Source organism: Pezoporus wallicus, unplaced genomic scaffold (assembly GCF_028554395.1).
Source record: "Pezoporus wallicus isolate ANWC-B61680 ecotype Strahan unplaced genomic scaffold, APGP_CSIRO_Pwel_v1 contig_5552, whole genome shotgun sequence".
In the NCBI taxonomy this organism is placed as follows: Eukaryota; Metazoa; Chordata; class Aves; order Psittaciformes; family Psittacidae; genus Pezoporus; species Pezoporus wallicus.
Window position 1 is genome coordinate 5,249,592 of NW_026640754.1, and position 1,002,335 is coordinate 6,251,926.

General features: G+C 37.5%; 1 protein-coding gene across 8 annotated transcripts; it reads right to left on the reverse strand.

Annotated features, from left to right (window-relative positions):
• Nucleotides 1–32,495: 32,495 nt before the first annotated feature.
• TENM3 (teneurin transmembrane protein 3) lies at nt 32,496–863,390 on the reverse strand. Of its 8 annotated transcripts, XM_057420267.1 has the most exons (36): nt 863,244–863,390; nt 643,226–643,383; nt 495,480–495,531; nt 351,658–351,960; nt 336,713–336,991; nt 310,132–310,224; nt 205,729–205,938; nt 170,771–171,008; nt 165,726–165,818; nt 151,022–151,260; nt 131,852–131,974; nt 124,319–124,533; nt 115,935–116,145; nt 115,330–115,431; nt 114,974–115,168; nt 113,431–113,631; nt 110,340–110,525; nt 97,283–97,309; nt 95,680–95,697; nt 94,601–94,747; nt 87,790–88,006; nt 86,672–86,791; nt 86,010–86,271; nt 79,235–79,502; nt 78,510–78,653; nt 75,161–75,410; nt 74,743–74,763; nt 69,294–69,526; nt 68,593–68,747; nt 66,879–67,753; nt 50,266–50,441; nt 49,477–49,712; nt 44,758–45,054; nt 41,958–43,569; nt 39,326–39,456; nt 32,496–36,096 (listed from the first exon to the last, which is right to left on the reverse strand). In XM_057420267.1, exons 4-36 carry the CDS (start codon nt 351,887–351,889, stop codon nt 35,341–35,343), a joined length of 8,562 nt encoding a protein of 2,853 aa, XP_057276250.1. In that variant the 5' UTR covers nt 351,890–351,960; nt 495,480–495,531; nt 643,226–643,383; nt 863,244–863,390; the 3' UTR covers nt 32,496–35,340. The 8 variants fall into 8 exon arrangements, with proteins under 8 accessions (XP_057276250.1, XP_057276252.1, XP_057276253.1 ...); XM_057420269.1 differs by lacking the exons at nt 310,132–310,224; nt 351,658–351,960; nt 495,480–495,531; nt 643,226–643,383; nt 863,244–863,390 and adding an exon at nt 332,321–332,369 and having other exon boundaries at nt 336,713–336,879; XM_057420270.1 differs by lacking the exons at nt 310,132–310,224; nt 336,713–336,991; nt 351,658–351,960; ... (1 more) ...; nt 643,226–643,383; nt 863,244–863,390 and adding exons at nt 274,653–274,742; nt 275,532–275,645.
• Nucleotides 863,391–1,002,335: the final 138,945 nt, after the last annotated feature.

A 1,002,335-nucleotide genomic window follows, 5' to 3' on the forward strand; every position in this document is an offset into this window, starting at 1 on the left:
TGATTCTCCTCCCCATCCCTCTGGGAGCAGGGAGGAGAAGGAGGGGAGTGAGACAGAGGCTGCGTGGTTCTGATTTACAGCTGGGTTTAAACCACGACACCACCAATTAGGCAGCGGTTAGATTCCCCTCATCCTTAGCCTCCAAGCTGAATAAATGCTGTGCTCTCATCGTTTCTCAATGCATCATGTGCTCCATCCTCCCACCATCTTAATGTACCCTCACTGTCTGATGTGTACTGGGGAGTCCAAAGATGACACTGCTTTAGATGTGGTCTTACACAAACAGAGGAGCACGAATATTCACTTCTGCTCACCTCCCAGATAGATGCTTTCTAGTAGAGCCTGTGTTGCAAGGGCACTTTGTCTCTTGTCCACCTGGATTTGTGTCCTTTTCTTCCAAGTTACTTTCCATCCAGTGGAACCCAGCCAGCGTGAGGTTGTTCTGTATCTGGTGCAGGACTTAAGCACCTTTTCATTAACCCATTCCTCCAGCTATTTATATAGCTGGACTTTGAACCACTGACTCTTTGAGTCTGATGGCTCATTAATGTGAAACTTCACAGGCCCCATGGTGGCCAGAGCACCACTCCCATGGTGAAGAACCCCTCCAGCCTGATGGGGGAACTGCAGGCTGAGGCTTTGTTAGGAATTGCTTAAAAAAACAGTATAGGAAGCTGACAGGAGCCTCTGGGGGGCACTTTGGTAGTTACTTCAGGAGCATTAACTGGAGGAAGAAATCACATTCAAATAAAATGCTGAGATTCCATCAAGCTCAGTATAACTCTTAACAGTTAAATCTAAATCCTGCCACCATCTAGATTTTCCTTCTAAATATTATTTCATGCTCCTGTTGAAGAGCCCAAGGAACCAGCAATCTTATTTACATAAATTTCATTTAAGAAAGGGTGGTTTCACAGGCTGGCATACTTGAACGAGAGTGTAATCTCCATCTTTGAAGCCCTGATCACTCACCAAGCATTTTATTGCTTTGTATATCAGGAATATTTTCACAAAGATAACAAAAAAGTATGCTGTGACCAGTACAATTGTTCTGATTTCCAAAATAGCCTACGATAACATTGGCAATAAAAGCTCTTCTAGTGCATCACTCAGCCTGAAAGCCCTGTGTATGTAACTTCAGAGGCTGCAGTAGTTCATCAGCTACCAAAGTGAATCTCGCAGGGATTTTATGCTGTTGAGAATGAGCAAAATAAGCAGAAGTTCTGACTTGCCTCTCTTGGCCTTTCTCTCTGAAGATGGGAGTCTTCATGCAAGTGAGGTGGGACAAAGCACCTTACCTGAATGCCCTGAAGCAGCCAATCACAGAGGGCTGAGTCTCAGCCGGGGGCCTGGGATAAGTTTATGAGGTGTGGCTGGGGCTTTGGGAGTTGTTGAGTGGTGTGAGGCTCATGAAAGGGCAGTGAGCAGTAATTCAACAGGGTTGTCTTGGGTTTCTGCTGCACTGGGGGCACTTGAGGGTGAAGTACAGAAGTGACTGCAGCTGAAAAGCCATTTATTTGCACTGTTTCTTCTCAGTTGTAGGTAAGAAAAGCATTTATATACTATAGGATTGAAAGTGTTTGGTACCAACTCTTTCCCTCTTCAGTGGTGATGGCTCAAAGGGTTTGTACCACTAAAGTCTCTTTTAGCAGGTTTCTCTGTTTCTTCTCTTTAAAATCCGGGTTTAGCTAATGTAAAACTCTGTTTTGAGAACAGAGGGGTAAAACTTGTTTCAAGTGCTTCATCTGCATCCGCTCTATGTTCCCAGCCTTGGAAACTACTGAAAGGCACATGGTGGAAAAATGTTGAACAGGACTGTCTAAGAAACCCTATATAAAATCTTTAAATCCACATTCTATTCCTTTTACACTTCACTCATCTGTTAACGTTCTCTGGCTGGAAGGAAACGAGGGGGGAGAATAGAAGAGCATTTGTGAACTGTCTCTGCCTCTTTTAAGAAACCCAACGTCTTCCTGGCATTTACAGCTCAGTTAAACAGCAGTGAAAGCTCTAATGAAGCATGTGGTTCATCAAGCTATGGAACACTGTGCAGCAGTTGACTTTATTTTTATTTTTTTTTCTGCTGGAGCAGGAGCTTAATCGCAGCAGCTTGCTTCCCAACACTGCTCATCCTCAGGAGCAGTGGGTTTATGTCACCTGAATGCTTCAAAGGCATTCATGTGTCTGGGCTTTGAACCCTTTCCCTGCTGAGGAGGTATCCCATGAAGAAGGTGCCTTGAGCAGCTCTGTGCCTGCGAGGCACCACCAGATAATTGTGGTGGGAGGGCTGCTGCCTGTCATTCCCAATAATGAATAAGAAGGGCACATCTTTCTGCGAACTGTGCAGCAGAAGGGCAACACTTAAGATGGACCTATATGTGACAGGGTACATGAGTTACAGTGATTTGCCTTGTGTCTCTACCTGATCTTTTTTCTTTCTTTGAGGAATTAAGGAGTAGGTTGGAATGGGAAGCTGCTACTGTCTCATATGCTTCAAGGTTCACTACTTCTCATTCAAGTTTGAGGGAAAGAATAATCAAGCTCCATGTGCTGGGTTTGTAGTTGTTGACGTTATTTACTGTGCTCTTAACAAACAGTGCCCTAAGGAGAATGAGAATAATGTGCTCCAGCAGCAGAATATGCATAATAATGAAGCAATTGCCTATGGTTTCCTAGGATTTCTTACTTTAGGCTCTCTACCTCCCTATTCCTTCATTGTTTCAAGCTAATGTGTATTTCAGTTCTGCCATGCAAATATTCAGAATGGCTCCCTGAACCAAAGGAGAGAAAATGAAATATATTCAAATCACCACTTCAGTGGTGTAAGTTGTGTCTTAGTTTGCCAGACACTTGGGTACCTTCTTTACTTGGCTGTGTAACTCTGCTGTTGCTGCTTGTTGACTCGTGTTGAAGTCTTTTATGTGATACATCTTGTGAGCGGAGGTCTTCCTTTCCACTGTTCAATCAAGTCTGACTGCTAATCAGAATGTTGCTGGGTAAACAGGACTGATTAAAATTCAAGTTTTAATTTTGTGTTGTAAACAATATGGCACTTTAATATTTGTACTGTTATTAAAGATACCAATAATAATGCATCTGGCATTTCATGATGCAGTTTTCATGTTTATTTCTTGAAGTGCTGACAAGTTTAGCTAAAGAGCTTCACATTCAGATGCCAGGATTTTGTATTCCGTGTATTCCTTTTCTCAAGGGTGACTGCACCTAATTATATTGGATATGGGTATCCTATTTATTCTTTCTAGTTTTAAATCTTATGGGGAAGAAATACGTTTGTTACAACTGGGAACATTACACTTTAAGAAACAGCCATATCATCAATGCCTTTGTCTATATGAATCTATTCCTTGCTGTTAACATTGCTTATCTACCTTGCAGAGGAGAAAACTCAGAAGCTAGTTAGGTGTGGAAACACCTTAAAGAGTGTTGGCTGGTGCTTGGAGACTTGCCCTGAGGAAAGGGACAGGGGAGATGAGAAACCCCTTGACAGCAAAACAAATTTGTGATGGGATGTTGACGTCTGATTGTGAAAGGAAGAGAGAAAAGGAAGTGCATGTTTGCACAAGAGGTCTGTTACCTGTCATGCCCTGCAAGGCCAAAAGAAGCTATCTGGAAACAGGGAGGAAAAGAGCCTTGTATCCTCTCACTGTCTCTTCCTGCAGTCCCCATCATCTCCTCCACCGCCTCTTTTCCTACAGGGATTTGCAGAGATGTGAGCAAGAGAGGGCTGCATGGCAGAAGTGGTACAAGCATGGCAGAAGCAGCATGGGTCATCGCTGACCTGGCAGAGCTTTCGAGTCTCTTCTCCTTCTCCTCCCCCTTCCTGAAATACAGGGTCTTGCAACACTACAGCCACCTCCCCAGAGTCTCATTGTGCGGAGAAATGCGGGAGCCGTGGTGACCACCTCCGTATGTCACATGGGGTGACACCATGGCTTGGTTCAGGTAGGATGGCTTTGGAAATAGGATGTCTCTGCTGCTCTTCCCCTCATTGCTCATGCCGGTTCATATCCCTGTTTGGAAATGCTGATCCACGGGCACAGGTGAGCCAACTCAGTGCCCAACAGGATGCATGTCCCTGAGGTTGGGCTTTTGGGATCCTAGATGCCCTAGGACTGACTTAAGCCTGCAGAAAGGTCACTGATGTCAGCTGTGAGGCATAATAAAATGCCTCAAAGGTTTGAATGAAAACCTTAATAGTCTGAGCCCATTGTTCACTTCTGGCCAGTTCCTTTATTTTCTGTTGATCATAGCTTAGAGTGCAAGAAAAGCTGTAACCATCCTTTGCAGTGAGCTAGGTAGCTTGTATGAGTGAGTGTATTCCCCTTGCAGCTAAGGTGACTACAGTACTACATATTTCCTGCTCATGACAGAATGTAAAATATGTGCTTAAATATCCTTTAAGTCAGTGGGGCTAGGACTGGTGATGTGCTCACATCCTTTCCTGACCTAAGGTCTATAAAGAGATGGAGCCTGATGTCCCTATTGGCATTCAAATAATGCCTTCCTGACAAAGTCTGCAAAAACACAGCTTTACAGCTCAGTAATAAATATTCTAGTTTGAGATTCTGCCCTCGAGTGGGGGCTACGCATTACCTGCATTGATTTTAAATGCACTTTTAGCTCAGACTGATGCAACTAAGGTATTTTTTTACATATCCCAGGGGTGTGTGTGGGGTGATGCAGAATGGACTAGGGAAGAGCAGAGGAGAACTGTTTCAGGTCACAGTCTTCTCTAATGGATAAGTCCCTGTAAAAGCAGAAATACCTGTGTGGCATTGGTGCCTCACATGTTTGTTTAATTTTGACCACTTTTTAAGGTTAAGACATAACTGGCACTGGGTGTGCAGAACTGACTGACTTCACCTCAGGTGGAGAAGGAACATCTAGTAAGATGAATTCTGTTTCTGACAATTTGGCATTCAAGAGAGAGCAAGTCATGCGTTCACGCACCCAAATTTGTTTTCTTCCTAAGGAAAAACCTCCAAAAGAAAGGGCAGGTTCTGATAATGGCTGGGGGATTTTTGCCTTGTTTCACTTTTATTTTTCCTCCCATAGAAATCTGCTCTTAGTACGTAAAATTACCTGGCAGTAATGTTCATTGGTTTCCTCACCCATGTCATCTTTACTGACTACAGAAAGAGTCCTTTCCAAGGCAAATGCCTATACCCATGTAGCAGACACCTCTTGTCCCCACTCTCCTCTGCAGTGCTGCCCAGGAATGCAGGCAGATTGGGTACTAACATTCAGATGTGAGCAGCGAGCACTGCAAAAAGCATGTCAGGCTCTATGGGTTGTCTGTTCTGATTTGAAAAAATCTGTTGAAGTCTGCAGCAGGGGAGATGGGCTGTGGAGAGGAGCTTAGGAGATCAACATCTGAAAAGAGGAGCCTCTCAAAAGAGCCAGGAGTTGTGTTTAAGGACATCTCCTTGATGTCAGGCAATGAGACTTGACACATGAGCAGAGGGTCGGTTTTTTTAAAAGCGAAGTTTCTATCAACCCCAGAGATAATGTTGAGGCTTCTGAGAAGCAGAGAATGAGCAGCAAACGCATACTTCAAGCCCTGCCCCTGTTTGATGCAGGGTATGTGTACCTTGGCTTTGTTTCTGGGAGACTTACACAATTGCAGGGCACTCTGACTGCCCTGGGCCTGAGCAGCAGCCGGTCTCTTATCACTGCAGCCTGGTATTTGCATTGAACCTTCTGTATCAGAAGGAAGGATGTGAAAACTTTAAACTGCTCTCCCCCTGGCTGTGCTGACGGTTAACATCCACTTCTTCTCAGCTAGTGAATGGTCTGGCAAGGCAGGAGCCTGCAAGGTGCAGCAAGGCTCCTTGTGGTTGCCCTTCAGTGTGCTGCTTGAGCCTGGGATAAATAAATGCAAAAGTAGTGAGGACTGAAGGGCTCAGTGACTTAGCTGCTGGCAGAGAAGTTAGATTTTGCTTGCTAAGTGTAACTAAGGAGAGAGATGCTGTTAGGCTTGGAGAAACGGCAAGTGAGACATTCCTGGTGGTCCTTGCCACCATGTTCCCTTGGACCAGGACTATTCTTCAGTGGCAAGTAGCCTCTTGTGAGACCTCTCTCTGTAGCTCTGCTCTGAGCCCTGCCTTTGACTCTGGTCAAGTTTCTTGATCTCATTGTGGGTGTTTCCTTCCCTGTGAAATATCACCTTGCCTTTGAGATATTGGACAGAAGGGATCACAGATAATGGTGAGGGCTTTATAGTTACGACTGTCTTCCTGCATCTCTATAGGTCACGCATGTTACTGTTACATCAAAATATTGCAAGAACTTGCCTGCAAGTCACATCAGGGTTCCCTGGATGAATGGAGGCTACAGTTCTCTCTGCTGTTTGCTTCTGGGCATTTCTCATCTGAGCTAAATTGAAATCCCTGGGTCACAGTCTGATCAAGCTTATCTGAAAAGTAGTTTTTGTACAGTTACAAATGAGAAAACTTGTTATTAGAGATGGCTTTAAACCAAAGATAACGTATTCTTCACATGATTTTTAAAAAGACACAGGTATCAAAATTCACATCTGGCTGTGAGGTAACAGTCTTGTGCAGCTATGCAGGCACACTGCATTAAATTGCTGTACCTACATATAAATACATTTTGAAAGCTGGTGTTTTCTTTGGATAGATTTTTATTATGGCTGTAATCCTTTGTTGCTAGTCTTCTTACTGAAAATAATACCTTAACAGGTTGGGTTTCTTTTTTTAAATGGAGAAATCTACCACTTACATTTCTGAATTATCAAGTTTAAAAGTTCAACTTAAAAATTGCAAATTAAAATGGCTTTTTTCTCTCTGTCACCTTGTACAGCCCTGAGTCTTGCTCCCATTGACTAGCAGGTACCATGTGGAAGACTGAACACGTAAGTAAGTGGGGATATTTTTGCCAAGAGGGTCTGGAAGGGAGACGGACTGCCTGGGTAACTTGTGCGGGTGATGAATCAATTAGACAAAGCTTTAGGTTTTGTTTATGGTATTCCTCAAAAGCATAGTCAAAGAATAAAGCAGCTGATTCTGTCTTCCCTATTCCTTATCCTTTATGAATGTGCTTGCAACATCACATACAATTGGTATCCATGGAAATTATATCATAGCAGGAGCAACTGATGAACTCTTGGGAAATAAAGTTCCCATTTTCATGCAAATATTCTTAAACAGCAAAGAGGTGAGGAAGAAAAATGATTGATAAATAGAATTATTTCTGTCCTAGAATATATTTCAGTATTTTCCTTGAGGCAGCAGTAGCTTTTTGAAATTGTGTTCTTCCTGAACACAAACTTCCATAGATCAGTGTGTGTGTATGCAAGTTATGAAGAAGAAAGCAAAATTTAAGATAATGCACATTGATTTTGTGATGAAATATTCTAGATACTCCTCATGTAATTTAACTTTATTGCCAGGATACAATCCAATAACTTCAGAAAGAGCAGGCACCTTTCATTTGAAAGCTAGATTGAGAGAGAGATGAACTGCTTGCTAGGGGCTGGACATTGGTGATTAGTGTAGTCTTCTATGTCACATGAAAGCTGTCTCTCCGTGCCCCCTCAATAATGCACTAAAATCCTATCTTTCTTTCTGCTTTTAAATGAGAGCAGTGCAGTATTCAAAAGACTGCTCTTTCTGTAGTAGTTTTATTCCAAATTTTAGAATTTACCTGCACTGATAGAAGCACTTGCTTTCAGTCCTCCTGCCAGCACATTTAATGCAAGCTTCTGAAGTGGGATGGTGCTCCAGTCTGTGTTCCTGCACAGGCGAAGGTGTAGATTAATTTCCTAAATTGGGCTTCCCGACTCCTGTTGAAAACTACAGATGGAAGCTTCAGTGAAGCAGAGGTTATTATAACACCTCAGATAGATAACAATAGTGGGAAACTTGCCATAAAGACATGCAGTTTCTTGACAAAGACTCCCTATAATATTCTTTGGACACTGTGGTGGATTGACCCTGGCTGGAATCCAGGTGCCCGCCAAAGCTGCTCTATCACTGCCCTCCTCAGCTGGATAGGGGAGAGAAAATAGAATGAAAGGCTCATGGATGGAGATAAGGGCAGGGAGAGATCACTCACCAATTACCATCACAGCAAAACAGCCTTGACTTGGGGAAATCAGTTTAATTTATTACCAACCAAATCAGAGCAGAATAATGAGAAATAAAACCAAATCTTAAAACCACCTTCCCCTCACCCCTCCCTTCTACCCAGGCAAATTTCACTCCTGAATTCTCTCCTCCCCCCAGCAGTGCAGGCGGATGGGGAAATGGGGGTTGTGGTCAGTTTATCCCATGTTGGCCCTCCTGCTCCGTCCTCCTCATGGGAGGACTCCTCACACTCTTCCCCTGCTCCCTCACACAGGAGGCAGTCCCTCACAAATTGCTTCAATGCCAGTCCTTCCCAAAGGCTGCAGCTCTTCACAGACTGCTCCAGTGCACGTCCCTTCGTGAGGTGCATCCTTCAGGAACAGGCTGCTCCAGCGTGGGATGCCTGCAGGGTCACAAGCCCTGCCAGCAAACCTGCTCCAGCCTGGGCTCCTTTCTCCACAGGGCCACAGATCCTACCAGGAGCCTGCTCCAGCGTGGGCTTCCCACAGGGTTGCAGCCTCCTTCAGGCATCCCCTTGCTCTGGTGTGGGGTCCTCCATGGGCTGCAGGTGGAGATCTGCTCCACCATTAACTTCCATGGGCTGCAGAGGTCTGCACTGGGGTGTGCAGGGTAACATCTGCTCCAGTGCCTGGAGCACATCCTCCCCTCCTGCTTCACTGATCTTGATGTCTGCAGTGTTGTTACTCTCACATATTCTCATTCCCCTCTCCCAGCAATTGTTGCTGCACAGCTTTCCTTCCCTTCCCCCCTCCTTTTTTAAATACCTTATCCCAGAGGCGATACCACCATCACTGATGAGCTCAGCCTTGGCCAGCAGCAGGTCCATCTTAGAGCAAGGTGGCTTTGGCTCCACCAGACACAGGGGAAGTCTCTAGCAGCTGCTCACAAAAGCCACCCCTGTAGCCCCTCCAATATCAAAACCTTGCCATGCAAACGCAATATGGACACATGCATAGAGCACCCTTCCCTTTTTGTGTTTTATTTTGGTAATCAAGATCCTCAAATCCTTTCTAAGAATGCTTATAGGATAGAAACACGTGCACCAACTGTATGAGCTAGCTCTCCTCTTACATCTCTTAGGTCTTTTAAGCAAGACCTTAATAAAAGTGTTATGATAGCCACACACATTAACCATTTCCAAACAAAAAAAAATCAAAATAATTTATAGAACATTGTCACCTTGTACATGTCTAATTGATTCTGTATTGTGGTCATAATGTCCTCAGTGACTAATATGGAAAGCACTGTGACACTGTTGCTGAAAACAAAGGTGGGGAGGGACTGATGCTAGTCATTAGAGCTGATAGGGTTTTGATTAGAGCTGATAGGGTAGACAAGACCTTTATTAGGGGAGTTGTCTTGACAACTTACTGTCTGCAGTCTAATCAAATCACACATATGGTCCATTTAGCCAGATACTCTAACAAGGATCGGCATTGTATGCTTCAAATCAGTATTAAACCTGCCCCCAATTTGATGAACAAATATGTAACAGCATATTATGAGGATCCCACATCACAGCTGGTTGCCTCTAGATTATGTTTGGTGTGGGCTATTTAAGATGTACCTTAGTCACCTGAAGGTAAATACCTGGGTAAAGGTATTCACAGCTGATCCTTAGTAGGAAAAGGGGACAGGGAGGGAAAGAGGGTCCTTAAGTCTCACTGACTTTTTTCCTTTCTGTCTTAGATTGTGGACAAATCAAGGTCAAACATTTGCTAACCAAAGTGGTACATGAGACTAATGTGGTAGTGTGATAGTTTCTCTCATCAGCTGTGTCTGAGGAAGGTATCACATTCAACTGTGCTAGACTTCCAAGCATGAATGAGGAGTAGCTATGCTGATTGGATCTTGCTTCAGGCTCACACAGGTAATTGCCCTTGAAACTGGGCTCATTGAAAGGCTCCTTAACTATTCTTCTGCCATTCTCTACCTGGATACAAGAGAGAGAAGAAAATAACTGCATCTGAAGAAAAATCATCCAAAACACAGAAAGTCCCTAAGAGGGAGAGATTTTGGGAGAAGTTACTAAGTAGTTTAAGAAAGGGTCAGTAGTGCACAACAGATGCGTTTGCAGTGGGATCAAGTTGCTCAAAAAGCAATGATAACTTTTAGACTGTGTCTGTCATGGAGAAGAGAGAAATTATCCTTCTTCACAGGACTCTTCTGCTAGGTGTTCTGCACACTCTTAGGTGTTGGGGTGCTGTCTGGGGCAGTTTCTGATTTCATTTATACACAGAGAGCGTAATAATAATTAGGAACCTGGGGATGAGGGGAAAACTTGAAAGGGGTAACCTGCCTAAAATAGCACTTAGGTGTTTCCAGATATTTGAAGGGGAGGGACTATTCTGTTAGAAAGACTGTAACTAGGGACAGTATGTTAAAGTAAAGGAAGGAGTGAAATTAAATATCTGGAGGAATTTTGTTCTGATAATATCTCTGCAACCTGTAGCAGCAACAGCACAGCTCTGGGTGCCAAACTGTTGTTGGACAAAAACCTCTGCACTTTGATTTGTGTTCCAAACTAATAGGCACTTGGGGTTTGTTTCTTTTTTTATTTCCTCTGTTTTTTTGGTTTTCCCTTCTCTACTGGTGTTCGGTGGAGTGATAGTATATATCAGGCGTGGGCTGATGTAACAGGAAAAGTTGGCATGAGTATTTGCTTAGAAGGGATTTCTTTTTCACACCATATTGACTTGTTCCTGCTACGGTGCACATGCTATCAGGGTTTCCACTGCAATCACATCTTCAAGAGTCTGTAATTTGTTGCAATAAAAACTTCCAGTATGAAATTTCCCTCCTGTTGTGTGAGCCCAGCACAGAGCAGTTGTACATTTAAAATACTTATTTTAAATGCTTTCTAAACTAGACTACCAGGACAACTGCGGATGCTTGCACCTGCAAGTATTTTTCCTGGAGAAGAGTTTGACAGTGTGGTGTTCCTGACTCATGGTGGGAAGAGGCAGCGTCATGACACGGGGATGCCGAATATCACCTGTGTGATATGGGTCAGAACTACCGAGTATTTAACAACACTGTTAAATTGCCCCAATTGCCTTGATAATAAATGGACCGCTGAGCCTGCAAGGAAATAATTAATTTCCAGTGCATATTTGGCTCTTGTGGCTGGCAGCCACCTTTGTTTCAGGGATGATAACTGGTTGGCACTATTAGGCTAAGGCAGAAGCCTTTAAATAGAGATTAACAGGCACATTAAGTTTTAGCATGTAGATAATCTGCATTCTTTAAAATGTATTTACATTGTATTTACAGAACAAAACGACGTAGTATGCCCTTCTAGCCCTGCCTCAATAGTCTGCCGTGTAGGACCTCTCTGTGACTGTGTTTGTAGTTGTAGGCAATCTCCCCATTATTTTTAAGAGTTGGTATGATGGCTTTCTATTGCTTCCAGAGAACAACGACACTCAGTTGTTGGGCGATACTCAATGCACCCCAAGAGGGAGATTCTTCTCTTAAAAAAGAGAGGTAGGAGTGAAAGGTTGGCATTAAGGTGATTTGGGAGTGCCTTCTCTACAGCTTCAGCTGTGAAGAGAGAAGGTCCAGAACAGCTGATCTAGGCAAGGAAGGAAATGTGCTGTGTTTGGGGTTGAGTCCCTTACCTGTAAATTGTAATAGTATCAATTCTACTGATATGTGTAAAGAGCTATTTTGGCCAGTCTTACCCTCCTTTTAATTTCCAAACTCTTATAAAAAGGTCTTTGTGTATCTAGGGTCCCTGCCACCATTGTCAAATGCAGCACTGATTTAAAAACCAAACCGGACCAAACCAAAAGTGAACCTAGATCTGCTTCCCAAACTCTAGGATCTGATGCTCTGTCTTTTGTTTATTTATTTTACCCCTCATGTGCCTGCAGATTCATGGGACAAAGTCAAAGGGGAAGAAACAAAATGATTCTGAGTATTCAAACAGTATCCACCTTGCCCTTGACTCTTTTCACAGTCTGTCACAACCTTAACATAATTTAAGACACCTAACAGGTACTCATGGATATGCTGGCTGGTGCTCAGAATCTTAGGGAGCCTTTTAAAAAATGTATGTATCTGTAATACAAACACGTAGTTGTGTGAGCCAGCTAAAGCCATGCTTACTTTATCATGGAGAAGTGGTACTGAATGCAGTATAGCTTGCAATATCCACGAGGGATATGTATTCACCCGTGATTAACCTTCCTTGGCCATTAAATGTCACAGTTGGTGCATACACATGAAGCAGAAAGAATATATATTTGTCGGTAAAAATGTGACTGAATGAAAGAAGTCATGAAATGGCATTTTTCAGTAGGTTTGTCATAGCTGGAGCTTGGAGGAAAATTGCTTTTGGTAAATCTCGGCCCAACAGAACAAACCCCACATTTCTTTCCAGTTGGGAAGCCATACTCATAGGCATAATGAAAGTATTGTGCGCTCTGACTTTTGCAAACTCTGATAGAAACCAATCTGCAATCTTGACAGATATGATCTTTTGCAGGATGCACTGTTCATTTACAGCATCTAGAGACCTCAATTAATTTATGAACGAGGACAGTAGGCTGTGAACTCCCCAGTTCAGCCTAGGTGGAGGTGTCCCTGTCTGAATCTATGTTCTGGTAATTTAAAAAGATTTATACAAAGCTTTTCTTTCATTTTGAGAGTAGATTAAAATTCTAATGGAAACCATTTGTATGCATTTGTTGAATTGAATAACATTTATTGCTGTATGAAAAGGGGAGAGAAAAAAGGAAAGAAATGCCGAAAAACTTTGCTAGCAATAAAGTTAGTGAAGCAGGAATAAATAAGTACAGAGGCAGAAAGAGCCCAGACCAGAAAGTAATACCAAGTAGGGCTGGTAGAAAACCCACTGTTTTATAAAAGCATAAGGAAAGCAATTTACACTTGTTTCTGAACAAATAGAAAATAGGATGCTACACAGCGTGCATGGTCTCTCAGTTCTTTAATTCATCTGGAGAGATACTTCTTCATGCCTGAAAAAAACACAGCTTCATTGTGGACATGTTTGCATCTCAGAACATGCACTCTGTGGTATAGTTGTGACATTTTGGGGGGGGGGGTATGATGGTTGCACCACCTATTTAGTTTTTGAAAGCTTATCATGACTTCAGAGCAGAAACCCCATTAAAAAACTTAAAACTTAAACATGGGAAGTTTAGATTGGATATAAGGAAGAAATTCTTTCCTGTTAGGGTGGTGAGGCACTGGAATGGGTTGCCCAGGGAGGTTGTGAATGCTCCATCCCTGGCAGCGTTCAAGGCCAGGTTGGACAGTGCCTTGGGTGGCATGGTTTAGTGTGAGGTGTCCCTGCCCATGGCAAGGGGGTGGAACTAGATGATCCTAAGGTCCTTTCCAATCCTAGCTGTTCTATGATTCTATGATTCTAAAGGGGAAGATATTGGGAATTATGCTTCTGAACCCAGTTAACTCATAACCTTTGTTCCAATATGACTGTTCTGGTTGGGGTCAACCTTTTGGAGTTTCATTTGCTGGAATAGTTTACAAGCACTGCATATCACACAGAGGTATATGCTAGTACAGCCTGACTGTATAAAGGATGAGGAATAAACCAGAAGAACACCTATCCAAGAATTACAATAATTGTACTTGGCACTAGTCTCCTCTGAGCTGTAATAGAGTCAACCTCTGAGAGTTTTGCATGAAAGGGAGCATATAAATATTTGAGCTGCTCCTGAAAGACTTCTTGGTGAGAGAAATTAACTTTCATTAGTTAATTTGGTAGAGAATGCAGGTACTCCTAAAGCAGTGCACACAGATGAAAAAGTATTGTTCCTGAAGGCCTCGAAGCTGGGGTCCTGTTTCCACATCTGAACGTAGAAGTCCAGGCAAACTGTTGGTGTTGCACAGGTACAATAATGCAGATAAATGGAAGTACCTTTTGGTAAGGAGTGCAACAAGTTCAGCTAACATGCTATACAGCACATGCTCTGGAATAAAGGAAGAGATGTCAGAAGGGAAGGTAATACTGAGGAAAGGGCTAGCTCTCAGTGGGGTGCGCTATAGCAAGCAAGAACACACTGATAAACTAGTAAGATTTGAAAAATGTTAATTCTGTATGTTCTTAATTTAGTTTTCATGATGCATATTCTCCTGAAATGCTCAAATGTATTGGGGGAAACCAATATCAACTAATAAATTATTGTGTATTGTTTTTTTTTGGCCATACTTTATTCCAAATCTGTCAATTTAATTCTATCAGTCTAAAAGTGACCTTTGATGATAAATATCTGGAATATAAATGAAGTACTAATGCAGGATATAGACATCCTGAAAAGAAGGTTAGTTTTGATAATACTTGTGTGCTCTAAAGGCTGCTCTTAAACCTGGGACCAATTTCTGGAATTTTTTATGCACATTAAATAGTACCTTGTTTTATCTATAATTTCAGTGATGATCTCTTAATTTCTAGTAAGAATTTCATCTGTGAAAAAAGGGATCACAGAGTGTAAAAGAATAGGAATCTCATTAAAATCAATAATATTTTCATTAATTTCTAAAACACATCAGCCAAAAAAGGTGAAGCATTATCCTTTAAAATGTATCCATATTTTAATAAATGTTAACAAGGGTAAAAACTGGGCTCACTTTTGCAAGTAGTTGAACATCTAGGCCAGGTTTTTCAGAGGATCCAAGTGGCTCAGGCGCAGAATCCCTTTGATTCCTGCGCCCTTACTCAGTACATCTTAAGAGCATTAGTTGAGCAGCTGCTAATTTGAACAGGATAGAAGAATTGAGTCCTTGATAAATTACCAGCCAACCAAGCTATCTAAAAGCATTTCTTTTCTGGGCTATCCTGTGGCAAAAGCTTGTATAAATCACTGTCCTTTTATTGTGTGACCCCCTGGAATGCAAATCTTTTCCGTCTGCATTTTATCTTAACTTACGTTCTGTTGAACTATACAGTGAAGTTTTTTGGGGGGAAGGTTGTAAATTAACACACTGCATTTTCCTTACACACACATTCTTCATTGCCTTAAGGGACTTCATTTCACAAAGGCCTCGCTAATGGAAATGCAAATTTTCTACCTGTCATAGAGTACTTTTGACTCTGCTGTTTGTCAGAGAAACACATTCCTCAAAAGCATGGTTACTTTGACTTCTCAGAAGCCAGGAGAATTGTGTCTGCACCTACCAGGGTTCTGTTTGACCTAGCAGACAGTAAAGAACATATTTGTGTAAATTTGAATGAGAAATATTAGCCTATTCAGTTCTCTGCTATAAATAAAAACCCACACAGATTGAAAGCCATATTAAGCTTTGATTTATTGTAGCCAGTCATCCATTTCCTGTTTCATAGGGTTTTTTTGCACTTTAATAGCACCTTCTTCTTGCATTTTCTACTGATACATTAGTGATTCTAATTCTGATAATATTCCATCTAATCTAATCTTATCTTGCGAGGGCTGTAGAAAAATACATGCATAATAGCGGAGAGATCCTTGGGCTACATGATTTAGCAGATTAGAAAATGTCCTTTGTCTTTACTGGTCCATTCTAAATAGAGCAGACAGCCTCACCAAACATTTAAGTAGTGGAACTGTCCACCACAAATATACATAGTTTTAAGGCAGCAATTAAGAGGAATGAGCCTCTGTGTGTCACATTCATATAAGAACTGGGGAAAAAAAATGCTTTATATCCTTAGTAATAGAAAACCTTTTCATTCAGTTTTCAAGAATTTGCACTTTGGTTACTATCTAAATCTCAGTGGCCACAAAAGGTTGTGTGTAGGGCAAAATAGAAAGTGAAATCCTTATGCCTTTTAAGTAGTCTGTAAAATTCTGAGTGACTAGGGAGAGCCAGGAATTGTGTGCCTTATATTAGTCCAGCTGAACAATACAGTATATTTTTACATAGCTGACATCCATGTTTGCAGCCTTCTTTGGTGTACTTTCTAGCCTAAGCAGTATGTTTTCTAACTCTTCTCCTGTTGCAACCAATGCCCTTGAGTACTCACACTTCTCTTTTTAATCCCGTTCTCTGTTTTCTCTTACTTTTGTCTAGTTCTTTTCTCTCCTGGAGGGCTCTACTCAATTCTGTGAAATTGTAGCATTTCTTCACCTCCACTGTCCTTAAATCCTTCTTCTCTTCCCGATCCACTCATCCTTCACTACTACCCTTTACAAAACCTCTCTCACTTACCATCTGTGCTTCATCTCAAAGAGGAAGGATGATCCTTTCCTTCTCTGCCACAGTTCGGCTCTTAGATGGAAGAAGAACCAGGGAAACTCATGCCTAGTGCTAATACTTCATTCTGGTAACTTCTGCAGTTCACATTCTCTGTGTTCAAACCAGGGTCCTGTAGTGCCGCGGTGTCACTCTTGCCTGAACAGGCAGGTGTTTCTTGTTGGCACTGTCTAGGTTCCAGTTTAGTTTAGTGAAGTTTAGTTTAATGACTGAAGAATAAAGGAAATGAGCTAAACGCCCAATGCATATGGATAGATCTTCTTGCTTGCACAGGTCTTATGGTACAACAGAGAGCAAACGATGTCTACAGTTTTCATATCATGATGATCTTCACAAACACAGATTCTTCCCTCTGCACAGACTGGAGGAGACCAGCAGCAAGCAGGGCTGCTCTTTGTGAGGGCAAGCAGGGGTTTCAAAGTGCTCCTTTCTGTAGAGAGACAATTCTACTGAAATTCAGAAGGCTTTCCAAGGCTGCAGTTGCAATGAAGTATTTACTTAGCCATAGAGATCATGATGTTCCATGGTTTATTTGAATTATTAAAATGCAATACTGCACAATAATCATTATTGCAGAGCTTTAAGACACTTACTGACAATGCGGTCTTGGCAAAGTAAGTACTAGTCTTCTTAATGGATAGTTGTTACAACAGAGAAGGACAAACCTGTGTTTCAGACTAAGCTGTGCTTTCCAAAGGGGCAAAAGGTATCGACTGTAATATCGATTCCCTACAGATTTTTGTTGTTGCTTTATATTTTAAAAATGCTCCCCCTCCCCATCTTCTCCCAGTAGATCAGATGTCACTTCACTTTTCTTTCCTTGAAATAACACTGGAAGCAGATTGTTGACAGCTTCAGGCTTCTGCACAGTCAGCATTATAAGAGAACAGTATAGACATGAGCAAAAGTCAAACGGTCTCCTAGGAGCTCCAACCCATTAAAACAATTGCTAAGGGCGTAAGAGCAGAATAAACATCTGCGGTTTGTCTCCCCAGCATACCACATGCCTTTCAGTTTGCCTCTGCTTGGAAATGGGCTTGAGCTGTCTGATTGCACCCAGATGTGAACTTGCAGAGTTCAAGGCTTTTCAGAGCTTAGATTCTGGTTCAAGGCTGAGGCTAGGAGTCATTGTAAAGTTAGGTTCCAGATCAGCACTTCCTCAGATATGACAAAGCTTTAACAGCACTTTTAATTTTTGGCTCTGCTCTGCTCTGCTAGGAATTGCCTCTTTGCAAGCACCCTGATCTACTGAACAGTCCTCATTGGAAACAGATACTGTGAGGAAGAAAGCAAGCACCTTCCTAAGGTTCCCTGTGCAGGCTGTCTTTCTCATGAGTCATTCACTGCTTTTTATCTAAATCAGTATTAAAAACATATGCCTTGCCACATAATCATCAAGTTGCTGATGCAGAACGTTTTATTACCTTGATTTTGTGACAAAATACATATTCATATTCTGTTTTAAAGACAGACTTTAGCAATCTAAGTGATACCAACCTTGGCATACTAATTAGAAAACAACGATTTTACATGGAAATGTTTATCACAGCCCTATGCTTATATGAGAAACATCTTCCACTTACAGAATTATGATGTCTCATTAATGATAGCTGGCTGGTCATAATGAGGTTCAACAAAAAGAAAAGTGAACGAAAACTCTGGAAAACTCTGCTTTACTAACAAATGCCACTCATAAGTAATTCGGCCTCAAGGATGAAATATACTTTAGAGGGTTAAGTAGAAAAGAAATAAATTACATGTTACTTTAACTAAATTTAAAAAATCTACCTGGACTTATGCAAAACACTTGGCACTGTCCCGCACAATACCTTTGTCTCTAAACTGTAGAGGCATGGATTTGACAGACGGACTGCTCACCGAATAAGGAATTGGCTGGATGGTTGCATTCAAAGAGTTGTGGTCAATGGCTTGATGTCTGGGTGGAGACCAGTGATAAGTGCTGCTCCTCAGGGGTCGGTGCTGGGACTGGTGCTGTTCAACATCTTCATCGGTGACATGGACAGTGGGATTGAGTGTGCCCTCAGCAAGTTTGCCGATGACACCAAGCTGGGTGGTTCGGTTGATACGCTGGAGGGAAGGAATGCCATCCAGAGGGACCCTGACACACTTGTGAGGTGGGCTGATGCCAACCTCATGAAGTTAAACCATGCCAAGTGCAAGGTCCTACACCTGGGTGGGAGCAATCCCAGGCACAGATACAGGTTGGGCAAAGAAGAGATTCAGAGCAGCCCTGCGGAGAAGGACTTGGGGTTGTTGGTTGATGAGGAAATGAACATGAGCCAGCAAGAGAATGTGGGTGAAAGCTGGATGGCTGTTCCGTGTGAACAATGTCACAAGAGATGTCACCCACTGGTGGGTAACTTGAATAGGCAAGATTGGTGTCTGCCTGTTTCGAAATTACACACTCAGTGCTGCAGTTATGAAAGGCAGAGCCAATACCTCTTTCTGGCTAGGGACTGGAGATGATGCTGGATGGTAATGAAATACTGAATAATCCCAGAAGAAGGCAGAGTATGGGTAGAGGGAGCAAAGCAAATGAACATTATCTTTTATTCTGCAAAGTTTTCGGTATAGGTATTGTTTAATCACAGTGCTGATCCCTGATCAACTGTCATCAGAAGAAGACTAGAAATAAAGGAAAGAGATCCTAGGATTGCTTCAGAATGCCCAGTGCAGAAAGGAGATGGAGCCTGTTCCTAGCGCTGCAATGAGGGGTGAGGGGGGTCTTGTCATCACTGTAGGGACAAGTTGTTTAAGAGGATGTGAGCAGGGAGGATAATCACAGCACTCTGGCAGGTGGGGAGGCACTGCAATAGAAAGGATGACCTGCACAGAGTGAGTTACTGCCAGATGGCTCCCAGCTGGGGGACTTAAGGAGACTGTGATGTGGCCTAATCAAATGCCTGGCACCTTTTCTCCCTGTAGTGTCCAGAAAGACAACCCTCACTGCCAGTGATACAGAGGATCAGGAGTGATAAGACTGCCTTTTACAAATACAGTCTGAGCAGTGCAGGTAATTCTTTTTCCTGGCTTTCCCTTAGTGATATTACCTTGAATATGAGGAAATTAAGGAGAAAAATTGCTATGAGCTTTGTAGGCCCTTTATCGCTTTAATCTCCTCTCCTCTCTGCTTTCTATTTTCCTGTCTGTTGTCATCCATCTTTGGGGAGGCAGTGACCAAGTTAAGCTAAACAACAATTTAGATTTGTTTGAGGTTGATTTGATTTCTGTTTTCAAAAGCTGTCTGAAATTGTCTAAATGCATTATTTTAACCAGGATTCAATTTTCTATGCAAATTCTGTCACCACCACAAGAAGAATTCAACACAGATCTATGGGATTTAGGGAAGGGAAAAAAATACCCAGCATGTCTATGGGGTAGAAAAGTAAACTATATGAATTCTGTGATTCCCTTTAGAAGGACGTGAGGAAAGGGCAAGAAAGACTGCATTCTAGAGCATGTTCATGGTGTCTTTTAAGGTTTAGTGTTGCGAGAATCTCTTAAGTTACTGGTTGCACCTTCTGCATGCGTAGTGCAGAGCCTGCTAGTGCTGTTTGAGTTAAGTTGTATTGATTGCCTTGTGTATAATTTAATAAAGTTGACGCCTGCTTTCTTCCCTCGCAGCTATACACTGCATCTGTCCTTGTTGGAGAGTTCCTATGGCAATCGTGGGCTGGATTTTTATTAGTTTGATTTATTTGATAAACAAATAGAAAAATAAAACAAGATAATTACTCAACAATGAATAGCTACCATATGAACACAGTGAAAACTACACCAAAGGCTACTGGCAACAGATAACACTTCTAGTTTAAAAGTAGTGCAGAGATTCCCAATGTAATTTTTTTGACCTTCATTGGCCTTTCCTCCATTAGGTGTCAGGCTCTGTAGCTTACCTAAGTTTCACTGCATACAATGAATGAACTCTCACCTGGCTTCCCATGTTCATACCATTGCTGTTTAAGCAGCAGCAGCAGCTTTCTCGCTCTCATACTATTCAGTCTGAAAAGTTACATGTGTGGGGAAGAAACTTCCCTTTTTCTTTCCCTGGAGAAGCAGTAGGAAAACCTGTGCTAATAAACCAAACATCTATGCTTCAGCTGAGGTTTGCTCTCCCAGCAGACTATTACCTGAACACACAGGTGGGCTGCTAACATCCCCAACTCACTCAGGAAGCCAACATTGCTGGGAGATGTGGGGATCTGGCTGGGTTCCTGATAACCTTGGGGCAGAGGTGTGACACAGTCACCCTTTTCAAGGGGTATTACAGCGCAGCTTCTTTTATGGAAGAACAAGAGAGGACTAGTCTGCAGGTTACTTGGAGGACCGGGTTTGGTAGTAGCTCATAAGGAAAACACATCTGATGCTTAAAATATAGAAGCATATTTTACAATGTGGTTTGGGTCGATTTTCAACTCGCTGCTCATAAACGTTGGAGCCTAGCTTAGGCTCCTGCTATAGTGTCACAGCATTTGGTGCAGCACAGAATGAAACAGTTGTAAATGCAGCAGTGCATTCAACACTGATAACAGAATTTGTCTTGGGTTTCCCCAAGTACTTGCTCTAAGCTCTGGAAGCTGCTGATAGCTAACGGTTGCCTGGCCACTCCAACAACCAGCACCAGCAGAGAACTAGAGGAACCCCTCTGAACCCCTGGGACAGGAGGTGTAGAGCAGAAGCAACTGTTTCTGAACAGAACTAGTCCAGGGCTGTCTCTGCTGACTGCAGGGTATTTGTGTTTCAGTCAAGAACCATTTAAAACCTTAAACTTCAAATAAACTAACAGGACAAGAGAAGTATTTCTTCTGAATGTTCAACACTCTGCTGATCAGAATGTGGTATGCAGGACGCACCCAGTGGTGTTCAAGCAGCATACTAAGCTAGGCCTATAATCAGAAGTAGATACTGTTATCCCTTTGAAGATCTCCTTTTTCTCCAGAGATCTCACCAAGTGCAAAACTTCCTAAGTGCATCTGCTGAATGGGTTAGGACACGCCTCAGTATGAAAAGCTTCTAAACTGATGTTTGGAAACTGGCTTCAATGCTCATTGAAAGGCAGCTGCAATACAAACTAACATTTGAGGCTCTTACAGGGAACTGTTTCAAACCTCCTTTCTGTGAGAGTTACCTCAGTACTTAAGTCTTCCACCAGTGCCGGTGGAAATGTTTTTAAAATTAGTGTTAAAACGTCAGTGCCTTTGTGGTGAAATTTGTCATTCTGAGAAAATTTCCACAATGGCAGCCTATTCCCACCATTAGACTTACAGAAACTGGGAAAGTTGGGATCTGTTTCTTGACTCTGTCCTGGCCCGCAACTCCTATCATCTCTGTAAAATGTGGATAAAGCTTGGTTTCTTTTGTACAATGTTATGAGCACTTCAAAGAGCGATGTTTAAAAAAACCCTACGTTTTATTAAGAACCTCTGTTGTTCTCACCTCCTCCTCTCCCCTGTGGTGTGAAGTATTGTAAGACCTGCAGCCTTGGAAGGTGCATAGGCTCTCTCAAGAGCCTTTTGCTGCTGTTTCTGAGGCCAGCGTGCCTAGTGGGAGCACTGAGCTGTGGGCCAGTAATTGTATCATTTCACTCTAGGAAACTTTTCACTTCTGTCTAGGGTAATACAATATCCTGGACAGATACCACTCTAGATTTATTATGACCTGAATCAGAAGCTTGGGAGGCAGAAGAGTGAACAGTTTCACTTTGGCTTTCCCCAGCACAGTAGTAAGAGAATATATCCAAAAACAAACAGGAAGAAAGCTCTAGATGGTGCTTCTCAGCCTGAGGAATTAGTAAGTGCTTTCTCTGGACAGGCAGATTATCAAGAAACTGTTAACAAGATTTGTTTGCTGCTTCTATAAGCATGTGGGGTGCAGGCCTTCTCAAGCATTTGCAAAGCACTTGAGGGAGATGGGGAAAAAGGATTCTGCTCCTCCGCCACTCCCACAGAGGCTTAGGGTGGCTTGGGAATGACAAGAAGAAGTTTGTAACTCTGGTTAGATGGCGGGGACAGCCCTGCATATCTCAGATCTGGTCTTCAACCCGTACCTATTCTTTTACCTTGTAGAGATATATTAGGGGGAGAAGACAGTGCCCAAGGGGCAGATGGAGAGGAGGTTCTGTATGGTACATGACTGCTTGCAAGACCAGGGCTTTGAGCCTTCTCCTTTGCTCCATCGCTTATGACATTGCCTTCTCTGTGCTTCACTGAGGTACAGAGGCTTTCTTCCTGCTTGCTGCTGGTGTTTTATTTAATCAGCATTCTCTTCTTTAGCTAGTATTTTCTTTTCTTCTTGTTTTCCACTTTGCTTTCCTTCTCCTATTCAGGACCTGATCCTGCTCCACCCTGTTCAGGCTGTATGTGTCACCAGTGCCAGGACACTGCTTTTGCAGCTGACCTACACCATAACATAGGCTTGGTGCATACGCCACAGCATGAGATTGAGTAACGATTTTTGCTCTTGCCAGACAAGTCCCCGAAGCAAATTCTCAGGGCAAGGTCTTTTGAGGTCCCAAGCCTGCAATGTGGTGCAGAGAAACTGCTCTCCCAGGCAGGGAGCAAAGGTGGGTGACTTTCTGCCTCCTCCACCTCCCCTTTTATGTGCCATAGCCTTCTGGTCTGGAAGACAGTACAAAGCCAAAGTTACGCTGTTGGGCCATCCTCTCTACAGCCTCTGCTTTTCCTCCCTATTAAAAATACACTCATACCACCCATCATACAAGCACTTTTGTGGTGGGGGTACTGAGCTGGGGTATACTTGACCATTAACTAATGTACTGTTCAGGTTAACTGATAGTTATGGGAGATTTTTACTATCATATGCAGTTGTTTTTTTTGTTTTGTTTTTGAACTCCTAACCCTATATGATCCAGGAATTTCAGTGGAAGGCTTCTCATATCCTAACTGGTCTTAAAATTTTGTACAGTACAAATGTTTTGGCAGTGGAACCATTTTGATCAAAGGTTGTATAAATCCCATTATTCACAGCATCTGAACCCATGTGACTGCTCTGATGAGGCTTGTATCATCTGAATTCCTACAGTACCATTACAACTTGTACCTTCTATGTATAGATAGGCTTTTATTTGAGCTTCTCTGGCTGCATGGTGGGCTAAGACACGGTGTGATTTGATGCAATGTGTGGGCTGCAAGATCCAGGCTCATCAGCCTTTTTCAACTATGGGCTGTCATTTCCACATCTCCCTTTTGTCAGCTTGTGTCACATCCATAGCGTTTTGGTTGAATATTTCTTGTCTGCTTGGACTGAGAAAAGAAATAGGACTCAGGAAAACAAATGAGTTTTGAGCTGCAGTGATTTATTGCACACACCAGCAGGAACAAGGAAATGCAAATCCCTTATTTCAGGTTTCTGTTTAATAACTAACACCCCAGACCAGCTACTTTGAGGGCACTATTCTATTTCTTGGGTTGCTGAACTCATTTGGCCTTGTGCCTCTCAGCACCCCATGGGGTATGTCTTAATAGGCGTGAAAGGTATGGCTTGCTGTGACTTGATTTTATTTACATTTATGTAAATATCACCATGTTTATTTTAAAATGACTGAACTTCTGCAGTTGCTGCTCTGGGGTGGTAAAGATTGCTGAAAGGACAGTTATGTTCCTATCATTTAAATCTGGAAGATCTCACTTAAAATCATGCTGTTTGCCATTGTTTACTTTCTGAGATCTTCCAGTGAAACTGTACTGGTCTGCTGTCTGGTCTGTGCTGGTCTCCTGCTTTTATTTGTAACTAGTTGAGCAACTCTGGTTGGATTTCCAGTGACAGACGTGATAGCTATCATTTCTTGAGAATATGAAAAAAATACAGTGCTAACAAAAAATTAAACTTTGAAGTACATTTTCTTTCATTTAAGTGAAACTCCTGAAGCTTGTAACTGACTGTTCCAGATCCCTGTGTGTCTAACATCAGAGCTCCATCTTAAAAGGACAACTTGACTAGCCAGAAAAAGGAGCTCTAAGGCACTACAGGTGTAATGAGATAAGTCATTTTCTGGCTTATTGTGTAGTGCTGGTCAGGAATTTTCTGTCAAAATGTTTTTATTTTCTCTAGTCAGGAGCCACTTATTTGACAGCTGTTAGTGGAAATGTACCTATCAGTTTTGGCAGCCCAGTATTCTCACGCAGGAGAAGGAATCTCTGGACCTGGGCAGACACCTATCTGTGGAACATCTTGCTTACCCTGGTGCAGCCAGCAGCCCTGCCTGGGTTCTTGAAGACTGCTTCCAGTGCTCTGCTGTCTTGGAGACTTAAAACTGCCATCTCTAATAGCACAGATGGGGAGAGCTCCAGGATGCTACTGCTTTCTCAATCTTGTCAATTCTGTTTTGTGTTTAACGAAGTAGAGAGGAAGCTCTAAGCCAGAAAGGAAGCAGGTAACTGAAACTGTTACGGGACAGCTGCTTAAATTGATTCTAGTCAGTGACATTCTATCCTTGCCTCCCCTCCACAACAAGCCTGGCTGCATGGTCCTATCCTTTCACTTGGGTCCATAGTCATGCTTGTTTCATGCTGCCTGGAGGCATACCAGAGAGCTAAAATCCAAGGAGAAGGAATCCCAGAGGAGGAGGGCATTTAGGTCCTCAGTGTGGCTCACAACAGAATCAGATGTAGCTAAGTACTAGCACAAGTGATGGGAAGCTTTGGCTGGGAAGAGGTGGGAGAAAGGCATACAACTATCCCTTTGGACAATAGCAGCCTAATAGAATAGTTTAGCTATAGCCTTGCTCAGTACCCTGATTTCTGAGTCTTACCCGGAATGTATACAGTTGTATATATATATTTGTTTTATTTATTACGTTCAGTCTCAGACAGATGAACTGCTGCCAGTAACCAGGTGGTTTGCATGTGAGATGAAAACATAATGCTCAGACTCAGATTCTGGGTTGTAAATTCATATGCACCAGCAGGATGCCCTAATCAATAAACAAATGGCTACTCTGGAATATCTTGCTTTCTCCCCAGTGATTTCCCCCTGTGGAAGAACATGAAGATAGCTAGGTTTCATCCAGGTGTGGAATCAGGAGGTCCAACTTCTACATGGCCTGTGCCTACCTCTTTGCTCCCTCGTGTACAGCAACCCTCCTCCTCTCTCTTATTGCTGTTATGCTTCTGTCAAACTAAGCTAAAAAGCCTTGTAAGACCAGGAAACTTGCAGACCTGGCAAATGGATCTGCATATGTGCTTCCCCGGAGGTTTCAGTCCCAGGAGTGGGGTGCAGCTGGCCTTGCCTGGAGCCAGTAGAGCCCATTCAGCAGGACTGCATCTAACACCTTATTTGCAGCATGTCCTGTCCACCACCAGCTGAAAACCACTGTGCTGGGGACATCTGGTATGAGTTGAAATCTGTGCCTCCCAGCACACAATGAGTTCAGTGGGATTACTTGTATGCATAAGGCTGGATGATGCTGCCATTTTAAATATTCTTTTCTTAAACTTAGCTAAGTGAGATTTTCTTATTAAGTGTAGTCTACACGTGAAGCTGCTTGCACGCACAGGGTGCAAATGACCGCTGAGCTGCTGAGGAAGGTAGTAGGTATTTTAACTGGCTCACTGCTAATTATTGCTTCAGTAAACAACAGCTGTTCAGATGCAGCTCAGCTTCTTGCTTTGAAAAGATTACAGTGCCCAAACTGTAGTCTGGTATTATTGAAAAAAGAAAAAAAAAAAGTTATAATCATTTCACTCCCCTACTGCTACAGATTTTATGGGCCTTGTAGTGCGCTGTTATGTCAGGCATATTAATTGCTAGTGAGTCGATGTTAAGCAAATGAAACAGCTTTGTGCAGGTTTGGACACTTGGTTATAGACAGTTTAACAGCAGTCTTCTGGAGACACTCTGCATCCATCTCAGATTATTTTTCAGCACTAGAGGAATGGCTCTTTCAAAGCAACTATAAAATAAACCATTGCTGCCATGCAATAGCAGTAATAAGCTGTTAAGGTACATGGCAAAGCATGAGGTCAGAGGCAGTATATTCTTCCAGCCACCCAAGAAGTGTTATGGCAACTAATTAGTGCACCTCCTTCAGAGGCTATTGCTATTGCAACAGGAGGAAAGAAAGGTGGAAAAGTGCAAGGAGGGGTTCCACTGTTACTATTTGCTCATCAGATGAAGGAGTTGTTGGCATTAACTTAGCAGAGGGTGAAGGCCTGACCCAGCACAGCACTGAGTGTCACCAATGTGCTCTTGGCACTGAAAAGAAAAATAGCCCTGCTCTCTACAGCATGCAGTTCCTGATCTTCTGCTTTCTACCTGAGGAGCAGGATTTACAGGGGCATCTGCCTTGATTTATTGAGGAACAAAAACTACAAACTAACTTTCAAGGCACGCACACACACTCTTTGCTGCACAATATCAGACCATGCCCTTCCCTTCTGCCCTCTCATCCCAGGCAGCTGTTGCCTTGCAGTGGCTGGCTGAGCTATCTGCCCAGCGTTGGTATAAGGCTGCGGCAGTGCCATGGCCGCAGCCAGCCACCAGCTACTGTGGGGCTGCCGCCAGCCACAGCACATCCCCTCCAGCTAAGCTGACAAACAGGCTGCCCTTTGTTTGAAGCAGTTGGTCTCCACGCTGTTGCATTTCACTGGCTGCAGATGAAAGCCATCTGTAAATACCTTTTGTACAGTTAAAAACAAAAGAGCCCCATGTATTTTACTAAATGCATATAGCAGCAGCCAAGCTGGCACCCTCTGATTCTATTTAAAAAGGAACAAGGTGGTTTCAGGCAGCTATTCTGTGGGTGCAATGAGTTAGGCTGAATAGGCAGCGAAAGGGACCTGCTTTAGGATGGCAGAGCAGGACTTGCTGTTGTAGCTGTGCCAGGCAGCAGGGGCTGGGGAGCGCACAGGGCAGCGCTGCTGGGCTATGGGATGTGGGGCTGAGGAGTCCTGCTCTGCAGCACCTGCCACCTCCTCCGCAAGGCTGCGGGTATGGCGCCTTACGGGGTAACAGGAAAGAGAGCAGGAGGCGGCACAGGGCCCAGCAAGATGTGCCAAGTTGCCTGCTGCACTTGGGTCAGCCAGGCACCATGCTGCGGGCCGACACGAGGCGCTGCTCTAGGGGACACGGCCTCTTGAGGCAGTATTTATATACTTATTTACTGCTAGAACCCGGCCTCCTGAGCTGCACTGTGGGGTAACACTAACAGCCTGCATCCCGGGAGCCAATAAAATGGCGGCCAAGACCCCCGCACGCCGGGGCTGTTGCCAGGAGCCGGTTGCTGCCGTCCCTCCCCTGCTCGCCAGGGGGCACGCGAGCCACGGCTCTGAGCGAACCGGGTGGAGGGCGACGTGTCCCGGCGGTGGCAGCGGCAGTCCCGGGCCGGAGGGAGGGACGGACGGCAGGTGTCGAAGGGGCGAGGTGAGCAGCCCCAGCCCCCTGCCCGAGGCTGGGCTGCTGCGTCTGAGGGCTCGGAGGGGTGTCTGCGGCCTCGCTGCAGCCAGCCCTGCTCCCTGGTGGCGCGGGGTCAAGCCGCTACGAGAGCTGGGACGCCGTGTCGGGCTGCCGTGCCTGCGCAGGTAGCGGCACGCTCGCGGGTGGGAGCGCCCTTTAATCTCTTCGCTTAACCCTGAGCTTCCTTGTGAGGTGGGGCAGGACCCGTGAGGGAGCAGTTTCCTCTCCTTGGGTAAGGCAGGGGCGGGAGCTTGGCGGTCCCCTCGCTCCGGGTGCCAGCACAGCGAGCCCGCCTTGGAAACGCTGGAGGCGGCGGCGGCTCCCCGTTTGTACCGAGTAATGACCAGATACTGTCCCACCTTCACCGGAGCCGACAGAGCTTGAAACGCCTGGGCGGGGAGAGTCGGTAATTGAGGGCAGTGCACGCCCAGGGCAAAGCGCAGTCACTGCTGGTGCTGACAAGGTTCTGTCGGTTTGGGCGCTTTTTTTTTTTCCCAACCTAAACACTTGCCTCTGGGTGTCTTGGAGACGTAAACATGCAGGCATATTGGCTCATAGTATGCTGCTGATACCATTTTAATAGTGAGGAGGCTTTTTTTAGTTAAGTTTAATAATCAGCTCCTATGAAAAGTAATAGAACAGCATATCTCTGCTGTGGAAACAAGGATGTTTTTAAAATGCCTCAGCCTTGCACTGTGTGTTTAAAAAGTCAGGACTTTGAGAATAATCTGTGTTGGCTTTGGTCTGTATCAAGTTAATTTCAGGGTTGGAAAAGGAGCAGGGAGGGGATAAGGGGAAGACGAACCTAAATCCCCTGGCCTAGTGGCTAAATGGACTGTGCCATCATCTGGTTTAAACTCCCATCACTAGCGTCCGTTACGTGTAATTCCAATAGCCACCTATTTTGCCAAAAGCTGCTGAAAGCTACTTCTATAGTTTGTTCACGAAACAGAGCTCACCTCCTGTGTGGTTTTTGTTTTGTGGGTTTTGTTTGGGTTTTTTTTGAGTTTTTCTTTTGTGCCAAATTCCTAATGTGAATTTTATCACAATTGCATTCCCACCCACTGCCTCTTCCCTCCTCCTCCGTTTAGAAACATTTTATTACAATGTGGGATTTTTTTTTTTTCTGTGAAGGCTCTTAAGAGTCTATTGTCATGGCACTCTTTTGCATCATTTTTTGGGGTGTGTGCATGAGCTGTTTAAATCTCTCCCTGCAAGATGTGTGGTTTTTTGCCAAGCCTCAGATTTATGTGTGATGTCTCCTTGTGCTCTCTCTCTCCGGTTTAAACAGCATCTTCACAATGCATGCACCAGGACTGCAGGTTGGTGGTGCCATATGCAGAGATAACATTGCCTTCCTATTTCCTTTGTTTAACAAGGCCAGTAATCTTATTAAGCTTTTCCACCCCTCTGAGCTCTTCATTGCTGCCATTATTGTACTGGAATCTCACAATGAGTTATTTAACTATTATGTGCTCCTCATTCTTTCCAGTCACTGCTTTCTTGTAGGCGGCTACATACCTTTCATAGCAAGATTTGCATTTCTTATTCTGAGATATTTTACTTCTGGAGTTGCCTGTATTAAAATGCATTTTGTTTGAATGGGCTCACTTCAGTGAGTGATCCATATTGTTCTGTATGACTGCTCTGTCCTAGCCATTATTTGCAAATCCATTAATTTTTGTCATCTGCAGATGTTGGCATCACTGATTTTTTTTTTTATATGTGCTTCCCCAGCATTGTGAAAATCATGACTAGCACCTGGTCCTGGTGCTATGATCTCCCCAGCCCATTTTTTCCCCATTTTTTTTGTCAGCAAACACTGGATGCACTTGCTATAGAGCATCACGTGCCTGCAGGTATGCTGAGATTTGACTTCTTAACTGATACCTTTCCCCATACTGTTGTGTGTGGGTTTTTTTGCTTTTAATTCATGTAAGGTTAATTGGTTCATTAGATAGCCATACCTGTAATTTTTAAGTGATTTAAATTTCCTGTAAGTTTTAAAATGACTCCTGGGCTTGGAATGTGGAAATACTTTATTGCATTGGGATAAAAATTTCCCACGTGCTTCTGTAATGCATGGCGCTCGCTCTGCTGTCTCAGACAGCTTAAGTGTGATTGAGTAACTAGAGCCAGTTGAAACATGTTGTTGCCTTCCAGCCTTGTTCTTAGTTTCTGAATTTCCTCCTTTTCCTCCTGAATCCCAGAAGGTTTTATTGAGACAGCTTTGTGGGAACCATTAGCTCTAAGCTGCATAATTATGTTAACTGTGAGCTTTGACTTAGTTTATAGTAGGAAAAAAAAATGCACACATCTCTAGAAATTTATATTCCTCAATGACAAAATTTTAACTTGGTAAATTAAAAGGTTTACACAATTTACCTAGGAAGTTACAGTAATTAATAGCAAGAGAGTTTACCTGCAGAACTACTGAATGCAATAAAGTAGGTTCTGTGAAAACATGGCACTCTAATAAGCTGCCATGTTATTATGCTTGTTCTTCACCTTCAAATTGCACATGACATTCTCATGTATTTAAAGGGGGAGATGGTGTTGCTGTTTAGTTTGCTATGTCTAGAAGCAGGGAGCAATATTTAGCATATTTACCTTTATTTAGGGCTGTGTTTTATGTCATCCTTGCACAGCTCAGAACTGCATGCATTTGTGGTGCTAGAAATCAGGACAGAGTGGGGTTTTTCATATTTTTTTTTTTAATAAAGCATGTATACAAAGAATAGTGCAGTTAAGATAATCCTCATGCCAGTATTAGTGTAGTACTGCGTGACTTCACTCTCACTGTTACATTTCAGCCCACCTAAAGAGAGGCCATCTCACGTTCCCTCTCCCTCCCCTGCTGTCCCCAGCCTATCGGTTATTAAAGCAGGGCAGACTGTGCTCTTGCACCAGACTGCATGTTCTTGTTCCTCTCTTACCCCTCACAATGCCAACTGCACTAGCCAATATTATATCTTGTGATTAGGAGGGGCATAGGGGAAAAAACCCACCCTTTTCCATTATCTTTTCACCCTGAAAGGCCCAAGATATTTTTAGTGATCTGCAACAAACACTCAGGTGTCTAGGATGTATGAACAGATTTTGGTGGTGCACTTAATTAAGTGCTGGCACCTGTATTTATGCTACTCCTGCCAAAAAATGGGCTGAGGAGGAGGAGCAGGACCTTATCTATTATTAATGTTTTGCCTTTTTTATAGTTCTGGCTTAGGCACTCACACAAATTTGCCTCATATGTCTCTCTGCCACCAAGCTAAAAACCTAAGAGAAAAAAATTAGTCTTAAGCTCTGTCCGTCAACATGACAACTACAGACCATGTGTTCCTTTTCTCTCAGAGGGGAAAAAATTGGCACCTACCCATCAATTAACTGGTTTTCATTTTGGTGGTTTTTTTTTTTTTTTTTAATCACTGAGTCCCAGCAACTTGTGTGTGCAGTCAAAGATCAATTTAATTGTATAAGCATTGCATACTTAGTCCTTAGCACTAATTGGCTGTAGATGAGAAGCTGATCAGTCTGGTTCGTTCAGATGCGGCTTGCAGTTAGGGGTATGATTTCACTATGCCTGTGCTGTTCAGTTTATGCTGTGTGATGCTCTGCTTTGGCTTATTTTTAACCCTGGCAGCTTCTAGTAAGTGTCAAATAAGCAGCTTCTAATAAGCTGCTTAGAAGCCATTTCTAGTAAGTGTTTTTGCTTTGGGTTTCCCATCCCCAATGAATTACACACTAGTCTCTTCTTTTTCTTCAAAGGTCTCAAGCTGGCCATATGTATAGCTGTAGCTTGCCATTCTGGAGTTAGTAGTAAACCAAGGTATTAATGCTTCTAGAAGATTTGTTTTTCCTTTTTTTCCCCCCCCCCCCTATTTTTTTTGAAAATAGAACTCAAACATTTTGTCATCTCAGATTCTCTGCGAATCTTATAGACATTTTTAACTGTTATTTTATGCAGTGCTTTTCTTCTACCATCTTTCAGCTGTCACTTTAAAAGTGCTCCTGAAAGGTAGTAGAGGTAACTGGCATTTCCCCCACTCCTGGTCTGTTATTGTGGGGTTTGTGTGTGTGGTTTTTTTTTTTTTTTTTTTTTTTAAATAACAAAATTAGGCCACAGTTGGCTAAACAGAGTGACCTGGTTCATGCTGGATCTACATGTTACCAACTTGAGGTTGTCACTACAAAGTAAGCGTGGTGAAGTCTGCCTGTTCCAACTAAAATCAAAGAAGTCTCTTGACATATAGCAGTGCTGAAGTCAGCAGTTTCTGCAAAGTGGGTCTAAATGCAGATTGAAGGATCTCTTCTATGCATATATGTAACTATCAATGCCAACCTACTTACTTATAATGAAATACTTTTTGTCATATTTTTACTCAGGAGAACATGAGAGAAAACAGTTCTGTGGTTTTTTTTTTGTTTGTTTTGTTTTTTTTTTGGCTTTTCCTTAACTATAAAAGATTTGGCTTTGTGAGGTATATGTAATGTTTTCTGTAAAGTAGGCCACCTGAGAGATCCCATGGAGTAATTCACTTTGCTGAGTTAGCAGATGAGGCCATTGGACAGAGTCAAAAAACATACTGCCAACTGTGAAGCAAATGAATCAATACTAGTGCAACTGGATCAGTTTGCTTCTTCCCATATGAGAAAAGCAGTAGCACAGGTGCAATATCCGACATACAGATTTAAAAAACAAATATAAACACACACACACACACACATTGGGTTGGCTTTTATTGGAAAGCCTAGATGCAATCTATAGTTAGCAATTTGTGGAAAATTCAGGACACTATAAAGTTAAGAAGGCAAATTAAAGAACAATACAAATCAGACGAAATATACATCTCAAAATATCAGGATAGCATTTTCACTGGCATTGCCTAAAATACTTAGAATCTCCTTTTTTTTTTTTTTGTAATATGGTTCTTTTAATTATGCATATTTTTTTTCTTTAAAAAGATCTTTTGCTTATATATTCCCCAAGGTCACTATTTCCTGCAGGAGCATGTCCAGATCGCAAGTCTTTTTTAGCAAGAAATAGGCTCATTATACCAACTAACAAGGCCACTAATTGGCTTGATTTGACTTTATCTAAAATGATCACCAGCAGATACTATAATTTGTTGTTTATTGGTGCCAGAACAAAGGAGAAGGAACTGGTATGCATCAAGTAGTATATTTCATTGTTGACATGTTATACAAGCTTTTCATATTCAAACAGAACAGAAACATTTGACATAATTTAGAATATGAGCCTATTTCAACAGAGAGCACTTACAGCATGCTAAATACAGTGCTGTGGAAGAGCCACCCAACAGAACTGCAAACACCTAGCATTTTACATCTTTAAAAAGAATACGTAGATCAATGACACGCCTCTGGGGTCTGACATATCATCCTCTCTAAATTTAGGGCCCTCAAGACTTCCAGGGTAAAAATACTAACAACTAATCTGTGCTTTCATTCTAATAGATGATTAGCATTCATTATATGTGTAATTACTTCTGTATGTTCTACCAAATACACACATACAGTAACAGCATTGATACTGTAGATTCGGTAGCAACTTGGCTGGGAGAAATTCAAATCTGTTTATCGAACAATCCTAATGTGCAATTTAGAGTATGTAATACCATAGACTCTCAGAATACAAAGCAGTTAGAAAACTATTTTTATTACATCCACTTGAACCATTCATAGTTAAGACACGGTCACTTACTATGGTTTGTCATTATAATACATGGATAGAAATACTGTGTATATTTCAATGAACATCAAAAAACCCAATTTTGTCTCATCTTAAAAATATTTATTTTTGTGGCTGAATTTAGTGCTCATGAGAGTAAAGCTCTAAGAATGTTTTCAGCCAAGATCTAGAACAGATGCCATAGATGCCACCACAGGCTTCCTATAAGGAACCAGCTGCACACTTCAGTTCTGTCCTGCAGCAAATTTACTGGGCCTTGGAGCAGAGCATGCCAAATCTATGCAGTGGTGTGGAGATGCAGACTAGGCACTAGAACTGGACCTTCCTCTCCATCCCAGGGTCAGTGTTCACAGTAATGGGATCTGATCTGCCATCTGAAGGCCAGGAGATGAACCTACTGAACAGCCTGCCTGTCTAAACAGCAATTCTGTAGCATCAGGTCAGAGGTACACTTCTTCTATCTGGAGTTATTAACATCTAAAAGAGCTGTATTATACAGAAGACAAAGCTGACATAACTGGATGAAACTACATAATTTCTTCTTCTTCTACATACAATTTGCCAAGCACCTGAGACACTATTCTCTCCATTGTGAAACAAAGCTTCTAAAAAAACAACGGAAACCCCACCTGGTATGAATAAATGTCCTTTTATTACATTAGGGCTGGAAACAGACAAGTAAAACCCAACCTATTAAAGTCTTCCATCATAATAAATGAGACTTATTTGGTTACTGTGCCTTCTAACAATGACTGATGAAGTGACACTGGCCTAGGTGACAGGAAAGGTATGGGAGAAGAGGGAGCTGTGGTCTGATTCAGCCAGCCACTTTGGAGTGTCCCATCCCATCAGCAGAGTGATAGATGCACAGCTTTAAACCTAATACAAAAATATTAACACTTTTGGACATTAGTCATCACTGTTATATCTCTACAATATAATCCTTTATACTGTACAGCTATAACATAAAAGGTGCAATTCCTTTTTCTTTAAAAAAAATCACACACAGCACATGTTTTTATCATTTTATTTTTAAGTATAAACTTTTTTAAACACTTTACATAAATTAACTCCTCTGAGACTAATATTTGATGTACAGTAAATTGTAATTCATATAAAAATCCATAAACAACTTGTCTCACATAATTTACAAAAAAATCAGGGTTTCCTTTGCTTATCTGCAACAAGGATTCTACTTGCCATTTTCCCCCCAAGGCAAACCATGTTAGCACTGTAAAATCCGTTATTAAATTCCCATGGTAGCGTAAGTCACTTGTGCCAATGTCCTTTTAGAAAGCAGCACAGTTTAAAGCAATTGGGCTGTCTATAAACAGTAATTCTTGCCCCACGTTTTAAAATTAACAGATATATACCACATCCTATGCAGTGAGAAAGAGAGAGAAAAAGAGAAAGAGAGACTACTTCTGGTAAGCAAAGGTCAACAATTCAGTAATATTTAGAAACACTGTATGGGTCTGTATCTTAAGTAAATACAGTGCCTCAAAGGAACAGACAGCCTGTTGCAAAATCTGTAGGCCTTTTTCATTTCTTTTTTCTTCTTTAATACTTTTCAGTCCAACTTGAGTGCAGCGATATGCATATGTAAACATATTCTTTAAAGCAGATCACCTTTAAGGTCATTGAGAAAAACAAAAAAGTTTTGTCATTAGCAGTATCATTCTTCTGGAAGGCGCTCTTTTCGTTACAGAGTCTGTTCGGATTGTGCTACAGAAAAAATCTGAGCAAAGATGTAAGCTTAGGCTCAAGTAGTAATGCAGCAAAACAGTTTGGTCTCCTTTTTAGAAGACACTGGTACACAGTCTCTTTGGCAGCCTGAGCTAAGCCAGTGTGTTACCTCTTTCCTATCTCACTTTGTCTGAGGAACTGTATATTGTTAGCGCTGTCTGCTAATTCTGGATATTGCTCCACAGAGAGTACATAGTACCCATCGTATCCTTGTACCTTTCCAGCACTAAGCAGCTGCCTCTTTTCTCCTTCTGTCCACAACCTGGCGCCTTCCTCTCCATCTCTTACTCTCTGTTGTTCTCTGGCCCAGGCACTGGAAAGAGCTCTTTGCCTGGCTTGCTCCAGTATTCGGGCCTTTTCCTCATCAAGTGTCATGCCATAGCGGACGTGAAGTGCTAGAGCACCATATTGCATCTCAACATCAGCAAACCTACGAGTCCTGCCATTTACCACAGTGGTGGACTGGGAAACAGTGACGTTGATGCCATTCTCCAGGGCCTTCCGCCCACTTGTCAGCCTCAGTGTCCCAAGGTCACTCTCAGGGGAGGTGGTCTTGATAAAATAGTGTGTGTCCTTTCCCTCAACGGTGAAATGCAAGTTTTCTAGGTAGTAGGCGTTGTTCAAAACAGCTGCCACTTTTATGCAGTCCTCATTTGCAATGTTGAGCACGTTTGTCTGCACTTTGCCTTGATTGACAGCAAGCATCACCCCTTTCCCAATCAGAGACTTCACTGTAGCAAACCACAGCCATGACTTCTCTCCACTGAATTTCCGTCTGCTGACCTGCACTTCTGCCATCTTTCCCAGGGAAAGGAAGGCCTTTGCTTGTCTCGCCACTTGTTGTTGCACTCCAGAAATTGGCTGTAAACAAGAAGAGACAGAAGTTTTACAAGCCATCTGTAGCCCTCTAGATGCCAGCCAAGCTTTCTTGGTGTGCTGCCTGTGGACGACAACAGGATATGCCACAACTGACAGTGCCAGGGAATTAATTAAATCTACATACTGCTTGTTCTGCTGAGTTACATGACTATTTTGTTTGATAATGCTCAGTGCTTTTTCTCTTTGTCTCCCCGAGAACATGCACAAATTAAGATTTAACTTCAGAGGCTACTTCCTGGGCTGCATAAGACAGACCCCTGCAATACTAATACTTACCATGGGTATGGGATATCTTACTACAATACAGTGTCATCTCATCCTCTGAGCTTGTTTGACTATGATGCCTGTCTGCCATGAGTCCATCCAAATTGAGGAGATTTTTGCAGGTCACAAAGCTGCACTTCAGCATACTAACAAGCCTTTCTTTATGCCGCGTCAGGAGATAGGAGTCTCTTGGGTAGCTGCAGTCTGAGACCAAACTGCAGGGAGGCTCTCATAACCCCTTAAACTACAACAGGAAGGAGGGGAATCAAACTGTAATAATAATCTCTACAGTAAAAGAAAGAGAAGGAAGCAAATGGTACAGAGCAGTGAGGCAGAATACTGGGGACTGATGCCCTTTCTTCAAATGCAGATACTGATAAAAGGGGATTTGTGAAAGGGCCGTGGCCAATTCAGTTATATGAACTTACATTTTACTCCAAGTATCAGTATGCTGCCTGAAAGAGATGAGTGGCTTTTCTCCCCCAAGAACTTCAGATGGGTGCAGTTCTGAATACAGCAGAATGCTTTGTTGACAACTAGCAAAGACAAGGAGCAAGTCTAAGATATGCTTGCTTGGTATTTCATGTTTTACTGTATCTGGGTTGTTCCTGTTGAAAAGGTTTGTTATAAAGGGTAGGAAATAAGAGGTACAATTGTGAGGTGCAAAAGCACAAGATGGAAAAGCTAGGATAGGAGAATCTGTTAAAGAAGTTTATTTTGACTGTTGAGAGCTGTATGTAGCCCCGTCTGCCAGATGTAGTCTTGGTAAAGAGAGGGGAATGGGACCTGCCATCTTAACTGCTGTGGTGAGCCAGAACAGCTAGAAGAGCAGGAGCAGCTAGCAAGAATGGTCAGCTAGCATGGCTAGATCGCAGGGCAGCTCACATTATCGGGTCAACTGTGGTTGGGATGAGGCCTTACAACTGTGCAGAATAGGCACATCTTATCTGTCTAACCCTGGGTCTTAACAGCTACAAGCTGTGAATGAGCTAGTATTGATGGAGATGGGGAGCAGACAGCTGCCCTAGCAGTTGTCTCAGCAGGAAACAGAAAGATTTAAATAGCTTTGGCTGCACTTTTGAAAAGGAGTACTTAGTTTCTGTAGATGATACAGTTTATCTTCCAATTGACCCTCTTCTCCCTTCAGCAAAATACTGTTTAACCCATTTGATTCACTGCTGGCAAATGAGACAAAAGGCTGTTTAGTTTCCCCAAATTTCTGGGTGGGAGTCCAAGCAGGAGTCATTAACAGACTCCTACAACCTTAATTTGGTCTTGCTGCTAATCAGAGCCTGCCAAAAGGTTTGCAGAGGCTTCTTTGCTCTGCCATGAGGGCAGCTTTCTGGAGGGGACAGTTCCTGATGGAATTATGAATTGACTTGGACTCTCAGCTCTTCCTGAATCTGACCGATTCCTGTCTGCATTACTAACAAGTATGTATTTCAGCTGTTGGAAATCCTACATGAAAGCTACTGAGCACAAAATACATTCTAGACAGCATGCTCATCAGTGAGAGCAGCGAGATGCTATAGCAACTTCATAATGACAAAGTTTGCTTATTTTTAACATGTATCCTCAGAGTTCTGGAGCAAACTCTCAGAGCTCCGTAATGCTCGCTCACTCCAGAATGTCTCAAAATACTAAGTGGTTTGTGTGTTTACTTCTGGCTCCTGCTTGCACTTGCTTCTTCAACAGTGAATATCATAGTCACGGCTTCTTCCTACCTGGGAATTTTGAATCTTTCTGTTTTGCTCCCACTTCTCTCTTTTTCTGTCATGTCACAAGTCCCTGTCTCTCCTCATGTTGTTGAACTCCTTCCTGAAGATTTTTGAAAACTAGCTGTCTGCTCTATCTCTTTGACCAGACTGGTTCTCTTCCTGGTGCACCTCTTTCTTGCTGGTGTTAGTGGATAACTGCATTCTTTAGCTTTTGAGATCTAAATAACCAACCTCTGATTGTTCTTCACAGCCATGCCTGATGACAGGTCTCTTGTCTCCTGATAAAATGACTTTGCCTGGAGTGCTTGCAATGCTCCTCCTTCATTGCTTCTACCACTCATGGGAGACACTAATCACATGCTATGCTCTAAGGTATTTTCCTGTTACTCAAGTCTGTTACTCAAACCCAGTTACTCAACCCTGGCTATTAAAACACACACACACACATATATATGTATCATGTCACTTTAGGGGATTACCCATTTTACTGCCTCTTAACACCTTCTTCTTAACTGAGATCTGTAGGAGTTTTGAGGGCATAGATCTTTGATCTTTGAGTAAGTTTGATTTGTAAATCTAATTTTCTTAAATGTCAGATTTAGATTTTCCACATTTATTTCTTACATCATTTAGAACTGTAGCAAGTTTTCAGGACTGAAGTTCATTTTTTTCCTCCCAAAGAACTTCATAAGCACCAGGAGTTTTGGTTTTATGTAATGTAATGGGTTTTACCTCCGGTAATTTCATTTTCAATATTTTATCTTTACATATAAAACATGGTTAATATTAAAGACAAGTAAAATTGTAGTGGTGCCTGTATGTATAATTTATATGACCTGTTCTGTTTATTTCCCAGTCTATTTTTTACTACAGTGTTCAGTTTCTGCCTTCAGGCAGTGTGCTAGTACAAATCAAATCTCTGTAGTTTCTGCTACGAAACTTTAAAGGGCCTTAAACTTCTTTCCATTGATTGTTTTCTTTATGCATTTTATTACTGCTGAAAGAAAACAAAAGCTTATTTAAAATGGTACCTAACTTAGCAAATTGTAAGAAAAAAACACTATCTCTAATTCTTACAAAAAGTAAATAAAAATTAGAGGTTTTTGAAAAGCACTGTTCAGATTTAACTTAGCAAGTAACACTGTCAGGATCATCCATGCCTAGTTAAGATCTGAATAGAAGGGCACATTCTGTCTTGTTCCGTTTGTATGTTTAGTTTTGTTTCTTACTGGTATGTCTTCCCATTGCTGGCTCTTCACAAGTTCATAGGAAGGTTCAGTTAAATCAAATTTTGGAACGGGGAAACCAGGAATGGCATTGTGCAGATGGAAACCAAATGTCACCAGCCAGCTGTTAACATCTGAAAGAGAATTATTAAAGAAGAAAAATATTATCATTGTTCTGTATTTTGCAATTATGCTATTTTTACATGGAATAGCTTTTGGCATAGTTGATTTCCTTCTATAACATGAAAGTTATTCAACAATTGTCATTTTGATATGTATAGATTCAGATTTGTGCTACAGCTAGAATAGCAAGCCGATAAAAAAAAAAACGGAAGAAAACTTCTGTTCTATGTAAGAGTTGCACTATGCTTGTTTGAAAGATATTGCAGGCTTCAGTGATTTTGAAGGCCTCAGTGACTTTCAGAACAACTACAGGAGCACAATTAAGGTGAGATTTCCTTCCCAGGTTGCCTAAACTAATTGAGATTTCATGGTCAGGCTGAACACGCTTTATGTTCCACCTTCATCAATAGTTTAAAACAAAGCAAAACAGTACTGCAGAGCACATCCTGTCCTTTTCTTATGTATGTGTTACTGTAATGTCTTCAAATTACCCCTGAAATAACACCAAAATGGTCAATTACCTTTTAAATAATTTGGTAGGTATTTTGCGTTGGTTCAAGAGAAATCTCCCCCTCTTCAAGATGAAGAAGCTAATGAAATGTATTATAGCTGCATCAGTAAGCAGACAGGATACTAAATTAGCATTAGATAACATTATTTATACCTTTTATATTCTGTTAAGAATAAATAGATTAGGGATGCCAACAATTAATTAGTTAACAACTGTTGGGCAAGAATAGGTGCTCTGCCTTGTTTCTGTCCTTCTACCCTGTCTAAATACAAAGCTTAGCAGAAGTTGTCAGAGTGCTCCTTATCAAGTCTAATAGTTTCCACTAAAGAAAACCCCAAATAAGGGGAACAAGGAACTACATTTTTTCAAATATTACAAGAATAAAAAATATCTACATTAAAATCATGTTAACCTTTCCAGATAAATTATATGTCTTACGAGGCTCGGCATCTAAAACTACAAGCCAGCCAAATTACTAATTGTAATGATAACCTTATACGAGCAATGTGTCTATGCATCCATACATCAAAGATGTTAAGAAAACAACTAAAACTGTATTTTGAGGGCCATTTTTGCAATAAGTGCATAATTTTCAATGCCACAAAGAATCTGATTGTAACTGCATCCCCTAAGCACACGCTGCTGAAAGAGGACAGAGCCAACGGTCTGTTATTATCTTGCTCCCAGGCAGCCCATTAGCAACCCTGTTAATAACTACTGTTTGTTAAATTAATGCAAACCCATTTGATTCCCAGGATGCTTTTCTGAGTGGTAGCCTCATAAGTAAGTGGTGCTGAGCCCCTCTTGTAGTCTGGCACTGCCTATATAAAATATTTAGGATTATTCATATCTGTTCAAATACAAAAATTCAAATGCAAGTTAGGCATTTTTCAGAAAATTTTGGTGACATGCAGTCATTTTTTTTTTTATATGTAGAATAATGGAACTTTAGACCCACAAAAAGCATACAGGTTCCCTAAGAACTCAGTTATACAAGAAATGGCATGTTAGCAGCTTTTTGTTGCTAACATTCACATTTCACAGAGAAATTCACATTCTTTTTTCTTATATGCTCTGCCTCCTTCCCTGCTTCTGGCTATGTACTCATTACTTTGTGCTGGCCCTGCTGAAGCTTATTGGACTTCTCTTTCTCAGCCAATTCACATTAGTAGCCTTGCAAAAACCTACCCTGGTAGATATTAACCAACTGCCAGTGAGAATATTCTGCCTTGGTGAGTTAAACTGGTCACAGAAAGACCTCTCACAGTCTCACTCCCTCTTCTCTGTTCTTTCTGGTCCATGAATATGCACCTTTTACTGCTCAGTAGCCCACAGCTGTGAAGAAACCTGAGTCTAATCCTCATGTAAGGAGATTCTCATGAAGAGTCTTGAGTGGTTCTTACTCCTGTACTTGCTCAAGGAGTCTTATTTTTTTTTTTTTTTCATTCTAAGAGCACTGGGTAATGCATAGCAGTATTGGAAGGCAACCTAGGGCTCCTCTTTCCTAATGCCCTGAGATCTCTAGCTGAGGCACCCTGTGTTACAGTTCAGTAAGTGTGAGAGGAAGAGATGTATTCCATTGGTACTCCAAAATGTACTTTGGAAAAGCCAACCTCTCTGTATACTGAGATGCTCTCATTTATCTTTTTGGTTCAAGAATCTAATATTAAAGCATCGTAAGGACTACGCAGGGCAAAAGGTTTAGGTTTAGTTACCTGAAAGCTAATGATTGCCTATGGATCTTACTCCGTTATGCAGGTACCTAAATCAATGTCCAAAGCTAGATGAGATATTTTCAAGATCACCCATTTGTTATTTCACAGTTCCTGATAAGGGTGTCTGCTTTAATTGTTCTCATTGTTAAGTGAAGTGCTTAATGTTTCATCATAAAGAACTTTTCTAAATAGGACATACTTAGGTACCAAAATCGTGAATTCCAATCTAAACTGGATGTCTATAGGTCCAGCACCCCTAAGCTGCAATTAAGTAACTTTCTTTTACCTGTGATATAATCCTTCACATCATGTATTTTGCTGGCTGGGTTGTTATTTCTAAACATGTACAAATTAAAAGGAGCTGGATCCTTCCCAATTCTCTTCCAGATTTCAATATCAGGTGTTGTCCACCGGCCTGCCAGTATGTCATAATCTCTTTCTCCGAAGTGGACTAGCTTGGTTAGTGGGTCGTATAAGCCTCCATGGAATCCGATTACCAGCTGGAAGTCAAGGTTAGAGTCGAAATAGATCTCTCCATAGGCAGTGTATTGAATTTGTTTAAGCATGAGGCCATTGCTACTGAAAACAGCCAATGGTGTCCCCGTGTTGTCTGATGCAATGTAAAACTCATCTCCACTGCTAATTTCCATTGCGAAAAGGTGTCCTTGCAGATCATAATAGAGAGATGTGATTTCAGAACTTGAATGGTTATAAACATGAGTTATCCTGGTTGGGTAAGTAAGGTCTGCATAAAAAAACTGGAGATGCTGTCCAAGGCTAGTTTTACTGGAAACTCGTCGTCCAAGTCCATCATAACGGTAAATTACTGTCCATCCACTGCCTTTGCTGTAAACTCGAGTAAGAAGGCCCTTTGAACTGTATTCAAAGATTTCAGTACCCCTCTGACGAAGAAATCCATCTTCATCTAATCGGTACTGAACATCACCTAGTCGAGTTATTCTGTCTCTCAGGTCATAGCGAAGTGGTGTCAAACGAGCACTGCTACTGGGGTTGAGCAAGTGGAGGTTGCCATTCAGGTCATAGTTGTATCGCCACATTATTTTTTCGTTCAGATAAACTGTCTGCAGCTGACCATCTACGTCATATTCATAAGCATATTTTGTGGTGTTGGCAAATGGCCCGATCTTAATTTCTCTTTTTGTCACTCGTCCCATGTTATCATACTGAATTGTAATCCAGTACATTAATGACCGAAATATTTCATACTGAATTTCCTTGATGCGGCCATGTGCATCAAAGTGTTTTGTGTAGGTCATTACAGCTGTCGAAATTATCTGGTTAATATCATAATATATAACTCCGAATTTTCCAAATTGTTCAACTTTGCCAGAGATATCATCAAACTGGTAGAGATCAATAGGCAATGGGGTTTCATTGATGACACCCTGCATGCTAGTCACTCTGAAGCTATTGTCATAGCTGTAGTCAAATCGGGCATTTACCATTCCGTCTTCACTAAAGCGGAAAATCTGTCTGTCAATCAATGGACCAATTTGCCTGTATCTAATGGTGCAGATAAAACCATCGCTTTGGAGGTTTACTGTTTTCAGGACTCCTGCTGTCTCATCATAAGTAAAACTAACTCTTGTACTATCATATAAAATTTCTGAGAGCTTGGTCTGCCGTCTGTACTTGAATAATACTCTTCGGCTTGTCCCCAGGAAAGCAGTTTGAAGGAGCTGCCCTTCTTCATTGTAGTCCATTATAACAGAAGCATTACTTTCTGGGGGGTTGTATATATTCCGGTAATAGCCAATGGAGCGGATAGTCTGCATGGTATGACGAGCAACACTGGGCATGGTGACAGCAGAAAGCCGGTCCAACAAATCATATTCAAAGATATACTGCCGTTGGCTATGAAGCAGAAGAACCATTGACTGAAAATGAAGAACAGATTTTTACCATGTGACAAATGGTGGAGCACCCACCCACACATACACCGATACTATTTCTTCACAAAAATGTGGCATTCCCACTTAAGAAAATTATCTCCTCTTTAATTGAGTTATCCTTGACCTTACATGTTGTTAACATCTCCCTGCCTAATTTACTTGGATGCTTAATTGTAAGGGGTTCTGTAATTAGTAGTTCCACATTCATAATTTGCTACTTGTTATGACTGTATCACTCTTTTATCAAGCACTCACAGCTAAACAGCAGATTGTCAATGGATTCAGATAAGTCATGTTTAATATGGGAAGAAGTAAAACTGTCTTAGAGCCATTAACTCACGAGGAGAACAACATATGGGAGATACAAATTCTTCCCTACAATTAGAGATCATTTTGAAGAATTTGAATAGCCAGAGATCCTTGAATACTGTGTTCTTGTTCTGTAAGCTTTTAAGACATAGGCAAAACAATTGTTTAATTATTCATATCAAAAGAAGCTACTTGGAATTATTCTGACATTTTTCTGATGTGTGACTATTATGTATCCTAGGTCTTGATTAAATTATGTCTGCAGTGACTAGTAAACAGTATTTTCTGAGCAATGGCTTCAATAGAAATATATTTAACCCCAGAAAGAAATGGATTCTTTCTTTCAGGCGAGAGATCTCATGAGGGGGATTTTCACAAATATTTCTAGAGGGAGAGATATCATTCAGGGATATATAATGAAGATTTCTAATCTTCTGCCTCTTGTTTATTTTGATACTACAACATATAGCAAGTACAAATTGACAGCTGTAACTATTTAGACAGAAAAGCGTTTCTTGGTAGGGAAAAAAACAACAGTGAAGAATTTACAAACAAATTATTTTCAACTGACTGCATTGCAGAGATCTAGTCTCTGTACCTTATTTTAAGTGTTAAGATAAAAGGTAAATACAGATGCTTCTTGTTAGTTGGTGGCCTGAATAATTTAAAACCACATCAATTCCTAGCAATTAGCTACAGTGTGTTTACGTATCTATTTTGTGAAACATTCCCCTAGGAATCACATGTTGATACTTAGAGTAATTGAAATGTGCTTCTACTACCTATTTTTGCTTTGTATACAGCAGTCAGATGCTGCAGTTTCAGCACATCAGAAGCATTTTTTAAAATCTGCGTGTTCTTTACCTTTTCCAGATATGTGTAACTCCAAGTTTTCCCATCAGCAAACACTCTAGACACTATCCTTCCCTGTCCATCATACTCTATTTTTTCACTAGTCGTCCCTCGCTGTATGCTGCCTATTTGACCTGTGGATGAATAGGTAACATTGACAGCCATCAGCTTGCTGCTTGGTAGCCACAGAGTGGGGTGCCCTGACGTGTCGTAGGCAATCCTCAGCAGAAATTTACGGTGGTCATCGTAGATCTTTTCTGTCTTTGTGGTTCGATCAAAGTCAACTGAAAGGAGGTTTCTGCCATTAACCTTTTTAAAGTAAACAAAATGACACAATAAATCATGCTGTTCAAACCCTAGCCACCTATTATTCCCACAAAGCTAGCTATTCTTTAAATACAATTTACAGTGATTGATTTGCTGTGTGCTTAAATTATTTTAGCAACTGCTTGGTATAACTGTAAGGCACTATATTACCATCTACTTTAGAAGGTCTCATTATATGAAGAGTCTGAATCTGTTGCAATGTGTTCTTTCTTGATATTTACTCAACTGTTAAGGAAACACTGAAAGATGTGCACCAAAAACTTCTGTAATAAATGGGGCCATTTCAGTGAACAAAATACTTCTTTTGTAGGCAGTCTGAAGTACATATAGCAAATTATTGTCAAAACATTCCCAGCAACCATTTGTCCAGTTCATAACATTCACTCTAAGAAAGATTAAATCCTAATGTTTCACAGCAAGTATTTTTCAAAACAGTAAATACAAAATTAAGATCTTCAAAAGCATGTTAAATCTTCAAATTAAGATTAAATAGTTTTTAGAACACAGACTTTCTTTCCCCTTCTGGATCAAATCTGGTTTACTTTTCCCACATTGGTATCTTTGCACTTCACTGTTTCCCCCACCTGCATTGAATTGGTTTCCAGCATTCTCACACTAAAGGGTTTCTTTGTTCATCTGTAAACCACCTTTGTATCTGCTGTGTCTTTTAAAAGTTACTCCATCTGGGAGTGAAACACTAGTACTTAAGATTTTTCATCACTGTATTTTGCTAACATATAGGACAAATACACATACAGGTATCTGTATTAGGATTTTTTAAAAATTCTTTTTCAAATACTTGATGCATACATTATAAAGAGATGAAGAAAGACACCTAAATAGCATCCAGAAAAGAACAAGACAACAGATATCCTGACCAAAGAAACGGCTGGAGGATTTTTGCATTTGTCAGGGCTGCATATTCAAAAACCCATGTATCATGGTTGTTGGTACTTATACACTAAGGCTGATAAGCTTCTAAAAGATCAATGTAAATTAGATTCTTTATTATTGGCATAAACCATATTAAAGTGCTGGTGATATGTTGTAGGCAAATACGGAAAAAAACCCTTACAAATGTTCAGTACTGCTTATATCTATCTACATTACCTTTCTCTTTTTTACTATGAAATCACTGGCACGACAAAAGTCTCCACTATCAATTCAGGAACAAAAGTCAAGTTTTCATGTAAATCATCTAAGTAAGGAACACAAAGTCTAGCAGATGCAGAATAGCTACTCTACCTATTTAATGAGCCATCAAATGTTAAATATACTTTGAAAAATTAATGTGACAAGACTGATTCTAGATGTAGGTTAAACTCAACTATGAAGCACTCCCATTCACTTCCTTATTGTAATTTTCTTGGACTTCTTCATTTTTAGGTAGTTTTTGTTTAATTCTTCCAACATCTAATATTTGCCCATTTGCCTAAATTCACTCTTAAATCTTTCTTATCTCTGGCTTTTATTTCTCAGCCTCTCCCACACTTGCCTGCACTCATCTCTCTGTCTCCTTGCCTGTTTTGCTTCCCTGATTTTTTCTCCTCCCTTTCTCTCCATCTTCCCTTCCTTATTTCACACTTAATTATGATATTTATTAATTTTCTTGTCTACCTCTCATGCTTAGACACTGAAGTGAGAATGGGCACTTCTGATTTCTGAATTGGCAAAGAGAAAAGGGTGGTTTTATGGTTAAGGCAGATGTCCAAGCAATTGTGGTTAATTTCTTGGCTAAGCACATCTTTCCGGTGTAAATTGCAGCAAAGTACTTAATCTGGCTGTCTCACTGCTGTATCTGCTAAATGGGATAATAACATCTCCCTTGACTTCTCACTTTCCATCTGTCTGGTCTGTGTAAGGGCAGGATACAGGGGAAAGAAAGGAAATTCTTCTTTCTCCAGCCAAACTCTGCTGACAGAGCTCTTGCATTCAGACATGTGATCTTTTGGTGGAATTTTGGCTGTGCTCGCATAATCTTGTAATGCAGATGGCAATTATAATAACAACAAGATTTGGTGATATAGCTTCTTTCATTGGACAGTATGGGGCTGGAATAACATATGTCAGCTAAAGTACTGCCTTCTACTGAAGCATTTCTTAACAATGGCTCTGCTACCAAAATGCTTTTACAGCAAAACCTGAATGTTTTATTATGTCTAAGACAGCCATGCTCCAAATATATTTGAAACCTCTGGGTTTCATTAGCATAAAGATAGTAATTCAGGAAATTTTCAATTAGCAACACAAAACTGAGTCTCTTGACAGTCCCTACAGACTGTCCTTATTGATGCATTTCAGTAATTTAGGTGTCCACCTATCCTGCTTTGTTTTAATTCCCGTTTTTCTTTCCGGTGAGAAGCATGAAATCTGACTGTGATCCCCTATTAAAAGCAGGTATCTATTGCTGTGCCTTACAGATTGATTCAAGAGGTAATGTGAAAACTGGGGACCTCAGCAGAGCTTTGGAGCATGTCAGGTCTCAGGAAGAGGCAGAGCAAACTCTTCCTGTGAGCTCCCTTTTCTATCTTACCTGCCTACTCTGGATGCATCCCTTGAGAAAGAGCTTATACCAGTTCCTTTATTTGAGACCCTTGTGAATGAAGGTCTGTCTGGTCTCAATACAAAAGGCTCTTTCACACAGACGACTGTCAGGACTTCTGCCAAAGGCCAGCCTACGCACCAAATATACAGGTTCAGGGACAAAACTAGTGTATTGGACAATTACGATACGAGTCTGAACAAAAGTAAGATTGATATGATTGTTGAGTTAAGGGAGGGTGACATAATTCCTAATTAATTTCTCCATAAAGACTACTAATAGTGGGTAGAACTAATACAAGATAGAAAACCAAGATAGTACCTGAGAGTGTACTTGGTGATTTTAGATACTACATAAATATAAAACGCAGTGAAAGGGTCATAGATATGAGTACATTTACTGGCAATACATTTTGCCACTTTTTTTTGGTCTACATTTGTCTTCTTTGCAGCAAAATGTTATTGATGTATCTGTAGATGCAAATGATAAGCTCCCTAAGTTGTTCATGTTCTTCTTTCTGTTGTTTTCTTTTTTTCCTACATCCCTTCCCACCCCCAAGTGACATTTCTGTAATATCTTCCCATGTAAATCAATCTCAAAACAGCTTCTTTTTTTTTTTTTTACTTTGCTGACAAGTTTCTTTCTTTACTTCTCCTTGGAGGCATTTTTCTCTTATTAGCTCATATTCTCCACATGCCCTACTTCTCTTTTGTATATATACTTTTAATTACTACTATTTTATCCTAATCTATAATCTCTCACTTCCCCCTCCGTCTTATTAAATCTATCCTTCTCTCTGCTGTGCCTGTTTTCCTGTTAAGTCTTCCAAGTTGCCTGTGACATTTATTTTACCTCCTCTGCACTTGAATGCCAAAATTTTTCTTCACTTTTGAGAACTGGACTCATGGTGATTTGTTTTACTGCCAAAGCAAATGCCATTCGTATGGTTATTTTATTTTCTCTTGGGCTTCTTTCACAAATGAATTGGCAGGTGTATTATCCTACTGTATTATGACGTGCCTATGAACCAGCAGCTACTGTGAACAGTCATTCTTCCTTCTTAAAAAATCCATTCTTCTTGCAGAACTAGTGATAGAGAGGAATATAAGGTGCGTGAGAGCGTTCCCTCCTTTCTCATCCCAAATGAAGATAGATACAAAATATTTTAAGATTTAAAATGGCATGTTACCTCTTAGATGTCGAGTGGTCTGACATTACTTTCATTTGATATACTGCCTAGGCCTTATTTTAAAGAACTGAGTTCAGTTCTAAGAGTAAGTCAGACCTCTGATACGGTCTTGAAATGGTTTCCTGGCAACACAATTTTAAATGCTTAATCTATGTTGTCTTTACCAAATGGCAGTCATAAATCATAGTTTGCTTCCTACTTGTATTTTATTAACTACATAGGAAGAAGAAATGCCAACAAAATGGTATAGAGATACGTTATAGGAATATGACATACACATACACACACAGTTACACCTTTTCTACAATAAGTAAGTATTAGGGCTGTGCTAACTTAAGGTAGAATAATTTAAAACAAGATTCAAAGTCAGATGTGTGAATTCAGTACCAGAAACAAAAATAGTGAGGGAAAGCAGAAAATTATTCTTTCATCCTGATTCATTCCAAGGTTTTCTAGGCTAAAACCAACAGTTTAAAGTCAACAGAAAAGAGCAATCAATAAGGAAAATCAGCCAATAAATCAAGTAATAAAATCAAGTGCTTCCTGCTCTACAGTAAGCTTGTCTACAGTAAATATTCTGTGGTTGTTGGATGGCAATACCTACAGGAATGTGTTTAAATTTCCTCTCACTTAATGAGAATGCAATAGATACCTTATATGCTTGCATGCTTACCCGGAGCTTTCGGCCAAACACATTGACTTTTCCCTGGGCTTGCTCCTTCCGGAATCGCCACTCCACCAGGTTCTGCCCGTTTTCTCCTGGGAGGGTCATGTTTCTCTTTGCCACTGTTGGATTGGCAGTGCCAGCCAACACATGCGGCTCTGTCTGATAGTGTGAGTCCAGGCCGCTGGCGTACAGGATTCTCAGTGAGCCATCATAACCAATCTGGTAGCTATTTCTTAACTGATCTGGAAAGGCAAAAAAGAGATGCACAGGTTACTTACATGGGTTCAGAGCCTGCCTTTATTCTGCACGCTTTATGAAATACGTTCATGTAACAGCTTGACTTCACATAACTGACCCAATGGTAACAAATTCCCAGGGTGAGATTGGTAAGAACATCTGCACAAATGCCTTTGGGATCTATCTTTAAAGTCACTTAAACATTTAAAAAAAGTCCCACTCTCAGAATATGTCCTTGGAACTGGCACAAAACATATTTTCTGCTATTTCAGTAGGCATTTTTTGCCTAATCCTAAGCATACTATCATAGAATTATAGAATAGTTAGGCTGGAAAGGACCTTAAGATCATCTAGTTCCAACCCCCCTGCCATGGGCAGGGACACCTCACACTAAACAATGTCAGCCAAGGCTATGACTACTGACTTTTTCAAGGATGTTGCTGCTGGGATGCCACATGCTATTTTCAAGCTAAAATCTCACCTCGTGCTATTTCTGTACCTTTTCCCCTTTCAATCCATTTCTTTCTCCTTTCCAAAAATCCCTTTTGTTTACAGTACCTTGAACCATTGTATAGAAAGAATCAATTGATGATAAGTTGGAAGTGATGCTGACATCTTCCTCTCTGCTGGATGACTCAATGTCCACTGTAATGGCCCTTTCCATTTCCCCGTGAAGGTTAGTGACAACTCCGGTTGGGAATGTAACGTTTGTGAGACGGCCCTCACTATCATAGCTTAAAAAAAAAAAAAAAGAAAAGAAAAAGTCCAGAAATGATCCATACCAGGAACAAATTGTTTTCATTTACAAGTAAAATAAATGAACAAATATACCAGCTACTCGTACTGTTAAGGCACGTTTGCTTTTTTGTGCATGGGATAGGCACAGCAAAGACTTCGAACATGCTTTGAAGTAGTCAAAAGGCTGCTTAACATACAGGAGCCTCAATGGTGATAGCAAGAGCAAACAGATGGATCTTCAGCTCTGCATATTATTCTTTGAAGTGTTACCAGATCCTGCTGCACATCTAATTCACCATTTCAAAGGGAGAATATTTACTGGTGCTAAATTCCGTAGCATTCTGTACTGACTCGCTGTTATTGGACTAGATTTTGCTGTTACTGTAGGAATCCTCAAAATTTTTCATAAAAAGGGTATCTTAGGAAGAATGTCTCTTGGGTCTTTCCTATTCAATGATTTTGCAGACCACCTGTCCTCCTGTTCCCGAGTGCTTCACATCCTTTGTATTATTAAGAGAAAGAATCTAGGGTAGTATTTAATCTACTTAAGCTGCTTGTAGCTGGACATCAGAACAGCTACCATATATCACCTTCCCATGGATCAGTTTCAGAACTGTGACAAAAAAAGCACAAGATGCTTATTTTTCTGGCTCTACTGACATTTCTTTAAACCAACAGCTATATATATCCATTTAGTATGAATAAGCAGATACAATTTCTGTAATTAAAGTAGACCTATGATGTCTAAATAATGTCTTTTCCTATGCTGTGTTAGATATACTCCATTGGTACAAGATCCGAGACCGTGCTCACATCCAAACATTCACTGTGGTCACAGTATAGAGAGATAAAGCATTATGTGAGCTTCAGGTCAGAAAACTGCCTTTAAGATCAGCTCTTCCAATACTACAGCCTCTATTTGTCAGCCTAGGTGTTCAGCTGAGGCTCCTGGTATAAAAGCATAGCCTGCCTGTACCTGCAAAGGAGAGAAACAAGTCTCCAAAGGGTGATTCCAGGCCCACGTATGACCTGTTTGCTCTCAGGAGTTTTTCATCAGTCTCCTGTAACCATGTAGTGGGAAGCTGAAGGAAGCTTTAGTCTCTTAAAGTAACTAGAACATGACCCTGCAGGTCTTCACAGTGTGCTAGATATTTCATGCTTACAATTATCACCAAAATTGCTCCTTCTGGGAAAGAAACACAAAAAACCCGCAACAAATTAACCAATAGAAAAGCCCCAAGCATATCACTGAGGCTACAGAAACTCCTTTTCTTAAATTGAGAGAATTAATGCCAAACAATTTTAACCCCCAACACACTAACTTTCTCTGAACAGCATGAGTACGGCACAGCCTTGCTGTAACTGAAAGGATTAGGTTAAGAAATGTTTTTTTTCCAGTTTGCTTACTCTGTAGATTTGACAGCTTTTTTCATACAGTCATTTCCATCCTTTTAACACAGTTGATTTCCTTTGTTTATATAAGACTTTCACTTAGCAACAGGAAAAAGAAAAGAATGTTTAAAAATCAGAAACCCTACTGCAAGCCGGGGAAATCAAGTGGGAAAACTTACTTATTTTTTGAAGTTAAGTACATTTCAAGATAATGGAGTTTCTTGCAGTGTGTTTCTAGCCCTAATTTTGGCTCTTTTTTTCACATACAGGACTTGGCAAGCCGAGATACTGCATTTATGTGGGAGACCAAAACAAACATACCAACGTTCCTTTTGCATGACTGTGACTGCTAGCCTATTCATGACCCTCAGTCTCATTCTTCAGTTGCATAAACTTGTTTTATTTTCATGCACAGCTTTCCTTTAAACTCCCAGGGGAACGTATATTGTCCAATTAGCGTCCTTTTCTATCTTCCGCTTTATGTTTGAAAATGGTATCAAATTATGTTGTTGGGAATTACTTGCGTGCTTTGATTCCAGTAGCCAAGTGCTGGTCTTTATTTCAAACAATGCTTACTAAAGCCGCAAAAGGTAAGATTTCCCCACAGGAAGAACTTTTCACCCTTTGAATTGCAATATTTGTGAGAAATAAATAACCATATTTCTGAGCATACCAATTGAATTGGAAAATGCTACACATGAGTAGTATTCAGTACAGTGTGCAGCTTCACTGCAGTATGCAGCTCTGAACATCGCTATTCTTGGTTTATGCATTCTTGCTTCCATATTATTATTTTTTGACTCTGTGCCCACAGTTTGTGAACTGGTCTCTTCTTTCATAAATACATGAAAGCACATCATGAGCCTGAGATAAGCTCCTAATATTATTACAGTGGGGGGAGAGTTCAAAGATCAGCAAAAAATCATGCTACACATTCATGTTCTTCAAAACATGACTTTAAAGCTGAAAGAATCTTAAAAGCCATGATTTCTTAATTCAGGCGTCCTAGTGCAGGAAGAAAATGTGACTGAGATGTGATTTCTAGCCAGGAACAAAAAGAAAGCAAGCAAATAGGTTTTTCTACAATTTACTGCATATTCCATTTTATGACAGATTGTAATGTGTGTCCTTCATTTTGTTCACAGCACATTCAATACTATACTTATACTTGCTATCTTTTTACTTGCAATCAAAGTCTTATCAATGCTCAACACAGCAACATTACTCATACCTTTGGGCATTCCTTTGCCATTTTTCTTACTACATTCAAATATCCTTGCATTCTGCTACCAAGGTGAATTTATTCATCCGAGACTGTCAGTTTTAGGCTGAGAGATTTCTTTTATCTGCCTAGTGTTCTAATATTGAAATTGCCCTAAAAAGAGTGAGATCTAAAGTCTAGAGGGCGAGTGCCTATTTTTGGCATTTCACAGCCTCTTTGATCTTTTCATCTAAACACAAGCTCAGGCACACATGTTGCCGTGGAGCCCTCTGATCTTTCTCCTGTGCCAGGCTCCATAGCAAAGCCATTCAAACAACCTCTCCAATTCCTTAAAAGCAAGTCTCACATAAACTTTTCAAGAATCTGAAACAGAAACTTTCTTACTGGGTGTGACTTCATGTGCACTAATCCCATCAACTCATTTCTGTTTGCATTAATGGAACGATCTTTATATTTGGTCAGTAACTACAGAGGACAGCAGCAGGGGCAGCTGCCACTGCTGCTAGCTGAAGTTTCCCTTAGATCCAATTCTTTTTCTTCAGGATGATCTGCTACAGCAGCTGGTTTTCCAATTCTGCGGTGAGAATTTCTCAGAGACATAATCAGCTTCCCAGATTCTTGACCTTTTGCTCTTCACCTACTGGAAGTATCTCTTCCATTGTTCATCTCCTTTAGTTTTAATTACATTCCTTCCCAGACCATTTTCTGTTCTAGTCTATGTAGGACACTTCACTTTGCAGTGGTAACTTCCTGGTAAGCCTTGTCACGGATGGAAATGCCCTACTTACTTACTTTATTCCTTGTTCCTCATGTGCATTGTATCTTAGTCTGGAGCACAGTTATCTCAACCCAACTTGAAGAGCATTATTAATGTCTTACATCAGAAGATACTTCAACATAAAATAGGGAGTTACAGAAATTAAGCATACAGTAAAGGTTGCTGCTAATGCCAGTTGCTGAGTTATGACCCATACTGTTTTTCCACAGACCTCTGCAGCACACTCAGTACAAAACCAAAATAAATTCAGTAATAGTGGGGTTTTTTGCTACAGTAAACATGTCAGGTTGAAGAGCAAGGCAGGCCTGTTCCTACACATTTCAGGTAACAAGACATACGGTGCAAATGTGTATTATGTATTTCTTTAAAAACTGGTTACAGATTATACTGCTAGTTGGAATACTGTAATAGAGAAATGAGGCATGAATGCTTTTCGTAATATAGACATGTATAATTTTGACAGCAAAATGAAAAGTACTGTTACATTCTCATTCAACACACATTTGGCATTTCCTCTATACATCTCAAATTATCAATAGTGCCTAAAATTTGATGGAACATTACCCTACTTGTTTCAAACTATTCATTTAAAGCCCTACATGGCAAGATGCTGCTTCTTGTCAGGTGAGAACAGAAGGCTCAAAGATGACTTTCAGAAGTGCAGTGTGCTGTTGTTTTAGGTGTGTATTAATTATGTTGACACATACTAAAAAATCTGTCCTAACCTGTCAATGAAATGTCTCCTTCAGCTTGTTGAGGCCATTAAGTTCACATTTACATAAAGGACAATTGTCTTTAACATTAAAGACTGTTGGTTTGCAAATATGTTCTTTCACTTGTATTCAATGACCTGTAGCATACTATAAGCTTAGCTACTCCCAAATAGTGAATTAACAGTTGGAAAACAACAGTAAAGAGAAGCCATCTTGTCAAGGAAACACTGCACTGCTAAACCAGTAACAAAATAGTTACCTTGCTGATCAAAAGGAAACAAAGCCATAGTTTATATCCCATCCTTTTTTATTACCATTTTGTCACCCATATGGAGCTCTTCTGTCCTCCACTGATTTAAAACAGTACATGGCAACTTACTGGGAGCTCTGGTTCTGACCATCTTTAACTATTAGGGGGGTTGTTGAATGAGAGGCAAAGATTCTCAACTTCAACATAACAAAATTTGTTAACTTTCCCACTTTCCTGCATTTCTGAGTTGCCTTCCTCATTTTGATGGGCTTTTTTACTTTTGATTTGTCTGAAGAGTGACTGAATGAGCCTTCTAATAATGACAGAAGTGAAAATAATCTACAGATGCATGGGCAAACAAATGATTTCTCCTTTCATTTTTGGCATTTCTTCTTTAGTCTCATTGAGATACACACTTCACTTCAGTGGATTCGTAACTACTCATGTATGACCTGCCTTTTAAAAAATAATATTAATTGAAATACTATATGCACTTACTTATTCCTTTAATTTCACACAGCCTACTTGACTTCACCTTGGTTGTGAACTCACAGTATAAATGTATCAGGAAACCCAAAATATTAAACTATAACTTTCTTCTGAGGTGCAACAGATGTATTTTTTAAAAATGGAATCATAAACAATAAGAGAGCTGTATGTCTTGCTAGTATTTTGTTTGCTTAAGAAGAAGGAAGCAAATGTGTCATAAATGACAACTTGATGCATGTTAGTAGGTTTGTAAATTATGACAAGTGTGTTTTCTTTACTATTGTATAAAAAGAGTAGCATTTTTTTTGTTCTTGTCTGAAATATTGTTAAGCATAAGAAAAAAAATCTATATTCTTTTGAATGTTACAGAATTTTAAACATATTAAAAGAAAAAGCTTCCTTTCTTTCTTTCCCTTCCTGCTCTAATCCTTTTCCCTCTCCTTCTCCTTTTCCCTTTTCCTTTCTGTTGTGCCTAGCTCTAAGAACACAGTGGGTGAATAGGAATTACAGAAAATAGGTCCAGGAATACTTCTAGGAAGGAGCTTAAGTTAACTGCAGCTCAAATCAAATTCTGTATAGGAATTCATCTATTTACTTATTTTTTTAATGGAATTTGGGCAGAAAATGCAAATTCACAAAACCATAGAGGCTGGAAGGGCATTAAAAGTATCAGTATCAGCTAAATTTCTCTGTTCTGCTCAATCAAGTGTCAGACAACTCAAGCTTAAATTCAAACAGCTGGTCTACTTCTCCTGTTGCTTTATCTGATGGCTGCCTTCCATGGGGAAGGGGTCTTTATTCCATTTTCATCTGGGAAAGTCTTACGCAACTGTTTGCACAGCTGGCTAAATAATTCAGGTAATGGTCTTTTATCTCAGCAATGTGGTCAGCACAGATTTTTCAGCCCAGGTTTAATGAAGAGATTTCCTCAGCTGGAAAGCAATCGACAATTTCTGTTTTCACCTTCTGTTGTAACTCAGCTTTTGAGAGTTTTGTGTTTTTGTTGGTGTGTTTGTCATAACAGTAAAAGGATAGTTTTTAGTCTTTTTTCTTTCAGCACACCAGACATGAACCATTCACTTGAATACGCCATTCCTGACAGCCATAACTCATCTTCAACAGGCACACTAAATGAAAATCACTGCAGGAAATGTGTCTGTTGGAAAGGGACCTCAAAGAAATGAATCAAGACCTTCCTTTGCCATAGCTTGCTCACTTCTGTATGGAGAAGTTTCTTATGCTCATTTTCCATTTCAATGCACAACCAGGCAAACAAGTGCAAGTTCAGTGCTCATGCTGCAGTAAGATTGACCATCTTCACAGCCTAATCCAAAACGACTTCCAGAGACAGGCAACTGGGGGGGTGGGGGGGGGGGGAGTGACGCTTTGCAGTGAAAGAAGCAAAACATGATTTTATCAGGCTGGGGTGGCTTCTTTACTTTTTGCCAGAAAATTGCCAAATTTTTCACTCATTGCAGTACAGCATTGCAATCCTGCCACACTGTGCTGTTTGCTGCACTGAATTCCTGCCATCTATATTCTTGTAGGGATTCACAGAAACATGAATTCTTTCATAATTCCCATTTCTGACCCACACTTCACATGCACAACAACCTGCACAAATAAACAGCATTAATGACGATGGTGCTTTCTGAAGAACAGCACTGGTATATGTGGTAGGGGGAAGGAGCTCTCTGGGAGCAGTGGGATGGAGGTGCTACGGCTTAAATGAAAGGTGTTACCCAGGGATGGAGCGGTTTCCTAGGGCTGGGGGTGTGCTCAGCAGCATGTACCGTTTTGAGTTGAGTGCAGCCAATTCAACAGTGATTGAAGGGTGCTTGTCCTTACAAAGATGAGGATAAATTACAGTAGCCAGGCTTTTATCTACAAGACCTCAGCACTCATCCCCTGACTTTCAACTTCCCTCTAATGGGAATTCACTGCCCCCGAGCCCTGTGGGGTCCGCTCGGGCCAGACTCTGGTTTTCACCAGGGTGTGCACAGCCACCTCCTGCCCTGCAGCAGTTTCCTGTGCGCGGTGGCTTTAATCTCAGGGCTCCCGGAGGCTGCTGGTTTGTTTCTGTGTCACCTCCTCCCCGCCTCCTCAACTCATCTGTTACTGTACTAATAAACCGTGTGCCGTGTCGATATAAATACCAGAGTGTGGCCTTTCAAATAAACGAAATCTTGGTGTATATATACCTTGTATAACAGATTCCCCCTCGCTGTAAGGTCTGCTTACGCAATCAGAGCTGAGTGCATGGGCCTTCAAGTGAAAAAAGGATGCAACGCTGGTCTGTTTGGCCAGACATTCTGTTCACAGAGTAATGTAATGTTACTTTTCCCTCTTAATCCTTCTTTTTTTTTTTTTTTTTGTCATTTTGAAAGGTAAAAAAAAATCCATGAAGGTGTTCTTACAAGGGTCACAAAAAGTGGACATACTGAGCTTACTAAATTGCATTAAGTTTGAAATGCAAAAGAAAAGCAAAATTATATGGATTTTGTTTTTTCTTTTAGGAAAGTGGAATACCCAGATGACAAACAAATATTGCTCATCCAGGTTCTATGGTTAATTTAGAATAACATCCTTACTCCTTCGCAGCACAGGTCACACACAACCAATGCAGTCTGCAGAAGTGACACTCTCCCCTCTGCGGAGTGAATTAGGTAGGACTTTCAGCCGCACGTATCTGGTAGGCTCCCTACCAGGCTGACTAATCTGGCCTCACGGAGGACATCAAGGAAGGCTTGATGAAGCTTGAACATTAGGACTGCGTATTTGAATACAGCATGACTGAAAATAGCTGCCTTTTCACATGCAGTCCGGAGCTGCCCTTCCACCCTCACTGCATCAGGCTCCCCGTGAAGTGAATGTAAAGGACAGCAAGCTACCTTGGCTAACAGCCTTTCTATTTGACAGAGAAAATTAACATGGACAAGAATATTAACATGTCAATAACTGAACAAATGGTATTATTAAGTCCCTGATAAAAGTAAGAAGTGAAACAGATACTTCCAGGAGCCTGAGCAGAGTTGACAGGATTGACGATGCAGGACATTTATGTCATTAATAGGAACAATACTATTTTTTACTGAATTATCCTTGCTTCTAAGTGCTTTCCAAAACCACAGAGACATCACATGCTGATTTTCTTGACAGACATCAAAGCACTTCTTCCTTTCTCATACATGATGTAATAATGTTGACACGTGTCTTCAGCACTGCTATTTTAATATTATTACCTATTCAGTGGTTTCTCTGTTCTGCTTTTATTCTTAGCCTAGTTCTAGGGACAAGGAACAGTAAACATTCAAGAACAGAGAAATGGGTAAATGTTGATTAGACGAGATATACTACTGATATCAGGGCAATTAAGGGACACACTACAATTCAGTAAAAAAAATCTCATTGATAACTAACGGTATCTATTACTGGATCATTTTTAATATGGCTGTTTTGTCATTAAGAAGGATGAGTCTGAAACAGCAGGTTTATGTGCTCCACTGTCAGCATAAGTAAGTCTTACAAGACTGAAGTATACATGAAGTATATGTTGTCAGCATGTTGTATTATTATCACATTTACGGTAAAGCTGAGTTACAGTACCGGGTTAGAAAACTGGAAGATCATAACCTCTACCTTAGCAAAAGGCAGTTGAAGGTAGAAATGAAAAAATAAAAGTGTTCAATGATTCATCTAAAGAAGAAACATGGTATGCAAGCACAACTGCCACTAAGCTCCTCTCAGAAATTGCATGTTGCATGAAACATGGTTACATATCTGTCAGTATTGATGTATCTCTGAGAAGGTTTAAAAACCCACGTCATTCTTCATTTTGTGGCCATGCACAATTTGAACGTGTCAGCTTGATAGTTTCCCTACAAGCTCTCTTTGGGTGAGGGGAGTACTTAGCTTGCTTAAATAGAGGGAATAGTTTTAATCGTCTTTTGGCCAGCCTTGCCTCCATGGGGCTGCATGAAATGGTGAGAGAGGGTTATGCCTACTAGAGTTTGAACTTGTGCCACACTAAGTGGCAGAGAACCACCAAATCTTGACTACCAGAGGACAAGCTAGTCCCTGACATGTGCTTTAAGAGAAATATATGTATTGCATGCTGGCTTGTGCCAGGCAATGTGGAGAAAGAGGCACTTATGCGAGGACTCAGTATCTCAAAAATATTCCCCAAAAGACGGTTCAGAGACAGTTAAGAATGAAAAGGATACCTCTTTTGTTGCTTGAGTAAAAATAATATGGATTAAAGACATTGCGCTTGTAAGTCATATGGTTTGCGACCAAGGGCTCATGTGATGTTACAAAAGTCTATGCAAGAATATGATAATCAGCTGAATAAAACTGTTTTAATGAATATGGTTAATTGCTTTATAGCCACTATGTTTTACACTGATGAAGCAAAAAGGAGTAGCAGTAACAGCAGAAGGTACAAAAGGTTGTTGATGGTAAAAGGATAAAAATATCCAAAAAAGCTCTATGATACCAAGGACATTCAGAGAATGCTGTTTAGAGGAGATAAAAGCCCAGATTACAATTTTTTGCAAGTTCTGGTATTTATAAGAAAACAAAATCAAATTAGAATAAGAGCCCAAAAATTGCAAGACAAAAGACTTGGCATTTTTAGATATTTGTATTACTGACAGAAAATGTGATAGAAAAATTAACAGAAACATTACAGGAAAATAAAGCCCCACAAATGTTACATGGAATAGAAATTTTAGTGATGAAAACTGAATTGTGATCCCCTTCATATACAGTAAATGCACAAGTGAATTGCTACCACTAATGGGGGATAATTTTTATCTGATCAAAATCGAACAGTTGCTTTTATATAAATGAAATCTTTCAGTAGAAGTTCCACTGAGCTTTTAACAAGCCAAATCTCAGTATTTCCAGGTCAGACTCCACAAGCAATGCATTAAGATGAAGGAGGAGAAAAACTGCAAAATATCATCTATTCCCTATTGCCAAATGTCGACAGTTAGAGATGATGTGCCTGGTATATGGGGAAACTAAGCAAGTCCGAGCCAAAGGCAGTATCTTGCTCTGCGTCAGAGAGATTTAAGGAAACCACAGCAGTGAATGCATTGTCAATAAAAGTGTAATAAGTAACGGGTGGTACTCTGCAACATGCAGTGAAAACAGATTTTTACCTGTGATTCTCTCTAGTCTTTATCAGGATTTCACATTCTGCATGATTTTGCCACCTTTCCAGAATGGCTGGAAAGCTTGTCAGTTTAACTATGGCACCAAAGTAAACTTGTAAAGGGTCTGCTTGCTAATGTCACTGTCTTTCATTTCTGTCACATTTCCTTGGGAGACAAGAATTGAGTGGGTTAGGGTGGAAGGGAAGAAGACGAATGAGCTCAGGGCATGAAGTGCCCAGGGAAACACTGGATGAACTGTCAAGAGATAGATACAAGATGAGATTGAGAAGAAATGCACTACTGAGAAAGGAAAAGGCAGGAAAGCCAAACACACCTTAGAGGAACATTGGGAGATATGGGAAGGAGCAAGATACAAGGTGAGAAAGTAAGGAAATATAGTAAGAAGGCAAGGTCTGGAGAGCAAAACAGAGATGTGGCAGAAAGGCAGTGAATTACAGGGAGGAGGAGGCGGCTGCATCTTAGTCTAGATCACATCTCTGCCTACTGATACTGCTCACAAAAGGAGAAAGCAAAAGAAGAGCAGGCAGGAAAGAGATGAGAAATGGTGGCTATTGGAATGAATTAAGGGCTAAGGGAGGAAGGTTTTCAGAGTAAACCAAACAGGTTAGAGAAGGCCAAAGGAAAGCACATGCAGCCTGCACCTTTCAGAGAGCTGTAAGATGGAGGAACTAAGCCAACTCTGCACTAAGGAGCCTGCAGAAGCACCTGGGCTGGGACTGCAGAGGGACAGATCCCAGATGCCCGATACTGGGCTGCCACTGTGTGTCCTAAACCACCTTTAAGGACTGTGTAGCAGTCAGTAGACCACCTGAGTGCCAAGTGCACCAGTGTGCGCACAGACTGCAACCTGAGCAGCACAGCCCAACCTCCGCAGGTGCTGCCCAGGCAACTAAGGCTGTCTCCTTGCCCTGGGGGAATCCTCCCTCGCAGAGCTGCCTCTGCCAGCTCCTCAAGCAACCCAAGCAGCTCAAAGCAGCCAGAGGCTGGCAGGGCAGCAGGCCAAGGATTCAACCTAAGGACTTCCCTGTAAAATCCTGGCTGAAGTTACACACAATAGTTGTGGAGCAAGCTGAATGAGCGCAGCATGATTGTTTCAGCCCCACAAGCGCATGCCCAGCTTCCAACAGCTCCCAGGGCATGACACGGGAGAGTGAGATGACTCAGAAGAACAGGGCTGAACAAGATGCCTGGGACCTTCTCAGAGGGCTGCCCTGTGCTTTTGATCAGATTAAGTAATAGCAGCTTTTTTTTTCTGGGATAGTTTGTCCTCTTGAGCATTGTCAAACTTTCAATTGTGAGATTTTTACCCATTTTCAGCTGAATTTAAAGCCTGTCTGTCAACTGCTGGCATGCCAGGGCTTTGACAGAGACCTAGGGTTGGAGGCATGGGTGGGTGTGACCTCCTACAAGATTGATCAATTGCAAAGGGGCACTTGAAGGCTTTTTAGGAGTTCATGTCTGATACTTCAAAAGTTTAGGTCCAGAGAAAATGCTCCTTCTGTGCACCTGGCTTAGCTCTCTGTACGTAAAAGCAGAATGGAAACTGCTGCACAGAAATAATGTCATATAGGCTAACTTGGAAGTGTCACTTCCAAAATGCTAATATGCATATAATTAGTCCAACTTTTAAGATTTATCTGTTTAAATGTTCATATTATGCATACCTAATATGCAGTTATAGTTAATAGTTTCCAGCTCAGATATCTCACAATTTTATAACAACAGAGTTTGATTAGGTTGATTACTCTTATACCTTGTTTCATATTATAATTTCATTATAAAACCTAATCTGGAGGACTTTTAGCTTCGTTTGGCTCCATTGGTTTTTTAATATGCTTGTATTTGCAATCGTTTTTGTGAATGCTCTGTTAATCTTTTTTATTCAGCAAGTTTTTAGACCTTCGATAACAGCTAGCAGTTACTATGAATTTAGTACAGTACTTTGCAAAAGTACGCATTTGTGAAATACAAAGTGTCAATTCTGATCAGCAGACTATAGCCCTTACCAAGATAGGAATTTAGAAATCTATTTTTCCATAAAGATATTAAAAAAAAATCAAAGTCTGTAAACAAATACAGAGAAGAGACGGTATTGATATCATCAGGAATTCAAGTTAGTACTCACCATTTTTGCTGTAAAATCCACAGAGTGTAAAACCCCTATTTCCTGTATGTCAGTCCTTCCCTCCTTCGGGCAAAGTGGAGACTAAAGCAAGTAAACTCTAGATTAATTGGCATCCAGACTAAATGAAATAAAAAAGAAAACTTCTTTTGGATCTGATATTTGTGTGATTTAGTCTGTGGAAAAAAGCCATGAAAAGAAGCAAGTCCAAATGCTTTAATGTGTGCCAGAGCAGTAATTGCCAATTTTGGGGTTGCAGTGTTTTGTCAAAGATATCCTCTTTTCACTGAGAAGTTGTTCTAAAAAAAGGGAAAAAAACCCACCAGTTTTCATGAATCTGCTCTGAAATCGCTGAGAACTCAACTGAAATGATGTAAGTTCTTTGGAACCACGCTCCGGTTACACAAACAGATTTGCACAAGGGAACAGTTAACGAAGCTATTACTAAATCGGCTCCAAAGACTGATCTTTTTATTACTATAAACCGCAATATTTTTATTCCAATGTTAAAACTTCTGCCATTTAAACAGATGTGTGACAACCAAAGGGTGAAACAACCCAGCCATACTCAGAGTTAGTTGAAAATGACATTTCTAGTCCATGGGACAGTGTAGCAGTTGAAAAGTTTTGACTCTGAGTGAGAAGGATGTCTAAATTCACCATGGAATACCAATTCTATCCCTTTCCCAGAATATTCTGAAAATCTGAATAATACAATAGAGTAAATAAAATACATAAACTCTGATATCAAAAGAAAATGCACCCAGCAATGAAACTGAAATACTTTGCTATTACTAAAATAGAACGAGAAAGTCAGAATGATTTCTTCTCTTAATTTCTTATTCCTTGCCTGACGTTCAAGGGCGACCTTTCTTTTTTAATAGGACTTCACTGTTTTCCCCAGGAAACTCTTCAGCTGAAATGTTTTTAGCCCATACTACCTACAAATATCAATATGAAAGAGCTGGGAGAGAGAAACACACACATACACCATGTCACCCCCACACAAAGCCCTTGTATGATACACATGGTTTCCATCTAGTTAGGCGACAGTAGCAGAAGCCTCTGGAAACCCGGCCTTGTCAGATTTCATGTTACAAATCATCAGTGCTGAAAAGCAAAGTCACAATAATGTTTGCTGATCCTAGAATAAACCCCAGCAAAACAGTCGTGACTGTATCTGCTTTTTCTTCAAAAGGGAAATAGAGAGACACAAATTTGGTGCATGGGGATTTTATGTTGAAAAGAAGTTAAGTGGCTGTGATGCCCAATGGATGTTTTTAAGAATGCTATTTTGGCACGAAAATAACACGGTGGTTTTTTTGTTTTGTTTTGGTTTTTTTGTTTGTTTTTTTTTACTTATTCCCTGTAGCTTTACATAATCAGCACAATCTTTTATTTTTGGTATTAACTTGTACAGAGCATCACAGAAAACATGACTGGAAGGGACCTTCAGAGGTCATGTGGTCCAACCCCTACCCCAAGGCAGGATCTGCTCTTCCTGTGCTGCTCCTGAAAGATGTCTAATTTGTTCTGAAGACAGCCTGTGAAGGGCAAGGGGTCACTATCCTTGTCTGTCTGCTCCAGGGCTCCAAAATCTTCACCGTGAAGTTTTTCCAAATGTCTAATCTGAATCTTCCTTGTTGCAATTAAACAGATTACTGCTTCACCATGGCTACGGGGAGGAGATTAGTATCTTTGCTTCCACAACAGCCTCATACACTTGCAAATTTGGGGATAGTGAAATTGCCTAGCTTTCTCCGTAATTATTTCAGCTTGGGAATTCTAACGAGACATTGTTTGGAGGTAATTGTTTAGCAAATGCATAAACAGCATCTTAGAAATAATACTAATACTTACTGCAGGGAATAGCTTGTCCTTTGGGCTCTCCGTAAACCAGCTGGACATAACCTACCTCAGACCAGAAAGTCTGCATGAAAGCAGATCAGGTGCGAAAGATGGCTATTCACAGACTCAGTAAATAACTATGTGCTTCATGACACACAGTACCCTGAATTCTCCCTATGATGAAAAATATAGACCTATCAAGCCCTGAACAGTGAATATAATATCCACTTTTTTGTGATCACGCAGATGCCATTAAGACACATTCAAGAGCCATCAGCTACTTCTGCAGTATACCGCAGTAGGCTACACAAAAACTACAGGCAACATGGGGAGAAATTACTGCCCTGATTAAAACTCTAGGTCCTCAATTAGCCAGTATGAATTCCAGCATGATTTAAGTGCCCGCTGAACCAAGCAGATGCCTTAATTTCAGTAAGGGACTTCACTATCCCCTGAATTGACTGCCTTACCTAATTCGCCTGCTGGAAACAAGTGGTTGTGTGTGTCACAGTTAAACACTGAATTCACTCTCTGTGGAAATGGATGACTATTCCCACCCTATTCATAGCTGTGCTTTGGTCTCTCAGCACACAGAACAGGACTAACTCATGAGAACACGTGAGCCCTCTCCTCCACTATTTCTCATTCCTCTGTGTATCCTCGCTGTGCTTCTGTGTCCTCTTGGCAGGACCTAAAAAGATACGCAGCGGATGCACCAATGCACAATTAAATATTACAGATGTGCGCTAATGCTTTGGGAACATGCCCACTACCAAAGCCCTGCCAATTTACACATTATTGTAAGAATACCTTAGAACTGGCAGCAGCACCACTCATTCCACCTGCTGTCTTTGTTAGGCATCAGCATTCCTAGCCCTGTCTCCACTTCAGGACGTAACGTGCAGCGAAGCAGCACCTGCTGCTCTCGTGTCTCTGACGGGTGTATGTAAAGGCTGGAGAGTAGGTACAGGTGCTCAGAGTCCTCCTGCACACTGCCTCAGCCAAATGTACACTGACAGAATTATGAAGTTATCTCAGAACACAGATGTTTGGCTTTGCTGCCACTGCCTGACACTGGCACTTTATTTTCTTTATCATGTGTGTTGAATTGAAAGCATTTTTTTTACGCCCTGACCTTGGCAGCAGTTGCTACTGCATTTCATCATAAAGATAGGAGAAAAGAAAAGGGAGAAAAAAAAGAAAAAGAAAAGGGACTTAGTGGATTTTCATGATGCCCTCTGTAATCCTCAATACTTCAGGTGAGTCCCTCTAACACTTTTACTTTTCAAACTAACTCTACATCTTCCACTCCTTCATGGACATATTTTTTTACCCAACCTTAGCATGCCTTTCATGTGATTTAAAATTACACACATTTTTCCAGTTGACAGACGTGACTGAAAAATATCTGTGTTAATTCTGCATTGACCTTTTTTGAAATAAGTTGTTTGTGTTTTGAGCTACATTTTGTCACATTTGTTTGGCATATCAGTTTGTAGTTCAGCTCACTTGGGGATGAAGTTGCCTATAAAGCCCGTACATGAACTCGCAGGTTCTACTAGTTTATCTATAAATTGTCATGACCTTCCTAGTCAATATAACTGAGGATTCTGTAAAATCTTTTGCTAATCTGGCAGTTATGAACGGGCATTGATGATTTAATGACTGTAACACAGGGTGAAGCAATTCACTGAAAAGGTTTTTTCTGGGGATGGTAAAATTACAAGTCCTACTGTTCCACTAATACATCCCGCTATTGTGTTCCACACCTGTACACCACACGTTGCTGGTGGTCTCTGTGTTTTCACTTTATTCCTACAGGAATGACACTTTGCTCCCCAAGGCGCACATTTCTGTTCTCAGTTTCCCTTGCAGCAGGTCCACCTGTGTGAAAGCCTGCTGCGTCATCCAGGAGATCCTTTGGCTTATTTGCCACTCAGTGAAACGCAACGTTTTACAATTTGAGAAACCCCTCTCACCCAGCCTTTTGGTTTCAGTAAAAGGCCACGCAGACACGCTCTTACTTATTAAAAAAGAAAGCAAAAAAATACAGAGCAGTGAAGACAAATTTCTTGTCAGTATCTGCTGCAGAACAATGTCAATCCAATGAGCAAATGGGATGAAAATCTAGTTTTGATGCAAATCTACAAAATCATTGCTGTCTGAGCTACAGCCTTCTTGACAAGAGTGAAATCCTGTCTCACTATTATTTCAGTATACAAAACTGAACTTCAAAATAAGGAATTTAGAATTACCCATACTCAATGTTTAGAAGAAATCAGACAGGAAGACAGCATGGGAAACAGAAAGCGTCCTTCTGTACTTTTTGTTATAAAGGGATACCTTTACAGTTACTTCATCAGCCCCCAGATATATTTCAGGTGCTATTGTGTAACTCAATAAAACTGTAAGGCATCTGACTTTATTTTATGTACTTACTCAAAAAAAGTGGTCCATCCAGTCTCATCACTTTTAGTTGCCAGAAGTCCACTGTTGCCATGGTAGGTAAATAAGACAAGCTCCTGACCTTGTGCAGTCATGCTTTTCAAACATCCGTTAGTGCCTATCGTCAACCAGATGACTTGGTTATCAGGAGAGACGACTCTTACTGGCATCCGGTTGGGATCCCGTCTGATACGAAGAGTATTCCCATTGCTATCTGTCACTGCAGTAATATCATTGTCATTACTGTAGCTAAAATTGTACAGGTAGTCTCCGGTGACTAAACTCACAGTATACTGGTGAGTCCCATTGATATCAAAGATATAAAGCTCTTGGTCAGTTGGAGAAGCAACTTCATAAAAGTTCACTGAATTCAGTGAGGGTTTGTTCTTTGACACAGCCCGTATCCTAATATTTCCAAGATCAGCAATATAAAGGGTGCCATCTGGAGACACAGCTAAGGAGGAAGGGGCATTAAGTTTGGCATCTTTAGCATAGCCATCTCCATTTTGGTAACAGTCACAGTTGACATCGTTTTTGCAGTCACACTCTGAGGGTATTCCAGCAACTAATGAGATCTCTCCATCAGTTGTGACCTGTCTTATCCTATTAATCTTCTTTTCATCAGTTTCTGTAATGTAAAGTACCCCACTGTAGGACACGGCAATGGCGGTTGCTGACTCCAGCGTGGTCTGTACAGCATGCTTTCCCACCGTGTACTCCACTCCAGGAACCTGGCAATGCATCGGCCTCCCTGCAGCAATGCGAACCTGACGGTTTTCAGTGATCTGCAATACCACATTATTATCCAAAACATAGATGGAGTTATCCATTGGGTTGATAGCTAAATCTGTAGGCCACTCCAGACGAACCTTAACAAACAGAAGTGTTTTGTTAAAGAGTTGACCAGTGCAGATTAAATGAATGAATGCACCTTTAGTTTTAGACACTGCTGGGAGGATATTTTTCATCTCACGACAAAAGGACTTATATGAAAATACATGCAGCAAACGGAAGCTTTTCAGGGAGGCAAGGGAAACTTTATTGAAAACAAAAAGCCAGTTGCTTTGGAACTATCTCTTACAGGTTGAATTTCCCCTCCAATAAATGTTATACATTTCTGCATCACAAATGCAGATATATACATTTGTGATATCAAAATCTAAATGCATACTTCAAGGAGAGTACTCATCTTTAATTCCTGTAATAGCAAAAATAACTTACTACCTTTCAGATTACAAAACATCATAGTATACTCCATTTTTAAACAGACCACTAGTAATGTCCTTTCTTAACTACACAAGGTTCTTGAGACAAATAAAAAAAATTCTTTTTTTTGTATATATCCTCTCATTCACTCTGGTAGGCTACGGATGTTAGTGATTCTGAAACCATCAACATGCCAAGATAGTTCTAACAGATCTGCCATTCTCCCAGTATTTACTACCAGACTTAACGTTTCCTGCTGATAGTTATGCTGTTCTAAACTGAAGTGAACTTTATGGGCAGAAAAATTGAATACAGGAGCATTTATAGCTAAGAGGATACACTGCGATTCATGCCCTTGGAAGAGGTTTCTTTCTCCTCAAATTCTGTGTTAAATACCCATTACACGCTCCACCCACCCAGCTCTATTTTAAGGGGCAAGAAAGCTGCATTTGCATTTCTAGCGCCAGCTCAGCTTTCCAAATTAGCAGCAGCTAAAAAGTACCTGGCTGATGTGCATGCTGGTATCACAGGTCAAAGGTCGTGCTGAGGTCAGGTCGTTGGAGCCAAGCAGAGTGGATATTATTCCATTCTGATCCACTTTTCTGATCATGGTCCCATCAACAAAGTAGATTAACCCATTCTTGTCGACTGCTATTCCTTTAGTGAAGAGAAGAAAAATCAGGTGGTTTTTTTTTTTTTGCACTAGCAGTGAGTATGTATCTCTAACTAAGGGTGTAAGTGATATGTATCTAGTGGAAATTAAGGGCAGAAAGTATGGGTTTAGGCAGTAGGTAGTAAAACAGCTTGAAAATATATTTTGCATGATAAACCAACATTCAATATGAAATCTACTACTGTTTATGATATTTGTTTATGATATGGCCTAGCTTTTAAGTTAACCTGAAAGAGGGGATAAGTGGGACCAGAAGCAAAACTGATTTTAAATCTTCACTGCTGCCTGCCAAACACATAATCTAAACGAGCATTTAAAAATGCTCAATAACCACGCAAGCCAAATACTTCCTAAAAATCAACCCAGGTCCCCTGTAGATCTCTTCCTCAGTGGTCTTTCCAGTTGGAAAAAATGACTCAAAACCACATTTCTGACCCGACTACTGGGTTCAGTGATTAAGCATGGTCATATTCCCTGCTCTGAATCCCGTATTAGTTTGAAAGTTACGGAGGGGGGATAGCTTTTTTTACCTTTAGGGCTCATGAGAGTTGCCTCCACTGCCTTGCCTCCATCACCACACCTTGCCTCATCAAACGGTAGGCACTGCTCCCCTGTTCCTCCTATTACCTCAGCATTTTTGGTCAGGTCTTTCGCACCCGTGAGCGACTTGGGTCGATAAATCCTGCGTGTGTTTGTGTCGGAAACATACAAATCTCCTGTCACGGGGTCAGTTGCGAGGTAGTATCTGTGAGCAGGGTTGTTGCTGTAAAATGGAATTAAACATTGCGTATGCTGTGATTACTGCAACTAACACTTGATCAAGAAGAAAAGGCTTCAGTTCTTACACAGTGATAATACATAAATAGTTAAAACCAGCGGTGATGCTCTAAGCATAGGTAGCACGAGGTCATGGCCCCAAAACCTTTTCTGGGTCATGTTTCTTGCCTGTGGCACAAGCAGTCCAGTCTAGACTTCTGTCCTTTGGGACAGAAGATCCATGGTGTCCATGGTGCTCACAGGCCTGTTCCTTGCTCTGTAATTAGAGACAGCTCCTTTCTCATAATAAGCCAAATGAAAATACTGGAGTCTAAAAACTCCAAGGCTTTCTGGGAACCTTGATCCAGTTCCAAACTTTGCAGCAGGACCCCAGCCCTTGCTTGTGCTTTGTTGCTGTTATCATCTTATCTGTTTTATTATAATTTATGTAAGGCTGCTGGGGTGCATGGTTTATATAATTCATAAACAGATAAGGCAGAGTTCGTATTATTAGTTCACAGGCAAGAGATAAGACATCCTTCATAAATATTTGTTTAATACCCTGCTTTCAAAGACGTGATATGCATGATTTAATGCATTAGGAAATGTCATCTTTTACACCAGAGCACCAAGCGGAGCTTTCCCATTCTTCTTAACTCAGAGCCGTATTTCAAATAACTGTACACGTTGGCACAGAACCTCTAACTATGCCAACACAGCCTTTATTACAGTGAAAATATATATTGCTAACCATTTTCCCAGAAATGTACATTTTGCCTCTCTACTGGCACATAATTGAGAATTACTGCCTTTTCTCCCCTGCTGGTGTGAAAACCAGCCCTGGAGATTACCTTTTGGGTTGATATATTATGATGTAGAAACTTAACCCACTGCAATTGGGATTCCTGACCTAATTTATGGCATGAAGAGCTGAAATAAGGTCATGTAAATACAGGAGGTAATTTCAGATGCTCTCCTAATGGATTGAAGCACAGTGTCAGAACAGGCAGTCCCACTTCTGATGTTTGCAAAAGCACTGCTTACACAGATCTACCAGCCTTGGTGATAGCCAAACATCTGTTCGCAGAATGCTATGCTTCACGTTTTGTAAATACATAACTGTGCTAATGTAACACATTTTTATGTACTGCCACTTGGAGAAAGCGACGAGACCAACAGGAACAACTTGTGAACAAATTATGGCTTTTAGCAGGGACAGACTTTTATAGCTATCCAATTACAAAAAACACAGAAAACAATGTGTTGCATAAATAGGATTTTCTTTGTTTTTAAGACTTTTAACATGTTGGCTCAGAATGAAGAAACCAAGTGAAGCAGACTAATGAAATCAAATACAGAGTGATTAGCACCTCTTAAAAAGCTCTGCTATAGAGCTGAGTGGTGTACAGCATCTCTGAAAGCAATCAAATGCAGGCTCACTTTCAATTTCTGTCTGTTAGAAATCTGTTATTGCCAATGTGCTAAATAGTTGAAAGGTATTTTCAAAACCTTAATTTACGCAGAGATCATTTAATACGCTCACTATGTAATGTACAAATTATTTATACCTCTACAGACTGCAAATTAAATTACACCCATTCACATGATTACTTTGGTCTTTAAGAAACTTTGCAGACACTTCAAATATAAACACGTTACAAAATGTGAAATGTGCAATTAAATTTTATTCCATTGTAATTTAAAATAAAGTCCTTTCTTATACTACTGAAATCTAAATTAAGGTACCTCCCTTCAACTCATCTAACACTGCCTCAGTCATATTTTTCAGTTGCTGGAATAAAGAATCATCAAATTAATAACTGAATAATTTGTGTCTAACACAATCATTTCTTTCCAGAAGGAATTTTAAAAGCTGCTTTCTTCATAAATATGAGAATATTTCTACATTCTAATGAATTCCAACAAAAATTACAAAGCATTTCTTATTGGGGATGAGTTCTCATAGGTAGCAGTGTATCTTCATCAAAAGAAAAAATGCAGCTGATCATTTGAGGATATTTTCTTATTTTACTAACTCCTCACCCACAAAGTGTGTGAGTGCATCGGGTATTATTGGATCAATATAAACTCTCCAACTTGCCATATGTAGATATCTAATGGCTCTTTGCTGAGTTAATACAACAGGCTTAACTTCAGAGTTTCTTTTCAAGTGAAGGTTAAAAAGCTCAGGCAGCTTCAGCTGATAGACACACCCTCCCCCCCCCCTAAATTCACAGAAGCAAGGCATGATTTGAGGAACTGAATAACTGTCCAGGGAAAACCATGTTTGTTTTCCAGCCAGAAAACATCCATGCGCACTATGCAGATCTCAAAAACAGTACAGGGAGAAGCAGCCAGCGGCTGCAAAGCTGCACAAAGTTTATTCTATTTCATTGTAGCTTGAAATGATGTTAAGCTCTTGCCTTCTACCAGTAACAACAAATGCAAAGAAATAAAATCCACAGTCAGTGACTTCAGGACTCATTCAGTAGCACCTAATCGCTGTCAGTGGCTCTGCAAAACAGGCAGTTACACACCAACATGGGCTCCTGTGAAGACAAATGACTATAAATTAACTTGTTCAGCCTACGCCAAATAAATGCTTGGAATTTAAAGTGCACACACACACATGCACAAAGCTGCAATGATCTATTTCCCATTGCTTTGATCTTGCTTATGCCCACCTTTTAATTCTTCAGCTGTCAGATCACCTGCACTAATGTTTTAAAACTAGTCTTCCTGCTTCAGTCTTTCTCCGATTTACTCTTGTGCCTTCTAAACCATACACCCTCAAAGCTGGTTTTATGTTTTATTAAACATTTTTTCTGGCTCTCTACTGACTTGGGATACCGCCATAGCCTACAAATGACCTCCCTGTCTTCAAAGTCCTCCTAAAAATTACTCCTTCCATGAATGCCTATCAGCATTAATCACCCACAGGCAGCAGTGTGTATAAAGACATCAGTTCAGCTTTGAGATTGAAAAAATGGTAGGTCACTGGTACGTGAAAGGATAAATTTGATCTGCATTGTCTCTTTAATTGAGAGTACAGGTTCCTTGACGTGGGAGGCACATCACTCACTCTGCTGAAGCACTGTGTTTAGGAAAGGAAAGTTGAATGCTTGAATAGATAATAGATCTGAACTTGTATTTAGCCCCGTTCATTAGTTTTACTTGGGGAATACATATTTTAGTGCATTTTCTTTGGTTTGATACCTAGCAATTATATACTGCAAACTGGTCTGTTGGGGGCTGTTTTCCAAAGTGCAGTTTAAATAGAACTCTTCTCAGCAGTTTGAAGGGCTTGCCAGTGAAATGGGACAGTTTGCCCTCTCTCCTACAGGCCAGACAGTCATGCTTCTCACTGCAGCATTTCATAGGGCTCTGCATGACTTTATGCAGGCCACAGAAGCTATTTGGTCTCACACTGTGTCCTTAAACTGGGGAGCCCATGGTAACACGATTTAGTGGATCCTAAAACTTTATGCATGTTAAATAAAAATCAGCTAAATTAACAGACTAAAAAGCTGCCAGGGGATATTAGGCATAAAAATGCCAGTCTTGGTTTAGGAAGCCCCTGAACAGCAAACCTCTGAGGCTGAGTGGAAAATGTTGTATGATAGGAGAGAAAACAAACTCGTAAACCATATCAGGCTGCACTGTGGGCTCCATACCTCTTGCCCACTGCCTACACAACCACTCCTGCAGAACTGGTTCTCTCTCTGTGGTCCTTCTATGTCTCCTGCCTCAGGAGGTACCCCCACTTCACAGATGCTCTATGGGATCAATGCTGTTACACTAATTTGTGCAGTATGATTTCAATTTGGCTACCTGAAGCTTCTTTGTAGTCATGAATAAAGGAGAAAAGCATCAATGTTCTCCCTCACCAACTTTTCTTACATGCAGGGATCTAGTTTCTGGAACACCACAGTTGAGCCTGTAACCACAGTTCTGCTCGAAGCAGAAGAGGGCATTGCTACTAAGTCACAGCAAAACAAACCTCACTACCCATCCGTTCCTTAATCCTGTTTGTCCATTCCAAATTCCCACTTATTCTGTATTCCACACATTTGCCAAGACAATGTCTTAACCAGCTGCAATCACAATTTTGTGATACCACAAGGGTTATAATTCTTTTAAAACTAGTGGAAAAAAATGTAAATTAAACGTAATAGAGAAAACTGAAAACCACCAAACAGAAGGGACTGTGTCTGAGTCACACCTAGAAAATAACAAAACCAGCCAGACTGTGAATCAACTCCCAATTCTGATCATGAGCACATGATGCAAACACCTTATTTACTCACAGTTTTTTTTGCCTAACACATCTGAAGCATACTTTTTAAAACATAAAATCCTTCCTCACAAAGAAGTATGTCCAAAGCAAACTGAATTTAAAAAAAAAAAGGAGAACTGAGATATGACGCTCTGGGATTTGTTTAAAAACAAGGAAGAAAAATGACTGGCAGCAAAAAAGGCGAGAAAGGGGGCTGCAAAGCCCTATATTTAACAGTTTTGCCACAAAGTCTTGGAAGGTTTCATGTATCCAACCATATTTTAGCACAACTTGTTTCTGTCTCCTTATCGGCACCGGCTGCTGTGGCAAAGCGATTCTAAAGATGGATGAATGTTGTCCTACAATCTTTCTGATTACTCTTGTTTTTATGACTAGTCTTATGGATCTTGGTGTACTTTAAAGTCTTAACTCCTGCAGTTGTGTTAGGGGACAATTTCAGCTTTCGTTATTAAGAGATGTTCACCTTTAAAGAAACAAGTCTGTTAAATGTGAGCCTGAAAAGACTCAACATCCAAAGGCTAATAAAATGACTTCACTTGATACTTTCATAATTTTTATTACGTAAAAGCAATTCTCATCGTATTTGGGGTATCCGATTAAGGAGTTTTGATAGGATCAGCAAAAGTGTTGCCAGCAAGGAATAGAGTGAGCAGAAATGAGGGGACAGCAAAGGAGGGCATACACAAGCATAAAAAGAAGCCTGACTGTGGACAGAGAGTGATGAGAAAAGAGGAACCTGTATCTGAAAGGATGATACAGCCTGACAGCTGACATAACTAAAACATATGAACTCATTATTTTTGAAAAATACTCCTCTTTTCTAGTAATACATCTCAGAAATGACTTCTCCATTATAAGCATTCATTTCTTAAAAAAGAAAAGAAGAACAGTTAGAAAAATATAAATCTTCTTTAAGGAATGCTTACCTATGTCTAAAATCTTTATTTCTTGGAGGGAGCAAGTGAAAAAGAACAGAAAAACATTATTAGAAAAACATTCATAAAGGATGTTAAAAGATGAAAAGAAGGCAACATTTACATCTGTCATTAGTGAAGGGTGAATCATCATCTTTTGTCCACTCCTGTCGACTACGTAGGTTAACTCTTCAAATCCACAGAATAATTACTTGGGTAGATTACACTCTGACAGTTCAGATAAGCACAGTTAACTTTTTCCACTTTGGTTTTAAATACTTTTTCAAATGTTTTGAAATCTTTCTCAACTTCTTTAGTTCCCCAAAGCATTTGGAAACTCTGACTTCCATCACGTCAGAAATCCATTCAGCACTTCAGTTTGCAACAGCAATTCACAACTCCAAAAGTCTGAGATGAGGAAAATACACACCTTAGTTCCAGAACACTAGTTACATTTCCAGATGGGAATATCCGCCGAACATAGTTGAAATCCCCCACGTAAAGACTGCCATCTATCCCACAAGCTAAGGCAACTGGAGCCAGCAATTTATTACCATCAGCTTGACCATTACAACTTGGACAGGAGATGCTGCGACGTCTTCCATTGCCCATAATGCTACTAACAATTGGGGGTTGCTGAGATATAAACTGATTTTCACCATTTCCTTTGTAGAGGATTCCTGGCATGTAACATAAAAAACACAAACCAAAAAATAGTTCATAAAAACTTCAAATGTATGCACATGAAATAATGCAGACACACCCTAAATATTTAGTTGACTAAAAATTTAATGGACTTTTAATTGTTTCACCACCTTATTTTTCTCACTACAAATAACAGAACTTTATTAAAACATTCATAGCTAAATTTAAGTCACAGACACACGAAACACAAAATTATCTTGCTGACAAAATGTAGCAGAAATACTAGCATTAAAAACCCCAACAGGTCTTCAGTTGTTCTTGTTTTTAAATGCTAATAGTTTTAATAGTTGTAATTCAGACAAAACACTGTCATGTTGAAGGAAATGCTAGGTGCAACGAATGAAATCAAGGTCTGTGTTCCTAAATCTTTACGGTTTCTAAATTCCCCAGAAATGACTGGAATTCTAAATGTGCGTGTGTTATAAAAAATAAAAAAATATATTTGCAAATTGTATTCCTTAAGTCCTACCATAACTAATTATTAATGTGATGTCAGATGTAATCTGAAGTGGATTACTGCTGCAAATTGTAAACATTAATTAAAGAGCTACTTCAGAAAGTTGGAGATTGCCTCAATCAAAAGACTCTTTACTCAGCTCACCACAAAAATGTACCTGTGGCAACAAAGTCTGCTTCAATACCATGTCTGCAGTTATAGGCGGTTATTAAAAATGTCAAAGCAACAAAAAAAAATGTGGTGCCAGGCCAAGCTGCCTCTTAAACTTAATTCTGCTTTGAGGCATGAAAGGAACAATAATTTCGTGAAGACAAAGCAATGTGCCAGCAGTATTTTTCTTCTTTATAGCTTCCATAGGAAATAAGAGAAGAAAAATGTATGCTTTCTGTTAAATCTTCAGTCTTAGGGAAAAAAGGTGAGTTAAAATGATGCTGGGATTATGTCTCTCAATGAATCCACTGAAGAGTACTCTACAAATGGTCAGCGATTATGATTATACTTGGAAGTCACATATATCTTCCTGTGGTATAATCCATGTAAACCGCATGTCACTTTGTACTTTGGAGTGATATCCGTTTTATTGATTGTGTGCCCAGAGTTTCAAAGGCAGTTCGGGGTGAGGGATACATTTCTCTTTCTTTTGAAATGCTTAGAAAAAATTTAAGATGTATTCCTTTTTCTCTTCTCACTCCCAAAATGCACTCTTTATACTGAAGGATATGGGAAAAAAGACTGTATTTTCCTCTTTAAATGTGTAGGTGTCTTCACTACTTTTTAATGTTACAAAATTGAGGAGATTATAAATGTAAAACCAATATACATGATAAAATCGTGAAGAATGAAAATGCTTTACAGAAACCTAATGACAAGTAATCTAAATAAGTAATCTAAATCAAAAGAGGGAGAACGTATTTTTCATGAATAGTTAAAGCCAGAATGCATTAACGGTATACAAAATCCCCTCTCCTATGATGACATCATTTATGACAATCATGGCACCATAATTTTGCCTGAAACAGCTGAGTTCTATAATTTTCATCAGAGGAATTCTACAAGTCAGCACAGTACACTACTGCACTTGATTTATTCTGTCATTACCTTGAAAAATTGGTCCTTCACATTTCTCCTCTATTATCACAGGCTAAAAGATGTACATTAGACTATTTACTGCAGTAGTTCAGGATGTTCACACAAACACTCTGCACTCTCTTCTGAATAAATTTATCCAGCTCATCCACCTTGTCATTACAACTCTCCACTTTATTTATTCAATTAGACACATGTCACTTTGAAAAGTCACTGCTTGTCAAAGGGACTCTTGAACATAATTTAAGGCCACCATTAATTTACCTTGTGAACAAAATCAATCTTATATATATACTTATAATTACAGCTCTTTACATTTTTAGATGGATTAGGTTACAATAATTTGCACAGGGTTTTCCTGACATTTTAGATTAGGCACAATGACACCTTTTCCCTTGATTTGGTTACCTTGTTTTTCTACCAGTCAGAAGCAATGCTTTAGGTGGTGATTAGCATAGCACGCAAAATAAGCTCATGTACCAGTCCTCCAAGGGACACAAGGTACTGGAGAAGTGATGTTCTTCCCACTGAATTACTTCTGGGCTTCTCCTTTGTGTGAAAATCCAGTATGACCAGCTCCCACCTTGAGCCATGTGACTCTTTATTTGACCTTTCTTACATGCTTCCAGCAAAATTTTTCCAAATTTCTTCCCATTCAGTGCTGAGCTGGGGTGTCCTTAGCACGGCACCCTCAAGCCAGTTGCTGAGTACCACGCTGGACAAATTTACCTTGGTGCTAAGGCACAGTTCTTGTAAATGTGCATTGTTCCTTCCTTCTTTTCACTGAATTAAGGAAGATTCACTCACTAGCAACTGGACTCCAACCTGAAACAAGGGGCACAAGCGCCTTTGATGACTCATGACAGAATCAAGACAGTCACCTGCTGTGTGCTGAGCCGACTGCGGCACCCCAGGGAGGATTCACCTCAGGGAAGGATTTAAACAGGAGGAGAGTGTAAATGAGTGCTCATCCTCCAGAAGAGATGGTACCCATATGCTAACTGCTCCCAAGAGCAGCTGTGCTGGGGCTGGGAATACCATGACATGAAGAGGAACGCCTCCTGTACAAATAAGGGATTTAGTATTCAAGGGAAGAGCTCTCATTTTGGCAGGAATGTCTCTTATTTGCTGGTTAATTTTCACTGATTGGAAGTGAAAACATTGTTCAAGATATGGTTAACATACAAACAGTTAATGGCAGTAACAATGCTGACATGTGCAACTGCTTTAGAAATAGTGTCTCCTTAGCATCACTGAATTTTTAAAAACAGTTCTAACATTTTTGGTTTGAGCTTTTTTTGTAAGTGTATCTAACACAGGATGACACTGTTTGATGGTTTATTAATGTGTATGTATTTACAGGATAAAGAAACATAACATTCACTGTAAAGCTCAAAGTATTTACCATATGCAAAACATTCCATAATTTCCTGTTTTAAAATAACAAAGCAAACATTTGAAAAGTTGTAAGACATCAAAGGTACAAGGCATTTGAGTACTAAAGCTAGCAAGAAGAAAATTAACTCCTTACCATTCTGAACATCCAAAACATGATGCTTGTCCAACGTCCAGCCACCCATGTTCGAGGCATCCAGCTCATAACCCTGCAAAATGGCAGTCCGCTTTTCCCAGAGAGTTAGATCCAAGCAAGACTCATATTCATATCCTACAGACACTGAAATAACAGTAAATTTCCTCATTAAGTATAGGATCTCATTCAGAAGAGCTTAAAGAATGTAATTTCCTTAAACTACATACGTTCTTCTGTTCTCCCAGGCTGCCTGAAAACCCCTATGGCTTCCTTAGATGTAAGAAAATACTAAACAGATTCCAAAATCCTTTAAAAATCAATCTTGGGTTATTAAAATAATTTCAGCTATTATAAGTGGATTGGGATGGGTACAGAGCAAAGTAATTTTGTGAAAGTCATTTGTGAAGTACGCCACAATGTTACTCTGCTCTAAAGTACAAGAAGCGTGCAGACTAAATACCATACTGTATTATGAGGCTGACGATTACTTCATGAGGGAGAACTAGAAGTGAAAAATGACTGTGGTTTCTTTTTCCTTTTAAAGGAAATTATTTCTTATAATTCAAACTTTAGATTAGCATTTTTAATATATTTTAATATCTATTGTTATTTCTAATTTTATGTTGCTAAACATTTTTTACTTAATGGACACAAGTAATTTGAGATGTACTTCCCTATTTTCAGGACAATAGTAAAAATGCAAAAAACCTCCATAACACACATACCAACAGCTTCAGATAATCCATAGACTCTCTGGTTGTATGCATCGGTTTTATCCCATATGAAAGTGTAAGCCAGATTTGGGGATGCAGGGAACCACTTTTGGAAAAGTCTTCCCACCACTGCCACCATAAGATGAACCTTCATTAAATTAAACGGTATAACAGATTGGGTCATGGTAATCTTCAGAACAGATTTATATCCTGCAGCCCTGGAGCTTAAGTATGACAACTTCAAATCGGTTCCTGGTATTGCTGTTTCTTCATGAAGCACCTATGCATTGGTAAGAAAAAAAATACAGTATTTGAATGATTTTGAAATTAAACAGAGCAATGCAGCTATTGTGAAAGGAGGCCTGACACAATGTCACATGACAATCCATTACGAAGTATCATCTAAATCCAGGCTTTATTTATTAATGTAAAAAATACCCAATTGCTTTTTCCAAAAGGGGCAAAAAAAGGGTAATCTTTCATCTAAATGAAAATAGCCCCTTCTTATGCTGCCACCCATGTCCCAACTATGGATATGTACTAAAGGCCGCAGAGCCTCTAAGCACTGCAAAGCTTCAGATTTGGGCTGGGATGTCTTAATTGCTCCTTTAGGAGCAGGAAGGACTTTAAGGTGGTTTATTATTTGCATTACCTGTGGATTGTAAATACTTTGGACTAGAGCATTCTTCCATTTATTTTGAAGACAGATAAGTAGGATGCCTCAGGGAAAGCTTTTCCATATTTCCTGATCAATATTCACTACTCAGACATCAGCTCACCACTTTCTCATTTCAAAGAGGTGCAATGATTCAATTTGATTTTTAAAAGGTTCTTCCCCTCCTCTACCTTGTCTCTTCATCCGAGCTGAGGAGCTTTTGTGGGTGATGGATGGACGTGAAAGGTTTCTGTGTAAAGTGGATGAAGACAGCCTATACTGTCCTATACCTCAGTCCAGATATAAACACTGACAGCCAGCACTTCAGGTGAACAGCTACCAAGTATCCCAGCTTAGTGAAATAGAAAAAAAAACCAAAAAAAAAACCCTATCCAGACACATCTATAAAAGTAATGTTTCTCTGATGGGAAAAGAGGGCAAAGGATGCTGAAGCACAAGCCCAGAGCCTTGGTGGTGTCAAAGGAGCACTCCTGGGGAAGTAAATTTGGAAAGCTTTATTTTACTTTCCTGTCTCCTAGTCCTAAACCCTGAAGACCAGATACTAATTAATATTAATGGAAAGCAGACTTCAGGGAGAGCACTGTCACAAATACTAGGCTTGAGATGTCAGTGGGATCAAAAGCTGGCTATAAACAAGCACTAAGCTCTCTATGGTAGAGAAATCCTTGGGCACTGCTTTTAAACAATTCCTGCCTGTGTTGAATAAGGTCAAATAATGTGGTTTATGCTCCTGAGGAGGGCAACAGGTGCTTCAACATCCTCTACATTAGCAATTTTGCTGGTTTATAAAGAACAATTTATATGGTATTAATTGTATCCATCTCCTTCCCAATAATAGTAACAAAAAATCAGAAATAGTATGCTGACTCATTATCTGGCATGAATGGTTATTTACATCTGATATATGTAGCCGTAAAACTTCTCCAGTGAGACTATAACAGAGCTGTAGGAAGAAAAGGAGGAATTGGAAGATATTGGAAGAATGAAATTCATATTTATAAACCCTTAATTCTTAATCTTCAAATGTTTCTTTTTTTCTCCACCAAGAACCATCACTGAGAAGAAATGACAAGCAGTACCATCACTTGCAAGGAGGTGAGAGTGGCATCGTTTCTGTTTGCAAATCTAGTCTGCTGTCTCTCAGCCTGATATATGCATAGCATCTAAGCCAGAGTACAAGCAAATCTTCTCTACACAAACAGCCTCCTCTTCTCTAGAGAGAGAGTGATTGTGAACATATTCCATTTCTAAGACTTTGAAAGAAAAATACAAACCACCCAGGAACAAGAGACAAATTCCTCCTCAAGACATCAGCAGGACTCTCATATACTGCACAATAAAACTAGTCTAACAGATGGAGGTCTCCGTAAGCAAGAGGAGAAAAAGAAATAATACACCTGTAATAGGACACAATTTAATAGACTTCACTGGTCTCCTGTTACGGCCATTGCTTCTTTTACATCTTCAACTGTGGAAGAGCAGTGTTAAACACTTAGGTGGTCTTCCAGTACTCTTGGCTGAGATAACAGACAATAAAGAGGACACCTTGAAGTTTCAATTTCCAAGAAATTCCACTGTGTATTTGGATTACTATCAAATTAGAAACTAGGACACTCATGCAGTTCTCAGCGAGGTTTAAAACAAAACCCAAACCCCAATTATTAGTTTCTGCAGAAGCCTCAAGTATCTGCTCGAGATCTGTCTTATAACTTCCTTTTTTCCATAAAATATCCCCCATATTAAATTATTTTCTTGAGAACTTTAGAAATGTAGAGGTAAGGTTGGGCATTTCAATCTCTCTCCCAGAATCAAGCATTACAAAGAGAACTGAACAGCTTAATGTTCATCCGAAAAGTTAAATCGTCAGGCACAGCAGCGAGCATCCTATGGGAGCCATGACAACACATCAATTGTAAAGCAATCAGAAAAGCCCCTGGAAAGAAAAGTCACACCAGGAACCACCCAGACATCCAAGCTGTCTGTACTTTAGCTTTCCCAGATAGAGTATCAAACTACCTTCAGAAAGGCTGATACCCTAGGGGTATCAGGGTACCCAAAGAGTTACAGCCCAGCCACCAAATTCTAATGGTTGACATTTTATTTATGGATGATCAAGCTTCTTGGGAGGACAGCCATGAAATATTTAACCCATGGGACTGAGATAAGGGTCACCTCAGTTTTCAGAAAGACAAGAGTTTATTGTCCGGACAGTTCAGCTGGTGTCTGAGTCACGTAAATTGTGCAGGGCTCTTCATCTCTCCTGGCCAGCAGGACTAAAGCTGTTCAGGCTCTGGAATGCCTTCCTGCTCCAAAATATAATATGATTCAAGTGACAAGCTCTGATGGTATTGAGAACCCTGATTAAGTAATTTAATTCACTTAGGGAGAAAAATGCCTGCTGTACTGCTGTGATTTCTCTTGGCAAAATGAGCAACTTCAATAGAGGATTTGAGAACAAATTTCACAAATGAGTGTAAACTTCAGTCCTAATGTCAGAAAAAAGTTCTTTGCAGAGAAGTAACAGCTGAGCTGTTGCATTAAAATATAACATCATTCTGGTTTGAGAGAGGTAAAGATGGCATTTTTAGATACAGCTATAGCTTGGCAACTACTGCTGTTACACAAAGGCTGAGACCAAGGAGTACTAAAATTACAGTTCTTCAAGTAGAAGATGAAACTGCTCATTTCAAGATGGAAAAATCTTTTCTTTTTAAAAAAAGAGTTCCCCTAGAATTGAGATTCTTAAATGAATTTGATTCTTAATGATTCTTAAATAACCTTGAGTTAACAATGTAAAGCAAGGAGAAATTAAAAGGGAAAATTATTTTTTTCCCTATGCTAAAAACATTGCTGAGATACCACAGAGAAAAGGAATAGGAAGAAGACAAGCACATATAGGAAGCTAAAAATGAGTTCATAAAATAAATCAAGAAGTGTATATAATGTTTCAAACAGAAAGCAAGACAAAAGAAAGTGTGCTGGAAAACAAAGGAAACATAAATTTGGCTCTAAAAGTAATCTCCATTTTCTTCTCAGTACAAACCTGAAGTTCTGGAGATTTTAGCTAAGTGAAACTACGATGCAGCATACATGTAATACTGGAACATCTAGGCATCCTATTACACTTCATGCTTAAATGATAATAGAGGTAATTTATTTGCAGAAAAGTTGGCCACCCTGAAGTTACAGTCAATTTATTAAGTCACTGAGGGCCATGTTTTATTCCGAATTCTTCTGATTAAATGATTCTTGCCTCCTGCTGTATAGTATTGCCAGTAGTGAGAGAGTCAGGGGATGAGAACCTCAAACACATAATAGGAAGGAAAACTTTTCAGTTTTCATTCTCCCACACACTTGAGGTGATGGAAACAAGCTGCTCAGGACCTGCAGAAAGTGTCTTGCAAGTGCACGTAACGGTGGATAACAGAAGTTCAGGAGAATGAAAGCCTCAAAAACTGCTCATTGTGACTCACGTGTGGGTTTCTGCCAGACCACACTGCAATATGTGGCAAACAGACATTTATTATATTAGGAAAAAACCAGCAACAATATTACCTAACACATATAACCAGCTCCAGCTTAACCTGATCTCCCTCATCTGCATGCAGTTTACTGTCTTGTTCCACACTGGTTAATCTCGGCTAGTTAGGTCTAGGCAGAGCATGCTAACCTGCAATTAAAAGTAGATAAAGTAATGCCTAAGTAGTCCAAATTTAGTTTATATGCTATTTATTATCATCCATCTTGAGTAATGATTGGTTGGATCTGTAGTCACCCTTTACCCACTACATTTGCTCTTTCCCCTTGCTTGCCTTCTTTTTTCATCTTCTTTTGTGCTGCTTCTTTGGTATAGACTTAATTCCCACTCTGATCAATTTGGGATTCATAAGCCACTAAGTATACTCTTTTGGAAACATTATCTTCAGGGGATGATGAGGCACTTCAAGGGATGATGGTTACAGCAGCACATCATTTTCTCCTGTAGTACGTGACAGTGAGTGCTGTCACACCACACAAACAGGGTGAGTAGGGCTGACTGAAGGAACATGGGAAACGTTTTTTTTCTCTGTGCCTTCATGCAGTCTCCTACATTTTAAACAAGCATTGTCCCTTCTTTATGAAAACATCTATAGCAGTTCCTCAGGAGCTGCTTGAATGGAGTCTAGCTCTGTCCATCTTTTATCAGGGTAGTGTTTTTTTTTGGGAGACACTGTTGTGCATTATGCGTTTCTGAGAGGAACATAACCCTAAAAGGGTACCCTAAAGGCACGGCTGTGCAGCTCCCACTTACTGAAGCAGGGGACTGTGTGTGTGATGAGCAAAAAATATAGAAGGAAATATTCCTTGATGATTTACTTTTTTACACAGTACTGGAACCAGATTTTTGCATACATAACGACAGTCCTATTTTTACCTCATCATAAATGACACTTCGACAGCAACTGCCTAGAATCCAGTGAGAACACCATCTTTCCTTCCAGCTGGTTTTCTATGGAAATCAAATTGACCCAGCAGTCCTGCCTGTCAGACCTCCCACCTCACCACTTCTGAACCTGGTAGCCATTTCAACCACATTAGAAATAACAGTAGAAATCCGTACAGATAATTCAGTTTCTTAAGGGTTTGTAAAAAAAAAAAGGGCTTAGGAAGAGAAGAAGTAGGCAAGTTGGTTCTCCCATGATTAAAAAAAAGACTGAATGCAGTCCACAGGGGAAAGACTAGATGTGGCAGATAGCTGGAATTATAGCAATGGGGGGGAATTAGTAGAAATCCAGACTTCATTAGTCCTGCTGCTCATGAAATGACTTGTTTACGTAGACCTTACAAGTGTTTTTTTGAAAATATTTATTTTCTGACATTCTTCTATTACTAGTTTTTTCTTGATTTATACACCATCTCAGTCATTTTCCATCACTTCAAGAACTGAACCTATCATCTGTTGCAGAAACAAGTAAATCAGAGCTGTTTTTCAATGGACTGTTTTTTTTTGCAAGTACTTTCTTTTAATTGACTTGCAACTATCAAAGGCACAGAAATGATAGCAAGGATAAAAGCAACAATTTTCTATCACAGTCTAGATTTGTCTGAGCATTCAGTTGTAATTTTTTTACATCTTTACTTTAAACCTGTTCCTACCATGAATTGCTTAATGATTTTGAGAGCTTTAAGAGCTCTGCAGGAAAACATTTGACTACACTCTCTACGTTCCCCTTGAAGAGGCAAGCACATTTCTTGGTGAATAGGAAAAAGAGTGCCCTATGTAATTATGACACTGTGAAGGTAGGGAAGAGTAAAAAAAAAGAGAAAGGAGAGAGAATGAATGGAGAGGGAAAGGCAGAATGAAAGAGGGAGGCAGAAAGAGTGCTGCTTCACTAAGAAAATCAGTAGCTTATAATTTTTTTAAATCAGAAATCAATGAGATAAATATTTCTTGTTGAAATGCAACTCTGCTTTATGAGCTGAGGAAGACAGCATTAGTGATTAGCTTTGAGATGGAGGAATTTAATACAGCTGTGTTGGAGTAAAAACATTCCAGCCACAGCTTTTTCCATTAAAAGCAACATTTTGATGTTAAGTCTTACTTTTGATATTACAAGCTCTGAAGAAGTCGATTAGCACACATGCTCATTGGTTTATAAGCCTGCCCTCAGTGTTATAGAAAGTTCTCTTGGTTTATAAAAATCTGAATGTCATGCTATTTATTAGGACTAAACAGATAAATAGAACTGTTTGGGTCTTTCAGACATAGTGGAAAAATACCCTTCATTTTAACTTTCTGAGGTGCACTTCTAAGAAGAAGGCAGTTAAAAAAAGGCGGATGTACTAAAGTGTGTCCATTTTGATGGGCCAGTGCCTGGTTGCTGAAGACATTCTTTAAATTAAATGATGGAAACATGCAAACAAAGACAAAACCAGATGCTGGTGTACACTAGGCTTTCTTACCTCATTTTTTTTAAAATCATCCCACAAAATAAATAAATTGAAAACAATCATGTTGCAAATTCTTAGCACTTACCATTATTCATTTTAAACAGTAGTTTTCACTCTTTTTGTTATGGTTGCTTAATACTAGCCTGTGACAAGATGCTATTTATTTGAAGCACACTTTACCTGTGTCTCTGGGATGACAGGACTATCTTCAGGAGAAATTCTAAAGAAGGTGGATAAAGGTGATGACACGATAACAGGGTTTGGCCTTACAAATCCACTCAGATCACAACTAGGAATGTCGTTCTCTTCCTTCTTCATAACCAAGGTATCCATGACATAAAAGACATTCCAGGGAATCCATACTGTGTGATACTGTGTCAGGAATGGTGATCGCTCGAACACCAGTGTCAGAGAGGCACCACCATTTGCTACCAAGTCAAACCTAGGGAAAAAAACCCAACAGGGCTAGCTAGTCAGCAAATTCCCAAAACCATCCACAGGCACGATTTTACAGATTGATTCTTCATTCCAATGCACTGCTCTGAAGGCAGAATGGCTCTACTGGGAACAATGGAAAAATCAATTAAATTATATTACGTAATACTGCATTAAAGGAATGGAGAGTTTGGGATGCTGCATTTAAATTAAGCAAGCCATTCTATTTCTAAAGTATATAATCAGCATGTTTTACATTTGAAGAATGTAAAAAGTACAACTTTAGCCAATCACTTTGTTCATTACTTTTGTTTCCATGATTTTATTATCATCTTATTTTTACAAGCAATTCTTCAGTAACGCTTTCACTGTCTTTATGACTTAGAAGTGCTTCAAAGGGAACTTACATTCCATCTTGGCGAGTTATTGTATATCCATAGTCTGGGTAGTGTAGAAATGAGACATTGACTCCAATAAGTGGTGTTCCATCAGCAGTTAATACTTGGCCCCTTATGACGGATGCAAGACTGTGAAAAAGATGCAGGATCAAATTACAAATTAGCTTTTATCGTTTTCTTTTGAATGAGTAAGAGCTAGCAAAGTGAACCCACCCCTCCCATGGTATCTATTACCATTAAAAGAACATTCCTGAGACTCTAACCCTTTTACGAGTCCACATAATTTGCGCTGTATAAACAAATGCCTCAAAATCTACAGATAATAACTGAGTCTCAATACTGTTGATTTTCGTTCGGTTCATTTTGTCTGTACTGAATTCCTAAAACTAGAAATTCACTGAAGAATTTTAAGAACTTATAAGCTCTAGATGTTCCCACTGTAAGTCATAACTCTGGCAGACTCTTAAAGAGCAACGTACTTTTCAATTAGTATCAAAGCAATCTGTAAAACTGCAGGGACTATGAAGTACAAAATTTAAAAGAGCAATAAGGAACACTGGTGCAACAACTTTCAATCAACTGCTGTGCCCAAACACATTAATGCTGTTAAATTACTGCAAACGCTGTAGTTCTAGTGTAAATCATCTTCCTTCACTCAGTGAGATCCCAGACACCTGCTTCCTGTTACTGGTTTATTTTCAGGTCATTACTGCTTCGTAGAGCACCAGTCAAATAGTTTATGCAATTATACTGTCATGCACTTAACAGTTCTATTACATTAATTCATAATTTATATTATTTAGTGAGCTCAGTTTAAAAAGTGCAGCTTTGCTTTTCCTTCTGAAGTGTTTTCATTGCTTTGATCTATTTCCAACTGTGCTAGCCCAAATCAACTGGTTAAATAAAGATTTATTTAATCATTAATGAAGTGCCCTGATAGAATACAGGTAGTAAGCACGGCAAATACCTTCTGTAACCTACTAGCTTTGGTAATTTGAATTTTGCAGGAAATGAGATAAAATAAGTCCATGCCACGAATTTTGCAATTGGAGTGGATCTTTTCCAAATGGAATCTCACATTCTTCAATTTCTTTTGTATTCATGAGTAAACGATAATTCGTACTCACCTTTTATTAAAAGGACTTTCCCCAGGTATGACATGAGTGCTGTCTGCTCCAATGAGAAAACTGATCCGGTCATAAAATGCTTTGGCGGCTTGCTGAGATGGAGACTGTTGGCTTTGGCTGATAATATCTTGGGGATCAGGTAGTCCACGACAATAAGGTTGGTTTTGGCAAGAACTCTGCAAACAGCAGTCAGGATCCATACAGTCAACCAGCCCATCTGTTGGCAGAAAGTCACAGAAATGAACAAACTCTTCCTCCTGCCCCTTTGCATGTCAATGAGCCAGCCAGCAGAGAGATTAAAAAACCTAATTAGTATGAAAGAATACTAATAATTAAGATTTTAATGAATTCACTTTCAATCAAGGAAAGAGAGTTTGTTTCCACTGAGTTCTTAAACTCAGTGGAAATCCATGCAAGCTGAAATATACTCAGCATCACGTATTTGACACTTTTCTGAAAACATGCTGAACAAACCAGAAAATGGAGGTGTTCAGGCTCTGCATACACTGTTAACTTATAAATATTAAAACTTGAGGTGGGTCTAAGTAGCTTTTATCTGAGGTTATTTTGCTTGCTAGAGAAAAGAAATAAGTAACTCCCATTCTGCTGTGATCCTGAAGTTTTTTAGCATATACATGCTGCAAGTAGTTTTAAATATTTCACAGCATTTATCAGGGTGGATTCCTTTGTACCTTGGCAGAAAGATTTTGTTGCTAATGGCAAAGGCAATTTCCACAACTATTTAGCATGAAAATGTATGAGAGAGCAAAATCTGTATTTAACATTTAGATTTTATTCTGAATAAACTGACGAGAAATGCTGGCCACTATAAACAAGATTTAAACACATGGGTGCTTTTATGCTTATGTACTGAAATATTCACATATAAGGAGCATTAGATCTGTCACATCACTGGAAATCTAATTTGGTGAAAGATTAAAATCAAGATCAAATTGGTAACTACTAATTTGTTGTAAGTAAAGTCATAAGGAAAATGAGCCTGGAAATGTCAGCTACAGAAAATTTCTAGATGAATGTAATATGGTATCACATAGCTGATAATTGTTTCCCCAAAAGAACAGCGAGACTGAAATAGCTCAAACATTTTATTATTCCATTTAGATTAGAGGGAGAGCTTGTTTGCTGCACTACACTGAAAAATATACCAATGCAGCACTCAAAGGAAGCCCAGAACTGCTTCTCTCACAAAAGAACCTAGCTTTAGAGTAAAACTTCTTTCCGAAGGGAAAAATATCATGCACTTCTGTTCAATTATATGTTGAAAGAGTGTAAGTAAACAGAGATCTTCTAAAGGTAGTCCTCTAAGTATTGCTATGCTGTGTGGATCAGTTAGAGGATTGGCAAAATAGTAAAGAACTGGGATTTCTATTGTGCATTGAAAATTCTTATTTAACTCAGCTGATATCACAGTCAGTTCAGGGAGAATAAAAGGGATGAAAAAGTCACCATTAAGTAGATAAAAGTTTAAACTTTTTTTAAGTGAAAGAAAAGAGCACTGATTTTTCCTGGAATGAGGATATGTCAGAGGGCTGTGTTGCCATCCAGACAGACCTCGACAGACTGGAGAAATGGGCTGACATGAACCTCATGGGGTTCAACAAAGAGAAGTGCAAAGTCCACCTGAGGAGAAATAACCCCATACACCAGTACATGCTGGAGAACAACTGGCTGCAAGGTAGCTTTATGCAGAAGACCCTGGGAGTCCTGGTGGACACCAAATTGAACATGAGGCAAGCAACATGCCCCTGCAGCAAAGAAAGTGCCAGTGACATCTTGGGCTGCATTAAGAGCAGCCTCAGTGCTGGGGAGGCCACATCTGCAGCGTGCTGCGTGCAGGCTGGGCTTTCCGGAGACACAGAGTCACAGACATACTGGAGAAAGCTCAATGAAGGGCCATGAGGTATTTAAGGGCTTGACACATCTCTCCTATGAGGAAAGGCTGAGAAAGCAAAAAGTGTTCAGCCTGGAGAAAAGAAGGCTTGGGGAGGGGAATCTTATCCATGTGTACAGATACCTAATGGGAAGGTGCAAAAAAGACTGCCTTTCAGTCAAAAAAGACTGTCCTTTGCTGTGCAGCAAAGGACAAGAGACAATGGGCACTGACTGAAACACAGGAAATTCTGTCTAAACATCTGGAAAACATTTTTTTTTACCGTGAAAGTGGTCTGACACCGTAACAGGTTGTTCAGGGAAATTTTGGAGTGTCTATCCTTAGAGATACTCAAAACCCAAAAGCCACATACTCTAGTTGACCCTATTCTAAGCAGGGGGTGGGACTAGATGATTCCAGAGGTCTTTCTAACCTCAAATAGTCTGACTCTTGTGATTTTCTAGTCTCATTCTTGTACAGTATGAAAGCCTTTCCTAGCTGAAATACTGATCTCCCTTGCTGGTCAGGCTCCAGAAGCCTGGATCAGTGACAAGACTGGGTGTACAGATGGTTAAAAGCACAGTTTGGTGGTTTTATATCTCTGTATGGTCTCCCAGGAAATACCTGGTGCAGTTGCCAAAGAAATGCTCAAATTTCTTCATTCATCTTTGTTAGTTTACAAAAAGCAAATGTACATCTGGAGTATAGTCTGCAGGTCATAAAACTGCATGAGATTGACACCTTCTGAACTAATCAGCTGGAAATGCATTTTTACAAGCCTCTCTGCTAACATCAATCAGAGAAAGAATCTCATTTTCACCAGCCAAGATACAGGGATATGCTGTTTGTTATTTTTCTGTGGAGTTTATCAGTAACTTGCCCAGGCGAGTGACGGATGGTTATGAATCTGGCTCCTTATAACTTGAGAAAACATTTTTCATTCTTTCTCTGTACTTATGTGGCTAGAGCTTCTAGTACCACTAAGTTGAGTACTCTATTGCACTGTGAGAAGCAGAGTAAAATTTCCCTTCCAAAACTGCTCTGCAAAATTATTGATGAATTTGTTCAGCCTGAAAAGTATGAGGCTTAGCTCAACACTAGCGTATCAGTTATATCACTCAAATGTGATAGTGAAATTATAAAGAAAATAGAAACTCCTACAGCCAACTGGACAGTCACTATGAGTTTCAGAAGGCTATTTATATTATGTAAGTGGTTATTCTACATGCAGAAGATGTAATGAGTACATTATTGTTTTCTTCCTCAAAAGCTAAATTCTAGCTGTAAAAATCTTGACTAATGTTATTTTTCCTGTTGTTGCAAAATGCACAGAATTGCAATGGAGCATGGCCTGTTGATCAGGTTGCTTGGAGAGACTAATAAAACCATCAAAACATTAAATGAGAGGAGTCAAGATAGAGATAAGATGTATCAGTGAGCATGTTTGCTTTTGAATGGAATTTAAAGGGTATATATAAAACTGCTGAAGGAAGAAAACTAGGGGGACAAAATAAGTCCTGAGCACAAGTTTTGCCCAGTGTCAAAGGGAGATTGTGACCAAGGACTTACATAAATCACACTGTTGCCAAATAAGTGATTATATATTTAGGTGACAGAAAATCTCCATGAAGTGAAATTCACTGCCTGCATAAGGAGAATACAGTTTCGGAGTTAGGTTCCTGGTCATCTCACCAGGATGGTTGTGGCACAGCAAGGCAAGAGGCTAGAAAGGACAGAAAACTGTATTAAGAAATCTCAGTTATCTTCACATAGCTCAATTTTACAGCAGGCTACAATGAACAGACTCAATTATAGACACCAAAAATGACTGCCTCTAGGAGCAGCTGGTTGGAAAAGCCACAAAAGCAGAAAAAGCGCATGTTTTATTCCTAAGCAATGCACAAGGTCCTTGTTCAATGTTACTATTGCAGTATCTCTATAAGCATACCTACACTGTACTCAAATTCAACATTCCTGCTGTAGTGAAGAAGCCTAAAATATAAAGTGTTGGGCTCTAAATAAGCTGTCACTCTAGACAGAAACTGTGGAGTCACTGTGGATAAATACTATGGATATATCAACCCAGCACTCTCCACAAACCACAGAGGCAAACAAAAAGAATAATGGGAAATGCTGGAGCACAAACCAGAGAATATGACCATGCCACTGTATCTGTCCTAACTGAAGTACAAAGCTCCTGGAATTTCCTGAGCTTGGGTTATCTTTGTACTTAGTAACCCTTCTGGCATTCAAAATGTTCTGTGGCAGTCATTTCCTACTTTAATTAGCAGCCTGATAGTATATCAAAGAAAATATAAGTTCATAGTTGTCCTATTACATTCTTTTGCTAGGCATCTGTCGCTATGCATGTCATCCTTAAGGAGAAAGGAAATGATCCGCAAGACTCCCAGAAATCTGCATGAAAAGACAGATGAGTAATAATCATCCCATCATGTGTCAATGGTACCTAGAAGGGAAAATGATCAAGTATGCCTTGATGTCATTAGCATTTCCTATGGAGAATATTCCCATTGAGGTCCTTGGGATGCTCATGTTCACAGAATTTGAACATTCGGTCCCAGAAAGAGCTAAGGACCAAACGAAAAGCAGACATTGCTAATAATTAATAACATTACTATATGAAATATATTTTATCCAGTGTAGGATGAAACATAAACATTAACCACAGCATATTAATTAGCTAACAACTGAGATAGCTTTAATTACATAACCAGTGACCCTGGTTCGAAGTAAATCACACTACCTGCAGTCACCGTATAAAGGCAGCATAAGTGCTCAGATAACCTAATCTCCCACAATACACAAATACAGCAGAGGCATCCTTGTGCCATTACCTGCAGTTGTCTGGAATTTGAATGGCTTGCTCAGGAGATTAGTGGGCTGATTGCAGGTACTCTTGGAAAGGGAAGAAACACTGCTTCTCTTTCCAGGTGGGTTTCTGGCTTTCTTTTCCCAGTTTTGTTTGGTATGCTTCCAGTTTTTAATTTAATTTAATTGGTATAATTTAACCCTTTTCCTCAGCCACTAGTCAAAGACTGACATGAGTATGCTCTGTACTGAAGCATATGAATAAAACTAAGGTCTACTGAAAGAGAAATGCCAGTGACAAATGGCATTACATAGGTCAATGATGGTAAAGCAACCATTTGGCCAATCCCTTCATCATACATAGGTCCTTGATGTCTGTAAAGGAAATAGTGAAAAAATTTGAGAGAAATAAGTCATAAAATACCAGTATTAAACTTTTTTTTTTTTCAGTATTGTTCTTTCTGCTTGAACTTTAAGTCATCCTGTTCGATCCTTCTGCTTCAATTCCTTGTTCCTTTTCCCCTTTTCCTCACAAACAGGTATTATTGTTTTCAGTCTGAAGGAGCATCTTCTTTTCCCTTGTTCTCGTTTTGTTCACTCCTGTTCACCTTGCTCCTCCTTACTCCCACTGTTCTGTTACCTGCTCTTGACTCTTCCTCTGATATGCCACATCCTTCTATTATCTTTAATGTTTACTGAATCTGTTTTAGTCTATCACTGGGCTTTCAACATTTTTCCCTTACACAATCTATTTTTTCCTCCATGTTGTTCATGCGTTAACCTAGTTTCTTCTCCTCTTTGCTTTGTCTCTTTTCATGCTTGCAGGTTTCTCTTTCTTCCTTATGTTTACAATCTCCCTGCCCACCTGAACTGAATTCCCCGAACAGCATATCACTACATGGAAATGCCGTGGCTAATTGTTCCACTTGCTCCCTTCCTACATGCAGAAACTTAGCTTCACACTAGCTCAGACTGCATATATCAGATTGCATCAGATTCTTTAGGCCCCTAAAAGTGCAAAGCTGATCCAAAATATACAGTATGCAAAAATCAAACAATGTGTAAGGCAATAAACAGCAGCAGTGTTTTAACTGTGTTATTTATTTTCCTCGAGAAGTAAATGCTGCTGTTATTTATAGTTTCTGATGTCTGAGATCCCAACTGCAGTTGGGGTGTGAGAACGTAAAGCCAACCAGCAATGACAAAGGCATACGCATCCCAAAGCTGAAAAACAAAGTCACAGATGACTTTATCATCATCTAGAAGCCCTACTGGAGTTTCTTATCTCTGCTCTGAATCTGAAGGTGCTAAACAAAAAGAGTTGATGTGAGAAGGGGGAGAAAGACAGACAATAAAAGCATTATGCTGATTTAATATTTGACTGCATTCACATTTAATCTTGTTTTTGTGTGGGTTTTTTTGTGTGATTCTGGAGTCATGCCAAAGTAAGCCCCTCTACCTTTCCCACCCTGCAACAGTGATAGCAGATTGATTTCTTGAGTCAACACTCCTGCCTGCATCTTGCTTCAGACTGTTACCTGTCACCCGAATGACAGACTGCAGAAAAGAAAGCCAAATAAAACCAAACCAAACCCCAAAACGTCTGGGAGCATCCTGTCAGTTATCTGAGCGTTCACAGGCTATAGAGGATAAGATCTCTGTAGACTGGGCAACCAATTGTTTCCAGCAATAGTGTCATAGGTCAAAACATAAACTCCCTGTTTGGCCTTTTCTCTTTCGATAATTTCCTTGTGAGGTCACTGAAAAGTTGAACTCCTTTCTTTTCTTCCCTTCTACTACAGTTCACTGAATTGAGACTATGATTTATTCCAGTATAAAAGAACACTGCAGGGAAACTAAGGTGACACCCATCATTTTGTAAGTACATATCTCACACCTGTCATAAGCAGCTCGAAAGGCTTTGCTGATATGCCATATAAAAGCACTGAATACTGCAGCATATTCTTACAGACAGAGGAGCTAGTAAAATGCATGTATGGTTCTCACGGCAGTATTTAATCGCCTGACTGCAAAATCTCCATTCCTCAACAGGTTATCCTCAGTGTTAGAGATTCAGTTGTTATATCTTACCTCCTTCATTGTCCTTACTGTCAGTGCAGAGAGTTTCCATGGCCACGTCACAGCCCGCTCCCCTCCATCCTGGCTGGCAGACACAGTGCCAGCCGTTTTGGTCCAGCGTGCACCTCCCATTGCTGTTGCACAAGCCAGGGCAGCCCTCTGTTGAAACAGAGAAAGAAGAAAAATCACAAGTGATTTAAAGATTGCACTTCTATAAAAAGAAATAAAAATACAAACAAGGGACACTTACTGGGAACAGGCCTTAAGAACAGCACAAATACTGTAATTGCACATGGAGTGGAACAGCAACATTACCTGGGGAATGTAATTCTTAACAAAGTGGCATCTTTGATTGGCCTGACACTTGAGACACCACTTACCTGTACAGGCAGGAAATAAATGCACCAATCCTCTAAATACCTGCAGGCCAGACAAAATTAAGTTTGGTTTTTAATTTTTTTAAATTTTCTTTTGTTTGGCAAAGTAACAAGAGATGAGTGCATAGTGCAAAAATAGCTCTGCAAAACAAGACATTTTTCTGTGCTCATAGAATAGATCATTATTTGCTCTATGCAGTATTGGTTACTTAGTGGCACAAATGTTTAAGCTCCCTGTTACTATGAACAAATCCCTCCAAATTCTTAAGTAGGAAAATGGGTATGATTTTAGTCACGTAATAAAAGAAAACATTAACTTTATCTGGTCTCAGAGTTGCCGTATATTCATGTGAAATTACAGTGCGCTAAATAATTGCACAAAGTATAGGCCAGTTTTAATGACTATACTTTATGCCAAAAATACATTCCTTTCCACAGAATAAGCAAAGCCCAGGAAATAGTGAAGCAGCTTAGCATCTATTCTAACAAACACTAGGATTCAGGCTGCATACGGATGGGACAGGACCAACAGGATTTCCAACTAAATGTAATAGCTGTGCGTATTTGATTACTTAGGACGGACAAAATGAAATACCATAAGGACCACAATAAAACATTGATAGACTGAACAAAAACACGGTAGTGACGTGCTTCAAGACAGATAGCAGAAAGTGATTTTTTGTGACAATCTCCCTAAGGCTTTTGTGCTGTTACCTTTATATCCTATCTTGTCTGCTTTTATGGCCAAGGAGGGAAAATTTGGGAAACAATTAACATAATTTAATATATCCAAAATCGATAATTGTTTTCAGTCTAACATTGCATTAAAAAAACAGTATCTGTCACTTCTTAGTGATGAAATCTGGCATGCAGCCAACATGATCTGTATGAGGATGACAACACTATAAATATGTAGATTTTGGTGTTCCTTTTCTATGACTATAAGACACTGACAGAAGCAAGTACAGATATGGCACTAAGTATCTTACAAGAAGGTGGCTACAAATCAGGTAATTTTGGACACAACAATTTTCTGTAAACATTTATCCAAAAAGCCCAAGTAACTGGCTAACCATTTCACTTTATAGAACTACTGTTTTTGTGAACTAATCTACTGACCCATTTTAGTTAAGCTCAGCTGAGTTTAGAACAGTCTTTCAGAGGTAATAGTCTATTTTTTAATTTTAAAAACTTTTGGATTTACTGACTTCTTTCAACCATGTAGCTCCAATTTACAAACATCTGCAGAAAAGAAGTTATAAAGGGTGCTTAACTCTTGTCAAATTACTTAGAAGGCAGAGATCAGAAAAACCTTTTATGAGGAAGGATGATGATGCTACAGTTACGGATATTGAGCCATTATGTCAGGCTGAGATCAGTCTTGCTACTCTTTCAGACTCTGGCTGCTGATAGTATTTGTTGAGGAACCGAGAGCAGTTTTTTTCTTACTCCTTTATCTGTTAAATTTATGGAAGTCTCACATATTTAATTGCAATACTGACAAGAGCGTTTTAGGAGTCAGCTGGGTACACTCAAGACTTATTGTGTAAAAGCCTGGATATTGCCATGAATATTGTCATACTCTAATGAAAAAAAACCAAAACCACAAATAAGGAATAAAGATACTCAGGGAAAGAGGGGTAGGAATATTTCAAACATTCTTCTAAATCGATTTTTTTCACCATAACTGAAGATACAAGAATCTTTGCTGTTTCATGTTAAGCTTTCACATCCTTGAACTTTTTAATTGAAAATGTTGCATAGAGTAAACAAGCTTTTTTCTAACTTCATACAAAACACAAGTCATAATTTCCTATAGATTTTCTATATTCAGATAAAGAAAAGCTTAAAAGCCTGGAGTATTCTATTGATCTGTCTATATATAAACACACACATATCTATAATTAATCTGTTCTTTAGAACTAATGACACTTGCTCTGTGACAAAAATATTGCTTTGCTTAGTTTCCTAAATGTTTACAGCTTTGCAGGTAGAGGTCCAATGACAAAACTAACAAAGATAAAGCACCAAACAGCAAATGAATACTATCTTCAGTTGTTGGTTCAAACAAAATCAAGTACACATACACAGTTTGTATATAAATGTATAATCACTGATAAATTATTATTACATAACATAAGCAAGATTTCATTTTAATTTGAGATGAGCTGAAAGTCGTATGAGTTCAATCTATAATTCATGGAATGTATGTGAAAGAAGATTCTTTTGCCCAGACTAGTATGTTTGTAACTATATATTCATATAGAAAAAGTACATGTAGGTATAGGCATGTCATCAAAGAGCAAATATACAGTACCTTTCACTATCTTATCCAAATAGTGAGCTTGAGAATTAAAAAGAAAAAAAAAAAACAGACAGACATTTCAGAAGTGTCACATAAAACAAGAATTGTTCAGAATTCACATGCAAATCAAGCAGGTGCACCTGAGAGAGAGGTCTTACATTACAAAATGAGAATGTATTTCAAAGCCTTTAAAAATGCAAGAAATTGACTTTTCAGCAAACATCATCATGATTCAATGAAACTACTTCAGAAAGGAGGCCTGCAGAAAAAAAAGAGAGATGCTGCCTTTCTGAGACTATGTTTTTCTTCTGGCTTCTCTTAACATGCTTTGATTTGTACATATAACAAAAATATAATCAAAGCTAGTTAAAAAATCCAATTTTCAACCCAACGTAAGAGTAATTACTTAGCTTATGCGCTTTAACACACTGACCATACTGGAAGATCTTTTATTTCAGGTCATGGATGACTCTGACAGCATAACTAGCACACTATCTTAATTCCGACTGGATTAGAAGGAAGCTTTCTTCTGCTTCAGTTCAGCCACAGTTATTCTTCCGAGCACACACACCAAGTATGCAAATAAGTTAGAATAAATATATGGGATGGAAGAGGGCACAGTGGGGTTAGTAGCGTGGTGATCCATTTCATTTGGAAAAATGGGTTAAAATTAAACATAGGCTTTAGACATATAAAAATAAATATCATAGTGTAAAAGAATAGCAAGACTTTCTTTTTTTTTCAAGTTATGACACTTAAAATTTCACAAAAAACATTTGAGCAGGCAGGCAGATAGATGAATGACAGACAGAGCACAAGACATTTAAAGCAGCAGGCCCTACTTTTAATACACAAAACACAGCAGTGATTGGTTACACTTTCTTATGATCAGGAAACAACTGCAGTTGCTTTAAAGGGGTTAATATAACAAAACTATGTAATACAGGTCCATTGCAGGCTACAAAATGCAGCCACATGCACATAACATGGCAGGGGTATTACAGACCATTGCAGTGGGGACACACTGAGCTGAGTCAACAATGTTGGATTCCCATCGGGTTTTGCTGTGGACAGGGTGTTCAACAGAGCCCTCATGGGCTCTCTTCTTTTCAAAATCTGAACTTTTCTAAATCCCTGGTGGATGATGGCCCCTGCCTGGGAAGTACTCTGTCACTTGCTATTGTTCCTCAGCTTTGTGTCTTGGGTGAATAGAAAAGGCATTTCCAACCATGGCCTCTCCTCCAGTTTGGATGAATGGGAAAAACTCTTCCCAAGTTCAAGGAGGGAGGTGATGAGATACATAGTCACAAAAGCCACAGTAACTGCTATGACCAAGAGGTAGAAACTCAAGTGTCAGGTGTCCACAGTTGTTGGTTTGGGTTTCTTTTTTCCCCTTTTAAAATATTTTTTCTATAGAGGTAAGGTTAAAGGGAGACAGAGAAAGAAGATGAAAACATCAATTACAGAACATTTAGAACAGCAGCAACAAACTAAAAAGCTTTTCACATTAACCACAAACAAAAAGAAAAGTGATACAGCTGCATTTCAGGGTGGATCAAATTCTTCCTCTTACTCATCCAATATAACTGCCCTTGCTCCTACACAGCTGCTCTTAGAACACTGTGTAGTATGTGTGGAGGAAAAAACAAGCTTTATTTCATAAAATGGAAGCAATTAGGTAAGGCAACTGAAAATAATCCCTGCAATCCGAGGTCCCCACATGCTATTTCCTTTCAGAAATCCAATCTGTATTTAAAAAACAAGGATTAAGAAAATGCTTTTGAAGATTTCTTGTACCCAGTAGTCTTATAAGAAGTCACTTCCAGACCATAAAATTATAATTTTCAGAAAACAAGCTCTACCTTCCAGTATCCTTTTACTTATGGTCAGCTGACAGCAAGGACAATGTTAGAAACTATTTTGGTTAACATGCAGCATTTTAGAAGAATCAAAAACCAGAAAACGAGTGACCAAAAACAGTTTAACTTTGAAGTTAAAGCAGTGAAGTTTAACTAGCCATGCTGTCTTCCTTATCCATGGCACTGCAAACAGGAATTAACACAGCTTTGTGCAGAAGCACATAATACCAGCCTTTTTACTTCTGTATAGAGAATTCTGGGTGAGATTTGGAGCACTTCAGTAGGATGGAGCATCTCAGCATGGTGCTCCCTTGCAAGATATTTATGCATCTGGCACATGTGTGCTATGTTAACTCCTTGAAAAATCAAATTAAGAGATCAGACAATATACCTACAAGGGTTTTCTTGCAGGTGATGACTGTGACATTTAAAATCTTGGTATTATGTCCAGGAGTAGAGGGATTTTGTATAGCTCCAAAACGCAGAATAACAAAAATGAAGATATAAAATTTGTGCATCTTCTAGGATAGTCAAAATCCAAGAAGATGTAAATGGCATTCAAAATTAATACAACATAAAATATAAATCAATATGCGTGGATATTTATATAACCATGTGGCAGACAAATGTATTTTACAAAGAACTGATAACTTCAGGTGAATTCACATTTAACACAGCATATTTCATAACTAGTCAGAACCCTGACTTTAATGTCTCCCATTAGTTTCCTTTCAGAGATGTAAGTCAGTGTCCTCCTTAGATTATTCATATGCTCCAGGTATGATGGAATAGCCACAGAATAAAAGTACATACCAAATCCATCTATCCCAATCAGCTCCTGTTTAAGTTAGCATGAGTCACATACCCATTGATTTGATATTCCTTAATTGGTACATATAACACTGCTTTATTCTGATTATTTTGTCATAAAGGATTATAAGGGTGACATGCTTCTAAATACTGTATAGCAGATTTATACTATTATTTACATTATTATCCTCCACCAGACATCTTCACCCACCACAACCTTTGTAACCTGTACACTAGACTATAACACGCCACATACTTTTTGTAGTGTTTACAGTCCCATTTTAGCATCAGCTAAACAGCCTCCAAGAGTCATGAGTTACTTTGCTGCAAGAGCAGAATTTAACCTAATAGCCCACCAGACATGAAGCAAAACTACAAAAGAATGTGACCAAAGCCATGTTGATCGAGGTCTGCCTAAATTAAAAACTACTTTTATGGTTTTTTGCTTCCTACACCTTGGAAGTGTGAACTGAACCCTTGCCTTCTCTCCAGTAATACTATTAGCTGCCTCTCTTCCTCTAGAGGAGCTACAGCCTCTCCCTCTAAAAGAAAACAGAAAGGAGAGGTTAGAAAGAGAGAAATGAGATGAAGGTGAAGGAAAAAAAAAAGATGACGAAGAAATAATTTCAGCATGAAGAAACACTGGAGAACGCTGTTCTGCTCCTCTCCAAGCAAGCTCTGCTTTGCTTACTTTCCTCACCTTCCACAATGCAGTACAGCAATCCCCAGTCACTGGCCAACAAGCGCATATACATCTCTGCCGCTAATACAAACTTTATGCTCCCAGATGCAAATCTTTTACAGGAAGATCTGAGCAACACATGTTCTATCAGCCATGTTTCCACTTCCACATCACCTTGCATAAATCTATAATCCTTCTCTCTAAATCAAAATTATTTAGTATCTTCACACTACTGGTGTGAACAAAAAGTATATTCTTATCTCATTTTACGAGTGAGTAACTAAGGCACAGAAATATCAAAGTGAGAATCCATCTACTTGGCTGAAAACACAATATGGTTTTCCAGAATACTTAGAATTATATGGCATTTCATACACAAACCAGCATTTTGGCAATTCACACACAAGCACGTCAGGTCCCCAGAAAATGAAGAACAGTCAGAGAACACTCCCTTAAATTTTGCCTTTGTGCACAGCTAACAGAAAATACATGGTAAAAGCAAAGGTGGAATCCAGTTCTTCAAAATCATTCTTAATCAGGAGACCATACCATGAATGAGTCTCTGGCATAAATGGAGTTTTTGCATGCAAAAGCCTTCACAGCCATGCAACAAACATTCTTAAGTCAGGTCCATCAGGTGCAAAGGGAAGAGTAGTTAAAGCTATCACTATATTTTTTTATCACAATGATATGTATATGCTATAATTAATATATCTTCTGTTGTATGATATAATGATAGTAACACCCAAAAGAGTTCTCTTGTGGCTTCCTAACATTATGTTCTTGATTTTGCAACTTCAGTTTTTTTAACATGCTTTTTTTGGCATTTGGAAGTTCTTGAGTTCTATGCACATAAACTGGAAAAAAAGGAAGGGAGAAATAAAAGAGATTCCATTCTGTGGCATTACATTTTTTTTGCTGGTGAGCAACAGGGAAGCTTAGCTGAACCACCTATGCTTCTGCTGTTTGTGCTAACAAAGTTATGAACACTACTTCTTACTGCCTTCACAGCCAAGAAGTAGCAGGGGATGAGGGGCACACTTTATCAGTGGTCTCACAGACACCTGCCCACAAAAAAGAGACTTTTGAGAGTTTCACTGCAAGTAGTGGGGGAAATGGAGCTTGTGTAAACAGGGTTTTGTGCTTGTTTTAGGTAATCTGGCACAAAACTCAGAGTTGACAGCTCTGATCTGACCTGTCTAATCTATTCAACAGTCAGTTCATGGTGATTTACTTCTTCTGACCTGGCTACCACACCACCCTTAAATTCCTTGCATTTCCACCCAGCCACAGTTTAACGATCCTGACAATCAAAATATCTTTTGAATGTAAAAAAATATGTAACAAAGTATCCCTTCTGATACCTAATCCCAATATTTCCTATTCTACCCACAGCAGACTTAGGAAATAGTGTATTGATTCCCTTAAGCAACTGGTATTACTCTCAAAGAGTGACCAAACAAAGCCATGCATCCATATGCAATTTCTGAGGAGCTCCATACCTCTGCGAGAAAACTTAGAGGAGTCCAGAATTCATAAAATTTTAAAGCCACTGTTCTAACCTGTCTTCAAAGCATGTCTTCCACTCATGTCAAATTCATCATCCACTACAGCCTTTTCTGAGTCCGGGCGAGCTGCTTCCTAACATGAATTTGTGCAGTCGATTATTCTTGAACACAGAAACCATTTGTTGAATCACACCTTATTTTTCTGTATAGTCTGTGCCATTTGTTAGAGTGATTTTAAATTCTTGTCCTGTCCTCCAAAGTGCTTGGGGGCAGCGAGCTTTGGTATAATTTACAAATTTAATTCTCTCTTTTCATCACTGAACAGTACTGAAAGCACATGTTCTTCCACTGTGAGCAGCTCATGGTCGTCATCCTTTCTCTGAGTTTATGAGAACCTTGTCTTAGACATACCATATGTTCAGAGCACTGCTGCCAATAGAGGAGGATTACAAACACTCTTCCCTTTTGATACTTCTTTACTCCTAAATTCCCATCTTGCCCTTCTTGTAAAGGAGAACATATGGATGGAATAATAGTTTCAGGCAATTTTCTTTGTTTTCCTCCTACACAGGCTAAAACACAATCCTCACCTTGAAATCATACTTTATCACTTCTGCACTTTTCTCCAGTGTCCATGTAGACCTGCAGCAGAAATATTTCCTGCATATGTTTCTGAGGAGAAACCTGAATTCCCTGCAATCTATCCTTTGCCAAAACTGCAATCGTTCTTTGCAGCAACCATTTGTGGGCTTTTATGTACAAAGGCACATCAGTCTACTACCCTTTAGAATTTTTTGTTCTGGAGTCCATGCCAATTTTACTATAAAGTAAGATTTCTCTTCATTACTATTAGAAAGCCATGCGTATCATAGAATAAAAGGTTCAGTTGCCTTCAAAGGTATAGTAGACATAGGAAGTTTGGAACTACTGATAAATTGATGAGCACTGTTGTTTTCTATTTAACATCTATTTAGCTGGAAACTGATTTAGAAGAAAGGGTATATGACATCAAGAATTTAAAACTGCCCCAGGTGTACAGGCTGGAAAAATTTAACCTATTTGAGACCTCTGACAAACTTGCAAAGACCTGCCTTACATGCAGGTAAAGCCTGTCGCTTATATTAAGTACTGCACGAGAGATAAATTTGGCTTGAAAATGTATTAGGGGATGGAATGGGAGAGGAAGCATTTCATTTCCATCTTTCTTCCTGGCTGGAAGTACTTTCAGAATGTGTCTGACCAGCATGCAGCTATACAACAAACAAAAGCAAGTATTTTCTGGCCACTTCAGCTCAAGTAAGCTTTGCAACATGCTTTCAATTCTTCACATCTCAGAGCATCCTTTTTCTGAAAATGTGCCTAACTTGAACTTCACATGTGGTCCTCATTTAAATGCAAATCAAGCAATTAGCAATTTAAAGTATGCTAACAGATAACTTGTAGTTGAGATACTTGGTCTTGAAATGTGTTAAGGCCTGAGCAAGAATTCACTTTTCTCACAGCTTCAGATACGCATGCACTGTCTTAAATTTACCTGGTAATTCAATATTTTTACGGTTGCCAAATGTACAAATATTTTGCCTATTCAAGGCTTGGCATGGCAAATTAATGGCATGCCCTTCAGGCACAGAAAAGATCAAAACCACATTTGTTCTATATTTTATGAAATCTTCTTGAACTGTGGTTATCAATCCTCTGGGTGAAAAGAAAGTAATCTTCTCTTTTGCATGGAGTATTTGTATTGAGGGTACAGACATGAATATTGTGGTGAAACCCCAGCTCCAATGTAGTCAGGTGTTTTGACATCAGAATTTCATCACAATATTGTGGTGAACTAACTGACATTTGAAAGAATTACTTTTGAAACTTTGGTTGATTTTATCTGGGAATAAACTGAATGTCAAAGGTCATACCTTCATTCAGATACAAGCTTACTTTCAAGATGAAATTTTTCCATTAACCCAAAACTAGGGAATAACATGAATTTAGGAATTTTGATAATCACATACAGCAGTAATTATCCTAATTTGAAGACAAAAATTTCCTTCTGATCAAAATTCTGGAATTCTCAGAAGAATCTTAAAATTTATAAAGAATTCTTGTCATGAATACATTAATTAAACACCTGACACGTTAAAACTCTATGAAATGTGAATATTCCCAGCAATTTAAATTTCAGAGAAAAGTAAACCATCCTTGGCAACTTAACATCAACATTAAAATGATGTTGGTCATCTTAATACCAGTTATCCATGTTGCTCTCCCTCTCACCTGCAAACATGGAGATCTATCACGCCCTCAAACTGGTCCATGGCTGACTTTATCAAGCCCAAACTTCAGAAATACGTTAAAATATATCAAGTTTTTTATAAGCATTTCCTTTAATTAATAGGAGAAACACATTTGTTTTGACTTGCTCTCTGATCTTTTAAAGAGATTAAGTGCCATTTCCCTGTAGTCATATTTGAAATCTGTAATATAAGGAGCCCTAAGCTAAACACATGCTGAAAAGAGCAGGTGCAGACCATATAACTTAGTGGAAAACATTACTTCTTATCATTCCTCAACATTAGCAGTACTTCTGAGCTTATCCTGCTTATGGTCACACAGAAAACCAGCACACAAACGCCTGCATATTTGTCCCTAGTCAGAAAACCATTTTAATCAGTCACAGGATAGAGTTTGTACTAACAGAAACACACTTAGGGGAGTATGCTTTAGATGTTATTTATTTTTTTCATAATTCTGAATATGTAAACTAGATGACTTTCCTGTTTTTCTAGCTAAAATAGCTGAAACTAGAAAATTCTTGCTGAAGAAAATGTATTTTTGTGTGGTTTGAATGTCATGTCAGTGTCTTTTCATGCAAAGGTTAAAATAAATACTTTGCTGTCCTTTTTTATTTATTTTTTTCCTCTAGGGGAAATTCTTAGAAGATAAACCAATTAGATGCCAGTTCTCACCAGAATATTAACATATTACAAGCTGTACTCTTCTACAGTGGACTGCCACTGGATCTGAATTCCAGTTTTGTGTACCAGGTAAAGCATTAGAAAGCAGCATGAAAAGAACCACAATGCTAACTTCAGTCCTCCTGAGGGATTAATATGAATGCTTAATGACATTAATGCACATTTAGATCACTTATGTTTAATGACATGCTTTCTGTGAATGCATATATAAATATTAATTTTGGACTGAAAGATAATCGTTCAACATGATAACAATTAAACAGCTGTAACCTGTCTCATGTGTTAAGTAATGGAGCTGCAGGCAAGCTCCATAAACAGATGGTCTTACCCACCCATGCTTAATGTTAAGGACTTTTAAAAAAAGAGGTGTTGACAAATCTGAACAAGAAGGCATAGTTTTAATGCAAATTGGCCAATTTGCAATTTAGATTACTCTAAAACTAATTTGGTCTATAGAAAAAAATAAGCTGCATTGTAAAACTGAGATGTTACACAGCACATGGATATAGCAGGTTCCACACCAACATAATTATTTACTGATTTCATTCAGCTAGCAGAGTTTAATGGAAAAGCAGCTGGAAAAGTATTCATATTTATGGACTTCCTATGACAGTTACTTAAATATACTTACGGTATATGCTAGTCGTATCACAAAAAATAATAGACTTTCTGATATAATACCTGTTCCAATCTCACAAAACAACTACTCAGACAGGAGAGGGTCACTGAATTTCTTGCAAGCCAGGACAGAAAGGAAACAAAAATGTATTTTAGCACAACTGTGTTATAAAAACTTAATTACAGAGCAAATTTTCATCCAGGCTATCACCTGGGCACCAGCTGTGCATGTGTGGTCTTGTATCACATTGGGATGCAGGCTGAGCTTCACAAAATGACATATGGATGCTCACCTCAGAGCCAAGAATGTCAGTCCCAGATCAAATAAACAATTAACAGGTGATTTTCCATAGCTTTGCAGTAAACCCTTGATTTAGCCTGTTCTCATGGGGATACAGGAAATGGTAAAACATTACTTTAAAACATTTTAGGAGAGCCTGTTTTGCTAGGACAAGGGGTAATGGTTTTAAACTAAAAGAGGGTAGATTTAAAGTAGATATAAGGAAGAAAGTTTTTACAATGAGCGTGGTGGGCACGGGTTGCCCAGAGAGGTGGTGGATGCACCATCCCTGAAACCATTCAAGGCCAGGCTGGATGTGGCTCTGAGCAACTTGATCTACTTGAAGATGTCCCGCTTACTGCAGGAGGGTGGAAGTAGATGACCTTTAATGTCCCTTCCACCAAAACCATTCTATGACTCTAATTACAATTTTCAGGAGCGACATGACAGTAAGCAAGTTAGATACCTTAAATTATTCAGCATTTGAAACATACATTGCCAATATTTAGTTCAAACCAGTAATATGCTAAACAATGGCAATAATCCTGAGCTTTGTTAATTCTTTTTAGATTCATTTAATCACAACACTATGTACTTATTTGATGAACATCTTTGATAAAAATGTTTAGAACTATGTGTTTAGAGCAAAGGCAATGACTTGCAAGTGTGGCCGACACGAGGTATGGTAGCTACCCTGTGCCAGAGATGCATAACGGAACAGTGGATACCAGCAGCACACATCAGGTTTACTGCATTAGTCAAAACAATCTTGCTCACCTTACTATACACACTGCTTCAAAAAAGAGAAAACCCCTCCTTTATTTAGCCTGTTCTGCTCACTCTCACAAATCAAAGTATGTAAAATATAGACGTATATCAGCTCTCAATTCCAGTGTTGTGATCCTTAGCCTTAGGGAAATGCTGATGCTTAACCTAGGCAAGCAGATGTCTAAATTTTTTCTGAACTAAAAAAGCAAACCTTTGCAATCACCTATGATTTTGCTTCTCAATGTCCTGAAACATTAACATTAAAACAAAAAACGGTCTGTGGAAATTTAGAGCAACTAAATTTTGGTCCTTTGACCAAATTCCCATTTGAATAGCTTGAAGCACATACAAAAATCATCCCAACTCAGGCAGCAGTCTAGGATTTAAAAGATATTAATGAGAAATAAAACTAAGGGCTATCTTGCTTTAATTTAAAATATAGGTTTGTTTTTTCTTTCCTTCTCTTTAACACATGTCAACTAACAATACAGACAGTGGGCAAAATGAAAATGAGACTGGACAGATAGTCAGCATTTAGAAATACATATAAATTGTTGGCTGAGGTGCAAAATATTTTTACCATTTTAAATAGTGTTCATGCTTCATGAAAAGACCATAATGTCTTTGGGCAAATAAGCTATGGATTTAGATGAATCAGTACACATTCCAGTTAGCACCTCTGTGATTAATGCATACATATCTATCCCCTTCTGTGCATCCAGCTAGAGATCTGGTGGGCTATTCCATTCCCAGAAAGTGAATAAAGTGCATTGCCCTTAAAATTTACAACTTCTCTGGAATATGTCTTTCCCAAAGAAGTTGTAAATTCAGGCTGCTGCACTTCATGGGACTTCCAGCTAATAGCTGCAACAAATAAATTTCTAAAATACTTCCCACTACTGCAGCTGATGGTTAATGATTTTTGGAAGTAAGAAAGCTGCAATTGTATATTTTTAGATATATGAAGGCAGAGTTGGAGTCTTCTGTATGCATAACACAAATTCTGCTACCAAATTGAGAGTTGTAAGTAGCGTAAAATGCCTGGGTTACAAAAAGGGGTGACAATAAAAACTGTTTTGCATGGAGAAATATTCTGATGTCCCTTGTGTTTTGAAATTTATTGTTTAGAAAGAGCTACTTAACTACTCTAGGGCAGGTGAGAGAAAAGCAATATGACTTTACCTGCCAAGCTGAGGAGGCAGCAATTTTTACCCCACTAAGTGGAAATACTCTTGGAAATGAGCAATAAAATGACCTGGTTTCTCCATAACACTGGGCTCCCAAGAAAAATAAGTATAGCACCAGGCTAGAGCCTGTACCTCATTACTTGTCGTGAAGGCTGTAAGGGCAATATAAACAAATCAAACTATCTTTACAGCAGCAGCAGCCACAAAATAAACACCCATTTAAAGAATAAACAGGTGGGAAGACAGACCTGCTTGCCCAGTGCTGAGGAGAAACTTGTTTGTGCTTAATATGTTGGAAAAATTGTTCAAGAGCAGTTCATCCGTGTGTGACTACAACCCCTGAAACGCTGCCAAGGTCAGTGAGACCAACAGCAGAGCGATCTGCTGAGTAATTGCTCGTTGGCAAGTTAAAGCAGTGAAGGGAAAGTCTTTATCCTCCTTCTAAATATTTACTTTATTTTGTTGTTCAGAAAGCAGCTCACTCCCCACCTCTCTACTCTTGTCAGCGTGGTTTCTGGAAGCTCCTCAAAAATTTTAACCCTACTTCTCTCCCTGGGATTCTGTTGATGCACCTCGGTTGTCCCTCATATGTCTGAGCAGTCTCATTAGTAAACAACAACAAAATCGATCATGATTTCCGTTAAAAATAATTCCCAAATCAATCTTACTACTTCACACCTGCCTCCCTTCTACAAAATAAAACGTGGCCTCATCTTCCTGGTGCAATGATGCGGGTATCACTTCATACAGCTGTAACAGGCCCTCATTTTCCCTGCCCTTGAAGCTCACACCAGTTTCTTGTGACCACCAAGTGCAGCATCACCACACTGCCTCTCAGTCAGGGCTATAAGCTACCTGGGAGCACAGCTTGGGTTTTACTGTTTTCCACATACACATGCTCCAATGACGGCTTAGCTGTGCTAACACATTCAGAATTACAGTGCTTCCAAAACATCCACGAAAGTTAAAATTCTCTACACTCTTCTTAGCTTGTGGCCATATTCACATCCATCAGCTCTACTGCTATTAGACTTACTGTCCTGTCCTATTGATTTGGCTACATCACCTCTTTTAATGGGCTCTCCTCCATCTCTCCAAACATAAAACTGTGGGTTTTTTTTTACTTATTGAATTCTTTTTTTGACTATTCGCATAATCTGTGATTTCTCCATCACTTGGTATTACTCTTGCCTTTTCTTGACTTGTGGCTACCTCCTTTGTTGTCTGTTCAATCCACCTCTAAGTGCTTAGCCATAATGCTTCTCACACTTGGGAGAGGTGTCCCATAAATACCTGCAGAGCCACTCCTGAGTTACTCCTGTCACAGCCTTTGCCGAGCTTTATGCAACAGTACCCTCCCCACACACCTAAGCACAAGCTAGGAATCTCTTACAGTTAGATCATTGTCAGTTCCTTTGTCTGTGCTTCCTACCTCTTGTCACGCAATAGTCTCTCTGTGTGATTATGCCAAGACAAAAAATGCTTGGATAGGACTCTCCTCCTCTATTACAGACTTGCAGCATCTTGCAGAAAAGGGGATTAGTGTGGAAGGGAATTTCTTAGCACTACACTAAATCAATATAAAAATGATAAACCTTCTGGCAAGTCCTCCTCCACTTTTTCTTAGTCCCTTTATTCACATGCATAATTTCTCATGCTTGTTCACTGCCAAGGCCTGTGCAGTGGAGAGGGATATCCTGCTGAATATGGGACATATGGACTGTAAATCACTAAGAAAATCTCCACTGATAAAGGTACAGCAATTTCCAAAGGATTTCAGGTGCTAAAACTAACTTGATTACAGAAATATAGAAGCTGTAATAAGGACAGCTTCTTTACAATCAGCTGTATTGAACTGCTGTTATATTATTTACATGTAAGAACTCTGATAGAATTCCAAAGCGGAACATTATGTTGACAAGATAATTTTGGGCACCTAGATCACATTTATTACAAGGTGGAAGTGACATTTTTGTGTAGGCAAGTCACTTTTTAGAGCTTCTTCTCCATAAAGAAATACAAAAAAAAAAAAGAACAATAGGAAGCTTCATTTCCAAAAGACATAAAGCTATCACATAAAAATAGAAAAGCACAAATCAAATAATATATTTACAGTTTAAAGTAAAGGTAGTTTCCCCCTCAGCAAAAGGCAGTTAAAGGGAAAAGACTGAGAAGGAAATCCTTCTACCTCCTTTTTATGACAAACTAGGTATGAAGAACTGATGAGCCATTATATAACCATTTTCTTTCTTAAAATATCAACTCCTTTACACAGACTGACACATGCAAATATTCTGTTTGAAGAAACAAGCTTCAAAGTAGTAGCCAGCAGGGCCGGCTGTTTGAATTTTGCAGTGAAGATAGGGTAAAGCATAGACAGCCTACCAATGGTACAGTGCTCTCCGTTCCATCCCTGGCTACATTCACACTTCCCATCTTTACAGGTGCCGTGCTCTGCGCAGCGGGGATGGCAGGCTCTCTGGTTGCAAGCTGTGCCTGTCCAGCCTTCCTCACAGCGACATGTGCCACCCATGCACACACCGTGGGTGCCGCAGTCCACTGAACAGATTTCTGGATTCAAGAGGAGAGAGCAGGGAAAAGGAGGCAGAGAATACACAAGGGAGAGAGAGGGTATGCATTAATTAGCAGTGCTGCATTTTAATTCAACATGTGAAGAATAAGAAAGGCAAAATCTTTGAAAATTAAATCAAAGGAATTTACTGTGAAAGGCATTTTCAGGTAAGACCCAACAGAACACCGAGTACAGAGTTTTACCTCTATGCTCCACTTAGTTATCCAGCAGACTTAGCGGTGCCTAAGCATCCATAGCTCTTCTGTTAGTATTTTCAGTCCTGTTTTTGTGTCTTAAGAGTAACCTTTTTTATCTTAGATTATATGGCACTTTGACCTACAACTACAGTGTAATCCTAGTGAATAAACACAACACATACCTAGGTCATTTTTGTGCTTTGAGTGAAAATCTAGTAGTAACAAAAGTTCATTTTAACAAGGTTTCCCCTCCCTACTATGCTCCCTGTTTTCTTTCAAAGTAAAAATGTGCCATTTTTGACACATTTTTTCATTATAAAGAATCAGCCTTAGTGAGACAAATTAGTACCATACTGACATACTGACACATCTGTTAAATATAAAAGATGATTTACTTTCAGTAAATTTGTATCAGTGACAGCTATGAACAGTCTGGTTTAAATAATAGATTGTTAAAAAAAAATAAATCAACATACAGCAATTTAACTTGTCATTTACATATAGTAACAGGATCTTGTAACTGATAGAATAATTGAAAAATATGTTAACAGCCAAAGGTAGTCAAGAGGCCAAACAACGCATGTAAGTCTCGGCTAATACAAGATGGTAATTTAGACTGCCAGATTTTGCTTTTACAGTTTTGGTTCATTTAGTCAGACTCCAGCAAACTTTACTTCTGCTAAGCAGACAACAGGAAAACAAGAGGAGATACAATACAGCCTGAGGGACTTCTTTAGTTCCTTGGCATACAGCTGGCTGTAACCACGTACCGGTTCATAGAAGTACTGTATTTAGGTTTGTTTTCTTGTAAAAGACAACAAACAGTTCAGTAATAAAAGACTGAAATAATTTTCAACAGCAGAAGAATAAAGCATTCAGTGCAAGAAAGGTTTCCAGTTTCCCACTTAACAGTATTTTTCTTCCCTCATAGACTATAACCGCTGCCTCAAAGTGCTGTGGAACATTAAACACAGTATCAAGGAGCTGTGACATTTCCCATAAGAAACAGACCAAAACCTTTGTGGAGGAAGACAGCTGTAATTTCCCTCACCCCTTCTTTATTTCTTTTTTCTATACAGGATCTTATATCTACTTTGAATTACATTTTTTATTTGATGGTTTGATTAACTTAAGAGTCACAAAACATCAACGCAGCTCCAAGAAAGAAAGGTTTATTTCTCTTCAATCTAATCAATTTTTCATTAGGGTGAAGGTGTTTATCAGTTTATAGCACACTATCTTTGAGCAAGGTATGTCAATCTTTGTAATGAATTTATTAATTAGAGTTAATTTAATTGAAGTGGAATTGAAAGGCTAATTAATAGACAAATTGCGGATGAAGACAGAGGAAAGCTCTGCTGATTTCAAACCTATAAACCCCTCTGATAGAAATAACTCATTCTTTTTTCCATCTTGCAGCTTAACAACATATTTATGAGCAGGAATTACTTTTTTGGTGTATCAGTCTGAAGGTCATTTTGCACAACTTCAGCAAATAGTCTGTGCATGTTTTTACAAAGCTGGTTTGTGATTTTGACGCTTTTGAAATATCTGAGATCAGAAATATTGTTATTTTAATGGCAAATCATTCCTTGAAACATAAGTAATAGATGGAGCATAACAGAATCATCAAAAGACCATAGAGGATACCATGTCAAGAAATAGGGGATCCATGTTCTGCCTGAGAACTAGAAAGGTTCTCTCACAAATGGCCATTTTAAGTGCTAGAAATGTTCAGAGAAGAGTTTTTTCTTCTAAACAAATTTAATACAAAATAACATTTTCTTTTATCACTTTTTCTTGAATATTTGTAACTCTGTCCTATCACTCTTGTATGCATATACCATTATACATCAGTATCACAGATCCTGGTCAGGAAGTACATTTGTTTTAAAAAGATAGTTCCTCATGAGAAAGCTATATTTATTCATAAGCTGGCATAAACTCAGCTAGCCCATGTGTTCAGTTTTCATTAACAAAATCATCCGAGTTGTTAGATGAACTGTTTTAGACAAATGTATGTCTCACAGTTAGACATGATTTCTCTTCTGATACGTGGCTACCAAACAATAGTCTAAAAACTCCTATTTGTCAAAAGGCTGCTGTCATAGTTTATAAATATTTAGATTCTGCTCTCCATGATAATACCTCCAGTCATTTTCTCCTTTTGTTTCTAAGCTCAGATGGTGGTTTTAATAAGATCAGTTTCAGACTTCAAGAAATCCCTCTGCTTCTTCAGTCCTACCAACTCCTTCCACCCTGGCAGCCTGCGCTCTTCCTTGAAAGCTATTTAGGATTCATTCCTGCATTCCCTTGCCTTCAAACTCAAACACCGTCTTTCAAGAAAAATACCTCCAATTAGCTGGAGAGATTTTAAAAATGTGACTGTCTCTAGTTTCACTAGTGTAAAGTTTTTAAATAGATGTATTAAATAAGATGATACTTAGATCCGTGTATCGTACAAAGAACATTCTGTACTTGCATGTGAAGTACCTGAAGTTACCAAGTGAAGGCAGCTAGAAGACAGAAATAAATACATTGATTTCCAAGTACTTCAAATTCATCAATTATTTTGAACCTTTAAATCAATTCAGTCAATTCAAAGACTTCTATCAGCTCAGCAGGTCAGGCCCTATCACAATCATCTCATTAAAATGCCGCTATTCAAGATGTCATTTTATGTAAAGTGTGTGCTTTTAACCCTTACCATTTGAGCAATCTGGACCTGTCCAGTTGGGGTCACAGGTGCAGGCACCACTCTCTTGCAGGTAGGTGCCATGGCCAGAGCACTGGTCAGAGCACATCGTTTTCAGGATTTCACAGTTGTTGCCACCCCAGCCTGGGTTGCAGTGGCACTCGCCATGGATGCATACGCCATGGCTGGAGCAGGCTGGGTCCAAGCAATCAGCTGCAGGGAGATGAGAAAATTCAGCTTAATTTTGTCATTCCTAACAATAGTAATCAACCCCTAGATGCTCACAGCACTTTTGGGCTTAATCCATGTTTTAAGACCTTGTGAAATTGGCAGCATTGCTCTCATCTTGAAAGTAAACATTAGTAGGTTGAAGCTGAGAAGTTCACCTTTGTTTCATTGCAATGAGTGACGAAAAGACAGAGTGGACAAAGGTATCTTGGTGCCAGCCTCCCTTCTCTGGCTAAAAGGTAAATCACTCTTTATTGTCACTAATTGCACAGCATCACTTTTCTTTGAAAAAACACCTCACCTCCACATCACTCCCTGGTACTGTGAAATCTGTGTGTGCAAATAACTGGCATCAAGATATTTACAGGCTACTGCTAAGTTAACAGAGAACCTTTCAAGGTTTACTGATTTTTCTGAATTACAACAAGAGTGGCTTTGGGTTTTGGGCAACTGATCTCTGTTCTGCCTAATCAGGGTGTAACAAGTGTTGCATTCCCTGCAGCACTCAGTATGAACTGACCTGATCCACCATTAGACCATTGACAGCTGTATAGGACCCTCAACTTGTTTCAGAAATAAATGAGTTGCACACTGTCTATCTGTCTTAATTCACTTTAATGTGCTTTAGATGACGAGATTTAATTTAGCAATTTGACTCAATAAAATGTTACACTTGTAGGGTCAATGGTCTGAAAATTTAATTCCAGAGACTTAATTGCATTACTTTGTATGTGGAAATCAATAAAATCAATTTGACTGAGGAAGAAAATGGTGCTTTTTACTCCCTAAAAAAATAGGATGGAAAATGAACTGCATTTTGCAGCACACCAGAATGGATATTATTATGCACATTGCTGGAATACAAAAATGATGCATCATTTTTTACCCTGATGTATTTGAATCAGCACTTTCCACAATGTGGTTGGTGGAAAAGATCACTAACACAAACACAATACATTAATGATTTAACCTATACTGTGAACATTTAGTGAGTCTTCCTGTATTCCAACATCTATTTTTGTGTACTTTCTTCTCAGCTGACCTCAGTCAGAAAAAATAAATAAAAATATACTGGCAGGCAGAAAGATATCACATATTATTAAGAATTTTCCCACTGATTACTTGAGAATAGATAAAGTATAATAATTCTGTAGAATTCAGTGATAACAGATATTCCCAAACTTGATTTTTAGTATTCAACAATGATTTTTGAAGAAATAGCATTAGGGCGTATGATCTTGATCTAGCAAAATCAATAGAGCTGGATGTGCCAGCTGGAAACCTGACCAACAACAGCAGGTGCTAGAGTAAATATTTATTCATTTACCTTCTTCACAGTTTTCTCCTTTGTATCCAGAGTTGCAGGCACAAGAGCCCATGATGCAAATGCCCCGGCCCCCACACTGGGGATCGATGCACTGAGTTGTAGGCACGTCACACTCGGTGCCCTTCCAGCCACTGTAACACAGGCAACGTCCTTTGGAATACTGCCCATTGCCACTGCACAGCACTGGGCAGGCTGCTGTGAAAAAAAAAGCAGCAGAAACAATTAAAGCCATATTCTTTACCACAGCTCTACAGAGAAGAAAGTCTAAGAAGCAAATCACATGGCAGTTGCTTTCCTGACATAATTGCCTCCATGCTCGTTTAAACTGACTCAAGAAAAGCATTGGGTTGATTTACCTCTTGAACAATCGGGGCCCAAAAACCCGGGAAAACAATGGCAGGATCCAGAAACACATTCACCGTTACCATGGCAATTTCGGGGGCATTCCACCACAGATTCTAAAGGGAAAAAAAGAAGGACAATTTACAGATGCCCACCGCATGAAGTACCTATCATCTGAACCGCTACTAACTGACAGTGCACTCTTGTTCTGAGAGAAGCGTTTATGTTTGGTTTGTTTGAAGAGTACGAACAGCTGTGATTTTTCTATTGCTGATGCCTCTAGTACCTTAGGACTTTACATTCTAACAAAAAGGCTAAAATTATAATGATAAAACTGTATGAGTTCCATACTTAAAAGTCAGCCCTGTGTCATTTAACAAATGCTTCAAAACAGTGTTCTCCTTTTAGGCACTGTTTTACAAGAAGGTATACTCCTTATGCCTTAGACCAAGTAATTAAAATATACATTTTGCATTTTATTCTGACTAGCAAAAGAGACTATAAAAGCAAAAAACATGTGAAAAAAATCCAAATCATTTAACTACGAAAACCTATTTTTATTCCTAAAAAACTTGACCAGAGCCTAGCATTTGGAAAGAGCTTTGAAAATTATGCTTACCTATAATTATGGTATTAAAAGACACCTGCTCTGCATTTTTCCCATCATTATAAAAGGCCAGGTGCCAGATGCCAGAATCCAAATACTGGATAAAACCTGCCTCATGGAGACTGACAGACCTCGCCTGCCGCCCCGCTCGCTCCAACTCCAGCAGGTTGCGTTGCTCCCTTGCAATCAGTCGGCTGCCATCCAGGAGCTCCACAAAGTCGTACTGCAGGGAGGAACAGACAGGAGATTGACAATTCAAGGGGTGACACATGGCACCACCAGCTTCCCCACAGAGTCCTGCCAATATGCTTTTATTTTGACCAAGACTTTCCTCTTCGAGCAGGGAAGCACGAGCTGAAACCAACCCTTACTTTTTTACTGCTTGCAAAGATTTCAAGAAAAATTACCAACTAATCCTCATGCTTGTTAAAGTGACTTTTTCGGTGACAAGTGGCCAACAAACCTATTACATGTAGGGGAAAGAAAACATCAGTTGAAATGAGTCTGCAGTCATGACTTCTACCTGAATTACAGGCGAGAACTAACTTTCTAAATGTGTTATATGCATATGAGTTGATAATAATATTCAACACCAATAACCTACTTTGCTTTTCATTTAGTTTCAGATGGAATGTTAAACTGCTTGGTTCCCCTTTCGGACAGTCTGGAGTCCTGGAAGGAGAACAGCAAGAGCTTCCCTTCCTACCACAGAAGCCCAAAAGAGGAGATGGAAAGCATAAAACACTGCAACTCTTGGAAATAATAAACTGACAAAAACTATGGTACCTCAGGTCAATGGACAGCACAGATTGTTTTGTTAACAACCATCAGTGGGGCTTGGAAAAATGTAACAGCATCTTGGCTGATACAAGAAACAAGCTCACAACACAAGGTTTTTTGCTGGTTAATCTTTACTAGGGCTAATAGCACCTGGAGGACTAAATCTGCTCTGGGCCCTGCACTGATTACACTATCTGGGAATCTGTCCTCATGGATTGAAAGTTGTCTTCTGAACGTTTATCATGTAAAGATCAGTATGTACACAGCAAAATTAAACAGGTAGTAAAATTAAAGAGCATTCTTTCTTGTGGTATAAAGTGCCTGCTTTCCATGCTGAGTCCGTTCACAGTTTTACTCTGACGCATGTTTATTGTAAGAAGTGACAGTAAGACACAAACCTTCAATCTAGTCAACCACTAGAGATTTCTCTCAAATGGAATGACCTTCAGAAACTGCCCCTGGGACTGAAGAAAACATGATAGCCTTTGTCCTGGAACAAGGGTTTAAGGACTTACAGAATCATAGAATGCTTACAATTGGAAAGGACCTTAAGATCATCTAGTTCCAACCCCTCTGACATGGGCAGAAATGCCTCACTCTAGACCACGTGGCCGAAGGCTCTACCCAATCTGGCCTTGACCACTGTCAGGGATGTAGTATTTACCACTTCTTTGGGCAGCCTGTTTCAGTGCCTCACCACCTTCACAGTAAAGAACTTCTTTCTTATATCTAACCTGAACTTCCTCTGTTTAAGTTTAAACCTGTTAGCCTTTGTCCTATTGCTACAGTCCCTAATGAAGAGTCCCTCTCTGGGATCCTTGGAGGCCTCCGTCAGATACTAGAAGGCTGCTATGAGGTCTCCACGCAGCCTTCTCTTCTCCAGGCTGAACAGTCCCAACTCCCTTAGCCTGTCTTTGTATGGGAGGTGCTCCCTCTGATCATCCTCGTGGCCCTCCTCTGGACTTGTTCCAACAGTTCCATGTCCTTTTTATGTTGAGGACACCAGAACTGCACACAATATTCCAAGTGAGGTCTCACAAGAGCAGAGTAGAGGGGCAGGATCACCTCCTTTAGCCTGCTGGCCATGTTCCTTTTGATGCAGTCCAGGATACGGTTGGCTTCCTGGGCTGCGAGCACACACTGAAGCCGGCTCATGTTCATTTTCTCATCAACCAACACCCCCAAGTCCTTCTCCGCAGGGCTGCTCTGAATCTCTTCTCTGCCCAACCTGTAGCTGTGCCTGGGATTGTTCTGACCCAGGTGTAGGACCTTGCACTTGTCATGGTTAAACTTCATGAGGTTGGCATCAGCCCACCTCACAAGTGTGTCAAGGTCCCTCTGGATGGCATTCCTTCCCTCCAGCGTATCAACCGAACCACACAGCTTGGTGTCATTGGCAAACTTGCTGAGGGCGCACTCAATCCCACTGTCCATGTCAGCGACGAAGATGTTGAACAAGACCGGTCCCAACAACGACCCCTGAGTGACACAACTTGTTATTGGTCTCCATTGAGCTCTTGACTGCAACTCTGTGTGTGGCCATCCAGCCAATGCTTTATCCACTAGCTAGCTGGTCCATCCATCAAATTGATGTCTCTCCAGTCTAGAGACAATGACGTTATGCAGAACAGTGCCGAATACTTTGCACAAGTACAACTCAATTTTAACTGGGCCTTAGCCTTCTTGACCTGATCTCTAGCTTCCCAGACAATGTCCCTGTATTCTTTCCAGGCTGCCTGTCCTGACTTCCACTTTCTATAAGCTTCCTTTTTCCTTCTGAGTTTTCTCAGCAGCTCCTTATCCATCCAAGGAGGTCTCTTGGCTTCCTGCCCCGTTTCCTTCTAGTTGGGACGCAACACTCCTGAGCTTGTAGCAGGTGATCCTTGAATATCAACGAACAGCCTTGGGACCCCCTGCCCTCTAGGGCTATATCCCATGGAACATTACTAAGCGGGTTCCTGATGAGGCCAAAGTCTGCTTTCTCTAAGTCCAGGACAGTGACCTCACTGCACTTTTCTCATAGTTCTGAGGATCTCAAACTCCACCATCTCATGATTACTGCAGTTAACGCTGCCCTGGAGTGCATTCCCAACCAGTCCTTCCCTGTTGGTGAGCACGAGGTCAAGCATGGCACCTCTCCTTGTTGATTCCTCTATTACTTGCAAGAGGAAGTTGTCATCCACACAACCAAGGAACCTCCTGGATTGCTTGTGCTGGGCGATACCGCCCCTCCAACAGATACTGGGGTGGTTGATGCCCCCCATGAAGACAAGGGCCTGCGAGTGCGAGGCTGCTCACTTATGTCCTCTTCTTGAAATTGCAGGTCCAAATTCACTGGTAATGTAAGAATGTTCCTTCCCAGTAATCAGAATTATCTTCCTACTAGTCAGGATGTGAAGGAAATGTATAGTTAATATGCCTCTACCACCTGACACACTTTTCCAGCTATGTCTGAACCCACAGAATAGAACATAATGCGATTAGGATGTGCAGAAACCAGTACCTCAGTGTGCTGTCACTTTGTGCATGCTGCACCACATGAAAACAAATGCAACCATTTTGGGAGAGCACCAATTATTCAAACCCATTCAACATTCTCATTTGTCAGAGAATTAAATATTTATTTTGTATGAGAGAGAAAACCAATCTCAGTTGTTTGCGTTTTCTTTTTTTCCTACTGCCTGACTCAATAACACTTCTTTCTGGTTGTGTTTTTCACTAATATTTTCAAAAACAGAAAGCTAAGGGAGTTCTGAGTATTAACAAGTCATTTACGGACATTAGGAAGGACATTTTTGTAGGAGGACAATTTCTGATTCAAACTGTATTTTTGATACATTGATTGACAACTAATGACTGACAAAGATGGTACAATGAATGATTTTGTATTCGTAATGTAATAAGGACATATGCTGTAATCAGAACACCATTTTAGACTACATTTTAAAAGCCATGCAGATGGGAATTTACTGTTCATTCTGGCCCTAAGCAATAAAGCAGTAATTGATCTTAACCCTTTTAAAGGCTGGTTTGTTTTGTTTTTTATTTTATAGTTAGGAAATGATAACAGAAACAGACTGGAAAAGCAATTTTCTTCATAAGCAAAAAACATACCAATTTCATTTTCCTCCTATGAGGATAAATTAATTACCTTTATATAGAGCCTAAATGTGCTGATTTGCCCTACCATTCCATTCAGTTTTTGCTGTAAATCAAAGTCCTTTTTTTTATATTCTTAAAGTCTCTTTAAATAAACATATTGATTCTCTGGCTGCAATGGAACTGACATTTTTAGAAAGTGTCACAAAGACTTTCAGCCTTGCATTGATTGAGTTTCGAATGGACAGCCACCGTCAATTATTTCTGGTTGATTTATTTATGATTCCCCAGAAAGAGAGAACTGTGCATCTCAGATCAGTCTGTGACACACACATAGTGGCTGTGCTTGAGACTGATTTTGGTATCTAAAGAGAATACAGAAACACAACCAAAAATTCTGTCCTGATTACGATACATCAAACCATTTCTTACATGCTGTTTCCCTATTATTTTGGATTATGGGACACAGTAAGAGTCAAATTTGCTGCAGTCTGTTACTCTTTTATAATAAAATGCAACAGATAAGAATGGTTTAGATACAGTTGATCCTCTCCTAAAATGAGGGTGTAAACTAAAGGAGTGTCTCAAGCTCATTGCTGCCACTTGATTATGTCTCTTGCAGTGGTAGGATAACTGGTATCAGAGGTTGTAGAGCTATATAAAGATGGATTCCCATTCTCTTTTACTCACTGTGTGGTTTCAACTGCGTAGAAAAAAGAGGTGGATAAACAGACAAAGGTCTGGGAAAGAAGTGGAAGACAAGGTGGTAAATGTAATATGCAAGTTTTGCATTATAGCCAAAGGTGAGATGCAGAGAGGGCAGGCATTCATAGAAACAATGAAGGTGTAAGGAGGATGCTAAACACGATGATCGTCTCTGTATCATAGGAATACTAGTAAAGATACTGGAGGGGGACAGCTGGCAAGAGAAGTTTACAAATGCTTGCAGGGTGCAGGTAGTAATCAGTTCTCTATTATTTAACATAAGATCTGAAAATTCAAATACTGATGTTTAAGAAACAGGCAGCAGTTGCTCATTTGCATAAGTTTTGTTATTAACACTTGTCACTCTATGACTAGGAGAAAAGGGCAGATAGCATTCAGGAGACACAGACATGAAGTGATATATACAAGTGAGATCCTACTTTTCAAAGTCCTCATGAAACAACCCTCTTATGTTGGCTACCATCCAATACAGGGATGGGCTCTGAACCAACTTTTATCACTTTGGGATGAGATCTTGGAGCTATGGTAGAGAGTGCTATGGAAGTACCAGTTCCACATTTATTTTTTTTTAAGCAGACGTTATAAAGGCACTGTACGAAACCATCACAGTTAAACACCTGCTATGTTCTGTGCTGTTCTGGTCTCCCTGTCTCAAAAACGGTGCAGTAAAACTGGAGAACATTCAGAAAAGCACAAGGATGATCAAAGGACTGAAGCAGCTTTCATACAAAGAACGACGAAACAGACTGGAAAGAAACCTCATTGAGGGCACTAGAGATCTATAAATCAAGGGTGGCATGGAGAAGAAATCAGTGAGAAACTGTCCCATGCCTCTTCCAAAACACTACCACCAGGGTACCAAAGTAAAACTATAAGGAGGCTGCCTCAAAACACAATGAGGAGTTGTGTGAGAAGTGTAGTTAAGCTGCGAAACTCCTTGCTGCAAATGTTACAGATGCTAAGAGCTTCCATAGTTTCAAAGGTGACTATGCAAATTCTCAGGAAAAGGAATCTTTCAAAGGTTGTAAAATACAAAGACGGCACCTTTGACTCAGGAAGTCCTTCAGCCTTAAAATACTGGAGGCCAGGAGTGTATTGTAGGAAGAACAACTACAAATCTGTCATGCAGCTATACCAATCTCTGCATACCTGCTAAAGGCCACCATCATAGTCGGAATACTGGGCTACATGGTTCTTTGATCAGACCCAGTGTGGACATTCATGTATTTTTCTAATATGCTCCTATGACATTTAGAGCTACACAAGTAAGCTGGCTTGTTGATAGAAGAATGTAAGGAAACCCAGAACCAGCTGTTAGTCTGTCCTTGCCAGCTATGCTTGGCTTGCAGTTAAGAGCTTTTGCTAGTGCAAGCCTTAAGGGCTAGGGGAAATAAGAAAACAATAAACTGATTTATGCTTGCAAACCACTCAATGTTCTATTTCATTAGACGTCCTTTTGCCTAAATACCTTACTTTGTCCATATAGGCTACTTTGGTAAAATACGTATTTTACCAGTACAAGTTATGTCTTCATCATAGTCCTGTGATTAGGACTTTGTTGCAGAACAGCCTAAACTGTTGAGAAATATATTACTCCATTTCCCCCCACTCCACGCGCAGTAGCACAGTCACAAAATAACACCCAGCCCCGCATGGAAACGGTGTTTTTAGAAGATCATACATACTTTATCTCAGGCACCTAAACCTGACATCACTGGGTTCAAGGCTGTATAAACATCCTGATAACCCTCCACCCTTGGGAATCTTCAGGAGCCCTAGAAGATCAGTAGGGCACTGATAAGTAAGCATGCCTAATTTTTGAAGGTATCAAGTGTCAGTCAAATGGTTTGTAAAAAATTCTCTGATTACATACCAGGCAAATATAAGACAAGAGAGCTTAACCTATATCCTCGGAACAATACATCCAAAATGTCATAGGAACTACAGAAGATACAGTAGCAGGATGCACATATGATTCCTTCTGTTGTATCATACTTAAGCATGCATAAGCACTTGGGCAGTAGGAATCTAAAGGCAAAGGAGTCTGTATAAAACAGGATGGGAAACAGATTTAGCTACCCCCATTTCCCAACTTTTTGGATAAAGGGCACTCCTATTTCAGTCTTTTGCCAGGATAGGGAATCAAGTATGGATCATTTTTCATGGATTTATCTACTCACATAACTTCTCATACAAATTCACAGTCCAGACCAGCTTTTTCAGTTTTGTTCATTCTTGCCACACATGTATTCCTCTAGCTCCTGTTATTATTGTTATCATTGAGATGGCATTTGTATTCCAAAGCCCTATTTCCAGTTGTTGATAACGTTCTGAATCAATTTTCTTTGAGCTAGAATTTCTCGTGCTTGTTGTCAGCCTGAGGGTGGCTGTTCATATGTGAAGATCTGAAGAAAATCCATTTAATCATTTTTTTGAGGATTAAATTTTAAAATAAACGTAAGTTTATTTTCTACATGCAATAAATTGTTTGTAGTTTAATGGGAGCAAAACTAAAAAATAAAGCTAAAGTAACAGTATGATTTTAGCTGCATGAAACTCCTTTGATGACCCTAATTCTTCCTCTGTGGTTTGTGACTCTTAAATAGGTGCTATAATTAGCAATATTTTTATGTTCTAGGTCTTTAAAAAGTTATGCCTGAAAAAACAGAATAAATAAAACCAGTACAATATCATGCAAATCAAATTTAAAAATATGTGGGATTGAAAAAAAAATTTGAATTTTACAGTTATGGATTTGCTGCTGCAACTACGTATAAGGCATAATCAGTCAAGCTTCATTACAATTATACTACTAGGTGGCTATACTTATGTTCAGGGCTAATCCATGCACTTGAAAAAAGTAAGATGCATAATTCTCAAACTGGGATAGAAGAGCATGAGGGCAACTCCTTTTTCAAGCGGAAAAGTGGTTCAGAGCCAGCAGCTGGACAAATATCTAGCTGAAAGAAAATAAACTTGGAGGGACTTAAATCTTAAAAATAAAATCTGGATAAATTGCTTCTAAAATACCATCTCAGACAGCAATTCTCACTTTTTCCTGCCAATCCGGAAGACTATTTGCTCTTTCACACTTTAACTTTTCTGTAATTATGGATAAAAAGTGTTTCTTTGTTACTAGGCAAAGACGTGACCATATGTCACTAGAAACCTTCTGAGGGGTGGACCAGAATAAATCCTAGGGATACTTAAGAACTAAGTTTCAAGACACTACCTGTCTAGTGAAGACTGACGCTTTTACAACCAAAGTTCATTGTATCTTTGTAGACTACAATTTTTTTTCTGTCACGTATTTATTTAGTGAGACACTAAGCTGTAAATACTGTAGCATTTGCTTGGAGAACAAACTGAAACTTCCTTAAAAAGCTGTTGTCTTCTTGCTTGGAAATTTGGTCAATGTGCTCTTTGCCAGGCGTGCTCAGCCACATGTGCGGCTGTAAGACGCTGTATTTGTTTACTTAGGTTTTTAAAGATACATCTATGTAGCACAGAAGGAAAAAGTACTTACAAATCCTGCATAAAACAGCTACATATCTAAAGCATCATCATCATCAAAGCATTCAGCATAAGTAAATACCTCCCCATTTCAGATCCCAACACTTACAGTAATATACATGTTTTGGACATTGCATGAGATCAGCAAAGCATAAAAAGTAAAAATAAAATCCAGCAACATGGAAAAGGATGTAATCCGGAGAAATAAAAAAGATACAAAAGATATGAGTTCAGAGTTTTCAACAATGTGTCCTACATTTAATGAAAGCAGTTCTCACCTGAGTGTGTGAAGGTGGTAAGCCTTTTCGGCCATATACTCCAATCAATGCATCTTTCTGAAGTGATATATTGAATTTTAGAAATTGTGGCTGATCAATGAAGAGTTGTGATCTCCAAAAAATCCCAGGGGGAACTTCTTGTATCGCCCTTCGGCCTATATCAAGTTCTCCAGAATCTATAGTGTTGTTTTCCTGTGCAAATCCCCCTAATTTTCCTGATGGGTTAGAATAAGAAGAGAGAAAAAATTAGTGCTCCTTTCTTGCTTTCAACCATCCTTTATACAAAGTGCCAAATATTTAGTATCACCTCAGATTAAATGTTACCTGACAACCTTTCTGAATATAAGATCTCAGGGAATTCACTGATTTGGAAATAAAAACACAAAGTTACCACAAATACCGAACAAGTAAAAACACTGTAACTTCCCTAAGCACTAGCATTACGGAAACTGTTTTAGGATCTACATTAAACTATTCACTTTTCCCCCCAGGTATTTTAACAGGCGTTTTTGAGCATAAAGTCTCACACCAAAAAAAAACCTAAAGGGAAATGCAGCATACAATTTTAAGAATAATAGATACATAAACATAAGCAGTCATGAGAACTAACATACAGTCTTTTCTATGTTACATATCCGAGCATTTATACAATACTAACAATTCCTACAGCTCTGCAGGCAATTTTTTTGTTTTTGTGTTCCTCTATCCTTTCCAGAGGCGGATGCTCTCCATAATGCCTACATCCCCTGGACTTCTCATCCTCAGCCTTTAGCTTGTTACCACCTCCTTATCCACACTGCCTCCTGAATAAAATGTATAATAGCATGTCAGAGTCTGGTTCTTTCACTGTTTCTTATATAATAATGAATATGTATTTATCCTGCAGGCCAATTACTGGGAATAAGAACATAGCACTGAAGGGCATTAACAATTTTTCTCTATGAAGCACTTGTGCAACTATCAGTTAGACTTAGGAAGCCAGTTATGATGGCTTGGAAATGCCCAGAAGCAGCAAAGATGCTAACATACAAAAGACACATGATGTCAAACACTAACACTGAAAAAACGGACAACTGGTAGTGGTATTAAAAAAGAAAATGAAGTTATGAACTTTAGATACCCCCAACAAATTTTTTGTTCAAGTAGGGAGGTACAGGCAACAGAGACTCTATCTGCTCAATACTACAGCTAGAATAGAGAACAGTATCATCCAAATTGCAAGGTTTTGTGTAATCTCAGTGAAGCACCATCAAATAAACGGAAGGGGTAAAACTCTTCCAGCCCAAGCTGATGATCCCACAAAGCATGGGGCTAGATGTTATAGACAGCACAGGCCTGTTCTAACTCAGATCTCCATGTTGCCCCTTGTTGTACCACACAGGCACATTGTTAAATCTGCCAATGTTTATGAAACTTTCTCAAAGCTCATCAGCAAACAAACTGCAGTTCAGTTGTGATAGTGCCTTCTACCTGTCAGATTTGTAGGAAGCAGAACTGCTAAGAAGTGGTTTGCACAAACCATCACCACCCAGCTTTAAAATCTGGGATGGTTTAGATGAATTTGAGGCCTGATGTTCAGGCACTAAATCCATTTCGTGTGGCTGGACACAGGCAGTCTTGGAAACTGGTCCAGGGTTAAAGCCTACTTTGATCTGATGGAATCAGCAGTAACAATTCTAGACTAAGACGCAAAGATGTGTATAAGAACTCACTTATCAACACATGTCAACATTGAGCAAGTAATGTCACATTTAAGCAGCTGGCACATCAAGGTGAGCCTTGAGTGAAGCAATATAAAGAAAAGCGGAACTGTAGTTACAATCTTACAGTCTACTGTGTCTTCACCACTTTATACTTTCAGCAGCTCCTGTATTACAAAGGTTGAGCTAAACCCATCTGAATGTGATAAGCATGTTGAAATCATGCTGACTTGTTTGCGTACAAGTGTTCTGAAGAACTGACAACTCTCTGTTGCTGCCCTGTCTCTTATGTTCAAATTTTACATTATTCATCATTTGATGGAACAAACTGACACAACCTTTTTGCAAACATTAAGACCGTAAAAAGCGAGATTAAAATTTGAAATGTCAGGTGAGGTCACAGATTGATCTTAGCCACCTTTTGTGCATCCATGATGAACAGAGACTGCTGCTGAATTAAACAGGTACAGAAAGGCCTTGAGCAGGAGCTTGTACAATCATCAGAGCTGTGCCACAGCAGTTTTGCAGTTACTGAAAATGTCTCACTTACAGGATCATCATAGTGATCAGTGTTCTACTGAGAAGAGACCATGAAATACCTGATTTTGGAGAAACCATTTTTTTACACTTTCCAGGATGAGTCTGCTGCTTTTCTAACTTTGGACTTAACCTTTCACAATATTTATATTGTATTCTAGAAGATGGATCTGTATTTACTATTTTAGTTCACTTGAGCACTGTATCTTACCAGTTCCTTCAAATTTAAGCATGTTGTGTTGTAAAAATTCACACACTGATGACTGATAATCTCTAAACAATAAACACTTGTTTGCAGTATTGATCTGCAGCTTCCCCTATTTCTACATTTGAAATTAAAAATAACTACCTCTTACAACTGAAAAGATGAACTAGACATATTAAGCACCTTTATCCATGATAAAGGTGGACCTTATCAAACACTTTGAACAACTTGCCAGAAATGCCTGTTACTGGGCTTCAACACTTGTCCATAGCACATGATGATCCTATGGACTCCCACATTCTTCACCGAAAAAGAGGTAGTTCTACCCTGTAGCCACACGCTCCTTTAACGCCACACCACCTCTCTCAAATTGTCACTAGTTGTTTGCCCTCCCAAGAATAGGTTTAAATTATTGTTTGTTCCCAGATGTATCAAAATGGTGTAAGAAAAATCTTAGTACTGCCATCATTTCCTTTTCACTTTCAAAACAGTAACAATTCTTATACACAGCTTTAAATAAAAATATGAGATGTCACACTCATTGACACAATTCCATAATGACGCAACAGTCCAAATAACACGCTGAATTTTAGAATATTGTCCTGGATTCAGCTGTAACAGTCATTTTTTCCTCCTTCCTAGTAGCTGGTGCAGTGCTGTGTTTTGGCTTTAGTCTGAGAACAGCGCTGATAACACACCAACGTTTCAGTTGCTGCTAAGTAGCACTTACCCTCATCAAAGATTTTTCAATCTCTCATGCTCTGCCAGTGAGGAGGGGCACAAGAAGCCGGGAGGAAGCAGAGACAGGACATCTGACCTGAACTAGCCAAAGGGGTATTCCATATCACAGCACATCATGCCCAGTGTATAAACTGGGAGGAGTTATCTGGAAGGCCCGGATCACTGCTCAGGTCAGGCTGGGTATCAGTCGGTGGATGGAGAACAATTGCGTTGTGCATAACTTGTGTTAATAGTTTTTTTTCCTTTCCCCTTTTAGTTTTATATTCTCTCCCCTTGTTATTTTCCATGTCATTATTATAATTAGTTTTGATTATACTTTAGTTATTAAACTGTTCTTGTCTCAACCCATGGGGTTTACACTCTTTTGAATCTCCCCATCCTGCCCAGAGGGGGAGGAGAAAGGAGAATATGAGGGAATGGCTGCGTGGTTCTGAGTTAACGTCTGGGCCTAAACCATGACAAATACCCACCTTCCTGAATATACTCTATTTCACAATACTTCTTCCCTACCCCCAAAATTTCTTTTTTTACAGACTTCACAAAGAGGCAGCAGTACATATACACTTATATATTTACAGGTAAATAATATTTATATCATGATTTGCTCTTATATTGCGATATATATATTATCATTTAATTTACAAAATAAGGTTAACTTTCTGCATCATGTACCATCTAATATATACAATCATTATATAATTCATTTCTGATATCAATAATCCAATGCATTATGGGTAATTAATAGGTAAATGATTTGTTATCTTTAATATTTGCAAGTTTTATTTCAACTGTCTGAGGTTAATGTGGACATACTCCTGAGCTAAACAAATATTTAAAGCAAGAAACAATACTTAATTATTATACAGGAAAACCAATTCACAATATCCCTAAAATGACATGAAGACAAACTTTCTCTCCTTATTTCCAAACATTCTATACATTAAAACACAAGACACACTGTAAATAACTGCGTATAAAAATGAATGCACAACCAAAACACAAAAATACTCAACAATAATTGCTGCTTAGTGTCACACATATAATTTTCCATTCTTCAAGGGCAGTACTAATTAGAATATTAGGTTGCAAGGCTCTATTTACAGTCAGTGGCATGTTCTCCTGTTCCACTGAATAACCTTGTATCTGGATCTTTTTCTATGAGATACCTGCTATACACACTTGTGCAACAACTGTAAGAAATTAAATTAAAATCCTCATTAAAAACATACCTTTTTAGACAAAAAAACCCTAACAGAACATCTCATTAAGAAGCTGTTATACCTTTAATTAACATGAGATACTGTAAACAAAACCAAAAGCTCCATACATGTATGTTAAAGCACATACATTTTAATGAGTATAATCTCAAAAAGAGCATCTAAGTAAGTCAAAAGAAATGCCTCTCTTCTCATTCACTTTTTTCCTCCCTTTCACTCCTTTCCTCCCATTCACTCCTTTTCCCATTTTTTAAAATATGCAATTAGGCATACATTATTGTGTTTCTGAACTGCACATAGAATTTATATGACAACAAATAATTTGAGACGCACATAGACTTTATATGACATAAAATAAAGCCAGCAACATGTCAGATGTGACCAACACAATAGTTAAACAAGCTGGTTTTTAAACTTTCTTTTCTATTGCCTAGTTCTTAAAACTATAGAGTACTGATGCACCTCAAGTAAATGCCTGTATTTGATTAAGCATGGCTTACAAATTACGTTGGAAAACCTAAACTGAAATGTCCTATAAAATTCATCATAGACATAGAAAACACATATTCTTATCCACCTTATGCACCACCAAATCATGCCTTTCTAGATGCTGAGGTAACATGTCACCAGCAGTGTACTGTTCATATAGAGAAGCACTAGGAGAAGAAAAAAACATCCACAAAAGAAGCAAACAAAAAACCTTTGACAAAGTCTTGTTCAAAGATTCAAACTTCACTTACTAAATGATTTGCATTTCAGGGTGATTTAACATACTTTTACTATCAATTATAACTATCTATTTCTACGTAAACCACGGCTGAATCTTCTCCAGAGGTCATAAGTATGCATTTTCAGGTTCCATTTTTGCTAATCCGTCACACTGTACTTCTGAATGGCAAATTTATACCTGGGATCCAGAATACAGTGGGCTATGATTTTCTGACCAAAGTAGGCCCAGGATTATCTGGTTTAGATAAGAGTCAAGGAAAATTCCTGGCCCATACAATGCGGGGAATTTCTTCCATCTATATCAGAGTATCAGGATATTACCAAGAGCTAAAGATGGGCAATACTGAAACTTGTTCAGCTGTTGAAATCTTCAAATCAAGGCTCTACCAATACTTCCTTTCAGTTTTCAATAACTAGGATGATAGCACAGGTCTCCCCTTCCTACATTTTGTATCTAGCCATCACACTTTCCCTTCTGCTTAACCTTTCTTTTGTGATTTAAAATGTATATTCTCTCATCTGTCTGACATTTAGTATTGATGTATGCTGAGAAATGACCATTTACCATATTCTGCAGTGGACAGTGTTTCAACAGTGGATGGAATTAACCCTGCTCTCCTGTACAGTACTTGGGAACACAAGTAAGGAAAAATGGGATTTGATGTACTTGTTTCTTTTTATTTTGAGGCAAAGTATAACAGTTTTTAATTTGTAAAAGTAAAAATAAAATATCAAGGGAAAAAGAACAATTTTTATGTATAAAATACTTACAAAGACGTGTATATATTTTAGATAAAAAAGTATATCGACTACTGAGGGCAGAAGATAGTGGCATGATGAGCTCTCACTGCAGCATCAATATTCATTAACCATACAGTAACTTTTTGCTATTTATTGAAGTAAGAACACAGAAAGAGATAATGAATATCTAAGTCCAAAACAAAAAGGCAATAGGGTAAAGGAAATGGAAGAAAAAAAAAGAAAAAGTCTAGTGGAGGAGTCTCCTACACATACAAACATGACAAAAGCATGAACTGAGCTGTGTCTTTTCTACAACTTGGAGCTGTGATAACTTGAAAAAATTTCAAGATGTCAGCTGCTGGCAGAGGCTTCTTCCTCCTTGGTGGTAAGGAGGTCAGCTCTATCTTGTGAAAGGGAAAATGGATTTTTGTGTAATGAAGCAAACATTGCATTCATCAACCATTTAAATCAAGTTTTCCATTCAAAACCTATTGATTTTAAAGCCTCTTTTAGCCAAAAGTGCACAGGCTCTTAAATGTTTTGAGAATCCTAAAGGGCAACATGGAAAAAGGTCGATAAAAAATAATCCCTTTTGTGTGTTTTGTATTTTAAAAGCTTTTACACAAAATTAATAAAGTTCAGGGTTTTTTTTCCTTTTTTTTTTTTTTTTTTTTTTAACTGTGTATGTTGGGCAGATGATTCAGATTCAATATTATCTGGTAGACTTTGAGAAAGCAAATGAACATATACATGACCTATTAAATTTCAGAGAGAAATTAAAAAAGAAAGAAAAGCTCATCTGTAGAGAAAAACCCAAGCCATTTCATAGCAAGGTCATCATGGCACAGAGAGCTCCTTGATCATAATCATGGCTTACAAATTACTTTGGACAACTTAAACTGAAATGGCCTACAAAATTCATCATAGCCATAGAAAACACACATTCTTATGCCACCTTATGCAGCACCAAATCATGCCTGTGTGGATGAGCAGGAATGACCATGATCATGATTAGCCTTTTAAACACATCTAAGAGAGAAGCTTCGAAAATACGTGAAAACTTCTTGAAATGCCTTCTCATGTGCCAACTCTCCAGAAAAAGAGATTATGTACTCCCTTATCACAGACAAGGCTTTGGTCTGAAAACTATACAGAGCTTGTTGGGACTCCCAAAGTTTGAAATCTGGTGGCAGGCTCCCCTTATGAACTACTGTGCTCTATCACTTTTGGCCCCCTCGATTTGTTGTGGCAATTTCTGCAGCATGAGACAACAGCCCCTCAGGCAGGATAGTCCAAGCCAGCCTCAGTACCATCCTTCCCCCTCAACAATCATTACATTATCAAAGATTTTAAAGTAAGCGGAGGTTCTGCTTCTCTGGATGTGAAGAGAGGTTTTCTACATGCAAATTCCCATGAAGAATTTTGGTTGACAGCTTTTCTAGTATGATCAACACTATTACCCAGCATCCATCGCTCCTTTAACATGATAGGTAGGAAGAACAGTGTGCTCCTGTGAAAATATCTACATATCTATTTAAAATTACTATTACTTACAAATGCTCTGTACTACCATTAAATAAACAGAGTTTTGGAGAAGAAGTGTTAAAAGTCTGGCGATGTAAGATATAAAGAAGGAGAGAAAATTGGTGTCTGTTTCACTTACCATTTTCTCCAGCAGGTACTGTTACAGGATGGGTTGGCACAGTATCAGAATTCACTTTTCCGTTCTCAAATGTATCATTTTCAGTTTGCTGCAACTGCCAGTTGAGGCCAAACAGATGCATTGCTGGTGGTAAAGGATACAGGTTATTTGATGCTCTTAACCACAATGACAAATTGTACAAATAATGGCTTTCTACTCTTCACAGTGGAATAGCAACACATACATTAAAAAATTAAATTACAGGAACAAGCATTCACAGACTAATAGTTCAACTTAGCAATGGCACTAAGCAATTACTACTGCTGTCCTTTAATGATACAGTGCTTTTGGTGAATGCAGTTGACAGAAAGCTCACCAGTCTCATTTCAAGTCTGTTACCGATCCCAAATCAATGTTCAAAAAGATAAGCAGTAATTACATCCTTTTCTCTTTTTTCATTTCTGATCCTTCTGAAGAGACAAATCATTTAAGTGAGCTCCTAAATGACCTACTAAAATAAATGATTTCACTAGCAGACAGGTCCATTTTGGTTAGGCAGAAAGGGAAAAGAAACAATGCAAGAGGAGAGGAAGAAGGGTTCTGTGGGTTTTGAAGGGCTAACCTAAGACATGAACACTCCTTATCATGCTGTCACTAACACCCCTGTACAACCTCCAGTTACGTGCCCATTCCCCATGTTAATCTGCAGAACAAGGCTAAGACCATTAACAGAGCTGCAGACACTGGAGCACTGTGCTCTGATAATGATAATGCATACACTAGGTTTCCGAACTACTTAATTCCCCACAACCACATTTATTAGAAAGGTGATACCATGTGAAAAAGTTTAGCTAAGCTAATTATGAAAGACAGAGTCAACCTTCTATGGTGTTAGGGGGAACTACTTAAGGAACCTTGGTATCACTGGGGATTAATGAATAAAGCCCCTGTCTAAACTGTGAGAGAAAAAATATGGAAAAAATTACCTTAATACTACACTGTAATACATGCAATAAGTGCAATTTCTTGCTATCTGTGGTGCATTTCCTTCTCTTCTGATGGCTCTATGATACCAGCAAAACTCATTTTATTGTAATTACTTTAATTTGCATTTGGTATAACATGGGTTTGCTCATTCCATGACAATAGTTATCAACAAAGCTAAAACAGTCTTTAGGTGCTACTGGGGAATAAAAATATACTGGAAAAAAATCTGTAGTAATGTACTTTAACTATCAGAGCAAAATATAAGGGAAACAGTTCACTGTATCTCATCACTTCTGGTCTTTTTGTCTCTGAAACAGATCACTGCTATAGTAAATGTTACGAATTTATTTATCCCTTCTATCTAAATGACAAACAATTCTTCATCCCTTTTGGTTTCATCTCTGATATTTCAGTCTCTCTGTATTGACCAACCCTTACCTAACACAAACAGGCATCAGCAGAACTTTAGTCAGGCAGCCAGCAAACACTGCAGAACTAAGACTTTCTGCCAGGTCTTTGCCTTAAACCCTCCCCCTTACCAACACAACAAAAAAACAGTGCTACCAAAGACATATTACTGAATGCTTCAAAGACTGAAATCCTCACTACAGATGACATATTCTCTTTGTTCCAAGTCTCTGACTCTACTATTACTTTTCTTTCTCAGACCTTAAATTGCCTTTCAAAGCATAATAATGTAGAATGTTCCTTGACCCTAAAACCTTATTTCTTTTTCCTCCTTTCATCCCTTGTTAAACCATAAATCTGACCACCACAATTTCTGGCACATCCCTCGAATTAGCCACTATTATTTTGGCCTAACTCAGCTGAAATTCTTATTTATATATTAATCACCTGATCACTGTATCTGTTTTAATATATTTCACCAAAATCCCTAGGGTCAAACTCTTATTATTTGTTATACTAGTACAACTCACTGGCAGCAGTGAAAGGCTGCAAATAGCTAAATAACATGATTCAAACCCACTACATTTCTTGTCTTCAGTCTTCACCTCTCCTAACTTTGCTAGGTTCTTATCACTCTTCAGGAGAAGAAAAGAAAGTGGCATTCATTTTGTAACTCCAGCAGTGCATCCCTTCCAAAAATAAGAGCTTGGATCATCGTTAACAGCACTGTCTGCAGGTGCTGTATACATGCCCTGTGCCTCTTCATGCTCCACTGGGAGATCAGAAGGGGAAGTTCCAACATGACCTTCTAGACATTCCCTCATAACTCAAAACAGCTGGAATTTGAAGACTCCAAAGGCAAGGACCGTGGGATCTATATTGATTACATCTAAAAGAACCATAGTTACTACAAGGTAAGTGACAAGTACCTTTTCTTTGCATGTACTGATGTGAGTCTCATGGTAGTTCACCGTTAAAGATAGTAACAGTTGCACCCCTCAAAAATACTAATGCTCTCTCAACTTTGACTGAACTAGCACCAAGTTCAATAAACAATGTCTAACAAAAATGAACTGATGGATACATGCAACTGTTTCATAGACTGTGAATATGAGAATATTTTTGAAGTAGACCAAAAATGCTGCTTGACAAGTCCAGTGACCCAAAACTTACAGTATGTACTAATACACTAAATAATTCAACTATGTAATCTCCCTGAGACAGCACTATGGAATTTAGAGAATTCTCCTTTTACTACAAACATGTGAGAACATGAAAGAATTTGGCTTGTTGATACAGGATCAAAATACAAGGCACAATTTCTTTAGCAATGGGGAATTTTAAGAACATATGTAAATTGATTGATTAAGACAAATTCAGGCACTACTTTGTTGGTTAAGATCTGTCTCTTCTCAGGCAGCCATAAAGCAAACTTTAAGCCCTTATCAGTGTTACAAGGACAGCAAGGCACCTGCTCTTGATGCCCCCGCAAGTCTGATAAGCAGCCCCTTGTACTGGTAACTGCAGACTGAGGGCACACCTCAGTGGAGGGTCTGAGCCCTTGAAGTTAAATGTTATGAACTAGTTCTGAATTTCCAGAGGGGGAATGATGCAGGTAGACTGCAGTGGTGTATATATTTGTTTGATTTCCTCAGGTCTAGAAAAGGATGAAGACTTTCTTCCACTTTTGGGAAGGGGATGTAAAAGTTTAATCCCCTTCTCTGTTTCTACTATGTTCAGAGAAATGGTAGGTTACTTCTTTCTATAAATAATTTGATATACAAAGCAAAATGAAAGCAAAAACATATTAAGCAAAATATACTTCTCTATTCTCAGATGTTATTTTAGTCCCAAATCTAATGTAAAGCAGTTTCTTGTTTTTTGGATTAAATATTGCCTGTTAGGTCTCCTTTATTCCCATTCCATTTGGCATTAATTTTGGTGTTAGAAAATGACAATGAACACAAGGGAACCTTCCTCCTAGAGTAACTAGTTCCAACTCTGCCAAATCTATGAGGCTACTAACACTGGAACAACTTTCAATACTGGCATATATATCTCTGATGGCAGCAAGGACTTGTCTGAGAATGCCAGATGCCTCTAACCAAAAGACATGCAGGTTGGGATGAATGTGGCTGGGGACAACAACTCAATCCAAATAACCCACAGCTGCAAGCATGGATGAAGCCTCAGGGGATGTGAGAAAAGACGGGTTATCACAACACAAATGTGCCCACTAAACCCTAACAAAACTCTCCTTTTACTCCTATCAGGACTGGGATGACTCTTCCCATTATGAACAGGATGATTTTTTATGAAACAGATGATGATATCCTCTGCCTATTCTTCTGTTTCAGTCTCCAGCTCTACTCTGCAAAGTAATCTCTAGCCACCAACAGATCTTCACTCGCTAGAGTTACGACAGCATTTTACCTTGGGACTGACAGAATTGTTTAAGGCGGTATTTGGTCTGCTGTTGGTCAAATTACCAGCATTATGGCCAGCTGTTTACAGCATGGTGGTAGTTTAAATGGTGAGGACTCTGTTCCCTCTAACAGAATCAGAGAGGAGAAAGACTTCTAGGATCTGTGCTGCTCTTGGCATGAACACAGCATCAATGTCAAGGTGGTGCCTGTTGATATGGCTGAATTCTCCAGAACAAATCTCAAGTATATGAGCAGTAAGCAAACCAACAGTTGAGCTTTCTCCAACATCTCCTCCCTCCCGTATTTCTGCAAATCAGAACATGCTAAATGGACTGAGAGATCCAAAAGGTAAGATTCAGAGCTCAGATTAGAGTGCACTTATACCTACAATAGCATTGATGTTAACACAAAAATGCTATCATTTGTTACAGGATATCAGGTAATCTTACCATCTGTTACCATATAGTTCACTGAAGGTTTTCTGAACCACCTTAAACTGTTTTGTCAAGCCTGGCTGATCTTACCTTTTGCTGTGTAATTGAGGTCTAGTTATTTTGGTCTGTAATCAAGTGTACGAGGCCTTCATCTCCACCCAATAGTTAAAACAGCAAATAAGAATACATTTCACAGCAAAACACTTTAAAAAGTATTATGACTAGATTACACTGTGTAAAGAATTTTACAGTAACATACTTCAAGAAGTTGCTGCTAACAGGCCCTTTCATTCTTTTAAAGTTGCCAGCCCATTTGTCTTGCATGCTCCTTTCTCAGGCTAGTACTGCTGTGCTTTACGCATTCTCTTTACAAGGAACTTGTTCATGAGCAAACATACTGTATTATCACTTCAAAACCCTCCTCAGGACTTTCTTCAGCAATGCAGAAAGAAATCAGTACCTCTATTAGTAGGTGGTAAGACAGGGTAATTTATGTAACTATGTGGCAGAACTAGCAGAGCTGACAACTACCTGCTGCACTCGACTGAGGAGTGTTTTCTCTTTGCTGCCTTGCTCACTAGCTCAAAGCTCTCTTCTGCCAAAGTTATGAGAGGCACAAAAAAGAACTGTAACAGAAAAGCAATTTAGGTAGCTGTTTCTCCATTTAGCAAAAACTGGTCTTGTCTGGATTTTTTTTTCCATCTCCTCAAAACACTTGAATGGTAAGAGGACAGGGACAGGTAGTTGATAAAGAAATTTGATGTTAGCATCCTACAGCATCTAGGATGTAGCTCTGAACAGAAAACAACATTTGGACACAGATGTGAATATACATACAATGTTAGGGTTTATGATTGCTATCAGAAAGAAAGAATACTTTTCTTTCTTTGTAGGAAGAGCAACAATATGCAGTAAAAACCAGAGAAACTTATTTTCTGTGCTGGTCAAAATTCAAGGGCTTCTTTATCGTAATTCACCAGGATCAAACACATCTTTTTTTTTAAAGTACTGTAAGTGACAAATAGGCTCATGAAAATATGAAAAAAAGGGCATATTAAACAAAATTTGAGCTATGCAAGTGAAAGCATTAAAGATGCAGGTGATAAGATAAACAAGCAAAACCATATGCATATAAGCACAGGCTTTATTCAGAGAAGCAGCCCTACAGTAACTGGAGAGGTAACTGAAGTCTGAGTCTCAAGTCTCTGAAGTACTGGTCAGAAGTGCCAGTAATTCATCACCTTCCATTCTGAATTCAGTAAACTTGTTTTTGCAGTGAAAGTTCTAAAAACAACAGAACACATTTCAGGGGAAAAATAACTTACAGACAGGAGGATGCCTTTAAGCAGAAATAAATAGAAACAGAGTTGCCTGAATTGGGAAATGGACTTCTAATGTTCCTCCAGCTCTTTCTAGTATAACAACAGATGAAAATTAACACTTGACAGCAGAAATTAAAAAACAGCAGCTATGTTTAAGTAGCAACCATCTCCCCAAGACCTCTGGAGAAGGCGTATGGTGTATGTTCTATAAAGAGCTCTACACTATGGCAAAAGTTGTCAAGAGGAACTGAATTATGTTGATGACCCTCTTCCCTTTCTCCCATGTGTTTTACAAGGTATGGTAATCAAGTCGTATTATTCATGAAGCTGTGTTTTAAGAGGAGCTTCTTGCTAAGACACTGAACGGATTTTCCAGGACTGCTATGCATTTCTGGGTCCTGGTGTTTTCAAACCATGATTTACAAAATTACTTCCCCAGAATTAATAGAATAATATATCTGCACACTTGCACATAAGGAAAAGTGAATATCATTTATATTTAAAGCAATGCAAAAAGATTATAATTTAAACTAAGCAAATTGCAATTATTGCTCAATCTTGTTGAAGGATTATCTTCTAGTTCATCTCCCTGTTGGCAATACATTTTCAAATGAAATATTTGAACACTGAAGTGGTTTTTGAAATTATCTCCCATATATTTTTCTTGCAGCTATAATTAGAATCTAAACCTATTTTATTCTGAAGGACCTGGAGTGGACCAGAAGATGTGCAAATCAACTGTCAGTGATTTGCATTCACTTGCTTTTTTCTAAGATAATAGTATGAGTTGGTTGTTGCTGCAGATCAAATAGTGAATTAAAAACAGTTAATTAAAATTTCAAATAAAGCGAATTAAAAGTCAGACAAGTTCTTTATTTATTACTGTTTTTCTCAAATCAACAAAAAGCCCGTTATCTCTAAATTCAAAATAACTTAAAAGTGCATGCTTTTGAGCACCCTCAAAGGGTTAGGCACCAAAAGCATCACACAAAAGTTTCTGAACCTATATTTTGAATGCAAACCATATCAGTATAGCATTACATGAAAAACTTAGCAATATCTATCAAGATCAATATAGTAACTGAAAAAGTGTAGTCTCTTTCCTTTTATACTGAACTATTAAATGGGTCCATTGATTTTACTGTTTCACCTGAAAAAAAAAAAAAAAAAATCCAACCTTTATACTCTACTCCTCATTTTCCCTTGGAATATTTTCTTAACAAAGAATTTGAAAAACACATCACAAAAAATTGCTAGAAAAAAATACAGCAACAAAGATGTATCAGCTATCTTCTATGGATAAACTTACTTTCTTTGCCACTAATCAAAGATTATTATATGCCATTTTAAAGTATTGCTGCATATGAATTGTTAAGATGCATGGTAGTCTTAGAGTAAGTATTTCTACTACATTCACCTCAAAATGGAACATTTAGATCTCTGAAAACTTGTATGGCTAGATGATTCATTTTAGTTGTAAGCCTGGGACTTTTATATAACAATGGTCTAATTCTGTCAACAGCATTATGTGAGGCTCAGTCAAAGCTTAAGGGAGAATCCACATTTCTTAAAACAGAAACAAAGATTCAATAGCCTCTTATTTAAATAAGATATTTATTCTGATGATCATCCAATGTTCTCCATTATGTAACAGTCTTCAGTGTTACCTAAAGAGTCTTTCAGTATTATGCTGGGCTTTCTCCTGAACAGAGCTTTTTTCGGTTTGGTTTTTTTTTTTTTGCCTTGTTTTTTTTTTTTTGCTGTCTGGTTGGTTCTTTTGGGCTTTTATTTTTTTTTTCAGATAATGTTGTTCACAGTTAACAAGATGGTGAAAAATCACTACAGGTATAGAAATGATGGGGAAATGCATGTTGACTCCTCTGAGATGAGGGTTATTTTGTCTCTTTTAGTTCATGCAAAGGCATGAAAAACATTCCATAAATTTTGGGTTCCTATCTAATAAAGGGGAGAAAAAAAAGTACCCTGATTTACACTTTTCAAGACTAGGTTGAGACTGCAGGATAATTACTTCGCTGTATTCCTTCAGGCATTTATTTACTTTCTTCCTTCTCTGTCTTTAACTCCTTCTCTTTCTTTCCTTAAACTCACTTTCTGGAAAACAGCTGAGGCTCACATTTGTGTTTATCTGTTATATTTTTGTTCCACAACTCCAATTGAAGTCTTGCTCAGGGCGACATCCTTTAGATTGCAGCCTTCATAAAAAAGAAGTGTTAAGAAATGTCCATGTAAAGTCTCAAAATTGATTGGAATCATCTTTCTTAGGCAAAACCATCAATGAACAGGTCCAACCATTTTTATAGTTCAAAAGCCTTATTTATTACAAAACAACCCAACAAATCCAAATGCAACAAAACCCTACAAATCTCTTGAGGGATTTAACAATAGTGAAGTGGCACTATATGAACATGCTTAATCTATTTGCATGTTGATGGCATAAAGAAGTGATGTCTGATTAAAAGACTTAAGGACCAAAGGAGAAAGAAACAGAGGCCAATTAAGGTGATGTTCAAAGGACACACCGAGCCCGGATTTTTTAGTATGTAGTGAACTACTGGTGTTGCATACTTCCATCTCATGACCGGCTAGAAAAGATCAAAGCTTTTTAATTCCATATTAAGAATGACAGAGTATTACAGCAAACATGCAATAAGGAGAAATGTAATAAGCCTTAATAAAAGATGATAATAAGGTTTGATAAGAACTTTTGGAATGTCACCAAATCTGGAATGTAAGATGAAAGCAACTGCATGTAGAGATTGCAGTGTGTTATTTGGAACCCTGCAGAGCTAAACTGTGATTAGAACTACATATTTTTCCATAAATTAGCTTTTGTTTTGAATTTCCTGCTGAGATCATATACAAGTTGATTGAATGTGCAAGTCAATATATAGGTTTTCTAATTCTTTGCTGTTTGTGGGCTTCATGATACCATGATTACAGCAGTCCACTTGTAGATCAAAGGTATGTGATTGAGGCCAAAACAAAATAACTTAAAACCTCTTTACAAAACTTCTTCATGGTGATTTAGATCTATCCAAGATAATTACCACTCACCTACCTGAACTGTGCAATTATGTAGATGCATAAACCAACCACTACACGCAGCTCAATTTGCAAAACCACAGAATTTCCACTTAAATCCACATTTTAAAACAGTATGGACATGCTGAGATCACCATCAAAGAGGCTTTTTTACACAACTCTACCTTACCTCAACACCTCCAATACAAACTTGTAAGCCACCTGCTAGCTGCATGAGCAAACAATCCCGTGCAAATCACTGGTTCAAAACCCCAATGTTTAAGTTAGCTTAGCGACTGCAGTCATCCACCTACTGAAACCTCTCTGTCACCCTCTATTTTAGCTCAGTTCCTCACAGGGACAGAGTTCCTCACTACATCACCAGCAATTGTGTCTGCCAAAACAGCTGTGTGCCTGGGCCAGAGACACACAGGAGGAACTGGGTACTAGAGGGAGCATCCCTTATTTTATAGTCATTAATGCATTTTATGTGCATTGAACTAAGACACCACGTTCCTCCAGCAGCTTCACTAAAGTGAGATGTGGCTTTTAAGAAACTATTCCTGTGAGGAAAGATATACTGTAGATTCATGAAAAATATTATGAATAAAAAGCAAGCAGAAAAAATAATTTAGCATGTATGATTTATGGAAGAAACCTATGACATAAAGACAACCTTACTCTTAATTGTTTGTAAGGCCAGTGATTTGTTGCTTGCAAGCCAGTTTGTAAACCACTTTATATTTCTTAAGAGTTATGTAAGCCTTGGGAAACATGTTAGGATTACAGATTCATATTGATCGTTTTTCCCCTTTAAAATAAAATTGGCCAAGACACTGAACTACAGAATCTTACAGATGATGTGAAGAACAGGCAGTCTTCGTTTAAAGTAACAGTCAGTTATAAAATTGATGGGGAAAATCAACTACTCCTTTTTCTGTGTGAAAAGACTGGATTAGTAATAAGGATGCGTTTTAAAATTATCCTCTGCTTTTTGCTCCAGCTGAATTGAAATAACAAGAAGCATAGTAACTCTCCTATTCAAACATGTGGATACCTCGATATCATTACCTCTACTTGAGATCACAAACAGGAGAGAGACAGAAAAGAAGTTGCTGGGGCAACCTACTCTAGTGGAATGTGTCCCTGCACATAGCAGGGGAGTTGAAACTAGATAATATTTAAGGTCCCATCCAACCCAAACCATTCTGTGATTCTATGAAATAAATATACTACTCTTCCTGTACCATAGCAATGGTAACTTAGAAGTATTTTTCAATTAAAACCACAGGAAACACACCTGTTTCTTTACTTAGAGGTTTTGGGAGCTAGCTCATTTTCCAAATGGCTGATATTAATTTACGATACCTAACCCTTTCCTATATTACTCCCTGCATGGAGTTATTAAAAGATGCTTTTGTGTGATTTTAATTCATCAAATGTTGGCAAAACCACTCTGTTTTTGTTTGATTGGTTTTATCATTGAGAGAAACTAAGTTTGCAAATGCAAATGTCCACAGTTGTAGCACATTTGTTTTCCTGGATTAAAAAACTACAAATGCTGTTACAGGTGATGATTCCTAAGAGACAGTATTTTATTTTATTTTTTTTTTATGGTTTTGTGAATGACGTTGTCTGAAATAGCATCAATGTGAAAATGAAGGGTCTCATATTTTAAAGATTCCAGTCTACTTCAGGGGACACCTACTTTCATCTATAATTAATCACTGCAGTGGGGTAATTATACCTATATAAAACCCATGTGCTTCTGCGATCTCAATCATAAATGTAACATCAAATAATATTGCTCAAAGCAAGTTTGGACACATGCACTTGACCTTTTTATTCTAAAGTGCTTGTGTATGGAGAGGCTTAACTAAAATCTCATCTAAATCTGACATTTTTAACAGCATGAATTTCTTAAAGCATTCTAAAAGAGACCAAACAATTGTGTTCATAGAAGAGATTAAAGATTGCCATTTACAGAAAATATGCAATTTATAAAAGATGCAACTTGTACACAAAACTATGAGCTTTAATACATGTATTATGATCATAGCAGATAGCACATCTCTAGAGACTGTCTTGTTTCCTCACAGACAGGAGTTGTAAATTAATGGAAACTACCATCAGAGAAGACTGTAACTGTATGTCCACAACAATTTAGATAATCACCTGAATAAATTTCTCTGCTTTGCAAAATCTCTTAGACATAAGCATGCATATAAAGTATTACATATGCATACATACTGCTAAAATACACTACATGTTTACATACATTGATGAAACAGGAACTACATCTTTAAATTAGTGTAAGCTTGCTATTTATCAAAAAAAAAAAAAAAGGCGGCTGATATAATTTAACTTCATTTCCCATCAGACTAAAAATTCCTGCTATTTAGAAGTCTGCCACAAGATTATAGGAGGAGAGCAGAAGGGCCAACATCTCTACGGAGTGTGCTTGAATCAGAGAATCATTTAGGTTGGAAAAGACTTTTAAGATCATTGAGTCCAACCATTAACCTACCACTGGCAAGCCCATCACTAAACCATGTCTGTAGGCACCATGTCTACAAGTCTTTTAAATACCTCCAGGGATGGTGACTCAACCATTTCCTTGTGCAGCCTATTCCAATGCTTGACAACCTTTTGGTGCCAAAATTTTTCCAAATGTCCCATCTAAACCTCGCCTGGTGCTACCTGAGGCTGCTTGTTCTTGTGCTATCACTTGTAACTTGAGAGAAAAGACCAACACCCGCCTTGCTATAACATCCTGTCAGGTAGTTCTGGAGAGCAATGAGGTCTCCCTTGAGCCTGCTTTTCTCCAGGCTAAACAACCCCACTTCTCATAGGACTTTTCTTCTAGACCCTTGATGAGCTTCATCGCCCTTCTTCAGACATGCTCTAGAATGTCAGCATCTTTCTTGTAATGATACTGCTTCAGAGTATGATGTCAGAATCACACAGTGGGGGACCTATGGACAGTGACATAATGTCAACTTGCAGTTTATTATTACACCTGTTACACTGCCAGCGTTACTGAATCTGAATTTGCTCCATTAGGCAAAAGTGCAGGATGACAGGACTATTGCCAAAAATTTTGTGATGTCTTAATTAGCATACAAGCCTTTTTTGGAACAGAAGTGGATATGCTCCTTGACAGATTAACTTTTTAAATCCGCTGAAATCTTGTAAAGTCTTTTTTTAACCTCCTGACTGCCAATTACATGTTCCTACATCCTTCTGTGTGAGGATTATCTTTCTCAATGAATGTTTTTACTCTCAGTGCCATTAAGAATAATAGCATGTGGCATCCACTACACCAATCAAATGTTAATAGCATGCACTCCTGAAAGTGTTTTTCACTTAGACTGAAACACAGTAACAGGATCTTTGCTTAAAAAACATTAAGTGAAGGCATTATCCATAATGATGTTCCTGCAAGAGACAAGAAAGTATATTTAAAGTTCATGCTTCATGACATAGATGTTCAACATGTTTAGATTTTACACCATTTCAATGAAAGATGTTAAAAACACTTTCAGCCCAATTCAGCCCAATAAGGTGGTGAAGCGTAACTTAATTTTCTGACTATTCTCTCTGCCTCCCAGTTTTGATTGTGGTAAACATAAGAAATACCATTATTGTTTACAAAATATTTCCACACTAAGGAGGCACAATGAGCTCATCAGCAGTGCTGTAAATATTATATGAAATTCATGCAGGTATCTAAAAGTCATGGCTATGGGATACCATGGAAAAATTTATCCCATGTTAGACAGCTGAGAAATCTCTGCACTGCACAGTCATTGAAGTTCTAGCTGTAATATTAAGCTTCATGTTAAAGCATAAAAGCTGACAGTCACGTGTATCTGAATACAGCCATTTCAGAAATGGCTGAAAGGAGTTGCCTTGACTGATGTTAGTAAGTCATGGCCTACAAGTATCAGTTATCTGGCTTTGGTACCTATGATGCTTACATGCTTTAGAAATTTCAGGAGGTGGTTTCTGCCTGCTAAAGAAGTGTGCTGTATGGCATTCACCAGGTATATGACCACACACTAAAAGCCCAGCTGAAGAGACTACATACATGATCTGTCCCAGAAGAGCAACATGTGGCACTGATGTCTAAAACAAGAAGCAAGCAGATTTTGACAGACACAGAGCAGACACACACAATGGGGAGGGAGAGCCCTGCAGACAGCACTGCCATTGGAAGCATTTGATACCAGAAACCTTCAACCTGGGAAAAGAAAGGATGATAGGAAACACAGCTGCTGCCTCCATATGTCCTAGCAACACCTGGAGCCTTCCCTAAAAGTCCCACTGATTGCTAATTTTTTTTTTTTTAAAAGTCAGATACATAACTCACAGAATCATAGAATCAAAGACTGGTTTGGTTTGGAAGGGACCTTAAAGATCATCCACCTTCCGCTAGACCAGGTTGCTCAAAGCCTTGTCCAGCCTGGCCTTGAACACTTCCAGGGATGGGGCAGCGACAAGTTCTCTGGGCAACCTGTTGCAGCGTCTCATTGCCTTCATAGTAAAACATTTTTTCCTAATGCCTAACCTAAATTTGCCCCCTTCCAGTTTAAAACCATCCCCCCTTGTCCTATCACTGCATGCCCTTGTAAAATGTATTAGCTACCTCAATGCCTTTAGTTTGATGGAAAAAGAAATGGTGTGAGAGCATAAACCTGGCAAACTGCAAAAATCTGCCACATATCTGCAGACAGGGAGCATATTCCCAAGCCCCACACCCCAGTGACGCTCCAGTCATAGCTAAGGTCCCAGCACAACCTTGGGAAGCTGACAGAAATGTGGAGAGAATGCGGAAAAACAAAAGTTCTTGATAAAACTCTCAGTGACAAAAGCATTACAACACTCAAAATTAAATGCAGGTCAAAGAGAAAAAGTTACAATAAACACATAATGAAAGTAAAGGTGATTAATGGCAACTAAACTATATTCTCCCTCATGCCTGTTAATTACAATACCTATGCTGGGTATTGTAATAAAAATTCCATTTAAGTGGCATTATTAATTAAGCTGTTTTCCTCATTCCTGGCAGTAATTGAGCTTTACAAACAGCAGAATATTGTTAACTTGGCATTGCAATCAAAAAGAAGTATTATATTGTTCTTCATTGATAAAGTAAAATAGGTTCCTTTTGATTACAAGTATATTCAGTCATTGCTTTAGTCACATTCTGTAACTGTCACAGTTTTAAGTCCATTAGTCTGGGGGAGGGTGACTATCTCCTCTGCCACTGAGCCAACATGAAAGGCATCTGGTCCTCCACAATCTGGAAACAGATGTGAATGCCAGCACTGTCACGCTAAATCCCGAGTAACATAAGAGAACCACAGACAACAAACTTATAAACATGGAAAGTTAAGCTCAGTTTGCAGAAACAGAGAATTGCCTAATCTTTAAGGTTTACTTAAAATTCACATGCAGGATAGTTCACTGACCCTCAGCTGTAATTTTCACACTGCATCCCTCTGTGTCAGCCTCCTCTAATAATGAAACTTGTTTGTTGTTTTTTCCTATCTCTTTCTTCTCTTTCTACCTTAAAACATTTTCCTCTTAAGTTGCTCCATTACTATGCTCAGTCAGTTTTTGAGATAACTATGGAGATAGTTATCCATTATTAGAAATCTATCAGCATACAAATATTCAGCTTAAGCATCTTGAGAAGATGAGAAAACAGTAACATTTTCAGATGGACCAAAAGCATGAATGCACAACATAATAACCACAGTGTATCTATTTTTATACAAACGCAGAAAATTATCTGTAATTATCAAACATGGCTTTCAAGTCTGGTATCTTTTTTGCATCCACATTTCATTTGCAATTTGCATTGTGACAGTATGGTCATCCCTGTGTCATAGCAGAACAGCAGTTTCACTGCTGTTTCTCACAGAATGGAATATAAACCAAAATACATGTTTTCCCAGAAGATACTGCAGTTGTTAAGCCTAAATGTTAGCTTTCTTCTCTGTTCAAAATGGATTGGCTGAACTCTTCACAGCAAGCAGTAGTAATAAAAACAGTCCCGTGGCCTTTTTAATTAAATAAAATTCCTTTTCCCTTTTTTTCCTACAGAAGAGATGTCCCTCTTCCATCACTAATATGTGAACATTTGCTTTATCACAAAGAATAGCTGGCTGGTGACCATTTGCTACAGAACCAAGGCTAACAAAATGATCAATCTAAAGGTACACAGAGGGTAAAATGCTCGAAAGACTTGGAACTATGAGAGATTGTTGTGAAGAAGTAAGGACAGCAGAGGCTCAAGTAGGTCAGGTCTCACTGTGTATTCAAAGAATGTTTTATGTTCATAGAAACCTATTTAGCAGACATAAGACAACATTCGTGACAGATGCATCCAATCTTCCAGTGTACAACTCTTCAAGCTTATTTGACTGAATCTGATATTGTGTAATTCCAACAGTGACTGAAGAAAAAGAATCGTGTATTTGGTTCTATGCGCAGTGAAAACGGCACTAGTCTTGTGCATTGACTTACACAATGTCAAGACAGTGCCATATCTGGCATTGTCTGATGTCCCCAAATTCTCGTTAATTTCTTCTCGTTGTTGAATCTACACTAAAGAAGAAATAATTACTATAGTACCAGCCTGTTAATATAGCTCCTCAGAGTCCATGCTATGCAACATATTAGAAACCATTCCTGACTAATGTGGCTCTCCATAATTGCAAGGTGATTTTTTCTGTTAGAAAAGAACCTACACCCAGGAACAAGCAGCTCCTCCCCTTAATAAAATCAAGAGTCGACAGGGAAGATTCCAAAAGGTAGAACTGAAGGATGGAGGTTACATATGAAACTGTGATTTGATGCCCATGTTTGACCTAGGAGTTGCTCTACAAAACTTTCCCTTCATTCACTCACTGCAAATGATGGATGCTTGAATGAGGCAGTAAGCCACGGGGAGCTGAAGGATTAAATTCTGTTTTGCCTTGCACATTTTAAAGCTGGACTCTATTTCTGGCTCTCATGCAGACTCTGTGTACCAAGTTTGGGTAAAAGTATTGATGTATATATAAAAAGAGGTCAAACTAAGGCAACTTCATATTTCTTACTCTTTCATGGCTTAAACTTAATACTGCTCTTCCTAGTCTTCCAAACAGGGAAAAAGAATCTAAAATGTTAATGTTGGAAAAAAACTGGCCATTTTCTTCCTTGATTGCAAATCTGATTATGGATAGCAGTTAAGCAAATGAGCAGCTTGCAGAAATTCCTGTGTAATCTTGATCCCAAAATGAGGCACTTTCTAGTCTTTACTTCCCATCTTTTTAACCCATTATTTCAGAGAACTTTTCTTTGAATCCTTTAGACTAGAGCTAATGTTTAATTTCACTCTTCTATTTGTTGCTGAGCTATCTTTTGGTTCAGCACTTGCATGTTTCTGTTGCTTAACTTTGTTTCTCAACCATTTAACAGTAGATGAAGCCTCTAAACATAACTATTCACAACTGACTTCTATTTTCTCTAAAAATTAGCAGGTCTCGCTGACAGGAATGGTAAACTTAAGCATTTTGTACACTGCAGAGTGGTTGAGAGATACAACTAGGGCTAAAAAAGCAAGAATATGCCTGAAGTGAGACTTCGTGTCCTTTAGACAGACATAACATTTTAAATCCCTTGTGACCCCCAAGACTGCATTAAGTGGCTTTACAATGTAGTGTTTGCTATGGTCTCTACCCATCTGACACCCTCTGCTCTCACTTCCTCTTTGTAGATGTAGGAGTTTTTCCTCTCAGAGTGATGGAAGAAGTGCAAGACAGACCAGACTCTTGATGCAGCTTGTTCCTCAGGGTGGGCTAATTGATGGAGCAATAATTGACTGAGCAGTTCTGCAAAGGCAGACATGAAGTCTAGCAAACGCCTCTTCTGCCTTACGCTGTCTGAGCAAAGGCTGTGGGTTCTGAAGTCACTTTTTCTACTCGATACCCACTGTAACTAAAATAAGCCTGGGCATGACATGGTCATCTCTCTGCCTTTCTGAGAAGGGCCTGGTTTACACCCCTGTTCACCAGATGAGTGGTCCTATTAGTTCTTCAGTCTGCAGTGGCTACAGTCATAGAGCTGATATCAGCCACACTACGTTCCTCATCAATGTGTACTGGCATATTTTGCAGCAAGTGCTGTAGCATTTTCACGCTTGTGGCAATGTCTCCCTGTGAAGTTCAAAATGCATCTCAAACTTGCTTTACAAATGTGACATGCCACCTCAGCTGCTGTAAACCTCAGCAGGCAAGCCAGGCCACTGTGTTAGAGGCATGTCACAGGATGTTAGAGGTCACACAATACTGCAGTCCTCCCCATTTTATGTAATGACCAATTTCCTATCCAGTCATTTCCCTTTCCCACCTATGAAATGGTTAACCATGATGAAGAACTGTTTCCATCTTACAGTAATGATTTTCACAGATTTATGTTTGGATGGCCTATTAAATGGAGAGTATTTCTGATATTACCTCTATAGAGATGGTAAAACCACATATATATGAATGAGTGCAATCCATTCATAGTTTTATGGACCTGAAGTTCTCTAGACAGCCTCCCTGAGTGCTGGATTTTACATTTAGATTGCTGAGTTAGCTGAAATATGTGTAATATCACCAGTAGGCAAAGAGCTCCCTACTGACTATGGGCAGAGGAAGGCCCTTGTGTATTGTTTATTTCAGCAAGGATGTGAGCTGGCATGCGCTCATGAAACAAAACGTTGTACAGCTATATTTGGGCTTTTTTTTTACAGGGTATGTGAATAAATGATGTGGGGAGCTGAAAGCTCTCACTCAATGGAAAGCTCGACTCTTCTTCCCAAATACAGGAATAGAGATGCTTATATTTCTTAATGTGCCTATAGGACAAATAATCTGGCACAGCTATCTTCCCGTGCCCCTCGGATTCATAAGTAATCTGGTTCTTTTGGGGCCAGCAAAGTGTAGAGTTCAGTTCAGAATCAGGTCTTCAATATTTTACTATCTGTATGGCTGTTTTTCACAGTTCCTGACAGTTACATTTCATACTGAATTCCTTCTTTCGTATTTATGTATTTATTTAGCAGCAGATATTTGGTTCTGATGATTTATGAGGCAATATGATGGAAACTGAGCACAATTAATATGTTTTATAAATGGGATTATTTCAATCCCACTTTAAAAAAGAAGTAGTGCTGAAGCTTAACTCTAAACCACACCTTTATACTCCTGTGTACATTCACACAATACCCCTACAAATCCAATGATTGAAAGAGGCTTGGCAGCAGTGACAAGCTCTAGATGCATACAAGTCTTTTGTTCTTTGGGGTTGGCAGCTGAAGTGGGAAGGCTGCTCAGGAAGCTCTGCTTTGCTGGGGCAGAGAGGAATTTCTCCAGCTACTCAGCAACTCAGTTTCTTGCATTTTTCACAGGAGCTTCATCCCAGTAAGAACTACTTCAAAGGCTTTATACAGCTTATGCTGTGCCTTGGATTGAAATGTAGCAAGCCTGTTTCAACAAAGGCAATAAAGATTTAAGGATCATAAGACCTTCTAGGCTTTATTATTAACTTACACTGATTTTAAAGAGGGAGGGAAAGAAAGATTGATTCTCCCCTTTTCTTTCTGTGACTTCTTAAGACTATAAATCTGAGTGCAACTAATGCCAAAAACCAGACCCTTATGCTTATTTTTCCATAAATGTGGTGACTTAAGCTTCTAATTAACAAATTAGTCAAAAGAAAATCATTTGAAGACAATTTATGGAATAAGAGGTGAAAAAAATCTGTAAACTGGACAAAACCACAGAAGTTACAAGCACAAAGAGAGCCTATTCTATTGCTGTATTAAAGTCAATGGCATTTTTTCCACAGCCAAGCACTGCCCTCATTAATTGCCTAAAACTGAAATTATATAATATTTATAGCAAATGTTTAAGAAATTAAATAATTAAAGTAATGAAATAAAAGAAATCCTCAAAAAGAAAAATTGGGAAATGGAATATAACAAGCAAGTAGAGAAAAGAGAGAATAATTAAAAATAACCCACAAGACAGGAAGAAATCTCCATCTTATCTGTATGTTGTCCTTTTGGACAATTATTTCCCTATCTTGCAATCAAAAGTCTGTATTAGGCTTTTGCTCTAGCTCTATACACAAACATACGTGTCTGTAATGAGTAAATAAGTGATAGTTAACGTTCCTAAATGTCATATTAGTTTCACGCAAAATGAGAGAAGAGTTCCATGGATGTCATGCAAGTTACAGACACATTACAGAATTTTTAAAGCCTATATTTCAGAATACTTTCATAGGAATTAGACACCACAGAGCTTAATTGCAGTTCAAATACTTCTTTGAAGTTAATTCACCCACTATAATGCTGCAGAATGCTTGCAAAACATTCAAATTTTATTTTTCCTCTAAACAACTGGGACTTTTCATTACTGTTTTCTACTGTTACCAAAAATGTTGATAATTAAAGGTTAGTATGTCACAGTTCATATGCAATCCATCAGACACCCCTGTTCATGCTGACAATTATACAAAAATGGGACTCACCTATAAAGTAGGACAGCAGTATTGCCAGCAGCACTGAGACCCCTACGGCACAGAGTGCAGTACATTTCCAGCTACAGTACTTTGAAGACTTCTTGAATTTAAAAGCACTTCTGGATAGAGTGTTCCTAGGTAGTGGCCGAGTAGGAGGGGAATAAACAGAGCCGGATGCCATTGTGTACCCTGGCGTTGCAGTACTGAACAGCGGTGTGGTCCCTGTTCCTGTTTTGAATAGGAAATGCCTGTGGAAGAAAGAGTGTATGGTAAGGCATAAAAGTAATTAAAGCTGGAGCAGGCATACCTCTTCTGTTTTATGTGGCCTATTTTTCAAATAGCTAACAACATCCAATCTAGAAAGGGTCACAGAAGCAATACATGTCACGACACTCACACATGGAAAAAAACACTCTCCCTCTAAGAAAAGACTGACACCACCCCCCACCCCCCCCCCCCCCCCCCCATCAGTAATACCCTGGTATACAGACAGGAAACAGAACTACCCAAAACAGTATGGTAGGGAGGAGGTCTCTCAGAGTTTATCCGACAAGTAGGGACAGGCTTTCTGCTGCTATTTATTTTTGTTGGCTTCTGCTACAGACTACAGGGAACTCCATTAAGAAGTCAATAATGAGCAATCTGACTATAGCCCACACTTCTTATCACAGCTTTCCTGGGTTAAGTACAAAGAAAACAGAAATCTCTCAGATACAAAGTTTTGCCAACTTTGACAAAATTAGTCAGTTAAAAGATTATTTTTTTTGGTCCTAAGTACTCAGTTCACCAATTCATATCTCCTTGTACATAATCTTACTGTAACAAGGTCTGATTATGGATACAGCAGCTTTGTTACAGCCCAAGGAAGTACTCTACAGAATTAGATTTAGTAAGTGCTCAAAAAGAACCACAACCAGCAACAGAAATGAAAAGCAAAGCCAAAGTTAAGACACACTCAGTGAGTTACCAGTAAACTTAATTTCTCTCAATTAAAAGTTCTAAAACAAGTATTAGTCCCTGGGCCTGTCTACAGTAGAATCCTTTAATTTTAGTCCATGCAAGCTTAATTATTTTGGAAGAGCCTCTACGCATGGCATATGCTACTTGGAGTTTTCCTCCTGACGCACGTATACAACTCTATGAACAACAAAATTTCAGCCAAACAAAGATCTTTACACCTGGGTTTTTTCCACCAATTTGTTATGCTGGCAACTCTGTAATGTAAGGTTTGACCTTAGCTCATTAGGCTTTGCAGAAGGAATAAATTATAGCTAAAAATCGTAAGAAAGCACACTGTGGAGAACCTTGAACTTACCAAGCGCACAAACAGCTAAACAGAGCTAGACAGGTGTTTGCATTTTTTAATAGGTAAGAGACACTCATGAATTGCTGATACCTAGATCCTCTTGGAGCTCAAGGGCATGCCTACACCGTGTTTGCCTACTGCATGCCATCTATATGGTATGGGTCAGAGGATCTAGCACCAAATGAGCTAGCTTTGGAGCGGAAAGCCCTCTAGTTACACCATGCGGCACTGTGGACTGCTTCTTAGCTGATGACACTTCCAACAAGAACCTTGCTTGGATCCCTGCACAGTAATGAAGTAACCTGTACAGGTATAGCAGCTTTGTCAGAAATGCACTAGAGAGACACTAGAAATTAATTTATCCCACCGCAGCCTGAGAAAAATACCAGCACTTGATAAACAAGGTTTGTTGTTTGCAGGTGATTTTACTATGGAGGTTAATAGATGAACTAGAACATCTTGGCATAAGCCTCTCCTTGAAAATATCTGCATTATAAACATGATCCTATGAAATATGCTACATGGGTTACTTCATTTTGAACAACATTAAACTTGCTGGCAATAACAACACAAGGATATGTACTAGATCTATCGATGCACAACAGCATATCACAATTTTTCTTGGCTTCTGAACTCAGAGGATTATCAATGATTTCAAAAGACAAAGCCCTGGTGGTTTAAATCCTCCCTAAGAAGGTACTTCGTTAAAAGTTGTGACATTTTCTATGTAATAAACACCAAAATAATAGTAACCAGCCTCATGTAAAAAATGTTTTACACCTTACATCATTACTGTGATTTTACAGACTCGCAGAAGCATACAGATTCATTAAGTCCTGATAAAGTATCTTATCCACTTGGCTATTACTGCTTTCTCATTTTTGCCTACATATGGTAGATGCTATGTCCAGGCATACTTCACAAAGGGTGCCTACACAGAACTTAAGAAAATGCCAAACAGAAAGGTAGCCATTTCTCTCTCTATGTGCAATATGCACTCTTTTGGGGGACTGAAGGAAAGCCACATTGTAGATATAATAACACCCCTCCTAAACATTGCTTCCATGTTAAAAATAAGCTGCCTGACCAACCTGCAATTTTCACATCCTCCTGCTCTTGCAGGTAGAGTCAACAGACTAAAATGAAAACTGGCATTATACAAGCACTTGAACAGAATTCCATATACCTTAAGCTTTAACAAAATAATGCAACAAAACAGTTGGCCTCTGATCTTTTCATTTTTATTTTTTATTTTTTTTTTCCTCCAAGAAAGTGAGAGCTGAGATGTTGGCTTTGGTACAGCATAGCCTACTAAAGACTGTAATCCATATCCTCAGAGCCTTTGAGAAGATAATCCCATAGGTAAACTCAGGAGATGGCTGCATGTACGTGGTGCTGCAAGCTGTCATAGCTCTGACAGTTCATCTCGGGCACCAAGGCAATGAGAGGAAATTGTAACTTTTATATGTGAATCATAGAATCATTTAGTTAGAAAAGACTTTTAAGATCATCTAGTCCAACCATTAACCTAGAACTGCCAAGTCCACCACTAAACCACGTACCTAAGTACATCTACACATCTTTTAAGCACCTTCAGGGGACGGTAACTTCAACACTTAATTGGGCAGCCTGATCCAATGCTTGATAACCCTTTCGCTGAAAATTTTTTTCCTAATATACAATCTAAACCTTCCCTGATGCAACTGGAGGCGATCTCCTCTTGTCCTATTGCTTGTTACTTGGGAGAAGAGACTGACACCCACCTTGCTACAACCTCCTTTCGGGTAGTTATAGAGAGTGATCAGGTCATAGAATCACAGAATGGTTTGGGTTGGAAGGGACCTTCAAATGTCATCTAATCCAACCCCTGTTCAATGAGCAGGGACATCTTCATCTAGATCAGGTTGCCTGGAACCACATCCAGCCTGGCCTTGAACATCTCCAGGGATGGCGCATCCACCACCTCTCTGGGCAACCTGTTCCAGTGTTTTACCACCCTCATTGTAAAGAATTTTTAACTCGCATCCAGTCTGAAAATTTTTCAAGAGTGCCCTTTTCTCCAGGATAAACAGTCACAGTTTTCTCAGCCTCTTAAGACTTGTGCTCTAGACCCTTCACCAGCTTTGCCACCCTTCTTCAGACATGCTCCAGCAACTCAGTATCCTACTTGTAGAGAGGGGCTCAGAAGTGAACACAGGATTTGAGGTGAAGCCTCACCAGTGACAAGTACAGGGGGACAATCACTTCCCTAGTCCTGCTGGTCATACTGTTTCTGATACAGGCCAGGATGCCCTTGGCCTTCTTGGCCGCCTGGGCACAAGCTGGCTCATGTTCAGTGGCCGTCAATCAGCACCCCCAAGTCCTTTTTCTCGGAGCAGCTTTCCAGCCACTCTTCCCCAAGCCTGTAGCGTTGCATGGGGTTGTTGTGGGCCAAGTACACGACGTAGCCCTCTGCCTGGTTGAACCTCTTACCATCAGCCACAGCCCATTGATCCAGCCTGTCCAGATCCCTCTGTAGACGCTTCCTACCCTCAAGCAGATCAACACTCCTGCCCAACTAGGTGCTGCCTGCAAACTCACTGAGAGTGCATTCGATCCCCTTGTCCAGATCACTGATAAAAATATTGAACAGAACTGGCCCCAGTACTGAGCCCTGGAGAACACTACTGGTGACCAGCTGCCAAACGGATTCCAACTGGACGTCAACTCCACCACCACTCTTAGGGCATGTTTGGGCCATCCAGTTTTTTATCCAGCAAAGAGTACACCCATCCAAGCCATGAACAGCCAGTTTCTCTAGGAGAATGCTGATGGAATTCAGCAGTAGGAATTCAGTAGTGTGTAGTCCTAGGCAGCACACAGCAAAACTCACTTTAAGCTATTCTTCCTTTGCTTCAAATGCTATGAATACAATGCCAGAGTGGTCACACCAGCTGGCTGGAAAATGCCTAGGGAAAAATAATGATGGAAACCCCAGCCTGGCATCTTCTTCTAGGTTAAGAAAATTTGTTTGGATCTCTCTATTCCTAATGAGTGGAGTTACTAACAAAGTTGTCAGAAACTCTCCTACTACATTAACTCCGAGTGAGAGGTATTTAAAGTGTAATGCTATCAGACTTGCACATCTTGTCTGCTTCACTGAGCCATGCCAAACTGTGTTCCTATGAGACGCTCAGAAGGTTATGGTATCTGACAACAAATGCAGGCTGCTTCCAGATAATGCTGAAATTCTTATGCTCTTGAAATATAATCCACTCACAAATGATTTTAATTATCTATATATCCATCTACCTTGTCTTTTCAAACCATCGAACTCGAATAGCTAACTTCTAAAGCCTAAACTGTTTGCACTACTTGACCAAGGACTGACTTACTGGCAATTACACTACGTTTCATCTCGTAGGGAGCTTACAGCATCTGCAATATCTGCATCTGCAGATTATAGCATCTGCAGTCTTCTATTCAAAATTGATCATCTAACAAGCATTTGCCAGACCTTCATGTAAGCAGCACTTTAAATATTTTATTAAGCTCTAGATTACAAAAATCCGGTGAATCATGCTAATGTTTTAAAAGACTAGCTCTGTTGTTTTTTATTAAATAATTCAATTCACTTTTTAAAGCAAATAATATTCTACCTTTACGCTTACACAATATATATTTCTGTCTGCTTATTCAATATATGCTGGTATTAAAAAGTGTAGCTCATCTTAACATTTCAGGGAGGGAAAAATTCATTATGTAGCAAATCTAAACTGCAGACTTGTAGGAAAATACAAAGCTGTGCTATAAACTAATTCTTGGATGCAAAGAGAGCTGGAAAGTCCCCTTATTTCCCAAAGGGTATACAGTTTATTTAAGCTTCCACCCTTAAAAGAAAAGACAGAAATACATCATCAAAAACATCAAAGATGTCAGCTCAGAAAACAAGCATGAATAGAAGCAAAATCATCACACTTTTAACTCTGTACTCCCTGAGCAGCAAGTGCTGGTGTGCACCTGCTGACATGCAGCTTTCTTCCTCCTCAAGTTGAGGGGAGGATTCATATCAAATACGATTTTCTCTGCGCTGACGCATCCTCCGTGGAAAATAAAACTGAAGCACCCACTACCAAATTCAGTAAAAGGGAAAGCAGGAGGGGGGGAAAAAGTGATAAAGAAGCCCATGAGTTAGACAGAAAGATTAAATTGACTGAAAACTGTGTCTTCAGAGAAACTGAGATAGATAATCACAACATTCAAGGACAGAAATGCTGAGACCATAAGCCCAAATACTTCTGATATGAGAAAGGCAGGTGTCCAGCAACAGAATGCGATTTAGAATAGCTTTCTTTATGAAAGGATGTGTGACAAAAACTTTTGACCTCGGTTTAGAAGGAAATGGATACTATGCATCAATGAATGCAATACAGCATAAACACGTCTGGAAAGCCCTACATTCCAGACTGACAGATGCATAGATATTATACAAATAAACTATTCCACATTACTTTTAAATAGATTGGTCTCAATTTGTACAGAATTATTGCATAATTTTAACATTCCCGATATAATTTTTACATTAGATATATGATTCTATTTATTTATTTATTTTTAGTTTATGCTGAAATTGCATCACCTTGCAAAAGATTCAGCATGATCTGTAGCTATGATTTCTCTGGGTTTGGGTATCACATACAGAATACCTTGTATGTACTTGGGAGACATGTGGAAGAGCCTAACTTACCATTCCCAGCAACTTTCTTGGCAGCATTTTTGTCCTGTTTTGAAGTATTTCATACAGCCCAACCCATGGCTACATGAAATATTTTGCCATGAATTTCATGGCAAATATGTCACAGTGTACTAAAAGTCACACAGGACTTTTACAAAATTTGTACTAAATACAGAATTGTCAATAAGGCCCACCCAAATTCTACTGAACTGCTGCAAGTACATCAGAACATACATCTCATTTTATCACCTTGCCAGTGAGATTTAAAGGCAGCTATTGTTATTTTGCGCAACCTTATTATTTAGACGATGACTGCTGTTGCAGAATAATTGCCAGGCCATATGCATATAAAACAATGAAACATTCAACACAAGAGCTACAATACAATTGATCCAGAATAAAAATTTATTTAGAATGTATGTGCTTAAGAAATCTAAATTCCTTCCTCCCAAATCTTTAAATCTTGTGTACTGATGTATACTACCAGCACTTGAAGAATTTGGAGCAGAAAAACGTCTCTTAGCTTGGTTATGTTTCTGAATAGAGAAATCCATCATGGTCAGTAACAAATGTCCTAGTGCCATTGCAGTATAGATTTTCTTGCAGTACTGTCTCCTACGCTGCCCTACATGCTGTTTGGTCAGTTCCATGATGGTATTAATGATACAAGGCTCTTCAGATAATTACAGACCACTACTGAAGACTACTGAGCAAGAACAGCTATCACATTCAGAAGACTGCACTACAAAAGGAATTCAGTGTTAAAATTGTCTCTGACCCATGCTTTTGAAGGGGGTCTCTTTCTAAAAACAGTGTAAGGGGTAGGATTCCTGCAAGCATATATGCAGGACAAGAGCAAGTTAGTTCATTCCAGAAATTGTGGAGGATGATTATCTTATTTGATAGATAACAGTTACATGTGCAAAATCTCTGTGTAACTGTAACCAAATAAGCAGAGTCAGGATTACCACAGTAGGGCAGATCACCAGGAACAACACCCTCTCTGAAAGTGACTAGCACAAAGGGGGGGGAGGAACTAACAGTTCACTCTTTCTTTATAATCCAAAACTCATGCTTGCACTCATTCTTGTGGTGTTTTGTTCTGCAGGCATCGTGTCAAAAATTTATTTTCTTCTATCAATTTCAGTTTAAATACAACTGATTGTTCCCTTGTTCTTGTATAATGAGTATGTGCTGTTTGCACTACAGTATATAAAGACAAATTTTTTTTATAACATAACTGTTTGATTAATTGTATATTTTTAGGGTAAAACATACAAAAGCATTAAAAAGTAATTGCCTGAAGCAAAAAAGCAAAATTGGGCTCTTTATGGATCAGGCAAAGGCAACCACGGAGTTGAGGAAAGCTATTTTCAGATCCCTGTTGTTTCAGTGCAGAATGTAACAAAAGTGACATTTTGAAAATGAAAGAACGGAAAATAACTTGAGGAGAGGTGGAAGAGGAAAGAAAAACCATCCCTAACGTTTTCTGCATTTGCTTCTTCTACCTGTAGTTCCCAAAAGGCCCCCAAATATTTAGGTATATTCATGGCTCTCTAAGAATTTCTTTCAAGTAATTAACAAGTCCACTAAACTGCTATATTTGACTCATCTGTTCTCCCTGCAATGTGAGAAAAACCCTGTACATACTAGCAATTACCAACACAGGAAACCAATGATGGCTCAAAAGATCACTGTACTTTACTTGACTCTTGCAGCCAAGGCAATACCACTCTGTTTTCAGTATTCACAGGTTAAATGCTTTATAAAATGGGCACACCAATTTTTACATTGTGGATCATAGGTTAATCTTCCCTCCCAACCCAACTGAAATCTGCCAGTACCCAACTCCATTAAAAATTATTTGTCTCTAAGGAGTGTTGAATTTGTGGACATTGTCATCTGAAATAAGGCATTTGTAAATAAGGACAGGCAAATGGTCTTATCCATTCTGCTAAGGTCCTAAATCTGTTATCCTGGACTCACTTGAAGGCATTAAGCAGTAATATCTACACCTTAGACATCTCGAATTTGGAACACATCGATCTGATTTTCATAAGTGGAAAAAATCCTATCAAACCCACTTTGAACAAATGCAAGTTGAGTGAAATGTAAGTTTTAGTGCATTTATTTTTTGGCAACATATTCACCTCCCAGGACCAATACTTCAGGAGGCATGACTTCTCTGCTCAGAATTCTATAGTACTCCTAATGACTTGGTTTTCATGCTTAATATAATGGTATTATTGAATTTCTGGGAATAAAGACTGTAATTATTCTGTTTTGTAATGAATACAGCTGAGATGTTTGCTCACCTGACCAAAACTCAAGATACCAGATGCTGTCCAAAAAAGGTCACAATTTATCATGTACCTGTCTGGAGACAGCAGCAATCAGTAATTCTGCTTTTCAAAGGGGTTGTTGCACTTTCTGCAACAGTTCAGCAGCCCCAGAAGGCCAATGTAAGCAAGACAGACAGAAGGGTAGCTGCAGTTTTATCTTTTATTTTTGTGACGGTTCAAAGGGGCATAGGAAAGTCAGACAGAATAGACTTCCAAAGTCTGGGGGCTCTCATTCTCTACATCAAACACATCATTATTGACACACGCAGAGTTAATGCGTTCCTATCTCTGTGTGAAGACCTACCGTTTGATTGACTATTTCCATACAAAGAAATTAATTCATCTTAAGAAAGTACCTTCCAGAGAAGATTAATATATCCAGCTGCAGCTATTTTAGTTTGCTCCAACTTCTCTCATTCCATTTTTTTTTAATTTATGTCTCTCTGACTTTCCTTAATGCAAACCAGCTGAACTTTTCTCTCCTGGGAATAGACTATCATGTTTTCTGTTTGTTGACAAACCCCTTACCAGATACATTAACTGTCAGAATCAGTAGAAAACCATTAACTGTGGAAAAAACGGTGGTCCGAGATCACAATCAGTCAGTGCACTAAATCTACTGACTGGTGTGCCCCCTGTCTGCTGACAGACCCTATTCATGCTGGATTGAACTGGGTTCTCTGAGCGAGACCATGACCCTCACTGCCACTTGACATTAGAGAGCTCCACCTGGTTCACTAATGGATAGATAACATCAATAAATCTGATTCCTTGCACTGAGCTGAGGAAGCAGATGGAAAGAGAAGATTAATCTCTGCTGACTGACATTATAGGGAAGATGTAAAAGATAACAGAAATTACTGACTAGGTCTCATATAAACTCTGGTTCACTGATGCATGAGATCGGCTTTCCCAGTAGGCTCCTGAAGGAATTCGATTTTTGTTTCTCTATGAACACTTTATGCTTGTCTTCATCTTCTGTTAACATTCTTCTGAGATGAAACCTTGTAGCTGGTGGTGTTTGCCCTTAGCATGGGCTTATGACTAACTTCCACAGAACCATATGGCTGCATTTAACATAAATCCAAATGAGCACAGAAACTACACTATCCTGAAAATTTGTCTCAGTTTATTTTCTGTGCAGAATTGCAATCAAAAAATTGCTTAGAAAGAGATAATATTAATTTCTGCTTCATCAGAGCCAGTATTAATACTATCATAATCCTAGGAAAAACACTGAGATCACATCAGATCAAACGATGATCGAGTTTGGAGGAAAGAAAGAAAGAAAGCAAGAAGGAGAAGAGAGCTTTTATCCATACGCAAAAACAGAGGAAACATCTGTGGGAATAAGCTTCTGTGGAGATTAGCTTCTTCTAACAGCTTATTCAAATCTTTCAAAAAACCACTTCATATATGGCAATACTTACTTGAGTTTGGGTGGGTTTCCACTGAAGACCCACTTTCTTTACTAACTGAAGACTAAAAGCCAAGAAAGAAAAGAAGTACTACTAGGGCTGCAAGTGCCTTCCTCACTGCTTTTGTGTTTTTTCACATATGGCCTCCAGCGGGTTACTGCTCCACTGCTGGCTGCTGCTGGTGAAAAACTGGAGAAGTCAGGCAGAGCAACCTGAACCTGAAGCTTCAAACAGCAATTCAGACATGACATTATCCCAGCCTGTTGTGCAAGCCACCAGGACATGGTGACTTGAAGGACTGGATACTGACAAAAGCCCCAAACTTCCTCTCTTTAGGTGTGCAAGAATAAATCTTGTCTTCTGTAATGCACCTACCTTCTTTGTGGTGTAAAAAAGAATATAGTGGTATCGCATGTAGAAGGCACCTGTAAACATCCCATTATTTGTTCCTCCAAAGTCAGACTCAGGCAGATAATTCTCTCCCCCACAGAAGGAGGAGTTCCCTTCTGTGATATGTAAATGCAACTCTAGGATCAAAAGAATTAGTATGATCAGACACCTCTGCTGAGCCTGCTCTTTCATGCTCCTCTCTCCTATACTGCACTCTGAGAAGATGAGCAAGGGAAAGAAACAATGCTAAGCCACACTCTACAGAAGTGAGCAGAAGAGTGTGATGCAAAGAATAACTCATAGTGCTGGGAAGACAAGCAAAGAAACCTGCCATAATTTTAGTTACACATACTCTTCCTTGCAGGATTGTCCCATTACCTTCTTTCAGGAGAGACTGGAATTAGACTTATGTATTGCTGAAAAAATATCAGTATCTCCTTACAGGCTTTTTCTGGGTCTCTCAGAAGACTAGTGCATACACAGACTTCCATGTAGATTGCAGTAAGTGACCTGGCTCTCAGTACTGTTGGCGACACTCACTTCTGAAGCAGTTGGAGTGAACCTGACAGCCTCATAGTGCACTTTCTGATACTGTCAGTGTTCATGCTATTCCAGTTCTCCTCTCTCCAAAGGAGAAGAAAGCAGTGGAAAGCATCCAAATTTTGCAGTGAGATCTGGAAATGTTCATGTGAGTAGTAACAATTCATACTACAATTCCGCATCTTGTTCTCCGGCCTTCTAGAATCATATCCTGACCAGTTCTCAGAGATGAGGCATTCTAATCTTGGCCAGTTCTTGACTTGAGTATTGAATAAGTTAAACTTCACAGGAACAAAATCAAAGAAAGGTAGGGCACAAGCACTCCTCCAATCTCTTTTACTACCCTTTCTGCCTTCATAAAGCTGAAAGAGAACAATTGCTTTAGATGTCTCAAAAGGCACATGAAGGCGATCTCAAAAAGCAAATGTGGTTTAAGGAAGACTCAGGGCTGCATTATTTACCCACAGATTAATTTAGAAGTTGGAACAAAGGCTGAAATTTCATCTGCAGCTGAAAGACCTGAGTGAGCTACTGGACATTTCAAAAGGATATAAAACCAGAGGGAAGTTAAAGAAGTGAAGTATTATTCTGCCAGTGATAAGTTCTGATTCTGCCTCAAGCAGCAAGCAGGCTGAAAGTTTCCATCATAATGGATCTGTGAACCATAGTTCACTTACTGATGTCCGTGGCTGGGGTTCTCTTCCAATTGAGTCTGTGATAACCCATGATGAACTCTGTGCTGCCACTACTATGCTACCAGCAGTCACTCAAACAGCCAGATTCATGTCACGACAGTGACAGCACTCATGACCCCTCAGCTGCAGCCACTACCACCAGCTTGGCAACTGTGCGTGTACACAATGGTAATACCTGTTTTTTAGTCCTTATTGTTTCCTGGTAAAAACTTGTACTAGCATACATTCTCATATGCAACATGCCAAGATTTATAGACTTGAGAGACCACCATTCAGCGATTCAACAAGACAGAGGGCTACTCCTTGTGCCCCGGAGAGGGTGATGCTTTAGCTTTAATGGTACCCACTTCCCATACACCTTTTTGGAGCTGGACTTCTCTTTGTGCAACCAGCATTATAAGAGATGCTGGATGCTGGTACCATACAGCCTTTACTTTGTCATGGTGCTTGGTATGATTTTTTTCAACTGTTTCAATGTGACAGAAAGAATTTCCAGAATCTGTTCAAATTTGGTTTTGGTTCAGCTTGAACTGCACTGACTAGGATGTCAGACTCAACTGCAGTTATGAAACTGTAGAAAGACATCAGCTTTTAATTTTGTAAATTTTGACTGCTTAAGTTTATGCTGATGACTTTTTTTTTTTTTTTACTAAAGTAGTTTTTTGTTTAACTTGTGAATTTTTAAGGCAAGTTTAAAGAAACTTCAGAGACTGCATTGAAAGGCTTCTTCTCAGCGTAGGGCATCACAGATACAAAATTTTTGTTTTGATTATTTCTGGTTTCTGTCATTAGCAGAGCATATGCCAGCAGCCAAGGTTTCTCATAATCTTGAGTCAGTCTTACAAGCGATGAGCTGCATGCTATTTAAAAGGATTTCACACGTAATCACAAGCAGTAACGGACAAGTAATAATCTTGGTGTCCATCCTTTCATCTTTCAGCCTCTAGTCCTCTTGCATTTTACCTAAGTCCTACCTTGCCTAACTAACCATTTTCAGTTTCTCCTTCTGGACTACTCCATCTACCCATTTGCATACTCACTCCTACCCTTCTTCTGCCCAGTCATTTTCACTTTTCTCCTTTACACTTTGCACTCCTGGCTTCTTCCACTCTTACATTTAATTCAGTATGCCCTTATAACAACCTGACCTCTTTCAAACTCAGCTGTCCTGAACCTTTTCCCCAAAGATGACAAAATTCCCCAGCCAACCTCCTTGCAAAGAATTCTTATTTATATGCAACAGGAAGTTTCCAAACTCTAACCCTGCAAAAATATAAATTTTTCAGAAAATTAGGTGACTCTGCAGAAACAGAAAATGCTGGGAAGCTTTATCTGTAAGAAATACAAATATGGTCATTTGCTGACAGTGACACTTGTTTTTCAGATTTCACATCTAGATAACTTGAGGAGAGGACTATAAGGATAGGAAACAGAAAAATGAACTTTTTACTTCAAACTAAGCTGATTTGTCAACATGTATACTAATGTATGTTTACATCTTAGAGATAAGAATAATTGTATGAAGTAAAGCTAACAGTACGTACCATTAAAATACTCTCAGATTTCCAGCTGTCTTATGATAATTAATACACTGTGCACAAATCTTTCAAAGCTATAAACAACTACTCTTTAGGTCTAGGCCTATGAATCATTAGGATTTCTATGCAAAATGCCTATTTCTATTACCATTATTAGCACTAAAATTGTCAAATTCATTAGATTTACATTGTCTCTGTGAGCCAAACAAACTAAACCATAGTATATCATAAAGTAACACACACATGACATGAAAACAAAGAAACAAATATATAATTATTCTAGCTGTGAAACAGTATGTTAGTGAGGTTGATAAACTGAATCTTCATGCTGATAGCATGTTGTAGTCTCAAATCTATTATGCTTTGGAACCAATGTGTTATTATCTCTGGACAACTTTCACACCAGGAGGTGATCACTGCTAGCATAATTTAAAAAATGAAGGGATTACAAACAAGATAAATTTCATTGTATTGTTACCTGAATTAGTACCAACCAACAGGAATTTCATGTAACATAGTCTATTTGCTAAAATACTTGCATTTGGTAGTCCCATTACAAACATGTAAAGAATAAACCAGGCATGATTCTATTAACTCCACTTCAGCAATTATGCATTTGAATCAGTACTGTATGGTAATTGGTCTACAGGGAACAATAATATTTAGTTTTGTTCTTTTTTAATACAGTATGCTTACATTTTTACTTAAAATATATTAGTGTCTTCCAGTAACTATCTGCACTATTTTTGAGTTTGCTGATAGTGATTAACTGAATTTAACATACCATTCTCCTCCTGCTGTTAATTTTAATTTGTGGCTAAGTGAAGGTTTAAGAAGCAGATCAATGTACAGTGTCAATGTATTTTACAGTTTAATTAGTTATTAATGGATGGATGCAGGTCTCATTTAATCAAATAGCACCTTATCCCTTTTATAATATTAAGAGTTACAATTAGCAAAACAGAATTTGAACATAAAGCTCTATTTGTTAACACAGTATAAAGAAAAAATGGTAAATTTATGATTAATAATTCTTTACTAAAATTTAGCATATTGCGCTGATTAGCAGGCTGGAACTCATAGAGCAATGGCACTGCTTTGTCAGGGTTTTTTTTTTGTGTGGATCAGAAACCAAGTATACTGATATGGCATAAGAATGCCAAAATATAGCTCAAATATAAAGACAGATATTAACTACAAAGTTAAGCAGATATGGAACAGTGCTGTAAGATAAATTTTATTGAAATAAATTGAAATATTCACTTATCTGGAATTCTCTATTTCTAGTTATACATTTATCAGCAGTTCCAATTTCAAAATAGCTAGTAGAAAACATTATAGATTAGATACATAATTTTCTTAAGTTCTATGATTGGTCATTCCCTATGCTATATGACTATGTCATAATATTTCTAAAACAAACATTTGATAAGTAGTAAATGTATTACAAACTAAGGCTCAGATCTGGCAAATATGTAATCATGCAGTTTGCAACAGCTTTCAGAACCAGGTCATAGAGAATTAATACAACCTGTATTCTTATTTTCGTAAGTGAAAGCAAATAAGATCTGGCAGTCAAAGTTTACCATTTGTATTTATCACGAGTCAGTATCAGATATTATCTGAAGTATAATTTTTTAAAAAATCAGATACAAAGATGAGGAAGTCTGTTTCAGATGTTTTGACTATTGTCACCAAAATCTTCCTTCAAATCACATTTTGCCTTCTGTGTCAACAGTTATCATCATGCAAACACTGAGAGTCACATACCCATAACTGCTATCGTGATATGTTGGAGAAAACACATCCATCTCTATAAGGTTGTCATGACCATTTGCAAGGACTGCTTGATTTCCTAATTCTCTATACACAAAGATACAAAAAAATGAAATTAGAGTGGCAATTTCAGTTTAAAGAATGGGATGATCCCACAAAAAGAATGTATTAATTCTGTTGCATAACTTTCTTTTTCTACAGATGTGCAAAACTGCAACTGCATTTTAAATGTGAAATTTATCTGCTTTCCATGCTGTCCCCTGAACCACATACTGAGTTGTAACTTGAAGACACAGTATTACAAGGCTACCATTAGGTGGTTACTACCCTTTGGTGATTGCTTATTTATGTGGAAGACCTTGAATAAAATTCCTGGCTGCTGCCTGTGGCAAGACAGGCTTAAAGACTGAGCAGTGCATAGTAGGAGATGTTGTTTAGCTGAGGCTGGGCCAGAGATGAAGTAATAGAAGTGAACTATTAACAGACAGTCTCTTGCTGGCTATCTGGCACAGCCAGTCAGCCAGAAAATATGCAGAGGGCTAGCTACCAGAGTAAGTGGAGATCTCATGTTCTGCAAACGACACTGCACAGCAGTCAGGGAAGGAAAGGAAAGACCACAGACTCTGGCTCTCTTCAGGAATGGCGAGAAAATGAAGTGGGGGAAACAAAGCCAGGCACTATTTTGTTTAGAACTGCATATTCCTTTTCTCCTACCTAAAACAGGCAAAGTTTTGGAAAAAAAATTTGGATCCATGCTTACTTCAATAGCTGCACATCTCTGAAGAGGTGAATGATAAACTCAAAGAATACTGCGCAAATACGACTGAATTTTGGACTACCATTGCTTGACTAAGAGACAGGGAACAAAATACACAGTGTGGACAAATTCCAAGTATTCATGGCAACAGAAAGGGATTTTTGAGCAGAAAGGATGCCAGTGAGATCAAGCAAAAATCTAAGGATACTACTGACATCAGTGGAAGCTCACAGGCCCAATGTGCTAGGATTTAAACACAGATGCTTTGTGAGCACCAACTGCATGAGCATTTTAAAAGAAAACAACTTTTTAATCAACTTTAGCCTTTCAAAACAATACTGGTTGTTTGATTTCATGAATGTGGCTAACGTGCATATACTGACCCCATAATTATGGCACGCCAATCTTATTCATGCTCTCAGCAATAGAAATAGTCCTGTTTCCTCAACTTGGAGACCAGCAGTGTGGCACACCCACAATGACACATGGGATCTTCAGAAAAGCAGGACTTGAACTCTATCCTCAGTTTCTGCCTTTAGTTTGTACTGTTCCTTCTCACTATAAGTAAAATGGCTAAACAAGTCCATGTGTGAAAACCTGGAAGACTTACAGAATGGAACAATTTTGAATTTGATTAAACCAGATACTGTTATAGTGGGTGGAATGCATAAAATAGCTGCTTTGAGCAGACTTTAACCTCTGGCAACACTGTGCTTTTGCAGACAATCAATCAGCCTCTACACAAATTGATTTAGGACTTCTCTGGAAACTATCAACACCATTTCCACACCTTAATCGATACTGAAGGTGGTAGCTTCATTGGTAATTCACCCCAATAAAGATATAAGGGTGTGTTCCTCGCTCTAAAATCTTTGCATTCTAAAATAAAGTTTGGATCAAGACTGCATAATGATTTTCATGGAACACATTCTAGGAATTGTTTTGTCTGTACCACTTCTGAGACATTCTAGTGATTTAATTAAATCCTTCAAAATGCTGAAATATTTTCCAGCCATCAACTATTTTTTCAACCAGTTCCCTCTTTCTTCTCCTTAAAATTACTAGATAAGTAACTGAATACAGGAATACTCGTTCTATTTTTAAGCATAAGTTAGTGGTAAGAGAAGACTGAGCAGTACCAGTATAGACTATGAAAAACACGTGACTTTCTTGTTTATTTTCTATAAAATACTCACAGTCTATCATATAAAATACAGCCATCTTTCAAAAAAAATTGAAGTACTTTATAGAGCAAATCAAGAACAAGAAAAGCTCTTTGATTCATTGACACATTAGCACAGATTCTGAATAAAGTTATATAATATTATCAGATTTATTCCTTGACTGGAATATGTAAATTTCCTCTTGCTGACAAATTTACCTTAGACATTCAATGCCTCAGATTAATGAAATATTGCATGAGAAATGCTCGAAGAGATGCTGCCAGCTTACTTTTTCCAACAAATTTATGAATTCTAACCTACTTTTCCTCTGCACATCTCTATAATATGTAATTGATTGCGCTTTAGCAAAATTCTGTACATTCAATATTTAACAGAGAAAGCATTTAAAGCATTGATTTACTAAGTATTTTTAAGTATCAGTAATTTAGAGCCTACTAGAATGCAAAGCCATGAGAATGTAACTAATGATCCTGGCGCACAAGAACTCATTACTAAAACTAGTAGGTGAATAAAATCTTTAAGACCAATGATAAGAACCCCCCCACTAATATTTAATTACTTAATCATCATTTAAGATATTCAGACACCCGACACATAGTCATGCATTTGCATGATTTTGGCTTTTCAGCCAGTAGTTCAAAGAACAAAACCAAAAGTTATTCAAAATATTCCCTGTTTTTTTATTTCTTCAGAAGTTAATACTGTTCTACGGTGCTGGCTTCTCCAGCAGATCTACTGCTGCTACAGCTGAACCTAACTCATAGCAGGCTGGGGAAGAGTCAAACCGTAAAAATCATTAAATGTCAAATGAAAAGATCCTTCAGTTTGCAGAAAATCTGCAGGAAATATTTTCTTTTTTTTTTTTTTTTTTTTAAATGTATATTTTACTGAGCCCCAACAGAATTAAGACAATTTCTGCCACTGCTCAGTAACGTCATAGTCATTTAAAGATGGCATCAAAGCTGAAGTAACATTCACGTAACCAAAGCTGCAGTTTCAGCCCCTCATCAAATTTTAAGAAAATAGTCCTTTTATATTTAGAAAAACACATCAAATGGAATTTCTGTTGTATGTTATTGATCTGTCACCTCACAGTTCATCCACTTAACCAGTAACAGCTATGCTTTACACAAAAGCATTAACTCTATACAGAGCCAAATCGCAGAATATTCCATTAAAATACAACTGAACCCAATATTATGAAATATATATTTCAAAGTCACTTCCATTACTACTGCAAAACGATGGGGACTAAAACCTCTCTCAGGCTTTGCAAATATATCCCCCTCACCTACATGCACATACACAAACCCAGCCTATTCACTACTTAGTTATTCATCACAGCAAGCTGTAGGTCATTTTTACCCCCCCATCACCAATATGAGCCTATATAGATAGAAAGATAGCTATGCATATATGCTGACATTTGCATTCTGCACCTCTAAATGGCTGTCATCTAAGTCAGATGAAAAAAAAGGCAAAAAAAAAAAAAAGCAAAAAAGAGCTTACTATAAGCATAAGCTAAAATATTGCCAAAGAGGAAATAAACTTTCTTTCAGGCTGAGAAAAGGATGAAGGAAAAGACCTATCTCAAAGTTGTTAATACAGTTGAACTGAGCCTAAGAATCACACTCAGTAGGAAACCTTAACCAAAAAGGGAAAAATCAATGACAAATAAGATGGGTTCTTCACCTTCAGAGTTCCAACCAAGTGAGACTATTAAAGAAACTACAGTAGGGCTCTGTCGGTTTTTATGTGAAATTTCCACATTTCAGCTCATTCACAAGCGTTCAAAACTTGAAGACTCAAATACCCTTACCTTTTCATCAGAAACATTTAAAAGATGAAAAGACTACTTGGCAAAAAATACTTACTCCAGGTTGGAACTGGCATTTAAGTCTTTTTCTTCATAAACACGATAAAAAAAAAATGGCAATAGAAGCAAACATCAAGGACCATACGCATATCCTGAAGATTAACCAGTGTCTGGAAAATGTCATACATCCTATTCCCACTACAAACTTAGTTCTGTAAGAAAACTCCTTAATGTACTGAATTGTCTGAGTATGATGAAATCCCTTAAGTTGGAATCCTATTCCACAATGTCTATGTCTCATAAGCAATACAGGAAGGTACAACAAAACTAAGAAAAGGAAGAGCCATTCCCAACAGCCTGACAGAAGATCTGTGAGAACAAATCTATGGGGACAAAACTACCTAATAGAGAATCTTAAGGTCACATATGTTTTAAATTAGTCACAATCAGATGAACTATCTTTACTTTGCTACAAAACATAATTTAAAGGGATTCAAAGAATGAACTGAAGGGATTTAATAAATATTTTCAAGAATTACTGTCAGGTTCAATACAGTTATAAATGCTCAGTTTGATGACTAAATTGGAATATTATGGCTTTCGTTAATAAAAAATTAGCGCTGATTGAGTGTTACATGAGTATTAATTAATCACTGTAGGTAAACTGAGCTCTGTGCCAGTAAGTCCTATAACATTTTTTACAGATCAATCAGCATCATACATCATTCTGCATCTAAAGAAGCTAGTGTCACCTTTATATTAGCTGCTTCTTTCCTAGAGCCAGTTATCAATTCTAAAAGACAAAAAAAAAATGAGGACAAATTTATCATACCAGAACTGAGTTCTTTCATCTCACCAAATCCTAGGCAACTTTAATAAACACCTAGCCTCACATGGGTATTTCTTTAAGGAGACAGAGTACAAGAGCTAAAAAGTATTACTGAAAGTTCCTCGACATTTGATCTATATGGCAACCTGTATTTGACACATAGCATACCCGGCAAGCAAGGCAAGGAATTTCTTCCAACAGTCAAAAGTCACAGATTATGAACAGGAAGGAAAATGCTTGTATGGAAAAATTAATATACTTTTTGAGTCCAATCACTCTGCAATAGGCATTGTAAGGGAAGAGAGTGTCACTGGGAATTTTAGGGAGCAGACAGATTTTTTAGTACTGTTTTGTTTGCTGAATGAAGGGAAGTATTTGCTGCTGGTCATCTTTCATTGAGTTAAATGTTTTCTTTAGAAGTGCCACAGTCTGTAGCAGTACCTAAGTAATTACCTGCTTTCCAGTGGCGCATTACTGCCAAGGACCCAGCTGTCCTGCAGCTGGACTGACTCAGGTGTGGTTTGCAGCTCGGCGGGCAAAGCAGCCGGCGGGGCCGGACTCTGATTCCTCCTATTTGTCAGTGAGTTTCTGTTAAGTGAGGTGATGGATGGGTGATGCTGTGCTGAATGTTGCTTGTGAGAAGGTGGCAAAGGCTGCAGGGTCGACTGGCCTTGGTTATTTGGAGGTTGCTCTAAGAAGAAAGAAAATTAAAGCTCGTTATACACCATCTCAGCATTTGCTACAAGCAAAGCAGAATGAGAAATTCAATATAATCCTATCATCTAATATATTTGCATATTATTCTATTAGCAGACATCAGTGACATTCTCTAAGAGCAAGTTTACCCTTGATACACCAAGTTCTAATTAATATACAACAGATGGCAAGATTGCTTTTGGTTTTAATTTGTTTCTTTTTTTTTTTCAATCTGGTTTTATTAACACCTACAGAAAATAGCATCTGACAGATCCCCTAATGTGCCTTTAGATTTCAGCTTTTTTTAACAGACCAACCCTGAAATTAAATGGGTAATTTCAATAGAATACAAAGGTTTTTGAAATGCATATAATCCCTATAATTATTTAATGGAGTTTTTTTAAGCTTTATTTAACTGCAATAAATTATTGCAAGCTAGTTGCTAAACAGCAGTAGGCTACTCTATTTTAGTGCATTTCAAATAAAGCAGATCTGCACTATGATCTACTAATAGATGCTAAGTATTCTTTAGCAGAAGGTCACTCTGTGAAGCAGATGTTGCTTCATGGATATTTAACAGACTGAATCACATCTGATTACAACGTCAGAAGACTCATATACTTAATGACCGTCACATCCATTAGAACACACACAGAACAGATTTTCCAATTTCACACCATGCAATGTAACTACAGTTTGGAGTAAGCCACAGGTGATCAGAGAGTCAGGCCATCAAAACAAAAGGAAGTTGGTTTTGTTTTTTTTTTTATATAACCAAAGTACACAACACCCATGAAGCTTAAAACCAAACCTCAAACCAGTAGAACCCACAATCAAATACTTCCATCAATGTCAGGTTTTAGCAATCTTTTCTATAAAATCCATAGTAAATAAGTCATAAATAGAAGACAAACCTTGCTATACAACACAATAAACACACAAAAAAACCCCCTCAAGACACTTCAGCATGATTTAGCAAGGACAGATGACACTTAAAAATGTAACAATATGTAATTCAAATTGCAATCTATTTCATAAGCTACTGTAGGAGAACATACCTCATAATACAAATGCAAGTCTTAGGCAGAGCAGAAGATACAGGGCCTGAATTTTGCTCACACTGGAAAGGCTTTCACATAGTTTTTAAATTAGTTGTTTAATCTTTGCAAACAAATCCCTGTTTAGAACTGGTTATAACTGCAAACCGTTAGAAACCCAATAATAATACCTTGGTATGGATAACACAGGAAAAGTATTTCTGTTGAAACAGATGTTCTCAATAATTTACAAGTGACTACTATAAAAATAATTCAACAGTGAGCAATTTCTCAGGTCATGAACATAAGAAAATTTGAGAATGTTAAGGAATAGACGTGCTAAGCTTAAACAGAAAATCCAGCCTTCGGAATAATTTTCTTTCCAAGAACCCCATTCTTCTTTACAGTTCTCTTGTGTGGTCAATCCAAGTTTCGTCACAAACAGCAGCGATGCTGAATCTGTCATTAAAATAATGACAGCATTTACATTGCCAGTGAAGTTTTCAACACAAAATCCCCAATACATTGATGAAAAATTATCTTCCAGGAAGGATGCAGCTGATCAGCCTTGTCTTCACCAACACCGACACAAAGTGTGTCATTGCATGTGATTAAAATCACTATTGAGGGCTTCAAGCCACATTTCAACAAGCCAGCTAAAGGAAAGTTAACAGACTAACACCAGCAAAGAGTGTTTTCCCTTGTCTATGCAAAATTTTATCTGATTTAGATTACAAGCTATTTATTGGCTGGCACAGAATTAACTGTGGCCCTGTATTTTATAATATATAGGTATATGCGTACATAAAAATATATTAAGTGCACAAATGTCTGTATATTTCCATACGTATGTGTAAATATATACATGTACAAATGATAACTTACACAACAGAAAAAACAGAAGTGAAATTAAATAATTTTCATTTAGTTTTAATGAAATTACATAATCAAAATTGTCTAAGGATGGGACCTCCATTTTTGACTCTCTGGCCTGCCTAGCTCTGTTCAACAGTGTTGCCATGCTCAGAGCCACAGTGTCCTCCCCTGCAGCTCCTACCAGCTGAATTGCTATTCTGACATCCTTCTTACTCATTAATTTCTCCTCTCATTTAAAATCTCAGTTGAAAATCAAACTTTTAATCTATAATTTTTAGAACTACAGATCTTGCACCATCCATTGCTAAAGACAAAGCAGAGACTAAAATAATGTTCTCTTGCACAAAGGAGGATGTGTGCAAGGGGACGATGCCAGGCTTTCAGGCTTATCTCAGTGAGAGGTCAGACCTTCCCACACACTCTACAATGGGGAAGAGGGACAGTAAAGGCTCTGTAAAGGATATTTATGCACTCCCCAAATAAATGCTTAGATCTAGTGAGTACACCAATAACATGCTGGGGGAGTGAAACTGTACTCCTCAGCTGACAGGCCAGCTACTCAGTCCACTGTTTGGGATTTAGATTATTTCCCCAGAAATTTGCCATGACTTTACAAAAGCCGTTCTACTATATAGTGTATAAACATTACTGACACTGAAACTACACAGTAACATATAAAATAAATTAAGAGTTGCAGGATGAGCTTGTAACCATAAGCCACAGGCTAGAAGGGAGTGAGGAGAGCACAGCAAGTGCAACTTCACAGAGAAAACACATCCTCAAAGCCCACTGTCTCTCTCCATAACATGCTGGCAGGTGACATTTTCTAGTGTAAAGGGTGACTTCAATTGGCAGGGAATCTACAGCCTCCACAGAATCAGAAATGCCAGAAAAATCTGGAATGATTTACGCCTCTTCTAATTATGCAAGAGCTACAAGTAGAATTGTGCCTAACAAGATTAGATTTTCCATAAATCAATAGAGCTAAAATCTGTATTTCTTTGAATTTCCTCAGTCCTATATTGTTGTTCTGAATGAGAGATCACTGAGGAATGCTCTTTCGATACTCCCTTCAACCTGCCAGATTTCTTGAATCCACTGTTAACTCTGATTGCCACACAATTTCTTAGAGAAACGTCAATCTTGCACCAGCTTTCAGTATTACTGCAACTTTCACACAAAGCCATCAGTTTTAGGTAGTAACTCTCGACACCTCCGTGACCCTATGAAAGTACTCTCATTGCATATGCAAGGAAACTGAGGTATCCATGGTAAGCGATTCACACAGGTCTCCTGAGAAATCAGCATCCCGGCCAGAAGAGTACTGTTCTTTTGCTTTTCATAATTAAGGAATTTATAAACCACAGTGGGAGTTTCATGACACAGATACATACTTCATGAGCACTGCAACACTGGAAACTACTCCTGATAAAAATACTCCTGCATGTGCCACAATGGCCAAGATTCAGACCCTGTAACCCCTCCTTCCTCTCTATCAATCAGCTTGCTGGAAAATGGAAATCCTAGAGGAAAACAGTTCTTCCCTTGGTTAGTGAAAAGATGAGTGGTCCTGGGCCCTGGCTAGGGCCCTCACAACAAACCACTTAGTAGAAATTTCCTTCTTATATGATATCAGGAAGAAGAAAGAGCATTCAAATCTCATAAAGCACAAACACTACTTAAAAACTGCTGTAGAAAGCTACAGTTGCTTTGCTTTAATTGGATTTTAAATGCTATCCTAATTTATTTAATCTAAATGGGAAGGTCTGGTTTGCACTAAAAATAACCAGGTATGGGTACAGGTGGGCGAATGTCTAAAAATGCCAAATTTTAATTAAACCTTTCTTGTTCACTCTAGACCTTTATGACTGTAGAACCATCCCATTCATCTTAAACAGAAGATTTCTACAGCAAGGAGCAAACGTAAATTGACCCAGCAATCAGTTTGTGTGTTCAAGTTGCTCAGGTGCAACAAAAATGCCCCACGTTTTTGAGGCATTTGCTGCATAAGCCAGCAACAGATGATTATGCATGCAAACATATGTACAGAACTAGGAAAAGTCACAAGAAATTGGGTGCAAAGCTGTCTTACTACAGTTGCATGAATTTTTCAAAACATACTTAAATTGTTATTTACCCTAGGGAACCACAGTGAAGCAAAGCAGTCATTTCAGTTGTAGAGGTAAATTACATGCACTCTGTAGCCTTTTACAAAACCTTTTTCTTTTTTCTTTTTCAAAAAAGTAATTTGCATTTAATTAATTTTATCATTTAACTGTTACAGAATTTGAACAGCATATGAAAGAATACAGAAAAGATGCATATGTCAACGTAAAAAGTAAGCAGAGAAAGATGTTATGATAACTACTGCCATTTGGGAGAAAGGGGTTAATTCCGATGGAGAAAAGCAGACCAAGTATCCATGAAGAAAAGTAATTTGTTGCACAGTTTATGTGATAGCCTTTCTGTAACAGACAGATCACTGAGACCTGTCAGCTAGCTACTCATCTAGGAAAAAGAGGCGATTTCCATTTGATAAGGGTTAGGCTTTTTACTAGTGTATAATTAACATTAACTTTGAGTTTCCATGACAAACACAAAAGTGAAGACTTCCATTATGATATAAACATTTCAAATCTGAATATAATGTAATTCAATATCTATGTCTGTGAAAGTCTTAACTCTTCCTAGTCAAGTTGCTCCTTTTTAACACTCTCTTTAGAAGTCTCTGCCATGGTAAAGCAAATGCCCACAACGTGTACCAGAAGTAAGCAGCTGGAGTAGACTGAATGTTTTAGAAAACTGGTAACACAACATAAAACCTTTCATTTCCAGGTCACTGGTCCCTGGTCTGGCAGCTCTTGATTGCTTGCAGTAAAAGTAATTTCTGCAGAACCGGTTTGATTTCCTCAGTAAAACACTTTGATGGACTTGAAATTTTACCTAATTGACACATGGACGTATCTCCAAGAGTACGGTAAACAGAAGAGGGATTTACCTTGGAAATCCCTGCAAATTGTAGAAAGTGGTATTATGGCTTAATTAATTATTCCTAGAGCTCCCAAAGGAGTTCTTTTTTTAAAGTCCCTGCTTACAGAGGGTAAGAGGCAACCTCTACCGCTATGGCCAGAGCTCTAGTGATTCTGCACTAAAAATGCAAGTAAAACCAAGCATTCCGGTCTGGGAACACCTTTCATGAGAAGCTGTATTTAATTAATGAAAACAAAAAGAAGGTTATGGGTTTAGAGAATAATCATGTATTTTAAGTGTCCGTTTGCAATTAAACAGATCTGCCTTTAAATGAACCACTGCTTCAGTGTACTTTTTCTGCCAAGGTGCACATGACAGCTGCTGTTCTGATTGTCTTCTACAAGCTGTAGTGGCAATCCAAGATAACTAGCTGTATATGCTCATTTTGTGGTTAACCCCTCTAAATTTGTTTAACCTTCTCCATGTCCAGGTGAGCTGGCAGGCTCTGCCCTGCCAACTGCTTTAAGGATCCAAACCACACACTCAACACAAGGAATGAGATGACACAGTGCCTACCAGTACAGGAGAGCCCTTTCACTCTGATTTGAGTAACCTGATCTAGTGGAAATGCTCCTGCTCATGGCAGAAGGGGCTGGAACTGAACGATCTTTAAGGTCCCTTCTGACCCAAAACATTCTGTGATTCTATGATTTCTTGTCAGCCTGCACTGTCCTTTCTTGCTTGCTTTACAGTTAATGGACATACCGATGGAAGCAAAACTAACCTGCAGCTGCTGCTGCTGACTTCCTCTTAAAGCACTCTGTACTTCTGTGCCAGCTATGTGGTGACAAGAATGTAGAGAAGTGACAAGGACACTTTGATCAAAAGATGCATCTTGTGCATGTGTGTATACTATTATAAAATGGGAAAAAGTAGTACAAGTAGCTTGATCAAAGTGGGCCAATGTTTGTCTCCTCATCAGTACACTGTCTATAGGGTCTGACAACCTGTCAAGCTACCCGGGAGTGAGAAACTACCAGTGAATTTAACTGCAGAATATGCTCTGAAAGATCGTATTGCCTTGTTAATGCATCCCAAGTTTGGAAGAATTGATAAAGAAAATGTGAATCTTGTTACTTACATTGCACATTTTTCTTTAAATCTCAACATTTTACTTTTTGAAGAGAAACAAAGACCTGCTGTGGAAGAGAAGAAAGACTTATTTGATTGTGGAGAAATTCATAATGTTGTAGACATGGCACGTATCTGTCCAAGATCTACCAGAGGACAAATGGAGACAAGTAGCTGGAGCTCCCCAGGAGTTAGTAGGGTGGTCCCTAACATGTAACATTGGCATTTTAAGTCACAAAGTACATGTTGATAATCTCCTATACCCTGTAAGTAAGCTGTTCTTTACACAAGAAGACAAAGAAACAAGTCATGCACAAAACCTGCCAACTTTATGAACTGAAGAAAAAATATTTTTACATCTTTCAGCTGTGTCTTTCAGATGTGCTATCTATGGGAGTGTTAATTCAGGTTAAAAGCACACCTGCAACTTTGTATTTACATTTCACATACATTTAGCAAAGTATTTCCCCTCAACAACTTCACATTGATAATATTTGTGCATGCTCAGCTCTGTTTTATTAATTCAGTTGTCTATAATGTTTCAGAAGTCTTACTGCAGCAAACAGAAACCATCAGTTACAATCTTTTCACAAAAACTTTGTTAAGTATATGAACTGAACTTTGAACTTACTTGAATGGCAGAATTTTTTGTCCCTGGTATTTTAAAATAAACAAGCTAAAAAGCTATATACCCTATACGATATGCGACCCTGTGAAGACAGATAAAATAACTTTCTATTTTATGGCATTTACTTTGAAAATCTGATTAAGATAGATGTCTCTAGTTCGTAATTCTTCAATGTCATGTTGTCATAGTTCCCATCAGCAAGATGCTTTAAAGGCTTTCGATTAATATTGCATGCCAGAACTGAAATTACATCCTTTGTCGTTTAGTTCTTAATGGTGCAAGTGATATCTATCAAGTAGTGTTTTATGAAGCATGTGTGATTTTTATTACAGGCTGTTTTCACAAATCTTCTTCAGGTTTCATAAAGACTGTTCATGGCTCACAACAAATATGTCCTGCATTTAGAATCATGCCAATTCTCAAATGCAAAATAAAACCTTGATTTTTCAGTGAGGTTTATCAGTAGAACAAAATATCTTCCTTAATCATCTTAATTAGCAACGCAAAAATATTACTGTAAGCCTCTCAATTCTGCATGAGGACTACATAGTAAAAAACTTCAAACAACAGCAACAAATATAATCATGTATTACTTTCACAAGTAATAGGATATGTCTGCCAAGTCTTGTAAGTGCCTTGATTTTTAAAATGGAGGTGACACACAGATTAAATCAGAAGATACAACATTCCCCCGTAATCCAAGTACAACAGAGATTTTAATTTGAAGCATCTCTCTTTGCAAAACAAGATGCATACAGTTAAAATTTCTTCAATTTACTGGAAACCACACAGTTAGGAGCAGTTGAGAGGGAATCTTAGGGTTGGTTATATTTTGGTCAAGCTGCCGTTTAAGCAAAAACGTGCAAAGTCAGTAAAACCGAAGTCTTAGAGGACACATGAACAGAACATATTTTTCAAATATTTTTTTGTCCAAAGACATAAAGAGTCTTGATACCTAATAGAGTAAAATACTCTGCGGGAACAAATACTGCCCATTGAGAAGAAAGCAGGCATTTCTTCCACAGATGGTGGTGAAAGGGAAAATCAGAGGATTTACTTCGAAAGGTTTATTAAATGTTGTTTCCACTCTCTGTTGTTCACTGTGGGAACTGAACCAGCTCACTTTTAAAACATTTTTTCCATTAGCTTGAATCGATTCTCAAAGCATTCTAACCTATCCACCTCCAGCCCGCAACTGCTCCATTAACCCCTTCAATACATATGTAACATGCAGTCAATATTATGGCAGGAAAAATCTCTTTATTTTAAATATCATGTAGCGATACATGCCTTCTTGTCCATGGTACCACGTAAGAGGCTGGCTAACAGAAGGTAGTTGCAAAAGTGTATGTGGTGAAACAGCTCAGGTTGGGAGAACCAATTCATCTGGGTCAAGGAAAACCAGTGATTATGCTGTCATCCACAAGGCAGATATTTTAAGAAACAAAGTGGACTGAAACTTTACAGGTTTTCAACTGAGTTGAGGATAGCTTAACTGCTTTATGAAAGCTGAAACAGAGATAAATATTTCAGCTACAGTGAAAAAAGCTATAGTGAAACTAGTTCCTTGAACAACCTTCCTATAGTGGCCTTTTCATCCCCTGAGGGATTTAAAAAGAAAGATGAAAAAAGAAAAGTACAGAAACGCTGCCAAAGGAAATTGAAATTTAACCTGCTGGCATAACATAATTATGATCTTGCTTTTCAAGAAAAAGAAATAAAAAAGATAACATAAAACGCATGATGGCAACTATGCACACAGACCGAACTGGAAGAAACAGTGTACTTAAAATCCCACTGTCATATTACGTGGACACCATCTCCTTCCACCCCAGGCTAACCCACATAGTAGTTAACAGGGACACTAACAGATATCATTTCTATTCTCTTTTTAGGACCTGAGGTCTGTGAAACCACAAAACCCCTCCAATGGTAAAATGTCACTCAGTTTCAACAATTTACTTGGAGATCAAACTGGGAAAAGATGCTATCCCACAGTGAGAAACGACAAAAGCTTGTTCCCTTGAGATACAGAAATGACATTCAGCTTACATTATGCAGACATCAAAATACAATAATGCAACCTTTAGTGGTGTGCTACTGGCCTGGCTTCCCCACAGTGGGATTCAGATATTTTGCAAGACTGCGGGCTCAGTTTTTTTTTCCCTGGGGGGATAGCAGTCTCTCAAAGCAATAATCCCTGGAGTGGGGAAGGACCAAGCCCACAGGATTCACTTAAAGTCACACCTGTTTCTATTCAAAGAGACTTCTGCACCTTAATAAAATACTATCTTTCTTCCTTGTTTAGAGTCACAAGTGAGAAAGTTATGCAGTTATTGCTAGCTTTAGATAATCTTCTTTGATGATAACTCATGGAAATGAGTGGAGAAATACATTTTGAGTTCACAAATTGAAGGCCAGCTTTTTAACTAGAGAATTCAATGGTTTTCATTGAAAATTCACAGCTTTTCATTGAAAGAAAACAAAACATGAAACAAAAATGGAGAAGCCTGGCTGAAAGACTTTGTAGGGGGAGGAAAACATTCAGCCATCCAAAATGCTGACAGTAGACTAAAATTAATATGAAAAGTCTTTGAGTACAGTCAAAACTAGGCGGTAAAACACAGGTAAAATGGTGTGGAATATCCCATCTCCTGCTTTGCTTATCCAGCACCTTCTATTTATTCCAGATACAGACAGACACTTAATTTTGACTGCAAAAATTGTGATTTATAAATAAATGTTACTAAAAAAAAAGTAGCATGCTTCAGCTGTAAACTGAATAAGTTCTATAATCCTGATTCAGGCAAAATGACAGTGTGTAATATATGTAATCATTTCATACCACATGTTTAACTGGAGTGCGGTATGGACTGCGAAGTTTGATGTATGACTTCTTAATAGATTCCTAGCATTTTCAAGTGTTAGATAATTTTGGTTCCTATCCAAAATCATTAATCCAAAGTGAGCTACAACTGTATGGTTTTTTTGTCTTCTATTTCTTAACACTTCCAAGAAAAACAATTTACCAAAGCTATTTACTTTAGAAGCACAGATATTCCCATATAGCTTAACCCCCTCCCCAAACTCTCAAAACCTTTAACCTGGAAAAATACATCTAAAAGTCACAATTACACAATGCTTACAGCTGACACAACCAGTGCTGCAAAAACCTACCTTTCTTCCCAATAAATAAAATAGCATCTAAAGGCTCTTTTACTACTTACTAAACCTGACTTTTACTGACATACGTGTGACATTCATGAAGAAGGAGCAAAGCACTAGATTTTCTCAATTCCAAGAGCCAGGGGGAAAATTCTTCACTAATTAAATGAACTGTATTCTTGTCACGGACTTGTTAAGGTTAATGGCACCACTTGAACATTTTGTAAACTTACAAATCCAAAAGTATTCTGAAAGGCCCCCAGATTAATTCATTATAAGCATGCTCAGCCTTGTCTAGGAACAGAAGGCCACACTAATAAAATCTGTGAAAGATAAGCTAAGAATGGGAAAACATTATATAAAACTTCTAAGCACAAATAGGTAAGGTTTTTTCATCAGATTTGAAAGAACTCAGATAAGACAGATTCATGTTTGACTTTGGAGGAAATGAAAAAGGAACAGGGGCAGTGAGACAAAAAGAAAACCATGGGGGAACAAGTGGTAGAAAAGAGGTTGAACGAATAATACCCAGAGGAGATGCAAAAGTGGACAGCTAAGAGAAAAAAGTCTCAGGAAAATGAGAGAGCATATACAATTTTATTAGAAAATCCTAATAACCAAACTTTCATGAAATACATGGAAGTAAGATGCTTACTCCACAGTCTTGACTTTTGAAAAAGGAGTTTAATCCTGGCTTCTAAATTTAAAGGCAGCTTGGGCCTTAAAGCAAGAGAGAAACAAAGCAGTAGGTCACCAGATGAATTTTTGTCTCCAGATCCATTTATCTGTTATCAATTATATGGAATATCCATATTATGGAAGACAGGAAAAGAAGAGGGTACCAAGCTTCCAAAATAGCTTTTAAATACTTTTTTCTCCTAACTGTGTCAGGGAAGAGAAACGCAAGGGGGGCGGGGGGGGCCTCCAAAAGAGCAAACTGAAGAACTATTGTTCTCTTATGAATTTAAATAAGCTTTTTAGGCTTATGTGTGAATTAGAATTTTGTTCTTCCTCCTTATGTTTGAAAAAAAAACCACAAAACCCTCTTGATTTTAGTAAGATATTATTCTATTGTAATGACAATCAAGTCTAGTTAGGTATCAATCAAAAGAACAATTCCATTGCAAAAGATTTCTTAAAAGATGTTCTGGGTTTCCACTACTGCTGCTTCCCTTATTCAGAAAGAAGACAGAGTCATTAACCCTCAAATCAAACATAAACTTCGAATTGCTAGAGTTGAAACAAAAACTACCTTTCAGTCTGACTCTCTCAGTTCATGTAACTTTACCACAAAACCCTCCCATATCTAGCGTAGCAGTTGAAGTAAATCTATGATAATTTCAGAGGTATCAGTGGACATAGGGAGTGATTTAATTAAGCATTTGTATGTGTTCACTATTCTGCAAAGGCTGTGAAGGACAGCAGTGTGCTGAGCAGCTTCAACAGACTGTAATATAATTAATGATAATAAACAATTATGTCCAATGATAAACAAAAAGTTAAAGGGTAAATTCCAGAAGTATTTTTTAAATATAAAATTTGCATATAAAATTTGTGTATAAAACACAGCAAACTGTGAAAATCAGTCTTATTTTTAAATTCCAGAAACATTCTCATAAGTGACTGCGGACTTTGCCTTTTCCCTTATATATTTTCATTGTCATAGTTGGGTTGCTACTCCAAAGCTGTTTCCACCAGGTGATCTTTCACTTCAATTTCCAGCTAAACTTTATAGCATGTTACCTGAACCAAACTCTTTAAAAAAACATGGCTGATTCATGTCATAGTAAGCTCTTCCTTTGAATAACACTGTCATAGTTCTAAGGCAAACACTGACGGAACAGGTAAAAGGTAGAGAAGTCACAGCTCACAACTACACACTTTGATTTAAGTAGCCAACTAGATACCATACACATGAAGACACCAAAAGTGCAGAGCTAAAATAAATGTTTTTGAAACAATGGCAAAAATACTCAAATAAGCACAAAGTAAATCACCACCATGGTGCAGTGAAAAGTGATGAAATCCCCCATATATTGTTAGCAAATGAAAAGTTGAATACCATGATGCCGCTGCCTTCCAGGCAATTGCAACAGCAAAAGAGATGTTGCTGCTTATTCTGGGGTAACAAAGGCTAAATAAAATGATTCATTATGATCTTGTCTTTCTGGCAGAATTACAAATTCTACATACTATTTAGCTCTTCAAAAATATTGACCTGGAACCTCCTAATAGTAATCTAATTTCTACACAACCAGAATTACAGTTTCAAATGATTTAATGTGCAGAAAGTGTGTAAACTCCCTTTATACCTGACAGATGTCACTTTACCAGTAACAGATTTGGCAAAAGTGATTCTTGGTAGCTGGAAGAGCACTTACAGAGACAGCTTGCTCACCCTGTAACACTGCTGATTTATAAATCAAGCTATGCCCCAGTCAAGTGGGACAAGATCTTAGACACAGAGCCAGAGAAGATCTGAATGGCTGGGGTCTCTGGAAACCTGCTGCCTTCCACTTGTGGGGAAACTCCCTTCCATTTCTAGCATAATCACGCCCTCTCTGCCTCAACACATTTCCCTGGTCCATCTTCTGGGTAAACTATCATATGGGAAAATGCCTTCTGTATTTTGCTGTAACCCCAATGCTGGTGACAAGTAACGGGTGTGTGGGAGTGGTACGTGATTGTGAGGGAAGCAGATGGTTTCAGGCTAAGAACTCTGCTATTCACCATACTTTTATAACTACTACTGGAGGCTAAAAAGAAACATTTCAGGAGGGAGAATTGTCTTGTGGTAAGACTGCAGCAGAGTAAATCAGGAAATAGCTTTTTTCTTATTCCTGGTGCAGCCAGTGTTTATGGTGTCATCACAAGTGAGTGAAAAGCTTTGTCCACCCAGTGGTCTTGCTGGCGAAGCTGGTTAAGGATAATCTGCCAAGGCACAGGGAGCTGCAGGAATCAGTATTTTGCCCAACAGCTCTTTGCTGCTCTTGAAATGAAAGATGTTCCCTGGGTGAAATCTGAACAGATATGGCAGAGGTGAGAAAAGGTCTTCTGCTCTCAGACTGAATTTACAATGAAGAGCACACAGACCAACACGGTTGCAGAGAGGAAGGGTACAATTTGCATCCTCCTGAGGGACGACCCCACACTGCTGCCAAAGTGGGAAATTGGAGGGGGTTATTACCATTTAAATCTGGTCAAATCACCAGATTTTTTTTCTGATATGGGTCAAGTTTCCATCACTTTTCCACAGAGAGAGTCTGCTGATGGGAAAGCATATGCAACCCATCCTGCCTGCTCCTTGGAGCCCCATTTCCCTGACTGTGCAGGTATTAAGTGTGAAAATTTCACACGCACATCCTTCCGAAGGCGTTAGGTTTCACAGATTACGTGTGGCATTACAGGATAACATTCTGTCTTCCACAATAATAAACCAGTGTCACAAACAAGGTAACATGTTCAGCAAAAGCTACTGGTTGCTTTGTAGTCTCAGGTGAATTACATCTATTAGAGAGATTCACACTTTGGAAATAAACACCTAAAGAAAATAAATACAAACAAACAACGATGACTTTCAGGTAATAAGCTGCAAAGATTACTGCAGAAGCAAATGCTTTTAGAAGCCACAAACATGACAATTAGTAGCATTTCTGGAAGCTGAAAGTCTAAATAGCTGTCAGCAACTCCACTAGTAAGTGTAAGTTATTTACAACAGCAAGCAGACAGATTATCAAGATAACAGAAGCACTGATTAATTGTGTAGCCTAAACTGGCAATAAAAACAGTGTAAAGCCCTGTATGTGTGAATGTTTATTTTTAAATAGGTACATTTTGCTTCCAAGTTTACTTCTTTTAGTTGTTATCGTTTAATAATAATCCTTGTATCAAGCTGCTCTTTTAATTTTTCAGAACCTTGAAATGTAAAAACCTGACTTTGTAGTAGCCTCAAAAAGACTTTTCAAATTTATAAATACCAAGGAGTTACTTAGCAGAGGCTAAGACCTATTTTAAAGTTTTCTGTACCATTTACAAAATAAGATGCTTGTGCTGCAATAATCTTCCATAACCACACAAACTTCAAGGCTAGATTAGAAAACATTTTATAGTTTTCAGTAAAGTTTGGGTGAGGAACTTCTAATTAATTTTGGCAAGTATGAACTTCTTCATGGCATGTTACATGTATTATATGCTCTTCTTTAGAGAAAAATGAAAAATCTGAAGAATTTTCACATTCAGCAATTTATATTCAGAACCTTTTCCAACTTCTCAAAAATGCAAACAATAATTTATCTTTGAAATACCTACCCAGTGTGCTGGTTTCGGCTGGGTGGAGTCCCACATGACAAGTCACAGAAATTGCTGAAGGAGAAGGTGAATCGTTTGCAGAAGTGAAAGCCATCCAGCTGGCTTTAGATACTGCTGAACAAGAAGAATGGCCAGTACTTTATCTCTGTATGACTCATGGATGGTGGCAAATGTCCTGTGTGAGTGGTTGCAGCCATGGAAGCAGAGCAACTAGCAGCACAGAGCTAAACCCATCTGGGCTGCTGAATTATGGCAAGACATTGCTGCTCAGGTAGAGAACCTGGTTGTAACAGTACATCACACAGATGCTCACGTACCTACATATTGGGTCACTGAAGAATATCGAAACAGTGTACAGGTGGACCAGACTGCCAGAACTGAATTGGCTCAGGTGGATTTGGAACATAAGCATTAGCTATTCATAATTCAATGGGCCCTTTACACATCAGGATATTTAAAGAACGGATGCAACATACAAATAGGCTTGAGACTGAGGGGTGGACTTGACTATTGATGCCATTGCACAGGTTATCCATGAATGTCAAACATCCACGATAATCAAACTAAACAGCTAAAGCCTTTTTGGCATAAAGGACTGCAGCTGAGATATCAATATCGAGAGGAGGCTGGGCAGACCGATAATATCATACTACCATAAACCTGCCATGGAAAGCACCATGTGCTTACAATGGTGGAAAGGACTTCTGGATGTTTGGAAACATACCCTGTGCCCTATACCACTGCCCAGGACATTATCTTAAGCCATGATAAAGCAAGTTTTACGGTGACACAGCACCCCTGAGAAAACTGAGTCATTCAATAGGACTAATTTCTGAAACAACCTCATAAACACCTGAGGCAAAGAGCATGGCACTGACTGGGTATATCACAAACCCTATCATGCACCAGCCTCTGGGAAAACAGAATGGTACAATGGACTGTGAGAAACTGCACTGAGAGCAATAGGTGGTGGAACATCCAAGTACTAGGATACATATTTAGAAAAGCCACTTGGCTAGTTAACACTAGAGGATCTGCCAATTGACCTGGCCTGCCCAAGCAGAATCTCTGTGCATGATGAAAGGAGGTAAGCTCCCCACAGTACATAGAAGGAGCTTGCTGGGATAATTAGTGGGTCACTGCTTCTTCAGGAAAGGGTAAACCTATTCATGGCATTGTTTATGCTCAAGAACACACGAGTGCACTTGGGTGAGTAACGCAGAAGGATGGGGGAGTCCAATGCGTACCTCAAGGTCATTTAATCTGGAGTGAAAATATCCGTATGTAGAGCGGCATGTTTTGGGAATATAGATGTGTTATTGCTGAGCAGTGCTTACACAAAGTCAAGGCCTTTTCTGCTCCTCATAGCACTCTGCTAGCAAGTAGGCTGGGGGATGCACAGAATGCTGGGAGAAGATGTAGTTGGGACAGCTGATCCCAACTGACCAAAGCATATGGCATCAGGCTCAGCAAAAACCTAGGCAAAAGGTTGGCTGGGGAGCCTTGCTTGAGGACTGGCTGGGCACTAGTCAGTTGGTGATGAGCAACTGTTTTCATTTGCATCACTTGCCTTTCTGGGGTTTTATTTCTCTCTTTCTTGTTTTCATGTCAATTTTTTTTTTAATTATTATTATTGTTATTATTATTGGTTTTGTTATTATTATAATATTTGATTTCAATTATTAAACTATTCTTATCTCAATGCATGAGTTTTCTCACTTTTACCCTTCTAGTATCTTCCCTCTATCCCACTGGGGAAGGGAGTGAGTGAGCAGCTGTGTGGTGCTTAGCTGCCAGTGGGGGTTGAACCACAACATTCAGCTGTCAACCAGACATCAATATGCTGGAAGTCTAGACACAAAAAGAAACTTAAGCCCTCATCCTATGAAAAGCAATGGATATACTTGCTCTGGAATGCAGATGGCTGTGGTTGCTGGCATGCAAAATGTCTACCCTTGGCCAACAGACAGCTATACAGATGAGACTGGTTTTGACTAGCTCTGACAGTGTCACTCAGACTGGTAGGAAAGTGCACAAAAGGAAGGCATCTTTACTGCCCTTGGGCCCCATGCTTCATTCAAGCTCAGGGACCTGACATAAATCTTCATCATTGTTTCTTTCCAGTAGGATCCTTGTAGCTTCTTTAAGTAAATGCTAGTTGATTATTGTTTATCATGTCTCCAAAACATCAAGTTGCAGAAAAACATCACATTTGCCAGAGGCATGATTCCTGCTTTATGGCTGTTTATATTCAAACCTCATCCAAATGTAGGCTGTGGGGGCACTACTGAATATTCCACATGCTATGAGAATACAGATGAAAATCATTTGGGCCACCAAAATAAGTGATTCATATACTGAAGTGAGAGATGATGCTAGTTCTTCTCTAGAAAATCCAAGAAAAAAAATTGATGACTGATGTGCTGCTCCTCATGCAAGTCTGTTTTTCTGTAAGTTACATGTACTGCTAATCTTGTGTCAGTTTTCATTGTACCAGCTGGTCAACTCATTAGGTTTGTGTGCAATGAGATGCATGAATCCCCCCTACTTGGTAAACTCTCCAGGTATTCAAAGTTGCATTTTCACTTGGTAAAGACCTTTGCTGAGCATAGGTAAAGATGCTAGATGTACTCCCTCCCCCTAGAGCTAGTGCTTGGGTGTTTAATGGCCAGGACTTTCGCTAACACCAGTACCCTCAATGAGCTTTTTAATAGTTTCCTCTTCCTGATAAAACCAGAATTCTGGTTACTGCTACACATGCCATGGAAGTCAATCCCAGCTGGCATGTGTCTCTTCTAGATAAGAAGCACCTTTCACAGAGCAGACAGGAACATTTTGAGTTGTCTTTGGATTTCTACACACAGAACAAAAGGGGATGGCAGACTAACTTCTATGTGGATGAGTGTTTCCTCACTTACAGAAAATATCGTCAGTGTCTATCAATTAGTTACTTAAGGCCACGCCATTAAGTACTGAGCTTAATCATATCCACCATTCTTCTGCTATATTTACTTATCTTTTTTTGGTGGGGACACGGAAATGTGCACAAAACCCCATTACTGAGCAAATGAAAATTTATTTGAAAAGCAAACCTCAAGAAAGAATATTCAAGGAAGCTACCAGGTTTAGTCTTATGATAGTAAGAAGGTCCCTCTTGAACCATGACTTCTTTTGCCTTTACACAGGGACACACAAGGAGCATGTGGCTCTAGGAAAGGTATTTACTTTTACAGACTGAAAGAATAATTTGTGTTGTCTGATATTTGCAGCACTCTTACAGCTCTTAGAATATGAATACTTTGCACTATACGGTAGGTACATGTGCATATGCATAAAAAATTACTGTTAATAAAAAGATAAATATTTGTCAGAAGAAGTACATTTTAATATTACTTTATGAATATCTACTATACTTGTGACATGTCCTTGCTGTTCACTAGAACTGAAGTGATAAGTTACTGTGTCTGATACTGCCTGTGACAATTGACATCTCCCTAGGGATAAGGGTGCTAAGCTTTCTTAAAACCACTTACTCTTGCTACTAAAACTGAGCAATTACAGCTATGTCTCACACTTTGTCTTTTAAGGATGTGGCATGTTTATTACTTGCAAGAGGAAAATGACTCCTGCAGTGATGTTTTAAACTCACTAGGCTCAGACAAAAATCAAAGTGCTGCCTATAAATGACAAAGTTATATTTGTATACAGCTTCTATCTCCATAGCATGAGAGCAGAAAAGCTCCAGGCAGAAGGTACTGTTTTCCTGCTTTTTCTCTTAGCAGGACAGAGGCAGTATGGAAATTTCAATCAACAGCTTGAAAAAGTTTCCACAAACATTTTGCTTCTGTACTAACAACCACTGGCTATTGACCTAGAAGTTACTATTTTAAATTCAATTATAAGGTGCAATGGTAAGTTGCAATCTTCAGAACTACAAGACTGACAGCTTGTTTTAGGCTTGTAACTTGTAAAACTATACACTTAGTGCTGCATTGCACATGCCTAACAAGTAAATGCAAAATTCACAGTGGCTTGGAAAAAGACCTCAGAACACTAAGAACAAACCCAAAACTTCAATAACCAACTATGTGCATAAGCGTAATTGGGAAATTGGTCTTCAGCTGCAAAATCAAAATGTAACATTGAATGCATAAAGCTGTCCAATAAAATATATTCATTGCATCAAATGAAGGATATGATAATTACAAATATTTTCCATAAATCTGGAAAGTAATGTAATAGAAAATAAACAGCCAATAAAATATGAACAATTTGGAAAAAAAATAAGCTATTACTTCTGAAATACAAAATTATATTGGGCTCATTAATCAGTTCAGCGTTGTATTAATGAATGGAAATCACTTCTTTGTAAGGTGTTTCTTTTACAGGGTAGTTTCTTCTTCAGAGTCAGTGTGCCTCCTTTCTACATAACTGAGCAAGAAAACAGCAAAAGAAAACATCTGTAACTAAAAAAAATTAAAGGGGTATATGAATTTGAAGGATTATAACGCTAAATGTAAACCTCACTGTTTGGTTTTCTGGTTTTCATTTTTCTTCATTTCTTTATCTGATCTTAATATATGCTGGGTAATTTGCAGTGTTCTGTTACATAGTATCATATTGCACCTTACATGCAATAATGACATACTGAACATATGGTTGAAAAATATGATTGAGAAATTCCTAAGACTGATAAACTGATAATATAATCACAAGCAGAATTCTCACAAGTTTCTAAAATATGACAGGAGGTGGGAAAAAAAAAGTTATTTTCCTTGTGCTTTAAGAAAAGCAATTTAAATATTCCTCATTCCTCTCCTGGCTTTTTACTTCATTTCTTTGGTTTGTTTTTTTTTTTGGGGGGGGGGGGGTGTGTGCGTGTGTGCTGAGAAATAATAGACTCTAGGCAATGAAATCTCTTAAAAAAGCAATTATCTAGAAAAGGAAAAAAACAATCACAATGGCAAACGTGTAGAGACAACTGCTCAGACATGTCAAAGAGGTTTCTACTAGCATACAAGAGAATTGCAAAATACTGAAGAAAGAATGGTGAAGGACTGACAAGGGAAGGATGAAGGCACTCAAGAGGAGAACCTCTGTACTATGACATAAAAGCAGCAGTTATCCTGTTTTTGCAATTTGCTTCAAAGAGCAATTCTGTTTTTGTTTTCTGACCATGTTCCAGGGTGCCTCAGAACTATACTTTCTGTATTTTCTTTCCTTTAAAAGAGTGGCCCAAACCACAGTAGAGGACTGGAAGAGATCCTGGGATCAGTTACCTACGCCACAGACATTCATCTGTTCTGCATTAGGATGCCAGCTAATTCCCTCTGACCACTTGAGCCTTTTGGAAACCACCAGCATAACCAGAGGGCTGCTTTGCAGGGCTGCCATACTCATGCTTGGAGGATGTGTGGCTGAGGGCACTGTGTGCCCCAGAGCAGATGGGAAGGCATGTCAGGCCCACTCCAATGCTTCCAGCTGACTAGTCGGTACTGGGAGGGCAACTGTTGGAATTTATGCTGGGCAAAATTAACTACTGAGCTTTATCTGAGGAGCTACATAGCTCCTCCATGTCACAAGGACTCTCAGCCATGATCTCACTTGCATTCAACGTGGGAGTCACCAAGGCAGCGGTGGGCATACACACACCATAACTATTTGTTAAAGCTTCCACACACTAGATAAAATGCTGACTTTTTCCCAGCACATCTAAACTCTTTTTGTCCATCAATTAATCATTCATCTCACATGTAGGCAAAACTGTGTCACCACTGTTGCAATCATATCCTGATGCCACTCTAATATTATGATCTTTCCACTTCTGTAAAAAGCAGTCTTTTACATACAATGATGCTGTTGAAGTCCTACTTGCTGACTGCCTGTCACCTCCTGAACAAAAGTACTTTCTCTAATGGGACTAGCTGAGCATGAAACACTACAGAGAACACAGTTCCTAAAACTGCTTTCAATAATTCATTTATATCATTCATCTCTTCAGAGAAATCTGCAATTCCAAACTTGACTTTTCTCTGTTAAAAATCTGACTTTTAAAATACCATGTAATAACATTAACAAAATTCTGAGGGTAAGAAAGTAAGATCCTTACTTCTAAAACATATCCATTTCTATACCAATTGTTAGCGTCAGCTACTTGAAATCTAGACATTTGCACAATACTGTGCATTATGAGCAGGAATATGAAAACTGTAAAAAGTGGAAATAAAAGAGATGGAGAAAATGGTTGGGGAAAAGCACAAATCCAGATGTTAACTTTCACACAGCGAGCGTAGAGCTGCTTGATAGCAAACGCACATGTTAAAGACTGCGGTATTTCAGGTTAAGTGGGAGCATCTCACTGAGAAGTCTGAAAACAGCTAGTCTCTTTAGCAAAAGTGGTCACGTTTCAGGAAGCTAGCGCCATTACCTGTACCAACATCTCCTCCTTTTCTGCTTTTAATCCTCTTGTAAGGATATTAGGGTAACCAGGAATATCTCAGTTCCCTAGAGCAGGACAAACAGCCAGCACCCAAAAGGTTAAGATTATTCTGTGCTGTTAAATCCACCTGAGATTGACATTTTTCTGTATCTTTATCTCCCATTGTCCTCTCTGCAACTGCAAATTCCCCAAATAACCACAGCAGCCATCAAGAGAAAAGGCTGCTAGGTTTTTTTTTGATCAATTTTCATCCCTTCTAACAGCTTTCCTGCTGCAGGAGCGTAAAAGGGATCAGAAGCAAGCAGGATGTCTGTTTTCATCCCCAGTTATAAAGGAACTAGACTTCTTACAAGTGTTCATGTTTGTGTTTTTACTGACCCTTCTACAGATGGCTGGGATATTCTGAGAAGAGAAAAGAAGGGTTAAAGAAAATTCTGGATAATAAGGGCTGTAATATGGATTAGAAGCATAATTTTTATCTTTTGTTTTGAAAAACATACATGCTGCACAGCATTCCATTCCTTTAATGTGAAGACACTAATATTAAAAAAGAAATATGACATGGTTATTCTAATTATGTAAAACTGTAATTGGCATTTATTGCGTAGGGCTTCAGAGGGATAGAAGCATGTGCTGGAAAGCAGATTTTTTCATTAAATAGCTGCCCCAAGGCAGACACATTCTGAACAAAGTATCTTTTCATGAGATATACCTGTCCCATGGAGAGAACAACAAAGGGACTGAGGAAGAGGAGATAGGAAGCCTGAACAAGGGGAGAATGATATGAAAAGAGTCCATTAGAAAACACAAAAAAGGATAAAAAGGGAAAGTAGGAAGTGGGATGGAGTGGCATGGTATGGTCCAATAAAGGTTAAATGACAATCAATAAGAAGAAAAGGCCTTCAAAGAAGAATGGGAAAAAAAGAAGGAAAGAAGAAAATTAAAAGAGCACACTTACAGGATGAGAAGGATTAAAACTAAGGTAGAGCAAGAGGAAAAAAAAAACAACTGAAACTCTCCAAATGGGAAGTAAAAGGCAAAAAAATCACATCCATGCATACAGATCACTTCAGGGAGCAAAAGGCTCGTCCTCATTTGTGTCTGTATATGGTACATTTGACTGCACGGCATTCTTCAGCACTTTTGACTGCTTAAGGAACATTACAGTGATGAGTCATCAGGGATGAAGGTAAGGGCAGAAGAGGCCAGGACATCCCTACTTTCTCATCTATGCTTAACCTCTTCCCTGGCTTGCCTCAAGGTGGCTACCAGCAATTAGGCTCAGAAAGAGCATCTCCCTGCCTATTTTTTCAAGATGAGGGATGGTATCAAAAGAAAGTGTCTCAAGATCCCTGTTGTATACGCCCCTAGTGGAACAGGGGATCCAGGTCTGCCTCTCCATTAAGAGATCTGAACACCAGAAACTGATAAAGGATGGCAGATGAACAGTCACCATTATTCATTCATTTACTTTTCCACGTGGGGAACTGTGCTTATGATGCCTGCTGACACTCCGCAGCAGTAATGTAGCAATGGAAACCATCATTCATACTACGGTAAACAATAAGTACACCAAGAAAGAGTGATCTAATTTTCTAGTGCCTTCTGTGAATTCAAAATTAGAGCCTTTGATGCATCACCACTTGCCTTTGCTCGTATCTCATAGTCACTATTAACAGATATGGCAAGGAGGAACTTGTTTCCCTCCAGAGATTCAGTTATTGCAATGGAAATGGCACACCATTTAGGATTATTAACCTACAAAGCAGAAGCAGAGTTTTGCTCTTGGGGGCAGAAATCATGGCAAAGAAGCTGTCTATATTTATGTCATCAGAGAGCATGTGTTTGAGTGGCGGAGATGGTAGACCTCCTATTTTTTACTTTCCTACTCAACATCTCCCAGGGAAACAAACAGAACTAGAGCAGCACTGATGAGGCAGCGAATGAGCACTGAATCTTGAGGTTCCCATACTTCATAACACTTAAGAGCTTTTCCCAAAGGACTTTTGCAGATGCCACTGAATTGTTCAAGTCTTCATAACCATGGGAGTGTACTTATCACATTTTTTTAAATATGTTTTAATTCCTGTTGTAATCATGGGAGTACACTAATAGGAACCAGAAACATAAGCATACAGTAACTATAACTTAATTCTGCCAGGATTTAAGCTTTTATTTGCACTTGTATAAATTGAGGGTCATTAACCATCATCACTTAGATGAAAGGTTAGAGCACTGGTAACAGATTATTTAGTATTCACATTTTATTACTTCTGGATCAATGTCAGAGAAAAATTTTATACTAATAACCACACACACACAAAAAGAAAAGCGCTAAAGATCTTTTAATCATTCTCTGGATTTTCTTTCTGCCTTCCAATTACCTGAACTTTTAGTAGAAGCATCATCCTATCCATCACTCCAAAATACATACATAAATACCTGCTAGTTTAAAATTCCAGCTGCAATATTCACAGTCACTGTCTGCTCCTTTAAGATATGACAGAATAGATTAAACCTGAGGCAGAACACCATACAAGAACATCAACATTGCTAAAGCATGCATGAAGGATAGGGAAACTTCCCCCAATTTCTCTAGCACAGAACTGCAGGGTACTTCTAGAGGTGTGTGGCTAAAGTTTAAGCATTTTGTTGTTTACTAGCTTGCATTTTAACTCTATTAAGGTATCTTCCATACACAAAAGGGGGGGAAAATAAAATTTGCTTTGGCCATGATCATAAAATTATTTTATGGTAAATAAGCAAAGCTGTATCCAAAGTTCAAGACTGAATCAAAAGAACTTCCAGATAAACTCATTTAACAGAAACTTTGAGCCAAGTATTATTAATGAAAAAGCAACTGGGTAAACCTAGTCAAGCTGTTCTGTTTTACTCTGCTGTTATTCTGCTGGTCTTTCTCTACAACACTAGCCATTTTAATGTCTAGTTAACAGCAAAAATAACTAATAGGGGAGGGAAGAATTTCCCTTTGAGGCTCAAAACAGTGAGTACACTGGCTGATTCCTCTGCCCTGCCCAGGAATGTCCCCCAGGGCCTCCTGCCCCAGAAGGCTTGCAAAGCAGTTTATTCTAGAGGGCTTTTTAGAAGTCAGAAAGGAGGTTTAAAAATATCTAACCCATCCTCTCTGCCTTCGGGTTTACCAGCTTAGATGCATGACAGCCAGAATTCACTACAATTAAGGGAGACAACGAAGACTTTTAAATGGAAGACTAGATTAAAGTAAAAAATAATCCAAGTTGAGCGAGGAAGAGATCTATATGTCATGCTTTGGAGCATTCTGATGCCAATTATTTTGAGTTATTCATACAAAACTGTAAACAACGGAAAAATGTTCCATATTACAAGCCACTGATTAAAGGCCTTGAAGAAACAGATCAGGAAATACTGCAGTGAATTTTGAGAACTATATATTACAGGGCATAAGTAACAGCTTTATACTGTATCTCTTTAAAAATGCATTACAAAGACTTGAGAAAGAAGTATTATCTTTGAATTAGTCAGGTAAATATACCAAAAATGATGCATACGTGAAGACACAAGATCTAAAGGACTTGGAAATTGAAACTTACAAGGAACCAACTATTGTTTCTATCAGTGGATACTTTTTATGTGAGCATTATTTTATACTCAAGAATATGTCAAGAAGATTAAAATGGTGAACTATTTCCTTCTAATTTTTCAGAACTAGTAAAAATTACTTTAATTAATGAAAAGCAGATCTTTGAACACTTATCACACATCCACAATCACAGGTACCTTCTTCCCTAATCTACTGCTGCTTTAAGAAACTGTATCTTTCAGCTTTTCCATTTTTATCATCCCCATCTAGAGTGCCTGCTGGCAAATCAGCAGCATGTTGGAAACGGGTGAAGAACATGAAGATATACAATTGTGAATTTCATGAAGTCTGTTGCTCCCACTATGATAGATACTTCTGGCCAGTAAAACAATGTAAGTACTTAGCTCAAAAACCCCATGTTGCGCATCACATCCCGGAAGCAATTACAGCAAGAGTCCAGCTGTAAAAACCTTATGGAATTGCTGTGTGGATTCAAAGAATCAAAAAGTGTAATTCATTAGAAGTGCTTCACTTGCCTTCTGAAGCATTTTCAATGCTGGTGTACACAGAGAGAGGGGTGCAAGGTCATGCCTATCCTCGCCTTTTCACTGCTCAGAGGACAAAGCTATCAGAAAGTAACTCAGAGACTCAAGAAATACCACAGACAGTGTTTTAAATGATTCCTGAACACCCTCTTGAAGGAATTGAGGAAAAAGAAGGGAGCATGCAACAAAAAAATCTTGCAGTCTTTGGATTTCAGAATGAACAACAAGCCCCCACAGACCAACTACTAGCAATAAAATCAAGGGAAAGCTTTACCTTTCTTTGAAGCTTTCTGAAGGAACTAAAGATTCAAACAGCAGCACCTGATATTTTGTACTCTTGTGATAGCCAAGTCAGCCTTCTGATATTCAGCTATCATAATATGTTTTTGCACAAATAAATTCCGTTACATGTTGTTTGAATAGGTACTGCTGTGTTAAATTAAAGCTTTAAGAAATGCACATAAAGTAATACTTAAGGGAATATTTCATGTGGAGTCTCCAGGTTATGGCAATGATTGGATAAGTTTACTGCTGACTGTTGCAAAACAGACTATGTATCAACACAAAGATGAGTTGGACGGATAGCAGAATTTACAGTAAACGGTTTCCTTTTAATTTGCAAGTACCCTGAACTTAAATTATTTCCAAATTGAGGTTTGGGTTTTTTTATGACAACAAAGTATCCTCTTACATACACAGAACTGCTCTTTGACACCGTAATGTGCTGATAACTGTTATGGGAGTTATCTTCAAGAGAAGAATAGCAATAAAGAGAAAAATTAAATCAGTTTTCTGTAACCATAGCAGGGATACCACTGTAAACATAAAGCATTCCCATGGAAAGAATATTTTTAGTCCTTTCTAATAAACGATCAGCAACTTAGCAGACAGAAACATCCTTAGATTTTCTTTTCTTTTTTTTTCCTCCTGGCTCAGAGAATGTATCTCATACCTATGAATTCTAATGATTAAAATAATTCTACCAATTACTTTGCTGCATTCCAGTATGCATAGTCAAGTATGTAATGCAATAAACTATGCCTGAATGGTCTGTTTACCCCACAGCAAGTTACAAGGAAAACTCTTTCCCCTTAAAGGATTTGTCTCTTTGGAGCATGCAGGCTGGCAAAAAGCCAAGGGAAGCTGGTGCTTAAGCAACCAAGGCTGAGCAGTGCCTGTGTGCATTGCAATTTCAGCCAACCGCAGTAAATGTTATTGGAGTTTTTGTGCTGTAAAATTGCTGCTTTCATGCCCACTGCATCCGACAATAGGAATCCTTGGCCTTGCATGAGAGAGGAAGGCTGATGTGCCTTCTAGTCAGATCTCTCCATCCTTAAAAAGTAGGGTTACTTCTCCTGTGTACTCCTAATGGTTTAGTGACAAATAAATTCATGTCAATGCTACGTCAGACAAAGAAAGATACTAAATGGAGAAGCCTTTTGTGTATGAGGTTGAAGAGCAGTGAAATCATGTTTTAAGCATAGTCCTTTAACTTTTAAAATAATTGATAATCTTTAAAAAGATGATGTTAAAGGTTCCAAATGTTTAATTTCAAAGCAACTTTTAGATAAGCTGTTCCCACAATCAGCCAGTGCACATCTGCTTATTTTTTGCTTTGTGACTCAAGCACAAAAATCCTCAATACTTCTCCTATGAAAGACTGACAAGCATCTGCCAGCAGAATTTGTGAGTTCTGTTTACTTACAGAGAGCAGCATGTTTAAGGCACTAAAACATCATCCTCCAACTTGCAGCTAGCCAGAACAGAGTTTAAATGGAAGCCAAAAGTCAATGAAGAGACAAATCAGACTTTTTACTTTTGCCAAATGCTATTTTTTATTTTATTTTTTTTTGCTACAGGAACTTTTTCAGCACTATAGAATAAAACCTGTGTTGCAATTACATTGACTCCTGTATTAACCCCTACTGGTGACTTTCATTTAAACTGACAGCAACCTGTACTTCTCAGTAGTGCAGAACCAGGCCTTAGCAATCATCAGCATTCAGCAGAACTAAGGAATATGTTAGGTACTTCCTGTATTTGCAAAGCGCTCTCTTCAACAGTAACTAAAGGCTCACAGTCCCAGCTGAAGGAAGAAACCTTTCCACAAGCAATGGGACAGGATAGTGCATATTATCTTTACTAAATTTATATATTTTGTTCCAAGCTGGGAGACATTTGATGCTCTCCAAAGCACTAGAAGATAAAAATAATAATAACAATCATAGAAAAAAAAAGTAACCAAGATTTTATCAAAACTTCACAGCTGTCAACTCATTCAAGATTTCTGGAAGATCTTATGTATTCTCAAAGCTATCAAGGCTTGGTGAACATTAGAGCTGATAAGAAGGGTTTGCAAAGCTGTAGGTTCAGGCTACTGCTACTGAGTGAGGAAGAAATGGGAGCATGTTTAAGATCTTCAGTCACCTTTTCCTAAATAAGGCTTTAAAAAAGAAAAAAAAACATTTAGTATTGTGGTACAAAGTTAAAAATATTAGACTTTTCCCTAAAATAATGAAAAATCACAAATAACAGAATTCAATGTGATTATGAGAGACACTTGTGTCTGATTCTGACCTCACACAAGTTATTTGTGGGGCACTTGCACACCATTTGTACCTCTGGAAGTCAGCCTGAGCAGCAGCTGGGTAAAGTCCTCACTTTGTGATTTATAAAGAAAATAAACTGCCTGTGTGACTGTTTCCTTCTCCTTTTACCTTCTGTATTACAAATTAACTTCTACCATAAATTGTTAGAGCCTACTTTTCCCCACAAGAGCAGTACATCCTCGTTCCTGTTTGTGCCTTCAGGATTCTGCCATTAACAAACTGCGACAGAATTTAAATTCAAACTCCTTATCTTGCCATTAGGAATGTCTGTTCTGTAATCAAGCTAGTCAAGGAAAGGATGTGTGTGAAAGCACTGGCAAGCAGGGAAGGGATGTATTTTCGACTCTCATGTTCATCTATACTGCCAGGTACATGGTTGTTCAGTTTAAGCTGACATTTGGATGCAGCTTTCTTCCTTTGACAAAACTAGGTTCTGTTTTTGTATCTCACTGTATTTCAGAATCAATTTATCTCCACAGATTTTCTTACTGTGCATGAGTTTCTGTAATATGATTTTTAATAGGGAAGGGAGGAGGGGAAGAAATGTCTCTACATCAGATCATATCTTCAGTACGATACACAGTTGGCAGGTTGTCCCATCTGGCATGCATTTGAGTATAAGACGAATAATTTGTCACTCTGAATCCTTTGATTTGTGAAGAGGCCGAAATCATCTTTGGAAAGATATTCTGCAGCTAATGATACAGGAGGTGTGGGGGAGACTGTTCTTTGAAGGCTACAAAGGCCACAATCTGAGGAGAAATAATTGGTCTTGGCTCCTCTATTAAGTAACAGAGATCGAAAACTACAAAAATCTTCAAGAGAAAAACATGACTTACAGCAATCAGACATGAGAACTAATTGCCCACCACTTTGCAAAATTTGATTTTGGAGGGGTGAGGGGATTTTCGAGGGTGAGATTGGGGAGCTGTAATTTGCTCTTGGCAAACAGACTGAATGCTTAATTAAACTGAACAAATGTACATTTTTGTACATTAAGGGAACAATGTTGACAGAAGTTTGGCTTAAAAACCAAAGAGAGAAGATAAAAAGATGGATTCATGAAATTGAAATCAAATATCGAAAAGGGATCAAAAATAAATTGGCTAGCGTTCAAGACACAATTTTTAAGTTTTAAAAGCAACTATATTTGCCCCAAGCACATGGAACAGATAAATTTGTTGATATGTACCTAGAGGATACTGGCTTTCCTGCATTGTCTAATTCTTGACTGTAAGAGATTGAATGCTTCTGTAGCTACTGAGGAAGCCTGCTACACTGTAGTTGAAATACAACAGTCGCCAGCCTCAGAAATAAGTCAGCATGTATTTTTATTAGCATGAACTTATTCCATATTTACAGAAAGCTTGTCAAATGCCTCTATTCAGCATCCTGGGCATCCTGAATTTATGGGCAGCAAACATTTTTGCTTACAGAATATTTACATGAGTATGTGAACATGCCCAGAAGATACTGGCAGTTTTCACAGGGAACAGGCAAGCTTATTTTCTAATTCTGCAGGACATAACATGGGCCAGCAAGTGGCAAGGGAAAGCGGCTGTTTTGCTAATGATTTATTGTGGAAGATGTGGACAATTTCAGAATGAACTCTGGGCTACAGGACAAATTGTGGTTTTCAGTTACATTTAAGCAGACAATGCACAGAAATGTGCATGCTGCTAATGAAACATTCGCCATAGCTTAGTATGATAACCTGTTATAAACTACAAACTCATGTATACCTGATTGAAAATGCACGCAGATATATTACTAGAAAAGCTAAGGGAGGTTACCTCAGTCCACCTTCTCCTAAAAGAATGTAGGTTTGTTCTCTGCAGTATGACTGATGTTTTTATTTATTTTAATTTTGTGCCACAAAGTGGCAGAGCTGCTGTCACTTCCCCTGGGACAGATTTAGATATCTTAATACAGTTCACCGTTAGATAGTTTTTCCTGATAATGAGCCAATCTTTCCTTTCCTTTTTTACATCCCATTGCTTTTAGTCGTATCTCTATATGGTATACAACATGCCCCATTCCACCTTGGGTTATTGGTTTCTCTTTTTCAGCACTTAATTAGTGCTTAGGCTATGTGCTGAGTCAGTTTTATTCTCTCACCTATTCCCATATATTAATACCTCTAATTGTTTTCATTCAAATATATCTGAACACTAAATAAATAACAATAATTCTAGAAGTAATAAGAGAATTTGACAGGAACTCTGAAAAAGCAAGAGGCCCAAATTCAAAATGTATATTCCATGGATGTCACGTCTATGATTCTGTGTTTGCTGAGGTTTTTGTACACCCGGCTAAAGCTGTACTTGTGAGACCATGTTGCAGATTTATGTGTGATTAAATTTCTCTATCACTGTTTCTCCTCAGATTTTTCCTTAATATTCTGCATCTGACACCATCTTACAGTTTTCAGTTCCAATTTCACTTTACTAGTTTATGGCCATACAATTAATGATCTTTCCTTGCCCTTTTCTATTAACATTTTGTTCCCAGTTGGCACTCAAAACTCTCACTGTTTAGCATCATTAGGAAATTTTATTTGTGCCATTTTTACTCTTTCATCCATATAACTCATGATGATGTTAAATGAAACCAAGATTATAGCATATCTCCATGATGTTCTTCAACACAGCTACTCCTAGTTTGATCTATTATTCTTAATTTATTATCACAAGACTATTTCAAACCAAACAGGTCTGAATTCATTTTTCAAGCAACATGTCTTAGGACCAGTGTCAGACCTGAAGACAAATTGTATATACTGATACAATGACAAAACTTAATTTATCATGAAGTATGACATACGGGATAAAAAAGTCTCATTATACAATGTGTAAGACAACAGTGAAAATAAGGCATGTTGATACCCATGGAGTTTCTGGGGAATCCAGGTGACTGCCAGTTCTCAGAATGATGAAGAGGAAAAGAAGCAAGTTTACACTTCACCAAAGTAAAACCTAAACAGCTTTTAAGCGTTCAATCTCACACCATTATGTCTGTGTTTCCTTCTTCCCTAGCACTGCTTTCCCCTCTCCTTTTGCTCCCCATTAATCAGAAATTATCAACAGGTAGGTGACCACCTGGATGCTAAGTTCTAGTTCAGTAGCTTCCCTTGTGGAACAACCATGGCAAGGCAGGGATGGAATAAGGCCTGGGAAGTGTTCTGTAGGCACTAAAGCAGAACTGCCAGAAAGGTACTTCCCAGATGTTGACTAGGACTCAATTTGCTGCGGGTCTTCAATATTCACAGGTTATTTTCAACCTTCTCATGAGCCAGTGGGGTATGAAGAGGGAAATCATATTGTCTTCTTCCTACCCGCAAAGGAGAAAGAATAAGAGCTGCAAGGGAGGATAAGATGCCTTAAGGTCACTTGCCTCTTCCACTAACTTAACAGAAATCCCTGTGTATACTTCAATTCACACTTTAATTTCATTTGCTTCTGGTGGAAAGGAAGTGAGAATAGAAAATGGCAGATTGCTCAATTATGGTGGTTATACATTAATTGAGATGTCTATGAGGAAAAAAAAAAACCCACAATAGTTACAGGCAAAATCAGAAGAGTAAAATATCCAAACAAACCCCTAACAAAATTTGCACCTATGCTTTGTACATGTGTTTCATCTGGTTATTACTGCTGCCAGGTTTGGGCATTTGGCCTATATTCTCTCAGGTGCTTGTACAAAAGGAGAAGGTTCTAACTTGCCACCTTGTACAAATTAAAATTTCAAACATACTGTAGAAACACTGCTGTGAAATACATCTTTCTCTATTTTGCATTTGACAGCTCTACCATAATATTTCCAATTTAGGGGGTAAAAATCCTCATATCTGTATTCCTAATTCAGATTCATCTCCATTGTCAGTAGTAAGCATTAACATTTAACTATTATCTTTTCTTCATAGTCTCTGCTTAACCTGAGAATTTAGCACCAGATTTCTCATAACATCTGTATTGCAAGATAAACTACTACTAAGTTTCAGCAAATTCCTCTCCAAATTCTAACTAAACTGTGATTTTTGGTGGAAAAAGATAAAGAAGCTTATCAAGATGCTTAAATTACAGACTTTACATGACTTTCAACAGCTTATAAGCAGAATTCATTACATAAAGAAGCCTGCTCTACCTCAGTCACATCCAAGCTCCTAGCTCACTCTCCCTCTTGCTCATATGACAGCAGACAGATTCAGATGCCCTGTTTCTTTCAAACCAGTTCATTCCTCTTTCTAAAAACAAAAAACCTAATCATTTTTTCTGAAATCGCTAGACAAATAAGCTGACTGCTGGAACAGAGTCAGTATACTGAGCTGCACCATGGAGAAGAGGAACAAGTAGAATAAACTGGAGGTGCTACATGAAGGAACACTATTACAACTGATTGTCCTAAAATTTATGTGTTCCTGATATTTACAACCTATTAACATACTGCTTTTAGAGAAACAAAATGATTCCTAGAAAACTGTCCACAACTTAATTTGCATTTTTAATGCTACTAGCAACACTTCCATGAAGACCTTTTCTTCTCATGTGGTAAGCATTTGATAGCTGATTTTCATAATTCTCATTTCTCTCTTAGCTATTTCCTCAAATGAAAACTAATTCCCATTGGTTAACACAACAAAGCAATCAAACCCAAAAGCTTAGGTTGGTATTATTCATTCTAAACACATAATCGGATTTTCAATTTTCAGGGAGTTGATCAAATAAACTACATTGATCAAATGAACTCATACTAAAGGAAAACAAACATGTTTGAATAGACTAAAGAGAGGGTAATTTAACTTGCTATTCATATACAGTCAATATAATTGAAAACAGTTCAATAATAATTGTTTTCTGACAGTACCTTTTTTATTCTGACCATTTCAAAAGTGATCCTTGCATACGCTGCCAATATAAACACTGGACAAAGTCATCCAAAATATAGCACTGGAGCTATTTTGTACCCGTTAACATTAGATAGCATTGAAAGCTGAATTCATTCAGATGAAAAAAAAACAAACATGAAAGAACCCCTTCCTTCTGTGAAAGTGCTACACACGCTCTATTGCTTACCAATTTAGCTAAAGAAAATACAACACTCAAAACTGTAGCAAAGGCCATGATTAAATGATACTTACTTCCTACGGTAGATTTTGAGAGATCTACATACTAGTAAAAATGCTACACAATAATGCAAATCATTGAGTAGAAGGAAGTTGTAGCTATTAACTTAGAAACCTTTAGCTTAATTATGAAAATCTGCTCTTGCCCATTTTACAATGAATATATTTTTCCCCCATCAATAGACCAAATCATAAGATGGATGAGAAACCAATCATAAGCAAAACAAGTACATATTCCAAGTTCATATTCATGTAGTGCTGGATGAAAGCATCCTTTCTTCAAGCAATGCAAACCCTGACCCTGCAGCTGACCGGACGGGTGAAAGAGTGCTACCAGAACACCTATGGTATTCTTCTCGTCCAGCAGAAAAGCAAGCAAACCCTACTTAAATTCTAGCAACCACAAATATAGTATTTGTAGTTAGCAATTTGAAGCACTTCTAAAAACAAGTCCAATCTTGTGGAGAGAGAGAAAGATCATTAGCTGTATTATATGACTACCAGTATTACTAGATTATGGCTGTATATATTGATCTAATACTTTGACAGCGGTAATCAGAAATTGCAAGCACTACTTCTGCATATATATGCTGAAGGGGTGAGACTCAGAAATTTGCAGATAGACAAGGAAGCACAGCATGAAAAGAGTGGGAAGGGGAAAATGAATATGTACTCACAGAATATACAAGGTTTTCCTTCTGCTTAGGAAAAACCTTACCAAGAACAATTCTCTCAACATAAACCACAGTGTTAACTTCTGACATGCTTGCTATCAAACCCTCCCCTTACTTTGTCCTCCTAAAAGGCCAAAACTTGACTATCCATGGTATCAGCTGAAATATTTTGGCTAATCTGGAGTGAAAGGGGTTAAGGAACATTCCTCAAAGGTAGCAAACTCAGACTGGCAAGCAACTGTTAGAAATTTCAAAGGCAGGAAAATGCTAAAATGCAGAGGAATGATGAGCACTCACTTACTAGCTTCCTAAGAGTTTTTCATTTGCAGAGGAAGGGCTGGTGGATACAGTAATCTAAATGTATTGATTTATTGAACTAAACCAGGCTACCTTTTGGATAATGCATACATTTTCTGACAGATTTCATATTCCTAGACATAAAGGAAAGCAGACATCTTCATAACAAACCCCAGTTATGACAGTATATTACCATTCTTTTGGACTTATTTACAGATTAAATACTGAGCAAGCTGAGCATACACAAATAAGTTATGCAAAAAAGATCTCAATTCAACCCTTAACATGAGGAAAAAAAAGGTTGTCAAATTCACATACATAACTGCTCTTAGCAGATTGGCCTTTTAGACACACCACCAAAGTTGCACTCAAAGCTAGGAAGAGCAGCTCAAAGCTAGCGCTTTTGCTCTGCAAAATAATTCTGTCCAACCGATGTGCAATCTGTAGGAAAATAGTTCTCCCTCTAGTGGTTCATCTGTAACGGAGTTCTTTACAATCAAAAGACACAAATGGTTCTTAGAAAAATGAAGAGGCTTTTTCCAAGCTTTGCTGATCTACTGGGGAAGGGCTGTGAACTAACAAGGTATTCTTCCAGTCTGCCTACCCCAAGAAAATTTGTTCAATCATGCAACAAAAATGGAACCCTGCAGCTATTATTTTGTATGGGCTTTTTTTTTTTCTTTTTTTTTTAAGAAAAAGAAGGTCAAAATGTGGTTTCTTAGCGCATGTTGTGTAAATGGGCACTGGTGTTTGAAGTACGCGACATTTCTGTTGGTTACTCATACTGTCTGGGAAGATGAGAAACATGGAAACAATACATCTCAGAAGCTACCACTGCCTTCCCTCACCAGGCAGTTCTCCTCCTCTAGATTTTTTTCCTCAATCTATAGTGCCCTATCCAGTAACATACAAATCCAGTTTTCTTGCCCCAGGGAAACTAAAGGAACAGCTGTAACCTGCTGAATTTGATGAGGTAGTAAAAGATAAATTTTACATTATTCTGAAGCTAAACATCACTAAGTTTAACCAACTTCAGCCTACCCTTGAAAAAAAGTACAACTAAAGGCTATAAATTGCATTTCATAATGAATTACTAAAGGCTATTGCTTCATGTAAATATTGCATTTCAAAATAAATGATCTTCTATGTATTAGATGTTACTTTCTACTCTTGCTTATCCTACAGTAAAGTAGAAACATCATTTGTAACATTTAAAGGAAAATCAGTTTAAAATACAAAGTAATTTTGATATCTTTAATTTTTATTAGGTAATTTTGTAAGAGCATGGAAAATAAAAGGGTATTCAAACTATGGACAAAGTGTCCTCTTCTTACCATGACCTGGGACAGACACTGAAATAGTACCAGTCTGTACTAGATATGAGCTGGCAGTATAGTCCTCATCTGTATCAGAGTCCTGAACTGGCTGGCTGGCATTATTACTTAATAACCACCTCTGGTTGTCATGGAGATTGGGTGATGGAGGAGGGGAGTGCAAATGTTCAGTAACGGATGGACTAGATGAGGAGGATGGCATGGGAGGACCTATGAAAAGAAATAAAAAAATATATAAAATATGGGTCAAGATCTCAAATGAACAATAAATCGTTTATTATTTGCATCACTGAAAAGTGAATAGTCAACTTCAAGCAATAAAGAAATCAACAAAGAAAGTATGACAATTGCTTGTAATAAACTCATTTAAGTGCTGTAGGAAACATAACACAATGCGATGACTTGTTATTTCAATGTCTCTCACTACCTGACATCCCAGTGTCTCTGAAACACAAAATGACAGAAGAATAGGTGACAACTTAAATATTTGTCTAAAACCATTTGGAAAATACAGTATTTTCTATTTTTCAAGATTTTAAGCAGAAGTACTGAAATGCGTGGCCAAATACAGGGTCAGCAGGACATTCTTGTCTAAAATCCACTTCTGGAGGAAAATAACACAGGTAACTAAAGTAACAATTTTCCACACTCACATATACCAGAAAACTCACAGCCCTAAATTTCAACCACTGGAGTTATTCTGACAGGAATTTAAGTTTTTAGCAGAGTTTCTCAGACACATATACTACTTAAAACCTATTAAAATGTTTCACCTGTCAAACCTAAGTCCATCTGCACAAGTGTTTTTAAAACATGCATACAGAATGACTACATCCCATTTCTACATCTTGGAAAGCATCATAACAGCATTATAAAGACAGATTTAAATAAAGCTTTAGGATACTATATAAGCATATTTTGTCCTTCAATGAAACAGTGAATAAACCCAGCAATCAACAGAGAGATTCCTAATTTACCTTATGAATATATTGGGTTTTTGTAATATTTAGTGAGCACAGATCTAACTCTGTTAGAGTAAGACTGCTGGACTACTTTTGAATGAAGTATTTTGTTGCCTGTAGGTGGGGAATCGCACCAGAAAATGAAGTAATTAACATACTTTGTGTTAAAATAATTAACCTCCATGGATACCATTCATAACTAAGAGTCTAAATTTAAATTAAAGGAAGACTTGGCTTTGGGTTGTTTTTTTTCTTCTCATCATGTAACGATTTGTTTTTATGATACTCAGTAGTACAGCTATGCTGGAGAGGGGCAGCACCTCTCAATGTTTTTAATACCATAAATCATATTGGCACCTATAGCTTAATTTAACTTTCCTCAGTCTCCCTTGTACATTGCTAAAATTATGCTGATGTTTAATTATTTTTCTTTCATTTTCAGTTTACTCCATCTTAATAACTTATAGAGCTCTAAAACAAGTTGCTAAGTCCTAACCAGTTGGTTTCCCTGGAAAGAAACCCATGACAGCCTTACCATAAACTGCTTAATTCTTTCACACATCATTTACCTGTTCTTAAACAGCACAATTTAAGACTCAGATATGGTTCTGGAAGGAAAGCTAGCACCTACTATTACTCAACTCCTGTGTGAAACTGAAGCTTTATAGCTAGGGAGATTACAAGGATAGGGGATGACATTTTACAGGTCTCACCTTGGGAATTTGGAAGTAGAGAATGAGCACATTTTCAAGTTCAAGATACAGTTCCACCAGATTTTTTGGCTACACTTCGTTTTTTTTTACATTGCTTGCTTCAGTAACTTGGACTTGTGGTTATTTCTTGAAGGAGTATTTAATGCATTATTTATGATGTAGCCAAACAGATTTAGATACTTCATTTTCAACTGATACCAGTAATAGTTATCATTCTGGTTTTTGGTGTTTTTTTTTGCCTTTTTTTGTTTGTTTGTTTTAATACAAATCATCTCTTTTTTAGCTTGAAACAAATTTCCTTTACTTGCTTTGGACTTTCCTGACTAGAGAGGAGGTCTATAGTGATATGTTCCAGATGAATACTGTCTGAAGCAAATCTCCATTTCAGTAATGCCTATGGATGTTACGCACAACACTGTTCTCAATATGCTTCCTCTCTCCTTCTCAATTTACGCTCATTAACTTTCATACACAACAGAGCCTTGATTACACAAACTGTAATCATACAAAATATTCTGTTGCCTGAAAATGTGTCATGTCCAAGCTTCCTTAATTATTTTGTGAATTCACTCATTTACCCAAATTTATTAATTATCTCAGTGCTATGTGGCTTGTTGAAAGTGCACTGCACCAGTGAGTAGCCATCCGGAAAGAGCATCACTTGGGTGTTCTGGCTTACCGAGTTTCTCAGTGCAGAAAACAGTGTCAGGTGTGGGGTGGATGCATGGGTCCATTAGCAAAACTCCCACTGCTACACTCAGTGAGAATAGATCGCTGCTACTACAAAATTATGTGATTTCTACCAGGAAATCATTCAACTTTGGTGATCTGATTTTTATAAATAAAACTGAGTCTGGCAGGCAGGTCTTCGAATCATAGGGTTGTTTAGGTTGGAAAAGACCATGGAGTTCAACCATTAAACCTGCATGGCCAAGTCCACCACTAAATGATGTCCCTGAGCACTACATCTGCATGGTGACTCAACCATTTCGTCTGTTCAAATAAACCTTTCCCTCAAGAAGTATTTCCTAATACCCAATCTAAACCTCCCCTGGCATAGCTTGAGGCTGTTACCTCTTGTCCTATTTCTTATTACTTGGCAGAAAAGACTGACCCCACCTCACTACAATCTCCTGTCAGATAGGAGTGTCCTTTTCTCCAGGATAAACAACCACAGTTCCCTCAGCCTCTTCTCTTAAGACTTGTGCTCTAGACCCTTCACCAGCTTTGCCACCCTTCTTCAGACATGCTCCAGCAATTCAGTATCTTTCTTGTAGAGAGGGGCTCAGAACTGAACACAGGATTCGAGGTGCAGCCTCACCAGTGACAAGTACAGGGGGACAATCACTTCCCTAGTCCTGCTGGCCACACCATTTCTGATACAGGCCAGGATGTCCTTGGCCTTCTTGGCCGCCTGGGCACAAGCTGGCTCATGTTCAGTGGCCGTCAATCAGCACCCCCAAGTCCTTTTCCTCCAAGCAGCTTTCCAGCCACTCTTCCCCAAGCCTGTAGCGTTGCATGGGGTTGTTGTGGGCCAAGTACAGGACCCAGCACTGAGCCCTGTCTAACCTCATTGCATTGGCCACAGCCCATTGATCCAGCCTGTACAGATCCCTCTATAGAGCCTTCCTTCCCTCAAGCAGATCAACACTCCCACCCACGTTGGTGTCATCTGCAAATTTACTGAGGGTGCACTCCATCCCCTTGTTGAGATCATTAATAAAGATATTGAATAGAACTGGCCCCAGTACTGAGCCCTGGAGAACATCATTGGTGACCAGCTGCCAACTAGATTTAACTCCATTCACCACCACTCTTTGGGCCTGACCATCCAGACAGCTTTTCATCCAGCAAAGAGTACACCCATCCAAGCCATGAACAGCCAGTTTCAAAGGAGAATACTGTGGGAAACTGTGTCAAAGGCTTTATTAAAGTTTAGGCAGACAACATCCACAGCCTTTCCCTCATCCATTAAGCAAGTCGCCTCATCACAGAAGGAGATCAGGTTAGTCAAGCAGGACCTGCCTTTAACATACCCATGCTGACTGCTCCCGATCACCCGGTTGTTCTGTACATGCCACGTAATGACCCTCAAGATGATCTGCTCTGGATCCCCCATCCAGCCCTTCCTGTAGATGGGCATCACAATTAGTAACCTCCGGTCAACTATGGCCTCCCCACTTAGCCAGGGCTGCTGACAAATAATGAAAAGTGGCTTGGTGAGCACTTCCACCAGCTCCGGCTGTACCCTTGGGTGGATCCCATCTAGCCCTATAGACTTGTGTGTGTCTAAGTTTTGCAGTAGTTCGCTGACCATTTCCCCTTGGATTATGAGGGTTTTATTCTGCTCCTGTTCCCTGTCTTCCAGCTCAGGGGTCTGGGTACCCAGAGAACAAGTGGTTTTACCACTAAAGACTGAAGCAAAGATGGCGTTAAGTACCTCAGCCTTTTCTTCATCCTTGGTCACTATGTTTCCCCCTGCATCCTATAAAGGATGGAAATTTGCCTTAGCCCTCCTTTTGTTGCTTTCTTGTCACAAGGTTACATGGTCTGCAGAGAAAAGGGAGCTGGTTATATGAGCCAATTCTTCACAATACAGCTGGGGTGCGTATTTCTGTACAACTTCATCCAGTACTGGCAGACTTCTACAGTGATTCCAAGTGAAAAGACAGACAGCTATTGATACTGCCATTTATAGAATAAGCTAGATGTTAAGAAAAAAAAAAATACTGCACATACTAGAAAGAGGGATCACAAGTGATGTGCATATTCTTCCTCTTTTTTTTTTTTTTCCATCCATGGAATGGAAGGCATTTAAAAATGTTTGGTAATATCTCTTACTGAAGTGTTAGCAAACACATTCATAAATCACAAAAATTATTAAGTATGACAAAAGCCAATTATATTGATTATTGGCACTTTTCCCATACAGCTTGGGAGGCACATGATGATGCAAAGAATATTTCATTCTAAGGAAAACCACAAAAATACAATATTAATTCCCCTCCCCCAATCTGCTTCTTTTGGCATGCACCTAGCAAAAAAAAATTTTTGTTCTTGCTTTGACTTTCTTGCCCCTACTTTAAAAAAGAAAATGTTCTTGTTTGGACTATGTGACTTTGATATAGGATAGTACACTATTTTCCATGAGAAAGCATACTGGGCTTAAGGGTACTTAAATCTCATCTTCTAGGTTAGCTATGGGGATAAATACGCTTTCATTTTTTGGTATTTTTATAATACACAACTTTCAGTTCTCTTTATGTACTTCCAAAAAAAGTTACCTCACACAAAACCCCAAAGTATTTTTGACAAATTGAGGATAACTCCAGCAGGAGCAGAATCAATATAGTAATATGTGAAGATGTGAATAAAATTTGCGAAGAAATAATATGAGCCTCCAAAGAAAGTAAAACCCAAAGAAAATCGGTTGTAAGAACAACATTAACAATGAAATATACCTGAGCTAATAATGGGTGCATTAAATACATACTTATAGAGTCATTACATAAAAATATAATTGTACTGTTCTGTGCAAAGATCAAAGCTGATCTAAAAGACTATAAGATAAAAGTTGGAAGCAGACCTGATGGCTGAAAGGGATAGGTATGATAAGTGTAACCCATAAAAAAACAGAAAATAAACAATGGATTGGTAGTAATGGGAGGCACAGGGATGCGTGGAACTTTCTATATTAAATATACTAAGGCTTAAGTAGGTCTAAGCCTGAGCTTCAGGCAATTGCTGGTGCCTAACACCACAGGTATGAGAGCAGGGAAGAGGGAAGCAAAGGGGGCTACCAGAGAGCGCAGGAAGGGCCAGAGCACCATAAGGCAGAGTTGTGCCTTCAACCCCAGCATCTCGGGGACACTTCCACCCAGCAACAGCCCAGAGCTTAGCTGCATACAGGTTGCCTACACCCTTTCCCTTAAAAAAAAAAAAAAAAAAAAAAAAGCCATTAGCAGCACTTATGCTTATTTATATCACATTATGAAGAATGAATCCAACAACTGCTCAGCTTTCATCTTTTATCTGTCATCACATGCTAAAGAAGCACTTGGCTTCAGCACCAATGGGTGGGTATATGAATTACACACTGCATCTTCACTAGATGTATTTTAGAGAAAATGGTATTGGGCACTTTTGGAACACGGCATTTAGGAGAAAAGTAAGATGGAAGAGAAGCAGCAGTAATGAACTCCTGCTGTTGCAGGGTGGGTGGGTGGGAGTAGATGACCCAGAAAGTCTCTGTAGAGCCCTAAAACGCACACACTCACAAAAACCTCCCAACAGAGTCAAACTCTCAAAACAGAGACATTTTGCTAGCAATATGATACCAACAAGAAAGGAAAAATCTTGTTTATTTTTTTAATTATAAATCTACACATTCTTAAGATCATATTTTAGTTCATGAAAGACTTTGCTGCTTCATGAATTTCTTTAACACAGCACTTCTGTTCACATATCAGATTAGTTCTCAAAACCTGGCATTATCAATTCACTTCCCATAAGATGTATTGTGAATTACATACTTTGCAAAAGTCATCTTAATGTAAAAATTTGAAAGGCCATTATTTTCATTTCAACAGGATGCATAAATCCTATACCTAACTGTTACACACAACTCTGATTTCTGCTTAAGGCAATACAAGAGTAGACAGCTCTGTTTAGGCTGTTTAGCTATGGCAGAACAGTGCATTTTTCCTTTCACAGTCTTGGCAGTCCTTGTCACTGAGACTGAAGAAAAGAATTCCTCTATCTGCATCTCAAAGACAGAGGGGGAGAGTCTTATTTTGAAGTTAGTGGTAAAGAGTACTTACTGACTTCAATGTCAGTAAGAAAATGCTATTAAATTACAAATTACAACGAAGGTATCTCCTTTCTATTCTTAAATTAATTTTTTTTGCTGGTGACCTTGTGGAAACGAAGAATTCATGTTATGTTAAATGGTGCTATTACGTCATATAAACACTAAAACATACCACATACTGTGGAAAAATGTTATACATATAACGGTTTACTAACAGTAGCTATATATATATATCCATATATCCCCATTTTGTACTTTGTTCCTCACAATAGGAAAAGAAAGGTTGCCTTTTTCTTTTTTTTTTTTTTTTTTTGTAAAATGGGATCTTTTAAAACTGGGATCAGAGAGGCAGTGATTTGTGAAGGTCAGAAATAACACGTCTTCTGGCTAAATTAATTAGAAACCAAAACACTTTCAAACATCAGAAGGACACTTACAGCCCTTCTCAATCAAGCTGAGATGACTCTGCAATCTGTCCTAGGACTTCCCAGTATGCTGAAATCTGTAGCATTCTCCTGTTAAATAGGGCACCTATATCCTCCTAACAAGTTTACTGACTATCCCGAAGTTTCAGTTTCTAAGGTATCTAATGTGAACCTCCTCTCTTGCCTCCCCAGACCTGCTATGTACAACCCTAAGTAACAGGATTTTGGACCTCTTCACCTCTGCATATAACACAGTAAGTTGGTAATAAGTGAATTTTAATTGTAAACTCATTTTTTATTATGGACTCCCTGTATGTTTTCCAACCTGTATGACTTGGCATTGGCATTTATCTCTCTGCTGGATACTGCAGCCTTCTGCAGCCAACCTGCAGTGACAGCTCTCTCTTAATTAAAACTCTACATGCAAATAGAACTACTGAAAAGTGGTGTGGCATAGCACACAAAGAACCATTATTTATAACCAGCACAGTTCTTTTTAGATACTTATACCAGAATCAACCATTGTAACTACTGTGAAGATCTCCCCAAGGAAATACATGCATAGACAGTTTTCAAATATATATACATGCACATATACAGACACATAAATAAGACTGTATATATCCATCTATAGCAAAACACACTCCGTTGAGAAAAACTACTTGCTAAGAACTCTATTAAAAGTAAATGGTTTCAAACACATAAAAACAATGCTTGAATTTTCTACTGTGGGGTTTCCATTTAATATTTGTTTTGCTTTGTTTGTACACAGTAGAAAATGACTCCTTTATCCCTGAATTGGGAAGTATATTTTCCAAGGTTCAAATCCCTGAGTGCTGATGAACTGTACCTACATCTCAGATGCAAATCTTTACTACAAACGGCATCTACCTTTCCTAGATTTCCTTGAAAAGTTACTACTTCTAAATAAAACGGGTGCATTATCTTGACATGTATTTTTACTCGCAAAGTTGCAACTGCTTCTGTAGACTGAGAAAGCTGAAACTTTGCAAGACTATAATCAAGGGACATTGATTTCAACACAAAAGTATCCATTAGAAAGCAAGAGAAATGCTGGCTTGGAATATTGTAATTTCTTTTTTTTTTCTTTTTCTCTTCTTGGAAGTGTAGTATAATAACCACAGTCTATAATACTGTAATATAAAGCTTGTAATTGTCTTCTGAAAAAGAGAAAGATTTCTTAAGAAAAATGGTTTTGCATTAGAACTGACAGTCATTTCTGAAGCAAACACTTTGTGTTTTGAGGCATTTGGATGGTTTCAGAAATCTCACTGGCAGAGACTGGGAGTTGAGCACGGCTGCAAGTGGGAAGACCTGCGGCAGGGACTGGGAGCACTGGGATATTGAAACCACAGCAGTATCTGAAGCCACAGTGGCCTATACTGGTCTGTAGTGGTGCAAACTGGTCTGTACTACTCCATACTGGGATGCGTAAATTTGCAGATGACGCCAAGTCGGGTGGGAGCACTGATCGGCTGGAGTGTAGGAAGCTCTGCAGAGGGATCTGGACAGGCTGGATCAATGAGCTGTGGCCAACGGTAGGAACATCAACAAGGCAAAGTGGTGGGTCCTGCACTTGGGCCACAACAACCCTCTGCAATGCTCCAGGCTTGGGGAAGAGCGTCTGGAAACTGCTCATGGGAAAGGAGCTGGGGGAGCTGACTGATGGAGCTGAACATGAGAAGCTTGTTCTCAGGCAGCCAGGAAGCCACCAGCCAACCAGTGTGGCAGCAGGGCCACAGCAGTGATTGTGCCCCTGCACTGGGCACTGGTGAGGCCACACCTTGAATCTGGTGTTCAGTTCTGGGCCCTTCACTACAAGAGAGACATTGAGGTGCTGGAGTGGGTCCAGTTAAGGGCAATGGCGCAGGTGCTGGGCCTGGAGCATAAGTGTGATGGGGAACAGCTGAGGGACCTGGGGGGTTTAGTCTGGAGAAAAGAAGGCTCAGGGGGGACCTTATCACTCCCTACAGCTGCCTGACAAGAAGATAGAGACAGGAGGGGTCTGGTATCTGCTCCCAAGGAACAAGGGATAGGACAAGAGGAAACGGCCTCAAGCTGCACCAGGGAGGTTTAGATGGACATGAGGAACAATTCCTTCCCCAGAGGGCGCTCTGGCATTGGAACAGGCTGCCCAGGGCAGTGCTGGAGTCACCGTCCCTGTAAGTGTTCACACATCGTGTAGACGAGGCCCTCGATGCCATGGGTTAGTGGTGGCCTTGGCAGTTCTGGGGTAAGGGTTGGACTGTATTATCTTAAAGGTCTTTTCCAACCTGGCTGATTCTATGATTTAACAGCAACTGCTCAGCAGATTGCTAAATGAAAAGGAGTGCCCTGTTCTTGCAGGGGTCAGACTGCATGACTACAAGGGCTCCTTCTTCAATCCTGACTTAAGGCAGTGCTCATCTTCACTTTAAATGGGAGTTTTGCCTATAAAGAAATTGCAGAATCTAAGCCTTAACTGACAGACTGTCCTAACCAAAGTGCATTGCTCTCACTACGATTTTTATTTTCAAAGGGAACTACCTTATAACATAAGAGCCAGGTGAAGAGCAAAGTTCCGCTCAGCCAGGCAGAAAGTTCACAAGCTGAACTAAAACCCCAAGCATCTCTAGCATCTAGATTTTAGTTTTAGGAGCTATTCTGCTCAATTCAACTGAACTTTCCACTTTATTTCCCCCCAGTATTAATTAAAAGTGTCCACACAAAATGCAGGAAAGGGAACAGAGAGCTATTTCCTGATATTTCCTGAATCCTCATTTCACTCAGAAAATCATTTGAGTGATTGGTCTCCACATTTTTAGAAAAAAATTCATTTTTTTTCGGGGGGGGGGGGGATTGGGGGGTGGGAGGAGAGAGGTGGAGTGGTGGAAGTTTTTGGACAGAAGAAAGCTTATGAAATCAACACCATATTGCAAAATGTTTCAATTAACTCATATCTCCACTTGAGATGTAGAAGTTCTCACATGAAAATGTCACCTCTCCGTTTAGAGCATCTGCTGGGATTCAAGCTCCTTTGCCTTGTGATGACAGCCTCATCCAGGACAGCCAACAGAAGATGACACCAGCTCAGCCACCAATTCAGCTGTACAAGTTGCACACTCGCAGTTTGGGCCAAGCCACTACCACCTGAAATCAACTCACAAGCCCTGGCAGCAAGCACACTGCCGCTGCCACATAACGGCCAAGAGGTGTCCAAGGGCACACAGTGCTCAGACTATACAGGCAGGGGAGGTCCAGGGTTTTCATCTGGTTCAGCCACAGACCTGGCCCCTTCCGACCACAGCCACAAAGCTGGTGCCTGCTCAAACCTGGCCAAATTACAGAGGTGCACAGTCTCCTTAAATGCAGACATACAGACACAACCGTGTACAGATGCAACGCAAAAGGCTCCTGTTTGCGGCTAATGCCTCAGTAACAGCCCTGCACTGCTGTGCACATCTGCCTGGGCTTACTGCTTCAGTGACTACTGCATGCAGGTGGGAGTGAGCAGGAGAGGTCTCTTGAGTGAAGGGGATGTGCAGCCAGTCCTTCTTTCTACTCCCTATTAACCGATTCATGTGCAAAACAAACAACTAAGCATCACATAGTGCTGTATAGACAGAACCCAGCCCTTCTGTCCTGGGTTCAGCTGACTTAAACCACAACACCTTCTCAAAGACCTGCCAGGCTTTTTAAGTTAAGAAAGACCAAACTACAAACCCACCACAGATACAAGCACAAAGCAGGTAAACCCATGTCTGCCCCCCCCCCCCCCAGTGGTTTTTGGTTGGTTGTTTTTTTTTTTTTAATTCCATGTCCAGAAATTGAACTAGACATCAAAAACAGTTGCTGGTATATATTATAATGGGTGTAGGGAGGATGGCTGCTCTCTGTCTCTGCATGTCTTATATTCAGTCAGTGACAAGGCTGAAGAGTTTACCAAGTTTCTACTTTCAATCCTGACCTTTGTAAGAGACTAATTTTTCTGGATGCTGATATTCCTCAGATGGCAATTCATAAAGAGCAATCGCCTAAGAAAGTAACCTTTGAAGAAATGCTTCTTTGTTCTTCTTATCCGTGGCTTTTTATTATTAGAGGTGAAATGGATTGAGCCATGTCACATCTGGTTTATCATTCTTCCAGCACGGCTCCATGGTAGCCTACATACTTTGTATTTTCCATGTTGCTTTGGGCTAAATTAGGGGGAGTGAGAAAAAGTCTTTCGGAATAGGACAGGAAATATATCTTGAAGAGCACAAGAGGACTTAGGTCTTGTTTTTGTCTTTGGGTTTTTTGGAAGGGAGTGGGGGAGAAACTTGTTAAAGAGAAAATGAATCTGTGAATGACTCATAAACCATTCAGTTTCCAGAGTCAAGTAGTTCCTCAACCCCGTTCCTCCCACCCCAGTAGGAAGTAGTCTAAAAAGGAATCAGAATAAGTGCTAACTAACTAAATTTGGTTTTATTAATTCTACATGAGAAAAGCAGTCAAAGCAAAGGTAAGGATGCCAGTGTGGCCACTACTTTGCAGTCTGTTATAAAGGCAACCATATATTCGAAGCAAAGGATCCAGAGAAGCTCTTTATGACATCTGATTGCTTATGCTTGCAGACCATAGAATATGACTTTTCTTTGAACTGGACATAGCAATTTTAAGAGACTTTGATAGATGCTAACAAAGATCAACAAACTGCTGAAAAAGTGTTCCATAAAACTCACCTATAAATTAATATCTTCATTCTCAATATTCAAATTAGTTATTTTAGTGTGGTTATTTATATTCCTCTTGGTTGCATTTCTTTTGACAATTAGCTATCTGGAAAGATCAGGGCTGTGGCATAGCAACGGAGGAGGAGGGATGCAATGACCGTTGCCACCTTCACCAGCTCCTGATGGAAAGCTGCTGTAGGGAATGGCATATGCCCTGACTCACACACCACACATGCCTCCCAGCATGGCTCTGCAAGGATCAGCATGCTGTTGGGCAGCTATCAGAATTGAGCAGCATGACTGCCAGAGCCTTCCACGAGGAGCTCTCATGCCACTACACTGTTTTTCCCCACTAAAATAAACCAATAAGATTTCCCATAAAACTAAAGAACCTTGTGATGCTGACAAAAATGTAGGTTTAGCAATGAGAAAGGAGAAAGCAGTCCTTGAAACATCAAACTTAGCTAACCTGTGAAGAAGCCTTCGACTTCATAAGGTTCATATGCCTGAAGGTAACACGACTGAGTAGGTATTTTTGTTAGCTCTTTGTTGCTCCATCTGCAAAAGCACTTCTCTTCCTGCTCCACTTCTAAGTCACTTTCCTTGTGAGGCTTTTTTCTCCTATAGTAAATGTAACTCCTTAACAAAGGAATTTGGGGGTGGGAAGGAATTAGAGAATTACCAGAAAATTATCGACTGTTATCTCATGCAGTACCACTCTCACAAGCAACAGGACATTACTGGACATTGATGTCTCATTACATCTAGTATGTAATTTATTTCTCTGCTGGAACAGAACTTATCAGCTTTGCCCATGTGGAGAAAATGTTTCTACCTCAGAAACAAATAGACCACCACAGGCAGGAAGCTGGAAAGCTTAAATGAAAACCTGCCACATGATCACCAAAGTCAGCTCGCCACCGACACCGCTAAGGCAGCAGAGCTGCAATTGGCTGGAAGTGGCATCTCAGGGACAGAATTCTGACAAAGCCTAGCCTCATTGAGGGATGATTTAGGAAACCGAGAACAACAAAAACTGCTGGGTACTGAGAGCTCAGACTGAAAGCTGGACTCTTTAAATGTCTGCAGAAATTCAGCATTAAACAAAAAAACCCATCTCAACAAAGTCTCTTATTTTTACCTGAATATATAAACAATAATGTTTTAACTGGTGAGAAAACTGATACACTATTTGCAAAGCACTACAAAATTGCTCATTTTTAGTCACTCTTTTCCAGTGTCACTTTTTAGTCACTTCTCTTCCGTAATTTCCAGAAGAAATTCTATCTAAAATAGAATATTTTTTGACTAGTGACATAAACCCCCTATTTAATAGCTTTTAATTTTGTAACATTTCATCTGTGTTTGTACTTGGCAGGACTGTATTGTGCTCTAGCTATATGTACAATTTAAACCATACATTTCAAATACAGTTAGTCATCCACTCAACTTCAAGAAGTACAGAGACTTAACACTGCTAAAAAAAAATACACAAACCCTCACATCAACTTAGGCAGGTCAGAAAATGCTGAATGAAGGTAAAAAAAGGCCCTTTGGCCTCAGACTAAACATAGAAAAATCTCAGTCCAAATGTGCTTTTCATAAAGTTATGAGCTAATGAGCAAAATAAAGTTTCATGAAATGTTAACTATAAAATCCAGCAGCAATAATGTAATCTTATTTCTTTGCCAATTTGACCACTTCAGAATAGTAAAAAACAAAGTGAAGTAAATCACACCGGTTACTTCTAAGAGGTTTTATCCCAGTGAAAATAGAAAAGGACCAAAAGACCAGTCCAAAACACATATACAGTAAATTCCAAAATAGAGAAAATACTTGATGGCTGACTGGAGTCGAGGGTAACAAACCCTTTTACCAAGCTGCTTCCAGAATCCTTGAGCCTTTGTCCAAGGACAATGGAAATGCCAACTGGGCCATACATAGCTGGAGACAGGCAGAGGTTATCCATCTCTTTGAAAAGAGATAAAAGGAAATTCTTGTCTGAGTGCTTTGCAAACTCTCAAATAAGTGCTCTTCATCTAAAAGGCAGGATCACCAGCAGAAGACGTATAAGCTTCTGAGTTCCTGAAAAATTATTAATGTTGAAGCATTATACTTTCAAGATGCACCTCTCAGTACCTGTAAAACCTGTCAGATAAAAGCCAGTTACTACACAGAAAGCATTTAGAGGCATTGGTCTGGAAGCCCTGCCCTGTAAAACTAAAATTCCCCATATACTTTATTGCACACGCTTTCCAACATTATCCACTCCCTCACATCAATCCACATAAATCTCTGCTGCCAAAACATCTACCAAAGCACTTACTGATAAGAAAAGACATGGACAAATTTCTTGACTTTTTTTTCCTCCCTCTGAAAAAGAGACACTTTTGAACAGGTTCTTGGCCAAGATTACATTTGTATTCACACAACGCTCTTTTCTAAAAAGATGTAACTCACCCAATTATGACAGAAGCCGCTGAAAAAGCCATGTCAATGGCTTGACTTTGTCCACATTCATATCAGCACAAAGCAACTAATTTTATATGATGCTTTATAATGCAGCACTATGTAAGGAAAAGATTACACAGGAACACTTACAAGCTAAATGTATTCATTCTGAAAAGATCAGACCATAGAAAATGCAATTTATAAGTGCAGAGCAAAGGGGAAACAGAATTGAAACTGGGTTTACGCACATTTCATTCCTTTTGTACTTTGGCATGTTTATGCCTAACATGCATGTGGTTTTCTGATGTAGTTGCTGTTACTGTGTGGTACTTGGTTTAGCCTCCTACACTCTAAATGCCATAGCATTTACACAAAGAGATAAAGACAAAGCAATAGCCTTAGCTCTCTTGCTCAGTTATCTGAGATGTTTTGTTTTCTTTGTGTTTTAATTTCTTACTTGTCTTTGAGGTATCCCTGTAGTCCAAATAGTCATTCGTTACATGTTTTCTGAAGCAGTTACCATTCATTATGTGTTTTCTGAAGAAGTTACAGCCTGCAAAGTCATTTCTTGGTTAGAACTTTAACATCCACAGGTAGAAAACACATCAGAGGATACTTCTAAGTCAGATCTTGTGAAATAAAGGAGGATGCTAATCAATGCAGTTTAATACAAACCCCTCTGTCACACTGCTGTTAAGATTATTGTGACAATGTGAGCAGGCAGCAATATTAAAAACCATAGGCAAAATTATTTGGAATAAAAATGATGCACCAGCACTCATGAGCCTATGCAAACTCTCAGGAATCCAACTTTCACTACAAGTGTCTTTTTGGATCTGTTTATTTCAGAAGATGCAGTATGAATGATGGTATAATAAGTTTTACTATGTTTTAGGCATAAATGACTCATACATCATTCCATTTGAAAGAAAAAATCCTAACATGCAAGTACAATATGTTACCACAGCTGCTCCATGGGAACAACAACACATCCATTTGGAAGGAAATACATTTATGAAAATGCCTGATTAGCAGAAAAAGCAGAAAACAATTCATTATAAACAGTAATATACAACACAACTGCTTTATTTGACATTTTTATAGTTACAGTCTGGTTTCATGGAATCTATTGGATTAAAATGCATCCAGCTCTTCCCCTCCCACCCCCAGCTCAGACTAATCTTCATTGATGTTATCTATAAATATTAAAACCCCCACCCCACTAATTTTCTATAAACCAGGCTTTGAAGGAAGGGGTCCCATGTTAGTTGAATGTGAAGATGCTGGACAGAGCACACCAAATTATCTTCTTGCTTCAGGCATCTACTACCAAGATCCCAGTCTGGGGGCAGAAATGCACATTTCCTCTCCTATTTGCTTTGCAAAATACTGTATTTTTATTTTGAATGCCTCCTATCCCCTGCAAAGGTTACGAATTGAATACTCCAAAGCTGGCAGGCAATGCACCTCTGAGAATTGTACAACATATGTAAAGTCAAGGCAGCACCACCTACATCACAGCTCCTATGACCTCCTAGAGACAAGGACTTCCTTGGCCCAGTCCCTTTTACAGCCAAGGAAACTGCTACCTCTCTACCTTCTTCCATCTTACATCTCTTTGCCGTTCTATTTCCATGCACTCTTCTCATTAAGGGACACCGTTTTACTTTCCCCTCCTACTGCAATTGAAAAAAAGTTTCAAACGCTTCTTCTGTTACAAATTAATTTACTGTAGAAAAGGAAGGGAACTTCCACTAAAAAATTATCAAGATGAGAACATGTGAGAGTGTTGAATGTAGCATTAGTTAAATAATTAGACCATTTTGTGTAAAGCCCTGGCATTCTGTAATATACGTAGAAATGATTTACATTTTGTAATGTGTACACAGAACATTTTGTGATGTGTACACGGAACTTTTTGTGACATGTACATGGAACAACAAAAATACACAGGCAATATTGACAATATCATAGTTTCTTTTGATGAAATCAAATTCAGACATGTTTTAAAAAGAAGGGGCTAAGTAGATGCATTTGGATACTTCTTATAGTGTATTCTCCATTCACCAAAAGGAACTGCAGACTCTCAAACCAGGAGACTCAGAACTACCTTTATTCCCACACAGTACTGGAGAGACATCTCAGATGGTTACCCAGTTTTTGGAAAAGAGACACAAATGGGCAGAGACAGCAGCTAACCAGGGAAAAGACACCTAAATGTTCTGCTTGATTAAGGCCAGAGGACTAAGTCTGGGTCTCCCCGCTTCCAGGTGAGCGCCCTGGCTAATGAGCTCTCAGCTAATAGCAGAGCAACTTTTCCCTCTTTTTTTTTCATTAAAAATCTCTGAAGAACTGTGTTTAGTTCCTCATTGAGATGAATGCCAAGCCTGCTAAATTTTTCATGATGCTGAATTCTTGTTCTCCTTCCAGCCCTAGTTACGTGTGAACATTTCAGGCTCCCTCAGGCACTTATTTTACTACAGAGTCCTGAAATACTTAAGTCTATTAAGACCTAAAATAAACACGCAAAAAGGACGAATCTGCTAGCTGTTTTCCCAGTCTACGTTTTAAGGAGGCAGTCTACACCAGTGAAGTCTGGAAATTATACTCAGTATTGCCAACAAAATGATGGTACATTTGGCAACAAACCTGTGCCAGCTACCACAGTGGGGGTTCAGCTCCATGCCACAGCAGGAGCAGCACTGGCTGCAGGCTGGGAAAAACTAGCCAAACAGGGCTGAGCCTCAGAGAATCAGCTGGATTGCAAGTGCACAGACGAAGTGGAAAGCATGATGCTGGGTTTACTGAACATGCACACAATGACTATTCTGCATGCCCATTACCCCGGGTTTCTGTCCAACTGAGTCCCTGCCTGCTCCAGTGCTGCCAGGAAAGGGGGTGGCTGGGAGCAGATTGTGACTGAAGAATAATACACAGCTTGGCCTTGGGTACCCTCCTCACCAAAGGCCTTCCTGGAGCAGAAAGTGTGCTGTCTGCAAGCTAGGCTGGCTTGCTGTGGCTTGAAGCGGGAGCTTGAAAAAAGAAGGTGAATCACCAGAAAAATGTCAGCCAGGCCTTGAAAGGCAGCAGACGACTGACTGAATTAACCACTGGGCTGCAAATATAGAACACAGGCTATGAGCTGTGAGCCCCCGAACCACAGAAAGGAGCTGAAAGAACACTCATTACAAATTCCCAGCACGAAATATCTGGATTTAAAGTCACTCACTGAAATAATTTTATGGCCACTCCCAGTTTATCTATGTATTCTGTAGCTGCTCTCTCCAAAGTCTGGAAATAGACCAAGTTTTGTTTTGTATCTTGAGGTTTCTTATTCCCTACAGCAACTCCAACAGCACTTCCACCCACAATGCTCCATTACTACTTTTATATTCATTGTTATTACATCCTTAAAAAGGAAGCAGAAATGGCCAATTTGTGGCCAGAAAACACCATGCCTGATACCAAACCCAAAGTTCAATATTGTCATCTGAGACACTCTGGGCCAACTGTGAAAAAGTACACGTGTGGATATACAGAGCCTGTATTGGAGATGCTATGCAGTAAGAAGGCAGTGTGGACAATCAGCTCAGTGTAATGACCTGCTGGCATGCACAAGCCCACAGCTCATGCCCATCCCTGGCATAAACTTCAGAAAGCTCCTAAAGACCCCATCATCTTCTACATAATGCCTCTTGTCATCCTTACCTAAACTCCCATTTTGCTTTTTTATTTTTTTTTCTTTAAGAAGTAGTTTGTCTTCTTCCGCGCCTGTTTCATGTTTGAAATAAACTTTCAAAATCCTGTTGTTAAAGTTTCTCTTACATAGATATTATTCCTTAGAAGACTTGTGCTCAAGGTCCCTGTAATGAACTGGATTCAACACAGGTTTAATATGTCTATATAATCCTAGCAGTTGATCCTCATATAAAGCACAACCCAAGACAAAAAGCCCTCAAAGATTTTGCCATTCAGACCTATGAGGGATTTCTTTTTCCTCTGGCAGCTGGAGGTTGCCAATGTCCAAGCAAACTGGGGCACTGATACCCAACTTGTTCCTTGCCCTGATTCTGATGCTCCCAAGACACTTTGCCAAAGACATGTTTCTGAAGGCAAAACCCTGAAGATTTCTCTACAGATTATGAATATGGTGGGGAGGGAGGTGGGGAAGCCTTCCTGAAGCCTGCAATTCTGTGACGTGCATGTATTTTTCATTTAAAAAATGGGATTGAAATAGAACTTGTCAATTCTTTTACACTGTATTTCCTTCTGTTGGTGAAGAATTATGAGGGTACTTCAGTTTCCTGGTCTGTCCACAGTAATTGAAAAAAGAAAGAATAGGAATGAAATCACTATCAAAACCCTTATATGAATACTGCTCAGTGCTGTAGGTAAATTTCCATTTAATCTTTGCCTGCCAAACCATTCAAGATAAATGCACAACATGTTAGTTCCCTGTATTATTTGTAATTGATTTTACCTCATTACCTGGTCAATTTTTCCCTGTTTTACCTCTCTCCATCTTTCCTACCTTCATTTTGACAAACTGGAAACATATCAGTATAGAAATTGTTCCTTCCTGTAACTGGCAAAGTCCTTAAGCATAACTGGAAAAATATTGTAAACCCAGTTACAACAGTATTCTTTTCTCATGCCTCTGATATGAGCATGACGGCGTGTCAGTCTGAGTGGCATGTCTGTGATGAATCATACCTCATGCCCCTGAACGCCCATGGCAGAAGAAAAAGTGAATCAGTCATGTCTCCCACTGAGGGCTGACAGGACGTGAAATACAGAGTAAAGTGAAGTTGGAGGATCAGAGCTGCCAGTTTTTACATCACGTGGGACCCTGAAGGACCACAAAACTGCTTACTTCAGATTAAAAAACAAACAAACAAAAAAAAAACACCCCACAACATCAAGGACAATCTTTTGCTCTATCTCCACCCGGAGTGAAAGGGAGATTTCTTCAGCTGAGCTTTACAGTAAAATCATGGCTGTGCTTCTGCAGACACCTGAGGAACCTTACTGCTTTTTATTTTCAAGCAGCAAAAGGACCTGCTGTCAAGCATTTCACCTGCAACATTCTTTCACCCTGTGGGGTGGGAGCCCCACTTCAGGAAGCTAAAAGAGCTCAGAAACCTGATAATTCAAAATCTAAGCCTAGTGTGACTAAAAAACCAGTTCTGAATCCCTGAAATCTGAATATAGAATACAAGCACTGACACAGCTTTATCCAAAGAAAGCTAGATTGTGACCCCAAACTTCTCCTTCAGTCATTTTTTTTTCTTTTTTTAATGCAACTCAACTTTGCTTGCCTTTGAACGAGAGCTGTATAATGAGGAATGCCAAGAAATATCCCCAAAACTGAAACATCACAAAAGCTTCACTCAGAAACCAGGCATGGCATTGATACACATTCACTATCCATGAGCTAAAATTTGACTAACGTAATTAAAGATCGATAACTTACTGATGGACGCCATATGTGCTTTTATTAAAAGGAAACTGTTGAAGTAAAATACAGCTTCCATCTGAATTTTTCTAGAGTACCCTGGTTTCAAATAGTATCTCAGATTTGTAACTGAAATAACCACTCTATATAGTCAGGATTTTTTAAAGTCTCCTTCTCTGTAAATGAAATAAATCTTGCTTTTTTCTTCAGCTGTTTGCATTACCTTCTCAAATACCAGTAAGGGAAATGAAAATACACAAAATAAAGAAAAACAAACCAGAACAGTATATTACTAAAACTTGCCAATAACAGCAGAAGCAAGAGTAGCGTTTTTAACAACTGATCTGATTTTAATTTATGACAATTATTACATTACTGCCCAAAGAACTCTGTTGCGCTGGGTGTTACAGAAGTGTATAATGATAAAAAACCCAGTCCTTTCTCTGTATGAAGTACCAAATGGTTGGCACCAGACAGCATTCACCTGAGTGTGAAAATTCAAAAGCAGAATAGCTGAATTACTAATGACGATGTGTCATCCCTCTCCCCAGTGCCTTGCTACTTGAGGTCTCCAATGTGGTTAATGTGCTGCCAATTTCTAATACGGGTTCCAGAAAAGCACCAGGGAATGGCAATCCGCAAGCCTAATGTCTATATACAAGTTAATAGAAACTATAATAACAAATAGACTAAGTGGGCATATGTCTGAGGAGAGTAAAATTTCAGTTTTCATAAAGTGAAGCCCTGTCTTACAAAATTAACCCAATCCTTTGTATAGCTCAAACATGTGAGACCAGTGACGCAGTCATTCCAGCCCTATGTGAATTTCCAGAAGGCTTTTAACAAGGACTTCACCTAAGGCTTTCAAAGAAACAAAGCACCCATGGCAAAATAGAGGTCTCTGCATGGCAACATAACTGATTAAAAGGCATAAGCAGAAATTTAGTGGTAAAGGGTCAAGCCTGCATAGCAGAGGAAGCCTACCACTGGAGTACCACAGGGATCTGCACTGAGACCTGATCCTCTTTCCATACCTGTAATTGACCTGGAAAGGGAGCTGAGCACTGCAACAACCAAGTTTACAGATGATACAAACTTATTTAGGGCAGTAAGGATGATGGCAAGCAGTGAAGAATCACAGGACCTTATGAAATTGAGTGACTAGACAATGAAACGGTAAATTAAATTCAGTGTGGGTAAGTGCAGAGTGATGCACACGGGAAAACATAACCTTAACTTCACATGTACAGTGATGGGCTCCGAGCTGAACATTACCACTCAGGAGTGAGACCCTGAGGTTACAATAAATAGTGCCATCAAAATGTCAGCTCAGTGCTCAGCTGCCAAAAGAAAACAGCCCAAATATTAGATACTGTTAGGAACTGAGCAGGAAGCAAAACAGAAAACGATTATGCCACTTCACAATGCCACCCAGTTCATGTGCTGTCCCTGATTCAAGCAGGCAGGAGTTTAGGGGACATGCTTCACCACAGAGTATTTTGTGCTTACTTTCACAAATGCAGGAGCATAATGGGAAGAAGCTTAATGCAGAAGAGTAAACTGTAATCAGGGGGACAAACACAGCAGTTTTAAACACTGTCTGCACCTCAGTTCGTAAGTTTTCTCTTAGATCTGTAAGATACAAGAGACTGTATCCAAAATTAAAGGAGATAGCACCTACTAGATACTTGCTGATAAACCACTCAGGAAAAAAAGAGAGACTGAAAAATTACACACACACAATCAATGAGCTCTATTAAAAAGCACTGCTGTGTATCAAAAGCTTAGCTACTACTAAATACAGAAGCTTTACTAGTATTTGAAATAGCTGGGAAAAGACAAGTTTGAAGATTTGCCTTCATCCTAGCAGTATACAGCGAGCTAAACATCACTGCCATTCCATTTTGAAGCAAATAAAGATTTTAAGCCTTAAGGGTAAGCACAAGTGCCCGCAAAAGGGTAACTAGAAACAAATTAAAATAAATCTTTAAAGTCTTGCCTTTTTCACTGCTCTCTTTTCCTCATTTTCTTTCCTATCGGCTAGTCTGCTCAAGGTGCCACTGGAATCAGACCCTTCGGTGCTTCAACAACACAAATCTTTCTACCCACTGAGGTTCTGTAACAGGGAATAATTAAATTAAGTCTAGGCCTTCAGATTTCTAGCTAATCTCTACTACAACATCTACTTCTTGCTTTTATGAGAAAGGATTTGCTTGTCTGCTAAAGGACTGATACTACTCCTGTTTAATTGCATAAGCCATGAGACTGTTCTGGTTTTCGTTTGGATTGTTAAATATCAGACACAGAATTTGTCCATCAATACTGGCTACGCTTAGTGTACTCTCTACTTACTTACTTGCATAAAATACTGTCTATTCACTTCACATATGCGCATGTCTGTTTATAAGAGAAATACACTACCACCAGGATTTATAAACAAGCTATGCAGTAGCTTTGCCTGTTGTGTAATACAGAAAGGTAGAAAATGTGCTGGAAGCAAAGCCAGAATTATGATGAATAATTTGTTATTTAAACTTATAATTGTATCAAATACGAACATAAGTATTTTTCAAAAAGAAATAAAACTGTGCAGGGTATTTCATTAGTTTAAACTTACAGCTAAGAGTTGCTAGAGCAGAGTGTGGATGGCCTACAACAGATCGAGCCGCACATCATTTTTTGCTTTTGTTCTAGCTTTATATTTCATTAAATATCACTTAGGTAAGAGTTATTAAAATTCAAATGTTACAGTATTCCCCTGTGCAATAAGGATTTATTTCCCCCCTCCCATTCTTTTCTTATAAACACACTTTTCAATTTGTCTTGTCCAAACACGTTTTTATAACAGGTTACGAAGGACACTCAGCAGGGAGTGTTCTTGGAAAATAAGCAGTCCCAACTAACAAAAAAGCTTCTACAGGGAATAAATGGCATGATTTTAGTTAAAGTAGAATGAAGAAAGCAAAGTAAATATTAGCTGGTAGCAACACCCTACATATTTCAGGCACTGCAAGTGAATGGAAGTTGATCAAACTTCTCAGAAATTCCTTCAGTATTCCTAAACCAGTGCATAGATCTTGTGAAGCTGTGAGAGCAGCAGACTGAACCGAAGGCAGGCACATCAATTTCCTAACTAAAGCTGTGCACCCTTCTATCAGACAAGATGACTGATGTTTCAGCACAACTACAGTTACTTTTATTAACTGGAGGAAAATGAACAAAAAATAGGTAGCCAAATCTTCCCTCTCTTTATTATACTGTTGATTAAAATTTACGTGATTTTCTGTTTCCTGAAGTGAGAGAAGGAACATTCATTAATCACAGAAACCCTTAGATTGCTGGATAAATTGTTCCCTTGACCCTATGTTGTTTTCTAAGGGCTGGGCTAAGTTGCTGCAGCTACAGCAGCTACCTTGGAGCACTGGCAGTAGCACTGGGCAGCTACAAATCACCAGCAGAGCAGGTGAAGTGTGAAACAGCAGCCAGCCCCTTTAAAAGTCCTGATGTACCCTGAAACTTTAATTCTGTCATGCAGTTAGAAAACGCTGAATTAATGAAGTTTTTCAGAAAGCCATTCTAACCAAGCTCCTCATTACAGATCTAATTACAAGCTATCTTTATAATGTACACCTGACGACACTGTGTAAAGCACTTCTCTTTAAAGGTCAACAGAACTAAGAGAACAATTTTGCTATTTATAGTAAAGGGTGAACTTTTCTTATTTGGCTGTTTAAGCAGCCAACCCTTGAGTTTAATGTAGTTAGGGAGGGGATATTCAATTTACAGTATCCACAAGTAATGATAATTACAGTAGTTCAAAAAAGCTGTTGGTAAGCATAAGAAACCTTTGTAATTACATCCCGTTTCCAAAATGACTTGAGCATCGTGAACTCGAAGCATTTCAGCAAATGAAGGCCAAGGCACATAAAAGGAGAGCTACGGCTCTTTAAAAGCTGCGCTGTTTAACATAATGAGACGCCCGACCGGAGGGAGATCCCAAAACGCACTCCATAACTCACCCCGACAGCCCATGCCATCTCCTTCCCGCTCACAAACATCCATTAAGGAAAACGTAAACCGTCTCTCTCATCACCTCCTTCCCACCCTTTGCCGGCATCGCTCAGCTCCCCTTGCAGAGTGGACCCGGGAGCCAGCCCATGTAACTCCGCTGGGCTTCGGGAGCCAGTCTCAGGCTCTGGCTGCCGATCCTGTCACGTTCAGGAGGCTGCTGATGCAGTGAGCAGGGAACCGGCGACGTGTATGTGTATGTGTGTCGCGCCCCCCCCCCGCGCACGGCAGATTTAGCTAGGTCAGCAATCCGCCAGGACCAAGGTGAAAAATAAACAAATAACTACGTTCACAGCAGCCGTGGCGATCGCTCTCCGGAAAATTATTCAGGCATTATGAGGGACACAGTATTAAATGCTGCCACTTGCAGCTTCACGGCTCTCTGTGTATCTGCATCAGCCTGGGATGAGCACTTAAGGTGTATCATTGGAGAGCTTGCCCAGCTGAGCATCTTCCATTAAGTTTTTGTTTTAAAAGGAGATAGCAGGAACCTCTCTGGCTGACAGGCAAAAGGCTTGTCATAATTCATTAATAACACAGCCTTGCTCAGGTTTCCTTCAATGAAATCAGGCAGGCAGCCTATGAAGAAAATGCTGAGTGTACAACAGCTTCTCCAGAGACAATGCAATAAACTTGCCACTACTTGGCATCATTTGGTGTCTGAGGCAGGGATGACCAACACTATTCGACAAGACCTGTCAGAGCCCCTTAAGGGTCCTAGCGAAGAAACCCACAAAATAAACAGTAATTCCTCAGCAGGATGCAGTTCACTGCTTGGAAGTGAAAACGTCACGTTTTAGCCACAGAGATAAATGTACCAGTCTGCTTTTGCTACTACCCGGGGGCAAAGCTAACTATTTACTCTGATACACCATTTGTGTCCAATGGGAAAAAAGCTGGAGGAGGTGAGGCAAAATGCAACAACTACAATATCAGATTATTGCAAAAATTAACGCAACTATCCCAACTCTTCCATCAGAAGCTTCATTTCCTTCTAAGTAGGAAGGATAGAAAATACAATGAAGCTATCTGTTAGATAAGGAAACAAACAAGCTTAGGCTAGCTGTCAAGATAAAGTCATTAGGACAGCATCAAGGTAGGAAAGGCAGAACAGGATTAGCATGCATCCATCATACAGAGCTAAAATACACCTGTTAAGTTTAATTGAGTCTTACGTACTTCCTCCTACGAGATCTGCTCATCGTGAAGAAATGAAGAAGAGAGGGACTCTTACCAGCATTTGATCCACTAGCATTTGATCCACTGCTTCAAATGACAAAATAATCTAGTAATATGCCAGTTCACACACAGCATTTGTTACGATCCAAGGTTTAAACAGTATTTAGTATAAAAACTAGTACTCCAAATTTTGTATTTGTTATGACAGGGTTTCCAGCTTTGCATCTGATTTTTTAAAGATGCTTTATCATCATGTAACAGTAGCAGTCCAAATATATATATATATATATGTATTTTTACAATTAGAATAAGCAACAACCATACTGAAGATGGCTAGCTATTGATTTTAGAATATCTGTGTCACAAAATCATCTTCTGCAATAAAGCAGGCTCAGGTAATTTGCAAACAGTGTAATACTTTTGCTTCCCTAAGCTCCTTTGTGTTTCACTTAGGCATGATCATTTATTTTGAATGTAATATCTGTCTTTAAACCTATGGTCTATAAACATTACTAGAAACAGCACTATTAGCATGTCTGGAGATCGCTGTATTCCACCAGAATTCAACTGACTGTACAGAAATCAATAAAGGTATTTAATGATTTCATGAGAAAAATAAGTGACCCTCACACCCTTAATGGATTAATGTCATTTATGTGCAACACATTGCATAATGCTGACACAGAGCTACTCAAAGCAGTGTCACTTTTCATATGAGTGCCTTAAAACCTTATCAAAAGGAAATTGTGTTTTAATGCTATTTCAGATGTCATTTTTGAGAGGATTTCTACAATCCCATTTCACAAAGCAAAAAGCATGATCTGAATTGTTACAAGTAGCTTTTGTCATTGGCGCATGTACTAGGTCACCCTCTGAAGCTGGTTGGTGGAATGAAATCCTGAATGTGGAGGAGGATAACATGTTGAAACATTCCTCAAATAACTTGTTTACTGCCATCTTTCATTTCTGAATACACCTTTTTCTATATATCTGAATCTTTAATTACCAACAGCAAGCTTTGCTATGGAAGGGAAACTACTCCCCACAGCCAGGCCTTCAGCATGAGACAGCTGGATGTGTATCCCCTTGATATGCTACCTGAGAGTCAAAATGGAAGGGTTATAATCTAAATGACACATACTACACCATTAAAAGAATGCTTGCTTCTCAGCCCCTAAGACTATGATCAGATCTCTTAAGAATACAGGTGTCTGACCATCTTCACTAGACTGCTTTTGTATCCCCATTCTACATCTATTTACCCAAAAGCATCTGTGGGTCACAGCAAACCATTCCATGCTCATTCCTTTATTTTCACTTTAATAGACTAAATTTGGAAATATGCAGTATCTACTAGGTATCTCTTCAGTGACATGAAGAGCTTCTTTTTGGGAAAGCAGCAAGTCTGATTCATGATGTCAACATGCACTGTCTAAGCAGGCTTTGCCATCATCAGACTGCATTTATATTTCCTTTGGAGTAAACCCAAATGTAACTGAGGGGAGCTGATGTTCTAGTTTCTTGTTCTACATGCCCTATTATAATCATTTTTTACCATAATGTTATGCTCAACATGAAGAAAAATGAAAGCACACATACAAAAATAAACTCCTCCCTCCCCCCACCCCCCGTTTTTGTCCTAAAGAGAATCTGGCCCCAGCCTTCACATGCAGCTTTCACCTGAGGAAACAGGAAAAAAATGCATTCAGGTAAAACAAGGAAGCAAGCGCAAAAGCTTTTTCTGACTGACTTGAGCATTTCCTTATTCCTCCCCAAAGGATATGAAAACTCCTCCAGTAAATGTAGCATCATAATTGGCTATAATTGACTCTATCCTTCAATATTTAAGGCAATCTATAAAATATGGATTGTTTTGTCAACTGGGAGACAATTTTGTGACACCAAGCTGTTTATCTCATTACAGTGATCTCAGCTGCACTCGATATCATTTGTTACCCCTCACACCACCTTATTTCTGCTGTAATCCTGAAGGTTGCTACATTTAATGCACTGCACACTAGTCAGCTATAATACCACAGATTTTGAGTGCTACCAAAACTAACTACTTGCTGAAGATCATTGTACTAGGGGATAACAGTAGCAATGGTGTGGTAACAGGTGAAGCTCAGCCACTGTACTCGGGAGAACAAGCTCTGTTCCAATACATCGGTGTGCTTCACACTACACTATCATTAGTCCATCTCACAACTTAGTGTACTTGAATCAGAAGAGAAGAGGGACAAAAAAAGGTTCATCTGCTTTTCTGTGGGATTTTCCATTACGCCTGCTGTTGTACTTGCAACATTCTAACTCACACTGGTAAGGCTCTGGCCCTACAGACTGTAACAACATCATGGTAGTTTTGCAACAGACTCTTAGGTCACAACAACAGGACTGCTGAACAGGAATGACTACATCTGGCCATTTCTGTTAGCTGAACAAATGCAAACACCTCACAAAGACATCAGCAACAAACACAGAATGATGGAATTTGCTTTTTTCTCCCCCCCCCCCCAATAATGCTTTTTGTGCTGCAAAACTGCCATTGAAAACTACGGTAAATAGAAGGAAAATAAAAACTAAAATCTAAAAGAAAAATCCAAGTACCGATAGCCACAAAACTGCAGCAAATGACTGATAGAAACATAGATGTAATCCTGACCATAGCAACAGTTTAATTATGAACATCTTGGCAGTGAGCCTGCTCTATGTGTTGATTTTCCCCAGCAGAGAATGCCATACAATCTATCTTTGTGTTATGCACTACATGACTACATGGAGAGGCCAATCAACGGGGAACAAAGAACAGAGAAGTTGTAGTAAATTACTGGGGTGACACGGGAGTGAGTACTTTGGCCATGAATAATTTCACTCCTGAGAATAAGCAACCCTGAGAAAAAGGAGGGGAAGGGAAAAAAAATACCAGGAGAGTGCTACCCACAACAAAAAAGTACTATAGTCCTTAATTACAATGATTACAGCATGAAACATGAATACTCCTCTCTGACGAATGACTGAATTCCTGGTACCCATTTTAAAATGCCCCCTCTCAAATTCTTGTTCCCAGGATCACCACTGTGTTGTCACCAGCACTGATGGGATCAGAGAAAGACCCTGCAATCCCAGGCCAGCAGGTCCCCCACCAGGGACACAGGGCTGACAGGATATGGGTACATTAGACATTGTAAAGCAAAGCATGTCAACGGCAGAGCAGCTGCTGCCGAGAAGCCGGCAGCCACATGAGTGGCAGGGTTTCACTCTGGGCTAGTTCCAGCGTGGTCCTGCAGGCAGGAGCACATGAACAGCTGAGGATGGGAAGAGCACTTCTGGAACGCATTTTCCAGCTTGGCACCATCCAGCAGGCATCAGCATGTCTGCTCTGACATTGCTCCATGAGACAAATCAAAGTGTGGTAAGCCAGGAGATTTGCTGAAAGGCCACACTCACGATCCACAGTCACACATAAGTAGAGGGAAGTTATAATGTCATCAGTGAGGTGCAGAGTTCACTGCAATAAACTAGAGGACAAGGAAGCAACAGTGGCAATTTTTTAGTAAGGGCGTAAGGGGCAGGGACCCTAAGTGGGAAAGGCAGCAGTACAGGCTTAGGAGGGGGTTTAATACATGTTGAAATCTGACTGTGACTGTTTCTCAAGACACTTCCAGGCAATTTCCAGACAGAAACAAAAAAATAATAGAATCGTATTTTGTAATTTACCTGATTTCCAATTTCTATGTTGGAAAGTCTTTGTTACACTAACAAACCAAGAATGATGCAATTAATGAACTCTGTTCAACAAAACGAATATGACAATATATTTCAGTCTATCTGCAACTACAATCTGTGGCATTTACACAAAAAAAAACCAAACAAAAAACAAAAACCTTAAATTCCAGACCTATTTTTTTAAGCAACATGTAGGAAAACCTCTCTGAAATACTGAAGCAGCAGTTTAAGATTATACTGTCTGCTCTTTACTTTAAGGAAATGTTCTGGTAATTTTTAAGTGTGTGAGCAAAGGTTCTGTGAAATCCTGTTAGGCTATTACGTGTGGTAAGAAAACCATCAATCATTTCTGCAGCCTGGTGTCCACATTCACAACTTAACTCGATAAAGACTGGTTTTAGTTTCTATTAAGGCATGAATATTTTATGTACGCAACCACAGAAATCAATGAGAACACTCACATATGATTATATGTGGATCATACCACACATATGCTTCTATGAAGAATGCACTGAAAACGATTCAGAAATTTGAAACTCTAAAAATGAGCTTCCTAAAGTTTAGACATTACAAGTGACAGACATATTTAAATCAAACACACAATTTTGAACTTTTAAGAATTAAACTTACGCCACACAACTAACTGTTGCTCCACTGTACATTTTTTATTTGCAGATGTGTGACTACTTCCATCTCCACGACACTGTGGCTGCATCACAACACGAAAACAATTTTATTTATTTTTTTTTAATACAAAGTGCATGGCATGTTTTACTTATTGTGCATTAGCTGTCTGAGAAATTGCTTTTAAACACCAAATGTTTGAATCTAGGAGACTGCTTTACCTTCACTAGCTCTTCCTTATATTTAAAACACTAAAGAAAGGAATTTATTCTTTCAGGGGTAGGGTATAAACTCATGCTCAGTTCACTACATTTATAAAATCTACTAAATCACAGTACTAAAATTGGATTAGTTATTTAAGCTTTGAAAGCCTATGATACTCATCTGTGTTCCTCCAGATATGGACATTTTAGCTCCAAATTCAGGTCTCATATTTCAGCTCAGAGCACTCAAGAGATAACTCTGGTCCTCTAAATAACAATGTACTAAGCAATGTCCATACTTGATAAAAAAAAATCCTTTTGTGTTATCATCTCATTTTATTCAGCACCAAACATTCTAGTTTGCCAACAACAAAAAAGTTATTGTTTGATCGTCTCTTTACTGTAGAGGTTTTCTCATAATAAACACAACATCTTCCAGAATACCTATGTGACTGTACTGATCGAATGATTACCTGAATAAAACACACAGCTGATTACATTGAATATTCAGTTAACTTATTTACCCTTCAAACAGCTAGAGAATACAATGAAAGAGAAACCCACAGGAGCTCCTGGTAAAGATACTTTGTCATGACATTAATCAAAGCTAGGGTAATATGAACAGTTACATCACTCCTCAGAAAGTTCACCTTTATATTTGAACAAAAAGGTCATTTGCAAAATCTTTAGAAAAAAGAAAAAGAAAAATGACAAATAACTGTGCCATGCTAAGGTTTGTGGGAGTGACAGAAAATCATCAGGCACTTGGAAGTTCATACCACATACAGTGATTTTGAAGCAGGTCTTTCAGTTGGACTTTTTACTTGTGGAAGAAAGCTTTTACTTAAAAGACTGGCTGTGCTTTGTAAAAAACACTGTATTTGGAAATGCTTGATGACAGCTATGACACCTAAGACAATGAAGTTTTGCAAGTAACAAAATAATTCAAAGTCGCAATGCAACTGCAAATTAAACATATATATAATTAATGAACCAAGAAATCAATTAACGATTACAGAATACCTGAAAGATCTTAATGACTACTAAACCTGACATTAAAGTTTGTGGCCATTTAATCTTTTATTACTTTTGTTGCATTACTTTAGCTCAAATCACACAAATCTGGCTGAAAGTATTTCTGCTAGAAGATCTGTATCACAACTCTTCTCCCTAATTGAAAACCTAAATAAATAAAAAAAAAAAAAAAACACAAAACCAAAAAAACCCAACATGGCTACATATCAAATCTAGAAGAGGATGATTTGCCATTTAAGAATTCTTAGCTATCGGAAAAGGTAGCAAACAGCATCTAGTTCTCAATAGTTATTTTGGCCCATTTCCTTCCAGGCAGAGTTGGGAAGTTGAGCCACAAGCGTTGTTGAGGACATTCAGCAATATTCAGCCTCGAGACACACTCCTGACAAGCTTTGCTGAAGTCGGAGACACAATTGCCCAGCTATCAACCATCTATGTAAAAATGGTGGCTCAAATACAAGGGCAGTACAGTGAGAAACAAGGTGTTACTCCACCTGAAGAACTGCAGTGAAATTTGGTGAAGTTTTCTTAAAAAAACATGAACAGAAAACCAACACAAAAATATAAAGCCCTATGTGTTAGTAACTCCCAGTGCTCAGGTTTTATACATTGCTGTATTTAAAGTCCCATAGCCTCTTTCTCCAAACTCTGAGACACCAAAGGGGAAGATGTTTCACTTTTTACTGAAGCAGTGGAGAAGACTTAGAGCTTGGGAGTGTTTCCTGAGTGACTGCTACCCACCCTACACTTCTGATTACTCTGTCTGGGTTGGTTTTGATTAAATGGTTGAGAGGTATCATAACTCAAGTAAGCACAAGATGAACACCGATTCAAAACTAACCTGCAAGACACCTCTCAAACCACATTAATTAAGTTTGACAGTGAATATGGAGCTTCCTATTCAGAACACACAATGAACATGCCAAGCCACGGGCTCCTGTTACTTCACCCTGCCACCTCAGGCAATGCTTTCCTGGGCAACTTTTGGTTTACAAGATTAATCCTTTAGAAAATAAATATACATTAACTGTATTTTGGCACAGAGCACAGCTGAGATTCTCAACAAAAAACAACAGGTTTTTCTGGACCACAACTGTAAAGAAAGCTTTTCAGCTACTTACATGCTTTTCAATTAAATATTAAAATGGAGGTGAATGTTCTCAGTCGGCTATAGTTGTCTGAACTATCTCTGATCATTTCTACCATAAAGAGGACTGCAGCAGAAACAGGAAGAAATAAAAAAAAAAAAAGCAGCTATTTGAGGGAGCTGGTGTGTTACTACACTTCCACAGAATGCCAAGTACGCAAAACAGTAGCTTGCATCTTGGGATCAGTTTAACGACCTTACTGCAGTACTGATTGCAGGCTGTTAAGCCTTGCCACTGATTATCTTAGGCACTGTAGTGAGCTCATGCAGATGCATTACTTTGGATTTGGGCACTAACTTGGCTACTTTTACACCAAACTCCTTGCAGATTAAAGACATATTTGGATCTACTCAGAGTAGCAGTATTTCAAGAAGAAGCACCAAACCAGACATGTTCCAATATTTACAAATGAGACTATCTAAAGTAATAATCCTACAGTAAAACAAATTAGTAAAATTAACATAACCCCCCCCCCAAACAGAATAATGAAAATACTTTGTTTAGTGCAATTATAACATTAAATAAGCAAGTAATTTTTTGTCAGAACTGGTAATATTAGAGACTTGGACCTTGTTTAGGCATGAGCCCTGAAATGAAAGGGTATCATAAAGCTCTGTGTGAGCTTTGTGCTCCTGCTAACCAGTGAATATGAAAGAATCAACTCATCTCCATTCTAAAACAAGTGCTTAGATTGAGGGTCTCATGCCAATTATGGAAGCCTACTAAAAATACGTCTGATTAGATAATAAGCTTTTCTTCCTCCCCTTCACAATCAGATATGGATAAAATAAGCCATTCCTGCTCTCTTCAAGATATTCCATCTCACTACATTTAAATTCAAACACAAATTTGAAACGCAAACCTTCCGCTTGAAAAACACGTCTGGATGTGTTGGGCAGAAAAGACATTTTGCAGTCTATGCACTATTATATTGGAATTGTGCTCAGAAAAAACAAACAAAACAACAAAACCAAAACATGAGTCCACCTCTGCCATTCCTACACTACTTGACAATGCCGTCAAATAGGAAAAATGCTAAAGGAGATACAAGTATCTACTAAAAAAAAAAACAAAAGAAAACACCTGAAGCAATATAGTACTTCAGCATACTTGTTGCTATTTTTGAATTTTAATTATGCTTGGAACAAGTCCAGAGGAGGGCCACAAGGATGATCAGGGGACTGCATCACCTCCTGTATGAATACAGGCTGAGAAAGTTGGGGCTGTTCAGCCTGGAGAAGAGAAGGCTGCGTGGAGACCTCATAGCAGCCTTCCAGTATCTGAAGGGGGCCTGTAGGGATGCTGGGGAGGAACTCTTCATTAGGGACTGTAGTGATAGGACAAGGGGTAATGGGTTAAAACTTAAACAGGGAAAGTTTAGGTTAGATATAAGGAAGAAGTTCTTTACTGTGAGGGTGGTAAGGCACTGGAATGGGTTGCCCAAGGAAGTTGTGAATGCTCCATCCCTGGCGGTGTTCAAGGCCAGGTTGGACAGAGCCTTGGGTGACATGGTTTAGTGGGAGGTGTCCCTGCCCATGGCAGGGAGGTTGGAAACACATGATCTTACGGTCCTTTCCAACCCTAACTATTCTATGATTCTGTGATTCTGGAAGTTGGTATCTTGGACAATTTAGCCATTGATATTTTGGGGTCCATTAATATCAATGGAGCATTGTTGTTTTTTTTAACCCACACACTTATTTGGCAGATTCCTGTCCACTTGAGAAAGTAAAAGCAGCACCAGCCTGACCAGACAAGAAGGCAAGGCCTGAAAAACATAGATTACTTCCCTTTTCTTCATCAGGCTACGCAGCCTGCCTGCTTCTGTTTATTCATCCCCCTTAGTCCAGCCAAGCCAGAACACCACAGTTTACTTTCAAGGCATCACTAGTTTGGATTGACAATGTTAGGCAGACTGTAGTCTGAAAACACTTTGCATTTTAGACGTTTACAGTCCACCCAACAGAAGCCAACATAACTTCTACAAAGGTTTAACAAATTACTCTCAAAGAAAGTCAAACTGAAAATAAAAGAAATTAAATTAAAACTTTCCAACCTATAAGTCAGGCATAAAACTAGGAAAAAGAATAGAAAGAAAAAGCCTCAAGAGCAGTACTGCCTCAGTCAGTAGCAAAACAACTCTTCCTTGGTTCTGCAGACAGACTTGAGATCACATTTTATACATAAACACATCCCATATTCCAGTCAGCAGTTCAACTTTTAACAAGATTTCTTAACATAACAATCAGGGAAAAATATTGGATAATCAGAGTAAAACTACATTGCTCTCAGAAATCATGACTTGATTTCTGTTTTCATATGTAAGCCTACCTGTTTCACCTTCACTTACATGCTCAAGGGGTTTGTCTGTGTTCACAGAGATTATCTTCTTCTAAGCAGGTAAGTGTGGCTTTGTTCACAAGACCAGATTACACTTTTTTCTAACTTAATAGAAGATAAAAGGAGTCCTGTGGACGTGGCAGTGAAGGACAAAGAAAATTTAAAGAGTGAACAAAAATGTAAAGGGGGAAAAAAAAGAATAAAGCATTTAAACAGTGTAATTTTACCTCTGTTTAGTTCTATGCTGATTTTCATTAACATATCTAATATTCTAAGTATTTTAAACTGTGGCTCAATACCCCACTTTCCACCATGTGGGCAGATCTGTGCTCCACGTAAATCAGTGGCTTACACAAGGCTGCAGCCACCTGCAGATGTGCTGCCTGTATTTTTTCCCTTTGTCTTTAAGAATGCATTAAAAAAATAAAAAAATATAATTAAAAAAGTGCAGCTCATGAAAGATAAACGGCCCTTGTCTCCCCTTCCTTAAGCCCACCACCCCTGCCTGTTTTAAAGCTGGGCTCTGTGAACTTTCCACTTACTTCCTCAAGCCATTTGCCAAACAATCTGGATTCATGAGGTCTAGTAAGCTATTTACAGCACTGCAAATGTAGGGAAAATTTTCAACCATTGCTGTTGTGAAAATGTATAGTGATTTTTAAGGATTTTACATTTTGAAAGCAGCATTAATTATTCCAGATTTAAATCGATTCTCTTGGTCTGTAAACCTTCATTCTGACAGGAGTGGCTTTGCTATGAAGCTCATTGTTTACTTTCTCTGGCAAATAAGAACAGCCTGTAGTCTGAAAATTATTTTGTTTTTTCATTTAGGAAACTTCTATGCATGAGACAAATACTGTTAGAGAGAACCATTTCATTGTCACTAACATCTGAGAAGCAATAAGACATACAGACAGGGACTATGTTCAATTAGAGAGGCAGACAGGTCCAGATAGACCTGCTTCCTTTTTTTTTTTTCCCCCTTAGAAAAGTAACATACTTCATGTTTATCTACCTGTAAACCATTATTTTCAATATCAAACAATGTTCTGCAAGTAGGAAAAGAAAACAAAAAGCAACAATGTCAGTCACTCTGGACCAGTTTCAGCCCTGACTCAGTCTGACACTGGTTTCTGTGGCTCTGCTCAGCAGTGCAGATGCACGGCAATTCGGGCTGATGTCGTTACACTAGGACCATTCCCCAAAGCCACAGCATGCCAGCGGCCTGCAGCCACACCATAACCCTGTCAGTCAATGCCGATATTGGATAAAACAAGGGGACTGTTAACGCAGCCTCAGTAGATCGTAACAAACACTGGTGGTTTGTTAAAAGCTTGAATTTGAAATTTCAGCAGTACTCTCTCTTCAGAGAGGAGAGCAGCTTCGGTAGAAATAAATACGTTTTTCTCTTTCCCCAGTCTTTTCTTCCTCCTTCTGTAAAACAGAATCTAAGTAAATAGACTGGTATGTTCTATCCAAAAGCGTGGAACTTTTGTTTTTAAATATGTATGTTTTGATACACAAAAGGAAATCATGCAATGCAGTTCTCCCATGTGTAATCCCCTCCCCCCCTCTAATCCCCACCCCTCAATTATCAAAATCATTCCTACATGGACAGAAACACACACCAACAGAAATTTTATTTCAACCTTTGAAACTCCATCTAGAGTGACCTTTCTAAGCACAGATTTACGTGTTACAACAGGAGATGTTCTAACGGACAAGTATGTGAAATGAATGAATCAGAATCCTTTCCTCCACCTCAGTATTTAGTTGTGGTTTCTGAAGGAAACATGCCAGTCTGCACCTAGCATATCACACCACCTTGCTAAAGGTAATCTGCAACAGCCAGGTAAGAAGGGATTGATTTTTGCTTCACAAAGTCCAAAGGAAAGATGAGAGACGTGATGCTAAAACTATGACACATGCTTTAAGAACAGACATTTTACTTAGCTCCATTTTCTACAATTTTCTGTCACTGAATTTAGAGCACTTAGATATCAGAGTAAAAAAAAAATAAAAAATGGGGGAGCAAAGTGGAGGGAAGCAGAAAACCCAATTACTGAGTTTCAGTTATGCAATAACATTAAACATACTTGATTCTTGTGCTTTGCTGTTTTACAGAGTACACATCCATTTCTATGCTGATCAATCCAACACCACATATTCTGAAACAATATTTTGTAACTCTGTAGACAACATGTATTTAGAAATGCTGTTATACTAAAAAGAGAAAAAAAGTCTGCTGCATTGTAATGCTCTTACTTCAGTTTCTGCAACAAATCCCTCTTTCCAAAAGGGATTTAAAAGTCCTGAGTGCTATACCTAAAGGTACCTAATTTTGGAGAAGGCACTTAACTTGTAAAGCTTTCTGGAGACACTACAAAGCTGTGCACTCCAAAACATTTCCTCTGTGATCAGTTTGAAATATCTCAGAAATATTCCTATTTGCCCATTTAAAATATATAGATTCCAAATGTAACCTAACCAGCATTAAAGTTATTTTATATAGTTTAAATCTAAACAATGCATTTCAAAATTATCTTTGGGAAATGTTTCTAATGATTTACAGTGAAATTGGTTTTATTTTCAGTATAATCAATCATGAAATTTTTGATGGCTTCTATTTTGTCCTGATTTGGACTGGGAATATTCCTCCTAAAACACTAAAGCTGTTTTTATTTCAGTCTCTTCAGAATATTTATGCAGATTATTTCTGCTGCCTGATGAGCATGCAACATACTTCAAATTGTAATGAAGAAGGGGAAAATGAGCTATATACCTGCTAGGACTGGGAATCAGACAGGAGCTATAAAAACTTGCATATGCTTTCAATGGGATTTTCTGTGCCTCAGAGCAGGAATGGTACTCAAAACCCCTACCTGACGTGCCTGAGAACTTGCAGAGCTACAAGTTTCACCAGCAAAGCTGCAAGAGCTTCCTGAATTCTGCTACTGAATATCTCAGCATTATCTTATCTTACTCTTACTGAATGTATTGCACCTCCAGGCCATTCGCTACCCGCAGATGAGACTGGCCGAAACCCCTTGAGGCTCTTGAGTCTGTAAGAAAGCTCTGACTGCCAAAGGCATCGTTAGATGCACTGCCCTCGATGCATCTGAGTGAGGTTAAGAGGTTATTGCTCCCAGCTGCTTGTCACTGGGTGGGAGAGGAGAGAACATCACCCCTCAGCATCACAACCATACCCTCATTTCCTAACTCCCTGATGTCAAAATGACAGGCTAAAAAGGCTTTGTAATCGGAAATGCCTGAGGGAATGAATGGGGACTGCCTGGACAGGCCAGGTTGGGGAGCAGCTACCTGGGCAGTTGGCTAGCCAAGCGTCGGGAAGGCCAGGACAAGCAGCTGGCATCAGAAACCCCTTACGTGGCTCAGCTGCTGCCAGCAGGGCTTGTCTGACTGCAATCCTCACTCGCCAGCAACACAGAGTTCAGCACAATTCCCTGTTCACTCCAATCAGCACCAGGAGAGGGAACATGACCCTGTTTAATTATTAAAAGAAATCCTTTTCCTCCTAATAGAAGCTGTCGCACTTAGACAGTGCTAAATGCAAAATCTGTCGGACCTTAAAGTGACAATAAGGCAGAGCATGGCCCTGCCACCAACTACGTAGAACACTGCCAGTGACAGGACAGAAACTAAGACTGGGGCTGCTTACCTAAGCCTTTGGGAGGATGGAGGCTAAACAGTATACCTAGCATCAGAAGCCACCTGCAAGAAAGCCAGAAAAGCCATGTAGAGATGAATCCTGCCCTACTCCCAAAAATCAGATTTAATATATTTTTCTTTTATTTTTCCAGTTTTGCAAGAATGTAAAAATTATTCTACAGTTAATTCTGATCAGAATTAGAAAATACTTATGAACTGGTAAACATCAAAGTGGATGTTAACAAGTATTAAGAGTTAAAACATACAAAACAATTTTACTTGCACCATTCTGTGGTAATTCAATGTTTTATTTCTTAAATATGAGATACAAAATCTTTACAGACAGACTACAATTATGACCAAGTATCTGTCATGATCAGGAGAACATGATAAAGTTACTATTTAATGTCTGCAATAACTTTTAATGCAACAATTCCCTAAAAACACCATCTGACTTTTTGTTACTGTGTTTACAGTATTATACACAACATGGTGTAGAAACACTACAAAACACTTTCAATTCCGTTTCTATAATAAATGTATACGTAGAATAGAAATCAGAAGAAAGCAGAAAGGAAGGGGTAGGAAATAAAGATTTAACTGTGAAAACTCAATCATACATTCTAACAGAATAAAAGCTAATAAACTTTATCACAATTTGATGAGGGAGATAAGTGATGTCTCAAAAATAGTTATCTAACCATTGTGTAAGACCAACAGGTATCCATATCATATGAGGCAGTCTCTAAACTTACTTGTAGTTGAAAATTAGGGCACATTCAGTCACCATTTCCCATATAGTAAGATAATTTCTTTCCAGTAATTACCTAAAAATATGGCAGCTGGGATTTGAGCAACTGAAATCATACTTTTGTTCCCAAGAATTATCAGACCAGAATTTCAATGTATTGCTAGAAAACTCCCACACTCTCTTTGGGCTGTAATACTGCAGCGGCTAAGGAGTTTTGACAGAACAAGCCCATTATTATGTAATTCCCAGAAAACGCAATTTGGAAGATGTAAAGAAGACAAAGAGAGAAGGGGGAAAGCCACAAAGGTTTGGTAAATATCTTGAGATTACTTCATAGCCATTTTCCACTCAATAAGGAGATGCAGCTTTAAATATTTTGTAAGCTAATATGGAAATGGTTCCTAAAATATGCTTTCAAATAAAAACTTTACAAAACAGCCATCCCTGCTAGGCAGCAGCTCCTCTGACACCTCCAATAATCCTACAGCTCCTGTTCAATAGCCCTCCTCTCACCTTTGAGCAGGAAGCAAATTGTGAAGTTGAGCAGCACCATTATGGGATGTTACCTGCTGTGCTATCAGTGGACTTAACAAATAATTAGAGCTGCCTGCAGCCATCCAAGACCATAAAGGCTGCTGATGCACCAAGTCATGGTGCCATTTCCCCAAAAGTGATTACACTGCTGAGGAAGGGGCAGCTATGAGAGGTTTCCAAACTACTGTCCTCTCATCTTGTTCAGAGCATGTTTCCGTCACACTAGTTAAAATAACAGCAGTCCCTAAGGTCCTGCTAACCCTGGTAATGACACTCTTTTCCATGCCACTGCAGCTGAATGCATAGTAGCAGCAACAGTGGGAGTGAAAATGTCTTTATGTAGGAGACAAGTTTTTCTTTCATTGCTCCATATGAATTGCACCAGAATCTAAAGCACTGCATTTATGCACTGCATCTAAAGCACAAACGCATACAGAATCTATTGCCAAAGGTCAAATTATGATTCTTACTTTTAATGAGCATGAAGTTGCTTGGCCCTCTAGGGTAGAATTCCTTCAAAGGAGCCATTCAAGTCTGCTGTGTGCAGAACACAGGACCTATATTCACTACTAGCTCTATGTTTAAGTGCATTTTAAAGTCCTGTTAATTTAATTTCACCCACCTACCAGCAGATCAGAGAACTCGATGACTCAAACACTACAATGATCTAGACCACAACTGTGGAAACAAATTTTCATCATCGGTAAAGGTTTTGGTAAAGCTCCTGTAAAATTTCTATATTATGGTTATTGTCAACATTCACGATCCATGAGAGCAGACAACGAATGTGGAAATGCACACAAATACTCCTGGTAACAACTGCTGATGCTTCTTTATTTTCTGGCCTCAACTTTTTTCTTTTTACCTCTGAAACAGCTGACAACTGTAACTGCCTTTCACAATTTCAGATATACAACTTTCTCTGCAGGTTTCTCTGACAAGGAGTTTCCTCTATGCACCGTATTTTGGCTTATTCAGAGAAATTGTCTCATCTACTTGAATTTTAGTGTGATTTTCTCATACAAGTTACTGAATTTGTTACAAAAAGCAGCCTCTCAGTCATCACAGTAAAATAAATTCGTTCAACTAGAAAGTAAAATAAAAAGTCTTAAAATGAAAAAGTTTTTTTTTAAATCCAAAAATTGTCAGGTTTTGGCCAAATTTAAGAAAATATAATGAAAAGTAACTTCTAGTAGCAATCTCAGAGGTTAGAGGCACAGCAAATTACTTAATAGTTGCATGGTATAGTGACAGTAGCTTGAAATACAGAGATGTTAGATAAAGAAGATGATCAAATTTTTGTGCTTGTAGCTTAGCAGACAGGTTCAATAGCAATATTGAGCAGAACATCAGAAAGTGAAATACAGTATTTCAAACATACAGGATAAGGAGCCAGAACGCTGTTAAAGACCTGAAGCAGGGAATAAATTCCAGTTCTGGGACAGAGTATTACAGCAATACAAAAGTTCACATCAACATACAGGAGTCAGCCAGCAATCACCCTGACAAAATCAAAGATACAGAACCATGAGAAAAACTTCAGTCATTTTGAGACTGCACTGCAAGAAGCAGTGGTTGTGTAGCCCTGCATACATGTTCTCTAAAACATTTTATCAGCTTTCTAAAACAAGGATAGAAGAGACCACAAATATATAAGGATTACTTAGGAAATGGAAAAGCCAGAAGACCCAATACGCAATAACACAAGGAAAACGGCAAAGTTTTGTACTGACCCTCAAAAGCTGAAGAATACAGGAAACATAATATTGCGCTTTCACCCTTTGGGGCCAGCTTAAAAAAAAGGTAAAAGAATAGTGCATATAGATGTTGCTGGAAGACAAATTCAGCTCCTTTTTCCAACGAAGTTCCAAGATCTGTACTTTCACTTCTACATTTGGGTGAAAAAGTACTTGTTGGGATATACTGAAGCTTAATACTTTTTAAATACATAGTGACCCAGATGCAGAAGAGTAACACATTCACTGCCAACACAATCTAGGCTGCAATGAGAAGAATGATGTGAAGAGTACAGGAACTTGCAAGCAGTAAATGCACAAAAATGTACAAAACTAGATATTAACCTCCTATGATCAAAATTCTTTATTCAGAAAAGAAAAACAACTGCGAAGGGGAAATGTCTCATTATGTTTAGGCTTAAACCATATAAATGATGCAGACTAGAAGGTTAACAACAACAGAAAAACCCAACAGAACAAAACATTCAAACCCAACCCAACAAAAAGTCAAACCAAAAAACCCCAAACCAAAACACAAGAAGCAAAATCCCCAGAATTCACATACCACAAAGAATAATGAGTTATGAAAGCCAGCTCATATTTAAGCAAATAGAATCTAAACAGCTCACACCCAGAATATGCTCCTGTAAAACTTAAACACTTAAAGTAGTTCTAACATGTCTGACTAGCTAAAAATAAAAAAGATAGAACTTTCCACTGCAGCTTCACAAAGAGGAATAAAGACAAGTGGATGTAGTGATAAGGTACTGTGTCCCCTCTGAGAAATATGACAGCTGCAGGAAAAAAAAGAGAGCATACATAAATACTTAATGAGATGACCAAGTCTTATATGCCATAAGAAGTTTAGTGATTTGTGCTGATCCTTTGTTGCTTTTCAGTGGTTGCAGTCTTGAGACAAAATAGTCTTTCTGCCTCTGATTAACTCTGAATGGGAAACAAAAGCTGCAAGAAGATACCCCTCAGGGCACTAGTGACTGAGTGAATGTCAAGAGCACAAGGTTCACTTGATTTGTTTTATAGCTCCCTGTTCAAGCTATTAACAAATATGTGAACACAAAGTTCACATATTGCCAGGCATGGGGGAAGGGGTGGGGGAAGACTTTGCCATGGAGAAAGCAAAAAGGGCAGCAACACAAGATGGAAATAATATTTGGAGGAATCAACACCTCATGTCTCAACAGCTACAACAAAGTGATGGGCTTCCACTGAGCTCTGCCATACTTTGAAGAGTTCAGAAACTTGTGCAGGCACCAGAAGAACAAGGTGGAAACATGAAAGACACCATAGAATTGTGTAATACTGTAGTAATAGGTAATAAAAAGAATCAGAGAAGTTGGACCATGCACATTCTTTAGAATGATGATGCTCAATCATGGAAACTGAAGTACAGAACCGTGAAACAAGAGTGGCACCACAATGAACTGGTGTGGCTACCTCACTGCTTCACTGGATAGAATGACCATGCTCCCGTTTTGCTTAGAGAAAACATCAGTTTGAAAACATCACAGTCCTATTTGCCCTCAGACAGATTTAAACCTTATTCCCAGTGATTTATTTGAAGACCTATGGCAGTAAAAAAGATCACAAAATTATCAGCTTTGTAATAATGTACGTAAGTCAATGCAAGACATCATAAAAACACCATGATCTCATGTAATCATAAGCAAACAGATTAGAAATTGTGTAATGCTTAGAAGCCCCAAACAAACAAAGCACTGAGAAGCATCAAATAAACAAAACACTAATGTTTTCATGAAGAGGCTTTATTCATGAACACAGTATATGATATGCTGACAAACTTTTAACTTAAACAGGGGAAGTTTAGATTGGATATAAGGAAGAAATTCTTTACTGTTAGGGTGGGGAGGCACTGGAATGGGTTGCCCAGGGAAGCTGTGAATGCTCCATCCCTGGTGGTGTTCAAGGCCAGGTTGGACAGAGCCTTGGGTGAGATGGTTTAGTGTGAGGTGTCCCTGCCCATGGCAGGGGCAATGGACCTAGATGATCTTAAGGTCCCTTCCAACCCTAACTATTCTATGATTCTATGTCAAAAGAGATGTTGTTATGTAGTTGCCACAAACAGGACAAGATGACTGTTTTAATCATAAAAAAAGTTTAGAAAAACCTCAGGTCATTAGGAAAACCTTAAATAGTTCAAAACCAGACACATTAGAAATACTAGGATGTGGAAAATATTATATAGACAGTAGCTAGAGTAAGAGGCAGTATTTAAAATATCACTTTTTCATATTTAGGCTTCACAGAAAGCAGAAATGCTTCCAGTAATTGTGAACTTTTACAGTGTGCATACAACAGATTAAGGTGAGTGGAAGAAAATTAATAGAATGCTAAACTGAGTACACAGAGCAGCTGGAAGTATAAATGGATTTGGTTCCTTTATGACCAAAAGCAAAGAGGCTGGAGAGCCACACAAAGAAGACATGCCTGCCAGCAGGTCAGGGAGAGTGGTCAAGGACTTTTAATGCTGTCATAAAAACACAAAAGGAAACAAACTGTATTCTTGTTAATTTTATGGAGCAGACTGATTCACTTTATAATAAGGTGGGGGGGTAGGGCAGGTAGGCGTTGGGGAGGAGAAGGAGAGGTGGAGAAATTCTATAAGTAGGGAATCCCAAGCAAGGAGAGACAAAAGCATCAAACCATCAAAGGCACACACAGAGGGAAGCAGACACCATCATATTCAAGCTAGAAAACAAAGTTAGATTAAGAAGGCTAAGACACAGAAGTGTATCCTCTACCTGCCTCAGGTTTCCCCAAACTTTGTACACTGAGGTACTCTTTCGTAAGTCAAAGTTCCAATGAAAACCAAAGTCTCTGCTGCTCTTTCAATGCCCATGTCCTACCAGTTTATGGTATTTCTTACTGGGGTTGGTGTATATATTTCTACTGTGTGTACGTTTTGTACAAAATGAGCTATGCACTTCTTCTGTGGGGAAATCCTTGGTCAAAGTGCATTGCTGGGCCTTGTATATTAGGGAATGTAATGATCCTCACAACTTGCTACAAATTAAAGAACTTGTCTCCCCAGAACTGCTTCTGCTCAGCCAGTATTATAATGAAGTCAGAGAAAAATTGGTAATCTTACCTAAACAATTTTTTTCTCTGATCACTGCAAGCAACCACAGCCCAACTGCTTTCTGCCTACCCTGGCAGACAGAGCATCCTCCTGGATAGGGCTCTCCAAAGCCCCAGCTCACCACGCAAAGCCAGTTTGCAGGCCCATCCTGTTGCAATGTCCTCCTACTTGTGCCTTTCCCCAGTTGCCTTTCCTATGCAGTGCAGCCACAAACAGCAGAGCGGAGCCTCCCCTTGGAGCAGTTTACTCCACACCCTTAAGCTACCCAAATTAGCACTTGACCACCAGACAGTGGCATTGTATTTCTACTTGTTAAAGGTGGTAACCTGAATCAGCATCTGTTTTCAAACAATTACAATAAATCTGGATCCTGGATCCGGAATCGGTTTGTACTGTCATCAATTTGACTAAAGACAGTAAAATTTAGCTATTGAAGAGCAATACTGGGATACTCCCTATATGATAAAATATGACAGGAGCAGCCAGGAATGAGACCCATAAATTTCTAATATTTTGAATATCTGAAATTATTTTTTTAAATTGAGAATAAAACCTACAAGCTTTTATGAATTACAGAAATTTACAAAAGTATGAAGGAAAGGCAAACAAACCCAAATCCACAGCTGGCTGCAGATTCTCCTTCCAAATCAGCCAACCTACATCTAGGCTGAAAATAGGAACATTTGGTGTTTTACTCATAAATGAAAATCAAAATACATAATAGAGATAAGCGGCTGAGTCATCCTTCTCCATTTTTCATATATCCCTTGCTTTATATTACAACCTCTTCAGGACAGGGCTGCGCCTCTATATTGCTGAAATGTGCTTAGTATACAGAGGTTCTCAAGATGTGTGGAGACTTGTGTGACTACTAAAATATTAATGTTCTATACTTAATTTTAATATTTAATATTAACAATACCAAAAGCAGCTATGGGGCTGTCACAGGTGTAATCCTGGCAAGGGAGGAAAAGCTCAGAAAGATGAAAGACTGGATTTTCAGACACTCATGCCTGTGGATCCATGCAAGCTGCACAGAGGGCACTCTTGACTCCCTATCCACTGTACACAGTAGCTGCCATTGACTGTGTTTCACACTACAAAATGCAGGCTTGACAAGGTCTGCATTGGCACTATGCAACTGAAAAAACAGTAAGAAGGAAAACTGCGTATACTCAACTGTGATCCACCATATGCTCTAGTGCAAGAGTCTTTTAAGTTGCACGCACTGCATTCTTTAACATTAGGCTAACTCCTCCCCACTCATTACTAAAACTTTTATGTTAGATTAATGTAAGGATGTTGTTGAATGTCCCAATTTGATTCATCCAATGCAAAAGAGGGCCATCATGTGCCCAGCTACTCGTGATTCAGGACACGGGAAGCACATACTGCGCTTAAATCAGTAGCACAGGTTTCATGTTCAACTGAATCTCACGGGCTACAGCTGCAAGTTAAGAGATAGAAAAGACATACTAAATTAGCCCTCTCCTTTCCTTGCTTCTGTATCTATTATTTCTCAGTGCTGTATGTAGTCTACCCTTTAAAAAAATAAAATAAAATAAAAGTTCTAGAACTTAGATAACTTTTTCCAGAGAAACGCTACACTTATTTTATTCTCTTATCTTTGCATTTTTCTAACGTATACTGTAATTTCCCTCCTTATTTCTATTATTGCTGGCTATTTTCCACTTCAGATAATTTTCGTTCCTTTTCCAGTAACCGCAACTTCTGTATCTGCCAGTTTCTCTATACCAGCTTGTCCTTCCCTCCTCCAGTGTATTGACTTCTTGCAAGAATTCCTCATAACAAACATCCTGATGTTAATACTGAAACACAAGGCATCAAAACAAGGATCAACTAAACAATTATAATGCTGAATTAATGAAGCCACCCTTAATCCCAAACACACTTAGGAATAACCATATTTTCCATGAACTCAAAATGCACTAAAATACATTTGACTGAATTCTTAACAGTTTTATAGCAGACCTCTACTGCTGCATGAAGAGTGCACTGGCTTTACCTTACTAAATACAGGATATGCTTTCCTTGTAATCAAAAAGAACTCAGCAAAAAAAGAACTAATTCTTCAGTACACATCCTGTACTGAAGAGCAACCTTTACAAAAATGATTTCCTGATATTCCCTAAGGGTTCCCCAAATACCACTTCATAAGCATAATTAAAGAAATAGTACAAAATGCCTAAAGGCTGGACACTGAAAAATACACACTTAAAATTTCTCATGGTTAAGAGGATCGGTCAGGATATAAGAGAGGTCTAAACCCATAAAATTCTGTTGATGCATCATCTACATTTACTGTACACTGCATCTAAAATCATATAAGTATCTTGGCTTTTGTATATTTAACTTGACCAACCAAAACTTTAATCTTCCCTAGAGATTGCAAGCTTCTCAGGATATAAAAGCATACTTATACAAGGTCTGGTATTTGGAATATGTGAATAACCAAAAGGACAAGAGTGCAAAGCAGCACAAAAGATGAAAAAGCGTTCATTAAATAAACAGTACCTCTCTTTTCAATGCAAAGAGAGGTAGTGCCTGCATACCCAGCTTTATTATCCTTGTCTTTTTCTTTGTGGCCAGCTAAAATATCTACTTCTAACTTTATTCTCCACTTCCTTGCCTGGAAAACAGTGCTCACTTATTTTGTTTATGACTTGATAATAGGAAAAAAAAAGTTTTTAATGCATCAATATTCTGTAATCAGTACATTGGCCTTTCCATCACAAAGCAATGATGGCATATTTAGAGAGCAGTATATTCAATTCTGGTTTTGCTGTTACACAGAAACCACAGTGAAAATGAAAATAATAATAAACCACCAAGTTATAAGTAGACATGGAAAATAAGCATATTTTTTAGACACAGATTCCTATGTTTATTTATCAAGAATGTAACTGTGCCAAAAATAATATTTTTAACATCGCAAATGAGGAATATTACTTTCATTTCAAAAGAAATGCGTCCCCCAATACTTCCTCCAAACATTCAAATCCCAGCTTAATAAAAACAAATGGCATCCCTCAGTTCTTCAAAATTGCATATTTGATATCCAAAGGTTTGCTGTTCTAACAAGATACAAGCACTTTGAAATCCCACAATTATGTATTCATGTGCCAGAAGTCAGACACATCTTTTTTTATTTTTTTCTTATATGGGTGAATATAATAAATATATTTATAACTCTAAAATTTCAAGACCTTGCTCTTGAAGCATAAAAAAAAGCATAATGGCAGATATTAAAGGCCACTGGAAACATCACAAAGCCATTGTAAAGGCAAAATCTTATTCCCTTGGCATGCAATCTCCACAGTAATTTGCAACCACTTTTAGTAGCAACAAGATACTAGCTCATTTTTCAGTTATGTTTGCAATCTTATTTACACACTGAAGCTACAGGTGATTTCTTACAAAGAAAAGAGCTTTAAGAACAGCTATAACAGCACATAACTGATGCTTTGATCCAAGTTACAAATACTTCACACTTCAGTTAAGTTAAACCCATAAAATTCAATACGTATCATGAAAAAAATTTGCACTTCCTGCTTCCAAGTAGTAAACTGAATACCACAACTTCAGCTGCACATGGTTGTCATTCACATATAATTAACCAGCCAACTTATTTAAGGACTAGAAGAGCCTATGTCTTAAAGTGACTTTTCATTTCCAAAATGACTCAGTAAAAAGAAAACTAAGAGCTATTTATCATTAATAACTGAACCTGTATTGAATTCACTAGACTACAAGGGCCAACTTATTTTTTTTAATACCTACATATATATATATATATATATTAGAAAGTTTTACTAAAAACGTCCCTGAGGCATTTTTTGTTTTTCTTCATTTGACTGCTAGTTGCCAGGTGGTAGTCACATGCACCCAGATCTTGCAGAGCAACATTTAGAAGGAAATGATATTAGCTTTCAGTTCCTCCCTGAAGATATATTTGGAATTTCTTACTTAGCAGCATTTAGTGTCACAATTATTCAGAAGCAAGATTTTGCCTATCACAGATCATTTAAAATAATACAATAGTATGAGATTTCCTGTGGAAAAAAGTCTCAATTTGTTTTGTATACCACTTAAGAAAATAGTTAAGCTTGTATTTGATAGCAGCTATTTAGCATAAGAAGGCTTCTAATATGCATATGTAGAAGGTCTGGCATAACATTTACATCAGACATTCTCAACAGCATGTATATATTTAGCAATATGATATGAGACTATCATCATCAGCAGTTTGAATTTGACATTTAAGAAGACATTAATAGCAACGCTGGAAACATGACAAACCTTGGGCAACAATAACGGAAAAGTAAAATGGTGCCTTCATAATTAGATTTCCAAAAATAAGCCCAACTTTCAGTCATATCCTTCTGCCACTGCACCTATAAACCCTCCATGAAGCAGTACAAATTTTTTTGACAATTAAACGAGTAGTTAAAAGCAACAACACTAAAGTCTCCCAAATTACTCTGTTTACTTCCCCTGGGTACTAATATACCATTTCATACCTTCACAACGACAAGAAGGTCTTCACTAAACTCTGCAGTGTAACACCTGCTGACACGTGCTTTTTCCCTCTGTGAATTTGTCATGACAGAGCATTGTAAAGATTGAACTTCATAAAATACCAAATTCAACCAGATGAACGCTATCACCATAAAAAACACAAAATAATTTCAGAATATGTGAAAATAATGAAGATTACTTATCAAAGCCAACTTCACAAATTGTACTGCTGAGCACCTGTGGGGCCTGACATCTGCACTCTTCACTGCCATTTGGGACTGCAGCAGCATACGGCATATTATGGCATACATACAGCAGTATTTGGTATACAACATCAAAAAAAAAAAAAAGAGGTCCCTCAGGGTAACAGCATTGTACACGGTCCCCACAAAAATGTCCTACTGATAAAAGGTTAAGCCCAGGGTATTGTCAAAGCCTCCTGAGGCCGTTGAGACTTGAGGTGGCTATGGAAGCTGCCTGTGGGATCCCAGCCTCTGACAGGAAAAATGTAAGGAGATTTTGTGGATGAGGATTTTGCACCTTCAGGAAATGTTTATCTGGACAAGGATTTCCACTGCCTGCTCTGTTACTCTGAACCTATGAAAGCTTCCGATTCATTTAAAACAAACAAAAAAAAGCCACCCGTAAAAAATTCTGGGCTTACACAATGACTAGTGATCTTTTCCACAACTGCCATTTTAAGGAGATAGTGAATTCTCCTCAAAATGGAGAGCAACATCCATTTCTGCGGAGCTGTTGAAAACCAGCAGCAAAAACACCTACAGCATATTAAGACACTATCATGGGGAAGTGGGAAGATTCTTCCTCAGATTACATTAGGTTTTGTTACAAAAAAGCACACACAAAAAATTCTCATGTAGAAATTTAAAGGGGCATCGGCACTTACGAAGTGCCTCTAGTAGGGGATTTGGGAGCACTTCCGAAATACTGACTGACAAAACCTCAGAAACAAAAGCATGCTTGTTTGATTTAACTTTGTTTCCTAATCTACTCTCAGCAAAGATTAGGTACAACTCAGCAGCTACTCTGAACCTGCAATTTATCTGGATTATCTACTCGCCTTACAAATACCTCCTGCTTTACTAAGAATTTAACTTCTACACATAGAGTTGCCTTGTTCATCCTGTGTAGAATTAAAAGCAAGAGTTAATATCTGTCTGCGATCTAGGGAGAAACAAGGGGGATGATTCACTACAAACCAATAGTCAAGGACAAACAAGCTGAACAAAAAATAAATGTTAAAAAGAAATTAAAAAGAAACACAAAACTTTTTTTTTTACTGTCTCAGTGTTTCCTCCCCTCAGCTGAATCAAATTAAACTTCAATTTTTTAAGAGTTTTGATATTAAATTGGAAAAGGAAGAGAATTGTGGAAAATACAATTTTTTTTCCTGTTTAGTTTTATCAATAAAAGGGTACTTCTCGGTGCACTAAAGCTGGTGTTCATCTCCCATCTAATTCTGCAAAACAGTTAAGTATATTCTTAACTTTACAACTTTATTTGAATCTCAGCACAGGTGATGAAATACAAATATTGCACCAAAGATACAGCAAATAGTTCAATGTTATTAGAACATTCTCTAAATAAAACTTAGCTAATTTGCTGCCATATCACACTCTACTGTCAGTAAAAATAATTACGTAGTTGAAGCTAAATGATACCCGAAGAAATACGCTTCTTAGGGCACTGCCTGGCTTGAAACGAACCGAACTTCAAGATGGAGATGTTCATGCACTCGTTCAAAATTCAAGCAAGCTTCAGAACTACCACCAGCACAAGCTCAGTGCCAAGAGACAGTGTGCTGTCCCTACCTCCTGGTGTACAGGTGCACACATCAAGAGTGTTCCTGTAGCACTGATAACAGCAGGTCTTTTAGCAGGCATTCACTGCCCAAAAAGACTGTACAGACACACATCACATTTAACAGCTCTCACTCTTTAGAAAACCAAGGAATAAACCTGACCTCTTAAGACAAGTTTTAAATCAATTCGGCCAAGTTTTGAATCAATTAGCTGGAGCCTGCAGTGAAGCAATTAAAATGCAGAATGACCTTAGAGAGACACTGTTTATCAGATAAGCCTTATTTCAAACGGCCATGGTAGGTTTGAGATGATGTTTTCCACTCTTCATCTTCTCTTTTAAATATCTATTTGGTTGGTAAATAGTAAAGCTGCACTACATACATGCGCTCCTTCTACCCAGCTTTTCCTCCCTGGCAAGCTACAGGATTAGATGGTATCTCTTCCCTGAATTTTACCTGTCTCTAGATCTCCTTTGCAGACACACACAAAATTAAGTGCTGGGACAGAGCAGGGATGCCTCAACATAAACCCTTTTGTTTATTTAACAAATAAAAAATTGAGCTGGTTCACCATCCAGTTTTGCCCATCAGTGCTCAGTTTTATCCAAGAGATTTTAGAATCACTGTAGCAGGGAGGCTGAGGAACCAACAGCAATGAGACTTGTATGTTGAGAACAAAGCATATTTTTTTCCCCCCAGTATAAAAGTTTAGGCCTTTCACTTCTCATTCTTCCAAAATACTTCTTAATCATCTCTCACAGAAATAGGAACCTACATGTTACTAGAAACATGCACAATTATGAGTAGCAAATAACAGAAGCACACAAGAAGTACCTGAAGCTAAGCAATACAATTATTGTTTTCAAGGAACAATAAGCAAATAGCAGTGCAGTTATAACAGAAAGCAGTTTCCTTACAACCTGTGAGTAACCAGCTGTGGATGACACTTACATGGCATCTAGCTATGCTGAAGTGATTGCTGACTGTCATTTTTCCTTGGGGGGTGTATGCTACAGAGGAACTGGGCAAACATGCAGCTCTGTGAAAATCAAGAAGCTTAGCTCATTTCACTCTGCTCTACAGACTAGCTGTTAAAGGAGCCATGTTATTTAAAAGTGTTTGCCTGCATGCACCTTGTGCAGCTGTTTAAGAGGTGGTTTCAAGCAGTAAGTAGTCTCTGAAAGCAGGAGGGGGGTGAGATTGAGCAGCAGGGTTTAGGGGAGAAGACCAACTGCAGTCCAGACTGTACTGCAGCATGTTTTTCAGGCAGGACTGTGCTCTTGTGCTGCTAGGGCACAGTAGCTGCAAGCCACAGAGTGCAAACTCACAGGGAGACAGGGATAGACTCCTTTTATTTTTCTGCCGAGAAAGCCCTTACAACTGCTCAGGTTTACGAGTCTATTGTAGTGATTTTTTCTTCACAGCAATTGCACAAATGTGCACAGTAAGCATACTGAGGCTCAAATAAGAACAGAACAAGTTCACTCTCATATCCCAGTGGGTAGCCCAAAAAGTAAATAAACAGCAAATACACTGCAAGTCAGCACTGAAACCTTCACTTCCACTGATACTGCAACCATCAGTGTATATGTTTAACTAATACGACCATGCTCTACAGACATTCCAAGTACAAGGAAAAAAGCTTAAGGAAAAGGTTTTCGGTGGGGCACAAAATCAGATACCACACCACAGTAATTCAATGCATTATGTCACCACAAATGCCTTCAGCTGAATGCTAAAAAAGATGCAAAATAGGATGCAGATTTTTAAAAGATCACAGTCACTAGATATCAGTGCTGCAAACAAAGGCTGAAGTTACAGTTTAAGGTTGAGCTATTCTCATGGTCTGACACCAAAAAAGGGACACCCCACTCTACCTTCCCCCCTTTTCTAGCCAGCCATTCATGCTCCTCACCCCTTACTCCACCTATCTGTATGGGGAGCTGATTTGACTTGCTAACCCAACAGAAAACTATGCTCTTTTTTCACTCTACCCGTTTTCTTCTGGATTAGGTGTTTCTGCCATCAGTGAAATGTCAGCTCAAGATTAGCTCAAGCCTTGAAGTGTGACTCTACCCCAAGACTGAATGTAGTAATGTGGGGGAACAACTTCCCTTTTTTATCTTCCCCTGTCCCTGAGCACAGAGTTCTCTGAAAATATTGTTTGTTACACTCACATAGGGAGCTCCTATAGTATAGAAAGGATTTGAACCCTTGTACAAAATCTTCTTCCACTTGCAAAAACTGAGCCCATGCAAATTAAGGTTAGAACTTACGTTCTAGTATCAGAACCTATGGCTAGCATTTCTTATGCTGCTGGTGCAGGTGAGGCCTTTGCCAAAAATTTACTGACATAAGCATGAACTGTAATTCCTACTTATCAACTAGCAGGATAGAGTAATAGGGCTATGCTTGATAAATGTAAAGTCGTGGATAGCCTGCAGGTCTGCAGAGCAGCTAAAAGCAGCAATATAAGCTGCTCTGAAATCATGGGTGGCAAGCTTGAGAAGCAGTTGTGGGTAAATGGCAAGCTAGAAACTAAAAGAAAGCCACCTTAAAACAGCATCCTCAAAGACAGTGGAAGCAAGAGGGGGTTTTGTTTTTTTCAGATCTATGCAGCACTGCAGTTATTTGGGAAGCAAGCAAAGTTCAATTGTATATCCTCATTTTCTATCATACCACCCACATTTATTTGTAAAGAAAACCCAGTATTTTATTTTATGGCAGCCATTCTATGCTCCTGGTCAGGTTTTGAAGCAAGAAAGGAATAAAGTTATAGAACTGGGATACTGAAATTGTAACTGCCCAGATACACACTAATCGTTTATGATTTGCTCTTAATACTTTCCTTTTAGTATTCATCTTGTCTCCTTTACAGATATGGACTTCGTGCAAGAAGTTTGGGTTTGTCTTTTTTATAGTTTCAGGAAGGCAAAGCTGACCAATTACAATGCTAATATGCAGTTCTCATAATTAGCCACAACCTCCATGGTATCTCTTTAGAGGCATTCACATATTATTCAAAAGCATTTGGAAGCCAAAAAGTATTACCAATTGAAACATTTCAGGCCTCATAGCTTTCCTCTAAGAATGCAAATTTCATCTGAAAATAAGTCATTTATCTGAAGTTTGAAGAGGATTTGATCCTTCCTCCCATGTCAACTTGAAAGTGCAAAGCATAAAACATACAGGTTCCAGTGCAAAGTGCCATGGTGCTGGTACCTCAAGATAGCAAGTAAACTCCCTTTCATCTCCTAAATCACTGTTTTCCAACCTTGCTATTCACACCAATACCAGCTTTGGATTAGGAAAGGCCAGAACTGTGCAAAAGAGCAGTGACCATAAAAGGAGATGTACCAAAAACCACATCAGCTGCTGTGGATTAAGTAGTGAGGAACTTCTCAAAAGTTAATCCTGCAACCAGTCCTACTCTTGCTGAAGCCTGCATGTACAGCTCTCACAGGACAGCCGAAGTACAGCTTTTTGTCTCTGCCTGGTGATGCTCACTTTACTCAAGACAGGATCTATACACAAACCTGCAGACTCATAAGTCAGGAAGCTTTCTAGACGGGCACTGAACTGAAAGATGTCCTTTCAGTTGAAGGGTTTTTTTGCTTCCTGAAAAGGAATAAAGCCTGTCCCATAGGCTCAAGTTTCAGTGAGACTAAACCAAACTAACACAAAGGTGACTACAAACTGGGGAAGAAACTAGGGATGGAGAGGAAGGCCAGAGGAGGGGAGACATTGCTGCTCTCCCTGAAACTTGAGAGGTGCTCTAAGCCTTTCTCCTGCTCTCCCCTCTACACTAGCATATATTCCTCCAAAAACATCTAGTTATCAAGCCACTGCTCTGAACCAGAACTAAATGGTCCAGTCCAGTCACAGATGAGCCCAAGCCAAAAGCACTGCTGGCTCCAGTGAGACAGTAAAGAAGCACCAAAAAGGAGCCCAAGTCTAGGGTTAGGAACAACCCAACACAACTCACTGACCAACCAAGCAACCAAAAAAGCCCATGGGGAAAAAAAATAAGTTAAAAATCAGAGCAGATAGGAAGAAGGGATAGGAAGATTAGAAAGATCTCAGAACAAGACATGGAAAAATGTATGCATCCTTCAGACCATTTCCAGTGAGCTTCCAGCATGAAGTACATTGGGCCGCATCCCTCCTCTTGCAGGGCTGCCCACGAACACCAGTAAGAAAGTATAAGACATTTAACAAAACACAATCAGGGAGTTAAGCACAGCTTAGAAACACAACAGCTGCCCCTTAGTGAAAAACCACCCTGCCCAGTACCACACCAGTAATGACAGTGTATAAATGAAAACTGTATTCCAGACACTGAGGTGGGGGAAACACGAGGAAGGCAATTGCTCTTCTTGCTGCATGCTATCTGGCAGCTACTTTGTTCAGTATGAGAAAAAAAAAAATCAGTTATTTTATGTGATATTTTCTATACAGATGGTGTTTTTGTATTACATTAATCAATGCATAGCACATTAAGATACTAAATGTAAACTGCATGCATTGAAGAGGCTTTAACTTGAGGATGTATTACTATTTTCTTCTCATTTAAAACATATTTTAAGCATAGTTCCGAAATAAATATAGGCCAGCTCACTGTGCTACAAATAATTATATAAACTCTAAAGCAGCACTTTCTTCCAGTTACTTGGATTTGTCCTGTGTTTTTTTCAAAGCCATGATTTAAAGAAATCAAATACAGACAAATCCTGCCAGAAAACATCTTCATAACAGAAACTAGTAATACCTACACCAAGTACATCTGAAACAGAGCTTGGCATCAATGCCTCTCTCAGCTATCCTAGCCACCCTGAGAAACAGCATGCACTACACAAAGTAGTAGCACAGTGCCCAGGGATCACCATAAAAGTTGTAAATTCAGGTATTTCACCCTAAATTTCAATGCTCCTCCTCAATGTGCTACAATCCTCCACCCTATCCCAGCAGCCAGATGACTGAGTTAAATCAAGATTTAGCTCAGATGGGGCTTTCTGCACTGAAAAGCTTCAAGTACAAAACTTGGTTTGAATTGCCAATACAGTGGAGGGAGGACCTTCAGGGCTTGATGTAACTGTGACAGCGCAGGCAGGAGAAAACGTAACATGCAAAAGCTCAGCTTCTCTCTGCGAACACCTGTTTCAAGTCACTGGAGCATCCCCATAGCAAACTTACTGCATTTAAGGAGAACAGGGTAATACTACATCTTTGGTTTAATTGACAATATTTGCGTGTGGTCACTCTCAGTATATTCCTTGCATAGCTAATTAAGTTTTTTCTTGGTTTAAAATACTCCCATGAAGTTCCCAGGGAAAGAATAGTGAGAAAAAGTTGACAAAATGTTTACCACTCAGATTATTCTTCGTTACAAAACCTGCAAGAAACAGATGAGCATGCATGTGATGGTAGACTAGTTTTCCTAATAGTAATGGGGGAAAAAGTAATAACACCTCTAAATAAACACATTTATGCCAGTAAATGTTCTACCATAAATACAATTATATCAGCAGCAGCAGAAGCAGAACTCAGTTAAAACTTGAGTTGCAGAAATTCTTTCACTGTAACGTTAGGTGCTTCTGCCTCTGTGACAGGTGGCAGGGCTGGCTGATACACCTCTGCTGACAAGTGTTTTGGGAAAAGTAAGCCTGTAATGTGTGTTCCTGTAAGAGCTGTGGTCTACCAGAAGTGAGGGCAAACAGCTTATGGTTTTTCTTATTACATCCTGAGCATGTTTTATACAATAATTCTAAACTTATAACCTCTTACAAGAAGTGATCGCTATTTTATTCTGGAAGTCTATCTGCAGTAGCCAGCCAGCAGCTTGTACAGTTAAAAAAAAAAAATAAATAAAAAATGGTGCAATGGTTTTGGCATATTTTTTTGTATTTACAAATGGTAAGTTTGTAATCAAAATGCTGTTACTCCACATACTAATAAATGCATCGTTTTACAGTACTGATGTAAATTTACACAGGCTACTAAACCACAGATTCTTCAACAATTTTAAGATTGTTTTATGTGGCATTCAAGAATCTAGTGTCTGAAATTCCTCTCAAAGCTCTACAGCATGAAGAAAAATCTTCTCTATTCAAAACCTATCAGCTGACTAGTTTGACTTTCTGACTAGTTAATTTTTTATACCTATTCATGCAGGAATTTTTGCATTACACAAAATGTCTTTTAGAAATGATGAAAGGAAAACATTTTTCTCATCCTTCGAGTCCAACACAGTTAAGTTCTGTTCATTATTAATAAACGTGGATTTTTTTTTACCCATTTTCCACTTATATTACCAAAGAGTATTTATTTTATTGGCTGCAAATGTGAGTTTTAATATCTTAATGTGCGCAATACAGGTTTTAACATTTTTCACAGACAAGTATGAAAACTACAACTCAGATTATGTTTAAATTTTACTAGAAAATATAGGAAGAATGTGCCTTACCAGGACCAGGAGTATCCCATTACATATGGGCTTAAATTGTTCAATATTCTCTAAGGGATGACAAGGACTACCATTTTTATTGCATTTATTATCATAAATATTATACCTGTTTATGATTTGAAATGTAGCCACACTTGCAACTTCTCGCTATCCAATAAAATTAGCTTGTAATGTTGGTAGTATTTTATTATTCGCATGTGAGAATGAAAATAATGACTTAAAACAGGCTTTTCCTTCATGCGAATGAAGGAGTTTACATTATTCCCTATTACCCTGCTTCCTGCAAAAACTGATTTCCAAGACTCCAAACTCCTTTCAAGGCTGTTTCATGATAAGAACAATAATAAAAAAAAGAAAAAAAAAAGCAGTGCTTATGATCAATTAGGAAGTGCAAAGGACAAGAGGATGCCTCAGAATGACAGTAACAACTCTCTCTCAGTAAATGGCTTTTCCCCCTTTCTCAAGGTTTTCATAGGATGAAAAGGTTAACAATTCTCAAATGGTCACCATCTGAATGGTTCCTGCAATTAACATCATCATACTGCGTAAAATAAACATTTTGCCACCTTATGATTTTAAGAGTTCCTGACCTTAGAAGGACCAAGCAAGGTATCAGGCACATTAAACACAAACAAGACATCTGTTTCAGGGAACTCAACTCTTGTAGACCAGACTTCAAAGTTTACAGATGTTTGTAATAAGGATATAAAAAGAGGCAAGAAGCTGATTGCTAGTTTCAAATACACTACCTCTTTAAAAATCTATTTACTCTTGTAGGCATGTAAAGACTGCTAGTGCTGTAGCTGTAACTTAGCAGGGAATCTGTCTACAGAAGCAGCGCGTCTCAGTAATAACCTCCTTCTGAAACATGAAAATCTAAAGGTGCTTATTTCTGATTTTATTGCATTTGTAATATTAAGTTATTATAGCAGCTCCTGGCATTCTTGTGCTGGAGCTGTCATTTCCACTACGCACTCTGTTTCTCAAGCGTTTGTAACTTAGCAGTTTTAATTCATATCTGGCTGAAATTTGGTATGCTAGTCAGCTTGCATACAAATTTCCTCTGAAAAGGTCAGGAAAAATAAAAAGCTTCAGATTTCTTTCAGCTTGGTAACCTTAAGAGTCGAAGAAATTTTTATAAATGTTATTAATATTTCAATTTACAACAATGTTGTAGTTTAATATTCAATGCCTTAGTCTAATGGTCTGGATTAGTGGTTCCCAACCTAAAATGTTGCAGAGCTATGCTGGCCCTTTGCCTTCTTAGGCAGTTCTGTGCCAAAATGTGAAACTGGGGACACTGGGGTGTATCTTTGCAAAGACATCATAATGGAACAGGGATGGATGCTCTCAACCAACTAGCTCACACTATCTTGAAATAATTCTGGGAGGCAAAAAACCCTATTTTGCAATAGCAACTAGAAACTCCAAAGATGCAGACTTCAGATCCCACCTGTGACCTCCAGGTTTCTTAGTTTCATTCATGTTACACAAGGAACTTGAGCTGTGACTTAATAAGCAAGTGTTATGACAGTCCTACTACACATTACTCAGATAACTCTAACACATCCTCAAAGTTTAACCACATATATATGTTCTAATAACATCTACCGCTTTTTGATTAAAAAGTGAGTTCATTAAGCTCATTGGAACACTAGGTGTAGTGTAAACAAACTAAGGACTCCTGTCTTATTGAGGCTGTATCTAAAATTACTGTCAGGTTTTCTGTTAGTAGACACATAAGAGCTCACAATAGCTGAGATTTTAAATATGGGTTTCTGAAATTACAGGAAACTACTACTAGTATCTTTCATGGTCTTCTCTTTGGCATGACACAGCAGATTACAAAAATAAAACAGGAGTAAAAACAAATACAAGCAGTTAAGACTTACATAACATGTACATGCATTGACAGGATTCCAGTTTGCCTATACCCCAGATATGTAATTACACTGTTTCCATAAACATGGTACAGAAGGTAAATATTAAATTCTAAAGTTTTCTATACATTATAGATGAAGCTTTTTGCTCCTCTTCTACAGGTTTATCCTGCTCCCCTGTATGGGCACATCAACTTACACAATGCATAAAGCAATGAAGCAAGTTCATCACCTGGAAGAAGACAGCAACTTAGTAACATCTGCTTTACTAACATAGATACTTGCAAAATTCTGATACTTCAGAGAAGAGTGTATATTACTATGCTGCTGATATATTTTTCTAGTTGATCAGACCAGTAAGATAACTCTCCTTCCACCAAGCTGGTGAGGCTTTTACCATGGGAACTTTTGCAAGAAAAGAAACCTGTATTCTTCCAGCATGTCTGGATGGAAGGCATGTCAAGCACACATACATCTGCCTCACAGAACAGACTGTGTCACCTCAAAGTATGACACATCTTAAAATCTGGACACAGTGACAGGGAACTGCCTATTACCTGTCTGACTGTGAAAAGTAAACAAGTATTTTCTCTTTCTGCTCTATTTTAATCCTACTGAGGTGGAGGTCTCCAGAGTTACGAGTGGCAAAAGTAGGTGGCTTCTCTGCAGAATTACAAGCAGCATTTGAGTGAAAGGGAAAACCATAAACGACTGATTAATAGCTTGGCTGGCAAATTCCACTATTTTACAAAAACATGCCTTCCATGCTAATAATTTTGTTTAAACAGAGCAATGGTGGCTTTATAAAAGGAGATGTAGTTCTATCCAAACCAAAAGCTACCTAGATCATCTCTCTGCCACAGGGAGATACTGAATCTATTTATTTAGTGTGAGTAATAATTGACTTAGAATGGAGGTGAGTGCACTTCTTTAGGCTATTCAGATGGATAGCCAAAAGGGGATATTTATACATTTTTCAACCCACTTAAAATCCCATTGCAGCACTAGGAATATCATGGTACAAAGCTTTATGACTTTTACAATGGGGGGGGTGTGTGTGTGCGCATGTAAAGGAAGAACTTAGTTTCTATGAACTAAAAAATGTATTGAAGACCTCTACATCCAGCAGAAAACACATTGAAACACTTGCTTTATCATCTCACTTAAGAAATGAAGCGTAACCACTAACATGAGCTACAGTATTTTAATTGTCTCAAAAAAAATGGAAATGTGTATGAAAATGAGGCAAAACTGAACTTTTTTCAGGCTGATTTCATTGATAAAGGAGCAACAAATCCGGTAAGAGCTGGTACATGCAAGATACTTATGCATGCAGCCACTCAAACAGGCAGAGTGCTGAATGGGAACTGACATTTCATATTCTTGTGTGGTTTTCTCTTTTTTTTTTCCTTTCTGTTTTTCTTTTTCTTTTTTCTTTAAGCAGTAATAAAATCCCACTATCCTGAATTACGAGCTATATGACAGAAAAAAATGGAAGAAAAATAATAATGTCCCCCAAGCTGAAAGCTAGTCTGTAGAATCAAGAGGCACAGGTACAGGTTGGGCGGAGAAGAGATTCAGAGCAGCCCTGCGGAGAAGGACTTGGGGGTGTTGGTTGATGAGAAAATGAACACGAGCCAGCAGTGTGCGCTTGCAGCCCAGAAAGGCAACCATATCCTGCGCTGCATCAAAAGGAGTATGACCAGCAGGTGAAAGGAGGTGATACTGCCCCTCTACTCTGCTCGTGTGAGACCTCACCTGAAGTATTGTGTGCAGTTCTGGCATCCTCAACATAAAAAGGACATGGAACTGTTGGAACAAGTTCAGAGAAGGGCCACGAGGATGATCAGGGGCCTGGAGCGCCTCCTCTATGAAGACAGGCTGAGGAAGTTGGAGCTGTTCAGCCTGGAGAAGAGAAGGCTGCATGGAGACCTCATAGCAGCCTTCCCGTATCTGAAGGGGGCCTATAGGGATGCTGGGGAGGGATTCTTCATTAGGAACTGTTGTGACAGGACAAGGGGTAAGGGGTTATAACTTAAACAGGGGAAGTTTAGATTGAATATAAGGAAGAAGTTCTTTACTGTGAGGGTGGTGAGGCACTGGAATGGGTTGCCCAAGGAAGTTTTGAATGCTCCATCCCTGGTGATGCTCAAGACCAGTCCGGACAAAGCCTTGGGTGACATGGTTTAGTGTGAGGTGTCCCTGCTCATGGCAGGGGGTTGGAACCAGATGATCTTAAGGTCCTTTCCAACCCTAACTGTTCTATGATTCTATGATTCTAAGAGTTAGTAAAGTGGAGATAACAGCTATCTTTTCAGAAAAGGGAGACAGCCGTTCCAGATCTGTCAGGACCTGAAAAGCATCCATCCCTGACAGTCCCATACAAAAATCACCTGGAAGAGAAAAAGAACAAGGAAATCCAGATCTAACTGGGATAGTGGTTGAAAAATATTTTTAGACAAGCATACTGGGTGAATTTGTTGTTAGATTTTCACTGTTACACTGGAAGGTGTCAATAGCTTCTGTCAAATACAAATCTGTTCAGAGCAGACAGGTGTGTCCCTGCAAGGGCCTTTGTTTTACTCTTTTCCTCTTATCCCTACCATAAGCCTGAGGCTCAATGCTTACATCTGTACTAACTCAACAGAAGCAGTTTAGTGCAAGCCTGAGTGCAAGCACTGACACACAATCATCAATAACTTGTAACTGACAGTGTTTTTCCTGCTTTAATTTCAAGCTTTGCCAACCTTGGTTCTCCCATATAACACTAACCCAATTCAGGGAAGAGGAAGGACCAGGGACTTCTCCCAACAGGTCACACAAATGAGGTTCCTATGCAGCTGGTGAACGGCATGTGCGTGTTGGTGACGCTTGTGCTGTAACCGAAAATGGACCTCGGTTTGTTCCCTTTGTTAGCATAGACAAAGACTATGCATCTGTCTCTTTTGCTCTACAATCATCTATTTTTACTCTCTACAATGCAAAAAGAAAGGGACCTGGCCGTCTGTTATCTCCCTTCTCACTGCCCTCTTTTCACCACATTGCAAGACTTGGGAAACCTGAGGAACGAGGGAACACCTTGTGGCTATAGCTGTGAGCAGTTCTCAGCAGGCAGACAGAAGCTGGTATTTTCCAATGCTTCTGAAGTATGACTGTTTTGCCAGGCTTCTGGATTTATCAAAATCCACAGCTTTTTATCCACTGACTTCTAGGACACTTTCTAACAGCTTCTGGCAGCAATCAGGTATAATGCTAAAGAGTTGCTGTGTTACAGCCATGAAGACAAGTGGAACATCAGCCAGCTGTGTGTAGGGGATTCCTTCCCTTGGCTAAAACACAAACCTACACGCATGCATGCATATACTGTTTTAGACTAACACAGCTCAGTCTACAAATTACCTTAATAAAGGTTATAATTTCTATAATTTCTATACAGACTATGCCCAATAAACCTACTTCCATTTAACTACAGTAATTCGTGGTCTGCTAAAATAGCACCCATAGCACATTTTCATATTTCTTAATAAAGACCCCCAATATAGTCTATCGCATATGAGTTTAATACTGACCACATTTGGCACAGGATACACATATGGAAACTCCACCCACATATAAAACTGCATGCAAAAAGACAGTGAAAAAATAAATCAAAGAACAGATTGTAGCACAAGCTCTGCTGTATGCTGCAGAGAGAAACCAAACACACAGGAAGGCCGATTTGTTCACTGTTGTTTTATGGGATACAGTCGCATTACAGGAAACAAAAGCAGACAATACACAAGTGGGATAACGAATGCTCAGCTCTGCCCAGTTTCACCAAGATCTCTGCAAGCAAAACCAACTACCTCAAAGGCAAAACCATAACTTTGTCTGATGTAGGTTTTTATTTTTATTCTTTTTTTTTTTTTTTTTAACCTCATGTAATTGGTTCTGCTGCCATGGCTCTGATCGGCAGTAAATTAGGATTAGGTAGAAAGGACTAGGATGAAGGGGTAGTGTAAAAGCTGAAGGGCAGGAATGAGAAAAGAGAATTGATAAATAATACACAGGTCTCTCCTGTGGAAAGCTGGCAGAGCTGCTGAGGAATAACTGGAAATACTATCCAAATGCCACTGATAGGGAAAAAAAAATAAAAATCATCTGGGGAGAAGACTTTACATCCAGAGAGGAACAGACTGTCTGAAAAGTCTGCTCAAGATTTCTTGACCTCAGGGGAAGAAGACAGTGGTAAATACTGGGATCTAGCACAAATGAGTAGCAGCAGGGTTTGCAGAATAAGACTATTTGAGACTGTTCTGAAGCTGCCTGTTTAATGTCATGAACCTTACTGTATGTTTTGGAGAAAGGACAGCTGTTAAAAAGAAACTCTCCTGGCAAGGAAGGACGTGCCCGGCTCCATAAACCACAATGGTCGATGGAGGAGCAGAAGAAAAGGAAAACAGGGGAGGAGAAGAAAAATTCTTTGAGGTACTTCTAGGCTATGAAAAAGACTCAAATACTGACAGGGCTTTCAGTACACTTGTCAAGGAACAGTGAGATCCTCTTCAGCACAAGATCCATCAGCTCACTGCTTGTCTCTTGGTTGATGGGAGAGATCTTAAGATTCAGTATCATTACAAGACAACGGACAGGCGTATCTGTGCAGCGACCTTCCTGGAGCTATCAGATGAAAAAGCAAGCTTGACAGAGGGAGAAGACAGAATTACACTTTCAAACTCTGGCTCTATGTGTCTGCCTTCAAAAGGCTTGTCTTCCGGATGGGCATATGGAAACACACACACACATACAGATAATCCTCCCACTTTATGACAGAACATGATTGATAAGTACTAGGAGAATGCCGAGGAGCAAGCAAGAATAATTAAACAGAAAGAAAATGTAAGAAAACTATTTATACTACAAAGATGAAGGGCACTTCCATAACACAGGCAAGTAGATCAACAGACCAAATAGTGTAGATCCAATTTTTCTGTAAGGAAAAAGGGGAACATTCTCCCTCCATCTGGATGATGCTTCATGCTGAGTACACACTCTGACTCTACAACCCAGAGCTAAAGACCACACCAAAATATTGCTGGCAGCTGGCAACTTTAAAATCCTGACTAAAGTAAAGGGTCTCAGAAATGTACTGTGTATCAGGGATACTACGCTTTCTTACTGCTATAAAAGTTGTGAGGAGACAACCGTGAGATGCTTTCCAGCACTGAAGACCAAAGTGATGACAGAAAGATTCCCCTGCTCTCTTCCTGGGAGATCACCTATGTGTTGAAGAATAACAGATCATCAGTTGCAAAAGTGGAAGTTAAATACATCTACCTTCAAAGTAGTAATATTTAATCAAAATTTAGGAACAAAAGGTAAAAAAATCCATGCTCCACTCTGTCATAAACCAAGTAACAGTTGTTCTTTCAAAAAAATCTTCAAATTCAAGAAAATCTAACAACTGTGCTGAGATACTTGCCATAACCTCCTGGATGCTACCATTACAAAGCGTGTCTTGATATGCACCTGCTATTTTTCTGGTCCTTAATTTCATTTTTTTGCACCTAGATATATCACCTCAGTCCAGGTGATCTTCAAAATCCTTGCAGACAGTTCTTCTACAGGTGATAACTGCCATGTGATGCTGCTATATGTTTTTTCTTTCTTTTCATCTTTTCTTATAAATCATTCCCTCTAGTCTCTAATAATTTTTAATGCTCTGCTATGAGTTTCAGCCAATTAACCCATATCTTAAGGTGCTCAAATTTGGATCTGATTTTTCCAATATCATCTTCCCTTGTATTTTGTGTATTTGTTTCAAAATTCTCCTAGTAATTATGCCAATGCCTGTGCAATGAGAGCACTATAAAAAGTGTAACTAGCACTGAGGTGTTCAAAGCCAGAAATTTAACATGACAGTGTTCCAGATCAGTGTAGTTTTACTCCAAAGAAAGAAACCATTTTTGAATGAGAACAAAGTTAAAAGGAGGGAAGGGAAGATGTTGGTGAGAGAACTTTGATTAAATACTTCAATTAACATGCAATAGCTGCAATTTTATTTTTGTAAGCTTTTAAGACATCAGTACCAACTGCCATTGCAAAGCACAAGTGACAAAGGAATTTAAGCATTAGTTATACATTTTCCAAACTACTGGTTTCCAGCTTAGCCACAGCCCTCCCAGGGTTTGAGTATCTTTATAAAAACATAAATACTCACATGTTAAAATAAACAGTGTCCCTGCTGCTAAGGCTGGATGTTGTCTCGCCTTCCCGCATAGCAACTTATAATCAGTTTAAAAAGTAGTAGAATAAAAGCTTACATGAATAGAAAACAATGACTGTCATTAAGAGATGCTTAAAGGCAGGAATATAATAGTAAAAATTAAGGTCACCTTAATATACAATTTAGGGGTATTTCTACATCACCCAAGCCAAAGGATAAACTCTTAAGTACTAAAATTTGCCATTATTAGAAAAGTTCATTTCAATGTTCAGCCTCTAACTTGTTATCTGTAATTAAGAAAAATCAGATTTCAAAGCAACAAGAGAAGACTGTGATAAAGTTATCTGAAGTACTCTCTGGCAGGGATAATGCCAGCAGAGAGGTGGTTGTCATAAAATAGCCAAATGGCTTTTTCCACCTCCATCAAGGTCACTTTACTGATGATGTGCTCAATAAGATGATAATGCATTTAACTACTTTCCTTGCATCTGACTTCGACCTTACTGCAAATCCAAATGGCCTTGTTTAACTACCCTGGCCTTTCAACATTTCCCTGAACAAAGATAATTAAGGAGATATACTGCCCCCTACTATCACTGGAATTGAAAGACAAATAAACTTTAAAGAGCACAGCCAGGTGTCTATTGCATTAATGTACAATGTTTAAGCAGCGGGTAAAATGAAATAATGGTTAAATAATTATAGAAGGTTAACAAAGTTAACTTTGTTACATAAGGCAATTCTGTTTTATTTAAAAGAAAGAACATAAAAGGCTTTCCAGGCTACTTTTTACAACTCCCTGGACAACAGTCTTTTCTTTAACACTGTTTCTGACTACAGAGGAAAAACGATCTGCAAAAATTAACAACTCAGAAATTTCTGCACATTTGGAGCTGGCTGTATTTCATATATGGTACAATAATGTTTTATGAAAACGCAAGTCTATATGATTAAATCAAGAGCTGCTCTAATAAAAGCATTTCTGTTCATTTTTTTCCTTTGTGTGTGGTCAGCAACTATACTGGAGATACAAATTAAAGTAGTTTAAAAATTAGGTTGGCAGTCATGACAATTTGAAAGCTTAGAAGTAATGCTTTCTCACAATTTATACAATGATGAAAAATGACCAAGTAATACTGTTCTATAACAGCAGTTACTTTCTTTTTTCTTTTTATTTATACATACTCTTGCATCCCAAAGCAGTCTCTAAGATGCTAGCGCTCCTTCATACTAAGAAGGAAAAACCCAACGAAACAAACCATGTCACTAGCACTTGGACTAATAACAATTGACACCAGATAAAATAAAATAAGCAGGCAAAGCAGTTGGATGTTCTTTCTGTAGTTGCATGCAAAAAATCTTATTTTAGATTATCCTTTTTTCCTTCTAAATCTGTTTTTAAGCATCTTAGAAATACTGTTGTATAGGTCCAAATCCTCTTCAAGAGTCAGAAAGAGGCAGAATAGCAAATTGTATCAGAAAGATAAAAGCACATAACTCGCTATCAACCTGATACTAGATATGGGAGAGTTCACTGCTACTGCAAAAATTGCTGTTCCTTTGCCAAAGAAAATGAAGTATGCAGAAAACCTGTTCCATGTGTTTAATCAGAGATTTCCTATAACGCAGATCTTCAGCAATGACAACAATATCTACTTTTGCCATTTTGTCAGGCCACCATTACTTTGAGTTGTAGATGTAGTCTGTCCAAATTCCAAAGTGCTCGTGTATTTGGCTAAATCTTTTGCTGCAATACCTCTTAATTCAGAGTCAACTCCTGAATTCTGAATACACCAGAATTTAAGCCTCCTTTAAACATACCTTTTACTACCCAATATAAAAAATCAGTGCCTTCTACTATCACTGATTACCACATCAAATACCTGAAGTTCGCAACGATTCATATACTATAGCTGTGCAAAATCCCTTCTCCTGTATATAACAAGTCATGAAGAAGCCTTTCAAGCTGAGCTAGGTTTCAAAATTGTAAGCCTGTGTTTTGTTTCCCATTTAGATCCAACTAGAATAATACACTGACTCCAGATACAAGAACTCTACCACTTTCTTACATTTAAAATATTGACTTCATAAACCATGTACTTTATAGGAGTTTACAGAAAACAATTATTTCTGTTTCAAGGTTGGAAAAAAGGGTGCTTTAGCCAGTTCCAAAAGATGAATATACACCTTGCTGTTAGCCTCAGTGAGTTCTAAACTTTTCCTGTATAATCGTGCTTCTAATTCTTTCAGTCTTAGGCAAAGAAGATGAATGATTATTTTCCATTCATTTACAACCTTTCAGCCACCTACCTATTCTGTTCAGAGTTTAACACGGGTAAAGCTTTCTAAAAGGAACACAAGTGCCATTTTTCCCATTTGTCCCTAACATTTAAAAAGCTTCACTTACTCAGGCTGGAAAACTACAAAAGCATTTTGTTAGTACAGTTACTTTATCTCATCCCAATTCCTTATTCTGCACAAAAACCTTCAAGTGTTTGGACCTAAGAGATGTATATATCTTCAAACCATTAATCAGGTCATCAGCTCACAGCATCATCTCTCTATACATCATTGAACATATGGAAGCCCTCTTACTATTCTGAAATGCATAAACCTATAACTACATCTTGAGAAAGTCTCCCAAACCTACACAGAGTATTTAGAATTAAATAACCAGATCTTTGTAGACATGCATAAAAGATAGGAAAACTGATGTCTTTGCTCATTTGGAAAACAATACAGTGCAGTGTTATTTTCCAATATCACTGCTCAAATCCCTACATTATACGAAGTATACATATTGTGACCTTTTATTTTCCTCATTTAGTTCAAGAAGCGAACTGGGATGCAAAACAACTTACAGAAAGAAAAGTTGTGAAGTCTGACCTCACAACTGCTTAGCAGATCATTTCAGTAATTTGATAAGTCATGTTAAATCTTCATAGATACACATCAGACATGCAAGAACACAGCTCAAAACAACTTCAACTTGGGTCAGTTTGCATCATACACTGATGGCTGCTTACCAGCATTCTTACTGTGGACCCCTAAAATGAACACGTACCTGACATTTTACAATTTTTATAGCATAAATTATCAATGTTTTAGACCAATACCACATCAGCTGCTTTACCCCCAAAGGAAAAAAAAAAAAAACAAACTAAAAAATTATCCCATCTTGCATGGAATGTATTACTTCACACATTCTCCATTCTACTGCAAAAAGGTTAGAAAGTACAAATGACAAGTAAGCCAAAATTATCCAAATGCTAAATGGTTTTATAAAGGTTTATGTAGGTTTACTGCTAAATTGGGACAGAGACTTTTTATAAATCCTTGGAAGAAAAAAAAAAACTATTCTGTGACATATACGAGGCCATTCTCCACATACAGTTGCAGAGCAATTAACCAAAATATTTGTAACATCCGATTTGTAGTTACTGAGCTGCCGGACAGTTCTGAGCCCCAATCTGATGGATTAAAAAATGGTAAACTAGGTTTTCTGTTCTGGTTCGAACACTCCCTTTCACAAGTTTTACTCAAACAGATACACCTGAACTAACTGTGTGCATATTAAAAGATGTACCTTTTGCAAGAAAAGAAGGAAAAGGGCATTGGCAACGTGCACACCACAAAGAAGTTCAGGGAAACAAACCTGGCCTATTTAGTACCATTATGCAAATGCACAAAGTCTTATCTTAATGATAGCAGTTAACATCAAGCAATCAGATCTTTGTGTCCATTAAGTAATTAATACACTTTTGAATGGCTAGGGGACTCTTGCCATCTTCAGTAACTTTTCCACACATTTTCAGTGAATTTATTCTGCAGATTAGAGAGTTTAGGAGAGAAGGTACTAGGTACTTGCCTTTCTCTCCCTCCATTGTTCTCTACCTTCAAAGCTGGTAACAAGCAGCTCAGTCTTTCTCCGAGGGTTTTGTAGTTCACATCCTAAGTTTCTTTCCCTATAGCTGAAATATTGGAAGGCAAGGATTCTGAAAGCTTGTCACAGTAACGGCCAGAAAACAGGCGCAAAGTTAACAAAGGAGAGCCAGCTATCACGGATCAGTGTCAGGTTTGTTTACCGGAGCAGATCAGTATCCCCCCCAAATCTTCAAAGCTCAGAGTTTTTGTTTAATAAACTGTTTGAAAAAAAATGGCAAATGGGCCTAGTGAGGTGAACATAAGCCAAGATGGTTAAAACAAAATAGTCTACAGACAGCCGGGTAGTTCAAATTCAGATTCACATGAAATAACAGCAAAACTAAATGGTAGTGTGCACAAAAGCTGTAACAGTATGTTCACGCACTGGAATACAGACAATATAATTTTTAGGAAATTGAATTGCTGACATACCTTTCTTAGGGTTTTTTTCCTCACTCCTTCCTCACAGTCTACTCTAGTAATTAACAGAGGTCTCCGGATGGCTCACTGAAATATTTAAAGCTGGGGAACAAAAGGTTTATTTTAAAAATGAAAACCTTGGCTTGTACAACTCCAGACGTGAATCTGCTTTCAATTACTGAAAGTATTTCCACTTCAGTGAAAGAGGATCAAATCTTCAACTACACCATCTTTAGGCAATGAATTTGATTATACAAAGCTTTAAAAATACAGAACGACTTTGTGACACAGCTGTATATTCTACCCGTACCATTTATTAGGTATACAGAAAAGAAGGAGCTAGCACTTTAAATGAGAAGCAAACAGAAATGTAGCCGCTCACAGCAGCACTGTACTTCCATACCGCAGCTCTGCTTCAGGGTTTGGTTTTTTTTCAGGTGCCCACATAAATGTCAGAGATTACACTAAGCTTTAAAGGCAGGATTTTACAATCCTTTAGACAGGAACCTAGGTTGACTACCCCCCCCCCCCCATGCTTTTATTTGCATAATTTGCACTGTTGTAAAGTTACATTTTTCTTTCTGGACTTTTGGACTAGCACCATCTCCTTCACATCCCCCCAGTGCAGCAGGTACCGTAGCCTCTAGGAACCACAATAATTAAAAGCACTTTACACTCTTCCCAACATACAAGCACAACAGGCGAGGCAGATCCAAGGCTTACTCTCCACAGCGAGATGCAATACCTTCAATGCAAATTGTGCAAAAACTTCCTATTTCTCACACCTCCGATTCCGCAAACCTATCCTACCGCATCCCCAGCCCAGCCAAACGCCGGGCCAGGCTCTTGCAGCAGCAGCAGCAAGGCAAGGAACACGAAAAAAGCGGTTACCTCTCGGCTTAGCAACACTACAAACACGACACCCGCACTCCGCGGCCGCCCGGCGCTGTTCCCCGTGCTGCCCGAGCCGCCGAATGCGCCAGCGCCACCCCCGGCACCCGGCCCGCACCAGCGCCACCTCCGCCCCCCGGCCCCGCCCCGCGCCCCACCTCAGCGATCTGTAGCGTTCCGTAGCGTTCCTTCCGCTCCGCGCCGCCGCCCAGCCCAGTCTGCGGCGGGTGGCCCGGCGAACCCCCGCGCCGGCAGGCAGCCGCCTGCCGCGATAGGCTGAGGCGCCGGTGTTTACTCCCCGGCGAGGAACGGGGGCCGGGCCTGGCACCGCGTAACCCTTTCGAGGCCGCGGCGAGCAGAACGGTTATGGCTGGAGGTGGGGGTCCCTTCCGCTGTCGAGGGCGGCGGGGCTCCCAAGGGCTTATCACAAAGCAGGTTTTCCGTCGCACAAGCCAAACTTTACCTGCAGCCCTCCTGCTAGCACCAGTTGTCAAGTCTGACGCATTTTCGGAAATTAAGTCGGTACTCCGGGAAGGTGAATTCCCGTTCGGGCACCCGCACCCGATTCCCGTCGCCGCGGCACTTCCCTCCTGAACCAGGGGCCAGGCGCAGGTGCTGGCACAGAGAGGTTACAACCTCTCATCACGCAGCACCTGTGCTTTAACTGAAACAGAAATACCTCCCCTCGAGGTACCGCTTTAGGAGACGATTTTTCTCTACATCTAAATAAATACTCACCGTGAGAGGTGGTGAGACACCAGGTCACCCAGAGAAGCTGTGGCAGCCTCATCCCTGGCAGTGTTCAAGGCAAGGTTAGATGGGGTTTTAGGCGACTTGGTCTGGTGTCCCAGCCTGTGGCAAGGGGGTCGGAACTAGATGGTCTTTAAGGTGCCTTCTAACCCAAACCAGTCTGTGATTCTATGATGTGTGTGGGCACAGATACAATAAACCCAGCTTACTTCAAAATGTTATACTTGACAGTTTATAATCACATCTGCTCCCAGTGAAACCTCGAGCCGCAGCCCAATCTGACTGGACACGCAACCAGGTGCATTGCGTTACAGCTGCCAGATAATGCTAACGACTAACAGAGAATACAGCAGTCACATTACTCACCATTCATTTCTGAAATACTGTAGAGACTGGAGCAACTAGATGCCTACATTTGCACATTGAAAGAGTATGTACAAATGTACTCTTTCAAAATAGAAAACCCTATTTCCAGCTAGTAATCAAGTTAATGCCTGTCTTTAGTAAAAGAATGAATTTTTTTTCGAAAGTATTACTTCTTTTTAATTACCCCCCTCGTGGAACACAGAACTCCTTTAAAATGGCTGTGGGAATGACACCTCCAGCTTCATTTTTAACATCACTACACAAAGAACCTTCTGAGTTGGCTTAGAAAGTACAGAGATATGTAGTAATTCCTACAAAGCTTCTCATGTTTTTTTCACCTTGGACCTTTGCTAATACCAACTAACCTCAACTCCCCTTGTCCCATTACAAGATCTGTTGCCGACACAGTCCAAGTGATCACAGCAGCTACCCAGAAGCCACATTTTGCCAAAAAAACAGATCAAGATCTTGTTAATGACTACACAATAATTCCAGGGAAGACAATAACATTCCAGAATATGCTTCAAGACTGTTATGTAGAAGGCTGCAATAAAAGCACATATTTTAGATGTATTATTCATAAGAATTTAAAAATATTCAAAAAGCTCACACAATTAGTCCTCATTTGCAACTTCCTAGAGAGACAAAGACTATGCAGAGTGAAATAGCAGAATTTGGTGAAACGGGGGAAAATACTGAGCTAAGTAGCCAGGTCCTGATGAGGGCACTCTGGACTGCCAATGGGAAAAGTACTGAAAAATATTCCAAGGTAACAGCATTAATACTGCCTCTCAAACTGAAGCCCTTTGAGTTAGATTTGCAACAGACTATGTGTGCTTCTCCTTTGTGCTTTCTCCTAGCACAAAGGAAAAAACTGCAGTTCAGTCACCACTAACTTCCACTTTGCTCAGGCTTTTCGGGTTGTGTGTGTATGTGTTGAAAATTGGAAGCTTTTCGTAGTTCATGTTCTGGACAGACTCACATCTGCAATAGCTGCAAGACCAGCCAAGAGGAGAGGTATGAGATGAAATCATGAACTAATATAGTCAGTTAAGGAAGCAAGTCTTCAAGCAGTTCCACAGCACTGCTCATATTCTCTGCATCTCTTCCAAGAGGTCTAGTTATAATAAATGGGGTATTAGATCATGCAAAGACTATTTTCCAATCTGCTTGAATGGAGTACCTATGGATAAGCACTTTCTGCCATTGAAAAATCTACTGAGTAGGTAATTAATTTGAGCACAGGTCCTTACAGATCTTGAAAGAAAGGAATGGGAGCTGGATGCTTGGAGTGAGCTCATGCAGAGCTGTATTGCTTGTTTGGGAATTACTGCTCTCAGAAGGCACATGTACTTGCACCCCCTCTCCAGAAGACTGCCATGGACTTGTGCAGGGAGCAGGATATTGGGTCCTCCAAGAGCCCCTCTTTCCAAAACAAAGGTACCTTGTCACTATCCCCTTAGATGTTCTGTACCATTCTTCTACAAATGTGTACCACTGTACATTTGCTATCTGAGGATAGCAGCCTATTAAAAAAGTGAGATTCTGCCTCTGCTAATTATGCCAGTGCTGACCTTCCTTTAGCTGGATCATCTCTCCATCCAGGAACAGAGCTGAATATCACTGTGGTGGATCCTCTTCATTTTGAGCCAGTGGCAATGGAATTTTCCTTTGCTTTGATGCCCCCTGTGCTGTGATTCCACTGTCCCATTAATGCCAGCACAAATGATTTATGAAATCTATTAGGGGCAACACTAAAGACATCTGAAACATAGGTGTTCGCTTACAAAAACATTTATATGGAGTGGACAAATGGGGGTAAAGCAAACTCCAGCACAGATACCACACTTTATGCTGACATTGCTCAAGCCCTAAGAGTAGAAAGATCAAACAAAGCCTTGGTGATGGGTGAGGGTGAAGAACAGCATATATGCTTCATTCAAAGGGAAAGAAGCACTTTTTCCTTTTTTTTTTTTTTTTATTTGGTCAGAAGGATTATTACTGTAAATTATGCAGCGCATTAACCACTGAATTTGAACCCATTTTTAGTCTTTATTAATAACTCATTATAGTCCTCTTTGTTAATGTGGAATAAATTAGAGCTCTGTTAATCCATGCAGCTATCTGCAGGTACATTTATCACTATGGTAGCCACTTTTACTCTCCTTACTGGAAGCTGTATTTCATGGGCAACAGACACTCATCCCCTGCTGAACTCACATCACAGTGGCCTTTTCAGGTCACTGGCAGGGTCACCTGAAAATGTACCTTTTTTAAAGGACTGAAAGGTACCACACAGCTGGCCTTGACATATGTGAAAGAATTTCTCTCTCTCTCTCTCTTGTATTGCCACAATTTAGATCAGTAAAAACAACCAAGCTGGGGCTTTGCTGGTATAAAAGGGCAAGGAACTGCTAACAGGATGTTCTTTGTGGGAACTCAAAGCTTTTGGAACTGATTCCTCTTCCCTGATCCAGAAGAGCTCAAATTTTATGGTCTTCATAGCATGTTGCATAGTGCATATTTTTCCAGAGCATATGAAAACAGGGGAGAATTGTGAATGTGGTTAGCTTCTGGAGGCAGGGCTTTGTTTCAGCTTTCAAACTGGCTGGTTTGCATTTGGTCGAGGAGGGAGGGCTACTGCAGCTTAGTCACAATGATTAAGTTTTGTATTTGTTTTTGAATTCGTATCAAGTTTTCAGGAATTTAAAAGCAGTAACAAACAGCCATATTCACTCTCTGTTAAAGATAAGTATTATCATGGAGAACTGACACAATGGTAATTCCATCACCTCCAGCTGACACCTGGAAAGAACTCAGGAAGTTACACTGGAGGTGGTTTTGGGTAGTCATTAGACTTGAGTGTCCCAGGTACGAGTAGCTGTGCTCCTAGCAGCACATAATGATTCAGTCCTTACTGTTACCTTCTCTGAGCGCCATCATGCCAAAGTAGAAAACATTATTATACCCATTTTTAAGATGAAAAATGGAGACAGAAAGCTGACTTGTCAATACCACAATAGTACCATTTGGGAGAGAGAAAACATGATGTCTCAGATAGTATTCCAAAGCCTATCATAATCGCTGAACTTTTCTTCTTCTCATCATCAAGATAACAATTTCAGCTATTTATCAACATTCACGATGACCACTGACTTTTATTAAGAGGGAACAAACACCTTTCTAGTCAAATGCTAATTCACCTATTTGAATTATGGTAGCCTATGTGCCCTGTTATGGCATCCTATCATAAATAGTTAATTAGTGTTACAACTGCTTGTACAGAAATGCTAGGTGTACCTTGCAGAAACACTGTTGTCTGTATGTGCATTACGAACAAGCATGAATGAAATATCTAAATATAAGCTAAAATTACACAGCATTAGTACATCACTTTGAAACCTGTTCTGCTTACAACCCTACAAAAAAGCAAGGTATTGAGCACTGGAAGATTTTTGTCAGATAAGGTATCATTTACAAAAACAACATACACTCTCAAAACAGACCTTTACAAAACAGACTTAATCAAGCAAAATATTTATAATTTACCTTTCCAGTTCCTGTTGGAAGTGTATTAAAAAAGGCAAATTCTTGTCTAGAAATAAAATTCTAAGAATACTATGTGATATCAACAGCATTAGTAGTATAGTGTGTTCCCATGAGAAAGCACATGTGCCCAAATGTATTTGCAAGTAGAACATCTTGTAGTTCTTATGCATTTATAGTATACTACATTGACTAGATGTTTCTCACAAGTAAACATTGAGATGAGCCGTTTTTCATGCAGTAATGATGTGGATTTAAGTGAGAACAGACTAAGACCATGATGAGCTCACAGAATCAGTGTTCAAATCTGAAAACAATAAACACCACCCCCCCCCCCCTTTCATTCACATAGATAAAGCTTTACTCCACATTTTAGAACCCCTTCCAAGAATGTGTTAAGAATTTTGGAGTTTCAACATTTCACTAAAAATAAAGTGAAAACTCTAAGCAAGTTGATGAAACTGCGGTAGGGCAAAAGCTATAGCAAAAATACAGTCATTTCAAAAAATGGCTGAAGTGTGACAGCTTACTTCAGTGTACATGGATAATATGTTGGGTTTTCTTTTTCCTAAGAAGCAGCACAAAACCATCCACTCTATGTCTGTACTATGATTTTTGAGTGCTGTAGCTTAAGATATTGAATTAAATAATTTTATGCTGTTCTTTGACAAATTTCCCAGTGAGCTCAATGCAGTACCAGGCAAGGTAAAAAAGCGAAATATTTTTGTGTAATAATACATAGAATTTTGCTGTTTTAGAGTACAATGCTCTGCTTGGAATCACAGAATGGTTAAGGGTTGGAAAGGACCTTAAGATCATCTAGTTCCAACCTTCCTGCATCCTACTTTACATTAATTTCTGTAATAAATAAAGGTATGGGGAAATACAGATTTACAGTTATTATACAAATTCAATATCTTGATCTCCCAAACCTGAATTATTGAAGACATAAAAAATGATTATGATGCTTTTCATAGTACTTATGTAGTTTTAGTTACCTTTTCACTAATACATTCCTGTGTTTGAATGCAGACAGTACCATTCAGCCAGCAAAGAAAAAGGGCACATATGCTTTGAATGATTAACACAGTTCTTGGAAATAAAAAGCATACATGCTTTCCTTATCTTATAGTACAGCCCAGTGATGAGAAAGAAGACTTTTTCATGAAAGTTCCGAGGAATGAGATGATGTATCAATGAGCCCTTTGAAAGAAATAGATTCCACCCCACCCCCCTGCTTCTCCCACCACCCCCAAAAAAATGTTAATCCTATTTGTTTCAGAAGAGCTGCTACATGAATAACAGCAGTGAGGTGAAGCAATAAAAAATAATGCTCTGATGTTTTCAGGTCATTTTACCTGATTTTAGAGGAAAAAGCAATAGAATTTTAGGAAAAAATTTAAACCCTTCAATGAAGAAAGAAACATCTCAGTATAATCTGAGTCTTGTATCTCTAAACTGAATTAGCAATGAATTTGAATCTCGTCTGTATCTTGCAAGACTCACTTCAGCACATCATCATACTTAGGACCCCGAAGAGAAAACTGTTAGAGATCCTGAAATGTGTACAGTTGTGGCAACCTTCCTCCCTTAATTTTTCGTATTCCTTTCCCATTTTTTCAGTAACTTCTATTAGCAGCTGCTACTCACTGACTTTCATCTGGAAAAGAAGGCAAAGAAGCAGTTGGTTGCACAGGTACTGCTCCAAACTGGAGACTGGGTGTCTAATCTTCATAATAAGCAGATTCCAACTGACTGAAATTTTCATTTTACATTTAATACTTAGGTCCACAGCTCTAAATCCCTCTGGATTACTGGAATATTTTTTAAATATTTTAATGAAAAATTTACACTTTTGTTAGAAAAAGAGAAAGATATTTACTGCAAATGAAAGTGATATAAAAAAGTAACTGGAAAGAAAAAGAGGTCAATTTGGTTTGTAAAATCATGAGATACAGGACATCTTATAACAAGGTATCTGTAGGCTGTTTGAAACAATCCATTTAGAGTAAAATAGGTTTGTATAGAGGTCTGATAAAGAGAATTGGCTTTCGTGAAAAAAAACTACCCTATTGTGAATCTCTTAGAATTGGTAAAGACCACCAGCAGAGCAATCCTATCACTATAAGAGAACAAGCTCTAGAAAAAATTGTGCTAGTCTTCTTAATGATGAAGCTGGAATCTCATAGCTCTACAAAGTTTAACTTGTATTCTGTTCATCTTTAACAAAAAAAGAAGTTCAAGACACTTCTGTGAAATTACATCTTTAAAAAGCTACTTTAAAAACAGAGGCATGCACAGGCACACAAAAATCAATATCTGTGTGATTCCCACAAAAATATTTCACATATTTTTTGGAATAAGCATTATACTCATCATGACAGAAACTGTGTGCCTGGGACTGTGGGTTCAGCTGCTGCTGTCCATCTTCTATTTTGTCTTTTTATTGTGGGGTAGATGACTAAAAACTCGCTGTATCATTTTGGTCAGAAATTTCTTTTTTCTTCCCCAGTAGAAAGAAACTCTTTCTTTTCTCCTAATTACAGCTTCTCCTCCCTCCCTTTACATCATAACTCCTTGGGGGAAAAAAAACAACCACCAGAGCAAATTTTGTTTTTACACAGTTGCTGCTTTGGCAAGATCAGAAAAAAAGTGTCATCCTTTGGGTAAGTCTGTCAAACAGATTTCTAGCATACAGTTTGAGAATGTTCATCTAAAAGTACTATATCTGCACTGGTGTATGCTTATATGACATTTATTGCCTTGGAAAGGTGGCATCAAAATTATGTCACACTACTCTGACACCTGGTGTGAGCCATATCCCTGCAAGTGGTCTATATACAAAATAGTTATAAAAATCATACGTTTAAATAAAATAAATGCTTTCCAAAATATTAACTTGGGTTTTTATATATATATATATATATATAAAAAGCATGGTAGGCTGCTGTTAAGTAGATACCTTATTGCCTCTTCCAGGAGCAGAAAAAAAAGAAACAAAAAAGGTTTTCATAAACTGTAAGAATAGGGTTTATATGCACTCTATGCACACTCAGGACTGCCTACATAAACAAGCTTTCCTGTGGTACACATTCAGGCAGATGATGAATGCCTGATGTTGGGGGCGGGGGGGAGGTTGTTAGGTACAAGACTAAGTGCCGTAGTGCATCTAGGATTGCATTTATGGCACACCTTGAAGTGTTTTATTGGATATTAATTCTCCTAGAAAGCAGGTGATCATTTTCCACATTCAACCCTGCACAGTATTTGCCAACATGCTGAACTAGTAGTGAAATAATTTTATTTGATACCAGCAGACGTGGCATATTCAAAAAGAGGGTGTAGACGCTATCAAGAATTTAAAGTTACCATTTACTCAAGAGGTGAAGAAGGAGGAGAAAATATTTCTTCCTTCATTTTATCCATACTTTAGGATTTTTAATGTGCTCACTACGTTTTAATGAGCCTCTTCACTTTGTGCTCACACACAGAACCATGAGTCTGTACTGCAGGTCTTACAACCACCGCTTGGGCTTGACTTACTTCAAGCAACATAGTACACATTTCCAGAACACAGTACACATTTCCAGAACACAGTATATTGTGTAGAAGTAATCACATGTAATCATCCCTGAAGTCTTTCTTCCCACTACCACTTCTCTATACTCCATTTACCTGACTGTCATTCCACTGCATAGATACCAGACCACTATGGATCCACATGTGCAAAAAGCCTCAGAAATCACAGAGTTTGGCTCTGTCATTTAGCTGCTATTTTCACAGCAGCTGACTTTATCAATATCATCTCCTAATTCCATAATGTAAATAATTTCACTAACAATGCATTTCACCAGAGCCCTTTGTCACACAATCACTGCCAGATTTGCAAGCTCTGGTGTTACCTGCCAAGAGAAAGAACTCAAAGGCCATCTGAATTCTCTTGTATGAGAGCCCTTAAAATGTGAGCAAGTGGTACAACATTAGTCTTAAAAGGTATTTCTCATGGAAAATAAAGAAGCTAAGTATAGTATGTATATACCGAGGGCACACAAAAGCCAATGGCGTGACAGAAGATTTTAGACTGCTAATGAATCAGCACCAGTTACAGGGAAGGATTCCTTCCCACCCACCGTGTGCTTACACTTTAAGAGCAGTGCATGCAAAGTGCAAGCCTAAATGAAAACCTACGTACAAGAATGGAGCCACATTTAGGAATGAAAATGCCAGTGTGACTGGATCAGTTCTGAGGCAAAAAATCTGAGCTGTTCAGAACCGAACTTGCTGGAGAAGGATTCAAAGATAAGAAAAGCATTCAGTAAAAATGCAGCATTTAATTCAAATGTGGTGAAGATAAGCAAATTTATAGAAGCTGTCCTTAATATTGGTAAAAAGGCAGGTACAGCATTACCAGTGTCTAAGAGTTCACTCTGCTTTCTAAAGCAATGTTTCCTGAAGTAGTCCTCCCTCTCCCAACTTGCCTTAGCTTCCCCCTGCCATCTATGACACTGCAAGAAACATCATCAGCCTTTTCTCAAGAATCTGGAAGTTCCTATACGTTGGCATTACTCTTTCCTCCTTCCAGTTTGCTCAGAATGCTTGTGCTTTGTTAGAGCCAAAATACTCATCTCACTGCATTAGCTCAGTACTTGGTTGAAGTGGAGTCAGAATAGCAGAAAAGTATGGAAAAAAGGTTGTTCTTAAAATTGCATGGAAAATGTATGCAAAAATACTGATTTTATTACAGGAAAGATCTCTATTTCAAATTTAATGTCTCAATCCACTTTTGGCAAATCAAGTTATTCTCACATCTTTGAGTCCACCACCCAGAGAGCCAAATGCTGTTTTCTACAGTGATGATCTACACATACACAACTCAGTCATCTATCTAGGTATAGACAAAGACTGTTGAAAATGAATTGCTTCAGGAATTGCTGCCGTCAGTTTGTCCCTTCCTCTTCCCTTCACTCCTCCCCACCTTGAATTGCCCTTTCTCATCTTGTCCACCTACCTTTCTGATAGCTTTGCTCTCTCTCCAGCACAGCTCTTCCTGAAGAGCATAGTACTGATGCTGGCATTCATTTTGAGACAAGCTCTCAAATGTGGTATACCAGAATCCTAGACTGTAGGTGTTTGAAATCCTTTTTCCCACCTGTAGGGCCTCCCAGAAGTTCTTCTGAAGTTTCCTAGGAGCCAGTGCTTCTTGCAGCTGGACCACAGACACTGAGGAAAGTACTCCAAGGACTATGCAAAGGCACAGTGGCTTCTACTGTGGTTGCAGGACAAATGTGCAGTGGACTCACTCCACAGAGAATTCAACTGGTTGTGGTTCTCAGTTCTCTATATAAAGGAAAAGGATCTGCCACTACCTACATTACACAGGAGCTTAGCTAGACGGAGAGTTCTTGGGCATGTAACTACATGATTGCAATACCTCATCTAAAACTATTATACTCTAAAGCCTGTCACAAGAATTTATCAGTGAAGTCCATCAGTATTATTCGCTTTTTTGATAACATTCATGCTAACATCCAGCACAAGGGTCACACTGCTATTTAAAACTCTCCTGCACCAAAGTAAACAAACCAGACACTGATAGATTTCCTGAACTACCCTGAGGCAGAAGCAGTTTCACAGATGGGGGAAAAAAAATAAAGATGGGCAAAGGAAAAACTTCTTGAGAGAGAAAATTTTGCTCCAGGTTTTCTAAATCTTACCATCTGTATTTCATTTTGGAAAATCCTCCAATAAGGATATTTTTAACTGCTATAATAGTTCTGGGTTTTTTTACCTGAAGTATTCAGAAACTGATAAAATTGAACCTCCTTCTTTGCAGCAAATTTATGCATGTTGATTAAACATTAAAAGCAGAGGAACAAGGTGGTACTGATAGTAACAGAGTATTTTAAAAGTTAACAAAAACAGCCAAGAGAAAACCTATCATACCAAACAGTGTCTGAAAATCTGAAGCATTTAGTAATGAATGTGTAACTCCCCCTAATGGAAGCATATTTGAATTTATCGTGAAAGAAAATGTCAATAACTTAAAATCCTAATGCTCAAAATAGTAATACTACTGTCATATCACTTCCCCTTTATGGCTGTTTAATGAATCTTTCAAGGTATGCATCTGTGATTCACAGCAAACAGTAAATTATTATTGACACTTTTTTTTTTTAATTTTCTCACTGAATTTTATTGCATAAAGTAAAATCTTAAATATCTGTGCACTTCAGCACAGATCTATGGTACACACTCAATAGCTATTAAAATTCCTTTAAATTATCTTCTGTCAGTCATTTCAACTTCTGTTTTAGCTAAATGTTTTCCTGTTTCTTAAAAAGTCAGCAAATTGCTATAAAAATAACAGTGACAGGCCACAGTGGTTTTGGTTGTGTGGTATAAAGAAACACTTCTTATATGCACAGCTGCTGGTAATGAATGCAGCATGTTTGAGGCCTGATCTTGGATACTTTCCTACATTTCTGACTGCAGTTTCCTTGGCAAGTTTTCTGGGACCATATTATCTATATGTCCCACTATTTCAGCCAAAACTTTTCAATACATGAGTTTGGCACTGTGCACTGGCTTTCAAAAGTCTGTCCTCCCTGAGTTAACTTCTTAGGAGACTTTGCCTTAATTCTCTTCTAGCAACTTTTTTTTTTTTTTTTTTTTAAATGCAGCATTTTCTGTATAACCACCTTGTAAGAAAGGCAGACCGATTATATTTTTATGTAATATAATCACTACTTGTAAAAGATGCCAGACTGACAGGATCAGAGACTAAAATTACATTTGTCCGCAGCCCAGCTACAATAACAGCACCAGCAATGCGGTTCTTTCCAGAGCTCTCAAATTTGAGCTACTGCAACTTTTAGGATAAGGGAATAGCTCTGGACTTTGTTCTGTGCAGACTTGTGATAAGCTTGGATATTGCTATAATTGGTCTGGTGATACTTTAACTAAGTGGTATAAAGTAGGACTGCGATTAAATGCTGGATTTTACACAGGTCTCACTCCCTGAAGGAGGCATTTAACCTGTCTCCTCATAGTGGTGAAAGACGCTACATCTCACTCCACTACCAAAACTAGTCTTTAATCTAAACACATGGGTACACAGATTTTCTCCTAATACAGAGAAAATGCAAAAGTGAGCAGCAGTCTGGAATGAAGTTATGTGTATAATCCCAAATTACTTTTTCTAGGTTTTGATTATGCATTGGAAAGTAAGCTTAGGAAATTTGGTGCTGAAGAGCTGTTCGCTTTCAGTTTTTTGGATTAAATGGGACCTTGTATTTCTGTTTTTCTTTGCAGGAAGTAGTTCCTAGTAAAATATGCTCAAAATAGGATTTACCCAGCTGTCAAGTTCTACTCTGTAATGCCAACAGAGTGAGATTCGAAACTATGGATGAACATATGTTTAAAAATAATTACAATGTAAGACAAAGATAGACATGTTCTTGTATAGCAAAAAGGACAAAAATAAGCTCATAAGCAAAAAAGAAGGACGTAGGTAAAATATGCCTACCATTAGTCATCACAGAAATATTTCTAACATCATGTAACTACATGGGAAGTTAAAAATGAACTACTTGGAAGAAAAGATCTGTGTTACAAACCATGAAATACTGAGAATATATAGGGAAGATCTAGAACTATAAATGAAGTAGGATAAACCACAAATCACGACGTGGAACCTGGCACAATAACAAGAAAGAAGTAAGAACAACAATTAAGAAAGTACTTAAGAGTTAAAACTTTTCCAAATATTTTACTGCCTGGAATTTCTGCTGATTTTGTTTTTAAAAGGGAGCTAAAACTAAACACCGGTAGCTGTACAGACAAAGATGTCACATTTTTACATGCTTAATCTCACCCTGGTTTATTTAATGTAATTTAAAAAACCCTCTATCAATAATCTTCTGACAAAATTCCTGCATCACCAAAAAAACCCCAGCAAACCACCAAAACAAACAAAAAGAAACCCAAATCAAACCCATACCAAAACAATAACAGACTCTCTGAGCTAATGTATTTAATCAAGAAGCAGTCTAGCCTTGGTTAGGGGTGTTGAAACAAGGATTTTCACAACTGTCTGATTTGGACAGTTAAACTGCAGGGCCAGCCACGATAGAGATTTCCCTTCCTCCCCTAACAGAAAGTATTACTGAGATTTGTTTTATATGTTTGACAGAGAGTAAATTACATAGACACAGGAGATCCTCTGAAGATTTGTAATCCTTGTGAAAGAGGTTAATGTGAGTCAGGGTACATCAGAGTTTACAATATATAAGTAATACAAATGCCGTCAGTCATTGTCTTAAGACGAGAGTACAATTTTGTTTCTTGGATTTCCTTGAAATTTTTTTCTATTTTTCCTGGGATGGGAGTTCAACTGCAGTACATAATCCTCCTGATGCTATGTTTGTGCTTCAAAATATGTTGACTATTTAAAACCATCACTCACTATTCAGCACTAGTTGGTACAATAGCAGCTTTGCATTGTGGAAGACATGAGAGCAAATGAATAGGGTTTGCTTTTTTTTTGTTTTTTTTTATTTATTTAAAAAACAAGGAACATCTATCCCTCCTCCCATCCCTCTAAACTCTAGTACCGACACCATATAAAGTACAAAAGAAAAAGCACGGACATACATAATTGAAATACTTTAACTCTGCTGAACACTGCACCAAAACATAGATGTCTTTAGGCTATGAGACTGTATTTATTTTATCCATTTAGGACATATGTAAAGATTACATAAATCACAGGATTAACCAATGTATATGATAACACACAGTGTGGCAGTAAATTGATGGGTTTCACAAAGTCATATACATTGTCCTGTTAAAATACTTTCAAGGTGATGATTGTAGAAATATCAAGAACTTGGTCCCTCCAGTTCAAGCTGGAGAGAGTCTGATGGAGAGCCACCAGGATGATTTAAATATTGGATTACTTGACACATGAAGAAAGGCTGGAAGAAAGAATTCATGCAGCCTCGGGAAAAGAAGAATTAGAGGGAGCTAGTCAGTCTCCCAGTGCCCAAAAGTGGTCATCCAGAAGATGGAGGTAGTCTCTTTACAAGGGGGTGTGGTAACAGAACAAGAGGTAGCGGATCCAAGCTGGTTCAGGGGTTATTCTGTCCAGATAACAAAAAAACTTCACTATAAAAACAATTAAAAATTGGAGAGTTGCCCAGCTAAGAGGTGGGAACTGCCTTGGTGGAATCAGTCTCTGCTTGAGACACAGCCCTGCATCATCTAAGTCTAAGGCCCTGCTTTCAAGAAAAGGCTGGATCCAATGAGCTTCAGGGATCCCTTTTCACACTGGCTTTCTGAAATTCCACATTCTCAGTTCACTGCATTTTGTAACTGCAGGAGGAAGGGTCTTCTAGCTGAATCACCATTTCTTATCCTCAAATTACCATTTGTTCTTAAAGCACCTTGCCTAACACAACACCATCCCATACATGCAAATGAAAAAAAAAAATTAAAGGAAGGAAAAACATTGTTGGGTGCTTGAGTGATTCTAATAATGACAGCTGATTTGGAAGTTTTGGTTTTTTTTTAAGATATGGTGCATTAACAATCCTACTGTATTTGTGTCTAGAGCTGTGAAACAAAGCAAAATAAATCTAGTTGTGAACCAGTAGCCTACACCCAGATGAACTTACAGAACATCCTAGATTCACCTATTTACCTGCCCATGACATCGGGCTGGAACCAAGTGATCTTTAAGGTCCCTTCCAACCTAAAGCATTCTATGATTCTATACCTTTTTCCTTGTGCTTTGCTAAATAGCCAGCAAAAAATGTAATTTCAATGAAGTATATTGACTGCAGTAATCTGAATGTTCATTTTATTTTTCTCTCTCTATATATAATTATAATATATAAAGATAACAGTGCCCTTCCTGATGAGTAAATCTACATTTCGTGTGAATGATAGAGGAAATGGGGGATGGGGAGAAGAGCACACAGAGTGATATGTGTAGAGAACTGAGGACAAAGTATCAATTAACTGATATAAACAGCTAAAAGAAGCACAGTATAAATTAACTCAGCTCTGCTGGTTTACAAGCACAAGTACATAGCATTTAAGAAAAATTCTTAAAGCTCAAAGCCAAATTCTGAACACTACTACTACGCTTCGCTACAAACAGGCACTTACATATAGAGAAATACATACATTTATTTCCAGAGCCCAGGAGTTCCCATACATAACCAAGTATAAAGAGAACTCTGCTTTGAGAGACTGCTGCAATTAATTTTCTCACTGAATTACATCATCTTTTTCTTTTCTCTTCTGCTATGGGAAATCTACTTGAACCAATCTGGTACTAGCAGAAAAGTCCTCCCCCATGAAAAGAGGTGCTTGGTAGGGCTCTATAACATCATGGCAAGCGCAGAAACACTTCTGTAGTTAGAGTGGCTCAGGCCTCAGGCAGAAGTAGTTGAATACAGGATCCAGAGAAAATAGCAACATGATACAGTTACGGCAGACATGCTAAAGCAGTTGGCTGCCATGCTCAGAGGGTGAGCTTAGATTTCTCTATTTTCTCCTAAATACTCCATAACAAGATAAGAATGATCCAAGCTCACCCCAAACCTTCATATGGTGCCTGGACCAACTGGCAGGGTATTACCAGCATGAAGTCCTTAAACAAATGATGTTAACAGTTGTATAATTAATGACTATATTTCACTTTAACACTTCTGCAAAAAATGAAATGTATAAAGCAATTATATTTAATTTTGAAATCATAAGAAGAAAGGTTATATTTGTAGCAGTCTTTATTTTTGGATTGTACTTTATTGTAGACTGGAGATAAATTCATCACCAGCTGAATCATATTTTATATCACTAATTTTGAAGTTATTGATTTTGTATTTATTAATTTTTAATTTCAGACTTAAGACAAATGAAAGCATTTAATTCTCAAGAACATAGGGCTAAAACATTTAGTTTCCAACTACAAAACCTGTCATGGTGTCAAAACTTGGGGAAAAGGCAAGGATGCTGTCTGGTGAAATATAGGTAATTATTGTGGCTTGACAAAACTAACCAAGAGGAAATAATTTCTAATTTATTTCTTTAGTGGGACTCTGGAGAATAAGTGCTATTATCTTTTAAGTACAGGACTTGGTGCACATCCCTGCAAACTTCACAAACCCACCAGTAAAACTGTTTGAACAGAGCTTACAGAAGGACAAGTTTATTTTTAATTTGGTATACTATTTGTTCTCAGTTTTCAAGTAACATTCTTAGTTTAACATAATATTGACCATTAATTTCTAAAGCCAGGCCTGCCATTCTGGATACCTGAAAGTACAATTATCAACACATACTCTACTCACTCAAACTTGTGATGAACAACGAAAGAAACAAAGCAACTTTTACCAATCTCACAAATCCCATGGCTGCTTTCAGATGATGCAGCATTAACTCATAATTCATCAATATATATGGGATGACTAATGCACAGTTACCACACCTCTAAAATGGGTGTTCCTGTATCTGCCTAAGGACAAGGAGGTGGTAGTATGGAAAGCTACAAATTTACGTATTAAAAGCTAAGTATTAAAAGCTTCCTTAATAGGAAGTTAAAACTTTAGCTTCCAATGAGTCTATGCTCTTCACCCACCCTAAAAAAACATTCTTGTCTGGATAACCTGTTCAGAAAGCTACATTACACCAGATGAGGCTAGTGAGCTAGTCTAGACTGAAGGCAGTGACTCTTTCTGTGGCTTGAAAATTACAATTGCACCCAGAATAAACAAGCTAACAGAATGAGATGGTTTTCTCAGATCTCTCCTGACCCCAGCAGATTTGCCCAACTCCTGCACATTTCAGTGAACACGACTTATGAAGTTCAATGTATTGCTCACACGTATGGGGACACCTGGATAGCCTAACAGCAAGCCCACACAGCCTGTGAGCCTATGTGGACATCAGCAATGCTGTGAAATCTTGTGGAAACAAAGGTGTCATTCTGAAATAATTAAGTGCTGGTTAAACACACACAAATAGAATCAGTAAAGGAAAGAGGCAAGTGACACTTTGGAGCAGGAATACCTTGTATCAGAAATAACTGCCCTGTTCCCTCTTGTTTAATAGCCCTTACCTTCCTGATCCAAACACCAGATCAAAATGGCAAAATCTACCTCTCTAACTTGAGACCCTGTTTCTGAAACCTGGGAAAATACAGGAACACATATGTCAACAGACAGTGAATTCCTTTTATGTCATTTGCCTTCTTAAGAAGGGGGGGTTGAATAAGAAGGTACAACAGTACAGCAAGCTATGCATACTACAGGGGGAGTACAGGTGTCTTGGAGGCGCTATCGGGATCTGAATTAGTTTTAATGTAAACATTTTGACAGGTTAATTATTTATGGAAAGTTATAGTTGCACTTTTAAATTCTAGTTTTGAATAAACTTTTTTTCTCTGCCTCACAAATAATTCTGTAATGCAAATACAAATTGCAAAGAATGATGAGAAAGTACACATGAGCACAAACTAGACGATGTAAAACTGAGTTAGACACTTCCAGATTCTTCAGGAAACCTTAAGCAGTTTCATATTCCAGCTATGCCAGTCTAAGACTGCCAAAAGGGGAGGTCCTACTTCCCACCCCTGAAGCGAGGGATTCCTGCCTGCTTCCCTCCTCCCCGTTTTGTTAGATCAGCCTGTGCAGCTGCAGGGTGAGTTGCCTCAGCTGGCTGGCGCTGTAAGGTAATTTTTGTGAGGGTTAGGGTAAGTTCCACTAAAGTTGACATTAAAATAATTTAGTACTGCTGCAGTTATGCCCATCTTCTCCAACCCTACCTCCTATGTTGTGTCAACTGTGCTCTTCACCTGACTCTGCAGGGAGGAAGTTCAAGCTACAAAATCTTCAGGAAACTATCCAAAGAAACTGTGAGTAGAGGGGGTGGGGTGGTGGGAAGTGGAACAGGGAATAATACTCTGCTGGCTCAATGGCTGTAAGTAGATCATTAAGAAACCGATGAAAGCCTGCTCCAATACAAAGAAGTAACAGTCACTGCATAGCAAGACTCAGGATAAAGGCAGTACCAGCACAGTAAACGCTAGCATTGACCATCATCCCTGGATCATTCAGCGAACTGATGTACTCTGTGTAATTAAGTGCTAAATCTGCAAGAGAAATGGCCAAAGCATCTGGTTGGAGTCAAATGGGATGGGATCATCCCCTTATAATGCATACGGATATTGGATTGGCTTACCTACTGAATGAAGTCTCATCCTTAAAAATAAACTGTATTTTCCATTATTAACAACATAGGGGAAAACTGCTATACCAATAGAGCAAGGAAATACCAATATGATTCAGTTCAGCCTCAATAATGAGGACATATTCATTTATTCAACTGGAATAATTTTGTAATTATTCCAATAGTGATTTATTAACCCCTGTCTGGCACAAGAGTTAAAAATCCCACAAATAACTCAAAAAAGCCAAACAAACAAAAAACCACACCCCCAAAAATCACAAGAACAACAAAATAAACAAAACCCAACAAAAACTGCCAAAACAAAACATTCCAAAAACAAACAATGAATCAAAAGAAATATTAAACTGAACTAAAACAATCCTGAGACAGCTGCATCATGAAAAATTGTTCAAATCAAAGCATTTAAAGGTTAGATTTTTTTTCTATTACAGGTAAAATGAAAAAAATCATAGAGAGAAAAAAAGATTTAATACAGTGAGTACCTAGTTCTTCTTTTGTTTGTTTTTATTCTAAGGCCACCATTTTGCAGATGGTCTGAAGGATCACATTCCTTACCAATTCAAAAGGCTTCATATCAATTATTCTAACTATGTGTTCTAAAAGAACAGCCTCCAGACAGCTGCTGGAAATAAAACAGACATTATAAAAAACATTTAATAGTATCTTTCTTCATGAAGGTTTTTAAATGAAGAATACAATTGAAGTCAATCCACAGGAGGGCCATAAAGATGACTGGAGGGCTAGAGCACCTCTGCTATGAAGACAGGGTGAGAGAATTGGGCTTGTTCAGCCTGGAGAAGAGAAGGCTCTTTTCTTATGCAGGGAGAACTTAGAGCACCCTTCTAGTATCTAAACGGGGCCTAGAAGAAATCTGGAGAGGGGCTTTTTATAGGGGCATGTAAAGGATAGGACAAAGGGGAATAGCTTCAAGCTGAAAGAGGGGAAACTTAGGTTAGATATAAAGAAGAAATTCTTTACCATTATGAGCGTGGTGAGGCACTGGAACAGTTTGCCTAGAAAACAGCTGCCCCATCACTGGAAGTGTTCAAGGCCAGGCTGGATGGGGCTTTGAGCAACATGGTCTAGTGGAAGATGTCCCTGCCTGTGGCAGGGGGTTGGAACTAGATGATCTTTAAAGGTCCCTTCCAGTCTAAACCATTCTGTGATTCTTCAAGTCATAATATGGTGTAAACCTGCCAAGGTTTATGGTCTTTATATTTTGCATGCTAGAAATGAAAGTCACACTTGAAGATACCACTGCAACCACATAGAACACTGTCCACAGAACTATCATTATTTACATTTCTGGTTTAACTTGATTTTTGGATAAAAAAATCATGATTAAACCCTTTGGCAATTGAAAATCTTTCATAAAACCATAGGGATGGCTTCAGTGGTAAATTAGTACTGATTTTAAACTGCCACTGAATATTAACGTTAAAATTCTCATGAATGACTTCTGCATTGTTCAGTCAGTTATTCTGCCAGAGAAAGTCACCCTTGTAAAACTTTACATGGTCAGTATTTATAAAGCATAGGAAACAGCACTTTCTTACTTTTAATTTCTTTGAAAGTTTTCCAGTGTTATACAACTTCATGGAAGTCAACAGTAACAACTGCAAGAGCTCTCCAGCCAGCTCTTGTAATATTCTTAATGGAACCTTACTAGAAATTGGCATCAATGTTTGCAGTCTTATCTGCCTTATGTCTGCCTGCTGTTCCCATACATATTTTTGCAGTCCTGAATGAAGATACCTGGTCATAGCACTTGAAAACATCCAGTATTAATAGCTATAATATAATATTTCCATAGAAAAAATTACATATTCTACCATATGATCTGTCAACCTTTGCCTTCTCTTCCTCCATCTGTGTACAGAAGATATTTATTGAATGCATCAGAATTTTATGCCTTACTCTGGGGAATTCTTCTATTTTTGCTTAGATTTGGTCAACACTGTGAGGATTCGTTTAACTCCTTTTCGTCTTCACAGCCACAGCCCAGTATCTGCCCAATTAAAGAAAAGGAAAAAAACCCAAATAACATAACTCGCCACTCAATCTACTTGGCTATGGATTTCTCCTTAATTTGTTCTCTTGCCTCTTCAGTTTTCTGAATTTCTTAGCTGACACATGCTCGTTATCATCAACTTATGCTCTCCTCCAGTTGTTCTTCAATATGCATCCTCTGAAACTGATTTATTTAGCATCCTGTCTAAGGCAGTTTTCAGTACAAATTTATTCATTTCAGGTTTGGATTTGAATATTTTTTGAGTTTGTAAAATGTTTTTTTAATTTACTGAGACAGATTTTACATTAAAGTTTTTCACTCAGAGAATATTTCCTGATTTTCATTTTCCTCTATTTAACAAAGCCATAAATTAATCTGTTGGCTCACCTAAACCAACATTAACTGTGATTTTCTTTTCTTCTTTTTTATCCACCAATATTATGTTTAATAAAGAATTTATTGTACCAAGATTTTAGTTATGTATGATTTTTTAAATGTCAAAGTCATTTTAGTACTGGCAGCATAAGACATACAGAACATAATCACTCCATTGAATTCCCCATGATAATTTTTTTTCAACTTCTGTATTATAGGTAGGTTCTAAATGAGTCATTTTGTGGTGTGATTTTGTGTCATAGATGCTTGAGGAAGTTCAACACTGAAGAGGTTTTCAGAACCAAGCCCCAAACACTTTAATGCTAACATGTCCTGTTAGGTAGTGAGTAAAGGGTGAGGACCCCACCATACGATGCACTTTTTCAGTGGAAGCATATTATTTGTTATTCAAATTGTGTAACCCGAAATAAAAAGGGCAAGAAAAAAATGAATCTGGTTCAGTGTAGCAGTAATTTTAACCAATGAAATAAATTGTTTTGCACTCTGCACTGTCTTTTACTTGAAATATTTTATAGCCATATTTTAGTTCTCTGTAAGACACACGCAAACCCTAAAGCATAGATGTTGCTGTAATGTTGTTGTCACTAAAATGTGATTTGTATTCTTAGCATCTTCATTTTTCTTCTTAATGCTTCATTATCTTTTTCATCTGTTTTTATTTGATGTTACTGAAGTGTTTTTATTTACAGACATTGCCATTTGCAAATTTTGTCTTTTATATGTAATGTAGGTGAATTACACTTGTGATTTCTATTGGCAGTGTATTAGCTCTATACCCTATACCGAAAAAGTAATGTGCTTAAAATAAATTTTGCCTACATCTTCAGGCATACCTGAATATCATTTTGACTACCAGCATATATGGGCTTAGTTTTTGCCTTGAGATGTCTAATTAATTGTCTTAAACCATTAACAGTCCACGTTGAAGTAAGACATGGCTTTCTTATGTAATCTTTCTGTAACTAATGTGTCAAAATAGATTTATTTGTATTTACCCATTAGTGAAATACAGAGAATTCCAACTAATCAAACATAAAATGTAAGATTGTATTGCCATTTAAAGAGCTGGCAAGTGAATGGAGAGATGAGCACTTGTCTCTCCAGTTATTCACAAGAATTACCTCACATCAACAATTTACTGCTCTTGCAAAAAAAATGAACGTAAAGACATTTTCTCTTCCGTTTCTCACTGACTGCTTTAAAAAAAAAAAAACAAACTACTGCTAATACATTTCAGCCAGAGCCCTAGCATTCCTCGTTGGCATCAAACAGATCACTGCCAAAATGATGAGACAAGTGTGCAGACAAATGTGCCATCAGGCTTGAAAATCTCTGTGGTCAGCAAACTTCGTTGTACAGAAAGGCTGACCTTTACTACCTTATTTTATTCTATTTTTAAAGAAAGGTTAATTTGGAGATCTGTTAACTCACGCAAAATAGATTTAATGAGGTCTTTCATGCTTCTGGATGAGATGTTGGTTTACGGGTTGCCACCAGCAGGTGCTGAACAGAAGAGAGCAACTTGTTAACTTGGACAGTGTCAAACAGGTTTAAATTGAATGAAATGACATGAAAGAAATTAGTTGAAAGGCTACATATTGTTTTACAATGCTTTTTCAAAACACATTATTCACTAGTAATGATTTTAATGACTAGGAAAATATTGTATATACTAGTTCCATGGGTACTAATATCAAAATGTTGTTTCACTTGATAAAAAGGGTGTTCTTCACCCCATCTTAGTACTTATATGCTTTTATTAAATTACCATATGGAAAAAAAAAATCTCATTTCTTGATAAAATCAGTGGGTTGTTAACCACAATTATGATATACCCAACACACAGGTAACTATGGTAGTGAAAAGACAATTAAGAATCTGCAACTTGCATCTTGATTCTTCAATTTCTTGATTACTTTTTGTTTTCAGAAACCAGAGCAGATTTAAAAACAAACACCTTTAGCAAAAAACTTACTTTCCAAGTATTTGCTAATGATTTTTTTAAAACAGGGACATGCCTGCCTTCCAGTTATTACAAAAACATTTTACAAATTAAATATTTAAGGATAGATATCTACATTTGGATGCTAGGATACCTGACCTGGCAAGTATGCAAGTACCTCTGAGCTGCAAAACATCAAAGCACGTTAGCACTATGCTACACCTCTTGACAAGGTCTATTAGTGTGGGTGAAGCTCCAGGCTAATGCAGACAGACTTCTGCACCCAAAGTGGCAAGACTGTGGAGTGCTGCTTTTTAACATGCAGATCTATCAGCTGGGGTCAGTACAAACTAGGACATTTTTGATCTGCGTTGCTTAGTATAAATAAGCCTGATCTTCTCACTGGTTTCTCGTAAACATTGCTACCTATATTTTACTCACCTATTATAAATATTAAAGTGATGAAGACTCAGATCAGACTTCAAGGAAATGCTTGGTCTTAGACAAACACCTAACAAACAGAAATAACCCATGCTGGTATACATATATTTCAGGTATGCTAAAATAGAGTAAAGTGTACCAAAATATGCCAGGAATATGCAGGCTAACCTCACTCTCACAGCACAGGTTGTAGAAAAAGCTGTTGCTGTTCTCTCTTTTTTGTCTTTTCTCTGCTTTTCTTTGCCTTTTCACATTAAGTCTGGCTTAGATAGCTCCATTTCAGCAAGTCACCTTTAACCTTTGATTAGTAACCTGCTTGGTCTATGACATATTAACAGAGCAAATCCATGACCAAAGACAGATACAACGAGCTTAGTGGAGAGGCAGCTATATAAATGCTTCCACATTGACTTGCTGCCTGAAAAATATATGTAAAGGGGTTTGCAGTGAAACTCGGGCTTTCTGGTATTTGCTAAGTGTATGCCTGCAATAGCCTGGTAATAACAGGAAAGGAATAATGTTTCTAAGTTGTGAAACAGCAATCCTTCCCAGTTTCCAAAGTCATTAATTTGAAATCAAAACATTTTAATTTGAAACCAAAATATGTTTTTCCTGACTTCTTAAATACATCCTTCGAAACCACAAACAAAATAAAACAAACACAACACTCAAGATTTTTTTTATTCTGTTGTTCCTGTGAGTCAAAAAGTTGCATTAGAAAAGGCAAAAGGAACACCATGCTGGCTCAAATCTAAGGTAACCTTATTTTTCAAAATAACAACAGATTTTAAAGGGGAGAAAAATCCAGAAATGTAGTTGTCACTACTCCACTGCATATGTTGTTTCCACTCCATTTATGACCCTCATATCCTTCCCCCATGTCACAGCAGCCGGACCTCTTGCTTCCTAAGCCCATGACACCTGCAGAGCTTCCTGTGCTGCCATTCACCCATATCCAAACACACTGCAGCCATTCCTGCAGCATGTGACTGACACAAGGTGCCCTTCATGCCCACAGCTTCCATTAGGGAACCACAGTAAACCATTTGCTCCCAAATATCATTTCTTGGCACAACCCCATATATGTTCCCAATCCTTCTTTGAATCAGGGTCTCAGTAAGAAGCAGCTTCTCTGAGCAAGGATCACTAGATACCACAGTGCTTATATCCATCTAAAACAACCTTCAGTGTCCTCGTACTAATAAGGGAGTTGCACCTGATGATGCTCAGACTTGTACCCACTCCGGGTCCCTAACCTTCCTGGCAGACTGGGCTCATTGTGGATTAGATGATAGAGGGTTTCTTACCCAGCAGTACACAGTGTCCAAGCCTCCTGAGCCACATTAGGGTGTAACTTAGAAAATCAGCAGCTATATCATAGTTGACAAATACACAAAACCTGCATTTTGGAGACCTTAATTTCCAGAAGAGCAACAAAAATTCTCCACCTTATGCCCTAGTTCACACATCTTCAGCCCTGATGGACTAGAGGACTACACCACATAAAAATAAAATTGCCAGAATCATCAACCATAATGAGAATATAGATCTCCAGTGGAAATCTATGCCTCTAAGGAACTACAAGTACTTCAGATAAAGGCAATTTGATTGGGTTCACAAGAGAAAAAGATTAACTAGGTGCAGATAGGTCTATAAAATTACATGATAAAAATGTGTAGCAGGGTCTGGCCCTCTACTAATCGAGCAGCATGTTAACCAGCTTAAATATTAAACTTCTAGTACAATAAAATGAATGCATGAAAAGTCAATTAGAAAAAATAGCTTAAAGTGGAGAGGGGATATATAATAACTGGAAAGGGGAATAAAGATACTATTTGATATAATGTACATGCATCTACTGTTCCTGACAGTGAACATAACATCTTAAAAGATGGCTTATGAGTTCTTTCATATAAAATCAGATTTCACTTGGCTGAATAAAGATTTTGTTCACATAGCTTGGGAAAAACATTTTTAACGTGATTTATTATACTATATTATATTACTATACTATATTTAAACTGCTGTGAAGCGGTCTGGCGTTTGGATCACATGTGATTGACTTCTCAGATAGTACTTTACATAGTCTCGCAATGACCATTTCTGTTCAGATATTTCAGGAATTATAAGCGGGTGTATCTGAGGATATCTATGTTCAGTTTGTAATTCTCTCAAATTCAGCAATACATACAAATGGTAGCAGCAGCAGCACGGAGGGCCAGAATCTTCGGTAACTATTCCTGGTGGGACCTTTGGTGACAAAGGAAGGGACAAAGGGCCATAACAATTTAGGCCCACAGGCTGCCAGCTATTGGAAAAAACAACTGCAGAGCTTTTAGTTTGTGAGTGAACTGTATTCTGACTACACTTACTGATTTCTGGGAATATATTACAACTTTCTAGACTGTTACGGCAAAATACTAAACCTCTCTGTCTACTTTAAGCTGCAAGCTGCGCTTCCTGCAGCCTTGCTGTCAAAAATATATACTGCATTTTGCAAGAATAACTCACATGAGGAACAGCTGAAAGAGACAGACTGGGAAAACAGCTAATGAAAATTAATTCCAAGTAACCCCTCTCCTGATACAGGTCAGTGCCATCTCAGCAGATTGGGTACATATGTCCATTGCCATGCAGAGTTGAACCTTAGCTGCAGCCACTAAGCATCACAAATGTTAAATTAATGCAAACTGTATGCCACGATTAATATTTTGCTCAGTTGGTAACTGGAATGCTGTCTCCCTCGTGCTAAAGTGGAAAGCAGCAGTTCCGCACAGCCCAAATCTGATTTCTGACCCTTTGTTGTATAGGAAATACAGCCTAGCAAATATTAAAAAGTGTATAATATTACTCCAGTAAGGATTGTGTTTTAATACGCTTACTGGTGTAAGTGTATACGTGGACCCTTACAGAGGTAAGAAATCCATTCTGATTAATACCACTATATAAACACCATTTAATAGTGTCTTTCTCAGTGAATACAAGAAACACTTCCAATGCTAGTACTTTCACTTCTACTTTTCACTATCTGTAAAATCTGCTCATGTCACTAGTTCAGAAGCATCCAAAGGATATATTCCATAAACATAGTACTATATACACAGGAGTTGAACAATTTTTTTTTTTTTTTTAGCTAAAACAGCAGTTCTTATATTCATCATTTTAAGAATGAGAAATCCATAACTGAGAAAGGAAGACAACGCAGATACACAGTATCTCATCTTAAGCCATCAGACACACAAACTTGCTACTCATAACAAATATCCAGTGAATATCAATACAGCCTGACAAATTCATATAGGATGAAGAAACCTATAAACTATGTAACTATGTAAGAAACATAACTCTAATCATCTACCAAAGATTTTTTTCTTCCACCAGGCAACAGGCAGTGCATTCTGGTGCCTAGAGGCCAGATGCTATTTTTGAACTATCCTGACATACGTCATTTCAGGAGATCTGTGCAGTTCAGGATTTTTATTTTTTTTTTATTTTTTCTCCCTCTTCACAGAGCCTTAAGAACTTTCCTGTGAAGATGGAGATCTCTACAGAGCAAATTTAATCTTGCCAAGCTCAATCTTCTTGGTTACCTTTGCAGGTCCCTGAAAAGTTGTCTGTGCCCTGTAATTGAAAACCACAGACTGTTGACAGGACTTAGCACTCCTGAGGGGTACGTTGTAGGAGCAGCTGAACTAGAGGAGAAAGCATCAGCTGGTTTTCTTACAACTTGACTTTCAGAAAAGAGCTAAAACCAACCTTACCTAGTGCAGGGGAATGTTAAGGAGGAACAGTGCCTCATGCCATCTTATTACAGCGCACTGATGAACACACACAAGGTGGTAAACCAGCATTGGACAAAGCTTCCCTGGTTGCTCCATGCTGGAAACGCAATATCCAGTTTGGTTCTCCCTGGAAAACTTTACTTCCTCAGCAAATTCCCCAGACTACATATTTAAATTTCACTAGTACGAAGGAAGAGAAAAGGAGAGGAAAGGAGGGGAATGGATCTCACAGTAACTGATGTGCAAACTAAGCTATGACACACAATATCATTTCCCATTTGCTCTCATATTCAGCTCTTTGTACCACACATGAACAAATACTACAGAAAGCAACAAACTTAGGTATTTGTGATATAATGACGCACTGTACACTTGTCCATATTGACAACTGCAGGTTTTAACAAGACCTTTAACAAGACAGCAGGCAGAAACTGCAAGCTAGAGCATGTATACACATTCTATTATGCACCTATTCATAAAAGCAGTCCTTACTTAGGAGGCACATCATGTTATTTTCAGGGGAATATGGACAGTTATTCTCTGTACTCTCCAAAAAGACTCTTTTATATCCTGTCTACTCAAGACACTTACTTAGGAAAAACAGTATGGGCATGTGTCTGTGTGTGAAAGGTGGAGTTCATGCACTTGAAGGGAAACATGGACTGTTTCTAGCCTACTGTTAGATGGCAACAAACTCTGGAAAATGCATAGGAGGAAGAAAACCAGTTAGTTTTGTCCCTATCAACTACTGTCAGTTTTGACACTTGAATAAGACTACTTTCTTTGCCAGATGACAGTTGCCTCAATCTCACTGTATTCGCATTGCCAATACTCCCCACAAGCAATGCCTCAAAATCATTTAGCTTCAGAAAGTCTTATCAAAATAATGTTTCACAGTACTTGCAAGAACCTGATCTACCCCCTGGTATTTACCAAACTTCAACACAAAACTTCGAGACGCATCTCAGAGAAGAGAGCTACTAGATTGCGTACACAAAAGATTGATATTTCTTAAGCTATTAAATATACTGCAAGCCCATACTCCTCTCCCTTCAAGGCAATAAATCAGCTTGTCTTAGAACACTAACAAATGAACAAGGAGCCACTGTACTACCCTGTGAAATAACAGACCCCACTGTGAAACAGCAGACTTGCTTCTCTTGGGCGAGTATTGTGTTAAACGGCACCTGGAAATACGGTATTGTGCAGGCTAAATCCAACAGTATGGTGCAATTTATAAACAGGCAAAACACCAGTTAGATGCTTCTGGTAAAGTATGTTTGGGTTCTACCTATGCACCACACAAACACTACTATGATAGAACTATCTCACATCTGTGTCCAGGACTACACACTGAAATGAATCTACATATCTAAAGCCTCATGGACCACTGAATACAGAGAGGTTGGTACTTAACACAGCTGTGCACCACTAACAAACACATCCTCTAGTTTAAGAAAAACCATCTTTCCTAAACCTCTCAAGAGGAAATCTTGTGAGTCCTAACTGCATGGTATTCCCACATCAATGTGTGTGAACTAGACACTTCACATTCTTCCTACTCTAAGTTTAGTAATGCCTTGATGTGGGAGTACAGTTCTGCACCTTGGACTTTGTAAGCAATCTAGCCATTCTCTTTTATGTAAGAAATCTGAAACATGGCACTGGTCATGGATATGTTTGCATGCTGGAGAACATGTTCTATACAAATCGTTTAGAAGCTCTCTCAGGTATAGTTGGGGTTCTCATTGATTGCCTGCTTTGGAATATCGGAAGATTATTTCCTCTCTCATATACAAAACATGCTATGATTAAGAACTCTTCCTACCCTCACACTTTCATAAGATCTTGGGAAACTGCTCTAAACTTTGGTGATACGCCTTTAAATACTGATAGACAGCTTTGCAGTTGGAGATGGTGTGAGACTGAGTGTGGGTGTTCTGGATGTAGTGATAACACAAATACAGGGACATACTTTGCTACCAAGCCTTAGTAATAAAATCCAAGATGACTTTGGAGCTTTAAACCAGGGAAGAAATGCTTGAAGAATTTCAGTGCCTGATGTTGAATATCTCTATCAGATCACTGAGCTGGTTTTATTGCTTTAACTCCCAAATTTACTGATTGACATTTTATGTTGCAATAATTAACATAACTTATGGCTGCACACATTCAAGTTCTGGACCTTTCCTGGGTAAAGACTTTTCTAGTTAGTATTAATGCCTTAAAAGTAGATAATAACAAACTAGATGTTATAATGACCGAGAGATGTGTTATGCCCTAAGGAATATGATTCAGCAACTAAGACCTGCAAAGACAAATATGAAGTACAACTGAGCGACCAAACCAAGCATCAATATGACCCCATGGTTCAAACAGTGCTCCACAAAAAAAAAATAAAATATCAGACTTCAAAGTCACTCAGGCAAAGAAGTATCAGACCTGTCAGAGAAAACTGTTTGGAAGACTTTAGCGATACAGAAAACCATATGCTAGGCAAAGACTGGCCCTGTAAAATAGCACAGAATTGAAGACTTATTGCCTTGGTAAAGTCTGTGTTCTGGTTTGAGATTGTAATGTATGAATAAAAGAGACTGTAATGTATGAATAAAAGAGACCTCCATGAGCTGAAAGGAAACATATTTTTCTCTACAGTCTTCAGTTACCTAAACACAGGTAATATGTGCAACATTAAAACTACATGGTTGTAAAATCTGATTGTGGTCCCTTACAGAAAACACAGGAATCCTGTCCTATGGAAAAATAATAAACTACAGTGATGCTAAACATTTATAAATGACCTTTCCGTTCATAAAAAGCTAGGGGTCTTAGAGGAACCTTGCAATAAACTTGCATATCAATTTATCTATAATCCGTCATGGGGAAAAAAAGGAACAACCCAAACCAAAACCCTTACAGCTGGGAAAGTACTTCCCTAATCTATTCCAAGTACAGTGGACCAGAAGCCTGCATGCTCCAACTGTAATATTTAGCTCCAGCAGAACAGAAAGTTGCCCATCATGGGTCACATACATTGCTTATCAACAGAGGAGTGCTGGTTCGCATTTTTTTATACATATATATGAATATGTAAAAACACACACACTTATATATCAGGAGTCAAATCTCCACTCCAGCAGTGCTTTTCACATCCAAACTTGCACTTTGAATTTTATGCCAAACCAACAGAGAAAACTGAAACAATACCAAATAAGGCCACTAAGTATGAGATAATGTGGTTATTAAATCTATGGTGCTAAAAGAAAGCTAGACAAAGGAAATAAGCAAATGAAATAATTTTTTAAGGAAAAAAAAAAAATCAACATTTAAAGTATGTATTTTAAAATAAGGAAAACCATTCCAGCCAACTTTTCATATAATCAGTGATTTTTCACCCTGTAGATTTAAGAATATAACATGCTATTTCATCTTCAAGTCCAGCAGAAACATTTTCACCACAACCAAAAGAGAGTTCCAGGATAATTTGCGGTGCCTACACTATAACACATATGCAGCAATTTATCTGTAATCTATGTTAAGGGGAAATATGTACTCAGGGAGCACATGTGGCTATTTAAGCATGTTCTCATATGGGATGTTATTGTATCAGTGATATTCCGAAAAAAAAAACTAATTTCAAACACCAAGGAGAAATTTTTCTTTCAAATTTGAATTACTGCATATTCTGCACTTAATTCTTACATGTAATTCTCCATGAGATAAAAGGAATTTTGCACAACAATAGGCAGATAGTAGGAAAAAAAAAAAAAGAATTTATAGCACAAATACTGGAACGGGTTCTTGATTCCCAAAAAAGGATCTTTTGCTTGTATTTCATGTTGACTTTGATGATACTACAATGTCAGCAACAGCGAAATGAATCAAAATATGCCTTTGGTACAAACAAGGATTTAGGCTAGAGGAAAAAAAGAAATCCTACTAACACATATGTATCTTTTAATTCTATAAGTTGTGAATGCTCCATCACTGGCAGTGTTAAAGGCCAGGCTGGACAGAGCCTTGAGCAACCTGGTCTAGTAGGAAGTGTCCTTGCCCATGGCAAGGGGCTGGAACTAGATGATCTTAAGGTCCTTTCCAACCCTGACCATTCTATGATTCTATGTTGAGTATCAATACATTTCAATTCTCAATTCAACTGACTGAAATCAACAAATAAAGTTCAAATATATTTAGCCAGTTTAAAGAATCACACAACAAAACTGTAAAGAAAGTGATCATCTTATTAGCTAGTCTGAATATTTACAGACATTACCACATGAACAATAGCTGTATATATGTAGTAAGCATATGCAGATTAGATTTTGGCAGGCAGGCAACCAGAATTCATGCATCTTAATATTTACGTAAGTGCAACATAGTAAAAAGCATTAATTTAAGAACCCGGAACCAGGCCTAGCATATGTTTTTCATACTTAAGACCACAACCCAAATCAATGTTTGAGAATAAACCTTAGAAACAATTTCGTCCTAGTATCTCTAGTCAGTTAGTTTCACTAAGCTCGTTGCTTTAACAAGTCAATAACATCTGTTTTGAAAACTGCACTAGGGATATGCTTCACTTATGGACACCCACAAACTGAATCAGGAACAAGCTAACAAAAGGATCCTTCTTATATCTTTTATATGGCACAAGAGTGATTCAGAATCAAATTCTCCGAAAGAAAAGTACTTGAAAACAGATGTCTTCTTTTTCAAGAAATGTGCTCTGATAGATTAACATGACATTAACAGGATGTCTTTGGGCAGGTCTCTGTCAACTTTCTCTATTAAAACCGTTCTTCCTTGCATAAGCACATTTTAGTTGGATGTGGGACTTGTACCAGATTCCTCCATATCCTGAGTGACTGATGGAACTACTGAGACTCCATTAGCCTCAAATTGTTCCTTGTGAGATGACATACCTGGGTTCAAATCATTTCGGAAAGAGAGAGTTTTAACACATACATGTATCAGATATATGTATGTATGCGTAAGTAACCTAATAATCTGTAGTTAGTTTTAGGAGATGCCAAAACACTGCATCATAGAGGACATTTCCTTCTAATTCCACAAAAAAGTATGGATGTGCTTGACGCACTGAAATCCAAAGGAGAAGTTCATTAAGAATTTGAATGTTCAGGTGTCACCTAACAGCCCAGGCTGCAAGTTCTATTACTTCTGCAACACCTTCTTCTTTGGAACTCGCTTGGCTACATTAATAATGCTGTAAAATTGCTCAGCCTTTTCTGAGTATCAGTGTAAGATATCTGTACAGGCAGTGTAACAAATACACCATCAGGAAGTACAGGCACCTAACCTGAGGCTTTTAATTCCACCCAGTGACAGAGTATCAGATGCAGTTGCAGTCAGATGCAGGACTTAGATTGCATCTCACTTTTGTCCCATCATTAGATATACTTTTAAAAAGCAAATCTATATTTTCACTTCTGGAGATGCACCTCACTTGCTGAAGTTAAATCATATGCTCTTGAAATCCAAAGGCTCTCCCTTGATTAACAAAAACCTCCATAACATACAAAATACTATGCCAATTTAGAAATCTTTTATAAAACAGCATTAAGGCTAAGAATCAGTAGCAGCTCATTTCCTTCCTGTAGCTGATTCCTGCTATATCATCATGCTAGTTATAAAACCTGCAAATGCACCTTCTACTTCAACAGCTCTGCAGCTTTTCACATTCTGGATATAATATTCTTTGAAAACAAGACGGTGTTTACACAGTTTGTACAGGTGACAATCATTAGAGACAAAATTCTCTTGTTCCTTTCACTAGTGCAGAAAAACAAAAGCTTTGCAAAGCCTACACTTGCTCGCTAACTGGAAAAGTAGAGTGGTGAGGCAAAGGTCTGCAAGGGATGCTGCACCTTCCTGGGGGCTTTGGAGCAGAGCCCTGCAGCGGTGCAGAGAGTAGCCTTTCCGAGGGAAGCCAGAGGCACTGGAACATGAAACATTTCTCTAGTTGAAAAGTATAATGGCACAACCATTATTGTAAACAAAGTGTGTGGTGAATCTGCAGACTACTGTCTGGTCTCTGGGGAAGAATCCTCCCTCTCACCCTGCTCTTGTTTCTTATGGACCAGCTTTGCATGAGGGGCAAAAAGCTTAAAGTTTTCCTCACTAAGTTTTTAATGGGTTAATTTTAAATATGGATCTTTTCTGTAGAGTGTTCAATTCCACTTTCACCCTCCTAGGATGCTGAATATATGCCAAGATTTCATCCATTTGTTTCAGAAGTGTCATATCAGGAATAAATCAATGTGTTAAGAATTGCCTGATAATGTTGTTGTGGGATTAATTTTACAGAATAGATCGTCTGCACGACTACCTTTGGCATTCTGTGTGCACATCGTTACATTTTAAGCATGAGAAGCCTCCTAATGCCAAAGTAGGAGAGCCATGATCTGCCACCATTCAATATTTAATCCTGCAATTGAAGCCACTAAAGGGATACAGCAAAGTAACAAGATGAATGAATTGTGACCTTAAACTTGCAAAAAGACAACCCAAACAATTTATCTTTCTGGCCCATAGTGCATCCTGTGGCCAATATTCCTATCACTTCTCTGCAGTTGGGGATCTGTAGATTGATCAATGCCACATTAGCAAAGTACCTGAGAAGACAGTTTAGGAATTCAGACAATCCACTGCATATGCTTTAAGAATATTCAGTGTCAATTTGGCTTATCTGTAGTCAAAAATAAAGGCTGCTTGATGAAAAATCAATTCCATTTTCACAAATGCATTTCTAAATAACAGTGGCAAGGTGACTAGAAATAAAGCTTTCACTAATCAATAAAACACAAATAAAATACTCTGAAAATCAGATCAGCCCAAATAAACCATCAGATTGATGCAATTTTAAGACGTGCTAAGAGATTATTTTGCAATTTAATTTTGAAAATAAATGTATTGCTGCTTCCTTGCAAAGAAAAAAAAACCAACAATATAATAACACATAGTGATACCAAGACTAATGGGGCTGAGGCCATTAAGACCTCAAAGGCCACCAACTAAGTAGACCCAAATCTTTTGATCATATCCTCTGTCACAACCAAATAATTTTTCAAGGTATATGCTAGGGTTGCCAAGTTAAACTTGTATACTAGCAAATATTCCGTGATGCACTTGGTGGGAGACACAGAAAATAATCAACCATGAATATCACCTGTTTACCTGCTAAGAGTAAATCTCACAAATCAGAGTGAAAACATACACCCATGCTTGACTTCAAAAACAGTTTTCTGTCCATTTATTTCATGGTACCTAATTACACCTTGGAAATCAGTATCCCCACTTGGGAACAATACTTTTCTTGACTAAGACTGTTGCTATTTATTAATAAGGTGCCAGTAGTATTTATTAGCCAGTATAAACCACAAATCCCAACCAGTCTCATTAAGGAAACATACTGAGATCTCTTATAAGAACTGTCCACAAAAGACCTGATAGGCAGACATTACCACAGGCCCATCCACCCTCAGTAGATTAACTGAAATAAGTTAACACTCCCCCCTCCCACCCTGGCAACAGATGTTAAACAGAGCTTCTAAATTTGTGATTTCAAAACTGTAGTTTTCCTCTTATTATAATTCTTGTGTATTGAACCAATTAATTTTTTTTTGTCTGAAATGGTTTGGGTACTAGAGCAGGTAAAGCCAAGCAGCCCAGAGGAGCCGGCATTTGGATGATTTAGATTAAAATTTTGTTTCTTTTTCATGAGTGAATTTCATTTCTGCCTGGTTACAGATCAGAAATAAACAGAATTAAGCATGCTTAAATCAAAGAAGAATGCTATTAAATATGACAAAACAAGAACAACTTCTTTGGTTTATAGTATCGTGATGCTGAATAACATAAATAAGGGACCAAATTATGTTGTTCAGCATATATTGATCACTCCCACAAGAGATAATGAAGACAGTATACACAGATATTTCCAGGCACAACATACTAGTTAATGCTTACAGTAGCAGTTTTTAGTTTTTTGGGGTTTTTGGTTGTTTTGGTTTGTTTGATTGTTTTTTTTTAAATGAATACCAAAGTAAGTGCTTTGTTATTGATACTAATTGTCTGTAGATGATTTCCACAAACCTAAAAAGCCCACTTCTTTTGTTTCTTCTGCAGGAGGACTGTCCCCTTGCTTCCCAATACTTATTGGTCCCTCCATGGAGTTTAAGTGGAGTCCTGACAGAAAAAAAGAGAGGAGGCACTAAACATTATGAAAATTTCTAGCTGGCAGGTTTTTTTACAAATGGCTGAAGAATGAAATTAAACTGTATTTAAAGACAGTCTCTGATGCCACTATGCAAATTAGTATTTGAGAGTATCCAAATAGCAAAACTTTTATTTCAAGTCAATAGAAAAGCTTTTTCACTTACAATCTCTCTTCTGAACAGTTATTATTCATATTGATATTAATCTTTAGTACTAGAAGCAATTAATATTTTAAACATACAGTAACTTCTGCAAGCCCATACACCTTAACACAAAAGAAATAAAGGAAGTCAATCTTCTCTCCATTGTATTATTCTACCAAGAAAACCCCACGTCATCTATTCCGGGGGTCTTTAAGTTAAATATCTAAATAAAATTATTTTTTTCAGTACAGCAATATCATGGTTTTGTATCTGAGCAACAAATATTGCAAAGATCCTAATTCATTACTGTACTACTTCAGCTTTTAAAAGTAATACTATTAAAAATAGTGATATCAAAGTTCTGTAGTTTTGTATCATAACTCCATAACTCTTACTCATACATATGTAACAGAAAGTACGGACTGAAATTTGAACTGAAACCATAAATCCATATGCACAGACAAGACTGCACTATGCTTTGACTTTCCAGGAACGGACAGTAGGCAGAAAAGAACCAAGTGTGAAAATGATCCATTTTTCATCATATTTATTCAGGGACCTGGAAGACAGAATTTGATTTCTCTTAGACAAGAAATGCTGAAGTACTGTTTCTTCTTTCTAGAGTGGAGCAGGTGGCCTTTGGGAGATTTAACAACTTGGCATAAGTCTACACTAACCTATTACAAAGGCACAGGTGATGGACAAGAAAATGTTTCTTGAATTTGAAGGGAAACAGCTGATACATGTACACACTGCATGCTTAGATAAAGATGAGAAAAGGCTGAAATTGATACTAGGTTTAAAAAGTATCTGTAGCTAGAATGTATATAAACAGCAAAATGCATTGTTACACTGTTAATTATCATTATTTTGAGACGGGCATGAAGTTAGCAGGCTCAAAACATGTTTCAGCCTGATTTAAAAAGCAGAACTTTTTTTCTTCCATACAAGGTAAACTAACAATAGACTCTCAGGAGTCCCTGGTCCTTGGCTTTCTCAAAGACCGTGCTTCTGTTAACTTCTATGTATTTACACTTCTCAGCAACTGAACAGCATCACACAGATAAAGCCCAAAGGAAATGTAGCAGTTAATAAATTATTAAGCTGTTCTCCTTTAAAACATCAGCAACTGGGCTGTACAAAGACTTGGCATGCCATGTCAGATGCAAAAGGATCTGCAAATCTGAAAGACTTATCGGAGCTGGGGAACAGCTGGCTCTGCAGATCCCAAGGCCCACCTGGGATCCACTTACTACAGCCTGTCATCCTCGCCGAGTTTAATGCTTATACAGTCAATGAAATGTTAGATGAAGCTAAAGGATACATCCCCAAAGAGTCTGACTTATGCTTTGGGAAATGACCTTTAAGCAGTCACCTTCTGATAGAAAATTAAACTACAGCTCCCTGCATCTACAAAAATACCGTGATGTTTGTGATTTGTCCCTAATGGCATACATGCATTACGTTAGTACTCTTTCTACTGAACTTTCTACTCTTTCTACTATTCATTTGGGTTTTCTTTGCATTTTATATTTTCACACTTCAGCACACGAGGTACTAGTTGCTAAAGTGATTAATTTCAAATTACTCTAGTCAGTGGGTTTTCAGTGACAACTGAAAGTCCAGAATATTCATTTGGCTTGTTTTAAAAATCAAACTTGCATTGCCTGTGGAAGCATTTTTTTAACTCGGTCTTATCAGTAGATCAACCAAACACATTCTCTCATTTTATTAAAAGAGCATGGTCTACTATCATTAGGAACATGATAAACAAACATGGTTCTTTTTATGATCTTGATAAAGAAAATTTCCTTATAGGAATAGACTACAGTAACAACTACGTGTATGACGTGGAAAGTAGTATATGCCTGGTAGTCCAGACATACAAATAAACTCAGGTAAAATGCTTTTTAATGCTTCCTCTACAGTCAACACACACACACTTGGAAGCAAATCATCTGACACGATTTGTGCATCTATTTATGCCCCACAGTACTTGAGCCACATTGTAGAGCTCCTCTCTGTTTATCATAAAGGAAATAAAGACTCCATCCAGACCATACCCTTCCTGTGCTAACTTTGAGAAATAAGACTGACATTGGCACACACAGAACTTATGCTTGTAAAACACTCCTAGATGTGAAATGTTAAAAATCATTGATTTCTTTGAAGTAATGCAAAACAATGTAGTAGTAAATATAAGAAAAAAACCCCAACAAACAGATGACATAAATCTAATGACCAAAAAATAATTAGTCTGGTAGGGATGGAGCATAAAGATCCCTGTTGATTGAATGCTCATGTAAAAGAAAACAAAAACAAAAAAAAGGAGGGGTGGGGAAGTGACTGTCTTCAAAAAAGATCTGCTGAAGAGCACAGAAATAATGGAAACCTGCAGGGAGGTGAATCCCACCTATTCCGATACTGTAAGTCAAACAATGCACCCATCTGCTTCAATGCATTTAGAAAGTGTTAGTTAAGTAGATTAAATAGAAACACCTATCAGAGGGATTGTGCTAATACAGACAGGATCTGAGGGAGCTCAGAAAGCAGTGATAATGATAATGCAAAAATGCTGTGAGAGAATGAGACACAGTATTTAGAAAGAGTAGGAAAAAGCAATGTAAAAAACTGTGAGTGGTATCAAACACACACCATCTTTACTGACAACATCTTAAAGCTTAAAAGCAGAGAAAACACAGATTACTTAGACTAACATATTCCTCAAATGGAAGAATAAAGGAGGTGGAGAAAACATTCAGCACTGCTTTTATTTTCAAGGTAGTTTCACTGGCACCTTCATAACACCATTTCTTAAGGGAATCAGGAAATGCAGATCTATTTGTATGTTTGCTTATAATGAGGAAAACATACATCAAGAAGACTTAATATCTGCATTTTCTCGATGTAACTTTTCCAGCCTTAAAATGCCAAGTAGAGAGCAGTTTATTCCTTCTGTATGCAAGATTATTTGTTATAGAAGTGACTTTTACACATTTTATGACGTTCTTAGACACTTCCTGTTTCAGCAGTTGGATACCATGAACATACTGTCTGCTAAATTTGTAGCAGCTTTAAGAGACATAAAGTATCCACTTATCTGTCGAACTTTACATTTTGAGGTCTCAGCTGGGGTTATGCCATGTCCCTAATGCACACTAGACCTAAATTATATAGCATGGGCCCTGAGAAGCTCAGCTAATTCCCTTACCTGCATCACACTCCTGGTTTGATCTTGTCTTCTCTGCATTATATATCTTACTATTCTCACCCTATGGGCCAAAAGAGACTCATTATCCACCTGAAAAGCAAAAAATGCAACACACATCTAAATCTCGAACTGATATTTGCATGTCCTTGTTATTTCAACAGGAACTATGCAAATTCATTTTCAAGGATATAGTTATAGTTTGAGAATTTCCAGGAGCTCCCAGCAGATCTGAAATCATGTCTCCCCCATTCCATGGAAGTGAGCCAGGTTGACGAAGCAAGAACTGCTTTTAAGCTTCTGACCATTTGGCAAACTTTTCTAATTTACATCTGCTGCAAAAAACATACTGTACACTTACAACCAAAGCATTAATTCTCACTCTATGCGTTGTCATCATAAATGACCTCACAGTCCATTTTTCAGTCCAATTACAGCCTACCTACTGGCTACCAAAACCATCCTGCTGCTGAGAACTTGTAGGAATATACCTCAAAACCTTGCAGTGAGTTTCACAGATTTGTTGTTTTATTATTTTTATTGGTGATAAGTGGGTAGATCTCAGCTGAAATAAATCGTTTCCCATTCCTTAAAAAGCCAGCACATTTCACCCAACAGCCAGATACTAAAATGTTCACATTTATCTTCATACATGCCTTCCACCTGTCCATGTACTACCTGACTCGCAATTCTTAACTCCTTAGCTGAAAAATACAATACTTCTAACTACGTATATACTTGCTTTCCTTATAACAAATGCCTTGACTGATATCCTCAAGAAAGAAATCTGGGTTAAGCCCCAGTTAGTAAACCAGTCTTTATATTTTCCTGTGCATTTGAAGAAGGTCTGTATCATCATCCACTTCGTATTGTTGAACTGTGACACCTTAAAAAAGTATGAAGCACTTCAAAACTCACAAATAAAAGATAAGAAACAGAAAAGCTATGTTGTCATGAATGTGAATTCAAGAAGGGAATTTACAAACTTAAGCCATCTAAAAGCTATAACTCATGAAAAACATGCCAGGACTTACACAAGCCAGTTTGCAGGAACATATCAGGGTATAAGAATGGCAATTCAACAGTATCATACTGTTTCAAGGGCTCTTCACTTGATATAAGACTCTGTTACAGCATCCTATGCACCAAATGCATCAGCCAAACCATTACACCACTGTAGGATGTTCCAGCACTATTTTCCTGTACAGAGGATACATAAGCAATGGCAGAGAAACCTTACTGAGGGAATCAGTCTCCCATTGGAATCACGAGACCTGACAGGGCTGATAAAAGCAAAGTCCTAGTGCTCATGCCAAAAGAGACAGGGGGAAATGAAAGCATTTCCTTACTTTGAACTTCTTGTAGGGTTTCCAGGAGGCAAGTGAATGTTATAGAGCTGTTACAGCGCTATTTCAGGGCAAATATTCATTTTGCATAGTAACATGAAAGAATCAAAAGCACGCAGATTCTTTATGCTGGAGGAAGAGCTCAAGTACAATTAGCATGTAGTACATCACTGAATTTCAGGCACATGTTTTACAGAGAATTGTATTGACTATATTGAGTAGCAAAGTGCAAGTAATTCTTAATGGATGACAAGGAGATAGATTGTGGCTTCTGTACCTTAAATTCTGACCTTCAAAATTACATTGAGCATATTTTAAAGGATATTATAGCTACAATCCAGCTACTGAGCCTGAGTTCATGTCTTAACATAATTTTTTATACATGACTAACGACTATAGCATCATAAAATATTGCCAATAAACTGAACACAAAGCTACTATTCCAATTTTTCATTAGAGAGAGAATTGTCAGCTTTCTCACCTCAAAAGCATGCCCAAGTTTCTTCCATTGTTCAAAAACTGTACAGACTTAAAACTTCTCTTGCCTCAGTTTTGAATCCACCGCACCCCTGCTGAGCACTTCCACATCCATGAGCATAAGCATCAGCCCCCATTTTGCCAATACTCCAACCACCTAGCAGCATTTCAAATTAACTCTCTTCTCTTGACTTGTTTGTACCCTGGTTTCTCAGCACTGCCCCTGCCCCAGTATAGAATTTTCTGAATGGCAGCTGGGATGAAAACGCAACGGAAAGAAGGTATGCTGGAATGAAGAGAACATAATCGCAGTACAGGTATTAATTCCTGCTCTAGCACACTCTGACTTCACATTTCTTTGTGTTTCCCCCTGCAAGGAAGTAAGAGGAGAGGTAAGTTACTGATTTAGAGAACTGTAGACTGATGCTCATTTGTTGGTTGTAAATACATGTAAAAGTATTTTCATATTTGCAAGCAGAATCCTATAAAACATTTGCTGGTCTGGGGTTATTTTTTCTCATGCTAAGGGGGAAGTTCGGACTGAAATTTGAAATACAGTACTTGGATGTCAAGAAGCCTGTCAAATTCGCAAACTGGCAGACATTTGAGAAAATAAATCAATCATCAAAACATTTCCCAACAGTCCAGCTTGTAAAAGTGTTAAAAATAACAGATACGCATTATTATTAAATACGCTTTAAGACCAGCTAAGTGACTGACATAGGTGGATGATGCTAGACGGTTTATTTTTGACAGCTTTCAAGGTGCAACTTTTCTTACACATTGTTGATAGCAATCTGTGGGGATCACAGATTCACAGGAATGAGCGAGACAGAGAGAAGGATTATCCATTCTTATTAGAACACTAACCTGTTCCTATTACCTCTGGGAGACAGATTTTGCAGCCTTCCCAAGACATTTCAACCAGTGCTTAGCTACTTTAATGCCTAAACAAAAATCCTTCTTGCAACAATTAGCACTTTATTTCTTGCCTGCTGGCAACAACAAAGTTGTTCCCCGTTTCTTACTATCAGTCTTCTACATACCTGAAAATGTACGAGATCTTTCTATCATTTTCCCTTCTTTAGAAGTCCAGTTTGGTCATTGTTTTTGCAGAGGACATACTCTCCATTTCGATTTCAGCTAATTCTGTTGGGGTTTGGGTTTTGGTTTTTGTTTGTTTTTTTTTTCCCCCAAAGTTATTGGATCTAAAACTGTATTGATTTGTGAATCCTAGTGACAGGCAGTACTAACAGGTGAGGCCTTATGAGTGCTGAGAGATGCTGAAGGACTTACTTCATGACTATTTCACATGACATGCTTATGTCACAATAGATACTTACTTTTTTTCTTTCCTTCACAAACTGATTACTTGGTCAATTCACACTTATGAACAATCCCTTGCTGTGCTTAGCTCCTTTCCAACACAATTTCTGCCAAGCAAATGGTTCTCCCAGCCTGAACATGTAAATTACTGCTACTTCAGAGTTGCACCTGTACAAGTTCAATATATGAATATTGTAATGTTAATCCCTTCCAGCAAGGTGCATGTGACTCCTCCTAGCCAGGCACTGCTAGCAAGTTAATAGAACTACTCCAAACACTCAAAACTGTCATGAAAATATGGACCTGAGTAGAATCAAGATCTTCACAAAACCTTGACCATTGGTTGTTTAGCTGGTAGACACATCAGCCTTCCTCTGCACATACTGCGGTCTATAATTCTGCTCTTCAATTTCTGGTGTAACACAGTGTGCAATGGAAGTGAAAGTTAATGGATATTCCCAAATTTACAGCTCCGTTTGCTAAGAAACAAAACAATATTCAGTCATGTGTAGGTTACAGAAAACATTCTTTCCCAAGTGTGTCTGAAAATGCCATTGCTGTGGATGTTACTGTTTTTACTACGCGGAATACTCGATTGATCTAAACCTTACACCGAGCCGAATTTATGAAAAGTTTGGTTTGTCTCCAAGGCTGTATTTCCAAAAACCTCCATGCTGTTAATAAAGGTGCAAGTGATAATGGTGCATAACTCAAAATTGGTAAATAGACAAGGGTTGGAATTACACATCCTTACATGTAATGGAAGCAGGTAGCTTCTATTTTCACTGTTTGGTGACATTAATGCAGTAATACTGAGTAACTGCTGACAATTAGCCAGAAGATGGAGCAGAGGTCTTGTAAGAAAATTACTCCCTGGTGGCAAAATACTGAAAATTCAATTACACTCTGTTTATTGCAGGCCTACATTAGGAACTGCATTCATAATAAAGACCTTGATAATATACAAATTAATCGCAGCACAGGGGAGTGCTTTACTAACTTTTTTACTCCTTGATGTATTCTTCAATATTAAGTTTTTAATATAACCATAGACATATTGAAATGCTTTCTATAAAGCTTTTCAACTAAAATTCCTTAAATAAAATAGCACGATATGCGAACATTGTTCTGAAAAATAAGATAATTTCTATTATAGGTCCTTGAATAAAACAAGGTGCAGATACCAATTTTTACACACCCGTTTAGGTATTCTCTATATCTTGAGATTCATGTTTATGCTTCTATGAAGTATGCTATCATGCAAACATTGTTAAAGTCATCCAGGCTACAGCCTTGCAGAGTTTTCTGCGGAGAGTCACATTTACATATGTGAATACTTCCTTTCAATTTAAGAAAAGCCAGGGACTTGACGGTATGCATATCCAACTTCTGCAGATATTGCAGATCAGTTTGAAATAAGATTGAATAATCTAGTTCTTACTATTCAAGTTACAGCAACTGCAAAAAATGCTCCCAAGAAGAGCAGCTAGATATGAATTCATGCTATGACAATGTGTATTGGATACTGTTGAATAATTTAGTTTCCGAATGAATTTAGTCAGCAGTTTGTTTAGCCTTTTAATAGCCTACTGCCTGCTTTAAAGACTTCTAGTCGCAAGCTGTTCAGCACAAAGCCTTTAAACTGTTGTATTTAAAATCTAGTTATATGTTTTCTGATTTTAATTGTATTTTGCTAATGACAGCAGTAAGACCTATGATACCTTACTGAACCTGAAGTGGAATGAAAAAGTCCATTGTCTCCATATTTAACTTAATCTTATATGTTACTCGAAAAACGCAAATCTAGAAAAAGTACTGAACACATGCACAGTATTCCACAGGTGAGCTGTCTCTAATTTTGTTTGAGAGAGATTCCTAAGGAATTCTGGTACTGGACTTTCATTACCAAATACTTCAAACAAGGATGTGAAACTTGGTCGCCTAACTAGGCTCTACATTACTGAAACTCTCTTTAGATCCAACGACTCTCAATCCTTCTTGTAAAATCCTTCCACTTTAGGGATTCCCTAACAGTAACACTTAGTGGACCTCAAGCTGCTGACACAGAAGACCAGCTCCAGCGACAGGACCAGACAGGATCTTGGTTCTGCATGAATATGCCCTGTGTACATGTTTGCAGAGGAGGTAACTGATGATAGCTCTGGTGTTTGAAATTAGCTTGAATTGTCCTACGTAACCTACTAGCAACCAGAAAAAAAACCAAAACAAACAAACCCAAAACAAACCCAACCCAACCCAAAGAAATAAGGATATATATTAAAAAAAACAAACCCAAACAACAGCAGCAAAACCCGAACGAAAACATGTTATCTGGCAATATGGCAATAAACTCAACTCACACTGAAGTAGAAATTATGAATTTGTATTTTCTTATGTGATAAATCAATCTTTCACAGGTAGGTCCTCCCTCACACTGCCCACACAAATTCCTTCAGCTGCCACTCCTAACTGACTACTCTGAAAATGCCAGATCACTGCAGAACCCACAGAAATAGAAAGTTCATGAGATAACATCTCATAAGATCTGAGACAGACTGCTTCCTGGCAAAGACGAGACAAATGAATGCCATGTCCTTCTAGCTTTGAATTGTGCTGTTTTTAAGGACTTTCTATCTGAAGTCAGGCACAAAAATAAGATGCAGAACAACACTGTATGGAACGGTATGACAAGGTCCAAAACTAGGAAGAAAGACCAGGTAGTTTGAGGTCCAACACCCCAACATTGCATCCCTTGTATCTGCAAGTTACTCCATCTGTCTGGTGCATTTTATGACAACAGTCACAACAAAGAAAAGAACAAAGAATTTCCACATGTTCATAGGATCCAGACATCAACTGCCTTGGGTGACATGATTTACTGTGAGGTGTCCCTGCCCATGGCAGGGGGGTTGGAACTAGATAATCTTAAGGTCCTTTCCAACCCTAACTATTCTATGATCAAGCCCAACCTTGCTTCATAAAATCAATCTGACCCATCAAATCAGTCAGTTCAGGTGCCACCTGGAAGGGCATATGCAATCTGCATATGGATTTGGTCCCTCCTCAAGCATGCTTCCACAACTGATAGATATATTGCAATGCTTGGCTCTCTGGAAAATTCTGCTGTTCGTGTTGCAGGCCATGCAGTGAAACTGCAAATGGAATGCCTCTTGCAGGCTCAAAAGGCGACCAAATCAATTGTAAGTTAAAAAACTGTGCACCAGAAGAGTCTCAAGAATGGGTGCACCGAAATGAAAACAGCTACAAGAACCTGTGGATTCCTTAAATCTTCTCAAAGGCTAAAGTCATCCTATATTTCAGAATGAGGAAGTACTATGAGCACATGCATTTCTTCTTGAATTCTGGTGTGTCATCATCTACAGTTCTTAAACAAACAAAAAAGGCCACTTCTGGTTATAGTAAACTCTGAGGAAGGACCAGGAAAGCACTGCATAGAAAATACAGCATGACAGACATCATGTTTAGCATAGTGTCAGAGCACTCGGAGAGTAGAGCAGAATAAGGCAATGCCCTCACCAGACAGGGCACCTACCTGCACTGTCAACCCTGGCATCGCTTTCCACAGTATCAACTATCAAATTTAGGGCAGAGATTTCCTTACTCTACCACAAACCAATCTGGGAGGGAGATCAAACATGAATTAGCAGCAGTGATACACACACGACTGGTACATGTAATGGCAGGTGCTCCAGTGCCAGCTCTCACTTCAGCTATGGCAGTCCTACATGGCTGATAAGATGTAAGCCACGTCAGACTTTCTGCCACTGTTGGAATTTGGAGGCATCTTCTTTTCCCTCAAACACTGCAGGGAAAGAGTAAAGCCCATTCAATGCCTCTGCATGGCTGAGCATGTTCCTTCTTCATACCCACCTATGATGCTAAAAGTGCAGGAGTCTGCCTCCATTTCCAAGAATCAGCAGTTGCCTATACTGTGTCATGTTCATTTTGTGCAAGAACCAGGTCTGGCTTGTCTACCTGATAATAAACTGTTCCTATGGTTTTGGCGGGATGGCAGAAGAGTGGAGGAAAGGCCATTGCTTCATTTAGATCTGATGAGATCAGTATAGATAGTTTCAGAGAGTTCATTTCACTTCCTGTCTTTCATGCTTTGTGTATCCTATGGGAAAACATTAAGCACACTGAACATGGCAGTGTGTGTAATTCAAAAAATTAATCTGCTACTGAATGGATAGAGTTTGAAGCCTCAGGTTGAAAAGTCCTGAACAGGAGATAAGAGAAAACATAAAAAATGATATTACAGAGGAGTGTGAAAAAAAAAACGTCATTACTTGATCTAAGAGTACTGATATAATCAGAAATCAAAAGAATCAATTCAGGAAGTCTGTCACAGTTTAGCCAAAGCTTGGACAAGTATACTAGCTCAGCTGTACTCTGCTATAATGGGAGGTGGCATGTAACCAGAGAAAGAGCAGTAACATCTCTGCTTTTGGTTTTGTTTTTTTATCTCATAAACAAATAGATAAAGAACACATTTCCAGTAATAGCAATTTGACATACACTTTAAGATCGTACAAAACTACTTGCATTTATTGAGTATATGCAAAAACAAGTATCTTAAAGTTGCTTATGATTTGTGAAGAAGTTTTTGTGCAGTCTCATCTGAAATTAGCAGAGATTGTCCAGGTTTCTGCATCAACTTACTTCTTTTTAAATGGATAAAATTTAGTGAGATTATTTGCAGGATTCAGAAATGCTTCTGAATTTATAAGTTAGGCCTTTTTCAAAGTTACTGCAAATGTGTATATATATATATATATATATATATACACATACACACACGCTCATATCAAGATACCAAATATTTTCAAATTATTTCAAGAAGGTAAAAAAGGCAGAGTTAGGAAGTTTGACAGAAAATAAGCATTATGATGCCCATTTGTAAGTACAAAAACAAAATCAGAAAAATTAAGTAATGCGCAAATGCAGAGACAGCAAATTAATGACCAAATTGTGATTTCACTGCAGAATCTCTGACTTCAAAGCAAATACTTTGAAGGCTTTCCACATATAAATTTCAGAAGAAATTGATTTGCAGAACAAAAGTCACTGGGATCGGAGTTTAGCCAAGTCTACCAGTTGCACTTTGGTAATTACAAGTGATCAGGAGACAGAGTCTAACCTGAACTCACAGCAGAATACTGCGCACTGATTCAGTGTTGAATTTAATGGATATAATGAAACATCATCACCACGTCCAGGAGTACGGTATATTGATTATTTTCACAGGCTATCCAACACTCAAGTCCAGTTAGCTTGTGAAGTCTGATGAGAGCACAGCTTGAGGTCATAGAGACAGAAAAACAACTCAAAAGATTACGTCAGGCTTGATTTAAGAAGGAAAAATAAAGTAAGACCACAATGGAAGAAGAGGCTGCGAGATTTTGGGGGTTGCGGTTTTTGGTGTTGGTTGTTTCTTTCTTAAGGGAAATCAGGATAATTACACATTTAGCACTAAAAAAAAAATAAAAGGACATTACATTGTCTGGCTTTTTTGTAAGTTCTGGGAAGGATAACATTGCACCATAAAAGTAGAACCAGAGAGTATGATAAAAAACACTCAGAAAACATTTCCTTTTCGGATATGACTATTAAGTGTTTTGTTTTTTTTTCATATCTTTTCATGTATTGTATTCAAACTCTGCTTTAAAATGTTTTAAGTAAGAAGGAAAACTGAATTTTGAGATAATCAGTAGTACCATGTCACCTAAATGGTTACTTCAAATTCCTTCTATGAATTCTGGGGTAACCAGAATCAGCAGAGAACCATATAATTCAGTTCCCCAAGAGACACTGTCTCTCTTATGTATGAAGCAAAGCAATCTTTCTCATTGGAAACAAAACTGAAATCTTTGAGTTCAATTAACTCTCCAGCCTCAACAAAAGTGCATTGCAGTAGACTCTTTTTTGTAGGAATAATTTATCGGAATTCTTTTTAATGCTTTTTTCATAACATTGAGATACCTCAGAAAGAGGATGAAAAATTCAATTGTGTAGAGCTGATCAGAGGAACAAAAATCCACTCTGAACAAAGGTAAGCCGATTAACTTTTTCATAAAAATCAATATAGTTGATACTGCAAAGAACAAAGAATTGGTAAGAAAACAAGAAAGAAATGAATTTGTGGGGGTTTAAAAGCAAATTGCTAAGAGTACACAGACTCTGTTACCGTATTTTCAATATTGTTATAGTTGTTTAAATGTATTCCCTAAGTCCCAGAAGTACAAAGATGACTCTCTGAATAAGGAGAATGTTATTAATGTATGCAAAGTGGACACCAGCATTTTCTGGGTAAGTTCACTTAGTAGTTTTATATGGTATGTAACATTTGGAGGAAAAAAAAAGGTAAGAATTCTAGCTTATCTTTTTCAAAAACGTAGCTGGGCATTTGTAACAACTAAACCTGAATTTCAAAATGCATATACATGTTACAGAAACATCTAAGCCACACCTGACAAATAGCACCTAGCACGGGGACTCCAAAATTATTCTGGTTTAGGTAATGTTAAACAATATCTTCCAAGTTATTAAACTTAAGGAGCTCCTAATAGCAGGCAGCAGGCGAAGTATTTTTACCTACATGTTTATGAACCCAATTAAAAAGCTGTTACATGACTACACCTAGGGTTTAGTGAAACCCATTTTTTAAAGACAGCAGGTTCTTGTCTGCTTGAGACTTGGCCTTGCTGAAAATAAGAAATGTAACTGCTAAAAGAGCAAGAAGAGTGGTTTTCCCCATGGACATGAAAAAGTATTTCAGCCTTTTTCAGCCAGTAGTTACAGGGCTTAGCTGGCAGGTACAGCCATCTTCTGGCAACCTAAAACACACACACACACACAGAGGAATGACACAACTGCATAAAAACTGCCTTGGCAGCATCGAGATGGGACAAGAAAATGACACTGCAGTCAACCTTGAAGGTATAAACCTCTGCAGCACCAGGAGTGGAAAGTATCCTTGCTGCCCTGTGACTAAGAAAAATTTAAGTTGGACAGAGAGTTCATTGAACTTAAGGTAAATCCTGAGAAAGACTAATAAAAACAAACCTGAATTCTTGAGTTTAACCTCTGTCTGACAGGCTGTTAACAAGCAACAGTTATGTGGAGCAGTCACAAGTCATTCCTTCCATGCTGTAGAAGGCAGTCACTTTGACTTTGCTCCCTGTACGAAGTCAAACACTCCTGCATTTTTTTTATGTCACAGGGATTGTTAGATAGGAATAAAAACAGGCATTTGAACTCTCTCCTTGCTTATTTCTACTCATAGCCTAACGGACAGCAGATCCCAAAACAGTCTAAGAAATTGCATTTTGAGGTAAGACAGGAATACTCTTAGACATTGGAGAGATTTTTGTCTCAAAACCAATAATCTTGCAAATCGTTTTCCAGAAAACAACACAGTGAAATTAAAATAAAGTCTGCTGAGGAACTATCAGATCTCGATCCTTTAAAATACATTTTCATGTGAGTGAGGAACTGCTGTTAAATTTAAACAACTAGAACAGTTATTTGGCATCTTGGAGCTTTTCTTTTGGAACTAAAAAGCTTGTGGCTATAGGTTCTCCCCACTCCACAGTGTTCACTGCCGTTCACTGACAGAAGCAAACCAATTTTCAGTTAAATACAGAAAGGAAATGAGAATGGGGGAGGAAGTTACAACCGCAAAAATGTGAACCAATTTGTTCGTCCAACCATTTCTTCTCTGCAACATCTACACACCACAGGACAGATGTAATTTCAGCAACAGCACTGGCAGAACAATTCTAGGGCCAGGATTCCTGGTAAGATCCCTCACCATTTAGCAGCTGCAGATGGAATCAATGAACAAGAGCTGAAGCAAAATGAGCAACTGAGTGTGGGAACAACAGACTTCTAGACTTAACCCACTTTTATATCAGGTCTTCCTGTGAATTTAGTCAACCTTCTCTATATTAATTTGATTTTTTTCTGGTAAAGATTTTCAATAGCACTTATATGATTTAGGAGCACAAGTCCTATTACAACTCATGAGGATGTGAGCACTAGATCTCCAGGGTGCTTTTAAAAAAGTCTCACTCTACCTGTAAAATGGAAAAAGAATCATTACTTGTTGCCTTCTAACTACACAGATACAAGGACTAAAAGAAATATCCAGTACTGTCCCTGCATGAACTCCTCACTTTTCCAAGGCTCAAGAGGCTAATATAACCTTATCATGGCTTCAGGTCAAAAGATTGAGTCTAATGGACCAATGGAAGGAATTAATTTCAGAGCTCAGGACCTTTAATTGAGAGCAGATGGTGCCTAGTCCCTGTAAATTTAAAGTCTGGGGCCTGTTAACAGAAGTATCTAATCTCATTCTCTATTGCCATAAGCAGCCAGGAACCAGTAATATTGAGTTTACAAAACAATATAACAATCTCCTAGAACTCCACTGAAAGTAAACAAGCAGCAAAGACAGTTAATGAAAAAGATGTCAGATGTTCTCTGCAGCTGAAGTAGTTAAAGGAATGAGTGAAGCTTTTAAACAATTCTAAATGCGTCTCTTTATAGAACATACAGCAATCATACAATGAAGAATTTAGCAGCTTGAACAATTCTGGTTAACTCACATGGAAGGAGACTGAATGCTATCCATTTAACCAAATCATGGTGCTAGAGGCCATCCCTTTCAAAGTCATTTTCACCTAGATATCTCAGAAACTTTCAATATTCAAAAGAACTTCAAAGATTATAAATTACCGTGATACATTCAATATCCATCTTCAACAACAGGCAGAGAAGACAACTTGAACTTTCCCCAAGAAATAACTCTTGCCAAAATTGATCTTCGACTTCACTTTTCTGCTGTTTTCTACAAACTCCACAACTGACCAATACTGTTTTGTTTAGTGAAACCCACTACAAAAAGAAATTCATGTTTTGTACAGACACAAAGCAACCCAAATTCTTTAGCCTGTCTGCCACAGGTGCAGACTGAGACTCCATAGCATTTGTCATCAGCAATTACACAAGACATTTTATTTGTAACTATAAAAGATTTTAAAGAAGTATTACATTTAGAAAAACCCAGTGACTGAGGGGGAGGGGAATTAATCTTTTTCTCCAGCATACAGTAGGTCAGTGGCAGAGCATGTAACACCGGAATAAATTTCCTTTTCTTATGCTCATGACTGCACACAGACTTGCAATGGAAATGCTTTCATGTTTCTAGGTCATTTGAAGAAGAAACTGATCTTCAACCCTGTATGTTTAATCTCTAAGAAAACTACATGTATAAACCACAAAAATAAAACTATTCAAGAAAAGGTCTTGTAAGGATAGGCATATATATGCATACATAGTCTTATACACAACATTTATGCATCTATTTTACCACAAATTACAAAAAGTAATCATAATGTAGTCAAACGAAGAAATCAGCCTGTTGTCAGTCTTTACCCTGACATGGCCGGACCAGAGTTTCCATTATTTTCCATTTTTTTTTTAGGCTGTGATTACTGCACCAGGGGTGGAAACATTCACATTCTGTTTCAGACGTACCTACTCAGCAGCCACAGTACCCCAGGGAGGGATCTGGCAGTAGCAGCACAGCCCTGCCACAGCAGCTGCACAGAACCTTCAAACTCCTAAGAAAACTGTTATTTATTCTGGCCACTCTTATAGAAGATGAAGAGATACACTTATTAACCATTTGCATATTCAGAATTTAATCCATAATTAATTCATGTTGTTCCCCCTCCTCTGTCCTAACTTGATGCTGTGGGTTCAGAATTGTAAAATTAAGGAAAAAAAAAAATCTAAATACAATATTGATAAGTATTTTGCAAATTCCCATGTATTATATAGAAACTTGCACTAACTCACATGATCACAGCAGGTCTCAAGGCCCTTCCACTAAAGGGTTTCTAATGTGAAGGGATAAAAAGTAATATTGTTTTCCTTGGTTTCAGTGTGCCAAAACCACACTTTTCTATAAGTGAAAACAATAGATAACTAAACACAAACCCTACATAACTCAGGAAGGCAATGGTATATTGAATGAGAGAGGTAGTGGAATAAAAGTCAAACCCACAGCTTCTTAACAAGCATTTCTTTTCCTGAGATTTTAAACGTCACCTTCTTTCCACATTAAATAAAGAAAAAAACTTAAAATTTGCCAACAGAACAGGCAGCACACTATAGAGACCAAAGAAAAGTTCTGACCAGTTCAATCCACATATTAATACTTGTAAAGGGAATTAATTTTAAAATTTGACTTGAAACTCAAACTGAATTCTCCTCTGCGTCAAAGAAATAGAACTTTTTATCCAGAAAACAAAGTAAGTTTTTTACACAGATTTAAAGAGGAGTTAGCTTTAAAGAAGTATTTCTAGTCAATTCCAAAAGCCTTTCCAGTTTTTTGTAAAAAAACAAACCAAAACAAAAAGCCAACAAACATCATCTTGACAAATTTTCTTCAGCTATTATTTGACCAGCATACAAATGCTGTCACCTCTAATTATTTCAGATACTCTGACAATAGCACAGCCTATATTTACTTGAAAGTTGAAATCATTATTAGATTATTTCTCGATATGACAATATGTAATTATACAAGAAAATGCAATTAAAACCTTATTTCAAGTTAAAAGAAGACGAAACTTAGAAAACACTTTTAAAACAACTGAAAAAGTTTACTTATTATACAGAACTGGTATTATTTAAACTACATCTCAACGATTATAATTTGGTTTTGTGTAACGAATGTAGAAGTATATGTTTTATATATGTAATTGCACCACCTTCCTCCCATATCCTAACTCCACAGGAAATGAAGTGGTAGCTGAGAAACATGGTTTCAAATGACAACAAACCAAATAATCTCACAGCTTTGACAGATTTTCTTTTTTCTCCTTTTTATTCCAGTGGTAATTGCATCAATAAACCTGATTCAGCAAATCTGTTGCTCTCTAATTCATTAATTAAAACAATTTAATGCTACCACTGTGATTTTTCAAGGACATCAAAACCACATTCCAAATCAAAACAGCAGAGATCATCAGTTTATAGATGCGCAAAGCATGCTCTGCTTTTGTGGCAACCTCATAATTAAAACACAACTTTAATGAAAAAGAGCTGTTTTGTTCACGATTTGCTTCCCCAAGCACGTCCGAAGAAACATGTTTTGTTTAGGGGGACTGAAGAGCAGTATTTTTGTATCAAACTTAAAATGGGAAGGGGGACGCCTATGAAAAGTTAACCATTTCCAGTTAGAAAAAGCCCAAGATACTAATATGAAAATAAATTGCAAAGCAACATTTTTATAGCCTTCATTTTTTCAATACACGTCCTGCTCATTAATTTTTGGTTTGAATAGAACTATTGAGTCACAGAAAACAAACTGAGAAAGGAAGTAAAGAATTTCTTTGTCCATCTTCTCCCACAAATAAGGGCCAAACGGAATTATGCCAACATTTTAGAAATGTTTTGGAAAATATGTTAGATAATGAAATATTCACCTGGTCTTCAGCAATCTCTTTCACCAAGCTATCCTGGAATCACCACAGTTTGAGCCAGTTCATATTTTCTGCTATTTGCCATAGATGGCCTTTGTAACAGCAGCAGTATCTAGACAGACCATGCTAGGCACAACAGTCTGAATTCTTCCAATCTCTTTCTAGTGTTGTGTATTTAAAACTTCTGATCATTCCTGTTAACCTTTCTCTAGGCCTCCAGTTGGCTGGCATTTTCCTCAAAACATAGTCCCCAGACCAGTCACAGAGAGACAGTATTTCTATCTAAGTGCTGCTGAGTGAAGTAGTAGGATTATTTCAGTGGCACTGTACACAAAGACATGTTACAAGGTCATGAAAGAAATACTTATACACAACAGAAAACACTGTTGATAACCACTATGACCTTCAGCTGACGGCTACCCAGGCGGAATACAGAAATGTCTCCTTGACACACAGGAAGGGGGATAAGGAAGCCAAAGCTCAACCTCAGCTGAGAAGCCCTATCACAGCAGAGCTGTTAGGCACCAATTACATAAGCTGGGAATACACAAGTCCAGGGGACCACAGAGGAGGAATCCATAGGTGATGGCAAAGCTGACCAGTGCCACTGAAAGGCCACAGTGATTCCTTAAAAGGTCATGGCAATGGACGAAGGTTCCTCATGACTTCTTTGAAGATAATTTGTGTTCAAGAAGGGCAAGGAGTACATGGGGAAGCAGAGGCAGTCAGCCTTACCCCAAGTCTCCCACAGAAGAGTATGGAACAAATACTGCTGGAGTTATCCTTTATATACCTGGATAGACTTCTCAGAAAGGAAAGGGAATGAGAATGGCTAACATATATTTACCAAAGGCAAATCACACCCAAAACACATTACTGCTTTCTATGAACAGATAATTGTCTCAGCTGACAAAGAAGACCAGTACGTATTGCTTTCTTGACTTTAGCAAGGCTTTCAATGTGGTCTCCAATAGCATGTGGGTAGCTAAGCTGGAGGGAGATGAACTGGATGGGTGAGCTACAAAGTGCAGTTTGTGGGAAAAACTGGCTGTATGAAAAGGCTGAAAGAACAGTGTTTTGTAGTACAAAAATAAACTGTTGGCCAATATTAATGGCATTCCTCAGGGGCTAATACTGTTTTATGTCTGTACATTTAACATATTGAGAATGAGCAGGATGGAATGCGCCCTCAAGCAAGTTTGTGGATGACACCAAGCTGAAGAGAGTGATCCTGCAGGGTGGGATTGTTTTCAGAGGACTCAACAGGCTGAAAAAAGCCCTCATATGAATTCCAAAGGCAGAATAACCTCATCTAGCAGCACTAGCTGGGAGCACACTGGAAAGCAGCTTTGTCATGAAAGACCCGGGGAGGCAACATAGACAACAAGTTCACGAGTGTGCCCTTTCAACAATAAGGCCTACCCACATACTCGGTTGCATTCAGAAGAATGGAGCCAGCATACCCTGGGAAGTGATTAGTCTCTTTTATTCAGCATTTGAAGACCACATCTTGAGTATAATATTCACTCTGAGGTTTGCCAGTACTCACACAACATTGATAAACTGAAATGAATTCAGCTGAGATTGACCACCATGACTGAAGTGCTGAAGTACACAAAAGAAAAGGAACTCAAGCGAGACTGGAAAAGGTAAAAGATGGAAATCTAACTTTGATCTTCTACTACTCAAGGCAGTGGTCAACTCCAGCAAGGGAAACTCTGATTAGGGTGAAAAAATGAAAATCACAATGAAGTTGGTTAAGCACCAGAACAGTTGCCCAGAGATAATGTGGAATTTCTCTTGTAAATTTGAAAAACTCAACTGAACAAGGCCTTGAGCATTCTCACCTAAATTAATGTTAGTCCAGCTCTAAGCAGACGGTTGAACCACATGACCTCAAAAGGTCCCTTCTAAGCTGAATTATTTTATGATTCTGTAAAGGACTGTGATTCAGCCTCCTGCCTTTCTCACATTTGGGAAATTTAATTATTCTCACTTAAATGTAGATCTTTGTACTTGTATTTACTGAACTGCATTTTTTCATGTGGAATTATTTCTCCAGGTTTCACCCTGTCTTACAAAGTGCATGTGACTCTTTCCAGGTTACAATGTTCTATTTGCATTACCCAAGTCATTAAGAACATCTTACGTCACACTGTGTTAGAGTACTATTTGATTCAACTTGCCTGTTCACGAAATACCAATAATCACTATTTACAGTTTTTTCCAATAAGTTGTACATTTGTCTTGTAATAATGAACCTAGACCCTGTATCTCTATTTATGTCAGTAGTGAGGCAGTGTCAGAAGCCTTACTAATATCATAATAGGTATTATTGTTAGCATCTGCTCCTTTTTCCTTATCAAGGATTGGCTTACACTATCACTGAAGAAAATCATTACAGCTTGACAAGACTCATTTATTATTTATTGTTATAAAGCATAAACTTTTTTCTTTTTTTTTCTAGGATGTTTTCTGTCTAACTGATTAGGCAGTTTCCTTTTCCTTAGCTTTGCTCCTGAAGCTGGATTTTGCCTTCCAGAACCATATCCATCTCATCAATGATTTCTCAGACATGAGTCATAAAAAGCCCAGAGGCTGTAGACACTTTGTATATGCAGGACAAAGTTTCTTTATTTAAGTAACCTCTAATCCTTTATTTAAAGTATAAATGTTAGCTCCGTGATCAGTTACTCAGTTAGCAAATGCTGAAACAAAAACTAAAGAAAACATATCAGCAATATATTACTAGTCTTCCTTCACTATTAAGTAATAAATCAACTCCCTCTTCTCCCTTTTCTTAGCATTCATGTTTCTGTACAAGTCTTCACTTTTTTGCTGATTATGTCTCAGTTTAATTTGCATGCCTGGACCTCCCCAGCTGCAGCATTTTAAGCTCCTCCTCAGAAATTTGACTTTCCTTCCATTTTCTGCATGGTTCTTTCTTGAAATTCAGATCTCTGGATAAATCCTGAGCTACGACAGCTGGTCTTGAAATTCCTCTTTCACTACTCTATAACATTAGAAGGATAACTTTTAACAGGTAAGAGTGAATTCTCTGAAATTTTCTTCTTAGATTTTCTTTTCCTCACAGACCTCAGTTCTAATTTTACTGCTGTCAGCTCTTGTTAAGCCTGCAGCTCCTGCGCATCAGAAGATTTGGGTGAGTGTTTCCAAAGGCCCTCATCCTCTGGTTTGATGTTCTGTACCAGACTCCCACCCCCAGAACATCATTAAGATGGCCCTTTGGAATCTCATACCTTTTCTCAACAGAAAGGTCAGTGACACTCAGTGGATCTCTGAAATCCAGGAGATCCCGAAAGGTTACTGTAAAAAGGTCAGCCCAGCTGTTCCCTCTTTGGCTACCACTAGCCAAAGGAATTCTCAACATGACTTTCAGTTGTATTAACAGTGAATGCTAAAGAAAATTTATTGAAATATATCCGCGGAACTACAATCATAACATTACACAATGTGAAAATCAGTGTAACTACCGAAAATTTGTGAAAGTATTTCAGAAAACAGGGATTACTACTTTTACTTATGGATTTCCGTTCTGTGTGTCTATAACCAAAGAAAAATTTGTATGCTTTTTAGATATTAAATAATATTTCAGAGCTGACTTCTGTCAACAATAAAACAGACTAATTTCCTGGTTAAGAAATTTCTTTGGCAGCAAAGCAGGATTTAAGAGATAGTGGCATGCTTAATGAGGGGTAGATAATTGCTAGATGGGATACTGTGGAAAAGAGCGAAGAAGCTGTAAATGGTGGTATGGAAGTAAGATGAATATTAATTCATCAGCTATGTGGCTGGCTTTGATCAGCAGGCTGAGCATTTGGCTAGCAGGTTCCAAGCAGCTATACTGAATAGTAGAGCTCATCTACAGTGAGTTTTGTCTTAGCATAAAGAAGGATGTTAAACAGGTGAAAATGTTTAACACTACTTCCTGAATGATGTGCATTATTTAAGAATGCAAAGTTCAAGTATGTGTTATAGATGTACTGGGTTAGAGAGAACAGATTTAAAATGTCTTGACAAGGATCTTACCAATGTTTTCTTGGTTTTCAGAGATCTGAATGCCAGTAAATTCACCATTCTGGAAGGACAAGAGAGTATTAGGTTCACAAGAATGCTATCTTCAGAAACTGAAGTTGGAGAGGAAACAAGCAGATGCTCACACAGCTGATAGTGGTATTTTTTCTTCTAAGAAATCCTCAGCAGTGAACATGCTACCATCAATCTCTACTTTTCCGTATCTGCAAAATGGGTCCAAGCTTCAAATTACTTCTCTAACCAATTCAGAATGAATCCTGAGCCCACAATTTATTACTCCTCTCTCCCATTCTTCTTTTTATTTTGCTACATCCTGAACACTTCTGGTCTTATAACAAACCCCCACCAGTGCAAAACTTTAACTAATTAAGAAAATAAAACCCCACATGGTAGTGCCCTCAGAACTACTTTCTGTACTCACAGCTAGTCTTTGTGGCTGTGGGCAGAGTCAACGATATGGCACGCATCTATCCTGAGTGCTCAACAGTTTTTTTCAGAAGCACTGTCAATACTGCTTTCAAAGGAACAGAAGGTGACAAAGACTTGCTTAAATCTTAAATGAGTGACTTCCCTGTCAATCATTGCCATAGCCTGAATTTCAGACCATCACAAAAAACATACAAAACTGGATCTATAACTTTACAACAAATAAATAACTAACTTAATAAGGAGCTGGACTTCAGGAATAACTTGCTCAAGTAAATTTCATGTTTTGTTTATTAGCTTTCTGGTGTCTCATTAAGTCAGGGATTGCAGTTTAATGGATTTAAAAACAATTTAAACAAAGTAGTAGATTCTGCCATACCATATATTGACCCTTCAAGCAAAGGGGCCATTTGAAGCCTAACTACAACTTCTACCTATTACTCTGCTGGAATATTTATCAAGTTTAAAAGACAAGCTTTAGTAATCTTACAACAGCTTAACATCATAAAGTTACTGGCAGGCATATAAAAGATGGACTGCTTGTATTTCAAAGCCACTACTCCTAGAACAATTACCAACATAAATTTCTCAAAGCATCATTTATGAAATAACTTGAAAAGGGAATGGAGAAGAAAGCCTGAAGAAGCACATGCATGCTCAATGTAGTCCAATTGATACATCATATTGTATGTGATACTGGTAGGTTGCCCAGATTAACAGATGCAAGTCCTCCTTCAGGGAGGCTGACATGACAAATCTCTCAGAATATGATGCCAAGAGTCATATACGGAACTTGAATGAGCTCAAAGAAAAATATTTCTCTTCAGAATGATTTACTGAGCAGTAACCTAAAACTTTGATGTGAGAATACATCCATAAACCTTATTTTTGATAGAGTTCTGATGCTTTCTAAAAGAGAAGGAAAAAACAATAAATCAATTTGCTGGCATCCATGTTATGCTATTAATATATTAAACATTTTGCAAGCTAAGCATGTGCAGTGTTATTTGTTTAAAGAAACTTTGAATCCTGTCAATATTACTCAAAAATTCAGGTTGCTTTTGTAGGGTCTTAGAAAGACAATATTGAGACCTCAACAAATAAAACTTAATATCCTTAACAAACTATTTCCACTTATTCATTTTCATTATGAAACAGAAGCTTGAATTTTACCTTCCTGAGGATATGCAATCCACATCTATTTCAGAAGAGCAAATATACACAATGGTTACAAGGAAGGAAAGGAAATAGTGTTTTGATCCTAAGCTACTCTTCTTGCCTAAGTGTCAAGAGAGAAAACCCCAAGTACATTCAACAAATGGTTAATCATGTAGTTTATCTGTAGGATAAATCACAGTTCTCCTCATCATAAATAGTCCCATTAACTCCAATAAGGTCTGCATATGGTAACGGACTGTTTAAACAGTGAATAGTTTTACTGGGTGAACAGTGGGATTGCTCAAGAACTGAAGCTTTTAGGTAAGGAAAGTACGATCTGTTGTGTTTTGCTCATCATAACCTGTTGCTTCTTATCTGTGTTATGGAGGTAAACGCTCCATAGAAATGTTTTTACCTGTAAAACAGTTCCATCAAAATTCAGTCAGGAATCTTTCATACACACAAAGCAGGATGTAGTAGGAGGATTTGTCATAACTTTAATTTGTTTTCAAAGCCTTATCAGATTTTTTCAGATTTTAACAGTACACTGGCACAGCTATTAACTTCTGGCCACAAATTAACAAAACTCACACCTGCAATGTGGTCCTTTGATTAGAGCACCTGTGCCTGCCAGGATGATACATCTTCACTGACTTTAAATTATATTTTCTGTTCTACTGTGAGCATTTAACACACTGAGTTCCAACTACGTGTATAAGATATTTCTCAGCCAAATCTTCCATATTCGGTGGAAACAAAAATTCAGAGAAAAATACCAAAGAAGATAAAGCTTTTCACCATTTCTGTATCATCTCCACTGAAATGGAGACCCATGACATGGTCTGAATTATATGTTTCATAACCCCATGGGACTCTCAAGCCATCAAAATTTCATTAGCCTCACAGCAGTCCCACTACCTCCTTAAGTCAGACTGCTGGCCTCCCTTATCAATAAATAAATCAACTGTAACCCTTTTTAGTGACTAAGCTCTTGGGTGAAGTTGTATCAAACATCAGACGTTCCTTGCATAAATTTAACCAGTGCAGAATAATGTCTTTGCCAACATATTCACATTCTTTTCACACATGAAAAAAAATAAACTAACTTTAAGCTCATGGAGGAAGTTTTGGCATATTGTAATCAGGATTTTGTTTTTTTAAAAACCGCAAATGTAGGGTTTATTAAAAAGTACAGCAAACCTATTGTACTTCTAAAGAAGTCACCTCTGGTAATTTGAAGGTACAACTCTAATGAAATCATGCATGTGTGTGTATATATAAATATGTATTTTCAAAATCATTAACCTAGGGGTTTAGGAAAAGACTCAAGGGAATGTTTTAGCATAGACCTCTCAAAAGGAAAAATCACAGGGCTGCTCAGCAATTTATTCTAGATTGCTTTGCAACTGAAATATCAAGAGTCATCCAACAGAAACTCCATCGTCAAAAGGAGATTGGCAAGTATTCCTGCCCCCTTTCAAAACAACCTCCAACTCAAAACAAGTTTTCCAAGCACGAAACAAGACACCTGTGAACATGGAGTATTTAAGTCCAAAAAAAAGGAGGATCCCATCTAAGACAGCCATCTTGAATAGGCATCTTCAGTTAGAACCAGACACCAGTGAAAAAGACAATTATGAATTATACCAAAATAAAGCTTTGGTTTTGTTTTCTTGAACTAAAGTTAAAATAATAAATAGGTAAAACTAAACATTATTGCTTGTAGTTTAAAATAAAACTGTCTTTTTTTTTTAAAATACATACACACATAAACACTGCTGTTTCCCACAATGTGTTACTGCTACTGCCAGAGGATAAAATAAAATTGCTCTGACATTTGTACAGCTATGTAGACAGGTTTAATAAATTAATAAAATGACATGTAGACATGCAGGCAATAGCCATCTCTAACTTTTATTTTTACTCATTTTTCCTTATTCCTCTTTTGAATTTGTCATATAGAAAGTCATGAAGTTAACAGAACAATCACTCTAATTCCAGTAAAGCTGACAATCTTCTGCAAATAAAAAGAAGTTAAAGATAAAATGTCTTATAATATTTGTGCATTTAGCATTTAACACCGCATTAGGTTCATACCTCAAGTGGAAGAAAAAATTTTTTTAAAAGCTTTAAAAAATGAACCAACTGTATTAACCTCTGTTCATACAAAAACTAAGCCTTAATATACAATAGTCATAGCCCACATTTTACAAAGCTGCTGTTTAGGGTTGTTGAGTTGTTTTTTTTTCAGATTTTAATTGCACAGTAATCCAGTCCCCCAGGTACATCAAAGGCCACATGTCCCTCTTCACCACAATTCCAATTGCTCTCATCAGCTACGAGTTTAAAGCACAATCAAATTTGGTTTTGAACAAATGAGCCTTGTTAATAAGCCATTCTTTGTGTTCATTCATCCATTCCAAGATTCTGCAACTTCTCCAAGATGTTTTGAAGAAGAGCTTACAATGAAACTGTTGATTGAAAGCTGGCCTTGGGGATCAACTTTATCACCACTTACTTAGCTGTTCCCCAAAGGGTAACAGGTGACATGGCCTGAGATAAAACAGAGCTAATCTTTTCTCTGATAAACTCTTTCAAATAGCTAAAACACTGCACCCAAAGCTTACACTAGTTAAGACTAATACTGAATATTGACTTTGTTGGGGGGGAGGGAGAAGGGAAGAGTGGGTTAAAAAAAATAAAATTCAAGGCCATTCCTTTACTGATTTTAAATTATCGAGTGTCAACCAAAACAGCAAATAAAACATTGATTTACATATGGGCATATGCATAAAAACTTACCATTTTCACTGTCAGACTTGTTTTCATGTTCGGTATCAGTCAGAGTGAGGGCTGAGTTGGAACGGCTCGAGAGACAGGAACTGCGCCCTGATTTGACCCCCCTGCCCCAAAGTCTCATGGCATGCTCTGGAGACATCACTCCTTCATTTTCAGTATCAGCATCTGACCCTGCACTGATAGAGTAACCTCTGTGGGGGAGCCCCATTTCCGCACAAAATGCCAGTCCTCGACGAGTTGCTGGTTCACAAACTCCTAACTGCCTTAGGGTAAAATTCTGTCCTGATTAGGGGAAAAAAAGATAACAAAAAGTGAGATTTGTTTAAAATGTATTTTAAAAAGAACCTAAACCTAAATCTCTTCATGTGTATAATTATTTCAGGTGTCATACAAGGTGTTTTGTCAAAATTCTGCACATATTACAATCAAGTGGATTCTTTTGTCTCCAGCTCTCTGTAGTGCCCCTTTCATTCATACTACCTTGGCACTGTTTCGTCAATACTTAAACACATCAAAAGTGCTCCTGAGTAGGCAAGAAACGTAACAGAACTGCAAACTAAGAAAAGCCAATTCAGCACATGAAAGGATTAAAAGTCAAACTTTTTCCTTTTTTTTTTTTTCCCATCCTTCAGGATTATCTTTTTGTGTGTGTGCATCCTGGTTATTGGCCAAAGCAATAGGTTGTTTTCCCTATGCAGATGTCCCCTAATGTGGCAATTGAAAAACTGAATTCCAAACCAAACTCACTTGGTCTTTACTGGATCTCTCTGCCCTACTTTAACACACAAATACAAACAAACAGAACAAGGACTACAGTAAAGATGTTATTTTTTTGTGTCTCTATTTTGAGAAACATTTTAGGCTTTTACTGCTGAAGCAGAGTCTGTGCATTTTAAACAGATTTTTAGCCTCTGTTTTGGGGCAGAGCAAGAGACATAAGTGAATCCCCAATGATTGTATTAATAAATTAGGAGCAATAGACTCATGACACTTCAATAACTTAAAGTGTCTAAATTATGCGACACTCAAAAATGACTGCCTTTTTAATGGCTGTGCCTTCATCCTACTTTTATGTCCATAGATTTAAAACATTTTATGATATACAGATACTTGGCAAGTTCATTTGCATGCTTGTACCCATAATGCTTTTCCACCCTAGCCCACAATTATTTCATAGCTCTGGGAACAAATGAGAACACACATTCAATTTTTGAATCTGACAGGCGTCCTAATGTCACCAAAATTAGTCATTTAACATAAAAATATGTAAGATAATTAAAGCTTATAATACAGCAAGGACAGAATCCTGCAAGTCAGAAACAGAATTGCAGAAATGTGAATACAGAAGTGTAAATAATTACTGAAATACTAGGAATTAATGCCCTGGTCATTGACTTTTTTAAGTGAGGTAGTTAATTATTTTATTGCTGCAGTCACCGTAAGTTTCTTCACAGTCACAATTATAAATGAATTCTGACAATAACTTTAATGAATAATGAAAATTGGTTACTACAATTAGGTACAAATCAAACTGCATTTATTATCCAGCTGTGAATAAATATTTAAATGAAAATACAGCTGTGGAGGTAAATATAAAAGGAATAAGCATACCTGTGACTACATCTTAACAGTGTGAACGCTGTAAGAACAGCAGACTACCATGTACACTGATAGTGTCTTATAAATTTTTAAAGCTATGTCAATTCCCAGGTTTTGAAAGAGTCGAAACTAATCAGAGAAGCACAGGCCAAACAAACCGCCCAGTGGTAATAGGGTCAGAGCTGGAAATAGTGAAGTGTCTACAATGCTTATTATTTTGCATTTTGGTAACTATATGCTAAGGGTGACAGTCTAGAACACTGGTTTTATGCATTTAGTACATTATTACACGAATCTACATTTTCAAACAGTCTCTTAAAGTCAGAACCAAATATAGGAGACGCCCATGTGTGCATATATATGTATACAGGTGTACCTACACACATGAAGCGGCTAACGTGTATACACAGTTGCACATGCAGCATCTTATTGATTCTAAGAACAGGGTTTTGGGAAGCAAAATGGAAAGGAAGAGGTATTTTTGACAGAAGAGAAGGTTACTTGAGTCAGTAACAAAGCTACTGCTTTGACTTCAATGCTACAAGATGTTATGCCTATGGTCCCAGTAACCTCATGGTGCTGAGGTCTGGAGGCAAGGAAGGATGTGGACAGACACAGATGCTGCCTCTTGAGACACAATTAGAGCAGCTGCAGCAGGTGACCATTGCAACCTGCAGCTCCTTTGCCAGCCTGTACACCACACAGCCCCATGCTCCCCACACAGCAAAAAGTATCTCTTTGCACTCAGACAGTTACTCAGGGAGACATCTGTGCAGAGACATCAATTTGAAGAGACTATTTATTCCCTTCCCCCCCACCATGTTTTTTTCCTTTTAAGCAAACTGTTTAGGAGAAACTACTTCAGGCACTATATAACAACATCCTCCATGATCACTTTTTCCAGGAGACTTGTCTCAGGCACAACGTACCATCTACCATCTATTAATAGACGATTTATTTGTTTAACTAAGTCTACAAAAGCCTACATCCATGTAAAATATTTTCTTCTTTTTTCCCCTCTTATGATTGGTAAGAAAAGCAAACTGGCATGTCACAGGGCCAAAACAGAAAAGGGGGGAAGGTTTGTATATTGCTCTCTCAGCCCATTCAATATATTAGAGCTTTTCACTACACTGAGAAGTTTTACAGCATAACCCAGAAACGTTGTAGTAGATTTAGAAGCATCAGGCTAAATCATCTTCTGAATTAAAGCTTTCCTAAGACCTTTACTAAGAGGATTGTACTCCATGTAAGTTGCCGACACAAATGAGAAAAAAACAACAAACAAACAAAAAAAAAACCACTGCAAACACAAAACCTAAACCAAAAAGTTGACATGGAAAAATATGTACTTGTGTAAGAATTTATATCCCAAAGGAAATCATACATACATAATATAATAATTCTACAACATGTTAAGTTTCCTGACCAATGAAAACAGGAAGTCTTCCAGGACTGAGGTAGGGCTGAACACAGTTGGAATGCTGATGTAGTGGGCAGCAGAGTAGTTGGGGGCTTTTACCTGATAATGAACAATACTGTGGAAAAAAATTTAAATATAAAAATTGAAAAGGAGGTTGTAGGAGCAGAGTGTGGGTAAAAAAAAAAAAAAAAGAAAGAAAAAGAGAGGATGTTCTCCTTCTTGTGTTCTTAGAGTTTCCAATTAACCTTTCCAGAATGACTTCAATGTGAGGGATTTAATCACCAGTCTCTTGGATTATACACACATTTGCAATTTCTCCTACTGACAGTAAGTGCCTCAACAGTTCATAAAGACTTAGAAACAACTTGGAAATTTTAATGAACTAATTCCTGAGAAGAAAATGTAAATACAGAATAGGCAGAATGCTTTGTGGTGGTGGTGGTGTTTGTTTTTTTAACTTTCCTTTAAAAGAAAAGGACTATGAAGTGTAAAATAGAAAAAAAACCTGGACACAGCATTTCAAGGAGACTTGTTCTGGAGACACCTTTGGGAGTTTTGCATTATTTGGGATGATGTATCATGAAGTTAGGTTTTAAAATAAAAAATAATGCTGTTTACTACCACACTACCATCAGATACTGCATTTCTCTTACCTGGGAATATCAATTTATGGGTAGCGTTAGGACTGCTGACACTCTCCATTTGTGAGAACAAGAAGAAATTTAACGTCATAACCCTAAAATAACTTTCAGAAGCTTGCACAGAAATCACTGTTAAAAACATAGCATTTGCCAACAGTAACCATATATAACCTCTAATGTCGTAACCACATAAAATTGGTGTATCTCCTTAACTACATTAAATACATACAAAAAAATGTAACAATTCTTTTTAAGAGTATGTATATGTGCGTGCATATATATTTCTCTGCCAGAATCACATAGGTCACATTGTCTAGAAATGTAAATGATTTTTTTTTTAAGTTTAATAAAAATGTGCATAAGAAAATCTGACGTATGCAGAAATTACGTATTATTTTAGAAATCCAGAAGTTAACAGCTGGAATTAAATGGAAACCTGCTGTACTTGTGCCACGTTTGTTTCCTTGGCTTAAATTGAAGAGTTAGCTCAAAAACATCGATAATTACTTAAGCTTCAAGTTGGAAATGTTATCTTGTGGAAATGGGTTTTTGAAGAGGACTGCTAAACAAAAGAATAGGCCCCATGGTTCTTCACTTGTTAGTGCTTGCTCTAAGTTGAATCTATACTAAATATATACACGGAGATACTCTTAAAAATCATGAAAAGTGGAAACAAACAAAAAGAATGAATAAAAAATATCCAGAGGATTTGTCAGCATCTCCAGACATTAGCACTGTCCTTAATAATTCATTAACCACTGATAAGTTGACAAGTCAGGGTTCAGCAACAGTAGACTAGTTCAGAAAGAGGGAAAGAAACAAAAATCTGAAAAGCCTCCAAAGCATCTGCCTAGTTAACATCAAAAATACACCCACACCCCTATCTTTTAAACCAGAGGAATTATAGTGCCTTTGCCAACTGGTTTTGTTGTAACAGGATATGCATAGTACTAAAAAGGCAGAGGTCCCAAACCCATCCAAGCCCATAGTCAAAGGTCTATTTAGTTTAGCTCTTGCTTATGTTTCTGAAGAAGTTTTGCGCTATGTCTGCTGTCTCTGCACCCTTTAGTACTTGTTAGTCCCCTTTTTAATCTACTCTTCTTTTGTATCTTGCCTTCTGTCTGTCTGTAACACCACGATGCCACTCAAAAATCACTCTGTGATAACACATGACAAAAATTCTTACATTAAACTTAGAAAAATTGTCAAACAACAAAAGCTACACATGCACAAAACTATGACCATGCTCCTTAGGAGAACAATCTTCCCCCATAGATTTCCTTGATTCCCTACTTAACCCTGATTTTAATTTTTTTAATTAAAAGAAGCCTCATTCTCTTAGAAAGCAAATGAGGACAAAGTATTTTTCTCATGTTTTTATTTTCGATCTGCAGAGTACTGCATACAAACATGTCCTCATAATACAATGCTTCTCATATAAGCTTATTATACAAGCAGCACTGATGTCAAGACTGCTGAAAATTGTTATTGCAAGGACCATGCTGTTTTCTGCTATTTTGATATGGGGAAAGTACTTCCTTTTGTACTCATGTTCAAATAATATTACTGTGCTATATTTGAAGCAGGTTACCTGTAGCTCTTTCACAGTACCTCTGAATACCGTCTGCAGAGTGGAAGCCAGCACACAGCTGCACCGCATCTTTGAAATGCTTCACCATTTCTGTACAACCAAGAGCTCCAGACTACTGACCTGATTCAACAGCACCTTGCCTTCCTAACTCACACACATGACAAGTAAGAAGGAATAACTGTTAACTGCCAACTGGCTCACCTGTTCACTTCTCTAATTCCTGAAAAATACAGAGCTCAGTTATGTGCTAGTCGAAGATGGAAAAAAGAGCTTCTTTGTATATAACAGCAGGCAGCAAAACTGTTCTCGGGGCACTAGCTAGTCAGTGCAGGACCACTGAGAACATGGATTAGATGCCATCTTCCTAGATGATCAAAGCAGAGCTGGGCCAGTTTAGCAAGAATTCCATGCACTCCTATGGGATCTTAAACATCATCTATTTTCAAGTGTCAGTCCCACCTAGTGTCTTAAGGAAAAACATGTAACTTCTTTATAAAGAAAATAATATGTTTTTCTATTTACTCTGGCAAATACAGTCTGGGACACCTACAAAGGTGGTCCTTTGGAAGAAAAAGAGGAAGGACACTAAAATGGAAATGAATGTACAGTAGAATAGCAAATTTGTTGGAAAGGACAAAGATTTTTTTTTTTTTTTTAAATACACAACAGCAAAACAGATGCCTTGGATGCTCTATAAAACTGATAAGTACTGTAAAAATGCTGTCTCCAGAAGCCAGAATGTTAGGTGGGTAGAATACAATTACACAAAAGAGAGAATGAGTAATAGATGTGATACCATCAAATGAGTAATAGATGTGATACCACCTATTCTGTCACAAACTTCACTATAAATTTACTAAAAAGGAGTTTTCAAAGCTGTACTTGCAGTTCTGTTTGCTAGGGTGCAAGAAATTGCAGTGAAGACTGACAAGTAATGAGCTTTGCCTATATTAACATTTCTCCTTTCCGATTCTCCAGAGTATTTTGTTGTTGTTACTACAGTCTGATTTCTCTTTGTTTTTGTGAAAATGATCTGTGAAATTTAAACCATCCTAATCCACTGTATCACATTTTCCTTCTGGTTTTAATTCCTATGTTTTTCTCTTCACTCATCACAGCCTTCTTCCTTGTCACCTCTTAATCTCTCTTTCTTGACCTTTCACTCTTTTCACTTCTCCATGGTAGCCTCCTTTTCTCATCATTATCTGATTCAGAGTGCAGCTGTAAGATTCGTATGAAAGACATTTGCTTCTCCAAAAATCCCGTAAATTACATAATAACAGCATTAAATTATATTAAATGTTAGCAACTGTGCATATCATTTTCACATGCTCATTTTTCTAAGCAAACAGTAACACAGCTCTTGCATTCCTTATAGGCTTTCAAAAGCATATAGGGATTTAAGTCATGGACTCAGTGACTTCTGAAAAAGTCAGTGCCAGATACTGTGAGTTCTTTGATCTGCACTTACTATGCCACTCATGGTAGAAGAACTTTATGTAGGACTCGAAACCTGAGTCAATTTTAAATAAAAAATAACCCCAAACCTAAACCAACACCCCCCCCCAACTAAAATATTTCAAGCATCATATTTAAACAGCTATGTATTTTTACTAGCATTAAACTATAGAATCACAAGGAGACATAAATTGAAATGCTAGCCTGGGAAAGTTTTTATTTTAAGAAACAGAATTGAATCTTCCTGACACCAGTTTTCCAAATTCTGGTTCAAACATGTAGACTCTTCTGTGCAGTATAGGAGATTCAATTTTATTCTCTGTTAGGCTGGAGGGTGGTAGGGGATCCTCAGTACTAATCCATGGACTAGAACATATGAAGCACTCCTTAATCCAGTATAAGGATAAAGAACTGTTCATCAAACCCTCTGAAGCTACTACAGAGTAAGATTAAAGTCAGCTGCAGATAATTTCACAACTGCACAACTCAAAGCTTCAAGCTGCAGCATCAGCAATAATGTTCCAATAATTAATAATTTAAGCATTATGGTTCCAGATCTTGGGATTTTAAATAAAAATCTGTATTTATTACTATGACTACATAATATATGAACTAAATTGAGAGAAACTAACATAGCTGTCCAGATCATGGGCTACAAGAGGGAAAAAAAAAAAATCACCCCAAAATCAACCAAACAAAAAACCCAAACCTAAAAAAAAAACAAAACAAAACAGGATTCTGTGGATTTAAAAAAAGAAACATAACTCCATGAGTAGCAAGGAACACAGTCTTGATCATGACCAGAATGACAGTATAGACATTTTAGACCCCTGTCTTAAACTTTGGATCCTGGAACCAAACCATCAACATCTCAGCATCCATTTATTACAAACTACGAATAAAGACTAAATTTGATAGATGTGAAGAAAATATGACCCAAGGGTAAGCAACGTAGAGATGATGGATATCCAGTCTGCAAAGAGCCTACAACCACAGATTTGACAGGTATGAACTGCCACATTAAGGTCAGTATGATGCTAATGACATGACATACAGCTTGAAATGGGGAAAGAAGGTGAGGAGAAAGGAGGCAGTATGAAAGGAATCACGCAAAATAGAGTTGAGGCTCACTGCCGTTCCTCCATACAGGGAGGAGTGAAAAACTACCATTATTTTTGCCTTTCCACATGGGAAAAGCATGTTTGACACCACAAGTGAGCAGAGAGACCCCCAAAGGGATGTGTCTCTCAGCTTGACAGAAAACTTGATTAGTTCAACAGGCCCCAAATAGCTAAAAAGAAAAAAAAACAAAACAACAAAACACTACACCTATTCAGAGTAGCCCACATATTTCTATTTGTAGGACTTCATAAACAAGTACCCCACACTCATTGCAATCAGCTCTGTAATGCAAGGACTGAATGAGATGCTTGGAACATTGCTATAGGTAAGTGCAAGAAATAACAGGAAACACAGACCTAAGGATTTCTGCAGAAATGAAAATCTTTTACTCCCTCTCTCACTCACATTTTCCATCAGAACCTCCAAAAGGATTTCCATTCTGTAAACCCCCATAATAGATGTAGTGTAGCATTATCTTCATTCAAATTTTCTAGCAAAATATCTATTATATTAAAGACAAGAAAGAATTCAACTCATATATTTATGGCACTGCAAAGCAAAAAAGAAGAAACACAAAACTAGAGGCCCTGCCTTTTCCTCTTTCAGCTTTAATTAGCTCAGTATTGCTGAGTACTGACTCTCAAGCCAGTAAATTGTGACATTGTGCAAACTAATTTCAGAATCAGGAACTTTCTGAGGAATTACTCCATTTTACATCTCTGCTTCACTTTCCGCATTTATTTGCCAGTGGTGGAATAAGCAATCACTCACAGCTTGGCCTACAGCCCTGACTCTCAGCCTTAAGCACTAAATCAATGGACGGCACAGACGGGCCTCTTCAGCCTCTTTCATTCCTCACCTCATCACTAACTGCACACTTTTCTAGCTTTATTCTCTCCTTAGATGTTAACACACTGAAGTAATCTTTCATAGCTACACATGTGATCCATTTATCTCCCTAGTTCTTAGTTTAATTTTCATTATGGAGACGAGCAGCACATACATCTCAGTATAAGGGCTATGGAAAGATGCAGGAGCAACTACAGACCCTCTACAGTATCTTTCTTTCTATGAGGCTGAAACTCCTTGTGAAGGCCTGTTGATCACCTTACAAATCCCTAGTCAGTATGATCAAGAACTTAATTCTTTTATTTTTCAACTGGACTGGTCAAAGCAAGATTTTTACTCTGTGGACCAAAGCTGTGTAGAAATGCCTGATCAAGCAGTCTACTGGCAATAACCAAGGTTGATTTTTCCCTGGAGAATCACAATTGCCCTTTGTCTCCGGATCTGTAGCTCATCTACAGACCATGATCCACAAGGGGACAATTTCAGCTAGATGAATACCTTAGAGCAAGTGTGCATATCACTGAGCGTGAGCTAAATGTACTACCAATCAAATAAAAGTGAAAGGTTTTTTTTTAGTACCACTCTGTAGCTAATAGAGTAACTTTAAAAGTCAACAGATCCTTATCACCCGGAACCTGAAAACCAATTAACTTCTTATTGTTGCTTTAAGGAGTAACTAGTACAGCAATGAAAGATGATAATATTACTTGGCACTTACAGCGCTTTTCATCTTCAAAGCATTTTGCAAACATAAACTAATTAATCTTCCCAACACGCCTCTGAGGTTGGTAAGTGTTATTATTCCTGTAGTACAGAGGGGGAAAAAAGAAAGCCCAAACCAAAAAAAAACACCTCTGGCAGAAGGTTATGTGTGTAGCTCAAGGCCACAAAATTATCCAGAACACACTGGCACTGCATGCTCCTTATATGAGTTACTCACTCAAATCAGGCAGGTACTGCAGGTGGCCGTGTTTTAGCATAACAAAAAAGTATCTGCCATGATGATAATCAGGACACATATCTTACACTGCAGCCGGGAACATAAAACACTAATTCTAATATCCGCCTCAGGTTTTGAAAGACAGCACTTGCCATGTCACTGAATGGTGATTAATTTGCTCATCAGGTGAGCACAGAGTCACTTGTCTATTATTTCATACCTTCTCGTAAACAGCCTGTAAAGCAGGCCAATTCACTTCTATTGAGAATCACTTGCCTACTCAACAGTCAAAATCAGCCCCTCATTAAGGCATAGGTAGTGGAAGGTCAAAATGGTCTTGCATGTACGTCCTTCCACTGCTTCAGAGAGGTTACTTTAAAGTAGGCTCTAGGTTTAAAAACATGACCATTTAAATCCTTTAATCCTACAGTTGACATTTATGAAGACTAGAAAGATTAAATATTTTGCTATCCAAATAACTCATTTTGAGCAGCTCGTATTTAAAAGCAATAGGCTTTGGAGTCATATTACATCAGGATAGAAGTTGCAATTAACATTTCAGGTTTCTGAAGTCTTAAAAATGTATCCCTGACAATGTTTAGTATCTTACACAATAAAATTGTCAAAGCATATATATCACTGTTTCAGGTCCCTCTTTCACTGAATGGTGGGATTTTTCTAGCACCTAAATCTAAGTGTCATGGGAGTAGCAGCTGAACGATACCTACAATACATCCAGACACTGGAATGTACTGTATATGGCTTTGCTTTTCAGCAACCTGGTATCAGTGATTCAGCATGTAGCGAAGGAAAGAAACTATTTTTCTTCACTTGTTTGGTAAGTTCAGCCCCTTTTTTTGCAGTTCCCAGGAGTTATTAGGGTATTTAATCTGATTTAGGCACTTCAGTATTCAAGAAGAGTACACGCACAAAACCATGCACAGAAGTACTTTCTCCTGCAAAACTGAATGGGGTGGCATGAAAATAAATTACATTAAGGCTTGGCTGACAGTGAATTGTTCTGATTGATAAACATGATGAACTCATTCTCACTGCCAGCTAAGACAACCTAATAACATTACCTGCAGGCTAAATCATAGCTGACTCAAGCTTTCAAAAATAAAAATTTAACAAAGCTTCCACTGCCTCATCAGGTCTTCTATTAGCAAAAGGTGTCTGCAGCTCAGCCCTTCAATTTACACAGTTCACAAACAGTCCTGTGATTATTTTGTACAAAAGGACAAACACGCGCAAATCTGCAGTACAACCTGCCACCTGTGCTCATGGGTCAGCCTCCTGCTCCTGTGCAAAACCTCACTGACTTAATATACAGATCACTCTATAGGGTCACTATGCTGTCCTGCAACAACAATATTATTTGAAATGGAACAATGACTACTTAAGAGGTACTGCATATTCCTCTCTTCCTTTTAACATGTATCTGATGGTAAATAAATACAGTTTTTGCCTACCTGTATTTGTCTTACTAACTTAATAAAACGTTTAGTTCAGGTTTGATTCAGGATCATCCTCAAATTATTTTTCTATTGTTATTTTATCCTAATGCAATTTAAACAATACAAATTACTTTCTACACTGCAAAATCCTTCCCTCCCACTCTGCAGTCACGTCATACTTTCAGGTATTTTTGAGGAAGAGACCTCGAGGATCATCTGGTCCAACCTTTCTTTTCAAAAGCCCAGTCTAGACAAGACAGCTCACAACTTTTCCAGCTGAATCAAATGTGTCTCATGTTGGGGAATCCCCCACTTCCATGGGGAAGATTATTCCAATGGCTGGTTGTTCTCATTTGGCATAGCATTTTCCTATGTACTTTGTGTTACTTCACAAAGCAGTTTTATTTTGTAAACACAGAAATTTCTCTGTACAACAGAGAAATTCAACTTCATACAGTCAGCTTAAATCCTGAATTCAGCAACATACTTGGGCATGTTCCAAAATGCAAGCGTTCAGGTTGCTGAATTCAATTAGAGAAGTTGCGCATTTAAATCAGGCTACTCATTATAGTTGGATACTTCAAAGCATAAGAAAATAAAGCGTCTTCTTCCTCCCTAAACACATAAACAGCAAACAATCATATTGTCACACCTAGGAAAGCAAATAGTCTTTCATGGTGCTTCATCCATTGTCAAGGAATACTTTTAAAGAAAAAAAGCTCATGGTCTTTATTTACATGTTTGGGTGCTGAGTTTAATTATCCACCCGCTTACCAAGTTTTCTGAATCATAACAACAACGTGAAAATAAATAACTAAATCAGTAGTTCTAAAATAGTAGGCTAAAAAATCCTCATCTGAGGAGTTTAAAAACAAAGCCAGTTTTGCAACAGATGAAGGGGCTTAAGAAGACCACCACAGTAGGTCTCTTACTGATGTCAACCAAAAGTGTGCTGCCTAGATGAAGTTACAATTTCCTAAACAAGCATACCTGCCCTTCAAGTCTTGTTAAACAGTTTTCAAAATTAACATGATAATCCCAGTTATATAATAATTTTACATTCAAACGTTTTACTAGATGTTTTTTTTTTTGTTTTTTTTTTTTTTTTGTAATTACAGTAACAAACATGCATTTTTAGGCTCTTATTTATGTAATTAATCTCAAGCAACAGAAAATAAGCCAACGAAAAAGTTCTGTGACTGGAACTGACAGTTGAAGAACCTTCTCTTAGCAAGATGTCCTGGGATAAACCTGCCACTAAACAGGACACAGCTATCTCCAGTGGCAGTATCCTTTTTGGAATTTCTGCCATGGGATTCTGGGAAGCAGGAAGCACAATGACGGTCTGAGAAATCTCAGAAAGAAGAGGTGGGAAATTTCTGATTCATTAGCAGAAAGCTTTGAAGGGCTTTACTCCAAAATATCAGCCATAAAAGCACATTGACATTTTTAAAAGCGTGCCACATTTGAAGGACTTGAGAAACTCATGTAACTACTCCAGTAGCTTTTCAGCAGACACTGGAAACTTAATATTGTTATTTTACACACTATGGGGGGAAAAAATAAGTGAAACACTAGTCATGATTAATTTTAAAAATTAGTCTCCAATTAAAGGTATTTATTAAAGCTTGCCTTATTTGCTTCTAGATTTATTTCCTGTTGATTTAGCAGGCTAGAATGTAATTAGACTGTCAACAAAACTACGTGTCTGCACTCTGTTTCTAGACGGGGGGTGGGAAATAAACACAGGGAAGCATGCTTTATATATTATTTAAAAACCTTTGGAATGACCTTGAAGACCTTTTCCATAAAATGCTTCCAATGCCAAAAGCAGTAAATTATTTCAAAAGATGAATCAAAATGAACACACTACCTAAGACAGCAAAACAAGCCCTTTATACCCTGACCCTATCAAACCTGCAGGCAGTCCCCAAAGGTGCTAAACCAGCATGCATTAGAGGGGAAGCCAATAAGCCAAACAAAGAGAATTGAAAGGACAACAAGGAAAATCAAATGGTCACAGATGACAGTGCTGAGACCACTGAAAGGTGAAGATGACACTACATATGCCAGACTACCATTTTAGGGCTATAGACATGTAATTTATTGCATATTGGGTAGTAAGTATTAGCTAACTACTATGTGTATGTCTGAGGAAAATGAAGAGAAAAAAATCCCAAAGTCCCAGTGCACCATCGTATATGACATGACAGACTACAGAACTTCTTCCATTCCGTTATTGCTATTTAAAAAGAATAGTACCCTATTCAGGCAATAGTTTATGAATTCTTTACATAAATGATCTCTATTTTGATAGAATTTTGTCTCTACTACTAAAAAAGTGTCTACAGTACAGATCTTAGAAAGTTTCCTCTTGAATTTATCTTATTAAAGTAATGAGATAAAGGTGACTAACATCTTAAAAACTAGAGAGTAATGATGACCTGAGGTTTCAACATATCACGGAAACCAAAAATACACAGCAGAAAGCAAATAGACTACAGTAGGTGCAAGCCTCAGTTACACCAGCCTAAGAGAAATATTTTTATTTTCTTTGCAAACATTTCTAGGCAAAAGTCAACACCATGTGGCCAGCTCTAATTCTAATGTAAAGTTATCCTACTTGGAACGAAGAAAAACCACCAATAGGGAAAATATTTTTAAACCTTTCTAAAATAAAAGCTAAGGACTTTCTCACAAGGAGGAAGCTTTTTTTTTTTTCCTACCCATAAATCTATCCTTATTTTCTCATAAAAGAGAAGACAGCTTTATACAAAAGAATGAGGTATAAGTTTACAAAGCTCTTGGCCTAGCTTGATCCTTTTAGATAACTGGGCTGCAGTACTCCACACGTTTCATAACTTGTTTTCCTTTTCCTATGTTAAGTAGTTTAGTTGTAGAAATGCCAGTTCCAGAAACTACAATTTTGAAACTGAAAGTGATGTGTAAATGCTTAATCCCAGCTGGAGGCAAGTACAACCTCTTAGAACCACTGGGGTGCAAATGGACCTCCTGAGGTTATGTAGTCCAAACCCTCTGTTCAAGTACTGTCAGTTACAGGAAGTTGACCAAGACTATGTCCAGTCATGTTTTGAGCATCTCCACAGATATTTAGATCTCTTATGTCTCTCCGTCCTGGACTCAAATTCAACACTGAGCTCTAGTAATGTGTTAGCATCTGGTTAGATACCATAGATATCCACTAAAAAAAAAACAAAACATACCAAAAAAAAAACCAACAAAGAACCCCCCCCCCAAAAAAAAAAAAAAAAAAACCAAAACCAACCCCAACGAACCTAAATGCATTGATCGTGAATTAATTAATCTTAGTCATCATACAGTGCTCTGTTACTGCCCATGTGAGCTAAAAGATAAAGGCACTGAGCTAATACATTATTCTTACGCTCATCCACACACACTGTGTTTCCCCAAACCTGTTCATAGAGCTTGGCCTTCTTGGAACAGTTGTATTTATTTTTATTAATTTTGAAGCTATTTACATTTTAGCGATATTTGAGTGGCAAATGTTTGGGCAATCTATTACTGAGTCAAATTGATGCTGGGGGTCTAATTTTTAAACTGCAAGGCCTGAACACTTCACATGAGTTTGCAAAGTTGTCACTGACCCATTGCCCAACATGGGCCATTTACTTAACTTTCCTGTGCATCATATATTATTTATTTCAAAGATGGTACACAATGCTTTGCCATCTGTGTAAAACATGTAAGGAGATACAGGTGTACTATGTGTGTACAGTACTACTAAAATTAATGACACTGGTATAACAGCATACTTTTCCTGCAGCAAGAATGCCTGGTTACTTGGTACTAATGAATTATACACTCTATATTAAAACATCTTGCCTACCTTGTCTGGTATACTCATCTGCTTCTCTGTGGACCAAATCTTTTACCCGGTTTCCATACAGCAACCTAGAGGAATCATGATCAAAAGCTTTCAAAGTTTCGCTGGAGCTGTAAGACTTCTGTGTAGGCACTCTGCATTCCTCATTTTCTGCAGAAGAATTTGTATAGCGCCGCTCCTTGTCTCGTCTGCTCTTTGTCAGGGAACAATAAGGCCTACGTTCCTTCACATCCATACTTCATTCCTTCTCTGTGCACATCAGTCCAGCTTATTTAGAAGTCTTCTCTACATTCAGCTTACATTCACCTATAACAAAATTAGAAAGACAACCACTGATGTGTTACAATGTCCTCTAATTGCAGTGATTGCTTTCTAACTGTCTGGGAGAGAAGGAAAGATCTCATCAGTGATGAGTGAGAGACACTTCTGTAATACTTGCGAGACTTCCCAGAGTCTCATGCATGAGCTACCCTGATCAAAAAAATTAGCAAAGAAATTTTTGTGAATGGCACCACAATAATATTCATTTTTATATAACAGATTACAATATCAAAGGTAGATTGAGAACTGGTGGGGGGGGCAGGTAGCTTTTCAGCTTTAAGAACATGTTACTTGCCTAAAGTCTATCTGTAGGTAGACAGTCTTATTCTGAGAAGGATGCAGAAGTTTGACTTCTGTTTGTCATAAACCTCTGGTTTTAATGTCTGTTCTTATATACAGACTTCTACAACATTTTATTATCATTTCTATTCTCAGAAAATTGTTCTTGTTGAGAAAATATACACAATTTCACAGAAAGCTACAGAAACATTACAGGTGATATGCAGGAAGACTTCTCCAAGGCACTATATTCTACATAGCTTGAGCTAGAAAGCAAGCAACTGATTTGTAAATGACAGTCAGAAATAGTTTTTGCTTCCCTTAAGTTCTAAAGGAAAATTACAGTAAAAATCTTATTTCTGTTACTGTTTATTTTGCTTTACAGTTCATTCCACTTAGTTTTCAAAACAAGGTTTTCCAGTTTCATTTCTTGGGTCCTGCACAGTTCACCACAATATCTACATCTCAGAGCGAGAAACAGTTTGAAAATTCTGCTTCTGTTCTTTTCTTAAAAAAAAAAATAAGCAAAAAATTAAACACAAAATACAATTTGTATCTATCAATAGCTGACAAAACATCAAAAATGAAGAACACGACTTTGCAACTGCACCTGTTAACTGAGGCCTTGGCATTTCTCATTTAAAACCCTTATGTTATGGTCTCCAGGAGAACCCTGCTCCACTCTATTTAAAATACTTAAATACCACAACTGATTATTTTACAAAGTGCTATCAGTCAAGTCCTTTGTGCTGAAGAATTAAAATGACAGTTTACAGCACATATCACAAAGGAATGGCCAACTCCATTTGCACTCTGTTCAGCAAAACCAACATCACTTTACAACTTATCACCTATTTCATTTTAAACATTTAATATCAAACAAACTAATTAGTTGTCACTCCTGAAAAGATTTTTAGAATATTTCATTTACTACAGAACTGTAATTCAAGTTTGTGAATGGCAGCCAGCCTTTTATTATTCTGTTCTGAAATTCTCAGAAAAGATCTTCCATTTCTTGACCTCTGTGAATCTCAATTTAGACAAAAAGAAAAAGCCTTCCATTTAAGCAAACTTCTGCTATATTTATTATATTTTTCAAATGTTAAGTGGTTAAAAGGAAATTGAAATATTTGTACATGACCAGGAAAACCAAAGTTTTAGAATAATTCATTATATGTATGACTATTTAGATAGATGTCCGCATGGCCATGTAGCAAATCTTCTCAGTTGCCATGAAACATTCAGATTTTAAAATATTTCACTAATGAAAGCAATGTTCTTTCCATATAACAACAATTTTCTAGGCATTTTAGAAACTCTGTGCTTTATTAACATTAAACTGAATTGCGAGTTTAAAAATAATTATTCACAGACACACAGGTATTCTTTTGCAGTACAAAGATTTCACGTGGAAGCATATCTCCCTTTTTAACTAATTGCTTCAAGACTTTGAAGAGGCACTAATTCCTAGTATCACTAACTCACGCCATGGGAAAAACTGACATACGCTATTCAAAGGTGATTTTTTTTTTTTTTTTTTCCCCAAGTATCCAAGCTTCTTTATATTACAAAACCAAAAACCTTGCCAGGGGAAGAATGAAAAGGTTAAAAGAGTACACATTATTTAATACCATCACATTACAGAAACACTAACGGGGATTAGACTGCCACAACAGTGAAGACTAGTAGACCTTTTTTTTTTTTTGTGGGCATTTCTGGCAAAGAAAAAAAACTTGTAAGACTTAAGAACCTAATCTTTTTGAATCTGGCATTATATAAAACATCTGTTTACTGTCAGTAACCCTTAACTATAAAAATCAATAGTATTTATTGGCATCTAAGTGTTTCCTCAGCAAATTTTAGGAAACACGTCACATCCTCAGGCTCATACCTCAAATTATATCATCAGCAAATACACATATCTGAAAGAAGGAGACAGAAGAAAAGCTGTCTTGAAGATCTGTCTACAAATAAGCGTTCTATAGCATGATCAGAACACAAACATATTCGGAGAACACAGAAATAGGTATCACTGCTAACATTTAGTAGTAAGCCAGGAATGAGAAGTCAAACAAAAGACTTGCCGATGGCTTTACAAGATCTGAACTGTAAGTTTTTTTACTGAGGTGGGATGTTTTACAGTCTCAGAAATATGCAGGACTTAACTTGTCCCATCATGAATTTTATTCCCCTTACCCCCTTTAAAAGAAAACACCAGCCCCAAACCAAAACACCCCTCACCCCAACTTCAGAGAAATCTTTTCTATTATTGAGAAAAATATTTTAAGAACAAAACCCCAGATATTTCATTTACTGCATCTGCCCAGCTCCTTTCTTATCAAGATCACTATAGTTAAAATATTAATGAGTTCTCCCATTCAAATTTTCATATTTAAATGAACCACTGTTACACAATTTGAACATATTTGTTGTCCTCCATTTCCTATAACACAAAAGCTACATCTTTGGGGAATTACCTAAATGCAGTGACTAGGTTTCTTTTAATATGCCTTAGAAGAAGCTCAGACAGAATACTGGTAATAGATACAAACTCAAGAAAACACAGCAACTAATTGGATAAATCGGATAACAATTTCAAACCAGCTTAAATTTATTTTGTAAAATGTTACAAAAACTCTTGCCTTCATCTGCAAGCAATTTTTGCCCATATGTCAACATTTATGGTCCATTGAATAGTTTTGCTCCAATTAAATGAAGGAATTTTACAGCAATATTTACAAAGCTATTGAGCTACTAACTCACCCACAAAAGGTCCTAAATACTGTTACATATTGTATTACAATACTAACGTGAAATGACCTACATATACTGAAGAAAATTGGAAAATATTTTATATGTGCTACTACTTCAGATTTCTGTCTAATGCTTTCTGAAGTATAAAGACTGAGGATGCTCATCTTCGTCACTAAACACTGGGATATCCTGTGATTTTTTTCAGTGATCTGCTCAACGTTACACAGACTACTGTCTAGATTACACATGAGAAGTGTTTGCTGACCACCAGACTGACAGGTCAGCTCTTACACAGTCATGCCCATTTGTGTACATAACTTAGTGGATTGCAGCCTCAGATTGTGCTTTCTCAGTAAAATTCTTCAAATTTTAAGAGCAGTTCAAATCAGTAAAGAGGAGATGCCGATTTTTAAACCGGCACTTACATATTACTCTTAACTGAATTTCGAAGGGAAGCAAGAGAACCAGAAAAGCATTTCTTGTACATGACCAGGTCACTGGGACCAGTATTCATTCCCCTAGGTGCCCAGGGACATCATTAGCACAATATTTAATTACCAAGTCAGATAAGGCATGTGCAAATAATAATTAAAACAAGAAGATTACTAAAGTTCTTTTTTCTACTCTAAGTGTTGTGGAGACCCCAAGTGTAAACACCAAAATAGAGCACAAGGTACTTTCACAAACAAGTGTCAAAGCTACTTAGGGGAGCTTGAATGACGAAGTCTCAGACACACACAAAGCTGAGTGATGCAGGGGTTCAACGTGTTACACTGTATTTAAAATTCCCCAGGACAGCCTTACAGTAGTTCCTCGTAATCACCTATTGCAACATAATATAAAGTCACTGTAGCAAAGAGGAAAAAAACACAGTTACTCAGCTTTTCTTTTTCTTCCTTTACAACAAAAGAGGCTGAACACTAAAGCCCTATGCTGCAATATAGGAAAAGTACAACAGACATAAAATGTAGTATATATTTTAATTGCCAAGATGTAAATGAGGCTTCAGGGTCATGCTACAGAGTGTTATCTAAACCACCCAGCTACAACTTTAACATGCCTGCAGGCCTTTTAAACTGTTATGGAAAATTATTGCTTTTAATTCAGTGGCTTCAATTCTGAGTTCCCCAAAGGGTCATTACAAGCTGAGCAACAGGATGGCAGTCCTGCCTAAACCTACACAGTGCTCCATCCCGAGTCTCACTCTGAGAACCTTCTTTCAGCATTAAACCTGGTTCAGTGAACACCAAAGTAATGGATTAAGAAGTCTAAATATACCCCAATATTTTATGCCCTTTGATATCTAAAAAGCTACATAGTAAAAACTTAAGAACTAAAAGATGTTTGTTACTAAAATGAAGAGATAATTGTATAGAAGGGATTATGCCACTGTTTGGGTTGATTTACGGATCTGCTATAGAGTATATTATATGTCTTTTCAATATGTATATTCATTTTAGACACCTCAAAACACACAAAGCTAAAACTGAATTAGTTCTGAGAAGACCAGGAATCACTTTAGTATACACAGTACTCAAAAAAAGGTTTCAAAAATGAGAGAATAAACCTGTAGATTCCTTTGTTACAGATGAATTGTAATAATACAAAATGTTATTATAAAAGAAAGCCAAACAAGACCTCTCCTACACATTCTCAAAAGGAGAAGGAACAGTAAGAAAAGGAGCATGCTGCTCAGAGCAGAGCCCTTCTTTCCTCGCTTTGAGCTGCAAAACTGAGCCAGGGAAAGAACTTGCATATTACATACCACAAACTTGCCTCACAACACCTAAATGTAAATGTAACTCTTAGGAATGCCTAAATTGTATTCCCAGCTGCATTCAAAAGCCTGCAATGGTATTACTGAATTACTAATATTTCTATTATTAATTACCATTATTACAAAGTAAGAATCATTGATCCTTTCACACCAATCCCTTAATACAGGTGTAGCCTGAATGCTTACTTAGACTGGGAACAAGTTTCCTTTCATGGAACACTACAACATTAACACAGTAAAAGAATCGTAAGAATCTGGGGAGAAGAAGCAGGCTTGTACTTCTGTCTGAAATAAGAGCAGAGGGTTTTAGGGACTATGAGTCAAGATGATGTTTGATGCCTATTCTCAGCATTTCAATAGCTGTTGGAAATAACATCTTAAGTACTGGTGTTGAATAGATACATTACTACAAGTGCCATTATTTCAATTTAATAATTTCCTTTTAATCTGTAATAGTTCACTAATATAAATATTACATAATATAAAGATTACATTAGTTACAATTTTCACTAGGCATAGTACTTGCATGACTCTTTACAGCAAAACAGAGCAAATCAACTGGTACATGTAACAGATAGATTAAAAAGCCTAAATGCAATATACAGAAATTAAGAAAATCTCCTGTCCACAAAAAAATACTCACAATTCACACAACTAATCACCCATAAAACCTATTACAAACAAATACTAAGGAAAACTGAAAAGGCATAAAAGAGTGATGAAATTTCCACTTCAGTGGTTGATAAAGTGAGATATGTCAGAAATCAACTGAGGTGGAAAAATGACACTTTGAAGAGGTGCTTAGGATGATCTGTAGCTATGGTGTGCCATTAGTCAAACTGATGACTCTTAATACATGGACATTTCAGGTCATCATATCTAGAAACTCACTTCCTAATATTAAAAGTCTATCTTCTGGCACAGAAACTAGAGAGGATGCATTTGAAGTCAGCATTCTTAAGGGGGAGTGGGAAAGAGATGGTCTATCAGTCAGTTCACAAATTAAAATTTAAAGAAAAAAATGCCTCCTTATGTCACTAACTAACCCTAAATTTTAGGATTACAAATGAAAACGAAGGGGGGGGGGGGAGGAGAGAAAGAATACCAATAAAAAAAATATTGTGTATTCTTCAAGCATTTTTCTGCATCAGTCAGGAGAAGGAAACACTCGTATCTACCATCACTACAGGATGTAATGTTACTAAGTTAGAAAATTACATTGTCTATCCAAAAAATCTCAACTTTGTTAGAGACAGAATAAACAACTAAGAAACATAGTGTATGTTCATTATAGAAGTGTCTTGCAATAAGAGTCAGGAAAATGAGCAAGATAAATGAGTTTTGCAGGGCCTTGGTTAGTTATAGAGGTTGATGTTTGTATAATAATTTTGCTGCTATTAAAATTGAAACCCTAGGGGCAGGGCTGGGAAGAACACCTCATGCCTTCCCTCATATGGGCAGAAAGAGAAGATGTACCCTCTGTAATAGTATGACTGGAGGGAGCACTTCTTTACATGACATTTTCCTGTGAGGGTACAGAGACCGTACACCAGCATTTGAGATGAAGCTACAGTTATTTTTGCTGCTTGAAACCCTTCATACAGCAAGGCTGCAAGCCTTCAGAAGAGAAACTTGAAAATAGCTGTAAGTTGGATATGCAGAACAGTCTACGTGCTGGCTATTGAGTTGCCAAGCAGGCCCTGCCAAAAACATAACTTGCAAGGAAGAGGGCTAAGATGCTAGCTCATTGCTCTGTCAACAACAGCAGCCTCTTCTGAGGAACTCAGTACAGGGTTACACTGAGAACTGTTCCTCCTCGGGAGGAATGGCTTAAAGGAACTGTCACGAGCTCCGATCTTGAGAGAAGTGTCTGCCTCTGACTTGGGGGAATTGAGTAAGATGTGTTTTATCTTGAAGGACTGAGAGAGCTAAGTGAGAAAGAGAACACGAACACCAAAGAGTGAAATAATGTGCTGTACTGCTGTATAAAGAAAAATGATGAGAATACATGATACAAACATGGAGGGCCAATGGAAGTTAGGAGAGCAGAAATGAAGAAAAAATTGACATCAAAATGAGCTCAGGACAGAAAGTTAAGAGAGACAGAATCATTAGCACTCAGTATGGCAACACTAGGGAAGAGAAGTGACACAACAATCTAGAAAGAGAGAAGAGATTAAGAGGAAAAAACAATCAGAAGAAAACAAAACTTCAGAAGGGAGAAACTTTGTGCCTTATTTACTTCAGAGCCAAGGAATAAATTCAGAGTGTTAGCACTGGGTAATTCATTATTTAGCAGCAATTAAACACACCTAAATATTTTCCTCCACTCCTGAAAACTTGAAATTCATCCTTTATGCATTCATGCCAATTAATCTCCTTCACTACCCATCTTTTACACATGATTCTCCACACCATGTTCTTACTTAACCTATCTCAATGGTGTCCTGAGGATAATTCCTTCTTGAATGTTATCTCCCATGTTTACTTTTGCACCTGCTTAGAGCTCTTCCACATAGTTCACTTTTCTTCTGGAACAAAGCCACAGCAGTCTAAGGAATTTTAAAAGTAAAAGAAGTGGGATGGAGAACCTGACACAGGAGCAACATGCAGCAAGCCATCAGCAAAGGAGCAACAGCCCCCGAGTCCCCAGGCAGAGAGCACAGCACAATGGTTTCTGTGTTTCTGTTTGGAGAACAAAGCTATCAGTATACCAGCTTTACCATCTGAACAGGCTGTCGATCATTCAACTCCCCCTTCAACAACTCTGAGTTAATTTCAAACAATTTGACAGTAGTGAGGTTTCAAAAATAAAACATCTCTCAAGTCACTATAAAGGAAATGAAGTATATTACATGTGACATGCAAGAGATGGGCATACAGTCACAAGGCTGAACTGAAAAAATCATTGTGAAGGTGCCTGGAAATGAAAGGAGGACCTGAAGAAACTGCAGTGAGGATGTCATTGAGGACACATGGGAGAGGGAAGAATGAATAGCAAAGGGTAGGTACGCAAGCTATTGCTGTGTTTGCATGATATGAGATACTGATATACACCATTAGCCTTCATTTCCATGAACAGCTTCTCATAGTAAAAGCTGAAATTCCAAATAGAAGACATTCACAATAAGGTTTTTCTTTTCACAATGATCTGACAGGTAACCAGATTTTTCAGTCCCAGGCACATTAGGATACTGCTGCAGTCTGGAAACCTGAAGAATTATTTAGTGACTCACCTCAATAGAGAGTGACTAGTAAGACGTACAAGGCACCCTGCTGCCATGTGTTTTTTTTTGTGCTCAAGAGCTCAGTGTTGCTCGAACTTATACCCTTGCCCCCCTCTCATTTACTTTCTCAAAACACCAACAAATCAAAACCACCGACATACAAAAGAGTCCCAAACATGATGAAAAATCCCCACAAAAACATGAGGAGTACTGTATACTCATACTGTCACAAAATTTATTTACCACTCCTAACACAGTAGTGTGGAAATTCCTACATAAAATGAAGTAAAGCACCCTTTAACTTAAGTTTACAGCAGCAATCCCTGTGACTATATTTAACTATCCCATTTATTCAGACTATATCAGCAGTCATGGTTTCCTCTATACTTCCCAGGTTCCTGCTTCCCTCTCTGCACAAGCTGTGTCGTCTTGTCACATCATCTAATTGTCTCTTCTTCAGCACTATCCAATATCAGCAGACAGTAAAGGCTGGAGGTTGTTTGCCCTGCTGGATCACTTCCTTTCTGTAATCCCTGTTCTAACTCTCTTTCAAACCATCCCTTTAATAGCATCAGATTTTTAGCCTTACCTTAAAGGTCATACAAAAACTTTTTGTCCTGTAATCACTCCATTCCACTCTTACCTCCCAGGTTTTCTCTCCAATTTCAACAGAACTAAGACTTTGATTAGGACAAACAAAAGAATAATGCATTTTAAAAACAAGTTCTTTGGATTACTATTGGAGAGACAAGATTTCCCACAGTACTTAGCACTTTTGTTCAAAGGACCATGTTTCTTTCTGAAACTGTTCCACACAGCCTACTCTGGCATGGCCCTCCCTGACTACAAAACAAGATCCTCTCTATTAATAGTACTTAAAGAACAAACAATTAACCTTTAGTAATGCAAAGCCTCCTTCAGGAAGCTCAGAAAGTAGGACAAAGAACTACCTCCTGCTGACCTCCTCTTCTGCTGGGTTGTGTTACCTATAGGTAGCCACCTGTGCTTCCACACATCACCAAATTTCAACCACGGGCATGCAGCAGAGCTGCTGCTGGCATGGCCCTATGATAGCACCTGGACCCCTGCAGTCACATCTCTTGGAGAAACCCGTCTTCACCAGTGAAATCTTCATCATCTGAAGTTCCCAATTTCGCAAAAGAAGCATAAGTTCCTACAGTAAGTGTTGAGAAGCACCATATTATGTCTTTGGAGGGGAAGGAAGTTGCTTAGAGATAATAGTCAGAATTTCTCAGCACAATCATTGATTAAAAATCCTTCTAACAAAAGTATCAATTCACTTCAGCAACAGCTCTGAAGGTGACCTTTAAAGTGTGGGCAATTTCTGTCCTTTAAAAAAGTCTCTTAAAATAAATGGAAAGTCAGACTCAAAACACATGGACAATTAACTATAACAAAATAATGAAATTTTTTAACAATTATCAATGAAATCCTTTTTGATCTAACACAGTTTTGTAGAGAAGCCCCACAGTTCAGTTATACTGGAACTAACCTATACCTAATTGTACAGGTGCAAGACTGAAAGCCAGAAACACTGCAGGCTTTGGCTCATTTACATGACAAGGAAAGCGCAAGCAGATAAGGAAAAGAACCTTTCCTACAGTGACAGTCAAGATGCCTCAGACATCCATCTGGATGGATGAGCAGGTAGTTTAATTTCCATCCTGTTTCAAATATTTCCAATTCTGTTTTAATATAAAACAGAATGTATCTCTAAATTGTTATTTGCATGGCCTTACGTGCAATAAAAAAAATATTCAATTTTCTTACTCTGTAGTTAAGGACAGAAACATCATTCAAGTATAGGCCCTTCCAAGCATCAACTGTTTCCTGAATTGTCTTGATACTTGAAGTATTTTTTGTTGTAACAGAAAGAGGGCATGAGATGCATGAGAAGGCAAGATCCAGAAGGTTTCTTGATCTACACAGTGGAGTTGAGGGCCTCATGTCTCTCCTAAATTGAAGGACTGTATAGCATAAATAGGAAATCCAAGAAGTTCCTTCAACTGCATTAGCTGCATTCAGAAGCATTTAAACTTCTAGGAAAATACTGATCATTCTCTCCCACTCCTGAAAGGTGGGCCAGGGATGAAGCAATGCAGGTAGCAGAAAAAGGAAAACACACCCAGCACCCGTAGCATGAACTTGGTGGCATCAAAATCTCGTCTCTGTATTCACACAGCTGAGGAACACACTTAAAAACACATAAGCACTGAGAGATCCACTCTGTACTGAAAAGTTTTGCCAACGTAGCTGAATTTCCTAGAAGCCATGGCTTAAGCTAGCAAAATTTATTGTGCAGATGCAGCAGCGACGCTGACAGAAGAGTGTACTTTTAAAACCACTGATGTAGATAAACCCTGAGACTGGAGCCAGTCTGATGAATATCATAGGCTCTTAACACACCCAGGTGAAAGGATGAGCACACCCAGCAGGGTGAAGGAAGGGGTTCATACAGCTCCACTATCATCTATGGGCATACTCATCTTCTGAGGAGGTCTCATTCAGCTGGGAACAATGAATGAACAAGCTACTCCACACCTTCAATTCATGCACAGATTGCCTTGTGCTGCATGGAGCTGTTGGGCAGGATTAGTGATACAATTTGTGTAAATTAATTGGGGTTTCCAAGAAGCAGGTGTCAAAGAAAAAGATTTAATATAGCATATGTGCTGCTATTGGGAAGTTTATCTTTCACACAGGGGAACAGGACAGATAAAGGATACCCTAATATTCCTTTACATCAGTTAGGATCTCCATATAACTGAATTATAGTATTATTAATCAAAGAATTCTCATACACAGAAAGCAAGTAACACAAACAAAATTAAAAAGAAAACAAAAACCAAACAAGCCCATAAACACCAAGCACAGCTTTAATAGAGAATGACAGACTTGCACTGAGTTTGAAACATAGTAATGGAGACAAGAGCAAAGCAGGTAAAAGAGATTGGAAAGGTGAGGAGATATTTTATAGCTCTGTCGCCTGACTAGGCACATAACCATAAGATCTTAACTGGCGCAGATCTTGTTCCCCTAATGCTTAAAAAAATTAACTGGACATTACAATGATAATGAAATGTGCATGCGTGCATATAAATACATATACATATAAAATCAATGCTATATATATATAAATATATAAAAAATACACCTATGAAGGACATTATGTAGGGAAAGTATTATGAGAAATCATCTTCTTTTGAAACTAAAGTAACAAAAGCCACTATGAAGCTAATCTAAGACAAACCAGTTTGGGAAATTTAGGTCACTAATCTGATTCCCTTACCCCTACCGTAATTGTATATTGCAAAACACTGCAATACTGATAATTTGTCTCTTCACAATATTGAGTTCTTCATGGTAAAAGAGACCAAACCAAGATAATCAGGGAGTACTGGAGAGAGAAACAAGGCAGAAATGTTCTTATACTATGTAAGTTCAGTTTTAATATAGTTTGTCTGCTCTTTCCCCTGAAAAAAAAACCTAGAAACCCAATCCCCCCAAAAACTCAAACCAACAAAACAAGAATCTCCCCCATCCTCTCTTGCTTCCAAATTCCTTTTATCCATTTCTTCCATTAAAATGAAATTTATTATGGAAAGAAAACCAGCATCATTAGAAATAGTGAAAAATTGTTATGTATTGCTCTATATTGCCTTACCTGTTATCCCCCACAGGGTTATGTTCCTGTCTCCCTGAAGGAGAAATTCATACCTTTTAGCACAGATGCTATGTTTATCAGGAGCTGCTGCCTCAGAAAGAAGTACCATCTATCAGCAAGTCAAAAACACTGCTGTGAGACTGCATCTTCCACCTCTTATTTAGTCACCTTTTAAGACAACATGGCCACAACAATGAAAACACTACCAGCCAGTCCATGGCTCTGATTTAAAGGGCACTGACTGTCCTGAAGAATTGTTAAATTAGAGATTGTGTCACAGTTACTCAGTAACAGCTACAACATAAGGAACTAATGAAGTAGTATCTTATCTCACTAGGATGTCAGTCCTGAAAGCTTAAGCATACCAGTGCAGCATGCGCCACGCTTGTGACAGGACACAATACAATTTCCTTAGAAAGCAATCCGTCAGTCTCAGTCTCTGAATGCCTTATCCATAAAATCATGAAGCGGGTTGGCTTCATCAAATGAGACATAATACAGATTCACAAAGCACCATTTGCCAGAACCGCGGTGATAAAATTGTAGAATCTGGGTTTTCAAGCAACAACAACAAAATAAAAATAAAAAATATACTTTTGAGGGAGTCCATGTTCTTTCCTTCCCCCCTCCCCCCCTTTTTTTTTTTAGGCAAAATGAAGGGCAATAGCAACTGTACCAGTGATTTCTTCGCTCCTCTCCCCTTTGCAGATGCCTTTGTTCAAAGACTCATCCAAGAGGTGAAAGCCGGTGCTCCAGCCCTCCACAACCAAAGAGGCCTGACCATACACCAGGTTACCCCACCCCTCTCCTGATAAGACTGGGCCTTGCTGTGTGCCAAGGAGAGTCATGAAGCCAGGAGAGCAACAAGGAGGATTTTGATAGGGTTTGGGGAAAATAGGCAATAAAACGTTATTTTACTGCTTGCATCTACTTTGTTTTTATTATAAAAAAGAAAAAAAAAATAAATCCCCCCCAAAAGCTACACAACAAAATACAACAAAACCAAAATGACCTTTTTAGCCAGTTTTAAAGAAGAAGTTTGACCTTCACCTATTACTTCAGTCAGCCTGTTTTGAGTGCACTGGGTAGTGCTGACCGACACAGCTCCCTCAGACAGGAAATGTGAGTCAGATGCTCATGATTTCAGAAGGCTTTAATCTAATTGTATTTCTATATATGAAATAGCCCAATAAATGTGATTCCTGCCGATGCTAGTGAAAAAGGCCAGAGCCTTTGTGTTGACCTGGCCATGCAGGGTCTCTGGGGCTGTCTTGGCCTGAGCTGGTTTTAACAGTTGCCAGGTGGTGGAGCAATTAGTGCCTAGCCTATCCCTGGAAAATACCCCTGGGAAAGTCCAACACCCTGCAGCAGTCACTGAGTAACATAGAAAAGGCCTTTATGTCAGCTGAGGCTGGTGGAAGGCTTTGGGGCAGCCTTCAAAACCTGAGCTGGCAATTGATGAGAATAAAGCAGGCTACAACAAAACACATAAAACCACGCTCATGCAGACGAAGATCAAGAAGGAAGCCAGACCCACCATGAACACCATGCTCCCTGTGATGAAGGGCAGAGAATGCTGGTGACTTCATGAAAACACCCCCCCAACACACACACATGCACGCCATTTTGTTTCAATCCTTGCAACCCAGAGGAAAACTGGAAGGGCAAGTGTCACACCAAAAACAGCAGGCACTTGGAAGTTTTGTTTAACAATTTCAAATGTATTATTAAGGAGGCTTTTCTAATTACCACGGTCTATTAGACTGTTAAAACATTAACTGGACTACAAAAATATTCTTAGTTCTTTATGTATAGCATGTGCCTTTTATCTTAAGATTCAGAGTGTATTAATAAAGCACATCTTCCCATCAACAGTGAAGAACTTCTAAAAGCAAATGAATAACTGCAAAAGCTTTGGAAGATTTTAAAACCAGATTGGGTTCCTGATAACTGTAGATCATTAGCTCTCCTGCCACTTTCCACTGTTTTTTCCTTACTCTGTCCATATGTAAAACCTTTCTTCTCAGAACCACATAGAGAGAAATGTCAGAGAGTACTTGTCAGAGAGTAATGACAATAACTGATGCTGCCATACAAGCTTTCATTTGATCAACAGCATCTGACTGACGAGCATTTGTCACAGGACATTAATGACATGCATGCTAAATCATGTCACGATTATTACACACTGCATCCAAGTGCTCACTTTCCAAATTCATAATAAGCATCAATAGCTTTCAGAATGAAAAAAGGGAGAAGAAACTTTAGATAATATAGTATTACATTTGACCTACTGAAACAAAAAAAAATTTCAATGCTATCAATTAAAAGCCAACTATTTCAAGGAAACTATAAACAGCCCATATTTTAAGTAAACCAAACTCTACCTGACATCAAGAAAAGCCTTACCTTCCACCATGTGTGTCCTGGGACTTAAACTACAGAGTATTGGTTATAATCAAAATTATCTTATTGCCTATCTTTGTTTCAAGTAATTTTACTGCTACAGGAATTGGTTTTATATGTTTAGTTGCATAGGTAATTTATATATTTAATAATTTTATTATGCGTTAAAAGATCTGCTTTATTACTAACACTGTAATCAACTCACAGAGAGTACTTCTTGAAACAGCAAAGCCTTTTCGTGGCGCTTTTTTGTTCCATTACTGCATGAACCTATGATTAACCTTTATTTCAGTAGAGATCCTTACAAAAGTGAGAAGAAAATATTCTGTTACTCGATCCTTTGCAAGAAGCTTCCCTTGCTCTCACAGACCTTAAATACCCAAATTCCCAGAGACAGTTTTGTGAAATGACTCTTCTGAAGAGCTTGAGAATCAGACATTTTAACAAAAACCCAACCCCTGCCTCTACACTCTGCTGCTGCCACGGTTGCTAACAATTATAAGCCTTCAGTACTGTGAATAATTCAGAAACTCATCTGTTCCTTTCCATGTAAAGACAACGTTGAGAGAAAAAGGTCACTTCCCCACCTCTCTTCCAGCCACTGACTTCTCCATCCCAGCGCTGGTCTGATCACATGATACACTTGAGTGTTTGACATGCATCCCCTGACAGCTTCTTAGCAGCAGTTAGTCTGTTTAGCTTAGAGTACAAAAATAATAGGAACACAAAGGAATGACAAGTTTCAGCAGTTATACACACAGTATCAGCACTCACATTTGCTGTAGCTATTTCAGATACCTGATGTACAGTAGGCCTATGTTTAATTATAAAATAGACAGATGCCAGCATACATATTGTAACCAGGCAAACTGGTACTGATGCACAGAAACAGTGGTACTTGAAAAACATTTATTAAAAATAATATGAGCAGTATAAACACCTGTTTTCCAAAGACTAACATTTGAGAATACTCCCCTTCAGGCCTTTTTGAAAAGGCTGTAAATTCACTGCCACTTTCTCTCCTCTTTAATCTTGTGATTAAGAAGCACACTGGAAGGCTGTCAATATATACACATACAATATGCAGAGCAAGACAGACTTATGCAATATAGTATTTAAGGGATTAACGACTGTTAACTTAAATCTTCTCCTCCCTTCACTTAAATTATAGCCCATTTTTTTTCTGGCCAAGAAAGATTGTTTTAAATACATATGCAAAGGATCTGTGAATGCTTAATTTTCCCAAGATGAATGGTTAAAATCTTAACTTGTAATTCTACTGAACTCTAACACACATACCTCCCCCAGCTGAAGCCTGCTTCACTGAATCACAAGTTTGTGTCTAACCATGAAGAAACCTGGAATATTCCTTGATACTCAAAAATCCTGCCAGTTAATAAGGCAGAGCATAGCACCTAAGTATTTTTACCCATTCTTTTCTTCCTCTGGCTGAAATCAGCTTGATGGTCAAGGAAGATACCTACCTAAGGGAGAATGAAAGATTACAGTGCTTTCCCTCTCAAGTGAAAGTCAAAAAGCCAACCCCTCTCTGCAAGGAACAAACCACCCCCTTTCCTAAATCTCCACCGCTTAAATTAGGTCTAGCAGGTTGTGGTTTGTTACCTGACATCTTTTTTCCCCATTTCCTCCTTTCTCACCAAATAACTTCAGATATATCACAAAACGTCAAATTCGGTCTCCCTGGTTTTGCTGAAGGACTTTTCAATGTCTTTATTATTGAGATCAATGAACTCTTCCCTCAGACTTCAGCAGAAAGAACAAGAGCACTCTGTCCTGAGGAGGATAACCTTTCTTCCAAGCATCCTTCACTCAGAACCACCTCCCCAAACATGGCTAAAACCTAGCAATTTCACAAAAAATAAATTCAAAAAACTAACATCCACAACAAAATCACCATAAAACCAGCACCAATAACAACCCCTTCCTCACCCCAAACCCACAAAAACCCCAAACAAACCCTCAAAACAAACAAAACAAACCCTCACAAAACAAAAACCAGTGTGCACTTACTCATCTGCTATAAATTTTGGTTTAATACTTTCTTGAGACAAAATACCACAAATAGATATTTATCATTCTGAGAACAGGACAAAGTCTCTGTTTCTAATACAAAAGCTCCCTAAACATCTCAATTCCATACAGACTGTCTGAAGCACGCTGCACAAAGAGTCAAGAATGGTTATAAACTCTTCATCTCTCAAATGCTGCACATTTGAAATCTCCCATTACAAACCTCCTGTGTAAAACTAAGTAATCCAGACAGTCACAGTGCATTCAGAGTTCTTGATCATTTTGTATGACCACCTCTGCAACTCAAAAAGAAAAAATTATATTAATACCAGGTATAGGTCTAGGTTATGTCAGGTACTAAAAGATTCCAATAAATACATAGGCTCCCTTGCACAACTCTAGGGTAACAAAATATTCTTAGGTGTCCGACAAAGGGAGCAACTCAAGCATCTGCTTTTTGTGGTAGAATTTACATACACTCACTCTATAGATTCCAAATGTTACAACCATTTTTAGGCTATTCTCCTACTAACCGATGGAATAATTTCGGAAAGAGAAGACCTCTAAGATCACTGAGTCCAACTGTTAACTTAGCACTGCCAAGTCCACCACTAAACTTCACATGTACATCTCCTTAAAATACCTCCAGGAATGGTGACTCAACATCTTCCTGGGCAGCCTGTTCCAGTGCTTGATAACCCTTTTGGTGAAGAAATTTTTCTAATATGTATTCTAAACCTCCTCTGGCATAACTTGATGCAATTTCATCTCACCTCATCCTACATAAACACTGAAGTGTTAGAAGCCATCTTGCCTCTTCAGGACAAAAGACCATGACACAACAAGACAGCCAGGAGGTGTATCTAGAAGTTCATACTGTAAGTTTTGCAATTTACTGCAGCTAGTCATTTGTAAACAAGAGACAAAAAAGAATAAGGTAAGCTCAATACAAACAATGTTCAATAGTTCAATAGGCACAGCAGCTCCCATTTAGACCAAGACTTAACTAAGGTTATCCCAGTGTTCTGTCTCAGGCCAGTAACAACTAACACCACCACTGTCCTCTGTACAATCTTTGGTGATTTTCCTTGTTGGGAAAAAAGTCAAAGTCTGGGATTCTCCTACTTCTGCTGAAGGGTGGAAGGAAACTGAGCAGCAGAGGAGAAGAGGCATTTCATTCAATCAATGAACCTGAATTAATTTCTACCAGCAGGTTTTATTGTCCAGCTCAGGGACCTGTCCTTCTAAGTTGCTGCAATAAACACTGATGACCAGTGCTCATGGGTTTTTTTGCTGGACTTGCTTAGCTCCAGTAATCTTCATGGCAAACCCTATTAAAAAGGAAGGCAAACAAGAATGCATAGCAAAACTTTTATCTCCAGCTGCAAACAAACTGGTAAAATGAATGTTGTGTGCAAATTACTTATTATGTTACACCCATCATAAAGCAGATCATACTAGGAAAAAAAAAAATTGTAATTTGTTGTAAAAACACAGCCAGTACATACAATAGAAATATTAATGCAAGACTACCACTTTTGTTATATCTTTTAGGGTTTTTTACATTTAAATTGTTGCATTTTTCAAAGAAACGTCTAGGAAATACGCACAAATTGGTAACACGTCAAACCAAGTGAAGCATCTCAGTTTAAGTTTTGAAGTAACTTGAAAACACTGATGGATGATGGAAAACACCTACACATAAGATTTGAATCGTTAATTGTTTTACAGTTTGTAAGTTCTGCGAATGCATTGTCAACATGAACTCTTACAAAAAATGTTTATATTTAAGTTGTTATTTATCAGATTTCCCATTGTCTCCTCCTAACACGTTCACGCTTCGAATTGTTTAAACGCTGAGAACTGGAAGAATTTCAACTAATTAATTGCTTGTCTCTTTTTACTAAGATCATTAAAGCTTACTAGTAGCAGTAAATACACTGTTCATTAATTTTTACTGCCGGGGGAGGAGGCAGGAAGAGGACACTATGGCCCAGGCTCAGAGGAAAACAGGCATTAAATAAAAAATGGTAACAAATGGATTTTCAGAATGCATACACAGCCACATGCTGCTAAACCTCCTAATACATAAATGCTTAATCTTACTACAGCAAGGAGTCTAGTGTCTGGAACAAAATTACACGTACAATTTTCAAGGTTACACACTTATGTACATGAGTTAAGCTATTGCTGTGAAAAATTTGCCTTGCTTGTTGAATGATTTACACTCCGGTATTCCAGTTTTAAATAAGCTTTGATGATTCACGTTGGAGTGATTAGTCAGGATCTCAGAATTCATGATGAGTATGAAAAAAATAATTGTTTGTGACATACTGTATAGAAAATATAATTACCATAGCTGTTTCTTTCAAGGCTATTTAATTGCCTCCCATAATCATTTACAATCCACATGTAGCTGTTCGTTCTATAAAAATAAAAAAAGTCTTGAACAGAATTGGATGAAAATGTCCATCTTACCTAATACAAAGCCCCTAATCTTCATATTTAGCTATTCAGGTTCACATGGTGCCTCTCAAGAGTTTCACAAATACACTTTTTCACAACAACAAAGCAAACCTAATGGACAACATAGATTAAGATTTATGATGACTTTTCTCTTTTGTAGAAGCTATATTACAAACAACTACATAAAGAACACATAATAGCAAGCTTATTTAGCATAAAAAATACTTGTCAGTGAAGCTCCGCTGGTGCACAATGCTTTGAAACCCGTGTTTCAAACAGAGAAAACAATCACAAATCACAACCTTCAGTAAAAGATAGAACATGTAAACTACAGCTTGAAGCACTGTCTTGGGAAATGTAAACTATTTAGATATATAAAAAATTACCTCTATGACAAAATAAGCTTGTCTCTCCCAGTCTTGGAATCTTTACCAATTTAAACATTTTCTTCACTGATTTTTCTCCCAGCAGGAGCCAGGGGCAGTTGCCAGAAAAAGTCAAGGTTTCTCTCCCATCCTCCATAGCAAGTCAAGGTTTGCTACAACTCAAAATCCCTAACGTCAAGCTCAGAGCAAAGGGGCTACAAGCATCGTCTCTTCCTACTGTTCTTTCCACTCCATGTACCCCTCAGGTTTCACCACTAGCCATTGAATTCAACTCAGGCAAGGAGGAGGATTTCAGGCATACACTACACAGCACCCAATGGACTCGTTAAGAAGGTGTCTTTCAGTATTGCTCACTACTTCCTATGTAAAGCTCGCTCAGTTTACAAGGATGGAGGCCTTCTCATTAGCGATCTCCAAACTTTCCCTGCAAGTCAAATGATCAGAATGATCCCATTTTGATCATACTTTGAAAAGAGTAACACCAGGGTAGCTACTGTGTGTCACTGTGGGGGGAAAATGTGACCTTAAAGGTTTTCTACCAGCTTGTTGAGAACAGAATTGCAAACAAGAGCATCTACATGGCCCTGAGTATTATAGGTAACAAAGAATACAAAACCTATTGCCTTCATTCGAAATGTTGTGATCAGCAAAACAGCAAATATCTTAAAAAGTTTGTGTTGAAAGATCTTCTAAGATTTAAATATTACCTTAAGAAAAAAAAAATTTACTTTTTCCCTACACACAGCAAGATGATAATTCTAAGAGGACACAGGATTGTTTTCATCCCTAGTTTTATAGATATTGTCTTTAACCCCTCCAAACTGAGGTGCAGGTCTTAGCCTTGAATTGCAATAATCAAATTCAAATTTTTAGAGAATAACCATTGTTGCCAAGACACATTAAAGGCATGGTTTGTCTATCTATAGACACACATACAAGATATATATATAATGCTCCATTAATCTAGTGGAAAATATTCAAAAGTCTATAAAAATTCTCTCTTTCAAATTTCTAAAAGAATTGGGTATTTTGGTTTTGGGTTTGGTTTGTTGGTTGGTTTTTTTTTCAGAAGTAAAATGAACATGCTGAAGAAGACATTTGATAAGGATCCTTGCAAGATAGGTTCCCAAAAGGCAGGTTACTAGAGTGTAACAGGGAAAATGCTCCCAGAGACAAACTGACAGGCAGATGATAGCAAAACAGGGTAGAAATAAACGTTTGTTATGTGGAGAAAGGACCCACAGATTTGTGCTAAAACCAGAGAGATTAATAGCAAGGCAACAAAACTAACAAAGACTGAAAATATGACTATTCATTGCCTCTTACAACTCAAGAAATAAGGATTTCTTCATACCTTTTCACATATATGTACAGAAGCGAACAGGAGACCAAACTAGCTGAATATCTGGCCAGACCAGTATGGTTGTTCTTATGCCTTTATTTTATATTATCCCAGCAGTACAAAGCTGCAGCATTTCTTAATTCAAACTACTAAGAAATTACTGCCAAAAATGGTGTCCACTCCCCTTCTACCCAATCCATATATTTGCAGTGCTCAACCTAGTAGCTGTACATCAGGATAAGCTAGAAAATCAGCTGATTTTGCTGGGTTCATTCTTTCATGAGTTCACAGAGGTAGCATGTAAAGGAACCCCCCCCCCCACACTGGTTTCCAGAAGAGGAATTACAGAAGTTCACACCTGTAACAGAATAGGGTTCTGTCCTATGCAGATCTGTAAGTAACAAGAAGGTGGCTGGAAAAAACAATTGAAAAATGTCCAGTTCACAATTTTAACCTTACTGCAAGTAGATCACATAATTTTTTTTTTATATAATTTATTATATTTTATTGTAATTGTGCTTTATTTCTCAGGGAAGCCTACAGAAACCTTTCCTTCTGTCCCCTATGTAGAAGCTCCTCAACTCAAAGACATAGGTTTTGTACTGGGTCAGTGACCAAAAGCATCTCATTGTGCTGAATACCAGAGCAGGTGTGAGGAGTTAAACAAATGGCACAGCTAATAGCAGGGCCTCTTTTGGTGGAGGTGAGATTGTTTCACTCTCTTCTTTTACACCCCCACTACACCTGCACACTAATTTATATAGGGCAGGGAGTGTCATCAAGCAACCACCGGGAAATAAAAAAAGATACAAAGCACATGAGGAACCACAGAGCACACTTGGACCTGTCTGTCCAGCAGAAGTATGTCTTGCAGACTGAGAGGGCTGGTTTTAATATGGCATTTTCTCCAAGGGCTCAAAGCACACGGCTTTGTCAGTTCTCACACTCCCTATCCCCCATTAAATAGAAAAAAAATGGCAGGCAAGAAAAAGAAAAATCTCTCAAGGTGAGGCTACTCCCTTCTGGTGAAAATGGTGTTACAAAGGGGGAAACATACTTGGGTTTGGGGGTGGTTTTGGTTTTTTTCCAAAGCACATATATTAATAACATGTATTTTTAAATTAATTTTTGATTGAAGAACTTTATGAAAACAAAAATATTACCAGTAGTTACAACTACTCTTTCATTAAGATTTAGCATTAATGCAGCTACTGTTGCATAACCCTGCATGACAATCCATCAACATTTGTTGATACTGGTATCTTGAAGCCATCCTTATGAGGAAAACACGTGAACAAACAGTAGGTTATCTGGGATTTTCTTTTTTTTAAAAAAAAATGCCATCACATGTACTTGAAAAAGACTGAATGTAGACCTGAATCAGTGTATATACAAGAAAGAACACATTAAAATATAATAGCACTATTAGTAACAGTTAAAACACACATTTTTCTGGATAAAGTCAGAAAAATAAGACTTGGGAAATATCTGGAAAAATGTTGAAAACTTATAGGTAAGTGAAGAATTTTCACATGCAGAAAGTATTTCATTTAGCTTGAAAAGCATATTTATCTTACATGCAATGCTGCTGGTTTACAGTTGTATACTGCTTGTTGAGACATACAAAATAAAAATAACTATCATAGCCACTGAAAAAATATTTCCATCTTCATACTTCCAAAATAAAATCTATTGTTTATAACTTTTGTAATATCTGACTTCTCGAATCTAATAGCATTTTGTTTCAAATATTGTATATTTATCAAATTGTCTGTTCACAACAATTGTCCTAAAAGATATCACTTCCATATTACACATTTTCCTTTACAGCAACTTATGGAAAGTAGAGGATTTTACAAGGAATGTAGTGATTGCAAGATAATAGATGGTACCTCTGTGTGATCTAAGTAGTTTTTCTTCAGAAAAAGGATCAAGTGATAGTGTTGTGATTTGTAAAGGTCACATGCTGGAAGATCAAATCAATCTTAATTTTGAAAATAGTGCAAGATTTAAAAAAAAAAACAAAAAACAATTTCTAAGTGCTGGATTCTTATCAATGCCTAGCTTTAAAGAGACAATCATCCCCACAGCTCTAGTTAAGATATTTTGATGAATTCACTGTATTAATTCTAAGGTAGAAAACACTGTTGAGAAATGTTTGCAGCAAGATTAACTTGACCAGGTACCTTCTGCCTCCCCACCTACTCTAGCTACAAATATTTTTTCCAATATTGTATTATTTTTACTACTAATGGAGAAATTTCACATACAAAAAAAATCAAACCCACAATTCAACAAAACCTATTTGTGTTTGGATTTAATCTGTTTAACAATACTCTGCAAAGTGCATCTTGAACTTTGGAGAGAGCTTTTAAGACTAAATCTATAAGCTTAAAAGTGAAATTTAGTACAAAGTTGTCCTGGGTTCAGCAGTAGCAGTCATTTTTCTCCTTCTTGGTAGCTGGTGCAGTGCAGTGTTTTGACTTTCGGCCTGGGAACAGAACTGATAGCGATGTTTTGGTTTGGCCAAGGACTTTGTGAGCCTCATGCTCTGCCAGGGAGGAGGGGAAGCCAGGAGGAAGCAGAGACAGGACACCTGACCCAAACTGACCAAAGAGGTATTCCATACCACAGCACGTCATGCCGAGGATGTAACTGGGAGTTAGCCGGAAGGGCTGGGAGACTGCAGGGTTGGAGGAGGTATCGGTCGGAGCTTGGTCGGGCTTGGGGGCGAGTTATCGGTCAGCTGGTGCTGAGGTGTTGTATTCTCTTCCCTTGTTATTTCCTTTGTCATTGTTATTATTGGTGGTAGCAGTAGTGATTTGTGTTATACCTTAGTTACTAAACTGTTCTTATCTCAACCCGTGGGAGTTGCATTCTTTTCGATTCTCCTCTCTGTCCCTCCGGGAGTAGGGGGAGGGAAAGAAGGGGGGGGGGGGTGTGTGTGAGTGAACAAATTGCCTGACTGGGTTTAAACCACGACAAAAGTAAGTAAAGTCATGGTGTATCTTATTATCCCTCCCCAAATAGGTTTCAAGCTGAAATGTGATGGAAACGGACAAACCACAAGACTATGATTTAAGAGAAATACATATATGTTTGGTCCCCTTGAAAAGAATAATTCTTACATTTGGGGAGCCAAGTAGAATTTAACCAGAGTGAAAAATGTTATTTCTAGTTTATTTCATCAATATTCAGTAAAACATACATCTGAAGCAACACTTCTTTGGAGTTTTCTATTTTGCATGAACAATCTAACAAAGTACTTACATTACAGCAGCCTTATAGGCAAAGCATGCATGGACAAGCCAGGTGAATGACAATGTACATAAGATTTCCCAAGCTTACAGGTTCCTCCATTAATTTAATACAAGCATTTTGTTGTTCTTTATTAATAAATAAGTTCACATCACTACAAATATTTGCTACATTTATGTTTTGTATGAAGCTTGCTTCAGAGTCTATGAGTCTTGCATGAAGACTAACACCAACTATGGTGGCAATGGAGCGCAAAGAAAAGCTGACGATGATTAATAGCATAATTGTGACAAAAATTATCATCCAGGTCACTTTTCCTTTATTAAAGCTTTATTGTTTCCATAAAAATAGTAGATTTTAAAAAACATCTTCTCCATATCAACATGGAGTGTTTGATAGTTGTTGACCTTGGTCTCAAGAAAGCATCAAGAACACTAAGATTCTCTGAGCATCCTCTTGTAGTACTGTTGTCTTGCCTATGCTGGAGCAGGCTTATCCCTCTCTCTTACCTGTGCCCAGGTGTAGATCCCAGTCCTTCAGGATCCCTCAATATGTCACAGCCACTTGGCACTTTTAGCTTTGTGAATGTGAAAAGACATTAACGTGTCTTTAGCTGAGAGCACTCCAAGTAACAGCTACCAAAACCCAAGCACTGTTCAGAGCACAGATGCTGGACATTTCTGCAGTGAAACTATTTACAATAGCATCATCCCAGTAGATGGAAACATATGAAACACACACAGCTGCTAGCTGTAGGAAAATCTCTTGTCCATGTAGTAGAAAGTGAAGGACAACAGTGGCTACTGTAGAGCTGAGAAGACTTGCACTATTGATGACAAAGTGATGGCAACCAGCAAAGCTTGGTACTTGCAGCCCCACCACCAACAAACCAGAAGTAGAAAGACTATGTTCACAGGAAAAGACCAGGCAATGGATAAGAACACAAGCAGCCAGGGAAGCTGGGCAGCCAGCACTACATCTAAGTCCCACAGTAAGAGAGGGTGACCTTGATCTATATGATGTGCCAGCTTGACTGTCAAGAGCAACTATCACAGGGAAAGAGCAAGAATGAAGAATGAGGAGGAAAAAGAAAAAAAACTGTCTTGGGTTTGCTTCATCATGCCTGCAGGTTGTGGCTAGGCAGCACCTATGTCAGCCCGCCTCTGCCCTGCATGTAGGCTTTTCAGTTGTTTCATGAAATACTGGTAGACAAGGGTCTTGATCATCATTTCAGCATGAGAAATGGAAGCAAGTGAATAAGGAATAAAGTCAAAGGGACAGAGAGAAAAAAGGAATGAAAAAAAAAAAACAGACACATCTTCCTCCCCCAAACCTGCAACTGTATCACTGACACACTACTCTCTCAACTAGACAGTGCAGGACAGTGACAATGGACTAAGGATATTCTCGACAGCAGAGAAAAGCACCTTTCTGGACATATTTTTACTTAGTGAAGGACTAATTGTTCCCATCAGAAACAGACATTTAAAAACTATCAGTGAGCTCCCATGCATATACACAGGCACATGGACAGTGAGAATTAAGCACTTTCCTTACAGCCTTATGTATGCACCCGCTCGCCTTCCAGGAAAAACAGATCAGAGTGCTGGAAATTTTGCATTTCCCATGGAAAAGCACCCTACTGCTAATGTCTGAAGTATATCTGTTGCCCTTCATGAAATGGGGCTGACTTAGACATAAGTGAAATTGGCTCTGTGCATCGTTAAATCCTGAAGTGAGATGCATCATGTCTGAAACTGAATTTTCTCCCAAACTGTATTTCTAAAATGGCTCTGGAACTGACAGTAAACTAGAAACATCAAGTCCACACCCAAAGTCTCAATATCATGCTTCATGGGAGGTAAGTGTACTGCCTCATCCCTGCTCATGCTCTCAGTCACGACCAGCAGCAGATTGCTCTGCAAGCAGACCATCAGATATGCATGTAGACAGCAGTAGAAGTATCATAAAGCTCCAGTGCCCAGTGCTGTTTGAACATAAAAGCCCCAACTGCAATACAAACCAGACATATTGAATCACCCCTGCTGCTATAATCGACGTTCTGGATTGACATTCTGTCTGGCAGTTCCCAGATTTCCCTGAAGCTTTCCGCAGGTTTCAACATCCAAGCCACACGCACTGTAAATTAGCCTACACTATACGTAGTTTTGAACAACACAGTGCATCTTGTGACTGTCTCCAGTATCAGAAACAAAGACCTGCTAAACTGCCTTTCACACTGTTAGCTGAAATGTTCATGAACTGCCACCCCAGTTACATACCCATGAATTTCATACCCAACATGATAACTGTCCACACCCAATCTAAGCTGGGAAAGAATTTTAAATTATAGAATACACAGAAAGAGATCAAATCAGCACAAAAAGCAGTCATGAGGAGGTTGTAGACTAAGTCTCAACTATTTTCCTTTGGCACTGGAACAAATCAAAACAGATTACAAGTTGTTCACTCTTTGTCTTGGGTCTGGAAAATAATCTGTAACAGTAATTCAGAGATCATTCTAAGAACAGAAACTTTGGGGTGAAAACAGGTGGCATAAACACTGATTTAAAGTCAAAACAATCAGCTGCAGACTTAACTGTGAGTAGTCACCATACTAACCATCAGAGCAGCCCTCCTAGGCTGCCCAGTGAGCAGCACATGTGCAATTCTAACAAGGCTGCTCGAGCACAACCTCTACAGCTTCAGAAGTGCTTATATGCAATAGAGTGATAAAGGACATTTGCATCCTGCCCAAAGTGGATCCAAGCATCTTGAATCTTTATATAGAGGAATGTAGAAGCGGTAATAAACACTTTATTTTTAATCATTTTAATCATTTTTTTATCTGAGAGACTTCCTAAACCAGACAACAAGCCAAGGACCTCAGCATTGGACATGCAGGAATATCCTAAAGAGCCATGACATTTGAGGGACTTTGGGTTTTGTTATTCTTCAAAATCTGAAGGACTGTATGCAGTAGCATGTATGAATCACAGTAAATATACTTACACTTTGAAACCTATCATATTAAAACAACCCCAAACAACTTTAAAAATTAAGTTTTAAGAAAATTATACACCCAAGTTATATGATATAGTAGCTGAAAGAAAAGAGACTAAAAATTACCTTGAAGCAATATATGAGACAAGCTCCTATTAAAATATGCTTGACTCGTCTAACTAAGATCTGTGCTCCACCAAAAGGAAAACACTGAAAGCAAAATATGAGATGACGTTTTTAGATTTTGAGTAAAAGAGAATGGTTTCATCCCTGAAATTAATTGGAAGCCAGATGACTTATAGGACACTTAGACAAAGAACGAATGCTTCTTTCACACACAGCAAATACCGAGACAAAGAAGGAATAGAAAGAAATCAAACTGTCAAGAGAGGAAGTTCAGACCACAAGGTACTAAAAAAAAAAATAAAAAATAAAAAAGCCAGTGTTATATACAGCAAATAAGATTTGCAGGTAGAGTAAAGGTATCAGTTGAGAAGTTCAGGATCAAACATGATACCGAGGTTATTCACAGAAAATCTAAATAGCAACTGTACTAGCAGAACAGTTGATGTGTCCCCAGGAGAAACACATCCATGTGAAGTATTTAGAGGGAAAGCCAGCACAAGCAGGCAAAAAAGAACAGAGAAGAGTCATTAGAGGTGTCAAGAAATACGTACAGCTGAGAATCACAAGCACATAACTGTCAGTTAGCAGTATAGTTTAGACATGGTATATAGGAAAGAGCAGATGGCCAAGAAGTGACCCTTGTGAGAGTGATTCGAGAGAGCAAAGGTCTTGTCACGCAAGAAGTGAACAAATACACACCTTCCTATATTTTAGGAGACGTGTAGAAAAACGTCCACAGTAAAGCATAAGGCAGGCCTTCTGATGAGAGATTTGTTGAAGCACAGTGGTTACACAGGGAGGAGAAAATGAAAGAAGTAATAGCTGCACACAAGAGACTGCACAGAGTTCCTCAGGGCAGTCATCATTAGCCAATCTGAAATATAATTTCTTAAGTATTTTGGAAAAGACTATGGGTAAGGTCTAACAGCGAGTATCTCTTTTCACTACCAAACAATTCATGATAAAAATGTTCCTTAGCTAGAAGAATTTATATCAGGCCTTTTTATAGATATGACATTTAAAGCTTTTATTAACTGAACAGTCAAGCCAACTTTTACAAAGCAAAGCAGCAGGAGGGCAAACTCACTCTAGGTATTGGGTACGTTTTACCCATTTATTTAAATTACCTAACTAGACAGAATTCTAAAGTGAAAATATCAATTGCCAGCACATATCAGCTATAATTGGCGCTGTACATTTCATGAATAAACCAAAATTGAAGACTAACTAGCAGCTCCATCTATGCCAAACTTTCTTCCCTCAGAGTCTGAACAGTTCCTAGGTTATCCTCTTGCTTCTCCCAAACTAAAGATTGAACAGAATATGCTTACTGCTTGAAGAAATCCAATTTTCATCACAGGAAACGCGATATAAACAGTTAATAAGCATATATTGGTATAATCATATAATAGTACAAAATGGTTAATGAGAGAACGGTATTATCAACTTGCTCAAACATTCTAAAAGCGTAAGACAAAACTATTTTGCAAAGAATAAGTCTTAACTAACAACAAATTTTTGTGGGTTTTTTGTTTGGGTTTTGTTTTTTTTTAAATTACTTAGATACTGGCATGAACATCAGGGAATGCTTAACTCCACAGCCTGGAGAACAGATCTAGGTTCTAAGCTTCATATAACTCAAATTACATCTATTTAGGGCATATGTATGTTTGCTATGTCCTTCACATGGTCTCAAGGTCAAAATGGGAGAGGGCCCCCAGTTTTGCAGTTTTCACATTAATTAAGCAAAGAACATCTTAACAAGCAGGCCTGCAAAATTGAAAACTCCTGCATCCTTTTGGCAAAACTTTGCCTTCCAAACAAGTAAGAAAGCAGAGTATCAGAAACTGCCTTTTTACTACTGAGATTAGGAAAATGGGAGTAAGAAAGAAAACTAGGAAGATAAGATAACAAATGAAGATTAAAATGTTTTAAGTCACAATAATGCATCATACACACATAAATATAGAGCACATTAAAATATAACACCCTAATATGATTACATTTAAGTGCTCTCTGAGGATATGCATATGATTTATTGTTGTGAAGTAAAACCTTTTATTTCTATTGAAGCAGCATTACAGCTTTCAAACCTGCTGCAGTTTTGTGTCTGCTGCCTTCTACATTCTTCAACACCAAATGACAGATTCTGCTGAATATTTACTTACTAAAAACCTGGCAGAACTTGTAGACCTTGATTTTTATTGTAAGACTAACTCCGTATGCCAGCTACCAGACTTTCTGCTTAGCATCATGGCATCAAGAACTAGAGGAATCTGAATCAAAATTTTGTTCAATTGTTTTTTCTCACCGACAAAATTCCTCTGCTTAAAAACCTTGATGATTTGAAGCATCCCAGAAATGTTAATGTTCAGTACACAAGACATCACTATTGCATCGTCAGGCAAAGACTCACTAGATAAACTGGAGACACAGATATTTTACAGAAATAAAGGTATCTGTATTTGTATTTTACAGGACAGATTTCTAACTCTGCTTCAACTGCTAAAGACAAACACATGCTAAGTATTTATGGAAAAATCTACCATTCAGTACATAAACAAATGCTCAAGTACATACACTATATACATGACTACAAGTAATGCACATAACTACTCAGCATAATGCTCAAAGAAACCTTGCAGTGTAAGTAGATAAAGGAATGTATGAATGAATATTGCTTATTTTCAATTTTTAAACAGTGCAGGTTTCCAAGCCAAGCATGAAAACTAGGAATGTAACATATTGCTCTAAAAACACTGAATAAACCAGCAAAAAGCTTGTTAAAAACAGTGTGATATGACACAAGTAGTTTCGCCAGTATCTGAGATCAGCAATACAATGACACCCCCCCAAAAAAAAAATCCCAAAATAAAAAGAAACAAAAACCAACCATGCAATAAAACAAAGGTTTCTTTTTATCAAATACTATTTCAAGAAATTTGATATTGAGAAATCAAAAGAACAGATCAATTATCCTACCTTTCACTCTCAAATCACAATGGAGAATGATCACAACTTGTAGGAAATTTAGTATATACATGGATCAGTTTATGTATCATTAGCAATAACTCAGGAAACCTTCTCTATCAATTAGAAGTACATAGTGTTAACAACCCTTTCACATTCAAATTGAAAAGGTTACTGTAAAACGGAATGAAGAGTATAGCCAGCATCTTTTTACTGATTTTATTTACAGTGGTTTTTTTGAGGATGGAAATATCTGCATAATGTACACAACTTTGCTATTAATACACCACAGTTTGCCAGTTTCCTTTTAGGCATACTAATTTTGGTCTCAAAAAAAAAAAAAAAAAGAAAAAAAAGTCAAACAACCTAGCATCCCTGTATTGTACCATAGTCTCAACAGTTTCCACAGCCACAAAGACATTGAAGAGTCTCCTCTTGAGGAAAACTAGGGACAGCAGACACACATATCATCTCTTCATCTACCAGTAATTTTGATGAAGCTCTATTACTAATTAAATGACCTGTCCAGATGAGTACAGCCCATTCTCTGGGCAACTGCCCTGTGTAACACCCCATCTGTAAAATGAGCCGGTGCCGAACCCTTCCCTGCTTCCTCCACATCAGGCCCTGTGGTTGCATCATGCCTCCTGCAGGGCTGGAGGTGAGCAGGAACATGATCACACCAGCTTCCCTGAACTTGGTGGCTTCAATCCACTCTCACAACATCTGGCACACAGAGTGGCAATGTGAACTAAGAACTAGGAGCCAATTTGTCTGGCTAAAAATACACAGATTTCAACTGTTGATGTGAAGAAGTCAGATTTAGGGAAAGCTGATAAGACTGAAGCCTCTCAGCTGCCATCCATCCCAGTAAAAGCACGTGCATCAATATGGGAAGGACAACTAACCCATCTGAAATACAATTCATCTATCACTTCCCATTGCTCCCTGCAGAAAAAAAAAGCAAATTATCAAGTTATACTGCAGTCCTGAAAGCTTTAGTCAAGGAATTTCACAGATACTTGTATTCTTTTAGTTTGGTTAATGTTTGTTTGCAATTTAAAAAAAAAAATAATCTTTCTGTCAAAACAAACCGGTAGAGTTGATAGCAACATGATTCTGTTTGAGCATCACAACATTACTCTAGCTGGTAGACTGGCAGCCTTCACAAATTTCAGTTATTCAAAGAGAGGCTAGTTTGGAAACTAAACACATTGATAAGACAAAATGACAGGGAAATAATGCAGGGACTAAGAGGAGGCATTTTCAAGGGGGGCGAGCAATCCACAGAAAGAAATCTCTTTTAATAACTACATTTGCCAGAAAGCATGGAACTAATTATTGTTCCAGTATGCATAATGTACTCAGAGACCTCAAATAACAGACATTACTACCTGGCATTTCAGGCACAGTTGTTGAAGTATACTTATTGTAAGCATAAATGTTCATATTACAAAACAGGCAGATGGTCTGCTTCACCAGAAACATTACAGTCTGACATTCGTTATCAATTGTACTGATTTAATACTAATGAGAGTAAATGGAGGCAGATTTGCAAAAATCTGTCTCTCGGGAAGATGTATGTGTGCCTTTAAAAATCTTTTACTTCAGATACATCATGCCACAGTACCAAGAGAAATAATAATATATTTTAATATACAGCACCACTCTGACATTTGCGCAGAGCTTTCAAGCCAGTAACCAAAACCTACAACTCCAGGAGAATAAATTTATTCGGGGAAAAAAGCAGAGGTGATGTTTCAGGATCTCTGCCATAGCAGCAATCAAATAAATTAAACTTACTTTTATGATATTATAAAATACCATTATACCCAATACTAAGACTTTTGTTCACAAGTAGTGTGATTACAAGGATAAGCACAGTAAGGTTAAGTTACGCTTGTTCTCCAAATGCCAAAGTGCTCTGCTCTCGGTCAGTGTGCCCCTGCTGACACCACATTCACTGCAGACTGGGAAAAAAAGGAAGAGCCACCGAGCTCTCCCCAACACAATGAACTACCAGGAACCAAAACAGGTTATGCAGAACAGCTTGCCCCATCACAGCCACTGGCAAAAAATCAGAAATTCAAACTGACGAACATTAGACAGGGGGCATAAATTATCAGTGCTTTCTCAAGCTTTGCACTTCTTGGACTTGTTCTACTGCATGCAATTACTTTGGGTCTTAAAAATCATTAAGGCTAGGTTTCTCATAATGATCAAGTGGTGAAAGTGTTCCTTGTAAGCAGGTGTCTGGCTGCCTGTGTTTCTGTAAAGGGACCGTGTTATTATCTCTGAGATTTCTGTTGCTATGAATAATGATCAAGCATGCTGAGTGTTTAGAGTATCTTTTCAAATACAAATTAACAACAAACACCACATTTGCAAAAAAGTGCTGAAAGATGGTCAAAGCACAAGCTTAAAACTCATTCTTAAATCTAAATACTGTGCTGTCTAATAGCAGAGCAGTGAGGCAGGCCTCACCCTCAACATGCTGACTATGTAACGTAAGGGCTGCCCAGAGCACTAGCATTCCCCATATAGCTGGCCATTCCAAACGAGGGACACAGAGCTCCCGCGAAGGGCTACAAGAAACAGACATCACAGTAGCTCCTGGCTTGTTTTGCTCCCTTCTGATACTTTCTGTTCCACTTCCGCAACACCAAAGTAAGTGTGATCAAATATACAGCAATTTGCTGTTACATTCTTATTAATCACACAGTATCAATTCCACAGAGATTGAGTTTATTCAAAGCACTCTGAGCACAAGCACAATTTAAGAGTGCGGTGTAGCAACGTTATGTTACAATTCAATTACTTCATTTCAATTTTATGTCAAACACCAAAACCTGAGAACTGATTCAGGCAGACTAACAGCGAAGATCTGATTTTCTTCTTTTATAGCCAGAACTGTAAATACTATTATTCACTTGCTTATTATTTCACTGAAAGCTAATAGCCTGTTTATTGTCTGAGGCTAGATTACTATGGGTTTTACTATGAAGGAAAAGTAGATTTGCTTCTAATTAGCCATAAACTATGAATCATTTTTGATACTACGTATCAAATGAATACGTCCAATAAATAGATGTTAAAAATATGTCTTTTAACAAAATCTATCTATATGCTATCAATACAAAATAGATTCTATTGTACTTTTCATTGTTTGGCAACACCAATTTCAGCTAAAATACACTGACCCTGTATACTGAAGGTCAGGCAGTAAACATTCCTTTCCTCAACTTTGTATTTTATTTTTTTAAAATGTTTTTATTTAGCAAAGACATGGTCATTGCCAATAACTTCTAAAATAAGTTTAAAACCAAGATTCTATTCATTGCACAGATAGCTGTATTAGCATACTGCAAAAATATGTAAAGTACTGTATTTCAAGCTGAGATAAAAATGCCTTGGTATAAAGTCAAGAAAATTTAAAGTAAACTCAGCTGTAACACACTTTCTCTGAAGCTTCTACGCTGGAACACAAAACATAAATTAACTGTCATGTTTAAGCAATTATCTCCTATCAAAACGATCAAAAACCTAATTTACACAAGAGATACAGTGGATGCGTTTCCAATTCCACCTCTTGCTTCCTCAAGACAGCGTAACTGATCTTAACTAATACAGTCACTCATTTCAGGGGGGGTGGGGGGTGGGGTGAAGGGGTGTAGGACAGTGTTTTCTTTAAATTATTATTTATTTTTAAGTAAAATGGAAGAAGTGTGATCTTGCCTGTAAGGAACAGACTGGAAATACACCAGATATGTCAATGAATGTTTTACATATTGGGATAGTAATTGTGATCAATATTCTATCTCTCAATACAATTATTTTTTTCTCATAGAAAGCTGATAGCACAAATGGATTCCACTTGATTTTTCAAACAAGTTTTCACAGGGGAAGAAAGGAGCTAAGAGGACAGAAAAAAAATTAGTCAGTCCTGAAACAGAATTTGCCTTTTGTGACCTCAAACAAGATATCTGCTCCTATTTCACAAAGAGTTGCATCTAGAACATGAGCAATATCAAGCCTACCTCCTTAACCAAAATATATAAACTAATCAGCATCATTTAGCAAGGGGAGGAGGGACTGGACACCATGACGACACAAACAGAGGAAAATAACAGTAATTCTTTTCTCCCCCTTCATTCTTTCTTATGGATCTACAGCAGTGAAAGTTTTTACTTGTTGCCCCTCCCTTTTAAGGTATAGGGCTAGGTCTTATTTGTACAATTCTAACACTTGAAAGTAATTTGCTATAATAAATTAATACTCATGCACACACATATACTTTGCATATTCTCTCTTCTGAATGCAATACACAAATTCCACTAAAATCCATTGCAAACACCAGAGCCTTATTTTGAAAAGTGATTACAAAGGCACAATATACAAAAGAACAAAGTCTTTCTTTTAATTTTAAACTAAAAATATACGTCCTAGAGATATGAACTACTTCTTATTTTCATTCTCCCCCATCCCCATGCACATACAATCTCACAGTCTTCCATGGGCACTGGTATTGAACTCAGGGCTTTTTGAATAAAGAATGGATTACAATGGATAAATTCCATGCCAGAAGCCAGAAAACAGAACTATTTGTAAATTATTTCTTTTAAATTGAATTGGGCGCTTAAATATTGTCATATGCCAGGCAGTAAATAAGTTTCTTTTTAATTGATAGAGACACAACAGGTTTTTGCCCCTTCACTGCTGTGCCTGTCCTACTGAAGCAGTGATTTGTAAATCCGAAGAGCAAAAACTTGTATCAGCTAGAAGAGTCTGATGCAGTGTTGTATGAAGGACAACTGATGGACACTACACCATTTTATACCTTCAGCTCCGGTTGTGATTAGAAGGTAAAGCATGCTGCCCATTGACATAAAGGCAATAGGTTGTTTTCTCTAGAAACCAAAGTAAAAACAAACAAAAAAAAACCAAACCAAACACTTTAACAAATTTTACTGCTACCAGCTAGAAAATAGTTAAGAAACAAAAATCATTACTATGAAACCCATTTCTTTTCCCATTCAGAGGTAAAATCTATTGCTAAAACCTGAACAGTACTCTGTTCTTGTCAGAAAACCTAAATCCGTCTGTTCTAATACTGAGATACACTCAAACCACCTTCCCTGGAGATGCACACGTTAGCAGCATACAAATGAACAGCATGCAAATACTTGAACAAATGCTTGCAAAACTGGGAGTAAGCATGCATGGTAGCTTTTGCTTCGGACAGACAAGAGCACTTCCTTCCACAGTCCTTAAAAGTTTCCCTTGGCCCATATGCCTTTTTGAAGAAAAATGCAGCTGAAAAGAGATGGTTCTGAAAAAAAACAAGTTAAAAGTTCTGAAATACGAATAAAAAGTTTCCACAGATTTCTTAAATTCCTTCACACTTCATATGACTAAATACATAGCAAATTAATCATGACAATTGTGGTTAACTTTCACTACATTCCCAAAACACAGAGGTTCAGTTCTGCAATTTGATCAATATTCATACCATCTTACATACGAAGTTAGCTGGTAAAAATGTTGCAATGTATTCTTTAAGATATTTCTGAGGAACAATTTATGTACTTGTTACCCAATGTGAATAAACCTCCTGTTTGTGAATACTGACAATGGTTAATGAACGTGTTACATTGTTAGAGGGTTTCAAAGTGATCTATATGAGGTATGTAAACAGGATAAAAATAGAACTAAAGCTACCATAATGAAACCATCAAGGCGTAATTTAGATGCATGCACAAACTGCAAAGTCCTTATTCCTCTCAACAAGAGAACTATTAAAGCATAAAAGTCACATGCAAAAAAGCAGCTTTAAGAAAGGACTGACTTTGAATAGTTTTAAAAATCACTTCTATGTACCTCTGAAGCAGTAAGAGGCATATTACAAGCACATACTCTAAAAAAAGTCTCTAAAATTTTGCTACATGATTTTACGAAGGAGATCCAGCAGTCCTCACACTACATGCACAATTAAGAATGAATGTTGCAAACAAAAAAGCTAATAAAAATCTGAGCAGAGACAACTGAAGTCAATTGTACATTTTATATATTGTTTAACTAGACCTTTTACCTAGCTTATCATCTATAATCCTGACAAAACTCTGGGATTTGCACACTAATAGCACATGCATGTCAATCACTGTCATCTTCTAATCCTGAAATCTGCATACATACTTCTACAATAGGATTAAGATCAGTTTTCATTAAACTTTATGCAAGTATAAGCCCATAGTAGTCCTGAAAGCAATTAACCCTGTGTTCCATCACCTGTGGACTCCTGCCCCTTGCCCCATCCCAAAGTTTGTTGGTTCCCTGTCATCAGAACTCACCTGAGGTAAACACCCATTTTCACCAAGTCAGTTTTTACTTGGGTCCACTCCCCTGCCTGTAACTACACCCAGCTACTCAAACTCTTGTGCTGACAGGTGGAGGCTGGAATACAGCAGCATAGGATGGGGACACCTACAGTGTTCATGAAGCTGTGAGCTCCACTTTATAACCTGGCTTCATAATCTGAATCCAGTAAGCTTTACACAGTGAATTACAAACTCCATCCAGACTTGGAAACTATTTCTGATGCAACAGCCACTTTTTACTGATGTACCCATCTTCTCTTAGCAAGGGTACCCTGAAAATTTTAGGATGCCAGAAGAGCATTGCTTTTTTCTCCTCTCCTTTGTCTGCTCCTGCTCTTTCCTGTACTGCCAACCTCAAGCATTCACTAGTGACAATTCAGGTACAGAATTCAGGTTTCCATATAAAAATTGCAGGGTTTTGAAGAATTTTGGCTCTCTAGATTTCTACTGCTTATTCTCTTCTTTACAACCAAAGCTAGGCATCACTATCAAAGCTATTTAATCTTTAAACACACAAACTGGAAAGTACTGGTCTGAAGCCTGGATCTTATAGAGAATACCAAATAAAGATCTAGCCAAAGGCAGGAAAGCCGAACAAGGCAGTAATTGTTTATTTTCTTATATATTTGCCAACCAAATCTGAACACACTGGTGAAAAGCAGAAGATGGAGGAAATAAATCAATTACTGACCAGGAAAGAATGCACCATGGGAATAGGGACTATGGAAAACAAGCTCACTAAAACTGACAGCAACTGTCTGAATATATCTTTTCACTTTGCAAAAGGTGAGGCAATATCATAGGCTTTCTCCCTTCTGAAAGGCCACTAGCAGTTTGCAGTGATGTAAATCATTCAAGAGACAGGAGTTGCAAGTGGGCAGAATTACAGAGGCTTAGCGGACCTATGTATGATTGATATAAAATTGAACTTCCTAATACTAATGTACATTCAGGTCTCTTCTTATCTGGAAAAAATATCTCAAGTTATGACCAGTCACAATAATTATTGCAATGATTATTGGGTTCTTTCAGGAGAAAAGACACCCTGGTGCTATCTGATTGTTTTAGCCTGATTTTTCCAGGAAGTTAATGTTGTTATGAGAAGACTAAACACAAAATCATAGCATTTGAACCATCTTGTCCAAGTTCTATAAAATTTGTCAAAATACTAGATGTCTCAGATATGACTTTCACAGAAGTTAGAGACCTTACAGAAAAATAAAGCCCAACACAGTGACTCCTGAGGGGAAAGCAACCATAGCGTTATCTCTGTTTGCTGAGAGAGATGACAATCTACTAGCTAATGAGAATTCAGGTACTATTGTTGAAACCATAAGCCACTCCTATACTAGCCACAAATCACTGAGAGAGACTGAAAAGTATGGCAGACTTTAGGGACATGGCAGGGAGTGGGAGACCAAAATACACGGGAATGAACCTAATAAAAAAAATAATATATATATAAATATAAAAATAAAAGTCACAGTTTAGGTCCATTACTCACAGAATAAACTGATTCATGTTTATGGAGTATTCTCAAGCCATAGTACCTATGGAAAAAAGAAAACCAAACAACAAAAACCCACAAAGCCAAAACCGAATAAAACTTGAACAGCAGATATATATAAAACATAAATAATCTGAGTAAGTCAATGCCAATTAAATAAAAAGGATAAAACCCACAGCAGTTATTGTGACTGGACAGCTTTAACATTCTTGGTAGCATGCAATATAACAATGTAGATTTGTGCTGAGGTGCCTATACAAAAGGCAGAGCATCTCTCTTCATCAAAATGGCCGAGTAATATGATAAACATTGAAATAAAACAGCAAAAAAACCTCCCACCATTTATTTTTCATACAAATAGGTATTATTTTATATGTAAGCTGTAAGGCACACATGCACCCTCTCAAAGGCCTGGCTTCCCAAGTAGAATTTTTCTTCCTCTGTCCAAGAAGAAAATATCATTGATAGAAGAAGAAACCCCAATAAGAGAAACAGAATAACGGATGCCCCCAAAAATCTAGAGCAAATACAAAATACTGTTAACACATATTGTAAATTGCCTGTCCACTACAAGCTTTCAGAGTAATGTAACAAGGAAAAAGGCGTTTTTCAAATCACTGCCATCCATCATCCTAGTAAACAAGTAAAATGTATACTCTACCATCTGCTAGCTATTAGTCTGTAATCATAAAATATCATGTAATGTAATCATAAAAAAACCACTATTATTACCTAACTCTTTCAATTTATAAGCAAATATTTTTATCTGTCAAATGATTTCATGCTAGCATGGGGCTTGAACCTTCTGCACTACTTACTATCAATCTAGTTGTCAGTCTAAGATAAGTCTGTCTCCTGTTTTGTCCTCCTACATTTGGAAAATGCTCAGTATGGCAGTATTCTATCTGATCCCAGAATAAATCACAAGAAGAGAAGGGTCAGTAAATGATCCAGCTGTCAAGGACGTGAACAGTTCAACAACAAGGGTTATGAGACAGTCACTGCTCTTGGTCAGACAGACTTAGATGCTACATAGAAGGAAGAGAATTCTCAGTTCCAAGATTATTTATTTTACAGGAAAACAGAAGATTGTAACTGCAAACATCATATTTTCTTAACTTCCTAAATTTTGTGTGTCATTGCACCTGAAGTTAAAATCTGTTTTTATATATGCGTATATATATATAAAGAGAGAGATAAATAAATATATATATATATAAAGAGATAAATAAATATATATATATATATATAAAGAGAGAGAGAGATAGATAACTGGTATGGGTAGGTGATATGCAATCTGACATAAAAACCGCTGATAGAATTTGAGTCGAGAAAAAAAAAAAAAGGAATAAAATATGCCAGAAAAGTGAATTAATGCTGAGTCAGAATTTGCAATGCATGGGCATTTTGATCTGGGACTGGGAGACTGGATACTCCAGGCTCCAGGGACTGACTTACTGCACTGTTAAGCCAAAGCATGTCTTGAAGATGAGGAAATGGAGGTATCCAACTGAAAAAATGGAAACTGGACGCAGCGTGCGGAGCTCAGATGCTATGCAGAGCTGAAGCCAGGGAGAAGCCACAGCAGCAAACAGGAGGGCAAGTCACCAACTCTACAGCTGAAAAGCAGGCATCAAGGAGGTGGGGTTGGGATGGAATAAATATAGCTAAAAATCTATTTTTCCCTCCCACACTGCCCAGAGAATCTCCAATAAATTTATGACTTTTTATGCACACAAAGAAAAACATAATTTAATTGCCACTTGGCAACATGTATCTGCAATATATACACTATTTTCCTCAGAAAAAGCAGCGTAACCAGAAAGTAAATTATAGCTATTAATTCCCTATCCAAATTTGTGATGTTATCCATTACATGTCTTTGCAATTCTATTACGGCTGTGAGTTCATGACAGTCAGATATTGTTAGAGCAGCCCACTATGCTTAAATGACAGCTCTCTCACTTGAGATATCAATTAGGAGGGGGAAAAGTTAATAATTTAAGTAGAGTTCAATTTCTTACTACTGCAGTCAACATTTTAACTCTCTGTAACAAATGGCCATAGAAAATTTTAACTCTATAACAAATGATTATGCAGCATTGTAAAAATCCATAACAAATGACTATACAATACAACAATAAAGTATCTTCCCTAGTTTTAGATGAGTAAATAGGAAAGATGAGTATGAAAAAGAAGAGACTTGGATGCAAGACCAGTACACCTATTGATATTTTCAGGAAACATCTGATTATAAGACAAAAATTGTGCATAAATTGAGGATTTGCCTGCATTTCTAATCCATGGCTTTTAAGATACAAATAATACTGTATTATCAGGAAAAAAATGCTGGATTTCAGAATTTTAGATTCAATAACGTATTTAGTAAAAGTTTAGCTAATAGTGTACTTACTATGACTAACTAAAAGAAAACTTTCCGTATAGCCGGATGATAAAAATCATCAACTGTTTTCGGTAACACATACTACACCTTTCTCAGCCTGGACTCACATAGCTGGTTGTAGGTCTTCATGTGCTAGATTTATCTTTAACCCTATTCCTAAGGCAAAGACTACCATCATCATCTCAGCGCAATATGCAGTGTAGTAGAGCTCCTTGCCACAAGGGTCTATTGACAAATACACTAAATAGAAATGCTGAAGCCCTAAGTATAACAGCCAAGGTCACTGGCGAACATAATTGTAGAATTGGACAGTAGATCTACTTATAACACTATGTCAGTGCAACAAGTGCTCCGGCAATTTTTAAAATATATTTTATTAATATTTTTATTATTCTGTGTGTAATATTCAGTCTCAAAGACCAGATATGTACTTACGTGACAAAACCATAAAAAAAAAATCAGTAGAAGACTAGCAGCTGGATTATTAAAAATACTTAGGATCCTTCAGACATCAGAAAGGTGCCTCCAGGGATTTTCAAAAGTCCAAATGCCTAATTCCAACCTAATTCCATACATAGAAATAGGGTCTTAACCCTTGTTTCTTGGCAAGAGATCCTTACCGAAACTCAGAATAAGGGCTGTGCTCCCATTTTCTAAGGCTGGGTCCATGCCTAACAATTCGCTTCAAGTGCTGTGATTTCAAGTGTCTTCTAAAAGGATCAGAGACCAACATAAAAATGTAAGTGTCCCAGGTGCATAGCTGTTATTTGCTTTGTCCCTTGCAATGATGATCCAGGGACCTACCAAGTTAACCTTAGGTGAACACAAGTGCTGTAATATTCCACTGAACCAGAACATGTTCCAATTTCAACGTTTATGTTAGAGTTAAAGAATTTCTGCTTCTAGTATGAGCAGGTAATTAAGGGATCTTAAAAAAAGAGTCTTAGAAAAATACACCACATTATTTTCTCTCAAAAGCTATGAATTATTCATAGTATAGACAACAGCTTAATTTTAGATGTAGAGTACAATTTCTGTAACTGTTACAATATTTCTTAATTTTTTTAACAGTTTCTCAGTAAAGCAGTCAAAACTTCCAGAACATGGTACATGCATGGTTTTTTCCGGCATACATTTGCAGTGACCAGTGCAATTTACCAGTTGAGTTCTCGTAACTCGGGGAATACAAGTGCCACAACTGTACCAGACACCCTGGCTTTGCTTTAAAATGTTCCCAAAATATGTACCCAATTATATATTTTTGAAAAAGATATACAAGACAGACTGCATAAACACCTCCTCCCTTTATGGTTTCATCATAATTCACAAAAGACAGCATCTTAGACTTTCAAAGACATTTGCTGTGATGTATCAGGTAAACTAACTTCTCATTCCTGAAAATGCCATTTACGATGACAGCTTTAATTCCTTGCACTTCATTAAACCTGCAGTTGAGCCTCTTACGTCAAGATAGTAGTGTTCATACTGTAGAGAAATAAGTAATTCCCAGAGACATGAAAAATGATACAGCCTTATGGATATCTTTAACTACCTATTTAATTTTTATAGACCCTTAATTAGCAAGAGGGTTACATGAGAAAAACCCTACACTCTCCACCTTTTGTTTGCCCTTCAAGAACACACATCTAATTTCCTGCTGTAACTAGGTTTTCCGCTACATTCAGATCCTTTATTCTCATGGCAAAATTACCATTCTCAAGCTATGCAACTCGGTGCACATACCACCACACTAGTTTTTCAGAAGCCAGCTGAAAATAATTGTACTCTATACAGAGATAGGTGCAAGCTCCTCATCTCAGCATTAGCACAGAAGGACGACTTGTATTAATTTGAGAAACAGAAAACGAACATACGTAAGCAATGTTAAATTTAACAGAACTCAGTATTTCAGGAGTTACAAAACACTCCATAGTAGCTCAAAAATATCAAAATTGACACCAAGAAGTGAAATCCTAACACTGATTTAAAAGCAATGGATGTCTACTAATTGGGTATTCTTAGAGGGCATTGGTTAAAAGCTCTAGATCAAAACAAACAGGCTTCGTATGTTGAATTAATCTGCACATTACCCAGGGTGAAAAATGGGGCACCCAAACCAGAATCAGGAGCCAAAGTCTGCAAAATACACTGCAAACTCCTCCTGCACTTTCATAATGAGAATGGACAACCACTAGTACTGTCTGCCAAGAGAGACTGTGAGATCTCCATCCTTGGAGATTTTGTGAGCTTTACTTAACAAGACTCTTAGCCACCCAACTCCACTTTGAAGGTAGTCCTGCTTTAAGCAAGAGGCTGGGTCAGATGACCTGAAGAATAACCTTAAAACTGTTATTCTCCAAATTATTATATATTCTCTTAAATTATCCTCTATTAATAAGACATTAACGAGAGCCTTTAGAACTGCAAAATACACATCCAGCATCCGAATGAGTTTTCCAACAAACATTATTTTGATATACTGCCATGAAAAGGTGATTAATGGTCACAAATCGGTTGGAATGACTTCAAGTAAACTAATGGAGACATACTATTTTGACAGAGTTAGTGAAAAAGGACTGCCGAGTTCCAGGAGCTTAAAGCTACATTCGAAGAGGCTTCGGTACAGTCTCTGCCCTTGACTTCGCTGACAAATGTCCTCAACCTTCCCATAAATTAGGTTATGCAGTGGAGATGATTAAGCCTCCCTATAAGAGCCTGACCTCATGAAATCCTGTTGACTATGTGAGCAACCCTTCATGGGGAACTCAGACTTTGAAGGCATTCTAGATTAACAGGTCACACCTTCAGGAAAATGAGTGAAAATGATGGCACCAAAAAACAGCGATTTCAAAATTTGGGTCTTAACTTCAGCTAATGTTAAAACAAACACATGCACGTGCAAACCAAACAGTCTAAAAGGCACACTTGTTTCCCTCCCTCACCAGTGAGAACGAACTGATCAAGCCAAAACTGTTCTGCATATCCAAACTACTCTTAACATAGCTTTTCCTTACCATCAGGGAATTTCTCGGCTCCCTTGAAACCAGACTGCACAAATTCCTCCTTTCCCCAGGGTGTTCCCGAAATGCCTGGGGAAATACAGCTCCCATTACAACATTCAGTTCTTTTTGTACAATGACCCGTAGATCAGACTCACAAACGTCTTCAAATCTGCTTAAGACTTGATTAACTGCTTCTGTTTGTCTACCCAGTAGCTACCCTTTGCCAAGGACACTCCCTTTAAAAAAAAAAAAAGTCAAATATTGACATTATTAGTAGGCCTATGCAGGTGAAAGTTTAGCACACTGCCACCTGAGGGGTTTGTTTTCCATGACGTTTTCAGCCCAACATTTGCACATCTTCCAGCCTGGTATCAAACAGAATCAATATGCAGAAGACATCAGATTACCTGATACATCACAGCACCCTTTCAGCCATACCCTGATGAGAACCCCAAGCACACCACAGTCTAATGAAGTTAATGAAATTTTGTAACAATTTAAATCAATACAAGTCACTACTTCTGCTGTCCTCCCTTGCTGCCTTGTCCATAGACTCCCTCCTTTGCTCTGACATTTTAATGATTATAAGGTGCATGCTTTCAGAAAGCAGTCAAAATACTGGAGGAAATAAAAGGAGCTTAAGGTTAATATTTGCTCTGAGCAGCTTCTGAACCAGCGTTGCATGGTTTTATATAAGCACCAACAACAATAGAAAAGAACAGTGCACCTCTGCCTTACTTTTGCTTAAACAGCAACAGAACATCAACCTCGTAAATGTGAATTACAGTTAAAAAAAAATAATAAAAAGAAGCCAAATATTTTTTGCCATTTTTGATAGTCTTGGAAATACTCCACACACCTATACCAGCATCCTCTTCCTGAAATACAAAACCATTGGATTAAATGTGCCTTCCTAATTTTAAGTTTTTCTGTAAGTATTTATTCACTGCCTAAATGCCAGATTTTTCAGCTGAATTTCAAGGCAGCTGCTCTTTCCAAGTAGAATGGAGGTTTTTTAACCCCTTGGTTTACACTGAGGGCTGGAAGTCAGGTAAACATGAAATGTAAATGTATTTTATCTATTACCCAGAACAAAACTGAATTATTATCTAAGTCTAAGACACGTAAGTGTACTTTTTTCCTGAAACATCTAATAATTCCACTGAGGCGTATTTTAAAATATTTTCAAATATTTTTTTTTAAGAAGGAAACTTGAAAGGTTAATGTCAATCCCATTATTTCAAATAGTCTTTACACAACCTCAGAATGTAAGATATTCAGTGATGCCTAGGAATCTAATTAGTCTCCAAGTCAGAGCACCCTAATTACACAGAAGCACCATAAAACCCACTGTGCTGCTCATAGCATGCCAGATGATCAAGTTTGTTATGTGCTTTAGGAAAAGTTCATTCTCACCTAGTTTATATAGTACTACAGTCTGATTCCCCCCTCCTCTGCTCACAGCTTATCTTGCACAGAAATTCACCTTTACAGGGGTACAACTGTGAAATCCCAATTAGACTGAGTAAATCTGCATGTGATATTTTAGCATGCTCAAGATATTGCAATAATTCTTTAAAATACTGTCCAGCATTATATGGTATTTTATCCAATTTCACCATTTTTACCTTGCTTACATTGCATACCTTGCAGTGATTTGTTACATGGTATTCTGAAATACTTTGCAGCTGTAATCTGCAGGACTAAAAGCTCTCTCTTTTTTGTGATTACTTAGTAGGATATTAGGAATTCTTTAAAAACCTTAGTAGAAGATCAACTTACAAGGCCACAAGGTTCCAGACAAATCAGCTTCTGTTAAAGAGGGAAGCTCAGACAACAAAACATGAATGGATCAATTTTATTGTTTATTTTTAGGTACCTGTAGCTCTTGGAATACATGGCATCACCTAGAGAGATTAACGTGCTAGGGATTACATGCAAATTTAATTGATTTCATTAAAAGGAATGTCTGTTACACTTCAACATCAACACTACCTTTTTCATTAAGAAATGCAATGACTTAATGAAGTCAATGACTTATATTTGTCATTCACTTCATGTCAAAGCCAATAACTTATATTTGTTTTAGCATTCAAGGCACCTTGGATATGTGTTGAAATGCCTTTATTTAACAAAGCAAGCAAGCAAACAAACAGCAAATTAGCTTAACAGAAGCTCTATCTGAAATATCAACAATAGATTCAAATGGATTCAACAAATAACAATCCTCAGCAAAAAAGTACTTTTTAAGTCCTCAAACAAAACAAAGGGAGTTGTTTCTGCTCCACCCCATTCACTTACCCTTTCTATTACTGCCTTTGCAAACAGAAATTCCTTTCAGGATTCACTGAAGACGGAAAGTGCTCTATAATGCTATTACCAGGTATTATTCCTGCATGTTGCTGCATGCCACCTCCAAATGCTACGCACCCTCCTTAAATAAAAACTGAAAGTGCTTGGCTCCATGGAAAAATCATGTCCTAACCCCAGCTTTTTTTGATTTTAGTTATGTTTTTCTTCTGTCTGTACTATCAAGGTTTACAGCCAGTGGGATTTGTAAGCCTTAAGGACACTGTGGTTTGTATAGTGGACAAACCTGGACCGGTTAGCAGCTGCAGTTTTAAGCAGTTGCTAACCTGACCAATTGCTACTGCCTCATTGCTATGCCTGTGCTTGGAGGCGAGAGCCCACAGTAGTAATGGAAACAAACACACCACAGCAAAGCTACCACACAGTTCACAGCCCAAGGTATTAATTCAGAATTTTACAAGTTTTCCAAAATACCACTGAATTAAAATTATTCCTTGATGACAATGCTGTCAGCGAGTCCTTATACCATAAGCTGTAATATAACACAAGCTAAAAGGACTATGATTTCTTGTTTTCCAAATTGGAAATAATACTCTCCATCTTGTTAAGTCAATTTAATGCTGATAGTTCAGTATAGTGAGACTGTAAAGCTAGTACAGATTTCTTCAGGGCAATATTGATATCAGCTTCTACATGAATAAACCATTCTGCAACCATAGATAAAACTAATTTTGGATACTTCCATTAATACTACAAACAAGATATAGAGGTGAACATGGGAAGAAAAGTGAATACTACTTGATATATATGGTTAGAATATAGTTTATGGAGAAGCTATCTAAGCACTGGCTATGCATTTTCAGATACAGAGCCTTATAAATGGTAAGGATGGGGGAAAATGCCATTTAAAGACAATATATGGTCTTAGAATATTAGACATAAATAAGGTAAGTAAAAAAAAAAAAGCCAAACAAGTTTACAGACCTTGCCAAAGGAATCTGAGGTGAAACATGAAGGGAAAAAGGTTTCAGGTATTTTTAAGATTTCTTCACACTTTCCAGCATTCCATAAAATAAAACACATTCCCTCTTTGGTATACTACTATAAGCACTATTGTCATGTGCATATTCTAAAACTAACCTAACTGTGCCCATGCAACGTATGCAAGTTACATTATGTAACATGTAAGTATGTGGTTACATTTGCTAGTGGTACAAGTCCTTTACCAAGCAAGCAATGAATTTTATTACCATAGTGATAAAACTCATGTATGAGTCTTACACAAGATGGATGACCCCTTTTTTCCTCAAAGGGGAGTTCCACTGTTTTAATAACAATGACTGGCAAAATAATCATGCCATCAAAAGCCTTAACCAATTCAGTTGGAATTCAAGATCTGTCAGTAAAGCAACTTGCAGAAGTTACTGCAAATGCTTATGATCCTGGCAAAAGTGGTATTAAAAGATGTCAGTTTTATAGACAGCTAATATAATTTCAGTGACAGCTAAGTGAAGTCAGAAAAACAAAAAGTAGTGAGAAAAATGATTCACCTTTCCATACAGACTGAAATTTGAGCTTTATGTAAAAATATGTTTGTATACTGGCATTAAAAATAGATAACTCTTTAAAGGTGTACATCTAGAGAAGTATCTAGCAAGCAGTATAAACAACAGAAATACTCATTTTAAATGGCCTGCACCATTTAAGTCTTGAAATGTAACAGTTAAAACCAGCAAAAAAATACCAGGCATTGTTTTTTTCTACAATAGAGTTTATTATAATGGCAAATTCTACCATGCACAGTGGTTTTGTGGATTTGTAATAGCATTTCCAAGGAACACTTATGTACAGATTAAAGTTCCACTATATCTGAATACTCACAGATTAAGGAAATGCTTGCAATGATGTTACAAACAAATAAGAAACCCACTCAGCAGTTATTTACAATGAAACATAAAATATCCCCCCTAATTTACAAGTATAAAAAGACTCAGTTATAAATGAAAATACCACATACAACTGAGCAGAATGCTAAAAAGCTACTTTATATGTATCATTAACAAGGATATTCAGCTTTTTAGCATTAAAGAATAACAACACTAAACCCTCCCTTGGAAGCGATTATTTTCATTGTTGATAGGTCAGTAACTGAGATTTCAGAAGTTAACCTCGAACTAAAAGACATCAAGTCTTTTTAGGTCATGAGGTCCTACATGAGGTGTCTCAGAAGACAAGCATAAAAGACCTAAAATAACAAGCACACACACAGGTTTCTCTTAATTTGCCCTGTTGGATTCCTATAATAAGTGCTTAACAACTCCATCCCCAGAGCAACTCTGCAGTCATCAACAAGACCATTTACCACATGATTTAGCAAACATATTTCCAAGATTTTCACTTACATGTGCTACACAATTGGAATAGAAATTAATGTAAAGCAATTTATGGGCAATATCGTTCTTGCCTTCACAGCTCCTTGCATATCAGATCCAAGAGGAGAAAGAAGCTGAATTTCCAGGAGGCATACAGAAGCTGTAATGCTATGGGACCAGCCTCCTCCTCTCTCATTTACTGTGTTATGGGCAGTCGATCAAGGATTGTGGTCTTTCTCTCATCCAGCCCAGGATTTGGGTTTGAAGGAAAACGGGGGGAACAAAAAAAAAAAAAAAAAAGAAAAAGGCACCCCCCCCCCCCAAAAAATCCAAATGTAGTAGCATTCACATAAACCAGTGGTGAAATTCACACTGTTCGTAACATTCACAATGAAGCATGCAACCATCTTTCAAAAATAAACCACTTTTTCTTTATCCTGCATGGAACTCTCTAACCAGGAATGAGAGCATGCAGACTTCTGAGCAACAGCTCAGCTAATTGCTACCTTGCCTTCTGCTGCGACACTACCAGTTAAGCATGACAAATAGCATGAAGCACAAATGTAAGGTGGCATGATAGCTGAAAACAGATACCCAGATCAGAGAGACTATATTTAAACAAGTGGATAAAAACTGTTTGCCTGCTCTCTTACTCACTTTAAGCAGACTGAATGTCAGCTCATTTTGTTAAGATTATTTGGTTCTAACCTTATAATAAAGAACTGAGGGCAAAGTTCAAAAAGCTTACAGTCTCTTCCACCATCTCATGAAAACAAACAAATGAAAGTTCAACAGTGTTGGCAGTCACTATATGAAACTTAACCTACACAGAAGGTTCTATCCAGTTATGAACTGCTGATAGTTACTTTGTAACTGGAGTTCTCCAAGCAGTGCAGAATCCACCTGGAACAGTTCTTGCTGCAGGAAAAGGTTCTTGTTTATTTTTATTTCACATGAGAAGTCACCAAAAGCTTTTAAAATGCCAAAGGATCCACCATGGGAAAAAGCTAGAATGCATGGTTGTCATCTCCCTCCCCACCAAAACCACACTCATTCCTTCAATCCTAAATTTTATTTTAGGTATACTCTTGACACATATGTTTCTAGAAACAGAATAAACTGACTTGTCTATAGTAATGGTTATTCTTTTGGTACCTCATCTTCCACCAGTTCTCAAAGACCACTCATTACCGCTCTGAATCATGACTAGGAGGAAAGGAAAACACAACCACCAAACAGCAAACCACAACAAACCCACCCACCCAAACCAAAAACAATCTCTACACACCAAGATTCAAACACGGTTTCTCTTTTCTCTTTAACGAAATAAAACAAAACAAAAAAGGCAGGAAGTAGAAAGTTACAGCTTAACATCAATTAACTTTGATTTACAGGGAAACATAGAAGTAAATAGTGCAGGACTGATAAATGACTGAGCTGCCATCTGCTTCTGTTCTCAGCAGCTCTTGGAAACTCCCGTTACCTCAGTGAAGTGCTTGCCAAATACTGGAGTAAAGACAGCAGTACATAACCGGAGGGAGCGAGGCAATGAAATAAAGCTTTGATATCCACTTGTCTGTAGGAATTACCTACATCCACCACCTTTCTAATCCCAACCAGAGAATCTCTTCAGATAACGTGTGTTCTCGATCTGCATCTTCCTGTTTGATGCTCTTACACCTGCTGGTATGCAGAACTACTCAAGCAGAATATTTATCTGTCCAGAAGTGTTCCTACTACCCCAGTAAAATAGTATCAGCCTGCATGGAGAAACTTTTACACATTTTGCCTGTTTCAATTTTCCTAAAACACAAGTAAGCAGATTACAAACAGACTTTATAACAGATTAATTATAAACCAGAGAAGTGTAAACCCTAACTTTCTTTTTTGCAAAAGTATTTTCATCTACTTCTGTGACATACACTACCAGCTAATTTACTATACACACCATCCAGAGATGTTAATACAAAACTTTACTGTTCCAGGTAAAAATTCCACTCAACTGGCCACTGCCTTAATGATTGATAGATAAGAAACTAACAGTATTTTATTCACCCATCAGTTTCTTGCGAACAGCAATTGCTCAAGGAGCAACCTGTATCACTGTTGTAACTCTAAGCTCTTCACAGTTACATTTATTGGCTATTTCTTACTGGTTTCCAGCAAAACTCTTCTGTGTTCTGTGCTTGCTTTAGTATCTTTTAGTACTTTCATCCAAACATGCAAATTACTTTTGTAGTTTACATCAAGTTAATGATCCAGTTTATCTCAAATTTCAAAGAGCATAACAATTAGTTTTTGAATACTTCTTATTCACTACTTGTGAGGGAGTAGTACTGAATACTATTTTTTTCTAAGTAAACTATACTGAAGAATTCTATTAAAATGACTGGTTCAGAAACAAGAGAATTTCTAGATGGGAAAAAATGTTGCATTTTATTTTTTGATCAAAAAATTCTAATACAAGAATTACCTTTTAATTCCAGATCTTCTCACCTGAAAAGAATTGAAGGTGCCTCTGTTAAATAGTTGAGTCACTGATAATTTAGTAACATATTCACAATGTGTACCATGCCCAAAAGCAAAATACACAGGGAAAATAAATCCATCCACATAATTCAATGAAATATACAATAACTTGCAATACAAAAAATCCACCAGATGAGTTGCTACCTCGAAGCCTTTCAGTTGCAATTAACACTACAGGAATACAGTTGTCTCAGACTATGTCCACCAAAGCTTCTAAAAATATGCTTCAAATTATCCTTTTAGTCAAAGTTTTCAAGATAAAACCTCTTAGAATTAAGGGTGCCAGCAGTTTTCTCCACCTGCTCCTAATTTTTATAACAGAGGTAGAGATACCATGCAGTAGCAGAATATGAAGACGAAATGGGTAACTATGATGAAATCTGCATCAAAAGGAATTGAGACAAATGGGCAGAATGACTGTCAAATCACCACCTGCACACAACTATCCAGGAGTGGAGACCCTGACAGGGGATAACCCTGCCATGATCAGAAGAGAACTTCTGCTGATCAGCACCTATCATTTTTTTTCCTTTTTTCCCCACCTTCAACTATTGCAACTTCATGTAGGTCAAGATATTGGGCTGGTTTGTAAAACTGGCAGATTGACATCCTGGATAATATCCAAAAAACCCTACACTCTACCCAAGCTCTGAGAGCATCCACCCTGAGTGTCTTCCTTAATATAATTTCAAATTCTGTGAAAGGTTTATTTCAGTACAGAGCTGGTCTCAAATAAAAGCTTGATGACCTCAGAAGGAAGAGGTCCTTCTTTCTGAATATAACACACAGAACACAATGTGCAAAGTTTCATACGTGACACAGCTGCCTGGAACAGCCTCTGTAAAATAGGTATCATTGCTAAGGGCTAGTGAGGACAATTATTACCCACCTATTTTCACATCTCATCTTTTACCTTCTATGGTAACTAAAAGAGATTAAGGAATTTGGGTGTCAAGAGTTGGAAAAAGAAAGCAACAGTCCTTAAAGGGGAAAAAGAAAAAAAAAAAAAAAAGCATTTCTCATGGCATGTCAACCCTAGACATGTTAAATGTTGAGAGGTCAGCTTTAGGTCAATATACACCTCCTCCTCTACATTGCAACACAGTGAAAACAAAGGTCCTGGGTTCTTCTTCACTGACACACAGCTAGGGCTATCAAAGAGACATCTGCAGGCCTCTTAATAAAGGAATGGGATTTAAATCTAACACTCCTGGATGCAAATGGAGCGTTAAATCAGACGACTTATGGAAAAGTTCTAAATTTATCACAGAAAGATAACAGCAGCTTAATTAAGACTGTTATCCACTTCCACTGTGAATATTTGCTCTTAGCTCTCGCCTCAGACATCTGACTTGATCTAGCAACTAATACACATTAAAGACAGAGTTTGATACTTAGAAGAAATTATGTACAAATACACATTTGTCAGGTTGCAATTTACATCTCTTTCTTGTTTCTTCAATTATATTTTCACTAAAAATATATTTTAAAGCACACTCGTTTTCACAGTTTGAGTAACTGGTGCTCCTAGTGACCTGAAAAAGAACAAAGGCATTCAATCCTAGATAACACAAGTTTGTCTTATTAACTCCAAACATTTCAAAACCAAGAACTAAGCACTGCATTCATGAATATGTTAACTTTTATGAAGTAACTAGTGGTCACAAAGATTACTACTATGATCTGTCTTTACTGACAGTTATTGAAGATCTTTGTCCTGCAAATAGCAAAGGTGAGTGTGAACAGCATCCTAGCCTGACCACCAGCAATGTACGATTAACGGTTAACTTGCTTCCTTTAGTTGAGGCTAATTTTATCGTTCTTGAAGTTGGCCCTTTTTTTCCCCATCTCTTCTGCTCCATCTCTCTTGCTAAGAGATCCAGATTTTTTCAAAAAGAGATTACAGTTTAATACAAATTTACACAATTCTTAAGTGTTAAAAATATCTGACAACAAAAAAGACAGCTTGAAAGTGATTGAGTTTTTTTTTTCCATCTTCTTCATCTATAAGATTTTTCATCCACTTTGTGAAATACATGAACTTCGCCTCTAAAGAGCCAGTAGGTTGCACAAGACAGTAAAAAAGAGAAGTACTAAAAACCTGAAAACTAGACATGATGCTCCAAGGTGACACTGGAAGTAAAAGTCAATGGGGGATGCGGTCTGTTCTATCATATCCCTGATGTCAGCAGATTCTCTCTATGACCCAAGAAAGATACAAAGGTGATGTATTGTTGCAAATAGAGAGCTGTAGCTGACAAATACTTTCCACATTCCTTATAAAAAGCAAGCTCTAATCCTTCAGGTTGATCTATAAAGCCAGTGATGCTTTGAGTATACACGTTCTTCTTGCACTGAAAAATTAACATGCACGAGGTCACATTGTAGTCACACATTTCCTGCAATGTTTTTGCTGATATTCTTTTAACAATTTTAAAGCTTCCAAAAAAAAATATGGGTGCTCATCTGCAAACGTCATTAGTTTTATCAACTGCTATCACTGCTTTTATGACGTTAGTTAAAAACAAACAAACATGGGAAAAGCCATGGGGTGGAAAGGAAAAGAGCAGCTTCTAGAACAAAAACAAACCAAAGAACTTTTTTAAGAAGCAGCTACAGCTACCAAGATTGAATACTTGCTCATCACATCATTTACAGATCCCTAAAGGAAACAATTTACCACTGTCCGACAACACTGAGCAGTCGATGATAGCATCTATATTTAGGCTAACGCTTTCAACTATAAAAGATGGTGATTTCTTTTTTTTCCTGAAATGTTCTAACAAATTCATTTTTTTGGAGAAGGTTATTACTACTCAATATAGAGAAAGCAGTAACATGCCTTTGCCAAGTGAAATTATCACCATATTTGTCAAAGTTAGAAACTTCCCAAAACATTCCTCTCTGTCATCCGCCACACCAGGAAAATCAGCAAACCACTGAAGATAGCTTCTTGTCGCCTTTCCAAAAGAAGGCAGGACCCATACTGATTTCAGGGGAAACAATACTGGTGTGTAGGAAATCTAGTGAGACAACACCCTGAAAGGCACAAACAAGATAGCTATTCTTGCTGACTTTCACAACATCTAGTTCATGATACCTATAAATCACCTTTATGTAGAAAGCCTTACAAAACAGCCTATACCTCAGACCCAGAAGATCCTGTACTACTAACTGCCCCCTACTGTCAGTGCCAAAGATATACAGCCCTGCATTGAAGACACCTTTAATCACTGTGATGCCTCACTGTAATTACAGCTGTATAAAACAGTATCTATTTCTATCCTCTGCACACACCCTGTGTCAGAAAAAGCAAAAACCTAGGGCTTCACATCTGCAAAACTGTGCTGTAGGTTGTAGCCGCACACAGAGAAGTAAGAAAGATCACTAGGCAGTCCTGTTGCCTTGAGCCTAACTACTATTATGCATCTGTATTTATATGTACACAGTGTTTTGGGCATTTGTTATTGTAGGTGTTTTTTTTGTTTGTTTTTCTTAGGCTTTTGTTGTTAAATTTGGGTTTGGGAGGGTTTGGTGTTTTTTTTTTTTTTTAGGTAGGGGGTGTTGGTTTTGTTTTTAAAGAGTAACAAGAATTGTAAGGAACATAATTTTTTTACCATAGCTCCCCACTAAACTTGGGGAAATGACATATGAGGGTTTATGCTGTGTTGCTTTTTGCAGCCAACATAAGGATGCATTCAAACCACCATGCTGTGTCCTGATCTCACTCGGTTTTGAGAATTCAGAGTGGATATCTTACAAACTGGTACCTGGAAGCAACAGCACTACACAGCATTTTTACACCTCTGTCTAAAGTCACATTTCTTTCTACTTTATTTTAAGCTTTAGATAAGTCAGAATATAGGTGAAAACTGACAATACAGTATTGGACTAGTCAGGAACTTTTATAAGAACACACAGATAAAAACCATCCTGAAAAACCTGAAAAAAAAACAAACCGAAAGAGAAAAAAAACAAACCAGAAAAACCCACACCATTCAATGCTTTAAAATCTCTGCAAAGTCTTTGGCTGTTCCATGTAAACAAGGGAGAACAAACAAATTAGAACACTTACTATAAGGAACATTAAAAATCAAAACCATGTATTTCTTCATTTTTGTACTCTGCATCTTTTTTTCATTCTTGGCAAATATAGCAGGTTTCAGCAAGGCATTTAACCAGGCTAAAGGACACCCTGGCTGAAGTTTTGAGAACAAAAGAAGGCTGCAAACATGTTCCATTTTGTATTAAAAATATTTACTGTCATCATTGTCTTATGGAATTCATAACCAATAAAACACCTCCAAAAATCTTTAAAGTTCTTTTTATTAGTTATTTCAAAGATTTTTTAAATGAAGATACCCAATTTAATTTCCAGTCTTTTTAATGAATCCCACAGATTATTCATACATTCTTCATCATTCAGTTTGGCTACCAATCAAAGCACTGCTCAAGAACAAGGACAAAAAGCAAGCAGGAATATGGTTTGATTTCCATACACTAACAACTACCATAAATTATTTATTTAACTTCAAAGCTTTGAAACTGATGATGAATATGGTGGGAAAAATGAGATGTGTTTGTTTATTATCAATTATTTATTACATATGTTTTAGAGTGTAAGATATGCACAAAATAATAAAAATGTAGTACGCTAATTTCATTAAAATTTTCTGTTCTATCCAGTTAGAGATTATGAATGGACTCTTTGGTAAATTTTCAATAATGAGAAGCCAAAAACTTGACAGCTTCAGAAAAATAATGAAAAATTATTAGATCTATACTTCGCAGTAAGAAACTTACATCTGTATATGCAAAACATTACTCAAGACTAGACAGAATGAAGTCTTGAATCAAAATAAGCTATTCACATAAGCCAACACTAGTAATAAAACATTTAGAGTCTAGCATAAGAATGATAGCTGAACTAAATTCAGATCTAAACCAGTCAGAGCAAAGAATTAACATGTCAGTCCTTCTAAGCAAAGGGGGTTATCAAATCAGTGGAGCCACTACAGATCCAAATTTTCTTTTGATTAAAAGTAAGTCTGGGGTGCATGACTGTATGCGAGATAACCATTGTTTTTAATGTGCCCTAGGTCAAACATGGTAAACTTCACACTTCTAACCATGCTGTTTGTAACAGATTGGATGAAACACATTTACAAAAGAATCAATAAATGTAAAGACTGGAAAGAATTAGAAAGGCTTGCAGGCTTGTACCTATTGTCTGGGGGAATTAGATGTCAGTTTGAGTATTATAACTTCAACAAAGGTTTCCTAGCTTTAATTTACTAGAACGCATAATGGGAGATGTAGAAGCTGGGAAACACTAGTCCGTCTGAATGCATTACTTAACAAACAACTTAATGAATGTTACAAACATTATTTTAGTCCTGGCATACTCTCTCTGTTCATTCATTTCACTTTGCAATCTTATAATGAAAGGACATTTCTTTGTAAGGCTGTTCCACTTTAAGTCTCAGAAACAAGAAATGCTACAATATGCTCAAAGCAACAGCAATGCTAAAAGCTATATAAAAAAAAAAGATAGTGATACACAGCTGTCTAGTCTGTCTTACATAGGCAGCAAATATATTTGCATAGTTTATGCTTATTACTTGTACAGGTAAGCTATCTTAAATGTATACATCAAGAAAATCTTCCATTTGTAAACTAATGTATAAAAAAAGCGTATAAAAGGAGACAAGGTAAATGCAGCAGTGGAACACACAAGAAAAAACAAAAAAGAAAAAGAAAGAAAAAGAAAACCCACCAGCATATTCTTTAAAACTGAAAACACTGGGCTGATGTCAGTCCAGTTCACACATTAAAAGGAGTAATCATTTATTTCCTGAGGATGTTTAATTCTTCAAGTAGTTCTTGTGAACTAGAATTCCTAATTAAACATTTCAGTCATCTGATTTTCAGTCCTCAGTTCAATCTGACTTTAATTCAAATGTACAACTTAAATGAAACAAGGACAACTCCTGCATTCCAATAAAATAATTAAGACATAAGGTAGAGTTTAACACCATACTGAACTTTAAGGTTAATCAAAGTTATCACAATATATTTCCTCACATTATCTGATTTATAAAGTAGAAAATGAGGAAACAATGATGAGCAAACTATCCATAAGCTTTTCCAGATAAACCATATGGTCTAGTGTTCCAACAGACAAAACAGTTTTAAACATACAATAGGGTTGTTTAATGCCATATTCCATTGGGTAAAATTGGATACAGAAGGTTAGATTTCTCAATCCCAGGTTCCCTCTTCAAACCACAAACTGTTCATGTGCAGCTGATAAGTACAATATCTCTGAAACTCCCTTTATAACCCATTGCATACATTGAAACAATCACTGGAGTGCATTCTTTCCCAGGGAAATGTGTAAAGAACCCAATTTCTGAAGACAGAAATTGTATTCTATCATAAGGGTTTGAATAACAAGTTACTGAGTTCTTCTACCATGATAGGAAAGCCTCGCTTGGGACTTCTTGATTCATATGGCAAAAAAGTTGCTATGACCATAAAGAAGAGGTAGACAGACACAGATCTGCATTACAAAGAATGTCCTTGTTACTGGAGACTTTGCCAATATTACTATCACCAGACAAAAGTAAACATAGACTATGTTCATTTTTATGTACTAGATGCTTGCATGTTCAGATAGAAGGATGTCGGTATATCTGTGCCACTGTACTGTTGAGTGACATTGGTTGTGTTTTCTGTTCTGTCAGCAACAGCCTGTGTGGTTAATATCCTCACACGTGCTTTAACTAATACAAAGTATTGCTAGTTGTCACACGACATCTACGGCAACAAATACACATATTTGACTTTCTGCTTTCGTCTCATTAAAATCTACTTTACCAACTTGAGAGCCTTGTCACTTGGACAGCCAAGGTCATGATTTTTGAAGAAGGTTCACTGCAGGCAAATCCCAAACGGCTATAGGGGTCTCTCTTTGTCTGGTCACATCAAAAGGAAGTTTTAAAAAGGGTTAATCATCGCTTTAAAGTAAAAAGGAAGTATACTCCACAACAGAAGCTGCTGTTTATGCTCCTTTGGGTTGTTCATTGTTGAAATCTGGTTGACAGAAATTGGGATGAAAAGCTCAGAAACAGCTATTCCTAGAAATAGCTGCCTCAGAAAAAGGAGACACCCGATTAACCTTTCGGTATACCATTAGCCTAGTAAATTGAAGCATTCCACAGTGCAGAAACATATTATGTGTCCTTTGAAAGAAATGTTACTCAAATTTATATTCCAGCATATTCTTATATTTGTGTTATTGCAGAAAAAAAACCAAACAAACCACACACAAAACTGAATCCAAACAGTTAACAGTTCATTCTGCTGATAGCCCACCCCCAAGAAAAAAAAAGACAAAAACCAAAACCAACAACCCGGAGAGTTACTACAGCCTTTCTACAACTGACAAGTTCCCAGCTTTTAAACCTGTGGCATAGGGGCCACACCTACTTGCCAACTAGAGGTGGGGAAAGTCAGAAATTCTGCACTTCAACAGATGAAGGGTAAGATGCATGTAACATCAGTAAAGGGTGAGCACTAGTATTATTTGGTTATATGCATCCACAGAAAAGGGCAAGCTATTTTTAAACATGGAAATGTCATCTTAAACACCACTGTTAGTTTTCCAGTTCCTTCTCTCTTCCCTCCCAATACCATATAAACAGGATACCTAATGACAGCTTACCTCTAAAGCTAAATAAACAGCCGCCTGATTGTTGCCAGTATCTCTTTCTTTCACCTTGCAATAGACTCCTATGGAAAATGGAAAGCCTATCATTGAAGCAGAAGCAACTAGGAGAAAGCCTGCTCTTTCTCACTTCACACAAAACTACAACTAGACAATGTATCTTTTTCGAAGTACATAAGTGTTAAGAAGTGTTCTCTTCTGTGAGGAGAGAAAGGCAAGCAGTCTAGCAAGAGCTGCAGTATAAAAGGAGGGGGTTTTTGTTTATGCTCAGGTTCAGAAAAAAAGGGAAAGGGGCCAGGGGAAAGCAGCAGAAAGATGAAGTCAGTTCCTACCTGCTAGTTCATCTGAAACCATTAAGTTTTTACCATAAGGACAAGCAAACACCAGCACAGGTTGCTCAGACAGGCCATGGGGTCTCCATCCTGCAGGTACTCCAGGACTCAGCTGGATGCAGCACTGAGCAACCCCATCTAAGCAAACCTGTTTTGAGCTGAACAAGGAGCTGAACAAGGCAACCTCTGGAGGTAGGTCCCTCCCAGCTCAAATACCTATTCACATACAACCGCAGAATAATTTATAACTGCAATTCTTTTTCCAGTAATACAAACTCTGCATTCAGGCTCATCACTGTACTCCTACCATAGCAGTAGCCCGAAGAGTATGGCATCAATCAAGATCTATGGAAAATTAATAAGTGACCGGCACATGGCAGCAATTGTAAACTGAAGAATTTCTGAGATTAATACCCAGAGAGGTAATAGACCCCAGAACACCTGGAATATGCTCTCATTTCTGATTTAATTTTAATATCCTGTTTCTACGCAGGGAAGTTGAAAAAGGACAAGAGAGTTGGTTAACAAACTATTAATAGAAGAAAAGGCCTTCTCTGTTTTGGAAGCTTTACATGCTCTTCATAAAAAGGAGAACCCTTCCTTAACACATCTTTGTAAGATGTCCATATTCTGTTTGCAAGAACATACTTAAGGGAAAGTCCTATGACAACATATTCAACGTCTTTTGTGAACTTCACAGCATTTTGTTTCATGATTTCTTTTTTATTTTTTGTTCAAATAATCTAGATACCTTGTTATTTTATTTTACGCCCCCTGGTATGTTTAATTCCTTACTGGATACATCATTACAAACTACAAAAGGAACAAGGTAACTGGAATTTTGCCCTGCCACATTTTAACAGAAAGTACCAAGCTAGTATGAAACCATCTTAATTGCTTTTTCTAATTATACATTTTAGGTTATCATTAAATACAATGTTTCAATTTTTTAGCTAACCCCCACATAAATTCCCCCCCACACACACACACAATCTGCATGTATCAATTAGTGCTGCTGCAAATTTTTATTCTATAGTAGACTTTTGATTGACACTGTTTATCTAGGTTAAAGGCAGGGCAGAAAGATCTGTTAGCAGTCAACACCTTTAACTTAGCACTAACATACTATGTTTTTCTTTTCACAAAATTCAACCTGAGTCCACACCTGCTCACGAAGGAAACAGGTCAGTATTCTAGCCAACCTTTATTTACCTTTCAAAACAAAAGATGAGGCTTACTACATTCATCTCCATAACCCATTAACATAAACTCTTCTCTTGATTCATGAACATCACAGCAGGCAAGAAATTACTTTCTCCCATTCTAAACTTGCAGTTGATTTTTCCATGTTTATGCAGTACTTCCTGTCTATCTGAACAACATAATCACCTGCAGATGCTTTCAGAAGCATACCTGACAATCCTTTAGATGAAATACTTAGTGCAAGTATCTGTGTGGGATACTTTATCTGCTACAGAGAGATCTGTAAGAACATACTGCTGTTAAGATGGCCTATTTGAGATCTCTTTGAACACTGGTGCCTAACTGTTTATCATACTACACACGGTACCTTTACAGTTAATCAATAGTATTTGCAATTTAGGAAGGCTGAAAAAGCAGGCTACAATTCAAGACAAGAAACACGCGGCTTGCACAGGCACTCTCAGTTATGAGGAATGAAAGGACATTTTTTGCTAATGATGCATTAACAAAGCTATTCTGTTTGTTAAATGCCATGAAGCCTACGTAACATTAATTAGTGGAATCCTCAGCTGAATTGTTGACATCTTTTACGTAAGAGAAGTAGCATGCTTCATACAGGCATAGCTAAAATTTTAGCGCATTCCCTTGAGCAAAGTAACCCTTTATTTTTGTCAGTTACACATACTAAAAAGAAGGAAGCAAATGAAGCCAAATTAGCAGGGGGAAAAAAAAAAAAAATCATTTTATCATGGTGTTTGAAACATTCAGGTAGTTTCTAAGCCATAGACACCACAAATACAAATATCAGATTTTCTTTAATTCTTTTTCTTCCATAGAGATAAACCAGCCAAGACATTTCAGCTAACAAAGGGTATTAGCTTTTCCATTAATGTTCCCATTTTACAGCTATAGCATTTTAAGGAATCAACCAGGTTATCCTTATTTTTTTTTTACATAAAAATTACTAAATGAGCCCAAGAAAACCCTAACAGTTCCCAGGGTGAATCCCACATCCCAAGAACCCTTTAGCTAAAGTAGTTCAGTCAGGAGCCTGAAAATAACTTTTTTAGTGATTATCATTTTTTCTAATTTGCAGCTTATCACTGCTTGTTCTTCCTCTATCAACAAGCACCCAAACCCAGGGTCTTATCTCAGAGTTGTACTCTATAAATTACTGTGAAAAAGAATGAAAGATAAAAACCTTTTAGTTGATCTACTCACATCTCCAGATGTCTTCACTACATTTCCTTATCACGCAGCTCTATGTAGCTGAAAAACTAAGTATATAAGAGCAGCAGTCAAAATCAGTTACTAACTAGGGTATCAAGTACTGGATTTTTCTTCCTAAGAATCCCACAGTCTGATCCTAAATTTGGGATACTTGTTACTCTACACTGCAGCTAAGCAACAGAAACAAAGATATTCCTTAGCTCTCCTGGTCTATGTGTTCAGTAATTGATTTCTGGGATGCCTTGTGAGCGTGTATGATTTTTTTGTTTGCCCGAGCGGTTTCTGGTTAGGTTTTGGAGGGTTGTTTTTGTTGGGTTGGATTGTTTTTATTTAAGCAAGTCAAAACCTTTTACTTTACAGGGGAAAAAAGAAATTCTTTAAGCATGGCTATAGTTTTTCCACCCCCTATTAACATCTTCTAATCTCTTCCATTATTATTTGTAATTCATTTGGTCATATGCAGGGAAAGAGAAACTTTGAGATTATTTTTATATTTTTCTGAAGTTTCTCATTTTTCCCTACAAATGCTTATCTTTCATTGCTTAATATGTCAGTCAATACTTCTTTTCCCACTAATAAACCTGTTCTCACAATGCATGAAAAGGAGAAAACTCAAACTACTTATTTTAACATGCACACACTTAATGGAAATTGTTTGAGACTTAAGTGTGCTGTTTAGAAGGTTAATGCCGACTGGTATCAAGCTGGAAGATTACCTGTATTTCCACTTGATAAAGCAACTGAAAGACAATGTATTTCTGAATGTAAGAACTTAACTGTTAAAAATACATAAAACATGTTCAAAATAGAAAGCTACCAATTTCTTTCCAGTTTATGGAGTTGTGCCATATACTTTGCACTATTATTCAGCAGAAGACATTCTGCTGATCAGATACTATGCTCAGACATGAGCCCCACAGTGGCCTTAAATTTGTACACAAAGAAGCAGAATAAAGGGCATGTAAACAAAATGGGAAAAAAATCCTGAACCAAAACAAAAAAAAACACAAAAAAACTGTCCTTGTGTCCCGTGACAAATATATTTGCCTCATGGCAAACATATTCTCCTGAACAAATTCTTGATACTGTAGTGATAACGGTACTTACAACACAGAACACACAGGGCAGATTTATAGTCCAACAAGCATCAGAGCACTTGACCAGGATGGGCACTATTCCAACTCCATAAATGGGAAAACCAGGGCAAAATTGTATTTGTATAAATTCAGTGGCAGGCATGAAAAGCATCAAAGGCCACAATCAGACACCTTTATTGTATTCTACAGATCAAATCTGAAATGTTTAAAAACTAATCAACTAATTTTAATATTAATATTGATTTCAGGCAAAACATGCTTAACTTTACTCAAATAACTCGTAAACAGTGCTTTCAAGATGAAATTTAATATTCCTTTCTGTGTACCTCAAAACAAAGACTGTACTAGATGCAAAAAATATATTGAAATCATGCATGTTATTTTTTGAAATACAGAAGGCAAATATAATTGATATTATATGAATATAATATCACCCATATCTACCTGAAAGGGCTAACACATTACTAGTTTAATGAAAGCACAGAATAAACAACTGCCCAGAGCATCTTAGGGTATGTTTATATTACCCTGAAAACAATTAAAAATTGGGAATAATCTTCAGTTGCATCATTATTCTATCCTAGATTTTTTATATATATATATATATATATATATATATATATATATATATATATAATTTTAAAGCATCTTAAAATACTTTGGAACTGTTGTTCCGCTCCCCTTGCCCCCTTTGATAACTGTACACTTGGAATTTCATCCCCACAATTTTTCTATAGTACCCATATTTAATGAAATAACACATTTTAATTTTATACCATCTCCTTTGCAAAGAAACATGCGCTTTGTTTCCTACCTCACATAAACTAACTACATAGTAGCAACATTTTAGGCTAGAGACTGATTATTCTAATTATCCTAGAGTTTACAGCTCAGCTTCTTAACTCATAATGAAACCTCTTATTTTTTTGCAGCAGCACATATTGAAAGCATTACCATTTTTTAGAAAGAAGCCAGATGATAGAATATTTTGTGCATTTGCCATAGGCAAATAGTATTTTCTTCTGAACAATTTTATCTTACACTGTAAATTGTGCACACCATTATAAAGGTGCATGTTTCACTCACAGACTAATTCAGGAAACAGAAGCAAGAGATTTCCTGAAATGGAAAGATTTTCCTTTAAGATCTTCCACATCATTACTTTTTCCACTTACTTGGTCAGGAAAGACTGCCAGATATATACAGCATGCAATATAATTCAGGGCTCTGCTTTGGAGAGTATAGGGTTGTCATAACACATGCAAGAGCAATAATGGAATTGTAACCAACAGGCATTTCATCTCTGGGAGACAACTCAGAAAATATTAATTACCCAGCAGTGGCTAAGAGGTCTTTGTTGTCTCAGGAACAGTGACAGTATTTTTGCTAACCGAGGGCTCCAGTCAAACTCTGACCTTATGTTCAGAAAGTCAGAAGAACCTGCATTACTCAGTAGGTTTGGTCAGCTTCACAATGAGGTCTCCACAATGCATCACCGTAAGGATTTAAAACACTTTCTGGTCACTCAAGTGTTTGCAAAGACAATGGTGTTTATTCTGCTGCATCATCAATTTAAACCTCATTAGCCTCCAATTAACATCTGAAAATGACTACACACACACACACACACATATATATCTATATATGAACATGCTACATGGCTCATGCAATGAGCTAAAGAGAAGTTAGTAAATACAAAGCATACACTCTGGTGACATTTTTATTTTCATGAAAAGAGTGAAGAAATAAGCCTTTACAGAATACGCATCAATGATTGTATCCCAACAAAAAAGTCCACACAGCAATATGCTTTGTTCTACATGACTGACTCGTCTTAGGTAGTTGAGTGCAGTTAAAATGCCAGTCAATTCAGATATACAGCTTCCCAGTATTAAAAAAAAAAAAAAAAAGTGAAAAAAAGTGTTTAAGAGCTGCTTATCAGTTTCCACAAGTCTATACATACCACAGCCTAAGCTGCAAGCACAGCTCAGTTACATATAAACATTAGCATTGCAAAACTCTGTATATAGAAAACCTCATAGCAACAATGCCTAATGTATAGCAGTGCCACATCCAGCAAAATTAAGTGGTTTTGACAGAAAATTCTGAGATGATGTCAGAGGTCTTTTTAGAAGAAAAAAAAATACTATCAATTATGGTAGTATGCTTTGTATAAAGTTAGGAATTATACAGATAATGATATAAGGCAGTTTATTCCAAACAACCTTGAAGGAATGTAATAAAAGGTGCCTCTTTGGACCAGAAAAATATACTGGCACATACACACATCCCCAATCAACAAAATAAAGCCAACTAAAAAAGAACCAAACACTGAACAAGCTATCACAAATGACTTTTAATCTCTTTAAGAAGTTCATAATTTTGTATTCGTTATTTTATCTCATCACTTTTTGCTTCCTTCCACCTGCTCCTGCATAACCCTTGTTTAATATCTGAGCTCTGTCAAGGCACAGGTGAGATTCTAAATGACCAAAAGCCAAAGCAAGGGAGATCAAGTACATTCCTACTACAACTTGCTAAAACCTTTTCAACTGTAAGCGGGTTAATATCCAATGTGTACTTTCACTACAACTGAAAAGATTTTAATTTACTGTAAAATAAGACCCAGATGTGTGCAGCAGACATAAAAAACCAGCCATTTTTTGCAATGCAAGTCATGTGTTAGACTAGCTTTTTAATTTTAAGAGAGATCATTACTAATCCTCAACTTAGCCCATGGAAAGCAAGTCACAGGAAGCAACCCAACTGTTTCCACAGAAATGCCTTGAAACATAGAAGATGTACCTCTGATGGAAGCTTTCTTACACTTCTTGAAGGACCAGACTGAACTCAAGTTTCCACTGGGAAGCCATTACTCCCAGCTTCACCCATTCCTCAGTAATTGCTACACAGTATTAATATCAGCCTTCTGAGCTTGGCTGCTTCTGGGATTTCTCCTTTAGCAAGTTCCATCTATTTTCTTCATCTCAAAATACCTATTGTCAGGATAAACCAAGCTCAATTTTCTTCCACTGTCACACTGTTGAGTCTGCTTTTGATATTTAGGAACAGAAAAGGTGCCAGTCTGTATCTCCAGGACAGACCATTAAACCTTCCTGTCTTATCCAAAACACATCACAAATCTCCTGCATATGCAAGTTTAAGAACTCATCAAAACTGACAGTATGACTCAAAGATCAAAAAAAAAGAAGGGGTGGGTGAGGAAGTTTACATGAGTTATTAATACATATTTTTAAAAACCTCCCCGTTATTGCTGGGGTTTGTGTAGCACAAAGGAAGAATCAAATATTGTTAGACAGGCTCCTAAGCAATTTTTATACCAACAAAACTGCAACATGTATAATAAATTTAAATCTACTTTTGACAGGCAAGAAGTCAATACAGATGCCTTTTGCATATTATTCATTTGAATCCAATACTCTTATCACAAAACCTACCTTTTAGCAAAAATCTATCACGGAAATGTCATGCTTTGTAGACTGAAACAACTGCTTCAAATGATTAAAGTTGCAAACTTTATTTGTGTGCATTTCAGCCTTTTAAAAGAGAACCTTTTAAAACTGTGGTCACAACTGGCTGTTGTCAGCTTTGTATATAAGCTCTCTGCTTATAACATATTTACATCCTGTGAAGTGGTTAAATCAAGGATCCTGCTTTACTATACTCACACTTGCAATTGTTTCACAATTCCCAGTAATAATGCTCTGTAACCTCTAAAAATACCCCAACCAAACCAAACAACAAAAAAACACCACAAACAAGAAAGCTGAATACTTCTATATGCTATTCTTCTGTTATTTATTTAGCACTATTTATAAAAACTGAAGAATAAAACTGTGCAGTCATCTTTCAAATTTTAAATGCCAGATAATCAAGCAACAATAAACCAAAGTAATTAGGGTCTGAACCTTAAGATATTTCTCTCAAACCCAAAATATTTAGAAAGCAAATCTGATTTCTGTTCATTATGATTCTTTCAGCTAATCTCAAACCACGAAATACATTTCTTTTGTTTAAGACACAACTCTCTCTTGTGGTTCTAACTGAAGAGTGTGCTCATTGAGTAATTTAGCAGCACTTCACAGAACTGGGCTATGCATAAGTAGGACATATGTGCCAGATTAGCAACAAAATCCACCCCCCCCCCCTCCAAATACCTATGACCCATTTATTACTAGCATTTCCCTCCTCCTTTCACCCTTTTTTTTTTTACCTTTAGTCACAATGGTTTATGTTTTTTCCCTGATCTTACAGTTATAATGACCAAACTTTTGTCTGAGCCCATTCCCTCAGGCTATCTTCAACAAACTCAAGCTTTCCTCGCCTACTCTATAGCAATTATTTCTAACTAGTTAAGGTCAGAAATTCTTACTTTTAATTAAAATATGCATTAGTGAAATATGCTGTAGACACAAGCACACCTCTTCAAATTTCATTTTGAAGCCAGGATTGTGATGTGTTTCGTCAATATCAAAATATGGTCACAAAACCCAGTTTCAAAGAGCTTTAAAACTCTTGACTATTTTTTTTAATGACTTATTCTCTAAGCTTTCTGAAATGGCACTGAACATATTCTTAGTACTCACCTTCTATTAACACATTGTCAGCTACTCCTATTTGAGGTTTTTTGCAGAGAAGGTTCGCATACTAATATGTGTCAAGTAAGCCTTAAACCAATGTAGACAGGGAAGAAAAAAGCAGAAGTGATAGGAGTAAAGTGCCTCTGTATTATGTAGAGCACTGCAGGTCATATATTTTCATGACAGACAGTGACCTCATGATTGGCAGGTGGTAGTGAAAAGGAGATCTCAGTATTTACAGAAGTTAATGGAAAACTCCATGGACCATTTGTGCTAGAGATACCAGCCAAAGCTGGTGTAAAGATATCACCATCATGGATTGGAAATATTCAACCAAAGACCATGTCAATTGCTCTAGGCAACTCTTTTTAGGAGCCACCAGCAAAGGAAAATTATTTGGACATATTGTGTGACTGACTACTCAAAGATATTCTGATACCAACAGACATTAAAATGTGGGCCAGGAGGTATGCTTTGAAAAGGCAAATGCACCTCAATGCATTTTGGACAGAAGAGGTGCATCACCATCCAGTCTTGACCTCCATGTTAAGTCCATTACTTCTCTTAAATGACCATGGTACAGTAAAACAAAGGGGGGGGGAAATAATCTAGAGAATATTTTCACGGATCACAATATCCTCTGTTTTCCACTCTACACGTGATGAACCACGTAAATCAGTAAGCAACATGTTCTGCCATAACTATTTCACAATTCCATAATTCAAAGATTAGGAAACCTCTGCCTAATGAATATTTCTGTTTCACAGTATAAACTGAACTTTTATTCCAATCCACCATTTCTTGGTTTTGTTTCTGCTATTTCCCTGCCACTGTTACCCAGACTTTACAGTATAGCTTTTAAAATGTACAACCTTCACTCTCCTAGATCTATAAACACTCCTTATTCATATATATTTTCATAATCTGTGTTAAGATGCTTAGGCTAAGAAGGAAAAAAACCCTACACATTTACTGCAATAGAGGACCAAGACCAAGTCTGGCACCCATTTCATGCAACTGTCTTCCCCACATTAGGCTCTATCAGCTGCTAAATCTAAGAACTTAAATATTCTTTTTAAAAAAACCTTTTAGCATAACTTCACTGTTAATATATTCCAAAATTTTACAATCAAGTGTAGATAACTAAACTATAGAGAAAATGCTCTGGTCTTCTGCTTTATTAGTACATGCAGGGCGCCAAATCTTGAAATTCTAAAGAAAACAGAGCAAAAGTTTTTGATTTTTAGGGAAAAACCCCACCCATTTGAAGTTCACAAAGATAATTAGAGTCAATGGGGAGCAATAGAAAATTGAGATTTCTGTATGTGTACTACTGAACTATCTATAAAATTAAAAAATACAAGTAAGATCACATTCGTAAAGCTAATTTAAAAATGGTAGTAAAATGCAATCACTCTCATTCTGAAGTCATTGAATGACTATAAACAATAGCATGGTACATTAAGAGCAAAAATAATCTTGATCAACATTTTATTAACACACTGCTCCAGTCTAAACAAATATATCAAAAATATGGGAATTACATACTGTTCAAATTAAGGGAAACAACTATTTGCTCATTAGGGAAATCAAGCAGTTCCATATTGTGTAAGTAGCAACAATATTATATCTACGTCCTGGAATCAACTGATGATCAAACACAGTGTTTTCATATTAAAAAAAAAAAAGTAGCAAAGAAATTTTGCAAAAAAAATGCACTGCTAATTCACTGATACCAAATTGTGTATTTCAAAGCAACTTGGAACAAGAAAGTCTATCACTAGAGTAACAGGTATCCTAAAATTTGGCTCTTTTCATGATCGTCTTTATTTTCATGGAATTCTGTACTTTGTTTACTCACTGCTCAAGTGCTACCCAGGCCGGAGAACTTGGATATCACCTCTAATGAAAATAATCACTAATAATACCATCTCTTTGCAAATTTAACTGTGTGAGCATTTAGAACACACATTCTAAGCAGGGCTCACTCTTTTCTGATGTTGTTCCTTCTACTCCTAACTGAATCAGGTCCCTGTGGCCCACTTTCAATATTGAGGAAGACTCTAATAAAAAGCAATGTCAAGGCATAAAAGATGACAATCAGGATTATCAGAAAAGGCCAAACCAATAAAACAAACTGCCCCAGACCCTTCAATCTGTAGTTCAATATGCTTGCAGAGGATAACAAAAAAACTGGGGTTGAGATACAAGTAATTCAGAGCTACGTTAAGAAAATTACTCTAATGAAAGTGTTTCATTTAGTGGAAACAATGCTTTTGGAGTGAAAACTTGGTATAACAGAGTGACATTGATGCAGTCCAGGTAAAGCTGTTCTATGTATTATGGAAAGTATTTTTGATACTGGTGGTGTACTGTCATGCTACATACACACAATGAAATTTTCACCTTGATATACTCTGCTATTAGATCTACACTCAAACCTTTTAAGTAGGAGCTGTAGCTTTTTACGTGCTTTGCTTTTTCTGTTCTTTACACAAAGATCAGCGAAGATCTCTCAATATCTCTCTGTGAATAAGAAATCAAAAATGCCTCTGCAATATTCTTTAGTTTTCGTTGAGAAAAGGTGCAACATTTTAAGTTAAATTCAGTAAAAAGCAGGACCATGTGCTACTGACCTGCTAAGATTTTGGTTCAACTTGGCTGTACATTGCAAGTGGGTTTGATTGAGCAGGCATTATGCAAATGAATGGACTTAAATAAAAGGCAGCTCTCACGTATTAATCCAAGGCCTGGGGTGCTTTCAGAGCAGGCTGGAGACAATCCCAGACACCTGGCTTTTGAAAGACCACCAAGGGAATATGCAAGGAGAGAGGGGGAGGGAAGGTCAGTAAAAGCAGTCTGGAATTAAATTTAACTAAATTCAAGCCTGTCTTAAAGAGTCTGGGTCAGCAGCCTTGGAAGAGTTTCTTTTTAGTTATCAGATGCTGAAATATGCTTTTCTATCTTAAGGACACAAAATGCTTTCCAAAGCAACACTTATCACATACTTCAGGATTCAGCAAGAAGTACTATCTGGAAACAAGAGATGTTTTTAACTATAGGTTTAGAATGCTTTTTGCCCTATCAGTTTCAGTATTCACAATCTCTACCCTGGCATTAAAAGCAACAGTACCATTCAAATTATGGAGATGCAAATCTGAAAAGCACAAACTCAGCTATCAAGCGGAAAAGCTGCTGCTATATAACCATGACCAACCACAGATATATGTTAGCCTGGACAGATGATAAATCATGAACATAATCAGGTATCCAATACTCTGTTTCTACTGTCCCTTCAGTCTTCCCACACCAGAGCCTAAAATATGTTCTCCAAAAACTGCCCCGAAAAAGAAAGAAAGAAAAAAAAATTACATTTATCTTCTCTTGGATGCTTTCTCCTCTTAGGGCTATCTGTTATCTTTATAATGTTTTTTAGGTGTTTTCCTTGAAACTACTGAAGTAAGAGCAGACAGAGGATTTGCTGCTTCTTCCCATTATTTTCTTTTCTTCAAAATTGTTATATAGTCTCCATATCTCCTTATACACATCTCTATTTTGCTTCCAATCCATACTATTGATTTTCAGTTATTTATCCCTTTTTGATAAATTCCTGACTCCTCGATCATCTCATTTTGGTGTCTGGTGTCTTCTCACTTTAGCTCCTACACTCCCTACATGTTCTTGATCTGATGCAGACATTTGGTTGACTGCTTGGTTCTCCCCTCTAGCAGCTCTGGGGAACCAGCCAATGGACATGCATTAACTCCTGACCAACAAGCCAACCAGCACCCTAGCAGCTCTGCAACAATCACAGCACTTGCGGCCTCTCAAATAGCCATCCCAAAACTAGCAATTCCAAAACCAAAGAAAGGACAAGTGAAGAGGTACTGAAGGGAGGATATTATGTCAATAAGCCTATGAGAACCACCTGATGCTTTTGTCATCCATCAACTATTAACTTGTTATGGGAAAAGGGTGCCACCTGGTGCCCAAATCCATCTTCCTTTAGCTAGTCACTCACCCTGCACTTCTGGCTTTTTTGTCCTTTGTTTTCCAGAAGTTCACCTACTTCTCTACCATAAGACCCCAAAATATATTCCTATACTCTCTTAATCCCATGCAAGTTTTCAGGTCTTGAAACACTATTTAACTTATTATATCCTGAAAGGAACAACAAAAAAAATGCAAGTAATGTTAAAACCCAAACCCATACACCTGAATAAGTTACCAAGTAATAAATTTCTAGCTTGTTTATCCAACAGGGGCACTGTGTAAATCAACCTGAAGACTTCTTGCTCAGTAATTAATTAGACAGTAGGGCCAGGATCATATATTTCATCAAAGGATGGGGCAATAGAAAACAATCACTAGATATTTGCTCTAGAAAGCCTGTTTAAAAAAATGAAATATTTTTTCTCTCTGTTATTTTGCTCTTGAGCTCTACTATGCTACCCAGCAAATATTGCTTTTATTTCCTATGGTGCAGCTCACTACTACCACAAAGACTGAGATAGTTATATTCTGAATTCTCGAGATGGATATTTAACATCTTTTTTTGTCTATGTAGGATGCTTTACCTTTATATCTACATGAAATACAAGGATCGTACCAACTCTGAAGTGGAGTTTCTGTCTCTGTTCATCATAGCAGAAAAATCACAGATTTTTTTTTTTTTCTGGTGGAGATCTGCAATAAATAATGATCTGTAACAAGTGTCCTAATTGGCTGCAAGACCTTCTGAGACTAAGCTGGGGAAGAAATACTTCCCCTTGTAGTTGCACTTTTCTAATTGCAAGCATCCAGTTGAAATTCAGATTTACAAGATGCAAATGCTTTCTATTATTCTAGATCTTCACATCTCTCTGCTTCCCTCAGTTAGCTCAGTGGCTGTGGCCTAGAAAACACACACAGGCTCCACTGACTGGCAACTTTGATCTTCTGAACGTGTTTAGCACAGAATAGAATATTCATATATTTGGGTAAACCGTGGTTAAAGGAATAAAAATAAAGCCCTTTTATTTATTTCAAAATGGAATTCATACTTCATTTGTCACACTGAATTGAATCACTTCTTTTTTTTTTTAAGACTCCTTTCAATGTAAAGACAAAACATTTCCAAGTATTTATTTATACTTAGACTAATCTTTGTTGTAAAGCTGCTGGATATTTTGTATCATTTCTACATCCACCTTCTAACTACAGCATCTTGAGTGATAAGAGGAACAGATCTGACTTATGTTTTTGTTATTATATTTGGGTTGCAAATTATTTTCAATCCTAAGATGTTGAGAGTGCCTTTTTAAACCAAGGTTTAATGTCGCCTAGATGCAAAAACCCTAAAACCCAATTATACCACTATATTATAAGCAAAATTATTTTCCCTTTTGTTTTGATCACTGGTTAGTTTCATGGGGGGTGGGAGGGTGTGTGTTTCTGAGTTTCTACATAACTATGTTCTCTAATTTAAGCTTTTAATTCTGTATTATGCACATATTCACATACTTATATGTATAGTATTGAGTTCTAAGATACATAATACCTGCATACACAAGTATTTACACACACAGAGTTATACATGTAATAATACACACACAATATACTGGTTTTATACTTTAAAAATATGCCAGATAATACCAATGCAATTGCTCTGAGGAGAAAAAAAAACAACACCGGAATTAAGAACTGAACCCCACTCATTGTTCTAAAATAGAAAGGCTAGAAAGGTGAATGACAGGTTGACTCACAAGATGTGCCTGCTAAATTTAACAGAAATATCTGAGTTAGTGTTTTAGGGCAGGTAAATGCAAAATCAGAGAAGGAACTGGAAAACCCATTCTCTTAAAAAATGAGGCTACTCCTTCCTAGTCTAAAGTACATATTCCTTTTTAAATGACAATCCCAAAATATTTCTTTTCTAGTTGAGGTCATTTATCCCACCCAGTCAGACTACGGAGCTTCCAAAGACAAATATCCATCAAGTACAAGGCTGTTTACTGTTCATTTATTCGATACCTTAAAAACTGCCATTCTCTATGCTCTGATTAGTTGTAGTTTCCTGACCTACAGGCTGATGAAATGATCAGCAGAGAAAAAGAGAAGACCTTTTATGGAGCAAACATATAAGAACCTTAATAGTAATAATAGTATAGATCAAATCTAAATTACAACATCATTACTAGCAAGTAATACTTTAAAATGCTGCTAGTTATATCTGAAAAAAATAAACTGGGTTGGATTGAAAGCAAGAACAGAAGCTCTGCTCTCTATTACTCCACTGCAACTAACACCACAGCAGACTTTCTGCATTGATCTCTTGCTGTAAAGCCATTTCCATAAGGAAATCCATAGGCAGAGCTGACAGAATTTTCTTTGGCAGGGCAACTTCTTTAGAAATGCCAACCAGCCACAACCAAAAGACAAAAGACACATTATGTTGTTCAAAAAAATACCAACAAACCATTGTAATATTTTTTAATCGGCAATACTATGTGCAAATTACGAGATTTGCTATCTGTCTCGAAAGAGTAACATTTCCACACACAGTTCCCAGTTATATTTTATGAAAGCTACAGCTTTAAAAATTAATTTTGAAATAAAAATGAAAAAATATCAGAATCAAAAACCAAACACCGACTTTGCCAAGAAAACCCAAATTGTTGATTTTTTCCTAATCGTCTAACAAACCAAACCGAATATAAAAAATATTTACATATCTTCTTAATGCAACACTTAATAAGCATCAGTGAAAACACTGCTTCAGTCACTTAAAGATTTACACAGCAGTCTGTAATACGGTTGACTAATAAGATTCTATTACAGCTACTGATTGAATACATCTAAGAGGGCTGGGTTTTTTAACTTGGAATGAGATCAAAATGCTTGCAGATTTCAGATTGCTATTAGATGCAATAATTATATGCTAAACTAATTACAACTAAAGCAAAACCTGACTTACAACTAATTAAATTTTATTGCATGAAAATAAAGCATAGTCCTTACTTAACACAGGGCACAGCTATAAATGTTTACGAACTCACCAGTTTGTCTGTTTCAAGCAAAATGTCGAGGTCACATTGATGAAGTTGGAAAGTGGCGTGATTTGGACACCAACTAACCAGCTTTATGAAGTCATTCATATGCAAGATAATAAAAATCAGATCAACATTCCCCAAATTTTTGCTTATACTGCTAGGAAGCAAACCTAAATGAGATTTTTTTCATTAACATCCTCTTTAATTTTCATCTATATCTTCACTGCAGTTTTATAACAGGGATCAGGTTTAAATTTCAGAAGCAGATAAGCAACTTAGGAGCTTAAGTTCAATTATCAAGGCTTAGAGCTAGATTTTTTTTTAAAGCCTATTCAGACCTAAAAAGATGTTAACAGGCAGCTTACACTGAATATGAAGTTAGATATTTTAATTTAAAATCCCACTACTTGACCAGCTCCTATATGGTAACAGTATTGTTAATCTTAGCAGAACACTGCCATGCTTGTACAAGCTTAAGTAAATAAATCAATGCTTCTAGCAAGAGAGCAAAGGAAGAGGATTTAGACATCAAGAATGAAGGGTGAATGTGATCTCAAACAGCAGAGAATACAGAGGCTGAAAGAATCAACTGAACTCACCAGAGAAAGTTAATCAGGAACAGCCTATGGCTTTCCCCTGGTTTTACAGACCCTTTACAGAATGCTGAAAGGGGTTGCTCTCATTTTATTATTACCAAGCTATTTCAGCTGAGTTCATACCTCTGCTAATTTTTTTCCTGCCCTCCTCCCCTTAGGAACCAAGGGCATCACTACCATACCCTTTACTTGTGTGTTCACTGATCTTGTCACAAGTCCTAAATTTCTTAACTAATGCTGCATAATTTAGAGATTTAACAATTTAAGATTTCATTAAAGAATTAAAAAAAAAAAAAATCCACAGTAAATATCCTTCACAAAGATAAAGATGATCTTAAAGGATCAAAGCATAAAGGCAAACTAAGCTTTCATATGCTGCAATTTGGTCCCTTCACTCTTACCAATCATACAATTTCCATGTGTGAAATGGCTGACACTGTCAAATCATGTACCTCTAAAAATCAGCTTCCTATCAGAAAAGTCTTGTATGTATATAATGTCTTAGGTCATGACAATCATAAGAAGTATCTTGCCTCCACCTATCATGTAAAACTTCACATCAGATGGCACAAACAAAAAAAAGAACAGAATGGAATAGCAAGGGGAAGGGGCTAGCATTTAAGCAATTTTATTAGCAGAATAATTAATTAACCCTGGTTTGCCACAAACATCTCTATTCTTTTCTCTCCATACAGCTCATGTTGTAGGGCATTATTAAGGTTCCTCCCCTTTACCAAGCCACCTGGATTCATAAACATTGTAGGAACTCAGTGCCTTTGGAATCTTTTTCTGAAACTCCTGTTCATGTGAAATTGGCTAACAGGTTCAAAATTATTACAGCAGAACTGATGCACACATGATAGATTGCATAAACTCCGTTCCTTCAGAAAACCAAGCTAAAACATAGAGAAATGTAACAACCTCAGCAAATTATGAGGCAGACAAATAAAGGAAAAAAAAAGAGTAGACATCTGAGAAGGCAAATATCCTATAGGATGAACACACCCCCCCCCCCCCCCAAAAAAAAACAAAACAAAACAACAAACCAAGGAACAGGAAAATAGAACAGAAAAAATAGGATAAGAAAAGCAGTCACGTATCTGCTTCAGTTACACCTATGAATTCTGCATGCCAATGCTTCACATTTCACTGGAAAACATTCTGGTTTTGTCTGAGCAGAAGAAAGGCATCTAACTATTGAATAAGCAGGGAAGTTAATAAAGCAGATATTCTGAAACAATTTTATGCATCAATGCACTTATATAACAGTCTTTTAAATATAACCATGATCCCCTCCCTATTGAAGATTTTCATCAACTTGTTCAACTTATTTGCAGTGGCCAGAAACCACAAGGGGCTTGCTACCATAACTTTAATTTCCTAAAAAGTGTTTACTTTCTTCCAGATGGCAAGATTAAATTACATAAACACTGTCAGCAAGTTGAATCCTCAGATGTATTCATTTCCACCACAGAAGCTTCAAAACCATCTATAATTTTGTTACTGATGTTTGGAAACAGCTGTGGCTGACATGGCTATGTGCTGTATATGTCAGCATTAAAGGATTAAATATTCTCAACCCCCAATGGAACAAACCTGCTCTATTAGCAAGACATAGTGTAAGGTACATCAGAGACTATTACTACAATAGAGATGTCTTATTACTCCATTGATAAACAAAGAGGTCAAAGAGGCTGTATTTGGCTTTCCTCTGGAGAGGCTGGGGGAGGGCTGGAATTTAAGACATACTGGTGTTGGTTTTTTTAAGTATCACATGGTTTGAGGGGCATACCAAGCTGACTTCATGGCTATAGGGAAAAAAATCTTTTTAAAGATATTTTTATGCAGTCTTAAAAATAATGACATCATGCAGTTCCACAGTATAAACTTCAGGGAAAAAAATCTGTTATTTTGCGTTTTCTGTGTGTGCTTACATAAAAGTGTAATTTATACAAACAATGTATCATATGAGCAAATCTAAGTGCATACTCAGGAACAGCCTTCCTTGGGAAGGGTCCTTGATATGACTGAATGTCCCAGGTACACTACTGAAACCAAGAACTGTGCTGATAGGACTTGTAGCTCCTGATATCTTCACCTAGGTTGGAAAGATCAAAGGCCAGCAATCAGTAGCAAAGCTGTCTACTTCAGCCTTCTGGTTAGAGGAACGATGAATGGAGTGACAAGTCATCATTAGGAAAAAACGAAGAGTCAGACACAGCAATGAAGGAAGGTGGTTATTCCACTTCGCTGCAACAGATACCTACCCGCTTACTTGAGATTTTGGGGGGCTGAGGGAGAAAGAACAGCTCCAGCTTTGACTGTGAATGGAATGAAAGACAGTATCTTTTTTGAAATTATCTTACATGATTTACAGAAATTAATAAAGCTGTGGCTTTTCACACACATACTCTACACATACATACTTCATGTAAACTGAGCACATAGAGAAGTTTTAAAGCCCTGTTCTACAGACATTCCTGACCCTACTGTTTCATGGCATTTTCACATTAAGGTGAGTGAAAGAGGATATTTATAAGTAATGTTGCAATTTCCTTGTCTACATTTGTTTGAAAGAATCTCATTTATAAAAAAAAAAAAAAAAAGTCTTAAATTGCCCACACCCACAGGAGCCTTCTCTTCAGCTTGAATGGGAGGTCCCATCACTGTGAAAAAATGGGAGGTAGAAAAAAAAGAACCTGTGTGTTAGCAACATGATTTCTAGTACCTGACTGGGAATTCTGTGAACCCTTGCAAAAATTAGATGATAAATTAGGCCTGCCCTAGAGAGTTCAGCATTTCAGCAGATCACATTGGTCTTAGTAACACCAGAGATTCTCCTTGTAGACAGCACAGCATTTTTTCCTCTTAAATATTTCCTGAGGTACATTTTAAATTCAGTGTGGGTTTTTTATTAAGACTTTCATATCTTCCCTTTTTCCCTTACTTTTCAATTCAGTTTTGGCTATTGCAAAAGCTCTCCCATCTGTCTGCTTCTACCCTCCACTGAACACTTCCAAGCCCTTTCAGAGAACTGCATGATAGGGAGAAGTAAGAGACTCACCTGTTCCCCCTTTCAAGCTCCACAGACACTGACAACCCACTTAATTCCAAATCTAAATGAGATTTAAGTTTTCATTTCCTCACTTCAACACATGAAGATCCAGACTGTTTTGTTCCATCAGTATACTCTGGCAGCAGAGACATCAAAAGCCGTATTCTGGGGCACCGAAATGAACATCGGCAGGTACAGACTGTTCTTTCAATTTCACCACCACTTTCCCACAGATGCAAGCTGTTCAGTGCCCCACCACTGGGAAAAAGTTGTCCTGTGGCAAAATACTATGTCAAGTATAATCACTATGGTAAAAAAAAAAAAATCTGCCTTAACTTTTTTGAAATTCAGAGGGTTTTGAACATCTGACACATCACACCCCAACTGTAGCACACAATAACAATTTTAGAGGAAGAAACAGCACAGCACAGTAGCAGAACTGGTATCTATAAAATTACCAGCTTTCTTTGAAAACACTTATATGCTTATATATTGCTTGCATGCTGTATGAACAAGTAGAAATATTTTCTTAGTGACATAATACTCTAAACAGAATAAGGTGGTGATTTACAAGGACTAGCTTTTTCTTTTCAAATCCAATACAACCCTACATCATACATTTCTGCAATCTAAGGTAAAAAATTATGTTTACACGAAGTATTTTGAAACAGAAAAGTGTAGACTCTGCAGAAGGCACAAGCAACCCGATTTATAAAGAAAATAGCATACAAAATGACCCCTGTATCAAAGTTATAGTAGATGCACACTTGCAAGGTCACTCTACCATCGCTGTTCAGACTAGGTCAGCTTTTGAAGACATATTACTTCAAGCACACTTGTTACCCTGACACAGACCCCACAGGCATATGTCTACCTTCACACTAGGAAAGCTTTACTAAAATCTCCCTATTGCTTAAGGACACTGTATCCTATACTGGCAGTCCAATATTTACATGCATGCGCAATATCAATTTTAGTTGGCAGATACTCTCATCTTCAGACTTCTGAGTTACTAAAACAATTAACTAGCCAAACACCTCAGTTCCTCACCTCAGGAAGAAATCCTTCTGCTTCACTAAAATCATGGGTGTCGAGCTGCATCATTAGGATTCACATGGATGTCAGCAGATACAATCATCTGGTCCTCAAATCTGGCGAAGTTTGAGAAAACATCTAATATAATTGCTTGGCATGTGTGCTAGAACTGCATGACTTCTCTTTCAGCCCACTGCATTTGTTAACCCCATGCAAAGTGGGCAAGCTTTTACCTCTGTCCTGAACACACCCACACCTTGTGCAACAGCAGAAAGAAACGCCAACTCTGGCGGCTCATTATGCAGAGCACAAAGCCCCTCTAGGCACTTCAAAGTCTAAAACGTGAAATAACAACTACAATAGCTAAGCAGGATCAGTAGGTACCACGTGTTTTCCAGAAACAAGTTATTACATTAAACAATTCAGCAACGCTAAATGCTAAAAGATCCACAGTCAGACAGATGCTCTGTACATCACTTCAAAATAAGAAATGCACACAGAAATGAAAAAGCAGCAAAAAACGACACTAAAAAAAATGGAGAAAAGAATAAGAACTTAAACTGACACTGAGCCAGAGTAGCCTACAAAAGTTAAGCTGAAATAGCTACAAAATAATGCACCCGTCCTTACGGACAAATCAAAACCAATCATCTCAGACATGTACTACAAATCATTAATGATCAGCTGAGAGTTGAAGAAAGAGAAAGGACATTTCTTAGAACTGAAATTCAATTTTCTGACTCTTTTTCTGGAGGACAATGCATTCATTTCGGTGCCTTCTGAACAGTGACCCATGGACCAAAGAAATACTCAAAGCTGCAGTTCATGATTCACTGTTCAACATGGCCAAATGATTCTCTTCCTAAAGACAGCTTAAAAAAAAAAAAAAAAAGAAGAAATCTTCTCTAATCTTTTCCAAGTTGCTCCAAGGACATTGCGTAACTGAAATCAGAGGAAAGATGACGGATGAAACATTTTCTCTGTTAAAGTAAGCTATCCTTAACCTCACAAAGCACAGGAGACTTTGGAGACTAAATGTTCTAAGTACTAAATGAATATGATTTTTCCATCTCAGCCGATAACTTTTTAAACATACAATGAATGCATCACCTGACCAGGAACTGTCAAAAGATGTTTCTGCCCCCATGGGACAATAATTCCTTCCAGTGTGCTGCCTCCTCCATCCCTAGACTTTTCACACAGAGAAGTGGAAGAGGGGTGACAGATGCAGATTACAGACCAGAAGAGGCTGAGCACTGTGCACAGTCTTTCCATGCCTCCAGGGGATGCAGCTCATCAGGAGCTCAACCGCTTCAGTTCAGCCTCTTCATCCTCTTTCACCCCAGCTCAGCTCAGCCACTACTTGAAAGCAGGCTAACTTCAACTACTCCACTGAGTAAACTCGTAAGAGAGTTAGGACTATTGAGTCCTATTAGGACTCAACAATACACACGTAGAGTAGAACACTTGCTCAGCTCGGGTTCACGAGGAAAGGGGAGAAAAATGCCAGAATTATCTTTGTTTTATTAGACAACAGTTTTATTCTCCTATTGAATAGGTAACTCAGACTGCCTCATAGGTGGAACACAGTGCTTTACATCATTATCTTTTCTTTCAACGCTCACTTACAGAGAAGCATGATCAAGCTTCACATACTGTGTCTTTACCTTTCTATGTTTCCTTTCCTTGATAACTACCTCATGTATGAGACAACATCAAAATTCTCTCAAGCTGCAACTATAAATATAAAAGTAAACATGGAATCTGGAAGGGGAATCTAAGAAAATAATACTTAAAAAGGTAATTCTTTCTTAATATGAGCAGATTCTAAGTCATACAGGGTCTCTTCCAGCCTAAATGATTCTGCGAAAATATTGTTAACTTACATTTTTATACTTTTGAGGAAATGGATGGAGATAAAGTTTAATTTTATACTGATTTTAACTGTGATCTATACAAATCTGTGGTCAACTACCTAACAACAGTCTGTACCATCAAAACAAGCTTTTATTATCCAAATTAAAATATGTTCTCAATCAGTTACTAGATACATATCAAGTATTTCACCTCGGTGACTTCTTGTTCATAGCTTTACAGAACAAGATGCAACTAAGTAAAAAGAAACAAATCTACAGTCAGAAGTCGCACTGTGCACCTTCATGGGAACATTTTTGAGACTACTTAATTTAAGGCCATGTCTGTACTACCACATACACTTAAAAACATTCAGTTTTCACTGATGGCAGCAGCAACAAACTCGGGGTATTAAAATGTGTGAGCTGCTGAGACTATCACCTAAAACACTAACATGGTTAGTCAGCACCTCGTTTCTTCAAATATAGCCAGCAACACTTTACAAGGCAGCTTTATCATACTGGAATTAGGAAGTAACTGGTGGATGATTTTCAAACCAAAGGAATTGAGGAACATTTCTTCCACTTTGAAGGACAGTCGTATCTGAGGACAAGCAACTCAAAACCACAGCTTGACACATTACCTTCATTCTATACAGAAATATGTGTGACTGCTTCCAGAAAACCGTAAGACAAATTAACGCACCAAGTCAAAACTACAGGCAAGCCAAAAATAAGCCTATAAAGAATATGAACCATCATCCATACAGCCTAATCAAGAGTCAAGTTATATGAAGGCTATAATCTAAGTTCTTGTGGTTGTACGAGCAAATCATTTTTCATTGCCTCAGTATTCAGGTCTGTAAAAAAAATGTAAACTTCATAGGTTTTACCGCACCTAATAAACTCCACTGGTAACTTCTATTCATGAACTACTGAAGAGTGTTTGTAGTGACAGTTGTGTTTCAACCTGTAATGACAGCAGTCATTCTGCTCTTACCGGGGGGAGACAAGCATGCACGTGTTTAAGAGGGCGAGCCCAGGATACCAGTGCATACAAGAATAATCTGCTGAATTACATCAGAAACACTGTGCTGCTGCCAGCATAAGAAATAAGGATCATTTTTTAAAATCTATTATATCAAATTTTGGAACTGTTTACTTTACCACATCATATTCATTTTATGTTTCTTCCCTTTGCATGTACAAAACCAGCCCTGTGTGATCCATGACAGTAATCTCACACAAAGCTTGAACTGGCAACTGGCTTCTCAACAGAGAAAGGCAAAAGTCGGATCCAAAAACGGATGTGCACATTTAAACTCAGATTTAGGCTAGGAAATGCATAACATCCCTTACATGCAGAAAATGTTTTTTGTCTGTCCTTTTTAATATATATGTATTCATGCTGTAGTTACATGCTCACTTTAATCCCATATAATCCCTTTTAAAAGTGCATTCTCAGCCTTCTTACTAATTTCTTATTCACAGCTTCAGCTACCGATTCCTTCCTCTTGCGTGCCAGCACTAGCAACCGTACTGTGGCACCAAAAGACAGTTCTGGAAGATTAAAGGCAGCTGCAAGTTTTCCCCTTCTCAGATACATGCATTAAGCATCAGGGTAAAGAGACACATCCCCCCCTTCTTTGCCCTTTTCTGATCCAATGAATCTTTAAGTTCATGGGAAGCAGAACCACCTCAACAGGAAAAATAAAAGCATCAGCATCATAACCTATACCTAGCAAAGTGATGGTGACCTTCTGCAGGCAAAAACAGGAACTGAACTGTGCCACCTCAAAACAGCAAGGCTGCACAAGGCATAACTGTAAGTCCATCACAGGATGCAGAATTGCCTGCTGTCACATCAGGTGGTACTAAAGGGTAGGGTTAAAGTATGAAAACCCCTGTGAACCCTTATATATCCATGTCTGAAACGAGAAATGGGTGGGCAGAGGGAAAAGCTACATAAATAGCTGCATCTCCTCTCTTTACAACCCTGAAGCCCAGCTCTAAACCACCAAAAAAGAGTTTGGGGATAGCCACGTTATAAAATACAGTTTTCTTTCAGGTTTGTTTTTCAGGCAAAATAATCAATTCCAGATTTCTCTTTCCTTGAAAACTTGTGAGAGGTACAAGCCACCAACATAAACATTGACACTATACTAATCTGGGTTTTTTAAAAAAGAATACAGATTTTTTTCTTTTACGATATCTTAAATACAGAAATGCATGGTCTAGAGAAATCAGGCCCCTCTTATGTCCTCTGTGAACAAGTGCCAATTGCCGTGACATCCCTTCCGGTGCTGGTTGAACTCCTGGAGAATGACTACAATTCTGTTAAAGAGCAAGGGAATCTCAGTATCATTGCTTTTCCTTCTACAAAATTGTTATATATGAGGGAAAAAAAAAAAACCAAACAAAATATACTAAACCCCACACATGACCCTATTAAGTGCATGAACACATGCAGTTATTGGGGGGGTAAGGAGGAGAGGGGGAGAGAAAAAGGCAGTCTTGTACTTCAATTTCCTCTTTTTTACTTGTGGTTTCTCTTGGTTAGCCTAGTCCCAAAAGTTTTCTACTGTGATGCTGAGTACTAAACAAAGCAATTCACAGAGAGGAAAACATAAGCTGCAAACCCATTTCTAGGAACTCCTTTCCTCCTCTAGGTGTTTCTAATTTAATAAGCCAGGAAAATGTAGGTGGTGTATTACTCCCTTTTTCAAAATAATAAACTGAAAAGGCAGTCCTATCCTTTTTTTCTTCTTGCCCTGCTCCTAACATTACGCTGTGGGTGTCTGCTAAACTGGGTCAGTGAGCCAGCTACCACAAACCCCACCTCCCACCTGCTCCACCCCACCCCGTCCCCCCCCCCCCCCCCCCCCCCAAAAAAAAGAAAATTCTGAATGGTTATTTTTCAGCTGTACCACAGCTCTGATTTCAGTATATGGCCAAGCAATCAGCTGAACTTATACAAGGGAGTGGGTAAAGGAGTGGAGGGCAGGCTGTAAACAGTGCAGACTGGCTATTTTTTATTTTTAGGGCAAGTACTAGCAGCTTATGAAAGCTTAAAATGTTAATCAAACCAAAGCCTTACTGTTTTTTAAGACAGTTATGAACCACCATAGAGAAGATGAAAGAACAAGCAGTTCCTGTGCTTGTCACACAAACATCGTATAACCCATCTTCTGGAAGCAGAAATTGGTATCTAACAGCAGTTTTCAGCCATCAGGGAGAAATGTAACAGGGCTGAGTAGAACGGCCACGCGAATGGCACAGTAAAGAAGGAAGAAGAAATATTAAGACGAACCTTTCAGAATCCCTAGTACTTTTGACTTCTAGGATATGAAATTAAACTAACATTACCAGCATTTTTATGGGGGGGAGGGAAGTCTACAGCCATTGCCTACTGACATTTTTGAAAATACTGATGAGCTAGAAGAGTTCTAATAGTTACCTGCACTGAACCCAATTTCTGCATTTTCTAATTTAAAATTATTTGAATTGCATTTCACAAAAATATTCAAAACAGCAGTGGATACAGTGCTTACCAGTTAATCTGTTTATAATGAAATAATGTTGAAACATTCCCCCCCCCCCCCCAAAACAATATTAATCTAAGCCATAGCTTAAAAAAATAAGTATGAAAGCTTCTCCATATTTGCAGCAACATTTGTTTCTAATGTGCAGCCTGTGTACGTTAATGGAGAAGTCAAGGTCTTATTTAGACCCAGGAACAATATTCAACCTAGAAACTGATGATGAAATAACAGTTTGGAAATATCTACAATGTGATTTCAATTATAAGGTTAAAAAAGTACAAGTGGAAATAATTATTTCAGTTCCAGATAAAGAAAGCCTTAGCATCCACACTATTTTTACAATGTTCTCATAGCTGTTGATGCAGATTTGGTTGTGGTAGTACGTATGAAATCCAGTCTGTTTAACTTAGATCAGTAAACTGAGCCTACGCTTTAGGTGTCTCACAAAGCAGCAGTACTGCAGTGAGTGTCCAACTTTCAAAGCAATGGAGAATAGGTCATGACATGCCTAAAAGACCTTCACAAAGATAGCCCGTACGGGTGCCTAACCTCAGGGAGACACGATCCATTGTAGACTGTTTCATTTATTTTTCTCCATTGAGTGGGTATGAAACTGAAGCGCTACAGAAAAAGTGCTTCATAAGGCACCTGCCTTCAGGTTTCAGTTAACTGCTTGCCCTCAGTGGACTGCAGACCACACCATTTACAGTTCAGGTACCTAATTGTTGTTCAATTCCATGTTAAGTAAACGTTTTAAAGTCCAATTTATAGACTGTAAGTTGTTTTACATCAATGTGATATCTGCTGATATAGCTTCGGTTTAGGCATTACATGCTACATGTAAACAGAATCTCTTCACATCCAAAAAGTTGACAGTGACAATTCTTTAAATTTTCATACTTATTTCATTCATGTTAAAAAACTTCTTTGTAATGTATTACTCTTGTCCATCCTGCAACAAAGCCCATAGAAAATAGAATTTTATTTAAAAAAAAAAACTCCAGAAAAAAAAAAACCCTTTGAGATTATTTAAATCAGTTAATACCATCTTTAATCCCGTCTCATAATAAAAATCTCTGCAAAAAGCTGTTAATCTGGGTTCCACACAAGATGTTACCAATAAATAACAGTGCTAGCTATTGTGCACTTAATATAAACCAGTAAACATAAATTATGTCAGGTTAGTATTGTGTAATAATTAGCATGTGTGTGTACTAAAATTAAGCTAGGGGCTGTTTTTTTCTTTCTTAATATTTGAATAAATTTTACTAAGTTTCTAGTGCAGGGCAACTTGCTGCACCTAACAACGATTCTAGAGTTTGAAAACAAGTGCTGAAAGAAAGACTTTATAATACAGTTCTCATGATTAACACATTAAAGAAAGATCTAACTTCCAAAAATAAAATATCTCTTTTCAAGAAGTACCTTGAGGTATCTAACATATAGGGTCCTCATTGCGCTTGTCCACTCCCACAGATCCTCTTGATAACTTAATAGGTACTATCTTATACAAGCAGGGTAGATAAAGATTACCCCTACAACAGGTTATAAAACAGTAACATCAGCTCATTAAAGCTGATTAAAACAGGAATATGATTATTTGAATTCTGAGCCAATCTAATTGAACTATTCTTGCAAATGCGGTCAACGGAATCAAATAATACTGAACTCAGATTTGATGCCCAACTAGTAAATTCAACATCCCCGAGAAGGACTGCAAAATGTGCAGCCAGCAGGCAGGGAACCATAGGCTAATTTAAGCTGGAAAGGACTTCTGAAGGTCATCTTGTCCAAAACCCTGCCTAAAGCAGGTCAAATTAAATCAGATCCTCGCTAGTAAAAAGTTCTAACCTTTAAATCAGGAAGCTTGAAGCAAAGCACTTATTGGGAATGGTCCCAAGAACATTTCCCTGGTCTCAACTGCAGAACCGTGCCCAAGCATTGTTTGGAGGAACATGAATCGGTACAGATAGATCAAAATGCTGTATCGATGCTTTTCAAGTGTTAAGCCATATAAACGATAGTGTCCCAGCATGTGGGAAAGTTACAGCACAGTGTTTAATACGGTAGTATAAGCATAACCTCATCATGCTCCCTTTTGGACAAACGTGCTGTTTTGTGTGGCCCAGCAAATAAACAGTCATTGGACTTGCTTATTGGAAATGCTGGAGTGTGGGTTGGAAATTAAATACAAACCTTAAATATATTTCAGATTTCACTGAGAAGCAGAGTGCAGTCAGACTGCTCAGTGCTTTATGGTCTCTCCATAAAAAACCTGAATGGTTCATGGTCATTTCTAGTCAAGTACTTACCGAAATAAAAACACAATGCAAAGGTAGACTTAGGTTATGGGTGGGGTGGATAATACTCTATCAAGGGAGGAGGGTAGGGGGATGTGTTTGAAAAAATGACAAAACAAAACAAAAAAAAACAACATTCTGGTTATTCTCAAAGTCTCTTCATCTTAAACATCCTATCCTCTGAAAGCAGTGAGCCTGAGCCTATATTCCACTGATCACAGGCACAATGCCTGTTCACTACACAATCTCATTGAAGTACCTTGCACTACCAACTGAATAGACTATTTAGAGATTTGCAGAATTAGACTCAAACTCATCAAAACCACCCAATTTCCTATTTCTGTCCTGAATTTACACTGAAGTGTGAAGCTGAGTTCAAAAAATACTGTATGCCCTAGAGCTCACCTGCTAAACACAGAATTCTTGTAATTTAAGAATAAAATCTGAGGTACTCAGGGGTTAAAAAAAAAAATAGACTTGTATTTTCTGCTTTTCTTCAAAAAACAAATAAAGATGATTCTACTGGCATTTTAACTCTCCCTGCATAAATAAAAACTGATACAATAACGATCACACAGAAAAAAAAAAAAAAACAGAAACATTTGCATCAAATAAGCAAATACAAAATAGTGTGTCCTAGAGTGTTGAATGAATTTGAATGAGTGTTGCCATTTTGACTGAATTTGTTATTAAGAATTTGTTATTTTAGACCTCAGGAATTCTACCTCCTGAAAATGAACTATTCTGAGAAGAGTGGGGAGATCAGGAAGGGGGGAAACACCATCACTCCCATCCCTTTTTTCATGAGAATATTTAAAATCCCTAACAGAGTTAAAACAGCCTGTTTAAGAAAAAAAAAAAAAAAAAAACAAACCCCAAAACATTAATGTAAAAGTAAAGAAGAATTTTCTATTCCTAATTCTGCACTGAATAAGTAGAGTTGACTTATGTAGCTAATATTAAATTTAGAAATTAAATACATGTCCACACTGTATGCAGCCTAGCTGGAATTCACTAGATTAAACATACTAATTAATTTGGTCATGGTGTGTTTTGTATTATAATTCAGCATTTATTTATGAGGCACACATACTCAGTTTACTGAATTTAATGGCTGCACTGTCCTTAAACATATCATTAGAAGTGCTAACATTTCGTATCATTAACCCTGTATCATTCTACAATTAACATAAAATTATCAAAAGAATAAGTGGCCATGCATTTTCAAGAAACTTAACACATTTCTAAATGTAATTGTAACTATTTCATGCTAAGTAAGAGTTGATATTTCATTTTCACCCTAAAATATTCTTCACCCAAAAGAGAAAATAAATCCCCAGCTTTTCTGATCACTTACTACTTCTAAGTTTCCTGTAGAGCACAGTCATTCATAAATGTATTTCTGGGTTATCAAACATTTAGATAGATTGCTACCTCTTATTGACTGCAAGAAATACATGAAAGATGAAAAGAGGCCACAAACATGAATATTTCATTACAAGGTGGGTCTTTTTTCATGGTCTAATAATACTCAAATGACTGAAAAACTTTCTGAAAGGTGACATGCATATCTGCCTTCCAGTGTACTGGCCTCTGCTGAAATCACACACTTCTGCAATTATCAGACAAACCAGGGAGGGAAGGGAAAGGAGGGGGAGCAATCCTCCTATAATTTTATACTGTAGTGCTCACAAGTCAAGCTTTATACTGTAGTGCTTACCAAGTCAAACTGTACTGAATGGTCAATGCACACATGCCCACACACATATATATATTTTTTTTAAATCTGCCATGATTTTTTTCATTCCTCTGCCAGGAATTTATAACAAAATCAAATTATTACTTTTGAATATTAGACAATTAAAAATGGTGTGTGTATTACCACTGCAAGCAGAAAAACAATCTACGAAAAAGAATCCCTCCTACTGCCTATACAATCTCACTCATACAATCATCTCTTAAATCAGGCATCAAACAAAAGTAAGAAACCACTATGCTAAAGGGCTCTCTGTTGCCTAAAGTGTTAATTTTCTACCTAGTTACAGATGAAGGGAAATCAAATTTAAATGCCTACCAGTCTGACTTACCAAAATGCAAGCTAGGACTCCCCAGCAGTCCTGACTATGTTTATTTGTTTGGTCTAAGCTCAGACAAGCATTTATGGAGACCCAATATTTCTCAAGTTCCAACATTACTTTAAAAATTTAACTTTTATGCCTTCCAAAATGGGAACAACTGTGAACAAAGGGCAGAATAGCAACTGCTGCCTGAATGTTAAGACTTCCAATGACTTTCCCTTTGCTGCTAAACCAATACATAAACACTCACAACTCGTAATCAAAATTTCAACCAGCTGATTTGTTGGAATATCAATCTTTCCTCATTTCCAGTTGCATAGGTTTGGACAATGCCACTCAACCTTTTGACATCAAAATCAAGAATATTTTTCAAGGGGAGCAGGGAGACATCAAGTACTTAATACACTCAGTAAAATGAACAAAAAATGTCTAAGAAAAATTGGTTTGATAACATGAATTATTTTCTGCTTTGCTAAGTTCACTAACAATGTTTTTGGGTTTGTTCTTTTTTTTTTTTTAATAGAAAAATAGCATATGAGCCATGGTGCTTTTTAGGGACACCAAAGCCTATTCAAGTTAGCAATGCATTTTATAACAGGGAAGACAAACTGTTCACAAAAAAAAGAAGAGATTAAGTGAAATCTATATTGAAAATGTTTCCTGAACATAAGTTCTACACTTCACCATCTGCAAGTTAAATGACAATATCTTCACTGAGGTGAGTGGAACTATGCTGATTTGTGTTAACTGGGCATGTTCTAGCTCCACAAACGTTCATGCTCTGTCATGAAAACAAAACTACTTCACCTATCCAAGCTTTCTGAATGTTTAGACCTTGAAAGGTGAGAGGAAAGATGAAAAGATGAAAGAAAAAAAATATCAGAAGTAAAATTTGGCTTCAGATTTTTGTCAGATTACTGTGACACTAACTTTTACAAAGCTGCTCAGCACTCACTAGTTGCATAAGCATCACATCACTAGGAAAAGAGATTTTTAAATAAACAAACAATTTGCTGTGGCATGTAACATTTTCTATTTTTGTGTTAAAGGATATATTATTGCTCCTGCCATTAGATTACAAGCTTCTTGAGACAAGTGGTGGTCAGTTTATTTATGTAGCACTCTTAAGCATAAAGTTTCTGTAGGATTTCTTTAAAAGGTCAGATAAATGTTCAAGGACTTATAATGAGAATGGATGAGGCCTTTGAAGGACATGCAGTCTTTCATTTGCTAATCCAAAGTAACACTTATAAGCAATGATGATTTCTTCAACCACTACACAGTCACCCACTCCATGACCCAGACAAAGTGTATCAAGGGCTTCTATCATTTAGGAAAATGTTGTGTTATAATAAATCATGTGCTGATTAGTTTCTATTCCCCTCTAAAAAATTCTACCATGTAGCTTTCTATTACAATTCCTGCCAAGAAAAAACTTTAAATCTGTAGTTCACCAATTTTACCACTGACAGTTTTAAGACACTAAAAATTGTCAGGGCTCAAATAAGTAAATAAGACACAAGTTACTTTGTATGTCAGTTTATCTGCTGTAAAAAATACTACTAGAAATTCAGCACAATGCTGGAAACTAAGACTAACAGCACTATTGATTTCAATACAAGACATTCCAAATTCAACACCAACAGAGCTTTTATGATAATATTTGTTGCTTTTCTAAACATTTTCTTATGCTGTCACAGGAAAAAATCATGTTGTAGTACCTTAATATTTTTTGTAAATTGCTATTTTACACTTCAGTAATTCAAATACAAAAATACAAAGTAAAGGAATACAGATATTTCAACTGACATTATGGAAAGATATGCCCTTCCTTTTAAAATAAATTCCTTGAAAGAGTTAACGAAGTTGGTAAACCTGTTCTGCACTAAAGAATTCTGCAATCATTCCAGTGTTTTGCCAGGGGAAAGAAATAAAAATAAAAATAATAATAAAAAATTAGTAAAAAAATAAAAAGAAACACAGAGACTCTTATTACATAATTATAATCCATAGCTAACATACATTAAGATTCTCATTTTAAATATTTAGATGTGTCTTAAAAAATAAAAGCCAGGAAAGTTAACCGCAATAATTTAACATTATCTTTTCACATGTTGAAAATTAGTTTTGTTTCCTTTTATACATGCGGATTGCATTTGCATTCATGAAAGCCTAAAGTAAAACCAAAGTTGCTACGTTATAGTAATACACATTTAATACATGAAAAAAAAAATTGAATACAAAGAGATAGTAGAGCCTCCAAGTTCAGTAGTACCTTGCAATCCAGATAATTTGCTGATTTGAGTGGATTTGCAGGGTACGTTAATCAGTACTGAATTTTGCACAGCACTTCCCAATTTCTAATTTACCGTTTTGCTTTCTGTATTTCTAGGCACTAATGTTTACAATTAACTTTTCTGCAGACACAAACACACACATCATGTATCAACAACCTCAATCTGTTACACAGACACAAGTTGCAAAATTTAAAATAATTAGGTCAGCGAGGCTTCAACCTGTATTCTGGATTGCAGTCTAAATTAGAAAAGCATATCCTCCCCTTCTCAAGACCCACAGCATATGTCAGCACAAAACAGTTCCATGTTTAAACTACTTTCCTAATGGGTCATTCAAGCATCACCTTTGCCTAAAAAGTACTTTACAACAAAAGTATATACATTGTAGGATCAAAGTATGTACCATACGGACAGACCTCCATCTAAGAAGGTAATCAGAGGTACAGTTTATCTTGTATCCTCTATTTTATTATATGTTTAAAAGACATTCCTTTTGCATTAGTTCAGAAGCAGCTATTTTGGTGACAATATTAAAAGTAACCTATACTGACAACATTTCTTCCACAGCACAAGACTGAGCTAAAGTGATGTGGAGCACTTATAGCCTGGTATTTGTAAGCATTTTGTAATTTTATTAGCTTCTGATCTGCATAAGACCAGAAATATTTTTATGGAATACGTCAGCTGCAGCATTCTGTATACTGTTTACATACACACTTAAACTAAAAGACTGATTTAATTAGTTCAATATGCAAACTTAAAAAAAGCTACCAAATGCAATTAGCATGTCTTGCAAGAAATACTTAAATAACTACAGTTTAGATTGAAATCACTATCCTGATAGTAGACCCACACACATGACTATTCTTAGAACTGTGTGTACTATTTTCAGAGGTTTCTTTTTGTTTGGGGTTTTTTTATTTATATTTGGCCTTTTAAATTTATTTTTATGAAGAAATCGTTTTTTCCTAAACTTTAAATATTTATGCATCACACTCAGCAGTAGCATGTGACCATATACTGTTGGTTAAGCATGAAACAGTGGAGAAGCTGACCAGAGGTACACAGAGGGAATGTGCAAATATTACAGTAGATATCAGAACAAGCACTGTCCTTGCTGCTTTTAAGAGAGGAAAAAAAGACCAATTTAAAAAAGAATCAGCACATCTTTCATTACCTACACAGACAATAGGCAGTAGATATACAGCCTGTCATCTGAAACCAGCCTCATGAGTTTTGGTTCAAAACACTAAAGCTATTCTTCACAATGATCTAGCAGACATGCATTGATACAGTATGTAGTGATGCATAAAGACGCTATCTGTGCATTGTACCTATCACTGCAGACTGTGCATAAAGACCAGTACCATAGCTTAAGGAGCACCATTCAATACAGGTGAAAGGGTTTGGGTTTTTTGTTTGGACTTGGGGATTTTGGTTTTTGTATGGGGGCTCTCCCCCCTCAGAAAGCACACCACCATTTTTTTTCCTAACTATTCTGTCAAGCTTCAGTCAGGCCACAGAAAGGGCACCTGAGTCGCCTGACCCCGTACTCATATTCTTGGAAACCATAACACTTGTTTTGAAACGAATCACCTCTGGAGATGGAGGAGGCTTGCTATCAATCACTAACAAGTTAACTCCACATAATAAGGCAGGTTCGGATGCAGACTGATACATTGTGAAATGCTGTATCTAAAATTGATTAGAACAGCACTCAAAATGGATGCAGCCCTCCAAACCACTTCTTCACTCAGAAACATTAATCTCAATTATAAGGAGAGCTTCATAATGGTAGTGCTTGGTATGAAAAAAGTCTGAAATAAATCAGGTTTTATAAGACATAGTAATTAATCAGTTTTAGAACTATGGAAAGGTTGTTAAAGTGGCACATTTTTACAACAGTACTCTTTAAAGCCTCTGTAACCTCCAAATGTTTAGGGGTTTGGTTTTAATTGCATAGCTGACAGTGTGAGTATCTACCCTAGCATTGCGTTTCTGATATATTTTACCACAAGATAAAACTCTTCACAATTACACTGCTATAAAGTTAAAGCATCTATCTTAAGATCACAAGATACACTTCAGCCTATGAAGAAGAATCGTGCGCAAGCATCCTGAAAGAACTTATTTAACCAGTTAGCCTGGGAAGAAAAAATCATTTTGTCAGACCAAAGGCTTTATTATAACACATTAAAATTACTTCTGATCATTTTTTGTGCAGTTGATACTGCACATACAGGAGCTGAAGTCACATTATCACTATATCTGCTGAACCAGTAAGCCGAGAAAGTTTACACGTATTTATTTAATAGAACAGATTACATAGTAAAGCTATTCTTAAAGACCATAATATTATATACGCATAATCTGATTAACCTTCTCTGACATGTAGTACCACAGTTCAAATCTGCCTCCAAATTTTACACAAACGCAACATACCTGTATAAGATTCTGAAAAGATACTTTACAATTTCTCCACGAGAATTTTATATTTTCTTTTGTACACTGCCAGAGAGCTGAGTTTCCCGTACCAGAAACCATTCAGTACAGCAAATGCAGTATCACTATAAAATGAAAGCATTTCTGACCTGAAGTCGTGGCGTAAGTCTTTGGTGTTTTCTTTAAAGTCTATGTAGCAAAATGCCCTTCGCAACAGCACCTGTTCCCCAAAGCCACTGAGCACTCTCAGTTTTTACTGGGCCTAATCCAGAACTGATGCAAGTCTGTGTGAGTTTTTGCATCAGTCTACATGGGCATCAGTCTGAGTAAGGCTCCCTGCCTTTAACTGGGGTAAAGGTATCCAATATCTAACTGAGCTGAGCCTATATTCTGTTAATTGCTGGGGCTCAGAGATGACAAAAACATACTTGCAGGTTGATTATTATTCCATTTTCTGATATTTTATGGGGTTCATATTAAATAGCTGTTTGTTAAAAGCAGCTATTGTGGACTGATTTTTAACTTCAAATCTAGTTTCTATTACCAAATCCTTTTTTCCCCTTTTCCATTTGAACAGAGAATAATTACTCCTGGCTCGAAGAGATTTCACTGAAGGACCAGTCTTAACTTGCTAACTGGATTATGAATGCTATTCTGGATTTTTTTTCCCCTCCAATAAATATTAAACAAAAGAATCTCCTTGGCATGGTCAAGTATTTCTTCTACCAAACAATAACCTTAATCTCAGTGTTCACTTACGTAAACTCATTTTACTTTTTAACCTGATGTATGCATCTAATACTTCAGAACTGCTGGCTTTTTTTCTCCTCCCCTAATATACCATACCATTGAAAATAACCCAGCAAGCTCATAACGGCAAAGCTAGGAATTGTAAAATAATATTATTTCTCTCAACCTACTGTATTTTCCCCAAACTGAAATATCTTTTTCATATATATTCATACCCATATAGGGCCCATTCTTCCTAACTATTTTTCCATTACATCAAAGTACACTTTATGAAAATCTTTCCTTACGTACAATATTAAACCAATATTGTTGGTCCTAGATATGAATGCATTAATAATTCTGAATAGTACTTGGCTTATTTTAGAAAGGAAGAGAAGCTGTATTTTTCAGCAGAGAGTGTCTTTAAGTGTATTACAGTTAACTCTTCTGTAAGACCATGGATGAGCAATGTTTATACTCTAATATGCTCTTTATTACACTGAATTTTAGGACATAAGCATCCACTGAATAGCACTGTAACTCTTCAGCGGAATGATGCAAAATACTTTGCCTGAAGAAGCGCATATAAAATGAAGCAGGTAATAGCCAAATAAAACTAAGCAAGCACCCAACCAAGAAGGCTTAATGTGAAGGACATGTGATATTTAGAAAGTACAAATATAAAACTGGTAAAAAGTTTTCGTACTTAAAAAGTATTTTAAATCTAAAAATGTAGTGAATCTAGAACTGCGGGATTTCTTACAGAAATAGCTCCTATTAAAACTTTTAATAGAGCTGTCTTTTGCATTTTACCTTGTCACGTTACTTCAACCAACTTCGCTACATAAAACTTCTAAGCCCAAGGAACAACGCACCTGCTTTCTACGCCACATGAAGGAAAGATCCACCAGACACCAGAGCCGCGGGTAACTTCACGAGGGAGGGCACCCCTTCCTCCCCTGGACCGCAGTGGCACACGGCACCGCCTGGTTACCCCTGGCACCCGGCGCCCGGTAACGCGGTTCCACCACCGCCTACCGAATAAAGCGCTGCCGGCGCCGCTCTCCCTCAGAACGCGCGGCACCGCGCCCAGGGCGGGCGCGGGACCCCCGGCACCGCCCGCCGCAGCACGCGAGCCCGGGGCGCCGCCGGCGAAGTTCGGACCCCACCGCGAACTTCCCAGCGCGAACTCCCGCGCCACCGCGCGCCAGACACAGCTGCGGAGGCCGCCGACCCGCGCGGGCGGCAGCGCGCACCCACCGTGAGGGGGGGAACGGGAAACCCGCGCGGCGCCCAAGGGCGAGCGGCCCCGCTCCCACCGACATCCCCCTGGCGTCGCCCAGGCCGCGCAGCGCAGCGCTGCTGACAGACCCAGACCTGCATGTTCACACCCCCCTCAACTGTCCGCCCCACACCGCGGAGTTTCCAGACCAAGTTGCGTACTCGGACCCCCTCTGACTCCCCCGCGCGCGCCAGCCCTACCTGGCGCCGAGCTCCGGCAGCAGCCGCGCGGCCGGGGACGCCCCGTGGCTCCCGCCTGACGAAGGTCCCGCCGACAACGGTACCAGCACGAAGCGGGGAGGCGGAGGAAACGTCAGGCCGCGGAAACCCTCCGCCGTCCTCCGCGCACCAGCCCCAGTCCGCTCTCTCGGTCGCTCGCCCTCGGCCGCGAAAAAAGGCAGAGGCCTCGGCGCCTCGCAACCGGCCGGCCGGCCGCCTCCGCGAGCGCGCAGAGTGCCACTTACCGCGGGCGCGCTGCGAGCCTCGCCACCTCCGCGCCCCGGCAGCAGCGCGGGGGACAGCGGCGCACCGACACTTTGTCAGGCCCGGCGGGCGGGAGCGGAGGGCGGGAGGGAGCCGGAGGAGGGGCGGGGGGAGGGCCACGAGTTGCTGCCCGCGCCCCCCGCCGCGGGGGCTTGCGCGCCCCGCGGAGTTCACTTTCCCCGCCCCCTTCCCCGCCGGGGCAGGCAGGGAGTTCGGCCGCGATTGCGGGAGGGGGGCGGAGGTACGCGCACAGCAAAGTGCCGGGCGGGGAGGAGCGCGGGGAGGAGCCGCCGCCGGTACCTACTTGCGCCGTAGCGCGGGGGGGCCGGCCGAGAGCTCTGTCGCTCCCCCAGGCCGGGACCCGCAGGGCTGCGGCGTCTTTTCCTCCGGCCAGCCCGCCTCCCCCGCTGGCGGCTCGCGTGGAGTGCTGTGGCGCGGGTCCCACGCTGTGCGCAATCAGCGCATCCGCGACGCCGGCGGTGATTTAGGGGTCATCCGCGAGCAGCACTTCAGGCTGATGAATGGCTCTTCGCGGCTTTCTGCCCTGATGAAGGTGTCTGCGTGCTCCTGATTGCAAACACTAATGAACTTATACGGCTTCATTACGCCTTCCCTCCTCCCGGCGGAGGCAGGGAGCTTCCCTCCGCCGTATTTTATTTTCCGCGGGGTCCTATTTATTTATTTATTTATTTAATGACGGGAGGGAAAGAATTTGGGGAAATAACCCGCGGCTCCCTGCAGCGCAATGCCGCGGCCAGCCCGCCAATAGTGGCACCTCTCCCGCTCCCGGCAGCCTGGGCACAGCTGCGCAGCCAGCGGCCCGCCAGGCAGGTGGGGAAACCAGGGGTCCCCGGCCCGGCAGCCCGCCCCTCAACTGACACCCGCCGCCTCCAGCCCAGTCTGTCCCTGCACTCCGGCAACCTTCGGGAGCAGGCGCCGACTGATCTGATTCCAGCTCAAAACATCTGCTTTTAACGCTGTTCTACTCTCCCGTACGAAGGCGCTTCTGCTTGTTTTTCTCCCTAACGCGTCAGCATCCTCTCCACTCAAAGCAGTAGCTGTAACTTTTCACACGCTGAGATGTTCCCTACCTCTCGGTCTAGGACCGCTGTTTTTATTCCTTTATCCTTTCCTTTGAAACTCAAAGGCGTTTCACACACGAGATGCGCAACCCTGGGGGAAGTTCGATGGCTGAGCAGCTTCCAGCGTTGGCTGGCTACCCGCTGCAGTACTTTGATTTTCCAAACTTTATCTGCCGCATCTCCGACTCTGTAATAAAAGATGCCCCACCATGTTATCTTAAAAGCTCCTGAGGAAAATCCCCATGTTCCTCTGACCCGAAATGACTGGAAATGCCTCCTAAACATAGAAACGTTACTGCAGGTGCACTCAGACTCAAGTGCTTTACCCCCGTGTTTCCCACTACACTTGCCCTTCGCTGGGCTGGCCCTGAGGCAGGGCTCCTGGGCTTTTAAACGGGTTCAGTCGTACTGCGATCAGCTTTTCAGAATTACAGCAGCTACTGCTTGTGTACACGCATAGACCGCCAGCATCACAAAGCACCGTTATGCAGCAAGTGTAATAATAAAACCCCACAAATGTTTCAAACGTTTTTAAGTAGGCAGTCAATATGTAATTCACAATACTGAGCATACAGAAAACAAACCAGGTATTTTATAACGGAAGTAACTTGTCTTCATCCCCAGGAAAGATGTAATATTACTAAAGAGCTACCTTGGAATGCAGCTTTGGCAAAGTTCTTTGAAAGATACCAAAACGGAACCAATGGGATTGAAACGAACAATCTGCACTGACTTTGGGGGTAACTTTGAAGTGGTGGGATTTCGTTTGGAAAGGCAGGAGTCACGGAGACCTGTTCAGACAGGGATCTGTGCAAGTAAATGCCCTGATGATATAGGTTGGAATCACCATGACCTCGTATTTCAAATAAAATATCCTAAAAAGGCTTTAGTCCTTATAAGAAAGCACTCGAAGCGTGCAAATGGGAATTGCACAAAATTCTTTGTTCAAAAACACATAGCTAGGCACACGGGAATAACCTCATCCCTGAACTTCCCCAAAGAGCTACAACTGTTGTTCCATAGTATACAGAATGGCATTTCTGCTAAACTAAAAGCAAATCTTACAGGGTCAGGGCTTTATATATGGGGGGTTTGGGTTTGTTGTTTTTTTTTTTGTTGTTGTTGCTGTTGTTGTTCTTGTTGTGGTTTTGTTTTTTTTGTGTGGGGTTTTGTTTGGTTTGTTTTTTTGTTTGTTTGTTTTTGTTGTTGTTTGTTTTTTTTTTGCTTACAGTCGTCCAACACAAAATTAAAAATTCTATTTGTAAATGCAAACCTATAAAGCAAAACCTATTTTTTTCACCAGTACTTCAGCCATTCGCATTATCTAATCTAAATCCATTCATCTAATGCTAACTTGAGTGTTTTACTGCCTCCAAACGTAGGGAGTCAAGATGCTCCCCCATTATAAATGGAAAAAAAAAACAAAACACCCTTCCTTGTGCAAAACCCACCGGATAAACAACAAACATCAACTGCTTATTAATACACATTTGAAGTGCAGAGGAACTTATTTTGGTGCTCTTAAGTTGAACATATCCGAAGCAGTATTACTGGGTTTACCAAAGTTTAATTGAATTTCAGCCTTCAGAGTTCAAATTCATTTGAGAAGTGAGCAGTCACATTTGTGTTAGAGCTTTATAGGGAAGTCTTTTCCTGATCTCAACTCTTAAATGTGATTAAACTGTCTGAAATCACAGCCCAGCCCTTCCTTCTCTTTGGAATTGCCAATAAGCTTCCTATTTTAGCAGAGGAAGAACAAAAAGATATGCATTCCTTATCGACTTAGACTTTCTTTTTAAATGTGGCTATCAGTAAATCTTTTTGGACTCTAGGTGTTAGTGGAAGAAGAGAGCAGGACGTCCTCCGACTCAAGACGTGCCGGTTCCTGCACTAATCTGCCAGTAACACCAAAAGATGAGAAAAATTCAAGACATCGTCACTTTCTCTCCAAACTTCTTAAACTGCTCTCAATGTGTTCGGCCGCGCTTGAACGGGAGATCGGGCTTCGCCAGGCTCAGCAGCACTTTCTGCTCCTGGTGCTCCAGCTCGTAAGGATACAGGAGCGTTTGAAAAGAATCTCTGCGTTGTCAGATGTCCTCGATCTATAGCTCATGGAGGAAGAAATTGTTTCTAACCACCTATCTTCCTGCAGGGTAAGAGGCAAGGTGCGGTCACTGCAGCTAGGCAGGGGTTTCCTCTACGTGACGGAAAACAGCTAGCAACCTTACCCTGCGTCTGGATGCTTCATCATCACAGTCCTAACTGGAAAATAAATAAATAAATAAACGCTCCTTTCGGCTCTCCCATCACTCTTGCTGGCCGACCCTAACATGGCAGCAACTTGTTCTCCCACGATCAGCTCTACGTCTCCCGCTCCTGTGCGAGCCTCGGGAAAGGACAGAGGCGGCAGCTGCTGAGCGGTGGCTTCGGCGGAGGAGTTTCCTCGTTTCCCTCCGCGGTACCCAGGCGGGGCGGGGCGGTAGCTGGGCGGTGGCTCAGCCCGCGCAGCACCCGCGCAGCACCCGCGCAGCACCCGCGCAGCGCCGAGGGCGAACAGCGGCGGGAGGGAAGGTGCCTGGAGTGGGTCGGGAGGTGACGAGCTGGCAGTGATCGCGCTCTGCCGCAATCCCTGGCAATAACCGTCTCCCTCCCGCTTTGGGGACGGGGAAACTTTGGGGAGAACGGGGCGGCCTGCGCAGCTCCGCCGTCCGGATGGAGCCCCGAGGGCTCGGAATGCGCCGCGCAACCGACCTGGTAGGTGAAGGTCGGGAGGGCACCGGTAGCTGTTGTCCACACCGCGCCATCAGTGTGGATATTCCGAAGCAAAAGCTGCACTCTCCCGCCAGCTCCTACACCAGGGTGCCCCGCTACCAAAAGCAGGTCGAGAAAGGCTCTTTCCCCCAGTGCTGAATTGTGGTAAAATTGTAAAACAAATATTCTAATCTGATCACTGACAAAGCCATAAAATTAAATAGCTGTCTGAAAAGAGAAATATGTCTTAATTACCTTAATTAAAGCAAGATAGGGCCTTACACACATTCATTTTGAAGCCACTAAATGTACTGATTATCATACAAATCAACCTTTAAATGGGGGTCATGCTTTTCCACTACATTAGTTTGTGTTCCACTGCATAAAACAAAGCTATGTGGGAAGCTGACCTCTGGAGAAAATGATGCACTTCAGCAACACACAACTGCTGACCCTCTTCACTGGGTTCTTAGGAAAGAACCTGAAGGAGTTTGCATATGATTTGGCATACAAAAATGCCTTTCATACGGTATTAATAGTGCACTAGGAACTACTGCCTGAGCTAAACTTGCAGCCTTAACATCAAGCACATAATCATTTTAATCACCTTGTATTCGTAAGTAGGAGCCACTGCCAACAGTGTGAACTAGTACACAAGGCCATGAAAAAATTAAGTTTTCTGTTTGCTGGTATAACACTTTCCCAGCAAACTACAACTGGAGTAACTATCCATATTTTCAATTAGCTGAAGGAATGCAGAATCCTTATAGCAATTGGAAGTCCACATACAGACCTTATATGCACATGCAGAGGTTTACCTAATAAAGTCACATTTATTCAGAATTTATGATTTTTTTACAAGACGAAAGAGGCTTTTTAAAAATAAGCTTCATACTCATAATTAATATTATTTTTTCCTTTATAGCTTTCTGGTTGAAAGATTATGAAAAAAAAAATAGAAATTCCACTAATTAGCTGTTCAAATAAAGGAAATCTGTGAAAGAGACTACTTGAAAAAAAAAGTAAGCACACAGAATGAGGAGAAAAGGAAATCAAATGTGCTTTTCTATTGTCTGTTTCTTTCCTTTTTCCTTCTCCCCTGCCATGTACTCCTCCTTGCAGAAGACATCCCTAATAAATGCCATTTGGAAAACACACCTCTCTAACTAAAAGCTCTAATGAGGGACGAGGATCTACTATTTAATTTTGATAACGAGGGTGTTATTTGCTCTGTCTGATGTGCCTTAACAGAAATTTTATTAGAATACTACTGGTTTAATTTTATTTTCTTTTTTTTTTAGGCTGTTGGTGGTAAAACATGTTGTATTCAAGATGACTGCTTTTATTCCTGGAAGACAAGAGTTCAGGCAGTAGAGCGGTAACAATCTGTGTTTGTTCCTGTCTGCTCAGAAGAACTGTTTCTAATTGATCTGGCATGGAATTTAGTTGGAAACGTGTATGTTGCAACCTAAGCACAGTGCCTGTATGCTTTGTAAAGTGATCACCATATGGGCCTTATTTGAAACATTTGAAGGTTTCAGCCATTAACCTGATTTAAACTGAGCTGTAAATTCAACTCTCTGAGCTGAAAAGCATATATGTATGTGTATATATGAACACATGTGTAAATATGCATGAATCATAGATACACATACACACACATATATGCATAGACACATCTACAAGCATGCATGCACACTGATCATTGTTAGGTGTCATGCACATGTGTCAATTATTTGCATGTTATTACTAATTAACAGAGGTACTGTTATATTTTTACAAAATCTGTTGAGTTACAATAAATGTGAATCTGAAGAGGAAGCTGCTGGCATTACAGAGACATTTCCAACAGATGACATTTTAATATTTGTGGGTATACTTATTTTTTTTGTGGGAAAAATACACTTAGGTCTATACCCACATATCAGAACATTTCCTAGCCACTGCCCCAATCTCACAGAGATTTAATTAAGAAAGTTCAGATAAACTAACAGCAAAGCTTCTGAAGTTCCCCCACAGAAAACTTTTAGGAGATAATGGATAACTGAGTTTCTTTCAATTCCAGGGCCAATTATCAATTTTTAACCCTCAAAACTCTTATTAGCAATTTCTTGTTCTGAATGTAAAATGAATGGCTAGGCTTTGTCACAGGTAATAGTACTAAGTTATGAATGCTGATGGCCTTCTTGTACAGCCTTAAATTACATTGAAAAAGATACAGTTTCTTTAATTAAAAAAGCTACACTGAACTAATCCCTCTAGCTGAAAAAAGAAAAGTTTTAAGCAATCTCTTTCTGCTCTGGGAGAGAAAAGCAGACAATACCATAACAGATCAGAAACATAAGCTATAGTGTGCAGCCAGGAGCACAGCAGGGAACTGAATACTGCTCCGACTGTGTCATTTTTTAATCCCCCATCCCAGTTTTCCCCGTCTGACCTCATGCTGAGATGAAGTTATCACAGAAGACAGCTTTACTCTTACCAATGAATCCAACCCTGGATCTGTATTATCCTCAGCAGATCAAAACACCGCTTTCATCAAATAGCATTATCTGCATAAAAGGCATGCAATTGCCTGATAATTTCACCCAAACTATGCTATTCATTTAAAGGACAAGAAGAGAAATGTAATTCATTCTTTTTTTTCCCCCTGGAAAAGCTAACTTATACTTCACTCATGGGAACTTTTCTTTTTTTAACGCAAGATCTCAAGGAGAGGTCCATTAAAAGTTTCCCCCTGGTTTACAATTAATTGTTAGAGTACCCCTGTGCCGCTTGAGTGACATAAGTATAGCTATGCAGAAAACTGGCAGGGAGAATGCACAAAGCTTGCTGTAGCCATGATACTGATTCCATTAGCCTTGGTTCTGCTAACCCTAATAATCAAATCATATATGGCATAATTGTAGCAGCCTAAAAATAAATAGTAGCTGAAGATATTTACAGAAGAATTAGGTGATATGATCTCTCCTAGAAATAGAAATTTTAAGTCTAATCTTTTTGCTCTAGCACAGAAAAGCTGCACCACAAGATCCTGAAATATCTTCACTAATGTATGTGTTTTTTTGCAACAAACATGCACATATATTAAAAACTCATGCTGGTGCCTTGTCTTCCAGAAAGGAAAGCACATGATGCTGTGGCTCATTGGTTTTATTGATACACATTACAAAACAGTAAGGTCATGACGGAGGTGGCCAGATTGCTCCAAATGAGTGCCATTACAACACCTATTGTATTTGGACTAGTCCACGTACTCTGCAGAAAATTATTAAACTATTCTTGGTATTCTTCTGCTTGTAAAGGGCTTATGCACATCTCATGTTTCTTCCAGTGAAAAATTATAAATAATTGTTTGTTAGTTTGTTTGTTTGTTTTATTGTTGTTAATACTTGTATGAGAGAGTAAAGATTATTTGATGTTTTCTAGGTCATTGAAAAGAGGTGTTCTTGTTTTCTGAATGGGAGTTTGGATGTTCAACACCAGAAGCAAGTGCTGATTTGTATCTGGCAAAGGGAATTCTTCCTTTCTTTTTCTAATACTACAAAGGCCTTGGGATGTCATGGGGCTGCAAATGCTAAATTAAGTACTTCTCCTGGCCTAAATATTGCCTACTTTATACAACACCCTGCCAGCTACTTTTCTTCAGGACCATTGGACAGGTACTGTTCTCTATTCAGAAGATAAAACTATTTTTTTCCAGCATGCCTTTGATACTTTTTAAAACAGGAGTACTTTGAAGCATCTCAGATGTTTGAAATCACAGGAGTTGCCTCAGAAGACCTGGATTAGTGAGCCTAACAGCAGCGCATCACACATTTACCATGGGGCTACAACCTCCCTGTGTACATGCAGACACTATGGAACTTCATATTATAAAAAAATATTAGTTTAGACCACAACTTCCTTGGGTCTTTCCAGCCTCAATACAGAGCTCATTCCTGCCCTGAATTCACAACGGTTTCAGATGTTCCAGTGTTTCTTTATAAAGTTAAAGTGTATAAATATATATATATATACACTTTCCCTGTCAAGTGTTATCTTATTTTTTAATGGAAACACTTTCCTTTCATACTCAATATGGCATCCTGACGAAGGAACGCTGTATCTGAAAGCTTGTGTTCCTTTTCTAAGTACATCATCTAATTAGACAAAATAACAATACAATCCTTGCTTCTCATATATTCTCAGAGCATCTTGCAGCAATATAAATTGTTTATTATTATTATTGAGGAACAATGTATGTAGGTCCTGTTGGATTTGGATCTGTGCTCCTAAATATTATTTCCTATTTGAACCCTATTTGTAGAGTTTATAGTGTGTTTCCATGGCAATGGAATATAACTTCTTAGTGAAAAATTGTTTTAAATTTTTTGTGGTTCTTGTTGAAGTGAGTTATACTGCTAGGCATTCAAGCCAAGGTTCTTGTATGAAAGTAACAGCATGAGCTGAAAATCCTAATTTCCCATATTGGTATGGTACTATGCTATATATGCTGGTATAATCATATGTGGAGGTCCACACACTATTAATGACTCAGCAGTCCTCTTTCTTTTCATGAAAAGCAGGGTAATCTGATGATGGAGGAACACAGGAAGAAGAGTGCTAGCTGAGGAAGCAACCTGTATGCTTCCCTTCCTCCAGACTTCAGGGATACTTCTTATATACTATTTTGTGAGCAAGGACACAGACAAAGAGCAGGCCAGCTCTACAACCACACCACTGGACAGGTATCAGGTATGAAGATGAGAGTGCAGTAATTCTGGTAGTTCACTGGGTAGAGATCTTTTTTTAATCCTTTCATCTGCTGCCAGACTGGTCATACTACGGCAACTATAATTAAGAGTTCTGTTAATATGTGGGCATGTTAACTGCATTGCAACCTACAAGCATTATCTTTAAAGAAGTTAGTAAGAGGTATCATGAAGAAGGCCAATCCTCTTTAGAATTTCCATTAGGAAAAACCAAGGAAGGGACACAAAACCCCAAGCATTCAGATATACTGACAGCAATCGGAAAGTTTACCACAGATCCTAATATTGACGCCTTTGTATCAACTTTCCCAGACCAGAATTTGTTTTTTAACTAAACATTTATGCTATTTCAGGATACAAAAATTATCCTCATTCTGGATTTCCAAATCTTTTCTGCTTAACTGTGTTTATTTTTCTTGCTTGAGAAAAGCTCATAACACATTAAAAATACAGATTTTAATTTTTTTTTAAACTGAAATAAATTGAATTGAATATTTAGAGTTCTTAAATCACTAGAAACTAAATATGGAAAACTCTAAATGTCTTCAGTGAAAATTATAAACCAAAAGAATTGTCTTCCAGATAATTCTGCCCTCAAATAGCAGTTCTGAGCAGAATTGATTTCAGTCCCTGAGAGTGACCTAAATTTGGATTCTATAATATCCATCTCATATTCAGAACAATGTGACTTCCATATGCACATGCAGAAACATAGCAGCTTGAGAGGTACTCTGTACTCTTTTACACATCCCACCTCAACACTGGAGAACCACCAACAGTGGAGACAGTTTTGGTGCTGATACAAATTTGGACTGCTGTAGTCCTACCATCATATGTTTTCAACCTTCTGTTTGTGTTCTCTTTCAGTTGTCTACTAACTACTGCATATATTAGTTAGGGTGATGTTGAAATACCCCTGGCTTCTAAATGTTCTTTCTGTCCTTTTTTCCACCAGGAATTTAAATATAGAAAAATGAAGTAGAATGGAGACTCAAAACCAAAATAAAATCACTTTTGCTTTCATTATCTTATATTTTTTTTATTCTCAGTTACTACCATAGCAGTGCAACATTTGCATTGCTGATTTCACGCCAGCATAATTGCACGCAGTATGTCTGATTTGACATTACTTCTCTTGACTTACATTGGATCAAGACTAGATCCAAAATAGTGTATTCATCAAGGCTTTCAATAGAGGATGAATAATGTCAGGATTTTTTAAAAGCTAAACTTGTCATCAGACCCCTGAGTACTTATGATGTGTTGATGATATCATAGCAAGTCCCTGAAGGGGACACAAAAGGGTATAATCTTAGAAAACTCAAATCCCAGTTCAGCACTAAAGACAGCTCTAACATTTGCTGACTCAGAGAAAAGCTGTCCCACTATTTTGGGAACAGGACTTGAAACAATGCAAAATGGAAAAGAAAATAGTTCTAACCAACTTAATTTTACACCATACTTCTTTCTGGAAGCTTTCTAAAGCACACAGCTATAGTTCCCCTCTCTTAAACATTCAGTATCTGAAGAAAACTGGTATATGCACATTGTAAAAATATAACTTTTCTGATTTTATACTAATGATAAAAAAATGGAAAATCATAAAGCAGCAGCAGCAGAAATCTATAGCACACGTACTGGACAAAACTAGAGCTCTGCATTTATATTTTTCCATTAAAAAATAAATAGTTCTCAAAATAATCTCAGAACAATAAACTTGTAATATCTATCAGAAGGAATTCTATCAAAGTAAAATAATAGATAAAAAACCCTATTGATTCAGTTTCATGTGGCTTACAACTTTCTCAAGTGTTTCTGCAAAGGCTGTATTTGTACAGCCTGCCACTTTGGGCATTTCAGGCACCATGGCAATAGCACTTCCTCTGGCAGCCTCTTCTCTATTACTGAACTTAAGCTACTTGTCTTCAGTTTAAGGATTCTACCATTGCCCTTTCTCATTCTGCCAGTCATCGCTTTCTTACTGTCAAGAGCTCAACACCCATGTCAGCCTGGCATATGATGCCAGTCACAGTTGCCAACTCGTAAAGTTTGAGCTGTATCTCTCTGGCTTTATTTCCCCATGATGCCTCTCACACTTGGAAGAAATTCCTTGTGAAACCTGCAAAGCTAGCTATTGCACTTTTTTTCTAACGGCCTCTGAGAGATTCTCTTTCCCATGATACCTTCAAAAAGCTTGGCCGGTATTTGCAATTGTGCTGACCAATACTCCCCCTGCTTCTGTGCGCTGCCATTAGCTGCATTGCCTTGTTGCTTTTGTTTTATGCTTAGACAGTAAAGTTCTCTGGAAGCAGGAAAAGTCTTTTTCCATTTATGCTACATCTAATGCAGCGTGTCTGAGAGCTCTCACAGTCTGAGTGCTTGCTGAAGCCATGGCAATACAAATAAGTAACAGCATTGGCACTAATCAAATTCACACACCACTTCCTTTGGTAATTTGATAATAGGTTCTGTGTCTATGCTGATAATATTCCTCATTTTTCTGTTTTCTATATGTGTAAGTATTACTGTGGCTTAAAGAGGTGCATCTGCATGTTTTAATCCTCACATAAATATCAGGGTATTTTAACACATACACTTATTACATATTAAAATGAGAAATTATGTGTAAGGTTGCTCTATCGGCGAATCAAAAATCAGCCAATGCCATCAATAATGAAGGCTGTGCAACTGTAATTCAGTATCTTGCTTTTAGATATAAGGATAATCTGTTTAACGATCAGATACTTAGCTTTTGTAGAGACCAGTCTTATTTAGAGGAAACATAGTCAATCACTATGCACTTTTATCTCCTGAAATCAATAGATTTTGCCTGATCTTTCTTAGTGCATGTCACTAGAACAATGACCTGAATAAAAACATTTTCAGTTCTGTTGCTGGCAGTTCTGTGGTAGTGTGGACATGATATTTTCATATTTTTCATTGGAAATAAACCTATTGGAGCTCAGATTTAACACCTGAGAACTGACCAGTCTAAAAATTTTGGGTGCCTAATCTGGAACACGCAAATTGGCTAAAAGACAGACAGCAGTGTGCCACATAGCAATGTAGATGTTTCTAGAGGATACTTAGCCCAGCAGAGCCAACTGTGAGCATTTGGGCTTGACAGACTTGCCCAGAAACATATTAAAAACTTTAGCAAAGGCAAATTCATTGCTTGGCTCTTCAGATGGCATGTAATGTTCCCTAACCACAAAATCACCTTTTGGCTTGCAATCCATCACACACATAGTCATATTTTTCAATGAAAAAAGCAAGCATTCTAAGGAAAGCTCATTCAGCACAAACTGGTAATTCATTTCTACAGGAGGCGACCCTGTGCATGAAGTGATCATTTCATTAAACCGTGTAACACCTCCACAGAAATAGTATTTCACAGGCATCCCACATTTTGCTATTTTCTTGCTTGTAATTAGTTTTGCCAACTTCAATATTAATTTACTTTCTTCTTACAGCTTATGAGAAAAAAAAACATGAAAATAAACACACACACACACCCTACCCCCACCTCCCCATATTCTATGGATAAACATTATCTTTCACAGTAAGTGCTCATATATTTTACCTTTTGGTTGACAAATCTTTATCAACTAATAAATGTGTATCACTGGTAGGTAGTTTCTCTGTGGACTAAGTGAAAGGAAAATCTCTCCTCTTTCCATTCAGTTTCAGCTATCAGTTTCTTTTAATCAAAAAGATATTAAATAGTGGTTGTTTTTTTTTTCCCTAGGTCAACATTTTGAAAATGAAATACTTAATTTTTTTTAATATGTTATAATAGTAATAAAATAAATTATACCAAATTTCAGTTTGAAAAAATGATCAGTAAAAAAAAAACCCAAGTTGAAGGCAAAATGTTAAACAAAGTTAAGTAACTGGAAATGAAGAAAGACTGTTAATTGTTGACTTGAAAAAAAAAAAAAAAGCATTAGCAAACTGATTCCAACTCTCTCTCCCTGGTCACTTTAAACCTCTCCATTATTCTGTTCCTGTTCTACTTGGAACAGTCCTCTCCTCCTCTTTATTTTTTCTGTTTGGACATCAGACTAAATCATTGATCACTCAGCCAGCTTCTCTGGGGACATTCACTAGCTCTCCCCACATACACCCCTCTCCAGTTCACATACATCAGATTCAAATCCACCTTCTTTAAGCTCTGGACTTTATTTTTTCTACAGTTTTGACCACCTCACATTCCTCTCAATGCTTTCTCCTACTAGCAATACTTCCTCTTCAGTTTTACACTTTAATTGACCACAGGAGATGCGTGTTCATTGACTTGCTAAACTATGATTGTGCTGGCACTAGCAGATAGACTACAGTGGGAAAAGAAAAATCTTTTTATTTTAAATTCCACTGCTCATCATCAAGTGCCCTTTCATAAACCAGACAGAATGGCTGGCATGAAATTCCTGCAATTTTTAAGTAGGAAATATTTAGTTCAGACAGTATCTTCAGAAACCTCACCTTTCAAAGAGGACGTTTCCTTCCCAACAGGGGACATTATCCTGAGCTTAGCTCCACTCTTCACTGCTACTAGTGGTCGGCCTGTGATGTTTGCATTAAAAAATATTTCTACACTGTACCAGTACCATGGAAGTGATTTAACTTAATCTTGGCTCATCGAGTAGCCCTTGTGGCATCATTGTAAGCCATTTAATTCAGAATAACCAGAAAATGAGGGCAAGATTTTTTAGGACCATTTCAACCTTCATTTAACTACACAGAAGTGACACAATTTTTCTCTTCTGCACTTACCCTGAAGGCTGCAAAAATGGAGGAGCTTGTACTCTCTAGTAGAGAGTAGGTTTAATTTCTAAATTTAAAATTTCAATGAAAGGAAGAGAAACATTTTTAGGGAAAAAGTAAAAGTTTTTTAACAATAGTTGTTTTTAAAACTTCTTTTTAAGCTATTGTCTCATTCAGCTGTGCCAAGCATTTAGTACTGACCTGATAGATGTGAGACTGCTTAGTTTGCCTAATAAAATCTTGTACTTCTTCTAGAATAAGATTTGTAACTTAGTTCACCAAATGATAAAATAAATTACTCTTTTGAAGCCTGATGTAATTGTGGAATTATGAACTCTCACCACTTTGATAAAAACTTTCAGGAGAATATACTGCATGCTCAGATGGCTGGCAGGTGCAATACTCCCAGCCCTGTTTCTACAACTGGTAAAAATTAGAAATAGAAGAATACATTTTCTGTATGATTGAGAAAGTGTCTGGAGGAAGACCTGAATGAACAGGAGGGAAAACAGGAAAAGTGTTTACAAGCCCATAACCCATAATGAACATATCTAACCAATTGTTCAAAATCCTAGCAGTTGATTGTAGAAAATATGTATCATTGACCTCCTCCTATATCCTATTACATTTTATTCTGTTGATTCTCCTGCCTAATTTGTTTCAAATATAGGAAATAGTTTGAAATGGCCAGAATCTTGCTTTGCTATTACAGTTCCAGCCCTGCGCTTGCACAAGAAGAGAAATGGGAGGTTTGCGATTGCATTAAGGGGCTTCTTTGGACTAGCTGTGGTAACTTGAGATGCTGAGAACTTGTCATACCAATCTATGCACAAGTAATTGATGAGATTAGAGGAAGCATTCCTTGTCATAACCAACACACAGGCTAATTTTCACACTATAAAATTGTGCCTCTCCCCACTTATGGCCGAATTTCCACATTATACATGGCATAGCTTATAGTAAACCAAATAGATACCAGGATAAAAAAGCAAGGATCTGGATAATATTTAATGTTTGTTAAAACAACAACAACAACAACAACAAAAACCCACACAACCCAACCTAACTAAAAAAACCCCAAAACATTTAGAATAAATTGAAAACCCCAAACCAACAAACCAAACAGATTAAGAGAAGAATAATGTAAGTTATTTAAGAATTTCAGACACTTCTGTTAGAATAAAATACCCTGGCTATACTGATTTCACTTTGTACTAGTTACTAATATGGGCCCAGTTCACTACCAGCAGTTTTAAAAAACACTTAATAACCCTCTACCGAAAAGTTAAGCAGTGGAAAGAGCCATTTTTAAACTTACCTTGCATTACCATTAAAAGTTTTTCCTACATAAAACATTTTTTGCTAAGTTAATGGGCAGGGATTAGTCACCTTTCTTTGTTGCTGCTGTATAAAAATGTCATTTTCAGCTCAATGCCTTTCCATCAATGCATTAATAACTCGTGTGTGTGTATTTTTATAGTATACATTACCATTTTATAATGAAATGCTAAATATTTTACTTGTATTTGTATTTTACTTTGATTTGTACCGAATAGAGAGCATTTGCAGTATTTCTATTTACTAGAATATTTATTAAAATGAATATTTAAAATCACCCATTGCTTAAAAAGAGTATTGCTATTTTTGATACTAATTGTCTTCCTTTCAGTAATGTGACCAATATTTATTCTGTTGTAGTATAGTATCACGGATAGTGCAAGACTTTACACCACCTTTTATTTTGTAAATTAAGGGCAGGTTCCACCACTTTTTGTTGGTGGTGCACTACCATCAGTTAGTGAAATTTTCCCATACAGAATAACCACTTTGAGAGTATCTTCTCAACAACTCTTTTCTTGCTTTCTTTTCTCCAGCACATTCTACCACATCTATTCTTACCTGGATTGCTCATATTGTACCTACTGCCCAGTAACAGAGCAGAAAAGGAAAAAAAGATTTGGACAAGGAAGCTGTACTCAATCACTTCTGTTGATGTGTGAATTTTTTAAAATACCTTTTAACTGGCATTATGTTATTTTACTTCAGCATAGGAGGCTTGCTTCTATGCTCTCTTATGGCTAAAATATAGAAAGTGTGCCTCCTTGGCTCCTTTCACTGCCATAACTACGATCAGCCTGCAAGCTTTCAACACTTAGAAGCTTAAAAGGCTACAAACATACAAATATGTATCACAAATGCCTTTGGTATTAATAATACTCAAGATTTTCTTAGCATTTCCCCCGTCTGATTATTCAATGAACATGTCATTATATATAGTATTTTTTTACTCTTTGAATTTCTTACAATTTGGCTAATGAAAGTTAATAAAGCATTGTCCTTGTATAATCATTCTAGTAGATTAAGATTTCATCAATAAAATATGTGATTAAGAGCAACTGTTTTTACTAGTCCAAAAAAAGAAGGGGAGTATTTTTGATTTTGCCTTACATTAGCATTTTGTGTGAAATGCATTCCTAATAACACTATCAACATACATTTGGCCTGACTTACATTTATTTTTTAAATCCTGCATAAAATAAATCTTCACATTAAAAATGATAAAATTTATTATGAGATTTTCCTTAGACAATAGGTGCTTACATTTTGTACCAATTTCTCATATTCTCACTGCCAGCATCTGCTCCCCATACTGGTATTTCCCACAGAGAAAACTAATTAATGTCCAGTGTCGTTTCAGTTACCATATTGTATGGCTACTTAATCATGTTCCAGGCCAGAGATTCTGTGTAATTTCTCCTCTCCCACCCCTTCCACGGTAGTTAACTCTGATAAAATTCTCATTTTGTATTGAAAATTGAAAAGAGGACTGAAGAAATAGTAGCCTAAATCCATGTATACTTTCTTCTCCAGTACTCTCACTTATAGCATAGGTTCTTATACAACACTCATCACTAAATTATCTAATCCAATTCTGTTAAAGTGCTGCCAGGTTTTTATTTTATTTTAAAATATTATAAATTTAGTTGACCAAATCCAATCACAAATTCATCAAAGTATTATTCCTGAAGGCAAAAGTCTATGTAATAGCATAGATGCATTTTTGAAAATGTATTTGTATTTCATAAGACAAGCAGAGGGAATATTTTAAAATCAGATGCCCCAAAATCAAGAGAAACTGTTCATTCACATCTATGATTTAAAGAGAAATCCCACCACCTGGCTTCAAAGTCAAAAGACTTTGCAGTAGCAAAGGTAGGTGTTTGGGTAATTGTGGTCCAGGTTATAGAGGTTCTAGAGACTATATTATAGAAAAGTAAGGGTATGTGACATGCCATTTGAGTGCTATGAAGAAAACTGCATCGACTTAATGTGGTGAAAACTGGTAACAAGCCTTTCCTTTGACATTAGTTATAAAATATCCTTCAGGGAAGTTCCACAGTTAATATATTTTTACAATTCAACCTGAAGTCATAAAGACGTGTTTTCTAAAATTTTCATATCCAGATAAAACCTTTACTATTTTTTTTTTTTTTTTTACCCCTAGGTCCTGTATACTGCTGTTATAGGCTGTGCTTTGATAAGTTGCTGACCATGAGATACTAAACACTACTGTTGATTCCCGATGAACCTCGAACCACTTCCCAACTGTTAGAAGCTGACAAGCAACTAAAATGACCAGTGCAATTTGTGTTAAAAAGCTACTTTTTACATGTACTAGGCTGCTAATATCTATTAAGGCAAACTGTAGGTTGTCTTAGAAACAAATTATTTCTCCATAAAACAATTCATCATCATATCCACGTTTTTAAATATCAAGATTTTTAATATATGAATTCTGAAATGATACTTATGTTTTTCCTAATGCTTGTACCTTAATTTGAAAGTCACCAGGTGGTGACAGATATTGAGAATCAAGTTCCTCAGTCAGAAAACCCCTCGTCAGGACTGGGAAGAGAGATGGTGGTTTTGTTCAGAAAGCTTGGGACCTTTGTATCTCAGAACAGGTCATTTTCCTACACTGGCAGAGCTGAGGGATTTTCTGCATATCCTGACTCTGAAAAGTTCATTTCCATTACCACAAAAAATATTTTCATACTGAAGTTAGCTAACTTCCACTCATCAAATGAAAAAGAAATGAGCAATACACCCCAGTACTGTTAGCCACTTACAAAGGGATGAGATGTTTTCTATGACTGCTGCCTCTTTAACAGCCATAGAAGTTGTTCACATGACTAGATTAAAGCAGATGTGTAGCTAGTAGATATATGTAGCAAAGGACATAAAATTAGAGACACCCCCCTAAATAATTGGCTTGACATAATACAGCAAATTCATGACAGAACCAGAAACTGGACTTGCTGCTCCCTACCAACCACAGTTTAACTGTACATCCTAATATTCAAAGGGCAAAATCAAAATATCTTAATTTTCAGTAAAGTGGTGACTGCCCATTGTGGAGGAAGTATAAAATCAAAGATGGCCATAGTTCTTATTGACTAGAATATATTCATTAATATATTCCATGTACATTTATGGAGTTACTCTTAGTTATTTTTATAATCTACAAACTAAAATTTTTTTCAGGATAATGACTGAATGTTTTGCACTCAAACTCACACGAATATGTTACTAACTTGGGGCTACTAGACACATTTTACCAAATTCTACTGTTAATTTCTATGGGGGATCAGTGGAACCATTTCTGGAGGTCTGCTCTGCCATTTCAGCAGAGGGTAGAATGCAAAGCTCAGTTCTGCTGGCTCAGGCAGGAATATGCTTATTGCTGCTTGTTTTATGGATGTGGCAGTAACCTGCAGATCCCCCTAGGATGATGTCCTACAGGAATGTGCAAGATTTCAGAAGTCTGTGACTTCAAATCAATCAAAGCAGTATTTATATGAAGTCTGGATTTGAAACAAAGTTCTATGAATGTAACAGCCCTATATTAACAGCTATATATTAAATTAAATATATTAAATTAAATATATATAACTATATATTATAGACAATCAAACAAAATATCAGAAATAGATATAAAGCCGCTCTTCAGGCTGCAAGTGACTTGGTTAACAAATAAACAGAAATAATACCTGGTTAACAAATAAATAGAAAAGAACAGAAATAATTTTTGGGGTGTTTTTTTTGTTGTTTTGTTGTTGTTGTTTTTTTCCTACCAGTTTGCTTATTCTTTAAGTTTTGCATCATGATACAAGTATAAAAAAGTAAAATGAATTGATTAATAATGTGGCTCTCTGTAGAAGAATGTATATATGAAAGAATACATTATTATGTGATACTGCTGCACTAAACTGAATTTAACTTGCAAGTCTGTGGAAATGCACAAAAAGCCATCTTGCCCATTTCCCAAAGATTTAGCAGGCAGTGTGCTGCAGTAAGATGTCCTGTTATGTAAATTTTATTGCTTTACAAAATATTCTGTAAGATATTTTTGCAAGTATAAAGTATTATGAACAATTAAAACTAAACTACATTTCTCAAATAAACAAACTACATTTGTCAAACCAACCCCTCCGCCCCCTATATTTTGTGAGACACTATCCTTGTATTGCATGTGTTTCCATATCCACAAACGTAATGATTTCTGCTGCTCTTCCAGTTATTAGTGAGAAATAGTGAAGTTGAATGGCATAATTCTTTACATCTCTGCCACTTCTCATGTCATAGTTACTGCTAAACCATGACATGCCTACTTAAACTATAACTATTTAGACAGAGCTAATTTTTAAGTTTCTTTATAGTTGGATTTATAGTAAGCTATCTCCTTCATCAAAAGATGTACACATATAGAAGTATATATATAATTATTCTTGGAAAGTTGATGCAGTATTTCTCCCCAAATTTCTACAACTAGGCCATGAAAGTAATAATGTCCCCCAGTATAATAAAAAAGGTCTTGGAATATAGGTCAAACAAACAAATTTAACACTAATTTTCTTCATTATTTAGGAGGAAAAAAACATGTTGGTATTACTGTTGTGTTTTTTAGAGTGGTCTTTATGTTTTATTTAGAATGTTAATGGAGTGTATCTGCAATTCAGATAATTTATCCTTAAATCACTGTTCTCCAGAATAATGCACTGTGAGCACTGTAATACACAGGCAAGTCCTCTTAAAGAACATGCATCAATTCTCTTCCCTTATGAAGCACACTGCAAATGCCCTCTAACAGGGCACAGCAGCATTACATAAATCATCTTATATGAAAAATTAACATGACATCAAATATTTATAAATATTAATGTGTATGTTAATATAACCAAAGCTGCAACAAACAATCATAACCTTGCCAAGTTTCTTAGGACAGGCGCCGCTGATAATGATATCCATTATCTCTGGAGGAATGCACAATTATGAAAGTATACATGGGATGCTATATTGTTATCTGCTTTTAAGTTCATCCATTAAACACTCCACCTCACATTGGATGTTAACCCTCCTCTCAGCTTTTTGTCAGGTACTATTATTCTGTGTATTTACACATCCATGTGAATGAAAAATGAACAACTCTTAAATGCATACAATTTCCCTACTTCATTAACACACATATTTAATATCATAACACACATTCCTTTGCTTTGTGGCAATTATACCTTATGTCTAATATCTACCTAGCTACTTAGCTGTCTCTCTGTCCTGGTTTCAGTATTAAACCACGACATCATCCATCCTTCTATCTTGTACATATGATAGCTCACATAGGAATTTGTGAACTTCTTTGTTTTTTTCTTTACACACGCTGCATTTATGCTGGTATGATTAAGCCTGTGTCAGTATTTGCAGCAGGAACTTTATTTTTTGTTGCTTTATAATTATTCTATAAAAATTAATTTCATGCCTAAATATAAAATACAATAGAATGCATTTCATCATGATCAAATTTGATCAATCGCTATGAATTTCAAGCATTTTTTGTTATCATAACTTTTCTGACATTGTAGTGATGAGGAATAAAATGTTGAGTCAACGCTACGAAAGTAACTGTTTCTCAGACAGACGTGACTAGAGGCTTTACAACTGAGCTTAGCACATATGCAAAAGAGATTATGTCCTAGGAAACTTCCTTAAAAATTTAAGATGCGAACTCAAGGCTAAGTGATGCTGATTACCAGTTACAATGAAGTCTTCACCTGAGCTGAACAATAAGTTGTGCTTCTTTTGTAATACACAGATCCAAATACATACAAAGACTTCCTCCCATTACTTATTTTTCAAAAAAGATCATCATAAATACAGGTTCAGTAAAAACAGTTGCTGAAATACTGTATACTGTCAACACCTCTTATCATTGAAGACAAAATCAAAATTAGCAGCTTCATGTAGTAACATTCTCTTCCTTATGATTATTACCAGCACTTAGTGTTATGTCTGAGTATAGTGAAGCCCATTTCAGAAGTTGTTTGAGAAAATAAGCCTTAAACCCTGGGCTTAGCAGCTAGAATATTTCTACCTTTATTTCTCTGAGGAGCAAACCAGAATGCAGAGTAGGTAAAAGGCTCAACCAAACAAGGGAAAAAAAACCAAAACAACAAAGTGCATAGCCCAGCCAGGTAGCACCTGGAAGAACGAACTGCAGTGAAACTGTTCAGCCTGCTCTAGCAATACCCCACCTCCTTGCAGCACACCTACTTTAAAAGGCGCATCTAAGAAACTTATATGATGTGTGCAGGAAGGCTAACTATTAGCCTAATGATTCTGCTTAGTTTTAGAACTAAGGAGGTAAGGGATGCCATCCAGAGGGACCTTGACACCCTTGACAGGTGGGCCAATGCCAGCCTCATGAAGTTCAACAATGCAAAGTGCAAGGTCCTACAACTTTGTCAGGGCAATATCAGGCACAGCTACAGGTTGGGCAGAGAAGAGATTCAGAACAGCCCTGCGGAGAAGGACTTGGGGGTGTTGGTTGATGAAAAAATAAACATGAGCAGGCAGTGTGCACTCACAGCCCAGAAAGCCAACCGTACCCTGGGCTGCATCAAAAGGAGCTTGACCAGCAGGCTAAAGGAGGTGATCCTGCCCCTCTACTCTGCTCTCGTGAGACCTCACCTGGAGTATTGTGTGCAGTTCTGGTGTCCTCAGCATAAGAAGGACGTGGAGCTGTTGGAGCAACTCCAGAAGAGGGCCACAAGGATGAGAAGGGGGCTCGAGCACCTCCCGTATGAAGATAGGCTGAAAAAACTGGGACTGTTCAGCCTGGAGAACAGAAGGAGATCTCATAGCATTCTTCCAACATCTGAAGGGGGCCTACAAGGGTGCTGGAGAGGGACTCTTCATCTGGGACTGTAGTGATAGGACAAGGGCTAATGGATTGAAACTTAAACAGGGGAAGTTCAGGTTAGACATAAGGAAGAAGTTCTTTACTGTGAGGGGGGTGAGGCACAGGAACAGGTTGCCCAGAGAAGTGGTAAATGTTCCATGCCTGGCAGTGTTCAAGACCAGGTTGGACAGAGCCTTGGGTGACATGGTCTAGGATGAGGCATCCCTGCCCATGGCAGGGGGCTGGAACTATATGACCTTAAGGTCCTTTCCGATTCAAACCATTCCATGATTATATGAATCTAAAAAAGAAGACTAACGAATCAGTCATTATTGTTTGTATACCTCAAATGTAAATCATGACATAAATAAGAGCATGCATAAGTTTAGGCAACAAATCTAGATGCTCTTGATTTAATTTTTTTGTCCCTTATTAATATTTGAGAATGCCAGTTGTATTTGTCTTTGTCATAAACACTCAGTCATTTGGTTATAATTGCTCTTAATTTTTGCATAAAAGGTGCCACTGATGTATCAGTAGGTTATATGCAAGAGATTCAAATTTCAGAGCTCATGTTAACTTTCAGGATCAGAAAACAACATGCACAGAATATGAAATACAATTCCTTGTGTCACACGAAGATGCCGTTCTGAACAGGACCTTTTTGCATATGCAGTTTTAGTCTTTACTTATAAAAAAATCTATAGTTGCCAAGTACAAATATCACTCTTGAATGAGGTTAGAAACCTTATTTTTCCTGTATTTAGAAAACTGTATTTTCCCTATTGCATAAAATTGATAGTACAGTTTTTCTTAGCAATTACTTTTGTATTTCCCTTTTTCTTCAGAGTACTGCAAACAAAGGGTCAAAACTCTTGCAATATGCTTACATCTAAGCCTCACAGTTAAACAAAAGAACACAGAATTAGTAGCTCCCACATGTTTCTGTAGCTTCGTGAAAGGGCTGTAGTCTAGTTGAAGTGACTTGGTACTTGCTCCATATCATTACAAAATTAGAAAAGTTCTGCGATATTCTTTCTTTTAACAGAGCCTCTTTTCATGCCACAGTCCTCCATATTGATTTCCAAGTGAAGAAATACCATATTCTTTTACTCTAGATACATGTTCATTAATGTTGACATCTTAACTTTTTACATATAGAAACCCTACTCATGTCCCAAATAGTGTTTTGGTCTTATATATTTTTGCGTTAATACTAATTAAGCAGAAATATAAATGCTTTTACTAATTTTGCCAAGAAAAGTTCTTACATAAAAAGTATGGAAAAGTATCTATTTAAGAGTCTAAATTAAAAATTATAAAGTTTTGATCCCTTTCTTAATGATATAGAGATGAGTTTTACATTTCTGATGAATGTACAGCTCTCTCTGGACAAAACTATGGTATTTTAAAGTATATCTTGTATATCATTCACATATTTTTAAAAAAGACACAAAAGTTACAGCTAAAGTTTTGTTTTTTTTTCTGATTCCTCTGCAATGTCTTTTGCTTGTAGTATTGAAAAGACTGAAGCAATTTTTAGGTAAGTATGCACCATAACAAAATAGTGGAAGTTTCTAAAGGTTCCCCCTATCAGACTTCGACAGATACTTCAGAAAATGCTATTGAAAGTATGGCCTTAAAAAAGAGAATAATTCTCAAAGTACATCTTCTTTTCAAATGTGGCTACAGTGGTACAATTTAGGCATGACAGAAAAACAAATTGAGACATGAGGAGAAATACAGATTTCACTTATATGAGTGGAGAAACAGCTGCTCTTGTGCCACAGTGGACTGTGTTAAAAAAACAGTTGAAATTGGGTTCAGGAATGAATCATGAATGATATACGGCTGAAGGAACTAAATACGTTTCCAAGGTGACATACCTCATCTTGGTGGGACAGCTGTACTATTATTGAAACATCCTAATTCAAGTAACCTATGCTGTGCTATTGCTCAAAAGATGACTTACTTTTTCTGCTTGAAAGACACTAAATTGCTGTAATTTTTAACAGAAATAATTTTAGGAGCAGAAAAGCATGTATGTTTTGTAGAATAAGGAATTAGGATTTCTCATTAGGATACGACAAAAAAAAGTTATAACACCTAATAACATTTTTGATGTTTTCCTCTTAATGAAGATTACAAACTAGTCAGCTACAGTAGCTACTAGCTACTTCTAGATAGTTACATTGTTAATTGTAAAATAATGCTTATGATGTCCAGAATGACAAGGAACTGCCTTCAAGAGGAAGAGTTTTTTCAGAGTAGTATGGAGGTGTTAGTAATATGGATTATCTGAAGAAAGAGAGATCAGCAATTACTTTCTTCCAGAGGAGTTGTGAGTGTTCCAACTAAAAGAGCCAAGGGCTCTATTCAAACTGATTTTACACATGTGATACTAATCTCCAGTCTCTTGTTTATAATTGCATTTTAAAATTTTATCTGCTGCATATCATTAGCACAAGAACTTTTAAATATATGACTAAGTAGGTGCTCTAGTAGCTTTTGTATACCAAAGGAAATACCAATCAAACGATATGAGATCAGAACTCATGTATACTCCTTCCTTGGCTATTTCTAGTTTTTCTCCTTTTCTCTCTTTGTCAGTATTTACTTTAAATGTTTCAGGCCTGAAACTTACTAAGGTAACATCTAATAATGTCACTCAGAACATGACAATGTTTGAAGTAAGTATACACTACAAGGCATTTTGTGAATGATGGTCTTTTTTGAGATATCCGGAATGGATCTTTGGACTCATGTTCCCACCATATGACACACAAAATACTATGTAGATATGATCAACTGATGCGCTGATTATTTTTCTGTTGTCATAAAAGTGAGCAGATGATTGTAGATAGATGAAACAGTCCAGGGAGAAATGTTGAGAAGTTCTTTTGATGTAGTACTTCTGAAGTTAGCAAGGTTTTAATTTTAAACACCTTAAGATTAAGAAAGTGAGTTTTTTTTTTTTTTTTGTGGTTTGAGCTGTATATTTGCATCTAGAGCATGCCAAAGTTTTTTTGTCAGATTGGAATGAAATGAAAAGGAATACAGAATATACGAATTTATCTGAATCTCACATTAGCAATGTTAATAACATTTTACTTCTTTCTTTTAGGTCTGAAGTTGTCTTTTGCAATTTACATTCCTTTTAGCACTAAAAGATATAAAAAAATTACATAGTTTGGTTGAAAAACATTTACCAGAGCTCTTGCTGACTCAACCCAGGGAAGGCCACTGCCCTTCTTCCTACAGCTGAGACAGTGCTCCACGAACAGTCAACTCTCCTGGTGAGATGATGAGTTTCCAAACAGCAGTCTCCACCAGCCAGCCAAAGCAGCCAGCTAGAGTTCATATAGTAAAGCAAACAGAAATACTGGCACAAAAAAAAAAAAAAAAGAAGAGGGGAAGATAGATTGGATCTAAAAAGCAGCATTAATAATGCATAAGAAGAAAAATACACACAAGGAAATTTCTTCAGAGCCTAGCTATATTGCCTAGTGACAGATTCATTGTTACAAATACAGCAGGATTTCCTCCCCTGTCCTGGAAGGTCATAGTTTAAGTTTTCACTGCAATTTCAAGTAGGACTATGTCCATATTTCCCCACATCAACTAAGAATACTAATGCTTGGAACAGGGAGGGGTTGTGGCAGATGAAAAAAACAAAGATGAATTCAGCTGTTGTGAAGTAAATAAATAAATGAATATCTCAGGCTATGGGATTAAACTGGAAATGCAGTTCATGGAGAAACTGGGAATCTTCTGGATTGCAGAGTTTTCAAAGACTGCTTAACCATAAACTGATACTGTTTAAGTTCCTATGCTGAATAAAGACAAAGGTACCACCCTCAGGCTGCACAAATCCAATGCTGTTGATGGCTGTACGCAAAAAACGTATATTCAGAAGAGCATGACTAGAAATGCTAGAGTAGTTAGATACATGAAACAGTTTGGGAAAGACGTCAGGCTAGCACTCTAAATCTTGGTTTGGGATACCACACTTAGCCCTGGTCTTATGTTCACTATATTCTGCCTGCAGCTTTTTACAAAGATTACTTAAACATCACTTAAAAAAACAGGACCACCTCTTTTACAACCTTCTTTTACAATAGTTTATTATCTTATGAGTTACAAGTACCGACTGTGATTTGAAGCTTTGGTATAATGTAAGTACGGTCATTTCTACTGCTGTATGCACGCTAAACCACACAAACATACTTTTCTGGGACGCTCATAATTATTCACATCTCATCTTTCTGGCCATGCAGTGTCCAGACAGAGTCTTCATAAACTGGTAGATGTTGGAAGCTTCATTTGTGTAGTCTTAGAACTGAATTAAGCAAATAGTACTTCATATGCCTTTTTTTTTTTTTTTTTTTTCTGCAAGCATAGACTGGAAAAAAAATGTTCTGTGAGTTTTCCAGCTCTCAAAACTCATGAAAACAGTGTTCTCAGCAGACCTGTAAGGCATCAAGAGTATAGTGGTTTTAGTCCTTTTAATCTCCAAGCAATTTTTCTACGTCTAGAAGTACAAATTTGATCAGGAAGTGAGCAATTCTTTAGACACTGAAATCTGTTGGGACTACGTTGAGCCTTAACAATTAAAAATAATTCTTCTGGTGGATGTCCAGAAACAAGTTGGATACTGAGTCAGTATTGCCTTTATGAATAGCACAGCATATTAAAAGTACTCATTTTTAATACAGAGCAATAAACTGCACCTTTTCCCTTATGATCCTGACAACTAATTTTCTACAGATTTACACTTGAGATCCCTGGATGAAACCCTTTGGTAATCAGTATAATGATGCACAAACAGAAAAGCTCAACACTTCTTTTCCCTAAAGCTCAGCAGCTGAAACACTGAACTTGCACATGGAGCACTGATAATATTTCTCTATGGTTACATCAGATTTAACATTGCTGCATAGGTCAACTCGTAGCATCACAATGACCAAGTACAAGCTTATGGTACCAAAGGTCATGCAAAACTGTCCCTGCACTGAGAGCTGTTTTGTTCTCCTTGTTTATTAATGCTGATCTATCTATACTAATGGATTTAGCTTGTAGGGGGCTGGGGAAAGAATGAGAGTCGCTACATCTCAGCTTCCATTCTTCATTAATATTAATATCATCTTCAGCTATATCATACTGGTGCAGTACATGCTAAGAACTTACAGGACAAAGAGCTCCAGTGCCTAACAGGCACAGATATTAATTTTGAGAATTAAATACACTCTGTAATGCGTTATTATTCTGAATCATTAACTTATATGTTAATGAAGACCTTAGTTTTAGTAACATCTCTTCAGACTTCATGGTCTGAAAGTGACAAAATAAGGTTGGATGTTTACTACACAAAAAATAAGCTTATTTTAAAAACAACTCATATGTTTAAAACAAAAAGATAATATGTTCAGGTAACAGTGATACAGTCCTATATTTAAAAAGCTTCTGGCTTGTTTACTATAAGTTTAGTCACATAAATGCTGCAGAATCAACCCCAAATCCCACAAGAAATCCCATTAAAAGCACTATAAGTATATACATCTATATACACCCATCAGGAAAATATGTGTGGATAAGCATCTCAGACTGATTTCTTACTTTTATAAATCACAGGGATCTTTGCATATGCAATGCTCTGCATTCCTGTCACTGTAGCTAGGTAATTGAATTTACTAGCCAAACCCCTTGAATGTTCTCACAGTAAGTCCCATAGCAGGAATGGTGGTTCATCATATAATTCCCAGCGTGTATCCACATAAATTATGTGTACAAATGTGAGATGTACCTTTTGGAAAAAACACCACCACTCCAAACCAAAAATACTTCTCCACCAATGCCTATAAATTAAAAAAAAAAGAAAAAAAAGAAAAAAAAGGTACTTGGGGATCTCATACACCTGACTAACTGTACACTAATAGATAATAAACTCCAAAAGCTACCTCTCAACCTCAGTAGCTGCATATAGGCAATTCTGGAGGAGAAGAGCACTCAAGGGATGACAAAAGTGCTGGAGAAAATAAAAGGTGGAGGGGAATATGAAACTATATTAATTTTAAAGAGAGAGAGATAGAGAAGCCATTTGCTGAGATACACTGAATGGTGATTGTGGAAATAACATGATATCTGGATGATACTACCCACCAAAAGCATCCTGACATTGCATTCCATTAAAAGAGAAAAGTAACCGAATATGTAAAGATGAAATTGCCGTATCAAACTCACTGCACTTCTCAATATTTTAACAGTGGTCCTGGACAGTCTTTTCCTAAAAGTTCTGCTGCTGAGAAAATTAAGACAAGATTGAATGTTTAATTTTGGATAAGAAAAAGGTGCCTAAAGGGCAGTTAGAAAATTAATAAACAGAATACATAGTTTGCTATAACTTCTCATGAATAATTTTCCTCTGTTAGAATATAGTAATTTAAAAGAATTTTCATCAATATTTAGTTTGTTCTGGCTATGTTAAATTTTTCTATTTACCTACTAATAACTTGGGCTTATCTCTAATTTATTGTGTAATTTGCCTATTTTAATTCCATCTTTTATTTGAACATGTTACATATTTAAATTGCTACTTTTTTCACTGTTGCTTGTTGACAACAAATACTGTTACTTAACTCATGTTGAATATGCTCAATATTCTATATTCTTATATCAGAAAGTCTAAGGTGATGATAATGTCTAGAAACTTTGGTAAAATTTTAACAAGTCCATGCATTTTAAGAATACCTATAGGAAAATAGATAAAAAAGGAAAACCTGAAAATTCAACAGGAGGAGCAGCTTTTAACACCACATACAACAGCACAACATATGTGTAGGAACTAAACATATCATATGAATTAGTATTTCAATGTTTTGTAAACTAAGGTAATATATGCTTTTCATTATTTTACTAAAATTAAAGAATGGGTTTACAGCAGTATCTTTAAAATTTCATATTGTTCAAGACTGTTTAGGCATGGGAAATCATTTCAGCATGATGAATGCCTGTGCAGCAATTGGAGGTACTTATAGATACTGCAATACTTCTTAAATTCAAAGCTAAGAGAAACAGATGCTCTCATTTTTATGTAAGCCATTATTAGAATTTACTTGTAAGAAACCTGACATACTATGCCCTATTGCTTTAATATCATCTATATATTAGAAAATATTTTTTTCTGTATTATGTGTGATTCACACAAGCAAAAGCAACTGCATAATTCCGGTGAAAGCACAAAGATTTAAAGCACATATGCCAGCAAGGGTGAAGTGAAAGGATCTTTGACCTATACTTGGACAATCTGAAGGAAAAATATACAACAAATATCTTCTGCAAAATGTTTTTGAAAGTGGTGACTGTTTTACTTGACAGCCACATCAGGTATTTGCAGTTTTAGAGCTTGTTCCTTCATTGCATTAGCCCAGCTTTACATCAGTATAACTGCATTGATTTCACTGGAATTTTCATCAGTGCTGAACTAAGCAGAGAGGTGGATCAGGACTGTAAGATACATGGCATTCATCACCAAGGGCGAGCAGCTTACTGCTAAAGTGAAGGGAATTTGATTACCTGCTACACAAGCTGGAATTTCACAAAGCACTTCAGAGCCATAAAGTATAATTCTTGCCTTCTTTTCATTCATTAAAAACAATGCATCCAGAGTGAAAGAAAAAATCCCTCCAAAATGATTATTCTGTCGAATAATTCTTCATGCTTTAATAGTACACTAGCAATTTGAAAGTTTCTCTAAGTTTGGACATCTTCTTAAGACTGTAATGGGCTTTCTAAACTGGTCTGTGCTCCCAGAGACTTTTACCTTCCATGTACTTTGATGGAGAATTTGGTGGGATTTTCTCTGTCTAAATGGGGAAAATACACACAAGTGTCTCAATTTTAAATTAAGGTGTTTCTGCATTTGCAAGAAGTAAACCTATATTCATTTTCATAGGCTTCCCTAAAGCTGGCTTCAAGTGACCCACTAATACTGAAGTATACTATTTATAGCGTAAGGTGTTTATTTTTTATTTGTCCATTTGGTGGCTCTGTGTGTGAATATCAGCATCAAAACTAGCAGTTCTTTGTGACAAAGGAAAAAAAAATTAAAATACATATATTACCTTTGATAGAGTTTAAAACCAAGAAACTTGAATGGAGAAATACTAAAAGTATCAAATATTTTGGGGGAAGAAAGAGTAATACTTTTTGTTTCTTTGTCTGTAAGTATTAATGTTAAACTAATGATCAGGGAGGAAACTTAAGAATAATTGCTATGAATTTTAGATGTTCTCCTGTTACAGAAGCCAAAATGAAACCATTTTTGACTCTGATCTTGATGTCAACAATAAATCACCAATGATGTCTTTTCTTTTTAGCAGACAAGCACTTAGAAGCATTAAATAGAACTGGACAGGTCCTCTGATTTCATTAAATAATTGTTTTTCTGAGGGTGTGTCATGGTTTAAACCCAGTCAGGTAATTCGTTCGCTCACATCCCCCCCCTTTCTTGCCCTCCCCCTGCTCTCGGAGGGATGGAGAGGAGAATTGAAAAGAATGCAACTCCCACGGGTTGAGATAAGAACAGTTTAGTAACTAAGGTATAACACAAATCACTACTGCTACCAGAAATGATAATAATGATAAAGGAAATAACAAGGGAAGAGAATACAACACCTCAGCACCAGCTGACCGATAACTCGCCCCCCAAGCCCGACCAAGCTCCGACCGATACCTCCTCCAACCCTGCAGTCTCCCAGCCCTTCCAGCTAACTCCCAGTTACCTCCTGGGCATGACGTGCTGTGGTATGGAATACCTCTTTGGTCAGTTTGGGTCAGGTGTCCTGTCTCTGCTTCCTCCTGGCTTCCCCTCCCCCCTGGCAGAGCATGAGGCTCACAAAGTCCTTGGCCAAACCAAAACATCGCTATCAGCTCTGTTCCCGAGCTGAAAGTCAAAACACAGCACTACACCAGCTACCAAGAAGGAGAAAAATGACTGCTACTGCTGAACCCAGGACAGGGTGGGAAACCAATTTCATTTGTACATTTGTTTTTCTGTTTTAGTAAGCAGTTAGACACAAATGCATGACACCACATTTCTCTCTGAAAAGCAACTGTTTTTCCAAGTAATGTTTGGGGAGAAGAATGCATTCTCAAGTTGCAATAAAAGATGAAAATTCCTGTGTGATACATGCAATTTGGATGTTGTTGGAACGCCATCTTGATATTTTATTAGTCACGCCATTACTTCCCACCTCTACTCCCAGGGAAAACTTTTTTCATGCCATCATCAATAACTTTCCTTACACATTTTTGTGTTTGGTGACAGAGATGACTCCTTTATACTCTTGACTTTTCCCAAGGAAAGTTATTCAGATGGTGGTTCTGTCCTCTGTGGTTAGCAAGAGGATTAGGGAGTATCCTACATGATTTTCTTCATTTCAAGGAAGCAAAGCCAGCAAATGCACAACCCCCCCAAACTCTCCAAATTGCAAAAATATCTGCAAATTTTTCTTCTCAAAAGAAGTTCTTCTCTTGAAATAGCTCCACATGCTTCTAGAAGTGAGAATGCTACTGCATGTACATGCCGTTATCTGAGTCAGATTTCTAACAGATACTCTAAGATCTGCCTATTGTTTTCAAATACAAATTACTATGCATTAAGCTGAAACCACACAAAGTTTCTTCAACCACTGTATTTTCAGGAAATTTGCCAATACTACTAAAGTATTTTTATCCCTTTAATTTAAATTCATGGAAAAATAATTGAAAGATTATTCCAGTAAGATAACATAGAAACTCAGAAAACATGATCTTAAGTGTTAAATCTTACTGTAAAATCTATCACGTAAAAGGATCTTCGTGAAGTAGCGTAATGGTACATAAACAAGCAGTACCCCTTTTGCAATTTTAAGGGATGTCAGCATACCGGAAATACTTGTCTATGGATACATACATATTGGATGTTACATTACCCTCTGTAGCCTCTTCCCCCTGCCAAAAATTCTGTAAAGTAGGAGAAAAGGATACATTTTATCCGTTTATTCCAGTTGGGACAATATTGATTTTTTTGAGTTACAAATATGAAGGATATAAACAAGCACCAATGCAAAACTCTTCTCATCATTCAGTATAGCCATTCAAAATACTGCACATTAGTAATTCATCCTTTGATCTCGTTCACTGGCTTTTTATCTGACTCGTGGTAAATCTGGCAACTACTACGCATCTAAGAAAATACCATCATATGCATTCACTAATATAATAGAACAGACTGAAATTAGTAGGTTTAATTTAATTAGGTTTTAGATTTTTTAATATAATTCGGTAGGTATGTGAACTTTTAACTTATGTTAACTCAATTTCCTCATGCTTTCATTTACCATTTGTTGGGGACATTACAGTGATTAGCCAAAGCCCTTCCAGCTCTTAATGTTATCAATAAATTCTGATTTAAATTGACTGTCACTTTCTTGCTATAATAAAGTAGGTATTTGACATCTCGGAAGGAACCAGACTACTGTCTATTACATTTTCCTTGAAGAACATTTTTCTAGTTCCACAAAATCAACAACAGTACAGGTATACTAAAGATTGCAATGAGTAGCTACAGCAGGCAGGTGGGCTGGACAAGGACATGCTTAGATAGTTTTACAATTTTGATTCTTTAGTGAATTAAAATGATGCTGCGTGCCTTTTGTTTGACAAGCTAAATATCACTATATTCATATTTAATTGTTTTGTTGCCAAGTTATTAGTAGTGTCTGAACTCCCTGAGAAAAAACAAAATATCCAGCTTGTCAGCAATCCACTGTGCTGAGATACAAATGCAACAGCAGTGTTCTTTTTCTGTTAAGTTCAAAGATTAGTGTGGGCCAAGTGCCTTGAAAGCCAATCTGCTAAACTGCAAAATGGCACACTAAGAATTCTGCAAATTTATGTATAAAAATTCTCTGAAGGCTTTTCTATTTTTTCTTTTTCCTTTTTTTTTTTTTTTTTCCCCTCGATTCAAGATATTCTAAGATACATTCTTAACTTATTTGGTCAAGTAGAGATCAGGAATGACATATGGGTAGAAAAAGAGGAGATTAATAGCCCTAGTCTCTCAGTTCCTTATAATACTCTATATTCACATCACAGACATGTATCTTGCAAATATCTGTATTTTGCCATTATGGCCTACACACTGCTCAAAATGTGTAGGCAAATAATAGTGTGCTAGACTAACTTCTTTTGGAGAACAAATTCTGCCTTCACATGAACTCTGAATACTGTTGTGGGTTTGTTTTTTTTTTCCCCACTATGGCATTTTTTTTCTCTCTGTTTTGGCTCCTTCTCTCTACACTTCCTTAGCTCCAGCACGCCTAGCTTCAGATATATCAGGTTTTCCCCCACATTTCATCACTTTTGGCCTTCTTAATTCATCCCTGATTATTTTCCAAGACAGCACATTTTGAAAAGTGACAGTTTGCTGCTCGTTCTTCCAAGTAACTAGATGTGCTTGGTACTGCCAACTTCACATTTCCTAAGTCTTTTGCTCTGGGTTCCCCATGGATTCAGATGAAGAACATAGCTCTTCCCTGCAACAAATCATTCCTCTATATTTTATATTGCCTTATTTTTTATATTTCCTTATTTATGTAGATATTAATCAAGAATCACAAAAATAGAAGCCTCCAGTTAAATGTCTGTGTACATGATCAGGTTCATAGGATGCTAGTGTTCTAAAAAAACTGATCTCAGTAGGAAAACTTGAGTGTTAAGCACTTTTCAAATATCAGCTCTGCTCTAAAGGGTTTGAATATGGATTTAGATGCTAAACTCAGGTTGCTATTTCATTTTTAATTTTGCCCTGCCCTAGTTTTACCTCTTAATAATTTTTCTTGAAACAGTACTTTGACTTTGGCAATTTCTGAATCATTCTCCTACAGTGTTCCATTTCCCACTTAAAAAAAAAAAAAAAAAAAAATCCTGCCCTCCACACACACACACGCGCATAAAATTATATTCAGTATTTTTATAGTTCTGGGCTTATTTGTTTTTATGTGAGCCATTTTTCTTTCACGCCAATGCAAAAGAAGCTGCCTTCTGACATCTATCTTCTTTCATTCTTAGCTTCTTCAATAATAAAACTCATAATATTCTTTTTGAATAAAATGTAACAAAAAGAAATGGCCTTGTATTCTTTTTTCCTTTTTCTATAGCATTGCATGATATAGCCCTAAACTGAAGCCAGTATACATCCAAAGATTTTGATGTTAAGTAGCTGAAATCACACAGAATAATTATACAAAGAAGAAAAACACTGTTTTACATTAGACTTGTAAAAAAAATTCACAACATTTACTTAATTTGCATGTACATTTTTGTAATGGTAGACTTTTCTTTGGAAACATACAAGTCTTCTAAATATATGCCTTCTGTATTACTGTAACAGTGCAAAGAAAAATTTGACTCTGTAAATGCTTCAGAATGTTGTATTTAGGTATTAAAGTATTTAGCACAAGAAAGAAGTAAGTAAATAAAGGAGATGTACCTGCAGATGCAAGAAGGGATTGCGCTAATGTAAGCTGGCTGCCCAGCTGGGATTTTTTATTTGTGTTGCAACTTTCATTTTGACAGGACTCTCAGGGGCTCAGAGCATATGTAAAAACATAACTTTTTTTTTTTTTTTACATTAGATGAAATTTTGGATGTGTTAAAGTTTGACTGTGCTCTTTCAACTTTCTTATTGACCTTATTAATTTATTTTATTTATTAAATCTTCTAGGATTAGGCAGAGAGCAGAATTTTCATTTGCTATATATTTTTAAGGGAACTCTGGAAAATCACATTTAAAATTGCTTTGAAATAGAAATCACATTTAAAATTGTTTATTGCATTAATGCAATTAAGCTACTGCTTATTCTCCTTTTCCATTTTTCATTATGGTTAGTCCTGTCATTTCTCTTGTAGGCAGAAATAAATTGGCCTATCAATAAATCCTGTATTTTCATTCGCAGAACATGCACTGCAATGGAAAAGGACTCAGAGTGGTGTTTTGGACCATTAGTAAGTCATCTGTTTAGCCGGGTGGTCCATTTTATCTCCAGCTCTGAGTGTAATTTTCCATAACCTTGCCTACTTTTAAAGGATGAAAATTACCTTTCCTGTAAACCAAGAAAGCAACAGAGTATGTAACATCTGTGAAATTATTCAAAAGAAGTTAGCTCCCTAGAGATATACCTCCTGCAATTTTCCAGGAATCAATGAGAAGAAGATAACAAAAAAGGGATGGGAGGCTTTCTTTTCCTGGAGACCTTGAAGTCTGGAGTCTGCCCAAGAAGACCTTAATAATTGCAGGGATTTGGACTGATTTCTGAAGACAGAGTTTTGATGCAAAGACACCAGCACTGATCAGTGTGGAAGACACAGGATTTACCTTACAATGGGAACTAGGTATGAGGCTTTGGGAAAAAAACAGCCAGCAAGCAAAAAAACCCCGACATAACCTGTAAAGGAAAATGTCATATTTCGGCTTGGATGACATGAAGTCCATGAGTAAATTGTTTGTTACAGAGGAAAGCGCTATTCCTGCACAAGTGAAAACCTGAATTATTTAATCCTAAGAAGCACTAAGTTTTGCACCAATAATGACTCAGCAGCTTTCCTGGTTATATGCAAGCAGGAATACATAATTAGAGTTAGTAAAAACAATAAAGAAAATTAGAACCACGCATGAGATAAGGGATGTGCTTGAAATACTGCTTGCAAACAAATCTGACCTATCTTTCACTGTGAAGACAGTTATCTGAGTATACCTGGCTACTCTACAGCTATTCCTGTATCAAGCAAACTGATAACAGCACTGAACAGCACTATCCCTGCGCTTGTGAACAATGCTGTCAAAGAACTGCCCTTCCCTTTACAGCTTCTAGTGGAGTTTGAACGGGCATGTTTTATATATGTATATATATATATCTATATATATATGAGATACAGTATACACCTTATTAGATATCTTAGGGCAAATCTTTATGATAAATATACCAGAATGAAATTATGTAACACACAATTCTTAAAAGGAGAGTGCAATATACTGTTTAACAATACCAACCTGTCTGTGAACAAGAGGAGAGGGGGAGAACAAGCTCCTTCTTTAGATTATAAAGAATCCAATCTTTTTTCAAAAATTCAAGTAATTTTGTCCTGTCTGCACAATATCTATGACATTGAAAGGGAACTATGATCTATCGGGTTGGTTTTAAGGCAGCTCCAGCTTGTCTTTCAAAAAATGATGGACTTACTATTACAATCCTCTAACGTATTTGTGTGTGTGTTTGGCTTCTGTTATGCTTCCTCTTACCCTCCTGACATTTCAAGAGTTCTCTGCCAGATCTTACAAATGCTCTCCACTAAAAATAACTGCTGACATTTGCAAATGGCATGCACTAATCACATTCAGAATAGGATTTTTTACATGTACTTATTTGTGGTTTATATCTTTTGTAAACCTTGGCTCTGGCTGTTAAAAAAGAATGATGGTGTCAAACACATTCCATAGCTGCATTTAAACAAACATGTTAAGCTATTATAACTGAAGTATTTAGAAACTAATATATTTTTTTTATTTACTTAAATAATCACCTGTCTATCCAGTTTTCAGGAAGTGAAGGCAATGGCAGTCTGCCTCATTATGTGAACAACCCAATCTAAAGGACAGAATCACAAACAGTGACACAAGTGGCTCCTCCTGAAAGATAGCCTTACCTCTCCGTCAAAGGGGAAGAGAGGCTTATAAGCTCATTTTCTGTATTAATCGTTAAAACTTCACCCTAGGGCTTCAGAAACCCCTTGCTTCTGGTTGCTTCACACACTCTGAACTATAACCCTGCTGTGGCAGCTCTGTCCATAACTGGCTGTGGCTCTAAGCAACTGCCACACTCAGAAACTGGGAACTTCCAATTAAACCCAAATTGGTCTCAGCTTGGCTTGGTTTGGGTCTTTTTGTCTAGCAATACCATGGAAAAAAATTTTTTTGTTTGTTTGTTTCTATGGCTTTTAAAGAGTACGGCTGCTTATCAGACACCAGGAGGCTGAGGCTTATGCTCAATATTAACAAAATTCCAGTTGGTTTGCTCCCAGAAGTGGGAATTTTCATTCATTCGCCTGGTGGACCCTGGCCCTTTCTATCAGAGATGTGAACCTTTGCTAGCTGCAGTGCCCCATTTGTACCTTATTTACATGCCATGGAGGAGAAAGAAGGAGTGTTCAAATCACTGGCAAGCTGACTGAACACACTATGCACTTGGTCTGGGATTTTATGGTGGGAGTCCTGAAACTCCCTGCACATCCCTGAAACTCCCAGCCCCTACTTAGTGTTTGGTATAGTAAGTTAATAAACTTCTGACCTGCTATTCAAATCCAAATCTATTTTCAGCTCAGTCTTCTGTATATCTTAATCAATGTTTCAGTTGCAAATATTATAAACAAGATTCATGAATACCATATGTAAAAACTTAAACACTGAAATTAAAAAATCATGAAGAGGTTTCTATAAATGTTTAAACAAATCTGCATATCATTTGGAAAAGAAGAGTTACACGTTTTTTTCCCCTGAAAAGACCTTTTAATTCTCCTTTAATCACAGGATGCAATTCAGAAACCTGAGGTTATATAATCGCACCAAAATTCAGGTAAACAGGGAAGGTATCCAGTGTCATCTGACAGGAAAATTCCTTCACCAGGTAATACAAGGATGACACAAGCTGCCAGATTCTGGTGAGGTAGATCTGGACAGTGATGCAATGAACGGTCTGGTCAAGTAATAACTGATTGTCTCTTTTAGCCCAGAGGGAGAGGCAGTACATGAACTACAGGTTATTGATAAGAAAAATACAAATATTTAGCTCATTACGCTGATTCTTGCATGACTCTGACACTGCTGTGGCATCTGACTGTCTAATACTTTACTGAAACCATATAATTTTCAGTACATGCTAAAAGAGATGCAACCTGATTGATAATGATGATAAAGGTGTTTCCTTCCTTTTTTTTTTTTTAAATAAGTGACTATGGACATGAAAAAAGAATGTCTACATTCATTGCATTCTTCTGATAAAGATTTTCTCTTTACCACATTTAACAAAAAAGAAACCTTACTATTACTTTTTGCCTTAAGTGAATCACAATAGCTCATTCACTGGAAAATACACACCAGTTACCAGCTGAGGTTCTGAAAAGTGAATGGATCGCTACCTTCTCAAAAAGAGATATTTTCCCAGGTGATTCATAAACCTTACACAGCTTCCTCTTCTCTAAATTTAGGATACAGACCTTCTTTCCAAGCTATGCTCCTTTAAGAGAAAAGATACAGCCTGCTCAATCACATAAATAAGATCTCATTGCCGTCTGTTATTTGAAAGTGTTAAGAACTATCACAAAAAAAAAAAAAAAAAAAATCTGTCACAAAGAGTTAAACTGGAGGTGAAAATTTTTATGTAGTCTGGAACATAAGAAATATAATTCCGTTTTTGTATTGTCTGTTCTGTACCAACAAAGTTTCATATAAACATAGCTAAAATGCAAAGTGCTTTCAGTTGAGTTCAGACTGGAAGAATCTTCTTGATGGAGCTTATCTCAAAATCATTTGAAGTCCAAAGCGTCTATGCAAAACCATTAATCTCAGAATGTGTCTAAACACTATCCTGGAGACAGGCTGCAATTTACAGTTCTCTGTGACAGGCAAATCACTGGTGGAGCCCTGTCATTTAACCCCAATGATTTCTTCCATACGCATGGAGAGAAAGGTTTTCATACTGCCCTGTCATAGAAGGTCTACGGAATATGTCAACACTGTATAACTTTACATAAAAATTAAATCAATGTGCAGGCATTTCAGCAATGAAAAAAGATCAGCAAGGTGGGCTTTCAGATCAGTGTCATTGATAAAAACTTGCTACGTAAAGTACAATGAGAGCTTTTGCATTTTTAGGAAAATATATGGGAAAAATATATTTTTCTTATGCATCAGGTTTTTGCTTTACATACTTTAAATGTAAGATGGAGCTCTCCAGTTTTATACAAGCCCACAATATGGTTTCAATGTCCAGTTACCTAATGGTAACTTGTTTGCTAGCAGTAGAGGACACCAGAGTAATGGTCATACTTATCTGCCAAACAGACACAAATCTCGTCAAAATTTTGAAGGTCCCAGCTGGCTAAGATTTGTATGATACTTATTTAAAGAGGACACTCTCATTGAATTTGCAGTATAAGTGCCTCTATATTTAATATGTGTTTCATTGTCACAAATCAAATTCTATGTAACCCGTCTTATAGTTTTAAGGTATTTCCCACACATTTTCTATGCAGTTTCTTCAATTGCTTTCATAAACATCTATTAATAAACTCTTTAGTAAAACATAATAAGACAAACTGATACTTGTTCAACTTTTTTGCACCTGGTAGATCACATTTTCATTTGGAAAATTTTTTTTCAGGACATGTAACTGAGAAGTCTTATTATACACCTGCCATCATTGCAACTCTTTCGGTGCAGTGATTTCTGTGCACAGTCAACTCAACTTTGATTATCAACACATCAACATACTCCAGCTCTGAGCATTCCCTTGTGAAAAAGCACTTTACTGAACTCTGACAGGGAATGTATTGATTCACTGATCTGGACAAATGCCCATTAGGTCCAGGGCCTCTAAATTCTTTTAATTTTGGTTCTGTAGCCTGTAACTCTTGAGTTCTATCTTTCCATTTTCCACAGCTTCAGGTTTTCTGTGTGCATGATATTCCCCACCTTAACCTTAAATTATTCTGTCCTTCTGCTGTTCACTGACAATCTCTGAGGCTTGGGCTTTATTCTCCTTCAGGGTTCATTCTTCTTCTAAATACTCATCATCCATTGCATTCTATAAAGAGAGTTCCCAGCAGTAGTTTTTAAAATAAAAGATAAAATGTTCAGTATCTGAACATTTAAGGCTGTAGTGCCAGTACCTGGAATGCCTCCTGTTGACAACGATGGTTATCACTGGGGGCAACTGAAATCTGTTCATTCTGAACTATCTTCAGGAATCAGCCTTATCTGATTGTTCTTTCAGATCAAAAGAAATAGAAAGACAAAGTAAGCTGTGCATATTCTTTCACCCTGCACTTTGTTGTTAAAAAAGGAGGAATCCCACTAGGACCCATAAACCACTTTTAGATATCACTAATCTTTGCTATGGATTTCTATTTTTTCCATTTATTGCCAGCTGACTTATTAGATTTTGGTATTTTAATGACATAGCACAGCACCATTAGGAATTATTGTGAAAAACATATAACAAAATCTAGATAGACAAAAGAGCATTTATTGCTCGAAGGGAAATGACATGTAATTCTCAGCATTTACAACTGAGATTAGACCTTTTTTTACACATGGATATGTACTCGGTAATAGGAATACTTGTGAAGTCTCCAAAATCACACCTGGAGTCCCTGGACTCAGGCACAGTTATCATATCTTCTTGATGTTTGTGGAAGGTAGCTTGCATTGCCTCTTACATCTGGTTCGGTCTCAGTGACTAATTATGCAACTACTTTTATCAGCTGTGTAACGAGCAGACTAAAGGAATACAATCCTTCCCTTTTTAAGTTATTTTTATTTATTTTTTAAAACAGCATCGTTAACATTGCTGCTGACAAAACAGATGTCAAATAGTACATATCACAGTTTCAATGGAAAAAAACAAATTGGAATTGGACTGTGTATGGTACACCCCAGGACTCACATTCAGCTTCCCATGTGCAACTTTTGGACACTTCCCCAAAACTCCGTAGGACCCTCTTAGGTTCCCTACTTTCATATAAAACAGCATTACCCATGTGATTGATAACAACTGAATAAACGAATCATGTATTTAACACTTTTACAGTCTCTGATACAGCTATTATTAAGTGAATCAAAATTTTATCATGGGGCCTGTATCTTACCTCCATTTTCTTACATGTGGATTACAGTTCTTGGGAAGTCAATGTATAACCAACCAGTTCCCCATTTTGTAATGAATTTCACCTTGCTCATTGACTTGCATCATTCAACTGGTCTGTCCTTGTTTTGTTTTTTCCCCATTAAAGACAGTTAGGTCAACAACCATCTTACTGACACCCACAAATCTTCCATTCACTTTTCTGCTTGTCTTACTACAATGTTAAAATGAGTTTTATAAACAACATAATTTGTGTAGTAGCCTCAAGAGTACTGAGGCTGTCTGTGCACAGCTTCTTCTCAGTATTTATCAAATGCTGGAGAAAAGAATGCCATAGAATCATAGAATAGTTTGGGTTGGAAGGGACCTTAAAGATCATTCAGTTCCAACCCCTTTGCCATGGGCAGGGACACTTTTCACTAGGCCAGGTTGCTCAAAGACCCATACATCTTGGCCTTGAACACTTCCCAGGGATGGGGCATCCACAGCTTCTCTGGGCAACCTGCTCCTGTACATCACCACCCTCACAGTAAAAACTTCTTCCTAATATTTAGTCTAAATCTACCCTCTTTTAGTTTAAAGCTATTATCCCTTGTCCTGTCACTACATGTCCTACATGCACTACAGTCACTCTTCTGCTTTCTTGAAGGCTTCTTCTAGGTACTGGAAGGCTGCTCTAAGGTCTCCCAGAACCTTCTCTTCTCCAGGTGGAACAACCCCAGCTCTCTCAGCCTGTCTTCATAGGAGAGGGCTAATCATCTTTGTAGCCCTCCTCTGGACTTGCTCCAACAGCTTCATGTCTTTCTTATGTTGGACCAGGGCTTGTGAACATGAGGCTGCTCCTATTTGTCCATAGAGGGCCTCATCTACTTAGCCTTCCTGGTCAGGCAGTCTGAAGTCGACCCTCACTACATGGATGACAACTGAACCTGAGATGAGTTTGCAGTCAACTCAGAAGTGTAGCATACACGTAAATGTCCCTTTTAATTGGTATTAATTGATGGAAATGTCTCAAACCTCTTCAAAACCCCATCAGAGTATACCTGGAGGTCAAATCTCAGTTTCAGAAAACTCCACCTCTTCCTACAGAGATCGTTAAACTACTTCAAACCAGAAAAAACTCAAATGCTGTTTCTTATTCTACACAAAACATGCAGAAATCAAGATTTTTTAAACACAAGGGTAGAATGCTGGGGGAAAAAAAAGAACTAAGTTCTTTTTTTTCTCAGTAAAAATTTTCACTGACAAATTGAATTATACTAGCTTCTGGTTCAGCTTGAAGTACCATCTTCAGGTTTTCTTGATTTCTATGCTTCCTGACTTATCTCCCCCAGGCTATTCAGGTTAGAGAGGTTCAGTAGACTAAATATAAAAATCACAGTACAAAATCTATCACAAATTAGCCTTAAAAAGTAGTTCAAAGAACCATAACAAACCACAAGAAAGGGTTTTTAGCCTATTGAAGGAAAATAACAAAATGCTTTTTAAAACAATATTTCAGTGGTTCAAAAATAATTGAGCATCTCAAAATAACAGGGCTGCAATACTTCTGGAAACTCAAAGCATCAGCTGGACTACTTTTATACATGTTATTCCTACGCTGCAAAGGTGAAACTGACTGCCAACATCATTTAACATTTCGTTTAAGAAACCACCAAAATGTTCATTATTTTTCCTTCTTTTTTTTCGTTTACTTCTTTTTGGCATGCAAGTGATAAACAGTATGAGCAAGAGAGAATGAAAAACTTGTTAAAGTCCCTGCTTTTTTTAATCTAATGCACTACTCAAAACACCCACACTCCAATTAGTTCAGCTGTATTCATAATATCTGAGAAAACCCAGCTTCTATTTCATTGCAAATATTTTTCCTGAAAAAAGAACTTGGTTTTCTACATGGAAAGCAAAAGATTACTATTCTAGTCTACAGAAAGTATAAATTTTTTTACTGACCAGCAATGACAATATCTTCTAGAATTTATCACCTGGGATACTTAGTCTCTCATCCTGGACTGAACAACGCCTCTGTAAATATCAACAATCTGTAGAAATAAAAGTAAATTTTGCCAAAGATTAAAGGGTCCTAACAGGCAGTACTGAAACTCCTGGATTATACCAGTGTACAGTTGTACCTAGGCACAATGTTCTTCTCATTGCTCAGTACTCTGAAAGGGAATCCACAATTTTCTCTGTTTTCTCTGCAAATGGTCTAAAGGAGAATCCTACCAATAAGGACAGACATGGTTTTTATGGAAAAAGGCAAGTTTTCATTTTTTCATGAAAAAAAAAATTAATAAAAAAATATAAAATCACAGAATCACATCTATGCCACATCTACAACATATGTATTTCCCTCAACACTTCATACTGAGTCAGTTGATGACCTGTATGCATTGGGTCAGCCCTGCCCTGATGAAACAGAGCACAAACTCTATAGCTATATATATCTATATATAAGCTCTACAGTCTATTGCTTGTGGCTATGCTAGCAGGTTGTGCTGAGGCTCAAGAGTAAGGACTAGTTTCCCCTTTCTGCTGGAATCCCAAGAGGTTCAGGATGTTGCTCATGTGGCAAAACAGGAATGTGTTCCAGGAGTCACTTTCCATCTCATACTATGTGAGCTTCACAAAGGAGGCATCTCTTCACTTTATTCTGCTATTAAACAGGGTATGTTGCATATGTTCAGAAACTGCTTAATAGTCTGACAAACCTGAGCTCATTACTGACCAAATGGCTCTGGCCACTTCAGATTAAAAGTATCATGTTGATTGTGATGAAAACTGACTCAAATTTAACAGCTTTAATATCTTCATTGGCTTGAGAGGTCGAATTAATAAATTAATAGATCTCCAGGAGAGTTTTGGAACAGGGGCTGTACAATAGGGCCTGTACTGGGGGTACACCAAATTCCTGATGATTAAGAACCTTGGAGACAGAGAAATTTCCTTTTACAAGCATAGCAGAAAGTTGTGGAATTTTACCAGGAGAGGAGAATCTTGGCCCTAATCCATCCTTCCAGAACTACTTACACAAAGCCCTAGGGTAAATAACGATCCTTCCTCCTTATGCCATTCTGCGGCTGGTCTTTACAGTTACTGCTCAGAAGCAAGTTACATGGTTTTGAGAAGGACCTAGAAACAGAAATTTTTCCACTTTCAAGGAAACAATTTTCTAAAGACAGGAACTAGCACCATCACTAATACTGTCCTTGGATTTTGAATGGGAGGAGTGAGAAGTAGTCTATACAGAAGGGGAACTAATTCAGGCCTGTGACTCCCAGACTAACAACTTGCAGCTCAGCGTTTCAGATGGGGACATCAGCTTTCAGGGCAAAGAAGCTTTCAAATTCATCTTTGCCAATGCTTACTGGTAGCTCAGATACTGATGTTTTTTGCCTTTTTTTTTTGTTTTTTTTTTTGTGTTTTTTTTTGAGAAATCACTTCTCAGGTTTAAAACTTACATGCCAAACAGTGCAGTTTTGTGTAAGAGGCTCAAAATATCTGAAAATATAAGAACATCTATCCAATAATGCAGGTCTCTGTAACTGACTGAGTACAATACCTTTACATTCTACTGAGAACAACTTGAAAAAAAATATTTCCACTAGCTTGTCTCTCTACAGTTCATACGTACAGGCAGCTTGGCAAAGATAGCAATGAGGAGGAATCACAGCATTTAAAGAGTAATCACAGAGATGCCTAGCTGTAAAAAAACCCTCCTAACCCCAACAAAACTAAAAAATAAAACGTGTTGTACGAAGGAGATGGGTCTACTATTAGCTGGGAATTCAGCTCCAATTCTTGTATCAACAATATGAGGACTCAAGACGCTGTGACACATTTAGTGCATAAACAGAGTCAAGGTACAACAGGAGACACTAAGTCACTGTAATTCCTACTTATTAAATGAAAAATTCCATGGATGTCCAAAAATATATACAACACAGTGGAAGCCATAAGTGCTTTGTGTTGGGGTGAAAACATTGCGGTCTTACTGACACCCAACACTTCCATGGATTGTTAGGGAAAGAAAAGAAAAAAACAAAAGAAAAAAGGTTGTGACAATAATAATTTCTGCAACAAAACTGTATCATCTAGATATCTATTAAATATAGAAACCTCTACTAAAATATCAACCTTTTACACAGTGTACAACACCATTTGACTGTCACGAATGGAAATTGAATCAAAAGGCTAACATTTAAGCCAGAAAAGAGAAGTTGAAAATAAATGATCATAAAAAAATATAATAGTAAAATTTAAATTACTTTCATCTACTATCAAAATTAATAAGTTTTGTACAGGGGTATTGATTTTAGATTTTGTTTACATTAGTAAATAGTCATAAGATAATAATCTGGAAGGACACACATTTAAAAAGTATTTTAAAATTGCTTTCAATACAGACCTTCTTGACACCAGGATTATTAATTATTATTTTTATTATTATTACTTTTGTAATAGATATAGTTGAGATCTACTGAGGATTTAAGCTGTTAAAAACTTGACAACTGTAGGTTCACAGACCTACTGACAACAACATGACAGGGCTTACTCGGTAAATGAAACGGGCCTGGAAGTCATTATGGGAAGTACCAAAAAAGCCGAAGAAGAACCAGATGCATCATTACAGGACTCCTCCTGCACCACCAGCAGGAGTACAGACTGCTTGGTTGCATCTTTCAGGACACACACTGTTTGAATAGTGTACCAACCTTGGGAGTCATTTGAAAATGCTGCCTATTCGTGGCTTTGGGCATACTGATGTAGAAGAACAGAGGAGTTCAATTAACTGATTGCATTACAAAAAACACAGACCAGAATAAGCTGTTTTTTTGATAATGAAAGTACAATCCACCTTCCACACGCATATCTGTAAGATCACGTATGTGAGCATTTACTTAGCACAACATGCCAATCAGATGGAAGATCCAGAGGTACATTCAGAGATCATAAAGAATTTTAAATATTAGCTTTTGGAAATAAATGCCAAGTGTACTTAGTATTAAGATGTATGACTGTATGAAGAATAATAAGAACTCGAAAGATCTGTGCCTGTATTCATTGATCTTGGTTTTTGCTGTCCCCATGTGCACTGAATTGTTCCCTTTACTAAAAAGAATTTGAGTACAGTAAGGTTCAGGTGAATTAGTGGAAACTGCAGTAATGGAAATTTAAATTTGTAAAATCAAACTGATAGAATTACTAGCTTCCTTTAGCCTGTAATGGGCAAATGGGCAATGGAAGATAACATTTTACATTGATTAGTTTTACAAGCACACACTAGTTTCAGCTCGTAAGTCTTATTCAGGGTGTCCTGGGTTCAGCAGTAGCAGTCTTTTTTCTCTTTAGCAGCGCTGCTCCCAGGCTGAAATTCAAAAACACAGCACTGCACCAGCTCTGTGTTAGGGATACATATGTGTTTCTACATAAAAGCATATCCAAACAGCAGCAGGTGCAGATATTAAAAAAACAGGCTTTCAGTTTTTCCCTCATAGGGACACTACAGACACATATTCATGTCGGCTATTTTAGTTTAAATGCTTAGTTGAAGGTAAAAGAGAAGCACATTTCAAATAGCTGAAAAGAATTTGAAAAACTGCCCCTCTGCCCCAAGTCTGACATGTTCCTACATCTCTCTTGAAGTGGAAAACAGGCTAAAATAGAAAAGAAGTAGCAACAGTTTATTTCAGTAGCTAGACTTTGCCTATGTATATGTGTTGCAACAAATTGTCAACATATAAATATTGTCAAGTACATAGCTGAATACCAAAATTATATGCAAAATCTAGAATAAATTATATAATATCTACAATTCCATATAGGTATTTTTGTATTATAAAATGAACATAATATAATCTAATAGTTTTCAGTAACAAACCACATTTGATTAAAACCAAAATAAATATAAGAACATATCTGTAAATGTATTTAAAACTATCTATCTGTATAAATGGTAATCTGGACATTTCTACTGCTTATTTCTCTTATGCACATAATGAGTGCAAAGTAAGATTAACTTCTTTGATTTTGCTAGGAAAATCACATCCAGAACCTACAAAGCTTTGTCATTAAAAGCTGCTATACCTACCAATGCAAGTCCTAAGCTATGTCCTGAAAATAAACCAACAAAGATGATTAAGACTGCATAGAGGAAGTACATGGAAATTTTTCATTCCTCCCAGAACTCAATTTTGGTATTAATTAAGTAAGCCTTAAACTAAAATAAAGACAATAATTTAAATATAGATCTTTATTATCCCCTGCAGGAGACAAGTTATAGTGCTGGAGAGGGCTACTGAAAAAGGACATAGTGCTCAGTTGTGTTGTATGCAACATTAGAACTGCAAATATCTTTTTAAGGCAACATTTCTTACTCTCCCAGTTTCATGAGTGAGAAACCCTACCCCTCCTTACTTACACTGTTCCTTTGTTAGAGCCAAGAAAAAAGGAAAAGTATTACTCAGCAATTACAGAACACATTTAAATTAAATATGACAACACAGCTAGGAAATGAGAAAGGGATAAAAGCTGGTAAAAAAGTCTCATAATGAATACTGTAGTTCTGATGACTGATACAATATCTAAAGACTTTTCCAGGTTATTGAGATATTTATTCTTTTACACACAGAGAGAGCAAGTGAGAACGGCTGGGGGGAGGGGGGTTAGAAGAATCTGTGGTCTGTAAATGATCAGCACAGAAAATAAATTATGGTCAAGTAACTGAACTTTTTTGATGTGTAAATTGAATCATTCCCACACGCTGGTGTTTTATAATTAAAAGACCCTTTTCACTGTGGGAAATTTTACTGAATTTTGTATTAAAAGAAGAAACAAACCATCAATCAGGAGGAGGTAGGGGAACTCAAAGAGCTCAACCTATTAAACTTGAAGAGTGTAGTCGAATTCTGAATTACTTGCTCTAGGAAACTGTAGTTCTTTTAAGGCAGGATACTGTACAAACATTAATGAGCAGAATGTGTATCTGATAGCTGTTCTAAAATCTTTTGTAGTCATACAGAAGAACACGCTTTCCATTTGGTGTCACAAGATGCAGAATATGGTCTTAAATGAACCCTTTTTATGAGGTTCACGAGCTTTAAATTACTTGACTTTGGTTACCAGTGAGAAAAATCACTAAGCTAAAACCAAAGGGAAAATAAACCCAAATCCAGGTACTTGTTCAATTCAGTACAGTCACTAAGGAAGTACTGATCAGACAGATTCAGATTTGCTCACAGTCAGACTGCTGCCAAATACAAACAATTCCGAGGGGGCACCAACAGAGTTCTGGTACCTTTCATGCTTTCAGCTGAGTTGGGGTTATAGCAAATGACACTTGCAAATTATTAACCTAAGGAGAGGCATCATAAAAAAAATCACAATATGGCAGACATAGGCAATAGTAGTTTCCTGTGGAGACCTGATAAGTCTCACAGAGATTTAATAGTTCATTTTGAGAATTTCATTATTTATTCAATTATGTTCTATTCTTGTGTAACTCCCAAGTTTGGTAATAGGGTAGAGAATTTACCAACTTGGATCTTCCTTCTCAAACAAAACACTCGCATCTGTTAATGTTAGCGCTACATGAATTTATCCCATTTTAAATTTTGACCTACGCTGTTATTGCAACAACAGTAAATTAGATACAGCAGCATCAATTATTAATAATGGGTAAGTCAGTAGAACACTGTATACTGAGCACATACTAGCCTATTGTAATTTTGTAGTTTTCTCTATTCTGTCAGTTAGACAACTGCATGTCATGTAAAAAGTACCAATGAAACATACAGGTCCCACTGGAGCTTGAGGCTGTGGGATGTTTCATCTTACCTTCAGCTTCCTATATGGAGTTATGCTGGTGGGTCTCTGATGATCCAGGAACCTGCAGTGAGAACGAATTATGAAGAATTTAATCATCAGGCATATTTTTTTAAATACTTAATTATTATTACAAAATATACAAGAACTTCAAAAAATCTAAACATTGGATGATAATTTATTTTTTTCTCTACCATTATTTTCCTCTTTGCATTGTGATATACAGTGTGTTCATAAACTGTATATCTTTCATAAAATATAAAACAGATGCAGATTATCTATAATAAAATACTTATTATAGCTGCTGCTGGACTGACATGTTACTAAACTGTAAAATGCTATTTTATTTCTTTAAACCGTATGGAGGTGTTGATTATTTGTTGAATACCAAATGTAGAAATGGCATTTTGGAGATGCATGTTCATTGCACCTCATTTACTTTCACGTCTGGTTCCTTCAGGACACACATGAAAATGTTCTTTCCTTTCTGTTCCTGTGGAAAAACTGATCATGTGTCCTGAGAATTTAATACAAATTGCAGGAGAAAGGTCTTCCTAGCTTTAGCACAGATGATAGGAATTCTCAACCGCAACTTAACAATTTTGTTGATATATGCACCAGCAAATATATTATAAATCCCCCACCACAGCTTTGCAAAGCCAACGAATCCAACAGTAATAAACATAAAACATATGGAAAAGATCATGATTATTTTTTAAAGAAAACTAAACCTAATGACACTAAGAATATACACAAAGAGCTATTTTCAGACAGTATTTTTTATAAATGTTACCAACTTACAATGTTCTGAAGTTAACTATAAAATGATTTTCTGTTTTAATAATCAGGAATTCGGGAGTTTCTCACACATAAAGACTGAACATTAATAAATTAAATAGATACATGGAATAAAGCCCTTGACAATAACACCAGTATCTGAAAATCGTGTTTCATTCTTATCTTTTTTACATTCCAATTACGCTCACGTTTTACTGTCTGCCAAAAAGGGAAGGAAAAAAAAAGTACAGTATGTCCTGAACTGCACAACAGTTTTTGTTTCTAGAACTCCTCTTCAAACAAAAATCCAAACAGCCTACACAATTTTCCACTGAGCCTTTAATAATGCTGCAATTTTGCATGTGATAACAACTTAACAATAATGGATCAAATACAAAAAAAAAAGCACACTTCACTTCCCACATTTATGTAAATACTTTTTCCCCATGACAATTTTTTTTTTTTTCATTTCACTATGCTTTCAGTATTTTACAAATGTAGGGTGAAGAAGCATTTGATCAGCATTTTTTTTTTTTTATTTCAAGAAAAAATAGGTGAAGTGTAAAAGCTCAGCATTTTCTGGGATTTTTTTCTTTCTAAATGGTAGGATAGAGTTAATTTTCTTCACAGTAGCTAGTATGGGGCTCTGTTCTCGATTTGTGACCAAACCATAGTTGATAACACAGTGATGTTTTAGGTGTTGCTGAGCAGTACTTATGCAGCATCATGTTTTTTTCTGCTTTCCACACTGCCCCACAAGTGACTGAGTGCATAAGGAGCTGAGCGATGACAGCTGACCTCAGCTGACCAAAGGGATATCCCACACCATAGGAGGTTGTGCTCAGCAATTAAAGGAGGAGGGGGAATGAGAGGATGTTCAGAGTTACAGTGTTTGTCTTCCTAGATAAGTTATGCATGATGAAACCCATTTTCCTGGAAACGGCTAAGTATCTACCTACTGATGGGAAGTAGTGAACCGGTTCCTTATTTTGCTTTGCTCAAGCACACAGTTTCTGCTTTATCTGTTAAACTGTCTTTACCTCAACCCATGAGTTTCCTCACTTTTACCCTTCTGATTCTCTTTCCCACCACACCTGGGGCAGTAAGCAAGGGGCTGGGTGGGGCCTGGCTGCCTACTGGGCACAGCAACCAGCAAAATAATTCTTAATATTGTCTTCAAACTTGTGACAGGCAGAGATTAAGGAACAGGATAACCATCCTATTTTTAGCTTCTGAGGAAAACTGAGTGCATGTTAGATTAGATCATGATACTGATTGGCTCTACAGTTTTAAATACATTCCATATTTTATTAAATTTTTGAAATATCTTTTATATTTATATATATAATAAAATGAACACATAGCTTGACAGTGCAGTCAATATAAACATGAAAGAAGCTTAAATACTAAAATACCATTGTAGCAGTATGGTGCAAGATACTGGAAAACCAAAGGTTCAGTATTAAAAATCCTCTAATGTATGGTGACCAGTTACCAAATCATTTATTCACACCATTTGAGAACCTATGTGCTTTTTATAAACAAGCATAAAACCAAATACAAGCCCCCCTCATTTGTGCCTAATTTCCTAATGTCTAAGCATCACTATTTTTGTCATCAGTATATGTGCACCATAGATCTCTGTATAGTCTGCTTCAGAAATTCTGAAGCCCAGACAGCAAAGAAGCTTGAAGGTAAACTTGAAAATGTTAATGTGTACAGATCTATGGCAACAAGCTTAAAATTCATACTTATGTTTTCTATATGCAGAATCAGTTGCAGGAATTTAATCTTTCACCTCTGGAGGGTCAGCTAATGAGCAATGACTTCACAACTGTCAATAATAGATATTTAAATTCAAGAAAAAGGAACCCTGCTCTCTTGTAACTCTGCTCTCTTCAATATTTCCTATTTTTAAATTTAGGTGACCCTGTGCTCAAAATTCTTCCCTTCATGATTTCAATTCTTAGGTGCCTAACTGTCCTGATTCACTTCACTCGTATTTCTGAATATATTCTTAGCATTGCACACTTGAAAGTCAAGCTTGACGACACTCACTGCCAACATATTTAACTCCCTTTGATGCTCTGATCTTCATTTACTGAAGCATGATCAAAGAGTGCTGCCGTCAGAAACTCAGGAAGGAAAACTGAAAATAGCAGCCAGTTAAGGTCTAACAAATAGCAATGGAGGATCATCCGTGATCAGGTCCTTCTGAGGTGCTCAGGTATAGAATCATTCAGTTTCACTGGAATCAGTCAGATTTATCAGTCTGCTGGTTTTAATGGGAAATGTACTATTTAGCAGAGGAGTTCTGATCAGTCATTTGAAACTTCAAAAACTGGACTCTTAATCTATAGTAGTTCAGCTCATGCACAGACTCTCCCAACAGACCTGGGACAAGAATCCCCGCATCTGCCGTGTCAGAAAAGGAAGTGGAAGTTACTATTATCGGAATGTGTAGCTGCCAATCTTCAAGAAAATTAAAATTTCATCTAAATGTTCCTAACTAGCTTCTAGAAGTAGACAACTGGAGGTTATATACCATGACCCTAGTACAGACAAAAGGACAGCAATACAGTTGCCTGGACTCACCTGCCCTTCCAGGAGGCAGCAGGTCTCCCACAGGTCCTAATCCTCATGGGACAGGACATATATGGCTGCGCAATGGCATCAGGTTTTGCAATCCATCAGAGGCAGTGATTCTTGCTTAACACCCACACAAAGTCAGTGGAATATTTATTATACGTACTCAGATAGAACCTTTCATCCCACAGAAAAAATGCAAAATAAAAGAGATGGTACACCATCAATGCTATTTTATGTATAAGCGATTCAGAAAAGCTCATAAAACTTTACTGCTGCCTGCCAGATAAAACAGTGAAATGATCCAGCACATCTATTTCTTTGACTATCAACTTCAAAGGTCTTAACTTGGAACTTGAGTGATTATATTGCTATGTTAACATCTATGAGACACCACACGTTGATTTGAGCTGGGGAAGAATACATTGCACACCTGAAAATTAGTTTTCACTTTCAGGATACTGAACTGGAACTTCATCTCCACTCAGTTGCATGTGGAGATGGTAAAAATGGGTAGTGAGTTTTTCCATACATTCTCTCTCCAACTTTGTTGGTAAGGACTCTTGAAACCCCTAAGTAAGAATGACTTAAGTGTTTGTAAATCAAGAAGGAGCTAACATAAGGTAGAGCTGATGCTGTTATTTAACAAACAGCAATTGAGGGCACAGAAACAACGCAGGTAAAAAACCTTCTCACAAAATGTGACCCTCCACATAGGATTTCGGTAAGTTAAATGGAACAGCGGGGATAGGGCTAGACATTTATCATCCTCTCAGAGAAGCATCCTAGTTACTTATGTGAGTAGTGCTCTTTTGTAAATTGTATTTGAGTCATGTCCCTAGACACAGCTGGAAAGAGTCCTGAGCCAAAGATCATGTAGGGCATTTTTATTTACTAGTTTATTGAGTTGAATCACTGGCACAATTGATCCAAAGTTCTTGGTAACAAATGAATTAGCAACAGCTAAGATTTGCTGTTATTCTACAGAGAATAAATAATGCTAGGTTCTCAGCACCAGCCTCATTCAGTATGAATGAATGGACGTGACAGTCTACTGCAGCAGTAGTCTGCTATCATAATGCCAGCCATGTGCAGAACTGGAGACCACAGATCACAGCATTGCTATTAAGAACAGTAAACAACTGTCTAAAATTTGAACACATTTCTTGGGTCCAGATAAATCCACTCAGGTACAATTAATGTAAAAAATAAAAATAATTAAAGAATGCTTTTATAGAAATATATTGGTTTGTATACATATCTATGTTTTTATATATACATATAAAACTATAATCATACATATAGTCTGAATAGAAAAGTTTGCATAGAACAAGTACCTATTAAATACTGTATTTATGTATAGTTAGTCATATATGTGTATATATTTGTATATACATCTATAGATTTATACATCTGTTATATATAATAACATATATCATGTTCTGTACAAACTTCTTATATTGTGACAAAACCAGCACACTCTATACGCATGTATTATTTTATAAGCTTGTCACAGTAAAACCCAATAACATAACTGTATATTAGTAATAAAGCTTGACCTCCTTCTACACAGCATGTAGTTTTTATTTAATTGGAACAGAAATATACCTATATGGTCTCTACAGAACCTCAACGTGTTGTTAATTAACTTCATTATTAACAGTGATGTACATCCCCTAGAGCTCGTGACAGTAAATTTGAGCAATAGTTTTGAAAGGCAGCCTTGGAATATGTAACATTTTAATCTTAAAATGTCATTACTTAGAAACTATTCAGTTTCTCATGAGTGACTTTTTCTGTCAAACATTGTTTAGTGCATTTTCTATTATATCCTTTCCATTGAACAGATTCTTAACATACTATTTTCATGTTCACAGTATTACTGTAAAACCTGCTGAGATGCAGCCTCACAGCTATGAAGATGCCAATTACCTGTCATACATGCTTATAATAATTGGTGTCATAGAAGTAAGACAGCAAAAAGTAACTTTAAAGAACAGGTCTCCCTGTTATACAATGCAAAACATGTTAAAAACAGGTAATTAGAGCACTGTGCACCCCTTTTCGTATCAAATCTGACATTGCTTAAATTAGTAGCAAATATGAATGTCATGCTATAAGTACTGGTGGTTCTGAACAAAAGACCTCTTTATTCAATTACTCTTCACCCATACCATGCAAATTTTTCAACTTCACAATACTTTATCCTGAGATACACAGAGCCCACTATCCAAAACAAACAGAAATACAAACCACACTTTCACTGTGAAATGATTACTGAACCTTTCTTTTCAGAAGGAAAGAGTAAAACATGCAAGAAAAACAGTGCTTAAGGTAAAAGATTTTAAAAGTGACTGCAATATTTAATTGCTTAAGTTATTGTGAACAAGACTACATCAATTTCTGCTCTTTAATTTACTTCTCAACAAAGCGTAGGATAAGCATAAACCCACAATGTGCTTTATTTTTTCAACTTGGATTTATTCCTTAAAAAGAAAATATTTTCTGTTTACACAGAATACAATTAGTTTTGCTGCTGTCAGCACTATGAGAAATGCATCCTATCTAGCAATGTTGTTCGTCCAAAATTACCATTGCACATTCTTGAGAAGTCAGAAGATGACTCTGTGTATATGAAGACAATCTTAGGAATGTAAAGACTACATCTTCACACTTACTTTAGATTAAGTTGTATCATCATTATGATTGTATGCATAGACCACTTTTCTACTGCTCCCTTGATTCTGTATGCTGAGATCATGGTAAACATTTACTGATGATCATGATGAACACAAAGCTGAGAATGGCCAATGTGAGTGGAATGATAGGACAAGAAGCTTTTTACCACAGATTTTTGCTGAATGCTTAGCAAGATAGATTTTGACAGCTCTGAGAGAAACCTAATATATTTGAAAGCCAGTTGTCAATGTCAATATTCAGGTCTGTGCCACCTAAAATCTCAAATTATTGTTAATTAAACAGAGTCTGGCTTTTAAAAGAACTCTATTTTATCACAGATTAATCAAAGAGTTAACATTTTAATCAGTTCAGAGATTAAATTTTGGCCCATCAAAGGAAGTACTTCTAACAAGAGCCAATAAAATGCTGAAAATGAATGTTTTGCAATATCAAGTCTTTCACAACTAAGATCCCAGCTCAAGCATGCAACTTTTTTGAGTGTTTTTTGTTCCCTCATTCCAGCTGCCAACATCACTGACGGTGGTACATAGATTTCACCAGATCCATGTGTACACCAGAGATATGATCAAACAGTCTCTTACATGCTACTCTAAACCATCAAACTCTTTTCTTCCCCTCCAAAATCCTAAGTTGTCTCATTTCTCTATCATGTTTTATCTAAGTATTATCTGTGTGATATCTATTTATCTATTTCTATTGTAATGAGAAACTGGATTTCCTACGAATAATTTAATTTGTATTTTGTCATGTACTTCCACCAATTCTGCAAGCTATGCAGAAATATAATCACTGTCTGGTAGGTGATCAGGTCAGTATTAGGTAAGTTGGAATTAGAACAGAAAATTCAGTGAAAACTGCTATGTCATGTATCTTAGAGGTAACATAAAAGCCTCAAATAAATAAAAATGAATTGAATAGAATGTAATTTATTCTTTTCAGAGATTTCTTGCAATGAATGTCACAAAAGTAATATCCTAGTCAAAGTTATTTTTGAAATATGCAAAGTCAAATGAGACCTTGTTCACTAAAACTAATCACCGTAGGATAAATCTGCGTGTGGTTTTGGATGCAATGTTCTTTGCACTTCTTTTTATTTTTTTAAAGTCTTTTCAGAAAGGTGTAAAACAGTAAGGATGAGAAGAGGGGCTAAGACTTTAAAGGTTTTGACAGTTTGCTCTTCAACACCTATAACTGAATTTGCTGAAAGAAACCAAGTGAAATACTTAAAAAGCTTATGCTGATCTGCAAACATTTGCCTCAAGCACATATTTTATATTTTTTTTTATCAAACTTCTCAATAGTACTTTGCAAAGATGTAAATTTTGTCTCCATCTTATTTTGGAACTTTTGAAGAGAACACGTAAAAGAGGGCAGGCCTTAAAATCCAAGAAGTGTTTTGGAGAAAATCAGTACCCTAGACAAATATGGTTACTGATAGACACTGGTGGGATATAATTGCCCTTGTCAACCTTGAACACACAGCAACTAAGTATGAGGAGGAAAAAGGTCAATATTACACCAACTGTGCACTTAACTACAGTGTTTCTGTGTTCACGTGGAGAACAAAAAAATCAATTTATTGTGCAAGAGCTACAATCCTTTCAGAATTCAGTCAATCCACTGATTTATTAATGCTGTTGATTACACTGAACTAAACATATAATATGAAGACTTGCCATGTCAAAATGTAACTCCCAGTTTCCAGATTAAAGATTTGATTTTCCTCTTTGGGATGTGAATTATCCTCAAGACCAAATCTACTAATGTAAATGGGAATGCTATGAAAATATCTATGCCAGTTATATTTCTCTAAGTCTGCAGAAAAGTGCTTGGTATTGCTTTTTACTTTCATATTTAAATATTTATACACAGAAACCCCTTTTCTAGGATCTGAGACAAGACGGACACAAAATATAATTGCAATTAGAGATATGCTGAGCTTCCAAAAAAAATATATCTGGAGACTAAGTCATGAAGAATACCTGCTGATTTCTGGGTAGTGTGGGTACTTAACTCACCTGCATGCTGTGCATCTAGTTACTGTTTGTATTTCACAGGAGAGATCCATTACCCATATCAATAGTGGGAAACCAATTATAACTAGAACATATTACTTCAACTATCATAATATATTAGGTTGCAAGTGGCAAATTATGAAGATGATCTATGATAATTAAAGCAAACCTGGAACAAGTTATGCACGTGCGTGATTCATCACAATACATTACGTGCAAAAACCAATAGTAACTGCCACATTAGGTAGACTGAAGTCTTCAGCTTCCTCCTGCAGTCTGCAGTGACAGGAACATCAAAGAACAGCTTTCATTGTTTACCCTGAAGTACTAATGCTTCTGCCTTCGAACTATGATTTTTACTGGAAGAATTTCTATTCTCCTAATAGCAAATATATACTTTGCTTTTTACCCTACAGATGTACACATTATTTTGAGTAAAACACCAATAGAAAAGAAGATGAGAATGTAGTGTTTGCTTCAGTGGAAAACGGGTATTCTGAAAAAGTTTGCTCACAGACTATACCCAATTTATGTCTTTTAATTGGTCTGAAGAAATTCGTATGTTTCCTGTAAAAGAAAGCAAAATCTGATTAACTTTTTTCAATGCAGACTCAACTAATACAGGCAAGAATCAATGAGTTCAGCTGGAATGTGGGAAAACAATGATGTCTGAAAGGATTTTTAGATAAGGTCTCATTCTTATGTGCACATTACAGAATTAGAAACCTAATTCAGGTGTCTGCACTAAGGCATACTGAACATACATTGCTAACAAAACAACAAAAGTCAGTGAACATGGCATAAATGGCATGGCATTTAATTTCATTTTACATGCTGAAAGAGTATGGCTTTATATGCATTACTGTTTTTACTCTCCATTGATATTAATGAAAGTTTTTCTACTAATCTGAATCAGCTAGTTAGATACTACATAATAACAATAAATAGGAAGTCCTGATAATGTCACAACTCCTCCCCAAATTGTAAACCCAACAAAAATCCATGTGTGCTCCACAGCACTTGCAATCTGAAAAAAAATTATATTTAGATGTAGGTGACACTAGAAAGTGAAGTGAATAGAAACTGAAGGATTGAAATCAAGACAATTTAGTTTTAATACTCTTTGAAGTTTATTTTGTATGCAAGTTTTCACTCAGCTACATAGTAAAGTAACTTGCTCAGTTGATGTGGGGTGAACGTTGGACACTGTCTACCTGGATTTCTCCAAGCCTTTCAATATGGTTTCCCACAGCTTCTTCCTACAGAAACTGATGTGTCACAACCTGTCACAAATGGGGCTCTCCAGGGATCAGTACTGGGTACAATGTCATTCGAAGTCTTCACAAATGATCTGGATGATGGAATCTAGTGTACCCTGATGAATTTCTGTGATGACACCAAACTGAATGGAGAAATTGGCACTTTGGAAGGGAAAACCACCCTACAGGATGATCTGGCTAGGCTGAAAGAGTGGGTTAACAAGAAGCTTAAGAAGTTCAACAAGAACAAATGTAAGGTCTTGCACCTGGTAAACATCCAAGAGTACAGCACAGGCTGGGACTTACCCAACTGGGGGGCACCTGTGTGGAAAAGGTTGTGGAAGTCCTGGTGGACAGCAAGCTCAATATGAATAAACAGTATGCTGCTGTGGCAAAGAAAGCTAACAGGATGCTGGATTACATGAACAAGGGCATCACCAGCAGAGACAAAGAAGTCATTATCCACTCTATTCAGGCCACACCTGGAATACTGTGTTCAGTTTTGATCCTTACTATCCAAGAAAGATGTGGACAGGCTGGAAAGAGTCTAGAGAAGGGCCACAAAGATGATAAAAGGACTGGGAAGCCTGCTCTATGAGGAAAAACTGAGAAAGCTGAGTTTTTCAGTCTGGAGAAAAGGCTCAGGTGACACTTCATCACCATGTTACAGTATTTAAAGGATAGCTAAAAAGAAGATGGAGACTCCCTTTTTACAAGTAGTCACATGGAAGAGATGAAGAGTAGTGGGTGCAAGTTTACTCCTGGTGAGGTTTCAACTGGACACTAGAGGAAAATTTTTTCACAATGAGAACAATCAGACATTTGAATAATGTCCCCAGGGAAGTGGTGGATTTTCAGCTTTGGACACTTTTAAGATCTGGCTGGACAGGGTACTGCACCATCTAGTCTAGAAAATGCTTTGCCTAGAAAGGTTGGACCAGATGATCCTTGAGGTGCCTTCTAAGCTGGTATTCTATAATGCTATGATTCTATTGAAAAATATATATAACTATTGAGGCTGCAAGCCTATTTTTCCTTCCTTAAGATGATGATTTTTAAAGATAGTCCTCTTATAAAGAGCAAGCAAATAAAGATTACTTATTCCACGGCAATTGTGTAGCATTGAAGTTTTAGGGTTGCAATTTTACATCACTGTAATTTGCTGTATTTCAACTCAACACTGTTAATTAAGGTTATTTTAAAAAGTGCATCACTATTATACTGTGACCTCCTTTATTAAAAAAAAGTTTGGGGAATCTCTCCAGGAACACATAATTCTACAGTCATGTCTGGTAAACTACTTCAAGAGAGAGAGATATTTGTTTGAAACAGCTGTGAATAGTACACAGAAGCAGAATGAGTGAAAAGGTATCACTGGGAATTGTGTGAAAATAAATACCCCTTTTTAGAAGTTCAAAATGGTGGATTCTAAATTCTGGTTAGAAAAAGAACCTAAGACTCTCTGTGATTAGTTCTCTAAAAGTACCAGCTAAAGTCTCAGTCAAAAAAAGCAGCATTAAAACGTTAGAAATTATTAGAGAAAAAAAAACCAACCCCACAGCAGGAAACTTTTTTTAGTGCTATAAATTCACCCACTGTATATTCATGTTGAATACTGAATTTCTGATCACTGCATCTCAAAAAAATGCATCCAACCTAGGAAAGAGGCAGAAAAGATAGGAAGAAAATGGAAGGATTTTGAAGTTGCTCCACAATGGAAGAAAGTGGAATCAACCAGTTTTTCAGCTTGCAAAACAGATAATTGAAGGATACAATAAAGGCCTATGTAATGATATATAGGGAATTCTTAAGACTACGACATTAGAACAGGGATCTCTCAATTCAAGTAGCATAACAGAAACTCTAACAAACAAATGCAAAGATTTGCTAAACAAAACACAACTGTGCAAGCTGCCATCACAAGATTATACAGACCAAAAGAATGAATTCAAAAGGCCTATGGATTAATTGATACCTATTAATTATAACAAACCAAATCTGAACTCTGACATTACAACACTTTCAGCCACTCACTGCCAAGTGGTGGGGAGAGAATATACAGGGAAGAGTTGCCCAGAAATGCTCCTTGTACTCTTTCTTTAGATGTCTCCTACTTGCTTCACTAAATGTGTATCTTATGCACCAAAAGTAAATCAAGTTAAACTAACCCAGCTGCTCCCTTTAATAAAATTCCTGTTTTATTTCTGGAAATAGAAAATACAATAGCTCTCACCCATCACCATTACTAAACTGATGAAATGATACATTAACTGATTTCAGGGTAATAGAAGTTAGGTAAGGAATTGTCTAAAGCAGAGATACCTGCTGGAAGTGGTGAAAGACAGACATAGAGGAGTTTTGCAGAACCTGATTTTTTAGTTATGTGATTTAATACTTTCACTAGTGGTCTTGGCAGAAAAAAATAGTAGGAGCATGCTGATGAAATTTATTGATAACACAATGTCAATGGAGGTACTCCAATACAGAAGAGAACCGTTATCTCGTAAAGGAAACAACAGATGACCTTGAGGACTGATCTAATATAAATGGAATGATCTTTAAAAGCAGGTAATACAAGATTATCTATAAAAATAATTCTGTTAGGAACTGGAAGCTAAATATCTGGAAACAACTGAGATGAACCCCTTTCATTAGTTGATTTCAAGATGATCATACACCCTGATACAACAGTGTAAAAGCTAATGAACAGTAAAGGCTAATAAAGTCTCAATTTTTTTGATACACCCTTTCACAGTATCACAGTATCACAGTATCACAGTATGTTAGAGATTGGAAGGGACCTCGAAAGATCATCTAGTCCAATCCCCCTGCCGGAGCAGGAACACCTAGATAATGTTACACAGGAATGCGTCCAGGCGGGTTTTGAATGTCTCCAGGGAAGGAGACTCCACAACCTCCCTGGGCAGCCTGTTCCAGTGTTCCGTCACCCTCACTGAGAAGAAGTTTCTTCTCAAGTTTAAGTGGAACCTCTTGTGTTCCAGTTTGTACCCATTACCCCTTGTCCTATCATTGTTTGCCACTGAGTAGAGCCTGGCTCCCTCCTCGTGACACTCCCCCTTTATATATTTATAGACACTGATAAGGTCACCCCTCAGTCTCCTCTTCTCCAAACTATAGAGACCCAGCTCCCTCAGTCTTTCCTCATAAGGGAGATGTTCCACTCCCTTAATCATCTTTGTTGCCCTGCGCTGGACTCTCTCCAGCAGCTCCCTGTCCTTCTTGAACTGAGGGGCCCAGAACTGGACACAATACTCCAGATGGGGTCTCACCAGGGCAGAGTAGAGGGGAAGGAGGACCTCTCTCGACCTACTAACCACCGCCCTTCTAATACACCCCAGGATGCCATTGGCCTTCTTAGCCACAAGGGCACAGTGTTGGCTCATGGTCATCCTGTTGTCCACTTTCAGTTCCCTGTTTTATCCTGAAGCTTCTTACATAGTATGATTTACCCATATTTCCTAGTATTAATGTGCAAAATAACCGTAGAATCATAGAATCATGGAATCATAGAATAGTTAGTTGGAAAGGACCTTAAGATCATCTACTTCCAACCCCTCTGACATGGGCAGGGACACCACACACTAAACTATGTCACCCAAGACTCCATCCAACCTGACTTTGAACACCACCATGGATGGAGCATTCACAGCTTCCTTGGGCAACCCATTCCAGTGCCTCACCACCCCCACAGTAAAGAACTTCTTCCTTATATCTAACCTGAACTCCCCCTGTTTAAGTTTGAACCCATTATCCCTTGTCCTATCACTACAGTCCCTCCTCAGCATCCTTTTAGCCCCCCTTCAGCCCTTCAGATACTGGATGTCATCAATGTCCCAATCCCTCTTTGCTCATATAATCAGCTTTATTTTTATTTTTTTTTTAAATGTTTGCTTGGTTCTACCCACATGTCAGTCAATTCTATGGGAAAAATAAGGGTGGGGTTGGCGGCAAATGCAGAGAAATACTCAACTCAATTTTAAGTATACAGTGATTGTATACTCACTGGTGGCTTTGTCCAGAGTTATATTGATCTTTCGGAAATCTTTCTTAAGATCCGTAAGTACCATAAAAGTACCAGTGCCATGGAAAGTAGGTTCTTGATATCTTTCCATCACCAAAAGAAAATATTTACAATACTAAAAAGCTAAAAACAGGGCAGCTACTTTTATTGTATAAAAAAGCTGATCTTTTAGAGACAGATCTGACTGTTACATAGAAAATAATTTATCATCTGGAATGCTTATGGCTCCTTATGCCATTTCCCTTGGAATGCTTTTGATTTCATAAAGAAATCCCTATACTTATTTTCTAATACTAATTAATTTTTCAATGTCAACCCTTTCAATTGTCAATTCAATTATGACAAGTGATTTTATTAGATAAATATTAGATGCAGAAGAAGTCTAAACGAATTACAAATCACATCACTGAGAAGCAGGCAATATAAAATTGGTATGTAATTTGCATAAGTTACACACAAGTTACAGATAAAACTTTTTGTGAGAACTTCTACAAGGGGCTCTAGTAGTCTGATTTATTTCACAGAATTGGCTGTACAGACTTCCTCTGTTCTTCTGCTTTTACCTATGCAACTTCCACTGATGATGGATTTGGAGATATGGTCTTGCAAAATCAGATGCTAAACTCAGCATATCAAAAATTTGATCTGAGTAACACCTAAATTTGCTGATGGAAGCTCAGTTCCTTCCTCTGATAGTACTCTATCTGGAGTTTAGCTTTTGGAGCAAAAATGATTAAGCTGTTAGCTCAAAACAAGAAGAAACTACTAGTTTCTAGATCTCAGGGCTGTAATGCATTTCATTTTCAAGAAAGTTTGTTACAGGTTAACACTGAGTGTTGCTACAGGACAGCTCTCCTTTAAAAGTTACATTAAAAGTAAAGATTTAATAAAGTTCCAAAGATTTGTCAAAAAAAATTCAAACACCTACTCTGCATCTCTGGATTGCCAGCATTTATAATAATAGACACATTCAGGCTTTTATCTTACCTCCTTTGGGTAATCATAGCACATTTGTTCACAATACCCTGCCAGTATCTCAGACTTCAACTGCCTTTTTTTTTTCAAGTAGAACTGTTTTACTTTTACAGTTAGGTGTTTTTTTTTCCCCTCCTATTTTCTTTTTCTTGCCCCTTGTTACCAAGGAATAGCTATATTGGAAAATATCCTATAACTAGCTTTTCAACAGTTTACTTATTATACAGGTTAATCTCACAATTTTATAGTTCAATGAAAACATGAAAACACAGATACACAGAAACACATGCACAAGATATAGTATCATTTTATCCTGATTTACTATAATTTTATTTAGAAGCTTATTTCACGTTAAATTTAATAATATTTCACCTTAAATTTCAGTTGGAAAGAAGGACTGGCTTCAACTCTCAAAGTCCCATTGATTTTTGTCACTGATATAACAGTATGAAGTGTATCTCTGACTTAACATTTATATTTTGTTATGTCAATAAACAGATTATTACATCTCTCAAAATAAATATTTTTTTTGCTCCAAGAAGAGGACAAAATTGCCTAGTGAAGTTCAAGTCGGGATAGCAAAGCAAAAACACCTCCTGAAAATCACCTGTGGGATAGGTTTGTAATTCAGTAGTCTGGAAACCTATTGCTAACCAACTTCTTTCCTCTAGCAGAAGGTATAGACCACAATAAAATAAAATATTTGGGAAGAATTAGGAATCATTAAATCAATGTGATGCAATATGAAGTCACCAATATACACTATATATAGAGATTAAAAAAACTAAAACTTTTACATTTACTTCATACAAATACTTTAGTTATCAAGAATTCTTTCAAATCACTTTCATTCCATGAGTGTAAAACAATTTCACAAGTTATATATAAGTCCTTGTTACCTATTTTTAAAGTTGTCTATAAGTTATGCATCAGGATACCAATCTACGGCATTCTTCAAATTCATAGAAATGCTTAAGAACAGGAAACGAGTTCCAGGTATTTTAAAGGTGTCCAAAATGAAGCTTAAGATTCTTAAATGACTCAACTGAATCTGGGACTGATTCTGCAGTGTTTAATATTTATTCATCATAAAGTCTTTGCTTTTCTGAGGGATTTTATAAAAAAAAGAAGTTTTCATTTCTAAAGAATCCTGAACACTTTTAAAACTCTATAAAATACATGTATAGCTATTACTGAGTTTTAAAACAGTATTCACTCTCATAAATTTGTATATAATCTTATTCTGAGCATTCTGCATCTTCATGGGTTATTGATTTCTAGACTGTGTGGTGATGCTGGTTTAAATTGAACTATCCATCCAGTAACATAAATTAGACATAAATTTGTCTTTTCTATATTGTAAAACATATTGAACCTCAAATGTATTTGGAAAGGTAAGGAGCAAATCATAGTCTAATCTGATAAAACCATGCTAATGGTTTGGCATATCCCATTTTGTATAAGGATAATTTACAGATTGAAAACATTAAAACAATTTAAAAACAGACCTGTAGAAAGGCTATCAAAGCATTGGACATACCTTCACAAACTTCATTCAATCAAGAGGGAATATTTCAGAAGACAATATAGAGAGGAGGATCTTCTGTTAAATTTCACATATACAGAGTTCACGTAGCTCAGCGATGAAAGACCAGAAACTCAATTAAATAGACAATAGAGTGATTTATATGCCTCCAAAGACAAATCTGAAGACCTAGATTAGAAGCGTACCTCTTGCTATCAGTTATACAGGACTCCCAATTACACAGGGAGGTGTAAGCATTTAACTTGGTATTTAACTTAGGCTGAGCCTAGATCTTAAAGTCAGACACCAACCTGTTGATTACATCCTAACATTTGGTTCTTAATATCACTTGAAAACTCTGGCAGTTTTTCACAGATATGCTACTTAATGGATGTTAGAGACATAAATCACTGTTCTAGGAATTAATTAATTGATTATGTCAAGGGCAAACTTAATTTTCACAGCATAGCCAAAAATATTGTTCTTATTTAATTACCAGTTAATTACCCAAAGTACAGTTGCTTTATATTTCTAAAAAATACTAAAGATCAGTGACCTCCTAACTGGCAACTGGACAGAAGAGAGAGAATACGAACAGGGAAAATCTAAGTGTGGTATTCCAGGCAGCAGTCTCTTAAAAAGATATTTAATGAGCAAAGTTTAACATCTCTAGTAGGAAAAGAAAAAATCGCCAGCCAACATTCCCCCTTCCCCCTCCCCAGTAAAATCTTATCAACATGCCTATTAAGACAATGAGAAAAAAACTAATTAAAGTAAATTAGCTTAATGTGCACAGGCTGGATAAAGACAGATCGCTTTTAAAAATCCAAGAAGATAATGGTACCCATTTGGGATATGGTTTTGGCATTTTTCATATAAATTGGACAGTTTTAGAGGATAAATATGGTAGAGAAGTCCTTATAGGCAATTATGTCTTTACAGTGCTGGTGGCTGACATCATAAAAGTATAATTTTAATTGCTATTAATTCTGTTAAGTCTACTTTTATTGAATACTTAATGCCATCTCTGACAGTTGTAGTAATTTATGTACTTTAATGAAGCTTCTTGGTAGAAGTTTGGACTTATAGGGTCATTTACACTATGTTCAAAATAAGGCATTTTATCAGCTAACAAGTACAGGTTACAGAGACACTGATTTTTGCCTTCTCAAAACTTGCTACTTTTCATTAGCCTTATATGGATGACTATGAAACCAATTTCTGTCTCATCTTTTAAATATATCAGACTTTACTATATATTAAAAAAAACCCAAACAGTTACTGTACAGTTTTCAATATGAAGCAATTTCTCTGTTTAATAAGAAAACTGAACTTAGAGAAGCTGATGAATAACTAAATGACACCAATTCACATCAATGTTATGCCACTTGGGAATATAGAATGCGTAAAATAAAACCCTGAAATTGCTTTGGCATTCAACTACAAAACCACTCCACAGTATTTAACAATATGATTTTATGCAATGCAGAGAAAAATAATGTTATTGACTTAGCATTTTTGTACTAAAATTCACATTGCTGTATTGCCAATAGTTGTAGGTCTTTGCTGATAGTGTGATTCGCATTATTAAATTATAAGAAATTCATTTATCTCAATCAGTGCTAGTTTCAATGTTTGTGAATTAGTAATTGCTTCAGTCACGCTAATGGGACAACACATTTATTCTTGCTTTCCTGTCTGTTTCCATGCCTATTTAAATTATAGGAGCATGATGTAAGAAATAAATTATTGAATAGGATAGGACTGTGCCTCAAAGAAATCCCAGGCTCTTTGGAAATCCTAGCCTGTGGTCACAAAAATAAAAAAAAAAAGAGAGAAAAGAATGAAAAAAAAAATTGGCAAAATATAGCTTTATTTTTTTTTTCTGGCTCAGCTGTCAGAGGAAATTACAGTGAAGGTGATCCCCTCTAATGGATCTTGTAGCAGAGGGTTTTAACCCCCTGTGGGCTAAGATTTCTGTGCATTAGTTCCAAAGACATAGCGAAGCCAAGTACAGCTGCTGGCTATCCATCATCACTTTCACTTTGCTATGTCTGAATCATGTAAATCAAGTCAGAAGTCTTACAAGTAGGATCTTGCAGTCCTGAAGGTGAAGTTATTGTCTTTGTAATTTGGTCCTTGTTGCAAAATTAAGTGGAATTCTCACTTTTAATTTCTAGACAACTAAGGAAGGGGCATCTGTTGCTTTTGTTACAAAATAGTCACTGAAAAACAATAAACCAGAAAACTTTAAAATATTTGAAAGCTAAAAATACCTGAAAGCCAGATTAAATTTAAATTATTTTACAAATAAAAACTATTCTAAAGCTTATTACAATCTTATCAACAGATACTTCAAAAAAATATTTTGTAGATATGCCAAATATTTTACATTTTTCCTGACCTACAGTTGATTGCTTTACAGATATATCTCAATATGCAATTTCTCCCCTATCTCCAAGAACATTTCCTCTGCTTTGTCTCTTTTCTATGCAATTTTCAGCCTCTACTACTTTTTCCTTTTATTCCTCAAGTTCTCTCTGCTTGCATTCCAGCAGCATACCTAATACATTTTTCATTTAATACCTGTACATGTATTTACCATTTATCAAGTATTTTTATGGCCCATCAATTTTTCTATCAAGAAGCCATTCAGATAAGAGCCTACTAGGTCTATTAGATAATTTTGAAGTAAATGCTTATCTGAATAAATGTTTTAATATTATAAATTTCAGAAACTACAGTGTTTTCCTGTAAATTACCAAAGCTGAAGTCTTCATTTATTCTAGCAAGATTTTGTGGTCTGCAGTTATGTCATGACTGAACTGATGACAGAATTTAGAAATTAGTACAAAAAATAAAGCAAAAAATAAATTTATTTAATGACTTATTAGAAACAGCAAATGAAATGTGAAATAAAATCTATGTTAATCAGCATTCAAGTTTTGTCTTGGAAAATGCAAACCCAAACACCTACAGTACAAAGTTGGTTGTTCTCATCACACACACTCTGGAAACCTCTTTTGCATTTTAAGCTATTTTAGATTATTTTTCTACTTTCAGCTTCTACGTAGAACTAACATGGTCAGATATATCAGAAGGAAACAAGATGCATGTGAAGATAACAGATGAACTTCCTTTTGCAGTCTACATAAATTATGTTTTGATCAAATACATAGCCCAAAGTTCACTTTCTCTTCTCATATCTCCTCACAGAATATTTCAACAAAATGAATATATGCTATCCCCAGCATTCAAAAATTCTCATAATATATCCAGGATTTCTGTTAACAGAAAGGACAAACCAAGAGGTTAAAGAAATGCATACACAGCCATCAGCCTTGTAGAAAATTTTTAGAAAAAAATGTTTAGAAAAAGCTATTCCCAAGCTGTATCATTTCTTCTATTTAACTTCTCCCTGGGAATATTCCGTCTTCCATTACAAAGGATTGGAGGGAGATAGATCCAAATTTTTGACCTTCTAGTTCAATTAGCCTCTCAATTATACTGCTGTAATTAAGAATATTTTCACTGAATCAAATGGAGTTATGTTAAAATAGGTGTAAGTGAAAGGAGAAAAATTACTGTTTTTGTAACTTCCACAGTAAAAGCCAATAAATTCATGTCAAGGCTGCAAATATTGCTGCTGGAAGTCTTAAAAACTGAACAAACTTCCCCAGTTATGAACTTTAGTATATTTGATGCTGTTTATTGGAATTCAGTATGCTTTACATGCAAGAAGAAGGAAAGGAGGAGGGAAAGCATGAAAGCAACAGGAAGAAAGCACTCTCTAGGGGAGCTGAGAGAATGGGAATGGCACAGGTGAACTGGTGGAAGATCAAAATAGAGATCAGAAAAGTGAGGAAGGATTAAAGGGAGCCCAACACACTTTGTGAGGATCACGGAAATGTGATGGGGCCGAGAGTGAGGAGATGCAGAGTGGCCACAAGGAGTATTTTACTGGCAGTCAAAATGTCCCAGTGATAAAACCATAAGACATGACAGAAAAGGAACACACAAATGCAGGTCAGTTGACCTTAAAGGTCTGTCTGAAACACTTTAACAGACAAGAAAGAGGAGGTCAGGAGTGACTAAATCTATGTCTGAGCTGCATTAGAGCAGTGTGGGACTATTCCATTCTTAAGACCCTTCATTGTGGCTTTGATTTTCCAGGATGAGACAGTGGAATGCAGAGAAATGTTCCTCATATAGAGATATTCATTGCAATACAGCTATGTATTTTTTTAAATAAAGAAAAACTAGAGCAATTTCTCAAGATAGTATCTTGATCCCAGTGGTTGGTGATCAATAGACAAAGAGCTACACTGATAACAAACCACCTAAATCCACCCACATGTGGATTAACATGAAGTATAGATGCTGCTTTTATACTCTTCTCTCCCCTTTTTTTTTATTTAATTGGTCATCAAGAAAGGTTTGGCTCTTATTTGCACTAGAGATCACTACATTAAAGAAGTACTTGTGTTATTTTGCTAAAAGACTAGTTACAACTGCATGGTGCAAAACTGGGCAACACTTTTTCCCTGTGCTATCAAGTTGCCTACTTCAGATCTCACAGGTCCCAGACCTGTGGGGGCCTCCCTAGTTTACCTGCATTTGTAAACAAGATGTAAACAACAGCATATAGGAGATGCTGCAGCTTCTGCTTATTGTGCACTGAGAGAGAGACTGACATGGAGCGGGGCCACTGATTATATTGCCAGAGTGGAAGGGATACAAATCGCTGAGAAAAATCATGAAGGTGTAATGATCAGTACTTTCAATAAGTAAGTCCAAATCTTCATAATTCTCAAAAGGGCTGATTTACTTTACTTTGCCTCTTCTTAGCTACATAATCATGGAATCATAGAATCACTGGGTCACTCAGTCTCCACATACAAAGAAAACATTCAATATTAGGCAATAAAAATAAAATTATAAGAAATATTCAAGCCTATTATGTTTCTTTTTTCTTGTTTTAAACTCTCTAAGAAGCAGAAAAAAAAAATCTCAGCTTTGCTCATTGCCCATTCTTGAAAAGACTGAAAAAGAGGAGAGCTGAATCTTAAAAAATATTAAAATCAATGCCCATAATGATAGTAGTAAGGATGTCATGCATTTTCTGTGAAGCATAAAAGTTTAGTTCATGATTTAAATGCTTGATTATTGCTCTACAGATGCCATTTCTTGATTCTGCAATATTCAAAGCATTTCAATTTTTACTTGTGAAGTTTTCCTCCATAAGATTTTACTTTCAAGATTCCCCAGTGTAACCACTAGTTGCCACATTTACATGGCAAATTGCAGGCAATATTAATTACTAAGATAAGAAAAAGAAGGAGTATTTGTGCTTCTAGGGCTGACAGCTGTAACAGAGTGGGTCCACATGGTAGTAATGTGCCATTCCCCCTTGTCCTATCCCTACACGCCTTTGCAAAAAGTTCCTCTCCAACTTTCTTGTAGGCTCCTTCAGGCACTGGAGGGTTGCTCTACAGTCTCCCCTGAGCCTTCTCTTCTTGAGGCTGAACAAGCCAAATTGTTTCAGCCTGTCTTCACAGGAGAGGTGCTTCAACCCACTGAGCATCTTTGTGCCCCTCCTCTGGACTTGCTCAAGCAGGTCTGCATCCCTCTTTTGCTTGGGGCAGCAGGGCTGAATGCAGTCAAAGGACAAAAATCACATCTGGTGCCTGTTTCTTGTTAGCCCTGATCCCAGTGCAGCAGTTCTGTTTCCTTGCTTTTGGCAGCTGCCTGGGGACTGTAGCACCCTGCTCTGCCTTCCTCACACATCAGAAACCTGATAGATACACAGCTGTTGCCATCAAAAGTGAAATTCATCCTGGGCTGTTTGCCAGCATAAGGACTATGGCATTACTTAAGACCCACTAAAACCTTCAAAGGCTTAAGCAGCACTTAAAACCTTGTGGTATTTGGCAGAGACTTGCTCCAATGTCAGGGAAGGATCACTAGGCTAAAAGCACAGCACTGGAACCAAATTATTTCTTCTAAAACTAGTGAATGTCACCAGTGAAGATTTCCTCAATCTGACGAACTTCAAGAACTCAGATTTGTGTTCCCAGAACATTAGAAGTATGGCTTGGAATGTCTTTTTTTTTTTTTTTCAGTCTTTAACATTTACACTTAAATGGGATTTTTTTTTAAATGATTTTATTTAATCAAAATTACATGTTTCAGGATGCCTAAACAACTGCTTTTTGTTTTTTGATAATAAAAGTCTTTTCAATCTTTTCATTTTGGTGTTATGAATACACACTACAGTGTCAGTGTACTTGTTTTATTTCTGAATTGTTAACAGACAATGAAAAAGTGTTTGGAAGTTCACCTATTTTCCATCCAAAAATGGAACAATCCACAAGTAAGACTTGTAAGTTGTGTGTGTATGAAAGTGAGAACAGTTGGAAAACAATGGGATAGAAAGTCTGTATTTCCACCTTGAAGCGATAAATTATCTACTGTATGTGGTTATGTCAGCCTTTTATACTATAATTATCACCAGAATATCTGGTGGAAGTCAAGTAGCATACTCTGCTAACAAGTAACCATACAAAACAGCTGTGTCCTGCCAGCAAATCTGTTTATAACTTATATGCTCCATGTTTCAGTTTTCTCATTTGTAAAATGGGAGCAGCAATGCCAACGCATCTTTAATTCAGGGTTTGCTACATATAGATAAAAAACAATGTGCATGATGAGTATTTATTGGCATCTGGTCAGTAACTATTAATTATTGGTCTTCATAACTTTCATGGTCCATAAAATCAAAAATCCATTCAAAATTCTGTTAGAAGAATAAGGTAAACAATCATACATGTCAATCAGGAGGCAGCCTGCTGTGTCATTCAGACAAAATTCTGTGTTGACACTGCACTTAAGGTGTAAGAGTGGAACTCTGATGGAACTGTTCATGCGACTCCTCTGAAACTGCGTGAACGACAAAGGATATTTGGCCCGTTTTTTAAATGTGATCTGACAGTTAGGAACTTAAATCCTTTTGTTTTCCATGAGGTTTTATATGATGCTACTGTCTTGCTGCTAGTTACTATACCTATCATTTCATTTTCATGATACATATTTTCTTTTATTCATGAAAATCATTGCCTACTCTAAAGAACACAATGTGAAGGAATTCATATTTCTCCTTTTTCCTCATACTTCTTTCTTCCATGTTATAATGTGCCTATTCTCTGGATTTATTGTGTGCCCATAAATCAATACTTTCATGAAGTAATAAAAATAACTTATTGTAATGGTAACAGCTCCAAAGGACTTCTGACTCTGAGTGGCATTTTATATAATTCAGATCTATGTTCCATTCCCAAACTAATGGCACACTGCGGGTTATGAAGTGATTAAAATTGTTGTCAAACTGGCCTCCTGGAAAGAGGGAGACAAACTTCTTTTCCTGCAGCTGGTAGATCTGCAGGAGCTATATGTGACTTGTACAGTTGGAAAGCAAAGAAAAGCTAGTGTGGGAATAATAAGCCAGGAAATTATGGAAAAATGGCAATTTTTTCTCCAACGCTTCTAGCAAGCAAGTTTAGGCAAACAACAAAAACAAGGCAGTAATCAGTATTTTTTTTTAAGGTTTATGGAAATACAGACAAAGAGATTTGCCTGCAAGGACACAGAAAACATTAGAAGAGGTAGGAGTATAACAGATCTTTTGAGTCAAGTCTCTAGTGTCTTTATTACTGTATTTCTACCTTTAGTTCTTTAAGGGTCACTGGATTTCTTGCTTATTTTTTAAAATTTATGTTTACTCTTTTCAATATTGCTGAAACTCCTTTTTATAATATTCCTGAGAGATATGCAGCAATGTATAGAACTGCTATTTTTCTGAACTTCAGCACTTGCTCTCCACTTCATGAACATGATATTTCCCCAAAAGATGACAGGAGATTATTAGGAACACTGCAATTAATTTATTAATTGAGGATTCCCCAAAAGAAGATGATTATTCTTTGTCTCAGCTTTTGTTAAGGCTAAAACCAGCCTAAATAAAAGACAGCTTGGAATCACCTTTGCAGCTGATTTTCTGTTCCCTACCTGGTATATAAAAGAGCAGCCAGACAAAGATGCTTATTAATTCTAGGCAGTATTACTGTATATCAGAAATTTCTAAAACTCCAGAGAACCAGTAATCTATGCAAGTTATTGTAAAAGGGAAATGTAATTAGCCTGCTGTCAGTTACGGCTTTCTGGCTTTTACTGTTCTGAAAGAAAGAGATCTACTATCTGTGGTCAATTAGAAGAAAAAACTGCTTAAAAGAGAAGCAATACAAATGGGCCCCCAGAATCCAGCCAACTGTACATCCTTCTGTATTTCTATTTGTTGAATTATCGATATATACTGAGTGTAATAAATAATATAGTAATAAGAGCTGCTGTGACATAGTGTATTTTTATGCTTCAGCACCACAATTCCTGTCTTATCTTCCTAAGAGGCTTGATCAAGGCATAACTTTAATCTTCAACAAATTTAATTTTACCCCCCTGTAACCCCAGCTTTTTCTCTGCAGAAAAATGTTATACGCACAATCAAGAGTCATGATAAAAGGAAAACAAAACTTCTGGATACCGACTTAAAATCTAAGTTCCCTAAGGCTTAACCTAAAATATGATACATTTGTTTAACATCAAGCACTTTTTAAGACTCTCCTTGAGATTCTCCCCTTTCCCCTCACAGCTCTCTCTATGATTCATGATATACCCTCTATCTGCTCACACTACCAGTACCTTGAAGTTCAGATTTTTAAGTCACTTTTCTAATAGACCAAAACCCATGCTACTAACTGAAATAAAAAAAAAAAAAATCTGTAAAAAGAATAGGTATCTGCTTAATGACTGACATTTATAGCCATGGTTTTTATGAACCCTGAGCAAAACAAATTCTGCAAAAAGAACTTCTTAACTCACCTTCTAATGAGGAATAACCATGCATATTCTCAGGGAAATGGTGAGCATTTTAATAACAAAAGAAGAATTCAGATTTTGCAACAGTTATTTTAAATAGAATACAATTTAACACTGGGGTTTTGTACTTAATAGATTTCTTCTTGGCCACTTCCTTGCCTGAGTGATGCTTCCAGAAAATCTGCAATTTGGATTGAACCAAATTTCTTCCCTAACTTGTTACCTAACCTCCTGTTTGCCACATAGAATAATAGAATCACGGAATAGTTAGGGTTGGAAAGGACCTTAAGATCATCTAGTTCCAACCCCCCCGCATGCAGACCATGAGAGCAGTAATAATCACTGTGGGGAAGAAAGCACCCAAGAATCTAATTTAGGCACTGAATGGTCTGGATTTGGTTTCAGCTTTCGATACAGGTTTCCTTGCGACCACTGGTAAATTTTACCACCTCTGCATCTCATGCACATGACACATGAGCAGGTCTGTGGAGTATAATCATGCCATTTTTACATTCTTGTTAGCTTAACATTCTTCCCAGGGCAGCATGTGCAGAAGAGATGTACTATGCAGATGTATTTTGTAAGGGTTAATGACTTTCATCAGTGCTTCATATTCCCCTTTCTTGCTATTACTTCCCTATATCTAAAACTAGATTTAGAACAAGGCCGATCACTGCAGAACCCCAATATACAGGACTGTTGTATAGAAGTTATACTGTAAGATCACTTAGGATTTAAAACTGCCCCAGGCCCTTGTGTCACTCATGAGCACATAATAAAAGATGGCACTGAGTTAATGTGTACTTTAGATATAAAAAGATGCTGGGCTTATATATGTTAATTGTCATGTTTTCCTTCTAAATGTTTTTTTAGATCTTTGCTTATTCTGTGACCTGCTCCTAATGCATGTTTTCTAGCTGAAAGCCAGCTAAGCCTCTGCTGGTACTTGTCATATGTTGACAATATTCAACAGTGCATATAGTATTCTAACAACTTCATACAGTTAAGGGTGAGGGAGCGCACCAGCATTCACGGTTTTATCTCAGTCTCTTTGCCCAGATTTCAGTGGTAAATAAAAAACTTGGAAAAAAGAGAAGGAATGAAATTGTGCATCATGGATACATCGGTGACAAAAGAGAAAGCACCAACAAGCAATTTCCTCAGACTGAATAGGTGTCAAACAAGAATTTTAGACAGAGCCATCAGGTCCAAAACCAGCAAATGAAGGGATGAGGCTCAGGACTAAGTGTAAATCATGGCTGACAAGCTGATGAAATAGGGATAGCAAAATCAGCCTTCAACCTTCAACTGATCTTCTCAAAGTTCCTGACATGACTATCTGAAACAGAAGCTTGTAACCTGAAATATTAGTGCCCTGCTTGGTGCAAGCCTTACTACTCTGAAATTTTGTTATTGTGTACATGATGACAGATATAGCATCTTTATATATGTCTTAAAAATGCTGTAGTTATGTTTTTTAAGACCTTTGCTTCCTAACAGCGTGATTTATCAAATCTACCTTTCATTATGTTTTTTTGTGTTGAATCCTTTACCTTTAGAGTAATTTCCTAAAGAATACTCAAGGCAAATGAGAAGTTTGCTTCCTCATATCTTCTCATGTACTGTCCACTTTTCTTGCCTTACTTAAAAATAGTTACTGCAGCACAAAGTAATTTTTCTGCTAAGGTTACTGGACTTAATTACATCTGTGTAAATAAATACAAAAGCCTAGCAACTCTAATAGTCCCTTTTACTATTAGCAGCATTTTATGCATACTCTGCTCTGATTCAAATGGCAGCACACGAGACAGCTAGGAATCACTTCTGTCCACTCCACTCCTCAGGAAAGGATTTATACTGAAATCTCAGGGCAGTGTTTTGTCTATTCACCTTCACTTACACTGAGTTCACAAATGAACAAAACCACAAACAAGATATTCTCTAGTAATCAAAAAATATTGAACCTGCCACAGACAAAAAGGTAAACATTTACTCATATTGATACTGAAGAAGTGGCTATTTTTAAAAGTAAGGTAGACACATTATGGATAAATATTAGTGGGTTTGGTTTTATTTTTTAAGCTCTAATAAGAGTCATCATTTATATGCAATTCTTAAAATAGTATAGAAAAGAAAAATGAATCATTTTAGCCACATGGCAATATTATGCCGTGACAAGGAAAATTAATTTTCAAAAAGTACCTGATAAAAAAAAGAATACATCATAAGCATCCTATGAATAGACAGATTCTGTTGGCTGCAGAGTTCATTAGAAAGAGATTTGTGAAAATAAGCAGAACGTTGGATGATTAAACTTATCAGAAAAAAGAATATTCAGATGGTTTCGTATAGGTCACACCTGAAGTCTTTGGATTCTCAGTGTGTCGCTTCACACACTGAGACACACTATGTTCTCCTCTGGTCTGTGCAACAGGAAGGTGCCTGGAATTAGAGGACTGACATTTGAATGAGAGATGAGACATACTTGGCAAAAAGTCAGCACTGCACAGTTCAACATCAGCAGTGTTATTTAGTGTGGGCTCAGCTCTGTGTCGTGAATTTAATTTGGAACAGATAATTCTTCCTTTATGCTCAAACATTACATTTGGACTCACTTCGGCATAAATTTTATGGCTGTGTTGCAAAACAAAGTTTTTACTCTTAATCCCCCTAAAGCTTGAAGTCAAAATCTTAAGTATAATGCCAGTTACTGGCAAAACACCACCAAGACCAACCAGTAATAACACTACTTCCAGTTACCAAAACAGGTAATGTAAATGTCAGGAACCAAACCATGTATTGCAATGATGATCAAAAGCATTAGCTTTGATTCCTACTGCTGCTGATTTTAAAAAAGAGGAACAGAAATATGAATTTTATGATTTAAAAAAAAAATTAAATATGTATTATTCTAACACATCACTAGCTAGAGTTAGAAAGTAATTCCAAGACACATGGACACTTGGAAGAAATGTTTTTTTTTAAATATAGAATCTCTGTAGTGCTCAGTGTATATAGGTGGAAAAGGCATTATGTCCTGCTACAGTAATATGAAAGCAAGAGAAAAAGGGAATTAAAAAAATTAATAGCATGATATGAACACAATGGAAAAAAAAAAATTCAGTGTTTTTAGAACCAAGATCCTCTCAAGGTTTTTTTATCTAATGATAAAATAAGGAAGTAGCTAAGGAAAGAGTATAGCCTATAGTTGTTATATATTGGCCTGCAAACTCTTCTCTAAACCTATGAATATTTACTATTTTAATGCTTATTAATGATATCATAAAAACAGCTGTCAACAATCCTAATAAACATGCATTTAGAGCTTCTTCTCCAAAGACAATAAACTATTCTTTCCCTAAACACATATATAGTCTCTAAAGCACTTATGATATGCAGTCTCATCCATATGTTTAAAAAAAGAAAATCACTTTTAAACAGAATTCAGTGTTCTTCCTGCCTCAATTAATTGAAAGCATTCAGCACATAATCAGAAATTTCTTGAAGCTATTAATTTTTTTTAAGTAACTCTATTTGCACGCCACCTTTAAATTTGGAGGAAGAGTTCAGAACCTATACATTAAAATAGAAGCACACAGGTTTTTGCCCCCAAAAATCATATTAAAAAATAGGATAGAGTAAAAACATACATTTGAAGTAAGCTATAATAAGAAAAGATACCATACTAGATAAACAAATACCTCTCATTCTAGGTTGCTCTGAACTGCCATTACATACAAGGCTTGTGCCAACAGGAACCAACATGTAGCCAAAAACTCACAGTACGAGTTAACTTTTCTTAAAAAAAAAATATTGTTGGTCCAAGTAGCTTGAAATAGAGAGTATCTACAGATAATTGCTTTTATATACATAGCTAGAACTCGATGCTCTGTCATGTCTTCCTCCTGGTGAGACCTTTGTATTCCTTTGTCTAGATTACTCTGCTGGAATGATATTCACAGAAAAGGTGTTATAACTAACAAGAAGCTTGAAAACCTTTCAGAGAACTGGGAACAACAGGTGGTATTCTGCACAACCATCCTCACTAGGAAAAGAAATTGGAGTATAACACACCAGTGGGGAAAGAAAAAAAAAGTCTAATAAACGAACATATTTTTAAGAAGTTATCAACAGATGTTCACAGGTTCTCACACAAGCTGTGTCTGAACAGTAATCACAGAGAGGAATCCTGGTAGTTTGGAACCTGGTATCTTCTGTTAAAGTAAAAAATTACAGACATTGGGAAACTTCCTCACTGCTTGAGCAAACATCAGCCTTCCTCACTTAGGCATAACTATTTTCCATAACTGTGCCAAAATGTGCAGTAATTCTGCAGTATACATACTGTTTTATAACACTAAGTTGAGATCACCAGAATCTATTCATTTGCAACTTGACTTGGATTTAAAGTGCATACACAGAAAACAGCTGGCAGACATAAAATGTACTAAATCTGCTCTGCTCTCTCTTACTCTTGACCTTCCGATCACACATTGCTAAAATCTTGAGTGATTATGAAAATGCATCCTATTGTTAGACAATTAAGTTAGTATAAAAGCACAAAAGACTGCTCAGATGTGGCAGTGTCATTTTAAGCAATTTGTTCTACTTGCAAAACCTTCTCCCACAATGTTAATATTAAATACACAAAAAAGCAGGAATGAAAAGTGTTTCTCTTCCCATTCCTAAGGTGCTATCAAACTACACATCAAACAGTACACATCAAACTACAACTATTCACTTTTCTGCACATACTTAGAAATGTGATATTTCCACAATAATAGAGCAAAGAATCAACATTTAGCACAAATGCTGAAGTAACTGATGCTCTTCTGAGGACCCAAACATGTAGACACTGAAAATACATCACATAGATTTATACAATTTTTGGCATCAGAGCAGTTACAGCAAAAAAATAGTCTAAAACTGCTAAAACTGACTGAGGAAACAGCTGTGATGTGCTGCCCCACATCTTCCTTCAGTTTGATTGTCTAAATCTATCAGATTCAAAATGTTTTGTTTTTCCAAACAAAAAATTTAGTTTGTTCTATAGAAGTTCAACAGCCATTGTCATCAAGTCAATCCACTTACTACAGACGCATTGCTCACACAATTCTCTTGACAGGATCCTCCTCACCTCTGTGCATGAGCCCTTGAAGTACGAGATGGGTTTGCACTGAAGCTCTTGTTAATCTGAAATCTGCTGATGAGATTTTATGCCTGGAGTTTCTGTGGTGGAAGGAGAGCTCTTGGCTACCAGAGCTCAACCATATTCCTATGGCTGGAATATTAAAGACTGCTCTAGATGGAGGTTGATCTGAATGAAATTAACAGATTTTGATTTACGTTGCTTGGATGAGCAGTAGTCAACCAAGTGTTTCTGGTACTAGACAGACAGAGAGGCACAATTCAGCATTGGTAAGGAGCGGTACAACCAGGATATTATGCTTTATAGATTAAAAGTTGCTCTAAAAAAAATGAATGAGGAGATTCTTGAAGTGAAATTTTCAAGAAATCAAAGGCTCAGGATGGACAGTACATTCCTAATTTGGATTAAATGAGAATCAAAGAACTTTCTTTGGAAAGGGACAAAAGAGAAGTTTAGAAAGAAGTTCAAGTTGCTTCTGGTCTCCAGTGTCTATCCATGACACACAGTCTAATCATCCTTAAATAAAAGAGCAGTTGCCAAGAAAGTGTGAGCAGAACTAAAATGCAAAAATTGTCAAATGACTAACTTACTCTCAATGTTTTCACTAAACCAGTTTCCTCAGAGAATGATTAACTCCAGTACAGCAGAGCAAGAGACAGTAGTCTATTTTCAGTAGTATTACTCTACATTCCTCAGTGACTCTTAATTCTTTTGGGAGTTCAAGCAGTCCAAAGACTAGTCTCTAAATGACCCTACTAATGCAACTACTACTGCAATGAACCCATAGGCTTCCAGGAAGCAAAACAATCTTACTACCTTCCCATAATGTGGTGTGATAGGTTCAAATTGACATGTTTAGTTTTCTCCAGGTAGAGTCCCATCCTATGAGCTTGCTGCCTGCTCCCTGTATAACTGACCTGTGGCTTCCTGGGGAATCCCAAACCTGACTGCGGTGCCTGAATGTCATCCAACATGCTACAATTAGCGTCTGCTCCAGAATTACAGCATAGGCTAAGAAAATTAGTTGCTCTCTAAAAGAAGCTACAGACAGTACAAGTCAGTCAGAGTTAGTTTTAGAATAATAATAGTTCAGTAGACTTGCCATTCTAAAAACTGCTGCTGAACGGACACGCATCAAGAAAATACAGCTCCAACTCATCAACTCATCTGCCAGGACCTGCCTTCAGTAGTTCAGTTTCTCAACAAGCTTGGGAGACTGGACAATTAGCTTCTTATGACTTCAAGGCACCTATGCCTTTAGAATGTTATCTTTTCTAACCATCACAATAAACATGTCTGCCTTCAGTCTTCTCCGGAAGAAAGGAGTATGGAAAAAACTAATGGCTTTAGCTAAGGTGTTTCTTTTTTCTCATGTTTCAATGGCTCTTGTTTATCCTACCAATGAAAAGGCTTGCCCCCATATGACTAACAACTGTATATGGTACATTATTCAGTAATAAAGTTGATTACCTTGCTCTCCTCTATAGGAGGTTTTTTACAGGTTTTTGTTGACCTTAAAAACGTAAGTATTGAAAAAACATATGCAATAATTACAAATTTTTTGCTTCTTTTGTATTGATTTTCAGTGGCATAGCTGTTCTCTTCCTCATAGCCCAGATATTTAGAATTCACCTTTGCAGGCAGCATGAAAGGATTCACTACCTCATCTTTGGAGGATGGCAGGCTTCTTAGCCTGCTTCTTTAGCGGCTGACATTTTTCCTCATTATTTTCTTTCTGCCTCTCAAGCATTTCTAGGTACACTGACTGTGTTGCCTGATTTGGTACCTTTACTCTTTTAAGCTTCCCACCTTCAAACCCTTCAGGTTTTCTGGAAAAGGGCTGTACACCTCAGGATACCCAGTAGGGCTGGCGAGGACCACCAAAGTACAGCATACATATGAGGGTGTGCTAGAAACGTAAGAGACACAAACCATTCTCATACACAAAGAGATACAAATAAGCAAGCTTTTTTGTTTGTTTTGTTCTTATATATTACACATATTACAAAATGAAAGATGGGGTCTGACCACAACTAATTTTGCAATTTTTGATCCAGCATGTTGCTGAAGTAGCTTTATAAAAAAGACTGCATACTAAGGGCAAAAATAACAACAGAGTATTAACTTTGGTTTGATACTGTTTGTAGCCCAGATCATTTGGATTCTAAATCCTCTGTACGCAATAATATCCAGATTTTGTGCAATATGGCAAGGAGACAAAAACACAAACAGAAAAATCCTAGAAAGAGCATCATCTTTATGAAGGCTACAGTATAAACATTTTAAAATGTTTATATGGTTATCTTTTTGCAGACAGCAGTGTATCTATCATTCATATGAGATGTATGTGCTTTTACAGTGTAAACAGAGGAAAGAATGAAGATGTACTATGAACCTTATGAGTTAAGGAGTAAATTCATCAAAAGAGTATTTTCTCATGTCTTTAACAATGCATATCAGCTATATGTTAAAATCACACTAGTACAAATAAATGCAATATACACATTTGCTTTTAATGTGATTCTACAATTTGCAGAAGTCTTGGAGACTTGACTCGCCTTGCAACACCCTTGTTTATGGGCACAGATGAAGTGGCAGGCTACACGTGTATACGTTGCCTGTCATATCCACCTCCTTCAGAGAGTTAAGGTTAACTGCCAGAAACACCAGGACACTTACTGTTCTTCCCTAGCAAAACGGATGCTCCTCCACAGCCTCCCTAAGGCTGGATGAAGAATATACTCACATTGTTAATCTAAGCAATCACTTAGGCTTTCATGGTGTAACTGGCATTTGTATTGACCATCTAACAGGAAAATCTGGAATTGAATATTTGAAAATGGATGAAGTCTGCCTCTTCTACGTGTCTCACTGCCCAATTTACGGAGTTATATTGCCTTAGGATACCCTGCAGGTACCAGCAGGAGAATATATTAATCTAAGGATGCAGAAATGATAGAGTTGCAGCTGGCCTAATGGCAAGCATAGTTAAAAATATTATATGAACAGCTGCCTCAACAGCAAATCATCCACATGTCACAAAACAAAACTAGCATTAAAAAAAACTTTGCTGTTATGTCCACCCCCCATCCCCACCCCCCAAAACAAAACCCTATCAAATAGCAGCTGATTAGTATTTCCACTTTGTCTCATTCAAAAAACAAAAGGCTGAAAGTATGGGTTCACAGGTAGTCTTGGCTTGGGGAAAAGAGTGGCATATGATATTTAAGCGCCAAGTTTATCTTATTCCTTTAAACAATGAATGATGTGTGAAAACAGCATTAAGCAGTGACTTCCACAAACTGCTTTCCACACACCGCAGTAGTAACAAACACAAGTAGAGAATTTCCCACATTTGTTAACTCACTCAGGAATAAAAGCCCTACAATGAATGCTTAATATACTCGATATGTCATGCTAGTCAATGAGGTAAGGATTAATGAAAACAAAAAGTTGTATTTGTTTATCCATCTTGTGAGAGATAAAGATTTGGATTGGGAAGCAAAAATTATATAAGTCTTACAACTGCAGAAGTGCATTAATAATGCCCAGTCTTTCTAAAGATCACATTTCTAATTACTTTCATGCTACAGGGCTTGCTCTGCTCTTCCAAAAACTGTGACAATGATGGTCTTAGAATAAGTTATTCTCAGATTTTAGCAGTGCACCCTTTATGAATGGACTAAAATATGGTGTTGGGTGTAACGGGTGGAGCTTTGCTAATGGTATTTGGAAGAGCATGGGAGCAAGGCCAAGGCTGCTCTGCTCCAGGCACTGCTGGTTCTGGCCAGCTCTGTCATGGCCAAAACCGACCTATCAGATGCCAAAGCTGGATCCCATCATTGGATTATACAGCACCTCAGTGAAAACATGTTTAAGAAAGGGCAGTAACTTCTAGGGCCAGAGACACATGGAAGATGACCTGGAATGAAGTGCATCTCTAAGGAGAGCTGCGTCCCATGAAGGAAACCCTGCTGGAGCAGGCAGATGGCCTCCAAACTTCTGTAACTCACAAAAGAATTTGCGCCAGAGTAGGTGAAAGGAGTAAAGAGCAAAGAGCAGCAAAGGGAAAGAGCTGCTGGACACCAATCTCCAGGACCACCTGTCGCTTCACCAAAGGAACTGAGTGTGACGTGTGGCGTAAGGCATTGGAGATGAGGAAGGGGGAAGGAGACATATCTGAAGTGAAGGTGAGGTGTTTTCTCTAACTTTTTGTTTGTCTTCTTTCTTTAATACTGGAAGCAGTATTTAAAAACTTATGTTAGTCGGCAATAAATTAAGTGAATTTCCCTGATTCAAGGCTGTTTTATCTTCTGATAAATGCCCACCATAAGAAAATAAAATTCATTCTCACTATGCAAAGGAAGATTCAGAATCATACATTTCTTTAATTTTCCACTGTTTCAGATCACATAAAATTAAGATTGATATAGTATTTATCTATTTGTATGAAATGAAACCACTCAGGAAAACAGCCACAGTTGGTTAGATAATGGAGATCTGTAAGAATACAAATACTTTTATTTTTGTCAAATTTATGGTTTGAGATTAAAGACAACTGTAACTGTTCACACATCTCCCATCCTGATATTTGTAAAATGCATGACTCAATTTTAATTTTTTAAATAAAATTTGTTATTCATTTTATAATAAATTATATATTTTTTAAAAATCCATGGTAAAATGGATTAGCTTACCTGTTAACCTGCACTGAGTCATCTATAACACCTTTACTAAAACTGAAGTAAATGTCACTGCGTAGAAATAATATTATTTGGTCTACTGTTTAAACCTGACTTGTCTGTGAGATACATTCAGCATCTGAACACTTAATGTGTTTTGGATGATTAAGGAAGATCGTGTCATATGGCCAGATGTCTAAGTCAGCGCCCAGTCTTTTAGTAGGTATTCTGAGACAGAAATATGGTTAATATCCTGAAAGGAAAGTCTTGAAGAGTAGGGGTTAAGAAAGCAAAATGTTAATTTGAAATAAGGGATTTCAGAGAGGAGAGCCAGCAGGTGTTGGAGGCATCAACTCAAGGCATCAAATCCTCTTATAAGGGCATGTAGTGATAGGACAAGGGGTAATGGCTTTAAAGGGTATAGATTTACATTAGATATTAAGAAGTTCTTTACTGTGAGGATGGTAAGACATTGGAACTGGTTGCCCAGAGAAGCTGTGGCTACTCCATTCCTGGCAGTGTTCAAGGCCTGGTTGGTCAGTGTTTTGAGCAACTTGTCTAGTGGCAGGTATCCTTGCCCATGGCAGGAGGGTTGGAACTAGATGATCTTAAGGTCCTTTCCAACCCTAACTATTCTATGATTCTATGAACCAGGTGATCTTTAAGGCCCCCTCCAACCCAAAGCATTCTATGATTCTACAATTGTATGGTTCTATAATTCTAAGATTAGAAGATGGAAACAGAAAGACATGTCTGGGGGCCTCTTAATTCAGGCTTTCAGGAGATCTGCATCCATTCTTTAGCTTCAGATAACACAGGAATTAATGTAGGATGATACTGAGAGATGGAATAAGATAAAACATGTTATTACTTAGCAATTATAAGGGACAACTGATGTGCAGAATTACCCAGCTTCCCTTAGTTACAGTAAAAGGAAGCAAGATTACCAAGAAACATTAAAGATGAAAAGATTATCAGAATAAGTTTGTATTTTAAAAGAGAAAAAGCAAAAAGCCAGCTGTTGCAAACTAGCCAATAGATTAATCTGATTCCTCTGGTTCCTGACTTGGGTAACTTTATATTACCTTTAGGATATATTAATTACCTTGGGATAATTTAATTTAATAATGGGTTAGATAGTTTTATATTAGTGATAAGGTTTCTGAACTGAGACTGTGTTCATCTGGCACTTAACCTCTTCTGAACAGAAAATATCTGATCCGCAGATGTCAAGTAACCTTCTTTGAGACTTGCTTTGTGAATTCAGTTAAACAAGATATTCTCTTACAGTTTAATTTCCTGTTAGCATTTAGCAAAGTAAATTTTGTTTTAAACAGGAACTCCTAACTCAGTGTTCTGTTTTTGTTTTCCTCATTATCTCCCTAAACTTAAAATGTATTAATTCCATGCAATATAACACGTGAATCTTCCATATCATATCTGCATTACATTGATTTTATTTGTGCATCACATAGTAGGTTGAAAGCAGAAACTGAATTTTTAAAAATCAGTTACTGAGAAAGCCTACTTTCTTTGAATTTGCCTGATTCCCAGGTGCTATTTGAGAGGTGAAAAGGGGATTTAAAAGGCAAAACATTTCATGGTTCTTAAGGCAGAGTCTACTAAAAGAGACTTTTCATCATCTTAATGTAAATAAGATTTAATTGTCATTGAAAATGAAAAAGATGCATCAGTAAACAAGACAGCAGGATGAACAGCACGACGTGTTACGGTCTCGGTGCAAAACTACTACCCGCAAAACTGCTTTAGCCAGACAAATTGTTGGGTTAAACACAAGCCTAACTAGGTGATGGTTTCAAATATTCAAAAGATCAACAAAGAGGTATTCCTTTTGGCTTTTAGATACATAAAAAAAATACATTGTTCCCACCTTAAAAAAAAAAATAAATTACCTCCATGGTACAGTTCTGATATGAATTGTTAAGCAGATTACTGAATCTCAAAGAACAGATAGCATACTTCTATACATGTTTTAAAATAAAATCAATAAGCTCAAGCCAGTATACAGAGTCTATCAGTTTGTTGAAAGATCAGCTTAAGGGCCTGTCTAAACTTGGAAGACAGGACACCTCTCCAAGAAGTATAATGGATGCAATCTAGAGAGGGCACGATTAAAGGTTCAACAAAATTCAAAGGGAGACCCTGGTTCCTCCTGGAAATTCCTTCATATAATGATATACTTGACTTTTCAGTTGAAATCCCAAATGCCAGCAAAGTACCACCATGTTCTGTCTCTTTTGAATTCAAGCAGCCTAGTAATTAATTGGCATGATCTGGAAAAGTGGTTTCCTGAGCTGTTAGAACACTGACCATAACAAACTGCATCACTAAACAATTTTCATTCCTGAATGCTGAGACTAAAACAAATGTACAGTGATCAGTACAAGAAAGCTGCATGTGGTGATGAATTCTAGTGTTTAAAAAAGAACTGGTTTAAAAAACATTCCAGCTGTTTGAGGCTTAACTGCAAAGAATGCAGTTTGCTAAAACATTCCACAGTACAAAATGGTAAATTAGAAGCAATTTTTGTGATTTTTTGAGGAAAAGACATTTTCTTTTTTTTTTTGTTTTTCCTCTTTTATTTTCTCTTTTTTTAACTCTTTCAACTCTTTTTTTTAACTCCTTTCTAACTCTTTTTTTTTAACTCTTTTCTCCCTTCCCTTCCCTTCCTTTTCTTTTGTCACATAAAGCATGCATTTATTTATCTTCCCTTGTAATTTTTTTTAAGGATCATTTCCCTTTTGTGCAGTATGTTTGGTAATTTGTGTTTTTGCAATAGAAACCTGAATTGCTATCAGTAAATATGACAAATATAAGAGATACTGCATAGGCTACAGTCATAGGACTTAGTAAGCACTGTTTTAACTTCTGTCTTAGTAACCTTAAGAGATTGATTTCAGAGTCTGAAAAGCAAAATTAGAAGTATGAGGAGATCCCAGAGATTATCTGCTTTTGTACTAATGGAAATCACAATAAAATTTAGAGATATTAATTAACCATCAAGATACTGATGCCTCGTGATACATTCCAAATTACTATAGGACAAGGCAAGTGTGCACAGTGAACATTCTCAAAATACTGTTATCAACTGTACTTGACACTGAACTATAACTTTTTGTTGACTGCCTACTCACTAACAGCAGCTAAAAAAAAAAAAATACATCCTAATAGACTTCTCTGAGCATTTTCTTATTTCAGCTTACCCTCAAAACCTTAATGTCTCCATTTTCATTATTTTTTTCACACTTTCCAGATGTCATTACCTTATAACATGTTAGTTTTTAAATTCAGCTTAGAGTTGCTGGTACAATTAAACACACTATTTTTTTTTAATTAATTTGCAATATATGATTTTTTATGTCTAAAATATTCAATAAAGAATAACATAACACTACCAATTCCTCCACTACATTTAAAAAGTTATCATCAGATTCTCCTCTCTTTCTTCTCACTCTTTCCAATCCTTACACAGAGTGGTAACCAGAATTACAATTTGTTCAGAAGCCTGAGAGACCGTAGGAATCTTCTGGGGAAAGAGTGTGAGAATTACTCTGCTAGATCACTAAAGCTGGAAATTCAGTTTGAAACTACTTTCCCCCCCTTTTTGTGAGGGATATCAACTGAATCTATCAGGTAAGATAGAAAGCATCATTCTATAAGGTAGTCACAAGAGCTTAAGCCTAACAAAATGTTTTTACAGTCTAGCTTGTGGTTGAGATAGCAATTCAGTTCACACCCAGATGGCTGGCACACAGAAGATCAGTTTGAAAGGTGAATTTCAGAGTTTAGGAAGTAAAAAGGAGTGTAAAAATTCTAACACATAGGCTTTAAAGAACACTTGCTTCATGCAGTTCATTTCTAATACAGAACCTACTAAATTCTCTGGTCAACACATCTGTTTTCATACAGAGGTACGCGCTTCTTTGAGCCAAGAAGCATACAAGAGTGCATTTGTTTATTAGTGTAGAGATACATGTTACTATGTACCACAGAAAAAAATGACAATAAAATCGAAATGCAACTGGTCTAATTTTAAAAAGCAAAATACCTAGAAGTATCTAGGAATATTTCCAAATCAGAGATTAGAAACCAGTTAATTCAATATAAGGCGGATAAATGCTGATTAGGTAGCCAGGAAAAAAAAGCCCTACCAGAAAATGGACTCTTATTTTATCTCACTTTGAACTGGAGAGTAAACCGGCATGGAGTACTGCATGTAAAAGCCATTTAGGCACAATCAAAAGTAATTTTCATCAGCGCAGATGCCCCAAATTGACCACCATAATGTGGTGGATTAAATGGGTCTTGGAATTAATCACATACGAAAGAAGTACTCTTGAATGGTGGAATCATATGGGACTTCCACCTGCTGAGATGTTATTGATGCACTATCCGAACAGCTTTCTAAAATGCTGAAGATAAGTCATTGTCTTGTAACATTTTAAACTCAGAATTTGATGAATGCAGGCAGATATGGCAAGAAATACTAATAGTATGCAATTATTTTAAAAGGCAAATAGTTCTGGCATATCAGTCTGTTCAGTCAAAATGAAGAATTTTTAGTAATTTCTAATCTCAGGGATGAAAGATTCAATTCTATAACATAGGGCAAACAAAAAAGAATGAAATTAAAAGAAGTGGTTTTCCTCTGCATTTCTCAAACTGCAAAATCTATTCAAGCTGGGGGACTGGAAAGCAAATGTCATGTTTGCAAAACAAAAGAGGAAAACATCACCAGATTCATAGGGCATATGAATAAATTTAAATCTATTTGATCTTCTGCGCAAAATCTATAGTGAGCTAATGTAATTTTGATAAACGAAAAATGTATCAGTATGGTAAAGTGTCATCAAGTGAGTCAATACAGAATCCATGAGCATCGGTCATTAGTGGCAATGGCATGGAGGATAGACTTAAAAATATGACCTTGGGTGCACAGGATTTGTATAAAAAATGTAAATATAATGTAAATAAATGTCCCTGCCTAGATGAGATTCAATATGGATTTGATATAGGTACATACAGACAGAAGAATATTGTAAATATGATAACTGTTAGTTTTGGCCTGTTTACTTCACGTATTCAGGACTTTTACAGAAATTAAGCTTAATGGCAAACATGACTCAGCTGCAAATTCTTTGTCACCTCTCCTTTTTTCATGAGGCCACTAGCATGACTCCCTAAACACATGTGCAGTGACACCTCTTTACAATATTTTCAGAGGATTCAAAAACTTTCCATCTCCACATACACATTTCCCTAGAGTTAAGACCTTTAATCTTAATCAATCTTTTATAATTTTCCTGAATAAATGAGATAGAGCCCAAGTGATTTTTAGGCTTCCTCTAAGGCTTTGAAAACTCTACCTTGCCTGTGTTGGGAAAACAACTATCACCTATACCAGCGAACCTGACACAATGGCAACTAGAAAATTTCTAAGAATGGAATTGATTGTTAAAACCGTAAAAGAAGCTGATGATTGGGGCAGCCCTCTGGTAAGGATTTAATAGCCCTCCCTTTCCTTAAATCAGACCAAACACCACAATTGAGTACTACATTAGGCAATCAATTTTCCCTTTTTATCATGATATTTACTATACAAAATAAAACAGTTCCAAAATGGATAGAGAAAGACCATCCCTCAAATAATGAAGAACGGTCACTTAAGAAATTCCCAATAGGTTTAAATTCCTGATTTCATCTCCTGTAAGGAGATCTGGAACATGCCTCGTGAGAATTATTCAGAAAGCAAAATGAAAGTGACAGATTTTGAGATACTGGCCATGAAATGTAAAATGAGGTGCAATGTCTTAGACCAACACTTGAACTAGCCCAGTGTTCTGCTGGCCATTAATAAACACTTCTGGAAGAGCATAAGAATAGGGCAGGTGTATTGAAATACTCTTCCAGAAGAGCTAGGTAGCCTCCAGCACTTTATTGGCTAGGGTGCCCCTGAGCAGGAGGTGATGCTTTGTGTACATCAAACCTTTCACGTTCCATATCTTTCTCTAAGACTGTTAAGTTTTTACTTTCACTATAACAGAAAAACATTCTGAGGTCTAAAGGAGAAAGAAATTTCTAAAAACAGGCTTGAATGAGGTTGAGGCTTTCACATTTGGAAGATGTTGGCATTTATTTTACATATCTGGCAACCAGATTCAAAGCTGAATTTAAGAAACATATACAATCTCCTAGTCTTCCATGAATATTTATTCCCAAGAGCAAAGCTGAGCTCTTCCAGCTTTGCTGGAACCTTGTCATCTTTGTAAAGGAATTGTCTGAATTTTCCTCTTCATTGTAAGTAAAGGGGAAGAGAACACAATCTGATAATTTCAGTAATACTGCTTTTTATGTTTTTTTTTTTTCTGTGAGATAGAATAAGCACACCTAAATGTCTAAAAGTGCATTATTTAATCTTCTGACAGCGCTTCTTTTAATAGCAGAACATTTCCTACCAAAGTCAATTTCCAGTAAAAAAAAACCAGATTATTCATACACACAAAGGTAAACCCTTACTTTCAGTCAGAACTTCACAATTTTTTAGGGAAAATTAAAGGAAAATAGACTTACGTAAATTATTTTTATATTCTACTAGTAACTGGGAAATCTCCATGAGGCCTTGAACTACTCTAGATCAGATAAGAAAGGAAAGTTATCCAAACCACAGAGGAAACCAGTTATTTTAAGAGACTCAGCTTTAATCAACTAATTCAAAGTTAGATATTACCAAACCTTGTTAATTTTTTCCGATCAAATAAGCTTAAGAAGAGCTATTCTATTTAATGTCTGAGTACACAGTGCAGTAGAAGCAGAATAATTCTACAGATTGTGAAAATTGTGTATTTCAATGAATGCTTTCAATATCAGCAGTGAATAGCTTAGAAAAATTCAATCTTTTTTAACCAAACAATTAAATAAAAAAATTGAAATAATAAAAAAACCCCAACCCATTCAGAGATACTCTTCCAGTAAAGGTTCATAACATACTAAGTCTTAACATACCAGGAAAACCCAAACTGTTTTCTAATATGACTGTGATTTGGGGGTTCATTTAGCTGTTTAAGAAGGTGGAAACTCTGAAGGTTTTCCTGCAGTCAGGAGGTTTCCAAAGCTTTTTTTCACCCACATGGACTCTCCTACGTCTGAGATTGATCTCCCCTTGTCTGCTTTCTCTTTAACCAGGCATTCAGAGGTTATATGTGTTTTCTTTTTCTGGAGCTTGTAAGAACAGAATTATTTTTGAGACCTCTAGCCCCTGTTAAATTTAGTTGAAGCACTCATGTTTCAGAGTTATGGAGGTGGGAGAGAAGCAGATGGAAATGCAGAAGTGCATAATGTGACTGCAAGACTTGGTGTCCACAGAAAATCATCTCAAAATATTAAATAAATACATAGTACCACTGCCCATTTTTAGATTGATGGAATTCAGTTATATAAAAACAGGGCATAAAATCATACTTAAAAAAGGGAAATACAACTCTGATGACTGCTCACATCTCTCTTTATGGAAGAGGTATTCTGCTGATCCGGAGCTGGCACACTCTGCCCACTCACCCCCATCTTCCTGGGATCACACACAGCATGTCAGGCATTTCTTGGCAGGGTATTCTGATAATCCTGAACAGCCTAACCTTCTGGAGCACTGCCAGGCAAACACGTACCGAAATAGCCTCTTCATAACCTGTTTCCAGGAATCACAAGAACATTGCAAAGCCAACCATGGAATCTGGCTCCATGTGTTAAAGTAGCCAGGTTTTGGTTGCAGTTTTACGCTGAACAGTAGAACGCTACCCTGCACCCCTAAGAGATATATAACAGTGATATAATTCAGACTCATGTTCATTTTGGACTCATCATTTTTTAGTTAAAACAACTGAGCCTTTTTTCTTTCCTACATTTCAACATCTAATAAATTTTAGTACTGCACTTAAAAGTATTTTTAATTTAAAAATATTTTGATTGGTTTTTAACAGTGAACTCATTAAAGAACATATATTATATGGTATTTATATTCAAAAATACTATATTCAACCTAAGATAATTAGTTTTCAGTCAGTCCTTATACATTATCTAGACAAGTGCATCTAAAGGCGGATTAAAGATTACCATTTTATTCTACTATATACTTTGCTGTGTCTTTCTACTGATATGAACAGTTTGTTGCAAAAAAAAATAATCTAAGAACTCATCTACTTACGTGCACTACGTTAATGCAAGATAATAAAATAGAGGCTTCAGTAATAATTTTGTACATGATCCCTTCAATAGTGCTAATAGTAATTTTAGTTGCTACTGAAAACCTGGTTTACAAGATATGATTCGGGTGTGTACCGTTAACAGTGTCTAAAAGGTTGTCAGTATCTAGTAAGAAATTTGTTATGAATGATGCAAAATAAAATTAGAAGAAAAGTAACACACCAAAGTTTTAGTTCAACTAAGCAAACATGGAAAATTATAAAGAATCTGTACAAGTGAAATTAGAAATGGAAGCTGCTCCCTTTTTTCAAGTTTTCTTCCATTCTGTGTGTGTTTCTAATAAAAAAACAGATGATATAATATATAATTTCTCTTTTCCTTGTTAGTCCATCTTTTATTTACCATGCATTACAATAGACAAATCATCATTTATTTTCTCATTGAACTCCCATCCATAACAATAGTTTAAAACCAGCTAATAAACATTATGGTTTGTTAGAACTGCTACCGATTAAATCTTAAGTGTCTAAAACATACAAATATAAACAGAATGTAATTAGAGCTATTTAAAGAATCCATTTTTAACTTAGATTAACCATACTTTCCATTTGCTAGGGATAAACACTCATAAATGAAACCCACTGCTGAACAAGAAGCAATTACTTCTGTTTAAAATATTAATACACACTGCCTTTTAAAAAGCCATGGAAAATCATTTATGTACTATACAATACAATCTCAATTCATACTGAGAATGAAAATGGGATGGCATTCTGAATCCTAAGTGAACTGCCATCGTCTTCGAGGTACAGTATGTTCTTATCCATTTATAAGTCCATTAAACTAGTTTCTCCAATTAGTATTGCTCTCAAAATAATTATTATAAAACACATATGCATGGGTTTTGTATTTTTAATCTAATAACGCCCCCCCAAATTTGTCAACCAGCTCTCTTGCAATAGTCCTTCTTAGTAATTCCTGCATAATGCAAAGTAATTACTGATATACAACATACTAAATCTAGAATGGATAGACTCTCAAGTGTCCTGGTTTCAGTTGGGATAGAGTTGATATTTTCTTGCCAGCTGGTACAGTGCTGTGTTTTTGATTTAGTGTGAGAATAAACTTGGTAACACATGGAGCTTGCTCTAAGTCAAGGACTTTTCTGTCTCTCATGCTCTGCCAGTGAGAAGGGGCGCAAGAAGCTGGGAGGGAGCAGAGATCTGACCCAAAATAGCCAAAGGGGTATTCCATATCACAGCATGTCATGGTTGGTTTAGAAACCAGGGGGAGTTGGCTGGGAGCCACCAATCACTGCTCAGGGCTGGGCTGGGCATGGGGCAGCAATTGTGTTGTGCTTTAGTTGTGTCTCTTGAGTTCTATTCCACTTTCTTTTTTTTTTTTTTCCCTAGTATTGTTGTTATTGTTCTTATAATCATCATCATTGTTACATTTCCCTTTATTTCAATTATTAAACTGGTCTTATCTCAACCGGTGGGGTTTACCATTTTTTCTTTAACCGGGGACCAGGGAGGTGGGGGAGTGAGCGAGCACTGTGTGTTACTTAGTTAGGCTGGTGTTCAACCACGACACCCAGATTGCCGGTCTAGAAAATATACACACACATACATATGCTTATACATATGTACCAGGGATAACAGGTATATGTTGGATTATAATAACTTCCTGATTATGAAACACTTCTAAATTCTAGGTATAGATGATTTCAGGAAAATGATTTCCATTTTGATATTATGATTTTATTCCGCTTAGATTATTACTTGGTCTAAGCATAGTATAAATTGCATTTAGAGGTGTAATTTTGAGCTAAATCCTACAAAGTCTTATTTCTTCATACTGGTACACTGACGGTATTAAGTGTTTTGCTTTCTATACAGCTGCACAAGACCCCTTCAACACAAAGGACAAACCCATGGATCCGACAGTGCTGCAAACTAGTCTTTTATCAGCAAGCATTGTTGTGCCAAGGTTGAGGCCTTCCCTCCTTCAGCCTCAGGACAATAAAGACTGTATTTTCAAAGTGGTAAGAATAATATTACTGGTATTTTTTACCAGACTTTTTGTTTCCTCCTGTAAGCTGTCACCTCATACACTACAATTTACCTGGTTGCATAGCTCTGAAGTACACCTAAGTGTATAGAAACCAAGCATGGGAATTCCTCCCTTATGATCGACAAAGTCTTGATCTACTGTTTTAATACTTTCACCAATCCCTCACTCTAAGAAACCACAATTATAACTGATCTGAGAAGTTTAATAAATGATTTTTCTGTTTTCTTTGAATTGGTATTTTTATGTTTATACTTAAGTGTATGTTAAAGGCAATTAGCAATTGAGCAAAGTGAATAATTAATTATGTGTAATTTGAGTGGAAGTGTAGGCAAAGAGCACCATATTACTGGCAAATTTTAACAACGTGATAAATTATGGCAATTGTAGTTAAAGTAATTATGATTTTCAATCAAACAATATAAATGAGAATGTGTTCTGTATTCACAACAATCAAAGTTCAATCTGTTTGGCTGTATTCAAACTGGCTGCAATTTATACATGCACATATCATTGTTAGGATTCTTTCAGTAAGATGTGCTTATTTTCAGCTCTACTTCATATTATGTATTTTTGTACGCCTTTTAGCATTTCCTTCTGGAAACGCTCAAAAGGTGTTGTGGATTGTCGTCTGTTCAGTCTTGCTGAGACATTTGAGGACATGAACTCTTACCCACCTGGCTAGTATCTCTGCAGACAGTGTCTTGTACTGTGTTATGGACGGTTTAGAGGAACCTACATCTGAAAGGAGCATTTCAGGCTCTCCAGTTTACACCCTCCTGTAGCCGAGCAAGTCCCCTCTCATCAGTTTTTTTTTTTTTTAACTTAACATGCCAAGCTCTACACTGCAAAAAAATGAATATTCCCTGCAGCTCGCTTCTGCGTTGCCATTAACCTTGGGCAGAGTCGTGAAGCAAAGTAAGTAATGCAGCTGCCAGAGCACAAAGTTTTTTGCGGGACTTTGAGCAATCCTATCTCTAAAAGCCCACCAGTTACGTGAAATTTGGATATAAAAAGGCAGTCTGGCACTTAAAGGTGCAAGCAAGCAGCTATGCTTTCAGAAGAGCAACGAAAAGAGGCAAATCAAAAAATAAACCACTCCAGCACTGCAGCAATGGCTACAGAGAATCTCGGCCCCAGGGCTCGGTGCCGGGCGATACGGGGCTGCGGGGACGCAGGCGGAATCGCAGGTGGGCGTCCGCCGCACTCCCTTTGCTCCAGCGGGAAACAACGGGATTTCACCAGCTAGGGGATGTCCGTGGCCCTGAGGCGGGCCGTCGGGCGGGTCCGGGGTCTCTCTTGCCTCCCCGGGGCGGGGTAGCGGTGACAGCCAGGACCGCGCTCCTGCAACCAGCTGAGAAAGGCCGCCGCGGGGCTCCCCCGCCACTGCCGACGCCCCGCCTCAGGGCACACACCGTCCGCCCTCCGCCCGTGCCCCGCATCGGGCCCCACCACCCGGGACTGCTCCGCGGCAGCTGTGGCTCGGCGAGAAGATCCTCTCTCCTCGAGCAACATGTGAGTCAGACCCGGTACTTCCACCCCTTAGCGTCTTCTTGTTTCTTGGTCGACCGTGCCAAGAAAGTGAAAGTAATACCTAAAATCAGGTCCGGTCACCGTTACAACTGCTCAACATTACCCATCAGCGTCATAAAATGATATACATGTTTCCTAATTTAAAAGGGAACAGTATGTAACATGGACAGAAGCATTCACTTTGACAATCTTACTGGTTAAGTCAGTTTAAGAACATGTAAAGGTACATAAGGAGAATTTTCGGCACAGAATTTCCCGGCTTTTAATTTCCTGTACTGTATAAAGCATATATAAACCATGCTTTAGATAACTGGTGAAATACACGTGTAAAACTGCAACAGTTACTGTATCATTTCATCTACACGATACCTATGAAGCTAAGAATACATCATATTACAGCTTCTTTTGTAAACTAAATTCAAGACTTCTACATTAAATACAACTGTAAACAACATGCACAGGACAGAGAGGACATTCAAGCTGCAGCCAACGTTCAGACAATTTTTTTCCATTAAAAAAACAGGAATTATAGAAATGTGCTCAAAAATACCCCACATTTTTTTTTAAGAATCTGTTTTCTTTATGACAGGATTATTTTTACTTATAAACATGATCAAACAAATTACAGGGAATTAGTTATTTGGGCTTTGTGCTGTTGCTTTTTGTGATTTTACCATCTACTGTACATCATGTACAAATGATTGTACCTCATTTCTAGCTTTCACTTAGGAACTTCTGAACTTCTTGGCTACTTCTAACCATCCCAACAAAGTTTCTCAAAATAGGACACTCCTAAATATCTCATGAAGCCACAGGAAGCCACGGGAAAGAGACCCTACCTGTGCCCTATCAAGAAGCGGTACCATGATTGCACAAAGAATGCATTGAGGAGAAATATTGCTGGGAAATCCTTAATCCTGTTCTGTCCCACTTACAAGGGTGTTCCCAGGTACTCTTTCCTGTGTGTCTGAAAATGGGGGAGCTCCTGATAAAACCTTGATACAAATCAATTAAAATTCAATTATCCATAGGAAACTGGTGTGCAAGTTACAGTATTACTTTGCTGAATGAAAGATGTGGCTGCACCTGCATTTTGTGGTCCGAGTTTATGCACTGGATCAAACTTTTCAAGAGATACAGGGAGAATAGGCAAGTCTGAAGACTGTTAAGCTTCTTACATCTGACAGGATGAGATTATTATAAATAAATCCAAAAGGAAACCAAAAAATTCTAGAGAGCTGAAATCTCAGTAGGACTTTGCAGGTCATGATGTCAGACAGGTATCTGTATTTCATATGTATTCCATATAGGATTCCTGGGTCCTTCAATGTAATTCCAGATGAGACTGAGAGCAAATGTATTTGACTAGTTACCAGCCATTTTATGCTGACTAAACTAAACCAACAAGTGTAACATATTCAAAGGGTATTTAACTTTTTATAGTACAGTTCTATGTTTTAGAATACTCTGAAAAGGATTCCTGCAACTGTATTCTAAATCTGCATGTAAGTGATTTTTATAAGCTTTGAGGCATGAGTGAGTTTGAGGCCTATCATAATGCCTACTTAAATATCAGCCCTGACTTAAATTTGTTAAAGATACACACACATGCAGAACTCACCTATCTGAATATCCCGAATACATATTCAGCTTTGCATATACATGAAATAAAAATTATTGTAAATCTTAATTTATCAACTTCATAGGTGTTATATCATAATTTTATAATGCCAGGAAAACAGGCAACTTTTCTGACCTTTGGGATCAGTATTCTGAAGTTTCTACTTTAAGCGCATTCCCTTTCCCATCTCTACATTTCTAAACCATTTCCTCCTTTGTATTAACTCATCAGGATGCTGTATGCTGATTTCTAATAAATTCTTCTACATGCTTTTGTGCCCTTTGAGTGAAATCCTGGCTTTGTTAAGGTTTTTGGACAGTGACTTCAGCAAAACCCTGATTTTAACTAATCTCTCTCTCTCTTATAGTCCTTTCTGTCCAGTGAGGCAAATACAGTTGTCAAGAATTCTGCATTTCTAACCTGCCTGTTCCTTATCTGAATATTCTGAAATATTCTCAGAATAAATCTAACATTATTTAATTTTATCATTATTTTTCCATGATCTGTGATTCCACAACTAAGATTTTTCTCTCTGATTTTGCTGTTTGACCAGCTTTCACCCTTAGAAAAAGAAGTCTTACCTCTGCCCCACTTACTTTGTGAATCATTTTAATTGCTTTCAAAGCTGTATAAGCTCTTAATTTCTAGTGCATGTCCTGATAACACACTCTGACTTTCTTTCCTCTATGAAATCAGCATCATAGGAAAACTATATCTCTTTCTAGATAAATCAACGGCCAAGTCCTGTGTTATTTGTATCTTGGACATTTAAATGTTGCCTTCTCTTGGGTGTTGTGCCTGCTATCCACTGTCAGTGACAGCACTTCCCTGCTTGGTTTTGTGGCTCATTCTCTGTCACCCCTTCTTGGCTACATTACAGACTTCCATTTTCTGCCCTCTTATAGAATGTTTCACTTTCCACTCCTCTTTTCATTCCCGGTAACTTTGTATGTTTTTTCCCGGTAAGACCTGCATACCTTGCTTATTTGCAGCACAGACTATATCGGATGCCAGATATTTAAAAAGAAAAAATATATTATATCTTTTTAATATATCACTTCCTTTGAATGTTAAATGCCAGTTTAATTTACCAGAAAATACCTAATTCCAATGTTCCACTCCAGTAAATCTTCTCTATATATGTTCTTAAAAATATCTGAATCAGCAAATTTACATTGTGCAGATTTCTATACATCAGTCTAAAGCAGAAAAATTTATTCATCTTTTAACCAGTTGCACCTCTCAGAATTCCTTTTGGAGCCCAGCCACAGACCGCCAGCTGTTTCCCATCTATCAGGCTTCCACCTGAGAACAGGCTTTATGTTTCATCATTTCAGCCAGGAGGCACATCTTTTTTATATAACCTAGCAAATATCACAAGAGGGAAAGCTCAGCTACAACAGTGGAGGTCAGCCAGGGAAAATAGAAAAAACACAGTGGGTGTTTATTTATGTTTACCTCTGCATGGGGATCATTGCTGCTGTCCACCCTACATTTAATACATTTACTTTCACAAGGTACAATCTCCACTGACACACGATGTTGTTTCCTGACATTGTCTGTGAACTCTGCTGAGAAAAGACTAACAACTGAAAGCTGTTTTTGTAAAGGTTGTATTTGTATTAAGCAGAACAATTTTATTGGACTACTGATTTTGAGACTTCTTTGTACTGCAGGAGATTCATCTCACTCACTTGAAATTGGGCAGACCCAGAGGCTGGGATGAATACTTGAGGACAATGCAGTACTCCACCTTGCAGAGCAGGGATCCTCTGCATCAGTTAAGGACTAACGTGAAAGGGCAAAAAGGAGCTCTGTTCCTTTTCAAGTCCCAGAAAAGTGGGTCAACAGAGAAAGGTGTAAACCAGGTCCAAATGGGGATGTTTAGATTCTGTGTATGAAGGGCAGCACCACTGACATACATCAGAGTTGTGGGAGTTAAAATAAAAGCAGTATGTATATATGGGTTACTTTCTTTCAGTATATGTTATTTTTGTTATTAACTTTGATGAAATTTTTCTATTAATAATACTGTATGTGTTACCTTCCTGCTAGTTATCACTGCAGTCAATTGCAAGTATTATTTTGCTCTTTTAATTTTATTTTACTATTTTAACTGGAATACAGCCTTGAAAGTGCAAGCACTATTCATAAATGCAACATTGAGATTATTAAAGCTAGAGATACACAAACACAGTAAAAGATGAGAGAAATGTATTTGGGTTAATTTGTGGGCTTCTGTTCTGTAAACATAAACTTTGGAAGTCTCTTAAAAACCTCTTGTGTATTCTCAGAAACATCCTTAACTCATTATAAGCTGAACTGTCACTTTTATTATTGTGTGTATTAGACATTGCTTAAAATTAAAAACATTAATCAGAAAACTGCTGTCCTAACCAAAGAAAATATTGCCCAGCCTAAAATTCAAATATTAAATTATTTAATTTACAATGTGTGGGGCTCACAAGATCTGGATACAGTGTGCAGGGCCTTTATGTTGCTGTGGGCATGTATATATGTATTACAAGCTTTACAGTGGAAATTGCAGAATACTAAAATAGAATTGATGTCAAATCCATGATGCATACTATTAAAAAATATCTTCAGCACCTTCATGAATGTAGACTATTTCTGGCTAGAATCCAAAAGCTGTGGGATAACTCTGGGCAAATGGGTACTGAAATCCATTTACATATAAAGGACTTCGGGCCCAGGGGATTCATTCACATGTATAAATAATGCAAAATTATTTTTCGTTGAGAAGGCAGAAAGTCCTTAAGGGGGCAAAGTTGGTTACAAGATGGTTACAAGACTTGATAAAAATTGCTAATTAAATAAAAACAATGGCATTTCCTTGGGATTACTGCCTGGCTTCTGTGAGTATCTGTGAGACAGATAACCACATTCACACAATAATCAGTAACACATAGCTTCAGACATGAATATTCCTCACTGAATATAAAATAATGTCAACAAAGTCACATGTCTGTAGACTTTCTAAAACCTGTTATTGTTTCAATGAAACCTACCATTGTTATACACTGAATTGTGGTACAGGAAGTGATTCTCAGTCTCTCAGCTTATTCATCTTCAGGCAACAGACAGGATTGGGTGCAGAGTTATTTTCACCATCTTTGATACCAAATAGATAGCCACTGTCTTTCCTCTTGTCAGACATAATCCAGACAGCAGCAGAATTTAAGGCTCACTATGTCCCCTTTCATTTTTTTTCTTTTTTCCCCTTTGTAAAATGATGGTGTATGTATAAGTATGCATCTGTCTGTTAATTATTCAGTTACACAAAAAAACCCTATCCATGTTGAAGAACTGCCTTCTTGATAAGAACTGTATATAGAGATAATGAGATTAGTCAATAGTTATTCCTGTGGGGAAAAAAAATAGTTTTTTTTCCTATAATAATTTTGAAAGTATTATTTAGAAAATGGGACCCAAATCTACTTTGGTATGCATTCTTCTTGTTGACTAGATACAGAAAATAGAATAAGCAGAACAAATATAATGACATCTATGTATGTTTGTTTATATTTCCCCCCACTTTTCTGTCTGTAAAATAAAACACCGTTTGAAACTTCAAGTGCCTACAAATCATCCAAAGTCCTTGTAGCACACAACGTAACAAAGAATGGTACAAAACCATGATGATCATTAAGTGATACAAAGACTACAGAAAGATGGGAGACAGAAAAGCGAAAAGACCTTGAAAAGCTTTCATATGGGCTCCAATTACTCTTTTCAGCTTCTGATGTTCAAAAATGTCATTAAGCACTTCATGTTGCTGTCCAGACCTCTCCTACACAAGTAACCTGAAAGAAAGATTCCTATTTTGCAGGAAAGTTTTCTCTTCTTGTTTTATAACTTCTCCAACTACATCTTTTTTTCATCCACATTACAGTTCCCATAAAGAGCACCAAAACTACAGTTTTGATAATGTTTAATTTCTGCATAAACATTATCATTCTGTGTACCAATATGTGGCTTCAGAATTTAATCAGACCTGTCCCTCCTATATATCAAGCAATATAATTCCTTCATGGCATTTCAGAACAGAAGTGCTGCTTCTAAACAAGTCAAGTGGAGGCAGCAAATACAGGACCTTTAAAAGAAATTGCACTCAGTTTTCTTACGCAACTCTGCTGTAGGTATACTCAACTTCTAAAGTATGTTTCTTATGAACATGTGAAGGATTCAGCAAGTACAACTTTGTTTCATTTAAATTCTTACAGAACAGATCATGATAGAAACACTGAAAATTACATCTTTTTGTGAATGAGCAGAGAAAGGGAGGAAGGGAAAGAGTATGATTAGTAGCCAAAAATATCGTCCTTTGTCACTTGTTTCAATAGACTATACTAGCAATTACGTCTCAGTGATCTTAATATTGAAACACCTACTCCATCCAGAAGGAGAACATGGTCAGAAATTACTATTTTCGTATGTTGGATACTGATTGTCAGAACATTCATATAGAAAAATATCATCAGTTGAGAACTCAGAGTTGCAGATAGATCGAAGGTTTAGTGATCTGATTACTTGTAACTTTCTGCAAGCTGCGATATTCCTTATTTCAGTGCAGTGAAATTCAGCAAGGCTACATCTTCTGAAACCGAGATCCAGCAGGTGGCACCTCCCAGCACAAACCAAACACAGCTTTCACTGAAACCACCACTTGAACCACTAGCAGAGGCTGACCCGCAACATCTGCGTCTCTTACTACTGATTCCTCAAATACAATGTATCTAAGCCATACCCCAACAGCAGAAACTCCTATGGGCTTCTACAAATACAACACTGATGTGTAGCTAGCATTGCTCCTACAAGCAGCTCCCTTCTGTAGGAAGTTTTTCAGGAATACTAGTGGGGAACCACAGAAATACAGTGTTTCCACTTTTCCGGTTACTGTTTTTACTTTGTTTCAGCTGGCAGACCTTAGAAGGGCTCAAAAATACTATTTTATGTAAATATAACTTTATGTATATATACTCCATCCCTCCACAGGGCAAAGCCTATGCAAGAGAGACAGTGGGACTCCATGATTAACAAAAATGATAAAAATTCTGCAAAGGATACGTAGCAAGAGCAGATACACTTTCTAAAGCCACGTTCTTAGGCTGAAGGCCATTGAGTTACAGATCTTGCTTACAAAAATATATTGAATATCAGAGACTACCACAACACTTGCTCTGCAGTTTGAAGTAATGTAAGTATGCTACAAATACAGTGGGAGTCCTCTAAATCCCTGAATCCTAGGCTTGATCTGGTTCTCCAGTCATAAATAGGGACAGAAAATCCTGCTGACTGTACTCCAGAATAACTCTCATTTAAAGTCACTGTATGAGGATCATGAAAATGTGGTCCAAAACTGGCATCAGGACTGGAACGATTTAACAACAAAATACACTGATAGGCTTGCCACTAGGATGAGACAAAGTATATGAATCCCAAGTATAGAATAAAAAAATTCTTCTGTGATAAGCACAATAAAACTGGTGCTGAAGACTCGCTTTCTTGGGGGGGGGGGGGGGGGCATGTTGAGCCCCTTTTACTTACAGAGAATCAAAATATTCAGGGAAATATTAATCAGGTAATAAAATAGTTTTTTGAAACTGTCTGGATAAAAAAGTATCAGAGTATTTTAAAGTGAATGTAAGAAACATGATACCATCTTGTACATTTAAACTGAATTATTACTGTAGCATATATAGGACAAAAGGAAAAAAATAAAGAAAAAAGAGTAGAATACATAATAAAACACATTGAAAAAGAGACAAAGTAAATAGTTTGTGTAATGTACATGTGTGCTTTATATATGATTATACACACATGCTTATATATGTTTTGCCTTGCAGGGGAGAGGCAAGAAGAGTGAAGACACTATCTATTTGTGACTGCAAATATTGACATGTTATTGGAAACTGGAGTGGAAAAGAATTTCCAGTCTTCCAGCTTCATGTCACTGATGTGAGGAAGATAACTTGGCAAAATGCTTTACCGTATTCCTGATAAAACCTACCATTTATAAAACACCAAATCCAGTGCTGCAGCTCCAGATTAAAGAGACTACCTTAAAAGAAGAAGAAAATCTACTTCCAAACAGTCTTTCCCTCTTCTTAAATACGATAAACTCTTGGCTATTTGCTTACACTTCCTGAAAGAAATTAGATAATGTCACTCTTCAAATAAGTTCTTACTTGTTTGTTACACCTTTTGATGGGTTTATCTCCTACCATCCAATAATGGATAACTTTTCTGGTGAAATCAGTCATGTCAGTCCTATAAACAAGAGCATGATTGTGAAGAATCTAAGCAACACAACCAGCAGAGCCATGGTGTTAAAGGGAGATTTCAGAACTTTCCAAAATTGTCTCTCTAAGCCACAGTTGGCATAGATGTAATTGATTTTTATTTTCCTTTTGATTTCTAAGAAAAGTGTTTAGTCTACAGATATTTCATTGCACTGGCAGTTTCCTAAAGGGAAAAAAAAAAATTCAATTATCTATTATACATATAGTGCAGCTGTGTCCCAATATCATTAGTATTTTATCTTAACTGACTTGATAATCTCAGAATACATATCTATACATGTATAACAGCACACTAACGAAATAAATTAAACCTTTATAAAAAAGCTATTCTAAACCAGCTGAACAGGTTAAAAATAGGATGAGTAGACAGGATTAAAGAATTTCTACATTAAAGTACATATATGCTCTTTTGAAGATCCCACTAAATCCAACTGGCCTCTACCTGCAACCAAAATTCTGCAAAGAACTTTTTGCAAAGAGTTTTTGTTACAGAATCTCCAATTCTGCAAAAAAACCCAAAACCCCAAAACCAAAACCAAACTTCTGTGGCATAGCTCTCCTCTTAGCTACACTTGTTCTTTGCTGCACTTAAGTTCAATTTGCTTTAACCCAATTAATTTAATTATTCACCAGTGAATTTGGTACCAAAAACTGGCTTCTAGATTTTCTGTGAAATGACTGGAAGAATATCAGAAACAGGAATTTCTTACATGCTTTTACAGAGAAGGGGCAGAAAATACAGGGACAATTCTCTTAGCCTGCAGCCTGTGGTTACAATAATGAAAAAGGAATCGCCCAAGTTTTTTCAAGGACCTCTGTCACCCATGGAGACAATGTCCCAGCAATCAACAAGGGTGATGAACTACCACTGAGTGAGGAACTCAGCAGCAGCTGGGAACCGGAAAAAGCTGCCATTTCAAATCTTGTTTGCTCTATTTTTGATGGGTTTATCACCTGCCAGTTGGTAATGTGTAACTCTCTTGCTTATTTATCATCTGTCCATTAACAGAAGACTTCATCCCTGAAAGACTGGAATCCGTTCAGGACTCTTATCTCAAAGTGAGGTCAGAGTTAAGGCTGAGAGCCAGATTATAAACCTCAGTGAACGGGAAGTGTGTTAGAGTGGTGTTCACATCTTTGGAGTCAGAGAATGTATGACTGGATCAAAGAAGAAGAGGTGGGCTTTTGGTAATTTAAGGATGACAGGAAAACAGGGCATGAAAATGCAGAATTAGCTGAAGTTAAGTGAATGAAATAGTAAGGTTTATGAATCTCTGACAGTAAAACACACAAATAATGAGAGGGGCAAAAGGTCTGGTTTTTGGCTTCTGAGAAAGGAGAGTGAAGAACACACTATTGACTGAGGTACTGACAAAAGGTAAGGTTGTAAAGGAAAGAGTCAAAAGGACATTGTGTGAGACAGAAGACCTTGGTAAAAGTAGCTGAGCTTTTACTTTGCTTTTGCTGAGACCATTATTATAATGTGCAGAAAAGAAAAAGAAACTGAAGAGAGAGGAAAAGGTAGAGCTGGGGCTAGGTAATATTACATGGCAACACTATGTGAAATTACTGGGACAAGTGCTGTTTTAAGGGATAAAAGGGAGCCTCTGATATGAGTGAAGGAGTGAAGAAGAGATAGAAGAGAAAGTATAAGGGCCACAAGGATATGCTGGTTTGATCTCCTCTTTGATATAGATGGCAGAGAGGGAAGTGAGAGGAATTAAGAGTAGTAAATAGCCAGCAAAAATTGCTAACATGATATTTTACTGTAAGGAGAAATCCACTAACGTATCCTACAGATGAACAAAATGGGATTATAAAAAGTTATATTCATGAATCTTTCTTGTGAAAGGATAATATGTTTGCCTACATAGGTATTTTTTTTTCAAGGAATTCTACAGAAATATTTCCAAATTCTCTTATTTATATTAAAATTGTAGACTGCATATAAAAAAAATTGAAGAAAAATACACATGGAAAAGTGGTTGCAATTCTGTTCAGACTGTAATTTTGAAAGTATTATTTCTTATTGTGAATATTTCAGAATGTATTCAGGGAGAATGCCACTTGGCATATTACTCTTTTTTTTTTTTTTTTGATTCCTTACTGTTCTAGAGAGGATGCAAACAGGAAGCTAAAATGAAAATGCTGGGAAAGTTCACTGGTTTGCACTCATTTTATAGCAAGTAATTTACAAGGCTTCATGGACTTTAACATACAAAGTTACAATGAAATCAATACAAAATTGTGGATAATTTCTTTCATCAAGTATCTGATTTAAACCATGGAATAAGGAAACAGATAAACCTGAACAAAAAATGTAGACTGCACGCAAGTAATGAAAACAACTACATCTAGCTGCAGTAACGACAGCAACATGTTTAAAGAGATAAGGTTGATTTTGTTCCTGATGAACAAAAGCTGGTTCTGATTTGCAGCCCCTTAACTGCTGGTGAAATCTCCGTACTAACACATTTGTGTGGTTTCCTGACTATGGTTGGCTCATGTCCCATCGGTTTAACACTGGGCAGAGTAAACTTGCATCTGTCAGATTATATCCATATAGGAGGTTTCCCTGCCTGTATTGCAGTAGCTTGTTATTACTGCATGCCTTTAACATTAGGATGTGTCATGTTACACTATGTTTCCAACAGGAAATAGTGTAGAACTTCATGCACTGCTATTAGTAGTCAGCAGAAAAACTGCAGGCTAAACATAAACCATTAAAGCCCAGTTTACTGCAGCAGGCTTCAAGAGAATATGCAGTAAGGTATTTGAACAATATTCAGCATGCTGACTAGTCAAAGTACTTTTGGATAGTTCTTCCATATATTTCTAGTTTTCAGATTTCATTTGTATTGGCTCAAGGGAGCAATCTCTCCATCATTCAGCATAAAACAGTTCCTGAGAGGCATGTCAAATATGAAACAAAAAACAAAGGGCCCCTACAATACAATGGAATAGGAATGTCTTGGTGAATGAAGCAAGAATTGAAAATAATAAACTTACTAGAACAATATGAATACTAATATAGTTTACCTTGTGTTTTTTTTTGACAGAGAGGCTGCACATGGATTGTCACAGTAGACTGTATACATTAAAACACACAGTGCAGAACATATGTTAATTTAAAACCTGTGAAACTCAGTTTGTGAAACTCAGTTTATGGAACTGGCATGTATAACGTATGAACCCTACTCTGGTTAATTAATCTGCTGTGCATATTCCTAACTTAAGAAAAGACACAAGCTATGAAAAATATGTAATAGACTAAAGTATCATAGAGCATTTTAGGCTACTTACTAATTCCTTTTCATGTTGTGTTGATGCAAGTTTACCAATTAAAAGCAGAGAATTAATTTTTCTTCTTATTTGAAACCCCATTGCTCTCAAATCCTCCTGGATAGGATGAACCTAAAGCAATACCCATAGGAAGGAAATGCTGTAGGGAACTCCTGCAGCATATGGTAGCAGGCAATGGGACTGCACTTTAATTCCATATTTTGCAGCAATAAATATTTTTTGATAACTATATATATTATATATTTATTATATATTCTATAATTATATAAAATATAAAAAGTTATGTTGATACCCTCAATATTTTAAACCCACCACGATCTCCCTGGTATTTTAAAATCTTGTATTTAATAATTAATAATGTTTTCTGCTTAGATTCAATTGTAAGGTACTTTACGGTTGGTGAATAAACTATGGTAATCATTACAGTTTACAAACCATTCCAGTTTTCAGTTCTTACAGTAAAGTTGAATAAACCAAATTTCTTGTCTATTTTCTAAATAGTAAATACTTCTTATTTAGCAATATAAATATTAACAGATCTTGTGGCTGGAATAGCTGGCACCAAGTTCTAATAACAAAAAAATAAGTTAGTGGCAACTATATTAAATTAATTAATTCCAGGTCAAATTGTAGAAGAATAACTACTTGATGAATTCATATCTGGAGTTTAGAATATCTTTCAGGTTTATGAACTACAACTGAACAGATGCCCACCACAAAGAGTTTTCCTAATGTTGCAGTACCACAACCTAGGGAGTCAGAATACACCAGCTTACCTTGCAAGGGGAACAGCATGACTGAGGAAGTCCTTGAAAACAGATGTTCTTTCAACTAAAGTTTTCGTGCTGATAGTTTGGTTTTGTTTGTTTGGTTGCTTTTTTTTTTAAATCCAGAAATTGTCCAAGGACATTGCTTGTTGTAATAACTCCCTTTTGGGGTTACAGGAAGCAGATCCTTCCTGATGTGGCCTTCGGTTCTTGTATTTACAGTATTAAACCCAAGAAGTCATGAACTCAAAAATAAAAGGCTGAAGATAGCTAAAATAGTAGCAAAAAAACTTATTGCTTTACCTGGATTGCCAGAGCAGAACAGTATAGTCTATCACAGGCAAAGCTTGTAAAATAGGCTTAGCAGTTACTAGCTCAAAGATGAAGATGTTAGACTTGAATTCTTTGGTCCTTTGTGCTCTATTCATCTCTGAAGCCACATCTATCCCTGCAGTTCATGTTCTGACATTCTTTGACCTTGGCAGTTTGCTGACTAATCTCTAACTGACCAGACCGCTCTTCAACCAGCCATACCAAATACTAAACTAGATGTATTTCTTCCAGCACAACCTTGCAGCCATAAATAAGAAATTAATGCTGTTTAGCATTAATAATATAATTCAATTATAAGCAAAACAAACAAAAAATAAAGATAGCCTTCCTAGTTCAAACCATTACTTTCTGCTAGTTAACTGTAGGGTCCAGGTCCAGAATATGGGCAGCAGATGTTTCTTTCCTCTGGAACTAGATTTCAGAAAGTTGAACCAGAGGATGGTCTATGTTGGACTATGAAGTGTAAAAGCAGTAGGAGCCTTGGATTCTGTAAGAGCAGAAAAAAAGTGTCAAGGGCAGTGTGCTGGTGTCAGGACAATGCTCTCCTGCACCACTTGGCAGTTTGTACATTAAAGTAGCATCTGTTGGGCAATGGCTGTGGACAAACATACCTAACCCCTGCTGGTGTGGTAGGAGCTCTTCTTTACATGCATTAATGACACTCCCACGTTTGGAAAGTTATTAAGGATGTAGTGTGAATTTTCAATTTGGAGAAACACTTGCTCACTCAGGAGTTTTACTGTTATTTATTTTCACAACTTTCATATAGCACAAGTTAGCAGAATTTGGTGGAGGTGACAGACCCATGTCTGGAGGTAATTTTGGCCTAAATAGAATAAAACAGAGCATTCAGATGAAAATTCTCAGGATGAATGTGGATGCTTACTCTTGAATACACAACTTGGAAAAAGGAAAGGTGAGGACAGATACACTTTTCAGTGGTACTATAAATTAAGGAGAATTGTCTGCCTTCATTTTATACCTGTCTGAACCAGCAAGAGCATCAGGAAGTGCCTTCAGAATAGCTTTATGGGGAAACTTCTGAAGCCTGTGCAATGGAATTGGCATACTTGGGAACAAACAGGAGTTAGTCAGTGTGCAGCTACAGGGCTATGACCTCACTGGGATCATGAAGACATGTTGGGATGGCTCACATGACTGGAGTGCTGCAGTAGAGGGATACAGGCTCTTTAGGAAGGGCAGGATGAGAAGCTGATGAGGGAGAGTGATGGAGAGCAGCTGGAATGCATGGAGCTCTGCCTCAGGATGAGTCAAGAGTCAGTAGAGAGCTGGTGAGTGAAGATTAATGGGCAGACCAACACAGTCTGCTCTTGCAGTTGCTATCTTCTGTAGACCTCCTGATAAGGAAGAGGAAGTAGAAGATACTTTCTTCAAGCCACCGGAAGAAGCCTCACATTCACAGGCGCTTGTGAAAGTCTCTCATGGGGGACTTTAATCACCCTGATGCCTGCAGCCAGTAGAAATGCATACAGACTAATTTTGAGAAAAACACAAAAAAAGCTTTTGGGTTGAAGAATGGCTGAAAAAGGCTTGGAGCTTGGAAAAAGCTACCTTTTTGTAGTTTAATACACAGCATCTGATCACTTTGCTTGTAAGTAAAAGATTGTGTCAGAAATACCTAACCAGAAACACTATCACCTTCTCCAGGTAACTTAAACAGCTCTGACGAATAAGGCAGTCTAAAATGTTTTATGAACACTATTACCCCACATTGTATTTATTAAATGAAACTTTCCTGAATGTTTATAGCTAAGAAATGAATAATGAAATGTCCATATTTTCTTAAAATTAAATTCAGAAATTGCAACTTAAATAAATGTTCCCTCAAATGATTTGCTTAGATCTGTACTTCTGCAAACATAAATGTATTTCTTTATGAGCGATTTAGAAAGGATTTAAAGTTTCTTGCAATATGTTATATTTTTGGGGGCATCATAATGAGCAAATGAGAAATGCATAAGTGTAAGATACTAAGACTTGGTAATTCACAAATACCTTTTTTATTTCTATTCAATTTAATTCTTTGACTAATATTCAGAATTGAGAAGTATTTTTGACTAATGACAAAAGTAAATAATTAAAAAATTAGATGGCACCTTGTTAAAACAGCAGCTTTAGGAATGAAACACTTTCACACAAAAAAATTTAAACTGTCTTTTGCAGTAAGTGTTACTGGATGGATAGGAGTGCAGCTGGCCCATTTGTTATCAATATTACAATTAGCTGTCATATTTGCTTTTTTATTTGTAATTACAGTCAATTTGTAGATAAGGTGAGAAGCACATTGCACTTAAACTTCAAGCCTTTGCCTTTCTCTGTAACCCTGTTTACATGAGACAACCACTTCCTCAAAATCTCCAGAAAACAAAAGATTGCTAGATATTAAAAATCCCAATCATGTCCTACCATGTAAAAGTGAACTGTAGGGAGTTACAGTGTTTACGATGGTTCTGAACAACTGAGTTTGTACATTTTGTTGTGTTAGAGGCAAGTTCTTTAGGAAATTCAAAACATTTGTGACAAAGCACACAATTCTCTTCTGTCTTAGCTGGAATATTTTTAAGAACACAGAACTGAGGTGAGAAATGTGGCTTTGTTATATGCAGAAACTTTGGTTCAGTCCCTGTGTAGTTCTAGATTTCCACCCAGAAAGAGTGAAAAATAGAAAAAAAAAAAAAATCTCCATTTTTTGGTGTGTAAGTTAGAAATGTTCATGACTTTCTGTGTTGTAAATCTGTTTTGACTTGGTTGACTTACTACAGTTTTATAAATATTGTTCATTCATGCGCAGCAGTTCTTTTATAGCAAGTGGCTTTTACAAATTATCACTTGAAGTTTTATTGTCACTGTGCACATGCACTGAGCTGAAACTGAATGGATCTCTAGACCATGTGATTTAAAAAAAATGAGAAGTAGGAACAGTCTCTAGATTTTCAAATTAATCTTTTAATTTTGCTTTTATCTGGAATTACTTCAGTTAGATTTATGGCTCCACTTGAAGATATAATGATCTGAAATATAGTAAAGTAGGCTTCCTGCAATCTGAAGAGTCAGCTGCAGTTTTGTTTCTTTTGCTTTTCTGCTGTCTAAATAGAAAAACAAAGCTTGTCTTTGGCCTTCTCTGCTCAGGAGGTCACTTAACATGCCAGCTCTACAACAGGAAAAAAATGCCACTGAAGGCACCTCCTGGAGCTCCCCAGGGCCTCTTACAACCCTGCCTGGAAGCTCTTTGCTGCCCTCATAGCAGACATCTGTCTCCAGTTTAAGGCAGTGTTCTGCCCCTCCACTACAGACCAGTGCAAAAGAACAGAGCTGGGGGAGGAGGCATGAGGGATGCCTTCACCAGAGTCACAGGGTAGAAAGCTGACAACATGGAAGTAAATGAACACTTATTATGTGTGTAATTGCACAGTTCTCACAATATCTCTGAAAAAGATCCTTTGAGAGGATTGTTATTTCTACACTTGCATACGTGTTACTGCAGTCCAATTTGTAGCAACCCATATCCTGGGAAAGAATAGTATTTTGCAAATTACTTCTTAGCCGTTAAAAGAAAATATTTGAACAAACAAGGCTGTTTCATCCAAGCAGCCAACAAATTGGTAACACAGGTCAATTTAATTTTACTGCAGCTAATAGTACCATTTAGCCGTTTCTTTGCTATGAAACAGTAGGGGCTTTGTCCTGGGTTCAGCAGTAGCAGTCATTTTTCTCCTTCGTAGCTGGTGCAGTGCAGTGTTTTGACTTTTAGCCTGGGAACAGAGCTGATAACAAGGATGTTTTGGTTTGGCCAAGGACTTTGTGAGCCTCATGCTCTGCCAGGGAGGAGGGGAAGCTGGGAGGAAGCAGACAGCACACCTGACCCAAACTGACCAAAGAGGTATTCCATACCACAGCACATCATGCCCAGGAGGTAACTGGGAGTTAGCCGGAAGGGCTGGGAGACTGCGGGGTTGGAGGAGGTATGGGTCGGTTCTTGGTCGGGCTGTGGGGGGGGGGGCGGTTATTGGTTGGCTGGTGGTGAGGTGATGTATTCTCTTCCCTTGCTATTTCCTTTATCATTATTATTATTGGTGGTAGCAGTAGTGATTTGTGTTATACCTTAGTTACTAAACTGTTCTTATCTCAACCTGGGGGAGTTTCATTCTTTTCGATTCTCCTCTCCATCCCTCTGGGAGTAGGGAGAGGGCAAGAAGGGGGGGAAGTGAGTGAACAAGCTGTCTGGCTGGGTTTAAACCATGACAGGCCTTAAACCCTGCATGCCAACTTGGACCTTATTTTCTATGAATGAAGCATACCCTGAAACATTTTTGTAAAAGTGCACTCTTCTGTTCTTCACTGAGGTGCCCAAGTCCTACTGATTTGTGAAACTACAAAACTTGATAAAATTGCAAAGTGCTCTGATACCAGTAATAGCCTTCTTTTCAGTGCTCATCTTGATCTCCAGTGTCTGTCAAAAGTATGAACTCTTATATGAATATAATAGTTCTGAACTTACATTGGAAGTAACTGTGTTTTTTTGACCAACTTGCTTTTAAGGTTAGATTAAAAATCAGTGCAAATCTTGATTTTAAGAAGCATACTATGGGTGAAACCCAGCTAAGAATTTGGCCCACAAAAGACTGTATAAATGAGATTTGTATTTCTGAAATCCGCATAGAGAAAAAAAATCAAATTAGTTAAAAATGTTATGATATTTCATTCATTAATAATTGATCTCCTGTTAAAAGTAAAACTTTTAATGCAATGTCTGTTGAATATTCACTTTTAGTACTTTAGAGGAGAGTGCTTTTAAACAAAACTCCTGGTACTTAGGTGGCAGAACAAAAAATTCTGCCATCACCTGGCAGCCTCAGAAAAGAAAATTCTGGATGAATGAATCAAGCATAGGGCAGGTACGAGCCACCAATATGGTGTAGTGAGGAGTAAATTTTGACTGAAACTTAGAAGAATGTTCTATCTGTCAATCATCAGGCTTTGAAACAACCTTTCAACAAGAGTGGGAGCAAGTAATCTAATGACTTTCAGATACCACTTGGATGACTACATGAAATGACTATAGGATGCCACTGCCTGCGGTTGCCTGGAATTGGTAACTCAGAAGATCTCTTTCTGTTCTGTGTTTGTATGTAGATTGACAGCTCTTGCTTAGTCTGGCAAATTGCTTATTAGGAATTTTTATTTATGTAACGGAAAACCATAATCTACAGACTCATAATATAGTAAAAACAATTTAATACTCCTTTTGCATTAGCCTTCACAAAAAGATCAACTGCAAGCAGACACAATTAATATCAGCAAAAAGGGATGAGATCTCACTCTGTAACAGGAAGAGGAAAGGTTACATAGTGCTTAAATAACAGATATTCTCAGATCATCTGTGCTGATAAGCTCCACTTATCTCAGGGGTCTTAGCTGATTAAAATAGACTCAGAAGGCTTAGTGGTCTTAGAAAAATTATGGAGGATAGCTGAAATGATGGAGGACTGAAAAAAAGCAAACGTATTGCTGTTTTTAAAAGGGGAAAAAAGAATAGTCTCGTCTACTTAGTTTCAACCTCTCTATCCTAACACTGTTCAGTAAGGTAAGAAGGTATGCTTATTAAATTTGCAGATACCACAAAGCTGAAGAGACTGTAAATATCTTGGAGAGCAGGGTTAAAATTCAGTTATGTGTTTTACAGATTGAAGAGTGGTCTGGAAAAGAAAGGATGACTTTGCAATAGGGACAGGTGAAAAGCATTACAGACAGGCAGGTATACACAACTGCACAAGTATGGAAGGGGATCAATTAATTAGGTTGTAATTATTCACAAAAGAATCTCAGGGCTAATGTGGAAAGCGATGAGCTAGCAATGAACATGCCAACAACCTTACACTGTGGAAAAGGCAAATGACAGAACTGAGATATATGAACAACAGTACAACTGACAAGATACCAGGCATTTTCCTTCTGTTCTTTTCAGAATCAGTGATGGTTCACACTAGATCGTGTGTGTTCAGTTTTGAGTTCTGTACATCAGAATACAAAGGCTGATGTAGAAAACATGATCTATGAGCAAAGACTGAAAAGACTGGGATTGTTTAGCCAAAAAAAAAAAAAAGGAGACAGGGGGAAGGGGGAGGGGAGAGGGAGGGAGGGAAGGATGAAGGAGGGCTGAAGAGGGGTTTTATAAATAGAAAGGGCTGTTGCAAACAGGAGAAAAGAAACCCAATTCTTCATTTAATATAATGAATACAAAAAGAGATAATGCCATGGAATTGCAGTGAGAAAGGTTTTGTTTAGTCATCAGGAAAAAAGAAATTCAATCGGAAAGGATTAGGAACAGACTGCATAGGAAGATTATGGAGTTTGCAGTACTGGAGGTCAGCTATGAAGATATCTATCAAAAATAACAAGGATGTGGCTGATTCTGTTCTGGACATCAGGGATGGACTAGATGACTTCCTGAGGTCCCTTTTAACTTTGCCTTTCGGTGATCAAGAACAGAAGATGCTGAATAAGGTTTGAGCAATTTACAGAGAAACACTGGGAATCTTTAAGAATTAGAAAAACTGAAAAAGCAATTTGTTATTTTTAAGTTTTCCATTCACAGAGTCTAACCAAATCTAAATACCTTTAATTCTTCCAACAGATATGCAAAGAAAATATTTCGAAATACATTTCCAAGTAATTATACTAGATATGCAAAAAGTTCCAATACTCTTACAGTAGCTGAAGAAAAGATAATTTTGCTCAGACAGTATCATTAGGTCTAATTCAGTGTGAACAGTAAAGCTGACTGGATTATGAATCTGGAAGAAGAAAAATTCAGTCTGTACAGACCTAACAGCAGGTCTTGATGATGGCTAGCCTAAAGAACCGTCAAGTTTTTACACAAGTAAATTAACACATTAAATGAGATGGCTAAAATTGTATTTTAAGCTGTCTGCACTATTTTTACGTTTGTTGTTTTTTTTTTCCTGAAAACATTTTATTTCCAAAAATAATATTGATTGGTTCTTAATGTCCTGAAATTAAAACACTTATATAGATTTATAAGATACATACGGCCCTACTTCTATAGCAATCAGTCATATGTTGGAGAAGGGCTTCAGTGACCTGGAGGCTCCCAGAGGCAGAACACATACCAGGATTGTCCACACAGCAAAGTTTCCATTAGCAAGGTGAAGTGCAAGTTCACAGTGCATTAGGCTTGCTGAAGTGCTCCCATGTGTGGACACTCCTAAGTGCAAGGGACCATTTTCTACTTCGAGGCTAGACTGACAGGTGGATGAATGGAAAGAATGCATACAGATAAATCTCATTTCATTAGGCAGCTCAGCTAAAAACATCTGGAAGGAAAGTACAGTGACTGAATTCCTAGTTGCCAGAAATCACAGGAAATATGCAGTGATCATGAGCAATTTTTCTCTCAAATCAAAATAGAAAGAAAATAGTTTTTTTTTTCTGGAATTAAAAGAGATAATGAACTGCTGATTAGTGTCACTCCCTGTTAAATCAATAAGAAAAACACATAATCACTTTACCATTACCCCCTTTTAAATTGTGAGCTAAAGGGATTGTCCAAGACTTTATTATAAGCACAAAATTTAATGTATGTATAGTTAGCAAAGGTCAGTTATCTTTTAAGTGCTCTTCCTATTTCCCATAAAGGAAAAGAGCCTCACAAGTTGTGTTTTTTTTCTTCCTAGCAAACAAACTCCAAACTCTTATTGAAGGGATTTGATAGAAGCAGTGTTTAAAACAAGTTTTAGATATTGGAGGACCAGATATTAGCAAAGCTATTCACCTCATTTAAATTCCATATGGATAGTAATGAGTTTCCAATAAATGAGTTACACCATGTAGCTTCACTTAACTGAGTAGGATTTTTTTTTCTTTGATGGCATATTGGGGTTACAGTCACAAATGCCTGTTATGGGCTTTCAAATATCATGAAGGAAAATTATCGTAGCAGGAAAGCAATAAAACCATAAATTGCTAGAAGTTAGCACAGAGCAGTGCTTTGGCAGGTTGGGCATTGTGCCCGATGAGGCTGAGTGGCACAGAAATCTACAGCTTCTGATACGTGCTGGCAGCTGAGGGATTTAAGAAAGGCTTTTGAATGTAGCAAGGGGGAAGGCTTGTGCAGGGAGAGGGGATGGGTTGCATGGACCAACTGGGGGCATTGACGCAGATATGTAATGAGTTACAGAAATGCCTCAGCCTTATCTCTCATAGTGATTTTTACACCCCACTTCCTCACCACCCTGCCCTTTCACTTTCTCCTGCCACAACAGAAGTTCACACTTTCCTCGCAGGAAAATCTTCCCTCAAAGTCCTTGCACGAAATTGCTCCTGCCACACGTCTTCTTCCAGAGGCAGGTTTCTTAAACTCCAATTAAAATTAATAAATTCTCTAATCAGTAAAATCTGCTTCAAATCAATCTCTTCCCTAGATCCTAGATTTCTATACACCCAGATCTTGTCTGCTTGATACATACAGTCTAGGTATTTAATAGAGCTTTTGGTACCTTTCTGATCATGTCAAGACCCCTCATAACTAGCCTCTGCATCTCACCCTTTCTATACCACACCTTCCCAGGCAATTATTTCTCCTTACTGTTTTTCAAGTACCTTCTTTCCCAGCTGGCAAAGTTCATATCTTTCATGATGAAAAGGCCTTTTCTTCTTCCCATCTGCATCATCGCATAATAATTTTTAATCAAGTTATTTCCGATCTTCCAATTCTCAATTAAATGAAATCATCACTAGCGCTAAGAATGATCTCTGGAAGTTTAGAAATGATCAGGCACAGAATATGCAGGTTCTCATGTTACCTGAAAACATATACACCACAAAACCAGCTTATGACCTGTCTTTGCCATGCTCAAGATACTTTTGTATCTCTTGCTTTTCTTTGCTTTTAGGTTTCTTGCTTTTAGGTGCTAAAAAAATGTCAGAAGCTTTACTGACTTCAGCTGATAAATCTGCATTTAGGAAAATGTAGATTTAGAAATTTGAATGTGTCACATCTTCCACATGTACGTAATTTTCCTATATCCATGATCTCAGTGGCTCATTTTTCATGGCTAGTTTTCATTAAATAAACATGTTCCAACATTCTTTCTCCATTTATTTCCAATTTTCCATGTTTCTGTATCATTGTATTAGTAATGATAAATTGCTAATATAATGGCATAAATGATGTTTTTGTTAAAAATGCATTGCTTTTGCTTCTATGAAGAAATTTCAAATTCTAAAGAATATGAATAGACCTAAAAAAAAGACATTAAAAATACCATATAAAGTGTAGAACTTGGACTACAGAAAGAGAATTCAACCTTTCTTTTCTTTTTGAAAAACTAATGCATTTAATCAAAGGTTTAATTCTTTCAAAAGCTTCAATTTTCCCAACATTTCAGAGCACAGTGTTAGAGCTGAAAATCCATGAGCTAGTGCTTTACAAAATTCTATTGACACAGCAGCCAGTTAAAATAATGTCCTTTCACTTAACCACATTTAACTGAGATAAAGCAACACAAGATTTAATAGCTTCCAGCAGTGCCCAGTGATGGAGTGGGTAGCCCAGACTGCAACAGAAGGTCACAGGTTCATTCAAAGGGCATGGTGCACATAAACCCTCTCATATGGTAACAGGCCAAAAGTACATTTGATTTGACTAGATGCAACTACACTGGAGTTACAGTTGATTGTATTTGCCTTGGATTTAGTTGAGAGATAGAACAACAGGAAGAGACCATGTACATCTACTCTAACTGATTGCAGCAATCCTACTTTAGCCCATGAATGAAGAGTGGAATATAGTAGACATCAGCAATATTCTTCTTCTAGACACTGACTGGAAGCAGACAGTTATTTAGCAAAAAATAATTAAGAGTGGAAATAACTTTAAAAGCTCTTATCTAGAAAATTATATAGGCATGATTTCTCTCAATATCATGTCCAAAGCAAAGAAAATAATAAGATAAAATGTGTTAAGATCACAATGTTAAATACTATCATTCATTGTCAAGGTATATTATGTAACCAAGATATTGTGATCAGCCACAGTCTTTACTATTTTAGGGCCAGTGATGGATGAGGGGGTAAGAACAAATAGGTAAATCGTGATTACAGGGCTCAGCAGCTCCTTACAATGCTCAGATTTTTGCCTATGTGATGAATATTTCAGATACATCCTGTGATCTTTACATTCTTCACTGACAAAGAGACAAGATGCATTTTGCATCTGCTAAAGACTTCTGATTGGCACATAGGTTGAAAGACTGGCCCAAGATTGAAAGACAGAGTGTTCTTCAAAAGCTGTAGCCATGAAATATTTATTCTTTTTTCTTTCATAGAAATGCATTTGATGACTGTATGACATAAAGTGCCACTAATAGCTCTGGACAAAATTATATGGCTCTAAAGACTATTAAACTATTATTCTTGGAGGGTGGAAAAGGTTTTATTTGACACATATGATCACAATAGTATTAGCAAGGTTTTGTTTACAACTTACCCTGAAAAAACTGTGGTACATTTTCAAGTGCTTTTTGCACTGGTAAATTCAAATCTGACAATCACAAATGGCAACAATGATAAGTGTGATATATTCTGTAGGTATTTTATCTCACAATTTCTTGAATAGGACGTTTATTAATTTTTAAAAACTTTAAGCATTCAACTAAGGGCTAGCGAGTGCTAATGACACTTCAAAATATATTTTGTTTGTACCTAAGCGTATGTATTTTACAGAGTAAGTCATAGCGACATGAATCCCCAAATGTTATTTAAATCTCTGAAATCAGCTGACAAGCAAAGACACTCATACATACATAATGTTTAGCATGACAATCTGAAAATTGTGTGAAAACAAAAAGGCTCCTTTGTAAAACTCTAACTAAAATGTTCTGATAAAAAGACCTAGAAGGCAGTCCTGCATCACAGAAATCATTATATTGTGAATTTTAAATGAAAATTTTTAGGACACTTGTATCTGCAAACATTATAGAATACTAAAAACCTTACAAAAACTTAAGAGACCTGATAAGATACTAAAATACTAATAAGCTAAATGAATACAGTTATGATCTTGTAGACCACATTATCTCAATATCATTTACAATCATTTGTGTTTCATAAACCTCCTGCTACTGCAAATCCCTCAGTTGTATGTGCCACTGAATTCCTTGTTTCTCATTATTAGTGGCTGAAGAAATGCAGTATAGTCATGCAACATTTTCTAAAGTAGACTAAAAATGCATTCCTGAGAATTCACTTTATCTTTCCCTTCCAAAGCGGTAACTGCTGTGTTAAATACTTTTGCCAGATCAACCAGAAGGTTAAAAGAACCCCACAAAAACCCTGAAGTAAATTAGGCAGTGGCATCATGCCCAAATCAATCACAGACATCACCTTTTAAATAGCTAGTTGATACCAGCAGACTATAGTTTAATAGTCACATGAAGAATTTTTCTTTTGGGAAGTCAATTTGCTTAAAAGACCTCTTAATATACTATAGGCAGTCATTCAAGCTTTTTATGTTGAGTGAAGTATACCACTATTTATGCATATATGCACCCTCTCCCCCACCCTACCAAAAGAAAAAAAAGGGCTGCCTGAGCCTGCCATTTAAAATGGTATGCAACCAGGAAAGGCGATGCTACAACATGAAGTGACAGTAAGTATTGCTTCCTCTTGATTGAGACATCCTCTGAATAGGCTGCTAGACTTGCTGTGACCATTTTGTGAAAGAGACAACACTCACTACTCGAATTTGGCATGTACTTTCCTCCTCCCAAAATACCAGGAATCTGTTTTAGATTATGAAGAGTTCAGTGTAATGATTCTTATATGCTTTAATACTCAAATTTGAGCAGCAAACATGCATTGGTATCTAGTTTTATAGACTGGAAATATGTTTTTTGATGAACAGTATAACCATAAGGTTGGACATATATATCTTAAGTTGCTTTACTATGCCACTGTAAACTGAATAGCTTACTTCAAACACCACACTTTTTAGACAGAAGAATAAATCCAGTTTTTGTCATCTTGCAAGGGTCTTGCAACAGTGTGTAAATGTCTTGAATAATTAAGCCCTAGTGTGCCTGTGAGTAGTTGTTAGCAACCATGAAAGGCAAAAGACATGGTAGAAAGGATGGACAGGGGAATCTGTTCAGGAGGTGCCCTGTGAGTAAGTGGTAGGGAATGTGTGATGATCTTTATGCTGCTTTCCTTTATCTTTTTTTTTTTTTTAAATTATATTTAAAGAGGAAAAAGAAATTAACAGAATCTGTTATAAGCTAAACCAGTGCAGCTGGATAGGGGACCAAGCCATGGAACCTGAGAACTAGGAACTGTGAGTGAGGCTTTACTGCAGGAGGTCAAAAGTGGCCAGCTGGCCTACCACTTGGTTCACCAAGAAACCAAATGGAAGCTTAAACAGTTACGGTTCTGTGACGGGGATGGAGTAATTAGATACTGTAAGTTGCAGTGTTACCCTCATGTTCTTTTTGTTTTTCCTTTCAATAAAGTACTCTTGGCTAAGGCATCTGATTCATATTTGCAATGAGAGAAAATTAGCTGACTGAGCAACAGAAAAACTATTTTAATTTTCCCAATTTTTTTGTGGGAGTTTGAGTTGCTGTTTATTACTCCTGAAATTAGAGACTTCCTGTTGCTGCTGCTGCTAATCATGCAGCTAGGTGGGTGACAGGGCTGGTCTGAATGCTGGCTTTGAATGATTGCTCATAAACACCCAGGGAAACTCAGATAGCTGTATCAACTGTAAACCCATGCAAGTACCTGAAAATACCTATGTAACAAGTAACATCCATCACCACTACATGTCCATGTATGCTACAGCATAACTTATAGTGGCTGTTTCCCTTTTTACACATAAACACATGCTTTACTGTCTCATTTGAGAATTACATTATGGAGTTTAAGGTATGTATACTGTACCACCTTTTCAACTGCATCAATTTTACCATTTACCCCATGGAATTCTCTGATGAATATCAAGATTTGTAAAACACCATAATATTATTAAATTCGCTTGTATCTCTAGCTACCTATCATTCATGTAGTTGGAGACTGGCTTGGGATGTTATGGAGTTTGCATGAGAAAAGCATAGTATAATTATATATTATAAATATCTAAATAGATGTACTAATAATAAAGTTATCAGGTAACATTTATCTAATAGCAATGCTGGTATTTACTATGGTATGTAGTACATATTATAACTGGCACACACTACTCTTTTGGATTTCTGGGTCTATGTTCAGCACTTCAGCTTTTTTTTTAATTTAATTTCTTATATTGCTTCAGCCTTTCTATTTATATTACCAGTTCTTCTATTTATATTGGCAGAGAAGCAATGTAAGTGACATTGCAATGACTCCAAAGTCAATGGAAGATTTTCATTCCTGATCAGATAGTTATATTGCACAGATGATTCATTTCTGTTATAGCTTCAGGATTCACAGGTGGCACCAGAACCACAGTACTGGTGAAAACATCTGGATTAAACAGAAAAGAGAAGAAAGAAATTCTACTTTATGCTGCCACGCTTTAGGCTTATAGCAAATGGGATCAAACATTTTACCCAAGTTTGACTCAATTTTACAAAATGATGCTTTACCTTGGGCAGGGAACATTATGCTTCCTATTCATGTTGAACATTCTGTGCATTGCTTGACTCACTTTTTTTTTTCTAGACATCTTTCCTGTATTTTGTTTTGGATTGCACAATGGATGAAAGTCACATGGCAGAAACGCGATCCAGGGAAGTAGATGTGCTCACTGATGTATGCAGCATTTTATAGCAGCCAAAGCAATCTACTACTGTATGTATAAAGGGGGCATTGGTTCAGCTGTTGTCAAAGGCTATGTACATCAGCAGCAATTAAAGCAGCCCAACAGAAGGAAAACTGCAAAGTCAAACTGTTGGTGCTCAGGTCCTAATGTCCACTTTAGGCATTTCATGGAAGAGGCAGTTCTCAGGACTGGCAATACACTAGTTCCATGGACTGAACGTCCATTACAGTAGGGGTGCCTCAGGTACACTTTGGAACATCTTCTTGGCAGTGTTCAAGGCCAGGTTGGACGAAGCCTTGGGTGACATGGTTTAGTGTGAGGTGTCCCTGCCCATAGCAGGGGGGTTGGAACTAGATGATCTTAAGGTCCTTTCCAACCCTAACTATTCTATGATTCTATGATTCTACCTCAGTTTTAATCCATTTCAAGCATTCTGAATAGCTACCAAATATGAACTAATCTGAACAGTGGGGAGGACTGAACAGGAGATTTAATTCAGAAGTACACATCCTGGTCTCAACAAAAGCACTAAAGTAGAGGCTCACAAAGAAGACTATAATCCCATGGTCTCCTTTAAATTACACTGCTTTTTCACACTTGGTTTACAAGATTAAGAATGCTTCTTTTCTTCTTTAGGATATTATGCCTAAAAATCTATATAGTCTTTGCTCAAATTGCCTATCTGTAATTATCTCTGGACTGCACAACTGAGAAGTTTTTCCTGGCTCTTGTTGGAATACCAAACCGAACATACTAATAAAGTGCAGCTGCTTGATCTCTGAGCAGCTTGATGGAGACTGGCCAGAACACTGGAAACCACAGGTGAAATTCATTTTTCAAGACCTGATTCACATTTTATTCAGGTCAACAAAAGGTCTCTAGCAAGACTTAAACAGGCATAGTTAGTTATCAAAAATGTTCATTTTTTACCCAGTTCACCTCTCTGGCTCACTTAAAACACTGGAACAAGATCTGTATGAGAGGAGTGCCTGTGTCATTGTCTGCATATTCCATTTGACATGCCAGAACAGTCTGCTCCACAACCCATTCTTGGGCATCCTCCTTCTTGAGGTCTTCTAACCATGGGCAATGATAGGGCCATGTGTTTTTTTCACAATCATCTTACATTTAATTTCTCTTTATGTGACAAAGTGCACGTTCACCACATAACTGTCCTGTGCTCACCAGACCACATGATGACAAGGGACAGGATTTTGACTAAGCAAAGTTTGGGTTGTTCTTGTCTAGGAGATCAACAGAACAGAACAGGAAGGTAAAACTGTTCCTGTAAGTCACCTGTTTCTCTGGAGCCTTCTCTCCTACAATTCTATTTTTGAGTCATGATAGTCCTATTTACAAGATTGCAAAGTTCATTGTATCTTTTGCTGGCTGTACTTATAAAGCCAGAAACACCGTGCCAGCAGTCAAATTTTTGTCTGCCCTTCTGTCATGAAGGACTGTCTTCTTTCTTTTCCTTTGTTCTTCTCTTGCCTTTCTTTTTATTGCCAGTAAATGATACACTATCAGCCCCAAGAAAGACATATGCAAATTAAAGGGGATGCATCCAGTGGTATGATTGTATACACTTTCTGCTTTGGGAAAAAATCTATTATTTCTTACTTTGTAAAGGACATTCTCTTCATAATATCTAATTATCATTTTCCCCTTTCATGGGAGAAAAATGGGTTGTAATTTAAGTCTCAGTCAATATTTATTGTGACTGATACTATATTAGTGATAAAATCGGTAAGTCATCTCTTTTAAAGACAGCTACCCTTATTGAAATATTTGAGTTCCTTCTACATGAAATTAATAGTGACAACCAAGTCCCTTGTGGATTGCAAAGAGCCTCCAGAATGTCTTCCAGTCCCTTAAAGACTTATTTTCCTTTGTTTTCTTTTTTTTTTGCAGGGATTTATTAGGTGAAAAGAGCTGTCACAACTGTGTTTACGATGGAAATGTCTTTTCAAAGAAGACATTCATAAAGCTCTAGACACATCTACTGTTACCCAAATTTTTGCCCTTTCTATAAACAGATCCCATTGACTGTGGACCCTTTATTCTCACTTTTGATTTAATAATTGTTTTGTTTTACAGGAGAGCAACAAGAATGGGGTTATGTACATCAAAATTAATTCTCATAATTTAGCTAAGAATTAATCCCTTAACTGCTTTGAAGATTACTTTGAAGATCAGACTGGCATCAGAAGCTTACTGAAAGCCAGCAGAAGACATAAGCATGGGCTTTATGTGCACAGATGCAATAAAGTGCTCAAATACCTTCTCTATCTGTCTGTGACTATACACTAAGCCTCTGCAACAGTGAGTTTCAGTAATCCAATTTAAGGATAATAGATGCATAGCTCAGAATGACCAATTCTTCATCTAGAAGCAGGAGAGAGATTTTCTAGGAAGTTGGAAAAGGAACCATTTTGAGATCCCTGTGAATCTCATTGCTAAAGTAAGAGTTCAATTAGACCTTGCAATGAATAAGGATTTTATCAAACTCTTAAAGCATTTTCTTTTCTGATTGGCATCACTTTTCCCTGATTTCAAATTGTGCAAGTAGGTCTTTATACAACAGCTGAGTTTCCTCTAAGTGTTCTGGTGTTTTGGGTTTCTCTATAGAAAATGAGACACATAAATGAGTTTCAGACAAAAAAAAACCCAACCCAATAAACTAGATCCCAGATTTGTTCTCACATGTTCTCAGAAGCCTTCAAAGAGGCAAAACTTGGAATTGAATATATATAATTTTTGATGATTACAGATTTTTCTGTGCCTAATATAATGAGCCAGATAGCTTATGACTGTTTATATTGCTGAATACCATAATGAACTGTTTCACTGAGGGTATTTTTTCCCCACTATCAGATAGCAGGTTAGCCATGGAGCCAAAGAAGAGTTCAAAAAAAGGTGAGAACATACATGAAGAATAGAATCTATGTTTCTCCCTTGACATATTCTTATGTTCCAACCCTCCGCCTACACAGAAAGATCATACTGAGCTTTTCATAAAAGAGCTACACCCCATACAGACAAGATATTTCAATTAAAATTTGCACTTTATTTATATTTAGACAAAACCAAAGACAAAATATTTAAATAAGGAAGGCACAATTCCAAAATTTTCCTGTCATCTGTATAAAGCTGGTTATATACAGACCAAAGTTGAAGCTTTGTATGAAAAGCAAATTCATTACTTAAGATAAAATACCAGTATTTCATGAGGAAAGATGGATAAGCTCTTTATAGTTCTTTCTTTGCTCTAAGAAAACTGTACATGCTTTCGTTTTAAATGAAACATACAATCTTACAGTTTAAAAACTGTACATTCTTTGTATTTAAAAATTGTAATAAAGATTTTTTTTTCTTTATTTGTAATACACTTGAAGTATTATTAAGAAAACTTAAATAAATGATTGAAGCTATTTTTCATTTATAATAAACACAAAGCATATGAAAGTGGTGTAAACTGACTGGGAATCTGTGAGTAAGACTGACATTTAGGAAAACTATTACCTATTCATATTTTCTCTAAGGGAATTATGAAAATTTTAAAAATTGCTTTGCTAATGGTTTCCATTATATATAAATGTTTCCTTTAATTAGCTCTTTCTTTTGCTCATCTCTTGTCACCATACCTCTCTTACAGTAAATATAAATGAAATATGTCATGTCTCCTAGCAGAGTGGCAACCTTTTCTCTTGTGTATTTCCTGGACATCTTCTGTACCTTTTTATAAGTACAAACTGCTAAAGTGAAAGGAAATTTCATACCTGATAAAGTGAGATAGCATTTTATTCCTTAAAATGAAAGAGTGCTTTTCTCCAAAACTAATTCTGAAGGTCAGCTTCAGAGAGGGTCCTCAGCAGCTGAATTCAACTGACAAATAAGATGCTTTGTCGTTCCTCCTGACTCTGGTTTTTACAGAAAATCTTTACATGGGGTATTTATTCATTGTTTCATATGTAGATAATCCTTTGCAAGTGGTAAAGGAAAGGAAATTAGAAAAATAGTAAGGAATAATACCACTGGAAGTGATTTACTTGGGCTTTGCTTGATAACAGGGCTGGAGTACCTCCCGTATGAGGACAGGCTAAGAAAGGGTCTGTTCACCCTCAAGAAGTGAAGGCTGTTGGGAGACCTCATAGCAGCCTTCCAATATCTGAAGGGAGCTTCCAAGGACACCAGAGAGGGACTCTTCATAAGGGACTGTAGTGATAAGACAAGTGGTTTAAACCTCAACAGGGGAAGTTCAGGTTAGATTTAAGGAAGAAATTCTTTACTGTGAGGGTGGTGAGGCAATGGAACAGGTTGTCCAAAGAAGTGGTAAATGCTCCATCCCTGGCAGTGCTCAGGTCAGGTTGGACAGAACTTTGGGCCACATGGTCTAGTGTGAGGCATCCCTGCCCATGGCAGGGAACCAGATGATCTTAAGGTCCTTTCCAACCCTAACCATTCTATGATTCTATGATTCTAAATGTGTTGGAAAGAAATAATGAAATACTACATCATCTCTGAAAAAACATACAAATTATATTTCCTGCTACAGAAATGGTTTGAGAGATATAAAAGACCATTATGTCATGATTCAGCAACAATTTACTTGCAATTTAATAGCAAATTAGAGTCATACACTACCATTTATTGCCAACTGGAAATAAATAAAACGAGATTTTCTGTGTCCAGAGAGAGATTTTACATTTAGCACATTTGCTGGTTCTTAAATTAATGTGCTTTGGCCAGTAGTTTTCCTATGAGTATGTGATAGCCCAGTGATCTTCTAACTACTTTAGGCTGCCTGAGGCCCTGTGGTCTTTCGATGTTTCCATTCATGAACAGCAGATGATGCCCAACAAGACTGAATTGCTCTTCAGAAGTCTTCTAGGAAGAGCTTCGCCATACTGAAGCAATTTTGACAGAACTCTAATTCATGCTGCAATCTGTGGACATTGATTTGAAATAAATTGTGACTGATGATCAGTCAATGACCATTGCCATAATCATTATGCCATCAGTAATTTATCAAGGTAGTGTTCCTGATGTCACACAGCCTGGGTAACTGAGGGGCAGAAGCACAAGCTGTGATTTTAAAATGTATTTCTAAGAATATTTAAAAATATTTCTAACAGTAAAATAATCTATACCATGGTTTAAGTAAATGAAGATCAGCCAGGGCTGAAATATAGTACTTTTGAAAAAAAAAAAATCCCTAGAAAAGGGTGACAATTTCATCCTTGGAACATTTAAATGAAAATTTTCTCATCAGATGGTTCAGCATAATTTGCCAGTACGCTCTGGAATGAAACAACTTGCTGGGTAAAGCAATCTGTCAAAGAAATATTAACTCTACCAGACCCTTTGAAAATATGTGTATATCCTCTTTCTATGTTATTAGATATCATCCATAGCTCAGTGATTTTTGGTTTGCTTCTTTTTCTTTTCTTTTTTTTTTTTTTGTACTCTAGAAAGCCACTATATATTAACACATTTAGTGTTTGAAAATTGTCCTATAATGATATGCATTTCTATAGACAAAACATTAATGGTAACATGAGCTCTAAATTGCCACAGTCACCTTTATGTGAGGCATAAGTAAACACACACACCTACAACATGGATATGAACTAAGTGACAAAGTACTCTTTTTGGTATTCACAACATCTAATTTATGCATTTAACTTTAGGTTTCTAGATCAGGAGCCAAGTTCTGCAGGCAGCCAGTGGAAAGAGACAGGTTGTGCTACCATACAGCGTAGAGCATGAGCACTTGAATCAGCTCCTAGAGCAGCCTCCCTCTCTCCACTGACTATGGAGAGAGCCTAGTGAGACTAACTTACACATACACCTTAAATTAGATATCTAAAGCAGATGGACTGAACACCTGTCTTTGTTTTCCACAGAATTTTTATGATATTTGGCTTTGAGGAAGGTCTTCTGCAATAGGATTCTGCTGACCTGAACAAAATATTAAAAATATTGTAACAATAAGCTGATGTAGCTAACTCATCCCCAGAATTCTCTTTCCCCCCTTTTTTTTTTCCATTTCCAAATGGCAGGTTCATATTTAAGATAAGGAAGAATATCTTCTTTTGATCTACAGTTTCTGAGCTGTCCTGTTTCCACAAATTATATACCATTCTGTAGGCTCAAGCCTAATGAACTATTCCAAAAACTTTGGCATGAAATCTAAATTACAGGGACACAAACACTTATGGCCTTAAAAGCAATGGGAAAACACACAGACACTACAAAGTAATTTTCTTTAATGTTTTCTGGTTTAAACAAGAGCAAAACTTCTCTATGATTTTACTCAAGAGCTTCAAGGTTTTAAACAAATATTTACATTTACAACTGTAAGTTAATTTTTAAAATTCCTTGCAGTAATAGGTAATAAATGTACAATAACTGTATATAAACGTGGATGCAATACATCCTATCCTATTGCCACGTCTTTTTCTTATGGTATCAATTCAATCACATTTTGCTGTGTCACTCGTACAGGTGTCTTAAGTAGCCTGGATGATAAGAAAAGGGAACTGGTCATTTGGAAGGGAGAGGACACAGTAAGTATAGACACGATGACTTGTAAAACAAAAGGCTGGGTTATTTTGTTCTTCTGGTCTCCAGATAACCAAAAGCAGAACTGGTTCTCAGTTCCTGGCTTTTTCAGAAGTATGTGGGTAACTCTGATAGTTCAGGGAGGCAGAGCATGCCAGCTACCAAGGCTGACCTTCATGTACATGGGTGCATGCAGCCAGCCTGTGAAAACTGTACTCCAGTAATGGAATTTAACTGCATAAAAGAATGTTTTTCATTATCTTAATTTTGTACAGGATTCACACACGCTAAAATTCTACAGAAAACTTTCCAGCGGTTAAAACAGTGAACCAGCCACCATGTGATTTAGGGATTTGTCATTTGGAAGGCATTCTATCAGGGATGGACTGTACACTCAGGGTGACGAGGGCAGAAGGGGTCAATTACATTTCCTGGAGGGGGAAGTGTTGCAGAGTTTAACAAGAATACAAAGTTGAGCTCTCCTAGCAATTAATAGGAAATTTTCCAATTGCTTTAATAAAAATAAATAGTTCTCTGTGCTAAGGACACAGAGCTGTCAAGTTTGGTTAAAAGTAGCATCAATCTTAGCTGATTTTTTAATTGAAGGGAGTGGGAGGCAATTATATGAAAAAGGAAAAATACTTCACATATGCCCAAAGTGGCCAGGTAGTTGAACAAAATGATCCCTGTCGATCTCTTTCAACTGAGCTATTCTATTCTGTTCTATTCTCTTCTCTTGTATTTTTGTAAAATTGGAGGATTTGCAATGAGTCTTCAGTGCTGACACTGAGTTTCTCACTAAACATTCTTCAGTATATTAAAGAGTTTCAGTGTACCTCATTTTTTAAGATCTTAGAGATCCTCTGTAAAGCTCTATTTAAGATGGCTGAGCTCTATACTAGAGTTCCAGGTAATGACCTGAATAATCAAAAGGTCATGAGTACCCACAGCAACCTGCATCCCTTCTGGGGAGCGTTTGTTTCATATAAATATTCCTTGCAATCTTTTACTTACCTGTTTCAGTTGGCCTCTGGATTACTCAGTCCCTTTTGGGATGAGGTTGACAACAAAATCTAAACCAGCTTTTGTTAAAAAAGGGAATGTATTGTTTCTATTGATGATTAAAGTTGCTCTGTTTACAATTTTTTACTGTTTGGAAATGAACCAGACATCTACTGCTGATTATTAAACAAGCTTATGATTTAATAAAGGCATGATAAACTTGTCTTCTTTATGACAAACCAAAATTCTTGTCTAACATCTTGTGATCTGGGCTGGAAACAAATTTCTGTGGCAAATGCACACCCATTATCTGCAGAGATTAGAGACACACTTAAAACAAACCAGAAACACTCAGTGTCTATGCACTGGTTTTACGTACAAGTGTGTTGACCCCTCTAAGAGATTAAAAGGTTTTGAACTTCAGGACTGTCACTCGAACAATAATTTATGGTTCTAATAATGTCAGGCATATCAGACAAACCGGAAAAGCTTGATGTGAGACCTTGGGTAAGGTGAGTAATACAGACACAAAATTGTTGAACGAGAGAAGCTTCAAGCCACAAGAAGAACAGATAAATAAAGGGGTGTTTGTTGGGAATAATTATTCTGGGAGAGTACTTTCATATATGGATCAGCCAGGCTTGGTGCAGAGTTTGAAAAAAACCTAAATTAAAATACAGATGTTAAGTCAGTCTTGTAAACTCTGGGTGTATTCTTCAGTGACAGATAAAATAAATCTCCACATCAATGTAATCACAATGCTGCGTTACACAACTGAAATAGTAAACATTTGTTAAAGCTAATCCTTAAAAGTTTTCTGTTTGCTCATGCTTCATGTGTGGTTTTACTTAAGAGGAGACCTAAGTGAAGGTATTTCAACCTAATTTCCAGAAAGTTATTGTTTTTAAGAAATAACACTGATAAAATGAAACCCCACCATAAAAGCAAAAAAGCCTTCTGTAACTTTACTTTAACGTAATAAAATTATATTATTCTAAATCACAATATATATTTGAAATGGCCAGATGACAAATTTTCTCCTGAGAAAAAGACTGAGATACCATGTTTGTGGAAAAATGCAAGTGACAATAAAATGTTCTAGACAAACAAAAACTTTTGTATAGAGAACCAAAAATAATTGAGGGTTTGGAAGTTTGTTTCTTTTTAAAAGCCATGTAACGCTGCAGAAATAATCCTTTATATCTATCAACTGTTTTGATCAACATCCTAGAAAAATGTCAATAACGATTCACAGAGAATTCAGACAATATCTGTGTAATGTCATACAGCAAGGCCTGGAAGAATAGAAAATACATCACTTTCAAGGATGACACCATGGTCCATTAGCCTGAGTTTGGCTTGACTTTTTAAGTGGCTTTTAAAAATATTTTTGAATTTTTAAACACATTAGGGAAACACCACAATGCTTTTCAGATTGTAAGTATGTAAAATACATTTTTCTGTAGCATAATTGAAACCTAATTAATCTTTTCCCCTAGAGATCTTTTAGAGTTGAGGGTAATGACTATCATAGGAAGAGGATTCACTAACAAGAGGCATTTTCATTTACAAGTATTTCCTCTGGAGCATCGAACAAATGTTTGGAAATGTGTTGCACCTATTTGACTTAAATTTTTAGACTATGCCTTACACATGCCATTTAACCTTGTGGCACCTCAATTTCCACATATATGAGAAAGAGAAAATAATATTTACTCAACAGGCTCACATGGCTTTTGGAGAAATGTAACAATTAGTACTTGAGCTACAGTGGAGAAGTATTATGTAGTACCTCAACTGAAATTTTCATGAAATCCTGAACACTGCCTTGGGAAATTATAGCAGATTTTTTTTTCATTGGCCCTTAATAAAATGGCACATTCATATGAAAACAGTATGTGAAGATATTTTACTGGCGAGAGGGGAATTAAACCAGCTTTTTATTTTCTTTAGCTCTTAATACTATTACAGATTTCTATAATAATAAAGGGAGAAATTTCACTGAAGAACAGAAATTAAAGAGTAAAAGTATCTTTCAAAGAATGAATGAAAAGCCATATATATCTGACAGCAAAAACTGTAGTACGTGCATACTGCAAGCAGTATATTTGAATGCTACTAATGCATTCAGTCTGCTGTTAGTTCTTTCAGGTTACTCTTATAGAATCATAGGATAGTTTGGGTTGGGTGGGACCTTCAAAGGTCATCTAGTTCAACCCTCCTCCAATAAGCAGGGACAACTTCCTTATGCTATTCTTAGTTAAAATAACAACAGAGATTAAACACTCTATCTCCCCTAGTTAATTCCTTCCAAAACTGTTTCAGTATCTTCTGTGCTGCATTTGAGTTTCACAGTCACACAGAAAAGAACTAAGAAATCTGCCTCTAACTTGATTGTGGGAAGTAAGCATTCATTTTCTTTAACTTTTTTAAAAAGTGGCCTAAATCAGTTTATTTTTTATTTGTTTTTAGCCACAAGAAAAGCTTAGGACCCCTCAGATGTTGTTCTTCAAACACAAAAGAAAACCAGAATAATCTCATAATACTTTCCTGTGTGATCCTGTTAGTTGAAGAGCAATGTTCAATAACAGTAGAACATACACACATTTATGTGTATTTTAAATAATGATAGAAACACATAAAATGTGTCTTGCATATATTGCAAATAGTCTCGTTAAAATGCACATACATTTCTTTTAGCATGGCAAATAACAATCTTGAACTTGTTAAGTCACAGCTACTTAATTTTCACATCCCTCTAGGTACTCAGGAGCACCAAATTATCAAAATGACTCTTCTCACATCACATACTACAGTTCCTGCCTCAGTGCTTCCAACCAGTAGGCATCTGCTCTGGGGTAACACTGAAGTAGTAAACTCCAGTTGGCAGAGCAATACTGCACATCTCTGAGGCTTTCCCCTGGTTTTCCAATGGCTTTTACTTGTTTCTGTCTCCAATAGTCTTCTGAACTCGCTCTGCAAACCAGCAATTACTGGTGACAAAATTCCTAATCTTAATCTCCACAGTTTTAATTATTTATTCACATCAAAATATTACCTCTAATTAAAAATGAAATGATTACAGAACTGTTCCCAGAGATGAAAAGGCTATGTGAAGAAAGAAAAATTAAGGGTTCTTAAATTCACAGGTCACCTCATTACAGATCCTATTCAATTCACAATGAAGTCAATAGAAGTCCTCTGAATAAATTCTCAAAGAAATGAATGGCTTTTGATATGGATATTTTTCTCCAAAGGTACTCAAATATCATAGAATCATAGAATAGTTGGGGTTGGAAAGGACTTTAAGATCATCTAGGTCCAACCCCCTTGACATGGGCAGGGACACCTCCCACTAAACCATGTCACCCAAGGCTTTGTCCAAACTGGCCTTGAACACCGCCTTTCTCTCTAAACAAGGCAGTTAGATGAGAACACTTAATTACAGGGCAGTACTCTTTCATTTATGGCTTATGTAACTTGCAATTTTGCATAACATAATAAAGCTTTTCTGTATAGTTTTGTACTGAATGTGTTGTACAAGAAGAACTAATCAGACTGCCTAAGACTGACAGGTGAAGTTCTAGGAAGACAGATTCAGTCTTTTATCTACCTGAGATGGCTAACCAAAAATATAAGGCACTTTACTGCCTGGTGGTTTCCCTCCCCCCTTGCCCTTTTTCAGATGCCATCCTGAAATAAACATGCCAAAACTCTGCTTTGCTGACTGCGTCATCAGATCTTGCAAATGCTAGCACTTCTCTGACAGGCATTGTGAATCACAGTTATTTTTAACTCCCAATGTCTACGAGGTCTGCCACCTGAACTGGCACAGTTTGTAAGTGCCATCAACTTCTCCTCAGGGCTTACAAGCTATATTTGCTCTTTCAGAAGAATCGGAAAATGTTGTGAACCATAACTATGTTTCTGAGAGAACTTACAAGTTCTGCCATCTGTGCCTGCAGTGCTTTAGAGCATCATAATATGGATATGGAGATATTTTCATCATGGGGTTTACGATCTCTACCAGCTGCATCAGCAGAGATTGTTAGTGCTGTGAACCACAACCATTTATCTCTCAGCACAGACGCCTGCTTTACTTTTTCATTCTTAATAGTCTATATCTGCTTGACCCACTGTTACCCATACATGTATATTTTTCAGCAAAAGAGAAAGTGAAAAAACAAAATAATCCTTTAAAGCAGATCTTTAATCACTGCAGATCTCTACAAATCTCCAAATATTTACATAAGTTTAACTATGCCCTGTCTAGACTGAGAATTTACTGCAAATACAATTATTGTGATAACACTTGAAACCCTTTCTGTAGTCTGACAAAGCTGCAGCTCTTGCTGCTATTCACAGATTTTGAAAACATATTTCTTTTTGTAAATAGGAACTTAACCTCTCTTTATGCTGGTCTGGCATCTTCAGGCTCTCTAGTTTAGACAATGCCATGGAAAAAAAAAAAAATAAAAACCCCCTTTTGAAGAAATCTTTTGCTGTCTTTAGATAACTTGAAGGAGTTTTGGCACATGGTGATGCATCACTACACTCCCTACATTGGCCCTTTGAAGGAAGTGAGCTGGGAGTTTATGAGGAATTACGGCAAACCCAGATGGGTAAAACGAGGGCTGCGTGTGTCAGAGGGAAATGGTGAAAGAAGCTCTATCTTCTCCATATGCTGACAGAGAAAGAAGCCACTGGCATGCCAAGATGCTCTAACTGGCTGTCTAAATGGGGAAGACGGAGATATGGAGGAAAGTAGTCAAGAGATTTTACTACTGAAGTCATCATCTGCCTATTACATTCCTATATATAAGTATGGGAATTGCATGCAGCAGGAAATTCTACTAGTAAAACACTTATAAACTAAGAAATAATGAACTTTCAAATTACAGCTTTGAAGATACTGAGCTTATTATACATCTATAACTTTGTATCTTTGTGTGTACACATGGCTGACCAGATACAATTAGATACAATTTAATTTGACTGTGATGAAGTGCCAAACCAAGAATAATTTGTGGACACATGCAGTTTTGAGGAAAAGACCTTATTTCCTATCAGTTACGTGGAGATTTGTTTGATACTTGTGGTTTTGCTGCTTTTGCTCCTAGGGATGTCTGGCTGCATAGGTTGCTCACAGTTGGGAACACAAAGGACCCCGAAGGCCCCAGACAGGAAAATCAAACACCCGGTAATTCCAAAAAGCAACTACATCTGCATCCTGCAAATCCTGGGCCTTCAGACCAACTAAAGGTTTCCCTCATAACACATCTTTTGGAAGTCAATGAACAGAACTGATTCTGGAAGACTATTTGCTTAGGTTTCAGGTAAGTATATTTTATTTCCATTATAAATGTAGAAGATTTAAACATGAAAATAGTAAAGTCAAGTTTTCATAATTTAAAATTTCATAATTTAAAAAAAAAATATTAGAAATGACATGTAGGTTGTGCTGCTGCTGAAATTCTGGGGCAAATACAGTTTCTAGCCGGGCCTTTATTTTTTTATTTACTGAATATGAGTAAAAATCCTCTGATGAAGTTTTAGCAGGAACGGAAGTTATCTAGTTCTTATCAACTGATACCTATTCGACCTTCTTAAAAACTTATATCTTTGGTTCTGTGTTGAAAAAATACCTATCCTAAATTTTATGCAAAAGATGAACATTCAAAAAGAAAACAAGAACATCAATGCTTTTATAATTCTCTTAAACGTTAATTCTACTATAGTCTTTACTGAGCAGACTAGCGCATCCTCACAAGCATTCAGAATTTCAGTCTTACTCCTTACTTGCAATGTACCAGTAAGATTTTGTTCCTTGCTTGCATGAATGTTTTAGCAATTGACATGTTTACAAAGGCATTTCCCATTAACACTTCAACCCACTTTATTAATACTCTCAAATGTCTATTTTTTGTAGCACTGCTGCTTTCTAACTCTGTATTTTAAGCAAAGGGATTCCAAATGTGTGAAATTAACTAATTTGAAAATTTGAATTGGTACTTGTTGATTTTTTTGTGCTTTTCTATCAGTTGTAGCAACAGAGCACACCAAGTTTGAAGTTTATACAACCTTTCCAGGCAGAAGGATTACCCTTTCTTCAGATGAATACTAAATATTTCCCTTTCTGAATCACTGCACAGCTATGGGAAAGACAAAATCAAACCCATAATAAATGTGAAATTGCACCTGCTTCTTGGAAGTAGGTGGTATTTAAGCTGAATTTAATCTTGGTATTTATATACAGAGAGACAACACACTGGCAAAGAATCCACATAAAAGTGGTTCAGGTATCTACAATTAGGGAATCATTACTAAAACAAATTATTTTCATGAACAAGTGCGTCTGGCCATTATGTCATTGTTTGGAAACCCGCAGTCAAATCTGCAGACAAACTGGAGGGGAACCTGAAAATTGCTATAAATTTACCTTGGTCCTAATTGACTATGTATTGGACTGCCTGCACAATTTTCTTCTTTTTCCTAATATGAATATGAAAACATTTAGAGTGCTTATTGATCCCCAATACTTAACTGTTAGGTCATATGAATAGCAAATGAAATATGATATAAAATATGCAAAATAATAGTACATTAGCCTAAACAACACTAATAAATTGCAAAGCTTAGCATGAAATTGAAAATCACTAATGGAGCACAGTGTAGTTTGTTGAAGCAATGAGCAGTCAAAGAATCATACATAATGTAACAGTACAATTGCTAACAGCAGGCTCATAGAAGACAATTTAAACTTATTTTTTATGGACAAGAGGAATTGATCTTTGAAGCGGTTCCTAAGGAGATTCCACTTATTCCGAACAGCATCTTGGGAGTGAGTTCTGGTCTATCCCTTTCATCAAATACATATTTATGAACTTCCAGAAAAGACTGATTTAAATTACACATGAGGTTATGGTTTATGAACTTAAACCAGAAGAGGTAAAAATACTAGACATGTGGAACAAATACCTGAAACTGGTATTGAATTCAATGGTTATGTCAGTCCTGCAGGTTCCACTGAAAGACAGGTCATATGGAATGAGTTCCAGTTCTTAAAATTCTTGGGAGTTACAAGTATTTAAAGCTACAAACACAAAATATGAATAGCATTCAAATTCAGAAAATGTAAAATTATGTTCTATTTTCTCAAGGCCATCTACATGAAAAAGCCTTATGTTTAATATTGTTGGTATCAAATACACTGATAGGAAAAGTTGTTGCAATTGTGAACATTCACAGGGAAATTTATAATTAATATCATATTAATTTTTACTTTTAGCAGAATTTTCCCAATTAAATTTTGAATTTTATGTTGTCACTCAATATAATTTCACTAGTATTTATGTACTTTAGTGGTACCATAAGATCTGATGCATGTTAAGTACACTGAAAATAAGAACTCAAAAGACAAATTCTGATAAGACTGCATGCAAAACATATCTTCCTCTCCTAACAAGTACTGCAATTGTAACACAGTAACTGTTTATTTTCCTTCTATGTTTTAATCAGCCAGCATTTTCCTTGATGAGCATGACTTCCCCCCCCCAACTGATTTCAACTCAGTATATGAATATATGTCTCTTTTATGCTATTATTTTTCTCAAACTCTGGCCTCATTAGCATAAATATCTTGCTGAATCTCTGAAAAAAACCTGCAGAAAAGTTATATATGTGTAAAATGGAGAGTGGCACAGGTGGGTCCTTTGTTTATTAAAATGTGAAGTATTGAATGGTGTGGGCTTCATTAAAGTTTTGTGGCTAGACTGCTACTACTTATGCCTAGTCATATAGCTAATAAACATTAAGCTGCAATTAACTCAATAGGTTGCCCAAAGGGCAACAATTCATGTGTTCACTGTGCAAACAGTATTGTAGGTTGTGTATGCTGAGATCTGAGGGATTGTTTAAAAATGTAGCAAAGACAAAACTGTCCAACAGAAGCTCCATCATCCCAGGGCATCCACTGAGGTAAAGGTGGGATGACTGAGGAAGCACAGTGTCATGGCCGTAGGATATTGTTTGATTGCTCTTAAAGTTGAAAATGCCATATCTGAAGTACTACCTGGAGGTAACTGTCCCAAATTTATATGGATACTCTTTCTTCTGAACATCCTAGAGGTTCCTCACTGGAGACTTTTAGTATATTAAAGTTTTATAGTACAACTCAGCAAGTAGCTTGTAACTTCAGGGAAGAAGGTGGAGAACTACATTAAAGCCCTACCCCTATTGAAGACAAAGGCTCCAACTCAAACCAAATTTCTCATCACAGTAATTCACTTAAAGCTGTTTCTCTATACTGTTAGTATTGCCAGAATGAGATAAAGGATGTGCAACTTACACTTTTGGGCATGAAATAAAAATAAAATACTTAACAATACATCAAAAAGTGCGCTAATAATTTAACATAGATATTATACAAGTTTAGTGTTTGCTTTGTTCAGCTCTGACCTCTCTAGCAGTCAAAGTAAACTGATTTTTCATAGTCTAACTGTAACAGGCATTCATGCTCCTCAAACTGCACAATATCTGAACTGTAGTGTTAGACAGCTATTAATTTACTCAGCAACAATACAGACTTTTTTTTAAACTTTACTGATTCTTATTTTTAGCTGATCCAATTCTTTTCACAACCTAAGCTGTCTTTTTTTACTATTTTAACTTTTTTTTAAAGGCTCCATTTTCTGTCTGGATGTCATCAAAGCACAATTTCACGATTTCCTTGTCCCTTAGCTTCTGCATCAAACAACTACAAATTGATGAAAAGTATCCCTTTTCTGTAGCGTTCCTCTCCGATGCTGGTATTCAGCTGTTCTTTCTGTGGGATGAACTTCCTATCATACTGTGCAATAATACACGTATAACAAGGACGTTAACATTTCCATAAGAGGCTACATCAGAAATTGGTACCTTAGTTAATGATATTTGAATGAACAGAAACTCCCCCTAGACCTCTGAAAAATATCATGTTCCCCATTCCTCTCATCAAATATATAAATACATAAAAATGAGAGAGCTGATACTGAGACTGGAATGTAGCTGCTAGAAAGTGAAAGGGGGATGATGCTGTCTTGAGAGGACTGATATAGTAGAATTAGAAATTAGATGAGCTGAAGTGATATGAAGCGATCCACGATGACAAACACTTCTTTGCATAGGATGGTACCAGCGAAGAACTACTACTAGAGTATTCTTGGCACATAAAAAATGAATTGCTTTACTTTGGGCAATCCTACTTGTTCCCACTAAGTAGAGAAGAGAGACAAAAGGAATGAGTTAGCAGTAACCTGACAAGGCAACCATCCTTTTCCTCCCTCACAATCTATTGGAAGTAAAAGTGAAACGACAACCAGGAGGGCTCAGAATGTGGCTTGACTTAGCTGCTGCACTTTGAAAGAATGAGGACCCTCCAGAAGCCCTGCTGAAGCCACCACTGTGTGTGTGTGCGCCTATGTCTTCAATCTTCAAGGAGTGCTGAGAATCTGCTCAGACTGGATCAACTTTGCAAGCCTCTGTATTTAAAACCACTGATGAATATCTGCTTTTTGAATATTCTCATCTAATTCTGCCTTACTTAAAATACAAACGAGGCAGGCTAAACCAGATACAATCTAGATTTTCCAACCACTGCCACTCCTTCCCACAAACCTTAGAAGTGGTAATCAACAGGTATATCATGATTAGACCAAATTAAAGACACAAAATGTTGGAAATAACTTTTCTCACACTGCAAATGAAAATATGTCTGAACAAGGACCATGACTTCTCTTCTAAAGAAGTGCATGGGAATTCATGCAGTTCATCAACAGCATTTAAAAATCATCAGTTATTCACTTTTGAGAACTGAACAAAAATAAAACTCTGATCTAACAATTTTCTCAGCCTTCTACAGAAGTCTGCATTCTTAGTAGCTCAGTTGTGACAGAAAAGAATGATTTCATGGGAAAAGCATGCTGTCTAGACCCTGTACTGTAACCTAGAATATCTGCAAAAGCAAAGGAATAGAAAACTGGAAGACCTGTATCTCCAGTTCCTGTTAGCCTTAGGGTAAGAGGTAAACAACAAAAGGCAGTGCAAGGTCATATACATATTACTTTACATTTTCTGTATATTTTAGTACAATTTTATGAACCACTGAAAATATCAAAACAAACTGACTAAATATCACATTTCACTACTTAGTCACCCCTAATTAATATTTTGCTTTATTCTTCTTGCAGTATGTTTTCATCATAAAGACACGAGTCATCAATAGCTACTGGCTTGGGATAGTTCCAAATAAATAATTCATTCTTCATGAGATTACCATTGGAATAAATCTGGCAAGTAGTAAAAGGAACCTATGAAAAAAATCTCAATCTAAGTATAGAATCCAATTTGTTGTTTAGGGAGCAGGAATCCTGAGGCTGTTTTAAATGTGAAACCCTTCCCTTCTCTTACCCTTTCCCTGTACTTTTTGGTCAAGATTGTTGGGGTCCACCAGCAAAAAGAATTGCCAACATGTGAAAAATTTCAACCTTGTGTATCTGCTGTTTATTCACACTGTAAGGTGCCATATAAACTCAACGATATGGAAATATAATCCCCTGCTTAATAAATGAGAGATCCCCAAACTGGAGTCACATTTCAATATACCAGATGTTCTGCTGTAGCTGCAATCTATGTAGAAGGAGTAGTAAAAGTAGTAAGTCTTTAGTTTCACATATTAATATATGTAACTACAAGTATATGCTACATTATTTTATATTCAGAAACCCTCTGAGCAGTGGGAAAGCTCTGAAGATCATACTGCTAGATAAAAATACTACCCTTTTGAGAACTCTTGAGTATATTTTTTTTGTACACCCAAACAAATGGACAGACCTCAAACCCTGAGCCTTGCATTGTTCATATTTGAAAAAAGCTACCCCAGCTTCCCACCAGCGTATATAATTGCTGCCATTGAACTACTATTTGTGCTGGTAAGACAAGCACATAGCCTGTACACTCCATTCAGTGCTCACTGTTTCTACCAATAGTGCAAACTAGAGTGCCAATTGTGGCATTAGCTTTTGTGGATATAACAACCTGTCAATTAGGAAGTGAATTAACCAGATCACTAAAGAATAATCATCACATAACAGCTTTCAGTCCCTTCTAAGCTGAGCTATTTTCAAGCACAAATATCAGAGCCTCTGATCTACAGTTGTGAGTCATTTGTTCATTTGATCATGCCTTTGTACTTTACTGCAGCATTAAACCAAAATATATTCAGTTCTTGTTATTCTTTTTACCGTTTCACTGGTGTGACATTGTTGGCTGCAAGTAATGAACAAACATAATAAACAATAAGGGCAAAAATCAAGACATCATTTTTTCTCATTAAATTACCTTGGCAGTGGATTGTTAAACTTGCCAATTTCAGCTCTGGTTACAAAAATATAAAGAACACGTTTGAAGATAGCATCTTTAAACTTGTAACAAGCAACCTGAAACTGATTATTTGGCTATTGGATGTAGCTGACTTTGACCATCCTTAGAGTAGCTTTTCAATGGTATGCGGGAGCCACATCATTAACATAACCACTGTAATCATCATGACACTAAAGATTATGCTGAAACCTAAATGTGTGAAATGAAGCCACTAATAACTGTAAATATGTCCAGCAATGAAGTCAACGAAAGGTCATTACGCCATGTACAATTCAATTCATAGAAACCTACCAAGGACATTGTATTCAGATGATACATGGTTGGAAGATTTGTATCATGTCTGCCTACTGGCTTCTTTGGTGATTTCATGAAGAATGAATGATTACAATAAAGTGTCATACCAAATGTTCTCTAGGTCTCAAGTTATTATAATCTATGAAAAAACACCACTTTTTACTTGAAATCAAACTGCTGAGCTAATTCACTCTTGTAAGAAAAGGTGAAATTACAGACAATTTGGTAAGTCAATCCAGTATGACAAGTGCACATATGCTTATGTGTAAATTTAATCCACTTGGATCCTCATACACAACCAGAACAGGATATTTCATGAAAATGTCAGCACTTCCAAGCTGAAAATAAGTAAACTCTGAAGGCAGTGGGGCAGAGTTTCAGTTTGAAAGTGTTGACCTGCACTGGATGCAATTTTGTATTTGGTTCCAAATAAAGCCAAACAGTATAAAGAAGAATAAAATACAATACAGGAGTAGAAGAAATAGTTTTCTAAGCATGATATAACTTTCGGGAGTTGGCATAAATCTACAGTGAATGCCTGATCTGTTTTTGTTTTACCATTACAGTCCTTCCTCCCTTTGGAAGAGACAGGGCAATAGATACGGAATATGTTTTATTAAACATAAAATACCAGAAGTAAGAATGTGTTTTACAAACATAAATGACTGGGTGCTCCTAACCATGAGACCTACAGTCCTATTAGTCAAAGACATCATACTGAGGAGCTTAAATATGACTTCAGAAGGTGTTGGTGAGACCATCCCTGACAAAGTTTGAAAAAGAGAGAAAGATATATGGGAGAAACCTTGACAGAATACAAACGCAATAGGAATGTGGGTAGATGTAAAGCAAATGCATATGAAAAAGATCGGAAAGGAATTAGAGGAGAAAGAAAAAGTTTTCAGTAAGGAGGGCTGAAATATCCTGAATAATAGAAAAACACAGAAAATCATGGGAATATCAGAGACAAGGCAAACAAAGGCTATTGAAGCCAGCCAGTGGGTCAGGTTCAGGATTAACAGCACTCTACTGGATTTTATGAATGTAGCAAGACCCAAACTTGGTCCTGCACTAGCTGGTAGCCTCCGTACCTTGCTGTCAGAACTGAATCCACATGTGCTGGTCTTGGGAGTAACGAATTTACACCCTTGCAATGTTGTGTCTGCACTTAATAAGCAATGCTGATACTGAACCAGCTGTGCAAAGAAACAACTTTGTGTTTCCGATATGGTCAGTCTGGCACTTAGATAAATGGGAGTTGACTGAACTTCAGTGTTGAAGATGACAAAACATAGATATAAACAAGTAAGAAGCTAGTGAAGCATACTGAGGAGAAAGATGATAGAAAGCGAAAAGCAATTGAAATTACAGACAGAAGCAACATTATGGGCAGATTGGAGAAGGTGATCTGATGGAATTTTTAAACACTTAAGTACCACTCAGAATATGTTACTAAGCTTATAAAGAATGACGGCTGAATTAATATTTTCATAGAAAAAAAAATATACCAGAAAAAGTGTATAAATGCTGCAGTTCTGGTTGGAACTTCTTTTGCAATAATTTACTTTTAAGCAAATAAGTTCTGTCTTAAAGAATATATTTTTTTTTCATTTAAAAAGGAAGGTGTCTCCTGGTACTGCAGTAGGTGACATTCCTGTTTTTAGTTCAGCCTTGCTGTTGTCACAGCACAAGTTCCACTATGGACTCAAACCCTACACTTAAATAGTTTGGAGCTGAAACCTCCTCCTGGAGGGATTCCAGTTCACTTGATTATACATAAACACACATCTTTAAAGCCACATATTAACTGAGGCGAAAAGGGTTGTGATGATGATGTGCCTATGATGCAGAGCAACCTTACTACTTTCATTTCAAATATGAGAAAGACACAGCACAGGGTCCATGAATGGCCTCAGCAGATTTCAGAGAAGATTCACTGGGAGCTGGAAAACATTTAGAGGAAGGTGAAAGGGAAGGTAAAACAAGTCAAATCTCTTGAGGGTGGAGAGGAAAGAAGTAATTACCATCTTTGAAACAAAAACCAGTTTTCCTGGTTTCTCCATTACCTTTAATAAAATGGATTCTATAACCAAGAAATAATTACAATTGACAGTTGCTCCCTACTTATTCTGTCTTCTTCTTCTTCTGTCTGGTAAGTCAGTCTTTACCATTGTAAGCTCTGATATTGAGCAGTAATCAGCAAAATTCACTTTCAACTGACCTCTAGTGTGGGAAAATGTAACTGATTATCTTCAGTAGCAGGGAAGATGGACTCACAGGTAAGCTGGTGTTCAGCAGTACTAGAATGGACAATGCATTTTTACTTATCTTCAGAGATTTGGAATTATTATTCTAATGACATAAGCAGAGATATTAGGTCAGTTGTAGGCTGAGATTTTTGCAAAGTAGAGGGATTTCAGAGAAGGAGAAAATAATCACTGGAGAGATCTAAATCTAATTGCATGTTCTATATAATTGCGTATTTAAATTTTAACTAAAGGCTAATGACAACATATGCTAATGCAGCTACCCAGGAAAGTGTTAGTCCAGTTTTCCACAATGTGCATCTTCAACAAAGATTCTTACAGTTAAAGACATTTAAGAAAAAGAATAGGAAACAGTACAGCCTTGATATCTCTTTGTGGATGGAGGAGTAGCTGAAGAAGGAGCAAGCAAAGCTGTGACTTTCTTTTCCTGTAGTGCACAAATTAGTAGCAAGGGGCTAGTATAAAGAGAGCATATGAAACTGGGTTCTGTGCTGCACAGGCCATAATACTTGAGGGACTCCAGAAGGAAGGGAAGTTTAGGAAAAAGAAGCGAGACACCTGTCATGATGATTCAGTTTCTTATTACTCCCTACATAAATTTCCTGACAGAGACATTTAAATGGAAGGCATTTTAGAGGGTATACAGTAAAAGGCTATAAGACGGAATTGACTAAATCTTATCGACAAAGTAAAGGAAAACTGTTAATGATATTCTGTGACTGTTGCTTGGACAGACAGTAGCACATCACCCTACGTCTACTAGAATCGAGGAGGTTGGTTGCAGAATAAAGTAGTACACGACATTGAGAAAAAGAAGTTCTTTCCAATGAGATTATGATACATTATCTGAGACATTTAGTAACTAGACTCAACTAAACATTTAAGGCACATAACAGAATTTTGCTATAGCGGAAAGAAGGCAATGTGATGCAAATTTTCCATGATTTACTACATGATTTACTACAAAGCTTCAGATGCTAAGTGCATTACATGTAAATATTAGCAGTTTAAGCTGATAGATTTATAGAGAGGAATTAATCTAAATGATGGCTAATCATATTGCCTTTGTTTCATGAGGGACTATGTATGTCATCCACCAGGTAAGGAAAGAGGATGGTGAATAAATTTAACTCACAAGAAGTGGCTGAGAGGAACCCCTTCTTTTCTTAGATGCTTTATGTTGTATCTATCAAAGGGTATGTATTGCCTACAATCTGTTTTTCTGTCTTCTTTCTATCTGTATATAAGCAGAAGCTTTGATCAAAACAAAGTGAAGAACAAACATTTTATTAAATACTTTAACATTAAATTTATATACTATGGATTCACCTGTATCATTTGTAAGTTAAATACAGCCCCAGTTCCTACGTAACTGTCATTTAGCTAATTATGTTTCAGTCACTATAACAGACTTCTGTGCTGAGGATCTCCAGATCTGTCAGAGAATTAATTTAGATAGAATAAGATGGTCATTTTAAGCAATGTATACACTTTTTAAAAAATAGCAATGACTCATACTGTGACAAAGAGCTAACCTAATCTTTACCCCTGTATTACTGGAGAAGTAGATAGCTCTCAGTATGATTTCATTGAGGCAATACAAGTCTTGTTGCAACACCTTTATTATAAAATGTCTTGATATATAAGTTTTTAAAATGCATCATTCTTCAAAACCACACAAAAAACACCACTTCAAAAGCCTCTGATTAATCTGAACACAATCAAGGGCATGTGAGATAGCTGCCATTTAGTTCAGCCAAAGCAATCCATGCCAACTGCAATAAACCCATCAAACTGTCATAGAGTCAAGCTGTGAGGAAAAGACTATGGTGATTACATGCAAGAGTTTCCTTCAGTGGCTTTATAATTTCAATTTTTGTAACATTTCAAGATTTTCAATACTTACAATAGCAATCCAGTACAGAATATTTTCCCTGGGAGTTACTATCAACAACTTAGCCTATTTTTTTTTTCCCCATCATTGAATCAAGCATATAAGCTCATCAGACAAGAAATATTGTGATTACAATTATGTATAAATTATTTAAAGAGAATCAGCCAATCAAAACAGATACTTAAGTACCTATTTTCTTTGATATGTGCATATAACTACCATTAAAAGGACACAGTCACAGCTGAGAAGCCTGAAATTGAACCTATACCTAAAACAAAAATTATATTTTCCCTTCACCCTGAAAGCCTTCTCTCCTTCAACAATGACCCTCTGGACAACAAAAAAGGGAGACTTTGTGCACAAATCCTGAGATGCAAGATGTAAAGTGAAAAATACAGTGTGCTCATTATGATGATCAAGAGGCATAGAAAAGAATGACACCCAAGATTAAGGAAATTTTAAACAAACTATTTAAATTGTCCTTTCAAAAACACTGCATCATTTATGAGAATCCTTCAGGCAGACAGAACATTGGAACCTCAAGGTGTGTCTTTCTCTTCACAGATAGATTTTATGCAGCACAAATGCTGGTGGAAGCTTCATCAGCACACTGCAAAGAGCATACCATGTAGAGAGGGATGGAGGGGCACAACTTCATGATTCTCTACACAGCTCTTGTACTAGCAGTATGTTTAAACAAGAGTCACTTCAAGATTTCGAAGCAATAAAAAGACAGGATGAAAAAGTTTATGAGCTTTGTCCAGACCACATTTTGCTGGGATTATTATTCAGCTGACTTAAATACTTGCTGTCTCAACTTTGAATACCAGCTATTATGCCAGACCACTGATTATGTTCTTGGTGCTAGCACATATGTGTAGACTTAAAAATGCCATATTCCTTTTCCACCAGGCACCACCCTCTTCCCTAGCATTAATATGGTTTACTAGGACATATGGAACTCTGTCTGGGGACAGGTGATCGATCAGTCAACAGAGAGTTTGTGGGTCAGGGTTAAAGGGAGAACAGCAAAGGGGGACATTACTGTGGGGATCTGTTACAGACCACCTGATCAAGAGGAATCTGAGGATGAAGCACTCTATAGACAGATAGGAACAGCCTCACGCTCAGGCCCTTGTTCTCATGGGGGACTTCAGCCACCCTGACATCTGTTGGAGCAAAGGTACGGCCCGGCACAAGCAATCCAGGAGGTTCCTTGGTTGTGTGGAAGACAACTTCCTTCTGCAAGTAATAGAGGAGCCGACAAGGAGAGGTGCCATGCTTGACCTCGGGCTCACCAACAGGGAAGGGCTGGTTGGAAAAGTGACGTTCCAGGGCAGCCTTGGTTGCAGCAATCATGAGATGGTTGAGTTCCAGATCCTCAGGACAGTGAGAAGAGCGTGCAGCAAGCTCACTGCCCTGGACTTCAAGAGAGCAGACTTTGGCCTCTTCAGAAACCTGCTTAGTAAGGTTCCATGGGATATAGCCCTAGAGGGCAGGGGGGCCCAAGACTGTTGGTGGGTATTCAAGGATTACCTGCTACAAGCTCAGAAGTGTTGTGTCTCGCCTAGAAGGAAGTGGGGCAGAAGGGCCAGGAGACCTCCTTGGATGGATAAGGAGTTGCTGAGGAAACTTAGAGGGGAAAAAATAAGCTTATAAAAGGTAGAAGCAAGGACAAAGGGCCTAGGAAGAATACTGGGATGTTGTCTGGGAAGCTAGGGACCAGGTCAGGAAAGCTAAGGCCCAGTTAGAATTGTCCCTGCCTATGGCAGAGGGGTTGGAACTAGACGATCTTAAGGCCCTTTCCAACTATGAAATCTGAGAAGGGATCTGAAAGATAACAGGAAGGGCTTCTACAGGTATGTAGCAAAAAAAAAAGGCAGACTAGGGAAAATGTGGGCCCCCTCTGGAAGCTATAAGAACTAGGTACCCTGTATTTGAAGAAGGCTGAGGTTCTTAATGACTTGTTTGCTTCAGTCTTCACTGGCAACTACTCTGACCATACCTCCCAAGTCTTGAAAGGCAGATGCAGGGACTGTGAGAATGAAGACCTTGCGCCCACTGTAGGAGAGGATCAGGTTCAAGACCATCTTAAAAACCTGAACGTACACAAGTCCATGGGACCTGATGAAATTCATCCACGGGTCCTGAAGGAGCTGGCAAATGGAGTTGCTAAGCCACTGGCCATAATATGTGAAAAATCATGGCAGTCAGGTGAAGCTCCTGATGACTGGAAAAAGGGAAATATAACCCCCATTTTCAAGAAGGGGAAAATGAATGACCCGGGGAATTACAGACCAGTCAGTCTCACCTCTGTGCCTAGCAAAATCTTGGAGCAGATTCTCCTGGAAGGCATGCTAAGGCACATGAAAAACGACAAGGTGCTTGGTGACAGCCAGCATGGCTTCACTAAGGGGAAATCCTGCCTGACCAATTTGGTGGCCTTCTATGATGGGGCTATGGAACTGATGGACAGGGGTAGAGCAGTTGATGTCATCTACCTGGACTTGTGTAAAGCGTTCGACACTGTCCCACACGACATCCTTGTCTCTAAGTTGGAGTGACATCAATTTGATGGATGGACCACTCGGTGGATAAAGAACTGGCTGGATGGCCACACGCAAAGAGTTGCGGTCAATGGCTCAATGTCTGGCTGAAGACCAGTAATGTGACGTGTTCCTCAGGGATCAGTGTTGGGACCGGTCTTGTTCAACATCTTTGTCGGCAACGTGGACAGCAGGATTTAGTGCATCTTCAGCAAGTTTGCCGATGGCACCAAGCTGTGTGGTTCGGTTGATACACTGGAGGGAAGGAATGCCATCCAGAGGGACCTTGACACGCTTGCGAGGTGGGCTGATGCCAGCCTCATGAAGCTTAACTATGCCAAGTGCAAGGTCCTACACCTGGATCGGAGCAATCCCAGGCACAGCTACAGATTGGGCAGAGAAAAGATTCAGAGCAGCTCTGTGGAGAAGGACTTGGGGGTGTTGGTTGATGAGAAAATGAACATGAGCTGGCTTCAGTGTGTGCTCATAGCCCAGAAAGCCAGCCAAATCCTGGGCTGCATCAAAAGAAGTGTGACCAGCAGGTCAAAGGAGGTGATCCTGCCCCTTTGCTCTTGTGAGACCCCACTTAAGAGTACTGTGTGAAGTTTTGGTGCCCTCAACATTAAAAGGACATGGAGCTGTTGGAGCAAGTCCAGGGAGGGCCATGAGGATGATCAGGGGACTGGAGCACCTCCCGTATGAAGACAGGCTAAGAAAGCTGGGGCTGTTCAGCCTGGAGAAGAGAAGGCTGCGTGGAGACCTCATAGCAACCTTCCAGCATCTTAAGGGGGCCTACAAGGATGCTGGAGAGGGACTCTTCATCAGGGACTGTAGTGATAACCTGAAGAAGTTCAGGTTAGATATAAGGAAGAAGTTCTTTACTGTGAGGTTGGTGAGGCACTGGAATGGGTAGCCCAGGGAAGTTTTGAATGCTCCATGTCCGGCAGTGTTCAAAGCCAGGCTGGACAGAGTCTTGGGTGACATGGTTTAGTGTGAGATGTCCTTGTCCATGGCAGGGGGTTGGAACTAGATGATCTTTAGGTCCTTTCCAACCCTAACTATTCTATAATTCTATGACATTATCCATGTGCTGTAGGAAGACCTGTGAAGAGACACTGAGAGGGGAAAAGAAAGCCCCAATTTTATTGCTGATGCAAAGTTTTTCACAGAAAAAATATTTTCTGATGAGCTTGAGGGAAAAAAAAAACTTAATTTTAATGATTAGGGCTGTGTCACCCTAAAGTGGTTGGACTATGACCTCCTAGGATGTGAACAGTCTTGCAGCTGCAGCTGACCATTTCATTCTGTTGAACACTCCTCTGCTGGTAAGGGTTACAGGAGGATACCTTACAAAATGGGAAAAGCAGATAAAAAAATGCCCCAAATTATTACTGAAAGTAAAAGTAGTTATACTATACGTCTCAGTCATTTCAGTCTCAATTTAACTCTATTGGTTTCAATCACATGGCTGAGCAACAGTCAGAGAGGAAGAATGCTGTTCTCTCAAATGTAGTTCTGGGTGGTGAGGGTAGACAGGGATGGTGAGAGAACTTGCTATGTCTCAAAAACTCAGACATTCATGACTGTAGAAAAGAGAAAGCACACAAGCTAAATCCACCATTTTCAGACCTTTCATAATGAGCAGTAGTATTATTTAATGAAAGTGGTAACTTCCCAGAGTCAGATAACATTACCATGCAACCAATAGCTGAAAACGAAGCAAGTGCCATATGGCTGTCACTAACACTGCAAAAAAGGGTGAGATAGAAGTGAGAAGGCAATACACATATCCAAGTACTTCCATATAAACAGGCTCAATACTTTCAATATCTGAATTATCTGCCTCTTTCTGGACTTTGGTAAATAATATATTAGATATTTGTTTTGCTTATACCATGTCTTTCTCATTTTTTTTTACCCTTGCTATTATCTTCCTTGTTTATAAAAGCATAACCATGTTTATAAAAGCATAACCATGAGGATTCAGAAATGTGTGTGAAGCATTAGGAAAAGAACCTTTAAGTGAATTCTTTTGGTGTGGGGTGAGGAATGTGATAAAGAGCTCCTTAAAAATACGCCTTAAATTGACCTTTGAATCTTCAAGTTTCTGTCTTGTATTTTTAATTGGTGATAACTGTTTTCTCTTTTTGTATGTATCAGCTTTCCTAAGGGTTTCACACATTCAAAACATTAATCTCTCTGTTATTGCTGTTATCATTTTGCAGAGTGTCATTATACGATATTGTTTAACATTTACATTGATTGAAGAAAAACACATTGCGTAATAATTTAAAGAAGGTTATTTAGAATTTGCATATTCTTTCTCTTCCTTTTTTTTAATTTCCATTATATTCTATTTTAGCAATGATTTACGATCAGCTCCGCCTTTGGAAACATCTCCTAATTAATGTAAAAAATGAAAATATTGCCTTTACTCATCAAAGTATTAATAAAATAACAAACAAAGAGCTGACATGTATGTCCTTTTATTACTTAGCAAATAAGCTTTGATGAGAAGAATTATGTATAATGAAGAATCAATCTTTTCTGGTTTCTCAACATTTTTAAGCAATTGTACTCAAGACTGGCTTAGAATTAAGACAAATTTTTTTTTTTAAATATCCACCTAAATCAAAATTTAAGAAAAATGAACGAAAAAGTAGATTGTTACCTGATTTTTAACACTATGTGAGTATGATTTAATAAAGTTAGTTTCTCATTTTGAGTTCAGATTTTAACATGCAAAGAGCTTTATCAACGATGCAGCTATTTTAGTGCTTACAGCTTTTCATTCAATATAAGCATTTGTAACATCCTCAAAATTTTGAGAAAAAACCCACATGACCTTTAATATATTTTGCAGATAAACAAACATAACTTTATGTTTATCAAAAAGATGTAGCTGTAGATACCCCACACAGAGAAGTATTCCTATCAACTATGTTTTAAAAACTGACCAAAATAAAATTTTACTAGTTTTCCATCTCTCAGTACAGAAATTCTGGAATCTTCAAGTACATTAAAAAAAAAGAACAAAAGTAACTAATTGGCATAATATAATCGTATATCATATACATAGCTACATTATAATAATATGCAGTACTTTATATGAAGCCCTATAGGATTGGCTTCCTAGAAGAACATTAGCAACTAAAGGAGGGCTAAGAAGAATCTTCATCCTTGTCGCGGTTTAAACCCTAGCCAGACAGCTTGTTCACTCACTCCCAGTGAGTGGTGCCGGGCTGAGAGCAATCGAGGCCGCCTCCCCCCCCGGGGCTCTCCCCCTACCCGCTCCCAAAGGGATGGGGAGGAGTATCGAAAGAGTGCAACTCCTACGGGTTGAGACAAGAACAGTCCAGCAACCAATGTACAACACAAATCACCACCGCTACCACCACCGACAACAATGATGAGAGACAATAACAAGGGAAGAGAATACAATACCACCGGCCAAGAAACGAGTCCCACCCAGAAGCCCCTGTCGTTCCGGGTAGCTCCCAGTTACCCCCCACCCCGGGCATGACGTGTTGTGGTATGGAATACCTCCTTGGCTAGCCTGGGTCAGGCGCCCTGTCTCTGCTTCCTCACAGCTTCCCCTCCTCCCTGGCAGAGCATGAGCCTCACAAAGTCCTTGGTCAGGGTAAACATCACTTAGCAACAACCAAAAACATCGGTATCGCCAGCACTGTTCCCAGGCTGGAAGTCAAAACGCAGCGCTGCACCAGCTACCACGAAGGAGAAACATGACTGCTACTGCTGAACCCAGGACAATCCTTTAATGCATGCAGGAGGGAAACAGTGACAAAGGATGAGCAAAAGGCTGAGGTTCTTAATGCCTTCTTTGCCTCAATTTTCAATGGGAAGACCAGTTGTTGTTGGGGTTCCCAGACTTCTGAGCTGGAAGACAGGGAGCAGAAGGAAGCCTCCATACCCAAGGCAAAATGGTAACGATCTGCTACAACACTTAGACACACACAAGTCTATGGGACCAGATGGGATCCACCCAAAGGTACTGAGGTAGCTGGTCAAGCCACTTTCAACCATTTATCAGCACCCCTTGCGAAGTGGGAAGGTCCCACTTGACTGAAGTTAGCAAATGTTACACCCATCTACAAGAAGGGCTGGAAGAAGGATCTGGGGAACTGCAGGCCCATCAGTCTGACTTATGCCAGTGAAGGTTATGGAGCATAGAAAGCTGGGAAATACAAAGTGCAAGTCTTTGGCATTCTTTAATCACTCTACTTTGCACTAAGCAAATGAAAACAAGTTGCATTTTACCAAATCACGTATGTCAAATTCTTAAATGAACTGCACTCAGATCTTCACACTGTATGTGTGGCAGCACCAGCAGCAAAAGGCAGTGAAGATTGAGCCCCCTGGTTGCAGAGAATGGGAGCTGGCAGTGCACAGACAGATCTATTTCCGTGTGACAAGTATTTCCATAATATCAATTTTATATAATAGGTGTATGCAATCCATTGTTAAGAAACATGAAGGAAAAAAAAAAAGAAAAAAAAAAGGAAAAAGGACATCATATTGCAGCGAACACAGATGCAGCAAAACCAGCTGACTTCCTCCAAATGAACTGCAGGTGACTGTTCCACCTTCCGAACAGATCATGAGGTCTATCCATTTAATACTCGCTTGAGATATGTCAGCAATGAATAGCAGAAGTGTTTTTATAAAGTATTTTCCTTTCCCTTCACTAGAACCACTGTTTGCCTTTCACGGCAAAACTGGGTAAGCAGTGAGAGCAAAGTGCCTTTTTATGAAATACATTTTAATACACATGGTAGAGTGTGTTGGGTTGCTAGAAGTGCTTCTGCAGGGGGTTACCACAGTGGGCTGCACTGGCTAACCTCTCCGGAGCCTGGATAAGAAGGTACAAATTAGAGCACTTCTACCCCTGGCTGTTCTAATGGGGGATGGTGCTGGAGCAGAACTGACCTCAGAATTAGGGATCTGTGACTAGCTTTCTGTCCTGATGAAAGGGATTATGTGACATGGATGCTCATGACAGCGGGGCACTGGACTTAATGGCAGGAAGATAAAAATCTGGCCACCCAATGGGGCCTGTGCCTGCCCGTCTTTAGATAGCAAGAGAGGTTATCTAAATAAAACCTGTGAAAATACTTTGTATAAGCACAGTATGATTATATGATTCACAAATGATTATAGCTGCTGTCCCACAATGTTATCCATTGAGACAGGTCTCTGAGCAATTTTTGCCCATTACAAGCTGTCTTTATCAATGTCACTTCAGACCCAAGCCAAGTTTGTAAAATTCTGACAATGCTGTCTTGAAGGTCTTTTGAAAATTATTTATTTTAAATTAAAACATTCTCAAATTTATTTCCACTGAGTGTGCTGTGTTTACCTCTGTTAAAGAAGATTTGTGCTCCTTTAATAATATCGTGTGAAAAACTGTGGTCTGATTTATGTCTGGATACAACTTCTCTGATTGCAGATAGGATTATACTTGTGACATACATGAAAGACATTAAGAGACACTGGTTTTAAGAAACAAAAAATCACAGTAAATACAGGTCATCTGGTTAAATTTGTTCATAGTGCTACTGGAATAGAAGCACACACAATTACTTCTGATAAAACTTTGTATCCTGGAACACTTTATATAGAAAGTAGGTTCAAAACACTATTTCTATTAATAAACAAGTGTATATTTTCTCTACTTCTTCCTTGCATTGTCATATGTTCTTTGACAAAAAAATGCTTCCAGTTTTTGAAACAGAACCATGCAGAAAAACATTCATTTTAAAGGCAGATTGTGCTGAGAGTGAAGCACTTGGTTCCATGGCAGAGAGGAAACGCTCCTGCCCCAGGAACAGACCTTGCCCTGCACCTGCCTCCTTGCTGCCTCCCCAGTTGTCCCAGTGCTGAGGGGCCTGCCCCAGCTGTACCTGCTCAGTGCTCATCATCACTGTTCACCCTTGCTGGGCCCAATATTTCTACTACCATTAAAAGAGCATGGAAATAGTGGAAAATTTGTATACTGCAGCCATTTCAGTAGTGGTGTCAGCCCAGCAATACTAGAAAAACCCTCACTGAAGCTAAAGTGGATCCTCTACAATATAACAGTCATGAAATATGGTGATAAAAACCTGTTCCTACTCTGTGCAAGCTGAATTTCCCTTTAGGTGCAGCAGGCTTACTAGTACTAACTAGTAGTAGCAAAGGTAGACAGGTGCAAACAGGAAGTCAAAATCAAATAGGTCTAAAAGATCTACTATCCCTCCTTACCATGAAGTGATAATCAGGAAATATCATGTCTGCCCCTTCTTTACTTTCTGTAAAGAAAGTGTTCTGGCTATATTAGCAGACAGCAAATGAATAGGTGCACACACCTATGAATATGTTGTCCTCAAGAGATGCTGCCATAACTGGGCTGACACAATGCATAGCAAAATGAAATATAGTTTGGGAGTTTCAGAGCAGTCACTTGTACTGCTATAAAACTTAAAGAAATTCATGTTTGTTAAATCAGGATTGATATTTGCTTTTTTTTAAAAATGAAAAGTATTTTTATGGTAATCTAGTAAGATAAATAAAATTCAGTTTAAATAAATACATTTTTTTGAAAACTCTCTGTGTAAAAAGTTTATCACTACTCTCACAATGCATACAGAGATTCAGCTATAGAACAGACCTATAGTCAAAAGATTCAGTCTTAGAGTTCTGTATGCCTTGTATTATCATTATTCAATTGCAAGAAACTGTGTTAAGATTATGATGTAGTATGGAGGCTTTGCCAGTATACAGACAAGTATTGTGCAGAATGTATACAGGCGTCATCCCCTTCCATAGAGACCGAGCACTGCTACAACAACACAGTATACTATGTGACCACAATAAACATTTTGATCCAACCAAAGAACATTTTATTTCTTCTTGCTACCTCTAGAAAAGATCTTTACAAAATATAATGAAGAACTAGAAGACAAAACCAGATGATTATGTGTATATTCTTTGTAGGAGACAAGACTTCACAGCAGTTAACTGATATCAGTGAATACTAAAATCCCTGTGCAGGTATTATTCTGTTATTTCTAAAAAACAAAGGAGAGATATCTGACTTCCCACAGCTAAAGTGTAAATCAATTAGAATTAGACTGAAAGTCTGCTGGAGTTATTCACTAGAAGTAAAAAAACTGCTCTTACATATGTTTATTTCATATTTAGAGCAGTATATAATATTTTCTTAATACTGCTACAAATATCTTTTGAGGTGTTTTGATTTTGGAACATAATTATTTTTGACCAGCAATTTTGCAAGACCTTTGCAAAAAGGCAACATTTTTTTTTTTTTTTAAAGAGAACACAGATAAAAATATGTGTTGCTCCAGATGGCAGATATCAAAAACCTGTTCACAATATTAAAAAGTTTAAGAAACACATTTAAAATATCATCTGGTATGTTTTGGAATTGCCATATTTAAGAGCAATTTATCTTTGAATGTTTTACATCTGAACTGAAAGAAAAGAATGTCTGTATGTACTATCAAACTTTGGAACTCAGCAGCAAAATATCACTGACATAAGCCTTGAATTGACTAGGGTTTTAAAGGTTGATCAATTGACTGATTGATCTACCTATGTTTTGGCAAAAAAAAATAACACTCCTACTCCTTTACACAGGTGGCTTCCTTCAGTCATTTTCTAGAAATGTGCAAAACAACAACTTCACATTGTATGTTCAGATTCATACAGCTCAACATTTCTTTTCTGCCACATCAGATACAGTGTGCAGGTCCCTCAGGTTCTCTTATTGTTAGATTCTACAGAGAAAGTAATCATTTGAGCCACTCATGTGATAAACCAGCACCTGAAAGACCCAAATGTCGAGTTGTTTTCATCACATCGACAGCAAGTCTTAGTCTTAATCCTTCCTTGGTTTATGTCACTACTTTGCCTTTGTTGCAAAATGTGGAATTGCCCTGTATATGCTAATGGGAAGTGCCTTGCCCATTAGTTCTCCAATTTCATCTATATTACCCTTCACCTGTTAGTGAACAATTCAAGCGCATATTATTCTCCCCTCGATGCACATCCCATTAGACTTCAGTGGAGAATACACTCCCCTTGTGTGTAACCAAGATGAGATTCATAGAGATTTCCATTTGTGTTTACAAGAGCATTGTTTCTTTCACATACAATCTGTGCTTTTAATATTCATAGAAGACCCACAGACCCAGAGCTTGGATCTGATCCCAGCTTCTCCTAGGCTCAAAGAAGTAATCATCCAGAGTTATGGCTACCTTCCACCACCTCCAGAATATCCAGCATTCCTTCTGATGACATAGATCAATTTGCAAGTAATAACAGGTACTTATTGCAAAGTCCTTTGCTACAAATCAACTCTGGGTCATCACATGCTTTTAAGAGTCAATATATTTCCAAACAGAGCTTGTATAAAAGAATTCCTGAGACAGAGAAATTTCTTTGTTCATATTTAGAACTTAAGTATTATCTGTAAGTTTATACATATTTTAATTCATAGAAATGTATTTTGAGTTAAGTTAAAAATCTGATGAGTTCAGTTACAGTTGATGATTCTGTCCTATACTTTAAATATTGCTGTGAATTAGCACTGTATGCTTTCCAAAAACCATGATGTTATACAATCAGAAAAACAATAATGTATCAAAATAGAGAACAACTGTCAATAATATTAAAGTTCTCTTCCTCAACAGCAGGAGACAGTATAAATAATCTGTTCTACACTTGAATACGCCAGAATCAGTGCTATGAAGAGATACAACCTTAACTTTACTATGAACTGCCTCTAAAAATCTACATGCCTATTGCAACAACTTACATTTTCAATGTCATGCTGAAACTTAGAAATATAAATTGTTATCTACCAAACTCTGAAACCAACAGAACTATAATCAATTTTTAACCTGTGTTTGGATACTAGAAGTCATGGTAGATTTTCTGTCCTCCTCCTATAACTTTGTAAGGTATTTTAGATGGCTCCCAGGGAAAATGGTTTACTATGGCTAATTTGAACCTATTTACAAAAGAAAGAGACTTTGTACCCCGTTAGTCACAAACATTTCTTAGTCTCATCCTGTCACTTCCCCATGGGGGCTTCTGGTGCCATTCTTGAACGTACAATACCTAGTTCTATTGAAAGGCTATGGGGACTGCTTTTTTCAACCTTTTCGTCTTTGATTAAAGTTGGAATACAGATTTTTTTTTTTATTTTTTATTTTTTTTTACACGGTGTAGTTTCAAGTCTATAGGGACTACATCAATACAGAAAATAATCTATATTCTCAATTTAATGTTCAGCAGATGCAGCCATGGAGGAAATCCCCCCATAAATTACAGCATATTCATAACAGTATATTTTTGGTGACCAAAGAACTATAAAATTGCTATGCATCCTGAAATGAGTTTATAACTTGGATTTACAGTCTAATGTGTGTGTCTGAAAGCTGACTTCCAAATGTCCATTCAGTATTTAATGCTATTTACCGAAACTAACCTTAGAAAGTGTATTATAAATTAATAACTCAAAAGAAAATTTTAATGCACAGTGTAACAGTATACTCACTTCAAGCTGCAGTACTCTTTTTTGAATCCTAAAAATGTCATAACCTGGGGATTTTACTTTTTTTTTAAAGCCATGACCATGAACATTCTGGGTAGACTTTCGTTTTTCCCCTCCAGTTTTACAGATAAATTGATGTGTAATCAAAACCACCAACAATCTACATGCAATTTGAATAAAGCTTAAAGATTGTTTCTCAGCATTTGGATAGAATACATTCTTCAGGCTTACAAGTATTAGGAATCTGCAAACACAGCTCTGAAATATATAATGAGGTCTCAATGACCTAGAAAATGCAGTGTATGGAAAGCAGTTTGAAATAGTGAGAACTGTTCAGACAGTAGCAAGTAACTGCCCCCATGGAAAGATAAGTATGGATATATCTGTGTGTGTGAAAGAATGGAATACTCGCTCTTTCAACTAACATTAACAGAGTTGATTGGAATTAGGAAAGCAAAATGAAAAAACGAGTCTCGCAACAGTTATTATATTTGTAAATTCCCAGAACCCTTTTTCAAGTGATTAAGGGGGAATTTCATGCTTCACTTGAAAAAAAACAAAACAAAACAACAACCTGATCTTCAAAGAGAGGAAAGGAGGATAGTAGAAGGTTGAGGAAAGAGGCAAGCTGAGGGTGTATCCCCACACATGCTTGTAGACAGACCTTGTGTATATGTGGCCTAAAGATTAAGGTGGCTGGATATGTGACAACACTGACAAACTGTATTAATGTAGTGCAAAGCTCTGAGCTCATAAAATGAACTGAGATTCCTTTTTAAAAGTTGCAGTTCTTAGCTACACTCATTTTTCTATTACTGCAACTGAAATAGAAAACTGTTAAACAGCCCTAAATGAGAAATATTTTATCTTATCTTTTCTTTTTTTTTTTTTGTCTGGTCTAAGACCAGTGAGGCTTTCAGCAGAACTAGCCATCTAGATCATGTAATGTAGTTTATGTAAACAGTGAATTGGTTGGGAAGATGACTGTGGACAAATTGCCTAACAGTTGGAAAAAAAATCTGAATTAAAGTGCAGACAGAGCACCATTACCCTTTTTAATGTCTGCTTTTGGGAAGTTAATCACTAGCTACTGGATTTCCTTGACTTTTCAGGCTGGCACTTATTTTTAGTAAAGATTTGGAGAGAAACAATACATAAAATCATCTGGAAATACACACACTGTTTCATTAAATTAGTCATCATGCCTAAATAGGCTAAATAAAAAAATAGATTAAATATTTCCTTGATGAAGAATGAGATCACAATATTCAGATCTTGAAGAAATGGGTAAAAGGCAGATTTTGTAGCCCATGGGACAGCAGTGAGGTCAAGAAAGCAACATTATTTAATAAAAAGATCGCTCAGAACAAAGTAAATACTAAAAAATAACTGAACACCATAGACACTTTACTGTTTCTACCTAACAGCACAGGTAACCTTTTGGGATTTTACGTAGAATAATTATAGTTCAGAATATTAATTTTCCCACCTGCTTTTACAAGCACAGATGAAGTTTATTTGCAGAATAAAGGAGAATTTGGAGATAAAGAACTTTATTAAACTGCTTATAAAAGAAGTGGACAATTCTTTGCTAGAGTTAGGAAAGCAAATGATAGATCCCAACAAGCTCAAAACTGGAACTTTAAGCAGGGTTTTAGCTCCATTCAGTTCACTGAAGACACACTAAAAGTGACAACTAGCTTCATCTCAAACAGGAATTTGTCTGCTAGAGGTTAACTGTTTCCTACACAGACAAGAACTGAACACTGCACATTCCAAACACGATTAAACAAAGCTAAAATAGGTACGATATAAAAATTGCTCTGGCAGGAGGAATTGAGAATGCTTTTATCTGCATGTGCTTATAAATTCCGACACAGAGTGGGGAATGAAAACTGAAATGTATAGGCAGCACAACAAAAAATACTTTCCAGAAAGTTTCAGGCTTGTGTTGCAAAGATCTCCTTCTTGGCCAAGGAGGAATTCCTGCTGAAGTTCTTGGAAACATAAAAATCTAGGCCATCAGTTTAGTCAACCAGACTTAGGTATTCAGCTGCCAGAATTTTGTATTCAAAAATTTTATATTTTGTTCTACAGTTTCACAAGAAATGTGACACCACAAGTTCTTCTAGCCAATTATTCTGTCTTTGGCAGTGGCCAAAAGCACATGCAGATGTAAAGGTAAAAAAACAGATCTATTAGGGACCTGTCATTTCTTGATATATTGTGAATGACTATCAAGTGCTGCACTTTTCATCACAAATCACCCTTCATATTTCATGGGTTATATTGAATTCTCTTAATACAAATATCTATATAACACCTTCATGCAGATAACAATGGACAACAAAAATGAAAAAGTCAGGAAAAGGACTGCCTATAGTTTGTCAAAAATCATACTAAAAGAGATATTAAAAAATATGTTTTTTATACCATGGCCAATTGTACTTGGAGCAGCAGAAGCAGAAGTGGTTGCTGTGAAGCAGGTTTCTGGAACTTCCTGTTCCCAAATATTCTGTACATCAATATACAGTATAAGTATGTAAGATATGTTCAATACATAAGATGATAAATCACATAAAATAGGTATCCTGTAGCCACAAATGCACACTCCATGAACTTTGATTTTGCAGGCAAAAACCACCCGAAGAGTCATATCTAAGAAACTGTAACAGTGGAAAAAGGCACCTATCTTTTGATTGCAAACAATCAGGGGATGATTATTTAACAACAAACTCAGGAAGTCTGATGCAAAGCCTCTCTTTGCATAGTGTGCTTCTTGAAAGTAAGCATTAACTATACAGTGGTGGTGCAAATAAGCAATCTTTTAAAAAGTGGTGTGTTTTCATCGCCTGCATGGAACAGGTGATGTGCAAACAGCACATTCTTTACATCTCGGGAATTCACAGAAATCCCTTGGCAATAGTCAGAGAACTGCAGACATTTATGCATCTCGTCCATCTTCAGTAGAGACTTAGGTCCACCTCACAGGAACACAATAACCATAATAGTACCCATCACAGAAGCTATTCTCCTCAATTGAACAGGCACAGTGAAACCATGGGGCCAAAGCTGAGCTTTGAAATGGCTGTAAAATTGCAATCGATGAGAAATGTTTGTGCCATAATTTAAAAACCAAGGAAGGAATGGATGTCCTGGTGTCAAGACAGCATGTATACACTATTAAAACTAAAACATCTCACCTGGAAAACTGAAATACTTTCTTTGTTAGAAAACAGGCTCACTAACAACTCTGATATTTTCCTGTTATCAGAATCTTTTCCTGAAGTACCAGATCAAACTATAAAACTTCCTAACGAAGGTCAGAAAATAGGGATTTTTTTTTTTTTTTTTTCTGAAGGAAGTGTTTAATAATTTCCTTCTGGTACATGCTAATACAGCTCTTCTGTTAGAGAACTGAAAAATAAAAATAACATTGTCATTATAACCCCAGTCAGCATAAATTATGGAAAATGATGCTGCAATATGTCCAATATATGCTTCCCACTGTGAAGCAGTATCCTGCTTAATCTTGAAGATTTCAGGAACCATGTTTGTCAGGCTTTTCAAGAATAAATATGAGGACAGTTATTGAAAAGAAGCTACAGAGGGCAACTAAGAGAAGTGAATCTTTACAGACAGTATGGAAATTATAGTATGGAAATTAAAGATACCATATCAGAAAAAAAACAAAAACCAAAAACCAAAACACAAATGCATACTGCCAATCATAAAAGGGTTATTGAGGTTATGACAAAGAAGTACGTACCCTTCAAATACTTGAGATCATATTAAAATGAAGAAGATGGAAAGAAAAATGCACTCTGGCAGATTAAATGTAAAAGCATAACCAAATGGTCTAAAGAGGTAGCTGGAGGAGCAGCCAGTAGAAGAAATAAGTAATAATAAGATCTCTTATCTTCCTTGAAATATATCTGGAGAAAGACACATGCCAGAGATTCTGCAGTGCCAATCGGTGGGGAAGGTACAAAAGGAATGTCAGACCAGCTATGGCCATTCCAGAGAAACTTTATCCTCTGTATTCACTATGAAAGAAACTAGGAACAATCCCTTGCTAACCCCTTGTCTGGCAGAGAAACATTAGAGTATCTGACATTACAGAGACTGTAGAATTTATTACAGAAAACACTGACAAAAATGAAAGGCAATAAACACCTGAGGCCAGATTATATTCACTCAGGGTTTCTAAGAGAACCAGAGGTGAAATGCCTGTACTACTAGTAATGGTATAAAATCTCTTCCTTAAGTCTACCATGATACCAGAGGAAGGGAAGGGGAGGAGAAATCTGAGGAACTGCATACCTACATGTAATCTTGATATTAGTGCCAGCTAAACAGATACAAGAACAGATGTCTTCTACTTGGGAATCATAGTTTTTTAAAGGCAAATCCTGAAGTTCTTTGGAAGAATCATGAAGCATGTGTATCATCCACTCGACGTCCAGTGGAGATAACATTAATCTCTAACTGACTTTTGACAAAAGTCCATTACCAAAGGGCAAGTTGAGGTTGGCAGCAGTCTGAAGGTAATTCAAGTATAAGGACCGTAATACAATGGAACAAATATAATTGTACTATATTCATCGTACCTAAAAGTTATTGCTCTGCCACACCTTGAATACAATGTGCATCACCCATCTCAAATCCCAGAAAAGTTCAGACGGGTGTTCAATAACTACTATCAAAAGTATGGAACCACTACTTTATGAGGAAGAACAGCATAGTCTAGGGTTCACCCATCAGTTAAAAAGATGTATTTGTGTGGATTTCAGAAGTTTACATCATCAAAAGAGAAATGGAGATGGTGGATCAGGACTGGTCATCTCTTACAATACAAAAAACGGGGACTAGTAAAGAAACCAGAAGGTACATTCCAAACACAACAAGAGTATACTTACGGAAGGCCTTGCTAGGGAAGGCCATGCATATGCAAAGTCTACATGGGCTCAAGGGGAGACTGATAAAGACAGATGAAAGACCCATGAATAACTACATGCCTGTAACCATATCTGTCTCATACTAAAAACAGCTGGTAACTGCTCTTGCAATCTTGCACTTTCCTTTGTATCCATGCTTGTCCACTCCTAGTGACAGACTCCTAGATTAGATGGAACTATTGCCTGATCTGCTGCGGCCATTGTTATATTCTGCAGAGTTAAAGCACTTCCAGAAACATGCCACAGTGGGAAGGAAACTGTCTATTTTAATTATCCCAGGCAATTTCACTGGCTCCCAGCTTGCTATTCCTTGTAAGCTAATTCTGAGGTTTGAGGTAACAAATATTAATCTACTTTTTCTTTAATATACTAGTAGTTCTATTTAACAGTAAGTGTTTTATTTATTTAGCTACTGTATAGCAATGATTTGTCCAAATTTTTCTGGGTACTTTACTTCCCTGGACAGCTGCATAAGCCTTCTAATTGATTGCATAGCTCAGCTATTACAATTGTACAAACATTAGCTATTTGATTTTAGGGAAGTTTTTAAAAGTAATTGTCAAACAATGATCATGCTTTGATTAAATAAATATTGCTATTGCAGCAGTAGTTAGGACATAATTTAAATTTGTCATGAATAATTTGTTACCCTATCTGTCATCCTAACTGATTTAAACTGTGGATGTATTTGTTGGAAAGCCATCCTATTTTGCAAATTTGACATCAATAGCTGTTTCGTGAGTGTATTCGACATTGTTTCTAACATTATTTTATGCCAATCACATTTACTCTAAACTGCTTATTACTTTATTGCTGAAAATGGCAACATGTATTTATTCAGCTTTTTACTTCAGAATCAGCAGGCTATCACTTGCTTTATAAATCAGATCCAACCTTGAGGATCATAGTCACCAGTTTCAAGTTTATTTAATTGCTGCTATTCAGAAAACAAGAACTTATTAATACAGTAACATTTACATCTTTGATGAGCTGCCTTTTCTCAGGCTTCATTATGTCTGGAAAACATTTTATTTTTTTTTTCCCCTTTCTCACTACATATAATATCTCTTACATTATTCTACAGCCTTTTGGAATGTTAGCTGTTACATACATACTAAGTGTGAAAATGAAATATCAGTTACAGAAATAAAGGACAAAGCATTCATTGGCTAAAAAAGCTCAGGAAAGTTAGTAAAGCATCTCTGACTGAAAAAATCAGAGCCACAACAATTTCTCCTCAGCTGGGAAAAGTGTTTATCAATAAAAAAAGATAAAACAAAAATAGAGAAAAAAGTTGGGATTTGCTTCTGTGGACTTTTCTGGGGAGACCCATGAAGGGCACTTCTACTTTATCCTAGATGCCCTGCAATTTATAATCATACAGTTACCAAGTTATAGAATCATAGAATCATAGAATTGTTAGGGTTGGAAAGGACCTTAAGATCAACTAGTTCCAACCCACCTGCCATGGGCAGGGACACCTTAAGCTAAATCGTATCACCCAAGGCCTCGTCCAACCTGGTCTTGAACACTGTCAGGGATGGAGCATTCACAACCTCCCTGGGCAACCTATTCCAGGGCCTCACCACCCTAACAAGAAAGAATTTCCTTCTTATACCCAGTCTAAACTTCCCCTGTTTAAGTTTTAACCCATTACCCCTTGTCCTGTCACTAGTCTCTAATGAAGAGTCCCTCTCCAGCATCCCTATAGGCCCCCTTCAGATACTGGAGGGCTGCTATGAGGTCTCCACGCAGCCTTCTCTTCTCCAGGCCGAACAGCCCCAACTTCCTCAGCCTGTCTTCATACGGGAGGTGCTCCAGTCCCCTGATCATCCTTGTGGCCCTTCTCTGGACTTGTTCCAACAGTTCCATGTTGTTTTTATGTTGAGGACACCAGAACTGCACACAGTACTCCAGGTGAGGTCTCACAAGAACAGAGTAAAGGGGCAGAATGACCTCCTTTGACCTGCTGGTCATGATCCTTTTGATGCAGCCCAGGATACAGTTGGCTTTCTGGGCTGCAAGCCCACGCTGCCAGCTCATGTTCATTTTCTCATCAACCAACACCCCCAAGTCCTTCTCCACAGGGCTGCTCTGAATCTCTTCTCTGCCCAACCTGTAGCTGTGCCTGGGATTACTCTGACCCAGGTGTAGGACCTTGCATGGTTAAACTTCATGTGGTTGGCATCAGCCCACCTCACAAGAGTGTCGAGGTCCCTCTGGATGGCATTCCTTCCCTCCAGTGTATCAACCGAACCACACAGCTTGGTGTCATCGGCAAACTTGCTGAGGGCGCACTCAATCCCACTGTCCATGTCACCAACAAAGATGTTGAACAAGACCGGTCCCAACACCGATACCTGAGGGACGCCACTCCTTACTGATCTCCAGCCAGACATTGAGCCATTGACCGCAACTCTTTCTGTGCGGCCATCCAGCCAGTTCTTTATCCGAGTGGCCCATCCATCAAATTGATGTCGCTCCAATTCAGAGACAAGGATGTTGTGTGGGACAGTGTCGAACGCTTTACACAAGTTCAGGTAGATGACATCAACTGCTCTACCCCTGTCCATCAGTTCTGTAGCCCCACTATAGAAGGCCACCAGGCAGGATTTCCCCTTAGTGAAGCCATGTTGGCTGTCACCAAGCACCTTGTTGTTTTTCATGTGCCTTAGCATGCCTTCCAGGAGAAGCTGCTCCAAGGTTTTGCCAGGCACAGAGGTGAGACTGACTGGTCTGTAATTCCCTGGGTCATCCATTTTCCCCTTCTTGAAAATAGGGTTATATTTCCCCTTTTCCAGTCATTGGGAACTTCACCTGACTGCCATGATTTCTCAAATATGATGGACAGCAGCTTCGCAACTTCATTTGCCAGCTCCTTCAGGACCCGTGGATGGATTTCATCAGGTCTCATGGGCTTGTGCACGTTCAGATTTTTAAGATGGTCTTGAACCAGTTCCTCTCCTACAGTGGGCGCAAGGTCTTCATTCTCACAGTCCCTGCATCTGCCTTCCAAGACTTGGGTGGTTTGGTCAGAGCCTCTGCCAGGGAAGACCGAGGCAAAGAAGTCATTAAGAACCTCAGCCTTCTCCAAATCTTGTGTAGCCAGTTCTCCTGAGAGCTTCCTGAGGGGGCCTACATTCTCCCTAGTCTGTTTTTTCTTTGCTATGTACCTGTAGAATCCCTTCCTGTTATCTTTAATACCTCTAGCTAAGCTTAATTCTAACTGGGCCTTAGCTTTCCTGACCTGGTCCCTAGCTTCTCGGACAACATCCCTGTACTCTTCCCAGGCCACCTGTCCTTGCTTCCACTTATTACAAGCCTCTTTTTTCATTTAAATTTTCCTCAGCAACTCCTTATCCATCCAAGGAGGTCTCCTGGCCCTTCTGCCCCACTTCCTTCTGGTTGGGATGCAACACTCCTGAGCTTGCAGCAGGTGATCCTTGAATATCAGCCAACAGTCTTGGGGCCCACCTGCCCTCTAGGGCTGTATCCCATGGAACCTTCCTAAGCAGGTTCCTGAAGAGGCCAAAATCTGCTCTTTTGAAGTCCAGGGCACTAAGCTTCCTGCACGCTCTTCTCACTGTCTTGAGGATCTCAAATTCGACCATCTCATGATTGCGGCATCCAAGGCTGCCCTGGAGCGTCACACTTCCAACCAGCCTTTCCCTGTTGCTGAGCACAAGGTCAAGCATGGCACCTCTCCTTGTCGGCTCCTCTATTACTTGCAGAAGGAAGTTGTCTTCCACACAATCGAGGAACCTCCTGGATTGCTTGTGACGGGCCGTACCGTCCTTCCAACAGATGTCAGGGTGGTTGAAGTCCCCCATGAGAACAAGGGCCTGCGAGCGAGAGGCTTTTCCTGTCTATAGAGTGCTTCATCCGTAGGTTCTCCTTGATCAGGCGGTCTGTTACAGATCTCCACAGTAATGTCTCCCATAGCTATATTCCCTTTAACCCTGACCCACAAACTCTCTGTGGACTGCTCACCTGTCCCCAGACAGAGTTCCATACTCTCCAGCCTATTCCTAACATAAAGGGCAACTCCCCCTCCCCACCTGCCGGGACTGTCTTTTCTAAAGAGCCTGTAACCTTCCATTCCAACACTCCAGTCATAGGAGCCATCCCACCATGTTTCTGTGATGCCTATTATATCATACCCCTGTAGATGTGCACACATCTCTAATTCCTCTTGTTTGCTCCCCATGCTACGGGCATTTGTATAGAGGCACCTGAGCTGAGCTCCAACTGAAGCCGGCTCATTGGCTGGAGTGGCTGGGATATCTCTACATTGTTCCAAGCATTTATTATAGGTTCTGGCAATTGACTGGGTGTGTTGGGATGGAATGATGCCCCCCTCCCCCAACACATCTAGTTTAAAGCCTCCTTGACCAGTCTGGCAAGCCTCCTACCAAAACTGCTCTTTCCCTTCTTTATCATTAGACCAGCTCCACCAGCCCCCACTAGACCTGGCCTACAAGCTTGGGTCCCCTGTTCAAGACACCCAACCCCCTGACTATGACACCACCCTTTTAACCAGTTATTGACCTGGCCAATCCTCCTAGCTTTTTTTGGGTTCTCCCCTGTACCCTGGAGAATTGATGAAAAGACCACCTGAGCTCCAGAGCCTCTAACCACCTCCCCCAGGGCTCTGTAGTCCTTTATGTTCCCCAGGATACTACTATCAATATCCCTAGCACCCACATGTATCACCAGGAGTGGGTAATAGTCCGTGGGACTTACTAGAGCAGGCAGCCTCTCTGCCACATCCCTGATCCGTGGCCCCGGTAGGCAAAATACCTCCCTTGAGACGGGGTCAGGCCGACAGATGAGTGCTTCTGTCCCTTTCAGTGTAGAGTCCCCTACTACTACGACCCGCTGCTTTTTCCTAGCGGCACCAGTAGAGATCTTTACCAAGGCATCAGCTGGCTGTTTCTGGCTGGAGTGCACTTCCTCATAAGCCCCCTTCAGGACAGCAAAGCGGTTCTGCGTGGGGACAGGGGATTTAGGGGGAAGCCCCTTGCTTTTGGTTGTCCTTTTCCTTCTTTTTTTTTTTTTTGTTGTTTTTTTTTTTTGTCACTAATTCCCCAGCTAACGGCCTCCTTCTTTCCTTCATGAGGTAGAGGTGAAGCTCGAGGCCCCTGCACAGTTTGGGCCGGGAGCAAGCATTCCTGCTTACTCTCGGCTTCCCTGACATCTCGCAGCCTATTAAGAGCATCCCGCAGCTCAGCCCCTGCTGCAGGAGGACCTCCACCAGGGAGCACCGAGTGCAGCCCTGCCCATTGTGCACCCTCCCCTCACCAGACCAGTGCAGGCACTCTCTACACCCCGAGCTCTGCACTGCAGCCTCCCCTCTCGTAGGCTCTGTCTGGGTGCCTACGCTGGCCACCGCCGGGGCAGCCAGAGCAGAGCTCCCAGAAATATTATCAGTATGGGTAAATAAAATCACATAAACCATAAAAACTATGGCTATGTCTTCATACTAGTACAAGCAGATTCGTAAAGCTCAGCTGTGGGTACTGAAACCCCTTCATCCACACTACATGTTTCACACTGTGTTGTGGACTGTCTTTAATCTTGACCCCAAAGACTAAAATGCATAGGCATTTGAGCAGATTAGGTATACTGCTAGAAGCACATCTTCAAATTTTGTTTTAAACAAAAGACATCCAGTTTGCCTGCTGTAAGATTGCCTTGCAACAAGAAGTAAAGCATTTTATGAGTGGTATGAATGAGATAATTTTGGAGTCCCAATCAGAATCAGATGGAGACTGAGCTCTTGCACATAGTAAAAATAAATATTCATCTTCTCACTAAAATTGATTCTTCAGTGCTAGCTATGTATTTTGCAAGAAAGGAGAATGTACTGCAAAGCTGTTGCACTCTCTGATCCTCCAGTTCTACAAAGAATATTACACTTAGGATTTGCATGTATCATGGCGATCTCTAGTATCTCCTTTGATACATCCTCATTAGCCTTAAAGTTTACAATCTAATGTAATATTTTTTTTTCTATGATTGACCAGTACCCAAATGAATGCTTTGTGTTTGTTCTTTCCCCCAGCTTTTGCTGTACAATGCTTCTATTACTTTTCTACCATCATCTATGCATTTCACTGTCTATCTCAATAAAATCAGTTTATAGAAGAAATTAATAGCTCTTTGCCAGCACTTTCACCAGAAAGAGGATAGTATTATTCTTAGAGCCATAAGCCCATGCAGAAAGTTGTAAAAAAAAATTAAAAAAAATATCTGGATTCTCATCCTCTCCGCCAACTCACAGTAAACCAAAAAAACCCTGAGCTAAGCCGCTATTTCTTCACATTATACATGGAAAATTTCTCCACTGATCTATTAGTTCAGTAAATAGGAAGAGGGAGATGGACAGAAACTGTTTTTACATTCACTAATAGCAGAGATCATGTGAGAATGCTGCAAGCTGCAAGCCTCAAATATATGCTTGAATATGGAGTACCACAGATCTTAATTTCCCCAGATCTCAGCACTACAAAGGAAATGAAAAGTAAAGTGAAAAGCATTAGGCAGGACTTTATAGTGGAAGGAATTGAGGCAGCAGTACTATTCATTGCTAAGCCCTTGGTTATTTTTAAAGGAAAGGCTTATACCTTCCGAGACCTGAAAGCAGCCTGCAGCCTGCCGGAAAGAATGAAGGGAGATAAAGTCCAAACAGGATACTTTGATTGACAGCATGCAGACTTGTCCACAAGTACTGAAATCATAACCAGTATTTCATATAGAGTCACATGGAAAAATACTAAGCTGGCTCATACAAGCTTTAAGAATTTGTATATGTTAAGAACAAACATGATTTCTAATCACTGTTGGGTTTTGCTCTTTTTAATGACATAGGGATAAATTCAGTGATGAAGTTTTCATGAAGTCATTTGCTTGACCCTTAAACATCAGTACTGACATATTTTGTCTGATTCACCTTGAAACTGACAGTGTTAACTCCTAACCCCAATCTAAACATATTTAGAGTGATGTAAGGTATTTTCATAGGCAGAAAAGGTATTTTAGCATAATGAAAAAGGGAAAAAGATGTTAGACTTAAGTTTATGCTCTGTTAGGCCCTGTCTAGACCAGAATCAATGTAATCCAAATACCCTGAAAGTTAACCACATTAGCAGATCCAGTGTAATACAATTCTCCAGAAACAGCTCGATGCTACTGCAATGGGAGGGCATCTTTAGCCTATTGCTGACTTTTTACTCCCACAATCTCATGTTAGAATCATAAAATTATTTAGGTTGGAAAGACTTTAAGGTGATCAAGTCCAACCGTTAACCTACAACTGCCAAGTCCACCACTAAACCACATCCCTAAGCAACACACCTACATGTCTTCTAAATAACTCCAGGGACGGTGACTCAATCACTTCCCTGGAAGCATGTTCCTATGCTTCAAAACTTAAATGTTTTCAGTGAATAAATTTCCTTCGTGTCCAACCTAAACTTCCCCTGGAGTCACTTGAGTCCATCTCCTTTTGTCCTATCACATGCTACTTGGGAGAAGACACTGACACCTACCCCACTCCTTTTCTCCAGACTAAACAACCCTAGTTTTCTCAGCTGCTCCTCATGCGACTTGTGTTCTAGACCCTTCATCAGCTTTGTTGCCCTTCTCTGGGTCCACTCCAGCAACTCAATGTCCTTTTCGTAGTGAGGGGCCCAAAACTGAACACAGTATTCAAGGTGCAGCCTCATCAGTGCTGAGTACAGGGGGCAGATCACTGCCCTGGCCCTCCTGGCCATGCTATTTCTGATACAGGCCAGGATGCCCCTGGCCTTCTTGGCCACCTGGGCACAAGCTGGCTCATGTTCAGTGGCCGTCAATCAGCACCCCCAAGTCCTTTTCCTCCAAGCAGCTTTCCAGCCACTCTTCCCCAAGCCTGTAGCGTTGCATGGGGTTGTTGTGGGCCAAGTACAGGACCCAGCACTGAGTCTTGCTGAATCTCATACCATTGGCCAGAGCCAACTGATCCAGCCTGTCCAGATCCCTCTGTAGAGCCTTCCTACCCTCAAGCAGGTCAACACTCCCACCCAACTTCACGTCATCTGCAAACTTACTGAGGGTGTACTTGATCCCCTCATCCAGATCATTAATAAAGATATTATGTAACACTTGCCCAAGTACTGAGCCCTAGGGAACACCTCTTGTGACTGGATGCCAGCTGGATTTAACCACATTCAACATCATACTTGGGGCTTGCCCAACTAGACATTTTTTTATGCCTGTTCAAGCCATGAGCAATCAGTTTATCCAGGAGAATGCTGTGGGAAATGGTGCCAAAGACTTCATGAAATTCTAAGCAGACAATATTCATAGACTTTCCCTCATCCACTAAGTGGGTCACCTTGTCATAGAAGGCAATCAGGTTAGTCCTGCCTTTCCTAAACCCACATTGACTGGGCCTAATCACCTGAATGACCCGTACATGCCATGTGATGGCACTCATTCTATTCTTTCTGAATGATCCTGTTCTGTTTGGGTAGTTTCAGCCATCTACCCATACCTCAATTTTTTTTTAAGTCCACATAACCTGGTATCTTTTGTCTTTTTGTTCCACACTGTAACTTGCACAGCTTTTGCCCCATCCTGTACTCAGGTTTCTCTCATTTTTTTATACCATGTTAAAAAGCCTCCCAGACATATTAGAGAAAAAGTGAATTGAAAATAAGGAGAAATTCTGCCTGCTCCACTAAATTTACTATATAGAGAGATATATAAATTATGTGAGATGTAACCCTTATGTATCCCAGTCAAGTTTGTATCTTTTCTTCTTTTATTACTGACTTGTGCAGCCACAAACAATGGTTTGCCACAGTTTTTTGGTCACAGCAGAGAATCTACACTTCCAAACTGGAAAAATATATACATTTAGCCATAGCACAATTATAATGTATATTGAAAATGCCTTCTTCCTAGAAATCCTTTGAGAATTTATAAAACGGAAAAAGTTTTCCAATAGCATGTTACACATGAAAGCATAACCACCAAAGGAAACACTGGCTTCAAAATAACAGATTTTTCTGCAACAAAATGGGCTTCTTATCTCTACCAGTAAGCTCACAGATAGGCATGGCTTCCAGTTTGCCAGCTTACAAAGAGATGAAATGTCTCCAGTTTCATTATTATAGGTCAAAGGAATATAAACCAAAAGCAATACAGTATTTAGGAAACGGATGTTGATAATAAAAGAGCCACTCTAATTTCCTGTGGAGTTCTTAAATTAGCTCATCCCATATGCATACTGGTTCAGACTGATAGTTCTGCGAGATAAGCACTTTTACATACCTCATTGGTAAGTAACTGATTTTGTTCTTAGAGAACAAAAACTGTGTTATGTTAATGTTATAACTCCAGATTTATGCTACAGGAAAGGCCAGCTACTTGTTTTCTATCTGTCTTTGCTGATTTTTAGATGAACTAAGCTGTAGCATTTCCATGCAGCCAGGTTTTAGTTCAGTCTCAACTATAAATATTGGCATGAAAGGTAAACCATACTTTATTCTTAATACATGTTTGTAATTCTTATTAATTCTGGTGACAAAATGCCTGCGCAGTCAGAGAAAACTTAGCTCTGTTTCTATCTAGAAGGAAAAAAAAAAAATAGTTTTCAGATCAGAGAGGCAGTTAAATATAGAGAACCGTTAGTACACTTTTCGTAAAATTCTCATTTCCTATAAATGAACAATATTCATTGCCTTCTATTGCCAAAGCTTGGGTCAGCCAAAACATTAAAAAGAAATATTTACTGCAGTAAAGCATTTGTAGCACTTATTTAAAAACAAATAAAGCTTGCATGGCAGATCAGACTGCAGCATTCATAGCGCTGTTAGTAACTTCACAGCCACTAGAATCACATACTTCACACAAAATTATTCAGAGAAAAAATTACAATATCTTTAGGCAACAAAGGACATTTCTGGTCATCGTGTGAATACTGTGTGACTCCAACTCTCTTACAAACCCAGGATTTTCTTCTTTGTACTAAGTATGGGAAAGCCTGTTCCTTTGAGAGAATAGCTTTCGAAGACTTCTGATTTAAATTTCAAACTCTTGATCATAGTAAGGAAGTAAATGTTTTTATCCTGAAACTAAAAATTGGGTTCTTTAGCTCTATACCAAGCGAAAATATTAAGCATTTTGTTGTATCCACTATGTGAGCCAAGTTCCCCACTGTGCCTTCAAATCCACAGTGAATGAACCATATTTGGATCTGCTTATCAGAAGGAGACATTTAGAAAGACAATGAGCCTGTCCTGCTAGACGGAGACTCCTGATGCTTTTAGATAGGCCTGTGGTGAACTGCAAAATGGGCCCTAAAATCAGGCTGACATGGTCGCTTATCAAGCTGTGGTATTAGCTGTTGGCTCAGAGAATTTCTAGTGTCACCCACAGGGCTGATGATGGCAGCCATCATAATTAGAATGCATGAATCAAAAACACCAGGTGAAGATTTTGCCTTGGAAGAAAGAAAAGACAGAAGGAGGGAATTACCATGCCCTTTGACTACTAAGCTGCTGCATGCAGCTGGATCAGTGACTAACAGTGACTGGGTGGATTATGCTATGGAGATACTTGCTATAGCCTTATACTTCCCACACCCAGTGGCTGTCAAAGCAAATGCTGTGAACGACTTCAAAGAAAGTGATACAAGAGGCTACATGTGAGAGAAAGGTAACCCCACTAAGGGGGGTAGAGGGCGGGAAATAGCCCAGGCTTTTCTTTGAGTTCAGGAAACAATTTTGTTTTGAATTGATTTATTTTATTAATTCTATCATTCCAAATTCATCCCTAAAGATGCTAAACTCTAATGCTTGCTGAAGTGGAAAATCTATGTAATCTTAACTGATATGACCTTGAAAGGGATTTGCTGAACTTCTGTATGACTGGGTAATTTCCCAATCTTTGTAGACTCTTGATTTTAAAATCTGCCCAACAAAAGCTCTGCCAGGAAAGCTGTTATTACAAAGATGCCTCTCAATAGGGAGAAGTGGGCTAATTACAAGCTCTTCAGTGAAATAAAGGAAGGTTTTGCAAACAACTAGGGAACTGACAAAATACACCACATTGTTGTTAACAGAAACTATGGGGGAGAAACATCAGAAATGGCAAAGATGTCTAATATAAATAAATGCTATAAGACTAGCTAGAAGATTTCAGATAATTCATAAACAGTAATTGCTTGTCTGACCTTGATGTGACTACAGAAATTCCATTAGCTCAAAAATCTTGACATTTAATTACATACTAAAAAATATTTTCCCATTTATTTTGACAGGGTCTACAATAATCCTGCATTCAAATTTTATCCATGTTTTCAGCTGCTTTTCCCACACTGCAATTTATTCCCAAAGTCACAAATAAAACCCTTCATATCATACCATACTCTTACCTAGGAAGTTCCTTATTTCTCTCTAAAATTTGAACTGAAACACCATTCAAGGTGAGTTTCACAATGACATTGTGCCCTTCACCTGTTTTATTATGCAGCTGAACTGAACCTCCCTGCAAATCATTCACCTGAGATTACAAAAATTCACTGAGGAAGACTGCAGTAAATTATTTTATACAGAAGTGTAAGATGAGTGAAACAATGTCACGCTTTATACTAAGGAAAAAGCTTACTATATTTGGAAATGATACAATAGCATTTGTAAGTTAATATTAATCTAGAACACTTCATTAAAAAAAAAAAAAGGAAAATACAATCTAGATATGGCAGCCAAACTGACAATCAGTGTGATGAAATGTGCTGTTTTAAGTGCTAATGAAGAAGGTTTTGTTTTCTTGTTCCCATGGTGTAAATGAAGTAGACTCTAGGGACACAAAAAATCAGAATACTGCATATTAACTGTATAAATATACTTTGGAATTACTGTATTCCAGCAATATCTGAAGTGTTTTTTCCTACTTTTATGTAATTGCCAGTGAAAATGTGTTTTTTTCCTCTTCATACCTTAATCGCAGTTTTGAGTCACATGATTATTCTGTATTAGCTGCACTATCTGTATTTACCTACTGTTCGCCTTTCCAACTCAGGGTCACCATATAAACCCTTTTAATTTAAACACTATGCATTTCTTTTCCTGCATCAGGACAAAGTCTAATCTTGTTGGACAATTTCCCGACTTCAAGTAATGATCTCAGATCATTATTTGATTTGAAAAACACTGTAATTAAAATAAAGAAAATATTAAAATTATTTTACCGCTTCACATGAACCAGGAAATATCATGCTTTTCAAAAGCAGTTTGATTATATAGGCTTAACTTTCTACCCAAACTACTATGCATGTAATATCTGAAACAAATTGCACTTGTTTTGTTTTGTTTTGTTTTTTTTTGTGCAACCAGCAGTCTGGCAGGAGCAAAAGAATTTTTAGTAGCTCCTTATTGTAAAAAAGCATAATACAGAATCCTATAGGATTCCAAAAAATGTTATCACTCAACAGCCTGGAACTAGGTCATAAGCTATATTTACAAAATACACTGGGAGCATAATATTCTACTTAAAAGATCCATAATATCATACATATGTTTATATACCTAGTGTAACAGACCAATCAGCAAATGTAATATTTTATGGCTTGTAAAATTTATAGTTCACCATTATTCTGTAAAATTTTCATCGAAATCATCGATACTGCACCCATCTGTGTGTGTATATAGAACTATGACACTAGTAGATATTTCTTGGTGTTATACATGTGGCTAAATATATAATAATGAAAAAAAGGCATTAATAAAACTGAAATCCTTCCCTGTCTTGGTTCTCCTTATTATATTACTCTCTTATACTTTCTGGTAGAAGTTACATCTCAAATTCTTTTCTTTTTTCTTGATTCTGTTTTTTTGGTTTAACAGCCCTAAGAGTCTCCTCCTTTCTGAGTAACTGAGAAAGGAATCCTTGACTTCTGCATTGCCTGCCTGTGATCCTCTCCCTTGAAATCAGTCCTGAGAATCCTGAGAAATGTCTCAGCTCACATCTCTGTAACACATGTTTACATCGTGCCTTCTTTTCTTCCACCATAACAAGTTGTTTTCCCACATGTGAAGGATCACTCTCTAGCTACAGAACCCCACCTCCTCAGTCTTGCTTCTTTTTCCCTATTTCTGCGGCACCACTGTATAAACAAAAAAAGGCACATCTTTGCCTGCATGCAATGTTACCTTTCCTTAGCTTATTAAAACATTGCTATTAGTATTATCAGCAATGTTTTATCTTTCTTTTAACGAGTTCAAATTATTACAGAGCTATTACAATAGCTCTATTATTAACTTCAGTACACTTATTTATGCCAGACAAGCTTTATCCAGGTTTTAAACAGGAAACTTCAGAGCTAAGGAAAAGAACACTGAGCAAACAAAATTGCTTCTCTCTCTCTCTCTGTCACTCCCCCATTGTGTTTTCAAGTGCAGTTTCCATTTATACTAATCTAACATCGTGTTTCTTTCATTCCAGGTTTGCTGTTTTCAGTCTCTAATGCCAACAAACACTGAACATGCCTTGTATTTGAGATTAAGCCCTTTAATTGTACACTTTTGAGGGAAGCTAGTAAGTTTTCTTATTTATTTGTTTTCTAAACACTTCAGAAATGCAGCATATAAAATTCCATTTGCTGCACAACGTCCTGTGTAATTACCTTGTTTTTTTAAACACAGCTTGACAGCCCGTTCTTCAGAATTTGGCCCCTTAAATTTCATTGGCTCTTGAAACTCGTCTCAAGTGGAAAAGAAGGGGTAGACATCAACTAGATGAGATGTATAAGCTATAAAAAAAAGGCATGTGATTATTACTGTTTCATTGATTTCAGCACATCATAAAAAGAACCAAGATGGTTCACATTACACCTTTCCTTTTTTCTTCTATACTGATCATGGAACATCTTGAGAAGAGGAGACTATTCAAGGCTTCCTTCTATCCTCTATTCATTATGTTGGTAGTTGTTGAGTTTGTGGTTTCTGCTCTATCAGCCAACATGTGACTGTCATCCTGGAATAAAGTTCTTCACTGACTTTTGCAGTCAGCACATCCTCAGGAGTATATTGACAACCCTCCTACTTCCCTCTTCAGAAGAAATATTATGAAGGAAATACTGCCCTGCAGATCCTTTTCTCTCTGTCTGAAATGGTGAGGGAGAGAAATAGATGAAGGCAGTCCAGCAAATTTCCTTGCTTTTCTCAGCAGGGAGGCTTGCATGTGGTTGGGCATAGCAAGAAACATGATTTCCACAGGGCCTCAAGCAGCAGCCAAAATTCACAGCAGGGGATGAATCTATGGCCACTTCTGAGGCTACAGAACTGCACATAACACAGGCCTCTCATTATAAGGTTGGACAACCCTCTGGAGACTTTCTGCTGTTGCCATATTAACAAGAAATGAGTGGTCTGTGTATGTCACAGGAGTGCTCTGTTAAATATTACTGTCTTGTATTATGCAAAGTTGTATGTGTGCATTTCTTTTCTGATAAGCCATGGAGAAATCAAAAGGCGAACAAGGATTTACTGTACAAGGATTCCAGTCCCATCTGCAAGGCAACACAGCTTGCAACAGACATGGTGACATCACTGAGCTGAAAAATAAATGGGAGCTTGAGGTTCAGCTCATTTTTCAGCTTTATCTTACACGTTTCAGAAGGTTCTCCTGCCACTTGCATGTAATTCTCTAGTAGATTTCTATCACATAGAGTCACTTTTAACAGATTTGAATGTTTTTGATCTTCAATAATTCCATTGCTTTGAGAAAAAAATCTTAGTTACTTTGAAGACATTTCTCTGCTTGCTCGCACTCTGTGAAATTCTCTCTAAAACAATAAAATGTCTAAGTATAAATTAGTCTCGTAAAAGAGACCTCATAGGTACACAGATGATCCTCACCATGCCATGAAAGTTACAGAGCGCAGGCTGCAGGACTGCAGATTACTAGACTATTTATTTTTCATGTGCTAAATGTAAAGTCCAAAAGAGAACTGTACATATTTTGGTTCCCTAAGAACAAACACTTAATGTAATCAAAACCAGTCACTTGGAGAACATGTTAGGGAATTGAAATTAAACTGAGACTGTTAGTGATAATCAGGAAAAATTGATAATTAAAAGAAACATGGGTTACAAAAAACGACAAGAGGAAAATATACAAAGAAAAAAACCCAGCTATGGTCATCAGAGTTAAACATAACAATTAAAAATGTCAGAATTATTCAATAAGTAGTTTCTTTCTGTTTGTAGTCAGAAAGCTCATGATACACATGATGATGGTAATGAAATCTCTTCCCTGTCAACAGTAACTAGAGATAATGTTTAACACAGTTCTTAAACCCATCATTTTAAAATCAGTGTGTCAGATAAAGTAGAAGAGTTTTGAAAGAATTAAATGATGAGTTCTCTGGACAAAAATAACATTTTTTTTTAATTTCAATATGTGTTGGAGTGGACTGGGCTGAACTCTAAAGAGTCCACAGTCAAAGATACATCATGTCAATACGTGAAAGAATCATTTGGAGAGTCTTTAAAAGTATGGTCCTCTATGTCTTTACAAGTATTCTACCAGTGGCAAGTAAAACACTGAAGTTCTACAGGGATTATCAAAGGAAAGGAAGTCAATGTAGCTGGTGTTAGTCAAGATGGGTTTATAAAGAAGAGGTTTTATCAAAACAATCAATTTTTTATACCCTTACATATTTGATTGATAAGAATTTTACTCTGAATATAAGAGTTTGAGTTCAGTGAGGCATATAACTTGATTTTACAGAGAATCTTGCTTACTCAAATCAAGGCCATACACAATCGTTTTCACACATATTTAACAGTGAAAGTACTGGTTATAATAATAGCTCTTAGAATGAGAAAAAGAGAGTCATTATCATGCAGATGGTGTCTTAACTTCTATTTTCCCTTTATCTGTATTGTTTTATAGAGTGTACAATGGGAAAAGGGACAAATTCAAGTATTAATAAAGTTCTGCAACTGATTTAATATTCCTTGACCAATTTTTACACAATAGCCATAAAAACCTTTGGAAATGAAACTGTAATTGTTTAGTCTTTTGCTCTCAATAGAATTGTTGTACTAAGTTCCTGAACTAGTACAAGTGCAGTAATCAAAAACTATCTAATGATCAAGCCATGACATTTAAACTTTATTCATTATCAGATGAAAGCTTGCCATGCAATTGAGAGGAAACCTCCACTCTTCAACATTTTCCTGATGCCCAGAAACCTGTGGCTGCCTGTTTTCCACCCATAATTCAGCATGGAGATCATTCTTTCATTTCTTGCCCTTTCAATATTTTTTAGTAGTTCAATAAAACTTAGTTAACTCGGAGCATAATGATATTTTAAGGAATATGTCTGGCAAAATGTTTTCATCTTATATTGCAAAAGCTGAGAGTTCAGGACTATCTGCCTTGCCTTATCCTTCTTATTTGCATTTCAACATGAGAAAGAATATTTTTGCTAGAAATCTGTAATGTAGACATTATAAATGACATCATAGCTAGATTTTATTATTTTTTAATTTTGCTTTCAGGCTGAGTTATAGTATTTTTCCCAGGGTAAGTAGTAACTCTACTAAACCCTTTAGTACCAAAGAACAAGAAAATAGGAAGAAAAAAAGAAAAAAAAGGAAAAAATCTATTGTACATAGAAGTACTAAAAAAATCTGAGTGTAAAAACCAGAGTGAATGAATATGTATTCACCTCTGTAGAGTAACATTTCTAACTTAAGAAAATAGGAGGGCTAAACAGAAAAATATCAACAAACCAGAAATAAAGAAAACCAGTGAAGGTGGAAAGATGGGTTCCAGGCCTTTTCCTCTTTCCACCCTTTCATGTTCTGATGTTTAATTGCCCAGATAATTGCAATTGTATCTCCCATTATAAATACCTTCTTTTGATATTACATCATAACAAAACATTTGATAATTGTCTTTTGCTCAAGCCACCATAACAATAACTATACGATATTTCTAGCCCCTTAAAGTCTTCATTCTATACAACTAGAGAAGTGTGCACACTGTCCTAAGCAGCTTAAATTACTACCAGCTAATGGTATTACATTACATGGAAATTGTATTTGGGAAAGTGCTCTACAGGAGCATTCAACTGCCAGGTTTGTCTGTTAGTCCATTCTAAATAGACAAGGCTCTGCCATCATAATCTGAAAATTATTCCTGCACAGCATACAGACTGAAGCCCAGGGAAGTACCCTCAGCAGTTCATCTCGTCTACCTTCCAGTTCTTACAAAACTTCTGTTGCAAAAAGGAAAAACATTTGTAAACGTTATCTGAGTGAAAGTCTTCCACTACACTGTGGTGCCTTACCAAAGTACAGTGGGATATTTAGTATTATTTTTGTAATTGCCTCCCCTGGCCCCCGAAACCTTCCAGATGTAATGAATTTCGGAACAGAGGAAAGAGCAGATGAAGTCCGTTTAAATCTTGAAATATAAATTTGAAAGTGGAAAATAACAGTAGTTATTTAGGAAAAATACCTAACTCTCCTCTCTGACTAACATCACACAGGAATGGTGCAATTTTAAGGAACAATAGATGATGTTATGTTTTATACCCTGAAGTGTCTCGGTTTTATCTGTATTTTCCTGCCAGTATTAAGTGCTCAATTCTTATTCCCAGACATGTTGCATTTAATTAAACACTATCACAAATCTTCAACTCAAAGAAAGAAAAAGAGCTAAATATTAAAGACCAATCATACGTTTCATAAAAGTACATGTCTCTAGTTGATCTCTTTATTAAGATTGAACAAAGGGGAACATCTAGTTGAGATTTTGATAACTATTCAGAATATTACATTTCCTTTTAATTTCCTCCCTTCTAAGCAGGAGTAAAATATATATGCCCTTGTATAACCTTCACTTTTCCTTGCCATATAACTTTCACAAAAGAGTTGACCAAAATGGAATTTAACAGTCAAAGTAGGCATGTACATCAATTTATGTAACATTGTAACATTTTCCATAATATTCCCTACACAGCCTAAATATTATTCACTTTTTTGACCTCTGATACATTTTAAGCAGATGTCATCATTGAGCTGTCTACAGTGATGCCTAGATCTTTGTCCTGAGAGGCCTCATCTAATTCAGAGTCCCTCAGTACATGAAGGAGACTAATTCACTTACTGTAGTGTGTGCTGTTTCCCACTCAGGGAGGATGAATTTCATCAGCCACTGTTGAACCTAGTTTCCCTGGATGTGTCAGGTCTTTTGGTGTTCCTCACAATTCTCCTTAGTCTTTGATAATTCACGTAAACTTTCATGACTGGCAAATTCTTTGTCCTCAGTGAACTAGTCCTACTCCAGGTTTTTAGCAGCACTAGCTGCAGTGCGGATTTTGGAGACAAGCAATGGTTAGCTTTCTTTCAGGCTTCTCTTTTGTTATTTTCAGTTAGCTTCTGCCAGGTAACATGACAAAACTAAGAGATTTCCTTTGCATATTTATGTAATTACTCCAAAAAGATTTTTCAAATCCTCTGCAAAGTCTGAGAGATCCATGCTGAAACTTCACAGTGAAGACTACATATTAATAGGGATTTCATTATATATTCTACAAAAATGACATCTATTTTAGTCCTAATCTTCTTATCCCTCATTTTTTAACTTGTAAATCTCTTTGTATTGGGAATTCTACACTGCTCCATTGCTTGGAGAACACCCCAGCATTCTGAAGACAGTACCAGAATGCAAAACCAAGTTTTACATATTTTGTGGCTTCTTATGCTGATGAAAAACTAACCAAAGACAGAACATTGCATTTTCTGAGGTCGACTTTCTAATGACCACATGTGGACCTAGGTTTTGTAATTTTTTTTAGTAGTAAAGGCACAGGAAGCATTGACTTGACAACACAGAAAGATAATTGGCAAGTCTTTGAGAATATTTAGTGAGTAATTTCCACTGACATCAATGAAATTCAGGTATTTAGCTGTAAGATATCCTTTTGAAAAACATAAATTATAGCCCCCATTACAGTTGAAGTTAATACAAATTGCATATGCTCAGCATTATCAAATCAGACAATGAATTTAACCAGAAGCATAGATGCCTTTCACAATGGTTTCTGATGTTCTGTATGTAAAATTAACTAGTAACAAGATATCTCTGGCAGACTTTATAAGACTTCAGAGATCTTTGTTTCATTTTGCTTTTCAGTCTATGAAATGGCAGCTTGTCTGAGGTTTGGCTTTGTTTTTTTTTTTTCTTCTTTTTTCTGTGATAGTTTGGACTTGAAGTTCTTTACAGATTAAGAGAGGAATCAAACTGATACTAGAAATGGTCTAGGAGATTCCTTTTTATGTCATTTTGGTGACTGTATTAATTATAGTCACATTCAGTTCAGAAGGTGCTTCCTATATTGTTCTGCGAGCTCCTGATGCGTTATCTAAGGCAACTGCAGCAAAATTAGGCTGTCTAGTAGTCACAAGTCAAATCCTATGTCTGCATTTCTTCTGCTGTTGGTTGTCGATTTGCATGATAAAGTTCCGGTAAAATCTGTGCATGTGAGGCATAGAGAAGCACTCCTAGAATACTTATGATAGCAGCCAAAAAAAAAAAAAGAAAAAAAGGTAAAAAATATTCAGTAAAATTTGTAATGGTGAATGCCAATGTAATCTACCTGTATGGTTGCTTTGAGTGAGCACTTTAGGAAAATGATTTTCTGATTATTGGTCTGTTACTGTAAGGGGTCTGAACTTATGGACTCTTTGCTGGTCATCTCACAGTTTAATTTTCACTGCTCCTGTTTTATTTCTCGAGTGACCCCAAGGGCCCAAGGAAACTTAAAGGAAGAGAAATATATCTATAATTGAAAATCTGCTTTATATATTCAAATAGAAGTGTAAACAGCATAGTCATATGATCAGTATAGTACTATTCTCACAGATGGAGATTTGTTTAGGCTGCCAAGAGGCAATGTAAGTGCATAAAAGCTTTTCTATTAGATTAGAATACCAAATCTAGGTTGTCAAAATGGCTGCATATTACCATTTTTAAATTAATGTATTGTCACTTGAAATAGGATTCATGCATTGATCCCATGCCATCCAGTTCTGCAATGAATTAAACTACAGAGGAAAAAGAAGAAACTGAGGAGGGCTGAATACAAAAAGCTCTGGCTTTTGCAGCTGGAATGGTTGGGCAAGAAAACTTCTCCAGTCTTGGGGAAGACACACAGCTTTTTTGTAATTAAGGGACCTTGACCATCCTGCTTTTGAAGGAAGCTCACCTTGGACTACTATTCTGCCAGGGACTACAACTACCCCAAATAAACAGTTTAGCAAGCATGAGAAAGACTTCTGTCGAATGGTAGCTTCACCATCGTAGCTTGTTTCAAGCTAATTAAAGATATTCAATATATATGAAACTGCACGTTCTCCATAGGTTTGAGAAATAGCAAAGATAATGGGATCATTATAACTGAAGTAAATTTTTTTGTTCATGTGACACATATCTACATAGATTACAATGTGTAAAATCACATAAGGAAGCTAAAGCCTGATAGTTAGAATTCACTGTTACGCTCCTGATGAAAGCTTATATTTGGGCAGTTTATATTGCAGGCCAAAATATTTATTTTTTGAAGTCTTTGTAATTGATAACAGAAGTTCCCAGCAAGCAAGAAGTCTAATCTCTAGGCTAGATCAGTAAAGCAACTCTTGTATATACTTTACTGACCTTTTTATTAGTATTTATCAAGCTCTCTGTATACATTCAAATAGCAGTAAAGACCGTCTTAATTTTGAAAATGTGCTTTTCGATTTTCATCTTAAATATCACAAGCAGTGGTTGTGACATGCTTTGTATTAAGGTTTTAAGAGATAATCCATTGTCCTTGTGTTGTTTTCAACTATAACTTTAATTTATAATACACAGGAAAAAACTAACGATGAGACTTTCTTTAATCATCTTAGTCAAATTCATTGTCAAAGTAAAAAAAAAAAAAAAAATCAATCAATATACAGCTGTGAAAAACTGACATGAAAGATTAACTAATCTCCAGATTCAAAAGGAACTCATTAATGTTTGGATAGCTCTACTGATGGCAAGTAGCTTATTAGAGCTAGATAATGGCCATAACCTAGATATTATCTGAAATAGTTAAACCACATTTTATGTCTTTAGGAAGTATGCTTAAGCTGTATGCATGAGCACAATGCTGTTTGTTCAAATAGCAATGTGTCTGACAGCCAGGAGGCAACACATGAGGATGAAATGTTCTCTAATGGATTAGACTACCTAGCTGAGAATGCCAAACCAGCTTTTTTTTTTTACTTAAACAGGGGAAGTTTAGATTGGATATAAGGAGGAAATTCTTTCCTGTTAGGGTGGTGAGGCACTGGAATAGGTTGCCAAAGGAGGTTGTGAATGCTCTGTCCCTGGCAGTGCTCAAGACCAGGTTGGACGAAGCCTTGGGTGAGATGATTTAGTGTGAGGTGTCCCTGCCCATGGCAGGGTGGTTGGAACTAGATGACCTTAAGGTCCTTTCCAACCCTAACTCTTCTATGATTCTATGATTCTAGTAAATGTATATACCTGTTCTTCATTTCATGCATTGTGCTGAGTGATTCACTCATTAATTTCATGCTGTCCAATACCATAAAAACCTGCTAAGGTAGAAAGACTGGAATTAGAAGAGTATTTCTTTTGAGTTTAGTGCAGATTGAGCCTTTGGGAAGGAAACCTAATTGCAACTCTGACTTCTTGACCACACAAAACACATACTAGGCCCTCTTCCTGCCAGTTAGATGAATATTTTCCTGCTTATATTGCCATACTATATTTTAATGCACTTTACCATATTTTACCCTCAGAAAAGTTCTCACAGAACAGTTCTTTCAAACATACAGGAATATTGATTTCCCTTGCTGGACCCGTAGGTGAACTATCATTTTATATTTATATTAATCGGTATACAAAGAAGCTATATTAGTTCATGTATTTTCTTCAAGGGTTTTCTTTGGCTATTAGTGCGAAGACTGCAATACTGAAGAAATTACTCTGTTGCAGGAATCTGTGCAGCCTGCAGCTATCCTCCTTCTTACTTCATGGCTTTAATTTGTATATAAAAATGAAAATAAGAAATCCCTTCTTTTTAACAGATGGAAAACTATCTTGAGAATGCATCCAGGTGTATCTGCAAGGAGGAAAATAGGATGTCTAAGAAATAAAACAGGTATTGGAGACTTCAAAGGGAAAATTAAAGAAGAAAAGAAGACAATAAATGAGGAGATAGAGATAGTAGAAAAGCGTAAAGTCAAATTATTCATCTGAGATATGAACAAAAAAAATAACTGCAGATTTTAATGGCTGAAATTGTGGGGAGATCCAAGAAAGACTTTTAAATGAAATGTATTTTCTACCAGCTGGCAGTGCCAACGCACACTTGGAATTTGCTTATATTCGCTGCATTAGCTTTGAATAGAGAAAAGAAAAAGAAAAAAATAAGTTTCAGACACCACAGACAAAGTAAGGAATTTTAAAAGACCTATACTGATCAGTATACTGCATGTATTTCAGGAAAAACCTTTCTTTTTGGTCAGATACTGGATGTGTGCAGCATTACACACTGAATAAAGATTTAACATCAGACATTGTTCTTCCATTATTAAAAGTAGCATATCATAATAATACAAATTCCAGAAAATCCTTTGTGATGTTGTGTTTAGACAGTTAAGTATATAAAACTGTGCAGTATTCATTTTTGTACATAAACATGCATAAATACATTAAAAAAGGGTTATAAATTAGCATTGTCTTATGCGTGCATGTGTGTATGCACATGCACACACACAGGTCAGGTACGTGTAAGGGGAGGAAGAGGCACAAACAAAAAGATAGCATCTGGTTTCAGGAAGAAATGCTACATTTTTATGCAAATTCCGATTTAGAGAAAATTACATGAAATAAATACCAGGGCATATTTATAAGTTTGCATTTAGCCTGAATCCAGGGTCTAGTCAAAATATAAGAACTGATTTACTTACTAAATATGCTCTGCTACATACAATTAGATATTAAGCAGACCTTTCTAACATACTTTAAGAACTGACTAGGCGCAGGTCAGAAGACATTCATGAAATTCATCAAGTCATTCCAAGCTGCCTTAGCAGTTTTGAAGAGTGCAGATGGAGTGAACAGAAATGCTCTAAGATATCACAAATAATTAAAACGGCTTCCTTTAGTTCTCTTCCTTCACTTCAGTCAGAAGGCAAGTCTCCATATGAGCATCAAAATCATTAATAGTAAAAAGCATTAATGTATTAATTTTGATATGAACACAGTTGTATGAATCTCAATGAAATGTAGATAACTAAAACCTATCTTGCTTATGTAATTTATTCTTTTTGTTTGCTCAATGTATTGGACAATGGTGTCACGGCATGCTAAACAAATGTAATACATTTGCTCTTATTTTATTCCAGACTGTCTGTTGGGTACTGAAGAACATTCAAAGACTGAGCTCAAGAGCAGTACTTAAAAACAGCAACTGGCTGTCAGTGGTGTAGTTTGTCATTGTTCCACAGACAAAAGGCAGACTGTCACAATAAACAGCATTTATTCATTTCAGATTTGTGGCTTAGGGCTGAGGAAGGGGAGGGGTCATTCATAGTAACTGTAAAACACATAAATAATAATAGTAGTCTGCAAATCATATATCAAAGAAAACAGTGGAAGTTGGCAGTGATGGAGGCAAGAAAATGGATGCTTCCAGCACGACCTAATTTACAGCTCTTTGAAAAAATATATATATTTTCTTTCATAACAGTAAAATGGAGTGTTTTGTATTAACTGCTTGTGTGGTGGGTAAGGAAGACAGAACATCTAAATCATGACTTTAATGACTGACTTTAAACAAACTGCTGAGTAGCTTTCTAAACATGATTACTCCGTACTCAACTGCTGTTATTTTTATTATTTTTACTAATTAAAAATCATTTAAGATTGATACTGACATCACCTCCTCTAGCTTTTCTGCTTAAAAATGTCAGCTTTTAAAAGGAATTACACTTCTCTGTGAAAATACTCCAGATCGGTATTTGAGCAGAAGAGGTTTCTTTTATTCTAATAGAATGCTTATGTCTGTATTTTTAGAATGGCTCTCAAGTACCTAGTCTTGCATTTTAGGTAACAACTTCATGGACAGAAATTACAAAGCAGACCAATTAGTCTTTTGAGGTTGGCATTAATATTTTTTAAATCTGAGTGCAATTTCTGAGGCAACCATCATTTTCCTCCTGTCTTTCAAGCCCTTGCTCTGCATTACAAGGCCAAAGTCCTAGCTCAGTGACACACATTAACCAGATTATAACATCCCCTGGCCAACCCTTTGAGGATCTGCAAAAAATCTGGGAAGAGAAGTGAGAAGAAATGACACTGGCAGCTGAGAAGGTGTTCCAAAAGGATACTTCTAATTTCCTACCGCTCAGTGGAAGTCCTGCTTCATTTCATAACCACTCCCAGTGCTGTCCAGAACACTGATAATATTTATTAGACAGCAACCTCTTCTGACGTACCCAGAAAAGACAGATGGATCTGAGGTTCTCTCTGGCGAACCACACAATGTTCACCAGATGGAAACAATACTCCCTATAAAGTTTCTCAGGCATCTTTGCCTATAAATCCTTCCTCCCAGCATGCCTCAATTCCTATCAGGAACAAGGGCATTAAAGGGCTGAGGAAAGGACAGGTCTGTCCAAGAAACTGAAATTGCATTTCAGCACAGATCTCATCTGTGAAAAGTCTTATATAATTTGCTGGAGAGAGAACAGAGTGAAAAAGATGCCCTGTATTAAAAGAGTAGTGTGCCATACCAGTATATCAACCAGCAAACATCATAGCATCTACTGTTTTGAGTAGACTGGAGAAGCGGAGTTCAGGATTTGTCAGAAGTCAACATGCCTGGCAGTGCAAGGGAAGCTCACCGAGAATGAATGTACATGACCAGATCTAAGATAAGCTTTGGTGATTCTTGCCTTAATAAGACAGGATTTTTATTAATTGATTTTAAAACTTAGAGGCCCCTGTTTGGGGAGTCACGATGTGAATATATGTGAAAATGTGACATATATGTAAAGCTTTACATGTTTAATACCCATAGCTAGTAGAAATATAAAAGGTGTGCTGAAAAATTAATGTTTAAAAACTAATTGCTATCTATCTTTTTAGGAAAGACTAGTAAAATTAGAAAAATACGCGTTGCAAGATTAAACTATGCTCTGAGAAGAAATGTAAAATTTGGGATTAATTTTAAGTCAGTAAGTGCAAAACAAAGGCCTTGTCCTTCTAGAAGGAAGATTTTTCAGTGCAAGTTCAACTACACTGCTCTAATGTTCCTTAACTACCCATATCTAGGTGAGAGAATTTCATCTAACGTTATTGCTAATACCAACAAGCAGCTTGAACATTTCAAGCCAGAATTACTTAGTTCATCTGAAAACAGTAAGAAATGTAAGCACATTTCTCTACTTAGAAATATGTTTTTAGTTAGAAAAGATGTATATTGAAATAATGAAAATACTGTTATCTGTATTGACTTTCCTACAACTTCTTAGAGGTTCTCTTGATCTTTTTCCAACCTGCCTTTACATGTTTAAATACACACATATGTAGACCCACAGCACTGCAGCTCTTCTGGGTTTGGAGCTCTGTTTAAATTCAGCTTAAAATGAAAAACCAAGATATTCATAATACACCACTCCCTTATGCAGACTACTAAGTTTCTTAGTTTCCTTTTCCTGCAAAATCTGTCTGTCCTCTTGCGTTACAAAAGCCTGGAATGTTGTAACTGAAAAGACCAAATTTGTGTGCATTTTCTTGGTTAATTTTTGCCTTTTGAGGAATCTGTTAAAAATTCAAAGTTCACCCTTTTGCAATCTTCATAAAGTCAGTCCCTTTTACTCAAGAATGAAAGCTTGTATGTCTGAATGTACGTGATATTATTCCAGGCTCAGTCAGGTATGTGGTTCTTGTAGCATCCTGTGTGCAGTTATTCAGAGTGACAAACAAATACAGGCATTAAAGAGCAATGATAACCTTCATTCTCATTACATTAGTACGCCAGCTCTCTCAAATGAAGGCAGATTTTTCATAACAGGATCAGCTAAGCACAGATGTAAATGGATCAGTGTCACGCATAAACTACGATCATGGACAGTGTCAGACAGTGGACAATCACTCACAGAACACAATCACTCTGCAGTTAATGCATGTCACTACTTATTTGCAGGGAAATTTTTGAAACCAGAACTTGCATGGCTTATTTGAAATTTCCCTGAGCTGAATACCTAGCATTTAGCTTTCTAGTGGGAGTGGGGACAGTAACACTGCTTGCAGCAAACTGCCACAGTCATTTGTTCTGCTTCAGTGCTGTTTGACTGTCACAGCCTGTCATGTAGGAAGAAAGCACGACATCTAACCCCCTGTGACAAGGTTTAATCACCTCTACTACTCCTATTGGCTGTTCAAGCCACCTTGGGGTATACAGTGCACAGTTACAGATCTAAGAATTCCTGGCTTTATAAATGAAAAGGCTGAAGTCTGATTTGAGCTGATCAATCATTTAATACACAGTTGAAAGCAACTAGAAAGATTAGGTAAATAATACTCATGCAATGCCTGAGGTAATTTCTTAATTTTCATAACTTTTGTATCATTAGGCATATTTTTCTTCAAGATTACTTTTTTTTATGAACTCCTGGCATCAACATCTATTCAAATTGTGAATTTCTTGGTATTTCTTTCTAGCAATGGTTATAAGGTGGACATGTATGCAAAACAGCCATATTTGAGATCCATTTGTTTGTACCAAATTAAAGTGACATAGGTAAATACTGTATCATTATGGTATATCTGGCCCAGTGTTAATGCAGGGTCAAAGGCTGAGGGAAGGAACATTTAGAATAACCCTTGTTCAAAGGAAAGGTTAAACTTAAGCCTGCTTCCTACAAATCAGTACCAATTAATTAAAACTTCATATATGCCTGATCTATAACACAAAACTGTATCAACTTCGCTGATCCATACAGTAAACTTCATGCTGACTTAAGATTTAACTTTTTGAGACTGCAGACTATGTTCTACTTAAATCTGAAGGGCACATGGGTCATTCATCCAGTGCTTTTGCTTACACCAAAAGTTACACATCTTTCTCCAGAAAACCAGATAACACACAAATCACATTTTGAACACTAACAAATCTGCTTGAGCTGGTCTTATTAAGTGCAAGGTGTATTTGCTGGGACAAAGAAATTTGATTTCAATATAAAAATGTATTAACTCACAGTGAACTTAGCTTTAGCAAGGTAATCTAGTATTATTAAATTTTAATTACTCCATAAGGCTAATCTTAGGTCTGATAAAAGATGTTAGCGTGAAACTTTACAATGAGAGATTTTCTAATGCTTTTGAAAATTGTTAACACTGGTATTTGAATTGATCTGTATTTGTAAACACCACGTTTGTTTCACATGGACGGGGCAGGAAACAAGTACATCCTGACAGCTTGGTGGATCGATAAAGTTGAACAAGGATTTATACCCTTATATCCCTTTTCTAGTCTAGTTCTGAAAATATCTAAGCAAACTCCCACCCTATAGAACCAGCAGTTGATATGACACTAAGTGGCCTCTCATTTAGGGCTCAGGACATAACAAGTAATCATGCCACTTCCATCACACACCTGAAAAGGCTCCTAACAAATCAGCAATGACATTTTTTAAAAGTCGAATATAAAGAAAAGCACCACAGCTACAACAGCCCGTACTGCTTGTGATTAAAATTTTCTAACAAGTGATTTCAGGTGAAATATACAGTCTTGGGTCAGAGCATTTTAAAAGTTGCAAAAAGCATGTGAATGTGTGAATGGGTGAAAAGCAAATTACATAAGGGTTTTAATTTTTCATGAAAATTTTATCTGATGGGAAGGGAGATTATTTTTACATTTTCAGATATAAACACACTTATCTGGAAAAAAAAAAGACAAAAAAAAGACAAAAAAAGGACAAAAACCCCCGACGTTTAAAAAGAGTGCCTATATTCAATTCTAAGTTACATTCTTACTCAACCAGTGAAGAGAAGCTATTATTTCTGATACTGTCATCTAGATGAACGTTACCAGGAGTGTTACATCTTTTCTATTATTAAAGGCAAAAACTAACATTTTCTTAAACCTATCACACACCTGTAAAATTTCATCTAGAAATAACCAAATATAGTACCCTACCAGATGTATACAGATACATGAGGGTTGCTGTAGCTAACCCCTCACCAGAACACAGCTCATGCCATCACTTATTTCTGGTGGGTTAGAAGGCCAGCTCATCAGCTAGAGCTTTGCACTATGCATGCTCCTTCATACCTTCTGTCCACATAATTAGACTTGATTTTCTCTTCCCCCAATTCACTGATGAATGCTGTATAGGAATAGAGGTCAGTTCACTGCCACAGTACAGTCACCCTGAAAGTAAGTTCATGAAATTTTTAATACTGGACCACCTATCTGAGAAATCTGGTTTCCTGAGTTGTCCAGTCACACAGAATAATTCCAACAATTTTCACAAATTGAAAGGGATGAGTATTTATAGTCCTTTTCCCTCTACATTGTGAATGTGTGGCATTCACAATGAGATAAATAATAAACCTAAACTTTTAAGATTCAATTTTTATTTTTTTTTAAATAACCCCACACAGTATTCTGGGCAAGGATATTGATATGAATCTTTGGATATGAATCATAACAGCAGATTTTCACATCAGGTATTTGATTCCATCTCTGAACTCTGAAGCTTCTGTGGTGTGAGTGGCAGCAGGAAATGGCTTTCAAACTCTTCCTAACAGATGGAATAAAATCTGCCAGGTTATTAAATTACCACACAACTATTTTTAGTTTCCATTTCTAAATCCTTTTTCTTCTTTTGTCATATAATATGTCATTGCTAATCAAATCGCTAAAGCATTACTATTTCGAAAAACAGAAGCTTCCATTTGCAGTTTATTATCCTTTGCCCTGAACATTTTTTATTGCTGCTTTACTTTCTTCTAAAGTTATGCAGTATTTATACAAATTTGTATATTAGAAAAATGGAGAAAGTAAGTCAAAACATCAGTTTATAGGAGTTACAGGCATTAAAAATGCCTTAGTGCTCAACAATTGCTGTGACCACTTATCTAGGCTGCAGTCCCAGATTAAAGACAACCCTTTGCTAAAAGCTAACAAGTAGAAATGCCCTCTTAATCACTATGAAACCAAAAGAAAATTCCTCAGCTGGCTGTGGAAAACCATACCAGAGGTGCAATATATTTTAGTTTTGATGAATTGTGCTTAGGAAGAAGAGGAAGCTATTCAACTATTGTGAAAACAAAACCAATTGTTTCCTCCTGTGAACTCTGTCATAGTGACAGATTTTCTCAGTGTACAAAGAATCGTTTGAAGGCAAATTTACTTGTAATTCAAGTGTTATGGGGAAAAAAAAAAATTGTCCCTTTATTCATGTACCCATCTAAAAACTAGCACCTTTCTTACATGAGGCCTGCAGGTATAGTAGAGATATCAAAAAAAAAAAAAAAAAAATCAAACATTGTTTGCTAGCATTACCATAGTAAATATTACAATGCTAAGAAGTAGTATATTAATTGCAATGTGATCAGACAACTGGTTTTACTTAAGGACAGCAAGCTTTAATCAAATAAGAAGTCAAATGGAAACTTGCAAATTGATCCCATATCTGATATTCAACAGCACATCAGACAATAGAAAGCCTCAGATTGAACATGAGAATGCAACAAAAAAGCCCTTTAGATTGGAGTGATACTGTACAGCAGATCTGTGGCTTCTCAAAGCTATACAGATTTACACCACTGCCAAAAAAGCAATGTAAAATAATGAGAGAAAACCCACCTCTATTGAATTGCACAACTAAGAAATAGGTTCGTTTGGGTTTTGTTGTTGGTTGGTTGGTTGTTTTGTTTGGTTTTTTTTTTTTGCTTTTGAGACCACTAACCTGACTGGTGCTTAGCTACAAGCAAATGTACCAATGGACAAGTCTTCTAATTTTTTTCAAACAGGAAACTGCACACAGATGTCAATTAAGGAATGGAACCTGCTGAACCTTTTTCAGTCATACATGTATAATGTGAAATAACTTCACAAAATGGATAGTAAGGTATGACTTCCTAGTAGCGGTAAACATCATGCATTTTAAGACTTGACTACATAGGTTTTGCTATACCTGTATCATATAACCGATGAAAAAATATCAGAGCTCATCACTTTTTTCAACATTTCCAATTATTTAGTATCTTTGCTTTTATGCTTTGTAGAAGAAAAATATAACAGGAGCTCTCAGAATCCTGTGGTTTTGTCTTCCTGTTAACTTCTCTGATGACTGGGGGAAAAAAAAACAAACCAAAAGCCAACCAACCATGAACACTTCAATTTTTCAAAAACAATTATTCTGAAAGATAAATTGATAACTTTGAAGGGCTTTATAAATGATGTGTCTCTTCTGAATGGGAAGAAGAAAAATTGTGCTTTCAAAAGATAAAGGTAACAGCAAAGCCTCCTCTAGATGCGAGGCTCCCAGGTAAGAGGAGTTTCACAAAGATCTGTAAGAGTTGTACACCAGTTCTGTTCGATGAAAAGAAAGAATTTATGGAATATTGTTCCTCAGAGATGTATGTCTGTCTTTGTTTATTTTGGGAAAAATGGTATTAAAATAGTATACTTCAGATCTCCAAAACCAATGGTCTTTGGAGTTTAATTGCCATCTAAATCCAATACTAAATAGAAATCTCTCTTTTCTGTGATAGTCTTAGCAACAAAGTAGTGTATTGGTGGAGTAATTAGGTACATAAAAATTATAATTTGTATTTCTTTAATTTAAAATTTAATATTTTGCAGTTATTTCAATATGATACCGCATTGTTTAATTTATAGCATAATAATTCATTCCTGCAGAACTCACTGGCACTAGGCCTTTGGCCTAACAATACACTAGACAAGAATTATTACATTGTAATTCACACCCTGTCATGCCTTACTGCTTAATTAAAGCATAACCCTTCATGACATGACAAGCAATTTGACTGTTACCATAATAGATTATTATCCCACCTAACATATTTTTGTTTTACAACCTGTTCTTTTTTGTACATGCACTGGAAAATACCAGGACAAATACACATATTTTTCCTTAACTATGAAGTGTGAGTATGTTTAGGAAGAGTGGCTAAGAAAACAAAGGTGCATTTTTTTTTAGACCAGTTTCTTAAGTAAACTTGGGATTTTTTGCTTCACAATTCCTGCAAAAAATTAGCAAAATACTCAGATTCAAATATCAGATTAGTTGTCTGCCTGTATTTTGTTGTACTGCTCAGCTACCTAAATGGTGAAGATATACTAACATGGTGAATTCTAATGTGGAACTAAACCAACACCAAAGGTGAGCTTATACTGTCTTTAAAATCCCAGACAAAGAAGATGACAGTTCAATTTTGTTGCAATATTAACTCATCTGTGTTCAACATTAAGCAATTCTTACAACACATTTCTCAGGAATTACTCCTTGAATCACTTTCTTAATAAGATCTCTCCCTTTCTAGTATTTTTCATACTGAGAAGTGATAATATAGAAAAGGTAATCCATTGTTAAAACACATCTGATTATGAGTAAAAGAATGACTAGGTGAAATTCTGCATTTGTAAATGCCAATGGCAAATCTCACTGACTTCAGGGAAACATTCATCCACAAGGTGAAATGGAAATATGTGTCAACAGCTATGAAAACACATTTTTATATTCCAGCTTACATTATAATTATTTTAATTAATATTAGATAGTTTTTTAATGCTTTTGCATGACCAGCATGCAATACAAAACAGCCATTAGGCTATGAGTAATCTTTTACTTTTGGCAACTACGAATTCAAAATTAAACTAAGCAAGCATGGAACTCTGAAGTTCTGTGTGAACAAAGCCTGGATTACTTGATAAGACATAAAGGCAATGCCTACAAAATGCACACAAAACAATTTTTACACAGAAATTACATATGATACCTAATAGATGTCCTACCAGTTTCATATAATACCAAGGTGCAACTTAATGAGGTTCCACTGAACTCTGTATGTCTGTAAGGTGACCGGGTTGTCCCTGGAACTCTATCTCTGTTATAACTATAAAATGCCTATGATGTGATTGTGATATAACTGAAACAGCTGCAGTTTTTGATCATATGCTGGCAGTTCAGGTACAGATGTAGAATGTGTAATAAGGGCACACTTTATTAACTTGACTGATGTTCTGTTATTTTACAGGTTCCAAAAGCCAAAGGAGACTAGGCTCCACCATGTTACCCCAAGAATAATTTATTGTTGCAACTACTCAAAATGAAATACCCATCATTTATGCCTAATTGATTATCATAAGCAAGAGACAAACATTGGCCTCAGTTTAACCAACATTTGCTGTGGTCTTCAAAGCTGGTACTATAGCTAGAACTATTATTTTGAATTAGCACAAAATACATTTTAACTACAGTTTGAAACAGCTGCCAATGCTCAGTGTATGCATATGTTTCCTGTTACTAGGTATTTCCACATATATACAGCCTATGAAACTTACAGTGAGCTTTTGCCATTTCAGAAGTATAAAAAACAGATTCTGAAGGTGTGATAATAAAGTCAGACCTTGACACGCAGTGGCTGTATAATGTTGTACAGAAGCATCTTTGTTCTTCTTAGCAAATTAAACCATTTTGGTTCTACCAAACCATTTGGGTTTTAAACAATTCACCTTTCTCAAAGTAACCAAATTAAAGTGCATGTTCTTGCCATGTGCCCAGTAATAAAGAGAAAAAAATTACTTAGTACCTGTTATGCCTCTATTCATGCAACATAAAAGTTTGCAACGGGTTGCTTTGGACAAAAATTATATCACAAGGAAGATGAAATTACATTCTCATAAAAAAGAAACCCAACATCCATACTAATAGTTTTGCACTAATCCTAAAAGTATGAAGTTATTCCAGATATGAAGGGCATTTACAAAAGCCACTTTTCTTACACTTCATTTCCCTTTTTTTCCCTAGCCTCCACTTATATCTCTGTTCTTCTAATTCTAAATTTAAGTCTTGTTTCATTTTGTCCTCATACTTTTATTGGAAGAAATACAAAGGCCTGGACTCTAAGTCACTCTGCTCCCATACTCCCAGTTTGCTTGCTTCTGTAGTCTTGCACAGGAAATTCATAACCTTGTTGGACACAAAGGGGATGTTACAAAGTCAGTGTACTGCTTTGATGGGACCTCCCTCTGTCCAGCACCTGCCTTATGCAATCCTGAGTTTAGATTTCCTTTCAATACATTTCTCTATAGCTTTCGTACTTCAGTTGAAGAGTAAAACATCTCAGCAGTTAAACAGTCCCTAGCCCACACATATATCTATGTTTACATCTTTCCCATAGATCTATTCACTTTTCATCTAGATACAAACAGCTAGATCTGTTTCTATTCCATTTCTATAATCCTAAAATATCATCTCAAATATGTTTGGGTGCCCCCCTCCATACTGTGAATGCTTCCTATTTCTAGAAAAGAGCATAGATACCAGATAAGTTTAAAACAAACTCTGAAACTGGACAGATTTCTGCCACGAAAGTCTAATGTTCATTTTAAGAGCTCCATTTTCACTTTGAAATTTGTTATAAGTCACCAGAAATTAAAGTTATAAATAAGGAATAAATAAGTTCATTTTAAAGTGTTCTGTTACCCAGACAGTCAAATAAAAACAGGTCAGACAAAAGCTGATTTCCAAGACCAAATAAGATATTATTGTAACCCGGATTACTGTTTAAAACATAGATAAAACTTTACATTTGGCCTCATTTCCAGGTTTGGTTTTTTTTTTTTCCCTTGGCTGCTTGTAGTACTTCCTATGTATCGTCTGCAATGAAATTCATCTGCTAAATCTCTCTCTGATACATTCTAGTGCGTTTTGTTCCCCTCCATCAACCATGTTCTTATCAGTACTTTTTGTTTCAATGGACTTCAGCTTGGATGAGAACATTAGACTTTATTCAGTGACTTCAGTGACTTCATCTTAACTGACTCCAGAATAATACAGTTAAACTAAATGCTAAATTGAATCCAAGAAATGAGCGACTGCTTAACAAATACTAGAAAGTCACCACTTCTGACTGTGGATCGGAATTAAGAGAACATTTACAGACAAAACACTACTTGCACAGTGAAGTATCTAATTTCCTTACCAAACAACTTCTGTTCAGAAAGTCTCTATTGCTATGCAACACTAGCAGCAATCCAAATCCATACTTGTCAGGTATGCTTGTTTTTCAATAGTGAATACTGTCTTATTATTCAACTGTACATTATGGAATTAAAAATGCTAATTTTCATAGTAAAGCAAACGTTACTTCTGAAACCTGAAGAGTTGACACTCATGGTAATAACTGCTCACTAGTTCTGCAAGACTTTCCCCCTCAGGAAAATACACATGACAGAAAAATAACCGTTCTTATGCTGGTTTGTTCTCCTACCTTTTCTGATGAGTTGGCTGCAGAAAACTGTATAAATGGAAAGCTCAATTAGTGTAATTTATGTATCCTTGGATGTCAATCATTACTGTTGAGAGGTGGGACTTTCAGGATCTCTGTGCATTAATTAAGAGCTCATCTCAGAAGAATAGACATTACACCTAAGGACCAAAAATAAGTTTTAATTAGAGCCTAGAAGACAGTATGTCATCTACTCATAAAACTAGTTCCTCAGTTAAAAAATGAACAGCTATGGGACATTATTAGTAACAATGCAAAAGGCTTGTACTTAACTTCAGAATACAGAAGTATCTTCATTTCTGCCTGGAAAAAAACTGGACAAGTTCTGTGTGGACAGCATTCTAATTTTAGCCAGGCGGTATGAATGTCAATGTGATTATTAGAGCCCTGTCGAATTATGGGTGCTGAGCCATGTCGAGGGAAGGTTACTACACAGCTGAAGTTAGATTGTATTTCTTTCATAGCCAGACTTTTTTGCCCAGGCTATGTTCTGGCTGCATATGGAAGAGGCAAAACAATGCAGGGCAAATGGGCTTGTACAAAGCATCAGTTTCATTCACTGAGCAATACGATATTCAGGCAGTTGTTGGCTGTCCTTAGACATGTCAAGGCTCAGGAGAGGTTAAAAACTGGCTGGGCTAACTGGTGTCAGCTGCCCGAGAGAGCTTTGCTTGTGGCATGATTTATCTGAGGACAATCAAATATTCTTCTAGGACTCACTAGGGAAATAATGTATAAATAATTGATTATATCATTTATAAATGAAAGGAAGGAAAACAAATTTTAAAAGCTGGTCTGGAAAATAAACATGTCAGCTAATAACTCAGGCATGAAAAGGGGTAAAGAAGAAGTAACAATTTGTTTGTTGATGGATGAAATAAGAAATATAATGAAAAAACAAAAACAAAACCCCCAAAGCAACAGACTGGTCTAGGAAGGAGTAAACAAGGAAAAAAATAAATAAATAAATTCAAGCTCCAATATGGAAATAAGAAAGAAGAAAAATACTCAAAAATGGGATTTCAGTGTTACAAATACTGTACTTCACTAAAGGACTGAAGCTAATGCATAGATTGTGATACAATTAACAATAATTATAAAGGCTACTGCACAGAAAAAAAGCAGAATGGGAAGGCATGTCAAAAGATTTACTATGCATTCTAGAAGAGGAGAACAAGTGTTATGACCTTCTTCATTGCTATTATATTTCATGGTCTTTTAGTAAAGTATTTTTAAGTACGGTTATGAGACAGACATTTTTCTCAAACACTTGTTTGAGAAACACATGCTATAAATTTTCTACCTAATAAATATACCTGAGGGGTAATGAAAACAAGTAGCAAATGCAACAACAAAAAGATGTAGCTGTTGCTGGTAGATTTTTTAAACTGTTTCCTTTTAAGTAATAGTGTGTGCTGAAACCAATACCATAGTGAGGGAACAATCAGCCTTTTAAAGACATTCAGAAAAATGTGGAAAATAATTTATGATAACATCATTCAGAAAATTTATGTTAATGTCATTACTATATAGTTCTAATGATTCTTGCCCAAATACTATTTCAGAGAATTTTTTCAGCCAATACAAATAGAAGAACTTTCCAGAATTTGCTGACTTGCAATATTACTATCTGTACTAGAAGATTTGAGTAAGTAGACCATCAAATATGATGGCAGTAAACACCAATATGTTCTTGCAAATATTAGCACTGAAACTTGATGGTTAAAAGTTCAGATTTTATTCTGTGAATTGTTACTGAGGTACTACAGTGCAAATAGTAGGGTATATCCTACTGCTATGGATAAATGGATATTACTAAATCTAGTACTTATTTCTCTATAGATCTAAGTTGTTTTCCACATGACGATATGCTTCAGGAAAGGACATGTTTAATATTAGCTGGTACCACTGGTAGGTATTTTTAAGTGGAAAGGAAAAGGAAGTTTTCCAGGGTTTGTCACTTGCCTTCTCTGAACTCAAGTAAAGTACTGAATGTTATTAACTGCAGTCTCCTGCTTGTCATATTTAGCACATTACTTGTCAGCTGCTTCTCTTTATTAAGAGGATGGCAGAGATAATAGACACACTGAACTCCAGAATAGACAGAGGATCTTTGTTCCTCTAAACAATTATATCAATTTTATAATGATTTAATTTGCAGTTATTCACAAGGGACAATGTCAGGAACTGAACCAGAGGACTGCTAGCAAAGTACAGATCACATGTTAGCAGCATAGTGCCTTCTCAGTTCTTTACTTTGTATTTCCTAGTTTGCATCTTCTGAACTCTCACTCCAGTATGCTGCTTTGGAAGCCAGCCATAAATGAAGCTAGCTCAGAGAATAAAATCGGGATGATCTCCAGAAGTGTGACTGAGATTTGTGACCTGCTTTAAACTGAATCAGATACACCAACAACAAGACTCGTTACTAGCAGCTCTTACCAAGCCTGGCAGAATGTCAACACAGTTGTACTAAACATTCAACACAAAAAACTTGCTGAGAACCACATGGTATCATGTATTATCATTAAAATCACTTTTAAATCTAGGTAATTCACATGACAAGTATAATATAAAACAGCAATTCCAAAATGTTTTTTTATATGATGAAGAACATGATACAGCAATTAAGTTATATTATGCAGTCAATCATAAAGAGAAACAAGACTAAAATTACTTCAGGCACTCTCCTGGCCAACTCTGAACGCTTTACTGAAGGTTGAAAGTTTGAAGCTTCACCAAAATTTCCTTTGTGGTCAACAGAGACAGCGAGAGGCATCTCCAGAGATCAAATCAGACTTAAAAGAACTTCTGATTTTCCACTTGGTATAATGGGAGCATTGACCACCAAGGCTCCTGACCTGGGCATGTTGGCGAGTATCTGTATTTATTTGTAATTAAACTACAGCCTACAGTATGATTTTCAGAGATGTCTAGTAATTAAATTTTAGTGTAACATTAACATCTAAATTTGCAGAAAAGTTTTTAGCAGGAATTTCTCAACTTTTAAAACTCGAGCCAAATACTGACAGACAGTATTGTGCAGAGTTTCCAGTTCCTGTTGCTACTGATCAGGTCTTTCCTGTTCCCAAACACAAAATTCATAACATAAAAACCCAGAAATATTTTCCTATTTATACTTAAGTGTAGTTATCAGCTTTCACATGTTTAATACTTTCCACTATTTTTGGGGAAAACAAAATTCTCTATTTGGGTTCATTTTTTTCCTGCTTTATTTTACTGGTTCTGCTTTCCTCAAAAAGAGACCAGAACATAGACAAAATTTTGATCTATTTCCCACTATTTATGTATTATCTCCTTTGGTTAAAGAGCTAACAGTTCAGTAAATTTTCTGAGAGTTTCCTGTAAGGAATAAACTGGTGTATGCTCAGAGCTGAGGAGCCTTTGGCATACAGACTTGCCATTCAGTCTAGGAACAGACTTGGGTTTGGAATTTGAGGATCATAGCCCATTCTTTGTAAACTAGTGAAATATCAAACTGATTACTCTTGAAAAACATCATAAAAATAAAAAATTAAAGCTGGATATCAATATGTACACACAAGGGGTTGAGATAAGCCAGTAAACATATTACCTAGCTTTTAACCCCCATTAACATTTGTAATCTTCAGCAGTTCCTGCTGAAATGTTAGTGATGTCAGACAAATACTTATGCAAGAACCATACAGAAGCATATAAGACAATGGAAAATATAAAAGTATAAAGAAAAATGAATGTAAATTTAAAAGAAATTTAGTAATAGCAAAACAAGACACAGCAATTTCTCTGTAGCCAGCACTATCTGTAGATCAAGCCCTCTTCATGAAATCCATCCATTTATCGCACAGCACTAGAGTCACTTTGAAAATGATTCTATTGTAGTCAGCAACACCCAGATTGCAAATGGAAGTTATTAATCAGACAGCAGTACCACAATGTTTTCTACTGTCAAGACAACAACCACTATGGACTCTAATGAGCAAGAAAAGAGTTTGTTTTAAATTAGGATGCACCTAAATATAACAACTTTGGTTTCAGAATTTTGCTGCCTCATTTTGCTACCCAATGAGCCTTTCTATTTGTCAATTTTTTTAACTTTCCTAATCTCAATTTCTCTTTTAATTCACAGGATCACAGCAGAAATATAACAAATCATACAAAAAATTGCATTTCCTTCATTATCAATTGGAAATTATTGTTGGATTACAGTATTACCTTGTTAAGAATTGAAGAAGTTGAGAACTTAATCACATTATTCTTGTGTTAGTATATCACGATATTATGAAAACATTTATTGATTGTGGGGTTCAAAGGAAATATCCATAACATTTTATAATTACTTTGTGTTCTTCTATCTGGCTGACATATTCTGGCTTGCTGGATAGAACTCTCTTAGCAAAAACAATTATCGCGGATAAGATATCATATAGAAATACCAAGGCTTAGTAAGAGAGAATTAGAAGAAGTAGTAATTGAGAAACTTATGTCTGTCTGACTTTGGCTAGATTACCTGGCTTCTTTTTCTTTTCAGAATTTTTTTATCAAAAAGATATTAAAATGTTAAGAAATACCACATAGGAAGGAATTAAGCCAGCACAGGAAAAACAGTGTTAGAAAGAGACTGAGAATACAGCAAGGTTGGGTAGAAACACTTGAGATTATATATAAAGTAGCTGGTCTTGACTGAACGCGAGAGAATATGTTTCAAGCAATGGGTCATGCTTACTTGTACGGAGTCATGTTGCCATGTTCCACTGACCTGGGTAAGAGAACCTATTATGATCTTCAACCTTTTCTGTACCTGTGATGTGTTTCTGCAGAGAATGGATAACACCTGTCTTTATAGGAAGATATTCTTTGTAACTTTGATCTTTCTCATAAAACCTTACAAAAACGTGTCATTGAAACACCACCAAAATTTACAGCTGGGCTTGCAAGGTTCACCCTATCAAAAAAGGGATCAGTGTCCTAGGGTAAAGACTAAGAAAAGTAAAATAAAATAGGAAATAGTGGCATATAGTATCTGAAGAAACATTTGTAAAGCCTGCATAAAGGATAAGGCACTGATTGGCATGAAACTGGGGCAAGATACAGTCTAAAATTAGGTCAATCACTGGATTCAATTCTGCAAAAGTGCTATTAAGGTCTGTCTTTTGAAAGACAAGCCTGTGAGACAGGCTGGGGAAGAGACCACAGGTGCAGCTTGCCCCTGTACTGTCATAACAATAAATAAGGTTATCTGTCACGATCAAGCCACCTGGAGCAGTACTTTATACTGTCCTGAATACATGCTACACATTTATTTAAGGTTACAAAAAGTGCTTAAAATAACATGGATAAGAAATAGTTCATGCCCTACAATTAAAGGCAGTAACACAGTAAATATGCAGGCAAAAACCATAGCAAGAATATTAAGGGTATTTTGGTCCTACTGATTTAAAAGTGATGATGTACAACATTAAAATAAGAAAAACAAACAACAGTTCAGAATGCTGGATGCAGCAGCTGTGCCAGAGGCTCTTGATCTAGTACTGAAAGCAGTGATCCACCCATCACCGCCTGGATATTTTATTCCTTTCTATAGAAGTACTTTAAAGCTGAGGCTAGTCACATCATCATATGCTAACAATTCATATCGTAAGAAAAATAATTATCTACCCTGCAAGTAGCAAAATCACCAAAGAAAAAAAAAAGCCCCATCTATTCCTTTTCCTGCTAGCAAGATATATACTCAAGCTTTGCAGTCAAGTGTATATACATGAATCTAGCCGATTACAGATGATCTGTGAAATTACAACTGAAAGGATTACAACTGGACAGAGATATAGCCTTGCCCTACCTAACTCCTGCTGCTGCAGAACACAAAAGTTATGTTAAAGGACTTTGTTATTTTCTCACAGAAATTCAAATAACCATTATTTTTTTTCTACTGCTACCTCCTTGAACAGTCTTTAATACGGTGCACTCTTAGCATGCTCCCTATCATAATAGGAAAATAAACAACAAGTATCATTTCTTTTCTGGGAAGCAGACAGGTAGATTTAGATGAATTACATACTACACTGGTAGCCTACAGCGTGTACAAGTGATATGAGCACTATAATTCCTGTTCCTTCCTTTTGCTTTATGACCTCTCTGCTGGCAGCCTCAAAACCTCCTTAACTTTGCACATGTAGCATGAGTGACCAGGACACGTTTAGTAGTCTGAGAAAGACCTACCTGGTATCTGTTCTACACATCAACTCCACAGCAACAAGATCCTGTAGCAGCATTTCCGACTACAGTCATGAGGTTGCTACAGACTCAACTATAAATCCAGAAGAGTAGTTCTTCCTATGGTTATGTGTTCTTTCCCCAATAAACTTAGCACACTGAACACATTTCTTCATTAACACCACCTTTTTGGGGGCTGCAACATATGGGGCTTAATAACATGGCATCAGATTGCAATTCTTAACCTAGCCTTTCCTGTTCTGCTTCACATAATAAAGGTGGCTGCTGCCTACCATTAGTGGCTCTCACAGACAAAAAGAACACCTTTACAGAGATCATTTTCTAACATGAGCAAACATTCAAAGTAAATATGATGTCTTCAAACATAAATCCCCCCCCTTCCCCTTAGATTTAAGAATGGAGTTTAATGAGAGCAAAAACATTAAAGCTGAAATGCTCCCTACCTTTAAAATCAAGGAGATTAAACAAGGCCACCACAGCTCTTCCTTGGTACTATTTAGCACCCTTAAATGATTTCACCTGCTGTTGGAGTACTGCCTTAACAACAGCAAGCCAGAAAAGAGTCATAAATTAGCACTTCCCCACTTATGTTGGCTGGCTGCTGTATTAAGGGGAAGAAAAGAAAGACCTTGTTAAAGTCACTTTTCTTCATCAGCAAATAGAAGTCTTTCCAGATAGCAAAAGAAAAAAAAAAAAAAAGCCAGGCTTTGCAATAGGGCCACTTACTCAAGCATAATGGTATCTTTCTGGACAGTGGGATGTTAAGGAAGATGGGAACATCTTTTCCTCACACTCTCCAGCTGATTTAACTTGCTAGAAGAATGAATCTGCCCCTAGGAGATTTCTTCCCAAGTTGCAGGTTCTAATTCAGGGTTCCATCTCTCTGTGCATCTTTCAGAGTTTATTCCTGTCTCCCTTTTTGTGCCCCTTTCCTCCCTCCCTCCCTACCTCATGTATTCCCTTTCTGGAATCTGTTGTAAAATCTGTCCCCCCTACTCCCTGGCTTGCTGTGTTTTGAGTTTTTTTTTTTTTTTTTTTTTTTTTTTTTTGTTGGGTTGTTTTTGGTTTTTTTTTGTTCCACCCAGGTGGGGAAGCCACAAAGAAACTATATGTAGCATAGGAGTTTGCTTATTTTAGCCATTGTTCATCTGAGTAAAAATCCTCTATTTTTGTGATCTGCAGAGTTGTGAATGGCACTATTACTGCCAGCCAGTCTAGAAAATGTGGTTAAATCCCCCTTGATTTTTAAAAATATCTTATTTGAAGTACTTTACCATAATTAAGTATAGTTGTTTTTTTTTCCCTGCATCTTCTTGAACTGAGTAGGCAGTTGAAATGCAGGACCTTGAATACATTGGCACATGGCTTTCCAGCAGTACTGTGTCTTCCTCTCGCTGTAGAAGTATCCTTCAGCAAACCCAAACCACAACATATTCCCTTTCCCCAGCAATGCTGAAACCTGAAACACTTGAGAAGAGTTGTTGCTACTATCCTATACTCATGCACATTAATGCTGCAAAGCTTGTCAGTAGTAGTTCATTGCCCAACTAGTAGCAAATCTAATGCTTTTTTAAAAAATGTACCAAATCACTTCAATAACCAGAAATACACTTTGTTTACTTCCTGTAGTTGATAAACTTGGTTACAGCCCAAAGTCAAACTGGAACTGTATGTCTTTGCAGCAGCAGCGCTTAGTGGGAAAATTTTTTCTGAAGGCTTGGAAAAACAGATGAATTTCTCATCAACTTACCCTTACAAAAGCCTTCAAGCTGAATATAGCAGTCATTTTTATAGTTGTGTCTTAGTTGTTGCCAATCAAGTACCACACTTCTTGTTCAGATGCTACCCCAGCTTTGTAAGTTATGATTAATGATCACATCACTACAAATGCTGTTGCAAACTAGTCTTGCGGGAATATTCACTAGAAAGTCAATGGGTTTTCTTTTTTTTCACTGTACACTCTTTCTATGTATATCTCTGTGTCTAGACAATAGTAAAATAGTAGTAAAATAGTAGTAAAACTCCTAGTTTACGCTACAGATTTAAAACAAAGTGATCTGACTGATCATGATACAACTGTCCCTTTAGCCAATGATCTGCAAGAGTATTTGCTCCTTCTCATCAATGGAGTCAAATTTGTAAACTGTTTTTTCAGAGACTCAAAATAAAAATAGCCTGATGGGGTGTTCAGTCTGATTAAAACAAAGCAACAGCAGCATCCTAGCACAATGGAAGAGTAAAACAGAAACTAAATGCATGCAACATTCAGCTTTTTATTTACCTCTGTTAAAAGTGTAAAGCAAAAATGAACAAAAGAAAATTCATTTTTCATTGCCTCTACCCCGTGGCTCATAGCAAGTGTGATAATGTCCTTCTGTGTGCATGACACTGTTTCTGCTCACTGTACTTAAGTAAGGAGAGTGATACCCATATAAACTGTCTGTTGCTAATTCTAATAGGCTGGCTTGATTTCTGCTTTAAAATATCTATGCACATATTTGTTATTACAGTTCTTCTTATTCAATCACTGTCTAAGTCAACAGTGATCTTCATCAAGACAGCTTGTATTTATCACACTTCATGTACTTAAATCGTGTGTCACCCAATTAACTAAAGTCCAAGGAAATTCTTGATTGATTCTGAAGTTAAGCATATGGTTAGTTAACAAGTCAGCAGAAACTAAATTCATTACCAAGTTCACTTTTACACAATTATTATTAAGGACTATTGTTTTAATGTTTGTTTTCTGTAGTCTTTGGTCGGCTTAAAATGGTAATGGTACCTTACTGGTCATTGTTTGTAATGTAACCAAAGCACATGAATATGTTGAAAAAGAGCACAAACCCCAAAATAGTTCAGAGAGACTCTTTTCTGACAGCTAGAGTGAAATAAAGCATGACTATGACATTATGTCATCCTGTATCTTTTCCTGAAACTCTAAGAATTGAAACCAAGCTGTTCCTTACTTGCTGCCCCTTTTCACCAGAATAAGGATAAGAGCAGGGAAAAGAAGAACTTAAAATTTTTCACAACCTCTAACCACTTCCACTCACTTCTCTCTTTTGTATTAACCAAAGTAAAACAAAATTCAAGGAGTTTTACTAGAGTTGTAAAAGCAAACTCTGAGAAATGTGATTTTTCTTTCTTGGGCATCTGCATTTTGATATATTCTATATTTGCATGATCATATACTGATTTTCCACAGTTGTGCTGCCTCACTGAGCAGTACTACTCATACTTCATACCTATGTGAATCAGGGACCTACAGCAAGTGCTAATTTCTTTTTTGGCTCTGAATTCCCCCAGTCTTGGGGATGCATATTTGGATAGACACTCTTCATTATTACACAAAATTAAGCCATACAAAGAAATGTTTTATTTCTGGCTTCTCCCTTTCTTAAAAAATAATTACTTCTCTTTTTTTAGGTTATAATGAAAAAGAGAGAAAGTACAAATGACATGTGGAAACATAGCAGTTGGTTAAAACAGTAATAATTTTCCCATTTGCTCGGAATAATTTGAATTGAGGCTTTGCATTTTCCATTTTTTTCTTTTTTTTTTTATAAATTAGAATAGCAGCAACATAAGGAGAAACAGATTTTTTGTTTTAAGTTTCTTTTGATTTATCTGATATTTAATGCTTTTCTTATACCTGTTTGTAGAAAACAGAATTTTGCACAACTATGTTGTTTGTGTGTCATAGCACCCTGCATTCTGCTATGACTGCAAAGGCAGCTGGGTGCTATCTGGATCTTGCAGTTTCCTTTGGCATGTGATTGATGCAGTACAGAAACATTAGGATTTGTAGGTTTTAAAAGCACAATATACACTTGAGATATAACATGTTAAATGTTAACAGACAGACATTTAACTTTTGTTTGAAAGAAAAACAAAAAGTGATATATTGGAGGCACCTATAACAGAATAAAACCAACTGTGTAGTAAATCCCACTGTGTGAAACATGCGTGAGAGGAACGTATGCAACAAGGAACCAGCCATGTTACTTGGTGTCTGCTGTCCTAAGCAGTCCTGTCCTTGAACTTTCATGATGTCACCTGTAGAAGACAACAGGGGGGCTGTACACTATTTCAGATGCAGTAGTGGGCAGTGTTGTGTTGTGTCTCACAGACGGCACATGCTTATGCCCCCCAACTGCCATTTAGATTGTATAGCATATTCCTTAGTCTACAATCAGCTAGCAGAAGTTGCAAGTAGAATCATAACTAATTTTTGGCTGGTTTCATTCACTCTGGGTACAACCTTGTACATATTCCTACAGGTTCTAGCTCTCCAATTAAAGCTATTCAAGAAGTAAGAGAAATCCCTGACTCTTCCTGTTTTCTGAGAAGCTGCTTAAAAGCAAATAAAAAAAAAACAAACCCAAAAAACCACCCCAACTTTAACATAATTTGTATCTTTGAGAACTGGCAGTAGTATCAGTCAAACACATACAGGCTTCTGCCCACTAGACGGTTTAGTTCAAACCCGTTACTTTTCAGATCCCACTTGAGCTAACGTACACTTACTGAGTCGTAGAGCATCTGGTTGGCGTTATTGATAAAACCACATATAATGCAGATTTGAGAGTTATTTGGTGGTCAGAATGCTGATATTTTTTAAAGAGACATAATACTTAAGTACTTTTGAACTAACCTGGTAAGTTGCCTAAAAATTAATGAAGATATCAGAGTTCCGTCAGAGCATCCCTCTTGCTCTGCACACCACCAGTATGTCAAAGCATGATGAATATATGTAATCTTGCCCTTGCCAAGAAGAGCAGTACAAAGTGCATTGGGCACTACTGCTCATATTAAAAATTCACCCTGCAGACTGATTTTTGTATTGGCTTTTCTTGTATTGGCTGAGATGAAATCAAGAGGCCACTTACTGCCACTTGATTAAGGATAATCAAGTTTGATTACAGTTTGATAATATAAAATTGGTAAATAAATCTATTTAATTTATCAAAGACCAGATCTACTTAACAGAACACCATTTGGGTGGCCATTATCAATTCTGTTCTTTGGGTACATTCACTTAGTTTTGCAAGAGTGACTACTTCAGTTTTGTCCATCTAATTTTTTAGCTTATTTTAAGTGATACCCACAGTAATAGAATCTGCCCTACAATGGTAGCTAAGGTGATACTATTCTTGTCTTTTTTAATTATTGGAAGTCTTTTAAGTTGTGCTGAGAAAGACTACAAGGATATTCAGTGCAAAATGTCACAAGACAGAAAGGTACAGAATCAAAGACTTGCCTGCAGGCACCAAGGCCCCTTGTTACAGCAGTTCTTTTTACTTGCACAATTAGAATACTTGCTTGAGCCTGATAAGATTTCAGTATATATCACGTTTATTTCTATTTTATATTTATATCCTGTGACAGCACTATTTATATGGAATGCACAGGGATAATTTACTCATGTCCTAATATGAATAAGTTGGTTGATGTCTCTCCTGATAAACTACTGTGCATTAAAATTCTTCCCCTTGTATAGAATCACACCAATGAGAGAGGACATTGCCAGGATCTTTTGACAGCAAGCAACTTGTTTTCTTTACATGTCCTCTAAGGAAAAACAAAAAAATCATTTTAAGGTGGAAAGGGTTTGGAGAGATAAATAAATACTGAATGCATTCACATTAAGTTTAGACTTTCTCGCCTTCTGCAAAGCACTATGTCTGCATGTAACAAAATAAGACTTTATTTTTCATATACTAGTTTTCAGTGATCTGAAAAAACATGTTCTAGTACCGTGTTCAAAAAATAATATAATAGTAACTGTTAAAGTTAAAAGAATTCTATCAAGGTAAAGAAGAAAGGAAACAAAAGCAGCTGTAATTGCATTGTACGTGGTGTCATTAGCTGTGGCAGGTCTTTAATTGTTCTAGACAAGATGACAGTAGCTACTTACATCAGTTTTGTGGTCTATTTATATACCAAAGTCATTAGGAGTCTGGAGCTTGTTTAAAAAAAATAATTTCATTAATGAATTCTCATTTTTTTAGCAGAAAGCATAACCTAAAGCAAAAGTGAATTAAATCTACCTAAAAGAAAACCTGGAAAATCACTTTAGGAGAGGAAATATCAGGGTAATATAGAACAATCTATGCAGGACAAACCTGTGTTTTGCTTCTCTGTGTGCAGGAGTTATGTTAGAAGTGGGTGGGATTTCTGCTCTTTTGATGACTGAGTGGTTCAAAAAGCAATTGCAAATGAAAAATGTTAAAGCAACTTAGTATTGTTACACTCTGTTCATTGCCTGAAGTGGTTATGCTTCCAGTTTACATGACGTTCTAGCAACTGCAGAGATGCAAGGTAATGAATTTATGCAGGTGGACTGGAATTTTTGGAAATACACAGTAGAAGCAGTATGTGAACATTAATGGACTTGTAGTAAAGATTCCTGAAGATGGCTGAACGTGTATCTTTCTATTAAGAGACAGTCAGATGCACAGAGGAGCTGAGGGTAACATGAAAAATATGAGCATTTTTCTTTGAACTTCAGAGACTGCGATGCACAAAAGAAAGTGATGTTGGCAGGGAGAACAGGATGATAGGCTCACAGAAAGGGAGCATCCAAAATCCACTTTTCTTTTTGGGCAACACTACACAGCTTCAGGGAGAAACAAACTCCTAAAAAAAAACAGATTCTGTTGTGGAAGAAGGCAGAGGTGAGATCACAAGTTTAGTAAGAGATATGTGAAAAGATATGGAGGAACCAGAAACCAGGAAGCCGCAACCCTTACAGATTTCACAGATACAACCTGCTACTGACATATCATCTTCATTAGCTAAGGGAGAGTCTGAAAGCAATGCCCCAAACAGAGTGGGTGTTCTAGTCTTCTGAGCTGTCTTTTAGACACTTTTACAAGGAAAATTTTGATAGGCTCTTGGTGTCCTAGCCATAGCTGTTACCACAATCACTGATATAATGAAATGTATTTTATAATCCATAGTTTATGGAGATAAAAGCAAACCAGTTTTCTATGGTAACATATTTTCATATGTATTGAGTTCTTAGAATATTCCTGTGCTTCTTAACTGTGATCCAGCAAGATACCGAACAAAATAATTATAAGAATGCTGGTGGCTGCATAAATTCCTATTTACTTAGAAGTCAGCAGGCAACCTCCAGTTTCAAATTCACACATCTCTAAACATATGATGTGTGTCGAGGGATCAGAATCAAATCAAAGCTCTAAGTCGCAGTACCAGAAACAGCTAAGGGATCCAAGTCTCTTTATCCACCAAAGTTAGGAAGAATGTGTGTTACTAATCCAACCTTGAAAGAAACACTATAGAAAATAGATTTTGTTTTGGAGGAAAATGAATTTTTACATAATGTTATATTGTTTGCTGATGGAAAGCTACTTATTGTATAATTCTGATGTTTACACAGTGTGGCTTTATACTTCTGCAATTGTCTTTTTAATAGGCTTTAAATGAATAAAACATACTTTGCCACTACTGTACAGTAAACGCTCCCTAAATCATTACAGCCCTTAGAGAAATCTGAAAGAAACACTGGATATTCGAGTTCTGCTTTATTTACAGTATAATTAAAGTAATTACAAAAGGTTACAGTAGTACACCTGTTACAATTTCTTAGCTGAAGTGAGAACTTGGATAAACAATAGCTATCCAGTGAACTGACTTGTCATGGTTTAAACCCAGTCAGGTAACTCATTCACTCCCCCCCCCCCCCTTCTTTCCCTCCCCCTGCTCTCGGAGGGACAGAGAGGAGAATCGAAAAGAATGCAACTCCCACGGGTTGAGATAAGAACAGTTTAGTAACTAAGGTATAACACAGATCACTACTGCAACCACCAATAATAACAATGATAAAGCAAATAACAAGGTAAGAGAATACATCACCTCACCACCAGCCAACTGATAACTCGCCCCCCCCCCCCCCCCCGACCAAGCTCCGACCGATACCTCCTCCAACCCTGCAGTCTCCCAGCCCTTCCGGCTAACTCCCAGTTACATCCTGGGCATGACGTGCTGTGGTATGGAATAGCTCTTTGGTCAGTTTGGGTCAGGTGTCCTGTCTCTGCTTCCTCCCGGCTTCCCCTCCTCCCTGGCAGAGCATGAGGCTCACAAAGTCCTTGGCCAAACCAAAACATCCTTGTTATCAGCTCTGTTCCCGAGCTGAAAGTCAAAACACTGCACTGCACCAGCTACCAAGAAGGAGAAAAATGACTGCTACTGCTGAACCCAGGACATGACTGAAGACATTATTTATTTTCACAAGCTATTGATAACCTTATAATGTACAAGAGAAGCAAACCCACAGATTAGTTTGCAAAGGGCATCAATAAATATTCTAAATAAAAAATGTACCCAGGTACAGGCTTATTGGGTATTTCTTTTATATAATAATTATAATGCGCATTTCCACTGCATATGCAAAACCACGTAATTTTTTAAATATTACTCTTACACAAACCCATGTCTTTCTAATTTGTAAATGGAATAAATAACTTCTCTCTTGATGCACTTCTCTGTGCTTTTAATCACAAAACATAATTTTGTATGTGCTTGCATCATAGAAATAAGTTTTATCTTTCATTTACCTCTTATGAAATGACTTTATCTCTGCAACTATCAGAAACCTGTATTTTTTTTCAAGTAAGTAAACATGTCCTTAGCATAAAACATATCCCCACAGGATTACAGCAAAAGGACTCATAATTTTAGAGATAAGCCAAGGTATGAACCTTTTAAGTGTGTGCCAATATCACCAGTCTTGGCAATGCTTCATTTTCTTTATTAGTTCTTACATTAAAATTTCAGTTTTTCTCTGAATACTTGTTAAATCTTTGATTGGAGCATCTAATGAGAATAGAAATATAATATTTCACAAATTGGTCCCCTTCAAAACAAACTTAGCTATTAAAATTTGATAGAAAAAAAAGTGTGTTCTGGTTTTAGATCATTTTAGAAAATCTAGGAGATTACTATAACTGTTTTTATTTTGAGCAGGTAGTATTTAGCAATCAGAAAATACATTTCTGCCTTTGAATTGCTAAATTACAAAGATATTAACCTTCAAATTTTCAATCTACTATTTTTTATCATATTATTAACACTGGTCATTGTTTCTTTCTCCAGACCGTACCTTTAAAATTCCCACTTTGAGTAAAGCAAACTGAATTTCTATTCAAAATATGTTCAGTCCTGCTAGAAATTGCATTAACTTCTTAAGTTCTTTCAACTTAAACCAAAGAAAAATTTAGTCCAAGGATTTGTTTTCCAGCCCCTTGAAAATTCAGCGCAAATTTGTGTTACCTTTTTGAAAAGAATCTTAAGGTACCTTTTGTGTTTAAAAATGAGTTTTAATTAATTCCGTTACTTACAAATCTTAATTAACACATTTTTAGCCTTTTTACAATTTTTTCTACATTTACTAATTACTACGTGTACGTGAACTGCTATGAACAAGATCGTATCAGTGTGTTTATAGTCACCCTCTCTTGTTCAGGGCCATCAGCCTAGATAGGGTTACAGCAGTATGATCAGTAAAATCAAACCTAGGGTTTCAGCTGTGTATCACAGGAGTTTTTGAATGGTATCTCTGACACTACTATAACACTAAGTACATTCAGCCACTCTGTTTCAGCTTGTGCAAATGTCAAGCTGTCTCTGCTGATGATTCCTTTCCTCGGTTGTTATGTTTTTCTGAGAAAGATTTACCCTATCAGGACAGAGGGACAATTAAAATACTGCACAAATGTAGTTCCTGCTGAAATACATAGATCTGCAAATGTGAAGGGTTAAAAAATTTAACAAACTATTTAATAAATCTCAAAGATATGAATAAAACTTCCAATTATCCATATCTTATTTAAATATCCATCTGAATATGTGGTATCTTTGCAATCCTGAACATGTAAATTGCTTCCTTGCACCCCAAACTTCTTGTTAAACATTAAAACCATGCTTTGCACTTTCTGGCTGAGCACATATTTGACACTTGGAACCCTCCAGATCTCCTTATGCATAATCTCTTCTCATGTCTATTTTCTACTTTCCCAAAATCTTAGCATTAATTGTGTTTTAAAAATATTCCTTCTTCAATCCTCTTAGATAAAAATTGATTCTGTGGTCAGGGAATAACAGAGAATCTATAAAACTTCCCAAAGTGTCACTCATATTACACAAACCCATCAATGTTTTCATGTACTACCCACTACTGCATTCCCACCTAAAATTTCATCTTTATCACTATAAACTTTAAATGTTTTTCATGTTTACCTGTTACATACCCTCAGATTTCACTGTATTTCAGGAACATCAGTATTCAAGACTACTTACTAGCAAATAGCAATGTCTGATTATTCAAGAAGGGGAGGCATGAAATAAAATTTCAATGCCAACAGCTGTAGCTTTGAAGGAGAAAAATAAGCACTGCAAAAATGAATTCCAATCATTCGAAATAATATTATGTGTTATGTAAGTCTTCCAAGGAAGGCTGATCATACATGCTGCTTCCAAGACAGGAAAAGAGCTACAGGGTGAACACATTACAACACTATCCTGTAATGCGCTCCCAGCCTTGTGCAAGTCAGAAATCAGTGACCTTCCCCAACTGTTGAGACTTTCTCAAATTTTTCCAGCCAGTTGTTGAGCCATAAAAAATTCGGTTATCTAAAACAATCCATGGCAAGATGTTCCACGTAATAGACTCAATCTCCTGTACTATACTAATAAAAGGTATTATACTTTTGCAATTTGCATTTGGGGTTTATATCTGGAAAAGTGTTCAGCTCTGCAGAACTGTCTCCATGTATACTGATATACCATACTGGACTGGGCTGATGTGGGTAGTCAGTACTCATGCAAACTTTTAAATTCAGATTAAGATGCCTCAAAGGAAATCTATTCTGTAAGCCATTTATGAAAGAAAGCACCTTCCAGTTCACCTTCGACCTTCATTCTTCCACATACCATGAAGTCAAAAGCAATAAATGAATGACAGAACTATACAGCCAGCTATTGCCTAGCTGTCTATTCAGCTTGAATTTTCTTTTTTAACCTCAACTACTTCTGAAGAATAGCAGGTGAGAATTGCCAGATCTCTTTAAAATGTAATATGCAAAACCCAAACAAAAATCCAAACTCCCCTAACTCTTCCTGCCCTTTGCTTTTATACTACATGGGATTGTTGTTGATTTAATTCCTCTCAGAAATATGGCATTCTATTTAAAACCACTTGTGCTGCTTGACCATACATTGGAAACTGAAAAAGTCCATGAAAAATATAGAAAATATTCAATGCTGCAAAACATAAAACTTTAATTCCCCCTCCAAATGAAAACAAAGAACAGCCTTTTTGTATGATACTGAATTTACCAATTGCTGAAGAAGCCAAGAGACATATAGTACAAACTACCTGAGAACACATTCTTGGTTTTTGGATAGTACTACCTTTCTTATTAAGTGGTGGAGAGAAACGTTGGCAGACAATATTCTACTAGCAGATGGTACTTAAGTTGTAATTAAATACTGCAACAGTATTACATTTGGACACCATTCAAGAATGAATGCTTTCATACAAGAAATGACTAAGTTAGCCAGGACTTCTCAGGCTGGAAACGAGATGACTGAGTGGGAATGTGATAGGACTTATAGGCATGGATAGAGATTAACTGTCCATCCAATTTCTTTAAGAATACAAAAAAAAAAAAGTAGCATCAACTGAAGCTAGGAGGCACTGTGTTCAACATTTAAAATCCATGTGTAGATGAGGGTTACTAACTGCAAAACAGACCTTTGGTTCTGAAAGTCCAGAAAGATGTAAATTTTGTCATGGCCTAATGTTAGAAAAAAGATAAAGTTTTCAGAAAATAAGGCTCTTAGGGAATGTCAACAAAATCACCTCAAATGAAAATACTGTCATCATGCTTAGAAATGCCATATTACGTAAACTGTTCTGTGCAGTTCTAGAAAGCTTTTGTATGCTTGAATTATTAATGTCAAGCAGTATTTTGGTTTTATAGCTCTATGACTTTAGATTTGTTTAATTCTACTGCTGATTCCTATTTCTCAGATTAAATTAGACTCAAGTCAAACATAGTATATACCCGCAGCATGTATAATCTGGTACCATTATTCACCATCTGCAATGCAAATCATCACACTGTACATTCTGACCCTATTTATCATTTAAATGAAGAATTTTCATAATCATTTATCACATAAATTCTTCATGGACATTAAGTATTTTTTTTTCTCCATTCCATCATTACATATTCTTCAAGTTTAGTTTACACGTTTTTGCATTGTCAATACTTTTGACTTTTGCTTAATCTGATTTATGCTGTCCTATTACTCTGAATAATCTAGAATTGACTAAACGGTACTGCAACTTATATATAAACAAAAGAAGCCTGAGGATAGTGATGGTGCTTTTCTGCTGTATTTCAAAACAAATGTAGACACTTCCAGTCACCTTTGAAAGCCATATTTTGAAGAAATTGTACTGCTGTAAATTCTCGCTACACAGTCAAGATGTGCTTTATGAGTAGGATTGAGTCTGAATTTTGTTTGACATTGCATTAATTTATTTTCTGTAAGACACAAGTTAAACCTATTTGAAGAGCCCATGAATAAAACCACTTTCACTACCAGCTGTTCTGTGATGTAGGTGATGGAGCTAAACAGTCACACTAGAACTATCATTTACTTTGCTGTAGTCTTTAATTCTCTGAACAGGCATGTCAGTAAGATTAAGATTTTGCACAAATACAGGAATGCAGGAGTGCAATTCCACTTCGTTAGTAGCAATCAAATACTGCCTTTTGCCAAGAAACAGCAGAGTAAATTCTAAAAAATCAGAGGCATTTTTGTGACAGGACAGAATTTGGCCAAATGGTTGATAAAACTTTGGGCCATGTGACAAATGTTTAAGTATCTCTTTCTATGGAAAGTGTATTTCTAGTGTATTTCTAAAACTTCAGCTTTTAACGAAGTTTACAAGGTGCAGGTGGAAATTAAGATAAAGTCATCCTAGAGATTTCATAGCATAGAGAATCATAGAATCAACCAGGTTGGAAAAGACCTTTTTACATCATCAAGTCCAACCTCTACCCCAGGAATGCCAAGGCCACCACTAAACCACTGAGGGCCACACCTACACAGTTTGTGAACCCTTCCAGGACACTCACTCTTTACCACTGCCCTGGGCAGCCTGTTCCAAAGCCTGAGAACCCTTTGGGGAAGAAATTGTTCCTAATCTCCAGTCTAAACCTTCCCTGGTGCAGCTTGAGGCCATTTCCAACTCATGCATCAAATTTCTGAGATAAAAGAAAATAAGTACTTTGTTAATTATGTTCTTAATGAAATATTTATTCAATATCAATACAGTTGACCTTACATGGGACCACATTTCCTACCACATGTGCAAGTATTTCATTTGGGGTACTTTGTTGTGACCTATGGCAATGCTAAATCAGTGTAACATCATGAAAACTGATTCATTTCAGGATCAGGTGATTTACATAGAATCTAACCTTGCTATGCAGGTAAAAGTACTTGCCCTTGGCTATTACTTAGCCTGACCACAGGGCTTTCTGGAAACAGCAAAAGCTTTATAAGTGTAAGCTCATGGCTAAATCAATGTTTATGCATTGATACCTTTGAATAGCAAACACTTGCTGCCTGCAAGCTAAACAATGTTTTTATCTGTTTGCTTATTTCTGGTCCTTCAACCACAGCACAGGGTGTTGCAAATCGCATTTAGTAACAATTATCTGCTGGAATTTCGTGAAGAGGAAAGTAGCATGATTAATGAGAAGTGACACACAGAGATTACTCTGCTATGCTAGTCTCCTTGGTGAACAGGGGACTCTGTTGAACTGAAGCTTGACCTTTGTTACTTTTAACGAGGTCATCGTGAATGCTAAGTGCTTGAAAGATTAGCCACTACAATGTTCCCCTATTACTTAATGATGCTGCCACTAATGAACTGCAGGTAGCCAATTACATATAATGATACAGTTTTCACCTCTGAAACAGAGGTTGAATAAAAAAAAAAAAAACCAAACCAAACCGCTATGTTTCCTGTCAAGGTGTTTAAAATACAACCTCGGAACTCTTAGTAGATCATGTTTTCCTTGCAGGTAGGTAACTGAGAATCTAAATTTGGATAAGCTAGAGAGTTCAGCTTTGAAGGAACTGTGTACCCAGCTGACCAATGGATCATAGCTCAGCAGCTGTAATGTTTACATTTCATTATCATGAACAAACAGCAAAAGTGGCTCAACATCCTGCACTTTGCTGTAAAGGTGTTCAGTGTTACAAGCCCTGAGGTTTTCAAAGTAACTTTATTGCCACTGAACTAGCATCAGATCACTTGTAGCAAAACAGTTTAAATGTTTACCTTGAGCAAGCCTCGAGGTAAATAGCTGCAAAATAAAACCACTGGCAGGGTTAAAAATATTTTCTGTTACAGTTGACTTATATTAGCTACCGATTAAGGTAGGTAAATGTGACCAAATGAAACTGAGAATTGGAGCTTGAAGTTACAGTTGACTGACAAGATATCAATAGAGATGTGAGAAAAACTAACATAATACTAAAAAAAAAAAAAAGTTTCAAGGTTATTCATAATTGCTTTCACACCTGTTAATGCATCTTTGTTCCCTGTGGGAGCTATATATGATCATTTCATCAGGCTGAGATTCCATCACCTTTCTTAAACTGACAAAAAAAACCCTCCTGCCATGAATTTTTATTAAGTATAAAACTGTGAAGACATAACACCACAAATGGAAAAATGCAAAGTATGTGAATGGACATTTCCAACAAAACACTGTTTGCTCTAAAGATGTATATAAACTCATGGGCTCATTCTAACAGAATCCACGCAAGTATATGCAGTATACTGCAGGTTCAGTGAAGTCCATCACACTGTGATGATAAGATTTCAGGACAAAGCCAAGTCAATAAAGTACACCCAAGAAAACTCTACAAAATAGAAACTCACCTTATTGGTACTATTCTCTCATGGTTCCTCTCTACTTTGCAAACAGGAATAATCCTGCCATTGTCCGCAAAGTCTCCACAAGTCACCAGGATGGGAGCAGGGGTGACACAGATTCCAAGCCAATATTTACAACAGCATTAATTAAACAGCATATGTGAAAGTCAGAGATCTGAGGCCATAGTACTGGTCCCATCCCAGGCAGAGGTGAAGAATTTTTTTCCATTCATCTCAAGGATGAGAGATGAAGCCATTCAGAAGAACAACCCTGTGCTATAAGGACCAGCTCCTCTCTGCTTTCAGTAGCAGAGAAAAGAACAAAAAGTAGATATTATGGTTTGTAGGTAGCTAGATCACACTGTAATTGTCTTTCATACCAGAAAACAATTTAAGACTTTGAACATGCTATATCCAGAGTTTGCTTTGCAGTGTTTACTATTTTATGGGAGGTATATCAAGGCAGTATTACACAGAGCTAAACAAAGCAAGAAAGCAAATGCAGAATTAGAAACATGACATATGACAAGAAAGCAAAATCAGTTTTTTTTTCCATGAGGCATCAAAATTAGGATATTAAATAAGAAAAAGAAAGAACAGATTTTTTTTTTTTTTACTTCTGTGCATAAACTTTTATATCTTTTTATTAGCACTAAATTTACTGTAAAAGAGAACAAATCTCTTTTTATTAATCTGTGAGAAAACATATGGTTATATTGGATTTCCACAAAATGATTAAAATATAGAACAAAGGATTTCTTATAGATGCTTGTAAAATGACTGGAGAAACACCAGCAGATGTCATGTGATAAGGTTCTGAGGTTTTTATTTAACTAAACTAAAAGTGGATTTGCTCCACAAAGTTTCATCTAGAGTTTTTTGGATTGTAGAGAAAAAAATGGAGGCTGCAAATTTGGAATGATTTACCCACAGGCAGATGTCAGCCCAGGGTTCAGAGAAGCAAGAAAGCATGTAATGCTTGCATTGCTCACCTTTGGGCAGACAGGAACGTGGGTAATCAGAAGAACAGGCAGAGCCTGATTTTATGTTTTCCTGCACCAGAAGAGGAAAACCACTACATGGAGTTCTCATAATTTGCCTTTCTAGAGGCCTGCAGTGATTTATGGAAGTTTCAAGGAAAGATTTGGTCTTTGAATTGTAATTCAAATGGAGAAAAACAGCTATTGGGACTCCTGTCTCTGGAAGTCCTTTATGTTTAGACTCTTCCTAAAATTAAAATAAAAAATAAGGCACTACAAGGCTGTGGAGTTCGAGCTCTCTAACTTTTAAACTTTAGTTTCTGAATGTACATCTAGGTTATCTCTCTCTTTTCTAATAATTAAACTCAAGTCTTTAATTGGAAATAAAGCACGACACATTCATCTTTACGTTAATACTTGCACATGTACCATCATTTTGAACTACACAGGTAAAATTATTGAACCCACTTTCCTTTCAAGCCTAGTGGAAAAAAGTACCAGACTACCAGAAATATCAATGACCAAATATAAAGGGAACACATTACGCTAGTTTGCTATTATCTGTAGTTAATAACCATTATAAACTTCAAGTAAAAATTGATAAATGGTCTATTTCTTCCTAAATATGCATGCCTTTTCTGAAGCACAGGAATATTTGAATGCAAATTATAACGCAACAGCTTCGGAACTTTAGCATTGCTGACTGCTACTGAAAGTCTATTAAGTTATATTTTTGCATACTGAAATAGAGTGGAAAAGCATGATCTATAATAAAAACTAACTGCATCTATCAAACACTTATTCAATAATTACTCTTTTTGGAAGACTGCATGAGTACTTTTGTTTGAGAAAATTTTACATTGTTGATTATAGCTGTGATATCTTACCTCTTAATACATTTTACAATTTGCACATAACGGTTCCAAAGGAACTTGCAAATGACAGTAAATCATAAAATTCATTTTGCTGTGCATCAGTTTATTCATCCATGTTCCAACTAATCACCTCATTTCAAAAATCAATAAACCTAAATATCTGGATTTATGATGCTTTGTCAAAATTAACAAGGGAATATCAACAATGCAGAAAATGCAGAATTAGAAGTCTATTGCAACTTAAAGACAAGCACCTAGTTGAAAACAATTAAAAAGGCTCTGCAGCAATAATTATATCCACAGTGTTAGCAAATAAAATAAATTAAATCTGATTTTATTTCTGCTTGGGGAGATTGCAGGAAACACTAAAAAGCTTTAATGTAGTCACTTAAAACAATGAAGTTGTTTTGAAGTAAAATTTTAAGCAGAATGAATTGAGCTTGGGTTACTCAGTATGCTGAATTGTGCATATAACGTTCATGTAGATGTATTTTTAAAAGTACCCTATTTCTATTTATTATTCCATAGCTACAATGGATCAGAGGGTTTTTATTCTGATAGACACCACTTTGGTTATAAATAATCTCCTGTAATACTATATGTAAGAGAATGCAGTCATCCTGTTGTATCAACATGGAAAAATAAAAGTGCAACTAGTATTTCAGAAAGACAGAAACAGTAGCATTCATGGAAGATGGTATTAGGACTGAATAGCTTTTATGCAACAAGCAAAATTAAAAAGAATGAGCAGGTGATATAATCTCTTTTGAAAGGATTTAAAAAGCAAAAAATTGTTACAGTTAGAAAAAAGGTCTATAGTCCTCTGTTGCCTCTTTAATTAAGTTCTTAGTCGTAATCGGATGCAAAACACCCAATGGTGAAAAGACACTATGCCACACTGAATCTATTATCTCTTACTCCTATAACTGTCAATCCACAAAAGGGTATAAGCATATGAATCACAGAATCTAGTACCTATTTGGTGACTCATGTTAGCACTGTTCTATGATTTATTGGCAGATTATTTCCTTTCTCTTTCACAGATATTTTGTCTTCCTTTTTCTGATTAATTTCTTTCCATCTGAATGAGCAATAAATTAATATGTATATAGCCAAATATACATGTTATCAAAGTATTCTCAGAAATACTATTAGTAATATAAAACCTTGCATACAGTTAAATTATATCTTTCTGCTTCCCTTTGTGAATGTGATTTTTTTCTAACCAGCCATAAACAATACCACTTTATTTCCCAAAACCTTGCTCTATCTCCATCTATCTCCGTCTAACCAGCTGTAGCTTAGGCTGAGTTTTTTACCTTCTGAGTACAAAGAATAGAGACATCAAAGTGTTCTGATGAGGTCTATCAAACACTTCAATACCACTTTTGAGAATATTTGTGACAGTGTCTCAGTGCATAAGGTACTACCGTTAATCATCAAATTTCAAATTCTGATAAGAGATGACATTTATATCAGGGCTTTACCAGGTTCTTGTACATCACACCAAGGTCCCTTGCTGTCCCGACACAGACATTTGTGATACCCAAGATATGGTACACAGCCATTTGTGAAAACACCAGATATGGTACTTATGATGCATATTTTAATAATAAAGGTTTTCCATGTGCTCATATTTAAATCCTTTTTAGTTAATGATATCGATCATTGTGAAAAGATTACTCAGAATCACTTTAACTTTTTCATGGAAGAAAAGATATGCCAAGTTGGTATCTACACATATACCTTTCAGTATTTTTAAGATTGGACCGTCTGTCCTATGTTTGGAAGGGGAAAAAAAACCAACATATTTTGATCTTATCGTTCGTGATGATAAAATATATAATTTATATTCCTGTGATGCAATGGGGTGAAAACTGGAATTTGAGCAATGGAAATATTTAAATGATTGTTAAATAATGCTAAATCATGAAAAGAGAGTAAGTCTTTGTACATTTTAATTCAAATTAGAGCCAGACATAGTTTCTAAAAGCACAATCATGAACAATTTTAGAATCAGTGTACTCTGTCCATGTCTTCAGGAATGTGTACAAATACTGTTATAAACATTTACCACTGATAAAATTCTGAAGTCCTAAATTCCAAGTAGGCATACAAGAATTTCTCTCTCCTACAGTAACAGAATAATGCACTTTGGCTTTAAATTGAAGGACTGCATTTGGCAATCTGATTGAAGTGTGCTTATTTCTGGTGATGAAGCAATGTCCTAAAGACTTGATTTGTAAATATCCTCTGGTGCAGGAAAAGCCAGGGAATTAAAAGTAAAAGCATGGTTTTCCTTTAAAAAAAATTGCAGCTGTTACACAATCATCAAGAGATGGTAAAGCTGAAATCTTATTCTACATGAACCTTTCAGTGCATCCTCAGTGCAAACTTCAGTTTCTGAGCACAAGATGTTTTATACTAGAAAATGCATGTAATTAAGAAATGGCTGGAAACATAAACAATGTGTGCAGAGCCTCAGTAGCAGTCTTATTTCATTGTTCAAAGGCAGCTTGCTCTATCACACAGCTGGACATACTCTACTATGGGGCACATCGCCGAGCCATTGATGGAAAGAGGCCAAGAAGGATTCAGGGCTGTGAAAAGGAGAAGTGGCTTGGAAACAGAAATGATAATCCTTGTGTTTTTCAAAAACTGTCCAGCAACTTCGTTCTCCTGTGATCTCCTGCTCAGTGGCTGATGACATGCTTTTAAATCCCGAGTGCTGCAGTTTCTCCTGACTGCACACATGCACACATTGTCACAGGTCCCTCTTTCAGAAAAAGAAGTGTTATCCCATTGTCCGTTTTACAACAGGAAATGTTGAAGTCAAGATGCTCAGCGGACCAGGGTGACATTTATGGGTCAAGATACACATTCAAATGAAAGCTGATTTTCACAGCAGGGATGTGAGACACAACGACACCTCTAAGCAAACCCCTAAGCACTGGTTCTGAACAAGATTTTTTTTTTCCTTCCTCTTCTTTCTTTTCCACTGGATACAGCATATCAGTTGGTTTCTCTCAGGAGAATAACTTCACTTTGGGGGAATTCAGCAACATGAAAAGAGAAAAGAAGGGTTTGGATTTCTATCATTCACTTGGAAAAAAAGTTCTGAAATTTTACTTGTAGTATTTGCTAAGTTAAGACAAGCTGCACAGAAGAGTCAGACACTTTGTGACCCAGCTTGTGAGATCTCTGCCATTTGGCTGTTAAATTTGTGTCTTGCTGCTTGGTCCTTTGCACAGGATGAATTTATCTGATTAGTTCATGTCTGTGTAACAGACAGATACTGGTGACACTCTCGGTGGAAGTCTTGATCTTTGATTATTACTTTTGGTTTTGGTTTTGTGTGTTTTTTTTTAATTCAAAAGAATTCCATGGGAATTTTAAGAAAAGAAACTAAGGACCAAAAATATCAAAATCTTGGTAGTAAAGGAGAAAGAAGTTTCTACCTTCACTTTTTGATAAATTGTTTCGATTAGGTGTTTTCTCTATTTAAAAAACAAAAAAGTTAAAGCATTCAAGAAACATTACCTTCTAAGCATATAAAATGAGTCATTAGCAGGTGGAACTGCTTGATTTTATTGTAATGGAACAGTGATTTAGAAAATTTTATCTTTATCCTATCAGAAACATAACTTGTATTTATCTCATCTCCCATTAGAACTTGTCTCCCTGGAACTGATTTTGGAACCAAGAGCTTTAGTGTGCATGACTAACGTTTCAGAAGTCCCATGGGAAGTGAGCACCTTCATTTTCTCACTGGCTTTCTACGAGGCCTAGGGACTTTCAAGAAGTGTTAGATGCTTAAAGCTTCTCTAAAATTCATAATTTTTAACTTTTAATATCTGGTATAAATTCAAGCTACACAAATAAATAAAACCCCTTATGAATTATACTTTTATATTAAATTACTATCTATCTTCCATTTCTTCTCCTACATATTATTTTTTTAATACACATGAATTTGGTTTGAGGACAATGTTTTCACTTTCATTTTTTTGATGATATAGAACTCTGTGCAGTTTATTTCATAGCTAATATTTTATAGCTTTTGATAATTTTATGAAGTTTTCTATTATCTTTCTTATTTAACTCTGTAAAGCCAAAATTTTTCTTTGAAAGATACTGAAATCTATATAAATAATCATTCTGTGAGCATTACACAATTTGTCATCACTACTGAAACGATGTCTGGTTTTCAGTCCGTTAATTAAGGAGTACGGAGGGAAGTAAACCTCATTTTTGTGAGCATCTGAATGCATAAAATAGTAGTATACCCCTAAAAAAACATGAATCTAATTTTTATATATTCAGGAAAATCAATGAAGTAAACAAGAAAGACAAACCTAACCAAATTTAAAAACTGAGGAGTCACAGAAAATATAATTTGTAACTTTGATGCAAGGATATTGCTCGTTACTAGTTCCATGTGCTGTATTAGAGTATTTTTCCTCCTGACACAGAGATGTTAATTAATAAGAAACTCAAATAAGGACTTCATTTTAAGTGGGTGATATCATTTGCCCTACAGAAAGCTTACAGAGTATGTCCTCTTTTAAAATTATTGCATCAGGAAATAAGGGATAATTATGTTGGCAGCATGCTTCTTTTTTGTTTTAGGTCAAGCCAGATGTCATGTGGGATGTACAGCCAAACAGAGTCCATGACGAGTTAGATGATGTAGTATGTATGAAATCTAAAGAATCTTGCACATTATAAGAAGTCCAGACATCCCTGCTTCAATTATACATAAACTGGAAAGAGGGGGGAAAAAAGTTCTTTGTATACACACTCATTTCAATAAAAAAAAATCCTGTGTGGCACTGGAAAGTTCACAGACTTCATGGGAACATTTTTAGCAGAACAATGCTGGTCATTTGGAGCCAGGCTGCCAACTTTTCTGCATAATACTGATTGGTATTTGAGTCATTTCACGACTTGGCATCACCCAAGTTCAAAAGACTGTTTGTAACAGTAGACTTTATTGTACTGAGGCTGCACAGAGCAGCAAAACTAGTTTTGCCCTCACCCAGCAAAGGACAGAGTGACTCAGAAAATATGCAAAGTGATTCTACTTGGTTGATTTTCATTTGTCTCCAAAACAAAAACTCTCAATCCATAAAATGTCATGAATAGTCAGACAAATGGTAGCAATTCCCTCAAAACTGTATTTTGAAAGTTAAACCTCATTTGAGAAAGGCCCACTAACAGAAACATTTATAGGATTTGGATTGTGCATTGTATGACATGCTCAACCTACAAAAAAAAAAAAAAGAAAAAAAAGGAGAAACCAAAACATTCTGAAGAAACCAACCAAATTTATGAAAAAATAGTGGTTTTAAATTAATGTAGGTGGTGTGATCGCAAAATGCTGAAATCTGCATCCTCATAGATATATTCATCTCTCTTCTTGTACACTAGTACTGGATTTGTCAACTTCCATCCATTTTGTGAACACCATCTGCTTTATTCACTGTTCTTTTTTGGTTTTGGTGGTGTGGTTTGGTTTTTTCGTTTCTTTTTTTCTTTTTTTAATAGTGAATGCATTTAATTATAAAATATTACTCCTGTCCATAAGGATTAAAAAGTGTTCCAACTTCAGTGTAATGAAAACATAATATGATTTCCAGAAAAAAAAATCTATGGACCATCCAAATCTGCAATACATCCAGGAGAGTAAAGGAAATGGAGGATAAGATCCCCCTGTTGCACTACATTAGTATTTTAAGTGTACATGATGCAGACAGAAATACTTTTGTCCCAATGCTACCAAGTCCTCCTCAAAATATGAAACACAATTTGCATATTAACAAATATGTCAGCAATTTTTTATGCCATCCTCCAAAGCCCTAGGTTTGTACAGTAGGAAGATATGCACTCCTTTCAGCCAGCTGAGTTACTCTTTGCTTATATGTTGGAGATGAATACTGGGCCAAAGCAAATGAGTAATTCCTTTGTTTTAATGCAAGACCTTTTAGCACAACTCTAACACAAATAAAGGTGTTTTCAAGCAGACAAATAAACTTCGAGCTCTGCTAAAGAAGCAGGGCATTTTAGTTTTACAAACTAATGCCAGCTGATAAAGTACAAGAGCTATCCTGTGAACACGCTATAACTTCAGCCTGTCTCTGATCAACTCCATTAGGTATTTCCCAATTTTGAAGCCCTGAACAGTTTTGTTTCGTATACTTTCTGACAAAGTATGATTTTTGATACCTGTTGTTATTTGTCATATTGTTCCTATCTGGTCTTGTGGGATACTTTTTAATGGAACCATGTCTATGAGGGTCAAAAATTGGAACAGTTTTGGGGTTTATATGCTATTTATTTCAGCAGTATGAAAGCTCCAAGGAATAACTTTTGGTAGCAACTTTACTTGTCGAGAGTGACAGATTGGAGAAGGGTACAGGGAGAGCAGTCTGGAAGGTTACACTATCACAGAAGAGTCTACATTGGACTAACTCATCTACCTGGTTTTGCTTTCTTCAAGACAAACTTAGAATCATAGAATCATAGAAGAGTTAGGGTTGGAAAGGACCTTAAGATCATCTGCTTCCAACCCCTCTGCCATGGGCAGGGACACCTCACACTAAACCATGGCACCCAAGGCTCTCTCCAACCTGGTCTTGAACACCACCAGGGATGGAGAATTCACAACTTCCCTGGGCAACCTATTCCAGTGCCTCACCACCCTAACAGTAAAGAACTTCTTCCTTATATCTAATCTAAACTTCCCCTGTTTAAGTTTTAACCTGTTATCTCTTGTCCTATCACTACAGTTCCTAATGAAGAATGCCTCCCCAGAATCCTTATAGCCATAGATTCTGGAACAGGCATCTAGAGTCAGCAAAGGAGGCAGATATATGGCTTTTATTGTTCAGCTTCCATGACAGATTCAAAAAGCTCAGTACTGAGGGAGTAATAGAAACTTCAGCAACCACCCCTGTGAGCAAAGTGAGGAGGAGGCAAGAAGAAAGCTATTAACCACCTGGGCGTGCTGGAAACCAAGACAGGCTTTGATGCCTGTTCTGGGGCTTGACCAGCATGTTCGTGCTACAGATCAAGATCCAAAGCTCTGGAAGAAGATCTGACAGAGCAAGCAGTAAAATGAAAAGTGTCAGGGGGCAGCAGGAGCTGGGCTGCATTCCCAAGGCAGGTAGCTGAAAGGCAGCTGGCCATCATCTCACCCACTGCCATATACTCATGACTGGAGGCAGGTGGCCAATGTACATCGGCCAGGACAGGGCAATAACCCAGGTCTAAGTCTTGTGAGGGAAAGCAAAGTGCCTTGTAACAGGATGAGGGGCAGACAGGCTTGTGGCACCACTGAAGCAGGGACAAGGGCTCCAGGTGGGCTGAAATGACACCCTGTGCCTGTGGGCAGAGTGGGGAATGCTGGGGGCCCCATAGGGCCCTGACAGAAAGTTGCTCTTAACAGTACAAAAAAAAAGCTTATGGTGCCCCATTTGATACAATGTATTCACTACAGCAGTGTCCCCGGAGACAGGGGCTCTTGATTCAACACATTTCTCATCCTTAGATTAGCAGAACAAAAACAAAAGCATCACCTTCTCCTGCCAAGATAAGGGCTATGGTGTCAGTAGGTTGGAATCAGCAGTTTTCCACTGGTATATGTTGCCCAAAGCTGTTTATTTCGTTTATAAGTTTGTTGGAGTTTTTTTGTTTGGTTGTGTTGTGTTTTTTTAAGTAAGTCAGTTTGCAAAACACAGAGGTGCTAACAATTTGTGGCATTCCCATATGTACGGATGAGAGGAGGAACTTGATGGCAAGTTTAGGCTTAGCAGTAGGGCTGAGGCAAAAGCAAACCCTGAAATCAAGGCCCAAACCTACAGCTAGAGAGTAATGAAATTAAGAGAACATGACACCACCATTAGCACAAGAAGAATTTCAGAAGCAAGAGGTGTAGGAAATAGCTGGGTTGACCAGCAGATTCCCATTCCATGTGTTCCCCATGATGGCTCCCTCCATCAAATCCCTGAAGTGCAGTAACATCCCAGAAGAAAGCCAATGGCCATTCAGACAGCAAACTTCATACTGCCACATACAGCATTAATCTCTTGTGAGCGTTGCTAACAAATGGTGGTAAGCTATCTGTTTGCGTCTGGTTTATTTCAAATGACCTGCTGTACTGCTGTTATCAGCAGATCATTGCATACAAATTGTGATGGACAAATTTATGTAAAATCGTGATGTGAATGACATGTCATAGTCTAACCCTATTACTGCAAGAAAGTATTTCTTTTCTAGGAACTGCATCTGGGTTTCATTTAGAGAAAGACAAGATATGTATTACTGTTATTAGACTTCATGATTTGGAAACCGTCAACTACAAAACTAATGAGAGAAAGGGCACGGTGTGTGCAAGCATGCTTGCCATGTAACTGTTTTTTGAGACAGGTAGGAAAATGTACTTGATTTGCAGACTTCTGGGGACTTACCAAGGTGTCAGTTTTTATCTGACTTGCACATAGCCTTATAGTGTTTAAAACAGTAAAACAGTATGTTTTTTTGAAGAAATATCTACTAAGAAAAAGTTATACTAATGCATCAGGTATATTTTATTTGTGGGTACTTTATTTTACAACTCACAGTGTATGTCTGGTTTATGTTCTAAACTCCTAGAAGCAACACCAAACTCCCTCTTCTCTCCTCCCCTCTCTCCCCCTCTTCTGCTTTTGTACAGGGCTGTGTGAACTGAAAATTCTTGGAAATATAAGAACCAAATAACCTTCTGACCTGGAAGCAAACAATCACAGCACCTGTGGAAAGGAATATCTTGTATAATGCTACACCAAGAAAAGATAGTATGTGCCTTCGGAAAGACTAAGATGAGCATCCTCAGTAACTGCAGTGAATATATGATTATTTACTTAAGTTAGAAAATATTTATACCCTCTTCTGATTATCTCTCCATCCTGACTCAGACACCACTAGTATGGAAAGAAAAACAAAACAAAACAAAACAAAAAACCAAACCAAACAAATTTAAATGTTTCAGTTTCCTATCAGTTTTGTGCAAACTCTTCCTCGTTATTAGCAGTCTGCACTGCCAGTCAGGGCCCTGGACAAGCTGTATCAACTTTACATGCCACACACTTGGGACAAAAGTGTCCCTCGCATCTTCCCTGTCAGATAAGGAAAGGCAAGGCAACAGCTCCGGGATATATTGCTTTCTGGAAGGTCTACCTTCCAGGAACAAGGATGGGTGGGATTGGGAAATTTTGCTTGCACACAGAAAGTATTTGAACTCTCACAGAACTGTGGCTCCTTAATCTAAGGCTTATCAGGAATTTACAAAGGGCACATTCCCTTCTGGACATGCCTGTAATTCCCATTATCATCAATGGGGGTTGTAAGCAAGTTGTAACAAAGAATAAGCCCTTGTGTGTTAGCACTGCCCCTGTTTAACAGTGTCTAAATCGATACCAATGATTTGACAGTTTTACTTTCAATATATTCTGACTCATTTGAAATTCCGTTTGCACTTAACTAATGAAAGAGTACATTTTAATCCTCCCAACAAAAGGATATAGAACAGCCATTGGAGCCCGAGCCAAAAATGACAAAGTCAATGCGAAACTTTATTTCGACTTCAGAGAGAATCTTGAATTGGTCCCTTAATGAATAACACACAGTTCAGCCCCACTCAGGAGGAAAAGACTGCACACAGAATGCAATGCTACTCTGATGCTTAAACTGGCAAAACACAGCTGCTACTTTAAAAGGAAATTTTCCATATACTCTGTTCCAGACTTCAGAAAACACAGGTAACATTATGCAGTACACTGGAGTTTAAAAAAACAACATACCTGTGGGGGAGGGAAAAAATACTGAAAGAACTTAAAAATGTTACTGCTCCTTCCTGATACCCTGTGCCCAACAAGTTTCTCCCAGTGTAAACCCTATTGATTGATGATGGCTTGGCTTCGTGAGCAAAGATTTGGGAAGGGCTTTACTATAAGCACGATGACCAAGGGCATGTGGGATATGCAAACTGGTTGAAAAAAAAGGCTGCTTAGGCAATCAGGAAGTATCCGACCACAACTGTCAACTCCTGAGCTAACTCAAGCTACCCATGCGCTGCTCCACCCACATGCAACATTGGATCTACAGCTTCCCATGCACCTTGTCACCTACCGTTTAGACCCTTGCTCGTCCATACAGACAAGTGAGAGTAAGCCCTTCCAGCCTGCACGGTGGACTTTTTAGGTGAAGCACAGCTTGTGCAGAACTGGCCCCACCCTTTAAACCTGAGGTTTAACTGCCATGGCCTAGTTAGCTAGGACGGTGACAGCAAAGTCCACAGGTCGTAGGTTTTGTAAGAGTGTCCTTCTCTTTTATGGAACACCATACAAGGCTAGACGAGCTCCATCAGACCGAGTTTGAAGATGAGTTTTCCTTCTCCTATGAGGAAGGCCTATCTAAAAACATATAATAAGCATCAGGCTGGAATAGAAAGAAAAAGACCATGGAGCAGACAACTATGCGAGGAGAAATTGGTATAGGGAATGGGGAATTTTATTCTCAATACATTTTCCAAACTGTCCCAGAAAAGATGAGACACAGAGAAATGTGTCCACACATAAGATCAGAAAGTTAGAAAAGATTTACAATATAAAGACTCTCCTGGTGTCTCAAGAGGAACTCACTGTTCTTTTTGGATATAAGTAAATACAGCTGTAACAGGCAGCACAGTGGCTTAAAATATTCTTAATAACATTCTCCCCCAAGGAAACATGAACACAGGACTCCCAAACAATTTCTTATATGTTTAGTCACGAGTGCAAAGATGATCTTACCATCTCAGTATGAGATGGGGCAGGGTTCCATTCAACTTCCATAAAACTGTACCCAAATTCTGTACAGATGTATTTGTAACTAGGCAACTTGACATTATCTGGAGGACAGGTAGTATCTCTGAAGTTTCAGCAGTAATCACACTTTTCTTTAAGCACTTACAATTTCTACTGCAATTTGATGCTTTACATTGACTTTTAAGAGAAAATTATTGTAATGCTCAAGTTCACAGGCTGGAAAAGGAAAGTTAATAGTGTTCTTTAAAAAAGCAGTTATTAATCCATGCCTCCAAAATGCAGCTCTCAATTCAATTCAGTTTAAGTAACTACTTCATCCCTTTAAAATTATTTTATTCTGAACATTTCTTTTCATAGAGAACATTACCTACACATGTTAGGAGATCACTGTCTATAAATTATGTACGACAGGAATAGTAGTGTATAATAGCTCTACTTAAATATATATGTATTATTTATGGTGTCACAGGTGAAGTACTAAAAGAAATTAAACAGTCTGACAAGAATGTTATTGCAAAAATAACTTGTCCTAAATGCTGAACATGTGTAGTATGGGCTTTTTTCCCCTGCTATTTGGATATTTTTAGTAAAAATGCAATAAATTCAAAATAAACACTGCATTATTAATGTATTTCTTATTCACTCTAGGGCAGCTCTGACATAAATCTACCATTTAAATTCTTTGCTTTTCTTACATTACATACAATGGAGCTAGTCCTGATCTCATTTATATTACCTTTCAAACTGGTGGAACTTCATGAACATTATAGAAACTACTCCTGATCTACACCAGATGACACAACAGATAAATAAGTCACACGTTTTCTGTACCAACCTCTCTGTTGTGTTTCTATTTCTAAATCAGTGATGAAAGCTGAAGTAGCACATACACTATTGAATGTTCTAAAATGAACTCCAACCAAGATCTTTGCCTTATATTTCAGCTGAAAACTGTATCAGAGCTGTAGCAAAGCATGGCACTTTCCCTAGCATTCCTAGTATTTCACAGAAAGAAAATACATCCTGATTAATTTATCTCTAATTACACAAATTCTTTATACTTTCAACATTTGTCATTGTTTGTGATAAGGACAACAGGATCAGTCAATTCAGAATGAGAATAAAATACATGGTTCTTAAATTACGCTATAGATCTCTTTCCTGTTCAGAGGGGATTAATATATCAGTATCACTTTGTAGTTTGGGGCACTAATAGTGTTGAACTATCAGGAAAGAAAACATGGCAACAAACTGGATGCTTTGTTCAGCTACTGCTACCATGCTGAAACTAAAAGATAAAACTTAGGAACATGTCCCCCAGCCTTCATATAAGTATTTATATATGCTTATTAGAGATGCTTGCTCATTAATTAAAAGTGTACAATGCTTAATTCATTCAAATAGTATAAATCTAAAAATTCAGTCGATTTACTTGGAATTAGAACAATCATGTATCAGTTCTTAGTAAGAAAGCTCTCAGCTTTCCACAAAAAAAAGCAACAACAAAAAAATAGTTTGTCTGTGGTTTTTTAGCAAATAAGCTACTTTTCCTGTTGCTAATGTCCTTACATATTAAAGGGCCCAATGTCTGTTAGAGTCATCTGCAGGTACCTCTCCAAGTTTCTGGCATATCTCTGCAAGCAAGCAAAGCAATCAAAATCAACCCATGCAGAACTTGATGTGCACATCTGGAGGTTTCCAGATCTGCCATCTTCAGTGTTCAGCCAATCACTTACCCGCTATCTAAATTTAAAAATGTGCTATTGGTTCAAGGTGCCTTATTCTGGATGCCAACTGCACAGCAAGCTATCTGGTAGTTTTCCAGTTCAATTTTCAGAGTCTGATCTCGATAACTGAGAACAGCATTTTCTGAAGCACATTTATAATTATACTGCTAGAAGACATCATAACAAATAATTTTAAAGACTAATGCATTAGTCAGTCAAGGTTGGTTACATAGGTAAGATCATTAAGTTCTTCTGCAGTGTCCTCTGGAAAGTGTAGGAAAGACAACATCCATGGCAGTGAAATTAGGGTTTTGCCATAGACTTACATTCTGACTATTGCACCTAACTCATCACTTTTCAGCATTTTTATATCATTCTAATGAAACCATGTTATGCACAGTCTAGGAAGCCAATGAATGCAGAATACCCATCTAACACCCACTATAACAAAAATTTCAAAAACTAATAAAATGAGAACCCAGTTTTCTTATTCTGGAATAATGTCCATTTGTTTTTCAAGTGAAAATTTCTCTTCTGAAATGTCATATAGTTGGTATGAAAAAACCAGCACATTTTAACCTTTGAGTTTGCACTCTTGCTGAAAATGTTTCATGGGATTAAATTATTTTAAAGATTGGTCTAAATCTATATGACATTTCTCTGAATAACACCAGCCCAGCAATCTTTATGATAGAACATGGTTTGAAAATTTTTGTGGAAAAATCTAATCCCTCCAATCCCTCCATCTTGGAGAAAACTGGTTATGCTTCAGAGTTTTTTCATTTCTAGTAAGCTTTTTCACATAAGCTGGTGAGACAACAGGACCAAATCACATTGATGCAATCAAATCAATTAGTTACACTCTCTTTCAGAGACTTACTTTTCTAAACCAGAAGTTTCTGCACATGTGTAAGCTTACAGTTAAATAAGAGAGCAGTGAGTTCTACATATACAAGAACTTTGCTTGGATCTGTCTTCTATAGGTTGTCTGAAAGCCGTATTGTCTTGGTTTCAGCTGGGATAGTTGATTTTCTTCCTAGTAGCTGGTGCAGTGCTGTGTTTTGGATTTAGTGTAACAGTAATGTTGATTATACAGGGATGTTTTCATGATTGCTGAGCAGTGCTTACACAAAGTGAAGGATTTTTCAGCTTCTCACACCACCTCACCCTTGAGTAGTCTGGGGGCACAAGAATCTGTGAGGGGACACAGCCAGGACGGCTGACCACAGCTGACCAAAGGGATATTCCGTACCATATGGTGTCATGCTCTGTATAGAAACTGGGGGGGGAAACTGGATGGGGCCATTGTGTGGGAACTGGCTGGGCACTGGAATATGCATGGGGAGAAATTGCATTGTGCATCACTTGTTTGTCATATTCTAATTCAACAACAAGAACAATAATAATAAATATTATTTCTTCCTTTTCTGTCCTATTAAACTGCCTTTACCGCAACTACAAATTTTACTTTTTTTTTTCCCCCAGTTCTCTTCCCCATCCCACTAGGTGGTACGGAGTGAGCGAGTGGCTACGTGGTATTTAGCTGCCTGCTCAGCTAAACCACAATACACGTTTAGTCAGCCCAACCACTCAGTTGCCATCGTTCATTCCTCCTTGGTTCCCTCTAGAAAGGAAACAGACCACCCTATGATCTTCCTTTCCATATTCTGCCACACTCCCATCTTCATCTAGCTTTTGATTTGGTGGTGTCCCACTGCCAACACTTTTTTTTTTTTTCTTTCAGTATAATAAAAAACTGTTTGGAAAATGGGCAAACCAATGACTGCTATGCTGAAAAGCCTTGACAGAGTGCTACTGAGGGTTCTGATGTACTCAAAACCCCAAAGTACTTAAGGATACAGCTCTGCTATAGAAGTAGGAGAGACTCCCCCCCCTCTGTGACCTATTTTCCTTCTTTCTCTACCTTTATTTATTTATTGAACCAATAGGGTTCTGTTCACCAACACCTAGAACATTTTCTGAAACCTGGAGCAGATGTGATTCAAAAATACCCTTCTTATAATATAAACACAGAGGTACACAGTTGACCTTAGCATAAATTCAGCCAAATACTGAGTTGAAGAAAGACATACCCAAGAATCATCGCTAGCCTCACAATAAAAAAGAAAGTTGCATGAGTTAACAAACACTTTTGTTCCCATTTTTCTTACAGTTGAATCTATAGCTTACATATGATCACTTATCTACATTTACTTCCCTGTGCACATGTGATTTCCAAGCCTGTAAACATACCAGCAAATTAATTTATTTAACCTGATGTGAATATTAAAAAAAAATCGTATTTGGAAATTTGCAACACCCTTTACAAGGAAGGACTCAGTAAAATGTAGGAGCGTTAAGCACTGCTCGCTATTCCATGCTGTTTTTTCATCCTCTTCTGAAGGGAACTTTATTTCCTTTCTTCAGGATTCTCTCTTTCTGTCTTCCAAACAATTATTTTTAAAAGCAGCAGGATCCCTCTTAACACAGTAGTGTTAATGTGCTTCCACATAATCTCTGTAAGACAGAGAAATTACCTCTTCTCTTTATTTGCTGTTCTAATATTGTAGCAAAGTTTCAGATGGTACAAATTTTACCCCAAACTGAACTGAATAAATCCCATATGAATCTGCCAAGCCAGGCTAGATACTGGCTACGCATTACTATGAACAATCTAAGGACTTTTTCTTGGCATGGATACAGTGTTTCAAGAAGAGTAAATATTTTAGAACTCCAGCTATTTCCGGTGTCAGTAATTGTTACAAATGTATAGTTGGTGAATCTTACTTATTTCCTTGAATCCTTAAAAAGCTGAATTCATGTGACAGTTTCAGCCTTACGATCCTTTCCACTGACACCCTTTCTCCTCGGAAAATTCTAGACAAAAACTGAAACAGTTTTGGTTTTGGTTTTGTTTTTTTTTGGCACATCTGCATCAGGATAAGGAGTTGAAAAATCTAATAAAGACTCAAAAGCTGGAAAATTCAAAAAATCTCAATGCTCATTGTGCAAAAATCTCAGGATGTTAATAAGCAATCTTACTATTTCTTCTCCAAACGAGTGAAGCCTAATGACAACAATTACTCTCTTTACATGTACAGTTCTATCTACTTGTCCTGGGTTCAGAAGTAGCAGTCATGTTTCTCCTTCGTGGTAGCTGGTGCAGCGCTGTGTTTTGACTTCCAGTCTGGGAACAGTGGTGGTGAAACCGACGTTTTCGGTTGTGCTAAGTGATGTTTACCCTGACCAAGGACTTTGTGAGGCTCCTGCTCTGCCAGGGAGGAGGGGAAGCTGTGAGGAAGCAGAGACGGGGCGCCTGACCCAGGCTAGCCAAGGAGGTATTCCATACCACAGCACGTCATGCCCGGGGTGGGGGGTAACTGGGAGTTACCCGGAAGGACACGGGCTTCCGGGTGGGACTCGTTTCTTGGCCGGTGGTATCGTATTCTCTTCCCTTGTTATTTTCTGTTATCATTGTTCTCGTTGGTGGTAGCGGTGGTGATTTGTGTTGTACATTGGTTGCTGGACTGCTCTAACTGGAATTACTGTGAGAAACTCTCTTTTTTGAAATAAAGCTGTTGATTGTTTGCTGTTCTATAGGCCATGTGGTCTTTCAGTCAGCAGCAAAAACTGGCCTTTATGAAAGATTATCTGAATTAATGAAAATGCAGTTTGGCAATTATGACATAATCCCTCATTGCATAGAAGGCATGCATTAAGATCTTGAATCAGTAATCAGTGTTTCTTGAGCTAAAAAGATGCTTGGTCCACAAAAAATAAAAAATAAAGAAAAAAAGCAAGCAAAAGCACACAATAGGACTTTTGGTCTCTGCATCCATGGCTATAAAAAAAGGAAGACTCATTTTATTGTACCTATAAAAATTGGGAAAGAACACAAAATAGGAATAAATATATTGGAAACTTATATGCAAAAATCAACCCAACAAAAGGTTTTATCTAGTGGAAATGCCTTGCTGTGCTTAAATTCTGATACACATGTAGGTACCTCAAAAAAAACCCACCCTAAGTAGTTAAACACAGAATTAATTCCCAAATTCCATAACACTAGAAGGCTGACAGCTGACAAAAATTACTAAAGTTAACATAGATAATATATATTTAAAGGTATATTTTATAATGTTCCAAAAAAAATATTATTAAAAGTTTTCTCAGCTATGAATAAAAATCACAGCAGCAACAGGAGAGAACTGGATGAGTTTGGTCGATTAAACAGGTTTTGAAAATGTATTAGACAATTGGTGGTGCTTTATTCTAACTGCAAAAGCTCCTTTAGAACTAATCAGAAATTATAATGCGAATGAAAAGTTTAAGAATTAAGCTATTAAATGCCCTCTGAAAAATCTTTTATCAGTTTGATAGGCATACAGTGTATACTGAAGTAGTTAATAGAGAGTTGAGAGAGCTTTACAAAAAAAAAAAAAACCAGAAAGGATTTATCTGTGTGATAAAACACTGCTGCAGAAGCCCTTGTTGCTGTTCTGAATGTGGATCGGCATGAAAAGGAAGATTTCCTCCCCTCTTTTCAATATTTTATTAATTAGAAAAAAAACAATCTTTCTTTGCTTTCATTAAGTGTGGAAAAGCTTCATTAATATAGAAACCACTGTAAGTTTCTGGCCCCTACAGCAGTTCTCCCATGACAGCAATAGTGACATATCAAGAATCAGTATTATGCATCCTAATGGTGGTTTTCAAGCAAGCCTCATAGTTCAGACGGGGGCAGTAAAAGCTTATGCTATCCCTTTAAGGCTTTCTTGATGTCTTTTGGCATTGTTTTTATAATTACAGCTTTTACTGTAAGCACTGTACTGTAAGCATCACACTACAATTGAGTCCTGTGAAATGATTTGAGATCAGTGTAAATGCCAGTTTTAAACAACTAAAATGGAGAACATTTACTCTACTTTAAGAACACAAACACAACTAGAGCAAATATACAATTAACTATTAAAATAAAATTCTGGTCTGGGAGATCTGGACAATTTTCACACATTTGCATAGCAATAACTCTGTCCCTCTCCACTTCCAAATTCCCTCCAAAATCTCCAAGCCAACAGCAGTTATAAAAAATTTGTGTAATGGAGAAAACATACTAAGTGTAAGTTTTAAATGCTGAAGATGTAAGGTTTGTAAGAGACGAGTATCTAAAATCTTGGTGCTGTACGCACGAATGTAAAGCTTCAACAGGTATGAAATAGCGAATAAGGATTTCCCAGTAAGATGGAAAGGACTGAGCAGATGTGCTTTGTACCAAATGATTTTCATATTTCAATGTGGCAAAATAGATGAGCCACATAAAGCTTAATTTCAGTTGCAAATTGCAAGTTGGAATAAGTTCCAGAATAGTAAACAATTAGTTGCTTTATTTTCTTTTTAATAAGACTAAATTACCAGATAATATCTACTGGCATCAACTTGGCTAATAAAAATCTGTTTAATAGGATTTGCCATTTTTTTCAGTTGCTATCATGATCAGCTTTGCATTTTGATTATCTTTAAACTTTGCCTCGATTTTCTCATAGAAAAGCTCTCAGTAGTAATTGCTTTAACATTTATTCCAGGTCAAGTGGTTAAGTATGAATAATGATGTGTCAAAAATGTACAGTAGTGCTGTCAATAGAGCAATTACTATTTAGCACGAGATTATTATGGCACAAGAGCACATTAACTGGGCACTGTAAACAGAACAAAGAAAGAAGGGGCAAAGGGACCAAACTGTTTTCAGAACCTTCCAGTGTTATACAGTGTATGTTACTGATAAATATTAATTGTTACATAAGAGCAATTAAGTCCACAATCAGCTTCACTTGGATTATAATCTTTCCAATTACAACAAGAATTTAGAAGCATGTTTTGATTATATTGGAATGGGTGTTTGTTTTTTTGGTGGTGGTGGTGGTGTTTTTTGGTTTTTTTTTCCAAATAATCTCACAATGGCCTTGTTTTCCCCGCATATTTTGCATGGCTGTTTGGAAAGTGATCGCCAACTGCCATTATGCTTAAAGCTTACCCAAATCACTAGGAAGCATACTCATAAAAATGCAGTATACATCTGTCTCTGGTCACTGGTGTGGTGTAACACCAGTGGTGGTGGTGCAACAGCTAAGATTTTTTTTTTCCACATGATTTTTATAGGAGGAATGTTCTGATTTGATGTCAACCTGCAATTTAATGTATTACTGACTAACCTGAAAAAAGCTTTAACAGCAAGTCACAGGTTGAGATGTGTTTTTCTACAGCCTCTAATAGCTAGCAATCATTTTGGTATCATTTCCTTAATTACAGCAGCATAAAAACTATAAAGTTCTGCCTACAAAAGCTATTTGTTCAGGTATGTCTTTAAATAGACCTCTAACCCTATTAAACACTTGAAAATTACAGTCTGGCAGAGCACAGAAGTGTGACCTCTCAAGAACTTTCTCCTCCAAAAGCAAAAGACATCTATATTATCCAGTCTGCTCACGCTGGCTTAAGGTCTAAGCAATCTCAAGAAAATCCCAAGTTAAAATTTTGTGCCATGCAGCTTCCAACTTAAAGTATTCAAAATAAATTTTCTAAAAACATATATATGTACATATATATATATGATATCTTTCCTTCTGTATACCTTATTATTCTAACTCCTGTGCTCGACATGGGACAAGTACAAGACTATCCAAATAAGTGAGTGCTGCTTCAGTTGCCTGAGTGATAATTAGAAAACTTTATGATGTTGTACTACAGTTGTGTATAGACAGAAGTAAGAAGGCACTTCTTCCCTGGAGAAATTTACATGTGTTTCACAATTAGTTGGTGCTAAACCTCAACATGGAACTGGCGGTACAATTCCACTAGCTCATCTCTGTATATCCATTATTTCCATAGCTGAACAGAAATTATGAGCTGCGCTGGATTCTGATAAAAAGAGCTGACAGTGGATGTCACTTCCAGATGGAGGCTTTATTGAATATGCAATGCCTGGAAAATATGGTATGTCTTTGAGCTCCATGTTCTGGAAGTATGAACATTCTCCCTAGAGAAGGAGTGTTTTATAGGAGCTTACTACTTTTTTTAGAGGTGGGGAGGAGATTGAGTCTTTATTTCTATCTATGCTTCATTGTGACATTTTCCAGTGCATCAGTATAATATCTTTATAAATGAGAGAATTCAATACTACTAAAAGAGAGTAATTTGTGGCCTTGAACTGCAATTATCAATATTTTTATCTTCAGTAAATTTTAAAATTTCAGGCCATGTAGGTGCCATTCACCCATGTCGTCAGGGAAAGCTCATTATAGATTTGAAAACAAACTTTTAATTGCAAATGAACTGAAGACCTGAGTTTTCCCTGCTCCCATGCCCTTATAATCTCCTGTGATACATTTTCTGAATGCATCTTTCACAGAATGTGAAACTTTCATTGGCCCTCATGAATGGTCCATATAATTACTATGTTCTTCTTCACACACGGCCTGTACTGACCACCATGATGTAATGACAAGGATCTCTGAAAATTAGCAGCTCCCCCACTGTATTTTGAATCCTTATTATTGCTAAAACCTATTGTTTTAGTACTGAGCTTGAAGAGATTCCTAATACAATTTTTGTAATGAAATCCAAGAAAATCAGATGTAAAAAGTATGAAAAGTTAAAATGAAGTTTTATGTGCCTACATATTGTAAATCAACCAGTGTCAATATGCAGCAATGTATCTACTTGTATTAAAGTCTTCCTGATTACAACTTTTCCTCTACTAAGAAAGACAGTCAAGCAGTCTATTTTAACCTTCAAGTATGTTATTTGTCTACAGTCTTTATAAATAATTTGAAAGACTGGTAGCTTCTAATAGCTAGAACATTTAGAGTATATCATCACTGATTCATATTCAGAACTGGAGTGCTCATAAACTCATGCAAAACATGAGAAGGTGCAAGCTGCCATACAAAGAGCAGCTAAAAAAATATAATTCTACCACATATATCCTGTATGTCCCCTCAGCCCATGCATATGGGCTACATGAGTAATGACAGAAATTTTATTTGGAGCTCTTCAGAATTTACCCAGGAATTTCTGTCATGGTTTGTCTCACTAAAGGAAGCATATTAAGGTATTTCTATTGTGAAGATGGAAGAATGCTATTTAAAAAGTCTTAAATTCTATTTGTAAAATCAGTGGTCATAAGTAGTTCATGACTTTTTCCTAATTTTCTCATTTAGGTTACTGACTCACTGACAAAATAATTTCCATCATCTGTCAACCAAAGATATTTGAATCACCTTTCCTTTTGAAGAATAGTGGAAGAATAATTTCAGGCCATTCATGCAATATGTTCTCAAATTTTTTGCAACTTTCATTGTTAGATTATTAGGTAAAAAGAGAGAGCAAAAGTTCTGAGTTCTGGCAATATCTTCAGGTTCAACAGGATCTGACAATCGGCACAAAGATCCCTCAACTACAGGAGTTTTTAACATAATATTTGCATAATTTTGGCAATAAAACTTAACCCTAGTACCACTATTCCTACCAAACACAAATTCCAAGTACAGTTTCTGTAAAAATATTAGAACTTTTCATTAGATCAAGAACAAATAAATGGAGTAGTGTGCCAAGATGCACACCAGCATGCATAGTCAGAACATGTGTTCAGCCTTGGTGTGTTTTCAGGACAGACTAACAAGATCCCACAATGCATACATTGAATGCATTCAGTGTTAAGTGCCTGGAATCTGGAAACGTTCCCAGATTATGCATCTGCCCTTTTAGTTTATGCTACACAGGATGAATCTGTGAAGAAGGCAATAAAAAGATGAGGCTAGAGGGCTAGGACTATGTTATCTTATGACTAACATTTCTAAGAAGAATAAAAGCATACCAGCTTGCAGCTTGTAATAAAGAACAGAGAATAGCTCTTAGCATATACGAAAACTAGTTAAAATTCAGTGCATCCAACCTTGGCAGGTGAAGAATCAACTCACTTCACCTTTTAGTTTTGACAGCTTTTTCCACATTTCACTTTTAAACAGCAATTTATAAATTGTTTGACCCTTTCCAGTCAGGCATGCTATACAGCAATGTGAACTGGCTTGCATATTCTGATCAGAAAAGATTTCTATTGTGATAAAAGCTAAACCAAATAATCAATTAAGTATTTTAGTTCTTAGTAAGTGACTGTAGGAGAAGATGACAAAGAAATGCTTCTTAAAAATTCCTGGAATGCAGCCCATTTTCTGCAGCCTAAGGATCATAATTTCTGATATTATTAAATGTTGCATTAGCTTCAGAATACTACAGAAATACTGAAACGTGCAGAAGAAACCTGCTGTTGTTCTTCACCTTGTTAACAGATTACTTTGAAAATTATATTTTTATACTTTCCATCAACAAAGTCATTTATTTTTATTTTTGAAAATCAAAACTCCCAAGATTGGCATTTTCCTAGTAAAGGCAAAACTGCTTCTGTTCACATGCAAAATAATCAGTTAGCAACTTAGTTTATTTTGCATTTTTAATTTAGGTTCCCGCACCAGCCATTCTACTGTTTCAGCTTTCTAGGTAGGGGTGGCTGTAGCTCTGGTTTTGGTTTACAATAGCCAATAATGATTTTAAATGACCAGATGCAGACTTTAAAATGTTCCTTCAGGAAATTAAAATTATCTATTTGTTCAGCTTTTCAGACTTAGAATGGTATTTTCTCTGGTTATTCATACATTTATTATACAAACCCTTTCAGAATCCCTAGAATATGGTTTGGAAATTGCATATAAGATGCCTTATTATCTTGCCATCTGTGGTAGCTCAGGATAAGACAAATAACTAGATTCTACACATAGAGAAGCTACATGAACAGAACTACACTTTCGACCTGAAGGGCAATCACAGAACTGAGAACAGGCTTTCTTCTATGTTTTGCAAAGTGTTGAAAACACTCTTAGTATTTATTACGAATGCAGCAGCTACTACTGTTTCTTAAGTCATGATTCACCAGTTCCTGGATATGGTCCTGGAACTGTGAAAAAAGATGCATATACTCATATAAAGTTACCTGCAGTACTGGGATTCTGCACCTAAACAGATGATTGGAACTCAACAGAATTAAACAAATGCATTAGCACATTATAACTGACAGAAAACAGCTCAGTAAGAACTTCTTGTGTAAATTATTGAGTGCCCTCTCCTGTTGACACAGACAAGAGGAACACATGGGAACTTTGCAGTTTGAGGGTCTGAACTCTTAGAAACCACAGGACACAAAGTGTATACTTTGTTACCAAAAAGAAAGATCTATTGCAGAAATCAAGGAGGGGGTGAAGAAAATGTACATGATAAACTGCATTGCTTCCATTACGTCACTTCTCAGATTAGGAGTTGGATTTACGGTTTCAAGGTCACAATAAAAGCCTGTGGTTCGTGTCAGTTTCCAGTGTGAGAAAAAAAAAAAAAGCCCCAAAACTTTACATTCCAGTTTAGTTCATTCAAAACCCTTAAATTCACTTTACATTAACATGGGACAGCATTACGATTTGTGCATCCATTTGCTTCTCCTAGTAGTGGGTTTCTGAACTTCACATTGCAGCTATCTTACTTCCAGGCAGTTAGCATCAGCCTAATCTTCTTCAGATCTTTTATTCCTGTCTAAGATTATATGGGACCATTTCCATGACAGGCAGGCTACTGCGCTTCATTGCTCCTACCTCCTTTGGTCCAATTGCCAGTAAGGGAGTGAAGCCAGAAACTGGAAAATTTCTCCATACCTGTTGCACTATTTACTGTAGGTAAGCAAAACTGAAATATTAAAAACAAATGCTGGAGAGATGGAATAGTGTCACAAAGCAGCATTTCATAATTGTACTCAAGTACTATATTTCCATGAGACAAACCTTGTATTAATCCAAGTTAAAAAAGCTAGTTGCTAATATATATATAATTTTACACCTGGTGCTATTATAATGGTAGTTAATTTCTCTGTTTTCTTACAAATCTATTACCTCTTCTCCAGAAAAATCTCTTAAGACACTGATTAGAAATTGTAACCTTGTACATTTTATTAAACATGAATTGTGTTTCTAAAGAATGACTACACTATACAATAAATCTAAACCACTGAGATTAGAATTTCAGGAAAGAAAAATGTTACAGCATCCACTTAAGTCTGTATTTTCATGCCAGTTATAATAAAGCAGAGTTAGTTTTTGAAGTGATTTTCACAATATTTTTCTGAGAATCTCTACCAGAACTGGACGTTGTGAAGTTGCACAAGAATATTTAAAAAAGTGTATTGCTTCTTATCAGCCCCCATGAAACTTGGCAGTTACCATCTCTCCACTGCAAAAACAAAGCAGTAGATATGTGTGAGTCTTTTACCGTAGCTATATTGCTCCTGCTAATGTATGATGTAAATGATTTAACAATTACTATGAACACTAGGGCCTTTGGGAGCAGTTGTCTATCATGTTTCCCTCCAACAATAGGCATCTATCTTCCTCTGTATGTGTTGGGAGCTTTAAGCAGATTCATCATGACCCAGCACTGATCCTGTGGCTTACCTGTGAAAAACCCCATGTGTACCAACCAGAAAATAAAACCCTTAAATTACAAAGATATATCTGACGTAGTAATGAAGCTTCAATTTAGCAGTATAAGTTTGCAAGGGGAAAACATAGCTTCCTGCATCTACAGATCTTTGTCTTTTCCTCTGCTCTCAAATGTATTTACTCCTTAAACTGCTTTGAGATATCCTAATGGAGAAGATGATATACAAGACATCGGCTGTTTCGTATGCCTATAACATTTCAGGTATTTCTGTGATGCTTTGAAAAATAATAATGTCTTGCTTTCCTCTTAGCTCCTGTTTGCTTATAATGGTCTAGTTTTCCTCCCACCAAGATAAGGCTAAATGTGGTTAATATTTAATAATAAATGCTTGCTTTTAAATGGCTTCATCAGCTAAGCAAAACTGATTTATATGCAAAAAAATCAAAAAAGTTATACTAAGCAAAAGGCTGGAACAACCATAACTGCATTGTTCTATGACAATCAAATGATACTATATTAATAAGCATCCAAATTAAAACATGACTGTAATATTAATGTAAGTTGTATGACTTTCACTACAGATGAACAGCTTCTCTGTATATTAACCTAAGATTGTAAGAAGAATATTTCACGGTTTCTTCATGATCATGATGAAATCTCTATTTCTTCAGATTTAAGACAACAGGAAGGTTAATATACAATATCAAAGAAAACTGATTACATATTATTTCCTTCTGTGGGGTATATTGTTTCACTCTGTACACTGCATTTTAAAGTTTATACAGAAAACCTCTGTAAAAAATGAATTATGATGTTCACAGAGAAGACAAAAAAGGTTTGATGACCTGTTGAGAAGAATCTCCAGATCTCTAAGACCATGAGATTCTGGAGGCCACATTAAAAGCTGCTTTTCACTAAGATGTGCAGCTAATTGGTCTCACTTTGCTCAGCTTTAAACTGAATCCAGACACCTAGAGTGTCAGTAAATCATAATGAGGTTGTCAAAATTGTAGATTATTAAAGAACGTACTTTTTACATTCAAAATACGTATTCTGGAGATTTTCAAAGAGTGGATAACGTGTGTGACAGTCTCTAAATCTTCAAAAGTATAGGAACTTCAGTTCACTTTGCAATAAGTGGTAGAAAAGTGCCAATATGGATCACTCAAGCCAGTGAGTCTAGTTCTCTACATTTCAGGCAACAATGCGAGATTTTTCTATTTCTGAGTAAACATATTGTTTTATATATGCTTTCAGAATACACAAATCTTTCCCAACATCCTGTACTAAATGCAAGACTTGTAGGAAATACCAAAAGCTACAGAAATCCTATGACACAAAAAGAGAGCAGGAGGGAGTCAGGACATTGCCAATGTATAAAGTTACCACAATAGTTAAAAATCTCTGAAATAAAACTCCTGGATGACTCCAGGGAATATTGCACATTGCACACTTTAGAAAAGATGAGGCCTTTAAAACAAAAGTCTTTGAAAAAAGTAATCCTTGAAAGTCAAGTCCAGTAATTGCTTTAAAACTGAAGAGACTATTTCAGCCAGGCATTCAATTAAATTTAGGATTCAGTAGGAGCATCAGGACAGCCTATCTTGGACAATTCCATGCTTCAGAGCAAAGAAAACACACTCCCAATTCCTTTCTTACACCAAAAAATGCATGGGGGGAGAGGGGGGGGAAGGGGAAAGGGGAGGAAGCCTTCTTGCCCTGCCCATGTAAGAAGAATACAAACAAATAACAGTGCAGCCTCTATTAAAACCCTTTTGGATGTATCAGTACCTTAGAAATAAAAAAAAAAACAACAAAGCAACAAACACCTCACAGTGCAGGTGTAATTTTATATTTCTCAGAATTCTCCTACTTACTTCCATAATCTCTCCTACAAGCTATCAGACACAATCTGAAACAGTTTTGGTATCTTACAGTGACTGCCCTATTTGAAAATTATAGGAAATTCGGAACTTCACGCCTTAGATGGTTGGAAACCTTCCAATTTCTGATCTAAACCTATTCATCTCAAATTTTACATCACTGGATTTTTTGACAATTTTATCCTTTAATTCAACTTTTATCTTGTCTTGGTACTTATTCACCCCAACATATGTCAATAAAGAAATATTATATTCTCTTTATATTTTTTTTTATATAGGTTAAACAAACTGAACTTTAGAAACTATTTGAAAATAGATAACCTTTTCTCTGGAGCTCTTTCTGTTTACTAGCATGACTCTCTGTACCTGCACGCAACATCAGAAATTCAAAACATGTAATGATAGTCCCCTATCTTTTTTGAAAACTACCTTGTTAAGAGATCTTAGAATTGTTTCGGCTTTTTCACAGCTGCATCATGCTGGAATTCACAGTTACCTTCTAGCTGGGTTCTAGTCTTCTTTTCCATCATTCAGTTACTAACCTTACTGAAGAAATTCTTTGATATGGAATGTCTACTTATATGTTCCATTTCTGTAGTGCACCCATACAATATTAAATTACTTTAATTTGTAGTATCTGTTTATTGTCCCTGCTTACTGTTTACTTAAGATATTATCCTGCATCAAAACATGTATAGGTACAGAAGATTACTCAATCAATGGCTTCTCTACACCTTTCAATTTACAGTAATAAAAAACCAAAAGCATTGTGGAAGGAGAACAGGCTACAAAGTACACACTGATGTGTTCCATAAAGCTGAGTTACAAGGGATATTTTGCTCCCCTTTTTCATTTGAAGTCTCCTGTTGCTGCCACAAAGAGATAGTCAGAAATAAAAGAATCAAGTGTGAGTCAACTAAAAGGAAGTCCAACACATATGTACCAAAACGGATGTCTGAGTAATGTGCCTTCTTTAGGTAGCAGTGACAGATAGAAGTGTGAACGTCATACGCAACAGCTTTATAGATGTTACACAAAGGGAAATTTTTGACAAAGGTTGCTAAGTCCGAGTTCTGAATATGGTCCGATTTTATTAGGAAACTTCAACTAGGCTACATCATATGCTAACTTGTTATAACATTACATCCCTTATGAGATTTTATGGCTGATATTAGCAGCAGGCCTCTTTTATCAATCTGCAGGGTAAATAAAAATCTAGGGGAAAATCAGTATGGTCTTATTCTTTGTAGGTAGAAAGACACAGAAGAATCATTTTATCTTTTTAAGATTCCAATACCTGAAATTAATACGACTTCAGGAATAATGCTGGGACAGGCAAACGATAACATGAAGCCATATTTGGAAAAATGTAGAATGTAATTTACAAGTAATTTCATCTTTATAGAAAAAACTCAACAGTGGTAAATTATATTGACAGTGTAATTCATCAGCTCTGTGTGCTGAAGCAGCCGTTCTGAGAAAAGCTGTCTTAAAGCAAAAATGATGCTACTGGTTCAGCTGGAAATTCCTAAAACTGGCGAACATCAAACTAGGATCTCACATAGATGGCAGTTCCCCAAAAAGGAAGGTTAAATAGATGGCATCTCCACTAAGACTGAAAAGAAGGTGCAAAAGTTTTGGATGATGCTGAGTTTTAAAGACTGAAAAAAAGATCAACATAGATCCAGACAGAAACCTCCTCTGTGTTCTTGAGATACAAGGGAAGCATCTGTGAATAAAGGCTGGCAGAAGAAAATGGAGAAATTCTCTGAAAGAGAAATGATTACTCTGTCTGTGTTGTTTCAATATGGCTTTTTATTTGGCTATAGTGTTCCATAACTATAGCTTCCTGGAATACTCTAGAGAAGTTATTCCTGATACAAAATTAGTAGTAGTTGTTGTTGTTCTTATCAATTATTCCTAATAGAAATAAGCTACAGATTCTTTAAGGTCGGATTACTACAGTGAGGCTGCTACGCTTTCACTACATAACAAGAATCCCTAGATATCTAAGGGTAAAAACAAACCTGTAAAGACCTGTTAATTTTATATAAAACCTGCTCCCCCTCCAAAATAATCCTTTTGACAGAAAGTTCTTCAAACATGTACGTTTTTGGCAAGCTTGAGGAATATAGACAGCATGTGGCAGCTTTTAACATAGGGCAGTTACCACTCCCTAAGGCAGTCATCCAGATCTCAATGTGGTGACTATCGCATTTGCCATGCCTGCAGCTCCTAAAGATGTCTTTACTTTAGGTAATCTTTTTTGCAATGACTCGCCTAAAATCATTCTTGTGGTAAGAAAACACCTAACCTAGCAGTACAATGTTCTTTAGTTTAGTCAAAATGATCACACTAAGAAAATTTCATGGAAGCCTACATATAGCTATAAGCATAACAGTACATTTCTCTATATTAATCAACATTTTGGCTGTAGATTTAAAAATGGCAATATAGCTTTGCCTTGAATTATCTCAACAAATAAAACACTGGAGAAAGAAACAAGGGTCTACTCAAAACCTCCTTGTTACTAGCACTGAAGTAAGTATCAAAAGCAGAAAAAAATAGAGCCAAGCACTCAAAGAAGGTACAAATATGGCTAGGAAAAAAAAAAAAAAATAGAATACATTGCCCACCTTTGATATGTAAAAAATTATACCTTAACAAAAAGTGTGAACTGGTTACTCAGTAATGGAAATCCGTACTCTAGAATCCAATGAATAATCTTAACATAACTTCAACCTGTGAAATATACAAAGTAAAATTCAGAATAGAATCAGAAGTAATGACCTGCATTGACAGATGGAATAGATAAACAAAACAAACCTCTTTTGGCATCAGTTCTTTTATTTCTATGATTCTATGATTCTCTACTATTTAGCTTATTGATCCTGCCTTTTCCAGAACCTATTTCAAAAGCTACCTTTTTCAGCAAACCTAACTTTAAAGTCAGTGACATGGCAGTATCTTAACAGCATAGAGATCAATCTAAACTTCATTTGCCTTGTCAACAGATATTTTAGTTTTTCTATTTACACTGTCTTATTTTCAGTGTGTTAATGTCTTTGAAAAGAAAAGCAACTTAGTTTGACCCTGAATATTTCTAATGAATATTTTATTATTCTCTGGAGAACAAGTTCATCTGTATCCAAGCCAAAATCCCCAAGTCTTAGATCCTTGTATCACAGCTATTGGTGCCTGTTGCTGTTTAAACCCTAGCCAGACAGCTTGTTCACTCACTCCCAGTGAGTGGTGCCGGGCTGACAGCAACCGAGCCCCCCCCCCCTCCTCTTCCGGGGGCTCTCCCCCGCTACCAAAGGGATGGGGAGGAGAACTGAAAGGGTGCAACTCCCACGGGTTGAGACAAGAACAGTCCAGCAACCAATGTACAACACAAATCACCACCGCTACCACCAACAACAACGATAAGAGAAAATAACACGGGAAGAGAATACAATACCACCGGCCAAGAAACGAGTCCCACCCGGAAGCCCGTGTCGTTCCGGGTAACTCCTAGTTACCCCCCACCCCGGGCATGACGTGCTGTGGTATGGAATACCTCCTTGGCTAGCCTGGGTCAGGTGCCCCGTCTCTGCTTCCTCATGGCTTCCCCTCCTCCCTGGCAGAGCATGAGCCTCACAAAGTCCTTGATCAGGGTAAACATCACTTAGCAACAACCGAAAACATTGGTATCACCAACACTGTTCCCAGGCTGAAATCAAAACACAGCACTGCACCAGCTACCACGAAGGAGAAACATGACTGCTACTGCTAAACCCAGGACAGGGCCCAAGGCCTAGGACAGTGGGTAGCGTAAGAAAGATAGGTCTCTACAAGATGTATTACTTAAAATTAGATATGAGCAACAGAAGTGAAAAAGGAAGCTAATTCAATAAATTTAAGTACTTCATAGTATGTGTGAAGACCAACTAGTGATTTGAGGAATCTACTTCAAGGCATCAGAAATAAGTGTAAAAAGAATTAATATTATCATAAAAACTTCCAAATGATCAAAAGATCCTGAGACAAAGAGCCTATGCACCATTCTTAGGTTTTCAGTATCTGGTTTGTAAAATGCACATGTCTAAATGAGGTTTGTAAGGTCTCTTAAAAAAATCTAAAGAGAAACACCTCAGAAAGGTAACAGCCAGACAACTCTAAAATTGCACTGGGAGCTTTAAGTGTTTGCAGATATAGCAGAAGAAGATTTGCAATCCAGGATGCTCTCCTCAAATTAGAGGCATAAATCACTCCTCTCAGGAGCAGAACAAGGATCACATCTTTCATTTGAAATACTCCCAGAACAGGAGCAAATTATAGCATTAATATTCTCTTTCTCCTTCTCATATCTTGCTACCTAACCTAACTGATCAACAACCAAAGTCCCCACCAAAATATGATGTGCCTGTATCTTAGCCTGAGCTCAAAATCATGTTTTCCCCTTTAACAAGAGTAACCAAATTATTACAGGGCTTGCTTTTTCTCTCTATATAGAAAAAGGAAAACAAAAGAGGAGGAAAAAGAAGCGTATGATTTTAGATCTCACTAATTTGACTAATTCCGTGTTTATTTTCCCCTGTTTGCAGGACTATTTATTCACTTTACATTAAGTAATCACTGGATGATATAGGGATTAGAAAGTCAAGGCTACGCCTTTTTCACCTCCCAAGTATTGTCTTGTAGAAGTCCTAACTCATGCCCTCTCTCTCTGACACACAACCATGAATTACCTTCTATATAGTGACACAGCAAAAGGAGTTATATCAGTGTATCTATCAACCCGTCACTCTTAATAACTCAGAACCTGGTGGTCCTCCCATCTAAAGTAATGAGTCTAATTAATTACTATTCTGCCTAGCTGAAGACAGAAAGGAAGCACCCATTTGACTCCTACATCCTAGTGCCTTTTTTCATTTGAAATGCTTGTGGCTGGCTGTGAGTTCAATCATGTTAGAATGACTTAGGCCTGCAGTTGCGATCATTAATTTATCATTATTTACTAAGCTCTGACAACTACAGATTCCCTACTTCCTATTTACTCCTTCCAGTCTATCCTGACCTATTTGAAACTGTAAATTTAGCTGCTGGTAAATGGAAGCAGAGGGCCAGAGGAAGCTAGATTAGGAAACACTTCGTTTGACCTGAATCCAAAAAACCTCTTGGATGCCCAGCCCATCACATAGAGGACATCTCATACTAACATAGGGTACCAATTCAAATATAAAAGAAAAAAATGAAAAGATTTCTGAGAAAAGATATAATAATATATTTATTCATATGTTCCCTCACACACAGAAAAAAACCCAAAACGTAATAGCATAGAAGTGACCTAGAGCACTAGGAACAAAGGGAACCTACACATAAGAGACATTTTGAAAACATGATGCAAAAACAAAAATTAGTAGTTGCATAATTTAAGAGCTAGTTATGAAATGCAGAGGAAGGACAGATTAGGCTGAAGAATAACAACATCCGTATGGTGCCATTAATCCTAAAAAAATACATTAGCAATCTCCCTGCAAGTTTATACTTCTGCTTCAGAGCAGAAATGATAGTTTTCTTTAGCCAGCTCTTTAACACCTTATTGGTTTTGTACTGATCCCTGTCATCTCCATCTTTGCTAATAGTTTCCGATGAGGAAATACATCAAATTTTGTGCTGAAATCCTTATAGATCATACCTATCCCATTTCTCTTATTAACAAAAAAAGAAAAAAAAAAAAAGAAAAAAAAAAGAAAAACCCAACACACAAACCAGTTCTCTCTGTGGAATAAAAAGAAAATCTCGCAAAATGTTTAGATTAAAGTCACACCGCATTTTATCCCATCCTCAGTTTAATTCTCATGCATGCTTGATATGTTCTTCCTTATTTTTTAAAGCATCCCAGGTTAAGTAATTTCTCCTTGACCTTCATAAATTTAGAGATAAATAATTCTCCCACTTATTCACTACTTGTCTTTTTAAGTTTCAGACTACCAAGTTTATGGAGCCAGTGACAGCTCAGCAAATCTATGCAAATATAGCTTTGTGCAGCTAGCTCTAGTGTAGTTACAAATATATGGTGCTAGGCATGAACCGATAATCTCTGCTGGACTGTACTGGGTTTGGGCAGAGTCCATCCAGGTACATCTGTGGTGTGCTCCCAAGATTACTGTGGACTGCCCCTTCATACTGTTCCATGCTTGACTGAGGAAAGAACACAGTAATACTGCATTTGACTTTGCATTAACTCCATCCTACGCTTAAAATGGGAAGTTTAATACCATTCCTAATATAATTAACTTTCATAAGCTAGGGTGCTATGTATGGGATGTACCAGCCAGAAAATTCCAAGCTGGTGGCCAGAAATACGCTCTTTCATTGTCAAGGACATTCCAGCCCAGCACTGATTCAGATAATGAAAATGGTGACTGATATATTCACTGTCCTCCAATCATACTGTATGACATACAGTTCATAGATTCATTAAAAATCCTTATAATGGAGCTGCTATTTCCTTGGATATTGTTTTTGTTCTTTCAGTATTGTGCATGAGGGATTTTCTAAACTTCCCCCTCCCTGCCCCCCAAGATAAAATTTTGTCTGCCTACATCTCAAACTTGGCATCATTAATACTATATGGAAGTACTGGGATGGAGCTTTCTTTACTTTGAAAGTGATTTTTCTAATTACATTTTTTAATTAATTTAAACAATCCTTCTATAATGTCCCTTTTTTGACAACTTTATGATAGTTGGTTTTGATATTGATGGTTTTGAATATTTGCATATGCCACAAGAAAGGTGAATGAAAAGACCTCCCAGATACATTCATGAATGTGAAATACAGTGGCTGGAAAGAAAGGAGTTTCTGGATATACAGACCATTTGCAGTAAGAGAAAGGGTGATATATAAACTAGGATAGAGTTTTGCAGGAGGAGAATATGTACATCTATACATGACATGAGCTGTATTTTAGGTAGATTTGGGGTTTTTATCTATTTAGTAAATCTTAACATTTAAATCATATTAAAGTCAGAGTGGAAAGGACTACTGTTTAAATTAATTCTATGAATGTCTGAGTATGTTCTGGTACTTCACCTACTCTGTCTCTGCAGAAGACATGTTCGGATTGTGAAAGAAGGAACAATAGAATATAAGTCAGAAACTGTCATATACTTGACTACTGCCTGGAACGAATAAGGAAGTGAAGAAGTTAAATGTTCCCTGATCCCTCTCTCACATCTTACCTAAAGGATCATTGAGATCCATAAGCTGTTTCTAATTAGCTGCTAATGACCTGAGAGTTGTGCAAGTTTAGCATCTTCTGCATTTCGTCTGATTTCCCCTTTGGGCTAAAACAATATCAAGAGGGCTAAAATTAAGATAAAATACACCTCTATGATCCCTCTGGTTATTGGACTAGAGACATAAATACAGGAGGGGCTAAGAGGAAAGACCATCATCATCATTAGTTTTATAACCTGTATTAACAAAAAAATACTGAAGTGAGTGCATAACTATAGAGCCTATTCCTTCAGTCTTTACAAAACTCAAGAGTCAAGCCCATGTATGGGAGGGAAGGGTTTGGTGTTTAGTCCCTGATGTCTAAAAGAACGTTCTTGGAAAACCTGAAAAGGGTTGCAAAAAGATTCAGCAAGTAATAATCCGCTCCACTGTAAAGAAGAAAAATATCTCAGCAACAACCTGTCTCAGGTGTGTTGGAAAAAAGAATTACAGAGGATCAAATTACCATTTTCGTTCAATAATTACTATTCATTACCCCTAAACAACTTAGCAGTTTAGGAAGTGATCTAACTATATATGAAATTGGCACTGACTTTAGAAAATTCATAAAACCCTCCAAGGTTTCAGAATTAATTATCTATAGTATTAAAGTAATCAAATTACTGAATTTTTTAATTTAATGACAGTAATATTTGTGAATACTATAGTTACATACCTGTTTCCTATTTGCAAATAAATGAAGAGAGGGTAATGCTAGTCTTTAGTAATCCTTAGTGCAACATTTTTTATTTGGTTTTTAAAATTTGGACTCATTATAGCTATATAATTGGTTATATATCATACTAAGAACTCATTCAGTTGTAAAACATCTCCACATATTTTAACTAAGAACTGCCTCAAGGTGATGAAATAGCAGCAATACAAAATTTCAGGGTTGTAAAGCAAGACAGAAAGACTCTTTGAAGAGCTGTTGAATCTATAAATCTCACAGGCACGCTAAAATATGCCTTAAAATAAAGTGACCAAACTTGTCATTTAAAAGGAAAAAAAAATACTGACAACATGCCATTACAGCATATTGACTGAGAGGGTAGTCACCATGATGAAAATGGAGCACATCACTTTGAACTAACTCTAGTTGACTCCTCTAATGTGCCTGAGGATTGTCTGTGGCAAGCCCAGAGGAAATCTTTTGTGCTTCACTTAGCAATAAGCTTTGCAAATCATTATCCTTTCAAAGACTAACATAGATAACTGAGGATACCAGTAATATTTGGGTTTTTGCTTGTACTTGAGCCCCTAGCTGTCCAAGATACTATTTATTACATGAACTTTTAAAGTCAGGTTTCCATTATATGATTTACACTATTTGCCCTTATTGAGACATAACTAGAAGTGTCTCAACTGAAAAAAAGATGGAAGTAGTGTTGTTCAATAATTCACCAAATACAAGATATAAGAATAAAATGACTCAAAGCAATTCACACAGTCTGCAATCCACTAAAACCAGTGTTATGAATAAAAAACACCAGCTAAACTGTTCTTTTCTTTCAGTTTTTTTTTTTTTTTTTTTTTACCCAAGGTATTGGCCACATTTTTATGACATATTTTTTGTTTTGTTTTGTTTTCTGGAAGTACCAAGCAATCTGTTACCACCAGCTGTTTTGTAATCCTTCAGTGGCAGAACAGCGGTGGGGTTAAGAAGCCCTTGTGATTCTTGTACTTCTTGCTCTGCGCTGGTAAACATGCAACTTCCATCACAAGCATACAGATTGATGCCTGTATATCTTGCTGTGAACACTGTAAAAAGCAACTGGATAGTCTATTACTCCTTCTAGAGAAACTACTGCTTATACTCATTAAGTAATCTTGCATCATGTTTTTACAGGTTAGTTATTATCACATTTTGCCATACTTTTTAAAAATGAACTTTTGGTCTTTGTGTGCGATGAACTCCAGCATTCATGTTACAAAGAGCAAGTTAAGGTAGCTAAAACTTACTTGAAAAACTTAGCATAGCTTAGACTTTGAGTATACTAGATTACCAAAGCCCAGAATTAAATTTAGTCACATATAAGGAAGTATAATAAATAAATGAAAAGACATATTACGGATCAATAGAGCTGCAATAGTGCCTTTGTTCTGTGGAATCCAAATAGCAACATCATCTCATATATACCTGATGGATGAAATAACATTAGATTTCCAGGAGCCTATCTACACACAACAAGCACTGAGTGAAGCCTATACTTATAGATTTACCCTATTCAAACATATTGGGCTTGCAGAAGCAACTTAACCAGTCAAAGGTAGTACTCCATTTAAACCTGCTGTAACATTAATGTTGTAGCTTGTCTCCATTTTTCAGCTAAATAGAGGTTTTCTTTCTCACATCACATAAATTCTTCAACCAGCTCAAGCCTTCTAATAAATTGCAAACTCTGTTACAGTATATCTTCTATTATGCCACTTGTTACTTTAGTAAGACAGGAAATTAAAGCAATAAAACACTTTCAAAATGATAGGGCACACTCAGGCAGTCATTTTTCTTATGTTCCAGTATTATTCTTCAAAAGACCTTTTATGATACCAATATTAAATTCTTTGAAGTCTGAAGAATCTGTTGAAAGTGTTGAATTGCTAAGATATAAAGCTCAAATATTGCATTTACTCATGCATTTATTAAAACTGGGAATGTGGAATGGAATTAAAAAAAGCACAAAATGCAGTGCAGCTAAATAATAAATGACCTGATACATTTTAGATCCACATTAGAGAGTACATTGTGTGGAAATTTGATTTAATGCTAAGGAAAATCTATTTTCCTTTTGTCTCACCTTACGTGGCCAAATGCACACCAGATGTGGTCATTTGTACAAAGGGTTGGTAACTGCACACTGAAGCACAGAAAACTAGACAAATACTATAATGGTCACTTATTCGGCATGCTCACATAAAGGAAATTGAATCAAGCTGATGAAACTGTGCATTCTTTATTAACCCTATGGAAAAAGGTCACATTGACTGCTCTTCTAATGGAATGCACACTAAAAAGATTGTAAGATCATGTGAAAGAAAAGCATGGAAAATGCTAAGGGTCCTGTTGAAACATTTCCAAAATTAAATTAATAAAAATGTTGAAGGATTTATTTCATTGTCATGAACTAAATACTTGCAGTTACATATATTTGTAGAGAAAAAAATGGAAAGGGGAAAGGGAAAAGGGAAAAAGGAAAAGGGAGAAAGGAAAAAGGAAAGGAAAGAAAATGAAAGAAAGATAAAAAGAATGAAGAAAAAGAAAAAATAAAACTAACCTATGCCAAAGATGACGCTCAACATCTGTTAATTATTCATCATGATGTCGAATATATGGTAGAAGTATATTCCTTGCTCATCAAGTGGGTTGAATGAAGGTGTTCAATTAGGAAGCCTCAGAAAAGTGTGAATGTTCACCATGTAAGTCCTGATTTCTCTGTGATTTTAAGTTCTATATTCACTTTCGGTTTCACTGTAGCTATCAATTACTTTTCCAGTTTCATTTGATCTATTTTATAGAGATTTTAAACAACCTCTGGTGAGAGTTCCAATTTAGTACACGGACACTTTGATTTAGCAGTATGTAACAATGCGTGGTTAGCAGCTACACCATTGCTATCCTGAATAAAATTTACAGGTTTAAATTAAAGTCTTCTACTTCTTCCATACACTAACACAATGGAAATAAAATGTAAATACATGAAATACTGAAGGCAAATAGGCTATTTTTGTCAATTCCATCTAGTTCTGCAGTGACTACTTTTTCCTGCTCTAGCACATTTTTTTCATATTTTTAAATGTACATTTGGCTAGAAATTAACTGGGCCAAGTCTAAGATGTAACCACTCAATAACTTATGCTTCCTTTCTTATTTTTGACACATTTTTTCTCTGTTGGAATGCCAAAGCAATCAACTACCTGGGGATATGTACTTCTCCAGAGATCTTCCCTCTACTATATCAATTAACTCAAATGCAATTCTGGATACCTTCCAACGCACTACCACCATCTGGTCTCCCTTAAGCCTCACAAGCTGGAGTAGACTTCAATTGGCCAGAATGATGGTAATTTTCTAAATTATTTACAAATTAGGCAAGCTTTTACTCCATTTCTTTTCTTCAGTTTGTTAGGAAATTTCCTAGTGACTTAAAGAAACCTTGGGAATCCTTCTTAACATTTAAAACAAGTCTTGGGACACTGTGTGGGTATCACCTGACTCACTGCAGTGTGATATTCTTCAAGAATATGTCCCTTATGATTCTTATGGAAGCAACTATGAAAGTGCATTTCAGTTTCCACCTAGCCTGTGAATCTGTCTGTCATTTTTGTGTAAAACAATCTCAAGGAGCAAAAAGTCAGCCCATTTGCCCTATTTGATATGAAAATGAGATATGGGTGGGCAACATGACAGGTGCAGAGATGGAAGGTACTTTTAGACTTAGTAATGTGCAGTTATTGTATGTGGAGGCGTTTTCAGGGTTACAAAGAAGTCCACTTCCAAAATTAGTAAAAATATAGTTTTGTTCATTTTTTCATAACAAGAGAACACAGATCTTCTCCTCTGTTTAGGTGTTATAGCATGTCTACCACTTCATGAGTAAAGAAATATGACTAAAATGGGTTATATGACACGTTTTTCTTTCTCTGCCCAGAAGAACAAGTCTTCTCAACACAGAAGCTCAGAGTTTATGAGGAGGGAGGAAAGAAGAAAAGTAGAAGTCTTTCTTTATTCCACATTCCACTTGTGGTATTTCTGAGATGCAAGGAAGTTTTGCATACCACAGACTGACCTTGTGTATTTCCCTGTCTGTTCCCAGATGACTCTAGGTTGATGTCCTTTAACTTTTGCTCCTTATTTTTGCCTCTTTCTACTGTCATGTATAATAGATTAGGAATCTCTTCGGAATTACCTATCCCTCAAGACCAGTGTTCCTTCTACCCCCAGATCTGAAAACTGCACTTTAATTATGCATTCAGAAATGGATAAACAACTGTGACTATAACATCACCAGAAAAATTACAGCATAAAAGATCTATGAGAAAAAATTTCTCTGCCACAGGTTTGGCTCTAAATTCTATCAGCTACAACCTACAAGATTTCACAGGTACACTCCCAGGGCTGGGGATTTTGTTAGTAAGGGGGAAGACTCTGTCACAGGGAATTACTGGAATACCTACAATTTCTTGAGTCATTGCTAGAAAATGTAGAACTCCTAGGGGTCTTCCCACTGGCTTACAGCCAGTCTTGTTATTGGGAAAACAGAAAACTTATAGGAGATCCTTTCCTCCTAAAATATGGCAAATTATTGGCCGTTATCTAAAACTTAAGTTTTGAAAATCTGTATTGTGGATGAGTGCAGGTGTTCAAAGGTGTATGTATAAACAGGTCCATTTAAGTGTGTGTATGTGTACATGCAGATGGTCACATTTAATGCTACGTGTCATAACTTATGAAAATCAGACTTTTTGGGTGTTATATTTTCATAGATCTATTTGGCAATTCCTTAGAATAGCTGAGCACTGAAGAAATTATCCATGGCTAAATATGAAGATACGCTAAAACCAGCTGATCTGTTACTGCCATTATGTGCCATATTATTTTAAAAGGTAAATCTTAACTGAAATACAAAACCAAAAAAGGATTTGTGTTCTATCTCTAAAATATTCAGATATCTCTGAAAATCTGAGGGAAAAAGGGGAATCAAAACTATTAGAAATAATTCATAAAGTAAACTAAGCTATACCCCTCTGGTTTGCTGGGTAATATGAAGGCAGGAAGGTTTCTGGTTCAGAGCAAACGGCTCTGGGCAAGAGGATTCTTCGTTCTAATCCCCACTGAGCCAACCTCAGGCAAGTCATTCAGCTTCCTTTTGCTTCAGTCAATCCAGCTTAAAAATGCAAAAAGCAGGACCTCTGTGAAGCCAGATGCTGCATCTATGCCAAGCTATCTCTTGGGTAAACAGACTGGGGAAAAGAAAAAAAAAAAAAGGAGTGCAAGAAGCAGACTGTAAAAAGGAGGAGAAAAAAAAATGGGTTCTTAATGGTTTGCAAGAGGTTGAACAGAGGCCAAATACACCACCATGCTGACGGGGAATATTTCCTAACAGAATTTGGGACATTATACTAAAGTAGGTTCATTTTCATTGGGATTTCTATTGGGATTCAATAATATTGTACCCAGCATAAAATATTTATTGTATTTTGATAACAATTTATTAATTTAAAGTCAGGAATTAGTACCCTTCCGGAGTGAAAAATATTGTAAAAATATGTGGGTAACTTAAAATATTATAATTCTAAAAATACAGGGATTTCTTCTCACATAAGAAGAATCAGCAATTCAGTTGCTCATGGAATTCCCTCTGCCTCCAAACATTTCTCTGAGAAGATGGATGTGAGAATCAAATCGACAGCTTTAGGGTATGATACACAAATAAAAGATAATGAAAACTAGAATTAAATTCATGGGCTGCATTTGTTTTCTCTGCATGTTTAATACAGTCTCCCATTGTTAAGGACTCTGTAAGTAATCATAGATTTCTTATTTAGTCTACCGGAAGAAAAAGTGAGGTGCTATTAGGATTAAAATGACACAAATTAAAAAATAGATAAAACATACATGTTTGGGCTACTCAGCTGGTATTTCTTCTGCCAGCATGTTAAAAATTATAGAAGCACTAAATATTTCAGAAATCATTCTCCTTACAGCATTATGCGTGGAGTTGTCAGTTTTTGCCACTGAGCTTTGTTGATTTATATAAAATACCTAATTTAAACATAAAAGGGACGGTTACATTTATTGCACACTTGAGTATTTATGAATATCTCTTTATAATCCATATAAAAATTATCCATACAAATAAATAGGAGCAACACTGATTAGAAGGAACTGTGGCCATTTTTTGCTTTTCAGACACGTTTCAGTATAGGCTGCAAATAAAAGGAGTAATCAGTGTACTGCACAATATTAATTCTAAGCATATACTCTAATTGTCCCAATGAAGAAACTGTTAGGTGAGGTTGTTATGTGATATTCATTAGGTCAGCACACATGATCTTCCCAGTGTCTCTTTTAACTTCAGAAAGTATCCTTGTACTCAGCATACCTTTGTGCCACTGTTTATTTAATGAAGATGTATTAAAAGATATCATTCTGCCACATATTGTAAATAAAACTTTGGACCACTGTAGTGTCAGTAAAGAATGAGATTAAATTACTTTGTTATACTGATAGGACACCCTTGCAGTAGGGGTCCAAGGACTTCTCATGCTTTGGATTTTTTTTTTCTCCTATCTGTTGGAAGATAACTGCAGGTCAGTCATGCAAACTGCCTCTTTTTTCCTCCCAAGGAAAGCAGTGAGGGAAAACATTAATAGCTGTGTTATGACAATACACAGCACTGGAGCAATGGGTCTGGAAGAAAAGGATGTGAAACTGGAGTACAAGTGTAGACAAAACAGTCACTTTCCCACCAGCATGGTTCTATGGGAATCCATTCCCTGACGGCTGGCACTCACTTTATCACCGACTTTAGAGAAGTGAGTGAAATCTCACCAGAGAACAAGTAGTAATCTAGGAGAAATATAAATACACTAAAAGATATGTGTTATCTTGTATGACTAGAAGATCACCAGCAAAAGTAAAAATAATTATTTCTAACTTAGGACAAGTCTCTTTGTACTCACTAACAGTTCATGAAAACTCTTCTCCTTAACCTCCAAACATGAAGAAACTCCATACATTTCTTCATGCCCAGTCCTTACAGGGTTTTTGAGAAAGATATGGAACCAAATATACCAAGATCATAAGTCCAAAACTACTTAGTCACAACAGAGAGGAAAAAAAGTCATTTCTTCCTCTGGGAGCCTAGAAATGTCACGACTGCCAGATACTCTCTGGAACTTCACCAAGTCCCAAATCAGGGAACCTCAAACAAGTCTGAATGCTTTGACCAGTTTGCTAGCACTTAATCCTGGGTTATAGTCTTTCCCAGCAAGAAAACTTCATGCTAGAAAGCTGAAAATGCTACAGATTTAGTTAATTCTGTATAAATAACTCCATTAGCTCTTGTCCAAGATTCAATATTGGACATAATTTAAAATCAATTTCTGACTTTATTTTTTAATGCAGGGATATACTGAATGATAGTCATATGAAGCAAAAAGTACTTCTGATGAACTGTCCTAACAGATGTAGTTCCAATGGGTCCACAATCCTGCTCCATGTAAACTAACCAATTTTCTCACACAGTTCTATGTTGAGGCAAAATTTTGGGAATATAAAAGCACCCCTCGAGGTATGCTTTCAGAAGGCACAGAATAGTGTTTTGATTTGGTGTAGACCTAGCTCTGCCCCCAAAATACAACAAGTATTCTGGTATATGGAAGTTATAATTGAAATACACTTTAATTATCAAACATGCAAAATATGGCTAAAATATTTGGGAAGTGACACAACACAATCAACGTTTTTTTCCCTCCCCTTCTCATTTTAAACTCAGAGCAAGACAGAACAGTGACAGAACTGGTGAGGATGAATTAATATGCTCATGCCTGTTACAGATGCCACACACAGGCATCTGGAACTGCTTATTTATCTGCCATTCTGGATTGCTGAAGATGAAAGAGTTAACAAACTAGGACTAAAAGTAATTTTCTGTTTTTAGAGGCGATCTGTTCAGATGCTTCACATGCACTTGTTCTCATCAAGGATTATCTGCATGACAATCTTGAACTTTTAACACCAAACTCTTTTGAGATATGGGAGAACAAATAAAGGTCACAATACTTCCGTAAAACTGAAACACGTAAATTTTTCACAACATCATCACTCAAAAGTGATTCCCCTTATTTTCTTTGACATTTCCAGAATAATGCACCATTGATCTAAGACTAAGATAGAACTCAAATGTGCATTTCCTCTCCCTTGGAACTTTACGTGGGTGAAAACAGGCCTTGGAATATAGTAGTTCATGTTACTTTCACTTGGGAGTTACCACCTAAACTACAGTTCAATAGCATCTAGTCTGAATTCAAAGGCAACAGTCAGACATCACCTAAGAATAAAGCTGTGCGTTTCGGAAAAAGGAAAAGCTAGCTACCTGTTTTTCTAGCTCCTTGCAGAAGCTGGATGCATTACTGTTTGCAAACAGTTGCCTTTTCTCAAATGAATGACAGTGATGAATAAGAGGTAAGGGGTAAAAAATAACAGTAATTTGTTGCAACATCACTGTCCCAAATCACAAACAGGAGACCTGGAAAATTGATAGTTTTCCATTTATTCAACTTTCTATGATGCTTTTTTCCAGGTATGATGCTAACTGTTAAATAGTATGTATGCAAACTACTGGACAAACACTTTTAACAAAAGAAATTAATATTTACAAAATGCAGAAATAACAAAAGCCTCCATTTAAAAAGCATCACAGTTCAGAGATTTTTGGCTTGACCCACAGCACTGCATCTTTTCTCCTCGCTACATAGCTGTGCATTATGGTAGAGTGGCTCATCATTACAGTTCTCACTTTCAAAACAACTTTTGGTTCATTTTCCTTTTGTAAGTTTTCCATTTCCATGGAAAAACAAATGGGGCATATGGGTGTAAGTAATAAATTTGCCTGTTGTTTCCTGCTGAATAGTACGATAGCTGCCGAGTTTTAGGCCGTGTTCATAACTGAAATGAAACTGTCTCCTAAAGACAAGGTAGATTTCATATTTCAAATTTTGAACTTTTCCAAAGAGCTCTAACACTACCAAAATGGGCTTTAACTAACTATATAAAAATGCTGTCATTTTACAGCACTTTCAGTGCTAACTTAAAAGTGTGATTAATTCATATTCTGCATTTGAACAACAAAAAGTATATTTGCAGGATCATAAATGACAGATGACTTACGAGAATACAGAAGTAAATACGTGAATGAAGTGTGGGAGTCCTGGAGATCTAAAACTCACTGGAAGCTGGACTGAAACACACTATAATTTGGTAAATTTTTTACTGAATTGATTTCACTAAAGCCATCAAACTTTCTACCAGAAATCACCCAGTGATATTTTAATGTTTTTTTCTCAGACACACATGCCAACCCCCCTACATCCTCCAAGGAGGAAGGACTTTCTTTTCCAAACCTACAGTACTCTAATGTGAATTCCATACTGCATGCATTCAAATTAAACGTCTACCTTTCACTGGTTAATATTACAAAAACACTTTTTAGACTCTAATTAAGATCTCCTGTGACCAGTGCAGAGGGACTAGCTCCTCTTTCTTCAGAGCTGCCCCATGGCTGGCCTGCCCAGGGCCAGGAGAGGCAGGCCAGTTCAGTGCTGCTAGGTCTCACTGCTGCGTTTCTGAGAGAAAATAGTGTTATCGTCAATTTACTAAATTATAAACATCAATCCTTAGCTGGTTTGCCACAGGTCCAGCTCAACAGCTGAAAGGGAAAATTATCTCCTTACCTCCTTGGGCTTCATGTAGGGTGGGAAGCAGGCGGCCATCCCTGAGGGCTGCTGGGGTGGCAGGGCAGCACTGGAAGCTTAGGATAGTTGTGGGGTCTGACCCTTGCCACACCTGGGGAGCACTGCAAAGGAGAAGGCCTCTACAAAGACCCCCATCCCCAGGCCCTGTGGAAGCAGTGCTGCCCAGAGAGGCACTGTGTGTGCTGCCCTGTTGGCAGGAAAAGGCCTGACCTGCAGAGTGCCTGGTTTCGTACTCAATCATTATTCAATGTTTTAATAAAACACAGCTTGAGAGACCAGAAGCCTTCTGAGGGCCTTTTCTTGTGCACACCATAAAAAAAGTGGGGGGCACTGGGTCTCTCCCACTTCAGAATAGCTGTTGACTGAGAATTTCAGTCTGGTATCTGCATATTCTCCAATTTTTTTTTGCATTTTAACTTCTCTTATTTATGGACGCACCACTGAATATCTCTTCCAGTCTACTGTTTCTTAATCTGCTAAAGGACAAAGTATCACTGATCATCTTACTGCTCTTCTGCATTTGGATTCAAGTAATGCATGCCTTACGTGTTTATATCACGAATGACAGATAAAAACCATCAGCTTCCTGCTTCCTGCTGGCTTTTATCCTCATATTGCTATAGCAAGCACGTGATAGGGAATTAACTAGGAGCATAACAAGAAGAAAATATTACAGTTTCAATTCATCAAAGTACAAAACTAACATATAACCAAACTTCCTCCAGCTTTTCTCAAACTTGTTTATACAGCGAGAGTAACTTCAAGAATATCTGTTCCCCAGAAAGCTTCCCTTAAAATGTCAGCAGTCATCAGCTCCCTTTTCTAGTTGACATGCTCCCTATACAGAAATAGATACCAGGCTTACTCAGGCCTGAGTATGTTCATGGATTTTATGAAAGGTACTGTGACTTCACATGAAAGGAACAGTTGAGTGAATTAAGTTTTCAAAAAATTTGGTGACAACTCAAGTTCAAAGGACAGCCCACTTGGCAACATTCCCTAGAGTGACTCTTTAAGCGATACGGAAATGTCAAGGAAAAACATTCTTTTTAAGCATATAAGACTTAATTAAGGCAGTTCACAGGAAGAAATTTTCCTCTGTGCCCCCTTCCCAGCTTTAGCATCCCTTAATTCCAACACAAAAAATAGCAAGCAACACTGACAGAGCTCCACCTTTCATGCACTGAGAGTTTTATATAAAAGGCCAGATCTCTGACTGTTTCAAAGGGAATATTTCCTACAGGACTTTTGGTTTTGTACTATAATGATGTTCATTTTGATAAGCTTTTATGGCTGTCAACATACTGATTGTTCACACTATGACACAAGGTTTCTGCAAACAGCAAATAAGAACCCCCAGAATACGAAGAAAAAAAATATAACTTATATTACAATCAAAATATCGTGAAGTTAAGTAATCTTTATGTAAATTTTATGATCGTTTGGGACTATCTAAATTTTTAAAGAGAAAGTGCTCTAAATGTATCACTTCCTAAAAATTTAAAAAAAATCCTGGTCAGCATATAACACTACAAGGTGAATTTACAAGGCATGCCAAGAGTGAAGCACATTTTTTTCTGTGAATAAGTAATATTTAGAATAACAGTTTATAAAAATAATCAATCAAATGCATAGTTCTTTACAATTATTGTTTAAATGTGACCATAAGGTCTCTAGACATATGCATAAGAAACCACTTTTTTATACAACTATGAAGTGTTAATTACTGTTTACTATCAAAAAGTTGATGTTCACTAAGAGTTAATAGATACTAATTTGGTGTTATTTTTAATTCAGAGACATAAGAGTATTTTCTAATGCAAACCCATGTCATTTTTAATGTCCACCGTAGTAAAAATGTATAAATCTCACGTGATTTACACTACTTCTGAGCAGAGTTGGTATCTTTACCTGTATATAAAGCTTCTCTTTTCAATAAATAGCTCTACTGCTTTTTGGCAATGTAAATTTGGACCTTTATCTGACTCCTGCCTGAATGATAGCTATAGTAATTCAATAAACTTTGTAATTTTGGTTACAGAGGAAAACAACTTCAAAAAGGTATGAAATTTCTCAAAGACATAATAAAATATCGACTAAGAAGTCCTTGGAGGCCATGGTGTATTTTCTACCAGATAGCTCCATGTATATTGCTTGGCATATAGGCTATGGAAGTGTCTACTATTTTCCATCCACTGTGTAAGTTACTGAGACACCTCACTTGGCTAATGGCAAGTCTAATTGTGGTATTTTCTTAATTAGGCACCTACAGTTATTGGCTTGGATCTTTCTTTTTGAGATACAGGATGATCTACCTGTCTGCTACGTCCACCTATGAAGAAGATTTGCAAATAATATGCAGGGGAGTGTATCTATTCTAGACTTCAAAGTTAATAACTAAAAGGAAAGATGCTGGTGATTTAATATTAACAGAAGATGTATTATTTACAGGGAATTCTGTGCGTGGATTATGCCCAATGAATTCTCTGTGTTCAAGTAAAAATCCCTTGAACCTGTCTTCTATATCACCTGTGCTAATCCAAAGAACTTCCTTTCTTTTAGAAAACGGGCCAACACTATGAAAAGGACTTGTGGAATCATGCTGAGCCTCCTTAAAAGCCTGCAGCTAGTCCTAGGCATGTTCTTATTGGTAACTTGGAGCAGATGCAGAATGTAGGGAGAGAATGAAATGAAGGTGTGGAACACTCTAGTGGATTTTCTACAGGGTTACAGAACCAACAGTTTGAAAATCAGTGTAGAGGGCCCAAACTACATTCCCCTTAACTCCAAATTCCTCTTAATTTTAGATAAATTTGGATCAGGCCTTTGCTTGATGATAGAGTATCTACCAAGTATAACAATAGCTCATTCACTTAACTCAGCAACAGAAGACAACAGTGGCAGCTTCCAAACAAAACTTAAAGTTTTCAATAAGATTTTTTATTATTAATTTCTGTGTTCAAGAAAATGATATCTGTGAGAATAGTCTAGCTACAGCTTGAAGAAAACGGATTTACGTAAAAAGTTTTGTAAATGTCGTAGTTCCATTTGTTTTAATACTTGTTGCACAGTGATCAATTTGTTGACAGAACATCTGCTCATTTCATCCTTTGCAAGCTGAAATCTATATTCTGCTGCTGCTCTGTTTTCAAGATGATAGGGAATCTTGACATATTTTTGGCTCTACAGTTATATTCAGTGTCAAGAGAAAGATTTTCATATTTGTCTGTTGCTCCTATGAAGCACTTATGGAAGTGATCTTTCATACACATTTTCCGCAGATGTTAATTCAAAACCTGAAGCATCCCAAATGTGTACAGAACATCCAAATTAGCTCCAAGAAGTCATTGAAGACTTACACTTTTCAACAGCAGGACATCTTTGGAAATCATTGCCACTTTGGAGTAAGTTCTAAGGCTGTATCTAACCAGGCCTTTGAAATATCAGAGACTGCCTACTCTGATAAATTAAACAGGGCCAGTGAGCACTCTAAAGCTCTGGGGCTCATTAACATAGTCTATCTACATCTAAAGAGCCTATGCTCCTGAATCGCTTTGGGATCCCACATCATGCTTGTGTCATCCTATAACTTAACTGTGTTTACTTTTTCAGCTCAGAGGATCTGTGAAGGCTGTATTTCTGCCCCTTGGAATGCTGCTCTGCTTTTACTTAACTTAGGGCTTGGGCTGTTGGCACACAGGAGTATATAAAGCAGCCAAGCACACTGGGGGAATGCTGCAGGACTGTACAAAGTAGGGGCAGCCAAACCTGGTACAGTCTGTGCTTACTGCTCACTATGTCTGGTCTCTGGGTTACACTATCACGGAGCACTGGATGTCCTGGATGGTGCTTCTGGGTTGAGGTCTCATTTGTCACAACAAAGATACTAAAAATAAAACTCTGTGATTGATTAAATATGCATCATTTGAGGTTGCTTTTTGTTTGTTGTCAAGGAAGTACCATTTTATTGATGTATTAACCTCTGTGGGCCTTATTAAAACCAAGTAACAGTTTTTATAATTGCTTTCCTCTTCCACAATAATCTTTCAGTCTTCTGAATAATTTAGGAAATTTAATTTTTAAATAAGAAATTGAAATCTATTTTTTCAATACCAATCTTACAAATATATTTATGATAATGAAAAATGTTCAGCTGTTCTTTGTGTTTAAGTTTTTAAAACAATATACAACCCAAACACAATTTCCATTTATAAATTAAAAAAAAAAATATTTTAAAAGGGAAAAAAACTATTAATTTCAGAGGTTTTGTTTTGAAAAAACATTTCAGATCTGAAAATTTGTCAAAGATACCCCGTCTCAGTAACTAATTTGTGTTTGACAAATTGGCATTTCTTTTTCTATTGAGCTGTTAGACTTCTAACTTTAGTGTCATTCTCAGTGCTGCATTTTTCTTTCTTTGATACTTTGTCTACACTTTCATTTTATTTTCCTCTTTGTTCTAGTCAACAGTTCTCTTTCCACTTATGCAAATTATTGTTCTTGAAACGATCTTAATCCTGTCATTCATATTTTTCTTTTAAGAAGTCTTTTGTTGCTGTTAAAAAGAAAGTAGTTTAAGAATTCCCATCCCCATTTTCAAGTTGTTGACAAAATTATACTTCTTTTCTCTTTTTATTTAAATCCCCATTTTGCTTATGTTCCTCTCAGTCACCTCAGCTTTTGGCTTTACAATGTTTTTATAGTTGTCATCTCCAAATTTTGATCTGTCAGGTTCTCTGCACATATTCTTTATTAAAATACTTCTTTGACTGAAGTTTGATTAGGCTGAGAAAGTTGGGGCTGTTCAGCCTGGAGAAAAGAAGGCTGCGTGGAGACCTCATAGCAGCCTTACAGTATCTGAAGGGGGCCTATAGGGATGCTGGGGATGGACTCTTCATTAGGGACTGTAGTGACAGGACAAGGGGTAACGGGTTAAAACTTAAACAGGGGAAATTTAGATTGGATATAAGAAAGAAATTCTTTACTGTTAGAATAGTGAGGCACTGGAATGGGTTGCCCAGGGAAGCTGTGAATGCTCCATCCCTGTCAGTGTTCAAGGCTGGGTTGGACAGAGCCTTGGGTGGCATGGTTTAGCAGGAAGTGTCCCTGCCCATGGCAGGGGGGTTGGAACTAGATGATCTTAAGGTCCTTTCTAAACCTAACTATTCTATGATTCTATGATAATATGATTCTTTGTATATTTATTTGTTATTAAGCATGGATAAACTAGGGAAAAAGACCATGCTAAAATAGTATCAGTTAATACATTGTTCTTCATCTTAAAAAAAAAAACAATCCACTAATATGAAGAAGGTTTGACACTGCTTGAGACTACTACATCCTTATGATAAATTACAGAAAAAATATGGAGAGAAAGAGAGATCTACATATAAAGCTCAGAAATATAATAATTCATGTAAGTGTAGCACCATAAATTCTAATGGGTCTTTCCAAAACAATGTGCAAATTTTAGGAACCATATTCAGGCACAGAAGATAATTTTTAAAAAATTACACTAGCTTGTATAGTTCCATTAGCAAATTTTAAATATTATATTAAAAATATTATTGCAGAGACAGTGAACATAATTCCGAATGCATGATCTGCTTTTAGTCCTATTCTTGATGTTGGCTAAATGACACAGGCATCTGATTCCCATTCAGATAATACATGTAGATGCAAGTAAGTCATGTAAGCCTAGAACTACAAATTTAAAAGCCCTATTACCGAAGCATACAACTGGCTAACTTCTTTCAAGTCTCACATTTTGTCATTAAAAGTTTTCCTTTGCACCTCGACTTTTCTGATTATGTTCAAAACACTCATTCTTGAACTATCATCAGTCTCATGATCCAGCATCCAAAAGGGGAAAAAAAAAATTGTGTTAACCATGCATATTGACTGTGCCTGCAGCACCAAGCTCTTCACCAAATACACTGAGTTTACAGACTTCTAAATGCAAATGGATGATATTCTCACATTGCTTTTTATTTAATAGCTCATACTGCATGAAGATGCAGGTCAAGGTTTCTATTTTGTCTTCTGTCAAAGAGATATCAAACCCACACCTCATAAATTATCATCATCAATCTACAATTTTCATTCTTTTCTTTATTTTTTTTGTGTTTTTACACAAGCACTCTTAATCCTTCCTGTTGTAGCAATTCCACTGTATATATGATAATCAAAGATCATAGTGAGAGGTTAAAAAGAACATTTTTCAAGCTTATTGGCTCAGCTCACATCCTTTCTGCTACGATGACTGGTTAAGAAGGTTCCATTAGTGACTTATTAATCAGTTGGTAAAATGCATGAACAATTTTTTGTAACAAAAATTGTAACTAGCAACTACAGAAACTTTAGCCATTAGAACAGACTTTTTTACCCACACTTCTGCAGTCTCTTTGAGCTAATTAATATTTTTTTATTTCATGTAAAAATGTGAAATATCCTAAGATAGGAATGCTCCCATTGTTTCACAGGCTGGTACTTAAAGCACTGCTTAGAAAGTAGAATACTCATACTCTGCAACATCTGAAGATGTTTTCTAATCATTAAATTTGCCTACGGAAGGTTCTGTTAGGCTTTAGCACAAACTTGGAGAGATTTACAGTTCCAGCTCTTCTCTTTCTTACTGGAAGCTCAGAATACAGTTCAGGTAATTAATTCTATCATTTTTAACTATTTTAAAAATCCAGCTATGATAAGGCCGTCATACTTCAGAGAAGACTGGAAATCAGGTAGTTCACCTTTAACTAATGACCAAAAGGAATAAAGTGTTTAGCATGAACCAAATTACCCAGATTCAATTTCACCACTATAAAAGATTCCGAGAATATGCTTACCTTTAAATAATGGTAAGAATGCTACTGACTTAAAGTAACAGCATGCATTATAAACAGTAACCTCAGGAATAAGGGTATACCTTGGCTGCTCATGCATCTCAGCTGGATTTTAGATTTGTGACCACATAATTAGTTTCTGAAAACACCTCCAAATCTAAAAACCTTGAAATGTTCTTAAAGTAATATTTTTATTAAAGATGGCAACCAAACCCACCAAAAGTCATTCTGAGCCACCTCGACTTTTTCTATCCAAAGAGAATGATGTGGTCTTATTTACCTACTCTGAAAATTTTGCTCCACGTTCATTGCTTATAGTAGAGCAATTAAATCACAGAATTATAGAATGGTTTGGGTTGGAAAGGACCTTAAGATCACCTAGCTCCAACCACCCTGCCATGGGCAGCGGCCCCCAAGGCTCTGTCTGACCTGGTCCTGGACACTGCCAGGGATGGAGTAGAGGGGCAGGATCACCTCCTTCGACCTGCTGGTCACTCTTCTTTTGATGCAGCAGTATATGGCTGGCTTTCTGGGCTGCAAATATCACAGACTGCTGCAGAGGATTAAGACATTGTTCTTCTTCCTTGAAGCTGCTTAATTAACTTTTCTACCAAACTGTTTAATTTATCCTACTAAGGCCAGCTTCCCCCATTAGAGCCTTCTAAAATTGGTGATAAAGTTTCATACAGCATTTAATGACAAATATTACATTCACAGTCTCTTAACTGATTTAAAAATATCCCTTACCTAATAGTAATTTTTAAGGTAAGTCAGAATTGCTTATTTTTTGAAAGAACAGTCACCAACAGTAACCTGCAGAGACAAACTTCAGGACTGCGAATTTGAGCATTCTGAACAGCCTCCTATCTCCAAATACAATGTCTGGAGTCCTGTACAGTGTCAGAGTTAGCATAATAAGAATTATGATGCATGCTTTCAAATGTCATCCAGAAACATTAGTATTTATCAGTTGGTTTCCAAAGGTAGATCACCATTTTGCATGATGACTTCTGTTGGCTGTCCATTCAGTATTTGTGAATTTGCTTTGATGACTTTTAACTCTGTATGGATCTGCAGAGGGAACATACAATCTAGTCAAACATAATAGAGAGGAAACCAAGCTTGAAGAGGTGCTGGAAAGAGGATCAGAGTAACAGAGTGCCTATCATAGAAAGGATGAATAAAAGTGCTTATACTCTTTAAGTTAGCAAAATAATGGCTAAGAAGATGTATAGTGGTTAAGAAGACAGAAAATCACTTTCTATAAATAATTATGTTTTGGAAAGGATTATATGCCTTGAAAGGAGAAGAACTACTTAAACTAAAGGGCACTGTTGGCAGAAGAAAAATGTTATAAATTGCCCATGAATAAAATTATGCTGGAGATTAAAAGTATTCTTAATGATCAGATAGCAGTGAAGATCTGGAACAGCCTTATAGTAGCAACAGGAAGGTTAAGACAAATAAAGCACTCAGAAGCCAGTTCCCATTAAGATGACGTCTGATCTGTTTATGAAAGTTATACAGTTATACTGAGTAACAGAAATTGGCTCCAGTGAACAAAGAGACACATTTTGTATCCTATTTTTTGTTTCATCTAATTGGTCTGCTCAGGACTAAAAGTTTGATATATCAAGGCTCATTATGTTAGTGCTTTGGTTCATTTCTTGATTTGTCTCTTAGTGCCTAAACAAGAATCTGTTTTGCTAACAGTATTTGTTCCACATTTTTTTTCTCCCCCTAGATGTAAAGACATTGCATAAGGGAAGACTTTTCAAACTGAGTTATTTACCCACTATAGGAAAATCTCAAAAACTCTAAGCATATTACTTATGGACATATCTACCTTAAAATGTAGGCTATTTCTATTATTGCTCCTCTTTTGGAAAAATAAAAAAAATAGAAGAACACACATAGTTAAATATTTTAACTTTAAAAAAGCCAAAATAAAATAAAAGCAGGCAGTGATAAATTTAATTTTTTATGAGAACAGAAATATCAAAAAAAGTGAGACCTAAATTTGTGGCCTGTGTGGCAGAAAATGAACTCTTGGGAGCTGGGGAAGAGAATGGGGAGAAGAGATAGTGGAATTTTTTTATCTGCATTTTCTATGAAGATCACTGACAAGAATATCTATTAGCTGCCTCATTTGCATAAACCTTCCACAACTGAAGCTCAGGTAAGCCTTAAGCATTTAATTCTGAAACATCTTACTCAGTATTTTTCAGCACCATATTTAGTCTTCCATTCCCTCCCATCTTTCCCATACTGATGGCAGCAATTTCCCTGTAACACTGGTTAAGACTATCCCTTGTGATCCCTTTTCTGGAGTGACTGAAGTAAAAATAAAAATGTTCTGGTATTTTCCCCTGAGAGACTGTGAGTAATTTCTTTGGCTTAAATAGGCTTTAACTGCATCCTACAGAGTGATGCTTCATGGCATATTATTAGTGCGATCGAAAAAGAACGTTACTAGGAAGAGCTGAGCACTAGCCAATGTTAAAGCACTGCCGGTATATTTCTCATCTGTATATGACAAAATCAGAAATTTCAAAGTAGATTTTTTTTTTTCCACAACACTAAATCTGTTCAGTATTTTTGATGCTGTTCTCGCCTTGCTGATTAAGTTATTTTTAATTACACGTTTTCAATAGTAATATGTAGGCTCACATATTACATTTGCAAGTTCACAAGCACTAGCAGAACTAGTTGCATGAATCTGCAGATTTTGTAGTAAAACCTAAGGGATATTCTGTAACCCAAAGAGTGGGTCAACTGCAAAGGATTTTGTTGTGATTTCTAGGACTGCTCAATTCATAGATCCTGAAGGTATATTAAAAGTCTACTGGAAGAATGACTGAGCAGTAATTCTTGACAGCAAAAATAAGTAGAACTTAAAAAAAACCCCAACAATTCTAGTATTTTGAAAGCATTCTAATTATTTCATATGCAAAACAGTGAGAAGAAAGCTTTTTTTTACTAAACGTACCAACTGGCCATGAGGTTTGTCTTTTGGGACTACAGAGGTGAAAAATGGGCATATTTCATTGCAACTCCTAGGCAGTTCTTGTGTCACCTGGTTTTTCACAGAGGCTCATTGCCACACAGTAATCTTTCTTCTAGCAGTCATACAAAGTCTGATAATTAATTTTTTCTCATTATCAAGCTTAATTTCTTGTGGGATTAATTCTCCTACATATTGTTTAGAGGACCAAATTTTAGGTGTAGTAATTATCTGTAAAGTTCTCTGCATTACGTGGAATCAAAATGCAGTGGATCAAACTCATCCCTGGAGCGGCTTTTCTAGTATCACTGCAGTTAGGCCAAAAATAAATTTGGTTCTTTAACTTTAAGAATAATAGAAACAATGTCATTACAAGTACAGAATTGTTGTTTGAAATAACAACATAACCTCTTAGTCATCCTTTCCTTATAACTTGTCTGCTTGTAGTAAAATCTTTGAAATAAACTGGATTGTGCTAATCTCATGTCTTCCACTGCCTTTCAGTGGAAGACATGTTAGCCCTCTCTTACGTACCTTAAATGTGTTCATGACTTATGAAGAGATGCCACTCTTCTTGCCTAGTCAAAAAGATGCTGCTCTTTAATAAGTACACCTGGGTTTTTAAAGAAAGCGTAAGATACTGTAGATCTACATGTTAGTGTTGTTATAGGTGGTATAAAGCTTTAAAATAATTAAAGCTTTATAGCATAATAATAAAACATTTAATTTGACCACTTTGAGTTGAATTTCAATTTAATTGCCTGGAAATATAAAGACAAAAAGTATGATTATTTTGGAGTAATTTCAGTGGCAAAACGCAGCAAACAGAATTTTCATGGATTCAATGGAATTTCTGTATTCCAGAGTTGTTGATGCTATTCCATATTTATAAATTAATTTGAAGTCAATATATCACATTGTGATTAATTGCGATTATTACCATTAATTATTTTCTTTTATCCTTTCCTTAACTATTCTTCCAGTTATGTTTCAGGATTCTCTAGTCGGGTGATTTCATACTGCATACGCACTGAACTTTGGAAGAGAAAGACCTTCAGTTTTTTATCAGCTAATACTTCTCTGGAGTGTCCCAATCACTGTATTTGATTTATTTCAACTACTGAGCTCCTGAAGAAAACTAAGGACACGCTAGATATATGCAGCCCATTTCAACGCTTTTTCTTCTGGTTTACACTGGTGTGTAGATATGAGAAGATTCAGTCTGTCAGACAGTATTAGCATACTGAGCCTAACAGTCTCACAAATAAGATATTAAACTTCCTGCTAATGCTTTTTCTTTTATAGTTTTAGTTATTTTAAAATTAAGTTTATTTGTGGTACTTCATTCTAGATATTCTTTACCTTTTTCTAGACTCATGTGCTGCACTGGCACTCTCAAATCCAAGCATTCCATATGGGAAACCTTGTTAAAGTGATGACACATAGTTAGAGTAGATATTCTGGAATTAAAATTCTATGTATTTATTTTCTACCAAAATAAGATGAGATAAACAAAACATACAGTAAGGAGCTGAGGATTAAAGAAGGAAATCAGTCTCTCCTGAGACAAACCTAATAACTGGCTCCAAAAGCTCTCATAAATTATTAGCTTTGAAATCACTCAAAGTGTCTGAAACATTGTATGCATCACTGATGCACATGAAGTTCACCTAAGGAACTGTATCATCACAATGTGCCAACAAAAAATGCCAGCAGCTACACCACCCTGTAATCAATCACATATCTGGTTCAGAGTTATGAGTGTCAGAGAATGTAATTTCATCTGCTTCTACTGCACACATTTAAATGCTCATATTCTTACTGAGGAAGGAAGAAGACCAAAAGCATTTGTCAGCTCTGTTTCCCTCTGTCTGATCAGCTGTGTGTTTTTTTCCACAAGGAGCATGTTTTCTTGTAAATTAATACATGTGTATACAGATAAATATTTTCTATCTTCATCTGAATATATGAGTTGTGAGGAGGGAGTGCCTTTCACAGAAGCTGTATCATCTGTATAGTCAGTGAAGAAATAGAGAATGCTTAAGTATCTGTTCAAGAAGAATTGCATAGCTAAGTACAAGGAGGAGTGAAAATTTGGGTTCAGTGGTGAAATGGAAGAAATAAAATTGGCCATATAGTGGAAATAAAGGTGAATGGGTCGAGTCAAAGATGCTGCTGCACTCATAGGAAGGGTTCTATGCTATTCTGATAAACAACTCTTTGATCTAAATTGTACATGTGTCATCAAGTGCATATAAAGAAAAACCTATTTTGTATTTGGAATTTGACATTGCATTAACCATTGGCTAGTTAATGCATACAGAACAATGCCAACGGTATAAAAATAAGTAACTGATTGTGAAGGAAACAGATCCATCCCACCTAACTGTAAGCAAAATGCCTAATTTCTGTGCTCAGTTTAATACAGAATAGCTATTACTAACCTATGCATTAGATTTCTTTTTTTCTTTCTTCCTCTCTTTTTTTCCTATGGACTTTCTTCCCCCTCCCATTTCTCCCCATGAATACAGAGTGCCAAAGTGCTTCCTGTTCTGAGCTACAGGACACATGCTGGGTGCAGCTCTTGAAGTTTGCTCAGCAAGGGCTAGAAGTAGGCAGCACAGTGAGTTAATGGAAGAATAAATTAAAGTGAACTTGGGTGGTTGAAAAAAGGACCCACACACAGTAGTAATAAGGTTTGCTTTTTTTGTTTCTGTTAGTAGCTGTTGATAATTTCAGATCTTGCCTTTCAAAATCTATTTCTAATCATGTGCAGAATAACAAAGTGTGTTTAGCTCTTGTCTGTCATTTTTTTGATCATTTCTATTAACCTTACTCTAAAAGTATTGATGATAACTATACAAAGAATAATTAAATGCAGTTAAGAACAGTAATTTGGAATATGTACATATATTATTGTAGAGATTACCATAAATTATTCAATTTTTTTTTATTTCTGCAATAGAGAATACTGTATTCATTACAGTTCCTGAATAAATCCAAGGACTAATGATACTTATTTTGTCTCTTTCTTTTAAAGAGACTTTCACCAGTAACCATTTGTACCCTAAGAATCTTATTCAAGTGCATAAATATTCTGATACAATTGTAAAGACAGCATACCGACCTTTCTGTGGCCAGGAATTCCACAGATTCCACTGATTTAGTATATCTTTTGCTGCATGTGAACAGATACAGGTTTCCATTTCAGGAAGTTAATGTTTTTATATAGTCACTGAAGAGCTCCAGTACAAACAAACCCTTTTCTTTAGTTGTCTGTCCTATGCTGCTGCTCTTTCACTAGACTAGCCTTCCTTTTTTATTCCTCCTTAAGTCCTGCTACTGGAAAAAAAAAAGTAAATTTGTAGGGAAGTAGAACAGAATAGAAAAATCAACTCTCTCACATGAGGATGGAGATTTGCTGCTTACAACTTAAGAAGAAGACACCACATTCAGAGAACTGGACAGGAAAGAGTACCAAAGAATAAGTGAATGCTACTTAGTGCACGTCTAAGACTGTTAAAACATTCCATGGCATACAAAAAACCTTTTTCTTTATCATGTTGAATTGGGGGAAGGCAGTAATTGCAAGGAAGAGACTGATGATAATGGTCTCAGAATTTTGTTGTCCTTGGACAAAAAAAACATGAGTGCAGTCAGAAACACAGCTCAAGTTGTGAAGAAAAAATTAGGAGGAAATTTTAGCCCTCCTAACAGAGACCCTAACTTGCAATAAAATATGTAAGAAAAGAGCTGTATAGCAAAATTTCTTTGGAAATCGCTAGTCCACTAAGTTCAAATGAGCTTCGACAAATTTTATATAACAGGAGATAGGCTATCTCCTTAATCAAAACCAGACAAATTATCAAACTGCTAATGAGCAGTTACATGAGCAGCTGAGCCTCTCACATACTATTGTAATTAAATAGTTCATTTTTCATGAGAGAGGGACCATGTTTAAGACTGAGGGGATACTGCCATTGACTATTTGTTTCTTCACTAAAGTTCCAACCATGCTTCTAATTAACACTGACTTTTGCTGTCCTATTGGTATGGTTACTCCTCCCTAGGGATCTTGCTTCTGACTGGTTTCAACAGCCAAATAATAAGCATACTATAGCAAAGACCTTCTCATGACAGATTTTTCTAGCTCTCTTAAAATCAGTTCTGTGCTTCTGTAATGACAATAGTAAGACCATCTGTAAATACAGTCTGAGAGAGGGAATATATGACTTCTTAACACTACATGTAAAGTGGTGTGTGATTTCAGAACAATTCCCTCAAAACTAGAAAATATTATAAGCATATGAAATTGAAACGAGTAATTTTACAAGTTAGTCCATTCCTTACAGCACTCAGAGAAGACCAGACAAGGTTAAACTTTTCAAAGATTTAGAGTGGAGTGAGTATTATTTCATAGAGTTGGCTACCCTACCTGTAAGAATGTAAGAGAATCAAATTGGAAGGCACATTTATCTGAATCTCTCAAAAAAAAACAGATGAAAAAAAGAAAGAAAACCAGTTTCCTCATTTGATTACTTTAGCTCTCCATTTTCTCAAGTTAACAGCTCTATTGTGTACAACATCATCTCAGATTTTGAGTGGGAACCTACTTCTGCTCTAATTAGCTGGGTTTTAGTTAAACATATTATGTCTTTTAACTTGAAAATTCTGACATACAGACTAGCAGGGATTATTTCTCTAGGGGTTTTTAAACATAACAATTAGTCTTCATAATCAGTCTTTATGCTCTAATCTATACTAGGCAAAGCATCAAATAGCACAGCTGCACTTTTAGGGTTTTATGCTATTTAATATATACTCTCCCCCTCCCCCAAAATAGATTCTAAGAAATCTCAATAGAAGGGTGCTAATCCAGACTGGAGTTGGCACAATCCTATCCCTATACATATCTACATATCTGGAAGAAATTATGGCTTTCAAACTAGAATGACAGACAAAGACATTGGAAGAAACAGTGATGTAGGAACACTCAGAATACTGGATCCTGATTGATGAACCAGGGCCCAAACAGACAATGAGTTATCTCTGTATTTCAGAGTAAAATATTTTCTAGTGATTTATTGGCCTTTCTGTTTAGTGTTCAAGTTCTCCAAGAAGGTCTTATGAATTAATTCTGCCAAAGAATACTGCATTTCAAGACCAACTTTTCCTGTCTTCACCAACAGACACTAAAGATCAATTTCCCTTTCATATGATGAAAAGTGATGCTTATACTGAAATGCTTTTTTCTATTAAAAAAAAAATAAGAAGTTAAAAGTTCAGTGCCACCTCAAAATGCATTAGTTGTTGTTTGAATTATCAAACTGCCAGGTTTTTGAAGGAGTTTTTAATAGTTCATAAGTATTGCTAGCTTGGCCTTGTATGCAATTGAAGGAGAAAATTATATAGAGCACAAAAGAGCACAGCACACTTAGTACAACTTTAAGCAGAAGTCTAAAATCCTCTCCTTCACCATGACAGCTTGCTGATGAGGGATTACTTCCCAAGATCATTACTGGAAATAAGTTCCGTAGTAGAAATTAATCTATTGATGTCCACATAGTACCAGATTTCAATTATTCATCTGGCATATTACCTAATACATGTAGGGTCATTTAGTCTTTTTGCTCTCCTTCCTTAAATAAGTATGTTTTTCTTGGCACATCAAAAGAAATAATAGTTTAATACACTTCAGCATCATATTTAGGATGCAGCATTAAAAAAAGTAGTCATTGTTTATTTACTATCCACTGGACAAATTAAGTAAACGACTGCATACAGTGTTTTCTACAACTTGCTGAGTTTTGTGAACTACTAAAAAGAACAATGCTTAATGTACTAGGAAGACTAGATGAGTGCAGTTCCTTCAGTTACAGTACTGTAAACTCTTAAAAGTTGCTCTTTGGTACTTTATGATATTTACCAAATTCTTATAGCTGTTGGGTCTCCCACTGGATTAGTTTGTCATCAGGAAATGAAAAATGTCAAGGTCCACAGAGAAACGTTGCATGAACAAAATTTACTCATTTTGCTGCGGCAACTTCAAGGTAAAAAGAATGCCATTTTGACTCTGACTTCTGCCCCAGAGAGAAGATGAGTATTATATGAGCCCACTTTTCTCATCCTTATCCTTGTCATACTAAACTAGTATTGGACTAAAAAGTAGTAGCTGTAAAATACCATTTTTAAGGAAATTTGACTCTGACTCGACTCTCTCTAGTAATACAGGTTCTTAGCCTGCAACTCTAACCTTGGGTAGCAGGGCCTCTAACCAGTCAAATACAAGTCTGGACTTTATCCTCAAGATTTGAAGCCACAGCAAGGATGATAAAGATAAATTATTTTTCCCATCAGTCTGTAATAAGAGTAAAAGATTTAGAGCAAAGAGCCCTATACTGTTGACATGTCTGTCTGTCTTAAATCATCATACAGGCTGATACCATCAGCACTGTGAGTTATAATTTACATTTACTAAAAAAAGGAAGGTTGGGAGTTTTTTTCATATATCAGTACAGATAAATTTCACATCCACATCTGCTAAGACCAGAGGGAGTGAAAAAAAGCACGCTGCTTCACAAAATGTTTCCATTTAACAAGCACTGTAAATGTGTGTGCTGGTTTTGACTGGGATAGAGTTAATTTTCTTCATATTAATTTATATCGGGCTACATTTTGGATTTGTGCTGGAAACAGTGTTGACAACATAGGGATGTTTTAGCTATTGCTGAGCAGTGCTACAGAGTTAAGTTGTTTCTGTTTCTCACATCACCCCATCAGTGAGGAGGCTGGGGGTGCACAAGGACTGTTGGGGGGACACAACCAGGACAGCTGACCCCAACTGACCAAAGGGATATTCCATATCATACGGCATCATGCTCAGCATACAAAACTGGGAGAAGAAGAAGGAAAGGGGGCCATTTAGAGTTAAGGCATTTGTGTTCCTAAGTAACCGTTATGCATGATGGAGCCCTGCTTTCATGGAGATGACTGAACACCTGCCTGCTAATGGGAAGTGATGCATTAATTCCCTGTTTTGCTTCTTGTTTTTGCTTGCGTGTGTGACTTTTGCATTACCTATTAAGCTCTCTTTATCTCAACCCATAAGTTTTCTCACTTTTACTTTCAATTTTCTCCCCATCTCGATGCGGGTGGGGATTGAGCAGGCAGCTGTGTGGTACTTAGGTGCTGGTTGGGGTTAATTCCACAGACAGACACACAATTAGTATATTATTGTATTTGTCCCAGTTAGAAGATCTAGGCTTCTTCTTCCATCTTTTATTTCTTCTGTTTTTTGTTTTGTCTTCTCCCTCTCTCTTCCCCTCACCCCCCCCCCCCGACCCCCAAGTCCTTACTCACTTTCCTGTATCCTTCCTGAATATAACATGGTTTGCATACTTTTGAGCTGCACAGTTTACCTGTAGGATTAACCATCAGATCAGAAATACCTACTGCATTTTGGGATGTTTAAGTTCTGTATTAAGTAATTTCCATCTCTATTAAAGGCTCTTCTAGCTGTCCTTTTAACTGAGGCTGTTTTTTTTCCCCCTTCTTGTTTGAGGTTAAAAAGCATGGTTTGATCAGAGGACAGCAGTTATGCATGAGAGACTGCTCTACATTAATTTAGAAAGTTTCTCATGCCTTGCATTCCTGACTCTTGATTGGTAGGATGTGTGTTTTGATTTATTATTTAGAATCACTTCCACACTGTATATGAAATTTGCAGGTTTCAAAAATTAAAAATTCAATTTTATGTTACTTCAGTAATAAAAATGGTACATGCGCAAAAATTCTGTATATATGTTCATCTGAAAAGATGAATTCCATTCACTCTGCCCCAGGTACCATTTTTCAGTGTGTCAAAACAACTATTACATGGCCTATACTAAGGCCAGGTTTGTTACTTGATATTTAGCCATTAGTGTTTTAATAAGCAAGTATAAAAATGGATGTGAAATGATTCAAATTCTACTGCAGAATTTTAAACCCCTTTTTCACATAAATACAATTCAGACAACATCAGATAAAATTGTACAAGTAAGTGACAATGTTAGGCTGACAAAAAAAAAGAAAAAAAGAAAATCAGAAGTTGAGAGTCTAAGACCACAATGAAACTTCTTTACACATATATTTTAGCTGATTTAACCTCAGTCAGCAAATGCTGGTAAATACACTCTAGTTTACAAATTTGTGGTTTTGTTTAAGAGTATGACAGTAGCAGTCAGCCAGATTCAGACATACACATCTTGTTTCCCCTGCCACTTAATATTTTTATTTTAAGGATAACAAAGCATTGGATTCTATGAATTTTGCTTTCAGGTCTCCTCAAAGGCTTCATACCTTTCCAATTTTCTAAATGAGTTGAGTTTTAAGAGCAGTGATTTGTACAGTAACCTTTATTTTGATCTCACTTGCAATATTTTTACTGTTCAGCTTTTAAGGGTCTAATTTTCACTCTTGAAATCCCCTTATTTCACTTAGGCCATGTTAATTTTGATTGTACACAATTTGTACACAAAAACCTTTTACATGGAAAGAATGAGAGAGAGCTACAGCATAAAAAAAGAATCTTAGACTTCTGTAGGGATTACTCCCGATGATGCTTATTTTATGCAGATATGGAAATACTATCAGGCCAGTGTCAGGTGATCAGGTATCAGACACTTTAGATTAGCGACCTTGCATTAGAAAGAAAATTGTAGAACCATTTTCTTAAAAAACAAAACCAAACCAGAAATAGCGACACAGAAAGAAGATACACATTTTTTAACAAAGAGGCAATGAATTTTTACAGAGCAGCTGGCCTTTCTTGACATGAATGTTGGAGATCCATGTTTGAACAGTTTAAGAGGCAGCCTTGCAGCTTTGATAACAATAGGGGTCTGCCAAACTGAGTCATGGCAATTATCTGTACACAATCAGTTACTTTTCAACTCTGCTACAAGTCATGGGTATACATGTTTGAACACTTTGCTTCCTGCCCTCTTCTCTCCTCTAAACCAATGTTTAATTAATGGTTCAAATCTTTTATATTTGCTGTGTTATACAGAAATAGGCTTTATAAAATATCCTGCACTATAGAACTTGAATTACAAGGACCATATAATTTTAAAAATTAAACATCTGCTTTGGGAATATACTTCCTAACATATAAACAAGAGCTTTCTGATCCACTGGGAATACTCACACCTCTGAAAGCCGAAATGAACACTGATAAATCTTCAAGGTCTGCCAGGTCTGCAGGGCTCCCAATCTGAACAGATGGATTGGTTGGTACAATTTAAGAGTCTTGCTTTTTTTTTTTTCCCTTAAAGATTAAAAAAAAACAAAACCAAGCCCAGCATACCCCCTACCCTGTAAACAAGCCTCCAAGCACAGTAAACAAACAAAAAGAAAAATATTTAATGGCCCCCTGTTCTGTTTCATTATTTACACCCCTCACATGTACTTCCCCAGCTGACTAATGCTCTTTGATGATTATATCTCCAAAGAACATTGCTGTGATCACATAATGTGCTGTAGAACCATAGATAATCAATCAAAAGAAGAGAAACAGAGAAAGCAACTTTCTGACTTACTTCTTAGGAAAATGCCAAATTGACAGCTTTGAGACTGAAATAATCTTTCCAAAAGATGAATAGGAAAACTGCAAATTATACATTATTAAATCAATGTATTTTCCCCATGAAGGGATCACTTTTATAAGCTGAAGATGTCTGTCTCCATAGCACAGTCAGTCAAGGACCCCATATGTTTCTTGATTTCTATCATGGGAGCACCTCTGGTAGTGGTTTTGTTATACAGGCATTAGCAAACTGGGAGTTTTGGGATTACAGACATCACCAATTCATTTCATATACTGTAAAAACACACACCTTGTATGCTTACTGCATGAAACGTATGAATCATAATGATGATTCAACCTGATAACAATTTAAGTGTGAGAATAAAAATAAATACTAACAGAAATTTACAGTGATGCTTCACACTTGAATAGAGTAACTTAGTGGTCCCTGTTGTCAATAAGAGAACTTACTGAGTTTCATTTAATGAGCATGCTTTTGAATATTTGTACTGTTATCAATGCAAAAAAATGATGATTTTTTTCTTTTCTGTCTTTTCTCCACTCCACCCCTTTAACTGTATTATGGTCTTCATCTTGTCATGAAGACCCAGGGCTGAACAGCCACAGCTGCAGCTGTTTCACAATCCAAAGACAAAGTGGTATATTAATAAACACGAACTTCTCCAAAGTTTGACTTGGTTTTAACTTTTCCCCAATTATTAACAGGCAAGTTATCCTTTTGGATGAATTCAGCCTTTTGGAGACTCATGGGTGATGTTGTTTTGGGGCAGTGTTACTTGTCAAGATGGCTATTGGAAGCCAAAGGTCACTAATAGCCTAGATCTGTCAAGGTACGTTTCAGAATTCATGCTCACATAGAAGAGCACAATTAAGAGTTTGAAAAAAATTGTTTTCATCCCATAAGCTTATCCCAAAGAATCATCCCATACGCCTTATTCATCTTTCAACAGGGATACTGCAGACATCTGTTGCCCTACAACTACCCAGTGATAACTACACATTTGAACACAAGGCTGTATGAGTATGGTATCATAGTTCATTTACGTTTGCAGGCTAGAAATGTGTTCATCTCTATTACTGCCGATTTCACAGGACACATACTGATGTAAAATCACAATCAGTGCTTAAATTAAAAAGCAATCACCCCTTCTCAATACTATTTCTTTCATATGATAGAGAACAGCATTCTGCAGGGAAGGGAACTGACATCGAGCTATGTTGCAAGGAGAATCTGACAGAGATCCATTTTTAATTTTATGAAGCTATATTTGTGACTCAGTTGCCTATTTAATCCTGTAAAACGGTCATCTACGGGGCCAGCTTCCTTCCAGAGACTTTTTAAAAGGGGAAGGTAGCATCTCTTATAGTCATAGCAATGTCATGTTGTTTCAATGTTTTTGTACCCACACTAAAGTAGATACTGTACAGAGCATAGGCAAAGCAATTAAACCTCTTCTGTTGGGTTGACCTATCAATGGATCTTTTTTATAAGTTTTCTGGAACTTACCCAAAGCTCACATCTCTTGTTTTTTCCACTAACATCTCTGAAGAAGTGAGCTGTAAAATCAGAGTGACCACAGAGCTTGTTAGCTCTGGAAAGTCTCTGTTAAATTACCCAGGAAGTGCTAGAGAAGGCTGGATAGCACCCAGATGTCAGAAAAAAACAACCCAACAAACAACAAACCAGCTTTGCAGGACTGAGTGTCTCAGCAGACAGAGTACATGTATGACAATCAGTGTGCCAGAGAAGTAAAAATTCAAAACTGATGACTAGAACCTGCAGGGTTCCAGTGTACCTTAAAACACACAGGATCAACATGATGAAATGTGAAAGAGTGTTTGGGGGAATGTCAACCGCATTACAGTTATATGTAGGCTACTCAGCTTGTGTGGCATTGTCAGCAGGCATGCTATCGATCTTTCCAGATCAGTTATCTGTAAGAAATATAACTAAGCCTGAGAAGAGTTGTGTGCCTACTTCAGTTTTTAAAATCTGTTTTTACAGTACATGAATATCAATAATTTTGTACCTATTGTTTTTGTGCCACAAGTTTCCTTCCTTTTGAATCAAGTATTTCAAATTATTAGAAGAAACAATTTCAAACTACTGTTACGTACAATCAAACAATACATATGTGTTTCAGGTGATGTGTGGTATGTAAATACTAAAACTATTTATGATATTTATGAGAAATACTGTTCCTAGAACTAGAAAGTGACATACTGTTATGATTTTCATGTAAAGGAGTAATAAAAACAAAAACAAAACCCATTTGGCATAAGAAAAGCTGCTGCATTATGACAGGCACACGGGAATGTACTTCACAGAAAGACCTACAGGATACAGCTTGAGTGCTGTAGAGGCACTCAAGCAACATATCACCAGGGTCAGACTTATACAGATGAAACTTGTCTTGACCCATGGATACTCAGATTGTGGCTTTTGGCTGAATCTGAAGCATTTATATAAAAGGCCCTAGTGGCATATGTTTTCCACTGAAGAAGTTTATTTTTTGAGTTATTAAGAACTCCAGAGAGACATGAGTAAAACATGGCAACACATGCAGTGTAACTTTAATTCAGGTTAAAAAAACTCCAAAAAGCAAACTTGAAAACTTCTTGAGATGTCCAGGGCTTTGGTGTTCAAAATTGCAAGTAACTGATACATATATATATGTTGTATAACATATATAAGTTCAGTTATAAATTCAAACTCTGGTGTGTCCAAATTGTCAATGTGTTAAAACAAAGGAAAGCTATTAACATTACATCATTTTCACAACATGCAGCTTTTGAGAAATAGTATTTTGCCTATGCAACTTTTCATTACTCTTATCTTTGCTTTTCTGAGCTAACCAATACTATCACTTCTTTCAAGGGGTGAATTTCATTGTAGTCAGATTCTCATTTGCTTTAAACTCAGTATGTATAAATTTAGTTGTGGCTTTATCCATGCCTTTTCAGCTCTCTGCTCTGTCATTCCACCAAATATTTAATCTCATATTTTGCCTTATTATTAGAAGCTGTAATGGAGCTGTTGTGTAGTAGTTTTTTACTGGTAGAAATGTGCCAAAAAAAAAACAACCCCAACAAAACAAACCAATCATAAAGCCACAGAAAAAGGCGAATGAGTATTTTCTCTTTTTTCTACCACCCCATAATAATCAGGCTTTATATGTTGCTGCTAAGCACATCATGCCTCTGCAGAAGCAGCACTAAGCAAAACATCTACTGTAGTTGTTTACAACTGTTACATTCTGGGTTTCAGCTGTTTCATTGAATTATTCCCACTAAGGATGCCAACTGAATCAAGTTAGTAAATAATCATATATTTAGTATTCTTGTGGGGAGATTGTTTGCCTGGCAAGTAGTAGCCAATCATAAGAACAAACTTAACCAGCTCCTGTCTTTAACAGACTCCTGGTTCTAGGTGTTATCTTCAGTTGCATGTCTGGTTTACATTTACATTTACATCTATACATTTATTTTTTGAATTGGTAATGCTTGATTGAAAGCCTGCACTAAGCCTGCTCCCCTCCCCCACATTCTTGGCTGCAATCCCAAGAACCGTGCTCTCCTTGCCTCATTATCTGTTTTTGTTGTTTCATTATCATTTTATCCTTCAAGAGGGGAAAAGGTTAATGCAAGACCACCTCTCCTGATTATATGTGTCAGGCTACCCTACAAATGATGTGCTGAAGACATGGAATAGCACCTCTGTACCTTCTGATGCCAGACCTTTCCAATCTGGTCTGACATTACCCCTTAGATAGGGATTAAGAACAGACACAGGAAAGAAAAAGCCATTAAATATGTATGGGCACAGGCTAAAAATTGTGACAGAAAGTTACATTCTTCATAACTTTGTTTTGATGCATTTAGGTAAAACATTTCAACTTGCTATGGAACTCCACAGTTTGTAATAAATTGAGTAACAGGGTTTTGGTTTTTTTTTGTATTAAAATTTAGCAGATATTGGAATAAATTCCATCTGGTTCTTATGCCTTTAGTTTCTATTTAATTGGTCAGGTGTTTTTTTCAGAAGGACATCATGTGTTGGCTAAGCCTATGGCCTGTAAACTAGAGAGGATGTGACAGCTATGTCAAGCTGGGCTATATCATGAATTCTGCAATAATTTTGTGCTGAGTTTTGAAGAAATTAATATTTGCTTGCACCTACTCTTTTATTCCTTAAAAAATAATTAAAATAGCGCCAAAGTTATTTAAACAAATATCATATTTCAAAATCAATAAAAATCTTAGAAATGTACTTTTTCACCCATCTTTTATGCAGACCAAACTCTTTATTCTGTTTGTATTTGCTTTTACTTAAAGTTTTGAAAGTAGCATTGTATATATGTCCAGATGGGTAGTGTAGTTTCCACAAATCTCAAATAAGGAGTACCTTTAGAGTACTTCACAGTCAACAGTTCACTGAAAGAATAAAAAAATCTGTGTACTAGAAGTGACAACCTCATTCCCTTACTAAATTCACAGGCGAGACATACTGCACCCTGAAACATTTCCATGGAGCAGTGCAGAAGCATTTACCTTCTCAATTGCCTCGGTTAGTGGAAGAAGCACATACTCTTTTACCATGATTTCTCTTGGCAAACTTTGCTTGTCAATATATTGTGATAGGATTATTTATCCTCTGGAGGTACTCGTCTTGGTCTTGACAACTTCTCTATGGCTTAAGTTAGGTTAAATGAGTCTTACCTTTCGATACACAAAGAAAGCAAGATCAGGAGATCTACATGGGATCCCAAATTTGTTGCAGATATATTGTGTGATCCTGATTTGACATGATGTTGTCTCCAGGAGTAAAATCAGTAAGCTAGTGAAATGGGGACAATCATACCCATCAAATATTCTGGATTCCAGTAGGAAATATATTAATGTTGTGTGAAAATAGTAACATGCTATCGAAAACAGTGTAGGATGTTGAAATAAAACTAATGGTTATTTAAAAATGAATGCTTATAAAACTCTATGAGATATTCTTATGGAGGTAAACTAAGGATTCTTATTTGAAGCACACTGTTAGAGACCAATAACAAATGGTAACTAGAAGCACTTTGCAAAAAACTCACCCGTAACAACTTGCCTAGTGCAAAAATCTTCCTTCTAATGGACAAGGATTTTTTCAAAACATTACTTAAATATGATTCACAATACATAAAAAGCATTTGAGGGTTTTTTTTCCTTTTATTGGTTTTACTTAAGCAAAAAGAAATTGTTGCTAGTAAGGGAGAAAAGAACATTAAAAGATTAAATCAGCCCTCTACACCAGATTGTCACAACAAAATGATTTACAATAGCCAAATGGGAAATTTTTTTTTTTTATTAAGCTTCATGATTATATGTATACCGTGGAGAGTTAATATTTTTTAAAGTCTTTGCTCCTTCAGGCTAATGACTTAAGATTCCAGTGCTTGTAACCACAGATGCACCTATGATCAATTATTGAAAATGCCTTCCTCTTCTCTTCCACCACCCCTTTTTTTGGTAGAATTCACTGTAGCACTAATTCAGACCCTGCTGGTACAAATCAGTTTTCACAGGGAGGAGGTGGCTTACCACTGGATGTGCTTGCCCATCTGCACTTTTCCAGTCTAAATATTTTATGCAATTCTCCTTTGGCACTTCTAGCAAATGTTTTATTTCCTTCTATGTTAAATGCATTTGTGGTGTTGCCAGTTCATCCATCAGTCCTTATTTCACAAACTGGTATACTGACCTGATGTCACTACTTCATTACGAGGAACTTTTCTTCTCTGCCTGTTTAAATTATGACACTCGTAGCAGCAGCCAATTTTTGGCATTAAAAAGAAACCATTGAGGAGTACTGAGCTTCTAGAGTACCTCACCATTTTTAAATTTCCTAGAGTCATAAATCAAAATAGGGAACTTGCTGTGACAACCCTCAGTTCCAGTAGCTTGCTGCTGCTGGGAAGGGTTAACGGCAAGGATTTCAGGCGAAATGGATGCAAAAGAGTACATAGCCTGCAGGTAGGTATGTGGGAAGAGGTGTGGAAATGTGGGTGGACTAGCAACTTGTTAAGAGTTTGGTGGGAGAAAGGGAGCAGTATTTCTACTACCATATGCAAGGATAATTGAATAAAAAATTTCATAACGTGCAAGAAGTGAAATGAGAGAATGTAGGAATTGAATTTGCTGCATTCTCTGTTTCAGATTCAATCAGCAATTATCCCTTTATACAGCCATAGAACCAAGAGAAATTAGAGATGAGACGATCACCCATCATCCAAATGAAGAAACATAAGGTGTTTTTGTTGGTTGTAGGGTTTGTTTTGGTTTGGGTTTTTTTGTTTCTATGCTTTTGGTTTGGTTTGTTTTTTTTTTTTTTCCTCTAAAGCTCTTATACTCCTACATAGAATTCTAAGAGTTAAAAGGAGATACAGCTGTTACTCTAAAGGTAATAAGCTAGCATGTTGTATATAATACATACAGCATCCTTCACATTTACAGTGTATTATTGACTGAGCACCTTTGGATTTTTTTCTTTTCTAATTGTCTCCAAGCAATGCATAAGACCAGAACAACAGATCCCCTAATCTTAATAAAATAATGCCCAGAGTATGGAAAATATTTTTTGTCAATAGGATATGTAACATAACATTCGTATTCAAGTTCCATGTCTAATTATATTTCAGAACACTTAAAAACATTGACATTTATATTCCTTAGTGAGGAATACCCAGTTTGAAATTTTACCACAAAAGCTAATGACCCTATTAACTCTAATTTGTTTACTCACCAGTCTGGAACATTTTCTTCCACAGGTACCTCTTTGATGTTCAAAATTAAGCTTCCTAGAGGCTTGAGAAATTAAATGCTAAAGGAGGTCAATTATCCAACAGTTGCCTTAAAGATAAGGACTGCTCCTCCCACATTGTTTTAAAATGATTTTTTCTGATGAACACAAAACCATGATTGCTTAACACATCAGGCTCTCCCACAGGTTTGCTAGGGCATAATAGGCAGTTCTAAGTTTGGCCATTTAGGAGAGTGCCTAATTATATCAGGCAATATAAATACATGATTATTTTTTTAACTGGGATTTAATCTTTAATCAAAGTGCAAATGTAATTAATTATTTCTTCATAGTCTGTATTTTTTAGTCTGGAATTTGCATAGTATTTCAAATATGACCTCCAGCAGCTCCTGGTTAGCATGAACTGCTTGTTATGGCAAGTGTAATTTCTGTATGTATTCAGAACCTACTTAGTCCTAGGCTTATATTTATTCTTTGCTCCACTTAGTATTGTCCATAACTACAGTACGTACACTGTCCAAACTTAAAGATGAAATAATCTTATTTGCAAGAAAACATGACAAAAAGGGGCCTGTTTTTCAGCTATAGTGTAAATGAAAAAAAGGAAGTTTGTGATAGTCAGCTCAGCTTATTTTACAATTATGACTTAGACTCTGCAACAGGGCATCAAAAGGGATGGGGGCATGATTTCAAATCCTGTAGGCAGCAGTGGATATTTGTTTCTTAAGACATTTCCCTGAATGAAACACTGGCTCCCTCTGAACTGACAACTGAACATGGACCCAGAGATTACCACTAATCAGTTCTTGCTAGATACAAGATGTGAAATCTAGTGCCTCATACAAAGAGAGAACTACTATTCCCAGCACGGAGCAGATGCTGAGGGATATCAGCATGACTGTAGTCCTTGCATGTATCAGCTGCAAGTGGAAAGGCAATAATGACTCTGTGCAATATGGAGCAGGCTCCTTAACAGGAGCATCAAGCATCTTGAAAACCAGAAACCTCCAGTAAATTTCTGCTGGCATTCAGGATAATGTCACTCATCTAAAATTCAGAGATATGGATAAATCCATTAAAAACCAAAACAAACACACAAAAAATACCCCAAACAGATCCTTAGAGGATTTCAGAAGATGTGTATGCTTTTTCCACCAAAAATTCTCTGTGCTTAAAGAGCCTCAAGAGGCACCAGATGGCTAGTCCCATTTTTTTATCTTTGTGAAAGAGCATCCAGAATGTTCATCCTTAATTTGATTCAGAGTTTTCTGGTTGAGGGAAGGACTCATATTTTGATGAAAAGAGTATTTATCATCTGACAATATCATGCGTTGGTGGGTATGGAGAATCATATCACTTTCTCTTGTCAGAAAAGTTATGAATCCAAATCCAGCTACAACTAGTGGGTGAATGACGTCCTTCTGAAAATGTTAAGCAAATTCTGGATAATCAAGCATGAAACTGAACTGCAAATAAGGCAACATAAGATTGAGGAGTTCTGAAAAGCCCTTCAGCTCTCATACAGCAGCTGGTGGTTTTGAGAAAGAAGCCAGTTCTCTGTAATATCACAGTGTTATGAGGAATGATGTGGCTTGCATTTGTTCCATCCTAGAGACTGCTGAAACTAGTAGGACAGGTGTGTTTTCTGGATTAGGTATTCTTTCTTATAAAAAAAAAAAAAAAAAATCACTTGTGATAAAATACATAGCTAAAGAAAAAAGGGCTACATAAAATATTAATAACACATGGGAGATCCCTAGGCAGTTTTTTGGATTTGGGAGGCAATGACTGTTCCCAGGAAAATGGAACTTTGGGTTGACTTCAAAATTTGTTTTCAAATCCTACATATATTGGCAGGGCAGTGAACTTCTGTCCTGGGTTCAGCAGTAGCAGTCATGTTTCTCCTCCTTGGTAGCTGGTGCAGTGCAGTGTTTTGACTTTCAGCTTGGGAACAGAGCTGATAGAGATGTTTTGGTTTGGCCAAGGACTTTGTGAGCCTCATGCTCTGCCAGGAAGGAGTGGAAGCCAGGAGGAAGCAGAGACAGGACACCTGACCCAAACTGACCAAAGAGGTATTCCATACCACAGCACGTCATGCCCAGGATGTAACTGGGAGTTAGCCAGAAGGGCTGGGAGACTGCAGGGTTGGAGGAGGTATGGGTCGGAGCTTGGTCGGGCTTGGGGGGCGAGTTATCGGTCAGCTGGTGCTGAGGTGTTGTATTCTCTTCCCTTGTTATTTCCTTTGTCATTATTATTATTGGTGGTAGCAGTAGTGATTTGTGTTATACCTTAGTTACTAAACTGTTCTTATCTCAACCCGTGGGAGTTGTATTCTTTTGATTCTCCTCTCCGTCCCTCCGGGAGCAGGGGGAGGGCAAGAAAGGGGGGGGAGTGAGTGAACGAGTTACCTGACTGGGTTTAAACCACGACAACTTCTGAATACAAAAATTTTAAGGTCTATGAAACCTGTTAGCCTTGTGAGAACAATGAGAACGGATTAAAGGTTTTCTCTGTACGAATGGTACAGTGAAAAAAACCCTACTTCTTTACTTGGTCTTAATAAAGGTAATACTTGTTAGAACAGAGGTTTATGGCTTCCTAAAACAGAGATACCTCACTTTTCATTGAGCTCCAAATTTACTTGTGTAATGACGATATGAACAAATAAAAAATAGCAATAGTTTGCCTAATGCCACACCAAGTAGAAGATCAAGTACAACGGCATGTTACAATATTGGCAATAGAACCAAAATATCAGGGTAATGTAAGGTGAACATCTACAGCGTTTATTTGGAATTCAGTAAGAAGTTATTTTCATTCCAGATTGCGTACCTTCTGCTTCTTAGAAAACCCTGAACTAGGAGTGCTTTGAAGTGTGACTATCAGAAGTACAAAATCTCTAGAAACTTCAATATGGTGTGTTTCCTACTGCTTAGATTAAGTCCAACAACATCTTTACTTGTTGGCGGTTCTGAAGCCATACTTTTATATGCCTACCTGTGTAATCTAGAATATGCCAGAGCATAAAGTGTAAATGGGAAAACAACCTGAGAGAACAACATACAGAAAATTATTTTTTTCAGCATAAAAGAAACGGCTTTATAGCATTCCATCTTGTACTGGAAATCTTATAAATAAATATGTTCTAGAAGTAAATATGTCCTATATGTCCTAAATATGCCAATTATTTATATAATGTATAAATATAGACTTATAAACTCCAGAATAGTAACAGGTTGTCTGTAATATGTTATTCAGAGAGTGAGAAAGTAAACTAATAATTTGCTGGAGAAGTAAAGAAAAACTGCTGTATTCCTTTGCAGTTTTTTTAATCTTACAATTATCAGATCAAGGAAACTTTGAAATGCCACAGTTTCTACAATATCCACTTGGTTTCAAGGAACTTGTGACAATCATAAACACTTCAGCTGAGTCCCTAAGATCATACCTGTTCAAAAGGGCTCCCTGCCTTTTTCAAAGTACTAACATATAGTCTAAAATTTTGGTTATGTTTCATTGATTCCTCTTCACTTCAGTACATAAAAGTACTCTGTGTAAGTCATTCCGTAAGTTTTCCTAACATATACGGTCTTAGTAGTATAAAGAAATTCCAAATGGAATTGAATCTGGCCATGTCAAAGACAATAAAGAAGTTTTCTCTAAGTAGAATCATAGAATAGTTAGGGTTGGAAAGGACATTAAGATAATTTAGTTCCAACCCCCCTGCCATGGGCAGGGACGCCTCACACTAAACCATGTCACCCGAGGCTTTGTCCAACCTGGTCTTGAACACCGCCAGGGATGGAGCATTCACAGCTTCCCTGGGCAACCCATTCCAGTGCCTCACCAGCCTTACAGTAAAGAACGTCTTCCTTATATCCAATCTAAACTTCCCCTGTTTAAGTTTTAACCTGTTACCCCTTGTCCTGTCCCTCTAATGAAGAGTCCCTCCCCAGCATCCCTATAGGGCCCCTTCAGATACTGGAATGCTGCTATGAGGTCTCCATGCAGCCTTCTCTTCTCCAGGCTGAACAGCCCCAACTTTCTCAGCCTATCTTCATATGGGAGGTGTTCCAGTCCCCTGATCATCCTCATGGCCCTCCTCTGGACCTGTTCCAACAATTCCATGTCCTTTTTATGTTCAGGACACCAGAACTGCACACAATACTCCAGGTGAGGTCTCACGAGAGCAGAGTAGAGGGGCAGGATCACCTCCTTTGACCTGCTGGTCACGCTCCTTTTGATGCAGCCCAGGATACAGTTGGCTTTCTGGGCTGCAAGCGCACACTGAAGCCGGCTCATGTTCATTTTCTCATCAACCAACACCCCCAAGTCTTTCTCCGCAGGGCTGCTCTGAATCTCTTCTCTGCCCAACCTCTAGCTGTGCCTGGGATTGCTCCAACCCAGGTGTAGGACCTTGCACTTGTCATGGTTAAACTTCACGAGGTTGGCATCAGCCCACCTCACAAGTGTGAGGTGTGAGTGACCCTGTGTCAAGGTCCCTCTGGATGGCATTCCTTCCTTCCAGGGTATCAATCGAACCACACAGCTTGGTGTCATTGGCAAACTTGCTGAGGGCTCACTCAATCCCACTGTCCATGTCACCAACAAAGATGTTGAACAAGACCGGTCCCAACACCGATCCCTGAGGGACACCACTCGTTACTGGTCTCCAGCTGGACATTGAGCCACTGACCACAGCTCTTTGTCTGCGGCCATCCAGCCAGTTCTTTATCCACCGCGTGGTCCATCCATCAAATTGATGTCTCTCCAATTTAGAGAGAAGGATGCCGTGTGGGACAGTGTCGAACACTTTTGTCCTGGGTTCAGCAGTAGCAGTCATTTTTCCCCTTCTTGGTAGCTGGTGCAGTGCAGTGTTTTGACTTTCGGCCTGGGAGCAGAGCTGATAGTAATGTTTTGGTTTGGCCAAGGACTTTGTGAGCCTCATGCTCTGCCAGGGAGGAAGGGAAGCCAGGAGGAAGCAGAGACAGGACACCTGACCCAAACTGACCAAAGAGCTATTCCATACCACAGCACGTCATGCCCAGGATGTAACTGGGAGTTAGCCAGAAGGGCTGGGAGACTGTGGGGTTGGAGGAGGTATCGGTCGGTGCTTGGTCGAGCTGAGGGGGGCAAGTTATCGGTCGGCTGGTGCTGAGGTGTTTTATTCTCTTCCCTTGTTATTTCCTTTATCATTATTATCTTTGGTGGTAGCAGTAGTGATTTGTGTTATACCTTAGTTACTAAACTGTTCTTATCTCAACCCGTGGGAGTTGCATTCTTTTCGATTCTCCTCTCCGTCCCTCCAGGAGTAGGGGGAGGGAAAGAAGGGGGGGGTGAGTGAACGAGTTACCCGACTGGGTTTAAACCACGACAACTTTATACAAGTCCAGGTAGATGACATCAACTGCTCTACCCCTGTCCATCAGTTCTGTAGCCCCATCATAGAAGGCCACCAAATAGTTCAGGCAGGATTTCCTCTTAGTGAAGCCATGCTGGCTGTCACCAAGCACCTTGTTGTTTTTCATGTGCCTTAGCATGCCTTCCAGGAGAATCTGCTCCAAGATTTTGCCAGGCACAGAGGTGAGACTGACTGGTCTGCAATGCCCTTGGTCATCCATTTTCTCCTTCTTGAAAATGGGGGTTATATTTCCCTTTTTCCAGTCATTGGGAACTTCAGGTGACTGCCATGATTTTTCAAATATGATGGCCAGTGTCTTAGCAACTTCATTTGCCAGCTCCTTCAGGACCCACGGATGGATTTCATCAGGACCCATGTGCACGTTCAGATTTTTAAGATGGTCTCAAACCAGTTCCTCTCCTACAGTGGGCCTAGGGTCTTCATTCTCACAGTCCCTGCGTCTGCCTTACAAGACTTGGGTGGTGTGATCAGAGCATTTGGCAGTGAAGACTGAGGCAAAGAAGTCATTAAGAACCTCAGCCTTCTCCAAATCCAGGGTAGCCAGTTCTCCTGATAGCTTCTGAAGGGGGCCTACGTTTTCCCTAGTCTGTCTTTTATTTGCTACGTACCTGTAGAATCCCTTCCTGCTATCTTTCACATCCCTAGCCAAGTTTAATTCTAAGTAGGCCTTAGCTTTCCTGACCTGGTCCCTAGCTTCCCAGACAACATCCCGGTATTCTTCCCAGGCCATCTGTCCTTGCTTCCACCTTTTATAAGCCTCTTTTTTCCTTCAAGTTTCCTCAGCAGCACCTTATCCATCCAAGGAGGCCTCCTGGCCCTCCTGCTGCACTTCCTTCTAGTTGGGATGCAACACTCCTGAGCTTGTAGCAGGTGATCCTTGAATATCAATCAACAGTCTTGGGCCCCTCTGCCCTCTAGGGATATATCCCATGGAACCTTACTAAGCAGGTTCCTGAAGAGGCCAAAATCTGCTCTCTTGAAGTCCAGGGCAGTGAGCTTGCTGCACGCTCTTCTCACTGTCCTGAGGATCTCGACCATCTCACGACTGCTGCAACCAAGGCTGCCCTGGAGTGTCACATTTCCAACCAGCCCTTCCCTGTTGGTGAGCACGAGCTCAAGCATGGCACCTCTCTTTGTCGGCTCCTCTATTACTTGCAGAAGGAAGTTATCTTTCGTACAGTCAAGGAACACATCTACTCAAGCCTTTGCAGAAGACAGGTTAATAGAAGAACACCTCTATAAGGTATTTTTCTTTCTACAGTCCTCGGAAGTGTAGAAAGAGGTGACTCAAAACAAATAGTTTTCTTAATGCTGACAAGACTGGCAGCAATTAACTCCTCAGGGAGTAGTATTTACTCTCCCTCCTCAGGAGTAAGTACTTAGTTCACAAGACTGGGGTGGCTCTTACCTTGGAGGAAGACTGAGCTGCTACAGCTTTCCATAGGGAATATATAGAAACTATGCTACTGTTTCTAATGCTGAAGTGCATTACAGGATTTTCATGCATTCATATGTCTGCACAAAGCCCTTCATGGGGATTTTTCTGCCTATCCCCAAGCTCTCAGACATCACCATGTACCAACTTGTACTCAGCCCAAGCAAGAGGTGTGTAGGAGAAAGTTACAAGGTTCTTTAAATGACAATAGCCAGTTTTTCTGTTTTCCAGCTAAATACTACTGCTCCCTATTTTCTTTCATAAACTTCCATTTAACTATACATGTATTTGTGCACACACACAAAGCCTCCCATATCATCTTCTGCTGAGACTCTCAACAGCTAAGAAGCAATAGAAGCACTTCTGTCAGGAAGAGAATAGTTTTCATTTCAAATTGTCCCAGGTCTCAAATTTTGGTCAGACTCATGTTCTGAGTGACAGAATATGTGAAAATTTCCAGGTTTTGTTCATCACCTTCTGTGATTGTACCACTGCTCTTCACTTGAACAAGAAGAAAAAGATACTGTGATCAAAAGAATAAAATAAAAGGTTAAAAGGAAATCAAACTTGAAAGAAGGAAAGAGAACAGTTAATTGGAGGGTCTGATTCAGATGTGTTCTTGCAGTGCTCTTTCCTAATTTACCATCTGCTCCTTATCTCTGCACAGCAGTCTTAACAAGAATTCCACTGCCTCTTCAGTTCCCTCCTAGCTGTGCCCCCTAGCTCAGACCTGTGTGCCAGTGTTACAGCATTCCCCCCAGCTTTTTTCTCCTACATTGAGCTTTGGGACCTTTAGGGTTCACCATCATCCCTGTAATTCTAGGGCACCAGACTCAGATGTTGGCACTCATGGCCTAAGGATTAGAATATAGTGTAAGGCAGGTTTTTGACTTCAGCTCTGTGAACTCGGTACTAACACCAGGGAGATACTTACAAAGGCATAAACAAAGGAGATAAATCTACACAAAGAAACTGTGAAAAGGAGCAGGCAGGAGGAGAGTGGAAGGAACAAATCAAGGTATTTTAAATTAAGAAACATGCCAGCTATTTTAAAGGTCTCTAAACAAAGGAAATGTAGTTTGTAAGATTTCAGCCTGTGAGTACTTTGTTAATGTGTAAAATTTTAGAATCTCAGTGGATAAAACTGTGTTTATAAGGAAACTGTAATGCAGAGATTTCTTTCACAAGGGATAAATTAAAATCTGTTTTATCACTTTGTTGAATTACTCAGAATTAGCATCATTTGCCTTCACCAATTTCAGGCTCTATAGATGCTGTATATTTACCTACAAAAAGACTTCCCAGGATGTTTGTTTTGAAAGACAAACATCCTGCCTTTTTTGGTAGTTTTTGTTTTTTGTTTTTCTGGATGCCTCCTTTCCTTAAATAAACAAATCAACAGGGGATGCATTCCCATTTATCCCATATCCTTCTATTTCCACGTGTTTCCAGTTGATTGCAAAGCCCCTCAATTCCAGAGACTGGTACAATTAAAGCAATCTATTCTAAACACCACAGAATATACTGACAGAAAGAATAAAAGACTAGATTGCTGATGCTGATTTAACTTTGTCTTCAATTACTTCTTTGCTGGTTTTACTGCTATCCTGTCCAGAAAGGTGTGGAGGTAATCTCCTTGACTGCCCTTGATGTCAAAGGTGCTTTATGACTCACAAAGAAGAATATGCTGGCTGCAAGTGATGTGAATAAGTAGTTGTTTGACCTTCCTGATATCAGGTGGACTACATGAAGATAGAGTAAGCTGCATGCAATGTGGTAAAATAGATTAGAAATGTTATAAAATCTGGGATAGTGCATTATTTGTCATAATTCAGATTTCTCCCTGGAGGCCATTAGCAGTCTAACACTGTTCTAGAATGTCACCTTTCCTAACAGGGTAGACACTACAGCACTGCAAAACAAAGTGCATAGCACATGAAGTCTTATGCACGAAGGTTGTCAAAAGCATAAATAGGGAATTAGTGAAATGGCAAAATAAATAAATGCCATTTCTGATTCTTTTGCAGTCTCTACCCCACAGTCAACTTGAAAACACCTCACAAAAGGCAAAATGCCCACTTCAGTCGTGTCCGCTGCTGCTCATTAATTGCTTCAGAAAAAGACAATATTTTATCCATCCTCTTTGGAGTTCAAGTATGAATGGTGAAGCAAAAGAGAGTGAAACTGAGTGAAACATGAAAAGCTTGATTTGTTAGGACCCCTGCTGTCTGAAAAGAGATCAAAGCTCAGGAGGAGGCTGTAAAACAGCCGAATGCACTGCACAGAAACATGGCCTGTGGCAGCTGCTCTGGGCACGCTCTCACAACACAGGTGTACCTCCAAGTCAGCTCTGCCAGCTGAATCATGGGAGCAGGTTTCCTCTTCTCCTTCTTCATTATTTTAACTGCAGTCACTGAGGAGGTGTGGGCTTCATCCATCACAATGCACAAATTCACAGTGCGCAGATTCAGCACAGGCCTAATTAAAGCTTTTCCTTTCATTTGTGGAGATAATTAGACTTTCATCTCACCAGGAAGCTTCAGAAAGATCTATTTCTTTCTTCAATAAAAGCTACATCAAACAAAAGCAGATTTTAATCGCCTTTTCTTTGGGGCATGAGTCAATAATGAAAGATGTCATGGGTAACAAAAATTGTGTGCAGGGGGAAAAAAGGAGGGAAAAAAGCCCAAGCTATGTTCTTTAATTAACATCATGTTTGCAAACACCATTAATTTCTTTCATTGAAATGATTTTTATCTACAACTGATTGTTGATAAAACAATTGATTTGAACTTCTCATCTGTTTCACCACTATGCAGGAGCCCATCTGCTGCGCGGTAAAGCCGGAATCACGCAGACTGTTGTTAAGCAACATGTGAGAACAATAAAAAATGCATATGTGTGTGTCAGGGATTTGCGAGGCTCACTGCAGGGCAAGGGCCACGTTTTCTCAGAACATGTATAAAAAATGACTTGGTAGCAGGCCAAAGGACAAAATGTCACAAAGATCAGAAATGCATAAATAACAAATGAACTAATACGTGCAGGAAGAAAGGGTTCCATCTGTGTTGGGAAGTGTCAGTAAATAGGCTCAGAAAAATAGGATTTCAGACATATTTAAGACCACATCATGAGCTGCTGTGATGTAATATTAGATGACAATAGATGCCAGCTTACTGCTCTTGCCTTTTTCGTTACTAACAGTAGCATCAGAGCACAAGCTTCCTTCCCTATTACCTTTCACACTGGTGCAAGGGGAGAGTATTTTTGGCTCCAGGCCCACTGCAGATTATTTATTTATTTAATCATTTGACACAGTGCTTCTCCATGGATTTCCTGGTGCGTAGGCTCACAAAGAGGGTGTAGCTGATGTCTGAGGGAACTGAAGTCTGGCAGTTTCAGGGGCAAGTAAAGCACTCTTCCACTCTAAAGCTTAAAGCAACCCCAGAGAACTGTTAGGCTTATGTCGCTGAGACATTTAGTGAAGAGGAAGGGAGAAAAACAGCTTCTTTAAGTACCTTTTTAAGTACCTTTGCAGCAGGCAGGGAACTTTTTAATATCGGAATAAACACTGGCAGTGAGGATGCACTCTGACAGTGTGGAGCCCCGTGTCAGTCTGCTTAATGCCTTCCTGGACGGGACAAAGTGTTCTGATCCATCAGAATCTGACCTGAACTTCCTCCAATGGCAGAGTATCATCAAACCAAAAGTCCAAAGGATTGAATTTGCATTACTGATCACTCTGCTGCTGCTGTGACATGCCTGGGCAACTGAGGAAATGAAAAGACTTATCGGAAGATTTTTTTCTGAGATCTACAAAGATCTTTAAATCTCACAATGCTGGGGCTCAATTCATAGTGTATTTATACTGTTAGTTCTGGCATATGGGAGTTGATTGGGAAAGCAAAGTTTGTAGGAGCTTGACAAACATTTCTTCTTGATGCATTGAGCTAGTAAGATCCCTGGTGAGTATCCAGATTCTAACAGAGCTGCACATGTCTGTTCTTGTGACTGTAGGAAATGGAAGATTTTCATGTTTGGGTTCCTCTATCTCCAGTTCACTCAGTCACTTAAAAATAAAACTGCAAGCTTCTTCTATGTACCTTGATTTCTTAAGCAGAAGATTTTATACTAATTCATTCCCTCCCCTTGATAACTGAGAACTGTTTTTATTTTAAATTAAGACTAAAACATATGCACATTTTATTGAGTTTATCCATTCTGCTAGGGTCTAGTAATTCAACGTGCTGAAAAATCTCCCACTGCTCAAACTAGAAGGTTTAACAGAAGAGTTTCCCAATTCTTTCAAATCTAAAAAAAATCAATTTTGAATGTGGCTATGTTTCAGATGATATTATCACCATTTGCAGTATCCTGGGCAAAGATTTGCTTCCATTTCTGTCTTTTTTAAACCATTTACCTCAGTGAAAGTCTTATCTATTCCAAATTGAGGAGCATTAAGCGGAAAAATCCAAATACTAAGTATTGATTGAAGATTTTGCTAGGAAAAATAAAATGGAAAAAGGTGTTGTAGGGAAAAAAAAAGGAAAGAAAACCTTCTGTTTTTTTTTTTTTTTTTTTTTTTTTTCTCATTAGTAGCATGTTGTAAGCAGAAGGAAAAATGACTTATGGCCAGAACTCTGAAAGACTACATAGCACTATAGCCCTTCCTCTGTCAAAAAGCATTCACAACTAAAACTTTGCCTAAAATTAGTGACTTCACAGTGCTTCTGAGCTCCCTGCTCAAGATATAAATGTACTTCCAATTCAGTATTTTTCAACTGGAAACCATCCCCTCACCAATCCCCAGGAAATTTATATTATGCAACATAAACACATTGCTTGTGCTTATATGCAGTGAATGTAGCTGATCTTCAAAAGTGAAAACCCCCATGAACAGGTGAGTTCCAAATGAGGTCTTTGCAAGCTACCTAGATGATACTGCTGTGCTACAAATTGCTAACATCAGAGCAAACCACTTAGCCAGATACTAGGCTTGGTCATTACTTCAGTATTTTACTTGTTAGGTCCTTATTTTTTTAAAGAAGACAGGGAGCCAAAGGATCTGACCTGCCAGAGAAGTAACATAAGACAAACAGAAAAAACTGGGAACTGGAATCTTCTGCACTGCTTGCCTTAAACTAAGATAGGCTGAACTACTGCACTGCTGTCAGCTGCAGAGGAAGAGAGAAATGCCACTGCTTCTAATAGTCTTAGCAAGTATAGTACAATATTTAGTTTCCAAAAAACCTGTCACCCATGTCAGTGGTGCAGGGAGTGTGTGGGCACATAGCCGCTGCTCATAAACAGGGAGGATGAAGATGGACAGTACCCAAATGGTAAAAAAAGTGGCATGAAATAATAGAATGGATGAAAAAATTGTTTCCCCAACCCCTTTCCATCAAAACATTAACCTGCATCTCTGTGTCAAGGGAAAACCACCTTCTATGTAACAGATACACGAAATACCACAAAGATAGGCTGAAGACTGGACTTTCAGATTTCTCTACCAAGAAGAAGGAGCTTTCCCAAGTGAAGTGAAATCCATCATTCAACTACAAGAAAATTAGGCTGGGGGCACTATGAATAGATCTGAAATTAATCAAGAATGCTCTCATAGTAGATACTATATTTAATAATGAGACTAATAAAGGCTTTTATTGCTTCCACTTTACTTCTATGGGATTAATGCTGATACTGTCTTATGAATGGAGAGCTCTGGAGCAGTGTCAGAGATGTTAAAAAAGATTGGTTTTCAAGGAAGTCCTATCAAGTCATGCAAATAAAAGCACCACCTGAGGTTCTCCGTGTCAATTTTGAATGCCTAGATTACCTGAAATGACAACTGCCAAATGTCAGTATTTTTCATTTCACTGTTCCATGATAGTCTTTGTGAAGAAAAGCTTTTAGGCCTGTTTTGAACCTCACAGCTGTTACATTTCTAATAAGAATGGTTTCAATACAGTATTTTGTTAAGTCCCACTGTTGATTATTTTATTACTGTGTCTAATAAAACTAGTCAGTTTACCACAGCCTACAAAACTTGCCTAATATATTTCTTTTCATAACAAGAGAGATCGAGCAATGTTGCTAATGCAGAGGGAGGCAAGGACAGGTTCCTTTATGCTTAGCAAGAGATCAGGAGATCTGGCTTATGGAGAAAACAACATCTCTACCTACAGCTAGCTATATTGGGATGTAGGCAGCCCTGCTGACAGTAGTGCTTCTTCAGATGGGGCTCAGGATCATCAGCCACAGGCTATTTATGCTTCAGCCCACTACTCTTTTCTGGCCTGGGATCTCCCATCTCATTCCTTAACTTGCACAGGGAGGGGTGAAGGAACTCCCACACATTTTCCTCCTTTTTCTCCCTATTTGCGACTGCTGTTATTCCTTTATTAAAAGTATATAGCTGTGTTTGTGTAATTTAAAACTACAGCTCATGTATAAATCTGAATTCTTGCTATTTTTTTATATACACACACACGCAGGAAAACATGGACATTGAAATTTTTTTTTTTTTGTTATTGTTTTTTTCTGGAATGAACTTGAACAAGTAACTATCTTCATTTATTAAATCAAACACAAACGTAGATACATGGAAGTATAAAAAGTATCAGCAGGTGAAGAATAGGGAATTCGTGAATGTGTATTTGATTTCATCAAGTGCAAAATATGACTACATTTTCTCCTGCAATTTACCAGCGTTATGTGATAAATATTTGATTTATACAATGGAAATCACACCAATGTATAGATCATAAATATCTCAAATGTAGAAAGTTTTGATTGATGATCTGGCTTCACTTTCTTACACCCATATATGCAGCCTCAGGACAAGCTGTCCAAATTCTGCATGTGTATCTATGTGTGTGCGTGTGTGTATATTCTGTGTGACATCATCACAAACTGGCAGTATTTGCTCACCATTATGTGAGAGTATGTATAACATGCTAGAAATATTTCTGAGCCAAACCAGCAACAGGTGGAACATTTCTAGGATTAGAAGAACCTTCAGGATTACAAAATAAATGCCCTGAACAGAACAGGATATCTACCTGCAAGCAGAAATCCCTGGCGTATTTCCCAGACAGAGAGCTACATACAGAAAAAAAACCAAAGAAGGGTTTAATTCTTTAATCAAGCTTAACTTTGCATATGGACCTAGAATACCAAAACTTAATGCTGCTTTAAGAACTCTAATCAAATATAGAAGAAATGGTGTGAGCCTATTTTAAAGCTAAAATGACTTTCCTGACTGAAAACTGGAAATTAAGATGATCTTTAGTATCCAAGTGTCAATGAAATGTAAGTGCCCACCAGATTGCTGGCCCACCCATAGATTATTAATGCACAATTAATCTACTAGGGCAACTGTAGAGTGTCATTTAGCTTCAGAGCCCATAAGTATAAAACAGCAACACACTGTGAAATTAATGGTAACACTTAAAGGTCCCATTGTTATTAATTCATTTGACATTCACTGTAATCACACTGGTCTTTAATGAATTCACTTGGCATGTGAATATTGCATGTACTTTCAAATGCACTCCAGTGCAAATCAGTGTTAATTGATGTCCTGAATTGAAATAGTTTCTCTCCCTCTTTTTTTTTTTTTTTTTTTTGTGTTAGCTTACCACACTTTTTGTTACGGGTCTTTTTCCCAGCACAGTTTATACATGGCATCTGTGGCATTTGCAAGCACAAGCACTTATAATAATTACTATCATAATGGATGTCAATATACAAAAATGACCAGTAACTGGTTCTAAGACAATAAACTATGAACACCATAGAACTTCAGTAAACTCCTAGTGCCACATAGCCTATGATTATTTTCAGTTTGCTATTCTCAAGAAATTGCCGGCAAACATCTTTGGCTTATATGAAAAGGACTGCAGCCGTTGGTCTTCATCTTACTCAGTTCAGTTTGATAGCAGGAGCTGGCTATATCTATCCTTCCTGTTCCTGCATCAGTGACTACAGGTCTGTGTGTGGAAAATGTCTGTATGTGTGCTGAAGGAAACTGTCTCCTTCACATATATATATATAAGTACCGCTCCCAAGAGCTGTGGGGGGCTGAGAAATTTCTCTTTATGTCACATGCAAGCAGTTAATCTGAAAAGATTTAATACATGGGTGGTGCAACAATTCCAACATGGAAGCTTGTCCTAGATTACATAGTCCAAACTGGAAAATCCTTCCTGACAGTAAAATAGTATTATTGTTATAGGTTAGAAACTTCCCGACTCATTTCCTTAGCTATTAGCAACAATCTGTAGGTGTTACTGTTTCCCAGAAAATTCAGGGAGTATCAGGTGGGCCAAAGGAGTCCCTAATGTCAAAACATTTCCTAAGATGAATCATAGAATGAACTTCAACTACTTCTTATGGCCTGTGCATAGTATATACAGGGATCTTTCTAGCCATGTCTTTAAATTAGAGGAATACAGAACCATGGCCTCACACTTACAGGAAATTTGGTAGCCATTTTTAAAAAAAGCACACAGAACAATAAAAATATGTATTTAGAATGCTCCATGTGTAACTACTCTTAAAGGTAACATCAACAGCAATATGTAAATACTATTCTTGTATTACAGTACAGGTAAACTAAATCAAAGCATGCAGAATAGGTATGTACTTACTGAAAAATGCCGCTAATTTTTGGTGCTGCTAATTTGTCTTTATTAAGACTATTTAACTCAGGGGATGCAGAATATTGTAAAAAAATGAAACTTGCAATTACATCACAGAAAAAGCATCTACTAGACTCTCACTGCTGATATGCAAGACTTTTCTGAGACTAGATTCCCAACAATGCCTAGTGAATGAAACTATTTTAGAAATGAAAAGAGACACATCAATCAGAATGGCAAATCAAGAATGTCTGGCCATGAAAAACCGATTAAAGTTCCTTCCTTCACTTTCTTTAACAGATACAGAATGACGTAAATATGGAAATGTATGATTGCTGAATCTTTATCACTTGTCACTAATATCCTGGAGGTAAAGAAAATGTCTTGAGGTCTAACTATATGTTATTCTATTTGGCATTACCTATTTTGAATAATTACCAAGTTCTGGTCCTCTTCAGTTCAAAACTTTTAGTCATCATTTTCTTAATGACTTTTGAGGAAAGAACATTTTTACCAGCTAGCACTTTCCCATTGTTACATCCTTCCCAAACCCCACAAAATAGCCTTGTTTCACATCATCATTAAGCAACAATATATATAATTAGGTTTGTCAGACCTTCCATTCTCTGAAGTAGGCAACCGAACTCTTAAGGGACATGCCAGTGAATTTTTGTCATTGACCCTTTGAAAACTGCACAAATCTGGATATGTCACTAGTCTCTGGGAATTTAAATTCACATAAGCTCACTAGAGACTTGCTAAGAATTCAGCAGCTGAATCATCTGAAGACTGTATAGACCAAAAAAGTTGTAGCTCAACATCCTAACAGAGCTGGACAGGATCTTCTCTATGGTTGGCTGCTTTTCTAACTAGAGTTGTTCTAGGATCAGGTATGAAGAAGGAAAATTGTCTCATTAGTTCTTTGAGATAGAGGGAAAAACTATGAAAACAGTTTGTCATACAGAGGAATAAGAAGGGCTCATTATCTCTGCATTGAGCAAAGGAGGCTGGATCAAGGACTAAAATCCCTAATCCTGCAAGTGCTTTCACACTGCTTCCCAACTAGCTTCTACACTGCCAGAGTACAGGATAAGTGTAGACCTGTTTGGTGTGTCCTCACCATTACTATAAATCCACATTTGCCTTGTAGCAGTGTCCTTTTTTCGCTGTCTGGAACTTTGCTATCTCACTGCCAGGGTAGATGGGACATCCTTGTTACAATGCGTAGAAGGCTTGGACTTGCCTACATTGCAATGTTGGTGCAGGTGTAAATTTGGTGTGCTAATGAGTTTGCTTAGAATGACAGGATAATATTTCTACAATGTAGATTTGAAAAGGGCTTGGGATGGAGCAGAAGCATGCTGCAGGCATAATATATGCTACAGATGCACATCTTCAACACACAGGATTTACAGCACTCTGAAAATAAGTATGAGCTGTATAATAAAGTCATGATTTATAGGACTGTTGATTCATTTTGTGCAAAAGATGGGTAAACAATGCTTCCTCAAAGGATTTCTACAAAACTTTCTACTCTTTAATTAATAACTGAAAAAATGTACAAGAATAAAAATATTCTGACTTTTCAGAATCACTCAGAATTGAGTGATCAAAATAGGAACCTCCCCAAACATGAAATCTGTACAAAATATAAAAACTCAAAGATAATGACAGTTTTTCACATCAAGAAATCAAACACACATAATAACATTTAAGCATTGCAACACAGAATTACTCTCAGCCACTCTCCAAACTGAAATGAAAAGATGGTCACAGATTAGTGAGATTATAAAATGAATTTAGCAAGCTTATTGTTATCTGAATGTTTATCGGAAACCTCTGAGGTTTGAAGAATTGCATACTTCTGGGAATGCACAAAGTATTCTACATGAAAAAGATATTGGCTTTGATATCTTTGGAGTAAGGTGGATGAAGAAATCGGATTCTTCAATGCCAGAAATCTTCCTGGCTCAGCTGTTAGGAGAATCCTGCCATGCACAGACAACATTTTTCGAGTATGATTATGCTCATGAAATTTTTGCTGCTCCTTAACCTGAACCATAAAATAACCATTTTATGTGTGCAGACAGCATAGAATGCAGAGATTCAAATCATCATAGATGCAATAAAACCCCAAAGTATTTTCAACATTAGGCCCACTGCACACTTCTCATCTTTGCTTAATTAAATTTAGAAAATCTCATCTATTTTGAACTCTGGAAAAACTGTTCATATAATCACAAATTGCCTAAGAATTATCAGGTATTTGCACTATGTTAAAATCCATTTTGTATCAATAATACAAAGGGCTCCTCTTTATGTATATTGCACTTTTCTATAGTCAGCTGCTGTTCCTATCCCAAAGAGCTAAGAGCCCAAATCTGAATACAATTTTGGAAAAAAAGTCCAGAAGCAGCAAGTAGAAATATTCCCATTTAATAGATGAAAGACCAAGGCCCGATGAAGTAAAAATCACTTACTTAAGAGTTACACTGTTTGTCTGTGGCAATACTTCATTATTTAAATGTTTTCAGAGACAGTGACAGAGCATAAAACTAATATAAATAGTAAAAAAACCCACAGTTTTTATATAATTAAGTACAGTATACAGTGCTGTCAAGGTTTCTTCCCATTGGAGACCAAACAAACAGTTCCAGATTTGTTTGCAAATTCATGTCGATTTGAACGGTGCAATACCTTGGCAGTGCAATCAGCTACTAGATGCAATTACAACACAAATGGAGAGGTAACATTTCCAAAGTAATGATTAAAATACTCTATTCCCTCTTCAAAAAATAGTTTCCATGAAGGCAGCATTTCAATATTGTCAAATGGGACAATTTTATAAAATAGCCGACTAGTCTATAATATTCAGGCTTTCTCAGTTCCCTGCACTGAGTCATCCAGCTCCTTACTGTTGCAATACCCTTGCTCTCTCTTTTACTGTAATACTATGCTGATTTTTACATCTTCGTTCTTACCTTCCTCTTCACAAGCAACTTGTTCTCCTTTTCCCCATTCCTCTCCACAAACCCCAGTGCACTTTGCAATCGTTCTTCCCAAATACCAGGAAAAGGTAGAGACTGCTTTGCCAGAAACCCGGGAAAGCAAACAGCACATATGAGCAAACCAAAAGTTTCTTCTTGGGCACAGGTAATCCTATGATATTTGCAACGAGAAGAAAGCCAGCTAGTGAGGGTGTTGAAAGCAATGTATTTCTATGCTTAATTAGCAGGCATGAACATTTCCCCTTGGCTGCCCGGCTGACCCGGCAAGTTGCAAGCAACTTGCGGAAAGAACGTCTATAGTTGCACCCACTGACTTCTGCCAGCCTGGGCCAGGGGCCCAGCACAGCGTGCATGGTCAGCCAGCTGGGCAGGAGACCTTCCTGCTCCTTGGCCCTCAGAGGATCAGAGCATGCATCTCCTCAGCTGCTAGCAGAAAAACTGTTATTCACACTGGAGCTGTACTTACGTCTGAATAGCTTTTCTTAAAGAAAGAAATGTGCAAGGTATGTATAAGATAACCTTAGGATTTGCAAACGTTCTGTAATTTAGTGACCTACTTGTTCAGCTCTGCAAAATAAAGTTCCCTTTCAACAGGTGAAGTGGTTATAGCTGGCCCCTGAATAAAGTAATTATTAGAGAAAAGATCATGGCAAGATGTTAGAATGATTATTAACTCCTGAAAATTATTTTACCTGGATACTTTTTTTTTTTCTGTTAATAACTGTGGCGGGAGGAGCAAATCCATTTTTTTAGTATTAACCCACGCTAGTTTAAATAATTTGCAGGTAGGAAGACTACAATCTTGAACAGGTAACTAGTGACTAATCTGACTTTTACCTTAAAGCAGACTTCAGAAATTCAAGTGACACAACTATCTTACATGATTACTGAAGAGCGATCTCTGTTTGTGTTGTAATTGCATCTAGTAGTTGATTGTACTGCCAAGTGTAACCACCTTAGGCAAAACAAGTGAGATAAAGTTGAAAAGTAGGTAAACTGTCTGTAGGGTTTGTAAAAATTATTACATGTTATTTCCACCCCTACCCCCCTGTATTATGTTAATAAAAAGGTATTATACAACTGAAGAAAAGCTGATGAAAGAACAAGAAGAAAAGCCTTTTGCACAGGGCTTGGATGTTTGACATAAAGACAGGGGGTAATAATAAACTACTAATTGTTTTTACATCATGTTTATTAAAAGAATTTCTAGAACGTATTTTAATATTGCCTTGGGAGGAATGATTTTGGCAATGTTTTATTGTTAAAATAAGTTCTTAGGATTTCATTGTGTGAACCAAAATTCTTCATTAAATTTTAAACACTACAATGTCTTTAGCCATTATGCCAGTAGAAGAGCAAAGGTAGTGGAAATGTATGGGAATACATAAATATACATACATATATATGCACATATATCTGGTGGGAATTTATGGAAAATGCAAAAGATGTTCAAAAGCAGCTGAAGATTAGCATAAACTGTACAATGAGCTGCTCTGCAATGTTTCTACCTTTTTTGCTATTACGTGAATTGAACTTTCAAGAGTGCTGATTCTGCCTTGAGCAGAAGTGGCACAAATTTAAAAATGGAGGGTATCATTTGATCACATTTCTTTCTGGTGCCATTGAAATAGAAATACCATGATTTTGTGGAAAGCTCTACACTATTTAACTTAATGTAAGATTGAAACAGCACCTATTATTTTTAAGAAACTGTTATGCTCTCCTTGTCTTTTGACTTGTTGCATGCAAATACAAATGGAAAATTCTTGTATTAGAAAAGAGAATTAATTATAGGTGAAAACTATCAGAAGCAGGAATAATATATCCACATTCTATTACCCTATCATATCACATTTGCTTTCATTCTTCTATCACAGTGATGTGTAGTTTTGTGGGAAAGACTGGCAGTAGCAGAAGGGCATGTTAGTTTTATTATAATGTTTGTTACTGTGATGATATGCCGTGACAACAAAATGATCCATTTGTAAGGGAAAAAAATCCTTTCTCCAGTCATAGGGCATTGTTCTTGAGAGCATCAACAATATTATGACATCAAGGACACTTTGCTTCACAGACAGTAGCAAGATTCTAAGTCACAACAAATAAAATTCCCAAACTTGTGTAATAGCCTTGTGTATTTTTGAAGGCTAGAACATGAAGGTTACTGCAGGTTACCCAATTAGGAAAATGCAAAATGGCAGAACACATTTAAATTTATTTCAATTTGCCTCCAATCCATGCTGAAGTGAACAGTACTGCATCTCAGGCTGCTGATGGTCAAAAAGCTTAGAAAGTTTTAACACAGTAGTGTCTAAAAGGGCCATTTCTTCCTTATTCTTTTCACAGTGTTCTGTTCCTACAGGATCTAGGGTTTGTAAATTCTCCAGATACACCAATAACATAAGAATGGCATAACCCACAGTGTCTCACCTGTGAGACTTTAGTATAGCTTTGGAAGCTGCTCATACCTAACCTGAAGCCTTACAATAGGTTTGGGATGAGTTTCTTTGGTTTTGCTTATTTAATTACATTATTTAATTTTCTAGAGAACAGCTGCATACATTCAGTGACACAAAGTCAAGACAGTAGCTCAGGCACTCATGTGCAGTCAGCCTACAAAACAGGAACAAAAGCAACAGGTGAAGATCAAAAGCAACTGACACCAGCAAACTCTGGAGTCAGAGCATTTACCTGGAATGAGTAGATATCTTTTTCAGATATCTATCTTCTCTCCAGAGCTGGAAGAGAAGGAAATGGAATTGGTTTTCCAAAATGTGAAGTGAGTGATCTAGTTAGACCACAGAGCAAAAAAAGATAGTAATGTGGAGTGCATTCCTTCTCCTTGTTGTTTTTTCTTGAATTGTTCATTACATGTTTGAGAGTATCCTAAAAGAAACAGGGCTATTTTGGTTTAGGAAGGATAAGTTGTTTTGCTAGTTTCTGAGCAATTTTTACTTTTTATTAAGAAGTACCTCTGTTTTAATATAGATATTCTTATGTTAATAAAATCAGCAGTCCTAAGCCCTGATGTCTGAGAGAAAGCAAGATAATACAGCCCTTAAATGTCATGTAATATCACTTTTCACTTTCTTTCAACCTGTATTGGGCTGTGATTAACCTTTCGAAACCACAGCGCATGTTGTCATAGCACGAATTGTGAGAAGTCACGGAGAGTTACAGCATGAACTTGAATTCTTTTCTGTGGTGGGAAATCACAATAATTTCTTATGCTGGTCCAATTAAATCTCTTTTTTTTTTATGTGCTATATACAGACAAAAAATCCATTAAAGATTGAGCATATGACTTGAAATATATTGACAACTTCAGAAGCATGTATTTAATTTTCAGTTTGTGTCTCTGTTTATGCACTTCATGACAGAATTGTTGTTTCCAAAGGAATTTACTGTATACCCTGACAAAGGCTGCTGCATTCTCCATTACAGTAAACCTGGAGAGTGAAGAAACAAAAAATGCCTTTAAGCAACTTCTGTGTTCTCTTGTCCTGAAAGCCAGACTATCACCTTGGCCATCTGCCAAAACTAATCAAAATTAACTTATTTTTCTTGGGAATATTTATCAGATCAGTGTACAGAGATGTTGGTAATATGGCTTCTAATTTGGTAGTTCTATGCAGGAAAACCAAAAAAAGTTGAATGTGCCAACGCTACTGCTGCAAGTTACTAGGCACTACCCACAATACTATACAATACTTGACTTACATTTTAACTTACTGAAGAATAAACCAATGACAGAGTTACAAATATGGCATGGTTACACACTGAAATCATGCTTATCATCCTGACTAATAATGCTGCTATTGCTGATAACCTGTGTAGTAGCACTGGCAAAGGCAGTGTAGGTGGAGAATGGTTCTAGCACTCTCCAGATATCTTCTCCCTAAGTCTCCCTTTTGTAGAAAAACTGCAGCACAGATGACCACTACTGGAAAACATGACTGAGACAGAGTATGTTTAAAGACGAAACTGGCAACTTTTCTGATGTTAGCCTTCATGTACAAAATTCTTTAATCCTTCACTTTCCATTATTTGGGCATTCCCAGCTGCTTCATTTCTATTTTGCAGTTTTATGTTCCTGATTGCAGACACAGTATCGCCTCTTCCTTCCTTGACTTTACTTCTTTCACCCATAGCACAGTACTCAGGTTAAAATTCTGTAGGTGCTATGTTCCTTTTTGCTTTCTTTCAAAGAAAAAATGACCTTTTTCTTGAAATAGCAAGATCTGAAACTAATCTGATTGTTGCAGTTGTGATTTTGACCTGCCCAATAAACTGCACATTGACTTCTAGCTTTGAGAACTGTTTCTGATGGTGATATGTGTCACTCTGTTGTAATGCTAATTCAGGCGGAAGCCATTTATCATTTCTGAATATAGAAATTATTACTTGTGACACTGTGCAGACTTATTCATAAAATGATAAAGATCAAGAGAAGATCCTTGTAGCTTAGCCTATAAGGACCAAGACCAGGACCAAGCCAGTTGTTTTCTATTCTTGCTTTACTCAATGACTATAGGAATGTCATTACTTTCATGTATTCTGATGGCTACTTGCTGATTGAAAGCATAAAGTAAGATTAGGTGTTTATTTTCTATAATAAATACTGAGGTAGATCAATACCTGTTCTTTTGTACCTGTTTTACTAATGCCGGTCTTCACCAGCAGGCAAAAAAGGCAACGATAAACTTTTTTCCCCCTCCTTACAAGAACAGACAAAATACCCCAAGAGTGCATCAGCAATCAGCAGATTTCTCAGCTCCATGGCTTTTGTGTAAACATCTCACATGAGAATATTACTATGCCCAAACCTGGGAATATGGAATGACCTTAAAATCCATGACAGACAGGTTAACCCCCAACTCCTCCCCATGTTGGACACAGAAAATAAAATTTTGTTACTTAAAAAAAAACAAACAAGCAACACCACAGTATCTATGAAATTAAGTGAAACAATTGAAAGTTTTTTCTAAAACACAAAGAGTTTAGTTGAATCCTGTAAGAAGTATGTTTTTCAGAAATACATTGAAATTGAATTTCATACCAGGCCTTTCTCAACACAATGGCAGCTTAGCGGAGAAGTTGTCCAGACAGAATAGATTAAGCCTTATGGAGAAGTGTAGTCTCTGGAATAGAATAAAAACAGGGATTTTACACATCTGCTTGCAAATCTGTGATAATGCTACATTCTATGAAATCAGTTAGAGAAGTCTCATGCTTCAGATTGCCACAGACTGCCTCTGAAACTGGAAAAAAATGTTTGTCTCTGTGCCTCAGTGTCATACCTGTAGACTACTTCATGGCTGTGCTGCGAGTATTAAGTTATTGCTATATCCATCTTGCTTCCTTCACTGTATTAGTATAAAGCATACTGCAGACCATTATTTTGGAAAATTTCATTGGTTTATTTGATCATTATTTTGTTGTCAAGTGTTAGAAAGAAGTGTAATTTTCTGTAGCAATATGTCTCTCAGATTACCTTCCTACTCTTTTTTTCATTTTTTTTTTTTACCAAGAAAACACACAATTTTGCAAACTATCATAGTTCTTTTTTCATAACTGCCACAACAGCTCCCCTGGCATCACCACTGACTGAGCTAGGTCCTAAAGGCATTTCACTGCATGCAAAGAAAATAAGAAGGGAATGGAGGGAGTTTAGGCTAGCTCCTGATCTTCATTTACCTTCACCTTACATTATCTCTTTTTACTTATACATCCCTTGTCCCCTCAATGCACAGTTCTTGGACAGAGCATGCCGTACCAGCAGACATATCTGTCTTCTTTTTTATAGGAACTGAGAAGAAGGGAAGGGAATGAAGAGGCAAGATTACTGGATCGATTTCTCAGGTGTGGAAATTATCCAGTCCCCTATGACAATACTTTTATAGAAAGGCCTTTCAGAAAAAAAAAAAATTTGAAAAAAATGCAAGGAATGGATTAACCTTGGTTTAGTCTCTATGTATATACAATATAGTATAGTAATGCTTGGCTGAATCATCTATTCTGTTTTCCCCACTAAATAAAGCATAGGGTGCAAACAGATGATGAATTCAGGTTGATCAGGCAAACAAAAAGTAGAAACATAATTATCGAAAACCCACAAAGACCTTCTAGATGATCCTCTAGGGGTATAGTATTTATGGTTCACTAAAAATTTGCATATTAGGAGTGCTTACTATCAAATACCTTATGTTTACCAGGGGCCAGGATCATACAAGTGAGCATTAAGGCAAAAAGCTCATAAAGACATTGCGGCTCCAGGATGGTTTCCTAACAAGTAAAAGAGGGGTAAACTTACTAGCAAGGGCTTTGAGATAAGTGTGTACTAACACATGATGAACTGTAACTTTTTCGAATGGCTCTAAATCAAGCCAAAATGTTAATGGCAGATTTGGAGAATAAAAGAGTCACTTCCAGCTTGTGACTTGATGTTCATGCTGTACTGAGCTACGATAACAAAAAGGAAAAAGGACAGGAAAAAAGAAACACCTGCTGTTACTGGTAATTCATTCTTTCAAAATTTGCAAACTTATGGGATTCCTCTATATTGAGATATTTTATAGAACTGGAGAAATACAATGTCAGATCACTACATATGAGTATTTTGTAAATGAAAGCATCATTTTTTTTCTGTGTACAAAATGGATGTTTACACTCATTTTCAGTCACATATCCATTCAGATATGAATACAAATATATTGGGTTTCATAGTTAGATTTTTTCTTTATTTCAGCTTCAGGAAGACACCATCAATATGCAGTCATATATATTATTTAAAATTTTACCTCCTGGGGAAAATTTCCATGAAGAAATCTCACCAACTTTTTTGGCTTTAACTCTATAAGTCGATACCAAGGTAGACAGTCATTTCCAGGATACCGAGCACGGCTTTACCTGAATTCAGGCAGGGCAGGCTTTCATTACTGCCTTTTCCTGTTATCTCTTTCAAAGACTGCTAAATAAATTCATCTGTAGGGCTACATGCTCTTTAAAAAAATAGTTCTGATCTTTATATAGTAATGTAATTTAAATTAGTACCTAATTCTCTAAAGTCCACAATTTAGGACAGCACAGAATCTACTGCAGCAACTAATTAAACACTTACTGTAAGGTTAAGTTTTTCATTAAATCAATAGGCCCCTAGTGTCAGTTACAAAGCCCTAATTACTATGCTGTAAATTTAGATTGAATTTGAATTAAGGACTGATTTCAATCTAACCACAGCATGTAAATATTGTAAATTACCAGAATTACAGTTCAATAAAATTGAATGGATTTCACTTTAGATAAACTAAATGCAAATGAGCCTACAAAAAAAAAACAACCTGCAGAAATTTCCTCAGCATCTGCACAATAGTCTTAAATGTGCAGTATATAGTATACTGCTTGGCAAAGAGCATGCCACAACTTCAAAATGCTGCCACCGTTTACCCTAGCATGTTTTAAATATTTCATTATCTGTTCTGAAAATGAATAAATTTAATCTCTCCCAAGTGATCAAGTAAAATGATGGCTAATGTGCCCACTTACTGTGTTGCTTTAGTTTGATGACTGTATTGTTGTGCTAAAGCACAGTATGAAATCAGGTTATCAGGTTATAACTGGCAGGGATAAAAAAAAAAGCAGTGCTGGGAAACACAAAACAACCCGTTTTCAAGGCATGAATCATGCACTTTGAAGATGCAAAAAAAAAGTGCAAAAATTACAGACAATGGCACTCTAATAAAACAAGTGCAAAATTGAAAATAATTGGGAGTTTGTGGACTTTCATTCAGCTTCAAACAAGCACTGTATCCACAGGACACTAATAAAATTGGGGAAACGGGCAATATGCTAGGTTACACAGAAAAGGAAAAATCAAAAAATGCCTGTATTGAAGGTCACACATACAATTACGATGAGCTTTCTATACACCTGCTTTCATTATTTCAATACACAACATGAAAAATTTCACCAGTAGCCTAAAGATGTCCTTAAAATTTCATGAAAACAATGTTCTAATTTTTTTACATTTTATTCCTCATTAATACAGTTAGCAGGATAACACAAGTTGATAGTAAAATAAATAAATAAAAATTAATACTGTCAGGAGGGATCAGAAAGGGCATGGATCAAGGAAAGGAATGATAATTTCTGTGATTTTGTTCATGATAGATGCAGAACGTAAACTCAAAACTACAAAAGAACAAAGGGGTAAATAATAACCCTCCTTTAAGAATAATATCCATTATTCTCATTTCTACCAATTATGGCACCTGATTCTTTACTACAGTTATGGTTTCATTTCTTTTTTCACAACACATTTCATGGGGTCTTCGATCTGTTCATGCCTCACAAAGTTAAACAGTGCCAATGTAGTTTGCAGGCACATGCTGTGTGTCTGATAATATACAAGCTGACAGCACCACTATTTCAAAAACTCTTATTTCCTGCGAGTGTTAAAATTATATCTCAGACCACAGAGAAGTGTTTTAATGACTTCATGTCATCAAGGAAAGTAATAATACTTCAGCTCAGGTTCATCAGCTGAGCATGGTAGCCAAAGGTAGTAAGTAATTTACTACATTTGCCCTATGTAGACATTTCACATTAGGAAAATCAAGCCATTCTCTGAAGTGCTCATCTTACCAGCCCATTGGAATGTTAAATTGCAGGCTGCAAAGGAAATAATGTTTTACTGAAGTCGGGAGTTTTGCACAAGTGGGATGCCTGGGTCAAGGTGCAAAAAGCCACAAAGTAGCTAAGAAATAAATTACTCATGGCACTTTCCAGATTAAAAAATACATCATGCTTATACCACCTACAACATGTATACTGTAATATATTGCTAAATGCAATAAATATGGTAGAATGGATGAGGAGTAATTTAATAATGCCCTTCATGTCTCCTAAAGGGCCCTTTTCTTAACAGCTTTCCACCTTCATTTTGCACCCTAGCGGACAAGAGGAGATATTCCCTGTTGGGATTCTGTTGCTCTGGCTCCCATGCTTACTCCTAAAGGCTAAGGGAACCATCTCTCCTCTCCAACAGAAGGTTGGCTATTCCACACAGAAATTTCTACTCATGTCTGTTTAAGTGATATGGGAAACTTACAATTGTAATGAGTTTGACAGTCAACGGGCTGGGCCTATAGATGCAGTCATCAGGTGATATAGGGGATAGGTAGACATTTGCTCTCCTAAAATATGCCTTTATTTAGTACATGGAAAAATCACTGCCTTATGGAATGTATGGAGTACGCCTTTGCATTACTGTATGACATCCATGAAATGTGTCAAATCGTGCAATTAGAGATGTACAGCCTAAATACCATGAAGAGAAATTGTTTACAGTGTGCAGATTGCAGAACAGAAACATGGAGTTAAAAAGGGGGATCACTAATACAAAACAGTCATAATGTTGTGAATCCTGGAGGAAAAAATCGGGTTTCAAAGACTATTCTTAGCAATTTATTTGTGGGTTGAATTACAGAATATAATCTCAGACTAGTCTGGGTTGCAAGGGGTCTCTGGAAATTGTCTAGCCCAATCCCTGACTCCAAAGTTACAAAATGTTTCCCAGGGGTTTGTCCTCTCCGGTTTTGAATGTCTGAGGCACCCTGTTCCACATTTTAGCCCCTCCTGCCTGGCATAAAAAATTATTTACATCAGTTGAAACTTCCTTTGCTGCCGATCATTACTTCTTTCCCTTTTTCTGTGCATGTCTGAGATGCATCTCCATGTTGTCCACCATGATATAGCTGAAAACAGTAATTAGATCTTCTCAGCCTTCTCTTTGCAAGCTGAAGAAGCCCACTTTCCTCAGCTTACTTTTGCATGCCATACTAAGTTTGATCTTCTCTTGCAGCAGCAGGAGGACAGAACTGGACACAAGTCCTGACAACAGAGGAGTAATCACTTCCTTCAACCTGATGGTTATTCAGCTCCCCAGTATATGGTAAACCCTTAGTGTTACAAGGGCAGTAACAAAATTCAAACCTTTGTTATCTGAGAACTGTGATTCATGGTCATTTATCTAGATATGGAAAAAATGGCAAGGTAAGTAACAGCAGCTTCACTCTACTCTGTTTCGTTTATTAAGCACACAATTTGAGTTAGCAGTGGGAATCAACCCCATAATTTTTACTGCAGAAGTCCAGATTTTATTTTAGTACTCTATCATTAAATATTGAAATATCTATCGCTAACAGGTAGTTCATAATTTTATTTTATGATGATAAAGTGAGCTGTTCATATTCTGTGAAAAAACCCTAGCTCCAAATATGAGCCTTCTATGAACAGTGAGAATATAAAACCCCACACATACTGTTACTGCATGTAACACTAAGGGCTTTGGAATGCTACTTGAAAATACCACTGTTTAAAGAAAAGTAAACAAGCATTCAACAGTCTGAGACAAAGGTAGCAATAGAAATACCATTTCTGCAGTATATTTAGTAGTAGCAGCTATTGTGGATTTGAATTAAAATATACTTTAGGAAACGCTTTAACTGAGCACATAGGCAACATGCACTGACGTTCTTTCCTGTCAGCTTTGGGCTACCTATGCATTTTAACTTCACTTCGTGCAAAATCCAGAAAAGTGTGCATAAAAATATACAGGGCATTACTTATTTATATGTAAAACCTTTATTCTATTTTGTTATTTTAGATTAAATCCCATTTCAATTCTATTCTCTCAGGGAAGCACTAACAGTTTGAGCTCAGCGTGAAAGCCATCAAACACTTGAGCTGAAATTTAGATTGGGCAATTTTGCCTGGTGAAGTAGAAAAGGACATGTGGAATGGCAGAGAACAGAATGGCTTATGGAAAGGCAGATGTTTTAATAACTTGTTGTCTAGTGGGAGCCTCAAATATCTAAATTTATACACTGCAATATATTAAAGGGCGTTGCTGTCAGGGAGGGTATATTCCTTTACCATACACGCCAGTGTAAATGTACATATTTAATGGAAGCGCAGCCTTTATTTTACAACTGAAACTAGAATTAATTGGAAGGTGTTAAAAAATATTATCTTAGGTTGGAAAATTTGTCTCAGATCTGCATTGCACAATACAGCAGGCCAGAGCCTAGGGAATTTTCAGTCTAGAGTTTTAACTTGGACCTGTCTGCCTGTGTGAGTGGACTGATTAGATACTTAGATCTCCTGTCTACTAAGATCCTTTTTGTTTCAACATATCAATCTCCTGTTAATTCACACTGGGTTTTAAAGTATATTTATCCATAAGCATGTTGATGGAAGTATGCAATGGATTTACCTTAGAAAATGTCTGGAGAGAAGCTAGAAAACTCCTAGGTTGATTTCTTTACAGGACAAGGCTCTCTGAATGTCTGGAAATAGTGAGTTAATTCTAATTCACTCTGGCTGCATAATTTACAATCTGGCAGAATTAAGATAACTAGAGAAGAAAAATTTTATTAATAAGCTAACTTTCCATATGTTCATGAACAACTGGGTCCTATTAAAGAACAATGAAGGCCTTGTCACTTGACTTTTGGAGATACGGCATCAGTGTTTATATACTGTTTGGTGACACAGAACTCCTAATTGACGTCACCTCTCACATCTGTCATCTCATATGCTGTCCCTGTTTTCTAGAAATATCAGACTATGTTTTACTTATGGATGCGAAAACATACTAGGTATACCAAGCAGAAATAGGAAATAAACACTGTTATAAAGAGGTAGGGCTTCATTTATGGTTTATCAGATATATGTATGCATTAAATGAAAAGACAGATGGAAATGTTTTTACAGATATGGTGACAAATAAAATTTGGGGTAATATTTTATGAAAGGTAATGACTTAATAGAGTGTACTAGAATGATTTTAAAGGTCATTAGTTTAACTATAGATTTGACTTTGTAATAGTATTTACTTGATAGCAATTACTGGACAGATGCAATAAAAATCTGCATAAATGAAAACCAAATAAAGTCTTGCAAGCTATGTATCTCTGCACATTTTCAGTGACATTCATAATTCTGTTTTAGGGAGTTAGGGTTAGCAGGGCCTTCTGGTTAAAGAAGGAATGAAGACTGACGGTGTAAGCTTAACAGAAAATTCTTACACAGAGATAACACTTCTGGATCAGGAAGTCCTTGAGCTATGTATTACTGCAGACTAAACAGAAATTTATGGAGAACATTTTCTTTTATTTTTTCCTTGTAATTGTTTTCCTTTTTTTTTTTCAACTCTTATCTAGGTCACTGGTGTTGACCACAGAGAGGCAGTGTATCAGGCTAGGTGGATTTCAGGTCTGGCCATTCATGTTCTTATAAGTCAGACAATAGAGTGTAAGAGCTTATACAGGAATCAGATGAGGACAAAAAAAGAAAAACAACACTGAGCTGGAGCAAAGAAAAGAAGGCAAGAGCATAGGAGCTGAAAACACATCGGAGAGGGAGTTTGTGATCAGGTTGTACAGGCCTCACATAATCTATTAGAGACAATCTTGAGGATTTATCTCACTCTATTAGTAAGAAATATGTAGGAATTGTGCATTATAAACAGACCCTTCTTATGTCTTTGCTCATGAGGACAGAGCAAACAAGGTGCTCAACGTGTCCGTAAAATCTTTCTGTAAACAGATCACAATGACTCTGTGCTGCATTGCCGACAATAGCAAAAGCAGCCTAGAATGGCCGCTTGCTGCTGAACAGCACACAGACTGCCATTGAAAAAATTCTGCACCTCAAAACTTCACTCCTTTTCCAAACCGTCTTTTGTTGAACAGGAGTCTAGTTGGCAAGATTATGTTCAGATTTCTTGTTTCAGGAAAAAAATCCAGCGTTATTGATCAATGAATAAAAAATTGAAGGAAGGAAATCTCACAGGTATTCTGCAATAATAACAACCATCATTACAAGCACCTTAGTTAAACTAGCTCTGCAATAGTTATGACTGCAGTTGGGAACTGCTTGAATAACATCTGCCCCACTTATCCTCCATTTCAATTTAATATTCATAGTGCTAGTGTTGCCTATATCATCAATGTCAAAAACTAAAAAGTCTTATCTTCAACTTTCATTCCAATGCTTCAAAAGAGCTTTGAATTTGCATCTTACTCTAGGGAAGATGTAGTTTAAAAACATTTTTGCCCAGCTTGCTCCATTAATTTCTGAGGAAAATGCACCTACTGCTGTGAATATGACAGTTCTCAACCTTGGTGTTTTTTACAGGATGTCCCTCCCTAGGGAACGACCAACACCATTCTGGCTTACCCTGCTGGAACTGCACCTCCTGCTGGGTAATCAGCTACTGCGGCATTGAGGGAGAGACCTCAGTATGATTAACTGAATGCCCCTTGTAAATGCTAAGGAAAAGAGAACGGCAAGTTTTCTAAGAGTAAAAAGTGCTTTCAGTAATCATCTATTTTCAATTCAAGCAGCTAATTTACAGTTGCATAGAGTTGCTCAATTACCAGCAGCACTTAGTATTTTATACATCTCTGTAAACTTTAAGTTAAAATAATATTCATCACACCTATCAAACACATTTTCTCCCAATTATTTCTGTGAGTCAAAAACAAAATTCATTTTGTAATGATTATCTGACTCAGGTAAAGCTGATTTTCTATCACTCTGGGCCAAAGCCACTGACAAGGGCACAAAAAGGATTATTTTTCAGCAGTTTTCAGCTCAGCTAAATCAGCAGATAATGCCATCTATGATGCAGAGTGATCCTGACCTAAAGCCCTCCTCATTGTTAATGTTTGTCACATCTCAAATATGCCTCCGTGGCAAAAAAAAAAAAAAATTCTATAGCCATCTTCTGAGCATCAGGAAAAAATACTGTTTTACAATTCTTTGGATTTTATGTTTTTAGTCATTGGTCCCTGAGTCGTCTCTCATCCCAAATTACACTATCACATGCAGAAAATACATTTTATATAATCAGTGGTGGTAATTTGGTGTATTGCTATATTATATGCAGCCATCAAAGAAAGACTCTTTGTAGTCTCATTAAAAATAAACAGACTTGAAACACACAAAAGAAAACTATAGCTGCTATGCCAAAAAGCAAATAAAGCAGAAGTTCATTGTTATTGACTTCTATTCAAATAAAAAGCTGTTTCTCTTCATCAGCAGCAGAAAAACATGTATACTTTCAAGTGAAAATTTGATTTATAGTTACATTTTTTTGTTTGAATTTTTATACTATGACTTTCTCTTTAACCAAAATCTGCACAATTTAAAATTTTCACGATTATTGATTGTGTTATATTATGGTGATTGTTATCAACACAATCTGACAGCGGTGAACCTTACAAGTGTCTCTCAGTCAGTGAAGAACTGAGAGGGAAGCTGAGATACCCAGAAGTGTAAAGAGGTTTATAAGGTATTCTGAGGCTGAGCAAAGACTGGAAAACAGACCTTTCTGTCATTCTGCTGCACAATTACCCTAATAAAAATAAACTGGATATAAACATATTTTTTGGTATTGCAGCATTTCAAAGTAATCTGATTGTTCCTTAAATGTAGTTAGTTATTGTAAATAAGGCATTAGATTTCAGTAAGGAGGCTTAGCTGAAAGAATCCCTTTCTCTTTGTTTGGTTGTTTGTGGAAGGAGGAGTTAGATTTACAATGTCATGAACTGCTTTCACACCTTTTGTTCTTCAACAGGCAAAACAATCTACTCATGAATATGCTTCCACTCACTCAAGTGAATCTACTTGCTAATGTGACATGACCTTTAAAATCACCAAGAAGGCTGGGAAACTCAGGCCTGTATGAACATGCAACCAGCTGCTGCAATTATAACAACAAAGAGAATAAAGCTGTAACTGTGGGTTTTAAAGATCTCTTTCTACAAGAAACAATGAAATCCCACAGCAAGATAACAGTAAAGAACTGCTGAAGATTTTTTGACAGAATACCTTTCCTCAAGTAAGAAGGTGGTGCACCAATCACCTGCTTACAGGGGCAGTGGGGGTTTATTTCTTGTATCGTTGTTTATAAAACACTCCAGCAGGATAGGCAGAGAGGCTGTGCAACAGTGTTTGGCTCTAGATATGGGAAATACTTTCCAAAAAGCAAATATGGAAGGATTCCATCAAACCTTCATGATAACGGATATTATAAAAATATGGTAGAGTTCTTAGAATAAAGAACTGTAGAAACATTCCCAAAGATGTGTAAGCCATATACATGCAATCAAAACTATCTGAGTAACATCCAAGGAGTTTCCCAATGAAAAGATTTTCACCAGGCTAAAAGAGATGTTGTGTTATAAACAATGTGTGACTTCAGTGGAGTTGGGAACAGATATCTTTTTAATACATCAGGTATGCTATCAAGGGTGGCAGAGAGTCACTGAAGGTTTGCTATGTTTGGTGCAGCAAGGTTCAGTGAAAGGGTTCAGTACAAAGAGACTGAGTAAGAGTTTTAATTATGTGGATGAATGAGTCCCTTGCAGAGACCTTTCTGCAAGATCAGTAAAATTCTGACATAGCCTCTTCCCACCCTGTTGTTTGCCATGTCCTATGAAGATACCATTTTGTCCATCAAAATTCTTGTTTAAAGTATTTCTTTTTCACATTCTGTGATATACACAAAAGAACTTGACAATAGCTAGGTTGCCACTATGTGAGGCCGATTCCTATCACACTGACCAAATCATCTCATTGTTCCCTTGAACTTTGCCATCCAACTCTGTCTTGCTTTGAGTAGCATGCTTCCTTTGTTCCTCAACTTTCTCATATTTCCAGGTCCCTCTCTCTGCCTCATGTCTTGCTTGGTTTTCAGTGCAATACACTTTAGGTAATTCAGACATTAAGCAGAGACAGAAGGAAGGCAGAGAACAGGATATGACATGCCGTTTCCCACCTTCTTTACAGCTGATGAGCCCCACTGATAGATAAAAAAGAGTCAGAGTCTGATGCCCTGTTAAGCCTTTTTTGGAGTTCAAGAATTTCGCATCTTTTGATATACAACAATCCAGTCAAACCTGCAGAAGTTGTTTATGAAATCCTATATCATTTATACAAGAAAATCTAAAAAAAAACCACCATAGAATCACAGAACAGTTAGGGTTGGAAAGGACATTAAGATCATTTAGTTCCAACCCCCCTACTATGGGCAGGGACATCTCCCAATAAACCATGTCACCCAAGACTCTGTCCAACCTGGCCTTGGACACCGCCAGGGATGAAGCATTCACAGCTTGCTTGGGCAACCTATTCCTCACCACCCTAACAGTAAAGAACTTCTTCCTTATAGCTAATCTGAACTTCCCCTCTTTAAGTTTGAACCTGTTACTCCTTGTCCTATCACTACAGTCCCTAATGAAGAGTCCCTCCCCAGCACCGTTACAGGCCCCCTTCACATACTGGAAGGCTGCTATGAGGTCTCCATGCAGCCTTCTCCAGGCTTAACAGCCCCAACTTTCTCAACCTGTCTTCATATGGGTAGTGCTCCAGCACCCTGATCATCCTCATGGCCCTCCTCTGGACCTGTTCCAACAGTTCCATGTCCTTTTTATGTTGAGGACACCAGAACTGCACACAATTCTCCAAGAGACGTCTCACGAGAGCAGAGTAGAGGGGCAGGATCACCTCTATTAACCTTCTGGTCACGCTCCTTTTGATGCAGCCCAGGATACGGTTGGCTTTCTGGGCTGCGAGCACACACTGCCGGCTCATGTTAAGTTCCCCATCAACCAACACCCCCAAGTCCTCCTCAGGGCTCTGAATCTCTTCTCTGCCCAACCTGCAGCTGTGCCTGGGATTGCTCCGACCCAGGTGTAGGACCTTGCAGTTGGCTTGGTTGAACTTCATAAGGTTGGCATCGGCTCATCACTCAAGTGTGTCAAGGTCCCTCTGGATGGCATCCGTTCCCTCCAGCATATCAACCAAACCACACAGCTTGGTGACCACAACTCTTTGCGTGCAACCATTCAGACAATTCTTTTTCCACCAAGTAGTCCATTCATCAAATTGTTGTCTCCAATTTAGAGACAAGGATGTCATGCGGGACAGTGTTGAATGTTTTGCACAACTCCAGGTAGATGACATCAACTGCTCTACTCCATGTCCATCAGTTCCGTAGCTTCACCATAGAAGGCCACCAAATTGGTCAGGCAGGATTTCCCCTTAGTGAAGCCATGCCAGCTGTCACCAAGTACCTTGGTGTTTTTCATGCCTTCCAGGAGAATCTGCTCCAAGATTTTGCCAGGCACAGAGGTGAGACTGCCTGGTCTATAATTCTCCGGGTCATCCATTTTCCCCTTCTTGAAAATGGGGGTTATATTTCCCTTTTTCCAGTCATTGGGAATATCATCCGACTGCCATAATTTTTCAAATATGATGGACAGTGGCTTAGCAACTTCATTTGCTAGCTCCTTCAGGACCCACAGATGACTACATGAAAGCACGTCCAGAGGAGTGCAACATATATGGCGGCATAGATTCTCTAGACTGTGATTGCAGCAGCAGGTCTTATTTCCTGATGTCAGGTTATTACAAACTGTTTTATAAATAATTGTTACGTGAATTATGAACATGATATTCTGAAATCACAACTGACCCTGCTTTGAGCTGGAGCTTTGACTAGGGCCTCCTAAGATCTTTCTACCAGAACTACCCTATAATCTTAACAAAATTGTATTTTTCATTTCTGATCCTGGCAGAGGCCAAAACAGTCACTCCTTTCTTTTGCACTGTTAACATGTTCACATGTCTTCAGAGCAGTAAGCACTTCATTTATTTTACTCTATGCACTTCATGTTTGCCTTCCCCCAAATGAAAGAAATTGTTATTTTTTTCTTCCCTTCTCCTTAATTTTCCCTCTTGCCTCATTTTACATTTGATGTTTCTTATCTGTTTGATCTAAATCCTCAGCTCTTTTCTAGTTGCAAACTCCCTTTCACTGAGTAACTTCAGTCAATCAAAACCACATTACCAAGACCTGTTTCATTATTCCGTACAAGTCACAATTCCTTATTCCTGCTGACCGCTAAAAATTAACTTTTGCTTTTTAATTTTTTTCTTATTTCCATTTACATGTTTCATCATCTGATTGTCCATTTTGATTTCATCATTTGTATCTGTTTTCACTGAACCCTCTATACAAAAGGCATCCTCACAGAAAAAGTCCATACAGTTATTGCTGTGCAGTAAATAAAACTCCTGTTCAGAACCCACTTATTGTTATGTTAATGGAAAATTACCAAAAGATAAAGCACAGGCTGGTAACAGGGTCACATTCTATTTGAATAGTAAAGGTAAGGCGGTATTTTCAGTGGGTTCTTTCTCTGCTATGATTACTGGCGCTGCCAGTCAGATGTGATTTTAGCATATGTGCAAGTTTTTTGGTGTATGGACTGTCTTTGAGAATTCATACCACAAAAGAGCCCTGAAACTTAAACCACTACTGCATTACAAAACCCGACAATATCAGCATGATTCACAAGGTGAGGAAAATATGTTAAGATAGATGCAGTCTACATAATCACATAGCAATTATTAGTCCTTGGAGACAAGAATGAGATTTGTAGATACAAGTAACGAACAATTATTTTATGCTGGTCATTATAAATAAGTCATTTAAAAAGCTTCTTAATAAAAGAAAAATATAGAGAAGTTGACAGCACAGTGAAATGAATGTATTTCTTAGTTATAGGTAAACTTACACCACCACAGGCGCATACTGTAAAAGGCACGGTCGCATTACATTATATAAGAAATAAATCTGAAGAAAATGCTTTAAAGCTCATGTATTTGACGCTTTCTGTCAACAAAATGCCTGAAAAAATCTGGGCCACACAAATCATGATGGAAATTAAACATTTGCTTTCTCCTCCTGCTACATCTAGAAACATAACATATGCTGCCACTTGTCAGTCATTTCAGGGTCAGCCAAAAGGCAGCTGACCTGCTCTGAGATCACCATTAATTTTCAAAAAGTGTTTACTGATTGTCATAAAATGGATTAAAAAAAGCATCAGTGAGCAGATGAAGATAAATGTTGGCAATTAAAGTTTTGGGTTGAGATGAAAATATTCTGATCAGGTTGGATACAGTGGCCTCTGTGGCCTTGTATCATTATATCATTTTGCCATTAAGGTGATTATCCACCTGTGAAAATGGTGAGTCACCTTAAATTAGAAATACATTCAGTATTTACACATACTCCTTCATAAACTGCTTTTATCCTCAGCAAGTTCTAGATGGGACTACAGCTTTATTTTGGGGTTTTGGCTTGTCCATTAAACTGTTCAATACCAGCACTTTATTACATTTAGCATTTAGCATCAGGACTGTGAACACAGGTAACTGAAAGTCAACTTCCTTCAAAAGGGACTGGTAGCATGCACTCTGGGGCTCTACCTTCCATCCCTATACTGTACCTCTAAAATTACCTGTTGATCTTAGGCACAGTGATATTTCATTACATAATTCCTTCATGCTTTGCATTAAAGATTAAGCAGTAAGGGCTGTGTAAATGGAGAGAAGGTGCTGGCATCTGTCATGTGTGCAGCTGCAGCACAAACACTGGATCAAAGTAATGACCAAGAAGGAAGAGCAGCTGAGCTAATGTAATTAAGTTAGGAAAGGAAAGAAAAAAACAGTAAAAAAGAAGTAAAATGCAGAAAACATTCTGAAGTAGTCTAATAAATTAACAAGATTTCTAAAATGCTGTAGAGTGTATGATTTAAAAAAAAATACTTGCAACAGACATAATTGTACACAATTTGATGGTTTTATAGTCACGCTTTCTCTTTTGTATCCTCTATAAGTTGGGGGGAGTGATCAAACACTTGCATTTCATATCACATACATTCATAAATTACTGATAAAGAAATGGAAAAGAAGTTCAATAAGGTACTAGAAATACTGCAGATGGTGCCCCACATCAGGCAGGATCTGTTATGGCTTAAGCTGATTTGAATGCCCAGTTGGAAATAAGCTTTGATGTGTAAGAAAAGTCCATGGGTTGACTCAGAACAGTTTAGGAAAATGACTAGTGAAGGCTAGATCTGTGCAAGGTTTTTGCGCTCAAAGCAGCCCTTACAAAATGGGAACTTCTTGCTAATTCTGCTATAAAATATCTAGCATCCTTCTTGATCACACTACAGAAACAAAAAGCATTTTGCCTGGTGTGGAGAGAGAAGTAAAACACCAAACATGGATCCTAAGCTAGGTGACACTGCTGAATAACAAGGCTTTTAATTTTAACAAGTTCATAAAAATAAGATATCAATAATTTAACTGAGAGAAATGCAATAGCCCATCTCTGCTTAAGTAATGCATTTGACTGAAAAAACAATTTGGAAAAATTATATGTTTGTCTGGAGCACCTACTTATGGAGCATATGCTGATGATTTAAAGAAGGAAAGAAAAAATTTCCAGTGGCACTTTTTAAGCAAAACAAAAGGTAAATTATGAGAGTCTTTAAAAAATCCAAGAAACCGAAAGTCATTAAAATATTTTAGCACTATCTTATTGTAAACCTGTTAGCTGTAATTTGCTAAATAAATGGTAAATGCTTTAGTAAAAAAAAACAGAACAAAACCCAAAACAAAACAAATACAAAAATATGGGCTGTTAATCTGTTTAATTATAGATAACGTTAACAATTTTGTTACTGTTTCATTGCTTCTTTCTCTAGTTTATAGCTTAGTGAACTTTTCCACTACTTCTGGAAAATGTGAAAAAACTGCTTAATTGCGCTCTGCTCAAAGGAGAAGTACTTCATATGAAATGAGACTCCGTTAAGGAATATGATATACCCATAATTAATTCTGTGAACTTTCTTTTATGTTAGATAATAAGGATTCAAATTTCCTATATTCTGTCAGAAGACCAAAAGCTATCACTACACCTATATTTTTTCTCTAAAAGTGAACTTTACATGTCTTTCCAATTTGGTGTACTTTATGATCAAATTTCATATATGCACTTAGGGACTGAAAATAGAAAATGCAATTTCCAGGAAAAATAAAATCAATCTGTGGGGAAAAATCCCCACCAAATCTCAGAGACAAGCAAGGCACCAAATAAATGAAAGGTTGAAAATATGATTTTGCCCTTAGAGTTTCTAGTTGGTCAGTCCCTTGATGTCTTTGCCTATTCTTCTGAAGAGATCTTTACTGAGTTGATGAAAACACTATTAAACATTTAGGCATTTTGTTTCCTTCAGGTTACATCAGGGAAAATTAAATTAGGTTTGGTGCTAGCAGTTACTCCTTCCTATCTGCCACATTGCAGTGTACTATTATACTGGAAACAGATCAGGCAAAAAAAAAAAAAAATCAAACCCAGAATCCTAACAAACCTGTAGTTATTTTCCGTATTGGGGTTTGTTACAATACAATTCCATGTGGCACATCATGCTTTTATGTATCTAGTTTTTGTACTGAATGCTAAGAAAAAGTGAAGATTTCCATAAATTCATGTGGCAGGTAAAAGATAAGGAAGCAAATTTACATTGGCTGCTAAACAGCCCCTAGAAAACGGTAGGCATATGGTGGCAAAGCAATATGTGGTTTCAAAAAGAGTATTTCAGGCAGAAGGAATTACTTATGCTGGGAGGTTAAGAAAGTGACTATACTTATGTTAGAACTGTGGAAACATTAAATATGAATGAAATGCAGAAATAGCTTAAGGAAAGGTAGTAACAGGCTAGAAGCAAAGGATGTGACAGAAAAGAGCTCTGGGAATGAAGAATAACAGTAATACAAGAGAAAAAGAGATAAACTGACAGAGAGGAGCATTTAGGATTTATAAATGAGCTCTGCAAAAGAGAAAAGGAATGTTCATCGGAGTGTAATCACTGAGTGACAGGCAGGAAAGAAAACTTTGGGGAAAGGGCAGTATGGAAATCTAAAACAGAAAAAGTTTAAGGGATTCTAGAACCAAAAAGCATTTGTCAGCTATACTCTTGAATATGAATTTCAGAAAATTACCAAAAGAGAAAATTGACAAGAGAAAGAACTGGCTAAGTCAGAAGAGAACATGGAATGAAACTGGAACATTACACCAATGTTTAGAGTAAGCTCATGGTGTCCAAGAAAACTTTCAGATACTTGAGGAAGAAGCATGTAGTTACAAATGATCGGTTTTATCCCACAGGAGATAAAAGAACAATAACCTTGACAAAAGTTGTTCTCCATTCTGCAGGACAGTGCAAACACAGAAGCAAGCTGTGTGCTGAAAGAAGTAGGATAAAAATTCCAGAGGATAAAAATTATGGCCCGTATCCTGTGCTTAAATCGGTACTGAAAAGGTGATATCGAGCCACCAGCTGGAATCCCAGTTTGGTCCTTTGAGGGATTCTTAGCAGCCTCAGGTCATTTCTTTCTTATATTGGCCCCCTAGTGATCACTACACCAGTGAAAAGATTGCATTACAAAACAACATCCTGGCTGTGTCCCTCATCCTTAATGAGGAAGAAGACGATACTGGCCATATATTAATGTCATTGTTTTTTAAAAGGCAAACACTATGAATTGTACATCTGAGGTACAGACAGATTTCAGCATACTTTTATCATACATTGTGGAATACTCCTGAGAGAATGAGACCACTTCTTATGCAGGAAATTGCATATCTGTCAACATTTTTCTTCAAGGTGGAAATTTTGACTTTTACCATTTTATGTTTAGGTCTTGTTTTGCATTTTTGAGCAGTTACTATCATAAACTATCTTAAAATGTGTAACAGTGTATTTAATCTCAACTAAAGAGACCAGAAAGCCAGACATACTTCTGAGACCAGAAAGCCAAATAAAATGCATAAAATAATTGAAAAGGACTTGTTTTTCTAATGTAAAACAAGCTGAGTTTAAATAGTCTAAATAGTCATTACAGTCTGACTGTGATGTGTTCTCTCTTTCCTCTACACTTGCTGCTGCATTTCTTGTATTATTATAATGGTTTCTAGAGCAATAAATTACAGACACAGAACCAACTGCTGAAAAGTGTAGGCGGCTCACACAGCATGATGCAAATCACACTGTTGGATACTGTTTCTTTGTAACAACAATTCCATTAGTGTCCACATGATTCTGTCCACCACAGTACAATTTCACTATATGGCACAGTATCTGTTAGAGCAATGGAAGATGGAAGCTTTCGTTGCTAACTCCTTAATTTTGGGAACAGTTATTTTGGTGCTTGAACTTTGTGTGCATTTGTAGTATTCTAGTAACTGTGCACATATATAAAGTAAGCCGATACATTGTCAAACCCAGTTACCAAAAAAACATGGCAATTTGACAGCTGTTCAGCAGATTATGATAAATAAATTGGTGGTCTCTCAGTCTAATTCCTTGTGAAGTGTTCAAAACATCACAACCCCCCTTCTAATAAGCACCAATTAGTAAGCAAAAGACATAGTCTGGGTCAACAAATGAGGTAATGGATAACAGCAAATGATTACCCTCTAAACCAAATTTAATTAAATTATGAGAAATTATTAATTCCAAAATCCCACTTTGCCTATTCAAGCAACCCAGATCTTCAGATATATTAGTTACTCTGCACTAAGTAAATTTACATGTTAATTTAACTGAACCAAATGTAATGCCATTTGCTTTTAATAAAAATACACTAACAAATCAGAATTCATCTTCCTGCTACTTGAAGTTAGTATCATTAGGATTCATACGAAATAGAATTAGAGATTTGACAAAAATGAATGATGAATACCATAGAAAATTTGGCAGCTACATACTAATTTTGAAAAAAAGCCAAACTGACTTCACAAGTTCATCTGGAAAAGACTCCTCTGAGAACATATGGCTTGCAACTGTCCACAAAACTTTCATTTTGCACTACAGAATATGATATGTATAATATGCATCGTGTGTACATTTAAATAGGAGAGCCAGCTGTAACAACCTACATCTCAGAATGTGGCAGAAGTCACAGAATTCTTGCCATAGGAAAAGCAGGTAGAAAGGGAAGCAGTATGCTAACTGTCCCTGCTCCAGTGCTATCTGACACCTAGTTGCACCCAGCACAGTGAACATGTAGTTTTCTGAGGAGACAACCAGAATTCTAGTAAACAACATTCACACTTCCTTGTGTGGAACCAAGTCCTTTCCTCTTCCCATCCTCCAGAAGTCACTTGATGTTATACAGTTGAGTTTGGCTTTGGGTGTGGTGGTGGTAGTTACCTATGAAATCTGGGACATTCTACATAAGGGCTCTAATAAACCTAGTTCACAAAGAATACTAGGGTTTTTTGGTATCACCTTTTCCATCCAGCACTCATTCATCAATTTAGATTTAATAGAAGGAAAACATAGTTGAAAACATGGCTTTTTCGCATTAAAAGATTCCTGTTCTTTTCTTTTTTACTGACAGAATTTATATTATTTTACAATAATAATATTTCTATTTGCCATTGAAGTGAGTTATCACAGTAACTCCATAGTTCTGTAGCAGAAGTATCTTCCATAGCACCTACAGATTGCTCATCAGTGTGCTGGGGGAAAGGAAGGGAAAGGAAGGTTGTATTTAAGAATGAGAATTAGGACAGAAGATATAGAAATGCATATACTGCAGTACCCCTCTTTTTCTAAGCGCTAATTTTACCAAATATAAGTTCCTGTTTGTCCTGTTTACTAATCTTGTCATAACTGGCATGAATTTTTTTTAGTGCCAACACCTGAAAGATAGAAACTTCTTACAGCAATAATTGGTGCATCTTCACTATTAGCACCTATTTTCTGAAATTCCTGTATAACCTTCAGAGACTTATACTTTACCAGAGTGGGGGTACCTGCTAGAACTCAGAAGAATGAAAATGTCAGGATTATTTTCTGTATCACATTGATTATAGATTGTGAGGTATTATACTCTCATTTTTTTGCTGCTTGTTTGGTTTACTTAATAATCATTATGCAGTTCACCTTCTGTTAAAGACTGATGAAAAGCCATAAGTATACATAGAAGAGCTCGTTTTTCACAAAGGGATGATAGATTTCTAAACAGACATCTTAGTGACACTAAGCAATAGCTAGATATGCTATAACTTGATATGCAATACACAATAGATTGATGTATTTCAGTTTAAGTCTACCTTGTTTTTATAATATTATGTAGAATACACATTTGGTGTGCAAGAAAAAAATATATATAGAAACAGCTTGCAACCCCCTTCAAAGCATACTTTTGAGTTATCATGTCCTTACAGTTTAAAACACATGAAGAGTATACATTTATCCATTACCTATGACTGGTTTGTGTTATAATAATTTAAAAATAATCCTCAAAAACACAGAGTTTAATAAAGGTTATGAAACAGAACATGAAAAAAAAAAACAACTTTGCCTGTGGCTACGGAACATGGATATGAGTAATTGTGATCTTTGCATTTCCCCAGTACTGATCCTGCTGTGGATCTTACAGTACAATTTATGGCAGCCTGCCTGATGCTGGTTGCTAACAGATTTAAAAGGCTGATGTACCATCCAAGATCAGAAGGATATAAGGAATATTTCTTTTAACTTCAGGCTTTGCCAGGTTTAAGGAAAGCTTTAAAATTATCTTCAGACTTTCAGTTAGGCATTAATATATTGGAGAATGGGGAGTGGCAGGCTGGGGAGGAGGAGAAGAGACACTTTCCATTGCAGTGCAAGAAGTGTCCATGCTTTGTCATGCAACAGGATACCTGTACAGACTACCATAAACTGCAGCTGCTTGTAACAAGATTCTCTCTGTTGACAAAAGCAGCAAAGTAGCTATTCTTCTGGGTTAGCTATTCTGGTTTCATAGCCATAGACAAGTGATGAGCCATGAGGCATTCTTTTCTTGAGAATTTAATGACTGTACTATTACTCTTGTTTCAATTTTAACTATATCAATAATTAGAAAAATAACCAAATTAAATATTTATGTAAACACATTAAATTAAATATAAAATGTCAAAAAGCAAATAAAATTACAGCTAAATCTCTATCTTTGATTATGGATAACCTCCCAGATATTTTTCTTATGATTTCTTGATTTGGATAAGACAAAAATATCAGGTACTGTATTTAAATGTTAATGTTTTATAGAAAAGGAAGATAATTAAAAAAAATGCAATAACCAATAAAACTTTCAAAGGGCCATGCTTAATGCATCCAATTGTCACAAAGGCCTCTAACAGCATTTTAGTACACATCAAAATAAATGCTATAGAGATCCTTAAAGTACTGATGCTCAAAGCTGACGTTCAACTTACTGTAAAAAATTGGGTACATCAAATATATATTGTTAAAAAGAAAAAAGAGAAAGAATAAAAAAAGGCAAACTTTTAAGTGTTTCAGAATCCTTGAAAAGGGCAGCACTGCAATCTTGAAATTATATATTCTGTCAGATTTCTTTAAAGGTGGAAAGTGTAACAGCTTGGTTCTGTGGCATTGCAAAGTACATTAAGATTACAATATTACAAATAATTATTTTGTTTACATAGGAAAATTAAGAAATTATTACTGCCAAAAGCAAGAGAGAGTAACTTATGGAGACTGAATTGTGAAGACCATATATTACTTATAAATGAAAAATATTTATATTTGGGGAAAACTCAGAGATTCCTATATATAGGTTTGTCCTCTCTCCATCATCCAACCCCTAACAATAATAATAACAATTTTAAAGGAAAATACAGCTGCTGGCCTATTTTTTTATTCATTTGAAATATTATTGTCACTAACTAACACATACAATTCAAATAAAATTACATGTCTGGGACTATAATGCAGCAGTTACCAGTGCAACAGCAGGCAATGCAAAACAAACAGAACTTTTAAAAAGGTAGTTTCCTTTTTTCCTGTGTTGTGAAGAATCCATGAAATTACTATGAAAAGATATTAGAAAGACAGGAGGTGAGATGTTGAATTCCAGATGGAAATGCACAAGAAAATATTTGAAAGTGCTCAGCACTGACGTACAACAATCTAGAAATGGATTAACTCACTGAGAGCATAAGGGCAGAAAATAACATGAGTTCTGTACGCCAACATGAATGTATTTGGGTGAGGAAAGAAACAGAAGAGGTAAGAACTACTGGAAAAAACTCTGACAGAGAGGTTTATAAAGCAAAAAAATAACAAAAGGTCATTATCATACAAGTGAAGCCAGTAAGATTTTGAAATCCCTACAGAGGCTGTGCTTGCACTCCACAAGACCTTAGGAAATTTCCTGCAGCAGACAGGGTCTTCACTAGTAATGATTAAAAGTCTTACAATGATCCTTGATTAACAAAATAGCTAGCAGGAATTTAGAAGGCTGAAATTTAAATACTGTAATAGTTAATGTTTAGACAACTGGTCTTCTGTGTGGAATTCAGACCCCCTGATGAGAAATAAAGGCTCCTAATACAGGATGTGGGGAGTTTGGTGCTTCAAAACAAGGCATAAGACAATTCAAAGACTGAGCTGAGGGTCACTTAGGGAAAACCCAATCTGTGTGCAGGTATCTATGGCTAGATAATGGCAAACTGCCAAAACAGGCTGTTTGAAACTTCTCTTAGAGGCCTAAAATCTCAGAGCATAGGAATATAATGAGGTACCTTCTTCAACTTGGGATCTTAACTCTGAGAACATCTTTAGAACTTGAGGCTCTATGCCTTTTCTATTTCCCCCCACTCCCCCAAATTGAGGAAAAGGACAGTCCTTTCTTTCTCCTTGTGGTGCTGTTTCTGGAAGATGCACTCCCCTTATATTTAATGTATGTTCTGGGAAGAAAACAGTGTCTGTTTCTTCAGAGGAATTGCCCTGGGGAGAGGGAGGAAACAGGGAATATAAAGGTGCTGACATGTAGCACTTTTATGTAGTTATTGTAGTAGAAAAAAAGACTGCTGAAAGCCAAGGCATTTTTTGTTCCTGACCTACTGTTTGTTTTGGGCTTTTTTTCAAGCTACAAATTTAAACTTGTTAGGGTTTTTTTGCCCATTTTGCTGGCTCAAGTAACCTTGAATTCTGTTACCCACAGTCCATAATTTTAGGAGGAGATGAGTTTCTAACCGCACCTCTCAATGCAGAAATAGCATGTAGCATCTAGTGTCTATAGCATTCTTTAAGAAGGCACATGTAGCCCTAGAAGCTTTGCTGGATTGATTGCCTTCTTGGAGTTGGAGAAAACCACAGGCTCTCTAAAAATGCCTAGGAATGAGCTAGACACAAAGTTACTCAGAACAAGGTGTTATTTCATGCAAATGAATATGAACTTTAAACTTTACGTCAAAACCTACTGTATTTGTAATGTGCCTCCAGAGTTAAGTAGTAACTAAAAAGAGACCTTCAGAAATACGTATTGGACACAAGAGCTCAATTTTTTTCTAAGGACCATTTTAAGTCCCTTTTTCTGGACCCCATTTTAATAGCTTAACATGCTTTCAATCAAGAAATATGCCTCAGGAAGTATTAGGCAAAATTATCTGTTCACCTATTTTAACCTATGAACTATTCACCTATTAACTAGGATAACAAAGTTAGCTCAGGCTCAGTTGAGCTTGCAAAGGTTTCTAAGGCATCAAAATTACCACGTACTGTGCAGCAATAATCTAAAAAACCGTTGTATCATCTTATTTGTTTAGGAAAAAGATTCTTGAAGCATAAGCGGCATATTTATAAAAGCAAGGCTATCTGTGGCTTTCATTCTAGCTATCTAATATCTAAGGAATTTCAATAATAGAGTTAAGCTCATTTTATACTAACTGTATAACTTGGACATTAATTTGGATCTCTCCCCTTTGCTCAAACATCTATTTTTCAGAGGCCTTTTAGGAAAATTCTTTCAGATTTCCATTCCTCTGCTTTATTTGTATAAAATTGGATAACAGTTTTATTGTACTCAAAGGATGATGTAAAAAGCTAACATAAAAGCACAAGTTACTTATTATCAGTCATTGGAAGCCTTGTGGGTTTTTAATCCACAAAGTGGCAGCATGTTGTCCAGAATCTTGCTTTATTCGGTGTCTCCCATGCATATCAATTAACAGTTCACTGTTAACAAAAGTGTGAAAACACACAAAGCATAAGATAATTTCAGGTGACAGATTTCTTGCTTGAGGGCTGTGCATGAAAAATTTAACAATTCTTAGGTAAGCATTTATCCTAAAAAGCACTTTCTTCTGTAAAGGCTATGCCTTGACAGGAATTTTAGGTCCATACCATGCTTGCATTTTGTAACTTTTATCATTTTATAATATTTATAATATTTGATAATATATATATATTTATATATATATTTTTATATATAATATATATAATAGATATAATATTTGATAATATATAATATTTATAATATTTATAATATTTGATAACACCCATCAATCTTTTGTTATTTATATAATTAATATGTCACTTTTGTGTTATTTAGAGCAAAGAGGTAAGGAATCTATTACAGATATGTTGCTGTTATAGAAATGGCATTTATTTTTATTTTTCTAAGATTTTCTTAGTGCGGCTTTTTTTCAACTGCAGATACATTTTTTTATTAGACATCATGTGAATTGCTTAAAAAAAACACTTTTTACTATTACCTATCCTGGGTCTCCTTAAACACATTACAAAATGTTTCATGTTTTAAATTCTTTACTTACTTCACCCCCAAATTTCTAATTCTCATTAGAATATTGTAAAAAATGCATATGCAGTTAAGAAGACTAAACTATTATTTATATGTTCTTTGTAATTTTAACAAGATTATTTATTCCACTTTTGAAAATACCAGCTGACTTTTTTCACAGGGGATGCCATTCTACTTCAAATTTAATTTTGAGGTCAAACTGCAGTTGCAAAATCCAATCCTTTAAATATATATTTGCAAGGACATACATAGACCATAGGGAGTGAAAGGAGCCTTAGTTTTTCAAGTGGCTTTAGTGATTACAGGCAGCATATGCCTGGAATGTTTCTTTCTGCCAATTAGTTATCCATGCAAGGACCCTCCTCATGTCATGGCTGCTTAATTTCCCTAAAAGGCTTTGACAAGTTTTTGTTGAAAGCCTTTTGAAAATCCATATATGCATTATCAAGCAGATGAGGCTTACCCAATCAAAAGACATCCACATACTTTGATTATTTTTTTTTTCATTCACATTTAATAAAAAAGGGAAAAATTAGACTTGTCTAACAAAAAAGTCTATTCAGCAAAAAAAAATACCATATTTTGTAGTAATGATCCATAAAACATCTGGTTTCTATTTACAGTTATCATATTTCACAAAAAAGTATTTGGTTTCACTATCAGCTCTAATAGAGGTGTGAATTTAAGAATGATACACTAGTCGTCTTCTAAAAGTGACTATAAATAGTTTCTAACTGCTAACTTCAGTGTAGTGGGGGAAATCTCATCATCATTTTGGTTAGGGAAGAATAAGCTTTTAGTATGCAAATTCATGAGAAAAACGTTTTGAAGAAATGCATCAAGTTAGAGATGTAAATGAGGCCTAAAATGTCTCATTAGGTTTTGAATTGCCCTTTTCTTTTGTTGCAATTTTTTTCTTTTAGTTTTCTAAGCATTATAAATCTTGTGGGCTTTGGGGGTAATTTTCTTGCTTGACTAAACCAGCAAGGGCTTTTCCAATAATGAATTAGCAAATGCTTCTCCAAACTCAATCCTGCATGAAAATATATAGTGGGTGGAATAGAACTATACAGTTTCATTTACCAAATAGTTTGTGGTTTTGTCCCCTAATATTTTTTGATATTATTTCTAATGACTCCAGCAAATTCTGTAATACATTTGGTTTGATTAATAATTCATGTTTAAATTGAAACCCAATATCTGAAGCTTAATACAACCACATACACATACAATTTATCTTTACTGAGAAAGAGACATTTTAAAATTTTTGGTGTGAGACTTCTATATTACAAAATAGTTCTTTAGTAAGAAAACCATTTAGACTACTATTCTAAACATATATCCTTGCAAAATCAGCTAAGTAGCTCTTTCAATTCACTGATAATGTGATATGTGATACATAACCCTTTTCTCTGGTTTTTAAAGCAAAATAGTTCTGATGGCTCTAATTATTTGTAGCATTGTCTCTTATTGCTAGGTGCATATATATACATACGCACACACATACATGCATTTGCACTCAAGAACGCATGCATGTGTAAAACATAACAGAAAACTTATCTTTCCAAAAATATTTAACCCGTGCCCATCATCTGCTTAAATAAAATCAGTCTATGGTGGATTCAGATCATACAGATGTTTAATGTGAACATTATTCTTTATTTAGATAGCAGTCCTCCTCTATTTAGTAGACAGGTTGGATTTTGGTGCAAGCTTGTTTTGTTGTTTGGTGTTTTTTTTTCCTTTAAAGGTACTAATCCTGTTTTTTCAGCAAGCGGAAACTTTCTTGTTGACATATGATACTCAGTGGATTTAAGTTTCTTTCCTTTTTAGTTCTTGCTTTCACGCTTAGCAAATAACTTTGAGCCTTAAATGAAAAATAGATATGAAAGACTGCAGTAACTTCTATGACTCTGTCCAAGTGATAAGAAATTGATTCTTTTTTCTTTACCTAATTGCCCACTTCCAAGGAAAATTCTTCTTCCCATGAAATCTTTGCCTGGGGACCATGCTATAGTAGGAATCAAAAAGATGCGTGTACTTCTAAAACGGCTATATTGAGAAGACTATATTTCTTGACGGGAAAACCCTATGATGGTGTAAAATTTTGCAGTTTACTGACTGAGATCTGCTGTATTACTCTCAGTTACTCCTTCCAGAGGACCTGTGTTTGTTGCCTGGGTTTAATGAAATATGAAATTTTAGGGATATAAATTAATCTCTTAATGGTCTTGGAGTTAGAGTTGCTAATCTAGAAACAATCAATACACACTTTCCCAGCTGGGAGGAGAAGATGTAATAAGATGATAGCCCTGCAATGTCTAGCATTTACTTTTGTTCATAATCATATTGTAATGCAGAGATATTAAAAGAATAGAGGAAATCTTGTCAGGTATGTTTTAAAATGTTCATTTGAAGACATTTAAAAGCTATTTAAAAACAAATCATACATATTTTGGCCCTGGACTTATATTTTTCCAAAAGAATACTTGCAGCTTTCTTGAACAGGATAAAGACTTAAAGCCTATGATTCCAAAGCCAGAATTCACAATATGGTATGTCACCACAATGTATAGACAAAGGTCTGGAGGCTGCTCAAGTAAAGGTGACAATCTGAAGGAGACAGGTATTATTCTGACAAACACTAATTGCGTACACTAAAGTGGCAGCTGTTCCTCCAGCCATATGCAAAATCTTTTCCTTTGCTTTTTCCCATTTCTCATTCAGTGCCTATGCTTAGTATGTGCCGGAAAGACACCCACTCCTGTAATCAAAGGAAAATATTTTTTACTGCCATTGAAGTCTACATACCTCAAAACCAGAAATAGGGCAGGATAGGATAGAAGTGAGATCATGTTTACTGTGTCAAGGTTAATGATGACAACTTGAATTCTGGGGTTAGTTATAAAATACTCTCATCTGTAGATCCTTATCACTAGAATTTATGCTGCTTGTACTTTCACCAGAGGCCAAATACTGGGAATTTCAGGTTGCATTAGGCATTCTCTTCTTCCATCTTTTTTTTTTTTTTTTGAGTAAAAAAAACAAACTAGGTAGCCATTTCATATTGGGGTAAGAAAGACTTCAGGACTCCTGTTATTTTTGACCAAAAGCATTTTTTTTGTAGAGACAATTCATATATAGTGATAAATTTAGAAGTGGAGTGCTCTGTGAATATGTAGGAAATGAATCACAGTAATCACAGAGAATCTAGTAAGGATGCTCTATATTGGATAATAAGAAAGACAGATACATATGAAGGATCCTTCAGACTGATACATTAATTATACTAAATATTCCTTGATGCCTGCTGTTTCAGTATCGCTACAGAAGCACGTGAAACAGCTCATAACAATCACACTTCACAGTCTTTGTTCTTGATACTGCCAAGGTCTGCCATGTTAAGTCATGTTTTTAACTTGTCACAAGAAATCTACTTGCAGGAAACCTCAGACTCACATGGTTATAAGAATTGCTGCCTGACTGTTTCCAATCCATTTCTTCTACATCCTTATTAGTATCCATCATTTTCAAGCAGTAAGTAGAAAGGTCAGAATGTATTTCTCTCTCAGTCAGAAATTCATCATACCTTACTCTTCTAACAAAATCAAATAATATTGAACACTTTCACTCCCCTCATCTGCATGTCTTTCAAATTACTTTCAAATCCTAATCTAAGGCATATTGATAGTGTCCATCATCATGTCTTAACCGCCAAAAGTTCTACGATTTTCCTTATTTTTAAAAATTGAACTTCGGAAAACTTAATGGGTTGGTTATAATTTACACCAATGCAGTTCTAGTAATTATTTTAAAAAATAACGTAGATACAAACCAGTATTTGCAGCTACAGTTATTATTTTTGCACACTGCTTTGTTTTGATGCGGACCGAATATATGAATGTCACTGAAGGGATTTTATTCCAGTATCACAATATACTATCATAAGGAAGTGTTACACAATTTACAGTAACTTTCCCACTTGTATTTAACTAACAGCTACATAAAAATACTCCACTATACTGAAGTGAAAAAAAAATATATTTACAGTAGTCACTGAAGATTCTGCATAAACTTACATAGTCAAGGTTCTGTTCTGATTGTTTCATACTGACCTCACTTACCTAAACTGCTATCTTCAGTCTACTAAAATGAGCACAGCAGGACTGCTGAAGAAATATATACATTATATATATGTATATCTCTATCTATGCCAGTAGACCAGACCTAAGAGTATAGCTGAGCAAATTTCTCTTCTTTATAAATTTTGAGAAATATGCATTATCACTAATATTGTAAGGAAACACTCTTCTTGGTATTTTTATAGTAAACTAGCCAGTAATTCTTATACCTATTTAAAAAAAAAAAAAATCAGTCTAAGTGTCAGGATCACTAAATAGCTTTTTCTTTTAAATGCCCTACACAAATGCCCTACACAAATGGCTCAGTGCCTTTTAAGATAAGTACTCCAACTGAAATTACTGATATCATTAGGAATGTGCTATTTAGTAGCTTAAAGAAGGCACAGATAGCAACCGGAGGAAGTATGTGGTCAGATATGAGGTAACTGTGGTCGAGGATTATGGTGAGCAAGTTTTGATTTAGTAATATACAGGTCAATCAGCATGGATTTTCTTCCTATGCACTCTGTGGATTTTATTCTTTGAACTGTTATCTTTAATTATTGTAAGGACAAATGTTAGTCAAAAAAGGTATCAACTAAAAGGGGAGAAAAACCCAATGAAATTTCTTAAATGAAAATGTTCTCGTAAAACATGAGAAATGCTTGACGTATTTGAAAAAAACAAACCAACCAACCAAACAAAAAATCCCAAACAAACCAACCAAACCCAATTTGAATGCTTTAAGGACCTAGTAGCTACAAGAAGTTGGATTTATTCCCATTTGTCCTCCCCTCTGACTTTTTCTCAGTAGCAGTACATTACCTATGCTCCAAAACCCGGCAGGAGCTCTAAGTTCAACTACAATTTTGCCCCTCACAACATGACAGAAATGCTACCTGAACCACATCCATAACATCTCACATAAGGTCAAGGATATTCACACATAACAAGCTTTCTTGGAAGGGCTAGTTTGATGTTGTCTAATGTACCTGCTCAAAACAGTGAGTTTGAAACAAGATATCAAACTGATCACTAAGTCAGTAGAAGCTGGACCTTGTAAAGGAAAAAAAGCACAGTCTCCCAGGAAAAGAGTTTGACTGTTTCATTCGTAAGCACCCTTTTGCAGGCTACAGTCAGTCAAGAACTTGTCACTAGCTGTAAATGTAGCATGCTTTTACTGACACTGTCTCTAGCTGGGAAAAAATATACTGATAACCATTCTCAAAGGATGAGATGTTTAAAAATATTTATAAAAGTAAATAAACAATACTTCTAGTTTTCTGATGTAAAGTGCCAAGTGTTTCAAAAGGGACTGCAGCTTCAGACCATATCACCCGTTTATTTTTCGAACACTTGGACAGACTTCAAAACCTAGTGATAAAACTGATATCAAACTTCATCACAAACAATAGCATCCAAAGTCACAACAGAGGAAGTAATAACATAGTAGGGTACAGATTTCAGATTAAATAAAAAAAATAAAAAAGAAAAAAAAAAAAAGAAAAAAAAAAGAGATATTCTGGTCTCCTTAACTAACCAGATGAGAGATCTGCACAACTATTTGGGAAAATGAACTGTTTTTCAGGTAAATTTAGACAGTCAGAGCCAAGACAGCTATTCATAAAATCACACCTAAATCCTTAGCTAAGAGACAGCAAGCACCTACAATTCTGCTACCCTGTGTGTCCTTAGATACTCCTAGCTTACTAGAGTGGAGCATTTTGAAGGACACTACTGTCAAGTGAGGATCCTAGTGCCATGGAAAGGAGCCCTGGTTGCCTGAGCTTCCTCCACAAAATGGTTATGCTTTTTGCATATAAAACAAAGGAGAAAGGAGAAAGAACTATGTAAAAAAGGGATTTCAGTGTTTTCCCCATAACTATTCCTGAACATTGCTGTAGAGCCAGCACAGCAGTGGACTCAGGAGATTAGGGTTTTGTTCCAATTTCTTTAGAACTGGCTATCAAGCTATTGCTCTGATCCTGCTTTCTTCATGTTTTTTTTTCTTTCTTATTATGGGAAATTCTTACTTTTTTAAGTCTGACATACAGTTTTATGTTTCCCCTTGAGATAAGCTATCATATATAATAAAAGTACTGTCAGAAAAGCAGCAGAATATGAAGATTTGCACACAAGAATGGCAATCCTTTCTGTTTCCAAAAACATAATTTTACATGCTTGGCAATCCTGGTAACTCTGCAAAATGGTTTCCTTGCATTTGGGAGAAGTAGAGTTTCATCTTTAGCAAGCAGAAGAACTGTTTAAATCCTTTACTCTGCAAGTTTGACAGTTTAAACTAATTTGAAGAAAAAAAAACAATCTTCTCCCCTCTCCCCCAACCCAAACCATCCTATTTGTTTTATACTGGTCATAGGTTTGTTATAATCAAAAAAGATTTTTCTGTCCAGGAAAAGGTCCTCATTTTCAACATCACCTCAGAAGGTTTTAGAAATTTAGGGCAATGGAGGGAGTGAAATATTTTGATGATTATTCATTGTTTCAATATTGATGGTTAGGCTGAAATCCAAAGTGAGTCTTCTCAGTAGCATGAGAACACAAGCTTCACAGGTATCAGGACTTAAGAAGCTTTTACTCTTCTAACAGACTCAACAATAGGAGTTCCTTTTTACGGAAACAGTGCTCTTAATGGAGGCCCTAGTTTGACTGGTGTTATACCAGTATACCAATTATTTATATGGATTTAAGTTTAAACACAAGAGTGAAAACTGAAAAACTTCACTGGAACTTCCTTACAGGATCCCAAATGGAATTCAAATATAAATATTGTTATGGCAACAACTAAGTGTTACAGCTTTCAACTGTACATAAACTTGATGGACAGGCTGAAGAATAAGAGAATTGCTTACCAAAACCTGAGTTAATTCACCGCCTTACAGGTCTTAAGTGTAACTTAAGTGTTTATGATGGTACCACTGTGATGGGCAATATCCTTTTTGCAGCTCTTCATCTACATTACAGCACCTAATATGAATGTAACACTGGTGTATTAGATATGTTACAGGCATATCTAATATTACTTGTACATATATTACACAATATTACTTATACATATGCACTGATTGTATAGCTTCATTGAAATCAACATAAAATTAACCCCAGGATACAGCAGTATGGCATAACCACTGATACAACTAAATGTTGAGAATCGTTATAGCACATATCAGTATACTTTTCCAAAAGTGTCTCTGTAGCTTACAACTTTACTATTATTTTGTTGGTTTTAGTAGAAGATGGAGTCTAGTTCTAACTCTGATAAACCAGTTTAAGTTTACATATTTATAGAAAATTATGCTCTTCATTTGACCTTATAGTCGGTACTTTGGATGTGACTACAAGCCCAGGGAAGACACTTTCTTTAATGTATCCCCATAGTCTATAGGAATGTCCAATGTACTTGTTTCCCAAATGAAAAGGCTTATATTCTATTTACAGGAAAGCAGGTAGGTTGAAAAAAAAATTATCTTAAGAATTTACTTCCAAGAGGAGACAAAACTGTTCAGTTAAACTAGGCTTAAGTGACATCTGATAAAGGTTTGCGAGGTGATTTCAAGGTACATGACAAAAGACTGATCTCACTAAAATACAAGTTTCCTTTTGACTCTCTATCTCATCAGCTCACTAACAGCTAGTAAAAGAGGAATTTTGTAGAATATTTTATTATACTTTTTATTATAGAAGCTTTTGAATTTAAAAGCCGAACAATACAGTTTAAAGGTCAGCTAAATTTCACAAATTTTCACCATGATGGAATTTCATGGATATCATTGAATTTTGCAAACTAGTTTGTTAACTTCTGATCAAAGCAAAAACAAGGATAAGGAATTGCTAAAATTATGTTGTGAATTTATTTTTAGCTATATTTCAATTTATGATTTATGATATGCTTTTAAGAGTAGAAGGAAATCTTCAGTCATGTATGTTATAAAATTTGAGATCACACTCAACCTTAGTTTACAAAGAAAATATTTTTTATGAGGTTAATGTAGACTTCCAAATATAATCTTTTTGAGAGACTGTTATGATAATAATCACTATTATCTTTAGTATTTTTCTGGTGATAGGTTGGAGACAATTGCCATTAAAAACCATAGAGTTCATATTAAATATAAAAAAAAAAAATAGAAATTTTCTAACAGCACTGTCATACTGACAAACTTGGGACTGTTACATAAATAAAGAGTCAAGCCAAACAGATCATAGAACTATACAGCATTCTTTATCAAAAACTAAATCTTCAAAGCCTGTACAGGATGACTGCAAATTTATCCCAAAGAAGCATGGATTAACATCTATCACCTACATTAGTTTGGAAAATTACAGTACATATTTTCTTCCTCAGGTGGTAACCCCTACCACATTGTGCAAGTAAAGGAAAATTATCACAAAATCATAAACATTTATAAACTTTCAGTAAATCATTATTTATGCTACACAAAGGAGTATGGCAACAGAAATACTATAACTAAGATTAATTTTAGGCATATGAGGTAGAACTATGTCTTCAATCTACAATAATTGCATTTACAGATTAGTTGATTTGATATAACATTTTTAACAACATTTTTGAGGCTTATGAATTGCAAAAGCAACAACCTTCTGGGTATTTTGATCACTAGCACATGCATGTAACACACTTTGTGTTCAAGGGGAACCTTTATCTGGGATGCAAAGCTATTGCTGAATTATAATCATCTTCAAAAAGATTGCTAGCCTGTGGGTATTAAGCTTTGCACTCACCGAGCTCAACCAAAAAGATTTATGCAATCTACTCTGGGACATTACACTTACTCATACAGTAGATATGATAAGTGCATTCTGAGACCTTGACGTTTATTCTCATCAGAAGTTTTGCATTTAAGGACTCAACCAGTAGACCTTTTTAGTGCTGATCAAAAGTGCTTCATTATGAGCTCAAGCACAAACACTGTACAAGCACATAATAAAAAAGGGAAAGGGGAAAGGGAAGTGAAAAACCTTGTACTTCTAAAAATAAAAGTTAATCTTGAAAGCCAAAAAACAATATCTGATGTTTTAGGTAGCAGTCAAGATGTTATTTGCTTTTGTTTATCTGGAAATAGTTTGTCAGATACGTTTGCTTTCCAGTCTCAGGCTATATAAATGATAGAAAACACCTGAATAAAAGACAATAAACTATACTTTTCTTAACTTTGGGGCATCCATTCAACCAGAAAGCTTATTTAGAACAAATCAGTATTGTTCAAGCAAAATGAAGACAATATCCAGACAAAACAGACAATATCCACTGCTCTCCCCTCATCAACCAAGCCAGTCACTTAATCATAAAGTTACCAGGTTGGTAATGCCTGACTTCCCCTTTTGAATTAATGCTGACTTGCAATGGCATCAGTCACCTTCATAAGCTTTAATGGATGCATTCCATCACAGTCCATGAACGTATGTATGTCCAGTTTGCTTAAATATTCCCTGACCTGATCCTCTTTCATCAATGTTGTGTTTCCCTTACTCCAGATTTACCCTCTGGTTTCTGGCGGGGATTTCTGAAGGCTGTTTTTACTAGTAAAGACTGAGGCAAAGGAGTCATTCAGTACCTCAGCCTTTTCCATATTCAGTGCCTCTGCCCCATTCATCAGCAGGCTTGTGTTTTCTATAGTCTTCCTTTTGCTGCTTGTGTATCTATAGAAGCCCTTCTCATTGCATTTGACAGCCCTCACGAGATTCAACTCCAGCATGAAGAATAGCCAGGATGTTTCAGGTTTCATAAATTTAAACATCATAGGTATATCTATCTAGTCCAGAATTACAGACTTTTTTTTTCTTGTGGTCACATGAAACAAGAAATAATCTGTAGAAATGTGGGCTGTTCTGATAGATCCAACTTACACAGCTGATCATATGTGCAAGTTCCCCTGTGAGCACTTTTTAGACAGATCTGAAAAATCTGTCTGAAAAGAAAAATAAATCTATTGCTAAGGTATGAAATGTATCATGGGAAGTTTTCACTGCTCTGAGCCATAAACTCAGGATGCTGATTTATTTTAAGTGAAGTTTTGAGTTTTTCCACTACCTATTAAACTGCAATTTTTCCAAGAGCAAAAGTCATTTCTCACCCCTATCTTCATGAATTCATGTTGCTTTTTATGAGAGAAGAGAATCTGTGAGCAATATCAGCTAATTTTTAGAGATGGAGAATACGATTTTTATGGTAAGTCTAGCAGAGTCTGCTAAGAGTGTAGGGATTCAAAGCAACTACAAAATCTCAATCTCATTTTACAGCATAAGACAGTAGCCACAAAGCTGGCTCAATACTCTAATTCAGTCTTTGAGTTTAAACATTCATTATTTCTGTCAAATGCTTATTTTGAAAGATACCTTTCCCTTTCTTTGATCTACAGTCCTTGCATTCTGTGCTTTATTGCTTTAATGTTTGGTGAAGAACGATAATTGTTATTGCAGTATAGAGGATAGCCATTTGAAAGAAATAAATTTTGTTGAATAACCTCTTAAATTAGTCCTATATAGTAATACCTACTGATTTATATTACATATTTGCATTTCTTCAAAAAAGGTTGGTATAGGTTAACAAAACAACTCAGCAGCTGTTCTGTAATACCTTATTTTACATTTAAATCTGACAATCTGGCTGGTTTTGAGCTTTATTTGGAGTTATTTTGGGAACAAAAAAACTGTATGTTTTTTAGTGGCCAAAATTACCATTTTCTCATCATGGTAATGGTTGTATACCAATATCAGTTACAAATTCCATTTACATACAACACTTTTTCTGCTGAGAGTTGAATGTTTACAATGATAACCAATTATCTCCTTTACCTTTATTCTTGACATGTATCAGGTGTATGATGTGACAATTGCTTAATATGTAGCAATTCCTTCAGAGACAGATTCTGAGATTACAGAATAGAAACCAACAGTCATTTGCCATTGCATTGAAAAGGGATGCCTAAGTTTTGAAAGTGATGTTGAAATTCTACATATATTGGGTTTTTAAAATCAGGAAAGCTGCAGAAGCCCCTAGAAGGCATCACAAGCAAAAATTCAGATGAATGTAAAAGAAAAGAAATCAGAAATAAAAAATGAGAGCAAGAAGGACAGCCCCACAAAGAACTATTAAAAGATCTACATAAAAATTCCTAAATAAACAAAAAACCTCAAAGAACTGAAGAACAGAAGGGAAAATAAATTTTAAAAAAGTCTAAACAAACAACCTAAAAATGGAAAGGAAAAAGCTCCACCAAAAGGCAGAAAATGTGAAAAAACCCTATCACTGCTGATCTACACTATCAGAAAAAAAAGAAAAACTTTCTCTGTCAAAACCTGCAAACCCACGTTATTTTGCACGCTGTTCAAAACAGGTGAAGTGAAAATACCACCCCTTTAACTGCTGAAGTCTCTCCTTCCTATGCTCTTAGAGTGTATTTCTGTTTGCCAACTAAATAGACAATCTCCTCTTACATTAATTTTAGTCATACCTTGTGAATTAAATGCAAATTTGAGCTGTGTGTGTTCTGGCATTGCACGTTGCATGTTTGTGCAAATGCACTCAAGAACTGCATCTCTTAATTTCCTGAAAGAGACTGTATTGCACAAAGAGGAACAACATGCATTTGCTGCTGCTATGGCATTTGCAGTTGATGACTTCTTCTATTTGATTATTTGATTAAATTATCTTGTTTGTGACAACAACAGAGTACATGTTGATTAGTATATATTAGGGGTGAATGATTTACAGGTTAGATATAAGACGCCTTTTTGCCAATCATCATTTTGAAGACATGGTAATTTATAGAGGTAAGGAAAACAAGATCTGCAGGATAAGCACTTTTGTTTAATTCAGTTTAGTGAGATTATGACTCCAAAAGAGCCACTGAACCAGCTGAACAACTCGAAGTCATTAAAAATGGGAGCTCTGTTCCTCTATTCCACCTGCTGTCATTACTATGTCAGCATTGCACCACTCTGAAGGCAAATGAAACTCACTAAAATGGCAGTAAAACTTAACCTGGATAATTTTCTGCCTTTTTAAAGTGTTCAGTGGCTCAGACAAGGATTATAGAAATACTAAAGCTTATGAAAGGGCACAGAACTGCAGTCTGGAAGCTGGAAAAGAAAAAAATAACTGAGGTAAAGGAGGAGGAAGAGGCAAATGATCCCTCTTCTCTTTCCTGTGAGACAGAACCTGTAGCTGGGCAAAAGTGCAGGCACCTGAATCACAAGCACCCTTCTTAAGTTTTGGCAAGCACCTATTTATTTAACTTCTGTAATGAAGTCTTAATTATATTTAAGCAATATTAGCTTTTGAAACAAATCCACTATTGGAATAACCACATTTTACTAGCTGTAGGGTACTAAGAAAGTCTCTAGGGAAAAATCTGTTATTTGATGAAATTCATGCAAGATCTATCCCCAAAATGTCATATACTAAATCTGGAACCTCATATTGACAGGTCCAATGTAAACAATTTGAAATCAGCCATCCCTTAGTGTGGCTGAACACAGCCTGAAGAACTTCAACAGCTGTTCACATGAACATAAACCCCCTTGTGGCGGACTGAAGGACATGGACGCAGTGCATGGTCTGACAAAGTCATTTATTCCTTTTTTTCTTGTCCTTTTTATAGTTACTGTCTAGGATCTTGACTATGCAGTCATACAGGATATTTATGTACTCGGCAATCTCACCTCCTCAAGAACATGCAAACATTGTTCCAGTGATCTGGAACAGAAAGTCATCAGTTTTGCCCCAGTGTTCTGGGAACAGATCAAGTCAGCACAATCATAGAATCATAGAATAGTTAAGGTTGGAAAGGACCTTAAGATCATCTAGTTCAAACACCCCTGCCATGGGCAGGGACACCTCACATTAAACCATGTCACCCAAGGCTCTGTCCAACCTGGCCTTGAACACCACCAGGGATGCAGTATTCACAACTTCCCTGGCCAATCCATTCCAGTGCCTCACCACCCTTACAGTAAAGAACTTCCTCCTTATATCCAATCTAAACTTCCCTTGTTTAAGTTTTAACCTGCTACCCCTTGTCACACTCTTTCTCACATGCTCCTGCACACACTCCTTTTGCACACACAGCTGTGAACCTTTGAATTACTGATAGTGGCTGGCCAAGAACCAGTTATTCTTATTATCTGCAATCTTGCTTGCTTTTAGAGAGGCCTGAGAGAGGCACGACTGCATGTCCTACACATCCTTGGTTCTGAAGCATCCCCACACCCCCTAACTTACTTTTTCTAAAAATAACTGTTGCTCATTGGTTTATGGCAGTTGGGGAAAAAAAAGGATTATTTTAAATTGAGAACAGGTCACAGCCAAGAATGTAACAACTTTTCTTGAATTACAACTTCCTGTAGGTCCTCAAAAGTAAACACAACACAGCAGACTTTGAACTCTGTCTTGCAGAGAGAGACAGAAAGTGAGCACAACTTAACCAATATGGTTTAAGGGAAGACACACCAAAGACAAGGCAGAGGGGAGAATGAACACATTTGAGCGCAGATACTGTATAGAAAACACGCTTGTCTGTTTTGCACTGCAATAGTGAATTGGTTTACAATTCTCTCTTGAGATAAAAGTTCCATGGGGAGTTGTGGAGAATGTAGTCTAATTTATTCTAATGATTAGAGTAGTCAATTAAGTGCCTACATTTACACGGGAAGGACTTTTCACATCTGGTCATTTTCTTAACAAAGACTCTCGAAACACTGGATGACTGCATTTGGGAAATGTGAGTAGCCATTATTCCTTTAATGACTAGGAAATGCCATACAAGTATTGCTATCATACATCCTTCAAAATTAAATCTTGCTTTTAGGATCTTATGATTTTTACAAAATCCTAGTGTTTTGCGCCAGATTTTGTAAACTAGGTAGTTTAAATGTATTCTTTTTCACTAACTGCTAGTTGTAGTCTGTTGAAACAAGAAAATCTATTTATGAAGGGAGAAAAACAAAACAAAATGCAGATTTTTCATCCAAAAGTCCTGCAACTGATCTGTTTTAAAGATTTGTTCATGTTTTTCTCTAAGTTTTAATTGAAAGATAACTTTGAGAATACAAATGTCTTTTAATGGTGTTCATCACAACGTTGAAGAAAATACAAAAAATATAGCATTATTGACAAAATAAAATGGCAATGTGAAGAATTTGATACTGAATTTGAAAAACTGAGGAAGAGCTACATGTTTGTGTTACGCTTTAAGGGTGGGATACTTAAAGATAATTTTATATCAATAAGGTGCTGTCACTGATATTGACAGGCAGCTGACCTATAACCTATCATTGCAACTGAGCAGATTCATCCAAATAAAACTAGAAACTCTTTACAGTATATCTCTTGCACGCATATGAGCTGCAATATTTAAAGTAGTCATTCCAAAAAATCTGTGAGCCTTCAACAGCTTTATACTTCACATGTACCAGCATTAAACAACTAAGAACACCTTTCAGCTGGCAGAAATCACATCTAGTCAAAACTATTTTCAGAAATTCTAAATATTACTGATTGACAGTTTACAATTTACAGGCTCTGATTTGGGCACTTTCAAGACTGCGCAGTTGCTTTCCTGAGCACTTCTTCCATTAGTTCCTGAATCTTGTTACTGTGCTGCTGCTGTAAGAGGAACCTGTGTTCTATGTACAGTAGAGCAGATCCTTCTGCCTCATCAATTTAAAAAAATAGATCCTGACAGGTAGGGGATATGTAGGTGTTATACAGCAGTCTTCCCCTCATCCTCCTTCCCATGCCACTTGCTCTCCCACTTTTTCTGGTGATGTCTTGTCATTTCATGTCATATTCTTCTTCCTCCTGTAGCTTTCAACATAACGTGTGCATCTGTCTGTGATGTTTCCCCTGCTCTTTCCTTTGCTTTGTTCTTATTGTACCTCACTATTGATATCTACTTCATTGTATCTTCATAGTGTGAGTAAAATCAGTAGATGCATATATACATAATTATTTCAGTGAAACATGCTATTAGAAATGGCAAGGTATGTTTCAGTTCTCTTATTACTTGCTTTGGTGTTTCTTCATAGAACTACCCTGCTGTCTTTCCAGATATTATGTATTGTCCAATCCCTTAGTGTGTTACAATGCCAGTATAATAAAACATATTACATCAGAAAAATAGAAACCAAATGCAAGATTTAACTAGGATTAACACATTAATGACAAAGCACTCACAATTGCAAATGCCAAAAATTAAGACTAACCTATAAATATTTATTCAGGCATGTACACTACCGATAGAACCAAATACATTTTAAATTATATGATCATTTGCAATTTGGATAACTACATCTTTCAGAGAATAGACAGCCATCCATTAAACCACTTTATCTTTCTCAAGCATTTATACCTGCCCCTGATTCAAACTGGCTGGAATAGACAACTTGTGACTGAACAATTTACAAGTGCTGTAAGTTACAAGGAAATGAAACTAAAGCATTTGGAGGCAATTAACCGTAAATCTATGTGGTCTATCTATAATTAAAACTTCATCTTAACAGTAACAAAAATGTGAATCTGTACAACAGATTCTCACCATGTTTCTCTTCTATATAAGTCTTCAAAACAGTCCCCTTTACAATGAAAACAGAAATGTGGGAAATTAATTGATTAAGGCTGCAGAATGAAGTATGTATATTTTCTAAATGTTAAGAAAACCCGTTTCCTTTGCACACCTCCTTGGTCTCTGTTGCAGAATACATTCCTCCAATGACAGGCATGTAGTTCTGTCAAATTAAAGAGATGTATTTATTTTGTTCGTGAAAAAATAAAGAAGACTGAGAGCTCATTTTAAGACTGAATCTCAAATTACAAATCCAAAAGCATTTGGTCAGTACTGAAAAAAGCTGCAAGGTCAACATCTTCTTTTAGTATCATATCAAGTACAAATAAATGGTAATTTTCAGCTGACATAAATATATAAATGTGGATTATTTCACTAAAATATACCATATGGAAAAGCTACTTACTTCTGGAAGGTAGCAGTCCAAAACTTTAAAAAATATTTTGAATGCATAACATAAATAAGGTATTTAAAAAATAATTCTTTTAAATTTCATTAAAATATTCTTATTCTACATGTGAAATAATAACCGCTGTAGAAGCAACAATAATTTTAAACCTAAACATGCCTATTACGAATGCACTCAGCCTTCATAAAAGAAAAATTAGTCTTTGGAAAATAGATTTTACTCAGTAGTGAAATTTCACTCATTAAAACTTACTCTGCAAAGCAATGATAAATCAGCAAGTTGGTTTTTCTTAATGAGACTTTTAACTAAACTAAAATATTGCAGAGCAACACCATTACATATTGCACAATGGAAGTAGGCAGGAATTGAAATTTTTTAAAACATAATACAATGATACAATTTCTTTTCTTTTTTAATTTCAGCACTTCTTATTTGCAACATTATTCAACTATATTAACGGTAATCTAATTTATTTTTAATCGGTCAGGTTCTGGATTGTCAGACAATTTTAACTCCCTGAAGCCAATGGCATGCTCCAGGTATTACTATGCAGAAATGGATTTGTTACACATTTCTTCATCACTATTATAATTGTTTATATGCAACTGTATTAATAATAAATAAAAAAACATAGAAAGATGACTGCTTTCATTTCCATCTAAATATGTCCAAACATTTTTGTATCTGCTTTTTAATTAAAACATTACCAGAACAAAAATTCATGGTAGTAATTTTATCAGATGTCTTGGACATTGCTGAAAAATGTATTTTACCCCATAGGCATAATGGAAACAAGAACAGCAGCTTATGATGCTTATGATGTTCCTCCTAATCATAAAGCAGGCAAAATCTTGCTTTAAGGACCTTATTCTGTGGTCTCACTTCTGTACCTGACTCTGTGCTGGCAGACCAACTTGAAATTTCAAAGAAATTAAAGTTAGAGAAGAGAAACAGATAAGCAAAGTGTATTTACATAAGACCACATTCTTTGACAAAAGCCAACTTTTGTATCAAATAAGGTACAAAAGAGTGTATTCCAAAAGATATGAAAGGGAACCAGGCTGCATTCAGACACACAAAGAGCAAGGGGAGCACAATGAAAGCAAAGAGGAAATAGGGAAAGTAACTCACTAAATGCAGGCACAATTTGTGAAAGACAGCTTTTGTTTCAGTCTGGACTGAAAATCATAATGGAAAATGGATTTTAATAATGGTAAGCAAATAAGGAAAAGAGTAATGCAAAAGCCTTCAGAAGGACAGTACATTAAAGACTATTTAGGCAAATGTATTTAAAAATAGCAGACCAAATAAATTCAGCCTATTGTGCTAAAAAGGATCAGCATCAGCAGTATCCAAATGTTTAGCAGTTGCATGAAGTATTGGAAGAGTACATAGTAAATTAAGCTGGGAAAAGGGTCTTAGGAATTTGCTTCCAAGGCTTTGGAAATTGCTGGAAAAACTAAACCTTTTTTTAAGATTAAACTAGACAAAAGTGAAAATACTAAGTTATTTTGGTTTATATAATACAAATCATGCAATACTAACTCCATTTCTTTCTCAAGTAAATTTTTAGAAAAATAAACTTATAAGGACTTGGAATCTGACTTTTGTCATCTCTAAAATGACAACACATTAAGCTTGAGCAAAGCTCAATTGGGATAAGGGTGGAAACTTATGCATTGTAGTAAAAAACTAAAATAGTTAAAATGTCCTCAGATATGGAGAACATTATACTTAAAAGTGCCCAAATTCTAAGCAAATCTCTGGTGTAGTCTGTTTATCTATACAAACCTAGGTTCTTCTCCTGAAAACCTCAGTTCTTAATTTGTGACCTATCCCAACTAACTGCAAATTTAGGTCATTCTTTAAAGATCTGAAACCAGTGGACTGGTCACAACAGAGAATATTAAAAAAAAATATGATAATCACTCTTAAGTGAGTGTAGAGTCCTGCATCTGGGCAGGAACAACCCCAGGTTCCAGTATAGGCTGGGAAACGACCTGTTAGAGAGCAGTGGAGGGGAGAGGGACCTGGGGGTCCTAGTGGACGACAGGATGACCATGAGCCAACATTGTGCCCTTGTGGCTAAGAAGGCCAGTGGCATCCTGGGGTGTATTAGAATGGGGGTGGTTAGTAGGTCGAGAGAGGTCCTCCTTCCCCTCTACTCTGCCCTGGTGAGACCGCATCTGGAGTATTGTGTCCAGTTCTGGGCCCCTCAGTTCAAGAAGGACAGGGAGCTGCTGGAGAGAGTCCAGCGAAGGGCAACAAAGATGATTAGGGGAGTGGAGCATCTCCCTTATGAGGAAAGACTGAGGGAGCTGAGTCTCTATAGTTTGGAGGAGACTGAGGGGTGACCTTATAAGTGTCTATAAATATATAAAGGGGGAGTGTCACGAGGATGGAGCCAGGCTCTACTCAGTGTCAAAAAACGATAGGACAAGGGGTAATGGGTACAAACTGGAACACAAGAGGTTCCACTTAAACTTGAGAAGAAACTTCTTCTCAGTGAGGGTGACGGAACACTGGAACAGGCTGCCCAGGGAGGCTGTGGAGTCTCCTTCCCTGGAGACATTCAAAACCCGCCTGGACACATTCCTGTGTAACACTGTCTAGGTGTTCCTGCTCCAGCAGGGGGATTGGACTAGATGATCTTTTGAGGTCCCTTCCAATCTCTAGCATACTGTGATAACTGTGTGTCGTGGTTTAAACCCAGTCAGGTAACTTGTTCACTCACTCCCAGTGAGTGGTGCCGAGCTGACAACAATCAAGGTCCGTGTCCGTCTCCCCCCGCCCTGCACCGGGGCTCTCCCCTTCCCCGCTCCCGGAGGAACGGGGAGGAGGATCGAGAGAGTGCAACTCCTACGGGTTGAGACAAGAACAGTCCAGCAACAAATCACCACCGCTACTATCAGCTAAAACAATGATAAGGGAAAATAACAAGGGAAGAGAATACGATACCACCGGCCAAGAAACGAGTCCCACCCAGAAGCCTGTGTCCTTCCGGGTAACTCCCAGTTACCCCCCACCCCGGGCATGACGTGCTGTGGTATGGAATACCTCCCCGGCTAGCCTGGGTCAGGCGCCCCGTCTCTGCTTCCTCACAGCTTCCCCTCCTCCCTGGCAGAGCATGAGCCTCACAGAGTCCTTGGTCAGGGTAAACATCACTTAGCAACAACCGACAACATCGGCTTCACCAACACTGTTCTCAAACTAGAAGTCAAAACACAGCACTGCACCAGTTAACACAAAGGAAAAAACATGACTGCTACTGCTGAACCCAGGACACTGTGATACTGTGAAGGGGTGTCACAAGGGATATAGATAACCAGTGCGTCCATCTGGTCACTGTTCCCCACACTCCTTCCTCACATCTCCTAAAGACAGGCTGGTGGACTAATCAAGATGTGATAATCCTGGTATTTGATTTAGAGCCTAAAAACTAAACCTCAAGTCTGCTTTTCCCTAGTCCTGTTCCTACCATCAAAGCTATCTACATGAGGGGAGTGGAATGACGGATGGGGCCAGAAAGTGAAGACAGACACAGGAGAAAACATGATTCTGTAGGTTACAAGTTAGCAGTGACTTCTGCAGAAGCAAGGAAGAAGAGCATAAAATTCGTGCTCTGCGCTGTAGGTTCCCAAGTCCTTGGTTGTATTCAGCACCTTTCATTATGTGCCAGTTAATGATAAACAGATATTATATTTACTGCATCCACCAGGAAGAAACTATTGCAAGTTTTTGATTGATTAGTAGCATCAGATAACAATGTAAGCAATTTTTACTTACTTCTTTCAACTTTCACCATCTTGATTTTGACAATGCCCTTGTTCCTCACTTAAATCACAGCAGTTCAATTATAATAAAAAGCCAGTGTGTAGACTAAACCATAATCAGCACAGGGGCACGTCTCTACTGTAAACAAAGAAGCATTTTGGAATAACATGTATCTTTAGAAGTCATGTGCTTTGTAAAAAGCACCTCAGGAGGTGTAATATAAATCCACACTGCGCAAAGTGTGCTTTCTACAGGGCTAGAGAAGTCCTGTCTGAATGACATTACTTTCTTTCCCTTATGAATAATCAAGGAATATTTCTACAGGCAAAATAGGCAACCTCTGTAGAGAACAGAAGACAAAACAGTAAACCAAAGCAAGGAGAGCTCATGTGCTCTACGCACTAGTCTCTTAGCAGTGTTTCCAGTCCTTTGCCTCTCCATTTATTTATTCATCTGAAACAATTTTTCCTAGCAGCAAGTAGTCCAGTCTAGAGCAAATCTCCATAACTTTCAATTCCTTTCATGTTTTCCAGCAAGACTCCTAAAAATATCTATATATCAGTAAATTTCATGTTTACATTAGTATGTAGTCTGCTGTGCATCAGATGTTATCCCTACTTGCAAAAAGTGGAGGAAATCAGTTCAATACTATTTGAATACCATTAGATGAATTTATTTGGAAAATGGTTTAGGCTTTATTTTGACTTGATGACATGTTCTTAGACAGATTTTCATTCCTTAAAATATTTATTTCCCAGGATGCAACATTAGGTTAAGCTGAATCTATGCACTGGAATCTGCCAATTGTAATGTACTGAGGAGCACTTAATTCTGGTCTCTCTGCTTTCCTTTTCACTAGTCATGCATCAATTCATTTAGGATGATAGATGATATCCTGCTGTAGTTTCTATCACTTTTTGGCTAAAACCTTGTTTTTGTTATCAGCTGTTACGGATTCCACAAAAAACAAAACAAAACAACTGAGTTGGATCTTATGAGTGGCTGAAGCAAAAGCAGTTCTGAGAGGAAATTAAAGAAATCCAGTGGAAGACTGGTAAGAGCTTTATATGGTGACCTTTTTGGTAGTAAAGACAGATCTCAAGGTGGGGTGTCAGAATCTTGATGCTACCAAGTACCCAGGCTTTGTTCAGTGGCAGAAAAGGAAAACAAGGCATTTACAAATGACTGTAGCTGGCTGATAACAAATGGATTATTTTGAAACACTATTTCTCCTTACTTAAGTCAGTCATACTTTTACACATACAGCTGGTTTTGGGTCTTTGCAATGGAAATATTTTGACACTGTATATAAAAAACTAATTTCAGATACTTCTAAATAAAAGAAACTAATAACCAGGAAATGAAAAGGGAGGTACTGTAATGTGGGAAAGAATTAGATTGCATGTGTGTACAGGAAAGCTCAAATGGTTCAGTGAAACCTAGTAAACTTCATTTTACATAACCACATTTTAGTCTTTTGCTATTTTGTTAGTCTCCAATTGTGTCAATGCACAAGGTAGCAGACACCTCCAGCTGTGTATTTTGTAGTGAATTTCAATTTAAAGTGAGTATGAAGCATTCCTCCATACCAATTAATACAATGCTGACACACTTGAGAAGACTTCATTTCCCTTCTGATGCTCTTCTTGATGTTTCTCTGCACTTCCTGGTGTATAAATTCTGTCTCACCAAATATTGCAGTTGAAATACAGACCTGAAGTGACTCCTTCACCCCTCTCCTCAGCCTCTTCCTTCTTATAAGCATTTTTGTAAGGTTACCTCATAATGGGTAATTCATATTCAAACCCCATTCAGTCAGCTTCAATAAGAAAAAAATACCACCGACCAGTGCAAGGATTTGTTTTTACTGTTGGAAAATGTAAATGTGATCACTAACTTAGTATATAAAATAACTGGGAGGATTGGGGAAGGTGGAAACATCATTGTCTTGCTGTTTGCCAGAGCACATAAATGCTGAGTCCTTTTTGTATGCTACCATGTACTGAGAAAAGACAAAAGATTAGAATTCTTGGAGGACCATTTGTTAAGTTTTCTTCCCTCTTACCTGGAAAAATAAATTGTCTGCTTAGTACTCAAAGCCTAAAATTCAGGACCTGATAAAATGGCCAATGTAAAGTCTAAATAGAGGCCACATGGCAAGCTTGTGATTGATCTTCCTGGTGCTGAGAGACAGGTCCCTTGTTGCTTTCAGCTTTTCGACTGAAACAATGTAAACATAACTTCCCATGTTATACTCATTTCATTACTGTACAGCCATGAATATGTGTTTCCTGCTTCAGACTCAGATCTGAATAAAACTGATTGATATAGAAATCAAATTGCAAGTTTTCTTATAACGTTTCCTTGCAAAGAAAAGTATATATGATGTATTGCAACAGAGAAAAATGAGGATCCTTCAAATATCATATTCTGAAGCAGAAGAGGTGTATTACTAAAGTCAGAGAGGTACAGCATATGTGTGCTTTTGTTCTTCGTAAAACAAACAAACCAAACCAAAACATAAAAGAACCCAAACAATACTTCACAGAGAATAAAATAATATTCCTGTGAAATAAAAATGTTATCTTAGGCCTTGATCCTGACTAAATTGTCAGGCAATAATCCCACTGATAGCAAATAAGCAAGCAAACTAGTGCAAAAGGGACTATTTCATATACATTACCTTGTGTATAATGTGCTTAAATTGCTAATACATTTGCTCCTATTATGCTTTTAGACTTACAAAAAACAATTGTTCAAAACAACACAGTGAAAATAACTTCTTGATTACCTTTTATAGAGCAAGTTTCATGTGGCTTATCAAACTGGTATGAAACTCCTAGTATAAATAACTTTTATAAATGTCATTGAAATGTCTTAGATAAATACAGTGACACTGTAGACTTCAGTGATTTCAAAAGGATTCAGTCATTCCAAGGCCATCTTCTCACTACAACATGATGCATGATATTTCTGAAGCAGCAGAAAAAAAGGAAAGTATTGCCTGAGGAAGTAAAACTGAGTCACTTTGCACACAGGTATGCTATTTTATGACTGTCAGGTGGAAACTCTTCAGGATTAATGCTTTATAATTCTTATATGGCCGATGCTTTAGAACTTCAAAGTGTAGTAGAACATTTCAAATTTTCTTCAGCCCATGAGGAAAAACCTTTTCATTGAAAGCTGCTGTCAACTGGAATCTTGAATTTAATACCATACAACTGCCACACGTTTTATGAAGATTAAAATTATGCACAATGTGTGCAGTTGTCCTGGTAATGCAGGTTTGTTCAGTACAAAATTGCCTTGTCTTAGTGCTGAAAATTATTCAGTTATTCCTCACATCTTTTAGTATTTCATTAGAAAACTTTTCTAAACTGTTCTTAGTTTAAAATCAGGATCTACTCATGCATAATTATACCTTCTTTCACCAATAAACAGAAATATCTGGTTGATTGAAAAGACAAGTAATCAGACAGCATTATGAAGAAAATTACAGGAAAATCAATATATGGTTCCTAAGGAAGAGACCTAAGCAGTTTAAATTTGAATTCTAATAGTGGCAAGTCATGAATATAGAATCTGCCTCTGTAAAAAATATTCTGTTTGCTATAAAACCATCCCTGGTTATCTAATACTTCAAGATACAGTGTATTAGCACCCTCTCTGAATCTGTGTGAAGCTGGCCCCCTTTGGCAACTAAAAGAGTTCTTTGAACCATAGAACAGATGTAATGAAAATTGGTTCCATTAAATGCAGCTGGCAAATTACAAACTGAAAAATTAATGCACCATACCAAGACTCTGGGGGCCAGAATGGATCAAGGTGTGGTTGCCAGATGCAAACAGTTCTTTCTGCTCCCCTTTTGCTTCAAAATAAAAAGTACAGTAGCTTATATATGTGCACTAAACCAGTAACTGTAACTGTAATTACAACACAAACACTAAAAGTAAGACAAAAAAACAGTAAGATCAAAAGTAACCTCCACTGTTGCACTCTAAACGTGCACGTAAAAGCATGGAAAATATTTAGGGCATACGATCTTACATGGGCAAATTAATGGAAGAAAAATTGATGAAGGGCTAGTAAAGTCAAACACACAACTTCTAACTCACGATTTCCCTAAGCTGCAGACTTCTGGGAGCTGAGAAATAGTTCTGTTCTTTTACCTTTTCCAGCTATCCATGGATGAATGAAATTAGAACAAGATGCTTGCCTGGTAGATTCCATGAAAAGATTATCCTGCCTTTGTTCAAAACCTGAATGGACATGAAAGAAAGGGTGAGTGTTCTTAGTTGTTGCTGCTTTTGAAAAACACATAAAATAAATCCTTCTTTTAAAAATAGAAAAATTTGTAGGCCGCCTAAACACTTTATTCGTTGTGTCTGAATATGTTCAAATGGACTTATGATACATCCTGAGAAGCCAGTGGTACACAAATAGCAACAGAAGGGACTCAAGAAAGAAAAAAATTAACATAATGTACATGCACGTCATACAGCAGTATAAGGTCTACAGAACTGGTTGTAATAATCTGAAGCATTTGTCAATCTACAAGCACTGGCATTTCCTATCTCTACTGTGTTCTAGGATTATTGCTGAATTTCAAGGCTGTTTTTAATGAATGAAGTTTAAATATTTTTAAATGGTATTTCATTGCAGTCAGCACATCTGGATGTACATGTTTGTCAGATACTGCACTCTTGTATGCACGTAAGGCATAGAAATGCCTCCAAAATTAGAGGGCAATAAAAATGAAGGCTGATCGAACCATATTGCTGGGTGGCTTTCAGAAATAAGTACATGAAAGCCTGGGCGTAACAACAATGAAGTCAGGTGCAATCAGACTGAAACACCCCTACACAGAAGAGCAGTAAAAGTGCGCAGAGTTTGTGGACTTCTGTAGTTCGCTTGATCTCCCTGATTTCCTGGTGATTCTTGTTCTTCAGTGTGCCCGCGAACACAACTACTAGTGTGAATAAATTGGTATTTTTATTTTCAATGCATTTCAACTTTGTCATTGCCACATCTGCCACTAGTTTATGTTTTTTTCAAATGCTGGCATGAAGCATGCTGCATCAGCTACTGTACCTACCATGCTTCCTGGGAACAACCAGCTCGCCTCAATTCAGAGTATGCCAAAGCCAGTACTTTAAAAATTGTATTTATTTATTTTCCCTCATACCCTGTCTTGACATTCCAAGCACATTTGTTTATGGTTGTTCTAACTCTATTACTTGGAATTCACATTTTTGTACTCTGCCTCATGTCCTTCTTCCAGAGGTCCTAAAGCCTTCCAAATGCCAACATATATCTGTTGTTGTCAATGGCCATTTTGCCAAACAGTCTGATTTCACTGCCTTGCTAAATGATGAAGCTAATGTTTTTAAATGATGGATTTTTGGAATAAAATACCTCATAACAGCCTAACCATTTTCCCCCAGAGGCCATCATATCCAGTTTCAGTCATAATGAATTACAACTATTAATCACGATTAGGTACTTCATTGGGCATATTTGCTGACATACAGATAGATAGGCAAGAAATATATGGGTCAGTAGATGAAGACACTTAAAAGTCAGTTTAGTGTGGAGTTTAATCTGTTGCTAAATCAAATAGTTACATGAAGTACAAGCGATTAAACTAGCTTGGCAAACTAACTTTTGTATGTTCAAAAGCTGACTATTAAGACCTGGGAGTAGTTCCCAAATATTTATTCCAGGCTATCCAGATGCCATGAAAGCAGCATAAAGCTATTTGTGAAGCGTACTCAAGGCAGGATGTACCATAATCTAACTCAATACTAAGCAAAGAATACTGAGTAAAGAGTATTCATTCCTATAACTGAATTAAACATGCAAAGGTGGAACTCCAATAGGAGGTGTCAAACTGTCTTACTGCTTTATGTTGACTATCAAGATCACATAATGGTTCAGGCTCAAAGGGACCTCTGAAGGACATCTTGTCCAAGTCTCCTGCTCAAGCAGAGTCGATCACAGAGGGAAAATAGGGCATGACATCTTAGTGCACACAGACAGAAACCATAGAAATTGTTGAAATAAACTGTAAATTGAGAAGGGGGACACGATACAGAATGTAGTTTATTAACAATATTGAAATAGCGTTTTAGAAAACATTCAAAAGAACAGCTTCCATTATATGATAATTTAAGTAAGCAGTTAAGTAATGAAATCCAAACTGCATTCTCTGCTTTTTATTCACTCTGAATGGGATTGTTAACAGGGAATATGTTGTAAATGAAATTTTCTGAAAGTGCTCCCCAGAGTTTCTTATTCAGAAAAGGTAAGGAAATAAAAATTTGCTTAATTAATTAAAAGGGAATGATTGTTCAAAAATGCCCAAGATAAAGCTGAAGTATTTGTTGGAAAGCATAAGCTCACTCTAGATTTGCAGTGCAGCAGTGCTAACTTTTCAGACTTCTAGAGCAAATCCAGCCAACCAATAATTTTGGTTTTCCTTTTATACTGCATATTGAAAAGAAGCTATGAATCTAAAGAAAGTCATGAATCTAACTTGTTGTTATATGTCTAGGATTTGATATACTTATGGTCAATAATTCCGTTCTTTGTTTCATAAGAGATGGAAAGAAATCATTCAGTTGAGTTCACTTAACCTGCGCCAATAACTGGCCGTAAAAGACTACAAAATTTCCACATAGTGGCATTGATATTTCTAGATGCTCAAAATTATCTTCATTAGTAACAATGAAAGGTTTAAACAAATAAAAAGTTTTCTAAAGGAATGCATGAATATTTAAGCGCTTTCCCAGCAGTCTGTAATAATGCATGATTCCGTCAGTCCTCATGTTTTTAAAAAAATCATATGACAATTAACTAACTTCTTCACAATTTGCTAAAAGTATAAAAATCATAAAGCCATTTAGTGCGCTTAGAAAAATCCAGGCCAAAGAAGATTCTGCTTCCTAAGTGAAAATACTGTATAGAGTGGATTCAACAATTCTTGTATAAAAAAAAAACAACACTTACAATTACATTATTCCCTGCAAAAAAACAAATTTACACAAATTTATGTTTTGCCTTGATGGCAACTAAATGTTATGCACCAGCAGACACAAGAATATAAGATAGCACGTTAGAAACCATGCACAATTGCTCCAGAAAACTGTAGCTAGCAGGGACAGAAAAGCAAAATAAAAGAAAACAAAGCAAGAAAATAACCACTGTTTTTAGCAACAGGAAATTTATTCTTTACTTGGGGAGCATAGCATCCCTTTTCAGCTGCTTCAGCCACTAGTTGGGAGCAAAAATAACGCACTGATAAATGTTCTAAGATTATGTGACAGCAAAAGGGAACAACGTAGATGGTTTCTGGTGGTTCTATACATGGTCTATAAAACAGCAGGTCCTTCTCAAATAAAAAACAACATAGTAAGTACTGAATTCTAAAATATACTTGCTGTCACTAAATCTGCACAGATTTCTGAGTAAAGGACACTGACATTCTCTGTATTGAATCACTTGGCCTACTGATAACTGTTTTAAGTGGAATTAATGATGCAGTGCAAGCAAATATGCTGAATTTGAGGAGTTTCCTATATTCATGTTCTTTAAAGTCATTAATGCATATTTATATGTGCAAAACTTGAAGGGATGACAGAATAGACTCAATGTAGTGCAGCAACTGCTATACTATACCAAAAATACGTTATAAAGTCCCACTTCAATTTCTTTTTTCCTATAAAATCCAATCAACTTCATAATTCCACTCTTCATTTTCATGTAACACTCTGAACTTTAATGCTGGGGAAGAAGCTATAGGGGAAGAAGCTATAGAAGAAGAAAGGTAAAACAAAGTGATAAAAAGGCAGTGTTGTTTAATAAGTAGTGACTAGATACTATATAAGGCAATAAATATTGCTTTCAAGGCCATTCATGACATTTCTTGTAGGATTTGTCTTCACAAAAAGAATTACAAAATCCTCCAAAACCAAAATAAAAAGATTCATAAATTACAAATTGCTATGATTTGCACTAGATCAGCTTTGGCCATTAAGTATTTGTACTAGGTCATCTTTCTGCTGTTATTATGAAATCTAGGAACTATTATGAAGCTCATGCAGAAGACAGGAAACCAATCTGCCTGGGTATTGAGAATGTCAGTGCAGGTACAATGCAAGAGCAAATTTTGGAAACAAAATCAAAGTTGACTCTTTGGGCAGAAAGAGAAGACAGATTTTTTCTCTCACACTGGATCATATGTAGAGCTGCCTTACATGTCTCTCAGCAGACAAAAGGCAGTTCTCTTAATGGGACAGTGGAATATATGCATAGCAATGGATAATTTGTTTCCTTTGTAGCGAACCCCTTGACTGCAGCCCTATTCAAATTCTGAGTAAAAGTGTTCATATATCTGTAGAAAATAGATTTACGTTTAGCAGTTTTATTTTCCCTTCCTCTATTTCCTCTCATTCAGTGCCAAAACCAATTTGAGAAATGGAATTTTTCTAGTAAGGTTAAAGAATTCAAATGTTATAAATAAAAAATAATCAATGAATGGATTACTATGATCTTTCTTCACTTCAGATAATACTTCTATGCTAAATCAGAGCAGATTACGGAAAATAATGATGGCCCATCGATTCCAGTTGACACCCTGCTTCAGGCAGTAACCTCTAACTGGTATCTGTTTGTATGCAAGTAGAAAAATAATTCTTGTATTAATGTGCAGTGCATATGATTTAAATACTATTTGTACTACAGTTAACATAAATGAGATACCTCACTGCAAGAGAAGGAGCCAAGCAAATTGACCTTTCTTATGAGTAAAGTTTACTTACTTTCTATGAGTAAAGATAATTCCTTCTTATAAGAAGTAATCAAATATTGCTTGACAGCAACTCTCTCCACAAAACCAGTGTTTTCCTCTTTTAATTATTAAAAAAAATTCTTTGCTATTCATATGTAAAATAAAAAGCATAATGTTTACCAAAAATAAACATACACTTTCAAAGAAGATCTGTGTTCATATGTCTTTTTTTTTTGTTAACCTACCACTTCGAATAATAAAATTGCATCACAATATAGATTCATTACATTTTAACCCTTGGTGGCCACAAACATATAAACAGAAGGATAAAGAAGCTTTGACTTCATGAACAATAATGTAATTATTAAAGAATTGAACTGGTTTACAGAAATGTGATACACTAACAAACACACATGAAAGCTACTGGGGAAAACACACGCTTTTTAAAATGCTTATGGAATAGCAAAAGACAAGTTGGATGGATAATGACCACAGGAAATTACTTTGAATCAAATGATGGAAAATTAAGGTAGGGTGACTGATTTAGGTTTCAGGGGAAAGCTTTATCACTGTGCTGCAGTATAGTATGTGGAAAGAGGACAGAAAAATCAAGAGTGCAGGGATGGGAGAAAAACTCTAATTAGACACATTTCTACCTTTCCCATTTGTAAAAACATTTTGTCTTTAAATGGTGTTTACAGATTAAGATTTACTATGAATCTAGTACGAAGACTACACATCCAGAAGCTTCTAGAGGAACAAGCAGCCTTAAGATGAGAAGGAGGAGGAATGGAGAAGGGTGGAAGGGAGTAAAATAACATCCATCTCCACAAAATTGGTAACAGGTATAAAACATGCACAATGAAAAGGAATGTTTTCATTAATGGAATAAAAAAGACAAGTGCGTTAGAACAGCAGAAAAGCATCTTCTCTTTAGCCCTTTTTGCCCTCATCTTCCTCTCAGAAAAGGGTGATGGTAAACAAGTAGGGGCAGAGAAGAGGAAGAAATATCTTGGACAAAGAATTCAAGCCTAAGGTAATAGGACATTTTAGGTTAATTAGGGTTAAGGAACGTTTTTCATTGTTAAGCACACTTCCAGTAATTAATTTAATTTTATCCTTCTGTGTTTCTCACCTAACAGACTACAGAACAGGAAGAGTCTTAGCAAATGTCTGAATCCAAAACATGCTTCTGTGGCATTCAGAAGTAACCACAGTAGCCTCATGTGTTCCTTCAGAGTTAAGAACACAAGGATGTGGATCAGAAGAGTAGTTTTCCAGCAACCAATGACATATGGGAAAACTCCTTGGCAGAAGGTACATACCCAAATCCATAAGCTTCAAAGAAAACTCGTGGCATGAGTATAGTTATTAAGGAAATGTAATATTCACATATAGAAAAAATAGTCAAAGTTCTTTTGTCAGAGTTTTTACTGAATGAAAAAAAAAACAATTTAACTAATAAGGTAAAAACATTCCTAAATTTTTTTCTATTTTATTTTTTTAATCTGAATTTTGGAACCTTGATCCTAATTAAAACTGATCATTAAAACAAGTTGTATAACTTTTGCCTTATTACACCTTATTCCAGGCAAAAAGTTTTTCTTCCTCATACAAAACAGAACTTAAGGAAGCAAAATAAGAAAAAAAGTTGACCCCAAAAAAAGTGACAGGGAGCAACTGCAGACCACTGCCAGTGTCATATTTCTGCTCCCAAAAGGCAAACAATGTTTACTTGGTTGGTCTAATAGACAGAATCACTAACTATGCACACGTACACAAAGGGAGAGGGAGGAAGTCAGTCACACAGAACATAACAATCCGCTGGGACGCAAGGTCACATCTAGTAGTGTAACAAAAGAAATCATTCAAATCAGGTTGTTCTGAAGTGAAATAGCTGGTGCCCTAGTGAAGCCTAGTCAGTTCCATGACAATGACCAAGTCACTAATTCAATGAAAAGTAATAAAAAAATTTGATTTCCAAGTTTTTTCCCTTGCTGACTGTCGCTCCTTACTGATTCTTCTCTACTTCGAACAGACATGGCAATGCACCAAAATCATTTATTAGAAACACCTCTCACTGCTGCCCTTGTTTTTTGTACACATTAACATGAAAGTATAACTGGAAAAGCTGTATGACACTATGATATTTCTTGATTTTCCTTTGTCTTAAATCTTGTTCTATCATTTATTCCTGCATTGCTTTACAAAGTATGTAATGATATTGTATGAGTACCTACACATTCATTTTCCATGTAGTCACAGACAGACAAAAGGCAAGGCAAAAATTCAAACTTCATACAACATGTAATTACAGTCTTGTAAGAATGAAGAAATAAAACAATAATTAAATTACTTCCTAGCACAAAGTATGTAGGGCATATTTTCGCACAGGAGAAGTCTGTGAAAGAAAAAGTTCTTGTAAAATTGATTCAGAGAACATTTAGATTAACAATGGAATCACTTTCAATTGCTCATATTCTGTGGATGCTTGTATAGATGGCTACAGAAAAAGTATAGAAATTAACAGTTATTATTTTTAAAAGTGCCTTTATTTTTGTTTCTTCTCTTTGTTTGAAAACATCCTGATTCACTGATCCACTTCCTACATTGCTGCATACAAACCCAGACATACTCCTGAATATCCTTTATACGTATATGTATATGCATGTGTACGTATATATGTGTGCATGTGTGCACAGTGTTATGTGTGATAACCTATGAGACAATGAAGGGAGATGCAGGTGTTGAAAGCAGTGCATTTTATGGAAAAATCAGGAATTCTGCTTGTTTGTCTATGGTCCTTTCACAGACACAGAATGAGACAGTACACACACCGATCAGAATGAGACAGATAAAACATTGTGCTGGTAGGTAGTTCAGTGGAAACCAGAACAACAACAAGGCATTATATCCAATAGCATGTATTACCACAGTCTAAATAAAGCCATGTCAAAAGAGGGAGTCAAAACAACTAAGAGATGTGAATTGTAGTAATTAGAAGTCATGGGACACAGAAGTCCAACATAAATGGGAGACAGAAAAAAAATAACATAATCCTGTTAAACTGTCTTTAAATAAGAAGTTGAAACTTCTTGTTAAAGGAGCAATCAGTGATGATCATGAGGACATTTCACCCTTATTGCCAGTTAATGTAACCCAGGAAACAGTATTTCTCATAGTGAGGGTTGGGTTTTATAACAGAAATAAAAGAGTTGTGGTCAATGGCTCAGTGTCCAGGTGGAGACCAGTAACAAGTGGTGTCCCTCTGGGATCGGTGTTGGGATAGGTCTTGCTTAACATCTTCGTCGCTGACATGGACAGTGGGATTGAGTGCGCCCTCAGCAAGTTTGCCGATGAAACCAAGCTCTGTGGTTCGGTTGATATGCTGGAGAGAAGGAATGCCATCCAGAGGGACCTTGACACACTTGTGAGGTGGGCTGATGCCAACCTTATCAAGTTTAACCACAACAAATGCAAGGTCCTAAACCTGGGTCGGAGCAATCCCAGGCACAGCTACAGGTTGGGCAGAGAAGAGATTCAGAGCAGCCCTGCGGAGAAGGACTTGGGGGTGTTGGTTGATGAGAAAATGAACATGAGCTGGCAGTGTGTGCTTGCAGCCCAGAAAGCCAACTGTATCCTTGGCTGCATCAAAAGGACCATGACCAGCAGGTCAAAGGAGGTCATCCTGCCCCTTTACTCTGCTCTTATGAGACCTCACCTGGAGTATTGTGTGCAGTTCTGGTGTCCTCAACAGAAAAAGGACATGGAACTGTTGGAACAAGTCCAGAGGAGGGCCACGAGGATGATCAGGGGACTGGAGCACCTCCCATATGAAGATAGGCTGAGAAAGTTGGGGCTGTTCAGCCTGGAGAAGAGAAGGCTGCTTGGAGACCTCATAGCAGCTTTCCAGTATCTGAAGGGGGCCTATAGGGATGCTGGGGGGAGGCTCTTCATTAGGGAGTGTAGTGACAGGACAAGGGGTAATGGGTTAAAACTTAAACAGGGGAAGTTTAGGTTGGATATAAGAAGGAAATTCTTTCCTGTTAGGGTGGTGAGGCACTGGAATGGTTGCCCAGGGAGGTTGCGAATGCTCCATCCCTGGCCGTGTTCAAGGCCAAGTTGGACGAAGCCTGGGGTGATATGGTTTAGTGTGAGGTGTCCCTGCCCATGGCAGGGGGGTTGGAACTAGATGATCTTAAGGTTCTTTCCAACCCTAACTATTCTATGATCCTATGATTCTAAATGATAGATTTCCTCAGTGCACTTGGGCTATCAAACCATTTTTATTTCTAGTGGTCTCTTGATTTCTCCTTTCCATACTTGTGTGATACAAAAAGAATAGAAAAATGCTGATGCTATAATGAAACTGCATTGTTCTTTGCACCTGAAAAAAATCCTGGAAATCCTGGGTCACGAGACTGATTTAGCAGCTTAGTCCCACCTGCTCTATTTGCCTGTGTGTCTGGAAGGTGCAAATTGTTTCTGACTGCCAGAGCATAAACTACATGAGACATGTTACGATAAAGCAGTGCTTCAAGATTAAACCAATTACAGGAAGGCAGGCACAGCTGATAAAAGAATAATGTGAAATTAACTGTATAGAAATTTCTGAAAGCATATCTGTTTTCTAGATAATATTTTAAGAGGGGCATCACCTATCAGAAATCGCAGAGCCAGTATTTTGGATTCAGAGTTGAAGGTCTAAATGCTGAAAGGAAGCATAAATTACATTCCAGTTCAAAAGAAGGGCTGTGAGTCTAGTAGGAGACCTGTAACTAGCGGTGTATGACAAGGGTCAATACTGGGTGCAGTACTGTTTAACTTATTCATCAATGACTTGGATGAAGGCATAGAGTGCCACATCCTGCCTCTCTGCTCAGCACTGTTAGGGCCTCACCTGAAGTACTGTGTCCAGTTGTACTGGGCTCCCTAGTACAAGGGAGACATGGAGGTCCTGAAGCAAGTCCAGTAAAGAGCTACTAGCATGATTAAGGGTCTGAGGCATCTCTGATGAGGAAAGGCTGAGGTACCTGGGCCTGTTTATCCTAGAGAAGAGAAGGCTCAAGGGGGATCTGAACAACGTATATAAGAATCTGAAGGGAGGCTGTAAGAGGATGGGGCCAGGCTCTTCTCAGTGGTGCCAAGCAACAGGATGAGAGGCAATAGGCATAAACTAGAACACAGGAAGTTCCACCTGAACATGAGGAAGAGCCTCTTCACTGTGAGGGTGACTGAGCATTGGAACAGGTTGCCCAGAGAGGGTGTGGAGTATCCTTCCCTGGAGATATGAAGAGCTGTCTGGACACAGTCCTGAGCAAAGTGCTCAAGGTGAACCTGCTTGAGCAAGGAGGTGTGACTAGATGACCTCTGGTGGTCCCTTCCAACCTCAACCATTCTGTGATTTTGTGAACTCTTTTTTTACCACCACTAGAGCTGATATTCTTCATACAGACACACTTTTTTTGAATGAAAGAACATGATTCTCTGGATTTGTAAAAGTTCTTCTTGTTTTAATATATATATAATTTCTGGTATTAAAAGGCTTTGTGAGGAAACAGTGTTACTAAATACCTTGATAAATAGCTAAATAAATAAATAGAATATCTCTAATGCAGATCAGATAAATATTGACAGAGGGGTCTTTCTATAGATAAGAACATTCCTTCAGTTCTCTTTTAGCTAGAGAGAACAAACTTACTGATTAGGGAAAATTTTCATCTATGCCAGAGCACCTCTGACATGATGATCTCTGTGAATATACACCTGAAGTTTAAGACTAGACCACACACAGGGTGCTGAAGTTGCTTTAATTTTAGCTTTCAAAATAATTACAAGAACCATGTAGCCATACCAGTGGAAAAATTCAGCCAGATAACTTAGGATAGGATAAACTGTAGGGTACAACTTGTATGGTAACCAAATTTGAGGAGATGAAAGATCTGAAAGGGTTATTTGAAAACTGTCTAATAATAATTTTAGATGTCTCAAGGTCAGTCACAGGGAGAATGCAGTTTATAGTTTTATAATCTTTGTGACATTGTGTCCTCCAGCAAGCACAGAATGGGTCCTATTTCAGTTGTCTTAAAAGACCTGAATGTATCAGAATAAAGTTGATCTCAGCATGTTAAAACAGCATGAAATACATTCCCTTGCAAATTGTTTACAGAAAAAATGTGTTTATGGAAATGTATCACTGATTAAAATTACTAAAGGTAAAAGACTCTCTTTGAGTCTTTTAATTGTATTTCTTCCTAGTGTGCAGCTAGTAAGGATGTTATTCTAAACTCCCACTATGAGAAATAATAATAAAGTGTTGTTTTTTGTTTTTTTTTCTTTGAACTACTATTTTCCCTAACTATTTTGAAAATTCTAGTTTTTAAAAAGCTCACAGCTCCCTTAATACACAAAATCAAACTCTGCTCCTGGAATTTTGGTCTTGTGAACAGGCGCAGAGCTTTCTTTTGTACCTTGGAAACAGACCCTTCAGAGTTTTGTCTTAAAAATATCTTTGTGAAGAGGACATTTTGATTCTGAAGATGATTGTTTATGCTTGCTCACTTTGAGATGGAACATGGAAACCTGAATAGTGTGAAATTAACAGACCAGAATTTGAGAAGTGGTAGAGAAGGTAAACTCAGACCTCAAATATATTCCTATTCCAATTAGTAAAAAAACTTCTCAATTACTGTAAGCCGGCTTCTTTGTTTGAAACAAGAACAGTGAAATAACTTCCTTTGTAAATTTCTTTTTTTCCTAATTTAAACAGTCATAAGTGACAACTAGATAATTAACTTAGTCTGATGCAATTAGTCAGAAGTTCAAAGGCTCAGATTAGAATGGTGTGAGTGGTGTCATTACTTTTCTGTTAAATCAAGAGAACAAAATCCTGGACTGCACCTGAGAGAACTGAAATTCAGTGTTATTTATTGTATGTTACACAATCTGTACATTTTTTGTTTCAATCTTCTGTGTGATCAAAGCAATAGCAGGACTAGGATTTGCCCCAGGTTTTCTTCAAAGGTTGCCTGTAAACAGCAAACACAGAGAAAGAAGATCTGTGCCCTGTGTCATAATGGAATAATGTTGTCAAATACTGTATGTTTACAATCATTCTAAAAATTAGTATTACCACAAAAGAGACATGTGATAGAGCTTTCTGCAAAAACTTAAAGTCAAAAACTATAAAAACAGTAGTGAAAGTACTCACATTGAACTGACTGAACTATGAAACCGCTTTCAATTAGAAATATTTGACTTCCATATTTTTAAAGGAAACACATAATTTCCTCAAAATAAAAATACTGCTTTGGATTTCACCCAGAGATTAAAATTTTAAAAAGGTCAGTTTCAAGTGATTATTACTTAGTTTTCAGCTTGAAGGGGGGGGGGGGGGAAGGCCACAACACTGTTATTTTCACAACTGTATGCACAGACTCTCTTTAAAAGCTGTTTGTATTCTTCACACCCACCTTTTCTTAACTGTCTGAACCTTCTGTAGAGAACAGGACTGGGCATGGGGAAGTGGTGCAATATGGTCGCTAAAGGGATTAAAAGTTCTGCTCTGATATAAAAAAAATAAATAAATAATGTTGCCAGTTAGAATTCCTTGAAGTCTTCAGACACACAGACAAAACCTGTCATCTGCATTTGGAGGAGCAGCATTATTGCGAACTGAAGCTAATTTATACATCTTGCATTCTTAGTCCTAAGACATTTACAAGTAAACTACTAAATATAAAAGATTACAAGTTCGCTGAATCAGAAAAATCTCGGCTTTTGGTATGATTAAGTTTTAACTGTATTTTTCCTTAGGGATCACTAGTAGCTAATAAGCTCATGAAAACAGGACTTTAAATAGCCAGAGTAGTAAAAGTCACCCCATGAACCATATTTGGATATGCATGGCTGACTAAGGCATCCTATTGCCTGCAGTTTCAAGAGTTCAGATTTCATCAATGAAAAAGCTATAAAACCCCCTTAAGAAATCCTTATTTTTGAAATGACAGCTGCTTCAATACATCATGTACCATTTGTGAATCTGAGAGATGCTGCAACCATGTCTACTTGCTTTTATTGTGGTTTGTTTGTTAGAAACACTTCTTTGTAAGTCAAAAATTTTGAATCACACTTCTCAAATGTAAGTATATGCATCTCACTATCTGATAACAAGTGACTGCAGTGATAGCAGTGAATAAAGATTGCAGCTATAAGCATTTAGAGTGACTTCTAACCTTCAAAAATCTTTTGCTTAATTTTTTGAGACTGCTTAATTTTTTGAGACTACTGAGTCATGCTGCCAACTAGTACAAATTTGTTCCTGTCCTTTTTTTCAGCCAGATCAAGGAACTCTGAACTACAGAATGTGTTGCTTCCAGAAAAGAGAACAAAAGGAACTCATACAAGTATAAACTGTCTACAGAGTACGTGTCAAACCAGAGATGGAGGCATCGCTCTTGCAAGCAAGAAGAGTGGAACATAATCAAAACTACACCATTTCTGTAACTATATTTCTGGAATTGAAAATTGATGGACATCCTGCACACAAGCATATAGAAAAAATAAATATTTTTTCCAATATAACCATTAATATCTATGGAAATATATTAATTAGATTCAGGAATATGGCATTAATAAATGAAGGACAACTTCAAAATCATCAGAGTTGAATGACAATATTATAGTACTACTCTAATTAATTTATTCATTAATGATGATAGACTTCTTTGCCCCCATAACACTTCCGATAGTTTTGTCAGAAAATTGATATCGACATATGACAACCGAGATGCAGAAGAATGACTTAGGCAACATCAAGGCTAAAAATTCTTAACACACAGAAAAATAAAGTACTAATACACTGATCTTCGGAATGAACTAAATCCCATGGACTTGCAGCACCCCAAGGCACTATAACAGGTACAACAATTATGTATGGCACAACTTTAGGGACACACTCTCCAATCATATGAGAGCTCTACAGTTTTGACAAGAGAATGAACTGTTAATTAACGAATATTAAGATCCCAACTTGTCAAGTAAAATTAAACTCAAGGGATGAAGCATGGCTGCCCATAAGGAGATAAGCTTTCAAAACTAACCCAGGTCAAAACTAAGAGTGCCTTTTGGGAAACAGTAAAAGGAATATTTCTGATGCTTAATTTCTGGAGGTTCAAAATATGCCATAATAGGTTGGTTCACTGTCATGGTTTAAGACCAGCCAGTAACTCAGAACCACTCAGCCACTGGCTCACTCCTTCCCTTTTTGTTTCCCCTGCTCCCGGAGGGATGGGGAGGAGAATCTAAAGAATGTAACTCCCACGGGCTGTGATAAGAACAGTCCAGTAACTAAGGTATAACACAAACCACTACTGCTACCACCAATAATAATAATGATAAGGGAAATAAAAAGGGAAGAGAGTACAACCACTCATCACCACTGATGTACTCTGCAGTGTAGAGTATATTTTTTACATCTGGCCCGGTCCGGACTGGTCCAAGGGCTACTGTGTGAACTATCTTGCGTTTAATTTGCTCAAAGGCTTGTTGTTGCTCAGGGCCCCATTTAAAATCACTCTTCTTCCGGATCACACTATAAGACAGGGCTTACAATCGAACTGTAATTTGGGATGTGCATTCTCCAGAACCCCACAACACCCAAGAAAGCTTGTTTCTTTCATATTAGCTGGTGCAGACATTGCTGTTATCTTGATCACATCTGTGGGGACCTGGCAACGTCCATCTTAGAATCATAGAATAGTTAGGGTTGGAAAGGACCTTAAGATCATCTAGTTCCAACCCCCCTGCCATGGGCAGGGGCACCTCACACTAAACCATGTCACCCAAGGCTCTGTCCAGCCTGGGCTTGAACACCACCAGGAATGCAGCATTCACAGCTTCCCTGGCCAACCCATTCCAGTGCCTCACCAAAGGTCCTTTGACTTCTTGAATTCAGGCACCCGTTCCTCCAGAGCTGAGGTAGGTTTTCCATCCCACTTTCTCATGTCTTCTCCGCGATCCCGCAGGTAAAACCATATGGTAGCCCACAGCGTATACCTCCTGTATCTTACCTCTTGAGAAGTAAGATGCCTTTTGTTAATAGCTGAGACAGGGGTTGGTACATGTGGGGAGCTGGACAGATCAGATAGATCATCTCTTAATTGTCTGAGGTCCTGGGACAGTTTTTCCACAGCTGAAATGAGATTGCGGTGTGATTGTCTTTGAACTCTCAGAGTTGACAAATCACTTCATCCACTGTTGGTAGTGCTATGTCATGGCAGGTTATTGATGCCAGTGAATGGGCATATGATGATGGTGCACTCTGTGTAAATTTCCGTCACGAGTTGTGTACTTTCGACTTCATCTGGATGTACAGATGCATTCCCAGCATACAGCCTATAATAGATCATCTCTGCAATGGCTGATTCCCTCAGAGATTGGATGTCTTTCTCTATCATGGTCCAGCTGGCTAAACAACTCATAACATCATACTTGTACGGAAACCTTTCCTTCACAGCTGCCAAGAGTCGCCTCCAAAGGCGGAGGGACTGTTTCTCTTTTGCAATCGCTTTGTCAATTCCCCCTTCCCTAGCAAGTGATCCCAGCGGTGTGGCTTCTGTACCTTCTAGTTCTTGACTGTTGGCCCCATTGTCCCAGCATCAGAGCAACCAGGTGACAATGTGCTCCCCTGACTGACGGCTGAAATCTTTTCACATATTCCATAGCTCGGTCGAGAAGTCACCTCTTCTTCCTCTTCCTTGGATCCACATAATAACTCTTGTTCAGATGCTATCCCATGTAGTAAGAGCATTGGTTCTTCATCTTTCTTTACTGTATGGGTTGCTTTTTGTGCCTTTTATTTGCTTTTCCCCCTGCATACAGGGGCAACCGATATTGACATAAATTGGTTCTTTGGTTTAGTTGCAGTGACTATCACTGTGGTTGGACTGGCTGCAGTGTCTGCCAGTAGGGCTGGAGTGGCTGCATTATCTGCTGTCAGGGTTGGTGCAGCTGCTGTGCTTGGGGGCTGAGCAGCACTAGCAGCTGCATTGTCTTGCTGTCGGGGTTTGAGTAGCTGCTGTACTTGTCGCTGGGGTTGGTGTATCTGCTGTACTTGGAGTTGGAATAGCTGTGTTGTCTGTTGCTTTGCCATCAGATCCAGAGACATCTTTTTCCCTATGAAGGTGCTGGATAGTGTTGAACAGGGCTCTGTAGGTGTAGGCCAAGCCCCAGCACATTGCCACGATTTGTACTCTCTGGTATGACCAGGATGACAACACACCTAATTTAAGTGTTTTACTAGTTTTTCCAGGGTTTTGCACATGTTCAGTGGTGAAGTTCCAAAGCACTGGAGGGGCCCACTGGTCTAGATACTTGCCCATACTATCTCACACACCCTGCCATTCATTACTGTCCAGCCCTTGGGAAAATCTCTTGGTCCTCCTATACTGTCCTCTAAGCCTAGACATGGCCCAAACCCAACTCTGCTTAACTTTTGAGATCAGATGAAATGGTTGTGGGTAAAACACACTCTGTATGTGTGCCAACATGGCAATTCCCCTCACAATCAACAGGCAGGTCTCAAAGGTACCCAAAGGCCATTCAAAACCTTCAGAACTCTCAAATGATGCTGTAAATAGTCTGGTGGGAAAGCTGGGAACATAAGAGAATGTCTCCTTCATAGGCTGACCACCCAAGGAGGAAAAAAAAGACGTGTAATTGCTAAACACTTCTATTATATACCTCCCAAAGTATAGAGGTGACGACCGCAGTGGGAACGCAGCCAGATCAGTTTCATGATCAATGAGTCTATTGTATTACAAGTCATTACCATAAACTACAGCAAAACAAGAACCTTAGCTCAGGCCCCCCCAGCTGATAAACACGAAAACAGCAAATACCAGCTGCAAGTAAGGTACAACATGCTGAAACTCTGAGATGAACAGCAACAACTTTGAGAGACAATAAATTAGCATTGTGATGAGTGACTATTAATCTGAAACTATGAACGCTTATCACAAATACAGTTAGACACACTCTGGTCAGATCTGTCATTATCTGAACCCTTTGAGCCCCACGTTGGGCGCCACAAAGTACTGTCATGGTTTAAGACCAGCCGGTAACTCAGAACCACTCAGCCACTGGCTCACTCCTCCCCTTTTTTGTTCCCCCTGCTCCCGGAGGGATGGGGAGGAGAATCTAAAGAATGTAACTCCCACGGGCTGTGATAAGAACAGTCCAGTAACTAAGGTATAACACAAACCACTACTGCTACCACCAATAATAATAATGATAAGGGAAATAAAAAGGGAAGAGAGTACAACCACTCATCACGAGCTGATCGATACCCAGGCCAGACCTGAGCAGTGATCTAGCCCTTCCGGGTAAGTGCCTCGAGTTTATATACTGGGCATGACGTGCTGTGGTAGGGAATACCCTTTTGGCTAGTCTGGGTCGGTTGTCCTGTCTCTGTTTCCTTCTTGCTTCCCCTCCTCCCTGGCAGAGCATGAGGCTCAGAAAGCCCTTGATCAGAGTAAATATTACTCAGCAACAACTAAAAACATCAGCGTTATCAGTGTTGTTCCCAGGCTAAAAGTCAAAACCACAGCATTGCACCAGCTACTAAGAAGGAGAAAAATGACTGCTATAGCTGAACCCAGGACATTCATCTTTTTTCTCTGAAGTCTCTGAGATACAGAAGGCTCCCAAATATGTTATTTTGTAAAAGTCCATGGATCCATACTACCTGTATGCTTTCATATGAGGTGGGCTTCTTTCTCTTCTAGAAAGACTTTGTTGCATTTAACATCCTAGGGGAGAAACCCTAATGGTGAAAAACTCTAATGGTGAAAGGATTTGAAGGACAATTCTACTGCTTGAGAAAATTCTGAAAAATTTCAGAAGACGAATACCTCACACTTTTGAACTATAAAACCTCCATATCATAACTGCTGCAGGTTGCATAACAGGTGCCATGAAAACACATTCCCTTAGTCTGAATATAGGAAAGATAGTTTCACAGAGGTAACAGAATTTCCCTACAGGGAGGGTATGTAGTTCACTCATTGTGTAGATCTGAGTGGAACAGCATATAAAGATGCAAACAATGTATGCACAACAGCATGAAGATGTGTAGTCCTGTATGAAGTCTCTGCACCATATGAGGCTGCAGCTGAAACTTGTAAATGTGAAAGCAAAGCTGGTCAGCTGGTTTACACATACAAGCAAGAATACTAAACTTTTAAAGTAAAAACTTTGCATTCCTCCAGTATGAAGACAGGCTCCTCCCGTATGGAGTCAGGCTGAGAAAGTTGGGGCTGTTCAGCCTGGAGAAGGTTGCATGGAGACTTCATAGCAGCCTTCCAGTATCTGAAGGGGGGCTATAGGGATGCTTGGGAGGGACTTTTTGTTAGGGACTGTAGTGATAGGACAAGGGGTAACGGGTTAAAACTTAAACAGGGGAAGTTTAGATTGGATATAAGAAGTTCTTCACTTTAAGGGTGGTGAGGCACTGGAATGGGTTGCCCAAGGAAGTTGCGAATACTCCATCCCTGGCACTGCTCATGACCAGGTTGGACAGAGCCTTGGGTGACATGGTTTAGTGTGAGGTGTCCCTGCCCATGGCAGGGGGGTTAGAACTAGATGATCTTAAGGTCCTTTCCAACCCTAACTGTTCTATGATTCTATGAAATATACTCCGTTCAGCTTTCATTTCTAAATTCAGGGATTTCACTGTTTAATTATTCACCTGAAATAAACTCCTGGCATCTGACGATCTAGGAGCTATGCAAGTGTCCTTAATGAGGCAATTATTTAATCTTTTCCTTTTGAATGAATACTGAAATCAAAGTAAAGTCCAGCAGAAATTTTGTTCTATTTGATCTAGCCTGTATTTTCTATTACTTTGCAGTTAGATGGCTTTCCCATCTCTCAAACTGGATATCAGAGCATACCCAGTTTTGATTTTTAAAAGGTAGTATGCATGAAGTAGGCCTGTAAAAAAAAAAAAAAAAAAAAAAAGAAAAAAATCCTTCTGTTAAAACACAGGATGTAAGGCTATGTTCATGTTTCTTTGACTGCCACTGACAGTGACACAATAGCCAGCTCATAATCAGGAACTGGTCAGCCAGTCAGCTGAGAAACCGAGATGATTTTAATGTGCTTCCCTAATGAAATGAACTGCAGCTGATTGAGTTCTCTGAAGGAAGTGTTCCCTTTCAAACAAAATAACTGGAGAACTTAAAATGTGTAAAACTGTGGAAAATCTATCTTCCTGAACATAGTATTTTTTCTGCTTTGCCTATTTTTTCTTTTTAATCAGTAAGCTGGCAAGTTCCATTCAATATTTCCAAAATTATCATAAATGTAGAACATTGCTTCTGCGGAAATAAGTGTGGATGTCTGTTACTTGAAGTGTTGGTTCATAGACGAAATGCTACATTGGATACTTTTGTGGGTACTTACTATACGTCTATACATTAAATTTATATAACAGTGTGCAACTGCTCTAAGTTCCATTTGGATGTGATAAACATTTTTTTTACTAGATACCTGGTTCAGTGATATTCATAAATTCAATAACATAATAATAACATGCAGTAATATTTTCCATTTGCAAGAAAGACTTAAAAAGCCCCACATAAAATGTGAGTCTTAGTCTTGTCTCTAAAATATTTGGCATTAAATTACTACAGCGAAAAAGAAAGTGCCTTTAAAATTAGGAAGGAATGTTTAATGGATGTTAATAAAAATCTATACTGGAAAAAACATGGCTAAATACTGAAGACCTTCATTTGTTCCTACACAAAGGCAAGACAGAAAATTCATGGGAATGCATAGATCATATCTAGGAAGCAAAAAAAGTCAGGCACAATGTCTGCTATAAAAAGTCAAACTCTGTTGTATCTCTGTCGACATTTTTAAAATTACTCCAACTAAATAACGGCTGGAAAACTGGCATTCCATTAATTCACAACCTATGTCTGATATAAGAAGCTACAAAGGAGCTTCCCCATAATGCACTGCAAATTATGTCACTAATACTCATCTGGAAGCAAAACATCTCTGATTTGGAGAGCCAGTTCAGATCTTCCATATCTCAGATCTAGGTCTCTCCACAGTGGGGAAGGACAATTGTGCCAAACTGTTTCAAATTAAGGTGATTATTTAGTTGTGTCCCTCACTACTTACTGAGGTAGAAATGCATGTAGTAAAATGACTGCTTTTCTCTCTTTTTATGTCATGTGCACCTACACAGCTGCAGAAACCTTCGTATTCAAATGACAGAAAACTTTTAGTCTCACTTTCTTGTCAAGTAAAGCCTCAAACACTTCTTTATCCAAACTGCATCAGACCAGGGCCTTAGGTTTTAAGTCAGACATAAAGATTGCCAACCTGTTGAAAATTCTCTTTGATTTCAACTTGACTGTCTCAAAATGATCCCATGTTACCTTTTATCTGAATGTTTATGTCTGAAAACAGCAACAGCAAAAACTCCACTGTATTCTTTGAAGGAAATATCTTTAATCAAAATAGCAACAGAAAACACATATGAGTACACTTTAGTTCTCCTTTACTCTTTTAGAGGGTACCTACACAGCTCAGTTTTCTGAACAGGTTTTACCTGAGTGTACAGAAACTCTCTGTATTTCAGGACAGCAAATTTAAATCTCACCAGTTCTCAAGTTTGAAAAAACAGTTCATCAAGCATGCTGACAAAAATTAACTTACTTATCTATGATTCTGTGAGTATCCTCAGACAAAGAACTTAAGCAGAACAAAAAAATTAGGTGGCATGGAGGAGAGATAATGAGTGGGACAGGAAAAAGGAAAACATGCTGGAGCCTTAATAAGTTATCAGAAGCTAATGAAGAAAGACCTTATTCTAACTTCTCCCTCCCCAAAACAAACAGTAGTGGGGAATAAATGAATAGATTATTGTAAAATAGCATAGAAAATATAAGATGAAAGAATTTTCTCCGTATATTGCCATGACTAAGGTCTGACATCACAGCTTTTGTATGTGTGACATGGAAAAGATGAATTACCCTTTGTCCTGTTTTCTCTGTCCCCAAACAAGATTCAGTGTGAAAGATTAGGAGATAGGCTGGTTCTACTTAAATAGGCTGGTTCTACTGAAGAAAAAACAAACAAAAAAGCACATGCAACCTCTCCATCCACTGAAAACTTAGTAGGACAGAGATTTCCTGCTGCTGAGGAAGATGTCATCAATTCACAGGTGAAAAATTATACAGCAGCTTTTTCATTTGTGCTAGATGAGCACTGTCAGAAACCGAGCACGGAACAGATGACTTTCTAGGTACCACTGAAGTATGCTGCAATACATATAGATAACGTAGCAGTAGTAGCTCCTGGCCCTCTAGGTCAAAGTACATGATAGAGATACATATCTGTCGTGGTTTAAACCCAGTCAGGTAACTTGTTCACTCACTCCCAGTGAGTGGTGCCGAGCTGACAACAATCAAGGTCCATGTCCGTCTCCCCCCCTCCCTGCACCGGGGCTCTCCCCTTCCCCGCTCCCGGAGGAACGGGGAGGAGGATCGAGAGAGTGCAACTCCTACGGGTTGAGACAAGAACAGTCCAGCAACAAATCACCACCGCTACTATCAGCTAAAACAATGATAAGGGAAAATAACAAGGGAAGAGAATGATACCACCGGCCAAGAAAGCGAGTTCCACCCGGAAGCCCCTGTCCTTCCGGGTAACATCCAGTTACCCCCCCCCCCACCCCGGGCATGACGTGCTGTGGTATGGAATACCTCCCCGGCTAGCCCGGGTCAGGCGCCCCGTCTCTGCTTCCTCACAGCTTCCCCTCCTCCCTGGCAGAGCATGAGCCTCACAGAGTCCTTGGTCAGGGTAAACATCACTTAGCAACAACCGAAAACATCGGCTTCACCAACACTGTTCTCAAGCTAGAAGTCAAAACACATGCTGAACCCAGGACAATATCTTAAAATTATATATATATTATAAGCATGCAGTTAGTTTAAAACACACATTAACTATCTGGATTTAAAGTTTTACTCAGAGCTAGATATTATGAATTCATATGAGCAAACCTCATTTGATTATGGTTTTGTGCCTTGCCTTGGGTAACCTTCTTCCTCTCCGTGTCTCACAGGAAGTCTGGTATTTCATAAAACTACTCCTCTGACCTCGGACACTCTCCTCTCCTTTTAGATTTTTACTTTCTTTAGTGGTGTAGCTACTATGAACAGCCTGTTCATTTACCAGGCAGCTTCTGGTATCAAAGCGCAATCTAGTCTCCTGCATGTTAATAATGGAGTCAGGGAGTGCTGGAGCTATACATACAGGAATGTCATTTCAGCTGATACACTGGTAATCATGAGTCCATACAGGGAGAGGGCATTTATTAGTTTTGCCGTTCATTAGTTTTATGACAGTAAATTATGTAAATTATTTTCTATTCCTGTGAAAATAAGCATGTAAGGGTTTAGTAGAAGTATTTGCATTCTCCCTACAAATTTATTTTTAAATGTTTATATTTTCAATTTAATTGGGAAATATTTTTTTATATGGCCACTATTGTCAAACTCTTCAAGTCCACTTACAACCAAGAATACCTCTACTTTCTACTAAAAACCTTTTGCTGCTGTTTAACATGCTTATTAATTTTTTGAGGCAGTTCAGAAAAGATTATTCTTATATATTGTTTGAGATGACTGCTTTATATTTTGTTGGAAAATACACTTCTGAAGCTATAGGCAATAACAGAAGTATGGACAATTTTGTTTTGGTAAGTAGTCACACAGTACAGACTTATGCTATTTAATACTGCATTTTTGAATGACTGTCATAAAGTTTTTCAAATACATAAGTCTATAGAAAATTTAAAATACAGAAATATTTTTAAATGCAAATCTGTTTGGACTGCATTTGTGTTACACCTTAAAAATAACTTCAGAACTAGATTAATACTCTTTTAATTATATGGGGGGAAATGGGCTTTTGTTAACAGAGGAATAATTCCTGAAGAGTAACTACTGCGCTGTTAGAACTGTATCAGGCTTGCCAGTGCAGGCATCTGTCAGATGAGTTTCCCCTTGCTACCAAACAAATGGCCTGAACTTAATTCAGAGGGAACATCCAAGCTGTCAAGTCATACAGAAACTGTTTATGAACAGATATATGCATAAGGCTTTACATATTTTCCCAGTGAAAGCACAGTAATGTCAAACATTTAAATATTAAAGGATTTTTTTGCCTTTTACATGTAGACCATGAGAAAGAATCTTTCACCATCTTTGAATGAAAACAGTAATGTGGTAATGAAAAAAAGATTTTTAGCTCTTCCTCATATTTATGATAATCCATGGATGACTTCTGATACTAGCAGAGGAGTTATTCTTGACCAGAGTTGAGTCAAAAACAAATAAGAATTTTTAGAGATATTCAGCAATGAACACAATAAAGCAGGATTATAACTTTTGGCAATTCAGAGAGAAGTTTGTAATTCTGTTTTTCTATGTGTCAGAAGAATAGCATAATAAAATATAAATATAATAACATTCTCCAGATTATTTTGTGTAAATAAAACATGGCACAAATTAATGTCATGTGCAACACAAGAGATGCAGTTCAAACTACATTCTAACAAATTTGTATTTTAAGATATAACATTTTGAGAACTGAAAAGCATGATTTTTCTTAAGACTTAAAAATATTAATTAGCCATAAGAAAGGGAAACATTAAACACACTATCCAGGTTAACAACATCCTATTAAATGTAGCACAAATCCTAATTCCAGAGGTAGAATTAAATTCAGTATGTCAAGAAGCCATCTTATTAAGGAGATGGACAAACAAGAGTGATACATTTGCATCTACAACTAGAAGCATATCACTCATCAAGTCGTGGACAGAAAAAAATGAGAATTTAATCTCTCTAGTGAAATTCTCACTGGCTTCATGTCAATAAAGGAATTAGACCTGACTTCTACACCACTAATCAACTACTCACTGACTTCTACTATGTCAGGAGCAGGGTAACGGATTATGAATCATGGAGCTAATTCAATATTTCACTTGATTTTTAAATCTGATCTCTGGATAAGTTTAACCATTAAAATACAATAAGTAAAATATATTTACCTGCTTTGAGGACTACTGATGGGAAAAGAACTTTGGTCTGGGATGTAAATACTCTTACTGAACATGACATGCCAACTTTAACATCTACCTAATGGGAGAAGACACCAGACCTCGTTTGATTTTTTTTTTTTAAATACATTGGGGACTATGCCATGCAAAGATGGAGGGCTAAGCAAATTCATAGAATCATAGCATCATAGAATAGTTGGAAAGGACCATAAGATCATCTAGTTCCAATCCCCCTGACATGGGCAGGGACACCTCACACTAAACCATGTCACCCAAGGCACTGTCTAACTCGGCCTTGAGCACCATCAGTGATGGAGTGTTCACAACTTCCCTGGGCAGCCTTCTCTTCTCCAGGCTGAACATAGAATCATAGAATCGTTAGGGTTGGAAAGGACCTTAAGATCATCTAGTTCCAACCCCGCTGTCCACACCTTACGATCAATCAGCTGATCGGAGCTAGCCTAGCTAGAGCCACAGCCGGCACGCTTCAGCGACCGCGAGGTTCAACGGAGATGAGGAAAATCAGAGGGGACAGCACAGAGACATCGCGGCTCCCGACACCTCCCGATCCCCGAAGGCCCAGCAGCCCTTGCGAGAGAGCGGCTGACGTGAAGGGGGGCGTTCCCACGGTGACGGTGACCACCCCCCTGCCCCTTGCCTTGAAAGAGCCTCTGAGAGGGCAGCGCTGCCCACCAGGCGCCGGGAGGAGCATGCAGGTCGTGTTGCTGACCCTGTTGCTGGTGACCCAGACTGCGGACCAATATGGTCGCCTCCAGAAAGAGAGCTTGCAGTAAGATGACTGCAGCAACTCAGAGACCCCGTCCCAAACCGTGGCTGTTCAGGTCTCTGGGTGCAGGGAGTGCCAGAGCCTGCTGCTGCCGGGGGAGGGAGGACAGCATTCCACCTGTGTGAGGTGTGAGCAGGTAGAAGATCTGCTTAGCCTGGTGGCAAGACTTAAGGAGGAGGTCGAGACGCTGAGGACCATCAGGGAGTGTGAAAGGGAGATTGACTGGTGGAGTAACTCCCTAGCGTGCCAGTCGGAACGGTTCAAGGGAGATACCCCCAAAAGGGGAAGGACCCCCTGCCTTCTCAGACAGAGGGGGATGGCCCGAGACACCCCCTCCCTGTAGCTGTTGCGCAGAAGTATGGGACCAAAAAGATGACGAGGGTTGGAAGCGAGTTCCAGTTCAGCGTCGTGGGAAACCCTCCCCCCTTCCTGCCCTGCTTCCCCAGGTGTCCCTCCGTAATAGGTTCGAGGCCCTGGATCTTGAAGGAGAGGTAGGTGAGAATGTGGGGCAAGGCCAGCCTACAAGGCCACATAGGAAAAGGTGGTCGACTTTGCACCTCAAGACTGCCTCTGATAAGAAAGAAAGAAGGGTCATCGTAGTAGGCGATTCCCTTCTGAGAGGAACAGAGGGCCTGATCTGCAGAGTTGACCCTCATCATAGGGAAGTGTGTAGTCTGCCTGGAGCCCGGATCAGGGATATCACCAGGGCGCTCCCCAGCCTGGTGCACCCGACAGACTACTACCTGCTTCTGGTCTTCCAGACAGGTGAGGGGGAAGCTGCTTCCCTCAGTCTGAGGGGGATGAAGAAAGACTACAGGGCCTTGGGGCGGATGGTGAAAGAGTCTGGGGCTCAAGTGATCTTCTCCTCTCTCCTTCCATCTTCCACTGATGATGTGGGACGGAATGGGAAGATTCAGTCCTTAAAGGATTGGCTTCGAGACTGGTGCTGCAGGCAGGGCTTTGGATTCTTTGATAACAGCTGGTTTTATAGGGCACCAGTCTGGACAATGGCATGTGGGAAAGGTTTATCTCACAGAGGCAAAAGGATGCTGGGGCACAAATTAGCAGGGCTCATTTGGAGAGCTTTAAACTAGATTCGAAGGGGGATGGGGTTGTAGCTGGGCTTACCCCAGTGGGGCAGCACTCCAGAATTGATGAAGACTGGGAGGCCTCCCATAATCCTAGGGTGAAATCGGTGTGCTCAGCTCGCTCCCTGGAATGTCTGTACACCAATGCGCGCAGCATGGGAAATAAGCAGGAGGAGTTGGAAACCTGTGTTAAGTCAGGAGACTATGATCTGGTGGCAGTTACAGAGATGTGGTGGGACAGCTCACATGACTGGAATACAGTCATGGAGGGCTATGTCCTTTTCAGGAAAGACAGGCCAGCCAGCTGGGGTGGTGGGGTTGCTCTTTGTGTGCGGGAGCAACTACAATGCACCGAGTTCTGTCCAGGGACAGATGGCGAGCGAGTTGAGAGTCTGTGGGTGAGAATTAAGGGGCAGGCTGGCAGGGGGGATACTGTTGTGGGTGTCTGTTACAGACCACCAGATCAGGGTGAGGAAGTTGATGAGGCCTTCTACAGGCAGCTGAGAGCGGCCTCACAGTCATAGGCCGTGGTCGTCGTGGGGGATTTTAACTTCCCTGATGTTTGCTAGAAGGACCACTCAGCAACCCAGCCACAGTCCAGGAGGTTCCTCCAGTGTATGGATGATAACTTCCTCATGCAAATGGTGGATGAGCCAACCAGGAGAGGAGAGCTGCTGGATCTCATTCTCACTAACAAGGAGGGTCTGGTCGAAGCAGTAGGGGTTGAGGGCTGCCATGGTTGCAGCAACCACGAGATGGTGGAATTCAGGATCTTGTGTGGTAGGACCAGTAGAATAGCAAGTAGAATTGCAACCCTGGACTTTAGCAGGGCAAACTTTGGACTTTTCAAGCAATTGCTAGGGGAAATCCCACGGGCAAGGCTGCTTGAAGGTAAAGGGGCCCAAGATAGTTGGCTGGCATTCAAGGATTGCTTTTTCCGAGCTCAAGATCGGAGCATCCCGACATGTAGGAAGTCAAGGAAGAGGGCCAGGAGACTTGCGTGGCTAAATAGGGAATTGCTGGGTATGCTCAAGTGGAAGAGAAGAGTTTACAGGTTATGGAAGGAGGGGCTGGCCACTTGGGGAATATAAGGCTGCTGCTAGAGGATGTAGGAAGGCAGCTAGGATGACTAAGGCCTCCTTAGAATTAAATCTGGCGAGAGGGGTCAAGGACAGCAAAAAGAGCTTTTTCAAATACATGGCAGATAAAACTAACACCAGAGGCATTGTAGGCCCACTGATGAATGGGATGGGTGCCCTGGTGACAGAAGATACAGAAATGGCAGAGTTACTGAATGCCTTCTTTGTCTCTGTCTACTCTGCTGCGGGCAGTCCTGAAGAGCCCTGTACCCCTGAGACCTCAGATGAAGTCAGGTCAACGGAGCGGTTTGCCTTAGTCGATGAGGAATGGGTTAGAGACCAGTTGAGCAATCTGGACATCCATAAATCCATGGGTCCAGATGGGATGCACCCGCGGGTGCTGAGGGAACTGGCGGAAGTCATCGCTAGACCACTCTCCATCATCTTTACCAAGTCTTGGGAAACGGGAGAGGTGCCTGAGGACTGGAGGAAAGCAAATGTCACTCCAGTCTTCAAAAAGGGCAAGAAGGAGGACCCGGGTAACTATGGACCAGTCAGCCTCACCTCCATCCCTGGGAAAGTGATGGAACACCTTATCCTCGGTGCCATCTTAAGCCATATCAAGGATAAGAGGGTTATGAGGGGCAGTCAACATGGCTTCACCAAGGGGAAGTCATGCTTGACCAATCTCATAGCCTTTTATGAGGAAATAACACGGTGGATGGATGATGGCAGAGCGGTGGATGTGGTCTACCTTGACTTCAGCAAAGCATTTGACACAGTCTCCCACAGCATCCTCACAGCTAAATTGAGGAAGAGTGGTCTGGATGATCAGGTAGTGAGGTGGACTGTGAACTGGCTGAAGGAGAGAAGCCAGAGAGTTGCATGTAGTCTGTGGGGCGGAGTCTAGTTGGAGGCCTGTAACTAGTGGAGTGCCTCAAGGGTCAGTACTGGGACCAGTATTATTTAATATATTCATCAACGATTTACATGAGGGAATTGAGTGTACTATCAGCAAGTTTGCTGATGACACTAAGCTGGGAGGAGTGGCTGACACGCCAGAAGGCTGTGCTGCCATCCAGCGAGACCTAGACAGGCTGGAGAGCTGGGCAGGGAATAACTTGATGAAATATAACAAGGGAAAGTGTAGAGTCCTGCATCCGGGCAGGAACAACCCCAGGTTCCAGTATGGGTTGGGGAACAACCTGTTAGAGAGCAGTGTAGGGGAGAGGGACCTGGGGGTCCTAGTGGACAACAGGATGACCATGAGCCAACACTGTGCCCTTGTGGCCAAGAAGGCCAACGACATCCTGGGGTGTATTAGAAGGGGGGTGGTTATTAGGTCGAGAGAGGTCCTCCTTCCCCTCTACTCTGCCCTGGTGAGACCGCATCTGGAATATTGTGTCCAGTTCTGGGCCCCTCAGTTCAAGAGGGAGAGGGACCTGCTGGAGAGAGTCCAGCGCAGGGCAACTAAGATGATTAAGGGAGTGGAGCATTTCCCTTATGAGGAAAGACTGAGGGAGCTGGGTCTCTGTAGTTTGGAGAAGAGGAGACTGAGGGGTGACCTTATTAGTGTATATAAATATATAAAGGGGGAGTGTCATGAGGATTCAGCCAGGCTCTACTCAGTGGCAAAAAACGATAGGACAAGAGGTAATGAGTACAAACTGGAACACAAGAGGCTCCACTTAAACTTGAGAAGAAACTTCTTCTCAGTGAGGGTGACAGAACACTGGAACAGGCTGCCCAGGGAGGTTGTGGGGTCTCCTTCCCTGGAGACATTCAAAACCCGCCTGGACACATTCCTGTGTAACCTTATCTAGGTGTTCCTGCTCCAGCAGGGGGATTGGACTAGATGATCTTTTGAGGTCCCTTCCAATCGCTAGCATACTGTGATAAATCATATCACCCAAGGCCTTGTCCAACCTGGTCTTGAACACTGCCAGGGATGGAGCATTCATAACCTCCCTGGGCAACCAATTCCAGTGCCTCACCACCCTAACAGGAAAGAATTTCCTTCTTATATCCAGTCTAAACTTCCCCAACTTTCTCACCCTATCTTCATATGGGAGGAGCCTATCTTCATACTGGCATCCTTGTAGGCTCCCTTCATTCACTGGAAGGCTGCTATGAGGTCTCCATGCAGCCTTCTCTTCTCCAGGCTGAACAGCCCCAACTTTCTCAGCCTATCTTCACATGGGAGGTGCTCCAGTTTCCTGATCATCCTCGTGGCCCTCCTCTGGACTTGTTCCAACAGTTCCATGTCCTTTTTATGCTGAGGACACCAGAACTGCACACAATTCTCCATGTGAGATCTCACAAGAGCAGAGTAGAGGGGCACGATCACCTCCTTTGACCTGCTGGTCATGGTCCTTTTGATGCAGCCAAGGATACAGTTGGCTTTCTGGGCTGCAAGCGCACACTGCTGGCTCATGTTCAGTTTCTCACTGACCAACACCCCCAAGTCCTTCTCCTCAGGGCTGCTCTGAATCTCTTCTCTGCCAAGCCTGTAGCTGTGCCTGGGATTGCTCCGACCCAGGTGTAGAACCTTGCATGGTTAAACTTGATACGGTTGGCATCAGCCCACCTCACAAGTGTGTCAAGGTCCCTCTGGATGGCATTCCTTCCCTCCAGTGTATCAACCGAACCACACAGCTTGGTGTCATTGGCAAATTTGATGAGGGCACACTCAATCCCACTGCCTGTGTCACCGACAAGGATGTTCAGCAAGACTGGTCCCAACATCGATCCCTGAGGGACACCACTCGTTACTAGTCTTCAGCCAGACATTGAGCCATTTACCACAACTCTTTGCGTGCGGCCAGTTCTTTATCCACTGGGTGGTCCACCTATCAAATTGATGTCTCTCTAATTTAGAGATGAGAATGTCGTGTGGGACTGTGTCCAACACTTTGCACAACTCCAGGTAGATGAAGTCAACTGCTCTACCCCTGTCTCCATCAGTTCTGTAGCCCCATCATAGAAGACCACCGAATTGGGCAGGTAGGATTTCCCCTCAGTAAAGCCCTGCCAGCTCTCACCAAGCACTTTGTTGTTTTTCATGTGCCTTAGCATGCCTTCCAGGAGAATCTGCTCCAAGATTATGCCACGCACAGAGGTGAGACTGACTGGTCTGTAATGCCCCAGGTCATCCGTTTTCCCCTTCTTGAAAATTTGGGTTATATTTCCCTTTTTCCAGTAATAAGGAACTTCACCTGACTGCCATGATTTTTCAAATATGATGGCCAGTGGCTTAGCACTCCATTTGCCAGCTCCTTCAGGACCCACGGATGGATTTCATCAGGTCTCATGGGCTTGTGTACATTCAGGTTCTTCAGATGTCTCGAACCAGATCCTCTCCTACAGTGAGCCCAAGGTCTTCATACTTACAGTCCCTGCTTCTGCCTTATAAGACTTGGGTGGCGTGATCAGAGCATTTGGCAGTGAAGACTGAGGCAAAGAAGTCGCTAAGAACCTTAGCCTTCTCCAAATCCAGTGTAGCCAGTTCTCCTGATAGCTTCCGGAGGGGGCCTACGTTGTCCCTAGTCTGTCTTTTATTTGCTACGTACCTATAGAATCCCCTCCTGTTATCCTTAACATCCCTAGCCAAGTTTAATTCAAACTGGGCCTTAGCTTTCCTGACCTGGTCCCTAGCTTCCCAGACAACATCCCTGTATTCTTCCCAGGCCATCTGTCCTTGCTTCCACCTTTTATAAGCCTCTTTTTTCCTTCAAGTTTCCTCAGCAGCTCCTTATCCATCCAAGGACGTCTCCTGGCCTTCCTGCTGCACTTCCTTCTAGTTGGGATGCAACACTCCTGAGCTTGTAGCAGGTGATCCTTGAATATCAACCGATAGTCTTGGGCCTCCCTGCCCTTAGGGCTATATCTCATGGAACCTTACTAAGCAGGGTCCTGAAGAGGCCGAAGTCTGCTCTTTTGAAGTCCAGGGCAGTGAGCTTGCTGCATGCTCTTCTCACTGTCCTGAGGATCCTCCATCGACCATCTCATGATTGCTGGAACCAAGGCTCCCCTGGAGCATCACATTTCCAACCAGCCCTTCCCTGTTGGTGAGCACGAGGTCAAGCATGGCACCTCTCCTTGTCAGCTCCTCTATTACTTGCAGAAGGAAGTTGTCTTTCAGACAATTGAGGAACCTCCTGGATTGCTTGTGCCTGGCCGTACCATCCCTGCAACATATGTCAGGGTGGTTGAAGTCCCCCATGAGAACAAGGGCTTGTGAGCGTGAGGCTGGTCCTATCTGTCTGTAGAGTGCTTCATCCACAGAGTCTTCTTGATCAGGCGGTCTGTTACAGATCCCCACAGTAATGTCTTTCATCGCTGTTCTCCCTTTAACCCTGACCCACAAACTCTCTGTTGACTGCTCACCTGTCCCCAGACAGAATTCCATACTCTCCAGCCTAACCCTAACATAAAGGGCAACTCCCCTTCCCCATCTGCTGGGCCTGTCTTTTCTAATGAGCCTGTAACCTTCCATTCCAACACTCCAGTCATAGGAGCCATCCCACGATGTTTCTGTGATGCCTATTATATCATACCCCTATAGACATGCACACATCTCTAATTCCTCTTGTTTGTTTCTCATGCTACGGACATTTGTATACAGGCATCTGAGCCAAGCTCCAGACGAAGTCAGCTCACTGGCTGGAGTGGCTAGAATCTCTCTACATTGCTCTGAGCATTTATTATAGGTGCTGGTAACTGGGAGTGTTGGGATGGAATGATGTCCCCCTCACCCAACACATCTAGTTTAAAGCTTTCTTGACCAGCCTGGCAAGCCTTCTACCAAAACTGCTCTTCCCCTTTGACCAGCTCCACCAGTCCCCAGTAGACCTGGCCTACTAAATTGAGTTCCATGTTCTAGATACCCAAACCCCTGACTACTGCACCACTGTTCTAACTATTTATTAACCTGGCAAATCCACCTAGCCTTTTTAAAGTCCTCCCCTTTATCCTGGAGAATTGATGAAAAGACTATCTGAACTCCAGAGCCCCTAACCACCTCTTCCAGGGCTCTCTCGTCCTTCTTAATGTTTTCCAGGCTACTGCTATCTATATCACTAGCACCCACATGGATCACTAGAAGTGGGTAATAGTCAGTAGGACTTACTAGATCAGGTAGCCTCTCTGCAACATCCCTGATCCATGCCCCTGGGGCAGGCAACACACATCCCTTGAGACTGGACTCTGCCAATGTAAGCAAAATACCTATATCTGTTCTGTCTACAAAAAGGCAATATGACTTTCTTGATACCTCTATTGGAAGTGGATTAAGATCCACTATCCTGTTTTGTTAAAGACACATGATCTTAACAAGCATACAGCACGGGCACAAAGGAATAATCAACAGAATATGAAGACAGACAATGTTGCAATCTTTTCTGAAGAGAAGTCTATACATCAGTTCACACTGCAGTTACCAACACACTAGCATTCGCAGTCCAACAGTTTTTACCTTTACGATTTCCATTGAGACACTTCCTGTGCCTTGTTCTGTGTAATAGCCACAAAGTAGTGAGGCAGACCATATTCCTAACCCTTAGTTTCTCTAAGATACATAGTCAAGAAGTTATGTAAGATTCTGAGATGGACATCCATGTGAGAGAACTTTGTATATTCATAAAAACACCCTGAAGAGCTAAAATTTATTATTGTTTTTCTCTGTGGTGTGACTGTCCCTTTGTAAAGATACATGGTAACAGTTCCAAGTAGTAACCTTTTCAATGGACTGGAGGAGCTCTTCATGGTCTAAAGTGAAGTAAAGACCCAGAGCTGGACTTGTCAAAGACTGTAATTTTTCTAGACATTTCAGAAAGTGCATAACATTGAGCAGAAGTGTGAAAGAAGCTCCAGGTGGCTGTATGGCAAATGTTAAATATAAGAAAGTTAATAGGAAAGCCACTGCTTCTGCCTGAACTGCAGTCAAGTGGGTCTTTCATGAGAAAAAGAGAGTTAGTAGTTTTGATGATATTCTTTTACACACAAGATGTCTTTGAGAGGGGACTGGCAGTTCCTTGGGTCTTTTAGCTTTTGATGAAAGAAGACTGTTCTTGTAAGGTCATGATCCTCATTATAATATCTAATTTTTTGAGATTTGTTTCCAGAGAAGAAGTGTAAAGTTTAAGAAAGAATACAGGCAAGTTAACTTTCTTCAGTAGATGAAAGTCAGAATCCTCTTTGGGCAAAAGCTTCAGATGGATCCTACCACTTGTCCTTATGGAAAACAATGCAAAGGAATTAACTGTAAGAGCTTGAATCTCAGCTATCTTGTTGCAGAGGAGAGATCATAAAGGCTGTTTTCACAGATAAATGCAGAAGACAGCATTCAAAAGATTCAAAAGGCTGTCACATAAGAAGATAAAGAACATGAACTGTTAGTTGCTGACAATAGGACAACTGTTAGCAGCCTAGCATGATTTGCAGGTATTTCTTATGTGAAAACTGAGCGATAGAAGATCCTGCAGAGTGAGAGTTGCAAAGCAACCTCCTTTGGGGAAGTATGGGGGCTACTGAACTTCAGTTTAAGTATTTAGATTAATATATTTTAAATAAGAATTCAGCATGAATCACTTTTCATAGATAAACAGAGGGTTGTTGTCATAAAACTCCTTTTATTTCCTAAGGGACTTAGTTCCACGGTCTCTAAATACAGTTAAGATACAATCATAACTGAAATGTATATTGTGAAAAGAGTCTCTGAGAGGGATACATCCAGAAATTGGACTGTATAGCTGTGGGGTACAGTATACAAAGCTGGTTTGTCAGATATGTTAGGCTTCCACAGGTGGTGCAATTTTGACTGGCAAACTGAAACCCTAAGAACACTTGAAAAAGAGAACATAACGGTTGTTGCTATAAGAGGGGAGAAGGTAGAGTTGTCCTGTGTACTTTTATACATTTTCAAAATTGAAACCAGAGTTTGCAGCACTAATAGTGTAGATGCCAGGGATATTTGCCACTAACCCTTAGTTATTGAACACTGGGATTCTGACTGCTTTGTCTGGGCAGAATTTATATCTATATAGCTATAGCCCATATAGATATAATCTAAGAGGAAACAATTCATCTTGGTAGGAAAATAACAGAAGATCTTCAGATAGAGACTGTTGCCAAACACGGATCTGTTGGGTGTTTATGGGTATTTAACATGAAAGAGGAGACCTTTTACACAGAATAGAATGTCTGAGGAAGTGTCTTCTCAGGGCAACTGCTGCCACTGCTGACCACACAGTGATGACAAAGGCATCAACTCTACCCCAAAGCAGTGTCTTAGAGACAAGTTTAAATTAGGACAAAATCAAGGTGTCTCCTAAAAACTGGTAGGGTAAGATCTGAAAAGAACTTATTTGGAACAGTAACTTTTCTTTCTGTAATTAGATATTTCCCATTTCCAATGTGGAATTGAAATGAATCAAACTGAATTGAAATGGAAAATTACATTAGAAAAACAATGGTTTGTTTACATCCCCTGAAATAGGTCAACATACTTCTTCCTATAGCAGGAGCTTACTGTAGTCAATGCAGAAAGAAAATGCATGTGTTTTCTCCTGGCTTAGTCTGTCTGTTATTTTAGATACAGCCACATAAGATATTGGGATTTACAAAATTACCTAGGAGACCATAGAAATTTCTATCTTCTGAGTAATGGCCTTGTCTATAAAGGAAAAATAAGTGGTAGGCAATATCCATTAACAAGTCAGATGATTCCAAACAAAGTTTAAGGAAGAATCAACTCGTCTTTTCTGTTCCTGTAAGGGCTTGTAGCTTTCTTCTGTTTGACACCTGAGTTCCATGGGGTTCTCAGCACTGATACACAGCAGTCTGCTCTTCTCTAAGACATGTAGTTAGAAGGAGGCAAAAACACAAGGAGTGAGTTCCTCAATTCTATTTCTACATCAGGTGTAGTCAAATGATATAATGGCTGATGAACAAGTAGCATCCTCATAAGTAACTAAAGAGTCTGAAAAAGGATGCCAGAGTACTCAGTGAATTAGCACTGCTGAATTTTTAGACTATACAAACTGACATAAAATTGATAAATATGTGTGCATGCATGCAGGGGGATATAACTTTTATCTAGTTGTTTTTTCTTATAAAATTTCCTTTGGAGGAATTTTGTGGTTTCAGAACTACAAGGGTGTACGGCTACCATAGGAAGCTGAGTTTAATACCTCATGATATTTTTCTTCTTTCCATGTGCCAGTGACTTAAGTGAGGATTTTTTTGTGGCTTTTGAAGTGGCTCAGATGCCAACATCTCTTCATGTCCTGTTCTAAGGATGGCATGACAGAGTTAAGAGAATGGGTCAAGAGACACCATTAGTTTCCCTGATTCTTTCAAAGAAACTGGAACAGATTTTGGTGGGGAGGGCTTCAAAGAATCAAACAGCATCAAAGGCATGTGTATGAAGCTAGGAGTTCAGTCTGGTTTAAAAGCAAAGATAGGGCAAGAAGTATGCTAGACTTGGAAGGAAAAGCACGTAGCTAATGCAGAATCGTGAATGTCCTACAAAGAAACAGTGGACTACAGCAGACTTCAAGAACATCAAGAAGAAAAGCTCTGATCAGGCCAAGCAATGAGAGGAATTAATATGAAACAGGAATTCTGTTCATTGTGTGGACAATGTGCAAAGGGACATAGCTTCTAAGTGTTTCCTCATGGATACAGCTTACACAAAAACTCCAGGATGCAACTAGAATGCTGTTACCCACAGTCTGGCATAAGCAAATAAAAGGACTGTAAATTTTTTGGTAATTTGTCATCACAGTTGTTTCTTTCAAGAGAGATATTCCCACCTTGTGTCTTAATTAATCACACTTTAAAAAAAAATCCTTCCAAATGTTTCATTTTGTTGAAATTTCCTGTCTTTCCTACAGGCACCACATCAACAGTTTGTCATAATAACACTTAGCAAATCATAATTGTAAGATAAATTGTAAAGACTGAACAGATTTTTTTTCACAACATTATGCATATCTCTGTGTTTCTGGAAGTGACAAGTTTTTAAGACCATATTCCAAAACAAATAAACACTGCTAAGAAATTAGCTAACCTTTGCAAAGTGAACTAAAACAAGGCTCCCACTGAGTAGCCTGTAAAAAAACCACAACCAAACAAAAACAACAGAGGAAAACAAAGACTATGTACAGCATTTAAGCTACAGATATCAAAATGCCATAACTGGTTTATGGTGTGTATCCACACAGATTGTAGGAATGCAAGTGTTTATAATGTCCAATATGTTCTTAATTATTTTTTTTTTTTTTTGAGCTATTTAGAAGCAATGTCTATACTACATTCAGGAGTACTAATACAGTTCATTAAAAGAAATAAAAGCTCATTTTAAGTGGAAGGCACGCAGGCGACTGGGCTGAACCAGATCTGTGTTGCAATGTGCATCTGGCATTTTGGAGCACAAGTTGATGAGTGGAGCTGTGAAAAGTGTGATGAAGTTGACACAAAACCCAAGACTGATAACAATGGTGTGACAAGAAATTCATTACATCCTTTCTCTTGCCTCAGGTTGAGTTCTGAAAGCACTGATTATAACACAGAATATCAACCAATGCATATATTAGGAAGAAACAGGAATACATATTGTCTTACAGTTTTTCATTAATAATGTGGGGTTTTTTAATACAAACTATCCTTGTTAATACATAATGAAAGCTCAGTGAAACTAAGTGACTTCCTCAAGGTCACAAGGAACTTCTTTGCAGGAAAAATACAACTAAGACAGAATTACTTCTAAGGATAGTGGTAAACAACATGATATTGAACACTGCAGATCCTGTTTTTAGTGTCAAAGAACTTCATTACCACTAAATTAGGAATTCATATAATAAAGGATTAGAAGAGGTAGCTTACTTTTATTTGAAATTGTATCAAAGTCACATGTTTAAAGAGATTTAAGTAATTAAAAAAGTAGAAATTCAGAGCTGTTTGATTAAGGAAGAGTTATGCGTAAGGTATTAGGGGAAATCAGAAAAAGAAATGCAGAAACATTACAACTGCTACTACAAGATATGAAATGTCTGAAAAAAAACCATACGTGATATAAAAATTGTGCCTACAGCTGCCTGAAAAGCAAATATTTTTGTTTTGTTAAATGTTAATATCTCCTGAAGGTAGTTCTCCTATTATATTTGGAGTTAATAACTGTTCAGATATTTTTACTAAAAGGTTTAATGTTTTTAGCAGGGTGAATTCATTTTTTTCGCTATTAAACATTTTAGGTTCTATTGCATATTGGATATCTGAATTGCAGTAATGAAAAAATCAATTTCTGATCTTAGTAGTTAAAAAAACTTGTATTGTGGGGTAGAACTACAGCAATAAAGTATGCATTCTTACTGACCTGCATTTAGCAGAGCTCAGTTTGTTGCATATATATGAATTACTACAGCACTTGAAATAATTGAAGCAAACCTTGTCTTTTTTGGTTCTTCAAACAATGTTGGCTCTAATTCTGTAGTAGCTCCATTAAAAGTGTAGTTGTGAGCTTCTACTCAGCCAGTGTATGATCTTATGAATGTTAAATCTAAAATCCTAACAGCAGTAACTGTAGATACACTCCTCCTCATCATAGACTTTCTCTTCTTAATGGACTGATCTTCAAAGAAACTGAGCGCCCTGAAGTCAGGTGACAAAGAAAGTGCTTAGTGTTCAGCCCATTTCTATGTCATGTAATTAACTACAGACTTTTGGGCACACAATATTTTTCAGACCTGAGACAGAAAAGAAACCTAACTGGCTGAGTGTAACTTAAATATCATAAATAACTAGAAGATCTGACAGAATAGTTATGGGTACTACAGAAATAAACAATGGCAAGGTATAGATGTAGTTCCTCCAGGACAGTAACAGACAAATAGCTTTGCTGGTGAAAGTCTGTAAGGAAGGGGAAATACATATTGTGTTTTCGGATTAACCAAATATCATAGAATCAGGTTAGGGTTGGAAAGGACCTTAAGATCACATCTAGTTCCAACGCCCACTGCCATGGGCAGGGATGACTCATACTATATACCATGTCACCCAAGGCTCTGTCCAACCTGGCCTTGATATCCACATCTATGATTTTTAGTTTATGATAAAGGAATGAATTACAGTTCTAATTGTTGGGGTGTGAATATTCTTTGTGGGTACATCAAGATGATCAGATTGAAGAGTCAGAGAACTGCTTCTTTTGTGAAACACTGTTTTTTCTATTCTTAATGGCTTATTAAATTACAACCCTTTATTCAAGTTTAATATGGTTAATCTTGTTTTCACTTACATGATTTCCAAGGAAAGCCAGACTAAACTATGACTTACAGTCCATTGGTAAAACACAATGTATAAAATCCAGAAACAGTTTAAAATGAAACTCTCAATCATTTTTTTTTTCTTGCAGCAAAAGATTAATACTGGAAGGATTATTTCCTCTCCATAACATTATAGAAACATTTAGGTGAAAAATGGCTTCTTTTCTACACTCTTCAATTACTGAAATTACATGAAGCTTGGTCTTTCTGCACAGAGATCAGAAAAAGAAACATTTCCCTTTTCTGTTCATTTTGCAGGTGTATGATGTAAATGAAAAAATTATGTTATTAAAAAAAACACGCAACTGTGGACAATGACTGCAATAGCCAGTTTCTCCTCTGGTAGATTTTTGCTTGCTATTTCCTTTAAAACTGAAATATTCTTCACGATGACACTACTAAAATATTAAGCTTTTTCTTTCTAATTCGGTGCTTGTATTTTCTCTTGTCTTCAGCATAAAGTATAATGGGCAAATTTCATTTTCACTGTATTTGTTCATGGCTATTCTGATGGCCAAACACTGAAAAGGCCTCAAGTTGCCTTTCCCTTAACATTTCTGCTGGCCAAAGAGCAAGAACAATAAAACATGGTATAAAATGAAATTATATGTTTATTGAACCTGAATGGTACTACAGCTATAACACAGTATTCCTAAAAGCACTCAAGGAACATAAATTGCATGTAGCATAAACTAAACTAAGTCTTGTAAAGATTATATAATTTACAAAGGAAATCGCCCATTGGGAAGCCTGATCTACTTCATTCATAAGGACAGAGCCCAACTGATTCTTCTTTTTCTGAATTGAAGGTCAATTGAGATTCTGATTGGTTTGAAATCATACTTTAGATGCAGACCCTTTCAATTTCATACTCTAGACAGTTGAGTATCCTTTAATATGACTTATATGTACTTAAAGTGGTTCTTTGTTTTTTTTCTTAATAATAAAAAAAAACTGATTGTATCCATAAGATTATGGTCAAACCACAAATATGACAACAGTATAGTTACTGCATGCTTCACCTCTCCCTCCCTGCTCTTTATCCAGTAATACAGCACAAAATCAAAGAAGATCATTCTGTATCTGAAAGGAGCAGCAATATCCAGCTGAGTCAAAAGAAAAATCCATTGGGCTCTTTGGCAAGTGGAGAAAGGATGCATGCAGGTTGTCTCCACACTGAGTCAAATTTTATTCTGTCAGAAAAGAGCTGAAAAATCCAGACATTTTATCTTTCTTTTGTTCACCCTGAGAGCCTACAGTTCTCTGCTAAATACATTACAGAGTGTTCTTTGTTATAAATAATACAAATGCTTAAAAAAAAAATTAAATTAGGCTAGAAGACCACAAGAGGCTGGAATAAAAAGAACAAATTACAGTATTTGTAAAACTTTGAAAATAACTTACAAACTTAAATGTGCTTATGCTCCTATTGCCAAAGAAGTCATTTATAGATCCAAATATCAAAAGAGGTATCATTTGATTTTCAAACATGAAGTATTGTTGTTTTAATGACAAGTAGAACACATTACCTCGTACCTAGGTAAAAGCAAGACAAATGACCAAACATGTACAAAAAAATATTAAAAATCTGACTTGATACAGATCTTGAATGATGTCTGCTGAAAATAAATTGATGCACTCTACCATGTGAAATGCACTAATTATGTTATTATTACTTTGAAAGTGTGTATGTCTCCTGAAAACTAATTTCCTAAATCTGTACTATGCACTGGGATAGATCACTGCTGTGGTAAATCTGGTTCATCAGAAACACAGAATTGCCTTCTTCGTATTTTTGCAGGGGTCAGAAACTGTCAGTGCTTTTAAAACAAAGTAATAAAAACCAAAAGAAAAAACAGACATCAAGAAAGAAGAATAAGCAGCAGGGAAGATAAAGAATCACAGAATCATAAGGGTTGGAAGTAACCTCTGAAGATCATCTAGTCCAACCCCCCCTGCCAAGGCAGGGCCACCTAGAGCAGGTTACACAGGAACACATCTAGGTGGGTTATGAATATCTCCAGAGATGTCACATGGATTCGTCACTTCACTACTGATTCTTAAATGTTATGGTCAAAGATCCAAAATGCACAGTCACCTTACAAGGGAGGGCTCGCAACTTCGAGGAGCATCTTTGGGCAGCATTCTGACTGAATGGGAGAGTCCCTGACTGCAGGCCTGCTGCTCCATTTGACCACTGAGGACAGACTCAAAATGGCTGCCCAAGGAGGACCAACTCAAAATGGCTCCGTGCAGGGGCTCCTTGTATACCTGGCTGAATCTGACCTGTGGTCAGATGTGGTCTGATACGGTCATATAGCCCACCATGGGATCAGAAACCAACTTCCTTGCACCTGCTGATGGCCACCATGCAGGTGAGACAAGAGCTGCACATATGGGAAGTTTTGCCATGCAGTTTGTGGTCAGAAGCTTTTGTAGGCTTTTGTCAGGTAGGTGTACCTGCCACACAATCCACCCTGTGACCACAGTCATGATTTGACTGGTATCCTAGAAATGGTGTACAGTCATCTCTTGCCTCTAAAGTTAAAAGGGAGCTCAGTCTCAGTGAATCTTAATGCATACTGTGGATCATAATTTCACAGTTATCTTTCCGTTCTTACCATCGTGTGCTTAATATAACCTATCATAATACAAAGTTTAGAATGGGGACACAACAGTCATCTATCAACAGATTCAAAACTTCATATACACTCTTTCTTTAGAGTTGAGGCTTCCTGCCATACTTCCCACTACCTGCTTGGGGTGCAGTTCCACCACTTGTGGGAAAACAAGAAGTATTTTTCTAAACAGCATGGCAAGGTACCTCCTCAGCTATAAAATCAAAACATGCAATTTGCCCAATGTAAATGTCTATGCAGTTATATACTCCAAAATTTTATCCTTTTTTCTCCTCTCTACCTAAGCTGTACAAGTGTCAGACCTAAGTTCTGCAGCAAAGCTGCTGCAGTTTGATTCACGTACTGAATACAGTCACAGCTGCATATCTAAATGCCAGAAATGAACACTATTAGTTTTCAGTGTTTGCCATAATTTTAACCTGTATTAAACTTTATCAGGCACTTCAACATCTGCAGTAAGTTCTGAAAACTTTTTAAACTATCACTATTTAATGAAACAGAGAAATCACATTTTCAAATTACACGACTATACAAATAATGTATGAGAATTTTCCAGCTGTGCTTTAGATATTATCTGCCTATTCACAGTGTCATTAACAATACTAAGGAACTGTAATTTCGTCATCAATGAAAGTTCACACATTTTAAAAGGTGATCATTGTATAAATTATGCGTCACAAGCATCAGTAAGTGCTGTGAATTCCAGTAGCAATGGAACAAGGCTGTGCTGTCCCAAAGGGTATAAATATGATGTATAAGTCCTCACACTCAGTGAGTACCATTAGAACATGAGGTTTGTTTTCCAGGTGTTAAGTGATGTGCCAGAGTGTTCTGAAATCAGAGGAAATTACAGTATCTCTAACCCCAGCTAATAGCAACTGAAGCTTTCTTCTTGCCTGTGACAGCTAAGGGTATATTAATAGGGAATTATATTAAATTCCCTATATTAAATAGGGAATTGCTGGGTATGCTCAAGTGGAAGAGGAGAGTTTACAGGTCATGGAAGGAGGGGCTGGCCACTTGGGAGGAATATAAGGCTGCTGCTAGAGGATGTAGGAAGGCAGCTAGGATGACTAAGGCCTCCTTAGAATTAAATCTGGCGAGAAGGGTCAAGGACAGCAGAAAGAGCTTTTCCAAATACATGGCAGATAAAACTAACACCAGAGGCAATGCAGGCCCACTGATGAATGGGATGGGTGCCCTGGTGACAGAAGATACAGAAATGGCAGAGTTACTGAATGCATTCTTTGTCTCGGTCTACTCTGCTGCAGGCAGTCCTGAAGAGCCCTGTACCCCTGAGACCTCAGATGAAGCCAGGTCAATGGAGCGGTTTGCCTTAGTCGATGAGGAATGGGTTAGAGACCAGTTGAGCAATCTGGACATCCATAAATCCATGGGTCCAGATGGGATGCACCCGCGGGTGCTGAGGGAACTGGCGGAAGTCATCGCTAGACCACTCTCCATCATCTTTACCAAGTCTTGGGAAACGGGAGAGGTGCCTGAGGACTGGAGGAAAGCAAATGTCACTCCAGTCTTCAAAAAGGGCAAGAAGGAGGACCCGGGTAACTATAGACCAGTCAGCCTCACCTCCATCCCTGGGAAAGTGATGGAACACCTTATCCTTGGTGCCATCTTAAGGTTGAAGCAGCAAAAGGATCATAGACAGTTGAAAATACCTTTTTACAGCTTCTGGAAATATAAGTGCCATAAAGTTTCTGAAAGAACACATTAGTTTAATATTTTATAGTTGAAGAAGAGAGCATGACAGGAATGTGACTGGGTAATCGATGTTCCAACATGAAGAGTTTCAACCTACTACTTTATTTTATTTAAAACAATTTGTTCGCAATGATAAAATAGTCTTCTCTAGATTAGATAACTGAAAATCTAAATTAAACATAATGAAAATTTGTTCAAAATCAAAAAAGTAGATTTTCTGTAATTTCATTACACAAAATGGCTGGGTTTTTTACAATACTAATTACGTCAGTTATGTAAACTGCTCAAAATGCACTTAAATTTACTTCTCCAGTATATTTGCCAAGCATATGCATACTTATTCTTAAAGCTGAGATAAATTTATATTGATGATGTTTAGTCCATAATGGTATGTGCACATCCATAGTGATACATTGCCTGGTGATACACACTCCCAAAGATGGAATTAAAATTATTAGGAAACACTGTGAAATACTGAAGAAGACTTCACAATAGCTATCAGACTAGTCTGACATAGCTAAAATGTGAAGACATTTATTTAGGTTACCGATGTTAAAAGAAAAATCCTTCAAGTCCAGTCAGCCAGGAGAGAAGGCACTTTTAACAGCCAGCACATGAGAAGGCACTTTTAGCACAGTCATTGGACTATCCCATCTTCCTGTTAAAACTATACTGCATAGAACTGTGCTTTTAATGGTTGCCTTTTACTTGTTCCCTTTTGCAGCCACAAATTAATAAGCAGTAGCAAATGACAGAACACATATGAATTGAAAATAAGGCATCAATTTGCAGCAAAGTAACATGCAATAGATAAGCAAGCAGAGTTGTTGCCTTGCAGCAGTATGGTATGCCAATGCAAGACATCAGCAGCTCAGGCTGCAGCTCAGAGAGACTTTCCACAAATGACACTGGCCCACCTGCTGTCTGTCATTTTACAGCAATTCCACAAGCATTTGAATACAATGGAATGCTCATCATCTTCATGTAAAATGCATGACAAAAGTCCCTCTACTTAAATTGCATATTACCATGAGTACGAATAAGGTGGTGTCTTTTCTCCACAGTTTGCATAAAATCTAAACCAGCTAGAAAACCTACACTTCAGTTACTTAGCACTGTTTATTTTGCAAGATTTCAGAATATTGGAGCAGAAAATGGAAATACGGAAAAACGGTATTCCTAAAGTCTGTGAGCAGCCTTTTTCAGCCCATGAAAACTTGCTCAGGTTGGAGATTGTCAGTATATGGGATTCAAATATAATGGCACAATAAAACAGCTCTGAGAAATTCTAAAGAACACTTTTTAATTGTGTAACAAAAAATAATCCCTGTTTTACACAGTGCATATGAAGGACACGTCCCATCAGGGGATCAGGGGCATGTAGGACCAAAAATTGTTGAAGTTGCAAAAGGATAATTTCTAGAAGACGGAGCCAAAAATGAGTGATTGTCTTCTGCCACTATGGTCATATTTTACACTATGTACTCTATTCATAAATCTTAAAACCTTCTCCAATCAGATGAATGAGAAGTGGGAACTGATGCTAGTAAAAGCTTTGGAAATCACCAAAGACTGAATCTATGTGGCAAATGGTAGAAGGTATAATAAAGAAATTCATTCTGTTCTACAAATATGCATAAGTTTGTATACTTGTGAACATAGAAGAACATAGAAGATTCAAGGAAGAGGGGTCAAAGAAGACACCCACCCACTATGGGGTCACGGAGGGTAAACCAAATTTCACTAAACAAACATCACTACCTTATGAAAATCACTTGAGAGAAAAGCTTTTTTGTTGACAGATTATGTGTCCTCTAAGAATAATATAAATAGATAAATAGCTCTCAGTGTTGGTTGTTGTCCTGGGTTCAGCAGTAGCAGTCATGTTTTTCCTTTGTGTTAACTGGTGCAGTGCTCTGTTTTGACTTCTAGTTTGAGAACAGTGTTGGTGAAGCCGATGTTGTCGGTTGTTGCTAAGTGATGTTTACCCTGACCAAGGACTCTGTGAGGCTCATGCTCTGCCAGGGAGGAGGGGAAGCTGTGAGGAAGCAGAGACGGGGCGCCTGACCCGGGCTAGCCGGGGAGGTATTCCATACCACAGCACGTCATGCCCGGGGTGGGGGGTAACTGGGAGTTACCCGGAAGGACAGGGGCTTCCGGGTGGAACTCGCTTTCTTGGCCGGTGGTATCGTATTCTCTTCCCTTGTTATTTTCCCTTATCATTGTTTTAGCTGATAGTAGCGGTGGTGATTTGTTGCTGGACTGTTCTTGTCTCAACCCGTAGGAGTTGCACTCTCTCGATCCTCCTCCCCGTTCCTCTGGGAGCGGGGAAGGGGAGAGCCCCGGTGCAGGGGGGGGGGGGGGGGGGGAGACGGACACGGACCTCGATTGTTGTCAGCTCGTTACCAATCACTGGGAGTGAGTGAACAAGTTACCTGACTGGGTTTAAACCACGACAGTTCTTTTCTGCCAGGGAGGAGGGGAAGCTTCTGGGAAACTGCTCACCAGAGACTGAAGCCGTAGCTCTCATGGGACGATCAGTCTTGGCCCTTGCTCCCCTCTTCAGTTCACTCACCCGTTCCTCCAAAGCTGAAGTAGGTTTTCCATCCCACTTTGTCATGTCTTCTCCGTGATCCAGCAGGTAAAACCATAGGGTACCCTGTGGCGTATACCTCCTGTATCTCCTCTCTTGAACAATAGGACGCCTTTTGTTAATAGCTGAGACGTGTGTTGGTACATGTGAGGAGCTGGATAAATCAGATAGATCGTCCCTCAATTGTTTGAGGTCCTGGGACAGTTTTTCCACAGCTGAGATGATGGAAGGGGTGAGGTTGTCTTCGAACTCTCGGAGTTTATGAACCATTTCATCCACAGTTAGTGGTACTATGTCATTCCAGGTCACTGTTGCCAATGAATGGGCATATGATGACGGTGCATTCCGTGTAAGTTTTCGCCACATGGGTCGTGTACATTCAACTTCATCTGGATCTATAGGTGTATCCCCGTTATTCGGCTTGATGTGATAGATCATCTCTACGATGGCCGATTCCCTCAGAGACTGGATGCCTTTGTCTATAGTAGTCCACTTGGCTGAACGACTCGTAACATCGTCCTTGTACGGAAACCTTTCTTTCACAGCTGCCAAGAGCCTCCTCCAAAGGCTGAGGGACTTTTTCTCTCTTGCAATTGCTTTGTCAATTCCCCCTTCTCTAGCAAGTGATCCCAGCTGCTTGGCTTCTGTACCTTCTAGTTCGTGACCATCGGCCCCATTGTCCCAGCATCGGAGTAACCAGGTGATGATGTGCTCCCCTGGTTGACGGGTAAAATCTTTTCGCATATTCCGCAGCTCGGTTGAGGTCCGAGGTCGAGAAGTTACCTCTTCTTCTTCTTCTTCGTCATGTGATGATGACTCCTGATCAGATTCTGGACCGGGTGGTGAATTCATTGGTTCTTCATCTCGCTTCCCCCTTTTTGCCTCCTTTTTGCTTGTTCTCTTGCGTACAGGGGCAACTGATATTGGTACGAATTGGTCCTCTGGTTTGGCTGCAGTGATTATCACTGTGGTTTGAGTAGCGACTGTACTTGTTGCTGGGGGTGGTGTAGCTACCGTGCTTGGAGCTGGGGTAACCGCGCTGTCTGTTGCAGTTGAAGTTTGAGCAGCTGCTGTACTTGCCACTGGGGTAGCTGTGCAGTTCATTGCAGCCAAAGTTTGAGTAGCGACTGTCACTTTGCCCTCAAATCCGCCGACATTCTTTTCCTTTTGAAGGTGCTGGATAGTGTTGAACAAGGCCCTGTAAGCATAGGCCAAGCCCCAGCACATCGTTGCCGTGATTTGTCCATCTCTGGTATGGCCAGAATGACCACACACCTCATTTAAGTGTTTTACTAATTCTTCTGGATTTTGCAGTTGTTCGGTAGTGAAATTCCAAAGTACTGGAGGGGCCCACTGACCTAGATACTTGCCCATACTATCCCACACACCCTGCCACTCATGGCTGTCCAGCCTCAGGGAAAATCTCTCGGTCCTCCTACATCGTCGTTTGACCGCAGACAAGACCCAAACCTGAATCTGCTTAACTCTTGAAATCAGTAGTGGGCAAAACACACTCTGTATGCGTGTTAGCATGGTGATTCCCATCACCATCAGCAAACAAGTCTCAACAGCATTAAAAGGCCATTCAAAAAATTCAAAACTCTCAAATGTAAATGGTCTGGGGGGACGACTAGGAGGGTAAAAGGATGTCTCCTTCACAGGTTGAGCACCTGAGGAGGATAAAAAAGATGTGTAATTGCTAAGCACCTCCATCATATACCTCCCAAAGTATAAAGGTGGTGACCACACTGGGAACATAAGCCAGATCAGTTTCATGATCAATGATTCTATTGTATTACAAGTCATTACCATAAAGTACCATGGGATAAAAACGTTAGCCCAAGCCCCACACTTGAAAAACACTAATACAGCAAATACCGGATGGACGTAAGATATGATATACTGAAACTGTGAGATCAAGAGGAAAAACCTTGAGAGCCAATAAATCAGCATTGTGACGAGTGACTATCAATCCAGTCAGATCTGTTCTTATCTCAACCCCTCGTGCCCCACGTTGGGCGCCAAAAAGAACTGTCGTGGTTTAAACCCAGTCAGGTAACTTTTTCACTCACTCCCAGTGAGTGGTGCCGAGCTGACAACAATCGAGGTCCGTGTCCGTCCCCCCCCCCCCCCCCCCCGCACCGGGGCTCTCCCCTTCCCCGCTCCCGGAGGAACGGGGAGGAAGATCGAGAGAGTGCAACTCCCACAGGTTGAGACAAGAACAGTCCAGCAACAAATCACCACCGCTACTATCAGCTAAAACAATGATAAGGGAAAATAACAAGGGAAGAGAATACGATACCACCGGCCAAGAAAGCGAGTTCCACCCGGAAGCCCCTGTCCTTCCGGGTAACTCCCAGTTACCCCCCACCCCGGGCATGACGTGCTGTGGTACGGAATACCTCCCCGGCTAGCCCGGGTCAGGCGCCCCATCTCTGCTTCCTCACAGCTTCCCCTCCTCCCTGGCAGAGCATGAGCCTCACAAAGTCCTTGGTCAGGGTAAACATCACTTAGCAACAACCGAAAACATCGGCTTCACCAACACTGTTCTCAAACTAGAAGTCAAAACAGAGCACTGCACCAGTTAACACAAAGGAAAAACATGACTGCTACTGCTGAACCCAGGACAGTTGTCTCTCTCAAAGCCAAGTTCAGGAACTTCTATTATTTCTGATCACAAAGCAGCAGAGGAACAGAGGAAAGTGTACAACCCTGTGCCATACAGAGCTACTGCTGCTGTAAGGTATCTGAAATCAAAGTGGCTGCTCTAGTTTACACCACTTGAGAAACAGTAGAGTAATTAGCTTCACAAAATCACTAGTTCTCCCTTTCTATATTCCTATTGTACTACATATGTATACCCCATAATGATTGCCCTATGGGTGGAAATATTTTCATACCATTCCAGACAGAGGAGGGGAGCTCCTCTCAGTTTTGAAGTACCGAAGTAGAAAAGTACAAATGTTGAATTTGCTGTCTAGGAAGTAGCAGGGGTTCTAGACAGTTCCTTGCACACTGCACCTCACTCCTATACACAAGGAAAACTTTGCTACTGAATGCTAATGTTGCCTTCTATGTTCTGTTTTTTTTGCTATATTCTTAATTAATAAGAATGTAAAAATCCACATTTCAGCTGTGAGAAACAGAAATTAATATTTCTTTCAGACAATTTTCAACTCATTCATTCAATTCCATGGAACATAAAATTTTTGCTTTTCTCATACAAGATTTTACTTTACAGTAAAGACTTAACTGGTTTGGTATTTAAAACCAAGAGAACATAATTGGATTACTGACAGTTTGGAAGTGCTTTCACATCCCATACTTTACATGCATTTTTAATAACCATTTGTTATTACTGTTCTGTAATATGGAAATCCATATTATTGTTAATATTGCACAAATTCACAGCTAATCACATTATAGTACCAAAGGAACAATTTTAGTATGTGAATGTGTATAAAGATTAATATACATATCCTAATAAATCTCAGCTGACCCATTAATGTACAATGGGCCCAAAGGAGGCCTCATATCCTTAATATATAAATGGCACATTTCTTTCCCCTTCTGCTCCTTTCCTCATTTTGTTTTATATGTACAAACTGCCATAAAAAGGAAAATTAAGCCATACAAAAACACTCTCAAACATCAAGAGGCTAATCAAAAGCACAAACCACTTTCTTTTCTTATTATGCTACAAGAATCACGCTAATATTTGACATGCATGTACAATGAGTTTTTTTTACTCTCCCTTTTGAGAATAAAGCTTCTGAGGTGCTGGACAGACATCGGTACCACATGCAAGCTGCAATGAATAGCTAGGTGGGCTAAGGGATGAACTTTGCATTTTAATTGTAAATTATAATGGCTTTTTCTTGGTTTAGGGCATACCTTCAGCTGTTTCAATTAAATCTCTTGTAGTTTAAAATGAAAGAAAAAAAGAGACAAATTATCCTTTTTGTTATGTAAGATATGCTTTACAATATCGTTACATAGTGACAACTCCTTGTCCTCCTGTCACATCCTGTCCCTTAGACCATGCTGCAGAAAAGCAATTTTCTGCCTCAAAAGCACTCTATTTTTTAAAAGTTTGTCTCTGGGCAATTTTCAGGTCTACTAGAGCTGCACAACTGTATACAGATGAGAAAGACCCAAAATAGGGCAATTTATTTGATTTCTCCTCTTCAAAACATTTAGCTGAGATTGCATATCCAACAGAGAAACCCCAACAAGAATATTCAGACATGACCTGCAGTGACACACATCTTTTTTTTTTTCTACAAAGATTTGCGTTAAACATCTTCTCCAGACTCCTCAGACAGCCTAGATTTGACTTTTGTTTAATATGACCTTTAACACAAGTATTTCCCAGGATATTAGCAGCTAATTTATTTTTTAAAGGAGAACCTAAGAATCGGTCAGTTAAATAAAACAAGGAGTTTTTCAGAGCCAGACAAATTTTTTTGTGGTTTGGGTTTTTTGAGGGGGTTTGTGGATTTTTATATTTTAGAAAAAAAGATGTGAATTCATTTGAATCCAGTTTCTCTCTTGTTAAAGAGTAAAGAACCACTTGGATGAGAAAACATGTCCTTCCAGCATTCAGCTCCTGGTAACTTAGCCTTTCTCAATGCCTGAAGCTAGTCTGACCTCAGTATTCTCCTGGTAACACAGTAAGGGCATTTCACAATAGAGCAAAGGCCTTGTCTTTAAGACCATCCACATCTTGAAAATTACTTTAGCTGCCTGAAAGTCTTTCAGGAATTAGGATAACTTCAGGATTTGGGCCTCAGTTTGCTATGAATGTAACATTCACTAATGTATCGCATGAATTAAAGAAAAAAGATAACAGTTTTGAAACTTGTGAGGAAGCAAGGTTCAAATCTGAACCCATCAGCTCCTCAGTGTCTGAAATCATGTTCGACTTGCATACAGTTTTGAAAATTTTAAACCAGACTGATTTAGGGCTCATTTAGCCTTAAAGACCTAATTTTCTCCATTTCATTTTTCTACTGTTGTCTTTGTCAATTGAAAGCTAAGTACATTTAGTTTCAGAATTTCATGCTGGCATAGAAAACACTCGTGTTAAAAATTACTATTAACACTGACACCATAAAATAATAAGACATTAAGAATACCTATTATCATACATGGTTCTGGTTAGTAGATCAGACCTGATAAGGAGAAGCATGAAAACCCTTTGCTAATACAATAAATACTTCTATTGTTAAGGCATTTTGTATTTTTCTGTATCTGGCACGTGAGTACACTTAAAAATGACTGAAAGGGAAATGTCCATTATTTGTCTTTTATTTAAGGTGTAGAAATGGATTATCCTCCAGTACAGAAGTATATTCCCTTATTTAGCATAATTCACTTGATGAACCTTTGTGCCAGACACGCCACCACGCTGCCAGGGCAGCACCTACAAGGTCATGCATTTTGCCCTGAAGACAGAATTTGGCTCCTGTTTTGTCTGCCTGAATTTGCCTTTTATACAGGCCCATACATACATATGTACATACATACACACAAACTGGACTGTAGTTGAGATAAAACTAATAGCAGTAGGATGGAGAATTTGACTTGAAGGCTACTCAGATTTCCAGGTATGTTTAAATTCATTATTTAAATTAGTGGAGAAGTAATTTGCTGGCATATATTGATACAGACACACAAGGGAAGGCGACCTTTATGATTTAGCCCATTATATCTGCAAGTGCTAATGTTGCCTTAGCGCAATCTACAATCAATTCCTGAGATGGAACTGGAAAATATAACTCAAGTGTGACTACTGCCAGTGTGCTTTGATAAAACGCCACACGAATAGGTAATGCTTCGTAAAGGCTGGCATTCAAAAGGCTCTGGGCACCTCTTCAGAATCCTCTCATTTACTTCCTTTACATGGCAGCTTTCTACACTTAAGCTTAAATTGCCCCATAGTTTAACAGAAGAAGTAGTACCACCATTCATAGTCGTTTTTTTTTTTTTCTTATACTCAAAGAAATCATATTATCAAAATTGTATTTGAGAAGGAGTAATTTATCTTCATGAATTCCATGTGTGTATGCAATTCTTTTTTTATTTTTGTTTGCAATGTGCTAAAATGAATTTTAATCACACATTTGATGAATTACAGATGTTATTCAAGTATTTACCAGCATTTTTGTGATTTTTACATAAACATTTTTATTACTCAGAATTATCTCTGAATTTCTTTGAGCTCTGAACATTTTATATAAGCAATCACTGACTAGTACTTTCTATTCTTATCGGCAAATTAGACTTATGCATGAGTAGTTGGGATGATTTAGATAAATACTCACTGCACAATTCCAAGTTAACATCAGTAATTAACTTTTATATGTTTTCTAAGTTAAAACCTTGGGGGAGGGGAGGAATTTTTTGTCCTGGGTTTAGCAGTAGCAGTCAATTTATCTGCTATTTGAACAAATAAAAAGTTCAAATAAGGAATTAAGAGTTATAAGTACAGTTTACAAAAATTTGCTTTTTAATAAAGAAAATAATTTGTGGAAATTCTTTTTATAGCGTTTCATGGGTAGTTTTTATCGGCCAGTTACATCTTGGATCTTTTTTAATGCCTGTGCATTTTGGCCTTACCTAAGGCTAAAATCCCAATCTGTATGTGTCCTAACTTTCTCCACTTAGTAATTTTTCAGGATGATTGTCAAATGTTAGTGAAATAAGAAAAAAAAACAAAACAAGCCCAAGTCTTAAAGATAATTAAAATCCCACAAGTTTCAGGGGTGGAGAGCCAAATTAATATCTCCAGGGAGAGGAATGTGGCTAGAATTCAGGCATCCTGAAAGGAGCTGGCTGGGGTCAGCCAAAGAAGGTAACAGGAGACAAGAAGAATAGGGAAATTGGAGCTGCAGTTGAAATCGGTAATCTTACAGTACAAATAAAACAAGATTTTCAAAGGAAAGCTGGCTTTATTAGTTCTAGGTCTTGAAGCATTATGTTTCTGCTAGTTGGTAGTTTGTGTGACTTTTTCATTTAAAAACAAGAGTGCCATGATTTCAGTTTCATCAGATTCCTAAGAGTGTAGGCACAAGAAAAATAAATAAAAGTGAAGAAAAAACTTGCAGACACAAAAAAAATGTATATTCTTTTATAGCCAAGTCCTTAGAGGAGAGCAACACTGTTTAAGATTAATGATAGTTTATACTTTGGAAGTTAATGCAGTGTACACAATCAATCCATGTTTGAACCAAGTTGCAAGGAAGTGTCCTCATAAAGCCTTTGTATGTAGTTCAGAGTTACAGACTTCAAAGGGGTAAACTTGCCTTTAAAGCTTTCTGTGTTAGAGCTTACACAGGATTTTTCACGAAATTCCTGAAAAATAGTTGAAGCTTTAAAAAAAACCCAATAAAATAATCAGAGGTCGATTAAAACCAAGAATATGTTCAATCCCATCTTCTTCATACAGGGGAAGATTTATGGGTATATAATTGCAATATTTAATGTGTTTAGTTATCAATTTACTCTTCTCATTTTTCTGGAATTAACTCCCCTTACTCTTTGTAAAATGTCAAAATTGAACACAATAACAAGTATGTGCTGAATGGAATGAAAGCAGTGTATTATTGAACCTACAACTATCTGACAGATCACACAGAAGTACGTAGTTGTATCAAAGGGAAATTAACACAAGAAAACATAGTATCACAAATTACTGACATGCTTTGTCACCTCTTTCTGACCCTGGATGTAGCCAAAAGTTAAAAAGCCACCATCTTTTGAGCTATCAGAAATGCACTGAGAAATGGTTAACAATTGTATCTGATCCTCTCTGGTCACCTCCTAGCTTCTACAAAGCTGCTATTTTCTTACTTTCTTAGTAAGGACAGAACAGTTGCTGTGGTCCAATTACCTGTCATTAATAAACCAGATCCTCTTGAAAGATTTGAAAAAAATGCAATTATAACTTAATAAGTTGTGATGTATATGCCTATCCACGGAATCTTGCATGGAAAATAAGAAATTCTGAGTCTTTGAATGTTGGACTGTTTATAGTTCTGTCCCATCCATTTTAAAGGAAAGCAGACATATGTGCAAAATATCATAATAGGATCAAACAGCAAGTTATTCTATACAGCTGCTCTGCAATATCCTCTGAAGATATAAAACTGAGTTGACAGAAAACTTTAGAATGGAAACACAGTTAGAGAAGGTCTTTTCTAAAAAGATGAATGCTTTGAAAATCTACCCTCCCCCTCACATTTTAAACAGTGTGCAACCTTTCCATCATACATCACTACATGTTGCAGTATGTGGTTATGACTATGTTACTAGACAGAAAACTGTATAAAATGTATTCATCCAATACATTTATTCATTCCTTCATTTTTTTTAAAATTGTTAGAATAACGATCCCAGACCAGGGTGAAGGCTTATTTCAGTTCTAACCACAAAATTAGTAAAACTCCATAACAAAGTTGATGTAGAAAGAAAGAACATTGATAGAGCATAGCCATTCATCCAATTCTGCTAATTTTCTGACCTCTTCTTTCTCTTCTCTGCTCTGTTCCCTGATTAGTAGAAGCCAAGGAAATCAGTGGCAATCCTAACCCATAGCTGAAGAATTTCTAAATGGCCACAGTGCTCATTCTCCAAGCAAGAGAGACATACACTACATATACCAGCCTTTCCTTTTGCTGGAAGTGTTCCTTAGAAGGAAAGACATTATTTTGTTAGTCTGGTGCCATAATAATGCTCCTATTAATATTTCTTTTGAAGCTTCTCTCGTCCTTTAAATTGACATACTGCAAGTACACATATGTTTAAGAAAAATAATTAATAAAAATCAAACATTACTGATCATACAGTCATAAATGATACATCACAGTTGTCTGGCTGCAGTCTGAATAGGCGATAATTGCAACAATGTAGTTAACATGGAATGGCAGCCAGGTAGGTGACTCTTCATGGCAATGTCTTTAGATTAAATGTGTAATCCTTAAATAATTTCCAGACTTAGTTCCTGCACATATTTACAGTTCCAAACTGTTCCAAGCCAGGTTAAAGTATTTTTTTGTATCTATGTACTTTGCAGTTTTCTGTGTTATGGTACTGTAAATATTCCTGAGAGATGGATGGCTGTTTCACTATATCCACATCTGTGTTCAACACTAAAAATCTCTTTAGGCATACTGGATGTCCCAAGCAGAATAAATCAGCTGAGATAGCCTCAAATGACCTGAAAACTTTTTCAGTACTGAACTGTAATTTAGACAGTCTTATGGGGCTACTACGGTTACTACATTATCCCTGGACTGCCCAGGGTATCAGAATTTCTGCAGTGCTGTGATTCCACCCTAGGCATGCTTCCCAAACCAGAAGGGTCCCAGAATGCAGCCTCTAGCTATCTTCCTTAATTACTACACTTGAGAAAGTTTCCCCTTGCCATATTTGGGTAGTTATTATAAATTTATACCATTTCAGACCATTTGCCCAACAGAAAGTAACAGGAAGAGAGAAGAGATTCTTGTTTGCTGTCAGGAAGTTATTTCTTTCTCTAAATAGTCTTTTGAAAGATTGTTTCATACAGTTTGAACAGGCGCACATGCCAGTAGTCACCAAATACTAAAAGGTCTAAAGAATTCAAGTGTTGTTAAATATCTTACCAGTTATTAAAAAAAAAAACAAAAACAAAAAAAAACAACAAAAACACAAAACACAACAATCAAACCGAAACCCAACAACCCAAACACCTGCATATGCAAGGTTTTTTCATACTTTGAAAAAATTGGAAACCCCTCAGTCAACACAGCTTTTGGAAAGAAGTTTCTTTGCACCAAGGAACTGTTTTCCCCATGCGGTCACTCACCAATATTTATAAGGGAAGGCCACTTTGAATGCCACCAGCAGATGAAAAAACAGGAGGAAGGAAGGGTTTTCTGTCTTCACTGAGCTGGCTGATTCTGCCAAAGTGATAGCCGACATTGACATTACACAAGAGAAAGGCTGTTGTAGTCTCACAGTCCCAGATCTGCTGCAGAAACAAAACAAAACCAAAACAGAAAGAAAAACATATGTGTATACTTTTCAAATAAAAGTAATGCCAAAACATTAAAACTCTGATCTCTGGAATATAAATAACACTTAATCTTGGCTTTGAAACAGTAGCTCAAATCTGCTTGAAAAACAAGATTTAAAAAGACCCCTAAGAAATTGAATATCCTTCTGTAAAATTAATACTTCGAGGGTTTACTGGAAATAAATGGCCATAAACATCTTAGGTACTCAGCTGGTGGTAGGAGGCAGACAGAAATTACAATTCTGTAAAAATAAGGAAAAGCTGAGATCTGAGGTGAAGATTTTATGCAGAATACATGGCAAGGATTGACAGGAAATTTTATAGGCGAACATGGCTATAGGTGAATGTGGCCTACGGAAAACTTAAGGGAAGGGTGAACGAATAATGAAGGATTCCTATTTATGCATTTATTTATTTATTTCATTTTCCTAGCATCATTGTGAATTATTACCTATACGCCTGATACGTCCTAAAAGAAAAAACTGTGATGAATAAATAAACAGCTCTAGAAATCTTCAATAGGGTCCTTTACCTTGCAGGGAATATTATCATTGGCTTTTGATACAATTTCTGCTGCAGGGAAAGACTTTCAAAGCTCAGAATGCAGAAGTATTGCCAGGCACTCAAAGACCCCCTGCTGTGCGCGTCAAACTAAGAAATCTCTCTGAACTTGTCGAATTAAAAGTCATCTCTCTCTCTCTGCAGCCCCTGCATGAGCTGGGAAGCTCTGTCCTCATTTTTTTAGGCCTTCCATGATAAACAAATGGAGCCTGAAGCATCTTTATACTTTTCAGGCACATAATTAAAATTCTTTAAAAAATGTAATTGAAGGCAATGAATTTCAAAAGGAGGTTCTAGTTAACAACGAGGCTAGAACAGTTTCAGTAGGCCATATTGCTTTACTGTTCAATTTTGTTTCAAAGGTAAAAGCAAAACAGCCTGTTAAGATCGTAGGTGTTTTTTGTGCATTTTATTATTTTTTTTTTAATTTATTTTGTTTGTACATTGAGAGGTGGCTCCAAACTCAAACATCTCAGCAGGATTTATGCTTTCTGGAATGTCATAATACTTAATTACTGAAACAGCAAAGAGGAGTATGCTACTAAAATATGAACAAAGCAGAAAGCATTCCTGGTTTCTCAAAAATCATTATTTATATATCCCCTAAAAAATTAAAGAATGTAGTTATTGAAGAATTTGTATTTTCTTGCCATGCCTCTTTCATACATCCATACCATTGTAAATACTCGCAGGCTTGCAAAATTTTTTAACCTGGTAATGCTAGAATGCTACTTTTCTGTGATCACTATTGCTGTAAAAAAAAATTGTAATGATTACTTTTAATAGGCATTTTTGATGTTGCCAAGAAAAGAGCAAGTACTGATACAATGAATAATTTCAGATTAATATAACAGGAATGAAAAACTATCTCTTTGGATTTGAATACCAGGGATTATCACACAACATTAACTAAAAGGCAGAAGACAAGACAGTGTTTCAGAAAGTCACCTCTAAGGCGACTTCCTAGAGAGCTCAAAAGCTAAACTTAATGCTTCTGAGTATCTCTTTCAGGGGGATTTTCAGTATCCCTCTCTATTGAAAGGAAAAATCTTCAGTTTTCACCTGTTTCTTTCCGTGCTGTGTTCTTAAACTGTACTTCTGGCTATAAATGACCATATGAAATGTTTTGTTTTGGTTTCTTTTTTTTCTAGTTACTCCCTAGAGAGACTGGAGATTGAGATGTTTTAAGGGAAATTTTTTATGATTCTTGTAGCATTAAAAAGAGAAAGGTGTAGCAAGGCAACAACTACTCCCACAACTCCTGGGTAGCACTCTTCTTCTGATAGTTATGATGCCTATGGGAGACCTGAAACAACATAGCTAACAGCTGGTTTTCATCCTTGGTAGGGGGAAAGTACAGTATGCATTCTGACTGGGTCAACAATTATTCTGACCGGTAGGGAGGTGGAAAGAGGATCCAGTTAGCTCCCCTGGAAAAAACAACAATGAACTAGATCTAGCAGAAGCAAACTGAGGCTTTGACTACACTATCAAGTTATAGCTCTGCTGGCCAGGAGTTATTTCTGTCCTAGTGTTGTTTTGGTTATGTTTTATATTTTAAAGTCAACTCTTGTGCACCATAGGGCACAGCTCATTGCAGAGGTCATACTGAACAGGCAATATAGAGAACAGTGCAGCAAGTTTGGCTCACTCCATTTTCTGCAATTTTCTTGTATTACCTCAGCAGGTTTTAAATACTCAGATTCCCACGTGCCTTCATCTCACACCCAGAACACACAACATACAGCTTCAATTTTCTATTGTGCACATGAAACTTTCACAGACTGCACAGAGCCCATCACATCATGCTCTAATCTGGACAACATTAATAACAAATAATGATCATAGAATCATAGAATCATGGAATACTTAGGGTTGGAAAGGACCTTAAGATCATCTAGTTACAACCCCCCTGCCATGGGCAGGGACACCTCACACTAAACCATATCACCCAAGGCTTCGTCCAACCTGGCCTTGAACACAGCCAGGGATTGAGCATTCACAACCTCCCTGGGCAACCCATTCCAGTGCCTCACCACCCTAACAGGAAAGAGTTTCCTCCTTATATCCAATCTAAATCATCTCTTAGATCCATCAAGACACTACATTGGCACAGGAGCAGTAGGACCAAAGGCTAAATCACAGTTTTCTAGCAGTGTGTTGTTTCCCAGAATGCAGTCTACTACTACAACCAACCAAAAGAACAAGGCAGTTCCTACTATGGCTCCAGTATCCATGTAAAAGTGAACTCTTCTTAGCCTTCCCTTCAGACATATTAGGATAATTTTTGAAAATGTATTTATTGTCTTCATTTTTAATTGTATAGAGTAACAATGTGCCATGAAATCAACAAAATCCATGCATGAACAAAACCTATAAACCAAAACATAGTCAAATTAGTATTTTCAAACATCATTTCTGCTATAAAACTGAATTAATGAGAGCAATGTGATTTTGAAAAGAAACTCATGCCACAATTTGCTCTGTAGAATGTGAAGGACATGGGACAAAAAAAAAAAAAAAAATGTTAAAAAGAGACTGTATCTGATGTTTTAAGAAAAAAAAAAAGTGAGGCCCAGCATGAGTATTTAATGTCTGTTTGCAGAATGAGTAAAGGTTTCTTTAAGTTCACTGAGCACTCACTGTAAAGTTTAGGGAAGATCAGTAGCTTAGAAAAAAGTGGCTACTGAAATATGAGTCACATCTATGAACAAAAGTGATCAAAGTCTACTTGGCTGCCAGTGTCTTCAGTTTATTCCACTGCAGTACACATATTACTTGACTGAAAGGTGTGTAGATATAAGGCATCCAGGTGTCTGCCTACTGTCACTGGGCCTGAAATTCTCATCTGTTATGTCTGACTTCCTTTATTGGTTTCTTTTTCCTAAGCAGCAGCAGCTGAAGTACTTTTTATAACATTGGGGAACACATTTACAATAGAATAAATTCATATAAATTACCCTCTCCCCTCTAAGCCAGAATTATTTTAATAGCTGTGATAAATCCCAAATTCTCGAAAGCTTGTTTCCACTTATATAATGATATTATGACAGCAATGTTATATAGTCATATCATAAATTCTTATGCAACTTGAGGATCTCAGACACCCTTTTTAATGGAGAAGAAAAAATATCTTTTTATACCATTGTCGCATAAGAGCTTAATGCAAGTAATTTTTTCTTTCAAAAGCCACTTGCTACTTATAAACACATACCTCTTATATGCCATAAACCAAATATGTAACTTGGGTAGAAAATTAGGAAACCTACAGCAAAACTTTCCAAGATACAGTTTTGATCCAGTAGTTTAATGTTCTGTGTACAAAACTGTGGACAGATGTTGTCTTGATAATTTGAGGTACTGCTATTTCAGAAGATGGCGAAAGAGCAAGTAAGTGAATGCAAATCCAAATTCTGAGTTCTATGGGAAGTATAAGAACAAGACAGAGTATTTCAGCTGGTCTTTCTTTTCAAAATAGCCCCATTTCCATTTCTTAACATACAATTTTCCATATAATGCACAAAGTTAGTGTATATCCTCCTTATTATTCCCATGTCTAGATTATTTAGATTAATACAGATTCATGGCTTTTCCAGTCTAATATTAAATCATATATTCTGCAACTACACCAAAACATAACTTTGTAAGTTAGATTTAAAACAGAGATTAAAACAGCACCATGGGGGACAGAAGAGAGGAACTAGTTAGCGAATTTTGATATCAAATGATAGGCTACATAAATTCAATTGAAAATATTAAAAATATAAACGTAGCCTTATAAACAAGTTCATTCCCTCACATTAGTACTGATTTTAGTGTTCCAAATTCTGTAGTAATCACAAAGTAAGTAAAAAAAATGTCAATAAGTGTTTCACATTGTTCTTTCTCTCCCTCATGAATGTAGGCAATAGGACTCTCTCCTCAAAACTATTTAATATTAGAAATTACCTGAAGTACTTGAAAATTTCACTTACCATGTATTTTGAATGAGATATTAGTAGATGGCAATAAGGGAATAGATCACATCAATAAAATAGATCTTGTTTTCATTATCATGCACTTTAGCTATTAGGGCCAAGGTCTTAGAAACAAGTTAAGAGTAGGAAAGGAAAAAACACTTCTTTTCTGGCAATACAGTCTCTATATAAAAATAAAAACGTAAAATTTTGAGTGAAATCTTTCTGATGATTTTTTATTGGATCTATTAAGCAAGCATACCACTATAAGCAGGTTCATATTATAGAGTGCAGAAGGTCTGATGCCCTTTCCAGCACAAAAATGAAGAAAGGAATCGATAACACTTGGCAGAAGAGCATAAGCCTGTGTCAAAGTAACTCATTTCCATGGTATCTTGATGTATTTGCTGTTTTCTTTGAGTTGTTATTCTCTCGTGAACCTCCCCTTCCCTATCACTTGGGTAGGAGTTCTGTGGCTCCTAATCTCTTATTCCTAAATGTATTTACTCTATATTTTCAAAAACCCAAGTATTTTACATTATTAAGTCTCATTCTGTGTTGCTCCTGAAAGCTAACAGCTGTCAGACCCTTGCAGAGTTTTGACAACTAACACACTGTTCAAGCAAAACCCCTCTGTATCACTTCAGTGATGTGACTGGTGCTCTTTGGATACAAAAGCAGAGCTGCCTGACAGTTGAGTCTCTGCTTCATTTGTCAGGAAGAAGGGAAGAAAATCTACTTTGCTAATCAAGAATCATTGTCAGCTCTTAATAATGTTTGATGGTAGGATTATCCATTATATTAACAATGTTGACAACCTGATAGGGCAGAAAGCCTTAAAAAGTGGAGGTAAACAGAGCATGGAGCAGCTGTACTGTGCTGAAGAGACTGAGAATGGGGTGAGAATGGACCCAGCTCCATTTTACATGGAGAATTTTTGAGGATTTGTCTGCACAAGGGCCAATTAACTCAGGCAGGCATCTTACAGAGAAGCTGAAATCTATCCTTTTGATATAAAAGTTCTTTAAATAGTAAAGATCAATTCTTAAATATTCTCACACACCGAGTCTCTACACTGCTCTTCATTCTCTCATTCACAGTACAGCAAAATGAGAAAACAAGTTATAGGGAAGGAATATACAGATACATCAAATACCTTTTTATATTTATACTCTTTAAAATGTATTAATAATCAGTGCCGTTCTTAAAGTAAGTTAATGATTGCAGTATCTTTTTCCTTGGATATATTTTGCTATTTTTGCAGTCAATTTAGAAGTTCTTTGAAACAAATTGCTTTGGCAGCTTCCCCTTTATACAGTTCTTAGGAAGCCTCTGATAGCACAGTGTATCTGTCAAATTCAGTGCTGAAGAACAGGAAACTGAGATAGTTACAATAAATGAACACTTTATGTGCGGAAAGAACTTTATGTTGCTATTATTGCATAATGACAGAAAGATGTGTTACGTATTCATGTAAATAGGACCACTATATAAATGTTGAATTCTGAAATATCTCTGCAGACAGAATAAAGTCCAGAGGAAATCTGGAAAAAAATGAAACACCTCTTAAAATGATCACATTTTATACTGCAATGTTAGTATTTGTATTCTAAGATACATCAGCATACAAAATTGTATGTGGGAAATTAAAGCATGTAATATTTTATGTTTTAATACAGAATTATGTGAAATCCTTATTTTCCATTAATAAATAAATTGGATAGCTCATACAATGCATTTAGAGATATAATTGTTTTAAAGTGAGTCACTGAAATTTCTAATTTTACAGAAGTTAGATCTCGGTTCCTAAACCCCAGTACTTTCATGTTACCTGGAGTTACTAAACTGTAACTATTCTCATTTCTTGAAGTCTGAGGGTCATTAATTTAAGCAAATCCCAGATGTTTAGAAACTTCCTAATAAAAACATATTAGCCCTACAGAAACAAGAAGAAAAAATTCATATGTTCTAATCTTGAAGTTGCTGTACAGTGCACTTAGACACTTCCTCCTTATTAAGGATGGGAAGTTTACTATGTTAGAGCTCTTTAACTCATCTACTAGATGCAATAGGATATATATTGAAAATATCATCTCCTGTACAATTAAGACTTCTTAAAAGTTGTTTAACTTTCAGGATGTTTCTTTTAATCTTAAACCATTTCATTTTGAGAATTTATAGGTTTTAAAATAAATTTTAAGTTGTACTTATGAAGTAAATGTATCTGGTCATCAAAATTCTGTAATTCCATTATATCGTTTAGGGGCTTAGAATGACAGAAGAGATTTTACTGCAAATAAGCTGCTTAGACACTATGAATGTTAGACTGGATGCATATGGGTGGATTAGTCAAAAGCACAAGTTGAAATTGACCACAGCACACGGTAAGTACAGGTTGCCCTACAGCTTTTATTGTCACTTAGGAGTTTTGTCTATATCAAAACACACTAAACGGATTACCATGAGTTTATCTTCCACTGAGAGTGCACTTGACATTTCATCAAACCATTAATTTTCAATATTTAAGTATTAAAGAAGAATCCTCGTACAATTTAATGACTTTCAATGTACCAACTGGAGTGGCTTGTTCCCGTATACTTCTGAATTCAACAACATAATCTCTAGATTGTGAAAAAAAAAAATTCAAGACAAGAATATTAAACTGTTCTTCATACAAGGAGATTTGCTCTCCAGTATTTTCAGATGTTTGGTTTGTTGGTTTTTTTTAATAATATTTCCATAAATAACTTGCTCAGGTTCACATACAGAAGAGATGCTCACTGGCACAATTTTGGCATTCATTTCAGTTTGGCATTTTGTTTTAGATATGCATATGCTCAATTTTATCACAGCAAGTATAATTTATTGACACATTATAACTGTAATATGCTTGTCATGACTCCATGTTGTGCTGTATGTGATAACTAGAAAACAAACATCATGCAGACTGAGGCTTTAATCAAAACGTTCCTTGTAAGGGTTGGAAAGAGCTCTGTGACCTCTGATGAATGGGAATGTACAGAGTGGATGCTCTATAGAGCCTTTTGGACTCAGCATGCTTTGCACAGGAAGCAGTCAGTGTGGGTACTAGCCTCAGAACCTCAGCTCACCTTCCTGCAACATATTCCCATGGTTTGCATCTTGCATTTTTCAAAATTCCACTCCTTAAAAATACTTTTCTTTCTGGAAATTGTAAAAAAAGCTGAAATAAATTTCTAAGTAAAGCATATTAAAACTAACTACAATTTATCAGCTTCTTGATATTATAAACTGCAGTGCTTAATTTTGTTGTTGGCTTGTTTTTTTTTTCTGAATTCAGCAGATGTAGTAGGGATTATGAAACACAAATGTTTATAAGCTACTCGTGTGAACAGTAATTCAGTTATATGTACCTCCATAACTGCAACATATCAAGAAATCTGCTAAAATTTGATTTACTGTATTAGGATAAAACTATGGAATAAAGAAGACCTTAGAAAACATTGAAAGAAAAAAAAAAATAAAGACACGGTAAAAGGAAAAAAAATATTTTCATAGACTGGGATGGCAAATAAGTAGCTTTTAAGTAAGCTAAATAATTTTTATGAAAACCAGAAATGTGACAGATTTGATTTAGCTGGTAAAGAACAGGAAGTTAAGATGAGGATAGAAGCTTGGAGAAGAATATGACAGAAGAAGAAGCTAGCTAGAGCCTGAAGGAAGATTTCTAGAAGAGCGTTTAAAATGAGGTGGATCTTATGTATTCCCTTAAAGAATCAGGTAAAATGCAGTGTATAAGTGAAGGTTGCTGACACTATTTCATTATTTTCAGCACAAAATGACTGGGAGGTCTTACAGAAACATCTTTATGACTTTGTCAACTACGTTAATGGAATAGAACAAAATTAAATCAAAGTTAAAAATACAAAATTCAGTCTCATGCACTTATAAATTAAACAACTAGAATGTATGCATTAGGTACTGGGTTTATAAACTAGAAAAGTCTGAAAATGTTTGATTTGTTTAGCCTTCCTAAATGAAAGAATTTGGTTACTAACCACAGTAATCTAAAGTAATCTAAAGTCTTTAGTAAACTAAGGATTTGGAAGAAGGTGGAGACCTAGAGGAAAAGGTATAACCATCAAAACTGAGTTGTTCTGGATTGCTAATTCATCTTGAATACTAGAAACAAATCCTGACCAGTGATATCATTTAAGTAATGTAATTTCCTGGGACAGCAGAATCTGATCGTTTACTGATCCTGTCCAGATCTATGTTATCTAGCTTTCTTAGGAAAGGAGAAGAGAGAAGAAAGAATATACATAAAGACACTAAAAAAAGACTCATTTTCAAAGGCATCAGACATATATTTTTAGGCATAATTTCTATTTACACTATTAGGCATGATGGATGTTTTTACACCAGGGCTTAAATCCCTTCAGGAGGCTGATTTAGACTGAGATATCAATTGTTCTTCTGAGTATTACACTGTGCTCTTTACAGCTAACAGAAAATCTCATTTTACATTTGCTCTCCTCACTCAGTCTCACTTTTTTCTTTACTTACTTCCTGAAATTTACCTGTATACTGAAATTTTCAAGCAATTTTCATGAAGTTGATTGTGTAAGAGGTAATGTATGCCATTCTACCCCAAGAGCAGATCACAGACACAGTAATTTTAAAGCCAACTAGTATGAAGATTCTTCCTTGTTCCAGAGAGTAAATACTTTGCACTAGCAGATTACAGTCCCATTTTTTTCATCTTCATAAATCATGTAAGAACTATTAGGAGAAAATAGCATCAAAGAGGAGAGACTAGCATCCTAAGAAACCTGCTGTAGACTGTCTACATTTTATAATTTTACTTTACGTAAGCATCTATGGCAACCTATGATTCTGTACGATATAAACAAACCTTGCTAGTAATTATTAACTACAGAAATATGGAATATTTTACTTGTTCAAAAATGACAGCATTAAACTGTTGCCAAACTCTATTCTTTGTTCACTTTCACTCTTCATCTCACCATACTAAACCTCTAAAGCCACATAAAGTCAGAAAAATGCTTCCTTACTCTGAACTACTGGGATCGAAGCCTATGATTACGAATCCGTCTAATATGGTGTTTTGTTTTGCCAGTTCACTTCTTATTATGGGACCTGGAAATGAAATTTCATTTTGTTAGGAGAAGTAATTTAAAACAAAATTTACAATCTCAATAGATTGCTGGGTCTTTTTCACCAAGAATGAATTCTCTCCCAGATAACATGTTAGTTGGGTGTAGCAGTTGGAATAGTTGTGCTCTCCCATATCCTAGTTCACACTATTAAGTATTTGTAGATTCATGACACAGCCTTTGTGTATTCCACAATACTGAAATATATCAGTGATTTAGTGTCTAATGACCTGTCATTTCACTTTAAAATATTACTTTGTTGGGAAAAAAAATACCTGCTCTACTGCATCTTACCAAACAATGAAAATAAGAACATCAAAACATGCCTATTCATCAGTTTAGCAACTGGGCCTGAAAACCTTGAAAACAAAGGGCAACAGTATGTCTGTCTGCCAAAGTCATCTCACCTCCTGCATTCACAGCATTCTATGCAAGAACAATTGTGCACTATCGTATAAAGTAAGACATTTTGATTCTTTCCTATATTTATTTCAAATCAACGTAACACATATAAATTTACCATCTTCCAACTTATTGCTCCACTTTCATGTAATAATCTTGTCAAATGTTAACAGTTTTATACCACTTAGCAGAAAACACAGAACAGTTCTAAAGAACATTAGGAAACTGATTTGACAGGAGATGTAGCAACAGAACCAAGATTCTATTAAGAAATTGTTATGCACTTTACAAGATGATACAACGTTCCGAGGAAAATATATAACATCATACAATAATTAATGTTTGGCTTAGAAAGATAGATGACTTCAGGAATATCAGGTTCAGATGCTTGATCTATAGAAATTAAACCCCTTTCTTAAACTTCCATTTAAAAGAAAAGGGTGGATATTTTTTGATTGTTGTGTTTTGGTTTGATTTGGTTGTTGGGAGTTTTTTTGTTATTCTTTTTACTTTTTTGTTTGCTTGGCTGTTTTTTTTTATTTGTTCTGGCTAGTTTGACTGCTGCTTTCCATTGTTAGGTAGGTATTGTGAGAGAATTGCTAACAGATGACTTATTTGCCTATGAAAGCATGCCTGGGTAAAGTCAGACAATTGTGCCAATCTGGTGACCGTGTAACTTTCAGGAAGCAGTCAGGACTGTACTCAATTACAGATTATAAAAGCTATTATATGAGTTTTAATATTTCCTCTTTGTACATGTTCATAAAATGTGAGGTGGAATTCCAGAGTCTCCAGTCTGCTGTACCTCTCTGGTAGATCACTGTTGGCTTGCTGTTTGTTTTTTTTTTTTCTGGACATCAGATTGTATGGCCACAAAAGAATGAATTCTTCAAATAATTTTCAGAGTTAAATGCCCGTGGGAATTTTAATTGTTGGGTCTAATAATCTGAAATGTTTATAAAATTATGCAAGTCATAACAGATACATCAAGAATTAGTTTAAAATGGTTTATGGCTCCTCTTGAAAACAGAAACCTGAAAGTAGTGAGGGTTCTCACTGGGGGTTTAGTGTTGTCATTTCTCATGCTCCACAGCTGCACGGGACTAGAAATGCTCCAAGCAAAGGAATCAATATGCTGGTGATACTAATTTAGATAAACAGATATTTTTCCAATGGAAAAATATCAGCAAAGTGTCCTAATATGCATTAATCTCCAGCTGGCAAAATATGCACTGGTTTTAAAGAGGAAAAGTGTTTAGTCAGTGCCATCTCTGTGGGAGTAATTACATGTAGACTATAACAGAAATAATAAGGAAAAATACACCTGAAATATTCTGTTGACCATTTTAGATAACAGTCATTTTATGCAGAACTCCAAATGATAATTTGAAATTGTACATGTAGAATCACTCTTTCTTCATATTCCCCATAACTTTCTGAAAAAGAAGACAAACCTTATATGAATGAACAAATGCAAATACATTCTGCATTCGTCTTCGTGCTACTGTAGATTGTATTTATATTATATTTATAGTATTATTTGTATTTTGTCTTAGTTGAAAAAATAATTATGTATGTATAGCTCAGAAGCCTGGAACACCACATATAAATTATTTCTGATTAGAAATATCTAACACCATTGTTTTAGAAGTATTTCAATCAGAAAGCAACACAGCCACTACATGATGTCATTAGCCTTTTGATATTGCTTTACTTACAATTAAATGTTTCAGTTATAATACCTGAGTGAGGGTACTAGCAGTATTCACTCTAAATGTTGGTGCAATGCTGCCATGGCATAAATAAGAAGTATTCACCCACGTATTATATGCATGAAATTTAAACATGATAAATTTCAGCCCCTGAACACTAAGCAGAAGAACTCTGTGGAATGTTTACAAAGTAGAAGGGCATTTTATTAACTAGAGAAATAGTACTATCCCTAATTAACTCTTACATTGTTCTTTTCATTCAAGAATTTCACGGCTTCATTAATAATAGGGTTATGTTGAAGACTTACTCTGTGATCATTACCTTCTACAAGAAAAAATAGAGGCACTCATGCTATCTGTATAAAAAATACCACAAAAATGTCCTCAGTTTTTTTCTACTTTCCTTTCTACTAAGTTAGGAGGGCATTTTCATGTGGCCATTAACTGGGTGAACCAAAAGTAAGGACTTCTAAAGACTACAGATATAAAAATAAAACACCATAAAAACTCTAAAGAATACATAACAGTTTGATCAGTATTCATTGAATTACTCAGGGTATATCCACATGATATAATGGACTGCTGTGTTCCAGCATTCCAAAGACAGGTCTCTGAGAGCTATTACATCTACATGGCAGAGTGCATGGTCTCTATGGTCACCTGCTTTCATTTCTCATAATTTTAACCTAGCACTGTACAGAGGCTAATTAGTGTTGGAGAGTGTTGCAGTAAGACTGAAGTCTGTTACTGCATCTATACGGCTTCCAGCCTCAGCAGCTCCTTGTAGCACTGAGGCTCTGTGCAGTGTTCCACGTATCCACACCAAACCCCAAATTCTCAAAAGAGCTTAGTCACACTGAAAGCAAGTGCAATTCAAGCTACTAAACAACACTGGCAGTGTCAAAGATTTTTACCAGGGTATAATGTCTTGTTTTTCGGTAAGAGTACTCTTAGATTTAGTCAGCTAGTTAAGTTTCTTAATGCTAAAAATAATGTATTTTTGAAGAACTCTGTTCTTCTTGACAGAACATCCTCACAGAGATCAGCGGTAGTTCTGAATGAGCTTGATACAAGAAACAGAGAACATAGTTCAAGTATTACAGTACTTGAATGCCACAATACATGCAATAAATAATAACCACACAGACCAAGATGTGCTAAAGCTGTGTTATTATAATGTTTTATTTCTTCATCTTACATTTTAGCTACTAAATAACTGATATCCCTGTCTCTGTTTTATAACTGATGTTGAAATGTCTTTCTATACAGTGGTGAAGCATGGGAATCCTTTCTAAACCAGTAACAAAGGTTTGTCTTTTAAAAAGAAAGAAAATTGGAAGACAAGACACCAAAAAGATACTGCTAGATAACCATGTATGTTAGTAAACTAAAAAGTATATCTAACAACTACAGCTCTGATTCTGAAGGTAGAAAAGTCACATGTACAAACTGAGAGTTAGGTCTGTTAGCAGTGCTTCCTTTTGCTGCAAGTTTTATAGTAAAAAAAAATACAAGAAAAATAATCCTTTTCTTCTATGATGTGTGTGCACTTAAATAATCAGATGCATCAAAATATTTCAGTTCAGCAAATGCAGAAGTGAATCCAACGTTAATTAGAACTAAGATTTTTAAAGACAGTTTTACAGAATTGTATACTGTATCTCTGCTTAGGCAGATGAGGCCCAAAACATTGTAATGTCTCAATCTCTTTTTTTTCTGTTTGTACTTTTAATTTTTGCTTTTTCTGACAGCTTGAATATACATCATAGGGCTTGATCAAAGAAGGAATTGGCACAGTGTACTATTTTAACCTAATGGGTAGCTTATATATTAGCAAGGCACAGTGTGATGAACAAATTATAAAACAGAACTTTGAAAATAAACAAAAGGTCCCTCTCATCTATTCCATGGAGATGATTAAGTTGGATTCCATACCATACATGCGGCTGATTTTTTTCAGTTAGTCATTTATACATACACTTCTATAATTGGGCAAATACTTCAAAATTTATATTAATATTCTTCATTTTATACAGGTGCTTGAAAAACATAAATTTTTTTAGATTGTGCATAATAGCCATGAAAACTGATTTCTCATTTTAATACAATGAGTTACATATGCATAGAAGGTTGATAATCTTTTTTGTTCTTTTTAAATTCAATGAAAGATGAGAAACTGTCTACATAAGTTAACTGAATACAATTGCAATCCAGTCTAAAATGAAAGCTCAGTATTTCAGAGACAAATATAAATGAGATAAAAATCAAGAACTATTGGCACAAATATCTTTTTAAGTGTTTTGAATAATTAGTACATGCAAGATACTTCCAATTCTCTCAAACAAGCTGTGCACATTAATGATTAAATTAAGAGAGATGACTGTAAATTATTCACACAGCTACACATCTAGCTTGATCACTACCTTTTGTATAAAAAAGTACCAAAACTTTTTTCTAGTCTTTTAAGAGCATGAGAACTTTTGAGCTACATCTTGGGGTTTGTTTTGTAAATATGGTATTGGATCACACACCCCTGATGTACAATAAATTTGTACAGAATCATGTTTTATGACTTCACAGGGTGTTCAAATCAAACAGTTTATTCAGTGACTGAGATCAGCTGTGAGTTCTGCTAGTCAAGTACAATATCATTTGTAGCCACATGTTACCAAAGGGTATTTGGATTCTTTCCCTCTTGTTGATGAAATTCAATAAAAAAAATACACCAAACAATCTTTTCCTGTAAGTGGTTATTTACAGGCATTTAATATTTAAGAATGTAATATCTGAGATTTAGAAGAAATTTCATCTCCTAATTTTCTGCTATTAGATTATCAAAATAATCAGATAATAATTCAATAATACTCCCCATATCTAGCATATGGTATGTAACTCCTAAGGGCATTAATTTAAAATGCAAGACATTTCATTTCACACAAAATCTTCAGATTGTAGTAATTTCATATAATCTATCACTTCTGTCATAGTTTTCTCTGGATTTCTAACCTCTCAACTTATTCTTCTTACTACAGACTGTGTGATTTATGAGTACTGATAGCTAGAGAGACAGCTGTGAGATTAGCAACATAACCTATCTACATCACCTCAGAAGCAGCTTCTTCTGAAATGTACAGTTGCACAAAAATAGAATCAAAACACATTCCAACATGTACTTTGTACTTTTACATTAACTTGCTTATTCACTAAGATAAATACAGACATCAAACAGCTCTAGCAACCCTTTCCTAAAATTTAAATGCATAGGTATATGTATTTATTTAAATATATAAGTGTAAAATTGTTAAATTGATTATTTTAGTATTGTCACTTACTCTGAATGCAAATTACGATACATGTTTCTAAATATTATCATGAAATATTTTAAATTGGAAATGCAAGTATATTTCTAACAGTCAATTACATTAGTCATTAAATACATCCATAGATTTAAAACAATTATCATTCAGAGGAAATGTAAAACATTGTTCTGAAAAGCTTTATGAGAGCAAAGGAAGTGGCAAATTTCAAGTGATGAAGCATGATACTACGTGTGTTCTCCTGAGACGATACCAAGTTTCAAAGCCAGCACATTATAAAACAAAATACAAAAATTACTTCTTTATGAGTAAGTGAGAAATGGCATTAAGTAAAATGTGAATTTCTAAGGGTAATCACAAAATAGATTTAACCCCCAATTGATATTTTTAGTTATATTTTTTCTATGGATACAAACATGCAATATATATATATAGATATATGAAAAAAATCCAATAATTCTTCTTAAAATAACTGCTTACTCAAAATTTGGCAGTTTGTCATAGTTCTTTATGATAAATACTGCAGTGCTTGTGCATCTGGACTGTAGTGATGCTCTACAGTTAAGGAATGCAGATACCTCTCTGTATTATAGTTTCCTCTTTATTTCGAAAACCAGTTGGAAACTTTTCCAAATCTCTTACATTTTTTCCTCACCATAGTATGGTTTTAAAAATAAAATCTTTCACAGGAAATCATTATTTTGAGTAATTTTCTTTAATCCTTATTAGATGAAAATGCACTCAAGGTGCACTATTTTGCAGAGGAACTGATCCAAATCAGAATGTCTGATTGGGTAAGAATTAGAGACTGAAGCAACAAAAGGACCTTGTGGTTGCTATCTACGACAGGCCGCCTGTTCAAGGGGACTTTATTGACAAAGCCTTCTTACTCCAGCCACAGCTACATGAGACATAGTATTTGCAGTCTCTTGTCCTTCTGGCAGACCTCAACCATCGTGACATCTGCTGGAAATGTAACATCATGAACTTTAGGCAAACCAAGAGATTCCTGGAATACATTGAGGATAACGTCTTAATTCAGGTAATAGACAGCCCTACCAAAGGGAGCAAAGTTCCTCTCACTGTAAGAGAAGATTAGGTTTGTGACCACCTCGGGAACCTGAGCATACATAAGTTTATGGTACATGACAAGATTCATCCCAGAGTCCTGAGGGAATTGGCTGAGGTAGTTGCCAAGCCACTCTCCATGATATTCAAGAAGTCATGGCAGTCAGGTAAAGTCCCTGATGACTGGTAAAAGGTAAACATTGCATCCATTTTTAAGCAGTGTGGAAAGGAGAACCCTGGGAACTACAAACCTGTCAGCCTCACCTTTGTGCCTGGGAAGATCACAGAACAGATCCTCCTAGAAGCTATGCTAAGGCACATGGAGGACAGGGAGGTTATTCGAGACAGCCAGCATGTCTTCATCAAGGGCAAGTCCTACCTGACCAACCTAGTGGCCTTCTGTGGTGGAGTGACTACATCAGCAGATAAGAGAAGAGCTACAGATGTCATCTATCCAGAATTCTGCAAGGCCTTTGACACAGTCCCCCACAATGTCCTTCTCTCAAAACTGGAGAGATAAGGATTTGATGGACAGAGTATCTGGTAGATGATGTATTCATTGTGTGGTCTCATCTGTTAGATGATGTATTCATTGTGTGGTCTCATCCAGAAGGTAGTGGTCAATGACTCGATGTCCACGTGGAGATTGGTGACAAGTGGTGTCCTGCAGGGGTCCTTACTGGGATCAGTTCTTTTTAATATTTTTGACGACTTAGATGACATCAAGCTGAATGGTGTGACTGACATGCCTGAGGGATGGGATGGCATTCAAAGGAAGCTGGACAAGCTCAAGAAGGAGGCCCACGTGAGCCTTATGAGGCTCAACAAGGCCAAGTGTGAGGTCCTGAATCTGGTCAATCCTGGTATCAATACAGGCTGGGGGATAAGGGGACTGAGAGCATTCCTGTGGAAGAGGACATGGGGCACTGGTGGATGTAAACCTGCACATGAGCAAACAGCATGTGCTTGCAGCCCAGAAAGCCAACCATATAATGGGCTCCATCAAAAGAATATTGCCAGCAAGTCGAGGGAGGCAGTTCTGCCCCTGTACTCTGCTCTGGTGACACCCCACTGCACTGGTGAGACTCCAGAGCTGGAGTACTGCATACAGGTCTGGACTCCTCAGCACAGGAAAGACCTGTTGGAGATGGTCCAGAGAGGGCCACAAAAATTATCAGAGGGCTGGAACACCTCCCCTGTGAGGACAGGTTGAGAGAGTTGGGGTTGAGAAGGGTCCAGGGAGACCTCATTTTGGCCTTTCAATATTTAAAGGGGGCTTATGAGAAAGATGGGAACAGACTTTTTAGCAGGGCCTGTTGCAACAGGACAAGGGATAATGGTTTTAAGCTGGGAGGGGAGATTTAGACTAGACATAATGAAGAAATTTTTTATATTGAGGGTGGTGAAAACAGTGGAACAGGCTGTTCAGGATGTGATATATGCTCCATCCCTGGAAACATTCAAGGTCAGATTGGACAGGGCTCTAAGCAGCCTAATATATTTAAAGGTGTCACTGCTCATTGTACGGGGGTTGGACTACATGGCTTCTAAAAGTCCCTTCCAACTCATACTAGGTTGAAGGAGGTGATCCTGCCCCTCTACTCTGCTCTCATGAGACCTCACATGGAGTACTGTGTGCAGTTCTGGTGTCCTCAACATAAAAAGGACATGGAACTGTTGGAACAAGTGCAGAGGAGGGCCACGAGGATGATCAGGAGACTGGAGCACCTCCTGTATGAAGATAGGCTGAGGAAGTTGGGGCTGTTCAGCCTGGAGAAGAGAAGGCTGCGTGGAGACCTCATAGCAGCCTTCCAGTATCTGAAAGGGGGGCTATAGGGATGCTGGGAAGGCACTATTCATTAGGGACTGTAGTGGTAGGAAAAGGGGTAACAGGTTAAAACTTAAACAAGGGAAGTTTAGATTGGATATAAGGAAGAAGTTCTTTACTGTAAGGGTGGTGAGGCATTGGGATGTGTTGCCCAGGGAAGTTGTGAATGCTTCATCCGTGGCAGTGTTCAAGGCCAGGTTAGACAGAGCCTTGGGTGACACGGTTTAGTGTGAGGTGTCCCTGCCCTTGGCAGGGGGTTGGAACTAGATGACCTTAATGTCCTTTCCAACCCTAACTATTCTGATTCTATGATTTTTCAAACATTTTGAAGTTAGTCTTTATGGCCTCAGCCATTATGATAGGCTACACACAATTCAGACACCATATATTCTGTGTAACTGAAACTCAATCAGTTGGACTAGGTTTGCTGAACTCCTCAGCCTGGCAAATATAAGTCTGAAGTCTTCTGGTCAAGTATCTAGAAATTCACAGGTGGTACAAAGAAAGTAATCTATTAATAATTAATTTATTATCTCTTCTAATACAAAGATTGTTCAGATATGAAATGAAGCTAGGGGGGACAGGATCAAAACAAGCAGAAGGTGTATCTTCTCACACAAATAATTAAGCTGTAACTGAATTAGACCTGTTCAAGGAAAAACGGATGGCAGTGGATTTGGAAATGGATTCAGATACCTATGTGGAAGTAGGCTGGGGGCTATCAATATGTACTTCCCTGTTTTCATACTATTCCCTAGGTATTCATAATTGATCAAACACAATATTTTGCAAGACAGAGCTTTGATCTGATCTCAGTACTCTAAGTTTTTCATGTGTTTGTGCTGTACCTCAGTTTTTCCTATAGCTAAACTGCAAAGATATATCAGAGGAGACACAGTCCTACTGGTATCCGGACAGAATGCAAAGAACATTTTTTACTGAATGACTATGTAGTTTTATTGTAGCTATAGTTTCAGATGCAGCATCTGAACAGAGCTAATCATCAGATTTGGCGTAAACTGCATACTCACAATTTGATTTTTTTCATCAGTTCTAAAATCAAACATAACCAAGTGCATAGTTTCCAATTTGCCTTTCTGGTTTCTTAAGTATGTAAGTTTTATCTGATAGTCCACAAAATGTCTAGATAACCTCACTCTGGTTCTGTTTCTTTCATCTGTGTCCTGGGTTCAGCAGTAGCAGTCATGTTTTTCCTTTGTGTTAACTGGTGCAGTGCTGTGTTTTGACTTCCAGCTTGAGAACAGTGTTGGTGAAGCCGATGTTTTCGGTTGTTGCTAAGTGATGCTTACCCTGACCAAGGACTCTGTGAGGCTCATGCTCTGCCAGGGAGGAGGGGAAGCTGTGAGGAAGCAGAGATGGGGCGCCTGACCCGGGCTAGCCGGGGAGGTATTCCATACCACAGCACGTCATGCCCGGGGTGGGGGGGGGTAACTGGGAGTTACTTCCGGGTGGAACTCGCTTTCTTGGCCGATGGTATCGTATTCTCTTCCTTTGTTATTTTCCCTTATCATTGTTTTAGCTGATAGTAGCGGTGGTGATTTGTTGCTGGACTGTTCTTGTCTCAACCCGTAGGAGTTGCACTCTCTCGATCCTCCTCCCCGTTCCTCCGGGAGCGGGGAAGGGGAGAGCCCCGGTGCGGGGGGGGGGACGGACACGGACCTCGATTGTTGTCAGCTCAGCACCACTCACTGGGAGTGAACAAGTTACCTGACTGGGTTTAAACCACGACAGTTCTTTTTGGCGCCCAACGTGGGGCACGAGGGGTTGAGATAAGAACAGATCTGACTGGATTGAGAGTCACTCGTCACAATGCTGATTTATTGGCTCTCCAGGTTTTTCCTCTTGATCTCACAGTTTCAGTATATCATCTGACGTCCATCCGGTATTTGCTGTATTAGTGTTTTTCAAGTGTGGGGCTTGGGCTAAGGTTTTTATCCCATTGTACTTTATGGTAATGACTTGTAATACAATAGAATCATTGATCATGAAACTGATCTGGCTTATGTTCCCAGTGTGGTCACCACCTTTATACTTTGGGAGGTATATGATGGAGGTGCTTAGCAATTACACATCTTTTTTCTCCTTCTCAGGTGCTCAACCTGTGAAGGAGACATCCTTTTACCCTCCTAGTCGTCCCCCCATGGCCTTTTAATGCTGTTGAGACTTGTTTGCTGATGGTGATGGGAATCACCATGCTAACACGCATACAGAGTGTGTTTTGCCCACTACTGATTTCAAGAGTTAAGCAGATTCAGGTTTGGGTCTTGTCTGCGGTCAAACGACGATGTAGGAGGACCGAGAGATTCTCCCTGAGGCTGGACAGCCATGAGTGGCAGGGTGTGTGGGATAGTATGGGCAAGTATCTAGGTCAATGGGCCCCTCCAGTACTTTGGAATTTCACTACTGAACAACTGCAAAATCCAGAAGAATTAGTAAAACACTTAAATGAGGTGTGTGGTCATTCTGGCCATACCAGAGATGGACAAATCACGGCAACGTGCTGGGCCTTGGCCTATGCTTACAGGGCCTTGTTCAACACTATCCAGCACCTTCAAAAGGAAAAGAATGTCGGCGGATTTGAGGGCAAAGTGACAGTCGCTACTCAAACTTTGGCTGCAATGAATTGCACAGCTACCCCAGCGGCAAGTACAGCAGCTGCTCGAACTTCAACTGCAACAGACAGCGTGGTTACCCCAGCTCCAAGCACGGTAGCTACACCACCCCCAGCAACAAGTACAGTCGCTACTCAAACCACAGTGATAATCACTGCAGCCAAACCAGAGGACCAATTCGTACCAATATCGGTTGCCCCTGTACGCAAGAGAACAAGCAAAAAGGAGGCAAAAAAGGGGAAGCGAGATGAAGAACCAATGAATTCACCACCCGGTCCAGAATCTGATCAGGAGTCATCATCACATGACGAAGAAGAAGAAGAAGAGGTAACTTCTCGACCTCGGACCTCAACCGAGCTGCGGAATATGCGAAAAGATTTTACCCGTCAACCAGGGGAGCACATCATCACCTGGTTACTCCGATGCTGGGACAATGGGGCCGATGGTCACGAACTAGAAGGTACAGAAGCCAAGCAGCTGGGATCACTTGCTAGAGAAGGGGGAATTGACAAAGCAATTGCAAGAGAGAAAAAGTCCCTCAGCCTTTGGAGGAGGCTCTTGGCAGCTGTGAAAGAAAGGTTTCCGTACAAGGACGATGTTACGAGTCGTTCAGCCAAGTGGACTACTATAGACAAAGGCATCCAGTCTCTGAGGGAATCGGCCATCGTAGAGATGATCTATCACATCAAGCCGAATAACGGGGATACACCTATAGATCCAGATGAAGTTGAATGTACACGACCCATGTGGCGAAAACTTACACGGAATGCACCGTCATCATATGCCCATTCATTGGCAACAGTGACCTGGAATGACATAGTACCACTAACAGTGGATGAAATGGTTCATAAACTCCGAGAGTTCGAAGACAATCTCACTCCTTCCATCATCTCAGCTGTGAAAAAACTGTCCCAGGACCTCGACAAATTGAGGGACGATGTATCTGATTTATCCAGCTCCTCACGTGTACCAACACACGTCTCAGCTATTAACAAAAGACGTCCTATTGTTCAAGAGAGGAGATACAGAAGGTATACGCCACGGGGTACCCTATGGTTTTACCTGCTGGATCACGGAGAAGACATGACAAAGTGGGATGGAAAACCTACTTCAGCTTTGGAGGAACGGGTGAGTGAACTGAAGAGGGGAGCAAGGGCCAAGACTGATCGTCCCATGAGAGCTACGGCTTCAGTCTCTGGTGAGCAGTTTCCCAGATGGAGTGGAAGAGCTGATTTTACTCCAGCTCCTGTGATAACGAAGAATAATCCCTTTCACCACGACTTAAGTGTCCAATGCTGTGACGACCATTAGAGGGGCCCTGCCTCCAGCCAGGTGGAGGTAGGGGACAATCGGATTTACTGGACTGTGTGGATCAGATGGCCTGGCACATCAGTCCCACAGAAGTATAAGGCTCTAGTAGATACCGGTGCACAGTGTACCCTGATGCCATCAAGCTGTCAAGGGGTGGAACCCATCTATATTTCTGGAGTAACAGGAGGATCCCAAGAGTTGACTGTGCTGGAGGCTGAAATCAGCCTGACTGGGAGGGAGTGGCAAAAGCACCCTATTGTGACTGGTCCAGAGGCTCCATGCATCCTCGGCATAGACTACCTCAAGAGAGGGTACTTCAAAGACCCAAAAGGGTACCGGTGGGCTTTTGGTATTGCTGCTTTGGAGACTGAGGAAATTGAGCAGCTGGCCACCTTGCCTGGTCTCTCAGAAGATCCCTCTGCTGTGGGGTTGCTGAAAGTTGAAGAACAACAAGTGCCAATTGCGACCACAACAGTGCACCGGCGGCAATATCACACCAACTGAGACTCCCTGATTCCCATCCATCAGCTGATCCGTAGACTGGAGAGTCAGGGGGTGATCAGCAGGACCCGCTCACCCTTCAATAGCCCCATATGGCCAGTGCGAAAGTCTAATGGAGAATGGAGACTAACAGTAGACTATCGTGGCCTGAATGAAGTCACCCCACCATTGAGTGCTGCCGTACCGGACATGCTAGAACTTCAGTATGAACTAGAGTCAAAGGCAGCCAAGTGGTATGCCACGATTGATATTGCCAATGCATTTTTCTCCATTCCTTTGGCAGCAGAGTGCAGGCCACAGTTTGCTTTTACTTGGAGGGGTGTCCAGTTCACTTGGAACCGACTGCCCCAGGGGTGGAAACACAGCCCTACCATTTGCCATGGACTGATCCAGACTGCACTGGAACAGGGGCAAGCTCCAGAACACCTGCAATACATTGATGACATTACTGTGTGGGGCGATACAGCGGAAGAAGTCTTTGAGAAAGGGAGGAAAATAATCCAAATCCTGCTGAAAGCCGGTTTTGCCATAAAACGGAGTAAGGTCAAGGGACCTGCACAGGAGATTCAATTTTTGGGAATAAAATGGCAAGATGGATGTAGACAGATCCCCACAGATGTGATCAACAAGATAACAGCAATGTCTCCACCAACTAATAAGAAAGAAACGCAAGCTTTCTTGGGTGCAGTGGGGTTCTGGAGAATGCACATCCCAAATTACAGTTTGATTGTAAGCCCTCTCTATCATGTGACCCGGAAGAAAAATGATTTTAAATGGGGCCCTGAGCAGCAACAAGCCTTTGAGCAAATTAAACGCGAGATAGTACATGCAGTAGCCCTTGGACCAGTCTGGACCGGACCAGATGTAAAAAATGTGCTGTACACTGCAGCTGGGGAGAACGGTCCTACCTGGAGCCTCTGGCAGAAAGCTCCAGGGGAGACTCGAGGTCGACCCCTCGGCTTTTGGAGTCGGGGATATAAAGGATCTGAGGCCAGCTATACCCCAACTGAGAAAGAGATACTGGCAGCCTATGAAGGGGTTCGAGCTGCTTCGGAAGTGATTGGCACTGAAGCACAGCTCCTCCTGGCACCCCGGCTGCCCGTGCTGAGCTGGATGTTCAAAGGCAGGGTCTCCTCTACACATCATGCAACTGATGCTACATGGAGTAAATGGGCTGCACTAATTACACAACGAACTCAAATAGGAAATCCCAGTCGTCCAGGCATTCTAGAAGTCATCATGGACTGGCCAGAGGGCAAAGATTTCGGAATGTCACCAGAGGAGGAGGTGATGCGCGCTGAAGAGGCCCCACCATATAATAAACTGTCAGAAAGTGAAAAGCAGTATGCCTTGTTTACTGATGGCTCTTGCCGTATTGTGGGAAAGCATCGGAGATGGAAGGCAGCTGTATGGAGTCCTGGACGACAAGTTGCAGAAACTGCTGAAGGAGAGGGTGAATCGAGTCAATTTGACGAGGTGAAAGCCATCCAGCTGGCCCTGGACATTGATGAATTTGCTGGGGAAGACAGTCTGGGTTATTCCTGCTTCAGGTAAAGGCAAACCCACTCGTGGGATTGCTTTTGCTCAGGGACCTGGATATACTTGGTGGGTAATGCGGGAAGATGGGGAAGTCCGATGTATACCTCAAGGGGATTTGATTTTAGGGGAAAACAGCCAGTGAACTCAACTGTATGCTGTTGCCTGCTGTGAAATGCTTTTATAGCCCATCAACTAGATGTCTCCAGGTCACCAGCGACTGGCCCTGACTTCCCTCCAGCCAGAGAATGAAATTTGAACATCATGGACCGAATGGACTCGGCAGCATTATAGGGATTGGTCCATGCACTAAGAAAATGGTCTTTTCCTCTTGGTCTGTATGTATATGGATGTATATATGTGTGAGAGCGATGGTGTATTGAAACTGTGGGATCTGAGCACGACGTGAATGGTATGGAATAAGGGGTGGATAATGTCCTGGGTTCAGCAGTAGCAGTCATGTTTTTCCTTTGTGTTAACTGGTGCAGTGCTGTGTTTTGACTTCTAGTTTGAGAACAGTGTTGGTGAAGACTTCGATGTTTTTGGTTGTTGCTAAGTGATGTTTACCCTGACCAAGGACTCTGTGAGGCTCATGCTCTGCCAGGGAGGAGGGGAAGCCAGGAGGAAGCAGAGACGGGGCGCCTGACCGGGGCTAGCCGGGGAGGTATTCCATACCACAGCACGTCATGCCCGGGGTGGGGGGGGGTAACTGGGAGTTACCCGGAATGACAGGGGCTTCCGGGTGGAACTCGCTTTCTTGGCCGGTGGTATCGTATTCTCTTCCCTTGTTATTTTCCCTTATCATTGTTTTAGCTGATAGTAGCGGTGGTGATTTGTTGCTGGACTGTTCTTGTCTCAACCCGTAGGAGTTGCACTCTCTGGATCCTCCTCCCCGTTCCTCCGGGAGCGGGGAAGGGGAGAGCCCCGGTGCGGGGGGGGGGGGGGGGGGGAGACGGACACGGACCTCGATTGTTGTCAGCTCGGCACCACTCACTGGAAGTGAGTGAACAAGTTACCTGACTGGGTTTAAACCACGACAGTGGCAAGTTATGCATGGAGAAAGTGACGAGAAAATTAAAAAATGGAGCACTTCTGCAATATTTTTAATCATTGTACTAACAGTTCCGGGCAGGAGAGGATAGGGAGATGGTGAAAATTATACAGCAACATATCAAATTTCATTATAATGTCTCAGACACTTAATTGTAAACCCAACTGCCTCAGTATATAGAATCATAGAATAGTCAGGGCTGGGAACAAACTTAAGATCATACAGTTCCAAGCCCCCCTGTCATGGGCAGGGACACCTCCCACTAAACCATGTCACCCAAGACTCTGTCCAACCTGGCCTTCAACACTGCCAGGGATGGAGCATTCACAACTTTCCAGTGCCTCACCACCCTCACAGTAAAGAACTTCCTTATATCTAACCTAAATTTCCCCTGTTTAAGTTTGAACCCATTACTCCGTGTCCTATCACAACAGTCCTTAATGAAGAGTCCCTCTCTGGCATCCTTGTAGCCCCCCTTCAGATACTGGAAGGCTGCTATGAGGTCTCCACGCAGCCTTCTCTTCTCCAGGCTGAACAGCCCCAACTTTCTCAGCCTATCTTCATATGGGAGGTGCTCCAGTCCCCTGATCATCCTCGTGGCCCTTCTCTGGACTTGCTCCAACAGTTCCATGTCCTTTTTATGTTGAGGACACCAGAACTGCACACAGTACTCCATGTGAGGTCTCACGAGAGCAGAGTAGAGGGGCAGGATCACCTCCTTTGACCTGCTGGTCACGCTCCTTTTGATGCAGCCCAGGATACGGTTGGCTTTCTGGGCTGCAAGCACACAATGCTGGCTCATGTTCATTTTCTCATTGACCAACACCCCCAAGTCCTTCTCCTGCTCTGACTCAATTTTCTTCCCAGCCTGTAGCTGTGCCTGGGATTGCCCTGATTCAGGTGTAGGACCTTGCAGTTGGCTTGGTTGAACTTCATGAGGTTGGCACCAGCCCACCTCACAAGTGTGTGACAAGAATGTTAACAGTGTAAGACTTCATACAATATTAGGTTTAGAAGCCTTAGCGATTAGATTTAATTTTGTTTATCATTAAGAGGACACTTACAATTTATTGATCCTCGTTACTTCTTCCTATAGATAACTATATATGCATTTTAAAAGGAAAGATCACAGTTAAATTTGAACTACTGGACTAAGCTCACTCTTAGGCTGACAGTCACCTAAGGACAGACAAAATTAAAGGCTAATGAAAGGCAGCAAAGAACTATGTTCTAATGTTTAAGAGTCACTGCATTTAATTTAGAAGATTCTATATCGAATAAGATCAAATAATGAGATAAGCAGTCCACACAAATAAAAAATAACTATGGTGAATATGCAGAGTGACAATAAACAGTATACATCTCATGTAATCAATTCTGGTATATCAATATAGCATGTTCACATTTCAAGTGCTGTGAAATATTAAATGTGTTTATTGCTTTGCATAAATGTCACTGTTTTCCTTAGCTCTTGTGAAAATTGTCTTTTATACCACTTCAAATAAATTATTTTGAAGTTTCTTAAAAATACTTCTTAACTCTGAAGATTACAGAAATATCTAAATATTTAATTAATGAAATTATTTATTCAGTAATCATAAACAAATCAGAACAAACACAGTACCTCATTAAGAATTTACTTTTGTTAATCTGTATTTTTTATTTGGTATTATTGAACTTTCTCTTCCTGGAAAATTGTATCATGGGGCACTAACTCTTCACTTGATTTTTTTTTATAAGTCTTTTAAGTTTGCTTCTGATGTATAGCTATTGAAGTTAAGCATAAAATCCTGTTGATAACCTATGTAATACCTCATTAGGCCATACTATTCCTTCAGTCTGAAGAAGAGCAACATAAAGAGGATATACTGTTTTACAGTGCCTCTCTGAATGAGGCCTTTAGTGTGAAATAAAACAAAGATATATATTTTTCAAACTTAGCAAGTATTTGAAGGCAGTGGTATGAATGAAAACACAAATGTACAGCACCTTAAGGGATTGTGGATCAAAACCCTCTTGGGGTTTGCCCTGAAGTTCTGTGACCAACCATCTCTTTTAGTTCATCTTTTCAAATATTGGAAGAGTTTTTTTCAACCATCTAAAAAAATCCTAACTTCAAAAGATCTGTAAAGACAATGTTATGTCTTCAAGTAATGAGAAAATTTTGAAACAGTTTCATCTAACAAAATGGGTACTTTTTTGTAATATTTTGATAAAAAAAAAAATTTATAATGCATTCCTGGTGAGAACTCTTATAATTTTTGCTATGTACAAGATTCATAAGTATCTCTGCTTACATTTAGAGGGACAATGCCACCACAATATGTTTAGATGAAGCTTTTTTTTAGATAAAATAGCTGAAATACCATGCAAAAATAATGCACTTCATCTATAAATGTATATGTAGCTCTGAACAGTCTGAACAGCAGAGATACAAACATAAGGAGTGAAAAAGAATTAAATAAAATTCAGAACAAGTTAATTCCACAAGAAAAGAGGTTGCAGGGTGACTAATTTGTTTTGTTCCTACAGCACTAAGAATATACTCAATAAAAATCCTGTTTGCAAATGTTTACTCTATCAGAAACATCATTAGACTATAGTTCCTAGGCAGCATTCAGGGTAAACTAATGCATACAGAGTCTGCAGGTCTTGATTGGACATCTCAGTTCAAAACGAAAATAACACAAACACTGCTACATCAAATTGTTCCCTTTATACTCTAGAACTAGAGTTAATGAATCCCGGAGGGACAAAGAAATACAGAAAATTTAAGATCCATTGAAAAATGAAGGCTGAAAAGGCAAGAAATGGAAAAAAAAAAATTGGTACTACCTGAACTTATATGGATTTTGGCTTTTGTCTCAGCCTGTAAAAATGAAGTTTCAAAAGCTATTTTCTGTAAGTACAGCACACTATATGCAAACAAATACTCAGACTTACTGCTCCAGCTACTAGCTCAACAGTCTATAATGCTGGACAAGTCCACCCACATGGCTTGCAGAAATTTTTCATAATATGGAGAGAAATCAAAACAATTTTGTTTGGTGAACTAAAAAATATACTATTGACCATTAAAACCCTTTGATCCTTATCAATGTGCAATGCTAAAACAGAGTATTTTTCTCCATAATTTATAAGATAGCCTCCTCTGCATACAGATGGGTTCCTTCATACGCTGCTATTATTATTGCTATGCTGGGTCCTGCACTTCTATCACAACAGCCCCATGCAACACTACAGGCTTGGGGAAGATGCTGCAAAGTCGCCCAGTGGAAAAGGACCTGGGTCTATTGGTTAACAGCCACTGAATATAAGCCCACAGTGTGTCCAGGTGGCCAAGAAGGTCAACAGCATCCTGGTCTGTATCAGAAATGGTGGGGCCAGCAGTGCCAGGGAACTGACCATTGCAGCATTGTTGAGGCTGCACCTCTAATAGAGTGTTCAGTTTTGGTCCCCTCACTATCAAGACTTTGAGTTGCTGGAGTGGTTTCAGAGAAGGGCAGTGAAGCTGATCTTGACCACAGGTCTTAAGAGGAACAGATGAAGGAACTGGGGTTGTTTAGTTTGGAGAAGAGGAGGCACAGGGGAGACCTCACCTAAAACTACTTTGAACCGAGGTGGGTGTTGATCTCCCAAGTAATAAGTGGTAGAATAAGAGGAAATAGCCTCAAGTTGTGTCAAGGAAGGTTTAGACTGGATATTTGGAAACATTTCTTTTGAAAGGGTTGTCAAGCTTTGCAACAGGCTGCCCAGGGAAGTGGTTGAGTTACCATCCCAAGTGTAGATGTGGCACAGTGGATATTAACTGATGCATATAGAAATATGTATACAGTAATTCTTCCCTGGTATGTCTTTCAAGTTTCTGCCAATCTCTAGCACATAAATTCCTGAGCTAGAAATTAGACTAATCCCTCTTTTTTTTTAATCTATGGTTTTGGCCTCCACAGCATCACCTGGCAATGTGTACTACAATTTAATTACATGGTCATATCTTAATCACAGATGGTACTCCTTTGGCTTAAAATTTCACTACATTCATTAACTGTCTGTTCTCTTTGAAAAAATGTAAACAAAATATTTCAGACTGTATGGATTTGTTTAATAAATAAGATACAGTCATGTTACACCTGATATAATTTAAAGTAACCTCAGACATCACTCTGTCCTTTTCCTCTTCTACCCTTACCCTTGCATTCTTATAGTCATGGATGACCTATGGTACAGTTATTAACACCCTCTCTCCCCCACCCCCCCAGTTTCAGCAGAATTAGAAATCATTAGAAGTGATCTTATAGATGTACTAGAAATAGGAGAGAACAGAGATGAAGAAGCAACTCAGTCATGTCTGTACTGAAAATAAAAAGCACTGCCACCATTCTGAGGGATTACTCTGAACAGGACTGAGTGCTTGCAGTCCTCAACAGGGTAAAAATCCGTAACACTACCCTCAATGCCCAATACAAGCCTGCTACCACTGCTATGCTGGTATGAAGGTGGACATGGCTAACAGACCTACCATCATTTCTTCAGTATGATCTCTGTAACTCTGTTATTTAATATACAGGGATATAATGACTGAGCAGGCTCCCAAAAGATTCACAGAACAAGCAGCATTATATAGAGTACACAGCGTATGAAACCGTGTTTCCTTGTGGGAATGAAAATGAAAACTGTAAATGACTCGCTGACTAAAACATGGTATATAAAATCACTCCTGGACTTGAAAAGAAGTCTAGAATTAAACTCAGTAGTCAAAGAAAGCTGGAAAAGAATGGAGGAAAAGAGCATTCCTGCACTTCTGGAGAAGCCTAATTAAAATGTGCACACATAGCAAGTAATGTCTTTTTATGGCTGTTTGCAGCCCCCTAGAGATCCTCTACTTAGGAGGCAGGCTCTAACATGTCTCATAATTTCTCATACAATTTTGTATCTTTTGCTTTGAGTACTTTATGCATAAAAATTAGAGAAATTAGAAAGCACAGCAAGCAATGTAGGTATGCAGAGGCTTGAATGACTCCTATCCCAAGAGGAGATGACAGCCTAACATTGCAATTCAGAACAAAGACTTTCTGAATTTGTATCAAAGTGAAAACTAAACAAATAAACCTATTTGTTTATATAACATTATCTATTCTGGTCACTGAAATCCAATTTCTACTCAAACAGTAACACTGAAATATGTTCAGTCTGAATCATATTAAAATTCAAAAAGTATAAGGCACTTCCAGAATAAAGTGGAGTACCTTGACATACAGAAACAAAGACAAGTTTAATCTACATTCAAGAAATTGGGAGAAATCAGTAAAGGCCCTTCAAAACAGTAAGAAAATTGAGAAAAATGTCAAATACCCATCCTGCACTCTTCCCCTTACAGCAGATTTTTTTTTTTTTTCCAAAATAAGGACATTTTTTCTTTCCTACTGAAAACACACACAATCTACGGTTACAATATAATTATTATTACTCATGAATGAGTTTTGTTTTCTAAACATCAACTAAATATTATTCTGCATGGTAGGTAGTCACAGCCAAAAACTACAAAGGGGTAAAAATAGCATAAGACATCTGAGAGTATTTGAGTATTAGACTTCAATAATTCAATTGCTCTTTACAATGCTATTATTGAGATTGTTTGGGACTGATTTAAACATTTCAAAACCATTTCATTCATAGGAAACATCACATTTTGTATAACTCCTGATAACTTCAATAGTTCTGTTTGCAAACACAGCTATGGAGGAAAATACTAAATGTTTTTCACAGCAGTAGCTGTTTGAAGTTTATCAAATAAAACAATGATTTTGGTTTTAATATTTAAATGAAAAGTCCTAACAAAAGGCCATGAACTATAAAGCAAAAGGAAAGACTATCTTCCCTAGTTTCATGACATTAAGGTGAAACTGAGTCCCACTAAGAAATCTGCCATAGGCACAGGATTTTACCTTGATTTTGCTAACAAGAAATGTCTCATGAGTCATTACTGTAACTACTTCCAGATAATAGCCCAAGACTCTGATTTTCACTCACGGTTTCTGTTCTTCTATATAAAGAATTTTTTTCTAGGATACTGACAGCAACATACCAAAGACAAGTCTGAGATGAAATAATTGTAAGTGAACACTCCTACTCTGCAATAAAGATGTCACAAACTATAAAAGGCTATCATGCCTTTCATTAAAGATATAAGATCTGCCTAATTTTAGATGGCATAGAGTTTTGAGGGAATTACATATACAGAATTATACCATAAATTACTAACAATTTAACTACCAACATTTTTTTTTTTAATGTTTTTGGCTTTTTTAGCCAGAAACACAGACTGACTTCTGCTACGTCCAGGCTACCTGCATTATTCTTTCTGAAAGAATTTATGATGACAGCAATATATATATTGTAATTTATTGATTGAAATCCAATAAATTAGCTTATTAATGTGCTATGAGTGATTATGAAAAGCTAGATGAGACGTAGCTATTTAGTACAGCCTTTCAGTCACTGTATTCATTTGCTTGTTTCTTGCACATGCTACAAATGAAAAACAACTCACTGTTTTTTTGAAGACCTTCTATGGTGAAGCTGAAAATGTCACTTTGCATATTTTAAGCCTCATGGCTATATTTGCCAAGATGCTCAGTATGTAACATTTTGATGACAGAGAAATTCTGTGCCTCAAATGTTTGTCACTGACAACTTATTCTAACTGCATTAATGGAAAAAACTAGAGGAGACTCTTGTGGAAGCAAGAGAAGGCTTCCACTGAATTACAGATATGTTGGTTGGAAGGGATCATTGCAGGTCACCTGTTCCTATCTCTTGCTTAGGGCAGAAATAATGCAATCACTAGGTAATAGATGTGTCTAGCCAAAAATTCTGTGGTAGAGAATTCCGTATCAACCCAGGTAATCTATTCCAATGTTGCATTGCCCTTCTAAAGGAGAAGTATTTCCTACTGACCTCGTCTGTATTTCCCAGGTGGCAAACTTATCATCATACCTCATAGTCTACCACTAAGGGGAACAGAATGGCTCCATCAGCTTTGAAGATGCCTGTCAAACAGCTGTGGATTGCCCCTTAGCTTCTTTTTCACCTAACTAAGAAAAGTCAGCTCCCTCAACCTCACTTCCTGTCATCCACTCTGGGCTCCTCACCACCTGACTTATAGAAAGCATGAAAAAGTGAAGACCTCCTTTTTAACTTATTTTGTGCTAAATATGACACCCTGTGCCTAAACCTGAAGGTAGCGATATCTTAAAGTTTTGTACAGAATACAACATCAAGATTTGGATGGGATTTCTATGAAACTCTACTTTAAAACTGCTATCTTGGGCATCTTTCCAAGAAGCAAAGGCAACTGCAAATAAGGGCAAAATCAGCATCTTGCTGTACCACCACTACCTTCTTGAAACAGAATCTTTCCTTAACCACTTCAGATGAAGCACAGTAATTCCCAGGAAGAATCACTGTAATTTCTTTTTTATCACTCACTCAAAGTATTAAATTCAGACATTTTTCTTCACTTCATGAATTGTCAGTGACTATCAGCTTTCCTTCCTCTTGACCTTCTGATTCTTTTTATGCTCCCCTGTAGCTATCTCCTTCCCTCTCATTTCACCATATTTGACAGAACTCTCTCCCTCTTAATTCAGCAATAGCTTCTCCGTTTAATATTCACAAAACTAAAAATCCACAAAAAACAGGCAGCAAAAATTATGAGCTGATTGACTTCTTTCCCACAAATCTTTAGTTAAAATTTCAGAACAACATCGTCTTGTGCAATAATGTAGTGGCTTTGCCCTGAAGTGGTGGCAAGTCTAACTAGTAATATTTTTAGAAGGCACAGACATATTCTACTACTTCTTCGCTGCCAAACTCCCAAGTTTGAAGAAGAATGCTTAAGCAGGGGTGTTCAGTACTGAATGAAAAGCAAACATTTTCTGTTTAGATAATTTCAAGCTAAATTATTCAAAGTTTACATTCCACTGGTGTTTTGATATTAATATTTTTAGAGTTAGTTAACACAACAGAAGCAGGTTACATATCCACTCATTTTGACATCTTTTAGCATGTGAAATCGTATTCTAAAATAAATTAGTTTGAAGAATTGGATATTTTTTCATTTACAAACTGATTTAGTATAGTACTTTTAAAATAATTTACTATAACAGTGAGAAAATGAAGGAGTCAGCTTTAATCTCACTAACCTTGGGACTGTGACAGCTTTTGTAATGATATTGAGATTACAGGTATAACTTTTTGAAACTAAAACTGGGCATTCTTTTTTATGGAACTGAAAGAGATAAGAACAGTTACATCATGGAACAGGAACTTTTGACAGAGTAGGGGTTTGTTGTCCGCTCAGGAAAAATTTTCCATTACCTAGTATCTTTTCTTCCAGAGGAACAACAATAGACTGGAAAATATTAAAAATTTGCATAATTTCATTACACTTCAAGTTTCAATCTGAAAAACATGTATGCTTTTATCCACTTCTCATCAGGAATATTGCTCTCAGGAACTTCCTTTTCAACTATGAGTATCAGAGATGGCAGATTGCTCAGACCCACCAAGAATTCTGTGTTCTGTGTTTAATAGAAAACGTGTTCTGGGGACAGATCATGCAATGATTCTGCTCATACTTTTTCCACTCACACACACCTTGTTTTTTACACTCTCCTAGCAGGTTGATTTCAATTCTCACCCAACAGATATTGTTTATGCTTTATATTCTATTTGTTCTTATCTACATTGTGTGCTGAATTTAAGGTGGATGAGACACACAGACTGTACTCTTATGTATGTTCATTTTCGTGTTCAAGCTTAATTCTGAAATCTACACTTACCTTCCCTCCACACACAGTGGTGGAACTCCTACCACCATATGTCTACTAAAATGCTCAGGATGCTTACTCTAGAAAATTACTACCATTTCCACTTCCTTCAGGAAGTAAAAGGCTGCTGCAGACCAGTATGTCACACTGAGCATATGCTGGCTCTTCTGTAACAGAGAGTATAACAGTTTTTCAGTCTTTCAGACTGCATTCTGGACAATTGTGACTAAATTGTATGATCATATACCTGAGCTGCTGTCACATCCCAGCTCATCAGAGTCAACCATGAACTCAATAGGATCAACTTTGTGAACCCTATCTTAAAAATAAATGTCATATGGAAATAAATTCCACTACTGCAGCTATATAATAGCATATTAGATATATAATTACATATATAAAATTATAAATTATATATATTAATACATAATATATGTTAGGCTGTTATATATATAACAGGATAATCCTCATTTGATACATGAAGAATGAGAGAAAAGGTAAGCAGAGCATATGAAACTGAAACTCTACAGACCACTCAAATTCCTTGGAACCCTAAACCACTTCACTCTCTTCCCTCCATGACATAAAACCTTTGTACATTCTATTTTACTGGCATCTCTGAGTCTTGTTTTCTCATTTTACAGCAGCTTCCAGATACCTGGATACCTTTCTCACAGAGTGCTGAACTGCCACTACAGCAAGCAGGGCTGTTCAAGCATATGGCTGCAGTCGGCCCCTGAGAACAAGGCTGAACTATTTCTTTAGATGCACAGCACAGCTAGGGCAGAGACAGGCAGTAAGCAGCAGGAACAACTTGCATTAAACTTAAGTGGAAGATTACAGACCACTAGGGGGGAATCAAACCCCATGATGTTACGATGTTTATGATCCTTGTACAGCCTTTCCATTAGTATCATACTATTATGATGATCTTTGTCTTGTAGGAGTCAGAATGTTGTTTCAAGAATATTATAGGAAAAGCAAGACAAGAATAAAGAGAAAATAAGGCAAAAGCAAAAATAATGTTTTTGAACACTATAATATTTCAGATTTTACAATTACAGTTTTAAAAAGTTTGGGCTTTATTAATATATATTAACACAATGAAACATGTAATATAAGCTAAGGAAGAGAAAACCAACTGCTTTAAAAATATCCAGTATGATACAGCAATATATACTGGGCTACTGATTAGTAACATATGCCGGGTGAATTACCTATGAGAGGACAAAGGTGACATCTCCACATAGCCACTCAAGAAGTCCACAGACTGCCTATTACTAAGAGAACGGGTATATATTACTACTATTTTAGTACAAAACTATAATTTAAATGTGCTTTGAAAAGAACCCTAAGCTATAAAAAATACTGGTAGAAAGACAGGAAATGGCATACTCCAGAAATGCACATTTAGAAAGCAATTCTCTAGATTGCAAGACAATACAGTCAGAAGCACACTTTACAACTGATAAAATACAATAAGGCTTACAGGCCTGTAAAAGGGCTAGTAGGTGATACTATGAAGTGTGAGTACTTTCTAATACTAGGCAATAATTGAAATGTGCGAGTGTCATATATTCCTTAAGTTTCATCCAGTGCTTTTAAGAGTATTCTAATGAGCAAATCGTTATGTAAAAAGACCTATGGGCAAAAAGGCTCTGCATAACTTTCTCACTTTTAACAGCAACAGTTTTGCAGTTTCCAAACCACTGAGGAACATTTTGGCTCCTGCTGTAAGATACGATCTTTTTGGAAATATGTACTATTTTGAAACAAAGATATCATTAATATTTAGAGATGCAGGACCATTAAAAAATGCAGAAAACTGCACTGTTACACTTCATCTGGTACATTAAAACTTTTCAAGGGCAGGTATCTGAGTTGCCTCTCAAAATCACAGTGTCTACCTGGTATCAATCAAAACCTAATTTCACATTGTGATTTTACACTTTCTTAAGTTCCTGGAGCTGTTATACTAAATTCACATATGTTGAGTAATATGTAGCAAGAGAGTCTGTTTCTCAGGGAAATGTTTTAAGAGCTAAGTTGTTCAAATTCTTCCAACTCCAAAACCCTGGGATAATTAAAAAGCTTTCCTAACTCCCTGGACTGTGTTCTTTACATTTTGCCTCCATAGTGCAAAAAGTTAATTATTTAAATATTTTTTTTCATCCCCAAAATCCAAGACCTTTCTGTTTTGGAAAATGAAAAATTAAATTCCCCTAAACTCCCTTAGTTTCAGGTTCTTTGGCCAGAGCCTCTGACTTATCTAACAAAAATATTCCCCATGTTATGCTATTCATCAACAAATTGTTCCAATGCTTCTGGAAATATAGCTTTTCTTAACCAGTGTGTCAAATTATTGTGTCCTTTTAAAAACACTTAATTGGTTCTATTAAAACCTTTTATGCTATGACTACAGATTTTGAAATGTCTTGCAACTGACCCTCATAACAAAGACTAAACAGACTGTGGGTGTGCAATTTAAAATCCTTCTCTCTGATTTAAACAACTTCTGCATGAAAGCTAACTCAATATATTGTCTAGGGCCTTCTTTCTAGAAGAATGGTAACTGAGATGGAGTAAAACAGATGTCTGGGAAATCAATACTGGTACTGTTTTTTTTCCTACAAAATTATCAAATAAAAGCCCCCTCCCACTGTGTAAACAGGTCACACTTAAACTGTGAAAATCCCTGTAGCTGTGTGTTCTGGAAGTCAAAACTTTACTGATAGGTTTGAAAACCTATCAGAAATTTGTAGAATAAAGCCTTCAAAATATAACCTTCAGCTTGGGAAATCCCTGAGCTGTGGACTGCCCCATGCCAGAAAGTTTCATTTTATGCTTGATATATTCTTATTTTTCCTAGGAGTTTTTGACTGGCCACTATTAGAGACAAGGCATCAGACTGGGGGTGCTTTGATCAAACTGAATATAGTAAAAAATTAAGATTTTGAAAGATTGAGATTTTGAGATTTTTTTTTTTTTTTTTAAATCTTCATGTTACATATACTATACAAAACATCCATTTACATTAAAAATGACTAAGGTAAAATATATAACGCTCATTTCCTGTTGTTTCAGTAAGCACCAGTATTTAATTGTGAGCTTACTGTTGTATTTCCTGTGATGCCAATAAAAATCTGATCCATTACCAGGGGTCAGTAACAGGGGGTACTGGTCACACCACAAAAGGAAAGAATTTAATTGTTGATATTTTACCACTAGAAGTAAATCCATTAAAGTCAACAGTATTGCCTTACTGTGACTGATGACAGATTATACTTCAAAAAATCAACTAGGCAAGCAAAGCTTTTCAAGACAGAATTAAAATGATTAGTAATTTAAAGTTCTGTTTTTTTTTCCTGGGCTATACTTGGCTCTTCGGGTTTTGAAGTATTAGATTAATTATCATGTAAGTTGTCCCACATCCCTAGCAGAACACCTCTGTATTTGGAAGACAAAACAAGGATTTAGGGAAAATGCTTTTAGTAAAAAGAGGAATAAAAGGACCATTTCACACCTCAACAAACTTCTTTTACATAACCCTTAGCACACAATTACTGCATCTAAATTGACTGACAGTTAAAGACGTTATCTGAACTTAAGCAACTGCTGTAACTTGAATAAAACTGTTTGACCTATGAAATTACCATTTACACAAAATGAAAACTCCAATTTCAACTTCCTACTTTTAATACAACCCACACAACAGTGAAGAGTTTGAAATGAATTTTAAGCAGGAGTTTTACTGCTACTCTTTCACCTCCCCAGACATGTGTGTTTATGACGGTTAATTCCTGACATTTGAAAATCTATATTGACTCAAATACTCAAATAAAAATATTCAAATGCAGTTGTCTTTTCCCAAATGGAAAACAACAACATTCACTGCACTTCAATTTATTTATTTAGTGTGTTTCAGCTACAGTTCACAATTTTTAACGTACAGTCTAAAGTCTAATGGAACATCAGTATAAAATTACACAGAATATCTGGACTCACCTACCAGATAAGTTTTCTGTGTCTAAGTCTGCTAATACTGTGTTGGCGGATGGGAAAGGGAGACAAAATATACAACCATTTTTGTTCGTGCTTGCCATTTTTAAGTGATATTAAAAAACTGAGTCTAAGCTAGCTTAGCTGCCAGGGAAAGCAGCAATTTCTTCCTTTGAACATCTACAGGCTAATCTTCCAGCCAGAAAGCATTTTCCAAATAAGCCAGTGACCTCTTTCCAGCTTAGCTGTAAGTGTTAGCAACACCTGAGAAATAGGCTGGTTTTTTTCTTCATAGTTATTTTAAAAGCATACTAATAGTTAATAATCTTGTTCTTGTGAAGGAGGCAACAGAGAAGACTTGAAGCTCAGAGAACAGAATGGTAAACAGAGCAGTCTGTAAACTGCCCAGCTGTTCTATTTGCTATTAGAAATTTTCTCAGACTGGCTACTTTCACTTCACTTTGAGAACTGTGCAGTTGTCCTACTTAATCCTACTGATCTAGGATTGTGAAATAGAGGAAAACAATAGACCACATTCACCAATGCCGTACTTCATGGATGACCCCATCTATGGTGTTCTTCCATTCTCCCACTGGCAGGAAATGGTGCAGAATAATATTCCATTACTTCGCTGTAGGAGAGGTAAAGTGGTATGCATCACATACTTCCCATGATTCCTAATCAAATACAGTAATGTCAGTAGAATTTCCTGATACTGTTTCAGTTACACCAGCTATATAGCTTGCTTTGTGAGAACTGAGTTGATGGAACTATTCTAAATACTTGTTTGCTAAGTTAGTTATAATATCACCAGTAATGTTATGAGCAGAGCAGTTGTATTTACATGGGCAAAGGACCCATACTAAACTAGTTAACACCATAAGAAATTGCAAAAATCCGTCTCCAAAAATCAGCAATAAAGTTTTCATTATGTTACCTACCAAGGGTAATACTTCAGTTCTGAATCTCCTGCACAAGAAATTAGGACAAAGGAATCTTCCAACAGTAACAAAAAATCCTTTTATTAAGCTTCAAGATGGTACTGAAATGCAGTGTCTACTTTCTTAATAAGCTAACAGAGGTTAATAAAACCATGCTGTCAGCCATTAAACACTGCAAAACAGTCCCAGCTTGATGCTGCATACTTAAATTTCACCCCTCTCACCCTCATACCTTTTCTTGAAATTTAATTTTCTGTTATAAGACTTGCTAACAAAAACCTTCTAGAGGAAGTGAAATGCAGCTATCTATTTTTACCATGAGGATCTCCACCTATCTTTTTGGCAGCAAAACAGAAAGAGCAAGAGGAGATTCAGGTTTTCAAGTTGTTAAAACATTTTCACAACTGGCTTTGTTATACAACAAAAATTGCTTATGCTAAATTCTGAAAGTCACACCTGCACAGCATTTTCTCCATAGTGCGGTGCAATATTTGAGCTATTTATAATACAAGGATTTAAAGACTTACTGCTTATCATGTGTCATCACCAGGATAAGAATGCCTCTAAAAAATGTTACCATATTTAGTATTTTCAAAAACCCAAGGAAGTGTTCACATATGAGCAGAATGGCAGTGATGCCATAGAAAGATAAAGCTAGACTGAAATCTAGAACAAGTGTTTGTAATAGCAAAATTTCTGAAAGATATAAGAAAAACCTGGTGATGATCACAAAATAAAGGTGAGAAGAGCAAAATTAGTCTTAAAATTACAATAATATTTAACAGTGAAGGTGCAGAGGTACCAGACAATTTAGAAAGCCTAACAAGAAATCCATGTTCTACAATATTAATCTAAGCAAAAATTGATTTGCTCAGTTTTGTAAAGCCTAGTATTACCTTGCTACAATCACAGTCATTAGGGTACAGCAAACACTGTGTTACCATAATACAGTTGCATAATTACATAGAGAAAGATCTTGTAAAAATCCATACAGATTTTTGTTTCATTAGATACTATAAAGAGTAGACAACCCTGTAACTTGCATCTGTGTCAATATTATAATATTAGAAAAATAAATTTGGCAGTACACTGGAGGGTGCTGGTATCTCATAGCACAATATGTGTCAGACTTGCACACATGCTGCAACAGTGGTGAATACTTACAAGCTAAGTATGATGTGTTTTGCATGTATAAAATTCACAGCAAACGCACAGAGGAACACTATAATGAACATGCAGAGATCTTCCATGCTGAGAGTACATTAATACCTCTGTGCTGTCAATCAGAGATGGCTTATAATAAGTGTATATATGCTATGAACATCATCCAATATGCATAACTTAGACTTATGACTACTTTTAACCAATTGTGAATATTCAGCATACAAAGCATTTGGTGCATTGTTAACAACTCGAGTCTGCTATACAGCAAAACACTTTGCTACATGCTTGACTTTTTACATGTGAATAGTCCTGCTAAGTTTCATTGAATTGCCTTTTGGAATTATGCTTAAAAATAAAACATACACATCTGTGATTTCTTGGATCAGTCATGATGCTTAAGAGCAAATCTTATACTCTGTGCTTGTACTCATCACTTCCACAGACAGGTATATCTATGTATATGTAGTACAAACTTATTTTCTTTAAATTCTGCAGTTTCTACAGGAACTTATATTGCACCAGTACATAGTATTCTCCCTGAAAATTCAATCTAGAAATTGATTAATGTTGTATTTCCTCAGAGAAATATTTATTCAAGCATCATATAAGGAACTGAAGGCTTCTCTTAACCTAGTAAAAGTTTAACAATGAAATTCTTAATGGGTTCTGATGTGACAAGATCTGAATCAATTCTTGCATTCCACAGCAAGATTCGTTAAGAAAAACCAAACCCAAAACACATCCCCCCCCCCCCCCCACCTCCACAAAATCAAACGAATATACTCTAGAAAGACAAACATGATCTTAGAGGAAAGTACAAAAACTTTGATTTTTTAAAAGTGATTTACAGATAATATGACTTTCACTTGCTTAGCGTATATACTGAGATTCTTTGTTTTAATAAATCAGCCTTCAAATGAGATCATGAGTATGAGCAAACTGTTCAAGTCAAATTGCATTGCTTTTCTAATCTATAAACTCAGAGTTTGGTGACTAGTGGCTAGCGTCAATGCAGTCAAAGGAAGAAGTCAAATAACTTAAGAGCATTTGCACTCTTGTGGTTTTAATTTATTATTAGTTTTATAAACTATTAAATGATTTCTGAAAAGTAAAATATCTATTTTATGGTAGTTCTTTGCATTGGGCAGAATACTGTATTTATCTGGTTTTTTTTTTTACAATTTATCTGTGTTAAAATGTAAGGAATATCTTAAGGCTCACACCCTGCAAAGACTTGAATAAATATAAAATATATACCCAAGGCATATACTGGAATTCATGGGACTGATTTTGCAATCCCATTTTGCATCAAACAAATTCTAATGCTCCAAACAAGCATGCCATCTCTGGGGACAAACTTCATGAGCTTCATGTTATACCTGGGCCTTTGGCTTTGCCACAGAATCATTCAAATTTTGAAGGCTATTCCAAGAGACAGAGTAACCCACAAGGCAGTTAGGCAGCCTTAGTAAATTTAGGACTTAAATACAGTTTTAGCATTATTAAAATAATGTATAATTAATCTTTTCATCATAGTATGTTAAAGACCTGTCTCATTACATGCTTTAAAAAGAAAAGACAGAATACAAAAGAAGCAAGAAAGTGAAATAACAGAAAGTTCCATCCTCTGTCCTAATGTGAATCATTAATTTGCAAGAGAAATTAATTCACTTTTTCACATGACATGTACATTCAGTGACATTAATGTAATATGTCCAAACCGATTCCACCTAGAAATTAGATTGTCCACTTCAACACCTTAATACACTTTTTCATACTTTTTGCTGAAAAAAAAAACAAACAAACCCAAAACTAAAACCAAAAAATCCCCAGGCTCCATCAACAGTGCTAGTTTTTAACGTCAAATTCAAACCACACTATAGCTATGATGTGCTGACAATTACTTTCAGACAGTTTATTTCCTCATCAGTGCATTTCCGAACTACTTATGAAAACATTCATGTGTAAAATAAACATATTCTTGCATTTTGCTTAAAAAAATGTTTACTAAACACATTTTGTAAAATAACACTGATGTAAAATCAAGCTATGAAGTCAGACAGTTTAACACTGCTAATTTTATTAGAGGGTGCATCATTCCATTAACACAGCTAATCTAGAATTTTGTCTATAAAGAAAAAAATGACAAGCCAGATATCACTAAAAATGCAACTGTTAATAAAAAAAAACACAGTTTGAGAAGACACATATACAAACAGATAATTAGTTCTCTGAAAATGGGAGTTTCAATTTCAAGTCTCAAGGATAACAAGCTAAAAGAAACTTAAGCTGGAATATTTATGGCACATTTAATGGTAGGGAAGTCCGTAATGAAAAATACACTAACACCGTTTTGTGGCAAAGATCCTCCAGTTTACTGTGGATGACTGGCATTGTTATGGTGATACGAGTGCTTCATGAGGCAAAAAAAAGAGAAACTTGTATTATATTCTACTAATTAAGGATGAAAGTATAGACATAGTTCTCTTAAGAATTAAATGGGTAAACTTAAAGTTCCTGAAGGAAGAACTGATTATGTACAAGCTAGGTATAAGAAGGCAGGCAGAAATAAACAGTATTTTTTTTTTTGCAAACGGAATACAATGGATTATACTTCATGTTTTCTCAGTTTTGACGTACTTCTGTCAATAATATAGCTGACAACAGCTGACAACAAAAACTAACTGCAGGGATATTCACTGTGACTTAAATTTTCAGATCTTAAGACAATTAGTAAAGATCCACCTCATAAAAATGAATAAAGTACTTCATTCTAGATCAACACTAAACTAATTTTAGATTAGTTCTGTTAGCCACCTGAAGGAATGTTTGAGATGTAAAAACCAAAGGCACCACAACCAAAGGAAGGAATATACAAGAAATTCCTGCTACTGTTTTATCTTGGTCTGAGATGTGGAAGCTATTCTTCAATCTCTCTCTCTGTTTTTTTCTCTCAGATGAAAGGAAGATAAGAGACTACAGATTTACCCTTTCACAGGAAACTGCAGAGTTCAAAATTTGTTATCATAAAGCAGTACTGTACTTAAAAGCTGAATACTGCTCATACACGAGATTCATACTGAAGAACAAACTGCCTAAGTTGATACTTGTAAGCATTCAGTACATGTTTACCCTCCCCAAAAAAATCTAGTAAGAGAATTCTACTGGCCCTCATCAAACTCTGAGTCAATACGTGAAGAGATACTCCTCTATCAACTCTGTCTCCAGATGTAAAGTGCTTCTGGGAGATCTATGGTCAGTTTTAGAAGAGTAGTGAAAACTGATTAAGGCAAGCAGTAAGCAGATGCACTCCCATCACCTTCATTTAGCAATATATTTCACTGTTATTTAGCCAGTACGACTTCCAACTCTAATTATTAGGACAGCCTTAGGGTAAAGCAAGTTCCTGATTACATTGCTGCATTGAAACTGTGCTGTCAAGGATCTGCCAGAAGAATGGAAAACGATGCTCTGCATAACTAGCCATAAGGTTTTGGGGTGTTCCAGTACCATATATATTTCAACTTTCTGATTCTCCTAATTTCTTTAAATACCTTAAGTCTCGATATACATGAGAAAAAACTTTACAAAATGAAAAAAAAAACCCACAACCAAAACCAAATCCACCAACTATATAATTGTCCTTCTTAGAAAGCAGGTGAAACACTTTTAAGTTTATACTGCCAAATTATTTTTGAAATAAATTTATAAATTTGGCACTGATCCTGAAAACATCTTTACCTGCTCACCCTCACTCAAGTGAGCAATTCCTTATGCACAGTGAGCCTAAGCCTTCTAAAAAAATATGCATATTCACCTTGGTTGTGCATTTTTACAGTGATATAAATCAAGCTGTTCAAAATGAGCAGTGATTTGTGTAATAATTACTTTTGTCATTACATCTTTTGGAATTATGACTACAGAAATATACATAATCCCCTCCATTTCTCATGCTGCACAGATGTGCGTACCATTTAAACTGGCTCTTGCTACACCTGGGCTTTGTAAAAAAGTATCTCTGTGCATCAATAAGATGAGATTAATATATCTAACTGGAGCGGCAGAGAAAAATCTCTAACTTCAGCTCCCCTCCCTCACTTCACAATCAAACTTCAGTCACCCCATTTAATGATTTTGCCAAACTCTCACATCTAGGGAAACATATACTCTCACTGAGTTCCTCAGACAAGTGCCAATGCCAATTGTCAATGAAAGATAGGTTTTCCAGCTGTAAAATACAGTAAAAGGATTCCTCATCTACTGCTCTCAACAGACCAAAATTCTCTCTTGGGGTACCCATAAAATCCTGTGGAAAGTTATAAAACTCTTTTAATATACCACAGGGAACAATTTCCTATAGGCAGGGGAATTTTCAAAATGACCTTATAAGTTTTGTAATCTATACTTTTTCTGAAGTCATGTACAAGTCATGTACCTCATCTTCTGCTCTGCTGTTTTAGACTTAGCTTACTTGAAGCAAATAGAGGAATCATGTTTTAATAACTGAAAGCTCTTCTGCAGTTCTACAATGAGAATCTTTTTTGCAGGTCATGTGGATTAAAATTTATTATCTATATTCCATACCATATGACAAATGCATGCCACAGATGAACAAGCTGAAATTCATTTAATCTTTAATTCATCAACAGAAAAGTATAAGCAGGCTATTAGGAGATATGAGTTGTTATATTTTGCATCTTCAAGATTTAATTTAGTTTAACAAGCTTTGCACTTACTCTTTTATTCTGCTTAGCAATAGAATATATATATATTCTATCATCTAACAATAATAGAGATGAAATCTTACATCTGTAGTTGCAAATAAATAATGAAAGAAAGACGTACAAAAAAAAAAGCTTTTGAACACTTTAGTTATTTGAGGGTAGGTTATTATGGACACTAACGGACAAGAAAACTATTTCTCACCAGACCTCTATGCCTATGGTCCTAAAAATCGCTTAAGCTGCAAAACTAAACAATGCCTGCCCCCAAACAGAAAGCATTGTGGGAAGAAAAGTGGAGTATTTATTATTTGCATAGGTTTTGGCAGATAATTTTCTTATTGACATGTTTTTTCTCACATCATATGCCCAAGCTCACCAACCTGTCTACCTTTTCTCTCGCAAGATACTCAAAATCAGGCTTTCGTTTCTAGCTAAAGCTGAAAAAAGCTGAACTGATATAAAATATTGCATTGTGATGGAAATCTATAAAATGCCTTGATATCAGAGAGATTATTCAGGTCGTAATACACAAATTATAACATTACTTTTTTTTTTTTTGAAAAAAAGAGCAGTTAGCACATCTCCATCACACCCTAGACAGCAGGAAAAAAAAAAAAAGGCGTTTTTGAAAGACTGAGTTTTTAAAACAGAATCACAGAGCTTTGGCAAATTTTATTCTAAAATAACAGAATGAACAAACCTGAGATACGTCTATTATAGATAAATTATAGCTTAGATAATATAAATTTGCTAGTACTTTTGATAAAACCTTACCTACTGGGGATTAGAGAGTTCCATTTAGTTGACTGCTAAAGTATACTCATGTTAAAAATGAACAGTGATGCTAACCTTGGGAAAGAAATGGGTGATGAATAATGAAGAAGAAAAAAAAAGACCACAAGATAAGAGAAAATCACAGGAAAAGGAAAAAGAACGCAAAGAAAACTGAAATATTCAAGTGGTGTCAGTGTAGAGAATAAGCCTTTGAAAATTATTTGCTAAAATATTTTTTGTGCTCTATGTATTTTTCTCAATCCTTAATTATTCCTGAATGCACATGTGTAACAAACAATAGTGTTAATGGAAGTTGCATACGTATAAAAAAATCATTAATTTCTATAAAACTTCTTTCTTACACTGTCTGGGAAAAACTCTACTACAACTTGCTTTCTAACAAACTTGGAAACTGTATTTGAATGCTGGTTTAAATTCAGATAATGCAGCATCCAGTAACACTCACATGGTATGGAAGAGTGCTTTCCACATAAGATGTGTTACGTACAAATACTTGAGCCAAAATCCACCCATGTGCAAAGAAAGGCTTCTGATGTGTGGGCATATGAAAGAGAAACTGGCCACTGAAATAAGCCATTTAGAGAGCTCTAACACATAATCAATAGGATCTGTATCAAATGAGAGGAAACACTACTGTAACTATGTATGGTAGCAAAAATGCCATGTAATCAGTGAGGCATTTATCAGCCAGTGGTGTTAACTCCTTCACAAGATGTGGTTTTTGTTTTGTTTTGTTTTGTTTTTTTGAAAAGAATATTCCAATTCAACCAACTTTGGAAAGTTGAGTTTAAAACAATGAAACAGCGTTTATAATGGAAGAGTCCCCAAGGTTTGTTTTTTTTTAAATCACCAACAGCTGCGATGCTGAATACTGCACAGACTTCCAGACACAGAGAAACTCAAAGGACAAGCTCCACAGCTGTAGGAACTGCCAAAATAATTCAGATCTGAATTTGTCAGCCAACTGATTTTAAGTTTCAGTATTCTTTGAAATATAAAGTAGGGTGTATCACATCAAAGGTCTATATAGCCAGTATTTTGCTTCCAGCAGTGGTCAGGGATCTGCCTAGAGAATAGCATAAAAACAGGGTGCACATAAAGATAAACTTCATAGTCCTACCCTCCATCGGAAATTGTGACCTGCATATTAGGAATTCCCCGTAAAACAGACATAGTATCTTTATATTTAATATGCACAGAAAAATTCCTCTGTTCTTTGAATTCTTATTCTTCTATTCTTAGTCCTTTGCAGCACTAAAAATCCAACAAAATGATAGCAGATTTTTTATTTTACTGCACAGAAGCCTGCATTTGTTGCACAGTTAACAGTGCGCTTGGTACCTGTCTACATCGCCCTGGATGTTCACTTACAAAGCACCCAGCTTTTCTTTACAAAAGCTTACATATAATTCATTCTAGTCTTCCAACACCAGTATAAAAAATAAAAACATAAGACAGAGACACTAAGACTATTCCCTGCTAATAAGACTGGAAAAGACACTTAACATTATTAAAAGGCAAAGAGAAGAAACCACAATCAAAACTGAAAGGACCATCCTCAGCTCATTTTATGAGGATTGCATTCAACAGGAAAAAAAAGAAATATTGAAAACCCTTGGTCATGCAGGTGAAAAAAACTATCCTACTATTCTTAATTGCTACTTCATCTCACCACTTTTCAGCAAGGTAGAGGTATTTTTCAAGTAGCAGCATGTGGTTCCATGACAGACTCCACAGGCAGTTATGCTGCGAGTTTTGGAGATTCTTTTTATTGGGATGCTGCTGTTGCTGCTGTGTTGGATTGTCATAACTGCTCAAACAGCATTTTCTTATGTTTCAGACTCTGAATTTTGAAGATGTTCTCTTGGTTTTTATATGTGTTTATACATACACATACATATATGGAAAAATAAACAGCTGAAGATTATTCCCATGCTCATGTACCATACCAAGTTTAAATGTTATTTTGTTAAATATCACCTACTATGCCCCAATGGAAAATTACTAATTTTCCTAGTCATAGTTTTAATATTCTAAAATAATTAACCTAATCCGATTCTCCTGCTGCACTTCAGTTTTCTTACTTATTCTGTTTTTTTGATAATGTCATCTAAACCAGAGTTACAAAACTAAACAGTGACTCCATAAATACAAGTTTGTATCTTTTCAAGCTGAAGCACAGAAGAAATTGAAAGCACAAAAGATAACTAGCCATTTTTTAATGTATGTGATAGACAGGTCCTTTCACTGAATAAGGAAACAGAGGGCAAGGACAAATATTTGTATAGCTGTCTGAAGTATAGATATCTGTTCTGAAATAGCAGTGGTCTAAAAACTCACATTTTACAAATCACGGTATTGCATTAATCAATTAAATAAAGACATCAAATGCTAAAGAGCCTAAACCATAATTAGCCCAGTTTTAATTTAGCAATAGCTATGTAATCCTGCTAATCTACACAAAAGACTAAAATACATCTGCAAGCCCAGTCCTTCAGTTCAGTGGTGAACCAGGAAAACACCTAAACCTAAGAACCGCATACTCTACACCTCAAAAAACCACAATCTTTTTCCTTGTAGTGCAAATAGAAAAACAAAAACAAAACCAAAAAATGTAGAAAACAAGCATAGAAGATCTCCCTATTCTGGGTCAGACTGAGACCTTGGAACCTCCCTGAAGATACTGTTTTTTAATGGAAATGCCAACACCATATATTGCATTGCTAGCAGATACTGTTTTAATAGAAGGTATCTTCTCTGCATCCCTTTTCCCATTTCTAAATTGAGCCTAAGATGAATCTGTTGATCAGGTTTCTTGTCAACATTTCCAACTCAGTGTGGATTTTCAGGCTGACTATCATTTTGTGGCTCCTGTGTTTTTCTACTTCTGTTTTAATTTATCACTTGAAGTGCACTAGATGGATACTTATCAAGTCTCTACTTCCCTGGAGGGCTACAAAATACAATTTCCATGTTCACTGCTGATGGCCTACATAGAGCACAAATGAAACAAGAACGGGCTTCTTAATGTAGTGGGTAAAATGCCCATGAACCAGTCTCTCTAGGGGCTGGATTAGACGAATAAACAAAACAGATTTTACCACAGTGGATTCACATATTTTCTAAAAGATTTAGTGCAAGGAGCCTGAGCTGTCTAACCATAGAATCTGTAGAAATAATAAAAAGTTAAACCAAATAGGAAAAACATTGTTCCTGCAGGGTTCAGGGTTTTTCTATGAAACCTACAACTACTGAAAATGCAGAACATATCTCCACTGTTTGCAAAAGTATTTGTCAAAAGATACTTTTCAACTGTAATTTAGGGTAAGCTTCTTTCTTTTGCTGAAGATATTCAGTTAATCACTTTGAAACTCCAATTTGGGTTAAATTCTAGGAATACAGAAACAAATTTTAGCTGGAATTACTGGAATATAGCTGAATTGCATTATTTTTTGGAACCAAGACTAGTGATATCAGAATGCAACTATTTCTCTTTCTTTCCTTATGTAACTTTTTATTTCATCACTAATTTTCAATGAGTCAAAACTTCTGGCAGTTGTGGCCAGACATCAGATGACTGCAAACTGAACGGGGACAAAGAAACATTCCATAAAGATTAGATTGGTTCCCTACATGCCTTCACTTCAAGGTTGAAAAATCAAATAATCAATACAAAGTCTTTAGCTTTATATCTTATCTCAGATCTATCTTCAGCACAACTGTGACACAAAGTCATAGGTACAGAACTAGTTCAATACTGACCCAGATGGAAGAATGACACTAGCTGAATCATGAATATTAATTTTTGTAGCAGAAAATTCTTTAAGAAACTCCCATTAACATTCCATCAGACATGAAGTAATCTAGCTTTTAGAACTACGCTATCAGGTATTACAGCTATGGACAACAATTATGAGAGATCACCAATAGCATAAGCTGATTTACCAAATACAAAAATTTTGCCCTTCAGGAACTTTTCATATTCTGTTCTGCACTGTCTTTGGCTTAGGAAAACCAGTGAGTTCATCACAACATCTTCATCTGCATGCAGGTAAACAAAAACTCCAAAAGTGCTGGGAAAAGAATATCTTCCCAAGGATAGACAAATAACTTGGATCTTCCGCAGCCGGGATCTTTCACTCCCAGCAGCGACGCTACATGTAAGAAACTGCTGTTTCCAATAGTTAGCAGGAATCTAGACTTTCCTAAATATAATTATGTAAAATACAAAGAGCATTGCCAGTAGCTGGTCTGCAATATTTTTATTTAGTTCCCTTAAAAGTTTACAATTACTGTTTTTCCACACATTAAAATAAATCCCTTTCCCTACCGCTATATTCATTGAATATGATTTTTAATCCCACTAAGAATAAAACTACCATGGAAATGAGTGTTCTGTCCAGTGCAACCAAATCAATGACTGCCAAGGCTTTAATTTGAGTTACCTCTTCTGACTCAAGAATTATACACCTATTCTGGAGATGGAAAGATTTAATCATTCAGCTCAAACCTATTAGTGCTGAGGATTTTAGGTGTTTCATTATCATATTAAACTCTAAAACAGCAATGTCCATCTTATTTCAAGAACCCGATTTTGCTTAAACTGTGAGGTAACAGGCTCTCAGACTCATTTATGACGCATGGATCTCTCTTTGAGCTTTCATCACCATTTCCACTTCTTTTCTACCTTATTTACTTGGTGTCACTAATGTATGTAGTACCCCAGCTGGTCATATTTTTTTTTGTTTTTTTTTTCCTTGAATATCAATTTTACATTAGTAAAGAGCTCAATTATTTATATTCCCTGAGTGAGTTAACTGAAGTGCTGGGAGATGAGAATGCTTGTAACTGCAGGACAGAGAAATAAGCCTAGTAAAATCACACAAAGCCTTGACTCTCAAACCAAAAATGACTGATCTGCTCCAAGTTTCCTTTGAGAAAATCTGCATGAAGTAATATTGATTACTTAGAGATTTTTATGACACTTTCAGATTTACAGTTTAGAAAAACTTGTTACATTACAAACTAGCTACACAGGATTTGGAGAAGGCTGAGGTTCTTAATGACTTCTTTGCCTCAGTCTTCACTGGCAGAGGCTCTGACCAAACCACCCAAGTCTTGGAAGGCAGATGCAGGGACTGTGAGAATGAAGACCTTGCGCCTTCTGTAGGAGAGGAACTGGTTCGAGACCATCTTAAAAATCTGAATGTGCAGAAGTCCATGAGACCTGATGAAATCCATCCGCAGGTCCTGAAGGAGCTGGCAAATGAAGTTGCGAAGCTGCTGGCCATCATATTTGAGAAAGCATGGTAGTCAGGTGAAGTTCCCAATGACTGGAAAAAGGGAAATATAACCCTCATTTTCAAGAAGGAGAAAATGGATGACCGGGGGAACTACACACCAGTCAGTCTCACCTCTGTGCCTGGCAAAATCTTGGAGCAGATTCTCCTGGAAGGCATGGTAAGGCACATGAAAATCAACAAGGTGCTCGGTGACAGCCAGCAAGGCTTCATTAAGGGGAGATACTGCCTGACTTATTTGGTGGCCTTCTATGATGGGGCTACAGAACTGATGGACAGGGGTAGAGCAGTTGATGTCATCTACCTGGACTTGTGTAAAGCGTTCAACACTGTCCCACACGACATCCTTGTCTCTAAGTTGGAGTGACATCAATTTGATGGATGGACCACTCAGTGGATAAAGAAGTGGCTGGATGGCTGCACACAAAGAGTTGTTGTCAATGGCTCAATGTCCGGCTGGAGACCAGTAACGAGTGGTGTCCCTCAGGGGTCAGTGTTGGGACCAATCTTGTTTAACATCTTCATCACTGACATGGACAATGGGATTGAGTGCGCCCTCAGCAAGTTTGCTGATGACACCAAGCCGTGTGGTTCAGTTGATACACTGGAGAGAAGGAATGCCATTCAGAGGGACCTTGACACGCTTGTGAGGTGCTGATGCCAACCTCATGAAGTTTAACCATGACAAGTGCAAGGTCCTACACCTGGGTCAGAGAAATCCCAGACACAGCTACAGGTTGGGCAGAGAAGAGATTCAGAGCAGCCCTGAGGAGAAGGACTTGGGGGTGTTGGTTGATGAGAAAATGAACATGAGCCGGCTTCAGTGTGCACTCACAGCCCAGAAAGCCAACTGTATCCTGGGCTGCATCAAAAGGAGCGTGACCAGAAGGGTGAAGGAGGTGATCCTGCCCCTCTACTCTGCTCTTGTGAGACCTCACTTGGAGTATTGTGTGCAGTTCTGGTGTCCTCAACAGAAAAAGGACATGGAACTGTTGGAACAAGTGCAGAGGAGGGCCATGAGGATGATCAGGGGACTGGAACATGTTCCGTGTGAAGACAGGCTGAGAAAGTTGGGGCTGTTCAGCCTGGAGAAGAGAAGGCTGTGCGGAGACCTCATAGCAGCCTTCCAGTATCTGAAGGGGGCCTATAAGGGTTGGAACTAGATGATCTTAAGGTCCTTTCCAACCCTAACTTTCTATGATTCTAGGATTTACCTTCATAGTGGTCTTTTGGGGAAACTAGTTCTGTTGTATCAAGATTTGATGTATGGAAGAGAAAGACTATGTAAAAAAATAATAGTTTGGGGGTAGTTACCCATAATATAATTTAGAATATGAATTTGCTGCTACTCTTTTACTATTTTAAATCAAAGAATTGTGTTTTATGAATTTATTTCCAGCCGTAGCTATTTTCTGTGCAATTCTCAATCAAAAATCAGTGTTTTTTTTGCTTCCTTAAAAGACAATACTTCCCCAAATTATCACTGTATCTGTGCAGTAGCAGTAAGAGATTGAAAAAATAACCAGTAAAGCTGATTGAGATACCCAAAAATATAGAAACATAAGGGAAGTTGCACTGTGTACATCAAAGCTGAAATCATAAACAATTAAAAGGAATGACCTCTAATGGCTTCAAGGTCCACCCAAAATATTTCTTATAAGCAGATTGTGCGCAGAAATTAAAATGTGCCCTTTTCACTCTCCTTTCTTCTTTCATTCAGTGACAATATGTTCTCAGCATAAGACCTATCCTCTGATTAGATAAAGGCTGTGATACCTCTGCAGATTCCCCACAGCACAGCCTCACACCAAAGCCCATAACTGCTTCAACAGCATTTGTCATCTCTGCAGTATATGTGCTGTAATTCCCCTCCTCTGGCTTTTCTTTTAAGCTAGATCAAAATCTTTGAACAAAATAAGAAAAACAATTTTAACTAAGGAAAAATGGCACCTGGGTATTAACTGCTATACATAATTAAATTGCCTTCCTTGAGTAATTTAAAATACTATTCCACATAAATGGCCTTTGCTTTTTTGTCACTAATTTTTATTTAATGCAATTCTTCAACAGTTTTTACCTCTTAAAAAATATCTGACAGGTATTTTCAAGAAAGGTGTTTCAGATTTCTCCAAGACTTTCTTTTGAACATTTATCGATTCTACACACTTAAATTAGGGAAAAATTTTGCTCTGCCATTAAGTGTTTTATTCATAGATCTATCTTTTGTTATGAAACCCAACAAAAATTTTACTACCAGCACAGAATCTAGTCCACACTTAAACCAGAATTTACTCTTGATTTGGGAAAGTCATAGAAATTTAAGAAGCAGATTTAAATCTGGCCCAAATAAACCATCAGAAGTCCCACATTCTGAGATTTTGGATAGACTGAATTTGCATAATGAGTCCTCCCAGACCCATCTCTAACTCAAACACTGCTTTCTGCTTGTTTGTTCATAATAAAGAAACCTTAAAATACTTTACATGTTTCCCTTTCTCAAACATAATATCAAAAATTATTGGGGAGACCAGGACAATACATCTAAGTAGTCATCTTTCATGGCAAGAGAAGAAAATTGCTACATAAAAGAAGAAATTGAGGATATAATTACTATGTTTTATCTAGTAATAAATTCCTGTTCTAACATAGAGAGTGGGGAAACACTGAAAATAAAAGTATCAAAAAGGAATTAATAAAATTTTATCTGACTTTCATCATATAGTTCCTTTGGTTTACAATGATATATTGTTTTGTACAAGCTTTTTCACATTGCATCATAACCTGTTCAGGTATGAAAGTGTGTGGGTTTTTATGAATGACATAAACTCAGTGCATAAACAAGCATATTATAACCACCTTAACCACCTCTTTCTCACTAAAAACCAGTAAAAACTCAGAAAAAAGAAAAAATGTTCTATGACAAATGGTAAACTTGATTTTTCTTTTTTTTTGCATCATCAATCCTCTCATAAAAAGGTGAAGTGGAAAGCTGAACAGATATACCTAACCCACAAATTCATTTAAAGTGGAGAGATTCATGCAAGAAAAATATTCAACTTATTTTTCTTTATTATCACATTTTGTTATCATTCTACTCACTTCCTTGTTATTTCTCTAAGTTAAGGTCTCATTAGATATTCTTACTGTTTCAGAGAAGAAACTACAACCCATGTGAACACTGTTCTGTGTTGTGTTTTTCTTGTTGGTTGTCTGTGACTCTTTGAGAATGACAGTTGTCTTCCACAGCAATGAAGACTGCATTATAGGTTAGTCCTCTAGTGTACTGTAACATAGTATCAGCAGTACTCATGTGAAATATCCAAGGTTATATAATAATTCTGAATAAAATCAGGTGCAAAACTTTCAGAAATATAGGTTCCATGAGTTTTCTGATACCAGCTATATTTAACCCTGTCTTAAAAGCAATGACATCATTTTTGAGAACAAAAAGTTAAATATTCCAATACAAATAGGATAAAAGACTACTTAAAATTGCACTTAGAGTAACATGTTTATACTGTACAATATCATTACACACAAATTAATTTGTGTAATGATATTGCAGGATTGGCCACTAGACCTTTCACAAAGAAAGGTATATCCTAGAGGAAGAAGATGAATGCACATATCTTCTTTCTTGAAAAGGAGCCCTTAATTTATTATTTTTAATAGGTACTTGGATTATACAGGGAATTAAAATGTCAAATATTTATCTGCCTATGAAAATTATAATTTCATTTCATTTTTATGTTACTAGTACAATTAACATTAATATACTTCTTTTCAGGGAAAAAAAAAAGGAAAATATTAATCTATTCAAAATATGTGTATATTATTAAATTAAAACACTTAAACCCCAAATTCCTCAAGTAGTAAGTCCTTATATCAAGCCCATATTAATGTGTAAGTAAAGCACTCTTCCAATCAGTTACTGCTAAAATATAAATCTCTCCTTAAGACTGGTAATAAATCTGTTTTGCATTACATTTTTGCATCCCTGTTTCAGGTTTTGTTTTTTTTTTAGCTGCATGGGAAATTATCACCTTCCCCGTAAATTGCCTCTTAAGATATTCAATGCATACCTGAAGAAGTCTCTGTAATTAGAAGACTTGGGAATAGGAAGTTGTGATAAGCCCAACCAAGTGTATGCAAGAAATTGAAAAGAAACACTACATTATTGCCGACCCTTCTTCTAAATACCAACTTAGCTTTATAATATTATTTAACTTCAACAGAGTTATTTCACGTCAACTTTAGTTTCCATGTTGCCTCACTTCAGCTGAAAAAAACACGAGAGCAAAATAAACCAAGAGCTATGGCTAATTATAGTAATTACTGGGCATTTTCTACTGTGTTAGAATTTCTACCTTGACTTCACAAAATACACACTTAGGTGACTACTCATTATTTACAACTTACAAAATCAATAATAATGGAGGTTATGAAATTACTTTTATATGTAATTGTAATTCTGGTTTAGACTTACATATACTATATTACAACCTCTTGTGAAACCAAGATAGGTGGCCAGGCACATTTGTAACACACTGTAAAGGGGATGTTAACATAGTCTAGAATGAAAAAAAGTAATATCAATATTTGCTGAGGTAATCTATATAGTCACATCAACTGTTTCACCTAATGTGACTACAGTAGAAGTGTAAATTAGTGCAATTAAAGAAAAGAATTTTAGTGTTACTTCCTAGATCTGTAACAGCAGCTAAACTAACAAGAAAAAGAACTAACTTTTTTCAAAGTCTTAAAATAAGTTTCAGCTTAAAAAGAGCCCCCAAATGTTTAAAAGTGAAGAAACTTAAAACACTGAATTAGAATTTATGAAGGAGAAATAGAAACAGGAAAGATACTGCTTCTGCCTGAGGTGCAAAGACCACATCAGATGCAAAGGACTAAGAAAGAAAACTGCTGGGTTTTGGATACCTCTAAAGAGAGAATTTTCACAAAGCAGAGCCTTTGCTCTGTTTCCCATAGGTTGTAGGTTCAGAAAAAAAGTGGTAAAAAGGGGAAGAATTATTGTTCCTTATGACAGGCAACAAGGACTTAATACGGCTTCTCATTATTCCATATCCCACTATGATATCCAAATTTCTTCTCTCCGCCTATTATAGCAAATAAAATTGAGAAGTTTCTGCCAACTGCAATTCTATTCACTGAAAACATCTCCTTTAATCTAAGTTTTAACCTCTGTAAAGATTTTAAGAGACACTGTTCTGTCCCATCCTGATGTATTTTGCAGATTGAAGCAAATACTTCCGAACTGAGAGTTTCATTTCAATTTAACAGTGCCTTACCTCAAAATACTACCACAGGGTAAGAGTTTGCGGATGTATATATAAAACTATAAATTGTATATAAACTGTATACAGAGAGAGAGAACGCATACATGCCTGTGTGTCTGTGTGCACAGGATTTTATTTTGCTTCATTAGTTTAGAAAAAAGCCTAACCAGTTGCATCAACAGCATGTATTTCACTGGTGGATTTAAAATACCTTCTAGAAGACAAGAAACTTTGTATAGGTCACTCATTTTGCAATCAAGATTTCAACTACCAGTCCTCACACTCAGACTTTTGCCTGGTCATGTAAGCAATACAAGTAAGAACAATTTGCTTATACCTTCTAATACTGTGGTGAATGTAGATTATTTCTTTATAAGTATAAAACCAGCTGGGAGGGAAGAAAACACCTGAAATTTAAGAGGGCTCAACTGTCAGGAATATGAACTGGGCTCTGAAAAAGCCCATAAAATTCCAGTTTAAAAACAAAAAAACAAACACACAAACCCAAAAAATAAATAAATATAATGAAAGACCTCCAAACCTCAACTTGTCTCACTCTGTTATTCTTCTACTGAGAAAAAGCAGCATATTTCTGCCTTTCAGCTACAACAAGAAAAGATGGTAGGTACACATATAAAAATGACAATGGAGCCCATGTAAACTTTCCATCTTTCTCTGTTCCACTATCTTTACTATTTGATAAGGTAATGACTACAAATGCATCACTAAATACACTCACTTCAAAGGGACTCCCCTAATGGGGACACTTAAGGGAAAATAAAACAGTGGAGAATATCCATAAGCCTGTGATAAATTTCAGACACTTATCTGATAATATATATATATATGTATATATAATGATATGACAGGGATGATCTTAAATGTCCTGACAAGACACTTCCAATATGGTCTCAAAAGCCTTTCTGATCACCTATGCAACTAGGTCCATGTTCTTTCCTGGTCCTTGAAGAATATAGGTCATACAAAGATTACCTTTCATCTGTAGCAAGAATCAAATGCATTGATGTGCAGTATCTGCATATCTGGAGCCAATATCACTATTTATAAAATACAGAAGGCATATAGTGTGACACTGAAATTCTCTCATTTCTGGTACACAGTATGAATGATTGAATTCCTATAGAACATCAAGTAAAGGCCCAGATTAAAAAATTCTATTGTATGATGAACAAAAGGAAAGGTGCAACTACTGCTATAGAAGACAGTGCCAAAGCAATGATAATCCAGTGCCAGTGGAGAGCACGGTGATACAAATTTTTATCTCTTTAGCTTCATCTTAGTCAGATAAAATGGTGTCAAGAGAAGTGCCTCATTTGTCACAGTGATTGCATGGCCTTGGAAAGCTCAAGTCTTACAGCATGATGTAGCAAAGGGAAGAAAGAATACAGGCATCTAATCAGAACCAATCCTTTTCCTACAGTTCTGCAAGTCTTTTGAGTCATCAAGGCCCGAAAGACCAATGCAGTTTGGTTAAGCAAGAGCCGCTTCTTCTTATAAAGAAGCCTGGCTCTGACGTCAGAAGAGACCTCTGTGGCTGCCAGAGCAAAAAGCTCTAGAATTTAACTTCTTATTCATCTTGCCAGAGGCTTGAACCACAGGTAGGATTTTTGCCATCCAACTCTGAGGCAGTAAAAACACCCACAGCATAGGTTGAAATGGGATGTGATTGTCTCAGGTAGAGCAAGGCCGGAAAACCGTTTAGTGAAGTCACCAAATGCTGAGGAAGGATAGGTATCTGAACACCAAGATACAACAGAAATAGAAGGATTCTGTCTCCCTAGGATAGGGAAACAATAAGACAGGAGGTCAATTTGTGGAGATATTTCATTTTGTACTCCAAACTGAGCAAATAGAAAGTTTAAAGTCAGTCCTCTGTGGATACTAAAAGGGAAATCTTCCTTCATTCAAGCTGTGAGGTGTGAACATATCTAAGAATGCATATGTGACTTATTTGAACATGTAGTATGTATTTGTACATGTATTCACACAAGCATACAGACATGAGATATAAAATATATCACTGTTTCTAGAAATATTTAGATTGCTACCCAAGCAAATAAAGAGGCTACCTTAAACTTCACAGCATAGCTAAAAATATGTTTATAATCTCCAACTGTAAAGAGAAAAAAACCTAAGATGATTGCTGCAAGTTGGATTTATCATTATAATGAGAGAATGGTAGCTTATCGACACATATTAACTATGAATAAATGTTCATTTTTCATGTCTTGAAAATGTCTATAAACAATGACAGAATATTTGATTATTAAACTGTAGGTAATATAGGATGTGCCTTACATATACAATAAAACCTCAAAACCATTGTGTTTATATGCACTGATATATGCACTTAAATACCTACTTATTTATAATTCAGACACTGTCCATTTTTTAAACATATATAGTAGCATGTGTGACTTCTTATCAAACTTAACTAAGAAATCCTTCCTTTTTCAATTTTTTAAAGAACATATATCTGTATAACCTCTTAGGAAAAACTGACTGGTCAGGACATGGGAAGAACTGCCACAGAAAGGATGGCGTAAAAAGACTTCTGCTGTGTCTTTTATTCTTAGAAAAAAAATCAAGTTAATTTCAGACTAAGCCCTAGAAAAGTTTTCAACAATCTTCACCTTTTAGTAATTTGATTAAATCTACCTTAAAAGCCACTCAAAGAGCTATTTATTTGCCACTATAAACTTTATGAAGACTGAGGGGCTGCCAATGTAGCTAATGAAATGCAGTATGCAGAAAGAACTGCAGGTAACTGAATCATAAAACAGAAATTGTTGAAAGTAAGATATTTGTTTCAATTACATGTCTTTCAAAATATGTATAATGTTAACCCTGAAAATTTAGTTTTCAAGGGAAAATGATGATTTTTTGAGATGTAAGAGGAATATTAATTCCTATTGTCTTGTCCACATGGATGAAGTGCAGAGTTTATAACGAACACACAGTAAGATTTGGAATGTAATACATAAGCCACCCCACATGAACAGTCCCAGGATTGTCTAGAGTGGATGGGGTGGTGGTTTGGTGTAGGGTTGAGGCTAGTTGAACTTTTTTCACCTTGTATGACCCTCTCTATCACTCACCTACAAATGGCTGTGCTGTGGCCAGTGCATGGAGAACATTCCAAATGAAGGCAGGGAGCACCTGCACAGCAACAGCCTGGTGCAGCAGGGATTTCAGCCAGTCAGAACTAGATACTTGCTACCCAACCCTGTAACTGTGGCGGGACCTAGCAGAACCCCTGTGAGATGGTGGGAGAGGCTGCCAGGTGCTGAGGATAATGGGGTGGGAGCATTGTTGAGAACTGCGATCTTCAACTTTCAAGAGTCCCTACTAGCCTTTCACTAGTTCCAGGTTTGAACAGTTTTAGCTGGAGGGCTTAATAGACCACAAATACATTTTATTTTACTTCAAGAAATAGAAGAAAGCTCTAAGTCTTAAACTACAGGGCAGTCCCTGTCATAATGCTGTAAACAGTCTGGTATCTGGGGGGCTCTGGCTGACCAGAGTGAGCACTGCCATGTAAACTGACAGAAAACCAGACAGGTTGCCACTTGAAACTTCCCACCTTTTGGCAGAAATGCGTAGGAACTGACATGCATCCTTGAAGTATTTCATTTCCGATGAACAAGCACATGCATGCCAAAGAATGGCACTTCACTTGAAGTTGACTTGAAGTATATGCCATTTAGAAACAAAGAAAAGTATCTGTTGGAGAACAACATGGATATGAAACCCATAAAAAAAGTTAGGGGCAATTGTGGACAAAGAAAAAAAAAAAAAAAAAGAGGAAAAAAAAACCCAACCACCACAAGCTCAGAAAGTCAAGAGACAACCTACTTTCTCACTCTATTAGGAAATCTTATTCTTCCTTCCCCTACCTCTTGTTTCACAGAAGCACCGAGGAGCTATTCCTGGCAAACCTAAAGTCAGTGTTAGGTGTTTTTTCTTGAAAGACAAGAAGTGAAAGAATGCAAGTACAAAAGCTGATTGACATTTAAATCGTACTTGCAACACTGCATTGCAAGAAATGGAGAACAAAAAGGTGGGTAAAAGCCACAAATAAGACTTTTTTAAAAGAAGCTCAGAAAGCATAGAAGCATATACACCATAAATACTATTATATAGTATTGTTCAAAATGAAGAGTGACATGAAGTAGGACAAGTCAAGAAAAAATGGTACTGGATGAAAGCCAGAATGATCATTCATTTAAAGACAATAAATCACACCTCTGAAAATTTGCTTTTCTGTATCATTCCAAATCCATGGTGAAATCTGAGATCTAAATAAGACCAGGAACATATATTATGAAAATTTACACTACTGGTTTGTCTCTTTACTCCTTCACTCTTACTCTAAGAATATCGTATTTTTTGAAGGCTTGCATTTTGGTGTAAGGCAGCTCTGTTCAATATACCATTACAACAGAAGCAAACAGTTATTTACTCACAGTCTTTTAAATTTCAGACACATAATTCTAAATATAAACATGTCTTAAAACTAAATTTGGAATACCCAAGCTGAACACAGTCTTCCAAAGCACGAATAACTGAAAAAGTATACATAATCAAGCTGAAATTTTATCACTGAGTATCAATGAGATCTTCTTGTAGAATATCTGTGTTGCCTTCATAGTGATATGTCTGGCTTTCTTTCAAATAATAGATGGATTATAACAGATGGATTTCAAAAACTGATTCTTTAAGTAGGTAATTTTCTTTGCTGCTCTCTATACTGAAAATTAAGAAAATTTTAAATGAGAATTCATAAACAAATAAGCATCTCTTCTAGTTTTAGTTCAAATATGTGAAAGAATGATAGCAGAAGTTAAATTCACACATATGGAGTAATTAAGCAAAGCCTGGTTTATGTTTTCTACAAAAATTTCTAATGTGAAATTCTGTTACATATTGTTGAATGCATAATACTGATAGCAGAACTATTCTGACTATCCACACTGTGTACTACACTGACACACTCAGGACACTTCATTCATTAAAATGTAGTATTTTCAAAAAACTGCAGTTCAATATACTATAGATAATTAATGCTATATTTCTTTTGAGATACAGGGCTCTAGCATATAGAATCATAGAATAGTTAGGGGTGGAAAGGACATTAAGTTTATCTAGTTCCAATCCCCCTGCCATGTGCAGGGACACCTCACACTAAACCATCTCACCCGAGGCTTTGTCCAACCTGGCCTTGAACACTGCCAGGGATGGAGCATTCACAGCTTCCCTGGGCAACTCATTCCAGTGGCTCACCACCCTCGCAGTAAAGAACTTCTTCCTTATGTCCAGTCTAAACATCACCTGTTTAAGTTTTAACCCATTACCCCTTGTCCTATCACTGCAGTCCTTAATGAAGAGTCCCTCCCAAGCATCCCTATAAGGCCCCCTTCAGATACTGGAAGGCTGCTATGAGGTCTCCACGCAGCCTTCTCTTCTCCAGGCTGAACAGCCCCAACTTTCTCAGCCCATCTTCACACGGAACATGCTCCAGTCCCCTGATCATCCTCATGGCCCTCCTCTGGACTTGTTCCAACAGTTCCATGTCCTTTTTATGTTGAGGACACCAGAACTGCACACAATACTCCAGGTGAGGTCTCACTGCACACTGAGGCCGGCTCATGTTCATTTTCTCACTGACCAACACCCCCAAGTCCTTCTCCTCAGGGCTGCTCTGAATCTCTTCTCTGCCCAACCTGTAGCTGTGCCTGGGATTGCTCTGACCCAGGTGTAGGTCCTTGCACTTGGCATGGTTTAACTTCATGAGGTTGGCATCCGCCCACCTCACAAGCGTGTCAAGGTCCCTCTGGATGGCATTCCTTCCCTCCAGTGTATCAACTGAACCACACAGCTTGGTGTCATCAGCAAACTTGCTGAGGGTGCACTCAATCCCACTGTCCATGTCAGTGATGAAGATGTTAAACAAGACCGGTCCCAACACCGATCCCTGAGGGACACCACTCGTTACTGGCCTCCAGCTGGACATTGAGCCATTGACCACAACTTTTTGCATGTGGCTATCCAGCCACTTGTTTGTCCACCAAGTGGTCCACCTATCAAACTGATGTCTCCCCAGTTTAGAGACAAGGATGTCGTGTGGGACAGTATCGAACACTTCACACAAGTCCAGGTAGATGACATCAACTGCTCTACCCCTGTCCATCAGTTCTGTAACCCCATCATAGAAGGCCACCAAATAGGTCAGGCAGGATTTCCCCTTAGTGAAGCCATGCTGGCTGTCACCAAGCACCTTGTTGTTTTTCATGTGCCTTACCATGCTTTCCAGGAGAATCTGCTCCAAAATTTTGCCAGGCACAGATGTGAGACTGACTGGTGTGTAGTTTCCCCCGGTCATCCATTTTCCCCTTTTTGACAATGGGGGTTATACTACTTTTTTTCCGGTCAGTGGGAGCTTCACCTGACTGCCAAGATTTTTCAAATATGTATATATTTGATGTGGTAGATTTATAAACAGGTAATTTTTTTTTTTTTTAATTTTCTAAATTTTTGTAATTCAGATGATCAATTTTTTCAAAAAAAGTCTTTCTGATATTATATTCCAAAGATCTAAAAGAATGCAAAAGAAAATGAAAGAGATGGTTTTATTCTCTGTAACAAAATTTTACGTTTCTTAATTTTTTTCATCCTGTAATCTTTACACATTAATCATACATTAGATGGAAGACATTTTTTTTAACGAGTTTTTTTGTTTTGTATTGTTTAATTTATTTCTAAATCAGTATGATTACACACAGATATAGATACTGTTGCTATCTCTTATTTCTTTTGTTTTGAAGGTTTGGTTAACACCCAAATTTACTCCATGTTGCACAAAAGTCTGAAATTTTTTTAACATCTAAGAGAAAACAAAAAAAAAAACCAAAACCCCAAATTTGTGTCCATAGATAGGAAAACTTGTCAATAATTTATTCTTGAGACAAGAAGAGAAACAGCTCATAAGTTGTAATCAAAACTGAAAACAAATTCTATAATCATTATTTCCCTTTGTTTTGGAAATGGGCATTATTGCATTACTCTGGCCAATAATATATTCTTGATAACAAGGACAGTACAACCCTGATGATCTGAAACTCGGTTATCTGGGAGATGTCAGATTCAGTCACATAAATGAATTGTGGATAAACTAGGGTCACTGAGCAAAAAGATCCTGCAGAGCCTATAAGCTCCACAGGGCAGAAACTCTCTCCTGCAGAGCCTTTCTTCAGAGAAACAACTAAACTGCTGTCTCAAATATTTCTGTATGCAATATTTTAAACACAAAAATACAGAGGTATTGAAGCAGCCTCAACAGACACACGAAACTTTGAGATAACCGTATGTTTTGATTATTGCGGATGTGCAGTTATATGTGTGTGGAGTTTGGCTTCTGATTTTATTATTCTTTTCAATACAGTGCTGCTAGTTCAGGACTAGATTTCATTTTACTTTTCTTTAAGGTTTTCTCTTGCTTTTTTTCCTATTTGGAAAATTCTCAGTTATATTAGACTGAAGGGCAAAGGTCTACAGCAAACTTTATTATGCAATGCTTTACTCCAAGAGGTAAAAAGAGACAAGGATCAGTTACAGATTCTGACTTTTTCTGTATTCTTTATTGACTTCTCTGTGTGTTCAACTGTTTTTTACAAGGGAAGTTAAAACCAGGTTAGCTATGCAACAAGCACAAAATAGCAACAGAGCCTGTAAATGAATGAAAATGCTCTAGCAACGTAAGCAGTATATTATATTAGGGTATAATAAATAAGAATAAGAATTATTTTCCTATAATTTCAAAGTATCTAGTTTTTTAGTGGAAATAAGAGAATTTTCCTGCAGGGGATATGTGAAGGTAGAACCATCTACTATTCTAATACCCTATAATAACCAAGATAAGTGAGATTTAACAACTCTGCAGGACTTGAGTTTATATCCTCCTTGGAAATTATAAACTATAGTAGCAGTCAGCCCTCTTCTTTTCCTGTGGCTCTTGTGAAAGGGTTGTGATGTTTATTACATACTGAGCATTTTTACGCCAACACAATGCATTTCTGATCTTGTTGATGATACATTTTAAGAGTTTATGTGTACAGAAAACATAAAGGACATTTTTAGAGAAATTTAAATCAGAAACTACACAATGGTAAGTAAGAAGAAATAATTGAGGATGTTTTGTACCTGTAGATTAATTAAAACTGGCTTTAGGTAGCAAATACTTCAATTAAAATGGAAACTGACTGGATTTTTTTAAGCATTTCTTGGCAAAGTCTCCACTCCTTGCTGCTGACCGGTTAATTTGTATCAGTATGAAATGTTCTCACATAAAGGCACTCTTTCTGGTTTTGTTTTGCTTGTGGTGTTTTGGGTTGTTTTTTTTGTTTGTTTGTTTGTTTTATGAATTACAAGATTTTAGTGTGCCACAAAGAAAGCTAAGGTAATCTAATGAATTTCAGCCCCGCCTGAGAAAAAAAGTCTTCTGTCCAGTTATGCAGCTGCCATCTTTCTAGCCAGCATAGGAAGCAGGCATGGCTTACAGTTGATTTTCTTATTAGTAACTGGTACAGTGCTTTGTTTTGAATTTAGCATGAGAATAATGTTGATTACACACTGATGTTTTAGTTGCAAAGCTGTGCTTGCCCTAAATCAAGGATTTTTCAGTCTTTCATGATCTGCCAGTAAGGAGTGGCACAAGAAGCTGGGAGGGAAAGACAGAACACCTGACCCAAGCTAGCCAAAGGGATATTCCAAACCACAGCACGTCATGGTCAGTATATAAATTGTGGGGAGTTGGCCAGAAGCCACTGACTGCTACTCAGGGATGGGCTCAGTATCGGTCAGCAGGTGGTGAGCAACTGTATTGTGCATCAGTTGTTTTTTTCCCCTTGGGGAAATACATTACAATTGTTATTATTATTATAAACATATTTTACTTTATTTCAATTGTTAAACTGTTCTTCACGCATAGGTCTTATCACTTTTTCCAGTTTTCCTCCCCATGCCACCAAGGTGAGGGAGGGATTGACCAAGTAGCTGCATAGCACATAGTTTTGGCTGGGGTTGAACCTCCACATAGTTAGAGTTAAGTTGGGTAAAGGCATGTAAGGGTGGAGTGGACTAGGCCAATTTGGAATTTGCGAAGAGAATAAATAACTGCTGTGAAAAGCATAGGAGGATAAAAAGGATGAGAAAGCTTTTGTAACAAAGCAAAATTTACAGTTCTAAATCATGGAATCATATAATCATAGAATAGTTATGGTTGGAAAGGACTTTAAGATCAGCTAGTTCCATTCATTTAGATGAGTCATACGTGCGTAGACTCATACATGCACATGTAGACAAATGCATCTACATTGTAATATAATTTTTCAACACTGGAAATTGTTTGGTTGATCTCCCACTGGATTTTGAAACTGTGACAACATTAAAGCTACTCGCCTATCAAACATGGAAGAGCTCAATCTGGTGCATTTTATCTGAAAATTCACAACAGTACATAGGTATAAAAGTGGCCTTAGTTATACCACAATTCTTAATCCTGACAAAGCTAAAAATTGAGATAAAATGTTACTTTTTTTTTAATTTTGTAGTGTTACATGTGTGTTGGTTTTGTGTTTTTTTTGGGTTTTTTTTGTTTGTTTTTTTTTACATAAAGGGAAAAGTGAAGGAAAAATCCCCTCAGACTGAATCCATTAATTCAGACTGAATTCTTAAAGAATATATGAACTGAGTGTAATGTTTTTGTTAATTCTTTTGTCTATTTGCAAATATCTAAAAATGGAGAAAATAATTCTTAGGATATTTAAGCTAAATCACTTTAAGAAGTATGAAAAAAAACAGCAGGACATTAAAGCATCACCTGTTCTAAAAATCACAGCAACAACAACGAGCTATAGAAACTATCCTGAAACAGTACAAACCTGTGCTTTTCAGCATCAGCTGACTTTGGATGAATTCAGTGGGAGTTACACTGTTTACTTTAATGTATCTATGCTTTCACTCCTTTTTTCATAGCTGTTGTTTTCTAAATTGCTACTTGCATTCACTCATCAATTTTCTTTAACTAGCATAGTATTTACAATAGCAGCATGTAGTAGCATGCATTAGGTTACCCACACTTTTGCTCAGGACTGCATTTTCAGTTAAGACACTAGTAATGCATAACCACACTGTGGTAAAGCTAACAATTTCACCAACGTGACTTCCCACTGAAAAGCAGTCCTCCAGTGCCCTATAGATACACAGCTCTTCTGCTGGCTCACAATCACTGGTAAAGTAAATGATAAATTTCTACCTCAGCTGCACCCAGATCCAGTGAGAAGCAGGAGCATTTTGACAGAAAGCCATTATAGAGTGTTCTAGTAAGAGCATTTGGACAGAAAGACATTACAGTCCTCCAGAGTGCTTATAAGGTTAGATTAGTTTTTACTAGAAGGGTATACAGGCATTAGGCTATAACAGCTCTAACCCCTGACTAGAATGTAGGTTACAGCTATTTGGAAAAAAAAAACATTTACTTAAGACTGAGCAACTGAACATATTTATTATTTTTCACATTTCCATAAAATCTGGCAAATTATATTTTCAGTTTATGTCTTAGAGTTTACTGGAAGTGACTCTGGAATAGATGGTTTTCTCTGTATTTGTGACTGAGAAGAGGTGTGTGCTATGCTATCGCAAGTGTTGAGTAATCATAAGATGCAATATTTGAAAAGTTATGTGACTATCATCTGAATCAGAAACTGCTTGAGATCAAATTATGAGTTTCTGTATTTATGCAGATTACTATTTTTTGTTTTGAAGTTTAAGTTTGTCAAAACTAAAGTTTTACATGTTGCAGTCTTAGACAAGAGCAGAGCATAAAGAAGAATGCAATATACCGACAAGGGAAATATATTTTGTAGAGCTTCAGATTATGATATCTAGACCACAAATTATGAACTATTAGCATCTCTGCAAAGTTTAGTATTGGCAGAGATTTGCAGTGGTGCTGACAATGCTTTACAGAATTAATTTGCTAGTGCTCTCAAGAACAACATGTTGTAAATGACCTTTACTGCTAAAGATGTAGACAAAGAAAGGACAGGAGATAAAGACATGGAAATCAAGACTAAAGTCAAATAAAACTTGCTGAGCATTACATTTTCAAGTCAGTGTTAGGGAGTTGCTTTGTAGAGATCAATATATAAACACATGTCTGTATGTACATGATTAGATAGTCCTACTTATTGTTCTAGTATTTGGCATGCAAATTTGTTAAAGCAGATGTTCAAGCAGATTTAAATGTAATGAAAGTTACATGTAAATTCATCATAATGATACAGTCTTTCTATTGAAAGAAACATACATGAGATTATAAGAGTTTCTGAAATCTTCCCTTTTACCTACATTGTTTGCGCATATAAACTGTCAATAAATACAAGAACACTTGCACTCATTTCTAAACTAACTTTCAGTCATCTACAGTAAGAGCAATATAAAAATATAGGTTATGTGCTTATTTTTCTACATCATACCCAATAGCCTATAACATAATTTTCAGTCACAGTTAGCTGTAGTTTATTTTAAAGCACAATATTGAAGTAAAGATTTCTTTAAAATTAATTAGGCATCAAAACAAAATGTAGACTAGAATCTATTGACTTAAATATATGCAAATAAAGCCTCACAGGTGAATAAGAACAGGCTTAATTAAAATTAAAAATGAACTCTCTGTGAAGGTGTACTCCCAACAATGTGCATTATTACATCTTAGTTGCTGAAGGAGAGTTGACTAAAAATGCACCAAGTTTGTGTCACTGTGTAGGATATGCAGTTAGAAGTTATTTTTTTAGAACTGATGGCAACATTAAAGGAATTTTAACAAATTGGTTATCTTTGGTTGTAGCTTACAGGGATTTGTGGTGCAGTAAGTTATCTTCAGGGACATGCAGGAAAAAAAGTTTCTGAAAATATTTGGGTATTTTATGAAAATGAGAACACTGGGCAGAAAGTCACCCTTCTAGATACTATATTTTTCCCCAGATCCTTTCATCACTAGTGGCTTTACTCATTAAGAATAAATGAGGCAGGTCAATTGCTCCCTATGGCTGAAATTACTTAAAGTCCAATATATGACATACATATTTAACTTTATAAGAAATAAGTTTCAGACTGTATTTGTCTTTTCTATTACCATTATACAGCAAAAGTATGACTTGAATCTAGAAACCCTCCCCACCAAAAAAAGGAAGAAACCCCAGAAAACAGCTTTTCATACATAAGAACACCTCTACACATTTTGCATAAATTTTAATGTAACTGCATTTTAAAAAAATAAACTGAAATTGCCAAACCCTACAAGCCAGGGCATTTTACTTTTGTTCCATGGTCAGTTATTGCTTTAATGGTCTTATACTTCAGTGACTAAATAAAATACTATTAATAAGATGTAACATAAGCTCCCTCATCTGTTAAATCTAGCTGCATATTTCCTGATTTTCAGAAGAAAAGAAAGTATTTCAGTGATGACCATGAAATTTAATTCTTTTTATTCTTACCCTCCAACATCTGACTTAGAGGGTGATATGGAAAACAGTATAAGTTAATACACTACGCTAACTCTATACACTCACTCTTAAAAGGCCTTGTTTGTTTTAAGCATATTTAATTCCATAAGAAAGCTAATTAAACTGTATAAAAGTTATCTGGAAAGTGTTTCTGTTTTCTTCAGAAGAAATCTTTTGCAAACCCAGTAATCTTTCTTTGAAATATTTTGCTTTTTCTTCAATAGTTCTGAATTCATTAAAAAGAGAAATAGCTTAGCCAGTGAACTTTTGGATTGAATTTAATTGTCTTGTGGATTTGTGTGGAAATTTGCTAAAGTATAAATGCAACTGTTTCTTGAGCCAGTCTCAGCATAGAAAGCATGAAAGAATGCGGCAGGTCAGAAATGAGGTTGCTGTGAGGTTCGCAAAGCTGGCTAGAAGAAGACTTTTCTATGTTATCTTTCTTCTGCAAAAATCTGATAAATACCTTTGCTTACCACATGCAAGATAAGTGTAAGCTTAGGTTAGAGGTTTCAAAGGAAAACAATAGCGTAGTTACAACCACTTGTTTTGTGCCCTAGTCTGAGGCAGAGGCTATTTGAAGACTAATGACTGTCTGAAGAGTAATGACTGCTGCAAGCTTGGAACCTGTAGGGACCCTTACTTTTTCCAGTATTTCCACAAGGGATCCACAGTATTTCTAAACGAGTGCTATGCTTAAACACACAACAGTACATTAAGAAAGAACTGGTAAAGTAACATCTAAAATATTAGAGACATCTGGAGTACCTGTTTCATTGAATTCTAATGAGTAGTTTCAGGTGCATATGCATTACTTGAAACACAAAACAGTAGGAAGTACGAATACTGCTAACCTGAGGAATCTGGTCATATTTTTTAGTTCATATATATAACCAAATCATAACATTAGTTTAGCCAAACATAAATATAAGAAAATGCCTTTCAGGTAATGGAAGCAAGCTGTCATACCAGTATGAATTTTACTGTATCCATAGTTCAGGATACCTTACCTCATCAAGTTAATAGTACTGGCTCGATAATGACCTGAGGAATTGAACTGGTACTGTAGCAACAGTTTAGCAATCTGACCTGGAGAATTTGATAACATGTTAAATATTTTCTCTCAGAGTCTTTCCTGGTGAGGAACATAACTGAAAACCAGGAAAGAACCATGGTCCTTTCCAGATCAATGGATTACTTCCATCACTACATCTATTGAAACCAGATGAACCATGTTTCTGAAACAATTCTTATAATCTCAAAACAGGAAAACCAGCACAGCGTTTAAACATACCAACCCCATGTTTCTTTTAATTTTCACAGGTAAGAGTACTTTATCACACTTTCCGGGATAACTAGCTTAAGACACTGGCATTAGGATACACTGTATATATAATATGGATCTAGTATGATATATGACAATTTCTGAGTGACCATAGGAAAGATGAAATAATATGGTTTGTACTTTGTAGAGATGTAGAAATGGATCTTGCTAGAACAAATAAAAAAATAAAGCACTTTTCATCCAAAATCACAGCTGAAATACGAGTTTAATTTAATGTATCAGCACCTTTTTCTAACATTATAAATGTTATTGAGATTAAAATATTTTCTTTTCAGGTCTTTTTTTTCCCAAAAGAGCACACTGTGCAAATCGTGAAAGCATTTCGTAAGAAATATAATTTTATTTGCTAGAATGGAAGCTCATTCTAAATTGATGTCTTGCATTATAAAAGTCTAGCAGTTTTTGGGAGGGGGGGGAATATTAGGTAGCCATTTAGTAACAACAACAAAGTCCGTTTTCCTTTTTTTTTTTTTAAATATGAGCATTTAGACAAATGTCAGAAAGGAAGATAAACCTTTCTATGTAAGACAGACATGTGCTAACCTGCAAAAGATGATTTGAGTAGTCAGCAAATACCTACTGGCACAAACATAGGGAGACACTGGCGAAAAAAAATGTGTCTGGTTTTCAGAAAGTATAACACTTATCAGGAAAATAAAAGTGTCTCTCACTAAAATTTCAGCTCTCACATTACCATTAAATCAGTGCCTGCTAGCAAGCATGGTTAAAAGTTTGTTAAAGATTTTCATTGTAAACACTACTTTTCCTGAGAGTTTAAACAACACTACAGAAAGGGGCTCTAGGCTAAAATGCGGTGTATTATATATCTGTTAGACAGCATGTCTTCAGACACTTATTTTTCAATTTCTTTACTGAGATAGGTTGAAATCCTACTCTTGTAAAGCAAAGCTTAAGTGATAGCAATGGGACAGAATCCCTAAGAATGCTCAGTCACTGGGCACACAATATGAGGCTTGCAATTAGATCCTCCTTGCTGGGATCACAGTCACAAAAAAACCCACCTCCTGGTTTCTTGAAATTCCTTTTACTTAAACTGAACCAAGAAAACCACAGCTTAAAGACAATTTTTATTCATATTAATATCTGACTTACTTCCCTGAGAAAACTCTTAATGAGTATTCCCACATTGTCATTTTGCCATCTTTCCTTCATGCTGTTGTAAAAGAACTAGATATATTGAGAGACGGATTCCGGATTCAACTGAAATATTACCATTTCCAAAGAATAGCCATCATGCAGGTGCTTAAAAAGGTAGACATCAGTATTAGCCAGAAAAGTAAAAACTGGGAATAACAAAGGCTTTAAAAAGTCACAAAGAAGTTGGAAGAAAAAGGTACAAACAACAAATGTTTATGGAGTAAGGTCTGAAGTGAAGATGTATGGGAACAAGACACTAGAGAACATGGAGTATCATTTAAAATAATAAGAAATAGTATTATTGCCTGGAAAAAGCAGATTAAGGTATCAGATAAAAAAGGAAGAATAACCTATTATCTATCCAAACTTGTCCAAACCAGACAGGTAGGAGTGAGACTAAGCAGCACTTCTGTTTGTGTCACCAAACAGATGTTTGTAAAAATCACATTAAGTATGCCTCCCAAAGAATGCATGAAATACAATAAATTACATTGTTTCTAAACATTGGTTTTTTTTAAAAAAAGAAATTAAAATTTGATTAATTCTGTCATTAAACCTTTGAAATATTTTTCACACCTCTGAAGACAGTCAGAAACAGAATTCATCCTTCACAAGGATGATAAAATAGGACAAAATAGTATCTTACATAAAGCATATATATTTACTAGAATTTGAAAGCAGAATGAAATATATAAAAAATTAGAAAACACTACCGAGTTCTATGTGTTAGTAATCTTAATTCCACAAGTATCCTGAATCAAGAGCTCCCTTTAATTTCAACCATAGCCACTGGAATTCAATTATCTCTGCAAAGAGGGCCATAAGTCATGAATAGTAACTGTAGTTAAATATTTTCGACCATTACTTATTAAAAATAAATAAATATTTCTGATGTCAGGTTATGGAACAACAGTAAGGTAGACAGGACTGTTCTTAACTAAGTATCACTACCCTATAAGAATTAGTAGAAGACTTCCACAGAGCCTAAGATTAGACATAAACAGAAACGAGCTTAATGACACTGAAATTTGGAAGGCATACAACAATAGGAAAAGTAGTACTGAGAACATGCTTATTTGTTTTATCTCAGAAAACCAAGACTTTAACATTTAAACTTAAACATTATGCATTTAAGCATAACTAGATTTGACTTTGATCTATTTAAAGTGTAATGCTGAAGTCTACTCTACACGTAAGTAGGAAGCTAGCTACTGAACAAATGAATTTTGCATTAGAAAGGGAGAAGGATACTTCAACACTGTAAAGACAGAAAAGATTTCAATGTAAGAGGAGGTCAAAAAATTTCACTAACACTTCAAGAGCGGTAACTGCTGAGTTCAATAAGAAGTAATACTTGCAGTGAGTGTGCTGGTCTACTTTAATCCATCATATCAATGGTATTTTTAATATTTCTGAGTAATTAATACAAAATATATCTTGAATTCCTAAGTATGCATTTATATGACATAAAACCACAATAAAAAACTAATGAAGAGAATTAATTCCTTATTAATCAATCAAAAAAGGACATTTACTACGAAAATTTACTACATTTTATCCAAAATTCTATTCTATTCCAAAATTTAATTATTTTTTTTGTGTGAAAAATAAATAAGAATATCTACCACGCATGTAATCCGTACAGCTCAACAGTTTTGGAAGCAACACTAATTTCATTATTTCCATTTTAGGAAAGGAAAAAATACAAAAGTTCAGAGGTTAAGTGATTTACCCAAGGTCAAATATATCAGCAGAAGAGTAGTCAGATGTTCATAGATTAGCTGACTTTTTATTAATTAGCATTACATTGACATATTTTGTGAAACTACATGTAAAGACTGCTTGCTGTGTAATAATGTACCCTAATAACTTCCAGTGGAAATATCACCTTGAAGGAGAAAGGAAGTGTTGAGAAAATGATTAGTAACAAATCATTAGATAAGATAGTATTAACTCTTGATTTATAAGCGAATTCACAGATTAAGCAGCTTTCTGACTAGTGGTAGTGCATTATCTCTCACCTAATATTGCAAAGGTGCTGAGAGCTAGAAGATACAAAATGCAGTAAGAATAAATTTGAATAAAAAGTTAAATGACAGATGTGAAAAAAAGACAATCTGTGAGACTGATGTCCATATTGGGCAAGCTACTATAAACTATAATAAAAAATTCAAGAGTGGACCTTGGATAAATATGCCATATATCGGACGAGTCAAAATGTCTTTTTATAAAGGAAATTTCTGCTTTGCAGACCTACTGAAGTACTTTACAGTTGAACAGACACATTAATGCAAGTGATCTGGTTGCCTAGAGTTGCTCATTTGGAGTTGACCCTGGATTTACAAAAGGTTTTTGCTAAAGTTTCTCAAAAAAAGCTATTAACAAATAAGGCTGTTAAAAGAAATAAGCAGGAAAGAAGGAAGGTACATATAACACACTTCAAAGTAGCAGAGACTTAGAAGTAAATATCCACTTCCTGCAATCAAGAGACACTGCTGCTGGACTTTTGCCCTCTTCTAGGGCTGTGCTGTTCAAGGCTCATAAATGATCTAGGAAAGGGGATGAGAGTTGGTGAGAAATGTTCCTGATCAGAGTTATTTAGGATAGTCAGGACGAGGACCAAATTCCAGAAACAACTTACAAGACTGAGTGACAAGGCAATAGAATGGCAATGGTAGATTGAATACCCTAAAAATAAATGTTAAATTTTAAATAGAAATAAATGTTAAAGGGGAGGGAGGAGGGGGGAGGGAGAAAACAGGGAATTTAACATTGTATATAACAGTGGGCTTGGAGTTAAAAACTACTATAGAGAAGAGTTGTATAACTGTTCAATGACACTATTGAGTAAGAAACAGAAGAAAAGCTAAGGGAATAACTTTGCAATAGTATAAAAATAAGAACTTTCGTATTTTAAAAACCACATGCAGCATACAAAAAGGGGAACAAAGATGATAAACAGCTTCTCTACAGGTAATGGTGTAGGACACTTCTCTTGAAAAGATGATCTCCTAAAAAAGGATATATATGCTCACCAATCACTGGTGGCAAAGAGGGAACAGATAGGCATTAACCTTTTACTGTTTTTCCAGCTCAACAAATCCAATGCAATGTAGACTCAAAGTTAGAAGAAACTACATTGAAAACAAATAAAATAATCACTCTTTATGAAGAAAATGAACAGGGTAATAGACTTGTGCAATTAACTGCAAAAGAACACTATTTTAAGGTGTTTATATATTTATATGTTTATATAGAAAGATTTATGGAAAAGAAAATCAACAAAATCTTAATCATAGAATCATAAAATAGTTAGGGTTGGAAAGGACCTAAAGACCATCTAGCTCCAACTCCCCTGACATGGGCAGGGACACCTCACACTAAACCATGTCAACCAAGGCTCTGTCCAACCTGGCCTTGAACACGGCCAGGGAGCATTCTCAGCTTCTTTGGGCAACCCATTCCAGTGCCTCACCACCCTCACAGGAAAGAATTTCCTTCTTATATCCAATCTAAACTTCCCCTGTTTAAGTTTTAACCCATTACCCCTTGTCCTATCACTACAGCCTCTAATGAAGAGTCCCTCTCCAGCATCCTTACAGGGCCCCTTCAGATACTGGAAAGCTGCTATGAGGTCTCCAAGCAGCCTTCTCTTCTCCAGGCTGAACAGCCCCAACTTTCTCAGCCTATCTTCATATGAGAGGTGCTCCAGTCCCCTGATTATCCTCGTGGCCCTCCTCTGGACTTGTTCCAACAGTTCCATGTCCTTTTTCTGTTGAGGACACCAGAACTGCACACAATACTCCAGGTGAGGTCTCACGAGAGCAGAATAGAGGGGCAGGATCACCTCCTTTGACCTGCTGTTACATGATAAATACTCGGTTCTCAGTTTGGGATTACTCTTGGAAGGTAGAAGGGAAGGACAATCATAAAATGCAAGCGCCGCACTGCAGTACTTACAAACACAGGCCTCCTTTATTGGATTAGGTCTGAAATGCCAGACATTTTTCATGTTTGCAGGACAGTTAAGCTTTTTTTTTTTTTCATTATCATGGCCATGAAGTATCTTGCCTCAAATGCTAGTATCTTGTAAGTGGATCAGTAGACGAGTGCAAACATTGAATCTCTCTGAAAAGTTAACAAGTCTCCCAATGTGAATTGCCCTTTGCCATTGCAGAATACCTTCTGGCAACAATCAGAATACCAATCAGATTAAACACTACTTTCTCCAAAGCTTTTCAAATGAAACAACATGGCTTTGTAATAGCATTGAGTAGTAACACTTCATTTAATATGTACATTAATTATTGCCGAATTATAATGGAGTTTCTAAAACAATATATAACGTTCACATCAATACGAAATGAATTCATTATGATCAGTGTAATTACGGTGAATACTAACTAAATTAATGGCAGTTAAACATGTTAGAAAAAGTGTCACCCATTTACTTGACATGTTCCAAATGGAATATATTTTGGTACTGTGTTTGTAAGACTAGTGTGAACAGTTTGAATAGTTGTGTGAAGTGGTGTGTTTAACAGAGGTATTTTAGTATCACTGAAAAATCAATGATTTAATGTTGTTTTTATGTACATGCATGTACATAAAATACATGTATCTGAATTACATAGAACATAGCATCAAATCACCCCGATGCTTCTGGTTGTATTTAGTTTCACTGTATATATATATATATATATATATATATATATAATCCTACATGCATAGTGAGAAAAATAGGTAGTCAGAAAACAGACTGTATGTGCCGCTGTGCCTCAGTTCTGGTGTGCACTCCACAGATCAAACATGTTAGAGATTTGGAATACAGCATCTCCAGGCAGAGCCTACTGTCAGGTGGTATGTTTAGCATGCTTCTGCATTTATATTTCTTGACCTGTTGGCCTAAGCCTTACATAAACTATTCTTGCCTATAGCAAAAGAAATCTGACTTGGGGTCTGTATCTGTAGCCACATACCATATGTCTCACAGGCTCTTATAGCATAAGATTGTGCACCAGTCTTCAAGAAAGAACCCAGTTTTATTCATAATGTAGAATTTTAGCAGATTCAGAAAAATAAAATGTGAAGCCTAATTCATCAGGAGAATTGAAAATTATATACAATGCACTTTTCAATTGATGTAATGCAATTTTGCTGCCATGAGAACAAAAAAAGCAAACAGAATATAATTTCACATAACTCACAGAATTGTGGAAATTCTATATACTACTTTAACAGACTATATTAGATGTTATATATATTATAATACTTTTGCTACCACTACTTTGATTCAGAAGTAACATCATCAGCTGCATACCTCCTTTTACATTCATAGAATCATAGAATCATAGAATCGTTAGGGTTGGAAAGGACCTTAAGATCATCTAGTTCCAACCTCCCTGCCATGGGCAGGGACACCTTACGCTAAATCATATCACCCAAGGCCTCGTCCAACCTGGTCTTGAACACTGCCAGGGATGGAGCATTCACCTGACTGCCATGATTTCTCAAATATGATGGACAGCAGCTTCGCAACTTCATTTGCCAGCTCCTTCAGGACCCGTGGATGGATTTCATCAGGACCCATGTGCACGTTCAGATTTTTAAGATGGTCTCGAACCAGTTCCTCTCCTACAGTGGGCGCAAGGTCTTCATTCTCACAGTCCCTGCATCTGCCTTCCAAGACCTGGGTGGTTTGGTCAGAGCCTCTGCCAGTGAAGACCGAGGCAAAGAAGTCATTCAGAACCTCAGCCTTCTCCAAATCCTGTGTAGCCAGTTCTCCTGAGAGCTTCATGAGGGGGCCTACATTCTCCCTAGTCTGTTTTTTCTTTGCTATGTACCTGTAGAATCCCTTCCTGTTATCTTTAATACCTCCAGCTAAGTTTAATTCTAACTGAGCCTTAGCTTTCCTAACCTGGTCCCTAGCTTCTCGGACAACATCCCTGTACTCTTCCCATGTCACCTGTCCTTGCTTCCACTTATTATAAGCCTCTTTTTTTAATTGAAGTTTCCTCTGGAGCTCCTTATCCATCCAAGGAGGTCTCCTGGCCTTCCTGCTGCACTTCCTTCTGGTTGGGATGCAACACTCCTGAGCTTCTGGTAGGTGATCCTTGAATATCAACCAACAGTCTTGGGGCCCATCTGCCCTCTAGGGCTGTATCCCATGGAACCTTACTAAGCAGGTTCCTGAAGAGGCCAAAGCCTGCTTTTTTGAAGCCCAGGGCAGTGAGCTTGATGCACACTCTTCTCACTGTCCTGAGGATTCACATATCTAATACAGCATAAAGTGTAAAAGTCATTCATTGTTTTGCCCAAAGATGAGAAAAATCAGTGGATTAGTAGAGCAAACAAGGATTGAAAATGTTGTCAAACACTTGACAAAGCATCAAAATGCAGCTTGATTCTTTGTTCACACAACAAATGATATGAAGAAAAAAAAAGTATCATCCTTTAACTTTTCTTGCACTTTCTTGTGTTGTATTTCAAAGGAAGATGAACTGTAGCCTTCCGGCAATCAGTAATGCATGTTTGTATTCTGTGTTGAGATTATCCACTTGGGTGCTGCACTGAAGCTGCCTGGGCAATTTTGACACTGCATCCAGATGCTCCAATTTTGCTTCAGGGATTCAGAGCAGAGCCAAAATGCCTTAAAGCAATGTTCAAAGGGTTAGGTCTTGATGAACAATTAAAGTACTCAGAAGAAGTGTTTCTAAACATCTCTGACTGGTGCTAAAGTGACTTAAGTGGCCTTAGTGTGACATCCAGGCAGTGAAAACATAATACGAAGACTCAGTTCTACTATACATAGCTATGCTTCAGGCGCATGTGGATTTTGCCCCATATTTAACAGGAAAAGTAAAAATAAAGTAGAAGTACAAAATAAAAAACTCCATGATTTTAACTACAGTATATGAGTACTACAAATAGTGAACAACTATCTGCTTTATATAAATCAAATTTAAAGGTCTGGTTAGAAACATTTTATTAAAAATTGCACTTGCCTTATATTCCCACTTCCTTGTTTAGACCTAAATAATTTACTGCTTGAGCAAGGACATAAAACCAAAATTTCTTTTTTTTTCTTTTTTTTTTTTTGTGTAAGAAGTGACACTCTGTAGAATACAACCATAAATTCACATAAAATAAATATTATGTACATCAGTAGTCCATATCTAAAAACTTCTCTCAACTCAAGCACTGACATTGTTTTTCCAATCGGTAATTATTTATGGGATTGGAAAAATCATTCTGCAAAACATCATTCATTTAATAGGAGATTAACTATATCTAATAAATAATATACAGAAAAATACATAAGGCTCCAGAACAGGCTTCACTCAACAAGACAGAAAGGCCCTGAAGCAGAAAGTTAAATCATCTAATGTCTACTTAGCCAAACAATGTATTTTTTAAAACTTTCTTCCTAATGAAGAACATCAAGAACAGTAATTCCAGATGTGCTTAACAAATGTATTGTGAAGAATGCAGGCATTTTTTTAATGTATTTCATAGTTTTCTTTCTTAAATTTTGCTTGGTTTTGAAAAAATTAAGTGAGGAAAGGTTCCCATGTTTGCAAGTCTTTGAGTTTATTGTTTGTTTTGGGGATCTTTTGAAAGCTCCTGAATATCAGGTTTTAGTCTTCTGATACAGGTGAAGTAAGAAAAACAATTCAGATGTCAAGTGTGATCGAAGAAGATTCTACCTGATAGTGCAAGATTTAAGTTGGAAGAGACAGATTTGATACAGAATACATACTGTGTACCAGGAGAGAGCTAACTGTGGGAAACTCTGAAGGAGACATGCTGAGATAACTGAGGGATGTTCTGAAAGAAATCTAAAGAAACCCCACTCTAAAACAAACAAACAAAAAACCCCAACAAAACCCAAATATTGCAAAAATTCACTTAAGATCCCTCCAGCACCTTCTCCTGCTCTGTTTCTGCTAGCTTTGCATCTGGTTTCTTCTGCAAGTCAGCTCCTGCACTGTGCTAATGGGATCTACAGAAGAAACACACCCCTATTTCTGTGCACTACTGATTTCACAGTCAGGTCACAGGTTTCTTCATACCCCACATTCAGTGCAGAAGTTTTCCATGTACTAATACTTCTTAAGAATGGTTCACCTCCTTAATTATTTGTATCTTGGGTGCTTACATTTTATATTGATAGACATGTCTTTTTCTTATTTTGTGAAATTGATAAAGAGAAGATTCTTAGATAAAAACCATACAGAATGTGTATAAGAATTATTATAATGAGTTTTTATTACCATTTTTCTTATATGGTGTGGGTGGCATGGTTTAGTGGGAGGTGTCCCTGCCCATGGCAGGGGAATTGGACCTAGGTGATCTTAAGGTCCTTTCCTACCCTAACTGTTCTATGATTCTATGAATCTAAGAGGGTGGGAACAGGAGGAAAGAAGCAAGGATAGATTATTTACATTTTATAATGGCCTCCATCCCTGTAGTACAGAATACATAATTCAGTTTTGAAAAGAAATCATTAGCTGAAATATCCTAATCTCTCCAAAAAAGAACTCTGGTTTAGTTTTATACACTAAAAAAGTCCAGCATTATCAAGAATGACAGGTGCTCAGTTAAAAATGGAAGTGTGGATGTTTTAATAGCAACTTAAACAGTGAACTATATGAAACCAATTTACGATATCCTTTTGCAAAAAGAAACAAATAGATTAACAATTAGCAAATACAACTGACTCTTCCAGCAAGAATGCTAATTTATTTGGAGATTTTAATTAGAAGGTCTTTCAGAAAAAAATACACTATTTTGGGAGCACTGGCACATAAGAATAACTCAATTCAAGCACATTTCCTATTATTATTTCATTAAAAAAAAAAAAGTGTCAACACAAGAGATCTGTTAGAGATTCCATAAAAAAAATCTGGTTTAAAGTACAGCATCAGAGCTGACTAAATACCTACTATGGTATAACTGTTTTCTACAGAAGATTTGGGTATCTAGGACACCAAATCTGCAAAGACTATTTCCTTCTGCCAGGAAATGCATAGTGGATCTCTCAGAATACATGTAACCAGGAAAAGAAAGAATGTTTTCATTTCCCAGGTAAGCTTCTGAAAGGGAGAGCTGAAGAAACCCAATCATGAAGTTTTAGCAAACTTGACTTTGCTTGTTGGATTATGTCTTGATCTTTCTCTTGTTTATCTCTTTGAAAAGGAAGTGCATTATGTTCACTAATATAAAGCAAAAGACAGCTTGGAAAACCAAGATTAAAGCCAAGCTTTCTTTTCAGTTAGGGGATGGCACACTACCATTCTTATTAGAATAGAATATCCCTTCATTGCAGCCCCAAAGAAGGCATCATTTGCTGAATTAAGGCCCAAGAACTTTGGATTGCACAACTGGATTGAACTGGATTGCACAATTTTGGATTGAACAACTGTTATCAGCAAACCTGCTGTGTGACTCTGGACAGATTTGCAATATTTAACAATTTGTTTTGTATCTGCAGACTACAATTGAGATATTTTTCCTGTATGTGGTCAATAACTGACCTTCACCTGAAAGATTTTGCTGGATTCCCCCTTTTCCCCCAATGAAAAAACTGACCTAAACTTTATTTTATCTTTTCCTCACATTCTGGCAATGTAAGCTATAGTGAAAGATGACTCAGAAATCATAAACAGGCAGTGTTGCTTTTTTTATTGATCTGAACTGAAATGAGTACTCTTGTGGCTAGCAAGTTCTACTACCTTCAGAATGAAAGCACACCAGTTCAGTTCTTAAATTAAGAAGTGTTAGGAAATATGGAGGCATACACAGCAGGGCTTTGTGTATCAACAGTTATCCAGTTAGATGCTATAACAATGGAGGTATTGAAAAATCTGTCGTTGCTCCCCTTGCTCCCCTCCATTTAACTAAAAATTTTGCATTTACTGCCAAATAAACCCATACAGAATTATTTAGGAACTAGTTAGGAAAAAAGGTGTAGAGAAGAATTATCCTTCATCATTCATAAAATTAGTATTTTTGTCCAATCATTAATCTGCACACTTTCCACAGACGTAGGCAACTGTGGAAGCTATTTAAACCCAGAGCTAAGGAACTAGAAATGAAAGATTAAGTTTACACACTCTTTGTAAATCACTCATGGAAGTAAAGAATTCCCTCTCCCTTCCTTTATTCAATAGCTCTGTGGTTAGGGCCTCATCTGATATACAATGTGGGACAATGGGGTTCAAGACCCTCTTTGTCTGCAAGTTCTTGAACCCACATTTTCACTTTCCCAGAAGAGTTCTTAAACCAGTGAGATATCTATAATTGGCTTCTCTCGATCCCCATGGAAAAAGCTGTTCTGCATGGATTATTTAAATACTGAGTCAAAGAGAGAGAATGACTCTTTGGTCTGGTGGTTAATGCATTCATTTGGGAGGTGTACAGCTAGGTCAAAGTAACAGTTCAAATAACTTAGGTGAGAATAGACCACTGCAGAATAACCAGTGGCTAGGTGATTCCCTGGAAGGTAGAAAATAAGGGTTTAAATCTCAGTCAGGGAGAAGGAGTTGAAACCTAGTCTCCTATGCATAGGAGTTACTGCATTAAAAAACATATGGTAAATTCTTCAACTCTGTGGGTATAGATGTGAGTGGGAGAAGAGGGGAAGATGAAGAGAAACAGCCACCTCCTAGCTGCTAGTTTTGTGACTCTATTCCCTCTTCCAAAAAGAAAAAAAATAATACAAAATCCAGTCCTAATATTGAAAAAAAATTACAGTGTTTTTAAATTTTTAGCTATCAATCAACTCACCACAAATGTATTCGGATATATAATGTAAAAACAGAATGTCCTCCACATCCAGATTCACATTAGACTGGCAATTAAATATTGGATTTTCTTTTTTTTTTTTTTTTTCATTTTGGCACTTGACTTTGAGATTTCTTTTTGTAATATACACTGGTAACCTTTGTGGAGGTAGGATTGACTGCCATTTAAGAAGTATTTTACAAATTACATTCTCTGAATTTGTGGGGTGAGAGGGAGATGTTACAGTAGAAGATCTATTAAGTTAACATTTCAAATTGTGCAGGGTATATTCATCATACTTTTTATCACACAAGAAAGGAATGGTCATCCTTTTATTTTCCTTTTTGTTTTTTGAGATGATATTTGGATACAGTCAGTATAGTTCATCTGGCAATATAAGCTTTGAATTTCTATGATATCATGGCTGTAAGCCTCCCATTTTAATGCAGTATTTTATATTTCATTTATTATATCCTACCTCCAAACACAGCTGAGACTGTTTTATGAGAAAACAAATCATTATACCGAATAATAGAAGAGTATACCTGAATTGCTGACTACTTGCCATCAGCACTAACCTGAGAATTCATTTGGTTTCCTGAAGATTAGATACAGGCTTTTTTTTGTTGTTGTTTAAATTTGAACAAAGCATAATTCACTTATGGTATTTAAATCTTATCTTACTTTCATTGTCACTATTTCACTCCTAAAACCTTCATGTTTTTCCGACAGCATCCATAAGCTCAAGGGATATCAGTGACAAGTTAACTGGATGTAAATCTTTCAAACAAAGTGGGTTTCAACAGCAAAAGGCTGGTAAAGCTGAAATGTTAAGCTAGAAATACAGCATGATTTGGATAAAGGAACGTTTTCAGCTTAATAAAATTACTTCTACTATATAATTTCCTGATTAAAGTTATATTCAGAAGCGTTCACTTTTAGACCTCTGCTATACAATATCATTGCTTACTGGTCTGTATCTCTATATAACACACAGAGGCACTAGTTCTTAACAAGAATGTAAAAACATGATGCTGCTTTCATATAGGACTTATTTTTCCTCAAGTTTTTGAAAACATAAGGGCATGCAAAAAGAATGCATTTTTTTTCCCACTTTGTCTGCTATTAACAAAAGCAAATCACATTTTTTTTCAATCTAGCATTTTACCACTGAACATGCTTTTTTGTATAAATTTTGCTTCTCATGGGATGTCTACCTTCTTATGTTTCCCATGTTCCAGTCTCCCCCCAATATTCCCAAAAAAGTAAAAATCTTTTCCAGTTAAGTAAGTTTATGTATTTTTCAATTAAAATTTCTCTAATTCAACTGCAGGAAATTCCTAATTTTCAACTGACTCCAATAAATATAATCACCTTAACATAATTCTGCTTTGTTGTGAATATTTAAGATTTGCAATGAAAAATTAAGAACGTTTTAAGAATAGTGTAATGACACTATAATAACATTTATGTTGTTTCTATCTCATGTATGTTCACTGGATAACTATTCAATGTTAAATTGAGCTAAAAATTAAGTTCAGAATTGTATTAGTTAAATTCACAGATGTAATTTTCCAAAAGTACTGTAGAATTTTCCTACCTGCTCACTCCTGAATGGTAATTCACCTTAACTTGCTTTAACTTCAACATCACTGAGAGCATTAATAATGGAAAACCCTATGCATAACAATGCAGCTTCCATCATAGAAACAAAAGTTTGCCATTGAACCCTCTACGAACAGGATTGGGCACATGAATTTATCGTAAATAAAAACAGCAACAACAAAAATCACATCTACAGCATTGATGCAGACTTCATCATGTAACACAATAAAATACTGTATTGCTTTTGCTGGTAAAAGGAAATGACAAAGTAAAAATTCATGGCTTTTTTTAGAAATTAGTCCAGAAACAATACAGATATCCTCAGTGACTAAAAAAATAATTAGAGAAAAAATAATTAAGAAGGCAAAGCTAATGTAGCACACAGTTTGGTGCTACATTTCACCATATTCTTGCCCAAAACTGTTCACTAATTTATACAAAAACAGAAAAGTAACTAAATTGTTTCTGGGTTATTGGTCCCTTAATCTTGTATATTAATTCAGGTAATGTACCCCTACAACTAGCTTCCATTTAATTATTTTTATTTATGTACCATTAAACTCAATTTTCACTATGTTTCTTGCTGACGAAAAGAGAGGGAAAAACCACTGTATTTGTGTTGTCATCTCAGTTCTAGTCCTCAGAAGGCTACTTTTTCTCACTGAAGAGAGAATCTTTCACAATCTTTAATGTCAGTTTTTATTTCTGTAATTAGGAGTTTCTATCAGGACCTTTTCAATGAACTCTTCACATTTTAATATACTTCTGCTTCACTACGCTAGCTGATTTGTTTCAGAGTTTGTGCAGAACACATTCCTGATCTGCAAGAAAGCTGCTTTCAAGGTCTTTCATATTCTGCCATAATCCCCTGGTAATTACAAAGGCTCTCTCTGCAACAATAAGGAAGTCTGAGAGGAGTTCTATGGCTCTGCATCACACATTAAATTGTACTCGGACATTTCAGCTAAATTTGCTTCCCTTGAGCCTCAAACTTGCATACAAAATCTGTGAGATGACAAAACACAAGAACTGAAAGGTTATGATGACTGTAACTGTGTCTATACATAGCACTGATTAAATGAAATACAAAACACAGCTTGGATAATAAAGGCTTTATTTTAGGAGCAGTTTAAGTCCTCATTAGGAAAGCAAAGTTGACAGAGCTTAAAAACACTTATTTTATGGCTGATAATCATTAATCATCTTTACAGATACTTTTTTCTCCCCTAGGATTTTAACAGTGCTTTTGAATGCTCCTCTGCAATTACTCACACTTTTAATTATTTATTTTATTTTTTAGGGGAAAATATGTCTTCCTGTCAAAGAGAAAGATCTTGCCAGATTTGTGACTTAGCCATAGCTATTACTTCAGATATATAACACATGAGCTATCAAAAATCACCTTTCCAATTACTACACATAAAGGAAAAAGATACAATACATACCTTCACAAATATAAATACCTCTTTGTTCTATTATCTTTTTCTGTCTTTGAGTTTCCTCTATCTATTGCTTGTTGAGCAAAACCTTACCTGTTTTTTCACACTATCAAAGGGCTACACCATGTTCCATTTATAATGTAATCCAAAAATTATAAAGGTCCAGAATACAGTAAACCAACCCCTTATCCTGCCTTGGTCTATAAAGCTTTAAAAAAAGAAACTGCTTTATGCAGTTTGCTGCTGATATAACCGTACTGACTATACTATGCTAAATAATGTGGCATGAGAATACTCCAGAGTAAAAATGATCTAGATAATGATCCCTAGTTTTGAGAGGACATCTGTAATGTAAAGATCAATTTTGTCTAAAAGGTTGTGATACTAATTTCTGGTGCTGCAGCAGTATATTAGATGCCTTCATTACTTGTTATCTGAAGTTTTGCAGCTTAATATATTTTGTGTCTTTTACGGTGTAGAAGAAAACTCCCTACAAAGAATAGGGGGATATACTCTGTTGACAAAAAAATGAGACTAGGGAACTGTGCAAACGATTTTGCCCATATTTCACCAGTGAGCTACAGATCTCTTTCATTGACATGGTAAACTAACAGAGACACCATTCACAGAAACAAGGAGAAAAAGATACCACTAACATGTTCCTCACTTTTTTTTGCTAAATAACACAGTTCTTCAAACAATCGTTAATTATATGAAAATCTAACTTTTATATTTCAGCTATACCTAAAACTTGTTTAACCCCTACTTCCCCGAAACTCTCTTAACAATAGTACTACAGGGAGTTTGTTGGTAAATATGTTTCTGTCTCTTGTGCTGAAACTTTTTACTACTTTTATTAAATATTAATCTACTCAATGAGCCAGGGACAATAAAAATTATTCTATTCCTTGTTTGTTGAAGCAAGTTACAGGGGAAACCCAAGTTCTAATTACTATACTGATGAATATATATTGCACACAAAGTGGAAATACATTAACAAAGAAGATGTCTGAAAGTGTTATGATTAAGATACTTGCAGGAAATGAGAGGAGATGCAGGTTCAAGTAGTAAATATCAGGACTCGTTTTCAGTTTTCTAATCCATCTGATAATAAAGTATCATGTTTAAAGCCTTGATAAAATTCCTAGTAACAACTGCAAACACACATTTTATGCATGTGCATTTTATGTTAAAATATTTTTCTGAATTAACTGGATATGTGAATTCTTCTTAATTATCCTCATTTAGAACTTAAAGATATTCTCCAGATGATTTAAAACAAACAAACAAAAAACAACCCACCCCCCCAAATCATGAAGACAGGACTGGGACTGAAATACAGAAAACTCAGTATTCAGACTTTACCAGTACCTACGTGCTTTTTCTTAACTTGGTATAGAAAGAAGGGAGTAGAAAATAGCCTTGCAAAGTACAAAAGAAATGGCAGAACTAAATTAGCACAGAAGGAAACCACAGAATGAATTCCTTTAACTGATGAAAAGTGACATTAAATGCCTAAAAAAAAAAAAAAAAAAAAGCCTTAAAGGAACTTGAAAACATTCCATAAAGATTCTGCAGTAGAGTACTCCAGCTTTCGTTATTACAGCATCTAAGGCATCGCCTTGTGTTGCATCTCTTGAATAAGTGTGGGGGACCAATAATAATACCTACTAGTAGCTCATTGTGAAAGGAAATGTGGGAATTTCAGAACTAAAAGGCTAGGATTCATGTACTAATTCCCAGAAATGTACAAAATTGTGTTTGTTCGCTACACATACATTGCTTAATTGCTCGCTACACATACATTGTTTAATTGCTTACATTACAAACAAAAGCCAGTACCACATCCAGTGTTGAAAGTAGTGTAACAAAGATTGCCTTATTAAATCCATGAGGCTTTTAAAATCAAATTTCTGTGATAGGCTAACTGCAACAGTTTCACATTACTTTAAATGAATGCCATGCAACTGGGTCTTTAGCAGTAGCAATAACCTGTAGCAACAGCAATAGCCTACAGTAGAAACACAGCTTTTCCTACTGCATGCTATAATTCTAGAAAGCTGATCCCACATGTGAAGATTGAATCACCTGTAATCTTTTTGGATTTTTTTTTTTTTAAAAAAAGCTGACGTTGTATTAGGGTTTTGTTGTTCTTTTTTTTTTTTATTATTTGTAAATGAGTCTTAAAGTACACTACAGAGAAGTACAGAAAGATTATTATACAGTTTAGGAAAAACTTGTCTTCATGTGGATTGGATTCATGTAGTTAAATGGTCTGTTAGTACGGAATACTTCATGTTATGAAAATTTTAATTTTTAGATTATACAGGTTTTACAAAACATGGTATTCTATGGGAGATAGGGAAAGTCCCTCCACAAAATTCCATTTTTAGCAATGGAAATAAGCACTTTTTAAACTTCAGTTGCATGGAAATTACACTATTGCAATGGGGAAAGTATCAAATATTTCCCTTAAATGGCTCTTCTTGTACCTCACTGGAACCCAGGGTATTTTGCGTAAAATTAACTGCATGAGGAAATTAATATGGGGACATTGTATATGCTTAAAATCGTGTTCAGCTTCAACTTGTATGTATATTTATCATAATTAATTACAGCAGTTAACTTTTCAGCTTAACAGCTACTTATGATAAAAAAATACCTGGCATAATTCCCTGCAGTGGTATTTTGTGTACGTGCTTTAAATTTTCTCTGGTTTTAAATAGATATAATTTTCAAAGAATATGTTTACTAAAAGAAAAAGGGAAATTATTGGAAATTATTTGATACAAAAATGTATAAAAAATATTATGTATAGCATTGTAGCAGCTCTTCATCTGCAATGTGAAGATAAAATTCTCTCCTGCAGTCATCCACAGATTTCAGAGGAATAAATCCTCTACCCAATAAATAGCTTTCAATAACTCCAATTTTATGAGGATTTCAGACACAGTTTATTAGTAAGAACATAAATTAATAATTCTATTTAAAAGAATTGATTAATGGATTATATGTTTTTCTATGGTGCATATAATCTGCTTTGTATCCCAGTGCAAAGTCAGAAAAAGTAGCTGATGCGATATGGTGTGGAGGAACCTTACACATGGTTCCTCTAATTTGTACTGATACTAGAATATGCTTGGTTGTGTTTTTCTAAATAATTTTCCCTATCCCTTCCTGTCTTCTACACTCCTTCCCCCCTTTCTCCTCCCCCTCCCCCCAGTAGTTTCTATTTTTCTAAGTTGTTTAAACGATTGTATGCTTTCTCTCTATATATTTTCTCTTTGTTCACATAACCCAGAATGCTGTATTACCTGTCTGCCACACTAAAAAGATAAAATCAATGACAAACTGATCATTTTTAGCAAAGATTATCTTTAACAAAATAATTAATGAATTTCAGTCTTCCAACTCAAAAACTTAGAAGAGGGAAAAAAAAACAACCCCAAACTAAAACCAACCACCCAAACTTCTAAAATGTAAAGGTATTTATTTTATATTCAGGTAGTACACTAAGTGGTATCTCTTGGGGTCTAGTTATTGGTAAGAAAGAAAAAGGTCAGGTTCTTACAATTTAAACAGTACTGTGTAAATTGAAATAACTGTGTTTATACACACAACATATATATAATATAATCCCTACTTAAGTTATATTCACATTATACCTATACACCTGCATTTGCATGTAAAGATCTGTCTGAAAGAGTTTAGAAATTGCTACTTTATTTCTATCACAGTTCCTGTTATGTTATTTCTAATTTTCTTTGCTCCTGTGAGGCAGCATACTGAACTCTTAAGGGAAAAGAAAACATACAAATGCTATTACAGTATGCATTTCCAAGCAGCAGGAAGTCTGTAGTGTCAGAGATTGATCAGGATTTTACTGCACATATAAACAGATACTACCACATGTGCTCTGCCAAAGGGTCATCCATCATCTTGGGTTAAAACTTAAACAGGGGAAGTTTAGGTTGGATATAAGAAGGAAATTCTTTCCTGTTAGGGTGGTGAGGCACTGGAATGGGTTTCCCGGGGAGGTTGTGAATGCTACATCCCTGGCAGTGTTCAAGGCCAGGTTGGACGAGGCCTTGGGTGATATGATTTAGCGTAAGGTGTCCCTGGCCACGGCAGGGGTGTTGGAACTAGATGATCTTAAGGTCCTTTCCAACCCTAATGATTCTATGATTGTATGATTCTATGATCCATGCTGCATGTTTAACCACATCAGATTTTGAGAAACCTAACAGTGAGTTTAAATTACTGAAATCAGTGAAATTACTTAAATCTTTTCAATACAAGTTCACCTATAAAACCAGAATAAAACCAGAAATCATACTTCTTTCCAAAAGGAATGGAAAGGCAAGCTGAAGGTATGAAAATATACGTGAATTGTTAAAAAATAAGTGCATTTATACAAACATTAAAAATACCCAAATGTATATGTCTACTTAGATGCATAAAACAAAGGCATGCATGCAATAGATTTCAGACATGCACCACAGAGTTCAAGAGCATGTTTTTAACCATTGAAATGTCTGAACCGGTTGCTAGCAAGAGTTGTGTAAAAGTTCTTCAGTTATGGAAAATGTCAGAATTGCATGAAAACTCTTGGAAATTTTAAGAATTCATATGAATGAGGTACACTTCTAAATTATAATACAAAACCTCCTCAGTCTACAGTATCCCCACTTCTGAGATCAGCTAGGGATCTTGAACTAAATAAAAAATAAGGCCACTGCATGGTGCCAGCCTGTATGAAGTCACTTCCTTGTACAGAAGAGCTTCCTGGCAGAAAATGAGGAATTTACAGTAAGCATAGAATCCTATTAAGATACTGTGAATTGAAAGGATATGGATACAGCAATTCCACTACATTTTCAACAAAAGTCCTTTAAGTTACAGTTTTCCCTCAACTCATTTAAACACGTAATTGCATTTGCAAGCAGTATCACATGTGCATTAACTGTTACAAAGAGGTAGTTTTGAGACTGTCTCTCAAGTTATGTGAGAATTTGTCTTTCTGGTAGAGTGTCACTCAGAATTACCTTGTTGCCTATACAATATTCAGAACACCACTAACATGTCAGCACAGACATCCTAAAGCATATGATTTAAGGAAGAATCATATGCAACTCTCATGATTACAAATGCCTTCCAACTACATGTGAAATGTAAGGATTTGGTAAATTTGATCTCAATTATATAGGAAAACAATCAAACACATGAAGTCCCCTTTTCAGCAACACATAAAATGCATGAGTGTTTAATGCAATTGTAACACGTTTTTTTTTAAATAAATAACAGACACCAGTCATAATGACATTTTGGCTGAACAGCTTTTTAAAAATAAGAACTAATTTGAAAAGAGTAGCTCTTAGTAGGCATGTATTATAAATATGATTAGGCAACACACAGAAGATATGTATTTTTTGCCAACCCCTGTGACTGTTCTGTACTACATGTAAGCAATCTCAACTCATGAATTAAGTCTCAAATTACATCAGTCTTTTTTCAGTCCTTATTCACAACTGACTAGGTTTAGGTGGAGTTGTTTTGGCAGGGTTTGGTTTTGGTTTTGTTTGGTTTTTTTTGTTTGGTTTGTTTTTTTCCTTTAGACAAAAAAAAAAAAGTAGAACTGATCTCATTTCGGTGTCCATATCATATTTTAAAGGGACTGAGGATCAGCATTGTTTTAGACTTTCTTGTTCTGTTTGGAGAAAATAACTTGTCTGAGTAGGAGAAAGGAAAAAAGAAAAAAACAAAGAACTAAACAAGCAAAAAATAGTCTGATGTTGAAGTTCTGCGGTGTAAAAAGATTTTAGTTACGAAAATACCATATAGTTATCTTTTCTCAAATATCCCAAAAGCTCTATATTTTTTCTCAAAATACCAGTAAATTCAGAGATAAGGATATTGACTAGGACAGTTAAACTCAAAAGAAGCATTACTTTCCAGTAATTATTTTTTCCCTAATGTAGTTAACAGACAATATAAAGTTACCCAAACCAAGTATTCAATAGACAGGTTTTAAAAATTATAGCCCTCTCTGCTTGAAGCATGTTTGTAGCCCCATTAATATGAATGAAACTAAACCACGCACGGGAGGAAAAGAATACATTTGCTGTATGTATACTTGCTCTTTGGAATCGTTGAATATTTCATTTTAATAAATATATTTTATCAGAACAAAGGCTTTGTTTTCTGTTTTAAATTTACTGAGGCACAAGATAAGACCAGAAAAGTTCACCCGGCCATGTATATTTTACTGCAAACATGTCATTTTAGATATCTTTCAAAGATGTAACTGGGTCTGAAAAGCAATCTTACTGAGGTATCGTTTGACACAGCTCATTGACATATTCATGTAAAGTAAAATCATCAAAACCAAAAAATACTTAAACAGAAAACTGAACCAAAAAAAAAAAAAAAAGCTACTTTCTTAGTATGAAAATATTAGGTTTTATTACCCGGTTGCATCATTTTGCTCTTCTAGAACTTCTGTGTTTTGAAAGTTGAGTAAACAAACGGATGTTATAATTATGTGAAGATTTAAACTACCACCGCAGTATCAGTTTATAGATTTAATTTACTCATTTGGGAATCTATTTTGATAGAGTAGTAAGTAAACCTATTAGTAAAGAGTAGATGTAGCTAGTAGCAAGAAAGGAGTTGAGAATTCAAGCTAATCTTCCTGAAGGGTGACTCTGGAAGAGAGTTACACTTTCATAAAAGGGATGACTTTCAGGTTCCTAAACATCTTTCATAACCTAAGGATTATAAAAGCCTCCAAATATTTTCAAAATTATACTCTCACCTGATACCTTTTTAAATTTTATATCAATTACATAAACAACTGTTTATCAAAATGTAAATGACAATCATGGAATACTGGAGGTTGGAAGGAGGAAGGGAAGTCTGGAGGTCATCTGGCTGAGCCTACCTACACAAAGCAAAGACAACTCAAGAGAGCTCATGAGCAACCATTCAATTCAGTTCTGATTAAAAGGGTGAAAAATTAACAGCCTTTCTGGACAGCTTGCTGTAGTGCAAGCTCACCATCCTCACTGAAAAACTGTTTTTCCTAATTTAGTACGAATTTGCCTACTTGAAAGCTGTGGTCATTCGCCCCTCATCCTTTTATGATTGAGAAGACACTCTGAGAACAGCCTGGGTCCACCTTGTATGTATGTGCTTATTAGGCAGATTGAGACAGTAGTAAGAAATCCCACTTAGCATTATCGTTCTATGTAAATGGAAGTAAAACAAATCTCTGATTTTATTATACATGCCAATTTGCTAAGACTAAATTAAGCATTCAGATATTTTTACATCCAAATCTTTGCTGTATTTGTGACATATTTTGAACACAAAGTCAGCCACATCAGCATTTAAAACATTTGGAATTTGTAAAATACATATACAATTGTAATTTTTATGTTAGTCAAAGAGGATGATATTTAAAGCAAATGTAATAATTAGGAAAAAATACATACAGAAGTGCCAGTCACAGCAGTAAATGGTTAATATTTGTGGGGGGAAGAGAGAGAGCACCTGAAACTTTGTAGCTATGGCAAAGTTGCATATAAATTTTTATTTTGTTACTTTCTTTTTAAACATTGCTAGCGGATCAAATCTAACAATATTTTGGCAGCATAAAATTACACTCTCCTGACCTTGACATTAGTATTCAACAGCACTGATGAAAGAATGACAGATTCTCCATCCTACTGGGTGATCTTGCAAGCTTTTACCTTCATGACTATGGAGTTTCTGTCAAATATGCTTCTGGCTGAATGATTACAATCTTTTGAATTATGAAGTGGCTGAAAACTGTGCTAATTGGGTCCATATTGATGTCACTCACAGATTAAGTAGCCTTAATACTCTTCAAAGTTATATAAACACTTGTAATTCTACTGCATGTCAGATGTAGCATATATTTGGCTTGAATGAATCATTTGCAATTCCTAGAGAAACCATGTAAACCACTACTTGAAAATTTTTGGTAGTCTTAATGTATTAAAATTAGAATTAAGAATAAAATTCCCCAAAGTAATGAATAAAAATTAAGTACAAATTAAAAAAAAAATGCAGCCATTACAAAAATCATCCACAAGATCTCATGTTTAGTTCTATGCAATTTAGTAGAATTACATATCAGAAAGATGGAAATAATGAACTGCAAACCCGTATTCACATACAGGGAATTTGGATTCTGGACAAGAATTACACTGTTCTCGAGTACACTGAAGAATTAACCCTATGATAGTCTCGTTTAAGGTATTGCTCCTAACTTTAGTGAGTTGCCTTACCAGCTCTTAGAATTCAGAAGAATAAAGTTTAATAGAGCATGCAGTTATGCCATGGACACAACTTTAATCTTTCAAAGCTCAGCAACATGCTTCAGCTACTCAGAACCTGAACTGTAAGTTTTGCAAAATCCATCGGAAGATATATAATGCATTATTTTGTCACATCCGTGGATTACACACTTGACAATGAAACAAGTTTCAAAAGGATGAAATAACCACATGCATAATTTTTGAAATTATAGTTAGCTTAAAGAAATAGCAGCTCAGCCACTCCTTAGCTTGTCCCTGTGATTTGCCCAACTTTTGACATAGCTTGTAAAATTCTTACATACAAATTTCCTGCTTAAGTTGCTTAGATGGTTAACCATTTAAACCAGGTCTTTTGAACACTTTGTTCTTTTTATACCATAAATGGTGGTTTAAGCCGAACCCAGAACAGACAGTAAATACAAGAGTGATTCCATTTATTTTTTTCTTTTAAGAAAGTGAGCAAGAAAAAAAATCACAAATTAATAATTACATCAGGAAACAGACCCAACAGTAGAATTAGAGGTACATTAAGTGCTGCATCTCTGTCTTGCAAACACTTAAGCACAGATGCAATCCAAAAGCCAGACACTTTGGGACAGAATACAAGAGCACAGGAGGAAGAGTGAAGAGGGGAAGAACTACTTGAAGAAAAGCCAATAAGAACTACTGTAAGGGCTAGTTCTGGGGACAGATGCCATCTGTGACTTCTGCTCCATAACACGGTTATTCAGGATTTTAGGTATACACGTTCAACCACCTCTCAATGCTTGCATACCTGCACTCTCAGCTTTTAAAGAACTGAACAGGGCTTATTTTCCTCATTTATAATGTGGGCACTTTTAATTGAAGTGCTGACCTTTAGAACAGCAGCTTAAGCAATACTCAAAGTGGAAGAGAAAAATCCTTGCTGTAAATGAAAGGCTTAAATCCAAAGATGCCATCTCCTTGGAGAAGGCTTTCTCCATGTCCAGGTTTAGGACGTTTACGAACAGATTTATGGACAACTGAGCAACAGAAGAGAAAAAACTTACTAAGATCCCAGTCAAAATGAGCCACTGGGTGACACTCATCCCCCAAGACAACTAGAGTTCTGAAGTAATCAGGAGTCAATATACCAGCATGAATGAAAAATCCTAAGACATACCATGCTCCATTGGCCATGCAGAATCCAAGCACAGAGTCTGTCTGAACACTGTTTAAATGTAACATAGGTAGCCAACTGCTCATAATCAATGACTTTACACAGAAGGCACATGATTCTATGCCAGAAAAGCTTGTAAACACTAGCAATAATTGTCAGACAATAGCAATCTAGGGGTCTTCAATAGATAAATGTTGGGTTTAGATTCCTGTAGTACACCTAAACTTTTGTTTAGCTAACAAAAATAGGATCTTTATATCTTGCTTTTAAAACGTTTATTAGATATAGCACCTGACACCCAACATCACTGAAGCTCTAAAGGTTAACTCTGTATAGCTCACTTCAATTAACAAAATGTTCTCCTATCATAGACACATCTTTCTCTCTCTGTACAATCAGCAGCTTTCAGCTGTTTTCCATATTATCTCTATGAGACAGCTTGATAACTTAAGAATTTGTTAATGACATGATTGCTTCTTATAAAAATATATTAAGTCTACTAACCTGTAATTGTTACTCTCTGCAGCTGATTTTGAAACTGAACTCAAGAGATTATATTGATTATGGGAAAAGAGCCAGATATTGTTCCCATTTAAACTGTAGATGGAAAAAAACTGACAAAAACCTAGCTCAACTAATAAAATATGCCAATACCTTATTTTATAGACAGTCTTTTCTAACAATAAGCTTAAAAGCAAATTTTAATTTTAATGTAAATAATTACATATTCTAAAATATTTGCATATCTGTCATAAGCTTGAGGTTAATCAGTTTTGTGGCTTTACTGTGATTTTTTTTTTTTTTTTAAGCGAAACATAAAATGAAGAAGAGCAAAATCAACACTAAAGCTGTACAAATCACTTGAAACTGGTTTGACATGCCAAAAATTTCAGTGTTGACTTGCCTATGTTAATATAAAGGGAACTGGCTACCCATTCTTGTAGCAGCTAGTTTCTGTTTCTTATTTTGCAGATAGGATATAGTATCTAAGTGCCTCACTCTAGTTAACATACCATATACTACTGTGTCATACTCAGCTAATGTCCAGCCACAATAGGACTTGACATTATGAACCACATTTTTCATCCCTACAGCTAATGATGAATTCCCTTAAAATCCCTTCTCCATTTAAGTAGTATAAATGATAAGATTATTAGTTCAAATCTTACTATTGGTAGCTTTTAGAATAAAATTGCATAGTAATGACTGCTGCATTCAAAGGCTTGCCTTTCTTTAATCCTTTTTTATCAGATAAAAAAAAAAACAAACAAAAAATCTGGCAGGCTTTTAGGAGTAGCAGCAATTACATTTTGAAGTAAAATAACAAACATTGACAAAGTTTCACAGTACAAAGTTGAACCATGATATACCTTCAGTAATTTTGTAGCAAGAGTCTGCTACTATGTATACAACCAGAATTTGTGTAACCAGAAACAAATGCCATAGAACATCTCCTTCTACAGGGAATCACCATAGCTCAAAATCAGCTGTATTCTTAAAATAAAGGGAGACTGTAAGTTTTGTTCACAATATAGTTTTGTGTCCATATGCATTTATAAACTATTTAGAAATACATAAATTATTCTGATCCTGTACAGTATTTTTGCAGCTAAAACAATTACTGAGATTTCAAGTGCCTGCACTTTTTTTTTTTTTAGACAAACCTTAGTTTGCTATCCACACTTTCACACTCAATTACTTTAAGTGCACCACTGCGGGACAAAACTGATCTTCAGACTGTAAATTCTGACACTTAGGTTCTTCCTGTGCACTGACTTCAGCATATTGTCCTTCCACCCTTGGCATATACTTTTGCCTCAGTTACATTTGATCCTTATTAACAATGAGATTTCTCTCCAATTTTAATGGAAATAAAAAGAATGCTACAGCAAAAATTTGCTTGTCTACTGAGTTCTGAACTGTGACTAATGCTTATCAAGGTGCAGCTTGCAAAAAAATTCTCAGAGCTCAGCAGATTTCTGAGCTGGTTCTACTGGGTTTTACCAACCTACAAACACAACAAAACCCCACATTGTTACACACAAAGATTTACAGAATCAATTTTATTTTATGTCTACACAAAAGACAGAATGGTATTTCTGGACAATCTCTAGATTATGCGGGAGGCACGTTCACTTTTCTAATTGAACAAAAAGTATAAACATGCATCCTTATTCCAATCAAATGAATAAATGTATAACCCACAAATCCTGTGCTGACACCTCCTAGACTCTGTTAGGATTCATGGGCATTTATTTGTGCTTTCATGACAATTTATCTTGAATGTTACTGAAATATGTGGCTTTATCTCTCAGCAGATTGCAAAACTACCAGAAAAAAATCCCAAAACCAAACAACACTTAAACCCAAACCAAACAAACAAATTCCACCACCCCCCCAAGAAAAAAAAAAAACAAACAACACTTTTTTTTTTTTTTTTGATAAAATCAGAAAGAAGGGAATTTAACTTGAGCTACAGAAAGCTTTTCAAATGAAACTGAAAGAAGACCTCATGGTGTCGTGTCTTAATCACACAATAGCAATAAAACTGAATGTTGAAGAGGAAGAAGTTTGTTATCCTTCATCTGTGCATTCAGACCTTGAAGTTCCACCCTAAATTTAAAGAAAGGAGGCTAAATCTAGAGAAGATTCAGACAACAGAAAAATGAGGGGGTTCCCTGCAGTGACATAACAAAATAAGCTTCATGTTTTCATGATACTTAAGCCACTCTTCATTTCATTCATTCTTTCCTCATTTAGAGCTACCTCTCGAGTCTGAAAGACTCTGCTCAGGCATTGAATGTCCAGCTGTTCTTTGCAAAGAATCTATCTTTTCACTCCATCTCAGCAAAAGCACTAGAAAAAGCAACCATGTTTTTCCCAAATTTTAGTTTATTTTCTGGTTCTGTTTAAAAAATGCTTGCAATCTCCTGGTGCCACCCAATTTAATTACTGATACAAGGTCTTCATAAGCGAAAGTTGTCATTGATACAAAATGAGGTGAGTAGTGATTAACTCTTAGTGGATCTGTTAATTCAGCAAAACTTTAGAATGACTGAACATGAATAAAATGGTAAATTGCAATTATGTTCCTAAGAGAGTACATATGAGATCCACATTAATACCACATTAGTTCATCATGACTAACATTATTATAGCTAATACTAAATGATAAAATAATGACTACCTACTTATAGAATTACCATTTCTAATCTTCCTCCTAGAAGGAACATAATTACACTTCTCTAGAAAGAATGAAAAGGTTTTTTTTTAAAATTATTATTATTATTTCTAAGCAATTATTTAGGTACAAAATACATTTTTCAGCTGACTCAGCATACATAGCCTGATTCATGGTTTTCTGAGGTGAACAGCACAGTCAGATGAGCAGGAGATTTAATTATTGAAACTGAGGAAATAATTGGATTTTAGTTTTAATTTAGAAAGAGGCATTTCTAAATACCAACATCTAGGAAACAGCAAAAATAACTCCATAGATATTATTTATCTTTTAAGTAGAACAGATTTAGCATTTTTCACAGTCATCTCTCCTATTTACAATACAGTATAGAACAGTAAAATCTGTACTCTTTCAGTGCCTAGAAGTTCTTTCAGTGCCTAGAAGTTCTAACAAACCCCAAGTAAAGACACTAACATAGAATTAAGACAGCAAATAAACACATGAACAACACAAGCTAACAGACTGCAGCTGGGGGGACTCATCTTCTATGTATTTAAAATTTTAGGTATGCTTTCAAATTACACCTGCAAAAGAATGAAAGCAAACACAGGATTTTTTGAGCCCTAGGGCCAGTGTCTTAATAATTGAATTGTCTTTCTATAATGTTTACATATTTTGCATCACAGAACTGATTCTCATATGAGTGATGGCTTCAGCAAAGGGATTTTTGTAGAAATAAGCTATGATCAAAAAGAAACTATGCGTAAAAGAGAAAAGGAAACATAACATGACTCTCCATTGAGTGAGATGCTGCCGTAAAGCTCCAAGTGCTTTTGAAACGCCTGACTTGGATGTGGCTTTCATAGAAGCATTTAGAAGGCTATAATTTTGTGTAATTTCTAAGGGATTAGCAGAATTATTAAGAAGGAAAAAAAAAGAAAGAAAAGGAAAGAAAGAAAAAAAACAAAGTAAAAGGTAAATTTAAAACAGGGCACAACTTGGGTTTGAGAAAACTCTTAATCTACAAATTAAAAGTAACATCAATATAACAGATCAATCTGTCAATATGACAGCCAGCAGTTTCAGCTAGTTTATTTCTCATACTAAACCAGAGATGTCTTTAAATTTTGAAAAGAAAAAAAAAAAGAGTTTCACACACCAGTTAATGACTGTGATTTGCTAGGTCTTTGTGTGATATATTTGTTATCATGACATATTTAGGTCAGGAACACTGAGGAACACAGGAAACAATTTAAACAAATCCAGTTTTTAAATTTCCACAGGGTTGACAATATTTGAAAAAGGAATTAACAGCATGTTTGACCCATTCTTGATCCTGCATGCCCTTTCAATCTACTGGCAGTGTACAAATAACTTAGGTATGGAACTTCTGTTACCAGTCTGTATGACTTTTTTTTTAGTGTGCAGTGTTAGGAAAAAAGCTGGAGTCAGAATGCAATTTTTTCACTCCACCTGAAGCCAAGGAAGCTTTCAGCTCACGAGACAAGAGGCTTCTTACTTATGAGGGCCTCGCATTTGAACTGCAAAACATTTTTTAAATTTATTTTGAACACTGCAAAACAAAGCCATGTTAAAATCTTTCTACTAAACCTACTGGGAAGAGGCCTACTCTACAAGACAAAAATGTAATTAGTTACATTCAGATGAGCATAGCTCTTATACACATGTCTACATATGAATCTTAAAATATGATAGGATATGATAATTAAAGCTAGTTGCTGTCAAAACAGTATAGCAAATCGAATTTAGCTACAAAACAGAAGTATTTTAATTAAAAAAAAGTATTTCTTTTTTTGTGCAAAACTTTAAACCAATGGAAAAAAGCATGCACTGAGGACGTTTGTATTTGCACAAAGAGATGCTCTCAAGGCAATGTGCCATTTAAACTTTTGAAAAGTTTTCATTCTTGTGAACAGTGAAAAGCTCAGGTGGAGAAAATACTGGAAATTTTTCCTCAAGTTGCCTTGACTCTGTTAGCTTTCCTGAATCACCACCTAGACGAAAGACTTTGCTTTTGCGTTATGTAGACTGTCCAGAATTTCAGGAAATATACTGGGAACAGGAATGAGTCTTCCTACCCAAACAGAAATCATTCACTTGTTAATTAGAAAGTGCAAACAGAAAGGTTTGAATGAGTATCAGCTCACTAGGAGGCAAATACCTTGAAAGGGTAATGCACTCCTCTGCCACTTCAAAACACTGTCTAAGCTTTACAGGCCTTATTCATTATCCTTTAGTGCATTCTGGCTTTCAGGAACTGCAGTATTAATACTGCTGCATTTATCCAGGCTTTTCTTAGAAAGTCAAATGGCCTTGGAAACTCTTATGCTCTCAGATCAGCGATAAATACTCACAGCATGTACTTTATTTATGTTACCATCCATTTCACAATTTTCCGATTATCTATTACAAACACGTATCCTCTAATGAATCTTTACTATATGAATTATTTTCTTAGTACTTTCTTTTTATTTTGGTAACTGAATAAAAGAAGTAAATAATGTAATGAAAATAAGTATGATGTTTCATTAGTTGAAACACAGGTTCTAAACTGATGTTCAAAAACAAAGGGAGAAACCCTAATGTTTATATAGAGAACAGTATTTTCTATTCCATCTGCTTTCACAATTCATCTCTCGTGAATCTAAAAGAATTACAGACCACATATCAAAACACAGAGCTTCCACGTTCATTCTGCTTTGCCTATTTTCTCCCATCTTAAGAAGAAATAAATAATCCTTTAAACCTCCTTTAACCTTTTCTCACCTGCAATTAAACCACAAGTTTTATGGATTCGGAGTAGGCTGTTAATCTTTTCAATGTAACAGTTGAATGCTCAGTCAGAACTACTGGCTTTGTACCACAGCTATCTGAGATTTTAGAATGAGGGTCTGAAGTTCTTGCTAGGTTGTGCTCAAAGCCTTGTGAAGCCCCAGGAGACAGCTGCTGAGCAAACTTTGCATATACTTCAACTAAGAATTTTAATTAGCTTTCAACTGGCATGATAGTGAAGGCAGATGCCCACAAGAACTGGAAAAGGATGAAAGAAAATACAAATACACAAAGTTAAAATGGTCAAAAGCAAATGGGAAGGCAGTTTATGTAGAACACAGGACAATAAGGGAAAGAAACCATTTTTTGAGATGTTAAAATGTTGAAAGATGCAAAGGAGCCTGTAATGAAGCAATTTAATAGTACCAGTGGGAAAACTGTAATTTTACCTCTGTATGGTACTGTGGAATTAGAAGACAGAATGATCCAGTACTAAAGAGAGGTGGGTTTTGATGAAATTAATTTACTCACAGGCAGTCCATGTTGTTCTCTCATCTACAAGATTGCACATGTACAGCTGCGTCAAAGATTAACGAAACAAGTAATAATAATACAAAATCTAAATGGAAGAAAACCTCAAAAATAAAACATAAATTACAATCAAAATGCATTAAAATCATTTTTTTTCCCTTCCATTACCACATCTCAAAGACAAAAGGAATGACAGAGATCCAGCATGGCAAATATTAACCAGACTCTCTAATGGGACTTTTAACAGGAAAAAACAAGTGCTAGCTATCCTCAAATGTTATGGACAAGCAGATAGCATTATACATATAATGGATGTCTATAGCATACTCATAATGGATTACAAAGATATTAAAGTCTAATTTTTGTTCTGTGCATTCTTGCATTTACTGATCAGTAGCTAAACAGTTAATTTTGTTTGTCAATAGTTACTTACTGTAAGTAAAATTTACTCACTGTAAATAAAAGTTAGAAAATAGAGAAAGCAAAAGAATTGTCTATTTCACCTTTCTCTATTAAGCTGAAATGCATATTTTACATTTCAGCATAGTCACTAGCAGACATGTTTTTTCCAACCAAAACAAAAATCCTTATTAAATGTACGTGTACAAAGATTCAGTGAGTAAACAGACATAATTTGGTAACAAAGGTAAAACCTGCATATGGAATGCAAGTTGTTTCCAGCAATGAAAGCGTTTATTTAACATGTGAATGGAGCCAGAAATCTTGCAAATGATTGTATTCTTTCTGATTGGCTGAACTAAGTATCTATAAAATGGACCATCAACAAACCTGGACTCGGATCCCCAAACACATGTATGTAGGAGTTGAGTTATTAAATACCTTGCAGAAGCAGGCAGCCTCCATGTGCAATATCTAAATAAAAGTAGAAGGGGAAGGTTGATTTGTTTTTCACATATCTGTCATCACTCTACTCCCAACCGGCTACATAATGAAGTATATGAGACTTCCTTATTCACAGATCATTCAAGTTTATTCACATAGGATGATTATTGCTCTATCAGATGTCAGAAAGTAAAGTGACTAGGAAAGACCTGTTTGCTCTTAAAAAATAGTTTTCTTTCCAGAAGGGTGTATGAATTGTCTGGCTATTATGTTGAGTAAACCAGCTGACCAAGAGCAATGCTCACAGCAGAGTAAGTCCATTTGTGGAAAAAATGTGAAAAAAAAAGGAAAGGAAAAATAAGGCCACAAGTTAAAAAGAAAAGCAACAAAGCAGCCAAAAAAAAAAAAAAAAAGGAAACAAAAGTGAGAGGACACAAGCTTCCATCACAGACCTGGTTTTTGCTGTTGCAATGGTTAAGAATGAAACAACAAAGCTTGCAATGTTAATATTGACTCTTCTCACAGTGAGCTTTAAACAGTCTATATAATTTGAAGCACTTCGGGAAGCAAAACAGCCAAGGATGCTCTATTTGATCTAAGTGGGAAAAAACACTTATGCCAAACTGTCAGCTTTGCTTATAGTCATTGCCACTCTCTCACATCATCTGCCTTGTTGCATTATTGTACTGTAGACATTTTTTTTATTTACTGTTGAATGATCAGTGAATCAGCACCCAGTTTATTTTTCTATGACAGACTTATTTAAATCTATTGAACTTTAACATTTTACTTAAGCAGCTACTATAACCTCTTTATAAATGCCAGTCCCTTTAGCCATAACCAGAAGTGGACAGTGTATAAAGAATAAAAAAAAAACCTATGAGCTATGAAAAGGATTATGAGAATTCCATGTCAAAATGGACACAAACCCCTGGTACTATGCTGTTAAAAAAAAACAACAAAAACAACCAAACAAAAAGGTCTTCTTGACCTCATCATTCCCACCTTAAGTTAGAGCATCAAAGAGAAGAACATCTGTTTGACAACCATATTTTCAAATTCAGCTTGTTAACAGTCACTGTGATTACATTATCAGTTTGAAATTCATTGCTTGAGCACCACCTCGTGGAAATTGCTATAATTGCGATATCTTCTTGAAATTTATCCAGATGCATATGTATGCCTGGAAAAGGCAAGTGATATGTAAGCAAATAGCAATTTGTTCTATTAATTTTAAATAACATTGAGATAATCAGTATCAATATAAATATTTAGTTACAAACAGCACTGTTTCTCTGAATATATATGCTTTTTAAATATACAATTATACATTTTCTAATGTTATTTCAAGATAAAGTCTTTGCTCTAAATGGTCAGGGTATATATTACTTACTCATTTCTCCATGTGTCCTGGAAACCAGGAAATCCCAATTACTATAGCCAGATTTACAGAGTTATTTAATATTGCCATGTTATTGCACACACTGATATGCCTTGTATATTTATGAAAGATAACTAGTTATCCTCTTTAGTTAGTCTGACATGAGCCGCTACACACTTAAAATGAGGACAACCAACAAATTATAACATATTCCAGATGTTTTTGAGCTTTAATTTCTTTTATTACTTGTTTAAAGTATTTGGACCTCAAGCAGTCTACTATTACTATTGAAATAACTATGTCAGCCATTCGTGACATAGTCAGACAACCATACATCTGAGAAAAAGCACCTTTCAAAGCTCAGGATAAAACAAACTGGACCTCAAAATAAAACACCTAAAACAACAGGGCTATACTGATACATTGTGACTCTTTCAGGATATATTTAAAAAAGTAGAAAACCATATTTCCTATTTGAACAAACAGAAAATAACCACTTTATATTCAAAGACTTTGAAGCCAATTTCAATCAAAGAACTAAGAAAATCAAACTTTGCAATGCAGCAATATGATTTTCTTGGAAGCTACTAGATTCAGTGGGTACGCGTTTTCTAAGACATCCAAAACAATTTGGCTTCTAAAGAATAAAGACAGCTAACAGAATTAAATTAAGCTTTTTCAAATTACTTTTAGCCACTTTTTGTATCTTATTTAAGCCCCAAATCTGACTAATTGATATTCAGCCTTAGGAGTGTTGCAGTCAGTCAGTCCTACCAAAAGGACTGGTCATAGGTGGCATAAACAACTAACTTCTGAGTGGGCTTTTTTGATCAGGACTTACGACAGCTTTTGATAGATACCTGCAGAGGCTTTGGCTGGGATAGAGTTAATTTTCTTCATAGTAGCTAATAGGAGGTTGTGTTTTGTATTGTCAAAACTGTTTCCAGAAAAAATCCAGGGATGTTTTTGTTACAGCTGAGCAGTGCTTACACAGAGTCAAGGCCTTCTCTGCCTCTCACACTCCCCCACCCATGAGTAGGCTGGGGTGCACAAGAAGCAGGGAGGGGACACAGCTGGGACAGCCTAATCCAACTGGCCAAAGTGATGTTCTATACCATATGGCATCATGCTCAGTGATAAAATTAGGGGCAAGGTGGAGCAGGGATCCAGTGCTCAGGAACAGGCTGAGCATCAGTCAGTTGGTGGTAAGCCCCTGCTTTCATTTGCATCATTTGTCCTTCCTTGGGGTTTATTTTTCTCTCTTCCCCCCCCCCCCCCCCATTTCCTTACAATTTATTATTATTATTACTATAATTTCTTTTAGTTATTAAGCTCAACCCACAGATCACTTTTACCCTTCCAGTTCTCTCCCCCCCCCCCCCCCCCCCCCTCCATCCCACCAAGGAGAGTGAGTGAGCAGCTAGGTGGTGCTTAGTTGACAGCTGGGGTTGAACCACAACCATCAAGAAGCTCCCTGTATTTGCAATAAAGTAATGGCTAAAATAAAGTGCCTTATGCACATTAAATATATAGAATATATATGCTGCTCAAGAACACATATAAAGGCTTAAGTGTTCGTAGTATAAAGGTTTTTCTTTGCTAATTGTCAGTAATAAACTCTTACATATCAGCTCAGTTTGGATTATGCAAAAGCAGCTTGTTTTGTCACAGGATATACTACTGAAAATGCACAAGAAATACAGATGTCTTTCTATCAACACAAATCAATAATGCTATCAAGCATTTAATACAAAACAAGGAAACTTTTCAATGTATTTAATTGTAATCTAGCCTATTAAAATAATTTTAAAATGGTTATATTCATTTTTATAAAAGAAAATAGGGAAGACAAATAATTCAACTAAGTATTCAAGGCAGGTAATCAAATAGATAATACCAAAATTGGTCCAGGCTTTGTAACTTCTGCTGCCTGCTATCCCACCATGTTCTAGATGTCTTCCTGTGAAAGATATGGCTAGGAATCTGACTATCCTCACTTCCCTTATCAGTCCTTGATTGTTCACTAACAATCATCCTAGAGCCCTCTGAAAGCAACTAAGTACCAAGTTTAGAAAAACATCCAGAAGACTATCTCAAAAAAGTCTGGTATCTGTGTCAACACAGATGCAAACAACTGTTTAATGCATCTTTCAAGTCACCACTTCATACTTAAAATTTTCTCCAGCATAATTTCAACACTAAAATATATTGGCATATAAAGTGATGGAAATACATATATATGTACACCTATAACTTAAAGGACTCAATTTCTAAATATGCATTATTTATATAAAATCAACACTGCTCTTGCTCAGATTTAAGAGCTCTAAATCCACAAGAAGCTGTATTGGTGAGTGCTTTATTACCAGGTTCATATTTAAAAGTACATACAAAGCTGTTTGTGAAAAGAAAATGTTACAAAGCACTCCAAAATATCCTCCCTTGCCTCGATGTGTACAGTTTTCTGTATCTGAGGGCAAAAAAGGTAAAGGCATTAGTGATGCAATTTGGAGTCAATTTATAAAAGGAGGAATCAACAGGACAGATAAATATTATTTTATAGCACTGCTAATAAAGTTGTTACACAAGGAAAGATAGTAGCACTGTTACTGACTTCACAACTATTCCACATGCTCATCGAAGTCGTATGTTAGACATTCTAACAACCAGATCTATGACATTATTAATATAGGGTTTTGAATAAAGCACTTTTAAAACAGCTTCCAACTTCTAGAAATTGTAGTTACAGGCAATAAACAATACATAGCCACTGATAAATTAGTTCAGAAAGCAATAGCTTAAGTGCAAAGTCATGAGAATGTATTTTGTGGTTTAGGTTTATGCCACCTAATTTTCCAGGCTTTACTCCATATGGATGGATTATATCTTCTGAAAAACATTACCCTAAGCCATTTAGGCTTTAAAACAAATCAAGTCATAAAACCACTGGTCAGCAACTTCCTTTAAAGTCAGTTTCCAACACTTTTAAAACATAAACGGTGTTTGGGGAAGAGGGGAAAAACTATTAGAAACTGGTTTGTCTCTGTCCACAACCACACTGTGTTGTCATATATTAAAACAGATTTGAAGCTTCTTCCAATTTTGCTTCCTTTCTTCCTCAACAGCAGACAAAAATATTGGCTTTCCTTAAAGGCCATTAAAGATTACCGAAGTGCAAAGTGACCTAGAAACACTGGTATCCGCAATCTTCCTTGAAAATGTGGCAACTGTTGGTTTACTTTTTTTCCTTTGTTCTGAAAGGACAAACGCTTTCTAGAGACTTTTGGTTCTTCTGGGGGAACAGTCACATCTTCTGATGTCACATCGCACCTCATATGAGCAGACTGCAGCCACATGATAACAGGTCACCTCAGAGTCACACTGAGGATATTTGATCTCATAACTCTTTCCTGAATTTGCACAGATGGTAACCACCGTTCGATCCACCTGTAAATGGCCATTTAAGTTGAATATTCAAAGCTGGCTTCATGTGACACCTGTCATAGTGCTTTGTTTGAAAACAGTGGCTAGGGAAATTGTTTCAATTAACCTAAGTGTTCTGTGATTTCACAGGTCGTATATACTCAGGACAAGGCCACCTGAATTTTGTGTACTGTTAAAGCATGGACGCCACCTCACGTTCTTTCAGCTCACTGACAAGTTTTACTTATTTATATTTTTAGGCTGAGAGAAAAAGGTGCTTTTTCAGTCTCATCACCTTCAATAAGAAACAGATTCTAGCACACAGTAATACACTACACGTCCACTACATTATTTGTCACAAACTGCAAAGGCATCACACAAATTTACTGAAAAAAATTATTTTTGTCATCATTATCTGCTCAGCATCCACCAATGTTGCCGTAAACTTGCTATGCATTGCCTGTTTGTCAGAACACGCACTGTTTTAACTGCTGAAGATAGAGAATTTATTTATTTACCGTAATTGCTAAAGGTATCCATCACAGTTTCTGTTTTATATTGGAGAAGGAAGTTTTCTAGATTAGTGGAAATAATAAGGTTATGATGAAGTATGGTCAGTTAAATATAATGTAATTCAGGGATAACATCTTTTTTTGTTTTACTCTATCTCATAGGGATTTGGAGACACAACCCTAAGCAAGTGCTAAGTTCTGGGTGTCCACCTAGCTGCAGTGACTTCTAGTTCTGCTTTTGTAGCAAATACTTGAAATACTGAATCAAATCAAATAATGAATGATGCTTATTGTTATCAAAAGCAAATATTTATACATGAAATAAGGGTTGGTTGTAGCAGATACAGCACTGTTTCCTGCTGGTTTGAACAATCATGAAATATTTTATCATCCATGATGTTCTGACTCCATTGAAAGTAAAGTATGTGGGTACAGATTAGAGCTACAGAGATTATTAGCAAACCTGTAATTAAGTACAGGTTCTGTTCTTAACTCCAAGTTACTAGGAGCTAAATAGGCACATAAATTTGATTATTTCCAATCAGACAGTGTTTGGATTGTACAAGAAAGTTATAAAGTCTTACTATTATTCCACCTAGCTGACCTTTAGTTAAAGGTTCTGTTTTCTAGTTTTACATGCAATGAACTCACTCAGATATGCAGAATAAGATCTTGATATTTTTATGGTTTTAAACCTCAGCTAAGAAAAGCGGTACTGCAAAAATATTTTTTATAAAATCTAATCCTTCAGACTGATGAGAAGACTGCTGATTCTTCTTTCAATGCCTGGCTGCAATTAGAATTTCAACACATTACTCTCTTCAGGACTTCAATTTCAAATTGAATAGTTATGTTAATGCCTTTACATGCTTATTGTTGCAGATATTTTAATAGGCTTGCTCACTTGCTTTTTTCTTGGTCCAATACAAATTTTCCCAAAGTAACGATTAGATGTATATTTCCCATTATGCTAAAAAATCATTTAGCCCAGTGTCAGACATTAAGGAAATTTTATTGCTGTAATGTCTTCATGCAGCTCATATCCTTCTGCTCACATTTGAATGAGCTTGCAGCTTTAACCATCTGGGAATGCCACTCCAAATAAACCAGACACTACTTAGACCTTCTTCAGTCTTTGATTATTACTATGTTTTTGAGAAAGAGCCCAGGATTGCCATCTCCTATAAAAAGAAGGTGAAAGGCTGCCTAGGTGTAGTTGTGTCCACTGCCCTGGTTTTGTTTTCACACTTTGTTTAGGACTAAGAGCATTTACAACCAGACTTTGCTGGCAAATAGGTACCTCATCTTGATGCAAGCAAATTGCAGTATTCTGGATCCAATATCCATCTCATGACCTACAGGAATTCTTTGCTAGAAATAGAAAGAAACTATATCATACTTACCAGTTTTATGATCAGAAAACTTTCCTTTGTAATTGTGATATAAAAATATATTATTCCCTATTTTGACAGGGCTAATGAATGGCAAGAGGGCAAAGCCAGAGGAAATCAACCGGTTTCATAGGGACATTGTTTTGAACCTTTTTCATTGGTGCCACAGCATATGAAATAAAGTATAACTTAGAAAATGAACAGTATGTCTTAAAGGCTCCTTGACACATTTCCCTTTCTTTAGCAAGATGAAGCATTGCTATACACAAGTACCAATTCAGTAAGCTGAAACTTAAGATCATCCTCTTTGAGTGCAGTTGTCTTCTACTTTCAACTCTGCAGGATCATCTTCTTTTCAACAAGCACACTCAGGCTGCAAATACATTCTGATTTCTCCAAAATTATAACGAGCTTGATGCAACCTGGCACCTTCACATTCTATCAAGAATGAGTGTTCTAATGTCAGGACATAGACAAGAAAGATCAGTAACCTTATTAATAGGTGCTAAGGTGCAGAGAGTTCTGTTTACTGTATAGGACTTACAAATACTTGCAACTTTATGATGCTAACTAGAAATAAAAGCATTGAGACAACAGTAAGATGAGCAAAACCTGCTGTTGGGCTTAGGTACAAATGAATAAAAACAGCTAGGGTACGAGTGCTGTTGTGAACCAAAATCATGTGTTTCATTGTATGTGCAAACAGCTTGCACTCACAGGATTTTTTTCAAAATCTACCACAGATTTAAAGAGAAGATACTTTCCCCAATCATTTATTTACTAGACTTAAACCAGTATCAACTGTACCAATGTGAGCATCAGAATGAAGTCTGTGTAAATCTGAAATACAGCGCTGGAGGTAAACTGAACAGAATCACATATTTTATAAAACTGCATACCTGAGTTGTGTTTATAAGATTCATATATACATTAACAAGCAGTAAGTTTACAATCAAAATTCAGTCCTTCCAATTCAAGGAAAGTGTTACTTTTTAAGATAATCCATCTTACTACAAATAATAATTATGCTTCATTGTTCTTGACTAGAAGCTACCTGCATTTTAAGTTTGCAGCTGCCAGACACGTCTGCTGGAGGAATGCATACTCCACATAATGACAAAATATGCAAAACATTTAGACACAATAGGATGACAAAAGTCACAAAATACAATCCTAGAGCATGCTTCAAGAGTGCTCCATCTATGCATAAGAAATTAATTAGCAGCATGCCAGCAAATAGTGCTTATGAGTATGTATACATTCTGTATTTATTGTAGTAATACTACGTATCACCAAGGGAAATTACACAGTGATGAACACCTGTTTTACATAGGGAGCCACTAAGATCAGCATTTATTTGTCCCGAGTTTCTTCCCAGAAAAAAACTTGAAGAGAGAATACTTTAACCCCTTTTAGTGAGCTCCACACAGAAGAGCTTCTTTAAATGTTTTTAGGAGACACAAGTAAGCTCCCTGGAAGTTAACCCATATTTAAAAGTCAAAGAAGAGAATGTTACCGACGCTCAAGTTTATTTGCTAGCAGGAAGTAAAGTTTGGAAACAAACCAACTTCAACACAAGGGTGTGGGGTTTTTTTTCTTCCTTAATGTCACCATTTCCCTTTGTGGAAAAGCCTTCTGAAATGAAGCCCTAGCAAAGCCTTAATGCTAGACAAAATTATTTTATTTGTCCTTATTAGGAAGAACTAGTGAAAAATTTGCATATTTTCTGTTTAAAACAGTAATTTTCTCTTTTTTACCCTTTCTGTTTTTCAAGAAATGTTGGCAGATGAGAATAATTTTTAATATGGTAATTTTATAACTGGGTCCATATCATTGCCACCTCTAGGCTAACAGTGCATAATATAATTGGAGTATCTAAAACCTACAGAGGTAGCAGAATAATAATACACAATGACCAATGATCGCTTACTGCAGCAGCTTCATTTTTAATAACTTTTCTTATAAAAAAGGATGCATTTTTGAGATTTTATATATTTTTAATATAGCTACAAATGGACTATAGCTTTAAGAAAAAGATCAGTTGTGAAATAGAAAATACTTTTTACACAAAGAATTCAAAGACAAGTTATAACAAGCTAAGGCACAACAGGGCACTTGCTTTGTTATAATATATGTTTGATTACTCATGAAGTATCCAAAAGTACACATTTCCCTCCTCTCCATAACAGCTGCTCTACTCCTGGCTAGACAGCAGGTTTTGTTAGGAATCACACCATCAAACAATCTAACAGCACATGCTGGATTTATGCTCCATAAAATAATAATGAATAAAATCTACTTCTTTGACTAACTAATCTGGCAGATTATATTGCTAACATCAAGTATGCAAGAAAACATACTTTAGTGATTTCAGATTATTAGCAGGAGGGTTTGGTTTCTTTTTAAGTCTCCTTGTTCATTGGTTTATGTCCTGGGTTCAGCAGTCATTTTTCTCCTTCTTGGTAGCCAGTGCACTGCTGTGTTTTGACTTTCAGCCTGATGTTTTGGTTTGGCCAAGGACTTTGTGAGCCTCATGCTCTGCCAGGGAGGAGAGGAAGCCAGGAGGAAGCAGAGACAGCACACCTGACCCAAACTGACCAAAGAGGTATTCCATACCACAGCACGTCATGCCCAGGAGGTAACTGGGAGTTAGCTGGAAGGGCTGGGGGACTGCAGGGTTGGAGGAGGTATCGGTCAGTGCTTGGTCAGGCTGGGGGGGGGTGAGTTATCGGTCGGCTGGTGGTGAGGTGATGTATTCTCTTCCCTTGTTATTTCCTTTATCATTATTATTTTTGGTGGTAGCAGTAGTGATTTGTGTTATACCTTAGTTACTAAACTGTTCTTATCTCAACCCGTGGGAGTTGCATTCTTTTCTATTCTCCTCTTCATCCCTCTGGGAGTAGGGGGAGGGAAAGAAAGGTGGGGAGGGAGTGAACGAGTTACCTGACTGGGTTTAAACCATGACAGTTTATGAAACTGCAATAAGGAGTTATATAGTATTTTCTTCCAGACATCAAAGTGTGAAAATTGCACTATATCCGACACTATAACTTTTCCCCTTAAATATATACTTAGAAATTGTCTAGATTTTATATCTTACATACATTTTGGAGCTGCAGGGTCTATCAGCTGGTAAATCATATATGCGTATATTGTCAGTAGTTTTCTGTGCTCTTTCACTGTGTACATTACGAAGAGAAAGAAACTACTTCCTAAGTGTGGACATTTTCCAGAAGCATGGGTTTAGAAAAAAAACATGTAAGATCAAGGAGCCAGAACATTTCAACTAAGTTGAAATCAGCACAGCATCTGTCACCTGCCCTGTGCTCCTCACAGGATTATGGTCAGGTCAATGGGCATTGCAAGTAGAGGTTTGCCCTCAGCTCCTGTAATCATTTAAAATGCTACTGCCAGTTTTCATTTATTAAAACTATGATGCATTTGGAGTTTTTTCTTCACATTGCAACTCCCCCAATCACTGTAATCTATACACAGAACACATTAAAAAAGGGAGACATAATTCTAGACTGACAGTCAAAGCAAATATCTATGTCAGAAGTACCAGAAATGTCCATATGTTAGAATAATTCTGTCTCAGGTAGCCAACCATATCTGGAATGGAGATTCAGGGGGAAAACAAAAATCAGCCTGTCACATTACAAAGCTGGTGCATGATGTCCTTTAAAAAAAAAAAAGCAATAGCATTAAAAACTGCTCTAGCTGATGAGCATGGATATAGGGTATTTTTTTATAACCTGAACATAAGAATCAGCCTAAAGATTTTTTTACCATTTCAAACAGGTATATATTAAATTAAAGAATGACTTTAGCGCGTACAGAATATTCTAGATAATAAGAAAACAATATTGCTAATTCTTATGTTACCAAAATACGAAGTCAATGAAGACTTAACGAAGAAGGATACAGGTGGTGATACAGACTGCACAGCAGTATGGAAATTAAAGACCTATACACACAAAAAATTGAAGGAAACAAAATTGATAGAGAATAAATACTGCACTCTGGCATGTATTTGAAGTAATCATATATATATAAAAGAAACCAACAAAGAATTTAAATGTAAATATTCATTAATGGTTTATATTTGTTTGCACTAAAACCCTCTTAAGGCATCTATGCCTTTCTATTCATGAAATAAATTTGAAGCTTGATTAAATCATAGCTCTATCTTCTTGTAGACAGGATAAGGATAGATATTATTCAAGTTTTGTACTTCACCTATCAGTTTTGATGGTATTTGCTGGAGCAAGTAGAAGAGATTACAGTATCATTCTTGATATTTGCTGGAGCAAGTAGAAGAGATTACAGTATCATTCTAAAGCTTAAAGAAAAACAATCTTTGACATATTTTCATGGCTTCTGTTTGTTACACATGGTTTAGAAACTGTTCAGTCGAACTAATTGTACCTAGTTACTTTGTGGATCAGCAGCAGTATGCAACTAATTTATAAAATAATGACCATGACTGTCCAAGCACTTGATGTATTTACATAAAACATAATGCTGAAGGAAACAGCAATGTTCTCCTCTAATGAAGGAAATTGGGTGGTTTTGATGAATAAAGAGAACACAACTGTGCTTTCATGATCTTAGTGTGCTTATATTCCTAAAATTAAATCAAGGTTTTCCATAGACCATAACAAAACACCAGCCTCTGCAGAAGCAGACAAATATTAATGTCACCCTCCGCACACATACTTTAGAGGACACAAAGTCCCTGCATTTAATGTTTCACAAACACAGTATGTAAATTCAAATCCTGTCTTTAAATAAAGAGAAAAGCCAAACAAAACAACAAAACAAAACAGAACTATAACATTATTTTAACTGTGACACTGATTTCTAAACCCTGAAAGATGCTTCTGATTCCTTTCCTGGTAGAAGCAGTCCATAACTGCATCTTCTAAATGAAAGTGATCTCTGTAGGGACAGCAGCTGGAGTTTAAGACATTTTTTTAATAGCAGTAATGCCTCCTACATATTGAAACAGTAATACCAAATATTAATCACTGTTAACATATAAGCTAGCAGGCTCATAATTTTCCTAGCAATACCCCATGCTGTTAGCAGGTGCTTATCCTGCTGAGAAGAGGTTAAGTGGATACTGCTGATTCACTGAGGCAGGTGGATCGTAACCTCAGTTGCAGGAAAGGGAGTAGGAGTGGCTCCCTAGGGAATGACAGGATTTTAAGATTAGAACAACCATTCCTACTGGAGAAGTGTAGGTACAGTCTGGCCCAGGGAAAGTCTTCAGATGCATTTTGTTGATAATCGGTTAAGAGTGACTAATCTCTTAGAAGAGATTTTACAGTACAAACTTGGCTGGTTTTGCTTTTCAATCTGCTCACACAATTAGGGAATAGCCATTGTGAAAATCAGTAAAAGCAATGGCAAAAATACATTAACAGGAGGAAAAAATATCATCTACACCTTTGGGCTTCACGGTTTAATGTATTTTTGGATATTCTGTTTTTGAAAAATAACTAGACCCATGAAAGCTATGACTAATGTGATTACATATAGTCCCTGAGCTATAACGATGTATTATGGAACCATAGAAAACAAAAGATAGATGTGAATGAGGATAGGAGGAAAGGTCTCGAGATATGTCTCTATTGGAGTTAGATAAATCCACATATGTAGGCATAAAATGTGGCCTTTTTCTAGTTAGTTTGGTAGCAAAGACTAAGAAAAAGCAGTAGTACTGGATATGGCATACCGTCCTTGCAAGGATACTCAGTATTCAAAGATAGCTGAAACCCTGTGCTGTAGACTACTTGACATAAACTAACTAGTACAAGGTTAGCTTGATTATGCTTACTCATGCTACAACAGCATATTAACTGAATATATCTTTAGCTGCAAACCTACCAGAAAAAGTGGAAGAGAACAGGCAAGTAGCAAGTCTTGTAACATCCATTAAAACCCTGACTAGACAAATATAACATACTCATCTTTCTTCTTCAACTATTGCAAATATTTTTCTGGTACACTTCAACAGTAACTATCATATGAACTATGAGCAAGCCTTCTTAAAATGGTGTATACTTAGAGACAGAAATGCTCCCAATAAAGGTGTGTGCATATATATATTACTATATATAATATAAATATATTACTATATATATTTATTTTTGTTGATTCACAAAGGCCAATGTTTAGTAAAAGACAACCGGATTATGAACAGGCTATTTCAAAAGGCCCACAAATGATATGCTTTATAAAACATGTTTTACAGTAAGTAATCATTTGTCCTACACCTAATTAGTTCAGTGGTATAGTAATAATGTGTAGTCAGAGACTGGAAAACTAATTATGAGAGAACTTTTTCATTAATATTATTATTGTTTAAACTTTTGCCTCTGCTTAGTTTCTTTTAAACTTTGCATAGTGTTACTTTTTTTGCCATTCACCTGTTTTGCATAAACAGTATAGAAGGAGGCACAGTACAATAAATACTCAATTGCTCCTCGCCTTGAACAGCTTATTCGCAAAATTGTGCATCCCTTGTGGATTTTTCGTAATACTTTACAGATCTAATTTAAATACTTTTACAGATTCATCAAATACATTCTCTGAGGCACATTTATTCAGCTTACTTTAAAAACTTCTAATGGATTCTCTCAATATGTAATTCTATATTCAGCATCATGATTTGAATTAAATATTATTGAACAAGGTGTTCATTATTGGATATGAATTGTAATTACAGCAATAGTAACCTTTACTGTGATAACAGTTTTATTTTCTTTTCTTGGAAGCTTTATTTCCTATCTGAAGATCTGCCCTAAATATAAGGGAGAAACTAAGCTTTATTCATCAAGAATACAGAGGCTGGAACTAAACTATTAGATCTTTCCTTTAAAGGCTGAACATATCCTCAGTACTGTACCACCAATCAGCAGCACAAAGGTGGCTAATTTACTACAAGTAGCATAATAAATGCTAATGTTACGATGGGATCTAGATTTTTAAAATAGCACGTATTAATTTTGAGAATAATTGCTCTACGAATGTATTTATCACTGGCTTTGAATGGCAAAATCAGTCCCTGGAAAGATTATGAAGCACATACTCCCACAATCCAGTTCTAAACGGATGAAGGACAAGAAGATGACAGGGAACTGTCAACGTGTATTTAACCAAAGGCATGTAACGTATCACCAACTATACTGCCTTCTATGGCGAAACGATTGGCTATATGGAGGGTAGGAGACATGAATAAGTAATATACCTCTACTTTAGATGCTGCGGCAACAACTTTCTCATTTAGTAGTTGAGGAAATAAGAACTAAAGGAAGGGACTAAGCTAAACTCTTCACAGTAGCAATAAACTATAAAGGACAAGAGCGGCAGCAGGTTGGAGATTCCTAAAAGAAATTAGAAAAGTTGTTTTTTTTTTTTAATGACACAGTGACTCTTACCCCAAGGTTGTCATAGTGCTGGAGGTTGTGAAATCTCCAACCCTTAAAGGTTTTATAGACTTGATTAGACAAACACATAGCTAATCTGGCCTAGTGCTTGCAATATTCCAGCTCCCAGCAGGAGGCTGGACAGAAAGATCTGCATTCCAAGATCCTTACAACCACTTCTAAGATTTTTTTAAATAATTGAAAAAAAAACCCCACAAAAAATAATCACATTGGTAATCTCTCCCTCAAAAATTTGCAATTCCAGAAATATATTGTGCAACAATACAAAAGAAATATGTGTTAATACAGGGATTTCATTTGGATTTGTTGATAACTACCATCAAAAGTATGTCACAGATCATAATCAGCAGCATATCTCTGCATGCGGCAACCTTCAGACATATGCACGTGTGCTCTCCACCTATAATGGCAACCAAATGTGAGCAATTTTATTTAGCGCTCATACTAAATACCTCAATTTACACTACAGTAAAAAAAATGAAAACCCAAGGGAATATAGAAAGTGCACCTAAGACATACAGAAACCCAGTAACTTATTTAAACTGCACACAATCTTATTCATGCTGATGAGGGTGGTGAGGCACTGGAATGGCTTGCCAAAGAAAGTTGTGCATGCTCCATCTCCAGCAGTGTTCAAGGCCAGGTTGGATGGAGTCTTGGGTGACACGGCTTAGTAAGAGGCGTCCCTACCCATGGACGGGAGATTGGAACTAGATGATATTGAGGTCCTTTCCAACCCCAACTATTCTATGTTCCTATGATTATAGTGCATTGTCTATTTCTTGCAGGCAACTAAAGATACTTTTCATTTGTCAAACACATAATCTACAGCAAAAGCTTTGTATAATTACTGTACTGCCACTTGCTTGATTTCTGTGCTGTTACTCAAAAAACTTAAGAGCCCCAAACACATTCAGGTCATCCCACTAACACAAACCTTAACAGACAAACTATACACAATTTGCAGCAAGATTTAGGAACTACTCTACGGAAGACCTGTGCCTTGAAGTTATTTTCCAAATGCTGCTATGCCTGATACTGGGGCATTACACAGAAACTGCACCATTTGGCTAATTTCTAGATGGTAGAAATGATGATTTTATTTCATATAAATCAAACCATAACAATTTGGGGCCTAATTTGAGCTTTATAATAAGGATGAAACCCACACACACCCCTCCCAAACTAACGAGAGCTTTTTTAGTTCGAAAACTTGATGTTTAAAACCAATTTATTATTAGAGAAACACTGTATCTTTTTTAAATTAACCTAGAGCTCAAAAAGCAACAGACTGAAAATATCCTGTTTATCCCTCAAATAGGAGTAGCGCAGACATTGTTACATTCAATTACTATGCTGATGAGAGTCACAACAGCTCTTTGTAAAAAGAAAATTCATTGTAGTGCCCTACTGGTATACCTTTGCTATTCTGAAGGCTGAACTTTCAGAAGCAATGTAACAATGTAAGTGGCTTGTAGCTCTTTATTTAGGTCATTTGGTCTGAGAATTTATAGCAACATGCTAAATTTGAAAAGGGTTAATTTTTAATTATTTTTAAATTTCAATTATTTTTAGTTCTTAATCTAACTGAAGAAATTACCTGCAACTCCCCAGCAAATACTTTGTTTTTTTTTATCCCCCCCACCCCTCATCCCCTTATTTTTTACCTCCTTCAAGCTTAGCTGAAAGTGTGCAGCGCTGTTCTGAACAGTCGTGTCAAGAAAGAAGCATAAAATAAAAGGGCATTTATAAGTTACTGTTATTATAAATTCTGTTATGAAAAATAATTAGTAAATACACTTCATTTCAGTTTGAAATAATCTTCTATGTATAACTTTTTTATGACAAATCAGTAGCATTAAGAAGAAACATCATATGAATAGTAAAGTCAAAATTAAATTTTCTTTCTATACCAACAAACTTGAATTCACAAGCAGATGGCTTTGAGAAATTATTCTCTTAGTGGTCTGTGTAATTATGTCCTTCAGGTAAAAATTATTAATGAAAAATGATCTTCTTATAATCATCCTGATTCTTCCTTTGTACTTGACAGCTGACCATTTACTCTCCTTTGCATCGTAAGAGCTGTACTTCTAAACACTAATAGTGAAATACTATGCCAAAATATTAACCATTACTACTCATAACCAAGTCATAGTACTATGAGCTGCAACTGCTGTTTTAAGTTAACACACTTTGTTTTTAAAGACAAAAGAATTATAAACTTCCCTGTAAATCACAGCTAAGCAACATTATACACAGTGTAGTACTTTCTAAGTTTACTGGAGGTGACTACTTTGATAGAAACTAAAACATTCTGCATCCTTAAACATTTAATCTTCACTAAGCCTAAACAAAAGCTTAGAATCGGTACTGCAGCTCACAAACACTCATTTACTTCAGCTATTTCCCACTAATAAGTTTGAAAATGAGTCAAACAGAAATGGAAAGCTGAACAATTAAGATTCTCCCCATAAGCCCATCTCTATCATTTTATTAAAGGCAACTGGGAAAACCCATACTGAATAACTAATTCAGAATTATATTTGTAGAAAACAAATTAATGTAATAATTTTCTTTCTGAAATTAATTTAAATCTCTGTGGATGCTCCAGCAAATTTACTCTTTACTATGCATACAAAAAGTTATGAAAAGCCTTACTACACTGCTTTAGGCACAGATTCATTGCCTCATTGTTGACTGTAATGGCTATTCCCATCCAGCAGGCTTGCTTTAAAGCAAATACATTTCTGGCTCCTACATTTATATCAGAAATTTTGAATATTGCTCTGCTCTCTCATTAAACTATAAAAGGAGATAATTTCTAAGCGTCATTAACAACTATGAGTAAATCACATGAAGTTCCGGTTTTGTGTCTTTGACAATCTTTTTTTCAATTTCCTCCTATTGAATGACTGGCTCCTTACATTATCTTTTTTATCCTAAGTTTTTCAAGACTAAATTTTTCCAACCATTTCTAAGATGTAAAAGAAGACATATTATTTTTACCAATAAATAAACCAAGCTGGGACAGATATTATCTAATAAAGCATCTAAACGTAGAATATATCTATAGAACAAATATTTAATCATAAAGTAGTCCTCAGCTCAGCTCTGTATCTACGTCTCCCTTTCTTGAAGGCACTGGTCAGGATGCAGTTTTTTCCCTACATTTATCCTGCACATTCCCTAGCTACCGACAGGTTTGTTTTTTTTTCTTTTCTAGATTTGGTTTGGTTTATCTGTTTGTTTTTGTTGGGTTTTGGTTTTCTATATAAAACTTAAAACATGTTTTGTTACCATGCTTAAGCAAGAATAGGAAATACATTTTTGTCTCTACATACTCTTCCGAGTTCTGCATGGCCACTTACAACAGAATGTGAGAGTACTTAGTGCTTTGCAAGAACAAGCATTGTTTTATAGATCTTATTCTATATGCAGATATATATTAGTAATGCACACTCAAACTATTTAACCAAAGCAACACTAAAAGCACTTCTAACTTGTTGTTTACTTGAAACTTTTTCAAGCTGGTGTGCTTTGAACCTGTATCTCTAGAGTCTTCAAAAACAAAACCAAAAATAAACAACCACCCCCCAAACCTTCAACGCAGTAAGTTACAAACCTCATTCTTCTACGTAATCTATGGCATGCTGTGCTATTTCTTTAAAAGGCTGTCGTCTACTTGTCAAGGGGAATATGCTATTAAAACCAACTCTTCTATGGATGGAAAAAGATGCAGATGACACAAAATCAAGAATCACCCAGTGTTATGCATGAAGAAGAAGTACAGACTTCAAGAAACCAAAGTTAAGAAAAAGGATAGGTTCATTATCTGCAAAAGTTGAGACCTACATCAGTAAATACTAGTAGTGCAAACATAGGTATTCATCAATTTCTCTTGAATTACGAAGTAATGTACTATAACCATCTAAAGACAAACATGCATCTCTCATCACAAGATTGGGGCCTGATTTTGAGCACTGAAAAAGAACTTTCAAAATCATTAATATATTAAAAGTACCACAACATAGTTATGTATTAATCTGATATAAAACAGCTAGTGTGGATGACAGGAACTGATTATCATTAAACTGAATCTTCTAAACCTATCAGACTTTTTAAATGCGTCTAAATCTAAACTACTGTCTCAAATTATAGGCTCAGGGTGAACAGCCAAATACAGCATGGAAATAAATCAGTGGTTACATGATTAATCTGAAAGCTTAAAATTCTGCTGGTATTTGAGTTACTACATAAAGTTTGGTTTAAGTTAGCTTAAAGGTGATAAAGTCTGATTCTTTTATTAATGCTTATAGTAGCTGGTTTTTAAATTAGTCAAACCAAGCTTACATGCTGATCTTCACTCAGATGGAAAGACTGATAATATAAAAATAGAAGGCTCAAATAAGAAATAATCAGCCTTTGAAGGTGGAGAGCTGTCTCTTTGAGGTGTGTGAGGCTTACTTCAGCTTGCAAGCATTAGAATGTTGATAAAGATAAAAAAAAAACAACAATAATGAGACCCAAACTGTCCCCTCTGAGATACTTCCATTCATTGTACTCCTGTGGGCATCTAAGAAAAATAATACTTGTGATAGGAATCACTTTTTAAGTTAATGCTAAATATGAAATGTACCAGCTTGCAATGCTGCTTTTAGAATGTGCTTATTAACATCAGATAAAGAAAGTGCTTATTAACATCAGATAAAAAGTGCACGAATAAAAAGGGAAAAGATTGTTAAACTTCACAAACATGCAGATGAAGCCTAACTGCAACCTATTTTTATTCAGATCAGTATCCATTTGTCTCCAAGCTTGCTTGTTTGTGGGATTATTTTGATCCTTTCCCAGTGGAAAATACTAAATCAACCTCATGAATCAGAATTAGCCATATTAATTTTTACTGCCATTAAACTGATCACCTTGCAGCCTTTTATTAGGCAATAATTCATAAAACTGTTCCATTTCCTCTTCCCTTCGTTTTTAGGCTTCAATAAATGGGATAAGAAAAACTCTTGAGTATTCTTGCATAGGCACGCATTAGTATAATTGTGTGGATTAATGTACACAGAGAGAATCATAGAATCATAGAATCATAGAACAGTTAGGGTTGGAAAGGACCTTAAGATCCTCTAGTTCCAACCCCCCTGCCACAGGCAGGGACACCTCCCCCTAAACCATGTCACCCAAGGCTCTGTCCAACCTGGCCTTGAACACCACCAGGGATGGAGCATTCACAGCTTCCCTGGGCAACCCATTCCTGTGCCTAACCAAATAAAAAAGGAAAGTTAATTAATATCAAAAATAGTGAAAGTACCAAAAGTATTAAAAATGCCATGTTTGCTACCACTGTTTTTCACACTGATTGATTTAGTCTTAGGAAGCCTTGAGAGTGCAGATAGAGACTTCAACATATTTTTTCTGACTCAGGGCATGTAGAAGCTCTGCATTTGATAAAAGTTCATGATTATTTGGATTGGAAAGTGTTAAGTTATGACATAATGAATAACCACAAATTTTCCTCATTACCCCTCCTATATCTGAAGCTAGTACTTTATGTACTCTCCTTGCTGTACTGCACTGTGTGTTCCTCTTCCTCTGAATCTCAGAGACACTGCAAGTGATGTAGCAAACAGACAATGTTTTTTTCAGCCAAGAGTAAGACAAACTGACTTGCATAACTTTAGAGGGGACTTTATTTAAAACGTCCTTTACAATCTGAAGTTTGAAAAATTGATCAAGTCTGTACATAAAAATATTGATAAGATTAAAATATAAAATTTAGCTGAGTCTTGTGACATTTTCCTCATATAATCATAATCTGCATCTGTTCAAATTTCTGAAACTGAGAGAACAGAATTTGTTTAGCCATAGGGAAAGAAAGCTAATGGGGAATCTGATTTGGTCTTAAACTACCCAACTGGATAGTATTTAAGAAAAACAAATCTCGCAGTGAAGTGCACCATGGAAAAGGCATACAGCCCTCAGGTACAGAATAGTTTTTTTACCCGCAGGGTACAGATATAAGTTACTAATTTTGACTTGTTATTGAGTAGTATGCACTGTGATTGCATTTTGTAAGGGTACATTTCTAATTCCTCAGTAAGAGTAACAGATCTCAAACAGAGAAAAGGCATGTACAGGGCTCTCGCTTAACGTGCCATTTCCTTATTAATTTTCTCTGTTAACTGGGTGAAAGGAAAAGAACAGAAAATTTAATATCAAGTAATGGTAACTAAAAAGTAATAAGCACTAGCTTTTTAACAAGAAAAAAGTAGTTACCCAGCATTCCTACTGTTCCAGCTTTTCCTTGTTGTGTCCTTTCTGGTATTTCTACATACTTCCTCAAAGACTGGATTTATATAGTGCTAGCACACACAGACGTCATGAAATAAACTCCACAAGCAATGGAACAATCAAGATTTTTGGTTCAGAGACCTTAAAGCCTAAACAGGTACGAAATAAATTCCATAAGCAATAACAGAGCAATAAAGGCTTTCAGTTCAGAGACCTTAAAGCCTAAACAGAGGACAGCAAAGAAAATTGCCTTTGCTTTTATATCACTAATCTTATTTATTCTGGGTACAAAATGCAGTATACTGTAAGGTCAGCCCCTAAGCAGACAACTCTGGTTGGTAAGAACAGAGAAAAAATACCTTATTTACCTCTATCCCTGAACACACTAGGAGAGGAGAGAGCTTAATGCCCTGCCCCAGAAACCAAAAAGCCTCAATATGGCTCTCAATGCATAAGCTTAATATTATGAAGTTGTAAGTATGAGTTTAATTTTTCCACATGACAGTCTACAGTAAGGTCAAAAGAACTCTAAATGGCAAATCGATGCTCTGCATATACAGCTGGGTATCACATCCTTCACTTCCTTTTTGTATTCTTTACCAGCTTCAGGACCCATTAAACTCAAATTTCTTGAAAATGCCACAGCAGAGAGCAAAAGCAGCTGTGTCACATAAAAAAAATGTTGCTTCTGAAATCTGTCCCAGTAAGATCAGGTTCACGCATCATCCAGATTTACTGTTACCTTTCACAGACTTCAGCGTTTTGAAAAAGTGATTAATGGCATTTCAGAGGCTTAATGCTACAGGAAGCTATCGGCAAACTAAGCCTTTGCTATTTAGCCATAACAACAAGATTAGCAGATACTGAAAACTGTTAGAAATTAAAACAAGCATATTTATTATGTTGATAAAATCTGATAGTAAGAATGCAATGTTCTTCATGTTAGGCTTCACACTGTATATATATATATTCATTTTTGCAGAATGTTTTTCACTCACAGTTTTCATAATAGCAGAACAGAGAATTAATTAACAAATGCAACAATGCAATCAGAAAGCATTAAGAATATTTAATCAAGAGGAAAGATGATTTTTTTTTAATATTATATCATGCATGATAAATTCTTCAGGGCTGAAGCTCTGTATTAAAGAGCTGTCTTTCTGAAGTGTTTTGTATGAACAGAGTACAAAATTTTTTAACCTTTGAGGATTAGATGTTCCAAAAAATATTCTCTTACCCTACAGTGCATTTCAGAGTAAAAAAAAGACAATCAGACAGTTAACCCATTGGAATTTGTGATTCAGCAGAACACAATTCAGTTGTATGAAATTTCATGTTCCATTTTTGCACACCAGTTTTAGAACAATTTCCTAGATACTGGACTGATGCCTGAAACCCTCTTTTGTGAATAGCAAACTCAATTACATATACAAAGGTATATGAAATAGGGCAATTTTTAATTCAGGTAAATAAACAGACTTCCAGTAACAGTTCTTTTTAGCATGTCAGAATTCTGTTTACAGTTTGACTGTTAAAAACACGCAACTTACGCGTGTTTAGCCCAGCCTACAAAGCAGTGTGGTAGCATCTAACTTGGTGGTTGTGCTATTGGGAAAGTGAAAGAAAATTGCTGCACAACAATGGCGACAACAAAATTTAAATGACGCTCAAAATTCAGGATTCAAAATATCGTAAAATACAGGAGCCTAAGATTATCACATACTAAAACATTCATAGAGCCTACTGATAAGAATTAAATGCCATTTTGAACCAGAGAAGGTTTCCTGCAAAGAAAAATGTGACATTGTTTTATGGTTAGAGACCCCTGCATGGACTCTGTGCACAGCTTTGTGGACCACTACTGCTCTCAAAGTAACCAGAGCTACTCTTTAATGATACAAATTAGATATATTACACTTACAAAACATATGAAAGGTGTTGGTTCAGTGTATCAACCTAAGATTACATACAGCCCTACCTAAATACTTTCAATAGATTATAGACACGTCAGGACATACTTTTTTTGCTGTTGTTCTGAGATTCAGTTGGCAGCAGGAAGTGTTGTTTCATTCACATGAAATAAGTAGAAATAACAGACTAATACAATAGCACTTAGCAAGTTGGGTTGATTATGCATATTTATTTAAAAATGATAAAATATAGATTTAGAAACGTTTTAGGGTGGAACTTCACAATGCTACAGGACATTAAGGAGCCTTTGACATTTTTCTCACAGATTTAGTCACGGCCCTCTAGTTTGAAGAACCACCACTGAAAAGCACTCATCAATTTTTGTTAACCAGCAACAAAAGAATATATTCCATGATTGAAAGTCTTCCAGATTAATTCTGATTTAGAGGTGTTAGATAGTAGCCTCCATTAAATAAATAAATAATTAAACCCAAAGGTGTAAAAGTTTAGTCATTAGGGTTTTTCTTTTGTTTTGAAACATTGGAAAAACATGTAGTACTACATTAAAAATGTGTCCTAAATATTTTATTCTGTGTGAGAATCAGACATTCGGTTTCAGGATCTCCATCTCTGGAACAGAAAACGATCTTTGAATAAAATGCTTAACTGTTTTGAGGGGAATTGGAGCCAATCAAAACAAAAACTGAACAAAAAAAACCCACCCAAAACCAAACAAACAAAAAACAAAAACAAAACCAAAAAACAACCCCAAAAACTAAATTTAAAAATTCTTTGTACATAACTTAGGAACCAAAGAGGTGAAAACGTTAAGAAACTGACAATGAAAGCAGCAATTGCTAAGATAAAAGCCTACAGCTTGCACTGTAGTGGCCTTTGATGAAGTCTAAATGAAATTCCCAAGTAAACTGTCCTTATAGAAACAGGTTGTAAGAATTTAGTTCTCGAGTCCAAAGTGCAGCTCATCAGATAGCTGATGACAGTATTCAGCAAATTCTACCCGCTCATGTAAAGGAAGGGATATTCATCTATAACCACACAAATTAATTTGAAATAAAAAAAATCTGGAAAACAATCCCATGTCTGGCACTTGCTCTATTAAAGCCCTGAAAATAAACTCCAAGTGTAGTGAAAAGTGCATTTCAGCCACAAGGGAGAGCTTGAACAGTTTTTGCATGAGGAAGGTTCAGAAGGGTCACTAAATGGAATCCTGGGCCTCTGGTGTTCAGAGCAGACAATCAAAAATCTAATATTCCCTTCTTACACTCAGCAGCTGAACCTCTTTGTGAAGAAGTCTGAAACTTAGCATGAGGAAAATTAAACACTGGTGCTCATCTAAATTTCCTTTTAATGTTTTCCAGACAGGAGAGTGAGGCAGGAGCCAAAAGGTGTGATGCACTAGCCATGGCATTATGCAGTTTTGAGAGCAAGTAATTGCTTTTTCTTTTCCTTTTTTTTTTTTTTTTTTAAATATAGTATTACTGGTTTAGACATGGTCAGGATTACAATCAAGAAGGCAACTGATATATCAGGCAAGCAATTCAGTATTTATAAGGTACACCCTCAATTAAAACCTGAAATATTTAGAAAAAAAAAGAAGGATATAATAAAATTATTAAAACCAAATACTGAATGATTAAAGAGCTAGATTAATATTGTTCTCTATTATAAACAATACTGTGCAACGAATGCCTTTCCCTTCCCAATTCTAGTACAAAAAATAAGACCTTTGAAGAATTCCTGATTGAATTCTTAAGAAAATTTAACATAATTTGTGAATTGCTATTGGATTTGGTGAGTCTCATTACAGAATGACAAATGACAAGAAAATGTATAGACAAAAAAAAAAAGAAAAATTTAGCTGTAAAGGTAAACTAAAGTTACTTTCTGTAATACCAAAATACAGTGTGGTTGGGAATTCACACAGAAAGAATACTAATTATAAAACACTAAGGAAATGATAGAACATAGAGAAAATGAAAGGCCACAATTAAATATCTTACAACTTCCACATTGCCAAATATTTCTGGAAGTTAAAAATGTGTAACAGTTAAGCACACTCAATTAATTACCAAAAATATTGTGTCGAAAGCTGAAGAAAAAGGACACTCAGTTAAATAATGTTTATGTAGGAAACTACATGTGTAGACTTAAGATAGCCTACCAAGTTTGTTTATTGAATTTCCTATTAAGATAACCATTGGTGAAATGGAAAAATAATATTATTTTCTGATAGTGTTTCTGGTTTGTGTTTGCCCTTGAATTTACTGATGTTTGACCCATCTTTCTACAGTGTTAGCCTTACAGAGAAAAACTTAAACTGCAATAACAGCCAGTGAACCTAATTACAGTACAAGTGGAAGATGAAGAGAGGTTACAATTAGATTAACGATGGCTAGATTTACCATTGGAACTGGAAACAAAATTTAACTTCCCATTCTCTGGAGCTACCACAGAATTCTGGAATATCTTTAGTGATTTAAATATGTCTTTACAGCTTTTTTTTTTTCTTCATATTACAAATGTCATCACCAAATGACAGGACTATACATAAACAGAAAATTGGACCAGAAGGGATTATAAAAAGTCAATCTGGTAACCTACATCCCTTCTAAAGGCAGATACTATCTAACTAGAAGGCAGGTACTATCTAACCTTTCTGCAAACACCTTGTTTCCCAAACAGTTTTGCACGTTACCTTGGGTTTTATCCAAACTACCATCTCTTAGCTTCCCTACAGGAATTCATCTGAGACAGTATCAACAGCTTTAATAAATTTAAGATATGTGACATCCACCACAATGTTTTAATCCACAAAACCCATTATTCTGTAACAAATTAAACGTCAACTGGATTGGTATGAATTATTCTTGATAAAGAGATTCTGGCTGCTATTTGTGTCTCTGTTTCCTAACAATGCACAACAGTTGAGTTTTTTACCAGTTATTTATTTCATTAAAACTGACTGATTTGTAATTGCATTTCTCACTTTTAAAACCTTCCATTCTGTTACTTTGAGAAACAACATCCATCTTCTCTAAATTATAGACAACTAACACTTCCACACATATATTACTTTTTTAATTTAAGAGGCTTCTTTTCATACAAGACCTTTTTTCAACTTATCTATTCAGCATGAATTTTGAAAGAAAAAAATTGACTTGGTAAGAATAAATCATTTGAAGAATTCTTTGGGTCTTTTACATAGTTTGGGAGCTGGACCAAAAAATCCATTATTTGCACAGCTTGAATCATGCATCTTTGAATATATTTTTGTATGCGTGTGTATGTATAAAAAAATGCAGCAAATAAAAATATTGCTGTGACTTTTATTAGAGACTAGGAAAGATTTATAATTGGTGGCATTTCTCTCAGAAAATAGTTGAATTTGTGATTTCCCTTTAGACAGTCCCTCTCAAAAGGGTTTTTAAAATAGTATCAGCAGTACAGAGGGATGCAGCTATTATGGACCTTATTTCCAGAGTGCTAAACATGCGCAGAATCATAGAAACATTCGGGTTGGAAAAGAAGTCCATAGACACTTTAGAAGATAAACAGGTCTGAAATGCACAGGACTATTTCTGCAGTATTATTTAGCACAAAGCCTTGTCTGGCAAAATCAGCGTTATTTGGGGGAAAAAGGTACGATTAAGAAAACAGGATGAAAACAAAATTTATTTTCTTCTAGAATATCTGAAATGTGCAATTTATTTTCTTCCATTTCCTTCATTTAAAAAATGCAAATAAAGAATTCATGCCCTTTAACCACAGTTTTCTATAGATTAGCTTTTAATTTGCAGATGGTAATTTTACCTACTTAATGCTGAAAGTAAACTGCAATTCTGATGAAATGCTATGGTTGCATTTCATACTGAGATGTCTTCTGCAGTTGTTTTTACATCCTTTCTGTTTGTTCTGGCTTAGCAGGGAATCCAGTATTAGCAACATACATGAGATCATTTATAAGATTTCTTGTACTCTCAGGAAATCTTTTGCTGTGATATCAAATAGCACTCAAGGTTACCGTTCACGCTATACAACCCCATGCACTGTTTCCATGGGAAGAAACAAAATCCTTTGCTTGCGCACTTTGTAACTGGCAGGAGAAAACTCAGCTTCTTTCTGGGCATATCACTGTTACAGAATTTAATGATAAGGACAAAACATATCTTCTTTTTCAGGGCAGTAGAAATGAAGCATTAATCTGTATAAAGCATTGTAAACCTGGAGAGTGTTGTCAGTTCAAGTCACCACCCAGTAAAAGAAGTAGGCTCTTCTAAAAATTACTGGAAAATTAACTGATTTGAAATACAAGCTTTTCCCAGGTCTACCTGCATGTGTCCGCTGCAGCCAGCATTGTGGTTACACTGTAAGCGTACCCAAAACAGTTAAGTCAATCTAGAATACAATTCATACTACAGCTGCTATTCAAAAGGCAATGTCAGTACATTTTTTGCATATGCTTTCCTCCTCAGCACTGGCACGGGAACTATAAAAAAAAAACATAAAAACTATTCCTCACCCACTTCCCCCACCCCCTAATTTCCTTCCCTTTCCTGTTTTCTTCCTCTTATATCAATTATTTTTTCGTAGACATGGATGCAGCGTGAATCAGTGGAAAAGCATGAAGCCACAGGCAGGAATGGAATGGCCATGTAACATGGTTTGGTGGCCGTTAGCAATTTATTCTGTTTATTGGTATGTCAGGTCTTCAGCCTGCATTTCAAGTTCAAGTCAGCAATGTAATTAAACATAGACTTGAGATGGGTTAAACTATCCAAGTATGTACTGCTTCTTACGTGGATTTTGCAGCTTTTAATGAATTTGGTAGCTCTGGACCTGGCAAATGTCTGTAAACAATTTTTAAATAACTACATTATTTTGATAATGAGTTTATCATAGTTATAGCAATGCACAGATACTTTTAGTGCTACTTATTGCAACTCACACTCAAAGTACAGGGGGATTTTTTTACTGGCTTGGCTTTGATGCCCTTTATTTTGTATATTTTAGAACATCATTATTTTGCTATCAGGTTGTTCAGGTAAAAAAAAAAAAAAATAAATAAATAAAATCCAAAGCTCCAGTTACTAAGTTCTGCATTTTGGTCAGTGGCGTAGATAAACATAATATTTATCAACTGATCAGTCATTCAATTGGTAATTAAAAAAAATGTTACTCCAAATTGCTATTATGGCCTCAATTACAAATGCTCTCACTGATTTACGCACATCCTCAGCCCTTGAAACACTTGAAGTTCAAGATCAATCCTCTAATCACTGGAAAAAATCTTCAGATCTGCCAATACATGCAGTACCATCACTCCTCCTAAGTCAATGCCTGGCACAGTACCATTTCCTTCAAAGCAGGCCCTGAAGGAGAATGATGGAAAAGCAAACAGGGTGTTTGCCCAAGGCACCAAAGTTTGGGAAATTTGAACAGTGTTTGTTTTATTCAACAAGCTACAGCTCTCTTTGCTGTGTTCCAGGATGCCTCAAGACTTCACACTTTGAAGCTGCATTACGGTAGGATGACACAGGTGAGAAGCAGGGTGCCTCAGGGCACCCTGCTTGAAGCAGAGCAAAGGCAGTTGTAGTTAAAGGAACAAAACAGACACAAACTAATAGCAAGTGGTAGGCTGAAGAGAGCAAGGTAATTCTTATTTGTATCAGAGATAAAACTTGTGTGGACAGGGCACAATTTGGACTTGCCTGCAGAAATGTCTAATCTGAGGACATCCTGAGCCTGACTGCTGTAACATTTCACTTCTGTTACCAAAACCTGTTTTTTTCCATGCCACCTCAAGGCACCTTTATCTGCAACAGACCACACTCGAAAAGTTGTTTTGTTCAATTCACTGAAGTAAAATCCTTGAAGATTCTTGGCTGGACTGTTCAAAACAGCCACCTGCAAGTACCGCTCCCAAGACTGGTTGTGTTCCTCTTGAGAGGCAAACCACACATGTCCAGCAGTTGTACCACCTTTTCTCATATTTGCAGGGGTTTGGACACAGAAACCTATCTCCCTATAGAGAGAGGATCAATCCTACCTAATTGTTTGCAGTTTAGTTCTCTACACAAATCCTGCTGATATTTTGGGGGATACTATAGGATTATAATATCAGAGTGTCTAAAGATTTTGCACCAAACCATAATCACTGAAATTAACTAGCTTAAAAGATCATGCTAATAGAAAGCACTATTAAAAAAAAAGAGAGTTAACTGTGCTAAGATTTAACATAGTATATAAAAAAATTGATTGGTAAGCTTTCTTGCTACAGCACTAATGTAGCTCTTTCCTTAAATAACACACTATATAAAGTCACAAATTGAAAAAATGGATTTTTTCTTTTAATGAATATTGAAAGAAAAAAAAAGGCAAGTGATGGTATGGCAATAACTAGCCATGCCTTATGGAAAATAAAATGAAAGTGAGCCAACAGTAAGGAGTGTTTGCAAACACTAATGTAAACACCAAATCTATCAGAAAGCATGGAATCATTAATGGAAAAGTCAAGCTCTCAAAGTAAAAAGAACCTCTAAGAGAGTTGCTACTTAACTTTGCATATGATGCTTCATCACTTAATGACTATGAATACCACTTTATACAGCAGAAAACTAAATATAGGGTGTGCAACCATATACACAAATATAAGCAAAGATATATTGGGTAGGATAAAAAGCTAAAAGTCAAAAGCACTTATCAAGAAAACATACTGCATGTGAAAATGCATCTGGAGGAATTATATGTAAATGTGTATGAACCCTGAAGGAGAACAGTCACATTCCAGATAGTTTTTTCTACTTCTCTACCTGTGCCATCCAATATTTCTTGGGAAAAACTGCTGTTCTTGCCAGAAACATGATAGTATAAATACTATCAGAAAAATTCTATCACTAGTTATTAGTACAAAGTCATTAAACCAAAGCTATAATTTTTACAAGATTATGAAAAGAATGCCAAGTGCTGTATGTATCTACAGTTGCACATAGTTCAGACCCATGCAGACACATGTATTTGTGTCTGGTTTCTGTATGCAGATCATACCCATTTTCTATGTTGTTAGCTGTAAGCTCTTCTAGACAGGGACTTTGTCTTCACGGTTGTTTGCCAAGAGCCATACATACTGTTTGTATAATGTTAATTAGTAATATTAGTAAGTAATTGAGCTTGCTATTTAAGTAATTTATATCTTGAGATGAAAAAACAAGTTTTGGCCAAGAATACATATAAATAATGATAAAAGAAAATCTGCTGCACCAGCTGGAAATAACAAATAGCCAGTGTAATTATCAGAAATCAATAAGCACTGATTATGGACTATTAACTCAGGGTGGGTTTTTTTTGTTTGTTTGGGTTTTGTTTGTTAGCTTTTGTTTTTTGTTTTGTTTTTTTTTTTAAGGAAAAAAAGTGCAATGATCAACCACACCCCCACAAAACAAAACTACAATTCACACTTTCTAGCTTTAATATTCAAATATGCTCAAAAGACAGGTTTAAAAAAAAATAACAGCACGTGTAAGAAGATCCTTCTCTGCTAACGTAAAAAAAAAAGAAAAAAGAAAAGTGATTGAGGGGGCAGGAGTGTTGCTGTCTGCAAGGAACAGGATACCAAATACTAATGTTCACAAAAGGAAGTGCTAGAAAAGAAACTCTAGTTAGAGGAGTATCTACAGGTTTCATCTCAAGTCTGCAGAAATTTAAAAGGTACTACCTAAACAGCTCAATGTTCTTTGACATATCCAAAGAACATCCCACACAAGACAACATGTGTATTTACATCACTAAATGTAGTGACACAAAAATGTGTTTACATCACCAAACACAGCAAAACATAACTGCTTAGATAAAATCAAGACATATGTAGTAGTACAGTAACATAGTAACTCAGCAACTGAATTTGCTGCTTGCTGAGTTTGCTCATGCTTTTTGCCTGCAGGGATTTGACCCCTAATATCTAGTACAACACAGTATTATTCACAGCAGCAAAATAAGCACAAACCAATCAACAGAAAAAAACATTCATCTATTGGGAACTTCTAAAGCCTATCCAAATCTCCCAAGGTAGAAAAACCACAATTTTATTTTCTTCTTTCAAACCTGTTCTCGATTTAAGTGTTGTCATGGTGTTAAGGGGACTTATTAGCTACTGTAGAGGTGAAAGCAATTTATTCCACATATTTGTTATGATTATACTTTAAATGAAACTGCCCCCTAAGACTGAAAAAGTAGTAACTATATGCCTACATGAAGGAATTTGTTATTCAAAGACCAGTTTGCTTTTTTCCTCCTGAAGTTAAGGTCTCGTGCTGTTTTTTTACTGTTTCACTGTCTGTAAGGAAAGGAACAAAAACAGACAACAGATAGGAAACTCATGATTTCCTATGATTTAATGAAGTTTATATCATAAGGTTTCAAGAACAATATAATTCTTTTGAATGTAATGGTCTTGGAAAACCAAAGCTTTTAAAACCGTTTAATTTCATTTTCTCCCTGTCCACTTTGAAAAACAATAAACCACACAGAGTTCCCCAATACATCTTTTCCTCTAGCAAAGATTAAACCTCATAATAAGAAAACTACCAAATATATATATACATACACACACACATAAATTTCATCTTTAATTGAATTCATCCAATGGGTTGTTATGTGGTAACCCTCCTGGTTCAACCTATGATCTTTGACCCTTTTCTTACCACAATACTACATTATTTATTAATGATTTTTACATGTCATTGAATAAATTCAGCCTTCAGTTTCCTCCCTGGAATTAACATAAGCTTTAAAATAGAGGGACAGCACTTCTAACATTGTTATTGACACCACCTCCAAACGCAGGGGTCCAACATATGATTTTTAATACTAAATACAAAGTCTCAAATTACATGCTCACAAACTGGTGGAAAAAACTGAGAAACTAAAAAAGTTGCTGAAGAATATGTATAATAATATGAATTACAGAGTGAAATCTATCCTATGCACTGATCAGAGAGCTTGCCAGAAAATGTACTTACAAAAATCTATGTGAACAATTTGTTTATACTACCTGGGTTCGGAAGCCTCAAATTCTGACAAAAGTGGAAAGCTGTGTCAGAAATGTTTCATATGCAAGACATTTAGCTAAATACAGCATTTTACCTTTTAAAGTTGGAGTGCTTCAGTGAACAAGTTAAAAGTAATTTCTTTTCACTATCACATATGACTTTTTCTAAGGGAGTCCAACGGCCTCCTGATCTTTTAACCCAACATTCCAGTATAATCAGCTAACAACACAGCTCACCTAGCTTCTCAACTAACCCTCTTAAAAGAGTATCTTATGTACTCTATAATTACAAATCACTTATCTACAGTCAATACATTTTTTCAGTTTTGCTAAATCTGTGTTAAATCTGGTGGACCATTTGCAACATGCTAATACAAACCTCAGGCACTTTCATTCAAAGGTTGCTTCTTTAGCCTCTCCCACAGGTTCCTAAAGCAGCTATAAATGCCTTGTGACCTCTCGGAACAACAGCTGAAGTTTTAAGATGCTGGACATGATTAGCTGGGAGGGATGTTTGCTTCAAAAAAGCAAAAGAAATCTCAGACAAGATTTTGCAAGGATTTCTAAAATAATTCAAAAATAACAAAACCAGTTGGTGCTTAATAGCATGCATGTACGAAAAACAAAATCTGCTTGCTGCTTATATTATGAATATGGGAGTTCTGTTTGTTCTCTAGCATCCAAAATGCATCTCGCAAATTCCTGTCACTTTTGAACTCCCTATAAAGGGAAGGATCATTAATACACTGGCTTGCTCAGCCTGTTATCAGGAAGGAAAACAACACCCCTCAGAAGACACACTCAGAACTCTTGCTCACCATTTGTTAAAAGCAATCATAAAAACATTCACAGTGCTCATGATCCCTTTTTCTGCAAGGATTGGTGCCAGCATGGCACTACATGGAGGACAGGGCAATTAGGAGCTTTTTTGCTACTTCTGACTGTACCTCTGTTGCTGTCCCCCTCTCTGCTTCCCTCCTGTTTGCTTTTCCTTTTAAGACCAGTATCAGGTTTACATATTGTGCTGTTTTGTTTCCACATACTGATCAGTCAGATTACAGAAATGATTCTAGCTAAGAAGAAAACAAACTCAGTAGATTTGGTAAAGATTAATACCTCTGGGCACATAAGACACATCCAAGTCGCCCACAATTTTCCCAACATGTTTTTATAAACATGCACTTAGTCTGTTTTGAAGGTAAGAGAAATGATGACACTCCCACCTCAAACTGTAGAAGCCAACTTTACTTATACCCAGTCTTCTCATTTTTTTCTAAAGATGTTTCATCAAAATACAATTACATAGTAAGAAAATACTTAATTTTGTATACAGGATTAAGTGCAAAGTCAACAAAAAGTACGAAAGATTGCAAAACATTTGATGAATCAAAACTAGAAAGAACTGAACTGCCAAAAATAAGCATTATTCTAAAATTTGAAATAATCTTCCTGTGATTACTTAAACATAACTCTCATTTTGGAAGGATGATGGTGCAGCTGACACAAGAAAGGATAAAACAAATACCACGCCTTAATGAAGAACCAAAAAAGACAAAACCAATTTAATCAAGCTCTAAATTTCAAATTAAGTTTATACTTGCAAATTCTTTGCACACATTACAGACTGCGGTCTTACAGATGTACCAGAAAGGGGTTTATGGTTTAAATTTTACAAAATTATGCTAATTTTCTTGGTCACTTCTGATCTACTGTTAATAATCACTTTTGCTACTAATTTTTCATTCTTTTATGTGGTTTTTTTTTGCATTGTCATTACAAGGAAAGTGCCATAGTACAACTCCATCAGTTTTTCTGATGATTTTAATCTTCAGTCGCGGATGTTGCCATGTCATGATGCTCCTTGATAAAGGACAGACTTCTGTTTAATTAAACAGACTGAAGATATTTGAGGAAATTGCTGCAAAGAAATACTATTCCTCCATAAAATAAATTACCTACAGTATTTTTTTTTCTTTTTGATATGAAATATTGGCTAAACACTAGATTCTAAACAACTAACTAGCAAATGGTTTCTTAACAAAGAGTAAGAATTTTACAGCTTTGTAGTGGTTCAGTTTGAAATGTTAAAGGATAAAGTTACAAATTTTTACAGGGTAAGACTTAGTATTAGCAGTCTTCAGCAGGCCTTCTTAATAAAAGAACAAGACATATCCATATTTTTTTTCAGGTGAGAAAGTTTGTTTTGGTGTGTTCCTCTTCAAGCAACAAGACAAACCTGACAAACATGGTCAAACTCAAAGTAGCAAATTATGCTTTGAAACAGTCTCGCAGTATGTCCGACAGTAAGTCTGACAGTATGTAAGTTTGATAAAAACAATGCATGAGAAGTCTACTTCATGCTTGCAGAAGTGGCTAAAGCATAGCTCATTTTAAAATAATATGAACCCGGTTATTTTTAATATTTACTTCCAAGAAGAAAAATATTTGTAAAGTCTCAAACTGGGCAGGAGTTTGACTTCAGATACGAAGAAGTTTCTTGGCCTGTGATTTCTGAATGCCTGCTTGGCCCTTAAATCCATATTTCTGCCAGCTTTCACCTTGATTTTTTTTTTTTTTCTCTTTATTACAAGACCTTTCTTCATAAGGTACAATCATGCTGTATATCAACTGCCTAATCCAACCTTTTCCAGTCTAAAGCTAAAGTCACTGATACATAATTTTGATGCTTGGGATTCTAACCTTTCCCATTATAAAATGGCCCTTTTTGGTTAACAGGTATAATTAGCAGACAAGCTACCCATGAAATTCCTATGAAATATTAAAAACACAGGATAAGCTTAAGGCTGCTTCTAACAAGACAACTGATGGACTAACAGGTGACCTTTTTAGTGGCAAAATATTACTTTATCTGAATCTTAAGATAGAAGGGTAAAAGACTAAGCTTACATAAGAGATTGCTAGGGAAAAAAAAAAAAAAACACAGAAGAAATTTTGCTTTTCCTCCTTAAAGAACGAAGGTTTGCCTAAAATGTATTACATTCGTATCAGTCTGCCTAACTATAAACTGTGACATGAAATTTCGTCTTAGGCTTATTTTTGCCATCTATACAAACAACATGCTTTCTAAAATAAATTTTAGTAGAAGTTACACTGGAACATCCCTTGACACAGGAGAAAATACCTTCTTTAAAAGTAATCTCAGGTATGAGGATTAAGAAGATAACTTAAAGCTTCATTTCTTCAATCTTATCACATCTTTGCTCCCTCATATGAAACGAAGCGATAACTACTGTAGAAAAGAAAAAAGAAGCACACTGCAGACAGATTTCAGTCTGCACCCTTTTCAGTCACTTGACGGAGATCCAGAAAGGAGGAACCATATTTTCCTGATTTTTAACTACTGGGTTTTCCCCACTAAAAATGTTACAGATTACAATGTAAAAACACATAGAGAATCCTACAGAGAGGAGCACTGAACACTGGTAAGAGGTAAATACAGAACACATAAGGTATTAGAACTGGAGAAATGAGGACCAATAACTGTTGGCTGGCTGACCCAGATGCATGTGATTCAAGCTGTATGTCAGAGAAAGTGGTCCTGAGGTATATTTAAGTCACACAATGCAGTATGAAGTTCCCTTTATTGACTATAATTTTCTTCAATGTTTGGTGAATATTTACAAAGAATAAATTAATAATATTCCTATATATCTCATTTCGTGACAGCCACGTTATATTGTGGATTAAAGAAGTTATTAACCATAACATAGTTGCAATTTTCCTTTCTGTCAACAATTTTATCACTAAGATATCTGTTAACATTTGTTTCAATGGTTCCAACACCACTGGAAGTCTGGGGGTCATGGCCTGTTAGTACCTTCACACTGAATCTCAAAGGCAGTGCCAGGAGGATGGTGCCAAACTCTTTTCAGTGGTGTCCTGCAACAATGCTGTGATTCTGGGATTAGTAGAATGTAATTATCTGTAAAGTGTTTATTAATATGACCAAGGGTTCCACAAGCTGAAGATTTACAGAAAGCCAACTGCTCAATTTTAACTGTAGCTATATCTAGGCCTTGTGCTCTGGGAACTATTCTAAAATATCGATAAACAAGACTTCTGGTATTCTTGCAAAATAGATACCATACTGCATTTAATATTCCTTGAAAATTATATTAACCTATAAAAAAGAGAACCTGAATTTTGTATGATGTCTGACACAATAATCCAATTAGTATTTCAATACAGAACCAGAATACTTGTAAAGGCAAAATGTAACAGCAAAGAGTCACAAACACTAAAAGATACAACTGCACAACTACACAGTTTTTAACTAAATACCAAATTCATTGTATTTTGTTTCCCTTTTGTTTCTTTCTTTTCAAAGAAAAATAACGATAAGTCTTGCCAATGGTTTAAGAAAAATACCTAGGAAATTCAAATCCACATACATTTTAAAGTTTTAGATATCTATATGAAGGTCCTGATGGACATGGTCAACATAAGGCAGCAACGTGCCCTTGCCTAAAAGAAGGCAAACAGCATCCTGGGTTGCATTAGGCAAGGTATTGCCAGGAGGTCAAGGATGGTGACCATTCTCTACTCAGCACATATCAAGGCCACATATCAAGTGCTGCGTCCAGTTCTGGATTCCCCAGCATAAGACAAATAATGAGAGTCCAGCAAAGTGCTGCTAAGACGATTAAGTGACTCTCAGACTCCAAATATGATGAAGGGTACTTCTCCCACAAAGAAGGGATGAGAGAGCTGGTACTCCAGCTCACAGGAAATCTCACCAGTGTATATAAATACTTGAAGGGAGGGTATCAAAAGGACAGAGACTGGCTGCTTTCAGTGACAGGACCTTGTCACTGTCACTGATAATAAGGTAATGGGCACAAACTGAAACACAAGAGGTTCCCTCTGAACATCAGGAAACAGTGTTTTGCCGTAAGGATGACTGAGTACTAATACAGGTTGCTGAGCAAAAAGGTTTGGAGTCTTCATCCATGGAGATATTCTAAAGCTGCCTGAATGTGGTCCTGGGAAAACTGCTCTAGGTAGCCCTGCTGTGGTATGTATGTAGAACATAAACGACTGCCAGATTTCCCTGCCAAATTCAACCACACAAACTTTACAAATAAAACCAAATAGCTTGTTTTTCTAAGAACTAAAAAGCCCATTTATTTAATTATTAGTGGGTTCATGAAGTTCAAGAGGAATCTTATCTAAAGAAGTCAGGATTTAACCCATTATCAGCAGAGATTAATAATTATTTTGGGCAGGGGGGATGAGAAATCTATATTCTAAAGCAAAAGATTAGTTTATCTTTATTTATGATAGCTATTTTTCCATTTTTGCAGGTACCTGTTCACATTTCACAAGAAAAATCTGTAGAACTGGCTTAAGCATGAATCCACACTAGCTACATATTTGACAAGTTTGTAGTTGTTATTAACAAAACAAAAAGGCAACTAGGAATAGTAGCATACAAACAGTAACATAACAGTGCGATTCTTAGAGCTCCAAAGATTTGTTTAGAACTGATAGAGATGACTGGAATTTGTCATAAATATTTTATTAATAGGCTCCTTTAAAAAGTAGACTGAATCTGAAAAGAATTAGATTTTTGCTTAATAAGAAGCTGTCGTG

Bases quoted from the DNA above. Each gene is read 5' to 3' on its own strand.
- TENM3 (XM_057420267.1), bottom strand. From the start codon at position 351,889: ATGGATGTGAAGGAACGTAGGCCTTATTGTTCCCTGACAAAGAGCAGA. The intron at 88,007-94,600 runs GTAAGATATAAC...TTCTGCCAACAG, and splicing joins CAGTAAGGACAATGAAGGAG to ATGGGCTGGTTGACTGTATG. The intron at 49,713-50,265 runs GTACTGTAAACA...TTGCCTTTCCAG, and splicing joins TTTCTATACAATGGTTCAAG to ATCAGTTAAGAAATAGCTAC.